At 43.9% G+C, this 1,113,843-nt stretch overlaps 14 protein-coding genes and 3 long non-coding RNA genes across 46 annotated transcripts; 10 read left to right on the forward strand and 7 right to left on the reverse strand.

The window, feature by feature from the left end:
- Window positions 1-16,944: 16,944 nt before the first annotated feature.
- Window positions 16,945-168,047, forward strand: PRKAR2B (protein kinase cAMP-dependent type II regulatory subunit beta). Of its 5 annotated transcripts, XM_075927071.1 has the most exons (12): window positions 17,475-17,563; window positions 60,225-60,260; window positions 96,899-97,008; window positions 132,308-132,360; window positions 134,507-134,590; window positions 151,869-151,975; window positions 153,921-154,074; window positions 158,260-158,361; window positions 159,076-159,150; window positions 160,350-160,415; window positions 160,607-160,745; window positions 166,783-168,047. In XM_075927071.1, the coding sequence occupies exons 3-12, from the start codon at window positions 96,942-96,944 to the stop codon at window positions 166,914-166,916; spliced, it is 981 nt and encodes a 326-aa protein (XP_075783186.1). In that variant the 5' UTR covers window positions 17,475-17,563; window positions 60,225-60,260; window positions 96,899-96,941; the 3' UTR covers window positions 166,917-168,047. The 5 variants fall into 5 exon arrangements, with proteins under 5 accessions (XP_075783171.1, XP_075783186.1, XP_075783174.1 ...); XM_075927056.1 differs by lacking the exon at window positions 96,899-97,008 and having other exon boundaries at window positions 16,945-17,563; XM_075927059.1 differs by lacking the exons at window positions 17,475-17,563; window positions 96,899-97,008 and adding an exon at window positions 19,514-19,583.
- Window positions 168,048-172,317: 4,270 nt separating this feature from the next.
- Window positions 172,318-217,665, forward strand: HBP1 (HMG-box transcription factor 1). 2 transcript variants are annotated; one of them, XM_006120387.4, is made up of 11 exons: window positions 172,318-172,446; window positions 182,687-182,879; window positions 184,981-185,215; window positions 186,455-186,587; window positions 187,500-187,611; window positions 187,700-187,812; window positions 195,543-195,699; window positions 196,912-197,056; window positions 202,521-202,847; window positions 213,569-213,710; window positions 216,562-217,665. In XM_006120387.4, the coding sequence occupies exons 1-11, from the start codon at window positions 172,339-172,341 to the stop codon at window positions 216,577-216,579; spliced, it is 1,683 nt and encodes a 560-aa protein (XP_006120449.4). In that variant the 5' UTR covers window positions 172,318-172,338; the 3' UTR covers window positions 216,580-217,665. The 2 variants fall into 2 exon arrangements, with proteins under 2 accessions (XP_006120449.4, XP_075783160.1); XM_075927045.1 differs by lacking the exon at window positions 172,318-172,446 and adding an exon at window positions 180,026-180,136.
- Window positions 217,666-217,900: 235 nt separating this feature from the next.
- COG5 (component of oligomeric golgi complex 5) lies at window positions 217,901-566,921 on the reverse strand. Of its 2 annotated transcripts, XM_006120390.4 has the most exons (22): window positions 566,765-566,921; window positions 565,341-565,480; window positions 562,846-562,903; window positions 551,933-551,987; window positions 551,777-551,846; window positions 546,016-546,136; window positions 409,729-409,859; window positions 320,884-321,049; window positions 319,902-320,014; window positions 319,728-319,805; window positions 285,525-285,606; window positions 282,114-282,318; window positions 272,879-273,040; window positions 270,897-270,996; window positions 249,201-249,311; window positions 246,712-246,774; window positions 245,860-245,963; window positions 241,402-241,639; window positions 228,750-228,826; window positions 228,107-228,233; window positions 227,414-227,493; window positions 217,901-218,702 (listed from the first exon to the last, which is right to left on the reverse strand). In XM_006120390.4, exons 1-22 carry the CDS (start codon window positions 566,826-566,828, stop codon window positions 218,588-218,590), a joined length of 2,460 nt encoding a protein of 819 aa, XP_006120452.1. In that variant the 5' UTR covers window positions 566,829-566,921; the 3' UTR covers window positions 217,901-218,587. The 2 variants fall into 2 exon arrangements, with proteins under 2 accessions (XP_006120452.1, XP_075783149.1); XM_075927034.1 differs by lacking the exons at window positions 546,016-546,136; window positions 551,777-551,846; window positions 551,933-551,987; ... (1 more) ...; window positions 565,341-565,480; window positions 566,765-566,921 and adding an exon at window positions 537,929-538,008.
- On the forward strand, window positions 391,701-419,432 carry LOC142829129 (uncharacterized). Its single transcript, XR_012903443.1, has 5 exons — window positions 391,701-391,812; window positions 393,750-393,911; window positions 395,549-395,787; window positions 418,493-418,552; window positions 419,298-419,432. It is a non-coding gene; the product is annotated as an uncharacterized LOC142829129 (long non-coding RNA).
- LOC142829130 (uncharacterized) lies at window positions 426,923-449,917 on the reverse strand. 2 transcript variants are annotated; one of them, XR_012903444.1, is made up of 3 exons: window positions 444,650-449,917; window positions 431,801-444,506; window positions 426,923-430,992 (listed from the first exon to the last, which is right to left on the reverse strand). It is a non-coding gene; the product is annotated as an uncharacterized LOC142829130 (long non-coding RNA). The 2 variants fall into 2 exon arrangements; XR_012903445.1 differs by having other exon boundaries at window positions 426,923-427,680; window positions 430,879-430,992; window positions 431,801-449,917.
- GPR22 (G protein-coupled receptor 22) lies at window positions 517,709-519,147 on the forward strand. The gene has a single exon (XM_075927084.1). The coding sequence runs from the start codon at window positions 517,723-517,725 to the stop codon at window positions 519,022-519,024; it is 1,302 nt and encodes a 433-aa protein (XP_075783199.1). The 5' UTR covers window positions 517,709-517,722; the 3' UTR covers window positions 519,025-519,147.
- A 15-nt stretch (window positions 566,922-566,936) lies between the features above and the next one.
- On the forward strand, window positions 566,937-580,140 carry DUS4L (dihydrouridine synthase 4 like). 3 transcript variants are annotated; one of them, XM_006120391.4, is made up of 7 exons: window positions 566,937-567,001; window positions 567,862-567,997; window positions 569,245-569,366; window positions 571,769-571,886; window positions 574,753-574,875; window positions 576,110-576,336; window positions 577,569-580,140. In XM_006120391.4, exons 2-7 carry the CDS (start codon window positions 567,888-567,890, stop codon window positions 577,814-577,816), a joined length of 948 nt encoding a protein of 315 aa, XP_006120453.2. In that variant the 5' UTR covers window positions 566,937-567,001; window positions 567,862-567,887; the 3' UTR covers window positions 577,817-580,140. The 3 variants fall into 3 exon arrangements, with proteins under 3 accessions (XP_006120453.2, XP_006120455.2, XP_025039033.2); XM_006120393.4 differs by lacking the exon at window positions 566,937-567,001 and adding an exon at window positions 567,058-567,443; XM_025183248.2 differs by lacking the exon at window positions 566,937-567,001 and having other exon boundaries at window positions 567,058-567,997.
- Window positions 580,141-587,768: 7,628 nt separating this feature from the next.
- BCAP29 (B cell receptor associated protein 29) lies at window positions 587,769-638,406 on the forward strand. 9 transcript variants are annotated; one of them, XM_075927159.1, is made up of 9 exons: window positions 587,892-587,923; window positions 588,454-588,561; window positions 601,487-601,587; window positions 606,053-606,203; window positions 610,510-610,645; window positions 610,980-611,012; window positions 614,891-615,002; window positions 631,552-631,652; window positions 637,054-638,406. In XM_075927159.1, the coding sequence occupies exons 2-9, from the start codon at window positions 588,470-588,472 to the stop codon at window positions 637,090-637,092; spliced, it is 765 nt and encodes a 254-aa protein (XP_075783274.1). In that variant the 5' UTR covers window positions 587,892-587,923; window positions 588,454-588,469; the 3' UTR covers window positions 637,093-638,406. The 9 variants fall into 9 exon arrangements, with proteins under 9 accessions (XP_075783259.1, XP_075783274.1, XP_075783231.1 ...); XM_075927116.1 differs by having other exon boundaries at window positions 587,916-588,032; XM_075927109.1 differs by lacking the exon at window positions 587,892-587,923 and adding an exon at window positions 587,930-588,073.
- Window positions 638,407-645,316: 6,910 nt separating this feature from the next.
- SLC26A4 (solute carrier family 26 member 4) lies at window positions 645,317-689,815 on the forward strand. 2 transcript variants are annotated; one of them, XM_014572171.3, is made up of 21 exons: window positions 645,317-645,829; window positions 646,617-646,775; window positions 652,093-652,232; window positions 656,163-656,273; window positions 656,668-656,852; window positions 658,520-658,684; window positions 664,357-664,509; window positions 664,601-664,683; window positions 666,523-666,670; window positions 669,026-669,139; window positions 669,996-670,073; window positions 670,310-670,405; window positions 676,309-676,415; window positions 676,766-676,835; window positions 677,220-677,312; window positions 677,431-677,526; window positions 682,448-682,678; window positions 684,709-684,763; window positions 685,030-685,175; window positions 685,670-685,753; window positions 686,576-689,815. In XM_014572171.3, exons 2-21 carry the CDS (start codon window positions 646,621-646,623, stop codon window positions 686,597-686,599), a joined length of 2,334 nt encoding a protein of 777 aa, XP_014427657.2. In that variant the 5' UTR covers window positions 645,317-645,829; window positions 646,617-646,620; the 3' UTR covers window positions 686,600-689,815. The 2 variants fall into 2 exon arrangements, with proteins under 2 accessions (XP_014427657.2, XP_025039034.2); XM_025183249.2 differs by lacking the exon at window positions 645,317-645,829 and adding an exon at window positions 645,881-646,187 and having other exon boundaries at window positions 646,613-646,775.
- Window positions 689,816-708,048: 18,233 nt separating this feature from the next.
- Window positions 708,049-721,660, forward strand: CBLL1 (Cbl proto-oncogene like 1). Of its 6 annotated transcripts, none has more exons than XM_075927202.1 (7): window positions 708,064-708,202; window positions 713,003-713,076; window positions 713,838-714,005; window positions 714,420-714,520; window positions 714,810-714,893; window positions 719,473-719,546; window positions 720,191-721,660. In XM_075927202.1, exons 2-7 carry the CDS (start codon window positions 713,016-713,018, stop codon window positions 721,230-721,232), a joined length of 1,530 nt encoding a protein of 509 aa, XP_075783317.1. In that variant the 5' UTR covers window positions 708,064-708,202; window positions 713,003-713,015; the 3' UTR covers window positions 721,233-721,660. The 6 variants fall into 6 exon arrangements, with proteins under 6 accessions (XP_075783347.1, XP_075783350.1, XP_075783317.1 ...); XM_075927223.1 differs by having other exon boundaries at window positions 714,423-714,520; XM_075927215.1 differs by lacking the exon at window positions 708,064-708,202 and adding an exon at window positions 711,237-712,814.
- Window positions 721,661-739,202: 17,542 nt separating this feature from the next.
- Window positions 739,203-766,600, reverse strand: SLC26A3 (solute carrier family 26 member 3). The gene is made up of 20 exons (XM_006120402.3): window positions 766,403-766,600; window positions 765,529-765,668; window positions 765,287-765,397; window positions 764,897-765,051; window positions 763,045-763,209; window positions 761,519-761,671; window positions 760,049-760,131; window positions 758,301-758,448; window positions 758,055-758,168; window positions 757,881-757,958; window positions 754,898-754,993; window positions 753,160-753,266; window positions 752,204-752,273; window positions 752,022-752,114; window positions 748,891-748,986; window positions 747,157-747,390; window positions 745,175-745,229; window positions 743,574-743,716; window positions 742,506-742,574; window positions 739,203-739,680 (listed from the first exon to the last, which is right to left on the reverse strand). The coding sequence occupies exons 1-20, from the start codon at window positions 766,531-766,533 to the stop codon at window positions 739,657-739,659; spliced, it is 2,265 nt and encodes a 754-aa protein (XP_006120464.2). The 5' UTR covers window positions 766,534-766,600; the 3' UTR covers window positions 739,203-739,656.
- Window positions 766,601-830,829: 64,229 nt separating this feature from the next.
- DLD (dihydrolipoamide dehydrogenase) lies at window positions 830,830-868,357 on the forward strand. 3 transcript variants are annotated; one of them, XR_012903470.1, is made up of 15 exons: window positions 830,830-830,988; window positions 834,008-834,083; window positions 836,557-836,636; window positions 845,798-845,866; window positions 849,460-849,529; window positions 850,442-850,542; window positions 851,662-851,805; window positions 852,013-852,114; window positions 853,997-854,187; window positions 857,028-857,198; window positions 857,956-858,145; window positions 858,972-859,109; window positions 860,737-860,826; window positions 860,969-861,371; window positions 862,921-868,357. XR_012903470.1 is itself a non-coding variant. In XM_075927294.1 (15 exons), exons 1-14 carry the CDS (start codon window positions 830,950-830,952, stop codon window positions 861,032-861,034), a joined length of 1,527 nt encoding a protein of 508 aa, XP_075783409.1. In that variant the 5' UTR covers window positions 830,830-830,949; the 3' UTR covers window positions 861,035-861,037; window positions 862,921-868,357. The 3 variants fall into 3 exon arrangements, 2 of the variants coding, with proteins under 2 accessions (XP_075783409.1, XP_075783398.1); XM_075927294.1 differs by having other exon boundaries at window positions 860,969-861,037; XM_075927283.1 differs by having other exon boundaries at window positions 860,969-868,357.
- A 1,512-nt stretch (window positions 868,358-869,869) lies between these two features.
- On the reverse strand, window positions 869,870-962,504 carry LAMB1 (laminin subunit beta 1). The gene is made up of 33 exons (XM_075927255.1): window positions 962,305-962,504; window positions 961,837-962,009; window positions 950,132-950,267; window positions 944,978-945,051; window positions 941,614-941,802; window positions 941,452-941,515; window positions 938,513-938,715; window positions 936,248-936,368; window positions 935,863-936,051; window positions 935,330-935,509; window positions 934,789-934,901; window positions 933,404-933,483; window positions 927,557-927,692; window positions 917,269-917,427; window positions 916,442-916,572; window positions 916,097-916,220; window positions 915,348-915,552; window positions 915,042-915,185; window positions 914,164-914,395; window positions 912,560-912,723; window positions 911,476-911,700; window positions 909,511-909,728; window positions 908,723-908,819; window positions 893,504-893,873; window positions 890,299-890,483; window positions 889,054-889,295; window positions 880,108-880,311; window positions 879,537-879,681; window positions 876,865-877,072; window positions 876,533-876,674; window positions 874,355-874,531; window positions 871,927-872,086; window positions 869,870-870,465 (listed from the first exon to the last, which is right to left on the reverse strand). Exons 1-33 carry the CDS (start codon window positions 962,339-962,341, stop codon window positions 870,329-870,331), a joined length of 5,364 nt encoding a protein of 1,787 aa, XP_075783370.1. The 5' UTR covers window positions 962,342-962,504; the 3' UTR covers window positions 869,870-870,328.
- Window positions 962,505-985,083: 22,579 nt separating this feature from the next.
- LOC142829143 (laminin subunit beta-4-like) lies at window positions 985,084-992,415 on the reverse strand. Its single transcript, XM_075927336.1, has 5 exons — window positions 992,285-992,415; window positions 989,229-989,367; window positions 988,755-988,931; window positions 986,935-987,088; window positions 985,084-985,629 (listed from the first exon to the last, which is right to left on the reverse strand). Exons 1-5 carry the CDS (start codon window positions 992,401-992,403, stop codon window positions 985,490-985,492), a joined length of 729 nt encoding a protein of 242 aa, XP_075783451.1. The 5' UTR covers window positions 992,404-992,415; the 3' UTR covers window positions 985,084-985,489.
- On the reverse strand, window positions 992,357-1,089,545 carry LAMB4 (laminin subunit beta 4). Of its 4 annotated transcripts, none has more exons than XM_014572173.3 (31): window positions 1,089,471-1,089,545; window positions 1,087,014-1,087,079; window positions 1,085,340-1,085,497; window positions 1,076,388-1,076,523; window positions 1,072,663-1,072,736; window positions 1,070,795-1,070,983; window positions 1,069,483-1,069,546; window positions 1,069,076-1,069,290; window positions 1,066,022-1,066,142; window positions 1,065,053-1,065,241; window positions 1,063,955-1,064,134; window positions 1,060,833-1,060,942; window positions 1,059,787-1,059,866; window positions 1,058,634-1,058,784; window positions 1,049,538-1,049,669; window positions 1,044,117-1,044,302; window positions 1,042,518-1,042,639; window positions 1,041,472-1,041,592; window positions 1,039,604-1,039,781; window positions 1,036,544-1,036,687; window positions 1,035,214-1,035,445; window positions 1,030,929-1,031,086; window positions 1,025,845-1,026,069; window positions 1,025,280-1,025,500; window positions 1,021,042-1,021,138; window positions 1,019,553-1,019,928; window positions 1,013,923-1,014,083; window positions 1,010,400-1,010,605; window positions 1,009,487-1,009,690; window positions 997,233-997,376; window positions 992,357-992,492 (listed from the first exon to the last, which is right to left on the reverse strand). In XM_014572173.3, exons 2-30 carry the CDS (start codon window positions 1,087,045-1,087,047, stop codon window positions 997,311-997,313), a joined length of 4,530 nt encoding a protein of 1,509 aa, XP_014427659.2. In that variant the 5' UTR covers window positions 1,087,048-1,087,079; window positions 1,089,471-1,089,545; the 3' UTR covers window positions 992,357-992,492; window positions 997,233-997,310. The 4 variants fall into 4 exon arrangements, with proteins under 4 accessions (XP_014427659.2, XP_075783388.1, XP_075783382.1 ...); XM_075927267.1 differs by lacking the exon at window positions 992,357-992,492 and adding an exon at window positions 992,525-993,196; XM_075927273.1 differs by lacking the exon at window positions 1,085,340-1,085,497 and having other exon boundaries at window positions 1,089,471-1,089,536.
- LOC142829146 (uncharacterized) lies at window positions 1,066,227-1,107,096 on the forward strand. Its single transcript, XR_012903483.1, has 3 exons — window positions 1,066,227-1,067,226; window positions 1,102,514-1,102,775; window positions 1,106,960-1,107,096. It is a non-coding gene; the product is annotated as an uncharacterized LOC142829146 (long non-coding RNA).
- Window positions 1,094,932-1,111,822, reverse strand: LOC106731797 (integumentary mucin B.1). Of its 2 annotated transcripts, none has more exons than XR_012903479.1 (4): window positions 1,111,420-1,111,822; window positions 1,100,966-1,101,014; window positions 1,099,448-1,099,556; window positions 1,094,932-1,096,603 (listed from the first exon to the last, which is right to left on the reverse strand). XR_012903479.1 is itself a non-coding variant. In XM_014572166.3 (4 exons), the coding sequence occupies exons 1-4, from the start codon at window positions 1,107,134-1,107,136 to the stop codon at window positions 1,096,456-1,096,458; spliced, it is 417 nt and encodes a 138-aa protein (XP_014427652.2). In that variant the 5' UTR covers window positions 1,107,137-1,107,150; the 3' UTR covers window positions 1,094,932-1,096,455. The 2 variants fall into 2 exon arrangements, 1 of the variants encoding a protein (XP_014427652.2); XM_014572166.3 differs by lacking the exon at window positions 1,111,420-1,111,822 and adding an exon at window positions 1,107,026-1,107,150.
- Between the last annotated feature and the right edge of the window lie 2,021 nt (window positions 1,111,823-1,113,843).

Genomic DNA, 1,113,843 nt, shown 5'->3' on the forward strand with positions numbered 1-1,113,843 from the left:
AGTGGAGCTTCCATCCAGCACCCAGCCAGAAAAACAGTAAATACTGGACATTGCACATGTTCGGTATTTTCTGAATCTTTTTTACCAGAGAGAGGGCGCAAAACCAGACTGTCCAGTAGAATACCGGACACCTGGCAACCCTAAACCTCCTTCAAAAATTATTGCCCACCCCTGTTATAGGTGAACTTCTTGCCAATTTTATTTCACAAGTGTGTGAAGGGGCATTCTGGAAATGTGCCTGTCTACACTTGTGAATGAAGTTTAATTCTTATGCTAATGGTTATTTGATGGCCCACACACTATCGTCCACCTTTTAATAACTTAACCAAAAAATGGAGGTGCTAATGGTTCTTAACAGACTCCTGTAACTACTTGAACTATCTATTCACCATCTACATGTTTTGTTGATCCTTAGAGTGCTGCTAGACTGATTGTTGTTTTTGCCTACTCACTGTCTCTCTTTTTCTTCTTTCCCCCCGCCTTTTTCTCTCCTCTCCCCCTTATTTATCCTTGGATCTGGACTCACTATACTCCGGTCATCTGAAGAAATGGTTTTTGCCCACGAAAGCTCATGATACCATCCACATGTTTTGTTAGTCTTTAAAGTGCTACTAGACTATTTGTTGTTTTTTAAGTTTTTCCTGTTACCAACTTACTCAGCTATCCCTCTGAAACTTTTATTCTCGAATAGTTTATTTCAAAATAAGCATGCAGTGTAGATGTGTCCTTTAGAGACAGGCAAGGAAGATCCTGATGAGTTAAGAGACATTTTTTGCTTTCCCCCTATTAGGGGAAAATATCAAGCATCTGGCTGCTGCAAAATGTTAGATTCTGTGGCCAGAATATAGAATCCTATAGAAGTTTGGCAAAAGGCCAGATTCTGGGGGGGGGGGGGGAATAAAACGAGTAGGAATGAGAAAGTCCGTGGAGCTCTGGACTTAAAGAAGCTATAGTACTGAAATCTTGTAGGTCTGTAACAGGGCCGGACAGAGGCATGGGCAAGCTGGGCAGCTGCCCAGGGCGCCAACCAATGAGGGGTGCCTGATGGCAGCTGTAAGGGGCACACGGCATCCCTTACAGCTGCCATCAGGCGCCACGCGCCTGGCTCCTGCAGCACCGGCCCGCCCCCATCCCCGCAGCACCGGCCAGCAACGCCCTTCTCCCCATGGCCACGGGGCTCTACACGGCCTGGCGCGCATGCCAGCAGTGACGTCCGGGCTGGACTGGGCGGCGCTTGCACTGTGTGCCCCTGGGTAGGGGTCCTGGGCTGCGTGCCAGCGGCCGTAACCGGGCCGCGCATGCGCCGTGTGCCCGGGGATGGGTCTGCGCACCCTAGGGGGGCGGGCCTGCTCCCCATGGGCGAGCCCGCACATGGGCCGTGCGCCTAGGGGTGGCGCCGCACACCCATGCCCAGGGCACCAGAATGCCTCGGGCCAGCCCTGGTCTGTAATCATATATATAGTAGCTCAGTGTCTGAGAGTCTGTAATGCCGAAATGCTAGCTGTTCGGCGCTGGTGCCTGAAATGCTGGCTCTTCCCTCTGAGCGGCCCGGGCTGCATGGGGAGTGTGTGGCCCAAACGGCCGCTTGCGCCGCTTGCTCCTCCATGGCGGCCTGGCTGAGCGGCGCAGAAGCCAGCTGAGTGCCACGGTGGGAGGCAAAGGGGGGCGGGGCGGTGACGTGTGGTGTGACAGCAGCTCCAGGCCCTGCCCCCTGGCCGTGAATGTCACCACCCCATCCCCCTTCGCCTTCCACTGTGGCACTCGGCTGACTTCTGCGCCGTTCAGCCAGGCCGCTGTGTAGGAGCAAGTGGAGCAAGAGACCGTTTGGGCCACACACTCCCCATGCAGCACAGGGAGTGTGTAGTCCAAATGTGCATTTGGGCTCCGTGGTCCCCCGAGTGAGAGGCAGGAGAGGGAGGAGAAGTGAAAGAGAGACAGAGAGAGAGGCAGGAGGTGTAGGAGAGCTGAGGGGGGGGAGTAGCAGGGGGGAAGCAGGAGGCGGAGGAGGCAGGGGGCAGAAGGAGGCGGGAGGGAGACCGGAGGCTCAGGAGAGAAGACCGACATGGAGGAGAGACCTGAAAATCCCATCTTATGACGGGCTATTGGCTAGTAAGTAAAGAATATACATGGGAACAAGATCAGAAAAAATCCACCTCAAGACTTCCTGGAAAACAGCCTGGATAAACGTCCAGCCTCCTCATCATGGCCAGTTTCCCACTTTGTTGGTTAAACAGATTGTGAGTATTAGAAATAGTCCTCATTGGCATGCCAGCAGGAGCTTGTGAAATGAGAAGGAAAGCAATGTGTCATTTCTGAGGAAGTGGATGCAATATTTAGGTCTGTGGAGACAAGCCAGAAACAACCCACCATATAATGGCAAGTCTCCCAGTATCTATATCGATATGATATGTAATTATGCTGACATGTTACAGTTATAAGTTGGAGGATATTTAGGAAATTTATACTAATTCCTGTAGAAAAAAATATCAAAACAATACTACTATATGATATAATGTTGGAACTTACAGTGCTTACTTTTAGACCAGAGAGATACAAGCACAGCTAAACTGAGGAATCAATGTAGCCTAAAAGCATGATATCAAGATGGCAAAGATAAAACTCTTCGGCTACATCTACACTGGCATGAATTTCCGAAAATGCTTTTAATGGAAAAGTTTTCAGTTAAAAGCATTTTCGGAAAAGCGCGTCTAGATTGGCAGGATGCTTCTCCACAAAAGCACTTTTTGCGGAAAAGTGTCCATGGCCAATCTAGACGCGGTTTTCTGCAAAAAATCCCCGATCGCCTTTTTCACGATTGGGGCTTTTTTGCGGAAAACAGTACTATGCTGTCTACACTGGCCCTTTTGCGCAAAAGTCTTTCAGAAAAAGACTTTTGCCCGAACGGGAGCAGCATAGTTTTTCCGGAAAAGCACTGATGATTTTACATGAGATCGTCAGTGCTTTTCCAGAAATTCAAGCGGCCAGTGTGGACAGCTGGCAAGTTTTTCCGCAAAAGCAGATGATTTTGCGGAAAAACTTACCAGTCTAGACACAGCCTTCCTGATCACATTAGGGAAAATGTTATACAGCTCTTGACCAATTGGCTGAGAAAACTGTACAATAAGCTCTCAGAGAATATTTGTGCTTTTCTAGACATAGCATACCAAGCGGTAATGGTGAGTTAGTGTGGACCTATCCCCAGGCCCCTTGATGGGGAGGAAAAGGGCACTTGCCCCGGGACCTGGTGATTCAAAAGGGCCTGGGGCTCCCAGATGCCTCCGACACCACTGTAGGGACGGCTGGAGCTCCAGCCTTTTAAATCACTGCCAGAGAGCCACATCGTGCACTCTGGGAGGCTCTGAGGGTTGCATGGAGTACGGGGCAGGGGGTGGCATGGTGCACTCAAGGTGACACTGAAGACTGGCTACCTTCAAGTCCTGCCCCTTCTGCCCAAGGCCCAGCCCCCACTGGGGCTATGTCTACACTACGGGGCTTTATCGGAAAAAGGCACGCAGAATGCGCTCCACAATTTGCGTAACTTTTTCCAATAGTTTTTTCAGAAGAGGCTTGCCTATCTACACTAGGCCAAATTTTTGGAAAAAAAACCCTCTTTTGGAAGAGCCCTTCTTCCTCGTGAGAAGAGGAAGACAGGGCTTCCAAAAGAGAGTGTCTGCCCTTCCACCAAAAAAAAAGGGGAAGAGCAGACGCGTTCAAAAAGTTTATCCTGGAAAAACCCCATAGTCTAGACATAGCCTGGGAGCCTGCCTCCCATATTGCCCAGGGGGCCCACAAAACTGTTGGCTCCTCTGGTTATTTCACAAACATTTGTAAACCAATAGCAGAAACTTGAGATGATCAAGGCTAGGTTGTGGGTCATGCTCTGTATAGGTCATCTTTCTCAGGAGATGGGCTTCCTCACTATGAACAAATTAGGTGCTTTATGAATTTCTTCTCTTGGTGTAAGTGTTCAAAAACTGTGTTACAATGCTCCAACCTAGAGATAAGTCAGGCATTTACCAAGAAGAATGACCAGAAGATCTGGCCAAAGTCTTTAAAGTTCATTCAAGCACATACATTCTTTTCAGAGTACTCTGATCTTCCCCTAAATCTAATTGGTTGCTGCTTTATCCCCGAAAAAGCCAGTTTAAACAAAAACATTTACTTTTAGAAATAAGACCCTGACCCAGAAGTCAGATCTCTTCAGGCACATTCCTGGATCTAACTCGTGGTGGTCAATGTGCAGTCTGTGGGCTAGACACAGTTAATCAGGGTTAGCCCTGGTGGGCCACCAGCGCTATATTACCAAGCATCCATAGGTACAGTTCCCGTTGCCCACAGAATGCTGTTCCTGGCCAATGAGAGCTGCAGAAAGTGGCATGTACCAGGACACTGCTTCCAAAAGCTCCCTGTGGCCAGGAATGGTGATCCTTCGCCAACAGGAGCTGCAAGAGGCTGTACCTGCAGACATACAGGTAAATATATCGCCAGAAGCCCACCTGGGGCTAACCTGGGTGAACCATGTTGCTTGTTGCCCACCCCTGATGAAACTGAAGGAACCTGGCCTACGACAGTAGAGAAAAAAAATCAGAGGAGAGACACTGCAGCATAATCATAGGAATATGACAAATTATGCACCAATATCCCCAAATAAATGCAGAAGATCCTGTTGATAAAAAGGGTTATGCATACTTCAAGGAAGATTGCATGTAGCTTCTCATATGGAAAATAGTTTGTTTGGATTTGGAAAGTGTTTTGTTCTTATTCCAGAATAGGGAGTTCAGTTGTATTGAAATCATCAGGACTTGTTTTTTGTATTGCTGCAGTTACTTTTAGACCAGTGAGAAATAAGAAAGTATCCAGACCCTTTTAAGATAAGAAATTGCATCGGGAGGATATTTAGCTTTCCAACATACAGCTAGGGAACATCCTGCTGCAAATGAGTTAAGAAATAAGTTTTTTAGTGAACCATCCCTTCCAAAGGAAGACCCAGAAATATCACGAAGGACCCACCCAAGGGAAGTTTGCATCTCGTGATTCCAAAGAGTCCCATCTGGATTTTGAAACCCACTTTTTATTGACAACCATTCTGTTTTGAGGGATACAGAATTATGGCTTTAATAGTCTGTTAGTGTAATACTGACAGATTCCAGTCATCAGTGGACAGTATCACACCAGGGACCTCTAAAGCTTAGCCTATGAGCCTCAACTGCATGAGCTAAAAACTGCATACCTTTTAGCTAAGACAGTTGCAGATTCATCATTCTAGCTGGTTTAGCTATCGCTAGAGGGGGACACAGTGCCACACCAAGCAGGCATGGGTTCTGCTAGTTCTTATTTTTGTCTCTGGGATGAAGCTCAAAGGTAGGAGAATAAGAACAGTTGGCATCCTTGATTTTGATTTTTAAGTGGCTAAAAGGACCTTAAGTTGGCTCGGCCACTATGCTGAAGGCACTTTGCCACAAAATGACTCTAAAGTTGGTGTGTCTAGCCACTGGAGAATTTCCAAATGAGAGAGAATGCTCAGGTGGACATTGGTCTCTGCTCCTTGGAGTGCACCTACATCATAGAATAGTCCTTTGGAGCTGCGTTTTATAAGAACCCGAAGCTGCAGATTGGCCCAAGACCAGAAAATGCAACCCAGAGAGTGGGGAAATGCAACTGCTTCTCAGCTGGAGTTGCTAAAAGAATAGATAGAATTCCCCTTGGCTGCGTCTAGACTGGCATGATTTTGCGGAAATACTTTTAACGGATACAGATACAGATTTTCCATAAGTATAAATCATCTCTACATGCCAGATTCTTTATTATAGCAATGGAATGAAACAAATTCTTAGACCACACTGACTTTTATCTACACAACTTTTTAGCTTGTCTACATTACCTCATGGCATTAATTCCAACTGACATGGATTCAAACCTTTCTTCAAAACCACCATGCGATTTCTGTAATTTGTCCATTTCTATAAGCAAGAACTCTAGTAACTCCTATATTAATTGAATACTACAGCCTAATCTCCCACTGTAGGGTTGCCAGATGGTTTCAACAAAAATACCAGACACACTTGACATTACATCACAATCTACATTTCATCTTATTTAGAAAATACCAGACATTTATATTTTCTCATTTATATTTTCTCAATTTGTCTCCCAAACAGAAAGCTCAAATACTGGACTGTCCGGTTCAAAACCAGACATCTGGCAACCCTATCTCCCAGCAGGAGTGTGGTATATGCATTGAAAAACTCAAATTTCCACAAGGTTTCGCTTTTGGTCACATTTAAAAATACTGATTTTTAGATTCCCAATGTCCTTTTTTTCATCAGAAAACTGATCATCTTGTTAATATTACTGTCATTTTATCAGTGACGCTGGGCTTGGTACTGTAATACTTATTTGCATTAGTAAGCCATTCTCATTGAGTAGTCCCACTCATTTCAACGGGATTACTAATTTGAATAAGGATTGTGCATGAGTAAAGGTTTACAGGATCAGGTCCCATATTTAGGGCCTGTCAGCCTTAACAATGCTTCTTTTAATACTATACCTATTTACATTATCAGGTAATGAAATTAAGATCTGATCTGGTGTATGCAGGTGATTGAAACACACAAAGCAAATTAAAAATTTTAAATTATATTAGATCAGTTCCCTTGCAGAAATCTGATGTATCTTCTTCATAAGATGATAGGGAGCTGTGGCATGGCTTATACTGTGGGACACTGTTTAAATGCTGTTTCATTAAGTAGTATATCTGCACAGAACCAGTTTAATTTTTATTAGTATTTATTAGTTTAAACTCATCCGCACTATATCATGTAAACTGATCAATCGGAAGCACTGTATGTGCCAGTGTAAAACAACACCCAAGTTTGAAAGCGTTTTCCTAAAATTCCTATGAATATCACGATGAGAGATATTTAAAACTCTTCCAGCTCCTTTTTCATATTATCGTCTGGAAGAAATTAAACTTTGACTTGCTCCCTGGGATAATGTATAGAAACTAATTTATAATTCTGTATAAATAATTTACATTTCTTTATCTAAATTTTCAGCTAGTTTAAAGCCTCTGAAACGTCCTCTTACTTGTGTACTAAATTGCCTTTTTACTTGCACAATCAACATGAATCCTAGAGTCTACCCCAATATCCACTGAAATGGATGGGAAAAAAATCCCACTTACTTTAGTGGGCAATGTGTCAGACCTGAAAACTGCATTTATAGGATGTATTGGCAATCCTGTGAATTGTTTGGTCTTTGCTATTTGTAAATGCAGCAATAATCAAATAGTTCAAATCTGTAAGTATAAACCAATGCTTAATAATAATAAGCAATATTATATCAAACAGGATTTATTCTCATTTATATTAAAGCCCTTCTACACCACTTTGGAATGTAAAGGGCCATTGGATCTGGTCTGCATACAGCTTTTGTATTATATAATCTTTTTGTTTTTAGATGTGGTGGGTTTTTATTTTACAGAAATAGCTATTCTGATGTAAGTCACATTATGGATTCAGTTATGTTAATAAAAAAGTTCTTAATCTTGGTCTAGCTTGTTTCCCATCCCACTGGGGAATAGCTATATTGGTACATAAGGGCTTGTCTTGCAGTTGCAGAATAGTTCCCCCTTGTGGACACTTATCCTCACTCAGAGTGCTTTTGTGCCTTTTAGGTAATTCACTTTGGACGTTCATTAAGCAAAACCACACTATATAGTGCTGTGACTTTCTGGTTGAAAAAACACCCCTCTCAGTGCAGCAAATTACAGCACTGTAAAGCACCAATGTGAACCAGGCTACAGCGCTGGGAGCTGTGGTCCCAGCACTATTAGCTACTCCCCTCCTCAAAGTGGTTTACAACAGTGCTGGGACAGCTCTCTCCAGCACTAATATTGTGGCCACGCTTTCAGTTTAAAGCACTGCCGCGCCTGTCCTTTAAACTTACAAGTGTAGACAGAGTCTAAGCGTGCCCGCAAGATGAGCTAGTGCCTTAAAATCACACGCTAGCTTAATTTGCAATTGCTTCTCCATAAAGACAATCCCTAAAGCATCTTAATACTGACATAACTGCATCCACATGGTGACAGGGGTGGGGTTCCTACCGTTTTATTAGAAACATCATGTAAATTGTGTGTAGACAAGCTTTTAGTGTAAATGAGAATTAGGTCCAAAGAGGGAAATTCACCTCAGTGCGGAGGATGAATTCCACCCAAAGAGCAATGGTAATACAGAATGCAATATTTAAGTGAATTTTATCAGTTAAGGTTCTAATCCTTACTTTTGCATCTTGTCGTATTGGGGCAGATGATCTGCTTCCTTATTCATCAGATGGGGCATGTCTACAAAGCAGGGCTAAAGTCGAATGAAGCTAAGCAACTTCAGCTACATCAATTGCATAGCTTAAATTGAATTCAGCTTTTGGCGCTGTTTACACAGCAGGAAGTCGAAGGAAAAGCACTCTTCCTTCAACTTCCCTTGCTCCCTGTGAAATGAGGGTTACCAGGAGTTGGAGTAAGAAGTCCTCCAGCTCAACATTATTTCAAAATCAAAACTTCAGTTGTTCCGAAATAACACTGCTTTGTAAACATGCCCATGTAGGCATCCCTCCACACTTGACTTCCATGCAGGGGCCTGCTGAAGGCAGGTCTGGAGACTGATGTACTCTAACCAGCCCCAGCTAGTGGATGGTTCTTAGGGAATCTCTGGGTACGTCTAAACTATATAGCTCCATCAATGGAGCCATGTAGATTTGTTTGTTCAGCAAAGGGAAATGAAGCCGTGATTTAAATAATCGCGGCTTCATTTAAATTTAAATGGCTGCCGCGCTGAGCCGACAAACAGCTGATTAGCTGTTTGTCGGCTCAGCACGCTAGTCTGGAAGCTCCCCGGCCGACATGAAAGGCCTTTATCGACCTCCCCAGTAAACCTCATCCTACAAGGCATAATGGGGAGGTCGATAAAGGGCTTTCAGGTTGGCGCGGGAGCATCCAGACTAGCGTGCTGAGCAGACAAATAGCTGATCAGCTGTTTGTCGGCTCTGCTCGGCAGCCATTTAAATGTAAATGAAGCCGCGATTATTTAAATCACGGCTTCATTTCCCTTTGCCGATCAGCCTAATCTACATGGCTCCGTCGATGGAGCCACGTAGTTTAGACACTCCCTCACTGAGCTGGTGCAGGTTAGAAAAGTCACCAAATTGCTCTAACCTGCACTCAATGCAGTGACAGAAAATTGTCCATGATCACCTCCCCAGCAACTCTCTCAACTTGCTACCCTCAGCAGAATCCGGACACAGCAGAAATTCTACCCTGCTGATCTCAGTGGAACTATTTGCCTCACAGTGTACAGGTGTGTGTGAGTGATGGTGCTCAGTCTCATGGCTAGTCCAGAGCAAGAAAAACTGACCTACCAGCGGTGACACTGGGGCTTGAGAGGCATGCAGGGTCTCTCCCCCCACCCCCTGCAGATTTCTGCCTTCCAGTTAGCATGGAAGTTTTCACAGGGAATTTGCACCCCTATGAGGACTCACCCCACAGTTTGAAAACCATAGCCCCCTGCCTGGAGCTGGTGGATCAGAAACCAGTGGGAGCCACTCAGGCCCCTGGCTTTCCACACTGTGGGAGCTGTGGCTGGCTGCCCAGTAGCCCTCCTTACCTTACTTCTGAGCCAGGCCACCTCTGTACAGGCAGGCACTCCACAGGCAAGACAGGCAGCATGGCATGCAGTCTTGCTTCTCTCCTGAAGGAGCCGGCACTGACCAGGGATGCCTCCAGGACCTGGCCCCTGTCTACAGAGCCCAGCTTTCATAAGACACTCTGTAAGGTATTCACTTATGCTTCCCTGGCACTCCTGGCTCTGCTGCTGCTCCTCAGCCCAGAGGAGATGTATGGGGTGGTCACGTGACCCCCACCAATAGTTAAATTGTGCTCCCCCATCAAGAGTTATGCATTGTCTCTGGGACCTACTGTTATTGTCAGTAATGGGAGATTTTCTTTAGCTCAAGAAGTGGATGAGGGTCTAGGCCAGTGATTCTCAAACTGTTCCATGGGCCCACTTTGGGAAAGCTGCTAGTAGTCCCATATCACTTTATTTGCCTAAGGTTCAGTAGCCACAGAGCCTCATAGCTCCCCTTGGCTCCAGTTCACCACCAGCCAAGGGGAGCTGTGGAAAGCCGGCCTGTGGAACAGTTTGAGAACCACTGCAGTAGGCTGTAGTCCCAACTCTGTATATATGGCTGTTGTCCTCAATATGGATTAACTATGGCACAAATAAGGTTTATTTGCTGGATTTGGCATTAGTATTTTGGCAAAGTACAGTAAAACTCCAATTGTCTGGCATCCAGTGGTCCGGCACTCCCAATAGTCCGGCACCAACTGGAACCCAGAGGTGCTCCGGCCAGGTGGACAATTGGAGCTGCTCCGCACCGCTTCCTCAAGTCCACCACTGCCGCTGCTGAAACTGACCAGCGGCGGACTTGGGGAAGCTGCGGAGCAGAACAGCTGGGGTGCTGCCGGGTTGGTCCCGCAGCGCCGCCCCTCACCCCCCTGCTCGGCGATAACTACTGCAGTCTGGGGGTGGGGAGCCCACTCCCCTCCTCTCCCGGAAACTCTCGGCGGCGGCGCGGGGCTTCCCCCGCCTTCCTGTAAAACGACGGAGCGTTCGCCCTTCACCGCGCCATTTCCCGGCCACCCCCTGGACACAGTGCGGGTCCCGGCAGACCTGTCATAGCCCCCCCACTGGAGTACCTCCCGATACTCCAGCATATCCAATAATCCAGCACCACCTAGGTCCCAAAGGTGCCGGATTATCGGAAGTCTACTGTACTCTGAAACTAGAAAAACACTGTGTTGGAAATAAGCAGTAGGCACTGGGAAATAAAGTTTAGGCAATTATGTGTTTCCTCTAGAATTAAATAAAAATAGATCTTAAGAACGTACAAATGGCCAACGTGGTTCAGACCAATGGTCCATAGCCCAATATCTTGTCTTCTAAAAATGGCAGATGTTTCAGAAGGAATTAAAAGAATGGGGCAATTTATCAAGTGATCCATCTCCTAACATCTAGTCCCAGCTTCTAGCAGTCAGTGGCTTAGGAACACTGAAGCATGGGGCTGAGTCCCTTGCCTAATAGCTATTAATGGAGTGATCCTTCATGAATGTATCTAAATCTTTTCTGACCCCCTTTATCATTTTGGTTTTCACAGCATCCAATGTGAAGAATTCTAGAGCAATGTTTCTCAACCAGTGGTACGAGTACCCTTGGGGTATTCGAGAGAAATCTTGGGGGTACATCAACACAACTGAAATTTGGAGAAAACTGACTTTTTTTTAAAGTTTTACAGTGCTTTATTATTTTTGTGCTTTTTAGATCCAAAAATTCAACTCATATAGTTGGTATAATCAGGAATGTGATTTGATGGGCCAACAAATTTTCAGCTAGGAGTCTAAATCAATGCTTCCGTTACAACCAGCTGGAATGGGAAAGAAAACCTCAGTGTGTTTATGTAAATATAGTTTGCCCCTGTTTTGCTTAGATGTGTTAGATTTTCAGCTGCTAACAGTGGTGTTTTGCTCATTTTAATCAACTTGGCTGGTATTGGGTCACAAATTGTGTTAATACTAATTGCAGTGTCTGTAATTATTGGGGAAATGCAAAAGAAGAAAGTCTCTGCTTAACCTGGCACAAACTCTCTGTTTAAAGAATGAGATCCTGAGCACTTTGGAATAGGCAAATCCACGGGGGATTTAAATATCCCCCGCGGCATTTGCATTAACATGGCTGCCGCTTTTTTACGGCTTGTAGATAAGCCGGAGAAAAGCGCCAGTCTGGACATGATCCTCCGGAAAATAAGCTCTTTTCCGGAGGATCTCTTATTCCTCTTGAAAGTAGGAATAAGAGATCCTCCGGAAAAGAGCTTATTTTCCAGAGGATCGCGTCCAGACTGGTGCTTTTCTCTGGCTTATCTACAAGCTTGAAAAAAGCGGAAGCCATGTTAATGCAAATGCCGTGGGGGATATTTAAATCCCCCGTGGATTTGCCTATTCCAAAGTGCTACATTTGCATCCCTATTATGGAATAGGGGCCAATATAGACACAGCCACAGTGTGTCGTCAACCTGTGGAACTCCTTGCCAGAGGAGGCTGTGAAGGCTAGGACTATAACAGAGTTTAAAGAGAAGCTAGATAATTTCATGGAGGTTAGGTCCATAAAAGGCTATTAGCCAGGGGATAGAAATGTTGTCCCTGGCCTCTGGTTGTCAGAGGCTGGAGAGGGATGGCATTAGACAAATCGCTTGATCATTGTCTTCAATCCACCCTCTCTGGGGCACCTGGTGCTGGCCACTGTCGGCAGACAGGATATTGGGCTAGATGGACCTTTGGTCTGACTCAGTACGGCCATTCTTATGTTCTTAAACCCCCCAAACATTCTTGAGCAAGTCTTGGTATAGACCAGTGAGGACCTAACTAGGTTAGTGAGTGGGCCATATGAGCAGCTCTCTTTCATCTCTGTGGGCAACAAAATTGTCATAACCAAGATAGCCTCCTGGGATAGGGTAGGTTTGCTAACTGTGCTTGCGTACCTAGAATTTGTGGGGTCTGCTGATTGAACTGTAGCAGCATTTTTATTGGATGCAAAGGGAGTTTACAGCTCTTACAATGTTGTGCGCAATACGCATACACTTTACTTCATGTGCTCTTGCTTTAAGTGCCTATTACTTTTGTAATATCTGTAGGAAAAAAACTATGCGGATGAAAACCAGCTGAATCTGGCAACCCTCTGCGTGGGCAATGGTAACAAAATGTCTTGTGGGCCTCACATAAAACCCTCAGGCCATTTCTCTAGTTTGTCAAGATCATTTTGAATTATCACTCTGTTCTCCAAAGCAATTGCAACCCCTCCTGCTTGGTATCATCTGCAAATTTAATAAGTGTACTCTCTATGCCATCATCTAAATTGTTGATGAAGATATTGAACAGAACCGGTCCCAAAACAGTCCCCTGCAGAGCTCCTGAGTTTCAAAGGGGCAGTATCACACAGAGCCTTTGCGGTGCTGCCCCTCTGAAACACTGCTACAGCATTTCAAAGCAGCAGTGCTGCACGGAGCCCTTACCAGGCTCCATGTGGCGCTGGCGCTTTGAAGAACTTGCATAATTAATGAGGCTCTGTTTTTGCGCAAGAGGTTTTTGTGCAAAAAGGAGCTGTCTACATGGCTCCTTTTCGTGCAAAAACCCCTTCTTGCGCAAGAGCCATGCTTCCTCTTTTTTTTCAGGAAGAATGGCTCTTGCACAAGAGTGTAGATGGCTTCTTTTTGCACTAAAGCCTCTTGTGCAAAAACGGAGCCTCATTAATTATGCAAATGAGGCATGGCGATATTCCACGCTTTGCCTCATTTGCGTATTTTTTCGCACAAGAGGGGGCAGTCCAGACATAGCCACAGTGAATGAGTAAAGCATGGTTTCACTGGGAGTAGTATAGTCCCTTAACTCCCTATTCATCTGTTGTCAAATGTTTTGCTTGCTTCAGCCACCCTAGAGATCTGTCATACAAAATAACTTTTGAAATATTGCTTCCCAAAAAGTCCAGTGGTTGCTCCAGTCTTTTAGGGACAGAGGAGATAGTTACCTCATTCCATATATCCAGGAAAGTAACTGAAGCAGCCTTTGGGAGTGATGATGAAGATGGTCTCACAGAACAGTTAGGCTGTGTCTACACTGGGCCACTTATTCCGGAAAAGCAGCTGCTCCCTACACTGGCCCCTTGAATTTCCGGAAAAGCAGTGACGATTTACTGTAAGAAATCAGCTGCTTTTCCGGAAAAACTATGCTGTTCCTGCTCAGGCAAAAGTCCTTTTTCCAGAAAACTGTTCCGGAAAAGGGCTAGTGTAGACAGCACAGTAGTCTTTTCCGCAAAAAAGCCCCGATCGCGAAAATGATGATCGGGGCTTTTTTCCGGAAAAGCGCGTCTACATTGGCCACGGACGCTTTTCCGGAAAAAGGGCTTTTCTGGAAAAGCATCCTGCCAATGTATACGCTCTTTTTCCGGAAATACTTATAACGGAAAACTGTTCCGTTTTAAGCATTTCCGGAAAAAGGTGCCAATGTAGACACAGCCTTAGTGTTGGGGAGAAGGCAGGTTTAGGGCTGTAACAGAGCATTGTTCCTTTCAGGGGCCAGGATCTGGGAACAGTTGCCTTTTAGAGTGATTGGAACAAGAGGCCAGGCTCTCAAGCAAAGAGCAGTAACAGATCCATACGCTGCATTGATTTAGCAGGGATGTAGGGAGAAGGAGTATAAAACATACACTGAGCAGTGGATTAAAGATGGAGATCCTACTGGCCTCTGTCACAGCTCCATGCAGGACATGAGGAAAATATAACCCATTTTAACTACAGAGAATCAGAATTTCAGGCTTCTGGTATCCTAATGTTTGCACCTCATTGACAGTAAAAGCATCTCTGCCTGGAAACGCAAGAATTCTGTTAAAGACAATTGATAACATTTTTAAACCAAATATCAGGACCTGGTTTATACTTATATAAACACTACCCAGAGGATTTGAAATTGGGACCTCTGGAGCTTAGTAGAGGAGCCTCTAAAAGCTGGGGTGCTCTCAATCTATACCATAGATGTCTCTTGTTCTTAGCTGTTGCTGTGGTCTAGGTGCCACTGCATGGGACAGCAAACCTCACTCGGTGTGTGGGTTACACTTAAGGTACATCAAGACATGGTGAGTTACATCAACTCAAATTTGTTTCTGGCCATGCAGTAAGATCACCTCCTCAAATGGCATTGGGCCAAGATCTGGTCTGATTGTAGATCTTGCATGACCTGTGTTGACCCTAACAGTCAACCAGCAGTTGTCCCACAATACCTCATTCATTGTAACAGTGACTGATCTAGTTGCAATTGTAAATTCCACTGTCTGAAGTCACAAACACCAGAAGGCACTCTTCTCCTCCTTCATCCCTTTAAATGCTTCCTGCTTGTTTTTGAAATACCTTTTCCTGACTGCCCACCTTGGCAAGCACACCTAGCAGATCTCTTTTGTGTGCAACTGATCATACTAGCTCCATGCACTAGATTGCTTCTGTCTGGAGTAGATGGGAAATATTACAACTCCTGGGCCTGATGGGAAAAGAGTTATGAACCAGCCATAGAAATGTGGACATCTACAGACAGATTGCATGGGGAATGCAGCCAATAGGGTATGTCAGGCAGAATCCACAGCAGTGCCACATGAAAGTGAAGTGCAATCCCACCAATCAGTGCTCATTTCTCAGGCCCAGAGGTGGTGCTCCACTGTGTGCAGGCCAGCTGTGAATGCCACCAATGACCTTAAATTGTTCTGCATTATATCTTTCAGTGAGGGATGTAAAATCTCATTTAACTGGTTAATCGGTTAAATGTAATTCTTACCCAGTTAACTGATTAAAGGTAAGGATTGAGTTTGGGAGGGCAGGGCAGCAGCCATGTGCACTGGTACATGGCTTACTTTTCATCCCGTTCCCTGGACTATCAAGGAGGGGAAACCTCTTGCATACTTCTCAATCCTGGCTGGTGAAAGGAGGGGACAGAGGAGTAAATCATGGAATACAAGTACTTTCCTCTCGCTCCCTGATAGTCCAGTGAACGTGAAGAAAAGCAAACTGTGTCCCAGTGCACATGGCTGCTGCCCCACTGCCCTCCCAAAACTCTGCCCTGATTAAAGGGGGAGCTGGTAGGGGGCCACAGTGCTCCCATCCCGCTGCAGGCAGGGGCTGCACCGGAGGCAGAGGCAGAAGCAGCCCCTGCCTGCAATATGCCCATGCTTGCTGTGGACAGGACTACTCTGCCCAGGCTGGAACACCCCTGTCTGCAGTAGGTCCCATGGAACCAGAACAGTCCCCTGCCCACAGTGCGTGGGGAGCAGCTCCAGCCACCACTAGTTAACAGGAACTGGTAAGCATCACCCATTAACAGTGATGCTTACCAGTTAACCCATCACATCCTTTCTTTCAGCTCACTGTTCTCAAATAAATCCTTGTCTTCCCTATTATTGTAGTACTTTCTGAGGATCTATAATTGCAGGCAGATCTTGTGTTCTGGATTTGAACCATTCATGAGAATAGTGTAGAGATCTCCTGGCTTCATGCTTCTCTCAGAGCTGGCAGAAGCCAAAAGTGCTTCACTGGTTTGTGGAATTTTTTAAAAAGCAGAATGCACATTTGGGATACAAATGGCATTATGGAATGGTAAAAGGAGTCAAGTTCCCAACATGAGCCTATCTTCCAGAAATCCCTGGGCAAGTCACTACTCTCCACAAAATATTGCAAAAATTTCCCAAAATGAATTGTTCTGGATGGTGGCACGATGCACCCTGAGATACCTACCCATGGACCACCACACTTTAAATTGCTGCAAACACGCCAGTGAGTACATGCATTGCCCATACTAACAGCCCAACCTCCTATGGGCAAATTACAAACTTCTGTAGATGGATGCTTGAATGGTCGAAAGCCGGCAGTATAACCATGGCTTTACCACACGAGGGAGGGTGCAAAGCTCGCCTGCTCCACGAGCTGCACATCCCCTCCTTTGCTGGTGCAGACTTTCCTCCTCAAAGGGCTCCCCCGTGGCTGTTATCCCGTTGTGGGGAAGCCTCGGGGGGCAGCGCCCCCGGCCGTGCCCAGTTCCGGGGGAGAACCAAGGCTGAGGCACCGTGGCCCAACTCCTCGGGGAGTAGTTAACTCTCCAGCCCGGGCAAAGCTGCTCTCCCACCTCTCCGTCCAGCCCGGGAGAGCGCCCTGCCCTCCCAGCGGCCGGTCTGACACCCGAGCCGCGTGCTTCCCGGAGCCTGAGCCCTTCCCCGCTCTTTCCTGCGCACCCCGGGCCCACGGATCCCGGCCCCGGTGGGGGTGGGGGTGCGCTCGCTCCGCAGGCCCGCCCCGGCGGGAGGTTGCCATGGTTTCTCGGGTCACATGCATGCGGCGAGGTTCCCCCCCCTCCCCTCCCGGCGCTGGGGGAGGAGGCGGGGGCGGGGATGCTACAGTCACCGCCAGGGCTGCCGCCGCGCCGAGCGGGCGAACCGACAGCAGCCGCCGCCGCCGCCTCCCGGGCTCCCAGAGCGCCGCTCCCGGTCCCCTCGGCGGCCAGGGCGGGATCCGACCCCTGCGGCTCCCACCGGCTCCGGCCTCCCCGCGCGCCGCACGCCCGGCTCCCGCCGCCTCGCCCCGCCCGGCCCCGGCATGAGCATCTCCATCCCGGCGGGGCTGACGGAGCTGCTGCAGGGCTTCACCGTGGAGGTGCTGCGGAGCCAGCCCGCCGACCTGCTGGAGTTCGCCCTCCAGTACTTCGGGCGCCTCAAGGCGGAGGCGGCGCCCGGCGGCGGGGGCTCCCCCGCGCCCGGCCATGAGCGGGGCAGCCTGCAGCCCCGCCGCGCCCCCGCCAGGGGGGTGAGCTTCGCCGAGGAGCCCATGCAGAGCGACTCGGAGAGCGGGGATGAGGAGGAGGAGTTCGCCGGTGAGGGCGGGGACCCTGCCAGCTCCGCGGCCGGTGGAGGGCCGGGCGCCCCCCCGAGACTAGGTGAGGCGGGAAAGGGCTGGGGGGGCGGGGGGTGCTGTGTTTGGGGAGTGACCGGGAGACCCCTCACGCCCCCACTCTCCGGCCTGGGGTCGCAGTCGTGCTGGTTTTACGGGGCTATTGCTTAGCTTGCCCGGCTGCTATAGACTCCCAGCCCCTTTCTGGAGAGGGGGTTGGGGCATGAAGCCCAGCGTCCTTGCGCATTTCTCCGTTGTTGTGCGGATGGGGGGCAGAGCAAGGGTAAGGCTCAGGACACGGCTGTCAATGTGCCTTGAGCCCTGTGTGCGACTGGGCACGGAGTGTATGTGTGTGTGGGGAGGGGGAGGGAAGCGGTTCAGTTAGATTCCCAGCTCACTGGTGCAGTAGGACCGCATTTGAATTCCTATTTTACGAACCGCGACATGATGTGCTTTAAGTTTTTTATTTCGTTTGTCAAAGCACATAAAGTTGTTGTGGCCGATGACCCATCTGTCCCTTTCTGCTCCGGAAGCCACCGAAGTCACTTTCTGGGGCTGCAAATACTGAACATGGTCACAATCGTACTATTGATTGCTATTGAATAAGTACCACGTTCAAAGCCATTTTCTTGAAAGATTGACTCAAAAAAGGAAACTGGGCAGGCAAGTTGTAGGAAGTATTCTGGCCACAAAGGCTGGAGAATGAATGGGAAGGAGCATCCTGTCAAACTGCTGCTATTGGCAAGTTCCTCCCCTTCTGTATTTACACGAAATGACAGACAACTGAAGGTTAGCTTCCTTTCTGTTTGTCAAACTGAACTTCAATAAGGTGGGTTTATCTCCCAGCCACCAGATGTGCTGCATGGTGCATGTTAGTGTAGCAATGCACCAGATTTTATACTTATGTTGTTTATTGTGTATTCTATAGGCTTGCCCTGTGCCTAAGAGAAGACATGTCATTTAAAGAGGGCTTAATAATCCCTTCTTTGTGGTAGGGCTATTGGAAGGCAAAAACTGTATTTTATTGTTAATCAGGCATATTGCTATTTCTGTCATGAATAGTCAGCTTTTGGTGCTTTCAGTGCTTTAATGCTCAAGGACATGTTACTGTACAAATGCACTCAAGTTAATTAAGTATTTTACTTAGATGTATTCCTGGGTGTGCCCTAAAGTAGATAACCAGAGGTAAAATCTTATTTCCTTTTAATAGTTATGTTCAAACTACCTGCACAATAGGAAGCCCAAGGAGTATAAGCATAGATGTGAGAACAGCAAAGAATGGTTTCAGTATTTTATTTCTCTATAGGCTAATACTTATCCGCCCACAGCTAAAAAATTTCTTTGTATGGCTGACAGAATTTATTAAGAGACAAAGCATCTATCAAGAGAACAAACTGCAGCTGTCTCTGAAAAGGTGCATAGCTCTGAGATTACATATTGTGAACACGCTACCAAAGAGTAGATTGGGTAGTGGTGATTTGAGGTGCATTTGGAAGGGAATTGGGAAACAACATAAAATATTTTTGATAGTATTGACAGTTTTGTGAGAATGGTTTGAAAATGAAGAACCTCATTGGAGTGTTAGTTCTTCCAAGTTCAAGGTGTATTTGCATAATCGTATGCAAAAGCTTGCTGTTTGCTAGCTGAGGTGTGCTAGCTTTATAAATATATGGAATGTTTTTATATGCATTTTATACTTGAAAGTCAGATATTTAAGGAGGTGAAAAAATAAATTAGCTTAAATATTATTTACATAAAAATTAGAAAGTTATGCTGCACATTAAGATATTATAGATCCTTGTATTCTTTGCTCCTACATTGAGTTTGTAATTTATAAGAATTTGTAGCAATTGACTGGGTACTGCAGATTTAGGTAGTAGTTCTGAACTCTGCTGAAACCATTACGTCATCTGTGAGGTGAGGAAAAATTCTGAAATCGTTAGTGTATGCAAGCTGAGACAGAATGATAATGGGAAAGAATTTAAAATATCTTCATTTCTTCATATTGAACATGGCTATCAAACATGGGTCTTACTATGTTAAAAAGGCTGTTAATTTAATCCATGGTAGGTAGACTGCTTGTATGTTATATTTATGGTGGTAAATACAGCATTGTAGCTTGAATTTATAATGTGTTACACATGTGAATATTTATAAGATATTTTAAGAAGCTTTCTAAGAATTTCAGTGACTATCCATAATCAGCAATAAAACATTTTATTTATGTTCAGTGTTTTGTGCTCTTAGATAGAGGAAGAATATAACCGAAAATGGTTTCCTAGAGATTGACTAGGAATTATTTCACTAACTACTTTTGGGTAATTTTGTAAAACAAAGCATACATGATATTTTGGAGTCTTTTTAAAGCCTAGTTGTATTAAGTTTCATAATCTATATCAGTACTCCAAGCCTGGAGCAAAGAACGGTTAAGGATCACAAGATGTAAATATTTTGGGAACCACCAGGCAGGGATTAATGTATCAATTGCAGTAAATGGTTAGTGATTGGTTATGTGTGATTTTTTTTGCATAATTTTTATTTTTAGCATAAATGTCTGTACCTTCAAAATAGCATACGTGTATCCATACATTCTCTTACTGATAACTGGATGCATAGAAGGATTTGTATTTTAATAATTGTTTCATGGTTTTAAACATAAATTAAAAAATCAGTTATTTTTGAACACTTTGTATTTCGGAAAGTAACACCTTTGATTATTAACACTGGATATGATTGGAAACAATCTTTTGTTTCAGTTTGTTTCTTTTGCCTTTTGAATCACTATTTCTATGGTTAGTCAGTTTCTCCTGTTTGTGTACTGGAAGGAGGGGAGAAGAAAAATACATTTAAACATCTAACACAACTTGACTGCAAAATAACAGAAATTCCAGGGGACTCGAGAGTAGGTGACACCTGAAAGTTCTGCTTTAAAAAAATGTTCAAGTAAATGTCAGGTTGACAATGTTCCTTTTTTATTTGAGAATTCAAACTGAACATTGTTTCAAATGCATAATTGCTATTGTCCCCCAATGGTTGTTTTGAATAAATGTTTCTAACTGTTTAGATAATTATGTAACTTTCATTAACTGTGGTATTTGAACACTTCACTGTCTATTGATTTTTGCCCTTGCAGCACCTCTTGTGAGATAGAAAAGCATTATCCCGTATTATAAATGGTGAACTGAGCCACAGGGTAGATTAAGTGATTTGCCCACTGTCATACACAAGATTGCTAGATCCAGAAACAGAATCAAGGTCTCCTGAGTCCAAATCCAGTACTCTGTCCATTAGATCAGCCTTCTTATTTACAGAAATTAAATAGAAATAAGGCCATTACCTTGCAAGCTGTGGATCAGCTTGTGCTATAGGCTCCTTTCTTTAGAATGGATAGCTGAGGGATATGTGATTTCTTTAAAAAATAAATCATAAAAACATTAAACTGCATTCTCATAACTTTACTATACTTGAAGAATTGCTTTCTCAGCACATTGACTGCAGTGCTTTGCAAATTATTTTTAGATTGTATAGTTAATATATAAAATAATTCTCATCAGTGCATATCAGTAAGTCCCAGTAGAAGGAATTATGTCCACATTTAAGGCAGAATTGAGCCTTTATTTTAATATGTTGCTTAGTTTATTTGGAGAATGAAATGCATAGTAAATAGTGTTATTATGTGCCTATTGAAAAGTTAAAATTCTTCAGTAAGTATTGCTGGCTTTTTACAAATGATTACATTTTTATTAGCTAATAAATTGTTCTCAAGTGTCAATGTCAATATGACACATTTTGGTGGAAATTACTTGCATTTTTTATAGCAGCTGTTGTTAAATATTTACTTAGTTATAGCTAAAGTTAATATTCAACCAAACCTCAATGGGATTTTTTATAGATATTTCTAGAGCCACTATTGTGGCTTTCTTAGTAGTGCAATTTACATGAGTTATATATTCCAATTAGGGCTGTCAAGCAATTAAAAAAACAGTCGCAATTAATCACCTGATTAATCATGCTGTTAAACAATAATAAGACTGAAGCTGACCCCGGGCTCCGTGTTGCACTGCCCCTTTGAAATGCTGTGGCGGCATTTCAAAGGGGGCAGCGCCATGGGAGCTGGGATCAGCTGGAGTCCCCAGCTGACCCTGGGCTCTGTGCAGCACTGACCCTTTGAAACCCCGCTGTGGCATTTCAAAGGGGCAGTGCCATGGAAGCCCGGGATCAGCTGGAGTCCCCAGCTGACCCTGGGCTCTGTGCAGCTCTGCCCCTCTGAAACATTTCTGCGGCGTTTCAGAGGAGCAGTGCTTGCAGAGCTTGGGATCAGCTGTGTGTGCTGCCCCTTTGAAATGCTGCAGTGGTGTTTCAAAGGGGCAGCGCCGTGGTGGCGTTTCAAAGGGACAGCGCCACATAGCTGATTCTGGTTTCCACTCCCACTGCCCCTTTGAAATGTGGCAGTGGCATTTCAAAGGGGCAGCGCTACACAGACCCCGGGGTCATCTGGGGAACACCAGCTGATCCTGGCTTTGCTTTGCACTGCCTCTTTGAAATGCCACAGCAGCGTTTCAAAGGGGCAGCAGTGCAGTAACGCCTGCAATTAATGTGCATTAAAAATTAACGTGTTAATTCTGCCCTGTGTTAATCGCAGGCATTAATGCACATTAATTGACAGCTCTAATTCCAATGTTATATAGTGCTTTGGGATAATATACTGTACTGAGGTAATGTCAGATTTAAAGTTATTTGTGCAACCTTCGTTGAACTCTTCCATGTGTGTATGCATTATGATACAGATTTTAATTATATGATCACATACTATTATTTTTCACAAGACTCCACCTAAGTAAGTGCTCAAAATTGATGGGGTTCCCATCGTGCACAGCTATTCAATAATTTTGTTTTTTCGTCACTGTGCAGTGTGTGGTCCTATATATTATTCACTGTGTACACTATTCAAACTACATTCTTAAAACAGAATTATTAACTTCCTAATGGGCTTTTGTGTAAAGCTCCTCATCAATATTTGTGCCCTTTACAAATATTAATGATTTTATTATTATATTACACCTGTGAGATAAGGGATCTTATTATCCCCATTTTCAGATGGAGAGCTGAGGAGGAGAGAAATCACAGTCACAAGTATGCACTAATTTTGGGTGCTCAATTCGAGATCTGCTTTTTCAGAATAAATAGTATTATATAATGTTTAATATGTTTGAAGCATAGCTCCTATCGACTCCAGTTTCAACTGTGAACATTCAGCACTTTGGAAATAAGGCACCTAGCAGGCACCCAGAAAATGAGAAACACACAAAAAATAACTACCAATACCTATAAAATCTGATTTAAGTGACTTTTATTTACCATCACACAGGAATTTTGTAACAGAGGAAGGGAGGGAATCAATTTATTAAGGGCAGCATTCATACCTTAACCATGGAATCTCCTTTCTTTTTTTGTAGTCCCTTGCCTCATTTATTCCACACTTTTAACTTGTGCAGTAATTGAAGCAGGGGCCCTACACAGAAATGACTCTTTTATTGTACAACTCTGATGAACATCAAGAGCAGGCTAGTTCTGTGCACTGAATGGGGCAGGGATCCTGTGGGAAAAAAATAGTAGTTTTCTTTTTGGGTGTTATTTCTAAAGGTTTTTTCCCCCTAAACCATGGAGGGTTGGGCTGGGGAGAGAAACCCAGAAATACCATAATGTGGCATCATATTGACCCTTATGTGGGTCATCAGCAGAGTTGGAATCTATAGGTGCACCTAACAGACCATTCCTGTTCTTGCTAACAGAGTAATTGATGACAGTGGTAATCATCGTCCCCTTTTAGACTGCCAGTTCCAATTCCAGTCTCCCTGCCACCAATCCCACTCCCAGTCAACTTACCCAAACTGTACCATTACCCCTTTGTGGCTCCTCGTTGGTACTCTCTTTGGGTATGTCTACACTACAGCGCTAATTCGAACTAACTTAGTTCGAATTAGTTAATTCGAACTAAGCTAATTCGAACTAACGCATCCAGACTAAAAAACTAGTTCGAATTAGCGTTTTGCTAATTCGAACTAGCATGTCCACATTAAGTGAACCCTGAACCGGGGTTGAGGATGGCCGGAAGCAGTGCCGGCAGGGCATCAGATGAGGACTTAGAGCGTGGAGCTGCTGCCTCAGGCTAGCCGAGGGCTGTGCTTAAAGGGACCCGACCCGCACCCCGGACAGACAGTTCTCAGGGGTGCCCCGCTTGCAAAGCAGTCCTGGCTTGGAGTGCCCTGAGTGCCCACACTGGGCACATCACAGCACTCGGCCATCAGCCCAGCTGCACTTGCTGCAAGCTGCCATCTGGGGAGAGGGAGCAATTGGGGGGCTGCAGGAGAGCTTCCACCCCCAGAAGCCCGCAGAGCCAGCCCAGTCCTCCCCATCGGGGGCTCGTACCCCATTCCTCCCTCACCTCCTTCCACTTACCCTTCCCTAGCCCCCCTTCCTGATGTACAAAATAAAGAAAATGTGTGGTCAAAAATAGATTCTCTCTTTATTGAACAAAACTTGGGGAGACTGGGAAAAGGAGGTGGGAGAGGGGAAGAGAGAGAGTGGGAAAGGGGAGGGCAACTAAAATTATCAAGGTTTGGAAGAGGTCCCATATGAAGAGAGGCTAAAGAGACTGGGACTTTTCAATTTAGAAAAGAGGAGACTGAGGGGGGATAGGATAGAGGTCTATAAAAGCATGAGGGGGTGGAGAGGGTGCATCAAGAAAAGTTCTTCATTAGTTCCCATAATAGAAGGACTAGAGGACACCAAAGGAAAGGAATGGGTAGCAGGCTTCAAACTAATAACAGAAAGTTGTTCTTCACAAAGCAAAGAGTCAACCTGTGGAACTCCTTGCTGCAGCAGGCTGTGAAGGCTAGAACTAGATCAGAGTTTAAAGAGAAGTGAGATAAAGTGATGGAGGTTGGGTCCATTGAGTGGTATTAGCCAGGGGGTAGGAGTGGTGTCCCTGCCCAAAGTTTGTGGAAGGCTGGAGAGGGATGACACGGGACAAATGGCTTGGTCACTGTCGTCGGTCCATCCCCTCCAGGGTCCCATAGGTTTGGCCGCTGTTGGCAGACAGTCTACTGGGATAGATGGACCTTTGGTCTGACCCAGTATGGCCATTGTAAGGTCAGGGCTCAGGGTCGGGGGGTCTCAGTGGACCACCTTGATTTTCATGCACACCTGCTCCTGGATGGCCAGGTTGGCAGCTCTCTTGCCCTAGACGGCCACTTTCCTGTGCCTAGTGCGGAGGTCGTGGACGAGGTCCACGATGTCCGCATTAGACTAGGCGGGTGCCCGCCTCTTGCGGTCCCGGGGAAGCTCCCGGGAGCCACCAGCCTGGTCCCGGGAAGAGGGGGAGGGCTGGGGGGCATCGGGTGGATGGCTCGAGCTGTGCCAGGTGCAGGGTCTGCTAGCTGGGTTCTGGCAGGCTTGCACCTGGCACGGGCACCGTAGCCAGCCCGTGCCCCTTTAAGGGCTCCGGGGCCAGGAGGGGGGCAGACGAGTTTCCCTGGTGTTGGCCAGAGTGGCCACCAGAGAAAGCTGGGGAGGGCTAGCCTCCCACTAGTTCGAATTAAGGGGCTACACACCCCTTAATTCGAACTAGTAAGTTCGAACTAGGCTTAGTCCTCGTAGAATGAGGTTTACCTAGTTCGAACTAAGCGCTCCGCTAGTTCGAATTAAGTTCGAACTAGCGGAGCGCTTGTGTAGCGCCTATCAAAGTTAATTAGAACTAACGTCCGTTAGTTCGAATTAACTTTGTAGTGTAGACATACCCTTTCATTCCCCAGCTTCCCTTTACCCCCATACTCACATTGCTTGACCTTGTTGGCTCCTTGTTGGCCTCCCTGGCTTCTTGTCCAATACCAGTGCCTTTCTTTCTCAGCCTGGCTCCTTGTCTTAGTCTTTGTCCAGCCTATCCCAGTTTTCCCCTTGCTCCATAGTGTCTTATCAGATTTGTCTCTCCTCACCATTTTTTTCTCTTTCCACTTGGTTTTTATGCCTAATCTCTCAGCCAGTCCCAGTTTCCATCTTCACCATCAGCCTCCAGTCCCTGCACCATCCCCTCTCCCCCGTGTTTAGCCTGTCTACTATATTTGCTAGCGTCCCCCCCCATCCCTCAGATCTGGCTCCTGTTCCCTGTTTATTCAGTTCAGATGGCTTCCACTTTCTTACTGAGTGTTGTCATGGACACAGGCACTGACTTTTATTTTTCTGGGTGGGTGTTCCAAACCTGTTCTGCCCAGAGACTACACCCCTGTTCAGCCACTTCTCCTGAGGCCCTGCCCTCTCTGAGCCTCTTCCCACCCCCATTTTGCCTCTTTCCTAATGGCTCTGTCTTTTCATCCCTTGCTGCTCTACCCTGCCCCAAAGTGCCACCTGCCAGCCAACAAACAGCTGATCAGTGGCCCCTCCGATTTTTTCCATGGGTGCTAGAGCCCCCAAACAGCCATAGAGTCAGTGCTAATGACCATGGGGGATACCAAGAAAACAGGAAAGAAAATATCCCTATTCTCAATTCTGATGTCTGGATATACCATGGCCTGGAGTAGCAGGGACCTGGAATTACACAGGACATCCTGATCATTCCTAGGCTGGATCATGCTCATTTTGTGTAGAATCTTTGAGGAATGAAACTCTGAATCTCTAACAAATCTCTAAGCAGGTGTGAATTGTGATTCTCTTCTCCCCCACCCCCCCCAAAAGGCTTATAACTTTGGGAAATTTGGGTACATTTTCACAGGGATAACAAAAGGCATGTCTGTGACACAATGCCTCCTTGCAATATTTCAAGTCCCTTTTGCAAAGCATGAGGGTGGCAGAGCTGTTCAAATAGTTATCAGAATTTTTTTAACATGCTCAAAAGATATTATTCCTTACCCTGGCTCTTAGAAACAACTTAACTGAAATTTTCCAGAAAAAAAATCCAGTCTGAGATAGGTATTTAGCTTGAAAAATATTGGCCTAACAGTTAATGTTTGGCAGTTTTAAGCAAATGAAAACAGGGACTTAAAATGAGATGTGTTAGGTAACTTTAATAATAGGCAGTGCTATGAAGCCCATCTGCTATGTGTATGTGTATTATGTGTATATAAATGTGTGTGTTTTTGTGTCATATATGGATATATGTACTTGCTTTTATGGAATACATGGTCATGTTGTAGGCAGATAATTGTGGTATAAACATGGGATGACTGCACTATTCATGAGTGGCAATGAACAAACAAATGACAGTACTAAAATTTTTTATACCACACCACTAAGTATCTTGTTCATATAAAATATATTACGGAGACAGTTTTGGTAAGTATTTTTTGAAAATCATTAGCTGTTGTACCCGTCTTCTAAAGAAACTCCACAATCATTGGTTACACTCCACTGTGTTTACACTCCACTGTGAATGAACAACACAATATCAGTTTTAATAACTAAACAGCATAACCTTTTGTCCTTGAAAACTAGGCAAATTCCTGTTTTCAGAACTTGTCCCTTTTTGTGTGTTGTCCTACTTTTTGCAAACCCCAATAGACTGGCTGCCTGAAAAAGATGTCAGCTAGCAGCACTCAGCCTCAAGGGCAAACCTCAGGTCTGTCATACAAAAACGTCACCAAGCTCTACTCTATGAAGTCTCACAACGAGCATCCTCCTTCTTAAGCCAACTCCCTGCACACAGTCAAATCCTTGTGAAGTCTGAGACTCTTTTGGCACTGCTGCAAGTAGTGTACTTAAAAGCATACAGCTATACTATAGATCCTTATTAAACTTAGAAAGGGACTGGTGTCTGCTGCTTCTCATTTCCCCACAATCCCAGATGAGCATTGCATTGTAACAGGATTGCATTGCTCTGTGGCTCCATCAATAATTTCTCATTACTCAGACATCCAGAACATCTATTCATTCAATAATTCAAATGATGCTACGCTGTGCAGGAAAGCATAAAATCTAAGATGAAATAAAATGCAGACGGAAATTACAAAGATGTCTGGAGTCTACATTAATAAAATACAGGGCTCATCGCAAAACACCTTCCTCTGCAAAGGGAATTGTGTAGCAGCCATGATAATTTGGGGTATCTGTGTATATAAAACTTATGAATTCTGGTGGATGTTATGACATTGCTGTGTTTTTTCAATGTCAGAATATGTGAGAATCCACCATTTGTGGAGAAGGGCTATATAATATGTATCTACCACACTAGATACAATGGCCTTTAGACCTCAAATAGTTACCTGTTGAGGTGGAAACATTTTGGGAAAGTGGGTAGTCTGAAGCTGAGAGAAGCTAGTTCCTTCAGCTGCTCTATGGGGGTTGGAGATAAAAAATTCCTAGCAGCAGAACAAAAAAATCACCTGCTGGTTGTGGGACATGCAAACCTGGGGGACTCTCAGAGCAAGAGAGAGGTTGCTGTGGGCATGAGAGAGGGGCATGCTTTCATAGCAAAGGGCTCTACTTAATTGCAGGACTGACCAAGGTGAAAGGAAGCAAGCTAAGTTGGAGCAGAGGGAAAAAGAGATTCCAGGATTCTGAAGAGAAGTCATTTGCAGGAGAGGATACCTGAACTTTTCAGAGGACTCTTCCCTAAGCCCAAAGAATTCTCTAGAGTAGCGAGGAAACTGAGGCAGGGACATCCATATAGGCGTGTTTATTATTTTGTTCATACCTGTGTATTTCATGTGTTGTGAAGTATAAAGTAACTTGCTTTAGAATCCTGTGCAAAAAAGTCTATTGGTGTTTGCTTTTGGCTATCTTGTGTCTGAAGAGTTAAATTGTGAACCCCAGAGTTCCCACAAGGTGGAATACTGGGAAAAGTTGTGCAGAGCACAGTGTTTCAGCTCTCAGGAAAGGAGGGGGAGGCTGATAAAGGATCTGAACTCCTATAGTACTCCGGGGGCTAGTGCCGTGGCTCTGTTCAGACTCAGACAGCTTAAAAAGCACACATGGCGCATTCAGGTAGGCTCCATGCACACAGCAGCTTGGTGAGTGTCCATCCACACTGAGTTCTGCCAGGACTGTGAGCTTGTGATAGCAGACTAGCATCCAATCCGGGGGAAATAAATGTAAGTTACCCCATTATCACTGTATCACAAGGGAGTCTAGAGATTACAAATAGAAGAGGAAAATGATAAAGAATGAAAAAGCAGAGATATTCTGAATCTTTTTACTTTTATTATAGTATGCCAAAGTCCTATGTGCCAATATTCTACCGTATTTTGGACAACAATTGAGCAAAAAATCTATTGATGATTGGAAATGAAGTGTTCATAAACATGCATTAATAACGTTAAGTAATTTTCACTTAGCTTGATATGTTTATGGATATTAATATTTAAGTAAATGGTCAGAACTAAAATTTGAGAGAGAATTTTTTTGAGGTAGATGTTAATGATGTGTCTAGAGTTCTTACACTTACACTTAATTTAAAGCTGGCTTAAAAGGGCAGTAGTATGTAAATTACTATAATAAAGACTTCCTTAATTGAACAGACTAGAAAATTATTGCATAGAATAGTTTTTTTCCTTTAAGTTTTCAGAAAATAGCATGATCTTTCACGGTTTATTTTTTGCTTACGATTGTCCAAAAATGTTTGCTGATGGCTTTCTTTTGAGGTATAGCATTGTTAACAGAATCAACACAGTCCCTACAACTTAAAGGCAGAGAGGTATCTTTTTATTAATATTTTCAGCCTCTCTGTAGTGTAACTTGTAATATACATCAGACAGAAAGAAAGCATATAAAAAACCTTAGATTTTCAGAAAGCCTTTGACAAGGTCCCTCACCAAAGGCTCTTGTGTAAATTACATGGCCATGGGATAAGAGAGAATGTCCTTTCTTGGATTGAGAACTGGTTAAAAGACAGGAAACAAAGGGTAGGAATAAATGGTAAATTTTTAGAATGGAGAGGGGTAACTAGTGGTGTCCCCCAAGGGCCAGTCCTGGGACCAGTCCTTTTCAACTTATTCATAAATGATCTGGAGAAATGGGTAAGCAGTGAGGTGGTAAAGTTTGCGGATGATACAAAACTGTTTAGGATAGTCAAGACAGAGGCAGACTGTGAGGGACTCCAAAAAGATCTCACCAAACTGAGGCACTGGGCAACAAAATGGCAAATGAAATTTAATGTGGATAAGTATAAAGTAATGCACATCGGGAAAAATAACCCCAACTATACGTACAGTATGATGGGGGCTAATTTGGCTATGACAAATCAGGAAAGAGATCTTGGAGTTATCATGGACAGTTCTCTGAAAACTTCCACACAGTGTGCAGCGGTGGTCAAAAAGGCAAATAGGATGTTAGGAATTATTAAAAAAGGGATAGAAAATAAGACACAGAATATCTTACTGCCCCTGCGTAAAACTATGGTACGCCCACATCTTGAATACTGTGTACAGATGTGGTCTCCTCACCTCAAAAAAGATATTTTGGCTTTGGAAAGGGTTCAGAAAAGGGCAACTAAAACGATTAGGGGTTTGGAACGGGTCTCACATGAGGAGAGGTTAAAGCGACTGGGACTTTTCAGTTTAGAAAAGAGGAGACTGAGGGGGATATGATAGAGGTATATAAAATCATAAGTGGTGTGGAGAAGGTGGATAAAGAAAAGTTATTTAATAGAAGAACTAGAGGACACTAAATGGAATGAATGGGTAGCCGGTTTAAAACTAATAAAAGAAAGTTCTTCACACAGTGTGTAGTCAACCTGTGGAACTCCTTGCCAGAGGAGGCTGTGAAGGCTAGGACTATAACAGAGTTTAAAGAGAAGCTAGATAATTTCATGGAGGTTAGGTCCATAAAAGGCTATTAGCCAGGGGATAGAAATGGTGTCCCTGGCCTCTGTTTGTCAGAGGCTGGAGAGGGATGGCATGAGACAAATCGCTTGATCATTGTCTTCAGTCCACCGTCTCTGGGGCACCTGGTGCTGGCCACTGTCGGCAGACAGGATATTGGGCTAGATGGACCTTTGGTCTGACTCAGTACGGCCGTTCTTATGTTCTTAAACCCCCCAAACATTCTTGAGCAAGTCTTGGTATAGACCAGTGAGGAGCAATCTAGGTTAGTGAGTGGGCCATATGAGTAGCTCTCTTTCATCTCTGTGGGCAACAAAATTGTCATAACCAAGATAGCCTCCTGGGATAGGGTAGGTTTGCTAACTGTGTTTGTGTACCTAGAATTTGTGGGGTGTGCTGATTGAACTGTAGCAGTATTTTTATTGGATGCAAAGGGAGTTTACAGCTCTCACAATGTTGTGTGCAATACGCATACACTTTACTTCATGTGCTCTTGCTTTAAGTGCCTATTACTTTTGTAATATCTGTAGGAAAAAAACTATGTGGATGAAAACCAGCCGAATCTGGCAACCCTCTGCGTGGGCAATGGTAACAAAATATCTTGTGGGCCTCTCATAAAACCCCAATAGGCCACATGCAGCCCTCATGTGGAAGGTTGCTCACTGATATAGACTATAAATAAAAGATGTACAGAATACTCATTATCATGGTGGATAGAAGCTGGAACCTAATATAGTCACTCAAAATTGTGAGCTTGAGTTCACAGCCTGAGAAAATAATAGGTGTTTGCATGGCTCTGTTCGACTAAGTGTTATGATATCATTTAAGGTGAAATTTTCAGATCTGATCTTTGTGTTTTGAATTATCCTGGATTAATATAAGTGCAGTGATGTGAGCTATCTTGACCCACTTTTGCCATTACATACATGGCTTTAAGTCCTACCCACTGCTGGTGGCATGTTTTTTCATTAGGACTTCCTGATCCCCACAGAACTCTTTCATATTTATGCTGGCATAAGCCTTTGGTGAAACCACCCATTAACTTTTACTTTTCACATAGCTGATATTCAGTAGCCTGACAGAAACATTGATAAAGTAATTGTACTTTAGGTGACAGTCATTCTTTTAAAGTGTTGCCAATGCTAGAGAAACTCCAGTGAGTACAAATGCTTTCAGGATTAGGAATGTAAAAATAAATACAAATATTAATGGTATAAACAATAAACATTATTTCAGTTACTCAGTTAACTGTAGGTCTCGATTGCTGGGTGCCGGCTGTATGGGGCTGCATAATTTTTTTTTGATTCCTTATAAATTGGAATTCAAATGCACCAGAGCCAAAGTTTTTTTCAAATTATATAGCATCATATTTTGCCATGCACTAGAGTGCTACTGCAGGGGGTGGGGGACAGACTGATATTCTCCTTTGACATTCCTCAGCATGTCATCCACTCCTGGCAGCTGAGGCGGCTTTGGGGGAACTCCTCAAAAGGGATCTTGTGCAAAAAGGTTTTTTTTGCGCAAAAAAGCGCAATCTACACAGCGCTTTTTTGCACAAAAACCTCTTTCACAAAAAGAATTGGAATAGAATATGCAAATGAGAGCATGAAATATGCAAATGAACACTATTTGCATTTCCTCTTCCGAAAAAAGTTCGTAGTGTAGCCGTAGCTTAAGAGTAGAGAAGTTGATCTATTTTTAATACTGCTTTTCTGTTTATTTCAAATTTTGTTTATAATGCTTATACATTTAATATCTAAGTATTGATTTTATTCCTTAAAACATGCTCTACTGGGGTTACAAATATTATTCCTGGTTAGGGAAGAAATTAGGTATCTTAATCTATTAATTAATAAATTAGGTATCATACTATTAATCATTCACCCCAAATGCCTCTTGGATTTAGGATGAAATATCTTCATAATTTATTAACTTTGGACATTATGGAAATGTGTGTGTTATACTAACATGACTGAAACTTAAGAATAAACACTAGAGCATAGAACATACAAATTGATACATATTGATATTTCTTTTAAAAACATCAAAACTATAAAATCACACTGGTTCAGTGGAATACTGTGATAATAACAATACAAATGATGTGCTGAAGACTAATGGGAAGAATCCATAGAGGCAGTCAGGGCCATCCCTAAGGAAACACAGGGCCTTTGACAGTCCCCTTCTTGCACCTGGGCACCTTATCCAAGCCCCACCCTGCTGTGCCCCATCCTGCCTTTTCCCATCCCTGCTCCACCCCACCCTGCTCTCATTGCACTCTTCCCCCATACCTCCTTCCCTGAGCGACGTGACAAGGGAGATGATTGGGGGGCTTGGTGCTGGCCGCAGGGGTTGCTCCCCCAGCATTGACCATGGCCGCAGGAAAAGAGCGACCTGGTCCTAGTCTGCTCCATTCCCTCTAGCCCAGTGACAATCCACATCACGATGGTGAAGCGGAGTGACCTGTCTGGAGGATGGCAAAGTGTAGCAGGCTGGGGGTGGGTTGCTTCACTTCCTGTGGCTCCTGTCTCCACTGGTAAGTGTGAGGGGAGGCTCAGCCCCTTCAGCTGACACCAGCCCTTCCCCCACCAGTAATCTCCTAGGTGCTCTGGGAACCAAAAGCACAGGGCCTGCTGTGGCTATCCTGAACGATCCAATGGATGGGATGGCTCTAGATGCAACACTATAAACTGCAAATGCTACCACTGCAAATAGCAGTAATATCCAGAGACACACATGATTGCTTCAAGTAGCATGCATTTGTGATGTGAAAATATAGGAAAAAGGAGGTAGAAGAGCTTATGAGTACTGTACAGTAGAACTTCTGAGTTACAAACTGCTTAGGGAAGGAGGTTGTTCGTAACTCTGAATAAAACATGTTGGCTACGTCTAGACTGGCCCCTTCTTCGGAAGAGGCATGCTAATTTCTAACTTTGGAATAGGGAAATCCACGGGGGATTTAAATATCCCCTGCGGGATTTAAATAAACATGGCCGCCGCTTTTTTTCCGGCTTGGGGAAAAGAGCGTCCAGACTGGTGCGATCCTCCGGAATAAAGCCCTTTTCCGGAGGATCTCTTATTCCTACTTTCAAGAGCCAGTCTGGATGCTCTTTTCCGGCTTTTCCCCAAGCCGGAAAAAAAGCGGCGGCCATGTTTATTTAAATCCCGCGGGGGATATTTAAATCCCCCGCGGATTTCCCTATTCCAAAGTTAGAAATTAGCATGCCTCTTCCGAAGAAGGGGCCAGTCTATTCGTAGCCGATGATTGTTCTTTTAAAAGTTTACAACTGAACATTAATTTAATACAGCTTTGAAAGTGTACTGTGCAGAAGAAAAATGATGCTTTCCCTTTATGGGGTTCCTGCTCATCTCACACAGAACTGGCTTGAGTCCCCACCCAGTAATTTAGGAAATTCACACACACCCCTGGGCGCCTCTGAGAGGCAATGCTTCCTCACTCACAAGCACAGAGTCTGAGTGTAGAAAAGAAACTTGTAATGAAAGATGTAGAGAAGTAATGTGGCATTAACTTGGGAAAACACAGAGTTCATAACCAAACCACGAGTAAACATCCTAGCTCAAGTAGGTTGGGCAATGTCCTTTACCTCTCAGGATCACAAGTCCAGCAATATAAGTGTCACATTCACATGCCCAACCCTTCTCTGCACCCCACTCACAGCTGCTGCCCTTGGTCAGGGCAGACCAAAGCTCAGAGGTGATTTGCAGAGCTCACCTCCCATCCTGAAGGGGGAAGGGGAATAGGAGGCGTCTCACCCATTCAGCTGGAAAGCCTTTGCCGACCGATCCTGTAAACCTTGTTGCATGAGGCATAAGGGATTGGTTGGCAAAGGCTTTCCTTGCTGACCGATCCCCATCTTGACAGCCGCTTCGTGCTGACAAACAGCTGAGCTGGCACAACGCGGTGGCCATTTTTATTCTAATGAAGTGGGGGATATTTAAATCCCCGCCTCATTGACTATGTCAGTATGTCTAATTTACATACCTCGTTCAGCAGAGCCATGTAGTCTAGACATCCCCCCAGTTACAAATGAGTTGTGTTGTTGACTGGTCAGTTCCAAACTTCATTGTTTGTAATTGTGAGATTCTATCCAGAAGCTTGGATCCTCTGATTCTGGTATACAAGTGCAATTCTATAATTCCTTTAATAGTTCCTTGTAGAAGGGCCTTTTTGTTCCAGAATATGAAGTGGATCATTTAAGAGACACTGTCAATTTAAAATCACCCTTCTGTCTGAAAATATTTTATTCGTTATTATAGTAACACCTAAGACAACTGTAGCTGAAATAAAATAGATAAGGCAGACAATTTTCTTGAAATCTGGTAGTTAATGCTGAAATTGTATTAGATAAATGCAAAGTATTCTGTAGCTACTGTACTGGGAATTGCTCTGTTTTAGCAGTTTGTATATCTCAAGTAATGTGAAATGAACTGACATTATTTCCATTATGCAACTATTTTGTTTTAACAGTTTAAATTAAAATAGTCAGGTCAAAGTTTACATGAAAACATGTATCTTCTAAAAGTCAGGAATATAAACATAATTGCTATAACATTTACAAAATTGTAGGCACCACATTACCATGTGTAACTAATACAGTTGAAGACTTAAAATCAGTCTGTTTAAACTTTCTGCTGTATAACAATATTTCTTTTTGATTTTGAAAGATACAATAGGTCACAATAGAAACACATGTTTCATTTCAAAAATTTAAAAGCAAAGCCAAGGACATATACACAGTCTGTCCGGAAACTGTACTTTTATATTTACTTTTGGCTAGGAACTGACATTATTTTACTTGCTTTTAGATGTTCCAAGACATGTCTATTGAGTGTACTTTTTTGTGTGAGTTGAGGGAGAAGGAAACTTTTTCTAAAAAAGTATTAGATATCAGTTAGTGCCAACCAACCAACCTAACAATGGAGGTGCTAATAGTTCTTATCAGCCTCTTGTAACTATCTGAACTATCTACTTACTGTCTCTCTTTTTTTCTCCCCTCTTTTTGTCTCTTTTTTTCTCTTATTTCCTTCTTCCCCTCCCCGCTTCCCCTATTTATTCTTGGATCTGGACTTCTAATACTCCTGTCATCTGAAGAAGTGATGACGGCTGCCACAGGTTGGCCCAGCCTTTCTCCACGGCTGTGGGGAGAACTGGGGCTGCCTACTCCCAGAGACAGGGGGGTTGGCGAATGTAGTGAGCAAGGGACACTGCTCTCTACTATCTTTTATTGGATCAACTTCTTCTGGTGAGAAAAACAAGCTTTCGAGCCACACAAAGCTTTTTATAAGTCTGGAATTGAAAGAAAGAGCTCTGTGTGGCTCACAAGTTTGTCTCTTGCACCAATAAAAGTAGTCCCATATATAACATTATCTCAGCCACCTTGTCACTCTGAGTCTACATTAAAGATCGTGAGATGCTCAGATACTACAGGAATCAGGTCATATAAACATTTTATAGATAGAGGCTTCTGTTTGTTTGTAACATCTCTATAATAATTAAGTATCAGAGGGGTAGCCGTGTTAGTCTGAATCTGCAAAAGCGACGAGGAGTCCTGTGGCACCTTATAGACTAACTGAAGTGTAGGAGCATAAGCTTTCGTGGGCAAAGACCCACTTCGTCAGATGCATGTACATGCATCTGACGAAGTGGGTCTTTGCCCACGAAAGCTTATGCTCCTACACTTCAGTTAGTCTATAAGGTGCCGCAGGACTCCTTGTCGCTTTTATAATAACTAAAGCAGTCAATCTCCTGTTGATGGTAGACTTTTGTGGAAAATTTCTCACTATTGCACTCATCCTGGCCAAATATAGCTGGACGATATGCTAATAGGCACTGCTTCTATCTTGGTATCCAGAAGAATCGGAATATTCAGTGAAAATTGTGAAAAGTTTGTAAACGTGTGTAGCAAAACCTGGGAGAACATCCTCAACTGGGGGAACTGATTTAGTTTCATTTCTTTCAGTTATCTTTCCACAACATTTACTTCAGCCAACATTTAAAAAACTACTCGCTAGTGGGTTTAGGGGGTCTAACTTAAGACAATTTAAAGCAGCCCAGTTTTTAGAAAGAGCCAATCAGCCAACCTCGGAAAATCATGCTCCTTTCACGGATATCAGATTGGGTACCCCAAATTGAAAATCTTGGCCAACAGAATTAATTAGATTAAATCTGAACCAGCTCATCCTTATCCAGTTCTTGATCCTTGCAGAGCCATAACATGATGGTTGGCAACCATATCATTAGGTTCTGAGGAACAGATGTAGAATTGTCTTATCTGCACATCGGAGATGCTGCATGCTGTATTTGCCATTGTATTTTCTGGTTATATTCTCTCTGAATAGAAAAGAGAATACATGGTTATTAATTAAAACTAATTTCTGTCCATGTTGCCATAATAATTAGGAATGTTTATTAACTGTATGCTCTATTGCTCACATATTATGCTGAGGCTCCACTTGAAAATTATTTATACAGTACATAGAAAAGGGTTATTAATACATTATTATTCTCTATGTCTAGAATGCCTAGCACAATGGGGCCCTGATCCATGATTGAGGGCACTCTATGCTGCTACAATACTAATGATAGATGTATATTAAATGGTTAATCATGTTAGAGTCCAACAGGTCAATAGCTTGTTTCTAACATCCATAACATAACATATATCTGTAATACACATACTTGTAATATCTATTAATTTAACCCTTTAGAAATGCACCCTTGATACAAAGGCTGTTCTCTCTATCATGAAGGAATATTGCTTAATTCAGCAACAAATAAGCTTTCCATTGCTGTTTGATTCTATTCAGGAGACAAAAATCCCTGTCAAGCTCAAGTATGAAATATAATATTTGTTTCTACCACCCTCCAGTCTGCCATTTATTAACAGAAACTAAACATGAAAGATATTTTCAAATGGATTCCCTTAATTAAGCATGCTCAGCGAGTCAGCTCGGTAGTGGGTCTTTACATCTGCTTGATAAAAATCTCATTACTGGGGAGCCACACAGTGTTTGGCAAAATAATGCTGCACCAGCTTTAGCAGATTCCTAATACTGTGTATGCTAAAAACATAGGCAGCAGCCACCTGAAATGTATCAACTGTACAGACATAGCCTAGACTGTTCTTTTAAAGGGACACTGACTATTAAATTTGATTTAAAATTTAAATTCTATGAAATCAAGCTTTTGTAAAACAAAAATTCAATAGAAATGTGTTCACAATTATAGAAATGAGTTCACTATTTTAACATATAGAGCAAGCACTTGTTTTTAAGCAAATAAACATTCCCCGATTTGATTGAAGCCCAAACTTTCTCAAGCTAGGAACCTAAAAGTGAAACTGTCTTCAGTAATTCTTCTTGTCCACCAATGTTCCCTCTATTATTTGCCATCCATGAGTGGAGTGAGTTTTGACGTGCATTTGTGTGGATGTGTGCCACTTTGGCACCCTCCAGTTACTAACAAATAACTTAGAGAAATATATTTTTAAAATGTTATGGAAGAAAGAATACTAAAACAAGAGATAATTAATGAGATGCATGACTTTAAATGTTTATTTAATATGAAATCATATAAGAAAATTAATACTGCAAAATTTTCAGTAGTCATTTGGTATCTTATATGTATCTGTTCTTTTGAGGCATAAAACACAATTGTTCATTTTCTTGACAGCAAATAAAAATTTTATCAGTATAAATGAAATTAAATAGCTGTTACACTTTGGCTGCGTCTAGACTGGCAAGTTTTTCCGCAAAAGCATTTGCTTTTGCGGAAAAACTTGCCAGCTGTCTATACTGGCCGCTTGAATTTGCGCAAGAACACTGACGATCTAATGTAAGATTGTCAGTGTTCTTGCGCAAATACTATGACGCTCCCACTCAGGGATAAGCCCTCTTGCGCAAATGCTTTTACACAAGAGGGCCAGTGTAGACAGGTAAAAACTGTTCTGTGCAAAAAAGCCTCGATGGCGAAAATGGCGATCGGGGCTTTCTTGCGCAAAACAGCGTCTAGATTGGCATGGACGCTTTTCTGCAAAAAGTGCTTTTGTGCAAAAGTGTCTGTGCCAATCTAGATGCTCTTTTCCACAAATTCTTTTAACGGAAAAAACTTTTCCGTTAAAAGCATTTCTGGAAAATCATGCCAGTCTAGACACAGCCTTTATGTTTGAAATTAAAAATTATGTCTCTTGGCTTGACACACATGAAAAAAGCTTGATCATCTTTATATATGCAGAAATATGTATATAAACTCTCTTTTGTTGTGACTTGTGAAATATGAACATTTTGTTTTGACACAAGAAAGTACTTCATTTATTTTCTTTATTTAGGAGACCACTAATGACTGTTACTTGAATGACACCTATAGCCACTAGTTAACACTACCAGGGTAGAAAATGAGCAGTTACTTGCTGTTGGTCATGATGAAACTTTTCTCTTCTGCCTTTACAATTCTTCCATTGTCAAGGTTTACTTCACCACTTGAAGTGTGAAATCTGATCCTCATTAGCATATCCAGGTGATCATCTTTCAGTCTGTTTTGTGATTAAATTTTGATGTTATTCATAAGACGAAAGCCACACTCACAGTCAGCACTGGAAGCTTGAAATGTTGCACATATATCCACCAGTTGTGAAACTACACTTGTATTGTTCTTCATTCTGTAGAGTGAAAGTCACCATTTCCTGGAAATTTGTCATCATCTTTGGTTCTTGTTTCTCTGCAATTATGTATTTATAATCATTAAACAGGTTCACAATGAATTTCTTCTCCTTCCCCATGATCTTTTGGGCCAATGACTTCACTTGAATAAGGTCCAACATTTTTCTGAATTTGTCAGCTATCTTGCTAATTTTCAGTGCCAAATTCATACCTGACTTGATGTGGTGAAAGTAAGACAAAGTCAAAAGCTGCTCATTTATTTAGTTCATTTTCTGGAAACCTCTTATTCAGATGATTACACAGTAGGGAAATTAAACTTAGAATAGAATCACTGCTGAATTGTTCATTTGTTGTACTTGATGTATTTTTCACATTGTTGCTCCAAGAGATTGTTTCTCTGAGATGCTGCCCTCTCATCTTGCAGATCTGGGCTCCTTCTAACTATACAGATTCAATTGTTATTTAAGAGCTCTTTGAAAGCATTTGGTCAGTTCTGTTAAGTCATGTAAGACATCATTTAATACAGCTAAAATGATGTGGTAATTAGTATTAGAGAGCTTATTCAGGAAGTACTTTGCTATTGGGTCATTGTTTTCTGAGATTTCCAGTTCAAAATATTTAAGAAGGATCTCATAATTATGAATCAAAGCACTTACTGTGAAATGTCTAGACAGCTGTTTCACTTCAAGGTTTAAACGATATAGTCTCATTTTCTGTGACATTTGCTATTTCCTCAAATTGTCCTTTTTGGACTGAGGATCTGCAAAAGACTATGGCTATGTCTACACTGCAGGCTTCTTGTGCAAGAACGTGTCCACACTGCCATGTGCTTTTGCGCAAAAGCGCCTCTGGCAGTGTGGATGATCTCTTGCGCAAGAAAGTTCTGATGGCCATTTTAGCCATAGGGGTTTCTTGCACAAGAAACCCTTGTTGCCCATCCACACATGCCTTTTTGTGCAAGAGCTGTTGCGCAAAAAGGCTTATTCCTCGTGGGGAGAGGAATAACTCTTGCGCAAAAAGCCCTATGTTCTTATGCTTTACTGTACTTTTTCTTGTGCAAGAATGGGCTTGTAGTGCGTACGCTCTGCAAGTGATTGCACAAAAACAGCTGTTTCTGTGCAAAACCTCTGCAGTGTAGATGTAGCCTATATGAATGATCTTCAAAAATGTCTCTATTGTCTTCATCATTGGCATTTGGTTTCACTCATCAACTAAACCCAGTTCTTCTTGATGGGCCACACAGGGTACATCTACACTACACCCCTCTGTTGGCAGGGGCATGTAAATTAGATGTATCGAAAGTGCAAATGAAGCTGTGATTTAAATATCATGTGCTTCATTTGCATAATGGCAGCCGCTGCTTTTTTTAGAATTGGGGATTTTCTAGTACAGGCTCTTTCGAAATGGGGCATTTCTGCTGAAAATACCCCATCTAAACTGCTGGTTTTTTCCGAAAAGCCCCGTTTTGAAAAAAAGTGATGGCCACCATTATGTAAATGAAGTGCGGGATATTTAAATCCCGGCTTCATTTGCACTTTCGATACATCTAATTTACATCCCTCTGCCGACGGGGGGGGGGGGGGGGGGTTGTAGTTTAGACACACCCGCAGTGTTGTTCTGTTAAATGTTGAATGCACTGCTCGAGTTGTTTGGCAACACTCTTGTTTTTTCCTAGCATGACTGAAGCACCATCTGAAGTGAACGTCACCGTTTTCATCATGTCCAGCTTATTCAGAGTGTAAAAGTTTTTGATAGCAGCTGTATTGGCGTGTGCATTATAAGCAGATAATTTAATGATGCCACAAAGCATAGTCTCTTATGCACTGCACATGCTGCCTCTCTGAACTTAAAGTAAATTATAAGCTACTTGGTAACAGAAATATCTGTGCTTTCATCAATAATAAGTGTATAATAGGAAGACAGGCTGTGCTGAAGTGGGGATTGCGTTCACTCTATTTGCTTGTTATGTTATATGTGATTCCTGCTGTCCTGTGCTGCTGTGTTTTAACTGTGTATGTGCCTCAGTTTCCCTGAGTACTGCACCTGTGCCCGTTTGGGGTGTGAATGTCATGGAGGGGAATCTGTCCCAGGCTGCCCAGCTCCACACATACACAATGGCCCAGGCTGTCTTGTAATCCGAACCTAGATTGGAGATGCAATCAGGTGACACCTTTTGCCCAGGAAGCTGGACAAAGGAGGAGGCGGAGTTGCTTGTAGGGCTGGGGCCAGATGCTTAGTGGGTAAGTTAGTCTCAGCTTGTTTAGGATCCAGGGAGTCTAGCTGGCTTGCGGGACAAGGAAGGGACCCATATCACTGGTTCTGGGTCCCCCTTACCGTAAAATGGATTGACTAACTGTTCCTGGCTCTTGTGTTAACAAGACTATGCTATGCTGTATCCCTGTGAACCAATAAACCTTCTGTTCTACCTGCTGGCTGAGAGTCACGGATGGGGATGCAGGGCTCGGTGGTTCCCCACACTCCGTGACACAGGCAAATAGCCAACATGATTTCTGCATGGGCAACATTGTTGATAAAACTCAGAAGCATTGTTTTTGCTATGCCAGCTCACTGGTACATGCTGATATTTTGTTATGTGATTATTTATATTTTGCACAGAGTTCATGGAGCTGTTTATTTGTACTGGAAGTAGAACATTATCTATGAGAATTTTTACTTCTTCTGGCTTTGAATGTTGTTTTTCCTTCAGTTCCAGTCTCTTCTGTTTCTCATTAGTGGTTTCTATTAGAATACTTCACAAGTCAAATCCCAGTGGATGAGTATTTCTTCTTTTAAGAATAAGTACAGCAGCTTCATGACATTTGCTTGATAAATGCCTCTTCTTGTAGTTCAACTTCCATCCACCTGCCAATTTCTTGCCTATAGAGAATGCACTGGATATTCTAGCTTGAGTACAAATTTTGCAGCTCAAGCCCACATCAGCACTGTACTGGAATATTTCCCTCATTTGTACACAAATATTGCCTCTAGATTGTTGACGTTCTGTTTCAACTATTTCATTCAGCCATTCTCCTTTGAGCATCATGAGGCAGCATTTCTTCTTAGGATTTGCTTTTGTGGTGGTTGATGCCATTTGCCTGTGTTTACACATGACTGTAAAAAGGAGCAGAAGAAGGCCATGTAATATTATGTATCCTGCTTTTAAGAAAAAAATCATGGCATGCCTGAGGTATATACTGCTTTTATTAATAGGGTGTCTGCTCTTGTTGTCTTTGCCAGGAAAGTGGAGTTGAAGGCACAGTTTCTTGAGCTGACAAGGATTTAGGTTGGGCTATTTGGGTATGTGTGTTAAATTATTTTCAGCTACTGGCTAAATGTAATTTAATGGGCTCATTTCTGAGCACTTTTTATGCTCACATTGCTCCCTATTATCTAGGGAACAGAGTTTTTTAATATTGAAGTTGTTTACATATCTCAGATCTTTCATTCATCAAAGCTAGTGTGGGTCAGTTCTGGGGAAAGATTGAGAATGAAATCCTTCTGCGTATTTTTTTTAATTTTATTTCTGCACCTAAGCAGTCTCTCACAATAACATGGGTGGACAGCAAACTTCACCATTTTAGCTCCAAGTTAGCACAGTCTCATTCTCAGATCTGCATTGCTTTCTCTATTTTATGGGTGCTTGCTACCTTGTACTCTGAACAGCAGCCAAGCAGCTGGAATTACCTGGGGGGAAAGGGAAGGCTAGAGGACTTTTTTTAAAGTAACCTAACAAAGCATAGGCCTGTCTCCCCAGAGAGGGAAGGGGGAGGGGGCAGCAGACAGTGGGCTATGGACTTTTTTTTAAAGCAGCCGGACAAAACATGGGGCTGCTGAGAGAGAGAAAGAGAAAGGGGAGGGATCAAGGGACAGAGAGCTACCTGGCCGGCTGCCAAGTCTTTTTTTAAAGTAGCTGTTGTCCTGCCATGGGGGCAGGGACACGATGACCTCTCAAGGTCCCTTCCAGTCCTAGTATTCTATGATTCTATTTTCCCCACCAGGTTACCTTTTCCCACTTCCAGCTATAGCATCAGGAGCACTCAGGAAAAAGTACCTAATTAGTGCAGGGCTGAAGGCATGCTGCTATGTCAGGGGTAGCCAACGCATTAAACAAAGAGAGCCGAAACAGTGGTGGAAAAAATGCGAAGACACGCACCAGAATTTTTTTTTTGAGCAATTTTTGTTGACACTTGTGCTGTGTGGTTCTGCTGATAAGGTGGGCAGGTCTTAACATTTTTCCTGCGTGGCTACTCAACGATGTATCCTACAGGGAACTATGTGGTCCTCATTGAGTAAAATAGTAAAAGTAGCAGTATTATTAGTGAATAAGTAGCACATTCATTTTTAGTAAGTTGTTTTAGTAATGTAAGTAAAGAAAATGTTTAGTTTTCCTATGATTTTTAAGTGGAGTATCCCTTTAAAAAAAGCTTGTAAACCTTTTAATGCAGTTTATAAGCTATTTGAAACTTGCTAATCAAGCAAAAGAGGGATAGTAAAAAGCAACAAGTCAACTTTAAAATTATTTGTTCTTAAACTGATATAATGCACCTTCCACATTTCTCTGGTTGCATTTACCAACCAAAAAAGCATAATACACATTATATGTTAGTGCGTTTACTATATCTGTATATCTATATCCGTGTATAGGATCAGAGAAGTGTAGGACTGGAAGAGACATCCATAGGTTATATAGTCCAGTCCCCTGCATTCAAGGCAGGACTAAATAATAACTAGACCATTCCTGATGGATGTTTGTCTAACCTGCTCTTAAAAAATATCCAGTGATGATGTAAAATCTTATCTTTGCAACACAAAGTGGTGTACTAGTGACTCTACTTTATCTGATGGTGATGATTGTGGAGTGTATTCTCCAGTAGGTCCTACCATGTTACTAAGGTATCAGACTGCCAACCAAGGAAGGGATAGTTGTCCCTTTTCCTGAGACTGGGTGCTAGCTGAGTTGAAAAGGTAAACTTGCCACTGACAAGACAGCTAGCAGGTTGCTGTAGAAATGGCTAAAACAGCACAAATAAATGGAACCTAGTTCCTCGCAGATCCCTCAAACCATTCTACAGCAGCAGTGCAGAGTTCAATCAATGAGAGGTGACTAAGACATTTAGAACATAAGAACGGCCATACTGTGTCAGACCAAAGGTCCATCTAGCCCAGTATTCTGTCTGCAGACATTGGCCAATACCAGATGCCCAGAGGAAGGGAACACAGCAGGGATCACATTATCCCTCTCCTATCACCCAATTACAGACATTTACTGGCCAGAAAAAGAACTGCCTTCTCAGTGTGTGCCTACAGCTGCAGGACACTGATGAAGGATGACTTGATTAACCATATAATGGAGAAGGCAAGGACTGCCTGTGATGTCCTAGGTTTCTGCAAGACATGCTGAAGAAAAGCGGTGGAAGTGAAATTAAGAGACAGAAGCACCATCATGTTGACAAAAGGAGAAGGTGTGAGAACCATTGGAGGAATTGGTTTTATCATCAACAAGGAATGATATCATCAACAAGGAACTTGAAATATCATCTCCTGTAAGTTCAAGTGATTATGCATTGGAGTGTTATACTTCCAACTGAACAAGAATAATACCCTCAATATTGTACAGATTTATACTTCACGAGCACAAATGAAGATGATGTTGAATAATACATGAGGAAACCCTAGTTCAGAATCCATATATACGATTGTGATGAGAGGCTACAATGATAAGGTCAGAAGGAGGAAAGAAAGCAAAAAGTTCATTGGAAGGTATGGCATCAGTGAATGGAATTCACAAGGGAAGTGAGTGGCAACTCTGAAGAGACAAAAGAAATGTTCATTGGTAACACCTGGTTTAAGAAGGCCAAGAGAAGGTGAACATGGATTACATCCCACGAAAGTGCTACATAGTCCTGTATTTTGTTTCAGCTACACCAGACTAACACGGCTACATTTCTATCACTACTTAAGGCATGGTATACTGACACTATATATGATACTTTTTGGACTATTTTTGTGTTGCTCTCCACATACGCAGATTTTAGGAAGGTGGCATTTGACATTTTAAGTATGTTTGGTGAGACGTATGTCTGAGAGTCAGCATTTTCAACAATGAATTACATTGCGTTAGGGTTGCCAGGTGTCCGGTATTGACCAGGACAGTTGGTATTTGTGGCTTCTGTATGGTAAAAAAAACCCAGAAAATACCAGACATGTAAAATGTCTGGTATTTTCTGTTTTTCTCAGATGGAAGGCCACTTGGGACATTCTTCCCCTGCCATGTCTGGTGGAGGCTTTTTTTTTTCCTCGACCACATTTTTTCCCACCATGTTCGGTATTTTTTGGAAACTCTGGCAACCCTATGCAATTGTTCCATTTTCACTTGATAATCATCTGTTCGATTACTTAAGAACATAAGAATGGCCTACTGGGTCAGACCAAAGGTCCATCCAGCCCAGTACACTGTCTGCTAACAGTGGCCAATGCCAGGTGTCCCAGAGGGAATGAATTGAACAGGTATGTACTGATCAAGTGATCTCTCTCCTGCCATCCATCTCCACCCTCTGACAAACAGAAGCCAGGGACACCATTCCTTACCCATACTGGCTAATTGCCATTAATGGACTTAACCTCCATGAATTCATCCAGTTCTCTCTTAAACCCTGTTATAGTCCTAGCCTTCACAACCTCCCCAAGCAAGGAGTTCCACAGATTGACTATGCGCTGTGTGAAGAAGAACTTCCTTTTATTTATTTTAAACCTTCTGCCCGTTAGTTTCATTTGCTGGCTCCTAGTTCTTGTATTATGGGAACAAGTAAATAAGGGTATGGCTACACTACAGTACTAATTCGAACTAACTTAGTTCGAATTAGTTAATTCGAACTAAGCTAATTCGAATGAGTGCATCTAGACTTAAAAACTAGTTCGAATTAGCGTTTTGCTAATTCGAACTAGCATGTCCACATTAAGTGAACCCTGAACCGGGGTTGAGGATGGCCGGAAGCAGTGCCAGCAGGGCATCAGATTAGGACTTAGAGCCTGCTCCCAGACAGGGGGATTGGTGAACGTAGCAAGCAGGGGGCACAGCCCCCTAATATATATGTATGTGTGTGTGTGTGTATGTTCATTGAACAAGTGCATTTAAGGTGTGAAAAATGTTTCTCTGTAATCCAGACCTTGACTGTACCTTGACCATTTTAGCCATTGGGCTTTCTTGTGCAAAACATTAAGGTGCCTGTCTACACTGGCCCTCTTGCGCAAGTATTCTTGCGCAATAGGGCTTATCCCTGAGCAGGAGCGTGAAAGTATTTGCACAAGAAGCACTGATTTTGTACATTACGAAGTCAGTGCTCTTGCGCAAATTCAAGTGGCCAGTGTAGACAGCTGGCAAGTTTTTGCACAAAAGCGGCTGCTTTTGCGCAAAATCTTGCCAGTCTAGATGCACCCTTTATCTATAGTATTAGAAGGAATAGACACTTATAAGGCCTTTGTTTAGGACCACTTTAAATACCTCTTACTTGTCCAATAAAAGGCATTTTAAAGCTACACTCTTCTTTTCCTGTCTTACACAAAAGAACTCTGCAGTTAGCTCTATGTGCCTCTCCAGTACGCAGCATTGTTATAGTTATATAGTATATTGTTTTTCTGGCATAATTTTGTTCTTTTTAAATATAAACTTACCATTAGATCCTCAGATGGTGTAAATGGGTGAGGTTCCATTGACTTCAGATGTTCAGTCTTAAATTGACTTATTTATAGTAGCTGAGGAGCTGGTCCTGAATTTGTGTTGGCAGCAGGATCGTTCAATGATAAAAACTGACAGTGAACACTGAAGAGTGCATCTGGCATCCTTTCTACTACAGTATTTTCAACTCTTCTGATTTGGGTAATGTAAACCCAATGTAAATCATTAGTTTCCTTAGTGATAGCTCAGACCTTATTATTTCCAGATCACCTAATGGGGAAATCAAAGGACTTGACTGTTCATTCCTGCCTCCATAAATTATCATTAATATATTTATAAGAAGTTTAACAACCCTCTCCCCTTCATTCCAATTTATAAATGTCTGGGAGAATTGTTGAAGATTATACAGAATATGCATAAAGATGCTAACTTATAATGTGTATTATTTTGTGCCTGAGAGGGAATATGTGAATGGGAAGTATTGTAAGGAGAAAAAAGGAGGGGAATGAGAGAGGTAAGAGATATTGACATCTGTAGGAGAGAAACACATTGTAGATTAAGTAAATTTAAGTTTAAATATTTATGACTGTCAGTGATGATCTTTTTCGGGATGTTTCATTTCACACATGCTATTCAATTCCAGGTTCATTCTGAGTTTTTATTTAGCAAAATCAGTATTTATCTGCTGCTATAAAAGGCATCAGATGGCATGTTAATGAAGCTAATTGTACCGCCAAGCACAAAGTGTGCATTCCATATGTAAGCAAGTTAAATCCAGATAGAATTCTGTAGCAGAAAAACTGTTTACTGTAATTGGTGAGATCATTTCAAACCAAAGAAAGACATGAAGAAAACCAGTTGTTACATCATTGCTGAGGAAGTTGTTGCTATTTTACTCTTCAGGAGCTTTTTTGCATAGAAAACAAACAGATACGGACAATGTCAATCTTTATATCTTAACCTTTATAGCTTCACAGTAATGAATCATTATTGATCTAATATTAGAGTGTATGCTGAGTTCACTTTTTGATATAATTTTTAGGGAGGATGTTAGTTTCACCCCATAGAGACCTCTGGGGCGTCCGCTGTCCTGTATGTTCTCGCTCAGTCAGTTCCCACGAGTCTTTTAGGTTCCTGATAGTTAAGGTTTACCAGAGGGGTAGGGGGGCCTGGGCCAACCCTCTCTGCAGGTCTCAGCCCAAGCCCCTGAGGACAGGAAGCCCACCTTCCTGTCTGGCCGGTGGGAGTGCCGCAACTCACCGGCCCGCGGGCTCCGTAGCTGCCCTGTCCTGGGCTGCTTCCTACCCTCCTGCAACGTCTTGCAATCATCCTCCTGCTCTGTCTGCCTCCCTAGACGGCCCCTCCAGCGGCTGGCTTGCGGTGGCTGGGGATCTTTCCTCCTCTGTGGCCCCCGTGATTCCCTGCCCCTCCTTGTGGGGTTCCCTGCTCTCTGGTCCGTCCTTCCCCTTTCCTCTGCCAGCCGGCCTTTTTCAAAAGTGGCGCCATGGCGCCTGCACGCCGGCACCTGCACTCTCCTCCCTGCTCTGGCGGGCGCTGCTGCTTAACACTACTGGCACCGTTGGGCACTTCCTGAGGCGCCTGTACAGAGCGCTGTAGTAGTGCATGGTACGGGACTCTCCCCGCTGGTCTCCACCACCCTGTCACAGAGGAGCTTAACAGAATTTCTCTGCCTCCAAAATACACTTTTCTCATGCCTTGTTAATGGTCAGCTTATTATGACTAGTAACCTGCTTTACTCAGATTCAAGGATTTTCCTTTTATTCTCATTCCTCACTCTATGCCCATATTTATTGTAGTCTCATCTATTTATGAATGATCTTATAACTGACTGAAGAAGAATATGATTGACAAAATACTTTTCTTACCACGTTCTAAAAAATGATTAAAAATGTAAGCATAGTGCAAGGGTGGCCAACCCATTACAGGCAAAGAGTCAAAATAGTGGTGGATATAGTGCAAAGAGACGAGGGAAAGAAGTTGTCAAGAAAAAAAAAGAAAATGCTGCCCCTTAACAGCCACGTGTGGTCCAAGTAGGCTTCCGTCGGCCGCAGCATCAGTTCTCGCTGCCCCAAGTGGTGTCCTGACCATACAAGGAAAAAAGGTCAGAGCAGGGGAACACAGAACAGCCACGGATGTGGGAGTCGTGGATGTGGGAGCCACAGTTTTTCTTTTGAAGAGCTGCATGTGGCTTGCTTACCCATGGGTATGGGAGCCCCAATTTTTCCTTTGAAGAGCCACATGGGGCTTGCAACCTGTGGGTTGGCTACCCCTGGTCTAGTGTCTCAGTGATTGATAACAATTCCTAAGTTGTAGAGGTGCCTTTTAGGGCATGTCCGTGCTGCAATTTAACACCTGTAGCCAGCCTGTTTCAGCTGAATTGGATAGTGCTATAAAATGGCAGCGTAGATATTTGGACTCTGGTTGGACTTGCTGGGTTTCCATTGTAGACATTATGTCACAAAGGAGAGGGTCCAAGAACTTGTGCTCCAGTCTGAGCCCAAATGTCTGTACTGCAATTTTATAGTCCATGAGCCTGAGTCAGCCAACACGGGTTAGCAGGTGTTTAATTGCAGTATAGATATAATCCAGCGGTCTGGTGAAGACTAGTTGAAAATCATAGGAATTAAAAAAAAATACCTACTTGCAAATGGATACTAGAGTTTGTAATGCCATCTCTTAAGTTTGTGAAAATTCTACTTACTTCACGACGTAATGTGTTCCATTTTTGTAAGCTAAGCAGAAGATAGGGATGTAAAAACGGTTAACTGGTTAGCTGGTTACCCAGTAAGCTTTAGGTTTACTAAAATACTTACTGGGTAACTGGTTGGATGACCAACAATGCCAGGCTGAATCAGCCATGGTTGAGCTGAGCTGGAGAACTCCTGTCCACCATGGATCCTGTGGGGCTGGAGCAGCCCCCTGCCCATTGCTCTAGCCCTCACCAGTGAACTAGAACCAGTAAGCATCACCATTCACATCCCTACACCAAATGTGTGTAACAGTTAGCAGATGCACACCCTTTGATAAAGAGTCTCACATCTGTTCTATCTTGTCCATGTACGTGTCCCAACTAGGTCTCATTTGTATTCTCTGTAATAAATTACCCTTGTGGCTATAGTAAAGAGATTATAAATTATGGCCAAAGTATTTTTGTTTGTTTTTTAAATAGGAAGCTTAGACTATATGCTCTTAAATGCTGAGCTCCCAGTCACTTTCTCTGAAATGAGCTGGAGGTGCTGGGTAAGGAGCAGTACTGTAAGTGAGGTAATTTTTTAGGCATCCATTTTCTATAAATTGTTGCCTAAATATCTAGCTGTTAGACTTGTGAAGGAAATCTCTCAAGTGTAGCTATGAAAAATGTTTCCTTGAGTCTGCAAGTAGACAAACAGATATGAAGCCTACGTTGTCTTAGTTGAACATTGACTCTGAAGTGTAGTGCTAATACTTGAAATGTCAACATTATTGATTATTTCACAGGTGATCCCATCTATTTTGGGATTGATGGTAGAGCTTTAGGAAATAATTACTATTTTCCCCCTTCATTCAGTTTAGAGAAAGCATATTGTGGTAAATATTCAGGAGGCAACCAAATTAGAAAAGCAAAAAAATTATTTTCAGTGTTAGAAAGCAAATAACGGTTACATTCTTAAAATAGCCTGTGAAATTGCAAATAGAATGTAGCCATTTACAGCTGTTGAGAAGATAAAAGCATTAGTAACATTCCACATTAGATAGGTTTTAGTAGCAGATTTAAACCATAATATGATTATATAACTTGTCTATAGCTTGTGCAGCAAAGGAGGAAGCTGTCACAAATAGTGTGGGGTGTACTGGTCATGTAAAAATCTGTGCCAAAAGTAGAGTAGTTTGATATGTGATAAAGAGGCTGCGGAAACAAATGGATTGTAAATTTCTTCATATACTGGTACCTCTGACTTTTGATATCCAGCAAAAGGTGCCTTTGGGACCTTGATTGTATCTTGAACGTAGAATGAGACTTTTAGAAAACAGGATACAATCCTGGAACACCAGTGTCCCTCAGCCCTTCATTAAATCAGAGCTTTCCTACTAGAGTCTGGATGTGTAAGACCAGTAGCCTAATAATACGTAATGAGATGGACCCTTATGTCCAATCCAAGGTTTCATCCCCAAGCACCTTTCTGATCTGCACTTGAGAATGAATGACCAGTTTGAGGTATCTTAGCAGTCTTGAAAGGTCAGTGTGATGGGACTGAGAGGATTAACCCTGGCTACCTGAGTGAGAAGGCCCTGCTCCCACAGCCCTGCTAGGCATGCTCCAGCTGGAGACAAGATATAAAGGCCTGTGAAGCAGCTCAGTCTGGGCTGATGCCTGACTAGGAAGGAGGTGCCACAGGAGCTCCTGCGGAGGAAGCACAGGTACAACAGATGCTGTCACCAGTCAGCAGAGAATCTCAGCAGAAGCCCCTATGCTGGAGGGCAAAGCCGGAGAAGACTATGCAGGAGAGATGGATAGGAACTAGCCCAGGGCGAGGAGTTGTATCCTGGGTGCTCGGTGTGTTTCAGTAGGATTTCCTGCTAAGTTAGTGGTGGTCTATTCCATTGCTAATAGTGGTGGTCTACTCCACTGGGCTGGGACCCAGTGGAGAGAGTGGGCCTAGGTCTCTCTACCTCATCCTCACCAACCCCACAAGGGGCTCTACTCCCTGCTCCCTATTGCTTTTGACTCCGGCTGCTAGGCCATGCTACTGTAGAAACCATTTTATGTTTAGCTAAAAGCCATCTTGTATAACAGAAACCATTTCAGTTTTTTGCCTTTGCACGTAGACTAGAGTGAACTTTCTATCACCCCATGTGCCAGGCCAAGACAGATGTGCTATTGGAATGTGTTAATTGGGCTGGTTTAGATAGGAGAGGTACTCCCTCGTACCTGTCCGCCATCTTGTTGACAAGGATTTATTTTTCCTAGCTTAATTGATGATTTCTGTAATTGGATGCCCTGACGTCAGGCTGTTTGGTCAAGGGTATAAAGATACTAGGATTGATTGTATTAGCCAGCCTCACTGGGCCCGGCTCTGCTGGGACCACGTTTGGCTCACTTTGCTTTTATTGGCCAATAAAACTGACTGTTTAGCCGTGTAAACTGAGTGAGGCTTTTGCTTCAACACTACTCTGCATGAAGAGGGCAGGGTTATTGACTCTGGCCAATGGGCCACACTGCCCTGTGGAAGGAGGGTGTTGTTATAGGACTGACTGCCCTATGGAGAGGGGGCATGGTTGTTGACTTTGGGACTATGGCCACTAGACCCTGCAGAAAGGGAGCTTTGCTATTGACTCTGGCTGCTAGGTCATGCTGCTCTGAGTGAAAAGGGTAGGGTTATTGACTCCAGCCATTAGGCCACACTGCGCGACAGAAGGAGGGTGTTGTTATTGACTATGGCCGTTAGGCCTGAGTGCCCTGCAGAGAAGAGGTGTCATTATTGACTGAAGCCACAGGTTCTATGACCTGGGATGAATCATGAGTATAGTTGGGAGGGGAGGCACAGAATCCCTTTTTTCCCAAACTGGTATACACTCAGGGTTGAGCACTCCTTCAGAGGTCTGGCTCCCACCCCCTCTAGGGAGATGGGCATGCTCACCCCGCAACAGTCAGCAACCTCATGTTTATTACATCAGCAATCTTTCTTCTGCTCATGGTGTTCATAGAACTTCCCCTGATTTGACTAAAGCCGTAATAAGCTATGCAAATTGAGCTACGTCAATTGTGTAGCTTAGTTCGAAATAGCTGATTTCAAAATTGGGAGTGTCTATACAGCTCTTATTTAAAAATAGAGAACTCTTCCTCTGACTTCCCTTACTCCCCGTACAATGAGGGTTACAGGAGTCAGAGTAAGAAGTCCTCTAGCTTGACAGTATTTCAACATTATTTCAAAATAACTGCCTGCTGTGTAGACATGGACTGTTATTTTGAAATAACGCTAGTTATTTTGAAATAATGTTGCTGTGTAGACGTACCCATACTTACTGAGCACGCTTGACAGCTCACATGTGGCAACATCAGGAATGGCTTGGAGGTTTGGGGGCACTAAATTCACTAAATTCCTTATAGTGGCAGGTTTTGCAGCCCGTCTGTGAAAAATTATTGCACAGGTTAACCTGTTGCAGCCCATGATAATGGTTTAAAATTGGAATCAGAAATCTGAATAACTTTTTCCTTTCACTAGATGACATTGAATGGTTCTTATGAAACAAGGACCAAGTACATAGGTTTACCAGGATGAATCTAAAAAAAAAAGCTGTGCATCATTCATAATACATGCTTCGGATAATGAGAACAATAACATATAACAGCAAGCATTTGCTTTAACCTACTTTTATATTCTGACACAGAAAATTAATCCATCAAACAAAATGTAAGTTTAAAAAAAAATCTGCTTATGAGGAAACAAATATACTGTCTAAGAGCAGCATTCTCTTTCTGTTATTTTCTTTCCTCTTATAGCCTTTTTCACGTGTTGGGTTATCCGTCTAATACAAATTGAAAGCTCCTTCAGGCATGGATCTTGTTTCTTTATTTGCATGTAAAGAATTATACACACAAATGATTTTGAATAATAGCAAATAGTGTTTTTCACAGATAAGGGATACGAAGTGTATGTGTTATGTTTTCATTATAGTCAAGGTTAAATGACTAGCCAGTTTGTAATATAACGATTGGCAAAAGAAGACTACAATGGAGCTACTTTGTAATAGTATTTTAAAAATACAAGAACTTAAAAATCAATGCATAATTAACTTTAATGTAAAAATTTTGAAATGGAAATAATATGTTGAAACCTTTGCATGAATTAATGTTTGTTGGGACTTTGTGCTAGCATTTCTGTCCTCCTGATAGTACAATGACGGGCTTAAACAAGTATTGAGATTTTAAAAACCAAGAAATTACAATATTTTTGCTCTGTCAGAACTAGACTATTTATCAACAGCTCTGTTGCTCTTGTGTAATGATATTATATTAAGAAACAATCATATACTGAAATTAATTAAATAAAGATGTTACAAGGCCTAGTCTTTACTAGGAGTCTAGGTCAAAATTAGCTGCATAAGGTTAATTTTTAAACAATGTGTCCACACTATCAAGCCTGTTCCGTCACCTTTAAGGGTCACTGAAGTCGTTTTTGAAATGCCTGTTTTTACAAGGAGTAATGCAGAATTTGTCTTTGCATGGTTGAATTTACAATAGTGTAAAACCAGTATTGAGAAAGTCAATGTTGGCATCTGGGAGGCATCCCACAGTGCTTCACTATGACTTCTCTGGCCAAAACTTGTGCCCCCTACTGCTCTCTGGATAAACAGGAAAAGCCTGGGGAAAGTTTGAATTTCATTTCCCTTGTGCCCAGCGTTGCAAGTAGGGATGTAAGCCTAGGCTTATCGGGTATTCAAATCATTACTCAACTACTTGCTTTCCCCCTAACTCGCTGTTTCTGTATCTGTTTAAAAGCCGGTTTCCCCCCAACACCATCTCTATGGTGCAGTTGGGGGGGACAGAGAGGACAGAGGCGCAGCAGTCTGGGGTCCAGCATGAGCCGAGACTGCTCAGTTCTGGCTTGTGCTGGGTCCCTAAGCGCCCAGCTCCTACTACATTTACACTGCACAGCTGCAGCGGGGATAGCTCCTGGACCCGGTGCGAGCCAGGACAGAGTGCCTCCCCTTATCAACTAATTGTGTAGTCGATACAAATTGTATCGACTACACAATTAGTCAGTTACCTGCTTCTTAACATCCTTAGTTGAGAGCACTCCTTATAGAGCAGACAGTATACCTGAGCAGCACATATGGCCATGAGTTCAAGTGCTATGAGCTCCAGTTCTCAAGAGTGCAAAAGAGTACCAGCATGGAGTGCAAAGAAAATCTTGGACCTCATCAAGGCATGGAGAGAGGAATCCATTCTCCTGGAGCTCCAAAACAGCAAAAGAAGCATCAATATTTATGCAAAGATCACAAAGTGCATGGTGGAGAAAGGATATGCCAGGGATGCCCTGCAGTACCATGTTAAAATAAAGGAGCATAGGCAGTCCTATGTCAAGACAAAGGAGGCAAATGGACAGTCTGGTGCATCACTGCAAACATGCCACTTCTATGACCAGCTGGATGCAATCCTAAGGGGGACCCAACCAGCTTCCCAAGCCAGACTAATCCTCCCAAGACACTCAGGCTGTGTCTAGACTGGCCAGTTTTTCCGGAAAATCAGCAGCTTTTCCGGAAAAACTTGCCAGCTGTCTACACTGGCCGCTTGAATTTCCACAAAAGCACTGACTTCCTGCTGTAAGAAATCAGTGCTTTTTGCGGAAATACTATGCTGCTCCCGTTCGGGCAAAAGTCTTTTTCCGAAAAGACTTGATCGCGAAAATGGCGATCGGGGCTTTTTTGCGGAAAAGCGCTTCTAGATTGGCCACGGATGCTTTTCTGCAAAAAGTGCTTTTGCGGAAAAGCGTCCTGCCAATCTAGACGCTCTTTTCCGAAAATGCTTTTAATGGAAAACTTTTCTTTTAAAAGCATTTCCGGAAAATCATGCCAGTGTAGACGTAGCCTCAGGGTAGTAGTGTGAGGACAGTGTGGTGGTGGAGGGGGAAGAGGAGAAGTAGAATGGCTAGCTGGCAAGCAGCGAGAACCAAGAACTTTTTATAACCTTGGAGACAATTGCCTCCTCCCAGGCTGTCTCAGTTGGGCACTGATCTCGGGGAGGGCACTTCTGGTGAGTTCACAATTTTTTTTCTTGCTACAAGTGGGTTGAGGCAATTGGTTGTGATGTGTGGCGCAATTTGTTCCTATGTAGCCTTGGAGGTACAGCTTGTTAACGTGCCTGGAGATGGATGAAGGAGGAGGGGAAGCTATTAGCTGCTGCCTCTGCTGCTAGCATGGCTTCAGCCTCTGGCACCCCCTCTGTCTCTCCTGCCCTCCCATCCATAGGCTCCTGTGGGATGGGAAAGTAGCAGTCTCCCGGGAAGCTGAATGTGGCAGACACAGAAGAGGGAAGCCACGTGACCCGTTGCCCTGCTCCACCGGCATGACCAGACTCTTCTGGCATGACCAGACCCTGTTCTCCCTCATGCCTGCAGTCTTCTGCAGGGTTGGAAAGTAGCACTCTCCTGGGAAGTGGGGTGTGGCAGATACAGAGGAGGGAAGCTGCATGAGCCGCTGCCCTACCCTTGCCATTCCCCTTCTCTTCTGCAGGATCGTGCCCTGGAAGTTCCCTTGCCATGCCTGCCACCAAACCACATGAGTCCAGATGTTCCCTTGAGAACTGTGTTGTGTACCTGCTGTATAGTGGCCACTTTAAAGCACAATGGGAACGCTGTGTTCAGTGACATTGTCAATGGACTCCTAAACTTTCCCTTTAAATGCTTAAAAGCACATTCAACCACTATTCTGCACTTGCTCAGCCTATAGTTGAACTGCTCCTTACTGCAGTCCAGGCTGCCCATGTACGGCTTCACAAGCCAGAAAGCAAGGGCTAGGCTGGGTTGCCAAGGATCACAATAGGCATTTCCACCTCTCCAATTGTAATTTTCCTACCTGGGAAAAAAGTTCCACTCTGCATCTTTTGGAAGAGACAGGAGTTCCTAAACATGCATCTGTCATGTACCTTTTCTGACCATCCCATGCTGAGGTTGGTGAAATGGTGGCTTGTGATCTACCAGTGTCTGCAGCATCATAGAGAAGTACCCCTTGCAGTTTGTGTTCTCCTTAGCAAGGTGGTTGGATGCCACAATGAGGATGTATGTTCCGTCTGTTGCCCCACTGCAGTTAGGCAACTCCATTGTGGCAAAGCCCTCCACTGTGGCATCTACCTTTCCCAGAGTCACTACCCTCTGTAGCAGAATAGTATTGATTGCTTTGGCTACTTGTATAACAACAGCCCCCACTGTAGATTTTCCCCCTTTGAATTGATTCCCAGCTGACTGATTGCTGTCTTGCATTGTAAGCTTCCACAGGGCAATTGCCACACGCATCTCTACTGTCGGAGCGGGTCTTATTCAGTTGTTCCTGCCTTTCAGGGCAGGGGAAAGCCATTCTCAAAATTCCATGGTAGTGGCCTTGCACATTCAGAAATTTTGCAGCCACTGCTGATTGTCCTGTACCTGCAGTAATAGGCAGTCCCACCAGTTTGTGATTATCTGACAGCACCAGAACCAGCATTCTACTGTTTCCAGAGGATTGATTGCCATCCGTGTTTCCAGTTCACTCAGCTGAAAAGCTTGCCTGAGCTGCGTGCCCATGGCACCCTGAGATTCCTTCTTGTCTTCTTCCTCAAGTGATATGCATATACTCTCAACATACTCCATGATTAGGTGTACCAAGATAAACATCAACATCACAATGCTTTCATGCACAATGGGATTCACGAGGGGGGCCATGCTCATGCTGCTCTGGCATCTGTGAGGTAACCAGAGCCAAAAAGGGCATGAAAAAACTGTTTCCCATTGATCTCAAGCAAGCAGGGAGGGAATTATGCATAAGTGCATTATGGTTTGCTAATGTCATGACTCTAGAACCACCCGCTGCACAACTTTGGTTCCAGCATGCACTGGGAACATAATCCAGAATGCAGTGGTGCAGGCACTGTGGGATAGCTATCCTATAGTGGATTGTTCTCAAAGTTGACGGCAGCAATGGGGGTGTGTGGAAATAGACTAGTCAGCTGACTATCCAATAAGCATTTGCTTATCGGATAGTCGACTAGTCATTGACAGCCTTACTCCTTATTTACTGTTTGTTGTAAACAGTTCCTCACAGCGAAGACACAAAGCAGCTCCCTATAGACCTAACTGCTCCCATGTTTGTCACAGACTCGTTCTTAAATGTATACTGACAGTCATTGAATGTGTCAGCCAGAATATGACAACTGAAGAGAGGAAAAGACCTTTAGAGTGAAGTGACCTCTCAAAATGTTATTTCATATGAAACCCTGTATTAGACAATCTTGTAGGAAGCTTTTATGTTAAACAATGTTTTTATTGTATCAGCTAGATTATATAATTTCCCTAGATGTGCAGGTTTCTTGAGATGATTTCACAGGTTGGACTTCCAAAAACTGGGACTCCCTCATCTGGCAACATCTGTGGTCCGATAGGACCATGGGTATTCCTGAATCAGGAAGTCTTGGCTGGGAGCCCCAGTAGCAAGAGGGCTGGCAGCTCAGAGCCCAGTGGGGCTGGGGCTGGGACCTGCACTGGAGACCCAGGAGCACTGAAGGGACTATGGCAGGCTCAGTAGCAGGGCCAGTGACATGGCAGTCATGGCAGCCTCAGTAGCGGGGCTGGGACCTACCTCTGCTGTGGCTCTGCATTTAAAGTATATTAGGGGTCAGGTAGGCAGGCAGCTGCTCAGTTCCAGCTCATGCTGGGTCCTGGAGCTCAGCCTCCCTTCCCTCCCAACAGGAGTTGCCGCCACCCCACGCTGCTGCTTCTGTATCAGAGGCAGCAGCACGAGGCGACAGGCAGCCGGTCTGCATGGGGAGCTGTTTTTTTAAAGCAGCGTGGAGTGGCAGGGGGCTCCTTGGGAGTGGGGTTAGAGCACAATGGCTGCTAGGCCCACCTCCAGGGGCTATAGAATAGTCAACTAACTGATAAGAATTAATGAGGTTAATCGACTATTCAATTAACTGATATTTAGCATCCCTAGTAAGAAGTCCTCCAGCTTGCCATTACTTCAAAATAATGGCTTGCTGGGTAGACGCTCTCTTTGTTATTTTGGAATAACGTCAGTTATTGCAAAATAATGTGGCTGTGTAGACATAGCCCTTGAAAGCTGGCAACACTAGGCAGGATTTGAAGTGGAGGTGACACCCCCCCCGCCCCCCCGCAAGAAAGTATGGATTGTACTGGCTGTCAGGGTCAGAAACAAGGTGGGAATTGCTGTTTTATCAATATGTATAGGATACATTTATAGGTAATTTTGAAATATTGGACCATTAAATAGTCATTGGTGCCCAGGAGCTACACATGGAACTCTGTTTGGACATTGTTCTTGACTTTTGTGAACCTGTATAACTTTTGATGTTTCAAGTGGGATTTCAGGTTGGTCCTTTTTTATGCAGGAACATCTTTAAGTTAACTGATATCTAGATCTATGCATTTTATAAAAATAAAGGCCACTCTATGAAATGGTTGCATCATTGTTTGTAGACATGGGCTTCTTGCAGTCCTAATTATTTAATTAACCAATGCAAATATAAAATACAAGAAGACTTATCCTGTGTCATCTAGGTCCTTCAGGACAGGGAGTTGGCAGTGTGTATGGGGGGGGGCAGGAATCAGGGCAGGGCCTTGGGGGCAGGAGGGTGGGGGTGCAAAAGTGAGAGTTGGGAGTGAGAAGGGGTTGTGGTATGTGTGGGGGGTCCCATCGGGAATGGGCCTTCTCTCCCCCTTGCTGCCTGGGGCCTCCCGCCCCCCAGTGCTGCAGCCAAGGGCCGGGGAGCAGGGAGGGGAGATTGGGGCAAGAGAGAGTTACTTAGTGTACTGGCATGCAAGGTGGCAGAGCCCCTGCCATCTCCCTTTGTGGTACTGTTTCCCCCCCCCCCCAGTAGACTCTCTGAAGAATAGCTCTCCCCTGTCGACTTGCCTCCAGTGGCCATTCTCAGTATTGCATTCCTCTGAATGGCCCCTCCCTATTAGGGTTGCCAGAAATACCGAACACCCCCCCACCGCACCCCACCCCCAAAAAAACAGGGAAAATATTTTGCTGAAAAAAAAGGTGGGAGGACCAAAGTAGTTGAGCAAAATAAATAAATAAATAAATAAAAATGGCCCCTTTAAGAACAGGAGGGCCTGGGCTCTGCCTCTCCTAACAGGCAACCAGTGGCCATCTTGCCTCCCTCCTTGCTCTGGGACAGACAGCTCCCCTGCAGAACCAGGACAGTCTGGTATTTTCACCCCCTGGCCGGGAAAAAAATCAGAAAATATGGTATTTTCTGAATTTTTTTTTTACCAGACAGGAGCTTAAAATACTGGACTGTCCAGGTTAATACCAGACACCTGGCCACCCTACTCCCTATCCAAGTTATGGAAAATAATCCCTTTCCCGGCATTTCTGGTTTTCCTGGCATAACCAAACCCTGAACTTGATTTCAGTTAGGAGAAGAGGAAGCTGCATACCAAATTTGGTGATACTAGCTCTTACTATTTAGGAGGAGTTCTTGAGCAAATGGACTCAAAACAGACAGGTGCACAAATCTCTAAAATATATAGAGAGATTTCATAATAAGACATGGAAATAAGTACATGCATACTGTAATGCTTAAAAAGAGAATTAACATGAGATTTTTAAAAAAACCTTTTTTTAAATGTCAGTGATAAATTACCATAACACATTTTGCAACTTACATATTCAAATATTTAGACTTAGAAGACAATTAGCATGTTTCTCTGAAAATCAATAGAGAATTTTTAAACAAGAGTATTTTTATACAGTGTTATTTTTAAAAAATTGTCTTTAAACCATTAAGAAAATAATCTAATTATATCTTTCTGTTTTTCTTTTAGATCCAGTGATAAACCGGTTCACTAGACGGGCATCAGGTAGGTATGCTAAAGTTGCATGTTTTCATTGGGCAGTATAATTATTAAAACATAATGGTGATTATGGCTGTTATGTTAAGTGTGTTGTAATATTAATCATACATGTTTACAGATAGCTAACTGAATATTCTCAAAGATAGTTATTTGCTTTGCTGAAAAAATACTGCATGTACAATAACTTTTGTAAAGACTTCAGACATCCTGCAATTCCAGGGCTACAGAATTTGCCATAGAATTCTCCCATTGTTACAAAATTGGTCAAGAATCTAAGCTCATTAAAAAACAACAATGTTTATGGTATTGATGGGTGCAAAGAAAATCTTGGAAATATCAGATGATTGTAAACCTGTGTTGTCTTGCTGGTTTGGCCCGCAAATTCTGCAATGCACTATTGTCAAGCCCAAGCATTCTGCAATCATGAGTTAGCCTCCCAAAAATGGTGACATTAAAAATACATTAACTTTTGGGTTTTTTTTATTTGTCATCTGAGTTTGTCGCCTTTGAGTTTTCTGTTTTCAAATGTTTCTCCACAGCCACGAAGGTGAAAAACTTAGTCTTCATTTAAAACAAAAGTGAATTGATGAGTTGGTGCTTTAAGAAAATCTCCAGTTATCATTATCATGAGACTCAAAACTGTGAGCTCTGGAAACTATCTCCGTTCATCTCAGTTGAATTACATTTGAAACTGAAAGAAAACAGTACTGACACTTTCAGTTGTGAACTATTTTACTGTTGATCATTTTAACTAATAAAGTCAAATAGTGTGCTTTTTCCACACTCCCAAACTGTTACTCGTACTCCCTGTCCTACTTCCAAAACCTATATAGATTCTCCCCTGGCAACTTCTGTTATGTGTGTTATGCTGTCTGTGGTCAACACAAAAGTCATTGCTATATTGAAAACTAAAACTGTGGGAACAACATAAAATAGATGCATGCATGTGTGTTTGTAGGACTAGTGCCTGTGATAAGTGATACACAGGGCTAGATTAAGGGGGGGGCTAGCTGGGCAGCTGCCTGGGGCGCCAACCTATGGGGGACGCTTGATTGAAATGCTAAGGGGCGCTGGGCGCCCGGGGGCAGGGCCGCACATGTGCCGCATGCCCGCTGCCCGGGGCGCAACTATGGCTCTGTCCGGCACTGGTGATACATAATAAAGAAGGGTAATGCATCATAATATGTAGTTTATTTTACATTTGCTCATGCAGTATTCTATAGTTTGGCAAGCTAGTGACCAGCTAGTAAACAGGAAAACTCACTAAAAGTGAGGAAAAAGATATTTTTGATACTTACTATAGTGAGTGATAGTTAACAAGGTTATAGTATAACTTTTTAAAATCAATAGTTGGCTTTTTAGGGGATGAAAGCTGACTAGGAAAGTAATGACAGCCTTGTATTTTAATAGGTTAGTTCAGTTTAACAGAAAAAAAGTGTGTTAATATTGTAGAGGAAAAAAATCAACAATTTTATATTACAACATTGGGAAGAAAACAATTGTTTGAAGCTCTTTTTTCCTGCATGCCTATGTCTGAAAAACAGCAATTTAAAAACAAAATCCACAACTCTGGTGGGCCATTAATGAATAGTGTGCTTTGTGTATTACAAAGAGGAGAATGGAGTTATATCATTTAGAAAAAGGATAATTCACAAAAACAGCCTTTTCTCCTTAAACAAATGTGACATTTAATGCACTTGTATACAAGGCTGTAATTGCTTTGAAGGGCCTAGACTGGTCTGGTGTATTAATGATGTGTGCATTAAGTGCCTCTAAGATAGCATTTCGAGTTTTGACTAGGTAAAGAGTTGACAAAAGCTTCAAGAAAATTAGGCCATAAAAAAGGACTAGTATCCCTGTTACATCCCTACAAGTTTTTTTTTATAACAATATGCAGTATATACCTACAAATTTCAGGACTAACCTTATTATAGTAATCATGGAGAATGTTTAAAACTAAAGTCATGAAAGTTGTTACATTTCTTATTTTTATTCTTAAATGCTTACTGATGATGGCACCGATATAGCATATTTTAAACAGTTTATTTGTAAAATATTAGGAGATAAATAAGGGCTGTTGCTGACATCAATACACTTTACAAAGATATTTTCAGTAATAAGTGGAGTAATCTTGAAATGCAATTTTTTGTTGTTGAAGGATCTTTTGGTAACACTTCAATATTCAAGATGCTTTTTCAGATGGAAAAGCCAGGTGTTAATAATATTTCAACTACTGCAACTTCATAGAATTCAATAATTTTAAGTTGATTCAAACTTTTAGGAGGTGCTAGCCAGAAAAAATATTATTTTAAAAGATATAGGTTCCAGCCATCTTGAGACATGCTTTACCAGAACTAGCACTAACTCAGTTTAGAGTTCTAAACTCTACAGGGTTAGTAACTTTTAAGTGTCACTGAAAGAAATCTACATCAGGCTTTTACTATTTCTTTTCAAAGCCTCGTACTCACCAATACAATGGACATGTTTGTAATGTTTGTATAATAATTCTGATATTATTTTAGTAGACTGCATAAGTTTTAGCTCCTTTGTGTAGCAGAGCAAAAAATTAAACAGCCAGAGATTAATTGTTGAAACACCTGCTGACAATACAAGGCATTTATTATTTAACAGTTGTTCCATTCAGCGTACTGTGAATGTACTAATATGTTATCAGTGTTCCATTTGTTCTTGGAGGGTAGGTATACAGGAGAAAGAGGAAGACATAATTGTTTCTGAAATGTAATACTTACATTTATTTTGCTGAGTTTTATCTCATATTCGTGTGCATGCGCACATGTGCATACACTGTATATAAAGTGACATAATGGAATGTTGATATGACCTGGCCTAGTTATGTTGCATAATGATTTACATTCTAAAACTTGCTTTAGGTTGTTCATAATGTTCTGAAATTTTCATGTCTTGGGAATTTTCAATTGGTCTCTGCTAGAAAGTGGATTATATTAAGGTTCAAGAGGAAGTGATTTAGTTGCCTCTTTTGAACAGAAAGAGAGTGAAAATACATGTTTCCCATTCCCTCAATCTTGTGACTTTTTATTAAATGGCCTTACAACGGGAAAGTTTGGTTGGTATTTTTTTTTATTATAGTAGATAGAGCCTTAGTACTGAACAAGAACGAACCCTCTTGGGCTGTGCACAGTATAAACAGAGTAATAGAGAGTCCTGGCTTTGAAAAGCTAAACTGTTTAAATAGACAAGAAAGACATGGAAGGGGTAGGGTAGAACATGAAAGCAGAGAGAGTGAGCAGTTTGACGTAATATAAATGTATGTGGCACCTCAGTATGTCACTTGGACTGTGGCTAACTGAAGTTGAAATACTACAAAAGGAAAAAGGTGTTTTCATAATGCTTTACTGAAGGAAAGCAGGTCTTTTGGAAAGTTCCTGTTTTATTCATTTGGTAATTACTTAACTAGGCTGTATCCTGCTTAGTCATTTATATACAATGACAAAATACATTTTACAGTGTTTTTTGCTAGTGAGGTCAAAAACAGTTATGAAATTTTAAAATGCACAAAAATGAGTTAATAGTGAAGCAGAATATGGTGATTATTTTCTCATTGTACTGAATAAATCAGTTATAAAAAACTAAACACATCAAAATAGTTCCATTTTTATTAAGATAATGGAATTAATGTTACATTGGCCGGGCTGTTCTCAGCATTTTTATGATGTAAGAGTGTTTACTAGTTTTTGTTCAATAATTTCCATAAGTGTGCCAAGTATCCTAAGAATCAAGTGAAGAATTTTTACTAAATGTAGTCTAATAGGGTAATCATGATATTAATCTAGGGAGATTTAATATAATTCATTTTTTCATGGAACAGGCCAGAAGGTTTAAATTTGGAATAATATAAGTAGTATTAAATGGTTGGAATGTTAAACACAAATGAACAGTAGAGAAAACTGATCCTGGAAACCAACAATGGTATATTATATTGAGGAAGAAAAGAAACTTTTGAACTCATTCTGTGTAGATAGCCTGTTGGAATTAGTTGGACTCCACTCATGTGGGTAGGGCACTCACTTTCCATACTAGTTTCAAAACAGAGAAAGAAAAGAGGATGATTTAAATAAAATGATTGGTCATGTATTTTCTGTTACCCCCAAAAAATATTCCCACTGGAGACCACCCAGGGATACACTAGCATGGGCTTATTGCCACTCAAGGGATAAACTAAAGAAGATAGAGAGCTGCCACCAAAGGTTTAAACTAAAGCAGATAGAGCTGCCATCAAAGGTTTAAACTAAAGAGGGAACTAGCTATTTCTCTCACATACAGACAAGCACACACAACCCTCCATTCATTCATTCATTCCTGCCCTCAGGCTCTCACACACTTACACAGGCATATGGGTTGCAGAAGGAACCAAAGCATGTTGATCCTGGAGGGTCTGTCTGCTCATCATGGCTGGAGAGCAGGTCAAGAAAGAGACTTGCTGTAGAGAGAAGTTTCTCAGGAGCAGGGGAAGAAAGAGAGTGTCTCAGATGTGCTCCCTCTCTTTTATATTGTATCTGTCTGGCCCCTGTGACTCATCCACCTCCTTGCCAGGGAGCATGCCCAGACTTCCCTTTATCCAGCAAAGCAACAGTCTCTGATGACTCATCACCATGTGCTCTAGCATTGCAACTTCAAAAACACACTTGCACTCTCTCTCCATTCATCACTCAGGGGAGAATGCAGATTAGAGCAAGTTACAAGCAAGGTACCTGAGAATTACAAAGTTGCAGCTTACAGTAAGTTTCTGAATTTATAAAGCAAAGTTCCTGAGAGTTACAAAATTACAAGGTTTTACAAGGATTACAGTAATTGACAAAGATTACAATGAGTTGCAGTTTAAAACCTTAGACCTTACAGTTAGTGTATTTCCAGAAAATCCCTGTGTAAAATCAAACAGGCTCTGGCAGAAGCTTTTTATGCAACATTTTCATTTTCATTATAAAGGCAGAAGAAGAAAATGTATGGAACAAGCGATGAATTAGTATTGATGTACAAAAGTATCTGTACATGCCATGCCTAGAGCTCAGGTAGAAGGAACAAGTGTTGTATATTAGGCAAATCAAATTCTGATGTCTGGGAATAGGAGAGTGATGAGCTTATTAATGGGCTGGTGATGCTAATTTAATTCTTTCTGGGACTCATTCGATGCTTCAAGGTCTGAATTGTGTACCAAAGTGTTTTAATATGAGAATTCATGCCCTGACTCAAAGATATTTGGGTCCATCCATGTCTATCATAGAATCACAGGACTGAAAAGGATCTCAGGAGGTCATGTAGTCCAGTCTCCTGCACTTATGGCAAGACTAGGTATTATTCCAGATAGGTGTTTGTCTAACCAGAGTCCCGTGGCAGCCCCTAGGACATGGAGCCTCCCAGAGCCCTGCAGACGTCCACAGCAAGCGGGGCCAGAGCCCCATGGCTGGATCCGGAATCTGTGATGCCCAGGGAACTGGCAGCAGCTAGGCATGCAGCCCAGCAAGGTCGGGAGGGAGAGTGAGGAAGGGTGCCTGCTGGGGCAGCCTGCTGGCAGCTTGGGCTTGGGGGCTTGTGGGAGGAGACCTGCCCTTGTCCAGCAAAGTCTCTTGTTTGGGACTAGTTAGGTCCTGATGGTGCCAGACCAGGGAAGTCCAACCTGTACATCCCAAAATGATGGGTTTTTTCCCAATAGTGTGACACTGTTAATGTGTAGCTTGTGGCCCACTATTACCTTTAGTCTGCAATATTCCTTCCTAGGTACAGTAAAACTCCATTAGTCCGGCATCCAATGCTCCGGGACTCCTGATGGTTTGGCACCATCAGGAACCCGGAAGTGCTGGGGCAGCTGGACAGGCTTCCCCCATTCAGCTGCTGCTGAAACTGACCAGCAGCTGAATCGGGAAAGCCGGGGGCAGAGCAGCTGGGGTGCTGCTGGGTTGGTCTCGTAGCGCTGCCCCTCGGGGCTGCGGGACCAACCCGGCAGGACCCCAGCTGCTCTGCCCCAGGGGTCCCCGATTCAGCCGCTGCTGAAACAGATCAGTGGCTGATTCCAGGAAGCCCGGGGCAGAGCTGTTCTGCCTGGGGCTTCCTGGAGTCAGCCGCTGATCTGTTTCAGCAGTGGCTGACTTGGGGACCCCTGGGGCAGAGCAGCTAGGGTGCTGCCGGGTTGGTCCCGCAGCGCCGAGGGGCGGCGCTACGGGACCAATCCGGCAGCACCCCAGCTGCTTTGCCCCAGGCCACGGGATTCAGCCACTGCTAAAACTGACCAGCAGCGTCAGTTTCACCAGCAGGCTGAATCCGGATGCCTGGGGCAGAGCAGCTGGGGTGCTGCGGGGTAGGTCTGGTAGCACCGCCCCTCGGCGCTGCGGGACCAACCAGGCAGGACCTCAGCTGCTCTGCCCCAGGGGTCCCCAAGTCAGCCGCTGCTGAAACAGATCAGCGGCTGACTCCAGGAAGCCCCGGGCAGAGCAGCTCTGCCCCGGGCTTCCTGGAATCAGCCGCTGATCTGTTTCAGCAGCAGCTAAATCAGGGACCCCTGGGGCAGAGAAGCTGGGGTCCTGCCGGGTTGGTCCCGTAGCACCGTCCTTTGGCGCTGTGGGACCAACTCAGCAGCACCCCAGCTGCTCTATTGCAGGCATCCCCGATTCAGCTGCTGCTGAAACTGACCAGCAGCGGCTGAATCAGGGACGCCTGGGGCAGAGCGGGACTATCGTAAGGGGGGGCTATGAGAGGTCTGGGGTGGCATCCCCTCCCACCCCACTCCAGACCCCTCATAGCCCCCCCCTTCTGATAGTTCGGCATATCTGATAATCCGGCACCCCCTGGGTCCTAAAGGTGCCGGATTATCGGAAGTTTACTGTAGTAGGGATGTCATCAGTCAATTAATTACCCAGTAAGCTGGGTAATGGTTAACCAGCACCTGGGTGCAGCCCCCCTGCCTGCGGCCTGCCATGGGTGGAGGGCTGCTCTAGCCCCACCAAGCCCCCTTGCCATGCAGGGTCAGGTGGCAGCCCTGAGAGTCCCCCTGCCACACAGGGCTGGGAGGGAGGCAGGTGGCAGAGCAGGCAGCCCCCTTAGTAATCGGAGTCTCCGGCAAAGTTGTGGGCTGGGGGCTGATGAATCCCCAGCCCTGGATCTTGTTTAATCTGTTAACCAGTTAAACTTAATGTTAAACTGGTAGACTGATTAAACGGGATTTTACATCCCTAATAAGTAGTCATTACCCATTGTGTATATGTGCAACTGATTATTTCTTTCTAAGTGGAGTGCTTGGCATTTGTCCGTGTTGAATTTCATTCTATTCACTTCAGACCATTTCTCTGTTTTTTCCAGATGATTTAGAATTTTAATCTTATCCACCAAAACACTTGCAACCTCTCCCAGCTTTGCATCATCAGCAAACTGTATGGCTATGTCTACACCAGCAGCTTCTTGCACAAGAACAGCTGTTCTTGCGCAAAATCTTGCCTGCTGTCTACACTGCACGCACGTTCTTGCACAAGTAAACTTACAGAATAGCGTTGTAAAAAAGGGCTTCTTCTGGAAGAGTTATTCCTCTCCCCACGAGGAATAAGCCCTCTTGTGCAAGAGCTCTTCCACAAGAGGGCAGTGTAGACAGGCAACATGAATTTCTGGTGCAAGATGCCCCTATGGTTAAAATGGCCATCAGAGCTTTCTTCCGCATGAGAGAGTCCACACTGCCATGGATGCTCTTGCACAAAAGCACATCTCTTGCACAAAAGCACATGCCAATGTAGACGCGCTCTTGTGGAAGACTCTTCCGCAAAACAGTTCTTGCACAAGAAGCTGCCACTGTAGACGCAGCCTGTAAGTATACTCTCTATGCCACTATCTAAATCATTGATGAAGTTATTGTACAGAACCAGACCCAGAACTGATCCACACAAGACCCCCTCTTTATGTCCTTTCAGCATGATAGTGGACCATGATAACTACTCTCTGGAAAAGGTTTTCCAATCAGTTTTGCATCTTATAGTAGTTCCATCTAGGTTGCATTTCCCTAAATTGTTTATTGGAAGGTCAAGCAAAACCGTATCAAAATCTTTACTGAAGTCAAAATATACCATGTCTACTGCTTCCACCTATCCATAAAGCTTGTTACCCTGGCAAAGAAAGCTATGAAGTTGGTTTGACAAGATTTGTTTTTGACACATCCAGGCTGACTGTTACTTGTCACCTTATTGAATTCTATATGTTTGCAAATTCCTTGATTATTTGCTCCATTATCTTTCTGGGTACAGAAGTTAAGTTGATTGGTCTGTAGTTCCCTGTGTTGTCCCTTTCTCTCTTTTTATAAATTGACATCATATTTGCCCTTTCCCAGTCTTCTGAACTCTGTCCCATTCTTCCATGATTTTTCAAATTGCTAATGGCCCAGATTTATCCTGAGAGAGCCTCTTAAATGTTCTAGGATACATTTCATAAGGCCCTGGTAATCTGAAGACATGTAATTTTGTCTAAGTAATTTTTAACTTTTTCTTTTCCTATTTTAGTCTCTTTTCCTATCTCATTTTCATAGATATTCACTATGACAGGTATCTAGTTGTCACCAATCTTTTTGGTGAAAATTGAAACAAAGAAGTCATTAAGCGTCCTGCCATGTCCACATTTTCTGCTATAACCCACCCCTTCCCTCCACAGCACACACATACTGAGGCTATGTCTAGACTGCAAGCCTCTTTCGAAAGAGGCTCTTTCGAAAGATACTTTCTAAAGAGCCTCTTTCGAAAAAGAGCGTCTAGACTGCACGCGGAATTTCGAAAAAGCAAGCCGTTTTTTCGAAAGAAAGCACCCAGTGAGTCTGGATGCTCTCTTTCTAAAAAGCCTGTTTGCTTTCAAGAACGCCTTCTTTCGAAAGAGCACTTTCGAAGGAAGGCGTTCTTCCTCGTGGAAATAGGTTTACCACCGTCGAAAGAAAAGCCGCATTCTTTCGATTTAATTTCGAAAGAACGCGGCTGCAGTCTAGACGCAGGTGAAGTTTTTTCGAAAAAAGGCTACTTTTTTCGAAAAAACCCCTGAGTCTGGACACAGCCTGAGTGATGAGCCTACCCTGTCTTTGGTCTTCCTAATGCTTCTAATGTATTTGTAGATTTTTTTTGTTACCCTTTATGTCTCTAGCTAGTTTGATCTCGTTGTGTCATGACCTTTCTAATTTTCTCCCTACATGCTTATGTTATTTGTTTATATTCATCCTTTGTAATTTGACCTAGTTTCCACTTTTTGTAGGACTCTTTTTGATTTTTAGATAATTGACAAGCTCCTGGCTAAGTTAGGGTGGTTTCTTGCCATATTTCCTGTCTTTCCTACACAGTGGGATTGTATGCTCTTACGCTGTTAAAAACTGCCAATTCTCTTGAACTGGTTTTCCTTTAGACTTGTTTCCCAGGGGATCTTACCTACCAAATCCCTGAGTTTGCTAAAATCTGCCTTCCTGAAATCCATTGCCTTTACTTTGATGTTGACCCCATGTACAATCATGAATTTGATCATTTTCACCCAAACTGCCTTCCACTTTCCAATTGAAATATATCATCAGTCAGTGAGGTAACTGTGCTAAATTATTGGTGAATCGATATCCTGTTCTCGCCTGTCTGAAGTAAGAGAACATACTTTAGCATTTTTGGTTGCCATCTTTCTAGTTGTGACATGTGAAACAGAGCTTGACAGATCAATTATTTAATCAAATTTGACAATTTCATACTTTAGTAAGTATTTGAACAGTTTTGATAAACCAATTTGATAACAATCTGGTGACATAAATTTGAATCAGATGTCAACAAAATTAATGAAGTATAGGCATGGAAGGCAAGTTTAATAACTGAGGGTATGTCTACACTACCCTCCTAATTCGAAATAGGAGGGTAATGTAGGCATACCGCAATTGCAAATGAAGCCCGGGATTTGAATTTCCCGGGCTTCATTTGCATAAGCCGGGCGCCGCCATTTTTATATCCCCGCTCGTTCGAACCCCGTGCTGCGCGGCTACACGGGGCACGAACTAGGTAGTTCGAACTAGGCTTCCTAGTTCGAATTACCGTTACTCCTCATGGAATGAGGCTACCTAGTTCGTGCCCCGTGTAGCCGCGCGGCACGGGGTTCGAACGAGCGGGGATTTAAAAATGGCGGCGCCCCGCTTATGCAAATGAAGCCCGGGAAATTCAAATCCCGGGCTTCATTTGCAATTGCGGTATGCCTACATTACCCTCCTATTTCGAATTAGGAAGGTAGTGTAGACATACCCTAAGAAGTTAATACATTCTGTTAAGCAAGATCAGAGCTAACTGCTTTCGAGACAAGACTTTGTAGGATACATTCTTCAAACTAAGAATAAATATGGTTTGTGATTGTCCATAAGCATTAGTTTGCAAATGAACCAGAACAAAATCAGAACCAAATCCAAATATTAATATAACATCTAACAAATTTACCAAGATCTCCTTAGTGGATACTGTGGATGATTTTAATGAATGTTAAATTGTAGTAGATAGAACACATGACATTATTTTTCTCTGGCATATTCTCAGTTCTCTCATGCTAACTATGCAGTTTTCCATGTTAGAAACCTCTCAGTTTGCTTCCATTATATTTAACATTCAGACCATCTATGTGACAGAGATTCATTGATGCCAACAGGCAAAGAGTTCACTTATCTTAACAGTCAACTTCTGGCTTAGATTTGGTAAACTCACAACACCTAATACATTATTTTCATGATAGTTATCCATGAAGCATAGCATGTGAGGTCTTTACTGAAAACTTGTAACTTATTGATACTCATAAGCACTGTGAGATGTGTACCAGTACTAGTTAAGGAATAATGTAACTATTAGGGATGTAAAATCCCAGTTAAAAAGTTAACTGATTAAATGGAATGTTAAACTTTAACATAACTGGTTAACTGGAATGCTGCAGGTACCCAGGTGAGCTGTAGCAACCCCCCCCCCCCCGCCCATAGTGCAATGTAGTGGGCCCCTGTAGGCTGGAGCACCCCTTGAGGCTGCTGGTTAACCAGTTACCAGTAAGCATCACCCACTAAGGGTAATGCTTACGGGTTAACTGGTTACCTGTTAACGGCCCTAGTAACTATATTGAAAATCACACCCTTATGGTCACCATGAAAGACTAACTGAAAACATCAAATGTAAGGATGTTAAGTATTGTGTGAGGGTATGTCTACACTACAGCACTAATTCGAACTAACTTAATTCGAATTAGTTAATTCGAACTAAGCTAATTCGAACTAGTGCATCTAGACCTAAAAACTAGTTCGAATTAGCATTTTGCTAATTTGAACTAGCATGTCCACATTGAGTGGACCCTGAACCGAAGTTAAGGATGGCCGGAAGCAGTGCCGACAGGCCATCAGATTAGGACTTAGAGCGTGGAGCTGCTGTCTCAGGCTAGCCGAGGGCTGTGCTTAAAGGGACCCGACCCCCACCCTGGACAGACAGTTCTCAGGGTTCCCCGCTTGCAAAGCAGTCCTGGCTTGGAGTGCCCTGAGTGCCCACACTCGGCACATCACACCACTCGGCCATCAGCCCGGCTGCACTTGCCGCAGGCTGCCATCCGGGGGGGGGGGTCAATTGGGGAGCTGCAGGAGAGTTTCCACCCCGAGGAGCCCGCAGAGCCACTCCAGTCCTCCTCATTGGGGGCTCGTACCCCATTCCTCCCTCACCTCCTTCCACTTACCCCTCCCTAGCCCCCCTTCCTGATGTACAAAATAAAGTATACGTGTGGTCAAAAATAGAAACTCTCTTTATTTAACAAAACTCGGGGAGACTGGGAAAAGGAGGTGGGAGAGGGGAAGACAGAGGATGGGAGATGGGAGGGCAACTAAAATGATCAGGGGTTTGGAACAGGTCCCATATGAAGAGAGGCTAAAGAGACTGGGACTTTTCAGCTTAGAAAAGAGGAGACTAAGGGAGGAAAAGATGGAGGTCTATTAAACCATGAGTGGTGTGGAGAGGGTGCTTAAAGAAAAGTTCTTCATTAGTTCCCATAAAAGAAGGACTAGAGGACACCAGATGAAATGAATGGGTAGCAGGCTTCAAACTAATAGCAGAAAGTTTTTCTTCACAAAGCAAATAGTCAACCTGTGGAACTCCTTGCTGCAGGAGGCTGTGAAGGCTAGAACTAGAACAGAGTTTAAAGAGAAGTTAGATAAATTCATGGAGGTTGGGTCCATGGAGCGGTATTTGCCAGGGGGTAGAAATGGTGTCCCTGGCCTCTGTTTGTGGAAGACTGGAGATGGATGGCACGAGACAAATGGCTTGGTCATTGTCTTCGGTCCATCCCCTCCAGGGTACCTAATGTTGGCCGCTGTCGGCAGACAGGCTACTGGGCTAGATGGACCTTTGGTCTGACCCAGGACGGCTATTCTTATGTTCTTATGTTCTAAGCTCAGGGTCGAGGGTCTCACTGGACCACCTTGATTTTCATGCAAACCTGCTTCTGGGTGGCCAGGCTGGCAGCTATCCTGCCCTAGACGGCCACTTTCCTGTGCCTAGTGCGGAGATCGTGGACGTTGGAGGCTTCCCCCCAAACCTCGATGAGGTCCATGATCTCCACACTAGACTAGGCGGGTGCCCGCCTCTTGCGGTGCCGGGCAGGCTCCTGGGAGCCGCCAGCCTAGTCCCGGGAAGAGGCGGAGGGCTGGGTGGCAGCGGGTGGCTGGTTCGTGCCGTGCCAGGTGCAGGGTCTGCTGGCTGGGTTCTGGCAGGCTTGCACCTGGCACGGGCACCGTAGCCAGACCGTGGCCCTTTAAGGGCTCCGGGGCCGGGAGGGGGGCAGACAAGTTTCCCTGGTGGTGCCCAGAGTGGCCACCAGGGCAAGCTGGGGAGGGCTAGCTTCCCACTAGTTCGAATTAAGTGGCTACACAGCCCTTAATTCGAACTACTTAATTAGAATTAGGCATTAGTCCTCATAGAATGAGGTTTACGTAGTTCGAATTAAGCGCTCCGCTAGTTCGAATTAAGTTCGAACCAGCGGTTTGTATGTGTAGCGCCTATTAAAGTTAATTCGAACTAACGTTTGTTGGTTTGAATTAACTTTGTAGTGTAGATATACCCTGACTGACTAATCGAATAGTTATGCATTTTTGCATCAACAATTTGATTAGCTGATAGGGTGCCTCCGCCTTTGAAGAGTAGCAACAGCTCTAAGGCTGCTGCTACACTTCAGAGGCGAAAGTGCTGAAGCCTGAGGTAAGCTGGGGACTCTCCCGCTGACCCTGGATTCTGTGTGGCGCTGCTGCTTTGAAATGCGCTAGGAGCCCAATGTCGGGCTCCCTGCGACATTTCAAAGCGGTAGCGCTGTATGTTCGGGGTCAGTTGGGGAGTCCCCAGCTGATCCCAGGCTCCAAGCGGCGCTGCTGCTTTGAAATGCCGCGAGGAACTCGACACTGGACTCCCCATGGCATTTCAAAGTGGCAGAGCCGCACAGAGTAGCTGACACCAGGTTCCCTGTGGTGCTGCTGCTGTGAAATAGCCCTCTCTCCCCCTCCCCCATTGCTGCCTCTAGCTGCAGCAAAGGCGGGGAGGAAGTGACTAGTCCTTCACGTCCCTAATCAAACGTACTTGGAAGGGGAAAGGAATGATATGACAGTGATGGGCTCATCCTGGCTGACTAAAGATAAAAGCCTGATTCAATATATCTCAGGGTCAAGAAAGACTCTGGATACATTCACTGAGGGGACATCTTGTCGAGAGGGATTGTTTGATGAAAGATTGGAACCTGATTCCTAGAAAGCCAGCCAGCACTGCAACAGACTGAACTTTGTGGGGGTGGAAAACCTACTTCATTAGTGAGGAAAGATAGTTGTCAATAAATGCAGGCAGTAATTTCGTGTTTTATATTCTAACCATTTGTTTCCACCATTCTCTTATTGTTAGTAAAATCTCTGTTCTTTCTTAGAAAAGCCTTTAGTTTGTAAGTGACTTAAGGTTAAACTGGAGTACACTGCTGGTAAATTGGGAAACAGGATCTGGGATTTCTGAGAGTAAACAGTGTCAAAGGCTGGGTATCACAGAGGAAAGCTTCAAGGGATCTTGGACTGGTATGCACCTTTTTAGCCTGCAAGGCAAAGACTGGTCTGGCATAGCCTGGAGGAAAGTGGGTGCTAGGCTGGTGGTGTGAGGGAGCTAACCTCCAGCTACTGGAGTCAAGACTATCTCTTGCTTCAAGTAAGGGGCAACAAGGTGATGCATAGTCTTTGAGTCATGCTTTTGATCATTTAGCTTATACCATTAGCTTATACTACTTTTCTCCTTATGAATGTCACTTTTACCATTAACTTACAATATACCAGAAAACACAGTAGCATTTCAGCACAGAATAGAGATGCTCAAAGAAGCTACAGTTCTAGGAAATAATCTTTAAATCGTTTTATGCAAATGGTTGTATATTACCATTTGAGGCAAATGAAGCAAAACAATTAATATTGATTAAATAAAATTTGTATGCTTAGCATTTTCATATGTAGACTGTGTTTAAAAAACATTGTGGAGCAGATGGCTATTATCAGCACTTGTTAAATATTTCTCATTTGCTCTCTAATTTATTTCAGCATCTGTAACTACTAAGGTCTTAATCTCAATTTTTGTACCAACATATTCTTTCATGAGTAAATTTAGCAGTTGCCAGGAGAAACTATAATTTGACTTATACTTACAGAATTAATTAACTATAAATCGTAAGTCTATTTGTAACATCTGCTAGCCAGTTTTGCCAAAGTGTGTCTATTTTTTCTGCAACCTCTTATGGTATGATTTTTTTTTTATGCATTGGGGAAACTCCACAAATGAGGCATCTCTCTCTTTGAGCACTCGCCTTTGTTGTTGAACAGTTAACTCAAATGGCTTGGATATTAAACTTCAAATTTAAATTTAAATTTGGTTTAAAGGTTTGGACTTGGCAAACATTGATCTCTTTTAATAGTTCTGAGTAGGGGATGTGATTAAGTTTTTTAATGCCATTGCTGTCTACGTACGCTAGTTCATTCATGTTTTAGGAAATGTACGGTGGCTTGAAGTTTGTTGCCTAAACACTATGTCTGTGTCATATGTCTGATGGGAAGTGTGAAACCCTGAGCTACACATTACTTAAATTGCATAGTGGGTTTTTTAAAAATAACTGATATCTCTGAGACAGGGTGCAACTCACTATAATAGTGCTTCCTGCTGGCTGTCCTGGAGATTAGCTCTGCTGGCCAGTGTGCCTTCTTCTAGTGATGTTTCCTTGCCATCACTTCTGCTCCTGGATCCAGGTTGTTCCAAAGTCCACAGTGCAAGTTTCCCGCTAATTTTTCATGTCCATGTACAGAATTAAGTTTGTTGTGTCCACCAGTACAGAGGTGATGAATGACTCATCCTGTCTATATTGGTGTATATAACAAAATTCTTTGCATGCATGGATGGTGTGTGGCGGACGTGGAGCTGAGGGGTTCAGAGTGTGGAAGGGGGCTCAGGACCGGGGCGCTAGAAGATTAGAGTATGAGGGACTGATGACACTGGCTAGAGATGTGGGCTCTGAGGTGGAGCCAGGGATGAGAGGTTCATGATGTGGGAAGGGACTCGGGGCTGAGGCGGAGGGTTGGGGCTCTGGCTGGAGGTGCAGGCTCTGGGCAGGACCTGGGGGTGCAGATTCTCCGGAGGAGAGAGGATTACCCCCCATCATCTTTCACCACAGCAGCTTGGAGCGAGATGAGAAGTGTGTCTTTACGTGGTCATGGCAGCTCCAACGAGCTGGGACAGGGGAGGGGTGCCTGCCCCCTGGCTGTGGCAGGTCCATGCCAGAGCTTGGTTAGGGATGGGCCACCTCTCCCCTGACTGTGGCAAGTTTGGATCAGGTCCATGCCAGGGCTGGCAGGGAGAGGTGCTTCTCCCTGCTGTAGATTTGAGCCCCTGTGTGAGCAGCTGCACAACCACACAGCTTAAAAGGAATTGTGCCACAGTGTCCATCATACTCTGTGCTCCCCCCTTTCGCGGGGAATGTATCACAGTACAATGTCTAGCCACTCCCTTAGTGGTGAGTGCGGGGGTGCAGGCCAGACCACTACTCCACTTCTCCAATCTTTCAGTCTGCTTTCCTGGACGATTTCTACAGAGCACCAGCACCATGGGTATGTCTACACTACCACCCTCGTTCGAACTAGGGTGGTTAATATAGGCAACCGAAGTTGCAAGTGAAGCCCGGGATTTAAATATCCCGGGCTTCATTTGTATCTTGCCGGGCGCCGCCATTTTTAAAGCCCGGTAGTTCGGACTCCGTGCCCGCGGCTACACACGACACTGAGTAGGTAGGCTCTCTAATCCGAACTACCTACTCCGTGTCGTGTGTAGCCGCGGGCACGGAGTCTGAACTACCGGGGCTTTAAAAATGGCGGCGCCCGGCAAGATGCAAATAAAGCCCAGGATATTTAAATCCCGGGCTTCACTTGCAACTTCGGTTGCCTACATTAACCACCCTAGTTCGAACTAGGGTGGTAGTGTAGACATACCCCATCTCTTCCCTTGTCTTGGGGCCTCAGCATGCCAGCTGTCAGCTGGGAACTTGCTCTCCATTCTCTGATTCTGGCCAGCATTGCTCTGTCCAAGGAACTAGTTTTTTTCCTGAGAGGGACCCTCCTTGAGGTCCAGGGAGTAATTACTTCTGCTCTGCAGCTGTTTTTATATGAGCCTGCTCTGGCTGGAGTGCAGATTCTGGGGTGGAGCTAGGGGTGCCTAGAAGTGGGGCTTTTCTGATTGGCTACTCCTTGCAGCCACTCTCCTATTGGCTGCTTTCTGTGCAGCTTCTCCAGGGCTCCGTTAACCCCTTACCAACTCATCACTACACTGATCCAGCCCCAGTATAATCACTCTGGCTGTGTCTCTGGGGCAGGCTCACCCTATTTGTCATATTCTGGGAGCCTGCTGTTCCCTTCTCAGGGTTGGGGTGAAAGCAGCAGTGAAAGTAACTGAAAATGTCCTACAAGTACTGTCCTATTGCAACCTGGGTCCATGCCAGCTCTTTAAATAGCTCCCTGCTATCCCTTGCTGCAGTTCAGCCAGCTCTTGCTGGGGCTGTGCTCCAGGGCATACCTGCTTACTTTCATCTCTGGGTAAAAGTTTCCTGCCTTGTAGTTCTCTCCACAGCCTCAAGAGTCATCTCCCCTCCTCCTCCCTGCCCTGCAGCCTGCTGCTTAGGGTAATCCTGCTTCTTCTTCCCCTGCTGACTTCAGTTTCCTCCTTTTTAAAAGCTGACCTCCCTAACCTGAATGATTGACAGGGCTGAATGGAGGAGAATGAGCTCTGCTGAAGGCATCTCTGGCCCCTTCCTTATCCATGTGCGGCCTATACTCTATATGCAATCACAAGGGGAATGAATAAGTCAGAAAAATTATCAAGTGATCCATCCCATTCTGGTAGTCAGAAACTTAGGGACACCCAGAGCATGGGGCTTCATTCCTGACCATCATGATAATAGACATTGATAGGTTGTCCTCATTGAACTTATTTAATTCTTTTTTGAAACTGGTTATACATTTGCCTTCATAACATTCCGTGGCAACGAGTTCTGCAGGTTGACTGTGTGCTGTGTAATGAAGTACTTCCTTTTGTTTGGTTTAAACCAACTATTAATTGCATAGGGTGACCCCTGATTCCGAGTAAATAACACTTGGTTTTACAGATTTCTGTTATATCTACCCTTAGTCATCTCTTTTCTATTCTGAACAGTCCCAATCTTTTTAATCACTCCTTACATAGAAGCTGTTCCATACCCATAATCAGTTCCTTGTACTTTTTTCCCATTATAATAAATCTTTTTGGAGATAGAGCAACCAGAACTTCAAGCAGTAGTCAAGGTGTAGGCGTACCATGAATTTATATAATGGTGTTATGATATTTTCTGTCTTACATATCCCTTTCCTAATGCTTCCTAGCATTCTGTTAGCTTTTTTGACTGCTGCTGCATAGTGAGGAGGAGGAAGTGGGTAAGAAATGTGGTGAGGAGCTGTATTCATGCTCTGAGGCACGACTTTTTCAAGACACTGATCATCTTGCCAGTCCCACCAGGCAAGCACAGATGGTCTGATGGGGGCAAGAAACCTTGGATAAGTATGTGCATACATTTTCCCTACCATATTTAAATTTAAAGATTGCTTGTGGCTCATCCCCATGTTAACAAGACAGACATATTGACTTGTTATTGTTTTACTCGTATGAGAAGAGGTCAAGGTGCAATATCATGAAGTAGAGTTGGCATTTGCTTTTCATTCCCTGTTGGGTTAGGCAGCAGGTGACCATGCAGAACACTTTGTTTACATGAATAGGGATGTCCTTTTTATCTTCCTGAGAAATCTTGATAACACTGTCATGGAGACACTTTGCAATCCTCTCCTATAGGTTTCTAGGTATTGCTGCCGTATTTCTTTGTTTGTGTCAAGGCACTTTTCCATGCCACTTTGCAATGATTTCAGCTGGCACCATTGTATTAAATAGGCTACTGGCATACGGGCCCATGCAGTTTCAGGATGCCTGTAACAAATGTGTTCTCTGTACCTTTGGGTATGTCTACATTCAACTAAAAACCTGCAGCTGGCCAGTGCCAACTGACAGGCTGACAGGGTTCAGGCTGCAGGGCTGTTTAAATATGGTATAGACTGTTGGACCCAGGCTCTAGAGTTCTGCAAGATGGGAGGGTTCCAGAGCTCAGCCTGCTGCCCTAGCCAGAATGTATACACTACAGTTAAATAGTACCACAGCTTGAACCCTGTGAGCCCAAGTCAACTGGCATGGGCTAGCTACAGATGTCTGACTGCAGTGTAGACATACTCTCGGTGACCATCAGGAGTGAGATACCATCTAAAATAACCACTGCCTGTGGAAAAGATGCTAATATACCATTACCTAACACTGTACCTTTGGAAATAGAGACTGACATTTTATAGCTTTATGGAACAGAACATTCTTCCTTATCTAGTGGGCCATAATCTTCATCGCCACAGCTGGATGAACAGTGCTATGCTGCTTATTTAAAGTGTTTATGGGAATAAGGTGAAGGGAGTTTTAGAAACTTCCCTTTCCCTTTCTATTGTGACTGTAAATCTAGTGACACATCTGTCTGTTTTTATTAGCAGCTTCTGCCATGGAGCCCTTAAAGGGTGTGCCCTCCATTCTCACAGAACACCTAACTCTGAGAAGGATGAGAAAGAGGAAGAACAGGGAGTATGTATTCTGCAAGATTTTACAGATTACTGCTGCATTAAGCCATGAATGAACGCATAGAGGAACAGTATGATCAACAGTGTGGAAAAAGCCCAGAAATCCAAGCAGGACACAAAGTAGGAGATACACTAGGATATAATGGATCTTCTCTGGTGGCAAACTCAAATGCTGCAGACCCTGGTTGACCTACAGGTTCAAAAATCCCCAACTCTCCACCCTTTACAGCTGTTGGTGAACGTCATGGTTGCTGTTCTGTACAGCCCCCAGCATAGACTCAACATACCACGAAGCACCACATGTATCCTTATTCCTCGCCGCGCATGCCAGGGGCAAGGAAAAAGACAGTTTCATATACACTGAAGGTGAGCTAGTACCAAAATGGCTGTTCGTCGCAAAACCATGGATTGTTTATGAGTAGCACAAAGGATTACATTTGTGCACATTGAACTCCCTTTCTAAATTTAAAGTTTTCATCCTGTTAAAAAATCGTATAATATTGCCTGTGGTTTTCCTGCATTTTGATTTTCTGCACTGCTTCCCACCCATAACATTTCTGGTTTCTGGGAATCAAATTATTACTTCATAATAAGTAATGCAAAATGCATAGCAGTTGTCAAAGCAAACAGTATTTGTAAATGTACAGTAAGCATCACAGGATTCATAGCTTCAGGAAAACACTGTCATTTTTATAAAAGTAAAATAAATATTACACAACTCTTAGCAGCACCCAGCTCCATCTGAGAACACTAGTGTGGCTGATTGCTAAAAGTGCTCTTTCAAAGTCTCTCTCAGTTACATAGCTCTGTATTAGACTCTTGTAATAGCTACTGTATCTTCCTCCCTGGTGGCAGCTTTCTGCCCTGTGTCTTACAAATATATTATGCAGGACACTACAGGCAGCTGTAATCACTGGGATTTTTTTTCACTGTGATCTAGTCTTCTAACTACCACCAGCATCCCTTCAGTCTACCAAAAGCACATTTAACAGTCATTGTGCAGCTAGTGAGCTGGTACTTGAATCTTTTCTTGGAGCTGTGAACTACTTGATGAGCCAGAGGAAAAAGGATTATTCTGGGACCTTCAGAATTGCTGTATGATTTCAACATCTCTACTGATAATCTGCCTTTTGGGAAAGAATGTCTCTGCTTGCTGCTTTCTGAACAGTCCTGCGTTCTTAAAGATGTGAGATTCACACATCTTTCCTGACCAGCCCACCTTGATATTGTGATCCACCAAAGCTTGTGATCAACCAAAGCTTGCATTACCATGGAAAAAGTAGCCCTTTCTTTGATGAACTCTGCAGCCAGGTGTCCTGATGCCAAAATGGAGACATGCATACAGTCTATCATGAAATTCTATTGTGCATATTCATCTGTGACCTTTACATTGCTGAGTCACAGTGCTGCAAACAGGGGCAACGAGTAGCCCTATACGCTTGCAGGACAATGGCCCCCACTGTGAATTTTACAATTCTGAAATGATTTCTCAATGGGCTGTAGCAATCCTGCCTTATGAGAATCCCGAGTGACTCTTTTGTTTCTTCACTGTCAATAGAGTGCTCATTCTGGTGTTTCAGTAAAAGAATTGACCTTGGGAGAGTCCAGTTCTGGGCCCCCCACTACAGAAAGAATGTGGACACATTGGAGAGGGACCAGCAGAGGGCAACCAAAATAATTAGGGGGCTGGAACACATGACCTATTTGGAGATAAGGTTGCCAGGTGTCGGGTTTTGAACCGGACAGTCCAGTATTTGAGCTTTCTGTTTGTGAAAAAAAATTGAGAAAATATAAACGAGAAAATAAAAAAATGTCCAGTATTTTCTAAATAAGATGTAATGTAGATTGTGATGTAATGTCAAGTGTGTCCGGTATTTTTGTTGAAACCATCTGGCAACCTTATGAGGAGAGGCTGAGGGATTTGGGCTTATTTAGTCTGCAGAAGAGAAGAGTGAGGAGGGATTTGATAGTAGCCTTCAACTTCCTAAAGGGAGGTTCCAAAGAGGATGGAGAGAGGCTGTTCTTAGTAGTGACAGATGACAGAACAAGGAGCAATGGCTTCAAGTTCTTTTTTGAGTGATATCCCCGTGGGTGCTCCACAGTAGGTGCTGGGCTTGCCCCGGAGCCGCAGGACGGAGATGTTCAAAGCTGTAGTCAGTCAGACTGCGCATGGGGGTGGGGGACATCTTGCCGCGTTTGTGCTCTCCCATGCTGCACGATCCGGTCTTATCCAGTTCCTCTTAACTGCCTCAGACTGCAGACGGAGTGAAATTTCTCTCCTTCTTCTGAATGTTTTGTGAGATGAAACCAGTTATAATTCCTTAGTTTATTTCTTCTAATCCTTACTATACTTGTTCACATTCAAATTTTTTTTTAAAAGTTTCTTGTTAGTATATATACTGTTAAGTTTTTGTTCTCCTTCCCTCTCCCATGTTATAACCATAAGCTCCTGTATATAGTTTGCCATTCCTCAAAGAAAAAAAAAAGAAATAATAATAATTATAATAGAGAGTAAGAAAGAGAGAAAAGGGAAAGGAGCAACATAGGCATTAAAAATGCCGGGTTCCCCCAGTTTTAAAAAATGCTCCCTGTGCCACGACACCATGCCTGCCTCCGATGGCCACGCGGTGTGTATCCACTGCCTTGGCGAAAGCCATGTACTGCAAAAATGCGTACACTGTTCAAAACTCATGGCCAGGGCGCGCCATGATTGCGAAATGAGGCTCCACATGATTCTTTTTGATAAGGCGCTCCAGTCTGCTGGTTCACCTCTCCACCTCAGCCTGTTCAGCAACCACAGAAATGGAGTGCCTCCTTTCCGACTAAAGCTCCTCCTAAGAAGCCCAGGCCCAGCCCCAAGTAGATCGCTGCCTTTAACTTCTCATGGCAGAATTACTTCGGGGTGTAAGTTGGGCACTTCTGCTACAAGTGCCCATTCAGTTTCTAAGGCATCTAAAAGTCTGGCTGGTGCTTCCTGCCACGCGGCTGCAACTTCTCCAATGACGGAACCAGCGGCATCAGCACCGAAGTCATCGGCACCGTCTTTGCTGATGGAATCTCAGGCACAGTTGGCACCTTTACAGGCCGCCTCTACTTCCTCTAACTCAAGCTCGGCACCAGAGGAGCTGCCAACCTTGGCACGGGAGCAAATGGCACTGATCTCAGCGTGGGGCTATAAGGAACCGACCGAATCGCGGAACTGAGAACCACCGACACTGACTCATGAACCCTCAGCACTGACTCTGGCGCAGCTCAGTGGTGCACCAACCTCACCGAGGAGCCGATCGGCACCGACATCGGCGCGGACTCATCATGAGTCAGCCTCAGCGCTTCAGTGCTCAGCACTGTCCTCAGTGCCGGAGTGGATGGCACCCAGAGCGACCGAGGCACCGTCTTCGGCTCTGGAACGGACAACACCGACCAAAGCACATGCAAAGACCCACCACCTTTGTAGTCCGTCCCCAGCTTCGCCTCCTCTTGCATTTTCACCGGCTCCCTCACCTTCTCCATCTCCGCGATTAAGTAAGGTATCACCATGGCTTTCCAGGAGATATACCTCTCCTTGATAAACTTCCATCTCCATTCCTGACGCCTCCTAGGGATACCCGTGGGTACTCTCATTCCTTCTCTGGCTCTCTATCTCCACCCTTGAGGTGATTGTACTCCCCCTCTCCATCCCTCCGGTCGAGGAGATCGTCTTCTTGACATGGTTATGTCGGACATTATCGGTATAGGCATTCTCCCTCACAATCATCCTGTTATTACCAGGATCGCTATGACTACCCCCACTATCATAGGGAATACTCACCGCATCACTGCCATTATCATTACTTGCCCAGATCTCCTCCATGATCTATGACGTGCTATTCCTCCTCCAGACACTCCCCACTTTCTGCCCCTCCGCTTCCTGATCAAGGCTCATCTCCACACCACTCTCCTCCTGCTGTTGAGGAGGAAGAGCCTCAGACTACAACAGAGACACAGCCTCCTGATGTGTCTAATACAGAACAATCCTCCTCTCCAGATGAAGTAGTCATCCCTGGAGATGTCTCCCCACCAGACAATTTGAAACAATTCCAGGATCTTTTTAAGAGAGTGGCAGTGTCTCAAGAAATCCAACTCACAGAAATTAAGGAGAAGCAACACCACCTCCTAAGAAAACCTACAAGCTACCCACACCACTAAATTGGCTATACCCCTGGCTGAGGCTATTTTGGAGGTGGCTAACAAGCTATGGCAGACTCCCACTTCTGCCCTCCCTACTAACAAACAGGTTGATAAAAAATACTTTGTGCCTCCAAAAGGGTCAGAATTTCTATTTTCTCACCCACAGCCCAATTCTCTGGTAGTTGACGCAGCACATCAGCAAGGGAAAGCGCCGCAGTATAAATCCAGCACAACAGACAGGGAGTCGAAAAGGCTCAATTTATTTGGGAGGAAAGTATACACCTCCTCAACTTTACTCCTCAGGATAGCCAACTACCTCGCGCACTTATCAAATCATATCTTTGATAACTATGCAAAGCTGTCAGCTCTGATGGAGTCCCTTCCAGAATCTAAAAGACCTCTTCTTAAGTCTGTGGTTCGGGAGGGCTATGCTGTCACTTGAGCCAGTCTTCAGATTGCCATGAATGTAGCAGACGTGGCAGCCTGCACCACCACCACGGCTGTAGTCATGCGGAGGGCCTCATTCCTTCAGTCTGCAGGAGTCCCAAAGGAACTGCAATCAAAAGTTGAAGATTTGCCATTTGAGAAAGACGCATTGTTCAGCGAAAAGACAGGCTTGGTCTTGCATTCTAGTAAGGACACTAGGATGACATTACGATCACTTGGAATGTACACCCCACCGTATAGGAGGAAGTGTTATACACCATTTCAGACATGCTATGAACGTTTATTTCCATTCCAGACAATACTGGCAACCTCAACAATGTCAGTTTGATCAGCCACGTCATAATCAATGCCACAGACCAATAAGATGGCAGAACCTAAACAACCTCACACAGACTCAACCTGGCAACAAGCAGCATGTTTGACGCGTTGGTTGAGAGCAAGCACACAGCCCCTCCAAGTCTCACCCACATCTTTCACCATCGTTTGAGGCCCTTCTACAACCAATGGGCCAACATCACCTCCGACAAGTGGGTTCTAGAGATAATCCGTTCCGGTTATGTCATCCATTCCATTCTCTTCTGCCCAAACCCCACCATCCCCATCCCTTTTCAAGGACCCCTCTCATGAAGGCCTTCTATGTGCCAAAATTACCCACCTCCTCCATATAGGGGGGATAGAAAATGGACCACCTCAATTCCAAGGGAGAGGATTCTACTCCTGTTACTTTCTGGTACAGAAAAAAACTGGCAGATGGAGACCAATATTAGACCTTCGACAAGTAAACAAATATCTCCAGAAACAATGCTTCAAGATGGTGACCTTAACCTCCATACTACCGGCTTTGGAGCAGGGTGACTGGTTTGCTGCTCTCGACCTAAAAGATGCTTATTTCCATGTGACAATTCATCCTGCTCAGAGAAAATTTCTGTGATTCATGATCGTCACAGACCACTTTCAGAATCGGAGTGCTGCCCTTTGGCCTTGCAAAAGCACCCAGTGTGTTCACGAAGACACTCGTGGTGGCCGCGCACCTTCAACGCAGTGGCATCGTGATATAGCCCTATCTGGACTACTGTCTGACAAAAGGATACTTGTTGGCAGAAACTTCAGAAATGGTGCGAATCATGATCGAAACTTTCCTTCTCCTAGGTCTCCTTGTCAACTCGGACAAATTCACTCTGATCCCTACATGGAACCTAGAGTTTATAGGCACTCACCTCGATTTCGTTATAGCAAGGGCATATCTACCCATTACCAGATTTTGAGCAATACAAGACCTATTAGACAAACTTCTGTACAAGTGCTCAGTACAAGTAATTACAGTACTCAAACTGATGGGTCATATGGCCTCCACGACATACGTCATCCCCCACGCCAGACTACACTTTCGGCTGCTACAGCACTGGTTGTTCACAATATATAATCCTATCAAGCACAACATACACAAGCAGGTGACCGTCCCGTCTGCAGTTAGGTCTTCTCTCCACTGGTGGACGGTAGACAACCATTTACTGTCAAGCACCCCGTTTCATCAACCGCCGCCTCGTTGTCACATTACCATAGATGCCTCCCTCATCAGCTGGGGCACTCATATGGGCAATCTTTCCGTCCAAGGCCGTTGGTCGCCACAGGAGTCTTTACTACATATAAATCTCCTGGAACTGAGGGCTGTTGCCAACACCTGCAGACATTTTCGCACACACCTCCGCAACTCCACAGTGGGTGTCTTCACAGACAACATAGAGACCATATATTATATAAATTGCCAGGGCGGTGTACGATCCCGATCACAGTGTACGGAAGCAACCCAACTATGGAATTGGTGCATTGCCAACGGCACTACCCTTATGACGTCCTATTTACCTGGCATCAACAACATGAGGGCGGATTCCCTCAGCAGGAACTTTGCAATAGACCATGAATGGGAGATAGAGTGGAGGACTTCTCAATCTATCTTTCGCTGCTGGGGCACTCCTCGAATAGACCTATTCACCACCGCCAACAACAGGAAATATCACCACTACTGTTTCAGAGTGGACCTAGGCCACCACTCTTTGGGGGATGCCTTTCTCCTCAGTTGGAGAGGTCCCTTCATGTACGCTTTTCCACCTGTCCCTCTTATCTTCAGAGTCCTACAGAAGATCAAACTTGACAGAGCCTCGGTAATTCTGATAGCGCCCGAGTGGGCACATCAACATTGATATCCTCTTGCAACTCGCACGATTCCCACCATATCACCTCCCACTAATCCAGAACCTCCTAACCCAGAAGCGAGGTTCTCCCCTGTACCGGCAGCTGCGCACACTTCATCTCTTAGCATGGTACCTAGTTGGCTAAACACCTCCGAGGCCCTATGCTCTGACCATGTCAAGGATGTTCTTATACATAGTAGGAGACAGAATACACGCTTTACTTACCTTGCCAAATGGCGACGATTTACTTCCTGGTGCTCCAAACGTCATATGGATCCTCAATTAGCCCCATTCTCCATCATTCTGGACTGTATGATGCACCTGCAACAGAGTGCACTAGCCTTAGCATCCCTAAGAGTTCATCTCGTGGCACTAACTCCATTTTGGCAACCAATAGAAGGGTTTTCACTATTTGCCCACCCCCTCACCAGGAGATTTCTCAAGGGCCTATTAAACCTAAACCCTCCTTTGCGTGCTCCCACCCCGTTGTGGAACCTGGACTTTGTACTTGCAACTTTAACAACACCACCCTTTAAGCCTCTCGCCTCCATACTTCTCCAGACCCTTACCATGAAGTTGGTCTTCCTCATTGCCATCACTTCAGCGCGCAGAGCGAGTGAGATTGTGTCATTAATGGCATCGCCTCCTTACACCGTTTTTAACAAGGGTAGTGTTATCCTAAGACACCATCCAGCCTTTACTCCTTTGCTCAGAATTTCACCTCAACAAGCCAATAGTGCTACCTGCTTTTTACCCAAAGCCTCATCCTTTACCGTGTGAGGAAACCCTCCACACACTAGATGTGCATAGGGCCGTAGCCTATTACTTGGAGCGTTCTAAACTATTTAGGAAAACTGATAGATTACTAGTCTCCCTCGCTGAACGCTCTAAGGGAGAGCCCTTATCATCTCAGAGACGCTCCAACATCATTGTTTCCTGCATAACCAAGTGCTACGCTATATGAAATGTGCCTCTCTCACAATGCCCTAGAGCCCACTCTACAAGGGCAGTAGCTACTTCCACTGCTTTCCTAAAAGGTGTTCCCCTTTCTGATATATGTAGGGCTGCCACCTGGTCATCCTATCACATGTTTGCCAAGCACTGTGCTATCCAGACAAGATGGCTTTTGGATACTTCTGTAGCATCTGCAGTGCTTTCTTCCTTACATACATAGGGACCTCCAAATCCCACCTCCTTTCCTCGGGTGGGTACTGCTACTCGGTCACCTATTGTGGAGCACCCACGGGGACACCACTCGAAGAAGAAAGTGAAGTTACTCACCTTGGTGCAGTAACTGTCGTTCTTCAAGATGTGTGTCCCCGTGGGTGCTCCACTACCCACCTGCCTCCCCGCTTCGGAGTCTGTTTTGTTCTCTTCCAGATTCTGGGGCGGGTCCGAGGAACTGGATAAGCCTAGAGTGCGCAGCGGGAGAGCGCAAATGCCGTGAGAGGCCCCCCCGCGCATGCACGGTCTGACCGACTACTGCTTTGAACATCTCCATCCTGCAGCACCAGGGCAAGCCCAGCATCTATTGTGGAGCACCCATGGGGACACACATCTCGAAGAACAACAGTTACTGCACCAAGGTGAGTAACTTCACTTTACAGTGCGGGAGGTCTAGGTTGGATATTAGGAAAAACTATTTCACTAGGAGGGTGGTGAAGCACTGGAATGGGTTACCTAGGGAGGTGGTAGAATCTCCATTCGTAAAGGTTTTTAAGTCCCAGTTTGACAAAGCCCTGTCTGGGTTGATTTAGTTGGGATTGGTCCTGCTTTGGGCAGGGGGCTGGATTTGATGACCTCCTGAGGTCTCTTCCAGCCCTATGATTCTATGATGTTATGATCGCTGGACCCACAGATCCATGAATGGGGCCTGACATATCCGAAAGTTGTGCAGCCATTGCTCATCCATCCCAATCCTATGTTATGATCCAATCCCACCAGTCAGTGCTTGTCTCTTGGGCCCAGAAGCAGTGCTCTGCCACCTGCAGCTATTCCACGAATGTCACCAAAAACCTTGAATTGTTTTATTCTGTCATCTAGGAGGCTATCCTCAAATAAATCCTTTTGGGTATGTCTACACTACAAAGTTAGTTCGAACTAACAGACGTTAGTTTGAACTAACTTTCACAGGCGCTACACTAGCACTACATTAGTTCGAATTTAATTCGAACTAACGGAGCGCTTAGTTCGAACTAGGTAATCCTCATTCCACGAGGATTAAGCCTAGTTCGAACTAGCTAGTTCGAATTAAGGGGTGTGTAGCCCCTTAATTCGAACTAGTGGGAGGCTAGCCCTCCCCAGCTTTCCCTGGTGGCCACTCTGGCCAACACCAGGGAAACTCTACTGCCCCCGTCCCGGCCCTGGACCCTGCACGTGGCACGGATCGAGCCACCCACCCGATGCCCCCCAGCCCTCCGCCTCTTCCCGGGACCAGGCTGGCAGCTCCCGGGAGCTTGCCCGGGACCGCAAGAGGCGGGCACCCGCCTGAGCTAGTGCGGACATCGTGGACCTCGTCCACGATCTCCGCACTAGGCACAGGAAAGTGGCCGGCTTGGGCAGGAGAGCTGCCAGCCTGGCCACCCAGGAGCAGGTGTGCAAGAGAATCAAGGGGGTCCACTGAGACCCCCGACCCTGAGCCCTGAGCTTACAATGGCCGTCCTGGGTCAGACCAAAGGTCCGTCTAGCCCAGTAGCCTGTCTGCCGACAGCGGCCAACCCTAGGGACTCTGGAGGGGATGGACCGAAGACAGTGACCAAGCCATTTGTCTCGTGCCATCCCTCTCCAGCCTTCCACAAATCTTGGGCAGGGACACCATTCCTACCCCCTGGCTAATAGCTCTCCATGGACCCAACCTCCATGACTTGATCTCACTTCCCTTTAAACTCTGTTCTAGTTCTAGCCTTCACAGCCTCCTGCAGCAAGGAGTTCCACAGGTTGACTCTTTGCTTTGTGAAGAACAACTTTCTGTTACTAGTTTGAAGCCTGCTACCCATTCCTTTCCTTTGGTGTCCTCTAGTCCTTCTTTATGGGAACTAATGAAGAACTTTTCTGTATGCACCCTCTCCACCCAACTCCTGCTTTTAGAGACCTCTATCCTGTCCCCCCTCCGTCTCCTCTTTTCTAAGCTGAAAAGTCCCAGTCTCTTTAGCCTCTCTTCATATGGGACCTGTTCCCAACCCCTGATCATTTTAGTTGCCCTCCCCTCTCCCAGCCTCTCTCTTCCCCTCTCCCACCTCCTTTTCCCAGTCTCCCCCAGTTTTGTTCAATAAAGACAGATTCCATTTTGGAAGACACGTTATCTTTATTTTGTACATCAAGAAGAGGGGCTAGGGAAGGGTAAGTGGAAGGAGGTGAGGGAGGAATGGGGCACGAGCCCCCAATGAGGAGGACTGGGCTGGCTCTGAGGGCTTCTGGGGGTGGAAGCTCTCCTGCAGCCCCCCAATTGCCCCCTCTCCCCAGATGGCAGCCTGCAGCAAGTGCAGCCGGGCTGATGGTGTGATGTGCCCAGTGTAGGCACTCAGGGCACTCCAAGCCAGGACTGCTTTGCAAGCGGGGCACTCCTGAGAATTGTCTGTCTGGGGTGGGGGTCGGGACCCTTTAAGCACAGCCCTCGGCTAGCCTGAGACAGCATCTCCACGCTCTAAGTCCTCCTCTGATGCCCTGCCGGCACTGCTTCCGGCCATCCTTAACCCCGGTTCAGGATCCACTTAATGTGGACATGCTAGTTCGAATTAGCAAAACGCTAATTCTAACTAGTTTTTTAGTCTGGATCCGTTAGTTCGAATTAGCTTAGTTCGAATTAACTAATTCGAACTAAATTAGTTCGAATTAACGTTGTAGTGTAGACATACCCTTTGTTACCCATTGTTGCAGTACTTCTTGGAGCTCTGTAACTGTAGGAGAATCTCATGTCCTATATTTGCAACGTTGATGTGAATAGAAACAGAACTGTGTGGCATCCTCCTTCCGTCAGAGATCGTGCGCATTGAAATGTGCCTCATGGGTATATGAAACCTTTTTAAAAGGTCTGAAAATGATCAGATATGGACAGTGTTATGGGAAGGATACAGTTACATGCTGGGAAATTATTTTCTAGCTTTTAAAGATCCTTGAGCAAGTCATATGTATCCCACAACACACTGCAGAAATTTCCCAAAAGGTATTGCTTCAGACAACAGCTCATGGAGCACTGCACTTTGCACTGACACAAGCACTCCTGGTGAGACAAGCAGCACCGATGCAAACACATACAGATGAATTCAAAGTAACTTGTGTTAACCAAGGTTTGTAATGTAGACATAGTCAGATTTAAGATTTGGGAGGAAATGTGGTTTAATAGGTAGAATCAGTATTTTTGGAATTTGTATCTTGTTCTTCTGATGAATCCTGTGATTGCCCAAAAAGCCATTTAAACTGCTGCAGGCCATAGTTCTGTTATAGCAGCCTGACATAGCAGAGTTGTGAGGGTTTTTGACCTCCCTGGCTACGTCTAGACTGGCATGATTTTCCAGAAATGCTTTTAATGGAAAAGTTTTCCATTAAAAGCATTGTCGGAACAGAGCGTCTATATTGGCACGGACGCTTTTCCGCAAAAGCACTTTTTGCGGAAAAGCATCCGTGCCACTCTAGATGCGCTTTTCCGCAAAAAAGCCCCGATCACCGTTTTCATGATCGGGGCTTTTTTGCGGAAAACAAAGCTGAGCTGTCTACACTGGCCCTTTTGCGCAAAAGTTTTGCGCAAAAGGACTTTTGCCTGAATGGGAACAGCATAGTATTTCCGCAAGAACACTGACAATCTTACATGAGATCGTCAGTGCTTTTGCGGAAATTCAAGCGGCCAGTGTAGACAGCTGGCAAGTTTTTCCAGAAAAGCGGCTGATTTTCTGGAAAAACTGGCCAGTCTAGACACAGCCCCTATGTATAGGGTTGCCAGATAGTTGAACCAAAAATACTGAACACTTCCCCTCCACCAAAAAAAAACACTGGGGGGGGGGAGGGTTGAGGAAAAAAAAAGGGGGGGGGAGACCAAAGTTGTTGAGGGAAAAAAAAAGGACTCCGAGACTTATTAAGCAATAAATCAATCAATAAATAATAAAACAGAATTAAAACAGCATGGCCCCTTTCAGAGTGAGTGCAGAGTTAGAATAGGGATAGGAAAAGGGGAGCGATTGAGCAATAAGACCCAGGGAAGGCTTTTTGCCTGCGGCCATTCTGTGTTCTTGTTCAAGCCAGAACTTAGCTTCCCTGCGGAACCAGGTAAGCATGGAGTCGAGGGGCGGGAGACTGGGGATGTCGGGGCCTGGGGGGAGAGGCCGGGGGCTGGGCCTGGACTCAGGCCCAGGCCCAGGCGCTAGGGTTGCCAGGTGTCCAGTATTTTCGCCTCCTGGCCAGGAAAAAAAAAAGGCAGAAAATACTAGACATTTTAGGTGTCCAGTATTTTCTGAATTTTTTACCGGACGGGGGCAAAAATACCAGATTGTCCGGGTCAATACCGGACACCTGGCAACCCTACCTGTGTAGCTTCTGCATGGTAGAACTTCTGGCACTGGCACCTGCTAAAGGAATTTTATAAACCAGTCTTTGGAGTCCATAAAACCTCTTTTGCCTTGCATCCCAGGAATAAAGAACCATTTTTAAGCTTCAGAACACCTGAGTCTGAGCTTCTTTCTGCTGCTTCTTCATAATGGTGGTAAAAGTATTTCTCTCTCTTGTAAAGCCTTTGGGGGAGGCAGTTTTTAAATCAGAAATGTGTGGTGTTTGTTTGTTCTATTTTAAAATTAAATTATCCAAAACTGTAGTAGAAAAAGCACTTATAGTTTATAAAAGATCAATATAATAGGAAATCTGGGACAGATCCTTGACAATTGCAGATGCAGAATTTTTGAGGGGAAAGGGGTATTAGACCAGATCATTTTACCATCACGCCAAAAGCTAATGGTAATAAATATACTGTTTTGGGGTAAAATGTTTCTTCAAAAAGCAGCAAGTCTCAAAGAACTGTCTTCTAGTGGCAATACAGCCCTGGCTTAGCAGCTGCATGAGATTGCATTATTCCAGGGAGTATTGAAAGGCATGTTGCTGGAAAGGCCAGAGCCATAACTACATATTCCCAGACAGAGTCTGTGATTCTAGTTCAATTTTAGGGTAGCTTTGCACTTAGGGAATGTTTACACTGTAATCCTATTTTGGGATACCAGAGGTATCCTGAAATAGCTACCTTGCCTCTTTTGAACACGTCCGCTATCATGAAATATAGCAGACACGCTATTTCAGCATCCCTATAAACCTCACAAAGAGATCTCGCAAAACTGAGTGACTAGGCAACACAAAAGTAGATGGAATTGAGTGTTGAGAAATGCAAGGTAATGCACATGGAAAAATAGAATCCTAATTATCCATACAAAAATGATGTTACCACTCTAGAGAGAGATCTTGCAATCATTGTGGTTAGTTCCCTGAAAACATCTGTTCAGTATGCAGTGGCAGTTTAAAAACTAATGGAAGTCATTAGGAAAAGAATAGATAAGACAGAAAATATCCTGTTGTCTCTATATAAAGTCATTGTATGCCCACATCTTGAACACTGTATGCAGCTCTGGTCACCCCATCTTAAAAAAAGATATATTGAATTTGGAAAAGGGACAGAAAGGGCAACAGAAATTATTAGGGTAAGGAACAGCTTCCATTTGAGGAATGATTAACAAGGCTGAGACTTTTCGGCTTGGAAAAAAATGACTAATGGATGAGGGGATATGTTAAAGGTCTAGAAAATCACAAATGGTCTGGAAAAATAGAATAAGGAAATGCAATTTACTCCTTTATTAACATAACACAATAATTAAATTAAATTTATAGACAGCAGATTTAAAACAACTTTCTTTCTTCACAATCAACCTGTGGAACTTTTTGCCAGGAGATGGTGGAAAGGCCCAGACTGTAACAGGGTTCCACTAAGAACAAAATAAGTTCAAGGAGGATAGTTCCATCAATGGCTACTAACCAGAATGGGCAAGAATAGTGTCCCTAGCTTCTGTTTGCTAGAAGCTGGGAATAGGTGACAGGGGATGGATCATTTGATGAATGCCTCTTCAGTTGATGCCTTCTGAAGCACCCAGCATTGGCCACTTTTGGAATACAGGATATTGGGCTAGATAGACCACTGGTCTGACACGTATGGCCATTCTGATCTTATATAGGGTACGTCTAGACTACATGCCTCTGGCGACAGAGGCATGTAGATTAGACTACCCGGCATAGGAAAATGAAGTGGCGATTTAAATAATCGCCGCTTCATTTAAATTTAAATGGCTGCCGCGCTGAGCCGATCAGCTGTTTGTTGGCTCAGCGAGGTAGTCTGAACGCTCCACGGTCAACATCAAAGGCATTTGTCGACCTCCCAGGTATGCCTCATAGATTCTTCATAGATTTTTACTGTGGCCTATGGTTTGTATCATGAACATACAGTGGTTATTTCCTATTTTGCATCTGTGAAATCACTGTTTTGTACAAAATAAGAAATACTACATATGCTTTTGGCATCTTGTATTGTTCAGGTTTGCTGTGAGCATGATTTTATGTTTTTATCTGTTGATCTTTTTCCCAAATGTTCATTTTGGTTTGATTTGAAATGCAGCAAGCAAATCAATTAGAATAAAAAAAAACCCCTAAAGTTAATTGGCTTCTTGTGTGGTTTTTATTTGTTATTCTATCAGGAATAGAACAGATGCGTATTTTGATTATTTTGTTGTATATTGATCCAATTAAACAAAATTCTAGGAATTACAATTAAGTGCATTGATTTTCTTTCTTGAAAAGCGTGGTCAGTTTCATGCTTTTTTAGTGGGAGCCATTGAGTTTCATAATCTGTTCATTTCATTGTAGCGTTCTTGGGGTCATAACTAAGCCCTACACTAGGGAATTATTTTGAAATAACTCCTCTTATTTTGAAATAACAAGTGGAGTGTCCACAATACCGAGCCCATTATTTCAAAATAAGGGGCTGGTTATTCAAAATAATTATTTCTTCTTTCCATGAGGAATAATGCTTATTTCAAAATAGCAATAGTGTGGATGCTCCACTGCTGCTATTTTGAAATAACTGCTCCCCGGAGTCCAAGTATTTACTCCCCAGTGCTTCCTGGGGCTCTAAGTCAAGATAGTGCATCCATATTAAGGGAGCCTGCCTTGAACTAATTTCGAGGCTTCCCTGTAGTGTGGACACACTTTCAATTTTGTAAAATTGGGATTTATTAAGTCAAATTTAGTTATTTCAAAATAATTTCCTAGGGTAGACATGTTTAAGATAGCAAAACATGCTAATAATTTTGTGGAAAATAACTTTTGGAGTGAGATTTTCTCTGCTTCATCTATGTTCTCAATGGATTAATTTTTGAAAGTTGGAGTAAAAGTCCATGAATCACAGTCAAGGGCTGAAGTAAAATCAGTATTTCCATTTTTTTGAATTGTCATGTTTCTCAGACAATTAAATCAATTATTAGGAGTTTAGAACTGGTGTCATATGAAGAGAGATTAAAAAGACTGGGACTTTTCAGCTTGGAAAAGAGGAGACTAAGTGGAGATTTGATAGAGGTCTATAAAATCATGATAGGTATGGAGAAAGTGAATAAGGAAAAGTTATTTACTTGTTCCCATAAGATATGAACTAGCGGTCACCAACTGAAATTAATTGGTAGCAGGTTTAAAACAAGCAAAAGGAAGTTTTTCTTCATGCAGCGCATAGTCAGACTGTGGAACTCCTTGCAAGAGGATGTTGTGAAGACCAGGACTTTTAACAGCATTCAAAAAAGAACTAGATACATTAATAGAGATTAGGTCCATCAATTCTTATTAGCCAGGATTTCTAGAAATGGTGTCTTTAGCCTCTGTTTGTCAGAGGCTGGAAATGGATGACAGGAACATAAGAACAGCCATACTGGGTCAGACCAAAGATCTGTCTAGCCCAATATCCTGTCTTCCAACAGTGGTCAATGCACCAGAGGGAGTGAACAGAAACAGGTAATCATCAAGTGATCCCTCTCCTGTCATCACTTGAGGGGGATCACTTTATGATTACCTGTACTGTTCATTCCTTATGGGGCATCTAGCATTGGCCACTGCTGGAAGACAGGCTACTGGGCTAGATGGACCTTTGGTTTGACCCTGTATGGCCATTCTTATGTTCTTAAGTTATGTTCAAAATGGTTGTCTTTTGAAACTTGGCATATGAAGTGTTCCCTTCCCCCCATTAAGGAGTATGGCCACAATTAAGTAGAAGAAACTGGTTATGTATCATGAATAACTGAAAATCAGTTACCATGAATTCCTGGTTTAAACTTTATGTAAGTCTCACTTAAGGCCTATTTCTGAAAAGTGTTAAGTATCTCCCGTTGACTTCTATGAGAGGTATTAATAGTGGCATAAATACAGGTTCATGATTGTAAACAGGACAAGAAGCAATGGGGGGGAAATCATTTCTTGACAATCTGAAAATGGCATTTTTTAAAAATGTAGGTAAACTGAAATGGTTGAGAACCATTTCATTTTGGGTTGAACAAAATGTTTAATTTTGACCTGAAACAAAATGTTTTATTTAGATTTCAAGTGTTTTTTAATTTTTAAATAAAATTGAAGAATTTCCAAACATTAAATAGTTTCTGAATAAAAAATTACAACATTTTGTTTAGAAAATGTTAAAATTAAACATTTCAACTCTTTTGGGATGACTTTTCCTTTTTCCCCCAACAAGAATAACTAGGAAAAACTGGCAAGAATTTGCTAAATATTTGTGTCTCCAACTCTTCATTTTTAACCTAAATTTTTTTGATGAAATTTTTTGCCCAGTTTTTGTAATGTTTTGTAATGTACTAGAAATAAAATAATTTGGGTACAGTGCTGAGAGCTGCTTCTTTATATTGCCTGGACATTTTGCCTTAACCCTAAGTTCACATCCAAGGAAGGATGAACGTTCTATTTTCAGGTTAAGTCCTTGATTCCTTTCCTTTCTAGTGATAGCCTTTCCTACAGAAAACAGTGAGGAAATGATCACTGTCCCATCTCCGCTTCCCTTGATGTAGGCATTGGGAAAATCCTTGGAGAGTACTGGCTGAGCTAGTTCATTCTAAATTACTATGAAATCTTAAGAGAGTCTTTTGAAGGTTTCAAGAAGTGTGTGTGTGTGTGTGTGTGTGTGTGTGAATGTGAGCATGCATGTGCATCCAGATACCCAGAACTATTAAAAACAAAATTTCATTTTACCTTTTTTTGTTACTGTTAGTTTAGTTCCTTAAGGAATCATATTTTATTCATGTGTACATTTATCTGTTGCATGCTTATAAAAATATATGTGTGTGGAGATAAACTGAGCCATATACCAAACAATATGGCAACACAATCATTCTGTTTCACACTCACCACTGGTCCTCTGCCATTTAAAGACCCACATTAAACAGAAGTATTTTGCACCATATCTAGAAATTTGTTCTGTATTATGGTGGATTGAAGACCCAGAGTAGTTGGGCAGTGCCCAAGTGAGGGAGTGGAGACCCTGAGTCACATGCTCCCTCTTCTCTTGGATCTTTAAGCACCATGTTATGCATTTTCTTTTTATTATATTCTTACAGATATAAGGAATGGCTGGGGACTTCGGGGGACAGATGCACCACTATGAGGGAGCAGAGGCTCTATATATGGTGTATCCACCATTCTCTGGATCCCACAGGCTACCCATACTGTATGTACGGTGCTTTTATGTAGTGTTTTTAATTCTATTCTAATATGATCCTAGAGCTAATGTACTTGGGTTCATCTTTATAGGTGTATAACATTAATAATATGAATTATTTTCATGAGGCTGTAGAGGAATTTTGAGGGCCCCTTGCAGTGCCTGTTTAAGTCAATGGGATTCTTTCCACTGTTATCAAATTTTTAGTCCTGAGAAAGTAAAGAAGTTTTGTGTTTTTGGAGGAGCTTTTTTGTATAAGCCTACTCACTCCTTTTGTAATTCATTTAGGGAGCTCAATATAATATCTCATTGCATTTATGTATGTATGATATGTACGTATTAGAGTACTGAAGGAAATTAAAATCTAATATACAACGAGATTATACCAATTAAAACTATTGCAAATGTTGGGAGAGGGTAGTGATGGGATCAGTGAAAAGATCCATTCTCTGGGAAGTCTATTCACTAGGTTGGCAGATACTTTTAAAAAAATTATGAAATCCAGCAGGATAATGTAAAATAAAATAACTTTTACATTTTATCTTTCCTCTCATCTCTGATAAAGGAGCTAAGATTACAATTTCTATCACAGACAGCATTTGGCAGAACAATTGATTTTGCTTTAATTGGAATAATATGTAACGTTATTTAAGTTTTTTTAAACTTGAAAGGGAAGATTTAGTAGTCTGAGTACTGGATGGAATTAGCAAGTTCTTCTTAATAGTGTCCATAAGCATGCTCCACTATAAGTATATTTGCATCTCTACACATCAGCTCAAAGTTTTTAGGTAGCAGTACCCATTTGGCTTGCCCATATGCACTCCTGTCTCATGCTCTTTCTCAGTGCAATTTAGTACTGTTCGGGTCAAGTGCCCTCAGATCTTTCTCAGCCGCATTGAGCATGAGATGAAACCTTAGTACAGTACAATTTCAGAGTTCCTCATCTATATCTTACTTTTGTTCTTAGTTAACAGTGTAGTTCATAGAGTTACTGTTAATACGTGTTAATTAATATTCCCCTTAATTTTTTCTTTATTTCATTATTAAAATAGCTAACTCCCTGTTTTTAGTTAGTTCTTCTTTGTCTTGTCTCTGTTGGAAAATAAACCTTGGAAAGGGTATTCCCAGCTCCCATAGGTTTAAATATTGGTTCTTCCTCCAGTGATGTCCCTGTGAGTGCTCCATTGTAGGTGTTGGGTCACCCTGACCGCACAGATTGGAGTTTTCCATGACAGTAGTTGGTTGGACTGTGTATGCTGTTAGCACCTTGTACTTCACGTGTGCAGCCTAACCCCCTTTTCAGTTCCTCTGTTGCTGCCCTTGGCTGCAGATGGAACTCGTGTGTCTCCTCAGAGATTTTACCTCAGACTCTTCAGTTAGTTAGTTGGTAACACTGTTTGTTTCAGGCTTAGTAGTGTTGATTTAGTATAGTTGGTAAATTGGTTGCAGTTTGAAAAACAAACAAACATACAAAAAACCCCGGAGCCGCAGGGCCCAAGAGGCTTCCGTTACCAGTTGTCATGTTGTCTAGGGGCTCACAATTATGAATGCCTAACTCATGGTAGACTGTCAGAAAACAAGCAGATACCCCAAACTGGTTGTATGCTCTATAATTATATTTCACCAAGCCAGTAACAAATGTGAACTCCTGGATCACTGTACCAGTCTTACCATGAAGTCTCAGAAAGTCCCCTTAGAGACCCACACTAGCTACATGGGGCTATTTGGCCAGTTGAAAGTGGCTAGTATCAGAGGGGTAGCCGTGTTAGTCTGAATCTGCAAAAGTGACGAGGAGTCCTGTGGCACCTTATAGACTAACTGAAGTGTAGGAGCATAAGCTTTCATGGGCAAAGACCCACTAAATGGAACTTAGTGATAAAATGTCACTCGACTCTAAAATCACACCCCATCAGATTTCTCCCATTCTCAAGAGACTGGTCACTTACCTCAGATCAGTTGATATTCTAGATCTCACACCAAAAAACAATGCTAGCAGCCAATTCTATATTAAACTAACTATAGGTTTATTAGGTAAGAAGAAAAGAATGAGAAATATTGAAAGGTTAAAACAGGTAAAATATCAGTACAGATGAGTCAGTCTGTAATTCCAAATGGCAGCAGAGATTTAATAATCTGCCAGTTTCTTAGAAATCTCCCACGTCTACCCAGAATAACTCTGGGGCTCTTTATTCTGTCCTATTAGAATCCAAGCAGTCCAGAGATAAAGGCTCTTTCTTTGAGTCCATATTTATCATATCTTCACAGAAATCAAACTGACAGTGTCTCTGCCCACATGGGTTTTTCCTTTGATGACAGTGAGTGAGGAATGCATTTAGAGTTCTTTATCTCATAATGAGTACTTGCTTTTAAATTAGTATTTTCTGTTTAAGTCCTTCCTTTGCATGTCACAAGATTTATTTGATGTATTATTTAGTTATAGTGTATACACTATAAATGTTTACTATTACATTATAACAGGAACAAATAAGTAAAAACAATAAAAGTAACATTTAATTGGCTTTCATTAAGTTTAAACCTCTCAATACATACTTACATATTTACACTTTCATCTGTATTGATACACAAATAGATTGGATTGTGGCTTTGGATTCCTCTGGTGTACCAATGTCACACTGGTACCTCCAGTCAAGCTAAAGATTGTGGGCTACGTCTACACTGGCCCCTTTTCCGGAAGGGGCATGTAAATTTCACCTATCGTAGTAGGGAAATCCGCGGGGGATTTAAATATCCCCCGCGGCATTTAAATAAAAATGTCCGCCGCTTTTTTCCGGCTTTTAAAAAAGCCGGAAAAGAGCGTCTACACTGGCCCCGATCCTCCGGAAAAAGCGCCCTTTTCTGGAGGCTCTTATTCCTACTTTGAAGTCCATATTCCTACTTTGAAGTAGGAATAAGAGCCTCCGGAAAAGGGCGCTTTTTCCGGAGGATCGGGGCCAGTGTAGACGCTCTTTTCCGGCTTTTTTAAAAGCCGGAAAAAAGCGGCGGACATTTTTATTTAAATGCCGTGGGGGATATTTAAATCCCCCGCGGATTTCCCTACTACGATAGGTGAAATTTACATGCCCCTTCCGGAAAAGGGGCCAGTGTAGACGTAGCCCCTAAGTTGCAGGCTCGGGATGATCGCTACCTTAGGGGCAAAGGAGCGATAGAGAGTAATCTAGCTCCTCTAAAGCAGGGGTCGGTCGGCAACCTTTCCAAACCAAAAAGCCAAACTACATCAGAATTCAGAACAAGTGGTCACCAAAGAGCCATATAAGAATGACCATTTGCATGACTGAAAAAATACAATGTAATATTATTGATAATTGCCATGATGATTAATAATATCATACATTTAACATGATACATGTTTTGTCATGAAATGCCATTCCAAATTCAATTTTTTGTTTGAGGACAGTTTCTCACTACAAATGAGACAGTGTGGAGATCCATACCTGTTCACAAATGCATACACTTCTTTTGAAAATTTTGGTAACCATCATCTCTGCTCTTTCTCTTTGCCATTTTTCCTGTTAGGGGTCACAGAATAGTACACCATGGTGAAAAATTTCTCAGCCAATCAAATAAAAATTGAATATGCACGATCCTCAATGAGTGCAGAGAATGGAAGGTTGTTAAAATGAACCATTTTAAAGGCAGGGATGAAAGTAACTTAAATTTCTTACTGGGACTATCCTATCCCAACTCACCCCCCTTTCAGCCTTATAGTGGGAGGAGGAAGAAATATATGATATAACAATGCCTGTATGAAATTTATGGGGGGGTGGAAGGTTTTAGGGCAAAAGGTTGAAGTGCAGTGAGTGCGGGTCCACAAACTTAGGTAACTGAGAACTTTATCTTCCAAAGTTTGGACTTCAGGCACCTGCAAAGTTAGATGGGAAATTAGGATTTTGAAGGTACGTAGTAACCTAATCTTTCTTAAGTTTTTCTGGTTGGCATTTTATCAACAGAGAGTTATTAGGTGTGGAAAAGTTGGTTTCTGATTATGTACTTAACAGTGGACTCCTAACTGCCTTGCAATACATTTTTACTCAAGACAGGCCCATATGAAGGAATTTCTGTGGAGGGCAGTGCTCCCTCTGTTTTCCATCCATGAGCAGAGTGAGTTTTGTCTTGATCATCAGAATTGAGGTCATGTGCGCTTGTTCGGCTGTAAGCCACCATGGCACCCAAGTTATAAACCTCTCCCTTTCCCCCTCTGCTGCCATGTCTCCCACCCTTCCCTCGGCCCATCTGCTCTGCTGGTGCCTGCTGCTAACCCCCACTTCTCACCCTCCTTTACTTTCCTGACTCCTGCCCTTCTCACTCCCCTCAGCTCTCCTGGTACCTGCCCCCTCCCCATCCCTTATGACCCCTGTACCTGCCTTTCCCCCGTCTGTGCCCACCCCTTCCCATCCCCTCTAACACCTCTCTCTATTCACCTACCCTGCCTCTCTCCTCTGCCCTCTGGTTCCTGTCCCTCCCTTTCACTCCCTGTGTCTGCCCTTCTGCTTCACCCCTACAACCCTCCTTGCACATTCACCTTCCGTTACCCGCTGCATCTTCCTGGTGCTTCTCCCTTCCCTCACTGATCCTGCCTTCCCAACACCTGCCCCAATTGCCCTCTTCCTCTCAGAAGCCCACTCCCTTCCCACTCTCTCCCCCAGTTCTCCTCATGCTCCACTGCATTCTCAGACATGATTTGTTCCATCCTCTGCTTTCCTCATGCCTACCCCTTCTTTCAAGCCCTCTTCTCTTGACACACACCTGCAGTGGCTCAGGGGACTGGGGTGTACCCCAATCATCATTCCCTATGTCTCCCACTGTTGCCCCCCACACCGCAGGTCCTGCTGCTGCTCCCCCTTGCTGTGGGTCCCACGAACACCCCCTTTGCTGTGGGTCTCATCACCACCACCCCTTATCACAGTTCCCGCTGTCAGCCTTGCTTGCCACAGGTCCTGTTGTCGGCCTCCCCTCACCGTGGGTCCGGCTGCTAGGATCCCCCTCACCATGGGTCCCGTTGCCAGCCCCCTTCCTTACCGTGGGTCCCACCACTGGTGCTCCACCCCTTGCTGCAGATACTGCTGCTGGCCTCCCCTTGCCACTAGACCCCCTTCATCGCAGGTCCTGCCGCCAGCCCAGAACAGCTGTTTTTAAAAACACCGGCAGCCGCCCACCACCTGGTAGCTGCTGGAGCTGAACAGCCATGGTGTGGTGGCTCAGGGGGCTGGGTGTATCCTAGTCCCAGACACCCACCCCAAGGGCTTCTACCCTGGCCCATCCACCCGCCATGCAGTCCTGGTCCTCCTACTCTTCCCCCACAAGCCGAGCAGCTGCTTACCTTCAAGGTGTAAGGAAGGTGAGTGCTGCTGTTGAGGAGGTGGGTGGGAATACAATTCTTTGTGCCCCACCCTCCAGGCATGCAACCAGTCAAAGAGCCATATTTAGCTCTCTTGAGAGCCATAGGTTGCTGATCCCTGCTCTAAAGTGATATTGATTTGATTGGAATCACTTAAGGACTTGATTGTAAATACTCAGCCCTTCAGAAGACCAGAATGACATCTACTGGCACCAGAGTGCAGAAGACTCCTTGTACCATTGAATCTCTTTTCTTTAGCTGCTCACACTGAGTACTCGCCTCTACTCTGGTACCACAGGAATTTTGTTTCTCTAAAGATTTACTAGTCTGAGACTTGTCTCCACTCGGCACTGACACGGTCTTTTTACTGGCCATATCTTGGTTCCCTCCCTTACATGTGGTACCAAGGGAATCTTCTCCAGTGTTCATGACTGCTCCACCTTTGTCAGTCAACAGTGAAGAAGATTATAATGATGTATATGCAGTTTCTGTGGACAACTATTACAACATCAAGGAGACAGCCACATGGAAATGGCTACTACCCCATTTTACTGCTAGTTGGTGTGGACACTCATGCCCTTTGTAACACTTCAATGGCCCTGCTGTGACCCATGGGTGGTCTCTAGACACCAGTTGTTGAGGACCTCTGGCATCATCCAAAGGGACAGAGGGTGACAGTCTTCTTCATTGATTCTGTCCAAATCCCCTGATCCATTTGAGGATCAGGAAGTGAGACTAGACAAGGAGGTTACTCCGATAACCAACATCTTTGTCTTCTCCTTATGAGCTTTTATGTCTCCCTCACCAACCCTGGAAGATGACTTCAACAGTTTCAACTCTTATTAAGAGAATAGCAAATTCACTACAAATTCTGCCTGAAGAAGTAAAGGAGTAACAGCGCAAAGTGCTGGATATCTCATATCCCTCAATATCAGCTCACATTGCACCCCCCTGTCAATGATGCCTTATTTGACCCAACAAAACCTCTATCTTTCCTCTGAAGCAGGGGTGGAGAACTTCAGGCCTGCAGGCTGAATCTGGCTCGCCAAACAGTTTAATCTGGTCCCGGGGGGGAGGTCCAACAGCAGTGAAATGCTGCGGCGAGTACTAGAGACTGCTTTAAAAACGTCCCAAACCTCCCCTGCAGTGTGGGTATTCCTCTCCTGCATGCAGGAGTCCTGGCTGGAGGGGAAGCTCTACCTGCTGGAGCTCCTGACTAAACAGGAGCTCACTCCCATCCCATCAGGCAACTGGAACTGTTAAGGAGGCATGCAAGAAGGGGAAAGGAAAGGGGAGGGGGAAATCCATTTCTGGAATGAATCCCTGGAGTGGGAGGGAAGGCAAGCCCCTGAGCCCTCTTCCCTGCATGGGAGAGGCCACAGCGGGGCCAGCTTCTGCCACCCACCCTCAGTCTCTTCTCTGCATAGGGTGGCCACACGCTCCACAGTGCCCCCTTAACAGTTAAGGAGACATTGGGGAAAGGGGGCAATCCCTTGCAGGAGTGGGAGGAAAGGGAAACCCCCACCCCTTCCCTGCATGGGGTGCCTTTAGAGAGGAAGGGGTGGCCACTGTTGGGCAAGCCCTAGAACCCCTTCCCAGTGTGGGGAGCTGGGAAAAGGGAGGAAGGAGTGGCCACAGCTGGGTAAGGAAAAGGAAACTCAGCCATCACACTAAAATTCTAAATAAAAAAGATAAAGAACATCACACCACATTCAAGGGGGTGTGTCTGTGCTTTTTTTTCTTTTTGCTTCTTACTTTTGTGTGGCCCTGGCTGATATCTCTGTAGCTGTGGCCCTAAAAAGGTTCCCCACCCCTGCCCTAACGACATGGACATCTAGTTTTCTCATCGATTTTCAAATTCTCTTGATGTTGATACTATAAATGAACATGGCAAATGGCACCACACTAAATGAACACCTTATGAGAAGTACTGGAAATAACTAGATTTATCTGGACAAAAAATCATATTCATTAGTGACCCTACAACATAGGAAGGCTAATTATCAAATCCTTATGGCAAAATACAATCAAACTAAGGCTATGTCTACACAGCTTCCTCTTCTGCAAAAGCCTATGCAAATGAAGCGCAGATTAGCATACTGCTGCACTTCAGTTGCATAATTAATTAGGAGTCATTTTTGCGCAAGAGGTTTTTGCGCAGAAAGGCGCCATCTACACAGCAACGTTTTGCGCAAAAACCTCTTCTTGTGCAAGAGCCATTCTTCCTCATTTTTTCAGAGCTATAAATCCTTCGGCTAAGTTTGTCTTCTTTCATAGCATTTCTGCATGATAGAAAGTTGTTTTATTCTTTTCTCTCATTGTGTTGGAATGACTTTAGATGTGTTGACTAGATGTACAAAATAGGTTTTTTTTGCTTCAATAATATGTATGGTTTACTGATGAACACATAAATGGCTGCAACTATTGGATGGAATTGACTATATGATCTGGAAGTTTTAAAAACTTCCTTTTTTGGCAGTTTTGCTGAATTACATTTCTCTTATGTAACATACAGAATCACTGTTAAGACATTAACCCTGTTGCATGACAAAGTTGTGATAGTGAATCTTTTATCCTGAACTTTTCCAGCAAGAAAGTGCAGAAAGTACGAGGGATCTTTTTATTCTCAGATATGTTTATCTTTTTATTTTAATCAGTTTTGATGTACAGCCAGTCCCCGAGTTGCGAATGGTCGACTTACAACCATTCGCAGTTACGACCAAAGCTGTCGTAAATGGTGGACCCCGACTTACGAACATGATCTGCGCTTACGAACAGCATGATCGCGTGTAACTCAATAGGGTAAGACTTATTACAATCACTTGGTTCGTAACTGGTTCGTAAGTCGGGAAGAGGCTGTAATTGAAATATAGTTTCCTTTTACAGTTTGGCAAGTTGCCTGAAGAAGAGTACACTTCTGAGAGAATGAAAAATAATTTTATACGAGTGGTTGTATTTTATATGGCATTTATATTTGGATTAATTTCTGTTCACAATATTCCAGTCATGATATTGTGTTCATACCAGAAGCGTTTTATTTTTTCACAGTCTTTACGTTTAACACATTTAGCTGTTAAATGTAAATCTATCACCAAGTACATCCATCATTGATTACAACCTAGCTCATTCAGCTGGATCATTTTTGTTACCATCCATCATTGTGCTGCAATATTGGTAATTTTTTACAATGAACAATTATGCAATCATTAAATTTGAAATTTCCACAACTACATTTGGAACTGAAGACAAATTAAAAGCAAGCAGTACTTCAGCACTAAATTTTGAATTGTGAGATATGCCTGGAGGAAGACATTTCCCTTGGAATTCTTTCAAGCAGCTCTTGGAACCTTAAATATCCCTGGGTATGTCTACACTACAACGTTAATTCGAACTAACTTTTAGTTCGAATTAGTTAATTCGAACTAAGCTAATTCGAACTAACGGCTCCAGACTTAAAAACTAGTTCGAATTAGCGTTTTGCTAATTCGAACAAGCATGTCCACATTAAGTGGACCCTGAACCGGGGTTAAGGATGGCCGGAAGCAGTGCCGGCAGGGCATCAGAGGAGAACTTAGAGCGTGGAGATGCTGCCTCAGGCTAGCCAAGGGCTGTGCTTAAAGGGTCCCGACCCCCACCCCGGACAGACAGTTCTCAGGAGTGCCCCGCTTGCAAAGCAGTCCTGGCTTGGAGTGCCCTGAGTGCCCACACTGGGCACATCACACCACTCGGCCATCAGCCCGGCTGCACTTGCCGCAGGCTGCCATCTGGGGAGAGTGGGCAATTGGGGGCTGCAGGAGAGCTTCCACCCCCAGAAGCCCGCAGAGTCAGCCCAGTCCTCCCCATCGGGGGTTCGTACCCCATTCCTCCCTCACCTCCTTCCACTTACCCTTCCCTAGCCCCTCTTCTTGATGTACAAAATAAAGATAACGTGTCTTCCAAAATGGAATCTGTCTTTATTGAACAAAACTGGGGGAGACTGGGAAAAGGAGGTGGGAGAGGGGAAGAGAGAGGCTGGGAAAGGGGAGGGCAACTAAAATGATCAGGGGTTGGGAACAGGTCCCATATGAAGAGAGGCTAAAGAGACTGGGACTTTTCAGCTTAGAAAAGAGGAGACGGAGTGGGGACAGGATAGAGGTCTCTAAAAGCAGGAGTGGGGTGGAGAGGGTGCATACAGAAAAGTTCTTCATTTGTTCCCATAAAGAAGGACTAGAGGACACCAAAGGAAAGGAATGGGTAGCAGGCTTCAAACTAGTAACAGAAAGTTGTTCTTCACAAAGCAAAGAGTCAACCTGTGGAACTCCTTGCTACAGGAGGCTGTGAAGGCTAGAACTGGAACAGAGTTTAAAGGGAAGTGAGATCAAGTCATGGAGGCTGGGTCCATGGAGTGGTATTAGCCAGGGGGTAGGAGTGGTGTCCCTGCCCAAGGTGTGTGGAATGCTGGAGAGGGATGGCACGAGACAAATGGCTTGGTCACTGTCTTCGGTCCATCCCCTCCAGGGTCCCTAGGGTTGGCCGCTGTCAGCAGACAGGCTACTCGGCTAGATGGACCTTTGGTCTGACCCAGGACGGCCATTGTAAGCTCAGGGCTCAGGGTCGGGGGTCTCATTGGACCCTCTTGATTCTCTTGCACACCTGCTCCTGGGTGGCCAGGCTAGCAGCTCTCCTGCCCTAGACGGCCACTTTCCTGTGCCTAGTGCAGAGATCGTGGACGAGGTCCACGATGTCCGCACTAGCCCAGGCGGGTGCCCGCCTCTTGCGGTCCCGGGCAAGCTCCCGGGAGCCGCCAGCCTGGTCCTGGGAAGAGAGGGAGGGCTGGGGGGCATCGGGTGGGTGGCTCAATCCGTGCCAGGTGCAGGGTCTGCTGGCTGGGTGCTGGCAGGCTTGCACCTGGCATGGGCACCGTAGCCAGCCCGTGCCCCTTTCAGGAGTCCGGGGCCGGGAGGGGGGCAGAAGAGTTTCCCTGGTGCTGGCCAGAGTAGCCACCAGGGAAACCTGGGGAGGGCTAGCCTCCCACTAGTTCGAATTAAGGGGCTACACACCCCTTAATTCGAACTAGCTAGTTCGAACTAGGCTTAATCCTCGTAAAATGAGGTTTTCCTAGTTCGAACTAAGCGCTCCGTTAGTTTGAATTAAATTCGAACTAACGGAGCGCTAGTGTAGCGCCTATGAAAGTTAGTTTGAACTAAAGTCCGTTAGTTCGAACTGACTTTGTAGTGTAGACATACCCCCTCTTATTTTGTCTTTGTTCCTGTCCTTAAGAACCTCCAACTCTGCATAAGAATGCTGGATGTGAATCTATCAGGTCCTCAGTTGTGTTCCATTAGTTGTGCTAAAGAACACATTAGGATATTCCCTCTCTCAGACAAAAGGGAAAAACTCTAAGGCTGTGTCTACATTGGCACCCTTTTCCGGAAAAGGGATGCTAATGAGACACTTCGGAATTGCAAATACCGCGGGGGATTTAAATATCCCCCGCGGCATTTGCATGAACATGGCTGCCACTTTTTTCCAGCTCGGGGTTTTGCCGGAGAAAAGCGCCAGTCTAGACGGGATCTTGCGGAAAATAAGCCCTTTTCCGCAAGATCCCGTCTAGATTGGCGCTTTTCTCCGACAAAACCCTGAGCTGAAAAAAAGCGGCAGCCATGTTCATGCAAATGCCGCGGGGGATATTTAAATCCCCCGCGGCATTTGCAATTCCGAAGTGTCTCATTAGCATCCCTTTTCCGGAAAAGGGTGCCAATGTAGACACAGCCTAAGGGTACATCTATGCAGCAGTGTTATTTCAGAATAACTGATGCTTCATTTGCAATTTCGGTCACCCTCATTAGCCTCCCTAGTTCGAATTCCATGCCCTAGGTCCAACTCCTCTGAAACTTTTGCCTCTCACATTCATTTGCCTCCCCGTACTGTCAGATGGTTTCATTGTTTTGTTGGAATGTGGCTGTCCTGGAAGGTCATGTTTATGGGAGAGAGAAGCAATCCCTTAAATAGTAATAGACAATTTCCTGGAGGTCTTGAATATCGGGTAGAGACCATGAATTGACTTTGTATTCAATGGGAATCGAGTGTTGAGAGTGGAGCACTGCAGTGATTTATTTCAGGAGACTTGTGTTGCTAAGCAGAAAAGTTTTTGTGTTTTGCGCCTGTTTGATCTTTTCTGGCGTCATTATTAGTTGGGAGTGGCAATAATTACACATGAAAGGTAGGAATGTAAGCAAGGAGTTGAGTACTTGACTACTCGCTTGCCCCCTTTCCCGCTGCTTCTGTACCAGAGGCAGTAGCAGCAGCGAGGAGGGACAGGCAGCACTTCAGACAGAGTTGGAGGCAACCGGCTTTTAAGCCAGCTCTCCCCAGCACCATCTCTGCAGTGCTGCCTCCCCCTCTGCCCCTGCTGCTTCTCTCAGGGTGGGGGGGGGGCTGTTAGGGGAGGCTTCTGTCTGGGACTGCTGTGGCTCTGCATTTTAAATGTAGTAAGAGCCAGACAGCTCCTACTACATTTAAAAGGCAGAGGCACAGCAGTCCGGGACCTGGTGTGATCCGGGACTCCTCAGTCCCAGCCCACACCAGGTCCCGGACATACCCCTTCTGCAGCTCTGCCTTTTAAATGTAGTAAGAGCCTGACAGCTCTTACTACATTTAAAATGCAGAGCTTCAGCAGTCCTGGAGTTGGCACGAGCCGGGACTGCTCTTTCCCAGCTCTCACCGGCTCCAGGACCTACCCCACCCTCCCATGGCTCTGCAGAATACCTCCCCTTATTGACTAATCGTGTAGTCGACAAAATTTTATTGACTACATGATTAGCCAAATACCCGCTCCTTAACATCCTTAATGCAAGGATCACAATCACGGTTTTTGCTTGACAGGAGATGGTGCACTCTCTTTAGTCAGTTTCAGATGGAAGTGGGTATTATTTTCACATCCTCTGCTAGGCACCCAGTAGCACTGGAAAGTCCAAAAGGACCACAAGTCTGCAGACAGTCTTCACAACTTGAGATTATATGCCCTCAGTAATAAATGTTCTTCAAAGCACTCCCCTTTTCCTACTGACATAATGTCAGCCTTTCCTGAGTTAATCTTTAGCGAGGTTCTTTTCAACCACATGGTGATTTTGCATAGACAAAGAGAGCTAGAGACCGGTGCTATTTAAGACTGATGAAAAAGAGCCATGGAACTGTATGGTACTTGTATATTGCTAGTATTTCATCTGGTGTTGCCTTAGCAGCCTCATGCTTACAACTTCATGTAAATTCTAGAAAATATGGGAGAGGAATATTCAGCACTGTGGCACTCCACAAGATTTGGAGGTGGAGAAACCATTTCCCATAGTATCCCTCAAGCTTTGTTCTGAAAGGAAGAGCTATCACCAGTTCAGGACATATCTCCTGTAGCCTCCTGGAGGCAGGACAAGAGTGTTTAATGATCAATGATATCAAAAGTAGAGTAGAGATGGTGGGTTGAGCATGGCTTTACATACTTTTAGATGAATAGGAGGTAATTCATCAGAGCAATGAGTATTCTATCTATATTGTGCTCTGTGCCGAACACTTACTGAGGGGAATTTATTCAGATACTGGCAGTTTAAAGATGGGTTTTCAAGTCTTCATTTTTCTCATTTCTTGATTAACTTACTTTTAAAAAGGGTAGTTAGACATTGGGTAGCGTCTATATAAGTCTCTAGTATTGAGTGATGGTTGCTTGCATATTGTGGTCCTTTAAAGAAAAGAGGATAATTTCTCTTATAGGGATCCTAGGATTTCTCTGCTTTCTTGCACTCTCTGAGATCTGGTATCAAATTCATATATGGATGTCCTGAATGATGTGTTTCCATGACTATTTAGTGAATAAACCATATTCTTGTAAGGATGGCAATTTGTTTCTGGTCTAGCTCCTGGCTTGTTGGTGGCTTTAAAGGCCATTCCAGATGTGAATAAGTATGTCCTATGTTTGGAGGCATTGAATACTTCTAGAGGATCATTGCCTGGTGTGGTAGATTAGCCAGTTAGTTTATCCAAATTCCATTTAGTTTATAATAAGAGTTACTTATATTTGTATACTATCATACATATTACCAATATCAATCCATCTATCAGTCCCTTCCTCCCTCCCTTCTTTCTTCCTTCCTTCTCTCGCTCTCTCTTATCTATCTTTTATAGATTTGTGTGTCTCTCTGTGCATGTCTGAGAGTCCATTTGTTCAAGAATTCCTCCTAAACCAGGGGACCAGGGGTGGCAAACCAGTTCGAGACGAAGAGCCAAAATAACGGTGGATAGAGTTTGAAGAGCCATGTATTATATATTTTATATATAGATCTATACAAAGGAAGATAGATATAGTACACAAAATGTAGTGATAAAAATAACATTACAAGACATTTCAAACGAAAAACAATCAAAAAGTCTCTAGTCACTTAAAAAATTCATGGTCAGTCCATAGAACTTCAGAGAACTTGAGAAGGAACAAACATCAAATTATAAAAAAAAAAATCTTTAAAAATACAGTAATATTCTCACACTAAAAAAAAAAAAAAAGCACCCGCACCATGTATTTTAAATTTAACACTACTGCCCTATTATGTCCCGTGAGCTGAGAAGTAAATTAGCACAATTTGAAGTGCCTGTTTCACTCCAGCTTGTTGATTTCTGGTATGGTTTCCTCATTTCTTTTTACTTATGAAGATTATAGCTTTTTTATAGTTCTAAAAATTAAGGTCTTTCCCAGACTGCAAATATGAGGGGTTCAAAAACAGTAAGGGAGAGATTCATATCTCAGAATAATTGCTTCAGCCTGGCAAACAATAGCCTTTGAATTTTCTTTAAAGAAACACAGTGTAAATTGGGTACATGCTGATTCTTTTTTTGCCCGGGAATTTAAATATGACATCTGTGTTGGCTGCCTTATTCTGCATCCATGAAGACTGAGTTTAAGGTGCTTCAGTCCTCCCCTCCCACAGAGACAGGCACCTCCAGCCCCCCTGTTCCAACCCAATCCCCTTCCTCTCCCCCAGAGCCAGGCAGTCCCAGCCCCCCTCCTCCGCCCCCCCCCCCCCCCGCTCCAACACAATCACCCTCCCCTCCCCCAGAGCCAGGCACCTCCCTGGCTCTAACCTAGTGTCTGGGTCCAGGAGCTGCTGCTGCTGCCACGTGCTTGTCCCTCCAGGTGCTGGGCATGTGCGCAGAGAGGCCAGCCGTGAGCAGGCGTTGGGGTGCATGCGCAGAGTGGCTGGCTGTGAGAAGTCTGGGCGTGCGGCTCAGAAGCAGCAGGAACCGCATTTCCTTAATGCAGCTCGAGAGCCGTGGATTGGCCACCCCGTCCTAAATGGTAAGAGCTAAGATCACCAAATTTGGTATGCAACTTCCTCTTACCCTAACTTAAAGCAAGGCCAGGGATTGGTTGTGCCAAGAAAACAGGACGTGCTGGGTTTGGAACTATTTCCATAACATGGAAGAGAGGAAGGATGTGATACTGAAGAATGGCCACTGGGGGGCAGCGAGCCCACAGGGGAGAGTTGTACTGCAGAGAGACCACTGGGGGCAGCTTCACCACCAAGAGAGTGGCCAGCACACCGGGTAAGTAGCCCCTTTCCCTGGTTCTCCCTGCCTGGGACTTTCTAGACCCCACCCAGGAGCCCCTCTCCCCCCAAGAGAGGTTCGTGGCCCATACTGCAGGCAGCATGGGGTTCAATGCAAGCCAGGGAAGCCTTTGGAGCCCTGCTCTCCCTGCAGATAGCCCGCAGGCCTCAGGGAGCATGGGCTGCTGGAGGCTGGGGTCTGCCCCCAGAGCCACACTCAGGATGTTAAGTATCGTGTAATTGACTAATTGAATAGTCGATGCATTTTTGCATCGACTATTTGATTAGTTGATAGGGCAGCTGCAGTGTTTCAAAGCGGCAGTGCCGCACAAAGCCCAGGGTCAACTGGGGAGTCCTCAGCTGATCCCAAGCTCCACGTGGCACTGCCGCTTTGAAGTATCCCCCTCATTTCCCACCTCTTGCTGCCTCTATCTGATAGAGGAAGCAAAGGGGGGGGAGCGACTAGTCGACTATCATGTTGCCTATCCAATAAGCATTTGTTAACATCCCTAAGCCTCACCCAACCCCTTGGATCAGCTACAGGCCATGGGAGGTACTGGAGGCTGGGGGGGGGGGGTACACACAAAAACCCATTACTTCGCTTAAAGACTCAAAACAGTGCTAGGTACATCTGCTAGTTATTTCATTATGTTAGTTTATATTTCGATTATGGATGAGTAAAATAACAGATATTAGCTAACAATTGTGCTTTTCCTTAGTTATCAAATTCCTTTAGTTAAAAATAAAATAAACCATGCTAGCAAAAATGTAAATGGGTTTTCTGGAAACGTGAAGGAAGCAGATGTTGAATATCAACTTTTCCAAATGTCTGTTGGAAATGTGTTTCTCAAAGTGAATTTTGGCTACATGTCCTTAATTGCTTCTTTAGTTGGAACTTATTTACAGAATTTATGGTCCTCAAATCTTCAACACTGAAGACTACTCAAAGGTTTTCCAATGTGTCTGTTCAATGTAGGTGTTCAAAATCAATATGCTAAAATGTTAATGATACTCTCAACAAATGTGGAAACGGATAAAAATTCTTCTTCCCCTTCCATGTCTCTATTTTAATGAATGCTAATTTTCTGTATCTTTATGGCATCTTATGGAGCCACATTATTACATTTTTTGCCACTGCACTTATACTAGATGTGCAGCAATTCTCAAAAAAGGGCAATATGCCTTCTTAATATATCACTTATTTAATATGTATTTAGATGAGGTATGAGGTGGGGCTATTAAGTGGTTCCAGAAGCTTGTAAGTCAGGTGAAACAACAGTACCACAATTAAAGTGTAATTTTTTGCACAGTTCCACACACACTCTAATCCTTTTCTGAAGTGATGGACACTTGATAGCTTTATATCATACCTCATTGTTAAAAAAGACATAAAAAGCTTTCAAATGATGTATGAGGTGCATGCTTATAGAGACATATTATTGACCAAATAACATCTTTCTCTCTGTCCTTGTTACTCATTTTCAAGATTACTGAGTTTCAATGTTGGGACGCTCTTTCAGGGATGGTGATCACCCTATCATTTTGCATGTTGCTTAGTTCTAGCTAAATAGGAATGGTATTGTGACATAAAACTGGCTCAAAACTAGGGTTGCCAGGTGTCCAGTTTTGAACCGGACACTTGCGTATTTGAACTTTCTGTTTGGGAAACAAATTGAGAAAATAATTGAGAAAATACAAATGTCCAGTATTTTCTAAATAAGATGTAATGTAGATTGTGATGTAATGTCAAGTGTCCGGTATTTTTGTTGAAACTATCTGGCAACCCTACTCAAAACCCCTGCTCTGAATAATAGTTCCCATCCTCCCACATGAGTAAAACATGGATGACGCTGTCTGCAGTCTATCCGTGTTGATGCTCAATTGGGCAGAGAAATGTTCATGGTGCAGTATGAGATATACAAGGGCCAAAAATACCAGAACAATGATAATAGTTAACAATTAAAGGTACAAAACATACAAAAATTGTCCTCTCTAAAAATGCCCACAATTTAATCAAGTTTTAAGTAAATTAAAGCAATGAATATTATAATGAAAAGTGCTAAGCAAATTTAATCATAGGCATTGCTAACAGAGACACCTATAATAAAATATAAACAACTATTCATTACAAGATTTCCTAAAAATGTATTCATTTTTTCAGCCTCTTCCTCTCCAAATAAGAGGTTCTAGTCCAGTGTTTCTTAAACTTTTAAAGACTGAGGAACCAAACAATAATTTTTTGTTATGGGGAACACGAAGGATTTTTTTTGTTGAGAAAAAAAAAGCCCCCAGGGAAAAGTTGTTGAGGGGGGGAAAAAAAAGGAGGCTTGTCCCTTTAAGGGCAGCCATTTTGAATTCTGTTCTCTCCGCGGCACACCTCCAACTACCTCGTGCATGTGCCACGGAACACACTTTAAGAAATGCTGTTCTAGTCTATTCTAAATAATTGCACACATTTTGTTCCTTTATTATTAATTAGTTTGTCATTGCATGGCTAGCTGCACCTTGCGTCCTTTCTGTAATTTGTGATTGCAGGCTCACAGGAGTTAGGCCCTTATTGGTCACAGAGTGGAATCAGACAAGACTTTCCCTCTTAGACTAGGGTTTGGGTTTGGTTCCTTTTATATACCAACTGCTTGTGTCTCTGAGACTCTGAGGGGATTTTGAAGCATCTACATTTCTTCTTTTGAGGAACCTGTAACCAATTATATAGTGACCAACAGCTTTCTTCAATAAGATGTATTTTACTTAGTAATCTGAACAAAGCATTAAGGAACAAATTATTTCAAAACAACGAATAGCCTACAGATGTCTGTCTTACATATTGTTCTCCCTTCCTACAATGGAAACCTAGATGCCTGTCTTTTTCAGACATTGCCAATGGATTCCTGTGTCTGGCTGTCTTTTTCAGTCTGCTTCTTCCCATACCTCTAAGAGAATGTGCTATAAATCCTTCACTTCTTTGTTTTGAATGCAGCTTACTGAAGTGTTGATGGGCTTTTGTACTTACCTGGTGAAAACATGTAATCAGGCTGGTAGGAGGTGGACATGTACTGATCTTCTGAGCCACATGCAATAATCTTGAAATGTTCAAAAGCCACAAGACACACAACCTGCTGCATGGGGCAGTGCTTTCTGGGACGCAGGGTTTCTGCCCTGTGAAGTGGTGCCTATCAGGGAGTTGGGCTTCTGCCTCAACACCTTCTATGAGGTTAAAGCCCTTAGTACCACTCTGCCCCAGAGTGACACCTCTAGCTCCCCTCCTCCAACCCATTTAGTAGGTAGAGAAGGGGAGGAGCTTGGGGGCTTTGAGAACTGCACTTTAACCATAAAAAAGTTGCTTGTGGATCATAAATTGGTTTGACCATGCTTTTTGTGTCTTAAGGATGTGAAGTTTCAACTGGTAAGCCTCACCCTTATTGAGCAGCTATTCCAGCGCATTTCTTGCCTACAGTGGGCCTGGGTGCCCAGCAAGCAAGGGCTGCTCTGACCGGAATGCTGGAGCAGCCCCTGCTTGAAGGATGTTCTGGGCTGTTGCAGGCAGGGGCTGCTCTGGCAGGACTGGAGCAGTCCCTGCCTGCAACAGGGGAGCGTTCCAACCCTTCTGGTTTTACAAACAAAAAGCAGTGATCTTTTAAAATCTAGATAAAGACATGACACGAGTAGAGGTGATAACAAGTACTGGTGGGATGAAGAGGAAGTAAGGATGGGTGCAACAGAAAACACATGATTGCTTTGGTTATTAACATGAATGTTATTTTTATTTCCTTTTTAAGATAACAATATTTACCATTTTCTTACTCTCTCCACTCCTGATATTCTTTTCAGTTGTGGATATTTCCTTGGCTAGTTCCCTCATGAGTCAATTTTGGGTGCCTAGCACCTCAAATATAAGATCATACTTATTAAGGTGCCTAAATATGAATTTAGGTACTGAATGTTACACACACAGGTTTGAAATTTTTTACCACAGTAATTTCGTAGAAAGTGGTTAGATGGTATATTTGGTCATTAAATATCATGGAAATTATCTAAATAGTCTGTTATGAATATTTACATTGTTCATTAAATCATCATTATGGCAAATACCAAAGAGACATGACCTACTTGTATATCAGGCAACACCTTGCTTCGTCTCTGAAAAGAGTATAAGGGGGCCTGGCTGCATATACAGTTTGGTTCATCACTGGCCATCTTACTGCTCCACCAAAGCTTTTGATGTTTATGTAATAATTCAGTAATACCAACTGTACATATTTTAGTACTTTGAATTATTCCAAACATTTTTATGGCAAATAGTATTACTCCTGGGGGAATTCTGTGTAAAAAAAAAAAAAATTAAAATTCTACATGTGACATTTAAAAATTCTGGATATTTTATTTGTCAAAATAACACATTAGAATCAGGACACTTTCAATTATTTTGGTAATTGATTTTAAAACACCTGTCAGCAACTATGTAACCATACAGATAACAAAAAAGATTCAAGAAGGGTTTTTGACATATAGATTCCTTGCTACGCATGTTAATACAAAATTCCGAGTAATAATTTATTTAAACTGCAATACAGAAACATATTTATGACATCTTTCAGATAGCGATGTAAAGAGCTAACTGCTTATCCAGTAAGCATCATGTTTGGGTCATGGGGGGCTGCTCCAGGCTGGCTGGGCCCACTGTGCTGTGGTGAGGATTCTGGTTAACCAGTTAAACTTAATGTTTAACTGGTTTAACTTTTGAAATGGGATGTTACATCCCTACTTTCAGAAGCAGTGTCAAGGCTTCAGGGGCATCAGGTGTAATGGAAGATCTGAGAGAGAGAAGTCATTGCTGGGAGGGAGCCTTGGTGTGAACTTGGGAGTGCTGTTGGATTAAATATGGAATGGGGATTTTTAGTTGGAAGGGATTGTTAGGGAGGCTTCCCCATATAGACCCTAGCTAGCCCTTAGCCCCTCTCATTCATTCATAGACATCAGTCCCATACCCATGTGTCCCTGCACCCCCCTATATACCTCTTATTCTCACATGTGGCCCTGAATCTCCATCTCTGACCCCCAGGAGTCCTATATACTCCACACTGTCCAACCCCCCCATATCCAATTCCTTCTGACGTGGCCCCACAAGCATGAGGGTGGCAGCCTCTTTCTCTTCCCTATCCCCAGCTGAGCTGTTGTTGCCTGGATGTGGCTGCTCTGTTTTAACACCACTGCAGCCCCAGGTGTCTAAGAAACGTAACTGTACCACATTCTAGCAGAATGTATTTTCTGCAGGGAAAAATATTCTGTGTGGTACATGAATTCTGCAGGTGCATAGTGGCACAGAAATTCCTCAGAAGTAATAGTATAAGTTACGAAGATTTTTTCCCAACTTTCCACAGAACACATTGTGGAGAAAATAAGATAATATTACTATTTACAAATGTAAAATATATTAAATGGTGCATACATAGTAACTGAGTAAGGATGTGAATGACTAATTGATTAGTCGACTATCTGATAAGCAAATGCTTATCGTAAGTTGACACACTAGTCGACTAGTCGCCTCCCCCCCTTGCTGCCTCTATCAGAAAGATTGGAATGCCAGATAATCAGATTTCTAAATTAGTCTGTCTCAGTTATAACGATGTTAAATTTAGATTAATCAGCTAATCAAATAGTCAATGCAATTTGCATTGACAATTAGGTTAGTTGATAATCGCGCCTCTGCCTTTGAAGTGTAGCAACAGCCCCAAGCTGTTTCAAAGTGGCAGCGCCATGTGGAGCCTGGGGCTAGACCCTGGGCTCCATGTGGCATTGCCACTTTGAAAAGCTGTGTGCAGCCCATGGCTAGCCGAGGACTCTCCCGCTGATCCCGGGCTCCATATGTGCTGCCTCTTTGAAATGCTGCAGGGAGCATGGGGCCAGCGGGGGACTGCTTGAGTCCCCCACTGGCCCCGTGCTCCCTGCAGCACTTTCGCCTTTGAAGTGTACACTTCAAAGGCAGAGGTGCGATTATCAACTAACATAATTGGCAATGCAAATTGCATCGACTATTTGATTAGCTGATTAATCTAAATTTAACATCGTTATAACTGAGACAGACTAATTTAGAAATCTGATTATCTGGCATTCCAATTTTTAATTTTTCAGTAATGTAATATTTGTAATTTCTGTTTAATACAATGTTTTAACAAAATTGGCTATCGTTCTGATTATTATGTAAATAAGTGGGGTTTAGTGTTATGAAAAAGGAAATTAGATTTAAAGGGGTGGCATCATATAAAAGCTAGATGTTATGATCACCTACAAAATAGGAATTTTGATTTAATACAAGTACTCTGAAAAGTTACTTGGAGTAAAAGTTATATCAACATTTATTCTCTCAATAGCTGCAAATTAAATTTAAATAAAAGATGATTTTTCTAACTGCAAATCCTGCATATTCAACTTAGGATCTGAAAAACATAGGGTATGTCTACACTACCCCGCTAGTTCGAACTAGCGGGGTAATGTAGGCATACCGCAATTGCAAATGAAGCCCGGGATTTGAATTTCCCGGGCTTCATTTGCATAAGCGGGGCGCCGCCATTTTTAAATCCCCGCTCGTTCGAACCCCGTGCCGCGCGGCTACACGTGGCACGAACTAGGTAATTTGAATTAGGCTTCCTAGTTCGAACTACCGTTACTCCTCGTGGAATGAGGAGTAACGGTAGTTCGAACTAGGAAGCCTAGTTCGAACTACCTAGTTCGTGCCGCGTGTAGTCGCGCGGCACGGGGTTCGAACGAGCGGGGATTTAAAAATGGCGGCACCCCGCTTATGCAAATGAAGCCCGGGAAATTCAAATCCCAGGCTTCATTTGCAATTGCGGTATGCCTACATTACCCCGCTAGTTCGAACTAGCGGGGTAGTGTAGACATACCCATACTGGTCTTCCTGGTTCTAAATTAACCAAAAAACAAAGATGTTACAGTTGATCTGTACTGTCCATGATATCCAAGGTAGAATTGAATCCAGCTTACTCTCTCATTCCTATCCTTAACAAAATACAGGACTATGTAGCACTTTAAAGACTAACAAGATGGTTTATTAGATGATGAGCTTTCGTGGGCCAGACCCACTTCCTCAGATCAAATAGAGGAAGAAAATAGTCACAACCATATATACCAAAGGATACAATTAAAAAAAATGAACACATATGAAAAGGACAAATCACATTTCAGAACAGAGGTGGGATTCAGGTGGGGGAGGGGGGGAAGGAAGGTGAATGCCTGTGAGTTAATGATATTAGAGGTGGGGAAGGGTAGATGTCTGTGAGTTAATAGTATTAGAAGTGATAATTGAGGAAGCTATCTTTGTAATGGGTAAGGTAGCTGGGGTCTTTGTTCAGCCCCCCGCGGAGAGTGTCGATTTTTAGCATGAATGCCAGTTCAGAGGATACCCTTTCAAGTGCAGATTTGAAAGTCTTCTGAAGTAGGATGCAGGTGATTAGGTCATTGAAACAGTGTCCTTTCTGGTTGAAATGGCAAGCAACTGTTTTTTCTTTGTGATCCTGTCTAATGTCTGTTTTGTGGGCATTGATTCTTTGGCGAAGTGTCTGAGACGTTTGTCCAATGTACATAGCAGACGGACACTTTCGGCACATGATAGCATAGATTATATTTCTGGAGGCGCAGGAATATGTATTCTTGATCTTATAACTCACTTGGTTAGGCCCAATAATGGTGCCAGCAGAGTGAATATGTGGACAAAGCTGGCAACGGGGTTTGTTGCAAGGGAAAGTACCAGGGTTGGTATCAGTGTGGTATGTCCTGTGGTTGTTGGTAAGAATCATCTTGAGGTTAGGTGGTTGTCTACAGGAGACTATGGGTCTGTCTCCCAGAGCTTCTTGGAGTTTAGTGTCCTGTTCCAATATAGGTTGTAATTTATTGATAATGTGTTGGACAGGTTTAAGTTGGGAGCTGTAGGTGATGACAAGTGGTGTTCTATTGTTGGTTTTCTTGGGTCTGTCTTGTAGTAGATGGTTTCTAGGTATTCATTTGGCTCTTTCAATTTGCTTTTTTATTTCTTCGGGTGGGTAGTTGAGGTTTATAAATGCTTGGTAGAGATCCTGAAGTTTCTGGTCTCTGTCAGTGGGATTAGAGCAGATGCGGTTGTATCGAAGGGCTTGGCTATAGATGATGGATCGTATGGTGTGTGCTGGATGGGAGCTGGAAGCATGTAGGTAACTGTATGAGTCAGTGGGTTTTCTGTAGAGGGTGGTGTCTAATTTTCCATTGTTGATTTGTACTGTGGTGTCCAGGAAATGGATCTCTTGTGTGGAATGGTCCAGGCTGAGGTTAATGGTGGGGTGTAGGTTGTTGAAATCTCTGTGGAATGTCTCCAGTGTTTCTTGGCCATGCGTCCAGATCATAAAGATGTCATCGATGTAGCGTAAGTAGAGAAGGGGTAAAAGGGGACGGGAGTTGAGGAAACGTTGTTCTAAGTCAGCCATAAAGATATTAGCATACTGTGGGGCCATGCGTGTACCCATGGCTGTGCCGCTGATCTGGAGGTATAAGTTGTTCTCAAACTGGAAATAATTGTGGGTGAGAACAAAGTTACATAGGTCTGCTATCAGGTTGGCAGTGGTGTCCTCTGGGATAGTGTTTCTAATAGCTTGTAATCCGTCTTCATGGGGGATGTTGGTGTATAGTGCTTCTACATCCATAGTGGCAAAGATGGTGTTATTGGGGAGGTTATCGATGTTTTGTAGTTTCCTTAAAAAGTCAGTAGTGTCTCGGAGATAGCTAGGGGTTTTGGTTGAGTAGGGTTTGAGGAGAGAGTCTACATAGCTGGATAAACCAGTAGTGAGTGTGCCAATACCAGAGATGATGGGGCGTCCAGGGTGTCCAGGTTTATGGATCTTGGGAAGCAGATAGAAAAATCCTGGTCGGGGGTCAGAAGGTGTTTCTGTGTGGATTTGTTCCCGAGTAGCTGTAGGGAGGCTTTTAAGGAGACAGATTAATTTCTTTTGGTATTCCGAGGTAGGATCAGAGGAGAGAGGTTTGTAAAATGTGGTGTTGGAGAGTTGTCTGGTTGCCTCTTGGTTATAGTCGGCCTTATTCATAGTGACCACAGCACCCCCTTTGTCAGCTGGTTTGATTATAATGTCCAGGTTGTTTTTGAGACTCTGGACGGTATGTTGTTCAGCGTGGCGGAGATTGTGTGTTGCTTGTTGTTGTTTGCGAATAATGTCAGTCTGTGCGTTGTTGCGGAAGCTTTGTATATAGAAATCCAGATTATAATTCCGGAATTACAGACTGGTAAATCTAACATCAGTACTGGGCAAATTAGTTGAAACTATAATAAAGAATAAAATAGACACATGGACAAATATAATTTGTTGGGGGAAAATCAACATGATTTCTGTAAAGGGAATTCATGCCTTACTAATCTGCTAGAGTTCTTTGAAGCGGTCAACACACATGTGGACAAGGAGGATCTAGTGGATATACAGGCAGTCCCTGAGTTACACGGATCAGACTTATGTCGGATCCGTACTTACGAACGGGGCTTTTCTCGCCCTGGAGGACGCGGGCGGCGGGACCGTCCAGACGCAGAGCAAAGCCGCGGAGGACCCAGGCGGGACCGCGGCGCGTCTGGGCGGTCCCACCGCCCGGGTCCTCCGCGGCTTTGCTCTGCGTCTTTCTGGTCTGCTGGGGGGGGGGCACCGCAGCGCATCTCGGTCCCGCTGCCCGCGTTTCCATGGTCTGCTGGGGGGGAGGCGCCCCCCCCAGTAGACCAGGCTTTTCTCGCGGACGCCTGTGGTAGAGCAGCTGGGGCGCTGACCAGAAGCTCTACCAGAAGCTCTGCCCCGGGCTTCCTGGAATCAGCCGCTGATCAGTTTCAGCAGCAGCTGACTTGGGGATACCTGGGGTAGAGCAGCTGGGGTGCTGCTGGGTTGGTCCAGTAGCACCTAGGAGCGGCGCTACTGGACCAACCCAGCAGCACCCCAGCTGCTCTGCCACAGGCATCCTGATTCAGTCGCTGCTGAAACTGACCAGCAGCGGCTGAATCAGGACGCCTGGGGCAGAACAGCTGGGGTGCTGCCGGGTCGGTCCAGTAGTGCCGAGGTGCGGCGCTGCGGGGACCTACCCAGCAGCGCCCAAGCTGCTCTTTCACAGGCGTCGAGATTCAGCTGCTGTTGAAACTGATCAGCTGCTGATTCCAGGAAGCCCGGGGCAGAGAAACTCTGCCTCGAGCTTCCTGTAGTCAGCCGCTGGTCAGTTTCAGCAGCGGCTGAATCTCTATGCCAGTTCCGACTTAAGTACAAATTCAACTTAAGTACAAACCTACAGTCCCTATCTTGTACGTAACCCGGGGACTGCCTGTAGTATACTTAGATTTCCAGAAAGCCTTTGACAAGTTCCTTCACCAAAGGCTCTTAAGTGTAAAGTAAGTTGTCATGCATTAAGAGGGAAGGTCCTTTTGTGAATTGATAACTGGTTAAAAGACAGGAAACAAAGGGTAGGAATAAATGGTCAGTTTTCTGAGTGGAGAGATGTAACTAGTGGGGTGCCCCAAGGGTCTGTCCTGGGACCCATCTTATTCAACTTACTTATAAATGATCTAGAGAAAAGAAGTAAACAGGGAGGTGGCAAAATTGTAGATGATACCAAACTGCTCAAGATAGTTAAGACCAAAGCAGACTGTGAAGAGCTTCAAAAAGATCTCACCAAACTAAGTGATGGGGCAACAAAATGGCAAATGAAATTTAATGTTAATAAATGTAAAGTAATGCACATTGGAAAAAATAATCACAACTATATACAGTATAATGAGCACTATTATGGCTACAACTACTCAAGAGAGAGCTCTTGGAGTCATTGTGGATAGTTCTCTGAAATCATCCACTTAGTGTGCAGCGGCAATCAAAAAAGCAAATAGAATGTTAGGAGTCATTAAAAAAGGGATAGAGAATAACCCAGAAAATATTTTATTGCCTTTATATAAAACCATAGCATGCCCACTTCTTGAATACTGCATACAGATGTGGTCACCTCATCTCAAAAAAGATATATTGGCATTGGAAAAGGTTCAGAAAAGGTCAACAAAAATTATTAGAGATTTGGCATGGGTCCCATATGTAAGAGAGATTAAAAAGACTTGGACTTTTCAGCTTAAAAAAGAAGAGAGTAAGGGGGGATATGATAGAGGTCTATAAAATCATGACTGTTGTGGAAAAAGTGATTAAGGAAAAGTTATTTACTTATTCTCACAATAAAAGAAGTAGGGGTCACCAAATAAAATTAATAGGCAGCAGGTTTAAAACAAACAACAGGAAGTTTTTCTTCACTCAGCGCACAGTCAAACTGTGGAACGCCTTTCCAGAGGATGCCGTGAAGGCTAGAGCATTAACAGGATTCAAAAAAGATCTAGATAGATTCATGGAGGTTAGGTCTATCAATGGCTACTAACCAGGATGGGTAGGAATGGTATCCCCAGCCTCTGTTTCTCTGGAGGCGGGTGACAGGGGAGGGATCGCGTGAGGATTACCTGTTGTGATCCTTCCCTCTGGGGCATCCAGTATTAGCCAATGTCGGCAGACAGGATACTGGGCTAGATGGACCTTTGGTCTGACCCAGTATGGCTGTTCTTATGTTCTTACATCTCGCTGGCCACACATCGAACCCTGGAGGGTCACCTGTGGCTTATGAGCCACAGGTTTCCCACCACTGGCTTATAACAATGTTGTGAATTGCTTAGACTGTCATAGAATGGGAAAAAAAGTCATGCATCTCAGCGTAAGAGTAAAGCCGTGAATATTGTTAAAGAGCACCTCTCTGCCTTCTAGTGAAGTACTTGTAACATATTATATGGCCACAAGGCTTCTCTGTTTTGGGAAGCTTCATCTGCACAAAAACTTCTATAGAGGATTATTTATATTAAAAAGAAGTTGAGAGGTTCTGCAGTAGGTCTGTCTAGAAAAGATCAAACTAACTGCATCTACTCTTTGTATCCTACAGTATGTTCTGCCTAGAAATTTCACTAGAAATGCTTTCAGTTTCCTTTTCTGTCTGATATAAGCACAATTTTCTTCCCCTGACTTGCTTCCCTGTCTGCTGACAAATTTTGGATTGACTCTATTCCCTCGCTTCCCGGGTTTTTATGGTATGCTTTATGATACTGGATATGCTGCTGAGGCCTGATCTACATTGCTACATAAGTCAATATAAGTTACATTGCTCTGAGTGTGATTTTATTCATATCAACTTAAAGTGGTGTCTACACTGTGCTATGTAGGTGGGAGACATTCTCCTGCTGACATAGCTTCTGCATGTTGGAGTTAATGGGAGAGTGTGACTTTTTGCATCTTCACCGGACCTGTTAAATCAACACTACTGCACCACTCGCAGTGGCGCTGATTTAGCATTCCAGTGTAGAGAAGTCCCTAGTATTCTCTGAACAGGCAACTAATAATACTGGAACATAATTCTGCAAGTATGAATTAAATTGTAATTTTGTTTGTCCTGTTGAGAGAGAGAAAGAGCAAAATATTTTTGACAGTAAATTGAACCAAAAGCACTTAGGGAGCCAATCTGTGGGAAAAGAAAGTGCCTGTTTGCTGTTCTTTCTGACCATAACTGCATTCCAAGGCTGCTGCACATGGTATCTATAAACACACTGTCTTGTGTGAAGAGTCTTGAATCACTTAGTGCTGTTATACCTGTACACCAGTAATCAGCTAGCTAGAGCCTTTTATATGATGTAATTGTTATATTACATACATGTTACATAGCACTTCTCAACCTTTATCTTAGGATACGTCTACACTAGCCTCCTAGATCGCTCAAGGGAGGCTAATAAGGGCGACTGGAATTGCAAATGAAGCCCGGGATTTAAATATCCCGCGCTTGATTTGCATGTTCCCGGCTGGTCGCCATTTTAGAAATTGACTAGCCCGAAGTAACTGCCGACGTCCACACGCGGCAGTGAAACGGGATTCCAATTTAAAGCCTCTAATTTGAATTAGCTGGTAAACCTCATCCAAATCAAGCGCGGGATATTTAAATCCCGGGCTTGATTTGCAATTCCAGTCGCCCTCATTAGCCTCCTTAGATCGATTTAGGGGGCTAGTGTAGACGTACCCTTATAGACAGACCTATGTCTTGACAGACATTTCATACAAGGAGCTGAGTAATTCCTTAAGTTATAGCTCTTCCATTGCATTAATGAGCTCCTGGAAATGTGAAATATGGTTTAATGATTACTGTTGCACTTTTAATTCCATGATGAAGACATGATTTTAAGAGACGTTCCTGTGTAATTAATATTGTTGTAGGTATTTTTCGTACCAAAATGCCTATAATCAGTAAATAAATTGTCTGTAGTACTGTTGGCTGCAACTAACTGCATACCTCTGACTAGGCTAAGGACAAAGTATGTAAGACATTTATTTGAGTGGGAGCGAGCTAGAAATTGTGTGTATGTAAATTTAAAAAAAAAATCCGATCTTGACAATGTGGAAGTTGGAAACTGATAATAAATATCGCAAGAATTAAATGTAAATATAAAGAAAGGATATTCCCTACTCTCAGTGCAGAGTAGAGAAATTTAGTACTTACCATTGATGAAAGCAGGTTGATTTTTTCTCTCTCCATGTGTTCAGTTACTGAATTGCTTCATTATATATACTTGGTCTCATTAAATATTTGGTTACTGAAGTCTTCTTAATTTTTCAGTCTAGCAAGGGGATGGGTAGCTGCCATAGAAATAGTATCTTTTTTATGTTCTGAGTATAAATGAGCAATATATTTATTTTTATTAGAACACTGATTAGTTTCAAAAGTAATTTTATTTCCATTTGTTCTCATACAAGAACATACATTTTATACAGTGATTTGTGAAATTCTTGCTGGATTTCACCTTTAAATTAATGTATGGACCATAATTTATAAAGCCCAATTCTGCCTCGTGACAAATAAACTTCACTTGTATGCAATTTCCAGAAAGTGTGGTATTGGTGGTAATGAAATGCCCTTTAGTAATTCATATTTTTCTTTGGAATTTTTTTAAATCCTACTCCTGTTGATGCATCTCAGTGAATGAGCTAAGTGATAGAAGATGGTACATGTTCAGAAGATTTAAATACACATAGTTTTACTTTATCAAACTAAGCAATGGGGGGAAATGGTGGCTTTCTATGTTATGTTTCCTTTTAGTACTGGCATGGTAATTACATATACTGTACTGTATCACATGGAAACTAGGAATACTTTATAGAGTAGAATAGCTAATGATGGTTATGATGATCTAGAGTGAGCAATATCAGTACATGTTAGTATGATAAAAGCTTCACATTCTTGATAACCTGGAATGTGGGTGAGCTAGAAAGGAAAAAAATGTGATGGGTGAAATATCACTAGTACAAACTATCAGCCCTGAATGGAAAGAAAGATGCCTAGGTATGATTTGGTCAAAAAAGAACTGGAGAAGTGTATTTTGGTCACTGCTGAATAATTATATTGGAGCAATAGTGAGGAAGTATGTAACCTGTTTGGAGTTCAGAAATGCACAACATAGAGAAACTTTAACACTCCATGAACAAACAATAATCCCATAGGACATAGTCAGAGCTGATTTGTTTGTATTAGGAAAACTTGATATCTTGATCATAATGGACTATTTTAGCAACTTTTCAGTAGGGACAGTTTATGATACTATAGCATTAGCTGTGTTGAGGCATGTTAAAACCATGTTTGCACATCATGATATTTCAAGGACTATAATAATGCAATGGACCACAACTGAAGAATAGAATCTAAAATTTATGATTTTACATATGATATCTTGTCTTGAAGTAACCACAAGTCAATGAATTAATAGATTGTGGAATGTATATAGTGAAGAATTGGTTCAAATAAACAATTGATGGAAAATAAATTTCATACTTAGTGCCATTCAACTACAGAATAATGCATCTGCAATGTTGAAAGCCACTGGCTGAACAGTTATAAAATAAACATACAGGCAGTCCCCAGGTTACGTACAAGATAGGGACTGTAGGTTTGTTCTTAAGTTGAATTTGTATGTAAGTCGGAACTGGTACATATTGTAGGGGAAACTCTAGCCAAACATTTCTCCAGAGCTCAGTTTTATTCTCCCACACCTCACTTCCCTCAGTCCTTTATTCTCAAGCTGAGGTGTCTTCTGAGAAAAGCCGCTCTGTGTCTCTCTCATCTGCTGGGGAGGAGGGCGCTAGCTTCGCGTCTCCCTGGTCTGCTGTGGGGAAGCAGCTAGTGCGGGGTTGCCTCACCTCGTTTGTAAGTAGGGATCCGATGTAAGTCGGATCCATGTAACCCGGGGACTGCCTGTATACATGCTCTATTACAAGATATAAGACCTAACCAAAGGAAGATAGCTCTCTAGTCTGTGAAGAACTTCAAAAATATCTCACCAAACTAAGTGACAGCAACAAAAATGGCAAATGAAATTTAATGTGGATAAATGTAAAGTAATGCATATTGGAAAAAATAACCCCAACTATACATATAATATGATGGGGGCTAATTTAGCTACAACTAATCAGGAAAGAGATCTTGGAGTCATCGTGGATAGTTCTCTTAAGACATCCACACAGAGTGCAGCGGCAGTCAAAAAAGCAAACAGGATGTTAGGAATCATTAAAAAAGGATAGAGAATAAGACAGAGAATATCTTATTGCCCTTATATAAATCCATGGTACGCCCACATCTTGAATACTGCATACAGATGTGGTCTCAGCATCTCAAAAAAGATATACTGGCATTAGAAAAGGTTCAGAGAAGGGCAACTAAAATGATTAGGTATTTGGAACGGGACCCATAGAGGAGAGATTAAAGAGACTGGGACTTTTCAGCTTGGAAAAGAGGAGACTAAGTGGGGATATGATAGAGGTCTATAAAATCATGAGTGGTGTGGAGAAAGTGAATATGGAAAAGTTATTTACTTGTTCCCATAATACAAGAACTAGGGGCCACCAAATGAAACTAATGAGCAGCAGATTTAAAACCAATATAAGGAAGTTCTTCTTCACACAGCACATAGTCAATCTGTGGAACTCCTTGCCTGAGGAGGTTGTGAAGGCTAGGGCTATAACAAGGTTTAAAGGAGAATTAGATAAATTTATGGAGGTTAAGTCCATAAATGGCTATTAGCCAGTATGGGTAAGGAATGGTGCCCTTAGCCTCTGTTTGTCAGAGGGTGGAGATGGATGGCAGGAAGGAGATTGCTTGATCATTAGTTGTTCGATTCACTCCCTCTGGGACATGTGGCATTGGCCACTGTTGGTAGACAGGGTACTGGGCTGGATGGATCTTTGGTCTGACCCAGTATCACTTTTAATCATAGAATCATAGAACTGGAAGAGACCTCAGAAGGTCATCAAGTCCAGCCCCCTGCTCTAGGCAGGACCAATTCCAACTAAATCAACCCGGCCAGGGCTTTGTCAAGCCGAGACTTAAACACCTCTAGGGATGGAGACTCCACTACTTCCCTACGTAACCCATTCCAGTGCTTCACCACCCTCCTAGTGAAATAGTTTTTCCTAATATCCAACCTGGACCTCTCCCACCACAACTTGAGACCATTGCTCCTTGTTCTACCATCTGTCACTACTGAGAACAGCCTCTCTCCATCCTCTTTGGAACCTCCCTTCAGGAAGTTGAAGGCTGCTAAGAAATCCCCCCTCACTCTTCGCTTCTGCAGGCTAAACAGACCCAAGTCCCTCAGCCTCTCCTCATAAGTCATATGCTCCAGCCCCCTAATCACTTTGGTTGCCCTCCACTGGACCCTCTCCAATGCGTCCACATTCTTTTTGTAGTGGGGGGCCCAGAACTGGACACAATACTCCAGATGTGGCCTCACCAAAGCCGAATAAAGGGGAATAATGATATCTCTGGATCTGCTGGCAATGTTCCTCTTAATGCAACCTAATATGCCATTAGCCTTCTTGGTTACAAGGGCACACTGTTGACTCATATCCAGCTTCTTATCCACTGTAATCCCCAGGTCCTTTTCTGCAGAACTACTACTTAACCAGTTGGTCCCCAGCTTGTAACTATGCTTGGGATTCTTCCATTCCAAGTGCAGGACTCTACACTTGTCCTTGTTGAACCTCATCGGATTTCTTGTGGCCCAATCCTCCAATTTGTCTAAGTCATTCTGGACCCTATCTCTGCCCTCAAGCGTATCTACCTCTCCCCCCAGCTTAGTGTCATCCGCAAACTTGCTGAGGGTGCAATCCATCCCCTCATCCAGATCATTAATAAAGATATTGAACAAAAACGGTCCTAGAACCGAACCTTGGGGCACTCCACTAGAAACCGACCGCCATCCTGACATCGAGCCATTGATCACTACCCACTGGGCCCGGCCTTCTAGCAGTCTTTCTATCCATCTTACCGTCCATTTATCCAATCCACATTCCCTTAACTTGCTGGCAAGAATATTGTGGGAGACCGTATCAAAAGCCTTGCTAAAGTCAAGGTATATAACATCCACTGACTTCCCCCTGTCTACCAAGCCAGTTACCTCATCATAGAAGTTAATCAGATTGGTCAGGCACGACTTGCCCTTTGTGAATCCATGTTGACTATTCCTAATCACTTTCCTTTCATCCAAGTACCTCAAAATAGATTCCTTAAGGATCCCTTCCATGATTTTTCCAGGAACCGAGGTAAGACTGACCGGCCTATAGTTCCCTGGATCATCCTTCTTCCCTTTTTTTGAAGATGGGCACTACATTTGCCTTTTTCCAATCATCCGGGATTTCTCCCGATCTCCACGACTTTTCAAAGATAATAGCCAAAGGCTCCTCAATGACATTTGCCAACTCGCTCAGTACCCTCGGATGCACTAAGTCCGGACCCATGGATTTATGTACGTTTAGCTTTTCTAAATAGTTCCTAACCTGTTCTTTACCCACCACGGGCTGTCCATCCCATCTTGCATCACTTAGCGCAGAAGTCCAGGAACTGACCTTGTCTGTGAATACAGAGGCAAAGAAAGCATTGAGTACTTCAGCTTTCCCCACATCATCTGTCACTAGGTTACCTCCTTCATCTATTAGGGGCTGCACACCCTCTCTGATCACCTTCTTCTTGTTAACATGCCTGTAGAAACCTTTCTTGTTATCTTTCACATCCTTAGCCAGTCGCAATTCCATTTGCGCTTTCTCCTTCCTGATAATCCCCCGGCATTCTCGAGCTATACCTTTAAACTCCTCCCTGGTCATTTGTCCAAGTTTCCACTTTTTGTAAGCTTCCTTTTTGTGCTTAAGTTCACCAAGGATTTCCCCTGTAAGCCAATCCGGTCTCCTACCATGTTTGCCTCTCTTGCTACGCGTCGGGATGGTTTCTTTCTGTGCCTTCAATAAGGCTTCTTTAAAATACTGCCAGCTGTCCTGGACTCCTTTCCCCTTCATGTTAACATCCCAGGGGATTCTGCCCATCGGATCTCTGAGGGAGTCAAAATCTGCTTTTTTGAAGTCCAAAGTGTGTATTTTACTACTCTCTTTTCTTCCTTTGGACAGGATCCTGAAATCTACCATCTCATGATCACTGCTTCCCAGGTTGTCACCCACCGCCACTTCCCCTATTAGTTCCTTCCTGTTTGTGAGCAGAAGGTCAAGCTGCGCACTGCCCCTGGTCGGATCCTTCAGCACTTGTGTCAAGAAGTTATCCCCAACATTCTCCAAAAACTTCCTGGATTGCCTGTGTAATGGGTGATGTTTACTGATTCCGGCTAACCAGTGGGGGCTTGAGCAGCTCCTCACCCTCCTTGGGCGGGGAACTGCTCCAAGCCCGCAGTGGGCCTGGGCATGCTAAAGGCAGGGGCTGCTCTAGCCGGGCTGGAGCAGCCCCTGCCTGTGGCAGTGGGGCCACCGCAGCCCACACCCCTTTAACCTATTAACTGGTTAAACATTACATTTAAATGGTTAACCAATTAAACGGAATTTTGCATCTCTAGAATGCATGGCAAGGAAGAGTGAAGTGAGAACAGATACACCAAAAGGACAAAAATGCCTTGATGAATTGATCCAGCTTCCAGTTGTGTGAAGAAACTAAAAGATTATTTAAGACATAGTTGAGCCTAAATTCAGTTTTCTTGTCAATAGATCAAGAAGGCTGTTAAAATGTCTGAAAAAACTAAGTCCTGGTGATACTGTGATAACAACATAAAAGATGTCACATTAAATAAACATTTTTGTTAGAATCTGTTAGTATAGAGAATTGCAGGTGGGGGGAATGAGAGGGGTGCTATACTATTGCAGTCTGTTATGTTTATTCATTCTGAAAGACACTATGCAGTACTGCACTATGCTTCCTCTTGACTCTCACTTTCTCACACTGACAGACAGAAACCAGTTGCAGAGTGAGAGAGAGCATACTGTACAGCTATGCTAGAATTACATCATATCAATACTGTTTACTTTGAGTTATTTTTAGTAGGTTATCCTAAAGCCTGACTCATTCATCAGTGAAATACCACTGCTACCATAATACTATTTATAAGACTGTTTTGTTTATTTAGAGATACAATACTGTAGTTGTTCATCACATTTAAAGTTTCCTTTTTGTGGGCATATTTCCATTTACTTTGGACTTAATCCAACTCCAGTAAAATCAGAAGGAGGCTTTCCATTGATTCCACTGAGAGTTGTGTCAGGCTTGGTAAATTACTGAAACTGTAAGGTTTCATAAAATGAACATTGCAGGCAAAGGCTTATAGGGTGCCTAGAGGGTGGAGTTCCACTCCTAATTTGGATCTCTGGACACTAATGTAATGTAAATATTTGACAATAATAACTTCACAAAGTACTAGCCCTTAACAGAATAGGAACAGAGAGAAATTATCAGTTACTACAATTCAGTATTGTACTTAGTGGCTACGTCTACACTGGCCCCAAATTCCGGAAAAGTCATGCAAAGCAGGTAAGTCAGAATAGGGAAATCCGCGGGGGATTTAAATATCCCCCGCGGATTTAAATAAACATGTCCGCCGCTTTTTTTCCGGCTTGGGGAAAAGCCGGAAAAAAGCGTCTATACTGGCGCGATCCTCCAGAATAAAGCCCTTTTCCGGAGGTAGGAATAAGAGATCCTCCGGAAAAGGGCTTTATTCCGGAGGATCGTGCCAGTCTAGACGCTTTTTTCCGGCTTTTCCCCAAGCCGGAAAAAAAGCGGCGGACATGTTTATTTAAATCCGCGGGGGATATTTAAATCCCCCGCGGATTTCCCTATTCTGACTTACCTGCTTTGCATGACTTTTCCGGAATTTGGGGCCAGTGTAGACGTAGCCAGTGTGTTTCCTTTTCTTATTTCTGTAAGTGGTTATAGAATATGTTGCCTTTTGCTTAAACTTTTCTTTTTTTGTTTTTTGTTTTAGTATGTGCAGAAACTTACAATCCGGATGAAGAAGAGGATGACACAGAGTCAAGGGTGTGTAACTCATTGCGTGAAATGCTTACCTCTCAGTATTCAGACATTAAAAATAAAATAAAGAAGTCACTGATGATAGTAATTGTGGAACCAATGCAACTAGTCTTTTTCAGTTTTCTTTGACAGTGTACGAGACTTTGTTTCAAAGAACTGTCATCCCTTTAATTCTTTATTAGATTCCTGTATAGAAATCAATTTTTTTAAATATTAAAAAATGTTTTGAGTGATCCCACCCGTGATACCTAATCTTTTGACAAAACCTTTCTTGTTCAATGATATATTTGCCCAAAGGGCCCTGTACTCCTAGTGCACTCAATATCTTTATACTTTTGTAGCATTACCAATATCTTCCCAGGGGAAAAAGATAAAATTGCATAGATATTTTTAATTTAGAAATGCAATAGTTATTTTTTTGGCTTAACAAAATTAATATTTTAACAACTCATCAAGTCATCCCTTCAAAGGTATGACATTAAGTTTCAGGATAACATAGTTGAAAGTATGGTTTTTGAGGCTTTTTTAAAACTATGCCTATTGCAGTTGATTGCAATATTTTAAAAGTAATTAAAAGTGATACCTTATTTATGGTGCTTCATTACACCTTCTTAAGACTGTTACTCAAATCGGTTGGTTGCCAAAGCCATTATTAAACTGAAATGGGTCAGTCTTTTGTAATTAAGTACATCTGTAGTTCACTTGGATTCTAAGTTTATTTACTTGAAAAATTTGATGTAAATTAACACAGATCTGATGTACAAAGTGTTGGAAAATGATGTGGGAAATACTTGTGGCAAACAAAAAAAATTGTCCAATGGGACACATGACTTTGATGTTATATATCATCCCAATATTTTGAAGCATAAACTGAAAACAAAGTTGTTTTATATCAGGGGTCAGCAATGTATGGCACGCGAGCCAAATATGGCTCAGTATAGAACCCAATATGGCTCTTTTATCATTCCCAAAATATACACACGTTTTAAATGAAAATGAAAAATTAATTCAAATTTTTAAAAACACGTACTTACTCATGTCAAGATGGTTTTTTTGTCTATTTCACCTTTAACCAGAGGTGAAACTAAGGTGGTGCACCCTGGTAAGAGCCTGCTGCACTCTGGCAAAAGCCGACTGAGCACTCTGCTCATTTAAAGCGCTGGCTGAGGACGCACTACAGAGGAGGTGCATATGCTCCCAGCCAGGATAGTGAGAGGGGCTGGCGGCGGGAGATGCCTCCATCTGGTCATGGCAGCCTGCCTCCAGCCCCCATCCAACTGCTGTGGTCTGTCTCCATCCTCTGTTCTCCTGGGGCAGACCCCGTAGTCAAGCCCCAGCTGCCCTGCGACTGCTGCAATAGTCCAGCCGCGGTGACCCAGCTTAGATTCCAGCCACAGCAACCTGGCCAACAAGGCCTCAATTGGGGCCCAGCATCCATCTGGCCACATCATCCTGGCTCTGGTCTGATCTGGGGCAGGTCCGGCGGTCCGGCCCCCATCTGGCCACAGGAAGGGCTGGTGGCAGACCCCTTCTCCTGCTGTGGCACATGTGAAAAGATGCAGGAGCAAGAAGTCCCATTTAATAAAGTCTGTGAGTACAATGTTTCATTTATGCTATTATTAATCATCATGTCATTTATCAATAATATTAAGTTGCATATTATCAGTCATGCAAATGGGCATTCTTATACTGGCTCTTTGTTGACCCTGTGTTCTGAATTTTTATGTAGTTTGGCTCTTTGGTTTTAAAAGGTTTCCAAACCCTGTTTTAGATAATAATATTGTGCTCTCCACATATGTTACAGGAGTTTGCAAAAATGAATTGACTGACCCCTGGCTCCTTTAGGCCTGGCAGTTCATAGCTCCGATCTTGGCTTGGTGCATCAGTTATGAATGTAAAGAACTGCTTGTAACCTCAGCACCTCTTTCATTACAAATTGAGCACTGCTGAGATATAATGTGTATATTGGGTATGTACCCAAGTCATTATGGTTTTCAGAGAAGAACGCTGCCAGTTGTGTCTTGCTGTTGTATACAATTTTTTAGCAGGGTTAGTTCAGAGTTTCAGCTACATACTCTTTTCTGATGATCATTTTTAAGGTTCTTCATTGAGAAAAGAAAATTAAACCAGTAATTTCTATTATATCTTTTAGATTATTTACCCCAAAACAGATGATCAAAGAAACAGATTGCAAGAGGCTTGCAAGGACATTCTTCTTTTTAAAAACCTAGATCCGGTAAGAGATTTCAGTAAGCAATATTTAGTAGTGCAATTAGATTGAATTCAATTAGAGTTTGATATAGACATTCTTACAACAAACTTACATTTTGTAATGTAGTAATAGATTTATTGCTGCTTGCCTTGAGCTTTTTGTAGGCTGTATAAATGCCCATTTCACAAAAGGAAAAGTATCATGAACATTTGTCAGGTATAGTATAGTATAGTACAGTTCTTTCCTGTAGTATCAACTAACATACACTGATATTGGTGAAAGTGAAATACTTTAACATATTTGTAAAATGTTTTGCCCTTTCAAAGACTTAGTTAAAAACCATTTTAACAGATAAAAAAGTGTTGGTACATATAAATGCACATCAATTAAATTATGAAACTTTTAAATAGTTGCTTTGTTTTATAGCATCTAGAAATATGTCTATTCTCAAATTTGTCTCCTGCCAATGTAAGCGCCCTGTTGCGGCTGCAGTAATGCAACCTCCCGTAATGGTGTTGAGCCATTGGTGATGCAGTGTGACATATTTTACATAGGATCTATTCTTTACCCCAACAATCCTACAGCAACTCTTCTACAATGCCTGACAGTGAGCACTCTGATCACAGTTGTGAACTCCACTGCCTGGGGGTTATGGATAATGGAAACACTTCCTACCCTTTTAAAACTCCCATGTATTTTTGAAATGTTTGAATATTTTTTCCTGATTGCGCAGTTTGACATGCACACCTAGCATCTTTCCCTTGTTAGCTGTTGTGTGCAGCTGACCGGGCCAACTGTATACTACAGAGGCACTCCTTCCTTGAGGTGACAAGAGGTATTGGATCTCCTGGGCTAAAGAGCAGACATAGAAATGTAGACATCTATGAAGAGATCTCACAGGCAATGTAGTCAAAGAGGCATGAGGAGGATTGGCAGCAATGCTGCATAAAAGCAAAGAAACTGCAGCAAGCATACCGTAAGGCCCAGAAGGCCAACAGTTTATTGGGTGCCACTCTGCAGACTTGCTGCTATTACAGTGAGATATGTGCCATCTTTGGCGGAGATCCCACCAGCATCTTGCAGACCACTATGGGTACCTCTGAGGAAAAGGAGGGAGATCTGGTGTGGGGCAGAGAAGCTGTGCTATGAGCCAGGATCTCTTCAAGTCTCTATCACAGTCTATTCAGTCTGTGTAGCATGGACAAGCCAGATCCAGAGGAAGGAAGGTCAGGTGAGTATATGTGTGCATTTTTTCTTATACTGCTAAATGTGATGATGGGTCCTAGTTCATCCCCAAGATATCAGGACTCAGTAAAACTTTTCATTGTTTTACTTGTACGAGAAGTGGTAGAGATACAACAAACAGAGTTAAGAGTTATCTGCTTTATATTCCCCTGTAGGGTTAGATGGGAATGGAAATGCAGACCAGTTTGCTTGTGTTTATACATAGTAATGTCCTTTGTATCCTCCTGAGAGATCTCAATGACACTTTTAGGGGGGATTCAGAAGGATGTTAGCTTTATTTCTTCCTCTGCAGTAGCACCCTTTTCTGTGCCTGTCTATGATGACTTCAGCAGGCATCTTTACAGTAAATAGTTTCAGAACAACACCAGCAGCCGTGTTCTCAGTGTCTTTGTTACCCTTAGGAGTGTGGTATCTGCTAAAATCACCACTGCCTGTGGATAATAGTGCAAATACTCAGGTGTGGGCTCACTTTTCTCTGCAGTCAATGGAAAACTATTTCAGCAAATCCCTATTCTCCCAACATTCCACACTGAGTCAAGGATTACGTCCTGACCCCCTCATTCCACAATCCACACTGGAGGACAGTAAGGAAACCACAGCTTCACATACACAGACTTGTGAGAGCCAGGCTGGTGTGTGTTTGGCAAAAATTGATTAAAATGGACTGTTACCATTCTAGTTTTAAAGTTCTGTTCTGTTAATTAGTTGTGCAAGTTTGTACAATACTGATTTTTAATTGCACATTGTTTTGCAGTGGTTTTTGTGGATAATATATGTTTGTATTTTGGAAAAAATCATCTTTATTATTTCATAATGTATACAAAATGCCCAGTGTTACTCAAAGGATACCTTACTTGTAATGTATCACCAGTACAGAACAGTGATGGAGAGTTCATCATGAACGTTGTAAATTGTTCCAATGGTTAATTACTCTTACTGTTCATAGAATCATAGAACTGGAAGAGACTTCAGAAGGTCATCAAGTCCAGCCCCCTGCTCTAGGCAGGACCAATGTTAAAAATGTATACCTTATTTCCAGGCTGAATTTGTTTAGGGTTAGGTTTCAGCTACTGGATCACATTGTACCTTTCTTTGTTAGATTGAACAGCCTATTATTAAATATTTGTTTCTCTTATAGGTGCATATAGACTAAAATCATGATTACTCCTTAACCATCTCTTTGTTAAGCTAAATGAATGGTCACAAGGAGCTCAGTCAATACAAGCCATGGTAAACTTTGTTACTCTGTTAATTATTCCCAAGGCTCTTCTCTGAATCCTCACCTATTTATCAGCATTCACTTTGAATTGTGGGCACCAGACCTGGATATAGTATTCCAAAAGTAGTCCCGTCAGTGCCAAATATAGAAGTAAAATAACCTTTGTTCCTATTTTGGATTTCCCTTTTCATTCATCCCAGGATCACATTAGGGCTACGTCTACACTGGCACCCTTTTCCGGAAATGCTTAAAACGGAACAGTTTTTCCATTATAAGTATTTCTGGAAAAGCGTGTCTACATTGGCAGGATGCTTTTCCAGAAAAGCCCTTTTTCCAGAAAAGCGTCCATGCCAATGTAGATGCGCTTTTCCGCAAAAAAGCCCCGATCGTCATTTTCGCGATCGCGGCTTTTTTGCGGAAAAGGCTACTGTGCTGTCTACACTGGCCCTTTTCCGGAACAGTTTTTCCAGAAAAGGACTTTTGCCCGAACGGGAGCAGCATAGTTTTTCCGGAAAAACAATGACGATTTTACATTAGATCATCATTGCTGTTCCGGAAAAGCAAGCGGCCAGTGTAGACAGCTCGCAGCTTATTCCGGAAAAGCGGCTGCTTTTCCAGAATAAGTGGCCCAGTGTTGACACAGCCTAGCTGTTTTGGCTGCTATACTGGGAGTTCAGGTTGAGCAGATAATCTATTATGATGATTTTATGTTTTTTTCCAGATCACTGATGTTAAAATATTAAAACATAGGTACTCCAGGAGGAACTGATCCATTCAATGGCAATTCTCCATTTACAGTTATATCACTTAGACAGCTTTTGATCCAATTAATATGTGCCATGTTAATTTTATAATGGCCTCATTTTTTAATCAAAATGTCATGTGGTACCCAGTCAAATGCCTTACAGAAGTGTTATATGTATTAGATAAACATTACCTTTATCCATCAAACTTGTAATTTCATCAGTAACAGGTACCAGGTTAGCTTGAATGGCTCTATTTTCTATAAAGCCATATTGATTTGTATTAATTCCATTCCCTTCCATTCCTTTAGTTTTTTATCAGTCAAGACCTGTATCAGTTGTTTCATTTTCTTGCTGAAAAAAGATATCAGGCTGACAGATCTATAATTACCTATCTCATCCTGTTTGGACACAGCGTTTGCTTTCTTCCAGTCTCCTAGAACTTCCCAAGTGCTTCAAGACTTTTTTGAAAGTCTTGAGTCCATTGAACTCCTCATCCAACTCTTTTAAAAGTTTGGATACAATTTTTTCACTTTAGTAGCTTCTGTTTAACATCCTCCAGAGATACTAGTGGAATGACAAGAGTACTGTTATCACCTTCTGATGAGACTATGTCTTCTGTTTGTTTGACTGCCATCATTTCCCCTCTATATAAGGATTTTTATTTTAACCGGCACTGATTTCTTCCCTATCTGTGGGATTGTGGCTTTTGGGGGTATCATAAATGATTTCCAATTATCATTCACATTCTTTTGATTAAATTCTTCCTTCCTTGATTTGGATTGTAATTGTTTTAAGCTTTGTAAAGTTAGCTCTAGTAAAGCTGTAAGTATTTATGTTAGCGATTCCTCTTTCACATCATAAATGTGATCAGCCCATGAATACTTGTACTTATGCTACTGCTCATGTTTAGTTCTGTAGAAACCATTTCATATTTAGCTAGAAGCCATTCTGTATAACAAAAGCCATTTCAGTTTCTTGTGTCTGCACGTATACTAGAAGGAGCTAATTGGACTTCACCGAGGTGGGGAGAGGCCAGAAAGATGCGCTGTTGGAATGTATTAATGAACTATTTTGAGTTGAAGCTCGAACTCCCTCTAAACCTGTTTCTTTCTCTGCTGATAATAATTCCTTTTTGAAGTTCTCTTTGATTTCTTGCCCTGACGTCAGACGTGTTTGGTTAAAGGTATAAAATACTAGGATTGATTGTATTAGCCAGCCTCAGTGGGCCCGGCTCTGCTGGGACCACGTTTGGCTCACTTTGCTTTTATTGGCCAATAAAACTGTCTGTTTAGCCGTGTAAACTGAGTGAGGCTTTTGCTTCGACAGTTCTATGATCAGTTACTGTTTATCTGTGAAGATAAAGTTGTTATTGGGCTGCAACACTTTTTGAAGTAGGAAATTATAATCTGTAACGTTTAGAAATTCCAAAGACATTTTAATATTGACAGCATGACTACATCTACACTGCACTGTAGTTCTAACTAAGATACACAATTTGAGCTGTGCAAATTGTGTGTCTTATTGATCTTATTTCGAAATAGCTTATTTCATAAATGTGAAATAACCCGCTATTCTGAAACATCCCTTACTCCTCATGGAAATTAGGTTTACAGGGACATCGGAATAGCAAGCCCAAAATAACGGGCTTGCTGTTAAGACAAGGGATAGCTATTTTGGGATACTCCAGTATCCCGAAAAAGCATTGCTATGTAGACATAGCCTATGAGACCTCTAGCTTATGTCATTTACATTGAAGTCCTCATGATAACTCAGCTTTTTCCCCCTATACATTGTTGAGAGGTGCTTAATGAAGCAATCTGTCAGCCAATTGGGATGGAGACAGTCTAGCTTAGTGGTCGGAGTCTGCATCTCTCTTGGTTTTTTTTTTTCTAAATTTGCTTCCTACCCTGGCTCCGTGTATCTCTGCTTTATCCCATTGTTATGCTGAATCTTACTTGTCCAAAGTGAGTGAAAAGAAAATGACAGGATGTCATTTTAACTAGGGAGAAAATAATGTAAAATTATTGTTGGAAGGAAGAACAGAACAGAATCAAAAAACTGTGTGAACTGAGTATTTTTGAAGTAAGAGAATTACTGATTATCTATCTTTAGTATTTATATGACTCCTTCATTGTAGTAACTGAGGAACTCCCAGGCTTTAATGTATTTATCCCTGTGAGGTAGGGAATTACTTTTATCCCCATTTTCTTATTGGGGAGCTGGGGCACAAGGACACTGCTTGTAGTTTTTCAAGGCATTTGGGAAGGTCTTTTTCACACCCTCGGTATCTCATTAAAGACTTCTTGTGCCCATAGCATCTATCTTAATAGTCAAGTTGGAGCCTACCTCCTTGTGCCAGACTGGCTGGTGCAAACACCATTTCAACTGTACATATATGGTAGTGCATGTAAATCCAGGATACAATGTTTTACATGAGTAGCAGGGAAGTAAATTTGGATTCATGGAAGTTATTTTCTGTCTTTGTACTGATCCTTATTTCTCATTCTTTCCGTCATGCTTACGTTGAAAAAGTGTTGCCATCACTGGGTCAGGCAATGGGAGCTTGTATCAGCAAATGTAAATGCTAATGCTTCTTTGGGACCAGCTGATTAGATGAATAGACATGTTCAGTGGGGTGTTGTTCTGTCTCTCCCCTTTCAGGAGGGCTCACGTTACTAAATCTGTGAAGTGCAAGTAATATTAGGCACAGCTATCCCACTGGTTGCAAGAGCAAGAGCCCCTGTCCAGAATGGATTGTTGGCTAGAATGTTAACCTATATATAATATGTAGCAAATACAGTACGGCTGTATCTAGACTGGCAAGTTTTTCCGCAAAAGCAGCTGCTTTTGCAGAAAAACTTGCCAGCTGTATACACTGGCCGCTTGAATTTCCACAAGAACACTGACTTCCTACTGTCTGAAATCAGTGCTTCTTGTGGAAATACTATGCTGCTCCCGTTCGGGCAAAAGTCCTTTTGCGCAAAGCTTTTGTGCAAATGGGCCAGTGTAGACAGCTCAGATTTGTTTTGCGCAAAAAAGCCCCGATCGCAAAAATGGTGATCAGGGCTTTTTTGCGCAAAAGCACGTCTAGATTGGTATGGACGCTTTTCCGCAAAAAGTGCTTTTGTGGAAAAGCATCCGTGCCAATCTACACGCTCTTTTCCGCAAATGCTTTTAACGAAAAACTTTTCTGTTAAAAGCATTGCGGAAAATCATGCCAGTCTAGAAGTAGCTACAAGTTTAAGTATGTTCAATACCAGTTTATAATTTATTTTGAAAAGTTCTTCAATCCCTTTGTGATATTTACAATATTTATTTTCCTGACCTCAAAGAAAATTGAGACTAAAACATTAGTTTGTTCATGCAAGATGATACTTAAAACATGTGATCCTAAGACCAGCAAGTTAGAAGGCTTAGGAGTGAAAACATGTAATTTTTTACTTCAGCTGGAGTACACCATACACTGTTCTAGGGAGACATCACTAACAATATAAAATTACTACGCTATAGGATTTAGCTGTGTATATTTCTTGTTTGTACTATTTATGGCCTGTTTTACACTGGTGGAGAAAATCAGTGCAAGATACAAAACTCCAGCTATATGAATTGAGTAGCTGTAGTCAACGTACGCTTGCATCAATTTTCTGGCATGGCCTCACAGCAGGTGGTCAATGGGAGGAATAAGGGAAGTTGATGGGAGAGTTTTTTTGTCAAAAAAAAAAATGTCCTACTGGACCCAGGCCTCTTTCAGTGCAGCAAATGGACAGTGCTCAAGGAATGAAGAAGTTCAAGACTTCTTTATCCCCAGTATTCAGTCTGTAACTCATGTCTGCTGTACTACTCCCTCCAGGTACTAGACTGAATGTGGGTTTTTAAAAAATGTCCTCATGGCTTTTCTGTTGTCCTCATTACAGTAGCATAAGTACTTTGTACACATGAATGAATTCCTCTTACAATACCTCTTTTTGAAATAGGGAAAAGTATTATTACTTCCCATTCCATATTTGTACACAGTATTATTTTAAATTTAGATCTCCATATATACTGTTTTTTCTTTTTTATGCAAATTCTGACTTCTGTGAGAGAGTGGTGGTTCGCTGAAGAGATATTTGTTGTTCTTTCATTTTTTATGTTTTATTGTTTAAAGATGCCTTGAGCCACACACATATTTTATGTATGTTTAAATCTAAAGTAAAAAAAAAATGTGTAAATTTAGTGTTGCTAGGAGTTGCCAGAATTTAAGTTTCCTATTCAGTGTTAATTTAGCCATTTGTCCTCATACACAGAGATATAGTTCTAATTTAATAAGCCTACACTAATTTTTCCACAGGAGTCCTGCCACATTCACACCAAAGTATACAGTAATGAGTGAATGAAACAGTGATTAAAAACCAAATACACTTTGAAACTCTCTTAACCGGGATACTCTGGTCCAGGAACATCCATGGTCCAGCACGGATGTTGCAGGACCAGAGAGTCCCAGTGGAAGGCCAGTGGCTAGGATCCTTGCAGGGCCAGCAGGCTGTCTGCTGTGAGTCTGCTGTCAGTGCATAGCAGCAGGGTTGGGAGACATGCGTATGGCTGCCTGTGGGGCTGGGAGCTGCAGTAACTTGGTGGGTCAAGAATCCGTGGCACACAACTGCCTGGTGAGTCCCAGAGCTCCAGCGTGGTGCACACGGCTGCCAGCAGGACCCAGAGTCCCAGGGTGGTGCGTGCAGCTGCCTGCAGGATCCAGAGCCCCAGTGTGTCACACACAGCTTCACGATGGGTCCCAGAGCCACCACAGCAATGGCTGCCCAGCGGGGTTGGCAGGGCAGCGGGGCCAGCAAGAGGTGAGGAGCCGACCGGGAGGCCAGTGGGCTGGGTTGGGGAGCCAGCAGCAGGGGGTCCAGAAATGACTTCCCTTAGTCCAGCTAATCCCTCTTCCAGAACCAGTCAGGTCTTGAAGTTGCCGGACCAGGGAGGTTCAACCTGTACAGTGTATATGTATGGCTGAACCCTTATTTACTTTATGCCATCCAAACACTGCCCTAAATTTGGTGTTTTTTTCCTCATAGGCTTTTCTGTCAGTCCTCACAATAATGTAGACTAATCCCAAATGTTCTTATAATTGTACATAATTAATACAGTTTCTAAAATGTGGCTATGTGGGACTATATCATGATTCTTTTAGTCTCTTTTCATTTAAAGGCTCCAAAAGTTAAGATAACAGTACTCATTATTCCTAGTATGTCATGGATGTTTATATTTAGAAGTTGCACATAGTATGTGCCCTCTGGGCATATCTGCCAAATTTACTAATTCACAAATTAAGAGGCATTACTAGCTGCCATTGGAAAAGTTGTGTCTTGAAGTCTGTATTTACTGCACCATCGAGACTTCTGTGGCCACACCTTACTTGGAAAAATGCAAAATTCTTACTCCCAGCGTGTAATTTTTGCCAAGTTCTAGACTATTAATTTAGTACAGTAGAACATAGCGTATTGAAACAATTCCATTTAAAGATGTTGTTCTCATGAATATTTCAATGCCAAATGTAACAGGTAACTTCTTTCAGCATGAGAACAAATATGATTTAATTTGAATCAAACAAACAATTTTGCCCCAGTGTATAAAATACAATTTATGTGTTAGAATGGTTATTTTTTCCAGTGAGTCAGAGCCATTTTACTTCACCATGCAACCAATTTGCATATTGTATGAATAGAGAACTAAGAATAAACCCTATATTTTTTCAGTAGTTGTCAGTCATAATGACAACCACCTACATACTGAATGTTTCTTTAGTTCTGTGCTATGAGGTTATAATTACAGGGAATGATGGATTTTGATTGATTAGAAAGACATATCTTGTATGCCATGAGATTAGGAACAGTGTCTGAAGGCACTGTTAGATTATGTCTACACTAGACATTCTTATTCTTAAAATTTGCCACAGTTGGTAGCTCCATACAGTTCCTAGAGTGGCAATGTTAGAGTTGACTATTGACCAGCACGTTAACCAGTGTATTGTTTAACCCTGCTCAAAATGTGTGTAGATTATACAAATACGTGTGGCCATCAGCAGCTTGTGGATAATTGTGCTCCCACTCTTTGTACCACTGATGGAAGCAACGGTGGAAATTTTAAGAGGAAAAAAATATAAAGTAGATGCAGCCTCACTGTGCTATTCTCTTTGCTGCCATATGAAGCCTGTGATCCTGATTGATCTCCCCCTGTTGTAAATAAAAAACTCTCTCTTAATATTTCTAGCAAAGTAAAAGCAGTGTAACTGAGACAATAATCAGCCTTTTTTCCCCCTTTATGTATCGAAGCTAATGATGGATGCTCATATATATTTTGTTGTGGTATAGCTGGTAAAATTACTTGGTGAATTCACTGCAATTTGTAAACTGCAAATTTGCCTTACCCCTGCAGAGCCAGCTGTAACAAAGATTTTGGGGTGAACTCCATTAGTCACATTTCAAACAATGAAAATATATTGGACAAGAACTGTGACATTCAAGTCCTCTGTGTCAGCCAGGAGTCTTTCTGCATGAAATTACGATCAACCATGAATGTGTTGCTAGGAAAACTTGATTTTTCTTCCTATTCTTTAGTGTGAAAAGAATGGCAATGATTCTTGCTTTTTATTATTGTAAGGAAGTGGTTTTGAAACTATGGGTTACAGCTAGGGTTTCCAGGTGTCCGGTTTTGAACTGGACAGTCCGGTATTTGAGCTTTCTGTCCGGGGAACAAATTGAGAACATTTGTATTTTCATTAAGTTTTTATTATTATGAGTATCAGTACGTAGTTGCGTACTACCTGGCTGGTAGACACGCTCACACTGTATGAGCGTGTCTACCAGCCAGGCAGTATGTAACTACACAGTAGAGAGGAGGGGGGGGGGTGGGACTGAGGTGGGATGGAATCCCTGGGGCCAGACTTTCCCGTGCACCCTGCCGGGACTGTGCATAGGATGGGCAGCACCCTGGGATCTGTATGCGCCTGGCCAGCCCCACTCCCCTCCAGCCAGCCCCGCTCTCCCCGACTCCCTCCTGGCCAGCCTTGCTTTCCACTGGCTGGTACCCTCCCCTCCCGCCCCCCCCCCCCCCCCCGATCTCCCCTGGCCAGCTCCACTCCCCCCGACCTCCTCCCGGCCAGCCCTGCTCCCTGCTGGTCGGGTTTCCCCCGGCCAGTCCCGCTCCCCCCAACCCCTTCCTGGCCAGCCCTGTTTCCCACCGGCTGGTATCCCCCACCCTCGATCTCCCCTGGCCAGCTCCACTCCCCCCGACCTCCTCCCGGCCAGCGCCGCTCCCCTCCCAGCCGGTCCCCCTCCCCATCCATCTGAGATCAAGTGTGTCCAGTATTTTTTGAAACCATCTGGTAACCCTAGTCACTGCCCTCGTGGAATGTTAGGCACTAGGTCTTGTTACTGCAGGGGGATCAGGTGAGCAATGCAGGTGTTAAGGCCTATGTCCTGGCACCGCAGACTACACTGCACCCCAAAAGCAGCTGACAACAGGCCCAGCTTTTGGCGGGGGAGCGCACAGGGCTGGGGGTGCAGCATGGTCTGCAGTGCTAGGTGATGTAGGAAGCCTGACTTAGTACCCCCATTGCACCACTGACCAGGAACCACTCAAGGTAAGCCCTTCCTGCCCCAGCCCTGACCTCGCCCCCAAAGCCATCCTGCACTCCAAAGCTCTCACCTTCAGCCCCACCCCAGAGCCCACACTATTACATTGGGTCACGGGCATCAACTTTTCTTCAACTGGGCCATGAGAAAAAGTTTGAAAACCACTGGTCTAAGGTCATGATAGAAACTCATGTTTCCAGTCACTTTTTAAAAAATGTTTCCTTTCTGACTATGAGAACATGCTTATTCTTATTCCAAAGTATAATTATTTTTGAACGGCTTAAGAAATTCCACTGAGCTTTATTAATTATCCAAGTGTAAAAACAAATACTACATAACTAAACCAAATAATTGTAAATCAGTTCAAAGTCAATTTTTCCTACTCAACCTTACTTTGTAATACAGCTTTAAATTTGGCATGCACATAGTTCTCTGTGAGGAATCTTTGCTTTGTTATGTTTTGAAAAAAATGAACAAAAATGAAATGACTCAAAAGTTGTTATAACTACACAATGTGCATATTTAGTATGTCACTTTCCATAAGGAAATGTGTCTAATTTAAATCAAATCTATCATATTTGTAATGTTGCTGGTATTGTACCAAAGATTAGCAAGATGCCCCAAATACAGTGTTCCATAGAGCAGTGTTCCATAGGGCAATAAAAAGCTGCATCTGATTGTGTTTTGTAGGTATGCAAACACAAACTACACTAGAAAAAAAATAGTAACAGAACACTCAAAATTAGGAGAATTAAGGTTGTCTCTATGTATACATTATGATAGTTCTAATTACATGATCACATACAATTGTTTCTATAAAGCCCATGCTGCTTTTAGTGCACTTACTGGACATGTTTAGGGAATGAGGCAGTTCTTTGTTTTTTTATCATCACCAATCATTGTGACTTCTATCCCCTATGTACTATGCACCAGCCTCTGATTTCACCATTCTCACCAAAGCCTCTTAAGCAAAATAAGATGTCATGGAATAAGAGGAAAGGTCTCTTCATGGATCATTAACAGGTTAAAAGTTAGGAAACAAAAGGGTCAGTTTTCAGAACGGAGAGAAGTAAATACTGGTGTCCCTTATGGTATGTCTATACAACATATCTTTTTCGGAATAATGGCCGTTATTCTGAAATAACTATGCAAACGTCTACACAGCAGTAGTGTTATTTTGAAATAATGGGTGACTTATTTTGGCATTGGTTAACCTCATTCTACAAGGAATAACACCTCTTCTGAAAGCTATTTTGAAATGGGAGTGTGTAGACAGGGCAACTGCAGTTATTTCAAAATACGGGGCCTCCAACCCTTCCCACAGTGCCCTGCTGGCTGCTGTCTACATTCAGCCAAACTGTGTAGTCCCTCCTTCCCTTGGAGCTGCAGCCTCAAGGGAATGGGCTTGTGGCACCACCCTGCAGCTGCCACAAGTTCCGTTTGGGTGAAATGAGCCAGTCTACAGCTCTCACCCAGCCCCCAACTTCTCACAGGGAGCAGTCAGACAGTTCTCAGGCACCTACCTGGGCCAAAACAGGCACGCACTTTCCTGGTCTGGTGTGAAGATCCTGGACCTCATTAAGGTCTGGGGCGAGGAGGGAAACCTCTAGGATCTTTGCACCAGATGCAGGAATGCAGATGTCTATGGCTGGATGGCCAACAGCCTGGCCGCAAAAGGACATATTCACACACGGGAGAAGGTGAAGATGATAGTCAAAGAGCCCCGCCAAGCCTATACCAGGGCTTGAGAGTGCAGCTCCAGCTCCAGGGCAGAACTCCACACCACCCTTCCTTTGAGGACCTGGACCACATCGTAGGGGGTGAGGCAGATGTCCCCCTCTCTCCTTGTAGTGGACTTGGGGCTCAAGACACCCATCATCACCCTCCTGGGGGACAGAGACGAGGAGGAGGAGGCAGACGAGGCGAGCACCGTCACCCTCCTGACACTAGAGCCAGTACCATATGCTCAGAACGTGTCCCAGGCATTGTCTGAGGCCAGGAAATCCACAGCAGGTGAGTGCCATCATGTTCCCTACACACACAGCAGGCAGGAGGCAAGGGGCTGGGGTGTGCTCCTCGCTTGGCCTTTGCGGCCTGGGGATCGTGCAGTAGCCTGTACACGTGGGAGCATGTGGAACGACAATGCAGGGCACACAGCCCCAGAAGGCTGCACCAGAGGACCTGTATGTTAATGGCCACAGGTGTCTGGAGAGGCCAGCCATACTCACGACACCAGGGTAGGACATCCTCCTTCCTCAAGCCACTACTACAAGGAGGGTGGGGACATGGGCATGGTTACACTGGAATGAGGTGTAACAGGTAATTCGAACTAAGGACTTAGTTCGAATTACTGTTTAACTGCCGCGTGTAGCCGCGGGCAGTTCGGTCGCCATTTTTAAATGCCACTAGTCTGCCTGACGGGAATATGCAAATAAAGCCCGGGATATTTAAATCCCGGGCTTCATTTGCAAGTTTGAATGCCTACATTAGCCTCCCTAGTTCGAACTAGGGGGCTAGTGTAGACATACACTTTCTCTCTCTCTCATCAGTATGGAACATGCCCGCCCTCTTGGGGCAGCATCCACTCCTGGGGACAGCACAGTGAGGCGCAGGAGCATCTGCCGCTCATACACACCTACCCCCGCCAACACCCTGTCCCCCTCTCTCCCAGCGGGCAGAGATACTATGTAGGACGCCGCCACTGCCAGACCCAAAGGGCATGTGGCATGAAGGGGAGCCCAGCCACCCTGTTCCCCCACCCTCGGGATCCCAGTCTGGCTGGCCCCTCCACATGACTGTTTGTCCCCGGGACAGGGGGATAGTGAGGCTCCTCCCCAGGGACATCTGGGCCCCTGCAGGCAAGGGCCCACTGCCTAGAGCATACGTGACCTTGCTCCAGGCAAATCGCCTTCACCTGAGTCGAGAACTCTCGCTCTCGGCTCAGAGATGAGGGCTAGGCTTCAGGCACGGTGTCTCCTGGGATGACTGACTGTCTCTCTTTATTCTCCACAGCTGAATCAGCTGTGAGAGGGGGGCAGTCGATACCACACGGGGCAATCTCCCAAACCCGATGGACCCGCAGGTGCCGGAGACCCATGGAGATGAGTTCTAGAGGGAGCACCTCGCAGCACTCTGATCCATGGAACAGAGCATAGCCTGCAGGCTCCAAGAAGATCTCCAGCTGCGGCGAGATACCTGTCAGGAGATGGTGGATCAGGGCTGTACCATGTGCATGGCTGTGCAATTCCTGATTGCCAGCATGCTGCCTGCCCCCACTCCTACTCCCACACCTGTCCTCCACCCCTGCTCCACCCGCTTCTCCCCCAACCACCCTCGTGGCCACCAAGGCCCCCTGCATCCATGATGGTGGGATCCCCAGAGCCAGGTGCCACTCCCAGCTCCATCCCTGAGCCTCTCCTCACCCCTCCTCCCCCTGCCAGTTCCCTCCTCCTTGCTCTAAGGTTTTCATCCTCCTTCTTCCCTGCTTCCCCGCCCCCCCTCCCAAGTTCTTTCCTCAGTCCCTCCCAAGTTATTTTGACCCCAAATAAAAACTACACAGAGTTTATTGTTTCCAAAAAATATTATTTGATTGTCCCTGCAAGGGAGGGGGAAGAGGGGGAAGGGAGGGCTTTGGGAGGAAAGGCAGAGAGGGGCAATGCACAGGCCCCTGGTGGTGAGACCCAGGGGAGAGTGTTACTGGGGTCCTTGTGAGAAACTCTCCCTCAGGCCTCTCAGATCCGCATGGCCCCTTGATGGGCCCCCGGATGGCAGCCATGCGCGGCTGCTTGAAGGCCCTGCTGATGCAGTCAGCCTCTGCCCCCCACCCTGGCAAGAATGCCTCCCTCTTCTGCTCACAAATTTTATAGAGCACACAACATGCAGCCACCATGTGTGGGATGTTCTGCTCCCCGGTGTCCATCTGGGTGAGGAGGCATCTGAACCGAGCCTTCAGATGCTTGAAGGCACTCTCACTACCATGCAGGCCCTGCTGAGCCTGGAATTGTAGCGTTTCTTGGAGTGGTCAAGTTGGCTGGTGTAGGGCTTCATGAGCCAGAGCAAGAGAGGGTAGGTCATGTTCCCCCACCATGCAGAGTGTCGTGTCCACGTCCCTGACCCTGATGGTGCGCTTGGGGAAAAAAGTTCCAGCCTGCAGCTTCTGGAACACACGTGTTATGGAAGATGTGGGTGTCGTGTGCCTTCCGCAACCACTCAATGAAGTTGTCCATAATCTGGCCCTGGTGGTCCTTGATGGCCTCCAGGACCATCGAGAAGTATTCCTTCCAGTTAACGTAGACAGATGCCCGGGGGTCGGGGGTCCGGATGGGAACATGGACCCCTGCATTTGGGGAAGCCCATGTTGGCAAAGTGTCCACGATGCCCAGGTGGATGACCCTATGCAGCAAGATGGTGTTGATGGCCCGCATTATCTGTAGAAGTAGACAGACAAACAAACAAACAGAGAATCTGAGGGTGTAGACAAAGCCTATTCTGAAATAGCTATTTTGAAATAAGGCATGTGTAGATGCTGCACTGCTGCTATTTCGAAATAGCCCATCACCAGGGCCATTCTAAGTTATTTCTCCCCAGTGCCTCCTGGGGCTTTAAATCGAGATAGCACGTCTACATTAGGGAAGCTTGCCTTGGACTAATTTTGAGGCTTCTCTGCTGTGCAGGTGAGCTATTTTGAAATAAGCTATTTCAGAATAACTATTCCAGAATAGCTTATTTCGAAATAAGTGTACAGTGTAGACATACCCTCTGCCAGCTAATGCAGCTCTTCAGCCAAGTCACTCTTTGCAATGTAATTCACTCTCCTTCCAGGGGATATCAGAAGTCCCACAAATACTGACCCTCTTCTGGGTCTTAAATCTCTTCCCTACGCTTACCTCCCTTCTCAATGCCTTATCCACTTCCCTAGTGGCTGGTGGGGGAGAACCTGAGCCCACCCATTATTTCAGGTCCCCCAACCAAAGGACCCCCTGTAAGTAGCAGGTGCCTGCTAGCTCCCTTTACTAATTGTTGTATTTCTTTGGGCCACTTCCTTACAGCCCCTTCCTTACTTTCATCTTCACCCTCATCTCAGGGCTGAAGTCTTTCTTAATCCTCTGTAGCAAGCCAGGAGCACATTCCTGTCCCTTCCAGCAACTGCTCTGTCAAGTCTTTCTTGAGTCCCTGCAGCCAGCCAGGAGCAGCTTCGTTGCTCCCCTGGCTCCAACCAACAACTGAATCTGGCCTATCCAGCAGCTCCTTTTTATATGAAGCTGCTGGACTCTGATTAGCTGCTCCTTGCAGCCTCTCACTGATTGGCTATTACCCCAGTCTAGGCAGCCTGGAATACTCTCCTCTACTGCTCTTTCCTGGGTGGCAACAGGAACCCTCCAGCAAGAGGCCTCAGTGCCTAGTACTTTCTTTCATAAGTTGTAATCTATCTTCAGTGCGCTTCATAGACATCAAGTGTACGTGACTAATATTATATAATTTCATGCGCATTTATATGTATGGAGCATTTCAGTATTGAAACATAATAGCTCTGGTGATGTCTTATAGAAGATCAAATGCTATTGAATGTAGCTAAGTATATGGCCACAAAAAATTTACACAGAAACACACCCCATTCACTGGTTGGCAATAGCGATGTTAAAAAGCAGGCATCTGGGTAACCGTATAACTGCTGAAAATGTCAGTGGTTATGCACACCTGCAGCCAGCTCCCTGGGAGCCAATGCATGCCAGGAGCCAGCTTTTAAGATGGCTCCCAGCATGTACTGGCTTCCGCCTACCAGCCCTGCTCCCAGAGAGCCATCTGCTGCCCTGAAGCAGCATGGGGTAGAAGTTGGCTCCTGGCGAGTACCGGCTCCTGACTCCTGCCTCACACTGCAGAGCCCGCAGTGTGGGGAGGGGGACAGCCCACTCCCCAGGAGCAGGGAAGTAGCCTGCATGTAACTATTCATGCTAACCGATAAGCCCGGGCTTATTCTATTACATTGTTATCCTATTACATCGGTAGGTAGCAAAGCAACAGATAATGTATTTTATGTGTCTGCTGGTGATGCCTACGAATATACTGAGTATCACATTGGATATCAAGTTTGCATTATTAAGTAAAGGGAGGGTTTTGGAAATGATTGTTATAGGAAAGTGCATTAGGAAAGTGAACAACAACAATATTAACACTACCGGTGTTTCTTTGAGTTCTGAAAACAATAAAAGGAAAGAGCTGGAACTAAAAGCTGAAATACTGACAAAAAACCACACTGTTTTTCCAGTAAATTGAGAGATTATTATAACATGAAATTTTATACATTTCAGGTGTGCTACCATGATCTGAGCTAGTGTCTAGTACATTATGTGAAGACTAACTAAAATATTTAAATGGTTACTTTGTATTTTTTAGGATGATAATATAAAAGCAAATTCTAATTGTCCTCTTATGGGGGACAATTCTAATTGTACTCTTGTTGTTGTTTTTTAAAATAGGAACAGATGTCTCAGGTATTAGATGCTATGTTTGAAAAGCTGGTTGAAGGAGGAGAGCATGTCATTGATCAAGGTGATGATGGTGACAACTTCTATGTAATTGATAGGTGAGTGATTATATAGAATTGAAACACATGGGATTATGCACACTCGTAACACTAACAATTTTTTTGCATATACTTTCAGTTGAATCGGTTGTATGGAAGAAAATGCAAATATATTTTATCAGAGTTAAAGGTCATTGAACTATAGACCTCTGTCAGTGAAGAAAATCTAGTCTGATTTCACCTGTAATGAAATCTTTGCAAATGAACACATAACTCCTCTTTTACTGTTATGTTCTGCCACAAAGATTATTTGTCAACTGGAAACTGATTTAATGTAACAAATAATTGGAAAAGATTTAGCATTCAGGATTTGAAATCTTACATGCTCAATGCTGTTGGTAAAGTTTCTTGTTACTAAGAACATAACTTAAAATTTCAAAGACTTGCACAAGTTTAATGACATTTCCCATGTGGGTCTAATACTTCATAGAGCAGATTAATAAGTAAAATGATAGTTATAATTGCTGAAAATGTGATTTAGAAGTATCTTTTGTCATGCTGCTGCTGTTGCTGCTGTTTACCTTTGACAAAATTTTTATAAAATCATCAATATAGGTACTGACCCCTTCCAGGGTCATCTGTTTTCAGCATGTGGGTTCCCTGTGCCCACAAAGATTAGAAGTTCTGGAGGAGGGGTCCCCATTGTCTGTGGCAGCCAGGAGCTGTGGGGTACTAAGCTGCCTGCTGTGGCTTGGAGTGGTGGAGGTACTGTACCTTCAGCTCCCTGCCCTTGAAGGATGTGGGGGATCCTGCAGCTCCCAACCGGGGCAGGCTGAAGTCATGGAGATCACTGGAACATGGATTCCATGACTTCCAGTGACCTCCAAAACTAAATCATAGCTTTATTGATAAATAATGTTGTGGGTTTGCTTTGTTGTTTAAAGTTAAAACTTTATATCAGATGGATGTACAATATCTTTATTTTGTGTTTGCTACTCTTTATAAGAACTCACAGTATGTGTTGCCACCATTCTGACTATATGTTCTATTTGGGTCTGGTAGCATCCACAATGACCTGGTAGTAGGCACTTCCAAGGCATAAGGAGGTCAGACTCTACATTGCAACCTACCAATTCTTGTTTAAAAGAACACTTTACATTAGAAAGTGTTTTTATATTTTAAATTAATTTAATGGTAGAAGCATAGTTTTCAGAAACCATTTATTTGTGAAGACTTATTACACAGTTTGGTTAAAAGGAAATTGTTAAATAATTTAGATCCAAATGTGTTCATCTTTATTACTTAATAATTGATTTTATGTATATGTAGTTTATAATTGTCATTCCAATTCTGATTTTTTTTATTTTTTAAAAGCAAAGCTACTATATCATCACAAAGAAGTTGTAACTGTCCCCTTTAAAATTGTCACCATTTCTAGAGCATATACAAATAAGTGAGATGTTCTTGCAAAGTGCTCAGTATAATTTAAATGAACAAAATGTATATTTCCAGAGCAATGCCATCAGTGTAATGCATAGTGCATAATGAACTTGGTAAACTAAACAAATAAGGTAATAACCTGAACTGTCTAACTCATGAGTGGGTAATAAAACAGCATCAGTTCGCCAGGGTTAGCCCCTGCTGAGCCGCCACTGGTTTATTTAATTTTGCCTCCACAGGTACGGGTACTTGCAACTCCCTTTAGCCATGGATCACTGTTCCCAACTAATGGGAGCTGTGGGAATCAACATAGACCAGGACACTGATTCCCGCAGATCTTATTGGCTGGGAGTGGTGATCTGTGGCCTAAGGGAGCAGCAAGCACCTGTACCTGCAGAGAGGCAGGTAAATACAGGGACAGCAGCCTGCCAGGGACTAACCCTGGAAACTGAATCCAGTCCACAGGTCTGTATTTGCCCACTGCTGCTCTAACTTCTCCCTAAGGAATATGGGGGAGTGGAGAGGATGGATGTCTACTCATTGTATCTGTGTATTTTATTAACAGAGGAACATATGACATTTATGTCAAATGTGATGGTGTTGGGAGGTGTGTTGGTACCTATGATAACCGTGGAAGTTTTGGTGAGTTGGCCTTAATGTACAATACACCCAGAGCAGCTACCATAATTGCTACATCTCCTGGTGCTGTATGGGGTTTGGTAAGTGAAGTATTTCTTTGAATGAATTTTTCATTAAAACATTAATGTCTTTATATAAAATAATTTAAAATTGTATAGCTGTATCTACAATTATTTGAAATTTAAAAATTTGTCTTATAATTGGAAATGTATTATTAATATTAGACACCTTTAAGATTTGCAGAAAAAGCCTGGGTAAATACTGTCTTTGCTCAACTTTGAACATAAGCTTTAAGCAAACTTGAACCTCAGAATGGCAATTGGATATAAAAACCCACAACAAAATTTTCTCAATAACTTTCAGAGTTTAGTATCATGTTCCAACTATAAGAAACATACCATTTTTTTTGCCATATAGTGAAGATTTTCCTGGATTTTGAAAAACATTAACGCCTTTGTCTATTTCTATACGGCTCTTGCCCCCCAAAAGTGCAGCTCATGGAGCTGCTCCTGCACCCCCCCCCAAACATCTCCTGCCCCCTACCGGCTTCCCCCCAATCCCTAGCTTCCCTGTACTTACTGGGTCAGAGCTGCGGGATTTTAAAAATGGCACCCAAGATGGTGGCTGTCTTAAAGGGGCAGCCTCCTTTTTTAGATTTTTTTTGTTTTGTTTTTGCTTGACAATTCTGGTGCGGCTCTTCACATTGTTTCCACTGCTGTTTTCGCTCTCTTTGTTAAATGTGTTGGCCACCTCTGATTTACAGTATAAAAAATATCCAACATCATGTTAATTGTTAAGTTTTTTATATCTGGAGTCTGCACAATAGTAATTACATTTGACAAAAAATAATTGTGGTAATACTTAAATTTGTATTAAATATGTTGAAAAAACTGTTCTCCATCAAGGCTTATATATTGGTGTGGTAAGTGATCCCAACGTGCTATTTCAGAGCAGTGCTTGGTGTAGGGGAGCATATGTGACTTTCTGCCATCTACATCCCTTACACTGTTGGCCTCTCTATGGATATATCTACACAGCAGCATTATTTTGGAATAACGTTAGTTATTCCGAAATAGCAAAGAGCATGTCTACACTGCAAAACATTATTTTGAAATAATGGTGAGCTAGAGGACTTCTTACTCTGACTCCTGTAACACTCATTTGAAGAGGAGAAAGGGAAGTTGAAGGAAGAGTGTTCTTTGTTCGATTTCCTGCTGTGTAGACTGCACCAAATGCCGAATTAAGCTATTTTGACTTAAGCTACACAACTGATGTAGCTCAAGTTGTGTAACTTAATTTGACTTTTCTCCTGCTGCGTAGATGTGCCCTACATTACCTGGAGCAGCCTAAATGCTGCTCTAAATTGTAATGGGGTTGTAATGGCTATCCAGGGCCATTGAACTATTGGGATTACAGTGCATTTCAGCCACATACTCTTGAGCTGGGTGGTGTGAGAACAAGATAGAATGACATACATCTGGGTACCCCATCTTTCTATTGAAAGGATTGCCCCACATCAGGGAATTCCCTTTTGCCCACCTACGGCAGCTTTATGTTCCCTTTGTGATGCTAATGTGGTACGTAGAATATGGTCTGATGTGTTTGGTTTAGCTAACATGAAGCTCATTATTTGACATAAATGTGCTGAGAACTATGGGATGAACAGATTTAATTGCAATATTTCTGAGATATTATTAATCACCTTAAATTATATATTTTGTTTTTCCTTAGTCATTTACTCCAAGGCTACGTCTACACTGGCCCCTTTTCTGGAAGGGGCATGTTAATTTCAGAAGCCGTAATAGGGAAATCCGCGGGGGATTTAAATATCCCCCTCGGCATTTAAATAAAAATGTCCGCCGCTTTTTTCCGGCTTTTAAAAAAGCCGGAAAAGAGCGTCTACACTGGCCCCGATCCTCCGGAAAAAAAGCCCTTTTCCGGAGGATCTTATTCCTACTTCAAAGGAATAAGATCCTCCGGAAAAGGGCTTTTTTTCCGGAGGATCGGGGCCAGTGTAGACGCTCTTTTCCGGTTTTTTTAAAAGCTGGAAAAAAGCGGCGGACATTTTTATTTAAATGCCGCGGGGGATATTTAAATCCCCCGCGGATTTCCCTATTACGGCTTCTGAAATTAACATGCCCCTTCCAGAAAAGGGGCCAGTGTAGACGTAGCCCAAACGTGTCATACAAATCTAATATATGTTGAGCCTGAAAGGTTAGGGAGCATGGGTGGGATTCATGAAGGACTCTGTCTGTTTCAAAATTGAGCATCAGAGTGCACAACTTTTGAGTGCCTAGAAAATCACAGGAACCCCACTGCGATCCACAAGCCATCTTAGATGCCAAAACTCCCTGTACAATGAAAGGGGAGAGATAGTCCCTGTAGAATATGATCCACAAAAGACAGCATGCTACAAGAGAAACACCATAAACTTGCCAGTGGCAGATGCTGACAAAAGGAGTATATCAACCGTGGCCAACCTGTGGCTTGCGAGCCACATGCAGCCCTTGCCCCCCAAAAGTGCAGCTCGCGAAGCTGCTCCTGCACCTCCCCCCAAGTGGCCTCTGCCTGCTCCTTGCCTGCCCCCGGCTTCTCTGGGCTTACCAGGTCAGAGCTGCAGGGTTTTAAAAATGGCAGCCAAGATGGTGGCCATTTTAAAGGGGCAGCCTCCTTTAAAAAATTTTTTTTTAATTGTTTTTTGTTTTCGCTCTGTTCTGGGGGGCCTTTTTTTCCTTTTTGCTTGACAATTCTGGTGCGGCTCTTCCTTTTTTTTCCACCTCTATTTTGGCTCTCTTTGTTAAATGGGTTGGCCAGCCCTGGAGTATATAATAAGCTTCATCCATCTCTCAGAGATAGGCACCTAAGTCCAGATCTGAGGGATATGCCTATTCCTGGTTGGTGACACATGGTGAAGGATCCCTCTCATGGAGTCAGGGGACTTAGGTGCCTCTGGCAGGAATGAATTGAGACACCTATCTCACGTCTTACAACAGGGGAGTGGTAAGGAGTAGTGCCTAACTTATAGCCCAGGAGTTAGAGCACTCACCTAGACTAAGATGTGGGAGACCCAGGTTCAATTTCCCCCACTTCATCACAGATGAGAAAGGATTTGAACAAGGGTTTCTCATCCCTCAGAAGAGTGCTGTAAGATGTGGGATATTCTGATTTGGTCTCGCTTGAAAGAGAATCTTCAGAACTGTCATTCATGCTTAAATTTGACACTTTACACATAGGTCTTAACAAGGACACTAATTACCTTACCCATTACAAAGATAGCTTCCCCAATTATCACCTCTAATATCATTAGCTCACAGACATTTACCATCCCCCTTCTGTTCTGAAATTTGATTTGTCCTTTTCATATGTGTTCATTTTTTTGATTGCATCTTTTGGTATATATGGTCATGCCAATTTTCTTCCACTATTTGATCTGAGGAAGTGGGTCTGGCCCAGGAAAGCTCATCACCTAATAAACCATCTTGTTAGTCTTTAAAGTGCTACATAGTCCTGTTTTTTGTTTCAGCTAGACCAGACTAACACGGCTACATTTCTATCACTAAAACAACAATTTAAAGGGACACTATCACTTAAAAATTACATTTCCATCTGGAAGTGTTGTAATTGCAAGTAACAATATAAGATTACTAGACCTGAAACTGATTTCAAGGCAGGGGGAGAAGAAATAATTTTTCACTTTCTCATTTACTGGTTCATCAGCAGTTGTTTTTGTAGAGTCAGTTTCAGCTTTGTTGATGGCCAGTGGTACTTCCTATCTCATGCATCTCCTCTGGAGGTAGTTTGTATATATGCTCTTCCCTGGCCAGGCAAGAAGGCAGTTAGCAGTAATTGCTGCTGCACAGCTGAATATGAAAATCAATAGACAGCAGCTATACACAGATGTATGCAGGTGAGGTATGGGCATGACAATGTTTGGTGTTGCTCTCAGGCCCACCTTTCTGACCTTTCAAACCTTTTTGAAATTTACCAGGGAAAATTAATTTTTAAAAGAGGAATAAAAAAGATGGGCAAGAGATGTGATGTCAAAGATCTTTTTAGAAAAAAATCAGTTATTTGAAATGTTACAATTTAAATTAATATATCACATTTTAATGAAAGGTCTCACTGAAATCCTTAAAAACACATAGAATTGCCCTCTAGTGGGTGATTATAATCATTATACATTTTACCTATTTCTTTTATGCATTTTTCATCCTGTGCTAACATTTTCCTTTAATATACTTTTTTCCTTCTCCTTGTGTTTTCAGGACAGAGTAACATTCCGGAGAATCATTGTAAAAAACAATGCCAAAAAGAGAAGAATGTATGAAAATTTTATTGAGTCATTGCCATTCCTTAAATCTTTAGAAGTAAGCTTTCTATTGCATTATTTTAGTGGTTCTGGCAGGGCTATATTATAAGCTTCTATTTTCATGGGATTTCATCTTTGATTAAAATTTTCTTTTAGATTAAAATGTTGCACATTTTTATTTTTAGAGAAGGGCCCTTTGAGGAAAAGTGTTGAATTTTCAATTTGATCTTCCTCATTGACTAATTTATCATCTTCATAAAGCTTGATCCTATAATTTGATCCACACAGCAGACCCCGAATCTGGATCTTCCTGGAACAAGGATTCTGCCTGTGCAGATCAGCTTGTAAGACAGAGGCCACATACTATAAAATATTAGAATTGTTTGTAGTTTCCAGCCTTCTAGTTCTTAAATTATATTTTTGCTAGATATTAATTCCATGAATTACTGCTTTGGGCGTGTTGAAAAAAAATGAATACTTTAATTTAAAAGATACATTTTTCTGCACAGATTTGTACTTTCTTCAATATGTATTTTGGAAGATTTAGGGCATGTAAATTTACTATACAAAAATAGAAACTTATTAAGACATATGTTGGTAAACCATACCCTGGGAAATTGTTAAGCAGAGGTCTAGTTATCCTTTTATTGTCAATACAGATAGGGACATATTATACTGTATTTAGGTCCATAAAAGCAGATATTAAGAATTGGCAAAATATATTTAATATTATTAGCAAAAAATGTTTAATATTTCCATTCTTTTTATAAAGCTATCTGAACGTTTGAAAGTGGTGGATGTGATAGGCACCAAAGTATATAAAGATGGAGAACAAATCATTGCTCAGGTATGGTAGTGTCGTAGTTGAATTTTTTTATGCCAATAAGTGAAATTATCTATTATCTATTATGAATCTATTCTTTTAAACTAATTGAATCTCAATATAGTACTCAAAATTGAATAAACTGGAATGAAAAAAACTGTATGGTTCAAATAGCCAGGTTGTTATGATGATTTAAATTTCAAATAATAATTTAAAGCATAAAAAAAGAGTGCAAATTCTTGGCAGGTAATTTCAATTGATTTTCCACTGGCTTTTTTACACTTTAATACTTCTATACTGTACATGTTTGCAGTCAGTAGTATGCGTCTTTGAGGACAAAATGTAATTAATTCATTCTGGGATTTGGCATGTTTTGTTAGCTTTTACAGATCTGTAAATGATAAATGCCTATTACGGGATATTTAGCCAGTGTCTTATTGGGAGTTTTCTTATTACTTTAACAGCTACCTAATTTCAGATGCTGAATTTTAAGAAACAGCATGTTCTGTTAGTCTGAACAGAACAAAGTAAACTGCAAATACTATATAAGAGAAAGGCTTGTAAAATAGTAGGTGCTGAAAATGGACCTTAACAATGAGTGTCTGTTTCTGTTCCTTAAAAAAACCCAACAATAATGCAAGGATAGTTCCATCGGGGAGGTCTTGTCTTTGGATTTCCTTTAGATGTTGGCTTTGATCTCCCCCATGCTTGTTGATAACTGAGCAGATAATGGGGAATAATTTTTAGGGATTTATGAGTTTAAAATCCTCTAGAACAGAAGAAGGTGGCAACTGAGTAGATCTCTCAGGCTGATAATATGTGTCCACCAACCCAAGTATTCTGTTCTTGCCCACTGATCCATAGGGGAACAGCTTGTTTGTTTTGGTGAACAAGGAAAAGTATCCTCCAAGATACCCAATAGCTGTAGTTTCCTCGACTTCTCTTGGTTCCTCAAACTATGTTTTCTCCATGGCTCAGTATTGATGGATACATAGAGCCATCTGTGTTATTTTCTTTAAGGAAGCTTGTTGCCCATCTCATCATTTTAATTTTTCTGTGCCAAGAATATGAATTTCTAAGTAAAATGTATTAAAGCATTTTAAATCAAGTACCAGAAGTATGAGCTGTAAGTCAGTAACTACATATATTTTAATGAATTTCTTACTATTAATATAAAACTAAAAATCAATATTCTTGTTTTCATTACTTTTTATTTTTAATAGGGAGAGATGGCTGATTGTTTTTTCATTGTAGAATCTGGAGAAGTGAGAATTACTATGAAAAGGAAGGTAAAAATCCTAACATGAATGTAACTATTCAAAATCCTGAAGCCCTTAATATATTCTAAATGTCAAACAGCAGATATGTCTACTTTTCTCACTGCAGTTTTCTTTATTCTTTAGACATGATTAAATTCCATTATAAGTAAAACTGTACATGTAGTAAGTGTGTCTTATTTTTATCTTATCTAACTTTACAGAATAAACAGGATGTAGAAGAGAATGAGGCAGTTGAAATAGCTCGGTACTCCAGAGGACAATATTTTGGAGAACTTGCTCTTGTAACTAACAAACCACGAGCAGCTTCAGCATTTGCTCTTGGCACTGTCAAATGTTTAGGTACTGATTCATGTATATTTTTGTTTGCTGTGGCTAATATGAAAAGCATCTTTTTACTTATCAAAGGCTATATTTATTATGTACTCTATGTTCCTTCATACCATAAAATCATATTTCAGTCATCCAGTAGCATTCCTTTAAAACCTGTCAGACCATACTGTACGTATTATAGTATATTCATACCTACACTAGAAAAATTACTTATAATTGACAACTGTGTCAAACATGGACCTCCAATGTCTTCCCTATTTAGATGGAGTTGAAAATGGTTTCCAAACTAGTGCAACACTTTTAATACCTGTTACATAACTCTGCATAACACTTAACAGACACATACAAAATTGTCCTTGCCCGATAGTATAGTCAATACCTAAGAAACTAAGGGGGATAACTCAGTGGTTTGAGCATTGGCCTGCTAAATGCAGTGTTGAGCTCCATCCTTGAGGGTGCCATTTAGGGATCTCGGACAAATCTGTCAGGGATGGTACTTGGTCCTGCTGTGAGGGCAGGGGACTGGACTCGATGAACTCTCAAGGTCCCTTCCAGTTCTATGAGATAAGTATATCTCCATATATACGAAACAACTGTTTGATATAACCAGGGCTCGCCGAACCAGTAAATTGCCTAGGATAAATTGCCTAGGGAGGTTGAGGAATCTCCATCATTGGAGATATTTAAGAGCAGGTTAGACAATCTGTCAGGAATTGTCTAGATGGTGCATGGACTGGACTTGATTACATCTAGAGTCCTTTCCAGTTCTAGAATTCTCTGATGGACTGCTGTTCCTCCATCTCCAGAGCCATCATCTGTACAGTTCTTCAAGGGTCAGTCCTGTTCCCTTCTCTTACACAGGAATGGATCAAGACAGTGGAACTCAATACTAACAGTGATAAGAGACTATAAACTTCTTTGCTCTCAGAACTAAATGCAAAACTTATATCTTTAAATTAGCTTTCCTTAAATAATTGAATTTTTTAAAACGGAACAACTTAGATTCAAAGCAAAACAATTGACTCCCAACTGAGTTGGTTGGCATGGTTTATGGGTTATTTAGATATTACTTACTATATCCCTAAGTGCAGAAATGTAAGATTCTTTTTTATTGTTTAACAGTTTAACTTCTCAAACAGCATGTTATTATATCTCCATGTTATTAATCTAACTATTACAAAAACTGTACAATACAAAGGTAAATTTTGTATTATTAAATGACAGATATGAGACTAGCAAACAAAATGTTTATTCACAAATCTACTGGGCTTTTAAAAATCAGTTTCCCCAGCCAAATGAAGATGGAAAAACAGAAAAAAGAATTGAACAAAAAGGAACATGAGATAGTGATAAAAAAGATCCATTATGGTCCAGATCATATGGTCAAAGCAAGTTGTTGAGTCACTAACACCTCTGAGATAAGAGCCCTTGGTCCACTGGAATCTGGTTCAGGGAGGAAGGTTTCTTCTTGATGACTAGACGGCATCAGATGAGTAACCACGGACCAAATTCATTGCTGGCTAGAGCACACAGATAATATCTAAGAAACCATTATGATCAGGGCTCGCCGAACCGCTTGCCAGCCACGCTGTCCGGCAATCTGCGCATGTGCAGATCGTTCTGTGCATGTGCAGATCGCCCGAATCTGGCTCTTCCGGGTTGCAATCTACTCATCACGGGCTAGTAGATTGCATTATTTGTTTAGCCTTGCTTATGATTATGGTTCATTAGATTCAGTGCCCATTAGACTCATAACTCTGAGCAGAAAATAAGAAAAGCAAAGGGAAAGAATAGTCTAGACACCAAGGCTTTGTCTACACTGCAGGGTTTTTGCACAAAAAGCTTTTTGCGGAAGAGATCTTCTGCAAAAACTTCTTACGCAAAAGCGCGTCCACACCTCAAAAGCGCATTGCAAAAGTGATGCGCTTTTGCGCAAGAGAGCGTCCACACTGCATGGTCACTCTTGCTCAAGAAAGCTCTGATTGCCATTAACAGAATGGCCATGAGAGCACCTGTGCTTTTTTTTTTAATGCAAGAAACCCCTGTGGAGCATCCACACATGCCTTTTTGTGCTACAGCTCTTGTGCAAAAAGGAGTTACCGTATATACTCGAGTATAAGCCGAGTTTTTCAGCACATTTTTTGTGCTGAAAAATGCCCCCCCTCGGCTTATACTCGAATCAGCGTCTCGAGAACTGAGGAAAGTGAGTACGCTGGTCAGGTTCTAAGGCATCCAGGTTGTCGTTATGTTATGGACTGCGCGGCGGGGCCTTTCCAGAAACGGCTTCATGCCTCCTGCTCGTGGGCGGGCTCAGCGTGTCTCTGCCGCCGGCCGGGTCTAGCTGCGTGAGCCCGGAGCTCCGGCCCCGGTAACCGAGGCGCTCGGGGCGGGGGGCGCTGCCGGGAGCGGGCTGGGCTCCGTGTGTCGGGGGCCGTCGCTGCGCGGGGCGCTCGGAGCCTCTGCCGGCCGCTTGGGTTGCGGGTGCGCCCGCAGGTGCTGCTCGGAGCCAGCGGCCTCGCCCCGGGGCCGCCGGCAGGGAGGCTCGGGGAGCAGCCGAGAGGGGCTCTGGCCTGGGAAAGGTCCGGGCGGGGGCGGCGGGGGCTGAGCTGGTTGGGCCGAGTGTCCGAGCGTCTGTTGCCGTGTGTGACTGGTGCTGGCGCTGGGCGCTTTCTTGCAGGCGGCCCTTCAGGGGCTCATTGGATTGGCGGGAGGACTTTGAGCGGGAGTTACGGTATTTTTGATACCATATTGTTTTTGTTGACCCCCTTTTCCAATTACAGAGCTAGGTTATTGTTTTTCTTTGAAATAAATATTCATGTTATTTTATTGGTATCTATCTTCATTTTTTACATTTACCAGTAGCTGCCTCATTTCCTACCCTAGGCTTATACTCGAGTCAATATTTTTTCCCAGTTCTTTGTGGTAAAATTAGGTGCCTCGGCTTATATTCGGGTCGGCTTATACTCGAGTATATATGGGGAGAGGAATAAGTCTACTGGCAAAAGCCCTCTGTCCTGTTGATTTACTATTTGGGTTTTTTTGCGCAAAAATGCATTTGAGGTGTGGACGCTCCTCCAGTTTTTGCGCAAAAACCTTGTGGTATAGACATAGCCCAGGATACAACAAGGTCAGCAAAAGACATCATAGAATCAGTGTTAGAAGGGACCACAAGGGTCATTTATTCTAATCCCCTGAGGTTACTTTTAGAACCTCTTATAAGTAGTCTATGGGAAAGAACAGGATGTGTACCCCTTTCCAGAGTTCTCCAGTAGCTTTTATATTTTGGAAAATGTTTTCAAAACAAAGTTCTAACAGAAGCTGCAATCACACATACCTGTGGAGACAGAGGTAAATATAGTGACAGTGGCCCAGCAGGGGCTAACTCTGGGGAACTGGATCTGGCCTGCAGGCCGGTATTTGCCATCTTTGCACTATATTCTATCCAGACTAAGGGCAAAACTGTATGGTAGTATACTCTTCGGCTTTATCTACACTTCAGGGTTTTTGCACAAGAAGCTTTTTGCGGAAGAGTTATTGTGCAAAGAGTTCTTGCGCAAAAGCACATCCAGACCTCAAAGCACATTGCAAAAGTATGTGTTTTTGCGCAAAAGAGCAGCCACATTACATGGATGCTCTTACGCAAGAAAGAGCACCCGTGCCTTTTCCGATAGGGGTTTCTTGTGCAAAACCCCCTCCAGAGCGTCCACGCCTGCCTTTTTGCACAAGAGCTGTAGTGCAAAAAAGAAGTTATTCCTCATGAGGAGCGGAATAACTCTACCGGCAAAAGCCCTCTGTTCTGTAGATTTTCTTGCGCAAAAACACTCTTGAGGTATGGACTGTCTGCCGTTTTTGTGCAAAAACCTTGTAGTGTAGACGTAGCCTTCTTGTATAGTGTTGAAAAGGTTTTGGTGTGCCATCTATACACTGTTTGTCCTTGTCTACACACAACTTATGTACCAATTAACTAATTTAGATACCAAATTAGCAAAATCAATGAACATCTTTGATGTGGACATTCTTAAATTAGTGTAAGAACATCTTAAATCAGCTCTGTTTAATTTGAAAGTGATAGTGTCCACCCACAATTGAGCTGGCTTAACCAGTTTGTTTAAAATCACACTTTTAGTTAAACAGGTATAGCTTGGTGTACAGGCCAGGCATTAGAATCATTCAAATGAAATGTAGAGTCTGTTCCCTAGCAACAGCTACAGTAAGTAAAGTAGGCATGTTTATTACAGTGCCACAAAATGGATTTTTATTCGATATATTGATTTATAATTTTAGATTGTAAATTCATATGGGCATGGACATTTTCTTGTATCTGTCTGTAAGGCTCTATGCACGTTTATGGTGTTGTATCAATAACAAAGATAGCAATTATAAAATTAAGACAAAATTTGTGCAGGATAAGTTGTAAATGGTAAGATTTTCTGTTTTAGCAAAGAGTGAATATCTGAAGTAAAAACATTCAGGTATGTATTATTAGGAGCATGGCTCCATCAACTTTTTGAAGAGAAAAAGGAAGTAAGGAGAATGAGACAACAGGAGAACAGTTTTGACTGAAAGTATGTATAATTGCTAGCAATCCCAGTTTAGCAAAATATTAGGATAGTGGTGGTAGTTGTTAGCATGTGTAGCATAATTATTAATTTGATGTTTCCATCTAAATATGTATTTTCCCATAAAACATATTAAAACACAAGCTGCACACATATGTGCATTTATGCCAAACCTTGTATTAGATAGACTTGTAGGAAAAATTGTATGTGTAAGACTGAAAAAATGAGTTTTTTGGATATGAACTTTTTATTTTTAAGTGATAGCCAAATAGATTTTAAATTAGTTCTAGACTTTTTAAAATGTAAAGTTTCTTGAAGTAAAAAACATAAATTATTGACTACAGCATTGTTTAGTTCTCATTTACACTCCCTATAAACCCATATGGATAACTGTACTTTTAAATTGCCATCCAAAGCATAGATCTTATAAAGACTTATGCATTGCTACTAAGGCTGTGTCCAGACTCAGGGGTTTTTTCGAAAAAAGTAGCCTTTTTTCGAAAAAACCTCACCTGCGTCTAGACTGCAGCCGCGTTCTTTCGAAATTAAATCGAAAGAACGCGGCTTTTCTTTCGATGGCGGTAAACCTCATTTCACGAGGAAGAACGCCTTCTTTCGAAAGTTCCTCTTTCGAAAGAAGGCGTTCTTCAATGTAAATAGGGCTTCTCCGAAAGAGAGCATCCAGACTCACTGGATGCTTTCTTTCGAAAAAGCAAGCCGCTTTTTCGAAAGTTCAACGTGCAGTCTAGACGCTCTCTTTCGAAAGAGGCTCTTTCGAAAGTATCTTTCAAAAGAGCCTCTTTCGAAAGAGGCTTGCAGTCTAGACATAGCCTAATAGAACTATTCCTAGTAGTAAAGTTAAGCACATGCATAAATGTTTGCCGGACTGGAGTCAAGATATTATCTAGGTCTGAATCATATGAGAAAAGTTATCTCCAGCTTTACTGACACAGTATAGGCCTCAGGCTATGTCTACACTGCGGGTGTTTTGCAGAAGAGGACATGCAAATGGAGCGCTCATTTGCATATCTTGCACTGTCATTTGCATATCTTCTTCCGATCCTTTTTGCGGAAGAGGTTTTTTCAATAAAAATCCTGCGCAGACTGGGCCATTTGTTATAAAAAAAACCTTTTGCGCAAGAGTCCTTATTCCTCAGAAAATGAGGTTTACAGGCTCTTGTGCAAAGGGTTTTTTTTTGTGACAAACGGCCCCGTCTACACAGGGCTTTTTATAGTAAAAACAGCTTCCGCAAAAAGGATCGGAAGAAGATATGCAAATGAGAGTGCAAGATATGCAAATGAGCGCTCCATTTGCATTTCCTCTTTCGCAAAACACCAGCAGTGTAAACATAGCCCCAGTGAAACCTTTTCCATTACAATTTAAAAATCTGCACAGTAAATGTCATAAATTCTGAAATTCATTTCTGCAACTGATGGGCCGTGTTACATTCTCTCTCTTTTCTCTCCACCCCACCTTTTTATCTTAGTTATGGATGTGCAGGCATTTGAAAGGCTTTTGGGACCTTGTATGGAAATTATGAAAAGAAACATTGCAAACTATGAGGAGCAGATAGTTGCTTTGTTTGGAACAAACATGGACATTGCTGATGCCAGTGAATGAAATAAAGTGCGGAACTACAAGATCCGTTATGAGAAAATAGCACAGTAGTGGTTAGTCCACTGAGAACGTGTCTATCTTCCTGTAGATGCCAAGCATTTTCTGTGATTTGAGGGTCTGGGGTTTTTTGTTTGTTTGTTGGGGTTTATTTTCAATTTTTTACATATTACAACATATGTATCAGTAAACCATGTAGAGATTTAACAGACTTTCGTCCTGATTTTCAGAAGAACATGGCACCAGTAGTTCCAGTTGAAGTCAGGGGTAGCTGTAGATGCACAGCAGCTTTTGAAAATCAGGTTCTTTGTATACAGCATTTCATAAAGAATAAATTTTAAGAAAACATTATGCTGATGAATTTGTTCAACCAACTTCTGTTCTATAAAATGGTTCAGATTTTATGGAAAGACTGTTAGCTTGAATGCGATATGTTGAAAGTGTTAATGCACAAAGTGTTCGTAAGTATTGGTAATGCAGAAGGTATACTGTAGTTATCCATTTCTGCCTTTTTAAATTGTCATGATTTTATGTTGCAATTACTATAGCTGTATAAAAAAATAAATAACTCAAATTCCTCATAACAGTAAGGCACAATGATACATTTTGTGTAAAGTTCATTAACCAAGTCTTATTTGAACATTTTTGTAATTTGGTAATAAAGTCCTCTTAATATGTCACATTTCAGCAAGCCCATTTGTAAAATATTGTAATATCTTATGCAATTTAGGGGATTTTTATATTTTTGCAATAAACTGCATTTTTATTTGTTACACATAAACAGTACATTCCTCCATTGAGAGAGCTGCAAATGAATCTCAATGCAAGCATGTTTTTTAAAAACAGGCAAAAGTACTTTATGTAGGCAATTGTCACATTCTATCTAATTGTGCATAATCTACATCATTTTTCTTCTAATTTATTCCTTAAAATGTATGCATTTTGTCCGTTCATATTTGATGTCTAATCTAGGATTAAATTCTGTCCCTAGAAATCACTTATTTTTCTGTGTTAAATCTTTCCATCTTTCAAGTAAAATGTTCTTCATACCTCTTTCTTTTTAGTAGAGGATTCAAGCTATTAAAGTATTGAAAGACACATTAACATTATTTGTTCCTGGAAATCCTTACCAGCAAGTTTCAGGTGAATCTGAGAGATCAATTGAAAGGTCGTTTTATGCATCTTTGGAGGGTATTATTAAAGCTGACAAATTCTGCGTTGGTCTTTAGACATCAAAGGCCCGTCCCTAAGACATCATAAAAGACTGTTATTGCAGCAGTCGGAGGATGGGGTAAATTTTTCTCTGTGACTAAGGAAGGAGTATTATCTAACTTAAAATAAGAAAGCATGGTTCATTTCTAACTAGAAAAAGTGTGTGACTGAAACTATGAGACAGTCCAGTTCTCACATTTATACTGACATGTTTATTGCTCCATGTTGTTCATATAAATTACAGTAGTTTTGCCAAGACAGAACCAGAAGAATTTTGGCAAAGTTGCTTGCTCCCTGATTTGAACAAATGAAACATTACATCTTTTCTTCTTACAAAATGACTTTTCCAATGCAACATATTTGTGTTTGTCACATTACATAATTATATATCTTGTAGTTATAGTGATCCATTCTGAAGATTTATACAATCATATTGAATATGCTCAATTATGATTATACAATACTATTACTAATATGTAATTTATATTGTATAATATGATATAAATTATAAATGAACATTGTTAATAAAAACAGTCTCAGCAAAATTTACGTGTCAACAATTTTTTTTACACAGCCTCCTGATATGAATAGTTGCACATATGATTTCCTTTGTAGTTTTGATTTACTGAAAAAAGGGAGGGGTTATACTGTTATAACTCTAAGGGAGGGGTGGGGAACCTCAGGCCTGGGAGCTGGATGCAACCCCCAGCTTTCCTGGATCCAGCCCCCAAGGCTCAGCACTGGGGAGTCCACAATGGCACGCCAGTCCTCTTGCCACCCATCTGCAGCCTTGCCCCCCCAGGCTCTGGTGTGCAAGGTGAATATGGAGAGTGTCTTTCTCCTTTTCAGTCAGAGGCTTCTCACTTTGCTTCTTACTTGTGTGTGGCCCCTGGCTGATGTTTCTGTGGGTTTGTGGCCCCCATTCAAAAAAGGTTCCCCACCCCTTCTCTAAGGAAACATCAGGTAACCAAAATCATTCTGAATGCTTAATCTATAAAAGTTACTTAATTTTTGCACTAGTTTAATGTTATTCAGAAAAATGCTAATGATTACCTGTATGATGAAGAATTCCAGTCAAGGCCATAAATGCTAATAACAATATTTTCAATATTGTTTGTTATATTTAAAGTTTCCTTACAATAAACAACACTTTTATATGAATATATATGTTGTTCATTTTTATATATAGTTAAAGTGAATTATTTATAGCAATTTATTAACACATTTGTCATTCTTAAACATTTGTTGTAGTGCTTTAAACCTTTGAAGAGCTTTACAAATATTGCTCAGTTCTTCATATGTCGGGAATAAATGAAAGAGAAAATAATTTGCATACAAACAGAATGTCTAGCAAATCTGGACATTCAGATCTAATACAGGACAATCTAGATTGAATATCAGGACATAGTAGGGTTGCCAGATACTTTCACAAAAAATACCACACATGGAGGGAAAAAATTGGTTGAGAAAAAAAAATCCAGGGGACCAAACTTGTTGAGCCAAAAATAAACAGTCACTGCACCTTTAAGTCCCCACGCTCTCCCAGCCCCTGCCAGACATGGCGGGAAGAATGTCCCAAGCGGCCTTCCGTCCATGAAAAACAGAAAATATCAGCCTTTTTTAACCAGAGGCCGCAAATACCTGACTGTCTGAGACAATATTGCACACCTGGCAACCCTAGGACATACAGTGTTGACTACTTTTAACCATTTTACCACAAACCCCATGGTCCTCAGTCCCCTGCCTCCAAAAAGCCTCTGTGTCCAGTAATAAACTGCAGCAAAATGTCAAATGCTAAAGGTGTGATGACTATAAGACATGCACAAATGTTGGGTTTAATGAGGTCCATGGTCTGACTCTACCTTGCAGCAGGTTGTTGTTGTTGTACTACTGATAACTGGAAAAAAAAATCTGTGGGCAATGAGTGAGGATTTAGCTCAGCTGAGTGCATCTCACTAAACAGTAAAGTTTGCCTTTGTTTTATTAATATAAATCATTCTGGAACAGTTAATCTTAATTCTGGTATTTCCTAACAAGTTAACTTTGCTACTTAAGCAATGTTCTTTCAAGTTTCTTTAATGTAGTATTTTATACAGGTTTTTATTTGGTGAACCACTGCCCTCTACTGGATGGAACATCTGGTCTTTTACTCATTTTCTCTCCTACAGATTTACAATATATAAATAGATTTGAATTAGGGGTGTTAAAACAGTTAACTATGGGGGAAATGAAACAGAATATAATCCTATCCCAAAATGGTGCACCAAATGTTCAGTAATGTGTGGACAGGTTAGACTACAAAGCAGGAATCTGAAACTGCAGGGAGGAAAGCTCTTTTGATCATGGCTGCATGAGAATGAATTAACATAAGACTATGGCAAACATTCTTGCTGACCTCTCAGAAGTAAAGTGCAGTTAAATAAAGATTTATTATTTAAATTATATTTTACATATAATATGGCAATTGCCCGTGCTGCACCTCCTTTATGTACAGTGGACTTCAGTCTTACAGGTGGTCACTCCAGTGCCTTTGGACACAGACTTCACTGTTTTAAAATGTTTCATAGTCATGGGCGGCGAGTTAAATGGGCTCGTGGTGCCCATGCTCCAACAATATTCAGAGCCAGGGGCCCTGCTCCACTGATATTTGGAGATGCGTCTCTCCTCCGGCCCTGTCTGGAGCAGGCCCCGGCCCCCACCTGTCGGTCCCCCTGCACATCTTCCCTGGCCCTGGACTGTCCCTGCCGCGTGCAGCTTTCAGTCTGGCTCCCCCATGCTGGCGCGCACGGCCGGCTGCTGCTGCCATGCATGGCATTTACAGGTGAGCGGGAAGATGCCCGGGCATGATGTCCTTGAGACAATGCCCAGTCCAGACCTAACTACATGTATCTTACTTCAAAGAGACTTTAACACCAGATTACAAAGGTAAACCTCAGAACTGTCATGGGCCTTAACAAAGATGCTAACTACCTTACCCATTACAAAGATAGCTTCCCCAATTATCACCCCAATATCATTTTCTCATAATGGCTGGGTCTACACTGGGCCACTTATTCCGGAAAATCAGCCGCTTTTCTGGAATAAGCTGCAAGCTGTCTACACTGGCCCTTGAATTTCTGGAAAAGCAACGACGCTCTACTGTACAAAATCAGCCGCTATTCCGGAAAAACTATTCTGCTCTCGCTCGGGCATAAGTCCTTATTCCGGAACACTGTTCCGGAAAAGGGCCAGTGTAGACAGCCCAGTAGTCTTTTCTGGAAAAAAGCCCCGATTGCAAAAATGGCGATCGGGGCTCTTTTCCGGAAAAGCGCGTCTACATTGGCCACAGACGCTTTTCCGGAAAAAGGGCTTTTCCGGAAAAGCAGCCTGCCACTGTAGATGCTCCTTTTCCAGAAAAACTGAAAACGGAATAGTATTCTGTTTTAAGCAGTTCTGGAAATTCATGCCAGTGTAGACACAGCCATAGACACTAACCTCAACCCCCTCTCTGTTGTAAAATCTGAGTTGTCAATTTTATATGTGTTCACTTTTTTTTTATTGTATCCCTTTGGTATATATGGTCACGCCAATTTTCTTCCACAATTTGATCTGAGGAAGTGGGTCTGGCCCACAAAAGCTCATCACCTAATAAACCATCTTGTTAGTCTTTAAAGTGCTGCATAGTCCTGTCTTTTGTTTCAGCAAGACAAGACTAACAGGGCTACATCTCTATTACTATTAACCTGCTCTTGATACAGTCTTGTTTAATTGTAAACTCTTCAGGGTAGGAATAGTCTCTTACACCTTTAGAGTTATGCACAAATTGATCTGCTCTGGGCCACCATAATAGTAAGAATGCTGATGTGGTCCCAGCATCTGAAAGTTTGGGGACCCCCGGTTTAGCATCATCTCCCCTTCAGCTTGGCCTCTTGTGCTAAGTCTCCTGTGTAAAGTTAGCCAGAGGGGCAGATACACGTGTCCCTATGACTCTTGTTTACTATCAGTCGGGCGCTTCGCAGCGCATTCTGGGTCTTGCTGTCCAGCTGCTCCCTGTTCACTCGCCCTCGGTGTAAAAAGAAACTACTCTTCCCAGAATGCAGCCTGAGCGCAGGGACTTCGCCATTAGCCAATCGGGACGCGACTTCACAGTGATTGACATGCTACTCTATGTAATCGTTCGCGCAGGATAGTCAAAACATGTCCGCCCTTCGCAATAGAATCCTGATGGGCAGGTCAGATGGCCAATAGCAAAGGGACATGCCCAAGGAGGACGAATCCAGGCGAGCGGGCGGGGCTTCAGAGAGGGGGAGAACGGAGGGGGAATCTAGAAATGGCGACGGGTTTGGTAAGTGGTGAAAAGTTTTGGGCTGAGCCGAGAGGAGTCCGGGGACTGGCGAGGGCGGCGGGGACGGGGCTGGGGGCCGTTGCTGAGGGAGGCTTTGGGCTCTGACCTTTGGACCGGGGTTCAACCCCGCGCGAGGCAAACTCCGAATCGCTGTGTCGGTCCCGGGGGGGGGGGCGGCGGTGCGGGCGCTGCCCCCCCTCCCCCCCGGCGTTGCGCCGTGGGCCCCTCGGGGCGCCTCCGCCGAGCCCTGCGCACTTCGGGTGTCCGGCTATGTGCGCCCGCAGCGCGGTGCGGCCCCTGCCCTCGGGTGGGGCGGTATCTGAACGCGGGGAGGGAATCAGGAGCCAGGCTTGGGGCACCTGAGGAGCCCGAGTGCGGCTCCGCTGGCGCCTGAGGCGGGGGTGGGGGGAACCGGGGCGACCCCACTCTCCCCTCCCCCACCAGGCTTCTTGTTACGCAGTTTGAATGAATGGGCCTTGCGCGCATGCGCCGTGCAAGGGAGAAGTTTATAAACAAGGGCAGCTTCCAGGCGCTGGTCACATGAGCGGGAGGGGGAGGGGGGCGCTGGCAGCTGCGGAGCCTGTTTCCGCCGGCCGGGCCGTGGCCAGTCCCGTGCTGCGCTCGGCTTCTCCTCCTGCCCCCGCGGCGTCTGGGTCTCTGCCTCGCTGCTTTGTCCCGCGGCCCAGGAAACAATGTATTCTCTGGTTGACAAGCCATAAATGCGCAGTCAAGATCAGGACAACTTTGGGTGGATGATTAAGGGGAAAAACAAATTTTCATTTTTTAAATTCCAATTAAATACACATATAGAGTGTATAAATTAGCTTTATAACATTCGTAGACTTTTCGGGAGGTTCATCAAGATTTTCACTTCTGTTTGTTTATGTAGTTTAGGTCAATGGCTCTCAGCTTTTGCAGAGTACTGTACTCCTTTCATTCATCTGATTTGCATGCCCCCAAATTTCACTGCACTCAACTATTTGTGTACATAATCATGCATGAACACAGAAGTGTCACAGCACACAGTTAAAATTGCTTATTACTCAACCTATAATTATAAAATAAATCTATTAGAATATAAATATTGTCCTAAAATCTCAGTATAGTATGTATGGAAGTATAAACAAAACAGTGTATGCCATTTTAGTTTGCACAGATTTTTCTAATGCCTGTTATGTAGCCTGTTGTAAATTAGGCAAACTTGTAGATGAGTTGATGTACCCATAGAACACATCTGCATTCCCCCAAAGGTTTATGTACCTCTGGTTGAGAATGAATGAGCTAGTTCTTTACGTAAATCCATTTGTAGTTAGGAAACCAATTGGGAATTGAAAAAGCAGGAAAGTTTGTTTTCTTCTATTTGTGAATAAAAAGGTGAGAGAGCTACCTGTTCTAAAATCTTGAAGAACAACATGGTGATTAGAAAAAATCAGTTAAATTCATTAACTATATATAAGATTTCTTTTCTTGAATAAGTTTTAGATGAAAGACATGTTTTCATAATTTTTGATAAATCTTTTAATGCATCCACTCCAGCAAATGTAATTTTATTTAATTAAAAAAACTATTTAAAAATTTTCTGTGCATTGAATATTAAGTCCAGTATCTAGATAGAGCTTGAAAGAAATCACAAGTAAAATATTGTCATTCAACAGGCTCCACGCTGCACTGCCACTTTGAAGCATCCTTTCCACCTCCTTGCTGCCTCTTTCTCAGTGATGAAGGGACTAGCTGACTAGCCTGTCAACTGTCCAATAAGTATTTGCTTATCGGGTAGTTGACTAGACTTCACATCCCTGATGGGCAGCATGGCTGAGGGTAGGGGATAGAGGGGACCAGCTGGCTTGGGGCCAGTGGCAGGGAACACCTCCCCTATTCTGAAAAATTTTCTCATTCAGGACTGGTCAGGTCCCAACATTGCCGGACCAGGGAGATTCAACCTGTATACTTAAACTCCTAATTGTCCTTAGTCTTGCTTCCCTCATTAACTTTGATTTTATGCATATTATTATCTATGTTTCCCTTTCTTCATTTGTTATATATTGCTTTTTTATTTCTAACTGTGTGTTGTGAATCAACATTTACTGGCATTTACTGATAAATGTAATACTTCCAACCCTAAAAATATGCTTTAGTCAAACACAGGTTATTGGACACAATGCAGGGATAACAGAATGAAATTTAGTGGCCTGTGATGTATATAGAAGGTCAGACTAGTTGGCTACGTCTACATTGGCCCCTTTTCCAAAAGGGGCATGCTAATTTGACAGGTCGTAATAGGGAAATCCGCGGGGGATTTAAATATCCCCCGCGGCATTTAAATAAAAATGTCCGCCGCTTTTTTCCGGCTTTTAGAAAAGCCGGAAAAGAGCGTCTACACTGGCCCCGATCCTCCGGAAAAAAGCCCTTTGAAGTAGGAATAAGAGATCTCCGGAAAAGGGCTTTTTTCCGGAGGATCGGGGCCAGTGTAGACGCTCTTTTCCGGCTTTTCTAAAAGCCGGAAAAAAGCGACGGACATTTTTATTTAAATGCCGCGGGGGATATTTAAATCCCCCGCGGATTTCCCTATTACGACCTGTCAAATTAGCATGCCCCTTTCGGAAAAGGGGCCAATGTAGACGTAGCCGTTGAGTTAATGGCCCCTTTTGTCTTTAAAAATCTGTGAAACTGTAATTCACACCTCGTCTCTTATCTAATATGTTTTCTAAAGTGTAGTGGGTCACTGGTACAAAAGCCAAAGTGGAAACAAAATCCCAGTCCTTGGAAGCTTGTAGCATTTTTTATTTTTTTGCAGCAGGTGGACATCTCCCCTTTTCCCCTCCAACTTCTGAAAGAGTTCCAGTGCCCCTTAGAAGCTGGCCTAAGAATGACATGATCCAGGAGTAATGTGGGGGTGAAATAAAATGTATATGAATGTACATGCAGCTTTCATTTGGAGACAATTATGCTACAATCCAATTGAAACAGGTAGAAGGATCCTGTGTGTGGCATTCAAATGGTTTGAGCAGTATAACATTCTTCGACCCTCAGAGAATAGAAGATAGCTTGTAGAATTGGATAAAAGCCATTGTAGTTCAGTATATCTAATTATAAAATGCTCTATATACAGCAGGGGTGGGCAATAATTTTTGACCGGGGGCCACTTCAGAAATTTTTGAAGTGGTCCCAGGCCACCCTGGAAGGGGCAGAGACTGATGCAGAAGGTGTGGGGCCAGGACACTTGTGTGCTTCCCCACCCACAGACCCTGATTGGTCTTGGGGTGGGGGAGCGTGCAAAGTCTCCGAGAGAACCACTAGCTGTTCTGAGCAGCTGGTGGTTCCCTCTAAGCACCTGTGCCCCTGGCAGTGGGAGGAGACTTTGCATGCTTCCCCCTGACCCCAGGCCCTGGTTGCCCTGGGGGCAGAGGGAGTGGCAGGGCTTCCTTGGGCCGGATCAACTTGCTTGGTGGACAAGATCTGGCCCGTAGAGATCTTTTTGCCTACGCTGGTATACAGCCTAATATATTGTCTGTCTTGGTTTCTGAGACATTGGCAGGTGTTTGAGGGGGAAAAGATAATGCCCAAAGGAAAATTGTGGAATATAGTCTAATCCCAATATACCAGCTCAATGTGGCTTTGGTAGATATTGCTCAATCACTGAATGTCATTTTTATAGAGATATTTGTACATTTTAATAGACGGTATATAGCCAATTATTGAACTCATAAATTGTCAATTTTGTAAACATGAATAACTCAACTAATTTTTAAAAGCTGTGTTTATGCGGTCATTCACATTTGTCTTTGTTGACCAAAAGGAAATAAGCTGTTATGATGTCATACCACAATTCTGTGTATTTGGCAAATATATTTATAGCAAAGGTTTTTAAGCACAAAACAGAATTAAAAAGAAAAAAACTGTACTCTCAGGCTAATTGTTGTTTATTCAGTAATGTCCTAGAGAAGAGAAAAAAACATGATGCCCAAATCAAACCTGGAACCACTTTTTTTCTTATTTATAGAAGATGTTTCTAAGACTTTACCCAGACAAAAATTTCTCTATATGTAAAAGTTATTGAGAGCTGGAAACATTAACTCATTTTCTGGCTGAAAAATGTATTCCTCATGTTAAGACATGCACACTGTACAGATGGTATTGCTCATAGACTTTGAATTTATTAGGTGAATTAGGGCAGATACTTTATGAATTTAGCACTTATTTTAGAGAAATATCTTTTATGTGGAGCAACTAGGTTGGTCATTTTGGCAGGGACAGAAAAATCGAGGAGAAACAAAAGCCATGCAAGAAGAGAAGGAGAAAGCATAGAGAACATAAGGGACAGGAAAAGGTGGAAGGCTAGAAAAGAAGGACATAGACCAGGAGGGGGGAACTTCGGGCCCCGGCTTGCTTGGATCCAGCCCCTGAGCCTCAGGGCTCCTCTCCAGAATTGGGGAGCCCGTGCTGGCATGCCAGCTTCCCAACCCCTCACTGCCCCCAACATGGGGCTGGAGCGCACAGCATATACTAGCCTTGGCTTTCCTAGGCTCTGGTGTGTGAGTTGAATGTGGGAAGTGTCTTTCTCCTCAGTCAGGGGCCACATTAGTGAGGTTTTATTTTGTTTGTTTGTTTGCTTCTGACTTGCATGTGGCCTTCAACTGATTTTTCTGAGGGTCAGCGGCCCCGGACCCACACAGGGTCCTCACCCCTGGCATAGACAGAAGAAGCTAGAACAACCTCAAGAACGGATATGGCTCTGGTTTGTAGGGTTGTTCCCTTCCCTGCCACCGTATGAAGGGCTAGACCCAAATGGAGGATGGAAAGAAAAAAGCCAGAATAAAATCTAAAGGATGGAAATAGGGATGGCAAAATTTAAATGACATGATGCATGTAGCATTTAAATAATATTTATGTATGTAAGATCTCTTTCTCCATTTCACTGTGTAGTCCCCTGGAGAACACCCAAAATTCTGTCAGAACAAATTCTACTTTGACGCACAAGTATAAATAATTAATTATAAGTGACTTGGAAAATGTGAATGAATAGCTCAATAAATTTGGAGTGGGAAGCAAGGTGATTGCAAAATGTTGATTAGGAAACTTGAGTCAAATTATTGCCTAATACTAGACATAACTCAGTGGTCTCCAACCTTCTTAAGTGCAAGATCACTTTTTCAATTTAAGTCAATTCAGGATTTGCCTCAACCCAAGTTCCCTTGTCCTACTTCCTTCCCTACCCCTTCTTTGAGGCCCTGCCCCACCACAGCCCTTCTCCAAGACCCCACCCTTCACATTCTGAGGAGGTGGGAGGAAGGGAAGACCCTGACATCAGTAGCCCCACTCTTCTGCCTCTCCCACCTTGAACAGCATACTAAAGCCCCCCGGAGGGCAGCAGTGGAGGGAAGGGCAACTGAATGCTCTGCCTCCAAGCCAAACCAGTCAGGATCACCTGTCACAGACTCCAAGATCTACCAGTAGATCTCGACCTACTGGTTGGTAACCACTGACATAACTAGATTGACAAAGCAGGTATTTTAAAAAATTTGTTACCTCACCTCCCATCCCTTCTTCTACCCCAATTTTTCTTTACAGGACTAAAATGTGTTGTTCAGATGTTTGCCAGAAGCTGGGAATGGGTGACGGGAATAGATCACTTGATTATGTGTTCTGCTAATTCTCTCTGAGGCAACTGGCATTGGCCACACTTGGAAGATAGGATACTGGGCTCCATCTTTTAGAGGTGTTAATCTTAATCATTCCATTGTGACAATCTGTCAAGAAATGTGTACGACAGACCAAATAATTCATCAGAAGTAGAGTAGAAGCAGACCATTAAGCATAAATTATCACAAATCAGCTGTCATTTTGGACAGCTTTGGTTGTGATATTTATCGTTGGGTTTGGCATGATTTATAAAGTATTCTTCTCCCTTCGCATTCATGTGAAAAATTCAGTTTTTTAGAGAGAAACCCTCCTTTTTAAAGTCTTGGAATTTTGTACATAATACCAATTGCATCGCTGAGCATTTGATTAATGTACAGGCAGTCCCCGAGTTACGCGGATCCGACTTATGTCGGATCCGTAGTTACGAACGGGGATTCTCGCCCCGGAGAACTAGAGCAGCGGGACGCCTGGTCCCGCCGCCCGCCTTCTCCGGGGCGAGAAAAGCTGCTCCCCGTCTCCCTGGTCTGCTGGCTCCGCCAGCAGACCAGGGAGACGGGAGCAAAGCGGCGGAGCACCGGGGCCGGACCCGCGGCCGCTTCCAGATCAGCTGGAAGCCGCGGGGGTCCTGCCGGGTGCTCCGCCGCTCTGTGCAGCGTCTCCCTGGTCTGCAGACCAGGGAGATGCTGCGCAGAGCCCCGGAGGACCCGGGCCGGACCGCGGCGCTGATCTGGAAGCGCCACGGTTTGGCCCGGGTCCTCCGCAGCTTTGCTCCACGTCTCCCTGGTCTGCTGGGGGGGACGCAGCTAGTGCCCCCCCAGCAGACCAGGGAGACATGGAGCAAAGCCGGGGGCCTGTGGTAGAGCAGGTGGGGCACTGCCGGTTGGTCCCGCAGCACCGCTTCTTGGCGCTACTGGACCAACCCGGCAGCACCCCAGCTGCTCTGCCCCAGGCGTCCTGATTCAGCTGCTGATCAGTTTCAGCAGCGGCTGAATCAGGATGCCTGGGGCAGAGCAGCTGGGGTGCTGCTGGGTTGGTCCAGTAGCTCCGAGGAGCAGCCCGCTACTGGACCAAGCCAGCAGCACCCGAGCTGCTCTGCCCTAGGCGTCCCAAAGTCAGCCACTGCTGAAACTGACCAGCAGCTGACTACAGGAAGCCCAAGGCAGAGTTGCTCTGCCCTGGGCTTCCTGGAATCAGCTGCTGATCAGTTTCAGCAGCAGCTGACTTGGGGACGTCTGGTGTTCTTATCTTGAATCTGTATGTAAGTGGAACTGGTGTCCAGATTCAGCGACTGTTGAAACTGATCAGTTTCAGCAGCGGCTGATGCCAGTTCCGATTTACATACAGATTCAACTTAAGAACAAACCTACAGTCCCTATCTTGTACGTAACCCGGGGACTGCCTGTATAGAGTTTTACTAAAATATGAGCATGCAGCTGTGTAACTTTTAAATAGATGATAGTAATCCGTATTAAAGCCACAGGTCAACATTTTCAGATTTCTAAAGTTATGCATCTGAGCCCTGATGCATCTGGTCCATATGGTTGATGGGCATTGATTTTATTCACAGGATATACAGTGCAGAAAACTGTTCTTCATGGCAGTTTTCCTGAAACTGAGCATTCCACTATTCTGATGTTCTTCATTTCTGCTGTCCTCAATGGAGATAATGCAGCAAGCCATACTTTGAAGAAAATTCTTCAAATAGGAATACAAAAATTAATGTTGACTGATAGTTTATTTTTCTAATACTGATAGTTTAATTTACAGCTTTTCTTTTCTTTTCTTTTCTTTTCTTTTCTTTTCTTTTCTTTTCTTTTCTTTTCTTTTCTTTTCTTTTCTTTTCTTTGACATTCATGTTGACACTGTTGTGAGGTTTGAACTGATGAGAGCTGAACAGCAGTAGTAATATGCTTGCTTTCATTTTGCTTATGCTTATTAGGGTGAATAAGGACTATCTATAGGATAAAGTGTCAGGAGAAGTTTGGCAGTATAAGACCATGATGCTCTTGACCACAAAGTATTGGTGACATGGATTTGGTTTCTAGTGAAGGTGAATAATGTTGCTCACATGGCATGCTGCTTTTTAATGGTATTGTATAATTCTGATTGAATTAAATAAAAAGACTCCCACTGATTCCAAAGACAGCTGAATCAGGCGTAAATGAAAGCTCCCTATGTATGGTTAATGGCAATTGCTCTTCTGCTTCTGAAGTCCTTCTTATGGAGAATACCACAGAGCATTATTTTGCCATCCTTTTTGTTGAATGTGTATGTAAGGCCATTAGAAGCCCTGTTTAGCTTTCCTCAACTTGAAAGGACACAGATATTACACTGATATAAAAATAAGGGATGTTAAATTGTGGGTAATTGACTAATCAAATAGTTGATGCATTTTGCATTGGCTGTTGCTACACTTTAAAGGCGAAAGCACCACTGGAATCTCGTATCAACTGAGGGACTCCCCGCTGACCCTGGGCTCCATCTGGTGCTAGTGCTTTGAAATGCTGCGAATAGCCTGACTCTGGGCTTCTGCTGCAGTGTTTCAAAGCAGCAGCACTGCACGGAGCCTGTGATCAGCTGGGAACTCCCCAGCTGATCTTGGGCATGCTATTGCTTTGAAACTCCTCAGTGAGCCTGACCCCAAGCTCCTGAAGCACTGACCCCCCAAACTCCTGCAGCATTTCAAAGTGACAGCACCGCGCGGAGCCTGGGATCAGCTGGGGAGTCCCAAGCTTACCCTGGGCTCCATGTGCGTTGTGGCTTTGAAACACTGCCGCTGGAGCCCGGAGGCAGGGTCCATGCGGCATTTCAAAGTGGTAGTGCCGCATGGAACCTGGGGTCAGCGAGGAAGTCCCCAGCTAACCCTGGGCTCCATGGGGTGCTGCTGCTTTGAAATGCTGGAAAGAGCCTGATGCTGGGCTCCTGCGGCCACACCACATGTAGCCCTGGGTCTGGCTCCAGGCTCCACACAGCGTTGCTGCTTTGAAGTAGCCTCTCCTTCCCCCCCTTCCCTACTTGCTTCCTCTTTCTGATAGAGGCAGCAAAGTGTGTGTGGGGGGGAGGGGGAAGGCGTCTAGTCAACAGGCTTGTAGACTATCCGATAAGTATTTGCTTATCGGATAGTCGACTAGTCCTTCACATCCCTAATAAAAATAATAATAATGGTGATGGATACTCTTGGTCACAAAAGTGACTATGTCTCCCACTAAAGAAAACAGGAATGACTTTGTAAAAATGCCAAAACTGGCCATAAATGAAAATAAAACAAATCACAGATAATTTTATTGTGGTACCAGAAGTCGGTTGTGAGAGATTTTCAAAGGAACAAATGGGAGAATTAGTGTCCTGTGTGTCTTTGAAACCTCACTTATTACTGTTGTTGGTTTTTATTATTTATATTGTCATAGAATCATAGAATACTAGGACTGGAAGAGACCTCGAGAGGTCAACGAGTCCAGTCCCCTGCCCTCATGGCAGGACCAAATATTGTCTAGACCATCTCTGATAGACATTTCTCTAACCTACTCTTAAATATCTCCAGAGATGGGGATTCCACAACCTCCCTGGGCAATTTATTCCAGAGTTTGACCACCCTGACAGTTAGGAACTTTTTCCTAATGTCCAACCTAAACCTCCCTTGCTGCAGTTTAAGCCCATTGCTTCTTGTTCTATCCTCAGGGGCCAAGATGAACAAGTTTTCTCCCTCTTCCTTATGACACCCTTTTAGATATCTGGCAGCACGTTCAGGCTTCAGCCAGGTCAGAGCTCCATTGTGCTAGGCACGGTACATGTAAATAACAGTTTTAGCCTTAACAGTATATAATTTAAAATACAGGGTGGGAGGTGGATAAAACAAGTTTGTAGGAGGGGAAGGTAACAAAAATAGGCTGTATTAGCACAGATTTGCTGTGTGCACATTTGATTACTGCAACTCATTGGCTATCTTAACCACAACATGCCTAACCATTATCAGATGGCTGTTTTCTATAAGCATAGAGCAGAGGGAAAGATAGTTTGACTTCTTAATAGATTATTCAAAATATTGTAGTGCATAACTGCAGACTCAAAAAGGGGGTACACAGTTGTCCTGTGCCATGGGATTTTCTTTGTCAATTATCCATCTCTTTATATGCTAGCTTATTGTAAAAGATTACCTTTTTAATTGAAAGTAGCTATGAATTGTGTTACAGTGGCTTCAGTCCAGCATTACTTGAAAGACTAGTAAATACACCAAATTATCACTAGAAAAAAAAAATTCATTCTTTAAGAAACAGCATTTCAGAATAATGACCTGCTCCTGTTATAGCTGATACTAACATTTAGTCCAAAATATTCATTTTATTTTAAATATTAGAGCAACAAGACTTTAGGAAAAGAAGAAAGCAAGCTGCCAATGTAAATGTAATTAAAATGTAATAAAACTGACTAAAATTGGCTATTTGTTCTTCACTATAATTAAGCATTTGGTAACACAAAAAGATAAAAATAGTAGGTGAGATTTTGGATAAAGGAGGGCTTGATGATAACAATTTGTACGTGGAGCCACATAACACATTCAGTATTTCACAATTTTTATGTGTGTAATTTTGTCTTTTCAAAGTCAGAAAATTTGGAGCATCCTAACATGGTGTGGGAAGTGAAGACAAATCAAATGCCTAATGCAGTCCAGAAACTCCTGTTTGTAGTGGACAAGAGAAATTCAGGGATGAGTGAATCATTGGAGTTACTGAAATGTAATGAGAACCTCCCATCTTCTCCTGGATATGCATCCTCCGATGAGCACATGGAGCTTGGTAAAGAATTTAATAGCATTCTAAAAGTTACATGGAAGGGGCAGTTCTGTAGTTACTCCGTATGGGAACTTTCCATTGAAGTTCATGAAAGTTACACACGGGGGGGGGAGGGGCGCACATCTAGACTACGTTTTACTTTCGAAAGAAGATATACAAATTCGGTGGGAATTTGCATATTTTCTTCCGATTGCTTTTTCGAAAGAGTTTTTTTTGAACAAGCAATCTAGACGCGATTCTTTTGGGAAAAAAAACCTTTTTTCAAAAGAACCTTCTTCCTCAAAAATTGAGGTTTACAGGTTCTTTCGAAAAAAGGGTTTTTTTCCCCCGAAAGAACCGCATCTAGACTGCTTACTATTTCGAAAAAAAAAAAAATTTTTTTTAGAAAAAGTGATCAGAAGAAGATATGCAAATTTCCACTGAATTTGCATATCTTCTTTCGAAAGTAAAACGTAATCTAGACGTGCCGGTTCTTTCGAAAAAAGGGTTTTTTTCCCCCGAAAGAACCGCATCTGGACTGCTTACTATTTCGAAAAAAACAAAACAATTTTTTTTAGAAAAAGTGATCAGAAGAAGATATGCAAATTTCCACTGAATTTGCATATCTTCTTTCGAAAGTAAAACGTAATCTAGACGTGCCCCTGGAGTAACAACAGAATCAGACAGAATTTTGCTCTTTCTAGGGATATACTTACAGTTTTTACTAATGTAGTGCAGGAAATATGCATGACACTATAGTTGATGTATCGTGCCATCTTACAGTACTAAGACGCACTGGTTTCCCTGTTTAGCTCATCCCCAGCTCCTGTCTCAATCACATACAAGCAGATTAGGGATGTTAAATGTGTTTATTCAAGTAAATGTGTAATTGCTGAAAAATTCAGCAGTTACACACAGGAGCAGGAAAGTACACGGCTTCCTGGAAGCTGGTGCATGTGGAAAGCCAGCTTTTACGGGGTCCTGCCTGGCCCTCCATGCAGCTATCTCTGGTTCAGAGGCAAGAGCACAGAGGAAAAGCGGGGACCTATGTGTAACTCTGCATGTTAATTGATGAGTCCAGGCTCATCAATTAACTGTGTACATAGTTATACTTTCACATCCCTAAAGCAGATGTTGCCGGAAACTTGCTTTTAGAACATTGGGCTGTAAGTTTCTGCTCACAATTCCTGTGAAGTTCTTTTTATAGGTGGAGATGTAGTCATCTCCCAGGGGTATTTCAGCTTCTTTGGACCAAGTCCAAATGCAGATTCTGATTCTCGCCTAGAGGAGCATTTAGTTTCAGTGTTATCATGTTCAACAAAAGCAGTATATAAATAAAAGATTAATGTGTAATCAGTGAAATTCACATATAATATCAAGGTACATAGTAGTTCAGTACAAGAAGTGCAAAAGTGTTATTAATTTACACAGCAGTAGAGTATACTGACTCCAGTAAGAACTTAAATAACAGATGGGAAAGTTTGTTTATATGTAAAGTGTGTAGGCTACTGGACATATGTATGTATAACTGCTGCATTCATGGTTTGTGAAATATGTGTCTCCAGATTAGCTGTGAAAGTATGGGAACCATTGGCAGAAATAGCCATGATGTTTATAGTTTTGTAGAGGCTTTCCTGTTGAAGCCGATGTGTTATAGTGCTTGATATTCATTGAACATTTTAATTGGTGTAGTTTAAAGATACACAGTAATTTTATGTACTGATTGATCAGGGTCAGACTGATTCTGGGTCTTTTTGTCTAAACGTTGATCTAATTAAACCTTAAAAATACTGCATTTGCTATCAGAGCCACATTTTGTACGTATGCATTTGTGTTTATAACTTGATCTTTGAAAGGATCTGTTCATTTTAAGTTTTTTATTAAAATTATTGCCTAAGTAAAAATAGGAGTTAAGAGAAGAATTCTATAGTGTCACAGCTGCAGTCTTATAGGTAATATAGATGTGATAAAGGAATTTGAGAAGTACAGATAATTGCTGTATAGACTTTTTTTTTAATTACTGGGTTCCTTCTCTTTTTGTTCACCATAGATTTTTTTTATTCACTATTGTTAAGTATAATTCAGACGTAGAAATAAACATCAATTCTTGTGCACTTGTTTGTAGACGATCTTCCTGAACTACAGGCAGTTCAAATCGATTCTACCCCAACTGCGTTCTACCAGCTTGGTACTGATGTTTCACATCAGGAATATTCAAGGCCTTCATGGAACCAGCATACCTCAAATAACAATTCAGAAAGTGCTTATTCTTGTGAGAGTGGGGTGAACTGGTTGACAGAACTGGCAAACATAGCCACTAGTCCACAGAGTCCTCTCATGCAGTGTTCTTTTTATAACAGGTACAGGCATTCATTTTGGTGCTTTTAGTTCTAAAACAGGCAATACTGTTTATGATGTTACAAACATTTCCTTTATTCCTCAGAAGCATCTCTTTCCCATTGAAGTTCTGGGAATTTCCTATTTTAACTCTGTTCTTGGTCTCTCCATTCCTGCATGGTAATCATATTCTTTTTCCAAAATACAGTATGGATTCCTTTTAGAGCCTATTGCACCAACTTCATAATTTGTCTATATGGGATGAAGTTGAACAGTGCTAGGCAGTCTCACACTGCTAAGAGATCATAGTATACTTGTGCTGCTTTGCCAGTATAGGAGAGACACTAGATATAGCTGCACTGCAATCGGGAGGTGTGATTGCAGTATGCATAGACATTCCCAGACTTGCTTGTGTATGTCTACATGTGCTGCAGTTTTACCTCCTACTCACGCTGTTGACATACTTTGTGTCACAAGCAGGGGAAGTACATCATGAGAGCCACCCAGATTTGTGTCAAAGGGTGGTTAGATTGAATGCTGCTCTGCAGGTTTAGTTGAAGTCTGTAGTGTTGGCCTGTTTCTTTTGGCTCTCTGGCCTATACAACCCTGGTCCTTCCACATGTGACTTTAGCAGCAGAAGAACTGTGGCAGCATGTTGTATTTTTAGAGTAACTTTTCCTCATTTGGATGAGGAATGATCTTGTCATTTTTTTAAAAACTTTCTGCATTGTTGTCATTGTGATTGCCATGAATTCCTGATTGTATTAGAAATTGGTTAGGCTGCTAAGGAAAGATAGAGAATAAAGTCATAATTACAGAAGAAAACCTGAACATAATTGTGAGTTGAAAGCATAAAGACTTTTATGGGGTATGTTCGATGAAGTGGCTTACAGAGCACAGATTGCCTAGTGACTGCATATATAGAAGCTTTGGAACCCAAGTTAAATCAATAAACATGGATATTAAATTGCTCCTACATAATGTGCTAAATGTTTGCCTCTTTTGGGTGGTATGGTTAAATGACAAATTCAACTGTGTGCAAGGAAAGTTGTGTGTTTGTATGGGTCTGTCTGTAAAATGTGAACACAGGCAAGCTGTTGTTTCTGCACACAATTTAGTTGTAGACAGAAGTATTCTCTTTTGGATTTAAATTCATATATGAAAAATAATTGTAAAATAAAATTTATGTAGTGTAATATTAGCATAATTTTGTGATGCCAGAATCTCAAGTTTTATTTTAATAAAAATAATTTTTATTGTAGATCATCTCCTGTTCATATAATAGCAACAAGCAAAAGTTTACATTCCTATGCACGTCCTCCACCAGGATCCTCAAAGAGTGATCCCAGCTTCTCTAAGCATCACTTAGATGAAACACCAGTGAGACATGAAAGGGTGAGTTGTCCTGAAATGCTTGTTAAATTATGTGAAGAATCAGAATAGATGAACAAAAGTTTTCAGAAACTAAAGAAAGTACAAGAATGAAAATGTATACATTCCTAAAGTCATTCCTATTGTAAGTTGGATTTGCCATTATTATTTTTTTAGTATGAGCTTGGTGACTATACACAACACGAAGATAAGTCTGTTGCACAAAGGGATGGCATTCTAAAAGATATACAGAGTAGGTGTATGAGGGAATGCAGAGGAGGAAATACGTTTTTGCTATTTAATTATTCTATTTTTAACCTACACGTGTTGGCTTTGTGAATGAAGTGATGATGTCCCAGACATTTAAACATATGAACAAAGAGCCAGCCTCAACCTCATGTTCTCCACTGCCATGTGTATTTCTTGGCTCTGATTCCTGACTGTTGGTCTTTGGGTCTGAACCTGTTCCTACTAAATTCACTGACAAAACTCTCATCAACTTTAGTGGAACAGTATGAGGCCCTGCGGGTTGACAACACATTTAGCCACATTGTGGGATGAATGGATATGTTGGGTTTTGCAAAAGCATTCCTTGTAACTGACTGAGGCATCAAACTGCAAGGTTTTGAAAAAAATGATGTGTAGACCTTAACCAGAAAAATGGTGGCTCTGGTTCCTCAAATGATGAGCATAAAATTGAGGTTCAGATTTGCTCCTCTTGCCTTGAGCTATTGTATCCCTATTTGCAGGGAGTCCTCATTTTATAGTTCTCAGCTTAAAGTCAGTATGTAAAATTAAGCAAATGCATAAATATTTTCAAGATATTTGTTAAATCATTTGTATGTTTTTGTTTTCTGAATAGACAAAATTAAGCAAATGCATAAATATTTTCAAGATATTTGTTAAATCATTTGTATGTTTTTGTTTTCTGAATAGACAAGTAGTGAATCAGAGTCTGGCATTTTCTGCATGTCGTCGCTGTCGGACGATGATGATCTAGGGTGGTGTCACTCTTGGCCCTCAACTGTTTGGCACTGTTTTTTAAAAGGTAAAATAGCATTCAATGTAGGAGCCTTTTTTTGTAACAGGTTCTTCTTTTGAAAAGAACTTAGTGATCTTTTCTTTTCATATCTCAGGCACACGTTTATGCTTTCACAAAGGATACAACAAAGAATGGCAGGACGTTGAAGATTTTGTTAGATCTAAAGGTTGTGAAAATGAGGACGATCTTCTAATGGGTACTTGCAAGGTAGTCCTTTAATGCTACTGAATCCTTTGCAGTAACTATAGCATAGTGCTTATGTTGTGTTTAACATTATCCTCATCTTGTTGCTTCAAGAGGTTTCTTTTTTGAGTTAGATGCAGCTGTGTATTCTTCTTTAAGTGTCTGTGTGCCCAGCGCACCAGAAATGGAGATATTGCTAGCAGTACCCATAGAAGTTGGGTTTTCATAACCTCTCCCCTCTCCCCTTGGCTATATGAGGCAGTGCTGCCAAGACTCCCCTCGGTTCCTTCTTATCATCTGTGACTGGAGTCATTTCCCAACTGCTCTACTTCTTAGTGACTTTTTCTAATTTGTATATAGCTAATTAGATTCCTTAGTATAGTGTTAGTTTTCTTGTTCGCTTTAGTTGAAGTATTTCCCTGGGGAGTGCCATCATCATGGTTTAAACATTCTTCAGGTGGTGAGGGATCTTCATCTAAACTAGCACGTATTCAACCACCTGCTTCAGCACTGTAACCTTCATTGGATTGGAGGTTGCCTTTAGGTTCTGAGAGTGCTGTCTGGACCTGGAACAATCTCAAGTAGTCTCTAAAGACAAGTATCCTCCACATCACCTTTGCTGTGTGGCGTATTCAGACAATCCACCTGTGATGGGTTGCCTGCTCCCTTGGGACTGTTGCCTGATGTATTGAGACACCACTGAGCCTGCCTGCCTTGTTTGGGCAGCCTGCAATCTTGTCTTGCTGAGCATGGCTCGCCAGCGTGCCCCAGCACAGACACATGGAAGGGCCATGCCCCTCCGTGTGTAGTACAGACTGATACAGTAAACTTCCGATAATCTGGCACCTTTGGGACCCAGGGGGTGCCGTATTATTGGATATGCCAGAGTACCGGAAGGGGGGCTATGGGCGGGGGGGAAGGGTCGGTGAGGAATGGTGCAGCCTGGGCAGCACTCCAGCTGCTCTGCCCCCGGCTTTCCCAAGTCTGCCGCTGGTCAGTTTCAGCAGCGGTGGACTTGGGGAAGCCCGAGGCAGAGCAACTGGGGTGCTGCCGTGTTGGTCCTGAAGCGCCACTCAGGTGAGGGGCGGCGCTGCGGGACCAACCCGTCAGCACCCAAGCTGCTCTGCCCCTGGCTTCCCCAAGTCTGCTGCTGGTCAGTTACAGCAGCACCAGACTTGGGGAAGCCTAGGGCAGAGCAGCTGGGGTGCTCTGCCCCACGGCTTCCCCAAGTCCACCGCTGCTGAAACTGACCAGCTTTGGACTTGGGGAAGCCGGGGGCAGAGCAGCTCCAATTGTCCGACTGGCCAGAGCACTTCTGGGTTCCAGCTGGTGCTGGACTATCGGGAGTGCTGGACCACTAGTTGCCAAACAACTGGAGTTTTACTGTACACAGCTCTTCCAGGAGTTGAACCCCAGATAAATCTGTCTGACTCTGTGTGGCATGGGTGGGCAATAATTTTTGATGGGGGGAGGAGGAGAGGACAACTCCAAGAATTTGGAAAATGGTAGAAGGCCGCACTCTTCCATGATATTAATGGAAGAGGTGTGGGGGTCTGGGATAGAGGTTGATTGCAGAAGGGAGCTTGGGGTAAGGGAGAGAGTTTGGGTGAAGGAGGCAGTTGTGACATGGGGCACTGGACTGGGGTGTAGGGGATTGGATTATGACATAGTGCAGGGAATTAGGGTGCAGGAGGGGGTGCAGGGATTTGGGTTGTGAGCTTGGGCTGGAGGGGACTGTGATATGGGGCAGAGGATGGGGGGGCAGATCTGGGAGGGGATATGGATGCAGGAGAAGGACAGAGGATTTGGGTATGTGGTGTAAGGGACAGAGGGTTGGGGAAGGGACGGACTGGGGTGCCAGAGGCAGGGTCTGGCCAGGAGACTTACCAGCCTGCAGCCTGTTCCTGGCCACAAACTGGCCAGTGGGATTGTGCTGGGGATGGGAGCAGCTCCTAAAGCTTTCTCTCCTCCCCTCCATACTCACAATTTTAAAAGAAAAACAGCCTTGCAGCCATGTTTCTGAGCAGCGTGTGGGTGGGGCGAGGCAAGCAGGAAGCCTGCCTGGGGCTCCCCGCAGCATCCCCGGGCTGGATCTGGTGGCTTGACAGGCCAAATGCAGCCCACGGGCCCTATTTTGCCAAGGCCTGCTGTATGGAATTCCATACAGAGTTAAGTACATGAAAATTTACCCTCTTTCTCAGTGTAAAGAGAGATATGCAGACTGTTGCCCTTTCCCATCCCCCGGCACCAATTATTTTGGATATATTAATAAACAAAAGTGATTTTACTAGGTATAAAAGGTAGGATTTAAGTGGTTATGAGAGAGCACACAGAACAAAGTAGGTTATTAAGCAAAATGAAACAGAACATGCAAACTAAGCTTAATATACAGAGAGAATTGGTTACACATAAGCTCTCACCCTAGATGTGGTTCTAATAATTTCTGCACAGATGGGATGTCCTTCCAGTCTAGATCCAAGTCTTTCTCGTGGTTCATCTTTAGATGTTTCTAACATTCATTCTGGGTGGGATCTCAGGGGAGAACTGACAATAGAATTACCTCACTCCTCGTGGCTGTGTGCCAGATCCGGCTTCTCAGGAAGCAGGCCTGCTGTTGTGAGGAGACTTCCCTCCCACACCTCAGGAAGAAAGGCAGGCAGCACAGGGAAGAAAGAGGAGACAAGAAAGCACGCATGCCTCCTCTGCCCACAATACCACATTCACTTTCTTCTCTTCTCTTTCTTCCCCGTGCTCTGGGGAGGCAGGGAGGGTGTTAAGATGGTGGCGCAAGATCCGGAGTGGCTTTGTCCATCGCTACCTAGAGATCCTCATCCCTGGAGACCCCCAGGTACCTCTTCCCAGGCTCCCACCAGCACCCTGCCCCCTGCCCCTGGACAGACATCATCCAGCACCCTGCCCCTGCCTCCTGGCCAGACACCTACCCCCAGCTTGCTCCTGTAACCTGTTTTCCTGGCTTATGTGTAACCAATTCTCTCAGTATACAGGCAGTCCCCGACTTACGTGGATCCGACTTATGTCGGATCCCTAGATACGAACGGGGTGAGGCAACTCCCGCACATGCGCAGCAGCATTCCCGGGGCTCGCTCACCTGGGTCCTAGGATCCTCCTCCTCCTCGGGCCAGCTCCGACTGGGGTCCCGCAGAGCTGCCGGGCAGAGGAAAAGTGCCTCCCCATGCCCGCTGCCCCTCCCCCGCCAGCAACAGGCTGCCCCCTCCCCTGAGCAACAGGCTGCCGAACAGACAAAAGCAGCCTCTCTGCCCCTCCTCCCCTCTATACATGCCAGGCTCCCGGAGCGCAGCAGCGTCCCTGGGGCTCGCTCACCTGGGTCCTAGAATCCACCTCCTCCTCCTCTTCGGCCGGCTCCAACTGGCCTCTGCCTGCAGCAGCTGGCCACAGGGACAGGGATCCGGCAGAGCTGCCGGGCAGAGGAAAAGTGCCCCCCCCCGCTACCCCCCCCCTGCCATCCTGCACGCCTCCCCCCTCCCCCCCTGCCAGCAACAGGCTGCCCCCTCCCCTGAGCAACAGGCTGCCGAACAGCAGACAAAAGCAGCCTCTCTGCCCCTCCTCCCCCTATACATGCTGGGCTCCCTGGGCAAACAAAGACTCCACCAAAACAACCAAAGTGCTGGCCTCATTGTGTTAGCAAAAAAAGGACCCTCCTCCTAGAACCCTGGGTGGTGTGTGGAAATAAAGCTGTTAGCTCAAAGCATGGTGCAGAGCTGTTTGGTATTTGATGAGTTACTCCTTTAGTCCTGAGTTTGTCACAGGGACAGAAATAGATGTGAAATTTTCTGAACAGGGGAACAGACAGCAAAACAAACATTAGAGGGGAGTTAACCTTTCCCTATGCTATCCAAAACTAAAAAAAATGTTTGGCTAGAGTTTCCCCTACAATATGTACCAGTTCCGACTTACATACAAATTCAACTTAAGAACAAACCTACAGTCCCTATCTTGTACGTAACCCGGGGACTGCCTGTATTAAGCTTAGTTTGCATGTTCTGTTTCATTCTGCACTCCCATCCATATCCCACTCACTGACAGCCCCGTTCTGCACACTGGATCCCTAATTTTTGGTCCCACCTCAGAGTGTAGAGGGGCCAACAGAATCCACTAACCCTGGAACCCAGAAGAGTTAATCTGGCCTGAATCCTTGAACCTCAGACCTATCTTCCCCCCTTCCTCTTCCATGGGGCTGGAGTGCCAGGGGAGTGAGGTGTTTCAGTTGGGGCCACATCAGTGAGGCTTGGGGGGGGGGTTGGAGGGTTGTTTCTTTGCATCTCATTCACTGACTGATTTTTCTATGGGTAAGTGGTCCCTGACCCAAAACAGGTTCCCTGCACCTTCCATAAATAAAGACAATGCAGAAATGTTTTGTGTTGCACATAATATTTTAATTAAAAATGAAGTCTGGCCAACAAGCCCCCAATTGGGACTAAACCTGCATCTGGCCGCAGCGTCATAATACTCTTGTACCCCCTCCACACTCCAACCCCGAGCCCATCATACACGTGAACCCCCTGCCCTGAGCCCCTCACATCCCCAAACTCTTGTACTCCCCCATCCTCAGTCTTGTGCCACAATAGGTATTCCTCTCGTGATCTCTCCCCGTCACCCATTTCCAGACAAAGGCTGCATCCACTCAAAGAAAAAGAAACTGGAACTTACTGTAACGATATTTCTCCCAGATGTGATGCAGACGTGTATTCCATGACCCACCCTTCACCTGCTTGCATTAGAGTCCAGTTTCAGGTCAAGATGGGATCATCTCATTCAGGACAGGAGCTATCACTAAGCGGCATAAATACAGGCCCCTTTCCCCATGGCTGCTACTAGGCAAAATTCTCTAGCTCTGGTGTACTGCACATGCACACACTGAAGTTGAATACACCTCTGTGTCACATCTCAAAGTACCACAGTTACAGTAGGAAACCACTTTTTATAAAGCAGGGTTGGCAGCCTATGACTCCCGAGCTAAATACGGCTCCTTTGCAGCTCAAGCTCCAGCCTCGCAGCCCCCTGCAAGATTGGAGCACTAGCACCGGTTTCCTGTATGGGTGGGGGGAAGCCCTGACTACAATTGGCCCAGTGCTCTGCCACTTCCTTTCCCCCTTTCCTGGTTGGGGGAACAGCATCGGACAGATGCACTGCCAGGAACTATCCCTGCTGCTCCCATTGGCTGTAATCCAGCCAGTGGGAGGCCATGCTTGGGGGACAGTGCTGGGAGTGGTGTGGAGCACAAAAGCAAGTAAATGCCCCTCCTCCTCCTCATGCCCAGACCCTACACCCACACTCCCTCCACCAAGATCCTGCACCCCCAATCTGCTCCTGCCCGCTCCCCTGGTCAAACAACTGCACCCTCCCCTGCTCCTGCACCCTGCCCCGGCCAGATACTCTACCCCCCCCCCACCTACTCTTGCACCCTCCCTCTTGGCCAGACACTCTGCTCCCAGCCTGTTCCTGCACCCTACCCCCCCAATCCAGACCTCACTCTCTCCTGCACTCCACTTCCCTGTCGCACTGACTGGCAGCCCTGTCCTGCACACTTAACCCCTCATCATGGCCCCACCCTAGAGCCGGAAGGGGGGGCTCAAAATCCACTAAACCTGGAACCCCAGAAGAGTTGATCTGGCCTGAGGTCTTGAACCTCAGTCCTTAAATGATTTTTCTGTGGGTCAATGTCCCCTGGCCCAAAAAATGTTCTCCACCCCTGCCATAAATAATAATGTTGAAACCTTTTCTGATGGATCTGGCCTCAGCGTCCTGTCCCCAGCCCTGATCCTGGGGCAGACCCCATGGTCCAGCTCCCCCATCTGGCTTCAGGAAGGGCTGAGGGCACCTCCCCCCTGTTGTGGCATAGGTAGGAGAGGAGGCCACTAGCTGGTTGTGGTGATCCTGGGCCATCCCCTTATCCAGCCTCTTCTGCCAGGATATAGCAGCTCAGCCCCGACCAGGTAAGGTAATCTGGCCGCAGGGCTCCCCTCCGCCACATACTCTGTTTTCCACCCCCAGCTCCCTGCTCTACCTCCTGCACCTCCCACATATCCCAGCCTCCTACTCTGAGCCCCTCATACAGCCCAACTCTGACTCCTGCACCCCCAGCAGCAGCAGAAGTCCCATGAAATAAAGTGTGAGCACAATGTTTCATTGATGCTATTATTAATCATTATGTCAGTTATCAGTAATAGTAAGTTGTATGTTTTCAGTCATGCAAATGGGCATTCTCATACTGGCTCTTTGTTGACTCTTGTCCTGAATTTTGTTGTAGTTTGGCTCTTTTTTTTGAAAAGTTTGCCAGCCTTTGTTGTAAAGGATGCATATTGAATCTGTTCCATGTGCATCGCTATAGTGCAGGAGTGGGGAATGTTTTTTGGATTGGGGGGTGACTGATTCACAGAAAAATCAGGGAGAAGATTTTGTGGGGTTCCTCTAGGCTCTGTGGTGGGGCCAAAAATGAGGGGTTAAGAGGCTGGGATGGGAGCGAGGTGGGGGCACAGGTTCTGTGCAGGAGCAGGATGGGGATGCGGGTTCTGGGCAAGAGGTCAGGTGCAAAATAGGGTTGTGAATGTTAACCAGTAAGCATCACCCTTAACGGGCAATGCTTACTGGTTCCAGTTAACCAGTGGCGGCTGGTGTGGCTCCCTGTCTGCCACTGGCAGAGGGCTGCTCCAGTCCCATGAGGCCCACCATGGAAAGGAGTCCTCCAGCCTGGCCAGAGCAGCCACTCTCCGCAATGGGCCCTGGCGTGCTGCAGGCAGGGGCTGCTCTGACTGGGCTGAAGCAGCCCCTGCCTTCAGCATGTGGGTAACTCCAGCCCAGCTGAGCGTCAGTGACTCTGTGTCCTGTACCCCCACAGCTCCCCTTTAATCGGTTAACTGGTTAAACGGGATTTTACATCCCTAGTGCAGAAGTGGGGTGGGGACCCGAGTGGGAAGGAGAAGAGGTGTGTGGAAGGAGGCTAGGGGGTTGGCATCAGTATTCCCTCTAAGCTGGGTGGCAGCACAGCTTCACAGGTGATTTATCAGCCCCACCCCGTCAGAGACTCAGGGCTCTGTGCAGGAGCTGGGCAGGGCTGATTAATTATGCAGTTTAGAGGGAACACTGGTTGGCGTGCAGGGTCTGGGTGGGAGGAGAGTTCAGGGGTTGGCAGGGGATGAAGGCGCCTGCCTGGTACAGCTCCCAGGGGTGCACAGGTTGCTCCGGGATGCCTTGCACTGGCAGGCACCAGGAGTTCCAGCCAATGGGAATGATGGGGGTGGAGTCTGCAAGCCAGTGCTTTCCTGCACTGCCATTCCTGGTGCAGAGCCTCTTCCTCACTTCTGCCAAGAAGAGCCCATGGGCCAGATGTGGCCAGCAGCTTGCCTTTATCCAACCAGCGAGGCTCAAGGGCACCACTCACCCCCTGCAACAGGGCGCTGGTGCTCCAGCCACACCAAGGAGGGGAGAGCGCTGAGCCTCGTGGGCCAAAATCAAGGCAAACCACTGGCTATATCTAGCCCATGGGTCAGAGGTGCCCCATCCCTGCTATAGTGTCTGAGCAACTGAACATAAAACAGCTGAACCAGAATAGCTATAGATATATTTTGTCGCACTCTCTTCTTAGCTTGTGGGGGGGTCTTTTAACCCTTTGAATGCTGGTATTTTTCAGTGTGCCAGAAAAAGATGATTATATGTTTGCAGAATCCACAATGTTAAATTTTTCTGAACGTTCTGAAGCATATATGTGTTTCCAGGGCTATGGTTCTGATGGTTTGAAGTTGATATCTCATGAAGAAAGTATTTCATTTGGTGAATCAGTATTGAAGTTGACATTTGATCCTGGTACAGTAGAAGATGGCTTGCTTACTGTGGAGTGCAGATTGGATCATCCATTTTATGTTAAAAATAAAGGTAGGAAAATACTGTGTGTGTAAAGCAAAACTCTCAGGAGTTAAGTAACAAATTCTTCTAAGAAAGTATCTGTAAATCTCATAACCATCTCCCCCAGTTGTTGAAAGCAGCATTCCCCAGTCAGATTACTGTAAATCTGCTTGAAGGAAACACTGGAATTTGAACAATAAAATTGGTACAGATGTTGTATGTGTTGTTTTTTGAAAGTTTTGGCAAATCTTAGTACAGGAGGTCCCCGATTTGTGACCGGCCGAGCTCTGACCCCCGCACTTACGACCATTTTTGTAAGTGCGGAAGGGGATGAAAACCCCTGGAACCAATCACGTCGCAAGTCAGGGGCATCCTGTATATATTTTAGAAATGTGTGTCTGTCCATCTGTGAATCTGTTTGTTCAAGAACTCCTCCTAAATGATAAGGGAAAGGACCACCAAATTTGGTATGCAGCTTCCTCTTATAATTTAAAGCAAGGTCAGGGCTTGCTTCTGCCAGGACAATGGGATGCACCTGGCATATGAATATTTCTCATAAATTGGAAAGGGAGAGGTCTGGCAGAATGGAGTTATATTGTAGAATGACCACAGAGGGTAGAAAAGGGCCAAAGATGGGGACCCGTACAGCTATAATCCCATTGGGCTGGCATGGGTGGAGAAGGGTACAGCTATCTACTATATATTTCAGAGAGTTTGTCTGTCTGTCCCACAGCCACGGAACATTCATCCCTCTCCTAGCTGTGGCTACTAGAGCGGCCATGGACAGGTACCTCTCACCTGGCACCGAACTGCTACAGTGAGAGAGGGCTGGAGTTGTCCTCTCTCCCCGGCACAACTTGCACATTGAATCCCTCATCCCCCTGACGCATCCCAGAACAATGATTTAAATGAAGAAAAACAAAACTTGCTTAAGGACCCATGCTGAGTAAATCTTCTAGTATGATATATAGCACAGAAAAGATGAGAGAGAGAAAGCAAATGAGGGAGACTTGAGGTTGATACCACTGTTACTTGGTTTAGTTTTCTGTTCTTTTTTGTTACAATAAAAAGCTGATAAATGAGGTAAAATGAACTATACTGTAGCACTAATTAGACCTGAAAAAGTTTTCCGATTCTGTTTTTGAGGGGAAAAAAGTAAATAAAAACTTTATCTAAACTATTATTTCAAATTTAGTGTTGGGGAAACCCACTTTTTTCTAACTTAATCCTTTACCATTCCAGGTTGGTCTTCTTTCTATCCAAGCTTGACTGTGGTTCAGCATGGCATTCCATGCTGTGAAATGCAAGTAGGAGATATGTGTCTACCTCCAGGACACCCTGATGCTATTAACTTTGATGATTCGGGTGTTTTTGATACATTTAAAAGGTAACCTCTGGATAAAATGGCTACATTGCTTTTCTTTGATAGTTTTATGCAGAAGAAAAGATCCATTATTCTTGTGGGCATGTAAATCTACCAGTATGTGAAAGATGTGCTCCAAGAAGGGAGAGGAATTATTTATGATGGTACAAGAAGGGATAAATAGGAGAGTAAAACTTTATCAGAAAAACTTTCTGATGGTGAAATTTGTTGGACAATGGAATAGTCTCACAAATAAAGTGGCGGTAGCCCCATTGCTTAGGACATTTCAAACAAAACTAGAAAAAGCAGTAGGAAATATACTGTATGGAACAGTCTCACACTGGATAGAGAAGTGGTCTGGTCTGGAGTGAATAATCTAATATTTGCCACTACACTATGAATTAGTGTCTTTAGCCACCCAAACAGTTCCCCAGTAACCAAAGAACCAACTACTATGATATGGCTTTATTGTTTCTGGAATATGATTCCTTCAATTTACATGTTGTCTAATCAGATTTTTGAGGGTTCTGCAGTTTGTCAGCCCTTTCTGATGTGGTTCAGAGAGAAAGTTGTTTTGATAATACTGACTTTTTCATACTTTGTAAACTCTCTAGCTGATTTGGATGCTATCTTTAGCCTCATTACTCCCATAGCTTCCCCTCGAGCAGCAGATTATGATACAGTGGTCACTTTGAACTTTCAGTTTCTGTTGGAAATATTAAAGAGTTTCCTGTTTTATTTTGTTTACAGTAGGAAGACATGATAAATAGACTGCTGAGTGCTCTCCTGTCGAACCTGGTACTCCACCAGAACAAAAAGAGTAGTCAGAGTTGACGGGAGAGCTTCATCTGTTGATTTATTGTGGTAAACAGTAGAAATGTTAAATTTTGTTTAATCAGCTGCTCAACTAGTCGATTGATTTTCTGTCTATTAGTTGATTAGTCGATAAATGGGAGAGCTGCAGCGGGATTAGCTCCAGGCCCTGGGAGCTGACTCCACTGCGTCTCTGCCTTTTAAATGTATGAAGAGCAGGCAGGTCTCCCCACTGTGCACCAGTCTTAAATGTAAAAAAGCTGGAGCGCAGCAGGGGACCCGGCATGAGCGGAGAATCAGCTATCCTGGCTAGGTGCCTCCTGCTCCGCTTCTGATTTTTAAATGTATTAAGAGCTGGCAGATTCTTAATACATTTAATAAGCAGAGGTGCAGTGTCTGGGACTGGGCACGAACCAGGAGTCCGCTGATTCCCAGTTTGCGCCTGATCCCCGCTACTCCTCTGCTCCCTGTGGAGATGGTGCTGGGGGAACTGGCTTTTAAGCTGGCTCCTCCCAACACCAGCTCATGCTCCCTGCCCTCTTGTTTGACTATTGGACATCCTGAAATGGCTATTGGACTAAAACTACTACTGAAAGAGCATCAGGATTGTTGGGGATGAATGAAAAGTAAAATACGGCCTGTCTTCTCCTGTCTGGACACTTATAAGGCCCTAACTGGTTCTTTGGACAAAAGTAAAGAGATCATGAGGCAACAGCTGCTGGCAGCAGGGCAGAGAAAGTTAAAAACCAGACATTCCAGCTCTGCTGGAGGAGGGGTATTAGAGAAGGAATGGGGCTATGGGGAGACAGACAGCTCCTTTCCACATTTCTCTGTCCTTTTTGAGCTGGCAAGTTAGGCTGTTAGCAGCTTACTGTACCCTCTTCCTCTTGTGCAGTTCTTTACTCTTCCATGCAGATTTTGGACAGTGACCATGCCCTGTCACAGAGCACTGAAGGGGGAGATGGAAAACACCTCAGTAGACTAGCGAATCTCAGGATATCTGTCTGATACTATTTCGATCTTCTGTTAATAAAACAGCATTTCCAGCCTGTATCTCTGCCAGGAAGTACAGGCAGGTAATGGAAATACCCATCTCAATTTTAAAAATAAAGCAGTTGGGTTTTATGGATTGCGCATGTTTTTAAGTCAGTTTTGTAGTACAGGTTGGCCTTTTAGAGCAGGGGCGGGCAAGATCTGGTCTATGGGCCTGATCCAGCATGCCTGCCCCTACAGCATGGAATAGGGCTGCTCCCTGTGCCTCTCTGTGCTGCAAGGGGAGAGGAGAGGCTTTGTGCGCTACCCCTGCCCTCAGCCAGTTCTCTCAGCTCTGTCCAATGGGAGCTGAGAGATTTTTCCAGAGGTGGGGTCAGTGCAGCACAATTTCTCAGCTCCCATTGGTAAGCACCTCCCAGGTAGAGGCTGCCTCTGGGACCCCACCCTTTCCTGCACTCAACTCCCGCCCAGGTCCTGCACCCTATCCTATGCCCCTCTCCCAGGTCAGAAACCGAGTACCAGCTCCTGCCTACCCCTACCCCTACCCCTTCTGCTGCTGCCTCTGATACAGTGGCAGCAATGGGGGGGCAGGGAGGAACAGGCGGATCCTTGGGAGCCAATCCATGCAGGGAGCTGGCTTAGATGCCAGCCCCTCCATGCATACTGTCTCCTACCTGCCGCTCCCCGCCACGCTGCTGCATCTGATACTGAAGCAGAAGCATGGTGGAAGGTATCTTGTATGTAACCATGAAAGTTAACCAGTGAGCCCAGGATCATTGGTTAAGCATGTACATGTTTACACTTTCACATCCCTAGTCACACCCGCTCCCCTTTACTAAGCTCTCAAACCCCACAAACTCTCCTGCATCCCACTCCCCTACCCGAGCTCCCTTCTGCACCTAACTTCTGTCTCAGACCCTACACTCCCCTCCATATAGAAGTGTGGCCCTCGACCACTTACCAAAATCTTGGAGTGGCCCCCATCAAAAATTATTGTCCACCCTTGTTTTAGAGTGATAATTGAATGGCACATCTTTTTTTAAGGTCATAAGAAAACTGTATTGTAGCCATTTATATTTTCTCCAACTATGGTCCACTAAGTATTTGAAGTAGTGTAAGCAGTTCAGAGTATCATAAAACATGGTGGAATTATGCAGTGTTGTAGCCATGTTGGTCTGCAGATTTTAGAGAGAAAGGTGGATGAGGAAATATCTTTTATTGGGCCAATTTCTATTAGTTAGCAAATCAAGCTTGCTTAGAGCTCATCATGTCTGTGTAACCAGCTAAGAGTGTCACTGCTAAATACAAAGTGGAACAGATTGATTAGCCTCAGTAGTTAATACCCTAAATGGTCCACTGTGAACTATGGGGGTGAAAGCAGGCCATCACCACTCTTGAATTAGCCTGCACAGGATAATGAAAAAAGAGACACACCACATCATCTGTGGGTGAACGCTTTTCATAGAATCATAGGGTGGGAAGAGATCTTAAGAGGCCATCAAGTCCAACCCCCTGCCCAAAACAAAGTAAACACTTTATACCTGGCCTCTAGGCCTTCATCTTCAAAGGAAACCCACATAACACTTTAAAAAGACAAGACTTGGAATTTAAATTCATAATTTTGCTAGACAGTAACAACCATGGACTGAACAGAGACACTGAATTTGTGGCTTAGTATAGTAATCTATAACTAACAACTCTCCTGATCTGCTTCCTTCCTACCCCTTCCTTTCCTCCCAGTGGCTGAGGGGTGTTAAGGAGACATTTCACCTCGAATGGTCACTTGAAATGTGTTAACTACTTACGCTAAACAATCTTTTCCACCATGTTTGTAAGCTCTGCTCAGGGCATCTCTACGCTTGCACTTGGTCAACAAAATTTTTGTTCAGAGATGCTTCAACCCCTTGCCTCTGTTGAAGGACAAAGTTTTACCACAAGTGAAAGTGTGAACACTGCTTTGTCTGCAGGAGCACTCTTCTGCCAAGAAAGCAAAACCCCTCATAGAGGGTGGAATTATTTTCACATATACTGACTTTTAGCGACAAGGTGATGTCCACACAACATTTTCCCTAAAAGCCGTGCAGTGTAGACATCCTTTAACAGAAGTTGGTCCAATAAAAGATACTACCTCATCTCTAATGGTGGAATTCTCACACTTCTGCCACTAGAGGGTGGAAAATTATCATCTCTGAATGTAATGATGTACTGTATCACCTTAATTAAATCATGTATTATAACTGTTAATTTTTCAATGCAAGTTGATATGTAAGTACAAAAGTATTGTATATCAGTGCCTAAAGCAGTTGTTCATGAAGATGTTGTTTATATGTTAGTTTTTGTGAGTACTGTAGTGTGTTTATATATTTGCTGTTAATATGACAATTATAAATGAACTACAAAGCTTTTTCATGGAGTTTTATGGAGATGTTCTGCTTTTCATAGTATTAAACATTATACTGAAGCATATTGTGTATAATAAAAGTATAATTGAGTAATATGTTTATGTAGACTTTAGTCTTGCTTTCAGTGTAATTTTCAACACAGCCTTAACTATGAAGCTTAACTACTGACTCTTCCATAGTAATATATACTCTCTCTCTCTCTCTCTCTCTGTGTATATATGTGTGTGTGTATGTATGTGTGTGTGTGTATATATATATATATATATATATATAAGCTTCAGATAAATACTGATGGGCTTAGTTAGGGTCTCTAATTCAAGGGGGAAAAGTAATGTTACTCAGATTTTGTCCACAAACCAAATGCCATTCATAATAGGTTATATAGAAGAGATGTTAAAAATATGTTTAACTGTCTTTTCTGGGTTCCATAACCTCCTCAGCTTAGTCTTACTCATTGGGATTTGAGTAAGACATGTACACTAGTGATGTATGAATCTAAGCTGTCATTTAAAAACAATTGTTTCTAGATGTCATGGTTGTAAAAAAAATCTTGAAAAGGTAATCTATTGCTGTGATTTTTGCCCACGTCTGCTGACAGGAAGGAAGTGGATTGACCCCATATACACTGCCAGGGCAGATTAGGCCTTTTATTGTGTGGATGAGATTTGGTGGTTTTTTTTGGTTTGTGTAGGATTGGCTCCCACTGGTAGAGCTCCTATGCCCTCTGGCCTCCCCTTTTGCTTTCTGAGCTCTGAGTCACATAAAGATGAGGAATTGGTTATACTCTCCCAAGTTCTGCTCACTCTGGGTTCTCAAATGAGCTGTCACTGGGAGCAGTGATATATCAGGCCTTGAATTCAATTACCTGCCTTGAGCTTGAGTAGAAACAAAAGCAGAAGGTGGATTGGGATCCAAAGCAGAAGTAAAAGAAAGTTGTTCCAAAAGAAGGTGAAATGAGACCAGAACTACAACTGGCATACAAGAAGAGAGTCAGTAGTAAACAAGAGCAGATGTAGGACAGTTTCATCCCATAACCATACTGTTGCACATCTACCAAAGTTGTTAACTGGTCCCCATACTAAACCCAGACTAAGCACATCATAGTAAGATGCATGTACATTTTGGGTGAAGAACAAGAACACTTTCAAGTTAATAGAAATGAACAGTGGAACCATTAATTTGGGATTGTTGAGAAATAAACATAGATTTTAAAGTATGAGCTGTAAATTTCATTCTAATTCATTCACTTTCTAATCAAGTGATGTATATTTTCATTCTAGTTATGATTTTACACCAATGGATTCTTCTGCAGTTTATGTACTAAGCAGCATGGCCCGTCAGCGTCGTGCTTCTTTATCTTATGGAGGATCGGGCAGTCAAGACTTCGAGAGATCAGAATGCAGTAAAAACTATGTGTCTGATAGATCATCACAGCTCTCCTCCAGCTCTTTGTGTAGTAAAGCTGGTAAAAGCCACAGCTCAGGGACTGCAAGTACTATGAGTGCCACTTCTCCTAACAAATGCAAGAGACCAATGAATGCCTTCATGCTTTTTGCCAAAAAATACAGAGTTGAATATACTCAGATGTATCCAGGGAAAGATAACAGGTAACAGTACTCAACTTCTTAGTTTTGACCATATAATTGATCTAGCAAAGTTTGCAAGTCCAATTTTTAAACTTATAACAGATTAAGTTTTGCAAATGAAATAAAATGTGTATGTTCTAAGAACCAAATTGAAAGCTGCTCACATAAATCAAAACTTAAGCAGAGGCTTCAGATCTCAGTGAATTTGACAGCCAGTGTCAGGGCAGAAACTGATTTAATATCTACTTACTCTTATTGTAGCTTTATGTAGACTTTATCCTGACCTCAGAAGCATTTGAGCAATGTTTGTGTGTGTGCAGTGCCCATAGACTCAACGAGTGTCTTTGTACATTTTGGTAAGATTTGTTCAGGGTTAAAAATCGCGCGCTATCCTTTCTGTGTTACAGAACAAAAAAGGGATTTTTATACCTTGTCCCCAGTCTCTGTGTCTTGACATAAGATTGTAAGCTCTTTGGGGCAAGGAATGTGTGTTTTTGCCTCTGACTTTACATCACATAGAAAAGTGATCCTGGATTAGGGTATGTAAGTGGTGTAATCCAAATAATAATGTTTTAAATGTTGCTATGCCATTCTTTTGCTTGCACTACAAAGCTTGAATAATCCAGTTACCTAATCACCAGTGAGTAATAGGTAGCTATCCCTGGCAAGAAGTATTAAATGGGTCTAGGTTTCGGTATCTGTGCATACATTTTATATGTATAACACACACACACACACACACACGACATTAAATGTAGATTAATTAACTAATCGACTAGTCGATGGGATTTCCATCGAGTATTCGATTAGGCTTTAAGGGCGTTTCCACTTTTGAACTGTACAAGAGTTCCATTAGGGCTCTTGGACGTTTCAAGGCTGAGGCGTCGCAGGGAGCACGGGGCCAGTGGGAGAGTCCGTGCTGGCTCCGCAGTCCTTGCTGTGCCTCAGTCTTTGAAATGTACAAGAGCCCTAATGGGGCTCTTATGTATTTCAAAAGCAGAATTGCAGCGGAAGTGGCACAAGCAGAGACTGCTTCAGTCTCTGCTCGCGCCGTTTCTGCTGTGCCTCTGCCTCCCTTGGCACCTGTGGAGACGGTGCTGAGAGGAACCAGCTGATAGAGGCAACAATCGGGAGGGGGGGAAGCAACTAGTCGTATCACTAGTCAACTATCCGATAAGCTTCTGCTTATCGGATAGTCGACTAGTCTCTTACATCTCTCTCTCTCTCTCTCACTCACTCACACACACACACACACACACACACACACACACACACACACACACACACACACACACACACACACACACACACACACACACACACACACTATATATATGCAGTTTATATGTAATAAATGTTTTGACCAAGATGTATATTACATATTGTAACCCACACACCTACTGTGAATCACTGTCCTATGCAGTGGCACTTAGACCACTTATAGCAACAGATAAAAACAAGAGACCTACAACCTGGGCTGACAGCCAGCTAGCTTTTAGCTCAAAGGGTAGAGGCCCCTGCACTAAGCTCCAGAGGTCCCAGGTTCAGATCTGTCTGTGGCAGTTGCAATATGTTTGTACATATTGATATAAATGGTATATATATTTTTCTATCTGCATACATACATAAATATGTGTGCATTTATTATCTATAAAATGTTTGAGTAGTTTTATATGCATATTCTGAAAAAAAATCTTTGGACTTTATCTGAGAATAAAATAATTTCTTATAAATTACAGTATTAAACCTAGCAAAAAATTAAAGGTAACAGAACTATAGAAATGAAGGCGAGAGGATTTATTGGCTGCCAGCTTGGATACAAGACGAGGGTGAGAAGGCTTTGACCCAGAATTAAGAATTAAACCTTGTGCACAAGTAACACAACCCTTTAAATTCCTCTGCTCTGCCGTATCATGGCAGTGATGTTCCAAAATGGATATGGAGTCACTTCACTGATGCATCTTCTTCGTTCATGTGTCTGTCTTCAAATTCACTAAAACTATCACTGAAAAATCCAAACAGCCGATTAGAAAAGCATATGATATAATTTCATTTAAAATACTGATTTCAACTGGAGCAAGCTGGGGCTGCAGTTGGATGAATTCCAAGGAAGTTTTAATATTTCCATCTGTAGATTTATGGTGGAAAAATAACTGAATTTTAACAAGTAACTGACATTCTGGAATGAAACACAGTGCCTCAGTGGAAATGAAGTGCATAGGAACGTGTATATGCTTCTCTCTTTAAAAAAAAACAAAACAATCGTGCAGCCTTAGTCGCTAGAGCAGGGGTAGGGAACCTATTTTGGGGCTGAGCAATTGACCCACAGAAAAATCAGTTAGGGTCTGCACACAAGTGAGAAAAAAACAAAAAACCCCACTCCTCACCAGCATAGGCTTCCCAATGCTGGAGGGGGAGCCCCAAGCCTCAGGGTCTGGATCCAGGTAAGCTGGGGGCTGCATCCTGGCCTTAGGTTCCCCACCCCTGCACTAGAGCTGTGAGTTTATTGAGTCTACAAACCTGTGACCATTAAAATAGTCTTTTAAGCATTCACAAGTTTGGATAGGCAGAGGCAATCATCATATTTATTCAAATGTATACAGCTTATCAAATTAAGCAAATTTTATAGTGCATAATGTGCATTTAATTACAGCATAATCAAATAATTAATTGTGAACTCAGATTCTGACTTCCCATTGCAATACAGCTATGCCAATTTTTGGTGTGGTTTGCTTTGCTTACACATATTAAACAGCATACGTGAACTGGCATTCCCACATAGGTTATGTTTTGGAATGGGAATGGAAGGAGAAGGTGGTCACAATATATCCAACCCATCAAGGAACTTAGGCATTGGGATGTTTAATGTCTCAACACCTAATTTTTAGCCATTTAGAAAATCACTGAGATTCACTAAATTTGAGTTAGGTGCTGAATCTTCCTATGCAATGAATGGAGGAATCTAAAGCCAGTGCATTAGTTGTCTCCCTGCCCAACGTAGCCAATAGAAAAAAGAGTGTATCTACCCTGAGTCCAAGCTGGAGGAGGTTGCCTCCCTCTGCTTGCAATTCTCAGTTGCAAACCTTTCCTAGAGTTAGGCACCTATGTTCTTTTTGCAAGATGACTCAGAGAGAGCAGGGAGGTGCTTCCTCATAACTTGTAGGCCAGGGTCAGGGTAATCAAAGAGTGATGGGATCAGAAGATAGGTTTTCCCCCTCCTTGGTTTTGTGCTCTAACCATCAGGTTAAAGAGTCATTTCTATGTGTTTGTCTGTCTTTGGCACAATGTCACTTCAAATAGTTATTTTAACAGTGTAACAACTTCCACTGGAAAAATCGAGGAAACCCAGCATTCAAATATCTCGTAGTCCAGCAGTCAGGGCACTCACCTGACAAGTGCCAGATTCCTGTTTAAATCCCTTCTCTCCCTTGGGATGTGGGGATTTGAATTATGGTGTCCCACTTCATTGCCTTAACCACTAGGCTAAAAGTTTATGAGGGAATTAGGCCAAGAACCCCGTATCAGCCACTGATTAATCAATCGCACTAGGCACAGATAACCAGTTGCTGAAAGTGAGGCAGCAGTGCACATGCTCAGAGGCAGAAACAGCCAACTTTTACTGCAAAAACTTGTGTGCCAAAGATGATCAGTGCCTACAAGATTTGAAAGCAACTGTGCAAGGACCTTGTGAATATATGTGGGGCCTGATCCTGGAAGGTAGTCAGCTAAAGGGCCACCTACACAACCTATATCCCTTTTACAGTGAGCTGTGAAAAACACCCATCCGTAAATCAACATCCCATTTCACACTGGCTTATGCAGAATGCTCCTGCTCCAAATTAGCTTTAGCTGGTGCTTTCAATGTTTCAGGCCTCAGTAAGCTTGATAACCAACATGGGTTCATTGCCATGTGCTCATAAGTGGATTTTAATTCTACACACAAAAATATTAAAATAATTTTGAATAACATTCTACTTATTAATGTGAAGAAAACCGCACATGCATATTATGCACATTAATTTCATTTGGTGACTTCTAGTTCTTATATTATGGGAACAAGTACATAATTTTTCCGTATTCATTTTTACCACACCAGTCATTATTTTATAGACCTCTATCATATCCCTCTTAGTCTCCTTTTTTCTAAGCAGAAAAATAAAAAGTTCTCGTGAGATAAGAAGGAAGGTCCTTTCATGGACTGATAACTGGTTAAAAGACTGGAAACAAAGGGTAGGAATAAATGGTAAGTGTTCAGAAGGGAGGGAGGTAACGAGTGGTGTCTCCCAAAGGTCTGTCCTGGGACTAACCCTATTTAATTTATTTATAAATGATCTGGAGAAAGGGATACAATTTCTCTTAGGTGGCAAAATTTGTATTTGATAGCAAATGGCTCAAGATAGTTAAGACCAAAGCAGAGTGTGAAGAACTTCAAAAAGAGCTCTCCAAACTAAGTGATTGGGCAACAAAATGGCAAATGAAATTTAATGTTGATAAATGTAAAGTAATGCATTTTGGAAAAAATAATCCTAATCCTACATAGAATATGATGGGGACTAATTTAGCTACAACTACTCAAGAGAGAGATGGTAGAGTCATTATGGATAGTTCTCTGAAAATGCAGTAGCAGTCAAAAAGCAAATAGAATGTTAGGAATCATTAAAAAAGGGATAGAGAATAAGACAGAGAATATCTTATTACTTCCATATAAAACCATGGTGCACTCACATCTTGATTTCTGTGTGCAGATGTGCTCGCCTCATCTCAAAAAAGATATATTGGCATTGGAAAAGGTTCAGAAAAGGGCAACAAAAATGATTAGAGGTTTGGAATGGGTCCCATATGAAAGATGATTAAAAAGACGGACTTTTATTCTTAGAAAATAGGAGACTAAGGTGGGGACATGATAGAGGTCTATAAAATCATGACTGGTGTGGAAAAAGTGAATAAGAAAAACTTATGTACTTGTTCTCATAATATAAGAATTAGGGGTCCCTAAATGAAATTAATAGGTAGCAGGTTTAAAACAAAAGGAAGTTTTTCTTCACTCAGCGCACAGTCAACCTGTGGAACTCCTTGCCAGAGGATGTTGTGAAGACTAGGACTTTAACAGGGTTAAAAAAAAAACTAGATAAATTCCTGGAGGTTAGGTCCATCAATGGCTGTTAGACAGAATGGGTAGAAATGGTGAATAAGGGATCTTTCGGAAAAGGGTTTATTTTCCGAAAGATCCCGTCTAGACTGGTGCTTTTCTCTGGCAAAGCCCCGAGCCGGAAAAAAGCGGCAGCTATGTTTATACAAATGAAGCGGGGGATATTTAAATACCCCGCTTCATTTGCAATTCTGACTTGTCTCATCTGCATCCCTTTTCTGGAAAAGGGGTGCAGTGTAGACACAGCCTGTTTGTTTGGAAATGGATGACAGGAGAGGATCATGTGATGACTACCCGTTGTGTTCACTCCCTATGGGGGATCTGGCATTGGCCACTGTCGGCAGACAGGATACTGAGCTTGATGGATCTTTGGTCTGACCCAGTATGGCCATTCTTGTTATGTTGTTATGCTCTGAAATACAGCTTCTTTAGTATAATTGATGGAACAGATTCCTAGGTTCATATGACATTAACTGTGAAGCTGTGGCTTGTTCGATGCAGACTTTATAAGGGCTAGATCCAAAATTTGGTCATACAATAATTCTTCGTCTTAAATAACCCTAGCAGTTTGGTTATGGAATCAGATGCCTTACTAGTTCTTCAAAATAATAAGGGGTGCTTTTTGAGGAACCATAAAGCCATGCGTGAGAGAACACAGGTAGTGGGGAGGGCAGGCTAGTAAATGATGTAATTGGACAGGTTACTGCTGTTAGTAGATGCACCTTAGAAGAGACACAAGGTCATAGAACTTTACTAGCCAGACTTGTCCTCACTCTCAGTGGTACTGGTTGGTGATAAGGATGTTAAAGATTAGTCAACTATCCGATAATGTTTATCAGATAGTCTTTTGAGTAGTCCACTAGTCAATAGGCACTTCTGCATTCCTCCTTTGAAATGTACAAGAGCCCCAGCTGGGGCTCTTGTACATTTCAGAGGAGGAATGCGGAACTCTGGGTTGCAGATCAGCTGTGTGGCGGCTGTCCCTTTAAACCATGCATCCGCGTGATTCAAAGGGGCAGCTGCCTGGAACCTGGGATCAGCTGGGAACTCCCCAGCTGATCATGGGTTCCCTCAGTATTTCCTCAGAACCCGAGTTCTGGAGAAATGCCGCGGGAGCCCAGGATCAGCTTAGGGGCTCCATTAGGGGCTCTTGTACATTTCAAAGCAGGAATGCGGAAGTGCCTATCGACTAGTCGATGGAAATTCTGTTGATTAGTCAATTAACGCATTTTAACATCCTTAGTTGGTGAGCGATCATGATCCATTTCCTCTTGCATGTGAAACTCTTGCTTTTCCACCAACTTTCTGAAACACAGAACCATATAGGTTCAATACCTGTGTGAATTGTTTTGTCTCTTGGCAGTACAGGCAGTCCCCGGGTTACGTACAAGATAGGGACTGTAGGTTTGTTCTTAAGTTGAATTTGTATGTAAGTCGGAACTGGCGTCCAGATTCAGCTGCTGTTGAAACTGACCAGCAGCGGCTGAATCGGACACGCCTGGGGCAGAGCAGCTGGGTGCTGCTGGGTTGGTCCCGCAGTGCCGTTCCTTGGCGCTACTGGACCAACACGGCAGCACCCCAGTTGCTCTGCCCCAGGTGTTCCCAAGTCAGCCGCTGCTGAAACTGACCAGCGGCTGACTACAGGAAGCCCGAGGCAGAGCTGCTCTGCCTCGGGCTTCCTGTAGTCAGCCGCTGATCAGTTTCAGCAGCGGCTGACTTGGGGACGCCTGGGGCAGAGCAGCTGGGGTGCTGCTGGGTTGGTCCAGTAGCACCGCACCTCGGCGCTGTGGGACCAACCCGGCAGCCCCCCAGCTGCTCTACCCCAGGCGTCGGCGAGAAAAGCCTGGTCTGCGGGGGGGGATGGGGGTGCACTAGCTGCACCCCCCCCCAGCAGACCAGGGAGACGCGGAGCGGCTTTTCTCGCCGCAGAGGACGCGGGCGGTGGAACCGCGGCACGTCTCGGCGGTCCTGCCGCCCGCGTCCTCCGCGGCGAGAAAAGCCACTCCGTGTCTCCCTGGTCTGCTGGGGGGGGGGGGGCGTAGCGCCGCGTCTCCCTGGTCTGCTGGGGGGAAGCGCCCCCCGCGCCGCCGGAGGCGGCGACAGTGGGGGAGGCACCCCGCACTAGCGGGGTCCTGCCCCCCCTTCCCAGGTTCGTAATTAGGGGTCCAATTTAAGTCGGACTGACGTAACCCGGGGACTGCCTGTATCAGGTGTCTTAGGCATGAGAGTACTTGATAGGGTCTCTCCGTACACATTTAAAAACTATTGAGAAAGGTTTAATAAGTTTATCACTCTTTACCTTGTAACTACCAGAAACAAAAACAGTAGCCGTCATGCCAGTAACCTTTGGTTTAGCAAAAAGTGTGACAAACTACTAGCATCAGCCCCATACTTCCCCAGGTCATCTAGTGTGTCCCTGAGGCTGAACCAAGTATACCTAGACCAACAGAATAAGCAAGTAATATGATCATATAATTTTGTTGCATATTAATATTCAGTAGTCATGCCTGGGTTGTTAAATATGTGTAAGCAGCAATTTTATTCAGTTTAATAAAATGATCTGACACAGCATGAGTAATGTCAGGTTGCTCACCCATGCACGTTTCCATGTGTTTGCGGTGTAAATGGCCCCTGTCCCATTGCCTAATAGCTACACCTGTATTTAGTGACAAGGTCCCTGTTTGTAAATCAGTTTTCTAGTTGAGTTGCATTTTACAGCTTCAGCTGCAGGAGAGGACAGTAACTGAAACAGGAAATAACTTAAACTGGTTTACTGCTTTGAACTCTGTCTGGCTGATGAGTGTTAATGCTGGTTCAGCAATCTCCATTTGCTCTAATTAATGAGTATTTATGTGGCATGCTTCCCATACATTGGGGCAAATACGGATTAAGGATGTTAAGAGGTAGGTAAGTGGGTAATCATGTAGTGGCTATAGTTTGTATTGACTACATGATTAATCAATAAAGGAAGGTGGTCAGAAGGAGCTACCCTCACTGCAGCTCTGCAGTTCAAATGTAGTAAGAGCTGGGTGTGCAGGCAGCCTGGCTCCTCCTACATTTAAACTGCAGAACTGCAGTAGGGCTAACTCCTGGACCTGGCACAAGCCGGGGCTGAGCCAAGCTTGCTCAGTCCTGACTCACACTGGGTCCAGCAGCCAGGCAGCAGTGCGTGGTGGGTGGGAGCAAGCGGCACCACGAAGACAGTGCTGGGGGAACTGGCTTTTAAGCTGGCTTCCCCCAACACCGGCTCCTGCTCCCCTATGCTTATCAGATAGTAGACTAATCTTTTACATCCCTAATACAGATCTTCAGTATCTGTGGTAGGCAGCACAATAGCTTGAGGTGACACCCTTAAGCAAAGTCTTCATTTAGCTGAGTCACAGTGTTCTCACTCCATAGCATTTGATGATGTACCAGTACTAAGGGTATGTCTAGACTACAAGCTTCTTTTGAAAGAGAGCATCTACACCTCAAAACCAAATCGAAAAAGTGATCTGCCTTTTCGAAAGAGAGCATCTAGACTGCATGGACACTCTCACAAAAGAAAGCCCTGATTGCTGTTCACAGAATGGCCACCAAGGGCACCTGTGCTTTTTTCGATTGCCTTGTCTTTCAAAAAATGTCCCTGTTCTGCATCCACACACATCTTTTTTTGAAAGAGCTCTTTTGAAAATGCGTTCTTCCTCGTAATTTGATTTTTACCAATGTCGAAAAACCCCCTGTGTTTTTTTCAATTTAATTTCGAATGAATGCGATTGTAGTGTGGACGCAGGTGAAGTTTTTTTTGAAAAAAGGGCAGTTTTTTCGAAAAAACTGTGGTCGTCTAGATATACCCTAAATGTTGGCAGTCTGAGGGTCTGTCTACACAGCAGGGCTTAACTCAAATAAGCAACACAAATTATGCTACTTATTTGCCCAATAAGCTCAAAATAGCTTATTTCAAAATTGGGAGCGTCTACACAACACTTATTTTGAAATAGAGCACTCTTCCTTCGACTTCCCTCACTCTCCTCGTACAATGAGGTTTACAGGAGTCAGAGTATGAAGTCCTCCAGCTTGACAGTATTTCAACATTATTTTGAAATAACTGCCTTCTGTGTAGTTATTTTGAAGTAATGCTAATTATTTTGAAATAATGTTGCTTGGTAGATGTATCCTGAGGCAAAGCTTTTGTTTCAGTTGGACCATCTCTTGAAACTGAAATGTTCTCTCTATCTACCCGAATGCATGTATCTATAGAAACAATCGTAACAACTTTTCCTATGCCGGGTAGCCTAATCTACATGCCTCTGTCGCCAGAGGCATGTAGTCTAGACGTACCCAAATTGACCTACCTGTGTGGATTTACTAGAGACAGACTAACATAGGAGCCTTTGATCTTAAGAGTTTTCAAAGCATTTCACAATACAGTGTACATAGAGATTAAATTGAGCTTCCTGAGTACTTCGTAACCCAGAGGAGTTTGGCTGTGGTTGAGCCTTTCACAATTCGTTTGTCTCCTTGTTGGTGGGGAGCAGAAGAAATTTCTTCTGAACAGAGATATGTGAAAATATCCAGAAGAGTTTAATGTGACTATGCTTTACCTGATTCTATTAGGGAGTCTGTAAACTGCACAGCTTACAGTGAGCCTCTTATGGTGCTCTGTAAGTATGTTTTCCTTAAAGATTGGTAACAAAATTTTCATTGATTTATTCAATAATTTGAGGGGGGATATCACTTGTCTAGTGTTTTCATGAATCATTAATTAAAACATTCACTGTAATTTTAAAGAGAACTTAATAAAATGGTGAGGCTCTGAATTGTATTTTGTCTAAACATCTAATCACTGCCATTTTGGAAAGCAGGTAAGCCATATGGCACAAAGAGGAGAGATACTGTACAGGCCTGTTAAGGGGAAGTTAGATTAGATTTTTTTCACATTAATGTTCAGGGAATAATCAAGGGGTGAGTCAAAACAAACAGTCCCTTATTGCTGTTCAGCACAGAATTTATTCAAGAATCCAACAGTCTGGACTGCCCCTCCTGTCACCACAAAGGCTAATAGTGGAGAACTCTGAACACATCTCCACAGTAGGCCAGTCCATCAACCAGATGGAAGCCAACTCTCATGAGTTTTCATTAAACAAAATCTTTTGTTGGGTTGCTGCATAATCAACACCCTAATTATGAAGCAGCATCTTTTCAGCAAGTGCTGTCATATCATCATCCCATAAAATGAGGTGACAGAGAACAATTAAGTAAATATGGTGTGGTTCTACGTAAAGGGTGATAGCTACACAATGACCAACAAAACTCTTAACTTTCCCACTTTGTTAGATTATAGTCATCTGATGTCCAAATTTACTTTTAAATGTCAAAATATGCTCGTCTGGCTTTACTTTAAAAATTGTTGGGGGTCTTTCTTGTGACTATTCAGCGAGTATAGAATAGTCAGACACATGCTCACACACTGTGAAGAGGAAATTGTTGATGCCTTGTGTGCTGTCACATCTAACATGTCCTTCTGATGGCAGGCTTTTACAAGAGACAAGAGATGTTATGGAATTTATAAGAACTTCCTGCTTTGACCATTCTATAAACATTTATTTTGCAGGGCCATAAGTGTGATACTTGGTGACAGGTGGAAGAAAATGAAGAATGAGGAAAGACGGATGTACACACTAGAAGCCAAGGCTTTGGCTGAAGAACAAAAACGTTTAAATCCTGACTGTTGGAAACGGAAACGAACAAATTCAGTATGTTTCTGTCACCGTGCAACTGTGTTACATAGTTAAAAATAAGTTCATAGGCTTATGCACTCCTTTATTGCACTAGCCCAGTGGTTCCCAACCACTAGTCCCCGGTGGAGCCTGTCAGCTGGGGTTCCTCTTGCAGCAGTGGGATGAGTGGCCCAGCAGACAACCAGGTGTGCTGCAGCTTGAGCTGGTGCCACAGTGAGGCTGTCCCAGGCTCGCTCTACTAGGGCAGCCTCACCATGCCCCTGGTTCTCTGATGGCTGCTATGTGGCCTCCCTGGTGGGGTTGTATGATGGGCAGCTGCAACGCTCAGCGGTGCTCAGCAGGGGCCTGGTTGCTGCTGCAGCTGGGCTCCATGTGGTGCTTGGCTTGAGCTGACCACCGCAGCAGCTGGGCTCCACACGGCACTTGGCCCTGGCCAAGTGCTGCCACGGTGCTCAGCTGGGGCCAAGCGCCACATAGTGCCTGGCTGCTGCGGCATTCTGCAAGGGCTTGGCATGCTGTGGGCACCACGCAACCCTCCTGCTGCACATGTGGGTGGCTTTAAGAGGCGGGGGGGAGGGGCTGACACAGAGTGGCACTGTGACATCCAGGATGGGGGGCTTTGGAGGTGCAGTTAGAGGGGCAGGGCTGGCACTGGGAACAGGGCAAATATTGGGGGCTGGAACAGGCGGTCCTGGGGGGATTGGCTGCAGTGGGGCTGAGTGGCCTAGGCTTTAGGAGAGTTTGAGTGCAGGGGGACTCTGGGTTGAGGTGCAGAAGCAGGGGGTCTGCGCTGTCACATGCAGTGTAAGGTGTAGGAAGGAATATGGAATACAGGAGGTGGTACCAGGTTCTGGCTCTGGGAGGGGTTTCAGGGCTGGGGCAGGAGCTTGAGATGCAAGAAGGGGCCTGGCTCTCAGAGGCTGCAGATTGAGTGGTGAAAGAGAAATGCTGGTCTAGCATAGCTGCGGCTGCTGAACTCATGCTACTCCTGGTCTTAGTGCTGCAGCAGAACCTGCCTGTTGAAGGGGGTGGCACTTTAGGCAGTCCCAGACAGCTCCCAGAAGGGGCCAGCATGCCCCTGTGGCTCTGCATATTGCCCCCTCTCTGTGAGCACCACCCCTGCAGCTCCCATTGGCTCCAATTCCCTGATCTCAGCCAGTGGGAGCTACGGTGTAAGCAGGAACAATGCACAGAAAGCTCTGGTTCCCCCCAACTGCAGGAGCATGCTGGCCATTTCTGGGAGCAGCATGGGGCCAAGGCAGGCAGGAAGCCTCCCAGCCCTTCTGCATCACAGGACATCGCAATCAGCTGAGAGTCTGCAGGATTAACCAGTTGATCATGACTGACAAGTTGGTGACGATTGCTCTATTGCCTTTGTCCTGCTGTTGGACAGTTGCAGTCACAGTGTATTCTAAGGGGATGACATGGGGTTATTGGCTTGCTGCAAAGCGGATGCCTTTGTGACTTCCATAGTCACCCACTCTCATGTTTCTCCTCAAAAGCCCACATGTATTCCACCTGTCTGTGCAGTGAGACTATTTTCAAAGAGCATGGAGTCTGCACTGATTTCAACTTGAGTGCAAATGAGATGTGCAGGTGTTGCTTTAGGGCTTAGCCAAACCGTGGTTGCACTGGACATAGCAGAGCCTTTGGTCCCTGAGCAGCACAAAGCACCACCAAATCCTAAATGGCACCACCCAGCTGACTGCTCGTCTCTTTCTATGCAACTCTACAACAACAGACTCGACATTAGAAACTGTGTAGTAAGGCAGTAAAACGTCTGTTGCATGTGCAAACCCAGTTATTTAAGCTTGCACTAAGCCAGTGTAGTCTTATTAATGGCTTCTATTCAGTAACTGTGTTTTCCCAATTATGTGGTCTTGAGACTAAGTGGCTGTGTCTAGACTGCACCCCTTTTGCGGAAAAGGGATGCAGATTAGACACAGCGCAATTGCAAATGAAGCGGGGATTTAAATCTCCCCCGCTTCATTTGCATGAACATGGCTGCCGCTTTTTTCCGGCTCGGAGCTTTGCCGGCAAAAAGCGCCAGTCTAGACGGGGATCTTTTGGAAAATAAAGCCTTTTCCGAAAGATCCCTTATTCCTGATTTTAAGAGGAATAAGGGATCTTTCGGAAAAGGGTTTATTTTCCGAAAGATCCCCATCTAGACTGGCGCTTTTTGCCAGCAAAGCCCCGAGCCGGAAAAAAGCGGCAGCCATGTTTCATGCAAATGAAGCGGGGGAGATTTAAATCCCTGTTTCATTTGCAATTGCGCTGTGTCTAATCTGCATCCCTTTTCCGCAAAAGGGGTGCAGTCTAGACACAGCCAGTGTGAGAGCCCCTGTGCCAGTAAGGCAGCTTAGTGTACATACCCTAGTCATAGACATGAAGACCAAATTAAACTCAGTTGCACCTGGGTATTTGCAGCAACATTTCAGCAAGTCTTGGCTTAGCCTCAGTAAGAGGGAGAACTTGGACTTAGCCCCCTCTGTATTGAGATTTTCCCTGTTAACTCTTTTTGGGTGTATAGATACAGTAGTTATGGACATTACCTCCATGACAAAGCTAGTGCTCTGTGTGCTTGGTACACTTCACTTGAGGTTCAGTGAGCAAACAAGTGATTCAGAGACCTCTCCAAATAATTATTTGGCTTCACTTGTTAGTCAAGGAATAGAGGTAATTGCTAGTTCATTTTGCGACCACTGGAGTGTGAGCATGTTATTTTTTGCATGCACTTTAATTAGCAACTGTGAATACTTTTGTAAATTCTGTAAATACATCCTTTTCACATCTCCTACTACTGCATCTGTGTTTCTCTTTCCTTTGTAATTGCTAACTGGTTTCTTTTTTGTTAATGTTTTTACAGGGCTCACAGCAACATTAAATCAGAATTTTACTGTTCTTAATGGCTGACAGACACTTGATGGAGAGACTTATGAAGATCAAGGTCTTACCAGTTGTGAATTTGTGAGACCACAAAATACTGGCATTATCAAGTCAGAAATTGATTTAATGGGAATGAGAATTTGCTTTTTTACAATAGAGCATTAAGTATGCTAAAACTGTCAACATCATAAACCAAATTGCCTTATTTTTCTTCCAAACTTCATATACATCTATCAGGTAATATAGGCTTGAAAATGGCTATCCTGTGGTGCTAAGTAAATTAGGAAAAAGAGGAGATGTGTATAAATGTTTTATTTTTTAAAAATGTACAAAAAAGGGGAATTTTAAAATATGTAACAGCTGTTTATACATTGATTTCTATTGCTGATTAATATGTATTGCACAAGCCATGTAATTAATTACAATTCTGGGAGCTGGGATTTCCTGAAATGGCAAAAAGCCCTAGCACCAACCTGCAAACTCCCAGTCTGCCCTGTGCCAACAAGCTGCCGAATTGTGTGGTAAGTGGACAGTGTAGTGTAATGTAGCAAGAGAGTTGCTTGGTGGGGTGCCACATGTAAAATTTATATCCACGGTGTGATGTTTTTGCACCGGCTGACAGTACTCTGAGCTATTATTTCCAATGGAAATAATGGCCTGGGCAAGGATTAAATGAATTCATAGCATTGCATTATCTCAAGAAAATATTGCAAATTATAATTATCACCATTGTATTTTGAACTTTGTGTTTTGTCTTTTCTGCCACATATTCTATGATTATATTTTATTTTGCCATAAGATGTCTTTATGGTGGGGGCAAACTTTGCACTTATGTAGGTGCAACACTTGCACTTTACTTTTTTCCTCCAACTGTCTAAAATTAGACCAGATACATTAGAATTACAGCTGCTTTTGCTGTAAACTTTTACAATCATGGCTTTTCATGTTACTAAACAAGCAGTGTGTTTCTTTTTAAAGAATCACAAACTGTAAATTAATTGTTTGACACGTGTCTACAGGATGTTGCCCCTAAAATTTTTGCACACTATATTCTTGTATTATTTCAAATAAATTTGTAAAACTTCTTGGTGGTGGGTATTTTTTTTTTATAAACTAAAGAAAACTAGTCATTAAATCAGTTCTGCAGAAATACACATTTTACTTATTGCAAATCTTTATAAAGATTTGTGTAGTGTAATTTTATAAAGAACCAAATGTGTAGAATATTTTAACTGCATATTTTGTGTAAGTATTTTTGATGCATTTTTGTAATTAGGAAACCACTCATCAAATGTTAAATGTTGAATTCAAGATCAAAAGACAGTAGATGCTCTTTATTGTATTTGAAACAAAAAAGATAGAAAGTCAAAATGAGTATTACTTCAAAGTTCTAAGATGCTGCTGAGAATCAAATTACTTTATTTTGTAAAGGTGAATGTTTTTCTTGTGATAAACTTAGTGCTTTTTACATGGAATATTAGACATCAAACAATCTAACTCTGCTGGAATTTAAACCCCTTCATTTTAACATTATAAAAAAATGCCACCTTTCTGCAAAACACTAATATTTAATCAAGCTCTTTATTGTGCCATTTTCAGGAAAATAGCTAAATGTGTAGGTATCATTTATAAGAATTCATTTACTAAAGCATATAGAACATTTGTGCAAGTCCTAATTTTTTATTTTACCTTCTAAATTCAGAAAGGATATTAGAAAGTATTAAGCAAATATTATTTGAAAATATTTTCTTTGTAGTGAAACAAAAATAGTTTGTTTGAAATTATATTATTCTATTATAATAAAACATTTCCTACTGTTTAGCCAAAAGTTGAAGAATATAGAGTACAAAGAAAAGATGTGAGAATCTTTATTAGACAGGGCTTTTTCTGATCACATGTGTGAAAATTATAGCATATCTGAAAATAATTATATTAACCCAATAAGCATTCATCTCTCAGTGCCCAATTGCAATATAGAATTTCAACAGCATTTGGGCTGTATGCTGTTACTGAAGTGTAGACATTGCTTTCTTCAGCAGTTGAACCATTATGGGATAGACCGGTGCAAACTCCTTTCCTTCTCTACTTCTTACCGACTGAACGTAAGCTTCCAGTGCACCTCTGAGTTAAAAAAAAAAAAAAAAGAAAAAGAAAGTAGAGGATCATTTTCATTGTAAAGAAGTTAGACTTAATTATTTGTGCAGTTAGCTATTGTATAAATAAGTTTTGGAACCAGAGTAGATTTGTAAATTTAGAACTGTGAAATACTAAAAAAGGCATTTGATCAGTATTTATTGAATCGGGAGTGAATCGCTTTTTCTAAACTAGTGTTTTCCCAGACTCTTGGAAGCTCTGCAACATCCCTCTCAAAAACAGGAAAATAAAACTAGTCACAACTGATCCTTTAATACTATGTGGTGTTAGACATTTTCATTTATGTATCATCACAGGCTCTTCCTTCCCCTCACATCTGTTTTATGAAGATCTACTTTTTGTACTTTCAGCAGTGAAATAGTTAAGTTAGTGGCAGCTTGTAGACTGAAGGGCATAGAGTGAATGTGTTCTTCAGTCAGACCAGCCAATTTTTTTTTTTTTTTTTTTAAGGTGAGACTCTGGAAAAAAAAATGCAAGAGGGCTGTAGGTGGCTCCTCTTTACTGCACCTTTTGAGAAATACTGCTCTAAATTATAATAATGACATTTTCACATCTATGTGTGCATTTTTTACTGGATTTTTCCTATGCAGTGTCGTGTGTTGCCAGGAGAGGTGTATAGATTTACGGCCAGAAGTCTGACCTGCTTATTAACACATGCCATAGCTTTCACCCAATAAATAACATGGGTGAATTAGACCACATCCGGGCTTGATTTTTCAAAAGTGGTTTATTAATATTAAATGGTAGTGCTAGTTCTTAACATTAAAGTTTGATTTAGTTTTTTACTATTAACTAGGTAGTCTTCATAATTTTCTTGTCTAAATAGCAGTACATAAGAACGGCCGTACTGGGTCAGACCCAAAGGTCCTTCTACCCCAGTATCCTGTCTGCCGACAGTGGCCAGCACCAGGTGCACCAGAGAGAGTGGACCGAAAACAATGATCAAGCGATTTGTCTCCTGCCATCCTTCTCCAGCCTCTGACAAACAGAGGCCAAGGACACCATTTTATCCCCTGGCTAATAGCCTTTTATGGACCTAACCTCCATGAAATTATTTAGCTTCTCTTTAAACTCTGTTATAGTCCTAGCCTTCACAGCCTCCTCTGGCAAGGAGTTCCACAGGTCGACTACACGCTGTGTGAAGAAGAACTTTCTTGTATTAGTTTTAAACCTGCTACCCATTAATTTCATTTGGTGTCCTCTAGTTCTTCTATTTAGGGAACTAATAAATAACTTTTCTTTATCGGCCCTCTCCACACCACTCATGATTTTATATACCTCTATCATATCCCCCCTCAGTCTCCTCTTTTTTAAACTGAAAAGTCCCAGTCGCTTTAACCTCTCCTCATATGGGACCCGTTCCAAACCCCTAATCATTTTAGTTGCCCTTTTCTGAACCCTTTCCAAGGCCAAAATACCTTTTTTGAGGTGAGGAGACCACATCTGTACACAGTATTCAAGATGTGGGCGTACCATAGTTTTATACAGGGGCAGTAAGATATTCTGGGTCTTATTTTCTATCCCTTTCCTAATAATTCCTAGCATCCTATTTGCCTTTTTGACCGCCGCTGCACACTGTGTGGAAGTTTTAAGAGAACTGTCCACGATAACTCCAAGATCTCTTTCCTGATTTGTCATAGCCAAATTAGCCTCCATCATACTGTACGTATAGTTGGGGTTATTTTTCCCGATGTGCATTACTTTACACTTATCCACATTAAATTTCATTTGCCATTTTGTTGCTCAATCACTCAGTTTGGTGAGATCTTCTTGGAGTCCCTCACAGTCTGCTTCTGTCTCGACTATCTTAAACAGTTTTGTATCATCTGCAAACTTTACTACCTCACTGCTTACCCCTTTCTCCAGATCATTTATGAATAAGTTGAAAAGGATTGGTCCCAGGACTGACCCTTGGGGGACACACTAGTTACCCCTCTCCATTCTGAAAATTTACCATTTATTCCTACCCTTTGTTTCCTGTCTTTTAACCAGTTCTCAATCCAAGAAAGGACCTTCCCCCTTTTATCCCAGGCCATGTAATTTACACAGGAGCCTTTGGTGAGGAACCTTGTCAAAGGCTTTCTGAAAATCCAAGTATACTATATCTACTGGATCCCCCTTGTCCGCATGTTTGTTAACCCCTTAAAAAAACTCTAATAGATTAGTAAGACAGGATTTCCCTTTACAGAAACCATGTTGACTTTTGTCCAACAAATTATGTTCTTCTACATACTTCACAATTTTATTCTTTACTATTGTTTCGACTAATTTGCCCGGCACAAAGCTCAACATCTGCCTATGCAGCATAGGAGCAACGTCGCGCCAGTGCGAGGACGGAGACTTCGGGTGTCCCCCCCGCAGACACACCCCATGCTCCTGTCTTGATGGAGCTCTTCCCTGACACATCTTCTTGGACATCCTCGATACCTGGGACTGGTGCCACAGTGCTGTCAAGCAGCCTGACGCCACAGAGAGCCCTAGTGTGGCAGCTGCCTCACACTAATGCCAGCACACTACTCATGAATGGTGCAGGGCCCAGTGCCAGCTTGGAGTACTAACTCCATTAGAATTGCACTCGTTTGGTCCTAGGCTTGAATGACCTGCAGATCTTGCAGGAGTCGGTCAAATGTCCATCTCCGAGGCACTTAAGGCACTCTTTGTGTGGGTCCCCACACGGCATGTGCTTCTGGCCCCACGCGCAAGGTTTGAAGCCATGGGACCCTGGCATTCCCCCTAAGGTGGGAATGAGGTGCAAATTCTAACTCAATACTAAAATATGAATGAACAACTACTAACACTATTTACAGAAGACTGAACTATTCACAGGTGATTAAGAAAAGAAAGGGCCAAGGGCGCACTTGCTACATCCAGCAACCATCAGGAGTGGTAAGAAGGAACTGAGGGGATGGTGGGCCAGCAGGAGTATATATGGGTCGATATAGTGGCGCCACTCCAAGGGGCTCACTGGATAGCCCAATAGGTACTACTAAGGGCAAAAAGCTTCCGGAACTTGTGCATGCAGCGCACGCACACCTGGATGGACATAAGCACTCAGAGAAGCTTTCCTAAGGAGCAGCATGGGCTGCATTTGAGCAGTCTAGGAATATAGGAATAGAGACATTCAAGCAGCTATGGTTTTGGTGACACATGAATGTGGAATTCCCAGTGGCAGTTTCCAGATAATAGGGACTTTGCATACTTTACAGCTGCTAACAAAACTGGTGGAGTCTGACCATGCTCTGACTGTCAGACAATCCCATTTCAGTATAATGCTCCATTTTTGGCTAATAATGGTTTAATCCAAAGCAGCTCAAATTGGGGCACCACAGGGCACAATGGAACTTGCCAGGAACTTTCCATCCATGTGGCCTGAATTAAATCCTCTACAATCCTTAAAAAAGAGGGCTTTGATAAGAGTGTTGGCAGGGAGAAAAAAGAGGAAGCAACATTTGAAGCCTGGAGAATAACATCAACATTTCCCCAAGCCCCAGAGGTTTGCTGAAGAGACATACGGTTAAAGCCCAGGACTGTTTATCGCTTGGGATGCAGCAATTTTTAACTTAGGAAATAAACTTGACGTGCAAGTTTCACTCCTCCTTCAAGGAAATTATGTAACTTTACTTGTAGCATATGGACATCATGACACACAGAGATGGGTCCCTCAGCAATAAAGATAATGACAGTAAGGTGCAGGGGGCACGGTAACTCAGTCATTGAAAAACACTGTCATATTTCACTCCTAGCTTTATGGGAGCACAAAAGTGTGTAAACCTCTTATAAAACTGCTACAAACAAAAACACACACACACACACACACACACACACACACACACAAGAGGTTCAGTCCTGTCTGAAAACCAGTTTTATTAACGATGTTATGAGGCAGGTTATGTCATCACATTATAAAAATGTTACCAGTCCTAACTTATAAAAACTGATATAGACGATGGCATAAGAAAGTTAAGTATTGATGCATCATTTTACCATGATAATTCTGTATCAAGAGTAGTAAATTAATTTATTCCCACAGAGTACACTGTAAAGATACTTGTAAATAAGGAGCAGTTGAAGACTTGGATGCTTTATATGCTAAATGATCATGAGACACTGAAAAAGAAACTGGATCATACTGTCATACAGAGAGATGTAATTTATGTGCATACTGTATTCCAAGTGTTTAAGAAAAAAACAAACCCTGTTTATATAATTCAGAGAACCCGGTCTCCAAGAGATTATACCCAATATTGCCCTATACTTTGCATCTTCAAATCTAATCAAAGGACATAAAATCTGTTCATTAATTCCCTTTCCATTTCAAAAGATCAGATGTGATATACATTACAGATCTCGTTTGTAAGAGAAAGCTACAGAAAGAGGGTTGGTGGGATATTCTGCATATATTAATGTTTCATGAAAAATTCCATCAGATGTACGAAAAAAAATCGAAGTTTAAGATGCCCACCCACATAAAGAAGAACAGAAGAAGATTTTAAAGCACTTATTAAATTACTTCACTTGCTTGAGCAAAAACATCAGCTTTCTTAGAATTCAGGACAAGCTGATTATATAAGACTAGATATTTTTTATAAATTGTTCTTTCAAAACATGAAGATTTCTATCTAAATTAAAACAATTAGCAAAACTATGATCTGGATACTATCCCTTAAAGCAATCTCAGTAAATGCCAATGGAATGGATTGTTCATTCATTCATCAATGTTTATATACTTGAAATACTAAATCCTCAATCCTGACATCTGATTCACTCAGACAAGCCCTTCCTTAGACTGTTAGCTTGGGGTACACTGTCTTGTGTTTGTGAAGTGCTTAGCACAATGAACTCATGATCCATGACTGAGGTTCCTAAATACTCTTAATACAACAAATAATACTATTAATAATGTACAGGGTCCCGAACAGGTGCACAGATCAGTATGAACTGGTCAGATTACAGGATCAGGGCTATGAACTATTTTACAAATAAGTTCTTGTTATTTTGTTATTTGCTATGTAAAGTCTAAGGCAAAGAGGAGATATCTATGGATTATGATAGTACAGACAATTATGCCATAAACTACCTCTGTTTAATCAAAATATTACAAAAGCTTATATACATAAACACTACACAGAAGGAAGATCACTCTATTTTATTAAAGCTTGCACAAAAATTAGCTCAAATAATTGTAATCTATAGTTCTGCCAACCAAAAGATAACTCGTATCAAAGTATTTTTATGAACAAGCTAGCGTTGCTTGGGTACTTTTCTTTTCTACCCCACACTTCCTAGCAAAAAAGGGTTCAGCAATTTGATTGGGTGGTTCTGAGTTTGACCAACTTAACTAGAAATGTAAACAGCCCATGTATGACAAGGAAAACCAGTACCTGTAATACAAAACACAATCCACTAGCTCATGATATCATCAACATGTTTTGTTAGTCTTTAAGGTGCTGCTAAACTATCTGTTGTTTTTTTAAGTTTTTCCAACAGACTAACTCAGCTATCCCTCTACTCCTCTATTCAAGACATGAAGGGACATATTTTGCATACTGTTTTAGGTGTTGAATACAACCACATAAGAATGGCCATAGTGGATCAGACCAGAGATCCAACAGGTGCTTCAGAGGGAATGAACAGAACAAGTTATCAAGTGATCTATGATCCACTCTCAGCTTCTGACAATCAGCAACTACTAGGGACACCCAGAGCATGGAGTTGCATCCCTGACCTTCTTAGCCAATAGCCATTGACAGACTAATCCTCCAATAACTTAGTATTTTTCTGAGCCCTGTTATAGTTCCCTGACAACAAGTGCCATAGGTTTACTGAGAGCTGTGTGAAGCAGCACTTCCTTTTGTTTCCTTTAAACCTGCCGAATATTCATTTCATTGGGTGAACTGGTTCCCATGTTATGTGAAGGAGTAAATTAACACTTCCTTACTCCCTCCCTTTCTCCACATCAGTCACAACTGTATAGACCACTATCATATACCCCCTTAACTGTCTTTTTTCCAAGATGAAAAATCTCACTTTTCAATCTCTCTTCATACAGAAGATGCTACCTTCCCATAACCATTTTTCTTGCCCTTCCTTGTACCAATTCCAATATATCTTTGTTGAGAAGGGATGACCAGATCTACTGCAGAAGTAAAGATGCAGACAAAAATCACTTAGTAATTACATATTCTAAATGCTGCAGGTTCAAAATACAGTAAGGTGTAACATAGAAGAAAAGAAGAATAGTTTAATAATTGTATACAAGCTTCCAAATTTTATTTCCAATTGTATGTGAGCCATCGCACAGTAACACCTCACAGAGGCTTATGAAATAAAGCTGTACTCAAATATATTAATCAGCCATTCTCTTAAGTACCCTGTATCACTGTTAACTTCATGAAGTATAACTGTATTACAGCAAATTTCTATTGACAGTATATTTTACTTTCAGTTTAAAAGTACACGTAGAAAAGTATCTTTTCAATGCAAATATTGCTGGATGAAATTTAAATGCCAGTCATAATCTTAGCAGATGATTGGAATGCACACACACAAATACATTAACAATGTTGCTTCCTGACCACATTAGGCTACACTGTGAGCAGCCCTGCACAAGGATCACCAGCAAGGGCTAGGCATGTTCTTGTGCTGGGTAGGAGCACTGTTCCTGGCTAGCACCAGTAGCAGCAGGAGACTCCCAAAAAGGGGTCAGGGAAAGGCAGGGCCATATCCCCACCGTCTCTTCACATGAATCAAGAGAGGTGGCATAGCACAAAAACCCAGCTCAGCAGAGCTATGACTCCATCATTCATCCCTTGAAGCCCCAGGAGAGATTCTAGCTGCATGTGAAATCCTGCAGGGGTTCAAACTGCAGCACTCTCCTTCCTATCATCCAAAACAAAGGCTTGATCGTACCCTTTGTAAGCCTGTCATATGCAACATAAACCAATGAAATGTTAACCTTTGCCTCAGAGTGCATTTTATGATGAATCCAGCATTCCAAAAGAAATCCAGGCTTACATATTGAGGTCACATGGTCAATTGTTTGCTTAGTCTTGTGAAAAAAGAGTTTTTTCCAAATATTGTTAATTCTGAAAATACCTACTAATAGAGATACATCAGCTTGAAGGTTCCATTATGTCTGCATTTCACCTACCATTGTTACAGGTAACTTTTAAGGTTTTTGGAACTGAAAAAGACTGAAAAATACTTTTTGCTGTGTTTCCCATTTGTTTTCTTTGTGCACATTTTGGACAGTATTTTGTACAGAATCAGTTTTACTGCTTCCCCATATAGTCAATAATAAATGAAAACAAGTCAAGGAGAGGACACAGGACTTACAACTTTTGTTACATTTTGTTAGCATGTTGGATAATTGATCCAGTGATGATAAGTAAGTAGAAACAAGTGCATAGAATAATCGCAAATGTGTAGCTCCTTAGCTACTGTGAATTCTTAAAGGTCAACTATAGATATTTAAAAAAAAAAAAAAAAAGCAAAAATCTGTTCTAAGATCCCAAATCAGGAAGTCCATAACTATAAAACTGTGAAGGGAAATAGGGATGTTAAATTTCAATTAATCAGCTAATTGAGTAGTTAATGGAATTTCCATCAACTACTTGGTCAGTCGATAAGGGGCTCACTCTCTATCCCACTGTGCCTTTCCCTTTGAAATGTACAGTAGCTGTCCACAGCGCTTGTATATTTAAAAAGGGAGAGAGGCAGTGGGTTCCTTCTGCTTCTCTGAAATGTACAGTAGCTGCCCACAGTGCTTGTATATTTCAAAGGGAGAGAGGCAGCAGGAACTTGCGCCAGCAGGGAGCAAAGCAGTCCCCGCTGACACAGGTTCCCTTCTGTGCCTCTTACTTTGAAATGTACAAGAGCCACAGGCAGCTCTTGTACATTCTAAAGGGAGAGGAGCAGCAGTGGGACTTGCTCAAGCTGGACTGTTTCAATTCCTGCTCAGAACATTTCCCCACTGCCCCCGACCCCCATGGAGACAATGCTGGGGGAGGGAGGAACCGACTTTTAAGCCGGCTCCTCCCAGCACTGGCTTGTGTTCTCCATCTTACTGCCTCTCTCTGATAGCAAGGCAGGGTGGAGGGGAAGACGGACGGACAGACAATTAGTCGAGTTCCTATTTGCTCATCGGGTAGTCAACTAGTTGACTAGTTGCTCACATCCTTAAAGGGAAGATGTCATTAGTGCTCTGTATTAGTACCATCTCAGATTCTGTTATCTCCTATAGATCTTGAGTTGCTGACTTCTTCATTTTTCTGGCAGAAATGATATCACAACTCTCGTAAATAGAAGTTTTTCATCTGAACACCTATTTTAATTCCCTTTGTTTATGGCTATGATGTCACTCACTGTTAGCATATGTAGTAGGAAGGCTTAAACCTAGATTTCTCAAGATATTAAGGAGGCAATTTTGTGAAAATAAAGTAGTTATTACATTCTTAAACCATTTTGCATTTTCCCTTTTTAAAAATGTAACTAAGGAGTGTTTAGGGGTGGGCTTTTGCGGGAAATCTTTTGCGGTTCCTCTCTAAAGATGGGCAGAAAGTGACACTCTGGAACAAAGCCCTTACAGTTCACATCTTACTTCACAAGAGCAATTCTGGGCTCTCAGTGAAATATTGCTTCATGGTAATACATTCAAATAGAAGAATAATTATTTTTACCTTATGAGAACAAGCCTGTCCTTTTCAGATGGATGGTCATCAAGCCATTGGGAATAACGGGCAATGGACCACTCTGCTCTCTGATACACAGAAATATGGACAAACCCATTAAACACTAGCACGTAAAAGATATTTGCTATAATGTCAAACAGACATGCACAAGTGTCAGATATAAAGGTAAACTAAATTCAAGTCAAGTGAAGCTGGCTCATCACTATCACAACAGCTAATCAGCAATAAAAATAAACTGTCATCAAAGAAATTGTAGATGATACACAGATGTAGATTCATTTAGGATTCTTAGAGAAATTTTTGTCTCCATCTCCACTAAACGACAGAAGACTTTAACAACATAAAAGAAAACAACAAAACCCTTTTCAAGGACATATGTTAACTTAAGAATTCCTAGCTCTAAAAAGAACACCAGAGAAAGTCCTACATTTATCTGGAAGAATACAAGAAAATTGGGAGCAACTTCAGTACAGCTTATCTGCAGAGTGTTTTTTGGATTTTTTTCTTTGACTTCCACAAACTAACCAAAATATAAAAAGCGGTGAGCGCTCTCACCACAAACAAATAAAAACAGAACCAAGAAACTGTTTCCTGAATGTGGGTTCTCATTAGAGAGGATACACCGATACATGGCAGAGTTAATCTATTAATGGAATATTTCAAAAAGGAAGCCCCAATTACCTGGAATGGTGATTTCAATTCAGGTGGTGATCTTGTAAATAAGAACTGAAGAATAATGCTGAATGGAATAATATCTCCCACAGCTGGACTATTGGCAATATGCTCACTAGTCTGGAACAGCAGTGGTCTGGGAAAAGCACAAGATTGATAACATAATTATGAAAGAAAGGAAAAAGATGCATCTTAAAATATTATTATTCATATAGTGCCACGACTGTACTAAGCTTTTTAGAGACTAGAATTATTTCTGCTTGTGCATCTCATTTGTTTTTTCCTGGTTTGCATCATTGATTTCTAATGCAGAATTTTGTACAGCATATTATTTTAATTAAACAATCACCGAACATTGCAATGCAAGATCTATATTTTTATTAAATCCCTCGGTCTGACAACACAGTTCATTATCATAAGAACTAGCATCAAATACAATGTAAAAAAGTACAGTTTAGTAGACATTAGCATGACAAAATTCACCAAATTGTAGTTACAGTATGAATAAAAGAAAAAGCACTAATTTGTTAATTTGCATGTGAAGTTGCCAGAAGGTTTTAAATAAGAATCACAAGCAACAAGTTGGAAAGTAATTTAATAATATTATTTGGCCACATTACCAATTGCTAGAGATACTGTGATTGTAACTCACCTGAATGACCTCAAAAGCCTATAAGACTTTCCTAGATCAGACACTCGCCTGCAGAGAGGGGCCACTGCTAACTCCATCTGTAGAATAAAAAGACTTTTACTTAAATCAAAATGTCCCCAAATGCAAAGCTCTGCATCTAACAGGTTTGTCTTTAAACAGTAAGTAGAGGACATGGGATGGGTCATCAGCATAATAATGATGATACACTATATAAGAACTAGGGAGTCACCAAATGAAATTAATAGGCAGCAGGTTTAAAACAAAAAAAGGAAGTTCTTCACTCAGTGCACAGTCAACCTGTGAAATTCCTTGCCAGAGGATGTGGTGAAGGCTAGAACTTTAACAGGGTTCAAAAAAGAGCTACAGATTCAAGGAGATTAGGTCCATCAATGGCTATTAGCCAGGATGGGTAGGAATGGTGTCCCTAGCCTCTGTTTCTCTGGAAGTGGGAGACAGGGGAGGGATCACGTGAGGATTACCTGTTGTGATCCTCCCCTCTGGGGCATCTGGTATTGGCCATTGTCAGCAGACAGGATACTGGGCTAGATGGAACTTTGGTTTGACCCAGTATGGTCATTATTATGTTCTTAATAATTGCCAAGTTTGGTACCAGGAAGAAATTTTCTCCACATGATAGACTGCCTGGGCCATGTATGTTTTTTTGCTCTCTTCTTGGCAACACCATAACCAACATACAGTAGGCAGTGGTTATGTTGGCTTCACTCTCTGGATCACAAAACAATTATGTGAGAGATACAATGAACTTTCCCAATGTGTTTGGTGCATTATTTATTTCAGTATGTTTCATCTTTACTGATGGGTTCACTGGTGGAGTAAAGTTCTTCCCGTATCCCATAATCTGGCTAAGATTGACAAGAAAGGGGATAGTAGACAGACATAGGTGGCCCTAATGTTGGGGCCTAATTGTTGTTTTCCAAAAGGCCCAGAGTACTCTCACAAAAGTGAGTGATTCTTCCACTGGTGAGAAGGCTTATTAAAGGATTTATGACTGAACACACATCCCCACAAAAGACTTGGGCACAAACCTATATGAGACAACCACTGGGACCTGTTGTCACTACCATACACTAAGTGTGATCATAATCAGAAGAATGTCTCTGTAAAAGCAATAATTTCTTAATAATCTACTCTGAGTGCTGTCTTCAGTAACAAAAAGGTTTTTTTAAGTACTTCTTAACACCGGGAAATTCTTACTGACTTAGGAGAGTAAGCTAGTTTCTGTTAAAATGTGTACATCGTTCAGACAGTACAGAGAACGTAGTTCCAGCTGCAGAATCTTGATTAATGAAGATGATTAAGCCAGTAAGAACAACAGAATGTTCGGGTTTTAGAGTTCAATATAACAGAAGTTGAAAATACAACGTTTCTATTAGTAAACTGAGAAAACATTATATGAAGTAACTGAAATACAAACATGGAACCCCACAATACCATTTTTACACAGCAGAATTACACTTAAAGCATATTAATAAGTTACAGCCAGAGCCCTTTTATCCAGACATAATTAGTCTTCATTTTTGCCATTCAAGAAGATGGAACTCAACAATAACGGGATGGTAACTTAATTCTGTATATGTGCATTTTTAATCACTATTTTTTAAAAAAAACTATTCAGATATCACACACTTGTATTTGACTTTCATTGGCTGAGTCTATTTCCATATAACATACAATTAAACTAAGGTTCAAAGGGATAAAGATAAAACTGAGTAGCCAGAGCAGCATAGTCCAAACAACTAGAAAAAACAGTTACCCACCTTTTCCTAACTTGTTCTTCAAGGTATGTTGCTTGTGTCCGTCCCATTGTAGGTATACACAGGGTCATTGGAGATTTTTGCCTTAGCAATATCCATAGGGCCAGCAGTGTGGCCCCTTTGAATGCTACACTCATGTACTGTATATCAAGTGCTGCTGGCCCTATGCCCTCTTGGTTCCTTCTTGCTGACAACTCCAGCAGAGGGGTAGGATGGCAAGTGTTGAAATGGATATGAGCAACACATCTCAAAAAAACAACAGCTACAAAAGGAGGGGAACTGTTTTTTCTTTGAGTATTTGCTCATGTTGATTCCATCGTAGGTGAAAGCAGAATCCTTCATGGTGGGCTCAGAGTTCACAGCACTGTAGACTGTAGCACTGCTCTACCCAAAGCCAGTGTCTAACTGAGCTTGCTGGGTCAGTGAATAATGTGATGCAAATATAATATGAACAGATCCTGGCTGACAGATTTCCTAGATTGGCATCTGTACCAAGAAGGCTGCTGATTATCTCTGCACCGTAGGCAAGTAAGGGAATACCTTAGCCAGCTCACAGCATTACTGCATGCAGGTCAGGATCCAGGATGAGATCCTCTGAGTGGACAATGGGTGGCCTTTCATCCTATCCTTCACAAACAGCTATGTTGAGTTACACAACAGCTTTGTTCTATCTAAGAGGAAAGCCAGCTCCTGGCTGACATCCAGGGTGTACAGCCTCCACTCCTCATCTTAAAAATGGGGCAGAGGATTCTCAGCATATTGAAGGGCCTTGAAAAAGACTGTATAGGGCATTTCCAAAGTAAGTGCCCTGACCTCCAACATACTATGTTCTGATGTGACAGCAATCAGTAAAGAAACCAATTCCAGGAGAAAAGCAGGAGGAAGCAGGAAATCAAAAGTTTGAAAGGAGAATCCATGAACTGATTCAGGTCCCAAGGGACATCTGGTTCCCAGACATGAGTAGAGGCATTCCAGCCCTTTTAAGAAGCTCACCATCATGGGATGGGTGAAGAGGGACCTGCCTGGACCAGGGGATATAGTGCCCAGACGGACATTAGGTGGATCTCGAGGAAAGATAAAGATAATCCTTGAAGTTTAAGATACATCAAGTAGAAGATGCATCAAGTAGTCTAGAATATCCTGCAGTGAGGCCTGAAAGTGCAGCTCCAACACCCAGTACTCAATCTTTTCTGCTTCAACCAAGGCAACTTACCTGGCAAAGGCTTTCTGTTGCTGAGCAACACTAGCTAAATACAGACCGAACATGCCTTTTTGTCTGATCTGAACTCAGCCATGCACCAGCCAAGATGTCAGGTGCAGTGCTGCCAGATTCAGATATAGCAGGTTGTTGTGGTTCAGCAACAGCAGATCTGGTTGAAGAGGCAGCGGAAGAGGTGTGGCTAGCGACAGAGCATACTGAACTTGTGGTGAGAGGGCCACACGGGGGCCATGAGGATGACCCTTGCTCTGTCTTGCTTGACTTTCAATAGAACCCGTGTATTAAGAGCACTGGTGGAAAGGCATACATGAGTATCCCACCCACGGAATGAGGAAGGTGTCCTAGAGGGAACCCTTGTCAAGATCGTGGATGGAGTAGAACTGGGTGATACTTCTTGTTCTTCCTGGACATGAGCAGGACCACCTGGGGAGCTCCCTGCCTTAAAAAAATTACATTGACCGTGTCCAGATGGAGGGACCACTCGTGGTGAGGTGAGAAGGTCCTGCTGTGGCCATATTCTAGAATGTTCTTGGATTGGAGAGATGGGTGGCAATCAGATGAATGGGATGCTGCATACAGAAGTCCCAAAGGCCGAGCACCTCCTGACAAAGGGCTGTGATCTGGCCCCTCTCTGCCTATAATGTAGTACGTAGTGGTGGTATTGTCTGTGAGGTATTGTCTGTGAGGACCTGTAACACCTTGACTTTCAGGTGGGGCAAGAATGGCTGGCTCTGAGTTCCCTGATGTTGATATGAAAAGCTAACTCGCCATGTAGCAAGCGGCCCTAGATGCTGAGCTTGCATAAGTGGGCCCCCCAGCCCAGATCCGCGGCGTCCGAGATCAGGGTCAATGACAGGAACAGAGGTGCAGAGGGCACTCAAAGGGGGCAACACAGCCAGCTCTACAAAAACTGCTAAGGCAAAAAGCTCTGATGACCCAGCTCATGCACAGTTACGATAGAACTAATATGTGCAAACACTCGAACAAGAAATATTTTTATAACATCTTATCATTTAAAGAACATTCTGGAACTAACTTAACTGGTGATAAGAAACTTATAACAAAGCCTGTAACATTCGTATACAATGAAGTTTGAAATAGAAATACAGTCTGCATGCTGATAGATGTCATGAAGAACATTTAATGACATATGTGGGATTCTTGGTTACAGTGAGCATGAGAGAACAAAGTAGGCACGGCAAACTGTACTCTTATACCATTGCGAAGATGATAAAAGTAAGCATGGGTTTTGATAGAGTAGTGTAGTAATAACAGGGAGATTTTCAAAGGTCAGAATGGAAACTAGAAATTTAATTCACTGAAAGCTAATAGGATAGGGGTGAGATTTCCCGAGCACATCTTTCCATCAGCTGGGACTGGCTGGAGGAAGGAGAAAGTGTCTTTCAATGACAGCATCCTTTAGAAAATTCCACTCTAGGCACCTAATTGCTGTTTGGACCTTTGAAAATCAAGATAGATGGAGCAACTGGTCCTTATGATGAGGAAGGGAACCAAACACAGGTGACATCATATTCTGCCTTTTCCTAACACATTCTTCCCCAAAAGTCACTATATGGTGGCAAGATTTTAGTTGAACTTTTGCTTCTTACAGCAAAGCTGAATATTTAAATTCAGTAAAACAAACTTAAATTCGCTATATTACAACAGCTTTAGGAATGTCTCTAAATTCATTAAGTATTTGAAAGAATATATTTTACTTTGGAATACTCTACCCCTTAAATGTCAACCTTTATTCATTCTACTATTCATGATAATTCATTCTAATTATTGCTATTGCCAGAACTAGACAAAACTTAAAAGGCAGCAGATGGCTGCATCGTGAAGCACTAGTTGCCAAAGAAATATTTCTTTGTAAGCTTGGAAAGCTACAGTAGCCTCTAGAATTGAGTCATGCAAAGTGGGAATAGAGTGAAACTAATTTGGTAAAAATATACATAAACAACATGAACTCAGATTCTCTAGATCTGCAGTGCTACAGGGTTTGTACTATGCCTTAATGTATTCAGCTAAATTCAGAAGAGTTAAGGACTGTGCTTTTTAATTTAATGTGTTTATTTGTTAGACTGCATTATATTCTTGAATGAGTGGTGTATGAGCATATTTCTGCTGAAATGTTCATTATGTCCAGTTTTTATATTTTAAATAAAGATTGTTGTTGGCCACAACAACTGGTGCTGGGGCAGGGCCTGTGGATAGTTTGGATGTTATCAACATGTATGTCAGCCATTAAAGAAGGGCTGTTGTCAGAAGAACTGCCCTTCATCAATTCCAACATTTTTTTTCCAGTGCTTGGATTGGCTGGTAGGAGGAAACTTCTCCTTTCTGTTTGTCCTGTCATCAGCAGCTACCCCCACCTTCCTTCCTATAACTGCGTATACCTGTAACTTGTTTAGCAATAACAGATATATTATGATTTAAAGTTACTGTTTCTAATTTGTTGAGATGCACAGTTATACTGTATTGTGCATTTGGGTGTTTGCAGGGTTGCACATACTTTGGGTGTGTCTGGTGTTTTACACAGCAATGTGCTATGGACTTTAAAAAACGTAAGAATGGGGTACATTTTTTGCTCCCTCGTTTATTTTCCCCCCACATGACAATTTTGGGAGGTCGTATGCCCAAATTAAATTAGCTGTACAGTTGGGGTTAAAATGAATGAGGATAAGCTGGTCTTGCAACCTTCTGAGAGCCGAGGGGTGGAGACTGGAGAAGATGGTGCTTAATGTTTTGCAAAGCCTATGCAAACATCCAAAGCCCATCGGGTCCACTCTCACAAATCTATCACAAGTCAAGCTTTAGGAATTTCCTGGAGCAGAAGATTTCGCAGACTGCAAGTCTGTCTTGGCCTTGAACAGTCAGGACACTAAAATATGCATGCAGAGAGGGATATGGGATGCCAGTGATGCTGAAACTCACTGCTTTCAAAGTAAAAAACAGGACTGCGTAGCACTTTAAAGACTAACAAGATGGTTTATTAGATGATGAGCTTTCGTGGGCCAGATCCACTTCCTCAGATCAAATAGTGGAAGAAAATTGTCACAATCATATATACCAAAGGATAAAAATAAAAAAAAGTGAACACATATGAAAAGGACAAATCAAATTTCAGAACAGAAGGAGGATGGGGGGGGGGGGGAAGGGGGAGAGGTAAATGTCTGTGAGCTAATGATATTAGAGGTGATAATTGGGGAAGCTATCTTTGTAATGGGTAAGATAATTAGTGTCTTTATTCAAATTTGAGCGTAAGGTGTCGAATTTAAGCATGAATGACAGTTCAGCGGATTCTCTTTGAAGTGAAGTTTTAAAAGGTCTTTGAAGCAGGATGCAGGTAATCAAGTCGTTGAGACAATGTCCTTTCTAGTTGAAATGGCAAGAAACTGTTTTTTCTTTGTGATCCTGTCTGATATCTGTTTTGTGGGCATTGATCCTTTGGCGAAGTGTCTGAGACGTTTGTCCAATGTATATAGCAGACGGACACTTTATTTACCTCCCGCCTTCCCCCCCCCATCCGACCAGACTCCGACCATATAGTAAAATGAGACAGAGCATGTTGTCCTGTACAGCCTTTTATAACCTCACATGGAGCATGTGGCAATGTCAGGTGACCATGTAGATCAACAGACACAGCTGCTGAATAGGGAGCACATGTATCTGTGTTTGGAATAGAGGGTCCATTACTCGAAGATCTCTAAATTATTATTTGAAAGAAGCTGTTCTTGGAGGAATGTAGCATTTAATTTCCCTGTCCCACAACAATTCTAAAACAGTAAGTATTTAAAGTCATTTTTTAGCCATGAAGCATCTCCAAGAAATGATACACTAAAAACAATTTCCTTCTTCTAGCAAGAAAGCACGACAAAAATTAAGTATACCTTTGTGCCACTAGTTCTTGACTTTCCACACTGCAACCCTGATTAAAGTGTAATGGTTCCTCAGATTCCAAACTAACAATGAAGGATTTCTTGGAAATATATACATATATATAAAAATATTTTGTAGTCATCTGGCCCTTTTTTATATGAAGATCTCAAATCTCTTTACAAATGTTAATTAAGCCCCACCAGGCATGTCATATAACTATATATGTTAATAAATAACTACTATATAATAAATAACTGTAAAATGGTTAAGTGGCTTTCAGTGTACCCACTTTCCACATCACATGGGATAACCAGTAGGGAAAAAAGTTTTTTCTACTAACGCTTACTAACCATGGCTTGGCAGTAATCATTTCTTTTATGAAACAGACAGCATTTGTATACTTTACTATTTCAGTGAAGAGAGAGACCATATTTGTCCCCCTATTATTCAATTCTCCTTCAGAATCATTGGCTATGAAGATCATAGAGCATCCCCAACATCTCCAGTGAGTGTCATAAGGTGCTTAGGGGGTTGGGTTGCCTAGTGAATTGTACATCCACCTGCCCTCCAACCCATTTGCTTCACTAGCGGTCCCTGGTTCCTGCCCCAGGCCAAGAGTGTTTGGGCTTTCCTACTGCCTTCACACTTTTGCCCTTTAGTGGGACATGCTAGGGGGACCTGGTCCCTCCCTTTCTACTAAGTCCCTGGACAATGTACTGTGGGTTAATATTGCCTTTTAAGCCGTTTGGGCCCAGCATATTGTTTGCATACCCCATGATAGTGCCAAATTAGGATTTACTGGATATAAGAATGAACTTTACAATACTACTACTCTACTTTTTTCTCTTATGAGACTTAATTCCAAATCTTCTGCTCCTTGCTGTAGTTTCTAAAAGCATTTTGGGTTACAAAACAAAGTGCATCCCTCCCAAGCTAATAGCTCCCTTTGACATTCACCTACATTAAGTCCCTGAAACTCTAGTTTAAATGACCAAATAACTGGTCATGACTTAAAACTGGTCTTCAATCTTATTTACCGAGTCTCCTTCCACACTGATTTAATCCACAAAACAATCTCTAAAACATTACAAATCAAGTCAAATCCTCTTTACAGTATGCATAGAGATCTTATAAATACTGCTCCTTGCCTCCTGTTTCTGAATAGTATAATTCCATAATATTAATAAACTGCAGCTTCATTTGAGCTACTAAATGCATAAAGTTTTCCTTACAAAATTCTAAAGAAAGCTGAGCAAAATAGAATATCACTAGATAGCTTCAGAAGGTTTAAAACTAGAGTTGACTGAAATATTTCCATTAGAACATTTCCATTAGGAAATACAGATTCAACTAAATCACAATGTTCCACAGGATAAGATACAGAATATGGAGAATGACAGCAGAGTTCATGATGCCCTTTAGAAACCATTGAAGCACAAAATAACAATTAGAAATAATACAAACATAAAACTAGAAGTTTTATAAAACTACAACTATAACAAATTGTAAAGAGACCAAGAAAAATTGGTTGTTCTAATAATGGTGCAAACCATGTAACCACTATATTTGGGATGGTTGTCTAGTAAGTGTGGTCTCTTGTTCAGAGTGTACACACATAGCACTTAACTATGTTATATTATATCCTAAAGAGAAGGAAAAATTTTGTCTGACTCCATCAGGTGATCAGATTATGTCCTATAGCATGAGGACTGACAGCCTTTGCAATTTTTAGACTAGTTTATGTCTATGCAATTGTTATTTTTATTTTTTATTCTCATTAATAATGTATACATTATTCCTTATGAGCCTAGGAAGTTTCTCTCAATCAATTTCTACGCCCAAATATTAAGGAATCCTTGTTCCTTCTAAATACATTTTGGAATGTATAGTGTTTACATTTCATTCTTTGCTTCACTGTTTCTATCAATAATTTAGCATTCCATGCCATACAAAGGACAATGTATGGTTCTAAAGTATATTTTTGAATTTCAGAGAATCTAAGATCCATGGAGATCGTTGTAACCTGAGTGGCCTTGGTTTTGTTATAAAATAACAAAGCTCTCAGTAATGAGCAGGCCAAAAGGTTCTCCAGTGCCTAGCTGATACCTCATTGGAAATATAAATGTCAAGAAAATGTCATAGTAGAGGCCTCAAGTGACCTCCGAAAAAAAAATTCCAATGTAACTAGTTTAAAAAGCAAAAGGAAAGCTTAGCAGTGTATTATTTTTCATGGTAGTGATTTTTTTTTACTTTTTCAAAAACTCCACCTTTTAAAACATATATTATGAAATGAACAGTAGTTCCATTTGTGCATCTGGTGCAGATGGCGTCTATAAAAGTTGTAAGTTTGCATGAATTGCAGGTAAATTCAACACTTTCATGTTGTCACACTTTAAAAAATTAGGAAACCCAGTAAGTTAGGACAATAACCCTGCAGTACTGCAATTATTTTTAGACATTAAGATGCATCTTTACTATTCTGTTAAACAAAGTTCACTCATTTCATGTTGATAGCACTCATAATTATATCTGACAGTCTGTGTCACACAATTAGCCAGAGGGCCCTCCCCACGACTCCCGCTCTCCTCCACACACACACACACACACACACACACACACACACACACACACACACACACACACTTGAACTGATTGCTCATAAGTGACAAGGTTGATCTTCCTCCCTATTTACAGTGCTAACAGAAGGAAGCGATCCATTCTATACAGGCAGTCCCCGAGTTACGCGGATCGGACTTACGTCGGATCCGCAGTTACGAACGGGGCCGTTCCTCTCCCTGGTCTCCAGCAGACCAAGGAGAGGAAGCAAAGCGGCGGAACACGTGGGCAGCGGACAGGGCTGTCCGCTGCCCACGCGCTCCGAGGCTTGGCTCTGCTTTGCCCCCCCCTCCCCATGGTCTGCAGACACGTCTGGGCTGTCAGCTGGCAGGGCGCTCCGCGGCTTGGCTCTGTTTTGCCCCCCCCCCATTCCCCTGGTCTGCAGACCAGGGGGACGGGGGGGCAAAGCAGAGCAAAGCCGCGGAGCACGCGGGCAGCGGACAGCCCAGATGCGTCTGGGCTGTCCGCTGCCCGTGTGTTCCGCCGCTTTGCTCCCCGTCCCCCTGGTCTGCAGACCAGGGGGACGGGGAACAAAGCAGAGCAAAGCCACGGAGCCCGAGGGCAGCAGGACAGCCACGGCGCGTCTGGGCTGTCCCGCTGCCCCCGTGCTCCGTGGCTTTGCTCCGGACATCTGTGGTACAGCAGCTGGGGCGCTGCCAGCTGGTCCCGTAGCGCCGCTCTGGGCGCTACTGGACCAACCGGGCAGCACCCCAGCTGTTCTGCCCCAGGCGTCCTGATTCAGCCACTGATGGTCAGATTCAGCAGCGGCTGAATCAGGAAGCCTGGGGCAGAGCAGCTGGGGTGCTGCTGGGTTGGTCCAGTAGCGCCGAGGAGCGGCAGCGCTACTGGACCAACCCAGCAGCACCCCAGCTGCTCTGCCCTAGGCGTCCCCAAGTCAGCCGCTGCTGAAACTGACCAGTGGCTGACTACAGGAAGCTCCTGCCCCGGGCTTCCTGGAATCAGCCGCTGATCAGTTTCAGCAGCAGCTGACTTGGGGATGCCTGGGGTTCTTAAGTTGAATCTGTATGTAAGTCAGAACTGGCGTCCAGATTCAGCCACTGTTGAAACTGATCAGTTTCAGCAGCGGCTGAATCTGGATGCCAGTTCCGACTTACATACAGACTCAACTTAAGAACAAACCTACAGTCCCTATCTTGTACGTAACCCGGGGACTGCCTGTAGTATAATTGCACAAAGCATTTTATTTTATTCAATATTTTCTGTGGCCCAATATAACAGGTCTCTCCAATCAGGCCTTCTTGTTAGCGGGGTTGGAAGTGATGCGACCAGAAAAACTGTACAGTAAATAAGAGAAGCAGCAGGGCAGGCTCAGCCTACAACCAGCACCCAGCTATTTCTGGTCACAAGTACAACTTAAACAGGGAGAGTAGGTAATGGGAAGGAAAGAGGAGAGGAAGGGTACACAAGGCAGCTAAACAGAGGAAGAGGAAGGACTCAGAACCAAGTAAGTTTAAATTATATATTTATATGGCATGCTATACTGTAGTATCACATATAAATACTTACTGAATTTAAGAATATTAAATATTTAAGAATAAACATTTAAGCGAGAGACAGAATCAATCGTCCCCCTTGCCTCGCATTTTAGGTCATTTGGGTGCCTTTCTCGCTCCCATGAAGTCAATGGAAAACTTCTCATTAACTTCCTTGCTAAAGGATTGTGATGCTACATACTAGTCGGTGAATCCAGGTGGTTTACTCAGAGGCATATGAATGAGCTCATTACATTGTTTAGCTTGATGAAAGTGGTGAGTCATGAAGATCACAAGACCGGCATCCCAGCTGTTCTTTAGCAGTAGCCAATTCAATAAGCAAGAGCCCTATATGGAAAACGTTGTCACCAGTGTTTGGGTTCCCTCAGTTATGTTAGCCTCAGGTTGTCTCTGAGACATTTGTCTCTTAAGCTGCTCCTTAAGAGTTTTGAAAATAAGAACTTATAACCTGAAATTGACCTAAAATTAGGAAAAAAGAGTGCAAAATATTTGTGTTATGTTCCCTAACAGCCTCAGAGGGGTAGCCATGTTAGTCTGTATCTTCAAAAACAATGAGGAGTCCTATGGCACCTTAGAGACAAACAGATTTATTAAGGCATAAGCTTCCATGAAAGCTTATGCCCTAATAAATCTGTTAGACTCTAAAGCAATGTCTACACTACTCAGAAGATTGATGCAGTCGATCCTTCAGGGTTCAAATTAGCGGGTCGCATAAAGACCTGCTAATTTGAACTGAGGGGGTGCTCCGGTCGGTGCCGGTAGTCCTGTTCCTCACGAGGAGTAAGGGAAGTCGACGGCAGGGTTTACTTCTGTCAACCACCTGCTGTGCATACGGCCCGAAAACACTATTTAAGACACATCAATTCCAGCTATTTAATTAGCATAGCTGGAGTTGTGTATCTTAAATCGACTTTCCCCTTTAGTGTAGACCAGATGTAAGGTGCCACAGGACTCTCCCTTGTTCCCTTCACAGATTCACTCTGCATTACATTACTGTTAAAATGCTTTCCTCTGAAAATATTAAGTAGCGCATTGGAAACTTGAATTATCTACTTGATCGTGCTTAGCGCATCAGCCCAATATAAGTTTAAAAAAAGAGAGAGACACACACAGAAACTGACCGGTCACAAGTAGGAACACAGTGTCATTCCTTCAGTATTTACAGCAACATGCAGGCCTTTCACAGTGTGTTCATATTTGTTTAGTTTGTATCCCACACTGCAAAGTAGGTCAATCCATGACCATAATCAATGCTGGCACCGTGGGATATAAAGCAATTAAGAAAGGAAAACCATCTTACAGGGAGGTGAGGAGATGAAGTGAATGAGTATTTAGCATTGAAGACTATTTGCTCAGTATTAAAAAGTTTCAAAATGTTGATGAATTTCAATGCATCAATAATTTGACAGGAAATTATAGGGCATTACTCAATTTGCCTTATGAGAAGGGCCCTCACTGATTATTTAGGGCATAAATTTCTCAAGATTCAGTCTCTCCTAGAATGAAATCTTGCAGATCCAACTAAGTCAGTTGTGTAGCTAACAGGCAACTGCAAAGGAAAAAAAGTGCTTATGACCAAGTATCTACACATTTCAATTAGAAAAGGGGAAAAAAGCAAAATGGAAGCCAGCCCTTGTTAAGTTTACCTGTGCAAAGTCAGCAGCAAGTCGCATTTTCCCACCTTCACCAAGAGGTCTCAATAGACTGGCATTGCGAATAAAAAGTTCAATTGCTCTCTGAGCAATGGCTTCTGTGTTATCAAAGACAAAGTCGTAACACTCAAAGTGCCTGAAGTAATCGCTCATGACTCTTGCTATGAATCCCTGTAGTTCTTTCATATACAGAGAGCAGGGAACATCTGGTTTTCCTGAGCTGGATAATGATCTGCCAAAAATGTAAAAAAAGATGCTAAAATCATTGTTTATAATACAACCAAAATTACTCATTTCTTTTTAAGTTTCTTCTTAACCCATGTAGTAATTTACCCTTGGTGACATGAATTACAGAATACTATTTCTACTTGGCACAAAAGAATGTACAGATCCTTTTGGAACTGCAGCCTAAAATCTCTCTTGACCAGCCACTGCTACCATGACAAGATAGAGGAGATCACCCTCTCTTAGCCAGCATGCAAGCCTTCCATCAGCCTGGAGTCTAAAGCTCTAAATCCAGCCCCCAAATTTAAGTGTCCCAACTGTTGGTAAAATACTCTAATAGATCACATAATACCAGGCTACATGTCACAGGCTTACTAGTGCAGCCTGTCCCAAGATCAATCTCTGCATAGAATTAGTCTCCAGATTGTTCAAGTCCCACACCTAGGATTATAGGCTCTCTTCTAATCAGTGAAAAAACAGAGCCCTGCAAGATATAGGATGTGGTAATCAGTAACTGCTCTCTGTTTGAATTATAGTCAGTCTGGGGAGCTCTCCCAAACATCAATGGCAGTTGAGGACACCTAGAGTATGTCTACACTGCATGGCTATTTGGGGATACTGGAGGGATCCTGAAATAGCTACTCCATGTCTATATAAGCTGCCCATTATTTCAAAATATTTTTTGAAATAATGGGCACACTATTTCGCCCTCCTGATAAACCTTGTCGCACAAGGGTTAAGGGATGGCTCAAAATAGCGTGTTACAGGCAGTCCCCGGGTTACATACAAGATAGGGACTGTAGGTTTGTTCTTAAGTTGAGTCTGTATGTAAGTTGGAACTGGCATCCAGATTCAGCCGCTGCTGAAACTGATCAGTTTCAACAGCGGCTGAATCTGGACGCCAGTTCTGACTTACATACAGATTCAACTTAAGAACCCCAGGCATCCCCAAGTCAGCTGCTGCTGAAACTGATCAGCTGATTCCAGGAAGCCCGGGGCAGGGGCTTCCTGTAGTCAGCCACTGGTCAGTTTCAGCAGCGGCTGACTTCGGGACGCCTGGGGCAGAGCAGCTGGGGTGCTGCTGGGTTGGTCCAGTAGCGCCGCCGCTCCTCGGCGCTACTGGACCAACCCAGCAGCACCCCAGCTGCTCTGCCCCAGCCGTCCTGATTCAGCCGCTGCTGAAACTGACCAGCAGTGGCTGAATCAGGACGCCTGGGGCAGAGCAGCTGGGGTGCTGCCGGGTTGGTCCAGTAGCGCCCAGAGCGGCGCTACGGGACCAGCTGGCAGCGCCCCAGCTGCTGTACCACAGGTGTCCGGAGCAAAGCTGTGGAGCACGGGGGCAGCGGGACAGCCCAGACGTGCCGTGGCTGTCCTGCTGCCCTCGGGCTCCGCGGCTTTGCTCTGCTTTGCTCCCTGTCTCCCTGGTCTGCAGACCAGGGGGACGGGGAGCAAAGCCGCAAAGCCTGCAGCTTTGGCCTGCAGAGCAAAGCAGAGCAAAGCGGCAGAGCACGCAGGCAGCAGACAGCCCAGACGCGTCTGGGCTGTCCGCTGCCCGCGTGTTTCGCCGCTTTGCTTCCTCTCCCTGGTCTGCTGGAGACCAGGGAGACGGCCCCGTTCGTAACTGCAGATCCGACGTAAGTCGTATCCGTGTAACTCGGGGACTGCCTGTATTTTGAAATTTGGCACTGCGTAGATGCACCAAATTTAAAAATAAGCTATTTCAAAATAGATTCAAAATAAGATATACAATTTGCGCTACGCAAATTGAATATCTTATTTAAAGTTTAGGGTGCTGCACAGAGGCACCCATAACGTCTTGCAGGATTTAGTCCACAGTCTAAATCAAAAGATCAAATCAGAGGGCATGTGCCAGTGCCAGCAGTAGGAAAGGCTGCAGCAGGTAAAATATTGTAAAAGCCAAGTGGAAAAGGGAAAGAGGAAAACACCTTTGAAAATACATTGTTTTCAATAGATTTTTTTAAGAAGAATGGATGGTCTGTAGCAGTATATTCAGCAAAAGTGAGTATCACCCACTGTAGTTCACCATTAGTTGTGTCAGTGGAACCTCTCAATTTAAGATAAATGGTGTCAGACCGCAGGTACCCATCAGGACTGGTCTCTCACAGCCTGTCTCCTCCTCATCAAGGGCTTTCCAAATAGTAGAGTCTATTCAAAATGAACCTCCACATAAGGATGCCAATGGCCCTTCTAACCCAGTGCTGACAGTGGCTAGAAGGAACAGAATAGAACAACCTTGAAGTCATCCATCCTGTCACCCAGTTCCAGCATCTGAAGTTATCCAGAGTATGGGGTTGTAACCCTGACCATCTTGGCTAACAGCCATTGCTGTTATCCATCAGAAATTTATATAATTCTTTTATGAATCTCGTTATAATTCTGGCCTTCACTGCATCCTCTGGTAATGAGTTCCACAGGTTCACTGTATTGTCTGGAAAAATACGTCCTTTTGTTTGTTTTAAACATGCTGCCTATTTATTTCATACTTCTACTATGTAAATGGAGAAAAGCAGTAAACAATATTTGTTATTCATTTCTCCACATTATTCAAGATTTTACAGACCTCTAGTCTTTTCCATCCATGTGCAGATTTTTTCCATCCATGTACAGAATCCATTTTTATTTGTATGGGGACATGTGTGAACGTGCACCCCCAGCAGAAACAAAACCTAACTATGGGCTCTCTGTTAGTCAGTTGGGTGGCATGTGAATCTCCTCTGAGTGGCCACACGAGCTCACAGCTTACAGGGAACACAGCCTGTCAGTCATCTCCTTTCCAAACTGAAAAATCTCTTTTTATTTCTCATCATAGAGAAGCTGTTCAATACCCCTCATCATTTTTGTTGCTCTTATCTGTTCCTTTTCCATTTCTAACATTTTTTTGAGACAGGGTAATTGGAACTGCAAATAGTATTTAAGATGTGGGTGTACCATGAATTTACACAGTGGCATTATGATATTTACTATCTTACTGTCTGTCTCATTCTTACTGGTTCCAAACTTAATTAAACTTTTTTGATTGCCAATGCAAATGTTCAGAGAACTATTCACAATGACTCTAAAATCTTTCTGAGTTATAACAGCTAATCTGGACCCCATCATTTTGTATGTATATTTGGGATTATATTTTGAGCCCTGCAATCTCATGAATATCTGGGGGTATCCACGTCCATAGATGTGGGTGCAGATATGGATGTGGATACAAATTTTTTACCTAGAACCTTGCATGTTTGCATGTGGATGCAGATATCAACAGATCATTTTTGCAGACACAAATGAGAATACCAATTTTGTATCCACACAGGGCTTTCCCCCTCCCCCCAATATGCTTTACTTTGCATTTATCAACATTGAATTCCATCGATCCCTTTGTAATTTTTAGTAGTCTGCTTTGAACTTAATTATCTTGAATAATTTTGTATCATCTACAAACTTTGTCGCTTCCTTATTAACTCTCTTTTCTAGATCATTTATGCATATGTTAAACAGCACTGGCTGCAGTAGAGATGAATGGGCTGGATACACTAATATTTACCTCTCCCCAATTATTCCTACCCTTTATTCCTTGTCTTTTAACTACTATCCATGAGAGGACCTTCCTTTTATCCCATGATTGCTTAATTTGCATACACACGTTGTAATACAGCTGTTCAAAACATGAAAATGTAAACAGTTTTGAAATTTTGCAGCTGTTTTCATTTTAAAGGGTTCAAAAATTACACTCACACCCTTTTACTGTTTTTTCAAATTAATCTAACACCTTACAGAAAATGTTACTATTATCAATATCTGTGGGGGAGAGAGGGGGGTTTCAGTAAAAAAAATTAGATAATCATTTCATTATTTGGAAAGTAGATAAAATACCTATGAAATTTTTAGATGAAAAAGCCACAAACTTTTCTCTGAAAAACAAAAAATGTTGACATGTTCAAAACTGTTCTGAATAAGCTGTTCTGGTGTTCTTAATTTAAAAACTATACTTTTTTTTAAATCAATTTTACTTTAAGATAGCCAAAATAATACAGAAAGGAAGTGTGTGATGATTTTGGCCACTCTGTTCAATGGCCAGCCATATTGCTGCCCTCTGTGCATAAAGAGAAGAAGGTATCATGGGCTCCCAGGCAAGTGATGCTGTTGCAGAGCTCACTGTGGTATTAACAATATATTCTACAAAGTTAAAGTCGTATTATAAAGGTAGCGGCTGATTACCCAGAAAAATCTTCCTGATGCATAGTGATGATAATGGCCTCCACTGAGTCTCCTACCGAGTTCAGTAAGGGTTGCACAGCACTACCCATGAGATCATGGATTGTCTAAAATAAAGGGAGAGGACAAAATCAGTAACACAAAGTACATACACTGTACATACACTGACACCACCAAAATATATCAATTTAGGATAAATTATTTATAACAGACAGCATTTGCCTCATTCATGCTACCAGCCCTCTTTTATTCCATATTAGAAATGTCTGAAAGCAAGGAAAATGGAAGTCTTACATTTAAGTTTTTCAACCATTTCCTAAGTTAGAGAAATAAAGGCTACTTGACTATTACTACTTTAATTCAGACCAGCAGTGCAATTTGACATCTGGTGCATATTTTGATGCACAAACTAAAACCTATTATTCACTCCTGATGTAGGCATATCTTCTTTGCTCTATTTATCATCATCACTCAAGACAGAGAATATAGAGGGGCCAGTCCAGACAGCCATCATCCACAGCACCTCATATGTACAAGGCCTCTAAGCATCTTGAGAGACAAAAGCACCAAGCTGGCGATCCAGTGCTTGTTACGTGAAGATTGTAGGGAAATACACTTATTGTCAAATTCAGATGTATGGGATCCAAGCATCATCAGAATATCAGAACTTTCAAATACAAATACTACTTAAATCCAAATAGGCTAGTCATCCACATATAGTTAAAGTCCATATTGACCAAAAAAAAAAAGGTAGAACAAGATAAAACTCACAAATTAAGTTACAGTGCCCATTGTAAGTATGGTAAATGCAACAAACTTGTGATCTAACTTAAGAGAATGATAACATTCAATTACCTTTAAGGCTGTAGCAATAGTTTGTTCAGCAGCTGCTGGAAATGAACTCTGGCTGGAAACAACCTAAAATATGTAAAACACTATTAACATAGTCAAAGTTCGGTAAATGATTAAAAACTACAGAATTTTCTTTAAACCGAAAACATATTTAGCTATTCCCGTTACAGAAACAAAAATTGGCCATATTTATAAATAAATAAATAAATGTGTTGTAAGTGGTCAAGATTTTAAAAGTTTGAAAATTCAACAATATGAAACCACTGTATCAAAAATGTTTTTGTCCTCCTCACAATATTTAGAAGCACTTTGCAGACCAAAAATTTCAGCTAGTGAATCTCAGTGACAAAATAATATTTGAATAAAAACATTTTAGGGAGGATTTTTGAAATGCAGCATCCACTTTTCAAAGGCAAGCTGAAGATCCAAATGCTAGCTTTTCACTATATAAAAAAAACAACAAATGGTCTAGTAGCACTTTATAGACTAACAAAACATGTAGATGAGATGGTACCATGAGCTTTCATGGGCACAGACCACTTCTTCAAATGACCGGAGTTATGAGAGTAGGATGTGCAGACCCAATATAAATAGAAGAGGGGAAGGGGATCAACACATCCTAATCTCATAACTCCGGTCATCTGAAGAAGTGGGCTGTGCCCACAAAAGCTCATGATACCATCTACATGTTTTGTTAGTCTATAAAGTGCTATGAGACCATTTGTTGTTTTCTTCTGTACAGGCTAACTCGGCTACCCCCTGAAACTTCTATCACTATATAGTTATCCAGTCACAACATTTTTAAACGAAGAAAAGTCTACCTCATTAAAAACAAAAACAAGACCCAACTTGGTCCAAAATGAAGCATCTATTTTGCCAATGCTCCACAATAACTATGGTTTACATGTATGGCATTTGAAATACAGCTGGATTAATTATCATTCATGTTGCTTTCTTGAGCTTTCTATGTAGTGGAGCTACACTTAGTTCCTACAGAAGCCAAACATACAAATCCCATCAGTTCAATGTCAAGATAGGCTTTTAATTTTTCCTTATGCCAAATATTCATTCTGAAATAGCTAATTTCTAGATTTGCAGAGACATACAGCATGATAAAAGGTAAGTGGTCTCTTCTTCTACTGATGTGTGTGGGATTTATGGAGAGCTGTGCAGCTGTAAATAATGGCAGGAAATCCCTGCTACAGTAGCAATAAGACTACATGTCAAGGACCAAATCTAGAAACATTCTCTCAATTTCCTTACATTTATCAATATGTTATATTAGCCTCATTTAAAATACTATATTAACCATTACATTCACAGTTGAAAATGAATCAGATTAGAGCTCTCTCCAATTCCAGAGTATACAAGATTCATTACATTAGAATTATTCTGCCATTTGTTTGCCAAACCCATACAGGTTTTATATGCTTTCCAAACCATTTTTTCAAGTAAGTGTCCACAGACAGGCATTCATAATCATGTATTTATTCAGACTAAGATTTAATAACGATACAATGGTGAATGTGGTTTGTTCTGGTTTATACTGATTGCATAACCATAACAAGCACTGGGTCAATAACCTTTATTGGATACGTCTACACTTCAACTATACACTAAAGGGGCTAGAACTGAGGAGCTGTTCAACTGCGGTGTACAGATATCTAGGCTTGGTTTGCAGACCAAGTTCTGGAACACTCCCACCTTGCAGGTCTTAACCGCTTAGCCTTTGTGTATTGGAGGGTTTGGGAATATTTGTTCCAATCTAAAAACTGTTGTGTGTCACTGAAAAACAAACCATTTTTCATTAACTATTACAGCAAATTCAGCTGATAGTTTAGCCACCTAAATTCAAGAGAAAATCTATTTTCTATCCAGTTCTTTAGCACAGTGTTTCTCAACCAGTGGTACGAGTACCTTGAAGGGTGCTCGAGAGAAGTCTGGGGGGAGGGGAGGGAGCTACGTCAACACAACTGAAATTTGGAGAAAACTGATTTTTTTTAAGTTTTACAGTGTTTTATTATTTTTGTACTTTTTACATCCAAAAATTTCACCACCCATCTGGCTATGATTAAGTTGTTTAAACAAATGTTGTGTGTCTGAAAACTGTAGGTACTGGGGGTACTTATATTTTTTTTTAAAGGGGGATACTTTATAAAAAAAACTGTTGGGAAACACTGCTTTAGCAATTGCCTAATTTCCCACCTTACAGGTAACATGATACATAAGTACACAGACACGCCAAAAACTAATTTTATTTTTTATTTTTATATAATGAAAAACAGACATGGGTTAATTCATCAAACCCTGTTCAGTAGTTATAACATAACCTTCATTCATACACAAATCACAAACTTTGTTCTAGGCTGCTGTTCAAATAATCTTTAAAATGTATCTGTATGATTCTCATCAGTGCAAGGCTGACTAAGCTTAAAAAAACAAACAATGTAATAAAAATGAATGGCAAGAAGTTAAGCATTGCTGAAGCCTACCTTCAGCACTGATTGGTGTAGCCTGTACAGTGAATTCACTACAGCCACATTTCGTCTCTGCCCTTCTGTAAGAGGTCCAATCACCTGGCTGGCCTCTCCTTGGGTGGATAGCTACAGTAAGTAAAGAAATAAGCAAATGATTTTAAAAATAGTGAGGAGTCCTGCAACACCTTATAGACTAATAGATTTATTAGGGTATAAGCTTTCCTGGAGAAAACCTATATTAATCAGAATGTCAACTCCTTTCTCTTGAAATGAAGTGAGACCTAAAAAATAAAATTAGTTGAGCTTAGTGTGGTCTTTACGATTCAGAGTAGACAATATCGTGCATTTAACCCATGAAATATGCATACATATTTTCTATCTCTCTCTCTCTCTCTAACCCTCCTTCCTTCCCTCCTAGGTCTGCAGAAGACTCACATAAGCAGGGACAAAGGGCTATTTCTTCTCTCTGCTCCTCCAATAGGAGCTGCCAGACCAATCCACTTGGAGAGAAAGGGTCTCAAATACTTCGCCCACCTCCATCAGGGACAGCAATCAGAGTAACACATCAAAGAGGACACTAAGTGGCAAAATAGCAAGCAGAATGCTGGTACCCTGCTCTAATCACTAGTCACACTTCTTCCTTCAAAGTCAGATTTTTTGTTATAAAATATTCATTTATAATTGAAAACACATTAGTAGCTCAAATGAAGAAATATTAATGCAATGAATTATAAAAAACAATAGGATAAGTTATTCTAATACTAAAAGGAGTCTTTGTGTAAATCACCATACAGAAAAATCAAACTGTAGTCCAAAATATAGAACAGCATCCCTTCACACTTCAGTTGAATGAAGGATGTTTTCTTGGTCATACAAATGATGCATGAAATCACAAAATACAAGGATCAGACATATAACCATTTAAATATAGTCCCATAAGGATACCACGGGAAATGTTTATTATTTAAAATAAAATTACATTTGGAATCGTAATTAGGAATTTTCTTATACGCCCAGTAAGGTGCAGAAATGTAACGTTCTGTTAAAAGGACTATCCTGGTTTAGGGTAATTTAGCGAATCTTCTATTATCACCTACATATGTTCCAAGGCACAAATCCATTAAAGTCCTAGAGAAATAAGCCCAACGCTTAACATCCTTCAACAAGAAGGCATTAAAACCCCAGAACAAATAGTGAGAGACCTTTACTGAAATCTATTCAAACGATCTATTCATAGCTGCTAAGAAAGTAACAGTCAAAAAATAAGAGACATAAGTAAAAATTAAAGAAATATTTGAAAACATGCAGCACAAGCATAACAAGGAGAACAAGGGCGGTTTAGGTTGAACATTAGGAAAAACTTCCTAACTGTCAGAGTGGTTAAACAATGGAATAAATTGCCTAGGGAGATTGTGGAATCTCCATTACTGGAAATATTTAAGAGCAGGTTAGAGAGACATCTATCAGGGATGATCTAGCCAGTGCTTGGTCCTGCTGTGAAGGCAGTGGACTGGACTCGATAACCTCTCAAGGTCCATTCCAGTTCTAGTATTCTATGATTCTAAGGCTATGTCTAGACTACACAGAATTTTTTAAAGAGGACATGCAAATTCCGGTGGAATCCCATGGATCTCACTTTCAAAAGGATGTTTACGTGTTTTTTCGAAAAAGGGTTTTTCCCCCAAAAAAACATGTCCAGACTACTTACACTTTTGAAAGATCCTCAAAAGTGAGATCGGAAGAATTTGCATATCCTCTTTTGGAAAAAAATGTAGTTTAGATGTGCCCTAAGAGAACACTTCTTAAAATGGTATAAAACAATAAATCTTCATTAATGAAAGAATATTGCTTTAATTCATAGTTCATCACAGGATGTGAGCATTGAAACAAACATTAAATAGCAAATACCTGGTGTAACAGGTTGACTTGCTCCTCTAAGGCCTGGGGATAGGCAATCCTTGTTACGAAATAGGTACATCTGAACAGGGTCATGGGTGAAAACTAAGCAGGAAGCTACACAGAGATGGGGATGCTCAGAGAGAAACAAGCAGAGTCAAGGGATGATGGGGAGTAAGTAATCTCTAGTAGGGAAACTAAAGTTTTCAGGGAAATGGATTCAGCCAGGAAAGGCTTGGATATCCCTAGCAGGAAGTCTGGAGGTCTGGACTCAATAGGAATTTGAGAACTTTTATTTTTAATATTTTGTGATACTAATAAATCTAGCCCAAAGATTCTAAGTTTCTCAATTGAAGAAGAGGTTGTGTGTGGCGTTTAAGTCTTTTGAAAGGAGAAAAGGAGGTAGTTCACAACAGAAGGCCTTTGCAATAACACATGGTATAACTAAATTAGTCAGACTTTAACTAACATCCTACACATAGATGACAGGTAACATAGAGGGGGAAGGTTGAACCTCCCCAGACAAATGGATATGGCCCAGTGTACAGTTCACCCTAGATCCGCTCCTGCCTGCTTCCAGTTCTTCTCTCTTTCATCTCAGAGACCTGCTGGGCACACAGGCTGGGGGTGCTGGGGCTGGGACTACATTTTGCAGACCACCCATCCATCTGGTAGGAGTGCACCACCTGCCCAGCACTGGGGTTGGGGATGCTCTGGCCACATCTCACAGCTGGTACTCCCATTGCACTGTCCATCCAGCCTGCTGTGATTGGGGCACTCCAGCCATGCCATCTCCATCCATGGGAGCACTGGGACTGTGATGCCTACTTAGGGCTGGGGTTTGAGGGTGCTCCAGGGCTCGGGGTGTGTATGAGGATACAGGCTTGGCTGCTCTGGACTCTGGCAGGGTGGTGAGGTGCAGAAGGAGAGGGGTCAGAAGCTAGTCTCCCCCAATGGCTCATTTACCTGCCACCCATGATCCTACAAATATTAATTGTAGGCAATTTTTCATTCCCATGCATACATGTAATGATATAGCATTACAAACTAGTCTGTGTTGTCACTATCCACCACATTTCTTGCAATAAAATCAATTCCATCACGTTCTCCAGAATTAGAGTCCACTAAGCTGAGGTTTCTGACATCTATTCAAAGAGAAAAAAATGTCTCTCTTCTAATGCCTCAGAAACAGTTTGGCCTTCAAAAAAATCTATCCTCAGACTAGCAGAGGTAAACTTGGTGTCTCAGATGTTGGCATTTCTTTTCTGTCCTGATGAGAGAGCCATGTAATCTGAGTACTCTCCCATATCACTTCCTGATATTTCAACTTCAAGAAATGTAAATGGTTTTAAGAATTTTGCTCTCAAACCAACATTTTCACAGATTAATATGAGAAAAAAAATAAGACTGGTGTTGAGTTAAAGGTGCTGAGGTTACAGTTTAGATTTTTATCAGCCATTTAGTGCTCAACCATCATCATGCAAGACAGGAAATGTAGTTAATCTGGGAAGAACAACAAGCCATCGGGTGAATGCATTTTTTAGTCAGTTGTTATTAGACTTGCCCCTGTACAGCTGTTTGCTGGAGGATGACAGCAGAGTCTTTTGAAGTAACTTTAAAATTAGACACTCATTGACAAAGAAAATTCTCTCTAGTTGGTGCAGTTTGGCTTTTAGACATTTAGAAACCACACAGCAATGGGTCCCTCAGCTCTTGATGAAAGAACCTAGCTTCAACAAACTGACACAGGAAAAATAAGCTTTTTATTGGAACAGCAATTGTTATGCACAACTAGTTAGACAACAATAATGGTTTAAAACTATATTTTCCAAAATTATTCTTTTTTAGTTCTTTCAAATAATCAACTTGATTTCAACAGAAGGATTTGCTGAGCCCTGCAGATTGTAAAACATTATCAGTTGTTTGAAGCACTGAGCTGGTAAATCTTTACTATGGTGAATAACATCTGAAGCCAAGATGTACTGGGTTCACTGAGATTGCCTTTAGGGAGATATGCAACAAATTACGAAAGATCCATTGGCTGTAAGCCTCAATATGTTTAGCTTGGTAGGAGCTGTCAGTTGCTGTCTCTTGTCTATCCTTGCTGCTGCATTGGTGATTTCTAGGATCCTGTCCTGACGCAGGAAGGCTTTGAGATTTGATCTGTGTCTAGCAAGGTTTCTACACAGTCTATTTGTTTCTGGGTAAGTTGGGACTTTGGATCATTTATCATGACTCCAACATGCTTGTGGTTACACAGACTGATTTACTCTGGGATGATGGCCCTGCTCAGCTACTTTATCTATTAAGAGAAATATATGCACTGCCATGCTATGCAGGTCGGCCATTATTACTACCATAAAGCCTTTCATGAAAACGTGTGGAGCAGATGCCAGACCAAAGAGCAAAGACATTGGTAGTGCTGTTTGTCTTCAACACACGAGACTATTTTTCAGGTAAGTGTCTGCAAGGTCCAAGTGTTTTACATGTTGCCTTCTCCTGAGACAGACAGGATGCCTCCACCAGGGCAACCATCTGAAACTCATCTTTGGTCAGAAATTGATTCCAATCCCTAAGATCCAGGCTGTGGTAGAGCCTTCCCATCTTTCAGGCTACCTGAAATTATTTGTGCTGAAGCAGGCATCAGAACTCTGAAAAAAACAGAGGAGACACCAGGAAGTCAAAAGCTCCTAAGATAATAGCTAAAATATATAGTATAATCATATGAGATGTAACTGGATGTAAAAGGAAACCTAAAGGAAACATGAAAAGCAGTGCTGAGATGCAGAATAATGGGCAATGAACAAGTGAGGCACCTTTGCCATCAAGGAATTTGCTAAAACATTTAGAAAGCAGCCTTGATGCTCGTAGTTTGTGGTGTTGTATGCTCACACGAATGATACCAGTTAGAGAATGTTAAAACTGGTGAAATGATTTAGCTGTGCTAGCTGAAAAGGGTATGACTTTGGGATGGTCTGACTTGCACAACTGGCTTGAAGCGGTTTCCATAATATAGAGGGTTTACAATTTACCGTATATACTCGAGTATAAGTCGACCCGAATATAAGCCGAGGCACCTAATTTTACCCCAAAGAACTGGGGAAAAAGTATTGACTCGAGTATAAGCCTAGGGTAGGAAATGAGGCAGCTACTGGTAAATGTAAAAAATGAAGATAGATACCAATAAAATTACATGAATATTTATTTCAAAGAAAAACAATAACCTAGCTCTGTAAGGGGAAAAGGGGGTCAACAAAAACAATATGGTTCTGCAGGCACAGCCACAGCTCAGCCCCCGCAGCCCCCACGTTCCGGCCCCCTCGCCTGCCAACGAGCCCCCTCTAAATGAGCCAGTGGGGGGGGGGGGGCTGTGCGAGACCCGGGCCAGGCGTCGATGGGCCAATGAGCCAGCGGGGGGGAGGCTCCGCGCGGGGGTGGGGGCGGATCCAGGCTCCCTGCCCGCCCGCCCTCGGTTCGGGACCCACCGGAGCCTCCCGGGCAGTGGCGCTGGCCCTGGGCGCAGCAGAGCTCCCGCCGCCTGGCGGCGCTGCGGGCCGGTTACCGCCGCTCCCTGGGCCCGGCAGCTGCATTGATGCGCACCTGGCATGGGGCCTCCCTGTAGCCGGGAGGCCGGGGCCGCCGCTGCCGCCGGGGGGTTTGCGGTTGTTCCCGGCGCCCTGGGCGTACCTGCCCGCCCAGCCCTGCCCACTGCCTGACAGCGCCCCGCCGGGGGGCCGCGCCCCGCCCCGCGGCCCCGGCAGCCCGCCCGGGAGCGCTCGGGGGCCCGGCTCCGCTCCGTTCCGCGGCCGGGAGTGCCTCCGCAGCCGGACTCTTAACGGGAAGTCGGAAGGGTCTGAGCGGGGAAGCGGTAGGTGAAGGGGCGGCCGGGGAGCGAGGGGACAGGGGGGCTGAGAGGGTCAGGAGGGCAGGGGCCGGAAGGGCCAGGAGGGCAGGGGCTGGGGGGCCGGAGCTCCGGGCTCACGCATCTAGACCCGGCCGGCGGCAGAGACGCGCTGAGCCCGCCCGCGAGCAGGAGGCTGACTCGAGTATAAGCCGAGGGGGGCATTTTTCAGCAGAAAAACTGTGCTGAAAAACTCGGCTTATACTCGAGTATATACGGTAGTTAAATGCTCCCAGCACTCCCACTATACAAACTGTTCCAGCACCCCTACCTCTACTGGGTTTCTGATGCACTGGACTATTTAGAACCCATATCCACAAGACAGAAGAAGTATACAGATCCCTGTATAGGCTGCTCAATCCATCCCAGAGAGGGCTAAAAAACAAGAGCATTTATGCAGGGCCACCACAGTAGGGAGAATTCCACCTACACATAAAAAACATAATCAATTTATTTAATTACCATTTGTCTTTAAATGACTACCGATTCAGTCCACGCATTTATTCAGTTTATAATACTTTAATTGCCATTTCTAAACTGAAGAAGCAAATAAGCTTTACATTGTTAAACTCTAACTTGATATCTGGTGAGAGCTATTCCAAAATAATGAAAACTCCAAAGCCTCTGAAATAAAGTAATACACATTGAATCAAATATACTTACTTTAATTCAATGTGCATCATAGAGTTTAACTTAATATGAAACCACTCAAACCACATAATATAAAATGCTTCAGGCATTTTAAATCTGGCTGTTTTTTTACCTGTTTAGCAAAAATACATGATGGATCTAAAGTACAATTTTTAGTCCCCTCTACGAGCAAGATAAAATCCAGTACAAAGTGCTTCAACACCTTTAATGCCTAGTTCAACCTTTTCTTTAGAGAAGAGCCTCAAAAATATTCCACATTTATTATGTAAATCACAATCTAGATAGCAAAGGAAACTGTGAAGGAAATATATGAATATTTATCTCCGTATCTCTCTAAGTCACTGCAAATTGAAATGAAAACATACAAGATGACAGTAAATATTTCAAAAGCATCTAAAGTTATTTAGAAGCACAAAACCTTGCACTCTAAAGTCACTTTTGTAGGAATGTGAAAATTTTACTTAGTATGACTAATTACTCTTTCCTAATGGCTCTTCTTGCAAAGCTTTCTTGTGATTTTTCTTGAGCAAAGCAAAACAGTCAATATCTAATCTAATTTAGGCAGTCTGCTATCTTTAGCTTTTCTATTTTGCTAAGTTAATCTTTATGATGATATTTTTAGTGTCAAATAGCTTCTCTGTGCATGATATCTGAGCCTGACTTATTTAATCCTTTTAACATGACAAATATTGAATCCATGTTTGTGAGTTTTACCATTTAAATAGCATAGATGCTTGTTTTTCAAAGAGAGTTGTGTCTTCCAATTATTTAGTCAGTATGAACTCTAAAAAATGTATCTCTCTTCTTCATCAAGTAGTGTCCCCAATGGGTGCTTCACTCGAGGTGAGTCCACAGCAGTGGTCCGATGACAAATGCGTGCTTCAGAATCATTGGTTCTGCGCTGCAGACAAGACCACGTGAGCTACTGATGAGTCGGTCTTCAGAGAGTTTACAAGAGCGTAATGTTTAGCAAAGGTAAGATTAGAGGACCAGGTAGCTGCTCGGCATATGTCCTCTAATGGTACTCCACGGAGATAAGCAGTGGATGCCGCCATGCCCCTAGTAGAGTGAGTTCGAGTTCGGTCAGGCAGGGGTTTGTTCCGTAAAGCGTAACAACGTCTAATGCAGGCGACAATCAAGCCTGATATGCGCTGTGCAGAGAGCTGTTTGCCCTTGCAACGTTCAGCTGTAGACAGGAATAGTCGTTGAGATTTTCGAAAACTACGTGTCCTTTCGAGATAAAAAGCCAGCGCTCATCTAACATCTAGAGTATGCAGACGGGACTCCTCCAGAGAAGAATGAGGCTTTGGGAAGAACGTTGTAAAACACATGGGTTCATTTATATGAAAAGCAGAATTGATCTTTGGCAGAAAGGCTGGGTGTACACGAAGTACCACGGCATCACTGGAAAACTGTGTGTACCGTGGGTCTGCCAAGAGAGCTGCTAATTCACTCACTCGCCGCGCGGATGTAATAGCAAGGAGGAACACCACTTTCATTGTAAGCATCCGTAAATCAGTCGATGCTAACGGTTCGAAAGGAGGGCGAGTGATAGTGTCCAATACTAACGCCAAGTCCCATGGCTCCAGAGGAATCCTATGAGCTGGATATAGGTTGTCCAGGCCCTTAAAAACCACTTGGTGAGGGGGTGTGCACACAGTGAATAACCACCGACAGGCAGAAGGAAAGCGGAGATTGCCGCTAAGTGCACTCTAAGAGAAGAACATGCCAACCCTGTCGTCTTCAGGTACAAAATATAATCCAATACCTGCTGGATAGGCAGCGAGAGATGGTTGAGATCCCGTGCCATACACCAAGCTTGAAAGCGACATCATTTCTGCAGGTAAGTCTTGCGCGTGGTGTGGCGTCTGCTGTTAATTAGTACGTCTCACTTCGTAAGAACACATGAACTCCAACCCTTGGAGCCAGCTAGGAGCCACGCCATCAGGTGCATGCGGTCGATGCACGGGTGGATCATCGTGCCGTGCTGTTGAGATAGCAAATTGAACAGTACTGGTAGCCGTATCAGTTCGACGACTGACATCCTTGACAACCGAGTTAGCCATGTCTACCGGGGCCAGAAGGGTGCTATTAAAATTATTGTTGCCTGGTCTGACGCTACCTTCTCCAGCACCCTCGGGATAAGCGGGAGAGGAGGAAATGCGTACAACAACTGGTGACGACTCCAGTCCAGCAGGAAGGCATCCCCCAAGGAGCCTGCTCCGGCGCCCACTCGAGAACAGTACTGATGAAATTTCCCATTGCTGAGAGTGGCGAAGAGATCTATCTTTGGGAAGCCCCATCATTGGAAGAGGTTGCAGGTGACCTCCGTGTGCAGCTCCCATTCGTGATGGGAGAAGAAATTCCTGCTGAGAGCGTCGGCCTGGACGCTGTCCTTGCCAGGAAGGTAAGCTGCCGTCAGGGTGACACCATGACGCATTGCCCAATTCCAGAAGCGGACTGCCTCTGCGCAGAGGGAGCGGGAACGTGCACCCCCTTGCCAAGGCAGATATTGTCGGTGAGGATCTGTACTGATTGACCGCGAATGACATGGACAAAATTCCTGCAAGTGTTGAAAACCGCTCGAAACTCGAGAAAATTTATGTGTTGCAGTGATTCTTGGGGAGTCCAGAGGCCTTGCGCTTGGCTGTCCTGTAAATGAGCACCCCAGCCGAGCAGAGATGCGTCTGTTGTGATTTGCAGGGATGGTCTCTGAACATGGAAGGGAACTCCTAGCAACATGTTCTTGGCGTCGCCCCACCATATCAGTGAGGTCCTGACCTGGTTCGGGATAGAGACTGCCCTGTTTGTTCTGTGTATGCCGGGGGTGTACACTGTGAATAGCCAATGCTGGAGACCACGGAGATGAAGCCTTGCATGAGGAACCACAGACGTAATAGCCGCCATATGCTAGGAGCCTAGGAGCTGCAGGCAGGTAAGTATTCGAGATTTGGGGGAAATTGAAATAGTCTATACCAAATCTCGAATTAGTTGGAACCTTTTCATGGGCAAGTATGCTCTTGCAGTTGAGGAATCGAGCCTCGCCCCAATGAATTCCAGATCTTGATTCGGAATGAGAAAAGACTTCTCGGCGTTGATTACGAGACCGAGAGCTTTGAATATCATGGTAGTAGTGGTGACCGCCCACATAGCCTCGTCGAAGGTGGGGGCCTTTAGTAGACAGTCGTCCAGGTACGGGAAGATGATAATGTCGAGACGGCGAAGATAAGCAGCCACCACTGCAAGGGTCTTGGGAAAAACTTGTGGAGCCACCAAGAGGCCGAAGGGTAGAACTCGGTATTGGTAGTGGTCGACTCCTACCAAAACCGAAGGAATCGCCTGTGAGCCGGATGAATTGTTATGTGGAAATAGGCATCCTGGAGGTCGAGGGAAGCAAACCAATCCCCCTCTTCGAGAGCCGGAATGATGGAAGACAATGTGACCATTTTGAATCTCTGCTTCCGCAGGTAACGATTGAGCTGACGTAGGTCCAGGATAGGCCTCCAATCCCCTGACTTCTTCCGGGTGAGGAAATAACAGGAGTAAAACCCTCTCCCACGAAACTGGGCTGGTACCCTCTCCACTGCTCCTAATGAGAGCAGATGGAAAACCTCCTGTCGTAACAGGTTCTCGTGAGAGGGGTCCCTGAAAAGGGAGGGGGAGGGAGGCGAGAGGGGGGAGAGAGTTGAAGGGAATGAGGTATCCTGTGGCTACTATGTCGAGGACCCACCGGTCGGTGGATATACGAGACCAACGATGTTGATAAGGTCTCAGGCGGTGATGGAACAAGCCTTGCACGTTGTGTGGAGTCTCTATCAAGGGGATGGTGCAGAGTCCCTCGACCAACCCATCAAACTTGCTGCCGACCTTGTTGCTGAACAGGCGCCCTGTTAGAGCGTTGTCGACGCTTTTGTGGGCGCTGTCTAGATCTTTGTTGTTGTTGCTGTTCAAAAGGTCTGGGCCGAGGTGTAGCATAAGAAAACGGTCTTTGCTTGTTATAGGGCGTGTATCTCTTGCGTTTATAAGGAGGCGTGTACATGCCCAGCGTTCTCAAAGTCGTGCGCGTGTCCTTGCCTGAGAGGAAGACCTGATCGGTGGATTGAGCGAAAAGTGACTGCCGATCAAATGGTAGGTCCTCCACCTTAGACTGCATGTCTTTTGGGACCACGGCCTGGTGCAACCATGATGCTCGGCGCATGACTATGGCTGTAGCCGTAGCTCGAGAAGCTGCATCAGCCGTGTCAAGTGCTATCTGCAACGCCGTCCTGGCAATGGTGTAACCCTCTTGTATCACTGCCTTCAAAATCTGGCATTTAGAGTTCGGCAAATGTTCAAATAGGGGGACCAGTTTAGCATAATTGTCGAAGTCGTGATTTGCCAGTTGCGTTGCATAATTGCACATTCTTAAGGATGCAGTGGCTGAAGAGTAAACCTTCTTGCCTAGGAGATCAAGGTGCTTAGCTTCTTTGTCAGTTGCTGCATTTTTTGCTTGAGAAGTCTTCGCCCTCTGTTGTGCCGCGTCCAACACGAGGGAGTTGGGCTGAGGGTGCGTGAATAAAAAGTCCATCCCCTTTTGGTTTATAAAGTACTTCTTGTCTGATTTCTTATTAGTCACCAAGGATGTAGCTGGGGTCTGCAAGACGTCATCGGCAATCTCTAGAATGGCTTCATCAAAGGGAAATGTCATCTTTGACTTCTGGGACGGTTGCAGGTTCTTCAACAGCCGATGCTGCTTTTGTTGCACGTCCGTCGTATGGATCTCTTGGGACTGGGCTACCCTCTTGAAAAGCTCCTGTAACTGTCTATGGTCCTCCGCAGGAGACAAGTCCCCAGGGACCACGGCATCATCAGGTGATAAAGGTGAGTTGGGAGCCAGCGAAACCAGGCTTTGATGGTCCTGGTGTGTGTGGTCATCCTCCTGATAGACGGATGCTGAGTCCTCCGCCGGAGCCAGTGGAGCAACCGAAGATGAAGATTGTACTGGCGGCTGTGGAGATAGAGTCCGGCTGGATCACGGTGAGCGCGAGCGGAGACGTCATCTATCCCGAGGAGAGTGATGGTCATAATAACATCGGTCATAATGATGTCTACGGTATGGACTCGGAGAACGTCTGGAAGAGTATCTTCCACAAGTGTCATAATGACGAAAATATTCTAGGGTTCTTGGGGACCCTGCAGAAAAAGATCTCCGGGAGTAGTGAGAAGGAGATCGTGAATAACGCTCTCGGCGATATCAGCTTGACGGTGAGTGGTGGGATGACCGGTAGTAGTGGTCTGGGGCCGATGAGTAATGATGATGATGAGGAGCATGATGATGCGCAGAGTAAGATGACCTAGGAGACACCGGTCCCGGTGAAAACATTGCACGGTCAGGTGTCAAAGACGGTGTCCGGAGCTGCGCTGACTTGTGTTGTGCTTTTGTCGGCACCGTGGAGTTGGAAGCAGGGTATAAGGGACTAGGGGATGATGAAGCAATCCCACAGCCTGGTTGTTTATTAGCCGACCCGGTGCCGCAGGATATGAGGCAGAGGCACCCTCTTGCGGCGCCAATCCCGGTGCTGTTGATCCCGGCACCGGGGGAGAAGCCGCAGCAACAGCTGGGGAAGACGCCGGCACAGCCGCTTCTGCGGCTACAGTCATCTGCGCATGCGCAGGAAAACCCGGTGCCGGGGCGTCCGCCGGTGGTTTTTGAGCGGCGGTTTTATCCATTGCCGGCACCGACTCCACTCTTGAGCCCCCCACCGGTGCCGGGACCGGTTCCTTGCGGTGGGCTCTGACAGGAACGGAGGAGCAACGGCCCTTGCCCATTCTATCCGCAGGAAGCCTCGGCGAATGGCCAGAGGTTCCTGGTCTGTCCCCGCTGCTTACTCTGCTCGCCATGCTGCGGGGACTGTCCTGAGCCATCCGGTCATCAAGCTGCCCAGCCGGGCGCGGGGCTGACGTGTCCGGAGCCTGGAGGGCTTTGTTGAAGAGGAGAACTCTAAGTTGGAGCTCTCGATCCCTCCTGGCGCGAGCTGTCAATTTGGCGCAGTGACTGCACTTCAGGGGAACATGTCCGTCCCCGAGACATTTTATGCAGCAAGAGTGTCCATCTGATACCGGCATGGCATCTTGGCACTCAGTACACTTTTTAAAGCCAGGTAATCCTGGCATCCTTATTGCGACCTGAAGCTTGACAGACAAGTACAGGCAAAAACTTTTTTTTTTTAAACTAAGAACTACTACTAACTACCACTATGCTAATATTAACAATTTATAACAGAAACAGAAGAAAAGGCTAAACTAACTAATTTTTCTCACTCCTCAGAGAGGAGGGGGAGCCTAGGGTAACTACGTCTGCGGCCGCGGACGGTTGAAAGGAAAGTGACTAGCCGGACCACGCTCAGCTGAGAGGCGCGAAACAGCAGTCATGCATGCGCGGTCCGGTGGGGGGGCTACTGCTACTGAAGATCCTCCGGTTTGCGGCGCCGGGACGAGCCCAGCACCTTGAGTGGAGCACCCATTGGGGACACTACTCGATGAAGAACCCTTTCTTTTTTCTTCAAGCATCTGAGGAAGAGTTGTATCTCACAAAAGTTTATGCCCTAATAAATTTGTTAAAGTACCATCAGAGTCCTTGGGGTTGTTGTTTTTTATTTAGAATATAGTGAGTGCATGAGTGAATGTACACATGCATCTAGAAAAAACAGAGTCAGTAGTCCTAGTATTGATCTGCTCTGTAATTAAAAAAGTTTTGCTGGCATACCTCTATCAAGAGTGTGAGATAATCCCTGCACTCATATAGATGCAGTAATGCTAGGAAAAAAATCTGATTGCTGGTATTTTGTTTTTAGATTTTCAGGGAACTGGTGTTAGCCACATCAAAAGAACTTTCTTTCTAATACAAGCTGCACTCCACTAGGGCTATTTGATGGCATAGCTATACTGTGGACAAGGCCTTAGACTTTTTTTTTTTTAAATTCTCAAAGAAGAAAGCTGAAGTGTGGTTTCCCTACAACGTTTTTCAGTTTCAGTAGTCATATTAGATATGTCTAGACTGCAGAGTTTTTCCAGGATACCTTGGGGTCCAGGGAATGTGTCCGCTTTTTCAGAAACTGTTCTGAAAAAGCGGGTACATTCTTTCAGCATCCCTGTATTCCTCTCACAGAGAGGAATAAGGGATGTGCCGGAAGAGGAGGTTTTCCGAAATTTGGCCCTGTGTAGACAGTCCAAATTTCGGAAAAGCCTCTTCCGAAAAAAAAAGTGGAAAAAGATATGTATATTGTGGTTTGCAATTTGCTTATCTTTTCCCAAAATCCCCCCCTGCAATCTAGACATAGCCTCAAAAAGCTAAAAGATGCACACTGAAATCAGAGCAACAGCGCAGAACAGTTTCATGCACAGCCTTGCTACTGACAAGACAGACACATTTTGCCAATCCTTTAAGTGAAAAGTGCAAGAGAAATTAGATCCTGCAGAAGTTGATAGCATAATTCTCCCTACCTGCCAAGAAAATCAAGTAGGTGAGTTGATTTTTACAACTCTGCCTCTGCAAATTATTCTATTTGTTTGTTCATTGGTCAAAAGATACCAGACCTATTTGTACCTGCCAGTTAAGTCTTATGCAAGGGAGAAGAAGAGAGGCAACAAGTCAAACCCTCCACAGCACTGACAGCAAGATAGAAGGGATAGCAGTGGGATTCTGATATAAATTAATAACAATGTCTGGCAGAATGATTGTGACTTTGGGGGGGAAAAAAAAGTAAGAGGTTCTTAGGTTCAAAAAGCATGAGAACCATATCTTTAGGCAGCTGAGTTTTCATGCTCACAGTACAACACATTTTATCTATGTGCAATGGGTGGGTGTGTTAGTGTATTTTAATCCACCCACATGCAAAGCTGAACAGAAATAGCACCAAAGTAAAAGAACATACAGTACTTACATTACCACTCACAAACTGTGAGCTAACTGAAATCATCACTCAAAATGAAGAAGAATGCAAAAAAATAAATCTATAAATAATCTAGGCAACAATCCTCCACTGGGACAGGGATAGACAAGATAACCCTACAGATCTTTTCAATCTAATTTCTATAAAAATATTTGGATCTTGGAATTTACTTTTCTACATTATCTAACATGGATACTGACAATGTATGAATTTAGACAAGGGTTTTCCAAATTTAAAAAGTTTTGTAAAGTTCAGTGATAAATATTTCATGACCCTCTATCATCCAAAATGCTAACTCTAACCATAAATACAAGAAATAGGTCTCCCTGCAATCAGACCAAACCTCATAATTATATTACCAATAAAGGAGTGTTAATTACAAAGGAATTGCAAACTTTTAAATGCATTCAAAATTCAGTACAGTAGACGAGCCAACTTGCTGCTGGAAATGTGTCCTAGAAACTCAAATTGGGGCAATATGCATTTGCTTTACCTTCATTCAGGCAATTGCAACACTCATTTTTATCACAACCAGCAAAGAGAAACCTGACTGCAGAGACTTAAGGAGAAAATGGGATGAGAACTTTCAATGCTTCTGCTCCTAAAGCTGGCTTTTTCTCCTCCTTCAGAGATAGCAGAAAGTTAAGTTCCTGACTAGGAAGTCATGTCATTGGAGGGACCTGTCTTGCTGCCAACTCTATAGCATCTTCTGAAAAAGGTTGACGAGTCACTTCTTTCCCTTTTGTGGGTCCGCAAGAAGCAGTTACACACGTGGTTCTGAAATTCCCTGTAATATAGATTTATGAGTCCCTGATGGTTGCTACCCAGTTCTTCAGTCCAGTGAATTCTGAAACAGGAAGTGACTCCAAGTTTCCTCTCTATGCTCACAAAATTCAACTACCAGCTTTTCTGATGAACTTTCCTACTCTGCTGTGCACAGAGAGAAAACTCCAATTTTTGGCTCTAAAGAGAAGAGTTCAGATCATGGAGGTAAACAATGCTGTCAGCCAGATTGACTAAGTGGGCCATCCAACATGAATCATTAAAGGCATTAGCAAGTAAAGATGAATGACCACTCTGGAAAACTGCACTTCTGCTCTTAGGTCAGAATCAAGTAAGTACTTTACCTCTTGTAAACCGCCTCATAAGGAGTTGCTGATGAAGAAAACCCATGTCAACATAGAACAATGCAAAGAATAAATAATTTAATTAAGTTTGCTACTTTAACTGCTTCATAATGAACCCGAAAAGGCAAGAGGACCCAACCTTATTACATAGAATGGCCACATAAAAGTAAGCACACACCTGTGTAGGCCAAACAGATTCTACATGTTTTAATAAGATTTACAGTCACCTGAATTGAGTTATATTTTAAGTTCACCTTGTATCAAATGTAGTTAAATAGGATGTTATTTCTATGTACAATATTCTCTGTTTACAAACATGTGTAAACTATAATGATGTAAATATGACAACAAAATGCTAATGAACTGGCTGTTAATATACTGGGTGGTTGAACTTATGAAAGCTTTGGTGGGCCATGTACAGCTGTCAGGCTATAAGCTGGACATTCTCATGTGACAGAGAATAAAAGAAGCCTGCATGGCCTCTTATAAACGATAATAGTTAATAAAGGAAAACCTATTGACAATGTATTTAGTCTTTCAAAAAGTCTTTTGCAAAGTAGTACACAAAGTAGGGATGTAAGCAACTAGTCAACTACTCGATAAGCGTAAGCTCATTCGATAGTCGAGTAGTGACTATCAGAGAGAAGCAGCAAGTGGGGGGAGCAGGAGCTGGTGTTGGGGGGAGCTGGCTTAAAAGCAGGTTCTTCCAAGCCCCAGGTCTCTGGGGAGGCAGAGGCACAGTGGGGAAATGTTGCAAGCCGGGACTGAAGCAATTCCCACTTGCATCAGTTCCCACGGTGGCACTTCAGCCTTTGAAATTAGCAAAAGCTTCATGAAGGACCTGTAGCTCTTGCCACTTTTCAAAGGCTGAAGTGCCACAGTGGGAACTGGCACCCCACTTGCACTGGTTCCCTGCTGTGCCTCTGCCTCCTTTGTCCCCCATGGCAGCCAGGGGGGAGAACAGGAGCTGGTGCTGGGGGGGAGCCAGCATAAAATCCAGTTCCTCCCAGCACCCTCTCTGGGGTGCCGCCTGGTCCCCCCTGCTGCCTCTATCAGAGACAGAGAGGGGAGAGATAGGGGAGGCTGCTGCAAAGCACCCCGTCTGCTGGGGTTTCAGCAGGGAAGTGGGGTCCCCCAGGGACAGGAGCTGCTGTTGTCAAGCAGACCCTGTTTGCAGCGGCCAGGGCTTGCTGCAGGCAGGGGCTGTTCCAGCACCAGCCCCTATGCACGGCGGACAGAGCTGTCCACCACGAACAGGTGCTGCTGGACTCAACGTGAGTGGGACCAAGCAGTCCCAGCCCATCCTGGTCCTGGACACTGTGCTTCTTTATTTTAAATGTAGCAAGAACCCGGGCGGCACTTACTACATTTAAAATGCAGAGCCATAGCGCAGGTGGCTCCCGGAGCTGGTATAAGCCAGGACTGCTCAGTCCTGGCTCGAGTCGACTCCTAGAGCTACTTCTGCTGCAGGTCTGCAGAGCAGTCCTATTGACTAACCATATAGCCCAAGGCTACTCAACACATGGACTGTGGGCCGCATGCAGCCCGTGGCCCGTTTGCTTCCGGCCCGTGGTGCGGTTTGGGTTTACACAGGGCTCTGCATGCGGCACGCGGGTGGGAGCCAAAATAAAAAAGTGGTCGATATAATGGTCTTCTGTTGATATGCGTTTTAGTAGTTAAATTCCTGAATTATCATTGCTCATTAAAAGGGCTATAATATGGGTGGATATTGGATAAATATTGCATTTTATTAATATCAGCAGAACTGACTTAAATGGGGCCTGTGAGTTGTTCAGTCTTCCCTTAACCTTTGTATTCATGCCCGTCAGTGTGAAAGAAGCTATTTGCATATATAATTGCATGTAAATGCAACCACACTTAAGTTGCGGCCCTCGGCATGTGCTATGAATATCATTGTAGCCCCCAGGGCTTCCAAAGTTGAGTAGCCCTGGTAGAGCCAATACAAATTGTATCCACTATACGATTAGCTAGGTAACTGCAATTTAACAACCTTATCATAAAGAGTAATTAAGGAAATTAAGTAGCTATCAGATGTCATGGCTTAGAAACTGGCTTTAAAATAGAAAATTTAAGAGTCAGACTAAAAGGGCCAATTTTCAACATGGCTAACGGGTAACACTGGGCGCTCACATGTTCTATATTAGATTCATGCTTGGTACTGTTTCACATATTTATTAATTATCTGGAAAAGAGTAGCCAGTACACTGAAAAATTTTTCAGCAGACAAAATTATTTAGATTAATCAAAAATAGATACTGTTACTATTACTAATAAAAAACAGTGGGGAACTTCAGAGATATCTTACAGCATTAGGTGAATAGGCACCCCATGGCAGATAAAATGTGGTGTTGGCAAATGCATCAAAATGTGAATTCACTACACTCATTGCTGGCTTCCAAACTAAATGTATAAACTCAGAGCCACGATAACATGATGACCCGATTTTACAGAAACAGTCCCGATACCAGGGCTTCGTCTTATTTTGGTGTTTATTAACCCTGACACCCATCTCCATCACATTTGCTATGTGGTCACCCTACTGAGAGAGCTGCTTAATTCAAGAACTCTGCTCAGTGAGCAGCAGTTCTGTTAAAAAAAATAAACCAAACATTAGAATGGATAGAAAAACATTACACCTTCACAGCAATATGAATCTCAGTTCTGGCCACCTGCTCTCTCATCTATAACAACATAAAATCAAGTCAGAATGCAATAAAACATTTTGATCCACCCAAAACAACTTTTTTTCCTGGGTGGTGTGTGTGTGTGGTGTGGGGTTTTTGTTGTTGTTTTTGAGAATTTTGACATTTTCAAGGTTTGTTTCAATTCAAAATGAAACCGTATCTCAAAATCTCTAAAACCTTTTAGGAATAAAATGTCCATCCCCCCACAGCCCTAGTTTTAATGCACCTCCACAAAGAGCAAATTTTCAACAGAACTTTCAGAAACATACTTCACACTCATACTAGAAACTACTATGCAGCACCTCAGATAACTCATCAAGTTGAAATGCTAACTAGCCACTTTTCTTAAGTTTTAAAATCAGTTGCTTTCAGACATTCTCAGCCATAACTCTAGAATGAAATGAATCAGTGTTATCTGACAGAGACACATTTGCATTTTGTAGCTGCTTCAGTCCTAGAAGTTTTAATAACATAAATATTGAATAGGAAAATATAAGATGTTCTATAGTTATGTAGTATGCAGTTTACAATGTGGCATGATTGGTAGAAATGCCAGATAATAGACCCAAGGGACATAAGTGTTCTCACAAACTGCCAGTTCGAGCAAATTAGATCTCTTGATTTTTCAAGGTTTCAAGTTTGTTCCCCCAAAACTCCTCGAATTTATCCTCTTATGATGGTTGCTCAGTTGCCAAATACAGCAACAAAGTTGAAGGCTTTATGTTCTCTCACCTAGCACTTCAAAATTGTGTGTGGTTTCAAACCAGTTGATGCAAAGCTACATATTAGCATACTTTTGCATTTTCTTTCTGACTCGTCTTTGAAACAACATGCTGCTTTACTAGGTGCAGAATCCATCTTTTTTAATCATTCGGACAGAAATGAGCTCCAACAAAGACTTGGTGGCGTGAAACATTGTCAAGTAAGATTCACAGTATCCATTTACAGCAGACATGTCTGGTATCAAGATCAGTGACATGTGGGCATAGTTATTTTGTGTTGTACAGGCAGTCCCCGGGTTACATCAATCCAACTTACGTCAGATCCCTAGTTACAAACGGGAGGGTGGGAAGGGGGCGCAGCTAATGCGGGTGCCTCCCCCACTGTCGCCGCCTTCGGCGGCGCAGGGGGCACTTCCCCCCAGCGGACCAGGGAGACGCGGAGCTAGCCCTCCCCCCCCCCCAGCAGACCAGGGAGACGCGGAGCGGCTTTTCTCGCCGCAGAGGACGCGGGTCTGCTGGGGGGAACAAGACACCAGCCAAAAGGGGGAACTCCAGAGCGGAAAAATTAATTTCCTAGGGAACAGCAGGAGCAGCAGGCAGTGAGACCCATTGTGTTACAGTCCCCACCTTGGGAGCAACAGCTCTTTCCCTCTTCAGCACTAGAGCTGCAAGTATCTTGTTAGCGTCACGTGAAATTAACAAGTCCCTTCCAGCCTGGCAGAGGTGAAGCTGAAAAATTACCCAGTGGTGTGGGTGGGCAAGAACGGGGACGAGCAGGACAGAAGGAAAGAGGGGATGGGTCTGGTTGCAAAGTGGGTGAGTGGACAATGAGGACCCACCTGTGGCTAAACTCCTGTTCCAAACACAGAATTTTTCTTTAAAATTAATCCTGTGGATAAATTCACACACACACTTCACAGGAAGGGATTTCCATTTTCTGCTCAGCAGAATACAACAACAGTTTTGATTGTATCAATATTTCACTGTGCTCTCCAATGACTATTGATTACACTTAATACCCATTTCACTGAACCATCTGTAGCAAATTCTATTTGGAACAGTAATATGCATTGAATAAACTTTTCTTAGTTATAAAAAACAAAGATTCTGACTATTAAATGAATGACTGGGATCTTTCAGGTACCCCAAAAGGAAGATTTGGATATAGCATGAAACACTGAAACTTATGATCAATTTTTAATTAAAATATCAACCAAAAAAACCTTCATATGAAAACAGTATGTGTTTTTCTTAGAATAAGGAAGTTGTATGAGAATCAGGGTCTTTTCCATCTAACTTCAGCTTCCCGTCCCCCCCCAAAATATGTACCAGTTCCGACTTACATACAAATTCAACTTAAGAACAAACCTACAGTCCCTATCTTGTACGTAACCCGGGGACTGCCTGTACAAAGTAAGTGATATTATATATGGCTTGTGCTGCTTTGTAACAGGTACATCCAGGCACATACAAAGGTACAAGTTTACCGTTTTATTTAGAGAGGCTTATAGCCATCTACTTCTTGTATTAATAAGCACTGACAATCTAGTTGGAGTTATAGAATCTGAGCAGAGTGGCTTTAAAGGGAGATCCTATTCTGTCAGGGAGAGGGGAGATTATGTTGTGTATCAATTAAAAAGATCAGTTAAGTGTATTAATTATTTTCAAAAAATTTTATATTCTGCATGTCCTGCCACGGAACCCTCCCCTACCTTGCCTCTTCACTCTCCTTGAAGTTTCCCAGCACACATTTTGGGAAACTCTGATGTACAGCATTAAACAGAAATAGTCACTTGGCAAGCACAATATTTATCAATGCTTTTCAATTTTTCACAGCCCATTCAAATATAGTACCTACCTGAAAGATAGACAGAACCCTAACAGTAGGGCTATTTTATAGTAAATTGAGGTGCTACATATGAGCAGGTATCCACAACTAAGCTTCTACTGCTGAATGAATATTACAGTGTCCTACCGAATTTCAAAGAAATCTGATCCTGCCTTCAGAATCAGAGCTGTTTAAGAAAACACTTCACAACACTGACATACCCAAAACAGCCACTTACATTGTGTATAACAGTCTTCCTATTGGAGGAAGATTTTTTTTTTAATTTAAACTGATGTTTGTTTCAAACGCATGAAAACATCAGCATCAGCACTTATGTAAAAATTGTATATTCAATTTTTTTTAAAATAGTTCCTATTACAATTCTAGTCAAAGTACTTGCAAATGTTGTTTTTTTGCTGCTTTGCTGCTGTTCAATTTTATATTAGGTATCAGTGCCTGGAAAATGGGCAAGACTATGAGACATGACAGTAAACAAGTCCAAAACTGAGCAACATTTAAATGATCATTTTTTGTAAAAAATGTGCTCACAAAAAAGGGCCCCACACTGAAAACTTTATTTATATTTACTAGGATTTTAAAGACAACAAATAAAGAGGGATTATATAACAGACAGACCATCAAGTTTTAGTAGTTATTACAGTAAATTTTAATTATTTTAATTACACCATAAAACAATTAAAATAATGACATTTCAGTTTATAACCATAAGGGCAAGTTCAGCTTTGACATAAATCCCACTGCAGTAAATGGGTTTGCATCAGTGTAACTAAGAGCAGGATTTAACTCAACATGCATTCAATACAATGGAAAGTTTATTTGAGTAGCTTTATCTACTAGGATTCCTGAGCTATTATTTTAATAAATCTGTGACAAAAGGAAACTCTGTATCATTACTAACAATATTATTTACAAATTGAAAAACTACTTACAAGTTGCTCAGATTTCACACCATATAGTTGTATGGTCTTTGCCACATTTTTTGAGACCGCTAAACTGAGGTTTGGATCCACAGAAGCCACATTTAGCTCACTAAAAACAAAGGTGACATATTAATTAATACTAGTCAAAGAGTGTAACAAATTAACTATTAATAACTAGTAACATGGCACATCAGCCTGGTAGAGGAGAACATACACAGCCAAATTGTACAAGCACAACGGTACAATTTATAGTTTAACTATTATGCTTGGAAATTTTATGAGTTGGGTATGCCACTTCCCATTCTGAGGCTAAGCAAGAATTCACAGTGGGTAATTCAATTAATTACTTGGCGAGCAGAATCTGGTAGAGGCAAGTACAAGTGAGACTATGGAGTATACAAAGATTCCAAGGTGGAGTCTGTGTCACAACAAATAGGCTTTATTGTATTGTATTTATTGTAAGCGCAATATTCAGTAAAAGGGACCCCAAAATAGATGAAAGGCAACAAACTGAAGAGAATAACAAGAAATTATGATTCAAAACACTTCCTGGGGATCCCTGTCAGGAGGATAGTTGTTGACTTCTGAGCACTATTTCTCTCAGCTTCCTAGAAGCCCACATCTGCTAGATCTCCATCTACAAGGAGCTCTATCTGGAGGCAAGAATGAAGCTAGCTATCCAGCCAACATTATCCTTCTGTGGGTCATGCTGCCAGAGATAATCCACCAAGGATTGAGGGAGATGTGAGGATCCACAGAATTGGAAAGACTCACACTTGAACTTCACAGGGCCCTAAATTTGACTTGCTAGACAACACAGTTTTCCTGCCCATTGTGAAGACCCCCTGCTTCCTCTGCAAGATAGGGCATCAGGGTCCATAAATATATGCAATGCAGTCCAAGCCAGGATACTGAAACTGAGGCTCGGGAGCCACATGTGATTCTGTAATATGTCTCTCCTATGGCTCTTGGCAGAACATTATATTAAACAGTGTGATTTAATTATTTAAATATCTAAAGTTATTAATCAATCAGGAATCCTTTACTATGTATTAACCAAATTGTAGAATACTTGATCATTTTACTGTAAGAATAATATACACACATACCCACACACAGTGTGTATGTGAGAGAAAGAGTGTAAATGAAATAATGAATTCATATCATAGTGGTTCTTTTGGGTAATGTTCTAATATGAATCCTAAACCACTGAGGTCTGAGTATCACTGGTCCAAACCCTTAAGCTCATCTCATGAAGTGGGTTTTACCCATGAAAGCTCACAAGTCTATATATAATTTTCTTAGTCTCTAAGGTGTCACAGGACTACTAGTTGTTTTTAAAATGTGATGAGCACTAGTAACTCCCACTGAAGTCAACAAAAACTGTAGAAGTTCGACATTTTCCACAACATTAACACATCTAGTAAATTACATAGAATGCTATCTGTTCATTCTACTGTTTGGACCAGTCTTTGCTAGCCAGGCTAAATAGTGAAATCAGGGATTCATGAAAATGTTTCATTTGTGATTTAAATATTTCAGTTTACTTTTTCCTAACAGTGATATTCCTCTTCCTCTACTACTCTTGTTATTTCATTCTTTATGCAACAGATTGGGATGTAATTTATAGCAAGCAAATATCATCTTCCCTTTGATTCAGTTAAATAATTCTGAATGTAACACATTTACGTTACATTTAACATTTCTCTTTTTACTGGATTTTAAGCAAAATCAATGGACCTTTTCATTTGAGTAAAATTACTTATGTTCATGCTTGCAAGAAAACAGATATTCATATGAATATTTCAGAATTAGTCCTGCATAATAAAATTCAATAGATGAATCCTGATTTAATTTCAGTACTTATAACTTGTATAATTAAAGCAGAATAAAAAAGTTACTGTTAATGAAGTTTCAGTTCCAAAATTTTAATATAGAAAATAAAAAGATGTGGTGCAAATTACATGTTGCATTATATTACAACCACTTACCTTGCTATAGTTTTAATGATGCTCTCAAGTTCATCGGAGGAAGGAGGATTCCGACCACCAGGAGGAAATACAAGGTTGATGGGGTCAAAGAGGCGAGATAATGACTTTGACAAGTAAGCAGCTTCATAAGGTTGCAATGAGTCTTTCAAAGCTTTTTCTGAACTGTGGGAATGAAATAGCACATTTTGAAGTTGAAATTTACAGGTTGAACCTCTCTAGTCCAGCACTCTCAAGTTCGGCAACATCCATGGTTTGGCATGATTTTAATTAGCAGAATATCCACTTATCATGGATGTGGCCAAGCTTCCGGTAATCCTATAAAGTACCTGTGTTCTATGCTGTTATTTATCTTTAATTTACCCCCCATGCCTTCTAAGAGCCCAGGAAACAAAGAAAATATTGGTAATGTCACTAAATGCAAGCATGAATTTTATACTTTGTCTACTTATTTCCTCGTGCCAATACAGTAAAATTGTGTAACAACATTAACACTTGGTTAATGCTATGCATAGGCTTATACAAGGTGTATCAGTACAGTCATATAGTTTTAAGTAGCATTGTAAGAACGGCCACACTCTTAGACCAAAGGCTAAGTAGCACTTCTGCAGAAAAGGACCTGGGAATTACAGTGGACAAGAAGCTGGATGAGTCAACAGTGTGCCCTTGTAGCCAAGAAGGCTAATAGCATATTGGGGTGCATTAGGAGGAGCATTGCCAGCAGATCCAGATAAGTGATTATTCCCCTTTAGTCGGCTCTAGTGAGGCCACATCTAGAATATTGTGTCCAGTTCTGGGCCCCCCATTATAGAAAGGACGTGGATGCATTGGAGAGGGTCCAGCGGAGGGCGGCCAAAATGATTAGGGGGCTGGAGCACATGACCTATGAGGAGAGACTGAAGGATTGGGTTTGTTTAGTCTGCAGAAGAGAAGAGTGAGAGGGAATTTGATAGCAGCCTTCAAATGCCTGAGGGGAGGTTCCAGAGGGGATGGAGAAAGGCTGTTCACAGTAGTGACGGATGGCAGAATAAGGAGCAATGGTCTCAAATTACAATGGGAGAGGTCTAGGTTGGATATTAGGAAAAACTATTTCACTAGGAGGGTGGTGAAGCACTGGAATGGGTTACCTAGGGAGGTGGTGGAATCTCCATCCTTAGACGTTTAAGTCTTGGCTTGACAAAGCCCTGGCTGGGTTGATTTAGTTGGGATTGGTCCTGCCTTGGGCAGGGGATTGAACTTGATGACCTCCTGAAGTCTCTTCCAGCTCTATGATTCTATGAAAGGTCCATCTAGCCCAGTACCCTGTCTTTTGATGGTGGCCAATGTCAGGTGCCTCAGAGGGAATGAACAGAACAGGTAATCATTAAGTGAGCCATCCCCTGTCTCCCATTCCCAGGTTCTGGAAAACAAAAACTAGTGAACATCATTCCTACCTATCATGGCTAATAGCCATTGATGGGCCTATCGCTATGTATTTATCTAGTTCTTTTTGAATGCTCATAGGGTATGTCTACATTGTATTCCTCTTTCAATTTGAATTTCCTGCGCTTTATTTACATAATGGCGTCCAGGCACTTTTTCTAAATTCTTTATTTTGAAAGAAAAAACAGTCTAGACAGGGTTATTTTAAAAAAAAACCCAAAAAACCTTCTTTTGAAATAACCCTTAAACCTCATTTTTTTAAGGAATAAGAGTTATTTCGAAAGAAGGTTTTTTTTTCCCTAAATAACCCCAGTCTAAAAAACCCTAGACTGCATTTTTTCTTTCAAAATAGAGTATTTTGAAAAAGCGCCTGGACGCCATTATGCAAATGAAGCACGGGAAATTCAAATCCACGCTTCATTTTCAATTTCGCTTGGCTGCATTTGCATTCCTCTCTTGAAAGAGGAATGCAGTGTAGACATACCCTTAAAATCCTGGACTTCGACTCATCCTTTGGCAAGGAGTTCCACAGGTTGACTGTGCACTGTGTGAAGAAATACTTCCTTATGTTTATTTTAAACCTCCTACCAATTAATTTTATTTGATGACCCCTAGTTCTTGTGTTATAGGAACAAGTAAATAACTTTTCCTTATTTATTTTCTCACCACCAATCAGGATTTTATAGACCTCTATCATATCCTCCCATAGCCTCCTCTTTTTTTAAGATGAAAGTATTATTAATCTCTCCTCATACATCAAGTTATTTCAAAACACCTAATCATTTTTGTAGCCCTTTTCTGAACTTTTTCCACTGCAGAGATTATCTTTTTTGATAGTGCATTACAAGCATTGTTCCATTTATCTGACTCAACAAAATTAAAATTAAAATAAAAAAAAAAAAGACCCACTAGCTACAATATTGATCTCCAGTGATTCGGAAAATTTACTGGTTCGGCATCCATCAGGACCCAGGTGCCAGACTAGAGAAGTTCAACTTGTATAGTTACAAACTGAAGCTGGAACTGTTCTGGAACTTATAAACTCTGCAGGAGCAGACAAGTATATGTATCACCCAGGAGATTTTTTTTTGCTTTGAAGTAAATAATTGTTCAGTTAGCCTCCCTACATAGTTCAACACAGCTCTGTGAATTAGCTTTCCTCAAGACCTATTGTATGAAACAAATTTGGCATTCCTAAATAAATTTATACTTGAGATATGCAACAGTAAAAACATTTGAAAAGTTTTCCAGAAATGGGATCAGAGTCTTTTTTTTTTTTTTGCAGTCACACATCTCATAACAGATGGCCTGAGCCCACCGAGAATATGTTAAAAAATTCTCCTCTGAAATGGAGCTACCTGTATAAAAACACCAAGGAGGAAGGACTGTATTTGTGCTGGCAGTAATAGTCAATTTTAAAACTGCATTTAATATACTTCAATCCTTAAAATTACTGTTAGTGAATGTAAACTCTACGGCTACGTCTACACTGGCCACTTTTCCGGAAGGGGCATGTAAATTTCACCAGTCGTCGTAGGGAAATCCGCGGGGGATTTAAATATCCCCCGCGGCATTTAAATAAAAATGTCCGCCGCTTTTTTCCGGCTTTTAAAAAAGCCGGAAAAGAGCGTCTACACTGGCCCCGATCCTCCGGAAAAAGTGCCCTTTTCCGGAGGGTCTTATTCCTACTTCAAAGACTTTGAAGTAGGAATAAGACCCTCCGGAAAAGGGCACTTTTTCCGGAGGATCGGGGCCAGTGTAGACGCTCTTTTCCGGCTTTTTTAAAAGCCGGAAAAAAGCGGCGGACATTTTTATTTAAATGCCGCGGGGGATATTTAAATCCCCCGCGGATTTCCCTACGACGACTGGTGAAATTTACATGCCCCTTCCGGAAAAGTGGCCAGTGTAGACGTAGCCTACCAGTGGATATTATTTTTATACTTAGGAACACCAGAATACATGTGTAGGGTGGGATTTTCAAAAAGGCTTAGCACTGACCTTACTGAAGTCAACAGTAAAACTCACACTGACATATATTGGAGTATACCGTATTTTCCGGCGTATAAGACGACGTTTTATACTAAAAAACATCCCCCAAAAATTGGGGGTCGTCTTATATGCCGGGTATAAACATACAGGCAGTCCCCGACTTGAAGGTACGAACGGGGCTTTTCTCGCCCCGGAGGACACGGACTGCGGGACCTCACGGTCCCGCCACCCATGTACTACGGGGCGAGAAAAGCTGCTCCGCATCTCCCTGGTCTGCAGACCAGGAAGACGCGGAGCAAAGCCGCGGAGGGGCCCCGCTGCCCGAGCCCCTCCGCGGCTTTGCAAAGTCTCGGGGGAAGCCAGCAGCGGGGCAGCCCAGGCGCGCCGCGGTTGTCCCACTGCTGGCGTCCTCAGAGGCTTTGCTCCCGGTGTCCCTGGTCTGCTGGAGACGGTCCCCAGCAGACCAGGGGCACCGGGAGCAAAGCTGAAGCGGCGGCGGGGTGCCGTGCTTCTGAAGCTTTGCTCTGGCAAAGCCTCAGAGGCGCGGCACCCCGCCGCGGCTGCGGCTTTCTCCCGGTGCCCCTGGTCTGCTGGGGACCGTCTCCAGCAGACCAGGGACACTGGGAGAAAAGCCAGGGAGGCGGAGGGGTTCTGCGCCTCTGAGGCTTTGCTCTGGCAAAGCCTCAGAGGTGCGGGACCCTGCCGCGGCTGCGGCTTTGCTCCCGGTGTCCCTGGTCTGCTGGGGGGGGGGGGGGGGGGCGCAGCTAGTGCGCTCCCCCCCCCCCCCCCCCCCCGCAGCAGACCAGGCTTTTGTTGTGGACCCTGGGGCAGAGCAGCTGGGGCGCTGCCGGTTGGCCTCTTAAGGGGGGGTAGTCTTATACGGCGAGTATAGGCGAAAACCTATGTTTTAACTAGAAAATTAGGGGGTCATCTTATTCGCTGAGTCGCCTTATACGCTGGAAAATACGGTACTTAAGTCCTTGCAAAGCATTTTTGAAAAATCTTATCCTATTGCTTATAAAGAATCATAGCTTTGTTCACCAGTGTCACACCTAATCTTCTTATTTAACATGTACATCATCATGTACATTCTAGGATGTAGAAGAGAGATGTTGAGAATGATTGAAAACTGATTATCTGCCACTTAAGTCTGTAGCGATTGCAGTACCACTAAATACTCGACGATACTATAGTAATTACATAGTGATAGAAATGTAGCTGTGTTAGTCTGGTGTAGCTAAAACAAAATACAGGACTATGTAGCACTTTAAAGACTAACAAGATGGTTTATTAGATGATGAGCTTTCGTGGGCCAGACCCACTTCCTCAGATCAAATAGTGGAAGAAAATAGTCACAGCCATATACAGGCAGTCCCCGATTTACGCGGATCCGACTTATGTCGGATCCGCACTTACGAACGGGGTTTTCTCGCCCCAGAGCTCGCGGGCGGCGGGACCGCCCAGAGCGCAGCGGTCCCGCCACCACGTCCTCCGGGACGAGAAAAGCTGCTCCGGGTCTCCCTGGTGTGCTGGGGGGGACTCCCCAGCACAGCAGGGAGACCTGAGCAAAGCCGCACAGGCGGCGGGACCCCGCTGCCCGTGCGGCTTTGCTCCTTTGCACAGCAGGGAGACAGGAGCAAAGCCGCGGAGGCCGGGGACCCCGCCGCCTGTGCGGCTTTGCTCCGGGGCAAAGGAGCAAAGCCGCATGGGCAGCGGGGTCCCGCCGCCTGTGCGGCTTTGCTTGGGTCTCCCTGCTGTGCTGGGGGGGACTCCCCCCCAGAACAGCAGGGAGACAGGAGCAAAGCCGCAGAGGCGGCGGGACCTCTGCGCCTCCTCGGCTTTGCTCGGGTCTCCCTGGTCTGCTGGGGGGGGAGGGGGCACAGCTAGTGCGCCCCCCCACCCCCAAGCAGACCAGGCTCTTGTTGCGGGACGCCTGGGGTAGAGCAGCTGGGGTGCTGCCAGGTTGGTCCTGCGGGGACTTACCCGGCAGTGCCCCAGCTGTTCTGTCCCAGGAGTCCAGATTCAGCCGCAGTTGAAACTGATCAGCGGCTGATTCCAGGAAGCCGGGGGCAGAGCAACTCTGCCTAGGGCTTCCTGTAGTCAGCCGCTGATCAGTTTTAGCAGTGGCTGAATCTGGAGCCAGTTCCGACTTACATACAAATTCAACTTAAGAACAAACCTATAGTCCCTATCTTGTACGTAACCCAGGGACTGCCTGTATACCAAAGGATACAATTAAAAAAAAAAGTGAACACACATGAAAAGGACAAATCACATTTCAGAATAGAAAGGGGGATGCGGGGCGGGGGGAAAGGAAGGTGAATGCCTGTGAGTTAATGATATTAGAGGTGGGGAAGGGTAGATGTCTGTGAGTTAATAGTGTTAGAGGTGATAATTAGGGAAGCTATCTTTGTAATGGGTAAGATAGCTGGAGTCTTTGTTCAGGCCTCCACGGAGAGTGTCGAATTTTAGCATGAATGCCAGTTCAGAGGATTCTCTTTCAAGTGCACATTTGAATGTCTTCTGAAGTAGGATGCTTCCGCAACAACGCACAGACTGACATTATTCTCAAACAACAACAAGTGACACACAATCTCAAAAATCACACAGTCCAGAGTCTCAAAAACAACCTGTACATTATAATCAAACCAGCTGACAAAGGTGGTGCTGTGGTCATTATGAATAAGGCCGACTATAACCAAGAGACAACCAGTCAACTCTCCAACACCACATTTTACAAACCTCTCTCCTCTGATCCTACCTCAGAATACCAAAAGAAATTACTCTGCCTCCTTAAAAGCCTCCCTACAGCTACTCGGGAACAAATCCACACAGAAACACCTTCTGACCCCCGACCAGGATTTTTCTATCTGCTTCCCAAGATCCATAAACCTGGACACCCCGGACGCCCCATCATCTCTGGTATTGGCACACTCACTACTGGTCTATCCAGCTATGTAGACTCTCTCCTCAAACCCTACTCAACAAACACCCCCAGCTATCTCCGAGACACTACTGACTTCCTAAGGAAACTACAAAACATCGATAACCTCCCCAATAACACCATCCTTGCCACCATGGATGTAGAAGCATTATACTCCAACATCCCCCATGAAGATGGATTACAATCAATTAGAAACACTATCCCAGAGGACACCACTGCCAACCTGATAGCAGACCTATGTAACTTTGTTCTCACCCACAATTATTTCCAGTTTGAGAACAACTTATACCTCCAGATCAGCGGCACAGCCATGGGTACACGCATGGCCCCACAGTATGCTAATATCTTTATGGCTGACTGTGACGGCGCGTTGGGGGGTCCCCCGTCTCCTGCACCCAGAAATGGCACAAACAGACCACACCAGCCGGTGGAATAGAGGAAGATTATTGCCTCTCCAGAATACAGCACAGCACAGATGTAGTCTGGTCACAGAGCTGGGCTAGGATGCCTCAGGCCCCCTTGAGTTGGGGGGAGACTGGGCCCCTAAACTCCAACTCCTCTCCCTAGGCTGTCTCCTCCATGCTCACAGACAGCCAGCAACTAACTCCCTTCCAGCCCTGCCCCCCAGCCAGGGCAGCATTCCACCTTCCTTTGTTCCTCTCCATGGGGGGTGTCTGGCCACTGGTTTGCATAGTGACTCATCCTGTTTTGCTGGGTCGTGGTACCCACAGCAGCCAGTGGGGGTTACCCCAGAGCCAGCAGCATAGAAACCAGCCAGGTACCCCAACTACGTCACACTGACCTAGAACAACGTTTCCTCAACTCCCGTCCCCTTTTACCACTTCTCTACTTACGCTACATCGATGACATCTTTATGATCTGGACGCATGGCCAAGAAACACTGGAGACATTCCACAGAGATTTCAACAACCTACACCCCACCATTAACCTCAGCCTGAACCATTCCACACGAGAGATCCATTTCCTGGACACCACAGTACAAATCAACAATGGAAAATTAGACACCACCCTCTACAGAAAACCCACTGACTCATACAGTTACCTACATGCTTCCAGCTCCCATCCAGCACACACCATACGATCCATCATCTATAGCCAAGCCCTTCGATACAACCGCATCTGCTCTAATCCCACTGACAGAGACCAGAAACTTCAGGATCTCTACCAAGCATTTATAAACCTCAACTACCCACTGGAGATATAAAAAAACAAATTGAAAGAGCCAAACGAACACGTAGAAAACATCTACTACAAGACAGACCCAAGAAAACCAACAATAGAACACCACTTGTCATCACCTACAGCTCCCAACTTAAACCTGTCCAACACATTATCAATAAATTACAACCTATACTGGAACAGGACACTAAACTCCAAGAAGCTCTGGGAGACAGACCCATAGTCTCCTATAGACAACCACCTAACCTCAAGATGATTCTTACCAACAACCACAGGACATACCACACTAATACCAACCCTGGTACTTTCCCTTGCAACAAACCCCGTTGCCAGCTTTGTCCACATATTCACTCTGCTGACACCATTATTGGGCCTAACCAAGTGAGTTATAAGATCAAGAATACATATTCCTGCGCCTCCAGAAATATAATCTATGCTATCATGTGCCGAAAGTGTCCATCTGCTATGTACATTGGACAAACGTCTCAGACACTTCGCCAAAGAATCAATGCCCACAAAACAGACATTAGACAGGATCACAAAGAAAAAACAGTTGTTTGCCATTTCAACCAGAAAGGACACAGTCTCAATGACCTACTCACCTGCATCCTACTTCAGAAGACATTCAAATCTGCACTTGAAAGAGAATCCTCTGAACTGGCATTCATGCTAAAATTCGACACTCTCCGCGGAGGCCTGAACAAAGACTCCAGCTATCTTACCCATTACAAAAATAGCTTCCCTAATTATCACCTCTAACACTATTAACTCACAGACATCTACCCTTCCCCACCTCTAATATCATTAACTCACAGGCATTCACCTTCCTTCTCCCCCTCGCCCCCGCATCCCTCTTCTGTTCTGAAATGTGATTTCTCCTTTTCATATGTATTCACTTTTTTTTAATTGTATCCTTTGGTATATATGGCTGTGACTATTTTCTTCCACTATTTGATCTGAGGAAGTGGGTCTGGCCCACGAAAGCTCATCATCTAATAAACCATCTTGTTAGTCTTTAAAGTGCTACATAGTCCTGTATTTTGTTATAGTAATTACAGGTACCCAAACAGACAAATGGTGACTTTTAACAATTCCTATTTATACTCGCTATAGCTATACACAGATGTAAAGACAAACTAGCTGCAAAGTACTATTAGCAGAAGAGTCATGAATGACAAGACAACCCAAATGTAGCTAATTACTCAAACTGACAGAAACGACACAGATCTAAAACATGAATCTTTTTCATGTGTTTTAATTCTATTTACACACACACACACACACACACACACACACACACACACACACACACACACACACAGTTGACAGCAAGACTGCCGAAAAACCTCTTACAATTCTAGCTCTCCTGTTTTGTGAAGATGAAAAACCTTAAGTTATTTTTAAAAAGACTCCCTTCTTGCAGAATGGATGCTGGCAAAGTGCATTAGAAGAGTGTGATTTGTAAAATGGTCTAACTTGTTTCACTCTAACTGCACCAAGTAGACATTAAAAAAAGACAACTTTTAGAGCACACCAACAGGGTCTATATGGGACAGTTAGAGCAAAACACGTTTTGCAGATCACATTTTACAGATCACATCCCTCCAGCGCGTTTTGCTGCACCATGAAGATAGCCTATAAGAGTTTTGGACTATACAGTTAGGTGGTTCGTACTAAACATACTCATAATCCTGTTTCTTTTGCATGAAAATATCCTGTGTATCATCTTCCATCTGTTGCAGTTCAGCAAAGATATCTGTATTTCCACTTGCATTAAAATTTCTTTGAATATTTTCACTGTATTGTTGTAGGCGCTTCCACAAGTCATTATACAGTCTCAGTAATTTAGGATATTCTCCTTCAAAAGCTTGCTTCAAAAACACAGAAGCTATAAAACAAAACAATAAATATGATTATCATTATGATGTTCCAAACTAGCACCTTTGATAAAATGTTATAAATAGCATGGATCTTATCAGTTAAATCAGTGAAATCCTACAGAATAAAACTAAAGTATTAGTATAATCAGAACCTTGAACATAAAAACTTTTGCCTTGTACAATAACCATGCCAGCTATACTATATGGTATTTCATGACCAAATTATCTTATTACTATTACTATTTATCAGCACAGCAGTGTATTGGATCTCATATATGTAAAAAAAAAATTAACACTAGTTTTGCAATGGAAAGGTCTATAGTTTTGTTTAATTTTAAAGGCACATATTTAAAAGGTCACATAGAACTCAAAGTACATCCGGGGAGCAGGAGCACAGCCCCAAAGGAGTGCACCAAGCCTCACAACTGCTGGGCTATGCTCCAGCCCTCCCTCCCCCCCACCAGCTGCAAGGTTGCACTCCTGGTCCCCGGCTGTGGGGCTCCGGAGTCACCCTGCTTCTTGTGCTGAATGTCTCTCTGTCCCTGCTCCTCTCCGTCCCTCCCTGAGTTTGAATGCCACAAATGTGATGCTCTGGACGCTCTGGGAGGGTGGGGAAAGCATTCCTGAGTGCGGGGCCCAGCTTTTTCACATGAATGCTCCAATTTGAGAGCACCCATGGGGATAACGGACCACAGATATTGCCAGACGACGGACGTCCAGATTATAGTAGTCCAACTTCTGATACCATGCTGCTTTAAAAGCCAGTCTTTCTTTTTGTAACTCTCTGTTGAGAAGTGCATCTGCTGCTGTTAGTTTAAAAAATATTCAAGACTCATGGAGTTCTTTGCACATTTCAGTGTTAAATACACAGTTTTCTGCACACAAAACAATTGAAAAAGCAAAATCGACTATGTATTGCATACATTATTGCCTCAAAATTTGCATATACAGGCAGTCCCCGGGTTACGTACAAGATAGGGACTGTAGGTTTGTTCTTAAGTTGAATCTGTATGTAAGTCGGAACTGGCGTCAGCCGCTGCTGAAACTGATCAGTTTCAACCGCGGCTGAATCTGGATGCCAGTTCTGACTTACATACAGATTCAACTTAAGAAACCCAGGCATCCCCAAGTCAGCTGCTGCTGAAACTGATCAGCGGCTAATTCCAGGAAGCCTGGGGCAGAGCAACTCTGCCTCAGGCTTCCTGTAGTCAGCCGCTGGTCAGTTTCAGCAGTGGCTGACTTGGGGACGCCTGGGGCAGAGCAGCTGGGGTGCTGCTGGGTTGCTCCAGTAGCGCGGCTCCTCGGCGCTACTGGAGCAAGCCAGCAGCACCCCAGCTGCTCTGCCTCAGGCGTCCTGATTCAGCCGCTGCTGAAATTGACCAGCAGCGGCTGAATCAGGACTCCTGGGGCAGAGCAGCTGGGGTGCTGCTGGTCAGACCAGAGAGACGGGGAGCAAAGCCTTGGAGCACGCCCGCAGCGGGACAGCCCGGGTACGCTTGAGCTATCCCCCTGCGGGCGTGCTCCGCGGCTTTGCTCCCCATCTCCCTGGTCTGCAGGGAGACTGGGAGCAAAGCCTTGGAGCACGCCCGCAGCGGTACAGCCCGGGCGCACTTGAGCTGTCCCCTTGCAGGCGTGCTCCGCGGCTTTGCTCCCCGTCTCCCTGGTCTGCAGGGAGACAGGGAGCAAAGCCTTGGAGCACGCCCGCAGCGGGACAGCCCAGGCGCGCCTGGGCGCTCCCGCCGCTGGCTTCCCCCAAGGCTTTGCAAAGCCGCAGCCCCAGCCCCTCCGCGGCTTTGCAAAGCTGCGGGGAAAGCCGGCGGCAGGATAGCCCAGGCGCGCCTGGGCTGCCTGGCTGCCCGAGCCCCTCTGCGGCTTTGCTCCACGTCTTCCTGGTCTGCAGACCAGGGAGATGCGGAGCAGCTTTTCTCGCCCCGGAGTACACAGGCGGCGGGACCACGAGGTCCCGCAGTCCATGTCCTCCGGGGCGAGAAAAGCCGCGTTCGTAACTGCGGATCCGACATAAGTTGGCTCCACGTAAGTTGGGGACTGCCTGTACTGAAAAAAACAAAACAGCATTTGCAGCATAAACATCATGCTTTCACCAAACACTTATTTAAAAATAACTAACAAGTATGAGTAGCAAAATATTAGCTGGCAAGATAGAAAAGTTACCTCCATGTTGAAATTAAAATTATGCTTATTGCTGTCACAGGTTTACAGACTTAGGCCCTGATCCTGAAAACACTTATGCACATGGTTAGGTGTAAGCACATTAGACTCCTATGTTTGTTATATCATATGAAGCTATGCAATTGTGTTATAGGCAACATGTAAGACAATCAATATAACAAATATGTTTTAATATAGTTGAATAAATTTGCTTCTGGAATCACTTAGCAACTACTGAACAGAAACCAAGCAGCTACTTCCTCAAATTAATAATGCTGCTATAGGCCCAAATTATAAAGGGACATCACAATGACTGAGTCCACAAAGATAAATATATGTATGTTGAATCTCTGTACCAAGGCAGGAGATTTTCAAGCTTCACATGAGTGTAAAGGATATTTAAGTGAACACATCCCCAGTACTTTGGCAATTTAGCCAGCTGCATGCTGCATTTACTGGCAATAGTGCTGTCTAATGTTTATTACTCTTGCTTGATTTAGTATGACATCTGTACAACTTATTTTGCATGTGCATTCAGAATCCCCAACCAAGTTTTTTTTTTTTTTAAAAAAAAAAGGTCAACTTTGCTGTAGGTGCCTCACGCAAGTGGCCAGATTTTCAAGTTTGTTCAGCACCCAAGAGCACAATAATAAAATAATTGCTCTTTTAATTAAGTTAACATTTATATGGTTTTGGCTGACCTATTCACTTTTGGCTTCTGGAGTATTATCCATTATTCCACAAATCTCCCCCCTCCACCATGCCATTGACCAAAAAGGATATTTTTATATTGGATGATGGATGCAAAGTACATATTTTCCTGAACGCACAATAAAAGTCTGGGGAAAGTGTGATGATCACAAACACATCTAGCCTCAGTTATGAAAATATACATATGAAGAGGAACAGCAGATTCACAGCCCCTGTTTCAAGGAGAAACCACAGCTGCAGTCTGATAGCTGGAAATAACAAGCAAAGATTTAATGAATTGACATATATTCAGGCTAACTCTAAAAGATCACACAATGATAAATACAACACTTACAGTCTGTTGCTATCTGAAATTGAGAGGAAAGAGTCTCAGTTACTGCAGTCCAAAACGTGTATAAAATATCTGAATGGCCTTCCTGGGGGGGAGGGGGGGAGAGAGAGAGGAAAAGTTCAAAATATGTTACAGGTCTTAAAACTGCATATTTTACATCATAGCATATTTGCCAGAAAAAAAGACTCCTTGACCATCCCAAATGTTTTAACAAACTGCTACTTTGCATTTATTTTTTACAACACAACAGAGAAAAAGGTGCAAAATATAAATATTGTGGTCATCAGTAGGGAAAGGACACAGCCCTAATACACAGCCTTATCCCTGGGTTTGAGAAGTCTCCTCTCAATGCACTTCTTGCTGGCAATGGGTCTTCTAGGGGCAGAGGGTGGAGGAGAACCAGTTCAGAAACTCCAGGGTTGTGTCTAGTCTGGCAAGTTTTTCCACAAAAGCAACTGCTTTTGCGCAAAAACTTGCCAGCTATTTACACTGGCCGCTTGATTTTGCGCAAAAGCACTGACGTTCTACTGTCCGAAATCAATGCTTCTTGAGCAAATGCTTTGACGTTCCCGTTCAGGAAAAAGCCCTTTTCCGGAAATGTTTTTGCGCAAGAGGGCCAGTGTAGACAGCTAAAAACTGTTTTACGCAAAAAAGCCCCGATGGCGAAAATGGCGATCAGGGCTTTCTTGCGCAAAACCACGTCTAGATTGGCACGGACACGTTTCCACAAAAAGAGCTTTTGCGGAAAAGCGTCCGTGCCAACCTAGACGCTCTTTTCCGCACATGCTTTTAACGGAAAAACTTTTCCATTAAAAGCATTTGCGGAAAATCATGCCAGTCTAGACGTAGCCCAGAAGAACCTAATGGGAATAAGAGAGCTATTCCCCCTCTCTTGTGAGCCCACAAACCCCGTACTGACAGGATTTGAAGTCATGAAGCGACAACGGTATACCCAGCCACTGCCAGCAAAGCAGAAAAGGAGGAAGGAAAAGAGACATCTATTCTGGAGTGGTCAATACCTTGAGCTTTGGTGCCAAAGTGTCAGTACCAGGTGATGCATGAAGCTTTGAATGAACTGACATTGAGACATAATGTTCGGTGCCTGAGCAAGTGTCAGAGGGGCCGTTTTCGGACCACCCTTGTCTATGTCAGAATGAGAGGATCTCTGCACTTTAGGGCTAGAACCTGGCAACGGTGACCAGGATCTATGATGTTGAGTGGAGCATTGCTCCTTTCATCCACTGATCAGACATTTTATCAGATAGAGAGAAGGATTTCTGAAAGACGTGACTCTCAGAATTATGAATTGAGGAACTGACAGGAGCACTTTGTGAAGAGGACTGTTCAGGATTTTCAGTCACAGCCACTCCACAATCTCTCCAGCAAAGACAACTTCAAGTGAGCCTCTTTCTCCTTGCATGTTCTCTTGCAGGTAGCATATCTCCCAGGAACATGCCCTTAACCAAATACCTGTTGTGCTCCATGTTTAGAGGCATTAGTTTCACAAGGAAGACAGCATTTAAAATCTGGGGTCTTTTATTCACCCATAAGGGCTTGACCCAGTAGCAGGAAAGTCTAACGGAGAAAAGAAAATATGGAAAAAAGGAACCACTGTGTCAGAAGTGGAGACTAAAGCTATAGCTACATTACATCTTATGTTGGCATAACTTACGCTACACAGAGGGGCTACGTCTAAACTGCATAGCTCTTTTGAAAGAGGGTTTTTTCGAAAAAGCGTCTTTTGAAAAAGAGTGTCTAGACTACATTATGCAGATTGGAAAATCAATCCACTTTTTCGAAAAAGATCATCCTGACTGCTGGACGCTCTTTCGAAAGAAAAAGCCACCCGGAACTGCTTCTGCCAGGGCATGGGGGCAGCATTTCCTTCCGGGTGCTGTTGCCTGCCCTTTACAGAGACGCGTGGTTAAAAGGATGCCCCTGAACACCCGTTGCTCTGCTCCTGCAGCTGCCTTTGCTGTCCCTCTAGGAGGTAAGCAAGGTATTGCAGTGCTTGTTTGGAGTGCCCAGCTTCCTGGGACACCCAGCAGATTTTTGTTTGGAGGTTTCTCTGATTTAGACTCCTTTTTTTTGGTATGGAGCCAGAGCTGCCCCTGGGCAGGCGATGGCCCCCCACCATCATACTGCAAGTGTTGCTGCATCTGCATGACACAGTCATGAGGGTACTTCCCCATCTGGACCCAGACGAGAGGTACTAAGAGTTCGCCCGTCATGCAGCTCCACTGCCTTTGCCTCCAAACTTCTTTGTCAACAGGCATTTTTGGAGGCTTGACACCAGCTCTGACTGGTGGGACCAGATCGCTATGGAGCTGTGGGATGATCAGGAGTGGCTCCACAACTTCCGGATGCGGAAAACCACTTTCCAAGAGCTGTGTACCCGGCTTGCCCCGGCTCTGCAATGGCAGGACACCCACCTGCGGCCCGCCATGCCCCTGGAAAAGAGGGTCACTATTGCCCTCTGGAAGCTGGCCACCCCCGACTGCTACCGCTCCGTGGGACACCAATTTGGAGTGGGCAGGTCTACTGTTGGGTCCAGCCTGATGGAGTCAAGTTATTGTCGGGGGACAGTCACAGTTTCGGGGGGAGGAAAGGAAGACTGTCAGGAAAGGGCAAGGTGGTGTGGAGGCAGGAAAAGGGAATAAGGGAATTTGTGTGCAGCCATCTTGGTCTTGTTAACAAGAGAGCAAGAGTCAGGCTAAGTCTGTGGCCTGACAATACGAGATCTGTAATTAGACGCTGCCTTTGCCTCTCGCCTCTATACGGAGATAAGGATAGAATGCTGACTCTGGCAGGGACCTTGAGATAAGGAGCATCTGGGTGGAACTAAACAACTGTTAGCCATTGGTGTTTGTAATGGGAAGGAGACTAATTGTTATTGTATCTAATAGACAGTATATAAACTGCTTCATAATTGCTTGTATTCAAAGATCTGCCCCGGAGGTGGGGGGGGGGGGGGGACTCCCCTCCGTCCGAACCAGTTTTTCCCTTGCTGCAGCTCGTAATAAAACTGCCTCTGGCTACTTGTTGCTTACAAATGCAGAGTGAAGACAATGTTTTCTTCTACAGTGGAGTGAGAGTGGGAGGGAGCTCCTCCACTCACCCTGAGCTGCCAGGGCGGGGGGGGGGGAGGAAGGAGTTTTGAGGAGGGGATTCCCAGGATGTTTGAGGGGGAAGGTGGGTGGTAGGTTCTCCTTCTAAGAAATAAGGCACCCCTTCTAAAATGTTGTTGTCTGTCTATTTGTCTCTTCCTGCAGGTGGTGAGGGCCATCAGTTCTGAGCTGCTGAACAGGCTCATCCATCTAGCAGACCTGGACAGCGTTGTGGCCGGCTTTGCTGCTCTTGGCTTCCAGAATTGTGGAGGAGCGCTTGATGGGACACACATTCCAATCTGTGCACTGCCTCATTGAGCAGCCCAATTCATTAACAGGAAGGGCTACTTTTTCAATGGTCCTCCAGGCCCTGGTCGACCACCGTGGCCAGTTTATTGACATTTGTGTTGGGTGGTCAGGGCAGGCACATGATGCCCCCATCTTCAGGAACTTGTACCTCTACCGGAGGTTTCAGGCAGGAACATTTTTCCCACATCACGACTTTGAGGTTGGGGACGTCCATAGTGACCGATGCCGCCTACCCCCTGATGCCGTGGCTGAGGAAGCCCTACAGCAGCCACCTGGATGCGAGCAAGGAGCAGTTTAATTCTCATCTTAACCGGGCTCACAACCAGGTGGAATGTGCGTTCGGACGTTTAAAAGGGAGATTCTGGTGCTAGCTCACATGGCTAAACATGGGGGAACACAACATCCCTGAGGCGGTGGCTGCATGTTGCGTTCTCTATAACCTGGTGGAGAGGAAAGGGGAGGTCTTCCTACCAGGGTGGGGTACGGGTACTGATGGTCAGGAGAGGCACTTTGCCCAGCCCCGGACAGCTGCCATCCGGCAGGCTCGGCAGGCTCACCAGTCTACTGTTCGCATGTGGGAGGCCCTACGGGAGCAATTCTCTATTGGAGGCCACTGACTCTCCTGAAGGGCTCCTGTCTGGGCCCAATACAAGCTTCCCTCCTCAACCCTTATCCTGACCCTGTTTGTAGAAATAATACACACCAGGGTTTGTCTGGAAAGAATAACTTCTGTTTTATTGTTATAAATATCAACAACTGAAAGAATGTATAACTGTTGCAAACATAAAAAAGCTTGTGTTTATTGTACATAGTTTGTCCTCAGAGTATACTTTCTTCATCAAAAATAAACATTTTCTTAAACACAATGCTTGGTATTTAACTGGGGTGATGGGGGTGCTTGAAACCTGGAGGGGGGGAAGGGGATTAGGTTGCACGGTGAGGGAGGTACAAGAGGGGGAAGGGATGGTGCTGTGGAAGGGGGGGGGTTGGTGGGGTGGGGTCATGGAGTGCTGGAGGAGCAGGAACAGGCACAGGAGCAGGCAAGCCACAGACCTCCCTGAGAGTGGCACACAGGGACGTGCGCTGCTGGACAAGCTCCTCCATCAGCCGATCATGCCACCGATGTTCTGCCTCAGTCCTCTCTCGCAGGATGGTGTTGAGCTCCTGCACGGCCACCACATGCTGCCTCAGGATGTCTGCATAGACACGCCTGTATCTGCGGCTCCCATGTCTCTGGGATGGAGGTGGGGCTGGGGTGCTGCAGCCCTCTTGCACGGCTGGTCCGGCTGTGGAGGAAAAGAAGAAGACAATCAGTCATGTGTGCAACAGCTGTCCAAAAGGGGATGCCCTCTCCTTCAGACAGGGGACTCAGACATTCTGAAGGTAACACCATGTGTGACCTGGGCATCAGCCTGAGCATCACAGGGGTCCCAAAGTGCCAATGGGACCTCGCACTGACAACCCACCTGGGTGTGTTCCGGACATGGTTTATGCCACCACGTGGCACACCCCCATGTGTCACACTCTACCACTGAACATGTTGGCACATGCACAGCCAGCTGCATGATGTCCAGGGTGAGCATTACAGGTTTCCCTTGTGCATCACCCACTGTGCACCACCTCCCCAACCCTGTGTGTTACACGCCCTCACTGCACTCACCTGCTGCTTCGTCTCCGGCATCAGATGACACCTGGGCGGCCTCTGGGGTCTGGATGACTGGCTCCAGAGTGAGGGTCACCATCTCCTCGCTGTCTTCCTCCTCCAGCACCATCTCTCCATCTCCAGACTCCCTGGACTGCTCTAGGTCGTGCTCTGGCGCTTCCACCACAGGGTCTCCCAAGCCACACTGGACGAGATGCAGTGGTGTGTGTGCTTCCCCACCACCAAGGATCTGGACCAGCTCCGAATAATAAGGGCAGGAGTGGGGGGCTGCCCCAGAACGGGAGCTCTCCTCCCTGGCCTTTACATAGCCTTGACGCAGCTCCTTCAATTTAGAGTGTACCTGGTCCTACGTGCTGGGGTGGTGCCCTCTCTTGGCCAGGACCTCTGCCATGCAGCCAAAAATGTCCACATTTCGCCGCCTGGAGTTCAGGGCTTGTAAGGCCTCCTCCTCCAACCAAAGCTCGAGAAGGGTCTTGAGCTCGGGCCCAGACCATGCCGGTGCCTGGCATTTGGAGCCCCTGGGCCAGAAGGGTCTTGGGGCTGGGACACAGCTTCACTGGAACAGCCGTGTGCTCTGGCGGCTTTGCTGCCACAACTGGCTGTGGGGGTGACTGTCCCTTTAAAAGATGGTTGCAGACATGAACCAGAGACATGCAAGGCATGCCCCAAATTCTCCACCAGGGCTTCTTCCCAGGAGGCCCTTATTTTTGAAACAAGGGGCTCCCCGCATCCACACACACTTTTTTCAACGGATCTCAGTCGAAAAAGCCGTTATTCCTCGTGAAATGAGGAGTACCGCCATTGAAAGTGAAGCCGCGTTCTTTCAATTTAATTTTGAAAGAACGCGGCTGTAGTCTAGATGCAGGTGAAGAGGGCAGTGTTTGGAAGAGGATACCGTGGTCAAAAAGGAACACGGGGAGACACCAGCTCGAGGGAGGCATCCAGTGAAACAGCAAGCTAATTCCCAGATCAACCAGCTGGAGGTACCATGCTGGTGGGTCAGCCCCATGACAGATGGATAGAAAGAGTGCTGGCCAGGATTTGGTGACCAAAGAGTTCAATTCAGGTAGCTGGGGGTGTTGGCAGGGAGTCAGAAGAGCCAATGAGAAAAGGTGTTGAAATTTCAAATGGGAAGATATACAGGCCGGCTGTTTTTCTTTCCAGGAGTTTTTAAGCTAGGAGCTGAGGAAACAAGATGAATTGAACCAGGCAGAACTACAGTGCCTAAAAAGAATATTGGGTATGGAAATGGACTAGACCTTGAAGCACAGATTGTGAGCAGATAGGGAAATGTCTATTCAGACACAATTAGGTTATTTTCTTTTATTGTTGCTGCTGTTTGGTCAAACTTCTCTGTGCTAAGTCCATGTGCCTCTCCCCTGCCCCCACACTGTATTTTAAACTGTATCCCAGAGATACAATTTCTCTGTGTTTTAATTTGTTCTTTTCTCAGTTGCTCTGTAACACCTAGCAACCAAGTATGCTTTACGAAGTATAACTTTTTGTTCTGCTAATAAAATCACCTTTTTTAAGGCTATGATTTGATTCTTGTGTCCTGGAAGGGAACAGGAGGTTTGTGTGTATATGCCTAAAGACAGAGAGGTCAGCTATCAGAGATTGCAGTTTTTCTTTTTTTTTTTCTTCCTGTCAAGCTCTCTTGTGATAGAAAAGCTTGGGAAAACCCCTTTGGAAGAAGTTCAAGTACTTTCTTCCTGGGTCCAAGAAGAAGGGGGGTTTCACTTGATGGTGGCAGCTTATCTCCAGGGAATCTGTCACCTTGGAGTTTTTTAAGCAGAAGTCTATAAAGGCAAGGTATTTTTAAGGTCTCCTGTGGGCCCACACCTTCTGCACTTGGAGTGCCAGAGTGGGGAACAGCCTTGACAGGGTGCATGTGCACCAAGACTGGAATGTATGAGAACAAAGGACTTGGACCAGCAGCTTAGAGTTGAATACTGTGTACAGATGTGGTCTCCTCACCTCAAAAGATATTTTGGCCTTGGAAAGGGTTCAGAAAAGGACAACTAAAATGATTAGGGGTTTGGAACGGGTCCCATATGAAGAGAGGCTAAAGCGACTGGGACTTTTCAGTTTAGAAAAGAGGAGACTGAGGGGGGATACCATAAAGGTATATAAAATTATGAGTGGTGTGGAGAGGGCCAATAAAGAAAAGTTATTTATTAGTTCCCATAATAGAAGAACTAGAGGACACCAAACAAAATTAATGGGTAGCAGGTTTAAAACTAATAAGCGAAAGTTCTTTTTCACACAGAGCGTAGTCAACCTGTGGAACTCCTTGCCAGAGGAGGCTGTGAAGGCTAAGACTATAATAGAGAGAAGCTAGAATTAAAGAGAAGCTAGATAATTTCATGGAGGTTAGGTCCATAAAAGGCTATTAAGCCAGGGGATAAAATGATATCCTTGGCCTCTGTTTGTCAGAGGCTGGAGAGGGATGGCATGAGAGAAATTGCTTGATCATTGTCTTCAGTCCACCCATTCTGGGGCACCTGACACTGGCCACCATCGGCAGAAAGGCTACCGAGCTAGATGGACCTTTGGTCTGACCCAGTACGGCCATTCTTATGTTCTTATGATTGTGACAATTTTTTTGAAAATGAAGAATTATGCAATTGCATAATTCCATCATGCAAACATATAGGGTCCTGATTTATTTATTGTATATAAACTATTGTAATATTAAACAATACAACAACAGATAAAAATATCACAGTCTATATTGCATATAATCTACAGTAACTGTATAATGGACAGTATTCTACAAAGCATGAAAAAATCCCATTTACTTGTGTTTATAATAGGATTAGCTATCAAAGGGCTGCAAAGTAGAGCTATAATGAGCCTTGAATAAGTTGAACTTCTCCAGAAGCAGATTCGGACATTCACAATTCAGTTCCTGTTTCCTTTGTTCTGCGAGGGCAGTGAGTGAGCTGGTCCTGTCGCATGTGTGACACAGCTTACTTGCCAGCTCACCTGCATCTGCCCATGCATAAGTGGTGCAGAATGAAAGAGTTACTCACCTTGTACAGTAATGGTGGTTCTTAGAGATGTGTCCCCGTGGGTGGTAGACTCTAGGTGCTGGTGAGTCCTCATGCCGGAGACTTTTTCTAGCAGTTTCTGCCACACCGCAAACGTACCATAGCGCCCTCTAGTGCTGCTGGACTCCATTGGGTGCACGTGGCATGGCATGGCGTGGCTCCTTCATTCCTTCTCTACCTGATAGAGTATAAGGCTCCAGGCAGGGGAAGGAGGGAGGGTAGTGGAGCACCCACGGGGAGAAATCTCAAAGAACCACCGTTACTGCACAAGGTGGGTAACTCTTTCTTCTTCTTCGAGTGGTCCCCGTGGGTGCTCCGCTCTGGGGGTATGTCTACACTACCCCACTAGTTCGAACTAGCGGGGTAATGTATGCATACCGAACTTGTTAATGAAGCCCGGGATTTGAATTTCCCGGGCTTCATTAGCATAAAGCCGGCTCCGCCATTTTTAAAAGCCGGCTAGTGCGAACCCCGTGCCGCGCGGCTACACGCGCCACGGGCTAGATAGTTCAAACTACGTAGCCATTCCGATCTATCTGTACACCTCGTTCCACGGGGTCGGACCCCGTGCTGCGCGGCTACACGCGGCATGGACTAGCTAGTTCGGATTAGGCTTCCTAATCCGAACTAGCTGTACGCCTCGTTCCACGGATAGGAGGGCAAGGAGTCCCTATTTATCCGCTGTGGAGAGCACTGCAGTCCCCACTTTCTCATCTGAATGAGTGATTAGAGAAATAGAATAGTTTTGGTGAAGGTCAAATGTGAGGACCAGGTCACCGTCCTGCAGATGTCCTTCCGGGATACCCCTCTATGAAGCGCTGTAGATGTGGCCATGGCTCTAGAGGAATGGGCGTGTGGTTGTGATGGAAGGGGTAAGCCTTTAACTGCATATGATTGCATTATGCATGAGGTTACGAGATTGGAAATCCTCTGGGAAGATAGGCGTTGACCCTTTGACCTCTGTGCCAAGGAGACGAATAAGTGGTCCGTACGCCTGAAAGGTTTAGTGCGATCTATGTAGAATGCTAAGGCCCTGCGGGTGTCCAAGAAGTGTAGGGACACTTCTCGTGTTGAGGCGTGGGGCTTCGGGAAAAAGGTTGGCAGGATCACTGGTTCGTTGACATGGAAATGTGAGACGATTTTGAGTATGAATCTTGGGTGTAGTCTCAAGACTACTCCATCCCTATGGAAAATTATATACGGTGGTGTTGCCATCATGGCAGAAACCTCGCTCACTCTGAGTGCTGACATTATGGCAAGCAGGAAAACGGGTTTCAAAGTGAGGAAATGCAAGGATACAGTCGCCAGAGGCTCAAACAGCGGCCTCATTAGAGCCTCAAGGACTACATCCAGGCTCCACACCGGTGGGACTGGGTCGTGCAGTGGGGCCATGTTGGTAAGGCCCTTGAGAAATCTCTTAGTAGTAGGATGGGCAAAGAAAGAAACGCCATCTATCAGTGATGTGAATGCTGAAATTGCTGCGAAGTGCACCCTGATGGAGGCTAACGCAAGGCCTTTGTTCTTTAGGTGCAACGCGTAGTCCAGGACGGAGGGGATCGACGGACGTGTTGGATCATGGTTGTTTGAAGTACACCAGGTGGAGAATCTGCGCCACTTGTGAAGGTAAGTTTTTCTCATGGTTTGTGGTCTACTGTGTACTAGGACATGCTGCACTGGAACGGAGCAGAGGGATTCGAATGGAGTCAGCCAGTTAGGAACCATGCTGTTAGGTTCATCATTTGTATCTGGGGGTGTGTTTCAAGCATCCTCGGTCTTGTGTGAGGAGATTGTGGAGAGGTGGAAGGCAGATCGGTGTCCGCGCGGAGAGACAGTGGAGGAAGGGAAGAGGCATGTCTCGCTGGGGCAGCCTTGCCTTCTTTTGGAGTCCCGTAGTGGGGGAGGAAGCCCGGCATTTGTGTGGCTGCTGATCAGAGTCAGCTTGCTGTGGTTGTAGGGCTTTGTCAAAGAGGAGCATGCGAAGGCACCTCTCTATCTTTTCTAGCCCTGGAGGTGAGCCTTGTACAATGGGTACACTTTTGGGGGATGTGAGATTCCCCCAGGCAACAGATGCACTCCGAATGGCCGTCAGAGGCTGGCACTGCCTCCCGGCAGGAGCCACATTTTTTAAAACCAGTCGCAGACATTTTGCCGGCAGCCTGAGGCAGTTTTGTTTTGGTTTTTTTTGAAGTAGCAAAGAGACAGCTAGTTATTCAAATGTTGGTAACTTGGTGATAACGTCTCTGTTCTGTTGTCTTTGTTCCTTTTCTCTTTTGACTTTTTTTTTTTTTAAGGTGAACGCAACTATGTACAACGGAGCTGATGGGAGAACAGCTGAGAGGAGGGAGGTAAGCGCGGTATGCAGTTACTGTTCTTACTCCTGATAGTTCTGTCTTTCTCTCTCTCTCTCTCTTTTTTTTAAATAAGGAGAAAAAACAAGGGAAAAGGAGGAAATAGGATTGTATGTACAAGGGGGAACTAGACGGAGTCTAGTTCAGTGAGTGAGGTAAGGAGCGCGGTTCCAAGCGTCTGCAGCCTGAGGCGGTGAAGAGGAACTGGCAGGGGGCCGGACCGCGCGAGACAGAAAAGAGCGCGAAAGCCGCGAGCCCGCAGCACATGCGCGGTCCGGCCAAACACTGCTCATCAGAAGCTTCTGTCTGCGGTGCCAGGGCAAGCCCAGCACCCATAAGTGGAGCACCCACGGGGACATCCCCGAAGAAGAACGGTGGTTTTGTCAAGCTTTTGAGAACGTGTTTTAGATCGCAGATGGGGACCGATGGGTGGACGGGTGGAAAAGTGTTCTGTAAGCCTTTAAAGAATCGTTTACTTAAAGGATTAGCGAGGAAGGAAGTGCCATCGATAGGTGGTGAAAGGCTGCTATGGTTGCCGCATGTACCCAGATTGGACTAAGAGCGAGTCCTGATTTTTTGAGGGATAATACGTAGTCCAAAAAAATAGAAAAAGGGGCGGAAGCCCGGACGTGTTGTGTGCAAATCGTTACACCAGTGAACAAATCTGTTCCACTTGTATAGGAGAGTCTTCTACTATTAATTAATATCTCCTTCACCGGTTCTGAACAGGTCATCTCGGCATCCTGGAGCCATGGAGGAGCCAAGCGTGGAGATGAAGCTTGCGAAGGTCTGGATAGAAGGTTGTGCCTCTGTGTAGGTGGTTTTGTGATAGAAGGTCGTGATAGAGCGGGAATTGAAACGGGTCCATTGTCACCATCCTGTGAAGATAAGGGTACCACATCTGTCTGGGCCACGCAGGTGCCACCAGTATAACTCAGGCCTGGTCTGTCCTGATTTTGTTAGAGGGCATGGGGAAAAGGCGTAGAAGAGATGAGTATTCCAAGAGATGGAAAAGTTCTCTCTGAGGGAGTGTTTTCCCAAGGCCCCTCTGGAACAATAGAGGTGGCACTTTCTGGGAGACTGGAGGCTGCTGGGGTGACTTGATGAGCTAGACACCAATTCCAGAACCTGATGGCTTCTGTGCACAGGGATAGTGAGCGCGCGCCGCCCTAGTGATTGATATAGTACATGCAGGTGGTGGTGTCTGTCATGATGGTGATGGATTTGTGTGCTATGAGCTGGGCGAAATGTTGGCACACATATCTAACTGCTCGTAATTCGAGGAAGTTTATATGGAAAGTTTGTTCCACTAATAACCATTTGCCCTGTGTTGTAGCATTCCCTAAATGAGCCCCCCAGCCCAGAAGGGAAGCATCCATCATCAGTGTGAGCGTAGGTGGAAGACTCTGGAAGGGAACGCCTTCTAACATGTTTTGTGGGACCGTCCACCATTGGAGAGAATTGAGGATGCCAGGCAGAATAGATACCATTTTGGAGAGCTGATCTTTGGATGGCCTGTAAACTGTTGCCAACCATGATTGTAGACCCCTCATGTGGAGTCTGGCTAGTTTGACCACATACATCGTAGATGCCATATGGACTAGAATCTTGAGGCTCCATCATGGTAGGAGCTGTGCATGCGGTAGGGATAAGGTTGCAAATGGTGGTGAACCTGTGTTCGGGTAAGGTGGCCTTTGCTGATACTGTGTCAAGGTAGGCACCTATAAATTCCAGCCTCTGTGTAGGTATTAGAGAGGACTTTGTGTGATTGATATGAAAGCCAAGGTTTGTCAGAAGGCATATCATGGTATCGGTCATGGCTTTGGCTTCTTCAAAGGAAGATCCTTTTATGAGGCAATCGTCCAAATACGGGTATATCATGACCCCTTGACGCCAAAGCGCGGCCATTACTACTGCCAGAGTTTTGGAAAACACTCTTGGAGCAGTCAAAAGACCAAAGGGGAGCACTCGGTATTGTTAATGCTGGGTCCCTATCCTGAAACGTAGGAAATGCCTGTGAGCTGGGTGTATCATAGGGTACATCTAAACTACATGGCTCCGTCGACGGAGCTACGTAGATTTGTTTGTTCAGCAAAGGGAAATGGAAGCCGCGATTTAATTAATCGCGGCTTCATTTACATTTAAATGGCTGCCCTGCTCTGCCGATCAGCTGTTTGTCGGCAGATCGGGGCAGTCTGGACGCTCCCCTGCCAACATGAAAGCCCTTTATCGACCTCCCTGGAAAACCTCATCCTATGAGGCATAATGGGGAGGTCGATAAAGGGCTTTCAGGTCGGTGCGGGAGCGTCCAGACTAGCGCACTGAGTCGACAAATAGCTGATCAGCTGTTTGTCGGCTCAGCGCAGCAGCCATTTAAATTTGCCTGTCCTTGCCTTCGGAGAGAGAGCCTTGTATGTCCGAGTGAGTCGGGGAAGTCGGCTCAGTGACTGGAGCAGTAGTGGTTGAAGAGGCTGGAGGTGGCCTCGAAACTGTGGAAGGCACACAGTGGTGGCTCTTCTTGGGCTGTGATTGCCATTGGGTGACGTATGGTAGAGGAGGATAGGCATACTGTTGCGCATACCATGGTGGTGGAGGAGGAGGGTATACATACTGCACCGTGGTAGGTTACCAGGAGGGTGGTCTAGGTGCAGGACTGGAGTGTTGAGATGAGCATCTACTCCTTGATTCAGTGCCTGCATTGCTGGGGGATTGAGAAACCACAGAAGAGTGTCAGGAGTTCACATGCTGGACAGAGGAACCCGGTGTAGATTGTGCTGAAGGTGTATGGCTTCGCGCTGGGAACCGGTAATGTGTGCAGTTGTCTCTTGGTGCCGAATGGTGCCGTTTCGGCGATGGCGGTAATAATGTAGATGCCGGCAGCAATGTGGGTGCTGGGGAGGGGAGGGGAGGGGAGGATAGGAGCCGGGGGCATTGTCGGTACCATTGGCACCGTTGGTGCCACGAGTGATGGCGGTGCCACGATGTGCCCCAGTGCAGGATGTTCCATCGGGGGGGGGGGGGGGGCACCGGTGCACAGCTTCTTAGACGGTGCCGCCTTATTATGATGTTTCGTTGCCGGGCTGTCGGAGCTGTGGGCAGTTGGAGCAGACGGAGTCGCAAATGGCTCCAGTGCCGTAGATCGTGGTGCCGATGACCTCTGTCTCGGCTCCAAATGGGCTCTTTTGTGCATCCCCACCGACTTATATGGTGCCGTGCCAGAAGTCCCAGACTTATCCCCGGTGCTGACCCATGCGGCTGTCGGTGCTGAGGGTAGAGAGGGAGTTGGGGAAAGGCCCGTTTTCGAGGCCATATGTCCGGAGTGGGTAGAGGGATGATCTTTTTCCATACCCTTACTCTGGAAAGCCGTTCTTGAAGTCGCTGGAGAGTCCTCAGAAGATGGCCGAAGGGACTTCTCATAGAGGAGCGTTTTAAGCTTGTTAGCCCGGTCATGGCAGGCTGTCGCGGTGAGCCTGGAGCAATGCGAGTACTTTGGAGTTCAGTGAGACTCACCCAGGCACTTAACGCACTTGGCATGCCCGTCAGACATGCGTCATGGCATGATTCGCACCTCTTAAAGCCGAGTGAACCGGGCATGAGGCACTCGGGGGAAATAAGCAGCGAACCACAAGGAGAGAATTTTGTTTGTTTGTTTTAAGTAACTGGGAGAGGAGAAGAGGGCTAAAAAACTTGGATCGTAAGGAAAACTTTGGAATCAACTGGGAAATTATCTATTTAACAGAGATTGAGGAGAACTGAAGGCTCCGTCTACTGCCGAGGACAGTAGAGAAGGAACTGAGGAGCTGCGCTGCACGCCCAATGAATTCCAATGGCACTAGAGGGCGCTATGGCACGTGCGTGGCATAAACTGCTAGAAAAAGTCTCCGGTCGCTGGCATGAAGACGCACCAGCACCTAGAGTGGAGCACCCACGGGGACCACTCGAAGAAGAACCAAGATCTACCCATTTGTAATCCACTTATTTGGGAGAGGGAGTAGCAGTTCTATATTGGTTACTTCCTTCCCACCTGTGTATTGCAGACCACAGAAACTCCCTCCCTCCTGTAATAGACTCCTAATCTCTGAGTAGAGTTACTAAAATCCTCAAAACATAACTAAAAAACTTCAAGTTACAGAGAATCCACCATTTAATTAGTTTAAACCTGAAATTATGCCCCATGCTACAGAGAAAAGTAACCCCCCGCCAAGAACTCTGCCAATCTGACTTGGGGGGAAAAACTCCTTTCTGCCCCCAATATGGGGATAAGTTAGACCCTGAGCATGTGGACAAGACCTAGACACCCACGGAAGAATTCTCTGTAGTAACTCAGACCCCTCCAGAACTACTGTCCCATCTGTGGTCATCTTTACTGTTAGCAGTCATAGATAATCTACATTCAATTTGCAAGCACTCTTACCATATCATTCCCTCCATGCACTTACCAAAGCTCTTTTGTTGGCTCTCTCAGCCAAGGGCCATGAATTGTATGTGGCTGGAGAAAGACAAACCAGTGCAATGTTATAGGAGGGTCCCACAAGATCTAATTGTTCAATTCAGGTTGGGAAATCTTAGGCTCTAATAACATACTTTTTAGACGCAGTCATTTGCACAACAGCTAACGGTGTATCTACCAGGCATGCAGCCAGCAGTTTCCATTTCTTCCTGTTGTGTCACCTGCCTTACTCAGGAGATGTAGGGTGCTCACAGAATTAATTGGGGCTATGTAGCAAATGAGGCTTTTGTCTAAGATACCAAAATTCAATGGCATCATGGCATCATGTTAAAATACAGGAAGACAAACTGACCAAAATTTATATAGAGAATCCAAAGGTCATAAATCTGTGTCCAAACTTTCACAGTGATTTCACGCTACATTTAGAGAACCAGAATGTATGACCAGTTTAAAACTATTTTAGAACACAAACCTAACTATGGAGTCACCAACAGGCTTTCACAATACAGGAGAATCTGAGGGTGTGTCAAAACTACAGGGTTATGTCGACAAAAGTGGACTTTTGTCGACAAAACTATACCTGCATCTACACTGCCGCTGAGTTCTGTCAACATAACGTCGACAGAACTCAGCAGTTTTGTCGACGACTCTAAACCTCATTCTACGAGGAATAATGCCTTTTGTCGACAGAGTTCTGTCAACAGAAGGCGTTGTTACTGTCTGAGTCAGAACTACAACAACGGCTGCCCGTCGCAGGGAGCCATAGCCTATAATACCTCTAAGGCTGGTATAGGGGGCTCTGTCTGTGAGATGGAGTGTTTTCCATATAAGGGCATGTAAATTAATAATCTTCCCCTGCTCGCTCCACCCATTGCAGTGAAAGATCAGCCAATGGGCTGACTTGTGCTCAGGCCTGCTACTCCACCCACTGCAGCAAAAACCAACCTATGGGGTGGTAAGTTCAGAGGCAATAAAACAGGCAGGCAGCCCCTCTCTCACTGGGGATTCGCTTCGAGTGAACGCCTGGCCTGATCACCCAGACGCCTTGCACCCCCCGCTCTTGAGTCTTACTGAGCGTACTCCGAGTTGGTCGACCCGAGTGGAGACAGTTTATGAGCATGTGACCGGTACTTGTGTTCCTGCTGTCTCCAGAACTGGTATAACCCCCAGCCCCCCCCCCCCCCCCCCCGCCATCATTCCTATCCTAATTGATTTTTTAGTTGTCCTTATTGCTTGCCAAGTGACAGTGGCTAAAAAGTTACCAAGTTAGTTTATAAATAGTTGTGGTTTAGGTTTTTTACTGTTTCCTTGTATAAAGTTGTGTAAATAATCAGCCCTATGGACAATACCAGTGTTAATTCAACTGTTCCTAACCCCTGGGCAGTTATTGGGAATTATTGTGATTTAGAAAAGCCTCAGGGAATTGTTTTGTGTTGTCTGGCAATCTGTTCAATTTTTGTTCTGATGATTGTCTGGCGCCATCAAAATAAAATCAGTTTGTGCTTTTTAAAGCCCCCAGTTGTAGTCTCATCCTTTCCGGCATCTCTTCGAACCTCGTGTATTACGGGGACTGACAGTTACATCTACACTGTCCTTTGCATTTACACTGTCATGTCAACAAAGTGGCTTGCTTTGTCGACAGAACTGGATGTAGTCTAACCACTTTTGTCGACAGAAGCTTTGTCAACAGTATCTGTCAACAAAGCTTCTGTCAACAAAAGCTTGTAGTCTAGATGTATCACCCTGTAAGTTACTGAACACCAGTTATGAACTGAATGGTCAACCACACACCTCATCTGGAAATGGAAGTTTTCAATCACGTAGCACAAACAAAGAAAAAAAACAAACAAATACCATACAGTACTGTGTTAAATGTAAACTACTAAAAAAATTACAGGGAAAGTTTAAATTTTTTTTGACAAGGCGAGGAACCTGTTTTTGTGCTTCTTTCATTTAAATTAAGATTGGTAAAAGCAGAATTTTTCTTTTGCATAGTAAAGTTCAGAAGCTGTATTACGTCACTGCTCAGTTGTAAACTTTCGAAAAAAAATAGTGGTTTGTTCAGAGTTATGAACAACCTACATTCCTGAGGTGTTTATAACTCTTGATGTTTTACTGTATAAGATATAGCGTATCACTACATCCAACTTTGAAATCTAATGAGAAATATTAACTGCTTAAAAGTACATAGAGAACTATATAACATTTTATGGCACAAACTACAGAACAGCGTATCCTACTCAAACTACAGGGGGTATGTAAGTGGGCAGACTCTAGTTACAAAAATTGGCATCTGGACAAGACATCACAAGATCTTCAATGACACAAGCAGTCAAACTTTTTTTTTTTTTGGTAATAAAAAGTTTAAAATTTATTTTCTTACAGAGTTTTCTCATTTTTTGTTTGGGTCTTACTGCTTTTCTTTTTTAAAATGAGCAAAATCAATGACAAATCTTAAATTATTAATTCAGTTATCTTAGAAAAAGACTATAATATAATTATTTAGGTAAGGAGCTAAGAGACATGTAAATATTTTTCTAAAAATAAGTTTATTAATTTGTATTACTGTATTTCATTCCGAATACTTCATTTTTAATGAAACGTTATTTTATTTTAAAAAGTAACATACAGTATTCTAATACTCAATATTTCACTTGCTGAGGACCACTGACCCAATTCATATATATTATTTAATAGATTCTCTTTTTAATCTTTTAGAAAATAATTAACTCCACAAATTGGGCCTGACTCAAAAGCAGGGAAGCTTTTTCTGGGTCAGCAAAAGAAATAAAACACTACGCCTTTTTAAGGATTGCCTATTCCTGCCTTTTTCATCCCCCCACTTGTGGGCAACTTTCTTATGCACTGGGTTTAATGAGGGGGACTCCTTGGCAGAATACAAGTGTACAATTTAAGCCTCCCTGTTACCACACACCCAAAGGGAGGGTTTGAAGCCTATGCTTCTGCCCAGGGTAGTTCCTCTGTTTGTCTGCTGAAAAACATTTCTTGATTGAAAGATGCTTTTGACATGCCACATGCAGGTTCCGGGGCAGGATTACTTGGCCCCAGAACCTGCATGGGGCACATCAAAAGCATTTTTCAATTAAGACATGCTTCTATGTCTTTCCCCAGAGCAGGCACGATGAGTCTGGGAAAGGAAGAATAGGGAGGAGATGCTGGGTCTGGCCAGCCCAGGGCTCCTCTGGCAGGGGCATGGGAGAGGTTGGGGGGCCTATGGCCCCAGCCAAGCGAGGGAGGCAGGGGTCCCATTAATTTATTCCCTGGGGCCTTGAACTGCTGTCAGTGGGCCTGCTTGTATGCTCGCTAGGGGATACATGGTGCAGTCCATGTGGCACTGAGACTTGGCTGCCGCTAGTCTCACCCTTCCACCCAAAGCTGAGCTCCCTCCACACACACATTGCCCAGGGCCCGGCAAAGTCTGTCACCAATCCTGGACAAGAAGATAAACTATTTTTCTTAAACTCTCAAACTTTGTACATGGGGCAGGAAGCAGTGGCATTCCACCAGTAGTACTGGGACCAGGTTAAAAAAAGTGGAGAGGTGGGCTTGAGGACTGCCCTCCCCAAGATGGAACAGATTACACAAAGGAGGGGTGACCCGCATGGGATAAATTATTGCCTGCGAGTTTCACAGATGTATTACTTAATAAAGTCGTAGTCTGGTATTATTAATTACACTCCTAGCAATGTGTCTTTCTTCCTACAGCATATGGCAATTTGAAGATTGCCAGTCCTGAATTTTATATACCTCTAAGCACACAGATGAGGTTATTTTTGTGAGAGGTAAATAATCTTGCTTGAGTGCAGGGTAATTCTGACCACACTAGCAATAAAAAACAAGAGCTGGGAATTGAAGATACTCCTGGACTTTGAAGGGACAATCGTAGCCAAAACTATTGAAAATCAAAAAACATTACTAAAAACACATACTGAATCAGCTTTATTAGATTAAGAAGCACAACTTCTACAAAGAAGTAAACTGTGTGGTGTACCATTATAGGTTTTTTAACACAAAATCCATTCCAGAAAATAGATTTTAATAATTATATAGACTCATAGCGTTGAAAGAGATCTCAGGAGATCGAGTCCAACCTCCTGCCCAAAGCAGGACCAACCCCAAATAAAGCACTCCAGCTGAGGCTTTGTCAAGCCGGGACTTAAAAACCTCTAGGGGTAGAGATTCTACCATGTCCCTAGGTAACCCATTCTAGCGCTTCACCACCCTCCTAGTGAAATAGTTTTTTTCTAATACCCAACCTAGACCTCCCCCACTGCAGCTTGAGAACACTGCTCCTCACTTCATCCTCTCTGGAACCCTCCTTCAGGTAGTTAAAGGCTGCTATCAAATCAAATGTTTTAATTAATTTATACACTGAAATTTAGAAACAAGGATTCCATTTCTTTCTGTGTTGAAAATTATACATGAGTGGAGAAAGTTAAACTGCATATACCAGAAAAAACCCTAATACTTGCTTTGAAATCTAGTCACAGACGGATTAACATCTTGTGATACAATCCCCAGTAGTAAAGCAGCTGACAAGATGAGTAATGGACTGCATCCGATTATCTTCAGCTCTGTGGCAATCATTTTCCATCAGTTTCTCATCTGTTAACCAACAGCCCCTGAAAGAAGGTCACCATTCTGTCAACTTCTTTTATTTTTTTTTTGCCCAATGAGTAGGTTTTAAAAATGCAGGGAACACATACATCTCTGTAAATTAAGAGGTCTAATTACATTGTCATTGTCTGGAGTATAACTGGCTTACATGCACATTGCATGATTTGTTAAATTCCGTAAGTAATATAGTTTCCAAGAAGTAAATCATACCATTTCTACATATAATGTAGAACTCTAATACAGTTCCCCTTTTAATGCAATCTATTCTTTTTCTCTTAAAAGGAAGCTTGCCTGTATTTAATGGCATCTCAAATTAAGGGCTAGTAACATTCAGGTCCGCATATTAATACATTTCTCATTGAATCAAACTTACAAAGCCATATTCCTAGCAACTGGAGAGCTAGACATTGTCAAACAGAGAACTGTATATGTATTAATGAAACAAGTAATTCCTGCATAAACAATATCGTGGAAGGTTTACCAGGACCTGCACTGTATACACTCTGCCTGATTCTAATGTAATACCAGAGTGAACGAGACAAGCACAACAGAAATAATTATTTGTACCCGTATAAAGCTATATATCATCAGGATTGGCCCACAGTATTTATTACTTTTGTTATTAATTCAGTAAATGTTTTGGGGCATGCCAAACCAACTCTGTATGTTGAAAAGGTCTTATAATCATAAAAAATTGATCATATCTTCATCTATATTGTGACTACTTTATACAGCACCACTGGTGCAAAGCACCTCTAGTGCAGGCACAGCTGGCCAGGAAAGTGTTATCCCATCACAGAACAATCTTCCTGTGGTACACAATCAACGTAATGGCTCCTGCATAACCCCTTTGGTTGGTGTAAAAGACACCATCAAGGCTTCTCTGTACCCTGACAATCTCTAAGTGTTAAAATGAACAACTGGAGCTACTAGCAAGCAACATAAATTAGATGAGCCCTCCAACTGCTCTGTTCCAGTGCACAGCCAATCAGTATTGCCAAAGTACAGAGGTGCCTTTGAATGAGATCCTTAGGCTGTGGCTATCCCACAGAACTTATAGTACCACAGCTATACCTCTTTAAGCTCTCTACTGTAGCTTTCCTCACATTGGCTTAACTACTCCAGCTTTCCTACCAACATAGTGCTGCCCGTGCCGGCGCTTATTTCACTATAATTTATGTGGCTCAGAGGGATGGTTTATTCACACCTTTGAGCAATGTAAATTATACCAACATAAAATGTAGTGTAAATATAGCCTGCACTCCTAAGTTACTCCTGAAAATGGGACATTAACTTTTACAGAAATGCCTTTCTTAGAGGTCTACATTCCATCTCACCATATAAAGTCCAAGGAAAACGATCAGAAATTAGATTCCATTCCCTACCATTACATTTTTTCTGCCTCAAACATTTTAAAAATTAGACTCAGTTTCACAAATCTTACTCGCATGAGCATTTCTTACGCATGTGAGTATGTACAATTGAGCCAATGGGACTCTTTGAATGAGTAGTGGTTGCAAGATTAGGTCTTTGGATCTAGCACAGTTTACATTAACATAGTGGTTCTCAATTCGTTTCAGTTCACGGACCACCAGGCCAATCAAAAGATTTTCCTGGACCACCTCCTTTTTTGACATGATACAAAAGCAACTGCTCAGCACGACGGCGGCAGCTACACTGATGCTCAGAACCTCAGATGGAAGTTATTGGCAACACAAGGTGGTTGCGTCCTAGGTAATGCGCCGCGAGCTTGTGAACAAGACAAAAAACAGCCTAATGGCGGCGCCTGCTCATGCCGTGTGACTATGGACAATGTTCCCATGGACCACCGAAAAAATCACCATGGACCACCAGTGGTCTATGAACCACCAGTTGAGAACCATAGCATTAACACAAGTTAAATTGAAAAAGCTGGGAAATGGTAAAAGCAATACTGGTTATGTTTAGGCTAAAAACACTATATATAGTAAGGGAACAAATTCTGATCTCAAATACTTTGGAGCAACTAGTGTATGAAATGTGCATCCATACATCTGCTGGCAGAAGATGACTCTAAGAGGAGGTCTCTGTACCTTCAAGTATACCGTAACTTTCTGGTATGGACCATGATTCAGCAAAGCACTGCTGTCTCATTGTTCATCTCTACTCCCCCATCTGTTAGTATCAAATTGTTTTTGATCTTATACAGGTTGGAACTCTTTGGTCTGGCACGGTCAGGACCTGACTGGTCCCAAATGAGAGAATTTGCTGGACCAAGGGAAGTGTCCCCTGTCACCGGCCCTGAGCCAGCCAGCTTCTGCCTCTGGCCCCCTCTACCGTCTCCCCAGCCGGGCTATTTGCCCTACTGCCACTGGCTGCCATGGATGGCAGGGGTTCTCTGGCCCAATACTACCATGGTTCTCTGGCCTCACGCTGCTGCAGGTAACTGGATTTTTATGGATCCGTGCTGCCGTGGGCTGCTGGCATTCTCTGGTCCCATGCTGCTGCGGGAAACTGGAATTCTTCAGCCCAAAGCTCTGCATTACTGTGGGAAGCCAAGGTTCCTCAGCCACAGCACTGCTGCAGGGCTCCAGCCCCACTGCCCCCAGCACCCACTGGGCTGCTAGCCCTTCTGCCTTTAGACTCCCAGGTTCTCTGGTCCAGGAGCATCTGTGCTGGACCACGGATGTTGCTGGATCAGTGAGTGCTGGTTTTTTAGAGGTGCAACCTGTACTTTAAGGAGTAATCACTTCCAGGTGGAGATGGTCTTTTTGTTCTGTGTTTTTACAGCACTTAGTACAATAGGTTCCTGGTCTATGACTAGATCTCAGGGGCATAACAAATAAACAATCACACACCACAAAAGCACTCTGAGGTCTTCCAGAGTGGGAAAACAAAATATTTAGGTATTTGCCTAATTTTACAATAAGATACACAAAAAGCAGTAGCCAAGTACTGCAAGCTAAAATGCCATAGAGACAATAATTTGTTTATACTGTTTTATAGACTATACACTGACAATAAATACAATATTTTTATTCCAGTTAATTATATATCATATGGTAAAATGCGGAAGTCAGCAATTTTTCAGTAATAGCGTGCTGTGACTAGGGATGCTAACTAATGTATATTTGTATAAACGTGTAACCACTGGATTTTTTTAGCAGTAGCAGGGAGGGGTGGCAGGGAAAGAGGTGCAGGTAGCTCAGAAAAATGGCTTCCTATGTGTTCTCATTCTTGCCTGCCCCCCTCACATCCCACACTGCTCCCTCTTTATCAGGCTCCAGCTCCAGCACATGACCAGGGCAGGCCACGTGGTGGCTGCCCAGCTGCTCCTGAGGTGGAGGGAGGATTTGAACTCAAACCCACAGCCCCAGGTTCCAGAGACTAATGTCTTATCTATTAGGCCACTGGGACCCTCCCTACCTTTAGCAGATGACAGCTCCAGCCCTGGGGAAGCTGATGGTGGCTACCCAGCTGCTCCTAGGGCAGGCAGCCTGCGCTGTGGCAGCCCACCTCCAGCTCTGTCACATGGCCAGGGTAGGCCATATGGTGGTTGCCCGGCTGCTCCAGCCCTAGAGGAAGATCCAGCCCTAAGGAAGCTGGTAGTAGCTGCCCAGCTGCTATGCGGGAAGGGGTGGGGGAGAGGTGCAGAGAAGAACAGGATGAGAATCCACAACTCCAGGCTCCTGAGGCTGAGGTCTTATCCATTAGGCCAGTGAGACCCACCCCACAGAGGCAACACAGGGCGGTGTGGGAGACAGGTGACTCTGCGAGAGCGTATCAGTTAATTGTGAAAACGACTACACATTAACATCCATAGCTGTGACACTTTTGTATTTTTATGTCCGATTTTGTAAGTTTTTAAATGAGGTGAAACTTGACAGTACACAAGACAAATCAGACTCTTGAAAGGAATAAAGTAGTCTGGAAAGGTTGAGAAACACTGTCCTACATGACATAATAGCATGGGAAGGATTCAGATTCAGAAGATAGAATATTAGTTTATATTTTAATATGACAATGGAAACAAGAACATTTTAAAGAGACTTTATATCTGTGCATTATATAAAATTCTCCTTTTGACAGTCTTCCTTATTACAATATATTGTAGATAGACTGAAATAAGTCCATTCCTTTTATAGTCTGGAGTCATTAGTATTGTAGTTGCTCAAATCAACTGCACAGACTCCACATTTAGCTTAATGCTGCCTACTCAGAGGATTACAAGATTATTTTAGATGGCATGTACTGAAGGCTTGTAAAATCCAAGTGATAAAACTGCATTCCCATGTGCTCTTATGAAACTGGCTTCATTCCATAGCTCAAAAAGTATAACCCATTTTCTAATATTGAAGTGTCAATAAATTGCTGAACATCAGTGTCATAAAAACAAAGATGTTCAAAGTTTTGCAGTCCCTATTACCACACAATAATATTAATGTGGCAGTGAGGCAAATTGATTTAAAGATAGCTTTGAAAACAAAATTAGACCATCTCTCATACTTTTAGACTAACATATATAAACTACTAATTAACTTTGATAATTACTTAAATGAAATCAAGAGCTCTGTTCTTAATATATCAAGTTAATATTTTGTATCAAATTCAGATGAAAGAAATGTGAACAAAAGAATACACACTATATTCAATATCAGACATAAATGCAAGAGGGTACCAAACATAGGACTTATTTTTTAATGTGTTTGTCTCCATTACATCCTGAATAGCAGATCCATTCATGATGCAAGTTGAAAACTTAATGAATACAATAACCTCCCATCTGTGAATTATCAGACCTCTGTGTGTTTAACATTGCTATTCTAACACTAAAATACCATACCCACTCTGATATGCTGCTTCCAAGCAAGTTCTTACTTCACAACCATCCCCCACAACTTATTTTTTCTATGAAAATGCTGGTATTTTGACTGGGATATGAAAAACATCTTTATTGTGAAGTCTCTTTGAAATGTAAAACAATACAGAGAATATATGCTATTTTCTGCAGGCTCGTGGAATAAGGCTTTGCATACTAATACACACAGAGTTCTCCATCTGTAGACAAAAATCTGCCTTATAGAAACACAGATTTGAGAACATCACTCAGGAAACTGAAGATATTTAAAGGACAACCTAAATATTTTTCCCACCAATAAAGCAAGAATACAAGTGATTAAATAATTTTGTACAGCACAACCTCGTGGGACTGAACTAAGGAAAATCCATTTGCACTATTTCTATAGCAACATAATTGCTGAATGTTAGGCTATGAACAAAAGCTATCATTTTCTGTAGTACAATTCATCATTATAGAAACAGACTAATTCAGAATGTGTTCTGAATAAAGCCGTGATATCTTCTCAGGGTAGTTAAGATTAAACTGTAAAAAAAAAAGATTAATTCATTTAACTATTGTCTAATTTATCTATTGCAGGTAAATATATTCAGTAAACACCAATGTATTTTTTAAGTCTTCCTTTTACTGCAGGACATAGAATTTCATAATACTGAATTTGATCACTTTAAGCAAAATGTGTAATGGTTTTCAGATTTCCAGCAGCGCAAAATTAAAAAGGGTGGTTTTATGCAACTGAGAAAGTAATTAAAACTGTTTAAAAATATAACTTCCTGAACTAGAAAATAAAGATTAAGAGCATATAGTTTTAAAACTCACCAATAGCGCACTTAGATCATTCCTAAGAAAATCTATTTGCAAGCAGTAAAAATATTTAGCTTAAATATAATATCCTATGTATTTTAAGTGCTTAAAAACATTAAATTAATTCTCTCAGACCTATGAAAGATAAACATTAACTGTAAAAAAATATATCGAATGCTTCAGGAAGTCAGTGGCCACCCAAGAGACTTAACATTGTCTTCTACCCAGAAAACAGGTCCGGTATGGGCAGCAGTGTAAGGTTTCCCGAATTCTTCTAATGTGCTTTTAACTTGACCTTGACAAAAGAATGGTTACCCATGTTTTGTAACTGTTGTACCCTACAACATATTGCTTGTGTCCATTCCATTCTAGCCGTATACCTGCACACGTGCAGTTTTTTGAGATTTTTGTGTTAGTGGTTCCCTTCAGGTCAGCAGCGGTGCCCTCTGAATTGCTGCACTCATGAGTCAACTTATAAATTGACCCAGCCCTAGACTCTGTCATTTCTTTCCTGTCAGCAACTCTGATAGAGGGGTAGGAGGGTAGGTAATGGAATGGACATAAACAACACAATGAAAAACAGTTATAAAAGGTAAGTAACTTTTTCTTTAAGGATTTGCTTATGACGATTCTATTCTAGATGACTCAAAAGCAGTGAGTATGGAGGCGGGGTTGGAGTTTACAGCTGTGTGGCTTAAATGGGTAAGGGCATACTGAGATGTGAATGTCTGAATGGATGACCAGGTAGCGGCTCTGCAAATATCTTGAATTGCCAGTTGGGTCAGGAAGCCTGCCACTGAGGCTTGAGCCCTAGTCATGTGGGTAGTTGCAATTGCTGATGGAGGTACTTTTGCCTGCTCATAACAAAAGCAGATTCAGGCAGTAATTCATGATGTTCTCTAGGTGGACACTGGAAAAACTTTCATCCTGTCTACCAATGTGATGAGTAACTCCGTCTACTTCTGGAACTGCTCAGTCCTTTCAATGTAAAAGGCCAGCACTCTCCTGATATCCAGAGATTTGTAATCTATGCTCCTCCGCTGAGGCTTTGAGAAGAAGACAGAAAATAAAATGTCCTGGCTCATATGCAACTGTGAAAGAACCTGGGGCAGGAAAGCTGTGGCCTTTGCTGCTTTGATCTCTTCGCTAGTCCTTATAATTACTTACAATGTATCTTTGGTAATTATTTGTTTTATTTTTTAATCTAAACCAGAAAGTTTGGAGTTAAATGCATGGGAATCTAGGCTCAGGGGGACTGTTGCATTTCCTTTCCAAATTAAGGGAGAGTAACAAATTCATGGGTAACGAATTCATGATGATTTGTGTTTGGATAGGATGGTACAGTTCTGGAGTCCTAAGATGGGATGCTGGTGGTTATTTTGGCTGTAGCTTCTTTATGGTTGGTTAATGCAGAAAGCTTGAATGTAACTGCAGCTGTGTGTGCCCCCTACCTATGTGGAATTGTAAGACTGGAAGAGTGTCTGCAGCTTGTCATAGCAGCACAGTGAGAGAGGGAGCTAGGCTGGTGGGTCAGAGGTCTCACAGTTCCAGGTGGCACCCTGTCAGGAATTTGTCACACTCATGGCAAGATAAGAAGAACCTACTGAAGTAGTCTGCTAACTCATTCTTGATCCTGGGGAGGTGCGCAGCTACAAGATTAATTGCATCCTGAACACAGAAGCTCCACAGCCAGACAACTTCTTGGCAAAGGGCTGACGAGTGGGATCCAGCTTGCTTGCTGATATAAAACATTGAGGCAGCGCTGTCCATCAGGATCTGGACCACCCTGGCCCTCAGATGAGGCAGGAAAGCTTGGCAGGCCAAGTGAACCACTATGAGTGGCCTCGCATTGAGGTGGGCTCCCTCGCTCAGGTCCAAGGCATCAGAAACCAGGGTCAGCAATAGGGATAGGGCTGTGACAGGAACCCCCTCTGTCCATTCCAAGGACATTTGGATGTGGTCCGGGCACCCTACCAGGTCTAGATCATGCCTGTTGGGGGTGCAGACCAACATCAGCATGCTTGCAGCAGTCAGAGATAGAGCCAAACATGACGGATCATGGAAGTGCATGCTGCTATGCGGCCTAACAATATCAGGCAGATGTGGGCGGTGGTGGGTGTGTGGTCTCTAGCATGCAATATCAAGGCCAATGTGTCTTGGAAACGAGCCCCCGGAGGAAAGGCGCTGGCCCACATGGAATAGAGGGCCACTCTATTAATTCTATCCACTGCACTGGTATGAGGACTAATTTCTTTTCATTTATTAATAGGCCCAGGTCATGACAAAGCACCAAATAGAGCCTCCTCTGCACCTGATCCCAAGATCTGCCCTTGATGAACCATTCATCGAGCTATGGACAGATCTGGACACCTCAATGCCCCAGAAAAACAGCTACATGCACCATATATTTTGTGAGCACCTGTGTGGCCGACGAGAGACTAAAGGGCAGCAGTGAATTAGAAATAATGTTTGCCCACAAAAAAAAAAAAAAAAAAAAGAGAGAGAGAGAGGAATCGTTTGTGTCCTTGGAAGATGTAAATGAAAATAAGCATCTTTCAAATCAAGAGCAGTGTACCTGTCTCCCATATCCAAGGAAGGAATGATGGAGGCCATGCAGAACTTCAACTTGTTGAGATATTTGTTGAGACACCATAGGGCCAGAATGGGTCTTATGCTCCCTTTCATTTTGGGGATTAGAAAATATCAGGAGTAGAATCATTTCCCCCTCATTTGCAGAGGGACCACCTCCACAACCCCCAACTGTAGGAGGCTGTCAACCTCCTGAGCGAGGAGTTGCTCATGACAAAGGTCTCTGAAGAGGGACAGGATGGGGGTAGGTAGTAGAGAGGAATGACAGAGAATTGCAAGGTGTAGCCAAAGATATAATGCCGAACACTGAGTGATCCAAAGTCACCCACAACCAGGCTGAATGAAAGAGGTAGGCAGTTGAAAGAGTGAGGTGAATCTAGGAATTTGACTGGAAAGCTTTGTTTCTTCAGAAACAAAATACAGGACTATGTAGCACTTCAGCTACACCAGACTAACACGGCTACATCTGTATCACTATTCTTGTTTCTTCAGGTGCTTCTTCAGAACCAGCAAAACAGAACAGTACTGGGCAGGCACCGGGGCTGGTGGTGTGCTTCTAATCAGCAGTGGGCACAGAGTCAGAGCAGAAAGGCTCCAATACCAGGCAAAGCATAGCCTCCATGAGGGAGGCCTGCTGACGAATGTCATTTTCTTTTGGGGTTCTAGGCCAAAAGTTATTGCAGATTCAACACTTGTCCTTGATGTGCAACTCTCCCAAGTACTTGAAGATGGTGTTGTAGCTATCACTAATGGGCATAGGTCTGTTATAGGCAGAACAGGGCTTAAAACCCAGGGACCAAGGCATGCCCCATCTCAGGGATAAGTCCCCAGCTACCTAAGGTACTAACTACTAACACTTAACATCTACTTACTCACTAACTACCGTAAACAATTATATGCAAAGAACAATAGTGAAGAGTTGAGAGAAAAAACACTATATACTTGTGAGGCAAGGAGAAGATACTCCAATCAACCATCATGGGCAGCAAGAAGGAACTGAAAAGGGTGTAGAACAGGTGACACCTAATATACTGATGTATAAGTGCGGCACTTCAAAGGGTGCTACTGCCAATCTTACTAGTACAACTGAGGCAAAAATCTCCAACAACTGATACACACCCCTAGAATGGAATCAATATGAGCAAACACTCAAAGAAGAACCACATACCAGGGTGAGGAGTTAATTTTTTCTGTGGGTCTACTTAGTCCTTCGCCTCTCTGGTGAGACTGGAAAGAATGATAATTAATGCAAACAATGGTTTTCTTAAGAGTATTCTTGTTCACCAGAAACCAGACTGAAACTGTCCAGTCATTTCACATTAGTTTTCACTTGTCCTGAAACCCAGCAAGCCATTTATTAACTGTTATACTTTACCAATGGCATATAAAAAAGAATTAGAATACAATCAAATGAATGAAGTGTAAAGTAGTATACAGGCACCCACCAATCCAGAAGGTGTACTATAGTACAGAGTAGTTGGTTTCTTGGAACACTCGGGTTCCAGGCAAAGTTTTCTATAATGTAGATTATCTTAGGACACTACATATCACTATGGGCAGTGGATGGCGATCACCAAAAATACACTGAGCACTAAAACTACACTTGACATACTTTAATCTTTCTTTGATTATTCAGAAGGCACCTCAGGATCATCATCATCAATTATCATTGTAGATGCGAAAGGTGTAGAAGACTGGGCTGAATCTGTAATGACCTTATGACATACCTGGAAGCTGCTTTTATAAATAAATCCCTGATTTCAGATTATTTATTTGTGTTCTGCCTCTTTAAAGTAGAGTGCAGAATATGTAATTGCATAATGTGCTGGGCAGTATACCAGTCCCAGTTATTAGACAGAAGATTTGTATTGGGAGATATCAGAAATGCTAGTTCATTGAGCTCTCTGGTTAACTGAGCACTTACTAACAGAGCTTTAACAATACAAGGGTTTGTTCAACTCCCAATCAGGGTTTAGAAAGAAAACACACTGTGAATAAAAGCAGGAACGGTAGCTCCAAACCTCCAAACACTTACGTATCTGCTTATCTTTAAGCATGTGAAGTCAATAGGGAGTGCTTGTGTTTAAAATTAAGTGAATAAGATCAGGGCTTATATTTTTATTCATGGCTTGTATTGCACCAAACATCATATCTGTACTTAAGCAATTAGCAAAATAAAATAATAATAATAACTACCATCATCATCGTAATTAATAACAGTTTCTGTGCTCACTTGTGCTTCTATAAAATTTTTACAAGAAAATTAAAAAATAGCTATAATAATTAAGGGAAATCTAAATGAAATTATATATTCCCCCAAACTCTGAGAAGGTTGTAATTCTACTGGATTTTCAGTTTTGCCGCTTGGGACCATTTACCATTCTGTCAACAATGGAATATGAAAAACATTCCCCTCTGAAATGAAACAAGCTACTTTTTGGGGGGGAGGGAGGAGAGGTGTCACTGTCACAAAAACAATTGACAGTTTTTTGGGGAAATGCAGATTTATTGGGCACTTTTCTGTCATTGAAATTTTACAGGTCCAAAACTGACAATATAAGATAGACTCCTTATCCGCCAAAATATCCACCAGCAGGTTTGAGAAAAAAAGCTCTCCACAACATGCAAAAAATAGCTCTAGGCATGTTTAATCAGCTTATTTTGAAGTAGTTAATGAAGGAGGTATCATTATCCACACACCACAGATGGGGAAACTATGGCACAGGGATATCATTTGCCCAAGGTCACTCAGCAGACCAGTAGGACCTGGGACTAGGACCCAGGTCTTCTGAGTCCAAATCCAGTGCTTTAAATAACAAACAACAACAACAAAGCCCTTCGGCCCTTAGCACACCATCTTCCCAAAAAATCTGGGGAGATGATGAGCTTTGCAGTCTAATTGGATTAACAACAAATCTGAGCACTAGAAGACCAAAGAGAGAGAAAAATTGCTGCTCATGAAGTGTCCAATTATTGGCCCCCCATTTCGTGCATATCCACTGATCACAATTACAAAAAAAACCCATAAAATGTTTGTCATGATGTTAATTTTTTTTCACTTTTTAATATCACTAACTGAAATGAATGTGGGAGAGGAGGCTCTATAGTATGTGAAAGTCAGAGTTCACTTTCAACTCTGCCTTCTCTATACGATGAGGAAATGGCCTGTCATAAATAAGCCAAATACTGAAATCAATGTTTAGCTTTGCTATCGCCCTTCATCGCACCAGCATTAGTCACTAGCTATTGAAAGGGAAAAGAAATAGGGTAGAACAGCTGAAGTCCTCTACCAGTTCTTTAAAGGCAAATTAAATCTATTTTTAAATGAATACAAAATAATTGAAAAGAACAAGAATTATCAAGAGAACAAATTAAATTATTTTGAAATGTATTTGTAATTTTAAAGTTTAAACTTAACAATTTTAAACTAAAAATTACAAAAACCATTTCAAAACGATAATATAAAAAATCAATTTTTCAAACCTTTACCCAAAAAAATGAGATTAATCCACCAAAATTCTGAATTTTTGTTGGTACTTTTCATCAGCTCACATCTAAATCACTGAAAGAATATCTTGGCAGGTACACAAACTCACTTCATCTTTCAGTATTATTTGTCATTTTTAAGTTTACATGTGTTTCATTGATATCAGTGTAAAGGTTACCTATCATGTAGACTGGAAGTATTTTACCATTGTAGTGTTGAACCCAGGTATTTAGAATTTTTTAAGTGAAAACAAGGCCCCTGTGCCTCAGCTTCTCCATCTGTTAAAGAGTAGAATTTTCCTACTCACATGGGTATTGTAAATCTTAATTAATTAGTATCTGTAAAGAGTCTGGCATCCTCAGATGGAAACGGGTATAGAACTACAAAATATTATTACAATGGCAGGTAATTAGAAGGCAGAAAAGCAGGTGAATGAGACAACAGATGTGGAATTAGGGGAAATGTGGTCTGTGACAGAAGGAGAAATACACCAAAAAAAGTCCCACAAAATAAATAAAGGCAGAGGGTAATGAACCAAAAGGCTATCAGTTTCCCTATTATTAAAAGGCATGTGTTTATCAATCCCAGAATCACTTCTCTCATGTTTCTTCAGCTGGCGCCTATACTGCCATAGTTAGAACAAGACAGCAGGTGGACATGCAAAGTAGTAGTGCAGCTGCTGCAGAAGATGACTATAATAATGATACTGACATCACTAATTGTAATTAATGCACAGAATGCAGAATGGAGAGGTCATCAGGCATTCTGTCCTACAAAATGGGCATAATGCTATTACATTTAGTTTGTTTCACTGTTTAGCTCAGCTTACTAGCAAAATTGAACACAAAAAACATCTAACCTTGTCTCAATACAACCTTTTTCTGATGTCCTGAAGATGATAGTGTCAGCTGTGAACTTGCTATGACTTCGATTACTATGAGATACACACTTTTCATGACTCAGTGCTGGGATTATTTCTTACTGGCAATACACATCATAATTTTGCTCCCCTAGATAGCTGTCTGTACAGCTCAAACTAAGTACATTTACATGACTTCCCAAATTTTAGCTGTGACTAGTATTTGACTGTTTTTGGCTGAAAACCATCAACACTGATTTGTGTGGCTTCATTTCATACGTTCACCTTATGATATTGCACTATACTTTTTCCCAGAGACCTCCCACTGGGTGTTAATATGATAATGGCCCACAGAAGCACTTTAATATATAGTATTTGAATGAGAAAGGACGTAGTAAACAGCACCATTCTAGGCTGGGCTAATTCTTAAAAGATAAAGAGTCGTAAGAAAAACTAATACTGTATTATCTATCTCATTCCTAGAATAAGAACTATCAAGCTTTGTTTTATATTCCTTTAAGATGATCGCAGAGTTTGAGAGATCACTAATCGAGAAGGAGAAATATCGAGAAACAAATACATATTATTTGGAAAATGCAGGTGGCAATATAGGCTCAGTCACACAACATGAAATTAATGGGAGAGGGTGTTCAGTACCTCATAACTGAGGTTCAATGCTTCATGTACTAGAACACAGTATTTCATTTACCTGCCAGTCTTTTCCTAATTAACGCCTCTACCTGTGTTAAACACAATGATAAAGACTTGCCAGTCTCTCTTTCTCCTCCTGACCCCTATTTCCCCTAAGCCTCCCCTGAGCAGCGGGAGAGTCCTCTCCCCATCTAACAGCCACCACTCAAAAGTAAGGAGAGACACTGGGGAAAGCACTAGATCCAGGAGAGGAAGCTGCTCTGTATGGAAGATGGAAAGCTCATTCTGTATGAAAGATGGAAAGCTCATTTACATGAGTTCTCTCACATCCAAACTACTCCACAACTTCTCAATGTGCAGGATTGGCCCCTTTATCTGAAGGGTCATCTTCCTTTTTAAGAGTCTGGTTTATTGCAGAGCCGCTTTGTGAAAACCAAGGAACAATGGATCATTTTTGCAAGAGCAAATTTTTGGTATGAAGAGATGTTTCCCAGCCTAAAGATTATCCAATTCTTTGGATTTTAAAGAGAGGGGAAAATACTAGTCATTTCCTCTTACAGAAAAATGTAAAAGTGTCTGGCAATGTTATACTCATGTATTTCAGAGTGAGCTTAAGTACGAGACAAGAATGTTCACTGTGCTAAACCTTTATTATTTGATTTTACTGTCGAGAAGTATTTACACATGAATAGTTTTCCAAGACCATTTCAGAAATTAAATCCATGTGAATTATTAATTCAGAAATATGCACAGAAAAGGAGATGTCTGCATAAAAACCAGACCCTAAAACTTCTTTTGTTTTTGTTGTTCCCCATTTAATAATGCAGACAAAACGGCTTCAATATTGCTGTTTCTAGCCCTAAAGGAGACCATTAATCAAATATTCCAAATAAGAATAGAAACAATACAAATGAATGGACAAGAATGGGCATTCATATCTGTGCCTTTGTAGGGAAAAGAACAGCCATGATTATTTTTTCAGAGAAGAAATTGCCAAAAAAATAGAGAAACAGATGGCTGAGAACACTAGATACCACATGAAGACATATTTTCCTATGAAAACTAATGCACAACATTAATTATTCAAACTACACAGTATATTATGGGATGACAATAATGATCACTAATAAAAACTGACAATGGCATCTTATCGGTTCTTTTAAAGAAAACACAAGCAATTATTACAAGAAAATGTACGTGCCCTACCATTATACCCCACAGATCATAAATAGCCCATACATGCACTTTTCTACGCTAGTCTGACTTTCACTAGTATCTCATTATTGAAATTACAAAATTGTTATAGAACTTCATAACTATAACTGAAGTGCTCCTCTTACCACATTTTCCTTAAGAACCACTCTCTCTGTCTTTGTAAGAAGTTATTCCGCTTGAAAAATGAAAACTTTACCTTAGCTATTTCCTCAATGAAACAGACATGTGAAACGGGGTCTCTCTTCTTTGTCAATACTTTTTGCAAGTGCTGCACCTGCAAGAGAATTTGTTTCAAGGATAATTTCAGTTTTCTAATGTGGCATACGCAAAAATTGACTAATGTAGAAGAGGAAACATAGGGACTGAATACCTGTGCACAGGCTGCACAGATCTGATCCATGAGCTTCTCCATGTTTGTCCAGAGGGCTGCTCGGAAGGCTGCAGTGTTTCCTGGTGTTGGCATAACAGCTCGGCCAGGGCCACCTAAACATATTTTGAAGGTAACATATCAGCCTATTTCAGGATTTAAAAATCAAGACTGATGCTGTCCAGTGCAAGTGCCCAGCTCAATGAGTTTCAAAACATAAAACCTAAAGAAATGGCCTGACTTTCAGAAATGCTGAACAGACACGGACAACTTGAGAGAACAGCCCCAATCACCTCAATTAAGTATTAACTCTGAAGCACCGTGAAGATACTTTAAATATTAGCTTTATTAACTACTTCACTGCTTCTCATCTCAGCCAAAAAAACAAAGCCAATGTACTTCTCTCCACTGTTGTAAGATGTACTGGCAGAGTGAAGTGGGACAATTAGTTGCAGCAAGGGTATAGGCACTCACCTGAACAGTTTGGCCCAAGTATATTAGAATAAGAAAAATATGACATTCTTTAAGTATTAAGCCTTCCTCTTCTTCAAGAAACTATATGCCCTTATTATGGTTCCAACACAAAATGCTAATCACAAACCTTGTTGTAGAGACTTCAAATTAAAATCTGACATTTAAATCAGTTTTGCACTTATGTTCTTCAATGCTTCACGGTGCCACGTGAAGGGAACCTCAGTTTAATATGATATAGTAATCCCCCAAGCTGGAAATACTACTTTGAGAGATTCTTATTATTTGACAAAAGTGTTCCGTCAGATTTGTTGCTCTGCTTACAAGTGATATGCCACTCTCTTGTGGTCTTTCACAAACACTATTAAGGTAGAATCAAACCCAAAACAGGTTAATGGTCTCTATGATGAACACCTAAGAATGCTAAGGATTTTTCCTCCCATATGACTGAACACTTCTGCCAAATGACCAGAGACTGTTATGCTGTAAATTAAATAAAATGCCCACATTGTACCTCTTGTAACTGTCTGGGATGGCTGAGTCAAAACTTTGATATCCAAAGCATTGCTGATGTTCTCCTTTAGAGATGCACAGTACCCATCCACTACATTAGAAATGGTATCCGTCAAAGTTCCAAGGTTATGGAAAACCTGAAGTGCTGTTCCCACTTGAGTAGGATTCTACAGAGATAAAGAGAGAAAAGGTAATGTCTAACAGTATAATGATTCATGATTTAGCCATAATGAGGTGTCATTTCAATATTTAAGTTAACATGCTAGAGTTTGGTGGCTCATTTCATTTATCATCAAATGATTGGTGTCCTAACAGGGATTAGAGAAGAAAAGGAAAAAAAGGGAGGAGTTGATTTATTTTGATCTTTCTAGTTCATTACTCAATCAATCGTGAGTTATACATAGGGCAACATCAGAGGGAGAAGAGGAGAAAAGAAAGGAAATTAATCCAACAGACTACCAGCTACAAATTCAATAATTCTTGCATATGAAAAATACTGTACAATATTGAGAATCACTGTCTCAGAAACAAGTAGTCCGGTAGCACCTTATAAACTAATAAGTATATTATATATAGAGAGAGAGTATCATGAGATTTTGTGGGCAAAACAGACTTCTTCAGATGAGCTTGAGTGGAGGAAAAAAAGGGAGGACTATCAGAATTATAATAGAAAAAGAAGGAAGAGGGGGAAAATGTACCTGCCAATAGTAGTGGAAATGCCAATAAGGCTAATTGAGTGACCTGGAAGTGTCCTATACTTGGCTTTTGATGTCAGTGACACGTTAAATGTAAGGAAGACTGGTTTTATAGTAGGCCATCCAGTTAGTGTCTTTGTTAAACCCCAGGGAAACAGTGTCAAATTTGCATATGCAGGTCAATTTTGCACTCACTCTCTGTAGTTGGCTTGTGAGATTCCTTTTTAGAAGGATGGCTATGTTTTCAGTCCATTAATGAGTGCCCAAGCCACACCACTTCTGGCCCTGCACCAGGCTGCCAACTCCCAGCCAGAAGCAACTGGGCTGAAGCAGCTCCTGCTCACAGTGTGGGGCTGCTCCGCTCCAGTCCAGCAGGCCAGAGCATCCCTCCCACACCCACGTTTAAGCAGTTAACCAGTTAAACACAGCACTTAAAAGGTTAATTAAGCAAACAGGATTTTATATCTCTAGTAGGAAGTGCAGGGCTCCAGTGCACAAGAAGTGCATGAGGAAGGGGGTCAGGCAAAGGGTCCACGAGCCGCAAGTGGAGCCCCAGTAGGCCACATGCAGCCCATGGGCTTCAGGTTGCCCACCATTACTGTAAGCTGTGCACTTATGTGGCCACTCAGGAGAGATTCAAGTGCCACCCAGTTGATTGGAAGAGCACCCACAGCTAGCTTTTGTTTCTACATTTGCACATGCATTCGTGCATATACAATTCTTTTCCGCCCATGGATGGAAAAAATCCACACATGGATGGAAAAGATTAGAGCAGTGTTTCTCAAAGCGATCCATGAAACCACTGTGAGAAACCTGTTAACTGGCTGTGCTGCTGTGTTTACTTACTGGTGCCGTGTCCACACAGCCTTGTGGCTTCTATTGGCTCCAGTTTGCAGCCAAGGAGAGCCACAGGAAGTGGGGTGGGCTGAGCCACTGTTTCCCGCAGCTCCCCTTGGCTGCAAACAGTGAACCAGAGCCAAGAGAAGCTGCAAGGCTCTGTGACTGCGGTGCTGGTAAGTAAACACACCAGGGCAGCCAGTTAACAGCTTTCTCAAAGTGGTTTCGCAGACCACTTTGAGAAACACTGGATTAGAGGAAACTTTGGCTGTGATCTGGGGCCAGGGTGCAGGAGGTGGCAGTTCAGGGGTATGTGCTGAGTCCTAGAGGTGGAGGGGGTTGTGACTGGAGACAGAGAAGTGGGGTGCAGGGTCTGGGAGGAGGTATTGGTGCAGGAGGGGAGGTGATGTGGGTTTGGGTTATGACGGGGCAGGAGTGCAAAGTTAGAGGTGGGATGCCAGGTGCAGGCTCGTGTCTTATGTTATTCATGGCCAGCTGTCCGGCAGGACCCTTAGACAAGGTTCCTGCCTGCCATGCCACATATGCCACTCAAAGTGGCCTGCTGCAGGGGCCATGTGTTCTTTGACTGCCAGGCACTCTTTGGAGGGGGCTCTCCGTGTGCTGCCTGTGGAAGGTCCCGCTAGCTCCCATTGGCTGATTTCTAGCCAATAAGAGCTGAGAGACTGTGCTGGGGCAAGGACAGCATGCAAATCCCCTTCCCGAGCTGGAGCACATGGTGCGCAGAGAGCGCATGATTCCTACAGCAGGTCACTTTAAGTGGCATGCAGGGTGCCTACCTGAGGCTTCCATTGAGTTGTATTTAGTCCACCCCAACCCAACTGAACAGAAGACAGTGTCAAGATCTCCTGTGACTTAACTCCACTAAAGCCCTCTGCACAGATACATCCAAGAGGAATGAGTTTCAAAATTCAGACTTGAATGAAATGAACGGTACAGTTATCCTTCTTAGCGCTATTGTTTCAGGGGCCTGCAGATTCAAGAAGACATCTCTAAAGAACATAACCTTTGACATGTAGTTGTTTCATCACAACCAGAAGGGCTTGAATCATAATTTTAATAAATGAAAGCTGAGATTTTAATATTGAATTACTTCAGAAGCCAAGGCCTCTGATGTGGAGGGGAGGGGAGAGAAGGAGATAAGCATTGATCATGAAAAGGGATCATATAGCTACTAAGGTTAGTCCTCTGACAATTAAATGTGTGGTAAAATTCCCAAGCCTCACGTGTAGGTGGGCGAGCAGAAGAAAAAGAAAGATTAGTGGAATTAATAAGAAAAATGAAGACAGATATTGGAGGCAGGGGGAGAAAATATTATGGGAAAAGGGTGGAGAATACAATACATAGAATGAAAAACAGTGAAAATGAGAATGAAACAGATACTGAAGGTTATTAAGGAAAATCCACTGTGATCTATAATAGGACTAAGAGGACTAAAGATAGAAAGGAAAAGGAGCGATAGTAAGTAAGACTAGATAGTATTTGGTGAATAGTTTATTTGATGAATTTTACTAGAGTTTATTGAATAAATTATTCAACCATTTTTGTGGTATTAAATTTGTTCTATAGCTAATTTAAATACTAGTCACTTAATATATTATTCAAGGAATAAGATAATTATGTCTATTTGTGAAGGCTCTTGTAGGAAACTTCAAAGATTTGTAATATTTTTAGCTGCCAGGTACAGTATATATTAGTTCTTGGGAGGGAGGGGAAATAACTACTGAAGTAGTTTTTTTTTTTGGAATATATCAGAGATCACCTTGACCAGGATCTTCTTTATATGGAATGAATGTATAAATAAAGTATTTAATCAGCCATTTGCATGATGTTACACTTTAACACTGTATAAAAGAGAAACTTGATCCACAATGTTTTGCTTAAGTAAAATGTCTAACAAATAGTACACAGCTCCCCTATTTACTTAAATTGCAGGAATTGTGGCCTGGGGAATCACGGCAACACAAATATTTAATCTTGGGGGAGGAGTCAGATAAAGTATTCAACCCCAGAAAATAATATATTGAAATCATTTTTTTCATCCATTTGCTTCTCACAACACTGTTTTCTACCCTCAAAAAATAGTTCACATTTTATTTCCCACAAAGGTTCAAAATACACAGCTGGTGCATCATTAATCCTAAGAGAATTTTACTTTGTATGCATAGCTAAAGTCTAGGTTTAAGCATGATAAGTACAAAAACTAGTCTCTCTCTTGGGAACAAAATTGTATTGTGGAGAGAGAGATCAATGTTGAAGGGCGGGGAAAACAAACATCGATTGTACTAGCAGAATGGCACATACATCTCAGAATTAGTGTGTTTAGCATAGATACATTATTCAATGAAAGCTGGAAAACAGTCTTGCAGACTTCCCATTGCCAACAAGTTTTGCTTTGGAGAAAAACATGAGGGCAAAATTGTTGTGGAACTTTTTGAAGAAAAAAGCAGTCCTACTTTTGCCAATGTCTTTACTATCACAAAGGTATATTTCCAGAGCACAAAAAGTGGTTTGCTGATCTACATTAAACACTTTGTCATGAACAGCTGGAGTTACAGGATGCTTATGTTCTTTCCAAGTACCTTGTACTGACTTCCAAAAACAGAATTGATTCTGTATTACTTGTACATAAATGAATAGTCAGATAGTTTAATAGCTGACACATAGAATTATGGTTCTGTAGAGGTATTAGTGTCCTAACAGATAACAACAGAGAGATGATAAAATTATCCTAAAAATATTTACAAAAATGTTATAACTGTAGTATAAATCATGGTAGGTCTAACCCAAGAAGTAAGATGGCAAATGAAAGTAATACAGGCTAGAGCATTTAATCAGTACAGTGCATCAGTAGCAAGCAGAGGACCAACAGGACTGCCAGGCCACAAGGCAATATGAGGGGGCACCTCCTCACTCCCAGAAGAGGGTGGGACCTAAGGCAGAAGGGGCAGGGCTGGGGCCAGCCAGCCTTCTGCACTGACCAGACTACACATCCTCTTTCTACTGGTTCTGAGAGTCACCCGGGGCATGATGTGCTAGGCTCTGAAGCGTACTGCCCTGTGCTCCAGAAGCAATTAGCAGTGGCCAGGAGCCACATGTGCCTTTTTGAATTGCCACGCCCTGGGTCAAATGCCCTCTTTGACCCCCTCCGGCCATCGGCATGCCTGGTAGCAAGATAAAGCCTAATATACATGCCCAGGGCTCGACAAACTATGTAATCTACTCGCCCGTGGCGAGTAGATTACAACCTGGAAGAGCCGGGTTCAGGCGATGTGCAGATCGCTGGACAGCGCAGCTAGAGAGTGGGGCTTGCCGCGGCTCATCTCGAAGAACAATCGTTACTTCACAGGGTAACTTCTTTTTCTTCTTCGAGTGGCCCTGTGGGTGTTCCACTTTAGGTGACTCCGGAGCAGTATCCAGAACAGAATTAGAGCACTCCAGAATCAAGACTACCAGCACGATTAAGTACTGCTGTAGCCACAGAAGAGTCTGAAGCAAACTGATCGACTATAGCATAGTGCTTCATAAAAGTCACGTTAGAAGACCATGTTGCGGCTCTGCAAATGTCACGAAAGGACACTCCGCTCAGAAAGGCCGTAATAGTAGCAACTGTCCTAGTTGAATGAGCCCTCGGAAGAGAAGGGAGAGGCTTCCCTCGTAGCGAGGGGCACATGGATATACATGAAACTATCAGTCTCGAAATACGCTGAGAAATTAGAGGCTGTCCTTTTGAATGGTGCGCTAATGATACCAGTAAACGGTCTGTTTTCCTAAAACCCCGTGTTCTGTCAATGAAAAATGCTAAGGATCTTCTCATATCCAATGTATGCAACTGCGCTGCTTATGGTGAGGTATGGGGTTTTGGAAAGAAATGTGGTAAAACTACTGTCTCATTTATGTGGAATTCAGAAGAAACCTTCGGGATAAACACCGGATGAGTCCTCAATGTCACCGAGTCTTTAGAAAAAACTGTATATGGAGGTGAGGTCATAAAAGCTGCTCTCTCACTCACTCTGCAAGCCGAAGTGAGGGCTAGGAGGAATAGAAGCTTGACAGTAAGTAAGTGTAACGTCACTGTAGCCAAGGGCTCAAAGGGAGGACGTGTCAAAGTTTCTAGGACTAGATCTAAACTCCATAAAGGCGGAGGAGGCCTCCGCGGGGGATGAAGATTCGAGAGCCCCTTCAGAAACCTTTTTGGAATAGGGTGAGCGAGCAAGGAAACATCCTCATCCTTATGATGGAATGCATTAATTGCCACCAAGTGTACTCGTAGAGATGCAACTGTCAGGCCGTTGTCATGCAGCTGAAAGAGGTATTCCAATATACAAGGTAGGGTTGCGAAACAAGGGTCTACATTGTTATCCGCACACCATACTTGGAATTTGGACCACTTAGCCGTATAAGCAGTTCGTGTAGACTGTTTTCTACTATGCATCAACACTTGCTTGACTCGCTGAGAACAGGATTGCTCGGAGTCGGTAAACCAACAAGCATCCATGCCGTGAGGTGCAGAACTTCAGGTCTCGGGTGACTGAGAGATCCGTTGCCCTGGGTCAATAAACTCGGAAGAGAAGGCAGAGGATATGACGCTCTCACTGACATCTGGTGGAGCATTGAGAATCAAGGCTGACGAGCCCATGCCGGGGCTAGGAGGATCACCTGGGCTTTGTTTGTGTTGATTTTCTTGAGAACCCTGGAAATTAAGACAACCGGGGGAAAGGCATATAGTAACGACCTCCACCAGTGGAGAAGAAAAGCGTCCCCCAGTGAGTGACGTCCTATTCCGGCTCTTGAACAATAGGCGGGACATTTCAAATTGAGTTCTGTCGCAAAAAAAATCTATTGACGGAAACCCCCATTGAGCAAAGATACGAGTCACCACGTCCATGCGAATCTCCCACTCTTGTTCGTGTGGAAAACTCCGTCTGAGAGAGTCCGCTATTAAGTTGTCGACACCTGGAAGATACGAAGCTGTTAGAATGGTGGTGTTGTTGATACACCAATTCCATAAATGGATGCTCTCTGCGCAAAGAGAACGGGATCAGGCACCTCCTTGTCTGTTGATATAAAACATGGTTGCCACATTGTCCATTAGAATCCTGGTCGTTGTATTCTGAATGTGCAATTGGAAATGCTTGCAAGCATGCCGCACCGCTCTCAACTCGAGCACATTGATATGCAGTAGCATTTCTTGTGTCGACCAGTGTCCCTGGACCGTGAGATTGCCCATGTGAGCTCCCCAACCCGTCAGGGAGGCATCTGTGGTTATTTGTCTTGTAGGTTGCGGGCGATTAAATGGAACACCCATAAGAAGATTGGCCAGGTTGGCCCACCACTGAAGGGACTCCCAGACATACTGTGGCACCACTATTGGCCTGTGAACACTGTGTTTCGCCGGAATGTAAACCGTGGCTAACCAGTGCTGGAGGCATCAAAAACGTAACCTTGCGTTGCACACTACGATGGTGGCAGCAGCCATATGCCCCATCAGCTATAGACAGACACATGTGGGAATTGTTGGAGCATGCACCACAGTGTGTACCAGGTCTTTGATTACCATAAAACGTTCCGTTGGTAAGTATGCTCGCGCCATGGTTGAATCAAACCGTGCATCTATAAAAATGAGGTTTTGGGATGGAACTAGTGACGACTTCTTTATGTTTATGAGAAGGCCCAGAACAGCAAATTCATCGGATACTGTCCAAACTATATGGCATGTTTCCTTATACGTCGTGCCTCCGAGGAGACAATCATCTAAATAGGAAGATATTGTCACCCCCAGTCTGCGCAGGTTGGCCGCGACCACTGCTAATGTTTTGGTGAAAACCCTGGGAGCACATGCTATTCCAAATGATAGAACTCTGTATTGATAGTGCTCGTCCCCCAATTGGAAGCGAAGAAAATGCCTATGAGCCACGTGAATTGCTACGTGAAAATAGGCGTCCTGCAAGTCGAGGACTGCAAACCAGTCCCTTTTGTTCAACGACGGAATAATAGTTGGTAAGTTTACCATCTTGAAACGATGCTTTTGAAGGTGCCCATTTAATTTTTGAAGGTCTAGAATGGGTCTCCAGTCTCCTGACTTCTTTGGTATAAGACAATATCAGGAATAAAAGCCTTTTGCCCAGAACTGCTTGGGAACTCTCTCTATTGCCTCGATGCTGAGCAAACGTTGAACTTCTTGCTTCAGCAGTTGCTCGTGAGAGGGGTCCCTGAAGAGGGTTGGGGTAGGGGGAGTGGTAGGGTGAACAGAGAGAAAGGGGATGGAAAGGCTGGACTGTACTACCTCTAGCACCCATCTGTCCATAATGATTGCGGACCACTGATGATAAACTGATCGTAGGCGATGGTGAAAAAGATGAAGAGTTTCATTTTCCGTGTTGATTATGGGTGGTTGGCTTGCAGCCTCGACAAGCAAGTCAAATCTGCTGCTTAGTCGACGACTGATTGGTCGAATGGCTCTGCTGTAGCCGCTTACACTGAGGACGTTGCCTAGGACGTTAGTTCTGGAAGAGGCATGTTTGCTGTCTAGAAAAATTTAAATAGTATCTCCTTTGGTAAGGGAAATAACGTCTACGATTAAAGGAAGGTGTGTACATCCCAAGTGTATGCAGAGTGGTGCGTGAGTCTTTTCCCGAGTGAAGGACTTCATCGGTGTTTGCTGCAAAGAGCTTAAGCTTGTCAAACGGTAGATCCTCAACCTTGTTTTGTATCTCCCTTGGAGACCTGCTGACAAAAGCCATGATGCTCTCCTCATGGTGATATCTGTAGTAGTGGCTCGAGCCGCTGTGTCAGCCACATCCATGGCACTCTGTAGTGCAGTGCTACATGATGCGTACCCTTCTTGTACTATTGCTTTCAGGAGTGCTTTCTTGTTGTCTGGGAGATGGTGCACTAACTCTGCTAGTTTTGAATAATTATCGAAATTATGGTTTGATAGGGGGGCTGCAGGAGAGGTTCCACCCCCAGAAGCCCGCAGAGCCAGCCCAGTCCTCCCCATCGGGGGCTCGTACCCCATTCCTCCCTCACCTCCTTCCACTTACCCCTCCCTAGCCCCCCTTCCTGATGTACAAAATAAAGGACAATTGTGTTCAAAAATAGAATCTCTCTTTATTGAACAAAACTGGGGGAGACTGGGAAAAGGAGGTGGGAGAGGGGAAGAAGGAAGCTGGGAGAGGGGAGGGCAACTACAATGATGAGGGGTTTGGAAAAGGTCCCATATGAAGAGAGGCTAAAGAGACTGGGACTTTTCAGCTTAGAAAAGAGGAGATGGAGGGGGATATGATAGAGGTCTATAAAAGCACGCGTGGGGTGGAGAGAGTGCATACAGAAAAGTTCTTCATTAGTTCCCATAATAGAAGGACTAGAGGACACCAAAGGAAAGGAATGGATAGCAGGCTTCAAACTAATAACAGAAAGTTGTTCTTCACAAAGCAAAGAGTCAACCTGTGGAACTCCTTGCTGCAGGAGGCTGTGAAGGCTAAAACTAGAACAGAGTTTAAAGAGAAGTGAGATAAAGTGATGGAGATTGGGTCCATGGAGTGGTATTAGCCAGGGGGTAGGAGTGGTGTCCCTGCCCGAAGTTTGTGGAAGGCTGGAGAGGTATGGCACGAGACAAATGGCTTGGTCACTGTCTTTGGTCCATCCCCTCCAGGGTCCCTAGGGTTGGCCACTGTCGGCAGACAGGCTACTGGGCTAGATGGACCTTTGGTCTGACCCAGTAGGGCCATTCTAAGCTCAGGGCTCAGGGTCGGGGTTCTCAGTGGACCACCTTGATTTTCATGCAAACCTACTCCTGGGTGGCCAGGCTGGCAGCTCTCCTGCCCTAGACGGCCGCTTTCCTGTGCCTAGTGCGGAGGTCGTGGACGAGGTCCACGATGTCTGCACTGGACCAGGCGGGTGCCCGCCTCTTGCGGTCCCGGGCAAGCTCCCGGGAGCCGCCAGCCTGGTCCCGGAAAGTGGGGGAGGGCTGGGGGGCATCGGGTGGCTGGCTCGAGCCGTGCCAGGTGCAGGGTCTGCTGGCTGGGCGCTGGCAGGCTTGCACCTGGCACGGGCACCGAGCCAGCCCGTGCCCCTTTAAGGGGTCCGGGGCCGGGAGGGGGGCAGTAGAGTTTCCCTGGTGTTGGCTAGAGTGGCCACCAGGGAAACCTGAGGAGGGCTAGCCTCCCACTAGTTGGAATTAAGGGGCTACACACCCCTTAATTTGAACTAGTAAGTTCGAACTAGGCTTAGTCCTCGTACAATGAGGTTTACCTACTTCTAACTAAGCGCTCCGCTAGTTCGAATTAAGTTCGAACTAGCGGAGCGCTAGTATAGCACCTATCAAAGTTAATTCGAACTAACGTCTGTTAGTTCGAATTAACTTTGTAGTGTAGACATACCCTAACAGACCTGTACCTTGAGAATCGGGAGGGTGAACGAGATCGTGAACGGGACAAACGTGCCTCTACGTACACTGTGTCCCTATAATTACGCCGGCTGTACGTGATCTATGAAGGAGAAACACTATAGTCAGGATAGTGAACATGCCTTGCTGGTGAAACAGCTGGAGAAAGACCTGTCCCTATAATGGGTCTTTGACAATGACTTCCTAGGTCTTGAAGACTCATCTATCCCCACAGCCACAGGGGAGCCAGGCACCGAGTTGAAATGAAGCAGTGCCGGGAAAATCAGCTCTTGCTGCGCTGATGCCAGTGCCAGTAGAATGCCTGGTGCCAGGGTTAACAACGGTGCCGAGGCTTAGGCATCGAAATGTTCTGCCTCGGATACCGGTGCCGGAGGGGACGGTGCCATTATCATCATCGGGGCCGGTGAGGCAGGTGCCGTTACAGCCAGTGACGCTGAAGCCGGTGCAGAGCAGCTGGTTAGTTGCGGCACCGGCGCCTCTGTCAATTTCAGGGAGCACACAGCGGAAGCCGGTGCAGACTTGCCGGCCAGCTGCGGCACCGCTCCCAATGTCGGCGCCGAAGCCGCTCTCACTCTCGTCGGTGGAGGCTCTCTCATGCCAGCCCCGGTAAGTTGTCCGGACCCCCCAGGGGTCACCTTGGAAGCCCCTGCCGATGTTGTGGCTGCCGCAGGGAGAGAGCGCGTTGGGGACGGCTTTGATGTTTTTGAGACAGCCGGTCCCGGAGAAGCCGCTCTCCTCTTACGCTCAGAGGTTTTTGTGGCTGCAGGAGGGATCGGGTCAGGCTGCAACGCCTTGCCGAACATTAACAGCCTTGTCTTTATCTCCCGCACCATCCGGGCTCTTGAGGTTACCTTGCGACAATGGGTGCACTTTTCGGGGACATGAGCTTCCCCCAGGCACCTGATACAAGTGTCATGGCCGTCAGCCATTGGCATGGCTTCATGGCACACTGAGCATTTTTTAAAGCTAGTTGATCCAGGCATTGTCAGCACAGTTAGAGAAACAGAATGCCTGTGTAATCCCCGTTTTGGGTAGTCAATTTCACCACTTTAGCGCTTTGCTGTTGCGCTTCTCAAAGAGAAGCGGTTTGGAGAGAAAAACTTTTTTTTTTTTAAACAGAACAACAAGTAACAGGAACACGACTAACACTAAACTTCAACTATTTACAGATAGAGAACTATCTAAAAACATCACTGAAGAAAGAGTTCAGGGAGCTCCGACCGTGACCTGAGCCAGTTGAGAGAAACTGACGGTTTCCGGCTCACGCACAGCTGATCAAAGGCGCAAATGCTATTCTGGGGAAGCACGCACGCGCGAGCTGGCAAAGCACAGTTATGAAAAGTCTCCGAGTCGCAGTGCCAGGACAGGACCCGACACCTAGAGTGAAGCACCCCCGGGGCCACTCGAAGAAGAAACATTGGAATTAGAGTTCATCCACAAATTCAATTCACATGCTAATAGACTCAATCGTGATGCAAGTTGGTTGGGACACCACCAATTTAACAACCATTGAAGGTGCAAACAGCACTCTGTGTGGTATCCTTCCTGACATGGAAGTCTATTTATTGACTTTATTTTTATCTGCTTCGATTTAACTATTCAATCTTCAGATACTTACTCTGTCTCCCAACCCTTTTCTTTTTCTTCCCTCGCCCCTCCCCTTCCCCTCTCCTATTTATTTCAGGTGTACATATTCTAAACTTATAACTCTGTCATCTGAAGAAGTGGGCTGTGCCCACGAAAGCTCACGATACCATATACATGTTTTGTTAGTCTATAAAGTGCTACCAGAACATGTTTTTGTTTTTTTTCCCTGTAACAGACTAACTTGGCTACCCCTTGAAGCTTTTGATTGAAGTGTTCATTATTCTGAAGAAGACAGATTACCCTGATCAGAAATTACTATTTTCACTGTAATCAGTTGTAAAACAGCTTACATACTGTATATACAATTTTGTTTTCGGTGTGTTCCTAATCTCTTATCAGTTAAGTGGCAAAATATTCACCTCTTCTCCAAAAGGAAAACACTGGATACTGGAAAACCTGAAGGGCTGGTTAATTAAGTTCAACTATTACCAGCCAGAAAAGGAGGAGGAGTTGTGCTATATGTAAGAAAGCACTAGGATTGCTCTGAACTCCAGTATAAAGAGGGAGAAAAACCTGTTGAGAGTCTATGGGTTAAGTTTAAAGGAGCAAACAACAGCATTGATGTTGTGGTTGGTGTCTGCTACAGGCCACCAAATCAGGTGGATGAGGTAGATGAGGTTTTCTTTGGACAACTGAGCGAAGCTTCCAGATCGCAGGCCCTGGTTCTCATGGGGGACTTTAAACATCCTGACATCTGTTGGGAAACCAATACGGCAGTACACAGGCAATCCAGGAAGTTTTTGGAGAATGTTGGGGATAACTTCTTGACACAAGTGCTGAAGGATCCGACCAGGGGCCTTGCGCAGCTTGACCTTCTGCTCACAAACAGGGAGGAACTAATAGGGGAAGCAGAGGTGGGTGACAACCTGGGAAGCAGTGATCATGAGATGGTAGATTTCAGGATCCTGATGAAAGGAAGAAAAGAGAGTAGTAAAATACACACCTTGGACTTCGGAAAAGCAGATTTTGACTCCCTCAGAGATCTGATGGGCAGAATCCCATGGAATGCTAACATGAAGGGGAAAGGAGTCCAGGACAGCTGGCAGTATTTTAAAGAAGCCTTATTGAAGGCACAGAAAGAAACCATCCCGACGCGTAGCAAGAGAGGCAAACATGGTAGGAGACCGGATTGGCTTACAGGGGAAATCCTTGGTGAACTTAAGCACAAAAAGGAAGCTTACAAAAAGTGGAAACTTGGACAAATGACCAGGGAAGAGTTTAAAAGTATAACTCGAGAATGCCGGGGGGTTATCAGGAAGGCGAAAGCGCAAATGGAATTGCGACTGGCTAAGAATGTGAAGAATAACAAGAAAGGTTTCTACAGGCATGTGAACAAAAAGAAGGTGATCAGAGAGGGTGTGCAGCCCCTAATGGATGAAGGAGGTAACCTAGTAACAGATGATGTAGGGAAAGCTGAAGTACTCAATGCTTTCTTTGCCTCTGTATTCACGGACAAGGTCAGCTCCTGGACTTCTGCGCTAAGTGATGCAAGATGGGATGAAGTTTGACAGCCCGTGGTGGGTAAAGAACAAGTCAGGAACTATTTAGAAAAGCTAAACGTACATAAATCCATGGGTCCGGACTTAGTGCATCCGAGGGTACTGAGGGAGTTGGCAAATGTCATTGAGGAGCCGTTGGCTATTGTCTTTGAAAAGTCTTGGAGATCGGGAGAAATCCCGCGTGATTGGAAAAAGGCAAATGTAGTGCCCATCTTCAAAAAAGGGAAGAAGGATGATCCAGGAAACTATAGGCCAGTCAGTCTAACCTAGGTTCCTGGAAATATCATGGAAGGGATCCTTAAGGAATCCATTTTGAGGCACTTGGATGAGAGGAAAGTGATTAGGAATAGTCAGCATGGATTCACAAAGGGAAAGTCGTGCCTAACCAATCTGATTAGCTTCTATGATGAGGTAACTGGCTCTGTGGACATGGGGAAGTCAGTGGATGTGATATACCTTGACTTTACCAAGGCTTTTGATACGGTCTCCCACAATATTCTTGCCAGCAAGTTAAGGGAATGTGGATTGGATAAATGGACGGTAAGATGGATAGAAAAATGGCTAGAAGGCCGGGCCCAGCGGGTAGTGATCAATGGCTCGATGTCAGGATGGCGGTCGGTTTCTAGCGGAGTGCCCCAAGGTTCGGTTCTAGGACCGGTTTTGTTCAATATCTTTATTAATGATCTGGATGAGGGGATGGATTTCACCCTCAGCAAGTTTGCAGATGACACTGAGCTGGGGGGAGAGGTAGATACGCTTAAGGGCAGAGATAGGGTCCAGAGTGACTTAGACAAATTGGAGGATTGGGCCACAAGAAATCTGATGAGGTTTAACAAGGACAAGTGTAGAGTTTTGCACTTGGGACGGAAGAATCCCAAGCATAGTTACAAGCTGGGGACCAACCTGCTAAGTAGTAGTTCTGCAGAAAAGGACCTGGGGGTTACAGTGGATGAGAAGCTGGATATGAGTCAACAGTGTGCCCTTGTAGCTAAGAAGGCTAATGGCATACTAGGTTGCATTAAGAGGAGCATTGCCAGCAGATCCAGAGATGTCATTATTCCCCTTTATTCGGCATTGGTGAGGCCACATCTGGAGTATTGTGTCCAGTTCTGGGCCCCCCACTACAAAAAGGATGTGGATGCATTGGAGAGGGTCCAGCGAAGGGCAACCACAATGATTAGGGGGCTGGAGCGCATGACTTGTGAGGAGAGGCTGAGGGAGTTGGGTCTGTTTAGTCTCGAGAAGCGAAGAGTGAGGGGGGATATGATAGCAGCCTTCAACTTCCTGAAGTGAGGTTCCAAAGAGGATGGAGAGAGGCTGTTCTCAGTAGTGACAGATGGCAGAACAAGGAGCAATGGTCTCAAGTTATGGTGGGAGAGGTCCAGGTTGGATATTAGGAAAAACTATTTCACTAGGAGGGTGGTGAAGCACTGGAATGGGTTACCTAGGGAAGTAGTGGAGTCTCCATCCCTAGAGGTGTTTAAGTCCTGGCTTGACAAAGCCCTGGCCGGGTTGATTTAGATGGGATTGGTCCTGCCTAGACCAGGGGGCTGGACTTGATGACCTTCTGATGTCTCTTCCAGTTCTATGATAAGGGGATGGTTTGAGAACATGATCTTGGTAACTAATTGACCATTTATTATCAGTGGGAAATAGGTCAATGGAGGGATGATAGGAGTTACTATAGAGAACTTTCTGGGTGTCTGGCTGGTGAGTCTTGCCCACATGCTCAGGGTTTAGCTGATCGCCATATTTGGGGTCGGGAAGGAATTTTCCTCCGGGGTAGATTGGCAGAGACCCTGGAGATTTTTCGCCTTCCTCTGTAGCATGGGGCACAGATCACAGCTGGAGGATTCTCTGCATCTTGGGGCCTTCAAAGTATTTGAAGGCTTCAATATCTGAGACATAGGTGAGAGGATTATTCTAAGAGGGGTGGGTGAGATTCTGTGGCCTGCACTGTGCAGGGGGTCAGATTAGATGATCATAATGGTCCCTTCTGACCTTAAAGTCTATGAGTATGAGTATTACAAAATACATAATTAATAACACTTATTTCACAATACACCTATAATAAAATACCTGCCAATGTTGTGAACAAGAATAGTTATATGAGCAATTCACACAAAACAAAATTCCACAGGATTTAAGACCATCAATGTTATAAAATAGTAACTGAGGCCTGGAATACAACACAAATAACTGGGAGAACTAAATTAACTTAGAAAGATAAGATGTTTTCATGATTGGAAACTAAATACATTTTAGATACCAACTTTCAGAATAAATGTTTTTGAAGGACTGTCTCCAGAATGACACCTTACAGTACTTTGGACATATACTGTTCAAACTTGCCATAATGGAAAGTATTTCAATTACTTTTTTGCATCTGGTTAACAAAGGGAATTTTGTTTGCATGAAATATTACATATAATTTCCATCACAACATGGATTTACACAGTCAATTAATACAAGCCTCATTTGTACTTTTTATTTTTACAATAAATTGTACAATAATTGTTAGAACCACTTGGCAAAGAATTTTAAATATATTTTTTGTTAATGGGGCAGCCTGGCCTTCATTCTGCAGTTGAAAATCTCCACTCAGTCCTCTAGTTACAATGTTTCATAATTATCAACCTCCTTCTCAGCTTCTGCCACCACTCAGTGCGCTACCTTCTCAGACAATGCCATCTCAGAATAATTCTATTCTGGAAGCAATGTTTTTGTGTCCTTCTCATCAAAGTCCAAGAATATTAATCCTACGAATACATGATTTCCACCAGTCTAATGACTGGAGGTCCAAAGAAAGTGCTCCAAAGCTATTCCAGTTGGAAATATATTTTATTTTTATTTAAAAACTAGTTTTACACTGTTATAACATTCTAACTCATGCCTAATGTTATTGTCCTTAGCGAGGATTAACAGCAGGACATAACTGAAATGTTAAGTATCTTGCAGTTAAAGATGAATCCAATAGTCTCCTTTTGGAGCCCACCAATCCACTCCCTTTAATCTGCCTGTAGGGAGATTTGAATACTTTGGTTAGTAAACCAGGTACTGAATTTCTTTACCCATGTCAGTGTGAAGAGAAAGAGACCAACAATTATGAAAGGAATATAGTTATAAAGTAACTCAACTTCCAGAGTTGGTGTAACATTCAACATGACCTTTTGCTCTGTAGATTAAAAGTAGCATTGTTAACTATTAAGATACAGTAGCACGGGAGCATTATCCTGACACATAACAAAAAGTCCTCTCTTTAATATGTATCATACTCGGACATAAAATACTTTCTTCTGAATGACTGGCAATATTAGTGGTTTTCTATAAACTTTCATCTCCTTCAGTAGTTTTAACCTATATTTTTTCCATTCACTCCAGGATAGCTGAAACTACGTAGTCATTAAAAATAATCTGACAACATTAAAGAAAAAAGTCAGTGCCAATAAATAAATAAGTAACAAAATACGGAGGAAAGGAACCCCTGCTGGAGCTGGAATACAGAAGTTCAGATAAGTGGGTTTATATCTTTCATCTTGTATATTAGCATGGTTCTTAAAGTTTTGTTTATTTTAAACTAATTTAGAAAACCATGCTATTTACTGGTGGGTATGGGCAGTGGGGCCCACAATTTCACCAGGCCCTGGACAAGGTGGGGGAGTGGCTCCATGCCCAGGAAGGAGTTCAGCTTGTGGCCCTACTCCATTTACACCTCTTCTGCCTATGGCTTCACCAAGAGCTGCACCACTTTCTGCCCCTTGCCTGGAGCCTGCCCCTATTCTAGACCATTACTGCAGCCCTGCAACCCCTTTGCTCCTTTCTGCATTCCTGCCCCCTTTACTGCCCCAGGACCAAAGATGCTCTGTTTCTGTGCTTTGGCCACAGGGCCACAGCAATGAATGATAGCTCCTCCAGTCCCTGCCATCACACACTTCTGCTGGAAACCAGGTAAGGGCTCTGGGATTTCTCCTGCCCCATTTGCCCACTGCTTCTGCTCGAGCGTGTCTTGGTCACGGGGCTTGCCCCTGCTACCCCACAGCTATTGCCAAGGACAGGGTCAGGGACTGGGGAGGGGGATCTTTCCCCATTCCATGATTATCGCTGGGCTCAGGGATGCTAGGAAGGAGGGGCTGTCCCATGGCTGCTATAGAGGAAGAGGTAAAGGACGTTTTGGAGGGAGGGTTCCCCTGCCTAATGCTGCTGCAATAGAGTGAGGTCAGGACGCATGGTCTTCCCTCATCCCACCTGCTTGGTGACTCGAGTTCCAAGCTTCCGCCAGCAATGGTGGATTTTTTCTGGGGTCCTGGGCACTGCACTGGCAGCCAAGCTCCACCCTCCAGGCAGCCCCACTGATCAACTCATCCCCCACTTCCTCAGTACTTCCTACATTAAGGGAGAGGACTGCACTTTGGGGAGGTGGCAGAAAGAGGCAGGGCAAGAGTGGGGATGAAACCTGGAGGTGAGCAGGGGTCAAACAACCCAGGGAAAATTAGAAGCTTGGTGTCTATTCCCCTGGGCGTTGGCCCTATGGACCCAGTGGCTAATCTACCACAGCATATTATTAGTCTTTAATCATTTAAGTGCTGGACCTTTGTCTAAGCATGATTAGTAAGGATATGAAGTACACAATGGTGCAATATTTCAACACAGCAATCCTAAATTAATAGGCACCTCATACCTAGAGCCACGCCAATACGAGCTTTTTTGGTTCACTAACTGGAAAAAAAAATTGTTTAATTAATTGAAATGAATTTTTCCAAAGTGTTTTGTTCAACCCCAAACTAAAAGCTTCATTTTGTTTGAGCTTTTTAAAAAAATATAGATATAGATAGATAAAATACAGAAGTGAATATCTAAATGAAGTAATTTTTAATAAAAAATCTAAACATTTCATTTAAAAATATCAAAATAGAATCTTTTTATTTTTTCATAAGTATGGTGACATTTTTTCAACTTAAAAATTCAATACAAATTCACAAAATGTTTTTGTGAACCCAATCTGCATTTTCAGCCAAAAAAAGTTTCACCTGACAATTTTTTCCCAGATGTGACCGACAGAGATTTAGCTAAATGATATTTAAAGATAACTTACAAATAAAGAGAAATTTGGTAAAAGTGGAACTATTATTTGCAAAGTGATTTTTTTTCTGTTACCATTGTTAAAAATCTGTGGGAAGGACAGCCTGAGCAGGATGGAAAAGATGTTACCAAGATGCATGCACGCACAAAGAAATGGACTATAGTATATCTGTAGATGTGACACACATACAGATCATCTTTATGAGCACAGTTTGAATTTAGAGAGTAAAAAATAGCAAACAAATGATTACAAGGAAATTGGTCTCAAATCAAGACATATGTCTATAGATAAAAGATCTCACAAACACTAGTCAAATTCCATTAAGGCACTCTGAGAAAAATAACTGTAGGGAGGAGTTAGAGTAGTATTTCTGAAGGTAACATAAGAAGAATTAAAAAAGTGACTATGTAACTGGACTGCTGGGGGGACTAAAAAAATTGAAGAGCCCTTTGACCACTGGATGAGGTAACTGAAACCTTTCTTCTACTTGTTTTTCCGGCTCTTTATTTTCTCTAGCTATCCTCCAATGCATGATTTTTAAGCTGAAAGGAAAGAATTAACTTCTGAGGTTTATAAACATATCAGTTTATTGCTATAAAATGATGTTACAACCATTCACTTTGAAAATAAAGCTAGTGCTTCTGCTACACATAAAGGTTTCATTTTCTGAAACCTTATAATAGCTCATGTAGGTTGTATTTCCCTAGTTTGATGAGGTCATGAAAGAAATTATCAAAAGTTTTACTAAACTCAAGATATACTACATCCACTGCTTTCCACCTATCTACAAGGCTTGTTACCCTGTCAAAGAAAAGTATTAGGTTTGTTTGGCATGTCTGGTTCTTGACAAATCCAGTCAAACTGTTACTTGTTACCTTATCTTCTAGGTGTTTGCAAATTGATTGCTTAATTATTTGTTCCGCTCCCTTTCCTGGCACAAAAGTTAAGCTGACTGGCCTGTAGTTTCCTATGTTGTCCTTATTCCTCTATTTTTAGAATGGCAGTATATTTTCCCTTTTTAAAGTTCTCTGGGATTTCTCCCATCTTCCATGACTTTTTGAAGATAAAAGCGTCGAGGAGACTTCAAAGAGAAACTGCTAAGCTACCATTCATCTTCAAGTTTGACACAATCAACTCAGGATTAAACAAAGACTGTGAATAGTTAGCTAACTACAAAAGTAGCTTCTCCTCTCTTGGAATTCACACCTCCAGATCAGCTACTAGAAGTGGGCCTCATCCTCCCTGATTGGATCCACCTCGTCATCTCCAGCCTGATTCTGGCCTGCATATTTATACCTGCCTCTGGAAATTTCCACTACATACATCTGATGAAGTGGGTCTTTGCCCGCGAAAGCTTATGCTCCAACACTTCAGTTAGTCTATAAGCTGCCATAGGACTCCTCGCCGCTTTTACAGATTCAGACTAACATGGCTACCCCTCTGATTTTTGAAAATAATCACTGATGGTTAAGGCATCTCCTCAGTCAGCAAATTAAGAATTCTAGGATGTATATCATCAGTCGCTGGTGACTTCAAGACATTTAGCTTGTCTAAGTAATTTTAACTTACTCTTTCCTATTTTAGGGTCTGATTCTACCCCATTTTCACTGACAGTCACTATGTTAGGCATCCAATTGCTAATAAGCTTTTTTGTAAAAACTAAAACAAAAATGTTATTTAGCACTTCTGCCATTTCCACATTTTCTGTTGTTTCCTCCTCTCCCAAATTGAGCAACAGACCTACCCAGTATTTGGTCTTCCTCTTGCTTCTAATGCATTTCTAGAAATGAGTTTAGAAATTAAAGATACTTTTAGCAAATCCCTATAGACTTGAAATTGGTCAGCACAGTATCATTATGCTTGGGACACTCTAGGAAATTACACAGCATTATCACTTTGCTTAGGGATTCTAGACCAAATCACTGAAGCTTTTTAGAGAGTTCAGACAAGTGTACAGTTAGACAAGCTAAGCAACCTCAAATAGTAACAAGCAAAATGATTCAGGAAACAAAATTCATTATTTATTAAATTTCTGGAATTCTTAGGGCACTGGGTCAGAGTACATTGTCAGCTTATCATCTCTCTGTAGGCAAAATTGTTTGTTAGAATAGAAGTTGAGGCTGAAATTACATTCAATAAAGCTCAGCTACATCCCAAAACCAATATTACAGTCTTTTCGCTAGGATTGCACACCTTTATAAAAAAACCAAACACAGCTCTGAGTGCCAGAATGTCTGGACATAAACAGTTAAGGGATCCACCTTATTTGCCACTGATGCATAATCCTTCATTACTCGATATCACACCACCCACTCAATCTTAACTTTGCCCCTTAAAATTTAGGGGAGCCCTCCCCCCCCGACAAAGGTTAAATTGACAAGTTACAAAGAGAAGATGAAAATTCCTTTTACTATTCAAAAGATCGTTTTCTCAATTGTCTGTTTTAGTTCTTAATTTTGATCCTTGCATATCTTTACTCAAATTTTGGGAAACAAAGTTAAGTTGTCAAAATTTTTGTACAGAAGGGAACATCAGTTTGAGGTGTTAGCTGGACTGCACTGAAGCAGACTTGCAATCTCAACGTGTTTTTTACCAGTCGTTTTGTGTCTGAATTTCCATCTTCTTTAATGAATACAAGAAATTCAAACATAGTTGATTTATATAAGATCTACAGTTGGGAAATCCTTTAAATTTGAGTGGGCCACATTTGAAATTTGCAGCATCTTTAGGCACATGTAATTTATTTTCTATTTTCAACTTTAAAAACATTAAAAAATAGCAATAAGCCCCATCACCATCTCAACCTCTGGTCAGTATTTCCAACATTCTGCTCCTTAGCATAACAAGAGCACTACAACAGAAGCTCCCTCCAAAGATTATAATTGAAAAAAATCAGATAACAATAAATCATTAGAAAGCAAAGAAACAAGACTTTTCAGCACAGCTAAAAAGCTTGCCAAGACACTTACTCCCTGTAACAGTGTCACCAGCATAACAGATGGTGAAGAGCTAATGGAACAGAAAGGCATCAAGAACTGTTCTAAAGAATTACATGAAACAACAAGCAATATTCCAGAGTTTACTATGTCTAAGGCTACCAACATGACAACCATTAAAAAAAAAAAAAGAAAAGAAAATGTCTACCTCTAAAGACAGAGGCCAGTTAGTGCTCAAGAATTATAAATGTCTCTTAATATTACATTTGAACCCAGAGAGTATGAATTGATGAGAGACCAGTTAGATAAATACTAACATGAAATTGTCCGATTCCATCTTTTCACTAACTTGCTCAAGTACTCCCTCTCACCTCCTACACAACTTAACCAATGTTTAAAGCCCATTTTAAAAAAAAATCCAATTTAGCACTTAATTTTGAAATTAAGTTTTTCTTTTAAAGATGTAGCTTTTGTTTTGGGATGGAAAATAGAAGCAAGGTAGCAGTCTTAAGGTGCCACAACTGTCCTTCTGTTGGCCTGTCCCTGCAGTTGCAGACTGAGATCCCAATACTGAAACACAAAGGTGGAAGAACAGAGAACAGGGTTGGAAAATCTGGTGGCTGTCTGTACTTTCTGCTTATATGTCAGCATTTAGAATTTTAGATGCTCACTGAAATCCCAAAGTAAATTAATGAAGGCTGGGCTATTTGAAGGCAACAGCAGTTTTAGAATTAATGGCTAAAGTGGACTTAAAAATAAAAGGTTGATGCTTAACTACTTAATGCTTTAAAGGGGCACTGTCAAGTTGATTTTTCCAACTTATTCATCAAAAACATTTCCAATTTCTAATAGGACACCCTTTAAACAGCAAGTTTCCATTAAAATAATTAGGGGTTTTCTGTTTCTTTGTATGTTTATAAATATATTTTCAGTGAGGAGAAAGTAACCAACTGGCTGCATGGTTACTATATGCAAAAGAACTTATTTCTGGAAGGAAAAGTTACTTACCTGTAACTAGAAGTTCTTTAAGATGTGTGATCCTTATCTTTATTCCCTTGAGGGTTTAATGTGATTTCTCCATGTGCCCAGTTGGAGCTGTTCAAAGAAGCCACTTTTGATAGAAATTTGGGGGTGCAAGCACAGCAAAACTTTCTGCTTATGAAACATAATGAAAAGGGGTGTTTATGATCCTGGCTCCTAGTTCACCAAATCTTCTTGCAGAGATGATAGCCACTAGAAAAGCAACTTTCATGGAAAGAAGAGAAAGGGAAAAGGAGGTCAGGGGCTCAAAGGGAGAGTTAATTCATGATGTAAGAACTAAGATGAGGTTCCACTCAGAGGCGATAGACTGAATGGATGGGTATTGATGTACAAGGCCCTTCCAGAATTGAGCAGTTAAAGTGTAGGTAAAAACAAATGACCATTCACCTGAGAGTGGAAAGTATTAATAGCCATAGTAGGCACCCTGATGATGCTGAGAATTAGTCCCAAGACCTTCAGATAGAGGAAATAGCAAAAGGGCACTGGGATGCCAACAGCATAGGTGGCAAGACCTTTCTGTTGGGCACAGGAACTGAAACATGCCCATTTAACTCAACAGGATAGTCTCATGGAGTCCTTCCTGCTACTGGAGAGAACATCTCGTACTGCCAATATATATCATGCTAACAGAGATGTTCATTCGAAAGCCAGGCTGTCAAGTGAAACATATAGGGACTGGAGTGTCTGAGACTGACATTGTGCTGTGTTAGTAGTCCTGAAAATGTCAGGAGCAGGAGAGGAAGATGTTTCAACACATGAAGAAGAAACCAAGAGCAGGCAAGTATAGAATGGAGCAATCAGGATGACAATTACCCTCTCCTATCAGAGTTTTGTGGCAGACATGTGGCACGGTAGGGAAGGCATAGATGATCCAATCTGCCTTGGTTACCAACTAGTCATCACTTTGCGAATGGGCATCAAGTCCTTTCCTTGCGCAGACTGAATGCTGTTCATGTAGGTGTGAGATGTAAAGAAGTTCCTGACCAGAGTTCCCCACTGATCAATAATGTCCATAATTACTGTATCGTGCAAAATTCCTTCTGAGGATACAGTGTGCATTGCAGCATTTCCAGAGATGCATTGCTTCCAATTACAAAGCTGGTGATCTTCTGCCTCTTTGTCTGTTTATGTAGTAAACTGTAGTGGTGTTGACTGACACGAATACCATGACAATTGCTGGATGGTAAAAACATATGCCATGCTTTGCATAATGCCCGAAGTTCCAAGATACTGTTGAACATCCCGGCTGCTCAAGTGATCCAAGTTACTTGTGTCATACAACCTCCCACAAGTTCCCCTGTCATCAAGCAATGAATATATTAGGATTGTCATGCTTGGTGGAGAGGGAGGGACATTCCAGAGCAGTCTTGGAGGGAGATGATGACACCTGGCAGAATATTAAGACCGGTGTCCATAGGTTGGTGCATGGGGGAGTAGGCTCCTTGCAGCCATATTTTTAGACCGCAGAAGCACAGGTGAGCACAGGCCATGAAATACATGCACACTATCACGTGGCTCAGGAAAGGCAAGTTCCGACTACGGGGTTGGATGTCACAAAAGCAAGCAGGTCCAATAGGCTCAGGAACTTGTCTTTTGCCAGGTAAGCGCCTGTGGAGCCTATATCAATGCATATTTGGATGAGCTCCAGAGAGCATGTAGCATTCAATGCCAATTTTTTACATTCAAACTCATCTCTAGGAAGGAGCAGAGTAAAAGGAATTGGAATATAGATTCTTAAGCATCCTTTCTGTGGAATAATGGTAATGCCTCCCTGCAGATATGGTGCTGGGGGGGAAACCGTCTCCTGTTTTTCCTCCTTGCAACCTCTGATAGAGGCAGCAAGGAGGGGGAAGTGACTAGTCAAGAGCCAGTCAACTATCCGATAAACTTATGCTTTTCGGATAGTCGACTAGTCGCTTATATCCCTAGCTGCAACATTCAGTAGTACCTCACAGTGGGCAGTCAAGCAGGGAGAGACTGCTTCCCCCAACTAGGAAAGACTGGCTTGAAGCACTTAGCACTATACAAACCAGAAAAAGACAAATTCATGGAAAAACAAAGAGACAACCTGAAGCTGAAAGGAAAATCCCAGTCTTGAAAAACTAAGACGGGAGAGAATGTTTCCACTTTCAATATCTATAATGACAAAAGAAAAATACTGAAAAATATTTGAAAAGAGAAGGGATTTGAAGTGAAAACTTCCAGAAACTAAGGAATAGTCAGTAAACAAGTGCTAGCCATGATATGCTGGACTTTGTGTAGCTGGGATGTGTTTGTTTTCTCTTACTATTTCAGCTTTGACTCCGGGTTTTCAATTAAATAAACCTTTTGTTTATTTTTACCCACACAGATCTGTTGTGCAACTTGCATGGGGCCTGGGTGTCACCACAAGCTGGTAACTGGGATGCTGTTCTAACACCTTTGTGGGTGACAAACCATATGGGGAAAAAAATCAGACTGACTTGCTAGAAGTGACTAAGCTGATGAAAGCCAGGGTGAGACCTTAATGTTTAGGAGCTGGCTGCTGGTCTCAGGGCTCTGAGCCAGAGCAGCACATTAATAAGGCACCCAAGTTTATGGAGAAGATGGTGACAAAACCACTTACTAGTCTGAGTGCTATGCCATTGTGATGTATTGGGGATCACCAAATATCAACAACGAAGAGGGAGTCTGAAGTAGCCGAAGAAAGAGGGAGCATTATGCTGAATCTTGTCTGCTGCTAACAAACAGCTGAAAGGTAGGATGTGTGAGGTCTGTCATTTCTGATGCAATACCTTGTGTAATGCTGTATGCTACTTCAGGGTAACCCAAAGCATGAAAGCTTTGTTTTTGCACAAGAAAAATCTCTGTCCAAACATGAGAGTAGCCCTACAGGGCATCATTTAACAGCATATCAGGATGAAGCTTTTTTATTCAGGAAGGGAGTCAGGAGGAATAAAAGATAGAAAAATCAGATTTTCAACCTGAAAAAAAAAAGCAAGAGGAATTACATTAGCTTCTCTGTACAATATACATGCTTTGTCAGTTTTTTCTCTGTGCCATATATGGATGTGGCCTAACAATGCCTGACATGTATTTCTTGACTCACCTAATTACATTATTTTAGAACCTGTTAACAATCAACAGTCAACAGTACAAAACACAAATGGAATTAAGAGTCTGGAAAGGGCATTTAACAGCAACATATTATCTTATCAGGAGGGAGTCAACCTCACTCTAGCCTTAATTTTGAAGAGAGGCAGAGATACAAGAGTGCCAATTAAAATGACTGAGATAGATTACACAGAAATACAGATGAAGACAACAGGTCAAATTCTGTTCAGCTTCACTCACATTACACCAGAAAATTCAGTACAACTGACAGAAGAATTTGACGCTCATGGTTCATCTACACCAGTGGTCTCTAATATTTTTAAGCACAAGATCACTTTCTGAATTTAAGTGCAATCAAATATATACCTCACACCCAAATATCCCTGCCCTGCCTCCTTTGTGCCCCCTCTCTAAGGTCTCCCATACCTCCGCACTCCATCCTCCCTCACTTTCATGAGGCTGGGGCTAAGGGTTGGGGTGCAGACTCTGGTCTTGGATTAAGGGATCTGGAGTATGAGAGAGGCTCTGAGCTGAGCTTGGGACAGGCAGTTGAGGTGCTGGAGGGGGTTCTACGAGCAGGCTCTGGGAGGGTGTTTGGATGCAGGGGTGCTCGGGGTTGTGGCAGGAGTTTGGCGTGCAGGAGGGGGTTCATGACTGGGGTAGGGTTTCAGGATGTGAGCTCCAGCTGGGCCCTGCTGACCTCAGGAGGCTCCTGGGTGGTGATGCAGTGGGGCTAAGGCAGGCTCACCCCAGCCCTGGCCCTGCACCACTCCCCAAAGCAGCCAGCAAACTCCATCCCAAGTCCTGTTGTGTCCCCTCTCTGCTCTGTGGAGATGGGATACAAAGTGTGGGGGGGCACCCTGACATTGACTCTCTCCTCTCCTTCCCCTGCCCAGCAAAAACAGGAGGCTCCTGAGGGAACAGCTCCAAGGCAGAGGGAAGGATCTGCGTAGCAGTGCAGGGAGAGGTAGCTGAAGCACTGGCGCTTGATAGCCTCTTGGCCAAACCAGTCAGGATTACCTGTCAGAGGCTCTAAGATCTACTATTAGATCCTGATCTAGTGGTTGGTGACCACTGATCTACACATAGTTTGAGCACAGATTTAACTGCTTAGAAACGGATGTAATTAAATCCATGCAAACCATTCAATTGTCAGTTGATCACCACAGTGCCAATTCCCCACTAAATATAGATATATCCTATTTCAATTTAGTTTAAAATAATTGTTAATTAAGATTACACCATCTTAGCCTAATGATATGAGAAGGTGTTTTTTGCTCGTGCAGGACCACCACCTCCCTGCATTTTAGCTATTGCTGACAAACACTTTTTTGCCAACATAGCAAATATGATTCTAGGTTGTATCAACAGGTGTGTTGTAAGCAAAACTCGTGAAGTCATTCTGCCGCTCTACTCTGCACTAGTTAGGCCTCAGCTGGAGTACTGTGTCCAGTTCTGGGCGCCACATTTCAAGAAAGATGTGGAGAAATTGGAAAGGGTACAGAGAAGAGCGACAAGAATGATTAAAGGTCTAGAGAACATGACCTATGAAGCTAGGCTTCATGAACTGGGCTTGTTTAATTTGGAAAAAAGAAGATTAAGGGGGGACATGATAGCGGTTTTCAAATATCTAAAAGGGTGTCACAAGGAGGAAGGCGAAAATTTGTTCCTCTTGGTTTCTGAGGACAGGACAAGGAGTAATGGGCTTAAAGTGCAGCAGGGGAGGTTTAGATTGGACATTAGGAAAAAATTCCTAACTGTCAGGGTGGTCAAATATTGGAATAAATTGCCAAGGGAGGTGGTGGAATCTCCCTCTCTGGAGATATTTAAGAACAGGTTAGATAGACATCTGTCAGGGATGGTGTAGACGGAGCTTGATCCTGCCTTGAGGGCGGGGGGCTGGACTCGATGACCTCTCGAGGTCCCTTCCAGTCCTATTATTCTATGATTCTATGATTCTATGATAGGTGCATCTAAACAAGGGGGTATTGGCATAGCTGTTTCAGTAGGGAGTGTAATTTCCAGTGCAAAGCAAGTCTTGCTAAGCTGATTTAGTTAAAGCAATGCAATGTTTAGTTTGGACAAACTCAGTGTCCATTCCAACCTTGGCACAATTATATCTCATCTTATAATTTTAACCACCCTTGTCCTCCTTCACTATTTCCCTTTGATTGCAATAAGTTCAAGTTTCTTTTCTTTTCAACTCCACCCTGCCAACATCTCATCTATTACCCATTTTCGTCCTCTGTAACCTTTTTTAATTGCACCCCTTCTATCTCCCTTTTTCTACTTCACAACTATTTTCAGTCCATGCATTTAAAAGAATCTCCAATTCCCACATTGCCATGCACCTTCCCTGTCCTTTTCCAGATCTGACCTTCCTGCACATTTTGTTATAAAGCCTCCATCAATTAAACTCTTGACCAGTAGTGACCCATGCCTTTCTGTACAGGCAGTCCCCGACTTACGCGGATCTGACTTATGTCGGATCCGCACTTACGAACGGGGCTTTCTCGCCCCGGAGGTCGGGGCGAGAAAGCCCCGTTCGTAAGCTGCTCTGGTGCCCCTGGTCTGCTGGAGACCGTCTCCAGCAGACCAGGGGCACCGGGCGGGTTCCCGCGCTTCTGAGGCTTTGCCAGAGCAAAGCCTCAGAGGCGCGGGGAACCGCCGCTGCTGCCGCTTCAGTCTGGGTGCCTGTGGTCTGCTGGGGACCGTCCCCAGCAGACCACAGGCACCGGGACTGAAGCCGCAGCCGCGGCGGGGTCCCTCGCCTCTGAGGCTTTGCCAGAGCAAAGCCTCAGAGGCGCGGCACCCCGCTGCCGCTGCGGCTCTGCTCCCCGTGTCCCTGGTCTGCTGGGGGGGGGGGGCGCAGCTAGTGTGCTCCCCCCCCCAGCAGACCAGGCTTTTGTTTTGGACTCTGGGGCAGAGCAGCTGGGGCACTGCCGATTGGTCCTGCAGCGCCCGCTCTGGGCACTACTGGACCAACCCGGCAGCACCCCAGCTGCTCTGCCCCAGGTCCTGATTCAGCCGCTGCTGGTCAGTTTCAGCAGCGGCTGAATCAGGACGCCTGGGGCAGAGCAGATGGGGTGCTGCTGGGTTGGTCCAGTAGCACCGAGGAGCGGCGCTACTGGAGCAACCCAGCAGCACCCCAGCTGCTCTGCCCCAGGCGTCCCCAAGTCAGCTTCTGCTGAAACTGACCAGCGCTGACTACAGGAAGCCCCAGGCAGAGTGGCTCTGCCCCGGGCTTCCTGGAATCAGCTGCTGATCAGTTTCAGCAGCAGCTGACTTGGGGACGCCTGGGGTTCTTAAGTTGATTCTGTATGTAAGTCAGAACTGGCGGTCAGTTTCAGCAGTGTCTGAATCTGGACGCCAGTTCCGACTTACATACAGATTCAACTTAAGAACAAACCTACAGTCCCTATCTTGTACGTAACCCGGGGACTGCCTGTATATGACTGAGGACTCAGTTATCATACTTGTTTAATTATCTTTAAACTTTTCAGGCAGGTACATTGTTCTTTTACATGTTAGCTGCATATATTTCTGGACTTCACTCAGTTCTGAAGTATGTTCTATTATGCCTCGGCAAAGAGGAATACGTGTCCCTTATCTTAATGATTTTATTGATTAAACAGATTTACAGCAACGTGTTAAAGAGCGGCCTCTAATTTAAAACCTCCTCTTTCTGTGAGAAAGCTAAGATCAGTATTACTAAACATTCCTATGACTGATGTTCTCTGAGGAATATATCTAGGGTGACCAAATACATTTAATAATTGATAGGTAGCCAATTAACTTACACTTCAAAATGTCTTTTTTTCATTGTTACAATCCGATCCCCCAGGTAATGTCTTACATTTCACAAAGCATCCATTATATGTTGTTAATAAGAGACTGTAAGAATATGCTTCTGCTGATTCACCTGGTATTTGACTTCACAGGGGTGTCTCGTGCAAAATCCAACTCATAAGCAGTGTGTGAAGTAATGTCTATTGATCAACTCTTGAGAGTGTTTTGCTGGCTTGGGGCTTTATTTTTAACTTTCAGATTCAAAAGAGTTCAGTTTTAATTCTCTCTACAGCAATATCTAACTTTAAGTCAATCTTAAAGCCACTCTCTCTAAAGGAAGCTCTAGTTTTAATACATTTTGGGCAATGTGCCCAACCAATGAAGATTAACTCTTCAGAAAGGTAAGACTGGGACAAGGAATTAATACATTTAAGTTTTATCAAATGGTTCCTAGATAAAACTGTCACTGAACAGATTATAAAGATTTGGGCAGTTGACTGAAGTAATAATTCATATGAAAGTAAAGAAATATAAAAATTATGACCATTCATTTATTACTTACTATGTTCCCTCAAACACATTATATAAAAACCCCTGAAGAGATTATGCCATATTTTCAAGAGGATCCATTTATAGAAACTACTTATAAACCACTTTCTTGCACTATCATAAAAATAGCAACAGAAATTATGGGATTTCCTGGGCCTCAGGATAATAAATCCTTACAAATAAACACCGGAAAATACAGGGCTATTTGTTGCATAGCGTGGTAAAGTACAATAAAGTACTTGCAAATACCCCATTATCCTGTCTGAGATTTTGGGCCTAATTCTGCATTTCTGAGTCACAAACACCTACAGGAAATATGTTTTATAAAAATCAGTCACACAAACTAGGTCTGTCAATCCATTTTCATTAATCACATACACAAGCTGGTAGCTGTGAAGAGTCTCATGCATACAAAAACCACAGTACTGTAGATGGACATACTAGGCTGCCTATTTTACCACTATGTAGGACATATGCATAATAGGAGGCGAGAGGGTGGTAAGGATAAACCATGCTCCAGCACAGTTGAAGGCAGACATGAAAGTCTGCATGATCCTATAATCTGGTTTTAATTCAACATGCACATTTCAATAAATGCAAACTATCCCACCAGAGACTATATTATCAGGATCCTTTCCAGAACACAGTAAGTCTATCAACATTTGTATTATTTTCAGGTACTAATAACTCAGCAGTATAAAATCGAGTTTAAGATTAAATGTGAAGTCTCAGCTCCAGAAGAATTTAATTTTAAAAGAACGTACCTATTCTGCTATTAACTTAATATAGTAAAAAGAATGAATTTATGGTTTTGAAATTATTTTTACACAATGACAAATCCTTTTACAATTATAGCCATGTTGATTTCCTCAGTGAGCAACATCCTTTTAAAAGTTAATCTCATTCCTCTACTGATATTTTTGCTTCCCAATTAACACATATTAATTGTTTCCCTGCATTTCAAACAGAAACCCCTTAGATGCTTCACATTATTAAGACATTAATAAGTCATCAGGACTAGATGGTATTCACCCAAAAAGTTGGAAGGAACTCAAATATGAAATTGCGCAACTCCTACCTATGGTGTGTAATCAATCATTTAAATCAGCTTCTATATGAGAAGGCTAGAGGATAGGTAATATGACCCCCCCCCCCTTTTTTTTTTAACAGGCACCAGAGGCAATCCTGGCAATTACAGGTTGGTAAGCCTACTTCATTATTGGGAAAAATGGTTGAAACAAGAGTAAAGAACAGAATTATCAGACATGTAGATTAACACAATCTGGTAAGGCAAACATCACAGTGTTTCAAACGGAAATCATGCCTCACCAATTTATTAAAATTATTTGAAGGGGCCAATGAAACATGTGGTAAAGGGTGATCCAGTGGATTTTCACAATGTCCAAAGGCTTTTGCAAACTAACTAATCACAGGATAAAAGGGAAGGCCCTCTCATTGATGAGTAACTGTTTACAAGACAGGAAACAATGGGGAAGGAATAAATGGTCAGTTTTCATAATAGAGGGAGATAAATAGCTGTGTCCCTCAGGGATCTGTACTGGGACCAATCCTCTTTAATATAGGGTACGTCTAGACTACAGAGTTTTGTCGACAAAAGTGGACTTTTGTCGACAAAACTATACCTGCGTCTACACTACCGCTGAGTTCTGTCGACATAACGTCGACAGAACTCGGCAGTTTTGTCGACGCTGGTAAACCTCATTTTACGAGGCATAACACCTTCTGTCGACAGAGATCTGTCGACAGAAGGTGTTATTGCATTTAGGGTTGTGTCTAGACTACAGGGTTTTGTCGACAAAGCAGCTTGCTTTGTCGACAGAACTGGCTGTAGTCTAGATGCTCTGTGTCGACAGAAGCTTTGTCGACAGTATCTGTCGACAAAACTTCTGTCGACAAAACCCTGTAGCCTAGACGTACCCATAGTCAACAATGGAAAAAGGGGTAAACAGCGGAGTTGCAAAATTAGCAGATAAAAAATTACTCAACATAGTTAAGTACAAAGCAGACTACATAGAGTTACAAAGGGATCTCACAAAAATGAGTGAGTGGAGCAATAAAATGACAGATAAAATTCAATGTTGGTATGTGCAAATTAATGCACACTAGAAAAAAACAATTCCAATGATGCACACATAAGGATGGGCTCAAAATTAGCTGATAGCACTCAAGAAAGAGATTTTAGAATCTTTGTGGATAATACTCTGGAAACATCCACTCAATGTACAACACCAGTCAAAAAAACAAAATGAAAAATAAAAAAGTGAAAAATGATTAAAGGTATGGAACAGTATCTGTATGAAGAAAGATTAAAAAGACTGGGATATTTTAGATTGGAAAAAAGATGTCCAAGAGGGGATATGATAGAGGTCTATAAAGTTGTCACTGGTGTGGAGAAAGTGAATAAAGAAATATTTTATCTTTCATATGTACCAGTAGTCCCCTTACTAAAGGAGCCTCTAATATTTACTGGAAGGATCCTTTGTGCTGCAATCTAGCCCTAGAGACTACAACTCCCATGAGCTCTTGGGGGAAAAAAGAGGGAATGGTGACTCTTCCAGGCATGGATAGAGAGAGTAGTCTCCATTTTGGGAGACAGGAGCTTTTTTCCAGTCCGGGAGCTGTTGTGTTGCAGCTAGAGCCTGTGACTGAGAGCCTGCAGGGGCTAGATCTAGCAGACTGCTTCAGGGGGCTGCTTATCGTTCCGTGAGAGGAGAGACACCGGCTGTGCCTGTGGCTGAGAGGGGCCTACATAAACCTGCACAGGGGATAACTGTGAGTAACTAGATTCTTGGGGAAAGTGCTGCCTGGGACAGAGCACAGACAGACTCTATGTCCAAAGACTCTATGACCAGCCCAGTGAACCAGAGCTGCTGGCATTTGGTGGGGCCTGATGAAGTGGCAGAGGGATTTTGCAGCTGGCTGCTCAACTTGGAATGACACACACAGAACCTGCACAGTGCTGTCTCCACTCCAGCTGCAGACCTTCAAGCTTGCGTGCACAAGCGTGTGGGACTCTGAATCCAGAGGAGTGCAGACGCTGCGGTGGGATAAATAATGGCAGTGCAAATGCCACATATATAAGTTTCTTTTCTTTATTTATTTGATTTTATTCACTTTTAATAAGTTAAACCCTGTTTCTTTAAATTGTTAAGTAAAGGTATGTTAATTCTAATTTAATCAATTATATTTACATTATTTATAATTGTTGTCTTGGGAGTTAGATCCAGATTATTAATGGAATAAATTTATTCCTGGAGGCTCCCAAAGCACACCACTAAGTGTGTACAGGGCCAGCCAGGTGGAGGACCGCCACTATATATTCTTTAGGAGCAAGGGACTTGCAGCAAGGGGGTGGATAAGGAATCCCCAACTAAACAACATCACCCCTGGGGTCCTCAGGATCTCCTTTTATGTTAAAAACATCAGGTGCCAGGCACACACATGAGTGTGACCTGCTCCCGAGTAACCCAAGAATGAAAAAGGGGGTTACACATATAATGCAAAAACTAGGAGGTCATCCGATGTAATTTATAGGCAGCAGGCTTAGAACAAGGAAGTACTTTTTCACACAATGCACAGTCAACCTGTAGAATTTGTTGCCAGGGGATGAGATGGCCAAAACTATAATGGGGTTCAAAACAGAAATTAGATAAGTTCCTGGAAGACAGGTCCATCAATGGCTGTTAGATAAGAAGGTCAGTGATGTACACTCATGCTTAGGGTGTCTCTAGCCTCTGCTTGCCAGAAGCTGGGAGTGGAAAATGGGGGCTGTTTTGTTTATTCCCTCAAGCACCTGGCATTGGACACTGTCAGAAGACAGGATAGTGGGCTTGATAGTTGGGAGCATTGTTCTGACCCAGTACAGCCATTCTTCTGTTCCTATCTAACAGTGTGTCTATCTATACTTGACTTCACAGCCTACACCAATAGGAAGGGTTCTCCAATTGGCATAGATTATCCACCTCCCTGATATGGGGCAGCTTGGTCAAAAGAAGAATTCTACACCAATGTTTAGACCACTATAACTATGTTGCTTAGGATTGTGGATTTTTCACATGTATGAATGATATAGATAGGCTGACCTAAGCTGTTTTTGTATTCCAGGCCTACAAGGAAAGTAAATACCCAGGTACCTCAAAATAATTCAATTGTGTTTTCAGTATATCCACAGATAACACCATTCATCACTTGTGTTTATTTGACTTGTTAATCAAAGAATGAATCCAAACACATTTATTTCATACATTTGCCTAACTGTCCATGGCATTGCAAATTAATGTAATTGAAGACTGCATACAAGTACCTGCATACATAACCCCATTTTATGACGCTTTGCATATTCTAATCTAAGTGTCTGAGAAATAACTAATTACATTTAAGAGATTTTTCATTAATACATGGGGCAGTATGGGGGTGTTGGAGAGAGCACACACTCAAAAGATATGAGTTCAAATATAGATTCTAACATTGACTTCCAGTGTGACCTTGTTCCACTGTGCCTTAGTTTCTCCATCTGTGAAGAGGCTAATGGTCCCCATCTATGTAAAGCACATTGAAATCTATAGGTAACAAATATAATATAACAGTAAATAACAATACTAATTATATTGTTTTCAATTTCAAAATAGTTCATTCCTTGAGAACAAAGGTGAGAAATTGTAGCCAAACTAACATTTTTAACTATTTAATGAACCTCCAAATAAATACATTGAGGGACACAAAGCATAAGAACAGAAATAATTTTCCTCCTCTCCATTGAAAAAGAAATTTAGGAATAACAAAGACCTTCTTAGGTTCTCCCTATTCCTTTCTCCTTCCCCAGTCCTACTGCAATAGTTGATACTAGAATCTGGCAGGTAGTTTTACTTTTTCAATAGGTGATTATTCTCTTTGATTTGAAACTGTTGTCGTGACGGGCTTCCACAGTGCTTACCTGCAGCAGCCACCCCATTCGTCTTCTCTAGTTCTATTCTAAAACTGTAACTTTGCAGAAAAAAGTCCTAATTAAATTGTACAGCAGATTACATCAACAGCAAAGTAAGAGCAGCCAGAGAAAGGAGGAAACACATTTCAAACATGTTGGGACTTTTTTCCCTAAATGCAAGTTGTAACTCACTAGGGTAATGACAAGGTTCTTCTTTTTACCAGTCAGAGCAAGGTAATTTGGGGGCAAGAAATTACTACAGTAAACAAAGTTCGGTGACATTTTTCAATATTTTGAAGTTATATATTATGGAGAGAATGAATGTTTCATGGCTAGAGCCTGGAATCCAGGGAGCAGGTTCAATTCCCAGCTCTGGCACAGATTTCCTATGTGATCTTGGGCAAATAACTTAGTCTTGCTGTGCCTCAGTTCCCCATCTATAAAATTGAGATCACAGTATTTTCCCATCTCACAGAACATTTGTGATGATAAAGGCAATAAAGATAGTGAGTCACTCATATACATCTGACGAAGTGGGCCTTTGCCCACGAAAGCGTCTGCTTCTGCTTCAATACATCTGTTAGTCTAGGGTGCTACAGGATTCCTTGTCACTTTTGCAGATCCAGACTAACACGGCTACCCCTCTGATAGTCCATATTACCATAATATGTGAAGTATTTAAAGTATCCAAGATATATACACAGACCGAACTCAATTACATATTTACTGAATCCATTGATCTCTCAGTTCCAATGGGTCTTAGGATTCCACAGAACATGCAGAAAATATAAAACTTATATGGGGATCTCTGGTAGATGTGGGAATGTTTAAGTCTGTTTTTCCTTTCATTTGAATAAAATTTAAGAACACAAAATGTAAGTGATATAGAACTTGGTTACTGATTTATCAATAATTCAGCTACAAGTCCATGTGATAAAATTTCTCAGAGTGGTACGACTGTGGTATAGAATATCCATCCATTAAATTCATTAGTTACAGAACTGGCACATGGAATTAATTCATGTATGATACCTTAAAAGTTTACTTCTAAAATTAGAGGATAACCTGCAGAGGTTTTTTTTTTTAATGAAAACATCAGTGCTTAAAAACACGTCTAAGCTTCTCTCCTAGCTCTACGCCAGTAATGGAGGCCATGGGAGTTGTGAGGGGGAGAAGGAATTAAAATATATGCCATGTGTAGGTTTAATTATCATTTTAGACCCTATCTGCCTAGCACAATACTTGATAACCTATTTTTATGGTGAAATGAAACAAATATGTCCTCCTAGTTTGAAGTTTAAATTTTAAAAGTGAGATACATTGTGCCCAAGGTTTTCATGCTTATGTGATACTTAAGCTTTTATGAAGTTTATTTTTATAAAACCTCTTATGTGGGTGAGTGAAAAGTAAATACCTAGAAAAAAGATTTGACTGTTTCCTTTTGAAGATGTCTAAGAGTGCCAGTTAACTGCTTTTAAAAGGACACTTCACAGATGGGGATAGTAATTTCTTTTTGACAGTTAGGCCTCAATCTTGCATAGCAATCTGTGCAGGCAGCTCCTTACACTCACAGAAAGCCCAGATGTGTCAGTGGTATCTCCATGAAGGTTCACAGTTCTTCCAGTGTAGATTGCTTTGAAGAGACTTGCCCTAAGTTAACAGCCTTTGTATATACCAGATAGGAGAATTTATGTATGTTAGGACAGGTCGATATCACCGTTAAATGTACAGTAATTATTTTACCTGAAGAGTTGAATAATTCCTGTAAGGAATCTATACTGTAAGGTCTTTTTTTGGAGATCATTCTCTCTCGCAAAAATATAAAAATCTTCCCTACTCTAATTAGTAAACTTTAAAGTATTTTTCTAGCTATCTGAACAGTAATTTCTTGAATGACACTTCTGTTTTAAGACCTCTCATATAAAAATACATTTTGCGTGGTTATATTTGTAGGTTGGGTTTTGGTTTTGTTCTTCTGAGATATATACAGAAATTTTCTCCACAAGGCCTCTCCCCACCACTGACAAATGCCATCTTACGTCCTTCAGTGGCTTTTCCTCCACACCAAAGCCATACAAGATGGAGAAGGTATTGTGGGTAATTGGGATCCAGAGCAACGGGCAGCTACAAGAACCAGAAATTAAATTTGCAGTTTTATAACAGAACACATTGAAACTCTTCTGTTCCAACCTGAGACAGCACATTGCTAAGCCCATCTATATGTGACTAAGGAAATAGACTGTCTTTAGAGAGCTGTATTCTATCCACATTAGTCTGAGTGTTCCTTGTGATGGTTATGGATATTGTTGTGAACTATTCTTAATACTTACCAATCTGGGGGAACAAAAATTGAACTTTAGAATCATATGGTTGAGTTTCTTTATAGCAGTGATAATTATAATGAGACTCACAAGCAGCAAGTGATTCTTTAATGTGTCTTCTGATGCTCTTTACAGAACACAATGTTAAAACACTGTGATTTAATTATTAACCAAACTAATTCATTAACCAATGAGGATGCTTTTACTATGTTATTAACCAATTGTAATTGATAAAATAATGCCTGATCATTTTGCTATGAAAATAACGTATTTAGCAATCTAAACTAAAAATTTCCCATAATATTTTTAAATATGAATTCATACTACTGTGGCTCTTTACGGTAATGTTGATCACTTACTTGGCTCTTGAAGCACTGAGATTGGAATATCACTAGTTTGTAGTAACAAATATTTTCCTTTACAGAAATGCTGAATCTTTTTCAGTGTTATTACAAATATGAACAGGTGTCATCTTGGCCAAAAGAAAGTTATGGAATCCTTTCACCGCTATCCAGCAGATCAGAAATTATCATCAATAAGGAGACAAATGCATCACAGGATGTCTTACTGGCCATTCAAATGCAAAAGTATCTATATGGTTTGCCTAAAAAAAAGACTGTAATCGTACACACTATGCTTTAAACGGAACCTCTGTAATTCCCAGTTATTCCCACCCTCAGACAATATTATAATACCAGTCACATCTTTATGCTTAATATAGTATATACTATAATACGCTACTATTTGAGATATATTGCTCTTCTTGCAACATTTCCAATGGATAGTGATGCAATTGTTTTCTAAGCCCAATATTTTTAAAAACAGGAGCTAGACTAAGACTCCTAGGTCCCAACTTAGTCAATGGGATCCACTGAATAGACAAAATTTTGAACACTAGGGAGTTGTCTAAACATGGACTTAGTGTATTTCTGAGAATTGTGGCCACAGTGTTTATTTATAGACTCTACAGTAATGTGTTCAAAATAACTTATTTGCCCTTGCTGATACCACCTTTGCACTAAAAGACTTTGGACCTTTTCTTATCACCTGTTGGAAATTGATGATTACAGTCATGTCTCCCTCTTCAAAGAAAGGAATGAATATGACATCTTTCTGCAGTATCAATCTATCACTGCCATTCTATGCAGAAAAATTAAATGCGGTTGCTTACAAATTCTACACATAAACAAAGTTAAAATTAGACATAAGGTATAAGTAACTAACTCTTTGAAACATCAATAAGAATCCTGACATTTTGCTAGTGTTAAATATTCCTATAGCAAGCAAACATCTTTAACAGGTGTGTAAAGCATTTTAATAATGCTGCTAGACAGAAAATTAACATTCAGTCAATATATTTAAGCGAATACAAGATTTTATTGATAGCCTCAGAAACTTATTTGATTTCATAGATCTAATAAATTAGCATTCCAGAATGAACTAGGATACAGAAAGATGAGAAACAGCACAACAGATTTGTTATGGTAGCTCCATAGACTCTTAGATATATTCCAGATTTAAGAAATATCTACAATACTTTTTATGATTTCCACACTCAAGTAGCTATCAGTGGCCATCAAAATGATCTATTCAGTAATATTATCCCACTCAATTTCCTCTTGTGATGGCACTAGACTCAAGGTGCAAAAATGTTAGCAGTGAAAATAATGTACTCAATAATATTCCAGGAGCTGTGTTATAGATGAGGTCAGACTAGATAATCACAATGCTCCCTTCTGACCTTAAAAATCTCAGAATAATTTCAAATAATGCACAATTCACAGCTTTTCCAGAACAAAGTATTTTATGACTGTACTTTTTCATACATTTTACTGTTTTTCATCAACATATTCCAGTGTTTCCCAACAATTCGTTAAACGGCTTTACATGAAACCAGACACGAGGCAAGAACCTAAACTTACTAAATGTTTGTCTTTTACTATCCCTGCACAGCAAACAGCATAAAAATACAACACAGTATAATTTCTTGCAACATATTTCAAAATCCAGCAATTTAATCGTGTTTGAGATGATGTGTACTCCACAGATAAAAATCAGCTCCTATCAGACGCTGATAATTTAGCAAATATATTCAAATCAGACTTGGCTAGAATCAATGGCAAGAAACTTCCTCTTCCAGTAAGATGCAAAAGGGGGAAAAAAAGACAACTGACCTTTCACAAGTCTCTAATCTGTCCCCTGTCCTGGACAATACCTATGTACAACCACTTGGGGAGACCAAAGTATGCGCTAGAGGGAAAGAAGTTGTGGGTCCTTTCTGTGGTCACTAGTACCAATGTATCTAGCAGTCATCCATATGAATCCAAAATGAGCTAACAAACTGAAAATACTGGTTATCTTGAAAAACTGCTTAGTATAACAGGGGATATTCAATAATATCTCCAATTATTCCCATGTGAAATTTTCTTATCCATTTATTATAAAAAAAGAAAAAGTGACAACTTTGGGAAACTTTTTTAATTTTTGGTAATGAAATGGGAAAGCAAGTGAACTGGATCCTGTCCTACATTTTCTAGAGAACATCTGGAAAGAAGGACAAGTGACCGAATATACCCCTTTATTCACACAAATACAATAATCTTTGCAGAAGACATGCTTTTTAAAGATATCATATGAACATTCATAACTTGCTGGTTAGTATTGTTCTAATAAAATACGTGCATCAACACTGTAGTCAAGTTATAAGATTCTCCTGTATGATATAGTATGTTCCAAACCCTACAGCCCTGCCCAGGCACAAGTCAGGAAACAGGTCTGTCCTAAAGAAAGGAACGTGTGTGTCCCTTAAGTTATATTTGAGGAGCAAATAGAGTCATTGAGCAGAAAGGGTGAAAAAGAAAGCACACAAAGGTGGAAAAAACCCAGCAAGGAACACCCTTCCACATAGACTCTTTGTCTCCTGGTTCTCAGCTGGAAATGTTTCTGAAGAGGAAGACTGAAAGTTTAAAAAAAAAAAAGGGGGGGGGGGGAGAGAGACACACTTCAAGGCACCTCTCTCTAACCCTAATCACCCCCTTCCCCCTGGCCTCTCTGTCGTAGTCCAGGAGGTCTCTGACCCTGGTGTTTTCTACCAGGACCAACCTCCAGCGCACCAAGGGAGACTGCCATCTGCGCACACAAGGCTAGATTGTGGAGCAGGGGCTCCGTGAGGAGGCCTGCCTCCTCGATGGCCACAATGGACCTGGTCACCGCGAACAGCTGGAGTTGTACCAGGAGTCCCTGGTACAACTCCAGCAGTTCTGAGAAGTCTCATGGAAGACCCCCTCGGATGGAGAAAAAGAGCTGTCAGTCATATCGGATCCCTCAGAGGAAGCCAAGGAAGGCATACACCAGCATGCCAGAAGACATGCTCCATGCCAGACTACTATACAAGAGTCTCTGAAGGGCCTAGAGGTGGAAGGTACGGACCTGGCTGCACAAGCAGACCAGGCCCTGATCCCCCCTCCTCCAGGGAGGGAGACAGGATCTCTGGAGAGACGCAGTACAGTCCTGGCAAAAAGAATTCCAGAGCTATCCTCTGGAGTCAGGCCAGGACCTATAGGGTGGGGCTCAAGGTGTTGAGCCGGTGACAGAGCATGGACAGGACCAATTGGTTCAGCACCAGAGCATTCCCTAGCAAGAAGAGATACTGGAGCAGTCCTGTCCATCTCTGCAGCTGCTCATCCACCCTGGTCTCCAAATCCTTCCAGTTCTCTGGAGGGGATGGATGCGTGACAGAACAATAGATGGCAAGATAGAGCAGCGGACCCATGCTCCAACTGATGTCCTGAACCACGGGTGGGAGGGAGCCTCCCTGCTACACATCACCAACCACCAGGCCAGAGCTATTGACCCAGCTGGCCCAGGTGGAGGAGGCCTCCAAGTAGATGGCTTGGCAGGCCTCCACCTGCACCAGGTCGCGTGGGTCCTGGACCACAAGGAGCACATCATTGGTATACGCCAACAGGACCCGCTGCAACACTGGCTCTCCAAGCATCAACCCTGTCAGCCTCCAGTGGAGGAAACAAAGGAAGGGCTTGATCGCCAGAGCGTTCAGCTGGCTTGACAGTGGACACCCCTAACATATTCCCCACCCGAAGTGGACTGGCTTGCCCAGGGTCCAGTTGAGCCTGACCAAGCACTCCATGGAGGCATACAGCACCCAGAGAAAGCCCAGAAATGGGGCCCGAACCCAAAGGCCTGCAGAGCACCCAGGAGATACCCATGGTCCACCCTGTTGAATGCCTTCTCCTGGTCCAAGGAAGGGTTCCTTGACTGTAAAGTTTGGTCAGTAATCTTGCTGAAAGCATGTGGTGAAAAACTTTGCTTGATTCTAATACAGTGGGGTAGCCAAACTAGCTTGCGAGCCCCTCATCCTTGGGTATTGGCGGGGGGGAGGGAGCAGAATCTGGGATGTCTGTCTGCCCTGCAGAGAATGGGATTGTGGAGCTTCAGTCTCACTGGAGGCACCTGCTAACATTCTAGGCATCTGCCCTATAGAGGTTGCACACACAAGCTCCCGCTGGTATCCCTGGTTATCAAACTTCTGAAAATTTATTATATGAAGCTTGGAGGGTCAGTAAATTTGACCACCTCTGGTTTAAGTTTTGAACTGGAAAGCATTTCATCTTTATTTTTCTTATACCTATTTCTTATTGTTAGGTCTTATTTATATGTACTCACTTAAAATCTTTAATGTTTAAATGTTTTATTATCCAATATAATGTGTTTCAGATGAAGTGCCTGGGTAACTGTATTTAAGGTAATAAAACGGTATAACATTCAATTTAAAGGAGTAGCAGCTTTAATACATTTGGACTGTCCAAGAGAGTGGTGGACAGTATAAAGACATCTATTTTGGGGAGGAAGTCTAGGACTGGGAGTGTATTGGTGTCCCCAAGCAGGGTAATCAAGGCTAGTGAGAGCCAGGTTATGACTGGCAAGCTGCAGTTACACAAACACATCCAGTAGCAGTTTGCATGCTGGTAGCTGTTTCTGAGCAATCCAGGTAAAGGCTACATCAGCAAGGCACTGCAAGGTAACTGCAGGTTACAGAGCAGGAATGACACAGCCTTCCACTGATTTCCTAATGTCATAGCTGGCAAACAGCAGTACTCCCCCAAAACTAGCAATCATTTAGGAAGGTGAGTCATGAAACTGAAAGAAGTGAATTAGGATCTTATATCTTATCTCCTTGATCTTATATCTTATCTAAAATCAAAAGAAAATATGATAAAAATATCATGCAGCTACATCAAAAGGTGATAATTGCCTTCCCTGGCTGGAGGTTGGTTGTTCTCCCCCTCCCCCTTTCTTTTCTTGGGTGAACAAATTCTTTGTAGAAGGAAGATCCTGTCATTGTATAGGCATTGCTGATTGTATTAATATTGTTTCTACTTCCAACACTAAGCTTCACAAAAAGTAGAAGAAAGCCTTTAATATTCTCTCTCTCAAGCAAACTCTACACTTGGGGTCGAATACAAAATTCACTACAGTCATTTGGAATCATTTCACTGACTTAAATGTGCTCTATATCAGGGCCTCTGTGTATAGGGAAAATACAAAATGGCAATGGTAAAAAAAAATCACCCAACTAAAATATGTATCTCCATGTTCCAGTTTTCTCCATTTGTATAATGGGTATATAGACAACTACCTATCTACATCATTAAAGTAGTATGAGCAGTAATTAGCTAACTTTTAATCACTCAAAAGCCTGGGTTTGTAAGTCCGTTGGGGATGATCACACTGGAGTTGAGGGGGAAGAGTAGAATGTGAGGGGAGGAAGGGGAGGGGAGAGATGTGAGTGGGGGGCAGGACCTTAAGGGAAAAGTGGTGGCACAGGTTGGGTCTGGTTTAGACATTAGAAAGTTGACCACCCTACCAACATACCATAGGAGTTCTACAAATTATTTTACTAATAAAAGGTAAACGAATAATCTCAATAGCTCAAGATTGTATACCACCTTTAGAGTATGTCTACAGTAGCCACCCTAATTCGAACTAGGGTAGCTACTGTAGTTATTTTAACTTGCAAATGAAGCCCGGGATTAAAATATCCCGGGCTTTATTTGCATGTTCCCGGGCGCTGTTACTCCTCCTCCGGTAGTCTGAATTAGGGGCTTTAGTTCGAACTACCTAGCTCGTGCTGCGTGTAGCCAGCCGCAGGAAGGGAGTCCGAACTACCGAGCATTTAAAAATGGCGGTGCCCGGGAACATGCAAATAAACTCAGGTCTGTAGTTTCCTGGGTTGTTCTTATTCCCCTTTTATTAGATGGGCACTATATTTGCTCTTTTCTAGTGTTCTGGAATCTCTCCTGTCTTCCATGATTTTTCAAAGATGACAGCTAAAGGTTCAGATACCTCCTCTATCAACTCCTTGAGTATTCTGGGATGCATTTCATCAGGCCCTGGTGACTTGCAGACTTCTAATTTTAAGTAATTTTTAACTTGTTCTTTTTTTATTTTATTTTCTAAACCTACTCCATTCACACTAGCATTCATTAGGTTAAGCATTCCTTCATCATCATCATCTTTCTGGTTAAGACTGAAACAAAGAAGTTAGTAAGCACCAAAGAAGTCATTTGATAGCAGCTTTCAACTACCTGAAGGGGGTTTCAAAGAGGAAGAAGAGAGACTGTTCTCAGTGGTGACAGTTGACAGAACAAAGAGCAACAGTCTCAAGTTGTAGTTAGGGAGGGTTAGGGTGGACATTAGGAAAAACTATTTCATTAGGAAGGTGGTGAAACACTGGAACAGGTCACTTAGGGTGTGTCTAGACTGCAGGCTTCTTTCGAAAGAGGCTCTTTCGAAAGCATCTTTCGAAAGAGCCTCTTTCGAAAGAGAGCGTCTAGACTGCACGGAGAAATTTCGAAAAAGCGGCTTGCTTTTTCGAAAGAAAGCATCCAGTGAGTCTGGATGCTCTCTTTCGAAGAAGCCCTATTTACATTGAAGAACGCCTTCTTTCGAAAGAGGAACTTTCGAAAGAAGGCGTTCTTCCTCGTGAAATGAGGTTTACCGCCATCGAAAGAAAAGCCGCGTTCTTTCGATTTAATTTCAAAAGAACGCGGCTTGAGTCTGGACGCAGGGGAAGTTTTTTCGAAAAAAGGCTACTTTTTTCGAAAAAACCCCTGAGTGTGGACACAGCCCTAGAGAGGTGGTGTAATCTCTATTCTTACAGTATTGCAGCCAGGCTTGACGAAGCCCTGGCAAAGATGATTTAGTTGGGGTTGGTCCTGCTTTGAAGGGGGAGTTAGACTGAATGACCTCCTGAGGTTTCTTCCAACTCTAATCTTCTGTGATTCTATGAACTTATACCGTACTCATGCACAGGACTGGGAATGAGAGAGCCATGGGACACAATTTCACAAACAGAACTTTATAGTCAAGTATAGATTAAAGTATCTTTTTTGTAGCTCTTTTTTCATGGGGGTGGAGTCATTTGGGGGTTTCACAGTTTAATGTTAGAGTTACCTCCATCTTCCTAAGCCTGTTAAGAGCATTGTTAAAGATGACAAATATAGGAAAGTGGTTACATGATGGATAGTAGTATGGAATTCCCAAGGCCAAATAATAAAATGTCAGCTATTCCTTTAAACCATAACTAAAACGCTTTTATTCATTGACCTCTCGCTGGCAGTTTCGTAGTGTGTCAATTACCTTTTGACATTATGGAAAAATTAAAGCATGGTAAGTATAGTTTTAGTTTTTAAATCAAACCTAATGTTAAAAATTCTGCCTAGGATAATGACCCATATTTCTTTAGTACACGGTACAGGTATTTCTTAGAGCTAAATTAATATGGCCTAAAATAAAGCTTATTAGTTATTTCCAATGTGTTCAGTGTTTTATGGATATAGGGTTTTACTCTGCCATAATGTCATTTCTACTTTTGGCATGAAAAAATTATAAATTGCTATGGTTTTGAACACCTCAGTTAAAAACATTTTTCATTGTTAAGTAATAAGCTACCTTCTTAGCAAACTAATCTACTTGAATATTTTTACAAGATGGAAAAAACCATTTGGCATTTCTTTGTTTCTAATTAAGCAGAGCCATAAACCTTTTGTTTGTGATCAAAGCAATCATCTGCAATTAACTTCTGTTCTAGTATTTTTATATAAATACCAGTCATGCTGTTTTTAACATTGTTTTATATAACTATTTTTTCAGCATTTATCTAGTGAAAGCTATACAGATGGTGACTGAGTAAGTCAGCAAAATGTGGTCATTGATTGCACTTAATTACTTTTACAATTTGCTTTAAAATAAATGGTTTCACTCACAAGGATACAAACAAATTATTTACCACTGCACTGTATACAGTAAACAATACCCAGAAGAGGTGAGACATAAGCTCTCCTACAATTAGATTGAATTAGTGTTAAAACTTTACGGAATATAAAGTTCTATTAAGCCTTTTTAAAATTACATCCCAATATTGATTTCAGTGAGAGGCAGGATTCTTCAAGGTACTTAGAGATCTCATGATTTCTGTAACACTGTTTTATATGAATGATTATAGTATGAGTTCCTGCAGTTTATACTTTTAAATTCACACTTTCAGCTGGTGTAGTGCAATAATAGTGTCCTATGTTAGATGTTAGCATCAGAGCCTATCACTCATTTAATTGTTCGCATCTGACTTTGATATATATCAGTATTGAAAACTGTCTACCACAGCTCTATTGTCTGAACTAATGAAACCAAAATTTCTTTTCTACTTACAGAAGCTGACATGTTTATCAAACCAGTACAAGATGCTAAAATAAAACACTTCCCATAGTTCTTTCCTAAGATTACAAAAACAAAAATATTAAAACGCAAAGTTACTAACATCATTATTTAAAAATTAGAAAATTCAGAGTTCAACCAAGATCTCCAGTATTAATTTAGCCCTTCTACTGCCATTCATGGTGTTCAAAGATATTACTTGATTTAAATACTTTGGAATCAAGGAAACCTTTTTAAAAAAAATTTAAAAGCTGGGATAAAAATGATATTGTAATGCTATGTAAGACAAGATCACAAGACCTACTCTAATACAAATTAAAGTGTGCAAATTTTCTAAAATGGCATTTATATTAAATTTTAGTGCTGTAAATGAAAGCATGCTGTTTATGTAGTATCCCCACAAACATACCTACCCACCCAATGTCTCTGAGCATGTAAGGACTGCCATTTTGTATCAGACCTGAGGTCCAGTTAATCACCATTCTATCTTTGACTAGGGCATCACAGAAGGTAGAAGAACTACAGCTGATCAGAAAATTTTCCAGGTGAACATTTTTTGGTTAGAAATTACTAATCTGTTAAAAGGGAAATATTTCATGAAAGCATCAACACAAAATTTGAGAGAAAGCATTTTGATGATGAAATATTTGGTTTGCCACTTCAAAATGTGTTTAAATTATTTTTAATTTCACATTATGTAATACAAAATGAGAAGTCAAAATTCGAATGAAACAAAAACAGCTTGATTAACCTAAACCAAAATGTTTTTCAGAATTTCAGTTTGCAGGAAATTTCTTCTTTTTTTATTGTGTTCTAATCCAGAATGGAAAAAATTTGAAACCACAAAGCTTCCACACAAAAATTTGGTTTCCACATACATCTAGTAAGAGTCCTCGGAGAACCTGGGGGAAATCTGCCACCACAGTAGGTCTCAACCTAATCTTTAATAGTTAGAGACTATCTTAAACTCTGAAACGTAGGTTCAATATCGCTTCCAAATTTTGGGCAACATTATGACAACTATTCTTGTTACCCATATAAATTCCTGGTCCCATTTAGAACTAGCTGAATTATTTGCATCAATGACTTTCTAGGTCAAAGAGTTCTAAGTCTAATTACATTTATGTGAAAAAGTACCTCCTTTTATAAGTTTTTGAATTTTCCATCTTTCAGTTTTACTGGTTGCCCCCCTGTCCTTGTGTTAAAAAGTGATGGGTCAAATAAGCTCAAATTCTATCTTCTCTATCCTATTATTTTATATGCATTTATTGTATTCATCCCAACTCATATTTTTAAGGTTTATAATTTCAGTCTTTTCAGTCCCTCTTTATACAAGAGATTTCGTGTTCCTAATCTTTCTTGGCTCTCTTTTTCTGAACACCCTGCCATGTATTATTTTAGCACTGCATATAGAATTCAAGACAAGGCTGCATCTTTATTTATACTGTAACATAATATTTTCTGTGTTTTTCTCAATCCTATTCCTTTTGTATCCTATTTTGTCTGCTTTTCTGACCACAACTGCAGATTGCAGATTGCTTTTTAAAGACCTCTGCTCAATGACATTCTAGTCCCTTTACGGAGTTAACACACTTAATTTAAAACTCTAAGGCATATGTTTATATTTTTCCACTCCAACATGAATTACTATGCATTTATCAGCACTGAATGCTGTTTATCATTTTGCTTCCCATTTATTGCTTGTCTATCTGACTCTGAAGTTCCTTGCAATTCTCTCCAGTCAGGACTACCCTAATATATTTTGCTACACAACTGCTCGCTCCTCATTTCCAAATCATTATTAAATATTTTTAAATAACTCTAGGCCTAGGATGAAAACTTGAGGCAGCTTGCTGTGAATATCTGCCTATATTTTTTTTCTATTTCCTAGTCAGTTTTTGATCCATTACAATACTTTTCTGTTACCTGTGACAACTTAGTTTCTTTAGTAGCATTTCCTGAGACACCTTGTCTTAAGTTAAAAAGTAATAGTTTAAAGGAGAACCATTTGACCTAGTAACACATTCAAGGAATTCTAAAAAAAAGGTATGTGATTTTCCTTTGTAGAAATTGTACTTGTTAGATTTATGGATGTTAATAAGCATGTAATTCGTTAATCATGTAATTGACAATATATTTGTCAACTGCATGATTAATCTATAAGGCAGTGTTTCCCAATTTTATTTAGCCACAGAACCCTTTTAAACTTGAAAGACTTTTGCGGAACCCCTAACAGCAGCAATTGGTTTGACAGCTGAAGCTCTGACTTTGTCAGATGTGGCGCTAGTATATTCATATTCAGTCACCCACATGATTTATGCTACCTGAGAGTGAGTACAGGGATTTATGGTGGTATGTAACAGGCAATTGCACCACTGACATGACTGAGAGCGCAATGCTGAGTAGTGACATTATCGTTCCCATTCTCTGGCTAAGCTGACATTACACAGGGATACTTATCGTGGCAACACAAATGAAAATTGTTTTCAATAAAATTCATAAATGCTTAAATATTAATTATTTTTAATCATAAAATGTTATTGTAATGGAATTTTCTCGCGGAACCCTTATTTTCACTTTGCGGATCCCAGGGGTTCCGTGGAACACTATTTAGGAAACATTGCCATAAGGGTTAGCATTGCAAGCACTAAGTACTGATCTGCAAGCTACCCCCATTGAGGCTCTGCATTAAAATTATTTTAGGAGCTAGGCAGACAGGCAGCCCAGCTCATTGCTTATGACATTTTTTAATAAATGGGTACTTAAGAACAATTAGTACCTTCTCTATCAGCTTCATGTAACATGGACATTCTGATTGACTATTTTCCCCTTTTTTTCCTCTTCTCCCCCCACCCCATCTCCTATTTATTTGGAAACTGGACCTTTAATAACTCTTTTCATCTGAAGAAGTGGGCTGTGCCCACAAAAGCTCATTATACCATCTATATGCAGTGATCTCCATCCTTTTTACACACAAGATCACTTTTTAAAATGTCAGGGCAAGCCAAAATCTACCCCATTGCTTCCCCAACACCCCACTCCTTCCTTGAGGCCCCACACTATCCAGTCCCCTCTTCTCCATCACTTGCTATCCTCCCCAGCACTTACTTACTACCACTGGGTTGAGACAGGAGGTATGAGCTCTGGGGTGGGAATGAAGGATTTGGGTGTGAGAAGGGGTGAGAGGTGCAAGTTCTGGAAGAGAATTCAGGTGCAGGAAGAGGTGGAGAAGGGATGCTAGCTCAGGGAAGGGGCTATAGGCTGAAGAGTGTTGGGGTCAGGTGGAGGGCTGGGGTCCTGGAACAAGCCACAGGCTTGTGGATGTGGGGTGCAAGAGTTTGGGCTGGAGCATATGAGGGGCTCAGGGCGGGGGGGTTGGGCATATGATGGGCTCAGGGCACAGGTTTGCGGTGGGTGGGTGGTGCAGGAGTGTTGTGGCACAAGACTGAGGATGTGGGAGGTGCAGGAGTTTGACGATGTGAGGGGCTCAGGGCAGAGGGTGAAGGCATATGATGAGCTTAGGGTTGGAGTGTGTGGGGGGTGCAAGACTTATGATGCTGTAGCCAGAGGCAGGCTTGATCCTAATTGAGGGATTGTTGAACAGGCTTCATTTTTAAATAAAATAGTATGTCCAACACAAACCATTTCAGTATTGTCTTTATTTGTGGAAGTTGTGAGGAACCTGTTTTGGGTCAGGGGCCCACAGAATAATCAGTCGGGGAGTGAGATGCAAAAAACCAACCCCTCCAAAAAAAACCAAAACCCCAAGCCTCACTGTTGTGGCCCCAACTGAGAAACCTCACTCCCCTGGCATTCCAGCCCTATGGGGGTGAGGGAGGGTAGGTAGGACTGAGGTTCAAGGCCTCAGGCCATATTAACTCTTCTGGGGTTTCAGTTAGTAGATTTTGTGGGCCTCTCTGCACTCTGAATGGAGCCAAAAGCGAGGGATTCCAGTGTGCAGGGCAGGGCTGCCAGTGAGTGGGATAGGGATGGGGGTGCAGAATCTTGGTGGAAAGTAGGTTATAGGAGCAAACCTGGGATAGATGTCTGGCCAGGAGGGAGGGGGCAAGAGGAGGGTGCTGGTGAGTGTCCGGCCAGGAGACAGGAGCAGAATGCTGGTAGGGGTCTGGCCAGGGAGCAGCAGCAGGGTCCAGGTGTCTGGCCAGGGGGAGGAGGCCGGGTGCTGTTGGGGGGTCTGGCCGTGGGCAGCTCATCAGGGCAGCCACTCCTTTTTTCTCCAGCCCAGCTGGAGCATGGTGCAGCCCAGCTGGAGGAAAGAGGGGCAGCCGTTTAGCCAGCTGGCCATGGTGTTCAGCCCACTGAGGCTGCACCACGCTCCATGTGGGCTAAAGCAAAGAGGGGCAGCTGCCCAGGCAGCTGGAGCGCAGTGTAGCCTCAACAGGCTGAATGCCGCAGCCAGCTGGCTACCCCTCTTTGATCCAGCCCAGCTGGCTGGGGCATTCAGCCCTCCGATGCTACCTCAGCAGATTCCACCAAAGGGAATTGAAGATTGACCTACGGAGACTCCACGATGGACTGGTAGATTGTGATCTACTGGTTGATGACCACAGATCTACATGTGTTGTTAGTCTCTAAGGTGCTGCAAGACTATTTGTTGTTTTTTAAGTTTGTCTAGTATATTTTATGATAGAATTACCACTAGTTGGGGGTAGAGGAGAGAGTCTGCCCCATTTCTCAGCAGTTAGTCCTGAATCTCATATTCTTAGCTGTAACCCACTGAGGCACAGTTACACACATGACTAACATTACTCACTCACATCATCATGAAAACTGAGATCGTAACTGTAAGTTTTGGGGGAGGGGAACATGTTTTGGTGGACTTTAACAGCACAACAATGGAAAACCAACCTTGAAGGGGGATTCTTGGAGGCAGTTTTAAAAGTGTTTAAATGGTGATAATGCCAGAATATGATCCCTAACTGAGTCACGTGTATAAGTACACATTAAGGGACATGGAAAGAGCCTAGTATTAACCCAACAACCATTAATATCTGCGAATTTGCAAGGTTCTAGACACAAAATGTGTATCTATAGCCGAAAAATGAGCAGTGGATATCCACATCCGCAGATGAGGATATCCCTGAATATAAAGTAGATATCAACAGATTTGAAGGCTCTAGTTACAGCAACAGCAGTTCTTAAATACAGTTACTATTACATTTTGTAAAGTCTATGTCAGGTTGAATACTGAAACAGATTTGTGGTATATGATTTACACAGCAGTGTAATGGACCAGGAAGTTCACATAATGCTGTAAGGCAATTATGTTCAGAAAACAGTTACTTAAGGTTATTTTATTCTTTCCGCAAAAGCAACGGTCAACTGTCTAGAACAGTGTTGCCCAAATGGTGTTCTGTAGAACCCCAGGGTTCTGCAAGGTGAAAATAAGGGTCCCATGAGAAAATTCCATTACAATAACATTTTATTATTTAAAAAAATAATAATTAATGTTATGATTTTTGTTTTTAAATATGTGCAATTAAACTAAATGTTGATCTCATGACCCTTTTTTAGCATTTGTTTATTATTATCCTTACATATTTGTGGTCTACTTTTTCAGCTCCATATATTAGATTGTTATTAGGGGTTCTGCAAAATTCTTTCGCATTTAAAAGTGTTCTGTGGCCAAATAAAGTTGGGAAACACTGGTCTAGAGCATGGGTTTGCAAAATATCTGTTCAAAAACCAAAACAGGTCTTGCTTTTTCAAGAATGTAAATTGAATTAGTTCTGTACACATGCTCTTCTAAATGGAAATTACTGACAAAATTTTTGGGAGGGGCAGTATTTTTGTTTTTACCCTTATGCTGAGATGTTTAGCCAGAGCTACTACTGACTATATATCAAATCTCCATTAAAAAGTATGCAGAGATTTTATAGAATTACATAATCACATAATTAGTGGCAACAATCTGCAGAGAAGTAGTACGATTCCTCACAATTTTAGGAACAAATTATTTCCTGGACGTCTGTACTCTCTGCATCTACTTTGTCTTCAAGTATGGAGGTCAAATAAGAAACCAATGAACCGTAGAATACCCAAGAATTTACCCCTGAGAAAGCTAACCACTTTTCAGCTAACAGCTGTACACTGTATTAAACCTGGGTTCACTGCCAATGAAAAACCTCCCATAATTAGGAATTTTCAATGGAAATACTCAGAGACCCTGAACTAAATTGGAATCAGCAAAATCTATTACAATTTCAAGTTTTTGCCTCCACAAATTAGTAAAATGCGGCTGTCACCACTCAAGTCTCCCATGCCAGAATGATGTATCAATGGTAAATTAAACTTCCATAATAAGTAGGGCCACATTTTATGTATGTAATATAGTGATGTAAATATCAGTTTCAGAAACTGAACACATATTAAGCAAAAAGATAAATACTGATTTGGGCCCCTACTCAGGAAAGGGATGGTTTGATGAGATAACATGATCTTGGTAACTAATTGACCATTCATTATCAGTGGTAAATAGGTCAGTGGAGGGATGATAGGAGTTACTATAGAGAACTTTCTGGGTGTCTTGCCCACATGCTCAGGGTTTAGCCGATTGCCATATTTGGGGTCACGAAGGAATTTTCCTCCAGGCTAGATTGGCAGAGGCCCTGGAGGTTTTTCGCCTTCCTCTGTAGCATGGGGTATAGATCACAGCTGGAGGATTCTCTGCATCTTGGGGTCTTCAAAATATTTGAAGGCTTCAATATGTGAGATATAGGTGAGAGGATTATTTTAGGAGGGGGTGGGTGAGATTCTGTGGCCTGAACTATGCAGGGGGTCAGACTAGATGATCATAATGGTCCCTTCTGACCTTAAAGTCTATGAGTCTATGAGCACTTAAGCATGTACTGACTTCCATGAAAATGAAATAAGTGCTTTAAAAAGGTCTTGAATAGGGATACTTGCAAAGCTCTTCATTGTAGGCATTCACCACATATGGGACAAATTGCATTTCTTGGGGGCTATGAAAATGAAAGATGAGATCAGATCATTCTGGTCTGTTTGGGATTTTGGTCTGAACTCTCTTCAAAGATAGTTGTCACATCTATTATACACAAAAAATAAATTGTACAGGACTGTAACAGATAGTTCTATTACAGATATCCAACTGAAATCTTGGTTCTGTCTCTGAATTCTTTAAGTTACTGCATTGTGAGAAAGTAGTATATAAAAATCATAGGGTTTTTTTTAAAACTATTTTAAAGGCTTACTTTTAAAAAGCCAACCTGCATGTGGTCTTTCTGCTTCAAAATCAAAACCTATCTAAGGAAAACTTTAATGACCTCAGTCCTTTATCCTGAATGTTATATAAATGTATCAGATATAAAAGAAAGATCTTTACATCTCACCTGTGCCACCAACCACTACAAACGTAATAGCTGCTACTGAAATCAGAAGACTGAACAGAAAAATTAATGTCAACTATTTTTTAACAACATAAAACTTGGTTTTATGCTATTTGCCTCAATTTTCATTTCCAACAATAAAAGAAAAGCATCAAAGTAAAATTGCAAACTCAGTATGACACAGATTCTCAAGAAAAAATATCAGAGGAGTATACCACATAAGTATATTTACAGAATCTGAGATTGTTTTTTTTAAATTAAGACTTTTTAGCTCAATCTGGTTAAGAACTGATCTCAAACTGAAAGCATGGATTAGTCTGTTTTCAATTAGATTATAGGTATTATATATTGTATTATAGGTACTGTATTATAGGTAAACACATCTTACAATAAATAATACCATAGTCCATATAACTACAGTGAATTTTTCTATCTCCATATCCCAAGATAGTTGTTAAAGACATTTTAAGAACACATTAAAAAACAATGGGTCCCAACTGCATACTAGTATTTCAACAGAAAACACTGTAAATGTTTGCATTGTCCTCAAATCCTAATCTCCTGCTATCTGCCATCTCCAATATTTGCTGTAAGGCATACATGGCCATTAGTCATCGCAATTAATGACCAACAGCACTACTGGAAATCAACAAGCAGCAGCATACGAATTTCTGAGACCCTATACGATTGTGGCATATGCACAACAGGTCAAAGCTAACAACTTGTATCGTGAATCTCAACTGAGGTCACAGGCCTATCCGTCTTTTTCCCACAGACAAAGAAAGAAAAGATGACAAAAACTTTCACTCATTTGTTGAGATAGATTGAATTAAACCTATTCTTGAACAGGGGTTTAAACACTGAAATGTCATGACAAAATCTCACAGTTACAGACTGGTTAAAATCCATGTGATTTTAACGCAAGTCTGCATATAGTTGATGTCAACAACCACTCCTATATTTCCAAAGTGTGGCTTATAACAGCGGTTTTCAAAGTTTGGTTCACAACCCAATATTGGGTCATGGAACATCAGGCACATCAGGGTTGCATTGCTGTAGGGTGACCAGGTGACTAGTGAGGGTTGCTAAGGCAAGCTTCCTGGTGCCACAGACCGCACCGCACCCCAGAAGCGGCCAGGAGCCAGACTCACTGCTAGGTGGGGGGGCACCAGGGCTTCACGCACTGCCCTCTCCCTGAGCATCAGCTCCACACTCCCACTGGCTGATTCCCAGCCAATGGGAGATGGGAAGGACAGGGCCTGTGTGAGAATAGTGAGCAGAGGTACTTGCGCACCTCTGCCTAGGACTCAGACCTCCTACTGGCCGCTTCTGGGGCACATTGTGGTCTGAGATGCCAGAGAGAAGCCAGCCTAAGAATCCACACTGCTCTGTTGAATGAGTCATTGAAGGTAATAAGCACATGCCCAACCAGCCCCATAATCCCCTACCCCAGCCCTGAGCCCCCTCGTACACCTCAAACCCTCCATTCCCGTCCCCACCCCAGAGCCCACACTCTCATCAAAAGATATAATTATGTTGGGTCATGGCATCAACAATTTGTTTCAACTGAGTCATGAGAAAAAAGAGTTTGAAAACCATTGGTTTGTAACAACCATTTTATATCAATCCTAGGTCTGGGAGACGTAATTGTAAATTTACGCATATCCATGAAGCAACAAAGTAAAATTGCTTTCTTCCCTTAAAGCTTATCCTAATTATGTGGCTCATTCAAATCCAGTAAACCATAATGAAGCAGAGTTTGAAATATGAGTCAGCTTCATCACTGTTTAAAAAGAATCCAGTAACAATGGCAGTTAGAGAATAAGCAGGATGAAACAGAAATTTCCGAGATGAATTATATGAAAAATTATTTTTACATCAACAAATCCTCTCAAAATAAATTGTTAGGAAAAGATAATTTATGTTGGGATGAGTGCCTAGTTGTTATACCAGAGAAAATGGAATCAATAATCCTAGGTTTTATTACTTGGTCTTCTATTGACTTACTGCACAATTATAGCCAACTCACAACTTCTCTTTGCTGCTACACTTTTGCAAAATAGCAACTATAAATAATCTACTTAACCCAACTGTTGAGAGGGTTAATGTGTGTGAGTGACTTTCTGAAAGATGTTATAAAAATGCAAAACATTAATATTGTGGTTGTTAATTTAAGATAGTTCTTCAGAATGTAATATTTGACATAATGATCTCCACCCTATTGACAGCAGTCGTGGAAAACTAACTATGCCCAATCAGACTAGGGAAACGTGGTATAAACTATATATTGTGACAAAGCTCCTACTTAAACTCGGTGGGTCCTGCACTTTCAGGTGGATTTGCTTACCTCAGAGACTCACATCAGCCCTCAATTTTAGGCACTATGCCTAGAGCGTTAGTTTGCTGAGCTCTTTTCATCATTGGTCAGTTTTAAGACAAAGAGAGACTAAACTTCACAGTCTTCCCCACCCCCCAGTGCAAATGGGGAGGTGGGTGTTGGGGGGAACCCGGGCCCTCCCTCTAACTCTGGGTTCTAGCCCAGGACCCTGTGAGTCCCTGACACCTGCGATAAGATAGTTCCAAGACCCCTGGGGTACTTCCTCAGCACCTTCCTTTTCTCTGGTTTCTCCTCCTAGTGTTCACTTGCTGTCTGTTTTCCTTCTATTCCCAGCAGCACTTTCCTCTGTCCTCTCTGCCACTGTCCCACACACACACACTCACTCACTCACTCTGCAGGCAAGCTCCTTTTATAGCTAGTCTGAAATGGTTTCCCTAATTAAGCCCAGGTGTTCTAATCAGCCCAGTCTAGCCTGACTCTGCAAGCCCTGTCAATTAACCCCAGGTGTTAAACTGCCCCTGATTTCCTTTGCAGGTTCTAGATCAGCCTTCCCTGCTACCCTGTGAACAGAGATCTCCTCAGTCTAAGGCTTACATACTTGCCCTCCACTACTTTTTTGTAACCTTCTGATCTGACCCTGTCACAATATCAGGCATATAATACTTTTAGAATATCCTGCTATTAGTCCTGCCAGATGAGTTACAAGAGAGATATGGTCTCCTTAGATTCCTCACACACTATTCCCCATCTATATTCTTTTTGTATACAGAAAAATCTTACATTATATTAACTTAATTGAAATAGTTTCTTACAGCCCAAGCCATAAATCAGGACCCCACCTAGCTAGGCACTGGACAAACTGAGAAGATATCATAAGGGTTAAATTCCTGCTGCTGCTGAAGATTTTTTTTAAATGAGGATTTTCTTCTTTTTCCCCAGATGGAATATTATAATGATCTGTGCAGACATTTAATGATGGCTGCCAAAAAGTAGACTGCATGTACTGCTTCCTTTCCCTCCCTTCCATAAATGAATTATCCAACATATCTGAAATATCATCATAGTTATGTAGCATACTACATATACTATAAAGTCATATACTAGACAAAGATACAGGTTGTGTATTGCCATTTAAATTCATAGATTTTTTTGAATCATGCACACATAGATGCTTACGCGGATAAGTCACAAAACCTCTCCATTTTCTCCTATAGGGCTATAACCTTCATTTCTCACTCATTCCTCCCACCCTTCTCCCATACCTAGTTTTAAATGTACTGAAATATGTTTAACCGATAAGCATACCGTGTGGGATTTAGTAATATAAACTGTTGTTTTTGTGGTTTGACATTTGTCTATTAGGTTAAAAAAACCACATTTCGCATTGTTTCCTCACTATTTTGGTTCTTTGTTACTTTTTGTCATAAACACTGAAATATCATATTAGGGCACATGTTTCTGTAGGGTGAAGGACAGTTCTATATTTTAGCCTTCCTGCAGGTATCCTGACATTCTTAAAAACAGGCAAATTGTCCCATATTTTCAGTATCCTTCCCCCATCAGTACAGGCAGATCCTGCTGCTGGTCAGATCCCTGCTCGCCAGCCACCCACCCACCAGTGGTGAGTGGAAGAGGTCCAATAGCCTGCTACAGGAATGACAGTGCAAGACTGGTGACAAGGAAAGATGCAGTGCACAGGGCTGGCCATTCCCTGTGTCGGTTCATAAGTGCAGCCCTGCAGCATGCTAGCTCTCCTTCTCTGTCCCATTTCTGGCCAGCACTAACCACATGCTGCAAGCTGCAGTGGTTGGTGAACGTGGACAGGCACCATGATTTGGCTGGTTGTGTGTTGCTTCTGCTGCCCAGCCATCAGCTCCTTACCTGCTCCTCCTCTCACTGTTCTTTCCCTGCTTTGCCACTCCCCACCCCAAAAGAAGCCTGTTTGTCGGGCAAGTTCCTTCCTTCTCTCACTGCCTCTGGATGGGCTGGAATCCTGGGAAAGCCCAAGACCCTCTGGCCCAGGGCACTAGTCAGGAGGAGCCAAGCTTTGGGTGTGCCAAATCCCTGCAAAGTACTGGCACGAGGAAGTCTCTTCTCCTCAGCTAACCTCTGGAGTAGGGGGGAAAAGTAATTTCCAGCTCGTTCATGCCTTGAATCTGTAGGTTCCACCGCAGCCCCCAGGGCAAGGGTTTAGCATCCTCTTCACATGCCCACACCCTCGGTCCTGCCCAGAGGGAGTGTTGGGCTATCCTGTCCCACAACACCCTCCCTTACTGAGCCATCTCTCTGGCGGTGTTCACTGAAGTCCCTGCAGTCAGGGTCCCTTTACCCTGGAGGATAACGTATGCATGGGGTTTAACCCCTTCCTGCCCGCACAGGAGGTGTCTGGGTTACGTCAGTAGCAGCCTGGAGCTATTAGCTGCTTTTCAACTCTGTGTGGGCAGGAAAGTACAAACTGCTTCCAGCCACAGGTAACTGGGGAAGAGATGAGCTCTGAAAAGACATGGGTCAGATCATTCCTTTCTCCCCCTCCTCCTCTGCATCTGGAAATAGTTGCCATCATTTATCTATCATACAGTACTGAAAGGTTGCTGCTAGCCACATTCTTATAGCCCTGCATATCCAGAGATATCCACTTTATCTCAGCAAGCATTCGCATCCGCAAATGTGGATGTGAATACCTGCAGCTCATTTTTGCAGATACAGGCACAAATTTTGTAACTAGAACCCTGGAAATTTGTGGCTATCTGCTTTGTATTTGCAGCTGGGTCAATCAGCCAATCATCTTACGTGAGAGATGTGTGCGAGCGAGAGAGGGAGACCTTTCCCTGTGTGTGAGAAGAGGAAGCTGGAGGGTCATCACCCCACTGTGTGTGAACTTTAAAGCCTTAAAAATAAGAAGATAAATAAAAAATAATCCAACTATGAAATATTCCTTTTTAACAGGGACTCAAGTCCAATTTATATTAATTTGAACACTGGTACTGCTGATTGCTGTTAAACTTGCTTGAATAAGAATGATTTTACCAAGTGTCCCATATTCAGCATAAGAAAATATGATCACATGTTTATGTAAAATATTTTTTGTTATATTAACTATTTGAAAATGATCTGAATTGCTGCCAAAAATCTTAAAGAAAAAAATCGTGATTTCTTTACAATTGTACAATTTGTTTCAAAGAGAAAACACTGGTTTACACAGAGAAAGGTAGTAAAATGTAGCAGTGGCTAGAAGGAATCTATTAGGATACAATAGATTTTGCACATAAATATGTAAAGGTGTATTTCCATATAACAATAACTTCCAGTTTCTGTGATGTTCTGGTTTTACTTTTCTCTGGATCTGTGAAAATCTTTTGTTACTATAAAAAAACAATGCTGGCAGCAGAAGAAATAGGCAGAGTGACCTCTAGCAAAAACAAAATATGTAATCTGAAGAGATAGCCTACCTCACTTGTGGTTTGCACATTTCCGTTCTTTAAGTACAGAGGTTACATAGAATAATACAAAAGTTAATGGACAGGACCCTAAAAATGTATTCCAATTATTCCAAGACTCAAAACATTCTATCATCTGTTCCTATGGAAACTGAAAGGATATTCTAGGTTATATCAGTATCAGCTGATCATAGTGCAGAAAAATCGGTGGTTTATTTTAATCCATACCTCAGAAGGTATAAATGCATTCTTAATGTTTCTTGCTGATTCTGAATTGCCCAAGTCTGCTAAGCAGTTCAGTTCCATTAGAGCATTCTTCAAGATAAATGGAACATTTTCAGACCATAACAATAATGGGCAAATCTCATGAGTACCATGAAGCTCACCATTCAAATGCTGCATATAACTGCAATACATATTCAGAAGATAGTCTTTGGGTGTGGGATGAGCAACAGCATCTTTCAGTTATTTATTTTATATGGTATTTAACACGCTCTGAAGCTAAAGAAGCATAACATATTTACAGAAACCTCTTCTAAAAATTCCTTGATTCAGAGGCTTAAGGAGGTTGATTTTGACAGTTCAAAAGGTTGTGTAACCCAAAACTATAACACTGAAGATTAACAGTAAGATGAATAATGCAATATAAATGAGTATTGTTCTGCTAAAGCGAAAATAGTGTATGTACAGCCGGCTGTCTCAGGGTTCATCTACATAAGCTGCCACTGTAAAACAATAGCAGCTCCTAAACTGATTAAAGGTACTCTTAAGTTCATCTATTTTAATGTCAGCAGGGACAACTACAATTACCTAGATGACCTTCTGAATAACAAAGGCCATTGAAATTGCATGACTTAATTCCTGATTCAGGTCCCATAGCTGTGGTCGAACTAGAACATGTCTTTTTAGAAAAAAATAAGAAGAGATGAAGAATCCACCACAACCCTTAGAAAGTTGTTCCAATGATTAATTACCATTACTGTTAATATTTACACCTTATTTCTAGTGAGAATTTGTCTAGTTTCAAATTCTAGCCTTTCAATCCTTTTATACATTTGCCTCCTAAACTGAAGGGACAAATTACTGTTCCTTATTTAGGAATTTATAGTCCAATCAAATCATAGTTTAGTCATCTCTTTGATAAGTAGATTGAGCTTTCTGAATCTTTCATAAAAAGGCATGTTCAGAGGTAGCAGGGGAGGGGACAGACGGGATGCTGGCCCTTGAGCCCGGACTTGCTGCAGACAGAGGCTGCTCCATGGGATGCCAGGGCCCTCAATGGACAGGGGGTGGCAGCAGGAGCTGGTCTGCGCAGGCAGATGATTTTTAAATTGGCTCTGCGGGCAGACCAGCTCTGCCAGCGACCTCGGATTGCTGTCTCTGTATCAGAGTAGGGATATAAGTGACTAATCAACTATCCAATAAGTAAAAGCTTATTGGATACTCGACACACTGGTCGACTAGTCATTTCCTCCTCCCCTTTAGTGCCTCTATCACAAAGAGGCAGCAATGGGCTTGGGAGGAAGCGGAGGGTTGCTGGAGGGAGCCAGCTTAAAAGCCAGTTCCCCACAGCTCCAGCTCCATGGGAGGGGGCAGGGGCACAGAGGCGGCCAACTTTGAAATGTAGAAGAGTCCCCCACTCAGGCTCTTGTACACTTCAAAGACTGAAATGCTATGTAGAGCCCAGGGCCAGCGGGGAATCCCAGGCTGACCCCAGGCTCTATCTGGCACTTCCTCTTTGAAATGTACAAGAGCCCCAGCTATTTATTATCAACTAATCGAATAATCGATGGAAATCCCATCAACTATTCGATTAATCAAAATTTAACACCCCTGTATCAGAGACAGCAGTGCAGTGTCTCAAGGGGCTTTACTAGACCTGCTACATCAAACACCAGAAGATCGACTGCCAAGGAGTCAATCTTTTCCATAGTCTAGATGTGGCTTAAGTTCTTTCCAACTCTTGTCTACAGTGCTGGTTCTCAGGGCTTTCCCCTCCTCTGAGAGTGTCCCTTCTTCTAGACCCAATGCCCATTTAATTGCCAGTCAATGATAAATATATTACAAAACAGAACTTGTTCATTCAAATAGAAAAGTTTTTAGGACATTACCCTATTTTTTATCCTACAATTTTCCTTGTCCCTAGAACTTTCCCTGCAGGACCTCTCTTTACTAGGTTCTAATTTCCTCTGCCCGGATTAATATATCCTCCTAATATCCCCGCTGGAATTAACAAGAGCCACTTGCTCATTCATGCAAGGTTCAAGCACCTGACATTAAAATTACTTAAAAGACATGTCCTACATTCCCATGAAGTGTCCTCGTATAGCACCTTATTACAGACAAAAATTGAGATAGCTACTTTGTCGTATCTCCTCCAGAGGACCAATTTAGCCAAGTAAATGAAATGTAGTGACTGTTGCTTAATGGGAACTATATTAGAAAAGTTCTGACAGTGATAAAGGATTGAAAAATATTTAAATTAGGGTAAAACAGGTCTAAAATTCTGAACTCCACTCTTTTAAATAGAGATATAATCCAATAAAAATGTTTTAATGTAAATACCATTTTTAGTCTTGAATTTATATTCTATACATCAGGGGTGGGAAACCTGTTTTGGGTCAGAGACCACTGACCCAGAGAAAAAAATCAGGTCAATGGTTCCTAAACTGCTCCATAGAAAGCTGGTGCTTTCTCTTCACCTCCCTGTTTCCAGCTGATAAATTGCACTAAGGTAAGAATATATTAAAATGTATTAAGTAAAATAAAGGTTGGACCTCCCTGGTCTGGCACCCGCAGGACCTGACCAGTCCTGAATGAGGGAATTTTCTGGACCAGGAGAGGCCCCCTGCTGCCAGTTTCCTAGTCATCCACTGGCTCCACTTTTGGCCCCAGCTGGGAAGCCTACTGAAGATCCCAGCATGGTGGGCTGCCACGCAGCCCAACCCCAGCTCCTCTGCTAGGCAGTCTTAACCATTATTATGAAAAACTATAGAGGTATAGCTTACATTCATTTAGATCAGAAAGTGGTTATTTATTTTATGTTTGTTTATTGGATTTTCTAACACAATCACCATTTTACTATCTGCAAAAGCAGCGAGGAGGCTCATAGACTCATAGACTTTAAGGGCAGAAGGGACCATTATGATCATCTAGTCTGACCCCCTGTACAGTGCAGGCCACAGAATCTCACCCACCCCCTCCTAAAATAATCCTCTCACCTATATCTTAGATATTGAAGCCTTCAAATACTCTGAAGAACCCAAGATGCAGAGAATCCTCCAGCTGTGATCTGTACCCCATGCTACAGAGGAAGGCGAAAAACCTCCAGGACCTCTGCCAATCTACCCTGGAGGAAAATTCCTTCCCGACCCCAAATAAGGCGATCAGCTAAACCCTGAGCATGTGGGCAAGACTCATCAGCCAGACACCCAGAAAGTTCTCTATAGTAACTCCTCCATTGACCTATTTACCACTGATAATGAATGGTCAATTAGTTACCAAGATCATGTTATCTCATCAAACCATCCCCTTCATAAATCCATCTAGTTTAATCTTGAAACCAGATAGATCTTTTGCCCCCACTACTTCCCTTGGAAGGCCGTTCCAGAACCTCACTCCTCTAATGGTTAGAAACCTTCGTCTAATCTCAAGTCTAAACTTCCTACTAGCCAGCTTATATCCATTTGTTCTTGTGTCCACATTGGTATTAAGCTTAAATAATTCCTCTCCCTCCCTGGTATTTATCCCTCTAAGGGTATGTCTACACTATCTCGCTAGTTCGAACTAGCGGGGTAATGTACGCATACCGCACTTGCAAATGAAGCCCGGGATTTGAATTTCCCGGGCTTCATTTGCATAAATCGGGCGCCGCCGTTTTTAAATCCCGGCTGGTTCGAACCCCTTGCCGCGCGGCTACACGCGGCACGAACTAGGTAGTTCGGACTAGACTTCCTAGTTCAAACTGTCGTTACTCCTTGTGGAATGAGGAGTAATGGTAGTTCGAACTAGGAAGCCTAGTCCGAACTACCTAGTTCGTGCCGCGTGTAGCCGCACGGCACGGGGTTCGAACCAGCCGGGATTTAAAAATGGCGGCGCCAGGCTTATGCAAATGAAGCCTGGGAAATTCAAATCCCGGGCTTCATTTGCAAGTGCGGTATGCATACATTACCCCGCTAGTTCGAACTAGCGGGGTAGTGTAGACATACCCTAATATATTTAAAGAGTGCAATCATGTCCCCCTCAGCCTTCTTTTGGTTAAGGTAAACAAGCCAAGCTCCTTGAGTCTCCTTTCATAAGACAGGTTTTCCATTCCTCGGATCATCCTAGTGGCCCTTCTTTGTACCTGTTCCAGTTTGAATTCCTCCTTCTTAAACATGAGAGACCAGAACTGCACGCAGTATTCCAAATGGGGTCTCACCAATGCCTTGTATAATGGCACTAACTTCTCCTTATCCCTACTGGAAATACCTCGCCTAATACATCCCAAGACCACATTAGCCTTTTTCACGGCCATGTCACAATGGCAGCTCATAGTCATCCTATAATCAACCAGGACTCCGAGGTCCTTCTCCTCCTCGTTACTTCCAACTGATGTATCCCCAGCTTATAACTAAAATTCTTGTTATTAATCCCTGAACGGATAACCTTACACGTCTCACTATTAAATCTCATCCTATTGCTATCACTCCAATTTACAAGGTCATCCAGATCTTCCTGTATGATATCCCGATCCTTTTCTGAATTGGCAATACTTCCCAATGTTGTGTTATCCGCAAATTTTATCAGGACACTTCCACTTTTGGTGCCAAGGTCAGAGATAAAAAGTTTAAATAAAATTGGCCCCAAAAATGATCTCTGAGGAACTCTGCTCGTAACGTTCCTCCATCCTGACAGTTCACCTTTCAATATGACCTGCTGTAGTCTCCCCTTTAACCAGTTGCTTATCCACCTCTCAACTTTCATATTAATCCCTATCTTTTCCAATTTAACCAATCATTCCCCATGTGGTACTGTATCAAATGCCTTACTAAAGTCGAGGTAGATTAGATCCACTGCATTTCCTTTATCTAAAAAATCTGTTACTTTCTCAAAAAAGGAGATCAGGTTGGTTTGCCACGATCTATCTTTTGTAAAACCATGTTGTAATTTGTCCCAATTGCCATTACCCTCAATGTCTCTAACTACTTTCTCCTTCAAAATTTTTTCCAAGATCTTCCATACTACAGATGTCAAACTAACAGGCCTATAGTTACCCGGGTCGCTTTTTTTCCCCTTTCTTAAAAATAGGAACTATATTAGCAATTCTCCAGTCAAATGGTACAAACCCTGAGTTTAGAGATATTAAAAAATTTTGCTAATGGACTTGCATTTTCATGTGCCGGTTCCTTTAATATTCTTGGATGAAGATTATCCGGGCCTCCCGATTTACTCCCATTAAGCTGTTTAAGTTTGGCTTTTACCTCGGATATGGTAATATCAGCCTCCATGTCCTTAGTCCCATTTGTTATGTTACCATTATCCCTAAGCTCTTCATCAGCCTCATTAAAGTCTGAAGCAAAGTATTTCTTCAAATATTGGGCCATTCCTAGATTATCCTTAACCTCCACTCCATCCTTAGTAATTAGCGGTCCTACTACTTCTTTTTTTGTTTTTTTCCTATTTATATGGCTATAAAACCTTTTACTATTGGTGTTAATTCCCTTTGCAAGGTCCAACTCTACCTGACTTTTAGCCTTTCTTTCTCATTTTTCCCCTACATGCTCTAACCTCAATAAGGTAGCTTTCTTTACTGATCCCTCCCATTTTCCACTCCTTATATGCTTTTTCTTAATCACCTCTCTGAGATGCTTCCTCATCCAGCTTGGTCTAACACACCTGCCTATAAATTTTTTCCCTTTTCTTGGAATACAGGCTTCTGACAGCTTCTGCAACTTTAACTTAAAATAATTCCAGGCCTCCTCCACCGCAAGACGCATAATTTCTTTAGTCTAATCAACTTCCCTAACTAATTTCCGTAATTTATTAAAGTTATCCCTTTTGAAATCAAAAACCATAGTCTCAGATTTTTTTTTGTTTAACCTTCCATTTAATTTGAACTGAATTAGCTCATGATCACTCGAGCCAAGGTTGTCTCCTACAACCATTTCATCTATGAGGTCCTCGCTACTCACCAAAACCAAATCTAAAATAGCATCCCCCCTTGTTGGTTCAGCAACTACTTGATGAAGGAATTCATCAGCTATCACATCTAGGAAAATCTGAGCCCTATTATTACTACTAGCACTTGTTCTCCGGTCTATATCTGGAAAGTAGAAATCTCCCATGATTACGCAGTTTCCATGAGTATTTACTTCATTAAAAACATCAGTTGCATCTGACGAAGTGGGTCTTTGCCCACAAAAGCTTATGCTCCAACACTTCGGTTAGTCTATAAGATGCCACAGGACTCCTCCCCGCTTTTGCAGATTCAGACTAACACGGCTACCCCTATGATACATTTTACTATCTGAATGCCTCACAAATATCAATGGATTTATTTTCACAGCATCCATATGAGAAAGAAAAATAATATTATCTCCCTCTTATAGAGCAGAGACTTGGGCACAGACACATTACATAATATGCTCAAGGTTTCACATGAAGTCTGAGTCAGAGGAAGAACAGAACTGAGAACTCAAGGATAGTGGGGTACCAAGAACTGAAAACCCAAGAAGTGGGTTCCACAGGAGTCTGTTTGGGGCCGGTTCTGTTCAATATCTTCATCAATGATTTAGATGATGGCATAGAGAGTACACCTGTTAAGTTTACAGATAATACCAAGTTGGATGGGGTTGCAACTGTTTTGAAGGATAGGGTCATAATTCAAAATGATCTGGACAAACTGGAGAAATGGTCTGAGGTAAATAAGATGAAGTTTAATAAGGACAAATGCAAAGTACTCTACTTAGGAAGGAACAATCCGTTTCACACATGCAGAATGGGAAGTGACTGTCTAGGAAGGAGTATTGCAGAAAGGGATGTAGGGATCATAGAGGACCACAAGCTAAATATGAATCAACAGTATGACGCTGTTGCAAAAAAAGCGAACATGATTTTGGGATGCATTAACAGGGGTGTTTGTGAGCAAGAGATATGAGAAGTCATTCTTCCACTCTATTCTGCGCTGATTAGGCCTCAATTACAGTATTGTGTCTAGTTCTGAGCACCACATTTCAAGAAAGATGTGGAGAAATTGGAGAAGGTCCAGAGAAGAGTAACAAAAATGATTAAAGGTCTAGAAAACATGAGCTGTGAGGGAAGACTGAAAGAACTGGGCTTGTTTAGTTTAGAAAAGAGAAGACAGAGAGGACATGATAGTGGTTTTCAAGTATCTAAAAGGGTGTTATAGGGAGGAGGGAGAAAAATTGTTCTCCTTGGCCTCTGAGGATAGGATGAGAAGCAATGGGCTTAAATTGAAGCAAGGGAGGTTTATGTTGGACATTAGGAAGAACTTCCTAACTGTCTGGGTGGTTAAACACTGAAATAAGTTGTCTAGGGGGGTTGTGGAATCTCCATCACCGGAGATACTTAAGAGCAGGTTAGACAGACACTTGTCAGGGATGATCTAAACCAGGTCTGCACAACATGTGGCCTGCAGGGGCTCACTGTGCGGCCTGTGACAACTACGGGCAGTGTGGCCCCATCCGATCCAACGGCCAGGCGGAGAAGCGGAGCGCCGCCGGGGATGGGGAAGTGCAGTGAGTCTTGCCACTGGGCTGCCTGTGTGCAGCTCCCACACGAGGAGAGGGGGCGCGAGCCAGAGGACAGGATGCCAGCAGATGCCAGGATGCTTGCATGGCATTGTGACGTCACAGCCAGCGACCACTGTATTCAAAAAGGCAGAAGCCAGGTAGGGGAGGGTAAGGGGCTTGTGCTGAAGGGAATGGGGCAGGTTAGGAGAAAGGAGAAGACACCAAGGGGCAGGTTGAAGGAGAGACAAATGCCAAGAGACCAGGGGAGACACATGGGTTGTTTTTGGTTTTTTTGGCTCAAAAATTTTTAGCCGCATGTTTGGTATTTTTGGGGAGAGCATCCCTACTTGCAGTCCGCAGCTGTTTTCGTTGGAGTAATATGGTCCTCGTCGCTTTCCGAGTAGTGCAGGCCTGATCTAGACAGTGCTTGGCCCTGCTGTGGGGGCAGGGGACTACGGACTGGACTCGATGACTTCTCGAGGTCCCTTCCAGTTCTAGTGTTCTATGATTCTATTATTATCTGCATCCCAGCCTAGGAACTTAACTACAAGAGTCCCAGAACTCTACTCATGAATATCTGCATTCCGCTCTTTAAGAGTTCCACAAATACTGTTGATAGTCCCAAAGTACCTGATAGTGCAGAGGTCTGAAGTATCACTTCTATCTCCAGAAAGTCTAAACTAGTGAGCTGACCTCAAAGGAAAAATTGCTACAACTTCTTATTCTTGCAAAACGTTTTTTTTTTTTTTTTTTTCAGAGAAACACACAGACTTACACGAATGGGATCAGAAAACAAATCAGGAAACAATGGTCATAGAATCATACAATTCTGAAACTGGAAGAGACCTCGGGAGGTCATCAAGCCCAATCCCCCTGCCCTCACAGCAGGACCAGATCATCCCTGACCGATGTTTATATAACCTGCTCTTAAATAGCTTCAAAGGTGGAGATTCTACAACAACATCCCTAAGATGCTGTGCTTAATCACCATGCCCAGTTAGCAAGTTTTTCCTTTTCCAACCTAAACCTCTGATGCTGCAATTTAAGCCCTTTTGCTTCTTGTCCTATCAGAAGTTAAAAATATTTTGTCTCCTTCTTTTAACACCCTTTTAGGTACTTGGAAGCTGTTATGTCCCCTCAGTCTTCTCTTTTCTAAACTAAACAAACCTAATTCTTTCAAGTCTTCCCTCACAGGGCATAGTCACACAAAGCTATATTTCCATTACCTAACACAAGACAGGAAAGTTAACTTTATGGTTAAGGGGCAAATGTAAGAATCAGGAATCCTGTGTTCCCTTTATCCCATGGCTCAAAGAAGTTGATCTCTTTAGCTTCCACACCAGCCACAGGAGGGAGAGAGAGAAATCACTGTTGTCTATCCTACTCTTGGGAGATGGTCAGATACAATGGTGATATGGGCATCAAAATAAGAACCTAAATAGATGAGGTTAGACAGAGAGAAGACTGAGAAAACATCCTGCTCTATCTCAGCAAGAGGTGAATGGCTATTTGAAGCCCACTCCCAACTGAGATCTATATGTCTTGTCAAGAGTAACAGGGGTTATTTAAATGATTAAAGATAAAAGCAGCAATTTCTTCACTGGACAGAGAGTTGCTGAAATGTCAGAAGGAAAAGTTTCAGCTTATTAGTACTGTGCCTTATGTCATGGTTGACAGTCATCATAAGTCAAGGTAGCTTCAACTTGGAGAATACAATTCTGGGAGATAGGTGATAAATTTTTGAGGCAGATACAATTATTTTGTTTAAAAGGTGACACTTGTGTGCATTCCATAATTATAATTTTTTTAATCCGCCTTATCCTATTTTCAGATGCATACTGATGAACCACTGTAAGAGGGGTCAGGAGAAGAAGGATGTTAAATTGCAGAGGGTTCAGAGAAGAATGATTAAAGGATTAGAAAACATGCCTTATAGAATAGACTCAATCTCAATCTTCTCTTTGTTAAACTCAGTAAAGGAGAGACACAATCTATAAGCACCTACATGGGGAAGAGGGAGTTACTCACGTTGTACAGTAACAGTGGTTCTTCAAGATGTATCCCCCCTGTGGGTGCTCCACTCTGGGTGCTGGTGCGTCTTCATGCTGATGACTGGAGATTTTTCTAGCAGTGTCCGACATAAAACCCCCTCATGCCATTAGTGTCCATTAGGTGCTGTTCCTTCTCTACCCGTGCTAGTAAAGCATGGGGTCCAAAGCAGGGGAAGGAGGGAAGGTAGTGCACGGGGACACACATCTCAAAGAACCACCATTACTGCACAAGGTTAGTAACTCCCTCTTTTTCTTTGAGTAGTGTCCCCATGCGTGCTCTACTCTGGGTGACTATAAAGCAGTAGTCAGTCGGTGGAGGCAGGTTTGGAGCCCTGTTACTGTCACGGAGGTTAATACTGCTTGTCCGACAGCTGTGGATGATGCTAAGGAGCAGCCATGGACAACCTGTGGCTCGCAAGCCACATGCAGCTCTCCCCTCCACCCCTCCCAGGGTGCAGCTCATGAAGCCGCCTCTGCAAATGGGCACCAGGGCAGGGGAGCCATCCGGCACGGCCATTAAAAATTGTGTCTTCAAGATGGCGTCGGCCAGCAGGAGACTGGTGTGGTCAAAAAGCCTATAAACACATTTCTTAAAGGGGCAGTCTTTTTTTTTTTTTGCTTGACAACTTCTCTCTCCCTGCTCTTTGTGCTATATTTACAGCTATTTTGGCTCTTTGTCTATCATGGATTGGCCAACCCTGCTATGGAAAATGCCAGAGTATAATGTGCAAATATTTGGTCTGATGACCAAGTGGCTATATTGTAAATATCCTGGCGAGGTACATTTTTGAGGAAAGTGGTTGTAGCAGACATGGCCCTGGTGTAATGGGCAGTGATGGTGCCTGGTGGTTCTTTGTTGCGGATGGTGTAGCATGTGTGGATGCATGCAGAGATCCACTTAGAGATCCTCTGAGAAGAGACAGCCTGCCCTTTAGAGCATTCTGCAAAGGATAGGAAGAGTCTAGAAGATATCTGCCAGGCTCTCGTATGATCAATATAGAATGCAAGCGCTCTGTGGATGTCGAGTGTGTGCCATGCTGAGTTTGATGGATCAGTATGTGGCTTGGGGAAAAATGTAGGTAAGTATCGATTCTTTGATGTGGAAGGGAGAGAGAACTTTCATGGGAAATTTGGGGTGGGGTCACACTGTCCTTGGTGAAAACTGTATGGGGGGGGGGTCCACCATGAGGGTGGCTAGTTCCCTCACTCTCCTACTGGAAGTTATTATGACTAGAAAGGAAATCTTCATAGATAGGTATGACCAAGGATAAGTTGCCAAGGGCTCGAAAGGTGGCTTCATCAGGTTCTTGAGTACGCGATTTAGATCCCAGATGGGAACTGCTGGACGAATGGTGGAAAAGTGTTTTGTAGACCACTGAGGAATCTTTTGGTGATTGGGTCTGAAAGGAAAGAATCACCATCAGGGGTGCGGTGGAAGACTGCTATAGCAGCTGCATGAACATTGGTAGTATTAACACCAGGCCAGACTCCTTAAGGTGCAAGAGGTAGTCCAGAAGGAGAAGAGAGGCGGTCTCAGGGGGTGTAATGTGAGTACATTTAAGCCACTGTGAGAATCTGTTCCATTTGTAAAGGTAAGTTTTCCTGGTGGAAAACTCTTCTGCTGTTGATTAATATTTTGTAAGGTAAACTGAGGCAGTCCATGGTATCTTGCTGAGAACTGACAACTCAAATCACTAGGCCAGGCCTGGGAAGCACACCAACAGAAGTTAACTTGGCCCTGGTCGTCCTGGCAACACATTCCAAAAGGGCCTCACTTTGGTAAGGCCGGTACCAAACAACCGCGCGGATTGTTTTTCATTGTCTGCTTTGTTCCTAGAAAATAAGCTTGGATCCCAAAGATCGCACCAAGGCAATACCATCCCCGCAGGAGACGCATTATATTTCTGGCCGACAAAATGACCATCAACATGCCTTTGTTTATGTTGGTTCATTTAGTTTGTCAAGAATAACTACTTGTATTAGTGATAATATGTTTAATTGGCAATGGGCAAAGATACTGTGTAACTTTGTAGCTTATTGGCTTATGTGCATATCTCACTTCCACTGCTAGAACTATCAAATCACTTCTCCTCCATCCTTCTGCTACCTATATAATCTAATGTATGTTTTGGTTAAGTTAGTGCTCACCAGGTTAACCCCTGATGAGTACTCCACCAGCAGTGTGAACCAATCAATCCTCTGCTTGTTTTCACCTGCACCCAGTATGTCTGAATATTATTCCCTACATATTTCTTTAACTCTTTCAGAGCAGGTGTTCTCAGCATCCTGAAACCATGAAGTAGCCAAGTGTTGAGGTGGAGTTTGTGCAGCTTGAGAATTGCGCCATGATTCTGGGAAAGAAGACTGTGTTGAAACAGAAAACCATATGGATCCCTCACTGTCATTCTGCAGAGGTAAGGATACCATGCTGGCCTTGATCACGCTGGTGCAATGAGAATCATGCGAGCTCAATCTGTTCTTATTTTGATGATGACCTTGTGGAGTACGGGAAGGGGTAGAACACAGAGTAGCGGTGCGTCCCATTTGATAGAGCAAGCATCCCTGGTCGCAAAAAGGTCCATGTCTGGTTGAGGACTCATGGCAGAATGGTAACTGACTTGGAGAGCGAGTCTCTGTATGGCGTGTAAAGTGTGGCGAACCAAGACTGACGGCATCTCATGTGGAGCCTCACTAGCCTGACAGCGTAGGTTGTGGCGGCCATGTGGCCCAAAATTTTTAGGCATCTGTGAACTGTCATGGTAGAGATTGTTTGTGCTACCGCTATGAGGTTGCATAGGGTGTTGAATCTGTGCATGGGTAAAGTTCCTTTGGCTGTGATGTTATAGATGTGTACTCCTATAAATTCCAGTGCCTGTGTGGGACAGTGTGTGGATTTTTTGTAGTTCATACGGGAACTGAGGCAGAGCAAAAGGTTTGTGGTAGTCTTGGTCGTGTGTTTTGTCTGTAGGAGGGATGTGCCTTTTATGAGACAATCGTCTAAATATGGAAATATTATGACTCCTGAGGACGTAGGCATGCCACTACAATAGCTAGGCTGTGTCTAGACTGGCCAGTTTTTCTGGAAAATCAGCCGCTTTTACGGAAAAACTTGCCAGCTGTCTACACTGGCCGCTTGAATTTCCGCAAAAGCACTGACTTCCTACTGTAAGAAATCAGTGCTTTTTGTGGAAATACTATGCTGCTCCCGTTCGGGCAAAAGTCTTTTTCCGAAAGACTTTTGCGCAAAAGGGCCAGTATAGACAGCAGAGATTTCTTTTCCGCAAAAAAGCCTTGATCGCGAAAATGGCGATCGGGGCTTTTTTGCGGAAAAGTGCGTCTAGATTGGCCACGGACACTTTTCCGCAAAAAGTGCTTTTGCGGAAAATCGGCATGCAAATCTAGACGCTCTTTTCCAAAAATGCTTTTAACAGAAAACTTTTCCGTTAAAAGCATTTCTGGAAAATCATGCCAGTCTAGATGTAGCCCTAGAGTTTTAGAAAACACTCTGGGAGCTGTTGATAGGCCAAACGGGAGCACTCAGTATTGGTAATGGTGACGGCCAACTGTGAATCATAGAAAACATCTGTGGATGGGATGGATTGTTATGTGGAAATACACAAGGTTGAGAACTGAAAGCCAGTCTCCTTGATCCAATGCTAGGGTCATCATCTTGAATCATTGGTAAGCGATGTATTTGTTGAGCTTCTGTAAATCTAGAATGGGCTTCCACCCTCCATTCTTTTTCTGTGTCAGAAAATCAGTTGAGGAGAACCCTCGGCCATGGAACTCTGTTGGTACCAGTTTTATGGCGCCTAAGCGGAAGAGGTAAAGCACCTCTTACTCGAGGAGGGTCTCGTGAAAGAGGTTCCTGAAGAGGGATGGGTAGGATGGGTGGGGAGGAGGAAGAGAAATGAAAGGGATGGAGTAACCATGGTGGATGAGCTCTAGGATCTATTTGTCCAATGTTATTTGAGCCCATTATTGAAAGAAAGGGCAGAGGCAGTGATTCAATTGTGAATGGTTGGCTGATGGTGTAATCACAAGGTGTGTGTCTTTCTGGCCCCTGATCAAACCTTCAAATTTGCTGTTTGGATGTTGTTGCTGGGGTTGAAGCCTTCGTCGCTGGGGTCTTTGCTTTTGTCTGACATAATATCTTGGTTGCTATCTGTATGGCTCTCTGGGTCTTTGATAATTGTTATATCTGGCTCTCTTAAATAGGGGCATGTTTATCCCCAGAGTCTGGAGGGTGGTTCAAGAGTCCTTCGTCGAGTGAAGTACTTCGTCGGTTTTTGCAGAAAGAGATTGGTCTTATCAAATTGTAGGTCTTCGACTTTCTGCTGAAAATCCCTAGGTATACCCGATGCTTGGAGGCAAGATATTCTCCACATCACAATTGCTGAGTTAGTGATGCGTGCAGCTGTGGCTACCACATGCATTGCGGACTGTAGTGCCATGTGAGAAACTGTATGGCCCTCCCGCATAATGTTGAAGAGAATAGGACTCTTATGTTCGGGTAAGTATTGTGTCAGTGTTTGGATTTTGGAATAATTAGAGTAATCATAATCTGTTAACATGATGGTGTAATTCACTGCTCTGAGAAGCAGAGTGGCTGAGGAACATACTTTGTGGCCCAAAATGTACATTTTTTTGTGGTACTTGTATGGCATTGATCTAATGTTTGGCTGTTTGGTTCTGTGTCTAACAGAATCGACTACCAGGGAGTTTGGTGGAGGGTGAGTAACAAGAAAATCCATTCCCTTTGGTGTGATGAAATATTTTCAAACTGCTCTCTTATTGGTTGGAGTGAGGGATGCCGGGGTCTGCCAGATGTTGTCCATAATAGCCTCGTTCATGGGGAGGGCAATTCTGGAGGAGGTAAGAGGTTGCAAGGTTTGCAAGAGACGATACTGCTTTTCTTGAACTTCCTGCAAGTCTCACTCCTGAGCCAAAGCTACCCTTTTAAAAATTTCTTGGAACTTCGAGTCGGCCGTCGATGGCAGGTGGTGGAAATTACTGCCTCATCTGGTGAGGATGACAAATTATGGACAGAGGTCCTCTCTTCGCCCACCAACAAAGCATCCTCCATCTCAGTCTGGACCGGGGACATAAGCATTGTCATTGAAGCAGAGGGTTGAGGAGAACAAGCTGGTTCCCTGGATGTTCTGGAAGGTGCAATGTGATGACTCTCCACATGAGCACGTAACTCCCATGACAGCCATTGTACCCGGTAAGAGGGTGGTGGATATGTATAATGATGCATAGGTAGCAGGCCCAGTATCCCAGGATAGGGCTCTGTGTGCCTGGCTGGAGTGCTGGGAAGAAAAACGGCTGTGTGGCTCAGTGCTGGCTTCACTCCGGGAACGAGACACATTCGGCGACCTGCAAGAGTGCACCAATCATGCTGTCGATGCTCCTGGGACAGTACTGAGGTTTTTGTATTGCTCTCTGAAGTGGGAGTAGACAGTGCTGATTGGTCCAGAGGCAGCATATTGGCACGGGGTCTCTTAGGTGCCACGCCGGTGCCGAGCAGCATTTGTGTTGGACAGACAGTGCCATCGGTGCCGCTTGTTTTAGTTTGGGCTCCGAATGCGCACTCTTATGTGGTGCTGGCATCTTGGGCGGTGCTGTGCCCGATCTGCTGGGCCTGTCCATGGTGATGACCCTCAGGACAATCGATGCTGAAGGTAAGGATCGGGCTGAAGATAGACATGTTTCTGAGACAGACTTCCCAGAAAAAGTAGAGGGACGTAATCTGTCCATAGCTTTCGGCTCGGATGGTGATTTTGAGGCAGCTGTTGTGTCCTCTGAAGATGGCTGGAGAGACCTTTCATAGAGGAAGGTGTGTAGTCTGGTAGCGTGGTCGTGGTGTGTTATGGCCGTCAATTTGGAGCAGTGAGGGCACTTTTGTGTTTGGTGCAATTCTCCAAGGCACTTTATACACGCAGAATGCCCGTCAGAGACATCCCGTCATCCCGGCAAGATTCACGCCTCTTGAAGCTGGGAGACCCTGGCATTAGGCGCGATGAAAAGTGGCTGGTCAACAGAAATATATATATATTTATTTTTGGAGGGGTAGGATTGGATGGGGGGGGCTTAAAACTTGGAAATGTGAGGAAACTAAGGGGAATTAACCTTTTTTTCCCTCTGTAGAATAGTGGGAAGGAAAGAAGCTCCATCTGCTGCTAAGGTCGGTAGAGAAGGAACTGAGGGAGCCACACTGCACGCACACCTAATGGACACCAATGGCACGAGGGGACACCATGGCGCGTGTGCAGTGGACAGTGCTAGAAAACCTCCGGTTGCCAGCATGAGGACGGAGCACCCACAGGGACACTACACGAAGAACAAAAAATATTTTTAATAGGGTCTTCAACCTAGGGGAAAAAAAGGTATGACATGATCTAAGAGCTGAAATGTAAGGGTAGACAAAGTTAGACTGGAAATAAAGTGTACGTTTTTAACAGTGAGAGAAACTAATCAGAGAAACAATTTACGAAAGGTTATGGTGGATTCTCTATCACTGATCATTTTTAAATTGAGATTGGATTTTTCCCTAATGATCTGTTCTAGGAATTATTTTGGAGAAGTTCTCTGGCCTGTGTTACACAGGAAGTTAGACTAGATCATTACAATGGTCCCTTCTGGCCTGGGAATCTATTAAGCTATAAAAACCTTGATTGTTTTGTATTTAAAAAGAGAACTGGGTATTTGACTTAAAAGGAGATGCATGGACTTCGCAAGCATGTACATAAAACCACAGAAGGTCAAATTTTGGCCTTACCAACCACAACTGTGTTCCTTTCAAAAAGATAAAAAAAATCTAGAGATTTCTATTTTAAACACTCAGTTTTATCCTCCCACTAATCTTCAGATTCTATAGATTTTTATTAAGATCCTGAGAAATAACAGCTCATACAGACTCCACCTGTATCAAAACATCTGATCACTTCCTGTTTGTGTTTTCACAAATGTTCAAAGAGTTGAATTATATTTTTCATTTTTGTTGTGTAAAATTCAAAATGTTTTGCTTTCTTTGCTTCAGTCTGAATAAGCTTTAGCATATGTAAGATAAAGTGTTAGACATATTACATCATTTTTTCTTCGCCTTGTGATTTATGTTCTTTAAGTTTCAAGCCCAACATTACATACAATTGTAAAGAAGCAGACCTCATTATACATCTCACCTAACTAAATTTTTAAAACCTTAGAAGTAAATTCCCTTCTCCCTCAAGAGTCTAAAAATACATTGAAATAAACTGTTCAGGAAATACTCCTTGTAAAGATTTTCATAATTCTTTCCTCAAATACAACTAGATATTTTAACACAGTATGTTAAAGATACATTCAGTACTTGCCACCTGGTCCTGAATAACATTCAAAATCAACTATCTGAAAATACAAAGGGCTATAAAACTTAACACTCACAAACATGAATCATGAAAGTTGCTAAGACAAAACATCTGTTTAATGTAGTAGGAATATAATCTAGTGTGTGTATTATTTGAAGAAAAATTCAGGACATAAAACCACAAACTACAAATACAGAACGTAAATGTACATACCCAAATTATTCCAAACTTATCATATAAGCAACTACAAAAACACTATCCCCAGCAACCCAGAGGCATACCTGCTCAACAGGGATCCAATAAAAAGTTGGGCTACTTCATGACTTCTTACACAAAACACAAAATAAAAGTAGTAGGAGAACCCCAAATCTCTTATGGCCAATATCCAGGCTTGAAAAGTATGAAAGTAACCATATTTGTCACATGAATACATACATCTATAATGGAACACATAGTACAGGCAGTCCCCGACTTACGTGGATCCGACTTATGTCGCATCCGCAGTTACGAAAGGGGCTCCCCCGGAGGACACGGACTGCGGGACCTTGCGGTCCTGCCGCCCGTGTACTCTGGGGCTTTCTCCGCGTCTCCCTGGTCTGCAGACCAGGAAGATGTGGAGCAAAGCCACGGGGGGGCTCGGGCAGCGAGGCAAAGCCTCGGGGAAGCCGGCAGCGGAGCAGCCCAGCAGAACAGGCTTTTCTCCAGACACCTGTGGCAGAGCAGCTGGGGCGCTGCCGGTTGGTCCCGCAGCGCCGCTCTGGGCACTACTGGACCAACCCGGCAGCACCCCAGCTGCTCTGCCTCAGGCGTCCTGATTCAGCCGCTGCTGGTCAGTTTCAGCAGCGGCTGAATCAGGACGCCTGGGACAGAGCAGCTGGGGTGCTGCTGGGTTGGTCCAGTAGCGCTGAGGAGCGGCGCTACTGGACCAACCCAGCAGCACCGCCCCAGGCGTCTCCAAGTCAGCCGCTGCTGAAACTGACCAGCGCTGACTACAGGAAGCCCCAGGCAGAGTTGCTCTGCCCCAGGCTTCCTGGAATCAGCTGCTGATCAGTTTCGGCAGCAGCTGACTTGGGGACGCCTGGGGTTCTTAAGTTGATTCTGTATGTAAGTCAGAACTGGCGGTCAGTTTCAGCAGCGGCTGAATCTGGACGCCAGTTCCGACTTACATACAGATTCCACTTAAGAACAAACCTATAATCCCTATCTTGTACATAACCCGGGGACTGCCTGTATCTGTTGTCCATTTCTGTAATTTTGTATTTCTCAGGACAATGGATGGAAGCACATCATCTTCCAAATCAAATTATTCTCTTCATCAAGAAATGGGTGAAGCAAACCAAGCAACATTTCATCATGAGAATTTCATCTTTCTTTTTCTTCTGATACAATTAAGCACAAACAAAATTCTTCCAAACAGTCCCCAGTTTGATTGGAATCAGGTCATTCACTAAAGTACAAAAGAAATCTTCTTTAATAATCTCTTGATTATCTTGATACAGACGGAAATGTTTAATAAAACTCTCAATTCTTCAAATGAGGTGAGATTAATTTTCCTGGGATTTATTTGTGAATATGAATAAAAAATGGTCAGACAAGGTCAAATCCAACATGTAAAAAGAACCCACACTGATAGGCGTAAACACTCTTTAAGATCTTTTTGCTACATTTTCAATAAAAAAATTACTGCCTACTTCCTCTTAGCATTGTCTTCAATAGGATTTTGCTTTAGTGTAATACACATTAGGAAAGATATACTGATGAAAAGAGAAGTTACTCACCCTGTGAAGTAACGATTGTTCTTCGAGATGTGCCCCGTGGGTGCTCCACTCTAGGTGTCGGGTCCCGTCCCGGCGCCGCAGCTCGGAGACTTTTCATAGCCGTGCTCCCGCCGGCTCGCGCATGTGTGATTCACCAGGATAGCGTTCGCGCCTTTGATCAGCCGCGCGCGAGCCGGCAACCGTCTGTTCCTCTCATCCGCTCATCTGAAAGAGACAACAAGAAGAGAAATTTTCCCGGAGCGGGGAGGAAGGGCGGGTCATGGAGCACCCACGGGGCACATCTCGAAGAACAATCGTTACTTCACAGGGTGAGTAACTTCTCTTTCTTCTTCGAGTGGCCCCGTGGGTGCTCCACTCTAGGTGACTTCAGAGCAGTACATAGAGCAGAATCACAGCGCTCCGGAACCAAGACTATCAGCACGGTTTAGTACTGCTGTAGCCACGGAGAAATCTGAAGCAAAGTGTTCTACTATAGCGTAATGTTTTATAAAAGTTTCATATGAAGACCATGTTGCTGCTCTACAAATGTCGCGAAATGACACTCCACTGAGGAAGGCCGTAGTGGCAGCCACTGCCCTAGTTGAATGAGCTTTAGGGCGAGAGGGGAGAGGCTTCCCTCGCAGCGAATGACACATCGATATACATAAGACTATGAGCTTAGAAATGCGCTGAGAAGTTAAAGGCTGTCCTTTTGAGTGGCCCGCTATCGCAACCAACAGACGGTCTGTTTTCCTAAAGCCCCGTGTTCTGTCGATGTAGAACGCCAATGCCCTTCTCACGTCTAGAGTATGTAAGTGCGCTGCTTGAGTTGAGGTATGAGGTTTTGGAAAGAAGCACGGTAAGACCACCGGTTCATTTATGTGGAATTCAGAAGACACCTTCGGAATAAAAGCTGGGTGGGTCCTCAAGGTTACTGATTCTTTCGAGAAAACTGTGTATAGCGGAGAAGCCATGAAGGCTGCTATCTCACTCACTCTGCGAGCTGAGGTGAGGGCTAGGAGAAAAACCAGTTTGAGCGTAAGTAAGTGTAGTGTTACTGTTGCTAAGGGCTCGAAAGGGGGACGAGTCAAAGTTTGTAGGACCAGGTCCAGATTCCATGCGGGGGGGGGAGGTCTCCGCGGGGGATGGAGATTCAAGAGCCCCTTCAGAAATCTCTTCGTAGTGGGGTGAGCAAACAACGAACTATCGCCAACCCTATGATGGAATGCATTAATTGCTGCCAGATGCACCCGTAGCGATGCAATTGTCAAACCGTTGTCATGAAGTTGCAAGAGATAGTCCAGTACACAAGGTAAAGGTGCAGAACGCGAGTCCACTTTATTGTCTGCACACCAGGTTTGGAACTTTGCCCACTTAGCTGTGTAAGCAATACGAGTAGATTGTTTCCGGCTATGCATCAACGCTTGTTTGACTCGTTGGGAGCAGGATTGCTCGGAATCGGCAAACCAGTCAGCATCCACGCAGTGAGGTGTAGGACCTCCGGTCGCGGGTGACTGAGGAATCCGTTGTCCTGGGTCAACAGATTCGGAAGGGAAGGTAGAGGATATGGCACTCTCACTGACATCTGGTGAAGCGTTGAGAACCAAGGCTGGCGAGCCCATGCTGGCGCGAGAAGAATTACCCGAGCTTTGTCTACGTTGATCTTTTCGAGAACTCTGGGAATTAACACTACTGGTGGGAAAGCATACAGTAACGACGTCCCCCAATGGAGCAGGAAGGCGTCCCCCAGCGAATGGCGTCCTATCCCGGCTCTTGAACAATAATTGGGACATTTCGAATTGAGTTCTGTCGCAAACAGGTCTATCGCTGGAAATCCCCACCGACCGAAGATGCGATTCAGTATGTCCGAGTGAATCTCCCACTCGTGGTCGTGTGGAAAGCGCCTGCTGAGAGAATCCGCTACTACATTGTCGGTACCCGGCAGGTAGGAAGCTGTTAGAACAGTGTTGTTGGTAATACACCAATTCCATAAACGGATGCTCTCCGTGCAAAGAGAACGGGATCGCGCCCCTCCTTGCTTGTTTATATAAAACATAGTCGCCATGTTGTCTGTTAAAATCCTTGTGGTTGTATTTCGAATGCGTGACTGAAAATGCCTGCACGCGTGTCGCACCGCTCTCAATTCTAGCACATTGATGTGCAAAAGCATTTCTCTTGTCGACCACCGTCCCTGGACCGTGAGATTGCCCATGTGGGCTCCCCAGCCTATGAGGGAGGCATCTGTCGTTATTTGTATAGTAGGTTGGGGACGATGAAATGGAACGCCCATGAGGAGATTGGTCAGGTTGACCCACCACTGGAGGGATTCCCGGACATACTGCGGCACCACTAGAGGTCTGTGGATACCGTGTTTCAACGGGATGTAGACCGTGGCTAACCAGTGTTGGAGGCAACGAAAACGTAACCTTGCGTTGGGCACGACGATGGTGGCAGCCGCCATATGCCCCAACAGTTGTAAACAGACACGTGTGGGAATCGTTGGAGCGTGGACCACCGTGTGCACCAATTCCTTGATAATTGTAAAACGTTCCATCGGTAAATACGCGCGAGCCGTGGTTGAATCGAGGCGTGCACCTATGAACATGAGATTTTGGGATGGAACTAGTGTTGACTTCTTCAAATTTATGAGAAGACCCAGGGTAGCAAACTCGTCGGACACTGTCCGAACCATATGACACGTTTCCGTGTAGGTCGTGCCTTTTAGAAGGCAATCGTCCAAGTAGGGAAATATCGTCACCCCTAACCTGCGTAGGTGGGCCGCGACCACTGCTAGCATCTTGGTGAAGACCCTGGGGGCACATGCCAGGCCGAATGGAAGAACCCTGTACTGGTAATGTTCGCTCCCCAGTTGGAACCGAAGGAAGCGTCTGTGTGCCACGTGAATCTCTACGTGGAAATAAGCGTCTTGCAAGTCGAGGACTGCAAACCAATCTTTTTCGTTCAACGACGGCAGAATGGTCGATAAAGCTACCATCTTGAAACGCTGCTTTCGAAGGTGCCGGTTTAGTCTTCGAAGGTCCAGGATGGGCCTCCATCCTCCCGACTTCTTTGGTGTGAGGAAATAACGGGAGTAAAAGCCTTTCCCCCAAAACTGCTTGGGAACTCTCTCTATCGCCCCGATGTTGAGCAAACGTTGAACTTCTTGCTCCAATAGATTCTCATGAGAGGGGTCCCTGAAGAGGGACGGGGAGGGGGGAGTGGTAGGGGGAATAGAGAGAAAAGGGATGGAGAGGCTGGATTGAACTACCTCTAGCACCCATCTGTCTGTGGTGATCGTAGACCAATGGTGGTAAAAAGAGCGTAAACGATGGTGAAAAAGATGGTGAATTTCCGCATTGACTATGGAAGATTGGTTTGTATCCTCGACAAGCAAGTCAAATCTGTTGCTTAGTAGACTGTTGATTGCCCGAACGGTTCTGTTGTGGACGCTTGCGCTGGGGGCGCTGTCTAGGACGCTGGTTGTCGAAGGGCCGTGATTGTTGTCTAGGGAAATTGAAGTCATACCTCCGTTGGTATGGGAAATAACGCCTCCGTTTGAAGGAAGGTGTATACATCCCCAGTGTACGTAAAGTGGTGCGTGAGTCTTTTCCCGAATGGAGGACCTCATCGTTGTTTGCCGCAAAAAGTTTAAGTTTGTCAAAGGGCAAATCCTCAACCTTGCTCTGCCACTCCTTCGGTGCCCCTGCAGACAAAAGCCAAGATGATCTCCTCATGGCTATACCAGTAGCAGCGGCCCGAGCTGCTGTGTCAGCCACATCCATAGCGATCTGGAGCGCAGCGCTACACGATGTGTACCCTTCCTGCACTATCACTTTCAGGAGTGGCTTCTTGGTGTCTGGGAGATGGTGCAATAAATCCGCTAATTTGGAGTAATTATCAAAATTATGGTTTGATAGGTGGGCTGAGTAATTCGCAATGCGAAGTAAGAGTGTAGCTGACGAGTACACTTTCCTCCCAAATATATCCAATTTTTTATTGTCCTTGTCTGAAAGGGGATTTCTGTACTGTGGCGCCTTACTCCTACGTTGCGCTGCATCCACTACTAGTGAATTGGGTTGGGGGTGATTAAACAAAAAGTCCAACCCCTTCGCTGGAACAAAATATTTTCTATCAGCCTTTTTACTTGTAGGTGCAATTGATGTTGGGGTTTGCCATATGTCGTCCGCTACTTCCATAATCGCCTCATCGATTGGTAGCGCTACTTTCGCACGTTGTTGAGGGCGTATATTCTTGAGAAGGCGATGTCTCTTAACAGGCACATCTGCTAATTGGATGTCTTGTGTGTCTGCCACTCGCTTGAAGAGATCCTGGAAATGTTTCAGATCGTCCGGTGGGGAGATTTCAGCTGGGCAAATTGCTTCATCCGGGGAAGACGATGGGCAGTCCGCCGGGGAAGTTTCCGGTTTAGGGTCCTCCGTTTCTGATAGTTGACCCTCCTCTGGTTCGGATTGGTCTAATTGAATTGTTGAGCTTTTGGCTGGAGAAGGTGAGTGTAGTGATTGTGATTTGTGGTGTGAGTAGCCCGTTAACGGTGATTGGCAGATGTGAGAAGACCCTCTATGTGATAAAGGTGAACGATGACGGTAGAGGTGTTCGTCATACGATCTATGATATCGGTCACAGCAACGTTCAGAGCGTGACGGAGAGGGGTATCGGGAAGAATGTGCGCTATCATGCTGGATATAATAAACGCGGCAGGGGGAGCTCCTCCCCGATCCGTATCTCGAGAGACGGGAGGGCGATCGGGATCGTGAACGGGATCGATGTGCATCCAAATACACCGCATCCCTATAACCATGCCGACTGTACATCATCCGAGTGGGGGAAAAATAGTCGTGATAGCGACTCCGCCCTCTTGGTGAAGCAGGTGGGGAAAAAGACCTGTGTCTGTGATGGGTCTTTGATAATGACTTCCTATGTGTTGGAGTCTGATCTGTACCCCGAGGTATAGGGGAACCAGTCACTGATTGAGGTCGGGACGGTGCCGGAGAGGCCAGCTGCTGCTGATCTAACGCCGGTGCCAGCAGGACGCCCGGTGCCGGAGTTGACAAAGGTGCCGAGCCTGAGACATTAGCGTGTTCTGCCTCAGGTCTCGGTGCTGGGGAAGACGGTGCCGACGTCACCGCCGGGACAGGGGAGACAGGCGCCGATCCCCCGGGCGCCGTTGAAGCCGCTGAAGCCGGTGCCGGGACGCTGGTCAGTTGCGGTGCCGGCGCGCTTGTCAGTTTCAAGGCGCGGGAAACTGAAGCCGCTGCCGGCTTGCTCTTCAATTGCGGCTCCGCTCCCGGTGTTGGTGCTGAAGCCGCTCTGGCTCTAGACGATGAGGGCTCCTTTGTGCCGTTCCCCGGGAGTCGTGTGGACCCCCCGGGGGTCACTTTAGATGCCGCTGCCGGGGTTGAAGCTGCCACAGGGAGGGATCGCGCCCGGGGCGGCTTTGCCGCTTGTGAGTCAGTCGGTCCCGGAGAAGCCACTCTCCGCTTGTGCTGGGAGATTTTTGTGGCTGCTGGAGGGGTAGGATCAGGCTGCAATGCCTTGCCGAACATGAACATACGGAGTTTCATCTCCCGCTCCCTCTGGGCTCTCGAAGTCAGTTTGCGGCAATGGGTGCACTTGTCGGGGACATGAGTGTCTCCCAGGCACCTAATACAACTATCATGGCCATCAGCCGTTGGCATGGCTTCTCGGCAGATCGAACATTTCTTGAACCCAGTTGATCCTGGCATTTTGAGTCAAGTTATGGAAAGATTGAAGCTTGTTTAACGCGCTGCAGTTAGTCAATTTCACAGCTTCGCGCTTAGCCGCAGCGCTTCAGAGTAAAAACAGTTTTAAGAACTACTTTCTTTTTTTTTTTTTTTTTTTAAACAAGGGAACAGGTAAAGCAAACAGGAACACAGCTAACCCTAAGAACTCTAACTATTTACAGGTAGACAATTATCTAAACATGACTAGATAAGAGATCAGGGAGCTCCGACCGCGACCTGAGGCGGTTGAGAGGAACTGACGGTTGCCGGCTCGCGCGCGGCTGATCAAAGGCGCGAACGCTATCCTGGTGAATCACGCATGCGTGAGCCGGCGGGAGCACGGCTATGAAAAGTCTCCGAGCTGCGGCGCCAGGACGGGACCCGACACCTAGAGTGGAGCACCCACGGGGCCACTCGAAGAAGAAGCCAGAGTTCTTAAAGGACTAAAAGAGACATGAATCTTTCAGGGTAGGCTATGAAGAGCCATGTTGCCTTCTCTTCTTGCTACATATTTTAGAAATGTGTGTCTGTCTTTGAGTCCATTTGTTCAAGAATTCCTCCTAAATGGTAAGAACTAGAATCACCAAATTTGGTATGGAGCTTATTTTATCATAACTTGAAGCATGGTAAGGATTTGGTTGTGCCAGGACAATAGGATGTGCCTGGAATACAACTGTTTCTCATAAAACAGAAAAAGAGGAGTATGGAAGGAGGGACAGTTATCCTGCAGAATGATCACAGGGGGGACAGCAAGGGACCAGAGATGGGAACTTAAATAGCTATAACCTCACTAGGCCAGTGGGTAGCAAGGGGAGAGAAAGGGACAGCTATCTACTATACATTTCAGAGAGTTGGTCAGTTTCTGTGTCTTTCTGTCCCCCAGCTGGGGTATATGCTTCCCTCCCTTGGCTATTGACAGGCACTTCTCACCTGGCACCAAGTTGCTGCAGTGAGAGAGGACTGAGGTTGTCCTCTCTCTCCGGGGAAGCTGAATTCTTCATCTGCAGCCCCACCCGAGAGCAACGATTTAAATGAAGAAAAACAAAGCTATTTCAGTGAAGAACCTGAGGGACGCTTGGTAAATCTAGTTGGTTATATATGGGGACAAGCCCCGTAACCTTGAAACTGGTTAATAGATTATGTGGTAAGAAGCCCCCACACTGCAACCCCCACACTGGAAACAATTACATGCCTGGTATAAAGTATCAGGGGGGTAGCCGTGTTAGTTTGAATCTGCAAAACCGACGACGAGTCTTGTGGCACCTTACAGACAAACAGATTTATTGGAGCATAAGCTTTCATGGGAAAAGATCTGATGAAGTGGGTCTTTGCCCGCGAAAGCTTATGCTCCAATAAATCTGTTAGTCTATAAGGTGCCACAGGACTCCTCGTCACTTATGCCTGGTATAGGAGAGCATGGGTGATGAGCAGGTAGCACTCCTTCCCTGTGTTAAAACTTCATGAAAGGTGCAACCTCCTGTTTAATTCTATACATCTGTTCTCATTTTGTCACTGAGTCTACATCAAAAAACTATAGGCAAGAATGCTCAGTGTAAGTATAAGTATGAGACGGACTGACTTTTTATTGGTATTCCATTATCTAGCACAAACAAACATGGTAAAGGAGTATTCCATGTAATTTATGGTCTCTTATTTGAGGAGGTGGGTCATTTTTTCCATTAACTTTCAGTAGAATTTCTCCAAGTTATATCTTCCAAGCAATTAAGCTTAAACCAAGTCTTCAATTCTGAAAATGTTGGGAACATTTGTACTATTTTGGTGTTTTTATTTATAATTGTTTTCCTTTTTTAAAAACATGGAAGAGTGATCAATTTAGTGGGAAAAAAGCACGCAAATGGTTTTTCTAAATACTGTGTGTCTGTCTGTCCTCCAGCTTTGTTTCCTATAGAATCCCAACTTGACAGACCTTACTATAGACCAACCTTCCACTTACAGTAATTAAAGGGTCTTAAAAATAAAATAAAAGATTATATTCATTATAAGAGTATAAATCTATTTTTAAAATTCTAAGACAGGAAAATAGAAAAATGCAGAAGAAAGGATAGATGATATTATAAATAATTAAATAAGTTTTTCAGGCTGTTTAGACTGCAGATAATCAGATTTAGTATAATTGAATATAATTATGCACATTCATTCTGATACTCCTTAACGTAGATTTTTATGTCAGTGTTTAAAATGTCTTTTAAAGTTTTAATAGGAAATCTATGGAATCAGCTCATTATACCAAAGCACAGCTGAATAGCACATTTCTTGCAATTCTCAGAAAATACATTTTTCAAATGTATAATGCTCAATCTTAAATATAAATCTACTATATATTTGAAACAGCCTGTCTGAGTCTGTTCAAGAACTCCTCCTAAATGGAAAAACTTAACACACAACAAATAATCTTTCAGCACCCTAAAGACTAGCAAAACATGTAGATGATATCAAGAACTTTTGTGGGCACATCCCACTTCTTCAGATGAATAGTTATTAATTTCAAAATTAAATCTTTAATAAGTGGCCCCCAACCAAAAAAGGTTCTCCACCCCTGTCCTAAATTTTAAGAGATAGGACCACCAAATTTGGTATATGGTTTCCTCTTACCTCTTATCATACCATAAAGCAGTGGTCTCCAATCTTTTTAACCACAAGATCACTTTTTCAGTTTAAGTGGAATGTAAAATCTACCTCTAACCCAAATACCCTTGCCCCACTTCCTTCCCACTCCTTTTCTGAGGCCCCGCCCCTGCTCCATCCACTCTTGGAGACCTCACCCTGCTCACTCCATTTCCCTTCCTCCCCCATCCTCACTTACTTTCACCGGGCTGGGGAAGGGGGTTGGGGTGCAGGCTCTGCTCTTGGGCTAAAGCAGGGGTTCTCAAACTTTGATACCGCAACCCCCTAAAATGCTAATTGAATTTGTGTGACACTCCCCACCCCTCACCAAACCCCCTGAGACAGACCCCTTAGCACTCCCTATCCCAGTGCACTCCCCCTGCATCAGACCCAGACCCCCCTAGTGCCCCTCCATCCCAGTGCACTCCCTCATGTGTCAGACCCAGGCCCCCCAGCACCTCCTCCATCCCAGCGCACTCTCCCCCCACCTCACCCCCCATGCAGGCATCCTCAGCATCTGGAGCCCCACTCCAATCAAATCTCCCCCCTCTCCCCCGCCCCGCAGATCCAGGCACGGAAGAAGAATCTTACTTTTAAACTGTCTGCTTCTGCCACGGGCCCCGCTGCATCAACTGGCAACTTGCAGGGGAAGCATCAGGTGGCCAGCTGTGGGTCTCTACTGGTCAGGTGGGCCAAAGCAGTGCGTGCTCCGCTCCCACCCAGCCCAGCACCCTCCTAGAGTGGCACTTGGCAACTGCCCCCTCCTGCCATCCCCTTCCCCCACTAGATTCTGCGGCGCTCCTCACTCCCCCGCCAGATGCGGAAGGGGAAAACTGACCGGACGGAGCCCGGACTGTCTGGAGATGCTGGGGAGACACAAATGCAAAAAAAAAAAAAAAATCCAGCTGTGAGTTGGTCCCACAGACTGAGAAACACTGGGTCAAGGGGTTTGGAGTGTGGGAGGGGCTCTAGGTTTAGCCAGGGTGGGGGATTGAGGTCCAGGAGGGGGTTCAGGGTGCAAGCTCTGGGAAGGAGTTTGGGTACATGGGGACTCACGTGTGGGGCAGGAGGTTGGGTGCAAGAAGGGGTTCAGGACTGGGACAGGGATTCAAGAAGTAGGCTCTGGCTGGGCACTGTTTAACTGAGATGGCTTCCAGCCGGTGGAGCAGTGGAGTTAAGGCAGGCTTACTCCTGCCCTGGTCCTGCACCACTCCTGAAGGCAGCTGGCACATACACAAATGGCTCCTTGGTGCTATGTGCTGCCCCTCATCTACACGTACCGAGCCCACAGCTTCTACTGCACAGTTCCCTGTTATTGATCAATGGGAGCTTCAGGAGTGGTGTCTGCAGGCAAGGACAGCATATTGAGACCCCCTGCTCTACCTCTCTCAGAAGCTGCAGGGACATGCCAGCCACTTTCCGGAGCAGCAATTACCACAGGGATAATGACTCCAGCCATGACAGGTTAGGTATTTTAGAACTCACTACTTAAAAGAATTAAAATGTAAGCACAAGAGAAATGAAAATTATGAAATGCACAGACCAGTCAAAACCCAAAAATAACCCACTTTGCAAGCCGTACAAGAAGTAACAACAACCCCCCACGTGTGTGTTGAGTCAGGAGATGAGAGTGAAGGACAGTTTGTGTTTGTGAGAATGACAAGAGACACACACACAATGTGTGCGAGTGACAGAGATTTGCATTGCCAAGCTCCCGCCATCACCTTCTCTTTGTGTGGAGATATGGTACAGGAGTGGGGGGAGGAAGGACATCCTGAAATCAGCACCTCCCCTTTTCTCCCTCCCACAACCTGCACAGCAAGAAGGAGACTCCCAGGGGGGCAGCTCCAAGGCAGAGGGCAAGAACAGCATGACAGTCAGTATAGGGGCAACTGAAGTGCCAGCGTTTGATAGCTTCCTGGCCTGTCAGGATCATCTGTCAGAGGCTCCAAGATCTTCCAGTAGATCCTGATTTGCTGGTTGATGACCACTGCCTTAAAGCAGATTAGGCTTTTGTTGTGTGTGGGGGGGGAGGGGAACTGATGCTTCCCCTCTACCAATTCATACAGAGATGCATAAAACCATACAGAAAAGGGACAGAATCATGATGCAGGGGAAAGGAGCAGGCTGGTAGGAGCCACACATCCCTCCCCAGTCCTGGACTGCCTCAGCCCCGAGCCTCCCACTCCCCAGGCACCCTTTAGGGAGGGCAGGGCAGGCTGCAGCTCTCCTCTCTATTCATATGGGATATTCAGGGGAAAGGGCACAGTTTGCTCCATTCCTCAGGCAGACGAATCTGGACCTATCCTACCGTGGGGACATGCACCCCTCCCCAGGTGTGCCCACTGCAGCAGCCATGGAGAGGTTCTTCTCACCTGGCCTTAGGCTGGTGCAGTGAGAGGGGACTGGGGTTATCCTCTCTCCATGCGGAAGCCTGTATACTGAATCTCCTTATCCCCAGTCCCACCCCAGAACCATTAATTCAATTAAGAAAAACAAAAGTTACCTGAATAAAGACGACCTGGGAAACACTGGGTAAATCTACTAGTACAATATTTTTTCAATTAACAAAACAATCTTTTTAACACAAAAAAGGAGTTTAATTTTTGCTTAAGTTTTCAGGCTCTTATCCTGCAATATCTTACTTTAATGTTTAAATTTATTCATGCAATTAGCCCTTGTTAACTTCTGTGGGAATCTTATGTGAGTAACAATTGCTCAGATAAGTAAGACTTTTCAGGTTTGGTCTCGCAGTTTAACAATCCTATAGTAAATAACACAATAGCTTCAAAGCTGTATATTAATCTTTGCTTTTGATATGAAAAAATGTATTTTACCTGAGTCTCCACCCCTTGCTCAAGTAAGCGCTTAGCCTGATTTTCCACTTCAAGTCGAGCCCTTGCAATAAAAAGTAGGTCATTTTCAATTACTTCTATTCCAGAGAGGTCTATTCCTTGTGAAAGATAATCTATAAAAACAACAAAATTTAGATACAATTTTAAAAATTCTGACAGGTATGATAAAGAAACATTTCAAACTCACAGTTATTTCTGGCATTTTCACATGATATTTGATGTGGCTTATATTCAGATAATTTATCGCATTAAACTGAAAATCAAAGAAAAATTATTCAAGTGAGCATTATTACAGTAAATTCATTGCACTCATTTCATAGCTTTTCTGTAAACCAAGACGTTTCCAAATACGTGGGTGTTTTAATTAAAGTGCAAAAATCATTATTTAGTTTGGAGCCTGTATGTCAAAGATGACAGAAAAATCTATTTTTAAATGCAAAAAGAAGGATGGTCAAATCTCTTTTCAATATTACAAGAATGTTTATATTTGACAAATAATATGATGAATGTTACTAAAACCATTTTATATACACTTTTTCCTTCTTTCAAACCCCATTTGAAAAAAAAATCCTAACACAAATAAGGTATGTGATATTAGAACCAGGAGCGGTAGTGACTGATCTAAATTGGTGTCTGGAGGCAGTGATGGTTTGGATGAAGTCAAATAAGCTGAAGTTGAACCCAGATAAGACTGAGGTCCTGTGGATCAGGAGGCCATCTGTTCGTGAAGGTGGCATGGCACCTGTTCTAGATGGGGTTACTCTCCCCCTGAAAGAACAGGTACGCAGCTTGGGAGTCCTCCTGGACCCCTTTTTTAACATTTGAAAATCAGATTTCTTCAGTGGCTAGGAGTGCCTTTGGGCAACTTCGTTTGATCCGCCAGCTGCGACCCTTATTGAACAAACATGACTTGGCCACAGGGATCCATGCTCTTGTTACATCCCAACTGGATTACTGTAATGCACTTTATGTAGGGCTGCCTCTAAAGAGCCTTCGGAAACTTCAACTGGTCCAGAATGCGGCTGCTCGAGTTTTAACTAACAACTAGTTATAGGGAGCACATTATGCCAGTGCTTCAACAGCTGCACTGGCTTCCGGTATGTTTCCAGGCACAATTTAAGATTTTAGTTATGACCTATAAAACCTTAACTGAGTTGGGTCCAGGGTATCTGAAGGACCGTCTTCTCCCATATGAACCTACCCGGGGATTGAGGTCAGCTGGGGAGGCTTTGCTTCATGTTCCCCCACTTGTGGAGATAAGACTAACATCTACATGGAACAGGGCATTCTCAGCTTTTGCTCCCAGGCTGTGGAATTCTCTTCCTCAGGATATTCACATGGCGCCAATGCTAGTGTTGTTTCAGCGTCAGGCTAAAGCCACCCTTTTTATTCGTGCTTTTATTAATGTTTGAGTCTGTATGTATGTGTGTGTTCCTCCTCTCTATGGCTACATCTAGACTGGCATGATTTTCCGGAAATGCTTTTAACGGAAAAGTTTTTTGTTAAAAGCTTTTGCAGAAAAGAGCGTCTTGATTGGCATGGACGCTTTTCCGCAAAAGCACTTTTTGCGGAAAAGCATCCGTGGCCAATCTAGATGCGCTTTCGCTCAAAAAAGCCCCAATTGCCATTTTCACAATCGGGGCTTTTTTGTGCAAAACAAATCTGAGCTGTCTACACTGGCCCTTTTGCGCAAAAGCTTTGCACAAAAGGACTTTTACCCGAATGAGAGCAGCATAGTATTTCCGCAAGAAGCACTGATTTCAGACAGTAGGAAGTCAGTGTTCTTGCAGAAATTCAAGCAGCCAGTGTAGACAGCTGGCAAGTTTTTCCGCAAAAGCACTTGCTTTTGCGGAAAAACTTGCCAGTCTAGACACAGCCTATATGTTTTAAGCTGGTTATGTCCCTCTGAGGTCTCATATTTTAAATTCTCATATTTTAAATTTTTATATATATTTGTATTTTTTGTTTGTTTGTTCTTGTAAGCCACCTTGAATATTTTAAATAGAAAGGCGGGGTAAAAATATTTAAATAAATAAATAAATAAATTCCACGTTTCTATTTTTTTTAATAGCTAACTCATCCAGAGGTCTAATCTTCATCCTCTGAGCAGATACAGGGCAGGAATTTTTATTTGTCTGTTCTAGTTCCCTTTGAACACTTTCAAAAAAGAGTCCCAGGAGGGCAACAAAAGCAAACATTGCACCATCAGGTCCTAATTTTACATTTTCCTTCCCGATTAGAACATTATGAAATTTCCATTTGGACTGTGAAAAGTTTCCTTCTCTTTGATAGTACCGAAGCAGGTGATAACTGAAGACAGCCATTTGCTCTGTAGCACGGATGGATACTACATATGATACGGCAATCCAGCTTTAAAAATTTTACATCTAAATTACGGGGGGAAAAAAATCAAGTTTACACATGTGCCATGAGGAAAATACCCTAAAAGATGATTTCTAGTACTTACAGTACATATCACAGATAACAGAGATTATTTTTACAAGTATTTGAAGTAATTCCATTTTTGTCTGTATATCCACAAAACTCTCATTTTGTGGATTTCCTATCCCCATATATTGATCCACTGTCATCTTCCTCCCACAAAATGCATGCTTTCTTCCCTCCAAAACATTATGCTGTGCCTCCCTCAACTTATTTGTAGCCTTCTTTCATGCACCCATCTGATGAGACCCCACACCCACAGCCTCCTCCTGCACCCCCCTGCAGACACCAACTCCCAGCCTGTTCCTGCACCCTCTCCTGCCCCTGCACCCTCCCTCCCAACACCTGCTCCCAGCCAGCTCCTGCACCCTCCCCGCTAGACAACCTACCCCCAAGCCTGATCCTGCACCCTCCCGCCTAGCCACACACTGCACCTTCCCTTGCTCTTGCCCCTTCCCACCTGGCCAGACAAACTACTCGCAGCCTGCTCCTGCTCCTCACCTCTCACCCAGCCCTTGCACCCTCCGTCTTGCTCCCCGCCTCCGGCCCAGATCTTAGAATCATAGAACTGGAAGAGACCTCAGAAGGTCATCAAGTTCAGCCCCCTGCTCTAGGCAGGGCCAATTCCAACCTTGCATCCCATTCCTTTTGCTGGCAGCCCTGTCCCACACACTGAACCCCCCAGTCCCAACCCCGGGGGGGAGTGGGTGTCTACAATATTCACTAACCCTGGAACCTCCGAAGAGTAAATCTGGGGATGGTCCTGCTTTGGGCAGGGGGTTAGACTCAGTGATTTCCTAAGGTCTATTCCAGCCCTATGATTCTACAGGAAGCCCTGAACCTCAGTCCTCCCTGTCCCTCCCTGGTGGACCTGGAGCACCAGTGGAGCGAAGTATCTCAATTGAGAGCCACATCAATGAGGGTTGGGGGTTCTGGAGGGGTGAGGGGTTTTTGCTTCTCACTTTTGTGGTCCCCAATTAATTTTTATGTAGGTCAGTGAGCCCCGACACAAAAAAAGTTCCCCACCCCAGAAATAAAGAAAAAAAAACATGGGACCCTTTTGTGTTGGACAAAGTAAAAAAATTAAGTTTGATAAACTAACATGAGAAGGTTAAAACACTTAGCCATTTAATAACTGAAATTAAATTTTCCTTTCTTACTAGTTAAATATGCAGCACTAGCAAAATGACTTAAGTGTAATTATGTAATTAATAGTGAGTTTCCATTAGCAACTGGCGGTCCACGGAAAGATTTGCATTGAGCCAGGTGGGCCACGAGCCAAAAAGTTTGAAAACCACTATGTTAGGGGGATGGGAGAGTGATTTGTTGTAATGGGAATGAGAGGGTAGGGCTATTGGCAGCACAGAAGGGCCCGGGAAACGGCGTCCCCCACCTGCGAGGAGTGACCTGGGCCGAGCCCTGCTGGTTGGAAGCTCGACCTGCACTCACCCAGTGCTGGCCTTGCCAAGCAGGTACAGTAGCAGCAGGAAGAGGTGGCCAAAGCGCTTACACTGACCGCCATGGTCCCAGAAGGTAATTTCTATAAAACCTTAATTACTGTATACATTTTTAGTATGTTATAAAAAAATCATTTTGCCAATCACTGTGTCCACTCAATTTTTTTCATTATCCTCTCTTATGCACATTCATTGCCTATTTTTAACTCCTTTATATTTAATAAAATTGTGGTCCACATTTATAAAAAAGCACACGCACGTGCACACACAGAAATTCCTGCGTACGGGCCTGCATACAGAAAACATGTACTTGGCAGATGTCAATGACACTGGTTCTGAGCATATCCCTAAGAAAGCCCGCTACTTGCCACAGACAAACTACATTTTTCAGTCCTAAATAAATAATACTGCCATTTCCTTAATCTACAGATGAGAACTCACAAATCGGTCTTCAAATTAGGTTTCCTCGTGCCAGCACAGAACATAGCATTGCCAGTACAGCAGCAAATTGAATTAAAAATCTGGTAGATCAGGGATAAGGCTATTGTACTGAATTGGAAAGAATTACAAAAAAAGGCTTGCAAATCCACAAACAGAAAGAGTAAGGAGAGTACAGACTGAATATGTTTATGCAGTAAGATTTCTAAACTTCATATTGCTGAATGCTAGCAAAACAAACAAAGATACGAAAGATTTTTTTTTCTGTGTGAACTTTGGCAATAGTTAGGTTCTTGTATTGGTTTTACCTGAACATGATGCAATTTTAAGTATGTTCACTAGCAATACCAAGCACATAATGTAGGTAGCTAATCTGATACAAAGGGCAGGGATAAGACTTGTATTTCTATTATCTAAACAATAAGGAAATAATAGAATGAAACTAAAGACATTTTAGCCTACAATACCTGAGTATGTTGGCATGTTGTATTCTAGTTGGAAAGCAGGCTGCTATTTGGTAGCTTATGTATACACAAAAAGGCAAATGATATGGTTCTGAGCAAAATCAAAGAAAATAGTTAAGGTGGGTTTTCTTTTTAAAAAAATCAGGTATAATTGAAGTCTAATACACCATCACCTACCAATCTTAAAATAATTTTTCATTGTAATTCACTTAAAACTTTCTCATTTCTTAAATTGTTATTAGAGACACAAGTTAGGTGAGGTAATATCTTTTACTGGGTCTGTGACACTCTGCCCTCCATATTTACTATATCAGTATAATTATGATGTGATTATGACATAATTATGATGCATCTTAATCCAAGAATTTGGAGCGCAAGTGGTGTTCTCCTCTATCCTCCCTGTTGAAGGGAAAGGACTGAGCAGGGATTGTCGAATTGAAGATGTAAATGCGTGGTTGAGCAGGTGGTGTCGCAGAGAGGGCTTTGATTTCTTCGACCATGGGACTCTGTTCCGGGCACAAGGATTGTTAGGAAGAGATGGGATCCACCTAACGAAGAGAGGAAGGAGCATATTCGCGGGAAGGCTTGCAAACCTAGTAAGGAGGGCTTTAAACTAGGTTCATCGGGGGAAGGTGACCAAAACCCTGAGGGGAGTGGGAAAGTCGGATACCAGGAAGAAATGCAGAGAGGAAGGAGAAAGAAAGGAGGACGCCTGTCTCGAATGGAGAAGATAGGGCAATCAACTGGTTACCTGAAGTGTTTGTACACTAATGCGAGAAGCCTGGGCAACAAACAGGAAGAACTGGAGGCCCTGGCCCAGTCCAAGAAATATGACTTAATTGGGATAACAGAAACTTGGTGGGATGACTCACATGACTGGAGCGCTGTCATGGAAGGGTATAGACTGTTCAGGAAGAACAGGCAGGGGAGAAAAGGAGGAGGAGTTGCGCTATATGTAAGAGAGCACTAGGATTGCTCTGAACTCCAGTATAAAGAGGGAGAAAAACCCGTTGAGAGTCTATGGGTTAAGTTTAAAGGAGTAAACTACAGCAGTGATGTTGTGGTTGGTGTCTGCTATAGGCCACCAAATCAGGTGGATGAGGTAGGTTTTCTTTGGACAACTGAGCGAAGCTGCCAGATCGCAGGCCCTGGTTCTCGTGGGGGACTTTAATCACCCTGACATCTGTTGGGAAACCAATACGGCAGTACATAGGCAATCCAGGACGTTTTTGGAGAATGTTGGGGATAACTTCTTGACACAAGTGCTGAAGGATCCGACCAGGGGCCTTGCGCAGCTTGACCTTCTGCTCACAAACAGGGAGGAACTAATAGGGGAAGTAGATTTGGGTGACAACCTGGGAAGCAGTGATCATGAGATGGTAAATTTCAGGATCCTGACCAAAGGAAGAAAAGAGAGTAGTAAAATACACACCTTGGACTTCAGAAAAGCAGATTTTGACTCCCTCAGAGATCTGATGGGCAGAATCCCATGGGATGCTAACATGAATGGGAAAGGAGTCCAAGACAGCTGGCAATATTTTAAAGAAGCCTTATTGAAGGTACAGAAAGAAAACATCCCGACGCGTAGCAAGAGAGGCAAACATGGTAGGAGACTGGATTGTATTACAGGGAAAACTCTTGTTGAACTTAAGCACAAAAAGGAAGCTTACAAAAAATGGAAACTTGGACAAATGACCAGGGAGGAGTTTAAAGGTATAGCTCGAGAATGCCGGGGGGTTATCAGGAAGGTGAAAGCGCAAATGGAATTGCGACTGGCTAAGGATGTGAAGGATAACAAGAAAGGTTTCTACAGGGCATTTAGGGTACGTCTAAACTACATGCTTCTGTCGGCAGAGGCATGTAGATTTGTTTGTTCAGCAAAGGCAAATGAAGCCACAAACACGCTCCTCTCTCTCAGGGTCACTGAGAGGGTTAAGGGAGAAAGTGCTTTTGCAATGTGCTTTGTCTTGTACGGTCTCTTCTTGTGGTGTTGAGGCCCTGGGTTCCAAAACTGACATGTGGGAGGAGGGGGAAGGGGGATTGGTGGTGGCATCCATGGATATGGTGTCCAGGGAGCCATGGCTGCTCTGGTGAAGTCAGGCACGTCAGAGTGAAACGACTGTCCTGATGCCTCTGTGCGTGGGGATAGCTGTGGTGAGACCACCTAGGTCATCATCTCCATCAGTTGATAAAGCAGTAGGCAATGCTGTGTAGTTAGATCGTGGTGAATAAGCTGGTTTGTCATTACTTAAAGATGGGGAGTTAAAGGTTGAGGAGATCACAAGAGCTCTGTGATCTCTATAGGTGATGGTAGGAGTGCGAGGTGCCGAAGGTGCTATTGCTATAAAAGATGATGGCGCCTGTGGTGCTACAGAAGCAGAGCATGCACCGTGAGGAGTTATGGGCAGAGAAGGGGAGGGGGGTGCAATGAGACTGCCCTATCAGCTGTTGCGTTGCTGTGGTAAACATTTATGGCACCGCTGTGTTTGTGCTCCATGCCGAGCTTTGTGAGGCAGGCACAGTGTGGCCTGTAGCTTCTGGTTGGGCGAACTGTGTGGTGCGTTTATAGTGAGCTCAGGCCACACCTAAGGGGCCCACTTTGTCACAAGTACTAAGGCATGGCTTATCAGGATTAGTCGACTGCCTCTCGATTGAGCACTGTTTCAGTGAGCACAGGTTTTGAGGAAGTGAGGTAGCCCGTTTATTTGGGAATTTAAGCTGTTTATCCCCTTTGTCCTTGGCGCTCTGCCTGGAGCCTGGATCTGAGGAAGGGTGTTTGTCCTTGTCTGTGAGAATCATTTTTAAATTGAGGTCTCTGTCACTCTGTGTGCACACCTTCAGTTTGGCGCAGTGTGGACAGTCCCATTGGGAGTGGGAGTGTCTGAGGCACTTAACACATTTATTGTGGCCATCTGAGGCCTTCATAGCGTCATTGCAATCTGTGCAGCATTTGAAGCTGGGTGAACCCATCCCACAGTGATATTAATGAATGGCCAGAGGAGCCAGCTGAAGCAAGCGGTGGTTTTTTTGTTGTTGATTTCTCTCTTTCTTTTTTAATAACTACTGGGGAGAAAAAAATTGGAATAAACTAATATAACTGTCTGTAGAACGAATGAGGATCGAGGAGCACTGCGGAGGTCCGTCTAAAGTTGTAGACGGTATAAAGGAACTCAAGGGAGGGGGGTTGCGCATGTGTGACCGTGCTGTGCAGGGGGAGGGAGGGAGACAAGCATTGTGTGGCCCCAATGCCCTGCTCTGAGACACTGGGACGCACCTACATCTACTGTGGAGCACCCCCAGGAATGTCTTGAATAATAATAATAATGCTTTCTTTCACCCTCTGTCTTGTCCATTTAGCCTGTAAACTCATGTGTATAAATGGAGCCCCAAACTCATTTTGGGCCTTTAAAGGACTACTGCAATACCAATAAAAAAGAAACAGCACAGATTGGATGAGTGTTGATGTTCCTCATCCAATAATTACCACACCTTATTAAGTTTTGAGTGCACAGCGGAAAATACTTCAGAGATTTAAAATACAGAGTGCCTGATGAATCCCTTCATGAACAAAAATATTACATGGTAAAGCAAAATATGCATCTCTGTGGATAAGTAGCATTTATAATGTATATCAACCTGAGAATGGGTTAGGACTTTAGGTCTCTTAAGGGAAGAGAGATTTTTGATATTAGAATTCCAAATTTTCTTGGTTTACTAAATCTGAACAGCTTTTCTAATGTACCAGAAGAGATGCTGCTTAATTATGTTCTTTCTTTAAACCAACATAGCTCAGATAGTTATATAATAGGAGTTTAGCTGAGGGAGATAAACCTGACATCAGTACAGCATGTTATGTAGTAAAACAATATTCTGAGCCAAATAGCTGTTTTTGTAACTATGCAGATGACTCCAAAACTTGGAATCTTTCTATATTTGTGATTTCAGTTTCTGACCTCTAAAGCTACTCTGACAACTTCATATGATGAAGATATACTGAGGAAAAAGGTAGGTTAAAACAAAATCTTCACATTGAGTTGTAAATAATGATTAATAGAAAATCTATGAGAATAAAGACAAAATCCATACGTGGTTCTTATAAAACATCACGTAAGTGATGTACTCCATATTATAACTCTATTGATCTTGACCATTCACTAACAAATAGGATAGAAAAGGGGAACCCAGAAATCAAGACAATCAGACGGGAAGACTTGAGAGCTTATTCAAGCCAAACAGAAATGATTCAAAATGGGGATATGTAGCACAGTAAAGCCAATAGACAGGAGCATAAAATTACAACACACAATATGGAAGAGGGAAATTAGAAGGGCTAAAATTCATTTAGAAGAGCAAATAGCTAAAAATGCCAAAAAAAAACCCCAAAAACCCTACCAATTCTTTACGCATATTACTAACCAGAAGTTTATGAAAGAATTGATGGATCTGCTGGATCAGCATAGGTTAAAGTAAAGACAGTGCTGAACACCTATTTTATACATAAAAGTAAATAAAATATATAAATATAAGTCTTCACCATCCGATATGGATAGATGTCTCCACTGGACCTACTCTAGTACAGTAATAAAAATGAGAGACTGAGGGATTAGAAAAGGAAGTATTGGAATGAAAATGAACATTTAAAAAGCAGTAAGTCAACTCATAGGCGCATACAATATCTCCCAAGAGTTCTGATGAGGCTTAAGAATAAAGTAGCTGAGAATGTAACAAAAATGTGTTTTCGCTTATTAAGAACAGGTGCTGATCCAGAGGATTGGAAGACAGCAAATACTGTACCTATGTGACCCAGAGAATGTAGAGATCAGTAAGTCATACTACTGGAGCAGGCAAGTTGGTTGGAATGAGAACTAAAAACAGAATATTAAAACATCCAATATATAATTCTAACCAGCACAATTTCCAAAGGAAAAATGTATTCGTTTTTTTTTAATTCATTTAGAACTCTAGATGACCTTTGACTATTACCCTTGCAAGTGGCTACAAAAGATGCTTAAATGTTCACCAGTTTTTGATCCATTGTAACAGACTGACTAGGAGATTGAAAACAAAGGACAGGATTATATGGTCAATTTTCTCTATATACATTTTTAAAAGTTTTTCCTGCGGGACAACAGAGTGACCTCACTCTGTGTCCTGCCTGCCTCCTCCCTCTCCCTCTCCCTCCTCCCCCTGCTCAAGCCCAACCTCACTGCTTCCCTTGGCCAATTAGAATTGCTATCTTAAACCAAGTCCCTGCTCCCCTTCCTCCAACCCCACCCCACAGGACTTTCAATGTCAAGAGAAGTAGCCAGCAGAATCCCACATAGCAGATGCCCACATTGCAGCTGTGACAGCCCAAGGTGGGGGAGAAAGGGGAGAAGGGACTTGGTTTAAAGGTGGAGGGTGGGGAGGTACAGTACTTGGGACAGCAGCCTGGGGACAGGAGCTAGGAGTGGAGCTCTCAGCCTGGCTTATGTGCCAGCAGTGGGTTCTTAGGTATTCCCCTACCACAGGGCTCTTGGGAAGCCGCAGCACAGTGACTGCCTGTCTGGAGTCTGACTGCTCCTGTGGAGACTCACCCCTTCCCCATTGATTGCACTTACCACAGCTACCAGAGCTCCCCCAAGCCATCTGGGGAAGCCACAGCACTGACCTGTCTGCTCCTTCCCGTGCACTCCCAGCAGGTGGATGGGCGGCCCTGGGCTCTTTGGGCAGGACCACATGATGGAGAGGCCAGGACAGCACCTCCTCACCCCCCTTTGCTGCTTTCCCCACTTCAGCAGACTGCAGTGCCCCACAGCGCCATGTTCACACGACATTACCACTGCCTTGCTGCGTACCACATGGATGGGCAGGCACCCCTGCACCTTCCAGGCCGCTGGGGTTAGAGCCAGGCCTAGTGCACGCCGCGGCCAGAAGATGGGAGGCTTACAGGAGAAGGGGTCCAGGCTGTCAGAGGAGGAAAGGAGGAGAAGGGACCCGAGCTGGTACAGCCACAGCCCAGGCTTCCCTGGTGGTTGGGGAAGAAAGCCCGGGGGGGGGGGGGGTTGCCTACACTCCCGCAACTGGGAGGCTGGGGAGTGCACTGAGCAGGGGGCACTGTTCCCTAGTAATCATAACAAAAGGCTAACAGCAGGCTGCCTCAAGGTTCTACACTAGGCCTAGTCTTTAATACATCTGTTAATTAGAAGATTTATCTGGTGTTGCTTGGGTCCTTGCCTCAAATAAGTTTTGTTTTTCTTCATTTAAATCATTGTTCTGGGATGGGGTTGGGGCTGAAGGGTTCAGAACGCAGGCTGCCCTGAGAGGGCAACCCCAGGCCTCTCTCTCTGCAGCAGCTCGGCACCAGGTGAGAAGCACTTGTCCATGGCCACTACAGCTGCAGCAGGCACAACAGAGGAAGGGATGCATGTCCCCTGGCTAGGGAACAGACACACACAAGAATAGACAAACTCTCTAAAACAGGGGTAGGAGATAATTTCTGAAGGGGGGGTGCCTCTTCAATTTCTGAAGTGATCGCGGGCCTCCCCAGAAGGGGCTAAGCCTCAGGCAGAAGGAGGGAGAGGGGGCCAGGGGCTTCCTATGATTCCCCACCCACGGACCCTGATTGGCCTGGGTGTGGAGGCAGCATGTGAAGTCTATTCCTCCTGCCCCCTAGCAATTTTGAATGGGAGGAGACTTTACATGCTCCCTTGTCCCCAGGTCTCAATTGGCCTTGGGGTGGGGAAGCAGCAGGGTGGTTACGGGACCAACCAGCTTGGCGGGCCAAAACTGGCCCACGGAGGCGATCTTGCCCACCCCTGGAGTTAGGGATTTGGGTGCAGGAGGGCCTGTGATGTCTAGGAGGGAGTCTGGGTGAAGGAGGAAGTTGTGACCTGCAGCACAGGCTTGGGGTTCAGGGGTTTGTGTTGTGACCTAGAGCAGGGGACTGGGTTGCAGGAGGCAGTGTGGGGGTTTCGACTGTGATCTGAGGCAGGGTTTGGGGTGCAGGGTCTAGGAGGTGGTACTGGCTCAGGAGGGGTACAGATGGTTTGAGTTATATGGGGTAGGGGAGTAGGAGTGGGGAGGTTGAGCCAAGCCCTGGGAGAAGGGAGGGACTGGGGTGCCAGAGGTGGGCTCTGTCTGGGAGACATACCTGTGAGACTCCTAGCCAGCAGTCTAGCATGTTTCTCAGGTAGCAGCCTGCCCCGCTCCCACACTGGCTGTAGGGGCCATGTGCTCTGTGAATAAGAGCTTGAGGGGAGTAATGCTTCTCACACTGCCTGTTCTTCAACACAAATGGCCCAGCAGCCGCTTTTCTGAACTGCATTCAGAGGTGGGGCAAGCAGGGGAGTCTGCCTGAGACTCCCTGCTACATCCACAGGCTGGATCCAGTGGCTTGGCCAGGCCTGCTCCAAAATATATAGAAGATAAGATGTCCCTTTCTCCATCTCTGATCTTTGCTGGCCCAATGGGGTTATAGTTGTCCCAGTCCTCATCTCTGGCCCCTTGCTGGCCCGTGGTCATGCTGCCAGACCCCTCCCTTTCCACTTTATGAGAAAATGGAATCCCAGGCACATCCCACTATCCCAGAACAATCAAATCCTGACCTTGCTTTAAGTTATAAGAAAAAGTTGCATACCAAATTCAGTGGTCTGATCTCTTACCATTTAGAAGGAGCTCTTGAACAAATGGACTCTCAGATGGACAGATAGACAAATGCATATTTCTAAAATATATGGTAAGACAGTATTGGAAAGGGGGAGGTAAGTAACAAGAAAGCAAAATCTGAAGAGAGTACAAAGTTATTTAAATTTGCCATGATCAGCAAGGACTCTGAGGAACTTCAGAGAGACCCAAACAAACTTTACAACTGGGTAACTCAATAGTAAATGCTCAATGTCCATAAATGCAAAGTAATTCTCTTTGGAGAAAGAAAATTAAGCTATTCATATACCTTATGAGGTTCGTAGTTAACGGTATTAACTCAAGAAAATAAACTGGGCACTATTGTTGCCAGTTCAACGAAAAGTTCTACTTAATGTGCAGTTGTGAATAAAAATAGCAAACTTATGTTAGAAGGCATATGGCAAGGGATGAAAAATAATATGGAGCTGTAAGTGGGTTGCTCTTGGGGGGGGGGGGTGGCTCCCCCTCATGGTCAGTGAATGTCCACTCCTACCCATTACATTTTCTGCTGTCATTTGGGGAATTTGTGGAGGCTGTGAGTGAGCATAAGTCCTCCCATCGCGTGGGCGGCAACCCAGCATCTAGAGCCCGGCTGAAGTCTAGGGTGAGTGGCAAATAAACTGTTTTTTGTACTGCCTGCCCTGAACTGAGGCTGGGCATTGAACTGTCTATGGGCCCGGCCTCTGTTTGGGGCAGGCAGCGAAAATAAGCAGTTCATGGTCCTCAGTTCAGGGTGGGCAGCAAAAATAAACAGTTTGGAGCTGAATCCTGGTTCAGGGCGTGGCAGCAGGCAAACAGCAGTTTAAAAGCAATCCCTTTCTCAGGACGTGGCAGCAGGCTTAAATAGCTGTCTAAAGACAGGCCCCTGTTCAGGCTGTGGCAGCAGTGGGTTTTGGCTGCAACTCAGGCACAACCAAGGGGAGAGTCTGCCACCCGAAAGTAGGGTGGCAGGGGGGCACAGGCCCAACCACACCACTGCGTCTCTGCCCAGGGCCCTGGTAGCAGCAGAGCAGTCTGCTACTGGGTCAGCAGGGATCCATTTCGCAATGCTGCCCGAGCTCTCTCAGATAACCAATAGTCAGCTTTCCCTGGGCTACTTCCAAATTCCCCTGAGGCTGTAGCCTGGGTTCCAGGCGAGTCTTTGGGGCTCCAGCGCATTGGTAGCTAGGCCAGGCAGGGAGTCCATCCGGATCGTCTGGGAACAGCGAGCCCAACGGCCCGGGCCATTTCCCAGCCTCCGCTGTGTCTTGCTCCTTTAGCAAGTGCAGAGTGGACACTTCTGGCTCCTTCCACCACCAGGGCCTTTCTGGCCTCCTTGGCAGGCCTTTTATTTCTTTGGCCCCTCCTCCTGATTGATTGTTAGGTGCTTCATTAGCACCAGCTGTGGCCCACCAAGGCTCAGGGAGGGGCGGCTCTCACTCCTGGTCAGGGGACAGCCACTTCAACCCACTACAGGAGCATACAAATCAATGATGCAATATTATCTAGGATACTATGTGCAGTACTGGTCATACCATTTCAAAAAGAATATTGCGGTATTTGAGGGCATCCAGAAAAGGGCAAAAAATATGAGGAAAAACTCATATGAAGATATTGAAAAGACTGGAATTGTTTATCGTAGAAAAGAGACAAGAGAGAACATGATAAAAATATGTAAAATAATTCAATAGTATAGAAAAGGCAGATCAGGAGCTTCTATTCCCCCTGTCACATAACACAAGAACAAGGAGATATGAAATTAAATGCTTGCAAATTCACAACCCATGAAAGGAAATAGTTTCACACAAAGTGCATAATGAAGCTGTAGATCTCACTATGATAGGAAGCCACTGAGGCAAGAGTTTAGCAAAATTCCACAAAGAATTGAATGTTTATATGTAAAAGATTATTCAGAGTTAAGATAGTTCATGCTTGCAAATTTGGGAATGGATACTAAACCTCAAGCCTCAAATGAATCTTCAACTACAAGGAGTAACAGGAGATCAACAGTGGGAAGCAGATTGTCCTATATCTGCCTTCAGTGAGATTTCTTGCACCTTCCACTGAAGCATATGGTGCTGGCCATTGCTGAAGATACGCTATTGGACCAGAGACCACAGGTCTGTTCCTGTGGGGCAACTCCTATGTTCCTACTAATAAAGCTAAGTACAGGCAGTCCCCGGGTTACATACAAGATAGGGACTGTAGGTTTGTTCTTATGTTGAACCTGTATGTAAGTCGGAACTGGCATCCAGATTCAGCCGCTGCTGAAACTGACCAGCAGCTGACTACAGGAAGCCCGAGGCAGAGTTGCTCTGCCCCGGGCTTCCTGGAATCAGCCGCTGATCAGTTTCAACAGCGGCTAAATCTGGATGCCTGGGGCAGAGCAGCTGGGGTGCTGCTGGGTTGGTCCAGTAGCGCCGAGAGCGGCGCTGCGGGACCAACCGGCAGCACCCCAGCTGCTCTACCACAGGCGTCCCAAGAAAAGCCTGGTCCCGCTGCCCGCGTCTCCATGGTCTGCTGGTGGGGGGGGCACAGCTAGTGCGCCCCCTCCCCCAGCAGACCAGGCTTTTCCCAGGACGCCTGTGGTAGAGCGCTACTGGACCAACCTGGCAGCACCCCAGCTGCTCTGCCCCAGGCAGACCAGGGAGACACGGAGCAAAGCCGCGGAGGACCCGGGCGGCGGGACCACCCAGACGCGCTGCGGTCCCTCTGCCCGGATCCTCCGCGGCTTTGCTCCGCGTCTCCCTGGTCTGCTGGGGGGGAGTCCTCCCCCCCAGCAGACCAGGGAGACGCGGAGCAGCTTTTCTCGCCCCGGAGGACACGGGCGAGACCGCAGCACGTCTGGGCGATCCCGCCGCCCGCGTCCTCCAGGGTGAGAAAAGCCCCGTTCGTAAGTACGGATCCGACATAAGTCGGATCCGCGTAACCCGGGGACTGCCTGTATAGGACTGGCTACTGAAATAAGGTACTGTATGGTTAGGGTTACAAATAATACTTGGTTTATGGTTCTCTCATATAATGGAAGCTCCTCAGGGCAGGCAGTATATCCATCTCTGTGCGATGCCATGTAAATGTATGGTGCTATGCAAATTATTCCAAATAGGAAAGATAGCACAGGATGTTGGCATAATTTGTTCCCTAGGTAAAAAAGGTGAATATGTCAAGAGTTAGAGCAAGAAGATGATGCAGGGCCTACCTGCAAGAATGAAACGTTAGAAAAACTACTTATTGAGGGAAAATGATGTGGATATGTCTGAAGAACAACTTGGATCAACTTTGCAATGCATCAGTCTTCAAGACTTTCTCTGTCTAAATTCCCAAGTTGTTTGCTACGTTGGATGTTTCTAGGGAAAAAGTTTACTTTAGCCCATCCTTATGTCTTCTTTAAGTTAACTAGGTTTAGAATCCATCACGCAAGTATACGGTACAGAAAGCTGCAGTAAGAGAAATCTAGAGTTGCCAGTTACAAGAATGTCATTTCTTATTTTAGATTACATAACACATATCTCTTATTTTGAAACATCATGGTCACAGGCCATAATGGTGATGCCTATTCTGTTTTACTTCAGTATTACTCAGCTTTCCCAAAAGAATCCCACCCAATGCTTGTTTTCAGTGGGGCTTACTCCAAAATTAAGTGCACTCCAAGCACTCTCAGAAGTAGTGGGAGTGACAGTGGAAGTGGGGAAGATGAAAGCTAGTTGTATGAGTTTTAAAGACACTGTACATTTAGTGTACATTTAGACTTGTCAGAGTTAATGAAGTCTGAACATTTTAAAGAAAGTTTTAAGGACAGCCATCAGCCAGCAACTCAGAAGACTGCTTCAATTGCAAACGTGAATCAAATATAAGTGCTATTGTGTTTGTGTGTATGATTTAGTTCTTACCATTCCTCATGTACTGCTGCTGTATCTGCAGCTTGACACAGGTAATGAGTACTATGCACTATTTCCTAAATTAATAAAAATCAAGTTATCTTTAAAAATTACACATTAGAAGATGTAAAATGCTGTATTGAGCTGTAAATTAATATGTTTTAGTGATCAGATTTGCACTATTGTTTGAAGAAATATGTGAAGTAGAATCAGTGGGAAACTTGATTTAAATCAATTTTTGGTGACAAATTATGATTTAAAATCAATTATTTTAATCACCTTGATTTAAATCAATCCACCCTGATTCAGGTTAAAATTTTTCAGGCTTAGTCTCTTTCCAGAAGGTTAATATTCATTTGGAATTGTGAACAAAGATAGGGAAGTCCTTTTTAAATATGAAGGGAAAAAATTAAAGAATAGATATCCCTCAAAATTCTTGCAGCTTCCCTTCCCTTTAAACAGTTCTGTAGTTGAAACAGCTGTGTACATATACTGTACTTGATATATGGTATCAAAATACACATCAGTTTCAGGAATGGGCAAGAGGGTAAGTGCTTTCTTCAAAACTGGCTTTTATTTAACCAAAATTCTAATTTGAAAATTGCACTTTATACGTGCATAGTACAATTGAGTTTAATGGTTTAGTATTTTAGCAACATTTACCATGGCAGTAGAGCTGGATTGCTGGGGCTACAGAACGCCTGGGGTTGGCTGCTCCCCAAGTTTTATGTGCCCTAGTCACAGAGCACCAGTAGAGGGTATGACAGGTGAGGCAGCCTCAGGAAAGTTTTTCACTAGTGTTTCTAGCAAGCCGGAGGAGGGGGGGGGGGAGGAAGGGGGAGAGAGAGAGAGAGAGAGAGAGAGAGAGAGAGAGCACATGTCAGTTGCTTATATCTCTGTCTCCTGGAACAGGATTTCAAGATCTGGGGCAGCTGTGACAAAACCAAACAGTTGAATAATAAACAATTCCATCTTAAATTGTAATTTGCACCAGTAATTAATCACATACCCTTTTTCCCCCACACTGTAAAACAGATCTCTGCCATAAACATTGATTTATCTTACCTGGCAGCCTCACAATAGGTGAAGGACATAAAGCTTGACCTCATTGATATTAAAAAGCATCTCGATAGGAAGCAAATGCTTTTCTCCAGCATGGTGAAACAAATGGCTTTAGAAGACTCCTATGTACAGGGCAGGCCTACCATATGCTTGTGTTGGGTTCCTTCCCCTCCCCCCCAAAAATGACTATCATTTGAACTGAACAGAGTTTATTTTATGTTATAAATACTTCCTAACACTGTTATCATCATCTATGACCAATCCCTCCCACAGTAGAAAGTTATGCATTTCTCAAAGGAGGATGTATTTCTGAATTTGTGCATTAAACAAGTTGACAAGAACAATATGGGGGGGATGAATGAGGAAAATTGATTTTAAGAGCATATGAAAAAGTTTTATGCAACTTCATGGAAGAGTTAATTCTTTTTGTTCTCTCAGGCTGGAAGTCAGATGCCAGGCAGGCTCTGGAACTGATGGAATTGAATTTACTTCTATTTTTATCATCATCATCACTGACTTGACAACGAGCTCCATATTTTGGAGGCATTCCTGTGAAAATGCCATGATTCAGAAAATAGCTTAAAAGCATGAAGATAAACATTACTTAGGTCTAATTGCAAGTTATGCCTCAGAACTCCCACATTCACTTAGGGCTGAACCAGTGAGGCTTGAACTTCTTTAACCCCACCTTCATCCATTTTTTTCAAATACAGGTAGATGTGTGACCTCATTGAATATTTATTACTTTCATTCAATATATTAACTAGCTTCATATTTTTCTGGTAAGTGAGCTTTGGTTTGGGTTTTGTTTTGTTTTTTAAACAGAGGCAGATTTGTTAGGAATTCTTTTCCCCCCTCAGCCTGCCCAATCAGAATACTGTATTATATGCTGGGTAGGGAGAAGGGAATAAAATTATTTTGCAGTATCCTCAACAGTGACTTAAAACACAAAACCAAACCATTTGCCATTTGTCACAATTGTGTACATTCTAAAAGCAAAAAGCTTAAATTGTTTCTATAACTCAGCCACCACTGACTTATCCCTGGATCCTAAAAGGTGTGTCTCAATTATATGTATTATATATGCATTAGGAAAACACATACACAGTCTTGCAGAGTATTTGTGTGCTAACCATAGGTACGGGATGTTTGCATACATGCATACTAGAACAAATTTATTTTATTGTAAAAATCTGACAAAATGATGTAACAACATATGCAACACATTAACTGGTTACTCCTTAAGGCTGGAATAAGAGATATAGAGTTACTGATGGGAAAAAGAAAGAATTCCATCCTCCCAAGGAGATTCCCAGTTAGAAATAAAAGTCCCCCCAAATCTCAGCCCTTTTGAAACATATCAAAACGTTAATTTAACTGAAACACCTGAACTCCCAAATGGAGATGTTTATGTCCATGAAACAAAATCTACACAATTTAAAAGTTCAAAAACATCTGTAACACAATCAAATCTCATATCCCTCTGGTTATGATGTGATAACCCTTTCCCTGTAGGGTAACCCTGTAAATAAACACAGTTGAATTTGACATAGCCAATGTAACCATTAACCTCTAAGGGTGTGTCTAGACAGCAGCCTTCTGTGGGAATAAGCTACATAATTTGCAATTATGTGTAGCACAAACTACATACCTTATTCCAAGTAAGTTGAAAGAGCTTATTTTGAAATTTGGTGCTGTGTAGACAGTGCCAAATTTCAAAATAAGGTACTATTCTGACAAATTCCTTAAGAGGGTTACAGGGAAGCCTGAATAGAGTGCCTGCTATTTCAGGAAATGGCGGGAGCGTTTAAAGACATGGCATTGCTATTTCAGGGTACTTCCAGTATCCCGAAGTAGCGCTGCAGTCTAGACGTACCCTAAGGGAGAGAGATGTTAGAAATTTGTGGTGGCAGAGCAGGAAGATGTCTTCTTCTGATGTTCCTAACAGAGGGCATTTGGTTGCCCTCTTAGTCCTATAGCCCAGCATTAGCGGAGATGGTCTGCACTTTCTTATATAGGTAGAGGTATCCACATCCTCTCCCATACAGGATTGCATGTGTCACCTACTCACTCATTCACAGTCATGCAACATCACTGGAGCAGCTACACCAATCCCTGATATGGAAAACAACAAAAAGTACTGACATATATTTGACTTTCATGTATGAATCGTTTAATCCTTTTTGAAGATGGATGCCTGTAGAAGCAGCTGTGAGCAATGAGAGAGAACCAAAAGTATGTGATCTGACATTTTCAGAGCATATTTTGGAAACCTTTGTGATAGAAAATCACTATAGAAATTTTGTGTTATGTGCAATGAAGTGGTCACCTCTTTTGCTACCCCCTATCTTTGAAAGAGTACACAAGGCTTAAGACCTAGAAAACTAGACAGCACTCTAACTTCTTGAAGTCTTGAAAGAAAGTCTTGAAGAACTATGATCATGCAGGCTTTTCCAACAGCTCTAAAACTATTTTGATCTAATACACACAATATTCTCGGTGACAACAATTACTGAGGAAAGATTTCTAAGTCTGATGTCAGTCTACTGACTGAATTAAACATTTTAACAAAGTTAAATATTTTCTGGGCTACATATCATGTAAACTCACAGGAATTAAAGAGAAAGCTTACTATACCAAAAAGGCAAAAAATCATATATGCAATACATCTCTAGCATTTACATCTACAGCATAAGGCGAAATCAGATATTGTCATTTACATTAATATAATTTTGTATCATCTGAAACATTTTACCCACGTTTGTAGCTTATTTATGATCATGTTATAGATTATTTCAAATGTAAACAAAGATATCATAAGGTCATACTTGTGCCAGCATTCCACCTCATCTTATTCTTCTAATTATGGTACTATTATTTACTATAGATAATTTTTAAAAAAACCTTCATAATCAATCCACTATGTCTTAACTTGAGACAGTAAAAGTGACAGCATTAATCTCAGGAGACAGCTGGATTTTTCAACTCTTTTTGAGATATTCGGGCTCTCTTGGAAGTTGAGTCAATAAACCAAGAACGAGAGCTTTCCAAATACATCTGCAAGACTTCTTTGCAGGTACGTAAAAATCATACACTTCATTGATTCCAAAGTAAATGTAGTTGTCCCAGCTGCCCTACATACACACATATAAGCAGACTTCATAGTAGCATAGATGCAAAGTTATGTACAGCATATGTGTGAAAAATAAGGAGATAGGAAGGGGAGGAAGAATGAGCAAAGAGGAAAAGGAGAGATAAAGAGGCACCCACCAGTGGAATGGTATGAGGGTAAGGGAAAAATAGGAATGGCAAAAGAATAAATGAAAATCAGAAAGAGAAATGGGGATAGAGAAAAGGAAGAGTCGGAAACACAAAATGATATAACATCTCTGAATATGTACAGACCAAACTTGTTAATTAGCAAGAATCACACAGTATGTATCAATTTTCCACTTCAACAATCCCGCTCCCACATACACACAACCAAGCCAGTAGTGTGAGTTTCTTACTAACCTATACCCACTGCATTCCCACTCAAACTTCAGGAGAACATCCAAGAATGGGAAACAAAGGAGCTTCAAAGCTTTTTATATAAATCTTCAAACTGCAAATTCACATCACTCAGAACAAAAGTTCCTAGCAGAATATTTCTTAAATTCTAGCAGGTGTACTATACACAAGCCTTCCCTGAAACTATGCTTCATATCAGCATGAAAGTAGTTCAGAAAGATGGGGGAACACACTCACTTCTGCAGGAGATAATTATATTAATGACATTCTTTTGTCACAAACTCATGTCACAGAAATTATTCTTTCCCCTTAATTGGGCTTCTCCAGTGGCTGAAGAAAAACTTCTTGTTTCTGAAAAGAAATGAGGGCTCATTTAATTAAAGGTATTTGCCTCCGTGATTTTGATTTACTAAAGCTCCTAGTATAACTAACTATTAAAAATAAGGAAATATTGTATGGTGTAATAAAAATAGGTTTAACTCCCCAAATCCGAGACACTCTGATCTGACAACATACACAGTCCGGCAGGACCACAGATGTTGCTGGACCAAAGAACCCTGGAGGTTGATAGTGAAAAGTCAGCCAGGAGTCTGCAGGGGCTGAGAAGCCCCGGCTAGGGGTTCCAACCCTGTGGAGCCCCAGCACACTGAGCCCTGGTAGCATCTGGGAAACCTCAGCCCTGGCTAGGAACCCCCAACAGCTGTGGGGTCAGTAGCGGTCGAGGATACCTAGCTGGGAACCCCCAGCAGCAGTGAGATTGGCAGGAGCTTGGGAGCCCCAGTCCTGGCTGGGAACCCTGGCGGCAGCAGAGCTGGGCCGGAGCTGGCAGTGACCAGAGAACCCTCCAGTGGCTGTGGGGCTGGCGGCAGTCGGGGAACCCCTGTGGCAGCAGGCCTGCCAGCAGCCAGAAAGCCCCAGCTCCACCCGGGAACCCTTAGTGGGAGCTGGGCCAGCAATGGCAACAAGGGAGCCCCATCCCTGGCCAGGAACCCTGGGAAGCTCCAGCAGCAACAGGACTGTTGGTGGCCAGAGACACTGAACCCTGGAGAACCCGGCCCCAAGGGGCTGGCAGTAGGGCAGGGAAGACCCCGCCTTGGGAGCCGCACCACCCTGGAGAAGAGTGAAGGAGTGGTCCAGTGGCTAGCAGGGAAGCATTCACCTCCCTGGATCCAGCAAACACCCTGGTTCAGGACTGCTCAGGTCCCAGGGGTACCAGACCAGGGAGGTTCAATCTGTGCTTACATGGTAGCCCCATTGGGTGTCACAGGACTCAAACCTAAGCATGGGGTTGCCAAGCAACAGCCTTACTCTCTGTGACACTGCACTGCAAGGTCAGATGAGGGAACAGCAGCTAACACTCTGGGTGCTGGGACAATTTGCACAGCAGGGATGCTGAGAGCCACTGAAGCAAAGTGTAAACTATATAATGGAAATCACTTCAAACGGGAGGGTGCAGGAACATGTTCAGCAGCATTAATTCTAGCCCCTATGCTAACACCCCACTGTCAAAAACTACATATACTGATTCAGCTAGGTCAGGTGACTAAGCAACAGATTGTCATTGGACATGGCCAGGCATAAAGCTTCCTGTTCCTGTCTCTCACCTTGTCTGAGCAACTAATTGCAAGGCCTGCTGCTCACCAGAGTCGCTAAAACCATGTTCCTGCCTCTTTGCCCAGGTTCTACTCTTTGCTCATGTTTCTGATCCTTATTCCTGGTTCACTGCCCTAATTCCAGTGACTGATTCCTGCTTGACCCTTGGAGTGACTTCTGATTCTAGTTCTAGCTTACTTCTTGGCTACTGACTCTTACATTGACTTTTGGTGTGGCTCCTCACTCTGACTCTTGACTGATCTTCAGTGTGAACGCCAACTGTGACTCAGCTCCTATCCCATCTCCCCCTTATGGCTCAGTGATACCGTTATTTGTAGGGCCTTAAACATTTTCACAGTCAAATGGTATTTCTGTGCAAAGTCACATTGGATAGGGGGCAAATACATTTCCAAAAATACTATACCATGCTTAATTCAAACAATTAAGAAAATGAAGGCAACCTTATGATTCAGACTAATGTCTTCCAGAAGTGTTAAAAATTCCCTTAATCTGTCCACAATTTGATCCAGCAGGAATGTAAATGCCATTATTCTGGTTCTGAATGTCAATGGATTTAATTACTAAGCAAATTTTTTTAAAAAAAAAACTATGTACTTAACTGCTTACGGCCTAAGGAACCGCTGAATTGCTACAGAAACAGGTGTAGTCTAGGGATTTAGGCAGAAGACAGGGAATCACAATTTCCAAAGTGCTTATTTCTCTAGTCATATCAACTTGGGGTTGACTTGTGCAAGTCAATTAAACACTCTGCCTTAATTTCTCATCTGTAAAATAGGGGTGCCACATAGTGAACTACTGCATTTGGAAGAATAAGATTATATCTGTATAATATTTTGAACATGAAAACCAGTGGGACTAGGATTTGATCCAATATAAATTGGAGTGAAATGGAAAAGAGGTGAGTATTTGTCAATTCCACTGACATATGGGGTTCTCTAATAATGAAAATACACATTCTTATGTGCCTAGCTAAATCAGGGACATATTAAGATACATTTTTGTGTGAAATGAAGGTAGAAGGCCTATGGCAAACTAGTAGAGAAAGGCCCATCTAAAATATTTTAATTCATGAGGTCAATGACTAAGTTCCTGCAAAGGCTTGGGAAAAGTCTACCCTTCAAAGCCCGTTCCTCTTAAAGAGCAGACACATTGTATGTTGACAGAAGGAGGAGTACTGTTGGCATAGTAGTACCACTTCCCTGAACATTAGCTATGCTAACCAAAGTACTCTTATCAGCATCCTTATGTTTATAGCGGGAGTTTCACCAGGATAGCCATGTTGACTTATGGGGCTTATTTCCCCCCCCCCCCCCACACACACACACACACACACTCGCTCTCCTAGTTGCCATAGCTCTGTCAGCATAACTTTGTAGGACACAATAAAGTCTAACACTCATCAATAATGTTAAGCGTGAAGGTAAGTTTTTGCAGAACAGACATGAATCGTCAGTAATCTTAAAATAGTGGCTGCTCACTTCTATTATTTCTTTTTGAAAAAAAGCTTTCTGTGAAAAAGATTTACAAGAATCATGTAAGGATATACACACAATGGATTTTTTGGAAAAGAGTTTGGTTCACCCAACTTACACTACAGTAAATAAGGAATACTTTCAGTGGAAGAAGGAATTGCTCACCTTGTGCAGTAACAGTGGTTCTTCGAGATGTGTGTCCCTGTGGGTACTCCACTCTGGGTGCTGGTGCGTCCTCGTGCTGGCAACTGGAGATTTTTCCAGCAGTTTCCAACATGCCGCGCACGTGCAGTGGTGCCCCCTTGTGTCATTGGTGTCTGTTAGGCGTGCGCGCGGTACAGCCCCTTCATTCCTTCTCTGCCCATGCTGTTAGCACATGGGGCTCCAAAGCAGGGGAAGGAGGGAGGGTAGTGGAGCACCCACAGGAACACACATCTCGAAGAACCACCGTCACTGCACAAGTTGAGTAATTCCTCCTCCTTCAAGTGGTGTCCCTGTAGGTGCTCCATTTTAGGTGACTACACAGCAGTTGTCGGCCCGTGAAGGTGGGTTTGGAGCCCTGTCTTTGTTACTGAGGACACTACTGCCTGTCCCACCACCATAGATGATGCAATGGAAGAGGAGAGAGAATAATGCTGTGAAAATGTATGGTCTGATGACCAAGTGGCGGCATTACAAATGTCCTAGAGAGAGACGTTGCTGAGGAAGGTGGAAATGGAAGACATCGCCCTGGTGGAATATGCTTTGATAACTCCAGGTAAGTCTTTATCATGAAGGGTGTAGCATGTGTGGATGCATGAGGAGATCCACGTCGAGATTCTCTGTGAAGAGACTGCTTGTCCCTTGGATCGTTCTGCATAGGACAGAAACAGTCTAGGGGATGCAAGCCAAGCCGTGGTGCGATCAATATAAAACTCAAGTGCTCTGAGGACGTCGAGGGTGTGCAATGCTGTGTGCACGGGATCAGAATGTGGTTTAGGAAAAAAGGCAGGTAAGTGTATGGGTTCATTGACGTGGAAGGGGAAAGGTACTTTGGGAAGAAACTTCGGGTGGGGTCGAAGTGTAACTCTGTCTTTGGTGAACACAGTGTATGGAGGTTTGGCCATCAGCACAGGAAGTTCACTTACTCTCCTGCTGGAGGTTATTGCAACCAGAAAGGAGACTTCCATTGATAGATAGGACCAAGAGCAAGTCGCTAGAGGCTCAAAGAGTGAATATGTCAAGCTCTTAAGGACGTGATTCAGAGCCCAGATAGGGACTGGTGGGCGGATGGGTGGAAAGGTGTTCTGTAGGCCCTTAAGGAATCTCTTGGTTATCGGATTGGCGAGGAAGGAAGCACAATCCTCGGCACAATGGAAAGCTGCTATGGCAGCTGCATGTACCGACAGTACTGAGAGCGAGGCCAGATTGCTTAAGGTATAACAGATAGTCCAATAGAAGGAGGAGGGAGGTGGATTCTGGGGATGTAGTGTGAGATCTTTTGAACCAATAGGAGAATCTCTTCCATTTATATAGGTACATTTTCCTGGTGGATTGTCTCCTACTGTTGATCAGTATTTCCTTCACTCTTTCTGAACAGGTGTTTTCGGCATCTTGAAGCCATGGCGGAGCCAGGCGTGGAGGTGGAGTTTGTGGGGTTCTGGGTGGAGGTTCTTCCTGTGATTCAGGGATAGGAGATTGCACTGAAGTGGGAAGACATACAGATCTGCGATTGTCATCCTGTGGAGGTAAGGGTACCATGTCTGCCTGGGCCACAGCTGGTGCGATAAGTATCACCCGAGCTTGGTCTGTTCTGATCTTGTTGGTCATGAAACCTGCAACTTAGGGCATCTGCCATAACATTGAGTACCCCTGGAAGGTAAGAAGCAGCCAGCATAACCCGGTGCGTCAGGCACCAATTCTATAATTTGTTGGTCTCCGCACAAATGGAGGGGGATCGTGTACCTCCCTGTCGATTGATGTAATACATGCACGTGGTGTTGTCCGTCATTATAGTGATGGACTTGCAGGCTATATGGGATAGGAAATGCTGGCAAGCATACCAAACTGCTCGTAGTTCTAGGAGCTTGATAAGGAATGTTTGTTCTGTAAAGAACCATTTTCCTTGAGCCAGGATAGTTTCTAAATGGGCCCCCTAGCCCAGGAGCGATGCATCGGTCATCAGTGTAAGTGTGGGGGTAGGTTGTTGGAATGGTACCTCTTCTAGCAGATTGTGTGAGTTTGTCCACCATTGAAGGGAGTTGAATATCCGTGGTAGAATGGTAACTAGCTTGAAAGCGGATCTCTGGATAGTATGTAGGTTGTGGATAGCCAAGACTGCAGGCCTCTCATGTGAAGCTTTGCTAGCTTGACAACGTATGTTGTGGATGCCATATATCCGAGCATTTTGAGGCATTCGCGAACTGTAATGGTCGTTGTGGACTGTACCACTACGTTAAGATTGTGCATGGTATCGAACCTATGTGCGGGTAGTGTAGCCTTTGCCTCCACCGTGATGATGAGAGCTCCTATGAATTCCAACCTCTGGGTTGGGTGGACATGGACTTTGCATAGTTTATGTGAAACCCAAGGTTGAGAAGAGAGTTCATAGTAATATCGATCATGTTCTTTGTTTCCTGGAAAGACATGCCCTTTATCAGGCAATCGTCCAATTTTCGGACTATTATGACTCCTTGACATCGTAGTGAGGCCATTACAACCACTAGAGTTTTGGAGAATACTCTGGGGTCTGTTGAAAGGCCAAAGGGGAGTACCCGGGATTGGTAATGTTGGCGTCCCACCGTGAATCATAAGAAAAGTCTGTGTGCGGGGTGGATTGTAATATGGAAGTAGGCATCCTGAAGGTCGAGAGCCAAAAGCCAATTTCCTTGCTCTATTATGGGGATTATTGTTGCTAGGGTCACCATCTTGAATCAGTGATAGGCCACGTATTTGTTGAGCCTCCTTAAATTCAGTATAGGCCTCTATCCTCCACTCTTTTTCTGTGTTAGGAAATAAGTTGAGTAGAACCCTCAACCCTGAAACTCTGTTGGTACTGGTTCTATCGTGCTCAAGTGTAGGAGATGAAGCATCTCTTGCTCAAGGAGAGTTTTGTGAGTGGGGTCCCTGAAGAGGGACGGGGTGAGGGGTGCGTAGGGGGAGGAGAAATAAAGGGGATAGCATAACCACATTGAATGAGTTCTAAGACCCATGTGTCCAATGTTATCTGAGCCCATTGTTGGAAAAAAGGGGAGAGGCGATGGTTGAACTGTGGTCAAATGGGAAGCAGCGTGGCCACGGGGGGAGGTGGCCTTCTGGCTCTCAACCAAAACTTCAAATTTGTTGTTTGGAAGCGGACAACTGAGCGGAAACCAATTGGTGCTGTTCCTAACATTATGGTCTGAGGCCTATATGGCTCTCTTGGTCTCTGATAGGTGGTGTATCCGGCTCTTTTGAATGGAGGTATGTACAACCCCAAGATCCTGAGCGTAGCACGAGAGTCCTTCGTGAAGTAAAGTACTTCATCTGTTTTCGCTGCAAAGAGATGAGTTGTTGAAGGGTAAATCTTTAATCTTCTGTTGTAGTTCCCTGGGAACACTCGATGCTTGTAGCCATGATATTCTGTGCACCACAACTGCAGATGCTGTGACACATGCAGCTGTATCCGCTATGTCCATCGCTGATTGTAAGGCAGTGTGCGAGATCATATGGCCTTCTTGTATGATGTTGAGAAGCAACTGTCTCCAGTGTTCCGGGAGGTGTTGGATGAGTTCTTGTAATTTTGAAGTTTGAGTAATCATAATCTGCAAGCATAGCAGTGTAATTTGCTGCTCTAGGGAGTACTATAGCAAAGGAGTAAACCTTGCAGCCCATGACGTCAATTTTCTTATGGTCCTTGTCATGTGGCATTGTCCTGATATTAGGTTGTTTAGCTCTGTCTCACCGAATCAGCTACTAGTGAGCTTGTTGCTGGATGAGTAAAAAGAAAGTCCAAGCCTTTGGGCATGATGAAGTATAACAATCAGCTCTTTTATTGGTTGGGCTGATGGAAGCAGGAGTTTGCCAGACATTATCTGCTGGAACCATGATAGCTTCATTCATTGGGAGAGCCATCCTGGAGGAGGTAGGTGGTTGTAAAGTTCACAGGCGGCAGTATTGTTTTACTTGTACCTCCCGCAAATCACGTTCCTGTACTAAGGCTACTCTTTTAAAAAGATCCTGGAATTTCTTTGAATCGTCCTTTGGTGGGGGGGAGGGGGTGTCAGAGATAACTGCCTCATCCAGAGGGGAGAATGAGTTGTATACATCAGGGATCTGTCCTCACTCTCTGACAAAGAGTATTCTATGTCAGAATGCACTGGGGAAGCAGGGTCCACCACTGAGGTCAGAGGTTGGGGAGAGGCCGGAGGCAGTTTAGATGCTGTGGAAGAAGCGATGTGGTAGCTCCTGCGAGGGGGATGTGGGTTCCAAGACTACCACTGTCTGACATATGGTGGCGGTGGGTACTTGTACTGCTGTAAATACCATGGTGGAAGAGGGGGTGAGTATGCATACGTGATGTGCCGAGACTGCCAGGACGGAGGTCTGTGAGTTGGAGCCGTTTCTCCTCACGACACTCCAGCCCAAAGCTCTGTGCCAATCTCATTTGGAGAACGAGAGTGATTGGATGATCTGCACGAGTACATGGACCGTATGGAGGAGCTTGGCAAGACCGGTGCCACTGGTGTGCGGCTCCTGGCCGGGGAATCTTATCATGGGCGCGCTTGGGTCGGTGCCAATGTATGCTGCCTGCTCGGTGCCAATGGCGTCAACAGTGCCGTGTGGTCAGGGGACGGCTCTTCAGTGCAGGACCTCTTGAATGATGAGGCCGGTGCCGAGTGAGGTTGGTATTTCGGTGCCAAGCGGTCTCCGTGGTGCTCCTTCGGTGCAGTCAGTGCCACTGTCTTCTGTTTTGGTTCTGAGTGTGCTCTCCTCTGCAGTGCCAGCATGGACGATGCCATCCCTGAGGTGATGGACCTATCCACCATGCTGACCCTTGTGGCTGTCAGTGCCGAGGATAACGATCGGGCCGGAGACTAAACCGTTTTGGAGAGAGGCACAGCGGGAGAGGTAGAGGGATGAGTTTTGTCCATACCTTTCATTTGAGAGCTCAGTTTGGGGAGCATTGGAGTGTCTTCTGAGGAAGGTTGAAGAGACTTTTCGAAAAGCAAAGTCTTCAACCTATTGGCTTGGTCACAAAACGCTCTAGCTGTCAGCTTAGAGCAGTGAGGGCACTTTTGTGTCTGGTGTGATTCGCCAAGACACTTTATGCATTTAGAGTGCCCATCGGACACGGGCATAGCATCCCGGCAGACCTCACACAGCTTGAATCTGGGGGATCCCAGCATGAGGCACAGCAAGAAACAGCAGGCCGCAAAGAAATTTTTTTTTTAAACTGGCAGAGGGGAAACTATGAGAAATAACTGGGATTCTTGTTATCCTTTGTCAGGAAAATGAGAGAAAGACAAGCTCCATCTGCTGCCGAGGACGGTAGAAAAGGAACTGAGAGTTCGCTCCATGCACACGCCTAGTAGACACCAATGGAAAAGAGGTGGAGCGGTGGAAACTGTTGGAAAAAATATCCAGTCACCTGCGCAAGAACACACCAGCACCCAGGGTGCAGCACCCACAAAGACACCACTCGAAGGAGAATCAATGTTACTTCACATAGTTTAACACCAGTGTAAGTTCATAAGTTTGTAAGTGAGGGAGAAAACCCTGTTGAGAGTCTATGGGTTAAGTTTGAAGGAGCAAACAAGAGCAGTGATGTTGTGCTTGGTGTCTGCTACAGGCCACTGAATCAGGTAGATGAGGCTTTCTTCGGACAACTGAGAGAAGCTTCCAGATCGCAGGCCCTGGTTCTCGTAAGGGACTTTTAATCACCCTGACATCTGTTGGGAAACCAATATGGCAGTACACAGGCAATCCAGTAAGTTTTGGGAGAATGTTGGGGACACCTTCTTGGTACAAGCGCTGAAGGATCCGACCAGAGGCCGTGCGCAGCTTGACCTTCTGCTCACAAACAGGGAGGAACTAATAGGGGAAGCAGAGGTGGGTGACAACCTGGGAAGCAGTGATAATGAGATGGTAGATTTCAGGATCCTGACCAAAGGAAGTAGTAAAATACACACCTTGGACTTCAAAAAAGCAGATTTTGACTCCCTCAGAGTGTCATGAATGCTTAGCACCTCTTTAAAATTAATTCTATACCAAAAGCACAGACAGCTATGTTTAAGAGGAAGTAGCCTAACCACAGACTACATGAATTATCTTTTTGCTGTTAAGAAGGAGTGCATTAGGAAATGTGTTAGGAAACATAATTTAGGATGACCATTAAAATTTGTAGAAGAAAAAATTCCTTGCATCTTAATTACAAGAGCTTCATCTCATTCGCTAGCTCTTGAGTAACACACCAAATTTGGTGAAAGTAGAAAAAATTCCTTGCATCTACTTAAAAGATCCTCAGCTAATTTGCTAGCCTTTAAGAGAAAAAAAAAATTTGCATCTCCAATTAATCACAGAACTGTATAGACAATGAGAGATCAGGCCATAAATACCCTGTAGTAACGACTGTGGGTACCTCATCATCTACAACTCATTCTGGAAACTGAACTCATAGACTCATAGACTTTAAGGTCAGAAGGGACCATTATGATCATCTAGTCTGACCCCCTGCAAAGTGCAGGCCACAGAATCTCACCCACCCCTCCCAGAATAATCCTCTCACTTATATCTCAGATACTGAAGCCTTCAAATACTTTGAAGACCCCAAGATGCAGAGAATCCTCTAGCTCTGATCTGTACCCCATGCTACAGAGGAAGGTGATAAACCTCCAGGGCCTCTGCCAATCTACCCTGGAGGAAAATTCCTTCCCGACCCCAAATATAGCGATCAGCTAAACCCTGAGCATCTGGGCAAGACTCATCAGCCAGACACCCAGAAAGTTCTCTATAGTAACTCCTATCATCCCTCCATTGACCTATTCCCACTGATAATGAATGGACAATTAGTTACCAAGATCATGTTATCTCATTAAACCATCCCCTTCATAAACCCATCCAGTTTAATCTTGAAACCAGATAGATCTTTTGCCCCCACTACTTCCCTTGGAAGGCCATTCCAGAACCTCACTCCTCTAATGGTCAGAAACCTTCATCTAATCCAAAGTCTAAACTTCCTACTAGCCATCTTATATCCATTTGTTCTTGTGTCCACATTGGTATTAAGTTAAATAATTCCTCTCCTTCCTGGTATTTATCCCTCTAATATATTTAAAAAGTACAATCATGTCCCCCTTCAGCCTTCTTTTGGTTAAGGTAAACAAGCCAAGCTCCCTGAGTCTCCTTTCATAAGACAGGTTTTCCATTCCTTGGATCATCCTAGTTGCCCTTCTTTGTACCTGTTCCAGTTTGAATTCATCCTTCTTAAACATGGGAGACCAGAACTGCACGCAGTATTCCAAATGGGGTCTCACCAATGCCTTGTATAATGGCACTAACACCTCCCTATCCCTACTGGAAATACCTCGCCTAATACATCCCAAGATCGTATTAGCCTTTCTCACAGCCATGTCACAATGGCGGCTCATAGTCATTTTATAATCAACCAGGACTCCGAGGTCCTTCTCCTCTTCCGTTACTTCCAACTGATGTGTCCCCAGCTTATAACTAAAATTCTTGTTATTAATCCCTAAATGCATAACCTTACACTTCTCACTATTAAATTTCATCCTATTGCTATCACTCCAATTTACAAGATCATCCAGATCTTCCTGTATGATATCCCGATCCTTTTCTGAATTGGCAATAGCTCCCAACATTGTGTCATCCGCAAATTTTATTAGGACACTTCCACTTTTGGTGCCAAGATCAGCAATAAAAAGATTAAATAAAAATGGCCCAAAACTGATCCCGGAGGAACTCCGCTAGTAACCTTCCTCCAACCCGACAGTTCACCTTTCAATATGACCCGCTATAGTCTCCCCTTTAACCAGTTGCTTATCTCAACTTTCATATTAATCCCTATCTTTTCCAACCTAACCAATCATTCCCCATGTGGTACTGTATCAAATGCCTTACTAAAGTTGAGGTAGATTAGATCCACTGCATTTCCTTTATCTAAAAAATCTGTTACTTTCTCAAAAAAGGAGATCAGGTTGAGAGGTTAGGCACAAACTACCTTTTGTAAAACCATGTTGTAATTTGTCCCAATTGCCATTAGCCTCAATGTCTCTAAGGGTATGTCAACACTACAGCGCTAATTCGAACTAACTTAGTTCGAATTAGTTAATTCGAACTAAGCTAATTCGAACTAACGCATCTAGAACTAAAAACTAGTTCGAATTACGTTTTGCTAATTCGAACTAGCGCGTCCACACTGATTGGACGCAGGGGCGCATTTAAGGGCAGCTGAAACCGGTTCTGGCAGGGCATCGGGTCAGTAGTTGCTTTGTGTGGCTGCTGTCTGAGGCTCGTGCTTAAAGGGACCCCCACGGACAGCCGGTTCTCAGCTTTTCCTGCTTGCTTGCCAACCTCGCCGAAGGACAGCAAAGCGTTGATCTCTGCGCCCGTGTGTGCTGGTGCTTGCCTTCGGGGACGCCGCCGCAGGTGGCAACATAGAGCCAAAGCTCGCCCTGCACCTTCTGGTGCACTTTCTGGACTTGCTGCTGCAAGCCTGCCAGCAATGGCTCGAGGCTGCCTGACACCACCTGGTGAATGTCAGCCCCCTGCCTCTCCGCCTGGCTGCCCTGGAGGCCGTGGAGGAGCCCCGGCGGCGCCCCGGCACTGGCGTGCCCCGCCGCATCTGGACACCAGCAGCGACTGGTGGGACCGCATCGTCCTGGAGCGCTGGGAAGACCGACAGTGGACCCAGAACTTCAGGATGAGGAGGGACACCTTCCTGGAGCTCTGCGAGTGGCTCGCCCCTGCTATGCACAGAAGGGACACTCGCATGAGGCCCGCCATCCCCCTCCGGAAGCGGGTGGCCATCGCCCTCTGGAAGCTCTCCACGCCGGACAGCTACCGATCCGTCGGGAACCAGTTCGGCGTGGGGAGATCCACCGTCGGAGCAGTGCTCATACAGGTATGGCACTCGTCGGCCACTGCGCCGGGGGAGAGGGGGACTGCGAGGAGGGGATGGGCCGCCCCAGGGACAAAGGGGGGGAGGGAGGAGGCGAAAGCGCCCCGCACCGGAGGGGTCGGGCTGTCCCAGCCGTACTACACGCCGCCAGGGGGGTTGCTTCCGGGAGTGGGACGCGGGGCACTGCCAGGGCACGAATGCTCCCAGCCACCCGGGCGCCCCACTGATTGGCGCTTTGCTGTGTCTCTCTCCGCAGGTGGTCAAGGCCATCAACCGGGTGCTGCTCCGCAGGGTGGTCCGCCTCTCCGACCCGGACGCCGTCATCTGGGGATTCGGCGCCCTCGGCTTCTCCAACTGCGGGGGGGCCATTAACGGGACGCACATCCCCATCCGTGCCCCGGAACACCAGGCGTCCCGTTACGTGAACCGTGAGGGGTACTTCTCCATCCTCCTGCAGGCCGTGTGTGACCACTGGGGACAGTTCATGGACATTAATGTGGGCTGGTCCGGCAAAGGACGCAACGCCCGGGTGTACCGCAACTCCTCCGTGTGCCAGCGGCTGCAGGCCAGGACCTTCTTCCCCGACCGCCACATCAGGGTCGGGGACGTGGACATGCCCGTGTGCCTGGTGGGGGATGCCGCCTACCCACTGCAGCCCTGGCTCATGAAGCCCTAAACGGGGCACCTCAATCCCTCCCGCCAGGCCTTCAATGCCAGGCTGACCAGGGCCCGCATCGTGGTGGAGGGGGCCTTTGGGCGACTGAAAGCCCGCTTTCGATGCCTCCTCACCCGTCTGGACCTGGCCGAGCACAACATCCCTCCCGTGGTGGCAGCATGTTGTGTGCTCCACAATTTATGTGAGAGAAAGGGGGAGGCTTTCCTGCCAGCCTGGATGGCTGAGGCTGACCGCATGGCTGGACACTATGGTCAGCCCCGCACCACCGCCGTCCGGGAAGCCCAGCGGGGGGCCGTCCGGATCCGGGAAGCCCTGCGGGAGAGCTTCCTGGTGGAGGAGGAGAACTGACCTCTCCCTGCATGCCCCACTGGGCCCTTCTTCCACCCTACCCCCTTCCGCTTTCCCCTCCCTACCTACTGTCAAATAAAGACACCTGTTTTTCAAACACAAACGTCTTTTTATTAAACATAACTGGGGTGGGGGGATAGAGGAAGGAGGGTGGGAGAGGGGAGGGGAAAACCTGGGACGAGGGAGCTGGAAGGGGAGGGAAGGGAGGAAGGGAAAGGAAAGCTAAGGGGTGGGGGTCCGGCTGCCTCTCCTGTCTCGCAACACTGCGGGTCCGGGGGCGTTGGTGGGGAATGGTTGTGGAGGGTGGGGCAGGAGGGACGGGGGGGTGCGGAGGAAGCAGGAGCGGGAGCAGGAGGGGGAGCTGGGGGAGCAGGGGGAGGAGGAGGGGGAGCACGGGGAGCAGGAGGAATTGGGAAGCGGTCGAGCAGGCTCTGGAGGTGGCCTCGCAGGGCACGGCCCTGCTCCACCAGTGCCTCCAAGCTCCTCCGGCGCAGTCTCAGGTCCTCTTGGACCCAGTGGTCCTGGATACGGAGCTGTTGCTCCAGGATCCAGAGGTGCCGCCTCTGGTACTCCTCCTGGTTCCTGGCTCTCCTGCTGGCCCGGGCGCGGACGGCTGCTGCAGGCGGGGTGGTGCGCCCTGCAGTCCCAGGTGCTGCGGCTGTGGTGAAAAAAGAACAGCGGTCAATTACCCCAGGGGCCCAGGTGTGCTGCTCCGTGGTGGGCAAGGCCCAGGCGCACGGTCCCGGGGCTCCCTCTCACCCCAGTCCCCCGTACACATAAGGGGAGCACGATGGTACTCACATGTGGACGCCTCCTCGGCTTCGGATGACACAGGCGAGCGGCTCTGTGGGGTGCCTCGGGGGTCCCAGGTCCTGGGCAGGCTGCCGGCAGGCTCCTGGCTCTCGGAGCCCTCCTCCTCCTCCTCCGTCTCTGGGAGCGGTCCCTCTGCCCCGGGGTCTATCACGTCCTGGGGGGCAGGGATGGCATGAGCCCCCAGGATGCGGTCCAGAGCCTGGAAGTGGGGGCACGCCTCCGGGTCGGCCCCTGGCAGGCAGGCCCGGTAGTAGGACTGCAGCAGGTTCTTGATTTTCCAGCGCACCTGCTCCCGGCTGCGCTGGTGGCCCCTGGCGGCCAGCCTGGCAGCCATGCGGCCGTAGACTGCCGCGTTCCTGTGGCTAGTGCGGAGATCGTGGACATTGGAGGCTTCCCCCCAAACCTCGATGAGGTCCACGATCTCCGCACTAGACCACACGGGCGCCCACCCGTTGCGGCCCCGGGCAGGGTCCTGGGAGCTGCCAGGCTGGTCCCGGGAAGAGGGGGAGGGCTGGGTGTCATCGGGTGGCTGGCTCATGGGGTGTGAGCTGCTGGGTGTGCTGGCACGGGTGCTGGCAGCCTTGCAACTGGCACAAACTGTGTAGCCAGCCAGTGGCCCTTTAAGGGCTCCGGGGCCGGGATGGGGGCAGTAGAGTTTCCCTGGTGTTGGCCAGAGTGGCCACCAGGGCAACCTGGGAAGGGCTAGCCTCCCACTAGTTCGAATTAAGGGTCTACACAGCCCTTAATTCAAACTAGTAAATTCGAACTAGGCTTAATCCTTGTGGAATGAGGATTACCTAGTTCGAACTAAGCGCTCCATTAGTTCGAATTAAATTCAAACTAACGGAGCGCTAGTGTAGCACCTATGAAAGTTAGTTCGAACTAACATCCGGTAGTTCGAACTAACTTTGTAGTGTAGACATACCCTAACTACTTTCTCCCTTAAAATTTTTTCCAGGATTTTACATACTACAGATGTCAAACTAACAGGCCTATAGTTACCCGGGTCGCTTTTTTTCCCTTTCTTAAAAATCGGAACTATATTAGCAATTCTCCAGTCAAATGGTACAACCCCTGAGTTTAGAGATGTATTAAAAATTTTTGCTAATGGATTTGCAAGTTCATGTGCCAGTTCCTTTAATATTCTTGGATGAAGATTATCTGGGCCCCTCCGATTTACTCCCATTAAGCTGTTCAAGTTTAGCTTTTACCTCGGATATGGTAATATCTACCTCCATATCTTTAGTCCCATTTGTTAAGTTACCATTATCCCTAAGCTCTTCATTAGCCTCATTAAAGACTGAAGCAAAGTATTTGTTAAATTATTGGGCCATTCCTAGATTATCCTTAACCTCCACTCCATCCTTAGTAATTAGCGGTCCTACTTCTTTTTTTGTTTTTTTCCTATTTATATGGCTATAAAACCTTTTACTATTGGTTTTAATTCCCTTTGCAAGGTCCAACTCTACCTGACTTTTAGCCTTTCTTTCTCATTTTTCCCCTACATGCTCTAACCTCAATAAGGTAGCTTTCTTTACTGATTCCTCCCATTTTCCACTCCTTATATGCTTTCTGCTTTTTCTTAATCACCTCTCTGAGATGCTTCCTCATCCAACTTGGTCTAACATACCTGCCTATAAATTTTTTCCCTTTTCTAGGGATACAGGCTTCTGATAGCTTCTGCAACTTTAACTTAAAATAATTCCAGGCCTCCTCCACTTTAAGATCCATAATTTCTTTAGTCCAATCAACTTCCCTAACTAATTTCCTTAATTTACTAAAGTTAGCCCTTTTGAAATCAAAAACCCTAGTCTCAGATTTATTATTGTTTATCCTTCCATTTAATTTGAACTGAATTAGCTCATGATCACTCGAGCCAAGGTTGTCCCCTACAGCCATTTCATCTATGAGGTCCTCGCTACTCACCAAAACCAAATCCAAAATAGCATCCCCCCTTGTTGGTTCAGCAACTACTTGATGAAGGAATTCATCAGCTATCACATGCTGCTCTCTGACGACAAGAGGCAGGAGGTCCATACCAAGGCAGGCATCGTAACAGCATTCGTCGTCCTCTACCTGGCCAGTAGAGAGATGCTGCTATACCTGATCGGGTGAGTCAAAAAACTTAACAAAAGACTCTGAAAAATCTAAGAAAAAAAGTCAAAAAATCTGACAAAGTGTCAAAAAATCAAATCAAGAAAAACAAAATCATCTTGATAAGCTATAAGATCAAGGATACTCATAGTTGCAATTCTTTAAAAAAAAATTAATCTAGATGAAATTAAAAAATCAGATAACGAGTTAGCTGACGTCACTAAGTATCCTTGTAATCACTCTAGCAGAAACAATTTGCTTTTTGTATTTTTCTTTTTTTATTCATTTTCTTTTAATTCTTAGCTGTTATCTTTTAACTTTGTTATTCATTAAGTGGCAACATCAATAAAGTTATGCTCATTAATTAAAACACAAATTGGTACTTGGTCTAAATTTATTGACGAATTCCCAGGTAAGCAAGGGAGCAGACCAGAGTGCTGCACAGTCCTAGCGAACCCAAGAGAGGGGAGCGGTTTGCTTAATTGCGACCACTCACCGCACAGAGATTTGATGGGCAGAATCCCCTGGGATGCTAACATGAAGGGGAAAGGAGTCCAGGACAGCTAGCAGTATTTTAAAGAAGCTTTATTGAAGGCACAGAAAGAAACCATCCTGATACGTAGCAAGAGAGACAAACATGGTAGGAGACCAGATTGGCTTACAGGGGAAATCCTTGGTGAACTTAAGCACAAAAAGGAAGCTTACAAAAAGTGGAAACTTGGACAAATGACCAGGGTCGGGTTTAAATGTATAGATCGAGAATGCCGGTGGGTTATCAGGATAGCGAAAGCACAAATGTAATTGCGACTGGCTAAGGATGTGAAGAATAACAAGAAAGGTTTCTGCAGGCATGTTAAAAAGAAGAAGGTGATCAGAGTGGGTATGCGGCCCTTACTGGATGAAGGAGGTAACCTAGTGACAGATGATGTGGGGAAAGCTGAAGCACTCAGTGCTTTCTTTGCCTCTGTATTCACGGACAAGATGGGCTCCCGGACTAATGCGCTAAATTACGGAAGATGGGATTAAGATGGACAGCCCTTGGTGGGTAAAGAACAGGTTAGGAACTATTTAGAAAAGCTAAAAGTACACAAATTCATGGTCTGGACTTAATGCATCCGAGGGTACTGAGGGAGTTGGCAAATGTCATTGTGGAGCCTTTGGCCATTATCTTTGAAAAGTCGTGGAGGTCGGGAGAAATCCCAGATGATTGGAAAAAGGCAAATGTAGTGCGCATCTTCAAAAAAGGGAAGAAGGATGATCCAGGGAACTATAGGCCGGTCAGTCTTACCTCGGTTCCTGGAAAAATCATGGAAGGGATCCTTAAGGAATCCATTTTGAGGCACTTGGAAGAGAGGAAAGTGATTAGGAATAGTCAGCATGGATTCACAAAGGTCAAGTCATGCCTGACCAATCTGATTAGCTTCTATGATGAGGTAACTGACTCTATGGACGTGGGAAAGTCAGTGGATGTGATATACCTTGACTTTAGCAAGGCTTTTGATACGGTCTCCCACAATATTCTTGCCAGCAAGTTAAGGGAATGTGGATTGGATAAATGGACAGTAAGATGGCTAGAAGGCTGGTCCCAGCGGGTAGTGATCAACAGCTCGATGACAGGATGGCAGTCGGTTTCTTGTGGAGTGTCCTAAGGTTCGGTTCTAGGACCAGTTTTGTTCAATATCTTTATTAATGACCTGGTTAAGGGGATGGATTGCACTCTCAGGAAGTTTGCGGATGACACTAAGCTAGAGGGAGAGGTAGATACACTTGAGGGCAGAGATGGGGTCCAGAGTGACTTAGACAAATTGGAAGATTGGGCCACAAGAAATCTGACGAGGTTCAACAAGGACAAGTGCAGAGTCCTGCACTTGGGACAGAAGAATCCCAAGCATTGTTACAGGCTGGGAACCAACAAGTTAAGTAGTAGTTCTGAAGAAAAGGACCTGGGGGTTACAGTGGATGAGAAGCTGGATATAAGTCAACAGTGTGCCCTTGTAGCCAAGAAGGCTAACAGCATATTAGGTTGCATTAAGAGGAGCATTGCCAGCAGATCCAGAGATGTCATTATTCCCCTTTATTCGGCTCTGGTGAGGCCACATCTGGAGTACTGTGTCCAGTCCTGGGCCCCCCCTCCCCCACACTTCAAAAAGGATGTTGATGCATTGGAGAGGGTCCAGCAGAGGGCAACCACAATGATTAGGGGGCTGGAGCATATGACTTATGAGGAGAGGCTGAGGGAGTTGGGTCTGTTTAGTCTGCAGAAGCGAAGAGTGAAGGGGGATTTGATAGCAGCCTTCAACTTCCTGAAGGGAGGTTCCAAAGAGGATGGAGAAAGGCGGTTCTCAGTAGTGACAGATGACAGAACAAAGGGCAATGGTCTCAAGTTGAGGTGGGAGAGGTCCAGGTTGGATATTAGGAAAAACTATTTCACTAGAAGGGTAGTGAAACACTGGAATGGGTTACCTAGGGAAGTAGTGGAGTCTCCATTCCTAGAGGTGTTTAAGTCTCGGCTTGACAAAGCCCTGGCTGGGTTGATTTAGTTGGGATTGGTCTTGCCTAGAGCAGGGGGCTGGACTTGATGACCTTCTGAGGTATGGTTCTATGATTCTATGATAATCAGATCTTTGTTGTAGGTTTCTGCTTACCAAGTGCTCAGATATCCTGGTAACTGGCACAGTATAAGCCTAGATTGGATAATGCCGCTAAGGATTTAATAGGTTATAACTTTCTGATGTAATTAAATAAAAAGAATGCGTCATACCATTATGTTGTCCTTGTAGCAAAACATTCACCATTTTCTTCTCTGCACATCTAGTTACAACATGCATTCTACTTCGACCATATTCTCCTCTCCTCATGGCTCGCTCTCCCCTCTTTTTTGTACACCTCCTGTCCACCCATACGCACTTCTCATGCCTTCATCAAAACATTTAAAGCTGCAATCTATGTTAGCCTTCGAGGTTTTGGTGGTTTTTTTTCCAAAATTGCATCTTCAATAAAAGCACACTTCATCTCCTCCCACATCTTGTGTGGCACATCACCAATAGTTTCCTGCAATTAGCTGTTGAATTACTCGATTTCACCCCCTTTTGAGTTAACAGATGGTGCATATACTTTAGTCAGACTGATTTACAGTACTCCAGCTACTTTTCAGCAGATTAAACTAATGCTGGCATTCTCAATGGTTTCTGACAGATATTTAAAACATATTTGAAAATTTTAATTTTAAACACAAATATGTGAAACCTTATTTTCAAAAATAAAAATCTTTTACCTTTGGAGAACAACCTGTGGCTGAATTTCTCTTGGCTTCTTCTGGTCATAACTGAATACGACATTAATGATGGGACTAATTTGTAAGAAAGAATAAACGATAGTTTATGTAACACTAGAGTTTAGAATCTGATTACAGGTGAGCCCCTCACTTACGACCTAATTGGTTCCTAAAGGACCATCATTAAGTCGAGCTGTTGTAAGTGAAACCCATTTTTTCCCCATAGGCGCAATGATAAAAATGGGGGTTCCATTCCTGGCCCGCTTTGCCTCCTGGGAGTTGTAGTCCACAGTAAGAGCTGCTCCCCGAGCTGGCTTGGGGGCTGTGCTGGGGGAAGATGGCAAGACGTACTGCTCTCAGAGCCAGCTCAGGGCTGTGCCGGCGAAGGAGGCAAGGCACTCTGCTTACAAAGCCGGCTGGGGGCTGTGCCGAGGAAAGGCAGCAGCCGGAGTAAGGCAGTCATAAATGCAGGGGGTCGTATGTCGGGTGGTCGTAAGTCAGGGGTCGCCTGTATCCACATGTGAAGTAAGTGCTGCAAGTGCATCTTCTTTCAAATCCCATGGTAGATATGAAGTTGATCAAGATTCTAACTCACGATAATCAACAGTGACTTGTCCATGGTAGAATAGTAATAGAAATGTAGCCGTATTAGTCTGGTGTAGCTGAAGCAAAATGCAGGACTATGTAGCACTTTAAAGACTAACAAGATAGTTTATTAGATGATGAGCTTTCGTGGGCCAGACCCACTTCCTCAGATCAAATAGTGGAAGAAAATAGTCACAACCATATATACCAAAGGATACAATTAAAAAAAATGAATACACATGAAAAGGACAAATCACATTTCAGAACAGAGGGGGATGCGGGGGGGGGGGGGGGTAAATGCCTGTGAGTTAATGATATTAGAGGTGGGGAAGGGGCGATGTCTGTGAGTTAATGGTATTAGAGGTGATAATTGGGGAAGCTATCTTTGTAATGGGTAAGGTAGTTGGGGTCTTTGTTCAGCCCCCAGAGTGTCACTGTCCTTTTCATGTGTGTGCATTTTTTTTAATTGTATCCTTTGGTATATATGGTTGTGACTATTTTCTTCCACTATTTGATCTGAGGAAGTGGGTCTGGCCCACGAAAGTTCATCGTCTAATAAACCATCTTGTTAGTCTTTAAAGTGCTACATAGTCCTGTATTTTGTCCATGGTAATCATTGGTAAGAATCACATTATTAAGGCTTCAAATGTTCCTTTCCATCCTATACAGCTAATGCTGTATAAAAAAGGCAGTATCTCATTCTTTCTTGCACCCCACCCCAATTTTTTTACAATGCTAAAAAGCAATAATCTAGATACATATTCGTAAAACACAAATCCTATCCCTAGTGACAAGCACAAATTAATGGGCTGTCACTGGGAAGATCTGCAGACACTAAGGAAGCAAGAAGGAAAACATTTCTACTCCATTCCCCACCAAAAAAATTTGCAGTGGCAGGGCCTACTCACTGTCAACAGTTCACAGACTTAAATCACTATTTTTATGTGCCCATGCAAGAGAGGGGAAAAAAATGGAACCAGTAATCCATATCGCTTTTTCTCTCCCTCCCTTTCCCTCCACCCTCAATATCCCTCTGTGACTAATCAGAGAACTGTAAAATGGTGTAGAGACCTGCAAACCGATCTGTTGCACCCACTACTGTGCTGTGGAAGCACATCATTTCTACTGTTTCCAGGTCTTTAATTCTCATGGATGTGGGGGGACATATTTTTCTCCTATGGAAAATCCACATTCATACATCTCAATCCCATACCATTCATAATGTATATGCTTCCTAACTCATAAGCTATGTTCCCTCTGAGCCAGTGTTTCTCAAACTGGCCTGCGAAACCACTTTGAGAAACCTGCTGACTACTCTGATGTGTTTACTTACCGGCTCTGCAGCCACGGAGCTGCACAGCTCCCATTAGCTCCACTTCTGTGGCTCCGCTTGGCTGCAAACAGTAAACTGGAGCCAATGGAAGCCATGAGGTTCCATGGGTGCAGAGCTGATAGGTAAATACACCAGAGCGGCCAGTTAGCAGATTTCTCAAAGTGGTTTCATGGACTACTTTGAGTAGCACTGCTCTTAGGTGACTGCTTGGGCAGACACCCAGGACAGATTCAAATACAGCCTAGCTTATTAGCAAAGCGCTCACATTGCTTACAACTAGCTGCATGTGTTTCTACTGATGGTGCACATCCACACATGCATCAGTGCATTTAACAACATTTATTCTGCACATGGATGGAAAAAGTTAGAGGATAAACTGCTTATGAGTGATCAAAGATAACTATTTCACCCAAACATACAATTCTGTTCTATATAATAATTCAATTTTAAAAATAATTTCTCCTTTTATTAAGTTTAACGTGGTTTAGTATCAAAGCCCAATACTTCAGAAGGTAAGAACCTTCACACATTTATATTTTAATTTTATTATTTGGTACTGCAATAAAGACTCGCTATTACAAATTTATTCTGTAGCTGATAATACATATTTATTATTTCCATTCTCAAAAAGCCTAAAAGGCCCAATCATGGACTAGAATCCATGGAACTAGGTGCTATACAAACATAGTACAGAAGTACAGAAAGGTCTCTGCCTTAAAGAGTTTATAATCCAAGTATAATTTTATCACTGCTGATAACAAAAAGCCCTTCTGAAAGAACCTATTCATAATCAAAAGAAGAAATAGAAGGAAGCTGTTCAATTATTAAAGGCATAAATTGCTAATAAATGGGCTGAAATTAATAAAGTGAATGATTATCTGAAACATGACTATTATTATTTGAATCTATACATACAGGCAATGTGTTTTAGCAGCCAATTATGTCAAATTGAATTTATACAAAAAGAATGAATGGAACAAAACAATTCCTACTTCCAAACTGAAATATATATTGTGTATACTGAAGTATGATGGTTATATAATTAAATATTTTAAGACATATATAGGTTGATTATTTGTGTATCCAAGTGGTTCAAATTCATTCTTCTGACACTACTTGCTGCAACTCAAGCTGTTAAAAATGACGTCTGTTTGTTTTGCAGGTTTAGTTTAGTTTTTTTTAAATGCATTGCATAACTAACCTGTGGAACTCTCTTACTACATACTGAGGATTCTAGAAAGAATTAGATGGTAACAAGAATGTCCTTTAAGTTGAAAGGTTATGTTACATCATTACTGCACCATTTGCTTATGGGGATTAGAGCAAAATCTTCTTGTAGATGTAAATTATTCCATTGTGATGTTTATTGAATTTCTCTCTTAACTTCTCATCTGATATAAGCCACTGTAAGAGACAGGATACTGGACTAAGCAGATCGTTCTGCTGATCTAGTATTGCAATTCTACAAGAAAGCAAGAAAAATTGTCCAAAGAAGAAAAATCAGCAGCATGAAATATTGGTCTTCAAATTCATTCATGGTGCTGTATGTAAGGGATCATTACTACTTGAAATTAGAATCAGATAGCAGCAGTAATGAGACTCTTATTCTATGTTAAATATTTAAGACTGAATAATATTTGCAACTTTCATACCAAATGCTTTTGCTATCAAATAGGGAAATTCCTGTTCACAAGACAGGTATATAACCAACACAACCTAGTAAAGTTTACAAAGATACATGTTTCTGAAGCCAATATTTCTATTGAAATGATAAATGGTTTACTTGCACAATAAACAAACAGACATGACTTTGTACAATTAAAAGCTTGACCTAACCAGAAGCCAAAACAATTTGTCATTTTGCTAAAATTAGCTCTATTGCTTGTAAAAGTAATGAAATAATAATTTATAAAGCCATGAAAATGCAGCAAAAAGTATGAATATTTTTGCAGCTAAAACTCATTCATTCACTTCACTGATATTCTGACCATCTTTACCTCCTTCTTTGCCAACTGAACATTTGATGAAGGAGGTTTTATTTACAGGAGTATTCGTGGAAAGTAAAAGCACTTTATTGTGTGTACATGTGTGCATGATTATTCATAAGTGCATTTGAGCATGCCTGAGATGCCCCTGTAGCCAGGGGCGGATATAGGGCAGGGCGAACAGGGCTGCCGCCCCGGCCCCCGCGTTTCAGAAAGCCCCGCGCGTGCGCCGTGGCGCCGCTGTGCATGCGTATGGCATCACTGCGCATGCGCCGTGACAAAGGGGGGGCCCCGCGGAATTATGCTGCCCAGGGCCCAGCAAAACGGTCATCTGCCCCTGCCTGTAGCCAATGTAAAAGCTATTGTAGGCTAGAACTTTGAAGGGGAAGAAAGCAGAAGAGATGGAAGAATAAAACCCTCGAATATCACCATTATTTAAAAAAAAATGAAAAATGAAAAGCATTGATGAGGAGATGATAGGGGCATGGCTGCAGTTACCACCAGGAGCGGACAGAAGACTCCTAACTCAGTAGTATGTGAGTAGATTATGTGCATGCCAAGTCATCCAACTGCACACCTAATATGCCACTAGGAAGTAAAGAGAAGTAATTATCTCCCTTGTAGGTGGCCCTTTTGACCCACCTTTCAAGGAAGTCACCAGAGGTTTTCATTTCCATTCTCATGAGCTCCTGTTACTGTCTAGCTCACAGAGCGAAGGGGTTGCTTGATTTCCCAGGCAATGGACTTATTTTAAGGATAGGGAAAGCACAACACTAGCTTCATCACATCCATCGTAGGGGTGGGGAAGGAGCAGAGATACATCTTGATGACATGAAAGACCAGCATCCTGGTTTTTATGCCAGTTTTAACTGGATGACCATACTCACCTAGAACTGGGCTCATGCTAGGACTATGAAAGTTGGGGATCTTGAGCACTGAAACAAAAGTTAATGAGGCCATGTATTGCAGGCCTATATAGCATAAACAAGCACTTGTAGAATGCATACATCAACTGGCAATTCTCAAGTAAGCAATGGATGTAGAACAGCATTTGCCGAGATGTCTGTGGAATAACACTTGGCGGCACACCAGCTGCTTAAGGCACTAATACAGTATCACTCAGAGGCACTGATCTGTCGCAGATGCATGAAACCTCAGCTCAGTTCGGCTCTCTGGAAGCACCAAGGCAATGTGGCTCTCTGAAGGAGGTGCAAAGCTACTGCACTTTTCAGGCTTGGAACATTCTGAGCCCAGTTAAAAAGAACTGTCAGTTGGCAGCAGCTAAAGGAACAGTGGGTGGAGAATGAATTTAGGAATGAAGTGGGCTGACTGCAGCTTGTAACAAGAACCCTCTCACTAGTCTAACATGATTATTTTGCTATTACTTTACTGTTCTTGTTGTTATTTGGATCCAATTAAAGACATTGTAGGTAATTAAAAAGCCATGATTGGCTGATTGGATTTTGGGAGACATAACACAGATAGTATCAATAAATAAAATGACTTCATTATTAAGACTGGCAGAGGCACAGGGAGTCTGACAAGAGACTGGGATAGCAGTGCCTTCCCAGAGCTTGAATTGAAGCCATGAAGAGGTCAGTGTGCAGCTCAGTCAAGGAGCTCCATCACTAACTACAGACAGCAAGAAACAGACTGAATGCCTCTAAGCCAGTAGTGGGCAACCTGCGGCCCAAGAACCACAGGTAGTCCATTGGGGTTTTACATGTGGCCCATGAGACACTTTGTTTACTGCTGCTCCACGTGCAGGGTTCCTAACTTTCACTGGTTTCTGCCCACATCATTTTTTTTCCTTCTGGTATTTCCAAAGTGACACTCAAAGGCATTTGAAGTGAGGTGTGTGCTGATAGCACACAACATTGACTGAGAGCTGTGAACTCCCTCTGCATTACATCAAAGCACTGCTATGGTTCAATTGGCACACCATGCAAATTCTAGATATGCAAGTGCAGTTAGCAAAATTATCCTATCTCAGGAGATCGTCTTGGACAGTGATCACTAACCAGTAGAACGGGATCTACTGGTAGATCCTGGAGCCTCTGACAGGTGATCCTGACTGGTTTGGCCAAGAGCTGCTCCTCCCCCTGGGAGCCTCCTGCTTTTTGTGCAGGGCAGGGGAGGGAGAAAAGGAATGCTGATGTCAGGGTGCCCCCTCTCCAATTTGGTATCCTTTCTCCACAGAGCAGAGAGGGGGCACAACAGGACTTGGGATGGAGTTTGTTGGCTGCTTTGGGGAGTGGTGCAGGGCCAGGGCAGGGGTGATCCTGACTTAGCACCACTGCACCACCACCCAGAAGCCACCAGCAGTGCCCAGCTGGAGCCCACATCCCGAACTCCTATCCCAATCATGAACCCCCTCCTGCATCCCAAGTCCTTGTCCTAGCTCTGAGCCCCCCTGCATCCAAACACCCTCCCAGAGCCTGCACTAGAACCCACTTCTACATCCTACTGCCTGCCCCAAGAGCAGCTCAGATCCCCTCTCGCACCTCAAATTCCTTAATCCAAGACCAGAGCCTGTGCTCCAACCCTCTGCCCCAGCCTGAATAAGGATGGGCAAATGAGTGAGGATGGTATGAGCAGGGACAGGGCATTGGAGAAGGGGTAGGAAGGAGGTGGGAAAAGAGTATTTATATATGAGGGTAGATCTTGGATTGCACTTAAATTCAAAAAGTGACCTTGTGCTTAAAAAGGTTAGAGACCACTGGTCTTGGATATGACAATCGTACAGCCCACTGAGATGAAGGAGGACCACCCACACAGCCCACTCACTAGCCTAGATTGTTCATTGGTGCTCTAAACAGACCTGAGGACCTGGCAACTAGCAATAGCACTAGGGAGGGAAATAATGCTCAGCTACCAGTGTCTTGAAGTACCCAGCTATAGAAGTTCCCAGGGTTTTGTGTCACTAGAATATTCACAGCAGGAGTCAGAACTCCATACTGAAGGCTTGATTAAAAAAATTAGTGGTGTTTTGTTTTAAATGTTGCATATCTATGCTATAAGTAATACTGGGAACAATATTTGATTTTACAAATACCTATTCTTTGAGAAAGAACAGAGTGGCTAAAATCTTTTTAAAAATAAAATTTAAAAAGCTATTTTAAAACTACATATAAGTCCATTAAAAACTAAGTAAAATTACATTTGAAATTGACACTATATAAGGTCTAAACTTGATAATTATCTATTCAAATCATTTTAATTAAGTACCAAAAATAATATTAAACTGTACAAGTTTGCTGCCAAGCTTTAAAACCGCTGGATAATCCCCTGGAAGTGCTAAGCCAGCAGGATCCTTGTATGCAGGTGCAGAGAGAATATTTTCTTCATTTCAATTTATTCAATTTAGTTCAGCTCAATGACTAGTTTGTTCAAAATTAAGAAACAAATTAGAGGCTGAAAAGACAGGAAACCGTGTTTCTCTCTTCTAATCTATGAATAAAAACTATATGTGAAAAAGTAATCTACCTATTTCTAAAATCTTGAAAGACATGGTGACCAGAAACATTCAGTTCAATTCACTAGCTACAGATAATATTTCCCTTGTTTAATAAATTAGTTTAGTTTTAAATGCAAAACATGTTTTGATAAACTTTTTCCTTACATATACAGCACTTTCAAGGCAGTCTTATTTAAGAAAAAATATTTTAATTGAATTTTGACTTTCTATCCAAATAGAGCGTGACACAAATCACAGATAAAAAATGAATCATCTCAGTAAATGAGTCATTCCCCCTCCTCTAACATAATACACTTAAAAATGAAAAATTTGAATAAATATAAGTTAAGCTATATAGCTGCTTAATAAATACAGATATAGAATACTCTCTTGAGTAGCAAAAAGAAAATTTAGTGGTAAGGCTATATTTAATTGTAAATCAACATATGTTAATGGTTACCAACTATTAAGAACCAACCTTTCTTTAGGAAAAATAACTGAAGAGTTCCAATGCAAAACAGGATTAAAATCAACAATTTAAAGCAAGCCTTCCTGTGTGCTGATTTAAATCAAAAAAACTGAAATCAATCCACTCTGACAACGAGTGTGTGTCCTGGCATACTGGCAACAATGCCTTGTGCAACAGAGACCTGATCCTGACTGGAGACTCCAAGCACCGCCATATTACACATAATAAACAACAATAGGACTGCATAACAGGCATTGTGCGAAAAATTACTTGTAAGTGCTTCTGAGTAATCAAGACTAATTTTACTCTGCGGAGACTGATTAAGAGCTCTCCACTATTGTTATTCTGCTGATTTGGAGAGTGACTGTGGGGAATGACTCAAGTATTGAACTGAAGCAAGGGAAAGCAGGGATGTGCTGAAGGCATTCAAGGCCAGAAACTCTCTAGGACTACGTCTACATTGTGCATTCTTGCACAAGAACATATGCAAATGAGCTGCCATTTTTGTGCAAGGGGATTTTGCGCAAAATGGCGGCTCATTAGGTATGCAAACGAGGTGCAGCAATATTCTTCACCGCACTTCATTTGCATATGTTCTTGCACAGGAATGCACAATGTAGACGCAGCCTAGGAGTAATTAACATATACATAAAACTCTGTATCTACTAGTAGGAGATAAAACATAACTTTGGTTACTTTGCGGAATTCCAGTTCCTCACTTCCGAGTGCAGAATCACTGTACAGAGGGATTCAAAAAAAAAGGCATATCCTTACAAATAAAACATCCAAGTGTTCATATACCATTATAAAAGGGGGAAATGTTTTGCTGGAGTGTCTGGTACTGGGCATCACAAGCCTTGCAACAAGCTATGTAAAAAATTCTGATTTGCTACAAACCTGAGCAAAAAAAACAAACAAAAAAACAAAAGTCACACTACACATAAATGGAATCCATGCACTAGTGAAAGAACATATCTGAGTGGAGATAGTCTTGAGTCAGAATCCGTTAGGATAAAATCTGCATTGATACAAATATATCAATCAAAATACATGAGTGCAGCTGAACAGGAGTAGAGCTCAACATTATGGAGAAAGATGTGAGATAAACTGTAGTAATGGACCTGGCAGAATCCAGTACTTAAGTATAATGACATGTGACTACAAGCCAGGAGAACCTGCCACACCCCATTCTTATCTTATTTATCTATGTCTGCACCCAATCCAGTGGAAACAAAACAGAGTACTATTAAAGCTGCTTCTCAACAGAAAGAGCAAGCTGTGTAAGGAATACACATACACACTCACTCCCTCCACATGCAGTGTTTTGTTATCCCCTCTTCAATCACTTGAAACTATGCAAAGAAAGGAGAAGCAATTTCCAAAGAGACCATTTTTACTACTAATTGAAAAAATCCATTATTTAAAAAAATGTTTTGTACTCATATGATTATGCAGTTGGCTCTGCAGTGGATAACTAAAAACTGAAACATTTCCTGTTAGCTTCACTGATCATGCTAGTACACGAAGTAGTAAAGAAAAATGAAGCATGATGGGAGAAAATGGAAGTGTAGGAATGTGTATAACAGAAAGATAGAAGGAATCAGTATCTGCTAATATTGAAGGGGTAAATTAAACAAGATGGCAAAACATATTATGATCAAATCTTTTTACTATTACATAATATTGGTTATTTTGAGGGAAGGTGATAGGAGTCAGCAATTCCAAATAAAGTGAGTAGTACAATTCTCTTTTACATGTTAAGAATATATAAGTCATTAGATTAGTAATTTCAAAGCAAGGTCAAAATATTGTACCTAAATTGACTGGGTCATTTTAACAACTAACACTTTTACCTTCAACATAAATATGTACAGATTTCAGTTTTAGCTTCCAAAAGAGAACTATTGTCATTTTAAAGAGTCATTTAGCAGAACTAATGAAAAATAGCCAGAAATTATGGTGTTGGGGCAGAATATGAGCAATTCTACTTACTTACATATCTGTTAGGAGACATCTGGATACTGAGCAACCATCCCATGATGCTGAAATCCCAAAACCCCAGATATCCTCCTCAATCTCTATAGTCCTCTCCTCTCCAGGTAATTAAGTAATGGCTCCAGCGGCTCTGAAACCCCTTCAGGAAAAGTTCAGTCCTGGGGAAATTCTGCAATTTTACTATGGCTCCAAATGCAACAACTGCAAAATTTACCCAAGACTAAAAGTTGGCAGGTCTGGCCCAGCAGTGGAGTTGCAAGCTTTTTATTTGGGGTCAGAGGAAGCTAGACAACAGAGAAGGTTGAACTAACCACTGTGTTTTTCTGGATAAGGAGAGAGCAGGCAGCCATCAGTATTGTCAACCCTCGACATTCAAATATCATGAGTCCAGCTCCAAAAATCAGAACATTGGCTTTAAAAAGTTTCAATATAAAAATAATAAATGATGCACTCTTTTTATTTACCTTCCGATTGCTGACCCTTTCAGGTTTGCTTACTTTCTTTTCAAACTGTCCTCTGCAACAAAATATATGTGAAGTAAACTGTATGTTCTTTTTAATGAAAACCAAGATTATTATGCAACCTTCTGATTCCAGCAGCTGAGGCATTAAAAAAAATTGCAAATACCACAAGATTCCCCATAAAATCATGAGAGTTGGAAATAATTAGGGCACACTTGGGCACTGCTCCTTACTCCTTTCCAGTAAAAGAGCTAGCAGTTCCTCAGAAATATAAAATAGTGATAGAAATGTAGCCGTGTTAGTCTGGTGTAGCTGAAACAAAATACAGGACTATGTAGCACTTTAAAGACTAACAAGATGGCTTATTAGATGATGAGCTTTCGTGGGCCAGACCCACTTCCTCAGATCAAATAGTGGAAGAAAATAGTCACAACCATATATACCAAAGGATACAATTTAAAAAAAGTGAACACATATGAAAAGAACAAATCACATTTCAGAACAGAAGGGGGATGCGGGGGGGGGGGGGGGAGATAAATGTCTGTGAGTTAATGATATTAGAGGTGGAGAAAGGTAAATGTCTGTGAGCTAATGGTATTAGAGGTGATAATTAGGGAAGCGATCTTTGTAATGGGTAAGGTAGTTGGTGTCTTTGTTGAGCCTCCCTTGAAGAGTGTCGAATTTTAGCATGAATGACAGTTCAGAGGATTCCCTTTCAAGTGCAGATTTGAAAGTCTTCTGGAGTAGGATGCAGGTAATTAGGTCGTTGAGACAGTGTGCTTTCTGATTGAAATGGCAAGAAACTGTTTTTTCTTTATGATCCTGTCTAATATCTGTTTTGTGGGCATTGATCCTTTGGCGAAGTGTCTGAGATGTTTGTCCAATGTACATAGCAGACGGACACTTTTGGCACATGATAGTATAAATTATATTTCTGGATGCGCAGGAATATGTATTCTTGATCTTATAACTCACTTGGTTAGGCCCAATAATGGTATCAGCAGAGTGAATATGTGGACAAAGCTGGCAACGGGGTTTGTTGCAAGGGAAAGTACCAGGGTTGGTATTAGTGTGGTATGTCCTGTGGTTGTTGGTAAGAATCATCTTGAGGTTAGGTGGTTGTCTATAGGAGACTATGGGTCTGTCTCCCTGAGCTTCTTGGAGTTTAGTATCCTGTTCCAGTATAGGTTGTAATTTATTGATAATGTGTTGGACAGGCTTAAGTTAGGGGCTGTAGGTGATGACAGTGGTGTTCTATTGTTGGTTTTCTTGGGTCTGTCTTGTAGTAGATGGTTTCTAGGTATTCGTTTGGCTCTTTCAGTTAGCTTTTTTATTTCTCCGGGTGGGTAGCTGAGGTTTATAAATGCTTGGTAGAGATCCTGATGTTTCTGGTCTCCGTTAGTGGGATTAGAGCAGATGCGGTTGTATCGAAGGGCTTGGCTATAGATGATGGATCATATGGTGTGTGCTGGATGGGAGCTGGAAGCATGTAGGTAACTGTATGAGTCAGTGGGTTTTCTGTAGACCTAATCACCTGCATCCTACTCCAGAAGATTCAAATCTGCACTTGAAAGGGAATCCTCTGAACTGTCATTCATGCTAAAATTCGACACTCTTCAGGGGGGGCTCAACAAAGACACCAACTACCTTACCCATTACAAAGATAGCTTCCCTAATTATCACCTCTAATACCATTAGCTCACAGACATTTACCTTTCCCCACCTCTAATATCATTAACTCACAGACATTTACCTTCCTTCCCCCCCGCCCCCATCCCCTTTCTGTTCTGAAATGTGATTTGTCCTTTTCATATGTGTTCACTTTTTTTTTTAATTGTATCCTTTGGTATATATGGTTGCGACTATTTTCTTCCACTATTTGATCTGAGGAAGTGGGTCTGGCCCACGAAAGCTCATCATCTAATAAGCCATCTTGTTAGTCTTTAAAGTGCTACATAGTCCTGTATTTTGTTTCAGAAATATAAGGGAGTCTCCTGGAAGAGAAGGGCACAGAGTGAGGGGCCTGTGCCCCATAATGCAAATGGAGGCTGTAATATCTGTGAATACAAGTTAAGGATGGGCTGCACTATGGCAGCAAGTAAGTAGTTCTGGGAACAAAAGTGCGTGACTTCCTCCTCATCAGCAGTTACCTCACAGTTCCACCCTCTGAAAATGAGTCTTGATAAGGATGAGAGGGAATCAGCAGTGGTGATCAATTCAGAAGCAATCATAAATGCAAAGAGAGGAGATGCAAAGATGCATCTATATTTTTATAAAGGGACAACATTTTTCAAACAAAGCAAGAGCTTGAGGACTGGGGAGGGGGTTATATTCTCATGAATTATAGGATTTTTGTCTTCTTTCCTTGCACCCTTTTAAGAAGAAAATATTCTAAAATTTCCAAATGCATTCCCATGAGCTTCCTCAAACTGGAGACACAATACCAACCAACCCACCCTCTCGCTGGTCCCAGTTCGTTAGACTAAATCTCACTGGCTAATTCTCTTGTAGAAATGTTTCCACAGTTTGACAACTTTGCTTCTTTTTCCACAGAATTCTGGAGATGTCTCATCCCAAATCATAAGTAGCCTACTACTATTTCTATCTACTGTCATTTTTACTTCAAAACAGGTGGTATGACTACAGAACACAGCATAAATCTGCCAAAGGTTTTGGCACATTCTACCGAGTACTTGCTCATGATCTGTAAAATTATGCCGATCATTAACCTTACATAAATTCTAAGAGGTCTTTCCAAGTACATGCAGAAAGCAGAGCTTATCACTCCATAATACTACTGCCAAGGAAGACAGCAAAGAAGGAACCACTAAACTGTACTTCAGGCTACAGATAAAGCATAATTTACTTGCAATAACAATAGGGGATAAAAGGTTAGAAAAATAAAAAGATTACGAAGGATGAAGGGACAGCAAAATCCCCAATAAATTTCCAGTAGGGCAATAACTCTGCTTGAGGAATAGTTCTGCCTACGTATTTTCTATACGACTTTCTACTCCATAGTATTTGAACACTTACAATTAAGCAATGGGAGAGCCCATTCAGAATAAAATAAAAATGAGTTTAAAGACAATGCTCATGCATTTTCAGTATGGACCAACATGCTAGATATTGCCAGAAAGTCACCACCTTCTTAAGAGTATAGTATTCCTGATAAGTTTTGAGCAATCCATTTGCTGAATAATCCAATAAAAACCAACCAAAATATTTTAGTGTGTGTCTGACTCAGGTTTATTTTTGTTTTTAATTTTTTTACATTTTTAATATAAGCAAAAGCCCTTGTATAGACAATTATATTAGAAAAAAGTGTTTTAACAGATATACTGATTCCTTGAACAAAATAAAATACAAGTTATATCCGCAGAAGCACAATTTTACCATTATAAACTGTGTCTAGGAAGGGGTTACCAGTACTGCAATACTGACAAGTTTTTTCTAGCATATACTAGACCGAAGCTAAATCTTTATTCACGCACCGTAGAGCTGAAAATGCATAACATCAAGCAGAATATTCAATTACAGTGCTCCATGATACACATCTATTTATTTAAACTTCCAACCAAACACATGAACCAGGCACTGCTAAGCAAACAAACTTATGAAGAAAGAACTATGCTGTTGCAGAATAGCGTATGGAACGCTGGTCAATGAGAACTTGGCCTGAGTGTATTGAACTTCAGCTATGTTTGCACTGTATTTAGAACCCAACTACACTGCTCTGAATTAATATTGAAAACAAAATACAAAAATAAAACAAGAATAATGAGCATTAGACATACTGAAAATATAGATGTTAGTGGAGTCTACATGATTATATTTTCTCAAATAGATCAAACTGGGTAGTTTGGCTATAGACACTTTTTCTAGCATTAAACGGACCAGGACTTGGTTTATCTCTCTGAAGTTGTTTTCAAGGAAAAGAGAACAATTTTCATATACATGACTGTGTGAGGTGAAATAATGTGTAATGAAAGGAGAAAATATAGTTCACATTGAAATAGCGCTTGAAGACCCCATGTTCCCAATCAAATTGGCAAAGTTTTAGGAAACAACATGGCTTTAACAACCAAAAAACTCAAAAGGCTTCTCTTCTATAAAAAATGTAAAGCATATCAAGGTTAAAAACTCCCCTAAAATAACAAAGGTGGATTCGTTTGGCCCTAGGATGTTACAGACACAAGGTGCATGAGGTAATATCTTTTATAGGACCAACATCTTTCTCACCAACAGAACTGATCAACTAAAAGATATCCTTGCTTTCCTTGTCTCTCACAGATTTTTGTTATCGATTCTCCAAAAACACGCAGCTATGAAGTCAGCAGCTCAAAAGTATTTGACATTAATAATTTTGTCAAACAAACTTGTAATATCATAAAAACAAACAAGTTAGCTTGACAGGATCTATAAATACATGACGACTAGTTTTATTTTATTTTGATTTAATTTTTATTGATAATTGATTGCCATACATTATTTTTGCTTCGGGTAGATGTCTCAGACTGACCTATGGTTACCGGGGTCATCCTGTTTATCTCTTTAAAAATATTGGCATATTAGTTTTCTTCCACTTTTGGAATTTCCCCAGTGTTCAAAAACTTATTGAAAATCAACAGAATAATCCAGTGAGTACCTTGCATATAAGCTTACCTTTATGTTTTTGAAGTAAAAAAAATTAAATATTTACAAAATATATCAAAGAATATCCCAAAGAGAGAGATTAAAGGAATCATGTACATAGAAGTATCTTATTCTTTAAAACAGTATCAGTTCACAGTGAAACTAAATAATCTACAGATCTTAACGTAACTCAAGTTCTTACCAATTTGTCCAGCAATGGCACCTGTATCTAGTCTGTTTTCCACCAATTCAAAAATGTATCATGTGTAAATGTTACATAAAATAAGTACATAACTACACTACAGCAAAATTCCATAGAAATTGCAAAACCTGATATAGCCAGTGCAAAATTCAGGCTGTCTCTAGACTACAAAGAAAAGTCGAAAAATTTGCTTATCTTTCGGTAACCGCGATTTGCTTTTTTTTGTTTGTTTGTTTCTTCCAAAAGATACTTTCCAACATTTATCCGGTCTACACTGGGCCAAAAGCCTCTTTCAGCACATCCCTTTTTCCTAGTAGAACAAGGTTTACAGGGATGCCAAAAAACCGTGTCTGCTTTTCCCAAATTGTTTTCAGAAAAGCAGACACGTTCCTTGGACACAGCAGAGCTTTTCCAGGATGCCGAAAAACCCTGCAGTCTAGACGTACCCTCAGAAAAGTAACAAAGTTAGAAAAACATCAAATGAAGAATTATCGTTCTCTGGAAGGAATCCATTCCAAAAAGGAATTAAACTGGGAAACACTGAATTCAAAATGCAGAGGAGCTATTTAGCTTCTATTATGCCAACATAAAGTCTGATTATTCCGTTAACATATATTGTCATTCTTTTCCAAACATCCAGCCATTGCTTCACATAATTCATTTAATCTCTATTATAATTCTAAATCAGATGTCTTCTTGAGATGTAACTTTAAAATTATGTAAGATACTGCACAGATTAAAAGTTTAGGAGAGTTGGTATTATGGGGTAGTTAGACTGTGGACCAAATCCAGAACATCAGATATTTTTGAATGGACTGTGAAATCTTTTTACTTATTATCTTGATTATTGTTATTTTTGTATTTTCTTCTCTGGAATCTGGACCATGACTATAACTTGACAAAAAATGGGTACGTCTAGACTACATGCCTCTGTCGCCAGAGGCATGTAGATTAGGCTACCCGACATAGTAAAATGAAGCGGCGATTTAAATAATCGCCGCTTCATTTAAATTTACATGGCTGCCGCGCTGAGCCGACAAACAGCTGATCAGCTGTTTGTCGGCACCGCGCGATAGTCTGGACGCGCGGGTGTCGACATCAAAGGTATTTGTCGACCACCCAGGTAAACCTCCTGGGATGAGGTTTACCTGGGTGGTCGACAAATACCTTTGATGTCGACACCCGCGCGTCCAGACTATCGCGCGGAGCCGACAAACAGCTGATCAGCTGTTTGTCGGCTCAGCGCGGCAGCCATGTAAATTTAAATGATGCGGCGATTATTTAAATCGCCGCTTCATTTTACTATGTCGGGTAGCCTAATCTACATGCCTCTGGCGACAGAGGCATGTAGTCTAGACGTACCCTATGTGAAGTTCTTATAAGGCCAGTCATGCAAACACATACACATAATTTTAAGTAGTGGTGTAGTCTCATTGACTCTAGTGGGACTATCACAAAAGTAAAGCTACCCTCATGCGTACATCTTTGAAGGGTTGGGTCCTTTGTCAAGTCTTGTTTTTTACAACACATTTTAATATATTCAAATAAATGTAATGTCAAAATACTGAAGCTACACATCTCAGTATGCTGCCTGAGAGAAACAATATCCAACATGTTGTGCTCCTTTGTTACCTTTCCATCTTTATTTTGAACCTACGTTTCCTCAAGCAAGACAAAAGCCTGAAGTACATAGTCTTTACATGACAGAGTTCATTTTGAGATGTCTATGCACAAAAACATCTGAAAATTCTGTAAACAATGAGCATTTACTACTCAATCCAAAAGGTATTTTCCTCCAGAAAGTAATAAAGAACTGAAAAAGGTAATTAGAATGAAAATGACTTCTTGACTCTAATTCTACCAACTACCATATGATATTGCAATAAAAAGAAAGAATGGTGAGAGAAAAAAGAGATCCTACAAAGCACTCACTGATCAGGAACAGTCAACCTGCTAACAAGAGAAAAGGGTATAAACAGAAAGATTAAATCCAGAGCAGTCCTGGAGACGTAGTATAAGGGCACAGGAGTCATAAGTTACAAAAAAATTGTAATTGACATCTGCTCCAAAAAAATGGAACACAAACCTCAAAATTACAGTAACTCCCCTTCATAGAACAACTGTAACACATTTTCAAGGATAGTATTTAAGCCAATTTAACCAGGGAAAAACTAAATGAAATCTCTCTGAAGGAAAATAGACTATACAGATGGAAGTCTAGTACTGTGGGTTTTACCGCTGGGAATTGCAGCCTGCATAATATTCTATTCTTTCATTACAAATCTGTTGTGTAGGGGGCCGGAGGAGGAGAAACTGTGTTAGAGATAAACGAATAGCATAATTGTTGTAACAACACCCAGTTTTCTCTATGTACTTCTACCCATTGCAAGTTATCTTCAATTTTGCATGTATTTTCCCCATTTATTGATTTTAACACTTTATAAAAGTAAAATTCTTTACCATTACAGAGGACTGTAAGAATGACCCTTAACAGGACACTGGTAATTTATTAACTGCTAGGGAATTGTTAAATAGCCCTCAGTTTAAGAGGCTGCAGAAAAAAAAAAAAAAGAAAGATGATCAACCTCTATCAGAAGAAAGAGGAGGACTGGCAGAAATAGCAGCTGAGCTAGCATAGCTCAGAATGGATTTGTGTTGGCAGAACTGTGAAGTGAAGCCTGAAACATATTGTGCTTTGATCTATCCTGCCTCCTCAATAAAAGAGATGTAAAGAATTTAGTGCTCATGTTTTCTCTTTCATAGAATATTTTATTTACCGTTATTTAAATAGGATTATATATCTACATTTCTTAATGCCTGAAATGCATCATTAAGGACATACTGTCCCTAAGAACAGCACTTCTCAAACTAGGGTCTTCAAGAGTACTACAGGCCATCTTCTGGTCCCACTGAGCAACTATTCTCCCTCCCAATGTCTCTTGCATACTGAGGAACAGCTGTTCAGCAGCCGGCAGGAGGCACTGAGAGTGAGGGGAAGCAGTAGGGAAGGTGCATGCTTGGGGGAGGGCGCAGAACAGGATGGGAAGAGAAGGGACAAGGTATGAAGAGGTGGAGTAGGGGTAGGGACTAGGAGTCCACAAAAAACTTATAAATCAAAATGGAGGTCTCAGATTGCTAAAGTTTGAGTGTTGCTGCCTTAGAATACGTTTCTAACACTTCAGACTGATCTAGAACCTTTCACCTCAATATCTCAAACTTCTTCATAAGCAGTAATGTAACAGATATAGTGAATTTGAAAACCCCATTACTGTCTGAAAATTGTGCCTTTCACCTATTGTAGTTAAGGTAATTGATAAATGGAAACACCTCTGATAATTGGAAAGTTTGTGAAGAAAAATATTTTTTTCAGTTTGTTTAAACTGTACATTTGACGGCACTCCTCGCACAGTCAACTTCAATAATCCCCCTTCCTATTGACTGTAATAGAGTTTAAAGAGAAGCTAGATAATTTCATGGAGGTTAGATCCATAAAAGGCTATTAGCCAGGGGATAAAATGGTATCCTTGGCCTCTGTTGATCAGAGGCTGGAGAGGCATGGCAGGAGACAAATCGCTTGATCATTGTCTTCGGTCCACCCTCTCTGGGGCACCTGGTGCTGGCCACTGTCAGCAGACAGGATACTGGGCTAGATGGACCTTTGGTCTGACCCAGTACGGCCGTTCTTATGTTATGTTCTTATAGTCTTTTAGCCAGTTTCTCCCTTGCTGAGTCAGATGTAAACAGATGTGTTCAGCTGAAGTCTCTTAAAAATAGGAGAAAAAAGTGGAGACAAAAAGGAAAAGGAGAGAAAATGCAAAGATAAAGACATGCACAGAAAAAGAACAGAAAAAAAAACAAAAAAGGGGGTGACAGCTGTGAGGCACACAGAAACAATACATCAGGAAGCAATACAACAGGAAAAAAAGTTGGGGTCTTATCCTTTGGTGCTCTCACCTAAATATGCAGAAGTTTACTTCTTTGACAGTCTACTACATCAGCATATAATAAAACAATTTCTTCACCCTTTCTTCCAGATTTTTAAATTTTATTTTATTTGTAAATAAAATGAGGTTTAAGGGTTATTTCGAACGAAATTCAAATCTGCGCTTCATTTGCAATTTCGTTTGTCTGCATTTGCATTCCTCTCTCAAAAGAGGAATGCAGAGTAGACATACCCTCAGTCTTTTCTGGATTTGTCTACACTGGGAGATTGACCAGAATAACTATAGCTGAATAAATTAATCTGCAACAGTTATACCAGTATATTTCCCCATGTACACAAGTCTACAGACACACCTCTCTGCATCACCTCCTAACTGCGATCTATGTGTTGTGCTTCTCTTGTCTCCATTTCTTTACAATTTCTGGTTTAAATAGGTAGAAGCAAAAAGCACGTTAGTCAGTGTTCCCTACAAGCTGTCCGACTGTGCACTCAAGAGAGATTCAAATGCCACCCAGATGATTAGCAGAGTACCTAGCCACTAGGCCTTTGCCCCCCCCCGCCCCTCCAGCGTGGAAGGCCGCTATGGCCGCCAGGTACACCCTTAGGGAGGCTGTGGCCAGGCCCTGTTTCCGCAGGTGGAGAAGGAATTTCAGGACAGTCAGAACCGCCCCTTCACCTGGAGCGAGCGTCCTGCCCTCCAGCCAGGAAGTAAACCTCCTCCACTTAGCCTCGTAAAGAACTCTAGTGGACGACTTCCTACTTTCTAAGAGGACCTCCTGGACATCTCTAGAGCAGGCTCACTCTGTCACTGAAAGCCACTGAGGAGCCACGCTGCTAGGTGGAGAAATGGAAGGCTCGGGTGGAGTGCCACTCCGGCCTCGCCGCTCTGAGTGATTAGATCTGGCACTAGGGGTAGCCTGAGCGGGCCCTCCACAGTCAGATCCAGCAAGGTGGTGAACCAGTACTGTCGAGGCCATACTGGCGCTATCAGGATGGCCCGAGCCCTGAACCTCTGTATTCTGAGGAGTGTGTCGTGGATCAGAGGGAACGGGGGGAAGGCATAGAGTAGGCCCCTGGGCCAGCTGACCTGCAGCGCATCTCCCCGAGAGCCCTGCCCGTGCCCCATGTACGAGCAGAACTCCCCGCACTTGGCGTTGCTCGGAGTTGCGAACAGGTCCAGGCGGGGAAACCCCCACCTCTGGAAGACCTCGTGGAGTACATCCCACCTTAGCACCCACTCGTGCGCCTGGATTGAACGGCTGAGCCTGTCCGCCAGCCCATTCCTGGTTCCTGGGAGGTGAGACGCCTCCAGAGAAATGCTGTGGGCTATATACAGTTCCCATAGATCTAGGGCTTCCCCGCACAGGGGAGAGGAACGCGCCCCACCCTGTTTGTTGATATAGAACATGGCCGTAGTGTTGTCTGTCAGCACCGCCACCACTCTGTTCTATAAGTGGGGAAGGAACGCCCTGCAGGCCAACCTGACCGCCCGCAGCTCCTTGATATTTATATGGAGGCGAGCCTCCTCTGCCGACCACATACCTTGTGTCCTGAGGTTGCCCAGGTGAGCGCCCCATCCCACGTCCGAGGCGTCCGTGACCAGCTGCACCGACGGGGACGGCTTGGTGAATTGGACCCCCGCACACACCGTGCTCTCGTCCTTCCACCAGTCCAGCAAGCGCAGGACGTCCTGGGGGATAGTTACCACCGCATCCAGCGGCGACCTCAAGGGGTTGTGCGCTACCTTGAGCCACCCCTGCAATGGGCGCATGCGTAGCCTGGCGTGTTGGACCACGTAAGTGCCTGCCGCCATGTGGCCTAGCAGCCTCATCAGGTCCTCGCCGTTGTAGTCGGGAACTCCTGCAGCCCCACTACCAGCGATTGACTGGTCGAAAATCTGTCTCTCAGTAGGGACGCCCTGCCCATAGGCGAGTCCAGATGGGCCCCCACAAAGTCTATGACTTGCGTGGGCTCTAGCAGTGATTTGGCCTCGTTTATGAGGAGGTCGAGGCCCTCGAATAGAGTCTTGGCCCTCGAGACATGGTCCAGTACCTGTTCTCGAGACTTGCCCTTTATGAGCTAGTCGTCCAGATATGGGAACACTTGGACCCTGTGCCGCCTCAGGAACGCGGCTACCACGGTCATACATTTGGTAAAGACCCTCGGGGCTGTACACAGTCCAAAGGGGAGGACCGTAAACTGAAAGTGGTCCTGTCCCACCGTGAACCGGAGGAATTTTCTGTGACTTGGAAAAATTGAAATGTGGAAGTACGCGTCCTTTAAATCGAGAGCAGCATACCAGTCCCCCTTTCTGAGTGATGGGATGATGCAGGCTAGCATCACCATCCTGAACTTTGTCTTCCTTATAAAGGTGTTCAGGTTTCGGAGGTCTAGTATGGGACGCATACCCCCTTTCGCCTTGGGTACTAGGAAGTAGCGGGAGTAGAAACCCTTTCCCCTTACGTCTGGAGGTACCCTTTCTATGGCCCCTAGCATCAACAGGTTGGACACCTCCTGCCGAAGGAGCGTCTCATGAGAGGGGTCCCTGAAAAGGGACGAGGCTGGGGGATGGGAGGCAGGGTAGGAAAGGAAGGGGATAGTGTATCCCTGCTTCACCAGGTCTAGGACCCAACGGTCCGACGTGATCTTTAACCATCCCTGGTAAAATAGGGAAAGACGGTCCCCAAAGGGCGGACAGATAGGCGCTACTGGTACTCTGCTCTCTGGCGTACCTTCAAAATGAGGGCTTAGCTTAGTGACCAGGGGACGGCCCTGAACTTCTCTCGGAGTCTGACCGAGGCCCCCTACGCCTGCCCCTGAAAAGGTCAGGGCGGCTATTGTTGCGGCCTCTCCTGCGACCCCTGTCGTTGTTCTGCCCCCTTCTAGGGTAGGGTCTAGCCTGGAAAGAGTGCCTCTGAGGCACCGGGGTATGTATCCCTAGCGACTTCAGGGTTGCCCTTGAGTCTTTCAGGCTATGCAGCTTGGAATCAGTCTGCTCTGAAAACAAGGCCGGCCCCTCAAAGGGCAGGTCCTGGATAGTGGTCTGCACCTTGGGTGGGATGCCAGACACCTGCAGCCAGGCACTACGCCGCATCACCACCCCTGTGGCCATGGTGCGGGCTGCCGAATCGGCTGCGTCCAAGGCCACCTGGAGAGAGGTACGCGCCACTGCTTGTCCCTCTTCCGTCAAGGCCCCGAACTCCTGGCGGGATTCGGGAGGAAGCTGGCTGGCAAATTTGCATAGACGCCCACGTATTAAAAGCATAACGCCCCAGCATCAGTTGCTGGTTAGCTATACGTAGCTGGAGGCCCCCTGTGGCATAGGCCTTCCGGCCAAGCAGGTCCAATCTCCTAGGCTCCTTTGCCTTCGGAGTGGGGCCTGGAGGCCCTTGGCGCTCCTTCTGCCCAGCGGCCTGAACCACTATGGATCCCGGAGCCGGGTGGGTAAACAGATACTCATGCCCCTCCTGGGGTACATAGTATCTTCTCTCAACCCCCTTCTGGGTCGGCGCAATAGAGGCCGGTGTCTGCCACAGGGTTTTAGACAGCTTGTCCACCGTTTTATTCAGTGGGAGCGCCACCCGACCAGGGCCCGCTGCCGCTATGATGTCCACCATCGGATCTAAGTCCTCGTGAACCTCCTCGTGCTGGACCGCAATGTTGACCGCCAGCCTCCGGAGCAGCTCCTGGTGCGCTCTGGAGTCCATAGACGGGAGCTGAGGTGAGGGGTCAGCCAGGGCCTCATCTGGCGAGGACGACGAGAAGTCCCTTGAGAGAATTGACTCCTCGGTCATCTGTGCCCCTGGTTCCCCCTGACCAATAACCGGGGGTCTCGGCCCCGACGCCATGGGCGAGCCACTTCCAGGCGGGGGGGGCTGTCAAGGGGTTGGCAGATGGGGTGCTACTTCTTCGAGATGACCCCGCTGCCGGCCCCGTAGGGGGAGGCCCCTGGGCCTGATGGTATGCCCAGGGCGTCCAGAAAGCCCACTGGGGTTGCCCCTGCGACTGCTGCTGGACCATCGGATCCCGGTGAGATGATCTGACCGACGAGCGGGACCTATGGCGGGGCCGCGACCTATATGAGGGCCCGGTCGAAGCCACTGACTCAGCCTCCGACTCCGAAGAGTACTCTGATGCTGACCAGGGAGGGGCTGATGAAGCCTGCACCCTACATTGGTCTGCCATGGCCGATGGCTTGCCCCTGTGCACCACACGCGGTGCCGGTGGTGGCATGAGTGGAGGCCTTTGCTGCGGCGGTACCGCGCCCAGGTGAATCTGATAGACCGGTGCGTACCCCTCCGGTGCCGTCACGAGCATCGGTGCCGCGCTCTGCTGCTGTGCTCCCAAGGAGTAAGCAGGGATCGGTGCCGGGAGCGGCAACAGCGCCGGTGCCGTGCGGGGCGCCTGTTGCGGCACCGCAGGTGGCGCGTAATACGGTGCGCGGCCCTGCACCGCCTAGGGAGCCGTCTGCAGCACCGGACCCTGCACCGGTGCCGGTGGCGTAGCGAGCCCACACGCTCCTGGAGTCGCTGCCGGTGCCGTCGGGAGCGGGCCCGGGGTCGGTGCCGGTGTTCGTCCCGGCTCCGGTGCTGGTGTTCTCCCCGGCACCGGGGAAAACTGCTGCTGCTGGGCCGAGGCCTGCCCGTCGCCCAGAGGATCCCACGGCCCAGCCCTGTCCTGCTGGGGGGCACTTGAGGCCTGTGCCGGCGCAGTCCGCTCCTGCGGTACCGGGCCCTCTCCTTCATCCACCGCCATGTGGATGAGGTCCCGGGCCGCCTCAAAAGTCTCTGGGGTGGAAGGCTGACAGACCTCTCGTAGCCCCACTGTCTGCCCAGGGCTCTTGCCCTTGTCCGGGCTGTGCCTCTTCCTAGAGGACTTAGAAGAAAGGTGCCCCTCCTTAGGGCGCACCTTCTGGGCACTCCTCTCTAACGAGCGACCCCTCGAGCTCTTGGAGGCCCTCGGCACCAGTGACGGCGATCTGTGTCTCGGTGCCCTGCTGTCCGACGGTGCCACCGTCGGTGCGCTGCGGGCGGAGTGAGGCTGCTCCTTGCCCTGACGCTGCAGTGCCGACTCCATTAGCAGGAGTTTCAGTCGGAAGTCCCTCTCCTTCTTAGTCCTGGGCTTAAAGCTCTTGCAGATAGAGCAGCTTTCAGCTCGATGAGCCTCGCCCAGACACTTAAGGCAGTCAGGATGAGGATCTCCGCAGGGCATAGGCTTGGAGCAGGAGGCACAGGGTTTGAAGCCCTGGGGCCCTGGCATGCCCTCCCCTCGCGGGAGGGTTCCACTGCTCCCTTATCTAAATAACTATTTACAATACTTAACAACTACTTAACTAGATAAGAAACTTCAACTGCGAACTATAATACAACGGATAAGAGATAAGCTGCTAAGAGATAGGCAATAGCCTGAAGCACGCTCCAGCTACCATCACGGGTGGTAAGAAGGAACTGAGGGGTGGGAGGGCCAGCAGGGGTATACCGGCGCCACTCCAGGGGGCTCCCTGCTGGCCCTATGGATACTGCTAAGGGAAAAAAGCTCCGGAATCCGTGCACGCGGCGCGCGTACACCTAATCAGAATGGACATGAGCAAGCACTCGAAGAACTGACTGCTTTGCAACCACAGATGAAGGACAGAATCCACAATCCAAAGTTCTTATTTCCAAAAATAAAATGAGACGCGTAGTCTGCGGTCAAAGAAAAAATTCCAGCAATTGTTAAAAAGCTTTCTCTGTTTTATGAACCATTGTTTCTTTAAAATATGCTTTAACTGACAGCAAAACCTCTGACTATCAGACAACTCCATCAGAAAGATAGCAGGGGTACCCTGAAAATCTTTTTTGTATTCTTATTATAGAATAGGTACCTAACACTATTTAAAGAAACATTCCACTTAAAAATGAATTAAAATGTTGATATTTGACTCTACCTAAATTCTGATTTGCAACATACATTTTTCCCAGCTCTTTGAATACGTGAATATTTACAGTGTTTGATCATCTACATAATTTTAAACTAGAAAAGAGAGGACACCAAGTCATTCCAATGATACTGCCAGTTTTTTCCCCCCCATAATTTTAAAGTAGCACACTGATGGATGAAGGGATAGAAAAATCTTTTCCCCTTAAACTTTCTCCACTGAGCTAATGCCATGTTTTGTAAAATTGCTCAAGAATAATAGACACTGGCATTACTAAATAATCAGTAATACTTAGCACTTATATCGTGATTTTCTTCTTTAGATCTCTAAGCATTTGATTAAAAGAAGTACCACTCTCCCCATTTTTACAAGAGGGGAAACTGAGCATTAATTGACTTTCAGAAGCACAAATATGATTAAACCAAGATGAGGTTCAAGCTCTCCCAATCCCATGCCTGATCTATGCTGAGTCTCTCTGAAACATTAGTTCTAGACATTAAACACATCATTACAATTAATGATCTTTGCAGATTCAATACAAAAATCACAAAACTGAAGTGTTTTAACACTTGAATAATAACTTCAATTATTTAAAATATCATGTTAATAAATTATTACAAAAGGAGAGAAAAGGGTTTGCTCTTTTCTTTTTACTTATTAATTTCTTTATTGTAATGACAGACAAGGCTAGAAATCTTCACCGACCAGACAAGATACTCAATTGTCCATTCTGGCCCTAAAATTTATAATTCACTAAAGGGACATCATGCACTGGTCCAAGATGAAAGAAAAAAGTGGTCTAAGAAATTCACTGAGTTTCAAGAACATCCTCTTAAAAAAAAAAAAGAGGGGAGTGAGGGAAGTGATGGATTGTTAGCCCTTCAGATTATTTGAGAAAAAATTAACAGGTGAGACTTATCTACTTGATGAATATATAGGTGGCAATCTACGCAAATGCGAAGTAAAGCACAATGTACAAAGATAAAAAAGGTAAAAACAAAATACAAGCAAAAGAGCCTATCAACAAATTTATCAAAAGGTAAACAAACATTCTGCATTATAGAGACTAACCAAAAACCATGTAAATAGTGTCATGAAGTTTCTTGGGTGCAACCCACTTCTTCAGATGACAAACATCACCCCCTGAGACTTTTATTCTGCATTATATACATTTACCACTCCAATAAAAACAATTGTATTTACCGTCCAGTTTGTAGGGCTTTACTCTCAAAAGGAGCATCTTACATACTAATTTGTCAACCTGATGTTTTGAGTATATTCTTCCAAGTGGTTGTTTAACAATTTCTTTTGCAGATGTCCTTACTTTTTCTGACCAGGATTTTGGGGCTGATTTGAATGAACAGAACAAGAACTCCTTATCCCTGTTAGAATGCATTATACAATATTTGATCCATGAGGCTAGAGTAAACTTTTGGGGTTGGTTTGATTCTATGAAGACAAATCCTGATATCCATTTAATGGAAAGATTTTCTTCTAGAAGAGCGCAGTTTGGACACAAGGAGGAAGGAACATTACCTTGTTTTGTGCAAAAATATAAACTTGATTGGATATGAACTCTGGAGTTGTACTAGGAACTACTTAATCTTGACATAAGATGCAATCCTCTTTCCTCTGTGGAAAAAAGCCTTACTTTAGATATATTTTGAACTGAGATGGGATGCATCAGCCCCACACTGGTACACCAGAGGAGGGCATGCTCCAGGTGCATCCAAAATATACAAGACCCAAGGGAAGCTCAGTCTGGACCAACTGCTGAAGAGGAAGGAGGTACATTGCTAGCTCCAGCAAGTGGACTGCTTGCACTTCAAGGCTGGGAGGCCAGCTGAACAGGACCAGATCCAGACATACGGACCAGGGACACCAAAGCAGGTGCAAAGAGCATCAGACCACAGATGCCAAAGATTTCAGTGACTCAGGTGAATCAGCCACTGACAGGTCCATGAGTTGGAACCCAGTGGAGAAAAAGGGTCCGGGCTCCCCTACATGGTCACTCCCAATCTTGGGAGTGGTGACCACGCCTGCTGAATATAGTGACTCTTGCCATTGGGTCACACCACCCAGACCACAGGGGGTTGCTATAGTGATTCTGGTCATTGGGCCAAACTACCCTGACCATGGGGAGTTGTATAGTGACTATGGCCATTGACCGCACTACCACAACTGCTTGGGGTTCTTATACTGACGCTGGCCATCTGCCCGCACTACCCTAACCATGGTGGGAAGAAAGGGGAGTGTTATAGTGATTAAGTAAAAGACACAGACACTGGAGCATCTAGTCCAGGCGTGGGCAAGAGAGCCTCTGTGGGTTGGATGCAACCTGCCAAGCCGATTGATCCGGCCTGCAGCCACCCTGACACTCCCCCATCTCCAGGACTCAATTGGCCTGGAAAAGATGGAGCATGCAAATTCTCCTCTCCCTGCCAGGGGTACGCGGCTCCTATAGTGAACTGCCAGCTGTTTTGAACAGCTGGCACTTCACTTTAGGCACTGCATACCCCTTGCTGGGTGGGGACAGGGGGGCGAGAGTGTGAAGTCTACTGCCCTGCAAGGGGTGTGTGGTTCTTAGAGTGAACAGCCAGCTGTTCTGAACAGCTGGTGATTCTCTAGGTGCCGGAGAATGGGGCGCAAAAGCTTCACAAACGCCTCCCGCCCCCGGGCCAATCGGGGTCTGTGGGCAGGGGAACACAGGGAAGTGTCCTGGCCCCACCCCTTTCCAGGGTGGCCCAGGGCCACTTTGAAAATTTGTGAAATGGCCCCCTTCTAAATTTATTGCGTACCCCTGACCTAGTTCCAAGACGTGGAATACCCTTTAGACCTGGCCACAAGGGTGTAATGTGTCTTCTTCCTCCCTCAAAGGGTGACTGGGTGTTTCAGCCCCATGACATGAACCAACGTATGTGCCAGAAGGAAAACAACTTTAATTGGCAGAAAAAGATGGAAACTACTTGAGGAGTCTCAAGTGATACATTTATAAAGCCAGACTCAAAGGTCACGTAAAAAAAGATGTCACATTGATGGTAAATACAGAAATTTGCATTTACCAAATCAGCTGTAGACATGTGAAGCTAAAGGTCAAGTTGATGACTCTTCCCAAGCAGTAAAGATGCACCCGTGGAATACCATTTTGAACCCAGTATCTATGAGAGCTTGTAAGAACTACAAAATTTCTGATAGATTATACTTTGCAATCTAGCTGTCTGTCCCTATACCAATATAGAAAATAGCTCCATACAATAGCACAGTTAGAAGAAGAATTTTTAAAAAACAAAAGCAGTAGTAATATTTTCCACAATTGCTCAAATTTTTGTAGGTCTGCCTTACAAAAGCCAAGCAGGCAATGTCACTGGTGCTGGATTTTGGTGAAGGATGAACCCTAGTGCCTCCTACATGCCGAATGAGGTCTCTGGTTAGTTTTAGTATTGTTCTCTACCAAAACATGATGAGGCTAATTTAGAGTTAACAGAATTGGAAGGGACCTGTCTTTTTTTGGACTCTCTAGGGAATTGTCATGATCAAGGTATCACAGGGAATGCATAAAGCAGGTTACCTTTCTAACAATGGGACAGGGAAGCTATAGAAAGAAGTCCTGGACCTGGACCTTTCAAGTCATGCCAATGAACTTCTCATTTTTCTGATCTTGCAAAAGAGAGCCATCTGGCAAGGCCAACTGAACAGCAATATTGCCTGCTACTAAAGCAAATCATTATGACTCTCCCATTCAGTCACTAAGACAACATTAAAACTGTTTTGCAAGCATAAACAAAGCTATCCACATTATCTTTTCCTGTGCAGACGAAACTCTTTACCACCATCTTCCTCCAACATGCCCCCCACTTGAGCAAAGTGGCATCAGTTATCAGAATCTCAGTGTGCCTGACAAAGAAATGCCTTGCATCAAAGGTCACCAACATAAATAATATCTAGTTTTTGTGGAGGTACATCAACAACCCCAGTCATAGACTTTGGGAACAATATCAAACATGAAGCACATAAAACAAAAGAGAGTGCATGCATGCCCATAAAAGACACCTCAGTACACAACAACTGCAGAAGCAACCAAATTAATTAGTCCTTTCGAAATATTATGGACATTCAATTGCTGGTTCTCTAACCTAGTCTCCATTAGAAAGGTTTTTCTTATTTTATTTATATATGAGTATACAGATAGCTCACATTTTAAATAAAAACAGATGGCTTTTTTCTAAGATGTGTATGAAACTTTACAACCTTAGTGTGAATATTACAAGTGTAGTGGTAAAAATAAATACCTTCATAGATATAGATCTCTACCAGAATGTCAGCAAATATGGGAAAAGGGGAGTTCCCAGCTCGTTGTAATTTGTAAATGACCACCCATCAGTTTTGAGAAAACCCTAAAGAATGTACATAAACTAAAAGGATCCTGACACTGGTCATATCAGTTCCTACAAAAAAAGTAGGAATAGTGTATGTCGGATGGGCATCTGGAGAAAAGCACTGGTAAGAATGACTGAAATCAGATAATCTGTTATGAAAATATCAGACAAAGTTGATATCCTGAGTGATATCTTTCTAATATGTTTGCTGAGATGCTTCAAGATGAGGAAGTGGAGGATGCTGGAATGATTTAGTTGGAGTTGGTCATGATTTAGTTGGAGTTGGTCATGCTTTGAGCAGGAGGTTGTCTAGATGTCTTCCTAGGGTCTCTTCCAACCTTAATCTTCTATGATTCTAGAAGAAAGAACTCAAATGTGACATTTCAATGAGGTTTCTGAAGTTGCTGAACATTCTCTATTCTTATTGCCAAAAAAAGATTCATTATCAGTAAATCAGACCACTGCTCCCTGTAAGCTGAGCCACCCAGGAGAAAATCAAATGCCACTCATCTGCCGCCCAGCACCCAGATCACCCACAGCTGGCAGCATATGTTTCTGTTGGTGGTGCATGTACGCATAGGATTTGGTGCAGATAAAATATATTCCACATATGGAGGGAACATTTTGAGGGAACATTGGGGCGTACCCCACTGCACCAGTGTTCCCTGGAAGCTGAGAGCTTGTGCAGCCACTCAGGAGAGATTCAAATTCTACCCCACAGCAAAGTGCTCACAGCCAGTTTTTTTGTTTGCTTGTTTGTTTGTTTCTACTGGTAGTGCACATTTGGACATGCCTCTATGCACATGAATTTATTCCACACATGGGGGGAATATAATCTTTTGCGTCCATGTGGAGATTTTAAGGACCTGTGCATCAGAGCAATTGCTGCTAATTTTGTGGCTGCAAAATAACATGCATCTTTTGCCACTCCAGTCAGATCTGGAGTGTACGTGTTTACCAGTGGAGTAATGATAATGCAAGGTTTTTATTTGAGTCTAGCAGCCTCAGCCTTCATCAAGGATGAGCCAATGTGCTCTACTGAAGGTGGACTGGAGCCATGGCTCTGCTAGAGAGTCTGGAACATGGTTTGCTATAGGGCATTTTGACCATTCCCCTGCCTTATCATCAAGCTTGAACTGATAGCAGGGAGATTTATTCTTCATTGTAACCTGTTTGGGTACCATTTTGTCTTACCTATTCTGAAAGGAGACCAAACAAGGAACAGAAAGCTTCCTCAATTAAAACTGAAGGCCCTTCTAGGGCATCTGGCATTGGCCACTGTCAGAAGACAGGACACTGAGCTAGACGGACCTTTGGTCTGACCCGTATGGCCATTCTTAAATTGCCCAAAGAGATTATATTGTGGCAGGATTAGACTGCACTGCTAGTCATAGATGCATTAAAAGGAGTAGGGAACGCTTCTGTTACAAATTATTTTTTCTGTCCAGTGTGAGACATAGTAGTGGGCTTCTTCTGTAGAGACAGAATACCTGGCCACACGATGAATGGGAGACCATTAGGAACTGAATCTATGCCTTGTGATCAGCTTCAGACTGGTTCTGATCACTAAAGAGTGCATGACTACCCATCAATGAGGCCTGCTAGCCATACACTTATGTGAGAATATTCACTATTTGGTTTCTCTTTTGACAATGTCTTTCATTATTCTGCTGGCAGTAAAATTCAAAAATTGACCAAACCATAACTTCTTTCAAATTACAATTGACACAAAATTCACACTTTTTTCCCCCAATCATTTCACTGGGTCAACAAGACTACCCTGAAAAACACATTGCTGCCAACTTTCCAAGCAAGCAATAGAAACGGCATGTTTAAAACTTCATTTCTTTCTATTTAGCTATTCATTCAACTGGCTCATTAGCCAACACTCCATACCAGAGATGAATATTAATTTACATCAGCTGGATACATTTCTAAAAGGCAACTTTAAGAGTTTTAAACATTCAAGTAGTGTGATTAATTCTTTTTCTTCATGTTATGTCATTATTGAGCTGACAGTTCTCAGCAATCTCTTTTACAATTTATTTTTGACAACATATAAAGATACAAATAAACACAGAAAAGGGAAAAAAAATCTCTGCAACAGTATCATGGAATATGGAACTGGCAACTAAAAGCAAAGTCACAGAACAACAGATTGGCAATTTTCTATGAACCCTATGCAATCCAAATTTCTCTCTGCAGCTGCTGACCCACTGAAGCTTTGGAATCATTTCCTTTCCTACGGATATCACTGGCAAACACTTCAGGGCACATGTACACTGCATCTGGAAGCAAGCCTCCCAATCTAGGTCCACAGATTTGTGCTAGTAGGGCTTTAAAAATAGCTGTACAGAAGATGAGGTTTGTACACAAGCTTGTCCCCGGATTACAGATCCGGCCAAAGCCACTACATTTAAGAAGTTATTTTTCAAGTGCTAGATTGTGCCCTATTAAAAGAGTCTAAAGGACCCAGACTTTCTCAGAGATGTAGTGTGTACTTGCTCACATTGACTTCAACAGGAGCTGGACTGGGTCGCAAAGTAATGTTTAGGGGTTACTAAACAGAGTTTGCACAAGATTATGACAGGGCTTTTCTCTTTGTGCAATAGCCACAGATAGCCTGGTATACTGCTGGTATTACATGGCTACTCAAAAGGAGAATCATCCCTGGCTCCAGTCATAGAATCCTCCCAAATAGTTTGCATGTCATGCACATGGGAATGACAGACATTCTAATTCAGAGGAAAGAAGCCATGTGTACATCTAAAGATATTTAAAAGAACCTGCAGCTTGAAGCAGTCAGCAGATAGAAAAGTGGGGCCATGAAGCTCAAAGTTCACTCCATGAAGAGCAAAATATTAGTTTTGAAGGAAGGGGAAGGATTTGAAAGGCAGGAAAATTTCCCTCGTACCTTTTAAGAATGTTTCCACTTTGAAGCTAAACACACAATTACACCATACCTAGGGAATTATGGCATAGGTGAGGGAAATGTGCTAAGTCTCCATGGCGCAGAACCAACACAGGAAAAATGTAAAGGCCCATATTTTCCATCTTTCTCAAAGCAGGTTCAATGTAGCAGGTTGGAGAGTTGTTATGCCACAGCCAAATTATCTTAACCATGAACAAACCCCACCTGCTACAGAAGCCAACATTCACAGAATACAGCACACTCAACTTTGGAAGCCCTGGGGGCTACGATACTCAGAGCACATGCTGAGGGCCGCAACTTAAGTGTGGTTGCATATACATGCAAATATATGCAAATAGTTTTTCACACAATGCCCCGGAACACCAGGCTCTTCCTCTTTGGGCCTAGAAAGGCCGACACCCTGCACCCAGCTGTCCCAGCCAGCCTGTCCACTTGTGTCTTTCAACGATCACCCTAACTGGATGCCTCGCCGTTGCGGAGCGTGCTCCCAGTGGAGACCACGTTCAAAGAATCCCACCTGCGGGCCGCGTCTTGAGCCCTGCGTAAACCCAAACCGCACTGCGGGCTGCAAACAAACAGGCCGCAGGCCACATGCGGCTCATGGGCCATATGTGGAGTAGCTCTGGAGTACAGAAAACTGTCTTGGTATGTTCTGAACGTTTGTATCCTAGTATTATCAGGTTTTTGAGATGATGGAAAGTATCTCATTGTTTTCTTTACACCAAATTTGCTCTTGCTTTTTATTGGCAATCAAAAGAGAGTAATATCTAACAAACTATATAAAACGTTGAATTTCTTCCCTAACAATAGATTTACTTAGAAGAAATAACCAAGTGAAAGTCTGCAATTACAGATAGCATCATGACTATCCTGAACAGTGTATTTAAAGTATTTCACTGAACAATTTTATCAATGCTGTTTAAGCTCATTCACTTGTGCAATCTCAATGATCAAATCCCACAACTCTACACTCATTTGCTCATCTCACCCACCAAACATCCATTTCACTATCTCTGACTCTTGCTTCATCCCATATACCACTTGCTTCTCCCATGTGATTAAAAGTAAAGTGATGCAAATGAGATCACTAATAAGATAGGTCAGAAGAAAAGGTGAAATGGACCTATTCGCAGGAGACTTTGAACACAGTCGTTAATGGACTGTGGTGCTGACATACAGAAGATCGGTTTCTTAGAGAAAGTAATTACCGCCCAGTCAGCATACCAAACAAAAGATTATGATATACTGAGTCAGAAGACTTTTTCCAGTGTGGTGCAACCACAATGTACCTAGTTTTATATAACCAGTTTATGCAATTCTGAATGTTTGATTTTGACATACAAGTCACTGTAAGACTTAATTCTTGGGTATCTTAGGCTATACGACTACAGTGAGTTGACCTAAAGCATGCAACTCCAGCTATGAAAGTTGCATAACTTAGGTTGCTTAGTGTGGTGTCTACACAGTGCAGGGTTGATGGGAGATGTTCACTCATTGATTTACCCTATTCTTCTCATCTGGGGCAAGAACAACATTTCTGAATCCAGACTATATTATATCAATGTGAAGGAAAGAAAGGAACAATATGTGCAGTCCCAAAGAACTATAACTTTCTTTTTAAAAGGGGAGGAAAAGAGGACTTGGAAAATCATAGACCAATCAGCTAACTTTGATACCTGAAAAGATACTGGAAGAAACTATTCAACAATAAGTCTCAGAGGGGTAGCCCTGCTAGTCTGTAACTTTAAAAATGAGTAGTCCTGTGGCACCTTACAGACTAACCAATATGTATATATATAGTATCATGGGCTTTTGTGGGAAAAACTCACTTCTTCAGAAAAGATTAGCTAAATTTATAAGGTCTGAGAGAATGGGGTGGAGGGAGCAGTAGACATGATATAATCTGATTTTAGTGAGGCTTTTGATAATCCTATATAGCATTCTCATGAGCAAACTAGGAAATTGTAGTTTAGATGAAGTTACTATAAAATGGATAAGGTAGCTCAGAGCCGTTTGAAAGACCATACTCAATTTTCAATAGCTTTCTGTCAAATTGGGAGGGTGTATATGGTGAGGGCCCACAGCAGTCTTTCCTGGATCTGATACTATTCAATATTTTCATTCATGGAGTTGTGTAAGGGAGTGGAGAGTATGCTTATAAAATCTGCAGGTGACAGTAAACTAGGAGTGGTTGCAAACATTTTGAAGGCCAGGATTGGAGAACTGGTCTGACATAAAAAAAAAATTAATTCAATAAAGATAAGCACCAATTACTAAACTTAGGAAGAAAAAAAAGATACAAATGGGGATTAACTAGTCAAGTAATAGAATTGCTAATAAGAATTTGGGGGTTGTGGTAGATCACAAACTGAGTATCAGCCAACAGTGTAATGGAGCTGCAAGAAAGGGTAATATTCTACAGTATATTAATAGGCATGCCATAGGGTGGCATTGGAAGTCTCCGCTGGAGCAGTCTGACATGCCAGTTCTTGAGAGAGACGTTTTAGAAACGTGGAAAGAAAAAAATGGTAAAATGTTTAGAAAAAACGTGACCTAAGTGGAAAAGCTATAAAACAGGGCATGTTTAGTCTTAAGAAAAGACGATGGGGGGAGGGCGGGCTTAAGGAAGCTGATATTAGTTTTTAAATATGTTAATGGCGGTTATAAAAAGAATGGCAATTAATTGTGCTCCATATCCACTAAAGGAAGGACAAGTAATAATGTGCTTAATGTGCACCAAGGGAGATTTAGGTTAGAAATTAGGAAATAACTATCCTTAGTTAGAAAATAAGTACTGGAATAGGGAAAGAGTTCCCCTCCATTCCCCTCCATTCTTTCCTCATATAGATCAAATATATTAGTTTTAGCAATGGAGAATTTAATTCCTCTGATTTATGGTTGCCTCTGAGTCATATTGAAGAGGCTACCAGTACTATTGCAGAGTGAGCATGCAAGCTGCAATCTCCCTTGAAAGCGCACAACATGAAAACTGGGGGACAAAGTTGCATAGTTATGCTGAAGACCAATGTGTGTATGTGGTTTCTTAGTATGGCTTTCTTTAAATGGGTGACTGGAAAACTGTAGTTATGAGATTACTACAGAGAAGCCATATGTGATAGGCATCCCGATTTTTCCAAAGCAAGGGACATCCTGACAAGTTTTAGAAAATGCAGTGTCCTTTGTCACAAATAACTTTGTATGTGTACTTCTCAAGTGCTAACATGCACACAAATGACAATCAACTGCATGCACAAGAGTTATTGCCTGAAGATTGCAACCAAGAAAATGCTGAAAACTGTCCATTTAAAACGTGTGTACATACAAATCGAGTTACAGTATAGAAATTTACTTGAGCAGATTTTAAGTGCACTTATAAAACAGAAAATAGCTCTCATCTACTACCATTTATTTCTATGTGGTTTTTGGGGAGGGTAGAAGGTACCTTGAATGTTACATAAGAATGTCCATATTGGGTCAGACCAAAAGTTCATCTAGCCCAGTATCCTGTCTTCCAACAATAGCCAATGCCAGGCACCCCTTTGGGAATGAACAGAACAGGATCCACACTGTCACCCATTCCCAAACTTCTGACAAACAGAGACTAGGGATAGTATTCCTGCTCATCCTGACTCATAGCCACTGATGGATCCATCCTCCATCAATTTATTTAGTTCATTTTTTAATCATGTTGAAGTCCTGGCCTTCACAACATCCTCTAGCAAGGATTTCCACAGACTGCTTTTTTGTTGTGGGAAGAAATACTTCCTTTTATTTGTTTTAAACCAGCTTATCTATTAATTTCATTTGGTGACCCTTAATTCTTGTGTTATGGGAACAAGTAAATAACTTCTCCTTATTTACTTTCTCCATGCCAGTCATGACTTGTAGACCTCTATCATTTCCCCCCTCCCACTCCCGTCTTGCCATCTCTTTTTAATCTGCAAAGTCCCAGTCTGAGAAGGTGGGATTTTACCACAAGAGAAATCCATCAACACTGTGGTCTCCCAGAGTAAAAATCTCCAACAACTATCTTTAGGAGACTTAATTGTAGAGATATAATTCTGTGCAATGAGAGATTTATACTCAATAAGAGACCTCCCAACTACAAACGGGAGAATACTCAATGCATATATTAAATATTAGTTACTGATCTCTAAATTCTAAGCAAGATATGGGACCAATGAATGAAGGGCAGTAGGGAATAAATTGATTCTAGTGCTTCATATGTTCTTGTTGTTTAAAAAACTTCAAGGTATTCTATCTACAAATCCATAGGCGTGTATGGTGTTTTTCAGAGAGATACACATCAACATACAAGATAGCATATTTTCATTGAACTTAGACTATTTTAATAAAAAAGAGATATTTTAACAAAGATAATCCAAAGTTTAAATATGCCTAGCACTACATTGAAACTGAATGGTGATACATAATGCTTAGATCGTCTAAAGTTAGCTATGTATTTTTATTACAGCACATATATGCATCTAGAGACTTTTCTGATAGACTAAAGGCTGAAGTTGAGACACTGCGTCACACGCTGAGATGAAGACCCCTATCCGGGGTGGGGTGAGGGTGCCTGCCTCGTTCCTGCGTCACACTTGTATTCACCCCTTTTCTCCCCAGCCGGTGACTCTAATCTCACACACCAAAGTCTGTCTACTCCTTCCCTCTAGTTCCCTGGTCAGAATTTATATCTAGCTCCTATTGGCAGGGCTGCCCAGTTCAGTAGTCCCAATATGACCCAATATGAAAGGTTTACATTACCCGGCAGGGGGATCCAGGTTCTCCCACTCCAAAGGGCCCCAGCCTAGGGTTCTCTTAGTGGCTTGCCCTAGCCCAGTGATCTCCAAACTTTTTAACTACGAGATCACTTTTTCAATTTAAGTGCAATGTAAGATCTACCTCAAACCCAAATACCTTTGCCCTGCTTGTGATGAGAGTGAAGGACAGTGTGTGTCTGTGAGAACGACAGACACACCCAGGCTATGTCTAGACTGCAGGCTTCTTTCAGAAGAAGCTTTTCCGGAAGAGACCTTCTGAAAAAACTTCTTCCGAAAGAGCGCATCCACACTACCAAAATGCATAAAAAAAGTGATCTGCTTTTTCGAAAGATAACGTCCATTCAGCGTGGACGCTATCTCGCATTTAAGCTGTGATTATTATGGACAGAGTGGCCACCAGAGCACCTGTACTTTTTCTTCTTCCCTCTTCTTTTGAAAGAAAACCCTCTTCCCCATCCACACATGCCTTTTTCCAAAAGAGCTCTTTTAGAAGAAGGTTTCTTCCTCATACAAAGAGGTTTACCAATGTTGGAAAACCCCCTCTGTTCTTTCAATTTTCTTTCAAAATAACACAATTGCAGAGTGGACGTAATTTAAGGTTTTTTTTGGAAAAAATGACCATAGTGTAGACATACCCCCAGTGTGAGAGAGTGACAGAGATTTGTATTGCTAAGCTCCCTCTATCCCCTTTTCTCTGTGTGGATAAGGGTACACAAGTGGGGGAGGGGGGGAGAAGGACACCCTGACATCAGTGCCCCCCTTCTTCCTCCCACATCCTGCACAGCAAGCAGGAGGCTCCCGGAGGGCACCTGCAAGGCAGAAGGTAGAAGCAGCAGGATAGTGGGTGGAGGGGCAACTGAAGTGCCAGCGCTTGATAGCTTCTCAGCCAAACCAGTCAGGATCACCTGTCAGAGGCTCCAAGATCTACCGGTAGATCCCGATCTACTGGTTGGTGACCACTGCTCTAGCCACTAAGTCAGCAGGGAAATTGTAGCCGAAACACGTTGACTCTCCAACCATGTCTCACTCACCCTGTAGCCATCGCCGTCCCTGGGTTGGTTCCTCTTTCAAATGTCTCTGTTTGCTGTTGGCTCTCCAGCTCCCCTCCTTCCTCTGGGATCTGGCTACTTCCACTTGCTTCTAGAACCTGTGCAGTGTCTATATATGTTGGGTCTCCAGCCTGTGTGGTAATGTCTCGGCAATTAGGCAGTCTCTGGGGCTTACAGGGAGCTGGCCAGGCACGTCCTCTAAGCTGCTCTCTTATAGCAGTGCAACCTGAGTATGCCCAGTAAGGTAAAGGGGTTGTAACCTTCTCAGCTCTCCTGGCCAAGTTAACCCACTCCTGCTCAGTGCAGGCAGAGTACGCCCTGTCACACACCCTCCCTTTTAAGAGTGGGCTCAACGTGGGTCCCCACCGGCCAACCGCAAAAAAAAAATATCGGCATTTGTATGTGCTATAGTAAGATGGAGGCCTAAAACATAATCCCATGTAGCACAGGCCTGGTTAGAAGCTTGAGGCCTAGTTAACAATAGACAAAACATGACCAACATAAAGCAAAGCTAAGCTGTGAGCAAGAGGCAGGTTCCTGCTCACAGAACTTGGCATAAACAGGGCTGAGAGTGCAAAACACTAGTTGGTACTAGGCCAGGTGTAGAACGATAATTGGTACTGGTCATAAGTTGAAAGCACATGATATCACTATCTCATTAAAAAGATCTTGATACCCACTCCTCACATACACAGATCCAGGTTCAGGAAAGGGTCTGAAATGACAGCATGATAGAAAGAGATGATCTAATCAAATCACAAGGTACAGGGTGATGGGTGGTATCTAAGTAGCATCAGAGGGAGGCAACCTGATATGTCAGCAGTAAGGAGTGATTTATTTGTACCTATATATAAAGTGGTGTCTTGGGAAGCGGGGGGGGACAGTCTTTGTATGACCTAGGGGGCAGTGGAAATGTCCCACTCATTGAGTCATTCCATTGTTATGGGGTACATATGCATAGTGGTTCAGTACAATCTACTGACAACTATTACTGTACTCTGCTTAACAATAAATCTGGCCTGGCACCTTCAATCCTTATCTGGTTTGTGGTCTTTGGGGGTTCTCTGGGGTCTGCTGTGGAGACTAAGTGCACAAGTTGACATGGCACACATCACTGAACACACACACAAGCAGCCTTCTGGTTATCATCAATGGAGCCAGAGACCTGTGAGGACACCTCGGCAGTAAATCCTGACCCATCCTGAATAAGTGCATGTGCCTTCCCCCAGACAGCGTCTCACCTGGAAATTTTAAGGTTGCAGCGACAGGTACCGCATTTATTCACGGGTTGGTTTCTTTCACCTAGTGAATGCAGCACAACAGGGCCTGATCCATAACTAACACAAATGCATTCCCTTACAAATAATATCTTAAAGTGTCTGTGGCCCATTTCACATCCAAGGCTTTCTTTTCCACTACAGAATATCTGGTTTCCCTAGGGAACAGCTTCCAATTTAAGTAGAGCACCAGCTGTTCTTCCCCAGCCTCCTTCTGAGATAATACAGCTCCAAACCCCAACTCGGACATGTCTGTCTGTAGGAGGAAGCATTTATGGAAGTTAGGGTGGGCCAAGACTGGTTCTTGGGTTAGCCCCTCTTTTAAGGCCTGAACAGCAGCCTCGCACGCCTGTGACCACTGGACCTTCTGGGGTCAGGATTTTCTTGTTAAATGTCAAAAGGGGGCTGCCAAAGTTGCAAAGTCTAGCACAAACTGCCGGTATTGCCGGCCAGCCCCAGGAATTACCTCACCTGTTTCTTGGTTGTGGGGACAAGCCAGTCTTGCTGATCTTTTACTTTACTAATTAGGGGTCTCAGTTGTCCACCCCCACCCCCCGTATAACCAACATAGGTGACTTCTGTCTGCTCAAAGTTACACTTGGTTGGGTTAGCTGTGACGACCGCTTCTTTTAATGCCTGCAAGACCTCAGAAAGGTGTTGAAGGTGGTCTTCCCAGGTGGCACTGTATACTACAATATCGTCTACGTATGCTGCTACATATTATTGCATGGGGTTGTAAGACTTGGTCTATTAACCACAAGAAAGTGGCCATAGTCCCATGGAGCCCAAAGGGCTTTGTCATAAAGTGATACAAGCCAAAGGGTGTTGGGAATGCCATCTTTAGACAGGATGTTGGTGTTAGGCAGATCTGCCAATACCCCTAATTGAAATTTAAAAGTAAATAAAAATGTGGCTCCCTACAGCCTTTCCAGGAGTTCATCAACCTGTGGCATCAGGTAAGCATCAAATTGTGAAATCTCATTTACTCTTCTGAACGCTATACAGAACCAGATGGATCCATCTGGTTTTGGAACTAAGACTCTTGGACTCCACCACTCACTACGGGACTCTTCTATAACCCTGATATCAATCATGATTTCTAGCTTCTTGCAAACGGCTTCCCACATCTTTTTGGGTTCCGGACGTTCTGTCCCAGTGTAGTGGCTATATGGTGGCTCATAATGGTAGTCTGCCCTGGCCTGGATGATAATACCTCTAGATAGGCACGCAAGAGTTCTTGGAGTTGCTGCTTTTGGGTCTGGTACAGGGCGTACCCTATAGTGACCGGACCGTCTTCACAGTGCTCATCCATCAACAGTCCTGGCTCAGGAAGGAAGGGAGTAATCAACAAGGCCTCCCGAGTCCTCCAAGCCTTAAGTAAGTTGACATGGTACGTTCTGGTCTCATGACATCGGCCTGGTACCTACACCTCGTAATCAACTGGTCCCATCTTTCGAGTAATTTCAAATTGGCCTTGTCACTTGGCTAATTTAGACTCCGAGGAAGGCAACCGGATCAGGACCAGATCCCCTGGCTCCAAGTTCTGTAGGCTGGTTCCTTTATTGTAGTACTGAGCCGGAGTCTGTTGTATATGTCCTAAATTCTCTTGGGTAAGCCTGCCCAGATTCTAGAGTTTTTCCCTTAGATGTAAGATGTAGTGGATTGCCCCTTTCACCTGGGTCTCTTATTATTCCCAATCTTACTTCAGCAGATCAAGGATTCCCCAAGGCCAGGTAATCTTCCATCAGGTCCACTGCTTCCATTAAGGTTGTGTGGGGCGAGTACGCCCGATCACACACTGCAATAGCTTAGTTCAATAGCTTAGTTCCTGTGGAACTCCTTGCCAGAGGAGGCTGGGAAGGCCAGGTCTATAACAGAGTTTAAAGAGAAGCTAGATAATTTTATGGAGGTTAGGTCCATAAAAGGTTATTAGCCAGGGAAGAGAAATGGTGTTCCTGGCCTCTGTTTGTCAGAGGCTGGAGAAGCATGGCAGGAGACAAATCGCTTGATCATTGTCTTCTGTCCACCCCCTCTGGGGCACCTGGTGTTGGCCACTGTCGGTAGACAGGCTACTGGGCTAGATGGACCTTTGGTCTGACCCAGTACGGCCATTCTTATGTTCCTTACTTTTATGCATTTATCATTAGACTTTATTACTTATTCAATTCTTCACATGTCTATTTATGACACATATATAAACAGCTCAGGTATCACACTATGCTTGAGTAACTGCATAAAGTATCATCACTCCAAAGATAACACTATGCTGGTAGGAAGAGAAGGCTATGACTTACTGAGAATACTGAACATTTTAAAGTGAAATATTAAATCATGTGAGGAGATAAAGTCCTGGGTATAAACATGCTAAGAATACAATGTAAGAATACCACCACTAACAAGCAGAGACAAATGAGCTCCTAGATTAGAATTTAAATCTGAGCTGGACTGACAGCTTTAATTACTTCTAGTTGGGTTTTTTTTTCCTTGAGGGTGACCTTGACAGAGATACATTTTATTTTGTTGCCTAAAGAAAGGTACAGTATGTGTAACCCACACACCTAGTGTCGTTACCATGCAGTGGCACTTAGACCATAGCAACAGCTAACATCAAGAGACCTCTACAGCATGGGCTGGGAGCCAGCTGCCTTTTAGCTCAGAGTGCAGAGGCTCCTATACTCCGCTTCAGAAGTCCCAGAATCAAATCCGCCTGGTGGCAGTTACATATGCACTTCTTATTGACAAATATATGTAGAAACATTCCTGATTACCATGGCTGATCACCAGGGTCATCTCAACCATTACTGGTGCCCTATACATCTGAGCACTATCACACACACGCTCCCACCGGGGAAGGGGTGCTGCAGGGACAGAACCTGTGAGTGGCAGAATGGTTGCCAACTCAGACGGACCAGACACTATTAGCTGCAAGAGTTGAGAGTTGGCACAAGAGCAGGGCAGAGATGAAGGCTCACTTGCAGCTTCAGGGGAACATACAGGAGGCCTGAGTGGTAGCAAGTTCACAGGCTGAAGGACTCAGGAGGAGCAGCGAGCAGAGAGAAATAGCACTTCGAAGGGGAAACTACCGCTTCTCTCCAGCAGCCAGCTACACAGCAGCGCACTGCTCCTCCCAAGTCTCCATTCCACACTCACGCTGCTCACTACCACCTGGTGAGCGGGGACTGTATGAAACGCAAAGAGTGGGCAGGGTCTAGCTTTGGTATGGGGTTGGGTGCTGCCAGAACCAGCTCTGAGCCCACAGGCAGGAGGCCATTGGAGCCCATATGCATCACCCAATAGCCCAAGGCACCACGGAATTTGGAACAATTTGGCGCCCCAAATTTTTTGGTGTTTGCATATATCAGTAGGAATGGCCCTGCTGATCACTGAACTCAGATTTTAAATTAGCATGTCTGCTGTATAAATTTTACATAGCCCAGAGCAAATTATATAAAGAAAGAACAGAGAAAAAGAGGCATAGAAGGCTTCATTATCACTGCACTGCAGATTGTGCACCACAAGTCAGCTCACCGAAGCCAATGGGACTAATCAGAGAGTAATACACTATGCAAGTAAGTGCATCACAATCTCGGGTATATGGAGTAAAGACCACAAGCACTCATGTCTTCTGACCACAGCCAAAAGAATTTTTGCTGCTAGAATTAATTATATATATGTATTTTAATATCAGGAGTAGTCACTACATGAATTTCAGGCAAAATAAAGATGCTTTTGAATAAACCCTACAATCTTTTTATGTTCTTACTATCATTAGTGGGGTTTTTTTATTATTTTTGACCAAGAAATTTAAGCCTTGATAAAAGAATAGTCGACCACGCCGGTGTATATCATTTATGCTTATCCTAAGCAGAAAAATGGAGGAGGCAACTTCCTAGTCAGGACTGAGCCGGATACATCTAAAATACAGTTCACAACTTGAAAAAGTATTTTAATGATGGCAATTCTTTTTTAAACCATTTGTTGGGTGGGGTCTCTAAGAAATTATTAAAGCTGATTCTTTTAATGTAGGCGACTAGAAAAAAAATGTTTTTCATATCATGAATCAACAAATAATACAATGTAATTCCTTAAATTATTTTAATGGTTGCTATCTCAAAGTGTGTTAAGATGTTTGAAATATTTCAGTAAAGAACTTGCACTAGCTTTGTAGCCCATGAAAGATTTACTTTAGGAAGTTTTGAATTGAGAAATTTACACAAATCTTGTTCAAACACACAGGGGCTATGTCTACACTGGGCCACTTATTCTGGAAAATCAGCCGCTTTTCCGGAATAAGCTGCGAGCTGTCTACACTGGCCCCTTGAATTTCCAGAAAAGCACTGACGATCTACTGTAAGAAATCAGCTGCTTTTCCGGAAAAACTATGCTGCTCTCGCTTGGGCAAAAGTCTTTTTCCGGAAAACTGTTCCGGAAAAGGGCCAGTGTAGACAGCACAGTAGTGTTTTCCGTAAAAAAGCCCCGATCGTGAAAATGACGATCGGGGCTTTTTTCCGGAAAAGCGCGTCTACATTGGCCACAGATGCTTTTCCAGAAAAAAGGCTTTTCCGGAAAAGCATCCTGCCAATGTAGACGCTCTTTTTCCGGAAATACTTATAACGGAAAACTGTTCCGTTGTAAGCATTTCCGGAAATTCATGCCAGTGTAGACGTAGCCAAGATGTTTAAATAAAATGAATGTAAATAAACACATGACTTTCAAATGCAGGTAAGTTTTGCTCAGTTGAGCTCATTCTACAGCCAACACCCATGCAGATGCTCTGCTTTATATTCCTCTATTATTCAGTAGTACAGCTAACCATGAAAGGCCACAGAATACGGTCTTCCCCATATTGTAAATGAAGCAATCCCCATGCACACACCTGGGGAAGCTGAGGTACAGCAAACATAGCTGTATTTTTATTTAGATTTATAACAGTTACATGCAACCATCCAGTGCTCCAAATACTTGCACAATCATTAGAACTTTCACAATAATTCAAGTTGGCAAGTCAACATTGTAGAGTCCTTGACGAGAGAGCAGAAAGCTCTTAATACCAAAGTGCACAAAGTTAAAAAACAACAATAGGAAAAATAAAGGAACGGCTTATGGGCACACATGGCTGAGTTGCAGCACCTGTGACTATTCTCAGGTATTTCAGCAGCTCCTGCCCAAGTTTCCCAGCTCCTGAAAGTGAAGTTCCTCACCTTCTGTGCAGTACCTGTCGTTCTTCGAGATGGTGTCCCCGTGGGTGCTCCACGATGGGTGCTGGGCTTGCCCCGGCGCCACAGACGGAAGCTTGTGAGAAGCAGTGTTCGGCCGGACCACGCATGTGCCATGGGGTTCGCGGCTTTTGCTCTCTTTTTTCTGGCGCACAGTCCAGCCTCCTGCCAGTTCCTCGAGATCGCCTTGGAGTCTGTAAGACACAAGAGAAAGAGAGGACTCCGAAGTGGGGAGGAGGGTGGGTAGTGGAGCACCCGCGGGGGACACCATCTCGAAGAACGACAGTTACTGCACCGAAGGTGAGTAACTTCACTTTCTTCTTCAGGATGTCCCTGCGGGTTCTCCTCTATGGGTGACTGCATAGCAGTGGTCGCCAGAACAGAAGGAGGGCCGGAGGAGTCCCTATTTATCCACTGTGGAGAGCGCTGCAGTCGCCACCGCCCCATCTGAGTGAATGCTTAGCGACTTAGAGTAGTGTTTGGCAAAGGTCTCATGTGACGACCAGGTGGCCGTCCTGCAAATATCCTTAAGGGATACTCCTTTATGTAACGCTGTTGAGGTTGCCATGGCCCTGGTGGAGTGGGCATGTGGTTGGGCGGGGAGGGGTAAGCGTTTTGCTGTGTAAGTCTGTGTTATGCAGGAGGTTATAAGATTCAAAATCCTCTGGGAAGATAAGCGTTGACCCTTGGACCTATGTGCCAGGGAGACAAATAAATGGTCCATACGTCTAAAGGGTTTAGTGCGGTCTGTGTAGAACGCTAAGGCCCTACGGGTGTCCAGGGAGTGTAGGGCCGCTTCTCGTGGTGAGGCATGGGGCTTTGGGAAAAAAGTTGGTAGGATTACTGGTTCATTGACATGAAAGTGGGAGACGATTTTGGGTATGAATTTTGGGTGTAGTCTCAACACTACCCCATCATTTCGGAAAATTGTATATGGTGGTGTAGCCATTATGGAGGAAAGCTTGCCCACCCTGTGTGCCGATGTTATGGCAAGTAAGAAAATTGATTTCATAGTGAGGAGATGTAAGGGTGCGGTCGCAAGAGGCTCAAATGGTGGCCTCATTAGGGCATCGAAGACTACATCCAGGTTCCACACAGATGGGGCTGGGTCATGCGGCAGGGCCATGTTGGTGAGGCCCTTAAGAAATCTCTTAGTAGTAGGATGGGTGAAGAAGGAAACGCCGTCTATTGATCGTGTAAAGGCTGAGATTGCTGCCAAGTGTACCCTGATGGAAGCTAATGTGAGTCCTGTGTCTTTCAGGTGCATTACATAGTCTAGAATAGAGGGGATCGATGGACATGCTGGATCATGGTGGTTCATGGTACACCAGGAGGAGAATCTGCACCACTTAAGAAGGTAAGTTTTTCTCATGGCTTGTCGTCTACTGTGTAAAAAGACATGTTGGACTGGGGCCGAGCACAGGCATTCAAATGGGGTCAACCAGTTAGGAACCATGCCGTTAGGTTCAGGGTGTGCATCTGGGGGTGTTTCAGGCGCCCTTGGTCCTGGGTCAGGAGGTTCGGAAGGACCGGCAGGCGAATCAGTGCACGTGCGGACAGACGGTGGAGGAAGGGGAATCAATGTTAGCGAGGCCAATCCAGTGCTATGAGGATTAGCATTGCCTTGTCTGCCCTCAGCTTCTGGAGAACTCTGGGGATCAGCGGTATGAGGGGAAGGCATAAAGGAGGGGTTTGTGCCAGGTAATGAGAAAGGCCCTCCCCTCCCCAGGGATGCATGGCCGAGGCCCGCCCTGGTGCAGTACTTCCAGCATTTCGTATTGCCAGGGGTTGCGAAGAGGTCCACTCGGTGAGTTCCCCAGCGTCGGAAGAGCTCGAGTAGATACCATCATGCATTTCCCATTTGTGTTTCACATCGAAGTGCCTGCTTAGGAAGTCTGCAGTCACGTTTGTGGTGCCAGGTAACTAGGATGCCGTAGGTGTTATTCCGTTGTGAACGCACCAATTCCAGAAGCGGATAGCTTCCGTGCATAAGGAACGGAAGCGAGCACCACCCTGACGATTCACATAATACATGGCCGTGACGTTGTCCGTGAGTATCCTAACCGTGGTGTTCCGAATGTGGATGAGGAGGGACTTGCATGCGTTGAAAATGGCACGTAGTTCTAAAAGGTTTATGTGTAGACATGATTCTCATGGGGACCATTGGCCCTGCACTGAGAGGGAGCCCATGTGAGCTCCCCAGCCTAATAGAGAGGTGTCTGTTGTGATTTGGTGGAGGGGATCTTGCTGATGGAAAGGTACCCCTGATAGAAGATTCTTGCGGCTGGTCCACCACAGAAGGGATCGGGTAACAGCGGGTGGAGGAGTTACCAGTCTGTGGAGGTTGTATCTGGAGTGGTCGTATACAAGTATCAGCCAGTACTGAACGGCGCACAGGTGTAGTCTGGCATGTTTGACCACGTATGTTGTGGTGGCCATGTGTCCCATCAATCTCAGACATGTCATAAGTGAGATGGTGGGACTGACGGTGATGGTGTGAATGAGGTCCTGGATGGCCTGAAACCTTTGTAGGGGCAGGAAGGCTCTGCCGGCGACTGAGTCCAGACGAGCTCCTATGAACTCGATGTTCTGTGTGGGGTGCAAAACTGACTTTTGCTCGTTGAGGAGTCATCCAAGCAATTGAAAGACTTGCCTGGTGAGCTGAACCCATCTGAGAAACCTTGAGTGCAAAAAGACACTTAAGTAGGCAATCATCCAGATATGGGAAAATGAGTACACCTTGTCATCGGAGGAAGGCTGTGACTACCGACAGGACCTTTGAAAATACCCTGGGGGCTGACGATAGCCCGAAGGGAAGGACCTTGTCTTGGAAGTGGTCCTTTGCCACAGCAAAGCATAAGAACCTCCTGTGGGCTGGATGGATAGGGACACGGAAATAGGCGTCCTGGAGGTCGAGGGTGGCAAACCAGTCTTGTGGATCTAACGTGTGGATTATGGCAGCTAAGGTGGTCATTTTGAATCGTTGTTTTCTGAGGTATTTGTTCAAACGGCAGAGGTCTAGGATGGGACACCACCCTCCGGACCTTTTCTGGGTGAGGAAGTAATGTGAGTAGAAGCCCCTGTTCCTGAACTTATTTGGGGCTGACTATGGCACCCAGAGAAAGAAGGCGGTCGACTTCTACTCAGAGGAGGGCTTCGTGAGAGGGGTCCTTGAAAAGGGACAGGGTGGGAGGGGTGGAATGGATGTGAAAGGAATAGGGTAACCAGTTTGGACAATTTCGAGGACCCATCTGTCCATGGTGATTCTGGCCCATTGGTGGAAAAAGGGCCTCAACTGGTGGTGAAAGAGTTGGGTTGGATGATTCACGGTGCTGCCTGTGACTGTTTGCTCACCTCGACCAAGGCATCAAACCTGTTGCTTGTTGTTGGGAGGCATGTTTGTTCTGGCGTTTGGGTTTCAGCATCACTGGGGCCTCTAGGTAGTCATATCTGTGTTGGTATGGGGAATACCGATGCCTCCTGAAGGGGGGAGTGTACATCCCCAGTGTTCGCAGGGTTGTTCGGGAGTCCTTAGAGGAATGTAAGATTGTGTCCATGTTCTCTGTGACAAGCTTCTCTGGCAGGGACGAGTCTGGTATAGAGGTCCCTGCTGTGTGGCCTAGTGGATAAGGCTCCCGCCTGGGGAGGACAGGGTCCTGGGTTCAAGTCCTGGGTTCCCCAGGCTCGGCTTGGGTCCGGTCGGGAGGCGCTGGCGCAGGCAGGATAAAGGGCCTAACTCGCCTGCAACTCCTTTGGAACTCCTGCCACTTGAAGGTAAGAAGCTCTCCGCATAACAATGGCAGTGGCAATAGAGCGTGTGTCAGTGATGTCCGTGGCCATTTGGAGGGACATTCTTGCTGATGTGTAGCCCTCTTGGATTACTGATTTCACAATAGATTTCTTTGAATCCAGAAGGTGATCCATGAGGGGAGTGAGGCGTGAAAAGGTGTCAAAGGTATGGTTAGATAGGTGCATCGAGTAATTGGAGATTCTAAGGAGTAGCATTGCTGATGTGTAGACCTTCCTGCCTAGGAGGTCTAGCCTCTTTATGTCCTTGTTGGAGCCCTGTTGTTTGAGGTGTGGGGCTCTAGCCCTCTGCTGGGCTGAGTCGACAACTAAAGAATTAGGTTGCGGATGTGCAAAGAGGAATTCCACACCCTTTGGGGGCACAAAATATTTCCTGTCGGCCCGTCTGTTAGTTGTAAGAGCCGACGCTGGAGCATGCCATATTTCACTGGCAATTTCCAGGATGCCCTCATCGAGGGGAATGGCTAGGCGCAACCTGTGCAGTGGCTGGAGGTTTCTGAAAAGCTTGTGTTGCTTGTCCTTGAGTTCCTGCAACGGTATCTCCTGCATGATCGCTACTCGTTTAAACAACTCCTGAAACTGACGGAGGTCATCCAGTGGAGAGCCCTCGCCTGGGATGACTGCCTCGTCTGGTATAGAGGTCCCCGCTGGCTGGCCCGCGAAGGGAGTGTGCTCCAATTCCAATGGGGGATGAGATGGTGATGCTGAATGTTGCGGAGGAGTGAGGGGAGCCCGAACTGGAGAGAGCCTGGGTGAGATAGTCGTAGGCAGATCGTGATCGGTAGGAATACCTGCTACGAGAATCTCGGGAGTAGCGGTCACTGCGGTGGTATGTACCGTGTCGCGGTGAGCGTCTGTCGTGATAGTGAGAACAAGTGAGATATCGATAATGGTGTGGAGAGTAAGGCGAACGGGAGCAGATGTCTGATGCCCTGGAAGAGGCAGGAGATGCAAAGAGCTCCCTGAAGTGACGTCTCTGGTGAGAGGGTCCAGCAGCCAAGAATGGGGATGGCAGTCTGGAAGAGGCATGGGGAGACCTATGCCAGTCGGTGTAGCAATGTGGAGAGCGCGGTGCTGGAGGATAGGGAGAAGAGAAGGGAGTGAGAGCCGCTCTGGTGCAGAGAGACCAGAGGAACAGGGCTCAGAGCTCCTGGTCTTGAAGCATGCGCTGAAGTGCTAGTCGGCGCTGTGCTGCTCGGTGTCAGCGGCTCAGAGACCGCAGCGATCAGTGCTGTGCTGATGGTAGGTCGAGTTGGCGCCGTGCGCTCCGGCACCACGCAGTGGCTCAAGAGTGGTGCGGGTGCCAGCGCCATAATATTCGGCTCTGAGGGAGCCCTCGCCGATGACTCAGAGAAAGAGCCTAAGGCAGGGCTGCCTGGGGTGCCGCCATTCGTGCAGGCTCCTGTGGCCACTTCGGCTTGTGCACCGTTGAGGTAGGGAGACACGGCTTTGCGGTGCCAGACGTCCCCCGTGGGTCTGCCTGACTCTCCCTCCCATGTAAGGCAGTCGGTGGGGATCTGGTAGGAGAGAGTCTAGGCTTTTTCTGAACACCCGTAGTGGGGGATGAAGCCCGTCGCTTGGGGGGCTGTTCGTCACCATCAGTGTATTGCGGCTGCAGGGCTTTATCAAAGAGGAGCATTCGGAGGCACCTCTCCCTGTTCTTTCTAGCCCTGGAAGTGAGTTTGCTGCAGTGGGCACATTTCTGGGGGACGTGAGATTCCCCCAGACAACGGATGCACTCTGAGTGGCCATCGGAGGCCGGCATTGCCTCCCAGCAAGAGCCGCATTTTTGTAAGCCGGTAGCTACCGACATGTTACCAGTTGCTCTGAGGCGGTTCTTGTGTGCAGTCACAGAGAGAACATCTAACTCTCTGGTTGCTGTTTGTTCTTATATATGTATTTGTGTTATTATTCTGTTCATTTCTGTTTTCTTCTCTCTCTCTTTTTTTTAGGGACGCAATTATGTACAAGAAGCGGGATGGGAGAACAGCTGAGTGGCAGAAGGTGAGAGCAGTGTTAGAAGTCTCTCTTCTTCATTTCATTTTTGTTTGACGAAACAAGAAGGAGAATAAGAGGGAAATGAAGGGTAGAAATATATACAAAGGGAAACTACAGGAAGTCTAGTTCAGCAAGTGAGGTGAGAAGCGCGGTTCCAAGCGTCTGCAGCCTGAGGCGGTCTAGAGGAACTGGCGGAAGGCCGGACCATGCACCAGAGAAAAGAGCGCAAAAGCCACGAGCCCCGCGGCACATGCACGGTCTGGCCAAACATTGCTTCTCACAAGCTTCTGTCTGCGGCGCCGGGGCAAGCCTAGCACCCATAGTGGAGCACCCGTGGGGACATCCTTAAAGAACTACTTCTCAATACATGACCTTGGCTTCAGTTATGCAATAGCACCCCTTTTTGGGAACTAGTTTATGAATATATTTATTAATATATGATAACTTAAAGGCAATCTTTCTCCTTCCAGCCTGTTGCTGGATACACATATTCTTCTCTTTGAGGTCTGGCTGCTTTCCAGTTTCAAAACACAGTATCTCTTTCCATTCTCCCTCCAGACAAAGCTCCTCCTGAGGCCTGTCCTCAGTTAAACACTATAAGAACATAAAAGTGGCCACACTGAGTCAGACCAAAAGTTCATCTAGCCCAGTATTTTTCTGACAATGACCAATGCCAGGTGCCCCAAATGTAATGAACAGAACAAGTAATCATTAAGTGATCTATCCCATGGACCATTCCCAGCTTCTTACAGAGGCTAGGAACATTATCCCTGCCCATCCTGGCTAATATGCATTGATAGACCTACCCCTCATGAATTTATTTCTCTCTTTTTATGAACCCTGTTACAGTCTTGGCCTTCACAACATCCTCTGGCAAGGAGTTTCACAGGTTGACTGTGCATTTTTTAAGTACTGTACTTCTTTTTATATGTTTTAAATCTGCTACCTATTAATTTCATTTGGTGACCTCTAGTTTGTGTGTCACACTTTCTGGCTGGTTTATCCATTCACCTTTAGCATTACAAGATTACCCTGGCTCCTTATTCTAGATCTGTAAACTTTCAGTCTGCTACTTTCTGAAAGCATCCAGACTTTCTCTTTCACAAGCTCAGCTAGCTTGTCATGGGCTGGCTCCAGCAGCATCCCTATACTGCTCTTGACCCTGTGGAACTCCTTCCTGTGGAACTCCTTGCCAGAGGAGGCTGGGAAGGCTAGGACTATAACAGAGTTTAAAGAGAAGCTAGATAATTTCATGGAGGTTAGGTCCATAAAAAGTTATTAGCCAGGGGATAGAAATGGTGTCCCTGGCCTCTGTTTGTCAGAGGCTGGAGAGGGATGGCACAAGAGAAATTGCTTGATCATTGTCTTCGGTCCACCCTCTCTGGGGCACCTGATGCTGGCCACTGTCGGCAGACAGGATACTGGGCTAGATTGACCTTTGGTCTGACCCAGTACAGCCGTTCTTATGACCCTGCACATTCTTCCTCTCATATGAGGTCCTCAGACCCTTATGAAGTCCAAGTGCTCTCCTTTTAAATCACTCAGGTGATCAGCCCAGGAGTGCTATCCCAAGCTCCCTCTTAAAGGGCCAGTTGCCCCATGACAGTCAAGATCAAAATATAGCCCAAATAATCACTTGCAAAAACTATCATTGATATTATAGGGATTTACCCATTTATGAAAGGAAGTGGCTTCTGAAGTCATGCTATTTGAGCAACCTTAAAAAAAACAGTTTTTAAAGATGTGAACTATAATTTCTCCAACTATAATTACCTGGGATAAGAGCAGGGATGGCAAGTTTCAAGAAAAATAATAATCAAGCTAAAGTTTATTTACATTATGATCTGACCAGTGGTTTTCAAACTACAGGTCATGACCCAGTGCTAGGTTGTAGAATGTCAGGCACTGGGTCTCATTGCTGTAGCGGGAGCAGGTGACCAGTGGAAGTGCTAAGGCCGTGGCCCCCAACCCGGTGCCCGCGGGCGCCATGGCGCCCACCAGGCCCTTTACGTACGTCCACGGAGCAATCTGGGCTGGCCCCGCCCCCGGGCGTGCAGCAGGTGCCAGCCTTGGGCACATGGCCGGCCCCGCCCCCGGGTGCGCCGCGCGTGCCCTTGCCGGCCCTGGCCTTGCCCCCGGGGGCGCCGTGCGTGCCCTTGCCGGCCCTGGCCCTGGCCCTGCCCCTGCCCCCGGGGGCACCGCGCATGCCCTTGCCGGCCCTGGCCCCGGCCCCGGGGGGACTACGCGTGCCCTTGCAGGCCCTGGAGCCGGCCCTAGGGGCGCTGGCCCTGGGGGCACCACGCGTGCCCTTGCCGGCCCTGGGGACTCTGGCCCTGGGGGCTCTGGCCCTGGGGGCGCCGCGCATGCCCGCACCGGCCCTAGCCGCGTGGAACCTGGGCGGCCCCTGCCCAGGATCGCGGCACATGCCGCTGCCGGCCTCGGGCGTGCGGCGCATGCTTGGCCTCGCCCCCTGTCACATGGCCTGTGAGTGGCCCCGCCCCCATATGTGCAGCGCGTGAGCGGCCCCGCTCCCAGGCGCCCGGCAGCCCCAAAAGGTTGGGGACCACTGTATTGAGGTATCTACCTGCCTGGCACCACAGACTGCATGGTGATCCCAGCTCCTGGGGAGCAGGGGGAGAATGCACAGAACTCCATTCATTGCCCCTGCCTCAAGCACTAGCTCTACCTGCCCACTGGCTGGGAACTTGCTGCTGGCTGCTTCTGGGGCATAGCATGTTCTGTAGTGCTAGGAAAGGCAAAAAGCCTGCATTAGGACCCCTGCTGCATCACTGACAGGGAGCTGCTGAAGGAAAGCCCCCCTGCTCCAGCCCTGACCCTCTCCTAAGCCAGAGCACTCTTCTACACCACAAAGTTCTCCTCCTCACCCCCACCCCAGAGTCCACACACAAGTCAAATTATGTTGGGACAAAGGCATAAACAATTTTCTTTGACTGGGTCATGAGAAAAAAGAAGTTTGAAAACCACTGAATTAGACCACACTTATTGCTAGGTATCTGTCAAGTATGGGTTCTCTTGGTCAGGCCTCACGCACATAACTGAGATCTACCTCAGCAACCTCACCATGTCACAGGGATAGCAACAAGGCTTATCTGCCAATAAAATGGAGCTTTCCAGAGTCCAGCACTCAGTACCAAATATGGGCATTACACCGCACCCTGACCACACCCATGCCACTCCCAGAGCACAAACAATCCCAAATATGGTAATAGGCAATAACATAAAAACCCCTGAGCCCTAAGCTCAGGGAGGACTCCCCAATACTGGAAGACAGAATCTGAGTCTGGTTTAGGACTGATCACCCAAATGCCACCTCCCACCAACCGAATCTAAAAAAGGGTGTACGAATCTCAAAAGGGGTGTACGAATCTCAAGCATGCTCCGAGTGAGTTGGTAAGTATTTAATTTACCCTCACTGTTTGTTAAGTGGTTTAAAAGAGACAGGTTGGAAAATATATTGCTCGGTTATAACTTTTACCGTTTCTATTGTCGGTGTGTTTAAAGAAACAGTTTTTGAAATGTGTATATAATTTGACTTAGCTGTAACTTAGGGAGGGTATGTCTACACTACAAAGTTAGTTCGAACTAACAGACGTTAGTTCGAACTAACTTTCACAGGCGCTACACTAGCGCTCCGTTAGTTTTAATTTAATTCGAACTAACGGAGCGCTTAGTTCGAACTAGGAAAACCTCATTTTACGAGGATTAAGCCTAGTTCGAACTAGCTAGTTCGAATTAAGGGGTGTGTAGCCCCTTAATTCGAACTAGTGGGAGGCTAGCCCTCCCCAGCTTTCCCTGGTGGCCACTCTGGCCAACACCAGGGAAATTCGTATGCCCCCCCTCCCGGCCCCGGACCCCTTAAAGTGGCACGGGCTGGCTACGGTGCCCGTGCCAGGTGCAAGCCTGTGAGCACCCAGCTAGCAGACCCTGCACCTGGCACGGATCGAGCCACCCACCCGATGCCCCCCAGCCCTCCCCCTCTTCCCGGGACCAGGCTGGCGGCTCCCGGGAGCTTGCCCGGGACCGCAAGAGGCGGGCACCCGCCTGGGCTAGTGCAGACATCGTGGACCTTGTCCACAATGTCTGCACTAGGCACAGGAAAGTGGCCGTCTAGGGCAGGAGAGCTGCCAGCCTGGCCACCCAGGAGCAGGTGTGCAAGAGAATCAAGGGGGTCCACTGAGACCCCCGACCCAGAGCTTACAATGGCCATCCTGGGTCAGACCAAAGGTCCATCTAGCCCAGTAGCCTGTCTGCCGACAGCGGCCAACCCTAGGGACCCTGGAGGGGATGGACCGAAGACAGTGACCAAGCCATTTGTCTCATGCCATCCCTCTCCAGCCTTCCACAAACCTTGGGCAGGGACACCACTCCTACCCCCTGGCTAATACCACTCCATGGACCCAGCCTCCATGACTGGATCTCACTTCCCTTTAAACTCTGTTCTAGTTCTAGCCTTCACAGCCTCCTGCAGCAAGGAGTTCCACAGGTTGACTCTTTGCTTTGTGAAGAACAACTTTCTGTTATAAGTTTGAAGCCTGCTACCCATTCCTTTCCTTTGGTGTCCTCTAGTCCTTCTTTATGGGAACTAATGAAGAACTTTTCTGTATGCACCCTCTCCACCCCACTCCTGCTTTTAGAGACCTCTATCCTGTCCCCCCTCCGTCTCCTCTTTTCTAAGCTGAAAAGTCCCAGTCTCTTTAGCCTCTCTTCATATGGGACCTGTTCCCAACCCCTTATCATTTTAGTTGCCCTCCCCTCTCCCACCCTCTCTCTTCCTCTCTCCCACCTCCTTTTCCCAGTCTCCCCCAGTTTTGTTCAATAAAGACAGATTCCATTTTGGAAAACACGTTATCTTTATTTTGTACATCAAGAAAAGGGGCTAGGGAAGGGTAAGTGGAAGGAGGTGAGGGAGGAATGGGGCACGAGCCCCCGATGGGGAGGACTGGGCTGGCTCTGCGGGCTTCTGGAGGTGGAAGCTCTCCTGCAGCCCCCCCAATTACCCCCTCTCCCCAGATGGCAGCCTGCGGCAAGTGCAGCCGGGCTGATGGCCGAGTGCTGTGATGTGCCCAGTGTGGGCACTCAGGGCACTCCAAGCCAGGACTGCTTTGCAAGCGGGGCACCCCTGAGAACTGTCTGTCTGGGGTGGGGGTCAGGACCCTTTAAGCACAGCCCTCGGCTAGCCTGAGAAAGCATCTCCATGCTCTAAGTCAGGCATGTCCAAAGTCCGGCCCGCGGGCCAATTGCGGCCCATGTTCTGGTTTAATACGGCCCCCCAGGTAATTTGGCAATATCTATCTTTTATGGCCCCCAACAAATCCATATGTATTGAGATGAATACATTGTAAAATCTCAGTTAATGTCAGTTGGTCTAAATCAGTAATAAATATATTTGGACACAACATGTATACTTGGTGTTATGTTCCTGTTCATATTTTTTTAACTTAAAAGTTGACAGACAACCTTTATTACCAATAATATGTAATGTACTTTACAATGTTCCTGACATATATTTCAGCTTCCTGGATTTTTTTTTTTTCATCTGGCCTTCAGATATGAAAGGCAGCGTGATTTAACACCTGTTTAGATTTGTCATCCATGTGACGAAATGAAAAGTATGCCGTTTGCAATAAACTTTGCATAAAATAGTTAATTTGCATTTAATTTTAATGGTTCAAAGAATGTCAGGCAAAATGGTCGGCCCTCACGCACGTTCACTTCATCAAATCCGGCCCTCTTTGAAAAAAGTTTGGACACCCCTGCTCTAAGTTCTTCTCTGATGCCCTGCCGCCACTGCTTCCGGCCATTCTTAAGCCCGGTTCAGGGTCCACTTAAAGTGGACATGCTAGTTCGAATTAGCAAAACGCTAATTCGAACTAGTTTTTTAGTCTGGATCCGTTAGTTCGAATTAGCTTAGTTCGAATTAACTAATTCGAACTAAGTTAGTTCGAATTAACGTTGTAGACATACCCATAGAGTTTTAAAAATTGTTGTGGTTCAATTGTTTGGTGGCAAATATTGGGTAATTGCTCATTTTAAGTTGTTCAGTTTAATAAATTATTCCTTCTTTGTTAAAACTTGTTGTCTCGCCATCATTTGGTGTTTTCACTGGGTATTTGGCCTTAAGCCTCTGGGACTCCCGCCATTTTACCGAACCAAGAACCAACAGTATCAAAAAGGAACTTTTAATGTTTGTGTAGTAAAAAGCCCCAATTTTACACAATGGAAATGATTAGAGGCGTGGAAGTACTTTCACAAAATTGAAAGTTTAAGATGTCTATTTAACAGACAGGAGGCAGTCCAAAAATAATTGGTTAATTCAGAGGTGATGTAAACTTACCTTGAATGGGGGACAGGGGCTACCATTGGGGCTAGGGGTATGCAGCAAGCAGCCCAAGGTGCAGAGAATACTCAGACAATGCCCATAATTCTGGGTCAGGTCTCTTCTTAACCTTGGAGGTGTAGAGCAGGCTATGAAAGTGGAATGGCCATTGCTGCAGCTACATCAGCAAAGCATCCCCTCACCAGGCACCAAAGGAAAACATGCACTCTGCTCCCTGCCCCAGATGCTGCTTTTACACAACTAGCAGCCACTTCTGCCTGCCCTTGAGGGAAAACAATCTCCTTCTGTTCCCAATGCTCAAAATGACAAAGCTCTGCTCAGCTGCTGCTTCCCCAGCTCTGAGGGGGCAGGGCTAAAGAAGAAAGACTGTTTTGCCTCACTCCCCCCCTCCCGCTCCAAGTACAGAGGATATATTATTTGTGTGAAAACAGATAAGTCCACCCCATCATAAATACATTGCAGTTGCACTAGCTCCCACTGACTCCTCCCTGGTCCACTCCCCTTGGATCAACTGGCCAGTCAAATATTGAAGAAAAAAAATCAACATAAATAATCATATAGCACTGCTTTATCAGAACAGTAACAAGGAAGAGTAAGAGTTTATTTCCACCAGGCTTAGCCTTAGACAGATACTTATGCTTCATTACAAAAGCCAAGCTACTTTATTTTTAATTTAAAAAAAAACCCCACAAAATGATGTTCTAAAAACCTGAAAGAATGGCACCAGGAGCCAATCAAAGAGGTAGGCTGCTGCCTACACCAGGACATTCTTCTTGCACTATTTGATAATATTTTATGACTGTCAAATAGACAGTCACTTGACAAGCTTGTCAAGCCCAGGATTATGAATGCTTGACTTTACAATACTAACGCTCTCTGAATGTATTTTTAATGTAATGTTTGGTTTTTTTTTATAAAGAAACCAGATCCAGAAATTCTCACATGATGCCAACTTAGATCAGCCGCAGAGTTTGGATCATTCCACAGCACACAAACTACCACCTGAGCTCATGAAATAACTAGTACCAGCAACAGTGTTTGCCAATTAAGTAACTTGGCTTTTGTAATTAAGTATAAATATCGGTGTAAGGGTAAGCCTCCCTATGCATCAACAACTAATAGGAACCACATTTTGCCACTGGTTTTCAAAGCTATTTATTTACAGCAGAGAGATGTATTTGACCTGCTGCTCACAAACAGGGAGGAATTAGTAGGGGAAGTAGATTGGGGAACAACCTGGGCAGCAGTAATCATGAGATTGTAAATTCAGGATTCTGACCAAAGAGCAGCAAACTCCAGACCCTGGACTTCAAAAAAAGCAGACTGACTCCTTCAGAAAACTGATGGGTAGGATCCTCTGGGATGCTAATATGAGGGGGAAAGGAATCCAGGAGAGCTGGTGGTATTCTAAAAAAGCCTTGTTGAAGGCGCAGGAACAAACCATCCCGATATGCTGTAAGAAAAGCAAATATGGTAGGTGACCAGCTTGGCTTAGCAATGAAATCCCTGATGAGCATAAATACACAAAGGAAGCTTACAAGAAGTGGAAACTTGAAGAGATGACTAGGGAGGAGTATAAATATATTGCTCAAACATACAGATGAGTAACCAGGAAGTCCAAAGCGTAATTGGAATTACAGCTAGCAAGGGACGTGAAAGGTAACAAATGTTTCTAGAGACATGTTAGCAATAAGAGGGTGATCAGAGATGGGGTGGGGACCTTTCTGGATGACAGATGATGTGGGAAAAGCTGAAGTACTCAATGCTTTTTTTGCCTTTGCCTTTACAGACAAGGTCAGCTCCCAGACAACCGCACTAAGCAACACAGTATGGGAAAGAGGTGGGCAGCCCTCAGTGGGAAAAGAACCAGTTAAGGACTATTTAGAAAAGCTGGACATGCACAAATCCATGGAACCAGATCTAATGAATCCAAGGGTGCTGAGGGAGTTGGCTGATAATAGTTAATGGCTCTGCAATCTCATCTTTGAGAGATGATCAGAAGTCCCGGACATTAGGAAAAAGGCAAACATAGTGCCCAACTTTTAAAAAGGGAAGTAAGAAAATCCAGGAAACTATAGACCTGTCAGCCTCACTCACCACAGTTCCCAGAAAAATCATGGAGGGGATCCTCTAAGAATCAATTTTGGAGCATTCAGAAGAGAAGAAAGTGATCAGGAACAGTCAACATGGATTCATCAAGGGCAAGACATGTCTGATCAACCTAATGGCCTTCTATAATGAGGTAACTGGCTCTATGGACATGGGAAAGGCGGTGGATGTGATATACCTTGACTTTAACAAAGCTTTTGATATGGTCTCCCACAGTATTCTTTCCAGCAAGTAGTATGGATTGGACAAATGGACTGAAAGGTGGATAGAAAGTTGGCTAGATTGTCAAGCTTAACAGGTAGTGATCAATGGCTCAATGTCTGGTTGACAACTGGTATCAAGCGGAGTGCCCCAAGGGTCAGTTCTGGGGCTAATTCTGTTCAATATCTTTATTAATGACCTGGATGAAGGGATGGCTTGCACCCTCAGCAAGTTCACAGATGACACTAAGCTAGGGGGAAAAGTACATATGCTGGAGGGTAGGGACAGGGTCCAGAGTGACTAAGCAAATTGGAGGACTGGACCAAATTAAATCTGATGAGGTTCAACAAGGACAAGTGCAGAATCCTACACGTGGGAGGGAAGAATTCCATACACTGCTACAGGCTGGGAACTGACTGGCTAAGCAGCATTTCTGCCAAAAAGGACCTGGGGATTACAGAGGATGAGAAGCTGGCTATGAGTCAACAGTGTGCCCTTGTAGCCAAAAAGGCAAACAGCATATTGGAATGCATTAGTAGGAGCACTGCCAGCAGATTTAGGGAAGTGATTATTACCCTTTATTTGACACTGGTGAGGTCACATCAGGAGTACTGTGTCCAATTCTGGGGTCCCCGTTATACAAAGGATGCAGACACACTGGAGAGTCCAGTGGAGGGAAACAAAAATTATTGGGGGGCTGGAGCACATGATTTTGAGATGAGAGATTTGGATTTATTTTATAGAAGAGTGAAGGGGGATTTGAGAGCAGCCTTCAAGTAGCACAGGAATGGGTTACCTAAGGAGGTGGTGGAAATCTCCATGCCTAGAGATTTTTAAGTCCTAGCTTGACAAAGCCTTGGCTGGGATGATTTAATTGGGAATGGTCTGTTTTAGCAGGGGGTTGGACTCAATGACCTACTGGGATCTCTTCTAACTCTATGGCTACATCTACATTGGCATGATCTTGCGCTAATACTTTTAACGCAAGAGTTTTTGCGTTAAAGTATTTGCGCAAGAGATCGTCTATACTGGCATGAGCCTTTGCGCAAAAGCATCCATGCCAGTGTAGATGCTTTCTTGCGCAAGAAAGCTCCGATGGCCATTTTAGCCAGCGGGCTTTCTTGCGCAAGAAATTAACGTTGCTGTCTACACTGGCCCTCTTGCGCAAGAATACTTGCGCAAGAGGGCTTATCCCTGAGTGGGAGCATCAGAGTATTTGCGCAAGAACCACTGATTTTGTACTTTACAAAGTCACTGATCTTGTACAAATACTCGCGGCTAGTGTAGACAGGCGGCAAGATTTTGCGCAAAATCTTGCCAATGTGTAGACAGCCTATGATTCTATGTAGAGACATCAGACTCGTGTGTTCAATTTCTAGTATTGTAAATAAATGTGTTAGTTACAGATCCTGCTACTTCTGGCCTCCCTTCATACCTCTAATTTCCCTCCACTCCACTCTAATTACTATTTTTCCTTCCCTTCTGCATGTACACATCCCTCCCCCCATGTCTGACTTCTACCCCTTCTCCTTCTCTGCTCCTATAAAACATCCAGTCTATTCCCTCCCATTGGCTTCTGTCACTCCATTGTCACCCCTTCCCTTCCCTCTAACCTCTAATATCTGTACAGAAACCAACATCTCACTTTCTTCATATAGAAGTCAGGATATCTCCACCTCCTCCTCCATATTACCTGTGCACCTGAACAAGAAAGAGGGACTACTGTACTGTAACAGAGCACAGGAAAAACAGACTCTGTGCCAGTATGACAGCAGCCTCTGGCAGACAGAAGGAACACCTTCAGGGAAAGTCTCTGCAGCCCCTGAAGGGAGTATGATTAGTGCAAATAGCATCTTCAGAAAATTTAGCTATCAACCTTGACAATCATATACTTATCACATGAGAAAATGTTTACATAATTTTGTCCAATTTATATGAATTTTCATGCAGAGAACAAAAATCACATCCCTGACTCAAGCACAAGCACTGTCTCTACCCCACACACTGCCAAATTTCAAGCCTTTGTTCCCCAGTGAACAGATATTACAATGTGGTGAAACATTTTATTTTTCTCTAATTCCATTCCTACAAATGGCTAAGCCATTTTAATTGAAAAATTTTCCAAAAAATTACTCCTAAGACAGACACCCAGTATAGGAAATTTGGCCCAAATTCATAGTTTGATAAAGCGATAAGAAATTAAAAAAGATTCTTATAATGGAAAACATGAGGCAACCTATCTATATCCAGCACTGCCAACTCTATCTATAATAATGACTAGTTTGGGGGGGTGTTTTTTGTTTGTTTGTTTGTTTTTGACTAGTAAAGGAAGTAAATTGTGAAGTTTTATTCCCCACAGGACACTTTTTTGCTTTCTCTCCTTCTGTTTTACACTTTTTCAAGTGGACTCACACAATGTCAATTACCATTTCCATATTAATAGCTTGTAAATCTCTCCATTCACACACTACCTGACTTGTCTCCATACAATACTAATACTCCTTCCAGCTCTCTCTGCAGCAAATTTAAGCGTAATGAGATCCAAACTGAATTATTTATCTTCCCATCCAACCTCTCTCTACTATTCCAAAGCTCTGTCACAAACTGCAACATACTCCAACTTAGGTCTACAACCTGTGGGTCATGCTTGACTCCTACTCACCCTCTGCCTCACACATTCAGGCTACATCAAAATCCTATTATTTCTGCCTCCATAACTAAAATCCATCTTTTTTTCCTATTCCTACAGCTAAAGCTCCTCCATCCCCTCAACATCTTAACTCTCTTCCAGGAGAGGCTGGAAAAAGATGTGCAATTGGAGTATTTATTGGAATTCATCTATTCAGCTCAATAACAGGCCCCTGACACAACCTAAACTCTACTTTAAGTGGAGCAAGTACAGCTCTTGCACGTATTTTTATGTATTCATCTGCTCCAAGAATGTGTTGTCATGTGTGACTACTCAAGATCAATGCTCTCAGAAGTTGTAATCAAACTTTCATGGTCAACAAGGCCCAGAGAAGCCAGAGAGAGCTAGGATAAGGTCACAGAAACCCACTGTGATCTTTGTCCACCTCAACAGTTTCTGAATGATCTTGCCCAGAGGAAAAACATGAAAGAGTGGCAAGTTACCTGAAGCGACATAGACATTGCCACTTGGGAAAAAAATGAGAAAATTGCATTCTAGTCTATATTATATGAAAATAAATAAATACCACTGATGCTAATCTGAAACAAAATTAAATGCAAACATCTGAATTACACAAAAAGCATGTATGTACACAATATTAGTCATTTTACAAAAATCAATACAAATCAAATCGCTAAATGGATAATATTTATATGCAAAAGCTATATTTTAATATATGATAAGTTTTCAACTTTTTCAAGAATTACAACCGACTTCAAGATTTATTCAAAAACATTTTCATGTGGAATATTAGTAGCACTACATTATTTTTAAATTAAGAAATAATTTAGCAATTTTTGTTACCACAACACTATATCCAATGAATATTATTTTGGGCTGAATAGCTTTAATTCACATCCTAAATTAAGTTTTAGAATTTGTCCTAATTTATTAAGAGAAGGAACTAGGTTATACAACTAAACATTTAAAAACTACATAAAACCAAATCCCAGAAAGTCAAAGGCTCAAGAACAGAGGTAGAAAGAGCATAGAGTACAAGAAACAAAATACACATGGTATCTTTAGAAAAAATAGTTAAACAGGTTAGTGTTTCCCTTCATTTAATTTATGTTGTCAAGCTGCACAACTGTGAATGCACTGAACATGGTAATGGGAAAAATCACTTTAGATTATGATCTAATCTGGATTAATACCCCCCTCTTAATAAGCAATATGAATATTCCATAACATTCTAATTCAGATTCTCATTACATTTTTGTGGTATCTACTTATACGGAATATAATTTATTCAGATATAAAGATCTAAATGCTGACCTGCATATAAACATACTGGTTAAATATGGTTCACAGAAAAGATGCAGCAGTTTAGTATTCAAGGTAGGCTCACAACAAAGAACCTCAGAGAAAGGATAGATAAGATATATTCAAACAAATTGCTAGAGGCTTTTAAAGTAGTATTCATTTCATTTAATTTTCCATCAGTGTTTTCTCATGTGGTACATCATACAATCAAAAAAAGTAGAGTGAAATGTTAAAAATAAAACTGGTATATCCTAATATTCCAGAATAATGCACAATTCATTTGTAAATTTAGCCTTTTTACAAAAGGATCCTTATATAAAACACACCAAAAAAAAATCATTCCCATATATATGAAGCACAGTTTAAGCCAAACATCACTGACCAATCAAAATTAGTGAATGCACTGCATCTCTCTGCAGTGAAGAGAAGCGACAAGGTAGGCTGTCATTCTGCAAAAGCTGTCTGTCCATAGTAAGCTTTCCTCTGAGAAGTACTGCTGATCCTTTTCAGAAAGGATGAATCTAAATGTCTCTGGAAACAAGAAGCCTTTACTATGTTAAATTACTTTCATTATGTATTTTCAGATGCTTATTGATTCTACAATAGGATGAGTGGGAGATTGCAGCAGCCTCTAAAGCAGCACTACATGTTGTATACATTAGCAGTATGCTGAAACAATGGCACAGCACAGGCACAAATTTTCATTAAGGTCATTTTTTGAAGAGATGCTTATGACCCTCTTTCCCCTGTACTCTGCTAACAAGTGAACAAAATGAATCCCTCAAATCTGGAACTGATTCATCTGCATCGAGAACTGATCAAATTCTTAGTGGAGGTAAGATATGTTCCTTATTCTGGTATACAGTATAAGCAGCGTTTAACAAAACATATCCAAAGGAAAAATAATGCCAGGTTAAACTTAATTTGAAAGCTTTTATCTTCTATATTCTTGCTAGACAATACTATTTTTTTTTCCATTTAAAAAGTACAATTGTTGAAAAATGTTATTTTCTAAGGATTCATCATGGGATATTAAGAATTGTTTTGTTTGTAAGGTATAAAAACAGTTCAGCTTAAGCTATAACAGTACTGCTTACAATCCTTAATGCAATGACAAGATTTTTCTCACCACCATTTCCAATATTGAGTTACATATGTTATGAATGTATTCAAGCACTCCGTGAAGGATCATACATAGTCTGCATTTGCTTGTATACTTACTGATTTTCAAAGGATGGATTACATGACTAACATCTGACTTATTCATGAAAAAAAAATGTTAGTTTTTGCAGCTACTTTCTGTATTACTCTAAAAACACTGAAATAATCTAGATACTTCACCCAATGGAAATGTACTTGTAAAAATTAATTTGCATAACCTTTTACATTCAGTGCAAGGAAATACAAAGCCATGCGCAAATTAAACAAATGTATTTCCTATGAAGTAATTGAGGCTCAGTTAAATTAGTCATACGAAGCCAAGAGGACACAGTATATGTAAGCTAATTGCTCACAAGAGCCATAAAATATATTTTCTAGTGGCATTTATAGATACTATGTTTTTGCTCAGTAATTTTTATTTCAGTTCTTGGCTTTTAATTCTGCATTTAATATTTGCAAAATACAGAACCCATCTAATACACTGAATTTTAATAAGGTGAAAAAAGAGGGAAGCATTTTATTAGGAAATATTAAAAATATCACTGGTTTATATATCTTCTATAGGAGTCAATTTTAGAGATCCATTTTGATTTTGCACATACTGCATAATTTTAATAAAATGAAACTATAAATATATTCCAGAATAACTTAAAATTGTTAGAAGCAGCCCTATTTTTAACCTCTTTTTTCTTCTTTTCCTTGCAAGGGCATACAGCATCTAATTCAGTTTTACTACTGACAATATGAAGAATGCAATTGATGGGGCATCTTTCTAGCTGTCTGACCTACGAGCTGCAGGATGTACTTCTGATATATAGTTTTAAGAAATAAAGGACAGAATAAAAACCATGGAAAAAGTCATATTTCTACGTAAGTGTTTAACACTTCAACAATATACATAGAAGATTAGCAACTCTGCTCATATTTTCATGAAAAGAAGATTAATGTAATGGTTTACTCCTAAAATAAAATGGTGAGCATATCTTAAAAAGGGATTTATAATTTAAAACCAGATTTGTGGAAACTACGGATTCATGAAGAAACAATGAAACATGAATTCCCAAAAGGAGAATGTGCATACTTCATCAGCAAGCTAAACAAGGCTTTAATCAAGCTTTTTCTACACTTCCTATTAAGTCACTTATTTGTCATGACTAATGGATTTTTCCTCTGATTTTATGATCTTTTATGTATTCTCCTTTAGTGAAAATAAGCCAAATTAAGAACTGGTAGTCCATGGTTTCCATCAAAGCACATGAACTGGATGTTACAATGTAAAGCAACTTATGTCAAAAAGCCATCACTCTAAAGTAATGAGAAGTACTATAAAACCAAATGTGCAATTGTAACAAAAGGATGCCTAAATATATTTTTGAAGCCAGAAATCGGATGTGTCTGTTTTTATTTTAATTTAGCTTGGAAAATAAAAATATGCTGCCATGAGATGCAAAGGGGGAAAGAATTTAATGTCACTCAAAAGAAGTTTTCCTTTTATTGGTGGCTTTAAAAAGTAGGGGAAAAACAAACAACATGCACTGGTATGTAAAAATATTTCAGGAAATCAAATCCTTTTATTCAGTCACAAAAATCTTGCTGCTGATGTTCTGGAACAAAAAAAAAAATGGAAATATTCTGCAAGTGATGAAATAGAACCCCAGCTACAACTCAGCTGCCGGGTGAAATACATGTCAAAATTATGTCAGAGACACCATGTATCAATTTATGACAAGCTGCTACAGTGAGCTGAAAGGCCCTTGAGGCAACAAAAAAAAAAAAAACAGGTAGGTCAGAAGCTGCATGCACCCAACCTCTGTTTGACATTTACAAGGGAACAGATCACTGTTCTTGAGGAGATGTATTTTGTTAATTATCTCCCTATCTTGACATTTCTGCATTTATTTAACTGCAAATCCATCTGATGTGACAAAAACCTGATGCTTACTCTGTTTTTTAGTAAAATCTGGCACATTTAAAATTTTCCATTTTCACAAGATTTCAGTTAGCTTATTTTTACAATTCAGACCATTGCTTGTTTTAGTAGATGTGACTCTAATCTTCTTCTGGCTTCTACCAGTTCAAGGGAATTCAATTTATCAAATAATACATTTGAATGGTTTCCATTATACATTCATCGCTACACAAGACCACATACACAGAGGAAACAGTACAGTCTTAAAGCAATATATAAACTTTCTTGGGGTTGCATACAGTGGAAGTTGAAAAAGCTTTTGAAATATTTCATGATTCTCTGCACACCTGAGGCTCAAATTTTTTTGTTTTTAAAGAGGGCATGTAAAGTAACTCTTGACACATACAAAAAACCTTCATCATAATAAGTTTGCAATTAACAGTACAGTACTGCACTATTATGACTTCAGTTCTTGGGACTGCAGATATGATACCTGTCAGGCCTAATAAGCAGATACTAAATTTCAATTTATTAGCATTTGTGAACCACACAAAGTGTGGCCATAAGATTAAAAAAATATATCATATAGCAGTGAATAATGCTACATCACTGAGCCTCACTGCATCATAAAGCAGAGAAACTTTCATTTCATGATAAAAAAAATACAATCCTGATGTGGCTGTTTCCTTAATTCCATCATCTAATTAAATAACAAATATAAATATTATTAAATACTCTTGGATACACACAAGTCGATAAATCAAAGGGAGAATATTTTAACTATTAGCCAAATTGATGAAGTATATTTCCTGAAGTAAATATTCAAATCAGCATATGGAAATGCAATATTCTGAAAATCTACTTCATTACATTTAAATTATTTGTCTATAATTTTACAGTTGAAATTACATAACATTATTATTCACTTAAAATATACATGCACATATAATATGCAAATGTAGCACATTCCAAATTGTGTACATATAATGGGTAAGAGTTTAATGGGTAAACTTTTTAAAGTTTTATAAAAATTCAATTAATTTTGGAACTGCAAATCTTCTGTCAATCACATTTTTACAAAAAAAGTTTTTTAAAAAAAAAAGACTAACCTAGAGAAGGAAAGATCTATTAAGAGGTATGGTTTACAAGCAACTCCCCTTCACTTTTCTGACCTTGTTTTTCCTTAAAAAAATTTTTTGACATTGCTTTCTGTAATAAGCTCTAAATTCATATGGACTTTCTTTTCAAATGGCTTTAGACAGGCTAAAACGCAATGTACTAGTGTAGCTTGTCCTACCATGTGTCCTTTGTAAGAGACCCACCACAAACAAGGCCTTGTCTCTAAACAACGGCTTTTAACAAAATTTTGGGTGCTTTTTAACAATCGTATTTGGTTGATGTTGTTCTAGATCCTCAGATTCTTCAGCCCAAATCATGCACAGATCTAAATATATATTGCATTTTGATAAATATAATACAACAGGTAATTCATTATATCTAAAATGTTTTTCAAAAAGTGTCAGAATCAAATAGTTTTATATTTTCTCTCACCTTTTAGGACAAAAACAACTGCTACAAAAGAATGTGTTTCTCTCCCATTCTGGAAGTCAACATGCAGTCTGAATCTAACATTACTGTTCGAGATGCCACTGATGACATCAACACCAATATGTACCAAGCACTGTCATATCCATTAAGCTTTCAAGTTTCTCTCACTGGATTTCTGATGTTAGAAATTGTGTTGGGACTTGGCAGCAACCTCACCGTGTTGGTACTTTACTGCATGAAATCCAACTTAATCAATTCTGTCAGTAACATTATTACAATGAACCTTCATGTACTTGATGTAATAATTTGTGTGGGATGTATTCCTCTAACTATAGTTATCCTTCTGCTTTCACTGGAGAGTAACAGTGCTCTAATTTGCTGTTTCCATGAGGCTTGTGTTTCTTTTGCAAGTGTTTCGACAGCAATCAACGTTTTTGCTATCACTTTGGACCGATATGATATCTCTGTAAAACCTGCAAATAGAATTCTGACATTGGGAAGGGCTGTGATGTTAATGACATCGATATGGATTGTCTCTCTTTTTTCCTTCCTGATTCCCTTCATTGAAGTTAATTTTTTCAGTCTTCAAAGTGCAAGTACTTGGGAAAATAAGACACTTTTGTGTGTCAGTGTAAATGAGTATCACACTGAACTGGGAATGTACTACCATCTCCTAGTACAGATTCCAATTTTTTTCTTCACTGTTATCGTAATGCTAATTACATACACCAAAATACTCCAGGCTCTTAATATTCGAATAGGAACAAGATTTACAACAGGGCAAAAGAAAAAAGCAAGAAAGAAAAAGACTATTTCTTTGACTACACAGCATGAGACTACTGATGTGTCACACAGCAGTGGCGGGAGGAATGTAGTCTTTGGTGTAAGGACTTCAGTTTCAGTAATAATTGCCCTACGGCGAGCTGTAAAGCGACACCGGGAACGACGGGAAAGACAAAAGAGAGTCTTCAGAATGTCCCTTTTAATTATTTCAACATTTCTTCTCTGCTGGACACCCATTTCTGTTTTAAACACTACAATTTTATGTTTGGGCCCAAGTGACCTTTTGGTAAAGCTGAGATTGTGTTTTCTCGTTATGGCATATGGAACAACCATATTTCACCCTCTACTTTATGCATTCACTAGGCAAAAATTTCAGAAGGTCCTGAAAAGTAAAATGAAAAAACGAGTCGTTTCAATAGTGGAAGCAGATCCTATGCCGAATAATGCTGTAATACATAACTCATGGATAGAGCCTAAAAGGAACAAACAGATTACTTTTGAAGATAATGAAGTAAGGCAGAAATGTTTAGTACCTCAGGTTGTCACTGACTAGATTTCAGTATTCACCAAATTATCCAAGAGGAAATACATGAACAAACTGTAGAAAATACTGCCAAATAAGGGAAACTTTTAAAATATTGGCTAGACTGTACATTTTCAATATATATGTTATATAGACTAGGACTTGTATATTCAATTTCTTCATTAATATACATGTTGCATGGCAGTTTGTTAGAGTAATATCGTGTATATTTGTCAAAAAGATATTAATGTACGTCATATTTTCTAAAAAATAAATAGCCTTACAGCAGTGTACACTTTTAAAAACAAACATTTGTATGCCTGATTCTCTGTAAATATAAAATGACTTTTAAATAGGCTTCCACTTCAGAAATACTTCATTTTCCAACAAGGTGCGAGTTTAACAACTTGCACAATATAGTTTTTTAAAATCCTAATGTGTGGGCTCTGTTCTTCAGAAATAATTGGCAACTTCATGATAATGAAATATATTTTGACTCCATGCTTAGGCGACCTCTTCATCTAACTTGTAATGGTTCTGTATGTACAATTAAAGCATATCCCTCTGTAAACAAGGGCTAAAACTTCCATTTTGGCAGTGGAAGCAATATTTTAAAGTTAGTCCAGAAAAAGAATAATTTTTAATACAAAAATACCTAAGAATGTACACTTTGTTTCCATACAATAATCTGCACATCATTGAATAACTCCACTTCCTTCCCTCCCTCCACTGAAAGAAGAAAAACTAATTTGGGGCTCTGGAGAATAGTGGAAGTAAAATGCAGAGAAATGGGGAAAATCCTGTGTTCTAAGGTTGCCCAATAAATAAATAAAAAACAACAAATTTATACAGAATTTGTTAGACCATTATCTCAGAAGACAGATGTCCCCTCCAAAATGTGAGGATCTTCAGGGGAGTGATCCCACAGTCACCTTGCCACACATCTATCAAAGTCAGCTGCCCAACAGCTGTGGTAATATTCCTGGATCTATTTTACAGAATTTGTGCAGTTCATTTCTCCATCATCTTAACCCTCTCTTCAACTAACGTCCAAATTAAAGAATCAAGAAACTAATGGCTCCAAATGCAAAAGTTAATCCGATTGACATAGTTGCTGGGCCGAGATGGTACTGCGGGGTCTCGGTGTGAGGGGCATGGGCACTTATTTGCTATCCCAGGCTTTGAAGCCAGGAATTTGGAACAAATAGTACCCATATGCATCCCCTTGATTTGGTAACTGCTAAAAATTATGACACAAACTTCAAATGTATTAAGGAAAAGAAAAAAAATATTTTATTTGTAATATAAATCACCTCTTCATATATCTCAATTAGTCCTATTTACACAGAAATAACTCTTAATAACTAGTGTTAATGCAAGTTCCATGCATAAAAGGCAGAATATCCCCTCTACACTAGAGATTTTCTCTATTTACAATATGCGCATTTTCTTTTACCTAAAATATACACCTGAACACATTCAAATGTCCAGAGTAAGATTTTTAAAAAAAATCTGGCTTTAAAGAAATCCAAACTATTTTCTCTTCAATTCTTATCCTATCAAATCATACTTGTGGTGAAAGAGGATAACTTCTCTTAGCAAAGCCCTGATGCAACCAGCCCAAGAACCATCTTGGAGATAGTTAGAAACCCATACTCTTGCTCCTTAAAAATCAAGCACTTATGACAGAATTTTACCAAGAGGGATTCTTTAAAACTTTTCAAGTTTGTTTAAGTAAATATTTTAATAGCTTTGGTATAGAAGTCATCACATCACCACTTACTGTAATGTGCTGCATCCACTTAACAGGCCAAGTTTCATCTAAAGACATTACTTATCTTAGAATACTAAATAAAATTCTAGTCTTATCCAAAAACAAACAGCTCAGATGTAATGTACAATGTTGTAACGATATTTCAAAATGATTTTTTATTTTTTTGGAAGAAAACTATCATTTTAAAATCACAGCGCTTCTATTTACAGATTATTAAATTGTTCCACTCCTGCCACATCTATCTATCTTGTACGCTTAAATATATGCACGGGAGGGCAGGAAACACTATTAAAATGTTAATAGCACAACATGGTTTCTTACACTCAAACAAGGTATTCCTAGATAAAGATATAATATGTATTTTTTAAAACTTACAGTCATCTGAATATATAAATAAGCCTATAATAATACCCATGGACATAAGGTGAAATTAAAACAGTTTTAAGTAAAGTTTTCACTTTTAAAGGTTATTGACACCTTCAGGGTACACTCTCTTTTTTTTAAAAGCTCAAAGATCTTAGAGCTCTTTTATCATAATGTAACATCAAAGAACTGGGAAACTGTTTTACCAATACATTACTTTTTCCTAGAAGCATCTTTCACAATTCTTTACATTTGAGCTGCTCTGGGCATTTTTGCAACGTATGCAGACAGATTAGCATTTTGGTGCCACCCTCTGGCCATGCCTCTTCTGCTTCTACTTGTGGCCAGAGGAGTTATTCCAAAACTATAAAAACTTGTATAATAATATCAGTAATAAACATTTCAGAGGCAACTGACCAACTAAGATCAATTGGACCACAACAGAAAAAGTCACAACATAAAGATCCCACTCAGCATCTGGCCTTTCAGCTCTTACGCTAGTTAGGGATGGAAAAATTATGGAAGATGCATAAAAGAAACCATCTGTAAAAGTGTGTTCATTCTACAACCCAACATCTTCCACAGTTTTTTATACTGGGGAAGCAGAGAACAAGGAACAAACATAAGGAAGATTACAAAGAAGGTGAAATGAAGAGGAAAGCAGTATCCCATCTCATTTATAACATTTGTTCAAAGAGGAAAAATCATTTCTCAGCACTGCCTTCCAACCATAAGGTGCCTCTGAAGACAGGAAATCTTCATAGTGCTTGATAAAGGTGGCCAACCTTACATGTTTCCACTGTGTGGGCAGAAGAAATGTATGCATACAAGGTCATCAGATCAGGGATCACGTGGAGCATGTCCTGATCCCTTAAGGAACCAGAATCTCCAATATCTTGTGTGCTTCTTCAATACATAGTCTAATTCAGATGACTTGGAAGCTCTAGATCCTTGGCATTTCCAATGGAGAATACTAAAAGGGCACCTAACCTCCAAATGGACTTTCTACATTTGAGTTAAACTTTTCAGGCCCTTCTCATGCCTAAAGCACATCCTTGGTGGCCTGGGACAGAAAGAAGGGAGACCCTCCTCTTGAGAAGCATGGAGGAAAGAGGATACACAATTCTAGAGCTGAGCACCAACTTGTCCTTAAAAAAAAAAAAAAAAAAAAAAAAAAAAACACACATTCCTGCATAGGAAGCATTGACAACTTCAAAGCTTACCTAGGAGATGTGACGGCCATCAGAAACCAAGACATTGATGTGAGCGGCTCAAAGAGGTGGTTCACCAGGGGTCTCAGTACAAGTGGCTGGTCCCACTTTGGAAAGACAGGCCTGACAGCTCATTTGGCTTATCAGACTGTCCTAATGAAACAATGCCTTCCAGAGAACTTGCAGATCCCATGATCATCCTGCTACAAAGAGAGGACACCTGACATGTAATGGTGCTAGGTTGAAAACGCTGTCCGAGCCTTCTTGAAGAAGTTTCAAGATAGTCAGAATTCATGGATTTCTAGGATTTGCTTTGGGTTCCCAACACCAGCACAGAACTTGGTCCAAATAAAGGAGTATATATCCAAGGTTAATACTTTCCACAAATATGTTCCAATAACTTTGGAGAACAAACCTAACAATACTAGTCTTTCCCTTTCAATAGACAGGCTATTAAATGAAGCTGGTTCTGATCCTGTTGAAGAAAAGGAGATTGTAAGAGTATGATCTGTCTCTTCGGGATTGGTACAAGAGGTCCTATTTCAGCTCGATTAAGTACAAAAATCAAGCTGTCATTGGCCAATGCAGAGTTACCAATATTACTATCACCTGATTATTTTAATCTTTTGAATCTCCCTAATAATAGGAAGACTAAGTGTCAAGAGGAGGACTATCAGTGTGATAGAGTATCTCTCCCCATGGATCTGTTGTCCACTCCCCTGCTGAATTACTGTAGCTCTATACATTCAAATGATTTGTGAACAGTTTGGTTCAGGGCAAGCCAAATGGCTGCACAATTAACTCAGTTTTCCTGATGCAAGCAGCACTCGGGGTTGTTTATCTTGGCTACTCAGAGAAAGTTGGTCTTTTGTTTCAGCTCTCTCTTAATGTGAGCAGTCCAGAGGGACAGAGGAGAATGTTCTATTCAGAACATGATTCCCATCACTTAGATGTGTAGTATAGGGCTTCTTTTTCCAGTTGGTTGTTCACATTTGCAGCCATGGTAATACTGTTTGGCAGAATCAGAATGTGCTTCCCCCTCTAGCCTGGGCTGGAACCTTTCTACAATCAGCTTAATTGCTCTTAATTCTAGATAGTTTATAATATTAGTCCTTTCCTCCAGCTAGTAGATGCCAGTTTTGGAACCCTGATGTGCTTCCCAGCCCTCCAGGCTTGTCACAACTGTTACTAACCGAAAGTCATGTAGGCTGATTGCCATTTTAAAGATACTGATCACCTTGATCCTTCAAGAGTTTTAGAGGAAAAACTCCATGTTGTTAAAATGAAGCCCTGAAGGAGCCTGATGTGAATCCCCAGCCATGATATTTGAAGGTCTAGTGGTTAAAAGGTTAGAGGTTTCAATTTCAAGCCTCTTGCGGTTCCAAAACTATTTGAGGAAGTCTTGAATCTTCTTAAACTTAGCAAGAATATATCCATTTCTAGAGATCAATATATCTGTATCCACTCCTAAGCAAGTTATTTTGGTGAATGGAACCAAGGAGCTTTCCTTGATATTGATAATAAAATCATGCACCTGCAGGAAATTCAACATTAGGGACGTAGCTCTGTGTGCTGTTGCTGAGGATAGAGCTTTGATTAAAAGATATCATCGGTGGGGGGGAGGGGGAGAAGTTTAAAAGGTGGATCCCCAGTAACCTATATCTGACTACAATGACTACACCATCTTTGTAAAGACCCATAGGGCTGAGGACAAGCCAAACTGGAGTGCCCAGTACTAACAATGCTTCACGCCACAAGCAAAACCTCAGAAATCTGTAATGGCAAGGTCTAATAACTATGTTGAGATATGCCTCCACAAACCCAAAGAAGTTATGAAGCCCCCAGGGACAAGGAAGACTCCATAGAGCTTTCTTCATTTTTTCCATCCATTTGTTGAGCCTTTTGTGATCTATAATTGTTGGATTCCCCCGTGTTCACTTCCAAATGATGAAGATGGAGCAGAACCTTCCCATTTTTTCTTCTGAGGGACACTCTCTATTACTTCCATATGCAGAAGAGTGTGTGTGTGTGTGTGTGTGTGTGTGTGTGTGTACACACACACACACACACACACACACACACACACACACACACACACACACACACACACGACAAACCGCTGATTCTACTCGCCCATGGCAAGTAGATTTCAGCCGGTCGCTCCATGCGCCCCATTCACTGGCGCTGCACACATGCGCAGTGCCAGTTTGGTGCATGCACAGTGTGGGGCTAGTGAGTAGCTTTCACTGTGGTTTGGCAAGCACTGTGTGTGTGTGTGTGTATACACACACACACACACACACACACACACACACATATAGATATATATCTTATATTGCAGGATAATTCAAAATAGGAGTCTGGATGAAGAATGGAAGAGGTGGAATCAGTTAATAAGAGATGATCCCTCAAGTAATGATCTCCCAGGTCCATGGAAAATTGTCCCCCCCAGCTTCAATTTCAGCCTCAGCTCCAAGCAGGGTTAATGCAGTCTGTCAAACGGAGGCTATAAGGGCGTATCTAGACTACGCTAGACTTTCAAAAGAGAATATGCAAATTCCACTGGAATTTGCATATCTTCTTTTGAGCTCACTTTCGAAAGTGAAAGTAATTAAGACACGGTTTTGTTGGCGAACCCTCCCATTTGTTGACAGGCCACGTAAACCTCATTTTTTAAGGAAAAGCAGCTTGTCAACAAACAGGAGCATTCACCGACAAAACCGCATCTTAATTACTTTCACTTTCAAAAGTGCCGCTTTTGAAAGCGAGCTCAAAAGATATGCAAATTCCAGTGGAATTTCATCTGAAAAACCTGATGTCCTTTTGCTAATATTTCCCCAAGGATGAAGGCCAAAAGCAGCACCTTTGTCTGAAGACTGGTCTATAGTTTCTCTCAAAGGTGTAATGTGGCATTGGGACAAACTATTTAGATTTTGCAACACTGTCCATCATTATGTTGTCCAGCTTCTCTCTGAAAAGCAGGGCCACTGTAAAATGTGGCAGAGCACAGCACTTGCTTGGTTTGGCTATTCACCATCTGTGGACAGAAACAAAGATCCTGCCTGGTCAATGAGCTGGCAGCCATGGCTTTGGCTTAGAATCTCAAGGTGTCCAGTAAGATATTAGCAACAAATGCTGTTGCCAAGGAAACTTCCTTCTATGTGAAGGCAAAATTTGGGCATCATTTACCCACAAGGACTCCGATTTTCCAGGAAGGAGAGCGAGATGCCCTCAAAAAGCAAGGAATTGCTAGGAAAACCTGGAGGAAAGTTGAGGAGGGCTCAAAGCCTTTTTAGAGAAATTGCTCCACTTTTGTATTCTGTTCGGTCTTTAGGATGGAATTTCCTTTTTGAGAGGATACCTATATCCTCTGCTAGAGATTCTGTCAATCTTCAGTATCTCAGTAAACAGATCCATTGGTTTCTAGAACGTATAGAACCTAAAAACATTTTTGTTAAAGTGCTTGTCTCTCTCTAGTTTATCCGTTCAACCTGGATTGTTTTGTTTTTCCTTGAAGGAGGGGCATAGGGGAATGATAGGATTAGGGGAGGACTTTGAGAGGAGACATTTGCTCTGACGCTTACTCTCTGGAGTCTGTTCAGACTCAATCTTATTAGTAGATACACTTGTTGCAAATGGCCTTGAAATTCTCAAAGCAGGGGGAAAAACACCTTTGTGGCTTCTTTCCCCACTTCTGATCAGAGTCAGAGCCAAACAATTTACAACCTTCTGTGGAGGAAGGGGAGAAGAGTCAAAGGACAAAGGACTCATACCACTTAGATCTTTTATGATTTTTCTTCCCTTCTTAGCTGGCAAAAAAAAGGTTTTAAAAAAAATAAAAAAAACTAAGAGAATATAAGAGCACCAGTACAGCTTTGGTGAGGCCTTTTGCAGCCTTCCTTCCCAAAGGCCTGAAGTCTTCTTGTAAAATCTTTTAAATGCCTTGCTTGCTGGGTCCCATTCCCTCAAGAAGGATAGAAGGGAAATACTTCCCAAGTCCTCCTTGACAAATTGGGAAGGAGGGATTCTTATGTGCCCTCTCCTTTTTCTAAGACACTGAGAATCCAGTTTAAGACTTATGGAGAGGAGTACTTATGACCCCGTAAGTCTCCCTTTGGTTTTCCAACAGCCTCTTGGTTCTTACCTCTGGGCTCAGCTCACTGTGGTCCTTCTCTTTGGAGCCTCTCCCAGCTCTGCCCAGAGATACCTGGTCCATTTTCCCCATGTTGGAATCACAGCTACTCTGGTGGATCAAGAATCCCATGGTCCAGTCCAGCTCAGCCCCAGAATCCAACAGAGTTAGGGACAGAAGGCAGAGTGCAGACTGGAAATAACTTGTTGCCTGCTGAGCCTGGCAGGGCACCTTACAGGTGGAGCACTATTTGGATTTCATTTAGTGCTTTTTAGACCGCTCTGCCATAACTTAAAAAGTGAATATAGCCAGCAAACAAGCACTGGAGCACAGGATCTGGGTGGGTCCCAATCCACGACCAATAACTAATCCAGAAGATTAGAGCAGGGAGGAGTGCTAGGGGCAGGGAAAACACAGCTATCCATTACCCCAAAATTAGTATTAAAAATATTTTTTTTAAAAACCACACACACCCTTTAGACAGATGAAAGGCAGAAGCACAGAAACTGTGGTCTGCACACTGCTTCAGAGACAAAGCAACTGGTCAAAGCCAGCGTAGATGGCACACTAATTTGCATATATGCTGCAAGAATTAACAGTGTAGCCCAATAAGGATGTAAAAATCCCATGTAACTGGTTAACCAGTCAAATGTGAAGTCCCTTTAACTAGTTAACCCATTAACCAGTTAACCAATTAAGGGGTGCTGCACCAGCCCAGCTCAGCCCACCCACACCGCAGCCAGGCTGGAGTGGCCCACCACCACAGGCAGGCACTGCTCTGGATGCTGAGAGCAGCCACTACCTGCGACATGCCCAGGAAAAGGGCTGCTCGGGACAGCCAGAGCAGCCCCTGTCTGCAGCAGGCCCCACAAGGCTGGAGGAGCCCTCTCTCCAAGGTGGGGTTATGAATATAGGACTGTGGCATAAACCTCTTAAGGGTGGTGCTTACCAGTTAACCTTTCATATCCCTATAACCTAGACATTAAGAATTGTGAAAGATGCTGATCTGTAGTACAATACTTTATGGAATAAAGAAAGGGAGCATGGCCCAGTAGTCAGATTATGGGACAAAGCAGGTCCATGCTTAAAAGTAGCTGTATCACTGTAGCACTTAAGCGAAGGTGCTCCTACACTGACAGAAGGGAGTCTTCCATCAGCATAAATAATCCACCTTCCCAAGATGTAGCTGTATCAATGAGCTATGACTTCCCTTCAACACAGTGTTGTCTACACAGAGGGGTAGGCTGGTATAGCTATTTTGTTGTGGGGTGTGGACTTTTCATACCCCCACATGACATACTTATACCAATCTAGGTCTGTAGTGTAAACCTGGCCTTAGCTAAGCCAGCGGTGGTGTTCTCTCATCTCTACAGGATGGACCTCCCTCGTCCGGCACCCTTAGGACATGACTGGTCCCAGATGAGGAATTCTGCTGAACCAGGGGAGGTCTTCCTGTTCCCCATTGCCACCAGCCCCTCCAAGGCCCTGGTTTTGCTACGAGCCAGAGGCCAGCTCCCCCCTTCCCTGCTGCCAGCACCACTGCCGCACACTGGGTTTCCCAGCCCGCAGGACCCCTGGCCAGCAGCCCTCAGCCCTCCACCAGACCACTCTGGACCATGGATGTTGCCAGACCAGAGAGTCCCAGTTAACAGAGGTTCAACCTATATTACCAAAATTTTCTGTGTAATTTCAAACAAGTCATTTAAGCTTCCTGTGCTCGTTTCCTTGTCTGAAAACTTGATGAACTTAAAACACACAATACAAAGTGTTGAGTATTAAGCATTTTATAGCTCTGGTTCTCTATAAAACATACTAGAACAGGCATGATCCACAGAAAGATTAAAATATCATGCAGACAAGATAAAACATGGGTCAACAGCTCAAATAAGAAAGGGCTGTCCAGAGATCACTGGGACTCTGGGAAGGGGGAGAAGTGGATTTTCAGAAGGAATATGAACGGGGGGGAGAAAAAAAAAAAGAGAGGGCAATGGGAGGACAAAACGTTAGAAACCACAACAACTGTTGGTGGCTGCATGAAAAAAAGAAAGCTAAAAGCAGGAGATGGCAAATGGACTATGAAATACTTATTACTTATAGTGTGAAACTGTTCAGCAAATTTTATACTCCCCTCACAAAAAAATCACCAATTCTATTAAAATTCACACATCTTATCCCAAGGCAAGTAGAGTTTGAATAACTGCAGCAAATATTGGAGTCTCTAAGAGAATTAGCTAGCTTAACCTTTGAAACACAGCCCTTCTTAAGACACCGACAGAGAAATATTTGATTTTAAGGCAGGTAAAATATTTACTAATGACAGGTCACTTCATAGTTCATAGAATCATAGGACTGAAAGGGACCTCGAGAGGTCATCGAGTCCAGCCCCCCGCCCTCAAGGCAGGACCAAGCTCCGTCTACACCATCCCTGACAGATGTCTATCTAACCTGTTCTTAAATATCTCCAGAGAGGGAGATTCCACCACCACCCTTGGCAATTTATTCCAATATTTGACCACCCTGACAGTTAGGAATTTTTTCCTAATGTCCAATCTAAACCTCCCTTGCTGCACTTTAAGCCCATTACTCCTTGTCCTGTCCTCAGAAACCAAGAGGAACACATTTTCTCCTTCCTCCTTGTGACACCCTTTTAGATATTTGAAAACCGCTATCATGTCCCCCCCCCCCCCCTTAATCTTCTTTTTTCCAAACTAAACAAGCCCAGTTCATGAAGCCTGGCTTCATAGGTCATGTTCTCTAGACCTTTAATCATTCTTGTCGCTCTTCTCTGTACCCTTTCCAATTTCTCCACATCTTTCTTGAAATGTGGCGCCCAGAACTGGACACAGTACTCCAGCTGAGGCCTAACTAGTGCAGAGTAGAGCGGCAAAATGACTTCACGAGTTTTGCTTACAACACACCTGTTGATACAACCTAGAATCATATTTGCTTTGTTGCAACAGCATCACACTGTTGACTCATATTCAACTTGTGGTCCACTATGACCCCTAGATCCCTTTCCGCCATGCTCCTTCCTAGACAGTCGCTTCCCATCTTGTAAGGAAGGAACAATGAGTTCCATACAAAGTGGAGAACTTTGCATTTCTCTTTATTAAACTTCATCCTGTTTACCTCTGACCATTTCTCTAATTTGCTACGGTCATTTTGAATTATGTCCCTATCCTCCAAAGAAGTTGCAACCCCACCAAGTTTGGTATCATCTGCAAACTTAATAAGCGTACTCTCTATCCCAATATCTACGTCATTGATGAAGATATTGAACTGTACGGGTCCCAAAACAGACCCTTGAGGAACTCCACTTGTTATCCCTTTCCAGCAGGATTTAGCACCGTTAACAACAACTCTCTGACTACGGTTATCCAGCCAATTATGCACCCACCTTATCGTGGCCCTATCTAAGTTATATTTGCCTAGTTTATCAATAAGAATATCATGCGAGACCGTATCAAATGCCTTACTAAAGTCTAGGTATATGACATCCACCGCTTCTCCCTTATCCACAAGGCTCGTTATCCTATCAAAGAAAGCTATCAGATTAGTTTGGCATGACTTGTTCTTCACAAACCCATGCTGGCTATTCCCTATCACTTTATTACCTTCCAAGTGTTTGCATAGGATTTCCTTAATTACCTGCTCCATTATCTTCCCTGGGACAGACGTTAAACTGACCGGTCTGTAGTTTCCTGGGTTGTTCTTATTCCCCTTTTTATAGATGGGCACAATATTTGCCCTTTTCCAGTCTTCTGGAATCTCCCGTCTTCCATGATTTTTCAAAGATCATAGCTAAAGGCTCAGATCCCTCCTCTATCAGCTCCTTGAGTATCCTGGGATGCATTTCATCAGGACCTGGTGACTTGCTGACATCTAACTTACCTAAGTGATTTTTAACTTGTTCTTTGTGTATCCTATCTTCTAAACTTACCCTCTCTCTGCTTGTATTCACTACGTTAGGCACACCTCCAGACTTCTCGGTGAAGACAGAAACAAAGAAATCATTGAGCATCTCCGCCATTTCCAAGTTTCCTGTTACTGCTTCTCCCTCCTCACTAAGCAGTGGGCCTACCCTGTCCTTGGTCTTCCTCTTGCTTTTAATGTATTTATAAAAGGTCTTCTTGTTTCCCTTTATGCCTGTAGCTAGTTTGATCTCATTTTGTGCCTTTGCCTTTCTAATCTTGCCCCTGCATTCCCGTGTTGCTTGCCTATATTCATCCTTTGTTAGTTGTCCTAGTTTCCATTTTTTATAGGACTCCTTTTTTATTTTGAGATCATGCAAGATCTCCTTGTTAAGCCAAGCTGGTCTTTTGCCATATTTTCTATCTTTCCTACACAGCGGAATTGTTTGCTTTTGGGCCCTTAACAACATCCCTTTGAAATACTTCCAACTCTCCTCAGTTGTTTTTCCCTTCAGTCTTGCTTCCCATGGGACCTTACCTACAAGTTCTCTGAGCTTATCAAAATCTGCCTTTCTGAAATCCATTACCTCAATTGTGCTGGTCTCCCTTCTACCTTTCCTTAAGATCATGAACTCTATTATTTCATGATCACTGTCCCCCATACTGTCTTCCACTTTCAAGTTCTCAACTAGTTCCTCCCTATTTGTTAAAATCAAATCCAGAACAGCTTCTCTTCTGGTAGCTTTTTCAACCTTCTGAAAGTTGTCTCCAATGCAGTCCAGAAACTTATTGGATAGCCTGTGCCCCGCTGTGTTAGTTTCCCAACATAAGTCTGAATAGTTGAAGTCCCCCATCACCACCAAATCTTGGGCTTTGGATAGTTTTGTTAATTATTTAAAAAAGGCCTCATCCACCTCTTCCACCTGGCTAGGTGGCCTGTAGTAGACTCCTAGCATGACATCACCCTCATTTTTTACCCCTTTTAGCTTAATCCAGAGACTCTCTACACAGCTATCTCCTACGTTCATCTCCACTTCAGTCCAAGTGTGTACATGTTTAATATAAAAGGCAACCCCTCCTCCCTTTTTTCCCTGTCTGTCCTTCCTGAGCAAGCCGTACCCTTCCATACCAACATTCCAATCATGCGTCCCATCCCACCAGGTTTCTGTAATACCAATGATATCATAGTTGTATTTATTTGTTAGCAATTCCAGTTCTTCCTGCTTATTACCCATACTTCTCGCATTTGTATATAGGCATTTGTTAATTTTATTTCCCAATGCTAGAAGGCTAGGAATCAGTTAGGTTATTTTAAAATATCTCTGGATACTTACCACAGTAAACTTATGATAATCCGGCACCTTTAGGACCCAGGGGGTGCCGGATTATCAGATATGCCAGACTATCGGGGGGGGGCCCTATGAGAGGTCTGGGGGTGGGGTGGGGGGATGCCATCCCAGACCCCTCATAGCCCCGCCTTCCGATAGTCCTGCTCTGCCCCAGGCATCCCCGATTCAGCCGCTGCTGGTCAGTTTCAGCAGCGGCTGAATCGGGACGCCTGGGGCAGAGCAGCTGGGGTGCTGCCGGGTTGGTCCCACAGCCCCTAGGGGCAGCGCTATGGGACCAACCCGGCAGCACCCCAGCTGCTCTGCTCCCGGCTTCCCCGATTCAGCTGCTGGTCAGTTTCAGCAGCGGCTGAATGGGGAAGCCGGGTGCAGAGCAGCTCCAATTGTCCGGCAGCCCTGAGCACTTCCAAGTTCCTGATGGTGCGAAACCATCAGGAGTGCCAGAGTATTGGATGCCAGACTAATGGAGTTTTACTGTACTTCAAAGTGTCTTCCCTCCATGAATACTTAGGTAAACACACTAGGGATGTTAAAGGTTATGGGTTTTTTTTTGTAAACATGTACTCTTGAATTTTTTTTTTTTTTTTTTTTTTTTAAGCAGTAACATGTTTATATGCAAATGGGGGCAGGTGGGAGCTCTGGCTCCCCACAAGCTCCAGTTCCTGCCTCTTCCCACCACTGCTGCCTCTGATGAAGAAAGAGACAGCAGCATGGGAGGCAAGCAGCTCCATGGGAGCCAGTACACAGAGGGAATCAGCTTGAAAAGGGGGAGGGATAGCTCAGTGGTTTGAGCATTGGCCTGCTAAACCCAGGGTTGTGAGTTCAGTCCTTGCGGAGGCCATTTAGGGATTTGGGGCAAAAATTTGTCAGGGATGGTACTTAGTCCTGCTGTGAAGGCAGGGGACTGGACTCAATGACCTTTCAAGGTCCCTTCCAGTTCTAGGAGATAGGCAATCTCCATTTATTTATGTATTTAATGTACAGGCTCCCACCTGTTTCCCCCCAACACTGCTCTATCTCTATCAGAGACAGAAGTGGGGTGGGGAGGGAGTGGCTCTACAGGTACCGGTGCTCATGGGGAGGTGGCTTAAAAGACAGCTCCTCCAGAGCACCAGCTCCTGCCTGCCCTCTCTCCTCCCCCCTGCGCTATCTTTGGGGGAGGCAGCAGGCTCCGTGGGAGCTGGCATGCATAAAGAGCCGGCTTAAAACTCGGATCCTGCCTCCACCCGCCCTCATATGCTGCTACCTCTGATGCAGAGGTAGCAGTGGTGGAGGGAGGCAACTGGCTCAGCAGGAGCTGGTATATGCAAGGAGATGGCTTGAAAGCTGACTCCCCATGTGTATCAGCTCCTACCTGCCTCTTCCCTCCCTGCTACCTCTGAGAGAGGTAGCGGGGGGGGGGGGGAGGAAATGAGAAGGGAGGAAGACAGGGAGGCAGCCTGGCAGGAGCTAGTACTGGGGGGGAAAGGGGGGGGGGGGGAGAGAAAAGATGGGTTTTAAGCCAGCTCCCCACAGGCACCGTCTCCCCCCCCGCCCCAGGAGGGATGCCTGTAACAGTTAGAATTAACCGATGAGCCGACTTATTGTTTAATAGTGTAAATAGGTGCACGCTAACATCCCTAAAACACATGTACATTATAAACACAGAGGCATAAATTCTAAAGTGTAAAAAGGGATCCTATATAAAGGTATCTTGCATGTACAGACTGCCCCTGACTTGCAACGCAATCGGCTCCGGGGATATTATTGCAAGTCGGGGGCATCGTAACTCGAGCCCACATTTACAACAGGCGTTGTACGCCATCGTAAATGCGGGAATGAGGACATAAATTGGGGGATTTTGGCCCCTTCCGCACTTATGGAAAAGGTCATAAGTGGGGTAGAGGGTCGTAAATAGTGCCGTTGTAAGGTGGGGGCCTCCTGTATAAACATCATTTAGCATTTAGAGTGCATATCTGCTATCTGGCCAGACAAAATCATGATTCTCTCTCAAGCATTACTAAAAAACAAACAAAACAAAAACAAAACAAAAAGTCTTATTTGAGATTTACAATATTTACCTGGAAATTTACCCCGGACAGCTAAAATAGCTTTTTTGCTGGTAGGTAATGTGCATATAACAACACGGTGAAAACTTTTTGATGATATATTTGTCAGAACAGTTGCACAGTTGATTGTTCTCAAGTAAATATCTGTTTTGTATGAACAATTCTGATTTCCAGTTCTACTTTTTTTTTTTTTTTCTTTAAATAACTTATGGTTCTTTTTAAAAATCTTTTTCAATGCAGCCTAAATTTATTAACTTAAAATAATGCCCTTAATCTTATGGGTTTTTTCATCCTTTTTCTTGGACTAAAAATGCAAAGAAAAAAATTTTTTAATGGTGATACTGAACGGAGTGAATTTCACAACTTTTAAAAAAATTAAGCCAAATCTGACTCACTTCTCACACTAGTTTAAGCCCATAGAATTCAGTGGGAGAATTATGACAATGTGAGTGGAGAATCCAGCTCTATGTGTACAATCTACTTCCTTAAATGTTCATTGAGTAGAGTTACAATTTAAGCAGGAAAATGTTCTTTATTTTTAAATGGCTTGAGAAATAATGGATTAGAAAGATAAAATAGATCTGTGCCCAAGACCAGCAAGTTTTGTATAAAGATCGTGTGCAGCAAGGGATGATAAGGGCAAAGACAGGCAGGCTGGATGATGTTCATGGTGAGAAATATTCATATGTCATCATGGGAAACTTATCATACCAACTCTTTTGAGTAAGTTACTCTATCTACAACCACTTCCAATAGGCTGAGCTCAATTTTTAACCTTGGGATGTGAATTCCAAAGTCCTGAGTTATCCCTTCAAGATGTAATGCACCCCAATATACCTCACCATCATTAGGCTGTGCCATTTCAGCTCCCACCACCTACCAGAGAACCTAATGATCCCTTCAACTCTTGGCTTACAATTCCCCTTCACAAAATCTGCCACCTCTCCCTGTGCCACTCAGATGCCTCCTATACACAGTACGCCCACCGTCAACACCTTCCATCAACAGTTCACCACTTCTGTCTGCAGTAAAGATTTTAGGCTGTGCTCACAAATTTTGTATCTACAGATGCACAGCACAACAGACCTGTGAACTTTCACAATCACTACCCATAGAAGATTAGCAATATTTAAACTCAAGATCTGACTTCTGAATTGGGATGAATTTCACCCAAAAAGTTGACTAGTAAGCTATCCCCTCTTGGGCTGAAACAGTTTCACACACCAAGATGATATTTAAAAATATCTTAACTTTGACATACGCAAAATACAAACCATTGTCACATTTTCTAACATTATGGTACAGTTAAAGAAAACAAGATTTAAAACAATTCTAACCAACTTATTTTGAGATTACAGTAATAACAATTGAACTTTGAAACCTCAAACTTGATAGCATGCTTTCCTAAACCAAATGTTTATTTTTTCCCTTATTATGGGTGTGGTAACATGCATACATAGTGTACACATAAGATTCAAACTGCAGTAGTCTCATCTTGTGAGAAAGATACACTAAGCACTTCTCACAACAGCAGAGATATCAACAGTATGCATGGATTTCTAGGCTTTCTGAAATGCTTCTTACTTTCTATCAAAAGTTATATACCAGAACTATTGTCCTCTCTATTGTTGTCTGTTCATCTTGTTAAACCTAAGGCATTCATTATCCACCTGAAGACACACATTCAGCTTCTTAAGGTTGAATCCTTAAGTGATAGGCTCTCTGGAAAAATTAGCATGTCTTGCACATAAAAACAAATCAAATATATAACAACTTCACAACAGCATTTTAGAGGTATAAAGTATATTATTGAGTTTCAGGCTAAGAACCTTTTAATCCCACAAATCAACTTAGAAAAGAGGCAACTTAGAAAAGAGAAGACTAAGGGAGGATATGATAGAGGTCTATAAAATCTTGACTGGTGTGGAAAAAGTGAATAAAGAACAGTTATTTACTTATTCCTACAATATAAGAACTAAGGGTCACCAAATAAAGTTAATAGGCAGAAGATTAAAAACAAACAAAAGGAAGTTTTTCTTCAGTCAGCACACAATCAACCTGCGGAACTGCTTGCCAGAGGATGTTGTGAAGACTAGAACTTTAACAGGGTTGAAGAGAGAGCAAGATAGATTCATGGAGATTAGGTCCATCAATGGTTATTAGCCAGGATGGGTAGGAATGGTGTCCGCAGCTTCTGTCTGTCTGGAAATGGATGACAGGAGAGGGATCATGTGATGATTACCTGTTTGTGTTCCCTTCCTCTGGGGCATCTGATATTGGCCACTGTTGGAAGACAGGATACTGGGCTAGATGGACTTTTGGTCTGACCCAGTATGGCCGTTTTTATGTTCTAACACAGAGTTAAAATCCCAAGAGTTCTATCTTAATAGGTGACAGCCAAGAGTTCTATCCTAATTGACATCAACTGCACATTGTGTGTTTTGCATTACTTATCCACTTTGATGGGGATGGGACTTCTCTTGCAGTTTTCCAGTCAAGAGACTTCTTAGAATCCTAGAGGAAGGGACCTTGAGAGGTCATCGAGTCTAGTCTCCTGCCCTCTCAGACGGACCAAGCACTGTCTATATCATCCCTGACAGATGTCCAACTTGCTCTTCAATATTTCAAGTGATAGAGATTCTACACCTCCCCAGGCAATTTTTCCAGTGTTTAGGCAGTGAGGAAGTTTTTCCTAATGTCCAACCTAAATCTCCCTTGCTGAAATTTAAGCCCATTGCTTCATAAAAGTCTTTCACACAGCAACAAAAAGAAAGATGTTTTCCCACCTCACAACGTCACAAAGTATCACAAAAATCTCAGAGATGCACATACAGGACCTGAAACTACTTAGCCATAAAAAAAAAAACAAATGAAGAACGTAAATGTACAAAATGTTTTAAGTATCTTTACATTCATTTCTGCATTAGCTATGTCTTAACAACTCTACACTCAGTCATGCTAATGGGAATACAGCTATTAGAAGACAGCATGTCCTTGTCTCTCTATATAAAAAAAATGTGTCCTGCGGGATGACAGAGCAGCAGCATCACGTCACACTGCATCCCACTGTCCCCTCTGCCATGCCTCGTCCCTCCCCTCCGTGCCACAGGATGGGAGCTGCATGCCCTTCCCTCTCCTCCCTCCCAGGGGGGTAATGCCACACCTTCCCCTCTTGCCGTGGGGAGGCAGGAGCCATGCACCCTCCTGAGTGGGGGTTGGGAGCTGCATTCCCGCCCTCCTCCTGGGCGGGACCAAAGCCATGCAGCATCCCCCACTCCAGTGCCCCGGAGAGGAAACCACAAGTCATGCATCCTCTCCCCACACCACCAACCCCTTTACTCACCTCTTCCACCAAGACCCTGCACCCTACCCTGCTCTTGCACCCTCCCCCTTGGCCAGACACCTACCCCTAGCTGGCTACTGCCCCCTTGCTGCTGGCCAGACACCCTGCGCCCAGCCCACTCCTGCACCCTCCCCCTCGGCCAGACACCTATCCACACAGAAGTGGATGAGTTGGCAAGCATAGTGAGCAGTGGGTGCAGACCCCTAGTTTCTCTTATTAAATAGATTTAGGAAATACTCATCTGGTGTTCTGTTATCTCTCTCTAATCTTCAACTTCCTATCCTGTTTTGTAATGGTTTAACTTGATACTGTATCAGATAAACAGCTCAACGTTATTGCTGGAACATCATCATTGCAGTAAAACATGTCGTCTTGGCTGTATCAGAAAATTATTCCCACAGCCATATTAGGCCAGTTTTACTTTTAATTTTGCCAGGCTCTCCCACAGCCTGCTGTAGATTTTGTATCATAAATAAGCACTGGTGGTGGGGAAAATGCTTCACATCTGATGACAAATGTATTGCTTCACATAATGCTTCATGTATTGCTTCTTCATTACACATTACATTATTATAAATCATTCCACTTTTCTCAACCCTGATTTCCCAAGATCCAAACATCCACGGCACATATACATAGAAAAAGGCAGTTTTATCTGTTGGAAAATCACCATCACCGGGTATGAATGTGCTATTATCCACAAACCAACTGAAGTAAAGACATCAAGAGCAAGCAATTCACTAGAACACACATAACATGAATACCATTGAGAAGCAAGAACTGAATACAAATGTTAATAGCAATACCTTCAACCTTGAACAGAAAAGAATGCATCGCTTCTGCCAACAGCTGCTTGTGCAAATCTATCAAATTACAACACGAACAACTAGAAACCAAAAAAAATGGAAAAAGATCTAATGAATTTGTTTTTCTTAAAAGTACTTTGGCATGCTCTGTAGTCGAAAAGAAACTCCACCCCCCACATTCTAGGTATAGACTCCTGACCTGGGTAAAAGTAACTTAAATTTCTTACAGGCACTGTCCTTTGGGGAAGTTAAAGGCAGGGAGAAAGGGTCTGGCCATACAACAGTGCCTGTAAGAAATTTAAGTGTGGGGTGGAGTGCAGAAGGGCTCAAGGCAGAAGGTTTGGGTGCGTGGGGGTTGCAGGAGTTAGGCCTGGCAACTGGGAAGCATGGGGTGGGCAATCATTTTTGACCAGGGTCTGCTTGAGAAGTGGCCCTGGACTACCCCAAAGGGGGCAGGGCCTCAGGTGGAAGGTGCAGAGGCAGGACACTCCCTCCTTCCCCGCCTACAGACCCTGATTGGTCTGGGGATTGGAGAGGGCGCAAAGTCTTTGTCCCCGCCCCCCAGAGAACCACCAGCTGTTCTGAACAGCTGGCAGTTCCCTTTAGGCACCCTTGTCTCTCTGTGGTGGGAGGAGACTTTGTGTGCTCCTCCCTGCCCCCAGGTCAATCAGGGCCTGGGAGAGGGGGAGTGTGCAAAGTCTCTCACTCCCTGTCCCTGCCCTGCTAGGGAGCACTGTGCTCAGAGTCAACCGCCACCTGAGAAGCAGCTGGCAGTTGACTAAGTGACAAGCCCCTTGCAGGGTAAGAGGAGATTTTGCATGCTCCCTCCTCCCCCAAGCCCTGATTGGCCTGGGGGCAGGGGGAGCATGCAAAGTCTCCTCCCACCCTGCCAGGAGTGTGCAGTGCCCTGCACTCCTTGCAGGGCAGGAGGAGACTTCACGCACTTCCTCCCATCTGCAGGCCTTAATTGGCCTTCAGGGCAGGGGAGCGTCAGGGCCTCCACAGGCCAGATCAACCCATTTGGCGGGCCGGATCCAGCCCACAGAGGCCCTTTTCCCCACCCCTGGGAACACAAGAGTCAAAGTTGAGATGTAGGAGGGGTTCAATGCAGGGGGCTGGCATGCAGGGGGGGGGGATGCAGGAGTCAAGGTTAGGTTGTATGAGAAGGCTTAGGATGTTAGACAGCAATTAATTCAATAGTCATGTAACCACACAAAATTTGATAGTCCCCAGTGGCAGGGCCACCTTCACCTCCTTCCCCATGCTGCTGCCTCTAAGACAGCAGTGGGGAGAAGCAAAGGAGGCTGCCGTAGACCAGCCTGTCTGTGGCAGGCCCAGGCTAGCCACAAACAGAAGCTGCTCCGTGGATGCCAGCACAGCCTCCATCAATGGGGAGTCTGGGCTCCCCACAGACAGGAGTTGCTGCCACCTCACACTGCTGCTTCTGTATCAGAGGCCATAGCACGGGGCGGCAGGTGGGAGCCGGTCTGCATGGGAAGCTTTAAAGTGGCTCTCACCTGCCACCTCTAATAAAGAGAGGCAGCAGCATGAGATGGCAGGGGGCTCCCCGGGAGTGGTGCTGGAAGCACACTGGCTGACAGCCTCACCAAGGGGAACTATCAAGGAGTCATGTAACCACTAAAATTTTATGCATTTACATGGCTGTTCAATTATACACTTTCTCAAATCCCTAGCTTCAGTGAAGACCCTATTTATGCCAAATAGAATGGTTTTCCCATAGGCATATATATTCCACCTCCCCAGGAGGCAGAAACTATGTCAGTGGGATAATTCTCTCATTGAACTAATGTGGTCTACACCTGGGATCAGGTTAGTTAAACTGCATCTTTCAGAGGCGTGGATGTCCAAATTTAGATCAGTCCCAAGTGTGAACACAGATAAAAGTTGCTATATAGAACTAATACAACTATTTAAGTCTTAATTACTCGTGTATTATTTCAATACTGATAAGCAGTACTTTGTATATGCACAAAATATTATTCGTCACAGTCCCTGAAAAGATTACAATTTTGCAAAGTAATAAGGCATTCTTTCAAATGCCAGTGGAGTCAGCTGCCTGAGAACTGAGAAACTAACCCGCAAGCAGTGCAAAGGAATATTGAAGTATGGCTTCTGATTTCAGCTTCCAGAGGCACCCTCCTCTAATTGTTATTGCTCAGCCAATTCCTTTTGACATAGTTTGAGCGTTAAATTTCTGATAAGTGGCAGCAACATGGTGACCTATTCTGGAATTAATTTGAATGTTAATTACATAATAAGTACTTGGAACAAAAGTACTTGGGTCAGACAGGTGAACTGAAGCTGAAGGTCTTTCAGGAGTTTCTCTATCTATGATTTTATCTGCAACAATAAGGAGAGACCTGTGCCTTCTCAATTTAATTTTCTAATCACAATAGTCTAAGACTCTAGCATGTCATTATCCATGGCTCCCGGAGACCAAACTACTCTGCAGTTAATTTAACATCAATCAGTTCAAATTTAAAAACCAAAACCCATACATCACTGAGCTTTCCTAATCATACACAGGAAGGCTATTATTTTTAACCAGATGATTGTACTACTGCTTGGCTAAATTATTTTTGTTTTATATTTTTAAATATAACAAGTATTTTGCACTCTAGTGCCTCTGCACCTCTTCAAAAAAATTGTAGTTTCAACTTTGTTTTTTATTTCCAGCAATTGATCCTCTTATGGAATGTACATGTCTCTATTTTCCTCTTCATTGAATCTCAGCTATAAAGTTGTTACAGAGACTGATTTTATAGGAGCAACAGTGAGTCTAGAACAGTAGTAGGCAATAATTTTTGATGGGAGACCACTCCAAGAATTTGGAAAATGGTCAATCTGGGACAGGGGTGCCTAGGGTGGCCAGGTGTCCGGTATTGACCCGGACAGTCCTGTATTTTCACCTCCTGTCCGGTAAAAAAAATTTCAGAAAATACCAGACAGCTAAAATGTCCAGTATTTTCTTATTTTTTCCCCCTGCCAGGAGGCAAAAATAACGGATAGCTAGCAACCCTACGACACACTCAGCAACCGGGCCCAGCCCCCGTCCCTCCTGCCAGGCCCTCTGGACGCCCCCCCACTTACTTGGTTCCACAGGGGCTTGTCTTGTTGCTGGAACAGAAAAACAAAATGGCCACAGGCAAAAAAGCCTCTTCTTAAAGGAGCCATGCTGAGGTTTTTTTTTTTTTTTTGCTTAACAACTTTAGTCTGCCCCCCCCTTTTTTTTCCCCCCTCAACAATTTTTTTTCTGGGGGGGCAGGGGAGAGGGGTGTTCAGTACTTTCGGTTAAACCATCTGGCAACCCTAGGGGTGCCGGATCTGGGAGGAGGTGCAGAGGATTTGTGTATATGAAGTAGGGAGGCAGGAGTGGTCGTCAGAGAGTTAGGAAGGGAGGGACTGGGGTGCTGAAGACAGACTCTGGTCAGGTGACTTACCAGCCCCCAGCTCATTCCTGACTCATCCTCTGTCTGCCTCACCCCAGCACAGGCTGCAGCCATGGATTCTGTGAATAACTACTAGCCCCTGGCTGCTTGTTATGGAAACAGGCATCTCCCATTGGCCAGTTCCTGGCCAGAAACTCCCCCCACTACCCTCCAGGCTGTGTTTTTAAAGTGAAACCGCCCCACAGCCGCATTTGAGCAGAGTGAGGGTAGGGTGAGGCAAGTGGGAAGCCTGCCTAGGGCTCCCCATAGCATCTGCAGACCAGATCCAGTGGCTTGGGTGGGCCAGATGTGGCCCACAGGCCTTATTTTACCAAGGCCTGCTCTAGAACATTGATATTTTCCCCATGTACTTCCCTATCCCATAACAGTAAATTCTGTTCAACTAGAAGCAAGGAGACTTCCCTTTTTTAAAAGCCTGGTAATAAGACTGTTCAAAAGCCATGATCTTTTGAAAGGGTTCAGCACTTGCTCCCCACTTATTCATCTTGCCCAACAAGCAAACATGTATAAAGTGAGGTCACTATCCCCTCTCCTCACTTATAAAAAGAGTAAGTATTAAACGCAATACTGGGTCAGACAGACATATTCAGTATTTACATAATAAATAAATTAAAATAATATTAAATTCAAGAGTTTAGTAGATCTAAAAAAGGATTGGACATTAATATGGATAACAACAACATTTTTAAAACAACAAGACAGATAAATGCTTATGATTTAGAGCAGTGGTCCCCAACGCGGTGCCCAGAGGCGCCACGGCGCCCACTGGGCCATTTGTGTGTGCCCGTGGAGTAATCTGGGCTGGTCCCGCCCCCAGGCGTGCGGCAGGTGCCAGCCCCGGGCACATGGGCGGCCCCTGCCCCGGGATCGTGGCAGAATCCGGTGCCGGTCCCGGGCGCATGTTTGGCCTCGCCCCCAGGAATGTGGCCCATGAGTGGCCCCGCTCCTGGACGCCCGGTGCGTGAGCGGCCCCAGCCCCAGGCGCCTGGCAGCCCCAAACCGTTGGGGACCACTGCTTTAGAGAATAAAATAACTGATGGGATTAAAAATAAACACCATGTTCATTGTCAGGTTATTCATTAGCTGTCTATTCTGGCATTTTTTTTAATCTCTCTAATCTGCTATGAGCCACTGGTCCAATATGACAACTTCTACCTACAGACACATATTACAGGGAATTTAGTTTTTTATAGATCTCTAGAGAACCAATTTGTGCACACAAACTAGTGAAGAAAAATGATACACTGTATATTTTTAAACTTAAGATTTTTTTCATCAAATTTCAGCATCACATATGTTTGGGTTCTTGTACCTATTTAGAGAAATATTATAAGAAACAGAAAATGCTTTTAAAAAAAGAACATTTTTAGTATTTCCTCCACAAAAAGATGGTACATGCTTTATTTTTAAAGTTGCACAGAAAATTCAGTTGTCCTATAAAGAGTATATTATATCAAATTTTGGAGACTAAATTCAGTCATACAAGTGTGAAATATCTTTAAGTGAAAAATCTCAATTCAACTTTAAATATGCAGTTGCTACTGGCATCACAGAAAAACTCTCCCCCCAATATTTCTTGCATGGCTTTTATATGTTGTGGAATACTGCCACCTTAATAAAACCCTTTGGAGGAAAAAAAATATTTCTGTTGTTCCCTCTGATAGTAGGGATGCAAGCGACTAGTCACTTCCCCCTTCCATTGCTGCTTCCATCAGAGAGAAGCAGCAAAGGGCAGGGGGAGCAGGAGCCTGTGCTGGGGGGAACTGGCTTAAAAGCCAGTTCCCCCTCCAGTACCATCTCGGGGGAGGGGAGGGGAGGAAAGAGAGGCACAACAGAGGCAAAGGTGTAGCAGGGGAAACCAGGTGTGAGCCAGGAATCAGCTGTCCCAGCTCACTCCTCCCCACTCCCACCCCTCCACTGTGCTTTAGCTTTTTAAATGTATTAAAAGCCTGCCGGCTCTTAATACATTTAAAAGGCAGAGCAGCAGCGGAGTTAGGGCCCAGGGCTAGGTTATCTGCAGTATCCCTCCCTCCCCCATCAACTAGTCAATGGAAATTCCATCGAGTAGTCAATTAGGGATCTTTAAATGGTGTTTTAATCAGTCATCTGATAGAGTAGAATTTTTTAAACCATCACCACGCAACATTTAGGACTTGCTTTTATTACTCTTTTACCTCACACTGAGGTTATCACCTCCTACTTTAGATCAAGGCCAGGTAAAAACCTCTATAAAAGGAGACACCAAGTCACAAATTAACTGGCAGAGTTGTTAATCTGAATTAATTAAATAAAATATTAAATCAATGTTCTGTAAAGCATTTGGGAGTGAAATCCTTGCTCTGCTGAAGTCAAGGGGAGTTTTACCACTGATGTGGTGCCAGAATTCCATGCTCTCTCTCATAGTGTCTACAGGATGAGACTCAATAGTACTTAATCAAAGCACAGTTCCAGTTACTACACTTAGGCTACATTTAGACTACAAGCCTCTTTTGAAAGAAAGTGTCTAGACTACAAGCAGATTTTTCAAAAAAGCAAGCCACTTTTTTGAAAGAGTCTAGATGCTCTTTCAAAAAAGCAGTTTGCATTCAATAGTGCCTTTTTTCGAAAGAGTACTTTTGAAAAAAGGCGTTATTCCTCATAGAATGAGGTTTACCATGATTAAAAAACCAGCCGCGTTCTTTCGATTTACTTTTGAAAGAACACAGCTGTAGTCTAGACGCAGGTGACTTTTTTTTTAAAAAACTACTTTTTTCGAAAAAACCCTGTAGTCTAGACACATCCTTAGAGAAAATGTATTAAAGGACTTTCGTAAGCATTATGGAAAGATGGTAGTTTTTCAACATGAGAACAGTAACATCTATGTGAACATAGATATGTATCTATTATTTAAACTCCTAAAAGACCTTTAACAAGGTCTTGCACATCACTTAAAGTGGCATGATAGCGAGTGATACAGCTAGTGAGCCTTAAAAAAATACAAGGTTAAATCCTCGGATGGTATAAACTGTAGATTAAAAAAAATTTTTACAAAAATTTAAATGTAGTCAATTTAACCAATTATTTCATTCAAGTTAATCCCACTACCTGAATTAGTTATTTTCCTTAAGACCTGGTTAAAATAAAAGATGCACTGGTAAAATAATGTGTTTGTACTCTTTTCTATTCTAACTTAGATCACTATGGCTGATACTTAAGCATTTTCATCCAACTGTTCTAATAAACAAACAAACATAGACTTTCATTTGCATAACAGCATCTGTTAATTATAAAAAGACAATTATTATCTAATAATTTTTAATTACAGAGTATGAAAAGATCAGCAATGACAAACATGCACAACAAACCTTAGGATAATTCTGAATGTTTAATAGTTCAGTCCTCCCACACTCTATTTTTAGAAGATGAAATTTGAATAGCATTAAATCAAAGAAGAACTAACAACAGCTGCTAAATTTTTGTATACCACAGCTATTACCAAGATCTGAGAGATTAAAATGACTTTCAGAAAGGCCACAGATTTGGCTAATTTTTTTAAAGAAACAAAATACATTTAATTCAAAATATGTAATAAACCAAATGGCTTTCAAAAGCCAACATTATTGCTAAATAACCTTCTCTCTCTCTCTCAATATGTATTCCATGTAGTCAAAGGTTGATATGAAATTATCTATGGTAAGCATTTGCCCAACATGTAACTCATTATTATAGGAATTGTTCTGTAATTGGTCAGTTATGTCCAGATAAGCCTTGCAAAAAAAATCACGTAAGGGGATAATGAGATGTCCGTTTGGTATAGGTCTACATTACAATATAAGCCCAGGGTTCCAACTCTGGCTCAAGATTAGGTCGTCTTCTTTCTACACACAAGTCACAATAATCCAGGGCTCAGCTCCAGGACCTCATAGGGTGAAGGGTTTAAGCCTGAGTCACACTGGGACTTAGGGTTCAAGTTGTATTGCTTTGCAGTATAGATACAGCCCTACTGGACTTAAGCTCTGTGAGATCACCAAATGTACCCATGTGCCAACTCTGTCCTCAAGATAGTCAGTTTTTCCACAGTGCACCACCACCAGTATTTCCTTGTAAACTGTGCTTTTGTGCAACTACTCCAGAGAGACGCAAATGCCGCCTAGCTGATTAGCAAAGTGCCCACAGCTAGCTTTTTTGTTTCTACTGCTGGTGTACACTCATGCATACCTCAGCACACATTAAAAAAAATATTCTGCACGTGGATGGAAAAGATTAAAGAGAACATTGACCAGCACCAAAGGGCTAGAGCTGCCATATTCTGGGAGCATGCTAGGAAGTCTGTGATATGCACTGCTGGACTCAGGCCCACATAATTCAGCATAGACACGGGAGTCCAAGATTGTGACCCAGAATTCAACAATTCCTAACTAAGGTTACAAATGAATGTAGATGCTCAAGCCCTATGTTACCACATACCGGGTTTCCTAACTCAAGTTCTATTAATCTAGGACTTCACTGCAATGTAGATATACTCCATGTCTAATTCAGATCAGCAAATTCTTCTAATTTCATCTTTTTTTTTTTTAAACACATCAGAAACTAAAAAATGAACTTCTCACGAGCAGAGACTTAAATAAGAGAACTCACCAAGCTCATTGAGACTCTGGGCAGCTTTTGTTATCTCTCTGCTTCCTCCTTGCAGCTGTCCTTGAAGTCTCTTACTGAGATACAAGATGCGTATTATTCTCCGCAGCAAATCACAGGCTGCCTGTGTGGAAATCACGGCTTTAGGTGTATAGTCAATGATAAATTATGCATAGCTCTAGACCCCATCCTGGAAACTCTTAAGTATATGCTTGTAATTAATACAATCACACACAAGCAAGCATTAACAGACCCAAAAATTTCATAGTTAGATGAACACTGATAATTTATCTCAATTTTTTTCATAAAGTACTCCAACTTTAGACAACATATGCTCACTGTTTTAATTATCAGTTCTACTGCACATGATGCTGTTAAGAAGCCTCTGCTTTTATTTGCTATGCAAAAACAAAATATTAAAACTTGATACATTACATATTTTATTTATAAAAACAACTGTGCATTATGCCTTTGATAGAACACTTTACTCAGGTCAGTAAAAAGCAGATACTAGCTTTTGTTCAGCTGATCAAAGTTTGACCAGAAGCAAAATTAAAAATAATAATAATAATAATCAATATTTATCTCAGGAGACAATAAATCTTAAGGTTGACCAAAAGTGTCAATATATGCACTGCCATATACACTCCGAATATTGGTAAGACTCCATTTTGGGAAAGAATTTTAGAATGGCTACTCTCAAACTCAGAATGGAAAGTAGGCAAAAATGTTTAATGGGGAGAGTAATTAACAACTGAAACCACTTACCAAAGTGGCTTCTCTATTATTGACCATTTTAAAATCAAGGTTAGATGTTTTTCTAAAAAAAATACACTCAAGGAATTCTTTTGGGAAAATTCTATGACCTGTGTAAGGTAAAACATCAGACTAAGTTATTAAAATTGTCCCTTATGGCCTGAGAATCTATGAAAACCACTGTTCAGCCAATTGTTAAATTTACAAGCTTACGAATTGAGTTAAATGAATTGGGACTGGAAGGCACGACACAAGATCCAAGTATTTCTTATTTGGGAAACACAATTACACATGCTTTTGCTTTGCCTTTGTTAACACTGATCTAGAACACAATACTGTTGACTTCTGAGGAAGTTATTATAGGTTCCTAGCTTTTTAATTCTCCCTCTTATAACTACTTATGCCAATTTTTAGGTTCAAGAAAAAATTCTTAAAAATGACAGGTAGACATTAGAGATTTAAAGTATAATTTTACAAAAGCAATTTCACGCTGATTTATTCTATACCTATCCTTTAACAGAGTTTTGTTTTACCCAAGTAAATGGTTAATATTAAAAAAGTAATTTATTCTTTTTACATTGATTCATCTGGGAGTTTAAATTTAATGTATTTTGGGGATTTCTGTGAAGAAAAAAAAAAAAAAACTTAACTACAGTAAAATTCCAGTTGTCCGGCATCCAGTGGTCCATCACTCCTGCTAGTCCAGCACCACCTGGAACCGAGAAGTGCTCCAGGCAGCCGGACAATTGGAGCTGCTCTGCCCTGTGCTCCCCAAGTCAGCCACTGGTCAGTTTCAGCAGCGGCTGACTTGGGGACGTCTGGGGCAGAGCAGCTGGGGTGCTGCCGGGTTGGTCCAGCAGTGCCGCCCCGGTCCAGCAGTGCCGCCCCCTCATTCCCCCACCCCACCCAAGACCCCTCATAGCCCCCCCTTCTGATAGTCTGGCATATCTGATAATCCGGCACCCCCTGAGTCCTAAGGGTGCCAGATTATCGGAAGTTTACTGTACAGTGGTTTGAGTACAAATAAATAAAGTGCCTAACTATTTTTCTAGGGCTTATATTATATTTATATGCTGAAGTTTAAAGGCAGGACATGTACTTCACATGTAAAGAGCATCTGATGTACAAATAATAAATAAGGTTTTGAGGTCTCTGGATATTTGGATGGACTACTTCAACTGAAAGCAAAGAAAGATTCCTTCTTCCTGGAACTGCTCATATACCAACACATTAATCAAGCAGCATTAGCTTGTTAAAGATAAAAAACTCAAGAACCTCTTATTTTCTAACCTTTTGAGTTAGTATTTAAATACTTTCATATTTTTAATAGGGCTGTCAATTGACCTGCGTTAACGCCTGCGATTAACGCAGGACAGGATTAACACTGCTAATTCTTTTAACACGCTAATCGCAGGCATTAATGCTGTGCAGCCCCTTTGAAGTGGGCAGCACAAGTGGAGCCAGGGATCAGCTGGAGTTGCCAGTCGGGCATTTCAAAGAGACTTTGCAACAGCGGAGCCAGGGATCAGCTGGGCTACATCTATACTGAGGTTTCTTGGCAGAAAATATGCTAATGAGGGACTCATTAGCATGAGTCGCAACATCATTAGCATATTTTCTGCCTTTTTTTGGCGCAAAAAGAAGCAGTGTATGTGTTTCCTTTTTGGGCAAAAACCCCATTTTATGCAAAACCCTTATGCCTGTCCCAGAGAGGAATAAGGATCTTGCACAAAACGGGGTTTTTGCGCAAAAAGGAAATGTCCACACTGCTTCTTTTTGTGCAAAAACCCCTTGTGCAAAAAGAAATGGTAGAAAATATGCTAATGATGTCGCAACTCATGCTAATGAGTCCCTCATAAGCATATTTTCTTTAAAAAAAAAAAAAAAACACAACACCACCACCTCATTATAGACATAGCCCCGGAGTCCCCGACTAATCCCAGGCTCCTAATACACTGTCCCTTGGAAGCATGGCAGCTGCGTATCCAAGGGGCAGCACTGCCTGGGGTCACCTGGGGACTCCAGCTGATCCTGGGCTCCATGCAGCACTGCCCTGTTCAAATGCCGCTGCAGCATTTCAAAGGAGAGGCACATGTGATTAAATTTTTTAATTGTGCAATTAATCACGATTAAATTTTTTAATCGCTTGACAGCCCTAATTTTTTAACTAACACCTTCCTTAATTACCAGAGATTTGCCTGTATCTGACTTAACTCTTAAGTGTTCTGTCCTGTACCCAGTTTTAGTATTTCAACCACCTTGTCATTAGAACCAACACGTTGTCTATGTATTCTTTACTGGAGGAAAAAATATGTATCTATTAGTGAATATTTTGTATATTATATTACTTAGCTCTAAGTAAAGAAACAGTTCTAATTTTTGACTGGTTAAGTTTATAAATGTGTGCTTGTTCAAAGGATCTGTGGAAATGTTTGGTTAGGTAGGTCATTTTCTTAGTTTTCTTTCTGTTACATGTACCTCATCTGCATATTTTAACTGTTAATCCCCTTCAGTTTGTGATCTGCACAGGCAAGACTAAGACCATGCTAAGAGGATTTTATGATGCAAAGGAGGGAGTATGTGTTGTTATTCTGCTGAAGCCCTTGGGATTGTGGGTGAAGAGCCAGGCAAAGAACACAACAGAAGCAAAGCAGAGAGGATAAAAATTTGACAATGATGTCACGATGGGAAAGTTTATAAAGAGGTCTTTATACTTTAAAACACTCAAGGATAGCAGTGCAAGCCACAGAGTTTTATGTGCTTAATGGGTAGTATGAGAATAAATATTGAACAAATAAAACTCTGTTGGCCACCCTTCTCCAGTTAGCAGGGGAAGAACAGTCTTCTAGGCCCTTAATAAAGATGCATCAGGCAAACTGCTTGTGTTTGTATCGGATATCAAGACAGAGAGATTAGAAGGATTCTTGTGAGTCAGCATGATCAAATTGTTGCTTTTAAGAGTAAGTAGAATACAGATTGTGTTAAAGAAAATATAACGAATGACTTAAAAGTTTGTACTAAAAGAAGCTTTGTATTAGGAATTAGATTAATACCCTTTGTATGAACAATAGTATCCCTTTTCCCATGTGTGAAATGATTGTGTAGTTCCTGGGGAGGGGGAGTGAAAGCGTTGGGAACGTGATTGGATAGATAACTTGTAGGTCCAACAGTTTAAGAGTCCAGACCATGGAAGAGAGGAGGCGGTTAGAAGACTTAGAGGCATCAAGGTACCATGAATTGAGGCCCGATGCAAAGCAGACTAATGGAGGACATATGGATGGCCTTGGAGTGTTAAGAAGCAAGTGCTCTGTTACAAACAAGACAGCCCTAAAATAATACTGGGAAGGAGACACCAACATACTGATGTCAGAGTAAAAAATAACTCCCAGAGAAACAGATATTAAGCAGAACAGACGGCGATTGATTAAGAACTGATGAAGCAAAATGCATACACCTGAACGGGAAAAGAGTTCTATAGAAGTTGAAGCATCTTGCACAAATCTCTGGGTCTCATCTGATCAACATCGGAGCATCAGTCCAGACCAGGAGAAGCCCCCGCTCCTCTCCCCCACATTCAACTTGCCTGGCCTGTAAGTTAATGTGAGCAACAGACTGGTAACTTTAAGTAACAACAAGACTTTGTGTGTTTGTGTGCGTGCTTGTCTTTATGAAGCATATGCTAACTGTTTTTCTACTGTATTCTCAATAAATGCAGCATATTGCCTTTTCCCCTGAAAAAGATCCCATGTGCTTCTTATTAGCATAACAGCTAATGTGTGCTGGTTTCACACTGCAAGTAGTCTCAGAAATCAAGAGGGCTACTTGCAAAGTAAAGTACTAAATACAAGTAACAGAAATAAAAACAAGCTCTTAGAATTAATTATATGATTTAGCAAAGTTGCTTTGCTACAGTTTCAAAAAGACTGAAACCTCAAACTGTGGTGCTATTTGCATAGTTAAAAATCAGATACTTATCAATCTGAAATTCAAAAGCACAGTTCATAATATTAGAGATAAAGAGCTACAAATAGACAGGAAGAAAAAACAAAGGGGATAACAGCATCCGGAACGTAAGTAAATCTCTGGCTTTTCAGATACATTCCGAGTTCATGTATTAAAGATATTATAAATGTGCACGAACAGACATTCAAATTTTTAACTAGAAGGTTTACCTAGCATTGCTGAGGTCCTTAACTCAAATAAGTTTTCTTTTTCTTTATTTAAATCTTTGTTCTAGGGTGGGGCTGCAGATGAGGGATTCTGTAAGCAGGCTGATGTGTGAAGAGAAAGGACAACCCCAGCCCTCTCTCTCTCTGTAACAGCTTGAGGCCAGCAATTACTGCCCATGGCTGCTGCAGCGGGCACAGCCAGGGAAGGGGTGCATATGCCGTAGGCAGGGGACAGATAAACACATACACAGATAGACAAACACACAAACTCTCTAAAATATATAGTAGATAGCTGTCCCTTTCTCCACCCGTGGCCCAGTGAGGTTATAGCTGTCCTGGTCCCCACCTCTGGCCTCTTGATGCCTCCCTGTGGTTTTTCTACAGTAAAACTGTCCCTTCTACCAGACACTTCCCTTCCCATTTTATGAGAAAATCAAATTCCAGGTACATCCTATTGTCTGGCACAACAAAATCTCCTTGCTTTAAGTTAGATAAGAGGAAGCTACATACCAAATTTGGTAGTTCTAGTTCTTACCATTTAGGAGTTATTGAACAGACTCAGACAGACTGACATAATAGCTATAGTATCTCCAGATTTCACTTATGTATTAAAAGTAGCCACATGTAGTTCAATTGGATGCACTTTAGCCAACCCTATATTAAAGAAATTATTCCCCAATGCATTACAAGGATTTAAATTCATTGAGGAACTGAAGTCTCTAATCAGAAGTTTTTCTTCATATGCTAGGTGATTTAAGTTTTGTTTTGAAACAGTCTATGAATCGTAAAATAATTGTTTTGAAAGATAAAAGTTAAAATAAATGTATAATGTAATTTACCTGTAGCTTTGCTAGCTGTGCTGTGCGAGAGACTATTTTGTTGTATGGCTCAACAATTTTGGCTCTGATTCTATTGAGAAAGGAAATACTTTTTAGAAATGTAACAGTAGAAAAGTGCAGAATTGATAAATACTTATCATATAATGAATGACATACCTGTCAACGGTACTTTGTAGAGCACCAATTCTAGTCTGCATCATTTGTAGGACACCTGTGAAAAGACAGGCATTTTACGTACAATTAGAACATATATAATCCGATGAAAGATGTAATTTCCCCACTTCCAATACATCATTTTATATAAAGTGAAACACTGTATATTTAGAATAAACTGTATAGCTAATAAGTCAATATCGGTTATTTAAATGTATTAATCTGTTATATACAATTTAGGGACAGATATTGAAATTTCTTCTTCACAAGTCCCAAGAAAATCAGTGGGACTACTCATGGAGTATACTGTAGTCTCCTTTAATTGAAGGTACATATCCACAATTAGTCAGTTTTGTCAGTGGTTCAAGAGTACCCTTGGATTCTTCACTAATACTAAGCTCATAACAGCTCGTTCACCTTCAGTTGGTTAGAGGAGAGACTGCCCCATATTGGCACATAATGGCCCAGCCTCAGTTATTCATACATTCAGCAATTCTTGGCTAAATTACAGCAATACAAAATACCTGCATATGAAGCTCTCAGGGTTCAAAAGACTCCAACTACCACATAACACTACTGGTCATCTCCTCAGCAACATAGACCTGTCCTCTACTTTCTACACTGGCTTTCCATATTAAAAAGCCAAGTTCAAGGGCTCAGTCCTTATATTAAAGGTGCTCCCTGGTTTGGGCCAAGGTATATGGAATTATGATGTCCAACATGTTAGCCTCATGTGACTATTTGGCCAGTTGAGTGTGGCTAATTGGCTCACAAAATTATTTACATTTTCAGAATAACGTAGCTAGTTTGCTATAGCAGTTGGACACGACAGCTCTAGAAGACCCATTTAATCTCTGGGATAAAGATTGTCATCAACAGCTACACTTTTCTAGAACAACTGAACTGTACAACAAGGGCAAAGTTTGTCTGTGTAGGAGACAGAACTTTCTCTGGGGTTGGTCAAAGACTATGGAATGAAATCCTCCAGGAACTGAAGAGGAAGAGGATGAGAACAGAAGCACATGACAGATTCATAGTCACATTGCTTAATGTACTACTGAAAGGTGCTTTGATACTCTGGTGATAAGTGCAGTTCAAGAATTTATTTTATTTTAGATAGAGAGATAGAGTATGGTGCTATTGAATGTGAGTAAGGATATCACCATCCTTGCTGAGAATCAAATTAGAAATTCTTCTAGACATGAAACTATAAAAAGGGCAGAGAAAGTTTATTGATGCTTTACAGTCATAATACCCTCTAACAAAGAAAGCAAGCTTATCCATTAGGTCTGTGGCTCAACGTATTTTCAGTTCTCAACAATATCAGCATTTGTATAATGCTGCACTCCAAGAACACAGTTTGATGCCCAGCATGGCTATTCAGATAACAGAACACAACTGTGGGATACCAGGTTTTTTAATGTTAGCATACAGATTCTCCATGTAACCAATTTACATGTTTGAGCAATTTTCAGAGACAAGACACATACAAAGGCAGAACTCACTTGGCATTGGCAAGACTACAGACAGCCTGTACAAATCATTAATTTAGAAAAACCAATTCATAAAAAGAAATGAAAATCCAGTCAAGCAAGAACAAAAATCTGAACTAAAGCATCTTGAATATAAACATTTATAAAACAGTAAGTCGGCTTACTGTTATGAGCTCCTTTTAAGTTGGCTATGCAAATTACCTGAAGAAGTCCACACAAGGATATATTTTCCCTAACATATTATATAATTATTTTAGCTTTTTCTTTTAAGAGGGCAAAAATAAAAGACTCGTTTGCCAATGTATAGTTTATGCCCTCTTCAAAACAAAAGATTATAGATTAATTTATCAGCAGGACAACATTAAACCAAAGTATTTTTTTTTAAATATTTTTGGAGAGAATCTGGTATGATTCTTGTCATTCCGACTGCTGCCCACCAGGCTCTGAACAGCAGACAGAGGAGACTATCAATTAGCACTTTGCTGCAGACTGACAGAGCAGAACTATAACTAGCTACAGAAATGGAGCTCTCTGAAGTCTTAGGCCAGGTCCATGCTGAAAAATTAGGATGATCTAACTAGGTCACTCAGGGGTATTTAAAAAAAAAAAAAATCCACACAACTGACAATGCAATCAATGGGAGGGCTTCTCCCCTCAATATAGCTACAGGCAGTCCCCAGGTTACGTACAAGATAGGGGCTGTAGGTTTGTTCTTAAGTTGAATTTGTATGTAAGTCGGAACTGGTACGTATTGTAGGGGAAACTCTAGCCAAACATTTCTCCAGAGCTCAGTTTTATTCTCCCACACCTCACTTCCCTCAGTCCTTTATTCTCAAGCTGAGGTGTCTGCTGAGAAAAGCCGCTCCGCGTCTCCCTGGTCTGCTGGGGGGAAGCAGCTAGTGCGGGGTTGCCTCACCCCGTTTGTAAGTAGGGATCCGATGTACGTCGGATCCATGTAACCCGGGGACTGCCTGTATTGCCTCTCAGGGAAGTAGGGTACATACACCAACCGGGAAAGCCCTCCCACGGGGAAAGTATAGCATCTTTGCTCAAGTACTAGAACAGCACAACTGCACTGCTACAGCATTTTCAGCATAGACATGCCCTGAAGAATGCTATACAGGCAGTCCCCGAGTTACGCGGATCCGACTTATGTCGGATCCGTACTTACGAACGGGGCTTTTCTTGCCCCGCAGGACGCGGGCGGCGGGACCACCCAGGCGCGTCGCAGTCCCACCGCCCGCGTCCTCTGGGGCGAGAAAAGCGTCTCCGCGTCTCCCTGGTCTGCTGGGGGGGGGGCACCCCAGCAGACCAGGGAGACGCGGAGCAAAGCCGCGGAGGATGCGGGCGGCGGGATCGCATCTCCCTGGTCTGCTTGGGGGGTGGGGTCTCAGCTAGTGCGTGCCATCCCGCCCCCTCCCCCCCCAGCAGACCAGGCTTTTCTCGTGGACGCCTGTGGTAGAGCAGCTGGGGTGCTGCTGGGTTGGTCCAGTAGCGCCGAAAAGCGGCGCTACTGAACCAACCCAGCAGCACCCAAGCTGCTCTGCCCCAGGTGTCCAAGTCAGCCGCTGCTGAAACTGACCAGCGGCTGACTACAGGAAGCCCGGGGCAAAGCAGCTCTGCCTCGGGCTTCCTGGAATCAGCCGCTGGTCAGTTTCAGCAGCGGCTGACTTGGGGACACCTGGGGCAGAGCAGCTGGGGTACTTCCAGGTTGGTCCCCGCAGCACCGAGGTGCAGTGCTGCGGGGACCTACTGGGCAGCGCCCCAGCTGCTCTGTCCCAGGCGTCCAGATTCAGCCGCTGTTGAAACTGATCAGTGGCTGATTCCAGGAAGCCCGGGGCAGAGAAACTCTGCCTCAAGCTTCCTGTAGTCAGCCGCTAGTCAGTTTCAGCAGCGGCTGAATCTGGACGCCAGTTCCGACTTACGTACAAATTCAATTTAAGAACAAACCTACAGTCCCCATCTTGTACGTAACCCAGGGACTGCCTGTACTTCATTGGCTTGCTCTGAGTTTATATCTGTACAGTTACCTTCACAGCTCCAAATGCTAGTGGCTTTAAGTTGAAAGCCTAGATTTCTGCAGAAGTTGACAGTGTTTGCTCACCATGAGCAGATCGATTTCTCCAAGCTCCAATTTAAAATCAGAAATGCCCAGATAGATGCTTGGGGTGACACAGTTTGCATCTAAGCACAAGAAAGAGTGCCACCTCAATGGCCATGTGCTCCCAATTTAATATTAAAGGAGATTTGGCATATTCAGTCCAGTGATCACCCAGATGTTTGTTTTTTTTGAGAAAATGCATGTCAAGCATATATGTAGGAGTCCAGCCCTTCATGCAAGATACATACACAATAGCTAAGTATTATCCTGGTTAGGCTAAGTAGAGGAGGACACAGTTGTAAGATGAGCAGAGCAACGTGAAATATGCCAGCGTATGTGACATTTCAGCAGTCCCTTTTTACTAAAGACCAGAGATCCTAACCAACCTGGACTGGAAAGGGTTGAAAGAGTTGTTAAAAAAATACCTAACACCTGGCACAAAGGAGTGGAGAAACATTTCAATGCCTGTCATTTTGACCTAAACAGATAATGTCAGTGAGTTTGCGCATCATAAAACTTGAATGTGACAACCAAAAAGGTTCTACTAAAACGTTACACATTCTTCATCACTGCTTTGTTCTCCAACACAAATGCTGGTACTTAGAATTTTAATTCCTAAAATTGTATCAGTTAAAGCTTTAACTACAAGTACGTTACTTAAGATTTCCTTGTCTATCAGTTGGTTTCAGAAGTGAAATTTCTACTGTTTCTAATGTTTTAAATATCAAAATTAGGATTGAATGCAATTGCAATTAATTGACAAGTGATTAACTCAAAACAAATTAACTTGATTTAAAAAGTTAATTGGAATTAATTGTCATCTTAATATGAGTGTTAAACAATAGCAATACTAATTTAGCATAACATTTAAACATTTTTGGACAATGCAAAGTGTATAGTTCTCATAATTTTATTACAAATATGTGCACTGTAAAAAAAAATTTCATTTTACCTTACAGAAGTACCGTAGTGCAGTATCTTGGTTGTGAAAATACAACTCACAAATGAGGGGGATTTTTTTAAACAAAGCTTCATTCAAAAATAAAACACATGAAAATTTTAGAGCCTACAAATCCATTTAGTCCTATTTCTTCTTCAGCCAATTGCTAAGACAAACAAGTTTATTTACATTTACTGGAAACGATACTACCCGCAACTTATTTACATCACTCGAAAGCGAGAACAGGTGTTCGCGTAGTAATGATGTAGCTGGAACTGCAAGGTATGTGTGTGTGTCAGATATGCTACTCATTCATATGACCCTTCATGTTTCAATGTATAGATTGCCTTTTTTACAGTGCAAATATTTGCAATTAAAAGTAATAATATAAAGTGAGCACTTTGTATTTTGTAATCTACATTATAATTTAAATCAATATATTTTGAAAATGTAGAAAAGCATCCAAAAATATGTATAACAAATTAAAATTGGTATTCTATTATTGTTGAATAGTGCAATTAATTTTTAATCTCTATTTTTGTATTGTTTGACGACCCTAATCAAACTATTATTTTAAGGTTAGTTTCCGCTGTGCAGGAAAATATTTCTGTGGAAGTGGACTACATATAGTCCTTGATTTGCTGAATAGTCTCAGTTTGCACCTGTCAACCCTAACATTTCTTTCCAGAAACAAAACAATATAAGTCCTTAGTCTGCATTCCCGCACACCAGTTCCATCTAAGACAATGTAATCTATATGGAACTTCAAAGAACCAGGCAGGGACTGAAGCCACTAAGAGGTCTAGTTGCAAGAATGAAACATCATTAGGAAAACTGCTTATCGGAAGAAAACGATGTGAATGAAGATATGAATATGTTTGAAGAACAATGTGGATCAACTGGTTAACTAAAATAATTCATTTTTTAATTCATCATTCTTCAAGGCTTTCGCCATGCCTTTTAATGTAATTTAACAAGTAAATTCCCAAGCGTTTGCTACACTGAATGTTGCTAGCAAAAAAAAAAAAAAAAAAAAGTAGTTTAAGGATTAGCTAATCCTTATGGCTTGTTTAATTAGGTTTAGAATCTTATCACCCAATATAAAAATACAGAGGGTGTCATTTTCTTGTTTTATATTACTGTACACAATACAGTAAAACTCTGATGGTCCGGCACTCCTGATGGTCCGGCACTCCTGATGGTCCGGCACTCCTGATGGTCCGGCACCATCAGGAACACAGAAGTGCTCCGGGCAGCCAGACCATTGGAGCTGCTCTGCCCCTAGCTTCCCCGATTCAGCCGCTGCTAAAACTGACCAGCAGCTGAATCAGGGACGCCTAGGGCAGAGCAGCTGGAGTGCTGCCGGGTTGGTCCCGTAACGCTGCCCTTCGGGGCTGCGGGACCCAACCCGGCAGCACCCCAGCTGTCCCCGATTCAGCCGCTGTTGAAACTGACCAGCGGCTGACTCCAGGAAGCCCGGGGCAGAGCAGCTCTGCCCCGGGCTTCCTGGAATCAGCCCCTGATCAGTTTCAGCAGCGGCTGACTTGGGGACACCTGGGGTAGAGCAGCTGGGGGGCTGCCAAGATGGTCCAGCAGCGCCGCTTCTCGGCGCTGTGGGACCAACCCGGCAGCCCCCCAGCTGCTCTGCCCCAGGCATCCTGATTCAGCCACTGCTGAAACTGACCAGCAGCTGACTCCAGGATTATCGGAAGGTGCCGGATTATCGGAAGTGTACTGTACATGCCCATTATGTTGGAACATCATGGACACAGACCATAACAGTGATGCCAAAAAAAATGTATTCCCTGTTTTACTTCAGCTTTCCCAAGGAAACCACATCTTATAATTTTTTTTTTCCTAAAAAACAGAAGTTCCAGTAATTTCAATGAGGTTTACTCCAAAATTAAGTGTCTTCTAAGAACAGTCAATCTTCGCTTTTTTGGCAACTTGGAATTTGATCTACATCCTTGCTGGAAAAAATGCAAAGGATTAACTGAATGAAAGTGAAAAGAACAACAATTCAAACTCATTTTTAATTTTTTTTTCCAGAGGTCCATTTAAGTCGACTTAACTCTGAAGCTATTGCAGATAGTCTATCAACTGGTAGTTTTAGAAGCAGTGTTGCAACTAAACATACTTCAGACAACAACATATCAATAGCCAGCAAAAGATTTCAATCATTTGAGATCTTCCACAAAAACTTCTTGTGCAAAAGTGTGTCCACACCTCAAAACCGCATCGCAAAAGCAATGTGCTTTTGCGCAAAAGAGCATCCATGCTGCAAGGACACTCTTGCACGAGAAAGTTCTGATGGCCATTCAGAGAATGACCATCAGAGCACCTGTGCTTTTTCTGATAGGCTCATTTTGCACAAGAAAACCCTGTTGAGTGTCCACACACACTTTTTTGCGCAAGAATTCTTGCGCAAAAAGGAGTTATTCCTCATAGAAAGAGGTATACCTACACTGCAAAAAGCCCTCTGTTCTTCCATTTTACTGTAAATTTTCTAGTGCAAAAACACGCTTGAGGTGTGGATGCCACGTGGGTTTTTGCACAAAAACCCTATAGTGTAGACACAGCCTGAGCGAGGATGAGGGAGGATGGAGTGAGCAGGGGCGGGGCTAGTGTATTAGGGTTTGAGGTAGATCCTGGATCACACTTACATTCAAAAAGTGATCTTGTGCTTAAAAAGGTTGGAGACCACTGCCGGTGATGAAAAGATTGCTCAGTTCATTTATGCCATAAATTCTCCTTTTTGCATTTGTTAACCATGAAATATTTAAGGACATGGTTGTGTCCTCACAATAAAGCATACATTGTTGGAATTTTGCTAGACACTGTGAGAGAGAAAGGAACTTGAACAGCAACAAATACTGAAGGGAAATTTGCCAGTTTAAACCTTGAGAAGTGGAGCACTGTACACAATGATACAATAACATGTGCAGGATGACAACAGAAGATAAGGTTGCATATCTTTCAGAAACAAATACATAAGAAAATGCCCAAACAGAATATTTAAAAGAAATGGCAGTGAAAGTTGAAATAAACTGTCAACTATCACATGTGCAGTTTTGTCACAGACAACAATGCAACCATGGCAAAGATGAAGATCCTTAAAAGAAATGGAAGGATGCTGCTTAACAACATATGGCTGCAGTGCACATTTAATGCATCTTTTAGCCAACAATTTAAGTATGCCTTCTCCAGGAAGGAAACAAAATGTTGTTGAAGTTGCAAAATACTCCGTAACAGCCATTTTGCTTCAGCTTCACTGAAGAGAACGGGAAGATCCAAACTAAATCTCCCCCAAGGTGTTTGATGGAAGTCTGTGGTTGACCGTTTTGAACAATTTATGAAGAAATGGTTTAGTCTCATAAAATTTTATGAAGAAAACCACGATAAAATAGATAGAAGAATCTCATCCAAAGTATCTAATATTGGATTAAAGAGGAAGGTAGAGAATATGCTCAGTATACTGAAGCCTATATCCATAGCCTTAAACTTCAGAGATATTGCTGATGCTCTCAAAATTTGGAAGGCATTTCAAGAGACATTGACAAAAGAATTACCACACCAGAAAGTTAAACTGCAGGCAGTAAAGAAGTGAATGGATCAAGCACTAACTCCACTTTAGTTTCTTGTGAACATTTGCAACCCCAGATCTAAAGGTAGATGCCTATCTTCTGAAGATGCTGATGCTGCTGCCACCATGGCACGGGAATCTCAAAATCATTCCTCAGCTATAACAGTCATAATAAATTTCAGGGCTGGAGCAAAACCGTTTAATCACTACGTGTTTATTGATGACGGTGTGAACAAAGTCACTCCCCTGAACTGATGGGAATCATTAGCCAGGCACCCTGAATCAGAATTCCTTCAGATACTAAGTCAACTTTTCTCATCAATAGCTTTCTCTGAAGGTACAAAGAGAATATTTTCAGTGTTTGGTGTTATTCACTTAAAGCTAAGAAATCAACTGGGAATTGAAAAAGCAGGAGAAAATCATATTTCTGGTTGTCCATGAATCAAAATGACTGTGGGATTGGGAAGCCTAGTCGTAGAAGTTTTAAGGACACCATACATTTAGTGTTGCAATGACTTTTCTGTTAATTTAAAAAAGAAACAAATTTCAGAGCTATTGCTGCTGCATTACTGATGCTTTCAAAATTTGGAAGGCAAATTCCCTCATTTGGGAGTGGTCAGAGCTGTACCAGGGGGTCCAACATATATTTATTTTTAGTGTAACTTTATATTTCAATTTTTGTCTCTCTCACCATTTAAACTACATTAGCTTATTAATAAAAGTTTTCTTCTAAAAAGGCATTTGCCACACAAACTCTACATGTTTTTATTCAGGAATTTTCTGTTGTGGCAATAGCAAAAATACCTCATTCAAAAAACATGGCTCCTGACACAGCTTTAACCAAATCTATAATTGTTGAACTAGTTGAAAGACTACTGAGAAAGTAATTATCAATAGTTTGCTGTTGAACAAGGAGACCATATCTAGTAGGGTTCTGCAGATATCAGTCTTGGTTTTGGTACCATTTAATATTTGCATAACATGTTTTGGATAAGAAGAGTATGCCCATAACATTTGCAAATGCTACCAAGCAAGACTGTTAGCAAGAAGTTAGCAAGACTAACAGTTAATGGGAGCATAAATGTAATCTTAAAATAAGGTTTTAGAATCTCACTTACATCTATTTTGAAGAACCACATAATGACCAGTTTTTATGCAGACATGATAGTTCTAAAATGAAGACTTTTTGATAAGCAATTGGTGTTATACCAGTGGAACCAAACATCTGTATTTAATTTTGCTGTCTTTTCTTCTTACTCTATATTTCAGAAGTGTGTATCGGTCTACCATCCTTAAGTTGGTTTGTTCAAGAATTCCTCCTAAACGGTAAGAGCTTGGCCCACCAAATTTGGTATGCAGCTTCCTCATATCATAACTTAAAAGCAAGGTAAGGGTTTGGTTGTGCCAGATTAATGGGATGTGCCTGGAATTTGACTCTCATATAAAATGGAAAGGGAGGGGTCTGGAAGGAGGGACAGTTATACTGCAGAATGGGCCAGAAAAGGGGCCAGAGATGGGAACCGGGACAGCTATAACTCCACTGGGCAAGCAGGGGTGGAGAAAAGGACAGCTCTCTACTACATATTTCAGAGAGTTTGTCTGTCTGTGTGTGTCTGTCTGTGCCCCCGCCAAGGGACATGCACTCCTCCCTGAGCTGTGCCCGCTGAAGCTGCAGCAGCTATGGACAGGCAATTCTCACATGGCCACAAGCTGCTGCGGTCAGTTAGGGCTGGGGTTGTCCTCTCATATCAGGGTAGCTTGCAGACTGAATCCCTCTCCTCCAGCCCCACCAACAATAGTAATTTAAGTGAAGAAATACAAAAGTTGAGTTAAGAACCCAAGCCAGGTAAATCGTCTAGGATTACAAAAAGGAAATGACGTAATTAAGACCATGAAATAACTACTTTGGTTTTTAGTTGGTATTTATTTAGTGCATGAGTCAGCAATCTATGGCTCTTCGGTCATTCCCAAAATATACCCAACTTTTTAAATTAAAAAGAAAATTAATTCAAAATTTTCAAAAATACATAATTACTCGGAGCCCAGTCCCATCAGCAGCAGCATCCTGTCTCCGGCCCTGATCCTGGAGCAAGTACTCATCTGGCTGCAGAAAGAGCTGATGGCACTGACCTCAACCCCTCTCCCCTTGCTGTGACATGGGAAGGAGGGGAGGCCAGAATCTGGCTGTGGCAATCCTGGCCTGGCCCCTCTTCTAGCCACTGCTGCCCGGATGCAGAAGCCCAACCCCAGGAAGGTAAAGTCATCCGGCCTCAGCCCCTCCTCCACCCCCAATCCCCTGCCCAGCCTCCTGCACCTCCCACACACCCCAACACCCTGCCCTGAGCCTCTCATATACCCCCAATCCTGACTCCTGCACCCTCACATCCACAAACTGTACCCCAACAGCAGCAGAAGTCCCATTAAATAAAATCTGTGAGTACAATGATTCATTTATGCTATCAATCAACATGTCAATTAATAATATTAAGTTGTATGTTTTCAGTTATGCAAACAGGCATTCTTATACAGACACTTTGTTGACCCTTGTTCTGAATTTTGATGTAGTTTTGCTCTTTGGTTTGAAAAGGTTGCTAAGCCATGCTATAGTGTAATTATGTCAAAGAATTGAATAAATACTCTCCTTACAGCTCCACCTGCAGACATTAACACCACACAGCAGTTTTCAAGTACGACTTCTGTCCAATAACATTACCACTTAACAGCCTGATGCCATCTAAACTATGAAACTATTAACAATCACCTTATACTAAAATGAATGAGCATAAAATGAATTTATACCTTCTAGAGATTCAATCCCAGTTGCCTGTGCCAGTAAGTCTTCATGTCTAGCAACCACCTGAAAAGTGAGACCACCAAATCATTATTTGCGAGGCTAATTCCAAAAATACAAACTCAGATTTTATTTAAGCATGTATCCGCGAGTGGAGAAAAAAAGAAAAGAAAAAGAGGATCTTAGAAGTAGGAAGAATCCCTTCTGAGTGATAAGAATCCCTTTATTTTTCCCACCTGCTTTACAGTCAAACCCCTCTAATTTATAAACTCATGTGTGTCCATAATACTTTTTAAAAGGATCTGATCAGACTTTTCATAGTCAACACTAAACTGATAGTTTTTTATTTATCCAGTTAATTTTTCTGCACTAATGTTCAGTACCTGGTCTAGCCAGACAGATTACAGCAGATGATGTTTTAAATTTACCTACCATCCAGTGATTAATCTCAGTCTTTACCTTCTTCATATATTTAACAAAATCCTGGATTTCCCTAAACCAGAGGTGGGCAACCTGCCGCCCATGAGCCCCATGTGGCCCACTGCAGTCCCACTTGTGGCCCATGCACCCCCTACTCTACTATCCTCCCTGACATGCCTCTCATGCACTGGAGTCCTGCACTTCCTATTCCTCCTCCTCACTTCCAGGATTTTCGGAGCACTATGAATCCACTGATGAGCACTCCATCCTGATTCCTCTTCCTCTGTCCCAGAGCTGGAATTCCACAAATCAATAGGAAGTGTGGGGCCACTTTCTATGCACTTGGGTATGAGGGAAAGTGACAGGGAGGGTGGAGGAGGGGAGAACAGGCTGCAGTCAGAACCCTTGTGGATGCGAAACCCCTTTTGCCCACCACTGTGGCCTATTGAGACGAAGAAGAGCCACTCAGGCAGTCCACTCACTACTCTTGGATCCCATTGCTGCTCTCAACTCAGAATGTCAGTTGTGTCAGAATACGAGATAAAGGCAACTGTTTATATAAGGGATAAACTGAGAAAAATCAAAGTTTCTTATACAATTGAGACATAAATAAAAATGTTTATACAATCTCTAGAAGGGAGAAGTGCTTAACTAGCCTACAGTGCCATAACATCCCATAAAATATTCCCCATCTACTATATATATATCTGAGAGAGTTTGTCTTGTCTGTTCAAGAATTCTTTTCAAACAGTAAGAGCTAGGACCACTAAATTCGGTATACAGCTTCCGCTTATCATGACTTAAGGCAAGGAATGGGTTAGGGATATGAAAGTGTAACCACATACATGGTTACACACAGGCTTCTGGTACACGTGGGGAGCTAGCTTAAAAGCCGGCTCCCCGCACACACCAGCTCCCAGGGAACCACCTGCATGTAACTATGTTACTGCTTTGAAATTTTCAGCGGTAACACTTTTACTTAATTAAATGCATTTTAATATACCCAGTATAGGTTTGGTTGTGCCAAGAAAATGGGGTGTGCCTTGAGTGGGATTGCTTCTCATAAAACCATACAGAAAAGAGACAGAACCACCAGAAAGGTGAAAGGGGCATCACCCCTTTCTGGACTGTCTCAGCCCTGAGCCCCCCAAATACCCCTTCAAGGAGACCAGGGGGGTGGGGGGATTGTTGAAGCTCTCCCCCCAATTTGTAAGGGAATGTTGCTGGCTGTTCCCCTTCATCATGGAGTGAAGGAAATGTGCACAGATTGCTGCATTCCTCACTTTGGCAGGGAGCACAGGGGCAGAGGAACCTGGACCTGCCCCACCTGGGGGACATGCACATCTTCCCCAACTGTGCCCGCTGGAGCTGCTGGACTCTTGCTACAGTTTAAAAGTGGAAGGACTGCAGGGAGCGCGGGGCCAACAAGGGACTGGTCCCAAACTCCCTGCAGCGCCTGAGCCACTGAACCAGTGGGGCTCTTGTACATTTCAAAAGCAGAATCGCAGCAGAAGCAGCACAAGCAGAGCTTATGCTTATCGGATAGTCCACTAGTCACTTACATCCCTATTCCAAATGGAAGAGAGGAGAACGTGTATCATAAAAGCAGAATAGTGATAGAAATGTAGCCGTGTTAGTCTGGGGTAGCTGAAGCAAAATGCAGGACAATGTAGCATTTTAAAGACTAACAAGATGGTTTAAAGCACTGTGATTAATATTGTTGAAAGACACATACATACAAGGTATGCCTAGCCTGTGCCAATGAGCTTCCTACCTCAGGTTAATGTTAGTGCTCTAAAAATGTAGTGTAGACAATGCTTTGAAATTGCCAGGCTTCAGAGTCCAAGGTGCAATGACAATTTCAAAGTGCTGCCTACAAAGCTATTTGTAGAGCACTAGTGCAAGCCCAAGTCTGTCAACCTGGGATAGGAGGCTCAGTGTTGTGGGCGGCATAGATATACCCTTAGTCACTAATTGTTGAAACTATGGGATAACTTTAGGAACGCACAAGACTAAAATACTGAATTTGTAAAGTATGTTTGTACATGACAGCCCTGAAACAAATGACACACTTGGCACTTACTTGTAAATGAAGCTCTTTATCCAACTGACTGATTCCTTGAGCAAGTTTTGCTAACTGTTCAGCTATCACAGCTTGATGAATAGATTGGGAAGTATAAGTCTTTACATCAAAGTCTTCTCTTAAAAAATCTGCATAAGATTCTGAAAAATATTTTTAAGCTTTTTTTCATACTACAAGAAGTTAAATACATATGTAATGATGTTAAGAATTACAGGTACATCCGACCTATCTCCTCCCACCCTCACCCCCCATGCTGTTAGCAGCTGTGTTCTGGTTTCTACAATATAACTGGACATTGATTTAATGAGCAACCATTGGCTAAAATAACTAATGTAAAAAAGGCATGCTTAACTACATCATTTTTATTGCCCATGTCCTGTCACCTAAATCCAAAACTGGATAAAACCACCTTTTCAAGAATGCCATACACACTAAAACTATATTTCTGATTTCCTCTTCAGAATTTTGTAAGCAAAATTAGACAAAATTTTACCCAGAGTAAAACTACTGAGAATCTCAACCAGAAAACTGACAACTGCAACTCACTCCATTACATCATAACATGATCTTGTAATTTCTATGGAACTAGATTAAAACCAATAAAGAATTGTATTTGTGATCCACCTCAGAACTAAACCAGAATCTCTAAATGTTAACAATTGTTGCAATGATTTATTACATCTCCTAGCTCTTTTAGTTTATTCCAGCCCAATTATGATAAAAGTTAAAGAGGAGCTTTTTAAAGAGAAAACCACAATTCCAACATGCAGTCAATCCACTTAACAAAAAAGGTACAAACAGGAACACAGTTTAAACACATGGTCTTCCTTCTTAGAGAGAAGATGTGATTAGAGAACAGAGTAGCAACCTGGAAACTCCTGCACCTGTAAGTTTTGCCTAAAGGGACTATCAGGACATTCAGTAAGAAGGTGTCTCCTCCCGCCCTTCACAAAATATAAACAAAAGATCCTGCTGCGTAAGGGCAACCAGCCACGAAACAATCCCTAAACACTTCTTCTGAGGCCACAATAAACCTGACGCACAGGGACTAAAAAGACTCTTAGCAAGAGCAGTCACCCCTCTTTCCCGTCAGCCGCAGGTCAGACAGTGAGCGCGGTGCATGGGCACCTGCAGGAGCAGCAGGACAGCCACCAAGCAGAGGCGGGTGTGGCAGGGATACCCTGCCACTAGCGCAAACTCCTCCGCAGCCTCCAGCTCTTCCGCTCCCCAGTCCGGCTGGCAAACCGACGCAGCGCGCAGCTCTAGCCTGGTACCCATCCCCCCACAGGACACCTCTGCTGCCCAACCCCGTGTGGCCGGCAAAGCCCTACCACCCGGTGCCCTCACTTCACCTCAGAGCCCTCTGCCACCCAGGGCCCCAGCTTCGCCACCGCCCTCAGGACCCCGCGCCTGGCCCTCCTCACCATCCCCTAGCAGCTCCCCAAGAGCCGGTGCCAGGGCAGAGATACCACCGCCCGCTTCTTCCATGCTGGCGGTTACCGGAGCACCTTACGTCATCCCCAAGCGACCGGCTAACTTGGACGCCAAAATTCCGCGCCTCCGTGGTTTCTGGTTGGCAGGGGTGGAGCCGTGGGAGGGGTGAAGGGTCAAAGGGGAAAGGTTGCCCTGGCCTGGCGTGTTCTGTCTGCTTCCCGCCGCGGGTGAAGTGGAAATTGATGCTACGAGGGGCGGGGCGGGCACAGGAGGATGCGGATGAGGGGCCGGTGTGGGATGCGATGCGATGTGGGTAGTGGGAAGGGAGTAATATTGGGTGCTGGGAAGAAGGGAGCTGTCGTAGACGGCTCTGCACCGTGCAACCCCGTCCTCGTCCTGCTCTACCTTCCCCCTCCCTTTTTACTGTCTTATTCCTTTTTTGCTCCTTCTCCACCCTCTTTTTCTTCCCATTCCCAGTCTCTTTCTCCTGTCACTGAACATGACTTGGTGCTTCCGTGGCATTTGGGGCACTGGATTTTTTAGCTATTAAGAGCTAAAATTGGTCAATCCCATGTATAATAAATATCTCTCTCCAGCTCTGTGACAATCCAAATGTTGCCAAGTATTTCTAGGAGATCTAGATGGTGCTCCATCCTGCCATGAGGACAGGTGATTGGACTTGGTGACCTCTTGAGGTCCCTTCCAGTTCTAGTATTAGTTGAGTCTGTGCAATAGTTAACTGAGAGTCGAGTACCCATTTCTATTTTAGTCCTGCTGTGCACAAATGTAACAAAAATATATTTGTTGATGTATTGCTTTGTGTTGCAATACATTAAGACACATATTAAGGATAGATTTAAAACAGACATGATATAATCCATAAAATGCTTCCAAGAACTGAGAATACCAAACTTCTCAGTGTGTCATAGCCCCCAATCTTCATGGGGGAACAACTACCCTCATTCTTTTTGTGATGTTAGTGTAAATTCTATTCAACTTTTTGTTAGGTAATTTGGCACAATTACCCATTGGTGTTATGAGAATTGAGAATAAATAGCAAAATTTCTGTTTAAAAATATTTTTCCAGCTTTTTAAAAGTATTGAAACTCATACATGATAAGTGACGACATAGAAACCACGCAATGCCAACAAAAGGATCCAATGGATTTGTTTCATTCTGGGCAGTTTGTAAAAATATGTGCCCCTATGGTCCGATATTCAAAGTAAGTAACACATCGTGTTTAACTATATACTTTCAATGCAGTCTACATGTAAATGAATGTTAAGTATAAAAATTATGGATGTTAAATTGCGGTTAACTGACTAATCGAGTAGTTGATGGAATTTCCATCAACTAGTCGATAGGTACTTACACATTCCTCCTTTGAAATGTACAAGAGCCCCCGGTGGGGCTCTTGCACATTTCAAAGGAGGAATGCGGAACTCCACATGCAGCCCAGGGCCAGCGGGAAGGCTGGATGCGTGCGTGCCTGCTTTGAAATGTACAAGAGTCCTCAGGGAGGGCTCTTGTGCATTTCAAAATCATAGAGCCCAGGGTCAGCGGGGGACTCCCTAGCTGACCTCAGTTCTGGGGAAATGCCAAGCGGCTCCTCAGCTGACCCCAGGCTCCCCGGCACTTCAGCATTTTAAAGGGGCAGTGCCGCACCACTGAGCCACGCATCAGCTGTGCGGCAGCTGCCCCTTTGAAATGCTGCCTTGGGGTTGATCAGCTGTGCAGCACTGCTGCTTTGAAGTACCTCTTCCCCCCACCCTCTTTGTTGTCTCTGTCTGATAGAAGCAGCAAGGGGGGACAGAATCAACTAGTTGACTGACTATCTGATAAGCCTTTGCTTATCAGATAGTTGACTAGTCCTTAACAAAAATAAGACTAATTACTTTTTAACAGAAAACATATACTTCAAAACATGCATGTTTATTTGTTTATAGTGTGGTAATGCCTAAACACTCCTAGGCTATGTCTACACTCACGGCTTCTTGCGCGAGTAATATGCAAATGAGGCTAGGTGTGGAATATCGCTGAGCCTCATTTGCATACCTAATGAGCCACCATTATTTCAGAAGAGACTCTTGCGCAAGAAGTAGCATCTATACTGCCCCTTCTTGAACAAGAAAACCCCTCTTGCGCAGTGCCGTTCTTCCTGAAAAGTAATAGGTGTAATTGCATTGCGCAAGAGGGTTTTTCTTGTGAAAGAAGGGGCAGTGTAGATGCTCCTTCTTGCACAAGAGCCTCTTCTGAAAAAAAATGGTGGCTCATTAGGTATGCAAATGAGGCTCGGCGATATTCCACGCTTAGCCTTATTTGCATATTACTTGCGCAAGAAACCACGAGTGTAGACATAGCCCTACTGTATTACATGCTGTCATGCTAAAAGTATTTTAATTATTTATTTTTAAAATAGTTTATTTTGGGGTTCAGTTGTTTTCTATTCAAATATTCATGTACTCCCAGGTTGGCTTTCAGAACTTTGGTCAGGAAATACAACTGTGATTTGTGTTATACACCTATGATAATTGCTGCTGATTTTGTCAGATCTGTGAAAGCTAGAGACAGTGAATTCACAACGAGCAAAGGTATTTATTTTATATGTTCTTGCTTTTTCAGATAATTTTATACAATAATTGATCTTAGATGGTGGATTCTCTGTAACTTGAAATCTTTAAATCATAATTTGAGAGCTTCAATAATTCAGTCAGAGGTTATGGGTCTAACACAGGAGTGGAGTTTCTATGACATGCTATATGCAGGAGTTCATATTATGATCATGACAGACCTTTCTGGTCTTAAAGTCTATAATCTTGTTGACGAAGCGAAGCAAGGTGTAACACAACTCAGTGGCATGTTGTTAAATGAAGATTCATTATATGTTCCCAGAGTTCAGATGGCTTGTCAACACTTGCAACACTACATTTTCACAGCTATGTGGGCAATCAGTGATAGGCAACCAAGACTAGTGAGTGGGCCATCTCAGTGGGCCACAGTGGTGGGAAACCTGTAGCCCATTGCCCACAGGGGTTCCAACTGTGGTCTCTGCAACCCCTCTTTTTTCCTTTCCCCCATGCTTCTCACACACGGGGTCACTGGAGCCCCCCCACTTCCTACTGATATGTGGCTTTCTGGTTCTGGGAGGAAGGGAGAGGAGTGGGGACAGAGCATAAATCAGAAGATTCATGGCACTCTGAGGCTACGTCTAGATTGCATCCCTTTTTCGTAAAAGGGATGCAAATTAGATGTATCGCAATTGCTAATGAAGTGGGGATTTAAATCTCCCCCACTTCATTAGCATAAAAATGGCTGCCGCTTTTTTTCAGCATGGAGCTTTGCCAGAAAAAAGTGCCAGTTTGGACGTGGATCTTTCGGAAAATAAAGCCTTTTCCGAAAGATCCCTTATCCCTTATTTTAAGAGGGATAAAGGATCTTTCAGAAAAGTCTTTATTTTCCGAAAGATCCGTGTCTAGACTGGCGCTTTTTTCCAGCAAAGCTCCATGCCGAAAAAAGGATGCAATCTAGACATAGCCCTTGAGAGGTGGTAGCTAGATGGAAGAATTCTGTCAACCTACCATTGTCTGCACTAGGGATAAGACAGAATACCTACATGTCTCATGGTGTGAATTTTTTATATAATTATGCTGATGAAAGTGCCCTGTGTAGACCAGTGTTTAGCACCACAACTGCTGAGGTATTAAGCCTTGCAGACATGAAGACCATCAAACCTCAGTACTTCTGAATTTGTAAGTACAATGGCAAAGGTAGTTCTGCAGGTAGTTCTCTTCCTGCAGAACATAAAGAGTTCCATAGGACCTTATATTCAAAGATCCATTTTTGTTATATTTTTAAAAACTCCTCAAAAACTTTAGCACATGACTGACTCTTCTATGCCAGCTTTTTTGGAGGTTTCAGATGTCCTCTGATGCCTTTGTAAAATCAAGGAGCAGATCTCAACTGGTGTAAATTATAACAGTTTCATTGAGTCAGTGAAAGTTTACACAAGCTGAAGATCTGCCCCAAAGACTGCACCATCTGTGAGATCTGGTCTGTGGCTTGTACCATGAAAGCAGTGGAGAGTTTGGTCTCCATCCATTAATTAGAGGATTAGGTTTGCCGTTTATAATTCCATATTTAACATTTTCTTTGGGCTTCTGAGGGTCTGTGACATGTGTTTTAAAAATTTAGATGTGGGTAAAGGAGGATGATTAAGATTGGTGCTAGAACCTTTACTATTTCTATACTTTCTAACGTTAGTTTTTATTGACTACAACCTTTCAATTTTCTTATTTTAAAAATTTATTTAAAACTTGACTATAATTTACTTCTTAAATTAGTTATTAAAATGTCACCATTATGAGAACCATATTCTGTATGTTTCTAGGGCTTCCTTATAGTTTATGGAACAGAACATCCAAGTATAAGGGAAAATAAGAAATGGAGTCTGCATAGATTTTTTTTTTTAAACTTGTCTCTCTTTCTGTCATTGGAGACTATTTTTTATTCTGTAAAAAAGAATGGAATTCTAGAAATATGCTTCTGCAAAAAAGGTTATTTTCTTGCAGCAACACACATTGACAATATTGTTGCTATTTCAAATTTATTTTCAGTTATACAGGAAAGGAAGATCTACAGCTGATGAACTTTATCTAGGAAGAACAAAATGCAGGACAATGTAGCACTTTAAAGACTAACAAGATGGTTTATTAGATGATGAGCTTTCGTGGGCCAGACCCACTTCCTCAGATCAAATAGTGGAAGAAAATAGTCACAACCATATATACCAAAGGATACGATTAAAAAATGAACACTTATCAAAGCATTCATAATTGTAGAATTATTTGATTACACATTTTTAATCTGTTGTTATATTGATTACATTAAAGACCTGATTATGTTGACTCACAAAACACATCCTTACTAATTCTTAAAGTATGTGGTATGTATTGTTGTTCTGATATATTCTAAATAGCACTTTCTCTTTGACTAGGTGATCGGCCATTGATTGTTCAGTTTGCTGCTAAAGAAGCACAGGTTTTATCTGATGCTGCCCGTATCGTCTGTCCTTTTGCTGAAGGAATAGACCTAAATTGTGGCTGTCCTCAGAGGTAACATTTTAAGAAGGTGGAAGAAGTACTGAAAGAATTAGGAATAATCAGTTTGAAAATGAAAAATTACTTCCTAGTTTTCCAAATCGTGGTAGCTTAATGATGGTTCTTAAATATAGAAATGGTGATTTGTCTTCCTGAGAAAGCATAAAGAGAACTATGTTAGGGCACTTTCTGAATTGGTGAGACAGCAGAGTACAGGCAGTCCCCGAGTTACGCGGATCCGACTTATGTCGGATCCGCAGTTACGAACAGGGCACTTCCTCTCCCTGGTCTCCAGCAGACCAGGGAGAGGAAGCAAAGCGGCGGAACGCGCGGCCAGCTGACAGCCCAGACGCGTCTGGGCTGTCAGCTGGCCGCGTGCTCCGCTCTGCTCCCCCCCCCCCCCCCCCCGGTCTGCAGACCAGGGGGAGGGGGAGCAGAGCAGCGGAACGCGCAGCCAGCTGACAGCCCAGACGCGTCTGGGCTGTCAGCTGGCCACGCGTTCTGCCGCTCTGCTCTGCTCCGCTCTGCTCTGCTCCCCCTCCCCCTGGTCTCCAGACCACGGGGAGGGGGAGCAGAGCGGAGCATGCGGCCAGCTGACAGCCCAGACGCGTCTGGGCTGTCAGCTGGCCGCGCGTTCTGCCGCTCTGCTCTGCTCCGCTCTGCTCTGCTCCCCCTCCCCCTGGTCTCCAGACCAGAGGGAGGGGGAGCAGAGCGGAGCACGCAGCCAGCTGACAGCCCAGACGCGTCTGGGCTGTCAGCTGGCCGCGCGTTCCGCCGCTCTGCTGTGCTCCGCTCTGCTCCCCCTGATCTGCAGACCGGGGGGGGGGGGGGGAGGAGCAGAGCGGAGCACGAGGCCAGCTGACAGCCCAGACACGTCTGGGCTGTCAGCTGGCCACGCGTTCCGCCACTCTGCTCTGCTCTGCTCCCCCTCCCCCTGGTCTGCAGACCTGGGGGACGCGGAGCAGAGCAGAGCAAAGCTGCGGAGCCCGAGGGCAGCAGGATAGCCACGGCGCGTCTGGGCTGTCCCGCTGCCCACGTGTTCCGCCGCTTTGCTCCCCGTCCCCCTGGTCTGCAGACCAGGGGACGGGGAGCAAAGCAGAGCAAAGCCACGGAGCCCGAGGCCAGCAGGATAGCCACGGCGCGTCTGGGCTGTCCCGCTGCCCACGTGTTCCGCCGCTTTGCTCCCCGTCCCCCTGGTCTGCAGACCAGGGGACGGGGAGCAAAGCAGAGCAAAGCCACGGAGCCCGAGGGCAGCAGGATAGCCACGGCGCGTCTGGGCTGTCCCGCTGCCCCCGTGCTCCGCGGCTTTGCTCCGGACGCCTGTGGTACAGCAGCTGGGACGCTGCCGGTTGGTCCCGTAGCGCCGCTCTGGGCGCCACTGGACCAACCCAGCAGCACCCCAGCTGCTCTGCCCCAGGTGTCCCCAAGTCAGCAGCTGCTGAAAATGACCAGTGGCTGACTACAGGAAGCCTCTGCCCCGGGCTTCCTGGAATCAGACGCTGATCAGTTTCAGCAGCAGCTGACTTGGGGATGCCTGGGGTTCTTAAGTTGAATCTGTATGTAAGTCAGAACTGGCGTCCAGATTCAGCCACTGTTGAAACTGATCAGTTTCAGCAGCGGCTGAATCTGGACGCCAGTTCCGACTTACATACAGATTCCCTGAAGAACAAACCTACAGTCCCTATCTTGTACGTAACCCGGGGACTGTCTGTACAGGCATATAATCAGTATGCCATTCTTTGTGTCTATGATGTTGTGTGTTGACTTAATAGGGAACTGGCAACCTTGGTTGGACAATTGTTGAAGAGGCATTAACAGTGGCATTAAAAATGCTGCACACTGACTTTGCAGACAAGGAATGAGAACTTCATTGCAAATTACTTAAGAAGTATATTGAGGGAAACTTTGTGGTTACCCTTAAAATGTTGATGCAGGTGTCTGAGAAACATGTAAAAATATCCTTTGAAATAATTCTTCTGTTTTGTATTAAGTTATGTGATTTTTTTGTTAATGTTCAATCAATGTTTAAAAGAGCTACTTGCATCTTTGATTAGGTGATAAAAGTTTGTCACTGAGATCAGTGATCTGCCCCAACCTGACATAATACTTTCCATATTTTATCTTGTGTGTCATGACCCAATTCAGACTAGAAATATTCATGCAATAAATGAACATGTTAAAACATGTATTAACTGGTCCAAGTGAGACCTATTAAGTGATATTGGAAGTATTTTAGGGTACATCTGCACAGCAACATTATTTTGAAATAACTTAGTCCACCTCTACACAGCTGGCAGTTATTTCAAAATAATGTTGAAATACTGTCAATCTGGAGGACTTCTTATTCCAACTCCTGTAACCCTTATTGTACGAGGAGTAAGGGAAGTTGGAGGAAGAGTGCTCTATTTCGAAGTAAATGCTGTATAGATGCTCCCAATTTCAAAATAAGCTATTTCAGCTGAAGGTTATGGTGCTTGTTTAATAAATAAACTAGAGCTGGTTCAAGATATGGCGAGACATGTAAGAAATCAAGTGGAGAATCCAAGATTTTGCCTTTTGGGGGGCAAAGAGATAAGCTGGGAAATGTTATCATTTAGCAGATTGGAAACTGACCTGGAGAAACATTAAATAACTTGTCCAAAGTCACATAGGACATCTGTGGCAGAACCCGGAAATGAAGCTACATCTCCCAAGATCCTGAGCCCTAACCTCAAGAACATCTTTTACCCATAGCCAGTACAATCTCTGCCTTCTTCCCTGTCAACAAAATAATTCACCAAATGTGTCTAGAAGGAAACTGAAATGGTGCATTAGCTTGAAACTGACTTAATTTTTTTGAAAAAAAAATTACATTATAATCTCTGTTCTCTTTAACTTAAAGATGGGCAATGGCAGAAGGTTATGGTGCTTGTTTAATAAATAAACCAGAGCTGGTTCAAGATATGGTGAGACATGTAAGAAATCAAGTAGAGAATCCAAGATTTTCAGTATCTATTAAGATCAGGTAAGTTTAGATCACTACTATGTCTCAAAATAATGAACCATATTTATTATTTAATCAAGCAAACATGAAATATGTTGGGTAAATTTTACCTTTATATAAAAAGGTACCTTAATCATGATCTGTGGAGACCTGCTCTCCTTTGTAGGGCAATCTTGAAATCTTTAACAACCCCGGCTAGTCAGGATCTGTTTTCTTACCCAAAGTACACTTGAGGACATGTAATCCTATGCAGTTGCGGTCAGTGTTTCTTTGCTGCTACACAACCCCAAGTGTGCTTTGTTTGTAGCAACATTTTGATATCCAAAGCAACATAAAAAGTGTATGTTTTTTTAAAAACTCAGAATTCAGGAAAGATCACAAGCTAGTTGAATAGATTTGTATTCTTTATACAACCGTATCAACTTGTGCTTTGAACCAAGCTAAACAAGCTTGGGTCAAGTTATCACTTGGATGGGAGCTCTCAGAGGATCATAGAGGGGAACAGGAAATAATGTTGGTAAGTAGGAATTATTCTTCCTTTTGTCAGTTTAGAACTAGATTTAGTATCATATTGATGGCATTGTCTAGCTGTAGAACCTGCCTTTTAGATAAGGCATTAAATATAGATCCTGACCAATCATGATTGTTTAAAGATCTGATTATATTCCTTACCAGATATCAGCTTGAGTCATTCATTCTGCCTACCTAAATTCCCACTACAGTTTCAGCTGGAAAAAGATATCCTTCACCTCATTTACTTTGAAACTATTGTTAGTTGTACAACACTACACAACAACAATTGTCATATGGCATTTCAGTGGTGGATGATGTGATTCCTGTATCGGTTTTCTATATCAGCAGAGTTTCAGTTAATGAGGATCTAAAGTTGTTTGGCAGTTTTCAATGAGAAAGGTGCTATATAAATGTGAAAGATATTTAATTTTTGGTAGAAAATTATACAAAATCATATATTTTTAGGACAAATCCTCATGGATTCCTGGCAAATATTATAAAGTTTAGACGACACCATTCACTTTTAGTGACCTGATTAAACAGGGCAATACTACATCAAAAATACTAATTTATTAAAATAATGTGTCGCATGATAAAAAAAAAAAAAGCTATTCACCATCCAACAATAATGTTCTTTCTTCATTTATACAATTTTTGTTAATTCCACCATGTCATGGGATTTCTTGCTGTTCTGATAACTGTTGGATGATGATTGAAATTTTTACATTCCTTGGAATTTTAGGATCCACGATGATCTAAAGAGAACTGTGGATCTCTGTCGAAAAGCTGAAGCAACTGGAGTTTCCTGGATCACAGTTCATGGGAGGAATGTTGAAGAACGATATCAGCCAGTACACTATGATGCAATTAAAATAATTAAACAAAATATGTCTATACCTATTGTAGCTAATGGAGATATTAAAACTTTAAAAGAGGCAGAGAACATTCATCATATGACAGAGGCAGATGGTAAGAACTCAGTTCCATTTGTTCCTGCAAGGCAGGAGTGAGCAATCATTTTTTGCTGGGGGCCACTTCGAAAGTTTTTGAAGTGGCCCGGGGCCGCACAGGCATCAAGCAGAAGGGTCGAGGCTGATATATTTCCACTCTGCCCCCCCCTCTTCCCCGTGAGCAGCATGCTGCGCTTCATAGCAGGGTGGGAGGAGGCTTTGCGCGCACCCCCGCTCCCAGGCCCTAATTGGCCTGGAGTAATATCCACCCAGATACTTGATAAAACCGAAGATAGTCAGTTAAGTCATCAAGCCCCTTGTTCTCCCATCCCCTCCCCCTCCGCCCAGCAGAACCAAATAAATATAAACCATCCCTGGCTGGTGTTTGTCCCATTTATTCTTATAAACCTTTAGCCATGAGGATTCCACAATCTCCTTTGGAAGCCTATTCCCATACTTAACTGCCCTTGTAGTTAGAAAATTTCTCCTAAACCTCCCTTCCTGCAGATTAACCCTGTTACTTCTTGTCTTGCCTTCAGTGAAATCAGAAGACAATTGATTTCTGTCCTCTTCATAACATCCCTTAACAAATTTGCAGCTTATCAGGTTCCCCCCTTAATCTGCTCTTGTCAAAACTAAACATGCCCAGTTGTTTTTGCCTTTCCTCATAAGCCAGGTTTTCTAAACTTTGTATCATTTTTGTTGTTCACTGGACTCTCCAGTTGATCCAGAGCTTTCCTAAAGTGTAGTACCCAGATCTAGATATACTACTCCAGCTGGGACCTCTCCAACAAGTCCAAGTCATTTAACTTATACAAAGAATGAATTGTTTCCTTGCTGTGTGTCGATCAATAATAAATTTTGCTTAAAAAAACCCACATGATCATCCTGTGTTTAGCTAATAAAAACAAAATATTACTGGAGGACTGGTTGTGGCTGTTCAAAGAACTAGGAAAGAAAAGTTTCCATTCTCTTTATGCTGTGTTTTATTTCAAATCCTCTCTTATGAAATGCCATTAAGGTGGTTATGCTGAACCACTAAATATCGTGAATTATCTTGAATTTGGACTGTAAAATAGAGTTTATCAGGATGCATTTACCATATTAGCTTTCCAGCTTCTACTGCTCTCTAGTTAGCAGTTCACAAGCGTTAGATAGTGTGGTGATGGGTGTTGTACAAAACCCTCAGGTACACAGAAAAAGTTAAAAGTTGAATTGTGTATTAATGCTTCTCAAATTTTCCATTTGAAGGTGTAATGGTTGCTAGAGGGCTTTTAGCCAATCCAGCCATGTTTGCAGGATATGAAGAGACACCTTTGAAGTGCATCCAGGACTGGGTTGACATTGCTCTGGAACATGGGACTCCTTTTACGTGCTTTCATCATCATTTAATGTACATGATGGAACGGATAACTTCAAAACAGGAAAAAAAGGTTTTTAATGTTTTATCAAGCACCTCAGCAGTTTTGGACTACCTTAGTTACCACTATGGGGTGTAATTGCATTTTAAAGTATTTTAATCATGTGAATATTGCATTTTATATTTTGGAGTTCCTGGTATAGTGTTATGGTGATAGCATGAGGAAGCCGTTATATTTATTAGTCAAAAGCACACTGCATTGAAAGATCCCATGCATTGTAACATTACTGGACATTTCTGTTCATATTATTATATTTTTATACTGACATTATTTTCCACTCAGGAAATATTCATGACTTGAAAATAACTTTTATATACATGGGATTGCATTACCATGCATAGGATAGTGCAGTTCCAAAGTGCTTTCAAAGATACCCCCAATCCTGCTACCCTTTCTCATGTGAGTAGAGGGCCATAAGAACAGGCTCAAAGACTATTAAACAGGATTATATATAACTGTTCCCTTAATTTTAAAAAAAAAGCTCAATTGAGAGGCCCAGTTAGTATTTATCTGAAGTGCAAATTCAATATTTATATCTAGTTTTAATTATGTAGGTCCTTAAATCACAGAAGAGAGAGGCTTCATACTGTTCCCCCTCTTTAGGTCTAGGTGTCCCATTTGCTGAAATCCCTTAAACTGGCTTTGAACTTTGTGGAGATTTTTTTTTCTCCCAAGTGGAATAAAATTAAGATAGTAAACTTTTGTTTTCTGCCCATTAGTTACTTTTCAAGTGGAGAAGATACTTAACATTAAATAGATGATACTATAAGTCCAGAATGAAATTGTTTTGGTAACTTGGATCTCAGATCAGTACAGTACTCAAGCAAATGCTTAAAATTAAGTATGTGCTTGTATAGTCTCCTTCACATCAAAACAGAACTATTTCTATGCTTCAAGTTACATGTATGTTTAGGTACCTTACTGCTTTGGGGCACAAAACTTAACAAAATTTGTTCGACATGTACTACGTACAGTATTTGTTCCTAAAATAAAGGAACAAAGGTACAAGATTTTGAGTTTACACAGGGCTCTTCTTCAAGTCTGGGAAAGGCACTTAGGCCAAGTCTACACTACAGACCGGTATCAGTATAAACTACATTGCTCAGAGGTGTGAAGAATCCCTTTCCTGAGCCACATAGTTATAACAACTTAACCCGCCATGTAGACTGAGCTATGTCCACAGGAAAGCTACTCCCATTAACCTAACTACTGCTTCTTAGGGAGGTTGATTAACCACAAAGCTCTCCCATTAGTTTACAAGTGTCTCAAACCACCCCCTCCCCCCAGAGTGTTTCAGCTAAGTACAAGATGGAACAGCTAAGGAGTTAACACATCTTACAAGAGATCATTCAAGCTCAAGTGGGTAGTTGTCACCCTTACAGTCATAGGATAAAGGAGGTGCTAGTAGGTTGCAAATTTTTGTAATTAGCCATAATCCATCTCTTTTTAAGTCCATGATTATTGGTATGTAGCAGTTATTAATTAATTTCTCAAGCTTGTCTATTGAAAGTGCAGTGAGTGTTTCCTTTGAGGATGAGGAGAGGTCAGAAATGGAGTGATTATTTTGTGGAAAATGTTAACTCACCCCAAAATCATTATCAAACTCAACCATGTAATTCTCACCCATAGAAATTTTACAGTCAACAACAAATAATGTATTCAAATCATGGGAATAGAAATGGGTTCTAGGATGGCTCTTCAATATATAAACCTTTTCTTACCTCAAGCAAGAATTTCTGGATAAATGCACCGCCAAACCAATTATATAGCTGAGATATATTGATAATACTTTCATTTGTTGGACAGCTGACCTAAGGAAGAGCTCTGTATAAACTCAAAAGCTCATCTCTCTTGCCAATAAATATATTACTTTATCCACCTTGTTTCTCCAATATTCTGGGACCAATGAAACTACAAAAAACACTACTAACATATTCTTTTACAGTGTATAATAATGACATGAAGGAAATAGGATAAAATGGGTGCTGGTAAGCAGCTGTCTTTCTTCTGAATCACAAAAAAAAAAAAAAAAAAAGTTTTTTAGAACATTTTTAACCTCCACCAGGTTTTCACGGTCTTGTCTTTTACAGATTGTTCACCAAAGCATTAATGTTACTATGCATTGTTTTTCAGAAGGAAAATGCAGTGCAAATTAGAACAAGGTAATACACCTACAGATCTGAGTCTAATATAATAAAGATTTTAAACAAAAATGGTATATTTATACAGAAATTCATGCCTGTAAGTGGTAAATTATAATGAATTAGGAGTTTGACTCTCATACCTCTAGAAGAATCAGTATAGTTAAGCATAAAAACATTTTGTAACTGTCTAAATCATATGTAATATTTTTAAATGCTTGGACGTGATTAACTTTTTTATTAAATACTCCATAAACTGTTCCAGGATGGTGTTCTGATTTCCCACAAACCTTAGTTTTATTTTGGAATAAATGTTTGTTACATGAAAATTTTTAAATATGGCAGCAGAAAAGACCAAAGTCATTGTTTACTTTTAATAGTGTATGTGCCACAGCTGGGACATTGCAACAGAATTATCTAGGTGTATTCATTGAAATAAAGACAGTTTACAATTTTGAGGGGGGTTTTTTTGTCATAAATGTTGAATGCTACTATTGTCAGCAAAAGACATAAAGCTGAGGATGATTTAAATCCAAGGCTTGTTTCCCGAAGAAGTCACTTGTTGAAGTCCAGTTCATTTTGAGGTCCTGCAACACTTGAGAGAATGAGAGCTGCTCTGTTTAAGGGGTGCTTGTATGTACTCCAGAATGATGGTGTTGGAGGTTTTATTTGTTTTGGTCACTCTACACATTTGTCATATGTTAAAAATAAACTTACAACCGCATTCTGCTGGTGAGATCTACTGTATCCTATTGAGCCAAAGCTGATCTGTCTTCCATATCTATTGAATCCCTTTTGACTGAAGTGAAAGACTTACAACTAATGAAAAAAATCTCAGAAGTGAGAGTAACTGAAAAAAATTGCATGTTTTGACACTTAGATGATGTGACTTTATGCAACCTGGACCTACAGTATCACTCAGTCCTCTGACTCAGCAACCTGGGTTCCCTCTTACATTGTGCTGTTATAACAAGCTCCAGACCCGGTTTTACAGTCCCACTAGCATTCACCAAGCTACAATTACATGCAGGCTCCCGCCAGCTACTGCATGAACCAACCATAGTGAGTCTTCAGCCAAAATATCCCTAGCTCTCCCCATCCTCAGATGCCAGAGCTGTGCCATCATGCCCTGATCAAAAACTTGATCACTATGAATTTATTACTCAGTTTGCCCCATACTCAATGTGGAGAGGAATATGTACACCAACCCTTAACTGAGCTGAGATTTTTTCCAAACACTTCACTCAGAAACACTCTGGTCAAAATAAAACATAAAACAAGTTTATTAACTACAGAAAGAAATATTTAAGTGATAGCCAATAGAATCAACAAAATGCAAACTAAACCTAATATATTAGAAAATAGGATTTGAATTGGCTATATCTCACCCTGACAGATCAAACATGAGGATCACCATACTTCCATACACAGGCTAGATATCTCTTTAGCTAGGGACCAGCACTTACCCAGTTCAGTCTTTGTTCCTCAATTGTTTCCAGGTGTTCTCTTGTTTGGAGAGTGAGGCCAAAATATTATGTCACTCCTCACCTTTTATAGTTTTTCCCAGTTTGTAGAAAAATATAGGTACCAAAATGTAGTTCAGTGTCATGTGGTCTGGTCATGTGCCCTTCCATACCTTGCTGAGTCATAGAAACCATTACTCATAGGCCAGCTGCAGTGGCAACTACTGGGAGGGACACAGGAGGGGCATCAGTCACATGATTGCCCCATGTGGCTCCTTCCAGTACCACCCTTAGCCTGTGGGAGGGCTCCACCCCTGCTCCAATCCCCACTACAGCTCCACCCCTACCCTGCCCCCATTCCACTCCTTCCCCTAAGTGATGTGTCCCAGGTAACTAGTGGGGCACATGACAGCAGGGGTCAGGCCCACCCCACACACCAGTGGTGATGGTGGGAAGTGGAGAACCCTGCACTAGTCTGCTTTGCCAGTTCCCAGCCATGTTGTTCCACTTCCTGCCACCAGTGAGTGTAAGGGCCAATCCCACCTCTTCTCCTGAGCCCCCTCCCATCAAGTGACATGGCTGGGAGCTAAGGTACTGGAGTACCTTGGCCTGGGTCATTCCACTTCCTGCTACCAATGGTGAATGTGTGGGCAACCCTGACTGCAAGCACTAGGTCCCCCATTTGTCCCCCAAGCCATGTCACGGTGGGAGAGAGTTTGAGGAAGAAGCAGGACCACTCTTATACCAACAGTGGGAAGTGGAACGATGCAGCAGGAAGCCTGGTCACTCTACTTCCCAATGCCACCAGGGAGCATGAGAGGTATGAACCCATACTGCCAGTGCCAAGGTCCTACTAATCCTGTGGGCCCTACAGAAGCCCCAGCAGTTGGACAGCTGTCTTGCCTCTCCCCCCCCACAGCATTTACGGGGCACATGACACTTCATGCTCCCATTGCCCATGGCTGGCTGAAACATTCCCCAGTTCTCTAAAAGGGATCACCTTTTCCCTGGTTCATTGTCTTTGCTGATAGGCCATTAGCACAGTGTAACTTCTTTGTTGTTGTTCCTGAAAGGCTCATTGTGGGTGTATCCAACTTCACAACAACTTTCAGTAACACATACATAGCAAATACAACAACACACACAATCCAATGAGATACTAATGTTTAAAAGACTGATAGCTCTCAAGAAGGGATGTAAAATCCTATTTAATCAGTTAACTGGTTAAATGGTGGTGGGTGGGGAAAGGGGCTGCTCTAGCACCATGGAGCTGCTGGCTCCCAGCCTATGCAGGCTCACACAGGGAGGAAGCAGCAGGTAAGGGAAGAGCTGTTGGCTCTAGCCAGCAGCCTTCCTCCCCAACACCTCAGCTGCTGTTTCCTCCCCACATAAGTTGGAAGCCCTCTCCCCCCTGCTTCCTCTTCTCCCCTCTCAAGAGACTGCCAACTCCCAGCCCACATGGGATGGGAGTCTGCAGCCCCACAAGGGTGGAGCAGCCCTTAAGGGTGATGCTTACTGGGTAAGTGGTTAACAGGTTACCCATTCACATTTTTACTCTCAAGGTATACTTCTGTACAAAACATAAGGGTTAAATGAAACAAAAGACAGGACTATGCAGCACTTTAAAGACTAACAAGATGGTTTATTAGGTGATGAGCTTTATCAGGTGATGAGCTTTTGTGGGCCAGATCCACTTCCTCAGATCAAATTGTGATCTGAGGAAGTGGGTCTGGCCCACGAAAGCTCATCACCTAATAAACCATCTTGTTAGTCTTTAAAGTGCTGCATAGTCCTGTCTTTTGTTTCAGCAAGACTAGACTAACATGTCTACATCTCTATTACTATTCTACATGCAAAGGTTATATGCCAGTGATGAATATGAGGGTAGCAGGGTGTCACAGACAGATCCTATTTTCTATTGAAATAAATAGTAAAACTATCATTTTACCACTGGGAGCAGGATTCTTTATAGCATTACTATATATACCCTCTTGGAAGTTTCCGTAATCAAATTTTATACTCAACCACCTACTACTTCTCTCTAATTTCTAAGTTCTGTAGCTATTTTATGTAGTACTCATCATGATGAGTCCTGCTGTGTTCAGAGAGTCAAAAAGGGAGGATTATTAGCTGTGATTAGTTAACATAATTAGGGTTCTTTTAACATTGGGAGATTGTTTATTTAATCTGTGGTAGACCATAAGTGCTGGAACTAGGGATGCTGGTGTTGCTGCCACAATCCCTGACTTTAAGTGGTTTCCTTATATCAGGTTTACAGTTTGGTTCAATGGCTCTCAGCACCCCCACTATAAAAACTGTTGCAGCACCCATGATAAATGCACAATGCTTACCCTATATTGGGATTGTTTTAATAATCTTTACTCACTTACACAGTGTTATGAATGGGTGTTACTATTGTGTGTTACTAATTTAGACCATGAACCTAAAATGGTAAACACTTCTGTAGGGGGGCTATGAGTTCTAGAGATCTGCATCTACACAGAGCCTAATTTAAATTAATGGGGTTTGATGGATGCTCAGGGTATACCTACAGAAAGTAGCATATACAATCAGGGTATTAGCTGATATCAATAGTAATTTAAGCATTCTTGGTTGGATTCAGTTTTCCACTACTGCAGTCAATAGGGCTGTGTCTACACTGGCATGAATTTCCGGAAATGCTTAAAACGGAATACTATTCCGTTTTCAGTTTTTCTGGAAAAGGAGCATCTACATTGGCAGGCTGCTTTTCCAGAAAAGCCCTTTTTCCAGAAAAGCGTCTGTGGCCAATGTAGATGCGCTTTTCCGGAAAAGAGCCCCGATTGCCATTTTCGCGATCGGGGCTTTTTTCCGGAAAAGACTACTGGGCTGTCTACACTGGCCCTTTTCCGGAACAGTGTTCCAGAATAAGTACTTATGCCCGAGCGGGAGCAGAATAGTTTTTCCGGAATAGCGGCTGATTTTGTACAGTAGAGCATCTTTGCTTTTCCAGAAATTCAAGGGCCAGTGTAGACAGTACGCTGCTTATTCCGGAAAAGCGGCTGATTTTCCGGAATAAGTGGCCCCGTGTAGACACAGCCTAGATGTTTTGCCATTAACTTAGGGTTTCTAACTTTCTGATCACAGAAGAAAACTGAACACACTTGTGATGTCCAGCCCTGCCCCTTTTCTAAGGCCCCAGCTCCTGTTCACTCCATCTCCCCCTTTTGTTGGGGTGTGGGAGAAGGCTCTGGCAGTGCAGGTTCTGATGTAGGTTCAGGGATGAAGGTTTGGGGGTCCCAGAGGGGGCTCTGGTCTGGGACAGGGAGTTGGAGTGAAGAAGGATGTGTGGGCTTCAGCTGGGGTTACAGGCTATGGGGTGGGGGATGAGGAGTTGGGGTGCAGAAGGGAGGTCTGGGCTGGACTGAGGGGTTTTGAGCATAAGGTGGAACTCAGGGCTGAGGCAAGAGGGTTGAGGTGCAGGAAAGGGTGAGGAGAGCAGGCTCTGGGCGGTGCCTACCTCAAGTGGCTCCCAGAAGTAGACAGCATGTCCCTGAAGCCCCTAAGCACAGGGGCAGCCAGGTGGCTCTTTGTGTTGCCTCTGTCTGCAGGCGCAGCTCCCTTTGGCTGTGTGGTTCCTTGCCAATGGGAGCTGCAGAGACAGCACTCAGGGCTAGGGTAGCATGCAAAGCCTCCCTGGTCACCCTGGCTGTGTCTACACTGGCACGATCTCGTGCAAAAGCGGCTGCTCTTGTGCAAAAACTTGCTGCCTGTCTACACTGGCCGCATTTTCTTGCACAAGTAAACTGACGTTCTAATGTATAAAATCAGGGCTTACTGCGTGAGAACTCTGACGCTCTCGCTCAGGAAGAAGCCCTTTTGCACAAGAGCTCTTCCAGAAGAGGCCACTGTAGACAGGCAACAAGAATTTCTTGCGCAAGAAAGACCTATGGTTAAAATGACCATCAGAGCTTTCTTGCGCAAGAGAGCGTCTACACTGGCATGGATGCTCTTGCGCAAAAGCACATCTCTTGCGCAAAAGCACATGCCGGTGTAGACGCTCTCTTCTGGAAGAGATTTTGCGTGACAACGCGCCAGTGTAGATGTATCCCCTGAGTTTAGGAGACGCTTCCCAGAAACTGTATGGAGCCAGGACAGGCAAGGAGCCTGTCTTAGTCCCACAGCTGGATTTTTAGTTGCCCAGTCAGTGAAACTGACCAGAGCCACCAGGGGCTCTTTTCAGCCAGGCATTTTGGTCAAAAAACTAGATACCTTCCATGAACACGGTGCTGCTATACTACATGAATAACAATAAATAAAAATTGTTTTAAGCTAGATCATCTAAAAACCAGCACGTGCCAGGGACAGATACCATGTTGCTAGCCTCACTGTAGGAAGCTCACCAGTGTTGCCAGGCAGTGAGTAAAAACCTCTGATACTCTTTACGTCAGTGGTCTCCAACCTTTTTAAGCACGAGATCACTTTTTTAATTTAAGTGCAATCCAAAATCTACCTCACACCCAAATACCCTTGCCCCGCCTCCTTTGTACCCCTTCTCCAAGGCCCCGCCCCTGCTTACTCCATCCTCCCTCATCCTCCCTCACTTTCATCAGGCTGGGGCAGAGGGTTGGGGTGCAGGCTCTGGTCTTGGATTAAAGGATTTGAAGTGTGAGAAGGGCTCTGATCTTAGCTTGGGGCAGGCAGTTGGGGTGCTGGAGGGGGTTCTAGGTCCAGGCTCTGGGAGGGTGTTTGGATGGAGGGGTACTCGGGGCTAGGGCAGGACTTGGGGTGTAAGAAGGGTTCATGACTGGGGTGGGGTTTCGGGATGTTGGCTCCAGCAGGGCACTGTTTACCTCAGGTATCTCCTGGGTGGTGATGGAGTGGAGCTAAGGCAAGCTCACCCCAGCCCTGGCCCTGCACCACACCCAAAAGCAGCCAGCAAACTCCATCCTAAGTCCTGTTGTGCCCCCTCTCTGCTCAGTGGAGATAGGATACAGGGAGGGGAGAGGAGGCACCTTGACATCAGTGCCCCTCTTCTCCCTCCCCTGCCCTGCACAGAAAGCAGGAGGCTCCTGAGGAGAAAGCTCAAAGGCAAAGGGCAGGAATTGCACAGCAGCAGGAGGGAAGGGCAGCTGAAGTGCTAGCACTTGATAGCCTCTTGGCCAAACCAGTCAAGATCACCTGTCAGAGGCACCAGTAGATCCTGATCTACAGGTTGGTGACCACTGCTTTACACTGTTGCTCTGCTATTTGGAGAGAACTAGGTGGGAGGCAAAAATTCTTAGTTCTAATTTTGGCTGTGTCTGTGGCTCATTGTTAAGGCACTTTTCTCTGTTTCTTCTTATGTAAAATGAGAATACCAATATTTATAAGACTTAATTATACACATACAACTACATTAAAAAGGACACTATTAAGGCTGGAAAATCATACAGCTCAACAGTTAGGAAATACCAGAATTAAAGTTATCTGTACAACCTTAATTAAGCACTCTTGTGCATATGTACTCAGATAGTCATTAGCTACATGATCCCATGGGTGTATGCTCCACAGGACTCCTGCCAAAGGCTGGCTGCTCCTGACACAAACATAACCCAATGCCCTCGCCACCAAATTTCAAGTCCCTGCTCCAAAGTATTCAGGCATGAAAGCATTTGAAATAAAAAGTCTCAATAATGTAACCAGAGCAAAATGATTTATATTACCTAGTCTCTGTTTCTGGAAATGGCTGAATGGTTTTGGATGACAATTAAAAAGAGACAGTCACCCAGCATGAGAGAGTTCAGTCCAACCAGTTAAAGATTGGCACAAGTTATCAGCAACTGTAAACAGGGGTCACGGTCGTCTGAAGTGGGCTGTGCCCTGGAAAGCTCATGATACCATCTACATGTGTTGTTAGTCTATAAAGTGCTACCAGACAATTTGTTGTTTTTTAAGTTTACCCTTATAGACTAACTCGGCTACCCCCTGAAGCCACCGAAAGGGGAAAGGTCAGATAACCATAATAGGCAGTGTCCCTAGTTGCGCCTATAATGTCTACAGTGCTGTGAACGTGCTTGGTATTATTGTTCTGCCCCATTCCATACCCTGGCGTTCCTATGGGTGGGGTTCAGGAGGAGCCAGTGTTGGAAGAGGTAAAGGTGGGCAGGGATCCACTTGGACGTGCAGTCGCAAGCAGCCGCGGCCTTTTTTGCCAGACCCAGCTATTGCTGTGAGGGTCCAGAGACAACGGGGCGTCTGGGAGAAACAAGCCAAAAACAGCAGCAGGGCAGCGCTGCGGGGGCTTTCGGAAGATACAGAAGAAGGCCAATGACGGCGGGGAGCTGGGATGAACGTTGGCTGGGGGGGATGCGAACCTCGTTGCGTTTCTGGCCCCTCCCGAAACTCGCCGATGGGGGGGAAGAGGGCGCCTCCCCGGGCACGCCTCCTGCACTGCCTCAAGCCTAGGGAGGGGGAGGTTGCTCTCGGTCCCGCCCCAGCCTCCTATTGGGCTGGGAGGCCTGGGCGCCTCCAGCGTCAGTCAGCGGGCGCGGGGATCAGGGCGTCGCTAGGCGGGCGGCTTCCCGCGCCGCCCCGAGGTGGGAGGGAGGATTTTGCTCTGTGTGAGTCAGCGAGAGGCGGACACCGCCTGGCTCCGGACCCGCGTCCCAGCAGGCGGGGCAGGCCCCGCTTCCCGTGGCTGAGCCGCGCCGCGCCCTGCAGTGTGCCCAGGCCGGTTGGCGGCGGGCTCCGGGCAGGGGCGGGGACTGAGGGTATCCGTGGGCAGGGGCGTTATCCGGGGTACGGAGCGAGTCTGTCCGCTCGGGGGGAGGGAGACGCCAGCAGGGCCCGGCCAAGGCGTTATTCGGCGCGGCGCGCTGGGAGGCCGCGGGAGGACCTCGCCCTGCTTCAGAGAGGAGGGGAGGCTGTTGGTGCAGCCTGGAGGCCGATCTCTGGGGAGGGGTCGGTAGGCTCCCAACCAAGTTACTTAAAATCCCCAGGCGCCCAACTTGAGACCTCCCGAGGGAGAGGAAGCATTTTGGCCTTAAATATCCGGTGTAACTTAAAATGGAAAAGCTTGGCTCAGCACGAGCTCTGCTCGTTGCGGGATTTATCCTGCCTGTCTCAAAGCCTGCTCTGTCCTCCCCTGCAGGCCGTCCAGGGAGAAGATGACTTTTCAGTGGACAGCAGTTGCAACCTTTCTATATACTGAAATAGGAGTGATTTTACTGCTGTGTATTCCGTTTATTTCTCCGCTAAGGTAGGGGTCACAGTACGCTAAATGGCCATGTCTTAAGACATCTGTTTGTTTACATATTGCTGTGCTAAGGCACCTAACACTAGGGTTTACAAGCTTCAGAGGGGTAGCGGAGTTAGTCTATGTATATTTTCATTGCCACATTTGCAGCTGGATTACAACTCAATTCAATAGGAGTTACTTGGTGCTTAGCATTCTTGAACACCAGGCCACTTACTTAGGTACCTAAACCCACATCAGGGAGCTTAACTTAAGGCACCTATTTTTGAAAATTGTGTCCAGAATCTCCTTTTCTGCACTTGTTGGTACAAATTATTTATTTCTAGTCATAATTCCAGTGTGATCGCTGCTCTTACTCTTTGTTCCAATAAGGGGGAAGTCAATCCATTTAATTGTAATTCTGAATGTCAGTTTAGAGAAGAATGTATGACTTTTTCATACTAAGTTATTAGTGAATAAATAGGCAGCAATCTCTTTTCAGAGGAATCTGAATGGTCAGTGATAGATCAGTAGCCATTTTCCTTGATGCTACCTTGCACCAGGCATTCAGAAAACAAGAAAATATAAAACACACCTGCTTTTCGGTTTTGACTAGGTGCAGTTTATAAAGATTCTTCCAAATATGTAGAATTTTCCTGCTTGATGTATGGAATTTAACAGCAGTAAGAAAAGCACCTATAAGTTTATATGAGAACCATAACAATTAGTATTAGGCCGAGAAACATGCAAATATAGAAGTGTATTAAAACTATTTTCTCCAACTTTTAGTAAGGGGAAGTAAACCAGCTACCATCACTTTATGCATGATACTGTCTTTTGTATCTAATTTTTAAGACCACTGTCTTTCATGCCATTACTTACCTTTGATCATGTAAATTTATTTTCCCCCTGTGCAGGAGTGCCCCCACATGCACCAGCTCCCGTTCTCCTCCCCTCCCCCCATCCCTGCTGCCTCTGATACAAAGGTAGTGGGGAGGAGTGTGTGTAACCGCATTGGCTAGCTGAGGAGCCCAAGGTTACACTTAACTGTGTACACAGGTACACGTTAACATCCCTAGAATACATCCATTAGTAATTGATATTTTAGAGTGGAATGGGGCAGCCCATCCCCCCCACAAGCTTTGAAAATCTAGCAAAGAGAACTTGCACAATATATGATCACCAAGGTGGAATGCTTAAATGGTTCTCAAAACTATATTAGATGTTACAAGTGGAAATGTGATGGGTTGGCATAAAATATACTTAAATCAATTTTTTATTCTAATATTAAACTTAGAGTTGTCAAAATAACATTAATTCTAGTGGCAACATTCATGGTGTTAGAAATGTGACATTTATTTTTGGATTTGTATCTAGTCTAAGCTTTTGTATTACTCATTGCTGTTACATCAGAATGCCTCCCTTATGATCTTAGAGAGAGAGATACTGTAGATTCTGTGATCTCTTTTCCACTTGCTGCCCTGCGTTTGTAGCCACTAGCCAGTCACACAGAGAGGTTTCTTGCCCAGTCCCTGAGCATTCTAACTTCTTTATCTTCTGTGCAAAAGGAAGAGATTAATGCTAAATTTGTATTTCTTCACGACTCCAAGAGTTGATTAAAGGTGTGTTCCAAAGTCAACTGAAGTCAATGGAAAGGCTCTCATTTTGTCAGCTTTGAGGCAGACCTGTAACAGAATCTGAGATTCAGGCCTCACAGATTCCATTGCTTTGTCTTTGCAAGTACAGGCAGTCCCCGGGTTACGTACAAGATAGGGACTGTAGGTTTGTTCTTAAGTTGAATTTGCATGTAAGTCGGAACTGGTACATATTGTAGGGGAAACTCTAGCCAAACATTTCTCCAGAGCTCAGTTTTATTCTCCCACATCTCACTTCCCTCTGATAGAGGGAGCAGCTTGAGGTGGCAGGGGGTTTCCTGGGAGTGGGGCTAGGAAAGCACTGGCTGCCGGCTTAACCGCAAGAACTATCGAATGATCGTGTAACCATTAAAATTTGATAGAGTTGCATGACTATTCAATTACATGCTATCTAACATCCCTAATAGCAACAACTGAGATGATCATGTGCAGCAAATACAAGCTGTTTTTCAGTTCCTGGCAGATAATGGAGGGGTCATGGCCAATTTGGCCAAATGCTAGATGGCCAATTTGGCCAAATGCTAGATGGCCAATTAAGAAGATATTGATCTGGGCTAGAATGAGAGACAAAGCCAACTTGAGCTAGGGGTGTGAATGGTTAGTGGGTAAGCCTCATCCTTAATGGATTCCAGTTAACCAGTAGGTGCTGGAGCAGCTCCTTACCCATTGGACCAGCCCCTGTCTGTAGTGGGACCAGTCCAGCCCCCTACCACAGGCAGGGGCTAATCCAACCAGCTGCCCATGGCAGCCTTTTTCTGTGGTGGGAGGACACTCCAGCCCACCCGTGCCCCCCGCCACTCCTGCTTTAATCAATTAATGGATTAAACATAATGTTTAACCAGTTAACCAATTTAACAGGATTTTATATCCCCCATCTTGAGCTGCTATTATCATAGAGTCCCATTCTCTAAGAGATTTCTTGAATGAGCTGCATGATTTGTTCCTGGCTTTTACCACCATCGGAGCCCCTCTGGACCTAATAAAAGGTTGTAATCCAAAAGAAAGTCCACCAGAATGATGACCGTTAGAAGTCTTTTAATTCCCTGAAAAAACAGTTGAGTCAGGAGCCAGTTCTTTTCACTCCATATTTTTCAAAGGAGTTCATTTTACAGTTGATTCCTTGTGTGTAGGCCTGTCACAGAAAAGAGTAGCTAACATGTTTCTATTGCCTGGAGCCTCTGTAGGGATGAAGGGTCCATTTTACTTATTTATTTATTAAGCTTAGGGCACTCAGGGGTTAAGAACCCAACCCCCTTTACAGTAACTTTTTGCCTTTTGAAGAACAGTTGGGTGAGCCCAGACTGTCTTGTGATTTGCAAGATTATTTTGTTTACCTCTTTTGTTTCGGACTGCCTTTATACCCAGAAGCAAAGGAAAGGAGAGCTTTTCATTAAGACTTACAACAGTGTCTACAGCCAGTAAAGAATGTCTGAAATGAGGCCCATTCTCACCTCAAAGGGTTGTCCTAACAACTTACGACACATGCATTAAAATGGTTGCTCTGTTTATACCAGTCCTGGACCACCTTCCATTCTCCTCCCTGTCAGCCGACGGTCAGGGCAGTGAGTGGTGTGTGTGTGTGTGTACCATACACCCAAGACTTTAACTGCTGAGACTGGGGTCCCTTGCAGTGGGCAACCTGGAAGAGGTTGAAGGGCGCCCCAATGAGTGTACAGAGAGAGCTTATTACACTTCAGATTTCAGCTGCTAGAATTCACAATTCCTTTGCAGCGGGCAGCTCGGGGAGGCTGAGAAGCGCCCCAATGAATTTTGCCACCTGGGTGTGACACAAATCCAAACACCCAAGCTCTCCCTATATCTGTCCCTTTATTACCGGCTGAAGTTCTTTTAAATTGTGCTTGGTTCTATTACAGCAACTGAAGGAGTCAGGTTAAAGCTTAAACAGTTACAGGTTTATTTGAGGAAGCTTATAAATCATGTGGTTGCAATGGCTATTCTATTTCTTAACTGCTGGCAAATTATATATATATCTTTAAAAAAAAATGGTTACAAGGAAAATAAAGATAGAAAATAGAAAATAATGGTACCAAATGACAGCTTAATCTTTAAAGAGCTCTATTCTATGCATGCACTAAAACAAAAGGACACATACAGGTACAATTTTTACCCCTTTCTGCGTCACTCAGTCCCAGAGTGTCAGGCCAGGATCGGTCCCTCAATTCCTTGGAAAGATGAAAATACGAGGTGGGCGTCCCCGTGGACCTCGGGAGGTCAAACACCTAACCCGACCAGCAGGTAGAGGGCAGATTGACACTCAAAGTGAGTGTGTGCTGGCCCATCTTATAGACCCATTGGGTCACATATTTTCTCTTTCTTATCTGTAATGCCAAATGATGCTGGTCTGTCTTTTGTGAGACTAGTTCTTACAATGGAGTTGTGAACTTAATTAACACTTGTAAGAGAGAATTGAGATGATTAAATTGGAAGTACTGGACATTCTTTTCTCAGTGGGAAATTCCTCTCCCAGGAACTGTGTGTGTTCGAATCAACATAGGTGCCAGCCGGCCACTTCTTGCAGCCTCGAGCTTAGCTTATTTTCTTAATCGTTACTCAGAGTCAGAGAAACTCGCATATCCTGGTCTCACATCAAAGCAGATCAAAGCTTGATGGCTATGCTGATCTTCTTATTGTTCCTTCTCTGCTCTGTATACAGACATCTCAGAGGGCAAGCAAGATTGTTTGAGATGGGGGGGGCTGTCTGGCTACACTCCCTCGAGAGTCTAATTGGCCTGAGACATAGCAGCCCATAGAGAGTTTCAGCCCAGGGAAATTTAAGAAAGCCATTCATAACAAAAAAAAAAGAAAAAAAGTATTTTGGAAGCTAAACTAAATGATAGTGATAACTTGTAGAAAGAAAGCTGCTTTATGGGTGTTATTACACATTGAATAAAAATATCTGGCTTTATGATGTAAGTAGATATTCGCCGTGAAAACATTAAACTCCAATTTTATTTATCCCATAAATAGGATTTCAGTTGTCTTTGCAGTTGATGAGTAATTCATTAACCTACAATATTACAAAGTTGCAGTATTCATTCATATGTTAAACATGATACAGTAGAGTCCCTATCAACCAACATAAACGGGACCGACACATGGTCGGATTACCGAATATGTCAGATGATAGGGACTGCTGCCGGGGACAAAGTGGCCCCGGCAGGAGCCCCATCAGCTGCTCCTAGAGAACACGGGGACAGCTGCTGCTGCCGGGGCCGCTTCTTCCCCAGCAGCAGCAGCTGTCCCCGTGCTCTTTAGGAGCAGCCGCCGGGGAAGACGCAGCCCCAGCAGGAGCTGCATCAGTGGCTCCGGGGCACGGGGTGGGAGAACGGCCCCACTCGCTGCCCCGTTGTTCCGGGCAGGAGCGGCAGCAGCTGTTCTAAGAGAGCAACGGGGCAGCAAGCGAGGCTGTTGTCCCCGCTCGCACTGTATATGACCCTGACTTTGTCCCTGGGAGCTGCAGGGTCGGATAAAGCGGAGTGTCGGATTACCGGGTGTTGGATAATCCGGACTCCACTGTACTTGATCTACTCTGGCTCATTTGTGCTAGCTCTAAGATTGATTTGCAGCATCCAAGTCTCTTGAAACATTATTTTGAAAGAACAAAATCCATGTTTAATTATCTTGTTCACAAAGCTATCACAATAAACTTACTGGGTCAAAGACTACATGCCAGTGCTTTAGGGCAGTGGCTTTCAAGTTGTACTCTGCAAAACATTTCTGGGTGGTTTTGTGAGTGGAGTCTGAGTCAATCAAACTAATTATGATTCAACAGTGTGACACTGTTGCAAAAAAAGCATGATTCTGGGATGCATTAACAGGAGTGTTGTGAGCAAGACATGAGAAGTAATTCTTCTGCTCTACTCTGCACTGATTAGGCTTCAATTGGAGTATTGTGTCCAGTTCTGGGCACCACATTTCATGAAAGATGTGGAGAAATTGGAGAAGGTCCAATGATTAAAGGTCTAGAGAACATGACCTATGAGAGAAGACTGAAAGAATTGGGTTTGTTTAGTCCTGAAGAAAGAAGAATGAGAGGGGACATGATAGCAGTTGTCAAGTATCTAAAAGGGTGTTTCACGGAGGAAGGAGAAAAATTGTTCTCCTTGGCCTCTGATGATAGGACAAGAAACAATGGCAGCAAGGGAGGTTTAAGTTGGATATTAGGAAAAATTTCCTAACTGTCAAGTTGGTTAAACACTGAAATAAATTGCCTAGGGAAGTTGTGGAATCTCCATCTCTGGAGATATTTAAGAGCAGGTTAGACAGACATCTGTCAGGAATGGTCTAGACCAGTGTTTCCCAAATGGTATTCTGCAGAACGTCAGGGTTCCGTGACGTGAAAATAAGGGTTCCGTGAGAGAATTCCATTACAATAACAGTTTATGATTTTTAAAAAAATGACTATTTAAGCATTTATGAATTTTATTGAAAACAATTTTCAGTTGTTTGGCATTACACAGGGACACTTATTGTGGCAGCTTAGCCAGAGAGTGGGGACGATGATGTCACTACTGGGTGCGCAGTAAGTCAGTGGTGCAATAGCCTGTTATATACCACCGTAAATCCCCGTATTCACTCTCAGGGAGTGTGGATCACATAGGTGACTGAATACAAATATACTAGCGCCGCATTGGACAAAGTCAAAGCTTCAGCTGTCAAACCAGTTGCTTGTATGGGAGTACGCAGGCAGTGCTCTCACTAATACTTTACTTCAGTATAGTCGCGTGATTTCTTGTATTTAAAAATTTAACCATGACAAATATAAATTGACTCTGATAGATTAATCTACATATCTACAATACATAATAATACTTATGTCATGATCTTGTTTAGCATTTGTTTATTATTATCCTTACTTATTTGTGGTCTTCTTTTTCAGCTCCATATATAAGACTGTTATCAGGGGTTCCGCAAAATTCTTTCAAGTTTAAAAGGGTTCCGTGGCCAAATAAAATTGGGAAACGCTGGTTAGACGATGCTTAGACCTGCCGTGAGGGCAGGAAACTGGACTTGATGACCTCTTAAGGTCCTTTCCAGTTCTAGTATTCTGTGATTCTATCATAGCAGTAAAGCACTTATAGTTGAAGCAAAAAGTGGTCTTATTCTTGAAAGTTTCAAAACAATGAGAAGTCCTGTAAAACTAACAGAGATATTCTGTTATGAGCTTTCATGGGTATGAAGTGGGTTTTACTTGAGAAAGTTCATGCTATAATATATTTGTTAGTCTCCAAGAGTATGTCTGCACAGTAGAGCGTACTTCAAAATAAGCTATGAAATTTGGTGCTTTCTACACAACACTTATTTTGAAGTAAATCGCTATCCACTGACCTTATTAATCCTTGTATAAAGAGGTTTCCAGGAAGTCAGAGAAAGAAGCCCTTTATTTTGAATTTATTTCAAAATAATGGATTTCTTGTGTAGACAGTGCATAACATTTTGGAATAACGGACAGTATTCCAAAATAACTCTGCTGTGTAGACATATCCCAAGGTGCCACAGGACTGCTTGTTGGTTTTTAAAATTACAGATGATCATGGCTACCCCTCTGAAACTTGAAAATTATAGTTACTTGTCTTTGCAAGCAGCACACTTGTGTACCTGGTCTTATTTGGGGAAATGGACAGATATTTTGATCTGGTGGATATATTAAAAATACCAAATGCAAATATCTGGATGAATGGAACTGAACTACCAAGTGACCCATAATATAGGAATTTCCATGTTGGATCAGATCAGTAGTAGGGATGTGAATGGTTTACTGGTTATGGTTAATCGGTGAGGGCTGGAGCAGCCCTCTGCCTCCACCTTCTCCCCTGTTTATTCCATTAACTGGTTAAACATAAAGTTTAACTGCTTACCTAATTAAACAGATTTTTATATCCCTAATCAGTTGTCCATCTTGTCCAATTCCTGTCTCCACCAGTGGTCAGCACCAGCTGCTTTTGAGTTGTTGGGTGTGGGGAGAGGGAGGCTTTGGCAGAGAGGAAGGAATGAGGGGGAGATATTGTCTACATTTATTCTGTCATAACCTGGGAAAAAGATCACAGCTTTGTGACTATAAGCAGTGAAAGGAAGTTAGAGAGTTCCTACTCCAGGTGAGAAGAAACAGGGAGAGACACAGTGGATGGAGAGCATCACCTTAAAGTGATCTTATTTTTATCATGTACTTATCTGATATTTATGTACATCAATATTATAGTTGACATAGGGCAGTATTGGCAAGGCACCTGTTTCTGAGAAGGCCTCTATTTTAAGTGGCCCAATAATTCTCAATTTTTATATACTGCTTTTGGGAGTCAACCGATAGTCTCTCTTGTTAGTACCAAATATCTGTCTTGAGCTAATTTTAAAAAATTGATTTAGCTTCTGAGCATCCTCTGCATGTAATGGAAATTTATTATTTTGGTAATGTTGCATAACATTTTTAAAATCCTCTTGATGAAGAGACTCCTCATTGAAGAGACTCCCCATTACTTTCATTAGGATTTGGATCAAGTCCTTAGTAGACTGTAAACCAACAGAACACATACAACCAAACACATCTTTAAAATATTTGTGGATTATGATTTTTTTTCTGATGAAAGCTTTCTGGATCACATATAGAACAATTCTCAGATGTTAAATCACTAATAGATTTGGGCCAGATTCTCTGGTTACATAAATTGGCACAACTACCTTGAAATCAGCAGAGCTATACCAATTTACACCAGCAGAAAATAGGGCCTTTTGTATTTCAGTTTCTCTCTAACAAATCTGCAGTTCATTTAAGCATGCTAGACTTCTGTTATACTCTCTATTTTACAAATTTGAAGCTTTTTGCAGAGCAGTCCATTAATGCTGAATAACTAAATAAAACAAAGCAATGACATTCACCATCCAAGACCAATTTTTGTTGTTTTATTTGGGAAGTGTGTGTGTGGGGGGGAGGGGGAATTGGTTGTTCTCATTTTCCTGAGAATGGTTTCCACATTGTATATATCTTTATTATTGCAGAGATACTAACTCCCTCCTTTATAATTTAAATCCAAGAATAGGATACATCTCTTCATTTTTAAGGAAGAATGTGGAGCCTGGTGGGGAAGGGGAAGGAATTGCCCAGTGAAGTGGGGAGCTTTTTTTTATTGTTAAAAGATATGCCGTCTGGAAAGGAATTACTTGGTATAGTGAGTCACAGCCACTATATTTTTTTTAGTTTAATTGATTTTAATATGAAAGATCTTATGATTTACAAACCGTCTTTTCAGGTGAATTAGGAGAGCACTGTTTAAGAGTACAGTAAAACTCCAGTAGTCTGGCATCCAATTGTCCGGCACGCCCGATAGTCTGGCATCAAAATAGAAGGAGCCTAGTGCAGGGGTGGCCAACCCGAGACTCCTGATGGGAAAAAAATTGTGGCTTCTGACAGAACTGGATGGAACGCGGAACCGCTCAGGACAGCCACTCTCATGGCCGGGCCGCTGTGAGCCGCATTTGTGCTCACGGCCCGCACCATTCCACTCACAGCCCCCAGCGTGCTGTGTCATACCCTGCACATGCATGCCGGGTCACACACAGTGTCCCAGCCTGCACGTGCTAAAGGCCTGCCGCTGAGCGCAGGTAGCTGCTTCGGGACCCGGACATAAGGTTTTGGGGGAGAGATGCCTGACTCTGTAGAAGGGGAGCAGGGTTGAGTGGGTGGGGGGTGGGCATGTGAATGGTGTCCCGGATGCGGCGCAGCGGCTCTGGCTCCGGGGCCGAGCATAAGGTTGGGGGGGATTGGGTTACAACAGGGAAGGGAGGTGTTTGGCTCTGGGGAAGGGGAGGGGGATTGGGTTGTGCACGGTGTCCTGGCCAGCTCATGCTCAAAGCCAGCCACTCAGTGCACATGCCTCCGCACCTGGAGAGAGACATGTGGCTGTAGCAGCGGTTCCGGTACCCGAGAATTAGGTTAGAGCAGAAGGAGGGGGATTGGGTTGGGAGTATGCCCTCTTATAGTACCTCCTGATAGTCCAACATATCCAATAATCTGGGACCACCTAGGTCCCAAAGGTGCTGGATTATCGGAAGTCTACTGTACATAAAAATTAAGTGGCATACTATGGATTACATACAGGGTGCATCTACACAGCAGGGCTTAACTCAAAATAAACTACACAAATTGAACTATGTCAATTGCATAGCTTATTTCAAAATTGGGAGCATCTACGCAGTACTTATTTCGAAATAGAGCACTCTTTCTCCAACTTCCCTTACTCCTGGTACAATGAGAGTTACAGGAGTCAGAGTAAGAAGTCCTCCAGCTTGACAGTATTTCAACATTTATTTCAAAATACCTGCCTGCTTTGTAGACACAGACTAAGTTATTTTGAAATAATGTTGCTGTGTAGACGTAACCTGAGGGGTTGCCTTGTATATTAAAAATGTACACACTTGGACTGAAGTGGAGATGAACGTAGGAGATAGCTGTGTAGAGAGTCTCTGGGTTAAGCTAAAAGGGGTAAAAAACGAGGGTGATATGCTAGGAATCTACTACAGGCCACCTAGACAGGTGGAAGAGGTGGATGAGGCCTTTTTTAAACAATTAACAAAACTATCCAAAGCCCAAGATTTGGTGGTGATGGGGGACTTCAACTATCCAGACATATGTTGGGAAACTAACACAGCGGGGCACAGGCTATCCAATAAGTTTCTGGACTGCATTGGAGACAACTTTCTGTTTCAGAAGGTTGAAAAAGCTACCAGAGGAGAAGCTGTTCTGGATTTGGTTTTAACAAATAGGGAGGAACTAGTTGAGAACTTGAAAGTGGAAGACAGTATAGGGGACGGTGATCATGAAAAAATAGAATTCATGATCTTAAGGAAAGGTAGAAGGACCATGGGAAGCAAGACTGAAGGGAAAAACAACTGAGGAGAGTTGGAAGTATTTCAAAGGGACGTTGTTAAGGGCCCAAAAGCAAACAATTCCGCTGTGTAGGAAAGATAGAAAATATGACAAAAGACCAGCTTGGCTTAACAAGGAGATCTTGCATGATCTCAAAATAAAAAAGGAGTCCTATAAAAAATGGAAACTAGGACAAATAACAAAGGATGAATATAGGTAAGCAACATGGGAATGCAGGGGCAAGATTAGGAAGGCAAAGGCACAAAATGAGATCAAACTAGCTACAGGCATAAAGGGAAACAAGAAGACCTTTTATAAATACATTAGAAGCAAGAGGAAGACCAAGGACAGGGTAGGCCCACTGTTCAGTGAGGAGGGAGAAGCAGTAACAGGAAACTTGGAAATGGCGGAGATGCTCAATGACTTCTTTGTTTCGGTCTTCACCGAGAAGTCTGGAGGTGTGCCTAACGTAGTGAATACAAGCAGAGAGAGGGTAAGTTTAGAAGATAGGATACACAAAGAACAAGTTAAAAATCACTTAGGTAAGTTAGATGTCAGCAAGTCACCAGGTCCTGATGAAATGCATCCCAGGATACTCAAGGAGCTGATAGAGGAGGGATCTGAGCCTTTAGCTATGATTTTTGAAAAATCATGGCAGACGGGAGATTCCAGAAGACTGGAAAAGAGCAAATATTGTGCCCATCTATAAAAAGGGGAATAAGAACAACCCAGGAAACTACAGACCGGTCAGTTTAACGTCTGTCCCAGGGAAGATAATGGAGCAGGTAATTAAGGAAATCATATGCAAACACTTGGAAGGTAATAAAGTGATAGGGAATAGCCAGCATGGGTTTGTGAAGAACAAGTCATGCCAAACTAATCTGATAGCTTTCTTTGATAGGATAACGAGCCTTGTGGATAAGGGAGAAGCGGTGGATGTCATATACCTAGACTTTAGTAAGGCATTTGATTCGGTCTCGCATGATATTCTTATTGATAAACTAGGCAAATATAACTTAGATAGGGCCACGATAAGGTGGGTGCATAATTGGCTGGATAACCGTAGTCAGAGAGTTGTTGTTAACGGTGCTAAATCCTGCTGGAAAGGGATAACAAGTGGAGTTCCGCAAGGGTCTGTTTTGGGACCTGTACTGTTCAATATCTTCATCAATGATGTAGATATTGGGATAGAGAGTACGCTTATTAAGTTTGCAGATGATACCAAACTTGGTGGGGTTGCAACTTCTTTGGAGGATAGGGACATAATTCAAAATGACCTTAGCAAGTTAGAGAAATGGTCAGAGGTAAACAGGATGAGGTTTAATAAAGAGAAAATGCAAAGTGCTCCACTTAGGAAGGAACAATCAGTTCCATACATACAAGATGGGAAGTGACTGTCTAGGAAGGAGCATGGCGGAAAGGGATCTAGGGGTCATAGTGGACCACAAGTTGACTATGAGTCAACGGTGTGATGCTGTTGCAAAAAAAGCAAATATGATTCTAGGTTGTATCAACAGGTGTGTTGTAAGCAAAACTCGTGAAGTCATTCTGCCGCTCTACTCTGCACTAGTTAGGCCTCAGCTGGAGTACTGTGTCCAGTTCTGGGCGCCACATTTCAAGAAAGATGTGGAGAAATTGGAAAGGGTACAGAGAAGAGCGAGAGGAATGATTAAAGGTTTAGAGAACATGACCTTTGAAGCCAGGCTTCATGAACTGGGCTTGTTTAGTTTGGAAAAAAGAAGATTAAGGGGGGACATGATAGCGGTTTTCAAATATCTAAAAGGGTGTCACAAGGAGGAAGGAGAAAATTTGTTCTTCTTGGTTTCTGAGGACAGGACAAGGAGTAATGGGCTTAAAGTGCAGCAAGGGAGGTTTAGATTGGACATTAGGAAAAAATTCCTAACTGTCAGGGTGGTCAAATATTGGAATAAATTGCCAAGGGAGGTGGTGGAATCTCCCTCTCTGGAGATATTTAAGAACAGGTTAGATAGACATCTGTCAGGGATGGTGTAGACGGAGCTTGGTCCTGCCTTGAGGGCAGGGGGCTGGACTCGATGACCTCTCGAGGTCCCTTCCAGTTCTATGATTTATTCTGTAATGGGTATAGAGCATACAAAGAGTAAAGCTAAATTTATAGGTAAAAGTTCTACAGATGACAAGTAACAAATATAGTAGTGACAGAATTTTATTTCAATGTGAATAAACACAGTTTATCATCTTTTCTGTGTGGTTTAAGAAGTTAAATTTGATTGTAGGCAAAACTCAAACCTTAACTCAATTAAATTATATTGTAGTTGAAAGAGATCTTGATGATTGATTATTATGTGAATTAGAAGAATTGACTAACATTTCTGTGAGATGTGAAACTTTAATGTTAAAATTTTTGACAGATTAACACAATGTTATTTTACAGATGGCAGAAGATTTTTACGATTCCGCTCTGGAATAAAATTGCAAATTATTGGAATAAGGCATTCCTAACAATAATCGTTCTATTGATTGTTTTGTTTCTTGGTAAGTAGTAAATATTTCTTCTTGTGTTTTGAAAATTGCTTTAACAATACACTGAACCCATGAGTGATAAACAAGAAGACTACAAATTTAATGTAATTAGAAACATTTTTTTATATTCTTTAAATTTTAATTCAAACACTTGGGTGGAGGGTGCATTTAAACTTCTGTGTGCAGACTTAGTATTGTGCTAATGCATGAGAACAAATGGAACTTCAGCCAGATTACTTCTTGTTGCCATCCCATCAGAAATTACAAGCCATGTATGATTATAAGTAATTGGATGATAGATTTCCAAGGAACACTTAAAGTGCTGGTAGGAATATGCTTCAGTAGGTGGCACTCTTTCTCTGGATTGACATTGAACTAGTATCCCAGAATGATAGTGTTCTGTTGAGGGTGCTTTTTCTCAGATGAGGCATAAAACTCAGCTGTAGGCCTCAGCTGGATTTGAGTGGGAAAAGGCATTTGGAACCTTAGAATAGCACCAAAATCTAATGAAATCTGATCTTGGGTAATGACATTCTGCCTAACTACATTCATTTCACTTTGTCACCAATTGCTGTATGGGTTTCTGTGCACTTATGAACATCTACTGTCTTTTGTTGGTGGAAGTGATTCTTTTGCATGAGAAGGAGAGGAAATAAGTTAGTAAAATGCTTTGATATGAAAAATACTAGGTAACTGTAAATTATTTTAAACAGACTAGATGAGTGATTTTTTTTTTTAAATAAACTTCAGGTTACAAGTAGTTTGGATCTCAGAATATAAGGCACTGGATTGCCTTGCTCAGTACCTAGCTATCCCGAAGGCTAGTTAAAGCTGGGTTGTGACACACCCTTTCAAAACCACTGCTAGTCAGGGTGGATTGATTTAAGTCTAAGTGCGATTTGGGTTTATGCGGGGCTCAACACATGGCCTATGGGTGGGAGCCAAAACAAAAAAATAGTCAATATAATTGTCTTTTGTTGATGCATGTTTTAGTAGTTAAATTCCTGGACTGTCATTGCTCATTAAAAGTGCTGTCGTATGGGTGGAAATTGGGTAAATATTGCATTTTATTAATATCAGCAGAACTGATTTAAATGGGGCCTGTGTGTTGTAAAGTCTTGCCTTAATCTTTGTGTTCCTGCCCGTCAGTGTGAAAGAAACTATTTGCATATATATTTGCATGTATATGCAACCACATTTAAGTTGCGGCTCTCTGCATGTGCTGTGGCTATCATTGCGGCCCCCTGGGCTTCCAAAGTTGAGTAGCCCTGCCTTAGTGTTGATGTACTCTCTGGTGGTCTTCCATTTCAGTATTAAATTAGCCCAACCTGGCTTAATGTTTGTCTACACTTGAAATGCCACATTGGCACTAGAGATTAAGGATGTTAGATATTGGTTAATTTACTAGTCAAGTAGGAGATGGATTTTCCATTGACTACTCAACTAGTCGATAGGCACTTCCACATTCCTCCTTTGAAATACATAAGAGCCCCCTCAGGAGCTCTTGTACATTTCAAAGGAGGAATGCAGAAATCCGCCTGCAGCCCGGGGCCAGCAGGAAGTCCCATTGACTCCGGGGCTGTACACTCAAGGCTGTCCTGCCAGGTTTGAAATGTACAAGAGTCCCGAGGGGGGGTGTCTTGTGTATTTCAAAGCGGAAGTGCCCCTCATGGAGCCTGGGATCAGCGGGGGACTACCCTAGGCTCCATGTTGCACTGCTGATTTGAAATGCCATGCGGAATCTGGGGTCAGCTGGTGACTCCCCAGCTGATCCCAGGTTCTGCGTGGCATTTCCCCAGAACCTGGGGTCAGCGGGGGACCCAGGCTCCATGAGGGTGCTTCTGCTTTGAAATGCACAAGAGCCCCCGCTCAGGACTCTTGTACATTTAAAAGCTTGCAGGCCCATGTGCAGCCCAGAGTCTGCGGGATTTCCCACTGGCCCCTGGGCTGCATGCAGAGTTCTGCATTCCTCCTTTGTAATGTACAAGAGCCTGAGAGAGGGTTCTTGTACATTTCAAAAGAGGAATGCGGAAGTGCCTATAAACTAGTCCTCAGCTGACCCCGAGCTCCATGTGGTGCTGCCGCTTTGAAGCACTGCCTCAGTGTTTCAAAGAGGCAGCGCTGCATAGCTGAACCCAGGATCAGCTGTGCAGCGCTGTCCCTTTGAACAACACCTCAGCATTTAAAAACAGTAGCACTGCACAGATGATCCTGGGCTCAGCTGTGCGGCGCTGCCTCTTTGAAGTACCCCCTCTCTCCTCCCCTTTGCTGCCTGTATCTGATAGAGGCAGCAAGTGGGGAGGGGAGGGAAGGGAGAATCAACTAGTTGATTAACATCCTTACTAATCAACTAGTCCTTAACATCCTTACTAGGAATGTCACTGATTACTTTTAACTGGTTAACAGATTACATGGGATTTTACATCCCAAATTGGCACAGCTGCAACACTTTACTGTAGATGCTACCTATGATGATGGAAGGGATTCTCCCATGAATATCAGTAATCCATGTCCCCTAGAGGAAAAATAGCATAATATGGATAGGTCAGCAGAAGAAGTCTTCCTCAACCCAGTCCTGTCTACACAGGGACTTAGGTCAGCTTTACTAAATCATTCAGTGGTGCGTATTTTTCACATCCCTGAGTGACAGAGCTGGATTTATCTAATTTTCTAGTATAGACCAGCTCTTTGTTTCAGATGCTGCTGATTGCCACCAAGGTTGTTGGCCACTTAAGACGAAATTTTGTAGGGAAATATGACAAAATAACTTCCTTCCCTCATACTATATTTAGACACTATTATTTTACAGTACAGGCAGTCCCTGACTTACGCAGATCCGACTTATGTCGGATCCGCAGTTACAAACGGGGCTGCCCCAGAGTACACGGACTGTGGGACCTCGCGGTCCTGCTGCCCGTGTACTCTGGGGCTTTCTCTGCATCTCCCTGGTCTGCAGACCAGGAAGACGCAGAGCAAAGCTGCGGGGGGGCTCGGGCAGCGAGGCAGCCCAGGCGCGCCTGGGCTGCTCCGCTGCCGGCTTCCCCGAGGCTTTGCAAAGCCGCGGGGGAAGCCGGCAGCGGGACAGCCCAGACGCCCCGCGGCTGTCCCGCTGCCGGCGTCCTCAGAGGCTTTGCTCCCCGTCTCCCTGGTCTGCTGGTCTCCAGCAGACCAGGGAGACGGGGAGCAAAGCGCGAAGGACCCAGGCGGCGGGACCGCAGTGCGTCTCGGTCCGCCGCCCGTGTCTTCCTGGTCTGCTGGGGTGGGGGGCGGGGCGCAGCTAGTAGGCCCCCCCCCCCCCCCCAGCAGACTAGGCTTTTCTCCGGACGCCTGTGGCAGAGCAGCTGGGGTGCTGCCGGTTGGTCCCGCAGCGCCGCTCTGGGCGCTACTGGTCCAACCCAGCAGCACTCCAGCTGCTCTGGTCCTGATTCAGCCGCTGCTGGTCAGTTTCAGCAGCGGCTGAATCAGGACGCCTGGGGCAGAGCAGATGGGCTGCTGCTGGGTTGGTCCAGTAGTGCCGAGGAGCGGCGCTACTGGAGCAACCCAGCAGCACCCCAGCTGCTCTGCCCCAGGCATCCTGATTTAGCCGCTGCTGAAACTGACCAGCGCTGACTACAGGAAGCCAGAGGCAGAGTTGCTCTGCCCCGGGCTTCCTGGAATCAGCTGCTGATCAGTTTCAGCAGCAGCTGACTTGGGGACGCTTGGGGTTCTTAAGTTGATTCTGTATGTAAGTCAGAACTGGCGGTCAGTTTCAGCAGCGGCTGAATCTGGACGCCAGTTCCGACTTACATACAGATTCAACTTAAGAACAAACCTACAGTCCCTATCTTGTACGTAACCCGGGGACTGCCTGTAGTACAACTCATCTGAAAGGATTTTTTTATACATCAGTGATGGTTAATAAACTTCTTTATGTCTGGGTGCCAGTAAATAGTCTTTTCAGTTACAGTGTCAAGGAAATACAAAATTACTTCTGATCAAATCTTAACTTAAACCATATATAAAACACCTGCTTAGCAAGAAAAATCCTTAGGGAATGGAGAGAGATCTATTTTTGGTGGTCTTGCTGCTATTACATTTGGAATCTCGTCCATGTTGGTAGTATCAGAAGTGATTGCCACCTGATAGGTCTCTGATAGTGCTTGCGGAGTTATTTTGCCTGGATTCAGTTCCTAATGGGCAAGTGCCTATATCAGAAGATGCCATCACAGCTGGTGCTATTGTATCTAGACAAAGGATAGTGACGTAGCAAGATGACTGAACTATCTAATTACTCTAGAATGATCCATTCAAGTCTGGGTCAAGCACAATCCAAGTGCCTTTGAAGGTGTTGGTACTAACACTACCAAAATTGTACCGGTTCTGTGGACTGAGAAGAATGCATGTATTTCTAGAGTTCTCAGTCTTATACAGTAGATTAATACACTGAGCCCCACACTCAAAAAAACAAGACAAAACAATTTTTGTTTTTTGTTTGCAGATGCTATTAGAGAAGTGAAGAAATACTCAACTGCACATGTGGGTGAAAAGGGTGCAAATATCAATCCTAATGCCTTTGATCATATTCAGATGAAACTTTTTAGGTCACAAAGAAACCTTTATATCTCAGGATTTTCCTTGTTTCTTTGGCTGTAAGTATAAAATTTGCTATTCAAATTTGTGGACAGTGTCTCTCTTACGGTAAATATTGTACAAGGCAGAGTAACAAGATCAGAAAGCTGGAAAAAGATAGACCTAAATATGAATAGCGTGGCTAAGAAAGTGTAAATATTAAAGCTGAAAAGAAGTCCTTGAATGTAATATACATAAATATAATCAGAAAAGAAAACTTTAGAGTGATTATTAGAAATATGTTAGGAGGCTATTTTTCAGCAGGTGTTTGTTTCCGTGAGGAAGTTATGGGAGCACAATATTGAGAGTATACTACATAGAATAATAAGAAACAAACTTGGATTTGCAGGGAGATGGCACTAGGTCAGTGGTCACTAAACAGTCAATTGACATTGATTGTTCAATCCTGGAGACTCTCTCTGTCAATTACAATGTCCGATGTTGCAGTGGGGCTGCTGCTAAGGCAGGCTCTTTGCCTGCCCCAGGCCCACACCACTACTGAAAGTGACCAGCCCCACGGGGGTGGGGGTAGCCATGTCTGTGCATTGCTCCTGCTTGTGAATACTGCCCCCACCGCTCCCATTGGCCAAGAATGAGGAACTGTGGCCAACGGTAGCTGCGGGGGTGATGCATGTAGAGAGGGGCAGCGCACAGAGCCACGTGCCTTCCTAAGGGCTACAAAGGCACATTGCCCACTTCCAGGAGTGGTGTAGAGCCTGGGCTGCCTAAGATAAGTGCCGCCACCTAGCTCTGAGCTGCCTCCCAGAGCCAGCACCCCTGAACTCTCTTCTTAATTCACTGCACCAGCCCTGACCACCCTCCTGCACCTATACCTGCCTTCTGCACCTCAGTCTCCTGCCGCAGGCTCAATCCAGAGCCCACTACAGACCCCTCAGTCCTGGAGCCCACATTTGCTCCCGGTCCTCAACCCTTTGCCCCAGCCTGGTGAAAGTGAATGAAGGTGGAAGGGGAGGGATGGAGTGAGCCGTGCAGGGCTTTGGGAAAGGGGAATGGCCTCAGAAGAGGTAAGGTAGATCCTTGGTTGCCCTTCAATTCAAAAAATTATATTGGTGGTAAAACAGTTGGAGAGGACTGGGCTTGATAATCTAGTTGTTTTCCATCTCTGACTTGTATAATCCTGTTGACTTCCTTCTTGGAATTTATCAGTTGTGATTATGTTTTAACTGGAGATTTGCAATAAATAAGTTAAGGCACCATTAAAGCAATCCTAATAGCCAGGATATTTATATTGAGAACCTAGGCTCAAGTGTAACCTTAACTGTTTCACTGAAGCTGAGTAAGCATTTGGATCCATAAAAGCAGTATTTCCAGCATCCAAGGCAAACTACATATGTTTTGCTATTGAGCACTTTTTGAGAAATGGCTAACAACTATTCCCTTGGGAGGGCTGGTATGCTTTTCAGCAGGATTAAGTGGTTATATAACGAATTACATAGATCAGTGTAAATATCTAAGTAAATGTGTTAACAACAGTAGATAGCCCATGTATGTTAAGGAAAAAATGGGCCTACCTGGAATTACTTACCTGCTCAATCAAGGTGGAGGCGGAGGGGGGTTTCACAGGACCCAGGATCAACAAATTCCATAGAACAGATAATGAAAAGAATAGGAGTGCATGTCCTTGGTTTAAAACAAAGGCAACAGAGGGAGACATTGAGTAGCAAACCATAATCAATGAGCACTGCTCAATGAAGTGGTAAAAAGAGTTGGCATATGCAACCAAGAGGAACACTGCCCATATACCATGAGAATTGCATGGAGTACATAAGAGGTGGTGGATCTTACAGGTCTGTGTGGAGACAACTCTCCAGACACCGCTCCAGTCCAGCCGTAGAAATACAAAGATTGCATGCATGTGCCACTTCTACAAGTAGGATGTTGAGTCACCATGATCTGCAGGGTTGGTGAGCTCTCCGTGCTGAACAAACAGGAAACGGGAATTCAGAAGTTCCTGATGCTTTAACAGGAGAAGTGCTGTTTCCTGTGTTCCTCGCTATTGAGCAATTGCGTTGAAAGTGTTCATCAAAGCATCCATAGTGGAGTATTGTGGGACACCTCATAGAGGCCAGTAAAATTGATGTAAATAACGGACTATCTATGCTGCCTCTTCCTCATCCTAACAATGTTGATTTAAGCATAACACATCCTATAGAAGTGGAGTAATTAAGTCAATGTAGCAAGGGAGTTATGTCAGCAGAATAGACCTGGTGGTGCAGATACAAACTTTATTAGCTCAGTGTAAGATGCATTCCATCAGTCTAACTATGTAGTGCAGAACAGATTTGAAAGGTAAACAGGTTAATGCTTCCCCCCCCCCCCCGAAAAGGGTTGAGGCAGCTACTTGGATTTTTTAATCCAAGCAGCAGTTTTAACACTCATGGTTGCCTTGGACGTGAACTGAACCAGTAATGTATTGATGAAAGGTTCTGGTAATAGTGAGGAGAGAAAGATGCATCAAAATGAAGTGGAAGTTTGTGTATGTTGAAAATAAAGAGGATTTTTGAGACTCTGAACTGTACCACTTGGACTCAAGTGTTTCCTTGTTGCGTTAGTAGAAAAATTGGTACATATTTCTGGTAAGAATTATGGGGAGCTGTCCTATTTGGATATCTTTGGAGTAGTCATTGCTACACTTTTGTGTTTGTCTGTTTTTTATTTTATTTCATTTGGGTTGATGTAAAATAAATGTTTTAGATCCAAAAGCATCAATAGAACTCATGGGAAGTACAGTAAACTTCCGATAATCCGGCACCTTTAGGACCCAGGGGGTGCCGGATTATCAGATATGCCGGACTATCAGAAGGGGGGGCTATGAGGGGTCTGGAGTGGGGTGGGAGGGGATGCCACCCCAGGCCCCTCATAGCCCCCCCCCCTACGATAGTCCAGCTCTGCCCCAGGCGTCCCTGATTCAGCCGCTGCTGGTCAGTTTCAGCAGCAGCTGAATCGGGGATGCCTGCAATAGAGCAGCTGGTGTGCTGCCGGGTTGGTCCTGCAGCGCCAAAGGACGGCGCTATGGGACCAACCCAGCAGGACCCCAGCTGCTCTGCCCCGGGCTTCCTGGAAACAGCCGCTGATCTGTTTCAGCAGCAGCTGACTTGGGGAGCCCTGGGGCAGAGTAGCTGGGGTCCTGCCGGGTTGGTCCCGCAGCGTCGAGGGGCGGCGCTACGGGACCAACCTGGCAGGACCCCAGCTGCTCTGCCCCAGGCATCTGGATTCAGCCTGCTGGTGAAACTGACACTGCTGGTCAGTTTCAGCAGCGGCTGAATCCGGACGCCTGGGGCAAAGCAGCTGGGGTGCTGCCGGGTTGGTCCCGTAGCACCGCCCCTCGGCGCTGCGGGACCAACCCGGCAGCACCCCAGCTGCTCTGCCCCAGGGGTCCCCAAGTCAGCCGCTGCTGAAACAGATCAGCGGCTGATTCCAGGAAGCCCGGGGCAGAGCAGCTCTGCCCCGGGCTTCCTGGAATCAGCCGCTGTTCTGTTTCAACAGTGGCTGAATCGGGGACCCCTGGGGTAGAGCAGCTGGGGTCCTGCCAGGTTGGTCCCGCAGCGCCGTCCTTTGGCGCTGCGGGACCAACCCGGCAGCACTCCAGCTGCTCTGCCCCAGGCATCCCCAAGAGCAGCTGCGGGGCTGCTGGGTTGGTCCTGCAGCCCTGTGGGGCAGCGCTACGAGACCAACCCGGCAGCACCCCAGCTGCTCTTCTTCCGGCTTCCCCGATTCAGCTGCTGGTCAGTTTCAGCAGCAGCTGAACGGGGGGGGGGAAGCCTGTCCGGCTGCCCCAGCACTTCCGGGTTCCTGATGGTGCCGGACCATCAGGAGTCCCAGAGCATTGGATGCCGGACTAATGGAGTTTTACTGTAATATGCAAAAATTACAAATGCTTTATAAAATTAAATTGAAAAATGCTTTTATCCTTACCACCTCCTAAGGTTCTTATCTTGCTTATTACCATTAATCTTAGCACCTGACAGCGTGCTAACAGGGTTTTCTGTTTCTTCTATAACATTAAATAACAGCATAAGCACCTTAAGCTATGGAGTTCCCAACTTTTTAAATATGTTTAATGTTATCCTTTGGAACAGGTGACATTCAGAACTAGAATTCAGGTTTGGAAATGCTTTTCACTTTTCAACTTCTAATTTTAAGCTTATGCCTATGTCCTGTTATTTTAATATTATAAACAGTCTCTTCTGTTTATTCCTAGAAGCATTTTGTTCACCTTTAGATCTAAAATAAATCTTAACAGAAAGCAAATAATTTTATTAGAAAAGTAATCATACTTAAATTGTATCTGTGTTTCTTCCTCAGCGTATTGAGACGTACTGTCACCCTTATTACTCAGTTGGCAAAAGAGATGGGAATTCAGGTAGCAATGGAAATTCAAGTAGGAAATACTAATGAAGCTGCCAGAAAATACATGGAGGAGAATGAAAAGTTACAGCAGGTATCTTCATTACCCTTTTTAAAAGGAAGTAATAGCAAAAATTGTATGGCTGCAAGACCTATTGGGTATGTCTACACTGCAGTTAGACACCCAGGGATGGTCCACACCCGCTGACTCATCTTCATGGGGCTCAGCATCAGAGGCTAGTCCTTGAGCCTGTACTCCAGCCCCAGTCCTCCTGTTTACACTGCAGTTAAACATCCCCCTTAGGGATCCTCTCATTTGTGAAGCTTCTTTTAGGTTGGGTTTGCCTAACATGACCATTTTTCTTCATAGTTCAGCCCACTTCCCACCCACTGTATGCCAAAATGTTAACAAGGATTCTTTGTCTTAGATGGAAAGTTTAAGTCAGCAATGCGTTCTCTGGGTAAGTGTCCTCTCCTTAGTCTCCTCAAGCTTGTGTAGGGGCTCAAAGCATGTTTTCCCCTCCCCTGGCTTCTAGTGAAATATCTGGGTAGAAAACATGAAATGTCTGGGTAGACACCCTTGCAGTACCAGCTCTTCCAACTTTGATACCATCAGGAAGTAGGTAGGCTGCATAGGTTTCAAGATTTCCATGCAGTTTATGGCAGATAAGTGATCCTACCACCATGGCCGCCTCCTTATGTTTCTAGAACTGTGGTCCCCAAACTGAGGAGGGCATGCCCCTCAAGGAGGACGTGGGTGAATTATTTTTGAGGAGACTACACACAGTGGGGCCCAGATCAGCCTTCATAGGGGACAGAGAAGGATCACCATGTTTCCAGCACCACTCTGCCTCTAGGCACAGCTTCTCCCCCAGACCGGCTCCATCTCAAGCTCGAGCTCCTATTCCATATCCAATTCCCTCCCTAACTCTGCCATCAGTCCACATTCTGCTGCTAAGGAATCCATGAGTGTACTGCAGCTAAGGGAAAGGATGCAAGAGTATAGCCGGGTAACCAGTTAACTGATAAGCTAATGCTTATCGTTTACCAGCACTGGTTACATTCTTCATAGGGCTGTGAGGAGCCCTGGTAGGCCTCTGTGGAGCTTTGATTAACTGTGTAGCTGATAGAATTTTTTTTGAGTTTTAGCATACTAATCAGTGTTGTGTAATATAAGGAATTTTAGCTGGCAATGGGTTGATAAATGTAGGAAAAAGTTAAACAAGAAGTTAACTGCCAAAATTTGTATTTTTATGTTTCACAATTGAGATTCGGTTCAATAAAACACATCACAATAAAGTTATCTAGAGATGTGTTCAAGCTTACCTTCAGTATATGTGGGTGGTAACAGCTTGTGGGGTCAGGAACTATAACTGTTTTTGGTAACTTAGATATTTGAACAAACTTTAAGATCAGTATGTCCTAGACAGGATATACAAATTTATTAGTAACTTGGGTAGGTGTCTTCTAAGGAAATAAGGTCAGTGGAATGCATTATAAACAAGTCTTTGTGTAGTCCATGATTCTGTGTGCATGGAATTTGACATTTTGCCAAACTGCCATAGAGATGCCTGTTTTTGCTGGTAAATCTGTCATTTTGTTGTAGCCAGATGAGTTAACATCTTGCGTTGCCTGTCGTGCTGGGTTGTGGCTGCAGCTTTATCTTCCTCTTTCTGTGCTTTTGCTACAAAAGGAATTGTTACATAAGTGGCATGGTCTCACCTCTGCATATAACAGGGAGCCATAAAGCAGAGCAGCTCTCCTGGCAATAGTTCTTGGCTCATCAGGACTTTTCTTGCATGTCTGCACAGAAGTGTGTCTTGAGAGGAGAACTGTGGCAGCCAGGGGTCCCGCTGGTGAGTTGCAGCTTCCAGAAAGAGCTCCATCCCTCTTGGGATGCAAAGTTTAGTAGACTGATTTGAGGCATTCTGGGGCCTTGTGCATACAATGACAGGAGGTTCCCAAAGGCTCTGCTCCTGCATAAAAGCCCCACCTGCCATTAAAAGTGGTGGTAGAATAAGATCCACTTCTCTCCCATAATAATGAGAGCAGCAGCATGGAATCCTTTCTTAGCCTGGCAGGAATGGTCAGGGCCCCCCATATTCTGCAGCATTTGGGATCACTCTTGCCCCGGAAGAAGCAAGGATGGTCCGAGTACTTACATTCTGACTGCTAAACTATCTGCGTCAGTGGGCCAGGCTCACTGCTTCCCCTCCTGCCCTATACACCAGTGTTTCTGAAAGTGTTTCAGAGGAACACTTAGAGAAACACTTTAACTGGCCGCCCCCGTGTGTTTGCTTACCGGCACCACGTCCATAGACCCTCATGGCTCCCATTGACTCTGTTTCAACCTTTGCAGCCAAGCGGAGCAGTGGGAAGCGGTGGCCCAGCCTTCGCCACTTCCCGCTGCTCCCCTTGGCTGCAAAGGATGAAACAGAGCCAATGGGAGCCATGAGGCTCTATGGACGCGGCGCCGGTAAGTAAACACACGAGGGCGGCCAGTTAAAGTATTTCTCTAAGTGTCCCCATGGAACACTTTCAGAAACACTGCTATACACAATCCTCTGCTGAGGTAGAGTTCAGGGATGGAGAGGAGCAGTGGTGGGAGGGAGAATTTTTGAATTAACACACCATTGACATAAAAAGGACAATGCCACATTTTAGAGCTGGTGTTTGTCTACAGACTTAGGTTACCTCTACAACCATGAGAGCTAAAAAGTTGAGATTCTGATCTAGCCATATTTTGGGTTCCTAAGTATGGGCCTATTTTGTCTAACTCTGAAAGCATGTGTAGGTATTCCCAGGAGAAACAGAGTTACACCCAGTGCCCACAGCTCATTTGTACAGACTCTGGGGGCAGCCTCTCTATAGCCCAGCTCTGATCTTCCACAGATCCACTGTCAACCAGAAAAGAATGGAGCTTTACTCACCTATTTCAGCTGAGTATTGTCCCTATAGAAATGTTAAACATCCAACCATATTGGAATTAACATTCCCCTTTAGCCAAGGGTTTCATAAATTATGCCTCCAGAGACGAATCGGCAATAAATTATGAAAAAAAAACCCACCCATAATTAACATTACTAATGTTAAACCAAAACTAATTAACATTGCCATGCAATTGAAGGAGGCTTGCTCTGAAATTGTGTAGTGGAAAAATAAGGGGCCCTGTTAGAGGTAGCAAATCCTCAGTCATATACCCCACCTTTTACATTACTGATTACTCCTTCAACATTTTGACAGCTCCTCTTTTACCTGTCTTGGACCGTTTCCCAAGATTTTCATCAAGGGACTCGATATGATATTTGATTTCATTAGTTCAGCTATTTTCCCTACATACTGATACTTGTATCTATCTCTCTACCTTTGAACTAGCTGTATGTCCAGGATCCTGTATGTTTAGTATTGCCTCCACTCTCTGCTGGTCAGCACAAGAAAATTGTATTAGTCCTTTTTCATATAGAAGCTTGCCTCTTCCCTTGCTCTCTTTAAATGGGATGTTTCATGTTCATGTGCTTGATGTGGGAGGTCAGATGAGCAGAGAGTTGAATTTCTTTGAAAGGAGAATAGTAGGAAGGGAGGGGTAGTCGGGGTGAAAGGAAATTGCAAGAGAAATGAGGTAAAAGTCACAAGAAACCGTGACTGATCCTGGATGTTTTATTGTTTTATAAAGACACAACTGTTACTGAATCACTTGAAACATAAATATTCATAAGGGCAAATACAGTAGATGCATAATTTTTATTTAGTGCCCAGTAAGACTTTTGGAAGGACCTTCAGGTGCTTAGCATTTCTGGAAATAAGATAAATCTGTATTTAAGTGCCTAAATATCTTACTGATCTAAAAGATTAAGTGATGATTTCATCACAGACTACAAGGGGAAGAAATTTCTGATAGATGATTATTTTATCTGGCAGAAAAAGGAATAATACAATGTTTGGAATCTCCCTCTGGACAAATTCAGAGTAGAACTAAGGCACAATTTAACAGTGTAGCTAGCTAATCATTGGATCAGCTTGCCAAGAGATGTGGTAGATTCTTTGTCACTTGCAGTCCTTAAATCAAGACTGAATCTCTTTTTTTCAAAGCCATATTATAATGTAAACACATGGTCATTTTCAATGTCAAATGTTATGACTATATTTATGGATGTACTTGTTTAGGGTTTGAGGTTTTTTTTCCAGAGGTGCTAATCTTTTACAGTTTCTTTTTTATATCAGTAGGAATTGGGGACATTCAGAACATTGTAAGATCAGGGCCAATGTTGTTTGGACATTTGTATTAACAGCTATCAGTTTTTAAACTAATACTAACTATACCCACAAATCTTTTTTATAGGCCTTGAATGAAAAAGGGAAGTGTGAAAATGAACAGGCACTAGACAAAGCCAATAAAAAACTGATGCAAGAAACTGAAATCCTGAAAGCAGAACTAAAGAAAACTTCTCAGGGTAAACTTTTTTTAATTGCTTTCTTTTAAACAAGAATGACTGGGCTTTTTATGCCTCAGAGCTTAGCAGTTTGGTCCTTTAAAACAATGTTTCTCAACCAGTGGTACGAGTTCCCTTGGGATACTTGAGAGAACTCTGGGGGATACATCAACACAACTGAAATTTGGAGAAAACAGAATTTTTGTTGTAAATTTTACAGCACTTTATGATTTGTACTTTTTACACCCAAAAATGTTATCACCTGCCCGGCTACAATTAAGTTATTTAAAAAAACAAAAACACACCTACACACATAACAACTTCCCCCAGTACCTACAGTCTTCAGGCACACACAATTTTTTTTCTACCATTGCAACACATTTGTTTAAAGGAGTACTTTATTAAAAAGGTTGAGAAACATTGCTTTAAAATACGACAGCCTAAGAAATGTTTTAATACAAATATCAGATTTATCATGTATATATTCAAATAATCTTGATGTTATTTCCTTTTACAAAAAGATTTTGGGCTTACTTGGTCAAATAATTTCTGATGTAGCCAGGTAAACTCCACTGACTTATATGGAATTTGAGAACTTTGTAAGCAAATGCATTTCACCCAGTATTTCAGGTATAGACCATGTCACTGTCTTATTTTACAGTGAATAGGTTATGCAAAGTTGTACATTGTAAACAATTGTAATATATCTAAGGCACTAGAGTTATAACCTTGAGCAGCATTAATTCAATGGGGGTAGGTCTTCATATTAAAGTCTTGTGCTGTGTAAGAATGTTGGTGGATAATATTATTTTAAGCATGTTTCTGGTATAAATTTCAATTTTCACTTTCAGGAAATTATGGGGCGTTAGTTATGACAACTTGAGATTCAAAAAATTAAAGTTAAATAACTGCTAATACACAAATTGTCAACATCACATATCAAAATATACAAAGAAAGTACCTTTAAAGTCTCAAGCAGCATTTTTCTTACTTTGTCTACCTATACGTTTTGATTAGCATCAATGGAAACATTTTTCATTGGTTTCTGTGTAAAGGGAAATTGAAATTAACTGATACACAGACTTGGAAGGATTAGATTTGTATAATCTTTCTCCTCATACCAAAAAATGAATGATATATGAAAAATGTGTTTGGTGTAATGTACCTTTTAAGCCACAGATACAAGGTGTAAGCCCTTGCTGCCATTCTGATTATGTGGTTTTTTTAATGTGCTTTGTAGCATGACACGTCTTATCAACTACCATGTTTAAGGTTTGGGCTGTCAGAACTGCTTTCTTGGTTAATTGATGGTGAGATAAAAGCAGATTGTACCTGTTTGAAGATGTCCTATTTGGATCTTGCAAGGTGTGTGACATTATGAACACCCACCCATCTGTAATTAATGTTTTAGATAACATCACTTTTGACCTTGTGAAGATCAAATAGATGCAATCTAGTCAAAATATTTTTCCTTGACAGTTTATAGAATGCTGTCACCATAAGATAACAAAGTGCAGGACAATGTAGCACTTTAAAGACTAACAAGATGGTTTATTAGATGATGAGCTTTCGTGGGCCAGACCCACTTCCTCAGATCAAATAGTGGAAGAAATAGACTATTTCTGGCCCACGAAAGCTCATCATCTAATAAACCATCTTGTTAGTCTTTAAAGTGCTACATTGTCCTGCATTTTGCTTCAGCTACCCCAGACTAACACAGCTACATTTCTATCATAAGATAACAGTACTAGAGTAGTGTGCCTCTACTACTAAATTACAAGAATAGCATCTTAATGAATCATAGTTGTCAGTTCTCAATATAATGACAAATTAAAACTGCATAATAGCTGTTTTTAGTTGGGCTTGATGTATTAATACAGCAATAATCCATTATTTTGAAAGGGGACGGGGTTCTCCTTTACCCTCTTCCCTGCCAGGCAGGTTTGATTGTGGGTTTTCCCACCCCTACTGTTTCCTTACAGAAAAGGAGGAAAGGATTCCTTTGAAGTGACAAGCTTATTGAAAGGAGAATGTAAATGCATATTTGTATTTAAACTGGCAGGGTATAGCCTTAATATATATTATAATCTTTTTAGCCAGGAATGCAGTGGAAAGCTGGGATGGAAGTAGGTTTATCACATGCCATCTCAGCTGCAGTCCCTACAAGGGTTTGGGGGGAGGGTGTCCTTCTGCTAAAGTGCACCAAAAATAAGTCTTTGCAAACTCATTTTAAGAAGTTGTATTGTAAGGAATCAGTTTCTAACACTATCATGTACATCAGAGTTAAAATTTAGTTGATAACCATTGGGTGACTCTGAGGCAGTACAATAATACAAATAATAGAGGTCACTCTACCAGGGTATGTCTCTACACTAGATTTTTTTTTTTTTTTTTTAAGCCATGAGTTAGTTAATTGCTACTTGAGGTGTTCATCATAAATGTAAAAGCTATTGTGGGCATAACTCATCTATTTGAGTCAGTCTAGTTTGTTTGTTTAATTTTTGTATCAAGTTTTGGGGGGTATGACTTGTGAAATTTCAGAATATAATTTTCTTAAAACTGAACAATGGAATGTGAGATTTCATGTTTTTAAAAGTAAAACCAGTTCATTAAAACAAGTTTTAATGCATTATTTTTAATAATCTCAGTATTGATCTTGCTTATCTGTGTAGTGCTTCAGTGAGCTCATATGACTGAAAGATCTTAGAAAAAACTTTCATTTGTATTTGCATAATTGCAAAGTAATGTTTCTTTGAAGTTTCCTTTTACCTAATCATGACAGGTCTAACCCACAAACAAAATTAATGGAAAGTCCCTTTATGGTTTTTCTGAGCCTTATTTTGGTAAGATCCACTATGGTTAGTCTGGAATACTAAACTGCTTTAAAAGACTAATGTTTTTACTTTTTAATGGCTAATAAACTGTGTACCTAGCATATTACACCAAGCAATTCCAGCCATTTCTTGGTGTAATATGAAGCTGTTCGTTAATCACTTTTTGTATAATGATGGACTTACGTGAGTGGTTCATTTGCCCTTAAACAGTGGTAATATATTAAGGTACCCTTGTGCTGCCATTCTTAGATTTCCGGTTAGACTTATATTTAAATTCTTGTGTTTCACATTTTCATAACAAAATTTTTCATCCAGATGAATACATTAATTTTATGGAAAAAGTGAACTTTGTTTTTTTGGTTTAATGTTTACCAACTTTGATGGAGGAAATAATATGAGCTTTTAAACCTTTTTTTTTTTTAACTGGGATCCAAGTACTAAAAGCATTTTATTAGGAGGCCCTCTGAGGAGCAGTCTCTTAATCGTATGAAAACGACACACTGGCTTGTCAGGTTAGAACACACCATTTTTCCTATGGAAGACAAGACTAGAATTCTAGATAAAGGGGTTATCTAAATCTGAGAAAAGTTGGAGAGGAAGTGACAAAGATTTCAACCAGTTTTGTTATATTCGTTGTTTTGATTTATTCCTCTCCATTTAGGCCCCTTTTTAGCAATGCTATGGAAGTGAAGGAAAGGGGGCTCTTATTATTATTTTTTTATTGAAGACCCACCTACTGAGGTCTTTACTGGCACCCAGCAGTGTGCTAGCTAGCATTTTCAGAGCCTAAGTCCATTTTTAGCATACCTGGACATGTAATTACATGTCCTTAGAAAAAGATTCTAAGATAGTAGTTTATAGATACACGTGGACATTAGAATATTTCACTATCTTAAAATGACTGAGTGTTGGTAGGCTTTAGTTAGTAGGCTTTTAGGAGAGATGTGAACCTATTGATCATGCGTGAATGACTGTTGTGTTGTATGATTTTCTGTGTAAAGCCAAAAAAAAATCACAGCCCCCCCTCTTCCCTTCCTGCTCTACACACACTGACACAACTCTTTTCTTGGCAACCTTCTAGTCTTTTTGTTATTTAGCAAGGCATTTGTGTTCTGCAAAATGTTTGAAGTGTGGGGGCAGAGAATTAGTTTTGGTCTTGATGATGGGTGCTTGGAAGTTTAACTCTTAAGTCACTGTTGAAAATTATATTTAGGGTATGTCTACCCTTGCAGCTAGGAGTCATGCTAACTCAGCTCAAGCTAATATGCTAAAAGTAGTAGTGGGGCCATTGTGGCACTGGCAGTGGCTTGGGCTTGTGGCTTGAGTTCAAATCGGCCCAACTTCCCAGGTCCAGGCTCAGACAGCTAACCGCACTGTGCCTATTATCATAGAATCATAGAATAATAGGACTGGAAGGGACCTCAAGAGGTCATCGAGTCCAGCCCCCCGCCCTCAATGCAGGACCAAGCTCCACCTACACCATCCCTGACAGATGTCTATTTAACCTGTTCTTAAATATCTCCAGAGAGGGAGATTCCACCACCTCCCTTGGCAATTTATTCCAATATTTGACCACCCTGACAGTTAGGAATTTTTTCCTAATGTCCAATCTAAACCTCCCCTGCTGCACTTTAAGCCCATTACTCCTTGTCCTGTCCTCAGAAACCAAGAGGAACACATTTTCTCCTTCCTCCTTGTGACACCCTTTTAGATATTTGAAAACCGCTATCATGTCCCCCCTTAATCTTCTTTTTTCCAAACTAAACAAGCCCAGTTCATGAAGCCTGGCTTCATAGGTCATGTTCTCTAAACCTTTAATCATTCTTGTCGCTCTTCTCTGTACCCTTTCCAATTTCTCCACATCTTTCTTGAAATGTGGCACCCAGAACTGGACACAGTACTCCAGCTGAGGCCTAACTAGTGCAGAGTAGAGCGGCAGAATGACTTCACGAGTTTTGCTTACAACACACCTGTTGATACAACCTAGAATCATATTTGCTTTTTTTGCAACAGCATCACACTGTTGACTCATATTCAACTTGTGGTCCACTATGACCCCTAGATCCCTTTCCGCCATGCTCCTTCCTAGACAGTCGCTTCCCATCTTGTATGTATGGAACTGATTGTTCCTTCCTAAGTGGAGCACTTTGCATTTCTCTTTATTAAACCTCATCCTGTTTACCTCTGACCATTTCTCTAACTTGCTAAGGTCATTTTGAATTATGTCCCTATCCTCCAAAGAAGTCGCAACCCCACCCAGTTTGGTATCATCTGCAAACTTAATAAGCGTACTCTCTATTATTGCAATCTCCACACCGATATTTTTAACACATTAGATCTAGGTGAGCTAGTGCAAGTCTGAGATTCCCAGTGTGGGTAGACATCCCTCGGCAGCAGTGTAGACATATATTCAGGAACTTTTGAGTACAGTATATTTACATACATACAGGCACACACACACACAAGCTGAACTAAAAAGTATTCAAAATAGTTCTCAGAGGCTGATAATGGGGGGAGGACAAAGATGTTGCTGAAACAAGATCCTGGATCCTTTTAAACACATTTGGTTTGTGTACAAAATAAGTGTAACAAGAACATTGTGTTGCAAGTTCTCTAGGATTTCTGGGTGGGGGAGGTGGGAAATGGTTTTGGCCAATATAGTTTTAAAATTCACATGCTATTTTAAAGACCTACAATGTTACAAACATTCATTCATTTTTGTTTAAAATGATGCAAGATTGTTCAAAATTTGAAAAGTCTGAACAAAAAACAGGAACACAAAAGCATTTGATAGTGAAAAAAAATTTCAGAGAGTTCAGTTTGGGTGTTATGTAGCTTTTTGTTTTAAAGAGGCAGGAGCAGAGACTGTGTGGTCACATGTGCCTCTGCCTCCCTCCCCCCATTTGCTGCTTGGCTTGTACTAAGCACATAGTAATATTGTTGAAGCTATTTGTCCTCAGTCTGCTCCCCACATTGTCAGCAGTCACAGGTCATTTCTGGGTGGAGGAAAACCAGGTGCCCTTTATATGGAAAAACTTCACCAGATCTCAAAACACTTTTTGAAGGTGAATAAGCATCAGCTTTCATCTACAGATGAGGACACTCAGGTACAAGACAGTTAAGTGACCAAGTCAGGTCACATATTGAGCCTTTGGCAGAGCTAGATATACCAGACAAGCTTACCATGTTCCCATCCTTTTTGCTTTAACGTAGACCATAACTTTAATAAGAGACATTCTATGTAATGCGATCCATGTCATAGCTGAGTATTTTTGGTTATATATTTTAGGGGGATTCATTAATCCCAGTGGAGAGGGCTTTTGCAGGGCCTGCCAGTCTATTTAAGCACCATGTAAAGATGTTATGAAATCCCTCTGCAGTGAAACAAACTGAATTTCAGTTTGACAAACGTTTTATCCAGTTGCTTGCAGTTGCTCACTCTATGTAAAAACAGTGAAAATTCAGGGAGGAGGAGAGCAAAGTGAATTAGTTTTTAATAAAGAATTAACATTTATGAAGATTGTGTTTCTGATGGTAGCACAGTTCTGTGAGCTAGGTGATCTGAATATTACTCCCAGCTCTAGCTCTACAATTGACTTGCTGTTATCACTGATAAATCACTTAGGCTGTGATTGGGAAGGTTTAGCAACAAAAATGCTGTCGACATGCAAAAGTCACCAAAAGTGAAAACTGGTCAAACTAGTTTTTCTGCCTCCCATTGCTGACATTTCATGGACACATTGCTAGGTCTCCTGTCAACAGATAGAACAAAGGAATGTGGGTAAGCATCTCAGACTGCAGTGTTGTAGAAAGGCAGATGTGATCCCTATACTTCTTGGGATTCCTTCATAGCTCTGTGAACTCTCTGTGCTAAGGAATGTCAAAGCAGCACAGCAGTCTCTCCAGCCCTCCCCCTGCAGCTGCAGAACAGGCACACTCCAATTATTTGTTTTTTGTTTGTTCCCCAAATGGAGCAGATCACTCAGCTGTCAGATACTTTCCGGAGCTTTGAAAGGGAGTGGTGCATGCGTGCAGGGCAGCAGAGATCACGAAACACTGAGCACAGCCAGCAGGGCAGGCATTGTGGGATATTGTTGGAAGCCAGCTCTCTTGACAAAACCAAACCACAGAGTCAACCACACTGGCTCCTTGTCAACAATAAAGGGATAAATGGGGGAGGGGAGAGAGAAAAGTCTCACAGGAGTGGAAGTTTGTTACTAAAACTAGGTGTTTTTCCTCACAAGTCTCATTGTAGTACTCTCACTGTGTTGTTGCAAAAAGGCAGGTTTTGGCGATAAAACATGCCACTGTAGACAAGGCCTTAGCTTCTGTCTCTTTATTTCCCTGCCTACAAAATGTTTTTATAAAATCTTTTTGAGATTGTGATGGGCCAGGTCTGGGCACCACTGAGGGCATCAGCTCAGGGCGAATTGCTCAAAACGAGGGCTACTTACAGCCCTTGACTGTAGACCTTTCTCAAATAGGCCACAAACCAGTTGCACAGAGCACTTCATCTGCCAATCTGGCCAGCAGGAAGCCTCTCAAGCAAAACCCCTCCAACATTCCAGCTTTCCCTGTGCCACAATCAGCCCTGGACCTTACACACAGGTGAGAGGTTATAAAACCTGATCTCACCAACTCCAAACAGATCCTCCCTGTCCCAAAGAAGCAGCCACAGTCCCAGGCCAATTTACACTTTAGATATTATCCACAAGAGCATGCTGGGCCAATCGTTTAGAATCTAAAATCTAAAGATTTATTAAAAGAAAGAAAAGGTTGAGAGTAAGAATGTTAAGGAGAATACATTACATACATCAATCACCACGTTCTTGATGCAGGCTCTTAGCAGAGATGTTACAAACTGCTACCTTAGAAGTCTCTGGTGTACATCCTGTATTAGGATGGGTCAGCAGTCCTTCCCAACTCTTTGTCCCTAGCAAGGATGCATCAGGAATCAGTAGCAAGATTGAAGACAATATGGAGATGGCCTCATGGGACTTTTATATTCCTGGTGTCTTCCAAACTGAAGCTGGTCACATCTGTGTTTCACATGAAAGTAGCCATGAGGCATTGGCCAGTCTGCATGCTTTCAGATGCATTCCTCAAGTGTGTATTGGCCACTCCTGAGAGATGGAGCAGTGCTAGTTAGCCCAGCTATTCACTGAGCAATCCTTCCTCACAATAGGCAGTCCAGGCCCATTGCTCCCTCCCAGACAGAGAACATTTACAATACAAGAACAGGGCCCATATTCATAACTCCACACATACTTATGTACTTGTATGATTTTTTGTATCATACATAGAATCAGCAGAGCATAAGCTTTCATTTGACACCTTATATGCCCACTTTGGATAGAATTTGGGGCAAATGTCACCAGTGGGTGCAACAGTGATTTGTCTGCTCACTTTAAAATCCAATAACATGACAGAAATCCTCTAAAGAAAGTGACCCTCATATAATCTTGCACACTACATAAATGCAAAATATTAGCAATATTTTTAAAGTTACCTTGCAACCAACACTAATAGATTTTGATTATTGCACAAATTATTTGGTAGCAAAACTGTTTCCCCCTATAGTGGATTAATAGTTTGGGCAAGGGAAGGTCCCAAGAAGTGGTGTAATGATCCATTTCTCCCTACTATTTAATCCTCTTTGTGGAAGCAAACACTGCAGCTTTTCTTGGTCTGAAGAAGCCCTCTTAAAACAATTTCATTCCTCTTCTGTGGCACAGGGGCAAGAGGATCGTACCCTTGCTCGGTTGAGTTAAGGCTGAGAGCTGGTACAGAGCCTTTGGTGAGAGTGGAAGGTGCTGAACATGTTCTAAATTTTTGAATGTACATGGTTGGTCTCCAGTCAAACTTAAATATTTTCATGAGTTTATAAGGACAATAAGGAATTTTTAAAATCTATTAGGAACAAAACAAATCTTGACACTAGTATTGGTCCATTATTAAATGGCAATGGTAGAATTATCAGCAATAATGCAGAAACTGTAGAGGTCTTCAGTAAATATTTTTGTTGTTTGTTTGGAGAAAAACATGATATAGTCTCTTCATATGGCGATAACACTCCATTTCATTGCTATATCTGGAAGATATTAAACAATAGCTATTAAAGTCAGATATTTTAAAATCAGAAGGTTCAGGTGACTTATATTCAAGAGTTTTAAAAGAACTGGTTGAGGAGTCCTCTGTACTGTTAATGTTGGTTTTCAATAAGTCTTGGAGCACTGGGAAAGTTCCAGAAAACTGAAAGACAGATAGTTATCTTGCAACCAACACTGATAGGTTTTTAAAAAAGGTGAACAGGATGATCTAGTTAATTATAGACCTCACATCAATCTTCAATGAATATAATGGAGCAGTTGATACAGAACTTGATTCAATAAAGAACTAAAAGAAGATAATATAATTATGCAAATCAACATGATTTATGAAAAATAATTTTGTCAAATTAACTTACTATCTTTTTTTTAATGAGGTTACAAATTTGGTTGTAATATACTTTGGCATCTGAAAGGCCATTTGACTTGGTACTGTGTAACATTTGGATCAAAAAAACTAGAACAATATAAAATTAGTACACATTAAATAGATTGAGACCAGTAAATGGGGAACCATCAATGAGCAAACTTTCTTCCGCAGAGGTCAGTTCTTACTTATATTTAACATTTTTATCTATGACCTGGAAGAAAACACAAAATCATCACTGATTAGTTTGCAGATGACACCAGAGTCGGGGCTTTTAAATAATGAAAAGCATAAGTCAGTGATACAAAGCAATCTGGTAAACTTGGCACAAGCAAACATTATTTTAATACAGCTTAAATGTATGCATCCGTGAACAAAGAATGTAGGCCATACTTACAGGATGGGGAAATCTATTGTAAGGAGCAATGATTGTGAAAAAGGGGTGGAGGTCATGGTGGATAATCAGATGAACACATGAGCTGCTAGTGTGATGCTGTGAGCAAAAGAACTAATGTGATCCTGGGCTGCATACACAGGAGAATGTTGAGTAGGATTAGAGAGGTTATTTTACCTCTGTATTTGACTCTGGTGGTACCTTGTTGGAATATTATGGAATACTACCTCTGGTGCCCACAATTCAAGAAAGATGTTAATAAATTGGAAGAGTTTCAGAGAAGAGCCACAAGAACGACAAAAGATTAGAAAACCCACCTTGTGACAGTTCTAAGGAGTGCAGTCTGTTTAGCTAAATAGAGAGTTAAAGGTCAACTTGATTATACAGTATAAATACTTACACAGGAAACAAATATTTAATAGTGGGTTCTTCAGTCTAGCAGAGAAAGTTATAGTACTTTGATCCAGTGGGTGAAAGTTGCACTTGGACATATTCAGACAGGAAATAAGGCTTAAATTTTTAATTATGAGAGTAGCTATTGGAAGGTTTTACCAAAAGTCATGTGGATTATGCCAGCAATTTTAAAATCAAGATTGGATTTTTTTTTCTAATATATATGATTTAGGAATTATTCTGGGGAAGTTCGATGGTCTGTGTTTTAACAGGAAGTCAGATTAGGATGATCATTATGGTTCCTTCCAGCCTTGTAGAGCTATAGAGGCACAGATTCAGTGCCTTTTTTTTCCCTTTATGTTGCTATAAGGATTTTTCTTTGTGCTTTTTCCTTTTTAAAGAATATACATTGAAAATTAAATGCAAAAACTTTTATTAAGGTAACACAATCCTAATATGCACAGCAGTGTAATCTTAGATACATTGTGCCTTTTTTCCATTTTATTCTGGTTAAATGTGTTCAATGATATTGTCATAAAATTCATAATGTGGAACATGAAGGATGTCCAGTGCAACTAAGTTAATGATTTAGACATTATTACTATAAGTATGGATTTGCCACAGGGTTGTTTGGACTGGAGAGTGTGGATCTCCTGACTCTGGCTGACAAGGAAGTGTTCAGAAAGAATGGTGGGGAAATAATTCTGCACTTCGTCTTATTCCATAGTCCTGGGATCAATGGGGGTTTCCTCTCTTTTCCCCCCAGAGGTGGAAGGGACAACCTGGCCTTTGGTTTCCTTCTGCTAGGATTGGGTGAGTCCATTGTAGTCAAAACATTGAGACAATGCAGAGAGTTGTTTGCTTTGTTGATCTACAGATATCTTTAGATATTTTGTTCATATTTAGAGATATGGTTGTTTTTAGTTACAACCAAAGCAGTATGCATCATCTTGTAAAATAGCCCAGTAGCTACTATTATATCAAGTTACCATAATATTGTATGAAAAATAGTTCAATGGCATTAGATTGTGAAATCCTTAAATACGAAGAAAAACTATTAACCTAGAGTACAGTATATTTCCTTTTTAGTTTTCTATACAGCATAGAGAAGAACTTCTTGAAAGTAAAGAGGGAAAAGAGAACATGTGTTTACATTTTATCTACATTAAATTTGAAATAAATGTTAAAAACCTTAGAAAGTTCCGCTCAGATTGTAAATATAATGAAAAGTTAATTTGTCAGACGTGTGGAATGGCTGGCTGTTCCAAATGGTGTGAGTTGTGGAGGACAAGATTCTTTCACTAATACTGGCAAGATGATATTAAAGGATGAAAGGAGGCCAGTACAAAACAGGTAGAGAGGGGGACTGAAAGGAGGATAATAGTGAAAAAGAGTGAAATCCTGGCATCACTGTCAGTTGGAGTTTTGTCATTGACTTCAGTGAGTCAGGATTTCATCCCAGGTGTATGAGTCAGGGCTATGAGACCTCAGTGAACTTTAAAAAAAAAAAAAAAAGGTTTATTTTGAACTAGATTTGTCAAATGAAGATTCAGTGAAATGTCTAAATAATGTGGATGATGCAATCATCCTTTGGATATATGTGAAGGTAAATAGTGTCTTTCTTCATATGCTGGAGTCTGCAGACTAGGGATATGACTGACTAGTCGACTATCTGATAAGCAACTAGTCGCTCCCTCCCCTCCTCCCAGAAGGAGGCAGCAAGGGGGGAGGAGAGAAGGGAGGGCTTAAAGTGGCAATGTCATGTGGAGCCTGGGGCCAGACCCTGGGCTTCACATGGAGCTGCCACTTGGAAACACTGCATGCAGCCAGGGCTGGCTGGGGTGTCCCCAGGCTGCATGCAGCGTTTCAAAGTGGCAGCCACGTGTTTAGCCCGGGGTCAGCTGGGGATCCCCACCCTGCTGACCCCAGTCTCTGTGTGGTGCTTCCGCTTTGAAATGCCGCATGGAGCCTGACTCTGGGCAGTACGCTGCATTTCAAAGTGGCAGCAGTGCATGGAGTCCGGGATCAGCAGGGGAGTACCCAGCTGACCCTGGGCTCCATGTGGTGCTGCCGCTTTGAAACGCCACAGGAAGCACAGGGCCAGTGGGGGATTGCTTGAATCCCCCACTGGTCCCGTGCTACCCGCAGTGCTTTCACCTTTGAAGCATAGCCACAGCCCTAGGAAGTGTAGCCACAGCCCTAGGACTATGGCTACATTTCCAAGGCAGAAGCGCCCTATTGACTAATCGAACAGTCGATGCAAATTGCATCGACTATTCGATTAGTCAGTTAATCAAAATTTAACATCCCCACTAGAGATCTGTGTCTTGAAGGCATAAAAAAGGAAATTCCAGAAGTGAGGCAAAGAAATGAGGCACTGATCATTTAGGAATCATTAAAAAAGGGATAAGACGGAGAATATCTTATTGCTCTTATATGAGTCCATGGTCTGCCCACATCTTAAATACTGTGTACAGGTGTGGTCTCCTCATCTCAAAAAAGATATACCGGCATTAGAAAAGGTTTAGAGAAGGGCAACTAAAATGATTAGGGGTTTGGAATGGGTCCCATATGAGGAGAGATTAAAGAGACTAGGACTTTTCAGCTTGGAAAAGAGGAGACTAAGGGGGGATATGATAGAGGTATATAAACTCATGAGTGGTGTGGAGAAAGTGAATAAGGAAAAGTTATTTACTTGTTCCCATAATGTAAGAACTAGAGGCCATCAAATGAAATTAATGGGTGGGCAGCAAGTTTAAAAGGAAGTTCTTGTTCACACAGCACACAGTCAACCTGTGGAACTCCTTGCCTGAGGAGGTTGTGAAGGCTAGGACTATAACAGGGTTTAAAAGAGAACTAGATAAATTCATGGAGGTTAAGTCCATTAATGGCTATTAGCCAGGATGGATAAGGAATGGTGTCCCTAGTCTCTGTTTGTCAGAGGTTGGAGATGGATGGCAGGAGAGAGATCGCTTGATCATTACCTGTTCGGTTCACTCCCTCTGGACCACTGTCGGCAGACAGGATACTGAGCTGGATGGACCTTTGGTCTGACCCAGTATGGCCATTCTTATGTTCTTAAGTCCATTGAGTAGAAGTCACAGTAATAGCATAGCAGGTATTGCACCTGTTTTAACTCCAGCCCTATAGGTCTTCCCCACAAGGTTAGAGCATCAACTTTCCACTGCAGCAGGGGGAGGGAGGTGGTAAGAAGCCTCACAAGCTGGATCTGGTATGCAGGGGAAGGAAACAGCTCTGCACACTGCCACTTCCTCTCCACCCCCCAGAGAAACAGCAATGCAGAACACGATTTGCCTGGAGGCTTTCCCCGCTGTTCCTTTTGGCTGGAATCATGGCCAGTGGAAGCAATGGGGGGGCGGTGCCTGGGAGCCCGTGAGGCGCAGAACCAGGTAAGCACTCTTCATGTCCCTCATGCCCAGACCGCACACACCCAGACCTCTCACACACACCCCTTCCTTCCAAAACTGCACAACTCCATGCTGCTCTTGTGCCCGTCAGACTCTCCACCCCACACCACTGCTGCCACCTCCCTCCCAGACCCTTCAAACTCATCTTGCTCCTGCATCTTACCTCCCCCTCCACCCTCAGTCTGCTCTTGCACCCTAACTCCCAACCAGACTCCACACTTCCAGCCTCTCTCGCACCCATTTTGTCATCATGGGTGGTTGGCTGGTGGTCCACAGAAAGATCTGCGTGAGCAGGATGGGCCACAGGCCAAAAAGTTTGAGAACTGCTATTCTAAGTATACTGATGGTTGAGGGAAGGTGAACAACAAATAAGTATTCTTCTAAAAAGTCACATTTTAAATTTTGCTACTATTAGACTTTCTTTTAAAAATGGCTTTATAGGCCAACCTCTTAGGCTAATAGTTAATTGCCTATATTGCAATGTAGTTAATCTGATTTGAAGTCTGTCTCTTGCTACCTATGCTAGTATGTACTATGTAGGCAGTATACTAAGGCCATGTGTACACTACAGCAACCTTAGTGGGACAGCTATGGCACTGTAGGTATTATATAGATGCTTCCTATGTTGATAGAAGTGGATTTTTTCTGATGATATTAGGGATGTAAAAATCATTTTAAATTGTAACCGTGAAACTGCTAAAATCCTAGCAGTTACATGACTGCAAAGCCTCCCTGAGAGCAGGGCCAGCAACCTGCAGGCGAGCGGGAAGCTGCTCCACTGGCACCAGGAAGCCTCACCCATTAAGTGTGCGGTTAACCATTTACACTATAATTGATATACATAGTGCAACTCTCTGAGAGGCAATAGCTAGATCAGTGGAAGAAATCTTCCGTTTACCTACTTACATGTGCAGTGCAGGGTTAGGTCAATCTAACTATATCACACAGGACACACAATTTTTCATAGCCTTGAGCAATGTAGCTAAGTCAATCTAATTTAGATGTAATCAGATTTTACACTCCGTAGTGGAAAAGGAGAAGTCTTTATCACCCAAAAGTGGCATTTTTAGTCCTATTGATGAACTTTTAAAAATTCTGTTCAGCACTTATTAGTCATAAAGCTGTTGCTTGTACTGAAGGGCCTCAAGTGTTGAGATATAGAGGAAGACCAAAAAGGAGCTTGGAGCTCCCACAGAGAGAGATTGTTTCATTCCTAATTAAAATGTTTTTGATTTCCAGGGACACAACTGCTTTGTTGTTCTGAAATCCCATTTCATTCTCAGGTTCCTTTCTTATGTCAAAAGGAGCTTAGTTTTGGAGCTATCTCCTTCAGCACAAAGGAATTTCACATCATACCACTTTAGTGGGTAACACTTTTGCTTAGGAAAGATCTAACACATTAGTAAAATGGAAATGAATATGTTACTATGAAATATATTCCCTGGTCCTGTAATACTTTTTGCTAAGTAGTCCCATTAAGGTCAGTAGGGCTAGACTACTTGCAAAAGTAAGGCTTACAGATACCTGCATTTAAGATGCTTGATGTAACATCTGGGTAGGACTACTTGCAAAAGTAAGGCTTACAGATACCTGCATTTAAGATGCTTGATGTAACATCTGGGTAGGACTACTTGCAAAAGTAAGGCTTGCAGATACCTGCATTTAAGATGCTTGATGTAACATCTGGGTAGACAAGAAATATAAACCAAACTGGCCTACATTTTTAAAAAAAAATCTGTTTGCGACACTTTAGAATGCCACTTTTTACAAATGAAAAATAATAAAATCTGAATGTATGTAAAATACATATTTTCCCATCTAAATTAAGTTAATTATATGACAAATTAGATTTTATTCCAAAAAGCAAATGGACACACAAGATACTGCAACCCATGGAACGTCTTTTTAAGTAACAAAATTTAAATTATTTGTACAACTTGACTTCTGGGTACCACTAAATAAGGTATTTCTGCACATGGACAAATGGAATAAACATACAAAACATCCCGTCTCTGACAGAAATTACATTCAAACAGATCTTAAACCGTCCTATAGCACTATTTGACACTTTACTGACATTTCTCCAGAATGAAACAGGTAAACTAAAGAGTAATTTGGTGATTGGGAAATGGTCTCCCTAATATCCAAAAGCAGTAGCAAAAATTGTTATTTTCCTAAAACTGGGGGGCGGGGGGAAGAGACAAAAATCACTATACCTTGTTGGAAACCTGTGGTCTAATAACAGGAAGTTACCTCTCCATATTCTTGAGACTGTTTGGTATGAATGGGTTATTAATTGTGGAATGATGAGAGAGAGAGAGAGAGAGAGAGAGAGAGAGAGAGATTATAGCTCGCTAGCGCTTTCCTACAGTCTAACACATCTTGATGGAACGTAACAACAAATCTCTCAAATAACTGAAATCGTTGGTTCAAATCACTTTACACTGTCTAGGTTTGGATGTAAAAACTAAATGTGATGTCAGACAGAAAGCTGACCACATCAAAAATCAGGCAGTTCAATAGATGGTTCAGTTCTTTATATGGCATCAGTTTACAAGTGTATTTCTTTTCTGAACAAATCTAAAAAGGAAAGATAATAACTCATACAGTATATTAAACAGTATATTATGAGAGTAGCTATTGGAAGGATTTACCAAAAGTCATGTGGATTATGCCAGTCATTTTAAAATCAAGATTGGATTTTTTTTTCTAATATATATGATTTAGGAATTATTCTGGGGAAGTTCAATGGTCTGTGTTTTAACAGGAAGTCAGATTAGGATGATCATTATGTTCCTTCCAGCCTTGTAGAGCTATAGAGGCACAGATTCAGTGCCTTTTTTTTCCTTTATTTTGCTATAAGGATTTTTCTTTATGCTTTTTCCTTTACTTCTGAACCTTTCCAGTGTAATACTTCTGAATTTCATGTTCTACAGAGAACTCTCACAATCAACTTAAATATAGCTGTACCATTATTGCATAGATGTTTTTTCATATCAAAATGCAGTGACTAAAGTATCTGATAAATCTACTTCTATATTTTACAGCCCTTTCCAAGGCAACAAATGAAGTGACTGCAATTAAAAAGGAATCTGAAGGCCTTAAAAAAGAATATGATCGCCTTATTAAAGAACATGAACGACTGCAGGTAGGTGGTTGTGGTTCACTGAATGAGCAGAATGTTCTGAAATTGTACTAACAAAATTACACATGTTGAATGTTTCTTTTTCATGAGCAAGAGACTTTATCAAGCCCTTTGGTATATGTTACAATGGACATTACTCCCTGCAGGTGGTGATAATGCCTAGTAGAATTCTGCTTTCTTGCAGGATTCCTAAGGCAAAGCTGAGTAGTATTTTTTTGAGGTAAGAAAAGGAAAAGTGGCATCAGATTTCTAGGTTGATGTGCTATTTCTCGGGGGAGTGGGAGAGATCAGGATTCCTGTGAAGTCCTTCACTCAGGGACTGAATCTGACAGCTTCAAGAAGGTAATGGAAATTACAGTGATAGGGAAGATTTGGGGTTGTTTTTTGTATTCTGGTTTTATACATTCCTCTATGATGTTTGCAATCCAAATGCTGTAGCATTGTTACTGCTGAAGAACGAGGAAGAAACAGAAATTTTGAACAGGTCAGTATAAACACTGAGTTGTTAACAGGTAGCCCAACTGGCAAAAGCTGAATAATACTTCTACAAATGTTTCCTTGGATTTTTTTTTATTGGGCGTAAGGGTTCAGTGGCATTAAAATATTATACAAATATAGCTAGAGCTGGTAGCGTTGCCGGACCCTTCCCATGTAAGATTCTGTTTTCAGATGATTAAAAATTGTCAAACTGTAATTGTATGGAATGACATTTTCCATTCCAGGTATCTGCCTCTGGCTAATTTTTTTTTTTTTTTTTTTTAAAGTTTTTCAGCCAAAATGGCTCAGCTGTTTCCAGGAACAAAGTAGTGGAAAAATCATTGTTTTAAATCATTAACAAAATTATTATGAGCTTTTCTTTGAGAAGTTCTAGGGCCCTATGCTTTGGAGCAGGAACTGGAAATTTGGCAGCCTTTATATCAGGAATATACCTGTACTGTGGGGGAAAATTAGTGCAAATGCGACTAAATTATAAACCTTTTAAAAATATTCACGTGACAGCTAAAACATCTGAAGATTCCATCTTCACTGAGCAGTCTCCACCCACTCACAGCACCTCTACTGACTAAACTATGCATATGCCACCCCCATTGAGTGACTGAACGTATTCCAACTCAGAGCTACAGAGCTGAAGCAGGATTTTCTGTAGCTGCAGCTCCCTGCTGCCTTGGGTTGGGACTAGAACTGAATACATGGAGCCTGCTTCTCCTGTGCCATCAATGGTGCACAAACACTCAGAAATACACAGTTTTGCTGTAGAGAGCATTGAAGAGGAAGCCACCTGACTCAAATACAGAGAGCAGACGCACAGCAAAAAGTGGGAGGGAAATAAGTAGAGTAATTCAAGGTGTCTGTTAAGACTGAGGGTGGAGAGAAAAAATTGAGAGCTGAGGAGACTGGTTGGGCAAGAAGACTGTAAAGGAGGAGATGAGACTAGGATTTGGGTGGGGACACAGTGTGCAGGGAAGGCTGAACAACGAGACTGGGATGAGAATCCTGAGAAGTGGAGAGTTGGACTGGGACAAGGAGCCTGAGGGGCGAAGAGACAGGATTGCGATACGTTGAAGAGGATGAGGCTGAAGTTGATGAGAATCTGGGTATGAGTCAAAAGTGTTCCCTTGTAGCCAAGAAGGTGAATGAAATATTAGGTTGCATTAGGTGGACCATTGCCAGCAGATCTAGAGAAGTGATTATTCTGCTTTATTCGGCACTGGTGAGTCCACATCTGGAGTATTGCGTCCAGTTCTTGGCCCCCTGCTACAGAAAGGACGTGGACGCATTGGGAGGGTCCAGCGGAGGGCAACCAAAATGATTAGGGGGCTGGAACACATGACCTTATGAAGAGAGGCTTGAGGGATTTGGGCTTTATATAGTCTGCAGAAAAGAAGAGCGAGGGGAGATTTGATAGCAACCTTCAACTTCCTGAAGGGAGGTTCCAAAGAGGATGGAGAGGCTGTTCTCAGTAGTTATGGATGGCAGAACAAGGAGAAGTGGTCTCAAGTTACAGTGGGAGAGGTCTAGGTTAGATATTAGGAAAAACTATTTCACTAGGAGGGTGGTGAAGCACTGGAATGGGTTACCTAGGGAGGTGGTGGAATCTCCATCCCTAGAGGTTTTTAAGTCTCAGCTTCACAAAGCCCTTGCTGTTGGGATTGGTCCTGCTTTGGGCAGGGGGCTGGACTCATTGAGCTCCTGAGGTCTCTTTCAGGCCTATGATTCTATGAAGAAGTCAAGTTTGGAGGGGGGGGAAGGAGAGATTAGATAAAAGTTCTTAATGCTGCCTGGGGTATAGTCTCTTCCAAAGCCAAAAATAGAAATTCCTCTGCCATCATTCCTCTGCCATCAGCAAATATATGTGAAACCCTCTGGCAAAGTGTGTCTCATTCCCCCCCATGCCCAAGCTGATCCACATTGAGAATGACAGCCTACTACTGCTGTCAATTACTCTATTAGCTCAAGTGACAGAGTTGTGGGTTGGATCTAAAGTTCCAACCCTGCTGATGACACCCACGTGGAGGATAAAAACAAAATATCAAATAAGTCCATGTTGACTGACTGACTGTCCTGAACACTAGCTGAATCAGGGGTCCTTTGGAACAAATAGTATATGATCACTTAAGTAAACATCTTAACATAATGTACTCATGTACGCAAGGGAGCCAAACTAAGGTTGCACAGGCAAACTTTATTATTTTAATTGCCTGACTTTGCAACCTCTCCCCTTACTTACCCTACAATCAAACATAATTTCTTGAACACATTTGCCACTTTACTTGCTCCCAGCTCACAAGAAGTAAAACCTTATTATTTCTACATTAACATATACTCAGTGAGAGAAAAATCTGGTCTTATACAGTTTCACAAACATTGCTAACACACTTGAATCCTTGCCAACACTCAGCCTTCACCTAAAAAATTAAAACTCTTAAGTTCTGAAAAGCTGAGAATTTTGCTACTATCTTAAAGTGCAGTTTCAGTTAGGGTCTTCACAACCCTGAACTCGAAATAAGATACACAATTTGCACTATACAATTTGCGTATCTTATTTTGATTCTATTTCAAAATAGCTTATTTTGAAATTTGGTGCATCTACACAGCACCAAATTTTGAAATAATGCACTATTTTGAGACATCCCTTAACCCTAGTGGAATGAGGATTACAAGGATGCTGAAATAGCGCACCAGTTATTTTGAAAAATATTTATACCTCCACTATCCCGAAATAGCCACACTGTGTAGACATAACCTTGGTGAAGTAATTCTGTAAAATGTCACTACCCACGTTAGCACCATGTAGGTCCATCATATATGTATACTGGTAAAAACATTTTGTTTCTGTTTCTGTTAATTGTATTAGTTCTGTAGCATTTGTGTGTGTTAAGCAACTTAAATGTGCCACTGGAACTAAGCTTCAATAGTGCTGTGATGGAGAGAGCAGAATTCTATTGCCTCCTACATCAAGAAAATTACCAAGTTCTAAGTGTAGAATCTTTATTATGGGTTATAATGTAGCTTCTAGAAAGTACACAGATGGCTTTCAGGTCTTAAGGGGAAGATTTGTTTTGGGATTTCTTTTACCTTTGTTAAATATTGTTGTAATCTTTTGTATTGCAAAATGAACAAACTTTATTTCTCAAAATGAAGAGAATATGGAATTCCATGTGTAGTTTAGGTGTTTTTTGTCACTTTTGACAATTACGGGTCATAATCTGAAATCCTGAAGGAGCTCAACATGAGTGTTGAGGGACATAGACCTCCTCCCCTCAACCTGGAATCCAGGCCCCAAACACTTATAAAGCTGTATCCCTACTGTAATTTATGAGCTATAGCCAGGGTGGCTAAATTGCAGCTTATAAGTCACATGCAGCTCTCTGACAGTTTAAATTAGGGATGCAAAATCCCATTTAATTGGTTATCCGGTTATCTGATTTAAAAGGAAGTGGTTGAGGGAGGGTGCTCCAGTCTGGCTGGGCAGGAGTGGGCCCCCACCCACAGCCAGACTGAAGCAACCCCCCGCCTCCCTTCCCAGCTGCAGGCTTCTCCAGACAGGACTGCTCCGGATGGGCTAGAGCACCCTGTCCACAGCAGCCCCCCACAGGGCTGAAGTTGCCCCTGCCCACAGTCGGTAGGGAGCAGCTCCAGTCTCCGTCATTATGGGTGATGCTTACCAGTTAACCTTTCACATCCCTTGTTTAAATGCAATTCACAAAGTACTCCCTCCTCCCCTCCCCCCAATCTTCCACCCTCCAGACTGCAGGTATCTTCTGCTCAACAGAGAGGATTTCTTGGGGCTTCAGCCCTGCATGATATACCTGCCAGAGTTTAGGGGTTTCAGCAGGAGCAGGGCTGAACCCCCAAATCTCAGCAGGCATGCCCCATTCATAACTCTTGACCTTATAAATATTGTTGTGTTTGGACACCCTGAGCTATAGTAATAGGTACAGACTACTCACCTTTGAGGGTGTGTGTGGTTGTAGCTAGTGGGTCTGCACTGTGTACTGACTTACTGGCTATATCTCCCAGCTAGCTCAATCACCTGCAACCCCTACCATGTTCCTGTGGAAAGAGCTCCATAGATCTTAGCTCTGAGATAGGGATGTAAGCATGTAGTTGACTAGTCAACTAACCAATAAGCCTAGGCTTATTGTTTAGTTGAGTCAACTACTCAACTACTCGCATCCTCCCCTCCCCCCCTTGTTGCTGCTGTATCAGAGGCAGCAAGGGTGGGGAGCAGGAACTGGTGCTGGGGAAAGATGGCTTAAAAGCCAGTTCTCCCCCCCCCCCCAACACCGTAACTGCAGTGCCGCCTTCCCCCTCCCCCAGCAGTAGCATGGGGTGGGGTGGCAAGAGAAGCTGCTGCAAAGCAGCCTCTGCCTGCAGTGGGCCCAGGCTTGCCACGGACAGAGGGTGCACCAGCCGGGCAGGCAGCCCAGCTCAGTCCCGGCTCATACCAGGTCCAAGACCAAATAGTGCTCTGGCTCTGCAATTTAAAAGGCAGTAGGAGCCAGGAAACCTGCCCCCCAGCTCCCACTGCCATTTTCAGAGGTGAAGCAAGGTTTAGCCCGAGACCAGTGTGAGCCAGGCTTGAGCTGGGCTGCCTTCCCCTATTGACTGAGTAGTCGGTACATCAACTGCTCAATTAGTAAATTAACCTCATTTTAACATCCCTATTCTGAGATGTGAAATCCAGCTATGCCACTCCTCCTCTTCCTGTTTTTTGTTGTGCAGTGGAACCATAGTGTTTCTAGTGCATTCTGGAACTTCTGGGGCTGCAAAGAGAGCCCAGTGTCTCTTACCCTTTCAGAATTTAACTTTAGGATATTCATCCTGAGACATCAATTTCCAGTCTTGCCAAATGCAAAGATTAATTTGCTTCTTTGTGACATGTCTGTCTTTTTGTTTGCAGAAACTCCTAGATGAAGAGGAGGACTGGAAAGATCAGTAGAAGCAATTCAGAAAAGACTACTTAACTATAACTCCAGCAGTGTGAAGTCTCTTGTTCTTCTCTTTAGCATGCGGAAGTAGATGACACAAGTTTTGATTTTCTTAAGAAAATCAAATGCAGTGCAGTTCATTGCTCAAATTCTACTTATAGCTCTTGATTGCCAAATATATTCTGTGTTGCAATGAGAATATTAAGTGATCTATGGGATTTGCCTTGAAATTTATATTTCAGTTCTTATGAGGAAAAATGTAAGCATTTAAATGAAAAAAATTCCATCTGGTCTAGCAACTCAGACGCTTTCTATCCTTTTGCCCTCAAACATGATAAAAGATCATGCACAATAACACCAATTGCTTGTAACATTTGAGTGGTTTTATGAATCACACCAAACTATGAAAATGTGGTGACTTTAACCCAGGAGTTGGCAATAACCGGCCTGAGGGCTGGACAGAGTTGAACAGGGTTAGCCACTGGTAAGACACCAGATGCTTTGTTGACCCAAGCATCTGCAGATATGGCAACTTCATTGGCTGCAGTTTGCAATTTCTGGCCAATGGGAGCTGCAGGAAGCAGCACAGGCGGGGCCACCACTTCTTGCAGATCCTATTGGCCAGGAATGTCAAACTGTGGTCACTGGGAGCTGCGAGTGGCCATACCTGTGGATGCTCAGGTAAACAAAGCATTTGGCAGCCCACCAGAGCTAACCCTGGAGAATTATGTTCAGCCCACAGGACAGTTATTTCCCAGCTCCTGCTTTAACACTCTTTGCCAGTGACTACCAGACATTCTATGAAACTTAATTGCAGTTTAATTACATTTTTCATTCTATTTGTGTAGAAGGATTTGATTGACAATCAGTAAAAATATAAAATTTAGATTTCTAAATCCACCTCACATTAGTTTTGGGTTTTTTTCTCATGTGCTACACAGATGAGTGTGTTTCACAATTATCTATTTTGCATGCCTCTGGGTTATTCTTTTGGAGTACTTCAGAGTTTTTAGTAAAAAAAATAGTATTTGTGGTTTTTTTTATTATTCCCTGATTCATTTGTACAAGGATTTAAATCTGTTGTGTGTGCGCCACCAAGCTTTCTTGCTTTGCAAAGTGTAAACTTCTTTGAAAAATGTTCATGTGTAATATCCTTTTACTTTTAAGGAGTAATTATTCAATACCTCAAAAAAAATGTAAATTGTTTTCACATCATCAGTTTTTACACCTGACAGCTAAATTGTGAGTAATTTTGCTTTAGTGGTTTGAATTTTGTACTTGAAGATGGAATATGATTGTTATATTAAAGGGATTATTTAATCTTATGAGTTTCAATTTGTTTGTGAAAACTGACTCTCTTATCTGATCAATTGTCTCCATTAAACCTTAAAATCAGAAGACATGAAGAGCAAAACATTTTCATAACATTGCTATTTCATTTGCCATGTCAGGGAACTATGCATGATGCTGATAATATTGTTTTAAAATTAATTCAGATCTGAGACTTCCAAAATGAATATTAATGCAAAATTGAGAACAGACAATCTGAACACAGCATGCCCTACAAGGAAGCATGTTCTCAACAAAGTTATTCTGCCTAATAGGGAGGTTGGTAGCATATGCTTGTGGAGAGCAGGAGGGATTTTTGTTTGTTTGTTTCTCTATAGAAATGTAAAACATTTTTTGCAGTTTCAGTAGAAAATCAAAAGCTGCTTGGTATGCATCAATTGAATGTTTTCTAATAAAGGCCCCAGTTTGCATGCTGATTTGGAGGGAATTAGGGCTCTGTTTAGCTCTGAGGGTCAATCCACGCACTTCACCTTTTGGAATCTAAAACTTTTATGGTCCAGGGACCGAACTAAATGCTTTTATGTTATTAGCTGCCTATTCAGTAAATGTGGCCTGGACACAACCTTAATATTCACATACAAAAACCTGCATTTCAAAGAACCTTAAAACTACAAAATCAAGTACCTAACAATTTGAAAATACCAGAATTTACCAGTGCCCATGTACCCAGTTTTCCCCTACTCTAATTTTCAGAAACAACTGAACAAAAACAGCTGGAATTAAAAATCAGCCTACGCAGACACCCATCTTAAAAATCTTTTAAAAGTTTGGCAAAAACATAGGAACTGAAAACAGGTGCTATTGAAAGTGCTAAGAGAACTTTTAACTCCTGATATGGGCAGTGGGTTTGAGAGATGTCTTAATGCTCAACCCCATCCCTTGTCCTATTCCTACTCTGCCTGACTGTTCCTGAAGCCTTCCACAACAGATTGATGCAGCTTGCAGACTAATGACTCTTCCCGCCCTCCCTCCCCCCCCCCCATATTAAGTTAAAAGTGAAAGGCCTTTCAGCTTGCTAGATCTATTAGGATAACATAGAACCTGTGAAGAGCCATTCAGTGGTAATGAAACCATTTAACAGGCATGTGCCTACCCTGAATTGACTTACAAAAACAGTTGTGCATTACTATATCTTACAGGACCTTAGTTTAAAATTTGCTTTAAATATTTTATTAGTTTGTTGCTGAATCACATCTCTAAAAAATCCATGCATAGCTATTTAGATGCACAATCTGAGTATTCAGCTTTAGCCTTAAATGCTTAGATATTCAGACAGTTTTTAAAAAGACAAACCTTATCTAAATTTTAACTACTGTAGTACAAAAACTTTTTCACACCACCCCCTTGAAGAGAGCCCTTAAGTAAAGGGACAACATTCCTTTTTCTCCAGATAGTTTGATAGATGAGTTTTTCCTTTTACTTCTTACTATTAGATTTAACTAGTTTTAAGAGAACCCTCCACCAAAAGCAATATTTTAGTACGATACAAAGTCCTTTGATATGCCTAAAATCTTTGGAAATATATTTTAAGATAAACATATAGTGAAATTTCATAAACATGTCTTATGAAAATCACTAAATTAGTGTTCCCTTTTTCTAAAAGCAATGAGCTTTTTTATATGAACACACTGAACTGCTCTGACTGATTAGTTTAAAATAATGTCTTTGTTTCATTGACTGACATTTTTTATTCCCAAATTTAGGGCTTTTAAGTAAGTACCTTTTGCATGACCAATAATCACAATCTGGCATGCAGTGGAAAACATGCCCCATTTTCTTTAGCAAGAAATTTTAGAAGTATGTGTTCTTTTCCCCAAATGTCATTTGCTACATTTGAGTGCAGGTATTTGGCCGGAATGGATGAGCACAGAGACGAGGGAGACAGTGGCAAAGGGATAGGAGAGTGAGGATGGGTGGATGCCTGAGCAGAGCAGGGATTTAATATAAATGAGGCCAGAGGCTGGGGAGTTTGCTTTTCCAAGCAGCAATTTCACCTACCACCCATGACTACTCATGTTTTTATCTAGTCCACCTGAAATAGTACCTAACATTGTGAAGGATCCCAAAGTTCTTGCATACTATAGAAAGGAATAAAGCACTCTTGCTTTGAAATGCAACAGTAGGTTAGATTAACAGTGCACAGCAATTCTGCATTACATTTGGGTTAGAATTCTTAGAATACCATGTAGGTAATGAAGATGAGGGGGAGAATTGGACCATCATATATCTAGTTTTAAATAGACACATCCTGAGTGCACATTATATTAATTGCTAGGCTCAGGGACAAGTTTAACATTGGCTGACATAGGAGTAGTTGTAGAAGCTGCTCAGGACAGTTGCCATGCTTATCTGTGTAGGGAACACATTTCAATAAATGCAGATTTTAAGCAACCCCTAAGTTTCAGACTCACTGTACATTGCCTCTTGTTTCTGTTTTAAAGTACAATTCATGGAACATCTCTATCAAAGCGGATGTCAGTCAGATCTGTTAGATTCCACCCTTCATGTTAAGCCATTCTGACAGCTGGGTTAAAAAAAAGACAATAGGTAGGTAAATTCATGGAGAATAGGTCCCTCAATGGCTATTAGCCAAGATGGTTAGGGATGAACCATAGGTGCCCTTAAACAACTGCCAGAGGCTGGGCCTTGGCAAAGGATGGATTACTTGAAATTGCCTGGACCTGGTATTATCTGCTGTTAAAGACTCTTGCTAAAAGCTAACCAAACCATTGGTCTGACTCACAAATATTTAGTTTCATAATATTTCCGATGCTTAACCTTCAAACTCAACAGTGCCACAGTGCCATTCTTCCCATATTCTCTGTCTATATAAAATTAAAACTAATTTCCATGATTTCAGAATAGAGCTACACTTATTTGAAAAGAGGGTTAAAAGCACATTACAAATATTACTCATTTACTACTATGACAAACCCAATAGCAAACTTAGCCAGTGTTCACTAAATTTTATTTTTTTTAAAACACAATGTAGTGCATGCAACTGCTTCACATTGGGGTTTTTTTGTGCTTTAGGAGAAAGTACTCTGGTATCTGTGTTATTTCAAAATACCCATAGCCTGCAGGAATGTGGTCAATAGAAATATTAGTGATAATATTCAGAATCAAAGTCCCACTTTAGCAATATAGACAAAGAATGGCAGAACCCAAACTGACAAATACTTGGTTTTCACAAGGTTTTGATCACTTGAGAGAAGTTCAGATGCTCCTAACCAGGTTATCTCTGTTCAGTACCTTATAGTTAAAATAGTCCTTGACAATATGGATTAAGGTAGAATTGTTTCCTGATTTAGCAATCAGTTTAATCATGCGCATGTCAACAGAAATTAGTTTGGGAAAATTTTGGCCTGATGTAATAATACTTAGCATTCTCTGTTACACCTTCAGGCTATGTCTACACTCACAGCTTCTTGCCTGAGAAATATGCAAATGAGGCTAAGCATGGAATATTGCCGAGCCTCATTTGCATACCTAATGAGCCACCATTTTTGCAGAAGAGTCTCTTGTGCCGGAAGGAGCTGTCTACACTGCCCCTTCTTGCGCAACAAAAACCCTCTTGTACAATGCCGCTACGCTGATAATTTTCAGGAATAATGGCATTGCGCAAGAGGGTTTTTGTTGCACAAGAAGGGGCAGTGTAGACAGCTCCTTCCAGCACAAGAGCCTCTTCTGCAAAAATGGTGGCTCATTAGGTATGCGAATGAGGCTCGGCAATATTCCATGCTTAGCCTCACTTGCATATTTCTTGCGCAAGAAGCCACAAGTGTAGACATAACCTCAGAGCGTTTTGCAGATAGTGTTAACGTTACTGAGGGCTGCACGGGTGTATAATGGGAATCATTAAGGGTGTTGGTGTTTGTCACTTGAAACCTACAGCTGGAGGTCCTGCCCAATGGCAGGCGATAGGAACTTATCGCCCTTCCTCGCACCCATGGACGCAAGTCACCATAACAGGACAGAAAAGACACGGTCCTGCTGCACCCTGCCCACCGCCTTGGTTAACAGAGCTGAATGGACCCAAAGGAGGAACACTGCACTTCCCCGGCATGCCTGGGAATTCCAGGAGCAAGTAAACATGCCCATAGCCACAAGCTTGACTTCGACTCCACTCATGATCCTAGTGTGTTAGCAGCACCAAGCGCCTTAGGGTTACTAGAGTCTCCAAGCCCTGCACACTAAACTTGGCAAGGGCTCCACAGCTGGAGAAATGGAGACCAGGAGATAAGCTGAGCAGCAGGGAGAGCTAACTCCAAGATTTCCCTTCCATGCAGGGATTTCTCAGACTTAGGCTTTCAATTCTGCCAACCAGCATGTGGATAGGACATGATGCTGCATCTTTCCCATACCATTAGGGGTGATGTGCACCGGGCAGGCGGTAAGTCTCTATCATCTGCCCTTGTGCACAGCTTCAACATGGAGCCACAAAAGCAGGGCTGGGTTTTTTTCCTTTTCCCACCCAAGCAGGCAGCAGCTGGAAAATGTGGATCCCTGTGTTCAAAATGCAGTGAAGGTATAACGCAAAGTGCACAGTATTCTTAGAGCAGGGCCTAGGTTTCCCTCCCAGGGACAGTGCCACTCTGCTGCTTCCAGCGCAGAGCTGCACCTGATGGACAGGACTAAATTCTGACTAGTTAGAAATGTGTATGAATGGAACCTTTTCCTGTCCACACAAATAATTTGTATCGCTTTTGTGCCATTGTCCATAGAATAGCCACTAAGGTATGTCTAGACAGCCGTGCTATTTCAGGATATATCCGGTATTCTGAAATAGCATTTTCTGCATCTTAACAGGACGCCCGTTATTTTGAAATGCTATCAAAATAATGGGCATCTTATTCCAATGTCCTGGTAAGCCTTATTGCGTGAGGAATAGGGAAGACACTGGAATAGCGCTCAAAATTTGGCATTGTGTAGACAGCCTATTTCAAAAATTGGCACTATCTAGAAATAAACTATGCAATTTGCATAACTCATTTGAGCTACACAGGACAGTGTAGATGTAAGCAAATAGCATAGCTTATTTTAAGTTAATTTGGCGTGGAATGAGGTTTACAGGGACATGAGAATAGCAAGCCCATCATTTTTCGAAATATGGGCTTGATCAAAAGATGTGGAATAGCTATTTCGAGATACTGGAAGTATCCCAAAATAGCTCCTGCAGGGTAGACATAGTCAAACTGACTATTCCCCAGCTAGAGGATTGTAATTTCGGGAATGATGGTGTTATTCAGAAAATGTTCCCTAAAAATAAAATCGTGTTATTGCGAAAATGTGTTGAGAGCATGTGATAAATGAGTAATTACTGTATAACGGGCTCCCTATTCCAACATCCCTGTAAATCTCATTGCATGAGGGTTAAGGGACGTTTCAGAATAGTGCCTTATTTTGAAATTACATCAAAAAGCAATTGCACAGCTTATTTCAAGATAAAGATGCTCTGTAGACACACACTAAGGCTGTGTCTAGACTGGCCAGTTTTTCCGGAAAATCAGCCGCTTTTCCGGAAAAACTTGCCAGCTGTCTACACTGGCCGCTTGAATTTCCGCAAAAGCACTGACTTCCTACTGTAAGAAATCAGTGCTTCTTGCGGAAATACTATTCTGCTCCCGTTCAGGCAAAAGTCCCTTTTGCGCAAAAGGGCCAGTGTAGACAGCACAGATTTGTTTTCCGCAAAAAAGCCCCGATCGCGATAATAGCGATCGGGGCTTTATTGCGGAAAGGCGCGTCTAGATTGGCACTTTTTGCAGAAAAGCGTCCGTGTCAATCTAGATGTACTTTTCCGCAAAAAAGCCCCGATCGCCATTTTCGCGATCGGGGCTTTTTTGTGGAAAACAAATCTGTGCTGTCTACACTGGCCCTTTTGCGCAAAAGGGACTTTTGCCTGAACGGGAGCAGAATAGTATTTCCGCAAGAAGCACTGATTTCTTACAGTAGGAAGTCAGTGCTTTTGCGGAAATTCAAGTGGCCAGTGTAGACAACTGGCAAGTTTTTCCGGAAAAGTGGCTGATTTTCCAGAAAAACTGGCCAGTCTAGACACAGCCACACTGTAATGCTATTTTGGGATATCAGAGTATCCTGCAGTAGCTATCCCGCGTCTTCACAGCATGCCTGTTATTTTGGTCTCTTTATTCCAATGTCCCTGTAAACCTCATTCTACGAAGAGTAAGGAACGTTTCAGAATTGCGCTTTATTTCAAAATTTTGTGCTGTGTAGACAGTAACAAATGACGCAATAAGCTATTTTGAAATAGCATCAAAATAGGATATGCAATTTGTGTAGCTCAAATTGCATATCTTATTTCAAGTTACCATACAGTGTAGAAGTACCCTAAGTCTACTGAGAGATGGTCTTTGATCATCCGTGGTTTCCTTATGCCCCTTTATTCAATAATGCCAAGCTGAATCGAATTGCAATTCTGTATTTCACGCTCGCTCCACTGTTCCATTCTGGAGGCTGCATGGAATCCCTCAGCCTACTTCCCCTAGATTAGAAAGTACAGGACTTCTGCAAGTGTCCTGTGAAATGAAGTCAGTTCTTATTTCGCAGCCTGTTTTGCGGGGTGGTTGTCCGCAGCGCTGTTCGACACACACTTTAGGAAGCTGACTGCTTCTCTCACAGCATTACAATCTTTGCTGAATCGGGGCCCCAGCCAGCAGAAGGGGGAGCTGCTGGCACGGCGGGCGGTACCCAGCCCCACGGAGAAGGCATGCACGGACAGGAGCGCGATGTGAGCCTGGGAGGCACAAGCCGCGCCTTTCCCAAGCGGTGTGCGGCGGGTATCGTGGGCGGGGAAAGGCCCGCCCTTCCCAAATTGCCCCACCACACGGCCCGCCCATGCTCCACCGAGCCCCCCGGGCCTCCCCTCTCCCAGCCTGCTGATGAGATTTCAGAGGCTGGGGCAGGCAAGCTGGGGGGCCGATGCGCTCTGAGCTGTGTATTGGCCCCTTGGGGCAGCGCTCACAAGCTCTGGGCGCTAAGACTCCCCAACCCACCGCCCAGCTGAGCTCGGCTCCCCGCCGGCTCGCGGCCCCGCTGTGCTCGCAGCGCCAAGGAAGCGCTTGTGCAGTTGCCAGGTCCCCAGAGCCCGGGCCATTGGCAGGGTCGCGGCCGCCAGCTGGGGAACAGAGCGGGCTTGGGGCTGAGCGACGCTGGGAAGCGAGTGGCCCCCCGGCGCGGGGCGCACCTGGCAGGCCTGGGGCCGCTGGGGCTATGCAGCGTGTGTGACCAGCCGCCGCTCACGGCCCCACTACACTGGCCACCTAGGCGGGGGCGGTCGAGGAAACGCCGGGGTCACGTCCAGGCAGAGGGAATTGCTCGGCGGAGGCGGCCCCTGGAATAGCTGCCAGCTGGGCAGACGGGACGCAGTGGGCAGACAGGCAGGTGGCTCCTTCCGCCGGGGCTAGGCTGAGCATGAGTCTATTTCCCAGCGAGTTCGTTCACTCCGATACCCCCGCCTCCCGCGGCGTGCGAGCGCCCAGGGGCTGCTGGCAGGGCAGGGCGCGGCGCTCCCCTTGGGGGGCAGCTTGTCCTCTGGCTCCAGCCCCCGGACCCAGGGGTGGGAGGGCCCAGTGGAGGCAGCAGGCCCGGGGCAGGGCTTGCGAGGGGGCAGGGCAGGCGGCTCCTCGCTCAGGCTGGAGCCGGGTGTCTCTGTTTCCCCATAAATAAAGTGGCTGCCCCTATAAATGCTGCGGCCGGGCCGCCTGCCTTACCCAGAGCCGGGGCTTAGGAGCCGGAGCAGGTACTGCCCTCAGCGGCCGCCCTCGATGCAGGGACACTGGGCTCTGTGAGCCGGGATCCCGGGGGCCAGCGGGAAGAGGGGCAGCCTCCCCGCGGCCGCTGATTTCAGGACCCAGCTAGCGCTGGCCTGGGCGCTCGGGGTCAGGCTTGGAGTGACCGGGGAGTGGGCGCTAGCTGGGCTCGGCCTGGGAGCTCCGTGCTGGGGGGCGCAGGAGGCTCGTCGGGCGGGCTCCCTAGCTGGGCAGTGGGCTCGGCACTGGGGGCAGGCTGAGCTCTCTTGGAGTGCACGCTCGCTGAGCGCCGGGCGGGCACAGGCTGGGCGCAAGCTGCGATCGCTGGACACAGGCTGGGCGCAGCCCGGCAGCTGGGTCCCGGGGATGGCTGCAGACGGCGCTCATGGTGCCCCGTTCTCTCTCCCCCGCGCAGGCAGGGCCATGGCAGCAGGCGGCCGGGCGGCCGGGCCCCTGCCGGACCTGGGCCGTTACGTGGTGGCCCGGCCCATCTACAGCGAGCCGGCTTTTCAGGAGGAGAACGAGAAGAAGGAGCAGCTGCAGCCCACCCTGCGCGAGCGAGTCCAGGGAGCTTGCAGGTGAGATGGGAGGGAGGGAGCCACGTGCTGGGCCCTGGGACCACGATCCGGGCACGGAGCCCCGCAGAGGGGAAGGAAGCGCAGGGCTCGGTTGCTCCCGGGTAGTCCCAGTGCCCTGCGCGGGCAGGGGGCAGCGATCCTGGGCCGCCCGCGCGTGAGTGGCGACAGGACTGGCCGCGTAAGCGGCTCCCGGGGACGCTCGGCGCTCCTGGTCCATGTGAGACTCCAGCCTGGCCCCGGCGCATTTCGCGCGGTCTCCCAGTCTCTGGGCAGGGGCTGAGCTTCGTCCAGACCGCGGGGAGTATTGGCAGGTGCTCGGCTCTGCCCCCTTCGCTGCTGCATTGATTCTTCCTGCTCCTTTCGCCGTTGCTGCGCTCGTTTGGCGTCTTGTTTGGCGCAGTCCCTGCGAGGAGCACTGAGGTGCTTTCGTCTTAGCAAGCCGCGTTCCGCTCCGTGCAAATCTAGAGCGACTGTCGCAGCGAAAGGCGCCCCGATCCCGCCGCTGGCTGGGTGCAGAATCTGTTCCAAATAGAATGAAGGCGAACTCGACCCACTTCTGGCCTTATTACAAGAGAAATGTTGCTCAGCCATTATTCTTTGTTCCTGCAAGCAATCGTTGCACTTACAACTTGATTGCACTTTATAGTCCGAGGCAGAACGATCCCTTTTTCTTTCAAAACTAGTTGTTTGTATACAGACAAGCGTATCAATGAATTGGACCTAACCGAAGAAGCAACTTTCGACACTATGGCAAAAATTTGTATCGAAAACAAAATTACTTCCAAAAAGACCTATTTTTCTGCCTGTGTAATGAGAACATAGCTTAAAAACGATGTAAACATAGATCATTCTTAGTTCTGACCCATGTAGGAACACCTTTATTCACTGAGTAAGATGCTAGCCAGTCAGAATAAGAGTGACAGACTCTAACCCTTTGAATATAATCCAATATTTTGTTTGGAAAGGTGAATAATTCAAAATTATTTTCAAAGTAGATTTTTTAAAAACATGAATAAAAACTAGGGCTATCAAGTGATTAGAAAAATCAATTGCGATTAATTGTGTGATTAAAAATAATTGAAATAAATCACTCAGTCAATTGCATTATCAAACAATAACAGAATGCCATTTGTGTAAATATTTTGGATATTTTCTACATTTTCAAATATACTGACTTAAATTACATCAGACTATAAATTGTACAGTGCTCACTTTATATTTCTTTTTTATTACAAATATTTGCACTGTAGAAAATAAAATAAACAGTATTTTTAATTCTTCCATTACAAGTACTGTAGTGCAATCACTTTATCATAAGAGTTGAATTCATGTAGAAGTTTGTATAAATGTAGACGCACGTACGTTTTATACATGCTTCTACAAATGTAAATGTATGTACAAAAACAACTGCATTCAAAAATAAAACAATGTAAAACTTTAGAGACTACAAATCCACTTAGTACTATTTTTTGTTTAGCCAGTTGCTTAAAGAAACAAGTTTGTTTACATTTACGGGAGATAATGCTGTCCTCTTTTCATTTATAGTGTCACCTGAAAGTGAGAACGGGTGTTTGCATAACACTTTTGTAGCCAGCATTGCAAGGTATTTACGTGCCTGATATGCTAAACATTCATATGCCCTGTCATGCTTCAACCACCATTTCATTATGCGTTCATGCTGGTGACATGTTCTGCTTGATAATATTCCAAAGCTGTACAGACGAACATATGTGCATTTTCATCATCTGAATCAGATGACAGTGTCCCTCTAATTTTTTCCATCCATGTGCGGAATGCATGTTGTTATATGCACCAATGCATGTGCTGTTGTGCACCATATAGATAGTTACTCCAGCCAGGGCAGGTTAGGAATTTTAGAACTTGCCACTCAAAGAGAAATAAAAATTATGAAATGCATAGACCAGTCAAAACACTTAAATAACACATTGCAAAGTATACAATTAATGGGGAAAATATGTGTGTATTGCCAGAAAGTACTAAATAGTAACAATAATACAAGTGTTGTTGGGAGGTGAATGTGAAAGAGACAGTATATGTGTGACCCAGAAATTGTGTGCGTGAGAGAGCGAGAGAGACAGTCAGACAGACAGACCAGGCAAAAAGATGGTGTGTTGTGTGAGTAGATGACACTATGCATGTGACACAGAGATAGTATGTATGTGTGACACAGAGATGGTGTGTGTGGGCGCTGTTACTGGGTAAGTTTCTGGGAAACCCCATGAACCATCACTTTAGGACACTAAAAGCTATCCTGCTCTGCTCCTGAGCCCTGTTTTCTCTCTCCTGCCCCACTCTGCAGAGGTGGGGCACATGGTATGGGGATGAAGGGAAAGAGTATGTGTTAGCATGTGTATGTGTGAGTGAGAGACACTATGTGAACTGACTACTGAGGAAAGCTCAGGTTAAGCAGTGCATTGCGTCTAAGAAAGAGATTCACCCTTCAAAGTAGACCTCTTGAGTACAGCAATATTCTCCTCAAGCCAGGATCTGTCCCTTCTCCCCTGCTCTGAAGAGATAGGGTGCAGGGGCAGGGAGAAGGAGTGTGTGTGTGTGTGTGTGCTTGAGAGAGAGAGAGAGATTGTGTGCTGGCTCCTGGAGAAATCTCAAAAACAGTGCACTGCCTCTTTAAAAAAGGCAGACAGTCATTCACTCTTCCCCCTTCTCTCCGGAGATGGGTCAGAAGAGCAGAAGGGGACACCCTACCTCTCCTCCACTCTGCACTGCTAGCAGGAGGATGTGAACAGCTGGAGGATGGAGCAAGGTGTAGGGAGGGGCATCTGAACACCCGCTGCCAGCTGTGTGCACGCTGTTAATCATCTGTGTGTGTGTGTGTGTGTGTGTGTGTGTGTGTGTGTGTGTGTGTGTATTGCTCCTGTGCAGCCATACATGTGCGCAGCTTTCAGGGAACATAGGATTCCACAAGTAGAAGGTTGATATTCTTTTCTAGTGGTTTGGGTTCTGTAGCTTCTGCATTAGAATGTTGCTCTTTTAAGACTTAGGAAAAATGCCCTACAACTCCTCCTTCTAAGATTTTGGGAGGCATGTCAGGCTCTTAAACATTGGGTTAATGCTGTAGCTATCTTCAGAAATCTCACTTTGGTACCTTTGTGTTTTGTCAAATCTGCAGTGAAAGATTTCTTAAAATGAATGTGTGCTGGGTCATCATCCAATATAGCTGTTACATGAAATATTATGCAGAACGCAGGGAAAACAGAGCAGGGGACATACAATTCTCCCCATAAGAATCACAAATTTAATTAACACATTTTTTAAAATTAGCATCACCAGCATTGAAGTATGGTGTTCTGGAATAGTGGCTGAAGCATGAAGGAACATATGGATGTTTAGCAAATCAGGCACATAGATACTTTGCAATGCTGGCTACAGACATGCCATATGAATGCCTGTTTTCACTTTCAGGTAACACTGTAAATAAAAAGCATTGTGTCCCATAAATGTAAACAAACTTCTTTCTCTAAGTAATTGGCTGAACAAGAAGTAATACTGAGTGGACTTATGGGCTCTCAAGTTTTACATTGTTTTGTTTTTGAGTGCACACACGTAAACAAAAAATCTATATTTGTAAGTTGCACATTTGCAATAAAGAGACTGTACTACAGTACTTGTAGTAGGTGAATTTAAAAATACTATTTATTTTGTTTATCATTTTTTATAGTACAGGCAGTCCCCGGGTTACGTACAAGATAGGGACTGTAGGTTTGTTCTTAAGTTGAATCCGTATGTAAGTCGGAACTGGCGTCCAGATTCAGCCGCTGCAGAAACTGATCAGTTTCAACAGCGGCTGAATCTGGACACCAGTTCCGACTTACATACAGATGCAACTTAAGAACCCCAGGCGTCCCCAAGTCAGCTGCTGCTGAAACTGATCAGCAGCTGATTCCAGGAAGCCCGGGGCAGAGCAACTCTGCCTCGGGCTTCCTGTAGTAAGCCGCTGGTCAGTTTCAGCAGCGGCTGACTTGGGGACGCCTGGGGCAGAGCAGCTGGGGTGCTGCTGGGTTGGTCCAATAGCGCGGCCGCTCCTCGGAGCTACTGGACCAACCCAGCAGCACCCCAGCTGCTCTGCCCCAGCCGTCCTGATTCAGCCGCTGCTGAAACTGATCAGCAGCGGCTGAATCAAGACTCCTGGGGCAGAGCAGCTGGGGTGCTGCTGGGTTGGTCCAATAGCGCCAAGGAGCGGTGCTGCGGGACCAACCGGCAGCGCCCCACCTGCTCTACCACAGGCCCCGGGCTTTGCTCCACGTCTCCCTGGTCTGCTGGGGGGGGGCACTAACTGCGTCCCCCCCCCAGCAGACCAGGGAGACGCGGAGCAAAGCGGCGGAGGACCCGGGCCGGACCGCAGCGCTTCCAGATCAGCGCCGCGGTCCGGCCCGGGTCCTCCGCGGCTTTGCTCAGTGTCTCCCTGGTCTGCAGACCAGGGAGACGCTGAGCAAAGTGGCAGAGGACCCCGGGCCAGACCCGTGGCGCTTCCAGCTGATCTGGAAGCGCCGCGGGTCCGGCCCGGGTCCTCCGCCGCTTTGCTCCCCATCTCCCTGGTCTGCTGGCTCCCCCAGCAGACTAGGGACACGGGGAGCAGCTTTTCTCGCCCCGGAGGAGGCGGGTGGCGGGACCAGGCGTCCTGCCGCTCCAGTCCTCCGGGGCGAGAAAATCCCCATTCGTAACTGCAGATCCAACGTAAGTCGGATCTGCGTAACTCGGGGACTGCCTGTACAAATATTTGCAATACAAATAATAGTATAAAATGAACACTGTACACTTTATAGTCTGTGTTGTAATCTAGATCAATATCTTTATAAATATAGAAGAATATAAAAATATTAGATACATCTCAATTGATATTTTATTTTTAACAGTGTGATTAAAACTGCAATTAATCATGATTAATTTTTTAGTTAATCACGTGAGTTAGCTAAATGTTTTGGCAAGTTACCCCTTGATACAAAATCTCTGATGAGAAAATTCACTGGTTACTGTGCTTCACAAATACTAATAGTTTTGAGAATAAAATATTTTAAATGTTAAAAAGGGTGAAAATTGCATTGAAACATTGTAAGTGTTTTCAGTAATAAATACTAAGCATTATGGACCAAACTTGGGATAACTCATAACTTGAGAGCAGAATTTGGCACTATAAGATCAGTGCATTGTAAGCAGTATTCAGATATTCGTTTGGCTAACTATCACCAACTGAAAGATCTTGGTAGGATTTTTTCCACTTTCAAATTATGATTTCACAGGGTTAGTCTGACAATTTAATTATCTGGGTTTTTTTTGGCAGCTGTTCAAGAAAAAAGGCCTTTCAGATAACTAAGTCCTTACTTCCTGTCCTGGAATGGCTACCGAAGTACAGAATAAAGGAATGGCTAATTAGTGATATCATCTCTGGTGTTAGTACTGGACTTGTAGCTACTTTGCAAGGTAAGATCTAGGCAGATTTTATCTGTTATTAAAGATAACATCTGTGTGTACTATATTGACATTCCCATAACTACATCTTATCCTTTCTAATTAATAAGTTAGTATTAAACATGATTAGAAGATCCATGAGGGTTCATGTTATTTTATATTGCATATGATTTAATATATCACAGTAAATCACTGATTTGCTTAATTTAGTCTTCTTTTCAGTTTAGGGAATCTCAGATAGCAAATAGCAATTTCCTTTAAGTATTTTTGAGTTGTTTTTTTAATTCTGCAGACATTAGGGAAACATTTACAAACTGAATTGTGTTACTCAGTTGTTTCGATTGGTCTGTAAGTCACTTACTATTCTTTCTTTCTTTGGCTGAGCACAGCAAACACTTGTTTAGACAAATGTAAACTAGTGAATACAACTTTATGTTAACATTTGTACCAGTAAAGCTTGATTGTGCAAATGTTTGTAGCAAACAAATATGAAAGGTGCATGGACCTGGCCACATTTTAAAAGTTGGAATGGATATTCACAGTACATGGTTTGCATTATTCAGCTGGTCATGTTAAATGCATTTATTAATGATAGAGAAGAGTAGATAAAAAGAGAAGTGGCAAGGTTTACATATTACTCAGCATTAGTTAATCATGACTAGAGAGATGTGAAGAACTCCAGAAGGAGGTAAGTTAGAGCCCCATTCTCCACCCTCAAACTCCTAATATCAGCCACTTTCAAACATAAGACAAGATGGACTACCAGTCTGTTCCAGTATAGTAATTATTTTGGGCTGAATTGTCACTTCATCTAGTCCTGTGTGCAGATCTTCCCCATCCTGTGCAGACAGTAAAGTCAGCTGCCTCTTCAGCACTGTTGCCCATCTTCTGCTTCTCAGTAGGTTGAGTATTTGTATATTACAGCTGCACCTAATGACCTGAAACAAGACTAAGGATAGATAGAGAGGCAACAGCACAGAGGATAAAGAGGGCAGTCTGGAATCAATATGGGTATGTCTACACTACCCCGCTAGTTCGAACTAGCGGGGGTAATGTAGTCATCCGCAATTGCAAATGAAGCCCGGGATTTGAATTTCCCGGGCTTCATTTGCATGAAGCCGGCCGGCGCCATTTTTAAATGCCGGCTAGTTCGAACCCCGTGCCGCGCGGCTACACGCGGCACGGAGTAGCTAGTTCGGATTAGGCTTCTAATCCGAACTAGCTGTACTCCTCGTGGAATGAGGAGTACAGCTAGTTCGGATTAGGAAGCCTAATCCGAACTAGCTATTCCGTGCCGCGTGTAGCCGCGCGGCACGGGGTTCGAACTAGCCGGCATTTAAAAATGGCGCCGGCCGGCTTCATGCAAATGAAGCCCGGGAAATTCAAATCCCGGGCTTCATTTGCAATTGCGGATGACTACATTACCCCCGCTAGTTCGAACTAGCGGGGTAGTGTAGACATACCCTGGCTACGTCTACACTGGCCCCTCTTCCGGAAGGGGCATGTAAATTTCACGAGTCGTCGTAGGGAAATCCGCGGGGGATTTAAATATCCCCCGCGGCATTTAAATAAAAATGTCCGCCGCTTTTTTCCGGCTTTTAAAAAAGCCGGAAAAGAGCGTCTAGACTGGCCCCGATCCTCCGGAAAAAGTGCCCTTTTCCGGAGGGTCTTATTCCTACTTCGAAGTAGGAATAAGACCCTCCGGAAAAGGGCACTTTTTCCGGAGGATCAGGGCCAGTCTAGACGCTCTTTTCCGGCTTTTTTAAAAGCCGGAAAAAAGCGGCGGACATTTTTATTTAAATGCCGCGGGGGATATTTAAATCCCCCGCGGATTTCCCTACGACGACTCGTGAAATTTACATGCCCCTTCCGGAAGAGGGGCCAGTGTAGACGTAGCCCCTATGTGTGGGGAGCCAGCTTTCAAGCCAGTTCTCCATGCATATCGGCTCCCATGGACCTGACTGTCCCCCCTCCTTGCTGCCTCCTACAGAGGCGGGGGTGGGGGAGGGCGCAGCAGGAGCCGGTGTTGGGGGGAGCCAGCTTAGAAGCCAGTTCTCCCCAACACTAGCTCCCCAGTGCTGCCTGCCCTCCCCCGCATGCTGTTGCCTTCTGCTTGCTGTCCCATGCTGCTACCTCTGAATCCCCTCCCCAACCCCCCCACCTCCCGTGGACAGGGTCTGCTGCCTCAGAGCAGTCTCTGTCCATGCTCGGTGGGATGTGGAGCAGCTTCTGTCCATGGGGGTTATCAGAGGCAGTAGCGTGGGCGGCAGGCAGCCAATCTGCATGTGGAGCTGTCTTTTAAACTGGCTCCCCTCATAAACCAGCTTCCACCTTCCACTCCACACTGCTGTGGCCTCCGATATTCCCAGGGACTATCAAATAGTTGTGTAGCTGCTAAGATTTCGTGCACTTACTCAACTATTCAATTACATGATATTGGGGGGTATGTCTACACTACCCCGCTAGTTCGAACTAAGAGGATAATGTAGGCATACCGCTCTTGCAAATGAAGCCCGGGATTTGAATTTCCCGGGCTTCATCTGCATAAGCGGGGAGCCGCCATTTTTAAATCCCCGCTGCTTCGAACCCCGTGTAGCGCGGCTACACGGGGCTCGAACTAGGTAGTTCGGACTAGGATTCCTATTCCGAACTACCTAGTTCGAGCCCCGTGTAGCCGCGCTATACGGGGTTCGAAGCAGCGGGGATTTAAAAATGGCGGCTCCCCGCTTATGCAAATGAAGCCCGGGAAATTCAAATCCCGGGCTTCATTTGCAAGTGCGGTATGCCTACATTACCCTCCTAGTTCGAACTAGGAGGGTAGTGTAGACATACCCTATCATCCCTAATGTGGACAGCAACCAGCAGAATCTGGCAAACCTGTGCATGTGCAACAGTAACCAAAATGTCTTGTGGGCCATACATAGAACCCCAATGGGCTGCATGTGGCCCATGGGCTGTAGGTTGCCCACCACTGCTGGTATACCCTATAATTCCCATCACCAGCTGGTTGGATGCATAGTAACCAGGCAGTGGAACAACAACAAAACTGAGCCAAAAATTAAGCAGATGCCAGGGATCCTCAAGTGCTTTGCTCCTCAACCACGCAGATCCTATGACTCTTCATGTGTACTGGTTTTCAGCCTTCCCAGGAGTCTATTATTTATCCTGTAACACTTTGCGATAATTGAGAGAGGACTAATGGACTCTGTAATGGGAGTAAGTGCTGCCTGCAACAGCATTAACTTTCTATACATATTATAGTTCTAGGAGTGGGATAAAACACTTCTCTACACCTCTTATTTCTTCCTTCACTTTTTCAGTGTAGCTGATAGGTCAAACAGATAAACAGAAGAAGGCAACATGGGTATCCAGGGAAAAGCATCTTGCACAGCTGCTTTTTTGTTCAATGGGGCCTCATCATGGACTTTCTTATTAACTGGTCATTTTATTGTTAAGGAACAAAATTTTCAAATTTGGGTGCCTAAGACTAGACATCTAAATCCATATGTAGTTACCTAAATAAAAATGGACTGATTTTCAGAGCTGTGGCATAAATAGGTATCCATGTTTGAAAAATTTAACCATAATTTAGACTTTTTTGCACCAACTATCCATGTGGAAAGGTGGATCAGTTGCTTTCACAGCAAAGTTCTTCCTGAGCCTCACAAAGCTTTCAGAATTTGTGCCTATGTTTTGTGAAAAAGCAAAGGGGAGGTGTAACTCTTAATATTTACATCTGTAACTACCTGTTAGGTACTCTCAAAGATGTCAAGGCACAAACACTCCAATTTGTGCCCACAACTGAATTACGATGCAACATGTATTTTAAAATTGTGGCTGGCTGAAAACAAGCTGCCTTCCTGAAAATTTGGCCCATTTCTTGACCAGAGATTAGTCTGTTGTGAGATCTGTAACTAAAATTATGATTACATTTGTTTACAGGTTTGGCATTTGCATTACTGGTTGCAGTTCCTCTTGGATACGGTCTCTACTCTGCATTTTTTCCCCTTCTGACATATTTCATCTTGGGAACATCAAGGCATCTCTCAGCCGGTAACTGGCTACATTTAATTTCAGTTTCAGTCAATTCTCTTTTTTCATAATGTTTATGGGAGCTTGTCACTTTATTAACTATCATCAGGTTTGTGAGGCTTAAAACGTATTTTGGCTCAGTACAGGGGGCTGTGCATAATGCTTAACTTTACCTGTTCCCATGCACACTTCTGCTCTTATTTGTGCTGAAATTCATCACTCCAGTGTTGTGCTAGACACCATCCAGAATCAAAACCACTGAGAAATTCATTCTATATTATTTAATGAACAGAATTTTCATCATCACAATAACCTTTTCACTTGTTCTCTGATGTAGAACTTCTGATTTTATCTCGCAAACACTTTGATTTTGTGATGTAGATAAAGTCATGCTTTATACTGTTCTTCTTTGCAGGACCTTTCCCTGTGGTCGCTTTGATGGTGGGATCTGTTGTGCTGACCATGGCCCCCGATGAAAAGTTCCGCATAGTGAGCAGTAATGCTACAGGACTTAATAAAACGCTGATAGACACTGCAGCCAGAGATGCACAGAGAGTAGTGGTTGCCAGTACCCTCACATTTCTGGTTGGAATTATTCAGGTAATATAACTGCCTCAAAGACTTAATGTTACTTTTACTTCATTAAATAATTGGCAAAACTGCAGCTAGAAATAACTTATTAGGACTCCCTTCCTGTGGTAAAACATACAGGAGAGGGGAAAGTCACCCTGAAATCCACACAGCTATCAAATGACAGAGAACTGAACACATTTCCCCCTTCATGGGAAAAGGTTTATGGCAGCATAGCTGTGCGACTGGGCAGAAGCTGAGGCTACGTCTACACTACGCACTTTGCTGGAAAAGGCAATGCAAATGAAGCACTGATTAGCATTTTCTCACGCTTCATTTGTATAATCTCTTCCGATCCATTTTTGTGCAAGAGTTTTATGCCAAGAAGCATAAGGATTTTGCGCAAAAAGGGTTTTTTGCGCAAAACGGACACATCCACACTGAATGCTTTTGTGCAAAAACTTCTTGCGCAAAAATGGATTGGAAGAGATTATTCAAATGAAGCACGAGAAAATGCTAATCAGCGCTTCATTTGCATTGCCTTGTTCGGCAAAGTGCATAGTGTAGACGTAGCTTGAGTGACTACAAAAACCCTGAAGATCTGGAGGGAAACCATATTCCAACAGCATAGATCTTGGATCATGACAAAAGAGGGCCAACCTTTCTGCACAGCTCTGCAGTCTTCCCTTGTTTCCTTGGAAGGTATGACGTTCAGATACACCAGGTTAATGTGTGGGAAGATGGTTCAATGAGTCCTGGTGAATACAAAAAGAACATGGTGTTTTAACAGAAAATGAATAAGTAGACACCAAATTCTGTAAAAGTGTGTGAAAATTTGAACCACAGAGGTCACAAGTGGATAGTGGGGATACAGAAGAAATCCGCAGGAACTAAGACACTATATCAAGTTAAATATCACTCAATAGTGTGACACTAGCAAAAAAAATCATTCTGGGATGAATTAACAGGAGTGTTGTGAGCAAGACAACAACCAATTCTTCCACTCTACTCTGTGCTGATTAGGCCTCAGCTGGAGTATTGTGTCCAGTTCTGGGCACCACATCTCAGGAAAGATGTGAAGAAACTGGAAAAAGTCCAAAGAAGATCAACAAAATGATTAAAGGTCTAGAAACATGGCCTATGAAGGAAGATTGAAATAGTTGGGTTTGTATAGTCTAGAAAAGAGAAGAGGTTGTGGAATCTCCATCAGTGGTAATATTTAAGAGCAAGTTAGACAAACATCTGTCAGGGATGATCTAGATGGCACTTGGGCCTGCCATGAATGGAGTGGACTGGACTTGATGGCCTTTTGGGGTCCCTTCCAGTTCTAGTATTCTATGATTCTATAATTGTATAAATCCTGTTGTCCCAGTGACATGTGGTGATATACTCTCTGAGGCTCTTACACTTTTGCTTATTAAACTAGTTTCAGATTTACCAGATTCACACAGGCCCAGGTTATGTGATATATAACTACTCACACTGAATAATACTTTACATCACAGATAACTTGATTTCCTTCGGTGAGAGTACTTATCGTATAAGGTGCAAGTCCATGTGAGTAGGAGAGCACAATCTGGCCCAGTTGCCATCTGAACTCTTCCCAGTGAGCTAGTATAGTGAATCCTGAACATTTTGTAACATTGTTGAGCCTTTTAACTATTTAGCAAACTGTTATTTCCTGGTGATTTTTCCAGCTTGTGTTTGGAGCCCTTCAGATCGGTTTCATTGTGAGGTACCTTGCAGATCCCCTGGTTGGAGGCTTCACAACTGCAGCAGCATTTCAAGTTTTTGTTTCACAACTGAAAATAGTCTTAAACGTTTCAACCAAAAATTATAATGGGATTCTTTCCATCATATATGTAAGTATGCCCTGCTGATTTGCTTTTGTTTTGTGCCACAGTTTCTTATGTCTGTCTTTCTTCTGCTGCTTTAATTTCATGCAGGAGTGATACACATGATAGATTGAAAGAATATAGAATATAGACATGATCCTGCTCCCATTAAGGTCAATACATCAATAGGTATTTGGCTGTAATTGACCCCAATTCTTCATTTGAGAAGGCTCCTTTTCCTTTCCGCTGTTCATAGGATGTTACAAGACTTTTATGAAGGTCAGTTTAATTCAATCTGAGTGTCCTGGGAGAAGGAACATATGGAAACAATAGTGGAGCCAGATTAATACAATGGAGATGACAAAATATAGGATGATCAATGTGATTCTTTTTTAATTGACATTGTTGAGACCTATCTTTCTGGAGCAAAAGGTCTTGCATTCTGTCCTTGTTAACCACTCTCATCTCTGAGGCTATGTCTACACTGCAGGCTTTTGCTGGCAGGGAGTATGCTAATGAAGCACTCGTTAGCATTTGTCACGCTGTCATTTGCATATCTCTGCTGATGCTTTTTGCGCAAGAGGTTTTGTGCAAAAACAGGCAGTGTAGACAGGTCTGTTTTGCGCAAAAACCCCTTTTTGTGCAAGATCCCATACACCTTTTTTGAGGCATAAGGGATCTTGCACAAAAGGGCTGTTTTTGCGCAAAACGTACCAATCTACACTGCCTGTTTTTGCGCAAAAACCTCTTGTGCAAAAAGCATTGGCAGAGATATGCAAATGACAGCACAACAAATGCTAATGAGCGCTTCATTAGCATACTCTTTGCCGACAAATACCTGCAGTGGAGACGTAGCCTCAGTGGCCAAGTGCTATGCAGGATATGGTCCTATGAGGTCAGGATATTACTGCAACACATTTGAGATATTGCATTATTTTTACAAGAATCTCACAGTTATGAAGGATGCAGCAGAAACGTTAAAATAATTGACTGAGGGACTTAAAGGATAGTTACAGAGTAATGCTTGAGAAATTATTAATTACTGCTTCCTGTCAGATCTGACTGGGTAAATCTTGTAAAAAATGGTGAAATGAAGAATGATCTTGACTGTACTGTAGTAACACAGGCTGAACCTCTCTAAATCAGGACTGTGGTCCGGTAATACCCATGGTCCAGCAGGACCACGGATGTTCAAGACCCGAGAGTCCCAGTGAAGGGCTGGTGGCTGGGAGCTCTGTGGGCTGGCAGGACAGTGGGCTGCCAGGAGGCTGGGGTGTCCGGCTCACCCCAGCTGGCCTGCCTGGCACCCAGCAACTGGGTTTCCCAGCAGGTCTCAGAGCTGGCACCCACCAGCAGGGATGCCTGGCAGGGCTGGGATCCCAGCAGGTGGCAGCGGGGCTGCCTGGTGGAGCTGGCAGCCTGGCACACCAGGCGCTGGGCTACACAGTGGGGTCAGAAGCTAGGTGCACCCTAGCTGGCCTGGAGCTAGTCTGCCCAGTGAGGCAAGGAAAGGCAGTCACTGGCCATGCAGGAGGGCTGATGGCAGGGGGGGAGCCAGCCAGGAGGCTGGCAACTGAGCCCGGGCAGTGGGGTTCAGTAGCACGGGGATCAGATATGACTTCCCCTGGTCTGGCAAATCCCTCATCCAGGACTGATCATGGAGAATCAGGGAGGTCCGACCTGTATTGATGTTGTGGATTGTCCCATATTATAGAACCTATTTGTAACCCCCAAGGAGATTACTTAGATTCCCAGGCCTTGTCTGCTGGCAGCTCAGGGAGAGGTACTCTGAGTTTGCCTTGGCTCCCCCTCCCTACCAGGGCCAGAGTCTGCCCAGCAACCCATAGGGAGTGAGATGCCCCTCCCAGGGGGAAGGAGAGATCATTGTTGGAGGAGCCTGGAGCCAGCCAGGAAAAGGGGAGGACTGCCTGTGTGGGAGCTAGTAAGCCCCAGGCCTGCATGCAGGGTTCCCCCTGAGAACTGGCCTCTAGGGACCTGAAGGCAGGATCCCTCAGCTGGGTTTTATGTCTCCACTGTTGATTCCCAGTTTGTGGAGTTTGCTGGGAGGCTTCCCCAGCCAGGCTGAGTTGGCTCTCCAGCTCCCTGGGTGAGACCAGTGACCACATGGTCAGCTCTGCTCGATCTGCTAGTTCAGGGCTGCAGCCTGCTGTGTGGGTCTGAATGCTGGGGTAGGAGATTATAGTTTGAATTTTGGTGCAGTTGTGTGGCCTGCACCTTGAGCCTTGCACCCCTTCGCGGTGAGGGGAAATTCTGGGACCGAAGCAGCCTGATTCCTGCCTGAAGAGGATCCCTGCCAGAAGAGAGCAGCCCCTCAGTGACTGAGTCATCTCTGAACCTGAGGCTCATTCATGGAGTGTGTGAGTGCACCAACTTTTAGTTAGTCAGGGAATTTGGGGATTTTATTACCTGCTGCATATTAAACCTGTGGAGGGATTTGCTGCTTCTCCCATGTGTGAGTCCTTTGGGCTGTATTGGACCTAGTCAGCCCCACTGCTAAACCACTGCAGAGAAGAATTTTGTGGTCAAAAGTCATCAAGGACCCCAACAAAGTACGCGTACCAACGGGACACTGATCTTACAGTTGCAGGGCACCGGTGAACCTAAAAATAGTGTTTTACCCTGTTCTGTTATATTTGTCTCCTGTTTAATATAATTGCGTTTATTATAGTGTTATGTGTTTGTGCTATTTTCTGGGAGTCTCCAACTATCTGGCAAATACATGGGGATTACCCTGGGCTAGAATTTTCCTCCCAAGCTGCCCTGGTGACCCTGCCAGGAAGGAGCGAGGGGGGTGGAGGCACCGCCAAATAAATCCATCAGAAAAAATAACGTTGAGTGGGTGGCGGGATCCAGAAGAACCCAGACCTGTCCATCAAAACCTGTAAGGAGATTGGCTTTAAAGACGGTAACCAGGCGGAGAGGGGGCGCTACATATTGTTTTCCCCACTAAAGCTGAGTATTCTCACTGTCTTCAGTGGGAGCAGGATTGAGCTCAAAGGGCTATACAGGCAGTCCCCGACTTACGTGGATCCGACTTACGTCGGATCCCTAGATACGAACGGGGTGAGGCAACTCCCGCACATGCGCAGCAGCATTCCCGGGGCTCACTCACCTGGGTCCTAGGATCCTCCTCCTCCTCGGGCCGGCTCCGACTGGGGTCCCGCAGAGCTGCTGGGCAGAGGAAAAGTGCCTCCCCACGCCCGCTGCCCCCCCCTGCCAGCAACAGGCTGCCCCCTCCCCTGAGCAACAGGCTGCCAAACAGCAGACAAAAGCAGCCTCTCTGCCCCTCCTCCCCTCTATACATGCCGGGCTCCCGGAGCGCAGCAGCGTCCCTGGGGCTCGCTCACCTGGGTCCTAGAATCACCTGGGTCCTAGAATTCGGCCGGCTCCAACTGGCCTCTGCCTGCAGCAGCTGGCCACAGGGACAGGGATACCGCAGAGCTGCCGGGCAGAGGAAAAGTGCCTCCCCACGCCCGCTGCCCCCCCCCCCCCCCCGCGGCCTCGCATCCTGCACGCCTCCCCCCTCCCCCCCTGCCAGCAACAGGCTGCCCCCTCCCCTGAGCAACAGGCTGCCGAACAGCAGACAAAAGCAGCCTCTCCGCCCCTCCTCCCCCTATACATGCTGGGCTCCCTGGGCAAACAAAGACTCCACCAAAACAAAGTGCTGGCCTCATTGTGTTAGCAAAAAAAGGACCCTCCTCCTAGAACCCTGGGTGGTGTGTGGAAATAAAGCTATTAGCTCAAAGCATGGTGCAGAGCTGTTTGGTATTTGATGAGTTACTCCTTTAGTCCTGAGTTTGTCACAGGGACAGAAATAGATGTGAAATCTTCTGAACAGGGGAACAGACAGCAAAACAAACATTAGAGGGGAGTTAACCTTTCCCTATGCTATCCAAAACTAAAAAAAATGTTTGGCTAGAGTTTCCCCTACAATATGTACCAGTTCCGACTTACATACAAATTCAACTTAAGAACAAACCTACAGTCCCTATCTTGTACGTAACCCGGGGACTGCCTGTACTGTACTTCACAGTAGGGCTAACAAGTCTCAAAAGGGGGACATGGTTTGGTTTAAAAGAATCAGAGACTTTAAAATATTACTCTCCTGACACTGGCATATATGAAGACTATGTGGAAATATGTTCAACTCTTTGCAATGTTTATGGAATAGCCAGGCTATTCATGTATAGAATGAAATAAATTGACTTACAGACTAGGAATAAGTATATGAAATTGAGAAAAAAGGAGAATATGAGGAAGAATATTTGGAAAATCATCCTAACAGTGAGACGTGTTAGTCTGAGGAATAATCTTTTTAGGAATTAATGGAAGCTCTGGGACATTTAAAATGAAATTGGACATAGCACTCGGTAATGCACTATAGGGAACAATGCTGTACTGTCATAAAGATGGACTAGAAGATGATATCTCAGGTTTTCCTATCTCTGTCTTCTATGATTTTCAAAGGGAAGTGGATCTAGAAACAGTGTTTTTAAAAAGGAATTAGATGGTGTTACCAACTCTAATCAACTTCAAAATGAAGTGCTGATGCTCTGGTTAAGACTCAGTGTCTTTGTAGAATAACAAGTGGATCAAGCAGAGTGCAGAATATATATGAGTTCTAATTTCACCTCTGCTAGTGGTTTATGTGGTTTTAAGCAAATATTTTAATATCTCTGTGTTAAGTAGGAATAATATGCACTCATCTATTTCACTTAGGTGCTGGGATGGAATTAGGGAAAGGAGTGAGAATAATTAATAGTCCTCTCTCTGGACCAACCTTTATACACTTATTGTTAAAGGAATATTATTTTTACCATTTTGTAAGCAGATTTTTAAAAATCAGCTGTGCAAATTGCAATGTGTGCAGTAAAACAATAAGATCACATCCTCCTGTCCTCAGTGCTGCAAGGGTAGCTGGAGATGTTGTCTATTACATACTTGCTGTAGGAACTTAAAAAACAATAAATGGTCCTGTTTCACTTTAGAGGCTAACAAAAAATGTAGATGGTATGAGCTTTCGTGGGCACAAACCACTTCCTTCTGGCCTGGCTGAATTCTGAAGGGAGAGTTTGGGCACCATGAATTGAGGTGGCCTTGCTTTGCCCCAGAGCAGGATTACACACAGCGTGGCAGGATCTATGATGGCAGCATTACACTCTCTGGCTATGGACAATGGCTGAGCAAATACTTAATCCACACACTAGAGACCATGCTCCTTGGGCATATGGTGAGTGAGCCAATGCTTTAGTTATGCATCTGCTAGCTCCTTCTTGAGCACCATGGATGGATCTTGCCTGCTATTTGGGCAAGGAGGAATATGTCTTTTTTCTTGCCCCGTGCTTCAGCAAAACACAAGCAGCATTTTACCCTTATTGTTTTTTATTAATGATACAGAAGTTAAAAGGCATTTGATAAATAAGAGATCAGTCATGCTCATAGTTATACTCCTTCAGTTAAATTCACCATGAGATCACCCCACTGACTCTGTAAGAGCTTGACAGTGCACAAAAGAAACTCATATTCATAGTCAAATTCTTTAGGCCCATAAGAATGAACATGTGGGACAGGTAATCCCTGACCTTCTCTGAGGTTTTATGTCTGCTTCTTTGTATGAGCTATTTTCCTCATTCTGCTTAAGTGGCTTCAAACATTTTGAATTGTCTTTTTTTTTTCAGACCCTCATTGAAATATTTCAAAAAATTGGTACCACTAATATTGCAGATCTCATTGCTGGGCTACTGACCATTTTTGTTTGCATGGTAGTTAAAGAAATAAATGATCGATACAAACACAAGATCCCTGTTCCTATTCCCATAGAAGTAATTGTGGTAAGCAAAATACCCTGATAAGAAACATGGCTGTTTTCAGGAAGACAAGAGCAATTTTCACTATTGAAACCATTGTTTTATTTAATTCCAGACAATAATAGCCACAGGGATATCATACGGTGCTGATTTGGAAAAAAGGTACAATGCAGGCATTGTTAAAACCATTCCAAGAGGGTAAGTGCATTAGTGTTCTGAGATACAGTTATTACTTTAAATGGCTATTAATGACACTAGTACAAGAAATAGTAGAATCAGAGAGAGACACAGTTTGTGTCTCAGCTAAACATTTCCTGAGTTCTAGTCCTGGCAATGTCACTATTTCCCTTTGTAGCCTTTGGGGACCATCCCCCTACCTGTAAAATGGGAATAATAATACTTACTCTCCCTTGTAAAGCATTTTTTAGGTGAGATCTATGGATTAAATGCTATATAACAGTTAAGTGTTATTATTAATTATAATAATCAGTTAGGGTACGTCTACACTAGCTCGTTAGTGCAAGCTAGGTAGGGTAATTAGGGCAAGCGGAGTTGCAAATGAAGTCCGGGATTTTAAATATCCCGGGCTTCATTTGCATGTTCCCGGGCGCCGCCATTTTTAAATCCCCCTTAGTCTGAACTCCATGCCCGTGGCTACACGCAGCATGGAGTAGGTAGTTCGAATTAAAGATCCTAATTCGAACTACCATTACTCCTCATTCCACGAGGAGTAACGGTAGTTTGAATTAGGATCTTTAATTCGGACTACCTACTCCGTGCCGCGTGTAGCTGTGGGCACGGAGTTCAGACTAAGGGGGATTTAAAAATGGCGGTGCCCGGGAACATGCAAATGAAGCCCGGGGTATTTAAATCCCAGGCTTCATTTGCAACTCTGCTTGCCCTCATTACCCTACCTAGCTCGAATTAATGAGCTAGTGTAGACATACCCTTAATGTTTGTAGTGAATATGAGAGTATGGAAAATGTATAAATGTTAAGTGTTTTAATAATAATAGGACTCAATCTTGAAAACCCATCCTGATGTTATTGGTCCCACTGTTATCCTTATTCATAAAGTACTCCGGCATACTCACAAGAGTAACAGTTGCTCTGACAATTGTCACATAGGAGATTAGAGCATTTTATTATAACTTTCATATTCTATTTGGTGTGCAAGCCTTAACAAACTGATATTTGCAAAGTTCTTTCAGTTTGTCAGATGCAAAGTGTTAAGTGTACAAGTGTGAAATATTGTTAATGTAATAGCGCCATTAATCACAGAATGGTTAACCTATCCAAAACCTATACTTCTTTGCTTTGTTAGCACAAAGCCAAATTTTAATTCCCTATATTGTGAAACCAGTGGGAGTTCTGTCACTGACTTCAAAAGGGAGGGCTGGCCTTTCATGTGGGCAACTGTCCAGGGTGCCTGGGACGGGGGGTGTCATGGTCAACCCTCCCCCACCAACCATCTCAAAGCCCCTTTAACTGGGCCTGGAATTGTGGAGAAGCAGGGCTGGGAGTGCCCTAGCTGGTTTCTGCTCTGCACTAGGCTCCAGATGCTAATCCTAGCCAGGCAGGGGAGGGACAAAGCTTCCTCTTCACAGGCTGCTCCCCGGGCTGGGTCAGGTCCACCTTTGAACCTCCCCAGGATGCAGGAAGCTCTGCATCCCTGTCCTTCTGCTTCCTGCCTCCATCGCTTCCCAGCCTGGAGATGAGAAGGTCACTGTATGAGGAGCTGCCTAGCCATCTTCCCAGCCCCCAGGCAAAATGGCATTGTGGGTGCCAAAATACAAATTTGTCCAGCGTGCTATTTTTCCTCAGGCCAGCCCAGTCATGGGACCAGGATTTGGGACATATTGAACAAGAAAAGCATGTTATATGGTCAGCACATATTCCCCTCTTTTTGTTAACTTGAAATATTATCATGCATCTTATTAGTAGTGTGCATGTCCTGCTGCCTTGAAGCTTGTTGGTAAATCTAGTAAACAGAATTTGATTAAAATTGATAATGTAAATGTATGCCTTTAAATACTAGGTTCTTGCCTCCGGTGCCTCCTGCTGTCAGTATGTTTTCAGAAATGATAGCAGCTGCATTTTCCATTGCTGTGGTCGCTTATGCTATCGCTGTGTCCGTGGCAAAAGTCTATGCAACGAAACATGACTATGCTATTGATGGAAACCAGGTATATGAAATGCAGTTAATTTAAAAACTAATTAAATGTAATTTGTGCATGAAGGATGCTTATATGTCCAAACTGGCGGAGGCGGAAAAGTATAGAGTACTAGAACTGGAAGGGACCTTGAGAGGTATACAGATTGATCAGACACTAGCGAAACTCTGATATGTGAAATTAATTAAGCTGTTTGAAAAAGCAGATGAGATAGGATCATGCGATATAGTGATACATAGAGGAGATTAGTGTGAACTACCTAAGGGTATGTCTACACTACCCTCCTATTTCGAAATAGGAGGGTAATGTAGGCATACCGCAATTGCAAATGAAGCCCGGGATTTGAATTTCCCGGGCTTCATTTGCATAAGCGGGGCGCCGCCATTTTTTAATCCCCGCTCGTTCGAACCCCATGCCGCGCGGCTTTCACGCGGCACGAACTAGGTAGTTCGAACTAGGCTTCCTAGTTCGAACTACTGTTACTCCTCATTCCACGAGGAGTAACGGTAGTTTGAACTAGGAAGCCTAGTTCGAACTACCTAGTTCGTGCCGCGTGTAGCCGCGCGGCACGGGGTTCGAACGAGCGGGGATTTAAAAATGGCGGTGCCCCGCTTATGCAAATGAAGCCCGGGAAGTTCAAATCCCGGGCTTCATTTGCAAGTGCGGTATGCCTACATTACCCCGCTAGTTCAAACTAGCGGGGTAGTGTAGACATACCCTAAGATACTGAGCCAGTGCCTTAGTCCTAGTTATTCTCCTCTGTGTTTTTCCAGTGACATCAAAGCACTGAAAGCTGTTCTCAAGAGGCAATTAGGGATATCCATTACGTGGGGAGGAGGATACCATGCCAACATTATTCTGCCTGATTCTGTTTCTCTGCCTAAAGAGTGTTCTGAGGCGGGTTGGTGATAAGGAGGGGGACAGTGCTGGGCTGAGGGAGCAGTACCTGAAAGACTGCTCCGTCCAACATAAGGTTACACTCAGTCAACTGGCTCACACTATTGTTTTAACTATATCTATTTCTGAACCGATTTGGTTATAGTGTGACAAAAATTGTGTCAATAAACCATGTGGTTGCTCAGACTGTCTCTATTCCTGGGATATAAGGGAAGTGAAGAAATGGCTTAGAGCTACCTTTGTCGTCTCCTCCTCTATCCATTCTGAACATCTATTGCATCCTTGGAATATGGGGGAAAGTTGTTTTCACTACAAAAAATGAACTAAGCTTGTTGTTTAACTGGTCTTTCTATCCTTTAGCACTAATGAACAATGCCCTAGTTACAATGTATCTGATTTGAGAAATATTTTTATGGATCATGTAACTGAATTAGCCCTCTTAACATGTGCATTATGAGTGGAGACTCCTCTGTGTTGGCCATTGTGTGTCCTGAAGCTATAATACGCAATGTTCACATTGGGAAACTTTAAATTAAGGTTGTCTAACATGTCCTCACTTTCAGTTTAATGAGGCTAAATGGGTAGTACAGCTGCTTGTACTGTTTTCAGCATTCAACCAGCACTACCTTATTCCAGAAGACATTAGGTAGCGATTACAGTAGCTGAATGATTGGTAATCAAACAAAATTATATTCCTTCTAGTACTTAACATTATGCCTGGAAAACATTCAGTAACAGAAAGTCCTAGAAAGAAAGCTAGATTACTATACTAGTCTACTTAAAATAGATGAGTGAAAAATAATAGCATAAAAACAAGCAATGAAAGAAGGTTTAAAGGAGTATCAGTTACCTTCTTTCATCAGTGATAATTTATTTTCATAGATTCATAGCTTTTCAAACCTAACAACAGTAGCAGTCAGTGATCTATTTTGAAGATCTTCCAGAACAAAGTTGTATCAAAATCTGTGTGGATCATCTAGGTCTCTTTTATTTAATGACCTGGCTTCCATAGCCTACTCTGGTATTAAAACTTTTGCATCCATAAGGGCTAGTCTAAACACATTTTTGAACTGATGTAACAATATTGGTTTAGAAACCATTATCTTTAATTCTGCATGGATGCAATTATACTGGTATAAATGGTTTTATTGAGAGAGCCTATACATTTATGGAATTAATCTATATTAACATAGGCATCATCATACTGGTATGACTGTCTCCACTGAGAGGGATTGCAACAATGTAACTATATTGTTTTTTAGAATGATGTAATTAAATCAGTAAAAAATACTGTGTGCGGACCACCAGCTCTAAAACACTTAATAGTAGCTTTTTGTAATGAATCCAGTATTTTGTGGATGCCTACTGTATTTCTCACTTTACAGATTCCTATAAGGAAATCTTAACTTTGCTGTGCAAGTGACATCTTAAAGAATCTACATTTTATATCATCATCTAATCTTCTTCTAGGAATTTATTGCCTTTGGGGTCAGCAATGTGTTTGCAGGAGCTTTTTCTTGTTTTGTTGCAACCACAGCTCTGTCGCGTACTGCTGTCCAGGAAAGCACTGGTGGGAAGACCCAGGTAATGGGCGTATTTTACTATTAATTGTAAAGATATTTCAGTTTAATATTGCATAGGAAAAGGACTACTCAGAGGGATAACGATAACAATGAAATGCTTGTGAATATGACCCTGGATGGACTGACAGCAGAATTTGAACCCAAGCCATTCAGTGCTAAACACATGAAATGCTACTGCTGAAACTGAAGACCTCAGTATTGCAACTGGCACCTGTGACACTCAGAAACTTCTTATGTCTACTCTAGAGGGAGACAATGACTTTCTTAGTGTATGTTACTCTTTACATCTGGGGTGGGCAATAAGAGGCTCGCAGCTGGACACAGTTGCCAGGGTTAGCTCCTGATGGGCTGCCAGACACTTTATTTACCTGAGCGTCCACATGCATGGCCACTCACAGCTCCTTTTGGCCATGGTTCACTGTTGCCAGCCAGGGGGAGCTGTGGAGAATGGCTCAGGGAAATAAAGCATCTGGTGACCTGCCATAAGCTAACCCTGGAGAACCACGTCCAACCAGAGGGCTACTTATTGTCCATCTGTGCTTTACATAATAAACATCTATAAATTGTTTATTTAATAGGAGCATTATTCATAGGGGAAGTAGCAAATAGTGTGGATTTCCTCCTTTCCTCCTTTTTTGTGTATGGTATACATGTGGGCTGCTGAGACTTCACACTTTATATAGATTGTTTCTGGATTCGGCCATGTATGCTTACACATAATAAAATGTTAACCAGTCTTCTTGTTTACAAAGAAAAATAAAATATGCCAGTATATGCATTATGCATTGTGAGTCTGAAAACAGAGCAGAGAGTCTAACCGTACTTATTTCATATCAACACTACTATCTTCTTTGCAGGTTGCTAGCATGATCTCAGCTGGGATTGTACTGATTTCCATTGTGGCTCTGGGGAAATTGCTAGAGCCCTTACAGAAGGTATGTTGCTTCTTCTACCCAGCACACAATCATCCCTGCACCGTTTAGGCCAGATGCTCAGATGCTGTAAATTGGAATAGCAGCTCCATTTGGTGCTGTACCGATTTATACCAGCTGACTATTTGGCTGATAGTGTATGGTTTGAATTTTATTTCATAACCAGAACATTGACCAAAAAAATTACACAGTGTGATCTCTCTTCTGAATAACCCAGTTTTCATAATCTCTCTTTGCAGTCTGTGTTGGCAGCTGTTGTCATTGCTAACTTGAAAGGGATGTTCATGCAGGTGTTTGATGTTCCTCGTTTGTGGAGACAGAATAAGGCAGATGCTGTAAGTCATTTACTTTTCTTCTTTGAGTGTTGGTTTGTGTCAGTTCCATGCTAAGGTATGTATGTGCCCCTGGAGCTCTGCACTCATGTGCTGGTATATAGGGTGCCGCTGGCCCCACACCCTCTCAGTTCCTTCTTACAGCCCTTGATGTTTGCAGGAATGTCTCTTGCACTTGCAAGGTCCCAGTAACATAGGAACTAGGTTTTGTACCTGGGGTCCTGGCTATTGGCACCTAACCTACGGGCTCTCGCTGTAGGCCCTGTCCTGGCTACCAGCTCCTCTCCTAGCCCAGTTGTAGCTACCAGCTGGCCTTGCATCTGAGGGCTCCCCTGCTGACTTGGAGTCTTGGCTTCTGGGCCCAAGTCCCAGCTGCTGGTTCTGCACCAAGGGTCTTGGCTTTTCTCATCTGTGGTTCCAGCCTTGGCCACCTTACTGCAGCTGGAAATGGTGAACCGCAGCCAATGGGAGCTATGAGGCTCTGTGGCTATGGACACTTAGATAAACAAAGCATTGCAGACCCTTCAGCAGCTTATCTGGGTTGGCCTATGAACCAACTTTGAAAGCCACTGATCTAGGCTCCTAGTCCTGTTTGGGACCTCAGCAACAATGCAACTGGCATCAGAGGCCAGATCCTAGTATGGAAACATAAAACTGCCCTAAAGCAAGCATATACAGCCAGTGAAAATGTTTCCCTGTTTAGGAGGCACTTGTAGCAGCTTGTATATCACACTCATTCCTAGTCTCCCATTGGAAAGGGCATAGAGGGAAGGGATATGTCTTCAGGGAAGGGTGTCTCTGCATATTGGCCATCTTGCTGTTAACAAGTAGCAAAGTTTAGAGCTGCCTTCTAATTCAACCAGCTGAGAAATGGAGGAATGTAAAGATGGCTTGAAGTCACTTTTACCACCCCACCCTGGTCTTTTGCTGACCAGTTTGGATGGATGAGAGAATCGGCCCCTTATATTCAGGTTCTGAACCAATATGTAACTGTGACAGGGTTTGACTCATCACTATGGTGCCTCCTGGGGTACATCTACAGAGCAGTGTTATTTCAGAATGTCAGTCATTCCAAAATAATGCATTGTCCATCTACACAGCAAGCCCATTATTTCAAAATAAATTTGAAATAAAGGGCTTCTTACTCCAATTTCTGTAACCCTCATTGTATGAGGAGTAAGGGATGTCGGAGGAGGAGTGCTCTATTTTGAAATAAGTGCTATGTAGATGTGCCCAAATTTAAAACAAGCTATTTCGACTTACGCTATGCAATTAGTGTAGCTCAAGTTGCGTAGCTTATTTTGAGTTTAGCCCTCCTGTATTGACGTACCTCTGCTCACTGCTACAGGGATTAGCTCTTCTCACCAGTGCACCCTTTTCTGGTGGTGCCTTGTCACCATCACCTCTGCTCTGGCACCCATCTCACTCCCAGGATTAAGGCCCCCTTTTCAGTGACACAGCCCTTCAGCTGTGCAACACTGTTTCCTCCCTTCCATAGTCCCTCAGTCCAGCCACTTTCTCAGTGATGAGTGAGGGCAGGGGGACTCAGGTCCAGCCAATACTTTGGGTCCCAGACCAGGGACCCTGTAGATGTCATGGCCACCACTTGCTACATCCACTGTCACTCCTCTGTGGATCTCCCTGGGCCATTTCCCTGCGGCCCCAGCACCCTCTTTGCCCTTGCCTCAGGACCTCAGCCCAGCATACAGGGGGGAAACTGTTCTAGATTTGATCCTAACAAATAGGGAGGAACTGGTTGAGAATTTGAAAGTGGAAGGCAGCTTGGGTGAAAGTGATCATGAAATCATAGAATTCACAATTCTAAGGAAGGGTAGAAGGGAGAACAGCAAAATAAAGACAATGGATTTCGGGAAGGCGGATTTTGGTAAGCTCAGAGAGCTGATAGGTAAGGTCCCATGGGAATCAAGACTGAGGGGAAAAACAAATGAGGAGAGTTGGCAGTTTTTCAAAGGGACATTGTTAAGGGCCCAAAAGCAAGCTATTCCGCTGTGTAGGAAAGATAGAAAATATGGCAAAAGATGGCCTTGGCTTAACCACAAGATCTTGCATGATCTAAAAATAAAAAAGGAGTCATATAAAAAATGGAAAGTAGGACAAATTACAAAGGATGAATATAGGCAAACAACACAGGAATGCAGGGGCAAGATTAGAATGGCAAAGGCACAAAATGAGCTCAAACTAGCTACAGGAATAAAGGGAAACAAGAAGACTTTTTAGAAATACATTAGAAGCAAGAGGAAGACCAAGTACAGGGTAGGCCCACTGCTCAGTGAGGAGGGAGAAACAGTAACAGGAAACTTGGAAATGGCAGAGATGTTTAATGACTTCTTTGTTTCGGTCTTCACCGAGAAGTCTGATGAAGGAATGTCTAACAGTGAACGCTAGTGGGAAGGGAGTAGGTTTAGAAGATAAAATAAAAAAAGAACAAGTTAAAAATCACTTAGAAAAGTTAGATGCCTGCAAGTCACCAGGGCCTGATGAAATGCATCCTAGAATACTCAAGGAGCTGATAGAGGAGGTATCTGAGCCTCTAGCTATCATCTTTGGAAAATCATGGGAGACAGGAGAGATTCCAGAAGACTGGAAAAGGGCAAATATAGTTCCCATCTATAAAAAGGGAAATAAAAACCCAGGAAACTACAGATCAGTTAGTTCAACTTCTGTGCCAGGGAAGATAATGGAGCAAATAATTAAGGAAATCATCTGCAAACACTTGGAAGATTGTAAGGTGATAGAGAACAGCCAGCTTGGATTTGTAAAGAACAAATCATGTCAAACCAATCTGATAGCTTTCTTTGATAGGATAACGAGTCTTGTGGATAAGGGAGAAGCGGTGGATGTGGTATACCTAGACTTTAGTAAGGCATTTGATACGGTCTCACATGATATTCTTATCAATAAACTAGATGGGGCTACTATAAGGTGAGTGCATAACTGGCTGGATAACCGTACTCAGAGAATAGTTATTAATGGTTCTCAATCCTGCTGGAAAGGTATAACAAATGGGGTTCCGTAAGGGTCTGTTTTGGGACCGGCTCTTCAATATCCTCATTGACGATTTAGATATTGGCATAGAAAGTATGCTTATTAAGTTTGCAGATGATACCAAGCTGGGAGGGGTTGCAACTGCTTTGGAGGATAGGGTCATCATTCAAAATGATCTGGACAAATTGGAGAAATGGTCTGAGGTAAACAGGATGAAGTTTAATAAAGACAAATGTAAAGTGCTCCACTTAGGAAGGAACAATCAGTTTCACACACGTAGAATGGGAAGCGACTGTCTAGGAAGGAGTACGGCAGAAAGGGATCTAGGGGTTATAGTGGACCACAAGCTAAATATGAGTCAACAGTGTGATACTGTTGCAAAAAAAGCAAAAATGATTCTGGGATGCATTAACAGGGGTGTTGTGAGCAAGACACAAGAAAGTCATTCTTCTGCTCTACTCTGCACTGGTTAGGCCTCAGTTGGAGTATTGTGTCCAGTTCGGGGAACCACATTTCAAGAAAGATGTGGAGAAATTGGAGAAGGTCCAGAGAAGAGCAACAAGAATGATTAAAGGTCTAGAGAACATGACCTATGAAGGAAGGCTGAAAGAATTGTGTTTTTTTAGCTTAGAAAAGAAAAGATTGAGGGGGGACATGATAGCTGTTTTCAGATATCTAAAAGGGTGTCATAAGGAGGAGGGAGAAAACTTGTTCATCTTGGCCTCTGAGGATAGAACAAGAAGCAATTGGCTTAAACTGCAACAAGGGAGGTTTAGGACGTTAGGAAAAAGTTCCTAACTGTCAGGGTGGTTAAACACTGGAATAAATTGCCCAGGGAGGTTGTGGAATCTCCATCTGTGGAGATATTTAAGAGTAGGTTAGATAAATGTCTATCAGGGATAGTCTAGACCAGGCATGTCCAAAGTCTGGCCCGTGGGCCAATTGCGGCCCGTGTTCCGGTTTAATACGGCCCCCCAGGTAATTTGGCAATATCTATCTTTTATGGCCCACAACAAATCCATATGTATTGAGATGAATACATTGTAAAATCTCAGTTAATGTCAGTTGGTCTAAATCAGTTATAAATATATTTGGACACAACATGTATACTTGGTGTTATGTTCCTGTTCATATTTTTTGAACTTAAAAGTTGACAGACAACCTTTATTACCAATAATATGTAATGTACTTTACAATGTTCCTGACATATATTTCAGCTTCCTGGATTTTTTTTTTCATCTGGCCTTCAGATATGAAAGGCAGAGTGATTTAACACCTGTTTAGATTTGTCATCCATGTGATGAAATGAAAAGTATGCCGTTTGCAATAAACTTTGCATAAAATAGTTAATTTGCATTTAATTTTAATGGTTCAAAGAATGTCAGGCAAAATGGTCGGCCCTCACGCATGTTCACTTCATCAAATCTGGCCCTCGTTGAAAAAAGTTTGGACACCCCTGGTCTAGACAGTACTTGGTCCTGCCACGAGGGCAGGGGACTGGACTCAATGACCTCTCGATGTCCCTTCCAGTCTTAGTATTCTATGATTCTATATTCCAGCACCCTGCCAAGAGCTTCCTTTCACTCCTTGTGTTTCTACCTGCAGCACTGCTCTGGCAAGGCAGCCAGTCTTCCTTCCTTCTCAAGCTCCAGGGAGTGACTGAAACAGCTCTGTGGCACTGGCTTTCTTATATGGGCCTGGAAAGCCCTGATTGGCTGCTCCTTCTGGCCCTTCTGTGATTGGCTGCCTCCTGCACAGCCTCCATAGAGCTCTATTAACTCCTGAGAGCCCAGCGCGTGGCAGATGTTGCCCTGTCACAGTAACCAGTCCCCAAATGTTGCTGTATACCCTGCAATAGCAACATTAGTACGCACCACACCTGGACCAATAGCATCACAGTCCTCACCATATATACTTATTTTTTCTTGCTTAGAGCAGGAATAGTCTGTGCTGGAATGAGTGTATGGGAACCTTTACTGTATCAAGATATGTATGCACAATTACCTCTAGTCTATGCCTACAGACCTCTAAATCTTATCTTAGGGCATCCCTCATATATCTTATTGGAGTTTGTGGAGAGGCCCTCAGTGTGTTTGAGGGAATCAGAGATTACATGGAAAGAATCCTCTCCACACAGTCTCTTATATGCAAAGATTTTCTCATGAATGCCTATGAGCAGTTTCCTGGCTGTATCCCAAATTCCATGCCCAGTTTTTATTCAGTCCTTTTCCTGGGTAAAAATTCCATTGACTTCCATAGGAGCTGATAGCACTCAGCACCTCACAATGTTGAGTCCAATGGGAGGTACTGAGCTAGGACTGAGTAAGGAGTTCAAACATTAGCCCAATTGGATGGTTTTACCTCAGTCAGCAGTACAGACTTCAAAATGTGTCATCCTTCCAACCCTTTGTTTATGTGAAAATACCCACTTGTGACACAGATCCTTCTATCAGCAATAAGTGGGAGCCTTCTTTTGCCACTACATGTTTAAGGGCAGACTGCAATCCTACATTAAATTAGGTTCTTGAGAAAATGCATTGCTTCAAATTCGTAAAGTTAACAAAAAGAGCTGCTGTTGAAGAGAAGTAAAGACCATGGCAAATTGTATCTTCTTTAACTCTACAAGAGTACCTGCTAGATTCTGTTGCCTTAGAAAAGCATGATAATTTATTGCCAGAAAACCAAATATGAATTGTAAACAAAACAAAGATGGGCAAAACTGCTTGGAAATAAAGGAAGAGCTTAATATAGAAGCCAGCCAATGGTTTTGGTATTTTGACCATCTTCAAGCTTAAGTTCTGTTGTTGTTGTTCTTATTTGGTGTAGTAAATCTCTGCTGTGCTCAGCCATTATTTTCAATTTTTAATTCAGAAACACTGTGTTTGTTCTTTTCTTTCTAGATGATCTGGATTTTTACATGTGTGGCAGCCATCATTCTGGGGCTTGATTTGGGGTTGCTTGCTGGCCTTGTGTTTGGATTACTGACAGTTGTGGTGAGAGTTCAGTTGTAAGTAACACAAAAACAGCAGGATCAGTTAGCAGAGGCAGTGGAATTAGGTGTGCTGTGAGTCCTGCCAGGGGCTGAGGCAGTACCCTCAGCATCTCTAGTTCGGGCTTCTGTGGGTGGGAGGTGCTGGGGGGGGGAGGGGAAAAGCTGATTTCCAGGGCCTGCTGAACAGCTGATCAGTGGGGCCCACCAAACAGCTGATGGGATGGTGGGTGCTGAATACCCACTATTTGTTTTCCCAGGCATGCTCCAGCCCCAGAGCATTCTTGAAGTCCGCACCTATGAGTTATCCCATGTTATGAGTTGCTCAATGTTTATTTTATACCATGTTTTCTTTTTATTTTTGTTAGTCCCTCATGGGGTAACCTTGGGAACATCCCTGGCACAGATCTCTATAAGAATGTCAAGGAATACAAAAGTGTAAGTGTTTCTGGCTGGTTATTTTCCAAATGGCAGACTGCAAGCCAAAGTGAGGTACAGAGTTCTACCTTGCAGCCTGTGGCTGCTCTCACCTTTAACATGAAAGTGCAGCTCCTGAAGATAATGGGTCTTAGAGAGCATAAAGCCTTCCATCTGGAGCCAAGTGGTCAGATCACATTGCATGCAAGAAACTACAGTTTCTGGGAGCTAAACCTTTGTACTAAAATGAAGGTAGCTAGTATCAGCTCCTTTTTATTCATATTAGGTGCCTACTTGGATTCTTGGTAAGTTATCAAACTGATGCTTTATTAGGCTAAGTTTAGGTACTGCAGCTGATTAGGTAAATGTAATACATGCTTGACCTTGAAATTATTTTGATAATAGGTTGTTGAACCAGAAGGAGTGAAAATTCTCAGATTTTCCAGTCCTATTTTTTATGCTAATATAGATGGATTGAAAAGCAGCCTGAAATCCACAGTAAGTAATCTGTGATGATTTTGGAGGTTTACTATTTAATTGGCTGTGGAATTTCTACAGCTGTTTGTCTCTAGATAAAACAAAAATAATTTTGATAACTTGGTTCTTCTTTCTCCAGGTGGGATTTGATGCAGTTCGAGTGTATAACAAAAGGCTCAAAGCACTCAGGATGATACAGAAACTGATCAAGAAGGGAAAATTAAAAGCAACTAAGGTAAAGTTTATTTTTTCCTTCTCTTTGTTAAAAATTACTGTCACGGTTAATATGTATAAAATCAGGCAAGTTGGCTTTGTTTTGATTAACATACATGGAAGCTTCCATGTATTCTACAGGCAGTCCCCGACTTACGCGGATCCGACTTATGTCGGATTCGCACTTACGAACCGGGCTTTCTCGCCCCGGAGCTCACAGGCAGCGGTCAGCCACCTCGACCTCCGGGGCGAGAAAAGCTGCTCCCGGTGCCCCTGGTCTGCTGGGGACCGTCTCCAGCAGACCAGGGGCATCGGAAGCAAAGCCGCAGCCCCGGCGGGTTTGCTCGCGGTGCCCCTGGTCTGCTGGAGACGGTTCCCAGCAGACCAGGGGCACCGCGAGCAAACCAGCGGCAGCGGCGGGGTCCCCCGCTTCTGAGGCTTTGCTCTGGCAAAGCCTCAGAAGCGCAGGGACCCCGCCGCGGCTGCGGATTTGCTCCCGGTGCCCCTGGTCTGCTGGGGACTGTCTCCAGCAAACCAGGGGCACCGGGAGCAAAGCAGTCCCGCGCCAGAGCAAAGCTTCAGAGGCGAGGCACCCCCCGCTGCCGCTTTGCTCCCTGTGTCCCTGGTCTGCTGGGGGGGGGGGAGCGCAGCTAGTGTGCCCCCCCCAGCAGACCAGGCTTTTGTTGTGGACCCTGGGGCAGAGCAGCTGGGGCGCTGCCGGTTGGTCCCGCAGCGCCGCTCTGGGCACTACTGGACCAACCCGGCAGCACCCCAGCTGCTCTGCCCCAGGCGTCCTGATTCAGCCGCTGCTGGTCAGTTTCAGCAGCGGCTGAATCAGGACTCCTGGGGCAGAGCAGCTGGGGTGCTTCTGGGTTGGTCCAGTAGCGCCGAGCAGCGGTGCTACTGGAGCAACCCAGCAGCACCCCAGCTGCTCTGCCCCAGACGTCCCCAAGTCAGCCGTTGCTGAAACTGACCAGCGCTGACTACAGGAAGCCCGAGGCACAGTTGCTCTGCCCCGGGCTTCCTGGAATCAGCTGCTGATCAGTTTCAGCAGCAGCTGACTTGGGGTTCTTAAGTTGAATCTGTATGTAAGTAAGAACTGGCGGTCAGTTTCAGCAGCAGCTGAATCTGGACGCCAGTTCCGACTTACATACAGATTCAACTTAAGAACAAACCTACAGTCCCTATCTTGTACGTAACCCGGGGACTGCCTGTATTTTTAAAATAAAGAAGAGAGAATTTTGACAGATCACTGTTATAGAAGTAGGGACCCTACATGGGACTTGGGAAGCTAAGGAAAAAAACCATTCATTAGGCAGCCAGAGACAACTGCATTTGGTAATCAGTGCTGGTGTAGCAAAGAGAATGTCTAGTTGTGTTCCCAGAAGGTGGCAACATTCACCCAAAAGATTGCCGATTGCTCTGTGTTAGATGTTCAACAAGGCTAGATTAATATATTTCTTAATGGAGTCCCTATAACATAAAAATATAATTAGAAAGGCCAAAAAATAATTTGCAGAACAGCTAGCCAAAGACTCAAAAGCTAGCAGCGATTTTTTTAAAGAGCATCAGAAGCAGGAAGCTTGTTAAACAACCAGTACGGCTACTGGTTGATCAAGATGCTAATGGGGCACTCAAGGAAGTTAAGGCCATTGTGGAGAAACTAAATCAATTCTTTGCATCAGTCATCATGGCTGAGGATGTGAGGGAAATTCCCAAACCTGAGGTGTTCTTTTTAGGTGGCATATTTGAGAAACTGTCCCAGATTGAGATGTCAGTAGTGGCAGTTTTGGAACAAATTGATAATTACACAGTAAAAACTTTAAAAAACAACCAATAGTCTAGTAGCACCTTAAAGACTAACAAAACATGTAGATGGTATCATGAGCTTTTGTGGGCACAACCTACTCCTGTCATCTGAAGAAGTGGGTTGTGCCTACAAAAGCTCAGATACCATCTACATGTTTTGTTAAGGTGCTACTAGACTATTTGTTGTTTTTTAAGTTTTTCCTGTTATAGACTAACTTGACTACCCCTCTGAAGCAATTAAACAGTAATAAGTCACCAGGACCATATGGCATTCATCTAAGAGTTCTCAAGGAACTCAAATGTGAAACTGAAGAATCACTAACTATGGTATGTAATCTATCATTTAAACTGGCTTCTGTACCAGATGATTGGAAGATAGCTAATGTGATACCAATTTTTAAAAAAGGATCAAGAGGCAAACATAGCAATTATAGACTGGTATGCTTAACTTCAGTACTGGGCAAATTTTTTGAAACTAAAGAACACAATTATCAGACACATACATGAACACAATCTGTTGGGAAGGAGTCAACATGGTTTCTGTAAAGGGAAATTATGTCTCACTAATATACTGGAATTCTCTGAGGGGGTCAACAAGCATATGAACAAGGGGATCTAATGGACCCTAAGTGTGTTTACATTCAGGGGACCTGGCAGGATTTCTGGGCCCCTGGGCAATGTGGGAATGGGGGGCGGGTTTGTGCTCCCAGAATGGGTGCAGCCTCAGGCAGAGGGAGAGGGTCTGTGACAGCCAGACCACAGCACTGCCCTGATGGCACGGTGCTAAGGTTACCAGATGATTTAAAAAAATTACCGGACATACTTGATCTCAGATGGGGAGGGAGGTGGCTGGGAGGGGAGCAGGCTGGCCGGGAGGAGGTCAGGGGGAACAGGGCTGGCCGGCGTGGAGTGGAGCTGGCCGGGAGGGAGTTGGGGGGAGTGGGGCTGGCTGGGGGGGAACTGGACAGCAGGGAGTGGGGCTGGCCAGAGGGGGTCGGGGAAAGCGGGGCTGGCTGGTGGGGGGGACCAGGTGGGGAACCAGCCAGCGGAGAGCGGGGCTGGCACGGGTGCACGCAGATCCCGGGGTGCTGCCTGTCCCATACCTCCCGGCTCTCTCATCCCCTCCTCTCTACTGTGTAGTTGTACCAGCCAGGCACTACCAGCCAGGCACTACGCAACTACGTAAAGATACTTAAGATAATAATAAAACTTACTTAATTAGAAAATACCGGACATTTATACGTCTGGTATTTTCTCAATTTGTTTCCCGGACAGAAAGCTCAAATACTGGTCTATCCGGTTCAAAACCAGACACCTGGCAAGCCTACATGGTGCCTCATCCCCCCAGTCCTCAGAGCCAGCCTGAACATGTGGGATGGCTCTACAGCACAGAATGCAGCACTCCCGTGGCAATTCTAAAGGGGCTGGAGCTCATGGCCACTGTTGTCATAGTAGCGGCGGCGGCGGCTGGGAGCCCCGGATCCATCAGAATTGCCACGCCCTGGAGCAGTTGCTCCCTTCACTCTTCCCCATCTTCGTCAGCGGTCTGCTTAGATTTTCAGATAGCCTTTGACAAGATCTAAGTAAAGTAAGCAGAGTAAGCTCTGATGGGATAACAGGGAAGGTCTTCTAACAGATCAGTAACTGGTTAAAAGCTAGGAAACAAACAGTAGGAATAAATGGCCAGTTTGCAGCATGAAAGTAAATAGTGGTGTCCCCTAGGGGTCTGTATTGGGACCAATACTGTTTAATATATTTATAAATGATCTGGAAAAAGGGGTAAATAGTGAAGTGGTAAAGTTTGCAGATGATACAAAACCACTCAAGATAACGAAGTCCAAAGCAGACTGCAAAGAATGACAAAGAGAACTCACAAAACTGGGTGGCTGTGCAACAAAATGGCCAGATGAAATTCAGTGTTGATAAATGCTCATTGAAAAACATAATCCCAACTCTACATATAAAATGATGAGGTCTAAAGTTGCCGTTACCCTTCAAGAAAGAAATTTTGGAGTCATTGTGGATAGTCCTCTGAAAACATCCACTCAAGAAAACAAACATGCAATTTAACGTTGTGTCAGTATTAGTGAAAATCCCTTACACCAGGCTCCTTATATCTTGTCCCCCATATTCAGAAGAATTGCATTGGTTTCCTGCAGATGGGGCCTTCCACTGCTGCTTAAATGGGGGACAACATTTATCCTGATAAGTATAAATTGGCCATTTATATCATGTAATTTATCCTGCTAAGTATAAATTGGCCATTTATATCATGTAGGGCTTATGTTAAGTGTCCAAATGTGAACTGTAGGGGTGCGTCTACACAATAGGGGTAGCTCAAAATAAGACACGCAATTTGAGTTACGCAAATTGCATATCTTATTTTGATTTTATTTCAAAATAGTTTATTTCGTAGTTTGGCACTGTCTACACAGCACCAAGTTTCGAAATAACCTACTATTCTGAAATGTCCCTTACTCCTTGCGGAATGAGGTTTACAGGGATGTTGGACTAGTGAGCCTGAAATAACGGGCTTGCTGTGAAGATGCAGGATAGCTATTTCGGGATACTCTGGTATTCTAAAATAGCGTTGCAGCATAGACGTAGCCCAAATGTCCTATTGAAAGATCCCACATTTGAAGGTTGGGAGCAGGTGCCAGTTTTTGCCAGAAGGAGGCAGACACTATACTGTAGGATGTTAAGTTTGTATTTCCTTTCAGGTTTATATGATGAAATGTTCAATTAAGTGACAATAACACTTGACCCTAGGATTGTCATTTTAGCAAATGCAATAAATATAATTCAAAAATAAATATGTAAGTCCTAAGGATTCTATAGGGCGAGGTTCTCAAGTGGAAGCTCGTGCATTGTTTTCCCACAAGACTCTCTTCCCTTAATGAATAAAAAAATCAGGAGATAAAAGATACTGTATGAAAGGAGAGTCATAATCTTGTCATAGTATTGTTATAATTTTGTTTCTATTTAAGTCATGGGATGCAGGATCAGTCATTTGTGAAGAAATGAGGGGGAAAGGCTTCCACTGCTATTCCTGACACCTAAAATCTTATGGAAAAGTTCCAAAATCATTGTTCCTGATGAAATGATATATCACTTATATTATCTGCTCGGATTAGAATGGCATCATCAGTGATTCTGGGGTAACCAATGAAGCTTTTGAGCCTGATGAAGATCTTGATGATCCTGAAGATCTTAAAATTCCAACCAAAGAAGTAGAGATTCAAGTGGACTGGAATTCAGAACTCCCGGTCAAAGTCAGTGTCCCCAGAGTGCCTATCCACAGTCTCATTTTTGACTTTGGAGGTGTGTCATTCTTGGATGTTGTAGCTGTGAGGACAATGAGAATGGTAAGTCTTTTATTGTTGTTTTGTTTTCTGGTATTCTGTCTAAAAAAATCTAGTCATTGATATGTTAATTTAGGACAGGTTAGCTGAAATTAATTTTGAGTTTCCCAGGCTGTGTCTACATTGGGACCCTTTTCCGGAAAAGGGATGCTAATGAGACCAGTCAGAATTGCAAATGCCGCGGGGGATTTAAATATCCCCCGCGGCATTTGCATGAACATGGCTGCCGCTTTTTTCCGGCTTGGGGTTTTGCCGGAGAAAAGCGCCAGTCTAGACGGGAACTTGCGGAAAATAAACCCTTTTCCGGAAGATCCCTTATTCCTTGAAAGTAGGAATAAGGGATCTTCCGGAAAAGGCTTTATTTTCCGCAAGCTCCCGTTTAGACTGGCGCTTTTCTCCGGCAAAGCCCCGAGCCGGAAAAAAGCGGCAGCCATGTTCATGCAAATGCCGCGGGGGATATTTGCAATTCCGACTGGTCTCATTAGTATCCCTTTTCCGGAAAAGGGTGCCAATGTAGACACAGCCCCAATGTAGACACAGCCCCAGTGTATGTTGGTTTGGGACACAACTTTAACATTTCTGTAACAACAGGTAGATTTTGGTCTATTTATAAATTAATTTAAAATCTGTAATAAAAATAGTATTAAGGTTGTAAATACAAACACGTAAATATTAGAACAGAGGTTTCCAGCTGCTGGGCCATGGCCCAGTACTGGGCTGCAGAGCGCTAGCTGCTGTGCAACAGTGGCTCTGGGGGCTGGAGAAGCTGCGAGGCGGGCAGCAGGCAGTTGCTCCGGCGGCTGGAGCCAATAGGAGCCATGTGGTAAGCAGCAGGTGGCTGCTCTGGCAACCGGGGCTGGAGGATCCATGTGGCGGGTGGCAGATGGCTGTTCTGGTGGTTGGTATTGGAGTCACTGTGTGGCAGGTGGTGGCAGCTCCGGTGGCTGGATCTGGGGCTGCTCTGTCCCAAAGCCTTCAGGGAAGACGAGTTCTCCCCAGAATCGGGGCAGGCAGGCAGCAAAGGTGCCGTTAGAATTTTCTCCACATCCCTGTGAGTTAATTCATTCCAGTAAATCATCCAAAATAATTTGTAGCAAATATGAATTTTCTGTGTAAACTTCTCCCTGGCTACACAGGAGTATCTCTGCCAAAAGGGCTCCCTAATTCTGCTGACAGGAGACAAGAAAGCAGCTGGGGAATAAACAGGCTCTAGGGCAGTGGTCTCCAATATTTTTACACCCAAGATCACTTTTTAAATGACAGAACAAGCCAAGATCTACCGCCCCATCCTTCCCCCAAGACCCTGTCCCTTCCTTGAAGCCCTGCCCTCCCTCTCTGTTCTCCTCTTCTCCATCACTTGCTATCCCCAACCTTTATACTGCTGCTTTTTTCCCCCCAATTCTTCTGAAGGAAGAGGTTTTTCCAACATTTGGCCTGTCTAGACTGGACCAAGTGTCAGAAAAACCCCTTCTTTTGGAAGCCCCCTTATTCCTCCCCACCCTTGTTACAGCCCTGCTGTGCAGCATAGCCAGATGCCTGGGAAAGAGGCTGGCTGGGAAGGGGTGGCAGCAGTAGCCCATTCCCTAACTGGGCTTGGCTTCTGGGGCAGGGATGAAGCAGGCCAGGATGTGGGAGAGAGCTCTGGCTTGGCTGGCTGCTGTCCCCAGAAGCTGAACCTTGGCAAGTGACAGACATGGCCTGCTCTCCTAGCAGCTGGAAGAGGTTCTGGTTCCACCCATTCCACTCTCTGCGTAGGCTAGCTGCTGGGAGGGGAATTAGCCCCTCATGCTGCCATTGCACATTGCCTCATGGCAATCAGCTTTGCCTATAATTATCAAAGACTGGCCACTGAAAGACAAAGCATACTGGAAGGTAGATGGGACTTTGCACCTGACAATTCCTATATTCCTATGAACGAAAGAACATGTGATTTGGGATTGTGATGCAAATGTAATTAATCTTTGTGAATACAAATGTTGTTTATTAAATGTGTGCATAAGATAATGTTTATTGCAAACCACACCCTTTTTCAGATAATTAAAGAGTTTGAGAGAATTGATGTGAGCGTATACATTGCATCACACCAAGGTAAACATATATATGTATATTATTAATAATGTGCAGAATAAAATGGACTGTATATTTGAAAGTAATTTTTTTAGTAAATATAGTTAAAAGTGAACAGGTCTTTTAAACAAATAAATAGTTAAATTGTGTCTGGATGTATATGCAAGCATTCAAAGGAGTCTTGGTTAGAAATTAATTTAATTGTTAATTGCTAATCTCTATTTTGACACATTTCTTCAATTTTTTTCAAATGTATCTGTCTTTTTATAACTCATTTTTTTATTCAGACAACATTATAAGAAAGCTGGAACAATGCGGTTTCTTTGATGATAACATCAAAAAAGACATGTTCTTCTTGACTGTCCATGATGCTGTGCTTTACATACAGCATGAAATGACATACAGAGACATCCAGGATCCTATTTTTGAAAAGGTGAAGACCATATATCATTTATTTTTTCTGTATCAGATACTGGCTGTAAATACTTTTTACAGTTTCTGGTAAAGGGAAAAAGCTTTACAATCTAGATGCAGAGTTGTTCTGAAAAAGCAAAAGATGTTCACATAACGTGCTTATACATTAGACTTGTGTGGTATATTATATGACCTGAAGATCTTTTCTAACTATGTAGAGGATTATTAATTACTGTGTTTCATTTCTATTGCATGAGCGCAGGCTGAGGTCCCAGATTGACTTGGGCATGGCCAGAAATGATTCATGCTTACCAGTAGTGGGGGCAGAGGCAGAGTGAGGGCAGCTCTCTTCAGAAGTAGTACGGAGCATGCTCAGTCTGTGTGAGCATGCTCCATCCAAACCAAGCAATACACTGGGGTAACCTCACCAGGGCTTTTTGTGGCAACATAACTTGACTGGTACTGTTGCAATGTTCATTTTGTTCACAATATTTGTTTATCTTTTTTACAAAGATTTCACTGATGCAGGAGTCTAAGGAACCAATAGATTTCACAGAAACAAGCAGGCTTGAGGATGAACTTGATGTTCAGGAGGAGGTATGGAGCTATCCTTTTAATTATATAAATGAGGTTTGCTTTTTTATCTTAACTATAGCAGTATGAGTGATGCTGAACTATGGTGCTAACCGAGAATGAAATTAAATAAATAAATAGAAACACCATCGCCTTGTGAGATACACTGACTGTGGTGGGTGGCTGGCCAACCCAGAGAAAATATTGATTGTGGCACACCCAGAGTTGGTTGTGAGGTGCCCAAAGTCTGCTCTTCCTATGCACTTAAGTGTCAGTGCTAGTCAGGGAAGTCACAGTGAATCTTTCTGAAGATGTAACAGGTGCTATATGTATTCATGCATCTCTACCTCCAGAACTCTCCAGGTTATATGCCTGCTTGTACCCTACAAAGGCTTAATGCTTTTACCTCAACCTACTCTCCCCATTCACCAAGCACCAGCCAGTCCCAAAAGCTATAATTTACCTCTAATATTTTCAAGTTATCTTGAGGACTGAAGAAGAAACCGCCTGACTCCACAGTAGCTGTTTTGTGAGGGTTCAACTTGATAATCAGCTTTTACTGGGTGTAGGTAGCAATTGCCGGGCCTCAAATCTCACTTTATCTCACTGGCTGAATTCTACAATTCTGAATTCTGTCAACCACAGAGATGATTTTGGGTTACTGCCCCTTTTAAAATTGTTTCCTGGCAGATGCAGGTCCCTTCTAGTTCTAGTATTCGATGACAGAACCCCTTGGTTGTATACTAATATATGTGCAAGAGTTGTTTTCTTTAATATGGTATGTACAAGATCTAATCACCTACCTCCTTCTCACCCTTCCCCATCTTTTAAAACTTATTTTATTAGGCTATACGCAGACTCGCTTCATGAAAGAACATCTCTTGTGGTTGTCTTGGACTCCTTGGCATATTTATGCACCAATACTATAGAAGCATTTTCTGCATTGGGACTAGTCTTTGCACTTGAAGAAAACACTGATTTCTTTGTCTGAACTCTACAGAGCTCTATACATCACCAAATTTTGTCAATTGGCAGGTAAACCTTGAAGTGGTCAAGTCTGATAAAAAAAATCTGTTCATAGAAGTGCTGGCAAGAGATGGGAAGCAGATCATCAGAACTATCACAGAAATTAAAACCAGTTTTAGGGTTTGCCAATCTGTGTATACAACCTACTGATATATAAATTCAGAGGAGAAATAGCTATTTTATGGTAACTCAGTGTTGAGACTATAAATTCTTTGGGGGGCAGGAACTGTCTCTTATGTATTCATAGTGTGGCCAGCACAATGAAGATCCAACCCTGATGGGAGGCCTGTAGATGTTGTTGTAATACAAATAATAAATTCCTCACAAAAGAGAAGTAATAGGTACTAGCAGCCCTTGTGCCTGACCTGCAAAAAGATCTGCAATCCCATGTTGTAATTAGATTGTCAAAATGCTAACCCTGCAGCATTCAACAGACATCTTTGTTGCAGTATTACAGTCGCTGTAGAAAAAAAATCCCTTATATAACAGAAGTGGAGTACAATGAAATTGATTCACTCAAACAAAACTTGTTTACTGTATTGTTATAAAAATGTTAACCATCTATATGGATAAGGCTCAATAAGAGGGACTGTTCAGCATCTTGGTTCATTAGTGCTATTTTTAGTAACTCATGCACTCCTGGTTATCATCATAACTGGAATTAAACATATATAGACTGAAGAGTACCTTACTCCTCCAACAGTCCCATTGAAGTTAATGGAACTTATAGACTGGGCCACTATAAAATTGGAGTAAAGATCTGACCTAATATTTAGATTGGTTTTTGAAATGGGATATAACAATATCATTGGTATAATGAAGAATTATCTGTATAAACTGTTTCATTCTTTTAACACTACAAACTGTTTCCATTCTTCTAAGAGTGGTGAACTTTTAAAAGTGAAGCTACAAACCCTTCGTGCAATAATTTACACAAAATTCAGGATTAGAAGAAAACATTTAACTTTTTTTAGGGCTTTATATTGGCTACATAGCATGTACTCATTATATAAGAACAATCATTTGTTTAGATGAAAAATTACAGAAATGACTGAATTAAAATTAAATTATAAATAAGTTTTAAAACTGAAAATCATTATGGCAAGTACAAATATACTGAAAAAAACTTGCAGTAAAAAAACCCATACAGAATACTTATAAATACACAGGTTTTAGATAACATCATATTTATGGCCTAAACTTCGTGTTAATTTTAGTATCCTCATGTTTAAAATTACTTAAATTATACATTTTCTGTCAAGTTTTATTTAATTGTTTCAGACAATCTCCAATGGGACCAACCATGGGAAACCAAGCACTAAGTAGCCCAGATTATGTCTCAAAGCTGATAGACCTTCCTCTTCACCAGTGACTTCACTGAGAGTCGTATTGGGACATTAGACATGAGATGAGTCCTTTTTCTGGCATAGCTGAAATGCTGGCATAACATTGTGTTTCTGTACCTAGCCCATGGATAACGAGAGTACTGTGGTACCTTAGAGACTAACAAATTTATTAGGTCATGAGCTTTTGTGGGTAAAACCCACTTCATCATATAAGCCCATGGATGGTCTTCAGGACAGTCTAATAGGGTGCTACTTTCAAAAGCACAAAGAGCTCGATCCTGCAAAATGTTTAGCATTCTCATCTACTCTGGCAAAACACAAGTAAATGATTAAATTTAAGCAGGAGTAGAATCAACGGGACTCTTCAGGTATTTAGACCTCCATTGGCTCAGACTACAGTGCTCAGTGTCCTTGCAGGACTGATCTCTCAGTTCACAAAATGGCTGTGAGCTTGATTCTGCCGTGCTTTTGGTGTGTGGATCTGAAAATGGTGACTGAATTGAGTCTCAAAGAAATGGCTACGGAGACAATGGAAGTGCTATATGTGCAGCAGTGAAGGATTAGGCCAATTTCCTTCAGAAACAATATTACTTCTCATTAATGTCTGTCCATTTTAGATACCTTTATATAAAAGAAACTTTAAATATTTACAAAATACAGAATATTCTTGATTAACTTGAAAACTGTTAGATGCCACCTGGGCTCTTGTGTTTCTGAGGAATATGTAGTAAGGAATAACACAAAACACTTTTTCTTTCTAAGGATGGGTCTTCACTATGAACTTTGAATTCTGAGTCAAACTTCCCTTAAATGTAAATGGCTTTGGATCATGATTTTAGTTTGGCTTTGTCTCTCAGTCTTGCTGCCTGAGCATTTAAGAAGAGCAATAAATCAAATACAATGATATTTAAAAATTTCCTTTTAAAAAAATGAAATGTTAACCATGATGAATTAAGTCAGAATTAGGGTGTAGGTCAATTATTCACATTCACATGTTGCATATACACTTACTATTTGAGACATTGTTTATATTTGTTTTGAGTTTACTGATATAGTATATTCATTCTTATCTGGATAAATTATTTTTCCTTGGTTTCCATTACATTCTTAATACACCCATCTAAAGTCTAAGAACAAGAATAGACATGATATAAAAAATTTCAAATACTGTACCTCTGTTTGATTGGGATGGGTGCAGAGAGGTGTAAGGGGAGATCTACTTGTTTTTAATATGAAGGATAACAAAATAATGTATTTTGCAATACAATAAAACCCCTGCAGAACTTTGCACTCATTCATAAACCTCAATAGTATAGCTGAATATGCTTGCTTTTCAAGCATAATGCAGGAATGACATTTTAATATGCATTTTATGACTATTATTAATAGTTAGATCTCTGTATCTATCTGTATGTCAAAGATTTACCTTTAAAAATATAATTATTTTACTAATCTTTTTACCCTCCAGAAAGGGTGCTGTATTTTGCAGGAACATTGTCAGTGACTTAAGGAATAAAAATTATGTATACTGAAAAACACCCTTTTGTCTTGAATTTATTTTTCTCTATTGTTGTGATGACTGGAAGGGGTACTACCCTCTTCTGGACATCTCAGCCACTCGGTTAACTGAACTACCTCCAATGGTTAAACCCACAGACAATGGGTCCTAGAGAGTCTCCAGGAACGCCGGGGAAGCAAGAAGTGTTGGCGGTGAAGGGTATGCTTGTGTTCCTTTTAAACAAAATGTGATTTAGAAGGTATGTATGCATAAAGAAGCATGCTGTGGCTCACCGCTCTAGGAACATTCAAGAAAAGGCCAAGGGGGAGAGGGGTGAGCTCAGCACGTGGAGTGGAGAAGTATAAGCATGTTATGAACAAATCCATATGTGGAAATGTTAAATATGATTGGCCAGAGGTTTGTGTTATGTAACTTATGTAACTGCCATGTGCTATAAAATAGCAAGGGGAGGGGCTCCTTGCTCGAGGGACTGTGGCTGATTTTTGTACCAGGGGCTCTCCCTTTGTGCACATTGAATAAAGTCTTGTTGAATTGAATTGAATGAAGTATCCAAGACCCTTGATTCTGACCGGCATCTGACTCATTTGGTTATTATTGGGTACCACAAAATCCCAACAGCATGAAGCCAGGAAAACCAATGAAAACAGACTGTGGGATTTTTAATGGGAAGCAGGATCTTCCTGCTGCAGTCTGTGTGTGACCAAAGCAGAAAGACATGGATTTAACCAGGAAATAAGGTATGGAGAATTCAGTAACATCCATGCCTTGTGAAGGACTAAATCTCGGAACTAGATATGTGAGCAGAACAGGGAATATTTAGTCAGACATGATCAGATTATTTTCTTTATTTTTGGGTTTGGTGGACTACTGTGTGCTGAGCCAGTGTGGCTTCTCCTCATACCCTGTAACTTTTAAACTGAATCTCAGAAAAGTAATTCTGTGGCTTTTATCTGTCCCCAGTTGCTTTGTAACACCTAACAACCATCCAAATTTACCAAGCATGTTTTTTTAATAAAAACCCCCTTTTAAAGGCCATCATCTGATTCCTGTGTCCTTGGAGGCAAGAGGTTCTGTGTGCTTGTTCTGAAGACTGCAAGGACAGCTATTAAGAAATTATGGATTTTTTCAAAACTCTCTCCAGAGGGGGAGTTAAAGAGCATGAGAGTTCCTCCACAGGGAGAAATTCACAAATATGTCTTCCTGGGCTCTCAAAGAGGATTTTTTCTTTTGGATGGTGGCAGTATACCAACCAAGGTCAGGAAATTTGTGACCTTGGGGGTGTTTTTAAAACAGAAACCTTTGGTGACAGGGTATTTTAAAGTCTCTTGCAGGCCCCCACCTTCTGTACTTGAAGTGTCAGAGTGGGGAACAGCCTTGACATGGTGACAACATTGATGGGAGCACAAAGCTCGGGATTTTAAAAGGACACTTTTTTCATTTTTTGACTGTTCTGGGATATTTTCTCTTTGGCTGCCTGAGGAGGGAAGCACACAAAAGGTTAAACCTGCAAAGCCAGGGACTCCAAATCAAACAGTTCTTTTCTAGCTTTTGTGGCAATGGGACAGTTAGGCTAGAACAGGACAAGAAAACAGCCCAGTGCATGGATTTGCAGTGGGGCAGAGTAGTCCCAGAGCAATCAGCCTTCCCAAAGTGGCACACCAATGCAAAAACAGCCCCACGTATCCAACTCTGGCTATGTCTAAACTACAGGCTTCTTTCGGAAGAAGCTTTTTTTGGAAGAGATCTTCTGAAAAATGTTCTTCCAAAAAAGAGCGTCCACACACAAAAGTGCATCGGAAAAGCGATCTGCTTTTTTGAAAGAGAGCGTCCAGCCTGATTGGATGCTCTCTCACATAAAAGGCCACCCAGAACCAGTTCAGGCAGGGTATTAGGTCACCAGTTGCTTCCAAGTGCTGTGATGGAGACTTGCAGAGACACGCGCTTAAAGGGACCCCCTCCCCCGGACTGCTTTTCTCTGCTTCTGCTGCGTGCTTGCCTACCTCTTCAAGGGACAGCAAAGAGCTCTCAATGCCTGCTCTGGTTGCCCTCTTCTTTTTTGGACGCCACAGCTTTTTCCTTTCAGCCATGGAGCCAGAGCTGCCCCTGGGCAGTTTTTGCAGCACTTTGTTCCAGTTGCCTTCCTGGTCCTGCATGCGGCTACTACATTTTGGCAACCACACCCCACAGTGAAGAGGCATTTTTGGAGGCTCGACACCAGTTTGGACTGGTGGGACTGGTTGGTCCTGGAGCAGTGGGACTATCAGCAGTGGCTCCAAAACTTCCGCATGCAGAAGGCCACCTTTTTGGAGCTATGTGCCTGGCTCACCCCGACCTCCAGAGACGTGACACTCACCTGCAGTCCACCATCCCCCTGGAGAAGCGGGTTGCAGTAGCCCTCTGGAAGCTCGCCACCCCAGACAGCTACCGGTTGCTGGGCAAACAGTTCAGCATGGGGAAGTCCACTGTCGGGGCCCTCCTCATTAAAGTAAGGCACTCTCAGGCTGTAGTCCTTGCAGGGGGCTGGGAGAATCCTGGAAAGGGAGACCCTTGGGAAAGGGGGTTGAGGGCTGTGGCAGGGGATAGAGTTGGTGTGTGGGGAGAAGCTCCATTCCTGGGGGATTGTGCCATCCTGCCCTCACACAGCCCTGCTAGTGGGGTAGGCCACCTCATAGGACAGAGGAGGGGAGCTGGGAGGGCACCTCCCAAGGGCTCTGGCACCCCCCCTCTCATTCTTTGGTTTATGTGTTTATCTCCTTCTCCAGGTAGTGAGGGGCATCAACTCAATCCTGCTGCAGAAGGTCATTTGTCTGGAAGACCTGGCTGTGACCGTGGCTGGATTTGCTGCCCTGGGCTCCCAAAGTGCGGCGGAGCCATCGATGGGACCCACACCCCGATCCGTGCACCAGACCATCGAGTGGCCCAGTACATACATCGAAAGGGTTCTTTTTGATGGTGCTGCAGGCCCTGGTTGACCACCTGGAACATTTTACAGACATTTTTGTTGAGTGATTGGGCAGAACATACGATGCCTCAGTGTTCAGAAACTCTAGCCTGTACTGCAAGCTGGAGGCGGGCACATTATTCCCTCACCAGGACTTTACCGTTGGGGAAGTGCAGAGGCCACTGTGCATTGTGGGGGACGCAGCCTACCCCCTCATGCCCTGGCTGATGAAGCCATCCACCGGCCACCTGGACCCTAGCAGGGACCAATGTAACGTCCACCTGAACCAGGCCTGAATCCAAGTGGAGTGTGCCTCTGGCCACCTCAAGGCACGTTTCCAGTGCCCACTGACCCACCTTGACATGGGGGAGCACAACATCCATGAGGAGATCGCGGTGTGTTGTGTCCTCCACAACATTGTGGAGAGGAAGGGGGAGGCCTTCCTCCTGGGGAGGGGGGCAGACCCTGGCAGCAAGGGATGAGTGTTCGAGCAGCTGAGGACAGCTGTCATCCGCCAGGCTGGGGTGTGCATCTGGGAGGCCCTAAGGGAGACGTTTGTCTCAACGACCCCAGTAACTCTCTCCAGGGCCTCCTCCCTAGGGTCCTCTGGCTTGTGGCCCTATCCTTTCTCCTCCACAACTCCTCCCTTCATCCTTTCCCTGACCTCTGAATAAACACACCTGTTTGGTTTCAAAAAAATAAAGTCTGTATTTATTAAACATTCAGAAGAGGTGGGCAGTGGGAGGGGGGCTCATGACTGGGAGGGGCAGGAGAGGCACGATGTGCCACCTCAGGTGAGGAGACCTCGCTGGAGTTGGGTGGGTCCGAGAAGCACAGGTGTGGACAGGAGGGGGAGCTGTAGCAGGGTTAGGGGTAGGGGCCATAGGTATCACTTGGGGACGGGGCAGAGGCATAGTAGGGGGGACAGGAAGAGGAGGAACAGGCATAGCAGGGGGGCAGGAGGGTGGAAGCCAGGAGCAGCAGCATCAGGTAGGTATGCCATCATGCATGACATGACAGCACACGTTGTCTCACTGCTACATCTGTTGGTCCCGTACGCAGTTCTGTCACTCCAAGTCCGTGTGGACCTTGTGCATCAGGGTCTGGTGGATGTCGCGTAGGACACTGATGTACTGGCACATGAGGTGGTCTTGGACCCTGGCACACCTTTGGGTCCTCTGGACTCTGGTAGGTGGTGACAGTGCTGTGGCTTGGCCCTCAGTCCCGGCTGTGGAGAACACACAGAGGGAGAGGCGGTCAGTCATCCCTGCAGACACTGTCCCTGAGGCTGTGCTCTCCTCTGTGAGCAGCAACCAACAGTCTGTGACCCAGAGGAGGGGATGTCCCAGGAGCAAGGCCATGTGTGGTCTGCGCAGCAGGCCATGCCTCAAGGGGCCCTGACATGCCCAGAGGACCGTGTTGCCTGCTTTCTATCCCCCTCCCCCGGCTAAGCAGCCAAGAGAAGTGTCTGGCCACAGTGGGATCCCCTCATGGGTGGCAGAGGAGCTGGGAGCAGCCTGGGCCTCCTTGGGGTCCACACACACAGGTGCAGCTCACAGTGCTGTCTGTGGGAGCGGCTGCTGCCTCACATGGGCAGGCATGCCCATGTGCTATATGCAGCACTTCTCAGTCTGTGGGGGGTCATGCCTGCACCCTTGGGGTAGCCTGCTTCCAGCTGTGGTGGGCCCCCTCCCCTCATGGCAGGACATGTGTGGCCTCCCCCGAGCCTGGCAGCAGGATTCTAGGCATGCTCAGGGACCGCCTGCTGTGTTCGCATGCCGCATGCTGCATGTGGCTGCACGTGCACGGACTGCAGCACAATGTCCAGCCTGAGTGACATTCACTCCCTGCCCCCTGTGCACCCTCCTCCCAAGCCCTGGCCATGTGACAAAGTGAGACCACTCACCTGAAGATTCCTCCCAGGCATCCAAGGAGGACTGGGAGATGTCCTGGCTCACAAGCACCGGCTCCAGGGAGAAGGTCACAGTCTCCATCTCCTCCTCTGCCTCTGGCTGGCCCTGGACCTCCTGCAGGCTGATAACGGGGGTTTCCAGGCCAGAGTCCATGAGGACAGGTGGGGAAGATGTTTCCCCACCCCCCAGGATTTGGTGCAGCTCCTGGTAACAGTGGCAGGTGTGAGGTCCTGCCCCTGAGTGCAAGCTGTGTTCTCTGGCACACACACATATCCCTGGCGGAGCTCTTTGACTTTACTCCGGACCTGTTCCAAGGTCCAGGATGAGTGTATGTGCTCTGCCAGGGAGTCAGCCATCTGGCCATAAATGTCTGCATTTCTGCGCTTCGCCTGGGAATTCTGCAAGGTCTCCTCCTTGCCCCACAGTCTGAGGAGGGTCTGGATCTCCAGGCCGGACCAGGATGGAGGCATGCCTCCTGGTCCGCCTGGGTGGGTCCTGGGACCCCTGGGACTGCTCCCTGTGAGGGCCAGGGAGTTACTGGGGGCTTGAGGCTGTGCCATTGCTGTGCAGGCCTGTGGCAGGGAGAGCCACACGGTGAGGTACTGCTCTAAAACCGACTTCCTACCACAAGGCTTGTCTAGGGTGCCTGCAGTTTTAAGAGGAGCCAGGAGACAGGAACTATAGAGATGTGATTACTTTGTATGGAGTGGCCACCAGGGCACCTGTGCTATTTCCTGGAGGCCTCTTCTTTTGAAAAAAGGCTTCTTCCTCGTAGAATGAGGATTATCAACGTTGGAAAAACCCTTCTGTTCTTTGTATTTAGTTTAGAAAGAACACAATCGCAGGGTGGATGTTCCTCAAGTTTTGTCGGAAAAATGTCTGTTTTTCTGATAAAGCTCTGTAGTATAGACATACCTTCTGTGGTAGACATGTTGAGCAGGGATGAAGAACAGGAGAATGTTCCTGTGGAGGGCAGAAGCAGATGGTGGTGGCCAAGTCCCTCCCATACTAGGGGCACCAAGGTGGGAGGATGTCTTTAAGGCAAGCAGATTCAAGAAGGAGATGGAGTTCTTCCTACTGATGAGGCACTTAGAAACAGAGGAGGGGGAAATCAGAGATGCTTTGAGCTGGAGAAAGCTGAGTACTCTAGCTACACCGACTAACAATCCTACTCCAGCAAATGCTCTCCAACCCAAGAAATATTGGTGTATTAGGTAGGAAATAGTAATAGAGAGGTAGCCATGTTAGTCTGATCTTGCTAAAACAAAAGGAAAAACTATGTAGCACTTTAAAGACTAACAAGATGGTTTAATAGGTGATGAGCTTTTGTGGGCCAGACCCACTTCCTCAGATCATATTCTGGAAGAGAATTGGCATGACCATATATACCAAAGAAATACAATGAAAAAAAGTGAACACATGATTAAACTGACAAATCAGATTTAGAACAGAAGGTGGGGAGAGGGAGAGGGACAGAGGGAATAGCTGTTTATAAGTAAATGAATGGCTAATCAGGGGTGATAAGTGGGGAAGCTGTATTTACAATGGGTAAGTTAATTAGCATCTTTGTTAAGGCCCATTCGTAAAGTGTCAAATTTAAGCATGAATGAAAGTTCTGAAGTTTTTCTCTGTAATCTGGTGTTCCAATCTCTTTGAAGTAAGATGCATGTAGTAAGGTTGTTAAGGTAGGCTGAAATGCAGACTGACAGGCTTCTCCTTGTGAAGATGTCTGATTTGTGGGCATTAATTCTTTGGTGAAGTGTCTGAGAAGTCTGTCCAATATACATAGCAGAAGGACACTGTTGGCACAGGATGGCATAAATTATATTTCTGGACAAACAGGAATATGTGTCCTTGATCATATAACTGACATGGTTAGGTCCAGTGATGGTGTCACCAGAGTAAATATGTGGACAAAGTTGGCAACGGGATTTGTTGCAAGGGAAAGTTCCACGGTTGGTATTAATGTTGGTATCAATATGTCCTGTGGTTGTTAGTAAGAATCTTTCTGAGGTTAGGTGGTTGTCTATATGAGAGTATGGATCTGTCCTCCAGAGCCTCTCGAAATGTAGTATCCTGTTCCAGTATAGGTTATTGATAATGCATTGGAGAGGTTTAAGTTGGGGGCTATAGGTGATGGCAAGTGGTGTTCTATTGTTGGTTTTCTTGGGCCTATCTTGAAGTAGATGGTTTCTGGGTATTTGTCTGGCTCTTTCAATTTGTTTTTTTATTTACCCCAGTGGATAATTGAAAAGAGCCAGACAAATACCCAGAAACCATCTACTTCAAGATAGGCCTTTATGGCTACTCTCTCTAGCACCATACCTACAACCTAAGATAATTTCTCAAGATCTTGTGCAAGTTCTCGAATAAGAAATGCCTCCCACAAAAACTCTTCCAAGGTCAGGCAGGGGTTCCATGGTTCTTGAGGGGAAAGTGCAAGTGCTCCCTTCTGTGGCTTCCTCTGCATTTGCAACAACTCGTTGCTTCTATTACGTATGCAAAGAGCTTCTAAGAGCTCCACTTCCTGCATATGACATGTAGGGCAGAGCCTGAACAAATTATTGTATCCTACTATATTTCCATCCTGTATTGTTTCTCTGACTAACTTATAGTTGCAAATAGCCCAGGGGATAAATATGCACACAAAAAATTAGTTGTGACATTACAATTTTAAATCATACTGTTAATACCAACTTATTAAACTGTAAATATTTTTTGTTTTTCTCTACATTATCAAATTTAATTAAATTTGAACAGAATACAAAGTGTAGAGCTCTCACTTTATATAATTATTTTAATTACAAATATTTTCACCATAAAGAAAATCAAAAGACAGCGCTATCTACAAGTGGAAGCATGAAGAGGCATACAAATGTTAGCTTACCTGGCCCATAAATACCTTGCAATGTTGGCTACCACAGTCATGCAAACACCTGTTCTTTCATGTGACATTGTAAATAAAAAGGTGGACACTATAACTCCCATGAATGTAAACAAATCTTATCTTACGGACTGGCTGTATAAGAAATAGGACTGAGCATACTTGAAAGTTTCATATTGTTTTATTTTTGAGTGAAGTTATGGGGAAAATATAATTCAACATTGGTAAATTGCAATACAAAATAAAGGAAAAAATAAATATCATTTAATATTTACATTGTCATTTTTGTCATTCATCTGTTGAAGTTGATGGCATATTGTTCCACTCACACTTGTTTGAAGTACTCAGTTTGCTGAACAATTGTTTATTATTCTTCATTATTTCCAAACATCTCTTGGCAAGTCTGAGTAATTCATTTGGATTATTGAGATTTTACAATTGATTACAATGGTAATCAATTACTTTTCCGATCCCCAAAAGTTGTTATTCAGCAAAAATGACCTCTGGATCACAGCGTTCATACCTAGCAGTGAGAGGACTAATTTTCACATTTTCTTCATGTTTGGAATACTAGTGTTCTCACAATGAAAATCTTTAAGTACAGGCAGTCCCCGGGTTACGTACAAGATAGGGACTGTAGGTTTGTTCTTAAGTGGAATTTATATGTAAGTTGGAACTGGTACATATTTGGGGGGGGGGACGGGGAGCTGAAGTTAGGTGGAAAAGACCCTGATTCTCATACAACTTCCTTATTCTAAGAAAAACACATACTGTTTTGATATGAAGGTTTTTTTGGTTGATATTTTAATTAAAAATTGATCATAAGTTTCAGTGTTTCATGCTATATCCAAATCTTCCTTTTGGGGTACCTGAAAGATCCCAGTTATTCATTTAATAGTCAGAATCTTTGTTTTTTATAACTAAAAAAAAGTTTATTCAATATATATTACTGTTCCAAATAGAATTAGCTACAGATGGTTCAGTGAAATGGGTATTAAGTGTAATCAATAGTCATTGGAGAGCACAGTGAAATATTGATACAATCAAAGCTGTTGTTGTATTCTGCTGAGCAGAAAATGGAAATCCCTTCCTGTGAAGTGTGTGTGTGAATTTATCCACAGGATTAATTTTAAAGAAAAATTCTGTGTTGGGAACAGGAGTTTAGCCACAGGTGGGTCCTCATTGTCCACTCACCCACTTTGCAACCAGACCCATCCCCTCGGGGCTTACCCTGCTCCGCTCCAGCCAGGGTGTGGGGCTGGGGCTTATCCCCTCTTCCCTTCTGTCCTGCTCCTCCCCATTCTTGCCCACCCACATCACTGGGTAATTTTTCAGCTTCACCTCTGCCAGGCTGGAAGGGACTTGTTAATTTCACGTGACGCTAACAAGATACTTGCAGCTCTAGTGCTGAAGAGGGAAAGAGCTGTTGCTCCCAAGGTGGGGACTGTAACACAATGGGTCTCACTGCCTGCTGCTCCTGCTGTTCCCTAGGAAATTAATTTTTCCGCTCTGGAGTTCCCCCTTTTGGCTGGTGTCTTGTTCCCCCCAGCAGACCCGCGTCCTCCGCGGCGAGAAAAGCCGCTCTGCGTCTCCCTGGTCTGCTGGGGGGGAAGGGTCGCTAGCTCCGCGTCTCCCTGGTCTGCTGGGGGGAAGCGTCGCCAGAGGCGGCAACAGTGGGGGAGGCACCCCGCCCTAGCTGTTTGTAACTAGGGATCCGACGTAAGTCGGATTGATGTAACCCGGGGACTGCCTGTACATTCAACCATCTCAGATCTGTAGATAATTTCTCCTTGTGCCATTCAGCTAGCAAGATCTCATTACGATATCATTTTAAGGACACAGAGTTCGTAAACAAGATTGTGTGACAAAGTGGGAAGCGCACTTTTGAAAAGATTCCATGTCTTTCCAGATGATCCCATTCAAGGCTTCTTTTTCAATTGAATCCAGAATAATTGATAGAGGCTATCAAGGTTTGCCTGTCAAACATCTAGATAATTCAGACAATTAACAGAACTCCCCCGTTACCTGCTGCACCAGATCCAAATTGTAATGAATACTTTCATTAGCAATTTTCTTCTTCAATTCTCTTACTCTTCTAAATTCTGATACAAGCACAAATATTATTTGCAGCCTCTGGTGCCAATGCGTTCTGCCCCTCAGGTTTGGAAATATTGTGGAACATTGTGGAAGAACCAGAACCCAATTTCTGACTTAGGATATTCAAAAAAATGTCTTAAGAGTAATGGGAACATTTTCAACTCATAAAAATAAGCTCATAGTGGTTGAAACATTATTAGTATTCTTTCAAGAGCAGGCATCGGTCTCAGAAAGCTAGTATTCAAATATGAAAAACCTGGTCTATAGTGCACTTCGATAAAAATCACAAAATAATTTAGTGCTCTCCACTCATACTGTATAAATGTGAAAATATATGAATATTTTTACAACAACTTCTACATCAATTGGAAGAACGTCAGAAGCATTGTTAATACAATTATTGCAAATGTGTGCCATGCAACCTATCACCACCAATGTTCTGTTGCAGCTAGCTAACAATTTCCAGAAAAGATTCTTAGAACCTGTACATTTTGCACCTCCAAAATTAGTATCAGTATTATCAGTTGACATGCCAACAATCTTATCAACAGGTCTGTTGCAGCTCAGAACAGAGAAAACATAATCATTTAATTGGTCACTTGTCTCCCCTGGCAGGACATCAAGTTCAAGAACTTTCACATTAACTTCAGTATTTTCATGAAAATATCTTACTAAGATAGGAACAACTTTTGATCTTTGTGGTTAGATGAATCTACCATCATGGCGAGACACAAAGTTTTACCTAATTCCTGTTGCAAAACCTTTTGAGATACTGGAGCAAGAACGTTTTTCACAATTGCTTCGCTTTTTGTTCGTGTTGATGAAAATTTAGGTTCAAACAATGTGGAAATTACAGGTGCAATCTAAAGATCTGAAACTGTGACTGTGTTTTATGGTGTGATATGCAATTACTGCTTCCTTTGCCACAAGTTCCATTTTAATAGAATAATCTTTTATAATAAATTTCTTCACTGAAGCACTGGAAGCTACAGAACTGACAATTGACTGATGTTTCTTTGATTGAATATGTGTAGTGATGTCAAATTTCCTGACATGACCAATTTTTACCTCACAACTACTTTGTGTGCAAAATGTTATATGTGGATTGTCATGTTTCTTTAAAAAAAAAAAAAAAAGATATTCCTTTTGTAAAGCCTCATTAAAAATACACATTATTTTCTTGCTCTTTACACTCATTTAATTGTAAAATTTTTAGTCTCAAAACGAATGGTCTGCGCCTCTTGCTTGCTACACTTGCCAACCTCCCTCCCCCACTGGCTGCTACACTCACCAACCCCCCTCCAATCCTCCCTAAAACCCCAACACTCTCTGATGGTCCCCAACAGAAACAGATCATTCCCCTTGTCCTCTAGCCCCATGGTGGGGGAAGGGGCAGGGAGGACATAAGTACAAGGCCTTAGGCCAGATAAACTCTTCTGGGGTTCCAGGATTAGTGGATTTAGTGCTCCCCCCCCCCCCCCCCGCCAGGCTCTTGCCCGGGGCCAAAAATGAGAGGTTAATTACATAACTATCCCCAAGCCATTCTGCTAGTGCTGTCGCTGCATGGCGAAAGTGTCACTGGTGATTAGGGATGTAAGTGACTAGTCAACTAGTGATGCGACTAGTCGCTTCCCTCCCCCACCCCCTTGCTGCCTCTCTCAGAAACAGGCAGCAAGGGGTGGGAGTAGAAGTTGGTGCTAGGGGGAGCCAGCTTAAAAGCCAGTTCCCTCCAGCACCGTCTCCGCCGAGGGCAGAGGAGATAGAGGCACAGCAGGAAACAGTGTGAGCAGGGACTGTAGCAGTCTCCACTCACGCCAGTTCTGCTGCAATTCTGCTTTTGAATCCGGCAGGGCTTTTATACATTTCAAAGGCTCAGGTGCCTCAGGGTTTCTGCTTTTGAACAGTTCAAAGGCAGAAGCACCCTTATCGACTAATCATATAGAATCATAGAATACTAGGACTGGAAGGGACCTCGAGAGGTTGTCCAGTCCAGTCCCCTGCCGTCATGGCAGGACCCAGTACTGTCTAGACCTGTGGTTCTCAACTGGTGGTCCATGGTGACTTTTTCGGTGGTCCACCGGAACATTGTCCAAAGTCACATGGAGCGAGCAGGCACCACTGTTAGGCTGTTTTACGCCAGGTTCACAAGCATGTAGCACGTCATCCATAGCGTTACCTAGGACGCAACCGCGTTGTGTTGCCAGTAACTTCCGTCTGAGGCTCTGAGCGTCAGTGTAGCTGCTGCCATTGTGCTGAGTGGTTGCTGTGTTGTTCATCCTGTGCTACATGTGCTGTTTTACAGGTGTGGTGTATATACTCACAACGACAGGAAGAAATGTCAAGTGCAAGTATTCGGAGGATTACATCAAATTCAGCTTCATGTGTCAAGAAAAAGAAGGCGTGGATTTGCCACAATGTGTTATTTGTTTCAAAGTCTTGGGGAATGACTCAATGAAGCCAGCTAAGCTGAAACTACATCTTGAAAAGTGTCACCCCAACTTGTTGCAAAAGGATGAAGATTATTTTGAACAGCGGTTATCAGGTCTGAAATGGCAGCGCCTCAACTCAACAAGTGCATTCTACAATAAGACAAGCAATGCAGTGCGCGCTTCCTACATTGTTGCATACAAAGCTGCACTGGCCAAGAAGCCTCATACCATTGTAGAGCAACTTGTGCTCTGTCATGATCATGAGGGTTAATTAACCCCTTAGTCTCCTGGCTGCTGGCTATGTCCCTTACCTAACCAGGTGCAGTGGCCAATAGGAATGTAGGTAGGAATTTCAAACTGGACCAAAGGAAATTTTGGTTTTTCCCTCCTTTGTTCTGGGGAGTTCCCTCCAGCCTGTCACGTTGCTGAATTGGAGGGAAGCAGCCAGATCGCTGCTGCACCCCTAGGTGGGGGTGTTGGCCCCAGAAATTTGTGTGGGGGGAGCCATGTGGGGTATTGAATGGGAGATTATTGTTTGTTGATCTTATGTACGCTATTTATGTGAGTGTATAATGTCTATGTGTGTAGGTAGGAATCTGTAATCTGTGTGGAAGCTGAATATTTCTCTGAATGTGGTTGAGCATTGCTATGGACAGGATGAGTAGTGAAGCCCTGTGGAACAATGGCCCTTGATGGCCCGAAGACACACCTAAAGCAGGAGGGCGGAGACCCAAGAGCTGCCAGCAGAGAGAGGCTGAGGACCAGGTGACCGGCTGAGACCAGAAGAGGCCAGGAAGGAGGTATAAAGAGGCCATGCGGTCGATGCCATTTTGTTCTCAGCTCAGCACTTCATCCCAGAGGCAGCACTGCAGGGATTGAAGAGCCCGGAAGACCTGTGAACCCATCCTGATCGCAGGATGTGCAATAAGAACTTTTAAACCAGCAGCTGCAACATCTCTGCTAGAGCCTGCATCGAGGACTGGGAGATTCGGTGCGTGTAACGTACTGTACTTTAATAACCTTACTCTCATGCTTTTCTTTCTTGTAATAATAAACCTTTAGATATAGATTCTAAAGGATTGGCCCAGCGTGATTTGTGGGTAAGGTCCAGAGGGTAAATTGACCAGGGATCTGTGGCTGGTTTCTTGGAACCGGACAGGACTTGTTCGGGGTAGGTGGGATTGGGTGCTAGGACCCCCCACCCGTGTATAGGCCCGGGGCCATCTGGGGCATGGATATTGCTGGGGCGTCGGAGGGGTTTTGCTCGTGAGGCTTCAGGCAGGCTGCTGAAGCGCTCTGTGAGACTGGTTTGTGGCCTGTGTGGAGAGGTCACCAGTCGGGGGCTGTAAGTAGCCCCGGATTCGAGCAGTTCGCCCTGAGCGGACGCCCTCAGCTGTGCCCAGACACGGCCCGGTCCGTCACACTGGACCAAAGGAAATTTTGGTTTTTCCCTCCTTTGTTCTGGGGAGTTCCCTCCAGCTTCTGAGGGAGACAGACATGTCTCTCTCTCTCTCTCTCTCTCTCTCTAAGAAACTATTCTTCACTTTCTGTAAGTAGGATAAAGTTTAGATAAATCCATTAGGTTTTATTATTTTATGGGTTGGGTATGGGATCTGATGTTTGTGCACTTTTACACAATGTTTTGGCTTTTCTTTGTAATTAAGTTCTAGGTCAATGGAGTCTCTCCATGAAAGTATATGTTGTTACCTTTCAATCTAGTCATTATGCTTGCAACAGGAAGATTATGGTGATAATAAAAGCTTTCTCTTTTCTTTTTTATTAACCTGGTATTGGTTAATTATGTGTCCTGGTTTTTACTTTAGGGGTGAGATTTCCCAAGTGATTTCTCCCCTGATTTCTTTATTATTACTTGGGTGGTGTCTGCAAAGGATTTTATTCCCAAAAATCTAGGTTGTTAAGATTTTAGGGGGAAGTTTTATACCAAAGCCTGGTAGATAAGGTTTTGGGGTATTTTTTCTGGCCCCCACTTCTGCATTTATCGTGCCAGAGTGGGGAAGGAGCCATGACACCATTGTAGAGCAACTTGTGCTCCCCTGTACAAAAGGGATGGTGCAGCTTGTTCTTGGCAAGGAAGCAGCAAGGAAGCTGAATGATATATCTGTCTCTAATGACACAGTATTGAGACAGATAAATGAGATATCACAGAACATCAGTGAACAAGTAGTGGATGAAATGAAGTCTCCATTGTTTGCCATACAATTGGATGAATCGACCGACGTCGCATTGTGCTCTCAGCTATTGGTGTTCGTATGATACATGGTTGAGGGAGACTTCAAAGACGAGTTTCTGTAAGACTCCTGATACCACCACAAAGGCTCAGGATGTGATAGAAATTGTTAACAATTTTTTTGAAGTACATGGTCTGGATTCGGTAAATCTTGTGGGTGTCACCACTGATGGTGCACCTGCCATGCTGGGCTCAAGATCGGGCTTCCAAATGCTGGTGAACAGCACGCTCCTATGGTAACCGGAGCTCATTGTTTCATTCATAGGGAAGCTTTGGCATCAAAAAACATTGCCTGATCAACTGAACACCATTTTCAAAGGGTTGGTGAAAGTGGTGAATCGCATCAAATCATCAGTGCTGAACACCAGGCTGTTCAAAAGATTTTGCCTGGACATGGGTTCCGACTTTGATGTGTTGCTTTTCTACACTTCTCTACAGTGGTTGTCAGCAGGGAACGTACTCAACAGAGTTTTTCAGTTGAGAGAGGAGTTGGATTTATTTCTCTAGGCTCAAGGAAAACAGGAATTCCGAAATGTGCTGACACCATCAAATTTAGAACTTGTGTATCTTGTTGATATTTTTGGAATCTTGAACAAACCGAATCTTCAGCTGCAAGGGAAAGGTGCAAATCTGTTCTCTCACCAATGCATCGTCAAGGCTTTTCTTGACAAATTGGAACTCTGGATCGTAAGAGTTGAAGGCAATAATTTGATTTAATTTCCATATGTGGATGCCATGGTCGGGGAAAAGGAAGCCAGTTGGATGCAAACTCTCAATCATTTACGGAAGCTACGAGATGAATTCCAACGATACTTTTTGGAGGTGGATAGGACAAGGGATGGATTATCTTTCATCAGGAATCCATTTACAACAGATGTTAACAGTGTTTCAGAGGATCTGCAGGAGGAATTCTTGGATCTGAAAAATGATTTTGCAGCTCAAGACATGTACCAGCAGTCTACTATAGAGAAGTTTGGGGCCAGCGTGACCGGGAGTTACCCAAATCGGTCAGCACATGCAGTCAGATTTCTTTTGCCATTTGCATCAACTTATATGTGTGAGACTGGATTTTTGTGTTTGTTGCATGTTAAGTCCAAACAGAGGAATCGGCTTGCAGTGGAAAGCGATATTCATTGTGCATTATCAAGTACCACTCCAAACATTGAAAAGCTTGTCAGTGAGAAGAGAATCCAAAAATCTGTTAGTAAGAAATAAGTTTCAAACCAAAATATTTGTCTGCTCTTTTTTATCATGTCTCAAAAATGAGGTGGTCCACAAAAAATTTTTGATTGGCCTAGTGGTCCGTGGACTGAAACAACTTGAGAACCACTGTTCTAGACCATCCCTGATAGTAGGTTAGATAAATGTCTCTTAAATATTTCCACAGATGGAGATTCCACAGTCACCCTAGGCAATTTATATCAGTGTTTAACCACTCTGACAGTTAGGAACTTTTTCCTAATGTCCAACCTAAACCTCCCTTGCTGCAGTTTAAGCCCAATGCTTCTTGTTCTATCTTCAGAGGCCAAGAAGAACAAGTTTTTTCCCTCCTCCTCGTGACACCCTTTTAGATACCTGAAAACCGCTATCATGTCCCCCCTCAATCTTCTCTTTTCCAAACTAAACAAGCCCAATTCTTTCAGTCTTCTTTCATGGGTCATGTTCTCTGACCTTTAATCATTCTTGTTGCTCTTCCTATAGTTGATGAAAATTCTATTGACTATTCACTTATTTAATTAATCTAAATGTAACATTCCTATCAGTGATTTGCAATCTCAACCACTCCACTCCAAGCTGGTGGGTCCCAATAAGGGGTGAGGTGGGTGCTTGGATTGGGAGTCAATGCACCACGATGGAACCCAGGCCAGGCTCCCACACATGCCTACGTGGAGCCCGTCCACACATCAGGTGCTGCTCTGATGTCAAGTCTGTCACAGCCTGGCCACAAGGGGCCCCGCACCAAAGGCACTGCAGTCCGCATCAGGCTAAAACTTTACTTGCCTGCTGCTGGGACAAAAGACTCCAGAGAAGTTGCCGTGGGAGACAAGTCCCACGTGCAGGCAGTCCACACAACCCTGGCAGCTCCTGCCACAGTGGATACCTGATGCCAACAACTCCCCACATGGGCAGGTGCAGGGTGCCTAGCCTGCAATGCCCCCTTCCTGGAGTTGTGCATTGCCTCTCGCTGTCTGTAGCGCTGCTCACAGCCATAACTTGCCCCAGCCTCCCGTTGCCTCAGGCGCCCAACCTGGCACCAGCTTGCAAGAGCTGAAATATACAATCCCAGCCAGCGCCCCTCTAGTCACCTTTATCCCAGTGGAGGGGGGAGGGAGCTTAGCTGAGCTCCAGCTGCGGACCACTGGGCTGCACTTTGAGAACCACTGATTTAAGAAAAGCCACAGGGCTCTTAGATTTGTAAAGCAGGACAAAGCCGGCGCTCTGTGCAGAACCAGGAATCATCTGATTACCAGCTCAGCTGAAGCCAGGTTACTATGTGGTTCTGCCCTTTTAAATCTAAGACGACCCACATGGCTCTTACTAAAATTAAAGGGGAGAGCAGCAGTGGGGTCTCAGTGAAGGCAGGCTGGGAGGGAAAGTGGGGCCACTTACATGCTGCTGCTTTACCGGTGGTTCCCAACAGGACTATCTGTCTGCCAGAGAACAGAGGACCAGAAGTCAGGCACCGCCTCCTTCTGCTCATATTGGCTAGGTTCTAGAGCAGAAGGAAAAATCTTTAGGAAGGTCCCTGCATACTTGCATTCCTGCAGGAGGGAGAGGAAACAGCAGTGCGCAGCTGCTTCTAGCTGCGCTGCTGTTTCCAGCACATTTTTAGTGTTTACGTGGCCACCAGTTCAGATTTAAATGTGGGACTGTCCTGGAAAACCCAGAACATATGGTCAGCATAGCCATGGGGCGGCAGGGGGAGAGAGGAGGGAGGAGCGCTCTCTCTGCTAGTCTTTTAACTTTTGCTTTTTTTCATAATGAACAAGCTGCCAGAGCCATGCAATAGAAGGAGAGTCTGCAGTCAGTCAGACCCCAAAGTTGGTGTCTTGATCAAGTGGTTACAGACGAAACTTAAGAGAGCCACTGGTGGAACCCTAAGGGCTCACACCTCGCCAAAGCAAAGCGCCCAGCTGAGTGGCATCGCAGCCTCTGCCCCCAGTTAGGGTGCATCTACACTGCACCCACAGCGTGAAATAAGCTACACAATTTGAGCTACACAAATTGCATATCTTATTCTGAGTAAATGTTGAAATAGCTTATCTTATAACTTGGCACTGTATACGCAGCACCAAAATAACTCGCTATTCCGAAATGTCCCTTCTTCTTTGTGGAAGAAGGGTTAAAAGACGTCAGAATAGCGAGCCCCTTATATATTTCCAAATAACAGGCACGCCGTTAAGACGCAGGGCAGCTATTCTGGGATACCTCCGATGGCCCAAATTAGCTGCAAGGAGTAGACGCAGGCTTACAGACTAGCAAGGCTACAACTCCGAGACTTGTCTCACCAGAGCTGAGCAGCAGAGCCATGGAAAGAAATGTCGTAAATACCCTCAGGCATCACCTGCAATTTAGCCTCAATTCTTCCCTCCCGGGATGGGGGCTGCAGCCTGGGCCTGTCGGTCAAGCCCTTCCTCTCCCCCCGGGGGGCGCTCGCAGAGACGCGCAGGGCGCGAACCTTCTCAGACTCTCTGCGGGCTGCCAGCAGTCCCTAAGCGCGGCCCGTGGCGGAGAGCAAGTCACGGGACTACAGCTCCCAGCATGCCAGAGTAAAAAAAAAGTCCCCCCCCCATGCGATGGGCTAGGAACCACAGTCCCTGCCCGGGACCGCGGTGCATACTGGGAGATGTAGCTCACGTGGGGCTTATTCGTTTTGCCCACCGAAACGAGGCCCGCAGCCCTCCCGTTAAGCGCGGGGTCTCGGCTTAGTTCAGTTCTCCCCTACTTGACCATCCGCCCCTTGGCGGCGACGGCTTCCGCTTCCGCTGTCCAGGCGCTTCCGGTGCCGCCCTTCCGGCGTGGTGATTTCCGCTCCCACGCTGCCCCGCGCCGAATCATGGACCACAATGGTGAGGAGGGGAGAGGGAGGGAGCCGTATTTATACCCGTCCCCGCCCGGCCGGGCCTGGCCCGGACAGTGCGTGGTGTGGCCTGGGCAGTCGGACACGGGGAGGCCCCACGGGGAGCGGGCCGGAGGAGCGGCCCGATGCCTGGGGCCTAGTGCGGCCTGGACCCCAGCGCCGCCGGCCCATAGTACGGGTGGAGGGGACTCGGCCGGGCTCCGCCGTCCCTGCGCCCCCGAGCCTCCACTCTGACCGCGAGCCCCAGCCTCCGCCGGGCCCTGCCGGGGAGCGGGCACCGATCCCCACCGGCCTCGTTCGGCGCGGCCCCGAGCGGGCGGGGAAGGCCGCTGGGACTGTTGGCCCGGGGAGGCGCGGTCCCCTTCGCCGCCCGCGCAGCTATGGAGCGGGGCGGGGGTGCTGCAGCAGACCCCGGCTACACCTCCCTGCCGTAGCAATGGCTGAGGTTCCTGGGGTCGGGCTAAAGGATCAGGACGCCTTGAACGAACTCTGGTTCTCGGCGTGTAGTTAGCAGAGGCGCAAGTGGCTGCGGATGGGGAGCACCTCGCTGTATCTGCTAAGGTCTAGGAATATACCGTTTGTATAACGTGCTGCACTTTTTCTGTAGCTGGTCAGAACAGGCAGACTCCCGCTTTTGACTTCTGCTGTAAAATAGCATTGCTCTTTGAAATTGGCTGCCCACGAGTGCATATGAAAAGAAAATATTTTATTATAAAAAATGAGTAATGATTTTCCAATATGGGGAACATCTACAATTGGTAATCTTGCCTCTATGATGCACCATTTCCATTTGCCTCTCTGTCCAAACCTGATATCATAGTTAAAATATAGTTGCAGTGTGTAAACTGTTCAGCCAGTGCATCCTCCTCCCATAGAAGTAGGAACTGTTTACTGTTGTGTGCTTTTTACTTTTTGTCTCTATTGTAATAGTGACAAGGTTGAATTGGCTTTTTTTTTCAGATTGTGAATCCAAAAAGAAGGGAGTACTGTCACTTGCTATGGGTTTTGTACAGTGTCTATTACAGGGAGATCTGTTGAGGTCTTTAGGCACTACTATACTAGTATTTTTGGTGATCTCAGTAATCTTTTAATATGACTATCAGTCGTATCTGAAATTGGCCAGCAGGGGTCAATCTAGAATAGCATAGGACACGTTTCCCTAGGGCTGAACAGTTCAGCCACTGTAACTCTTCCAGCCTCTGTAGACCTGCCCAGTGATGGACCACTGTAGCTACTAACAAGGGGATTGGATTGCAAAGTCCCATTGAAAAGGCTTAGTTTTAATCTTTACCTTGTTTAGAATATTCTGAACCTCTTCCCTTAAACATTTTTACATTTCAGCTACAAGCCCTGTCCATATTTTAAACGTAAAACTAATTAAACTTTTGTTTCAAAGTGTTTCATAGCAAAACTTGTTTTTTGTGGTGATCTTTGCTGTCTAGCATGTTTATTCCTGTCCTAGCTTCAAGAGACCTGGAGTTAAAGGTTCAAGACAGGCGGGAATAATTTACAATACTGTTTTTATACGTTTCAGAGTGATAGTTGTGTTAGTCTGTAACTTAAAAAAAAACCAAGTAGTCCAGTGACATCTTAGAGACTAACAAATATATATAGTATCATGAGCATTCATGGGCAAAATCCACTTAAATGGGATCCTGCGGGTGGAGGGCCGCTCTGGCAAGGCCAGGACCTCCGCACCATGGGGAGCTGCTGCAGCCTGGCTGGAAGAAGTGGATTTTGCCTATAAAAGCTCATGATATTATATATATTTTTGTTAGTCTTTAAGGTGCCCCAGGACTACTTGTTGTTTTTATATGTCTACAAACCTGACAGGTACATTCCTTGAAAAACACAATATTTTAAATTATAATCATAGTTGATCCCTGTAAACTTCAGCAGAGCTAACTTGTTACTCTTCTTCAAAATTCTTTGCTGCAGGGCCTACAAGAAACTTCACAGTGCTTAGCATGCTAATAAGTTGAGGCCACTACCCATCATGCTATCATTATTGTCTCATTACCTCTCTGTGTTTCTCTGTTTTCTCTTGTCTTATACTTGAGTCTTAGACTGTAAATTATTTGGGACATGGACTGTCTTTTTCTGTATGTACAGCAGCTAGCATAGAAGGATTCAGATCCATCATTAGCAATTATAGGTGCTACAGTACTATAGATACATAATAAGGATGTAAAAGTGTAGTTGATTAACTGATAAGCAAAAGCTTATAGGTTAATGCTATAAACTACATGCATTTTTCCTCCTCCTCCACACACTTGCCAGTAAATTTTTTAGCAGGCTGGCCAACAGCCTGGCTTGTGACAGGTTCAGGACCTACCCCTGCTGCGGATCTGCATTTAAAGTGTATTAGGAGGCAGGCAGGTAGCCCAGCCCAGTTCCGGCTTGTGCGGGTCTGGGACCTCAGGCCATCCCCTAAACAGGGGCTGCTGCCACCTGCACTGCTGCTTTTTTTTTATCAGACGCAGCAGCACAGGGTAACAGGCAGCCAGTCCCCAAGGGAGCTGGTTTTTAAACTGGCTCCTCTCATGGACCAGCTCCCACATGAAAAGGGTCTTCGTGGGAGTGAGGTCAGAGTACATTGGCTGCTGGCCCCGCCATGAGGGACTATAGAATAGTTGACTGATAAGAATTCATGAGGTTACTTGACTATTCCATTAACTGATATTTAATATCCCTAATAGACAGGGCTCGCCGAGCGGCGGCGAGCTCTGCTCGCCAGCTGCACAGTTCTGCACTTTATGTATGCGCAGATTGTTCCGTGCCAGCTCTTCTGGGGTGCCACAGGCGAGCGAGTAGATTACACTATTTGTCGATCCCTGCTAATACATAATATTTTTATGAACAGGGTCCCAGGTCATTGCCTAGACCTTGTCCTTACCCATTTGTGTGTGTGTGTGTGTGTGTGTGTGTGTGTGTGTGTGTGTGTGTGTGTGTGTGTGTGTGTGTGTGTGTGTGTGTGTGTGTGTGTGTGTGTGTGTGTGTGTGTGTGTGTGTGTGTGTGTGTGTGTGTGTGTGATACATCCATCAATGGTTATTAGCTAGTATAGGCAGGGATCATGTACCTAGTAGAGATGTCACAGCCTGGCCAGGCCTACTGCACCACAGAAATGGGATGCTCCAGCCTGGCCTCAGCAGAACAGCCCTCAACCTTGTGGGATCCCATTTAAATGGTTAAACATAATGTTTAACCATTAACTGATTAAACAGGATTTTACATCCCCAGTCTCTGTAACAAGCTGGGAATGGGTGATGGGATGCATCCCTTCATAATTACCTATTCTGTTAATTCCTTCTGCTGTACCTGGCATTGGCCATTGTTGGAAGACAGGTTACTGAGCTAGATGGACTGTTGGTCTGACACAATATGGCTGTTATGTGTGTTGGAGGATTAGCCTTTAAATTTTCATTTTAGATAAATATGTTATCAATGTATTGGAAAAAGTCTTTGCAGTTCTCTATTTTGCTGTACTTGGTCATGGATGTTCAAAAGATACATGATGTAAGATGTTATAGATTTCAATGTCAAAAGGCTCACTGTGCTCCTCAAATCTAACCTCCTTTATAGTCCAGTCCATAGAGCTTCCTCAAAATAATTTTTAGATCATATCTGTTAGTAAAACATTCCATTTTATTCAGAAATTGTCATTTATGGAAGATGGACCATGATGATAATGGTTTATGCCCATGGCTAATTACCCTCCCTGAAAAAGGCATTCTTTCTAGTCTAGATGAAATTAATGGGTAGCAGGTTTAAAACTAATAAAAGGAAGTTCTTCTTCACACAGTGTGTTGTCAACCTGTGGAACTCCTTGCCAGAGGCGGCTGTGAAGGCTAGGACTATAATAGAGTTTAAAGAGAAGCTGGATAAATTCATGGAGTTTAGGTCCATAAAAGGCTATTAGCCAGGGGATAAAATGGTGTCCTTGGCCTCTGATTATCAGAGGCTGGAGAGGGATGGCAGGAGACAAATCGCTTGATCATTGTCTTCGGTCCACCCTCTCTGGGGCACCTGGTGCTGGCCACTGTCGATAGACAGGATACTGGGCTAGATGGACCTTTGGTCTGACCCAGTACGGCAGTTCTTATGTTCTTATGTAGATATGTCTGGTGTCAACTTCTAGTCATTGGATCACGTTTGTGTTTATTAAAAGAGTGAATTACGTTATACCATTCCTCCTAGACTGAATAGCCCATTATTAAATATAGTTTTAATGTAGCTATTCAGACTGTAATCAAGTCGCTCTTTAACCTTCCCTTTGTTACATTAAATAGGTTAGCTCTGTGTCTTTCTAATCCTATAATGATTATCGTGGCTCGTCTCTGAGCCCTCTGCAGTGCATCAATATTCTTCTTGAATTGTGAGCACCAGAAATGGATACAATATTCCAGTAGAAGTTTTACCTGCATCACATACAGTGAGATAAAACAGCTTCCTACTTAAGATTCCCTTGTTTATGCGTCCCAGGATCACATTAGCTCTTTAGGCCACAGTGTCACATTGGACTCTCATATTCATCTGATTATCCACGGTAACCCCCAAATCTTTTTCAGTCGCTACTTCCCAGGATAGAGTTTCCCATTCTGTAAGTATGGCCTACGTTGTTTGTTCTTAGATGTATACATTTACTTTTAGCCATATTAAAACACATTGCCTGTACCCATCAATCAATTCAGATTGCTCTGAATCAGTGACTTACCCTCTTTATTATTTACCATTCCCCCAGTTTTGTAATCTGCAAACCTTTTACCCGTGATAATTGTTTTCTTCCAGATCATTGATAAAAATGTCAAATAGCATAGGACCACGAGCTGATCTTTATGGGAGAGAAATACATTTTCTCAAAGGTGATTTTCACACTGTTACATGTTGAGACCTGTCATTTTTAATCCACTTAATATGTAACATGATAAATTTTTATTGATCTAGTTTTAATCAAAATGTCATGTGATACCAAGTGAAATGCTTTACAGAAGTTATAGTATGTTATATCAAAACTATTATCTTTATTATCCAAGCTTATAATCTTATAAAAAATCAAGTTAGTTTGTCAAGATCTATTTTTTATAAACCCTTATTGATTTGCATTAATTATTCTTTAATTCTTTATTAATTGAGCCCCATCTTGGTTGCTTCTTTATCTTGTCCAAGTTCATAAACAAACTATGTTTGTCTCCTTGTTTTTCTTGCACATAGCATGTAAAAACATTCCTGAGGGAAGATGCTTTGTTGCACAGTGGTTTTGCACTGGAGCCCTAATCATGAATTGAGGTAGACAGTGCAAGATGCTCTGCAAACCTCCCACAAAAAGATAGTCCCTACCATAAAGAAATTACGCAGTTTGAGAGACACTAATTCACTCCTAAATTAACTTAATTACAGTTATGGCCAATATTGTTGGCATGACCTGACAGTGTAAAAGTATAATGTGATCAGTAGATTAAGATTTTTTTCAAACAAGTAAATTCTGATACAGTAAATGAAGACTTAAACTAGCTTTAATAAAGTCAGTGTTTTCCTTAAAATGTCTTTGGTGAGAGCTAACCCTTTCAGAAACTAATGTATAAAACAACAGAAAAATGACTAACTATATTTTTCTCTTTTGTAGACAATGATTTGCAAGGCACTAATAGTTCTGGATCGTTGGGTGGTCTTGATGTTCGCAGACGAATCCCTATAAAACTCATCTCCAAACAACCCAACAAAACCAAACCTGCACCACGTACTACAAGAAATATGAACAGGATGCCTTCAAAGGCACAGGCTGGTGATGACGGTAAACTAATTTAAATAACTTTAAACCCTTTCCTTATATAGCATTAAACTCTTATTATTTATATTGCAGTAGTGCTTGGAGGCCTTGTTCCATATTGGAGAATAATATGGTAATGCTGTCCAAACATGTAAAAATACCTGATAGAAGATTTTAGGTGCTGCTGCAGTATTAAAAACAAACAAACAAACAAAAAAAACCCTCTCTCCAAAGTGTGGCATTGTTTCAGTTACTTTTCCTTACAAGATGGATTTAAGTCAAGTTGCTCACATTGGAAGTGCTGTAGCTTTTCTTCATTATTGTAACGTAGAACAGCATGTGGTTGGTTTTTTTTTTTAATTGCAGCTTAGATCAGTTCTAATACATACCATAATTTTTCTAAGTGTTTTTCCTCTTTCCTTTCTCATTTCCCCCCAGAAGAATTTGATTATAATGAAGAAGAGCGGTATGAGTGCAAAGGAACTGACATGTTCGGGAATCAAAGAAGATTCCCTGGACACATCTTTTGGGACTTTAAGGTATAGTCATAAATGCAATAGTTCTGATGATACTATATATTAAAATTGAAATCATAGGGACCAACCTAATTCTTACTATTCTCAATAAGAGTGCAGAGCATTCTGCTTATCTTTACAGAAATCAAGTAAAAAATAATCAGTACCACTGCATTTTGACTTCTAGAAAATGTATTCTATGTTCTGCTCAGCTTGTGTAGTTCTCTATTCCTTATTAAATATTTACAAACTTTCAATCATGTTGCTAATAACCTAATGAAATAAGGATCCCTAATGAATGCCATTTTAACAGATAAACTTGCTGGGAGAAAAGGATGATACCCCAGTCCATTTCTGTGACAAGTGTGGATTGCCTATCAAATTGTATGGGCGCATGGTGAGTAGAGCTGTATGGATTGAAAAGTTATCATATTATGAACTAACATAGAATCTGTCCTTTGTTTTGCAAAAGTTCTCAGTGTTCTCATTGGCATATGGATATTTGGGTAGTGCAAGTGTAATATCACGCATAACAGCTACTTAACATTTTTAAAAATAGGAGTCAGCTTACCACTAAGGATGTCTTCTGCTGAGGTCATATGAATGGCCATACTGGTTCAGACCAAAAGTTGCATCTAGCACAGTATCCTGGCTTTCCAACAGTGGCCAATGGTAGGTGCCTCAGAGAGAATGAGCAGAACAGGTAATCGAGATCCATCCCGTTGCGCATTCCCAGTTTCTAACAAACAGAGGCTATGGGCACCATTCCTGCGCACCCTGGCTAATAGTCATCAATGGATCTATCCTATGTGACTTTATTTAGCTCTTGTTTTTGTGCCCTCTTTAAATTCCTGGCCTTCACAACATCCTCTGGCATGGAGTTCCACCTGTTGACTGTGCATTGTATGGAAAAAATGCTTTCTTTTGTTTTACACTTACTGCCTATTAACTTGACCCCTAGTTTTTATGTTATGAGAAGGAGTAAATAATTCTTCTTAATTTACTTTTTCCACACTAGTGATGATTTTTAGAGCCCTCCATCATATCCTCTCCCTAGTCTTCATTTTTCTAAACTGAAATGTTCCAGTCTCATTAATTTCTTCTCATGTGGCAGCTGTTCCATACCCTGATAATTTGTTTCCCTTTTCTCAACTTTTTCAAGATACCTCTTTCTTTTTTAGATGAGGTGACCAAATTTGTACACAATATTCAAAACATGGGTATGCCATGGATTTATATAGAGGGAATAAGATATTCTCTCTTTTATTCGCTATCCCTTTTTTAATGATTCCTAACATGGTTTGCTTTTTTGACTGCTGCAGCACAGTGAGTGGCTGTTTTTCAGAGAACTATTCACAATGACTTCAAGATATCTCTCTTGAATGGTAACAGCTAATTTAGTCCTTAATTAAAGGGTAAAATAACTGTGGAAGAATGACTGATATAGTGCTTGATCCTGCTGTCATTGTAGTCAATTTAAAAGTATCCATGGACTGGGGATGTTAAATATCAGTTAATTGAATAGTCGAGTAACCTCATGAATTTTTATCGGTTAGTCAACTATTTTATAGTCCCTGGAGGTGGGGCTGGCAGCTGCTGTATCAGAGGCAACAATGCAGGGTGTCAGGCAGGAGCTGGCCCATGAGGGGAACCAGTTTAAAAACCAGCTCCCCTTGTGGACTGGCTGCCTGTTGCCCAGTGCTGATGCCTCTGATAAAGAGGCAGCAGAACAGGGTGACATCAGCCCCTGTTTAAGGTGGGTCTGAGCTCCTGGACCTTGCATTAGCTGGAACTGAGCCAGGCTGCCTGCCTGGCTCCTAATACATTTTAAATGCAGAGCTGCAGCAAGAGTAGGTTCTGGACCTGGTGCGAGCCAGAACTGAGCTGCTGGCCAGCCTGCTAAAAAATTTACTGGCAAGGGTGAGAGGAGGGGGTGTGTGTGTGTGTGTGTGTGTGTGTGTGTGTGTGTGTGTGTGTGTGTGTGTGTGTGTGTGTGTGTGTGTGTGTGTGTGTGTGTGTGTGTGTGTGTGTGTGTGTGTGTGTGTGTGTGTGTGTGTGTGTGTGTGTGTGTGTGTGTGTGTGTGTGTGTGTGTGTGTGTGTGTGTGTGTGTGTGTGTGTGTGTGTGTGGTGTCTATAATATTAACCGATAAACTTTTGCTTATCGGTTAATCAACTATATTATTATATCCCTACCGTGGACTTCAGTGGAAGCATAATAGGCCCATTTGGCCTTAAAGCGCTTTATTTTTGTAAACTGAGCATTGCATCTTTCTTGAAGGCTTTTACTGAAAGATGTACTAAGGAGTTAGTAAATACTAGACATTTGTGATATAAGAGAATGCAAAGAATAAAATTAAAATAATGAGTATAGATTAATAGATGCTGAGAGATCTAACTTAATGGCTTAATTGTTTAAAAAAATAGTATTGCCTTTTGATGCACTTAACTTTATAGGCCTAATCCAGGCCAACCAATCTTTATCATTAAGATGCTCTTGGGAGCTGTTTTTAATTTTATAGATGGGGTAGACAGTTGTGTTGTGTTGAGTTGTCTTTCCTTTTACTCACCTGCTCCTTGTGCCATGTTGGAAAGCACTTCAGGAATGTTTGATATTTTTTTTAAAGAGCTTGTCTGTACTATAGTTGTAACCAAATCAGGAGGAATGGTTACACTGGTTTATGCTGTTGCCCATTTAAAAATTGTGCAGACTGATTGCAACTATGTCTCTGTAATGGGTTTTGTAATGTAATGGACTGTTGAGTGTTATAACTTGCCTGTGGATGACATTAAAACACTTATACTACATCTTTGAACCATGGTTTTACTGCCTTTGGAAAAACTGTGTGGTAACTTGATTCCTTCAGTCATTTATAGCTGTAGTACAGATGAAGTCTGATTATTCAGTTTTAATGTCAAGGCTCAGCTCTGCCAGTTAAGAACTTTACAGGCTGCACTGTGAACTAAACTCTGCTATTTAGTCTCTTTCTTATTTTAAAGAATGTGTGAATACCAGTCTGTTTTGTTTGGAGAACTGTACCAGTTAGCAGGATGTGGATGTTGGGCACTGACTGTTAAAATACTGTGTCATGTTCAGTTGTGCCTTCTCTGACCTGTCACAGAACTTGAACTATTGCAACTGCCAGGATGAAATTTTCAATTTGATTTGGAGAAGCACAAGCTTCATTCAGGTTAATGTGTGCAGTTACATGGGAGATTCAGAAGCAATGCACTAAATCCTACTGAAAGGACTACATTTAAGCAGGGAGAGCGTAGAATGCCATTGCTATAGCATTAAGTACCATTTGTAGTATTGCTAGGTCCCAGTAGCAGTGGAAATACACTGCTGTGGTTTCCATAAGGGCCTTGCTTGCTGTGATAGGAAGAGCTTTTGGTGCATTCTTTATTCAAAGTTTTGCTCATACCTTTTGCATTTCCTTTTTAATGGACTTTCAAATATTAGTTTGAAAAAGACAGTGTCCAATCAGAAGTACTTCATATTTTGTTATACATAGCTGTATCTTGTCCATTTCCCAGCACCTACTTCACAGACAACGCAAATGTAAGATTTTTTTTTTTTCCAGGAATACATAATAGGAAAGCATCTGCATGAAGGAGGAATGTCACAAAACGTATTTAATACATTCTATAAATATCCTCATAGACTCATAGACTTTAAGGTCAGAAGGGACCATTATGATTATCTAGTCTGACCCCCTGCACAGTGCAGGCCACAGAATCTCGCCCACCCCTCTTAGAATAATCCTCTCACCTATGTCTCAGATATTGAAGCCTTCAAATACTTTGAAGGCCCCAACATGCAGAGAGTCCTTCAGCTGTGATCTGTGCCCAATGCTACAGAGGAAGGCGAAAAACCTCCAGGGCCTCTGCCAATCTACCCTGGAGGAAAATTCCTTCCTGACCCCAAATATGGCGATCAGCTAAACCCTGAGCATGTGGGCAAGACTCACCAGCCAGACACCCAGAAAGTTCCCTATAATGAATGGTCAATTAGTTACCAAGATCATGTTATTTCATCCAACCATCCTCTTATCATAGAATCATAGAACTGGAAGAGACCTCAGAAGGTCATCAAGTCCAGCCTCCTGCTCTAGGCAGGACCAATCCCATCTAAATCAACCCGGCCAGGGCTTTGTCAAGCCGAGACTTAAACACCTCTAGGGATGGAGACTCCACTACTTCCCTAGGTAACCCATTCCAATGCTTCACTACCCTCCTAGTAAAATAGTTTTTCCCAATATCCAATCTGGACCTCTCCCACCACAACTTGAGACCATTGCTCCTTGTTCTGCCATCTGTCACTACTGAGAACAGCCTCTCTCCATCCTCTTTGGAACCTCCTTTCAGGAAGTTGAAGGCTGCTATCAAGTCCCCCCTCACTCTTCGCTTCTGCAGACTAAACAGACCCAAGTCCCTCAGCCTCTCCTCGTAGGTCATATGCTCCAGACCCCTAATCATTTTGGTTGCCCTCCGCTGGACCCTCTCCAATGCGTCCGCATCCTTTTTGTAGTGGGGGGCCCAGAACTGGACACAGTACTCCAGATGTGGCCTCACCAAAGCCGAATAAAGGGGAATGATGACATCTCTGAATCTGCTGGCAGTGCTCCTCTTAATGCATCCTAATATGCCATTAGCCTTCTTGGCTACAAGGGCACACTGTTGACTCATATCTAGCTTCTCATCCACTGTAACCCCCAGGTCCTCTTCTGCAGCACTACTACTTAACTGGTTGGTCCCCAGCCTGTAACTATGCTTGGGATTCTTCCGTCCCAAGTGCAGGACTCTACACTTGTCTTTGTTGAATCTCATGAGATTTCTAGTGGCCCAATCCTCCAATTTGTCTAAGTCACTCTGGACCCTATCTCTGCCCTTAAGCGTATCTACCTCTCCCCCTAGCTTAGTGTCCTACTGGCTTACACACAGTGATTTAATGAAGCGATTGTTTGTGTCTCTCCAGATACCTTGCAAGCATGTGTTCTGCTATGACTGTGCTATATTACATGAGAAGAAGGGTGACAAGATGTGTCCAGGGTAAGTTCACTACAGATTTATTAAAAAGGGAGAATAATTTAAATTGCTTAGCCCTACATGCATCTTGATCAACGTATATAATCTTTGGTGGAAAAAAACAGTTCAGTAGAAAGAAGCAGCAAAGAACATCAAAGAATGTTTTTGCTGCACCAGATGGGTTTTAGTTTGGCACTACATAGTATCCCTGATATCGAGAGTTTTAATTTTACTGTTGATGTTTAGATGGTATTTTAAATAAGTGGTTAACATATTTTTGTTCATTATTCCCATTATTACCTGCAAAAGAGCGAATGACAGCGCACTAATAATTGAGGCTCCTTTAATAATTGTGTACCTTAATCTCAAAGCCCCTTTTCTTTTGTGAATTTTGAGACATTGTACAGATTATGGCAGGTCTGTTTTAAACTTCACCTCAGGAAATGTTGAAGTACTTTAACTTTGTTTCTGCAGGAGAATGTCTAATTTTGAAATAGAACTTAATTTGAATTAAAGAAAAAAGCCTTTTAGTTGCATTGGCACTAACAAATGTCTTTTCTGATCTGTAGACTCATGCAACGATCATTGACTTCAATGTAAACGTTTCTAAATTCAGAGCTGTCAGTGATGATGATAAACCAATGTTTTTTTTGTTTTTTTTAATTTAGCTGTAACGATCCTGTGCAGCGAATTGAGCAATGTGTGCGAGGGTCTCTCTTCATGTGTAGTATTGTTCAAGGGTGCAAGAGAACATATTTGTCTCAGAGAGACTTACAGGCTCACATCAACCATCGACATATGAGAGCTGGAAAACCTGTTACTCGTCCTCCACTTGAACCTGTTCATCCTCCTATTGCCCCACCTCCTGCTGAAATTCCTGAGCGTTTTATAATGCCACCTGATAAGCATCATATGAGCCATATTCCACCAAAGCAGCACCTCATGATGCCTCCACCACCTTTACAGCATGTGCAACACGAGCATTATAATCAACCACATGAAGACATTCGTGCACCCCCAGCAGAGATGTCAATGGCTCCACCACCACCTCGCCCGGTCAGTCAGGATACGTTTCGTATTTCCACAAGAAAACACAGCAATTTAATAACTGTCCCTATTCAGGATGATTCAAATTCAGGTGCTCGAGAACCACCTCCACCAGCCCCAGCACCTGCTCATCATCATCCTGAATATCAGGGTCAACCAGTGGTAACCCATCCTCATCATATTATGCCTCCACAGCAACATTATGCACCACCCCCGCCACCACCACCTCCAATAAGCCATCCAATGCAACATCCTCCCCAGGCAGCAGGTACTCCTCATATGGTTTATAGCCAAGCTCCACCACCACCGATGACCTCTGCTCCACCACCAATAACCCCTCCCCCTGGACACATAATTGCCCAAATGCCACCATATATGAATCATCCTCCTCCAGGACCTCCCCCGCCTCAACATGGTGGCCCACCTGTAAATGTAAACGCACCCCCTCCCCATCACTATAATCCTAACTCTTTGCCGCAGTTCAGTGAAGATCAAGGAACTCTCAGCCCTCCTTTTACACAGCCTGGGGGAATGAGTCCGGGGATATGGCCAGCTCCAAGAGGGCCTCCTCCACCCCCAAGAATGCAAGGTCCACCTTCTCAAGCCCCACTTCCTGGACCACACCACCCTGATCAAACCAGATATAGACCATATTATCAATGATATTAACAGTAATTTGAACTGAGTATATTGTGAGAAGGAAAAACTATATACAGCAGCCTTTTAATGAATCTGTTTTGGGGTCTTTTTTGTTTTTTCTTTCAAAGAAATACAGTTGTTGTGACTAACACACTCTGGGGACTTGAAACTTAAATGATTTTTTTTATACCTTGACCGTAGGACTCTGACTTGAAATATACTGTAGTGCTAAGATAAGTGGCTCAGTAGACAACAGCTACATTTTTAACAGACTTTGTGTCCCTAGTGAGGTTAAACTCTGACAGATGGTCATTTGTAATATTATTTCCTGAAAAATTGAACATCCATTGTATCACTCTATTGTTTTTGTTAAATTCAATGTTTAGTTTTACTTGTGATACTTTTTTTGTTAACCTGTGTACAATAATTAAATTTAAATATGGTTGTAAAAATGCTGGGGTTTTATGTGAATTTGAGCGCAGACACACTTTCTGGAAAAAAAAAATTCATGTTTTGACATGAGTACTTTCCTATCTGGCATCCTAATAGCATGTTCAGTGTAAGAGACATTCATACCTTATCAGTATCCTTGATGGGACAAGTGTAAAGATCTATAAATCTGAAGTGTAGTATCATGGTTTTTTTAAATTTTGAGGCAACTTTGGAATCACAGAGTGAATGATATGAGGAAAAACACAGTTTTGATGATCACATGAAGTCATATCTTAACATTTTAACATCTTATTTTCTTAGCTCACTATTTGTTTGGAAAATTCGGATTAACGTTAGATCTCATACACTCCCCACTGCTGTTGAATTCGTGTCTTGTACATTTACTCAGGGGGTCCTTTCACATTACAGGTGCTATTTACCAACTTACCACATTCATAATATGGAGGAACATAATTTTTGGGGACATAGTGTTTACTTTCCCTATAGAAATGGTAATGTTGAGTAGAAAAGCATTCTCCGTTAATAACTTGGAGGTAGGGAATCTGACATCACTTACGGAGATTAAAAATACATACGTATAAATCATGTCAAATTTAGGTGGTAGATTTGAAGAAGCAGCTGACCATTTACAGGACATAATATGTTTTAACCTGGCCTAAAATAGACTTGACAGATGCTGTCAGATCTCGGTAGGCCCCAAATTTAGGCTTTGTAAAACTTTTTATTTAATCCTTTGAAAAAATGTGAGATAAATAGGATATTTAACGGTAGTTGTGTTAGCACAGGAGAGCTGGAAAATGAAGTTGTTTGCACTGCTTTCATTGTACAAGCAGGATGCTTACTTTTTACATTACAGCCAATACTAGTATTGGAAAAATAAACATTTAAAAAAAAACTTTACAAAATTAAGTGGGTATAGAGGTAACAATCTATTTTTGACCTTTGTGTCTGGTTTCACATCATGCTTCTAAAACAATGTAGTTCCATCTACTTATGGAATTTTTTCAAAGGCTTAATTTATTTACTTCCATAAGTTCTCTTTTTGCCTTTCACATAGTATGAGTTAGTGTTGAGCCTAAAAGAACACCTGTTGGCTGAACATTCCAAACTTTATAATTTTAAACATTAAATGAGTATTATATAATACAAGCACCCTGTTGTAAGGCTTGTGGTCTGTTCTTGAATCTGCCACTGATTTGCTGGGTGCCCTTGAGAAAATCACTTAGGACCTGAGTTTTGAATTTAGGTGCATGTGAATTCCATAAGGAGCGGGAAAAGCCAATACTTCTTTTTTTACATAAATAGTATTGTCTATTTGTCCAGTTACCTGTGCAGTTGTAGTATGACTGACTTTAAAAATAAAAGCTTTCTTCCCTCAGCTTCCCTATCTGCAAAATAGGAATAATACCCACAATTGTAAAATGTTTTGATGTCCTAGGAAGAAAGGTGCAAATTATAATGTAGGGGTAGTTGAAATTTTACCATTTCAGTGGGAGGGGAGGAGAGTTACTCAATAAGAGTGTTTTGTTTCCATGGTTAATAAATATGCAGGGTACTTCAAAGGTACCCCCTTTATGTTACAGAATATTTTGTTAATTATTAAATCATTCACAAGCTAATATCTTCAGCATATTTCAGTGTACACACAGGAACCTATCAGGTAATTTCCCCAGTCTTAGGTGGGAACTCGTTTATCTAAGGTTTCTTAAGGAATTTTATTTAACATTTTATTAAAGACCAGCCTATACTAGACAAGTATTTAATATTTTTATTGGCTTTTAGATGGGTCTGAGGCAGGCTTCATTATATAGAGATTTTATATATTCATTAATTTATTATATATTACTTTATCTAGAAGTTTAGAATTCTAGATGGATAAAGATAAACAAGCCAACGAGTAGGTTATTATTAAAAAGATTTGTGTTCAGCAGATAACCCAATTTTATTCAGAACTTGTTTTCCTTTGACAAACTAAACAAAGGTGTAAGGTGCTTCTGTTGAAATTGTGGCAATCTCTTAATTTAGTGAACCTCATGTATATTAAGCAACCAATGGTTTTCTTTAGGTGATATGAAAAATTTTCTGAGATTTCCATTAAGGGGCCTAGTTTTAATAATAGTCTATATTGCATTCTTCATCATGGGGTCAAATCCAATGCTTACTGAAGCTAATACAAGGTTTGGGTAACTGACCCTTTATCCTTAGGAACATGGTTAATGTACCACACTGACTTGTTTTCCTTTAAATCACTGGTAAAATTCTCTTGTTGATTCCTGTTAGAGTTGTTCTGCTGTTTTATTAAATATTTAAGGGAAAGCCACAGTTTGACAGCTCAGCAGATAAACATGTCACCTTGGATGAAGTATGAAATATTCTTCCTTTTTAAAAATTAAGGAAAATTAGATCTGACTTCCATTAATATCAATGAGAGTCTTTCTATTGACTAATGAAAGTGCAATTTAGGTTTTTGTGCTGGAGGTGGCCATTACTGAATAATTCTCACATGTAAGCAGAAATCAGACTTGAGGAACACATAATTGATGGAACAGTTGTGAAAGAAAGTGCATGTCCAAAACCTGCTCGCTTAGGGTATGTCTACACTAGCCCCCTAGTTCGAACTAGGGAGGCTAATGTAGGCATTTGAACTTGCAAATGAAGCCCAGGATTTAAATATGCGGGGCTTCATTTGCATGTTCCCGTCCAGTTGCCATTTTTAAATGCCACTAGTCTGGACTAACTGCCCGCGGTAGTTAAATGGTAATTCGAACTAAGTCCTTAGTTCGAATTACACATCATTCCAGGAGGAGCAACAGGTAATTCAAACTAAAGGCTTAGTTCGAATTACAGTTTAACTGCCCCGTGTAGCTGCGGGCAGTTAGTCCGACTAGTGGCATTTAAAAATGGCGACCAGACGGGAACATGCAAATAAAGCCCGGGATATTTAAATCCTTCATTTGCAAGTTCGAATGCCTACATTAGCCTCCCTAGTTTGAACTAGGGGGCTAGTGTAGACATACCCTTATTTACCTTTCTGTAACTGAGTACATCAGTATATCTGAGAGAAGAATTGAGACCATTTTCACATGTGCCTAGAACAGGGGTTCTCAAACTTTGTGATACCGCGACCCCCCCCTCCCAAGTTGATCGCAACCGCCCTCTAAGTCGGGACCCACAGTTTGAAAAATGCGGACCTAGAAGCAACAGATTTGCAGTTTAGTGGCATTGGTTGGAGTGCTGAGTTACTCAGAATGGTACTTTTCAGAAAAACTTACTTCCAATACTAAATTCAGAAATGCTCATTGTCAATAAAACCACCTGCATATGATATATTTCACAGTCTTAAGTCATAGTGACAAGTGCTGCTTACCCTGGGAACTCTTGAGATTCTTGGCTTGAATGAAGTAAGTACAGTTGCTTTGTAAAGATAAAATAAAGTTGTTGAAGTGGTTCATGGTTTAGTTTGACTCTGAATAACAAATAGCCCTTAAGGTCATATGTGCTGCATTCATTCACAATATATTGCTACCATTCAGAAATAGCTCTCATGTTTTCAACAGAACTCTGACTACATTATACATTGATTAGCCATTCTGAGATCTTATAGCCACATGTGGACAAATAGAATTGCTAGTGTGCCAATCACTTAAACTGATGAGAATGAAACTTCCAGACTGTTACATGGTTCAAAGAAATTCTTTTAATTGGTAAGAGGCTCAGGATGATATTTTGAAAATTATCGGAGGAATTTGGACCACTACTTTTAGACAGCTGTAAAATCTTTACTGAGATTTATAATTGTGTGTTCTCTTTCCCTGAAGGATTGGTGACAATGGCACATAATTTGCACTCATGCCAAAAGTAAGAATGAGTTCTCTCCTATGTAGGGTGGATGCTTTAAAGCTCACTGCTTGCATGTATGTTAAAACACAATGTTATTTATTTATTTATTTTTAAATAAGAAACATATAACTGTTGTAACTGACTCAGGAAATCTTTTTTTGTCTCTGGCATAGTTCAATCCAATGCACAATATTTCTGCATCTGACTTTCTTTTGCCTTTAAGGCTAGTGGGATGACAATTTCATTCTGACAAACTCTGAAGAGCTTGTTTTTCATTACTTGGTTATTTTCAAATGTAGCAAAACAGGAAACTGTTTCTCTTCTGTGTTGCATACTTTAGGTCCTTTCAAAGGACTAATTCAGCAACATTTGTTTGTATCTAGTTCAAATATAGCCTTTCTATTTTACCAAAATGTTCCAGAATATATTCTAAATTCATGGGTTATGTCTGTTTTGGTGCCAGTTCTCCAGTAAGTTATTTAATTGTCTTTTTCTGTTTGGACACATATTGTGGCAGAATAGGTAAAATCTGCCAATAGAAGAAGAGTAGTGGAATATAATTTCAACAAGTATCTAATGCATATGAAAAATGTGAATATCTCAGTTTTTAAATATATTACACTGTGAAGTTACATGTAGTATACAGTATACTTTGTAAGTCTTGAGTTTATTTTCTTTTGGTCTGAATGTCGAATTAGGATATTTCATGAATTGCATTTCCATTCTGCCAGATTTAGTTATTTTATGAGTTAAGAGTTCTTACTCAGTTGTTATTGATCATTTCTGCCTTGCAATGATACACTGATAACTGATTTTGCAGGTATATTATAAACATACTGGCTACGTCTAGACTAGTATGATTTTCTGGAAATGCTTTTATTGGAAAAGTTTTCTGTTAAAAGCATTTTTGGAACAGAGCTTCTAGATTGGCACGGACACTTTTCCGCAAAAGCACTTGTGGAATCTCCATCACTGGAGATATTTAAGAGCAGGTTAGAGAGACATCTATCAGGGATGATATAGACCTTACTTGGTCCTGCCAGGAGAACAGGGGACTGGACCTGGTGATCTCTTAAGGTCCCTTCTAGTTCTAGTATTCTATGATCATCATAGGCTAGCTGGTCACCGCAGTCTAGACCTTGCAGCTTTATGTTTAGGATGTTCAGCTCTTGTATTATGTCAACAAGGAAAGCAAGATCTGTCATCCGTTTGCCATCTTCAAATTCTGGTACAGGCATTTTAATCTCTTCCACGAATCTTTTCACCTGTTTTCAATTCAAAGAATCTCTTTAAAGCAGAGCTCCTGCTTAGCCAGTGCACCTCAGTGAAGTACAGCAAGTCACTACATTTAGATTCAATTTCCTTCAAGAAAGCACAAAAGTATCATGCTTCAAGCCCCTTGAGCAAATGTAATTCACGTATTTCACAACTGCCATGACATTCTCAAATTTCAAAGATTTTCAAAGACCTGTCGAAGTGCTTGTTGTGAATGATGCTGTGTAATGCTGCTAGTTGCTCAGTGTTTTGCCCTTCCACCTTTCTTGTGTGAGTGCTAACAAACCATTTGTGACCAATCACTGCTGGGGCCCTATCAGGGGTTAGGGTTGCTAACAAGAAGTGCCGTGGCAAACTGTGTTGTGCTAGTGCTTCTGAGAGACAGTGAAAAATGTCACAGGCTACTGTTCTACCATATATTGTTGACAAACTGAGCAATTCTTCAGTTATTGCAAAGTTTTCATCAATGCCTCTCACAAATCACAAGCTGTGCACTGTCAGCCAAATCAGTGCTCTTCTCAGTTGTTTGAATAGGCACAGGAAGCAATGCTTTTTTCGATGAGCTGCTCATCGACATTGTTGGAGAGCTCAAAAATATGCTCTGCTATTTTGTTTGAAGATAAGCTGATATTGCTGAAAACATCTCTCCTATTGGGACATCTGAGCTCACCAGCTTTGGTAATGCTTATTTTAATAAATTCACCATCAGTAAATGGCTTCTCAGACTTAGCAGTTGTTTTTCACTCAAACTTAACTTGCCAAAACTGCTGACTGACTTTTTTCTTTCTGAAAAAACCTGCTGCTGCTAAATCTCTTTTAAACTGCGAGACCACCTTCCCTCTCTGTTGTCCCTGATATTTATCATAGTGTTGTGCATGTTTCTTTGTGTAATGCTATTTAGTATTGTAACCTTTTAAAATGGTAACTTTGTCATTGTAGATCAAGCATGACGTAGTCTGTACTCAAGGGGAGGGGGGAAATTAACAGTCCACTTTATCTTGGCATTGGTGGTGTTTATTGTAAATTTTCCTTTTTTAGCGTGAGAAATCTTTTTGCATGGATAACATGTTTCCAAAGGCTATTGTTCTGTTACCAAATCAAACTTGCAGGTTAACACACATTCACAGCCATGATTTTCCACTTCCAAACATGTTAATAAGAATGGTTTTCATGGTTTCTAACCATTATTGTAAATGAGATGTTAATTTAAGACAGCAAGGAAAGGTGGTTCTTAAAGTAAAAGCAGCAAATTACATTAAAACATGGAAATCCACACCTGCTACAATTGGGGTCAGCCAGAGGAAGACATGAGGCCCAGGGCACCCTGCCCTGCCCTGCCCTGCTTCTGCTCCTCCCCATCCCTCTTCTACCTCCACCCCACCTTTTCCTCCCCCTGCTCCACCTCTTACCCCATTGTACCCCTTGCCCATGGTCCTGTCCCCAAAAGTGATGTGAGCTGTGAGATTATTTGGGGGCCTGGGGCCAGCAGCAGCAAGGGTCAGGCCCAATGTTCCTTCAAAAGTTTCCATCTGTATGTGGAATAATTTTTTTCATGTGCCCCATGGCATGAGAGAAACATTCGCTTTCCAGGCAAATCCCATGGTCCTGGCACAACCCAACCTCTACCTGCTTTAAATTATAAGAGGAAACTGTATGCCAAATTTGGTGGCCCAGCTCTTACTGCTTAAGAGGAGTTCTTGAACAAATGGATGGACAGACAGATACCAGTTCTCTCAAATACACTGTAGAGCTAATGGAAAGCCTAAACTACTACATAGACTCAGCATCCTCATGTATCTTCTGTGCCAGGGTCTGCTGCATGTCGCCCAGGACACTGACATGCTGGCACATGAGGTCTTCCTGGACCTTGGCTTGCCTTCGGGTCCCCTTGGCCTGGCGACTGGCTCTGGTGGAGTGGCTCGCCTCTCAGTCCTGGCTGGCTCGGCTGTGGAGAACACAAAGAGGGAGAGGTGGTCAGTCATCCCTGCAGACACTGTCCCTGAGGCCGTGCCCTCCTCTGTGAGCAGCGACCAACGGGCTTTGGGGCACAGGAGGGGGATGTCCCGGGAGCAAGGCCATGTGTGGGCTGCACAGTGGGCCATGCCTCCCAGGAGCCCTGATGTGCTATGGGGATCATGCTGCCCCCATCCCAACCCGCCCCCACCCCTGCTCATGGACAAGCAGGCAAGGGAAGTGTCAGGCCACAGTAGGATCCCCTCATGGGTGGCAAAGGAGCTGGGAGCATCCTGGGCCTCTCTGGAGTCTGCACACACACCTGCAGCTCGCAGTGCTGCCCGCAGGAGTGGATGGTGCCTCACACATACAGGCATGCCTGTGTGCTGTGTGCGGCACTCCTCGGAGTGTCTGGGGTCATGCCTGCACCCTTGTGGCTAGCCTGCTTCCAGCCATGGCAAGTGCTGGGAGGCTCCTCCCCCACGGCAGGGCATGTGCGGCCTCCTCTGAGCCTGGCAGCAGGATCCCACCCTTGCTCAGGGGCTGCCTGATGCGCCCACATGCTGCATCCACATGATGCATCTGATGAAGTGGATCTTTGCCCACGAAAGCTTATGCTCCAACACTTCGGTTAGTCTATAAGGTGCCACAGGACTCCTCGCTGCTTTTGCAGACTCAGACTAACACAGCTACCCCTCTGATACTCAACACATGCTGCACAGTAATTCTGCATGTGGTTCCACGGGCGTGGGCTGCAGCACGATGTCCAGCACGAGCGACACTTGCCCCCTGCTCCCTGTGCGCCCGCCTCCCCCGCCCTGTGTGTGAGACAAACTAAGACCACTCACCTGAAGATGCCTCCTTGGCATCCGATGAGATCTGGGAGACATCCTGACTTACAGGCACCAGCTCCAGGGACAGGGTCATGGTCTCCATCTCCTCTTCCTCCTCTAGCTGGCCTTGGTCCTCCTGCTCCTCCTCCATCATGACCTCCGGCTGGGTGACAACGGGGGTCTGGAGGCCAGAGTCCACCACAACGGATGTGGAAGATGTTTCCCCACACCCCAGAATCTAGTGCAGCTCATCGAAGTAGGAGCAGGTGTGGGGTCCTGTCCCTGAGCATGAGCTGCACTCGTTGGCCTGGACATATCCCTGGAGGAGCTCTTTCACCTTACTCTGGACCTGTTCCATAGTCCAGGTGAGTGTCCAGGCTCCACCAGGGACTCGGCCATGTGCTTGAATATCTCCACATTGCAGCAGTTGGAGTGGAGATCCTGCAATGTCTCCTCCTTGCCCCATAGCTCAAGGAGGGACAGGATCTCCACTCTGACCCAGGAGGTTGCCCACCTCTTGGTTCCCCTTTGTGGGTCCTGGGATCCCTGGGGCTGCTCCTTACAAAGTCCAAAGGTTGCGGGGGGCTTGAGGCTGGGCCATGAGTGGCAAGGCCTGTGGCAGGGAGAACCATGCGGTGAAGTGGTGCTGTCAGGCCGACTTCCTGCCACAAGGCTTGTCCATGATGCCTGCAGCTTTAAGAGGGGCCAGGAGAGAGGAACTATAGAGTCCTGATTAATTTGGATGGAGTGTCCAGCAGGGCACCTGTGTTATTTCCTAGAGGACTCTTCTTTCAAAAAAAACCCAAACAAACCAACCAACCAAACCAAAAAAAACCTTCTCCCTGTCCACACATGCCTTTTTCTGAAAGAGCTCTTTTGGAAAAAGGCTTCTTTCTTGTAGAATGAGGATTACCAATGCCAGAAAAACCCCTCTGTTCTTTCAATTTACTTTCAGAAGAATGCAATTGTAATGTGGACATAACTCAGGTTTTGTCGGAAAAACAGCTATTTTCCCGACAAAACTCTGCAGTGTAGACCTACCCTAAGTATGTTCTGTATGTAGGGGAAAGGAAAAGTCTTCCCTCATCTAGATTTAAGAGGCTAGAGAATGGAATATATTTTCATAGATTCTAAACTCAGAAGGAATCACTGTGACTATCTTGTCTGACCACCTGCATAACACAGGTTATAGAATTTCCCTGAATTATTTTCTTGTTTGAACTAGAGCAGGTCTCTTAGAATAATATCTATTCTTGGTTTAAGAATGGTCAGCGATATAGAATTCATCTCAACTCTCGATAAATTGTTTCAATGGTAATTACCCTCACTGTTAAAAATATGTGCCTTATTCCAGTCTGAATTTGTCTAGTTTCAATTTCCAGCCATTGAATCTTGTTAGACTTCTGTCTGATAGAATGGAGAGCCCTCAAATATAACATTTTTGTTCCTCATGCAATGGTGAAGACTGACTGTGATCAAGACAGAACTTAACTTTCTCTTTAAGTTTTTTTACTCCTGGAGTCTATCACTATAAGGCATTCTTTCTAATCCTTTAATCGTTCTTGTAGCTCTAATCTGAGCCAGTTCAGATTTATCAACATCCTTCTTCAGATGAGGACACCAGACTGGACATAATACTTCAGTAGTGGTCACTGCAGTACAAGACCCAAAGGTAAGATAATCTCCCTAATCTTGTTCAAGATTCCTGTTTTATGTTTACGGAATGTGTTAGCTCTTCTGTCTACAGCACTGCAAGCTTGCCAAACAATCCATATCGCTCTAGATCAGTGACCTGTCCTCTTCATTATTTACTGCTCCTGCAACCTTTGAATCACTGGCAAACTTTATTGGTGATGATTTAATGTTTTGCTGGTTACTGATAAATGTGCTAAATAGGGTAAGGCAAAGAACCATTCATTGAGGATTCCACTAAAACACACCTGCTTGATGATAATTCCCCAGTTACAATTATGTTTTAAGACCTGTCAGTACATAAGTTTTTAATTCATTGAATGTGTAGCATATTAATTTTGTGTCCTTCTGTTTTCAATCAATTGTTGTCCCCACACCAGTAGCCTTAAAGAAGTCTAAATATATTACATCAACACTATTGTTATTATCCAATACATTTATAATCTTATTAAAACAAGATATCAAGTTAGTTTGACAGGGTCAATGTTCCATTAGCCTATATTGATTAGTATTAATTATGTTACACTCCTTTTATTTTTTATTAATAGAGTCTGTTATCAGGTATTCCATTTTGAGATCAATATTATGCTGACAAGCATATGATTGACTTGTACCAATATTTAAACAGGATGACACTACAATGGCTTTGTTCCAGGCTTCTGGAACTTCCAGCATTATGGACCAGGTCCTATCTACTATATGTTTTAGAATTTAGAGAGTTTGTCTGTCCGTCTGTTCAAGAACGCCTCCTAAATGGTAAGAGCTAGGACCACAAAATTCGGTAAACAGCTTCCTCTTATTATTATAACTTGAAGCAAGGTAAGGGTTTGGTTGTGCCAGGAAAATGGGATGTGCCTGGAATGGGGTTGCTTTTCAGAAAACCATATAGAAAAGAGACAGACTCACCATGCAGGTGAAAGGGATTGGCTGGGCGTGTGCCCCCTGGACTTCCCCAGCCCCAAAAATCCAACCCCCCTCCCAGTGCCCTTTAGAGAGGACGGGGGGCAGGGGCCTGAAGCTCCCCTCTAATTTGTAAGGGGATGCATAAAACCGTACAGAAAAGCAACAGACTCACCAGGCAGGTGATAGGGGCTGACTGGGGGTGTGCCCCTCCCCAGTCCGGGTCTACCCAAGCCTCTCACCCCCTAGGTGCATTTTAGAAAGGGGGGGGATGAAGTCTCTCCTCCCCAGTTCATATGGGAACATTACTGGGTGGTCCCTTTCATCACAGAGCATGGGGAAAGTGCACAGTTAGCGGCATTCCTCTTTCTCACTGGAGAGCACAGGGGGCAGATGAACCTGGACATGACCTAACCGGGGACAAGCACCGCTTCCCCAGCTGTGCCTGCTGGAAATGCAGCAGCCATAGATGGGCACTTCTCGCCTGGCCTCAAGCTGCTGTTGTGAGAGAGGGCTGAGGTAGTCCCCTTTCTCTAGGGAATCCTGCACACTGAACCCCTCATCCCTAGCCCTTCTCTAGAGTAATGATTTAAATGAAAAAAAAAAACAAACATCTAGGACTTCCCCAGCAGTCCCCCTCCCCCAGGTGCCATTTTGGGAGGATAGGGCAGGGTGGAGAAGGCTGCAGCTGCACATACAGGGCCAGCCCACAACATTTTGGCACCTGAGGTGGGGAGCTCAAATGACGTCCTCATACCCCCTTTTCTCCTGCCTGCCTGTTATGTCTCTTGTGCCATCCTTCTTCCAGCACAACACAGCACAGCACTCCACCATCTCTGTGCATCTGTAAGAAACTTAAGTTACTTTCACCCCGGCTAAGGGGTCGTTTAATTGTGGTGTAAACATATGGGTTTGAGCTTCAGCCATAGCTCTAGTATCCCCCCACCTTGCAGGGTCCTAGGGCTCAGGCTCTAGCCCAAGCCAGAATGAGGTACTGCAAACAGCTTCTTAGCCCAAGCCGCATTATCCTGAGTCAGCTGGCATGGGCTAGCTGTAGGTTTTTAATTGTAGTGTTGACATATCCTTTATGGGTGTTAGCTTAATACACTCTAAAACTCCCCAGGGCCCTCAGTAAGTGTCCACAGAGGATGTTTGTGTGGATTAGCTAGTGTGTTGTGCATTCACACTGTAGCTTGCTGTAAGCACCAACTTTCCCGGTACAAACACAAATATACCCCTTATATACTTTTAGCGCTCTCATGATTTGATAATCTGGCCAGATATATTTTGAGATATGTAGTTTATCTAATATTTAGTTGCCAGGAAGCCTCTCTTTGAAGAAATATGCCAGAACTCTGCTTCCTCAAGTGAACCATGTAAATGGCAATAAACCATGTTGTCTGCAGTCACAGCCAAGAAGTGGGAGATCCACCAAAGAAAACAATAGAATGAAATGAATAATCAGAGGATGAATGGAGAACTAGCAGAAGTCTGGAAGTTGGGAAATCACATAAAACAGATAGGTACACGATGTTGTTATTGTCAATGCTAAATCTGGAGTCAGAATAGAGAAGTAGGGAACTGTGACACTGAAGCACAAGGCTGTATGATTAAAATGGACTTGTGCCAAGTTGGACAATGGTGAAAGGTTTCAGGATGGAGCTTTGTGCTCTATTAATTTCCAGTGAACATGTTCCACTTAGATGGAAAGGAAAACGGTTGAAAAACACTACTTTGTAGTGTTATAGTGAGATGAGCACTAAAACTGATTGGCTGCTTCTAGACTGGCAAGTTTTTCCGCAAAAGCAGCTGCTTTTGCGGAAAAACTTGCCAGCTGTCTACATTGGCCGCTTGAATTTGCGCAAGAACACTGATGATCTAATGTAAGATTGTCAGTGTTCTTGCACAAATACTATGCTGTTCCCGTTAGAGAAAAAGACCTCTTGCGCAAAATCCACTCAGCACTTCTGGGCACACCCAACTTACTGAAGGTGCCCAGGCACCTACATCCCTCCTAAGCACTTCATATGATGTCAGGTGGCTGAATGCCTCTTTCCAGGTTTGTGAAGCATGATCAGAGATAGGTATTTCCCTGCAGCCCAGATTTAGAGGCCTATCTTTGTGAGATGGGTGGGGCTTTTACACTCATGACTCTTGTGGACATATCCCATTAGACTAAAGTCCTGATATAAGAAGCTCACTTTGGCCAAGTCTACACTATGCAGAAGGTTGACACTGCTGAGGTCGATCTTTTGGGGTTCAATTTAGTGGGTCTAGAGAAGACCCACGAATTTGAACTGAGAGGGTGCCCTTGTCAGTGCTGGTATTCTTGCTCCTCGCAAGAAGTAAAGGAGTACGTAATTAACATACCTGGAGTTGTGTATCTTAAGTTGACCTTCCCTTTTAGTGTAGCCATGCCCTTTGTGGTTTGCTATCTCTGGCACCTCTCTCTCTCCATTCATTGTGTAGAAACCCACTTGCCTAACTCTGGCTTTGTGGATTGTAGTGCTGTTTGATTGTTGAGGCCCCGAAACATTAGGTGACTTGATGCTTAGTGTTACAACACCTACATCCCTTTGTGCATCCCACTCCTGCTCTGAGTTCCCTGAGTTGATTCCAAAAGTAGAAAGCTGGAGGGAATTTGTTTTAAAAGCAGCATGTAAGAGAATCTAAAGCAACAAGAGAGTTTTAGCAGTGTATTCTGGGCAGCTGCAATGAGCTGGCTGCTATAGTATTTGTAAGAAATAAATTAATTTAACTCTGTCTCTGTGTATACACATGTTTTTCACTACATTTCAGTTAGGTGTCCAGTTACATACATAATGTAACTGCCAAGTGCTGGTGTGTTGTAGAGATCACAAAGAGAACATCCTGGGTTGATGACCAATACCTCACTTGGATTTCATGTAGGCAGGCTCTCTGGAGATAGCAGGTATGGCTAAAAATCCTCCCAGGATGAGTCCTGAAATAGGTATTAATATGCAGACATAGCCCTCTTTCAATAGCATGCTGAAAAATGTTTGAACTATGTACACTAGCCCTATTTAGCTCGGTGACCACTGGACTAGAGCCTCTTCACAATTGTTCCTTCTGCCCTTACAATATATGACTGTACACATCCTCATGGCATGGGGAATGGAGTTTGACTTTCTGGCAGTGCTTGGAGATAGGTTGTGGGCAAGGTTCCAAGCTGTGCAACAGCAGGGCCCCACAGCTGCTTAATGAGCCCTGCCCAGCCAGGACCACAGAGCTCTGCATGTGGAGCTGCCTGGCTGCAGGAGGAGCACTTCTCCCTCAGCTACAGCAGCAGCTCCATGCTGAGGACAAAGCAGCAAGCTCCTCCCATCAAGTAGAGAGGGGCCGTGTGCCTACGGGCTGAGAGGAGAGACTCGCTGCTCCGTCCTCAGCAGGGAGCTGCTGCTGTAGCTGAGGAAGAAGTGCCCCTCCTCCAGCCAGCTCGGTGCATGGAGCTGTGAGCCCCTGGCTGGGAGAGGCTCATTAAGCAGCTCTGGGGCAGTGCTGCTGCACAGCTTACAGGGAACCGTGGTTGTGAGGCCAGTATGTTTTATGGCAGGAGAGTGATACACCCTTTGTCATACATCCATACATCTAATTAGAACTGGAAAATGTTCAGAGAAGAGCACCAAAAGCCATTAAGAGTATGGAGCACCTTCCATATGAAGAGATAGATTAAAAAATACTGGAACTATTCATCTTGGAGAAGAAATGACTAAAGTGTGGGAGGGCAGGTAATATGATAGTGATCTACTCAGTGGCTGTGTGTAGACTGCATCCCTTTTCTGTAAAAGGGATGCAAATCAGACACATCGCAACTGCTAATGAAGCGGGGATTTAAATCCCCCCCTTCATTTGCATAAACATGGCTATCGCTTTTTTCTGGCTCGGAGCTTTGCCGGAAAAAAGCGCCAGTCTAGACGGGATCTTTCGGAAAATAAAGCCTTTTCCGAAAGATCCCTTATTCCTCTTAAAATCAGGAATAAGGGATCTTTCGGAAAAGGCTTTATTTTCCGAAAGATCCCCGTCTAGACTGGCGCTTTTTTCCGGCAAAGCTCCGAGCCGGAAAAAAGCAGCAGCCATCTTTATGCAAATGAAGCGGGGAGATTTAAATCCCCGCTTCATTTGCAATTGCGATGTGTCTGATTTGCATCCCTTTTACAGAAAAGGGATGCAGTCTAGACCAGTGGTCCCCAACCATCGGAGGTTGCCGGGCGCCAGGGGGCGTGGCCGTTCGCCCGCCGAGCGCCAGAGGGTGGGGACACTTGCGCGACCGGGGGCAGGGCCCCCTCCAAGGCTGCATGCCCGGGGCCGGCGCACGCCCAGGGCCGGCGCCCCCCCGCAAGCGCCACGCCCAGGGTCGGCGCCCTCCTCCCCAAGTGCCGCGTGCCCAGGGCCGGCGCTCCTCCCCCTCCCCAAGCGCTGCGCACCCGGCGCTGGCGCCCCCTCCAAGCGCCGCACGCCCAGAGCATGGGCGGCCAATCCATGGTGCTCCCAGGCCGGCACTGGCTCCGGCATCATGCATGCGCCATATGCGCAGGGCCAAGCCAGCCCCGAGCACTTGGCGGGTGCACACAAATGCCCCCACAGGCGCCATGGCGCCCGCGGGCACTGTGTTGGGGACCACTGGTCTAGACACAGCCAATGTGAATAGCGTGAAGAGAGTGAATAAGGCAATGTTTACCCTTTCACATAACACAAGGACCAGGGATTGAAACAAATTAGGTCGCAGGTTTAAAACAAACAAAAGGAAGTACTTCACACAGTGTGCAGTCAACCTGTGGAACTCATTGCCAAGGGATGTTATGAAGACCAAAACTATAATGGGTGTAAAAATATTAAGTTCACAGGAGATAGGTCCATCAATGTTAGTCAAGATGATCAGGGATGCAGACCTATACTCTGGGAGTCCCTAGCCTCTGATTAGTGGCTAGGTGTGGATGTGAAGAGATGTACCACTCAATGATTGCCTGTTCTGTTCATTCCCTCTGAAGCACCTGGCATTGGTTATGGTTGGAAGACAGACTACTGGACAAGGTGGATGATTGGTCTGACCCAGTATGGCTATTCGTATGTTCTTATAGCTACAGCACATAAGGCAAAATTAGAGAACAGTGTCAGGTGAGCAGGGAAGTGAAAAGCTGCCAGACTAGTGCTCCCTATTGGCCTATATTGGGGTCTTGCTTTTGTATTTATCAGTGGATATGTGTGTCTCAATCTTTGCATCACTGTCAGCTAATGCAATGGAATGGAATTGTAATGATGTTATATTAGTAGGGTTGGTAAAAGTTAACTTTATTTTATTGGTAAACGTTGGTAATACAGGCAGTCCCCGGGTTACGTACAAGATAGGGACTGTAGGTTTGTTCTTAAGTTGAATCTGTATGTAAGTCGGAACTGGCGTCCAGATTCAGCCGCTGCTGAAACTGATCAGTTTCAACAGTTGCTGAATCTGGACGCCAGTTCCGACTTACATACAGATTCAACTTAAGAACCCCAGGCATCCCCAAGTCAGCTGCTGCTGAAACTGATCAGCGGCTGATTCCAGGAAGCCCCAGGCAGGGGCTTCCTGTAGTCAGCCACTGGTCAGTTTCAGAAGTGGCTGACTTGGGGACGCCTGGGGCAGAGCAGCTGGGGTGCTGCTGGGTTGGTCCAGTAGCGCCGCCGCTGGACCAACCCAGCAGCACCCAAGCTGCTCTGCCCTAGGAGTCCTGATTCAGCCACTGCTGAAACTGACCAGCAGTGGCTGAATCAGGACGCCTGGGGCAGAGCAGCTGGGGTGCTGCCGGGTTGGTCCTGTAGCGCCCAGAGCGGCGCTACGGGACCAACCGGCAGCGCCCCAGCTGCTGTACCACAGGCACCCGGAGCAAAGCCGCGGAGCACGGGGGCAGCGGGACAGCCCAGACACGCTGTGGCTGTCCTGCTGCCCTCGGGCTCCGCGGCTTTGCTCTGCTTTGCTCCTTGTCCCCCTGGTCCAGCAGACCAGGGGGACGGGGAGCAAAGCAGAGCAAAGTCCCGGAGCACGCAGTCAGCGGACAGCCCAGACGCGTCTGGCCTGCCCGCTGCCCGCGTGTTCCGCCGCTTTGCTCCCCGTCCCCCTGGTCTGCTGGAGACCAGGGAGAGGGCCCCGTTCATAAGTGTGGATCCGACATAAGTCGGATCCGCGTAACTCGGGGACTACCTGTAGTTAACTTTACTGTACACATGCAAACAGAAAAATATTTCCATTGATAACTGAAAAGTACAGATAAACAGCATTTTTTCATACTTTGGCTAAGAACTTCTTAAAGTTGGTGTAAAAAGATTTACTTTGTATATTTTGATATGAGATGTTGACAATTTGTGTTTCAGCAATTTTATAAAGGTTGAACTTTTTGAATGCCAAAGTCTACTGTTGTTAAATAATTGTCTGTCTCCTCATAATTTCCCTCAACTCTGAAAATTTTGATAGGTTAAAAAAAAGGGGGGGGTTCACCTCCTAACTTTGTGCAACTGGAAAAATTTTATTTGAAAAAATCTAAAAATAAAATAAACATCTATTATCTGTTGAAATTGTAACAAAATATATAAATCTAATTCTTTCAAGACTACTATTTAGTACCTAGTTGGTTGGATCTATTTTTGGCATCTGATGGAGCCAAGTAAAGTGAAATTTTCTCATTTCTAATATGTAGCCTTAGCAAAGTACAGAAGCAATTTTTGGTTTTCAATCCTCTGTAAACTTTTGGATAACAATAAACCAGCCTGATAATGTTCCATCTTGTTTGTTTCTATACAGATGTGTACACACAGAGCTATTATACTAAATGGTTACATAATTATTTAAATGTTTTCCTTTGTCCTGTTTTTTTGTCTTGTGCCTTTTATATCAGTTTGAGCCAAATTCATGTATCTTCTTTGTGTTTGTAAATTGCTATGTACATTTGCTCCATTATATGATTTTTTTTGTAATAACCATGTGAATAACTACATACATTTGTGGATTTAAAATAATTGGATTGTCCATTTAAAGGTAATTCAGTCTATAAGGGTATCTCATAGGATCCAAAAAGAACTTTAAATATATTTCATGTACAAATTGAAGAAACAATGTGATAGTCAACTATTAAGAATATACTATATACATTACAAGATTTCAAACAGTTATATGAACACAGTATATACTTTTGTTATTGTACTGTTGTCTATACTGTTTGAATACACACACACACACACACATATATACATTGCTTTAAACTACTTTTTTCCTTTGATGAAAGATAAGTCAAAGTAGAAAATCAGAAAAACAATATAATTTTAACCCATATATATATACATAAATATGTAGTGTATAAGAAGCCCGTTCCAAAACTTGAAACATACTCCCAGGTAATAAAGTCCCTTATACAATGTATCTGCATATCTACAACTGTCTTCATGTGCTGTACAACTGTGTTCATCTACTGTCGCTGACAATCTGGTTGTTGGATCATGTAATTTGGGGAGAATTAGAATTTTGTTACTGCTGGCATCTGTGGGAAAGAAACAAAGAAATATCACTTCTAGGTGAAGACGTTGTTATATATATACAGCAGGATTTTCCAATCTAACAACAGGCATGCGAAGATGGGGGTTTAACATTTCTAGTCTCAATCATACTAGCCTTAATGGCAATTCTGTGGCCACTATTCTGGGAAGATTTCCCTCTCATTCCCTTATAGACCACCTTCCCTGATACTGACCCTCCAACCACAATTACAATCCTACACCAGGCTGTCAAATCCAGCAGACACATGACATTGGGGTAAGCGAGAATGATACCATGCAGAAGAAGAGGAGCTCACTAACCACATCTTCTCTGGTTGTTTGGAGCTCAGACCAGACAAAAATTAAAGGGCAGGCTGTTTCAAGTTGCACCTGTCTGGATCTGGGCCTGGACATGTAGCTGTCAGCCAAGTTGGAGCAAAAAGTTTGATCTCTATCCCCTCCCAATGTAGGCTCCATCTTCAGGGTTGTAGGACTCTTGAGAGGAGTGTGTGGTGAGGAGGGCATGGGGACAGAGCCAGCACTGATAGGCAGAGCTTATTACTTCAGCTGACCTCCTCCTGTCTTCTCAATGTGGAATTGCATCCACTCATTGCCAGACCAAGGTTACTATGGATCATTTGTTTTGGTTGGGCTATAAACCTCCCACTAGGGCTGTGGTTTGCCAAAAATAAAGTGCCAGCTACAAATCAGTGAAACAGTTAAAACAAACTGAATAGCCCATGGGGATGGAGCCATTGACCCAGATTTTTTTTTTTTTAATGTCTGGGCAAGGGGGTCTGTATTTAGAAATTATCATCTGTTGGTAGCTCATGGGAAGCAATTTGGTCAGCTCAGTCTGAGGTAGTGCTGAAGAGCCAGCACAGGCACCTTTTGAGATTAGTGAGTCAATTGTGCATTGGCTTGGAGTCTGGGCTAAACTCACAGGCTCTGTCTAAACTGGCAAGTTTTTCTGCAAAATCAGCCGCTTTTCCGAAAAAACTTGCCAGCTGTCTACACTGGCCGCTTGAATTTCCACAAAAGCACTGACTTTCTACTGTAAGAAATCAGTGCTTCTTACAGAAATACAGGCAGTCCCCGGGTTACGTACAAGATAGGGACTGTAGGTTTGTTCTTAAGTTGAATCTGTATGTAAGTCAGAACTGGCGTCAGCCACTGCTGAAACTGATCAGTTTCAACCGCGGCTGAATCTGGATGCCAGTTCTGACTTACATACGGATTCAACTTAAGAAACCCAGGCGTCCCCAAGTCAGCTGCTGCTGAAACTGATCAGTGGCTGATTCCAGGAAGCCTGGGGCAGAGCAACTCTGCCTTGGGCTTCCTGTAGTCAGCCACTGGTCAGTTTCAGCAGCGGCTGACTTGGGGACACCTGGGGCAGAGCAGCTGGGGTGCTGCTGGGTTGCTCCAGTAGCGCTGCTCCTCGGCGCTACTGGAGCAACCCAGCAGCACCCCAGCTGCTCTGCCCCAGGCGTCCTGATTCAGCCGCTGCTGAAACTGACCAGCAGCGGCTGAATCAGGACGCCTGGGGCAGAGCAGCTGGGGTGCTGCCGGGTTGGTCCCGAGCGGCGCTGCGGGACCAACCCGGCAGCCCCCAGCTGCTCTACCCCAAGGGTAGGCAAGAAAAGCCTGGTCTGCTGGGGGGGCAGTAGCAGACCAGGGAGACAGAGAGCAAAGCCGCGGAGCACGCCCGCAGCGGGACAGCCCGGGCGCGCTTGAGCTGTCCCCCTGCTCTGGTGTCCCTGGTCTGCTGGGGGGGTCCAGTGGCTTTGCTGGACCCCCCCCAGCAGACCAGGGAGACCGGGAGAAGCTTTTCTCGCCCCGGAGGACATGGGTGGCGACCCGCCGCCCGTGAGCTCCGGGGTGAGAAAAGCCCCGTTCGTAAGTGCGGATCTGACATAAGTCAGATCTGCGTAAGTCGGGGACTGCCTGTACTATTCTGCTCCCATTCAGGCAAAAGTCTCTTTTGCACAAAGCTTTTGCAAAAAAGGGCCAGTATAGACAGCTTAGATTTGTTTTCCGCAAAAAAGCCCCGAACGCAAAAATGGCGATCGGGGCTTTTTTGCAGAGAAGCGCGTCTGCATTGGCACGAACGCTTTTCCACAAAAAGTGCTTTTGCGGAAAAGCGTCCATGCCAATCTAGACGCGCTTTTCCGAAAATGCTTTTAACAGAAAACTTTTCCGTTAAAAGCATTTCCAGAAAATCATGCCAATCTAGACGCAGCCACAGTCTTAGAGGTGGGCACAAAACATAATGAGTAACTCTGTGGCTGTGTCCAGACTCAGGGTTTTTTTTGGGAAAAGTAGCCTTTTTCCGAAAAAACTTCCCCTGCGTCCAGACTCAAGCCGCGTTCTTTCGAAATTAAATCAAAAGAATGCGGCTTTTCTTTCGATGGCGGTAAACCTCATTTCACGAGGAAGAACGCCTTCTTTCGAAAGTTCCTCTTTCAAAAGAAGGCGTTCTTCAATGTAAATTGGGCTTCTTCGAAAGAGAGCATCCAGACTCACTGGATGCTTTCTTTCGAAAAAGCAAGCCGCTTTTTCGAAAGTTCAACGTGCAGTCTAGATGCTCTCTTTCGAAAGAGGCTCTTTCGAAAGTATCTTTCAAAAGAGCCTCTTTCGAAAGAGGCTTGCAGTCTAGACATAGCCTGTGAGGCCAATGCCTGGGCTTTCTTTGCTTAGTCCCTGGACTAAGCAAAGGTGAGGCAGCACCTTTCAGAAGTGCTTGACTTCAGCCCAAAACGTGTTTAAAAAGTGATCTTCTCTTGCTGCTGATGTGCTGGGGGAGGGAGGTTAGGGAAAAGGGCAGCCTTACCGTGTGTTCCCGGTTGCGTAATTCACCGTTTGTATTGATAATAAAATGATCACCACTTCCCATCTCCGGCTGTGAACAAAGGGCTCAGGATTAGGAAATATCCCCTACGTCCCTCTGTTTTTAGGTAATTTCAAAGGTAATATTGCTTTAAAGACTCAGAAAATGTGACTCTTGTGAATGTGTTCTTCCCTCTCCCCCTGTGCCAGTGGAGGAGACAGAGTCCTGGAGCTGGGATTGGATTGGTAAAAATGCATTCGCTAGGACACTTTTCCTGCCCCACTTTCCAGCCTACAGTGCTGGCACTTTCTGTGCTCCCCCACGCTGTGGAAGCAGGCTTGGGAGGAGGGAGCATTGCTCTCAATGGCTTCATCCCTTACCTGCCTTGCAGCATTCCATGTAGAAATCTGGGCAGAAATGAGGCTTTGTCTATCCACAAAAGTTGCACCAATTTAACTGGATCAGTTTAGGGGTTAAATTGGTACCACTGGTGTGAAAACCCTTCAGTCAGTTTAAGAGTATCCCATATGGATTCAATTTGAGCTGATTCCTTGCTGAATAAAGCTACATTTATATCCACTACTTTTAATCGGAAGCAAGAGGCCACAGATGGGGCATGAACCAATTTAATTACATCAGTTGGTAAATAGATTTAATTAAATCAATGCAGCTCTTGAGTGTAGATAAGGTCTGAGAATCCAAATTCAAGCATCATTTCTTCCCCCTGAGTCTTTCCTACAATTGCTGCTGCTGCAGGGCAATCCTGAAGAAGCCAAGTTACAAGGAAGGAGGGGAGATACATTGATTCCCCAAGGACCTGGGAATTCCCTTTACTGTGGCTCCATCACAGTGAAAGGCCATATCTCTGCCTTCATTACAGGCCTCCTAGCCCTGTCCCCTCCAGGTGACTCCTGGGGAACTCCACTGCATGCAATTTTCTGGGCCTCCCACATCCTCCCTGGGATGTCCTAGCAGGAGGGAATAACCCAGCCTCTTGAGATTATGTAAACAATTGGACTGTGAGCAATTTAAGGTGTTACTCCAGAGATGAATAAACAGCACCATTGTTACCTTCATGGGTTTGGACTTTGAATCATGTATACTCTTTTCTACCAAAATATGTAAAACTGCATCATGAACTGTGAGGAAAAATATGGAGGGCTTGATCTCCTCATCAAAAAATTCACATCTTTCCATCTTGTCCAGGAAGCCATCTGCCGAAAAACAGAATCAAACCACACACCAGTGACTCAGAAGCCTGCAGTCGTTAAGACAAAACTGACTCCTTGGCATAGCTTTTGAATGAAAACAGAATTTTCTATCAAAATGGGTTAATTTGGCTGCCACAAGGCCTGGTTCTCCAACATCTTGCCCCTTGGGCATTTGCTAGAATCGCCAACCCTCCCAGTTTTGCCAGGAATCTCTTGGAATTAGGCTTAATCTCTTGGAGGCTACTGAAGCCAACCAGGGAAGTTTTTAACTGCTAAAAGTCCAGCAGTGCAGTAGGCCTAAGGCAGCCTGTTTGACTGCCCTGACTCAGTGCCACTCCTGTAAGAAGCTAGTACATCCCTACTGCACCTAGATGGGAGAAGGGTAGGTAAGGGGTCTTTTTATGCTGCCCCCACCCTGACTGCTGATTCTACAGCTCTCATTGGTCAGGAACCACAGCAAATAAGAGCTTCAAGAGCTACAGGGATGTGCTGGCTGCTTCTGGGAGTGACACAGAGCCAGGGCAGACAGGGAGCCTGCTTTAACTCTGCTGTGCTAGGGTTGCACAAGGGGGTGAGGGGTGCTCAAGCCAGACGGTGCTTACTTCAACTCCAACTTCATGCCCCACCCCAGATCTCTATCCCACACTCCAAACCCCTTGGCCTTAGGCCAGGGTCTGCACCCCAATCCAGTGAAAGGGAGGGAAGGGGATGGAGTGAATGGGGCTGTGCCTCAGAGAAAGGGCAGGGAAGGGGATGGGACAGGGCAAGGGCCTTTGTGTGATTACAGTTGGTAACCCAAGCATTCACTGTGCCAAGTGGGCACCAGACAGTACCATTCTGATCTGGTAGCCTTTCACATCCTCCTTTTGTGCACTTTGCACAGAAGTCATGATACAAGATGCATGGGAGAGGACAATTGGCCCTTGTTGTCTTGTCTTCTCATTTAGGCCCATCCTGCATGCCTTATGCTAACTTGTAAGGGACAAAAGGTTTGCAAGTTTGAATATTCACAAGTGGACTGAACCTCACTCTGGTGGGATGAGGAAATTGTGGGGGTGGGGAGGTGGTTCAAGACCTTGAGAGGGGAAAAATAGATCCAGGGGTATTTAGGGTGGGTGCAGATATTTTTACACAGCTGGGTCTCATTCCCTTTTATCCACATTTGGTCACATTTACATTTCCTTTTATCCTCATTTAGCCAGTAAAATCTTTCTCATTTCAAATCTGCTTAGTTTGGTTAGTTTTAATCAATTAAAATCAGTACCGCTGATTCCTGTAAGATTGTTTTAATCTGGGTTTGCTCAGATGCTTTTAAAGATAAATATAAAAAATCGGTTTGTCCTGTCCAATTGTATATAGCAGTCAAGCAAAGCAGTATGTTGCTAGAAGAGGCATAACTGATAGACATTGATTGAACAACTGGTTGCTTAAAAACAAGATTCAGGAAATGGAAGAACTTACCGTGTGCTCCCACAATATACACATCCACATCAATCCGGATAAAGTCTTTTAAAATCTGTTAAACAGAAACCAGGCATTGCTTAGAGACAAAGGCTGTGTCTACACTGGCACCTTTTCCCGGAAATGCTTAAAACGGAACAGTTTTCCGTTATAAGTATTTCCATAAAAAGAGCGTCTACATTGGCAGGATGCTTTTCCGGAAAAGCGTCCATGGCCAATGTAGACGCGCTTTTCCGGAAAAAAGCCCCGATCGTCATTTTCGCAATCGGGGCTTTTTTTGCAAAAAAGACTACTGGGCTGTCTACACTGGCCCTTTTCCAGAACAGTTTTCCGAAAAAAGGACTTTTGCCCGAGCAGGAGCAGCATAGTTTTTCCGGAAAAGCAGCTGATTTCTTACAGTAGATCGTCAGTGCTTTTCCGGAAATTCAAGGGGCCAGTGTAGACAGCTCGCAGCTTATTCCGGAAAAGCGGCTGCTTTTCCAGAATAAGTGGCCCAGTGTAGACACAGCCTTAACTGTTTTGCCATGAACTCAACAGCAATGGCAGTAATTTTCTATAGCAGGTATACTGTACAGCTGTAAGATAGCATATGTATTTTGAGCACAAATTAATGGATTTAGGTGGCCATTAGAGTTAGTGATAAAATTTCCATTAATTTTAATGGGCACAGGTTTTTTAGATTGATACTGGACTTTGAAGCTAACCTTTTTTTTGTAAGATAAATTAAAAAAGAAAAAGATCAGTTTTAGATAATATTGATAAATGCTGAAAATTAAAATCTTTAATGGAAAGACAATGTCCCAGAGTGGAAAAGCCTCATTGCTCCTATTTTATAGTGGAAAAAATTGAGATTACAAAAATTTAAGGACAGAATTTTCAAACATAAAGCTCAAAACAGTGCTGTAAGTCTTTCTGAAGTTAATGGAAGCTGTGGATCTCAGTTCATATGAAAATAAGCCTACTATACATAGGCACCTAATGAACTTAGGTAGGTGTTTATATTTGAAAATTTTGGTCAAAGTGACTTGTCCAAGGTGATTGTGGAAGTTGACAGAAACAGGAACAGAACTGAGGGGTTCTGGTTCCCAGTCCTATATTTAAAACCCCAGATCATGATTCAGACCTTAATTCTGTAAAACTTCCAGACCCGTTATTAGTCTAACACAGGCATGTATAGCAATTGATATCATTGACTGGAAAATTTAGATAAATTTAAAAAAAATAGATTTCATCAAAGTTTTCCAACAAAAATTTTAACTTTTTGTCAAACAACTGAACACTGAAACGTTTTTAATGAAAACTCAACATGTTCCATGGAACCCAGACACTTTTTGTAAAAAAAAAAAAAAAAAAAGTCACACAATTGAAAGCCCAACTTTCTGAGGAAAAGTGGTTTTGATGGAAAATTTTCTACTAGCTCCAGCCACTGGCTATGTCTACATTGGCATGATCTTGCACAAATAATCTTTAATGCAAGAGTTCTTGCATAAAGTATTTGTGCAAGAGAGTGTCTACACTGGCATGTGCCTTTGCGCAAATGATGTGCTTTTGCACAAGAGCATTCGTCCCAGTGTAGACACTCTCTTGCGCAAGAAAGCTCCGATGGCCATTTTAATCATTGGGCTTTCTTGCGCAAGAAAATCATGTTGCCTGTCTACACTGGCCTCTTGCGCAAGAACAGATGCACAAAAGGGCTTATTCCTGAGCGGGAGCATCATAGTTCTTGTGCAAGAAGCACTGATTTCACACATTAGAATGTCAGTGTTCTTGCGCAAGAACTCCCTGCCAGTGTAGACAGGCAGCATGTTTTTGCACAAAAGCGGCTGCTTTGATGCAAGATCGTGCCAATGTAGACACAGCTACTGAGTATACAGTCTATTACTGATCTCCTATATACATACAGGCATACCTTTAAGAAACATAGTATTTATATTTTTTCTACTTGTAAGCCTTGGCTAATTGTTTCATGAAAGGAAATTTACCTCTCTGAGGACTCTCAAGGCAGAAACATCAAAAAATGATACTGCTGAGAAATCCAGAATGAGGCTGTGGATGTCAATTCTAGGCACAGTGATGTTGGCAGGAAGGTCTGCACTCCAGTCAATTTGAAATGGCAAGTCTGCCATGTTAGTGGGCTGATCCAGCTCCTCTATTTTATTGTTGTCCAGTTCTTCATCAGAATCCTTCAGACCAGTAACAGTGCAAATAAAGGATTTCTGTATCAAAGAGAAGAAATGGTCATCAAAGTAAATCTTGCAGTTTCCAGGGCTGTCCAGAAATATGAGTACACATTGATGTAGACGTGTGTGTTACACTGAGGCACTGGAGAGCGGAAGCACTGACTGAATGCAGCATGACTCGCCACTTGTGCTTTTGATTAGAAGGAAATCTCCCCCTCCTCCAGTTTTGTCCCAATTAATCATGGATTTAGTGCATACTCCATAGCCTATTGGATGTTAAGACTCCTCTGACTTCAGTGGGCTTTGGATCAGGCCCATAGAAATTGTGAAAGATTTTTCCTCAGAGCAAACCAAGTACAGCTGTGAGCCAACATTAGCCATAGCTCAAAACTTTTTCCTCTTTGGGACCTAGTTCTACAGCCAGAAGGCAAACAAAGCTCCCTCCAAAGACAAGAAAAATTTGCCTAAGACTGTGGACTAGGGCGTATATATTAATCTTATTTTTGAAGCTTATATTTAGTTTAATGCAGCAAGGTCCTAGCCCAGGCCACTTGCCTTAGGACCCCCTTTTCAGCCACAAATCACCAGGAGACCCTCTCTTGTGCAACCACCCGTGTCTTTTATTGGTTGTGCCAACTTCCCACCACCTTCTATTTACAGAGCTTGGTTTTCCCCAGCAGCTAACTTAGCTACCATCTCCTTCTGGCTCAGTGCCCCTGCCCGCCCCTTTTTTTAAAGGCATTACACAGAGCAGCACACACATCCAGCTACTCTCAATCTTCTGAGCCACTCCTGCCACTCTGGCTACCTTATATAGCTCTCTGGCTAATGAGGCCCACATCTGCTTCCATTAGTCCTTTAGGCCTGGGATTGCTCAGCTGGCTGTAATTGGCCATTTCAGCCAGGCTGTAATGGCAGAGAGCTGGCTCAGCCAGCAGACTGTCACATTAACAAGTGGTAATATGTGGAATTACTTATCCAGCCTGGCATTGTATTGACATGGGGGAGACTTTCAAAGAAACTGGGCAGTTAGGTACCCACACACAGATCCTCAAAGCTAGGTAGGTGTCTAACTCTGCCCTCTGAGGATCTGGGCTTCAGCTCCCACTGAAAATCCATGAAAACAGGGTGCCTAAGTCTCCCCTGTGCCTTTGAACAGCTTTCCCCCAGTTCAGTCGTTCTCAGACTTCGCTGAACCATGGCCCCCTTCTGACAAAAAAAATTACTAAATGAGCCTAAGAGGGGCCCCAAAGCCCAAGCTCCACTGCGCTTGGCAGGGATGGGGGGCCCAAAGCTAAAGCCGAAGGGCTTCTACCCTGAGCAGGGGGCATGTTACCTTAGCCCTGGTGGGGCTCAGGCTCTAGCTTCAGCTTCAGCCCAGCTTCAGCTCCAGCCCCCAGCAAATCTAACACCAGCCTTGGAAACCCTGTTCAAATGGTGTTGTGAGCCACTTTGGAATCCTGATCCACAGCCTGAGAACCTCTGTCCTAATTTATCCCAGAGGCTAGATAAAAAGCCACATAATACAACACTTACACCTGTCATTTGCAGCTCTCCTCTCTTCAGCATCTTTCTGATTTTCCTCAGAGCTTTATTGCGCTTGCGCAGTACCCTCAATGGATTAAAACCAACCTGCAAAATAACATCTTGATTAACCTTGCAGTATCCTTGGATCTGAGGGAGAACTTGGTATTTATTGTTCTACAAAGCGATTAGTACTAGTAAATTCTTGGAAAGTGATCACGTTACAAAAAAACCCAAAACATACTTAGATTAATTCGCTATTGTGGATTAAAGTTAACCACAGAACTTGCCGGAGAAAGCTATTTTATTGCATTTATGCAAGTGGTATGAATTCTTTGGGGAGTCTCTGAACCAGATTCTCATTTCACACTGAGGTGAAGCTGATGTTATTCTGGACAAAGTGGTTCACATGTTTACAATGGATTAGCATGGTACAACTGAGATTAGAGTTTGGCCTACTCTCTATTTTATTTTATGACCATTATCTCTCTTACCTCACTGCTGTGAGTAATGCAAGTGTATTCAATGGATCTCCTGGTATAAATAAAGGGCCTGATGCAAAGCCCCCTGAACTCAACAGCAAGGTTCAAAAGGCTTCGGCTCATGTTTACTTGGTGTTTGTCTCAGCAGAGGGGTCTGTACTTGACCTCCCGAAATCCCTTCTTCAGGGTGAATAGGCCTTGGACTTCAGTATTGCCAGTACTCTCATAGGAATAGGATTATGTCTTCGATAATGGAGACTGTCCCTGGAGTTATTCGAGAAATTATTCTTTCTGCAAGGCTAAATTGTCTACTCAGTTTTTGATTATTTAATTTAGGACTGAACAACTTATTAATAATAATAAATAAATTACCCTCGCTTCGTGTAATCTATTATATATTTGAGAGTTTGTCTCTGTCCATCTGTCTGTCTGTTCAGGAACTCCTCCGAAATGGCAAGAGCTAGGACCACCAAATTCAATATACAGCATCCTCTTATCATAACTTAAAAGCAAGGTAAGGGTTTGGTGGTGCCAGGACAATGGGTTGTGCCTGGCATCGGATTGCTTCTCATAATACCATACAGAAAAGAGACAGAATCAACAAGCAGGTGAAGTCTGGGACTGTCCCATCCTGGAACCTCCTATCACCAGGTGCTGGCTGACCCCCTCCCAGTCCCATTCATACAGGAACATTTCTGGCTGTTCCTCTTTGTTAGAGAGCGAGGGGAAAGTGCACAGTTTGTTGCTGCACTCCTCACTCTGGCTGGGGAGCATGGGTGTTTGGTAAAGGGAGAGCTGAGGGAGGCAAGCCTCCAGCCCCACCCCAGCCCCATCCCTTCTGCCAATGCCCTGCCCCCCATGTGCACCCCTACCACCACAGAGAGGGGAGGAGGGCAGGTGCCAATGTGTTGTGCACAAAAAATTCTTCCCCCACCCATCTCCTCTGGAGAGCCATGCAGCAACACTTGCACAGTAGGCAGCTGCTCCAGCAGGTGGCACCGGACGAGATGGCGTGGTGAGAGGGTCGCTGGGGCAGAGGCTGGGGCCTGCAGTGGCCATGTGGTGGGGGAGGAGGCCTGCTCTAGTGGCCGGGGTTGCCATATGGCAGGGGAGCCAGGAACGGGACCTGCCACATGGCCGGGAATGGGACATGTCACATGGCCAGGGGGAGGGGTGGAGCCTGTTCTGGCAGTTTGGGCCAGGAATGGGACCTGCTTCATAGTGGGGCGGGGTCTGCTCTGGCAGCTGGGAAGGTGTGTGTGTTAATAAATTGGGTGCCACAGTGGCACACATCCAAACCAGTGCACATGACCTCAATATTGGTGCCAAAGCGAAAACTCACTCCACTCATAGTTGGGAAATCTTAGAGGGAAGACTGGCGGGTGCATGTGTGCCTCAGCCTTCCCAGCCCTGGAGCACAGGGAGTACGGAGGGTGCGTGGCCCCAGCCTTCCCCCGCCCGGAAACGTGGGGAGGGCAGGTAGCATGCAGCTCCAGCCTCCCCAGCCAGAGCATGAGGAGAGCAGGTGCTCAGGGGGCAGCAACACTCTGCCCCCAGTATTCCTGCAGCAGGCATCGTGAGGGCCCAGTATTGGCAGGGCGAGGCTGGTGATTTCGGAAGGCAGAGCCTTCTCCCACCTAGCATACCAGCTTCCCATGCTGGGGAGCACAGAGGGCACACGAACCTGGACCTGCCCAATCAGGGGACGTGAACCCTCGCCTGACTGTGCCCGTTGGAGCTACAGCAGCCACGAAGAGGTGCTTCTCATCTGATCCCAAGCTGCTGAGGTCACAGAGGCCTGGGTTAGTTCTCTTCCTTCCAGGGTAGCCTGCATTCTGAACCACTCATCCCTCGCCCCACCCCAGAGCAATGATTTAAATGAGGCATGTCACTTTTCATTTTATTTTCCAAAACCCAAAATGTAATTGAGTTAAGGGCCCAAGCAATGCTGGGTAAATCTTCTAGTATTTCTATATGTGTAGAAGGAAGAGACTGAGTGGTGGGAGTCAGAGGTATAAAGAAACTGGGTTCCTTTTGAGCGCTAGACAGTAATGCTGAATGATGAAAGGGGAGATGTGCAATGTTTTTAAACAGTATGCCAGCCACCAAACATCTATTTAGTAAGATGTAGGCCATCATCCCCTTATCACTTTGCTCACGTGCTTTCACTTGTCCCCTTTTTCTGCCTGTCTATTTGGGGGAACACTATGACTTACTCTATATCTGGGGAGAGCCTAGACATTTTTGGTCCTTTTGCAATGTAAACAGTAAAAATAACAGTCTCCCTCTTGTGTGTCCCGTGTGTTTGTGATCATTTTCAGACGAACTTTTAAGAAAATACATAATTACAATAGAAGTTCAGCAAGCAAGCAATATTTGAAGTGAACACCGAAGACCCCCTAGGATGCCAACCAGAGTTTGGGATGGAAATGAACCTAAACATTTTTGTCTTTAGAAGTCACTAATGACAACAATGGTAATTGTGGTTGTGTGTTTCTATTCTTTCGGGGCTCAGTTCTAGGGTAACTAAATCACAAACATGCTGTATATGCAAGTTAATATTTATTATTATTAAGTTGTATTTAACTTTAATTTATTATGTAATTCATTCATTTGGACTCAAAGTAACTCATGTAATGTGATTGCTAAGAAAAAACTTACAGCAGCGATAAGTTTGTCCTTAAAGAAGTCAATGTTAGCGAAGAAGAGTGGGGCTGGGCATCTGAAAATCTTCACTCCCTCTGGCTCATATATCTATACAACAAAGTAAGAGTGTTACTTTCAGGTATCTATTGCACAGAAATGCATGCAACAGATGATGTAAAGAATATACAGGCTCTTACATCTGCATAATCCTTTCTGTTTTTGTAGATGTTGCTTCTTCCAACATTAGCCAAAACAGTGCACTTTGGACTGCAAATAAATACAAACCAAGTTATTTATACACTATGCTGGGACATAATGGAATGAACAATTGCCGTTGTCTTAATAGTCTTATCTTTCTCTTTTAAAGCTGTACTGCATTAATGGCTGATAAAAGGATCTCAGCTTTAATGAGAATTGTACTGGTCATGGAATCAGTCTAAGAGTCTTTCAAAGTGGAGAAGAATATCCATGCTGACAGAGTGCTGTAGCTTATCATGGGCCAGACCATGATCCCTGTAGTCTTACTGGCAAGAGTGATAGATATGAACAGAGCTGATGAGAGATTTTGCTGGGCCCTGGAAGGACCTGGCTCTGGGCCTCCAGGAAGTGGCAGGGCTTTGGGTGGAAGGGGCAGGGCTAGAACTAGCCTCCTCCAGCCAGCCCTTGGGTGCCGCTAGGGCTGCAGGTGCATGTTTCAGGGGGCTCTAGCAGTGATTTAAAGGCCCTGGGTCTCTGGCTGCTGCTGAGATAGTAGTAGTGTTAGCTGGAAGCCCTGGGACCTTTAAATTGCTGGGCCCTGAGGCAACTGTTCCTCTTACCCACCCTTGCACTTGTTGGCAGTCATGCACTTGAGTAATAATCAGAATAATACTTGATAATGAACATACCGAGCTCTGCTATAGCTATCTAGACAGTCACACTGAACTGTGATTCACATGCCTTTCCTCGTGATCAGAGAACAGAATACAACATTCCCATTGCTTTATCTTGACTTATAATACTTAGTATTCAGAATTATCTCCTAGAATTGATTCTGAGAACAGAGTTACAGGCCAGATTGAGACCTCAAAAATTTGTTCTTCTATGTTTTCAATGTGTTTATTTTCAACATGCAGTCTTGATAGGGTTTATATTACATTCAACATTTACTTACAACTGTGTGCGGAACACTAAGGTGAGGAGTTCAAATCCTACTGAGGCTGCTAGTCCAAGAGCAAGCCCCAGTATTACAGTAGATAGGAAAGTCACAACCCATATCATCTGTAAAAATATATATACAATTTCAGATATTATAGGAAGCAAGAGCCTAAACCCATAGGCTACGTCTACATTGGCAAGATTTTGTGCAAATATTTTTAATGCAAGAGTTTTTGCGTTAAATTATTTGCGCAAGAGAGCATCTACACTGGCATGTGCTTTTTCGCAAGAGATGTGCTTTTGCACAAAAGCATCCATGCCAGTGTAGACGCTCTCTTGCGCAAGAAAGCTCCGATGGCCATTTTAGCCATCAGGCTTTCTTGCGCAAGAAATTCATGTTGCCTGTCTATACTGGCCTCTTGCGCAAGAACAGTTGCACAAGAGGGCTTATTCCTGAGCAGGAGCTTCATAGTTCTTGTGCAAGAAGCACTGATTTCACACATTAGAACGTCAGTGTTCTTGCACAAGAACTCCCCACCAGTGTAGACAGGCAGCATGTTTTTGCGCAAAAGTGGGCGCTTTTGCGCAAAATCATGCCAATGTAGTCACAGCCATATAGGGAAACAGGAGCTCCTGAGTGCTAAACTGGGCTCTTATCTGACCAATGCCTATGCTCCTGGGTAAAAATTATTCTTGGCTTACAGAGTTTAGAGAGCGAGATTTACCAATCTCATGAGAGTGCTGGAAGGATAGTTTAGTTAATTTTGGAAAGTCTTTTTGAAGCTGAATGCTGTACAATAGTTGTAACATGCTGATATACTAAAAAGCATGACTTCATACAAAACTGGTGGAATGCTCTTAAAAAATCTGGCAAAAGGACATGGTTGAATGTAAATCCTGATATCGGGAAATGTAATATTTGTGAATATATCACATGTCCAGACAGAAAGGTTTAGCTACTATAAATGAATTTAATTGAAAACAGGAAATCTTTAAATAATAGTTATGATAACACTTGGAATTTTTTATCACTGGCCTCAAAATGTTTCATCGTGAGGGGTAAAGAGCCATACCCTCACGTTCAAGCTGGAAAAAGCTGAGGCCCATTGCTGTTAAGTAACACAAAAAGAAAGTAGCATTGTTGAGCTCTGAACCTAGGTCAGAGGTATACCTTGTCAGCAAGCAATGATGCCTTTCAGTCATCATCTATACCTTTATTATTAGCAGTAATTACTAAGCTACCCCATAAGCTATCTTCTCCACTTGCTTTACATAGCTCTCATTGGCAGTCATGGGAGTAAATGCTTGAATTGAAGTGAAAATAGGTCCATAAATGTGTTGCCAACAGGCCCAATATTTACCAATTTTTCTGTCACTTCTTTCTACAATTGACCTTAAATAGTAGGATTTTTTTTAAATGAAGAAGACTGAAGAAATGGGTGAATATGAAAATTAAAAAGCTTCAGAGGGGGAGCTGAGTTAGTCTGTAACAAGAAAAATTTAAAAAACAACGCATAGTCTAGTATAGTCTTTAAAGTGCTACATGAAAATTAAAGAGAGAACTGAGCTAAAAGAGATGAGAATGAGTGGGAAAAAAACATCTGGAGAAAGAAGTTTTGTATAAAAGAAAAATTCAGGTCAGAGATATGTTCAATACCATAAATCAAGGCAAACTTTTAAAAATAAAAGTTTTTGCAAAATAAATGCCTGTGCAATCAGAATTTATTCTGAAGTGTAAATTGGCTGTTACTTACACAGTCATATTTGTCCTTTTTCCACAAAATACCTATTTCTTTGAACTGCATAAGCATCCCCTTTAAATTGCCAAGTGCCAGAGCCGCAAGGACTGACTGTTAAACACAAAACAGAGCAAATGCCAAATGTTATAATCACAAGACTCTAGTAATAAACACAGAGCATGGATCTGAGGACAATGGGTCCTTCCTGCTACACTGATGTCATGGGCCACTATGTGCCATTAAGAGACAGGAATGTATTAGGTGGGATGCAGATGTCTTCTGCACTTCCCTTTAAGACAGTGTTGCATGTACTTGTATTTGGGGCTGGTCTGCTGCACTGGTCAGTGCAGAAAGTGTGGCCACAACACTGATGGGGCCAGTCTGTGAGGAAGGCAGCTTTGGTGGGTCATTGGTGGCACTGATCACCCACAGCACAACTCTCCATACCTGGCCAGTGCAGAGGGCCTTGGGTGGGAGACAGAGAGTGAGCTGACCCTGCACTCACCCAGCAGTGGTGTTGTCTGTCACTCGGGGATGGACCTGGATGCTGCTGGGAGTATTGTGACCTGGCTCATATGATTGTAGTGCCATTCTGGCCTGCCATGATGGACAGCCAGAGCTGGGCCAAGCTGGGCTGATGGTACACAGGGCCATGACTCCATATCACCCCATGTGCTATGTCACAACACGTGGAGCAGGGAGCCTGGCCCACCTCTGTGGGACAGGAGCCACAGCTGCCAGAGGAATGTGGTGTAGCCCCATGTGAAAATTTGTGCTGTAAATGTCTTTCATGAGTTGCACAACATCCTTGAAAAGGTGTCACATATACACATGAAGGCTACTGGGGAAGGGACAGGGAGTAGTTGCCCCCCCATCAGCTCACCCTTTCACTGTCACCTCTTCCTCCTTCTCCCCCACCCCTCCCAAATTTCCTTTAGGGCACTAGCAAGGCACAGAAGGCTTAGAAAAGACCAAGGGCTGCATTTGAGCATGGCCCCTTAGCTAGAGAAGCAAGGCACCTGATTAGTGAGAATCTGGTTCTATCTATTTAGAAGTTTATTTGTTCATTTCTGTCAGGTTTGGGTGGCCATGCCGAAGTAACATGTCAGACTGTACTAACTTCTCTGCAGGTTCCCTAATAAGGAGCTGCAGAGGAAGGAAAGGACAGCTGCGTGTCCCAAATGTCCCATCCCTTATGAAAGGCGTCTTATAAAATTTAACATGAACTGGATTATGTGGAAGCTTCTGCAAAATTACTCTAAAACTCTATAGCATTGTCTAGAGAATGAGATCCATGCTATGGATTTTTGACCCTCCTATGCATTTCTTTTATCGTGGACATAATTTGCCATGCAACAGTATTTGAAGGAACACCTCTAGAAGTGTTAATATTTTCTATTAAACTCTATTGACTATTGACCACTTCCTCCACGCACATAGGGAAACTGATTCTCCCCATCCATCTATGCAGGAAGGGACAAACTCACGCATGTTGAGTTGAGGAAAACAATCAGAGCCTGACACAGTCCTGTTCTGCCCTCTCTGAAGTTAATAGCAAAACTCTTAGGGTATATTACACAGCAGCATTATTTCGGAATAACTGACATTATTCTGAAATAACATAGTGTGCGTCTACACTACACATTTTTATTCTGAAATAATATTGAGCTGGAAGACTTCTTACTCTGACTCCTGGTTACCCTCATTTCACGACGAGTAAGGGAAGTCGAAGGAAGAGTGTTATTCTTTCAATTTCTTGCTGTGTAGATAATGCAGGACTATGTAGCACTTTAAAGACTAACAAGATGGCTTATTAGATGATGAACTTTCGTGGACCAGACCCACTTCCTCAGATCAAATAGTGGAAGAAAATAGTCACAACCATATATACCAAAGGATACAATTAAAAAAAATGAACACATATGAAAAGGACAAATCACATTTCAGAACAGAAAGGGGATGCGGGCGGGGGGGGGGGGAAGAAGGTAAGTGTTTGTGAGTTAATGATATTAGAGGTGGGGAAAGGTAGATGTCTGTGAGCTAATGGTATTAGAGGTGATAATTGGGGAAGCTATCTTTGTAATGGATAAGGTAGTTGGGGTCTTTGTTCAATCCCCCCCGGAGAGTGTCGAATTTTAGCATGAATGACAGTCAGAGGATTCCCTTTCAAGTGAAGATGTAAAAGGTCTTTGTAGCAGAATGCAGGTAGTTAAGTCGTTGAGACAGTGTCCTTTCTGGTTGAAATGGCAAGAAATTGTCTTTGTGAAAAAACAATTTCTTGCCATTTCAACCAGAAAGGACACTGTCTCAACGACTTAACTACCTGCATTCTGCTACAAAGACCTTTTACATCTTCACTTGAAAGGGAATCCTCTGACTGTCATTCATGCTAAAATTCGACACTCTCCGGGGGGGATTGAACAAAGACCCCAACTACCTTATCCATTACAAAGATAGCTTCCCCAATTATCACCTCTAATACCATTAGCTCACAGACATCTACCTTTCCCCACCTCTAATATCATTAACTCACAGACACTTACCTTCTTCCCCCCCCCCCCCCACCCGCATCCCCTTTCTGTTCTGAAATGTGATTTGTCCTTTTCATATGTGTTCATTTTTTTAAATTGTATCCTTTGGTATATATGGTTGTGAGTATTTTCTTCCACTATTTGATCTGAGGAAGTGGGTCTGGCCCACGAAAGCTCATCATCTAATAAACCATCTTGTTAGTCTTTAAAGTGCTACATAGTCCTGCATTTTGCTTCAGTTACACCAGACTAACACGGCTACATTTCTATTACTATTCTTCTGTGTAGATAGCACCAAAAGCCAAATTAAGCTATTTCGACTTCAGCTACACAGTTGACGTAGCTGAAGATGCAAAGCTTAATTCGACTTTAGCCCTGCTGTGTAGACGTACTCTTATGGACTCTAGCTGGAGCAACATCAGGCCCTTGATGAGCAGGAGTAAATACCATGCAAAAATGGAGAATACCTTCTGTAAGGGTTCCAGGAGAAATCCAATGGCCAGAATGACAATCAGGACAATAAGAGCAGAGAGTAGACCAGCAATCTGTGGACGAAAAGGATTTCACTATAAGTCTGCATTCTAGAGCATTCTGTGCAGCCTGTAGCATTCAGCTCTATCAACGTCTTGTATTTTCAATACCTGTGTTTTGCCTCCTGTGCTGACTTGTACACCTGATCTTGACAGTGATGTACTTGCAGCAAATCCTCTGAACGCTCCACCAAATATATTACTCAGTCCAAAGGCAATTAATTCCTAGCAGAATAATGAACATGAAGTTTTAAAAAATAAATAGTTCTGGAAAAATAGTTCATAAGGCAGGGCATTCCTAAAGTTATGTTTATTTTCAATTTATTAGTTATATTAATTTAAATGTATCTTGTTTACCTGGTTGCCATTTATGGGATAATCATATTTGATGGAATATACTTTAGCAACTGAATAAGCTACTGCAAATCCAACAATTGCTATGGAAAAAGCATCACCCAGACAGCTCTGGAAAACCTCCATATCAAGTTCGACAGGAGCCTCAAATCTGTAAGAGAATCCAAAAGAGAGAACTATCTCTTAATGGGGCACTTCAGAAAAGAGTCTGGCAAGCAAAACATGCGGCGAGCTGGGTGACCATCCATCTTTTGTGATACTTGACCTGTACACTGCTCTGCAGAGGTGGGACCAAAACATAATCTTGAATCTAAACTCTTAGCTACGTCTATACTACAGGGTTTTGCCAGCAGAGAGTATGCTAATGAAGTGCTCATTAGCATTTGTTGTGATGTCATTAGCATATTCTCTGCCCGAGGCTTTTTGCGCAAGAGGTTTTTGCGCAAAAACAGGCAATGTAGATGGATCTGTTTTGCGCAAAAACTCCCTTGCACAAGATTTGTATACCTCCTTTTTTGAGGTATAAGGATCTTGTGCAAAAGGGCAGGCAGTAACACTTCTATCATCAGCAAAGATTGCAGCACTAAATTGTCATGTCATTTTTCTTTCTCACATCAGTGTGCTTATATTCTACATATACGTATTTATGCCCTGCTCATCATAGCGGATGTAGAGATGTTATAATAATCCAAACACACTGGGTCATAATTATTTAATGAATGCTGTATGTGACCTGGTCAGTGGCATGACGTTATTATGTACTGAGTTCAAAGACTTCTTTACATGAGTGTATTGTTCTAGTTTAATAAGGGATGGTGGCAGAAACAAGAAGGAAAGCAACATAATAATTACGGATAGGCAACCTCCCAACAAACACATGAGGCAATTACAGGACAATGGTCTATTTCTAGGCTGTTTTGCCATGTTGAAAACCCATAGATCAAAAACAAGCTCTTTCTGGAGAGAATGAGGGAGATCAGTTGTCAGGAACTGTTGAAGAGGACAGACTATTATAGAAAGAGGCGCTGAGAAGGGAGTGTAAAGAAGCAGGGCTTTGCTCCAGATCCAGGTAGTGCTGAGCCCTGGAGGGAGAAGCAGGCCTCTGGATAAACTAGTTTATTGCTTTTAAAAACAGTGTTTTCTGACATATTTTTGTTCTCAGTAAACAATGCTTTGCTTTAAACAGACTATTTGGCTAATGAACAATGCTCCCTCTAATCTTTTCCATCCACATGCAGAATAATTTTATGTGCACCGAGGCATGAGCATGTGCACCACCAATAGAAACAAAAAACCTAGCTGTGGTTGCACTGCTAATCAGCTGGGCAGCATGTGAATTTCTCTTGAGTGGCTGCACAAGTGCCTACCTGACAGGGAGCACTGCTACTGGGTTCTGCTTTTATTGTTGCTGGAAGGAGCAGAACCACAGGCACAGAGGATGGGTCAGGCTTGAGATAATCATGGTTGCTTTTTCATACAAGGTACAGAATGAATTAATTCTCAATTTCTTGGAAGCAAAAATGCTTTTCATTACTTTGGAGATGTGCTATAATGAATTGCTCTTATCTATTGAACATTAGTCTGTAGAAAGCTGTGATATCGTTTAATGCAGAAAGTTTACTTAAGTGTTTGGAAGAAGTACATTTTATTAATGCAGGGTATTTAATGAGAGATAGATTAACTCTGTGCCTAAGAACTTGTTTAGAAAACATAATGTGCACTATAGGAAAGTTTCAGAATTATACACTTACCCTTTTTTTAGTTCTCCAATGACAGCAACATGAAACCTCTCTTTGAAATTACAGCCATAGGATATACCTGTTGCTATGACTGTCTGCAAAATAGCAAAATTATCTACATTAGGAATTTCTAGATAAGATAATTAAAAAGTCACTATTTCATACAGGTTGAACCTTTCTAGTCTGGCACCTTTGGGACCTGACCAGTACCGAACCAGAGAATTTGCCAAACCATGTGAAGTCAATATTATCTAGCAGCATTATCAACACTTCCACTGTTTACTGGACTCTCAGAAGATATTTAGGGGTAAATTAGAGCTAAATAACAGCACAGAACACTGAAAGCCAGGTCTGGTGTCCGTAAACAACTGGCCATAATCAGACTGCACGAAACTTGGCCAGACCCATATAAGTGGACATTCAGCTAACTAAAATCATGCTAGACCACGGATGTTGCCGAACCAGAGAAAGCCAGACTAGAGAGGTTCAATCTGTACCTCTCTTTTGCATCTTACTAGCAAACATTACCTCTTTGCGGTGCTTTCTAATCCCCTTACTAAGTGACAGATTAGGCCTCCAAAACCAAATATTTTTCTGCTAGTCAGAGATAAGTCTTAGATGTTACAGGTGTACCTGTGTTCTAAATCACCCTGAGACTCCAGCAAATATTTGCATTAGTAGTGGAATACATCTCTACAAAATGGATATTTTCTGCTATTCTAAAGTAAAATAAGTACCACGATACTCTATAGTAAAATAGCAGTGTTTCTTGACCCTTTCTGGTTGGTGACGCCTTATCCAATGTTTTGCAACCTCATTACATTTAATATGAAAGCAAAAGCAAACACTCTATCCATGATACGGGCGGTGTGTTTTATTTCTGTATGTGTTTTAAGCAGCCGACAGAGAATAATGGATCTGGAAGTGTAGAGGAGTGGGGGGAATGAGGGAGTGGGACTAGTGTCATGGACATGGACATGAAAGGGGGAGAGCTACTGCAACTAATAGCTCAAGAGGTTATAAATAGTTGGATCTCACACACACACTGAAAGTTTTGGCCAATCCAAAGTTAGTCTGGAAATGTTATTCATTGATTTTTCTCTGGATTGTAACAATGTTTTCAATGCACCAGACCCTGCACCAGTCACACCCCCCAGTTGAGAAATGCTGCTCTGCAGGGGGGTTCCAGCAGAATGCTGCAGGGCTTGGTTATAAGGGAAGTGTCTGATTTTACAGATGAATCAGACATAAAACATTTCATGAACAATACTTTTCTCTCTAGAGATATATTAATTACAAAACAGTGAACGAAATATAAAGCAGATAATGATATCTCTGTCAGGACACAAGGAGCCCACAATGGACAGAAAGAAGGCGATAGTTGAGAGGAAGACTACCATAGACAGAAACAGGTTGAAAACCTGATTTGAGTGGCACTATTGTCACTATACACTTGAAATAAGGAAGAGAAATAACCCTTACCACAAAGAGTTCAATCGGGATGGGCACTGGTAGTTTATCTTTGTATCGCTCATTAATTTCTTTCACCACAAACACAATGACCAAGATAATGAGTGCTGTGACAAGATCCGCAATGTTTGTGTCCGTGATCTGCCTACCAATCTTTTCCAGACTCTACAGAATTAAAAAGAAAGAGAATGCTTTTGAAATAGGCTGTCTTTGCTTGATGCAGTGGGCATCAGTCTTTCCAAAAAAGAAAACATTTTTATTTAATTATTATTTTGGTCAGGATTTTGTTAGTGTGGAATGATTTGGACTGAGACTCCTGGCGAGTAAAGACCTATATTTATCCACAGATAGACAACAGCAGTGCTAGCTTCTGCATAATGGCCCTTAAACTGACTTCCTGGTCTCATCTCTAGGAGTGAGATGAGTGAATACTACTTAGCCTATCTGTTGAGATTGCTATCAGTGTTTGTGAGGAACTACAAGTCACATACTTGCCAGCCAGGATCTGCACTGAGAACAATAAACAGCTTATCATTTCTAGGACACCAGAAATCCATCAATTGGCCACGAAGTGACAATGATAACATAAGATGAAAAGCTGTTTCACAAATAAATCAGACATTTTGGGGAAAGAAATAACTGAACACATAAAATAATCTTCAGCATGTCAATTTCTCTTTCTTTCTTTCTTTCTTTCTTTCTTTCTTTCTTTCTTTCTTTCTTTCTTTCTTTCTTTCTTTCTTTCTTTCTTTCTTTCTTTCTTTCTTTCTTTCTTTCTTTCTATCAAATCTCTGAGAGCTATACACAAATGAAAGACATCTACAATATTTTATTCATTTAGATTCCAGTTCAGTAAGGACTGTTAGGACATGTTTACATAAGGAAACTATTTCAAAATAAGTAAATTCAACTTAGTAACTCCAGATTTTACAAGATTGAAATAATGAGTCCCTGCTAGGGGGAAGCCTCGAAATTAGTCTGAGGCATGCTCCGTCAATGAGGACACGCTATTTTGACTTAGAGCCCCAGGAAGCACTGGGGAATAATTAGTTCAAATTACTCTGGGGAGTAGTTATTTCAAAATAGCAGGTCCAGAGCACCCACACTAATGCTATTTTGAAATAACTATTTCAAAATTAGCGTTATTCCCCAAGAAAAGCAGGAGTACAGATTTCAAAATAAGTGGCCCTTTATTTCGAAATAATGGTCTTGGTAGTGTGGATGCTCCACTTATAAATTTGATCTAAGGGGGGTTATTTAGCAATAATGCCCTAGTGTAGACCTGAGCTTAGATACAAGTAAATGCCAAGACAATGCTGAATGTGCTCTTAAGGACATGTTAACATATAAGGTCATATAATTAGCTTATTTTGTGTACCCAACAATTTATCTAAATAACATTCTGTGATAACAACACATCTTTTTGAAAATTGCTTCTTTTCTTTTTTAGTCTGAAAATTCTGTTAGTTTAACTACTTAGTGCTATAGAGTGTGGTGTACTCTACTTGTTATGATGTTAGCAACTGAAGAATACTTACACAGAAAATTGATAATGGTTCTTTACATCCCTGAACTGGTAGCTGGAATATGAATTTCAACTGAGACACCACAACATGGATAGCTGCAGCAGTAGTGAAACCACTGATTAATGACTGAGATAAATAAATAATTATGAATCCAATCTGTAGTACTCCCAAAAGCAACTGTAACACAAAACAACCAATCTTTTGTTACATGTAATTGGAAGAGAAGTACAATATTGCTGACACAAATATTCAAAATCCTAGGATTGGTTTGTACATCATGAGATTTTAAAAAAAAATCTTTTGTTTTAAAAACAATGAGCAGTCCTGTGGCAGCTTAGAAACTAACAAACATCTAAGACCGTGAGCTTTGGTGGGTAAAACCTATTTCATCAGATGAGCTGGAGTGGAAATAACAGAATTCGAGGTATATATAACAGCAAAAGCAATTACCTGTCAATTGTAGGACCCATGTTAATTAAGCTAATTAAGTAGGGTACATGAGTTTCATTCATAGCTTTTGGTGTGAAATGCAAATGTCAAAGGCAGGAGAAATGGGCTTTGTAGTGCTTTAACCAGTTAATATCTTTATTCAAGCCCAGGTTGACAGTGTCAAACTTCTGAATGAATTCTAGTTCAGCAGTATCTCTCTATAATTGGGTGGTAAAAATCCTTTATAGAAGAATGGCTACTTTAAAATCCATGGATGAATGTCCAGGTAGGTTAATTGTGATTTGTGTCCATTTATCCTTTGTTACAAAGACTGTCTGGTTTGACTGGACTGACTGGCCAATATACATGTCAGAGGGGAATTGCTGGAGTATTATGTTCAATTTGGGGCCCCCACTACAGGAAGGATGTGGACGCTTTGGAGAAAGTCCAACAGAGGGCAACAAAAATGATTAGGGGGTTGGGGCTCGTGATTTATTAGGAGATGATGAGGGAATTGGGCTTATTTAGTGTACAGAAGAGAAGAATGAGAATGGAAATGATAACAGCATTCAACTACCAGAAGGGGGTACCAAAGAGGATGGAGCAAGGCTGTTCTCAAGTGGCGCCAGGTGGCAGAACAAGAAGTAATGATCTCTAGTTGCAGAAGCAGAGATTTAGATTGGCTATTAGAAAAAATGATTTCACTAGGAGGGTGGTGAAGCACTGGAACGGGTTACCTGGGGAGGCGGTGGAATCTCCATCCATAGAGGCTGTTAAGGCCCAGCTTGACAAAGCCCTGGCGGGAATGATTTAGTTGGGGTTGGTCCTGCTTTGAGCAAAGGGTTGGACTCGATGATTTTCTGAGATCTCTTCTTACCCAAATCGTTTATGATTCTATGAATCTAAATCTCCTTCCTGTTAAGATTTTTTTGTGTATCCATATTTCTTACACATTATAAATGTCCCATCCCTCTTCTGTTCTGAAATTTGATTTGTCCTTTTCATATGTGTTCATTTTTTTAATTGTATCCTTTGGTATATATGGTTGTGACAATTTTCTTCCACTATTTGATCTGAGGAAGTGGGTCTGGTCCACGAAAGCCCATCACCTAATAAATCATCTTGTTAGTCTTTAAAGTGCTACATAGTTCTGTTTTTTGTTTCAGCTACACCAGACTAACACGGCTACATTTCTATCACTCTTCTCAATAACCAGTGTATCAATATCTGTAGGAGCTTTCAAACAGCTTACCCACAAGGGTCCTGGTCAATGGGACAGAGTCACCTAGTTTGGAGGATGATGGTGGTGATGGTTTGATTTAATGTCCCTTGGGGCTGGCAGCGCAAAGGATAGATAGATAGATAGATAGATAGATAGATAGATAGATAGATAGATAGATAGATAGATAGATAGATATCATTAGGAGGGACTAACCTGAAAAATTCCAGCAACGAGTGTTACAGTTGCTGCCACATTTACCCTCTTGTTATCTAGTGCTGTTTCATTTCCTGAAGTGCTGTTTAAATTATTCTCACTGGTTAACTTCATAACTACTTCTCCCACCATTATACTCAGAACAGGGAATGGACCTAATGGACACAAAGTAATGCATGAAAACACGAGAGGCAAAATATAAGTTTCCATCGACCACAATTTTATTTCACATTTGAAAAAAGTTACAAGGTTTTCTTAAATGGAACCATATGCAATGAATTATATTTTTGGATTGTTATTTATTTATGTATTTATTTTCAGCATGGAATTAATAAAATGTAAGCCATGAAAGAGAGCAGAGCAAATAGTGTGCAATATGACTTAACTTACCAACAGAGATGTGTCTGGAAGTGCCAAAGAAAAAATAGACTATAACTGGGTAAAAGGCTGCATAGAGTCCATACCCCGGGGGAACATACACTAGTAAAGCAAATGCTAGACCTGTAATGATAGCAAACACAGGCAATGTTAAGCACATTTTATAGAAGAAAGTCTACAGGATCTCTTAACGTGGACTAACATGGTACTTGGATCCTAACAAAAACAAAGCAAAAACATTTCTCAAAGATTACCTTGCAGGACAGCCACGAGCCCTGTGCTGATCCCAGAGACTAAGTCACTCAGGAGCCATTCCTTAAAGGGATATGTCCGCAACCAAGAAGTTATAGGTAACAAACTGGTGACAATATTCTTGGCCTTTTGTGGGGAACATCTGAAAATATGTGACAAGCCACAGATCAGTCAGCTAATAACTTATCTCAACTTGAGTTAGTCAATGGTGAAATCTAATCTCGATATCTCAAACTAAAGATAAGAATTTAGATTTCGGTCTGGCGAGGAACAACCTTCCTGGGCTATAGCCCCACTGCTTCAGGAACATTTTTAGGCAAAAGTGTGTTTTCAATTTATTTTGAAGCATTTGATGTTAAGTTTGAACAATGGGGTTTCATTTATTTTTCTGTTATCACTCAGACATGTAGTCATGGAATCTTCCTCATTTGCTCATTTATTGTGAAGTCAGCCATTGTAGGCCCCTCCTTTCACTTTCATCCATTATACTTGTTCTTGGAGATGACACTGAAGGACATATTCAATTTTTGTGGAAACATACATTTGACTGGGAGGACACATTCATCCCTGGTGGGACTTCATCAACAAGAGTTATACTAGGGATCATCTGAGTTGAATGGGCAGAGTTACTTCAGTGATTAACTGAACTGAATGTAGTTAAGGGATAAATTTATCCCTGAGTATAGAGAGTTAATGTTTATGTTCTCCTGAATGGGAGAGATGGATGTTGAAGAAAACAATTACAAAAGCTCAGTGATAGTCTTTACCAGACTAGTTGGAAGGAAGATTGTAAGGATATAATTCAGAATATCTAGAGTTAGGGAGCAGCTCAGGAGATCTATTTCTAACATCAATATGTACAAAAATGTTTCTTACCTAAAATATTCCTTGAGATGATCCAAAAAGGTTTTATGGTATCGATGCACTTTTTTATGTTGGTCACCAAATGAGTTCTCTGAGTATACCGGTCTGGCCACAACATACTGGTTGCCTACAGGTTCGACCATTTTTCCTGAAATGTTGAGTCAGGGTGGAAGAGTCTTATGTATATATCTTTGACACTAGTCACTTAAAAACCTGAAAATAAATAACAGAACGTGCTTTTTAAACAACTCAGGGAAAGCATCATGCAGTGCACAGATGAATGGACTCCAAACTGAGCATTACCACCTTTGAAGATCAAAAGAAACAGGATTAAGAAAGAGAAATGTTGTTTTGTCAGCGTGACCGCCTTCCCTCCACCTCACATTGCTAGGGAACACTTCACAGCACAAGGAAACATTTTTTCCAAAAGAGACAGCCAGAATGAAGAGATTGGGTCAGGGTTTGCTTATCTCTCAGTCAATTGTTTACCAATAAAAATCTGCCTCAAAGGAAACTGATTGCTGTTAAGACAATTTCTTGTTGTTACATTGAGTTTAAGTAACACTTTCAGCTGCCTGAAAGTTTGGGAGTTCCTTTTAACTTTAAGGAGTAGAGTTGGGTCCAATCCCTTGGACTTTGTGAATGATTGGAACTGGAGTCAAACTTTTTGGCTTGGATTTATAGGTTCTAATGAATGGCAGTCCACAATCATAAGTATAACCTTCTATATTATTTACTTTTAAGTAGATGTTTTCTTTACAACTTCTTACCATGCTTCTTCTCCATGCCCCTACACAATTCCTCATCACAGTCATCCCCTCGGAGTTATTTTCTATCTCATTCCTCACGCATGTTAACATTTTATTTGCCTGCACTGAACAGTTTTTACTGAGCTGTCCGCTATAATTTCTGGTCTTTCTCCTCAGTGACTACAGGGAATTTAGAACGCAGCTTTGTGAATTTGTAGATTAAGTTGTTCTTCCTAGTAGGCATGACCTCAATCTTTTCAAAAATTAATTTAATCTGCCATTGTTTCGCCCATTCACTGAGCTTTAGTATCCTCTGACATTGTTCAAAGTCTTTCTAGTTCTGATTAACCTAAATGATTTCGTGTTATCTGAAAAATGTTTCCACCTCACTGTTCAGCCCTTGTTCCAATCATTAGTAAATCTATCAAACATCATCAGTCCTAGAACAGAACCTTGGAGCACCAGTTCTGTAACCTTTTGCTGCATTAAAAACTGTTTGTTCCTACAACTTTGTTTCCTGTCTCTTAGCCCAGAGGTTTCCAAACTGTATTCTGTGGATCATGATGGTCAGGAGACAGGTAGCCATCCATTTAGTGTTAGTTCCTCCTTGTTTCCAACTGCTGAACTGCATTATGATACATAAAATAAACATCTAACATTCTGCTTCTATGTATGCAATTATTAAAGTTGTCAGAGATATGTTATATATTTGCAAATGGGAAAAAGTGGTCTGCATGAGTGTGACTGGGAGGATAGGTTGCTGAGTCAAGAAACAATCTTCATCAAAATCTGGTCGCCTCTCCCCCCAAGGAAAAGTTTGTTTTGCCCCTTTCTCATCCACGATGGAATTCGACATATTGTCCCATGGCTATTTAGTTTTTAAATATCCTCTTGAGGGGGATTGGGTCATTGGCTTTTTGCAGCGTGGGCCCTTGGGCAAGTGGAGGGGGTGGCTCCACACTCTTGGAAGGAGTGGGGCCACGGGCTGAAGGAGCAGGGCTGAGGGCAACCAGCCCTCTGCACTGCTGGTGCTCTGGCAGTGATTTAAAGGGCCCAGGGCTTCACCTGTTGCCACTGCTACCGTGGCAAGTGGTGGTGGCTGGAGTCCTAGGTCCCTTTGAATTGCCAAGCCCTGGGGCAATTTGCCCTCCCTGTCAATGGGCCTGGCTTTTTGAAAGTCCAAATAAATTATTGTCGACTGATTTTCCTAAAACAACTCTTTTGTTGATATGCTGTTTTTTTGCCTTTGGCAATGGTTTGAGAAAATTTTTTTTAGCTGTTGTAATAATTGAAAAAGCAATTTACTATATAAAAACCAGACCTAACAGGTTGTCCAAAAATTGAGAGTAAGCTATTGAGTATTCCAATAGACAAAAATAGTTAAAGCCTAGGTCCAGCCATAACTAGTTTATTCCAGATCCTGACCCAAATTTCTCTGAAGTCAACAGGAATCTTTCTATTAACTGCAATGCCTATCTATCTTTAGGTTTTACACTCCTGCCCATCATTGTAGTATCTGAGCAGTTGGATCAGGGCCCCAGACCTGAGTCTAAGGGTGTTTAGATGGATGTAGATTTAAACAGATTTTATTCTTTCTTCTTCAATCCTTAATCTGCATGTCTTTGATATGTTTCCAGATCAGAATTTTCCTCACTGTAGATTTTAGGGTTGTTGTAATTCCTAATATGTAAGAATCTGCGTATGAATCTTTTAAGCTTCATGTTGCAAGATCTAACGCTGGTAGAATTTCTTCTTCAAGAATTCTGTACTTTATATATCACACCTGGTGCACTCTATTAATTCTTTGAAACACTCACAGAAAATAAATATTAAAACATTGGCTGTACTTATACATCTCTCAGACATTTTCCCTTGATGCTGCAGCATTTATGAATTCCTTCAGTCATCACTTTGGTTTTATTGCCCTTCTTTTATCTTTCTTCCAGAGTGATAAATTAATTTACTGAGCTCAGAGTACATTGAGTATGTTTCTTTAGGGCTCTCCTGTGCTCAGTTCCACTTCACTGTTCCAGGGAACTCTTTACAATAGCATAATTATTTTATTAAAGTCTGTCTTATTCAAGAAAAGAGACTTTTCTCATAGAAACCCAAATACATTAAACATCATTCTTATTGGATTTTAATCAGTGTCCTCTAGGTTTTCACTTATAGTCCTGGTGCCTTAAAATTCTTACATCTTGAAGAGGATTTCTTGTTCTTGAAGGTGAATGTCACTGAATGACACTGAGTTCTATATTACTACATCTGTGCTTCCTTCTCCTATATGTTGTATCAGGTATCTATCCAATACTGTGACCCAGTACTGTTCTTCTACTGCTTCTTCTGATTTTATCCCTGTGTACATTCAAGAAGATAAAATCCCAGAATCAATTACATGTTGCTTAGGAATTAATTATTTTAAGTTTCATTTTCTAAATCTCTTTATCATTAATCACTTTAAATATTTTAAAGACAGTACAATTCTGGACAGACTTCAAGACTGATGTCTGTCCTCTACATCACCACACAAAAGATGCAGCGTCAAGAAGTAGCCTAAAGTCAGTTTCCTAAACTGCCTTGTCAAAGTGTTTCTGCCATTTAATTTCCCCGTTGAGACTGCTGTCTAGTTCTGTTATTGGCTTTTGTAAGGTGGTAACAACTTTCACTCACAATTAACCAAGGTTGGATTTGAACTGGTAGCCTAGAGATAATAGTTTGCACTACATGAGTTCTTGCATTGACCACATGGCTGTGGTGTTGAAATACCTTCTAGTAGTGCATCAAGTAATATGTATAACATCTGTCACATATACAAGACTTTATTCCATTACAAATGCCCTAAAGCATGTAAAAAGTCTTTGATAAAGCATATATTATTGAACACATGCTGTTCTTTGAAACTCTTAAATACACAGCTGTTTCTGTAGGACTTTTCCCTCACTATCTATCTATCTATCTATCTTTACCAAATCCTCTCACCCCTGGCAAGCAAATTCTGTAAAGAAGGTTGTTAATCTTTCTCAAGAAATTATATAACTTAAAGCATTCTGTTAAGTTATACAACCATGCTCTTAGAACTAATTCATGTATCATGCACAGTGATTGGTAGTTCTGTATCCTACCTGCTGTGTTTTCTATGAAGCCCTTTAGAAGAAGTTATCCAAGAAATTCAAGGCAGAAAGTAACTTCCAAGTTTCTCCGAGACAGTGCAAGCAGCTACTGTTGTTCTTCATTTAAAAATTTTTCCTATATACTGGTGGAAGATGTAGTCATATGGGGAACTTTAATAACTAACTTCCATTAACTTTTACAAGAATATGAAGATTTCACTGTAGCCTTGACCGTTGAGCCTATACTCAGGCAGGATGATAAGAGTGGTTTCCTTAAGTTCTCTGTAAGATTGCATAATGCTGTTTGGGGAATTGTTTTTATTGGTTTACAGGGGCTAATATAGAAAAATACACATGCATAAAAACCCAGAGAAGTTGTTGCAATCTTGTGCTCTTGTCCTGCCACAAGTCAAATCAGTACTTGGAGGGGAGAACATCTCAAATGAACATCTGAGGCTTGATTTTCAGTTGTACTGGGGTGGGAAAAACTAGCATCCCTGAGAAACAGTTAAGTTGACCTAAGCTCCCAGATGGTCACCTGAAGAATTCTAGTCACTCTAGCTACTGCCTCTTGAGGGGATAGGGTAACTATAATTAGGGAACCCTTCGCTGCCATTGCTGCAGCAAATGTCTATGCTACAGTGCTACAGTGGCACAGCTGCAATGCTATAGCTCTGCTGCTGCAACATCCATAGTGTAGACAAGCCCTAAGTGTTGTAGGATGCAGTGGTGGCAGTTCAGCAGGTCGTACTCTTCATTTCTGAAACAGCATGCCAGCAAGGGGATGTCAGAAATGCCAGCTTTGGGGTGGGAGATATTGTTTTCCAAAGAACCCAGGGGCACAGTTTTAAATGGACTTGGGTGCTGAAATATTCAGATAGGCATCTCTTGGGAGTTTCCAATGTGTCAGATACCCAAACGCCCACTGATAGTACCCCAGAAGGGAAAGACTTCTGTGACTTGGCTGGAGGGCCAAGTGGACGATATGGCTCAAGAGTGAGTACTGGAAAACCAGGAATCAGAACTGCACCTTGGGCAACATTTCAGGCCATTTCATGAGGAGTTTGAGTGCTGGGCACTGCACCTAGCACAGAGTCAACTGTGGTGCACAATGACCTGGTCAGGTGGGAGATTGCCCTGCTGCACCCAAGTCCATTATTGGGACTGATGGGAGCCAGCAGCCAGTAATGAGTTAGGACCATACGGACACTGTGCTGCTAAAACCAGTCCAAAACCAGGCTTTGGAACAGGATCTGCAGTAGCTGCAAAAGCCGGGTCCTCCACTCAAAGGAGCTGCTAGATGCACCCCTTGAGAAACAGCCCCTTGCAGAGCTAGCAGCAGACACAGAAGGGGCCATGAGTTTCTGTCTCAACATTAATATTCATTCATACAGTAATGGGAGGGATTTCTGTTCTATGGCCAATGAAAAAGTTCTAAGAAGCCCTGGCTGGCGGTGTGCAGCCTCTAATGGCATCCGCTAATGGTTTGGTGTTTCCTCTCCCTCTCTCCCTCACCACATGAAGGTCAAAACAGCATTTGAGAAAAGCAAACAGTAAAGCCTTTAAAATGAGGTTTTAGTGTAAAGGCACAGACTTTTGCTCGGGCCATTCCTGTTTCTTAAAAAAAAATTGTTCATTGTCATGCCTGTAAGTACGCTGTGCTATAACTATTTAATGCTCTGTCAAGCCACCTGGAGACAGTGAGCTGTGTAGGGTGAGGGAGATGGAAATATGTTCCATTACAAATCTAGTCCATTTCAGTTTGAGGTAGTCCAGGCAGTCCATAGGTGACAAAATCATTTGTACGATATTAAACTGGAGTTTGAAATTTTGTCCAGAAGTGTGCTGGTGGAGGGAGGAGGAAGGTTGTGGAGTTCTGCATGTTTGCATGTGGCCAGAAGAGGGTAAGACAAATGGATACTAATGCAGCAGCTTTCTGATTTCCTCATGAACTGTGACCCAATAATGCATGCTGATATAGCTACTTACTTTTCTGAAAGCCAGAATATCAGATAGGTAGTCACATCTCAGAGGAAAGGCATATTTTCCAGGGCCACCTTGGAAGCTGACCAGACCACTCCACTCAGAGATGTGTTGTTCAGTCACTGTATTTTTGAACACTTTGGTGGCATTCACTGCAAGTTTCCCATCAGCAATTTGGAATAACATTTCTCTTTGCTAGCTGGGCACATTGGCTACGTCTACACTGGCATGATTTTCCGGAAATGCTTTTAACGGAAAAGTTTTCCGTTAAAAGCATTTTCAGAAAAGCGCGTTTTGATTGGCAGGACGCTTTTCCGCAAAAGCACTTTTTGTGGAAAAGCGTCCATGGCCAATCTAGACGCGCTTTTCCGCAAAAAAGCCCCGATAGCCATTTTCGCGATCGGGGCTTTTTTGTGGAAAACAAATCTCTGCTTGCCAGTCTAGACACAGCCATTAAGAATAGTTATGTCCTCTAAAACACAGAAAGCCTGAAATGATAGAAAAAGCTTTTGTAGTACAGCCACTGAGGGCAACTTGCCCTCCTTTACCCCCTGCGCTCCAAGTAATGTTGCAATTTTCTAAAACTGAAAGAGCAGACTTACATGTGTCTCAGCACTGGGCCCACAATTCTTTTGCTGCAATTAACCAGGCTGTGTCCAGGGAGTTTCTATGGTCTAAAGCATCTCTCACAATATACTGAAGTTCCATTTGTAAACGTAACATTTTATGTCCTTAAAATTCCACAGGGATTTCCTGCACTGAGCTATTGAGACAATGACCCTCTATTTCTTGTCCTTTTCCAGGCCCCTCAACCTCTGTAGGCAGCTTGTCCACGCTGCAGGAGAATCTGGGTCACTGTGTCTTCATGGACCATTCCAAGAGGAAGTATTTTTCCGATGAACTTTTGTCTGAACTTCTGGACAGGGCAACAACCAGGCCCAGCACCAAAGAGAGAGGGGCTTATGGCTAGAGGAAAGGTAGGGCATGAGGGTCAGCGGGAAAGCTTAGCCTGGCTGCATGGTTTGAGGACAGGGTTTCAACATGGGAGCAAGCACTTAGCATGCAGTTCCTACAACAGGAAAGGTAACTAAGGGTTTGTCTTCATAGCAGGGCTTAACTTGAAATAAGCTATGCAAATTGAGCTATGTCAATTGTGTAGCTCATTTCAAAATTGGGAGTGTCTACACAGCACTTATTTCTAAATAGAGCACTCTTGCTCTGACTTCCCTTACTCCTGTTACAATGGGGGTTACAGGAGTTGGAGTAAGAAGTCCTCCAGCTTGACAGTTTTTTGACATTACTTTGAATGTCAAACATTAGTTATTTTTAAATAATGTTGCTGTGTAGATGTACCCTAAATGAGGAAGACAGAGCTCAGCAGAGAGAACTGTCTGAGTGGCCAATATCACCAATGACCACAAGAGTAACAGCTCCTTCTCCATCACCCACACCATGGCCTGAGTCCCCTGTGCAGCATCTTGGAAGACTCCTTGGCTGAGTGGTCCATGCAGTTAGGCCCTATGAATTTTTGTACAGAGCAAACTTATACCATGCAGTCCCCCATATTGACTCCCTCCATCACCAAATGCATGGCAAATAGGGAAAGAAGGGAAAGGAAAACAGGTGGCCATGGGCAATGCAATGGCAGGGGTTGGTCTGTCTTCTATGTGTTTTGCCCTTTTTCATGTGTTTACCATTATTATACTGTCTGATATGAATCAGTAATGAAAATAAACTTGAGTGAAGTTTTCCCACAGTGTGCCATAGTCAAAGGTGGCCATATTCCAGACACGCACAAGGAAGCCTGGGACGTGGCTGGTTTGACTTGGGTCTGTGTGTTGCATTGTGGAGGCCCTGGCCCTAGGTCCAAGTCCAAGTTAGAAAGTTCTTAAGCTAGGGTTAACTATCAGTGTATACACTCAAGCCCCAGATTTTCCTAACTCAAGTTTCACTAACCCAGAGCTTACATTGCAGTGTAGACACTCACAAAAAACCAGCAGTCTAGGTGGAGAGCCTTCTAAGCTGGACAGTGGAAGATGCTAATAAGCAGTGCATGCCTTAAACCCGCCCTTTTCTTTTGAGAGGTGCCTAAGTCCATGCTACAGAGAGATGCCCCTCTTCACTTGACATCCATAGCTGGGAACCCCTCCCCTGGAGTTGGGTGGCTTAGGCATATAAGGTGTTTCTTGTGAAAATTAGCTAAGTATCTGCCGGAGAAGAAGGTGGTGCTCACCTTATACCTTTGAGCCCAGAAGTTAGAGGACTCACCTGGAATGTGGGAGACTTAGGTTCAGTTCCCTTCTAAGGTCCGGACTCCTTCCATTTCTCCTGGTGATGCTGTTCCACCATGTAAATACTTAAAAAGTCTTTGGGCAGCGGAGAGAGAATGACTGTTTTCAGGGTACTCACCTGGGAGGGGGTACAGGCCTGGCCCAGGTCCCAGCTTCAATGGCTTTCTTACAATAACCTCTCAACTTGACCCAGTGCCTCCAAAAAGACAGTGTACATGCACAAGCAGGTCATGAGTGAAAGTAGGGCTCTTGCTGGTGTGTAAAGAAATCCTGCCAAGCAGAATCTATGCCTCGTGCAGCTTTGTTGGTGGTGCACAATAAGGAGGAGGTGGAAATTTCCAGTAACAAACTAGTACTCAGAGCCATCCCAGTTCAGGTCATTTTTTAATTCAGATTTCTTTATTGTACATTGGCATGTCAAGTCATTTTTATTATGCACTGAAGGCTATAAAGTTTAAAAAGGCAGCTATTTGGGGATGGATGATTAAAATTTATATGTTTACATTATACTATAAAAGTAAAGTGCAGCATTTTGTCTTGCATCTTACAGGTTTGGAATCCTTCACTGCCACTATTACAAATTACGCCTGGTTCTTCTGAGTACAAACAGCAGAAATTTTAATAAAACGTTTCAATTACTGTACTTTTAAAAAACTGACCAATTTATTTCTTAACATGTGAAGTTTCTTCATTTTCACTCAAAGCTTGCTTCTTGCCAGCCTTCAAGTGTGAGTTTCTCAGAAATAAAAGGTCTATAAAAATAAAGTTCAAAATTTTTACTAGAATTGTAAAGTCACATGGCATCATTTTAATGATATTTTTACTCAGAGTCTTGATAGAGCAATGTGCACAGTCTGCACTGCAACAGGTGCTAGTGACATGTGAGAGCACAACACATTACGAGTCTCAGCAGGGAGTGGAAGCCAAGCTACAAAGAAGCTCCAGGTCTGGTTTTGATGGTCTCTGAGGAATCAGGGTATGTCTACACTACAAAGTTAATTCGAACTAACAGATGTTAGTTCGAATTAACTTTCATAGGCACTACACTAGCGCTCCGCTAGTTCGAACTTAATTCGAACTAGCGGAGCGCTTAGTTCGAACTAGGTAAACCGCATTGCACGAGGACTAAGCCTAGTTCGAACTTACTAGTTCGAATTAAGGGCTGTGTAGCCCCTTAATTCGAACTAGTGGGAGGCTAGCCCTTCCCAGCTTTCCCTGGTGGCCACTCTGGGCACCACCAGGGAAACTCGTATGCCCCCCTCCCGGCCCCAGAGCGCTTAAAGGGGCACAGGCTGGCTCATGGCGTGCCAGTTGCAAGCCTGCCAGCACCCAGCCAGCAGACCCTGCACCTGGCACGCCATGAGCCAGCCACCCGATGCCCCCCAGCCCTCCGCCTCTTCCCGGGACCAGGCTGGCGGCTCTCGGGAGCCTGGCCAGGACCGCAAGAGGCGGGCACCCGCCTGGTCTAGTGCAGACATCGTGGACCTCGTCCACGAACTCTGCACTAGGCACAGGAAAGTGGCCGTCTAGGGCAGGAGAGCTGCCAGCCTGGCCACCCAGGAGCAGGTTTGCATGAAAATCAAGGTGGTCCACTGAGACCCCCGACCCTGAGCCCTGAGCTTAGAATGGCCGTCCTGGGTCAGACCAAAGGTCCATCTAGTCCAGTAGCCTGTCTGCTGACAGCAGCCAACCCTAGGTACCCTGGAGGGGATGGACCAAAGACAGTGACCAAGCCATTTGTCTCGTGCCATTCATCTCCAGCCTTCCACAAACAGAGGCCAGGGACACCATTTCTACCCCATGGCTAATACCACTCCATGGACCCAACCTCCATGACTTGATCTAACTTCTCTTTAAACTCTGTTCTAGTTGTAGCCTTCACAGCCTCCTGCAGCAAGGAGTTCCACAGGTTGACTCTTTGCTTTGTGAAGAACAACTTTCTGTTACTAGTTTGAAGACTGCTACCCATTCCTTTCCTTTGGTGTCCTCTAGTCCTTCTATTATGGGAACTAATGGAGAACTTTTCTTTATGCACCCTCTCCACACCACTCTTGCTTTTATAGACCTCTATCATATCCCCTCTCCGTCTCCTCTTCTCTAAGCTGAAAAGTCCCAGTCTCTTTAGCCTCTCTTCATATGGGACCTGTTCCAAACCCCTGATCATTTTAGTTGCTCTCCCCTCTCCCAACCTCTCTCTTCCTCTCTCCCACCTCTTTTTCCCAGTCTCCCCCAGTTTTGTTCAATAAAGAGAGATTCTAATTTTGAACACATGTTTTCTTTATTTTGTACATCGGGAAGGGGGGCTAGGGAAGGGTAAGTGGAAGGAGGCAGCCTGCGGCAAGTGCAGCCGGGGTGATGGCCGAGTGCTGTGATGTTCCGTGTGTGGGCACTCAGGGAACTCCAAGCCAGGACTGCTTTGCAAGCGGGGAACCCTGAGAACTGTCTGTCCGGGGTGGGGGTCAGGTCCCTTTAAGCACAGCCCTCGGTTAGCCTTAGGCAGCAGCTCCACGCTCCACTGCTTCCGGCCATCCTTAACCTCTGTTCAGGATCCACTCTGTGTGGACATGCTAGTTCGAATTAGCAAAACGCTAATTCAAACTAGTTTTTAAGTCTAGCTGCGCTAATTCGAATTAGCTTAGTTTGAATTAACTAATTAGTTAATTCGAATTAGCAATGTAGTGTAGACATACCCTCAGAGACATTGGAGATTGGTTTGCTCTGTCCTTTGTTACAGAGCTGATCGCTTGAATGCTGTATACAAACTCAGAGACAATGAGGCTGAAGGGACCTATCACAATTATCTAGTCTCACTTCCTGAACAGAACCTCACCTGCAATAGGCCAATAACTTCTGGCAGAATTACTGAAGTTCTCAAATCTTGCTTTAAAGATTTCAAGTTACAGAAATTTCACCATTTACTTTAGTTCTAACCAAATGACCCATAGCCCACATGGCAGAGGAATGGGGAAACGCCCAAGGCCTCTGCCAATCTAGCTTGGGGAAGATTCCTTCCTGACCCCAAATTTGGGGATCAGTTAGAGCATGAGCATGTGGGCAAAACCCAGCAGGCAGACATCTGGGAAAGCATCCTCTGTAACAGCTCAGACCCCTTTGGTCTCCTGTTTTGGTTACACATAGGCTACGTCTACACTGGCCCCTTTTCCGGAAGGGGCATGTAAATTTCATGAGTCGTAGTAGGGAAATGCACGGGGGATTTAAATATCCCCCGCGGCATTTAAATAAAAATGTCCGCCGCTTTTTTCCGGCTTTTAAAAAAGCCGGAAAAGAGCGTCTACACTGGCCCCGATCCTCCGGAAAAAGCGCCCTTTTCCGGAGGCTCTTATTCCTACACATTACGAAGTAGGAATAAGAGCCTCCGGAAAAGGGCGCTTTTTCCGGAGGATCGGGGCCAGTGTAGACGCTCTTTTCCGGCTTTTTTAAAAGCCGGAAAAAAGCGGCGGACATTTTTATTTAAATGCCGCGGGGGATATTTAAATCCCCCGCGCATTTCCCTACTACGACTCATGAAATTTACATACCCCTTCCGGAAAAGGGGCCAGTGTAGACGAGCCCATACTGAATCTACTGCCCTTCTGAATAGTCACAGGTATAAGCCACTCACTCTCAAACTGTGCTGTTGATGAGTACAAATTTATATTAGATAAGGCATATAGCTTTAAGGGGCAGTTATAGTCAGAAAAACGACTATGTAAAAATGGCACTTCCTTACTTAGCAGATTAGTATCTAGTGTGGAAGCTATTCACTTTGGTGGCTAAACTAAGCCCTGGGCTACAGTACAAAGTTAGGACCATGTAAGTTGCCTGGTGTCTACCTAGGTGTGTCTTTGTTTACACTCAAATTTGTCTCTAGTTGAGGTCAATGCCCTGTTAATACAATGCAATAAAAGCCATCTCCCCGAATAGTGCAGCGTCTTAGTTGACCTACTGAGGTTGACACAATGCCAGAGTAGACACTGCATGACCTATGTTGACACTAATAACTCTCTGGCAACTGTCCCACAATGGCTCATTCCCTACAGCAGTGACCCTGATCCCATTTTTAGCTATTCTGCTCAGGAGTCACAGAGACCTGAAGCCACCCCTTCCCTTTTACATACCCCAGGACCGGCCCACAACATTTTGGCACCTGAGGCGGGGAGCTCAAATGATGCCCCCATACCCCCTTGCACCAGCAGCAGACACAATTTTCTACACTCTGGGTCCTAGTGGTGCCTCCCCATAGTCTGGCACCTGAGGCAGCTGCCTCATTTCACTTCATGGTAAGGCCAGCCCTGACATCACCCCCTCCCCTGACCCGTATTTTTGAAGTGACTTTTCCTGATTGCCTAGCTTGGCGAGCACCCCTGGAAGCTCACTCTTGTGTACAGTTGTCCAACCAACACCTCACTAAACAACCTCCCGTGTAGAATAGACTGGAGTTATTGGCCCTCCTGGACCTTTGGGGAGAGGAGGCTGGGCAAGCAAAGCTCTCGGCTAGCCATAGATACTGGACATCCATAAACAGACTACACAGGGGGTGCAGGCAAAAGGACACCACAGAGCTAGGGAGGTCTGTGAAAATGAAGGAATTTCACTAGGGATACCATAAGGCTAGGGAGACTAACAACAGATCTGGGATGAACTTAAAAAACCCAAATAGTCTGGTAGCACTTTAAAGACTAACAAAACATGTAGATGGTACCATGAGCTTTCGTGGGCCCACTTCTTCAGATGACCGGAGTGTTGGATGTCCAGAACCAAAATTAAATAGGGAAGAAGGGGGGGGGGAAGGGAATTGGGAGGAGGGGGACAAAAGGAGTCAGTGGGTATGTAAATATCAAAGGGGAAACCAAGGTGGTATGTAACAGGCAAAACACCTAAAGACTGGATAATTAAAAGAAGCAGATAAGGACCAGTAATTAGCATTTAGAGAGGAAGAGTTCTAACACCAGAGTGACCTGCAGACCTGCTGTTTTTACAAAGAGCTGCATAAGGACCCCTCTCCTGGCCCCCCTTCCTCACAAACGATGTGGATACTTCCAAGTAGCCTGAGGCACAGCCCCCTGCCATGAACAGTGAGGAAGCCAAGGGAACAAGGGATAGGCTGGATCCCCCAGATCACTCTGGACATCTTACCATTGCCAAGTGTTACCCACTGGTCAAGAGTGAATGTCCCTGCTTGCAGCTTTCTGAACAGTCCTGTGTTCTCATGCACCTTCTCTGAGCAGCCCATGCTGCTAACAGTGAAGCAACCCTGGTGGGGGCTGGTGCCAAAATAGGGGCAAGTATGCTGCATATTGACCCACCACAGTTTGGGAATCCCATCGCTGCAACTCCATCCACTGTAACCTGCTCATTGCTGAGCATCACAGTTCTGCCTCGCAGCCAATGTTTAATGACCCTACACATTGGCATGATTTTCCAACTCCAAATTGATTCCCCTCTGACTGGTAGCAACCTAGGGTTGCAACTGTCCAAAGTGCAATTGCAATGCCTCTTCTCTGTCAATGCAGCTCATTTGGATGTTCCTGCACTGGAGGGCTGGGGAGAACTTGGTGCATAGAGCCAGAATTGTGGCCTTGCACATCCAAAAGTTCTGCAGCCATGACTCATTGTCCCAAATGTATATTACTATGCAATCCAACCAGTCAGTGCTCATCTCTTGGGTTCCAAAGCAGTGCTCCATCATTTGCATTTGCTTCAGGAAAGCCACCAACAAGCTTGAATTGTTTTTTGCTACCTATCTTAACAATTCAAGAAATCGTCATGTCCCCCACTGTTGTTCTTCCCACAGGTCTACATGTACTGGAGAGCTGTTCATCTGGCAAGTGCATCATTCATGAGACTAGTGAAGAGCTCTGTGGGCTCCCTGCTTCTCTCTGAGAGGGCAGACACCGAAAAAGTCCAGTGCAGCTTTGTGGGATTTTTTTTTAATTGTATGAAAATCATGGGATAGGCATGACATCATGAGATGGAGAAAGTATAGGCTGAGACTTGACCCCTAGCTCCCTTTGAGTCCTAGTTGAATCATTTCTATCTTCCAACATTTTGTGGGAAATTTCCCAAGAGTCATTGCACTGCACGGTGGCACATGGCCCATTGGGATACCTTCCTGCAGTGCACCACACTTTGCATCAGCATAAACACTCCTGGTGAGTATACACAACACCAATGCAAGTAACCTAGTATGTATGGGACTAAGCCAGGGATGGGGAACCTAAGGCCCAGGCGGCGGATCCAGCCCCTGGCTTGCCTAATTCTGTCCTCTAAAGCTCCAGACTCCCTCACGCCCCAGCACTCGGTATCCCACTAGTCCACTCCTACACCCTACCATCCTCCAAGACTCCCAATCCCCAGCCCAATCCTGCACATCCCTCCCGCCAAGACCCCTCACTCAAACTTCACTCTTGCTCCCTACCATCTGCCCAGATCCTGCACCTCTACTGTCCTCCTGCATCCCCAACCAGCTCACACTTCTCAACCCCAGCCCACTTCCTGGTAGCATCTTCCCACACACTGAACCTCTCATTTTTGGCCCCACCCCAGAGCCTATGGAGAGGAGGGGGTGTCACAAATCTACAATCCTGGGCCCCTCCAGGTTCTGGTATGTGGCTTCTGACTGATTTTTTGTGAGTAAGCTGCCCCCAACCCCAAAACATGTTCCCCACCTTTGGACTATGTAATACAAACTTGAGAAGCTATATGCTGATGTAACCTTTGTCAACCAAAGTGTAGACATGCCAAAGTAATTATTATAACCTTTATCCCATAGTGCTGCACAGCCTATTATCTAAGAAGGAGGTGGAGTCTTTGCTTTCTTGTCTATCATGAGCAAACTATTTACTAAATGCTAATAACAGGGAAAATCACTTGCAAATGTCCCTTCCCTTCAAAATGGTCCAAGCAAACTCTGGATCTAAATACTCTCCATCCCCAAACTTTGGAGTGTTTGAAACCAGCTATCGATATGGAAATTTGACCTGGATTCATCTCTATTAATAGTTGATCTTCTCCTGCGGTTTGCACACACCACACAATAATGGAATATGGAGTATTTCATCTTTTGCTCTCTGATTCCAATAATGTCTATTGGTATGTCTACACTAGCCCCCTAGATTGATCTAGGGAGGCTAATGAGGGTGACTGAAATTGTAAATCAAGCCCGGGATTTAAATATCCTGCGCTTGATTTGCATGTTCCTGGCCGGTCGCCATTTTGGAAATTGACTAGCCCGAAGTAACTGCCCGCGTTTACACACGGCAGTGAAATAGGATTCCGATTTAAAACCCCTAAATCGAATTAGCTGGTAAACCTCATTGCAGGAGAAATACCAGCTAATTTGAGTTAGGGCTTTAAATTGGAATCCTGTTTCACTGCCCGAGTGGACAGACGGACCGGGCTCTTTCTTGGGAGGGGATTGACCGGGGGACAGGGAACTGGGTCACCTTGTGCCCCCCCTGGAATTTCTTCACGCCCCCCGTTTTGGGAACCCATGTGCTGTTTTTACTACTGTGGGAGGGAGGTTTATTGCTCCTTCTGTTGAGCCTGAAAGAGAGCACTTGGCATGGCACTTGGCTTTAATGAGGTCTGTGATTTTCATTGGATCCATGAGTCACCGGCTGGCAGCCAGTAGCATCTTTTGGTACAACATGAATAATAAAAATGTCTGCAATTATACTAGCAAAAATAAAAGTGTATAAAGAGATAAACTCTCATGCTGCAGGGTATAAGCCAACTGATAAGCACTTGAGGTTAGAGAAAAACTTCTTTCATGCTATTGCAAAATTGTCCAGTCTGGGAGTTTGTACTAGCTGTACTATTGATCAGATCTGACATTTCAGTTCCCACGGTCCTAGAAAAATCACCTAAGATTGCAATTGTGTGTGATATCACTAGGAAAACAAGATAAGGCCTAATCAGTTCTGGGATGAAAGACACTAAGGAAAATTAGCTGCTGTGGAAAATGGGATTATTTCTCAATAGCTAATGCTCTTTGTGCTGAGTCACCCATGATGCTTAGGGGCACTGTACTGTAGGAAGGGCATCCTGTGGATAAGTCATAAAAGAGAGGCCCCACACATTGATTGGCATGAAAAAGTAGCTAGGAGTGATAATGTGAGAGGGTGGTCTGTTCCTTTTAATGGCCCTTTAGTGGAGGTGCCAGGGCCCACCAACTCTGATAGAAGGCATGGCTCCTTTAAGAACAAATAGTTCTGGGAAGGATCATCAGACCCAACCAGGAATAGGGGCCATGTACTGGAGTTGTTCCCACCTGCTGAGGTTTATAAAGAAGAGCACTTAGCTTAGTCAGAGGGTAAGAGGAACCTGTGTTAGAACCGGGATAAGGGTAGGCTGAGCAAACCTACTGTGAGTCAAACAGAGCCCCAGGAAAGTGGCTATGGATACACCTCTTGGAAAGGTGAAATGAGTGTGAGCTCAGAGACTAGGGTTGCCAGGTGTCCAGTTTTTGACCAGAATGTCAAGCAGAAAAGGAAATGTGGTGGCTCCAGCTGGCACTGCCAACTGGGCCATAGACAGGTGCCACAAGACTTCTCGTTGTTCATGTTGAAAGACTGGTTGGTGGCACAGTGGGACAAAGGCAGACTCCTTATCTGCTCTCTGGCTCCATGCTGGTCCCTGAAGTGGCCACCAAGTCTTTGTGGCTCCTTGGAACTGGGGCAGCCAGGAAGTGAGAGAGAGTTTGTCAGGAGGTGGGAATGAGTAACAGGACATGGATCACTTAGAATCATAGAACTAGGAAGGACTTCAGAAGGTCACCGAGTCTCCTGCACTCATGGCAGGACCCAGAACCATCTGGGTGTTTGTCTAACCTGCTCTTTAAAAAAATACCTTGGTCTGACTCAATAAGGCCGTTCTTATGAGGCTCTGTGCATTGGCTCCACCCTGAGTGCTGGCTCTGCAGCTTCCATTGGCCGGGAACCAGGACCAGTGACAGCTGCAGTGAGGCAGCACTTGCAGGTGTGAGGGCAGCGTGTGGAACCTCCCTGGGTACCATGTACCAAAGTCCTAGAGGCTGCAGGATGTGGAAGCCACTTCCTGGGTGCTGTGGTAAGTGCTGCTGGGACTCCTAACCTCTCACCTCCTCCTACACCCCAATCCCTTGCTACAGCCAGAGTCCCCTTCCATACCCAAACTCGCTCCTGGAATCTGCCCCCACCACTCCCGTCCTCTGCCCCATTCCAGAGCCTCCTCCTGCACCCCAAACCTCTTCCCCATTCCTACCCATAGCCAGAGCCCCCATCTCCCCATGCCCAACCCCCTGGCCCAGCCTGGAACCCTGTCCTACACCCCAAACACCTTATCTATGGCTCCATTCCAGAGTCCGTACCCTCAGCCAGAGCCCACACTCTAAACCCCTCAGCCTGGAGCTCCCTCTTGCAACCCAAATCACTCATCCCTGGCCCCACCCCAGAGCCAGCACACCAAACAGAGTTGTCATCTCCCCCCACCTCAGCCCTCTGCACCAGCCTGGAGCCCTCTGCCACACCCTGAATGCCTCATTTCTGGCCCCACCCCGCGCCTGCACCCCCAGCAGGAGCCCTCGCCTCCTCTCTGCCCCAGCTTAGTGAAAGTGAATGAGGGTGGGCAGGAGTGAGCAATGGAGGAAGAGGGGATGAACAAGTGGGGGTGACTTTGAGAACGGTCAAGTTATGGGCAGGGCTTCAGGGAACGAGCAGGACAGAGGTGTTTGGTTTTGTGCAATTAGAAAGTTGGCAATCCTACCAAGGCTAGGAAAAAGCTTGTGAGAAGGCCTCTCCAAAGAGGCTTGAGGACTGGAGGGACCAAAGAAAGGGAATACAGCTAAGCTTCCTGCTCAGGTAACCAATATTGCCTCTTCACATGCTATCTATAGGTATTGTGAGAGAGCCTCAGGGTACAGGAGTCAGTGGGACTAGGGAGCAGTTGGTGTACACGCCGTGATCTCCTCAGCAAGGCAGTTAAACTCCAATGCTGCCATCCCAACCTCCAGATGAAGAGAATAAGAACATGCAGTTGTAGTCAAGAGCCAATGATGGCACAGTTCAGATTCTGATCATGCTGCTGGAGGTGAGCCGGAAAAAGTATCTCATATCCTTGTGCCCAATGTCCAGAGAGCCACTATGTCATCATGTGGAATTTATAGATTCTGTGGGACCAGAAGGGATGTATCATGGAAGCTTGATATCATGGGACATCTAAACTACACTGGCAACTTACACCTGGCGAGTCTATTTGCTTCTTTAAAATGGCTAAGAACCCTCATCAGTCCCAGCAGGGAGCCTGTGAAATTTAAATGCTTTGCAAGAGACCCTATGGGCTGGTATAGTTGTACAGAATATCTTTAAATAGAACTGTCTTTCAAAATACACCTCAAAGGCCTGATCTCACTGAGGAAAAACTAATTAAACTAATGTGAATTCTATGGATGGGCGGCATTTTTACAACAAGATGTTCCAAAGAAAGGTTAGAAAATAAAACAAATGTTAATTTTCAGTCTGTAGCCCCCACAAAAAATGTAGCAGAAGAAAGTGTTTGCTTGGAGGAAGTTAGAGGAACATATGCCCCAAATCAAGTTTGGTAGGAAAACTAGCATCTGTTGTATGTAACTATAAAATTAAGTTCTTTTGATGTTTAAAGGTAGAGCATAAAATTCTGAAACAATATTATAAAGTGAAAGAGTCTGAATGGAATGTTACATGTGAAACAGAGATATGAAAACATTGTCTGTCCTTTGTCTGACTTGTCAATGAAATCCTTCATAAAAGTGTTAGTTAATTATAGTCATGCCTTGTTGTAGCCATGGTTCCATGTGCCCTTTTTTTTTTAAATAAAAGCAATTATTGCTTTCTAAGGTACACTGGCTTTGGAAGAAAGTCCATGTCTTCTGAGTAAGGGTTCTTTTTATTAACGGCTTTGAACTATTGACTAAACATTGGTACCAAGTACAGTAATGTGTTCCAAGAGTCCCTGAAGGGGCGTTGTTGTTTATTTCTAGGGATGGACCGAAAGCAAAATCACAGCTCCAAGCAACCTTATAAAACTTCAGCCTTGTAAAACCATAGTCACATTGTATTGTCAGTAGAAATCCTGACTAAAGTGTCCTGTGGGCTGTGAGATGCCTGGAAAAGCAACACATCTGTGGTCCTTTATCCTATTAAATCACTCCACTTTTCTAGCAATTCAGCTCTTTATTTACTAGGGACTGATCCATGGCCCACCAAGAACAAGAAGAGCATTTATGTTGAAAGGACTTTTAGCAAGGTATTTAACAAGCTTTCTCTGCCATGAATGGACACAGTGGATCACCTGAGGGCCTGATCCTGATATGCTGCTGCCTCCCGGCAGCTCCCATTGACTGCAGCACATCTTAGGATCAGCATAATGCATAAATGATAAATGTGTTTGTAAATGTGTTGGACCTAATATTATGGAGAGGTGCCAGCCCTCTGGTGAAATCAATGCCTCTTTCAAGATGGCCTGTGTCCTGCCAGTTTCTGGATGCGCCTGCTCTGAGTCTACCTAAAGGATTAGTTTCAACAGGTGCTCTCCTGCTTTAGATAATTTATTTAAAATAACCCCAAGATTTCTAATTTCCTGTCACTTTTGGTTAAAGATGAAATTCTCCCCAGGCAAATGATTTTGGCTTGTTCTTTGGATGGTTGCTGAAGAGATGACCTCCTGTACTGAGAGATACTTGACACCATGAACAGAGGGAGATGGTTTGGAGGATGCAAAGAAGAACGCCAGTTAAAAGGAAAGCAGAGGCAAAACTGTCTCACTGCCATGAAGAAGCAGCTGAGTGATGCAAAAAGAAGGGGTGATTCAAGCAAATAGAGGTTTGGGGGGATTATGGGAAAGGAACTTGTACAAAGCTTATGAGGATGGTGTGAGAATAGACAATAAATATAAGCCTACAAGGCTACATTGCAGCTTGAACTCAGTGCTTGTGCAAGGATTAAAAATACTCCTAAGAACCCTGTGTAGGCTCTATGTACCTTGGGTCTGGGTATGCAGTAGAAGTGGGCATTGGGGGCCTGATACTGTAGCTCCTAATTCTATTCTCCAGGCCTGGCTAGAGCACTGGATGGAGAGGGGCAATCCTCCCATGTGCGGGTGGGAGCAGAGTCAGCACTGGGGTAGGGGGATAGGTCTGGATACTAAGTTAATGGACCACAACCAGAGCAGATCCACCGGTGGCTACACCCCTAAGACACAGTGAATCATCTGGCTGCCTGATTCTGATGGATCCCATTGACTGCAGCAGTTCTCTCTCTCTTTCTCTCTTTCTCTCTCTCAGAAGGGGTGAGTGCAGAGGGATGGAGACAGGAGTTCCTTCTCTACAATGAATGGAGACCCTCATACACTTAGCTAGAAGGGTTCTAATGGTTGGTGTTCATAGGGGAGGGAGCCATGGAAGGCCAGGGCAATCTAAGTGGCTTCCCTGTACCTGTAAACCTTGGCTTGGTCATCTAGCATTTCCCCAACTACCTTAGCTCCCTGCATGCAGAGTTCCATTAGATAAATTGGAAGGAAGGAACAATCAGTCTCCCACATACAGAATGGGAAGCGACTGTCTAGAAAGGAGTACAGCAGAAATGGATCTAGGGGTCATAGTGGACCACAGGCTAAATATGAGTCAACAGTGTGACGCTGTTGCAAAAAAGCCAAACATGATTCTGGGATGCATTAACATGAGTGTTGTGAGCAAGGCACAAGAAGTCATTTTTCTGCTCTACTCTGTGCTGATTAGGCTTCATTTGGAGTATTGTGTCCAGTTCTGGGCACCACATTTTAAGAAAGATGGAGAAATTGGAGTAGGTCCAGAGAAAAGCAACAAGAATGGTGTCTAGAGAACATGACCTATGAAGGAAGATTGAAAGAATTGGGCTTGTTCAGTTTGGAAAGAAGACTGAGAGGGGACATGATAGTGGTTTTCAGGTATCTAAAAGAGTGTCACAAGGAGGAGGGGGAAAAATTGTTCTCATTAGCCTCTGAGGATAGAACAAGAAGCAATGGGCTTAAACTTCAGCAAGGGAGGTTTAGGTTGGACATTAGGAAAAACTTCCTGTCCGGGTGGTTAAACCCTGGAATAAGTTGCTTAGGGAGATTGTGGAATCTCTGGAGATATTTAAGGGAAGATTAGATAGACATCTATCAGGGATGGAGATATTTAAGGGAAGATTAGATAGACATCTATCAGGGATGGTCCAGGTCAGTGTTTCTTAAAGAGAGTTCAAAGGGGAAGGCAACTTTTTTTTTTTTTGCTCAATAACCCTTTGCTCTGCTCTCTTTTGCAGTTTATTTAGAGTTAGAGAACATTTTGCTTTGTAGTGACTGTGCATTTTTTTCAACAAAAAACCCTTGGTGTTTCTCATAAAAAAAATTGTTTGATGTTCCTCGGTCTTAACAAGTTTAAGAAACACTGGTCTAGGTAGTACTGGGTCCTGCCAGTGTTCTATAATTCTATGACTCTATGATTTTAAAATGCCAGACAACTCTTCTGCCCTCTCTTGTCTCATGAGTGTCAGAAGGATTACAAAAGGATTCAGGGAACCAAAACTGGCCAAATTTGAGTGGCATTGAGAACCAAGCACCAGTGTCAGCAGGAGGGAAATCTGCCCTTTGGTTCCCACTACCTTTATTACACCCCTGCCGAGTTCAGGTTCTAAAAAGTGGGGGCATGGCCTCCCCATTTAAAAATGGTGATGAGGAAATGGCCCTTCATCCCCCCTGACCAATCTCTGGTACCTATGCTCAGTCTTCCTTGGGGATTAGAAGCAAAGCTATTGTAGACCCACAGAGCTGGAAGAGGGGTGATATATATATGCCCCTTAGGCCTGCCTCCCACTCATCCGCTTCTCCCTCAGCCTTTGCAAGCTCTCTCCTCCCCCATCTATGAGCAGACTCCTGGCCATGGAGGAGGGCTCCTTAGAGACTGGGATTGGACGAACAAGCACCTGAGTGTTCCCTCTGTGTTCAGGAGAGGAGATCCAAATTCAGAAGTGTGTGTGTGTGTGTGTGCATGTGTTTAAATGGAATAGCCCACTTAAAACAATAATTTAATAGTACAAAAACACCCAAACAAATGTGCATTTCTTAGTGGGAACTAAATATCCTGTTTCTTTCAAAAACTATGTTTTGCTCACAAATAAAAAATAAAACTTTATAATGATTACGTAAGACAATTGACATTTTAAGATGGCCCCAAAATGTTACAGTCTATTTAAAGTTAGAGAACATTTTGCTTTGTAGTGACTGTGCAGTGCTGCTAAAAATTGCCGTGTTAATATTTAAACCTGAACTTTTGACTCTTATGGTAGGATAACATTATAACTGTTTGTTTTACCTGTGCTATGTAAGTGATACAATGCTTGCCTGGTCTGCCTATAAACTTACATTACCAAGGAGGTGCAGTTGGATTGGGAGTTGAGATATTTGACACAAAAAATACAGACCTTTTGCTGGAAAGATAGAGGAGCTATAGTTCAGAGGAAAACTTTCATATATGAGTAATCCTATGATACCTTAGGGAGCATGTACTCTGCACTCATAGCTCAAAATAATCTACGCAGTTTGAGCTATGTATATTACGTAGCTTATTTTGAGTAAATTTTGAAATAGCTTATTTCATAATTTGACAATGTCTATACAGCACCAAATTTTGAAATAAGCCACTATTACGAAACGTCCCTTACTCCTCAGGGAATGAGGTTTACAGGGACGTCGGAATAGCGAGTCTGTTATATTTCAAAATAACGGGCTTGCTGTTAAGATGCGGGATAGATATTTCAAGATATCTCTATTATCCCGAAATAGTACTGTAGTGTAGATGCAGTCTTAGGCTATGTCTACACTACAAAGTTAATTCGAAATAACAGCCATTATTCTGAATTAACTTTAATAGCGTCTATACATGAAAACCACTATTTTGAAATTAATTCAAAATAGCGGGGCGATTAATTCGAATTTGATGAACCTCATTCTACAAGTAACACCAAATTCGAAATAGCTATTTCAAATTAAGTGCTGTATAGACACTTAATTCAAAATAGGGGGCCTCCAGTCCTTCCCAGGGAGCTCTGGTGGCCACTCTGGGCATAACCAGAAAAAATTACTCTCCTCTCCCCCAGCCTCAGAGCCATTAAAGGGGTAGACCCTGGCCACAGTGCCTGTGCCCGCTCCAAGCCTGCCAGCCCAGAGCCAGCAGCGACCACCGGGGCCCCTGACCCAGTAGCTCCAAAACATGATGCAGCAAGCCACTGGCAGCCAGCCCTTCACCGCTCCCCAGGAGCAGTCTGCCAGCTCCCAGGAGCCTGACAGGGCCTGGAGAAGGCAGGCGCCTTTGTGGGAGAAAAATCAAATAACTCCAATTGTGTCTAAAGGAGGGACTGTGCAGGATATCAAAACTCTCTAAAGAAAACTGCTGTAAGGGTTAAAAGTTTTCCAGACCTCTCTCCCTGTAACAGAGAGAAATCAAATTAGCTCTAATCAAGACCCTTACAATGCCTCCCATCTCAAATTCATGGATACTCCTAGTCTGTCACAATTTGTCATGTAAACCCTTATCTTTGTCACAGTTTGCCTTGTAGACTCCTCCACTCAAGTTCTCATGTGGCTTTGTTCTGTAAAATTTACTTCTAGCACTCCTGGGGTGAACAGAAGTCTCAGAGTGCTTCTGCTGAGACTTTGATATGTTAAAGAAAAACAATCCACACCTGAGCTGTCTGAACATACTGTATAAAGATTCCCTGAATCTGTCTGTCAGGGCTGCTGCTTCACTCTTGGAAGTGACAGCCTGCATGCATGCATCATAAAGTTTTCTCTTCTAAGTTTCTTTCCTGCCTCACTGATTTGACCTCCGGCCTCGAACCCTTATGGGGGCTCTGTACCCCAGGGGAGCGAGATTTCCCCCTTCAATTTGGTGTCAGAAGTGGGATGGCTTGGAACTCCAGTTGGAAAGGCTGATGACGGGGAATGGGAACGGACTACAGCGCGCATCTGGAGGGTAAGGGATCCATTTAAAATCCCCCGGTCCGCCTCCCTGTTCTCGTCACCAGCTGGACCGGCTGGCGGTAAGAGTCATCTTTTACTTAAAATTTTTTTTGTTAAGAGGCTTGAGGGAAATTTAAAATGAAAACACTGGGTATAGCCAAATAGGGGTTGGATTTTGTTGTTGTTGTTGTTGCTGACTGATTGGTGGCGAGTCCAAGCACATGGTTTTGAGTGAGTGAAGTCCGGAGGGGGACCGCAGCCGCACCAGTGCTGTCAGTGTCACTGCACAGCTGCTGAAAGCAAGGGCGGTTTCCCCCGGCACATAAGGAGTGTGAGTGAAGCTGACAGTTTGTGTGGACTCCCACACTATCCTTGGAGAGGGTAGTGTTGCTGGACGCCTGTGCTATCCTTGGAGAGGGTAGTACTGTTGGGCTCCTGTGCTGTCCTTGGACAAGACAGTGCTAACATGGATAAGATTGCTCCCTCAAGTCTGTCTCCTACTGAGGGAAAAGGTTTCTCACAGCCTGGGACTCCCTTGTCTCAGATGATCAGTCAGCTAGGTATTGCCTGCAGGTTTGAAACTAAGGAGACTTAAGGAATTATTGAGCATTTGGAATGGCTATACTCAGGGGAATTCCCAGAATAAATGGCAACTAGAACTTTGACTTACAAAAGCTTGCTTATCTTAGAGTTTTCCTCGAGGAAAAACATCCTAACCAGATGGAATATTGGTGCCTCTGGGAGGATGTGGCAGTAAAAAAAAAAATAATCAGAGCACTATGGCTAGCAAAAAAGATTCTATTGAAAAGCTGCAGCAAGAATTGGCTTCTCTAAACAGCTTGATTCCCCAGATGTGCCATCTGCACCCCCAACCCGCTTTGGACCCTTGTCAGCTGAACATTCTTTCCTGTTATCTCCCTGTTCTCTTGTAAACCTTATGGGACGTGACTTGTTGTGTAAATTGGGTGCAAACCTTCTCTGTAGAGAGGAAGGGATATTTGTTGACCTTTCCCCCTATCAGGCTCCAAATTTGATGGCATTACTACTCTCAGAGGAATCTGATGAGACCTCAGGACATACACCCCTCCTGGACCTCTCAGAAATCCCAGAGACATTGTGGGCAGCCCATGTGAATGAAGTGGGGTTGCTAGCCTCTGCAACACCAGTGCAAATAACATACAGACACAACAAGCCTTTCCCAAGGGTAGCCCTGTATCTATTGGCTAGGGAGGCACAAGAGGGCATTAAGCCTGTAATCTCTCCCTCCTTAAACAAGGGATACTTGTGTATACAACTTCACCATGTAATACACCTATACTACCTGTGAAAAAGCAAATCTATAGATTTGTAGAAGACTTAAGAGCCATTAATAAGTTTGTAATCCCTAGATTTCCAGTAGTACCTAACCTGGTTTTCTGTAATAGATTTATGTTCTGCCTTCTTTTCTATTCCAGTGCATAAGAATTCCCAATTTCTCTTTGCCTTTTCCTTTCAGAGTCATCAATTAACCTGGACATGTTTTTGTAAAGTTATTGTAAAAGCCCTACTCTGTTTTCTCAGTTTTTAAAAAGCTGACCTTAATTCTGTCTCTCTTCCCTGCAGTTCTGTGTTAGTTCAGTATGTTGATGATGTGCTAATTGCTAGTGAAACTGAGGAAAGATGTAAAAAACTGATACCTCCTATGTGTTAAAGTGTCTTGCTAAAAAGGGTCACAAGGCTTCCAAAGCCAAATTGCAATTTGTAAAACAAAGAGTTCAGTACTTAGGACCTTTACTTTCAGGAGATGGCCGCCAGTTAACACCTGAGCGAATCTCACATGTTTTTTCCATTCCTCACCCTTTCACCAAAGTCAGGTACACAAATTTCTGGGTACTGCAAAATATTGCAGACAATGGATTCCTAACTTTTCTGAACTCACCAAACCCCTTACTATTCTACTCTTAATCTTAGCTCCTGACCCAGTGACCTGGTCCCCAGAATGTGAATCTGCTTTTCTTTCCCTTAAAACTCTTCTGCACAGTGGGCTTACCTAAATATAGCAAGCCTTTTACTCTGTTTTGTCATGAACAGGATGGAATTGCAGCTGGAGCTCTCTGTCAACCCCTTGGACACACACCTCGTCCAGTAGCTTATTTTTCTGCAACACTGGACTCAGTAGCCCGTGGGTTCCCACTTTGTCTGAGGGCAGTTGCAGCTACTGCTGAATTACTTTAAAAAGGCCCAACCTGTCACATTAGGCCACAGCATTATCTTACAGGTCCCTCATGCTGTCTCTGCTCTCTTACAGTGACACCGCATTCAGCACCTATCTGTTCAGAGACAAACCCTGTATAAGAATGTTATCCTCTCTTCCCAAATGTGGTAATTCAAAGATGTAATGTACTTAACCCAGCTACTTTTTCTCCTTTACCCTCTAATGGTAAAGCACATACCCATAACTGTGAAGAATTGCTTGAGCACTGTGTAAAACCTCCCCAACAATTTGTCTGATCAACCGCTGGAAAATGCAGATCTTGTATTGTACACTGATGGCTCATGTAAAAGAAATTCAGTTGGTAAAGTAGAGGCTGGATATGCAGTGGTCTCAGATAATGATGTTTTAGAGGCCTTTTCTCTTCCAGGAATCAAAATCAGCTCAGTCTGCTGAGCTCATTGCTTTAATTCGTGCTTGCCTTTTAGCTTCCGGACAGTCTGCTGCTATTTATACTGATTCAAAGTATGCTTTCTCTGTCTGTCATGCCACAGGACAAATTTGGAAACAACGAGGTTTCCTTACCCCTTCTGGCTCTGCTATCTCTCATGGTCCCCTTATCTCCCAACTCCTTGATGCTATTCAGCTACCCACATCCCTTTCTATTACCCATTGCCCGGCCCACACAGGTGCCACTGATCCTGTTTCTCTGGGTAATGGGAATGCTGATGCAGCGGCCAGACATGCAGCAGCACATGGACCTCTGACTCCCTTTCAGATTCTGGTCTCTCTTTCTCTCCCTGTTTCTTTGCAGGCCCTGATAGAACTACAGCAAGCTACTCAACCTGCAGAGAAAAACCTTTGGGAGAAAGCAGGCTGCTCCTTATCCTCAGCTGGGATAATGGGTGCACCTGATGGCTGCCCAGTTGCCCCAAAAATCTCTCACACGGCAGCTTGCTCAGGTGTCTCATCAAATGATACACATGAGCAAAAGGGGGGTGGCCTCACAAATCCCAAAACAATGGTACGCCCCAGGCATGCACCTAGAAGCTGTCTCAAGAATATCTAATTCATATCTAATTCATGTGTGATTTGTAAGCAGTTTAATGTTGCAGGAGGCCCACAGGCTAGCAGCCACACAGAAAGAAGAAACCTAGACATAAAATGACGGTTAGGAGAGCTTGCACCTGCAGGTAAAGGAAGCCCTCCCAGCACCTACTGATGTGCCGTGCCACAACATCCAACCAGGCGACTACGTGTTCGTGAAGGAACATCGCAAAAAGAATTCCCTGACAGCCCGGTGGGAAGGACCGTTCCAATTGCTGCTCATCACCCACACAGCAGTAAAGGTGAAGGAGCGCCGCTCGTGGATCCACGCAAGTCATGTACGCCGAACTGCAAATCCAACAGAGCTGATTGACCCCGTCACCCAGGACCCCTCCCTGGAGGAATCACCTGAGGACGAGGTTCAGCGGACCGAGGCGGCAGACTCTCAAACCAGACTGTTACCAAACCGGCCTCCACCAGGAGCTTCGAGGTACAACCTGAGAGGTAGGACTGTACCAGCAAAGACCTACAGGTGAGCCTGGAGCCCTGTAGCTCTCACAAAGGGAAATCCATTCCAGTATTGAGTGAACTAAGAGACTACGAAATCTCGAAGAGTGCCTGCAGAGGCAAGCCAAACAATACTAACTGATTAAGCTTAGTTAAAGAGACTGCTTTGCTAGTTGCTAGCTAATTACTATATTATTATTATCCTTTCTACTTTAGAGACTTAAGATACTATAATAAGATGGGGATTGTTTTCCTTCTTTTAGTAGTCAGAATAGCCTTAGTATATAACTTTCCCCACCCTTATTGGGAAGCCCTGCAAAAGGTTGTGTCCCTCACCAATACAAGTGATACAAGTGACTGTTGGATATGTGAACAGCTTATAGAAGGCTCTGAAGGCCTTTTACCATTACAGTTTATCCCAACTCCTGCCTCCCTGTGGACCAGACCCCTAAAATTCAGATCTACTAGTAATCAGTACTCTATAGGAGAGCGGGAGTGGGTAAATGCCCAGAATGATAACACTGTGCCAGAAGTACATAGTCATGGGGGGGAACAGGCAGATTTGGCATAAAAATCTGATTGCCTCAGGGATTCCCCTTACTCAAGCATTACATCCATCAGGGAATGCTTCCCTTATGTTTCCCTTATGTTTTAAAAGCAATATTGGCACTGGTAAAGATCTGGGGGTGAATGGGCAGTGGATCATTTACCCAACTGATAAAGAAAACCTCCCTCTAAGATAAGAATTCATCCCAGCAAAAGAAGAATACCTAAGAATGTCTAGAATAACTTTGAGTAATACTCCAATAGGAGTATTAAAGGGGGGAATTGTGGGAGAAAAATCAAATAACTCCAATTGTGTCTAAAGGAGGGACTGTGCAGGATATCAAAACTCTCTAAAGAAAACTGCTGTAAGGGTTAAAAGTTTTCCAGACCTCTCTCCCTGTAACAGAGAGAAATCAAATTAGCTCTAATCAAGACCCTTACAATGCCTCCCATCTCAAATTCATGGATACTCCTAGTCTGTCACAATTTGTCATGTAAACCCTTATCTTTGTCACAGTTTGCCTTGTAGACTCCTCCACTCAAGTTCTCATGTGGCTTTGTTCTGTAAAATTTACTTCTAGCACTCCTGGGGTGAACAGAAGTCTCAGAGTGCTTCTGCTGAGACTTTGATATGTTAAAGAAAAACAATCCACACCTGAGCTGTCTGAACATACTGTATAAAGATTCCCTGAATCTGTCTGTCAGGGCTGCTGCTTCACTCTTGGAAGTGACAGCCTGCATGCATGCATCATAAAGTTTTCTCTTCTAAGTTTCTTTCCTGCCTCACTGATTTGACCTCCGGCCTCGAACCCTTATGGGGGCTCTGTACCCCAGGGGAGCGAGATTTCCCCCTTCACCTTCCTGGTCTAGGGTGGAGATAATGGACCTTATTCAGGTTTGGGGGGATACCCCCAATGTCCATGATCTTCACACTAGATGGAGGAACACAGCTGTCTATGGCAGGATAGCTACCAGTCTGGCCACCAAAGGCCATATGTGAACCCAGGAGCAGGTTTGCATGAAAATCCAGTTGGTTTGGCGAGACCCCGAACCCTAGGCCCTGAGCTTCCCCTCCCTCTTCTTTCCCTTGCTTCCCTCTTCCCCCTCCCTTCTCCCACCCTCTCTCTTCCCCTCTCCCACTTCCTTTTCCCAGTCTCCCCAGAGGCTCATCCCCCCTTCCTGGTTTTGTTCAATAAACCCAGTTTCTATTTTTGAACATACATGTCTTTTGTTTGACATCAGGAAGGGGGGCTAGGGAGGGGTAAGTGGAAGGACGTGAGGGAGGAATGGGGCATGAACCCCCAGTTGGGAGGACCGGGGTGCCTCTGAGGGCTCCTCGGTGTGGACGCTCTCCCGCAGGGCCTCCTGGATTCTGACAGCTCCCCAGTAGGCCCCCCCAGATGGCAGCCTGCAGCAAGTGCAGCCGGGCTGATGGCAATGACCCCACGAGACACACAGGTGTGCCCAGGGGCAGCTCTGGCTCCATGTGGCCGAGTGCTGTGGTATCCAGAGTGCAGGCACTCAGGGCACTCCAAGTCAGGACTGCTTTGCTGTCCATCATTGAGGTAGACAAGCAAGCGGGGAACCCTGAGAACTGTCTGTCCAGGGTGGGGATAGGGTCCCTTTAGGCATGGAGCTCAGTTAGCCTCAGGCAGCAGCCCCACACACTAAGTCCTAACCTGATGCCCTGCCGGCACAGGTTCTGGCCAGCCTTAACTTCGGTTCAGGGTCCACTCAGTGTGGACGCGCTATTTTGAATAGCAAAACCCTATTTCAAAATAGGTTTTGTGTGTAGATGCATTAATTCGAATTAGCTTAATTTGAATTAAATATTTCAAAGTAAGTTAACTCGAATTAACACTGTAGTGTAGACATACCCTTAGTGACCAAGGGTGTGTCTAGAGCAGGGGTCTCCAAACTTTTCTGCCTGAGGGCCGCATTAACTATCAAACAGCAGTTCGGGGGCCGACTACACACTTGAGGTCCAAATAAAAAACAATCAAAACATGGATGTTGTTTTTAATTATTTATTTAATATTATTTTATTCAGTTATTATTTAATAACACATTGATACACTACACATGAACACCTGTATTAGTGTGAATGGTGAAATTGTTTCCTGGATGCCAAAATAGAGCCCAGCCCACTAGTGACCTCATGAGAGAGCTAGCCAATAGGATAAGAACGCACTGGCCAATAGGGAGCAATTGTCCACGCCAAGTCCCAACCCCTCTTGCTGTGAGGGATGCGCAGAGCCCGGGCTCGGCCGTCGGTCCGCAGGGCGTGTGGCCGTCCGTTGGTGGCTCCTATCCCCCGCATCCCCGGCCGGGGAGTCTCGCTGCCCAGGGCAAGGGCTGCGCGGGTCCAGAGTCCCTCCTCCGTCCCGCTGGCTCCTCCGGCTTCCCTCTCCTGGCTGCCTGCCCAAAAGAAAGTGAGTGCCGGCCGCCCCTGTCCTTCCGGCCCCTCCCCCTTTTGAGCCGGCACGCACGGGGCGTGCCGCTCACCCTGGCGTCCCTGCCCCTTCTCCTCCTGGGTCCTGCCGCCTTCCTCGCCTGCCGCGCCTGCGGCTGTGCGCCCTCGCTCCCCTCCCCGTGGGCTTTCCCCTGGGCTCCGCTGCGCTGCGCCGCTCGGCGCTTCTCCAGGGGAGGGGCTGTTAGTGCGGGGAGTTTCTTCCCCGTCACAGTCTCCATGGGCCGGATGAGAGGGCCTCGCGGACCGCATCTGGCCCACGGGCCGTAGTTTGGAGACCCCCTGGTCTAGAGCTACAGGGTTTTGTCAATCAAAGTGACCTTTTGTCAACAAAACTATACCTGCGTCTACACTACTGCTGCATTGTGTTGAAAGTAAGGCGACAGAACGCGGCAGTAAACCTCCTTTTACGAGGAATAATGCCTTTGTCGACATAGTTACATTGTGGACCGACCCCTCCTGAGGGAGGAAGACCAGGCAGGAGAGGCAGGAGAGCTGCACCAGGAAGAGGAGGAAGAGCAGGCAGTGGAGACCCAGACCCCAGAGGCCTCCCAGGTGTCTGTGGACATCGGGGAGGGAACATCAGGTGAGTGCTTTGAGGAGTGGGTTGGCGGTGTGGGGGGCCAGCTAGCTCCATTGCTACTGTGGGGCCCTTTTGAGGCTTTCCGGCTGCTGCCCAACTCACACGTGGGGTCACGTGGAACACCCCTGAGTCTCCTGTCCAAAGGACAACCCTTCCCAGCCACGGCATGCCCTCAGGGACAGCAGGGGTGCACACAGACAGTGATTGTCTCCTTTTTTCCTCCACAGCTGGACCCTCTACCCAACAGGGGAGCACCACATCCACCCCACCACCATCCCGGACCCGTGGCACCCGCAGTCACTGGAGGGTCTACATTGACCTATTAAGGGAGCACGTTGAGGCCCTGCAGGACCTCAACAGGACCCAGACAGGTCGAGTGGCGCACCAGGCTGCTGGACGAGCTGGTCCAGCAGCGCACGGAGATCTGTGCCACAATGAGGGAGCTCTTCACCTTGCCTGCCCCTGTCATGGGCACCTCTCCTCCTGCATGCCAGGCCCCTGCTCCTACAGATCCCCTAGCCCCTCCAGCCCCCTCTTCCCTCCCTGCTCCTACAGCTTCCCCTTTCCCCTCCAGCCTCTCCTGCTCCTGAGCCTTTCCAGGCCCAACAGCTGCCCTCTCCTGCCGCCAGGCCAGGTCTAGGTCTCGCTCCACCCGATCCACAAGTCCATGGCGATGCCAGGACAGAGGACGATGGCAGGACCATGTGCTCAGGGAAGCAGCGGCCCTCTTGAGCCCCCTTTTCCCCTGCAGGTTTTCAGTCCCCCTCCTCCCTCCCTCCAGGTTTTCAGTTCCCTATCACCCCAGTTAAGGGACATTTGAGTTATGTTACAAAAACTTTATTTTTGACAGATACATTTACTCTGTGGATACACAGGTGAACAGTTAAAAGAGAAAGTTTTGTTCAACAGTTCACACATTTTCTTTACTGCTAGTGTTTGTAATAAAGCAATTTTCTGTGTACAAAGAAAAGCGAGTCTTCTCGGTGTTCTGAATGGGAAGAGAGTGAGGGTAATGGAGGGAAAGGAAGGGGTGGGCCAGGCCAACCCCCACAGGGGGAGACCCTGGGGAAGGTCAGTGGGCTCCTTCTGAGAATCTCTCCCTCAGGGTCTGATGCAATTCCGAAGTGTCTCATTAGCATCCCTTTTAAGGAAAAAGGTGCCAGTGTAGACACAGCCTAAATGTATTCATCTGTTGTCTCTTGACTTGTACTTAGACTATATGCTCTTTGGGGCAGGAACTGACTTTGTTCTGTTTGTACAGAAGCTAGCATGATGGCATGCTAGTCTGTGATAACAGCTTCTATGCACCACAACTGTGTAATTGTCTGGAGAACAAAAGACAGCTGTTACTAACTTTAGATAGCTAACTTTTTTCTACAACTATTCCATCCACAACTGTGACTTTTCTAAACCATCATAAGAACAAAAGAACAGACATACTGGGTCAGACCAAAGATCCATCTAGCCCAGTATTCTGTCTTCTGAATGCCAAGTGCCCCAGAAGGAATGAACAGAACAGGTAATCATCAAATGATCTATCCTCTGTTGCTCATTCACAGCTTCTGGCAAACAGAGACCTAGGACACCCTCCCTAGACATCCAGGCTAATAGCCAGCGATGGACCTATCCTCCATTAATTTATCTAGTTCTTTTTGGAACCTTGGTATAGTCTTGGCCTTCACAACATCCTCTGGCAAGGAGTTCCACAGGTTGACTGCACATTGTGTGAAGAAATACTTGCTTTGTTTGTTTTAAACCCACTGCCTATTAATTTCCTTTATTGACCCTTAGTTCTTGTGTTATGAAGGGGAAATAATAGTCTCTTATTTACTTTCTCCACAGAAGTCATGATTTTATAAACCTCAATCATATTCCCGTTTAGCTGTATCTTTTCCAAATGGATAAGTCCAAGTCTTATTAATCTGTCCTCATATAGAAGCCATTTCATACTCCCAGTCATTTTTGTTGCCCTTTCTGAACCTTTTCCTATTCCAATATATCTTTTTTGAGATGGGGATATACATTTTTTGAGACGACTCTTCTTCCTGTTTCTCCAATCTGTGTGGCCCTTAGACTGTTGCTGCCTATGTGCTGGCCAAGAAGTGCATAGACATAGGGCACTATGATTGTTCCTTAATGACCTGTTTTATAGCTTCTGCCAAATGCATAACAATGCTCTATGGGAATCAATAAAATCATTGATTAATAGGTGTGTCTTGCCCAGGGACCATTTTGGGGCGGAATAAGGGTTTAAAACTGGGAATATTACAACAAAGCAAGAAGGGATATTGATGAGGATGGTAGGAGCCAATTGCAACATACCAGCTTTGGATTCTGGTTCCTATTCTTGCTTGGGGTCCTACTCCAGGGAACATCCTCAACTGATTCTTCTAAGCTGAGGTGCAGAGTTACATGGTCTGCACCCTCTGGATCTTCTTGGGCATCCTTCATGGCTCCTGCTGCCTCCTTGGGCTCATCTAGACTACGCTAAAGCGGAGATTTTGAAAGTGACAGGGTATGTCTACACTACAACGTTTATTCGAACTAACTTAGTTCGAATTAGTTAATTCGACCTAACGGATCTAGACTAAAAAACTAGTTCGAATTAGCGTTTTGCTAATTCGAACTAGCATGTCCACATTAAGTGGACCCTGAACCGGGCTTAAGGATGGCCGGAAGCAGTGCCGGCAGGGCATCAGAGGAGGACTTAGAGCGTGGAGATGCTGTCTCAGGCTAGCCGAGGGCTGTGCTTAAAGGGTCCCGACCCCCACCCCGGACAGACAGTTCTCAGGGGTGCCCCGCTTGCAAAGCAGTCCTGGCTTGGAGTGCCCGGAGTACCCACACTGGGCACATCACAGCACTCGGCCATCAGACCGGCTGCACTTGCCGCAGGCTGCCATCTGGGGAGAGGGGGCAATTGGGGGGCTGCAGGAGAGGTTCCACCCCAAAAGCCTGCAGAGCCAGCCCAGTCCTCCCCATCGGGGGCGTGTACCCCATTCCTCCCTCACCTCCTTCCACTTACCCTTCCCTAGCCCCTTTTCTTGATGTACAAAATAAAGGACAATTGTGTTCAAAAATGGAAATTGTCTTTATTGAACAAAACTGGGGGAGACTGGGAAAAGGAGGTGGGAGAGGGGAAGAGAGAGAGTGGGAGAGGGGAGGGCAACTACAATGATGAGGGGTTTGGAACAGGTCCCATATGAAGAGAGGCTAAAGAGACTGGGACTTCTCAGCTTAGAAAAGAGGAGACGGAGGGGGGATAGGATAGAGGTCTCTAAAAGCATGAGTGGGGTGGAGAGGGTGCATACAGAAAAGTTCTTCATTAGTTCCCATAAAGAAGGACTAGAGGACACCAAAGGAAAGGAATGGGTAACAGGCTTCAAACTAGTAACAGAAAGTTGTTCTTCACAAAGCAAAGAGTCAACCTGTGGAACTCCTTGCTGCAGGAGTCTGTGAAGGCTACAACTAGAACAGAGTTTAAAGGGAAGTGAGATCCAGTCATGGAGGTTGGGTCCATGGAGTGGTATTAGCCAGGGGGTAGGAGTGGTGTCCCTGCCCAAGGTTTGTGGAAGGCTGGAGAGGGATGGCACGAGACAAATGGCTTGGTGACTGTCTTCGGTCCATCCCCTCCAGGGTCCCTAGGGTTGGCCGCTGTCGGCAGACAGGCTACTGGGCTAGATGGACCTTTGGTCTGACCCAGGACGGCCATTGTAAGCTCAGGGTCGGGGGTCTCAGTGGACCACCTTGATTTTCATGCGCTCCTGCTCCTGCGTGGCCAGGCTGGCAGCTCTCCTGCCCTAGCCGGCCATGTTCCTCTGCCTAGTGCGGAGATCGTGGACGAGGTCCACGATGTCAGCACTAGCCCAGGCGGGTGCCCGCCTCTTGCGGTCCCGGAAAGAGGGGAAGGGCTGGGGGGCATCGGGTGGGTGGCTCGATCCGTGCCAGGTGCAGGGTCTGCCGGCTGGGTGCTGGCAGGCTTGCACCTGGCATGGGCACCGTAGCCAACCCGTGCCCCTTTAAGGGGTCCGGGGCCGGGACGGGGGCAGACGAGTTTCCCTGGTGTTGGCCAGAGTGGCCACCAGGGAAACCTGGGGAGGGCTAGCCTCCCACTAGTTCGAATTAAGGGTCTACACAGCCCTTAATTCGAACTAGTAAGTTCGAACTAGGCTTAATCCTCGTGGAATGAGGATTACCTAGTTCGAACTAAGCGCTCCGTTAGTTCGAATTAAATTTGAACTAACGGAGCGCTAGTGTAGCGCCTATGAAAGTTAGTTCGAACTAACTTTGTAGTGTAGAAATACCCACAGTGGTCTAAATGCGTTTTTTTGGGCAACCCCCCCTTTTTCGAAAAGGTGCGTTAGCCTCATTTTTTGAGGAAAAGCGGCTTTTCGAAAAAGCGGGGGAGGTTTGCCAAAAAAAACCCTGCGTCTAGACTCCTTTCACTTTCGAAAGCTCTGCTACTTTTTGCTTTTGAAATTGAGATCGGAAGAGCTCTTTATAATCCACTTTTGACACGTTAGCATAGTCTAGCTGAGCCCCTTGCCTTGGCCCTCATTAAGCATCCTATCAGCTATTAAGGCCAGTGGGTTGTGAGGAGATGGTTGTGAGCCTCTTCAGGCTCTCTGCTGGGAATCCTTACAGCACCCAGACCAACTTGCCACCAAAGGGGGCATGTATGATGAGCCCTCCCAAAATGGCTGGCTTGAGTGTTATGCCCTTCTGTACAGGAGTCTTGGGTGCTTGATGCATTCCAGGTGCTGGGCTGGAAACTGCTCAATACTCACCTGCTCCAGCTCTCCTGGTACAGTTGTGGAGGACAGTGTATTTAAACCATACACTGATCAGCACCAGAGGTGGGGGGGAGGATGGTCGTAGCAGGTGGCTGACCTGGGAGCAGGAGCCATCTTCACCTGTACTGATCAAAAGAGTGCAGCAGAAACCTGTTCTGAAGTGCTTGGGGGAACAAGCACCTTTATAGCCTTGGTAAGAAGAATGTGCCTATTTGTCTTTACAGACCTTTATGATGTCACAGACACAGTTGAGTGGTGCAGCTTTTTTGATGACTATATTCTGCACAAACAGACTTTATTGCATTGAGTGTAATGAAAGGTATTTTCCTGTTGTCCATGGCTAGTCACTCGTTTTTTACACTGTTCAGCATGTTCTGTGAGGGATCTCTCCAGACTGAGCTGGGCTCTTTCCAACTTGAACAATCACTTGCTTGGGTCTCATTGCTGCAGGGAGATCTGTGGCTCAGTACCAAAGCATCTTAGATGTAGGTGTCTTGAAACCTAAGTTTTGGATATTCTCTCTGTCTTTGACTCTCCTTTAACTTACCATATAAGATGTCTTTAGGAAGTCCTCCACCTTTCATCCTGTGCACATAACCTAACCAGCTAAGACAGTTGCTCTTTATAATAGCTGTCAATCTGAAGATTTGTGTCCTCATTAGCACTTCTTTGCTGCCGGTGCCTGAGATCCATTCTAGGCATTACCTGGCAAGACTGGATAAAGGCCAGGCAGAACAGGGTTCATTGCACTTTGGGTATGGGACTGGAGGGCTATTGAAACTTGAGACCTTGCTCTTACTCCTGTCCATACTGCACATCATCATCTGCACAGTGCCAGACCTGAGGCATGTACTTACCCACGCATCTGAGATGTGCTGGTTTAATCACCCTGCACTCACCTTCAGACATATGAGGTGATAGCTGGGTCATAAGAGGAATTCTTCTATTTACCTAGTGCTATCTAGATGGAGACTGGTTGGCTTACCTACCCTACTCAGGAGGGTGGATCTTTTTCACCACCAACCTAATTTTAGTGTAAACCATTCAGTCTAATGTCCAATTTATCAGTGTGATATACTTTTCTGTAAATATCTCTACTTATGTTATCTGTTTCTAATTATAGTTTATAGACCCACTATAGCTTATTAAGTGATAATAGTTTGATTAGAGGATCAATGTTCCTCTAGTTATATCTGGAGCATGCTAGAGTGTCAGTATTATTTCTATAGCTTTGTTCCATAGTTAAATATTACCAGAGGTAGCTCTGTGATAATATATGAACGATACAATAACACTTTGCACTTCTATAGCACCTTCCATCCACGGATCTCAAAGGACTTTCCAATAATTATTTAATGAGACTTACATCATTTCTTTGTAATACATAAACATAATAACACCTAAGTTACTGAAACTGAGTCACAGATTGATAACATGATATTGTCAGTGTCACACCGGAAATCTGTCCCTAGTTAAGCCTTATTGCTAAATAAAAGTTTTGACCCTTTCCTGCAAGGATCTTTTTCCTTGCTGTGACCAAGAGAATCAAGTACAACTCCTGCTAGAGGCTGAGTTTGGCTTTTAGTAATCAATATTTTCCATTGTTCCATAAACAAAATAGCCTTGACATACAATAGCTTTCGGAAAATCTGATATGAATGTTTAATGATTTATTTTCTTTCTGGCAATGCTCTGGATCTGGGGTTAGTCATGCTTTCCTTGAAGCTAGGGCAAATTTTGCTTGAGTAAGAACTGGCAAAGTAGGCCCAGTATGTTTAAAAAAAATCTTATGTTTAGACTCTTTCTTTCTTCTAGTATATCACTGAGGATTGGCACTGGCAGCCACTCATGGACTTCTGGGTGTTGTACTCCCTATGTTAAGAAACACCACTCTCAAAAACTCCTTCCTACTACAAGATCTGCTTTTAAAAGGAACTAGGGGGCTGTGTCCCCTGCTCACTATGATCGCCAATTGCCCTCTCTCTGGGGGTTGGCAGTCCCGACTACCCCAGCCACTGGGGAGGGTCAGGCTGAGACGTGGCAGCCCTGACCTGTTGGGTGCTGGCTGCCAAGCAGGGCTAAAGCCAGGCCAGCCCCCACACTCTACACCTTTCCCCTCCCAGCCACACCAGAAGTGTCTCTCCTCGCCCCGTAGAAGCCATCATAGCTGCTGCGGCCTCAGTCTGGCCCCATAGCTGCTTTAGCCTCGGGCCCAGCCCTCCCCAGTGTCTACGGGGGTGGGGACAGATTGACCAGGGCTGACGCAGCCTTGGTCCCAGCCCTCTCCCAGTCCTGCCTCCCAAACCCCCATGGTGCATGTGTACCCAGGCAGCACCCTGCCTGTTTCATCTGTGGGCTGCCTGCTCTATGGTCTCACCCAGTTGCACTTTACCCCCAAATCCATTCCATCACCCAGCCCCGAATCCACATTTCTTTATACCCAGCAGCACCTGATGCACCACCAACACCAGGGTGAAGAGCTTGCAGGTGAACATCACCCTGTGTGTGCAAAGACGATATGGGTCTGAGCCGGACATGGCTAGGAGCATGATCAGATGCCGGGGCCTACGGCCACAGCGCATGGGACACACAGGGATGGGGATGGGTACAATCCCTGTAGCGGGGGTGCTGAGAGCCATTGGCCCAAACTGTAAACCCTGCAAATGATGGAAACCACTTCAAAGCAGGGGATGCAGCAGCATCCCCATTTCCAGCGCCTAGGCACGGACTGCATGCGGAGGGGAACGGGCACCAGCCGGTGGGTCATACTCATGCGTTTGGTCCTGTCCTCAACTTAGCTCTGGAGACTGCTAATTAAAGCCAACCCTTCCCCCCCCCCCCCTAGTGACCAGTCCATCCCAGACCCAGCCACACTCGAGCTGGCCCGCACCGCCTCTTCTCTCGCTAGCCTGGCAGGGCTCCCCACCGCCATTGCCACCCTGGTCCTGCAGAGCTCCCCTCTTACCATCACTAGCCTGGCCCAGAAGAGCTTCCCCCTCCCTAGCCTGGCCTGTCTGAGCTCCCTCTCCCCCCCGCATCGCTAGTCTGGCCCAGCAGAACCCCCCCCATCACTAGCCTGGCCTGGCAGAGCTTCCCCCCCCCCATTGCTAGCCTGGCCCAAGACCACCTGGCCCACCCCACATCAGTGACATGGTGGACCACAGCCTGCCCCTCCACTTTTTTCCAGGGGTGGCTTTTTTAGGTCCATTCTCCCTCGTAAAATTGGGCCATTAGCAAGGGTTCTAGACATGCACTCAGGGGCAAGATGTGAGGGGGGCAAGAGGGCATGTGACCCCCCTCCAAATGCTGTGGATGGAAGGAGAAAAGGTGCCAGAGCCTCCGGGCAGCCCAGGGAACTATCAAGGGGGATGACACCCACAGTAGGGGTCAGGCCTCCCACACTCGCTGGCAGTGTGGGGGGAGGCAGTGCAATGCAGCTTTGCTCTCCTGGCTGCCAAAAATTAGGATCAAAGTAACAGTGAGCTTTGAAATAAGCCTTCATAACCATTCTTTCAGGTCAGCAAAGTGAATGAGATTTCTAATTGTAGCAGAGCACCCAATGCTTGGCCCCAATCCTGACAAGGGCTGGGCATCTTCTGGGGGTGCAGAGCTCCCTCCTCTCCCCTTAGTAGGAGCAAGAAAAACTATTTGAAAAGTGTGTAGGGATAAACATGCTCTGATGATGGAAAATGGGTGCAAAGTTACAGCACGGTCACTTACAAATATATGGCAGAGTGCGCCCGGAATGAAATCATCTCTGATGGCTGCTATTATGAGACAAGGGAGTCAAATGAGCAGATAACACACATGATGAGCCTCAAAATATCAATATAAGGCAAAACAGTAAAAAAAGAATGTTGTGCATTTGCTAAAATTGTCCTTTATTTATAGTGTTGTGAGCTTTGCAAGAGGGTAGTCTGCTTTGCTCAGCTGATTTGGCTGCACTGGAAACTGATCCTGAAGGCTGCAACTAATTCACATTAATCCTCTATCTCACAAAGGAAATGAAACCTGCAGCAATTTTTATGATTCATATTCAGTGTAGTCACTGGGATGGAGGTATATACTTACGTGCTTTGCTGAATAGGCATAGACTTAAAACCATAGTAAGTTCCTTGCTGAATCAAGTCTGAATATGGGCAGGGTGCAAAATCACAAATAACTATTGCCAAAAATCAGCTAAAAGTATCATCAGATTATTGTATAAACTGAATGTTCCATTTCGCCACAGTTTCTAATTTTACTTACAGAGGAATAAACTTATTTTGAAATAGTTATTTTGGGAGTTACTATTTCAAAATAACTTATTTTGAAATAACCTGGTAGTGTAGATATAGCCAGTGTGGGCTCCCAATGCTGGGGGTGGGTGGGAAGCCCTAAGCCTCACAGGCCAAATCCTGGCAAGCCAGTAGCCACATCCAGCTCCCAGGCCTTAGGTCCCCCCCACTCCCCAACCAAGGTAAAGTGTTCAGAAGTTGGCTGGAGAATATGCACATCAGGGCTGCCCCATCACTCAGCATCACATTTATCTTTGTGGCTTTTTAAAATTCTGGTAGAAGCTGATCCTAGAGATCCATGACCTTCCTCTTCTCAACCAGCCTTCTCCTTGGTCCACCTGTGGCCATGTCACTGACAAGGAGAGAAGGGAACACTAGTCAAACGGGAACCCAGAGTGGATTTTTACATTTAAACTTATTGTAAAAAAAATAGAAGTCTGCTCTTTCCTTCCTCTAGTCTAATGCTGCCCTTCTTTCTGCCCTTTCCTTTCAGCTCAGCAAGTCCTGAAGCCTGCAACAGCTGCTTTTATTTTTTAACCTCTTCGGCTTTCTGACCCAGACTCTTCCCTGCTTCAGGGTAGCTTTATCCCACTCCAGCAAGGCCAAGCTGTTCTAAAGGTGTTAGATCTAGGGACTTGGCTATTGAAAGGGAAAACTGTCACAGTGACCCCTATGTTGCTGCCACACCAACTACGTGTGCAAGACACATGTATTTCCCATGCCACAAGGACAGGGCGGGGCACTGTTCTACTTGGCTGAACTCTAGCTGTTGGAATGTCCTGTGGGTGGGGAGGGGAGGTTGGCAGCCTGCCATTACAGTTCTTCATTACCATAAATCAGAAGTGGCCTGAAGATGGCTTAATGCTGTGACCTGTACACTATCCAGTTGTAAAGTGTTCTGGGGCACAGCTAATATGAAAGGCACCATAACATTGTATTGTGGTGGAGGGTAACAAATCAAACAGCTGGATCTGAACAATCCTGTCATTTGACAGACTTCTGCATCCAAACCTGAATTCCTTTCTTTACACTAGGGCTTGGGCCCACTTTTGAGGTATAGGATACTCCTACTACTTCAGCTTTGCCCTGTGTATGAACTGATGGGCCTAGCTCTGCTGGTAGCTATGTATGCATGTCTCCTATGAATTTCAAGAGAAGCTATATGGGTATGCCTAAGGGAGATTGTGCATCTCTGTGGTCACTCAAGACTGTATTAAATAGTAGTGGACTACGTGGCTTCCAGCTAGATTCTGATTCTTCTCTCATTTGTACTGGTGTAAATCAAAAGGTAACCCACTGAAATCAGTCTAAAACTGATGTGAGGGGAGAATGAGTTGATCACTGTACTATCTTTTTATCTTTCTAGCCCAGGGCTATCACTGAGATAGTTTTACCTAATTCCCAGAGGCTAGACAACTGCTCCTAATAACTCCCACACTTGTGACTCACTAGTGCAGCTCACTCACTAAGCTCAAGAGTGACTGAAAATCAGAGGAATTCTTTCCGCATAGCCCCTACCCTATTTCCATGTTAATATGTTAACTATAATTAGCTTTTCATGGGTTTATGTAGGCGTGTTATACAATGAAAGGTGAAGTTCACATTTTAGAGTTTTACGTTTATTGATACTGCTTGAGGAGAAAGAATAATTAACATCAGTTCTCCCATAAACCCAAGGAAGAAATACTTTAGCCTAGCTTGGAAGAGTTACAATAGTCTCTGTTTTTGGGGCCCTTTCCATTCATTGCTTTAGTAGCAATGGAATGTTTGGCATCCAAATCAGGAAGAGTTCAAGTTCTGGAGAAAGAAAAAAACAACTGAAGCATAGAAGGGACCTGGAGAAATCATGAAGTCCAGTCCCCTGCCCCCATGGCAGGACCAAGCACTGTATAGATGTCTGTCTAACCTGCTCTTAAATATCTCCAGAGATGGAAATTCCACAATCTCCCTAGGCAATTTATTCCAGTGTTTAACCACCCTGACAGGCAGGAAGTTTTTCCTAATGTCCAACCTAACTCTCCCTTGCTGCAATTTAAGCCCATTGCTTCTTGTCCTATCATTAGAGGCCAAGGAGAACAATTTTTCTCCTCCCTTTCTGTGACATCCTTCAAAGTAGGAATAAGAGATCCTCCGGAATAGGGCTTTATTCCGGAGGATCGGACCAGTCTAGATGCTTTTTTTCCAGCTTTTCCCCAAGCCGGAAAAAAAGCGGCGGACATGTTTATTTAAATCCGCGGGGGATATTTAAATCCCCCGTGGATTTCCCTATTCCCACTTTCAAAATTAGCATGCCCCTTCCGAAAAAGGGGCCAGTGTAGACGTAGCCGGTATGTCTACACTACAAAGTTAATTTGAACTACCAGCCGTTAGTTCGAATTAACTTTAATAGCAGCTATACATGCAAACCGCTAGTTCGAATTTAATTCGAAATAGTGGTGTGCTTAATTCGAACTAGGTAAACCTCATTCTACGAGGACTAATGCCTAGTTCGAATTAAGTAGTTTGAATTAAGGGCTGTGTAGCCACTTAATTCGAACTAGCTGGAGGCTACCCCTTCCCAGGTTTCCCTGGTGGCCACTCTGGGCACAACCAGGGAAACTCTTCTGCCCCCCTCCTGGCCCCGGAGCCCTTAAAGGGGCACGGTCTGGCTACAGTGCTTGTACCAGTTGCAAGCCTGCCAGCATCCAGCCAATAGACCCTGCACCTGGCATGAGATAAGCCAGCTACCCACTGCCACACAGCCCTCCAACTCTTCCCAGGACCAGGCTGGAGGCTCCCAGGAGACTGCCCAGGGTCACAAAAGGCAGGTGCCCGCCTGGTTTAGTGCGGAGATTGTGGACTTCATCGAGGTTTGGGGGGAGACCTCCATCGTCCATGATCTCTGCACTAGGCACAGGAACCCGGCCGTCTACAGCTGCATGGTTGCCAGCCTGGCCAGCAGAGGCCACATGCAGACCCAGGAGCAGATCCGCTGCAAAATAAAGGACTTGCGGCAGGCCTACTCCAGGGCCTCCCAGCCAAGGGCCGACCTGGAGGCCTGCCCTCATTATGAGGCCCTGGACCACATCCTGGGGGCTCACGCAGTCCATGCCCCCTGAATGGTGATCGACCCCGGGGCAGAGGGCCCCGTCCCTGACACGGAGGAGGAGGAGGATGCCAAGAGCCTGGACCCTGCAGGGAGCCTGCCCAGGACCCAGGATCCGTGAGGCATCCCACAGAGCCCATCTGCTGTGTCATCTGAGGCCGGGGAGGGTTCCACATGTGAGTGCCATCATGCTCCCCATATGTGTATGGGGGGGGGGAAGGGTGGAGGGGGAGCCCAGGGACCGGGAGCCTGGGCCTTGCCCAGCATGGAGCAGCAGCTGGGTGTCATGCAGGGGCCTGGGACCATTCCCCACATGCCAACCTTGCCTTGCAGAGCGGGGCTGGGTTTCACCCACTGTGTCCCCAGGGAGAACTGACCACTGCTCTTGTTTCACCACAGCCACAGCACCTGGGACTGCAGGGCGCACCACCCCGCCTGCAACAGTCACCCGCACCTGGGCCAGCAGGCGGACCCGCAACCAGGAGGAGTACCAGCGACGTCATCTGCGGCTACTGGAGCAGCAGCTCCACACCCAGGACCACTGGGTCCGGGAGGACCTGCGGCTGCAATAGCAGAGCTTAGAAATGCTGGAGGAGCAGGGCTGTGCCCTCAGAGGTCACCTCCAGACCCTGGTGGACAAGTTCCTTCCTCTTCCTGCTCCAGCCCCTGCGGCCACCCCAGCTCTCGCTCCTTCTCCCATCCCTGCGCCCCCTCCTGCTTCCTCTGCACCCCCGTCCCTCCTGCCCCACCCTCCATACCCACTCTCCCCCCGATGCCTCCGCACCCACAGTGCTGCGAGATGGGAGAGCCAGCAGGAACCTGAGCCCTGAGCTTTCCCTTCTCTTCCTCCCCTTCCAGGCCAGGGGGAGGGGCAGGGGGCTGATGTGCACCAGATGGTGCCAGGCAGCCTCCAGCCATTGCTGGCAGGCTTGCAGCAGCAAGTCCAAAAACTGGAGCAGAACGCCCAGGGCGAGCTCTGGCTCTGTGGTGCCAACTGCGGCGGCGGCCCCAGTGGGAAGCACTGACACAGGCAGGCAGAGAGAAAAACACATTTCTGTCCCCCTGGGTATGTCTACACTACCACCCTAGTTCGAACTAGGCTGGTAATGTAGGCAACCGGAGTTGCAAATGAAGCCCGGGATTTGAATTTCCTGGGCTTCATTTGCATGTTGCCGGGCGCCGCCATTTTTAAATGTCCACTAGTTCAGACTCCATGCCCCGCGGCTACACACGGCACGAACTAGGTAGTTCGGACTAGGCTTCCTACGAGGTAGTTCGGAATAGGAAGTTCGGAATAGGAAGCCTAGTCCGAACTACCTAGTTCGTGCCGCGTGTAGCCGCGGGGCACGGAGTCCGAACTAGTGGACATTTAAAAATGGCAGCGCCCGGCAACATGCAAATGAAGCCCAGGAAATTCAAATCCTGGGCTTCATTGGCAACTCCGGTTGACTACATTACCAGCCTAGTTCGAACTAGGGTGGTAGTGTAGACATACCCTTGGTGAGGTAGGCAAGCAAGCAAAAAAGTTGAGAACCAGCTGTCCAGGGGGGTCCCTTTAAGCACAAGCCTCAGATAGCTTCAGACAGCAGCCACACAAAGCAACTACTGACCTGATACCCTGCTGGAACCGGTTTCAGCTGCCCTTAAATGTGACTCAGTGTCTAATCAGTGTGGACGCGCTATTTTGAAAGAGCAAAATGCTAATTCGAATCAGTTTTTGGGTCTAGATGCGTTATTTCGAATTAGCTTATTTCAAATTAACTAATTCGAAATAAGTTAGTTCGACTTAACGCTGTAGTGTAGACATACCCTCATTTTCTGCCTTATATCTTCTGGAAGATCATCCCTCTTCCTCAGGGCCAACCATTCTTACTCTCACATGCATCCCTGCTCACCCTCCGTACATTTCCCCTCCAGTACTTCCCATCCCTCCCTCTTGTCCTACCTCAGATTTTCTGGAAGTAGTAAAACTTACCATATTTTTTCACTATATAATGCTAATCTCATTATTTTCATTTGTTTTAACCATTGTTCCTTCCTTCTCTTTCTTTGTCCCTTTAAGGGCTTATTACATGTAGAAAGATATTTTGTTGATATCCTAAGCTTAGTAAAGTGTTTGTTATAAATCTTCCTGGATATCTTATAAAATAGCCTTAGTACATTTGTTAATGCCTTCCGGAGTCACTGTTATGCTACATAAATACCTTAGATGTATACCCTATGAGCAGGGGCGGCCCATGAGCATAGGCAAACTCGGCGGTCGCCTAGGGCGCTGCCTTCAATGGGGTGCCTGGGGTGCCCGATGACGGCACAGGGCGCCCAGGGTGCCCGATGATGATGTCATACCATTGATGGCCGTGCAGGCGGGGGCGCCAATCACGCATTCTGCCTGGGGTGCCAGCTGCCGCAGCCGACCTTGGACCGCTCCTGCTTATGAATGCCATAAGGCCATAGGTACTTAGGTAGGCTTGATCCTATAAAGTGTTGAGTGTCAACTTCTATTGAAGTCAATGAGAATTAAGGGCAATTAAAATCCTTTCGGAGGTGCTTTGTGGCTTGCCTAGTTAGAGGTATAGGCTCTTGCACTGTAAGCATTACTGTTCCCTTACAAAGCCTGATCTGCCTCTAGTTAAAGAGGTTTAATTCTGGAGTAAGTCTACTGAAATTTGATCCTGATTGATTTATTACATTATAATTGCTTGGTAAGTACATGGAAATCTTCTACTTTGGCCATGCCTATGTTATAAAGCTTGGTCAATGCTAGTTACTTCCGTGTGCAGCTGCCAAAGTTTGTACATTGCTTGAGCTCGTGCACATTGGATGCTGAGTTGGGGCACTAGATGGCACTTAGATTCCGAGTCTGGAATCTTGCCACTGAGCACATCAATGGGGAGGGCTCCTTTTCCATGATGCAAATGCTAGTTAGTGCATCACTAAGAATGCTTCACTGCTCTCAGTGTGGGCGTGTCACGGAAGATGCACAATGCTCACACCTTTAAGAACACAGGATCATTAAAAAAGCAGTGACATTCTTTCTCAACTTGCAGGTTGTTGATGGTAATACTGAAATGCCAGTAGTGATCCTGGGGGACCAATCCTACCTGTAACTTCCCTGGTTCATGAAGCCAAACACTGGCAACACCCAGAAAAGATTCAACTAGCAGCTCAGCAGAGGCAAAATGACTGTTGAATGTGCTTTTGGAAGACTGAAGGGGTACTGGTGGTGTTTACTCACCAGATTGGATTTTATCAAGAAAAAAATGTGCCGAGGGTTATAGCTACTTGTGTCCTGCAGAGATCTGTGAGGTGAAAGAGAGAAAGTTCCCATCAGAGAGCCAGGTGGACTGATTATCAGCTGACTTTGAATAGTCTGACACACAGGCTATTAGAAGAGCCGAAGGTGGAGCTATGTGGCTGATAGAGGCCTTAATAAAAACATGTTAACAACCAGCCACAGTAGCACTGTCTGTTGCTCCTATGAAATAGTGTCTTTCATGTGTACTTACTGAGATTAAATATGGGTGGATCTGTGCCTCTCTCTCACTAATAAAAGATATTCTCAGTTTCCAGAGGTAGAACTTTATTGTGTGCAAAGAAACAGGCAACTGCATTAAGCTGCAAACAAACACACAAGGTTAGAAAACTTTCATGCTTTTAATGGCATGGCAAGCACAAAATGGAAATAAATAGTAATGTCCATGTGTCTGAAACCTCCTAGGATGCTATAGGACAGGGCGACTCAACTTTGGAAGCTCTGGGGGCCACAATGATACTCACAGCACATGCTGAAGGCTGCAACTTAAGTGTAGTTGCATATACTTGCAAATATATGCAAAAAACTTCTTTCACACTGACAGTCATGAATATAAAGACTAAGCCTTAAGCTGCAGTGCCAGACCCAAATGTGGCCAATGTGAACCAGTCAGCATCTCTCAGGCTCTGTCTACAAAGCTAAGCAGCCAACACTTCACACAATGCCCTGGTACCTCCTCGTTGGGGGCTAGAAACGCCAACATCTTGTACCCGTCTGTTCCAGCCAGCCCATCCACTTGCATCTTTCAATGCTTACCCCACCTGGGAGACACCTTGCCATCGTGGAGAAGTGCATGCCATGTTCAAAGGATCCCACCCACAGGCTGCATGTTGAGTGTAAACCCAAACCGCACCACAGGCTGCCAACAAACGGGCCACATGTTGAGTAGCCCTGCTATAGGATGTGGCTCTACATACACTGACTTGTGGTTTTCTCATGTCAGTGTATGTGTAACTATTGTTCACCCTGGCTGTGTCTACATTGGCATCCCTTTCCGGAAAAGGGATGCTAATGAGACACTTCGGAATTGCAAATCCGTGGGGGATTTAAATATCCCCCACGGCATTTGCATTTACATGGCTGCCGCTTTTTTCCGGCTCGGGGTTTTTGCCGGAGAAAAGCGCCAGTGTAGACGCGATTTTCCGGAAAATAAGCCCTTTTCTGGAAGATCCCTTATTCCTACTTTCAACTTTCAAGTAGGAATAAGGGATCTTCTGGAAAAGGGCTTATTTTCCGGAAAATCGCGTCTACACTGGCGCTTTTCTCCGGCAAAAACCCCGAGCCGGAAAAAAGCGGCAGCCATGTAAATGCAAATGCCGCGAGGGATATTTAAATTCCCTGCGGATTTGCAATTCCGAAGTGTCTCATTAGCATCCCTTTTCCGGAAAGGGATGCCAATGTAGACACAGCCCCTGTGTCTGACATGGAGTGGTAGGAGTAATAAAATGTACACTAGGAGTTCTCAGCCTTTTTTGAGGATACTCCAACATGCGATTAAAAACTCCATGGTCCACCTATGTCACAATAATCATTAGGGGGAGCAAGCAGGGCAATTGCCTGGAGCCCCAAGAGTCCCTGCAAAGTTACATTGCTCAGGATTTGGCTTCAGCTCCAGTTGTCAGTGCTCAGGGTTCTGGACTTCAGCCTTATGCAGTGGGTCTTTGGGTTTGTGCCCTGGATCCCAGCAAGTCTAATCCTGATCCTGCTTGGCAGACTCCCTGAAACTTGCTTGCAGCCCCTTTGGGGGCCACAAGTCTCTCGTTGAGAACCACTGATGTATGCCATGCTGTTCCTGGTACATCGAGGGGTGTTGTGAGCAATGACCATTTTTGAGGAGTACAGGATCTTTTGAAAAAGCGCCCTATTGTTGAAAGAACCACGTCTAAACCGCAGTTTCACTTTTGAAATGGCGCCTGTTTGACATGATTATGCAAATGAAGCATGGGATATTTAAATCCCCGCTTCATTTGCACTTTCGAAACGTCTAATTTACAACCCTCTGCCGACAGAGGGGTGTAGTCTAGACGTAGCCATAGACACCATTATTAAGAAAACACTAAGCACCATGTTATTTGTGGAGTCTTTTAGTTCAGCACTGCTTTTCAGTTCTGTTTTACTTTAAGAAAAAGGAAAACAGCATTTTTCTTCTGCACAGTAGAGTTTCAAAGCTGTATTAAGTCAATGTTCAGTTGTTAACTTTGGAAAGAACAACCATAACATTTTCTTCAGTTGAAAACACTTGAGAGTTAAAAATAACCTTCATTCCTGGGGTGTTTGTAACTTTGAGGTTCTACTATATTCGCTCTTCTTCCCTTTTAAGTAGAGGACCTACACTTTCATTTGCCTTTCTCTTGCTCTGAATGTATTTAAAGAATCTCTTATTATTGCTTTCTGTGTTCCTTGCTAGGTGTATCTTATTTTGTGCCTTAGCTTTCCTGATTTTGTCCCTTCATGCTTGCGTGGTTCTTGCTTCCAATGCAGAGTTTGCAGAACAGGTGATTGCTAACAGGGAGTTTTGAGAGGGAGTTTTCCAGGTGAAGGAGAAGCAGATACAGGACTCTTGAGGGAAGTGTGTTTTGTTATTGGGGCTTTCTTACTGTGTGCTGAGCTTGTGTTTGTTTGGTGTGTGGTGGTGGTGGTTTTTTTTTAATATTATTTATTTATTTATTTATTTATTTATTTTCTTTCCCTGTTTGAGTGAGGCTTTAGAGAGGGAGTTCTCCAGGTAGAGGAGAAGCAGATACAGGAGTCTTGAGGGAAGTGGGTGTTGTGTTTGGGGCTTTCTTGCTGTGTGCTGAGCTTGTGTTTGTGAGTGAGGGTTGGTGTGTGTTGTTTTTTGTTTATTTATTTATTTATTTCCCCCTGTTTGAGAGTGAGGCTTTTTTTTCCCCCACCTCCCCTCTGCCCTCCCCCTCCCCTTGATGGAGTTTGTGCTGTGATTGGTTGTGATTGGTAGGGGGAGGGGCTTTATAAGGCAGCGACCAAGGAGCTTGCGAACAGGTGATTGCTAACAGGGAGTTTTGAGAGGGAGTTGGGAAGAGCGGGAGGTTCTCTTGCCTTTCTTTTTAAATCCCTTTTCCAGGACAGCAGCGATGGTTGGTGATGGGTCTGCTGTTACCTGCACAGCGTGTGCCATGTTTGTCTTCCTCCCGGAAGAAAGAACGGATTTCATCTGCACCAAGTGCAAACTGGTCGACATTTTGGAAGAAAAAATTAGAGGACTGGAGGCCCAAGTGTCGACCCTACGCTTGATCAGAGAGGATGAAGACTTCCTCGATAGAAGGCAGCATTTAATCCTTCAAGCACGGCAGGCAGAAGAGCCAGAGAGGGCAGTACGTGACCAAGAAGAGAACTGGCAGCATGTAACCTCTAGAAGGGGAAAAAGGCCAGCCCGGGAATCCCCCGATGCTATAGAGGTAAGCAATCGCTTTCAAGCTCTCTCCACAGGCTCTGCAGTGCTGAAAGCTCTGGAAGGGACCTCACAAGGAAGAAACCAGAAGGGAACACCATTTACTGGAAGGCATGGAATGCGTAGTCCTACGGATGGGGGTTCCATAGCCACCATGCCCAAAAGGAAACGACGGGTGGTGGTGGTCGGGGACTCCCTCCTAAGAGGGACTGAGCCATCCCTCTGCCGTCCCTGGAATCTCGAGAGGTGTGCTGCTTACCTGGAGCTCGCATTCAGGATGTCACTGAGAGGCTTACCAAGCTGATCAAACCTTTGGATTGCTACCCCTTCCTGCTTCTCCACGTGGGAACTAATGATAAGGCCCAGAATGATCTTGAGCGTGTTACTGCGGATTATGTAGTGCTAGGAAGAAGAATCCAAGAATTTGGAGTGCAAGTGGTATTCTCCTCCATCCTCCCTGTTGAAGGGAAAGGACTGAGCAGGGATCGTCAAATTGAGGACGTAAATGCGTGGTTGCGCAGATGGTGTTGCAGAGAGGGCTTTGGTTTCTTCGACCATGGGACTCTGTTCCGGGTGCAAGGATTGTTAGGAAGAGATGGGATCCACCTGATGAAGAGAGGAAGGAGCATCTTCGCGGGCAGGCTTGCAAACCTAGTGAGGAGGGCTTTAAACTAGGTTCATCGGGGGACAGTGACCAAAACCCTGAGGGGAGTGGGACAGTCGGATACCGGGAAGAAATGCAGAGAGGAAGGGGCAAGAAAGGAGGACCCATGTTTCGAATGGAGAAGATAGGATGATCAACTGGTTACCTGAAGTGTTTGTACACTAATGCGAGAAGCCTGGGCAACAAACAGGAAGAACTGGAGGCCCTGGCCCAGACCAAGAAATATGATTTAATTGGGATAACAGAGACTTGGTGGGATGACTCGCATGACTGGAGCACTGTCATGGAAGGGTATAGACTGTTCAGGAACAACAGGCAGGGGAGAAAAGGAGGAGGAGTTGCACTATATGTAAGAAAGCACTACAATTGCTCTGAACTCCAGTATAAAGAGGGAGAAAAACCTGTTGAGAGTCTATGGGTTAAGTTTAAAGGAACAAACAACAGCATTGATGTTGTGGTTGGTGTTTGTACAGGCCACCGAATCAGGTGGATGAGATAGATGAGGCTTTCTTCGGACAACTGAGTGAAGCTTCCAGATCGCAGGCCCTGGTTCTCGTGGGGGACTTTAATCACCCTGACATCTGCTGGGAAACCTATACGGCAGTACACAGGCAATCCAGGAAGTTTTTGGAGAATGTTGGGGATAACTTCTTGACACAGGTGCTGAAGGATCCGACCAGGGGCTGTGCGCAGCTTGACCTTCTGCTCACAAACAGGGAGGAACTAATAGGGGAAGTGGAGGTGGGTAACAACCTGGGAAGCAGTGATCATGAGATGGTAGATTTCAGGATCCTGAAGAAAGGAAGAAAAGAGAGTAGTAAAATACACACCTTGGACTTCAAAAAAGCAGATTTTGACTCCCTCCGAGATCTGATGGGCAGAATCCCCTGGGATGTTAACATGAAGGGGAAAGGAGTCCAGGACAGCTGGCAGTATTTTAAAGAAGCCTTGTTGAAGGCTCAGAAAGAAACCATCCCGACGCGTAGTAAGAGAGGGAAACATGGTAGGAGACCGGACTGGCTTACAGGGGAAATCCTTGGTGAACTTAAGCACAAAAAGGAAGCTTACAAAGAGTGGAAACTTGGACAAATGACCAGGGAGGAGTTTAAAGGTATAGCTCGAGAATGCCGGGGGGTTATCAGGAAGGCGAAAGCGCAAATGGAATTGCGACTGGCTAAGGATGTGAAGGATAACAAGAAAGGTTTCTACAGGCATGTTAACAAGAAGAAGGTGATCAGAGAGGGTATGTGGCCCCTACTGGATGAAGGAGGTAACCTAGTGACAGATGATGTGGGGAAAGCTGAAGTACTCAATGCTTTCTTTGCCTCTGTATTCACGGACAAGGTCGGCTCCTGGACTTCTGTGCCAAGTGACGCAAGATGGGATGAAAATGGACGGCCCGTGGTGGGTAAAGAACAGGTTAGGAACTATTTAGAAAAGCTAAATGTACATAAATCCATGGGTCCGGACTTAGCGCATCCGAGGGTACTGAGGGAGTTGGCAAATGTCATTGTGGAGCCTTTGGCTATTATCTTTGAAAAGTCGTGGAGATCGGGAGAAATCCCAGATGACTGGAAAAAGGCAAATGTAGTGCCCATCTTCAAAAAAGGGAAGAAGGATGATCCAGGGAACTATAGGCCGGTCAGTCTTACCTCGGTTCCTGGAAAAATCATGGAAGGGATCCTTAAGGAATCCATATTGAGGCACTTGGATGAGAGGAAAGTGATTAGGAATAGTCAGCATGGATTCACAAAGGGCAAGTCGTGCCTGACCAATCTGATTAGCTTCTATGATGAGGTAACTGGCTCGGTGGACATGGGGAAGTCAGTGGATGTTATATACCTTGACTTTAGCAAGGCTTTTGATACGGTCTCCCACAATATTCTTGCCAGCAAGTTAAGGGATTGTGGATTGGATAAATGGACGGTAAAATGGATAGAAATATGGCTAGAAGGCCGGGCCCAGCGGATAGTGATCAATGGCTCGATGTCAGGATGGCGGTCGGTTTCTAGCGGAGTGCCCCAAGGTTCGGTTCTAGGACCGTTTTTGTTCAATATCTTTATTAGTGATCTGAATGAGGGGATGGATTGCACCCTCAGCAAGTTTGCGGATGACACTAAGCTGGGGGGAGAGGTAGATACGCTTAAGGGCAGAGATAGGGTACAGAATGACTTAGACAAATTGGAGGATTGGGCCACAAGAAATCTGATGAGGTTCAACAAGGACAAGTGTAGAGTCCTGCACTTGGGACGGAAGAATCCCAAGCATAGTTACAAGCTGGGGACCAACCGGTTAAGTAGTAGTTCTGCAGAAAAGGACCGGGGGTTACAGTGGATGAGAAGCTGGATATGAGTCGACAGTGTGCCCTTGTAGCCAAGAAGACTAATGGCATATTAGGTTGCATTAAAAGGAGCATTGCCAGCAGATCCAGAGATGTCATCATTCCCCTTTATTCGGCTTTGGTGAGGCCGCATCTGGAGTATTGTGTCCAGTTCTGGGCCCCCCACTACAAAAAGGATGTGGACGCATTGGAGAGGGTCCAGCGGAGGGCAACCAAAATGATTAGGGGGCTGGAGCATATGACTTATGAGGAGAGGCTGAGGGACTTGAGTCTGTTTAGTCTGCAGAAGCGAAGAGTGAGGGGGAATTTGATAGCAGCCTTCAACTTCCTGAAGGGAGGTTCCAAAGAGGATGGAGAGAGGCTGTTCTCAGTAGTGACAGATGGCAGAACAAGGAGCAATGGTCTCAAGTTGTGGTGGGAGAGGTCCAGGTTGGATATTAGGAAAAACTATTTCACTAGGAGGGTGGTGAAGCACTGGAATGGGTTACCTAGGGAAGTAGTGGAGTCTCCATCCCTAGAGGTGTTTAAGTCCTGGCTTGACAAAGCCCTGGCCGGGTTGATTTAGTTGGAATTAGTCCTGCCTAGAGCAGGGGGCTGGACTTGATGACCTTCTGAGGTTTCTTCCAGTTCTATGATTCTATGATTCTATGACCTTATGTAATTCTAGAGGTAAACTCATAGGACTGGCCACCAGAAGCTCTTCGAGACCAATTACAGGTCCTGAAGAGGCCACAACCAGCAAATTGTGCCATGGTTTCAATACCTCCTGCCTAACTTGTCCCTCCATCCAGAACATAATATAAGAGGCCATTCTGTAGCAGGAACTTGGAGTCAGCTAAGGTATTACATTAGGGACCAGGACTTTCAAGGGTACATCAGCTCATCTAGATATTTTCCTATTTTTACAACAGCCTACATAAAAAGCACTAGTAGTAAAGCTAGTACAAATTAAAATTGTGTACAATTACTTGTTTAAACTGTTCTATATACTGTACCCTGATATGCTAGTACAGTACTTATATTCCAATTGATTTAATTTTTAATTATATGATACAAATCAGAAAGTGAGCACTTTTTCAATAATAGCATGCTATGAGACTTTTGTATTTTTATGTCTGATTTTGTAAGCAAATAATTTTTAAATGAGGTAAAAGATGGGCGTATGCAGGGACAAATCAGGCCCTTGAAAGGAGTGATGTTGATGTGTGATCACTTGATCCATGGGAGTTTGGACCATCAGGTGGCTGATAAAGCCGATCCTGGAACCACAAGTTCTATTACAGGAAGGACGCTCTGCACCTCTTCCACTGCTTTCTGCACCCATCGCTCCTCAGCCACAGGGGGAGGGGTCACTGTACAGGAAGCAGCTTCTCACTCCACCCAACCCCCATGCATTCGGACCTCCCCATATCCAGACCCCTCCGCTAAAGCGTCAGCCCCCTGCACTTAGAACTCCCCCACTGAGTTCTTGCACTCAATCCCACATTCCATCAAGCCTCACCCACTGAATCCAGAACCCCCAGCACTCAGCCTCCCCACTAAGCCCCATTCCTCTGACCACCTTTGCTGAGCCCAACCACCTTCACCTGGACTCCTCTGCAGCGTTTCATTCCCCCTGAACCTGGAATTTCCCAATGAGGCCCTGTGCATCCAGATCCCCTGTGCACCTGATCCCTCCACACCCAGGTCGATGCACAAATAATCCTCTCACCCCATACCTGGATCTCCCCACACTAAGCCTATTCACACTTGGATCCTGCTTGGCTGAGCCTGCTTGCATCATGCCAGATTTGGACCCAGGACTGGGCATGCGTGTGAGACTCTGTTCCTTCTGCTTATTATCTTGGTGCACCATGGAGGAGAAGGACCTTAGGGTGTTTCTGTGAGCAGGCCCAGCAGTTGTGCCAAGATTGGATGCATCCTCTCAGCTGAGTCCATGTCCCATAAGAAGCAGGAAGGGTGCTCTCCCTGCTCCGTGCAGCTAGTGGCTGGGGCTTCCCACTGCCATGCAGACAGAGTTCATAAACATAAACTGAGAGTAACACTCCAACCCCACGTAGAGAACAGTGAGCAGGTGGAAGGTGAGTGGTCAGCGCAGTGAGGAAGATGCTTCTTTACATCCCCCCACTCAAGATGGGAGGTGAACTCTGTGGATTCTCCTCAGAACTCTGGTCTGCCCTGACCAATGTCAGTGACTGTGGGGTTCAGAGAAAGATTGGGCATGTGAAGGGGACATTTACATTGCTGGACTTAAAAACCTGAGAGGAAAAGGACACTACCTAACCTACTTGGGGTTGGAGTATTACTCACAGTTTATGTTTATGAACTCTGTCTGTGGTGTTTTCCCAAATTAATGCCAAGTTACTCCCCTCCCTTTTATTAAAAGTCACTTTTCTACACTCAGACTCTGCTTGTGAGTGGGGAAGCATTGCCTCCTGGAGGTACCCAGGGGTGGCGTGTGAATTTCCCAGGTAACTGGGTGGGGGCTCAAGCCAGTTTTGTGTTGTATGGATGGAGAGGAACCCCTAGATATTGAACCTGGCCCTGGTTGCTGCTGGCTCCACTTGTGAGAAGGGTTGCAAACATACAATATAAAATGGAGTTCATAATTTGATACAGACCTATCCCACTCTGTAACACCTTGCCTAGGTAACAGGACACCAGTTCTCAGGACTTGTTAAGGCTCTGAGGGAGAATAAAGAGCTCTGTGAAGCCCAAAAGCATGTCTCTTTCACCAGCCGAAGTTGGTCCAATAAATGATATGACCTCACCCACCTCGTCTCATAGCCAAAGACCAACTTGGCTACAAGAACTCTGCAAACTAGGGATCTTAAAATGCATTTAACTAAGTAATCATTAATTTCAGCAGTTACATGTAAGCTGGTGTGCACAGATAGCTGGCTTTTAAGCCAGCTCCTGGCATGTATTGGCTCCCGCTTGCCCTCCACCTCCACACTGCTGCCTCTGTATCAGAGGTGACAACATGGTGGCAGAGCAGGGGGCTCCCTGGGAGCAGTTGTGAGCAGGGAGCCACCTTTTAAACTGGTTCCCCTCATGTACCGGGAGCCTGCATGTAACTGTTCACATTAACCAATGAACCCAGGCTCATCAGTTAACCATGTACATGGTTACACTTCCACATCTCTACTGCAAATAATTATTATTCAATTAATGATACGCTATAAACCCATGGTATCCAACCAGTTTTGAACTAGCAAACTAGCCACACTCAGCTGGCCAAAAAGTCACATGTGGCTAGTAGCTAGTGTGTTGGCTACAGTGAATGATATTCTGGCATGCCACGCTAATCCCTGTTATGATTACAAACTGGTTGGTAACGTTTAATATATTCCTAGGTGGGAAGGACAGAATCATTGGAAGTAGAGAGTCTTCCTCCCTTCCACTTACAGATTCAAGATGATAAATCAAACTGGTGCCTCCCTCTAAAGTTTCAGATAAAGGTGCTGCCAGAAGCAGAATGCCAGACTGCATTTAGAAGCCAAGAATGAGTCCAAGGGTTTGAAACCACTCTCACTTTTTTCATGGCTATACAGCAGGAGCCAGGGCCTGGAAACTTTGTCCTTTTGTAACATGGCATCACAATATGGTAAAAAACTATGACCATTGGACTAGGGAAAGCAAGAATCGATGCAGCATAGCAAATTCTATAGCTCTCTTTATCCAAATCAATACCTTAGATTAGAATATTTTGGTGGCTTATGCAATGCGAAGAATGTGACTCAAGTCAGCAATGGAAGAGAATTTTATTTGATGATACCATATCACATACATACCTCATAACTTGAGCACAGTGGAGTGGCAAAAGGATGGATTTCAACCTTTGTACCGATTCTTCTTATTGGTGTGCTTGTCAGACCCACTGGAACAGTTTCTGTAGTGTGATAGACTGTGTAATCAATGCATTCCTGCAGCATAGTTTCGGTGTGTGCTTGTGTTCCTCAGGAACATCGTCAGATGTACTACAGACTGTTGCATGTAATTAGATTGCCCTCTATTGGCTAAAGTTTATAGCTGCATTATCATTCTTCCCCAAGCTCTAAATCTGAATCACATTGGTAGGGCAGGTGGAGAAGTCTGCACTGCTGCTGCCCTGCTTTCTTTGTCCTGCCATTATCTAAATGGTTTAATTCTCCCAGACCATTAGTCTCCCAGACCATTAGAATAAACACTAAAAAAAAATCACATTTTAAAAAAGGTAGCTGCCAGAGGTATGAAAGTGAAATTATGCCAGGCAGCTCTAATTTTATTGGTGGTGATAGGAGGGATAGGAGCCGGAAAACGCTGAATAAAGAACAGCTCTTAAAGTCAGGTTTAAAAGCAATAGAATTTAAACCACTCATATTACAATGGATAATTATTGCACTAGTCCTGAAATAATTGTGCTGGGAATGAGATCTTTATGATCTGGTGACAATGACTCATGGCTGTAAACCTGTTAGAGAACATTTTTACCAGACCCAATGCTGGTAAACCCTACCAGTAGGTTCAGACTATATGATGCCAATGAGAACAAACCACATCACCCAAGTGTATTTTGAAATTTGGCCAAGAGAGCCAGGAAGGTCTGTTCTGAGGAAATGCATGGTCATTGTAAGTGTAAAATATGTTAGAATAACATTTAAATAATGAATAAGAATGAGGCATTAACTTTCTTTGGGACTCTCAACTCTATTGGCCATAATATCATATCCAACAGTTATGATATGACTGATTTATAAAGATTTAGCTCTTGTGTTTGTTTTTGTGTTTGATTATCAGTATTTTGTGTCTAATACATTTGCTGCATATTTCAATCACTGCACTCTTTGCAGAGACAGTACCAATTACAGTGGGTGGGAATACTCTTTTCATGTGGAAAAACCTACAGGGAAGGCTTTGGGGGAGAAAATCTCTTTGAGGGTTCTTTCATGGAAATTCCCCTCAACAGTCTGTTAACATGGTGAATAGCCTCCCCACAGATGATGGAGAAGGGGCTTTCCCATAATCTGGCATATCTCCAGGTTCCCTAGGGGAATCTATGGGGTTCTCTGAACATCTGTGCACCCCAGGAGCTACTGCAGCCTCTAGGGCAGTGTTTTTCAAACTTTTTTTTCTCATGACCCAGTTAAAGAAAATTGTTGATGCCTGCAACCCAACATAATTTGACTAGAGTGTAGGCTCTGGGATGAGGCTGAAGATGAGAGCTTTGAGGTGTAGGAGGGGGCTCTGGTTTTGGGGGGAATCAGGGATAGGGTAGGCGGCACTTACTTCGAGTGGCTCCCAGTCAGTGGTGCTGTGAGGGTGCTAAGCAAGCTCTTTGGCTCTCCTGGCACCAGAGACCATGCTACCCCCAGAAGCAGCCAGCAGATGGTTCCTAGCCAGGGCTGGCTTTAGGAAGTGCGGGGCCCAATTCGACAATTACCTTTGAAAATCTGAGCTTAGATTTCCAAGTCCAATTTTCAAAAGTGACTTTAGTCACTCAAGTACTTTTGAAAATTTTAACTGGGGCCTAAAGAGACAAAAATAGACAAAAGGCAGGAGATATGGTATTCCTTTTAAAAATGTGTGACGTCTATTTTAAACTAAATTTTATATTATTTTTCTCCCAGGGGCAACTGACCCCACCAGCCCCCTCACTACGCCACGGCCCCGCCTCCTGCAGATCTATCATCTTATGCATGTGCAAGAACTATGAGAGCTGTCCCATGAATCTGCAGTTAGTGTCTGCTTCTGGGTGGTGTCTCAATGCTGCCACATTCACCTCCAAAGAGGGGGCTTCCCAAAGCAGGCCCTTGCTGCTGACCCCTAAGGTATCCACAGGTCCAGTCTCCTTTCAATGGGCCCACTTCCCAGGGCTCATTATCTTGGATCTGGCTTCCATCCCCTCTCCAACCTTTGCAACTGCCCAGAGGTGTTCACCTTCCGCCTTATCCATTCCCACCTCATTCACCCCACAGGGACAATCTCTGCCTCACTTGTCCTAGAGACTATTCTACCAAGACGTAATACAAAGTTTCCATGTAAAAGGACTCAATACAAAGCTAAAAACTTCAACGAGAGAATGATTAGTACAGAGATGTGTCTACATCTGCTACAGGGAGACACCTCTGCCTGCCTCCACCCCTCTCCCCCCAGAGTCTACAGCCCCATTGCAAAGCAGGGGAGGGGAAGCAAAGAGGCTGAGGCCCATCCAATGGGACTGAAGCAGTCATGAGCAAGTCATTCCTGGGAGCCATTCTCCTGTCCATTGCTGGTGCTGTGTTGCTTCAGGCATGCTGAAATGCAGTCACCTCTGGTGTGGGCTGGACAGCTGTTTAACACCTGCACAAGGTTTCGGGCAGGGTGCAGTGTGGGCTGCTTTCCTGCAGAGCCCCCAACAGAACTACCGTGCCTTCCTGGCTTAGGAAAAGAATAAACAGGAGGATTGGAAATTAACCCACCCAGTCTCACATCCCCTAGGCAGGGAATGAGCCATCTACATTAGGTCCCAGCTGGAGTATCATGTCCAGTTCTGGGAGGAGTAGGCGCCACATTTCAGGAAACATGCAGAAACTGGAGAAAGTCCAAAGAAGATCAACACAAATGATGAAAGGTCTAGAGAACATGAAATATGAGGCAAGGCTGAAGAAATTGGCCTTGTTTACCTTGGAAAAGAGAAGACCGAAAAGGGACATGAGAGCAACTTTCAAGTATCTAAAAGAGTATCATAAGGAAGAGGAAGAAAAATTGTTCTGCTTGGCCTATGAGGTTACGATGAAAAGCAATGGGCTTAAATTGCAGCAAGGGAGGTTTAGGTTGGACATTAGGAAAAACTTCCTGCCTCTCAGGGTGGTTAAACACTGGAATAAATTGCCTAGTGAGATTGTGGAATCTCCATCACTGGAGATATTTAAGACCAGGTTAGACAGACACCTGTCAGGGATGAGCTAGGGCAACTCAACTTTGGAAGCCCCAGGGACCACACTGATACTTACAGAACATGCTGAGGGCCTCAACTTAAGTGTGGTTGCATATGCAAGCAAATATATACAAATAGCTTTTCTCACACTAACAGGCATGAATACAAAGATTAAGGCAAGACTACACAACACACAGACCCCATTTAAGTCAGTTCTGCTGATATTAATAAAATTCAATATTTACCCGATTTCTACCATGTGACAGCACTTTTAATGAGCAATGACAGTCCAAGAATTTAACTACTAAAACGCATATCAGCAGAAGATCATTACACTGATTACTTTTTTGTTTTGGCTCCCACTCGCCAGCCACGTGTTGATCCCCACATAAACCCAAACTGCACTGCGAGGCACAAACAAACTGGCCATGGGCAGCATACTAAGTTATTAATAAATATTTTTAAACCTTTACCTTTTCTCTCTGCTGCCATGTCTCCTCTCCTTGCTCCATCATCTCCCCTGGTGCCTGCTGCCCCCCAACTCCTCACCCTCCTCTGCTGTCCTGACTCCTGCCCTTCTCACTGCCCTCAGCCCTCCTGCAACCTGCCCCCCTCCACCAGCCCTTCATTCCCCCCTGTGCCCAATCCTCCAGTAACCCCACTATGATCAAGTGAGCTACGCCTCCTCATCCCCTCTTCCAACACCTCCATCTACACACCTGTCCTGCCTCTCTCCTCTGGTGCTGGTCCCTCCCCTGCAGGTGTCTACCCTTCTGCTTCTCCCCAGAATCCTCTGGCACCTGCACCTTCCCTTAGCCCTGCACCCTCCTGGTGCCTCCCCTTTCCCTTACTGCCCCTGTCCCCTTTGCCCTCTTTTTCCCTGATGCCTACCCCCTCACCGCTCTCTGCCCCATTACCCTCCTGCCCCTCTGTACCCTCACACATGACTTGCTCCATCCCCACCTTTCTCATGCCCACCCCTTCTTCCAGCACCTCCCCCTTCTCCTCTAGCCCCCAATGCCCTTCCCCTCTCCTCTCCCAGCATCACCCTGTCCCCCCTCCCACTGACACCTCCTCTCCTGCTCTTTTCCTCATTGTCTGAATTTGGCCCCCTGCCATTTGTCTCTTGGTGCCTTCCCCTTTCTTCCCCCCCCCTCCACAAGCTCCTTCCCCTTCCCCTCCCCACAAGCACCTTCCCCTTCCCTTCCCCTGCTGAACAAGCCCCTTCCCTACCTTCTGCCTTCCATGTTGTGGGGCTGGAGTCTGTGCTCAGGCCCCAGAGTCCAAACCTGGAGGCAGCCACGCAATGTGTTTCCGAGGACTTTTAAAATCCTGGGCATGACGTGACGTCACGCCTGGGCCCCGCACACCTACAATGCCGCACATGGCAACAGCAGGTGGCGAGGGAGAGCCGCGCATGGCAGGGACGGTCCGGGGCTGAGGGGGACGCTCTGGGGGCAAGGTGGGAGAACGCGCGGGGGGTCCGGGGCCCGCTCCAGGCAGAGCCGGGGGAGAGACCCAGCTCCACATATTGGTGCAGCAGGCCCCCCCTCCCCCCGGCTCTGAATTGTAACGCCGGCTGGCACTTCCAGGTTCAGGGGCGCAGGGCCCCCTTAGGTGCGGGGCCCGATTTGACTGAATCGGTCGAATTGGCCTAAGGCCGGCCCTGTTCCCAGCCAATGGGAGTGCAGAGCTAGTGCTCAAGGCAGGAGCCGTGTGTGGAGCCCTGTGTGCCCCCCTCCCACCTAGGAGCCAGGCCTGCTGCCAGCTGCTTCTAGGGCACAGCACAGTCTGCAGTGCCAGGACAGGCAGATAGTCTGAGTTAGGACCCCCATTCGTCTCTTGATCCCACTGCAGCAACAAGTAGGGTTGCCAGATAGTTTCAACAAAAATACTGGACACACTTGACATTACATCACAATCTACATTACATCATATTTAGAAAATACCGGACATTTCTATTTTCTCATTTCTATTTTCTCAATTTGTTTCCCGAACAGAAAGCTCAAATACTGGACTGTCCGGTTCAAAACCAGATACCTGGCAATCCTAGCAATGAGACCCAGTGTCTGACATTTTATGACCTACTACTGGGTTGTGACCCGTAGTTTGAAAACCACTGCTCTAGGGTACCTCCTTCTTCGCAGGGCAAACACCAGCCATGGCGCTTCCCAACCAAGGATTCCTCTTGGCCAGCGGTGGGCAACCTGTGGCCTGCAGGCTCCATGAGGCCCACTGGGGTTCCACCTGTCTGTGGACCCTCTGTCTGCCCCCCTCCCACACGTATCTTTCACTCACTGGGGCACTGGAGCCTGCACTTCCTATTTCTCCTCCTCCCTCCCAGCACTTTCAGAGCACAATGAATCATCTGATTTGCTCTTCATCCCCACTCCTCCCCCTACCTCCCAGAGCTTGAATGCCATAAATTACCGTAGCTGTTCTCAGCTGTTCAGCTGCTCTGGGATGGAGGAGAAGAAGTGGGGACAGAGAATGAATCAGGCTGACTCGGGCTTACTTGGGCAGCTCTTGGTCAGCTGCGCTACGGCAGACTGCTACGTGTATGCATGTCCTGGGGTACCGTGCTGCATCCTGGAAGTGGCCTGCGGGGAATTGGCCAGTACAGCAGGTCCAGGTCCTAGAGTGAGCACATGATGTTCCCTTCCACCCCCTCTGCTTAGGAGCCAGACCGGCTGTGTTGGACACATCCCTGTTGGCCCCAGCACAGAGCTGCCCCAGCTTGGTGAGAAGAGCCCCCAGCACAGAGCAGCTCCAGAGAGTGGAGCAGTGCCTCTCCCTGCCAGTCCCAAGAAAGAGCTGCCCATGGCACAGCTGTTTAAGGCTGGGGGAGAGGCACCTTTTCCCGTTATGGCCCTGAGCCCCTGCATGATGCTTAATGGGAAGCTGCGCAACTGCGCAACTTAGTAGGAAATTGAAACATCTCAGGCTCTCCACTTTGAATAATCATGAATCACTATGCCATGAAAGGAAGGTGATGAGGGGGAAGAAGAAAAAGGCCCTTTAAAAAGAAGGCTTGAAACTGAAGTTTTATCCAGAACTCAAGAGACAGTTTCAATGGTGGGAGGCTATCTGTGAATGCTAGATCTACCCTCCCCCCATGACTAGGGCGTACGCTGGGGAACTGTTCAAAGGCAAAAGGTAACTGGTATTAGAAAAGGGATTTATCTAGTATAGAAATGTAAAACCTGAAATTGTGACAATGTTTTGTTGCTGTGTAACTTGAATATGTAGGCGATCCCTAAGACATCACAACAGCCCAATGAAATGTCTCTGAGGCAAGAAAGAGAATAATGTGCCTCCATCAGCTCACCCTGCTCCTGTCTCCAATTCACCCAATCTTTGCCCTTGTCCAGTGCATAGATTCCAGCCCCCTGTAGAGCGCAGAGGATGGGATGACAGTAACGTGATAGTGACTGACATAGTGTGCAGAAGGCGTGAATGTGCTCTGCACAGAAGGTGCCATCTTGGAAGGAATGATGCAGCTCCTTTAACATTATATTTGTGGCACCTGCCATCCTACCTACAAGAACTATGCAAAGCCCTAGTCTCCTTGGCCCTGTAGATCTGGTTTTAAAGAAAATGTATTTCCCCCACCAATGTTCACTCACTTCAAAATACCACAGAGAGATTTTAACCTTTGCTCCTGGAGGGCTCTGAAATCTATGGCAAGATAGTGGCTGTAGGAAGCTGTATTGCAACTCTCCTGTACAGTTAGTTTACAGTTTATTAGGTGATGAGCTTTCATGGACCAGACCCACTTCCTCAGATCAAACTGTGGAAGAAAATAGGCATGACCATATATACCTATTATGCCTATTTTCTTCCACAATTTGATCTGAGGAAGTGGGTCTGGCCCCCCGCAAGCTCATCACCTAATAAACCATCTTGTTAGTCTTTAAAGTGCTACATTGTCCTGTTTTTTGTTTCAGCTAGACTAGACTAACAGGGCTACATCTCTATTACTCTTGTACAGCCTGCTGCATGGAAGGAGACACTCAGCTGAGCTGCAGCAGCCCCCTCCAGGCAGGGCCTATTGCTAGGCCTCGGAGCGTTCAGACATATCTGCATAGCCACGCCCACTATGGCTAGCCCTGCCAACCCGCTGCGCCTGCAGACCTCCTCTGCCAGGGGGCAGTGTTGTGCCCTTGCGCGGGGCTCAGGCGACGCCGCTCGGTGACAGCGTCGTTGTCCGCTCGCGGGCCTAGTGCGCCTGCGCGAGTCCGCGGAGACCTTGGAGGCGCGGCTGCCAGGCCTGAGGCGCTCGGACGGGGGTTAAACCTGAGGCGGCCGGAAAATGCAGAGCTGGAGCCGGGTCTGCTGCGCGCTCGCCCAGGTAGCCGCGCGGGCGGGGAGCGGCGCTGGGACACGGCCACGGCCGGGGGGCCGCTCTGGGGCTTGGGCCGGGCCAGCGGGCACCGACCGTCCCCGCCTTGGGCGGGGCGCGCAGACTGACCCCTCCTTGGGGGGGGAGGGATGCGGCCTGGCCAGGGACCTCGGGGCTTGCGTGGTGCCCGCGTCCCCGTGAGTCCTTCCCGCCACTCCGCGCCGGGCAGCGGGGGTCTCCGTGCCTGGTCCCCTGCCCCCACGGACCCTGAGCCAGGCAGGGGGCTCTTGGTGTCTGGACCCCCTCCCCGGTCACCACGACCCTGAACCAGCGGAGGGGTCTTGGTGTGTGCCCCCCCCCCCCCGTCCCCTGTAACCAGTGTTCCCGCTAACCTTTCCCTCCCTGTGCAGAATACATTTGTTTCGTGCGCCGAGGCACGTGCAGATGTGCAGCCCTAGTACAAACACATGCGACTGGCTGTGGGGCGCTGCTAATCAGTTGGGCGGCATTTGACTTTCTCCTGGGCGGCAGCCCACGTGCACAGTTTACAGGGAGCACTGCCTGTAACTCTGATCTGGCCTGCTTGGTGCTTGTGTGTGACCCTAACAGCTCCTTGGGTGCAACTGGCAAAGGGCTCTCGGTTCTGTAATGATGATGCTTGTCCCCACTGACAGACTCATTACACCTAACATTTCACCATCACTGTATTTATCTACAAAGAATGTTGCATGAGATATTAAATCAAAGCCAGGATCATGGTGGTCCTTAATACCATTATGAATTGTATGGAATACATTTTAAAAATTGTCTGTCTACTGAAAATATATCTTATGGTTGATGTCAAGGTACAAGTCCCCAGAGGAGATGGAAAAACTGGTTTTGCCGGTCAAATTGATGTATTTGCCTTTAAGTCATACAATATATAGATTAAGCGTAGTAAAACAAACACAGTGTCAGCTACATTTTTCAAGTTAATTTGAGGATATGAAGACGAGTTGGGGCCAGCACACGGGAGAACAAATATTGGGTAGGTGACGATAGGCAATTCTGAGTTTGGAGTTGAAACAATGAGATTTGGGAGACAAAAGAGAAGCGAAGCCATTTCGGTGATTATTCACAGAGGAAACCCCTTGAGGAGGCGAATGGAGCTATTCATGAAAACTTGGATCCTGGTTTTGCCAGATAACCAGCAACTTTATCAAGGACTCAGTTCTTGGGAGCAGACCTATTTTATTAAAGAGGAAAGGATTATGTTTGATTGTTTTCACTATAAATATACTTTAGTGCTGTAATGTTATATAGTACCTTATCCTGTGTTGTACCAGTCAAGATGTGTATACACTGTCTCTTTGGGCACAGCTTAATCAGTAATAACTGAGGCCTTATCTACACTTACTGGAAGATCGGTACTGCGGTGATCGATCTCCTGGGGCTTGATTTAGTGGGTCTAGTAAACACCTACTAAATCGACTGCTGATCATGCTCCCATCAACTCGAGTGGACCAATGGGAATCAATGGGAGAGTTTCTTCCTCACCCTCTGGTGCCCCCACCCCTGCCACAATAACTTGAACTAAAGTATGTTGACTCCAGCTGTCGTTCAGGTAGCTGGCATTGCGTACCTTATTTCGACATGGTTCCCTCTTGTAGACCTTGCCTGAGTGTCCAGTGATGGGATGGATACTGCAGGGAGCACTTGGGACACAGGAGGGGGAGATGTTGGTGTGTCCCTAGCACTAGCCTTTACAGAAAGGGTGAGGTCTACGTAGCAGGTCTACGTAGACCTGGAGGCTTGTGCTTGTGGGCCCAGAGGCAGTTAGTTTCAGGAAGCTGTGTCACAGGAGCCATAGATAAGGCTGATTTACACTAAGGACAGATAGTAGTGGTGTGTTGCCTTACACAGCCTTGGGTAATCCTGAAGCATGTCACAGTGTGCTGCTTCCACTCCCAGTGCATGGAGGTGGGCAGAGGGGCTCTTGGAGCCTGTTTCTTATGCCTCACTTCCCAATGCTCTGAGTTGTGCAAGAGATTTCAGTGCCTACTGTTTGTGTTCCTTGAAGGCTCTCCTGTTCATCTGTGAGTCCATTTTTCAAGAACTCTTCCTAAATGATAAGAGCTAGGGCCACCAAATTTGGCATGCAGCTTTCTCGTATAAATTAAAGCAAGGTCAGGGTTTGGTTGTGCCAGGATAATGGGATGTGCGTGGAATACGATTGTTTTCATCATATGAAAAGGTAGAGATGTAAGAACAGAGACGGTTTTATTCACAAATAACTACAGGGGGGTAGCAAGCACCCCAGTTCTGGGGAGCTGCTGCTGGCTGGCAGCACAACCCCTGCCATTCTGGCCTGTCCCCAGGAGTAGCTGCTGGCCATGGTGCAGCCTTCCTTCCCCCGGTCCCCTGGGCCAGCCCCAGGAGAAGCAGGCAGGCAGCCTGTGCCGGACTCCTCTCCCCGCTCCATTCTTAGGCAGCATGATCCAGACAATGCGGGGTAAGTATTCTAGTGTGTTTATATAGGTTTTGTTTTATAGCAATTACAATATCGGTTGCCTATCTAGTCTGAACATCTTCTCCAACAGCCATTAGTACCTGATGCTCAGAGAATGTTACAAGATAACATACAGTTAACAGATGATGATAAGGGGTTTTCTTAATCCTTGCAATTCGTGGCTGGTTTGATCTGCGAAGCAACTTTTGGTTCTGTTGTTTTAGATGTAATGCATGCATGTGGTAAAAACTATTGCCTGCCCTGAAGATCTTACAATCTAAGTGGACAAAATAAAGATTGGAATAGAAACAGAGATACACAAGATGAAAGCACAACAGGAAGCACAACAGATTAGTGGCAGAGCTAAGTTTTCTGTATACCACAGCAGTGCGTTATCCACGGAGTTCACAACTGCTACCTATTTTTAATCTTTGTAATGTATTGGGTTTTCTAATTAAACAGATTATGAGAACTTGCTAATTCTTATACAGTTATTTTGTTTATAGAGAAACTTTAACTTTTTGTTCTTTCCCTCTCCAGAGAAGCCATTTTAGTCGAATCCATCATGGCCTACAGGGCATTTCTGCAGTTTCGTGGAGGAACTATGCTGATATAGGTAAATTGATTACTGCAAAATAGCTTTCAGGAGACAAAGTTGTATTTCAAATTAAGCCTTCAACCTTACAAATGATTCTGCAGCCATAGGAGCCCATCTACATTGAGACAATTGTAGTATCAGGGTTGATGATATGAAGTAACGTTTACCATGTAGGTATCAAATTATGGTGAGCAGTGCATTGGATTAACTGTACTAATCATTTGTACTACATTATTGTTAGAGGTTAAAATAATAAAGTATGCCATTTTTCTTGTATTGCACGAATAACGTGGAGTGGATTGCTTTTGTGCTTTTTCTTTGGTTCAGAGCTAAATATGTAGACTCTGATTTTAATCCCCATTTCTCCTGATTGTTGAGCATGAGATGTATAAACTAACCATCACACAGATCATTAATGAGGTAGTTAAACAAAACCATCACCAGTCCCAACCTCTGGGGTTCCCTGCTTGATACCAGCTGCCAACTAGACATTGAGCCATTGATCACTAATAGTTAACCCTGATGATCCAGTCATCTTTCTGTCCACCTAAAAGTGCATTCATCCAGGCCATACTTCTTTAACTTGCCAGCAAGAATACTATGAGAGATTGTATCAGAAGTTTTGCGAAAGTCAAGGTACATCACATCCACCACTTTCCTCATATCCACAGAGCTAGTTGTCTCATCCTAGAAGGCAATCAGGTTGGTCAGGCCTGACTTGTCCTTGGAGAATCTATGTTGACTGTTCCTGATCACCTTTCCTCTGAGTGTGTCAAATGGATTCCTTGGGGGGCCTGCTTCATGATTTTTCTGGGGACTGAGGTGAGGCTGATCAGTCTGTAGTTCCCTGGATCTTCCTCCTTAGCCTTCTTATTTTTTAAATATCTGTAATAATGCCATATGACACATTCAAGATCTTTTTTGTAACCATTTTTTCAAAGTCAGTTAAACATAACTACATATACATAACAAAGATAACTTCAGATAACTTTTGCCAAATTCTGCAAAGATTTATAGCATGTGCAATTCCAGAGGCGAACCGAGGAGTACTGGTCAGACCAAAATTCATCCCTTTACTTCAGTTTATAGTACTTTTGCTCTCAAATCTGAAACAGCCATTTTTTTTATTTACAGAACAAATAATGCTCAGGAACCATTCCATTTTTTTTTCATTCAGGAAGTTCCTTTCAATAGTTAATATTTATGTTTCTAAGTTCACTGAACAGCACCATCATTTTTAAAAACTAGCTATATAGTCTCTTTCAGTCTGTTAGCTAGTGTGTGGAAATATCCCAGAATGTTGCAGGTTTGGTACTCCTAGGTTATGTCTACACTGCAGGCTTTTTGCACAAGAACAGCCGTTATAGCGCAAAAACTTGCAGAGTGTCTACACTGCACGCGCATTTTTGCGCAAGTATAGTAATTCCTCGTTTAACACTATAGATATGTTTCAGAAAATGATCGTGATAAGTGAAAACATGTTATGCAGGGTCAATTTTCCCATTGAAAATAATGGAAAAGGTGGGGGTTGTATTTCATGCGGTGGTGTCTGTTGGGACCGGGACATAAGGTTGAGGGAGAAAGGGGACTGGGTTACAGCAGGGAGGGGAGGTGTTTGGTTTTGGGTAAGGCAAGAGGAGGAGAAGGGGGGGGATTGGGTTGGGAGTATGCCCCTGTAATGGGTCTGCTGGGACCCTCACTGCGTCCGGTGAGCGGGGTTTGGCGGGGAACAGCGCAGTGAGCGGTGAACCCTCTGCCACTTTGCAGGTAGGCGGGGGAAGCCCTGCACAGCCGCCAGCAACGAGCCGGTTGGGGAAACCCAGCCGCCGGCCTGCAAGTGGGGGTAGAGGAGAGGGGGCAAGGCGTCTGGTGAGGGGGAGTCAGCAGGGAACGGCGCAGAGAGTGGCGAACCCTCCACCGTTTTGGAGGGAGGCGGGGGAAGCCCCGTGCAGCCGCCACCGATGGGCTGGCTGGGGAAATCGTGTTATTCCAGGGATGGTCGTGTAATTAAAAAAAAGTTCCCTAAAAAAAAAATCGTGCTATCATGAAAACATGTTAAGTGGGCACGTGTTAAATGAGGAATTACTGTAAATTTACAGTACAGCGTTGGAAAACAGGGCTTCTTCCGGAAGAGTTATTCCTCTCTCCACGAGGAATAAGCCCTCTTGTGCAAGAGCTCATCCACAAGAAGGCAGTGTAGACAGACAACATGAATTTCTTGAGCAAGAAATCCCAATGTCTAAAATGGCCATCAGAGCTTTCTTGCACAAGAGAGTGTCCACACTGCCATGGACGCTCTTGCACAAAAGCACATGGCAGTGTGGACGTGCTCTTGTGGAAGATCTTTTGCACAAGAACTCTTGCGCAAAACATTTCTTGCGCAAGAAGCCTACAGTGTAGATGTAGCCCTATAGTAAAACTAATATAAAGCTAAATTACAGCATGACAAGTAAATTGAAAACATTTTAATGTTTCGTATTGTTTTTCTTAGCTGATGCTGACGTCGCAGTTATTGGTTCTGGGCCTGGAGGATATGTTGCTGCTATTAAAGCCGCTCAACTTGGCTTTAAGGTAAGAAGGAACTTGTGCTGGATAAAGCACTAATCCAGATAAACTCAGTAGGGATTCTTGCAACACTGGAAAACTGAGGTTCTTTATCACTGGGCAGCCCCAACTGACAGCACTCTCCCAGTCTTTCCAAATATAAATATAACTCCTCTCCCCGTTTTTTAACAAAAAGTCCCATGCACATAAATCATTAACAAAACAAGCCCCAACACAATCATCCAGATGTCATCAGTGTAGTCCAGTGAGTACATGCAATCTTGGCAGTCCCCATCATACCCCAACTCTCCAGAGCAGTCCAGGCTCAGCCATTCCAACTGGATTGCAGTCCCAGTCTTCCCAACAGAAACACTGCAGCCTCCTTCCTGAGAGCATCCTTTCTAGGGGAATGTCCCTCATTCTTCCTGGCCCTCTTGTGGCTCATGTGAGGCTGCTCTCTAATCCTGAAGTTGTCAGTAAGCCAGCCCCACTGCTGCTCACATGCTGGCAGCTAGTGGCTGCAAGCAGGCAGCTCCCTATGCTGCTTCTGCTGCCTTGAGACCTCTCCAGCCCTCCTGATGCTGTCTTGGCAATGCCAGCCAACATAACCCTATTGCCATTATCTGCCTTAATCCTTCCCCTAGCTCCCAAACATAGTGTCCTAGCCAATTCCTCCCTCCTCTCAACGAGTGGCTGCAGAGCTTTCCTCTTCCTTCCAGGCTTCTGTCACCAGCTTTACCAGATAGAACCAGTCTGCTCAGACTCACAGTGACTTCCTCTCTCTGTCTCTTCCTGATCTTATTTAGTCCACACATGCTTACTTGTCCTTTTAATTGGTCAGATGTGAGAATCTGCTCTGGCATAGGAGTGCTGGACCTACTTCATTTCCAGGGGCTATTTGTAGCTTTTGACACCACATTGTGAGGACTTGATTTCATTTCAAAATTAATAATAACTAGTTCTTGTATAGTGTCTTTCCATCATTAGAACTCAGTGTTTTATAGGAGTCAGTATCATTTTATCCATTTTATAGAGGAGAAAGGTGAGGCACAGATAGAGGGAATGACTTATCCAAGATGACCCGATAGGCCAATAGCAAAAAGTGTGAATAGAACCCATATTTCCCATGTCCAATCCAGTGCATATCCACTAGACGAGAGGTTTCCAACCCTTTTTATATCATAGACCAGCAAACCCATTCACAAACTGTTGGTGGACCAGTAACATTTTATTTGCATATTTACATATTCATTATGCAAATAATAAATATACAGATATGGGAATAAAATATTACTGGTCTGCCAAGAGCTGCCATGAACAGCCAGCTTCAGATCCCATAGTTGCCATGTGGCTGACAGCTACTGCAGCTGAAGCCAGCTGTTTGTGGCTGAGGTTGGGGTACACCTTGTCCCAGATCCCCCCCCAGTGCCAACCCTAACCCCGAGAGCCCCCCACCCTTCCACTATCCCCCAGAGTCCCCTGACTGAGCCTCTTGCCCTCTAAGCCTCCCAGTGCCAGTTGCCAACCCAAATGCCTCCCTGCCAGCCCCCCACCTTTATAGCTCCCGACCAGACCCCCTAGTGCCAGCTTCCTGTTTCCAGAGATCCATTGCACCCAACCCCACCCTGAACCCCTCCAGTGCCAGCCCCTAGTCCCCAATATTAGCCCCATCCCCAGTGCCAGCCTCACATCCCCAGAACCCTCAAGCACTATGTCTGCCCCTGGAGCTCCCCAGTGCCTAACCCTCCCCCTTCATCTAGCCCTGTGATGTCTCCCAGCTGCTAACTGAGCACTGCTACCCAGGTCGTGGCTGCTCTAAGGCTGCCATGCTGGGCTCCACGTGGCCCTCCCGTTGTGCAGCGAATTACTCTTCCACATCTGGAAGGAAACCCCACTTGTCACTGGTTGGCTGAGAGGTGGGGCAGGACACAACTCTCCCAACAGCTCATCAGGAGGGGTGGTGCTGGGTGGTGTATCCTAGCCCTGGGCCACAGAGACGCTGCAGCCCGGCACCGGTCTGGACCAGTGGGTGGGATCCACTGCACTAGACCACGTTGTAGATTAACTTTGTCTTAAGCCAGGGGTGGGCAAAGGGCCTCTGCGGGCAAGCTTCAGTCTGCCAAGCTGGTGGATCTGGCCCGCGGAGGCCCTTCTGCTCCCCTGCCCTCAAGCCAATTAGGGTCTGGGGGGCGGGGAACCCCCAAAGCCTTCTCCGCTCTGCCCCCACCCTGCTCACAGCACGCGGTGCTTCCAAGCGCCGCACGCTGCTCGCAGGGCGGGGACAAAGTGGAGAAAGCTTTATGTGCTTCCCCACCCCCAGGCCTTAATTGGCCTGGGGGCAGGGGAGCATGCGAAGGCTCCTCCCACCCAGCCAGGAGCACACAGGGTGGGGGAAGAGAGCGGAGGAGGCTTCGCATGCTCTCCCACCCCCAGGACAATCAGGTCCTGAGGGTGGGGGAGCTGTGTGAAGCTTTCTTCGCCCTGCCTCGGCCCTGCGAGTAGCCTGCAGCACTTCAAAGTGCAACATGCTCCTCGCCAGTTAGGAGGAGGCTTCCTATGCTCCCTTGCCTGGTCCCTGATTGGCCTGGGGGTGAGGGAGTGTGCCAAGCCTCTTCCAGGGCATGGGTGTCTAGTGGGAAGAGGGGACAAAGGAGCTCCCTCATCCCTAGACCATCTAGGGTGGCCCGGGGCTTCTTCAAAAAAATTTGAAGTGGCCCCCAGGCAAAAATTTTTGCCCACCCCTGTCTTAAGCAGATACTTAAGACTGTAGATGTACCATTTTTCATGTTGGTTAATATCTTTTGAACTGTGATTATTAAAATGTCTTTTTTTTTGTTACTGGATATTAAGGCCATCAGATTAGCTTAATTTTTATAGGTTAGACTGAAACCAATGTAAACAATAGTTGCTGAGAGGTGCCCCAGCTATATTTTAAATAAAATGAATTGGATTAGAAAGGGAAGCATATTTATATACGAGAATGTCAAGAGGAAAAATAATTTTCTCCGCAAAACAGTTTGGGTTCTAATCAAAAGCTATCAGCAATTTTTAGGTATCTGCCAAAAAGGACTGGAACGAATAACAAATTTAGTGCCTAACTGCCATTAGATTCTGTGAAACTGGCTGAGATACCTCCAATAAAAATAATACCCAGATCTTGCATAGTGCTCTTCAGATGTAAATGCAGGATTTCCTGGAACTCATCACCACATTTGTTTATTTCGGAAAAAAAAAAAATTGGCAGAGAGAATCATTAATGTGTTTAAGGGCAGTGGAAATGTGCCCCTGCAATGAAGCTGAAGTTGCTTAATGCCAGAGTAAGTGGTTAAACACTATTTGTCATGAATAAAGATGACTTATTAAATACATGGACTAAATGTTGGAGATGAGACTATAAATATAGATTATCTTATGCATAATTTATAGGAGCTTGTTCTTTTGGCTGTTCCCGCTGCCTCCTTTGAATGGCTTTTATGAACAAAGCACCTTTCATGAGGGGTTCAAGTGACCTGTTTCATGCTGAATAATGGGGAGGAAATGAGTTTTCTAGAGTAATTTGTGAAAATAGATGAAAATGTATTTTCCTAAAGATGTAGTTGTCATAGTTTAGAACAACTCTCCTGCATTTCCCCTCAGTTGTCCATCAAGGACGCTCTCAAGTTTTCAGCTTCCCAGCTGTTGTTGCCTCTGGTTGGAGATCTGGATCTCACTCCCTTATGACCAGGATATGACCAGGTAGAATAATTGCTGTAGGTAGATGTTCCCACAAAGCTCTTTTTAAGCAAACCTAGGTAAGGTACAAAGCATTACAAAAAAAACATTAAGACAATAAAATCTACACACCCACTCGAAAGCTTGCTATTTACTTTAACAGTAAGGTTTAACTTAATTCACTGAGGTTGTTGTCAGTGTATCACGACTATTTCTGCATGATTCTCATTCATGAACATAATTTAATACAAGATTGGTAGAACTCACTTAGTTCATAAGCACTTTTGTTTTTCTTAACTCTTGGAGGGCATTAGCAGTGGAGTGTTATTTTTCAGGCTTCTACTAGCTGTCCTGTCCCATCCCACCCAAATATAAATGCTGCCCTCTGAATGTTCTTACAGGTTCCTTTTGTGACCACAGTCCTTACAGCACAGTATGCGTCATTGGCTATTGCACTAGCTTTTTTGAATCTCAGTGCTTTGGTGGGTATCCTTTAATAGCCTTTTGCTTTCTAGGCAGGTCTGGTATAATTGTGCTAAATGAAATTATCCACGAAAGCTTATGCTCCTACACTTCAGTTAGTCTATAAGGTACCACAGGACTCCTCGTCGCTTGTGCTACATGAGAATCCCTGTCCTTTAGCACTTTGGCATTGTCTCTGCTTCAGTGTAAATAATTCTGTTGCCTTGTTCTTTCTTTTGTGTGTTGTTGGCCAATATCCCGGTATAACTGAGGTGATTTGTTTATTGATGTTTCCTAGCACTTTAACCCATAAATACCTGAATTAAAGTGCTTAGTGCTACATCTTTTATTAAATGCCTTAAGGCTTACTTGGCTTACCTAGTTCTTGTTCCATTCTTTTAATAGTAAATTTCTTTTTCTGGCTCTCTGCCTACTTCTCTTTTGGTCCAGTGTTTCCTTTGAGACATTGAAACATGATATATCGTGTCATAGGTGTGACATCTAAAGAGGGAGGCTTCAAACCTGATTAGTCTGCATTGTCTGCCTCAGACTCCTCTCTGGTGTGCAGGGATACTCAATATGTATGGATATGTCATGCTATGTATTGAAGAAACATGCAGAGTGCCTTCAAGCCTTCCTTGAGGTCATCCAATGGAAGACTTCTCTACATGTGGCATAAGGAGGAACAGAGTCCTTTGAAGTTAAACCCTTCAAACAAAAACCTGATTCAGCCCAATCATTGCACCCCAAAATGCAGGGCTAGTGCTACCTACATTGGCATAGACCCTGATCCCCATTAAGGCCACTGTGGTGGCTTTAGCACTGAAGCAGCATGTGCTGTAGTTGAAGCAGAGGGTTCCGAGAAGCATGGTGAGGCCTTCTCACTGCAGCAGGTGAGGCCTTGGCACTTACAGTTGATAGTCCTGAGAATATGGCTCATTGGATGAGAGTCTCCACATGGGATAAAGCCAAGAGGTGCCAATAGCTCCGTAAGGCAGTAGTCAAAACCCTTGGATTGGCCCTCCTGCATTCATGTAATTGAAGGGGAAGGGAAGGAAACAATGGCTTTGGTAATCCATGTATGTTCTGTGATCTGGTCTGATCATTCTTGATCCCTCAGTGCTGCCTTTGCCCCTGTGGTAAGCAAGGGTAAGAATTCTTGGTGTATTTTGAGTATTTTTGTGCAGAGGTTGATGTTTAAAGGCTGATGTTTTGCTCAGTGTATGCATTCTGACCTTGACACTGGCCATAGCCATGACTAGTTCTTATCAAAATATTTAGGTAGGACACAGTCTTACCATTGTCTTGTAAATTCCTTCCACTTGCCTAAAGGCTCTGTTGGGATGATGACAGCTGCAGTTTGGATTCAGATGAGCCAAAGAATTCATCTGATACCAAATACAGGCAGTCCCCGGGTTACATGGATCCGACTTACATTGGATCCCTACTTACAAACGAGGTGAGGCAACCCCGCACTAGCTGCTTCCCCCCAGCAGACTAGGGAGATGCGAAGCTAGTGCCCTCCTCCCCAGCAGATGAGGGAGACACAGAGCGGCTTTTCTCAGCAGACACCTCAGCTTGAGAATAAAGGACTGAGGGAAGTGAGGTGTGGGAGAATAAAACTGAGCTCTGGAGAAATGTTTGGCTAGAGTTTCCCCTACAATATGTACCAGTTCCGACTTACATACAAATTCAACTTAAGAACAAACCTACAGTCCCTATCTTGTACGTAACCTGGGGACTGCCTGTACATCAGTGTGGAGAAGATTTTGGATAAGATTCTGTATAAGATAATCCTGTCTTTCTCCAGTCCTTGCAGAAACTTCAAAACAGCTACTTCTAATTGAAGTTGATCAAGGAATCTACAAGGACTATAGCTTAGAACAGGGGGTCGGCAACCTTTCCAAAGTGGCGTGCCAAGATTTAACCGTCCTGCTCTGGGCTGTGCCACTCTCCTGGGAGTTGGGGAAGGGGCTCTCTCCACCGTGCACACAGTGGACCACCTGACTCAATGCAGACTTTTCCGTGGACCACCAATTGCTAATAGAAACTCACTGTTAATTACAAAATTATGCCTGAGCCGTTTTGGTAGTACTGCAGCTAGGGAGAATGGTTTAATTTAAATTGTTAAACAGACTAAGCATTTTAACTTTTTCATGTTAATTTATCAAACAATTTAAAATAAAATAAAATTTAATTTGTCTAATACAAAAGGTTTCAGTGTTTTCTTTCTTTATGGCAGGGGTGGGGAATGTGTTTTGGGTTGGGGGCCACTGACCAATGTTCCTTCTAAGTTTTTCCATCTATGTGCAGAATAAATTTTATTATGTGCACCAAGGCACGGGCAGATTTGTACCACCAATAGTAACACATGCTGCTGCCTGTGATCATCTGTGGGCTCTCTACTAATCAGCTGGGCAGCACCTGAATCTCTCCTGGGAGGCCACACAAGTGCCCAGCTTACAGGGAACACTGCCACTGACCCACAGAAAAATCAGTTGGGGACCAAACAAGTGAGAAGCAAAAAAAACCCAACACAATCTCTTCCAAACCCCTCAGCCCGTCTTGATGTGGTCCCCAATTGAGACACCTCACTCCTCTGGTGTTCCAACCCTACAGGGTGAGGGGAAGGGACAAGGGGGACTGAGGTTCAGAGCTTCCTATAGGCCAGATTTACTTTTCTGGGATTCCTGAGTTAGTGGTTTTTATGGACCATCTTAAGCTTTAGGGTGGGGACAAAAATGAGGGGTTCAGTGTGTGGGACAGGGATGGGGGTGCAGGAGAGGGTGAGGAGGGCAGGATCTGGAAGGGAGTTTTGTGGCAGCGGAGAGTGTGGGGTACAAGAGGAAGTTTGGGGGAGTAACGCAGAAAAGGTCAGACGGTGAGATTGCAGCTACATAGCGGCACATCAAAACCCTTGTGTGCACATCAAACCCTCCTGCTCCAGCCTCGCTCCCATCAGCCCTATGGTTCCCCCAGCCTCGCTCCCATCAGCCCTATGGTTCCCCCAGCCTCACTCCCATAAGCCCTATGATCTCCCAGCCTCATTCCTCTGCATCTCCGCAGTGCAACCCATGCCCCCTCCGATCCTTTCCCTGCATCCTTCTCCCCCCTCCTTCCTGCCTCCACATCCTTGTGCTCCCAGCACACTCACTGGCAAGGCAGCAGCGCTGGGGCTCGCCCCTCATCTGCAGGCTATGGCTCTAGGGCTGGGGCAGGCAGAGCCTGGGGCTGGTTCCAGCGAGGTATTGGGGAAGGGGACCCACATGTGACCAGCCGCCCAGCACTGATCTGCTGAGCAGCCCCAGCCCTGTCCCCTCCTGGAGCAGGAGGCAGAGCCTGTAGCGCAGTGGGGAGGGTGTTAACCCCTTAGCTCCGGGGACCCCAAGGATGTGGAGCCCAGCTCAGGGTCTTGCTGGGTCACCCCAGGCCCTACATCAGGCCACACGTGCATCTCTCCTGCCTTCCCACTCCCCCCAGCAGGAAGCTGGAGCTGGTGCTCCAGCCTGTAGCTGCACAGCAATCTTGAGGTTCGCGGGGCTGAGCTCCCATCGCGCATACACCAGAAAATCTGCTTGCATGCCACTGATAGCTGGCTTAGAAGTATCTTGGTCTGGAAGCTCCATTAAAAAGGGTTATCATTAGGGATGTTTAAAACCAGGTAATCGTGTAACTGCTGAAAAATCTCAGGTTAAATGGTTACATGTACCCATAGCGTGGGGTTGCAGCTGGCTCTTGGAGCACATCTGCTCCCACCTGCAGCTCCGTGATCAGGGAGCTGGCTGCTTCCTCTGCTCTGCTGCTTCTGATATAGACCAGCAGTTACCATACATGCCTTCACATCCTGTTTGGGATTAGCCCATGAATAAATTCACTTCTGAGTACAGCTGCTATAGTCTTGAAGGTATCTGAATAAAAGTTTAGCTTCAGTAAATCCCTGTTCTAGGCCTTCCAGTAGCTCTTCAACATCAGCTTGGTTTAGAAGCAGTTTTGATCTTCACACTCAAAACAGAAAAGACCAATGAGTGGTTATGCTATTATATAAGCTTAAACTTCAAATTTTAGTTTTTATGCTAACTATCTCATTTGCTTTGGCACAAAATGAGCTATTTAAGGAAATGGTTGAAGCACTTCACCCAAATATTCTCCTGTAGACTGATTTAAACTTACAGTTCTGAAAATTAGGGACTCCCTTGTTGAATTCTATGCACTCCACAACTTCTGTTTACAATGGAGGAGGGGCCAATCTTGTTTTCAAGAAAAGTTTTGTTTTCTTTCCAGATATCCCTTTTTTGTTAGCCAGTTTTGCACAGGATGTTGTCCTTGACAGATGTCTTTCTGGAGACTTGTATGTTGTCTAATGTGGGATTTTAAAGAGAGATCTCTTCTATCCATCCTTCTTTCCTCCCTGTTTAAACAGTTGAAGATGGCCTTGTTGTTGATGTTCAGACCAGCTTTATTTTCATTTCTTTTGGGATAGCCCTAGAATGCCTTACTCTTGAAGTGAGAATCCCACAGGGTGTTTGTATTTTTATAGAAGAAAACACTGACAAGATTCATTTACCAATCTATTCCAATCACTGTTTGAGATTCTCTTTTTACTTGTCCTTGCTTAATTCCCTTTGGTTTTCTTTATTCTGAGGCATTTTTGATCCTATGTCAATCTAATTCAAGGCAGTCATCTTTCAGAGAACTACAGCTCCTGATCAGTTGAAAGAACTTACTGAAAGGTGCAGGGCGATGTTTGTACTTCTTTATACATATAAATGCTGACATTGCGTTATCCTACTGCTCAAATTATTTGTTTAAAAAGAGTGAGTAAAGAGCTAGGGGAGAACAAATCAGTCTCCAGCTAAACCTACAAACAAGAATGCTGCACAGTAACCTTTAAGGAGTAGAATTATAAAATGAGTCATTTTCCTGTGTCATTGGTGTTCACTGAGATTTTCAAATCTGCTTTTAGGAAATAAGAATGCAGTTTAGCTATAATAGTTTTTTTTCCCCTTCTATTGCAGACTGTTTGTGTGGAGAAAAATGAAACATTGGGTGGAACCTGTTTGAATGTTGGCTGTATTCCTTCCAAGGCAAGTGTGTGTTTCCCTAGTTTGTATAATGTTTTCACTTTGGATTTGAATACAGTGATACAGTGTAAAAAGACCTTGGATAGATTCTCAGATGGTATAAATTGTCATAGTTCCATTGACTAGAATGGAAAAGGAGAAAGAAAACACAAGGCTAAAGAAACGGATTTATTTTACAGTACTAATGAGCTAACAGGATGATGGCATTAACCAGTTAAACCAAATTAAGTCTCTTACACTAGAAACACTAAGATGAACCCACATGATCTATTCTTTAAACCAGTAGCAACTTCGGAAAGGCTTGCAGCATTAAGTTAAAGACAGTAATAATGCAGCTCTTGCATTAGTAAATGGCTGAGCCAATCCTATATCAGATGATCTACTACTGAAATGCTGCAGTTGATGGTGCCCCATGTCTGTTGTAATGCATTTGCAAATATTTTATATAGATTTACATCAAAGTAGCTAGTCTTTTTCCTTCTCTGTTGTAAAAAAAAATATTTTGTGAAGCTATTTCCTGTCATCTGGTAACATACTTTTTCACATTGGTAACTATTTGTTCTCTCATTCTGACTTTTGTCTGCTCAGAAAAGGAAAAAAACAGGCCTCAGCCATCTGAATCATTCTTTCAAAGCCTGCTTGGTTAGAAGGAATGCCTCTGGGGTTTGTTTTATTTTGTTGTTTTGATTAAATTTAAACCCACAGTCCTTAGCACATGGAGTCATTAAATATCCCCTCTTCATTCCTGGTATCAGCTGTGGTGTTTTTTCCCCAAATTTCCAATCAGGGTAATTGTATTTTGCATACTTAAATTACCCTTAAAGTTTCACCTGAACACACTAATCCTGATTTAAGCTATGGTACAGAAATGTTGCTCTGTTCTGTTGAAAGAGCTGTTGTTTCAATGGTGAATGAAGTAATCCCTCTATAGAATTTGACTTCAAATTTGTAAAGCACTTGAGAATCCTTCAGGATGAGAGCAAAACACAATGTAAGATATATTTTATCTATCACAGTGTTTCTCAAACTGTGCTCTGCGGAGCCCCATGGCTCCTCGAGACATCTCCAGGGGCTCTGTGAGGTTGACAAACTGGAAATATCGATAGGTACAACACATACAGTCAGTGGACCGCTGGGGCTCCACATAAGTACAACACATACCATCAGTGGACTGATAAATTTTTATGCATGTAATGTGCTCTGAAGCCCAAAAAGTTTGAGACCAACCGATCTATCACATAGTTATCTCTGTGGTTGCCACCTTGCTTGTCCTCTTTACAGAAGTAGGGTACGATTGTGAAGTGGGATTTAGACCCAGCTTCTAGACCTTCTCCTGAGGCCATTTGTTACTTCCGTGTGTAAAAGGGAGTGCTGGATAGGAAATAGTTCTGAACCCATGCTGTTAGACTGACAGCAACACATAGAACATGTGCAGTATTTTTCATTACAAACTATGCTCACAGCATACAAGTGGATAACATAACAGACATCCTAATAAACTGTTTCAGGTACTAGCTTTTACTAAATCTCTATGGTAACTCATTCACAGAGATCCATTAATATCTAAACAAAAATTTGCACTGCTTTGTGATACTCTGCTTCTGAGCAAGCAGGTACATTAAAATGCCCTTTGAGCCTTTCAAAGTTCAGTAGAAAAAGAATTCTAATAAATATTGGTGCATCTGGTTTTTTTAAAATTTTGTAAGTCATCTGAGCATTCATAATAACAAAAGCTAATAAAGGTAATAGCTTAATTTATAAATGTTCAGGTTGAACCTCTCTAATCCAGTATCCTCGGGACCTGACTGGTGCGGAACCAGAAAATTTGCTGAACCATGGGAGATCAATATTGTCTTGTAGCATTACCAACACTTCCACTGCTTACTGGACTCTTAGAATACATTTAGAGATAAATTGGAGTTAATTAGCAGCACAGAACACTGAGAGTCAGGACTGGTGGCTGTAAACAAACTTTATGGGACCATGGGAAACTTGGCCATACCCATGATAAGTGGACATCCAGCTAACTAAAATCATGCTGGACCATGGATGTTGGCGGACTAGAGAGATTCAACCTGTATTGAAAAAGTTTCCAGGCATCTATTGTAAATCAGGTTTAGCAGTGAATAGTATTGGGAAATGAACTTTAGGATCTTATTAGGAAGCTTTCACTCCTTTGTGTCTTGAATTTATCTTCATAGAAGATTTTTGGGTACATGCCATTAGCATTAAGGTGTAATAGTAAGTTATTAAATCCTCTCCCAAAATCCAATAATAGAAAGTGTTTGTTTTTGTTTATGACATATCTAACAGAATTTTTTCCTTTCTAATTTTGACAATTTACGCAGTGATGATGCAGCTGAGTGTACGTTCTAAGTAGTCATACATTTATTTAAAAAAACAAGTTTTGCACATAGATGCTCCTGGTTTACAAAAACAAACCTGATTATCTCAGCCTGACAAACTATACTTTTACTCAGACTATAATACACTATATTATGATCACAAATATAAATTATGTATTTTTTAGGTTCATTTGCAGCCTCTTCTAGCCCCAGTTTTTTAGACTTTGGCATTCTTCACAATTTTGCTCCTCTGCCCTGTTTCAGGTACACTGAAGTACAGACACATCATCCTCATGCATCTTCTCTGGCTCTCCACTTCTGAGTACAGTTCAGAATTATCCTTGTAACAGTAGAACTTCAGAGTTATGAACTGACCAAGTTAAGTGCACACCTCTTTTGGAACCAGAATATGCCGTCAGGCAGCAGCAGAGACAAAAAAGCAAATATAGTACAGGACCGTGTTTAAATGTAAACTACCAAAAAACACACATTTTTCTCCTGAATATTAAAGTTTCAAAGCTTTCAAAGTTTTCAGAGTCAATGTACAGTTGTAAACTTTTGAAAGAACAACCTAATGTTTTGCTCAGAGATATGAACATTTCAGAGTTATGAACAACCTCCATTCTCTAGTTGTTTAACTCTGAGGTTCTACTGAATCAGAAGGACTGTAAGTTAGTTTCTGAACTAGATCTGTTTCCTCCTCCACCTTCTCCAAGTTTTTATACATTCTCATGTTCCCTCAGATGTGAGATTATGTACTAGGGCAGAGAACAAGACAGTTTTCCTCTGCAGCTCTTTGTCTCTGGGACATCCAAATTGTGTCTGTCTCAAAGCTCTGTATCATTATAATTTTCAAATGAAAATTTACTAGGCCAAATTAATGCCTGGTTTGATTGTTAAAGTCAGCAGAATTAAATCAGGCTTGAATTTGGCTTTTCTTACTCATGTAATTATGTCTGAAACAGCAAGCAGAGGGTGAGCAAAATTAACTTTGTAACTCTGTTTAATGCCAAAGAATTTTGGGAAATGTCTTGTATAAAATGTCCTACATAAAATGAAATTGTGGCCTCGTATATATTTTAAATTTTGAATAAAACTTTTCTTGGTGATAATGGTGAAAGTGTTTATTGAAAACTAACGTTAAAATATTTTTTTGCTGATGTTGGGAACGAATAGTGATCTCAACAGTTTGATTGTTTTTAATATGTTATGGTCTGACTCCATATTAAATTATGTTTTTCTATGTGGTAGGCTTTGCTGAACAACTCACATCTGTATCATTTGGCCCATGGAAAGGATTTTGCTAGTAGAGGAATTGAAAGTGAGTATGAAGTACACGTTAGCATTGTAAACATATTAGGGATGTAATCGACTAGTTGACTATCCGATAAGCAAAAGCTTATCGGATAGTCAACACACTAGTCGCTTCCCTTCCCCACGTTTGCTGTCTCTTATCAGAAAGAAGTAGCCCGGGTGTGGAGGGGAGCTGGCTTAAAAGCCCCCCCCCCCCCGCTCCAGCTCCATGGGAGGAGGCAGAGGCGCAAGGCGATGCTCCACCTTTGAAATGTACAAGAGTACCCGCTGGGGCTCTTGTACATTTCAAAGATTGAAACACTGCATGGAGTGGCACATGGAGCCCGGAGTCAAAGGGGAACTCCCTGCTGGCCCCAGACTCCATGTGGCATTTCAATCTTTGTACGCCGCACGGTCCTTCTGCCTTTCTGGACGGTCTCTTGCTACATTTTAAAGCGGAAGTGCCCTTATTGACTAATTGTATAGTCGATGGAAATTCCAGCTCCTATTCGATTAGTTGATTAATTTTAGCATCCGTAAAACGTGTGGTTTTGCACAGTGCCTTTTAAATGTGCAAATCTTTGACCACTTCACCTGATTGAATAGATAGTAGGAAAGCCTACCAGGCTTACAAAATCAACTGGAATGTTAGAAATTTGTTTCTATTCCTTGAAATCAACTTCTTGGAAAGTTGCAAATTAAAATGATTCATTTTCTACTGCAACAAAATGGAATTGGTCTCCATCTATATTTGAAAAATATGAAGTTAATGTTTCTACTCTGATAGCTGAATGCTCTTTTTAACCCATTAATGAGGTCATTCAGCGCCTCTTACTGTGGCACAGAACTTTTTTTTTTTTTTTCAGATAACCTTTAAGTTGAGATATATATAAAGATACTGAAATACAAGGGAAAAATAAAGATGTATAAAACATTATAGTTACAGGTCTCCAGCTGAATTTAGAGAAGATGATGGAACAGAAAAGTGGTGCAGTAAAGTCTTTAACGAGTGGAATTGCCCATTTGTTTAAACAGAACAAGGTTAGTTTGGGCTGTGTGTCTCATACTGTTTTTCTGCATATGTTTTTTTCCTTTTCTAATGAATCTACTTTTTACCTCTGAGATTAATTAAAATGGTTAATAAATGATCAGCAATGATAGAATTTGACCACTTCACTTTTAGGAAGACTTGCTTATCTGCAATTCAGTATTTTTATATTTAGAACTGTTTTTTTCCTTTTCTTAAAAGGGTGTCACATTATTGTTCAGTTTGCAATCATAGAAGACTAGGGTTGGAAGAGACCTCAGGAGGTCATCCCGTCCAAACTGTTGCTCAAAGCAGGACCAACCCCAACTAAATGATTCTAGCCAGGGCTTTGTTAAGCCTGGCCTTAAAAACCTCTAAGGATGAGATGCTGCCATCTCACTAGGCAACCTATTCCAGGCTTCACCACCCTCCTAGTGAAATAGTTTTTCCTAATATCCAACCTAGATCTCCCATGCTGCAAATTGAGACCATTGCTTCCTGTTTTGTCATCTGCCACCACTGAGAATATCTTGGCTCTATTCTCTTTGAGAAATCCCCCTCCCCCTTTCAGGAAGTTTAAATGCTGCTGTCAAATCCCCACTTATTCTTTTCTTCTGCTTACAAAATAAGAACAGTTTCCTCAACCTGTCTTCAAAGTCATGTATCCCTGCTCCCTAATCATTTTCCGAGCCTTCTGCTGGATGTCTCCAATTTGTCTTTTCTGTAGTTGGGAGCCCAAACTGTATGCAATGCTCCAGATGTGGTCTCATCTGCAGTAATTCCCAGGTCCTTTTCTGCAGAACTGGGAACCAACTGGCTAAACAGCAGCCTATAGTAGTGCATGGGATTCTTGCATCCTAAGTGTAGGACTCTGCACTTGTTCTTGTTGAAGCTTTTCATATTTCTCTTGGCCCAGTCCTCCAATTTGTTTAGGCCTCTCTGGACCCTATCCCTACCCTCCAGCATATCTACCTTTCCCCCAGTTTAGTGTCATCAGTAATGAAGTGATAGATCAGTAGAGAATCCATTTGTCACTACAGATCTATTGAGATTAAAGTTATTTTGGTTGTAAAATATGTATGCAATCATTTAAATGGTGAAACTTTGTATTTATTCTATTCTCATTTGTAAAGGTCACACATGTGCCTGGGTTTGGAAAAATAACTGGGAAAAACCAAGTCACAGCAACCAAAGAGGATGGCAGCACTCAGGTTATCAATACAAAGAATATCCTCATAGCCACAGGTTCAGAAGTTGCTCCCTTCCCTGGAATTATGGTATGATTTTAATTAGTAACTTTAATGGTATTGTTTTTCATTATTGTGGTGTTACTGATTGTCATTTATTGAGTAACAGTTTTCTGCAACTTATTAGTTATTGCTGTGCGATATTTTTCCTCTCTAAGAAGGAAGCTTACACTAGTGTTCAGTATACTACATAATTTCAAACTGTCTAAAATAGCTTTTTCCTTTGTTAATTATTAGATTGATGAAGACACAATTGTATCATCAACTGGTGCATTATCCCTGAAACAAGTCCCTGAAAAGATGGTTGTCATTGGTGCAGGAGTCATTGGTGTGGAATTGGTAAGAGGCTTATTTATACAACTTATGCTTTCAGTAGATAAAGAAACAGGATATAACTATTTGTCACTGGATCTGGAGCTACGAATTTAAATCTGTATATTGTGTTAGTATTAGGACATAATATGGCTGGGGGGATTTTTAATGAGAGAGAGCACCAAGTCACTAGTTAGATCACCTTTCATTGGCAGTGAGAGAGACTACCAATCAGTTATTAATTCTGTCTAAAAAGCTGGATTGTAGTTGAGTTCTCAGTGGACGAGAGTCCATGTTTTTAAAACTACTGAGACTGGTTGGAAGTCTCAGCAGAGAGTTGAGGAACTGAATGAGTATAAAGGGTGAAATATATTCTTGCCTCTCAAGCTCTCCCAGTTCAGTGCTCTGAGGTAGTTTGCACTACAGTTTCTCCTTCTGAATCTGCTCTCTACAGTGAGAGAACTTCATGCTAAAGAGCTGTCAATTAAGCACACTTGCCACATTTAACATCAGGAAATCTTGTTGATAGGATGTTATGTTTATTGTAGCTAATAATCAATGGAGTAACATTTTGGGACTGAAAGAGGCTAATCAGCACTTTTAGGTCTGTCTCCTTCTCTTTTCTCACCCTGTATCCTGCCCATTCCTATATAGATCTAATATTTAAAAAATATATTGATCTTACAAAATTTATTGAAAATTTGGTCAGAGCATACCCACTAAAGCCCAGCACTAAATGTACTCATCAGCCCTGTATCTTGATTTTAATGGGGGAAAAACTTCAATATTTTACTTTATCCGTGAAGTGCATGTGCTTGAGGGAAAGACTTGCATAAGAGATGTAGTATTTTCACAGAGGGGTGATAATGTTTATCTGCTTTTTAGGGCAGTGCTTTTGACAGCGAGTGCTTTAGTTTCACTTAAGCAGAATCTGACATTGTTTTGACTTTGCTCCAGTGGTACTGGAACACTATAGATTTTGTTGCATTTAGGTTTTTTGGTTACATTCTGATTTCTGGATTCTGAACGTTTTTATACCCAAGATCTAATTATTTTAATAGGTATCTACTTACAGCATTTAGTTCTATTGCCAAGGCAACTAGTAAGCTAAGTAGTGTACTCAGCTAATCTACATGGAAGCCAGCTTATATTATTGTGTATCTTCCCTTCACTGTTCCTGTGCCTCGACATTTGCCTTTTTGTTTCATTAGCTGTTTGCATTGTATTGATGTGGACAGATCTCTGGGATAAGGCCTGACTTTTTAATTCTAAATTTGTACACCTAGCACAACAAGCTCACAGGCCCTAGTACAAATAAACAATCTAATACAGGGGTGGCTAACCCATTCTGGGCAAAGAGCCAAGATAGCAGTGGATCCAGCGCCAAAGAGCCAGGGCAAAGTTGTCGAGCAAAAAAAAACAAACACTCTGCCCCTTTAAGAGATCACATTTAAACGCATTTAGAAGCTTTTTGGCCCCATTAGGCTCCCACCAGCCAACACCATCTTTAATTCTACATCTTTCATGGCCGCGCCGGATGGCTCTCCTGCACAGGGAGCCAGGAGGAGAGGGCCATTTTTGGGGGTGCATGGGTGGCTTCCAAGCCACGGGGGGGGGGGGGGGGGGGGAGGGAGACTTTGCAAGCTGCACACTTGGGGGGGGGGAGAGCCGCATACAGCTCATGAGCCTCAGGTTGGCCACGGCTGATCTAATAACTCTAGGAATACGTATATACGTGTGCACATATGTTTATCACCATTGTAGTGGCCTGATGAGGGCCCTGTTACAGTATGCATTGCCCCTATTATGAAGATTCTAAACAGTAATTATTCAAATATGGAGGACTGCAGTTTCTTTTTCAAAGTTTTGTTTTTTGTAACAAAATAATGATTTATTGTATTGACTGCAGGGTTCAGTTTGGCAGCGTCTTGGTGCAGATGTAACAGCTGTTGAATTCTTAAGCCATGTTGGTGGAATGGGTATTGATATGGAGATCTCCAAAAACTTTCAGCGCATCCTTCAGAAACAAGGACTCAAATTTAAATTAAATACCAAGGTTACTGGTGCCACCAAGAGGCCAGATGGAAAAATTGATGTTTCGTAAGTGCTTAACACATGATATATGGGAATCATAGATATATACTTCCCTACCAGAAATCGAACTAAAAATACAGCTTTAGATTTATCATAGAATCATAGGACTGGAAGGGACCTCGAGAGGTCATCGAGTACAGCCCCCCGCCCTCAAGGCAGGACCAAGCTCTGTCTACACCATCCCTGACAGATATCTATCTAACCTGTTCTTAAATATCTCCAGAGAGGGAGATTCCACCACCTCCCTTGGCAATTTATTCCAATATTTGACCACCCTGACAGTTAGGAATTTTTTCCTAATGTCCAATCTAAACCTCCCTTGCTGCACTTCAAGCCCATTACTCCTTGTCCTGTCCTCAGAAAGCGAGGAACAAATTTTCTCCTTCCTCCTTGTGACACCCTTTTAGATATTTGAAAACCGCTATCATGTCCCCCCCTTAATCTTCCTTTTTCCAAACTAAACAAGCCCAGTTCATGAAGCCTGGCTTCATAGGTCATGTTCTCTAGACCTTTAATCATTCTTGTCGCTCTTCTCTGTACCCTTTCCAATTTCTCCACATCTTTCTTGAAATGTGGCGCCCAGAACTGGACACAGTACTCCAGCTGAGGCCTAACTAGTGCAGAGTAGAGCGGCAGAATGACTTCACGAGTTTTGCTTACAACACACCTGTTGATACAACCTAGAATCATATTTGCTTTTTTTGCAGCAGCATCACACTGTTGACTCATATTCAACTTGTGGTCCACTATGACCCCTAGATCCCTTTCCGCCATGCTCCTTCCTAGACAGTCGCTTCCCATCTTGTATGTATGGAACTGATTGTTCCTTCCTAAGTGGAGCACTTTGCATTTCTCTTTATTAAACTTCATCCTGTTTACCTCTGACCATTTCTCTAACTCGCTAAGGTCATTTTGAATTATGTCCCTATCCTTCAAAGAAGTTGCAACCCCACCCAGTTTGCAAACTTAATAAGCGTACTGTCTATCCGAATATCTACATCATTGATGAAGATATTGAACAGTACGGGTCCCAAAACAGACGCTTGCGGAACCTCCACTTGTTATCCCTTTCCAGCAGGATTTAGCACCATTAACAACAATTCTCTGACTACGGTTATCCAGCCAATTATGCACCCACCTTATCGTGGCCTTATCTAAGTTATATTTGCCTAGTTTATCAATAAGAATAAGAATTTGGGGTATAATTTACTGTATAAATAAAACTATAAACAATGACAATGTGATTTGAGTACAAACATGAACTAAATTAAAAGCTAAGGTTAAACTATACTCAATCTTACTCAGTTGTTGCAGTTCCGTACATAGGGATAAAACTTGCATAGCTTTTTTTCAAACTCCCAATATCTTACGTAATGCCAAGAGGAGTGAATGACGGATGCCATTTCAGTTCCAACTTTAATACCTTACAGTTTTGAAATTTAAATTTAAGGATGTAAAATTTCAATTCTTTGGCTAATTGAATAGTCGATGCAGTTTGTATTGATTATTCGATTAGTCAATAAGGGTGCTTTTTTTGGATGGGGAACCTATACAGGAAGGATGGGTTCCCTGCCATCTGCAACCCTGGGCTATCTACACAGAATCATCTTGCAATAGAATGATTTCAAGCATTTCCACAATGCTGTTTAACTTTAGAGGTACAGGTCAAACCTCTAAAATCCAGGACTCTCTGGTCTGTGCCAGACCATGGATATTACTGGACCAGGGAGCCCCGGCTGGCCAGGTTCAGAAATGCAGCCTTGGCTGGGCTGGCGGTGGGGAACACAGCCCCAGTGGGGCAGCATGGTGGGAAGCACAGCCCTGGCCAGGGCTGATGGCTAGGAGTGCAGCCCCAACTAGGGCTGGAGGCAACGGGGTCAGCAGCCAGGAGCGCAGTCCTGGCAAGGGCTGGCAAGGTGGGGAGCACAGGCCTGGTTGGGGGTGATGCTGTGCACCCCTGATTAGGGCTGGCGGCGGCAGGACTGGCAGCCAGGAGCGTAATCCTGGCCAGGGCTGGAGTCAACGGGTTCAGCACCTGGGTGCACAGCCCGGGTTAGCACTGTGGGAGGCATAGCCAAGGTTGGAGGCAGCAGGGCACCCCTGTCTGGAGCTGGTGTAGTGATCGGGGAGGGCTAGATGCAGCATGGCAGGCAGTCCGGAGTGCAGTCCCAGCCGGGAGCAGAACCCTATACCCAGGTAGGGAGCCTTGACCTCCCCTTGACCAGCAAATTCTGTGGTTTGGGATCACTCAGGTCTCGGGTTCTGGACAAAGGATCTGTACAAATGCTGTGGCTACTGTTTTAGTATTTGTAATATAAAACCAGAGGATGCAAGATAAAATATTGAGTAATTGGGGATACATTTTATGAATCTTATAATTTTGCTTTATAGTAGGAACTGAACTTCAACTGCTAGTACTGTTTTTATATTCTTAAGCATACTATAGCTTGAAATAGTTTCTTACATTTTAATGAGACCTTTCAGTGCCTATTCCTCTTAATGACAATCTCTTTAACAAGGTTGAAGGGAGGAATAGCTCAGTGATTTGAGCATTGGTCTGCTAAACCCAGGGTTGTGAGTTCAATCCTTGCGGAGGCCATTTAGGGATTGGGGCAAAAATTCATCAGGGATGGTACTTGGTCCTGCTGAGAAGGCAGGGGACTGGACTCGATGACCTTTCAAGGTCCCTTCCAGTTCTAGGAGATAGTCAATCTCCATTATTTAATTAAATTATTTAGATTTATTAGTCAAAGAAGTTGCCAGGTCTCAATTATATTTAACATCTTCATATTTTTATTGTACGTAGCATCTCTTCACAGCTACTTTTTTTTCTGTCCTTTCTTCAGTATTGAAGCAGCTGCTGGTGGGAAGTCAGAAGTGATCACCTGTGATGTGTTACTTGTTTGCATTGGTCGACGTCCTTTTACTCAGAACCTTGGTTTGGAAGATGTTGGAATTGAGCTTGATAACAAGGGTAGAATACCAATCAACACCAGATTCCAAACCAAAATTCCAAAGTAAGCAAGATGTTTAAAACAGTTTTTAGTAGCTTTCAGTTAGTCACATTTACTTCATATATTCTACAAAGATAACAGGATTTTGATTTAGAATGCAATATCTTTAAAAAAGGTGGAAAGAGAAATTTATTAACCTATAAAATATATTTCATTTGTAATAGTAACTGAACATAGTTTAACTTTTTTAAGGAAAGGAAAATTCAATGGCAGGGTGTTTTGATAGCATGAAAGAGGCAGAGAATAGTGTATAGGATGAGGTCTCTAGTTTCCTCTTGGGTTAAATCAGCTCAGACATGGCAAGTAAGCACTTCATACATTACAGGCTGCCCCCGACTTGTGACGTGATCTGTTTCGGAGATAGTGTTGCAAGTCGGGGACGTCGTAAATTCAGGGCCGAGGACATAAGTCAGGGGATTTTGACCCCTTCTGCACTTACAGAAAAGGTTGTAAGTGTGAGGGGTCGTAAATTGGGCCGTCGCAAAGCGGGGGCCTCCTGTACAGTAAAGTTTATAAAGCTATTTGCAAAAATACAAGTAGCGCTAACCTGTAGAAAATAGCTACTAATCTTAGATTGGAGGGCTAATCTAGCAAATTGAGTATAGAAACAATACACAATGGGTAATTACTTTAATATATTTTTGTTAGACTTTCTGTTTACAAACTTATTTAAACTAATATGTCTGTCATATAATAATGTAGCTGAAATTCTCTATATGTTCTTTTTAAACAGCAGTGTTTTGTTTCATTTGTCTCATAGCATTTATGCTATAGGTGATGTAGTTGCTGGGCCAATGCTGGCTCACAAAGCTGAGGATGAAGGCATTCTCTGTGTTGAGGGAATAGCTGGAGGTGCAGTTCACATTGACTATAACTGTGTGCCCTCAGTAATTTACACTCATCCTGAAGTTGCCTGGATTGGCAAATCAGAGGAACAATTAAAAGAGGAGGTACTGTTTTCTCTCTGGGTTACTTTACTTTAGGGTCTTGGATGTGTTAATGTAGACTTTTATGAGTTGTGGCTGAATCACCATAGATGTGTCCCCCCTCCCCCCCCCCAAAAAAATCACGTACTCCATCAATACTCTGATATAAAAAGGCAGGTATCTTGGCATCAAATGGGGTTGAATCAATGTGAAAGTTCATACATTAGCATTGTTATTGAATAGTGTTAATTGATGATCTTCATCTTTCCCTGTTGCCAACAGTGTGTAAAGCAGGTGCTTTGTTCAGGCCTGTAAATGTAGATAGTGTACTGTCTAGCTGGGAATACCTGATTGTTGGGAGGTTTTGGGGTGGGCTGATTGGTTTATTTTTTGATAAATTGAGGTCTGTAATATATTCCTTTGTAGTAAGAAAATATTTTATTTGAAATCACTCTGAACTGGTCTCTTGTCAGAGGTAATTTAAATAGTTCACATCCAAAGTAAGATAGAGCAGTTACATTTTTATACAGTTCATGCTGATGAACTACTCTTCCATAGTCATATTTTATCTAATACTGGTAACAGGTGTTAAATATTTGAGAGTTTTATGGATGGAGAGCAATATAAAAAGTAAAATATAATGATAGTTGGGTGGGAGCGAGCCAAGGGTTTACATTAGTCAAATAGGCCATCTAAGCTACAGTGAAAAATCAAGTGAATTTTAGAATGTGTACAAATATATTTTTTGCTGAGTATATAAGACTGTAAGCACCTTCTTGCACAATTACACCTTCACCCATTCTTGCAATACACTGTGTAAATTGTCAGTGACCTATATCTATTTTTGTAGGGGACAGAATACAAAATTGGAAAGTTTCCATTTGCTGCTAACAGCCGAGCTAAAACTAATGCTGACACAGATGGCTTGGTGAAGATACTTAGTCAGAAATCAACAGACAGGATGCTGGGTGCTCACATTCTAGGCGCAGTAAGTATTGTAAAAGATGGGTACTTCTTTTTCTGTTTCTCAGCTCCAGTGGTGATCTACTATATATTTGAGAGCATTTGTGTGCGTGTGTGCGTTGGTTCGTTTGTTTGTTCGTTCAAGAACTCCTCCTAAGCAGTAAGAGCGTAAGGATTGGGATGTGGCTGGAATGGGATTGTTTCTCATAAAATAATACAAAAAAGAGAGAGAATCATCAGGCAGGTGAAAGGGACTGCCTGGAGGTGACCTTTCCTCCCCACAGCTCCCAACCCTGTCCAAGACTGCCCCAGTTTTGAGCCTTCTACCCCCCCAGGCAGCTTTTTAGAGAGGGTGCAGGGGATTAAACTCTTCTCCCTCTCCCCCTTCCGATTTGTATGGGAACATTGCTGGCTGTTATCCTTCATCAGGGAACGAGAGGACAGTGCACAGTTTGCTACATTCCTCACTCTGGCCAAGGAGCACAGGGGGGTGACCAACCTGGATCTGGATATGCATGCCTTCCCCCTGACTGTGCCTGCTGGAGTGTTCCTTCAAAAAAAATACAGGGCAAGCTTTGAGTCTCTTTGTGTCACTATATTTAGCATTTATTTTACACACTTTATTAACTCTGAATTGAATCTTACAATTTTCTGGCCAAGGCAGGCTGTGGATGCCACTCCTTTTTGAGTTAATCAGGTACTCTACATGGGTCTCCAGAAGGGGGCTGCACAGAACAATGTGAAGTGTTGATTTCATGCAGTGGAAACTGAGCTAGCGTCTCAAACAATAATCAAGAATAGCATGGGCAGAATGACATTTTATTTTGCCTTACTGGCAATTTGTGTATAATTGGGGTGTTGTTCACACTGCCACCAATATAGAAAATGAGATTTTGGTTTAGTATGCTTGCATTCTGTCATTTTTTGCTTTGGTGTAAATTATTACAGCAGTCCAATGTGATCAATGTATACAACAGTGCAATTGTTTTGTATTTTTTATCCTTTTTCTTTCACAACTATACTGTGTGGCTACGTCTAGACTGGCATGATTTTCCGGAAATGCTTTTAACAGAAAAGTTTTCCGTTAAAAGCATTTTTGGAAAAGCATGTCTAGATTGGCAAGACGCTTTTCCGCAAAAGCACTTTTTGCGGAAAAGCGTCCATGGCCAATCTAGACGCAAAAAAGCCCCGATCACCATTTTCGCGATCGGGGCTTTTTTGTGGAAAACAAATCTCTGCTGTCTACACTGGCCCTTTTGCGCAAAAGTTTTTCGGAAAAAGACTTTTGCCTGAACGGAAGCAGCATAATATTTCCGGAAAAACACTGACAATCTTACATGAGATCGTCAGTGCTTTTGCGGAAATTCAAGCGGCCAGTGTAGACAGCTGGCAAGTTTTTTCCGGAAAAGCGGCTGATTTTCCGGAAAAACTGGCCAGTCTAGACACAGCCCTTATGTGTGACCTGTGGGTAGAGGCGTTAACTAAATTAACCAGATGCTAATACTTAGCACTGCTGAATGTGATTAGTTTTTTAGCAGAAGAGAACACTTATGACAAGCTGACTGTAGTGTAGCTAACTAGTAAGCTAGCATGCTCATTGTTTGCATGTCTTTGCAGTTGTACAATTTGCAGTAAATATATGTTACATGCAGGGTGCTGGAGAGATGATTAATGAAGCTGCTCTTGCTATGGAATATGGAGCATCATGTGAAGATGTAGCCAGAGTTTGCCATGCCCATCCAGTAAGTTGGCATTAAGTAATCTATCATTCTGTAACTTTTTTCCTCAGTGTTTGGCATAAAACATACATAGTTACATAGGCATTAAATACTTGTCCCCTTATTCTCTTCTAATGACTTCTACCTTTGTTTTTGCTTCCTATAGACGGTGTCAGAAGCCTTCAGGGAAGCAAACCTCGCAGCCTCTTTTGGCAAAGCTATCAACTTCTAAAATGCAAGCACAATCATTTGTATACATATAGTACATTTCTTCTGAAAATGGACTGTTGGCTTTTGCAGAAGACTGGGTCTTTGAGTATTTCAGAACCCGAATTAAGTTAATTTGCTTTGTTTAAATATCAAATGTTTAAACATACAGGTTTTGGAACAAATGGAATTATCCTGTTGCTGTATATTAATACACTTAGAAACTGTGTGCATCATGGGTGTTTCAGAAAACAAGCTTAAAAGAGAGAACAATTTTTTTATAAAAATGAACATTTCACTGCTGCACAGCGTAATCAAGAACACTGGCCAACACACATGGCTAATATTGCCCTGCATAGCTGGTATGTTATCATTTGGAATACTAATATTCCAGTGGAATGCTGGCACTTAAAAATGCCATTGTCCTCTCTGAACAAAGTTGTTGTGGCATTCTTTAGTAAAAGGTTTCATTTTTTTTTTCTGAAATGCAGAAACCATAGCTTTTGGTTACTTGGATCCTAGTAGAGTAGGGATTACTTGGATGAGGCCATTTACTGTAGGTGAACTGAAGATTTTTCTTTGTAGAAAGCTAGTCTGGCAGTGTCAGTACCTTTCATTTCCATGCATATTGTTTTCATATTGAAAACACATCTGTAAAATTTTGCTTTCACTTGCAAAAAAAATCAAGCATTAATGGAGAAATGAAAATTCAATGGAGGAAAATTAATTGAATATTATTGTCACATAATCCTATCCATCTTCTCATTTCTAATGAATTTCCATTGTCCAGAGACTGTTAAAATTCTCTTGAAATGCTTTAAAAATTAAGCAGCATTAGTTCTATGTGCAACAGCACCTTGAACAACGATGGTTAGGCACTTCTCTGCTCTTTCCAAACATACTGATGTAGTGTGTGTGTCAGTTCCCCAGCAGATTCTAGGGTGCTTTCTTCCCTCCTCCTCTTCTGTCTCCTCTTCATTTCTTTGTCTGGTCTCTCGTCTATTACTTTAGAATCTGTTTTCCTGCAGCGGGAATGTTTCATACTTGAAAGGGCTCCAGTCTTTCATGAGTAAATGCTTTGGCTGGGGAATTCAAGCTTTTTGTAGGTGACTTTAGAGAGTTTGATGCAGAAGGGTTAGTTTCCTGTATTAAGTTCTTGAGTTCCTCTGTGCAGCTAACTCCATGCACTCCTTATCGTGGTTCCCTTAGCTCATCTGCATTAAGGATTTTCTGAAATTCTCCAACCATTGCTTTAGCACAGGCTCAGCTTCATTGGTGCAAGTGCAGACTGGCTTCTGGTGTTTTTCCCACCATGTCATTGGAACTGGTCTAAAACTGCACTATTGGAGAAATAACGGGAGAATTTCTGGAGACCTATATAATGCATGTCTGAAACTGGCCAAGCTCTTATGTCTGGGGGGCAGAAACTTGCTGGGTATGAAGGAATGAAATGCATAAATGGATAAGACTGTGGACTGCTCGAATTTGCACAGTGATTTTGCATGAGAGAAATACTGTACAAGTGTAGCTTGTTTTCCTTGTGGGCTTCCTTTCTTCCTTTATTTGACTCTTATTTATTTTGTCCTGATCCCCAAAGCCTAATTTTTATAGGTCTTGGTGTCAGATACACTCATTGCTTCTAAATCTTAATGGGAGGGAAACATACTTAGGTTGGTGTGTTTTTTTTTTAAATTTGCACTAGAGCCACTCAACTTTGTGTTTGCATGGGACTTTTGGTAGGTGTATTCTCTTGCTGTTTTTATAGCAGTTGATCTCTGTAGTGATCTGTTATGTATGTTGAATAATGGAAATATGATCAGCAGTTGGTTAATCAGTATTTTTAGAAAACTGTAAACAGTGGTAAAACTCTGGAATTAATACGCTTTTCTGTCTCTTCTTGACTATCTTCAGTATGTGCAGAAGTGGATTGAGGCCAGGGCCCTTTTGAGCCTGTCTCTTCAGAGCTGGCTGAAAGGACCCATGAGTTGGTGAGAGAGCCAGAATCTACGTGGGTTTACGTGGAAGTGATAGCAAGAACTCTGAGTGAAGCGAAGATGAAGTGTGTTTGTGAAACTGGGGGAGGAAGATCTGGGACATGTGGAATTGGGGGGGGGTCCTCCAGGGGGAAGCCTTATATTATGATGGATCCATGATGCATTTACTTTTGATCCACCTCTGCCTTTTGGATAAATGTTTTTTGAAAGCTTTCTATATGTCCCTTCTGCACAATGCCTGCTCTCTACTATGAAGCTCACCAAAACAATGGGAAATTTTCACAAAATCTTGGGGAAAACTCACGCTGCTTTCCCCCCTTTTTTGAAGGGCTCTCTACCTGTTTGAACACTAAGGTGAATTTTTACACACATTTCATCTTGTTTTTCTCAAAACAGAAAACCTAGGAAATGGACTCTCAACTACTTACTAATAGATTAGGGAGAACCAGATCTCCCAACTCTCTAAATAAATAAAATTCAAGCCCTCACATCCTGTTGATGTATTTTTTCTTTTCTCAGCTTACCATTCTACACCAACTACTCATACAGAGGAATAGTTGTAAAGGGTAAAGAAGTGAAATGAGGGTACTAAGAACCACAGAGGGACAAGTTTGGAGCATAAAGTCCAATATCCAAAACTATTCTAACAAATGTCTGCTGTTGGCAAGAAATTAAACACAATGCGAGAACTTGGTAGATTATACTGCTATATGTAAGTATCCAATTTAAATGGGAATAGAAGTTGAGGTAAAACTACTTTAGCTGAACTAATTTTTCTTGCCAAACTTAATTTGTTTCAGTGCTATACAGTGGAGATCTTGAATTAAACAGATTTTCACTAATAGCTAAAATATGAGTGAAGCACAGTTATGTCTTGCATGTATTACATATAATGACACATTTTGGAAAGTCTTAATCATTAAACATAGGAGATAGTGTCTGTACAGCCATGTACTTGATGATTTTTCAAATATGTAACTGTTTTAAACCAACTTTTGAAAACCAAAATGAAGACTAGGGAAAAAGTGGCAGCACGTTAACAGACTCCCTGAACTTATGTTTGCAGTGTTATAGGGAGCTGTGTGGGTTCCAGGATATGAAAGTGGAAGAGCTCTTTGTAAAATGTTCTCTATCTAGGAGAAGACGGTTCAGTAAAAGATTCCTTAAACTCCTGTTGCAGTCAAAGATGCAGAATTTTGCCTATATAACTGGCTAACGTGGTTGAAGACCTCATTGCTGTAGCACACGTTCTGCAATTTTCAATTGGCTAAAGCAGGATTTTCCTGTACTGTATATATTTCTAACACTCATCTCTCTCTCTCTCTCTCTCTCTCTCTCTCTCTCTCTCTCTCCCTCCCTCCCTCCCTATACAATGCAGTTACCACTGTTTGTGTACATTTAGGCTGCGTCTGCACTGGCAAGATTTTGCACAAATACTTTTAATGCAAAAACATTTGCGCAAGAGAGCGTCTACACTGGCATGTGCTTTTGTGCAAGAGATGTGCTTTTGTGCAAAAGCATCCATGCCAGTGTAGACACACTCTTGCGCAAGAAAGCTCCGATGGCCATTTTAGCCATCGGGTTTTCTTGCGCAAGAAATTCACGTTGCCTGTCTACACTGGCCTCTTGCGCAAGAACAGTTGCACAAGAGGGCTTATCCCTGAGCGGGAGTGTCAGAGTATTTGCGCAAGAAGCACTGATTTTATACATTAGAACATCAGTGTTCTTGCGCAAGTACTCACGGCCAGTGTAGACGGGTGGCAAGATTTTGCGCAAATTTAAACACAGCCTTAATCTTTAGGCATTTCAGACTCTGCCCTTTCTTGTCTGGAAAACCAAGATATGATATAACTAGGTCTCTATACAAAGTCAAATTACAAAACAAATGCATCATCCTTTAAATTTGTTAGTCCTGTAAATTCATGCATATCTGCTTCTTATTGTGGATATCCACAAATCATTTTGGCGGATATTGATGTGGCTGCAGATACTATAAAAAGGGCTCTATCACCCTATGCTGCCTCTACTGATTTTTAGTACATCTGTGATGTAACACCCGTAACCACAGGCCCTGTGCTGCCCTTTAGCCTCATCAGGCTCTGCCCTCTAACACTTCTTTGCTGCAAAACCCCTCCCCTCCCCTCATCTCTGCCTGTGCCCCAGTTGCTAGCCCATAGGGCCTGAAGTGATGGGGCCAGCCATGCACCCCTGCAGGGGCAGATTAGTGACCAGAGTCTCTTGAAAAATAGGTGCCCTTGCCTGTCTGCCAGGCACTTATCCAGGTACAAGGTCAGGGCATTCCTGTGGAGGAGTGTGGTGTGGGTGCATGAGATTGTACTATCCTGCCCTTACTGAGGAATGGGATTGGGGTACATGCATTTGTGCCTCTTCCCAGTAGAAATGTCTGGTGGGACAGAGTGGGATAAGCCACCTATGCCCTGACCATGCTTCTTGGCAGGTGAGGGATGTTGTGGTGCACACCCCATAAACCCAGGGTTGGGCAAGATGTGGCCCTGGGGCCAGATCGGACCCACAGGCTGCAGCTGGCTGCTTTCTATTTATATCCTGCTGCCTGTGCCACCAAATTTCCAGGCAGTGGCTCAGGTAGCAAGATCCTATTTAAATGGCTCAGGCAGGGGCTGGAACTGTGAATCCTTTAGTGACAGCAACCCTGGGCGGCTGCCAAGCAACGTGGTAGTAATGGAGCCTGGAATCACAAGTCCTTTGCAGTGTTTTTAACTCAAAGCCTCCAGCTTCAGACAGCTTTGCGGTTTCCTTAGTTGTGGCACCTGCAAGGGCAAAATGCATTAGCAAAAGCAGTTTGAGAGCAGAAGTAGACTCTTGGCCCTTATGGTGATAGGATAGTAGGTATCTTTAATGTTGCTTACTGTTAAGTGAGTGCACAGCAGAAAGATACATATGGAAAAGTATGAGTTATGACTAGGGCTCGACAATTTAGGTAAGCTTAGGCAAGTAGATTATAGCCCAGCTTGGCACTGCAGTGTGGTCAGTGCATGCGCAGCGTGCTGAACTGCGGGGCTAGCGAGTGGGGCTCGCCGTGGCTTGGTGAGCCCTGGTTATGACTGTGATGAAGCAACCTTGTACTATGTCCACTACTTCACTGCCACACGATCATGCATTTTACACACTTCACTTTGCATGCTGCACTCTGCACCCTAATGCTTTTACCATGAAATGGGGAGCCCTGGCCTGCACCAGGCACCCTATTTGTTCAGATACACTAATACCATGAGGCAAAAGGTCAGCTTTTTTAATGTATGGTCAGTTCATCAGGACAAATTGAAATCCCTGCTGTACTTCCTTGTCAGTTGCCACCAGAAAACTTTGTAACTTCTGTATGTATTTGAAAAGCTAGGTCAATGGAGAATGAAAAGGAACTTGAAAAGAAATTTAAGTACTGACACATATAGTTTGAAGGAAAGTGAGAAAGGTAAATCAATTTGGGATACATGCAAATTTCTTATTGGTGAAAAGGGTGATACTATTGCTGGATATGCTGCATGTATCAAATGCAAACAAAAGTGTATTTAAGTAGTCATAAAACTAGGATTTCAAACTTAAACATAAATGTATACTAGATATTCACCCATGAAATGTCATCACACAAGACAGCTGTGATTCATGAATTATTAAAGGCATAAGACTTTGAGGTAATCTATAGTGAGGGATTCCTTGTATATTCTCATTGCTTGATTAACATAGGTGCCAATGCCAGATTAGCTCAGAAGAGGTAGCTGTGTTAGTCTGTTTCAACAAAAAAAAAACCAAGGAGCTCAGTAGCTCTTTAAAGATTGACATATTAGACCATAAGTTTTCATGAGCTACAACACACTTCATCAGCTGCTGAAGAAGGGGAAAAAGGATACAGAGAAGACACAGTGGAATCAGCTAACTACTTCAGAGTGGATGCGGCTTTTCTTCGACAGTGATGAGGTGAGAATACCTAATTGGAAAAGTACCTATTGTAATGTGAGAACCATTCGATGTGTCTATTTAAACCTTGGTTTAGGTTGTCAAATTTACATGTGAATTTCAGCTTAACAGTTTCCTGTTGTAGTCTTGAACAAATCAGCTCTTATTTAGGTACTCAGATTTGATACACAGCATTACCAACCAGATAGTGTTAGTTACTGACTGGGGAGTGAACATGGTTGCAGCCCTCAAGTTCTACCAAACCAGGAGGAAGAAGCAGTAACTGAACTGATCAATGTATGCCAAAATGTGGTTACATACGTAGGAGACCTGGACTTCAGAGCAGACCACAAAAGTCTCTGAAAGATATGGCAACACAATGGAACAGCAAACTACTCAAATTGAAGAGCAGAGGAACAGAATATGACATTGACAGAAAAGGGGGGGGGGATTACTTAGCTCACTGATAAGCATTGACCACAAGACCTTGAGCATATTAATGGAGTTCCTGCAGCCCTTCAAGAAAGAATCAGATTATCTGGAACAGTCATCACAACTCACTCTCCACTTACTGATACAAAAAACTGAAAAAGGCATCTCCCGCCTTCTGCCATTGATGGATAAAAAGTCAACTCAAATCCTAAGCCTTGCAATAGCTCATGGAAAAGTTTGAAATCAAGTCTATACATAGAATAGGACTTTTCTTATATCCACAAATGGAGATTAAAGTTTTCACTGAAGAGAGATTAACTCAGAAGACACATGAGCTAGTCTCATTGCAAGAGAAAAATAACCCTAACCCTGCACAGATCCCCTCATCATCACCAAAGGACACAAAATGGATTCAGATGGTGAATGTGTTATGGACAGTGTTGAAGTGTCAAAGAATATCACTCTGAAGCCAACGATGATATGTGAATGGTAGAGACAACACAAGCACAATTTTCCCCTTCGCTCAAGTTGCATGGTTTGTGCATTTCATCCCTGCATCCAGTACACCCTGGGAGAGAGCCTTTTCAGTCTCTGGTCATTTAAACCAGAAACTAAAGAAAATCAGCTGTCCAACACCTGAGTTCTGCAACCCCTGAACTGGTTGTTTGCTCCCCTCTTTAGTAGGGAAACTGCCCTGAAGTCACATGGAACTTATTGCTCCTGGTTCCCTCATGTAACCCTCCCAACGAGAATTTGTGAAGCAAGAAATGCCTAGCTGTGGGAGGGGGGCTTGCCTTAGTCAGGAAAGCCTTGTCAAAAATTAAGTATCAACTGACCAAATGACCTTCTTCACCACTTTTGTGTATCCACATCCTACCTTGGCTGCATGTGGTTTCTCAGTGCCTTACTCCTCCAGTGGCTGTGTGTATGTCCTATGATTTAATAAAACTATGTACTCCATGTTATACAATAAAGATTGTTTACAGTAAGTCGTCACAGGAATAAATATTCCTGCCCTTATCTTCACCTCTTCTCCCTTGTGGCAAAACTGATCTGAAGTCACATGGTCTGGAAGCAAAGTACCTGCTGTCAGTACACTAGCTTGGCAGCTGACTGGAGAGTACCTTCAGCCCCCCTCCTAGGGTAGGAATTGACAGAGTGAAGTGTCTGTCACTGCTCCTGGCTCCCACACACGGACCCAGAGTTGAGGTACCCTTGGATTCCCCTTGTGCTGCCACAGGGAGAACAGACTCCCAGTTTCATGCATTATCTACACTATTTGGAATACAGGCAGTCCCCGACTTACGCGGATCCGACTTATGTCGGATCCACACTTACGAACGGGGCTTTCTTGCCCCGGAGCTCACAGGCAGCGGTCAGCCACCTTGACCTCCGGGGCGAGAAAAGCTGCTCCCGGTGCCCCTGGTCTGCTGGGGACCGTCTCCAGCAGACCAGGGGCATCGGGAGCAAAGCAGCAGCCGCAGCGGGCTTGCTCGCGGTGCCCCTGGTCTGCTGGAGACGGTCCCCAGCAGACCAGGGGCACTGCGAGCAAACCCGCAGCCATGGCGGGGTCCCGCGCTTCTGAGGCTTTGCTCTGGCAAAGCCCCAGAAGCGAGGGAACCCGCCGCTGCTGCGGGTTTGCTCGCAGTGCCCCTGGTCTGCTGGAGACCGTCTCCAGCAGACCAGGGACACCGCGAGCAAACCTGCAGCCCTTTTGCGCAAAAGTTTTTCGGAAAAAGACTTTTGCCCGAACGAGAGCAGCATAGTATTTCCGCAAAAGCACTGACAATCTTACATGAGTTCGTCAGTGCTTTTGTGGAAATTCAAGCGGCCAGTGTAGACAGCTGGCAAGTTTTTCCACAAAAGCAGATGATTTTGCAGAAAAACTTGCCAGTCTAGACTCAGCCACAGGGTTATAAAGTTTTAGTTCCAGAAGCTGGTCTTGTCCTGTGGTGCTTTATCAAATAAGAGGTTAGACACTACTACTTGAAATCCAAACTGGTCTCAATACTGACTTTCAATACTTCACCCAAATGAGAAACATTATTTAGTCTTGCCATGAAGGTAGAGGACTGGACTCGATGACCTCTAGAGGTCCTTTCCAGTCCTAGTTTTCTATTCTATGAACTGTAAAGAGAAACTTGTGTGTCAAAACTACCAGCTAACTTGAGTTCAAGCGGACATCCAGTGGAGAGTTATTCAAGTAGAAATGCTGGCTAGTAAAACAACTCTCCTTCCCCCTCCCCCCAGCTCCTCTGAAATTGAGGCAGAAACACCAGTTCTTCACTCTAAATTCATTTGTCACACTTTTGATTTCACTGAAAATGGAGCCCTCTTAGTCAAAATTAATTTATGAAAAGCCCACCTTTAGGACTAAGATTTTATTAGAACATACTCTAACTGGATTAAATAATATTTGTAAAAACTGAAGTAAATATTTGATTTACTTTTCCAGTTACTAGTAACAGTAGCAATGAAGATAATGAATCATACTAGATACATACAGTGGTACAAAAGTACTATGTTTTTATTTTCAACATAAGAAAAAAATTCTTTGGTTTTGTAACTTTAAAAACTGAGAAACCCGTCAAGGATACCAGGTCTTAGGCCTGTCTACACTACAGTGGAAGGCTGAATTAAGATACTTCAACTCCAGCTATGTAATTAACGTAGCTGCAGTTGCGTATCTTAAATCGCAATTTCCATACCATGTCGACTTCCCTTACTTCTCACAAAAAGGGGAGTACCAGATGCTGGCTGGAGCTGACCTCAGTGTTTGATTTACGGGTCTATACTAGATCTGCTCAATCGAAGGCCATAAGATTGACCTCTGAAGAGTCAAGCTTCCACGTAGTGTAGACATAGCCTAAGTGTGATGCCACTGAGAGCTAGTTTATCAAACTTAATATTTGTAAAGCCCATCCAGGATACACTGGGTCCAAGACACTTTTCCCTCCTAGTTACAAGCAGGTGCTGTATACTGCAACTTTCTGGCTGATTGCCTGTAAGAGGGAACGCACTGTTTCTTCTAACTCCACCAACTGTTTGGCTTTGTCTTCCAAGACTTTCTGATTGTTTTCATATGTGCTTTCCAAATCTGCAGGGAAAGGGGGAAAAATATCAACAGAAGACTATCGGTTGTTTTTCAACAGTAAAATCTGAAACTAGGAAAGCTGTCATACCTGTATTTAAAGTATTAATTCAAATTTTAGAGGTAGAAAGCCTGAGATTAGATAAAATACAAATTTGGGCCTGACAACTTGTCTCAATGCTATGGGGAGGAAGTACTTGTGTATCAATGAAAACATAATCTGGGTCTTTTACTTTAGGTTAGAATCTCTAAGCCAATTTTTATACAAAAAATACAGATTTGAAAGGAGATGAGTGAGTGTTGGTTTAGTTATGGTCAGACTATTCAGTGAATTATTGCAAATCAATAGTTGATATATGCAAGAGAGGGTGGGGGTTGAGTACAGCTTCCTCAGGTCTGGTAAAAGCAGAGGGAAAGCCTCCTGGCTAGTATATAGCTCTAAATATAGCTATATGCCTCCCCCTCCTGTTTCAGTATATAGCTCTAAATATAGTAATTTTTTTAAACTGTTCATTTAGTATTAACTTCAGTTTTCCAGAAGTAACTCTGTCTGTATCACTTTGGGTTATGATAACCCAATCTGATTAGATTAATAGTGAGAGAGATTCAAGACTAAGGTGCTGCAGGAAATCACAGCTTTTAATCTTTTCAGCGTGCTACAGCACTTGACATTTGTTAGCTAGGGATGTAAAAAGTCGGTTAAATAGGTAACTGTGTAACCACTAAAAAAATGGTTACATGTGCTGTGGGTTTAAATAAGCTTTATGCTGCAGAGCCTGCAGTGAAGCCTCCCCGGGAGTGGGGCCACTAGCCCTTGCCGGCTCTGGTCCTGGGGAGGATTCCCTGCTGCAGTGAAGCCTCTTTTCTGGGAGTGGGGCTGGCAAGAGCTTTGTTGCGGGCTTTGCAGCCAGCTCCTGGTAAGCCAACGTGTAAGCGGGAGTGGGGACCAGGCCAGGCCTGCCACGGACAGGGATTGCTCCAGCTGGCTGGCGCAGCCCCTGCTTGTGGTGGGCTCCATGGGGCTGAGGCAGGCCCCCTGCTCCAGCCTCTACGGTGAACTGGTAAGCATTACCTCTTTAGGGTGATACTTACCAGTTAACTGGTTAACCTTTCACATCCCTAATGTTAGCCTGGTCGAATTAGTTAGAACATTTTTTATCCTATCTAATTCTCCAAGCAGATACAAATTTTCATTTTCTTTCCTAAACAGTTGTTCTATGTTATATGCTGTTGAACAGTGACTGCTTTTCTACCCAGAAGTGGATGCACCCCACTGTTGGGTGAATCATCATTTGACTGAACAGTATTCCATATTCTGCATGCATAAGTGTATGAACTTCCAGTAATTAGTTTAGTCAAAAGTTTATTTTCTACCTCCAGCTGATGAACATTAGCCCAGTTCATTCTGCAACATGAAACATGACTTCAGAATCGGCAAAAACCACCTTCTCATACGTGCAGTCTTACCCTTGAGCAGTTGGAGTTTACTGTTTGCTTGAGCTAGCAGTGATTTAGCTTCATTCTGCAGCATTCCAGCTTTCTTCCTGGCATCAGCAGACTCTTCCGTTTTCTTGGCAATTAGGTTTTCAACTGTTTTATATTTGGCATTCAGATCACTGTCAAGTACCTGCAGTTTCAGATTCACAACACAAGGTGGGGTTATTGCTCAGAAAACTATGCAAAGCAAATGCATGTTTCACCACTGGAACAGATGGTATCTAAATATCCCTGGTGGGGAGAAGGTCCCATCAAATGTAAAACTTGCAAAGTCAACTCCTACAACTCCCTCCAATCCCTGGCCCGGGAGACTTATTGGGACAGGTAGTGGATGCACCAGATTATCTGGTCTGTTGATTAGAATTCTGAAAACTCACCAGCAATATTAGCAGCATGAAATGTGCCACCTGCAGTATGGGAGAATATGGGGAAATTGTCACTATAAGCGTGTCTAGACAGCACTGTTCTGTTGGAATAAGCCACGCAATTTGCATAGTGCAAATTACGTAGCTTATTATGAGTCTAAGTCAAAAGAGCTTATTTTGAAATTTGGTACTGTGTAGACAGTGCCAGATTTCAAAATAAGGCGCTATTCCAACAAATCCCTTAATCCTCATGGCACAAGGGTTACAGGGATATGGGAAATAGGGAGAGCATTTAAAGATGCAGTGTTGCTATTTCGAGATACTTCCGGTATCCCAAAAGTGCAATGCAGTCTAGATGTACCCTTCATGTAAGGTGCCTGATAAGATCTGTAATCACTCTTTTCTGTCTTTCCTCTGTCAGTGCTCAATAATAAACCCTTGTACGTGTTCAGCAAGATTTCAGAGCCCCTTGTTTGAACCTAATAGTCTTGCTTAAAGGTTAATTCAGATATCTTACTCTCATGGGAGAGGAAAGGCTCCTTTGAGACAGAGGTCTTTATTGTAGACAATAGATTGGAGCAGTGAGCCATTGACAGAACTTTCGTTGTCAGTTGCTTGAAGGCTAAAATAAATCAGAATCCCTCTTAGAGGTACTAGACTTTGGGAGGGACTCCATGCAGACATGGCCAAGAGACACTGCTATGCTTGCAAAATATTTGCTACTTTAGCAGGGGCGGCCCGTGACTATAGACCCACTCGGCTGTCGCCTAGGGCGCTGCCTTCAACGGGGCACCTGATGATGATATCACTCCATTGATGGCCATGCAGGTGGGGGCGCTGATCGTGTGTTCCACCTGGGGTGCCAGCTGCCACAGCCCGCTGCGGGCTGCTCCTGTACTCTAGATAACTTCTTTCCAAACATTAACTAGAGGAGCAGGCTGGCTAGCATTACACTGAGAGATGGAATCGTTTCTACAGTAACTGAAGTGATGGAGGAATTTCTTTCAAAGTGCCATATTACAAGTGTACAATAAATCTTGTACAAAATATGGCATGGCATAACTGAATAATGTATTGTACTTCCTGTGTTCTCTCATACATAGAAAGCACTTCCACAGAGGGCAAGAAATCTGTTGTAGATGGTGAAACTGAGGCACAGGGAAGTGTTGCCCAAGGTAAAAGTAAATGACAGTTGCGAATAGAACTGAGATTTACCAATTTGTGACCCTACATGTAATCCATAAGAATATGGAGACTGTGCATCTCTCCATGACTGACAGCTTTCTGCTCATGTAGGAATTGGAGATTTGCAGGCTTTTTCTGCCATGTAAGGGTATGTCTACACTTGCACGCTAGTTCAAACTAGGGATGCAAATGTAGGCATTCGAAATAGTCAATGAAGCAGGGATTTAAATATCCCCCGCTTCATTAGCATGATCTCGCCGGCGTGTTTCGAAACAGCTGTTGATCAGAGTAAGTGAAAGTGTGCGCCAGGACGTGTTAGTTCAAACCAGACCCCTTGGTTCGAAATAACATTACTCTTCATTTTTTGAGGAGTAACATTAGTTCAAACCAAGGGGTCTGGTTCAAACTAAAGCATCCCGGTGCGCACTTTCACTTGCGAAACAGCTATTGATCGGGGTAACGTGCCGGCGAGATCATGCTAATGAAGCGCGGGATATTTAAATCCCTGCTTCATTGACTATTTCGAATGCCTACATTTGCATTCCTAGTTTGAACTAGGGCGCAAGTGTAGACATACCCTAAGTTAGTGCCAAAGCCAGCAGAAATTAATGCACTGGTAAATAAACCCCACATTACCTTTCTAAAAAATAAATGGGGACAACAAATCTAATCCAGTCCATTGAACAAATGCACTAATATTCCTGGGCAGATAGCTCCCTCCTACCCAGTGCCTAAGCATGACAGGATATTGGGTAAAGCTGGCAGGAGCACTTAAATGCTCTTTAGCCTCAAATATAGCTCCCCATGAATTAAAGTTTTGTGGAAGTCAGTAGGCAGGTATGTCTCACCTCTTTAACGTCTTCCACACTTTGTTTCACAGTTGCAATGGTTTCTTCAATGTCTTCCACGTTCTCTGAATTTGTAGCAGCCTTTTGTTTAAGGTCTTCCACGCTTTTCTCTAGCTCAGTAAGACGCAGGGTAGCATTGTTTAAAGTTTCTTCAGATGCTGCATTTTCAGATTCAATCTAAGGAAGAATGAAAGAACAGTTTAAATATCCCCCCAACAAATGTGTGTTGATTTTTGAAATTAGCTTTCTGGGAAAAAGTCTTGACCAAGTATTTAAAATGACTATCTCCAAAATCTTATCACCAAACTAAAATTGTGCAACTCAAATACCAACCAATATATTAGGAATATGTGGGCAGAGGGCTGGACTTGATGACCTCCTGAAGTCTCTTCCAGTTCTAGGATTCTAGGATTCCAGGATTTTAAGAGTACAAATTATAATTCAAGTAAAATAAGAGAGGAATCAAATTTGAAAGTGACTAAGTTATATGTCATTAAACATGTACCTTATGAAATGGTGAGAAATAACCTTTCATTCTGTATACAACTCAAGCTGGTTGAAATCATTGACTTTTGAAAGTCTAAGAATGCAAGATTGAAGCAGTAGTGTGTAATTGGTAAGGATAGAGTTTCGTTAACTTCTGAGAGCATTCCTGGCACACACAGGACACTGCAAAGAGGGGGAGGAGGAAGAGATGCATCCCAGTATAACAGGTCACCAAGACATCTGCAGTCTTCGTCTCAATTAATTGTAAACTAAACTAATGTGACGTGGGTTTACATGTCAGGAATCACTGAACATGGCAAAAAAATTCGAGATTTGAAAATGTTAAGGCATTAGTCAAATCAACATTTGGATCCATTATTGTCCATTTAAATCATGGGTTCCTAAAGCTCTTCCTCCCCCCCCAAGGTTTGCTATCTTTGTTTTCCTTCCCCTCCCCCCCCAACCAGTTTTGCTGCTATGGGCGGAGATCTAAGGGTTTCTCAAAAATCAAAAAGGGGGCGTGATGCCGAAAAGTTTAGGAAACACCGGTTTAAATGGAAAGAAAGCATTGCTGTGTTAATTACCCGTTCAGCCATGGATAAACAAGTGCTAGGTAGGTTAGAAACCTAATAAGCCAAATATCAATACTATCAGATTTTAATGCTTTACAATCTTGTCAATGGAACAATCTGTGAACTTGTTCTTTATGAACTGGACTTGATGAAATGGGAAAATCTTCAAACGAGTTAAAAAAAATTCTAGTTCTAATAGAAGGTATTAAATTCTTATAACGGTGTTTCCCAATTGGTGCTTTGTGGAACCCCAGGGTTCTGTAAAGTGAAAGTAAGGATTCTGCAAGAACCCGGCACGTCCCTATCCCCTCTTAAAGAGACAGAGACAAATTGCAGTGGGACTCAGGTTGGTTGTTTTTTGTTTGTTTTTTTCTTGACAAATTTTACCCTGGCAATCCTAGGGGTTCCTTGAAATTCCTTCAAGCTGAAAAGGGTTCCATGGCCAAATAAAATTGTGAAATACTGTCTTACAAGAACCCACTGAGAGTGTTGAAGGTACTTGGTGGGCTGTGAGTTTAACATCCCCATTTCATTGCAAATAACGTTGAGTACACTATTTAAAACATGACTATACTGCACAGTGTGTTAAGAGCCTTATTCCATGACTGGGAAGGGCCCTTCTAATTTGTAAAGCATCAAGCAAGCACACATGGACACTATTACTAATAATCAATTAGTCCAATTAAATATCTTCCAAACTGGTCACACTCCATGCATATGGGGCTCTGCAATGATATAATTTGGCAAACAAATGCCCATTGATGCTTCAATAAAGCATTCTTGCATTGTACTTGCAAAATCTTTTGCATGGTGGGAGAATGGGCAGTATGGCTCAGCTACCACGATACCACCTGCCTTGTGCTCAGAGCCTCGGGAAATCCTACATCTGCTGGGTTGGAAAAGCACATTCCAGTTCGTTTTCAGTACCATTTCTCCACCCACTGAAATTAGTGACAAAGATCTAATTGACTCTAGTGGCACTAGATGTTGGAGGAAAGTTCTCCTTGTGTTGTTCTTTTAAGGTTGATGTTTCAAGAACTCTTTCTCCTTTAGCTAAAGCAGTTACCTAGCATCAAACTAGGTACACTGTAAATAATTTTTAAATACAGTTAGGACTTACTGAGGTAAGTAGATCCTGTGTTCCTTTAATGTCCTCATCAGCTTGTTTGATGGCCTTTTCGGCTGCAGTTTGGGCCTTTTCAGCTTCTTCCAGTGCTTCCTTCACCATGGCCGCAGTGACTTTAACATCTGTTGCACTTTTGCTGCGGAGCAGAAGTAACAAAATATGTGATATTTGAAATGTTTCATTTTGGTATGAATAAGAATTTGCAGCAGGGTGAATTTAACTTATGTGAATTAACTATGTTTTTGTAAAATAGTTGAAACCAATAGTCTGGTTCAAATTCACTAATTTCAAAAGAGAGCTGACAACAGTGTAGTAGTACATGTTACCTTGCTTTATTCGCTTCGTCTAGCAACATCTCTGCTCTAGCAATGTCTCCGGCACTTTGCTGTAAGATAACCTCTACATCAGAAAGGCTTTCCACACGCTCACGGATATCTTGTGTCAGGGTCTGTAGCTGCTTGGGGGTACTTGGCATCTCCATGTTCAACACTTCTTTAGCAACTGCCTCGATGCTATCCAAATCAGCGCTATCTTCTAAGATGGCACAAATGCAGTGGGGGAAAGTAGACAAATTAGCAGGCCATCCATGCCGATGTCAAATTACACCACTGAAACTCTTGTCAGTACGTTCCTTAAAAGCAAAAAACTGATAAGCAGCAATGGGAAATGAAATGCCACCACCGCGATTTGCAGGACACACAATAAAATCCATTGCTCCGGCACTCCTGATGGTCCGGCACCATCGGGAACCCGGAAGTGCTCCGGGCAGCCGGACAATTGGAGCTGCTCTGCGCCCGGCTTCCCCGATTCAGCCGCTGCTGAAACTGACCAGTAGCTGAATCAGGGAAGCCGGGGGCAGATTCAGCCGCTGCTGAAACTGACCAGCGGCTGATTCCGGGAAGCCCGGGGCAGACCTGGTCTGTCCCGGGCTTCCTGGAGTCAGCTGCTGATCAGTTTCAGCAGCGGCTGACTTGAGGACGCCTGGGGCAGAGCAGCTGGGGTGCTGCCGGGTTGGTCCCGCAGCATCGAGGGGGCGGCGCTACGGGACCAACCCGGCAGCACCCCGGCTGCTCTGCCGCAGGCGTCCCTGATTCAGCCGCTGCTGAAACTGACCAGAAGCGGCTGAATCGGGGATGCCTGGGGCAGAGCCGGACTATCGGAAGGAAGGGCTATGAGGGGTCTGGGGTGGCATCCCTCCCACCCCAGGCCCCTCATAGCCCCCCCTTCCGATAGTCCGGCATATCTGATAATCCGGCACCCCCTGGGTCCTAAAGGTGCTGGATTATCGGAAGTTTACTGTACATAGAAAGTAGGAGGTATACAGGGGTCTGTGGTGGCATCCTCCACAAGTCCCATTTCAGCTCCCATTGAGGGTTATTTTTCACCCATTGGCCTCCCCACTGTCTTAAGCACAATATGGGTCTCAGAAGTATGTAGTTCCTAACATGGATTTACTGCATGGCTCTGTGCTATCTCAGACCTTGTCTGCCCCCTATTTCCCCAGCTATAAAAGAGAATCTGACAGCCTCCTGGAAGCGGTAAGGATCAATCAGATAACGGATCAAGTGTTCCATTGACATTCACGGGAGTTCAATGGGAATTAATTTGGTCCAACATATGTAGTGCTGTGTGGAATGCTATGAAAGTGCAAGAAGGTCGTGCACAATGCTTAGATACATGGAACAGCAGCAATTTATGGCTCTCAGGAACTGGGATCTAAGCAAAAGTTGCTTCTATTGCTCAGAAGGTCCTATTACATGTGCTGTTGTATGTATCTAAACATTCCTTCCTGTGCCTGCATAGCGCTGAACACATTGTTAGCACATAAAAAAACATGCGCAAGTGTTAGCCTACAAACATCACAGACCTCCCCAATAGAAACCAACCTCCGTCTTCCAGAAGATCTCCTATTTCTCCATAGGTTAGCTAATGATGGGAGCTACCACTAATCAGCTCTATTGTAGAGTAGAAGGCAAAGTCTGTTAGTTCTAACCATGATGGAAATGAAAAGCTTAGAAGGATTCTCTCTTCCTTACTTGGGTGCATTTTTTACAGCATTGTGCAAACAATCAACCTCCAACATTGTCTTTTATCTATAAATCTGAAAATGAATCACACTTCTTATAAGACTCTTAAATGCATAAAAAAGACAAGATTCACAGAAATGATAACATTCAGAAAGGATTTTATGACTTGGTTATGTAGCTACCCAGAAAAATGCACAAGAGAAACTACCTATAGCTGTGGTGTCCAACCAGTAGCCACTATAGTGGCTATTGCTATAGCAAACTAACCACACTCAACTGGCCACCCTGCCCTGCTGTTAGGGTCACCCCGCTGCCACTGGGGATTCCAGCTGCCCACCTCTACCAGCCCTGCTTCAGCCAGGGAGGTTCACTTAGCAGAGACTGCCCTGTCACTCTAGCCATGCTGCCACCGGGGGTTTGCTGGGATTCCTAGCGGGGACCATTTGGCTGCTGATAGGTTCACTACAACTGGGACTTCCTGGTCACCTGGCCCCACTAATGTCAGGGGTTCCCTGACCAGGGCTGGGACTCTCCAGATGCTGCCTAGCCTCACTGCTGCCGGGGGTTCCACAGATGCTGCTTGGCCCATCGGGGGCTCACCAACACCTACATTGCTCCTGCCTCCGGGGCTCTTTATCTAGCAACATCTGTGGCCATGCCGGACCACAGATGCTGCCAGACCAGAGAGTTCTGGGTTTGGGAGGTTCAACCTGTAGTCACACTCAACTGGCCAGATAGCCACATCGTTCAAGCCATCTAGTCACAATTAACTGGCCAAATAGCACCATGTGATTAGCATGCTGGACAAAATGGATCTATAGCATGTGCAAAACAGGAAGAATTTTCTATTCTGCATCTGTACACATGACAAAATTTTACATCCTAATTTTATAAAAGCCTCTAAACATAGGCTAGCAGAATTTCTCAAGATAAAGATGAGTAATGTCAACTAAGGCAAAGATCATTCTTACGCATCAGAAATTCCCTGATCTGCTTAATAAGGTTTCTCAGCTCTTCGTTGCTTCTGTCCACTTGCTCTTTTGTGGCATTGGTTTTGAGCAAAACTTCTTGTGCGTTTTGTTTTGCTTCATCTGCTCTCTGTTTTGCCTCAGAGACCTATGGGAAGTAAATAGAATTAGCCCGCTTTCCCCTTTTCTTGAACCTTCATGCCCATTTTGCAAACCAAAATGTAATTTTGAAAAGGCAATTCATATTTGGAGTCCAAAGTAGTGTGGGAAAAATTCTCATAAAACCCACAGACTGCTTTTAAATATTCTGGAATCCACAACGCCAATGTTACTTTACACAATTCAGACTAATGTTTATGGATTACACTTGGAATTTCAATTTAAATAAGTTCACTTTATGAAGCTCTTTTAAAACAGGGTACTGTGAGTGAAGTTGTGCAACCAAAAGAAACATTTTAAAATGAATGTTTGGGGTCAAAATGTTCTCCTCTCTCGTAGTTTTGTTTCATATCCCTGTTGGGGGAATTTATTTCATTTTAAATTAATGTTTAGTGATTTACTTGGCAAGAGTTACCATTTTAGAGAGCTCTTCAACATCTGCCAATGCACCAAGTATGTCTCTGTCAAAATCCATGGCTTTCTGCCACGCGCTGTGAGCCACAGTAACCAGACCTTCACAGCCTGGTCCTCCGCATTTCTTTTCTCCTTCATCTGTTCGGCAGCTCAGACCACCACACTTTGAGTCAGCGCAGGAAGCCCCAGGGGGAGTTCCACAAGTCTGCAATAAACAGATAAGAAATAGTGAAATAGTTGTGCTTAATTACCCTTGGTTAGCGGAGGGAAGACAGGAAGTTTCTGATGCTGCTGAAAACATTTAATGGCACTTGCCCCCCTAGCAGTGAAATCTCAGGAGAACACCTGAGAAATAAATGGTGGCTGTAGCTGCTGTACTACAGCATTAAAAACGAAGACACTCTCTATTTCTCCCTGTATCTGCCCTGGAACAAATTTCACAATGAGTGATGGGGGAAGGAAAGCTCCTCTCTATAAATACACAGCCCTCCAGGCACGAACAGCTTTGATTACAATGGCACCATTCAGTTTCACTGAATGACATGTAACTAGCAAAACCATGGTTCTTTCAAGGGAAAATTGCTCTCCAGCTTGTGTTAAGAAAGGAGAGGAAAGAGGAGGACACTTCCCACCTGAAGGCAACCCCATGGATTGAGCTCGTTGAAACTCAAGACTTGCTCTTGGTGAAATTGTGACATTTCAAAATGTGTTTCAGGTTGGAAGAAGTGCAACAATATTTTGAACTTTCCTCAAAGTTATGCTGCCATTTTGAAGTGTTTCAGTGTGGTTTTATCAAAATGCTTTTTCCTCAAAATGAAATTTTGACCAAAAAAAAAAAAAAATCAACGTGTTTATATTTTTTTAATACAAACATATTTTATTAGAAAAATGTGAACCAGCTCTATACATGAACTAACCCCAGGAGTTTGGGCAATAAATGAAATTATTTTAAAAACTTTTAGTAAGATGCAAGGCTAGGCAAAGTTTTCCTTTTCTGGCAATAGGTGGAAGAAAGGAGGATAGTCATAAAAATAAACTCCCACCCCTCATTGCAGGCACAAAAAAATTGAACTGGGTTAATTTTAAATGTTCTCTTTCTCTAACAAACAGTCTCAGCTTTTTCCCCTCTCTGAGATTTGGCATTCAAATTGCTGTTTTCTAGAACAGTGGCTTTTGGCTTTTCCAGACTTCTGTATCCCTTTTAGAAGCCTGATTTCTTATGTACCCCAAATTTCACCTTAATTTACTACCTGCTTACAAAATCTGGACACAAAAACACAAAACCTGTTTCAGTACACTAGTACTGGAAACTTGCTTACTTTTGCTCTTTTACCACATTTATCAATCAATTAGAATATAAATATTGCACTTACATTTCAGTGTGTGGTATGTCACAGGGCTACTCAGCATGCGGCCCGCAGCCCATTTGTTTACGCCCCGCAGTGCGGTTTGGGTTTACGTGGGGCTCAACATGAAGCCCATGGGTGGGACCCAAAACAAAAACAGTACAGTAAACTTCCAATAATCCGGCACCTTTAGGACCCAGGGGGTGCCGGATTATCAGATTTGCCGGACTAACGGAAGGGGGGGGTTATGAGGGGTCTGGGGTGGGGTGGGGGGGGCGATGCCACCCCAGACCGCTCATAACCCCCCCCCCCTTCTGATAGTCCTGCTCTGCCCCAGGTGTCCCTGATTCAGCCGCTGCTGGTCAGTTTCAGCAGCGGCTGAATCGGGACGCCTGCAGCAGAGCAGCTGGAGTGCTGCCGGGTTGGTCCGGTAGCGCCGACCCTTGGCGCTGCGAGACCAACGCGGCAGCACCCCAGCTGCTCTACTTCAGGTGTCCCCAAGTCAGCTGCTCCTGAAACTGATCAGCGGCTGATTCCAGGAAGCTGGGGCAGAGTTGCTCTGCCTTGGGCTTCCTGGAGTCAGCCGCTGGTCAGTTTCAGCAGCGGCTGAATCGAGAACAGCTGGGGTGCTGCCGGGTTGGTCCCGCAGCCCCGAAGGGCAGCGCTACAGGACCTACCCGGCAGCACTCCAGCTGCTCTGCCCTAGGTATCCCCGATTCAGTCGCTGGTCAGTTTTAGCAGTGGCTGAATCGGGGAAGCTGGGAGCAGAGCAGCTCCAATTGTCTGGCTGCCCGGAGCACTTCCGGGTTCCTGATGGTGCCGGACCATCAGATGCTGGACCATCGGAGTTTTACTGTATCAATATAATGGTCTTCTGTTGATATGCGTTTTAGTAGTTAAATTCCTGGACTGTCATTGCTCATTAAAAGTGCTCTCATATGGGTGGAAATCAGGTAAATATTGCATTTTATTAATAGCAGCAGAACTGACTTAAATGGGGCCTGTGTGTTATGCAGTCTTGCCTTAATCTTTGTATTCATACCCCTCAGTGTGAAAGAAGCTATTTGCATATATATTTGCATGTATATGCAACCACACTAAAGTTGTGGCCCCCAGGGCTTCCAAAGTTGAGTATCCCTGGTATATAGAGCTGTATAAACAAGTCATTGTATGACAGGTTAGCTTGTAATGACTTTGTTAGTGCTTTTTATGAGGCCTGTTATAAAACTAGGCAAATATTTAGATGAGTGGATGTATCCCTGGAGGACGTCTGTGTATCCCCAGCGACACATGTAGGCGGGTTGAAAATCATTGCTATACAAAACACTCCTGAAGGGGCCTGCAATAAGGTTCCCAGCAACTGATGATACTAGCTGCGATCTTGATAAACCTTCTTTAAAATAAGAGTTTCAATGCCAATGGATCTTCAGGACAGTAATGCGGAGGAGAGGTTCCCAACTAAAAGCGTCCCCCTTCCAAGAAAAAGGAGCAGTGGTCATGGTAGACAAGTTGCTAAAAGGGAGGAGGGTAGGAAAGGAGTAGACAGACTATCCAATCTTTAGAAATTATCATGTTACTGAGAGGTAGGGAACCTATGGTCTGCAGCTTGCCTTGATCAGGCCCATGAGGCTTGGGGCTCTCTCCCACAAAAGTGCAGCAAGCCAGGCTTGGCACTCTAGCCGCATGGGGACACTGTGGTTGGAGTGCTTAGCACTGGCTCCCTGAGCCTCGCAGGCTCAATCAAGGCAGATCAGAAGACACTTCCCACTGTTGCTCCCATTGGCCAGGAATTGCAGCCAATGGGAGCAATGAAGGGGCCAGTGCCTGCAGTAAGCACTTTCCTGCAGCATTCGGAGTCACTTGGTGCCTGAGAGCTGTGCCTGATAGGCGCCCAAATCCCCAGCTATCTTCCTTCCAGTGCCCATGCCACAACCTTCATTCCCACTCCTGCACCTTCCCACCCACCCACAATCTGCATCCTTACCTCCAGCCTGCTCCTGCATCCTCCCTCCCACTTGGACCCTGTGCCACCACCACCAGCCTGCTCCTGCACCTTCCCACCCACCCACAATCTGCATCCTTACCCCCAGCCTGCTCTTGCATCCTCCCTCCCACTTGGACCCTGTGCCACCACCACCAGACTGCTCCTGCACCTTCCCACCCACCCACAATCTGCATCCTTACCCCCAGCCTGCTCTTGCATCCTCCCTCCCACTTGGACCCTGTGCCACCACCACCAGCCTGCTCCTGCACCTTCCCACCCACCCACAATCTGCATCCTTACCCCCAGCCTGCTCTTGCATCCTCCCTCCCACTTGGACCCTGTGCCACCACCACCAGCCTGCTCCTGCACCTTCCCACCCACACACAATCTGCATCCTTACCCCCAGCCTGCTCTTGCATCCTCCCTCCCACTTGGACCCTGTGCCACCACCACCAGCCTGCTCCTGTACCTTCCCTCCCACCCAGATCCTGCATTACCATGCCCAGCTTACTCCTGTACTATCCTTTCCCTCCCAGACCCTGCACCCCATCTTCTGCCCAGACACCCCAGGCTACTCACTGGCACCTCCCTCCTGCACACTGAAACCCTCATTTTTGCTCTCCCCCCAGAGCCTAGAGCCCCTCCCCCCAATATACTAGCTCTTATCCCTCATAAGAGTTAATCCGACCCCGGGGATAAGCTCTGAGTCCAGGCGTCTTTCTCCGCTGGACCATTGTGGGGCTAGAGCCTCAGGGTAGTACGGTGTTTTTTTTTCTCGGTTGTGGGTGATATTTGTGAGGGGTTTTAGAGTTTCTGTTTTGCTTCTTTCCAATTTTTCTCTGGGTCAGTGCCCCTACCCCCTGCTGTAACTTACTGATACTTCTAACCACTTAAGGCAGGGGTTCTCAAACTTTGTGATACTACAACCCCCCTCTAAGTTGCTCATGACCCTCAGTTTGACAAACGTGGACTTACGGTAATATATATGCCCTCTCCATCCTATTTACAGACTGAATCATTTTCCAGCTGCAGCTGATTGTCACTTTCCTCAGAAGTCTGAAGGACAATGTGAATCTCCCAGAAAAAAAGGCACCGTCAGCCTTACCACTGTTCAAAATAATCACCAGGCTACTTCTCGGAGTGTCCTATTGACTCAAGAGCTCAGAAAGTCTGCTTTGTCTCAAGCACATCAGAAAAATCCAGGACAAACACACAACATGCCTAAAATGGCCAGTGGCACGTCTTCCGCTATCCTCACTACCACCACTGACTCCTACTGCATCCATCTCCTCCTCTCAGGCTACGTCTAGATTGCATCCCCCCTCTGTCAATGGGGATGCAAATCAAGCATGTTGAAATTGCTAATGAAGCAGGGATTTAAATATCCTGCGCTTCATTAACATAAACATGGGCGCCACTTTTTTTTCGAAACGGAGCTTTTTCAAAAAAAATGGCAGTCGAGACGCGGATCTGTTGAAAATAAACCCTTTTTCAACAGATCCTGTAAACCTCATTTTTTGAGGAATACAGGATATGTCGAAAAAGGCTTTATTTTAGACCGATCCACATCCAGACTGCCATGTTTATGCTAATGAAGCATGGGATATTTAAATCCCTCTTCATTAGCAATTTCGACGTGCTTGATTCAGAGGGATACAGTCTAGACAGCCTCATTTTCATTCATGAAACCCACGTCTGGTCCCATGTCCTACGCAGGGGCAACTGGTGAGGGACCTTTGCGGCTCTGCATTATGCTCTGCATAAGAGCCACTGCTCCTGTCCCCGGCCACTCCTGCTCCCTGTCCCCTGGCCAGACAGCTTGCCCCCAGCCCACTCCTGCCCTCTAGCCAGACACCCTAGCCTGCTTCTGTACCCTAACTCCCACCAAGACCTCACCCCCTCCTACACTCCACCTCCTTCCCAGATCCCGAACTTCCACCCATCCCATTCACTGGCAGCCCTGTCCCGCACACACAACCCCCTGTTTTTGGCCCCATCCTAGGGGCCCCACAGATCCACTAATCTGGGAATCCAGAAAGTCTCAGTCCTCCCTGCCCCGCCCTGCCCCCCATGGGGGGCTAGAGCACCAGGGAAGTGAGGTGGGGGCCACATTAATGAGGGTTGGAGTTTTGGGAGTGGTGGGTTGTTCTTCCCCCCCCCCCCTTGTTTCTCACTCTTGTGGTCCCCACCCCTGCCATAAATGAAGACAATGCTGAAACCTTTTGTGTCGGACATAATATTGTATTTTATTTAAAAGTGAAGCCTGGTCAACAAGCCCCCAATTAGGGCACAGTCACCATCTGACTGCAGCATCATAACACTCCTGCATCCCTCCCCCCACACTAATCCTGAGTCCACCATACACCTGAACATCCTGCTGCGTCCCTCATACCCCCACATCCCCAGCCTCCTGCCATTACACTCCTGCACCCCCCACACACCTGAATCTTGTGTCCTGAGTCCATCATGCACCCAAATCCCCACCCTAAGCCCTTCATACACCTCAACCCTGACTCCTGCATCCCCAGTTCCCAGCCATAAGATTGACAGAAGACAACCTGAATGTGTGCATGAAGCTGGATTTGACCAGTTACGATGTACACTTCAAAGAAATGTGCAAAAAGATGCAGAAGCAGAAATCCCATTAAATAAAGTCTCAGAGGTCAGAGTTTCATGTATGCTATTATTAATCATCACGTCAATTATCAATAATATTAATGTGCATACTTTCAGTCATGCAAATGGACATTCTTATACAGCTCATGACCCCAAAAGCCTGGTGTTACCAATGGAGTCTGATCATTTTTTGTGGGTGCAAATGATGGGGGGGATTTGGAGCATAGGAGGAAACAGTGGGACAATTGAGTACTGTCAGGGAGAAGGGGCCAGAAATAAGGAAGGGTGGAGAAGGTGGTTGTGACAGGGTGCGGTCACAGACGACCCCTCGGGGGTACCACCCAGGATGCTGACTCGGCCACAGCCACTCGCCTTCCTGCTCTCTGGGGCTCCTCACTGCCCGGTCCTGCTGGGCCAGCTCCGCTGGTCTTCCCCAGCCAAAGCCCTGAGCGGAGATTCCTGCCCCCACTGAGAAGCAGTACAGACACCGAACCACTTCAGGTCCAACGAGAGTGCAGTTTAGGGCCCCGCCTCCTGGGATATCACTCCCCAGATGGGATCAAACCCCAAAGAATTAGGTAAGCCACCTTTAACAATGAAAGGGGGAATGTCCACACTGGTTGCCCCCCCAGGTAACAATCGCTTACACTGGGTTAGATAGAAAATAAAAATGGTTTTATTAAGTTGAAGCAGTAGGATTTAAGTAGTAATAAGCAGGGCTCGACAAATAATACAATCTACTTGCCTGGGGCAAGTAGATTGTAACCCAGAAGAGTCGGGTTCGGGTGATCTGCGCATGTGCAGATCGCCAGACAGCGCAGCTGGTGAGCGGGGCTCGCCGCGGTTCAGCAAGCCCTGGTAGTAAGTGAAAACAGGCAGAGGGAAGTAGGTTACAAATCAAAAGAAAAAAAAAACCGCTTGGCTAATTCTCCACTGAAACCTCAGTGCAAACTTAAACTCACCCTAAAACCTCTTTTCCAGCTGCCAGTCTAAACCAGGGCTGTCTTCCCCTGGTTCCGTCCTTCAGGTGCAGCCCAGCCAAAAGACCCAGGCCTCTCCTTTCCTATTCCTTTTGTTAAGGAGTTGAGGCCCCTCCCTACCAACCACTGCTCAGACTGAAGGACAAAAGATTGTTTAACAGTGGCTCATTTAGAATAGTGATCTCCAACCTTTTTAAGCACAAGATCACTTTTTTTAAATGAAGTGCAATCCAGGATCTACCTCAAACCCAAATACTCTGGCCCCACTTCTTTTGTGTCCTTTCTCCAAGGCCCCACTCCTGCTCACTCCGTCCTCCCTCCCTCCCCCATTCTTCCTCACTCTCATCAGGCAGGGGCAGAGGGTTGAGGTGCCAGGCTCTGGTCTGGGTTAAGGGCTTCGGAGTGTGAGAGGGGCTCTGAGCTGAGCCAGGGGCACAGACTGGGGGTGTAGGAGGGGTTTATGACTGAGGCAGGGGTTCAGGATTCAGGCTCCAGCTGGACACTGCTTAGCACAGGTGGCTCCTGGGTGGTGGTGCAGTGGGGTTAAGGGGCTCACCCCCGCCCTGACCCTGCACCACTCTCAGAAGCAGCCAGAAAACTCCTTCCATCCCAAGACCTGTTGTGCCCCCCCCCCCCCCCCCCGTTCCACTGCCCTGACCTGCACAGCAAGCTTAGGAGGGAGGGACAGTCCCAAGGCAAAGGGCAGGAGGTGCACAACAGTGGGGGGAGGGGCAACTGACATGCCGGCATTTGAAAGCCTCTTGGCCAAATCTGTCAAGACCACCGGTCAGAGGTTCCAAGATCTACCAGTAGATCCTGATCTACTGGTTGGTGACCACTGATCTAGAAGTTGCAGATAACACCCTCCTAGGGTTACCAGATAGATCCCCCCCCTCAAAATACCGGACACACTTGATTGTGGGCGGGGGGCAGGGCAGGCTGGGAGGAAGGGGGTGGTGGTAGGGGGTGGGGGCGGGGACGGGTGCTGCAGGGCTGGCTGGGAGGAAGGGGGGACAGGAAGCAGAGCAGGGGAGGGATCGGGGGCTGGGGGGCTGGATGGGAGGAGGAGGGGCCACAGGAAGGGTGGTGGGAAGCAGAGCTGGTGGGGGAGCGGGGGTGCAGCCACTGGCCACAGCAGGAGTCCAACAGGCCGCATACCTGGCAGGCACTCCCTCTAGTTGCTAGTAGAAGGGGGTGGGACTGGGAGTCCCTCCCCCCGCCCAGCTTCTGCACACAACCAGAGGCTCCCAGCTGGGAGGCGGGGCCGCGATTGGCGCTGGGAGCCTCTGGTTGCGTGCAGAAGCCGGGCAGGGGGAATGGCTGGGAGTCCTAGCCCTGCCCGCCTTTTGCACGCGACTACAGGGCTCCCACCGCCAATCACGGCCCCACCTCCCGTAGCTCCCCCACCCCCACCAGGCTTCCGTCCGGCGCCCAGCCGGAAATTCAGAAAATACCGGAGATTACACACGTCTGGTATTTTCTGAATTTTTCTACTGGACAGAGGGTGCAAATACCAGACTGTCTGGTAGAAAACTGGACACCTGGCAACCCTACACACTCCATGTCTCCCATTCACATATTTGAAACTCACAAAGTATTCCCTGCTCCATGTGTCTAATTTTACACATACAAATGATACATAAAACAGAGTAAGATAAACAGAACCAGCAGACCATGACATGAAGATCAGCGGGTTATATGAAATAATTCGCTCAAACCCCCTTTGAGTTATGTATATTCATGTCCATGAGTCCATTTCATAAAGCATGGGGGGGAGGGGACTCCGTCACAGTGGTGTTCAGAAGATAGTGCCTCACCCTGTGTCTCGCAAGTCCTGGGAACTGGAATTGAGTTTCAATCTCCCTCAGTACACCAGACAAGCATTCTCCTAAAACCAAAATCCACTTCAACAGAGTTCCAGGCTTTGTTCAGCTGTAAACAGCCTGCCTCTGCCTTCCTGCCTGTCACATCAACAGCATCACTGATATTTTCCTGCAGTTCTATACCCAAAAAAATCCTACCTTCTCAGCCACTTCAGAAAGATCCAGACTTTGCAGTTTGCCGGCCAGTTCATCCAGAAGGCGTGACTGCTCCTCTTGTTTCGCCTTGAACTGAGCCTCTTGCTCACCGATTAAGTCTTCCACTTCCTGTCGTGTCTGAGCTGACTGTTCCACAAGGCTATCAGGGTGAACAGTAGTGGCATTGACCCTCTCTTCTGCCTCCAGGGACATCTGGAAATATTTGGTGATACTATCCAAGGCGCCTGCAGAAGTGAGATCCAACTGTTCAGCAATTAGTCCTCACTGCTGAATTTACAGAACAATCCATTTGTTACAGGGAGTTTAGTGGATGATAAAATTGTATGAGGCCTTTCCTCTGTTAAACCAAATACAAAGTTCATAGAAATGTTATTACTCTTAGTATGCTTGAACTGTCAGTGGAGCAAATTCTGCTATCCATCAAACAACCCTCCCGATGATGGTCCTGCTGATGCTTTCATTTCAGTTCTCAACAGAATTTGATTCTCTAATATTAAAAAGTATGAAAATTCTTCCAGACTCAGGCTCTGATCCTGCTGCCACTGGAAGCAAAAGAAGATCTGGCCCTAGATTTATAAAGATAGATCTTATTTACGTTTGTGACTCATTGATTCCAGGGAACTGCTTGGTGAATAGGTGCAATTCACCCTGGAGCAGTGGACCAGCACAAGACCTACACTCCACATTCAAGTATTGGCTTGACAGGGATATACATAGAGCCCAATCCTACTGCAAACTCTCTAAACAGGCGTATATGTCACTGAGTATGGATGGTTGGATTTGGCCCTCTGTGACATACTCTTATTCACGAACATCATGTGCTCTTTCATATAGACACTTAGTAATCTAATGTAATTAAATGTGTGCCAAAGTAACTTCAGATATTTGTATGTATATTTAATTGTGGTATGTAACAAAATACTAATCTACCATTGGGCTTACTGTTCCTACACGGACTCTTTTGACCGGTCTATGACTTCTACACATTAAAAGGTTTTAAGATGACTTTGTCCCTTTAGATTCTGAGCTTGTTTAGCCATACACGCAAAAACGGAAGCTTCAGAAAAATCCCTGCTAGATCAGCAACTCTGCCAAGACTTAGAAGGAAACTGCACTCACAGGAACACATTTTATTACTCTTTAGAGGATTAACCTGATATTTAAAACCATACATTAGTTAATCATTTGCTGCCCCGGCTTTTTTCCTTTTCCCATGAGATACCTCACCCCGGATATCGGAGATTTTTATAAACTCGAGTTGTTCTGCAAGTTCTTTCACAACATGGTCAAGGCTTTCTGCATCTGTCTCCAGGGCCTTCAGGTGTGCGTCCGTATTATTACTTTTTAATGTTATCACGGAAAGCTTGTCTTCTATTTCAGCCATCTTTTCTGTAATGTCTGCTGTTAGCTTCCTGCAAGCAAAAACACAGAACCTACATTTACTCGAGGGGGGAAAAAAATCTATTAGCCTTGGATAATTTTTTATAAAGAAATCTGTACAGTAGTTAAATTCCTGCCATCCCTCTACAACCAATGCGGTAAGTGATTTGTAACAACTTGCCTTCCTAGAATACTGGTTTTGTTTTCTTTATCACAAAAAACTACTTTTAATCTACAATACATTTATAAACTCAAAGCATCCAATTGCTCAGAAAACATCTGCTTTGTGTAAGATTAACTAGCGCCAGATTCCAGAACACTGGTGTAATGCTCTTGAACCATGGCAACTGCATAGGTCAGAGTGTCAACTATTATGATCCATACATAATTTGCTTCACATCCCACACAGAGACAAATGCAGTTTTTTGATTACTACAACTGAATGTCAGGAAAGAAACAAAAATGCTCTGAATACAATGGATTCTTTTAACTACTTTATGAAGATCCCTTTTTGCCAATGGCATGTTCAGGGTGGAGGTAGGAGAAAACATCCCACCTCCAGGAAGAAAGATAAAGGCGAGCAAGCAGTATCAGCTCTTTCCTCTGTTCAGCAAGCCCTTCCCTGTTTGCCAGGCTTTTTTGCTCCATTAAAAATCCCAGACTTCTGTTGTGAGGCCTAATAAAGCAGACTCAGAAATGTTATTGCAGCCATGGTTCACTGACATGGGCACACAGTCATCAATGGGACTTGAACCTGGGACCTCTGGCACCAAAACCAGCTAGCTCTAAGTAGCAGGCTACTGTAAAGCCTCAACTAATGGAAAGACTCGACTGACCTCACTAAACTTTGGATAAGGACCAATGGTCCTCTAATGTTTACATCCATGTGTGGATGTTTTCCACCTATGTGCAGAATAATTTTAATGAGCATTGAGACATGTGAATGTGCACCTCCCAGTAGAAACAAAAAATCTGGGTGCTCTGCTGAACATCCAGGTGGCATCTGAATTTCTCCTGAATGGCTGCACAAGTGCACAGCTTGCAGGGAACATTCATAAGGACCATCACCACTGGGACAGGGCATGAAAGGACAATATGAGCACAGGCACCAAGTCCATGCATTACATATTAACTCATTTCAGTTATTCCCATGGCCACCACTCCAAGAGTTGCTATATCCTGGAAGCACAAGGCACGTGTATGTCTGAACCTGAGCTCAATTTACATTATCAGTAGCTGGCACGTTCACAGTGGTCATCCTCTTCAAAGTGTCCCCAATGCTAAGGGTCATCACTTCTCTCCCCCAGGCTAGATGGAAAGGGGCAGCCACAAATCATTAGCTATGAACATTAGAACAGCCACACTGGGTCAGACCAAAGGTCCAACCATCCCAGCATCCTGTCTGCTGACAGTGGCCAATACCTGATGCCCTAGGGAGAGGAATCACAACAGGCAATCCTCACGTGGTCCCTCCCCTGTAACCCACTTCCAGAGAGACAAAGGCTAGGGGTACCATTCCTACCCATCCTGGCTAATAGCCATTGATGGACCTAACCTCCATGAATCTATCTAGCTCTTTTTTGAATCCTGTTAAAGTTCTAGCCTTCACAGCATCCTCTGGGGCAAGGAGTTCCATAGGTTGTGAAGAAAAAACTTCCTTTTGTTTGTTTTAAACCTGCAGCTTATTAATTTCATTTGGTGACCCCTAGTTCTTATATTGTGGGAATAAATAAATAACTTTTCCTTACTCACTTTTTCCACAACAGTCATGATTATAAGATTATAAACCTCTATCATATCCCCTCTTTTCTAAGCTGAAAAGTCTGAGTCTTTTTTAATCTCTCTTCATATGGGACCCATTCCAAACCCCTAATAATTTTTGTTGCCTTTTTCTGAACCTAATTTTAGCCTCCCCTTTTGGTTTGGATGGGAACAGTTAAAGATGCTTGGAAAAGACTCATATTTTTCAACTGCTTTAAATTATTTCAATCAATAATTGCAAAGTTAGTTGGTGTTTAACTATCTTAGAATTCACAGGGCTCACCCACCCTTCTCTATAGCCTTATTTTTTAAATACAATGAACACAGGACTTCTATAGAAATATAGAGACCACTAGGGTTACAACACTGGTATTTTCTGTTGACAATGTTTTGGTTTTGAGATTAGAAAGAGAAGTCTGCATTGTTATCTTGATGGCTATAAAGCAAAATGCCAAGAATTCAATCTTTGGTCCTGCATTCTCTCACATAATAGTTATGCTTGTCCTTTGCCTTGGGGGATCACAAGGAATCGACTGGCTCCATGTTAATTGTTGGCAGGCTGACAAAATACAAACATGGCTGCCCCTTCAAAAGATAATGCCAATATTGGGTCCCAGCTGCATTTTGTTTGCTCTCAGTAGAATCTGGCTAAGAGCACCACAGGCCCGTTCCTGCCAGACAACAAGTGTCTTCAGCTCTCACTGGGGAGCAGATACTCCAGTGTGCTGGGCACCTTTGAGTGTCAAGCCCCAGCTGAGCTAGAAATTAGGGATGAATCATTTCATCAATAAGCAAAAGCTTATCGGTTAATGCTATTGGCTACATGCATTTTCCCCCTTCCCCATTCCAGTACATGTTCTAAAGGGCTGGCCAGCAGCCTGGCTCCGTTCCAGCCAGTGCCAGGGTCCTGAGATCTACCCCCACTGCAGCTCTGCATTAAAAGTATTTTAGGAGCCAGTAGGCAGGCAGCCCAGCTCAGTCCTGGCTTGCACTGGGTCCTGGGACCTATCACCGCTGTGGCTCTGCATTTTAGGGGCCAGGAGGGGGTAGCTCCTGGGGGCCAGTGAGAGACGTGGCTATACCAAGCTGCCTGCTTGCTGACTCCTAAAATACTAGGAGTCAATGCAAAGCTGCCATGGGAGTAGCTCCAGGGACCTGGCACAAGCCGGGACTGAGTGCGTGCAGTGCTAACCCTTATTGACCAATTAAATTTTTTGTTGACTACTCGATTAACAAATTACACGCTTCTTAACATCCCTACTGGAAATATTCACACATGTACTGTACTCACCCTGCTTCCTCAAAGAGATTTCCAATGTTTTTAAGGGGCTCAGCAGCTGGATTTTGAGCAAGGATACTTTTAATTTCATTCAGTTTCTCTTCCACTGTGTTGACAGTTTGCTGATAAGGGCCGGTGACCCCACTGATTTTTAGGATTTTTGCTCTCTCCAGGAACCTCTGTGTCCTATTAGTGAGTTCACTAATGATGATGTCCCACAGAGCAAAACACTGGTGACATGGTGCGCAGTCAGGAAAGATGCCAGAGTAGCCACGGGTACACTTGTCACAGTGGGGTCCCTCGACACCCTCCTTACAGACACACAACCCAGTAGAGCGATTGCATTGTGGTGTCTGGATTCCACGGGGATCGCAGTCACAAGCTGGGAGGGAGGAAGTAACAGCAGTAAAGCTTAGAGAGGATGAAAATAATGGAAAGTTCTGACACACACAGAAAAGCTTTAATCATAATGACACAAACATGAAATCGGTAGGCATGCAAACTGCAGTCAGCAACATCCGGTCCCGGTTACTTGCTTCACTCAACTTTGCTGTGAATGAAGGACAAAGTGACACAAAGAGGAAAGAAATCCATTTCACCTGACTCCGAAAGAATCACAACGTGTACGAGGGATGAACCCATCCTACAGTGCATTTAGAATGGGCTTTCGGTTGCAATCTGTGACCAAAGGTTGTGGGTATTTTGGTCCTTCTAATGGGAATGAGGAGAAAGAACCAGCTCCCTTGTTAAGCAATGATGGGCAATAATTGTAAACGGGGTGGGGGCGGACGCAACGAGCTATGCCAAGAATATAGCACTTTTCAACCATATTAATGGAAAGGGTACAGAGTCTGGGACAGAGTTTGGGTACGAGAGGGAGCTCTGCATAGCGGATTGGGTTGTAGGAAGGGATGTGGGTTCTGGACCTGGAGCCACTGTGCAGGAGAGGGTGCAGTTTGGATGCAGGAGGAGACTGAGACTTGAGGCAGGGATTTGGAGTACAAGAGAGGGAGTCACATGCAGGCTCTGGCTGGGAGGCGCTTAGTAGAGGCGGCTCCTGGCCAGCAGCCTGGCAGGACCTCAGACAGGCTAGGCTCCCTGCCTGCTGCAGGGCCCAGTGTGCATCTCTGCACAGTGTGCCCCTTGGGGGGGGGGAAGCAGTGGGTCTCTGGGTGCTGCACACGCCTTCAAGCACTGCCTTGTGACCAATGGGAGGCTACAAGGGTGGTGCATGGGGTAACGAGGCAGGGCACAGAGACCCTCCTCCCTCTCCCAAAGGGCACACTGTGCAGACACACGCTGGCCCCAGTTTGAGTGTCATGTGGGACCACAGCAGTCAGGGAGCCACTGTTACATTTTGGGTTAAAGGGGTGTAAATCCCATTTAATTAGTTAACCAGTTAAACATTATGTTTTACCCGTTAACCAATTAAATGAGGGCGATTGGGCTGCAGCAGCCCCCACGCTGCAAGCAGGGGCTGTTCTGGCCAGGCTGGTGTACCCCCCACTCCCCACCTGCAGCAGGCCCCGCAGGGCTGTAGCAGTCCCCACCAGTTGACTGGAACCAGTAAGCTCACCAGTCAACCATCTGCATCCATACTTTGGGTCAGGCTCTGGTATGTGTCCATGGTTTGGATGAAATTAGGGCAAGGGAAGGAAGATAGCAAGGAACATCAGCTAAATAAGGAATACTGGGAATTTAAAAATCAACACTTTGTTTGTAATGGGGGGGTGGGGGGGGAGGCAGAGAATGTCCTAAATCCTACTGAGCATATGAAGCTTTTTACTGCTCATGAATTCAAATGAGAAGCAATTTCTATTGAGCTAATCAGGAAGGGATAAATATAAGCAAATATAATTTTTTTATACAAACATTTTATCTTCATTTATATGCAAATCAGGGGTGGTTCTTTGGCTCCTGCTGAATTTCAGTCCACATGGTAAAGGTTGGGCACCCCAGGTCTACATGCTGACTGTACAAAATATTTCTAGTTAGCCCTCGTGCACGTGTGAGGATTATTAAACTAATGTGCTATGCTGCTGGTTTTTCAAAACCTTTTTGCGCTTTGTACACAAACCGTCTAAGAGAAGCAGAACTAACATGTGGTGGAAGGTTGAGTTTCTAGCTGGCTGCTCTCGAAATAGCCAGGTAGGAGAATCAGTGATGAAATTACCAACCTTCAAAGCTTTTAATAAAGGGACGACAGCAAAGAACAAAAGGGAGAGGCCTTGCAACTATGCTGGAACTGCCATTCATATCTTCATAGTGAAGTGAACCCCACAGAGATCAAATGCACATTCCTTTAACAGCTATCAAGAGGATTTTAACACCCAGCAGATGAAAGCCTTCAGTTATAAATCACATCTTTCAAAAATACTTCATAAATGTAACACATACAAATGGCCCATAAATTCATCAAGAACACAGTATTAGTATGTTCCACTGGTAGAATTGTAGGCTATTGTTAAAGTCCCTTCTGAAGCGTCCATATTCTTGCTCAACAGGCACTCCTGCTTGAAAATGAAACCGAAATAAAATAAAGCAGGTCCTCAGTACCAGTGGTTCTTAACAGGGGCACATGTTCCCACCCCGTGCCACCAGGTTATGTAGAGGTCTTCCAGGGGCACATCAACTCATCTAGATATTTGCCTAGTTTTACAAGCTGCATAAAAAGCACTAGTGAAGTCAGTGCAAATTAAAACTCCATACAATGACCTGCTTATACTTCTCTTTATGCTACACATGGAAATGAAGTGCAATATTTATATTCCAATTGATTTATTTTAGGATCTGGCAAATGTGAGAAAGTCAGCAATTTTGCATAATAGCATGCTGTGATATGTTTGTATGTTTACGTCCGATTTTGTAAGTAAGTTTTTAAGTGAGGAAAAGTTTGGCAGTATGCAAGACAAGACTCCTGAAAGGGGTATAATAATCTGGAAAGACTAAGAGCCACTCATCTATACTGCCTGCTTACATGCCATTACTTCAAAATATATCCTCAGTCCTTAACCATTAAAAAAAAATCTTAAAAGATTAAATCGCTTCATAAACAAAAACTGCTTTCTTATAGTGCAGTATAATAGCTACCAGCATACAGAAATGACTTCTGTTGCAAGCGAGTCAATTTGTCTGTACATTTTAGCAAAATGGTCCTTTTGTTCTCTGGATTGTACTCCAACAGAAGAGATTGTTTTACTTTACTTCAAAGCACTTCTTAAATATTCCCACAGCAATTTGCCATGGAATATATTCCCCACCAGCAAATCATCAGGATTCCATTTGAAGGAGGTCAGTTAACCCTTTCATCAACCATTACGCCTGGAAATAAGATACTATACAGGTCAATTATCCTAATTCTATTGTATGACTAACAAAAAGTAGAGTACATGACATGTATTTTCCACCTCAAAAAGTCCTAGATTATATTACATGCGAATTCAGCAAATCAGATCACGATTTTGTTTGCAGATTTAAAAAGCAATCAGTTACGAATTCTAATCTGTCTTCCCAACCAGATCACAGAAAGCAAGTAACACTACTGCATCGTCATTTACATGATCAAGTGCATCCAAACATGGTGCTCTACTTTGGAGATTTAAAGAAACAGTACAGGATATGAGAAAAAAAAGAGCTGAAATTAAGCATCTCTCAGACCCCAAACTTTCTCAGGATAAACCAATCTCTATGCTTTATCTATCAGCACAAACATGTGCTAGGGACAGCTAAAACAGAGTATCTAAGACGCCATTATCAACCATTGAACAGCTGACATCTATAGAATCTTCAGGGAATACATCCAACAGCACTTTTACACTTTCGCTATCTGTTATTTGTGATATTTTGTAACTCAAGTCACGAACTGCTACTAGGACTGCAACATTTATATGTGTGCTTTATCTAAGTGATACAATCTTAGTTTAGGAGAAAGTCAAGTAAAATCTACCCAAGGACTACTATAATGAGAAACAATAGAAACAAACAGCAGAGCTTTATTTCACTTTAAAAAAAATTGGGAGAGGGGGTATTTTTACATGCTTATGGGATTGTTTCTCCAGCTAGAGCCCACTTTGTGCTTCCTTTGTAGCAGAAACTGGAATATTTCTTGAATTCTCATACAGAATAAATCACCTGTTTACCTTGCTATTTAATTTAGCCACCACTTCACCTACACAACACTGCTTGATTATTATCATTTTAAATGCAAAATAATTATTTAAAAAGTCCTAATCCAAGGCTCCCTGCCACATCATTAACACAATAAAGTCCCTGCAGCATTAATCATTTTAACAGGAGCTCAGAGAGCCAGATACCTACAGAAACTCCTTTCCATTCTTTCATGATACTGTGGGGAAACAAACTTTCCATCTTCTGCAAAAATTCCATCACACAGTATGCTCAACATCTCACTGAATTTGAATTATTTCACACCAAGCAGGATGTGGGAACAAGTTCTCCAGTAATGGAGCCCTTAGAGAGGGGAAATTGAGCTCAGATCCCTCTACTGACCACAGCTGTGGCAGGGTTGCATGTTTAGGATAGGCCAGTCCCAATACATTTACAGCCAACACCTTTAAGCTCCACCCAGAATAGAAGTTGGAGTACTGGCATCATGTGCACCCTGTCAGATGTCCCACTCGTTAAGCAGCCTCCTGCTCTCTGCACCAGCTTTTTAAGGTGTCGCCCCATCCAGAGACTAAGCAACAGTGTAATGAAAGCACAGATGATAGTGCAGTGGTCACCAACCAGTAGATCAGGATCCACTGGTAGGTCTTGGAACTTTTGACAGGTTCTCCTGAGAGGTTTGGCCGGGAGGCTATCAAGTGCTGGCACTTCATCTGCTCCTCTCAGCACTGCTGTGCTGTTCCTGCCCTCTGCCTTGGGACCCCCTGCTTGTTGTGCAGGGCACAGGAAGAAGAAGAAGGAAAGTGCTGAGGTCAGGGTGTCCCTCCCCCTCATGTACCCCATTTCCACAGAGCCGGGGGAGTGAGGGGGCAGGGATAGAGAGAGTTTGCTGGCTGCTTTTGGGAGCGGTGCAGGGCCAAGGTAGGAGCCCCCTGCCTTAGCCCCCTGCACCACCACCCAGAAGCCACCTGTGGTAAGTGGTGTCCAGCTGGAGCCAGCATTCTGAACCTTGGCCCCAGTCCTGAATCCTTCCTGCACCCCAAACCTGTGCCCTACCCCTGATTCCTCCTGCACCCAAACTCCCTCCTAGAGCCTGAACCCCCTTCTGCACCACAACTCCCTGCCCCAGGCTCAGCTCAGATCTCCTCCCACATTCCAAATCCTTTAGCTCAAGATCAGTGTCTGCATCCCCCTCCCTCGCACCCTAGCCCTCTGCCCCCAGCCTGATAAAAGTGAGTGAGGATGGGGGAGGAAGGATGGAATGAATGGGGGGGGGGGGGGGTCAGAAGAGCTCAAAGAAGGGGTGGAAAGGAGGCAGGGCAAAGGTGTTTAGGTTTGAGGTGGATCCTGGATTGCATTTAAATTCGAAAAGTGATCTCATGTTTAAAAAGTTTGGAGACCACTGTGATAGTTGCATGGTCTGGGTCCAAAAGAAAAAGACTGCAACCTCCTACCCTCACACAGGACGTAATAGCCTGACTAGATTCATGCTGTCATATGATCAAACAGCAACTAGAGCGTTAAAAATCACCTCAACGCTAGAATTTATCGTCATTAATGATGGACATGCTCCCTCAGTCAAAGGGATTAATGTGGTATAATTATTTATCAGAAGTGGGATGGGGACACGCCAAACAAAATTTTAATCCTTTTTGAGTCAGGTAGCCTTCAGAAGTAGAACTTACTACCCACCTCTATCTGTGGGTATCAGCATAGCTGAAATTCTGACCCTGTAAGATATACCTCCAGAACATGGTCCCCAGCCAAGTAAACAGCTGAATCTCTGGGACTTAGAACCCTATTGATAAGCTGAAGAGGTAGCAGCCACTGTCACAGATTTTTAAATGGCACTTTACTGTCACTGTAGCTCAACAGTGTCTAGTTTACAAGATGAGGATACAGTATTGTTAGCTTAAAACCTAGTCATCTGATTTTCTGCAGGAAGAACAACAATCAGAGGGACACAAGAGTATTTCAGTGCATATCTAACTACTGGCAATCACTCGCAGAGGTCACTTGGGAGAGTAGGAATCCAAGGCTAATATGGCAAATCTGATGAGATGAGCACTGAAGACCCTTTTAAGCAAAAGTAAAGGTCATGAACTCACATGACTAGAAATCAAGGAAGAATGGCTCATTCTTCACTTTAAAACCACACAGATGCTGACATTACAGAGCTGTCTCTGGACTTCACATTTCTGCCCCAAACAGATTTATATACCATAACCAGCTATTATTACTAACTTCCTTTAAAACAAGTAAGTGATTGTTCACTTTTCACATGGTTTGGTGGAAGAAAGACAAGGTGGGTGGGTGGGAGGAAGAGTTGCAAATTAAAACATGGAAAACTATTTCTTTGCAGATTAGGATTAGTTACAAGAGGATGATCAAACATCTTCCTTAGTAAAAGGAAAGCAATACAGTGTTCAAAACTCTTATTATTAGCCAAAAATATGCACTCTAGCCTGAGCTGAGTCAGTAAATCTATTTTTTTTCCTGAGAAAAATTGTGGGGTCAGAAAAGCTCCCCTTTTAAAATTAGAGAGACAAAGTGAGTAAGGTCTTATTAGACCAACTCGTGGTCCAGTAAAAGCTTTTCGATCTTACACAGCAGGGGAGCTGGAACAATTTGTATAGTGGGGATGCTGAGAGCATTGATCCAAATTGCAAACCCTATATGTAATGGAAACCACTTCAAGCTGGGGATCGTGGTAGCTGCCCTCATCCCTAGTCCCAGCATCTATGATAACAGAGTTCTTACATTGCTTTAAGTTAGGATAAGAGGAAGCTGCATACCAAATGGTCCTAGCTCTTACCATTTAGGAGGAATTCTTGATCAAATAGACAAACTCTCTAAAAAGTGGTCACCAACCAGCAGATCAGGATTTACCAGTAGATCTTGGAGCCTCTGACAGGTGATCCTGCCTAGTTTGGCTGGGAGACTATCAAGTGCTGGCACTTCAACTGCCCCTCACCACAGTGCCCTGCTGCTCCCTGGGAGCCTCCTGCTTGTGCAAAGTGGGGGAAGACAGGCAAAGGGTGCTGATGTCACTGTGTCCCCCTCCCCAGTACCCCATCTTCACAGAGTAAGAAGGGGTGAGTCAAGTGCAGGGCCTCAGAGAAGGGGCAGGGCAGGGGTATTTGGGTTTGAGGTAGATCCTGGACTGATTTAAATTGATCACGGATTCAAACGGTGATCTTGTGCTTAAAAAGTTGGTGACCACTGCTCTAATATATATAGTAAGCTAGAAGGTGTTGGCATACATTACTTAAAAGCAGTTTCCTGGAACTCAACCATTGCATATTTGAGTATTTTAGGAACCGTGTGTATAGAAAGATGAATTAGAACTAAGACTGTTAGTGTGGAAGTTAAATAAGTAGTTAACCACAGGTAAAGACCCAGTTACTTCAATAGATATATTATAGTGACAGGCACACTAGAAATATCTAAAATAGAGGAAAGAACCTTCAGTCAAAATCCCTATTCTATTTTCAGCACTTGATAGCAATGGTACTCTCTCTTACACTAATTCAAGTAGCCACTGTCATGTTATTGGGTTGTAATAGGAAAATGCAGAGCAGTGTTGCACTCACTGTGTGTGTTTGCCACAAATTCTATGTAAAGTGGGCCATGTGAGATGTCTACTGAAAGCTTATGCTATGCTGATTCTGTCTATGCTGCTCATATACATGTATGAATTTTATATGTAAAGTTATGAATATGGGCTCTGTGCTTGTATTTTAAATGTGTTCTGTCTAGGAGACAACCGTAGGCGACAACCACCTATTGTGAGGGGTGGTTATTCAATGCTGCATGGACAATGGCTCTTAAGGGTTGCCATTTGACCCCTGAGGAGGGAATTTGGCCTCTTTCCTGAGAAGGACATACCCGGACACTCCAGGGTGGAGCCTAAAAAGAACATTGACTGGTTTGGTGATCATTTCATCAGCTCTATTTTGGGAGGCACCAGAACCCAGGAGAACAATGGACTTCCCTCTGCATGGGCAAAATTATAAAAGGATCTTGGGGATTCCTCCATTTTTGTCTTCACTCTTGCTCTCCATTCCAGAAGCATGTTGGCTAAGGACAGAGAGCTGGGAAGGAGCTCTGACCCATCCTAACATAAGATGTACTCCAGAGACTTTTAAGCTACTAGTTTTTAACATCTCTGCTAAGAGCCTTCATTGAGAACTTGGTGATTGATGTATGTAATGTATTCTCCTTAACAATCTTACTCTTAACCTTTTCTTTATTAATAAACCTTTAGATTTTAGGTTCTAAAGGACTGGCACAGCGTGCTCTTTTGGGTAGGAGCTGAAGTATAAATTGACCTGGGACTGTGGCTGGACTTTTGGGACTGGGAAAACTCGTTCAGAGTTGTTAAGATTGGTTTTACACAGGTGTGAAGTTATAAAGTGTGTGGTGCTGGTTGTGGCACAAGTAAAGCTGGAGCGTCTAAGGGGATTTATTTGTCCGTGAAACTTCTTGCAGGCCAGATTGGCAGCTTGAGTGCTGCGTGTGACTGGTTTAGTGCCTTATAGAGAAGGACCCCAGTCTGGTTCTGGTTCCAAGCGGCTGACTTGGGGACCCCTGGGGCAGAGCAGCTGGGGTCCTGCCGGGTTGGTCCCGCAGCGCCAAGGGGCAGCACTACGAGACCAACCCCGCAGCACCCCAGCTGCTCTGCCCCAGGCGTCCGGATTCAGCCTGCTGGTGAAACTGACGCTGCTGGTCAGTTTCAGCAGCGGCTGAATCCCGATGCCTGGGGCAAAGCAGCTGGGGTGCTGCCAGGTTGGTCCCGCAGCCCTGAGGGGCAGCGCTACGAGACCAACCCGGCAGCATCCCAGCTGCTCTGCTCCCGGCTTCCCCGATTCAGCTGCTGGTCAGTTTCAGCAGCAGCTCAATGGGGGAAGCCTGTCCGGCTGCCCCAGCACTTCCGGGTTCCTGATGGTGCCGGACCATCAGGAGTCCCGGAGCATTGGATGCCGGACTAATGGAGTTTTACTGTACTTTGCTTTCTCAGGGGTCATTGACTAATTGCCATCTATTATAGTTTTTTCTACAACTGTGATAGCAAGCAACAACCCATATATAACATGATAAACATTTGATAAATGTTACTGCAGAAATGCATGGTTCAAGATGTATATATGGAGTCTCACTAGAACCCAAATACTTCTCAGCAGTTCAGATTTTTCTCTAAACTCTTCATTTTTGGCTGAAGTCAGAGCAGCAGGAACCCTGCAGTTTGGTTGCTAGGGTTTGGAAATGCTCCAGCAAGTTTGCATTTGATAAAATCTGTAATCTTAACACTGCCTCAGTAAAGACTTTTGTGCATGTGTACACACACACAATTACATACAGTTCACAGATTAAACAAAAGCACAAGTGTTTCTAGTGGGGCTGTAGTACCAGTTACCTGATTCTAGACAGGACTGGAGGATAGAATTATATTTTAATTCAAGCAGAGAGAAAACCACCCCGTGCCCTGAGCAAGATCCTGAATGATGGACACACAATGCCTCAGCAGGGGTGCAAATCTTATCCCTATAATTTTCTAACTCAGCTTTTAGGCATAATATGCTAAGTACAACTGAATAAGCTAATATCTTTGGTTTTCTAGTTTTAAATTCCTTTTTACAAAAAAAATCTAGAGGACAAATCAAAAAACAAACCAATTTACAGTTTCGAGCAGAGTAATACAAAAGGTCCTCTCTGGATTTAGCTCCACCAATAGAATTCTTTTGAGCAATTAAAAAAAACTTCACAGAATTCTCTGACAATATGCCCAAACCGCCCACTTAGCCACTCAACACCAGCAATATTCCCTTCTCATGCATCCCATCTGGTGCAATCCCCTGGGTGAGGGAGGACATCTGGAATTTTTGGAGTCTCAGAATAGAGTTACTCTCAGATATAGAATTTCTTCTTGCCATGGAATGTGTAGCCAGGTCTGATGCCTAGGCTTTCCTTTCCAAAGAGCTGCAGCCTGTGTGTCAAAGGCGACACAAAGCTGTTTGTTGTAGGGTATAGGGAGAGCAGGAGATAATGGAAAGGTTCAAAGAGGCACATGACCACACCATGGGTCATCTCTGGGTCTAGAGCAGAGATTTGCGAACTGCGTGGGGCACACACCGTTTGGGGGGAGGGAAGGAAGGTGCAGAGAAATGTTCAGGGATGGGGATAAATAGCATTGCCAAGCAGTTCATGCTAGCCTCCCCATCCAGTGGGATTCAGGAAGGGAGCACCCCTTCACCTGACTGACCTCAGAGGGCCACCCAGCTGTATTAGATTGGGCAAGGGGTGCAACCAAAAAGTCAGAGAGGGAGGAGGAGACATGACCCTGCATGCCCTGCCTGTGCATCGCCTCTTCTTTGTCTCTCTCTCTTGGGCTATGTCTATACTGCACTGATTTTGTGCACGAAATATGCAAATAAGGCTAAGCGTGGAATATTGCCAAACCTCATTTGCATAATTAATGAGCACCCGCTTTTTGTGCAAGAGGCTTTTGGGCAAAAAGGAGCTGTCTACATGGCTCCTTTTTGCACAAAAATCCCCTCTTGCACAAGAGCCGTTCTTTCGCATTTTTTTCCCGGAAGAACGTTAGCCTCATTTCCATATTTCTTGCACAAAACAGGTGCAGTATAGACATAGCCTTAGTGTTGTTTGTAACAATGATGCCAGAAGCAAAACTACTCCATTTTGAATGAATGGGCTTGTTCCAGAGACCCTCTTCAATATCAATAAATGATCCATGATAATGCTCAGAAACAGAAAGCTGATTTAGAAGTATGATGGCCAAGGTTTTCACAAGTGACCGGTGATTTGGGAGACCTAATAAGAGATGTCTAAATGGTTCCAAAGAGGATGGAAAAAGGCTGTTCTCAGTAGTGACAGATAACAGAACAAAGAGCAAAGGCCTCAAGCTGCAATGGAAGAAGTATTAGGAAAAACTATTTCAGTAGGAGGGTGGTGAAGCACTGCAATGGGTTACCTGGGGAGGTGGTGGAATCTCCATCCCTAGAGGTTTTGAAGTCCTGGCTTGACAAAGCCTTGGCTGGGGTGGGTCCTGCTTTTGGCAGAGGGTTGGACTCCTGAGGTCTCTTCCAGCCCTATTATTCTATGGCTAGATCATTAGGAACATCAAGTGTGAACCCAGCCTCTGAAAAACAAGGCCCATTAAAGACTTTCCCACCCTGAATAGGAGGCGACTGAAATCTCTGCTGTCTACTGAAAATCTTGGCCTTAGTTTTTTTTAAACTTAAGATATTTTAAATTAAAGGATGCCATAGCAATGTGAACAAGAGATCTCCCCCCATTATTTCTCATGAACATTCACTCTTGCAGAGGCTTGAGAGCACAGTGTACTTAGGCTGATGTTGTAAAGTTTATATATGAAACTCTCATGGTTTACGTCTCAGACAAAAACCTTTTGCAGTAGCTGGATGAAGATCCAATTTCACAGACTTCCGTGGATGAGTATGATTGGTTGGGGGACGAGTGAACATGACCTTTGAAAAGGGAAATCATGCCTCACCAATCTACTAAAATTCTGTGAGGAGGGGGACAACAACATGTGGACACAGGTGATCCAGTGGATATAGTGGACTTCGATTTTCAGAAAGCTTTTGACATGGTTCCTCACCAAAGACTCTTAAGCAAATAAAGCAATTGTGGGATAAAATGGAATGCCCTAGAAAGGGTAGGAGTAAATGGCCAGTTTTCAGAATGGAAAGGGGTAAATCGTTGCATCTCCCAGGGTTCTACAGTGGGACCAGTGCTGTTCAACATATTCATAAGCAGGGCTTGCCAAACCGCGGCAAGCCCCGCTCGCCAGCCGCGCTATCCGGCGATCTGCGCGTGCGCAGATCACCCGAACCCAGCTCTTCCGGGTTGTAATCTATTCACCACAGGTGAGTAGATTACATAGTCTGTCGAGCCCTGTTCATAAGTGATCTGAAAAAAAGCGGTAAACACTGAGGTGGAAAAATCTGCAGAAGATACAAACTTCAAGATAGTTAAGTCTAAGATACAAAGATCTCACAAAACTCGGTAATGGGGCAACAAAGTGGCAAATGAAATTCAATGTTGATAAATACAAAGTAATGCACACTGGAAAACATAATCCCAACTATACATACAAAATGATGGGGTCTAAATTAGCTGTTACCTCTCAAGAAAAGAGATCTTGTAGTCATTGTGACCAGTTCTCTGCAAACATCTGCTCAATGTTCAGCAAAATAGCTAACAGAACATTAGGAATCAAGAGGAAAAGGATAGATCATAAGACTGAAAAAATAATAATGCCTGTATATAAATCCATGGTACACCCTCATTTTGAATAGCATATGCAGGTCTAGTCACACCAGCACTAAAACAATTTAAAAAAGTATAGAATAGCAACAAAAATAGTTAGAGATATAAAGCAGCTTCTGTCTGAGGAGAGATTAAAAATACTTTTTAGCTTGGAAAAGAGATAACTAAGAGGTGATATGATAGAGGGTTACAAAATCTTGACTGGTGTGGAAAAAGTAAATAAGGAAATGTTATTTACTCGTTCCCATAACACAAGAACTAGATGTCTCCCAATAACATTAACAGGTAGCACGCTTAAAACAAATAAAAGAAAATACTTCATACAACACAACGAACCTGTAAAACTGATAGCCATGGAATGTTGGGAAGGCCAAAACTAAAACAGAGTTCATAAAAAGAATTAGGTAAATTCACAAGGGATATAGCCAGTGTTCCCTCTAAGATTTTCCAATCATGAGCAGAGTGAGTTTTGGCTTGTGCACCAATATTGAGGTCATGTGTGCTGGTTTGGATGTGTGCCACAATGTCACCCAATTTATTAACACACACATGTTCCTGGCTGCCAGAGCAGACACTCCTTTCTCAGCCCCAGAGATTCACAGAAGGCAAGATAGTGAGAACAACTCCCTGGGCAGGCTGCTATTTCTACATCAGGACCTCTTGGGACTGGAAGGTGGTCATAGAACAAGTTACTACAGATTGGTCCCTGGCACAGAGAGCAGCTGAATTCTCAGGTGTGTCTTCAGCACAAAGTTAGGGTCATCCAAAGCAGGTTGGACCAGCCTTTGCATACTGATGAGCTGATATTTATGGCCTTTCAAAGACTATGTGGCTCACAAAAGCATGGATGCTTTCTGCTAGATGGGAAGGTGAAATTTTCTAGCTAAGCAAGTCTGCTGTGTCGTTATAAAACAAAGGGGGCAGAATTATTAGATGGCTAGAAAGTTTTTAAACTACCTTGTAAAAAGGTATTCTGAATAATATATTATCACATTTTCACTTGAGAGTCATTACAAAGCGGATTTTTCCCTGTTCAAAAGAGAGCAGGAATCAAGTGAAATTTCAGAAATGCTGGCACACAGCCAGGTTTTGCAGATGACATGTACTGATGAATTCCATCAATAAGCATTGATGGAGAGAGCGGATACCAGGAGACAATCACTGCCCTGAAGCATTATGAGATTGAAGGCACAGTGAGCAGCATTTAACCAGAGAAAATCATGCAGCCCTGGGGAAAGCAGTTAATATGCTAGTTTGCTCAGAAGAAATCACATACATGCCCTATCACCAAGGAATTTCAAGTGTTTTATCTTTATCCCTAACCAACTTCTGAATAGCTGAGACAACCACATCTGTTTAGGAATGGGATTCCAAGACACATCAGTTGAAAAGGATTTATTAAAACATCATAGCAAGTGCATTTTTCCCTGCAGGAAACATACCTTAATCTAATCTAGGAGGCTGCTGCAAACTCTCCTGGCCAAATCTCCTATGTAAACAGATCACAGACACAAGTTTGTTCTGGTCTGGACATCTGAAGTTTCTTTTCCTTATTAATAAACAGACTTGCTTATAATGGAGAGGCACACAGAACTCAATTTTCTAAACAACCTACTTAATTTGGCTCTGGCATTTTGCTGGTTGTAGCATACTGTCTGACTAGCTCAGTGCTCTATGCCTTTAAGCAGCTTGAAACAAAGAGAATAATCATTTGCTAAAGATTGAGTACTCAGTAAAATTTTTCAAAGTATACTAATACTCTAATGTTGTGTCTATCCTAGCAATTATGTTGGTAAAACCTTTGTCACTCAGGGGTATGAAACAGCTTTCCTTCTCTGAAGTAACATGAGTTTTAATGGCATAAGCATTTGTGTGCACAACGCTATGTTGAAGGAAGACACTTTCCCAACAGCATAACACAGAGCAACCTTACAATGGCACAGCTGTATCGATACAGCTGTGCCACTGTATCGTTTCTAGTGCAGACAAGTCCTAAGTAGCAGAAGAGGATGTATAGAGACTGAATAATCCATTAAATCAGTTTGTTAAATAGAAATCAAAAGTAAACATTTGAAAGATAAGCCAAATACATTTCTACATTGACTTACAAGCCCATAAATCCTGCTACTTTAAGTGTTCTCTTGGCACAGTAATTACTTGAGAATGTGGACTAATAGTTACAGTAAAAAAGGTTAAGCAATAGTTCCATTCAAATTAAATAGCTTTAATTCTAAAGACCAGTTCTTATTATAAATCTACCTTGCATACCAGGCTTCAGCTAAAATTGGGTCTGCACATCTTTACTAAGACAGCATGCCAGAGAGACTTACCAAACATGGACATGTTTCTTTATACCATTATGAATGCAAACATCACAAAGCTGCTGCCAAAGACAGAAAAAAAAAAAACCACAACACAAAAAATCCCTTACTTTTATTTATAATGCCTTAACTATTTGATATATTTTCCCCCTGTTGATCACTCTTTTCTGTTTGCAAAACATATGCAAAAAATTGCCAACGCATGCATATATATATATATATATGGAATTGTTGAAATTAGTGTACTTTTTTTCCTTCAGTGAGAATAAACATAATCAAAGTGGTCAGCATTGCTCTGGAGAATCAATAGCAGAGCCTGAAACATTCAGGGCAACATAATAAACAACTTTTACCTATATTGTCAGCTGGGACCCTTTAAAAGAAGATGAAAAGTAGTTTTAAGGGTTCCAGTCACTGGAAGTGTATATGGGCAATTAGAAACACACAAAGTGGACAGGGAAATTAGACTCACCTTGGCATGCCACATTGGGGTCACCCCAGAAAAACTCTTGGCACTCCCTGCAGGTGCGGCCTCCAAAGCCAGGCATGCACTGACACTGCCCAGTAAACTGTTAAAAACAGGAGAAAAGAAAGTGAATTGGTTTTCCTACCCGGAAAGGAACATCATCAGCAAAGTTCTTGAAGCTATTCCCAGCGGCCTGTGGGGAACACGCTTAGGTAGAGTTATTCTGATCTCACCATATATAGACAAGACTCAGCACCCAAGCTCACTCACAGAAAGCAACACAACAGGATACAGACTGAGGCTAAAGGATACAACCCCATTTAAGAAAATGATGCTTCCTATTTCTCTAGGCCTGATGTGACTTTCCTTGTTCACTCCAGTGTGGACTATCTAGCAGAACAAGATCTTTAGACCTGCATTATTAGGGCCAAACTTTCAAGGCCGCTGAGGCCCTAGAGAGCCCATCAACTTTAAAAATAGAGTTGGGGCACTCAGCACCTCTGACAGCCCAGCCTTCCTTGCTGTGTACGCACTGGGGAAATAAATATTTGGGGGTACAGAGAAAAGGCCTGTGCCTCTGGAGTTTGTCCATGAACTGCCATTTGTGTCATGATTTTCCCACAGCCCTAGCAGTCAAACAGCCTACTGAGAACACTGCTGCCTCCACCTCTGGAAGGCATGGTTTGCAATCTGATTTACAGAGCCACTGTACAGCTTTACTCTGAATACTGCCAATAACTATGCAGAGGAGTATTTTGCTGGATAAGACTAATGAGGCCCTAAGCATTTCCTACCTCATTACACGATGGCCCAAAGGAATGAGCAACATCACACTCGCACAGTTCACATCCAGTACCACTGGCCAGCCTCCATGTGTTTGGTGCACAGCGATCGCAGTTCTGGCCGGTCACATTGGGAAGGCACTGGCACTGACCAGTTGTTTTCTCACACTGACAGTCTTCTGAGTTGTTACAGTGCTCTCGCACTGTGCCCAGGTAATTACAGACGCACTCTGTAAGAGAAGAACAGGCCACCTGACTAACTGCACAACAACGCATTGAGTCCAAACCTAAACGTCGGTTACTGATGTGTTACTGATAGAAGGGATGGTTTCCTGGGCAACAACGTGATCCTATCGAAATGGGTAAAGTTACAAAGACATCCCTACCAGCATGTCCTGACATCTTAAGTTACTTAGATAACAGATGTTCTGGAAACCTAATGAGCCACCCTGGAAAGCCTGACCGGGTACATGTGCCATGGGGATCAGTGCAGTCCAACGTGGTAAACTGCCTTCTCATTAAAATGCCTCCGTTTTTTTCAGAATTTATGCTGCAAGTTATTAACCTTGCGAAGATGCAGACAGATCTTAAGAGTCTTGCTACATCTGTTTCCACATTAATTTGAGCAATAGTGTAACTAGGGCTTATTCCTGTGAAACACTCCTGTGATATGCTATACATATGCATTATAATAATAATATATGGAGATATATCTATCTCATAGAACTGGAAGGGATCTTGAGAGGTCATCAAGTCCAGTCCCCATAGCAGGACCAAGTACCATCCCTGACAGATTTTCCCCAGGCCTCTAAATGGCTCCCTCAAGGGCTGGGCTCACAATCCTATGTTTAACAAGCCAGTGCTCAAACCACTGAGCTAGCCTTTCCCCCAATTATATATTATTATATAATAAGTAGATACCGGGAGTCTTTAAAGCACAATTATACTCAAAAGTGAATTTTATCAGACTGGGGAACACCATGGGGTTCCAGGTTATTGTCTTCCACAAAGATGCACCCTCTTTACAAAGAGAAAGAGATAATTAGTTTCCAAGTGCCAGCCCTGCAAACTCAACCAAGATCTGCAAGTCAGGCTAGATTCTTTCTGGTTTACCCAGAACCACTAGAAACAGAAACTCTGCAACACTGCTCTCATTAAAAATGTGGGGAATGATATATGACCCAGAAAAGAACTCACCACCCTCTCTACCTCCCTCAAGGCGGTGTTTGCTCTGCTAACAGAAATAGTAAAACCTTTACTGTGACTAAGGTAAGCAGGCACTTCTCCAAGCCTATGCAACCAACACTCCCAGCTATCTCAGAGATACTACTGACTTCCTAAGAAAACTACAAACAAAAAGAAAAACACAGAATAGCACTCTGAAGTAAGAGATGCTCTTTAAACACACCACCATTATGTGACTATAAACACACTAAAGTTTATCATCCTTTCCTTCCGGGCTTTCAGGAACCCACTCCTGCTGTTCTTTAACATCCCAGGAATGTTCATGTAAACAAAATGCTAAGTCTTCAGGGCTTAAGAAGCAGCAGGAAATGGCCCTGCTTGATCTCTTGATCAGTGAAACAATGAATGCTAACTAAGCAGCCAGAAACTTCTTATTCCACAAAAGCCTCATCCTTTCAGTGGTTTGGACATGTAAATGCTAAGCATCTGGTCACACCCTGTTACCCTAAAGGGGCTCCTGTGGGCTGAAGGAATCACAATGAACACACGAAAAGCTGCAAACTCAATGTTTAGCCAGATGTAATTAGGTTTCTACCACCAGTTTAATCTGAAATGGTTCCAGGTAAATTAAAAATGCTTTTGTGTTATCTGCCATTCTCCATTCATATCCCAAGAACATCAGCAACCTTTACAGTTTATTACACTTAATGGTATTCTACAGTTTAATGCATGTAAATCAATTCTTGTCAGTGCTGTAGAAGTGGGAAATGAGATGTCCCCTTCCCCACTTACTTCTACAATCCTGTTTCAGTGCATGGCCATAGTACCCATGTTTACACAGGTGGCAGTGTTCTCCCTCTGTTTGATACAAACACTTCAGGCACTTTCCAGACTGCTTGTCACAGGCACCCGGGTCAGTCATGTCAATGTTGTTGTGACACTGGCAGGGTTGGCACACTCCACCTTGCTCTTCAGGGTCTCCAAAGAAACCAGAAGCACATTCATCACATCTGCTTCCTGTTTAAACCAAACCAACCCACGGAATTATTATTTCAGCCAGTTAACAAAAGTCGATAAACAGCAAGACAGTTTGATGGGAGACTGTAAGGTAGGTAGCTGAAAGAAAATACAATACTTGGCTGGGTCGCCACGTGTTAAGTTGAGTAAATTCATTGATTCCAATGGCACAGAGCCAATTTATAGCCAGGTAGGATACAGCTCCCTGCCATGGATTTTGTAATTTAGGACCCTGATTCAGGGAAGTACTTGCAACATGCTATTCAGAGCAGTACTTAAACATATGCTTAGCTTTAAGCCCATGCACTGATTTCAGTACCATCCTTAATAAGGATGCTTTGATGTGCTGGGGACTCAAATAACTTCTAGCATCATAAACATTCATTAAGATTTAGAGAGATTCAGACATTTTTGCAATGCAAGATGTTCTTCCCTAGCTTTTTCAAAGTGCCACTCCTACCTGCAGTATTTGTTTGCTGGCTGGGAGTGGTTCTTAGAACTTCATTGCAATAGAGGTGCTTCATAGACACACAAAATCAAGGATTTGCTCATTAAGGTGCTCACAGTTTAAATTAAACTGAACAGCAAATGGTAGGCGGGAGAATTTGGCAGATATAGGGATAATAGGGGTGGATAACTTCTCTCTCACTCCCACTGATTTTCCATTGAAAGATTACATGCCTTGCTTGCCAGAGACTAGCCCTGAATTGGTAAATAAAAACTGTAACACTTATAAATACTGGTACTGCAGTAGCTTCTGCCAGTACTTACACTGATGCTTTCTACCTTCCTTCTATGCATTCTCTCTCTGTAGCTAGGTTAAAACTCAGTAGACGCATTTAAAGCACATGATATTTACCTATATATCCCACATTACAGACACACACAACTTGCAGAGTATTAGGATCTTGATAACAGCTGCTGGCAAACTGACGCCCACTTTCTGGGCCATCTGGGCAAGGACAAGGCCGACAATGATCTCCAGATCCTAGGACAGGGTCTCCGTAATAGCCCCCAAGGCACCTGTATTAAGAAAAGGCTTGTGAGTGCACAGACAGATGCTATACTGATATTTCTTCTGAGGTCATTACCATAGCTTCCCATGACCGGTAGGATGAGGGAGATGGACTTAAATCTTTTATAGGTCTCCAATTGCTATTCACAGTATGAGTAATGCTATTGTGAAGAGGTTTGCTTTGGCTCATACCAACATTAAAAATACTCTGCCTTGCCCAACCAAACTTTTCCATCGCATAAGCAAGATCTTACTCCCTATCGTCACACTTTAAAACTGCCTTGGATAGGTGTTTAGGCACATTTACATGGAGAAATCGGTTTCATGTCTCTGCAACACACACTCCTGTGATAAGACAGGTACTGGTCTGGAGCAAAGATAGGAGCCATGCAAGTGCCCAGAAGTTGCTTATAGAGGATGGATTCATCTCTTTCCCTCAGAATGTGCTTTGGTCTCTATGACTGCAATCAGATCAGTGTCCAGGCAGCAATGGCAAGTTCTGCACCAGAGCCCAATGTTTGGCCACTAGTTGAGGGAACTCTACATAGAGACTTAAGTGATAATGTAGATATCTGAAACAGTCCTGGGTTTGTTTATCTCCTTACAACATGTGGACACTATGGGTATGTCTACACAGCAATGTTATTTCGAAATACTGTCGAGCTGGAGGACTTCTTACTCTGATTCCTGTAACCCTCATTGTACAAGGAGTAAGGGAAGTCAGAGGAAGAGGACTCTGTTTTGAAATAAGTACTGCGTAGACATTCCCAATTTCTAAATAAGCTACGCAATTGACATAGTTCAATTTGTGTGGCATATTTCGAGATAAGTCCTGCTGTGTAGACGCACCGTCTGAGAGGAATAAAGACGCTATCCATGGACATTGTCACTTTTTTCTCCTCATCCCGCCCTCCCGCCCCCCCAGCTTTTGTAACACAAGTCTTTGGACTTGTTCTGAACCCAGATAGTCCAATTTGATTGATCAAGACACTTCTTCATCCCTATTTTTGAATGCTGAAATCCAAGTAAGATGGGCATGTGATATTTGCATAGGGGGCCACTTCTCCTTTTATAAATAGGAGACATTAATTCTCCATCACGTAATAATGGTAGGGCATCTCAGTGCCCAATTGGAGTTGTGCACTAGATCATGCTAATTTCACTGACTTCAATGGGACTTCTTTGAGTAATGACTTGGGGATTAATAACAAGGAATCCTGTGGCACCTTAAAGACTAACAAGTTGATCAGGGCATAAACTTTCCAGCAGGCTGTGAAAGCTTTGCCATAATCAACTTGTTAGTCTTCAAGGTGCCAAAGGACTCCTCGGTCTTGCGGAAACAGACTAACACGGCTATCCGTCTGAGACTTTGGGATTGGGTGTTAGCTTTGCCTGAGGCAGTTCAGTGGACAACGTATCAGTAAATCAGCTCTAAGATGAGAGAATACCTTTCACAGTTGTGTCCCATGGTGGAATCGCGGCAATTCAAACATTCCCCAGTGTATGGGTCACAGTCATCCGTGTGGCCATTACATTGGCAAAGCTGACAGCTTGGAAACCCCCAGTATCCAGGTAAGCACCTATCACACTGACGGCCATATACTCCATGGAAACAGTGGCACTGGCCAGTCTCAGGATGACAGAAGGAACTGACAGAACCTTGCATGTGACAGTCACAAGCTAAATAAAATAAAAATGCAGGTAAAAAGCCATAATAGTTAGAAAACTTCTCTTCCTTTTTGCATCTATTACATCTTTGCCAGAGGCTACTGTGAAGGTCAAGACTATCATGGGGTTCAAAAAGAGTTAGATAAATTCATGGAGGTTAGGTCCATCAATGGCTATTAGCCAGGATGGGCAGAAACGGTGTCCTTAGCCTCTGTTTGCCAGAAGCTGGGATTGGGCAACGGGATAGATCACTTGATGATTATCTATTTTGTTCATTCCCTCTGGGACACCCGGCTATGGCCACTGTCAGAAGACAGGATACCGGGCTAGCTGGACTTTTGGTCTGACCCAGTATGGACATAATGTTTTTATGCAGCTGCAGCCTCTGGGTCTGGCTCTGCAGTCATTACACTGGCAGTGCTCCCACAGAATCTAATGAAAGGTTTGCCCCAATAAAAGCTAAAAGACCAGGTCCTACAATGGTAGTAGGATACAAAAGTTCAACAAAGTGGGGACTTTAAACTGGATTTCCTAGGTTATACTTAGATGCAGAGAACAACAACTTCATGTCAGAGAGTGTTAGAGATCAATATTCCCCGTTATTAGATTTGCCATGGCCTGAGTAGAATGGACATGCCGAGATTATGAATTAACATACGGGTGCATCCGTTAGGTCCAAACCCAAAGGTGCCAGGCGCACATCGGTCACATTTTCTTCCAACAACATTAGGTCGACACTGGCACTGTCCTCCATTAGGGTCACACACTGAACTGAATGAGCCTTGAGGATTACACTGGCAAGCTGAATAGTGAGAAGAGAACAGAATTTGGAAAACAGAACACCACAGCTCATCTGGGTTTGAGCATCATCATCCACAGACGCACCTCCACCCACTTCTTGGCAGCAACATTAACAGCTGGAAAACTGTAATTTACTCTGCAAGTCAATTAAAGTTGTACATACCTAATGCAGACTCATGTAGCAGTGCAGAGATGCTAAAAATAATATTCTTGCAGACATCAGTCATAGGGGTTTTCACAACGCTCCTACTGTTTTCCAGACATCGATATCTTTGAAATGTTTCCCAAGCGCTGTTGGTGATCACATCTTCACCTGAACCCCCCACCATGAATATGTCCAACGACTTGCAGTAAGGCATAAGAACAAGCTATGAAACAATTATAAAATGACCAAATGTTACCATTTATAATACCAGTCCGTTTTTGTCTAAACTAAATATTACTTCATTTTTTATTATGCTGGATTTTTAAAGTAAATCAAAAACAAACCCCCCCAGCAAAAACAAGAGCCTCTTAATTTTCCATAAGAAAAAAAAATCTAGCACCCACATAATGAATATTTAATGGAAAACATGGAAGCTCAGGTTTGATATTCATGATGTGCCTGCTTCACTTCTATAAATAAGTCTTTCCAAAGATCAAAACTAACTGTTCAGTACTTAGCACATTAGTGATCCTGTAATGTGTAACAAAGAATATATATCAGAAAAAAACCAAACTGTGCACATACTTTAAATCTGAAACTGTTTACAGTACTTGAAATGGTTATAAAAGTATGGCCAGGGAAGTGAATAGAACTTCCATTGACTTCAGTGAAATTTACATAGCAGCACCCAAATGGAATATACCACCCTTGGTCTTTTAAAGTTTTTAATTTTTCTTCAAAAACATTGGTAAAAAACTTGCACTTACAGAGTCAATGAGTGTGTATGGGCTTTCCAGCTCAGTATCGACGGAGGAATACTGTGTTAGCTCCAGACGAACAGTGTAATTCAGTCCCTTTTCAAAACACACTGGGCGTGGAAGGACTACATATCTGGATTGGAGACAGGATGTTTGGTTTTCATTTAAAATGCTGAATGCAATAACTCTTTTTAGAGGGGTCTATGGAATGTTCAAGAGAATATTCTGCCCCTTCTTGTTTGTTTTTTTAAGAATGAATATAAGTTTTGAAAAGAATATTTGAAAACTTGTGCAACCAAATTCTAAAATGTCTATCAACCCTGAAACAAACAAAACAGCAGCAGTTATACAGACCTTGAACCTGGTGATAATGATACATTCTGATTATCATCAAACTGAGGAACAGTATTACCACATCGGCTACTTGTAGGGATCTTGCCTGGGCGTGAAACAGTAATAACAGCTTTTTCCCAATGATCTGGTAACTGGAAAAATTAGGCAGCATTAACCAATGGATAAGTCATTAAACTTCTGATAGCAAAAGTACACGCGAGAATGAGAGCAAACAAGACGCATAAGTAACAATCACAATTTATGGCACCCCATTCCTGTAACCAGATATATGTGAACAACCTGGACTGAGCAGTTTATTTGACGGATTTTTCCTTCTTTTTGTTTGTGGACTAGCCACAAACAGATCGCGATTTTCTAAGAATGGTTGACATTTATTCCTGTGTTTACAATTATTCCATTAATATTTTATGTAAATTTATTTCAGTATATAGATCATTTGTGTGAGCTGTGCAATTAGTCTTCTACTGAAACATGGCATGGTTTCCACTCTCTTTATCAGTAGTGCTTGCTATGTTATGCCTAATTTATATTCTCAACTGGTATCAGTCATAATTTTTTAAATTATCCAGAAAGTACCATGCTTCCAAATGGCAAAACTACAATAAAATAATAAATAAATTGTGGTTGTGAGGCAAACAGTAGTGGTCAGATATGCAAAAAGCTTTTACACTAAGTTATTTGATGACAACAAGGATTATCTTCACACCAGTCAGCTCCTAGCATTCCACAGGCAAAACTCAAGCCTTGTTACATATTTCTACAACCCATTATCGCCTCTCAAGAGGTAACAACGTTGATAAACATGGATGTAAAGAATGGCCAGTTACCTGTGGTTCATAGCGAATCACAACTTCATACTCCATAGAATATGGAATATCGTCGATATAGAATTCCAGATATGCGCCTTCAGGGACTCTTACAAATCCTACTCCAGTCCAGGATGGGATACGATCGGGAGAATACTGGCGCTCTACTATACTCACTCCCTAAAGAAGAAGGGGAAGTTATTACAATACTGGGAGGAAGGAGGGGAGTAGCTAAAAAATACCTGTTCAGTGGTGAAAGCAAAAATCCACAAGTACAGAAACTCCATGGACTAACAAGTTATTTGTGTATTTGCATTTTCATGGTTGCTTAGTTTGTTATTAAAATCATATTATGGAGAAGACAAGAATATATGTCTCTTTATAAAAATAGAGACATATCTATACCTTGCCCTCGTTTGCAAATACAAAACCTTTTCTTTCATTGCACAGAGACTGAAAGAAGCTATTAGTGAACAGCTCTGTCAGTTTATTCATTATGTAATTTTAAGTTTAAAATACCATTGTGATGTAAACCATTGATCATATTTAAACATTGTCTTGCACAAAACACAAAGTCAATAAAATGCACTGCTGCAATCCAGAATGTAACTGCTGTAGTTTACTAGAGTTTCTCCATGGTGTATTAGTAATTCTTACAAGTTTCTGGTAATTGCTGAGCTCTCTCACTCCTGTTAACATTCAAAAAGGGCAATTAGTGTGATTACCTTGAAGCCTGTTTGACTAGAACTGGGCAACCCAAATCAGAAGTTAAGGGCTCATCTTAAAAACTGGAAACAGTCATCCAGAAAAAGGGGAGGCACTAAAACAGGTGTGGGGAATCTTTTTTAGGTCAGGGGCCACTGACCAACAGAAAAGTCGGGGGAGAGGGAATAACAAAACCTCTCTCAGATGTGGACCCCAACCCCCAAATGGAAAGGGCTGGATGAACTCTTCCAGGAGTCTGGTATTAGTGGATTTTATGATGCTCCCCCCCCCTGCAAGCTCTGGGGTGGGGCCAAAAAAGAAGGGTTCAGTGCATGGGACGAGGCTGCCAGAGAGCAGGTTAGGGTTGAGGTTGATGGGCCTGAGAAGGTGATGGGACAGGAGCAGGCTGGGTGTGAGGGTGCAGGATCTGGGCAGGAGGTGTAGGGTACAAGAGCAGAATGGGGGTGCAGGAGTGGGCTGCGAGGGCTGGTGCAGGGTCTGAGCATGTGGGATTGTGGGGGAGGGAGGGATGGGATACCTACCTGGCACATCTCCAAGGGGGACACAGGTGTTCTGTGCAGCTTTGCATGCTACAAGGAAGCGCTCCCTGCAGGGTCCCCCCCCCGGCCGTCAGTCTCATTGGCCGTAATTCCCAGGCAATGGAGATAAGGGGGCGGAGGGGTGGTGCCTGCAGGCAGCGTTCTCTACAGCAGGGGTGGGAACCACACATAAGTAAGAAGCAAATAAAAAAATAAAATCCTCAATGATGTGGCCTCCGACTCAGGAGAAGAAAGTGGGCGGGGCAGGGGTATTAGCATGGGTCCCCAGTGCTGGCAGGGGGGGAAACCTGGAGCCTCTAGGGCTGGATCCAGGCAAGCTGGGGATTGCATCTGGCCCCCAGGCCTTAGGTTCCACACCCCTGCTCTACAGTGTACAGAGCCACATGGAGCTGCTTCCTCCCTCCTGCCAGGTAGAGCCTGCAGGCCCAATCCAGTCCATGACCTGCTTTGATCAGGACAACGAAGTCTGGGGGAATTTCCCTCACAGCAACAGGGGCGGATATAGGGCAGGGCGAATGGGGCAGCCGCCCTGAGCCCCGCGCTTCAGAAAGCCCCGCGCATGCGCCGTGGCGTCACTGCGCATGCACTGTGGTAAAGGGGGGGCCCCACGGAATTATGCTGCCCGGGGCCCTGCAAAACAGTCATCTGCCCCTGCACAGCAATGTGAGCCGGCCAGTGTTGGAAGAACAGGGTCGACTGAACCCCTGTGTGACAGGCCGCCAGCGACTCGCACGGCAGACTGCCGGGGCCGTCGGGCTGCGGAAAGCGGTGGCGTGGCCCAAGCCCCTCCCACCAGCCCTGGCACGAGCAGGGGAAGCCGGCGGGGCCACGCTCAGCCTCCACAGCTGCACCGGCAGGGAACTGCTGGTCCCTCCCTGGGGGCCGCACTGGGCGGGGGCTGGGTGGAGCCATGCAGCCGAGTGGCTGCTGAGAACACCGGCACGCCGCCAGAAGGGGCGGAGCCCCAGGAGGCGTCTGGCATGGCGGGCCATTTTAAAAAGGCTCGCCACCACAGAGGGAGGGGGTCACCTCCTCGCAAAGAGGGAGGAGAACCCCCAAGCCCAAGACGGACCCCAAATGACACCGAGGCCGGCAGACGGCCCGGCCGCGGCCCTGGGGTTCCCGGGACAGCCACCGCAGCTTGCGGTCAACCAGCCCCGGCTCCAACGGGGACTGGACCCCTCCCCGCCGGCCTTGGAAGGAACGGCCCAGTAGGGATCGGACCCGGCAGAGGGAGTGGACCCGTGAGGGATCGCCGGAGCGACTCCAGACCCGGACTCCTGAACCAGGGTAGGCTCCGGGAAACAGGATGACAGTGCGAAAGTACCTGGGAAGGGAGGAAGAAGCCCGGGGCGGGACCCTTTTGGCGTCCGTGGGTAGACGGGTTACGGCAGGAGTGACCCCCGTCTACCGCATCGGGGCGTGAGCAAGCCCCGACGCTTAGGGCCCCGGGCTGGGACCCGGAGAGAGGGTGGGACCGGGTCCCCCTCCCTCGCCCCCGAGGAGCATTCAATCCTGGGCAGCGCTGGCTCAGGCATGCGATAGAACCAGGCGACAGCCAAACAAGAGGAGGCTGGACTGTGGGCTCAGGCCCCACCCCGCAGGGACAGGTGATAACTGCAGGGTCCGCTGACCCCCCCCCTCCCCTTCTGGGAGGGGGTGATCACACCCAATTGTCCGGGCTTACAAGCAGGGGCCCGAGACAGGATACTGGTGGAAAGAGGGCAAAGGGGTTCGCTGAGCCCCCCTCTCGCTCTGGGAGAGGGTGATCGCACCCCAAACCCCTCACACCCTGTAAGACTGAATGTTTGTTCCAAGCAGAGGCTGTTATGAACTTGTGACCAGGAAGTTGCTCCAGCCTCAGCTCAGAGCAAGCACCCAGTCACTTGGAGCAGGCGTGGCCAATCCGCGGCTCTTCCCCACCCCCCCGTCGGTGTGGTTTGCGAAGCCGCCCCCGAGGCTCATGAAACCGCCCTCATGTCCCCTGAACACTGTCCACGCCTCCGAGCTCCCCTGTGATCACCGGGGCAGGGGAGACATCCAGATCAAAATGGCTCTACAACTTTTTGGAGGCTCCTTTTTTCCTTTTTGGGGGCTCCTTTTCTTTTTTTTGCTCTACAACTTTTGGCCCTGGCTCTTCATGCTGGATCCAGATCTTGGCTATTCATCTGGAATGGGTTGGCCACCCCTGACTTGGACGGCTTAATGCAGGGATGGGAAACCTAAACCCTGAGGGCCAGATGCAGACACTAGCTTGCCTGAATCCAGCCCTTGATGCTCAGGGATTTCCCCCTTCCAGTATCGGCGAGTCTGCACTGGCATACCATCCCCCCACAGAACTAGAGCACAGAAAATCTACTAGCCTAGGGCTCTGGTATGTGAGGGGAATAAATCTACTAGCCTAGGGCTCTGGTATGTGAGGGGAATGTAGCCATGAGAGTGAGGATTTGGAGGTTTTAGGGGGTTTTTTTTGTTTGTTTCTCACTTGTGCGCAGCCCCTGACCAAAAATGTTCCCCACCTCTGGCTTAATGTTTTCTCTTACTATTATCTTCAGAATAAAATGGACTTGCATAAAAAGAGCTATGTTGTATCTACAGCCGAGGATAGTCACACTGTTAACCATCATGGAAGAGAAAGCTAGCAAGTGTTCCTGGGTAGCCCATATCTGCTGGGAATAACACTTTGAAAGCTGAAAACACTCTGGAAGCACTCCAGTCAGAAGGGAGCAAAACATGTTCGACGGGGACAGGTGAGCAAAGCCCACAGGTAAGTGGAGAACATGGGGACCTGGGAGATGGGTTGGAAATGGGAGGGAGTGTGGGCTACAATGGCAGAGAGAAAGGAGGGTCAGGGCAAAACTGGGAGGCAAGGTCAAATCAGGATCTTAGATGCCTATATACAAATGTGAGAAGTATGGGAAATAAGCAGGAAGAACTGGAAGTGCTAATAAATAAGTACAATTATGACATTGTTGGCATCACAGAAACTTGGTGGGATAATACACATGATTGGAATGTTTCTATAGAAGGGTACAGCTTGCTCAGGAAGGATAGACTGGGAAAAAAGGGAGAAGGTGTTGCCATATACATTAAAAATGAACATACTTGGAGTAAGGTGGAGATGGACATAGGAGACGGAAATGTTGAGAGTCTCTGGGTTAGGCTAAAAGGGATTAAAAACAAAGGTGATGTCATGCTAGGAGTCTACTACAGGCCACCTACACAGGTGGAAGAAGTGGATGAGGCTTTTTTTAAACAACTAACACAATCATCCAAAGCCCAAGATTTGGTGGTGATGGTGGACTTCAACTATCCAGATATATGTTGGGAAAATAACACTGTGGGGCACAGACTATCCAATAAGTTCTTGGACTGCATTGGAGACAACTTTTTATTTCAGAAGGTTGAAAAAGCTACCGGGGGGAAGCTGTTCTAGATTTGATCCTAACAAATAGGGAGGAACTGGTTGAGAATTTGAAAGTGGAAGGCAGCTTGGGTGAAAGTGGGTGAATCATAGAGTTCACAATTCTAAGGAAGGATAGAAGGGAGAACAGCAAAATAGAGACAATGGATTTCAGGAAGGCAGATTTTGGTAAACTCAGAGAGCTGATAGGTAAGGTCCCATGGGAATCAAGACTGAGGGGAAAAACAACTGAGGAGAGTTGGCAGTTTTTCAAAGGGACATTGTTAAGGGCCCAAAAGCAAGCTATTCCGAAGTGTTGGAAAGATAGAAAATATGGCAAAAGATGGCCTTGGCTTAACCACAAGATCTTGCATGATCTAAAAATAAAAAAGGAGTCATATAAAAAATGGAAAGTAGGACAAATTACAAAGGATTAATATAGGCAAACAGCACAGGAATGCAGGGGCAAGATTAGAAAGGCAAAGGCACAGAATGAGGTCAAACTAGCTACCGGAATAAAGGGAAACAAGAAGACTTCTTATAAATACATTAGAAGCACGAGGAAGACCAAGGACAGGGTAGGCCCACTGCTCAGTGAGGAGGGAGAAACAGTAATAGGAAACTTGGAAATGGCAGAGATGCTCAATGACTTCGTCTCGGTCTTCACCGAGGACACTTAACATAGTGAATGCCAGTGGGAAGGGGGTAGTTTTAGAAGGTAAAATAAAAAAAGAACAAGTTAAAAATCACCTAGAAAAGTTAGATGCCTGCAAGTCACCAGAGCCTGATGAAATGCATCCTAGAATACTCAAGGAGCTGATAGAGGAGGTATCTGAACCTCTAGCTATCATCTTTAGAAAATCATGGGAGACAGGAGAGATTTCAGAGGACTGGAAAAGGACAAATATAGTGCCCATCTATAAAAAGGGAAATAAGAACAACCCAGGAAACTACAAACTAGTTAGTTTAACTTCTGTGCCAGGGAAGATAATGGAAGAAATCATTTGTAAACACTTGGCAAGTGGCAAGGTGATAGGGAACAGCCAGCATGGATTTGTAAAGAACAAATCATGTCAGGCCAATCTGAAAGCTTTCTTTGATAGGATAACGAATCTTGTGAATAAGGGAGAAGTGGTGGATGTGGTATACCTAGACTTTAGTAAGTCGTTTGATACGGTCTCGCATGATCAATAAATTAGGTAAATACAACTTAGATGGGGCTACTATAAGGTGGGTGCATAACTGGCTGGAAAATTGTACTCAGAGAGTAGTTTTTAATGGTTCACAATCCTGCTGGAAAGGCATAACAAGTGGGGTTCCGCAGGGGTCTATTCTGGGACTGGCTCTGTTCAATATCTTCATCAACGATTTAGATATTGGCATAGAAAGTACGCTTATTAAGTTTGCAGATGATACCAAGCTGGGAAGAATTGCGACTAATTTGGAGGATAGGGTCATAATTCAAAATGACCTGGACAAATTGGAGAAATGGTCTGAGGTAAATAGGATGAAGTTTAATAAAGACAAATGCAAAGTGTTCCACTTATGAAGGAACAATCAGTTTCATTCATACAGAATGGGAAGCAACTGTTTGGGAAGGAGTACAGCAGAAAGGGATCTAGGGGTTATAGTGGACCACATGTTGAATATGAGTCAGCAGTGTGATGCTGTTGTAAAGAAAGCAAACATGATTCTGGGATGCATTAACAGGTGTGTTGTGAGCAAGACATGAGAAGTCATTCTTTCGCTCTACTCTGCGCTGGTTAGGCCTCAATTGGAGTATTGTGTCCAGTTCTGGGCGCCACATTTCAAGAAAGATGTGGAGAAATTGAAGAGGGTCCAGAGAAGACCAACAAGAATGATTAAAGGTCTAGAGAACATGACCTATGAGGGAAGGCTGAAGAAATTAGGTTTGTTTAGTTTAGAAAAGAGAAGATAGAAGGGGGACATGATAGCAGTTTTCAGATATCTAAATGGGTGTCATAAGGAGGAGGGAGAAAACTTGTTCACCTTGGCCTCTGAGGATAGAACAAGAACCAATGGGCTTAAATTGCAGCAAGGGAGGTTTAGGTTGGACATTAGGAAAAAGTTCCTAACTGTCAGGGTAGTCAAACACTGGAATAAATTGCCCGGGGAGGTTGTGGAATCTCCATCTCTGGAGATATTTAAGAGTAGGTTAGATAAATGTCTATCAGGGATGGTCTGGATAGTATTTGGTCCTGCCATGAGGGCAGGGGACTGGACTCGATGACCTCTCGAGGTCCCTTCCAGTCCAAATATTCTATGATTCTATGATCCTATAAGTCTCCACGCAGATGATGACCAAGGGAACCAGGAACCTGACAGCAGATGCCCTTACTAAAGAGGAGACATTTTTGTGTGCATCTGAACTGTGACAGCCCAATCATGAATTTTCACAGTCTTCAAAGATAGTACAGCTAGCTATAAATTACCCAGACTTTGGGCAAAGGGAGAGTCCTCCATGAAGGGTCACACGCTACCTGGCAGAAGTCTGAGAGAAGGGAGCTTTTGGGCATGTCTTGAGATGAATACTCATGGTGCTATGTGACAAGGAGTCAGAACCTTGGGTTTTGTGGACAACTCACTTTCTACTGTTAGAATATCCATGCAAATGCACTAATTTTACTCTGCCTAGTAGAAATATTTGTAAATATTAGCAAATACTTAGAAAAAATAGGTTTGTATTTTCCAATGGCTCTTTTCACAAGCAAGTGTTTGTGCATCTGTAAATTTCTCTCTCCTAAGCTACCCTTCTATTCATAAGGAAAATCCTAACACAGTAACAGTGCATAGCTCACACACTGCATGTGGTGTTTCAAATTCTATTACACTGCCTTGCTTTCTGTATGGTCTCACCATAAGGTAGAACTCAATAGAAAAAAGCCTAATTTGTCTAATACTGCAAAGTGACTGCCTGAAATTAATTAACAAATGCGAACTATTATCTGTTGCTTTTGGAGACAAAGTTACCATATAGATATAATGGTATAGCTGTTGAGTATGAATTAAGAGTAAGGTTGTATTCACAACCAATGAGAGGGCAGGGGAGGAAAAGGGACATGCAGTCCAGGCACAGAGGACTAACTAAACGAGATAATGTAACATCTATAATGCTCTTCTTTGGACTCTAAACTTCATTTTTAGTCATTAATGAAAGAAACTCCACTTGGGAGCAGAACACCAAAAATGGACACCTGCTATGATACTTAAATGTCTGTTTGAAAAAGTCACATATTCTCTGTGTGGGATTTTTATTGAAACAAACAAAGTGACTTAATGACAGAAATCCCAGCATTCTTGAGAAATGCAGTGTTTAAAAATCTAGGTGCAGCAGAATAAAAAAGCTGCTAGGTCAATGTATGTTGAATGCAGCAAGGTCCAAGAAATGGATTTTAAAAGAAAACCTATGGCAAAATAACCTGGAGATTTTCCTTTAAATTACCATATGAATTATTGTCAATGCCCAGTCTACCATCTGTGGATTAACAGTTCTCCCATATGATCAGAGTCTACATTTTAACTGTTACAACACTGGCCCTTTTTGAAACAAGATATGCTATCTAAGGGCCAGCAGAATTTTCCACGTTTCTATTGAACCTGCTGTGGCAAACCACAGGCAGTGGGCTGCAGGAGTTTGATACTATTTGGCATCCAGGAGGTGGGCAGGCGTTAGCCCGCCCACATCTAAAAGACCACCCCCCAACCTGTGGGGAGGGTCCACAGAAACTGGACAAGCCAACTAATTACGGGGGACAAATAATGAAAAAACAGGTACAGGTGTGAGGGTCAAAGGGTTAAAACGAGGGAACCGGATGGGGATACCGAGCAGAGAACCCCGGACTGCAGGAGTTTGATGGAGGACAGGTACACAGGTAGCTAGGTGAGTGGATTCCTGTTCCCTGCACAGTCTGCTGCTCAGCAACCAAGACAGGCAGGCACCTGAGACTCATTAGAGCTGGCCTGCAGCAGGCTAATGAGACACCTGCAGGCAGTTAAGGCCTGCTGGCCCTCTATAAGGGTATGTCTACACTACCCCGCTAGTTCGAACTAGCGGGGTAATGTATGCATACCGCACTTGCTAATGAAGCCCGGGATTTGAATTTCCCGGGCTTCATTAGCATAAGCGGGGAGCCGCCATTTTTAAATCCCCGCTGCTTCGAACCCCGTGCAGCGCGGCTACACGGGGCTCGAACTAGGTAGTTCGGACTAGGTTCCTATTCCGAACTACCATTACTCCTCGTGAAACGAGGTGTACCGGTAGTTCGGAATAGGCACCCTAGTCCGAACTACCTAGTTTGAGCCCCGTGTAGCCGCGCTGTACGGGGTTCGAAGCAGCGGGGATTTAAAAATGGCGGCTCCCCGCTTATGCTAATGAAGCCCGGGAAATTCAAATCCCGGGCTTCATTAGCAAGTGCGGTATGCATACATTACCCCGCTAGTTCGAACTAGCGGGGTAGTGTAGACATACCCTAAGAGACTTCCCCTCAGATAAGACAGGTATAGGAGAAGGGGGAGGGACCAGAGAGGAGGAAGTGCAGAGTGGAGACAACCTGCAGATTGCAAGCAGGATTGGTTTTCTCCAAGGTGCCATGGAGACGGTACTGTGGGAGTGGTTGGGGACGTGGTCTAGGGAGAGGCTGCTATTCTGTAGTGATCAGGGCAAGAGCCCTGCTACTTGCTGCTACCTAGGGCCCTGGGCCAGAATGCAAAGTAAGTGGGTGGGACCTAAAGACATAAAGGAGTAGCCAACTACCCAATAAGGTAGCACTATCAACTACTCGCTCATTTCTCTTTTACCTCCACAGCCCCACTGTTTTGCATTTTTAAAGGGAAGCTGGCAGGAGAGGATGCAGGCTGAATCCCAGGTTTCAGCACTTGCGCTAGCTTCCCCTTAAAAATGCTAATCGGAAGCAAGTGGGGGTGAGCATTTGTGCTGAGACACAGGAACAAGGATTCAGCTAGTGTCCTCTCCTGCAGGCTTCCTTTTAAAAATGCAAAGCGGTGGGGTGGGGGTGGGTGCTGAGACTGAGTGAATGCTGACACTGCCCTCATTAACTAGTTGATGGAAATTCCATCAACTATTTGATTAGCCCAGTGGTTCCCAAACTTTTCAGCATCATGCCCCACTTTCTGATTTTTTGAACCCCCCCCCAAAAAAAAACTTGTGCTGCCCCGCTCAGTTCCTTTTTCTTGCTCAAGTTGTTGGGGGATGGGGGGAAGAAGTGACTGCAAAACTTGATGGGGGGAGAGGGAGGGTGGTGGCTGGGTTGCCTCATGCCCCCCCTGGAATTTCTTCACACCCCCCAGTTTGGGAACCCATGACAGTTAACTGCTATTTAACATCCCTAGAGGGACCAGGTTTCCCCCAACCCTCCCCATACTGAGTGGACCACCACCAGGGAAAGGGGACTTTTGGACCATTGAGGGGTTTTCCCCTCCAAGCTAGTGCCTATGATGAAAATAGCACATTAAGCATGGAACCTTTGCCTCAGAGTAAACAAGTGGCAGTGGGAGAGTCACCATGAGCCTCTAAGGCATCTTAAAAATCTGCCAGGAAGTGCAGGACCCAGGGGGTATAACCAGAGCTCTGACACACTGCGCTTTAAAATTTGCTACTCACAGGACCAAAGTTGGCTTCCTCTGCCTCATAGATGTAGTGGTCTAGCAACATGAAGTAATAGCTAGGCTCCATTTCATTGCACTGGCGTCCAATTATGTGGGGCCGGCACTGACACTGGCCAGTTTCACTTGAGCAGCTGAAATGTAAGGGGAATACATTTATGTTGCACATATAACGAGAGAACACCAAGGAAACAAACTGCAACAGAACCTGACAGTTACAAACACCTTGGGAATGAAGGTTGTTTAATCTACTACAGGTTGGACTTCCCTGGTCCAGCATCCTCAGAACCTAATTGGTCCCAAATGAGGGAGTTTGCTGGACCAGGAGAGGTCATTTTTGGCCCCCTGTGCTGCTACCTTCCCTCCCTACCCGCTCGTCCCCCACCACACCACACTTGGCTTTCTCTCCTTCCCCCCCATCTGCAGCCTAGCTGAAGAAGCACACCAAGTTCCCATCTCACCCTTCAGCAAACCATGTTCCTACCACCCGTTCCCCCCACAACACAACAGGACATTCTGGTTCTGGAATATGTTGCTAGACCAGAGAGTGTGGATTTAGAGAGGTGCAGCCTATATATTTATATTTGAGTTTGTCTGTCTCTGTCTGATTGCTCAAAAACTCCTCCTAAACGGTAAGAGGTAGGACCATCAAATTCAGTGCACCACTTCCTCTTATCATATTTTAAAGCAAGGTAAGAGTTTGGTTGTGCCAGGAAAATGGGATGTTCCTGGAATGAGCTTGCTTCTCAGTAGGGATGTAAAAAGTCATATTAAAATGTAACCGTGTAACTGCTAAAAATCCTAGTAGTTACATGGTTACACATGCTGCGGGCGCTGTATAAACTTTTACACTGCAGAGCCCACAGCAAAGCCTCCCTGGGAGAGAGCAGGCAGATGCTTCGCTGCAGTTGTGGAGTGACAGCCGCACCTGCCGGCCCTGGTACTGGAGTCTTTGCTGTGGGTCACAGAGTGACAGGCCCAGCTCTTGGGGAGCAGGATAGTGGAGAGCTGCAGCAAAGCCTCCCAGGAGTGGAGCCAGCAGCTCCTGGGGAGCTGGCATGTAACCGTAACAGAAATCGATAAACTGTTGCACTTTTACATCCCTACCATACAGAAAAGAGACAATCACTAGGCAGATGAAAGGGGCTGGCTGGTGGCACCCTCCCATCATCTGGGACTGCTGCAGCCTCAAGCCTTCCAATCCCTAGGCACCCTTTAGGAAGGGTGGGGGGACGAAATTCTCCTCCTACCCTCTCCCTCCTGATTCATACAGGGACACTGCTGTCAGGGAGGGAGGGAAAAGTGCAGTTTGCTACATTTCTCATTCTGGCCAGAGAGCATGGGGGCACAAATCTGGACCTGCCCCACCCAGGGGACATGCACCTGTCCCCCTGGCCGGAGCTGCTGCGGCCCTCTCACCTGGTCCCAAGCTGCTGTGGTGAGAGAGGGTTGGGGGTTGTCCTCTCTCCCTGGGCAGCCTGCATACTGAACCCCTCATCCTCAGTCCCACCCCAGAGCAATGATTTAAATGAAGAAAACAGCAAAAATGTGCTGGTTGTTCTTTCACAAGTGTACTACTGAAGATTGACTTAATCCAGCTTTGATACTTTACAGTGCAGAAGAAAAATACTGCTTTCCCTTATTTTTGTGGTAGTTTTGTTTAGCAAAGTACTGTACTTGCTAAGGGAAAGGGCTTCTTACTGCTGCGTAATTGCATACTTCTGTTTCCAAATGAGGTGCATGGCTGACTTGTCATTTTGTAATTCTGAGGTTCTACTGAATTCCTCTGTTTATCTCTGTTACATTACAGCTTATATGAAGAAGGAAGCACTTCCCAATAGCATGATTGAAATGTTATTTTCATGAATTTTTAATTTTCAAATCACTCATTACTGAAATTCTTCTTTATTTAATAATTTGAAAAAACTGACTTTCAGTAAAAAAATTACAGCATGCTTCTTGAGAACTGAAAAGTTAAAATGTTTACTATTGATCATCTGTTATAAATTTTGGTTATAAATATGATAAATGAATCCATGATGTCAAACAAAAGAAGAAATTAAAAAATGTTCCCCTACTTTCGGCTAGCTCTCATTCTGAGGGTTACTTTTTCAAATGTTTGCAGGTAACAGAAGACAACAGCTATGCTGGCCACAACTTTAAACTCTGCCTCCATAAGCTCTCATTTCCTCCAAGAAGAAAAGCCCTTCTAATGAGAGGAAATCAGGAATGCCTTAACTGTCCCAAGGGGGAATTGAGGAAGTTCTTCCTAAGATACATTTCAACATTATGGGAATGTTTTCCATATTTGGAAATGGATTTCATTGCTTGGGCCAGACCACTTTTGCTTCCATGGCGGTAGTTCAAAGGAGATTTTCAGACTGACTCTGGCTGTATCAGTTAGTCTCTCCACACACCACAGTAAAAGATCCAGAAAACTGTAATTAAGCTGTTTAACAGAATAACCTTAGCTTGGGTTATCACCGCCCATTCCCCAAAGGCTACAGTAAAATTAGAAAGCACATTTATAAAATACAGACAGTCCAACTGCATTGTTTCAGGTGGAATGCACAGTTCCCTAAGGAGAGCCAGAAGGAGAAAACATCTGTTCATTTTCCCACCAGCCAATGATACCCTCTCCAGATAGTTTTGCAATCACTGCAGTTAATAGAGGAACTCCTTGCTCCAAAATGGTTGACAGCTCTTCCCACAACCACCACCAAAGTTGATGAGCTGATTATATTCCTATGAAGTGCACAGTGAATTAATAGATGCACAGGAAAGATCAAGGGCTCATATTCCTGCACATCTAGCAATGTGATATATGCCATCATGTGCCAGCAATGTCCTGCTGCGATGTATATTAGACAAACTGCTCAATCACTTTGCCAAAGAATTAATGCCCACAAATCAGATATCTCCATACGGAAAAACCTGTTAGTCAACATTTTAATCTAACTGGCCATTCCCTTAAAGACCTGAAAACATGCATTTTACTTCAGAGGGTATGTCTACACTACAAAGTTAATTCGAACTAACGGATTACTAAATTAGTTCGAATTAGCCTTGTAGTGTAGACATACCCAGAGACTTTAACACCAGATTACAGAGAGAGACTTCAGAACTTGTATTTATGCTTAAATTTAACATGTTGTGAATGGGCCTTAAATAAAGATGCTAATTACCTTACACATTACAAAGCCACCAGCACTCCCAGTTACCTTCGTGACACTACGGATTTCCTGAGAAAACTACAATGCATAGGTGATCTTCCAGAAAACACCATCCTAGCCACCATGGATGTAGAGGCTCTCTACACAAACATCCCACATGCAGATGGAGTACAAGCTGTCAGGAACAGTATTCCTGATGATGCCACAGCACAACTGGTGGCTGAACTCTGTGAATTTATCCTCACACACAACTATTTCAGATTTGGTGACAACATATACCTCCAGACCAGTGGCACTGCTATGGGCACCCGCATGGCCCCACAATACGCCAACATTTTTATGGCTGACCTGGAACAACGCTTCCTCAGCTCTCGTCCACTTACACCCCTTCTCTACCTACGCTACATCGATGACATCTTCATCATCTGGACCCATGGGAAGGAGACTCTGGAAGAATTTCACCATGATTTCAACAGCTTCCACCCCACCATCAACCTCAGCATGGACCAATCTACACGGGAGGTCCATTTCCTGGACACCACGATACAAATAAGTGACGGTCATATCAATACCACCCTATACAGAAAACCTACCGACCGCTATACTTACCTGCATGCCTCCAGTTTCCATCCCGGACACACCACACGATCCATTGTTTACAGCCAAGCACTGAGGTACAACCGCATATGCTCCAACCCCTCAGACAGAGACCTACACCTACAAGACCTTCAACAAGCATTCTGTAAACTGCGATACCCACACGAGGAAGTGAGGAGACAGATTGACAGAGCCAGACGTGTACCCAGAAGCCTCCTGCTACAGGACAAGCCCAAGAAAGAAACCAACAGAACACCACTGGCCATCACCTATAGTCCCCAGCTAAAACCTCTCCAACGCATCATTAGTGATCTTCAGCCCATCCTGGACAATGATCCCTCGCTCTCACAGGCCTTGGGAGGTAGGCCGGTCCTTGCCCACAGACAACCCGCCAACCTGAAGCATATTCTCACCAGCAACTACACACCGCACCATAATAACTCGAACTCGAACTCAGGAACCAATCCTTGCAACAAACCTCGGTGCCAACTCTGCCCACATATATACACCAGCAACACCATCACAGGACCTAACCAGATCAGCCATACTGTCACTGGTACATTCTCCTGCACATCCACCAACGTAATATATGCCATCATGTGCCAACAATGCCCCACTGCTATATACATCGGCCAAACAGGACAGTCCCTACGTAAAAGAATCAATGGACACAAATCTGATATTAGGAATGGCAACATACAAAAACCTGTAGGGGAACACTTCAATCTGCCTGGACACACAATTGCAGATCTAAAAGTAGCCATCCTGCAGCAAAAAAACTTCAGGACCAGACTTCAAAGAGAAACTGCTGAGCTACAGTTCATCTTTAAGTTTGACACAATCAACTCTGGATTAAACAAAGACTGTGAATGGCTTGCTAACTACAAAAGCAGCTTCTATTCTCTTGGAATTCACACCTCCAGATCAGCTGCTAGAAGTGGGCCTCATCCTCCTTGATTGGATCCACCTGGTCATCTCCAGCCTGATCCTGGCCTGCATATTTATTCCTGCCTCTGGAAATTTCCACTACATGCATCTGACGAAGTGGGTCTTTGCCCACGAAAGCTTATGCTCCTACACTTCAGTTAGTCTATAAGGTGCCACAGGACTCCTCGTCGCTTTTGCAGATTCAGACTAACACGGCTACCCCTCTGATACATTACAAAGCTCATCACCTAATAAATTATCTTGTTAGTCTTTAAAGCACTACATAATTTTTTCCCTTTTTGTTTTACCAAGATCAGACTAACACGGCTACCTCTCTATTACTCCAAACTTCCTTGGTACAGACAAACCCTAGGGCCTGGTCTATACTTACATATTAGATTAACCTAACTACATTGTTCAGGGTTGTGAAAAATTTCATGCTCTGTGCAATGCAGATAGGCTGAACTAACTCCAGTGGAGACACAGTTAAGTTGATGGACTAATTCTTCCACTGACCTTGCTACCACCTCTTGGGGTGCGTCTAACCTGCAGGGTTTTTTCAGACAAATGGTCTTTTCCAGAAAAAACTTCACTTACGTCCACACAGCTATTGTGTTCTTTCAAAAGAACGCAGAGGTTTTTCTGACATTGGTAAACCTAATTCTACTAGAAAGAACGCCTTTTCTGAAAGAGGTCTTTCAGAAAAAGGCGTGTGTGGATGCGGAAGAGGGAGTTTTTTTGAAAGAAGAGGAAAGAGGAAACAGCACAGGTGCCCTTATGACCACTCCATCCATAGTAATCACAGCTTAAATGTGAGAGAGCTTTCAAAAAAGCAGATCACTTTTTCGATGTGCTTTTTCGACACTCTCTTTCAGAAGAAGTTTTTTCGGAAGATCTTTTCTGGAAAAGCTTCTTCCAAAAGAAGCCTGTAATCTAACATCCCCATAGAGAACTGGATTAACTTCACCAACAGAGAAATCTCTTCTGCCAACATAGGAAGTGCCTCCACAATGGTATTACAGTGGCACAACTAAAATTGCCGTAGCAGCAGCAGCTGTATTGTAGACATGGCCTGAATGCTAGAACTGCAAATGCAGTGAAGTGCAATGAGTGCATGATTATAGGAATGCAACTGAAATTAGACTTACTTATTGTTCAGTGCTCCCCCTTGGTCACAGTCACATGGCCGACATCCATCCATGTCATTGCTCAGGCCCCAGTGTTCAGCCTGCAGAACAATGGCCATTAATTCTATAATGAGGTGTTGATTTCAAAAACACTCAGTTTGAACTTTAGGCTCATCCCAATTTTAAAGCCAATACAAAACCATGGCAAAGCTATTATAAAGCCACTGAACTGACCACACAAATAATAGACCTAGAATCACTCCACCTCATTAACCTGCTTTTGCGTAAAGAGCTGAGAAGAGATGTGCTCTGCAGTGTATCTGAAAGGTTAAGATCTATGCTTTGAAGGGGCAAAGTGAAGTGAAAGCCAGTACCAAAACTGAGGAGAGCACACTTCTAACAGCTTCCCCCCTCCCTTTAATGACTTCAGTAAGCTTAACTGGTGTGAAAAGAGGCATTTTCATTGTCAGCCAAGTCTCAAAGCATGTACAACTTTGAAAGATAAAGCCAATACTGGTGCTCCACCCAGAAACTTAGCAGCAGCCAGTGAAAAGAGAGAGGGGGCTCTCAGTATGGATATGGCGTGACTTTGTTCCTGTTATTCTACAGTATGCCCTCAGGAGACAGATTGACATGCTTAGCTTTCCCACACAGTTTATGGGCACATAACAGTAGATAAACACAAAGCAAAGCTGGAAAGGAATAGTCCTCTCTGAAAGCAGACCATGTACCTGAGAGTCACAGGATGCTTGGTCAGTACAAGTTTTTTAAACTGCCAAAAAGTGCGGTATCAGGAGAGGGTCACTTTTCTGATACAAGTGAAAGAGTGACACAACACATACTTCTTAGCTATCTCTGCTCTGAGGTTTGGGTAATGAGAGTTAGTCTGATGAAAATCGGAGATATGGCTGGGAAGATACTCAGCACTTTCTGGGGCTGATTTTCACAGCAGACCTCTCTTTTTGTTTGGGTAGTTTGTGACTGTGGTAAATGGGCAGAACAAGTTTTAGATAATTCCAGTGTAACATGCTTGATTTCAGGCACAGTCAGGCAGCTAGAAAGTTGAACATGAATTGCTCCCACTACTAACTTCCAGTGCCATGCTGTGCCCCTCCAAATGTAGCCTGATTTGAAAAACCAACTCTTTGAACACTTGTGCTCCAATATTCCTGGCTTCCTTTCTCACTTTGCTGCTTACCCTTCAATCCAGCATCACAACACCCATTCCTTGTCACTTTACATTCAGGGGTGCCTGTTTCCATTGATTCTTTCTCCGTGCATCTGCTCTCAATCACTAGCAGAAGTTTGGCACCATCTCACTCTACACTTCCGACACGCCAGACTGCCTCTTTCATATTAGTGTTTTTTTCCTATTACAAATCTATTCTTACTGAACGGCTACTTACCAGACACTGCTCACAGTGCTTTCCTGTGGCTAGACGTTTACAATAGCAGCTTCCTGTGACTGAATCACAAGGATTCCCTCCAGGAAGAGTTCCCAAAGGATTACAGGCACAAGCTACATTGGAAAAGGCAAGTACATAAATCAGGACACAAGCATTTATTTATAGTTTGGTCGGTATTTATACAAATATTTACAGTAAGACCATCCTTCATTTCTCAGTGAGCAGTTTTATTGCACATTTTTGTCTGTGTTTCTGCCCTACCTCCCTGACAGATTTCCACAGGCTAAGTAAAGGACTTATATTGAAACAAATAAAGGCTTGTTAGCATTTCAACTGTGTTTACAGTAAGATCACCTGGGACTTCTTATGGAAGTGGGTGTAATCCAAGCCACCTGAAATCTTCAATTCATGTCCTTCCCTCAATAAAAATCAAGGGGTGCATTAGAAGTTCTTCTTTAAGCCCTAATTAATTCCAGAAAGTGCTTTGGATCCTCCATAAAGTAACATTAGTGTATTCCCATTCCATAAATTTTCTACTTACATTGGCAACCCAAGGTGTTATCGGCACTTAATCCATAGAACCCTTCTTTGCAGAGGTCGCAACGTTCCCCTTCAACAAGGGATTTACAACGGCACTGTCCAGCAATAAGACCAGCAGAGAAGTCAGTGTAGCGATCGCATATTCCACCGTTTTGGGAGCCCAGTGGGTCACAATTACAAGCTAAAAAGGAAGCATTGCATACACCTTTATTAACTATACAGTTTAACTACAGTAAAATACATACTTAGGTCTCAGATCGGATTTCTATAGCTCATTAAAAAAAGGCAGTTTGCACATAAAGTCACCAAGGGGTTGCCATTTCCTGGTTTTTAAACAAAAAGAAAAGGAGGGGCCACACTTACCCCAGGCCTCCATCACAAGCACAGAACATCTGTTCATGAACATTCAGCGACGCAGAGAAGAGGAACAGGGCCCAAGAACACAGGTGTAGCTCTTTGGAATTCTTTAACTGAATGCCTTAGAGATCAAAGTACAATGTGCTTCAACATCCTGAGTGATGGCATTGCACTTACGTTCACAGATGTTAGGGTCCCTTATATCTCTCTCAGGATGCTGGAAGTAAAATGGTTTGCATTGTTCACAGTTGCGGCCCATTGTGTTATGCTGGCAGTCATCACACACTCCACCACTGGTATTTCCAGTTGCCATGTACACAGCCATGTCGAAGTGACACTGGGTAGAGTGTCCATTGCAATTGCATTCTAAGGCACAAGGCAAAAAGAGCAGCTTTACTGATGTAACAGGTTTTCAGTAAAGAAGTGTCAGTCTTGTTAATCACGTCTTTACAGTTCATTTAATGCAACAAAAGCCTCATGAACCACCTATGTAAAATCTGTCAAACACTGAAAGCAAAAGACAACACCACAGGATTTAGAAGTGATAGTTTATTAAACATACTTTTACATGCATTACTATTGCGTCCTTCAGCTGGTCTCCATGGTAAGTCATGGTAGAAATCCAAACACAGTTCACAGTTTAACCCTTTGGTATGATGTCGGCACATGCAGTGCCCATGGACCTGTCATTTAAAAGAATAAAATACAAATGTGATATTTTTGATTAAAGAAAATAAGGAGGGGAAAAAAGCCAAATACACAGAGTGCATTCAAATCAGAATGTACTTCACTGTTTCCCATTAAATTAATGCATAATCAGTGAGTGGCTAGCATATCCTTGTATCAAACACTGAGAGAGGACGGAATCACAGAAAGGGCCATGCTGAGTTCCTTGCCTGTGTGAGTAAACGTGCATCCTCACAAAGTACTCTCATGTTCTTCAATCAATTGGTGTGAATAAATGCTTACCAATATTTGAATACAGAGAACATAATTTGGCCCAAACTGCCCAGAGTAACCTATTGGGGAAAAATAATTAATTATCTATAATCCATTCACATAGGATTAGCCATATCTAGTCTAATACCTTTCTTCTAGGAGTGCCATACTATAGAACAGAGGTGGACAATAACTGACCTGCAGGCTGGATGTGATTCTCCAGGGTTAGCTGCTGTTTACCTGAGCATCCGCAGGTATAGCCCTGATTCGCCATTCCCAGCCAATGGGAGACGTGAGAAGTGGTAGCCCAGCTCATGAGCCACTTATTGCCCATCCCTGCTGTAGAAGCTTCAGAGAAAGGGAATGGGGGAGGAGGACAGGAGGGAGATATTCTTCCACATCATAATTGATATTTATCACAAACCTGGCTCCAGCCCCAAGATTTACAGAATTACTGGAGAAAATCAGACAACAAGTTGCTCCTATGACAGCAACAGCTGCCATCTTGTTTGGCCATGGATTGAACTTGGGATGAACTCCAGAGCTAGGAGAATCTCTCTAGAATGTGAGCTGATGAAGTGGGGCTGTAAATAGACCCATAGCCGCTGTCGGCTGGGCACAGAGCGGGATGTATTCTGCATCTCAGGCTTCGTCTACACTGCAGGGTTTTTGCGCAAGAAGCTTTTTGTAGAAAAGATCTTCTGCAAAAACTTCTTGTGCAAAAGCGTGTCCACATTTCAAAAGTGCATCGCAAAAGCAGTGTGCTTTTGGGCAATAGAGCATACACACGGCATGGACAATCTTGTGCAAGAAAGCTCTGATGGCCATTCACAGAATGGCCATCAGAGCACCTGTGCTTTTTCTGATAGGCTCTTTTTGAACAAGAAACCCCTGCAGAGCATCCACACCTGCCTTTTTGCTCAAGAGCTGTAGCACAAAAAGGAGTTATTCCTCATGGGGAGAAGAATAACTCTACTGGCAAAAGCCCTCTGTCCTGTCAATTTACTGTATTTTTTGTGTGTGTGCGCGCGTGCAAAAACACACTTGAGGTGTGGACGCTCTGCCGTTTTTTGCACAAAAACAACTGTTTTTGCTCAAAACTCTTGTAGTGTAGACATAGCCTAAGAATAGGCCACACGCTTACAAACAAAACCAAAACTTCCTCCCAGATGATGAATCTGCTCACAGGTTCCCCTCATACTTTGTGTTAACCAAGACAATCTCATCACCCCCAAGACACCACTTCCCAAAACAGCAAGCCATCAAACCTTGATTTCAGGCTGGCAACTCACCCCATACCTTTACCCATGCAGGAAAATCACAGGAAAAACCTGACACAGAAGAAAAGAAAATGCACCTGACCTATTATACAATATTATAACATTAAAGCAGCAGGATTTTCTTCTGCTCAGCCAATGGTCAATTTGTGTACTGAACTCTGAAAATGGATAGCCCTTGTAGTTTTTTTTTAATACCAGCTAATAGAAATGCAGGTGCTGGTCTTGTTCATTAAAGTGTCTCACCATTTCACCCTATTTGTTTCAATGGTAATCTTCAGCAATAAATCCATAGGTTAGTTCAACGTTGCATAAAAATCCCTTCTCTAAATTAAAATAAAAGGCAACTGTATTCTTATCAGGTCTTCAATATAATTAGAAGACATTTTAAGATGTTAAAGTAACTTTAAACTACTCTAAGTTCTCAGTGTTTGATCAACCAAAAAATGGCAAAGACAGTTTTATTGTTTGAAAATTAAGAAAATTCTGTCATTCTTACCGATGTATATTAGTGCTAACTTGAATAGATCTACTCAATATGAGGAGAGAGAGCTGAATCAGGCTTAAGGCATTTTATCATAGTTTTAGTGTGAAAAAGTGTGAGCATTTACCATTCCTTCCACCTCTTCATTAAAAGCATCCACTGGTGCACACTCACTGGCATGGCCATAACAGAAACAGTTCCCACGAACCACCATGTCGTAAATGGCATAATAATACTTTTCTTTTATTTCCATTCTAGAATCCAAGAGGTTGTCTCCCAATGTATGCAATTTGGTGAAATTGATCCTTAAATTTGTGATTTTTAACAGGTCTGCAGGGAAAAGCAAACAGTTTCTTGAATCAGTTACCAAATTCTATGAACTGAAGGAAACCAAGAAAACTACAGAGCATAAATTTTAGGCGACCTAACACAGAACAATTTTCTATGTCCAGATATAATACAATATCTGGGTTTATAACAAGACTTAATTTTGTTTAAATATGAATTTCCCACATTCAATCCTTCCAGTACAAATGCCAGAGATTACATTGTTTTTTCCCCTAATATGATCACTACATACACGAGATTCATTATTTTAAAAATTGATCTATTGTGTTGATCTATACATTCACAGAACCTTAATATTAATGCCACATGCATCAAATGCCACAACAGATGCCTCAGTTTTCAAGTGCATTTTGGATTTAAAATATAAAATGGGTGGGGTTTAATACTAAGGAAGTTCTCACAAGTAAGGGATGAGCTTGAAGGATTATGTGCATGTTTGCAAAACTTCATTTGGCAATGGCAGAAATACTTAGAATGAAAATACAGGCAGTCCCCAGGTTACATGGATCCGACTTACATCGGTTCCCTACTTACAAACGAGGTGAGGCAACCCCGCACTAGCTGCTTCCCCCCAGCAGACCAGGGAGACGTGAAGCTAGCGTCCGTCCCCCCCAGCAGACGAGGGAGACACAGAGCGGCTTTTCTCAGCAGATACCTCAGCTTGAGAATAAAGGACTGAGGGAAGTGAGGTGTGGGAGAATAAAACTGAGCTCTGGAGAAATGTCTGGCTAGAGTTTACCCTACAATATGTACCAGTTCCGACTTACATACAAATTCAACTAAAGAACAAACCTACAGTCCCTATCTTGTACGTAACCCGGGGACTGCCTGTATACTTTTTCTAATATGCCCTCATATCCTTTGAATACTAGCTATATTCTGACAGCAGAAACAACCATTTTTCAACCAACCAAATAAAAAGTAACTGTTTTCATTGGAAGAGGTCTCATAGGAAGACAACATTACAACAATTAATTTAACCTTTGTTTCTTTCTGCCTTGATATTATTCTCCCCTATTTGAAAATACCCGCAGACTAAGCTAATAAAAATAGAAGTCCTTATAAATCTCTCTTTTTAAACCTTGCTTAAACAGAAAGCACTTAATCAAAGCAGCAGCCAACACACAACCTTCTACGGGATTTGTTTTTCGTTTGCTATCTCATCCAAGCAGCTTTACATTGTTAGACACTAACTTAAATTAAAGCCAAAGCCTGCAAAATGCCTAAAGTTTCTTTTTCAAACTGTGTGCTTTCATACAGCAGTAGACTTGTATGTTTGCATTCCTTCATGGGTGATGGGTGAACGTAGGGCTGGGAGAGACAAGCCCCTACCACCACAAGGGTCCTACCCCCCAGAAGCCAAGCCCCCTCCACAACAAAAGTACGCCTCCAGCCCCACACAGGAGCTTCCCAAGCCCCAGAGCATGGGGATGGTGGGCAGTTCATGGCCCCAGCCTCCCCGAACCTGGAGTATGGGGAGGGTGGGAGGCATGCAGCCCCAGAGCATAAAGAAGGCACACTGCTCCACCGCCCCAGCCTCCCCGGTTCCCTATGGGGAGGGTGCACTGCCCCACCATCCCCAGCCTCAATGTGGCTGAAGCCTGAAAGCCGTGTTGAAGCTGGGTGCGTTCTAGGGACAGTGTGTGAATTGCCTTCCCCACCTCTTATATCTGCAGTCCATGCATTCCTTTGTCTCTAACTAAAATTAATGCATCCATTATTTGCAATGTATTAGGAATTAATCCTACAATCAGATCTCTGTGGGCAGCAGTGTTCCCTCTAATTTTTCCCACCCCTGAGCAGAATAAATGTTTCTACGTGCACCAGTATGGTTGGTGCACATAACAAAATTCATGTGGCGGGAGTGAGGCCAAAGGGTTCTGAATGGGGAAGGGAGCTCAGGACTGGAGCAGAGGATTGAGATGCCAGGGCTATTGCTGGGGGAGAGGTGTTTGGGGAGCAGGAGAGGCCTCCAGGTTTGGGGAGGGGCTCAGATTTGGGGGCTGATATGCAGGAGGAGGTGCAGGCTCTAGGCTGGGGGTTGGGATGCAGGAGGGGGTACAGACTTGGGGTGGGGCCGGGAATGAGGGCTTTGTGTGCAGGAGGCAGCTCAAGGCTGAGGGAGGCTCAAAGTGGGGCAGAGGGTTGGGGCTCAGGCTTAACTAGGCGGCTCCCTGGTGGGATCAGAGAGGAGGGGTCCCTTCCCCCTGACCATGGGAGCTCCACACTGAGGCCAGTGGGGAGAGGCACCTCCTACCCCTCCTCCCAGCAGCTTCAGGGCTTGGGGAGAGATCTTTCTCCTGGCAGCAGCCCTGAGCAGGGCTTAATGGGAAGCTGTACAGCTTGGGGGAACTCAGGTGGGCAGGCACTCTATATCGCCACCTCAAGAGTCACTCATCAGACCCAAAAAAGTCTTGATCTTCAACTAAAACACAAGATTTAAATATATACACACACACACACACACACATTTGGATTTCTTGGGGGGGGGGCAAATTTTCTCTGAAAGTGTGAGGTTTAGAATTACACACCCCTTTTATTTCTTTTTAATGGGAGCGGAGATTCTCACACAATCCCACAACACCAGGAGCTAAGCCCTTACGACAGACATCAGATGTAATGAGACTCATAACAAAAAAGTCATGATTTGTCAGCACTGGTGTTGTGTTAAATGAAAAAAAACGTTAGAATTCAAAAGAAAAGTAACCATGTACGTACTTTGAATTCTTGGACTATATGGGTCTTCAATTCTAAAAGCTGGATCTAAGGCACGATATATGACCTAAAGAAAAATTGAAAAATGAAAGACTCAACCTTAAAATAAGAGATCTTGAACTATGCAGAGAAAAATCTTCGTTATATACAAAAATAACTTCCAACCTCTCCCTCAGTTGAAGGTTCAATGTCAGAATATCGGGAATCACAAATGATATCATCTACTTTCTTCATGGGTCCAGCAGAAACACCAGGGAAGGAGTTTTCACAGTCATATGCGAAGTATCTATATACTTGCCAGGTTTTTCCAAAATCAGATGATCTTTCTATTAGCATTGCAGCTGGGCGAAAGGCCTTTTAAAAAATCCACAAAGAACAGCACGTGAAGGTATATTGTTCCTGGATTCCAAGACATTTTCTGTAGAATAACATTTTTTATTTTTTCTCCCAATTTTCTTTTTACTACTGCTACTGCACAGTGTCTTTGGAGACAGATTATGGCCAACCCTTCATTTGACTCATGCATCATCAAATCAGAGTGTATCTTTAGAATGATTATTATATTTAGTAAACATAGGTTCGTCTTCACTTAAACATATTCATAATACAACAAGCAAACTCAGCATATTGTAAGCTACTAAGACTTCAGATTCTATTTAAAATAAAGATGAGACACCAAAAACATGGAGAATTTTTTATGGTCAGTGAAGAAAGTGCAGATTTCCCAGTTACTGTAGCTCCTCCTTTATTTTCCCAGTCAGTCCAGGATCACAAGAAGATCTAATGTAGGCCCCTCATTTCCTATTACACAAGGAAGAGCTGGGAAAAACTGAGCACAATGTGGGGAATTCAGTTGTACATCTTTCCTTGTCCTTGGTCTCTTGTCCAGTCACACAGAGGGTACGTCTAGACTACAGGGTTTTGTCGACAGAAGTTTTGTCGACAAATACTGTCGACAAAGCTTCTGTCGACAAAGAGCGTCTACACTACATTCAGTTCTGTCGACAAAGCAAGCTGCTTTGTCGACATGGCAGTGTAGACGCAAGGACAGTTTACATGCAATAACGCTTTCTGTCGACAGAACTCTGTCGACAGAAGGCGTTATGCCTCGTGAAATGAGGTTTACCAGCGTCGACAAAACTGCTGAGTTCTGTCGACGTTATGTCGACAGAACTCAGCGGTAGTGTGGACTCAGGTATAGTTTTGTCGACAAAAGTCCACTTTTGTCGACAAAACCCTATAGTCTAGACACACCCAGAGAGAACAACAGTAAGATTTTTCCACCTGTCTCTGGTATCTGTCTGCTTTATCTTTCTTAATGCTCTAACAATTGTCTTAATGGTTGAATAGGTAACTGAAGCTGGTCTTTTCTCCACCAAGTTGAGAAGTTCATTCTCAGCCAGTTTTATCAGATCCACTCCCAGAATCCATAATGACTCTGCTTTAACTAACATTGACATGGTCTGACACAATCTAAGTCTTTATTTCTTCCAAATAGTTTTTCTCCTTACCTACAAGCATTTCAAACAATTAAATTAATTATAATTAGGCTAAAGACATACATCTCAATTTAGAAAGCTTTGAGAGATTAGGACCATTCACAATATAAACTGAATTTAAAAACTCAAATATTAGTTTAAGATATGGCTTGCACTAATCCGCACGTTTAATTTGGTTAACATATGTAGGCAAAAACTTCCAAAAGCCAAATGCTAAACTATTTCTTGTCACAATTATAAAAGTGCATTACTACTTATCTGAAACTAATAGTCACATTACAAACTTGTGTCCTACAAACTAAAATTTGATAATTTCAGAGCTAAAATTGCTCAAGTGAAAATCCCATCAAAGCAATTACTAAAAATCAAGATACTGAAATGAACATTCACATCCACACCAATCTCAGACTGCATGCCCTAACACCCAAACTCTCACCACAGCCACGACCATACAGGAAACAAACTTCCACTTCAAACTCAGGAGCACTTACAATGCACACATTTAATCCTTCACAATCACACCCAAACACAAACCCTTTACTCTGACCTCAGCCAGACTATGACATCAAACCAACAGGTGTATATGTGCAGCATTAAAAAGGTCTATTGCAGTATTTGTCCACAAAAAAGGCACAAGGTCGGAATAATGTTTTGCATTTGAGTATGAAGCAGCCTTAATTCAAAATTAACCAAGTTTTTGAGGGCTTTTTCCAGGCTTTTAAAGAAGTATCATTGATGATGGCCATTCACATGAATAGCCATCAATTATGTTGTATTAGCACCTAGGAACACCTCTATTTAGGACTCTGCAAACCCGTGGATGTCCACGGGCTCATTTTTGCAAATACAGAAAAAAATTGTATCTGTGCTCTACCTGTATTGGCCCAGAGCCCCATTATGTTAGGCACTGTAAAAAACCAAAACAAAAAGACAATGCCTTCCCAAAGATCTTAGAACCTAAGGCTCCTTACTATGCTCTTCACATAGGCCTGCAGCCTTTGGCACTGCTGCATTCTTCCTCCAGCCACTCTCAGTCTTGTCCACAATCCTCTGTGCATAGACTAACGAGTAATCCTCTTCCCTCCTGTTCCAATCCAGTCCTGCTTCCTTACTAAATTTCTCTTTCCATCTTTTGCCATGGCCCAACAGATCCCTACCATAATCAGTTTTTAAATCCTAACACAGGCATACATTTATCCTTCCCAGTGTTTAGAAGCCATGCTTGGTAAGGAAATATGGAGTCATGGCAGGGGACCAGCCAGTGGGAGAGCAACACATGACGGGTTGTGGTGGAAGCAGAGGTGTGCGTCTGAGGCAGAGCCCAGAACACAGAGTATTGAGTTGTCCAAGAAAGTTAGCATGTACAATTCAGAGACTACAATGAACAAGGGAGTCACTACTAACGCCTCCAAAATATAATATACTTTGAGACATATGGTACATAATCTGTAATTCCAGGACATCTGTTTGGAAGGAAACAAAGGCACAGATGTTCATTCCTCTTGAAGAAGTTTTCATTTGCCAAGTGAAAATGATTGCTAAAAAAAACATGCCTTGTGCTAAGTTGATTTCAACAATAATCTTGTAACATATGAACAACATTCAGAAAGCAAAACAAACAAACACAAAACCACAGTTTTTGCACACACTTCCACAATCTTGATGTCTAAAAACATGGCAAGACCCCACAGTACCATTTTTGGTACAAAAGCCCAAATATAAAATATAAGTGAGCAATAGAAGAGAGCTTTACTCTCCTTATATTTTATGCATTTTGGATTTATTCAAAGCAGAAACTTATCCATGTATTCAAAGATTAAAAATTTGAAAAATTGTAACAGATTTTACAAAGTCCATCTCCTCTGCATTCCAATAACAATAGCATTTTTAATGAAAGCCTGTATCTTCAAAACTGGAACATTATATCTTAGTCTAAATAACCAGTTAAGCCCTCAACTGCCCTCTATGACAGATGTTACATTATACAGTGCTCTGGGTTGTGATTTGTGAGAATGCTATGGATTCTTTACCTTGAAGGTCATAATGAGATGAGTAAAATGGAATTCAGCTTCCAGATCCAGCTGGAGAGTTACATTTTCCAAACCTAAAGAAGGCAGAAAAAGGAAATTCTACAATAAGCAGGAACATTTCTCAGCATTTAACATAATTTTCCTAAGGGACCCTCATTCTTTAAGGACCATTAAGCACTAAGAACCATTTTCTTGACTTTAGCTGTTATGTTGCAATACAGGTTGCACCTCCCAAAACCAGCAGTCTCTGGTCTGGAAACATCTGTGGTCCAGCACAACCATGGGTGTTCCTGGATAGAGCCCAGTAGCCTAGCGGCAGGAGGGTTATCCAAAAGCGGGGCCAGGATCAAGCAGCAGGATGGGGCAAAAATTGGAAACAGCTCTGAGCAGCCCACAGCAGTGGGGCTGGAGCCAGCAGCAGCTCCTGCTAGCCTGCAACACTGAGACCAGGTCCAGGGCAGCACCCTCAGCACAGGACTGGGCACTTAACAGCCAGTGATAATGCGAGGCCAGAGAAAGAGCCACAGGAAGCCCACAGAAGCTCAGGGGCACCGTCACAGTCCAGGAGTTCGAGCCCTCAGCAGTGGGACCAGGGCCAACGGCAACCCCAGCAGTCTGTGGCAGCGCAGGGGTGGGGCCAGAGCCTCTGGCAGCCTGTGGAAGCATGGAGCCTCCAGGCTACTGCAGAGCCGGAGCCCTCGACAGTCCCCAGGAGCCCTTGGCAGCAGGACTAAGACCAGAGTCAGTCCCCACCAGCCCACAGCAGTGGGACCAGGGCCGGAGCCAGGAGTAGCCCCTGACAGCCTGCAGCTGTGGGGTTGGGGTCAGACCATCAGTAGTGTGGGGCGGGGGCAGCAGCAGCAGGGCTGGCTGGGGCTGGGAGTAGTAAGGGACTCCCATCCCCTCCCAGAGCTGGCAGCGCTGAGGGGATGCGGCAGGGACCTTCCCTGGTCTAGCAAATTCCCTGATTTAGGACCAGTCAGGTCCTGAGGATGCCAGACTAGGGAGGTTCAACCTGTAGAACAATGTATGATTAGCACGGTCACAAACATTAGGGAATTGCTGTGAAGACACAGTGTTTGCAAATTTCCTAAACATCACATTACATGGATTGCTAATTGGAGATATAATTTCTTATACGCTGCTGTACATGTACTTTGTCTGCATGACATTTAGTATACAGTAATTCCTCATTTAACATGTGCCTACTTAACACGTTTTCACGATAGCACAATTTTTTTTTTAGGAAACATTTTTTGAATTACATGACTGTCCCCGGAATAATACGATTTCCCCAGCCGGCCCATTGCCGGCGGCTATGCAGGGCTTCCCCCACATTCCTGCAAAGCAACGGCGGGTTCGCTGCTTGCTGCACCATTCCCCGCCCACCCACCCCTCGCTGGACGCAATGCGGGTCCCCGCAGACCCGTCACATGGGCATACTCCCAACCCAATCCCCTTCCCCTGTCCTCTCCTTCCCTTCCCCAGAGCCAAACACCTCCCCTCCCTGCTGTAACCCAGTCCCCTTTCTCCCCCAACCTTATGTCCCGGTCCAAACAGATACCACCGCTTGAAATGCAACCCCCACCTTTTCCATTATTTTCAATGGGAAAATTGACCCTGCATAACACGTTTTCAGTTAACACGATCATTTTCTGAAACATATCTATAGTGTTAAATGAGGAATTACTGTATTTCACTTTATCCCAGTACTTGTGGTATTCCAGTGTCATCACACCATTTCACATATGAGAAACTGAAACATGTGACGGTTAAGTGACTGACACACGTGGTTACACACATTGCAGATTCAGTCTGGCAAACTCTACAGTTCACTAAGGATGAAGTCCTGGCCTGCACTTCCCTCTGCATGTGCAGAAAGGCCTGAAGTGCAATGGAAATGAATCATATTCTTTCTGCAAGGAGCTGGACTGCTGAGAGCTCATGCAAAGGTAATCTGGAAATTGGCAAATGGCTTTCTGCCTAGTAACATGGGTGTGTGAGGAGGCAGCTTCGCTGTCCAGGAAAGAGCCTGGATTAACTCAACTAGTATCAACAAACTTCCCCAAGCCCCAGATGTGGATGTTGATTTCACTTATAGCCACTTAGGCAATGCTGTATAATAGAGGGAACTGGGGGATTCTTTCAGGCCTGGTATGTTAATCAACATACACCCAAAGCATGAGCCTGGCTTAACCTTATATTGGTTTGCATAAGAAAACTAAGGCTGCTAGACAGAGGTGGATTCATAAAGATAGCTGTGGGACTGGAAGCGGCTGCCCTTCTAATGCCTGATAAGAAGCCCTGCCTCTTCCCTCAGCTGCTGATACAGGAGGGTGATGGAATTCATACCATAGTGGTGATACTGGACACTGCCTAAGGGCTCCATTTCTAGTATTAGCCTCTGGCACTGGGTCTGTCTAGTTGTAAGACCCACCCAACCTCTTGGCTTGTTGGATGGGAATTCTCTCCTCTCTCTAGGGTATGTCTACACTTGCCTCATAGTTTGAACTAGGGAGGAAAACGAAGCATACCGAAGTTGCAAATCAAGCGTGGGATTTAAATATCCCGCACTTGATTAGCATATTCACGGCCGGTTGCCCGATGTAACTTGCCGCACATAGCTGGTAGTCCGATTTAAAACCCTTCCCTCGAATTAACATTGCATGAGGAGTACCAGTTAATTCTAGGGAAGGGATTTAAATCAGACTACCGTGTCTATATGTGGCAAGTTACATCGGGCGACCGGCCGCAAATATGCTAATCAAGCGTGGGATATTTAAATCCCGTGCTTGATTTGCAACTTCGGTATGCTTCGTTTTCCTCCCTAGTTCAAACTAGGGGGCAAGTGTAGACATACCCTCTCTCTTCCTAGATCTCAACCTCACGGTCCCGTGGCTATCCCAAGATAATGAAGTTGCCTTTGCTATTTTCCCCCCAGCCCATTTTCCAAATTTGCCTCAGCCATATATACCCCCTCTCTGCCTCAGATGGAGCACGAAGCTTCCAGAGTGGTACAGTAGAACTTTAGTGTTACAAACACCTCTGGAAGACAGGTTGTTCATAACTGAACAAAACATTATGGTTGTTCTTTTAAAAGTTTACATTATCTGAACATTTAGATGAAACAGCACAAACTTTCCTTGCTTGTCAAATCCTTATTTTAAAAACTTTCCCTTTTTTAGAAATTTAACATAGGACTGACCTGTATTTTCTTTCCCTCCCCTTCTCACCCATCTCTGCTGCTGCTCGATTGCGTCCTTCCAGTTCCAAATGAGGCGTGTGATTGATTGGGCAGTTCCTAATGCTGGTGTTCATAACTCTGGGGTTTTCTACTGTATCATAAAACTGCCAATGTTCTGGTTAGTTTCACACCTGCCCACAACATCCTGAATATCTGCAGTGAAACCCAGCAGACTCTTGTTAATTTCACCCAGAGGCTGCCTGGAGAAACTATGGGCTGCCGCAGAGGTATAAGAGCCCTTTGTCCACACAATCAGAGATTGTACTGCAAGGGTTCAGAGTTGAAAGATTATTTTGAAACCATGAGGGATAGAAGCCTACAATTGTTTTTTCAAATGAAAGGTCAAATTTTACAGAGATTGACTGTTCAGGTCTCCTCATTCACTAATGAAAGCTTTCCGCTTAACAGCATCAAGAAAGAGATTTTTTTTCAAGTTGTCGATCTACAAATGATCAAAATTTTAGGACTATATACAGAAGGAGGATAACGCTAACAATTATTTGACGCACGTGAAAAGAATTCTTGAACAGCTGGAAACTGATTATATTCTAGTTTGTAGCATAAAAAACAAATAAGATGATTTAAAGGGGGAGGGAGGAAGGCAAGTAGAATAACCCAAGTATGGCACTTTCTAATTTTTAAACAGCTATAATTTTAAGTGGAACTCATAGTAATATAATGATCCTTGATGCTTTATGCCTACATGGAGAAAGAATCATTTGTTGTTTACTTTTGAGTGACATTTGCATGACCTTATGAGCTAAAACTTTTCTGTTGGTAGATTGCCAAGTCTATTGCAAAAAACATGAGTTATCTGGAATGCTAAACTAGAAACACTGGAGAAAGATAGCTGGATTAAACTCCCTTGTTAAAAAAGGCATCATATAAACTTCTTTTTAGTGGGCTAATAAAAGTTTTTCAAAACTTCACAGTGTTTGTTAAATTGCAATAAGAATCTTTGCTAACATATTTGCCAAGATACAAACCCTTTACAAAAATGAGCATGGAAGGCAATCTCAGAAACTTTAGGATCAGAAGGCCTTTCTTGAGGAAATTCAGGCAGGCTGCAAAAGTAAAGAAGGAGTGTGCTATCCTGGAAAGAAGTAGGGGTGAGGGGAGCCCGTGAAACTAATGTGTGTGGTTTTCATTTGCTTTGATTATTTGCTTGCTTTGTTCATGTGTATTGTTGGCAGATGAATACGTCTGTGCAGAGCAGCAAGGGGATAGTGAGAGAGTGGCCCTCATTTTCCACTTCTCCTGTGGGGCAGAGGCTTTATGCTGTAGGAGTCCTGTCCAGCACCTGGCATGAGCTGGACCAACCTCAAGGTACCTGAGTGACAACAGCTGGAGCAGTGGACCCTCTAACTGCACTGCCTCCATCCACTGATAGGCATGCTATGCCAACAACACTGGACAGCTGTTACAGCTATTCTGTATTGAGATGCTCATTCCCAGGGCTTGACAAGCGGCGGCGAGCCCTGCTCACCAACCGCGCGGTTTGCACATGTGCTGATTGCACAGTGGTGCCGTGCCGGGCTAAAATCTACTTGCCACGAGCGAGTAGATTGCCCTAATTGTCGAGCCCTGCTCATTCCACTAAACACAATCAATTTGGACATAATACACAAAATCTATATATTTTTTAAAACCTTAATAAGAGATTCTTAAAGATTTATCTTATACTTTTTCCAGAACTCTTAAAGTCCATAAGACTTTGTTTATAATAAAGCACCACTCAGGTATAAATCAAAGAATTTATCAAAGGACCTGTGCTTAAAACACTAATGCCCTATGCAGCACTAACAAGTAGGCAGACAACCCTTCAAATAACAAGAGACACTAGAACATTTAAATCAATCAAGGGTGGCCAATTATGCTCACTAGCAACAATCCCCAGACGAACTACATACCATTTTCTGACTGCCACCACAGCTTGAGGCGGTTTGGAGCAAACGTTGTGACCACATTTTCAATACGATGGCTATCAGTGTTGAGAGTCTCATGAAAGGGGTACCGAGAATCGCATGTGAAACATTTTTTGTCCTCCTGAAATAAGAAGACATTTAACTTATTAGTCTTAGCATTGGCTGTTGTATCAAAAAGTGGAATAGTTGTTCCTTGACGATAAACATATTTGGTTTTAGTGTTATATTTGGCTCTTTGTGCCTTTTGTAGAATTAATCCACAAGATTTTTTTTCCCTTTAAAAATAGCATATTTACTCAATGTAAATTGAAGGACAAAGGGAAAAATATGACAGAAATTCAATATGCTTTTAGTTTTATTGGAAGTATGTTTTTACTTAAAACTAATTCCAGGGACTATCCCTGGGAACAATTACTCCCTAGCACAATTCATCTACATTATATCTGAAAGAGTTTGTACATCTGTCTGCGTGTCCATCCATGAGTATGTTTGTTCAAGAACTTCTCCTGAACGATAAGCGCTACTACCACCAAATTCGGTATGCAGCATCCTCTTATCATAACTTAAAGCAAGGTCAGAATTTGGTTATGACAGGACAATAGCATGTGCATGGAATGTGATTGTTTCTCATCAAACAGAAAGGGGGGCAGCAAGGGCCCCACCACCACCCTTGAGGAGAAGCACCTCCCAACTCCATATACGGACTCCTGCAACCCCACCCCTTGACTCCTGCTTTCTCAACACTCCCAGCCTCCTACCCCCTTCAAGGATCCAAGCAATGCTAGCTAAGTCTTCTAGTAAGTAAATATTAATGTTTACAGAAAACTATTAAACTGATTTAAACTGATTTATGCTGAAACACTCAGAAAACAAGTTCCAACACTCTGTGAAATAGTGGTTGTTATTAGAGATATCCTGGACAAAGCCCTGTGCATCTCAAAGTCTCCTGTAAAGATTTAGTGTACATCCTATTTAGTAGGGTGGAATTTTACAAATCCAAATTTTCAAGAATGCACTTAGGTTGAGAAAATTTGTGCTTATAAGCACAAATGCAACCCTAACTTGTGAACTTGGGGCTGCATGCACCTGTTTAAAATCGTGGGTCTCCACTACCGAATGGATAGATGGCAGCAATCGATCCAATGGGAGTCGATTTATCATGTCTAGTATAGATGCGATAAATTGACGGCCAATCACTCTCCCATCTACTCCAGCACTCCACTGGAATGAGAGGCGCAAGCAGAATTGATGGGAGAACATCAGCTGTTGACTTGCCATGGTGAAGACACTGTGGTAAGTTGATCTAAATATGCTGAATTCAGCTACTTATTCAAGAAGCTAAAGATGCGTAACTTCAATTGATAGCTCCCGGTAGCATGGACCAAGCCATAGAGCAGTGGTCTCCAACATTTTTACACCCAAGATCACTTTTTAAATGACAGACCAAGCCAAGATCTACCGCCCCGCCCCTTCCTTGAAGCCCCACCCCTTCCTTGAAGCCCCGCCCTCTATATTCACCTCCTCTCCATCACTTCCTATCCCCAACCCTTACACTGCTGCTTCCCCCTCTCCCCCCAATTCTTCTGTAGGAAGAAGTTTTTCCAACATTTGGCCTATCTAGACTTGACCAAATGTCAGAAAAACCCCTTCTTTTGGAAGCCCCCTTATTCCTCATGGAAAGAGGAATATAGGGGTGACCGAAAGATCTTGTTTGCTCTTCCACTAAAAAGTGGAAGAACAAACCCATCCCTGGATGCAGAAGCGTTTTTCTGGGGTATCTCCGGAATCCTGAAAAACTCCTGCAGTCTAAACATATCCTCGTTGGGTTGAGACAGGGTGTGTAGGCTCCGGGGTGGGAATGATGGATTTGGGTGCGGGAAGGAGTGAGAGGTGCAAACTCTGGGAGGAAATCTGGATGCAGGAGGAAGTGGATAAGGGAATGCTGGCTTGGGGATGGAGTTCCAGGACGGGCAGTGTTACGATCAGATGTAGGGTTAGGGTACTAAGTAAGCCACAGACTTCTGGATTTGAGGGTTCAGGAATTTGGGCAGGGGTATGTGAGGGGCTCAGGTCAGGGGGTTCCGGTATAAGATAGGCTGAGATTTAGGGTCTGGGGCAAAGAGGAGTGCAGGAGTGTCATGATGCTGTGGCCAGATGGGAGATTGGCCCCAATTGGGGGTTTGTTGGCCAGGCTTCATTTTCAAATAAAATACTGTTTCTGCATTGTCTTTATTTATGAGAAGGGCAGGGAACCTGTTTGGACAGAGTGCCAGTGGGAACAGGTTTCTGTGGCTGGGGACGGGAAAGGGGACAGGGTGCCAGTGGGAACAGGTTTCTGAGGGTGGGGAGAGGGAACAGGGAGCTGGGGAGAGGGGGGAGGTAACAGAGGAGAGTGGGGGCAGCGAGTCCCCTGCTATTGCCTCCTCCCAGGATTTCCACCCCACGGCCCTGAGGGAAGCCAGTGCGTGCCTCCTGCAGCGCAGCCAAACCCCCGCGGGAGCCTGCCCCGGGGCCAAACCACCTCTCCCGCGGCAGAGCCAAAACCGCACGGGAGCCTGCCCTGGGGCCAAACCACCTCTCCCGCGGCAGGGCCAAAACCGCACGGGAGCCTGCCCCGGGGCCAAACCACCTCTCCCGCGGCAGGGCCAAAACCGCACGGGAGCCTGCCCCGGGGCCAAACCACCTCTCCCGCGGCACAGCCAAAACCGCACGGGAGCCTGCCCCGGGGCCAAACCACCTCTCCCGCGGCAGGGCCAAAACCCCACAGGAGCCTGCCCCGGGGCCAAACCACCTCTCCCGCGGCAGGGCCAAACCCCCGTGGGAGCCTGCCCCAGGGCCAAACTGCCTCTCCCGTGGTGCGGCGCGGCCAACCCCGCCCCCTCCCCGCAGCACGGCCAACCCCCATGGGCGCCTGCCTCGGGGTCAAACCCCCCTCCTGAGGCGTGGCCCAGCCAAGACAACCCCCTCCCTCCCACAGCATGACCAAACACCCACGGGTGCCTTCCCCAGGCCAAACCCTGGGGCCAAGCCCTGCTCCCGCGGCGCAGGGAAACCCCTGCGCTTGACTCATCCCTCCGGCACGTGCGGCGCAGGGAAGCCGCTGCACTCCTCGTCCAGGGCCAACACCCCCTCCCCCAGCATGCAACAGAGCTGTAGGAGGGGAGCAGCCCACGCACTTCCGGAACCCCCGGAAACGACGTGGGCTTCATACAGGACTTCCGTCCACCCCACGGGAAGTTGGCACTACACTAGAAGTAGGTAGTGGGGCTTCTCAGGGGTGGGAGGAAAATGGGCGGTGGGGGTGCCCAAACGCCTTACGTTGACTGGTTGAGGCCTTGCGATCGACTGGTCGATTGCGATCGATGGGTTGGTGACCACAGCCATAGAGACTAATCCTGCACCACAGAAAAAGCAGGATAATCCTGCACCACAGATAACAACCATTATCTATTCACTAGCCAATTAGCCCGTCATAAAACAGGATTTTCCGGTCTCTCCTCCACATTGGTCTTCTCTCCTGAGCCTCTGGTCTCTCACTCTGTCTCTCTCTCTCTGTTCTCCTCCTACTGCCTCCCCCTCTCTCTCAGCTCTCCTCACCCTCCTGCCTCTCACCTGGGTCACTATGGAGCCCAAACGGTCGCTTGCGCCACTTGCTCCCCCGCGGTGGCCTGGCTGAGTGGCATAGAAGTCAGCCGAGTGCCATGGCAGGGGTGAAGAGGGGCGGGGCGGTGACGTTCACGGTCAGACCCTGCCCCCCTTCCTCTCCCGCCGCAGCACTCAGCTGACTTCTGCGCCGCTCAGCCAGGCTGCCGCGGGGGAGCAAGCAGCCATTTGGGCCCCGCACTCCCCATGCAGCATTTCAGCATTACAGACTCTCAGACACTGGGCTACTATATATATGATGTGTACTGTGATAGAGCATGCAAGACACTGTATAGGCATAACAGAAACATTCCCTGTCTAAAGGGATTTACATCCAAATTAAGACAAGAGACTGATGTATAGGAATACCAATATGGGGTGCCTGAGGCAAAGAATGGTAAAACAGCTCAAATATGCTGCTGGTCACTAATTATTATCAAGCGCTATGTGGGCATCGTGGTTCATGTAGGTTTTAAGGCAAAATTCAAAAGAGCATAATGTGGTGATATTGTGGATTTTTTTTTTACTGAGCACTCCATCCAAGCATAAAGGTCAGCATGGGAAAAAAACATGATGGGGCCTGTCCAAAAACTTGGCAAGTAGGCAGATACGGATGATGCTGTTGGCAGAGTGGAGGCTACATTCACTCAGCTCTTAATAAAACAGCACCTCATCTGTCAAGGATCCGAGCATTAGAGATGTTGCTTTAGAACAGAGTAAGAGATGCTGTTCCACAGAGTTCCCAGTCACACAGTTCATACTCCACAAGCCCTTTTGTCATTTCTGCCATGAGCATGCAAATCAAGACCAGCCTCTGTGGTCTGTGTATTCCCAGGATTCCTTAGGCATGACTCCACCATCATCTTCATTCTTCGGGCTAATGTGTAAGTAATCATAGAATACTGGAACTGGAAAGGACCTTGAGAGATCATTAAATCCAGTCCCCTGTCCTCATGGCAGGACCAAGCACTGTGTAGATCATGCATGATAGATGTCTATCTAACCTGCTCTTAAATATCTCCAGTGACGGAGATTCTGCAACCTTCCTAGGCAATTCATTCCATTGTTCAACCACCCTGACAGTTAGGAAGTTCTTCCTAATGTCCAACCTAAACCTCCCTTGCTATACTTTAAGTCCATTGCTTCTTGTCCTATCCTCAGAGCCAAGGAGAACAATTTTTCTCCCTCCTCCTTGTGACACTCTTTTAAGATACCTGAAAACCACTATCATGTCCCCTCTCAGTCTTCTCCTTTCCAAACTAAACAAGCCCAATTCTTTCAGTCTTCCTTCATAGCTCATGTTCTCTTGTGGTTCCCAAACTTTTCGGCATCACACGCTCTTTTTGAGAAACCCTCACACACACACCCAGAAAATAGCAGCAAAACTTCTTGAGGGGAAAAAAACGGGGGGGGGGGGGGGAACTGACCAGGGCAGCAACTAGATGGTGGGGGCTGGGTTGCCTCGTGCTCCCCCTGGAATTTCTTCACACACCCCAGTTTGGGAACCCATGCTCTAGACCTTTAATCATTCTTGTTGCTCTTTTCTTGACCTTCTCCAATTTCTCCACATTTTTCTTGAAATGCGGTGCCCAGAACTGGACACAATACTCCAATTGAGGCCTGATCAGTGCAGAGTAGAGCGGAAGAATGACGTCTCATGTCTCTTGCTTACAACACTCCTGTTAATGCAACCCAGAATTATGTTTGCTTTTTTTGCAACCGTGAGGCTATGTCTAGACTACATCCTTTTGTCAGCAGAGGGATGTAAATGAAGCACTTTGAAAGTGCAAATGAAGCGGAGATTTAAATATCGAGTGCTTCATTTGCATAAACACATAATGGCGCTCTTTTGAAAAAGCACTATTTTGAAATTGAAACCGCAATCTGGACGTGCCCTGTTTTTGAAAGAGTCAATTTCAAAATAGTGCTTTTTCGAGAGAGCGCCATTATTTGATTATGCAAATGAAGCATGGGATATTTAAATCCCCGCTTCATTTGCACTTTCAAAGTGCTTAATTTACATCCCTCTGCCAACAGAGATGTAGTCTAGACGTAACCAGTCACACCATTGACTCACATTTAGCTTGTGGTCCACTGTGACCCCTAAATCCCTTCAGCAGTACCTCCTTCCTAGACAATCACTTCCCATTCTGAATGTGTGGAACGGATTGTTCCTTCCTAAGTGGAGCACTTTGCATTTGTCTTTATTCAACTTCATCCTGTTTACCTCAGGCCAGTTCTCTAGTTTGTCCAGATCATTTTGAATTATGACTCTATCCTCCAAAGCATATACAACCCTTCCCAGCTTGGTATCATCTGATAAAATTAGTAAGTGTACTCTATGCCATCATCTAAATCATTGATGAAGATATTGAACAGAACTGGTCCCCAAACTGACCCTTGCAGAACCCCACTTGTTATGCCCTTCCAGCACGATTATGAACTGTTAATAACTACTTTCGGAGAATGGTTATCCAGCCAGTTATGCATCCACTTTATAGTAGCCCCATCTAGGTTGTATTTCCCTAGTTTATTGATAAGAAGGTCATGCAAGACCGTATGAAACGCCTTACTAAAGTCTAGGTATTCCACGTCCACTGCTTCTCCCTTATCCACAAGACTCATTATCCTATCAAAGAAAGCTATCAGATTGGTTTGACATGATTTGTTCTTTACAAATCCATGCTGGCTGTTACCTATCACCTTATTATCTTCCAGGTGTTTGCAGATGGATTCTTTAATTACTTGCTCCATTATCTTCCCTGGCACAGAAGTTAAACTGACTAGCCTGTAGTTTCCTGGGTTATTTCCCTTTTTATAGATGGGCACTATATTTGCCCTTTTCCAGTCTTCTGGAATCTCTCCCATCTTCCATGATTTTTCAAAGATGTTAGATAAAGGCTCAGATACCTCCTCTATCAGTTTCTTGAGTATTCTAGGATGCATTTCATCAGGCCCTGGTGACTTGAAGATCTCTAACTTTTGTAAGTAATTTTTAACCTGTTCTTTTTTTTTATTTTAACTTTTAAACCTACCCCATTTCCACTAGCATTCACTATATCAAACTTATTGGTGAAAACCAAAATAAAGACGTCATTAAGTACCTCTGCCATTTCCAAATTTCCTGTAGTTTCTCCCTCTTCACCAAGCAATGGGCCTACCCTGTCCTTGGTCTTTCTCTTGCTTCTAAGATATTTGTAGAATGTCTTCTTCTTGTCCTTTATGTCTCTAGATAGATTTAGCTTGTTTTGTGCCTTTGCCTTTCTAATCTCGTCCCTGCATACCTGTGTTTGCTTATATTCATTTATCCTTTGCAATTTTACCTAGTTTCCACTTTTTATATGACTCCTTTTTTATTTTTAAATCATGTAAGATCTCCTGGTTGATCCAAGGTGATCTCCTGCTATACTTTCCTACATAGTGGAATAGTTTGCTTTTGGGCCCTTAATAATGTCCCTTTTAAAAAACTGCCTACTCTCTTCAGTTGTTTTTCCTCTTAGTCTTGCTTCCCATGGGAGCTTACCTACCAGCTCTCCGAGTTTAATCAAAATGAGCACTTCCAAATCAGCCCAATTAGGGGTCCCAAATACAGACCTTATCCTGTCACCAGTGAAATCAGGGTCAAAGTTGTCAGTTATTTAAATGGGAGAACGATAAATCCCTAAAGGTTTACTCAAAATTTCTGAGCATCCTCAAATCCTGTTTTTGCCAGGGAAAGTGGTGGTGGTGGTGGGGGGGGGGGGTAGGGTCTTTCAGTATTCCACCTCTAACCATGTCTTTTCTGCCAGACTCTGCACCTTTGAATGGGAAGTAGGGAGGAACAAAAACTATCAAGAATACATTTCTGACTCAGAATATGTAATGACAAGAATAAAAATAAGGGAATATTTGAAAGTTTTTTCAGAAATTACTCTATAGCCATATTGGGGCCCAATCCTGCAAAGTGCTGAGCATGCTTTATTAGCTAAATGAGCTGCATTTTTGTTCAACTCAGGGTAAAAGTAATTTAAAAATCTTAACATACAGAGGCCAGGCTCTGAGCCTGCAGAAGGGGTGGGGCTTGGGACAGTCTCTCCAAGTTAGCCCTTCAGTGATTTACCGCATGGGCCACTCAGGACAGCTGCCTCTTTTACCCCTATACTCCCGCTGGTGCCCCTGGAAGTAGGGTGTGGCAGCACTTCAACATCAACTATGTATGGGCTCCTACCAGTGGCCACTTCTTATTGATACAACGTTCTGGGCCACTTTAATCTCTGGTTCAACTATACTAAGAAGCATAAGAACATAAGAATGGCCATTCTACGTCAGACCAAAGGTCCATATAGCCTAGTATCCTGTCTGCTGACAGTGGCCAATGCGAGGTGCCCCAGCAGGAATGAACAGAACAGAGAATCATCAAGTGATCCATCCCGTGTCACTCATTCCCAGACATTGACAAACAAAGGCTAAGGACAACATCCCTGTCCATCTGAATATATCCATTGAGGGACCTATCCTCCATGAATGTATCTAGTTCTTTTCTGAACCTTGTTAAAGTCTAGATCTTCTGAACATGTTCTGGCAGGGATTTCCACAGGTTGACCATGCATTGTGTGAAGAAATATTTCCTTTTCTTTATTTTAAACCTGTGCCTATTAATTTTATTTGGTGATCCCTAGTTCTTATGATCTGGGAAGGTGTAAATAACTTTTCCTTATTTACTTTTTCCAGACCACTCATGATTGAATAAACCGCTGCCATATCCCCCCTTAGCTATCTCTTTTCCAGGCTGAAAAGTCCCAGTCTTATTAATCACTCCTCATATGGCAGCTGTTGTGAGATGAAGGGAGCACACTTACATACAGTATTCAAGATGCAGACATACCAAGGATTTATATCGAGACGATATAATATTTTCTGTCTTATTATATATTCCTTTCTTGATGATTCCCAACATTCTGTTCACTGGTTTGACTGTTGCTGCACATTGAGTGGATATTCTCAGAGAATTACCAACAATGACTTCAAAATCTCACTCTCGAGTGGTAACAGCTAATTTAAACTCCATCATTTTATAGGAATAGTTGGGATTATGATTTCCAATATGCATTACTTTTAATTAATCAACATTGAATTTCATGTGCCATTTTGTTATTTACCCACCCGATTTTGTAAGATCCCTTTGAAGCTCTTCAAAGTCTGCTGTGAACTTTACTACCTTGAGCCATTTTGTATCAAATGGGACAAATCCTTTGGCCCTGAATGGGTTAGATTCTACGGTACTGAATAGAACAAGACTCCCATTGCTTTCTTGGGGAGTTTTGCTCGACATAGGATCACAGAATTTGGGTTAGTGTTTTTGACATTATAAACTGAGGTTGAGATTGTTTATTGATTTTCAACTGTAATATAGCTCCATTTATCCTTTCCCCCCCCCTTTTTTTTTACATATAGCCAAATTCCCTTGTGTCTTGGAAACATGGAGTGTGCTAAACTATTTTTCACATATTAAAAAAATCATATTTTCTATGTAAAGAGAAGAACCAGAGAAAGGACTTTTATTTACCTTGTTTTTCTAGACATAGATTTAACTACCCCCACCCTAAATGCCAGAATTTATACTATAATTACAGACTGATTTTGATTCAGGAAGTAGTCTAGACAGCTCTATACAAGCCTGGAATAGTATAATTGAACTCCCTGTGCCACATTCTTTCTTAACTTATCAAGTTAAATTGAGTCTAAATGTCTAAGTACACTTGGGTGCAAATAATTAAACATGTTAATATACTGCCTCTAAATCACAGACTAAGAGAAATCTAGGGGTAGAAGAAACCTTGAGAGATCATCTAGCCCATTCTCCTACAATGAAGCAGGAAAATGTCTGTCTTACCTGTATTTAAGCAGATTCCACAACCTCGCTTGGAAACCTACTCCCATACTGTACTATCTTTACTCTTGGAAATGTTTTCCTCCTATCTAACCTAGATGTTCTATGCTGCAAACACTTGACTGGTCACTGTCTTAACAGCTCTCATCTCCCTCCTGCCTCATCTTTTCTCAAGACTACACATGACCATTTTAAACCTTTTCTCATAGGTCAGGTTTTCTAAACCTTTTATCATTTTTGTCACTCTCCTCTGGACCCTTTTTATATTACCCACATCTTTCTTTGAGCGTGAAACCCAAAATTCAACATAATATTCAACAGTGCTGAGTAGACCTGTGTCATACACCCCAGAATGACATTAGCTTTTTTCACAGCTGCATCCCTTTGTTGACTCACACTTAATATATGATCCATGCTGACCCCCAATCTTTTTCAGCAGTACTACTTACTGATAGTGGTAACACTAGGCCTAAGTAAGGATGTTAACTAGCGGTTAATTTACTAGTTGAGTAGTCGATGGAATTTTCATTGACTAGTCAATAGGCACTTTCATATTCCTCCTTTGAAACATACAAGAGTCCCCGCTGGGAATGTGGACCTCCGTGTGCAGCCCCTGGGGCCAGTGGAAAGTCCAACTGACTCTGGGCTGCACAGGGGCCAGCTTTGAAATGTACAAGAATCCCCAGCGGGAGTTCTTGTGCATTTCAAAGCAGAAGCACCCTCACGGAGCCCGAGAATTGTTAGGGGACTCAGAGTCCCCACTGACCCCAGACTCCATGTTGCGCTGCCAATCTGAAATGTCACGTGGAGCCTGAGGTCAGCTGATCCTGAGCTCTGTGCAGCATTTCAGTGGAACCTGGGATCAGCTGGGGAGTCCCCAGGTGACTTTGGGTTCCTTGCGGCATTTCCCCAGAACCCGGAGACAGCTGGGGACTCCCCAGCTGATCCAGGGTTCTGCAGAAATGCCATGGGGAGCCCAGGATCAGATGGGGAGTCCCCAGCTGATCCCAGGCTATGTGTGGCGCTGCTGCTTTGAAACACCGAAGCAACATTCAAAGGGGCAACACCGCACAGCTGAACTTGGGCTCAGCTGTGCGGTGCTGCCACTTTGAAGTATCCCCCCCTCTTCCTTGCTGAAAGAGACATCGGAGGGGGGGGGATCGAATAGTCGACTGACTATCTGATAAGCATTTGTGTATCAGATACTTGACTAGTCCTGAACATCCTTATGCCTAAAAAGAGTAAGATTATGTCTTCACTATGGGGAGAATTGGCACTGTCTGATCAATCTTCTGGAGTTTGATTTAGCAGGTCTAATAAAGACCCGCTAAATCAAACTCAGAAGGCACCCAGTACTCCTTGTAGTGGCCAGGAGTAAAGAAAGCTGATGGGAATATTTGTTCTGGTCAGCTTCCCACTATGAAGACAGCACCAAGCTTGATTTAAGGTAAGTTGCATACCTTAAGCTGACCTTCTAGGTCTAGTGTAGACCTGGCCAAAGCAATTGCATAGGCCCCAAGTAACAGCCTCCAATTTAGTATAACCCTCAATATGTTATTTAGGGTGAGGGAGCAGTTGCTATTTCGAATTCTCAGTGATGCAGTTGCTGTTGGCCAAATTGCATATAAGAACATTTTCCAATGAAGTTCAGCTGAAACTAGTATGCTTATCTGACTAGCACAAAAGATGCCTCGTTGTTAGAAGGAGAGACACCGCTCCCTGTCCTGTCGGGGTGATTCCCTACTGAATTTTCCCGGCTTTGGCCAGTCTAGGGATGTGGCAGTGATGGGGGAAGGCTGGGTGATGCTCACGGGTTTCATGACCCTGCTGGGTGCTCCCTGCTTTGCAGAGCTGGGGGGCAGGGAAGACTCCGAATCTGGCTCAGTGTTTGGCGGGCCAGGGGAACGGGAGACGCGCAGAGCCCCAGCGGGTGAGGGGGAGGCTTTGTCCGCTCTCAGCACGGCATTCCCAGGCAGGCACAGCCTGTCCCCGCGCTCCCGCTGCCTGGGAAAGGCGCTTCCTTCCAGCCCGGCAGCCCCACACCCGAGGGTAGGACGCGCCGGGCGGATGCAACTGTGCGCGCAAAGCGGGGTCCCGGGGATGCGCGCGGCTCCCCCCCCCCCGCGGCCGGCCCAGCGCCAGCCGCGCAGCCCGGCCCCTCCCGCCGCCGCCGGCTCACCTGGAGGTGGCTCACGATGCAGAAGGGCTCGGGCCGCTGCAGCCCGCACGTGGAGCTGGCGGCGAGCTTCGAGGCGCGGCCGATGAGCAGGTCGCCGGTGGCGGGGTAGCAGCTGCCCTCGGCGCACCCGTAGCTGTACTCGGGCTCCTGGGCCAGGGCGGCGACACACAGCCCTGCGGGGAGCGGGAGGCAGGCGGGTGAGGCAGGCGGCGGGGCGCCCCGGGACCGAGGCTCTCAGCCCGGGGGTGTCCCAGAAGTGGCTCCCCGGGTCCCAGCCCCGCCCCGGGACACCCACCGCTCCAGCTGGCAGCGCTGCTCCGAACCGGCCAGGAGCCCCGGCGGGGGCCCCCGGTAGCCGGGCTCTGGGCACCCACCCCCCGATCCCGGCCCGCGGCTGAGCTGAGCGAGGCTGCAGGATCCGCCCCGGCTGCCCTTGGCTGAGGACACGGGCGCGGCAGCGCCGCTCACCTAGCAGGGCGCCCGCGTACACCTGGAGGCTGCCCATCGCCTGCGGACGGACGGGGGGAGCCGCTGCGCTGCGAGGGAGCCGCTCCGGGGCCAGCCGCCGCTGTGCTGCGTCCGGCAGGAAACCAGCGCGCGGCGCCTTCGCTCCCAGCCCTGCCCCGCAGCGCACAAACTTTCCGCGGAGGGGGACTGAGGGAGGCTCCACGCAGGCGCTGGAGGAGGAGGCGGCGGGGAGGGGGGGGCGCGGCTGCAGCCCAGTCCCAGGGGAGCTGCTGCTGTTGCAGCGGTTCCCCAGCAGCTCCGCTCCTCGCCTTTGTCTGTGCCGCTCCGGCGAGCCTAGTGTTTGCGAAGTGCAGGCTTGTCCCTTCAGGCCGTTGCAAAGGTGTATAACGCGGCCGTGCGGCTCAGCGGGGCCACTCCTGCGCTGGGGGGGGGTGCACCCGGCTCACTAACAGGGTGAGAGGCAACTCAGCACCTAGTGTAGACAGGGACGGGTTGTGCCCCACCCTGTGACAGTGGCTCTGCCGAATTCATTGTCCATTTTGGTCAATTTCACAGTCCTAGGATTTTTCAAATGATCAGTGTCATGGTTTCAGATATTTAAATCTGAAATTTCAGGGTCCTGCAATTGTAGGGTTTGAGGGAAGAAAGGAGTGTGTGTGTATGTGTGTGTGTGCGGATGCTACCAGTACTGCTACTCCTACTTCTGCACAGCTACTGGCAGCAGCATTGTCTTCAGAGCTGGGCAGCTGGAGAGTGGTGGCTGCTGGCCAAGAATCCAGCTCTGAAGGCAGAGCTACTACTAGCAGCTGCACAGACCTGAGGATGGCCTGCTACGGGATTGCTACTCTTACTTATGCACTGCTTGCAGAGCTGGGCCATTAATAGCAGTGTTCCCTATAAGCTGTGTTCTGGGTGGCCACCTAGGAGAGATACAAATGATACCCAGCTGGTTAACAGAGCACCCACTACTGGCAGCATGTGTTTAGCATGTCTGCTAGAGGTGCACAACCGCACCTTTCTCTGTGCACACAACATCATTTTTCTGCAGATGAATGGAAAAGGTTAGAGCAGGGTGGGCAATAATTGTGATGAGGGAGCCACTCCAAAATTTTGGAAAAGGGTCCAGGGCTGCATTCTTCTAGGATATTAATGGAGGAGGTGCAGGGTCTGAGTTGCAGGTTGGATGCAGAAGGGAGCTTGGGTTAAGGGATTGGGATGCAGGAGGTGTGGGGTCTGGGAGAGAGTTACAGTGAAGGAGGCAGTTGTGACCTAGGGCAGGGGATTCAGGTGCTGGGGTTTGGGTTGTGACCTGGGGCAAGGGACCAGGGTTCAGGGTTTTATGTTCTTACCTTGGGCAGGGGGTTGGGAACCACAATCTGGAAAGGGGTATGGATTCAGGAGGCAGGCAGATGGTTTGGCTTATATGGGGCAGGGGAGTGGGAGGGATTGGGGTGCTAGAGGCAGGCTCTGTCCAGGAGGCTTAGCTGGGTGACTCCCAGCCAGCAGCCCAGAAGATTTCTCTTCTCATCCCACCCTGCCTGCACCATGTTCATTAGTGAATAAGAACCTGTGGGGAGAGGTGCTTCCCACGATGCCTAGTCTTCAAACAGGAAGCTCCCGTTGGCCAGAAATTGGCCAATGGGATTATGCCGGGGCAAGAGCAGCACATGAAGCACCATTCTCCCCTCCTCCAAGCTCACAGCTGAGAAAGAGAAACAGCTGTGGCAGCTGTGTGTGTGTGTGTGTGTGTGTGTGTGTGCGCGTGCGTGTGCGCGCATGAGTGCATGGGGCAAGCAGGGAGTCTGCCTGCCAGATTCGGTGGCTTACTTGGCTGGACCCAGCTCTTGGGCCATATTTTGCCCAGGCCTGAGTTAGAAGGAACATTGGTCAGCAGCCTCCTCTCCCCGGCCATCCAGCTCTGAAAGCAGCAATACAGAAGTAAGGGTGCCTTGGGTATGGTACTGCCCTTATTTCTGTGCCGCTTCTGGTGGGGTGCTACCTTCAGCCCTAGGCACATAGCTATCATTACAAAGTCACAGCTCTCCAGTTGCCCAGTTGTGAAGGCAGTGCTGGTGACCCTCCTATAATAACCTTGTGATCCCCCTGCAACTCACTTTTAGGCCAGGACACCCAATCTGAGAAACAATGGTCTCTCCTGTAAAATCTGTACAGTATAAGGTAAAAGCACACAAAAAGCTAGATTTCATGGGAGGACACCAGATTGCACTTTCAGTGACATGTTTTGCATGGCTGTGAATTTGATAGGGGCCTACTCATAGTTAACCCTCCAGCATACAGTGTTTTTAAACATAAACTGCCTTAGTCATCACAAAGGGCGATCTGTTCATTCATCCATCCATTAAAATGCTTTCTGACATCATCCATATTCCCAAGGAAATGATGCTTTTGGGAGCAACAGGGACTCTCTGCTATGTTGCTGCAGGAGGTGTGGCCTTCCTGCTGGATGGGCCTGTGTGGATGGGATGTTTATGGTTTGACTGGGGAAGGGAGAGCTACCATTGATTGACTTGTCCATATATATTTGTAAGAAGTGAATCATGGAAAGGCGCTGAAAGCCTTTTAGCTCCCAGACATACTAGGGCAACAATTCCCCTGTTAACTCCAAAAGGGAGGACAAGGGAAGAGAGGCTACATTAATTGTTGTCATTATTAAGTGTAACATTTTGTTTCATAAAGCTCACACAATTAATAAAAGGTGTAATAGGATTACAATATGGAAAGTTCTAGTCTTCAATTTGTTTTGAGGAGGCAGGCTTATTTTTCTTCATTAAAATGGTACTGTCAGATAGTTTTAGGTGGTGTGTGTGTGAGAGAGAGAGAAAGAGAGAGAGAGAGGTTTTACTGAGCCCAATAGTATTAAAAATTATTTCAAGAAATATTTAATTGAAAACTGGGTTTGTGTATGTGTTGGACAGAATAATTTCTGCCCCTCCCCCTGCAGTTTGTGATCCAAATGTGGCAGCATTGTTCTGGTCTCTGAAAGCTGCAAAGAGAAACTGAACAGTCTGTTTTCATTGTCAAAACTGTGTGTAATGAAGAAAAACAAACAATATAAATGGTGAAAATAGCAGTTTTCACTTTCAATAATCTAAGGTATTATTAGTAACACAGAAGAAGATTTTTTAAATATTATTTTTAACCCGGCAATAAAACTTCAAAGAATAAAGCAAGATGAACTGTATAGACTAATTCTTTCTGTGATCTGTGTCTGTTCACACATGTGTGAACAACCAGTGGGTACTTACGGTCCTCACTACAAATATAGTATGAAAGGATCTAGTTATTACACAGTTGTCCCTCTACCCAGTTACAAGATGGTTCAATTTTAGTTCTGTCCATCTGCAACTCAGTTTATGATTTTGTAACCAATTGCAAGTAATTCAGTTTGCAATTCAGCAGCTTTTCTGTCATCACAGCTGTGTGTTTTGCACTCACTCAATCATTCATTGCAGCCATTAGTAATTATCTTCAAAAATTCATGGAAGATAGGAGAGATCCCAGAGGACTGGAAGAGGGTAAATATAGTCACAATCTATAAAAAGGGAAATAAGAACAGAGTCCAGGGAATTACAGACCAACTTAACTTCAGTGCTCAGAAAGATAATAAAGCCAATAATCAAGCAATCAATTTGCAAACACCCAATAAATAATAAGTAATCGTCAACACAGTAACAAACTTTGTGGTTGGGTGGAAGTGTAGATGTTGTATATTTTGACTTTAGTGAGGCTTTTGATAACAGTCTCACATGACCTTCTTATAAACAACCCAGGGAAGTACAACCTAAATGGAGCTATTATAAGGCTGTGTCTAGACTGCAGGTTTTTTTTTTAAAAGTAGCCTTTTTTCGAAAAAACTTCACCTGCGTCTAGACTACAGCTGCGTTCTTTCGAAATTAAATCGAAAGAATGTGGCTTTTCTTTCAACGGTGGTACTCCTCATTTCACGAGGAATAACGCCTTTTTTCGAAAGTGTTCTTTCAAAAAAAGGTGCTATGTAATGCAAACTGTGCTTTTTTGAAAGAGAGCATCTTTTTCTAAAGTACTGCTTGCAGTCTAGACACTCTTTTTTGAAAGAATCTTTCAAAAAAGCCTCTTTCAAAAGAGGCTTGCTGTCTAGACGTAGTCTAAAACTGTTTTCAGAGAGTTGTTATCAGTGGTTCAAAGTCAAGCTGTAAGAGCATATTGAGTGGGACTCTTCTAGCAGGGATCTGTTATGGGGCTGATTCTGTTAAATAACTTCATAAATGATTTAGATAAAGGCATAGAGAGTACAATTATATAGTTTGCAGATGATACTCATATGAGAGGGGCTGCAAGTACTTTGGAGGATAAGTTGATAATTAAATGATCTGGACAAACTGGAGAAATGGCTGTAAGGTAAATAGGATGACATTGAACAAGGACAAATGCAAAATATTCCACGTAGGAAGTTACAATCAGTTTCACACATACAAAATGGAAAATGATTACTTAGAAAGGAGTAATGCAGAAAGGGATTATGGAGTCATAGTGGACTAGATGCTAAATATGAGCCAACAATGTAACAGTGTTGCAAAAAAAGCTAACATCATTTTGGGAAGTATTAGCATGTGTATTGCAAACAAGAAACGAGAAATAATTCTTCCACTCTCCTTCATGCAAATAAGGCATCTGCTGGAGTATTGTGTCCAGTTTCAAGTGCCTCATAAGGAAAGATATGGACAAAGTGGAAAAAGAGCGGAGGCAAACAACAAAAATTATTAAATTATTAGGAAACATGATCTTTGAGGAAAGATTGAAAAAAGATTGAAAAAAACCTAGATTTGTTTAATCTAGAACAGAAGGTGGAGGGGATATGTTAATGGTGTCAGGTATTTGAAAAGTTCTTACGAGGAGGAGAGTGAAAAATTGTTCTCATTAACTTATGATGATAGGACAAGAAGCAAAGGTCTTAAATTGCATCAAAGATGGTTTAAGTTGAATATTAGGAAAAACTTCCTAACTGCCAGCGTAGGTTAGCACTAGAACAAATTGCCTTGGAAGACTGTGGAATCTCTGTCATGGGCAGTTTTTAAGAACAGGTCAGACAACCACCTGTCAGGAAAAGTCTAATTATTATGTAGTTCTGCCTTGAATACAGGAGATTTAGATTAGATGACCAGCTGAGGATCCTTCTTGATTCTGCTTAACCAGTACTTGAGTATGGTCTGGAAAGGCCTCAGTCACATTTTGGGGTGGAAATAAGACCAATGAGAGGTTTTCTCACCATCTGCCCTGTAACCTTGGGTGCCTTAAATTGCTCTACTGTGGTGGCTCACAGCTCAGTCCCAACAGCAAGCAGACAAGCATGCAGTTCCCTGAGCCTCTGATGCTGTGCAGCTCTAGTTCAGTGCTCTGATCCCAGCAGCCCCACTGTGCTTTCCACCAACTTGGGTTACTGCTTGCAGATCAATCTCAACACACCCCGCTCCCAAATTTTCCCAAGACTTTTTACCCAGAAAGGTCCAGCCCTCTCCTGGAACTAGGGTTGCCAGATGGTTTTGACAAAAATACGGGACACACTTGATCTCAGATGTGGGGGGAGGAACTAACCACGGGGGGAGCGGGACTGGCGGGGGATATCGAAGGGGAACTGGCCAGTGGGGAGCAGGGCTGGCCGGGAAGAGGTTGGGGGGAGTGGGGCTGATGGAGGAGATCAGGAGGGAACCAGCCGGTGGGGAGCAGGGCTGGCTGGGAGGGGGGAGCGGGGCTGGCTGGCAGGGAATGGGACTGCCCAGGAGGGAGTCAGGGGGAGCGAGACTGGCCAGGGGGAAGAGCGGAGGGGAACCAGCTGGTGGGAAGCAGGGCTGGCCGGGGCGCACGCAGCTCCCGGGGTACTGCCCGCCCCATGCACAGTCCTGGCGGAACGCACAGGCGAGTCCGTCCCCAGGGATTTCATCCCACTCCAGCCCCCACCCTCCCACTGTGTAGTTGCGTACTGCCTGGCTGGTAAACATTTTCACGCAGTGTGACCGTGTCTACCAGCCAGGCAATACGCAACTACATACTGATACTCATGATAATAATAAAACGGATTTAATTAGAAAATACTGGACATTTATATGTCCATTTTTTTCTCAATTTGTTTCCTGGACAGAAAGCTCAAATACTGGACTGTCCAGTTCAAAACTGGACACCTGGCAACCCTACGAACACTCAGGGTATGTCTACACTACCCTGCTAGTTCGAACTAGCGGGGTAATGTATGCATACCGAACGTGCAAATGAAGCCCGGGATTTGAATTTCCCGGGTTTCATTTGCATAAGCCGGCCGGCGCCATTTTTAAATGCCGGCTTGTTCGAACCCCGTGCCGCACGGCTACACGCGGCACGGGCTAGATAGTTCGAACTAGCAAGCCATTCCGAACTATCTGTACACCTCATTCCACGAGGCGTACAGATAGTTCGGAATGGCTTGCTAGTTCGAACTATCTAGCCCGTGCCGCGTGTAGCCGCGCGGCACGGGGTTCGAACAAGCCGGCATTTAAAAATGGCGCCGGCCGGCTTATGCAAATGAAGCCTGGGAAATTCAAATCCCGAGCTTCATTTGCACGTTCGGTATGCATACATTACCCCGCTAGTTCGAACTAGCGGGGTAGTGTAGACATACCCTCAGAAACTTACAAAGTTTGTTTTTTTAAAAAGACAAAAGCACAACTTATCACTTTAATGGGAGTTAATGATCACTTCAGTTCAAACACACCGTGAGGCTGGCTTAAACTAAAAATAAAACAGGCTTATTAACAAAAGAGAGAGGTTTTGAGTGCACTCAAATACAAGGTAGAAAGACAAAATGGTCACAAGCAAATAAAAATAAAAATATTGTCTAATGGCTAAGACCTAATTTAACAAGACACAGTCTTTGTTCTTACCACTTTTTTAATCTTTGCCAATTTTTTCTCAGTTAGGACCTTCCACAGAAGTGCAAGTTGCTGGTTTCACTTTTCTTCCAAGGTGAAAGATCTCTGCCTAAGGGGATTTCTCACCTATGTGCAGTTCTTAAATAATTCAAATCCTCCCTCCCCCACATTTCTCAGCTTCCAAGAGCTCTGGCCCCTTGTGTCTTTCCAGTGATGGATGCCAAGAAGGTTTCGTCTCTCTCCTTATATATCTTCTCAAACTCATTGTTTTGCTCAGGATCACCTTCTGTTGTTCTTCTCTTCTTGTGGAATTCTCATCTCCCGGGCTGATTCTTAGGTAAATAGGGCTGTGGCTCTGTATGGAATTTGGCGGGCAATTTAGAATATTGTGAATATCAACCTTATAGAATGGCAATGAGCTACTTCAGATACACCATGTAAGATATCTGCAAAAAAATTATCATCTGCCAAATATGGCACTGACAGAGCATGCCTTGTGATTTTGTTTTGTTTTGCTTCTTGATAACCAGGGGTAGGTGGGGATCAGAAACACAGTTTGTGACTGGAAGAGGTTTAACATCAGCGTTACCCACCAGTTTGGGGAGTATTGGCTCTCCCTTTTGCAGCTTGCCTTGACCTTGGCATTTCTCCTGAGGGTTTCCCAGGCACCCCCACTCACAAGTGCTTCCATTATTTTTGGTCAGATCTTACTTAATTGCACTGGAGAGAGGTAGATAACTGCCTTCCCTCCTGTCTAGGGAAAATCCTGTCTTTGGTTGCAGACTTTAAAGCATAACATAAGTGAGTATTCATAATTCCTCATATAGTGTTAATATATTCATTTTGAAATTATATTAATCACCAGTGTGACATTAGCTTTCATAAAATACCTTACCTGGTAGGGTTGCCAGGTGTCCGGTTTTTTCGATTGCGCTTCCATCCGGTAAAAAAAAACCCCAAAATACCGGACATGTAAAATGTCCGGTATTTTCTGTTTTCCTCAGACGGAAGGCTGGCGGGGACATTTTCCCCTGCTGCATCTGGTGAGAGTGGGGGAAGCGAGGAGTGCAGGAATTTAAAGGTGCAGCAATTTTTTTCTTTTTTGCTCAACAGAATTTTGTCCCAGAGTGTTTTTGTTTGTTTGTTTTGCGGGGGGGGATGGTGTTTTTTGTTAAACCATCTGGCAACCCTGTTACCTGATATACGTTTATAGTAGAGTAATATTATATTCAGTCAGCGGATTCAGTTCCTATCATTTGAGGTTCAGATCCCCTGTTTTTACAGTTCAGTAAACCCACAACTTTTGAGAAAAGATGCCATGCAATCTGGTGGAGATTTCATGTTGGTTCCTCTCTTGCTAGCAGTAGAGTTGTTACCGCCTCCTCTTGTCAGCTTGATGGTTTTGTTTACCTTTTATGTGTCATGACAACAGTATGTTAGGTGTAGTGAATCTGGCAGGCCTGACAAGAATTGCTGACCTAGAATAAGTGAACTGCTGCTGGACTTCTGTGTTACAACATCCCACGGCGCCTCAGCAGCAGTTGCTTGTACCAAAGCCTCTGGGTATTTTGATTTTGTTCCCCTCTGGTCCCTTCTGCCTGGATTTATGGGAAGAAGAAGCTGTTCTGAAGTTCACAATGTTCAGCTAGCTAGACAATGATCAGCATGACAGAGTGCTGGGAACTGGAAACCAGCCCACATCTTCTGGGTGAAGCAGCCAGGTACATGCTCGGCAGCAGAGCCCGGAGAGATTAGGCACACCAAATGGCGCCCCCATGACGGACGGAATGTACACAGGGGGATGGATGTCTGGCCACACAGAGTGATGGAAGGATTAACCTTTCTAGTTAACATTAACATGGCTGGAATGGTCTGTCAATGCCATAAAATCCCACTGTGCATGACTGCTGACAGGAACTGAACCATGTCCCAGATCAGCACACAGTTTAATATTCATCACTAAGTAACCGATTATTAAGCATATGCTGTGGGGACACAAATCATGTGTTTAACCAGCCATGCCCCTAACCTTTTAGCAGCACTGTAAAAAGTCGGTGTGCAGATGGGATCTCGGAATTATACATGAGGATCTTGCTCATGTTTAGATACACAGCTAAGGTCTCATCTACTGAACAGAATCATGCTGCAGCTGTCTTCTCAAACCCGGTTCTGCTTGACGTGCAGTCTGGCCCTAAGGCTGTTTCTCATTAGTGGTGAGTAGTGAAACTGAGCACTTCTGCATGCAGAATTCTCTTTCCTTTCCCTGGACACTGTGGGGGCAGGAGGGGATGTGGGTGAGACAGGATTTGCTGGGAGAGTGGAACAGTTTGTTATTGTAGTGGTAGCTTTCCTACCTCATCATCAATCACTGGGAAGGCTGGGGGAAGGGACTGAGCAGCTGAGAGGGGCAAACAGTCACTTCTAAACTCCTCCTCCTCCTCTTCTGACCTAATTATTAAACTCACTGGACTCCAGAAAGGGGAGCATATGGGCTTAATCATTAGGCAACAAAGTTAGCTTAGTGCTGAGAGGAAAGTTTTACTAGTACATAGATGCTGGTAAGCTGGCCTGAAAGATGAAAGCATTTGCCTCCTGCTGCTGCTGCTGCTTTCTGGAAACTGTGAGAACAGGGAGAGGAAACATTTAGGCTGAAAGCAAATTATAATTGTGGACTGGGGATTCAAGGAGTTTCTTATTGAATATGGTCCTAATCCTGCAAAGGCTTACAAAGATGTCCAACATTATATACATGATAAGTCAGTGAGACTTCACCCAGGAAGAAAACTTACCAGCATGCTGTGCTGCTGGTTGATCATCTGTCATTTCTTGTGTCAGCTGAGGACTGACAAATTCATAGCTGGAAACCAGACCAGCTCACGTGTATACTATTATTGTCTGAGGTAGGAGTTAGACATGTTCGTGTTTAGACTCTATGAAGTGCATGTAAGTTGCTTCATGCATTAGTCTTATTTATTTGCAATACGTGTAATCCATGATAGAGGGTAATATAAAAGTTTTGCTTCATAACTGTAAAAATGCCAGCTCTAAACTTGTGAACTCAGACAGCAGGAGTGGTTACCCCTGCCCATCAAGAAGAACCATCAAAATTAAATGGTTTTGCAGGCCAAAAATGAGTTGTAGGGCAAGGGCATATAAAGATGCTCACAAGAAAAAATAATTTTCTCGTTTCTGTTTGGATTTTCACAAGGCTATAGCTAAGAAACAAAAGAAAAGATCTCAGGGGCCAGCATCGGTTAACTCTAAAGGACATTTAGTGGAAAGATTACTACTTCTCTGTGATAGAAATTTAGCCGTGTTAGTTTGGTGTAGCTGAAATTGTATCCTTTGGTATATATGGTTGTGACTATTTTCTTCCACTATTTGATCTGAGGAAGTGGGTCTGGCCCACGAAAGCTCATCATCTAATAAACCATCTTGTTAGTCTTTAAAGTGCTACATAGTCCTGTATTTTACTTCTCTGTCACTTTTTGCTGATGTGTGCACATACGTTGCCCCCTTTAATCAGTAAATAACTATCTCATTTTTTTTCTATATAATAAACACTTGATTAGTTTACTATAGGATTGGCTAACACAGGTGTCTTTGTGAGATCCAAGGTACAAAATGATCTGTGATAAGTGACAGCTCTCTTGGTACTGTGAGCAAACTGAAGATTTTGTAATCTTTGGTGTAAATGGCTATTTATTAGTGCATCCAGCCTGGGTAGCAAGATAGAATGGAGTGTCTAAGGGGACTTTCTACAATTCTGTGGTAAAACTGCTACATTGCTTCAGGAGATGACGTTTGTTACCGGGTTGGTGAAATTTAGTTATAGAACATATCACTTGTTTGGGGTGTCTGTGCTGGTTTTTGACAGTCTGCCCTGTTATGAACTGCTCCAGACAGCTTGACACATGCACAAATCTTTGTGGGATTGGGGTCATGAGAAATATTTTACACTTTTACAGTATAGTATACTTCATCCTGGAATCTCAAAGCCCTTTGCTAAGCCCTGAGTTCCCAGAGCTCTTCCTCAGGTCTGGGAAACTTACTAGGGGGGAAGTCTCCAGTGCAAAATTAAGTTGACCTAAGTTAGGTTGACTCTCAGCCCCCACAGTAGTTAAACTGCTTTTTGTGCATCCACGCTACACTTCTTGTGTTGTCAGTGCATGTCCTGACCAGTAGCGCTTGCACTAATTTAACTGTCAGTGAGGGGCATTCTGGGATAGCTTCTGGAAGGCAGCAACTGTTGATGTAAGCAATGCAGTGTCTAATCTACACCAACACTGTGCCACCCTGGCTATTGTGACTAAAAGTGCTATGCATCTCTCAGAGGAGTTGAGTCATGTAATGAACAAGTTACTCTGGTACTAGCCTCAGAGGTGCGGGACCCCGCCGCCGCTGCGGCTTTGCTCCCGGTGTCCCTGGTCTGCTGGAGACGGTCCCCAGCAGACCAGGGACACCCGGAGCAAAGCCGGGGAGGCACGGGACCCCTCCGCCTCCCCGGCTTTGCTCCAGGTGTCCCTGGTCTGCTGGAGATGGCCCCCAGCAGACCAGGGGCACCCGGAGCAGCTTTTCTCACCCTGGAGGTCGAGGTGGCGGGACCGCTGCGCTCTGGGCGGTCCCGCTGCCTGCGAGCTCCGGGGCGAGAAAGCCCCGTTCGTAAGTGCGGATCCGACGTAAGTCAGATCCGCGTTACTCGGGGACTGCCTGTATGTAGTTTTCTTTTTTTTTTTCAATGTAGTCTCTATCTGCTTTTTCAGCTTTCCATAATCACTGAATTTTTCTCTTTGCTTCTTTTTTCATAGTCTTTTAGGGCTGGTTTTGAAGAATCAAATTAACTGGCTTGAAGATGACTACCCTGACTTTGTGATAGCAGAGACCAGAACGAAACATATTCGCTATCTTGATTTTTCATAATCCTGTTTAAACACAGTAACATTCTGAGCCCTGGTCTACACTAGGACTTTATTTTTAAAGTGGAGCATCCACACTACCAAGCCCTTTATTCAAAATCTGTATTCCTGCTTTTCATCAGGAGTAATGCTAATTCCAATATAGCTATTCTGAAATAACAATAGCGTGGATGTTCGAGTGCCACTATTTCAAACTAATTACTCCCCAGTGCTACCTGGGGCTCTAAGTTCAAGGTAGTATGTCCACATTAACGGAGCCTGCCTCAGACTAATTTCGAGGCTTCCCCATAGTGTGGACATTCTAGTTTGAATTTGTTAAATTGGGAGCTATTAAGTCAAATTTATTAATTTCAAAATAGTTTCTTAGTGTAGACATGGCCTAAGACATAACCTGAGAGTACAAGTCAGTCTTTCAAAACCTAGCATGTTTGCAATTTGGAAAAATGGGTTTGCTCATGCTTGTTTAATTATTTCCTTGCACTGATTGCAAGCAAAACATCATATTTTTAGAACAGAGGTTGAGAACCAGAAAGTAAACCTGAGCATTTTAACTTGTCTCTTAAAATGTTAAAATACCGGTAGATTTTAAATGACATTTTGTAGCATACCATATTCCTTGGGTTGGTGAAGTCACTTTACTTTGTGTGTGTGTGTGTGTGTGTGCGCGCGCGCACGCGCTTAATCTAATTACATGGGTTAAGTGTCTTCATTGCATCACAAATTATCTTTTGCCCAGCCCACTAGGTATAAAAATATAAGTGGGAAATTACATTTAAAAACTTGGGTTTATTATAACACCAGATTCTAAAAAACTTGACCAGCTAAATACACGTGGCAGACTTCTATTTTGTGCTATATCACATAAATCTTTACTTTATATAGCATCTTTCTTCTAACAGTCATTTACTAATGTATTATTAATAATAAGAATTAAATAATAGAAATTATAAATCTGTTTAGAAATTGTTATGCAATTAGATGTCTCAAAACATTATCAGAAAACGTGCATATGTTCCTCTCTTGTGGGAACTTTATTTTTTGTCTGCCTTGTTTTGCTTAATCTAAATAAGGCATCTCTTAGAATTTCTCATGTTGCCCAGTGTATGGAGGCTATAAGCAAAACAATGAGGCTGCATCTAGACTGGCATGATTTTACAGAAATACTTTTAACTGAAAAGTTTTTCCGTTAAAAGTATTTCCGCAAAAGCGCGTCTAGATTGGCAAGTGCCTTTGCGCAAAAGATTTGCTTTTGCGCAAAAGCATCCGTGGTCAGTCTAGATGCGATTTTGCGCAAGAAATCCCTGATTGCCATTTTAGCCATCAGGGCTTTTTTGCGCAAAACAATTCTTCCCTGTCTACGCTGGCCCTGTTGAGCAAGTATTCTTGCGCGAGAGGGCTTTTTCCCGAGTGGGAGCGGAAAAGTATTTGCGCAAGAAGCACTGATTTTGTACATTACAAAGTCAGTGCTCTTGCGCAAATTCAAGCAGCCAGTGTAGACAGCTGGCAAGTTTTTGCGCAAAAGCGGCTGCTTTTGTGCAAAATCTTGCCAATCTAGACGCACCCTGAGTGAAATCCTGTATCTACTGAAGTCAAGGGCAAAGCTCCTTTTGACTCCAGCAGAGCTAGGATTTCATGCAATATTAGGGATGTAAATGGTTAACTGGTAAGGGGCTGAAGCAGCAGTTCTCTCCTCCTCTCCCTGATAGATCCATGGCAGCCTGGCCCAGGCCCTCTGCCACAGGTTATGCACTGGCTTCCAGGAAGTGGGGCCACCCCTGACTGTCTCTCGCCTGGGGAGGCTTCAAACTTTTTTAAGCTTTATACTGCAGAGCCCACAGCGCATGTAACTGCTATGATTTTTAGCAGTTACACATTGATTGTGTGAATAACAAGGAAAGGCAGTCCGAACATTGTCAACTAAATGTATTTTCATCAAATTGTATTGTTCCCTCTAAGCTGAAATGTTTTGCAGAGCTGTATCAAATTTGGGTAAGTTTTTGACAGGAAGGTTTCTGAGGTTTCAGAGGGGTAGCCATGTTAGTCTGTAACTGAAAAAAATGTAAACCTTAGGGTATGTCTACACTACCCCCCTAGTTCGAACTAGGGGGAGGGTAATGTAGTCATATGGAGTTGCAAATGAAGCCCAGGATTTCCCGGGCTTCATTTGCATGAAGCCGGCCGGCGCCATTTTTAAATGCCGGCTAGTTCGGATTAGGCTTCCTAATCCGAACTAGCTGTACGCCTCCTTCCTAATCTGAACTAGCTAATCCGTGCCGCATGTAGCCGCGCGGCACGGAGTCCGAACTAGCTGGCATTTAAAAATGGCACCGGCCGTCTTCATGCAAATGAAGCCCGGGAAATTCAAATCCCGGGCTTCATTTGCAGCTCCGTATGACTACATTACCCCCCCTAGTTCGAACTAGGGGGGTAGTGTAGACATACCCTTAGAGACTAACAAAAAATGTAGGTGGTAGCATGAACTTTCTTGGGCACAAACCCATGTTCTTCAGATGAAACATGAGGTCTTAGTTATTTAAATGGAAAATCTGACCTTATGGCTCTGAAAATGGACCTGTCAGCAGAATGCCATTTTGTAAAAAAGGGAGAAAGGTTTTGTTTTCATTCCAATAAGGAGTGAACAAATTTTGAAACCTTACAAGTTGTTGTGAAATGGAATTGTGATCCTGCAACCACCTCTACTATCTTGGTGGGTATGTCCATATGTAACCCACACACCTAGTCTTGCGCAAGAACATGTCCACACTGCAATGTGTGAGATGTGCTTTTGTGCCAGAGTGCCCATGGCAGTGTGGACACTCTCTTGTGCAAGAAAGTTCTGATGGCCATTTTAGCCATAGGGCTTTCTTGCTCAAGAAACCCCTGCTGAGCGTCGTCCACACTGCCCTCTTGCGCAAGAGCTTCTGCGCAAGAGGGCTTACACCTGTTCAAAAAGAGCATAGCTCTTGCACAAGAAGCCCTCTCTTACCACGCCATACTGAAAATCTTATTGCGCAAGAGTGGGTGGGCAGTGTGGACACTTTCCAGAAGAGTCCATTCTTGCGCAATAACCCGCCAGTGTAGACATAGGGCTGCGTCTAGATTGGCAAGTTTTTCCGCAAAAGTAGCTGCTTTTGTGGAAAAACTTGCCAGCTGTCTACACTGGCCGCTTGAATTTCCACAAGAACACTGATGATCTCGTGTAAGATTGTCAGTGTTCTTGTGGAAATGCTATGCTGCTCCCGTTCGGGCAAAAGCCCTCTTGCGCAAGAGGGCCAGTGTAGACAACACCGTATTGTTTTGCGCAAAAAAGCCCCGATCGCGAAAATGGCGATCGGGGCTTTCTTGCGCAAAACTACGTCTAGATTGGCACGGACGCTTTTCTGCAAAAAGTGCTTTTGTGGAAAAGCGTTCATGCCAATCTAGACGCTCTTTTCCGCAAATGCTTTTAACGGAAAAACTTTTCAGTTAAAAGCATTTGCGGAAAATCATGCCAGTCTAGATGTAGCCCTACACTTTAAGATAAGAGTTGGCTAGTTCTATAGCTCAAGTTGTAGTTTCCCATACAAAGCTCCAGAGGTCCCAGATTCAAATCTGTTAGCACATACATAACTTGAATGTACTGGATATTGGATGCAAAGCTGACTTTGTTCTCCTGGGGGGATTCTCTGAAGTGGTCACAACCCACTTCTTCATTTGAGAACTCATGATACCATCTACATATTTTGTTAGTCTTTAAGGTGCTACCAGACTATTTGTTGTTTTTTAAGTTTTTCCAGTTACAGACTAACTTGGCTCCCCCTCTGTAGCCCCTGAAATGGTTTAACATATTCCTACCAAACATCTTTATATTTTATCTATTGTCCCTTATAGCTTAGCAAGAACAAGATGGCCACTATCACACTGCTCATACTAAATCCAGTTCTCAATTTCTCCTCTCCCTCTACTTTCTAGAAGTTGGAAAATTAGACTTTCAAAGCTATAAGTGGGCTAGCCTTCTTATATTCATTCTTAATTTTATGTAAACAATTTTAGTTGATCTATTTCAGTTAAATTATAGTTGGCCATGTTAAAAGAAAGAGATGTATTTATGTAAACTGCTCAAATTCGCAGTGTTTTCCAGCTAGAAGAGTTGATTAATTTTTGTTAGAGCACTTTTTTAAAAAGTGATAAAAATGTAAAACACTAAACCACCAATTAGGTGCATGCCTCTATTACAATGTCTTTGTTAGAGTTAATCAAGGCGGTAGTTTGGCTCCATGATTTTCATAATGAAAGCTATTATATTGTTAATACATATTGTGCATTGCCCTCAGGCATATTTGTGTTTAATAATAAGAATATTTCTACAGTCTCATCTATTCAAATAATCCCATACCCTACTACCTCAGCTCTCATTTTAATGTAAAACTAAAACTCTCTAAGTTGTCTCTTTATGGATCAAAATGCTGCTTGCCTTTATATAAGGAATGTTCACACAACACCCATGACAATAGAACATAGAAAACATAGAATCATAGGACCAGAAGGCACCTTGAGAGGTCATCAAGCCTAGTCCTCTGCACTCATGGCAATAGCTACTACCATCTAGACCAGAGTTTCTCAACCTCTTTTTATAAAGTACCTTTTTTTAAAAAAAATAAAAATAAAAAATATATATAAGTACCCCTCAGGATCTACAGTTTTCAGACATAAACATTTTTTTCTACCATTGCAACACATTTGTTTAAACAACTTAATCGTAGCCAGGTGGGCGATGAAATTTTTGGGTATAAAAAGTACGAAAATAATAAAGCATCATAAAACTTAAACCAAACATTCAGTTTTCTCCAAATTTCAGTTGTCTTGAAGTACCCCCAGACTTCTCTCGAGTACCCCTAAGGGTACTCGTACCACTGGTTGAGAAACACTGATCTAGTCCGTCCCTGACAGGTACTTGTCTAATCTGGTCTCAAAAATCTCCCATAATGGAGATTCTACAACTTCCCTATGCAATTTATTCTAGTGCTTAACCACTCTGAAGGTTAGGAAGTTTTTTCTAATGTCCAACCTAAATTTCACTTGCTGAAACTTAAACCCATTGCTTATTGTCTTGTCATTAGAAGTTAAAGAGAATAATTTTTCTCCCTCCTCCTTGTAATATATCTTTTAGGTACTTGAAAACTGTTATCATGTCCCCTCTTAGTCTTCTATTTTCCAGTCTAAACAAATCCAATTATTTCAATCTTTCCTCATAGGTCATGTTTTCTAGACCTTTAATACTTTTGGTTGTTCTTCTCTGGACTTTCTCCAATTTCTCCACATCTTTCCTGAAATGTGGCACCCAGAACTGGACACAATACTCCAGTTGAGGCCTAATCAGCACAGAGTAGAGCAGAAGAATTACTCCTTGTATCTTGTTTACAACACTCCTTTTTAATACATCCCAGAATGACGTTTGCTTTTTTTGCAACAGTATCACACCTCCGGCCTGGGTGCTGCACATGGCTCATCAGGGTTAGCTGCTGGCAGATGGCCAGATGGTTTGTTTACCTCAGTGCCCGCAGACAGGGCTGATTGCTGCTTCCAGTGGTTGCAGTTTGCCATTTCCGGTCAATGGCAGCTGTGGGAAGCAGTGGCCTGGCTTCCCGCATCTCCCGTTCCCCAGGAACAGTGAACTGAGGCCAGTGGGAGCAGCAGGGCTCAGTGCCTGAGGACGCTCAGGGCAACAATGCATCTGGCAGCCTGCCAACAGCTAATCCTGGTGAACCATGTGTGGCTGACATGCCGGAGGTTCCTCACCTCTGCTCTAACCAAGGGGAGAAAGCTCTCTTGTCAGCCTAATAGCTCCACCTCCGCTACGTCATGCTTTCCTGCAAACATAGCCCTGCCTACACAGGAGGTTAAGTCGGTATGACTATGTCATTCAAAGATGTGGATTTTTCATGCTTCTGAGCATCATATTTACCCTGAAATGAGCGTCTAGTATAGACCTGGCCTACCAAATATAAGCGCTCATGAGGGATTGCTCTGGTAATAATCGCCAGGGCTCAACAAATTATACGGGCGAGTAGATTGCAACCCGGAAGAGCCGGGTTCAGGCGATCTGTGCACGCGCAGAACGATCTGTGCATGCGCAGAACGATCTGTGCATGTGCAGATTGCCGGACAGCGCGGCTGGCGAGCGGGGCTCGGCGTGGTTCAGCGAGCCCTGATAATTGCTATGTCTGCAGAATATGGTGCCTCCCTAGTTTTTATAGCTATGAGATCTTTATTATCCAGTAGTATATCCTGGCTTTTTCATGTGGATTAGATAAATCATATTGCATGAGCTTTTGGCTCAAAACATTCTTTAACCAAAGTCTGTGAATTTACAGCTTGCTCTAGTCATATTGGGAAAGGCTGGATTTAGATATCTGTATGGAGCCACCTAGCGTGTGAGAGGAAAATTGCAACCCAGCATCTATCTATGTCCTTTAATGTTCAGATGCTACATGAGGATACCTTCAATAAACAAACAGGCTCATGCTTCACTCTGCTGAGCAGGGCTTGCTCTTCAATGCTCTGTCTCAGCAAAGGTGACTAGGTTTTCCAAGTGAATCCGCTGGAACCTCTGTCATGGGGGAGAGGGTGGATGGTGACAGTATGTACGGGAGAGTTTTGCTTAGTGTCAGGTTGGAGTGCATATGTAAGCGGGGGAATGGTCCCACAATTGTGGGGAACTTACCTGGCTTCTATGCCACCTCGGTGAAATGGACAGCGAAAGGATCTGAATCCCCACTCCCACTTCCTTTACCCCACGGCTCCCTGATCCTGAGGGCTCCCCTTCCACTCTCCTGAGTAGCAGAGTCCTCGAAACCCCAACAAGGCTGGGCCCAGGTTTCCTGGGGCTTAATCCCCGACCTTGTAGTCACTAGGGGCAGGAGACAGGGTGTCCCCACTCCGAGGTGCTCTCTTCACACTGCAGGCTTTCTTGGCCCAGTGATCATTACATAAGGTTCAAAGCAAATACAATTTATTAAACATCAAGGCTGTGTCTAGACTGGCAAGTTTTTCTGCAAAATCATCTGCTTTTGCGGAAAAACTTGCCAGCTGTCTACACTGGCCGGTTGAATTTCCGCAAGAACACTGACGATCTCGTGTAAGATCGTCGGTGTTCTTGCGGAAATACAGTGCTGCTCCCGTTCGGGCAAAAGCCCTCTTGCGCAAATCATTTGCGCAAGAGGGCCAGTGTAGACAGCACAGTACTGTTTTGCGCAAAAAAGCCCCGATGGCTAAAATGGCGATCGGGGCTGTTTTGCGCAAAAGCGCGTCAAGATTGGCACGGATGCTTTTCCACAAAAAGTGCTTTTGTGGAAAAGCGTCTGTGCCAATCTAGATGCTCTTTTCTGAAAATGCTTTTAACGGAAAACTTTTCTGTTAAAAGCATTTCCGGAAAATCATGCCAGTGTAGATGTAGCCCAACTAATTAAAGAGAAAAGAATAAGAAAAAATGAGAATGGTTAAATGAGAACACACAGTCCTGTTCTGTAGCATGGGGACATCAAAACAGCAGTCTGCAGAGTGTAAGGACAGTTCACAGTCTCTTCCTTATAGGCCCCTTAGAGGCCCTGGATGTGCTGCAGGGGGGCTGCAGGCTGAACACGCTTGCTCTGGCAGTGACCACACAGCCTCAAGCTCTAAGGGTATGTCTACACTACCCCGCTAGTTCGAACTAGCGGGGTAATGTAGGCATACTGCACTTGCAGGTGAAGCCGTGGATTTGAATTTCCCGGGCTTCATTTGCATAAGCGGGGAGCCGCCATTTTTAAAACCTCGCTGGTTCGAACCCCGTGCAGCGCGGCTACATGGGGCTCAAACTAGGTAGTTCGAACTAGGATTCCTATTCCGAACTACCGGTACACCTCGTGGAACGAGGAATCCTAGTTCGAACTACCTAGTTCGAGCCCCGTGTAGCCGCGCTGCACGGGGTTCGAACCAGCGGGGTTTTAAAAATGGCGGCTCCCCGCTTATGCAAATGAAGCCCGGGAAATTCAAATCCCGGGCTTCATCTGCAAGTGCGGTATGCCTACATTACCCTCCTAGTTCGAACTAGGAGGGTAGTGTAGACATACCCTAAGTGTCCCAGGTGATATCTCCCTGCTCAGAGCCTCTCCCAGCACTTTGCTGGTCCCAGCTGCTCACCACACCCAGCTGCAGGCTGTGCTGCTTTGCCAGTCTCCAGCTCCTTGCATTGCTTCTCTGTCCCTTTTGGCTCTCTGAGCACTGCCAGTCCGCTGCTCAACACAGGGTCTGCGCTCCTTGGGCTGTGTTCCTGGCTCTGTTGCTGCAGGACTGTCCCTTAGCATAGCTTGCACTCCTTGGGCTGTGTGTGCCTGGCTCACATTGCTGCAGGACTGCTTCTCCACACAGTTTGCTCCTTTTAGCTGTCTCTCAGCTCTCACCTTGCTCAGAGAGACCCAGAAAAATCCCAGCTCACAGGAAGGATGGGCCCTAGCCTCTTATTTTCCTCACTGCCCTGTCCAACCTGTCAATCAGGCCAAGCTGAAGTGTTGGCTGCTTTCCATTGTCTCTGGGGTCTGTCAGTCTCAGGGCCCTGATTTCTCATGGACCCTTCCCCTTTTGACACTGGGAGCTGGCGAACCAAAAACTCCCACAGAGTTTTAGTAAGGGGCTAACAGTCCCCTTACACATAAGAAGATGACAAAGAAAAAGATGTATTTTCTTCAGCCCTGCAACTTCTCCCACCCCTCACTTAGAATCATAGAACACTAGAACTGGAAGGCGCCTTGAGAGGTCATCAAGTCCAGTCGTCTGCCCTCATGGCAGGACCCAGTACCTATGTCTAGGTATGTCTACCTAACCTGCTCTTAAATATCTCCAGAGACAGAGATTCTACAACCTCCCTAGGCAACTTATTCAGTGTTTAAGCACCCTGACAGTTAGGAAGTGTTTCCTAATGTCCAACCTAAACCTCCCTTGCTGCAGTTTAAGCCCATTGTTTCTTGTCCTATCCTCAGAGGCCAAGGAGAACAATTTTTCCCCCTCCTCCTTGTGACACCCTTTTAGATACCTAAAAACCACTATCATATCCCCTCTCAAACTTCTCTTTTCTGAACTAAACAAGCCCAGTTATTTCAGTCTTCCTTCATAGGTCATGTTCTGTAGACCTTTAATCGTTCTTGTTGCTCTTCTTTGGACCTTCTCCAATTTCTCCACATCTTTCTTGAAATGTGGTGCCCAGAACTGGACATAATACTCCAATTGCAGCCTAATCAGCACAGAGTAGAGTGGAAAAATGACTTATTGTATCTCTTGCTCACAACACTCCTGTTAATGCATCCCAGAATCATGTTTACTTTTTTTACAACAGTGTCACACTGTTGGCTCAAATTTAGCTTGTGGTCCACTATGACCCCTAGATCCCTTTCTCTTTCCTAGTACTCCTGCCTAGATAGTTCCTTCCCATTCTTTATGTGTGAAACTGATTATTCCTTCCTAAGCGGGGTACCTTGCATTTGTTCTTATTAAACTTCATCCTATTTATCTCAGACCATTTGTCCAGTTTGTCCAGATCATTTTGAATTATGACCCTATCCACCAAAGCAGTTGCAACCCCTCCCAGCTTTGTATCACCTGCAGACTCAATAAGCATACTCTTGTGACAGGGCAGCAGGGGCCAGAGAGGCAAGACCCGCACCCCGCACTCAGGTGCAGGATGGCCACGGTGACACGGAACACAAGCGGCTCTGCCGAGCCTGCTTGGCGGCGGCCATCTACACAGGCACTGGAGTTTCCCCGGTGAGCACGCTGGGGAAGGGGAGGTGGGGCTGTGAAGCGCGTGCGCCAGTGTCCCGGGAAACGGGCGTTGGCTTTAAAAAGGGAGGCTTCATGCCTCGGAAAGGGAGGGCGGGCACCGGGGATTGTCGGCGCCAACCCATTCGGGCTCACGGTCCTAGCCGAGGGACTGGCAGACTCGGGGGTGACGCAGGGGCCAGAACTCCTGGCAGACCCGAGGGCCAGGAGAGTCCGGCGGAAGGGCGGCACCGGCCCACCCGGACCGGGTAAGGACAACCGCAATACCCAGGGATTGGGGAGAGCCAGATGGCGGACGGCCCGAGGGAAGGAAGCAGCCCAGGATGGGACCAAGGAGGACCTGCGGGCTGGTGAGTTGCGGAATTGACTGCCCCCCCCCCCCCGGTCCAGCAGGGTGTCAGTGACACCTGTTCTTACGGTCCTGGGCTGGGACCTGGAGAGAGGGTGGGCCCAGGTCCCCCTTCCCTCTCAGTGGTGCCAGAGAGTCGCTAACCACAAAGAGGGGAGAAAGGACTTACGGACCTGAGGAAAGAGGACCTAGAGGGCGGGCTGACCCCGGGTCGGGGAAGGACGCATAACAACTCTCTATGCCAATATCTAAATTGTGAATGAAGATATTGAACAGAACTGGTCCCAAAACAGATCCCTGCTGAATCCCACTTGTTATGCCCTTCCAGCATGATTTTGAACCGTTAACTACTCTCTGAGAATTGTTATCCAGACAGTTATGCACCCACCGTATAGTAGCCCCATCTAAGTTGTATTTGCCTAGTTTATTGATAAGAATATCATGTGAGACCATATCAAATGCTTTACAAAAGTCAAGGTATATGACATCCACTGCTTCTCCCTTATCCACAAGACTCGTTGTCCTATCAAAGAAAGCTACCAGATTGGTGACATAATTTGTTCTTTACAAACCCATGCTGGGTGTCACCTATCACCTTATTATCTTCCAGATAGTTGCAGTTGGATTCCTTAATTATTTGCTCCATTATCTTCCCTGGCACAGAAGTTAAACTGACTGGTCTGTAGTTTCCTGGGTTGTTCTTATTTCCCTTTTAATAGATGGGTACTATCCAATCCTTCTCCAGTCTTCTGGAATCTCCTTCTACTTCTCAACTTCCACACCACCTTGTATCATTTATCACTGCACACACAAAAGGGCCACCGCAAGGACTCTTACAGGCATGAGTGGGGGGTTTGTTGAAAGACCTGGTGATGGAATTGTGGGTTGTCAGTGAGTAACATACCTGGCAGGGAAGAACCTTTGCCGGAGCTTGTTTTCTGTGTTATTCAGATTCTCCCCTTTTCATAAGAGGGCCTAGAGGGCTTACTGCTGGGAGAATGTGGAAGAGTCAGCATGAAAAACAGCTCCAGCTAATGTCTTTATTTTAGTAACAGGTTTTTTCCTAGTTCCATGTAAATTAAACTGGACTAAAATCAGATGATTCCATGTATCTAAGCACACAGCTCTGTCCTAGCAGAATATAGCCATTCAATTATGAAAAGTTCAGAAAATGGTAAAAACAGAGGCTTGAGCCAATTGCCATTTGAGATCGGATGCTTTACCAGGTCTTAACTTTTGCATGAAGCATGTATATTTTCTTGCTCAATAATGTCATTTTTTATGGCTCTGACTTGATCCTCTAGCTGCTTCAGTTGCTCAGCCTTATCTTGTTTAGTCTGATTCAGATCTTGGAGTTTCTTTGCCAGATCTGAAAGAAAAAAGTAACATTTAATGATGCATTTATTGTTGTGCAGATACAACCGGTAGATAAAACACATATGTTCCTTAAAAGGTTTTGAGAGATAACACATATTTCTCCACATTGCAATGACGTGCATTTTTTGTGTGGAGTGTGGACAGAAAAAGAAATACAACTTCCTTCAAGATATTTATTTTTCCAGGTGGGCTTTTATTGTTAGCCATTATGTGCCTGATGGTGGAGACCAGGTCTTAGTCGGCTGGTTTCAGGGGAGGGACCCAAAGGAACAGTGTACTCAGCAGTGTAAATAAAGGCTCTAAATCTGGCACCATACATCTCATACTGCTCTCTTTTATGGGCGTTTTAGGCAAGTCAGTCTATTGGCTTCTATTCAGTTACTCCAGATTTATACCAGGGTTGTTCAGAGGCTCCATGTCTTTGTCATGAAAACATGTGCAATGACTATGAATCAAAGCTGCATTTCTTCATGATGTGTATTCCTAAGATCTGCATCATCATGGTTTTTAGGCATTGGGACTGTGGAAAGCTCAGAGACAACATTTTATTTTTTCCTTAGCGTGTCTTTTCTAAAGTTTATTCCCTCTTGTGCTCTCCTTCTAATCCCCTTTTGGCAGCCAAAAGAATTTACTCCCATGATGGCATTCGCTATTTGGTTATTTTTACAGACTGAACCTGGGAGGAGCAAGCCCCAGGACTGGGCCAGGAGCTGCTCCCATTGCCTCCAGCATCCCACCAGCTTGTCCCAGAGTCTTGATGTTTGCATTTAGTTGTGCTTTATAGATGTGCACCAAATCCAGTCAGGACACAAAGGGCTGATCTTACAAGATACTGAATATCCTCACTTCCCATTGGCTCCTGCAGTGCTTGTTGTATTCCACCCCTCCCTACCCATCCCAAACTTTCACCACTTGAATAACTTGTCCCCAGGCAAATCTGTGGAATCCATGAGAACCAAAGGTGCTTCACACTGGGTAGGATCATGCTCTAGGGCACAATGTTGCGACCAGTGTGCATTTAAATTAGTTCAGTTAAATTATTGCAAAACCCTGTGTGCACACTTGTAAACTGATTTAAGCTTGGCTGATAGCAGTTTAGTTTGTGACAGAAAATGTTCAGGCAGAAGCTAAACAAAGGTTTGAAGCTGTTTGCACCAGTTTAACTGTGGGTTTTAAAACTGATTGGAGATAAGCCAGCGCACTATGTGTGTGTAGACAAAACCTTCAGGTTATATTTCCATCTTTCAGCATTTTCATATATTTTTCAGTGCTGGGCATGGAAATGAAAAGGGAACACCTGTTATTCTTTTCATTTTTTCTTCAGTCTCTTCAGTCAATTTCTCTGCTGCTTCTTTCAGCTGCTTCACTTTCTCTAGTGTTTCTCTTGGAAGGCCTTTTATTTTTATTTTTTCTTGGAGAATGGTGTATTTTCTCTCAAGGTTGGCAAATTCCTGCAGCAACAACAAACAAACAAAAAACCCTCTTTATTTTGTGTAACAATGTGCTCTGTAATTTTATTTGCCCTACAAAACAGAGATTTTTGTATCTCATTTATCGCTCCTCTCTAAATCACACATTATGTTTTTAATTTTTTTAAATCAAAAACTCACTCGGAATAAATACAGGAGACTCTCATGATTCGTGGAATGGCTTATTCCTGGTTCCATCTATTTGGAGGGGAGGTCTCCTGTCCCAGCCTGGGAGGTCAGCAGAGGCTGGGAGCCATGAGGAACTCACCATGGTTCTGGGGAGCTGCAGGGAACTTACTACAGCTGTCAAGAGCCACGGGGAACTCGCTGTGGTTTCTGGAAGCTGCAGTGAGTTCCCCTCGGCTGCATAGAGCCTCAGAAAAATTACTCCAGACAGCTGTGGTGAGTTACCTGTGGCTCCTGACCCCTGTGGTGAATTTGGGAGCTGCAGGGAGAATTTGGAAGCTGCAGGGATGGCGGCTCCCAGTATTCGTGAATTTTGTCATTCATGGTGGTGCCAGGAATGCATCCACCACAAATGATGAGGGTTTCATGTGTGCATTTAATGAAGCCCTGAAATTGTAAAATCCAGTAGTAGTTAAAATAAGAAGATGGATCTGGATAATAAATATAAATTAAGCAGGATTTTAAAAGTTTGTGTTACTCACACTTTATTCCCCTTCATTGGCTTTGTGTTTGTTTCCATTTTAAGACACGAGGGTCAATTCAGTTTTAATGAAATAAACATAGCATCATTTTTACAAATTTGGTCGAATAATATTTACTTTCTGGATCCATTCCCTCCCAGTTTCAGATACTGTGAAGGCTGCAATTTTATTCTGGCTGGATTTCTTGTACAGGCAGTCCCTGGGTTACGTACAAGATAGGGACTGTAGGTTTGTTCTTAAGTTGAATTTGTATGTAAGTCGGAACTGGTACATATTGTAGGGGAAACTCTAGCCAAACATTTCTCCAGAGCTCAGCTTTATTCTCCCACACCTCAGTCCTTTATTCTCAAGCTGAGGTGTCTGCTGAAAAAAGCCGCTCCGCGTCTCCCTGGTCTGCTGGGGGGTGGGGGCGCTAGCTTCGCGTCTCCCTGGTCTGCTGAAGGGAAGCAGCTAGTGCGGGGTTGCCTCACCCCGTTTGTAAGTAGGGATCTGATGTAAGTCGGATCCATGTAACCCAGGGACTGCCTGTAGTGTGGAAGCTCATTCAACACATGCTTTTGCTTTTGATCTGTGACTGTTTGTAGTCCATACAGAGAATTCTGGAAATGTTCTACCTAGCTCAGTGGGTACTTGAGAATTTGAGCTATATTGAGCATCAAGGGGAAAACCCAAAACAGTATTCTCTGAAGAGAAGCATGTCGAATACAAGGGACAAGACTGACACCTTCGCTCACAGTGAGTAGTACTTTGCCCTTGTGCTTAAACTGATGTAAGTAAACAGGACTTATTTGTTGGTCAAGTTACAATGGAAAGAAAACGCTTCTGATTCTGTGCAACTCTAAACAGCATGGCAAAATGGAAAGTTTAAATAGATCTTGGAAGGTACAAACATGCATCTTTACACTTTTCATTCAACAATAGTGCAAAAAGTGGGAAGGACGGTGATTTCCTTTCTTGAATAAGTGACAGAAATACATTACATTAACTGTGTTCATAGCTTGATTTTGTGCCTCTTCTGCATCTACTTTTGCATTTGCAACCTGGTTCCTGTTCGTCAGCATTTTCCTCTGCAGCAGGGCAATTTCATCTTCTAGCTCAGACTGTTTTTCTGAAAAGTCCTTTAGTTCATCAGTTGTCTTAGTTGCTTTATTCTCAGCCTGTAGGAAAACAACGAGAAGGCCATACTCCCTTCATGCAATATATAACTAACCAGCACACTCACCACTGAAAGGGTATTAAGGGGAAAAGATAAATCCCTTTGAAATTGAAACTGATGTTACATCTGGGCCAAAATCGGTTCTCGTTTACACTGATATAAATGTACAGTGTCTTTGAGATCTTTCCATCACAATCTAGGTTTTAGAAACAGGGCTATGATTTAAGTGAATTGCAAAGATCATAACATCTCACAATAAATAGATGATCTACGAAAATCATTGTCTACATAGAGATACCTGTGAGATTTTTGCTTTAATTTCTTGTATCGCTTTATTTAACTTTATGAAGGTGTCTTTGGTTTGCCCTTTAGTGCTTTCCACTTCCTTCAGGTTATTTAGCATTTCATCAACAGCTGGCAGAGCCTTTGCTGCTTTCCTAAAATAAAAGTAAAGAGTGGTATAATGTTGTAATGTGTAAACCCCATAAAAGGCATAGCCTCAAATCCCTGTATACCCCCAAACCTAGAAATGCATTACTAGTCCTCTGCTTCCTTGAGCCCAGCATTCACCAGCAATTCCAAAGAATCTAGAACTTCAGGTCCCAAGGGATGGGAAGCAACCCATCAACAAGAGGAATCACCATTGGCTTGTTTATTTAAAAAGTGCAGTTTGGAGTGTGGTGCGGCAGGCTGGCTAATGCTGTGCTACCATTCAGGAGGCAGAGGAGCCGAGTGCATTTTCCTCTTCCCCACATATCGCCAGTCAGACCTCCCAATGAACGAGGTCTCAGACAAAGTGAAGAGCTTCCTTGGGTTGGCGATGGTGTTTGGCTACTTCTGCAGGCAGAGCACAGCTAAGATATACAGGCAGTCCCCGGGTTACATGGATCTGACTTACATCGGATCTCTACTTACAAACGAGGTGAGGCAACCCCGCACTAGCTGCTTCCCCCCAGCAGACCAGGGAGACGCGAAGCTAGCGCCCTCCTCCCCAGCAGATGAGGGAGACACAGAGCGGCTTTTCTCAGCAGACACCTCAGCTTGAGAATAAAGGACTGAGGTGTGGGAGAATAAAGCTGAGCTCTGGAGAAATGTTTGGCTAGAGTTTCCCCTACAATATGTACCAGTTCCGACTTACATACAAATTCAACTTAAGAACAAACCTACAGTCCCTATCTTGTACGTAACCCGGGGACTGCCCGTAGTAGAAATGGATACCCAGATCTTCAAAGCTTTTTACAGATGGGACCTCCCTGGTCCAGGGCCTGAGCGGTTCTGAACCACAGAGTTTTCCAGACCAGGAGAGGTCAAGGCTCCCCTCCTGGCTGTCCACCCTGATCCTCTCCCCCCCCCCCCCCCGGCCCCACTGCCCCCAGACGTTTCCCTCCTGGGATGGGGGTTATGCTGGAGGCGCCAGGCCCACAGCCGGGGCTGTGCTCCCCACTGGTCCTGGCCAGGGTTGCATTCCTGGGTGCCGCCAGCCCCGTTGCCGGAGGAGTAACGGTAGTTTGAATTAGGAGCTTTAATTTGAACTACCTAGCCCGTGTTGCGTGTAGCCGCGGGCAGGGGGTTCGAACTACCAGGCATTTAAAAATGGCGGTGCCTGGGAACATGCAAATGAAGCCCGGGATATTTTGAACTAGGGTGGCTAGCGTAGACATACCCTGAGAGTGTCTGGGCCTTTGATGGTTTATACCACTAGTCTCCAAGGGTATGTCTACACTACCCCCCTAGTTCGTACTAGCCGGCATTTAAAAATGGCGCCGGCCGGCTTTATGCAAATGAAGTCCGGGAAATTCAAATCCCAGGCTTCATTTGCAACTCCGTATAACTACATAACCCCCTCTAGTTCGAACTGGGGGGTAGTGTAGATATACCCCAAGATCACTTTTCCACAAGATCACTTTTCCAATTTAAGTACAATGTAAGATCTACCTCAAACCCAAATACCCTTGCCCCACTTCCTTCCCGCCCTTTCTTTGAGGCCTTGCCCCTGCTCCACCCCTTCTACAAGGCCTGCTCACTCCTAACCCCCTTCTCCCCCATCCTCACTTTTGTTTTGGGCAAAGAGGTTTGGAGTGTGGGAGGGGCCCTGGGCTTAGCCCAGGGTTGGGAGTTGGGGTCCAGGAGGGGTTTCAGGGTACAAGCTCTGGGTATGAGTTTGGGTGCAGCGGGACTCACGCCTGGGGCAGGAGGTTGGGTATAGGAGGAGGTTCAGGGCTAGGACAGGGGTTCAAGAAGCAGGCTCTGGCTGGGCACCATTTAACTGAGATGACTTCCGGGTGGTGGAGCAGTGGAGTTAAGGCAGGCTTACTCCTGCCCTGGCCCTGCACCACTCCTGAAAGCAGCTGGCATGTACAGCAGTGGCTCCATGGCGCCATGTGCTGCCCCCTCATCTACAGGCACTGAGCCCACAGCTTCTACTGGCCATGGTTCCCCATTACTGATCAATGGAAGCTGCAGGAGTGGTGTCTGCAGGCAAGGACACATATGGAGACCTCCTGCTCTGCCTTTCTCAGGGATGCAGGGACGTGCCAACCACACCCAGGAGCAGCAATTACCACAGGAATAATGACTCCAGCCACGACAGGTTAGGCATGTTAGAACTCACTCCTCAAATAATTCAATTTAAGTGTGAGAGAAATGAAAATTATGAAATGCACAGACCAGTTAAAAACCCAAAATACCACACTTTGCAAGCAGTAAAAGAAGTAACAACAACCTCCCATGTATGTGCTGGGTTAGGAGATGAGCGTGAAGGACAGTTGGTGTTTGTGAGAATGACAAGAGACACACACACAATGTGTGCGAGTGACAGAGATTTACATTGCCAAGCTCCCGCCATCCTCTTCTCTCTGTGTGGAGATAGGGTACAGGAGTGTGAGGGAGGAGGGACACCCTGACATCAGTGTCCCTTTCTTCTCCCTCCCCCACTCTGCACAGCAAGAAGGAGGCTCCCAGGGGGGCAACTCCAAGGCAGAGGGCCGGAGCAGCATGACAGTAGGGGGAGGGGCAACTGAAGTGCCAGCGTTTGATAGCTTCCTGGCCAAACCAGTCAGGATCACCTGTCAGAGACTCCATGATCTACCAGTAGATCCCGATCTACTAGTTGGTGACCACTGGTTTACACAGAGCTTTGCCTGGTGAAAAAGGTATCAGATCATTAGCACTGGAGAGAGGCCTCAGTGCAAATGAAAAGTAGGAATCTGCAACAGTGTATGCCCTGAATTTTATCTGCTGTGAAGCCTTTCCATGTGCTGGCTGTCATCTTGAGTGACCTCATTAATGAATTTGACCTTGGAATGTGCGTTGCAATTTCACTGAGATTTATCACATCAGTTAGAAAATACTCACTCAGCTTGCTTTGCTTCCATCAGAAGTTTTTGAGCTTCTTTTCTTTGTTTATTTAATGTGTTCACATTCATTTCATAGTCCTCACAGTGTGTTACAAGGTTCCTGTTTTTATCAAGCATCTCTATTAGCTCTTGAGGATTCTGTGGCAGGTTTACGTCTAGAATGTGCTTTGCAACCTTCTCTATGTCTTCTGGAGGTGCACTTTCATCTTTAACAGAGTATAGAACATAATAAGCAGAGTCGGCCCGTCCATAGGATGGTTCAGGGTGGTTGTCCTGGGCCCCATGCTTTGGGGCACTGCAGAGAGACTTGGAGCCTGGGCAGGGCAAGGACTGGCAGCAACACCTCTGGCCCCACTCCTCTCTGCCCCAACCCTACTTCAGGGAGATGTGGAGCCTGTGCAGTACGGGGCCCAGCGGAAGTTCTACCAGCCCCACTCCACTTTGCCTCCCCGGCTCCCAGAGGACGGGAACAGGGCAGAATGGAAGTGGGATGGGAAGAAGCAGGGCAGGGACTTGGGGAAAAGGGTGGAGTGGGGATGGGGCTTGGGGTGGAGAGGAGTGATGTTCCAGGCCCTGCACCTCCCTAGGGACGGCCCTGATAATAAACTGCACCTTTCTGCACAGTAACATTTAAACATTAGAATGGAGTCACATATGCTGAATTATGTCTGCTAATAAAGCTGACAAACACAGAAATAGGGGGCAGTTGCTCTCACTTGATTTCAAGGTGCTGCAAATCTGTTGTCAGAGCAGGAAAAGAAGGATTTGAGCCCACTTTGAACTGGTGTAATTAAAATTCAGGTGTAAAACTCAGTTCCCAGAGGGTTCTAAATCATTGTTGTAGCCACATGCATCACAGGATATTCCAGAGACAAGGTGAGTTTGGCAATATCTTTTACTGATCCAGCTTCTGTTGGTCCAATAAAAATCATTAAAACTAATGTTAAAAATATACATAATACACAGGTTTAAAAAAGAGTGTTCGTACATCTGGGTGTAGTGTTTACATTATCCACAAAAATAAAGTTTGTTTTGAAAGTCATAAGGTATTTATATTACATAATCAGCAATAATCCAAATTCAGGGGGCTAAATGTTATTACAGTTTAGATATTAGTGTCCAAGTATTTGGGTACTTTTCATGAAAAGTTATACAGAAAGTTAGTTGCAGAAAGCAAATATATCAAGAAGGGCCACTAGGATGATCCGAGGAATGGAAAACCTGTCTTATGAAAGGAGACTCAAGGAGCTTGGCTTGTTTACTTTAACCAAAAGAAGGCTGAGGGGGGACATGATTGCACTTTTTAAATATATTAGAGGGATAAATACCAGGGAGGGAGAGGAATTATTTAAGTTTAATACCAATGTGGACACAAGAACAAATGGATATAAGCTGGCTAGTAGGAAGTTTAGACTTGAGATTAGACGAAGGTTTCTAACCATTAGAGGAGTGAGGTTCTGGAACGGCCTTCCAAGGGAAGTAGTGGGGGCAAAAGATCTATCTGGTTTTAAGATTAAACTAGATGGGTTTATGAAGGGGATGGTTTGATGAGATAACAGGATCTTGGTATCTAATTGACCATTCATTATCAGTGGTAAATAGGTCAATGGAGGGATGATAGGAGTTACTATAGAGAACTTTCTGGGTGTCTGGCTGATGAGTCTTGCCCACATGCTCAGGGTTTAGCTGATCGCCATATTTGGGGTCGGGAAGGAATTTTCCTCCAGGGTAGATTGGCAGAGGTCCTGGAGGTTTTTCGCCTTCCTCTGTAGCATGGGGTACAGATCACAGCTAGAGGATTCTCTGCAACTTGGGGTCTTCAAAGTATTTGAAGGCTTCAATATCTGAGATATAGATGAGAGGATTATTCTAGGAGGGGTGGGTGAGATTTTGTGGCCTGCACTGTGCAGGGGGTCAGACTAGATGATCATAATGGTCCCTTCTGACCTTAAAGTCTATGAGTCTATGACTCTATGAGTGAAGATTGTCCCTCAGTAATTGAGAATTTAGGGCACATTTAATAGTATGTGTACACTTGCCCCTAGTTCAAACTAGGGATGCAAATGTAGGCATTCGAAATAGTCAACGAAGCGGGGATTTAAATATCCCGCGCTTCATTAGCATGATCTTGCCGGTGCGTTACTCCGATCAACAGCTGTTTCAAAAGTGAAGGTGCGTGCCGGGATGCGTTAGTTTGAACCAAACCCCTCAGGAGTAACGTTAGTTTGAACCAAGGGGTTTGGTTCAAACTAACACGTCTCGGCACACACTTTCACTTTCGAAACAGCTGGTGATCGGAGTAATGCACCGGCAAGATCATGCTAATGAAGCGCGGGATATTTAAATCCCCGCTTCATTGACTATTTCAAATGCATACGTTTGCATCCCTAGTTCAAACTAGGGGGCAAGTGTAGACATACCCTAAATTATGCAGCGCTCATTTCAGCTCCTACCTACCAGATCAAAGGGACACTGAAGTGAGTGTTGTGTGAACGTAGCCTCTATGTTTAGAAGGTGGCTTTACAACACCTATCCAATAGTTAATAAGTAAGACTGGGTGGAAAAAAGCCAACTTTGTCACAAAACAAAAGCTACTATATATAGCAGTGCTCAGTGTTGCTGAGTTAGCAGTGCCATAGGCACCTTTACTGTTGCATTTCCTGCCTTTTTAAATGGTAAGAAAAAACAATTCTAAATGATTTGTTTGCTATGAAATAAACTGTTGCTATGAAATAAACTAAATCCACAAATCACTAGGACCTATGCATGTTATGTTTGATAAGTAAGGGTATGTCTACACTACCACCCTAGTTCGAACTAGGGTGGTAATGTAGGCAACCGGAGTTGCAAATGAAGCCCGGGATTTGAATTTCCCGGTCTTCATTTGCATCTCGCCGGGCGCCGCCATTTTTAAATGTCCGCTAGTGTGGACTCCGTGCCGCACGGCTACACGTGGCACGGACTAGGTAGTTCGGACTAGGCTTCCTATCGTAACGAGGAGTAACGGTAGTTCGGAATAGGAAGCCTAGTCCGAACTACCTAGTCCGTGCCACGTGTAGCCGTACGGCACGGAGTCCACACTAGCGGACATTTAAAAATGGCGGCGCCCGGCGAGATGCAAATGAAGACCGGGAAATTCAAATCCCGGGCTTCATTTGCAACTCTGGTTGCCTACATTACCACCCTAGTTCGAACTAGGGTGGTAGTGTAGACATACCCTAACTTAGTTGTCTCATTGCAAAGGAAGGCTCTGTTCCCAGCTCTCACGCCACCACAGTTGGCTGGATACTACAGGCAGTCCTCGGGTTACGTACAAGATAGGGACTGTAGGTTTGTTCTTAAGTTTCAAGGGACTGATCAGTTTCAACAGCGGCTGAATCTGGATGCCAGTTCTGACTTACATACAGATTCAACTTAAGAACCCCAGGTGTCCCCAAGTCAGCTGCTGCTGAAACTGATCAGCGGATGATTCCAGGAAGCCGGGGGCAGAGCAACTCTGCCTCGGGCTTCCTGTAGTCAACTGCTGGTCAGTTTCAGCAGTGGCTGACTTGGGGACGCCTGGGGCAGAGCAGCTGGGGTGCTGCTGGGTTGCTCCAGTAGCGCCGCTCCTCGGTGCTACTGGAGCAACCCAGCAGCACCCCAGCTGCTCTGCCCCAGGCGTCCTGATTCAGCCGCTGCTGAAACTGACCAGCAGCGGCTGAATCAGGACGCCTGGGGCAGAGCAGCTGGGGTGCTGCCGGGTTGGTCCAGTAGCGCCTAGGAGCGGCGCTGCGGGACCAACCCAGCAGCGCCCCAGCTACTCTACCCCAGGCGTCGTGGGCAGAAAAGCCTGGTCTGCTGCGGGGGAAGGGGCACTAGCTGCGCCCCCCCCCCTCCCCAGCTGACCAGGGAGACGCGGAGCAAAGCCGCGGAGGACGCCTGCAGCGGGACAGCCCAGATGCGCCGCGGCTGTCCCGCTGCGGGCGGCCTCCGAGGCTTTGCTCCCTGTCCACCTGGTCTGACCAGCAGACCAGGGAGACGGGGAGCAGCTTTTCTCGCCCCAGAGGACGCGGGCGGCGGGACTGCGGCTCATTTGGGCGTCCCGCCGCTCCCGTCCTCCAGGGCGAGAAAAGCCCCGTTTGTAACTGCGGATCCGACATAAGTCGGATCCACGTAACTCGGGGACTGCCTGTACTGGATTCCCAATCTCAAAAGTTCAAAAACTGCAAGTCAAGAATCCAAAATCACAAGATTGCTTAAAAATCCCAAGAAATCAATAAAGCTGTTTTTGGGTTTGGTTTTTTAAAATTTGCCATCTGGCTTTGGGGAGGGAGGTGTTCTGATTTTTTTTATTTGGTTAGTTGAACCTTTTGGATTCACCTTTTCCCCACAACAATAAGGGCTGGAAACTTTCTTTTAAATTCAGGGCTGGAGGAAAGGTATCCCTTTAAGTCCTGATGTCTGCAGGCCTATAAAGGGAAGGCTGAATGTACCTTCTACCCTCAGCTGGCAGCCCATCACTCCCCACATGGTCATCCCCATAGAGAACCTTCTTCATGGGAAATGCTCTAGAGCTTACAAGCATGGCTGGACCAACAGTTAGTATAATTTATCCTTTCAGTGGTGCCTGAATTGTGTAAGGCCGTAACCAATGGGATTACTTGCCAGCCCATTAATAAGTCGTTAAAGAGCTGGAATGTAATAGATCTCTGGGAAATAGTTCAAAATGGATATGCCATGAGAGGGAGAGCTGTGTGAAACAACATCACTGAAAGAGTTTGATCAAGTCTGAAACTAGACAGCAAATCTGATGCATGTGTGCAGAGTGGCTGTTAAACACGGAAGTGCCCATGCATTTGGGGTGGGGGGTGGGGCATCATATTACAGAGTAGAGGGGTAAATGCCATATGATACTGAAATGCACTAAGGAAGCAGGATTCAAAGAAAAACTTTCCTTGTATATTTACCTAACAAAAAGTTTTTCACTTTTCTGATGAATTCTTTTGCATTCTCTCTGTCAATTTCAGTTTGATTCTTTGCATTCTCTAGTTTCCCGTGTAACTGTGAGCCTTTTGTTTTGGTGTCTTCTGCCATTTTTTAATGCTTTCAATCTGGAAATATATTTAAATATAGAGTTATTCTTGTCAGGGTTTAAATTCCATTGTGTGGCAAGCTCAGCTCCCATCTGAATGTATTAAAACAATACTTATAAAAGACTCCAGGCTAGATTCTTTTCATGTTAAACTTAGTGGGCATTATAGCAGTGATTTCATTTGGACTTATACCAAAAACTCTTCCTTCCATTTTCAAAGACTGTAAAACAATGAGTATCTTGAAGGCAGAAAATGCCTACTGTTAAAAACTAAAATGCTCACTCTTAAAACAATATAGTCATTCAGGTTGAAGGAGGGAATTGGCTTGTGAGTTGCATGTTGGCTAGTTTTTGGCATGCAGTTTGCTGCTTGTTTCAGCCTGTAGTTTCTTTTTTGATCAACTGACAGCATGCAGGTGCAAGAGGGGATGGGTGGAGGTAAAGGGGTGCACAGCGGGCATTCCACAGTCCCAGAACCCAAATTGCACACCAGGGGGATGCAGTCACATAGAATGTTGGGGTTTAGGAATTGGCTTGTTTTGGCCTTGTTCTGAAACTGGATTCACTTGATTTTTTTGGTTTATAATGTTGGGTGCTTATTTGTAGCATATGAATGTTGGCAAGCTACTCTTCTACTTTCAGTGTTAAAATTATTACATTTATTATTAAAATTATTACATAAAGGATGGTGCCAAGGCCAGTAGATTTCAAATGTACTTTTAAAAGTTGCATGTTTCCATTAATACTTTATTAATAATCATGTAGGGCTTGTTTACTCTTAAACTGCTTCAGCAGTACAAGTAAACTGCTATAACACTTCAGTGAAGACACTACCTATGCTGCTAATGGGAGAGATTCTCCTGTCAGGAAGTTATTCCGCCTCCTCCAAAAGGCAGTAGCTAGTATATAGAACTTCCATCCACTTAGTCCAGTCTGCACTGGGGTTTAGGTTGGGATAATTAATTTCCTGGTGTAGACCAAGCCTCAGTAGACAGTGTCATGATTATGAGGGTTAGCCAACAGCCTGGGGATTAAGGGGTTAACTACACCTAGCCAGGTGGAGTGACCAGTAGGAATGTAGGTGGGACTTTCAAACTGGGACAAAGGAATTTGGTTTTTTTTCCTTTCTCCCTTTTGTCTCTCTGGGGGAGTTCTCTGCAGCTACAGAGAGGGACAAGCATATCTCTCTCTTTCCAAGACACCATTCTTCATTTTCTGTACGTAGGGTAAAGTTTAGGTAGTTTCATTAGGCTTTATTGTTTTAAGGGTTGAGTATGGGATCTGATGTCTGGCACTGTTTAAAAGATGTTTTGGCTTTTCTTTGTAACTAAGGGTATGTCTACACTACAGCGCTAGTTCGAACTAACTTAGTTCGAATTATTTAATTCTAACTAAGCTAATTCGAACTAACGCGTCTAGAACTAAAAACTAGTTCGAATTAGCGTTTTGCTAATTCGAACTAGCAAGTCCACATTGAGTGGACTCTGAACAGGGCTTAAGGATGGCCGGAAGCAGTGCCGGCAGGGCATCAGAGGAGGACTTAGAGTGTGGAGATGCTGTCTCAGGCTAGCCGAGGGCTGCGCTTAAAGGGTCCCGACCCCCACCCCGGACACACAGTTCTAAGGGGTGCCCCGCTTGCAAAGAAGTTCTGGCTTGGAGTGCCCGGAGTACCCATACTGGGCACATCACACCACTCGGCCATCAGCCCGGCTGCACTTGCCGCAGGCTGCCATCTGGGGAGAGGGGGCAATCGGGGGGCTGCAGGAGAGCTTCCACCTCCAGAAGCCCGCAGAGCCAGCCCAGTCCTCCCCATCGGGGGCTCGTACCCCATTCCTCCCTCACCTCCTTCCACTTACCCTTCCCTAGCCCCCCTTCTTATTGATGTACAAAATAAAGATAACGTTTCTTCCAACATTGACTCTGTCTTTATTGAACAAAACTGGGGGAGACTGGGAAAAGGAGGTGGGAGAGGGGAAGAGAAAGGCTGGGAGAGGGGAGGGCAACTAACATGATCAGGGGTTGGGAACAGGTCCCAGATGAAGAGAGGCTACAGAGACTGGGACTGTTCAGCTTAGAAAAGAGGAGACGGAGGGGGGACAGGATAGAGGTCTCTAAAAGCATGGGTTGGGTGGAGAGGGTGCATACAGAAAAGTTCTTCATGAGTTCCCATAAAGAAGGATTAGAGGACACCAAAGGAAAGGAATGGGTAGCAGGCTTCAAACTAGTAAGAGAAAGTTGTTCTTCTTCACAAAGCAAATAGTTAACCTGCGGAACTCCTTGCTGCAGGAGGCTGTGAAGGCTACAACTAGAACAGAGTTGAAAGGGAAGTGAGATCAAGTCATGGAGGTTGGGTCCATGGAGTAGTCTTAGCCAGGGGGTAGGAGTGGTGTCCCTGCCCAAAGTTTGTGGAAGGCTGGAGAGGGATGGCACGAGACAAATGGCTTGGTCACTGTCTTCGGTCCATCCCCTCCAGGGTCCCTAGTGTTGGCCGCTGTCGGCAGACAGGCTACTGGGCTAGATGGACCTTTGGTCTGACCCAGGACGGCCATTGTAAGCTCAGGGCTCAGGGTCGGGGGTCTCAGTGGACCCCCTTGATTCTCTTGCACACCTGCTCCTGGGTGGCCAGGCTGGCAGCTCTCCTGCCCTAGACGGCCACTTTCCTGTGCTTAGCGCGGAGATCGTGGATGAGGTCCACGATGTCCGCACTAGCCCAGGAAGGTGCCCGCCTCTTGCGGTCCAGGGCAAGCTCCCGGGAGCCGCCAGCCTGGTCCCGGGAAGAGGGGGTGGGCTGGGGGACATCGGGTGGGTGGCTCTGTGCCGTGCCAGGTGCAGGGTCTGCTAGCTAGGTGCTGGCAGGCTTGCACCTGGCACGGGCACCGTAGCCAGCCCGTGCCCCTTTAAGGGATCCGGGGCCAGGAGGGGGGCATAGAGTTTCCCTGGTGTTGGCCAGAGTGGCCACCAGGGAAACCTGGGGAGGGCTAGCCTCCCACTAGTTCGAATTAAGGGGCTACACACCCCTTAATTCGAACTAGTAAGTTCGAACTAGGCTTAATCCTCGTAAAATGAGGTTTTCCTAGTTCGAACTAAGCGCTCCGCTAGTTCGATTCAAATTTGAACTAGCGGAGCGCTAGTGTAGCGGCTATGAATGTTAGTTCGAACTAACGTCCGTTAGTTCGAACTAACATTGTAGTGTAGACATACCCTAGGTTCTAGGCCCATGGAGTTTCTCCATGAGTATATTTTATTATCTTCCTAGCTAGTCATTATGCTTGCAACAGGAATATTGTTGTAATAATAAAAGTTCTTTCTTTTCTTTTTATTAACCTGGCATTGGTTAATTGTGTGCCCTGATTTTTATTTTAGGGATGAGATTTCCCAAATGATCTTTCCCCTGATTTCTTTAGCAACATTTGGGTGGTGGCAGCGGAAGTTTTATTCCCAAGATCTAGGTTTTTAAGATTTTGGGGGAAGTTTTATACCAAAGCCTGGTAGATAAGGTTTTGGGGTACACTTACTGGCCCCCACTTCTGCATTTATCATGCCAGAGTGGGGAAGGAGCCATGACAGACAGCATTTTTATTATAGCTATATTTCAACAGCTTTTTAAATAGCAAAACAGGTGTTTGTTTTGCTAGAGGTTATACTGTGCTTTGGCAAAACTTCTATGCACTAGTTCTCTGCAATCCAAGGAAAGAGTGCTTCATATGCTTCAAACTTGGTGGGAGACAGTTTGTTTTAGGGGATGTCAATATGCTGTCTTGTATATCCCAGCCTCCCTGCCTCCCTCCCCAGCTCTCTCATTCACACACACACATATGCATGCACACGCGCACGCCCACCCACACACACACACACACCCTGCCTCTGTGTTCAACAGTACAAGTATTTCATCTGACTGGTTTGCTCTGTGTCCCAAAGCAATCAGCACAGCATGCAGACTGTCCCAAAGGAACTCAGAAAGAGAATATATGCACATGCCAAACAAAGAGCAGAGGGGACTTGAACAGTTATGGGCCATTTCCGGAGGCCAGTCAGAATGTAGCAAACAATTCAAGCATCCACACTGGCCTCTCAGCAGTGTATCCTGAGCACAGCAAGCTCTACACTTCTTGTTGAGGTGGTTTACCTAGAGCACAGCAACTGCCAAGTTAGTGTACACTAAGTGCCTTGCCAGTGTCAACACTTTGGGAGTTGCAGCATTGGGAGCAGATTTACTGCACAGTAACTTGCCAGTGTAGACTTGGACACAGCTAGGAGTACAATTTAGTTTTCCTGACTCCCAGTCTTGTGCTTTAGCTGGTAGGTAACATTTCCTCCCTGATGTAAAAGGGCATGCTAGGATAAAAGAGGGAGATGTTTGATTTAGAATCCAAGGACAGCACATCAAATATTTGGCCCATTGATGTTGACACTGTAGTATTGTAGCCAGGTGTTGGCCCTAGATTGTTAGAGAGACAAGGTGGATGAGGTAATATCTTCTACTTGACTAACTTCTGTTGGTTAGAGAGACAAGTGTTTAAGCATACAGTGCTGTTCTTCATGGCTAGGAAAGGTGTTCCGAGTGTCACAGCTAAATGCAAGGTGTGACAGATTGTTTTCCATAACTAATTAACACATACTATGAGGAATCATTCAAAGTAAAGTGACCCATAAACAACTCTGCAGTCATCAGAAAAAAAGGGAGAGTTATTGGGTTATGGACTGTTGTAATAAATCATAAATCTAGTTTCGGCTGATTTGATGGTGGTTGGTTTTCGGGGACTGCATAACTGTTGTTCTCCTGCTTCAGGAGGTAACCGAGTTAGTCTGTACAGGATAAACTAAATAACCAACAAATGGTCTGGTAGCACTTCATGGACTAGCAAAACAAGATGGTATCATGAGCTTTTGTGGACACAACCCACTTCTTCAGATGACAGTGGAGAGAGTGTCGGAGATGTGATATGCCAAAGCGGTACCATTGTATTCCCAACCATTATGACTACATTAACAAAGCCAACTGACAACTCTCCACCATCTACTACAGTGGTGGGTGACCTACGGCCCGCAGGGCTTCTATCTGCAGCCCGCACGCCTCTTGTCTGCCACCCTCCTTCATGTGCCTCTCTCACACTGGAGCCCTGTACTTCCTCCTCCTCCTCCTCCCCATCCCTCCCAGCACTTTCAGAGTGCTATTGTCTCTGCTCCTCCCTCTCTCTCCCAGAGCTTGAATGCTGTGAATCAGCAGTTTACTGCTGTTTGAGCTCTGGGAGAGAGGGGGAGGAGTAGGGACATAGCCCGAAGCATCAGATTCATGGCTTCTGAAAGTGCTGAGAGGTCAGGGGAGGAGTAAGAAGTGCAGGGCTCCAGTGCATGAGAGCTGCGTAGTGAAGAGGGTAGAGAGGGGGTACGCAGGCTGCAGGTGGAACCCCAGTGGGCCCCGGGCTGCAGGTTGCCCATCACTAGTCATGCAGCCCACTGAGATGAAGGAGGGCCACTCACACATAGGGATGTTAAATTTAGATTAATGGGCTAATTGAATAGTTGATGCAATTTGCATAGACTATTCGATTAGTCGATAGGGTGCTTCCGCCTTTGAAGTGTAGCAACAGCCACAGGCAAAAGTGCTGCAGGGAGCATGGGGCCAGTGGGGCACGCAAGCAGTCCCTCGCTGGCCCCGTGCTTCCTGCAGTATTTCAAAGTAGCAGTGCTGCGTGAGTCCCCAGCTGACTCCAGGCTCCATGTGGCGCTGCCACGTTGAAGCACCCTCCTCTTGCCCCCTCCCCTTGCTGCCTCTTTTTTATAGAGGCAGCAAGGGGGGGAGAAGCAACTAGTCGATTCATTCACATCCCTAGTCATGCAGCCCACTCACTAATGTTGGATATTCATCGCTAATTTACTATAAAGAACTCAAAAACCACCCCAGGCCACAAGTCACACAGAAATGTAAAGATATAACCAAATATTTTTCTAAACAACTCCCAGAGAAACTCTACAACTTCATCCCCCATGACCACATCCCAGGACCTGTACATGCTTGCTGAGATACACAAAAATCATATCTGGCCTTGACACTTTTACTGAAGGAATATCAGGACTCATCAAAACCATCCTCAAATCACTCACTACATAAAGGGCTGGCCAGTTTCCTCCAGGACACACCTGACTTCCTCCCAAACCTCTGCGACATTAACAATTTCCCTTGCAAACATCATTGTTCCCATAGATGTCACCTTCCTACACACAACATCCCTTAGGGTATGTCTACACTACAGCACTAATTCGAACTAACTTAATTCGAATTAGTTAATTCGAACTAAGCTATTTTGAATTAGTGCATCTAGACTTAAAAACTAATTTGAATTAGCGTTTTGCTAATTCGAACTAGCGCATCCACACTGATTGGACACTGGGTCACATTTAAGGGCAGCTGAAACCAGTTCCGGCAGGGCATCAGGTCAGTAGTTGCTTTGTGTGGCTGCTGTCTGAGGATATCTGAGGCTCATGCTTAAAGGGATCCCCCCTGGACAGCTGGTTCTCAGCTTTTCCGCTTGCTTGCCTACCTCACCAAGGGACAGAAGAGTGTTTTTCTCTCTGCTTGCCTGTGTCAGTGCTTCCCACTGGGGACGCCGCCACAGTTGGCACCATGGAGTCAGAGCTCACGCTGGGCATGCTGCTCCAGTTTTTGGACTTGCTGCTGCAAGCCTGCCAGCAATGGGTGGAGGCTGCCTTGCACCGTCTGGTGCACATCAGCCCCCTGCCTCTCCCCCTGGCTTCCCTGGGGGTTGTGGAGGAGCGGCAGCAGAGCCTGGATACCAGAGTGCCCCACTGCATCTGGACACCAGCAGCGACTGGTGGGACCGCATCATCCTGGAGCGCCGGGGAGACTAACAGTGGACCCAGAACTTTAGGATGAAGAAGGACACCTTCCTGGAGCTCTGCGAGTGGCTCGCCCCTGCTCTGCGGTGACGGGACACTCGCATGAGGCCTGCCATCCCTCTCCAGAAGCGTGTGGCCATCAACCTCTGGAAGCTCTCCACGCCGGACAGCTACCGATCCATTGGGAACCAGTTCAGCATAGGGAGATCCACCGTCGGAGCAGTGCTCATGCAGGAACGGCACCCACCAGCCACTTTGGGCGTGGGGGGACTGCAAGGAGGGGATGGGCCGCCCCAGGGAAAAAGGGGGCGGGGGGAAGGAGGCGAAAGTGACCTGCACTGGAGGGCTTGGTCTGTCCCGGCCGTACTACACACTGCCCATGGGGGTTGCTTCCGGGAGTGGGGCGCGGGGCAGTGCCAGGGAACAAACACTCCCAGCCACCCGGGCGCCCCAGTGATTCACGGTTTGCTATGTCTCTCTGCAGATGGTCAAGGCCATCAACTGGGTGCTGCTCTGCAGGGTGGTCCGCCTCGCCGACCTGGACATGGTCATCCGGGGGTTCGGCGCCCTCGGCTTCCCCAACTGCAGGGGGGCCATTGATGGGACGCACATCCCCATCTGTGCCCCGGAACACCAGGCCTCCCAATATATCAGCCGCAAGGGGTACTTCTCCGTCCTCCTGCAGGCCGTGTGTGACCACCGGGGCCAGTTCATGGACATTAATGTGGGCTGGTCCGGCAAGGCACATGATGCCAGGGTGTTCCGGAACTCCTCCGTGTGCCAGAGGCTGCAGGCCGGGACCTTCTTCCCCGACCGCCACATCAGGGTCGGGGATGTGGACATGCCCATCTGCCTGGTGGGGGATGCGGCCTACCCCCTACAGCCCTGGCTGATGAAGCCCTACACGGGGCACCTCAACCCCTCCCAGCAGGCCTTCAATGGCAGGCTCACCCAGGCTCGCATCGTGGTCGAGGGGGCCTTTGGCCAACTGAAAGCACGATTTAGGTGCCTCCTCACCTGCCTCAACCTCGCAGAGCACAACATCCCTCCCGTGGTGGCAGCATGTTGTGTGCTGCACAATTTATGCAAATGGAAGGGGGAGGCTTTCCTGTCGAGGCTGAGCGCATGGCTGGCCAGTACATGCAGTCCTGCACAGCCGCCGTCCGGGAGGCCCAGCGGGGGGCCTTCCTGATCCGTGAAGCTCTGCTGGAGAGCTTCCAGGTGGAGGAGAAGGACTGAACTCTCCCTGAATGCCCCACTGGGGCCTTTTTCCACCTTCACCTCCTTACCCTTTCCCCTCCCTAACCCTCCTTCCTAATGTCAAATAAAGGCGCCTGTTTTGCCAACAAAAATCTCTTTTTATTTTACATAACTGGGGTGGGGAGAGGGTGGAGTGAGGGTGGGAGAGAGGAGGGGGAAACCTGGGAGCTGGAAGGGGGTGGAAGGGTAGGAAGGGAAGGGAAAGCTCAGGATTGGGGGTCCTGCTGGCTCTCCCATCTTGCACCACTGCAGGTGCGGGGAGTGGATGTGGAGGGTGGGGCAGGAGGGATGGGAGGTGCAGAGGAAGCGGGAGGTGAGAGAAGGAGCGAGAGCTGGGGCGGCCGCAGGTGCTGGAGCAGGAGGAGGCAGGAACCTGTCCACCAGGGTCTGGAGGTGACCTCTGAGGGCATGGCTCTGCTCCTCCAGCACTTCCAAGCTCCGCTGCCCCAGCCGCAGATCCTCCCAGACCCAGTGCTCCTGGATGCGGATCTGGTGCTCCAGTAGCCGCAGGTGCCACTGCTGCTAGTCCTCCAGGTTCCTGGTGTGCCTGCTGGCCCGGGTGTGGGTGGCTGTTGCAGGCGGAGTGGTGCTCTCTGCAGTCCCAGGTGCTGCGGCTGTGGTGAAACAAGAGCAGTGTCAGTTCTCCCTGGGGACACAGTGAGTGAAACCCGGCCCCCCTCTGCAAAGCGAGGTTGGCGTGTGGGAAACGGGCCAGGGCCCCTGCCTGACACTCAGCTGCTGCTCCATGGTGAGCAAAGCCCAGGCGCATGGTCCCTGGGCTCCCTCTCCCCCCACACCCTTCATACACATAAGGGGAGCATGATGGCACTCACATGTGGAGCCCTCCCCGGCCTCGGACGACACAGCTGATGTGCTCTGTGGGGTGACTCGGGGGTCCTGGATACTGGGCAGACTCCCTGCAGGCTCCTGGCTCTTGATGTCCTCCTCCTCCTCCGTGTCCAAGACGGGTCCCTCTGCCCCAGGGTTGATCAACACCCGGGGGGTCATGCACTGCGTGAGCCTCCAGAATGTGGTCCAGGGCCTCGAAGTGAGGGCATGCCTCCGAGTCGGCCCCTGTCTGGGAGGCCCTGGAGTAGGCCTGCCGCAGGTCCTTGATCTTGCAGCGGATATGCTCCCGGGTCCGCATGTGGCCTCTGGTGGCCAGGCTGTCAGCCATGTGGCTATAGACGGCCGCGTTCCTGTGGCTAGTGCAGAGATTGTGGACATTGGAGGACTCCCCCCAAACCTCAATGAGGTCCATGATCTCCGCACTAGACCAGGCGGGCACCCGCCTCTTGTGGCCCCGGGCAGCCTGATCCTGGGAAGAGGTGGAGGGCTGGGTGGCAGCGGGTGGCTGGCTCATGTCGTGCCAGGTGCAGGGTCTACTGGCTGGGTGCTGGCAGGCTTGCAACTGGCACAAGCACTGTAGCCAGACCGTGGCCCTTTAAGGGTTCCGGGGCCAGGAGAGGGGCAGACGAGTTTCCCTGGTTGTGCCCAGAGTGGCCACCAGGGCAAGCTGGGTAGGGCTAGCCTCCCACTAGTTTGAATTAAGTGGCTACACAGCCCTTAATTCGAACTACTTAATTCGAACTAGGCGTTAGTCCTCATAGAATGAGGTTTACCTAGTTCGAATTAAGCGCTCCGCTAGTTTGAATTAAGTTCGAACTAGCAGTTTGCATGTATAGACACTATGAAAGTTAATTCAAACTAACGGCTGTTAGTTTGAATTAACTTTGTAGTGTAGACATACCCTTATAGTGATAGCATGCATTTCCGCCTCTGTCAAATGTCTACAAACAATGGACAACACTCTGCAATCCACCCCAAACACATCTCTTAACCCATCCATTTAATCCTTATCCATAACATTTTCATGTTCAACAACAAATACTGTGTCCAAACCATGGGAACAGCCATGGGCATTAGGATGGCACCTCAATATGCCAATCTTTAAATGGGTGACCTTGAGGAAGAATTTCTGAAAACACCATGAGCCCTATGATATACTTGAGGTACAGCTTACTGTATATTTTAGAAATGTGTGTCTGTCCATCTGTCCGTCCGAGAGTTCATTTGTTCAAGAATTCCTTCTAAATGGTAAGAGCTAGGACCACCAAATTTGGTATGCAGCTTCCTTTTATCATAACTTAAAGCAAGGTCAGGGTTTAGTTGTGCCAGGATAATGGGATATGCCTGGAATTTGACTGTTTCTCAGAAAATGGAAAGGGAGGGGTCTGGTAAGAGGAACAGTTATACTGTAAAAAGACAGCAGGGGGCAAGCAAGGGGCAAGAGATGGGCACCAGGACAGCTAAAACCCCATTAGATCAGCAGTGGGCAGCGGTGGAGAAAGAAACAGCTATCTACTATATATTTCAGACAGTTTGTGTATTTGTGCATCCGTTTGTCTGTGTGTCTGTTTGCCCCCCAGCCCCTCCCCTGGCTGTGCCCAATGCCCCTGTAAGTGTGGAAAGCCCCACCTCAGAGCAATGATTTAAATGAAGAAAAACAAAAATTATTTGAGTTAAGGACCTGAGCAATGCTGGGTAAATCTTCTAGTCAATTATACTTTCATCCTTTGGACAAGTGACCTAAATTCTCATATAGATTTCCACCACAATTGTAACAACTACCACCTATGAAATACTCTCTAGAACACCCCTACACCAGCATCAACTTCTTGGACTCCATGTTCAGCTTCACCAATGTAACTCAACAGACAACTTTATACAAAAACCTTGTGGATCATCCTGCTTACCTTTGCAGATGTAGTAATCGCCCCAAACACATCAAGAAATCTGTTATCTACAGCTGGGCACTCAGATACCACCGAATATACTCCAAAGACAAAGTCTAGGACACAGATCTTAGCACATTTAAAAATTCCTTCACCAAACAAGGATACTTCACAAAAGAAGTAGATCACTTCAGGGCATGGGCCACCCAAATACCTCAAAAGAACTTGCTTCAATACAGAAAAAAGAAAAAAAAAACTTTTGACTATGCACACCTAGTTGTCACCTGCCACTCCACATTGGAAGCCATATGGTACATTATTAAATTATTACAACCCATCTCAACTGGGAGCATATCCTGAAATAAATCTTTCCCAACCTCTCTTCTGGCCTTCAAACATCATCTCAGCTCATCATCACAAGGAAGTTTCACACAGACCAGGGCCCTCCAACTAAGAGCAGCACCAGATTCTGCCATAAAACAGATGAAAAACCTGGACACATCTGTCCGTTGCTGTAATGATCAGTATCCCACAACACACTTTTCATGATCCGACACATGCCTATCACAACATGTGCTGTACCTCATCCCGTAGATTCAACGTCTTGATAACAGCTCCATGGGTAAAAATGGACAGTCACTACGCTCTTGAATGAATTCACACAGAAGAACGATGAAACACAAAAACACTGCATCACCTGTGAGTGAACTTTTTTCACAAAGTGATCACTTTATATCTGACTTCTCAGTCCTTGTCCTCAAAGGAAATCTTCACAACATCTTCAAAAGACGATCATGGAGCTTAAATTCATAATTTTGCTAGACACTAAAAATCAGTTTCTTAATAGAGACACTGAATGTATGGCTTAGTATAACAATCTATAAACCATTTATCCCCATTTTTGTCCTATGCCTGCAGAGGTGTTAGTGGCTCACTTCAGTCTGAATCCTCTTTCACAATATGTGTTAACTTCTTATACTAAAGAATCTGTTTCACTTTGTACTTAGCTGTAACACTTACGTGCCTTTCCCAGCTCTGATGGAGAGCTTGGTGTAGCTCAAAAGCTTGTCTCATTCTCCCACAAATGTTGGTCCCATAAAAAATATTATCTGACCTACTTTGTCTCTCTAATTTGACATTATCCCTTTTATAGTAATTGTGCAATAACCTTCTTGACATCATAATTTTGATTAGGCATATTCTTTGTCTTAATTGCTACATCATATTTAGCTACCAAATTATTTCATAGAATACACTAGTTTCACTTATACAGTACCTGATTTTCATACTCTTGTAGTTGTCTAGTCAAATTATCTAAAAAGATGTCAGCCTCTTCAGCCTTCTCGACTGCGTTTGTAGAAAAAGAAAGAGTTCCATTACAGTTTTGGCCACCACACTGTTTGTTTCTATAGCTCTTTCGACATGAAACACCACCACAAGGTGTTATAACACATGGCAGTTTTCTTGGAAGCCCACAAATCTGCAATAAAAACATATTAATGATAAGAAGCAAGACATGATGAGCTTTCCATGTTTCTGAAATGTAATACAGTAGCACATAAGAATATTTGGCATGTATAATGGCTCTTTTCTACTAAAGAATCTTAAAATACTTTACAAAATAAACCACCCCTGAGATGAAACCACCTCTGGGATAGTGGGCAGTGAGCCAACTGACAAACAGCCAATGACACACTATATGATGGTTGACATAAATGTAGCTATGCTGGGGAAAGCATAAGGATCTTGCGCAAAAAGGGGATTTTGCGCAAAACGGCCACCGCCACACTGCTTGTTTTTGCACAAAAATCCCTTGCGCAAAAATGGCTCAGAATAGATTATGCAAATGAAGCGTGACAAAATGCTAATTTGTGCTTCATTTGTATTGCCTCTTCTGGCAAAAGCCGTAGTGTAGACAAAGCCCATGGGTCCTAGCATCTAGGTATCTGCGTGATCCTGGAAATCTACACTGCTATAAAATAATGCCACAGTTTGAGTCCTGTGAGCCTGAGTCAGCTGGCATGGGTCAACCATGGGTGTCTAACTGCAGTGCAGCCATACCCTGAGATCTCCTTTTCCAGATTTAAAAGTATTATAAACATTCATTTAAAAAAGAATGCTGATTGGCAACAGCAAAAGCATATATTTCATTTATTTCTAGTTTAAAAATAAAAGCTATAACACTTTACCTTTTCATTCAGTTTTTGGATATCTGGAGTCTTGAACATCCTAAGCTGCAACAAGGTACAGTTTTCTTTTGAGGTTTGATTATCTGACATGGCAAGTATTTCTTCCCTGCTGTTTTCTGAGTATTTTATCATGGGGATAGCTTCACTGATTTTCTCTTCAGCAGATGATGACATTTGGTAATACTTCCTGATGTTATTGATGACATCTATACAAGGAGAAATAGCATTTAGTATACGAGAGGAAAACAATATTTGTATTATACCTAACACATTCAATGAGTTTTTAATCAAGCTGCAAAGCCAGAGCTGGAATGTTAATTTAATGAGTATGAATCAGTTGTGAATTATCATTTTAAGGAACATAAAATGTTTGTATCTTTCCAGCAACTCGATTTAACTACTATAATATTGACATGTTCCAGTCTGCCAGCCAAATGAATAGTTAGGAAAAGATCTATATATTACAAACCCTGTTTTGTGGATCTTGTGCAAAGCCAGACATGTGGGGTCCCATTCCCCACTCATTATTCAGGCTTTCTAACCTCACCCTTGCCACATTGCACAACTCTGCGATGGTGCTGGCACCAAGCTGAGGATGGATAGGGGAAAAGAGAAAACAGCTGACTAGAGAGGAAGGGTCATGAGAGAGTTGGCAGTGCTTATTGCTAGAGTTGTCAGATACTTGATGGCAGAGCCAATAGATGCACAGGGCCATGACTCAGTATGCAATATAAACCTGAGACCTCGGGTATGGGTGTTTTATAAGAATGCCTGACTATTGGTCTCCAAAAGGTTGAAAAAGTGAAAGGGACACAGAATCTGACCAAATTACATAAATCAAGGACCTACTTATCATTTTGCATCTTAGCCCCGTTTTGAGTAAGTTCCTCCAGTTCTATGGATTGTTTTGAGAAAATCTGTGCAAGACTTGAAAAATGCAATTTGAAGTTTGAGGAATTCTTAATTTTCTGCTCCTACCTCTGCTCTGCTGCCATCTCTAGCCAGCCCCATTGTGGGGCTGGGGTGTGCTACTTCCCATCATGGCAGTGATGGCAGCAGAGCAGAGCAGGCTGCTGCTTCACTCTGCTTCCCCCTGTAAGTGCGGGAGGGCCCCACCCCTGCTGCTGGCCCCAGCCTGCCCAGGGCCTCATGGGCTAACCTGAGGATTGAGGACCATCTGGTTCACAGGACAATTGGGGTAGCTATCTCAGGGTCCCCCAAAGCATGGGGGCAGGGCGGCCATCGGAACCATCCTATGAATGGGGTGGTGCTGCACACACCTCCCCCGGCCCACAGGACTGTCGTGGCCGTGGCCGGAGCTAGCAGCCTGAAGGCACTCTAGCCCTGCTGCACTGTCGGTGGTGGCGGTAGGAATAGTACCACACTGTGCTGAGCCACTAATGCACCGGCGTGAATGGAGGAATCGAGCACAAAGGTGTGTGGCAGAGTGGATCAGTTCAGAGAAGCTGTGCATCTTAATTAGTTGTTTTCTTTCCTTCAGCTTTATTATCCCTCTGTTTCATTCTTTTAATATTATTTAGCTCCATTTTATTCCTATTGAAATAAAACAGAATGAAACTTTGACTTTAGAGAAGTGCTGGTATTTGCTTCACATACAGCACACAGCACATTAACTAATCAAATAATCACAATACCAAGGCCTATTTGAATGTACACATATTCTATACACTGGGATTTACAGCTTTCTCACAGTACAGTATTATAGAAATAAGAGTTAGGTTCTTTGTTGTTTTATATGGTATTTGGCATTCCAGCCATAGTCTTCCGGAATCCGAAGACTTTCTTGTCTTGGACACTGTTTGCTTTGATCAATTAGTGGGGTGGTTAGTGCTGTGTGTACTCCACTGCCCACACTTGATATCTGCTTAATGTTTCTACCTCATTTTCTAATGAGGGTTTCTAATGAGCAGGGGGTTCAAATTCAATTTATCTGAAGGCCTGTGCCAGTCCTCAAATCCTTCTAGTGGGCAAGCAGGCATCTCCCTCTGGCAGGGCATCATGGGGTATCTCTGCACATTCGTCCCTCCCCCGCTCATCTGCTGGCATCCACTGCCGGCCTGTGTGTACCCCCCCCCCCCGACCATGACTGCCACCGCTGGATGATTAAAATGCCCCTGGGGGCTCGTGCCGCCACCACCGACAGTGCAGCAGGGCTAGATTAGCTTCAGGCTGCTAGCTTTGGCCACTGCCAGGACAGTCCTGTGGGCCGGGGGAGGTGTGTGCAGCTCCACCCCATTCATAGGATGGGTTCCGATGGCCGCCCTGCCCCCATGCCTTGAGAGACCCTGCAGCAGCTGCCCCAATTGTCCTGTAAACGAATGGTCTTCCATCCTCAGGTTAGCCCATGAGCCCCTGGGCAGGCTGGGGCCAGCAGCAGGAGTGTGGCCCTTTCGTGCTTACAGGGGGAAGCAAAGTGAAGCAGCAGCCTGCTCTGCTGCCATCACTGCCATGATGGGAAGTAGCACACCCCAGGGCTGGCCAGGGAGATGGCAGCAGAGAAGAGGCTCCTCTGTAGTGGTGAGTGCAGGGATGGCACATGCCTGCTACCGCCTTGTGCCAGGCCCTCCAGTATTCATTGCCTGCACACAGTACTGCACTAGTCATTGCCAAATATAGAGGTAGTCTAACTTTCCTCTCCCTACTCCCTTCTTTATACATACTTTGACCACATTAGCCCTTTGGGGCACAGGCTATGCTGTTGATACGATCTGCTTAATGGAACAATACTTGCATTTATAGAGTTCTTACTAAGGCCAGCCAATGTCAGAGGAGTGAACAGAATCCAAGTCCTCTCGACTCCCAACACATTATAAACCCAGGGGCTTTTGAGGCCCCCTTCTCTACACGTCTGCTCTGGTACTTCTGTATGAAGTCCTGAATGCTCGTGGTCATGGAGTTTTGAGCTGGATGCAGAGGCAATCGGTATCCTGGCGAGGGAAGGCTCTGCCTTCCCAAACCACCAGCCATGGCCCCGCCCACACTCTGCCCCCAGAATGCCTGCTGCAGGAGATCTGGGGGTGAAGTGTTGCTGACCCCAGCGTCTGCCCTCCCGGTGCTCCAGGACTGGGGCTGCGTGGCGCACCCTCTTGCCTCCCCCTGCAAGCCCTCCTCCCTCCCTTGGTGCTCCTGGGCTGGAGAGGCTTGGACTGTGCCCTCCTCCCTTCCCTGGTGTTCTGGGGCTGGAGAGTCTGGGGTGAGAACACACCACCTCGCTCCCCTCCCCTTGAGTGGTGGGGAAGGAGCAGGGCCTCAGCAGAAGGGGCAGGGCTGGGGTAGGGCTGGGGGTTTGCCTCCCCCAACTCTATCTTCACCAGCCACCTATGTCTGGATGTGTATTTGCTAGTTGCTATATGACATTTTTTGGCACTTTTTAAACTCTTAAGATGTTATGGAAAGCTAACATCTGAGGGTTGAAAGCCACACAAAATGAACTGGTGAAAAATAGTGTGTGAAATGTCATGAAGAATGTTCTCTTATTTCCGTTAGCTGTGTGTCGTCTTACTTTTGTAGCTCAAATGATTCCAACTGCGATGTAGATGTATCTTCTGGTGCAGACTTCCATAGAGCTGGTCAGCTTCTTTCCTAACGTCATCTATAATCCCATTCAGGTCAGGAAATTCATCCATTTTATTGCTATGTGGGTCCATCTGCACAACTTTTTGTCTACAGAAGCAAAGTACATTTATTCTAGAGTGACATATACATTATTGTAGATGACAACAGTTTATCCTAGACCAGAAGGAAACATTCACATGTGTCCGGGCGCCGCAATTTTTAAATGCCTGGTAGCTCCAACTACCTGCCCACGGCTACACCTGGCAATGGCTAGGTAGTTCAAATTAACACTCTTAATTCGAACTACCGTTAATCCTCCTGCAATGAGGAGTAACGGTAGTTTGAATTAAGAGTGTTAATTCAAACTACCTAGCCCATGCAGCGTGTAGCCATGGGCAGGTAGTTTGAGCTACCGGGCATTTAAGAATGGCGGTGCCTGGAAACATGCAAATGAAGCCCGGGATATTTTAATCCCGGGCTTCATTTGCAAGTTCGAATGACTACATTAGGCACTCTAGTTCGAACTAGGGTGGCTAGTGTAGCCATACGCTAAAAGTCTTTTAAAATGCATCTTCTGACAGTTGCGGGTACTACCCCACTCCTTCTTCCAAAGTTCCCTACTAGCCTGAAGCTTCTTTCTGAAGTGTTTTTAACGGGAAGTTGTAGAAGATGCTGCACTGGAGCCTTTCCTCCCTTTGTACTCACCTTGCTCTGATGGGTTTATCAACATATACAATGAGAGCATCACCTCTCCTGTTATTCTAAAGTGATACCAAAACTCCATTCGTTTCACTCATATATTATTACAGGCCTGTACGCAGGAATTTCTGTGGGGCGGGGCTTTATTTGTAAATGTGGACTGCGAGGGTGCGAACTCCGCTTCTCCCCCATGCTCTGGCCAGCTGTGGGAAGGCTGGGGCTGATTCCCCCCTCTCCCTGTTCCCCAGGAGCTAGGCCTTGCCCCACCCCTGGCCTCATTCATTGGGGAGGGATGGAAATCAGTCCCACCCTTTCCGGAACATGGGGGAGGGAGGCTCGGGCAGCAAGCCGCTCCTTCCTTCCCACAACCAGCCAGAGCATGCTTACTAGGGGGATCTTGGGATGGGTGCATTCGCAGGCAGCCTTTGCACTCTCCTGCCTATGGGCCTGTATTAGCATAACGTCCTGATACTTTGATATGCTTGTATTAATCACTTATTAATCTATGTATTTATTACATGTACCTTCAGCCACTGACTCGCTCATGAGTATAGAAGCCTCCCTGCCTTTCAGGGAAAGTGTAAGGTAAAGACACTATTTACATACCCACTTGAATTGTGCATGTCTGTTCTACACTACAAACATATGTCAGTATAACTACATTGCCCAGGCTTGTGGAAAATCTACACCCCAAGCAATGTATGTAATTATAGCAACCTAATTCCTGGTGTAGACTGGAGAGCTTCACGTCTCCATACAACTACTTCCTTTCAGGGAGGTGGAGTACCTATCCTGGTGCCAGAAGCTCTCCTGTTGGCAAAGGTAGAATAAGAACATAATAAGAACAGCCGTACTGGGTCAGACCAAAGGTCCATCTAGCCCAGTAACTGTCTGACGACAGTGGCCAGTGCCAGGTGCCCCAGAGGGAGTGGACCGAAGACAATGATCAAGTGATTTGTCTCCTGCCATCCTTCTTCAGCTTTTGACAAACAGAGGCCAGGAGCACCATTCCTTACCCCTTGGCTAATAGCCTTTTATGGACCTAACTTCTGTGGGAGAAAAATCAAATAACTCCAATTGTGTCTAAAGGGGGGACTGTGCAGGAAATCAAAACTCTCTAAAAGAAAACTGCTGTAAGGGTTAAAAGCTTTTCAGGCCTCTCTCCCTGTAACAGAGAGAAATCAAATTAACTCTAATCAAGACCCTTACAATGCCTCCTATCTCAAGTTCATGGATACTCCTAGTCTGTCACAATTTGTCATGTAAACCCTTATCTTTGTCACAGTTTGCCTTGTAGACTTCTCCACTCAAGTTCTGATGTGGCTTTGTACTGTAAAACTTACTTCTAGCACTCCTGGTGTGAACAGAAACGTCTCAGAGTACTTCTGCTGAAACTTTGATATGTTAAAGAAAACAATCAACAACTGAACTGTCTAAGCATTCTGTATAAAGGATCCCTAAACCTGTATCTCAGGGCTGCTTTCACTCTTGGAAGTGACAGCCTGCATGCATGCATCATAAAGTTTTTCCTTCTAGGTTTCTCTCCTGCCTCACTGATTTGATTTGACCTCCGGCCTTGAACCCTTCTGGGGGCTCTGTACCCCAGGGGAGCGAGATTTCCCCATCACTTCCATGAATTTATCTTGCTTCTCTTTAAACTCTGTTATAGTCCTAGCCTTCACAGCCTCCTCTGGCAAGGAGTTCCACAGGTTGACTGTGTGCTGTGTGAAGAATTTTCTTTTATTAGCTTTAAACCTGCTACCCATTAATTTCATTTGGTGTCCTCTAGTTCTTATATTATGGGATCAAGTAAATACCTTTTCTTTATTCACCCTCTCCACACCACTCATGATTTTATATACCTCTATCATATTCCCCTTCAGTCTCCTCTTTTCTAAACTGAAAAGGCCCAGTCTCTTTAGCCTCTCCTCATATTGGCGCTATGTTAGCTGTCTTCCAGTCCTTGGGTACAGAAGCTGATTTAAAGGATACGTTACAAACACAGTTAATAGTTCTGCAATTTCACATTTGAGTTCTTTCAGAACCCTTGGGTGAATGCCATCCGGTCCTGGTGATTTGTTACTGTTAAGTTTTTCAATTTGTTCCAAAACCTCCTCTAATGACACATCAATCCAGGACAGTTCATCATATTCATCACCCACAAAGGACGATGCAGGTTTGGGAATCTCCCTAACATCCTCAGTCGTGAAGACTGAAGCAAAGAAATCATTTAATCTCTCCGCAATGGCTTTATTGTCCTTGATTGCTCCTTTTGTATCTCGATCATCCACAGGTCCCACTGGTTTTTTAGCAGGCTTCCTGCTTCTAATGTACTTATATTACTTATAATGTATATTTTGATATTACTTTTTGAGTTTTTGGCTAGCTGTTCCTCAAATTCTTTTTTGGCTTTTAGGGTATGTCTATACTTGCACCCTCTTTCGAGAGAGGAATGCAAATGAAGATATTTAAATATCCCATGCTTCATTTGCATATTCGTGTTATGACACTATTTCGAAATAGCGCTATTTTGAAATAACAGACGCTGTTAAGATGCGGTTATTTCGAGAGAAAACCCTTCTCTTGAAATAACCCTTATTCCTCATACAGTGAGGTTTACCAGTTATTTTGAGAGAAGGGTTTTCTCTCAAAATAACCGCGTCTTAACAGCGTCTGTTATTTCAAAATAGCGCCAGAATGCGAATATGCAAATGAAGTGCGGGATATTTACATCCTGGCTTCATTTGCAATTTCAAATGTCTTCATTTGCATCCCTCTCTTGAAAGGGGGTGCAAGTGTAGACATACCCTTTCTTATTACATTTTTACCCTTAATTTGGCAGTGTTTATGTTCCTTTCTATTTACCTCACTAGGACTGGACTTCCGCTTTTTAAAAGATGCCTTTTTATCTCTCACTGCTTCTTTTACATGGTTGCTAAGCCACAGTGGCTCTTTTTTAGGTCTCTTACTAAGTTTTTAAATTTGGGATATACATTTAAGTTGAGCATCTATTATGGTGTCTTTGAAAAGTTTCCATGCAGCTTGCAGGGATTTTACCCTTTTAATTTCTGTTTAAATAACCTCCTCATTTTCGCATAATTCCCCTTTTTGAAATTAAATGCCAGGGTGCTGGACTGCTGAGGTGTTCTTCCCACCACAGGAATGTTAAATGTTATTATATTAGGGTCACTATTCCCAAGTGGTCCTGTAATAGTTACCTCCTGGACCAGATCCTGCGCTCCACTCAGGACTAAATCGAGAATTGCCTCTCCCCTTGTGTGTTCTTGTACCAGCTGCTCCAAGAAGCAGTCATTTAAGGCACTGAGAAATTTTATCTCTGCATCTAGTCCTTAGGTGACATGTCAATCATACCCAGTCAATATGAGGATAATTGAAATCCCCCATTATTATTGAATTTTTTTATTTTGATAGCCTCTCTAATCTCCCTTAGCATTTCAACGTCACTATCACTGTCCTGGTCAGGTGGTCGATAATATATCCTTACTGCTATATTTTTATTAGAGCATGGAATTACTATCCATAGTGATTCTATGGAACATGTTGATTCATTTAAGATTTTTACTTCATTTGATTCTACGTTATCTTTCACATATATTGCCACTCCACCACCCACACGACCTATTCTGTCCTTCTGATATATTTTATATCCTGGTATGATTGTGTCCCACTGATTGTCCTCATTCCACTAGGCGTCTGTGATGCCTATTATGCCAATCTCCTCCTTTAATACGAGGTACTCTAGTTCATCCATCTTATTATTTAGACTTCTAGCATTTGTGTAAAAGCACTATAAAAATTGCCACTGTTTATTTGTCTGCCCTTCTCTGATGTATTAGAGTCTTATATATGTGATTATTTCTTGTCTGATCTGGCCCATACTTTATCATCTCCCCGCCATTCTTTCTGACTAAAACCTAGAGAATTTCCATCAATGGACTCTCCTCTAAGAGGAGTCTCCGTCCGATCCACATGCTCCTCCGCACCAGTTGGCTTTATCCCATCTCTTAGTTTAAAAACTGCTCTACAACCTTTTTAATGTTCAGTGCCAGCAGTCTTCATTCACCTTGGTTTCGCTGGAGCTCATCCTTCCTGTATAGGTTCCCCCCCTCCCAAAAGTGTCCCCAGTTCCTAATAAATCAAAACCCCTCCTCCCTATACCATTGTCTCATCCACACATTGAGACTCTGAAGTTCTGCCTGCCTACCTGGCTCTGTGCATGGAACAGGAAGCATTTTGCCTAAGCATCTTCTCTAAATGCTCCAGTGGCACAGCTGCACCAGTGGTAGTGCTGCACCAGTGGTAGTGCTGCACCAGTGGTAGTGCTGTAAGTGTAGACAAGCCTTATGACTCAGGCACAAGCAGTGCAGGACTCTGGGGTGTTTGCAGTCTCCCACTGAGACGATCTTAAGCCTATCGTAGTCATTGTGGGCATTTTAAAGGATTTTGATCAGCTGGAAGTTTTGTTTGTCCGAGCACTTACCTTTTGGAACTTCTTGACTCTGCAGCTGGGCACAATGCAGAGCAGACCTAAGATTGCTCTAAATTAAGATGGGTGATGGACCAGCCTAAGTCTGACCTCGGGTTCAGGGAAGTGAAAAAGTGTTTTAAAGTCTACTTGGGCCCTCCCTTTCCTTAGCTGCATCTCACAGGCCGTGATACAGTTGGGGATTTGGGCTGCTAATGGGATACACAATAATAAATCTATCAATGATTTAGCATCATTAATTGACAATTCTGTATGGTAATCACAAACAGAACTATAAATAAATTGTACAACTATTAAAGCACAGTGGAAGATTGCATTTTCAGTTCAATGACATTTATAATGCACTTCTGTTCAACAAGAGAAAATATTACCGAATGTAGTCATGAAATTCCTTGATGTTTAAGAATGTCTTCAGTGAAAGAACAGGAGTTTTTAAAATTCTTTCTATTTGAGAAATCTTATCTTCTAAGCCTTTGAAGTGCATATCACAGCTGGGCATTGTGTCTCTTTTATCTTCTAGATTTGCAGCAAATCTCATTAACCCTTTGACAGTTTGAGATAGGGAAGTAATTTCATTATCCCACTGAGTAAAACAAAGGTGACACCGAGAGCATGTGGGAAATTCTTGTTTGAAGCCTCGACCACACTGATCGCAGAGCCTTCCAGCCACACCACTGTGGCAGTTGCAAGCTCCAGTGTCTTTGTCACACTTGGGTTTGCGAGTTCCTTCCTCATTACACTTACATGCTGCAGAGAGAGGCAGGAATATGACATTGCTTCTTTTAGATGTTAGTTGAGTTATAGGGTGAAACATGAAAGATAAGGCAATTCAATACAAATAAACATTGTTGCCATTATTTGGCATATTGGAGCACTTATGCTGGGATTTTCAATGTTGCCCACAATATGCAAAACAACATATTTATGCAAACTACTACAGCAATAGTTCCCAAGCTGTCGGTTGCGACGCCAAATGAGATTGCATCATCAGAAGATGGAGTTGGGACAATCCTTACAGTGTGGAAGATCCCAGTTTGCTTCTCACAGCGTGCAGAGTATGCTGTGCTCTGCTTCACCATGGGGATGGAATGTGGAGCACCCTGCTTGGTGAGTGCGGGGAGGGATGACCCTTGCTGCTACCCTGTGCCAGTAACCCTCTGTCTTGTGTCACTCAAGGAGAGGAGGCTTCAGGCTGGGGGTGCAATGGGGGCCAGAGGAGGTAGAGCAAGTGCAGGGTGGGGTTGAGTGTGGGGACTTGGGGAAGGGGTAAAATAGAAGCGGGGTGGAGCAAAGGCATCTAGAGGAATGTCCTTTGGTGGGGAAGGGAGTTTCTCTGGGCCTTGCTGCTGGAAGCTTGGGAGGGGGTGTCACCCTGGTCCCTGTACCCCTCTAGGACAGCCCTGCCTGGGAGGAAATAATTCCCTAAAATTGGTACATACTGGCACAAAGTGTAGGAACTATTGTTCTACAGATTTCTTTATGCACCATTATATACTATGACTATCTGACAGTGAGATCTGTCAGGCTGGGCAAATGTCACATCTCAAGGGTCATTTAAACTAAACTGGTCCAAACACTGTAAAATGTACTTTTGAGAAAAATACTGGAGTTGCATAGACATGGACTGGGTGATCTAACAGGTCTTTTCCAACCTGAATTTCCAGGACTCTATGATAACCTCACAGATGACAAACATGGTGAATACTGGGTAATGAGTTTTATCCATATTCCAGAAAAAAATGCTAAATCAAAGCTATTTCTCTATTTGTATCTCTTATCTGCTATATTCATATGAAGATCTAACATTTAAAGAAAATATGGCAGTTTCTGTTACAGTGCATTCTCCCTACTAATACTTACAAATACAATGGATCCTTGGATTGCCAAAGTAGTTTTCTTCACATTCATCACAACGCCTTCCACCGTAGCCTAGTTTGCATGGACATTGGCCTGTGGACTGCAAAGAAAGCCTTTCATAAACACCTGCCAGCAACAGGAATATGTATGCAGTGTTGTAACTATGTTGGTCTCAGGGTATGAGAGAGACAAGGTGAGTGAGGTAAACAGATATTGGTTTAATAAAAGATAATATCACACCCATTGTGTCTCAACAATATAATTTGGAGCAAACATTTAATTAGATAGATATATTTTCCCCTCTGTGATTCATGACATACAGCTGCACAAAAGATGTAGTGGGATTGTTCACATGCTTTTTGGAGAAACAGAATGAGTTACAGGATTGGCCCAGATCTCTCAAAAAATATTTCCGTGCTCCAGCTGTTTAGTGACATATGGTTAGAAGTTGGGAAATCACACAGATGGAAGTGAAAACAAAACAGATGCATGGAAATACCCTTAGTTTACTGAGATGAAGGATTTGACATGTTCCAGACCTCAGTACTGACCTCTGCGAAGATAAATGATAGAGAATCCTAATCTCAGCTATCCTCTGGCTATGTTTAGTCGATTGGAGGTCAGGGTTTTCTGTTGTTTACTGCAAATTTCCTTAATCAAATTTGTATTCCTTCCAGGCTAAAACTACTGATCTCTAGATCCCAGTTTTAGGAGACACTAGGAAATGTTTATTGGGTCGGGGCTGCTGACCCACAGAAAAATCAGTCAGGGGCCTCAAACAAGTGAGAAGCAAAAATAAAAAAACCAAACCCTCACTGATATGGCCCCTGACTGAGAAGGAGAAAGCCACTCCCCACATTCCCCTTGCATACCAGAGCCTAGAGGGGCCCAGGCTAGTAGATTTTGTGTGCTCCAGCCCTGCAGTAGGGTAGCGGAGGGGGCTGGAGCATCAACATAGGATCCCCAATGGAAGGGGGAGCCCTGAGCCTCAGGGGCCAGATCCAGGCAAGCCAGGGGCTGCATCCGGCCCCCAGGCCTGTGGTTCCCCACCTCTGCATTAGGAGATTCTGTAACTTAAATTCTCAAGGTTGCATTATGAAATTTGCCCCAGAAAACATATTTTTTAATAAAAAAAATGAACCTGGTGAAATTACCTTGTGAAATCTGTACTAAAGGTTAAGAAAAATACAATTTGAACAATTATGCTAAAGAATAAACAAACTTAAAACATAAAATAAAATCTGAAATGCTTTTAGTTGGAACTCTGGGATAAGTTCCCATCCACTTAATATGCATGGACCATTTTTGTGGATAGCACAGGTGCAGGTACACAGGGCTCTGATGGTAATAACCGGGTGGGCAACCGCATCATGGATTCTCCACCTACCCTGGTGAGGACATCTGGGGTGCAGGGACATGGGCTGGAAGATGTTCAGGACTTCTGCCTAGGGCAGCTAAAATGACCCAGGCTCTCTACAGCTGCCACTGTGACTCTCCTTAACCCAGCTCCAGCTGGCAGGCGTGGGATTCCCAGAGATGCAGCCTGGCCTCGGTAAGAGTCGGGTGGGCAGTTGTGGGAAGCTTCAAAGTCATGCACCTTCAACCTGCCCTGGGTGGGAAGCCTGAGCAACTGCCCAGGCAGCTTCAGAGGCCTCCCATTCTTTCCCCATCCCCAGGCCTGCATGGAGCTCAGCGGGGGAGCAGTGGGGAGCCAAAGAGGACCCTACACCAGTCTACCATGTATGAAGAGGGGCTGAGAGCAGCCCTCCACCCCAGGTTTCCTGCCTGGCCAAGGGCAGGTGGAGAGTCCAGGATTTGATGGGAGCTCCCCACGGCTCCAGCTGGGGGGAAGAGGGTGACTCGGAGCCTCAGCCCAGCCTGGTGTGGAGCCCTGCAAACACATAGATAATTTTTGTGGATTGCGAATTGGAGGCATATGCTCATTTTTGTATCCACTCAGGTCTCTACCCATTTCCATGAAAATAAGTGGCCAACTGATTTCTAAGGGATCCGGATTTCCACCACAGATTCTGCCTTGAAACAAACTTGAATTTTTCGAGCTACCCTGAGTCCTACATATAAATTAAATATGATAAACTTAACTAATGTCATGATGAAATATAAATAAATGACATGACTTCAGTTTAAGAGACAAGGAGAGTGAGGCAATATCTTTTATTGGATCGACCTCTGTTGGGGAAAGAGACAAGCTTTTGAGCAGTAAAGAGCTCTTCGCAGCTGGGAAAGGAAAGGTACTCCCAGTGTCATAGCAAAATACAAGGGGAAGCAGTTTGTTTACCAATGGGGAGAAAGTCTCAGAGGGGTAGCTGTATTAGTCTGTAACTTTAAAAACAACAAATAGTCATGTGACACCTTAGTGCAGGTGTGGGGAACTTTTTTTGGATTGGAGGCTGCTGATGTACAACAAAATCAGTCGGGGGCAGCATAAGAACATAAGAACGGCCGTACTGGGTCAGACCAAAGTTCCATCTAGCCCAATAGCCTGTCTGCCGACAGTGGCTAGCACCAAGTACCCCGGAGGGGATGGACCGAAGACAATGATCAGCGATTTGTCTCGTGCCATCCATCTCCTGCCTCTGACAAACAGAGGCCAGGGATACCATTCCTACCCCCTGGCTAATAGCCTTTTATGGACCTAACTTCCATGAATTTATCTAGCTTCTCTTTAAACTCTGTTATAGTCCTAGCCTTCACAGCCTCCTCTGGCAAGGAGTTCCACAGGTTGACTATGCACTATGTGAAGAAGAACTTTCGCTTATTAGTTATAAACCTGCTACCCATTAATTTCATTTGGTGTCCTCTAGTTCTTATATTATGGGAACTAATGAATAACTTTTCTTTATTCGCCCTCTCCACACCACTCATGATTTTATATACCTCTATCATATCCCCCCTCAGTCTCCTTTTTTCCAAACTGAAAAGTCCCAGTCGCTTTAGCCTCTCTTCATATGGGACCCGTTCCAAACCCCTAATCATTTTAGTTGCCCTTTTCAGAACCCTTTCAGAGGCCAAATATATTTTTTGAGGTGAGGAGACCACATCTGTACACAGTACTCAAGATGTGGGCGTACCATAGTTTTACACAGGGGCAGTAAGATATTCTGGGTCTTATTTTCTATCTAGCACACAGGTGAGAAGCAAAAAAACCCCAAATCCCTCACTGAAGTAGCCCCCAACTAACAAGGAGAAAGGCACTCCTCACATTCCCCTCACACACTAGAGCCTTGGGTGGCCCAAGCTACTAGATTTTGTGTGCTCCAACCCCACAGGGGATCCAGTGGGGCAAAGGGACTGGGGTACCAGCATGGACTCCCCGATGCCAAGAGGGAGCATTGAGCCTCAGGGGCTGAATACAGACAAGCCAGCCGGGGTGGGGCCTTAGGTTCCCCTCCCCTGTCTTGGAGACTAACAAATATATAGGATCAGGAGCTTTCATGGGTAAACTCACTTCATCAGAGGGACCATTCAAAATGAATTGGTCCATTAACACTTCCACAGTCAAAAACATGATCTTGTCCAGCTTGTCTCTCTTCTGTGATCAGGCTACAACAATATGACTTCAGTTACTACCACGTGCAAATAAATACTTAAAAGGACACTGTCAAGATTGCTTTTTAGGTTCAAAATTTGACTAAAACTTTCCCCTTACAAAAGGTTATAAAGTAACATAATTCACTATGGCTATGTCGGTATCCCAGAAAAACTCTGCCGCATACAGGGAACACATCTGCTCTTCCAAATTTTTTTTCAGAAGAGCAGACGCACTCTTTCAGAAGCCCTGTATTCCTCATTTTATGAGGAATAAGGACTCTTCCAAAAGAGGAGATTTTTCCGACATTTGGCCAAATGTCGGAAAAGCCTCTTCTGAAAAAATAATCGGAAAAAGATTTTTCTGAAAAAACACCCCCAGCAGTGTAGACATAGCCTATGTGCCATTTCTACACAAAATGCTTCAGTGCTCCATTTCAGGAAGATAAGCAACGCAAAGAGTTCATTGTTCATGAACAAATCCTCTATAACAAAACAGCATGCATTGTATGATGGACCCAAACAAAAAAGATAAATTAATTTGTGACAGCTTCAAACTTCTTTGAGATTATTATTAACAATGAGAAAAACAAAAATGGACAACTTATGAGAGATTCTTTGACTGTGTCCTTTCAAAACTTCCCTGTAACTTCAGACATTACATCTCCCATCTACCAGAGCTGTTATCTTGCCTGATTACACTGGTTACTTTGAGAGTTTCTTGGGTTACAGTCACATAACTGACATCCAATTCCATTAGACATGTTCCAGTAGCCAGAAGCACATTGGTCACAAGTTGAACCTATTACATTAGGTAAGCAAGGGCATACTCCAGTCATTTGGTTGCACAAGCAAACTCCATTTCCAGGTGGACATACTGCTAGGTTCACACCTGGAAAATTGCAAAAACACCCTGGAAAGAAAATGCCAGTTATTAGATTGGATTAAAGAAGAGAATGTTTACAATATCTGTTATTCTTGTTCCTCCATGAAGGAAACATATTTATGCTTATTTTCTAAGAGCATAGTACTACATATTTCATCTAAGCCATATACACCGGCAGGAAATCTTGACTAGGAATGGCAATTTAACTGACCATGCTAACACAATTTGTTAAGCACTTTGAGGATAGTGTAAAATAATTGCTGAGTTTCTAGCATGTGTCTTGTCTTGTAAAAGCCAACTCCTCTGCACTATGATTTCTTTGAGGTAGATCTTCATGGCAATATCTACTTGTAATTGAATTGTTTACTTACTTCTGCAGTTCTGAAGAAGTGCTGACCCAAAGTAACCTGGTTTACAGAACTGGCAATTTGGTCCATGTGTATTATATAAACATTTTAAACATTCTCCTGTAACCTTGTTACAGGATTCTGGATCTGTTGCATCGATATTATCATTGCAGGAACAGGGCAAACAGTGAGATCCTGGTCTTCCAGGGTTCCCATAGAATGCACTGGGGCACTCATCACACTGATTGCCTGCCAAAAAGGAAGGCAAAATCAATTGCTTAATGGTAGGAACACAAGTGATATCATTTTTTGACAAAACTGTTAGACATTCCTACTGCCTGTGATAACCTAGGCTTAGATGCATGTTTCCCAAGTAACCTCTTATCAGCATGTCTTACCAAGGAAGTCCCTGAGCACTGGTCTGCTTATTTTGAAATCATAACTGCTGCTTTTCATGAGGAATAGCGCTTATTTTGAAATAGTTATTTTGAAATAGCGGTAGTGTGAATGCTCTACTGCTGCTATTTTGAAATACTTACTCCCCAATAATTCCAGAGGGTCTAAGTTGAGGTAGTGCGTCCACATTAAGGGAACCTGCTTCAGACTAATTTCGAGGCTTCTCTATAGTGCGGACATACTATTTCAAAATAGTTATTTCAAGAGTTATATCCTAGTGTAGACATGCCCTTTGAGAGAGTTTGTAGAAGTTGGAAAAATTCTGCAGGGATCAGTTTGTGGAGTTTTCACCCAAAGTACCCAATAGGAGGCTGGGAGGTTTCCTTCCCTCAGGATATGTCTACACAGCAAAGTTATTTCGAAATAACAGCCGTTATTTCTAAATAACTTTACCAGCATCTACACAGCCAAACTGCTATTTCAAAATTAAATCAAAATAGCGGAGGGCTTATTTTGAAATTGGTAAACCTCATTCCACAAGGAATAGCGCCAATTTTGAAATTGCTATTTCGAAATAAGCGCTGTGTAGACGCTTATTTCAAAATAGGGGGCCTTCAGCCCTTCCCAGGGTGCCCTGGTGGCCACTCTGGGCACAACCAAGAAAACTCCTCTCTCCCCCCCCCCCCCCGGAGCCTTTAAAGGGGTAGACTCTGGTCACAGTGCCTGTGCCAGCTCCAAGCCTGCCAGGCCAGAACCAGCAGTCGCTGCACCTGACCCAGTGGCACCAGCATGAGCCAGGCAGCCAATGCCAGCCAGCCCTCCACCACTCCCCAGGACCAGTCTGCCAGCTCCCAGGAACCTGCAAGGGGCCGGAAAAGGTGGGCGCCTGCCTGGTCCAGTGCAGAGATCAGGGAGCTAAATTCAGGTTTGGGGGGATGCCTCCGATGCCCATGATCTCTGTACTAAACAGAAGAACGCAACCGTCTACAGGTGGATGGCTGCCAGCCTGGCCACCAAAGGCTCCATGCGAACCGAGGAGCAGGTTCACATGAAAATAAAGGAGCTGCAGCAGGCATATGCCAAGGCCACGGGGGCAGCTCCCAACCAGAGGCAGACCCAGACCCTGCCCCTATTTTGATGCCCTGGACAGCATCCTGAGGGGCAGGACAGTCCGTGCCCCCCAGGTGGTCATCAACCCTGGGGCAGAGCTTGCTGCCTCCTGCTGCTCCAGCCCCTGCTGCCTCCCCAACTACCGCTCCTCCTCCCACTCCTTCTCCTCCTGCTTCTTGCTCCCCACCCTCCTCAAACCCCCAGGAACGCCAAGACCTCTGAATCTGCAGTGCTGGGAGACAGTTGGGCTGGCGAGAGCCACAACCCTGAGCTAGGGTTGCCAGATGGTTTAAACAAAAATACCGAACACTCCTCCCCTCCCAAAAAAAGAAAACACCAGGAAAAAATTGAAGGGGGAGGGAGGTGGAGAGGGGGACTAAAGTTAAGCAAAAAAAATTTAAAATAAAACAGCATTAAAACAGCATGTCCATTTTGTGCCAGCAGCCTTGGGGAACCAGGTAAGCACAGAGGCTGGGGTCGGGAGGCTCGGGATGCTGGAGGCCAGAGGAGGATTCGGGGGAGGGAGGGGAGACCGGGCGCTGAGTGTTTGTAGGGTTGCCAGGTGCCCAGCATTTTTGCCTCCTGGCTGGGGAAAAATTCAGAAAATACCGGACATTTTAGGTGTCTGGTATTCTCTGAATTTTTTTACCAGACAGGAGCCAAAAATACCGGACTGTCCAGGTGAATACCGGACACCTGGCAACCCTATCCTGAGCCCTGAGTTTCTCCTCCCCCTTCCTCCCCTTGTCTCCCCCTGCCAGCTCCCTCCTCCCAGGTTTCCCCCTCCCCTCTCCCACCTTTTTTCCCCAGTCTCACCTCAGTTTCATTCCTCCCCTCCCCCAGTTTTGTTCAATAAAGAGGCTTTGTTGTAATGAACACGTGTCTTTTATTGTACAGCAGGAAGGGGGGTTAGAGAGGGGTAAGTGGAAGGACGTGAGTGAGGAATGAGGCACAAGCCCCCAGTGGGGCACCCCACGGAGACTGTTACTGCCTGCAGAACGTGCTGCCAGGCTTGCAGCAACAAGTCCAGGAGAAGCACCAGAGTGCCCAGAGTGCTTTGGCTCCATGCTGCAGAGTGCTGTGGTGTCCTGAGTGAAGGCAACCAGAGCACGCAGAGACAAAATGCTTTGCTGTCCCTCAGCGAGGTAGGCAAGCAAGCAGGGAAACCTGAGAACCGGCTGACCGGGAGGCGGGAGGGGGAGGGTCCCTTTAAGCACAGGTCTCAGATAGCCTCAGGCAGCAGCCACGCAAGGTAACTCCTGACCTGATGCCCTGCCAGAACCGGTTCTGGCCGGCCTTAAATGAGCTTCAGCATCCTATCAGTGTGGATGCACTATTTCGAAATAGCAAAATGAACCATGATCCCGGCAGATTCCCATAATCTATACAGCTCCAGAGAGACTTGGCCAGGGCCATCTTCAAATAGGCTGTTTCTTTATTGGCTCTAGGCTTTATGCTGATAGTACAGCTACAATGGAGTTACACTGTTAAAGCCCCATCTACCCACAGCTGTCCAAGATCTGATACTACCTTATCTCAGAAAATTTCCTGGGTTGGTTGGGAGGCAGTATTACCCCCTGCCACCTCTGAATGACTCACTCCCAACCAACACCTATCCATTCTCTGATCTTGGTCCATAACAGTCTCTAGAACATATCACAGGATCTTAGAAAATGGAGAAGTAGCTAATGTCTCACTGTGGAGATCTCCCACTAACTGCAGGTCTTGGCGGTATAACAAGATCTGTAATGCCAGTAATTATTCATGGCAGAAGTCCTCTGAATAAGTACTGGTCAAGACAAGTGCAATCCTTCAGGGTTTAATCAGGCCTGCAAAGGGTATTTGGCCTAAGATTATGGAATTTGCCAAAGTGTTCGCATGTCTTGCTCTTTAGTTTTGACTAAGTAAAGGTGGCTACTATGTCAGAAGTTGGTAGCATATTTTGAGAATCAAAAGATTTATCTTAAATACATACTGAAAATAGGAAAAAAAATAGTATTGCCATTTCTACCTGTCAGCTTCTCCTTTAAGAATGGCTGGTGAAGGGGAAAAAATTCTGCTTTTCCTGATAATCTTTCAATAGTAACACCCGCTAACTTTGATTTCAATTTTAAGCATTCATTTAAGTTAACTCTTTCCACCTCACAAAAACAAACTGGCTGTATTCTGCTGGGCAAAGGAATGGAAAAACACCTTCATTTTACCTCTAGGAGTTCAGACTAATTTGACACTCAGAAATTCAGAGTCAAGTTACTGCAATACCAGCAACATGTAAAATAATCCAGAATGGAAACACCAATTTATAAAACAACAGCTGAAAATAAGAAAAGCCTCTGCTGTGAATGAGATATCACATAAAAATTCATATACAAAGAGCTTCTCTCTGATAGGGAAATGTTTTAAAACCAAAATTTGCAAAAAAAATTACAGATCACTACTTTGGGTATCCAGGGTTTGCTTAGTTCATAGTGGATGAGCTCCTGCAGTTCCCAATTACTTTAACTCAGCACCACTGAAAATGATACCTGAATGGGGTAGATTCTCTGCTAGTATAAACTGATCGCTCTCTTGATTTCAGTGGAGCTATGAAAATTTACAGCAATTGAAGATCTGGCTCTTCAGCCAGGGGAGCAGGAAGTGCCCTTGTGGAACTTTTGAATGTGGTTATCCCTGTTGGAACAGCATAACCGACCTGAGCATGCATGCCCAGAGGCACAAATTCTTTGCTGTATCTGATTACTGTGGGGGCGGGGAGGGCAGGAGGGAGAGATTTCAAGCAGGTAGAGCTCTGAACCAGCCAAAGAAATCCCACAGAGCATGGTAGATAAGGGCCACACCAGGGGCACACAGCAATGCATCATGAAAATAAAGGTACGTGGACTACTGTACCATAGGACAAGGTTAGTGAACAGCTGCTCTGGTTCTGAGCCATAGACATAGAAGGGTGGTGACAGGCACCCATAACCCACCCACAACATTTTCTCCCCATGAGGCACTGGGATCCTAGCCCAAAATTCCAATCTGCTGCAGGGACTGTGGGATAGCTACCCACAGTGCATCACTCCTTGAGTCCATGCAACCCTTGGCAGTGAGGAGGTGCGCTGTCAACTACAGCCACCTAGTGGGGACATGCAAAATTGCATTTGTTAAATTGAATGCTCAAAATCAAATTAAATAAAATCGACCTAATTTTGTAGTGTAGAGATTCCCTGAGTCTCAGATTGAACAGATGATATTAGAACACCCTTGTGCAAATCTGAGCCTGAATGCATGAGGCATTAATAGAAGAGACAACAAGGGATCTCAAATAATAAATGAAAGTAAAAATAGATTAATTTGCTTCATTGAGTCCAGTTATGTTTGGTTTCTTCTAGCTTACTTAGTCCCTTGTTGAGACAATATTTGCAGAATTATTGCTTTCTCTGGATGGTCAGTTACTACACAATTTCCCCCTCTGACCCAGTAAACCAGACATTAGCCTTGTTATCTACCTTATGTTCATTATTCCACTCTATTGCCGCGCAGATGAGTGGGAATTAAGCTGTAATTTTTCAATCTTTCCTCAAGAATTGTAATATTATGAAAACGTGTGTGTTTCATACCTGAGTAGCCCTCAAGACAATTGCAGACTAATTGCAAAGTGTGAGGATCTTGGTAACAGGAATGTGCGAAATATCTATTGCTTGTAGGGGAATCTGGACACATACATGGGCGACAAGTCTCTCTTGTGAGAGGGTTTCCATAATAACCATCGGCACACCTGACAAAACAGTCATCACAGAGATATATTAAACTTTCCTTGTGTGACAGATGCGCCTCTCTGTCCATGCTGACAGCATGGTTCATTCAATTCTATTTTTTAAAATACAGCAGTACTTATCAATATAATGCTTCTCTCTCTCTCTCTCTCTTTTTTTTTTTTTTTTTGTACTGAAGTGTCCAGGCTTGAAGAGATAAAAGGAATTAGAACCAATGAGATACTCCCCAAACCTGGAGCAAATGACACAATTTATGTCCAAGGGGCATTACCAAATAATTCTGGCTCAATCATGCTCACTATGAGCCTTGCACACACTTCCAGTAGAGCCCCTTTTAAGCTAATTGGTAATGTAAACATTTCTAAACATATATAACTTAAATTTATCACACCATTAAGTAACCATAATTTATAAAGGACCCACTGTATTGTTTTCCTTTACTGCTTCCAAGATAGTTAGTCAGCAAAAGTCAACAAATAGCCAGGTCATATTGTTTAAACCAGGGTGGGGAACCCTTTTTTGGGTCGGGAGCCTCTGACTCACAGAAAAATCAGTAGATTTTGTGTGCTCCACCCCTCGGGAAAATGATGGAGGGGTTGGAATGACAGAGAGGGCTCCCCAATGCTGAGGGGGAAGTCCCATGCCTCCAGGGCCAGATCTAGGCAAGCCAGGGACCGCATCTGGCCCCCGGGAGTTAGGTTCCCCACCCCTGGTTTAAACCATTTTCTAGCAGAACTCTCCATAGAATTCAAAAGGGAAGTTCTCTTTACAAATGAATTGGAGAAGATGACTCAGTCACATTAAGCTAATCAGCCAACCAACTCTATTATTGTACCAGAACTGTACTGATATCTCTGAAGTTGCTGCAAGGACAGATAAAAGTAATTATTTCCAGCAATGTTCCCTCTAATCTTTTCTATCCATGTGTGGATTTATCCATCTATGTGCAGAATAACTTTTTTATGTGCACCAAGGTTTGTGCATGTGCACCATCAATAGAACACAAAACCTGCCTGTGGGCACTCTGCTAATCAGCTGGGCAGAAATTTGAATTTCTCCTGAGTGGCTGCACAAGCGCACAGCTTATATGGAACACTGATTGCCAGTCCATTAGAAATGTATGGGGAAATTAATTTGTCATTCATATGAAAAAGCTACAAACCAGTTTCCGGAGAACTGTTCATTTATTGAAACACAGGGTAAGAGAATAAATACCTAAGGGTATGTCTACACTGCAAAGTTCATTCAAAATAACAGTCGTTATTCGCTATTTCGAATTTGGTAAACCTCATTCTACGAGGAGTAACGCCAAATTCGAAATAGCTAATTCAAAATAAGTGCTATGTAGACACTTAATTCAAATTAGCTGGCCTCCAGCCCTTCCCAGTTTCCCCTGGTGGCCACTCTGGGCCAAACCAGGAAAACTCCTCTCCTCTCCCCCAGCCCCAGAGCGCTTAAAGGGGTAGACTCTGGCCAGACTGCACCTGCCAGATCTAGGCCTGCCAGCAGTCTCTGCCCCTGACCCAGTGGCCCCACCATAAGCCGGGCAGCCAGTGCCAGCCAACCGTCCCCTGCCCAATCCTCCAGCACCCAGGAGACAGCCAGGGGTCGTAGACACCACGCTCCCTCCTGGACTAGTGAGGAGATCATGGACCTCATTGAGGTTTGGGGGCAGGCCCCCAATATCTATGATCTCCGCACTAGACGGAGGAACACAGCCTCATAGCTGCCACTATGGCCCAGAAAGGCCACAGGTGCACCCAGGAACAGGTGTGCCTGAAAATTAAAGATCTGCGGCAGGGGTACGCCAGGGCCACTCGGGGCAGCTCCTCAGCAGGGGCAGACACCTGCCCCTACTTAGAGGCACTAGACCACATCCTGGGGGGCGGGACAGTCCGTGCCACCCTGGGGGGCAGCGAGCTGGGACCAGAGGGCCCTGACCAGGGCACAGAGGAGGAGCCGTAATAGAGGGTGCCACACTGGCCAGACCCCTGAGCTGTCCCAGCAATGGAGTCACCAGGGGTGTCTGGGGAGGCCACACCATGTAAGTGCCATCACTGTCCCCTTCCCGTGGGGTGGTGGGGAGGGAAACCAGGGACCGCGCGCGTGGGCCTTGCTTACCACAGATCACGCAGCAACCTGTGCACATGCGAGCACATGTCATGCCACCCCTGGGCAGGTGGCTCCAGCTGCCTGCCACACAGGGGCTGTGGCCTAATAGCCACACGTGTGTGTTAAAAGACCTGACATGCTCCTGACCCCGGGGCGGGACACAGCAGGATGCCCTCCCTTCACAAGCCCCCTCTAACGTCTCCCCCCTACCTCACCTACACCCACAGCACAGGGGCATGGGTGCAGTCTCGGGGCAGCTCCTACTCCCGGGAATAGCTGGACATTCCGACCATGGCCTCTGTGCAAGCACAGCAGCTCTGACGGTGCAGGGCTTGGTCATCCTCACCTCACAGAGGGGGGCTGGGCTTCACCCACTGTGTCCCCAGGGAGAACTGACCACTTCTCTTCTTTCTCCACAGCCACATCAGCTGCAAGTGCAGGGCTCACCACCCTGCCCGGCACATCCTCCCGCACCTGAGGGCTCCACAGGATGACCACAACACAGCGGGGGTACCAAGAGCAGCAGCTGGGGGCCCTGTGAGCCCTGACCCGCATCATGGAGCAGCAGGCACAGGAAGAACGGGAGTTCCGGAGGGAGCTGCTTGCCCAGGGTCGTGCCATCTGTATCCATCTGCAGACCAGGGCCAGACTCAGCCATTCTGGCGCCCCGGGCAGACAGGTTAATTGCGCCCCAGGTTGGGGAAGGGTGCATGCACGGCCCCGCCCCCGCACCGGAGCATGGGGGAGGGTGCATGAGCGGCCCTGCCCCAACCCGGCACGCGGGGGAGGGCACGCAGAGCTGGTTGCAGCAGGACACATGTGCCCAGTTTGGCCCAGCCCGGCTACCGCTGCTGGCGTGCAGCTTGGGGCTGCCTGGGGCGGTTTGAGCCTGGCCATGCAGGGCCTTGCAGCTGTGGGGGGAAGGGCACTGCTGGTCGGTGCTGTGGGGGTTAACGCGGCCCCCTCCCTGGGCAGCTGCTGCAGGGTGGCCACTGGAAGCTGCTGCAGCCCACAATCTGGGAGCTGGGCACGTGGTGCCTGATGGCAGCTATAAGGTGCGCTGTGCACCCTTTACAGCTGCCATCAGGTGCCCCCCATAGGTTGGCACCCCAGGCAGCTGCCCGGCTAGCCCATGCCTTAATCTAGCCCTGCTGCAGACCCTGCTGCAGAGCGTGCTGCCTCATGCCGCTCCAGCGCCTGCTGCCCCCCAGCTACCGCTCCTCCTCCCACTTCTGCTCCTCCTCCTGCCTCTCCATCCTCAACCTCCTCAGCTTCCTCCTCAATCTCTTCACCCCCCACTTCAACCTCCACACCCTCCTCCTCATCCCACCGGGGACACTGAGGCCCCCATACCCACCGTGCTGGGAGACATGTGGCCTGACGAGACCCCTAGCCCTGAGCACTGAGCTTCCCTTTAAGCATGGAGCTCAATTAGCCTCAGGCAGCAGCCCCACACACTAAGTCCTAACCTGATGCCTTGCCGGCACTGGTTCCGGCCAGCCTTAACTTCAGTTCAGGGTCCACTCAGTGTGGACGCGCTATTTCGAAATAGCAAAACGCTGTTTCAAAATAGGTTTTGTGTGTAGATGTGTTATTTTGAATTAGCTTAATTCGAATTAACTATTTCGAATTAAGTTAACTCCAATTAACGCTGTAGTGTAGACGTACCCTAAGAGGTCCCCAGGCTTCAGTGGAAGTAAAAGTGCTCATGTCCCTGCAAGTAACATACAGAAACTTATAGGGTCTGGCCCTGACACGCTGACAAAACAAACATACCACTGCCATCTTTGCAGCTGCGTATTGCGGAATGAATACATAGCTGTCACTAAACAGTGAGACCCAGTTAGGATCTTGGTTTCACATGGGTATTTCCCTTTGATGTTAATGATGCTGACGTTGGTGGCTGAGGGTAGTACTGGCTGTTGGGGTTTGAAGTGTCATTGCCTCACACCAAAAGATACATATCAAACTATCCAGTAACATCCAAACATGCTTTTAGACAACAGTTCTCACATACCTTTCACACCTACTTCCAGCTGTAAACCCCCTGCAGCTAAGGCATGCACCAGTCACTGGGTCACAAAGCTCTGCATAGCCATTACATGGACATGGGCGACAGTATGGAAACCCAAAATACCCAGCCAGGCACCGACTGCAGCATCGACCATCAACATCTCGGCGGCATGAACACTGTCCTGTCAGTTGATCACATAAAGTGCTCACTGAGCCTTGAGGATGGCATTCACATGCTAGATAAAGACAACAAAAAGCAGATGCCATGTTAAGGATCAGCTACGTTCTAAGTGTATTTTTCTGAAACTGGTCACCATGGGTATGTCTACACTACCCCGCTAGTTCGAACTAGCGGGGTAATGTATGCATACCGCACTTGCTAATGAAGCCCGGGATTTGAATTTCCCGGGCTTCATTAGCATAAGCGGGGAGCCGCCATTTTTAAATCCCCGCTGCTTCGAACCCCGTGCAGCGCGGCTACACGGGGCTCGAACTAGGTAGTTCGGACTAGGTTCCTATTCCGAACTACCGTTACTCCTCGTGAAACGAGGTGTACCGGTAGTTCGGAATAGGCACCCTAGTCCGAACTACCTAGTTCGAGCCCCATGTAGCCGCGCTGCACGGGGTTCGAAGCAGCGGGGATTTAAAAATGGCAGCTCCCCGCTTATGCTAATGAAGCCCGGGAAATTCAAATCCCGGGCTTCATTAGCAAGTGCGGTATGCATACATTACCCCGCTAGTTCGAACTAGGAGGGTAGTGTAGACATACCCCATCTGATGCCATAAGATTGAGATCTGGCTTCACTTAGATATGCAGCAGGGGCTGTAGGCCTAACCTTTTTTATTTTATAACTGTAGGCTCATGCACATCAGCAGGGTGCTGGAACAATTTTTAGAGTGGGAGTGTTGAACCAAACTGTAGATCCTGTGTATATAATAGAAAACACTTCAAGTCAGGGGGTGCGAAAACACCTACTGCACCCCTAGTTCCAGCACTCAAGCACATCAGTGATTGGAAATCTCCATAACTTTGGTGGGCATAAGTTTATTTGAACCCCCTTGGCCTGCAGAAGCAGGCTGCGAATCACAAGAGAAGAGGCTTCTAAGACTTCTGGAAGTGTCTGTTTCCAATCAGTCTGGAATTATTGTCAGAACAATCCTTTTTTCAGCACTTCCTTTGGGAGCCAGGAAGCACAGAGTCATATGGAATTGGAGGCTGGGAGGAAAGCTAATTGCATTCTTTGAATCTCAAAGAGGTTCACTTGGAGGGATGGGTAAACATTCAGTTAGCTTGTATATGAATCACTGTTTGATGTTCACTGTTTAGTACTTACAGTAACATCCATGGAAACCAAAACCAAAACTTCCTGCAGAACATCTGTCACAACAGCGGCCTGCAACATTAGGTTTACATTGACACTGGCCTCCAACTTGACTGCAGCTGGAACTCAGAGATCCTTGTGGATGACACTTGCATGCTATTAGGAAAGAAAAAGAAATCAAACACAGGTTATATAAAAAAATCAGGAAAAATGAAATTAACTGTTTTCACCGTTTCTGTCTCTTCAGCTGGGTTTATACCCATATGTGCTGAGAGAACAAAACAGAATCTGAGCCCCTCAAACCATAGGTTTCCTGCCACCAAATTATGTGCTTTCAGTTATTTGACATTACATTGATCTTATACCAGTCATCAACACGAGCCACAGAGTTCTGATCTGGATCTGCAAAGCTCGGGGTGTTTCAAAATTTGGATCCAGATGTAAATATGCTCAAAATCTGAGTTGTTTGCTTAAGCTCTAGCTCCAGCTAATACTTTAAATTAGGGATTTGTTAATGTTTGAACATGCTCTCAAATCCATTTACAGATATCATCACCTAATGGAGGTGGCAAAAGCAGATACTAAATCATATTTCAGCAAAAAATGGAAATACCATGATAGTTACATCTCTTGCGGTCATTCCGCTTTTTGTCCTGGTTATAATCAGAAAGAATAGAGTTGTGTAATTAGCCATGAGTATATTTTTTTTTTGCAAATAATATAGCTGATGAATGTCTACATATTTGTTAGACATATTAGCATTGTAGGATCTGCTGTAATGCCTATTTCATGGGATGCAATGATTTTTCCTTCTTTTATTTTTGGTCAGTTGTGTATAAATAACTTGTGAATATTTCCCCCATTATTCAGGTCTCTCTCACACACACTCTGATGCATGCATGAACACACATGCACACCCACTCACCCAATGGCAATGCATTTTTTAAATTTTTCAAATGGCAGGAATATTTTCTGGTTCAGAGGGAGGAAAGGTTAAATTCTGAGTCTATTTTATCTGAATTGGATTACTCATGCTAAGCAATAAGGAATGGAAAGAGCTGGAAAATAATTCCCAATGAAAACTGAAACATGTTTGTTTTTCCAGCCATATTTGTGGCAAGCCTTTTCGAAAGGATAGTATAAGTACTGCAGTTTCTGATCAATAGAAACTAGGGTTTTCCAAGCATGTAAACAAGTATTTGTTAACGATAATACAAATAATAAATGTCATTCAACTCTCTTTTTCTGATAAGCATACCCCCAAGAACAACAATGACATGGAAACTAATGGACACATTCAAGTATAATACATAGAAAGGCAAATACACAATTGGAATGCCAAGGACACCTTGAAACCAAAGTTTAGGGATTGACTGTTGCATCAGAGGAAAATAAATATTAGGTCAGTGATAATCAGGAAACAAAGCAATACATTGATAACACAGTAATTGCAAAATACTGGTTTTCTTTGAAGTTTTTTGTTGTTTGTGTGGGCACAGGAGGGCATGTAGAGATTACAGGACACTGTGGTTGGAGTAAATGCATGACTGTTATACTATATGTTCCCTAGGAGCTACCTGGACTAGTAGTGCTAACCATTCACACACACCTCACACCATATAGTAAATATTTGATTGTATGCTCTACCTGCTGTGAACTCATGATCCAAATCAGATCCTATAGCTATTAGTTACATTATCTTTTTCTAGGGTAACCTTTGCCCGCGTGCAGCCAAACATATAGGCCTGCTCTACACTATGGGGTAAAGGGGGGATCGGTCTAAGTTTCGCAACTTCACTAACATGAATAATGTTGCTGAAGTTGACATACTTAGATCTACTTACTGTGGTGTCTTCATTGTGGTATGTCAATGGGAGATGCTCTCCTGTCAACTGCCCTTTCACTTCTCATTCTGGTGGAGTATCAGAGTCAACAAGAGAGTGATCGGTTGTTGATTTATTGAGTCTATACTAGACTCAATAAATCAACCTCTCCTGGATCGATCATTGCCCATTAATCCGAACGGTAGTGTGGACATACCAATAGTTTCTACTAAAGCCATTCCATTTCATTCAAAGATATTTTGTTTTAACATGGAACTTCTGAGAGATTTAGGTATCTAACACCCTTTCACTGGAACCAACATGTATGGCCTCTGGGATGTTACCTCCACATCTCATTGCCTCAGGAACTTAGAATCCCCAAATCTCTTCCAATTTAGATATTTAAGGAAGAACTGAGAATTTTGCATATTTGCATAATTTTACAATATTTTGCCCTGAGAACCATGTCAGAATAAGGCAGTTACAGTGATCTTTGAAGAAACCAGAAGTACTGACATTTTTTTCTTTTTGTGCTAAGAGAGAGACTTTGTTCCATGCTGGTGCAAACAGCAGGTAGAGGAAGCTGTTTTCAGCACATGACAAGTTTTACTGCAGGGGTGAGGAACCTAGGACCCAGGATTTGGATCCACTCCCCCCTTGCTTGACTGGACCTGGCCTCCTAAGCTCGGGGCTCCACCTCCAGCATTGAGGAACCTGCACTAGCACTCCAGCCCCATGCCTCCACTCTGGCAGCTCCCCCTGTGGGGATGGAGCACCAGCTCTGGCTCCTCATTGTATGGGGGAGGAGCCCCAAGCCTCACAAGCTGGAGCCAGGTGAGCCAGAGCTGGATCAGACCCACATGCTCTGATGTGTGAGGGGAATGTATGGGAGTGTCTTTCCACTTCTCTGTTGGGGGCCATGTCAGTGAGGGTTTTTTGTTTTGTTTTGTTTGTTTTGTTTTTTGTTTGTTTGTTTGTTTGGGTTTTTTTTGCTTCTTACTTGCGATCCCTGACTGATTTTTCTGTAGGCCAGTGTCCCCTGGCCCAAAAAAGGTTCCCCGCCCCTGTTTTACTGGTAATACAAAATCTAGGAGACTGTGCAACATGCTCCTGAGTGCCATCTGTTGGATGTGCATTTATTACCTATGTACATCTACACCGACATAGAGCACTCCTGTAATAATATTCGACATGTAAAGTAAGACATTAGTAAAAGTGTCTATACCATTCTGTTAGTATAAATACTTACGAACTGCTCCATTGTGAATACGAGCAGACATGCTCACTAGGAGCCTTGCACACACTTCAGGTAGAGCATGAGGTCCTACTTCTGAAGTAATCTCAATGCAGTGATACTGCTGGTACTCATCAAGATCTTTTTGACTGCACAGGTTCTCCACAGAACTGATTCTGGGAATAAGTCCAAGCTTTGGAGTTGACAAAGAAAGGGGAAAAAAGGATTTTTGTGGGTGTACAGAAAATTATAATTTGCTAAACTCTAGTCTGATATTTTATTCTGCACTTCATAGTTGGAGACCCAGATCTCAGCCATTTTTAGACCTTCCATCTTAGGCCTGGTCTACACTAGGGAGTAAGCTCAAATTAAGATATGCAACTTCAGCTGTGTTAATTGCTTAGCTTAAGTTGAAGTTTCTTAACTCGAATTTTGGCGCCGTCCACACTGTGGGAAGTTGAAGGAAGCACACTGTCCCTTTGACTTCCCTTATTCCTTGGAGAAGCAGGACTACCAGCATTGCAGGCGTGCCCTCTCAGTTCATATTAGCGTGTCTTCACTAGACCCTCTAATTCAAACTGCAGAAGATCGACTATGGCTGCTTTGATCTTATCTGTTTTGTAGACATGGCCATAATGCTCCATCCTCCAAATCCACATTAATTCTAAGGTTTAGGGTGTTCCCTCAGAGCTTGAGATAAATGCGTTTGCATTATGTGGGAAACCAAATTACGGTATGTCCTCAGATGAATGTACAGAACTGCTGCTGAAGGCAGTGACAGCTGTGTTGGTGAATCTAAAGGTGGAATTTGGCCAACATTTTTACATGTATCTTGAGACAGAGAAAAATAATTTGAAGAACTGAAGTCCAAACTTGGTCATTTCCTTCTCCCCTTCCTAATCAAACTCAATTTTATGAAGATTGTAACCCAAATACCCACCTCCAAACCTGCTTGAAACTTGGGAAAAGTTTGATATGAATTTAAAGTGTGACTTCCAAGTTTGCAATAAACTCCAAAACTCAAATATGAACCCCTCTGGGAAAATTCAGATCTAAATTTAGATCCAAATTACAAGATTCCTGAACTTACAACAGAAGAATCCCATGCACTGGTACAGGCTGGGGACTGACTAGATAAGCGGCAGTTCTGCAGAAAAGGACTTTGGGATTACAGTAGATAAGAAGCTGGATGTGAATAAAAAATGTGCCCTTGTTGCCAAGAAGGCTAATGACATATTGGGCTGCATTAGGAAAAAAAAATCAAGGGAAATGATTATTCCCCTTTATTCAGCACTGCTGAGACCACATTTGGAATGCTGTGTCCAGTTTTGGGCCCCTCCACTACAGAAAGGATGAGGACAAATTGGAGACAGTTTGAGCAGGGTGTTGAATTAGATGACCTCCTGAGATCTCTTTCATCCTTAATGTTCTATGATTCTAGGATTCATTTCTACACCTATCCAATATTTTCCATTAGGATCACACACATTATCTTAGATTTTAAGAAAGCCATTTGTACAAAGACCTGTCTGCATTTACACTGATAATGATTGTACCTTATCAGTAACTGAACAAATGATCAATTATACATTTAACTGGCTAGCAGCATGTGCAATTACTATGAATGGATATGCAATTATAATATTCAGACAGAAATTAATACATAAATACATATCTATCTTTGAACATGGAAATATGTTCACCCATTACAAATGAGCATAACCACAAGCATGCTTTTCTCTTTTTTTATACAATTTGATGTTAAAATGGCTTAAATAAGAGTTCTAAAGGCTGTTCATAAATTTTTTTGAATATGCCTCTTTCAAAGGGTGTAAAATTGGTATAAAGATTGTTAAAAGGAAGTACCTAGCAGGATTACTTACTGAATCTATCAAGATGTATGATTTAGTCTGTGGATCAGAGGCTGAAGGCTGTGATAAATAAACATCTACAAAATACTCTACACCTGGTTCTAAGCAGACAGGAGTACGCAGAAGTGCAATTCTGTTTGGAAGGAATAAATACAGGAGTAATTGTTCCTTTATCAGAAAGTTAATAAGTATAAAATATTTGTTTAAGAAAATATTTAAAGCAGGTAAACAAAGATTTGGATAAGTCTTCTGCGTTCACATGCATTAATATCAATGGAAGTTATACACACAGTCAGGGGAGACTAGATCCTGTGTTGGAGTTTAAGATTAAAGAGAGTGGATTTGACTGGAGCACCTATGGGTGACAATAATACAAATAATTAATAATAATACATTTGGTGGCTTAGTTTCATTGGAATAAGTGAAAACCACTTAGTCACTGTAATGATCCGCTGTAGAGTGGTTTTTAAGATCTGCCATGAGCAATGCTTAACTGGTCATTCTGAGGATATTTGTGGTGTTTGAGACTCATTATTTGCATTTATGCACTTCCTAGTACCATTCTTTGGTCGAGACATTAAACTGAAGCTGTTCCCTTCTGTTAGATACGGAAGTAAAAGTTATAAATTCTAAGGCAGTTTTGAAAATAGGAGAAGCCAGGGACATCCATGCGGTCTCTTGGCCAATATTACAACTCTTTAATGAAACAGGTTCGAATGCCCTACACTGTGTCAGATTTATGGTCCAGGAGCTAAGAGGGTCACAGTTCTGTTAGGAGCTGGGCCTACATCATTCCTTAATTCAGGCAAATCTTTGACTTATGCAGCGTTTTGGCTAAGCGAGGATTGCTACACCAGGCCCTCAGATTGAATTATACTGCTGACCTGTACTTTGGTAGAGCAGCAATGCAAAAGGCCAGGTGTCCTGTTCTAATGTTGATAGTAATCTATTCATATTCTCACTTTCCCATGCATCTGTCCCTTTTTCTACAAAACACCTTTGAGAAGAGCATTTGAACACTGAATATTTAGAGTTATAAAGAAAGTAACATCCCAGACCTCTTTGTAGCTGGCAGAGCCAATGTCTGTGGCTCTTGCAGAAGTGCCTTGTTTCTGCAGCGATCACTGGTCAAATTACCAGAGGGTTTGACCACAATACTTCCTATCCAGTCTTCTAAAGCCTATATATTTGAGAAGGAAGTTGTTACAGTTTTCAAATAGACCTGAACAATTCTCTTTTTTCCACATGCACATCAACTTGACAATGTTACTGAGAATCAAATTCAATTATAGCATATTGCAATAATAACCAAGTTCCCTTTTTTTCATTATGTGATGTTTTTAGAATGTTCTTTATTGAAAAGTGCAAGAGAAAAACAAGATTAGTATAATTTAAATAAGTTAGAAATAGAGGCCAGATCTTAAATTGGTGTAAATGTGTATAGTTTTCATAAAGTCAGTGGACCTGAGTCAGTTTACACTAGCTAAGGATATGGTCTAAGAGATTATCATACAAAATTCAGTACACAGCTTTGGTCAAAATGCTAGTAAGTAAAAGTGAATAGAGATAACTTTGTAATGAGATTCTTAAACATTTAAATGCATTGTCTAAATTTTTACTTGGGAAAACATGTATCATAATAACACCATTCAAAACCACAGAGCTGATTCTTGGAGCCGATTCTTGCACTCTCAGTCAATGGGACTCAGAATGACAGGAATGGATCTTTATGAAGATTAGTAACCTGTTTAAGGTATAATAGTCATAATTGGTAACCTGAATGATGTTCGTAGTGAAGCTATTTGAGAAGTAAAGGAAAAAGGGATGTTCTCTTGAGCCATGCACAGATGAGCAACTTGCATATGGTTTAACCACATCTAAAATGATTATGCATTTTTCATGTGTCGGACATGTGGGCACAAAACCAGACCAAATCAGGGGACACAGATCAGGGTGAGGGTGAGGTCTGCCAAGAAAATACTCCCCAGTCCTGGTTCTGTTTTGTTTTATGAATGACAAGGGAATGTGGTGCAAGGGATCATGTGGAATGTATGTAACTGCGCCCTTGAAAAAAATGAAAAGGTAAATATATTTAGTATAAAACAACAATATTGGATTTTTTGAACATGAAGCCTAAGCAGAGGGAAAGAGAAAGTAGAATGGCATTAGTTTTCAGAAAGCAGAATACTCTTGCTTGAGTACTAGGCAAAATGGCTCAAGGGGGCCAGGGAATGTGTGTGTGTGTGTGACACATTGTTCCATTGTTCCCCTCTTAAAAGGACAAAGTGTGCTCCTAGTTAACATGTCCTGCCCATGGCACATGAATGGGTCTGGAAGCTGGACCCTTGTCCTAGTCTGAGGCTGGTTATCAGAACCTGTTGATGCATAATTACCTCCCCAATTACAGGCTACTATAGAGCATATGACAGGCTTTTGCCTCTACATCTTTTATTTATTGGACAAAAATATTTAGGATCAGGTGGATAGTTTTGCTCCAAACCTTTATAGAAATCAGTCCCATTTGAAAATAGATATGTCAGTCCAAAGCTCTTATTCTTTGCTTGTCATATTACTACTCCAAATGAAAGAGACCCTGATCTACAACAGCATCTCATAGGAAACTATTAATGACAAAGCAAAAGCCTGAATTCCAATACCTCCGGTTCGTAACGAAGAGCAATATCAAAGTCCATTGCAGAGGGAATGTTGTCGATAGTAAATCTTAGTCCAGCGCCATTCAGAACACGGGCAAAGCCAGGACCTGTCCATGTGACAGGCTTGCCAGAGGTGGGCTCTCTGAAAACAATGTCCAGAGCAGCGTCCCTCCCAAGTTGAACCCAGGCCTGCAAGGAGATAGAGACATTGTGAATGACAAATACAGTCATTGGTAGGGGGACACACTCAGGAAAATATGTTTCTGCTGCGCAAAATCTGAGTTTCTGCATTTTGTAAACATGCTGAAGGTCAGGTACTCTATAAAAACTCATATAGAACAATTAAAGTTAGAGTCACACCTAGAAAATCTCTCTTACTCTTTTTCTGGGGATTGTGGGAGCTACTGAAAGTGAGGCTGTGTCTTTATGTGTTTTGCGCATTAGCTGGGTTTCTGTTTTGTTTTCTTACTTTGTTTCTTTATTTCAGAGATATTGCTGGTTCCCTTCTTGTTCCTTGTGAAGGGTGGGTGGTTTTCTCCCTAGGGTTCACTTCAGAGGGATTTAGAATGTTACGGGGGCAGCTCAGTATTCTCCTAAGATGGTCAAATCTGTGGGAGATGAAGAGGACGATGATGAATGCTCTGGCTCCTCACTGGTTCTGGCTCGCACAGCCTGAGAGCTGTCTGGTAAGAGTGGTACAGAGAGGAGTCCAGTGAGTTTTTGGATAGCATTCAAGGGAGTCAGGGAGGCATTGAGGCCTGTATGTCTGATTTGTTCACTCAGCAGTCTTTATATCGAGATACCTTGGTTGATTGCAGGAAACATTTCTATCTCAGAAATTTGTTGGGTAAGATGCAGGGATTGTTAAAGATCTATTGGCCTCTCCATGGCTGATTTTGTTCAAACTATTTCCACCTTCCATTGCTTCTGTCTGCTGCTGGCTCTCTCCTAGTCTCTATGGCTATGTCTACACTGCAGGCTTCTTGAGCAAGAATGAGTCCAGACTGCCATGTGCTTTTGCACAAGAGATGTGCTTTTGCACAAGAGAGCATCCACGCTGTCGTGGACGCTCTTGCGCAAGAAAGCTCTGATGGTCATTCACAGAATGACCATCAGAGCACCCATGCTTTTTCCTATAGGGGTTTTCTTGCTCAAACCTGTTGTCCGTCCACACATGCCTTTTTGTACAAGAGCTCTTGTGCAAAAAGGCTTATTCTTTCTAGAAAGAGGAAAAACTCTTGCGGGAAAAGCCCTGTCTTCTGATGATCTACTGTACTTTTTCTTGGGCAAAAATGCACTTGTAGTGTGGACGCTCCAAGAGTTTTTTGCCAAAAATGGCTGTTTTTGTGCAGAAACTCTGCAGTGCAGTAGACATAGCCTATGATGCTGCTCAGCTTTGGCTCTCTAGAGTAATAGATGTCAGGGTGGTAATAAGAGAAAAATTTTGAATTTCTCAATCAAGAACAGGCTGATGTCCTTTTGCAAGAGACACATTCAGACTTAGATAATGAGGGAGACTGGTTGAAGGAATGAAAAAAAGAAACTTTCTTGAGCCATAGAATCATAGAGCTGGAAGAGACCTTAGAAGGTCATCAGGTCCTGCCCCCTGCTCTAGCCAGGACCAATCCCAACTAAATCAACCCAGCCACGGCCTTGTCAAGCCGAGATTTAAATACCTCTAGGGATGGTAACCCATTCCAGTGCTTCACTACCCTCCTAGTGAAATAGTTTTTCCTAATATCCAACCTGGACCGCTCCCACCACAACTTGAGACCATTGCTCCTTGTTCTGCCATCTGTCACTACTGAGAACAGCCTTTCTCCATCCTCTTTGGAACATCCCTTCAGGAAGTTGAAGGCTGCTATCAAATCCCCCCTCATTCTTCGCTTCTGCAGACTGAACAAACCCAAATCCCTCAGTCTCTCCTCATAGGTCATATGCTCCAGCCCCCTAATCATTTTGGTTGCCTTCCGCTGGACCCTCTCCAATGCATCCACATCTTTTTTGTAGTGGGGGGCCCAGAACTGGACACAATACTCCAAATGTGGCCTCACCAGAGCCGACTAAAGGGGAATAAAGGGGAATAATGACATCACTGGATTTGCAGGCAATGCTCCACCTAATGCAGTTTAATATGCCATTAGCCTTCTTGGTTACAAGGGCACACTGTTGACTCATATACAGCTTCTCATCCACTGTAATCCCCAGGTCCTTTTCTGCAGAACTACTACTTAGCTGGTTGGTCCCCAGCCTGTAACAATGCTTGGGATTCTTCCGTCCCAAGTTCAGGACTCTGCACTTGTCCTTGTTGAACCTCATCAGATTTCTTGTGGCCCAATCCTCCAATTTGTCTAAGTCACTCTGCACCCTAACTCTACCCTCAGGCGTATCTACCTCTCCCTCTAGCTTAGTATAATCCGCAAACTTGCTGAGGGTGCAATCAATCCCCTCATCCAGATCATTAATAAAGATGTTGAACAAAACCGGTCCTAGAACCGAACCTTGGGGCACACCACTAGAAACCGACTGCCATCCTGACATCGAGCCGTTGATCACTACCAGCTGGGCCTGGCCTTCTAGCCAACTTTCTATCCATCTTACTGTCCATTTATCCAATCCACATTCCCTTAACTTGCTGGCAAGAATATTGTGGGAGACTGTATCAAAAGCCTTGCTAAAGTCAAGGTATATCACATCCACTGACTTTCCCACATCCATAGAGCCAGTTAACTCATCATAGAAGCTAATCAGATTGGTCAGGCACGACTTTCCCTTTGTGAATCCATGCTGACTATTCCTAATCACTTTCCTCTCTTCCAAGTGCCTCAAAATGGATACCATGGCTCCACTGTCACTGCTGAGATAAATGTTCTCTGTTCTCAGGGAGCAGGAGCACAGATTGTGAAGGAGATTGTGCAGGGCCAGCTTCTCCAGGTGGATACACATATTGGCACTACTGTTTTTAATCTGTTTAATGTGTATCACCCTCCTCCAGGGAAAGATCATGTCTCCTTTCTGTAAACACTGGCCCATGCCAGGTTTGGCTGTGACTCAGACACTGCTATTGTGCTACAAATTGATTTCAATTGTACTGCAGATTATGTTTTAGACAGGAACCATGAAGAGCTATACGTCCAGTCAGATAGGGAACTCTATTGTCCCCTGCAGACCTTTGGACTAGGAGATGCTTGGAGGTCCTCTCACTCCTCTGTTAGAAAGTACTCTTGGCTGAAGGCCCAGCCCAGACCGATCACATATTTTATACATTGACTTGAAACTTGGACACTTTTTGGCTGACTTGGTGCATTAGCAATATTTTGAGTGAACTTGGTCATGATGATTCATTAGTGCCCCACAGCTCAGGGGCCCCAGGCCTGGGGGACTGGCCTTAACAATCTCTATTGGTTCCGTTTGATATTTGGGGGCCAGCACAGTGACTGAGCAGCCCTCATTTATGCAGCTACCTTCTTGTGTGTCCAATGTCAAATTTTGGCATGTTAGTTGCTGAGTGATGGTTGTCCAGGCAGCCTCTGGGCTAGGGCAGCTTCCCTTTTATCAGTGACATCTGGCCACACAGGAGATCCCTAAGGCCCTCTGCAGTCTGCGGTGTTTGGATACTAATATCCAGCTGATTTCAAACTGGCTAGTGTATCTCTAAGGGGCTGAGCCAACTCACTGGAGCCCATGGCCATTGAGGATCCCCTTTTTTTTCTCCACTCAAGATCATCTCATCTGAGGAAGTACGTTCTACCCATGAAAGCTCATGATACTATATATCATTGTTAGTCTCTAAGGTGCCATAGGACTACTTGTTTTTTTTTTAAAGTTACACACTAACACAGTTACCCCCCTGAGACCTTTAGTGATCCATGTTTGTTTGCTTAAGATTGTTTTAATTTCTTTTATTCATGTCTTTTTGCATACGGATTGCAATTTTATAACACTTTAAAATTGTTTTACTGTACTTTTATATGACTAAAGGTGTTTCTCGTGTCTTCTCTCTCTGCCTCTTTCTCTCTATCACCTATTTTAAAATATGTTTAACAGACAGTTCAACCTGTTTACCCATAGGTACATTATTCTGGGTAGTCTGTAATCCATGACTGAAGATGGATGTAATGAGAAAGCTGACAATGGCTTAAATTGCAATGACTCTTACAAGTATCCGTGTAAGTCTTAGAAGCTGAAAATGAGCCTTCTGTTGGGGGGTGGGTAGGAAAGGATTTTTTTCCTTGTCACATTTTTCTTTCTAAACCAACCTCTGAATTTAACCATACAGCCTGCCCCCCAGTCTCTGCTGATGACAGTCTCTGCGAGCCCCTGGGAAAGGTATGTGGGGAGGAGGGCCTGTCTCCACACTCCCGGAAGGAGCAGAGCCTTGGATGGATGGAGTGGGGCTGGGGCAGTCAGCCCTCAACACTGCAGGGAGCTAGGGAGGTTAAGTAGCAATTAATTTGTTGGTTGAGTAGTCAATGGAATTTCCATCGACTACTCGACTAGTTGATAAGCACTTCCATGTTCTGCCTTTGAAATGTACAAGAGCCCAAGCGAGGACTCTTGTACATTTCAAAGAGGAAGTGCCGCATAGTGCCTGGGATCAGCTGGGGACACCCCAGCTGATCCCAGGCTCCACATGGTGCTGCCACTTTGAAATGCCATGAGGAGCCTGACACCAGGCTCACCGCTGCATTCAAAGCAGCCGCGCCGCATGGAGCAGCTGACCCCGGGCTCCATGAGCACTGCTGCTTTTAAGTACCCCCCTGTGATAGAGGCAGCAAGGGGGGGAGCAATTAGTCGACTATCCTGTCGACTATCCAATAAGCATTTGCTTATCGGATAGTCAACTAGTCCTTTACATCCTCACAGGGAGCATGACGCAGCCCGCCCCCCCCCCCCCCCCCCCCCGTCACTCCTCAGAGCTTCCTGGAACACACGGCATGGCACTCTGGGTAGCAATTTTAAGGGCCCAAGAGTCCAGCTACCATAGTTGCCACAGTAGCAGTGGTGACAGCCAGGAACCCTAGGCCCCTTTAAATCGATGGGTCATGGAGAAATTGCCTTCTTCCATCCTGCTTCCCTCCCCTGTCGACTGACCTGCCCACTATATATGGCATAATAAGACTGTATGGATAGTACAATTGTGTGTGTGTGTGTGTGTGTGTGTGTGTGAGAGAGAGAGAGAGAGAGAGAGAGAGAGAGAGAGAGAGAGAGAGAGAGAGAATTATAAAACATCTAGCCCAACTGTGAAAAACTGAATTAATGTATCCATTTGCATAAGATTCTGATATGCAGGTCTGTAAAATCCAATTTCATAGTCACGAGTGGTTTAACCCATTCCCTAAGCCAAAACTCTGGTTGCTATATTAAACATTAGCAGCATTTATTGCAGTTCTTTGTTGAATGATTACTGTAGTGTGTGTTTACCTGTTCCAACCCCAGTTTTCTTATGTTTCTTTTCTTGCTCTTGTTTAATACAATATTTCCATTTTCAATGGTGAAATCGTATCCTTGCTGCTGGAAATAGACATCACACCTCGGTAAAGCTGTTGATTTAACCTTGAAAGCAAAAATGTGACAGTACAGTTTGAACAATCTTTAAGCATATGTAAACATGAAATTCCAAATAAAAGGCTACACTCACTCCTGGTATAAATGGAATTTGGTCTACTAAGCACTGAAAAGGTCCCTTTTTCCAATATGTCTTTACTGAAAAACTACTTGGATTAGTCACCTTGGGTTAAAACAGCCATGAAGATGCAACACCTCAGCTTTTAACCTGGGTTAGCAGTTCAAGTTCAACCCCAGTGTCCTCCCTGAGCTGCTAATATGTGTTAAAGGCAGAGATGCCATGTCGTCACTGCTGCATGACCCTACTTAGCTAACCTGTGTTACGAAAAACTTAAAAAACAATGAATAGTCTAGCAACACTTTACAGACTAACAAAACATGCAGATGATATCGTGAGCTTTTGTGGGCACAACCCACTTCTTCCTTAATACATTTATAAGGCTGGTGTGCAGCAAGGAGGCTACATCTACATTGCAGGCTTCTTTCGGAAGAAGCTTTTCCAAAAGAGATCTACTGGAAAAGCTTATTTAGAAAGGGTACGTCTACACTACAGCGCTAGTTCGAACTAACTTAGTTCGAATTAGTTAATTCGAACTAAGCTAGTTCGAACTAACGCATCTAGAACTAAAAACTAGTTCGAACTAGCGTTTTGCTAGTTCGAACTAGTAAGTCCACATTGAGTGGACTCTGAACAGGGCTTAAGGATGGCCGGAAGCAGTGCCGGCAGGGCATAAAAGGAGGACTTAGAGCGTGGAGATACTGTCTCAGGCTAGCCGAGGGCTGCGCTTAAAGGGTCCCGACCCCCACCCCGGACACACAGTTCTAAGGGGTGCCCCGCTTGCAAAGAAGTTCTGGCTTGGAGTGCCCTGAGTGCCCACACTGGGCACATCACACCACTCGGCCATCAGCCCGGCTGCACTTGCCGCAGGCTGCCATCTGGGGAGAGGGAGTAATTGGGGGGCTGCAGGAGAGCTTCCACCCCCAGAAGCCCGCAGAGCCAGCCCAGTCCTCCCCATCGGGGGCTCGTGCCCCATTCCTCCCTCACCTTCTTCCACTTGCCCTTCCCTAGCCCCCCTTCTTATTGATGTACAAAATAAAGCTAATGTTTCTTCCAACATTGACTCTGTCTTTATTGAACAAAACTGGGGGAGACTGGGAAAAGGAGGTGGGAGAGGGGAAGAGAAAGGCTGGGAGAGGGGAGGGCAACTAACATGATCAGGGGTTGGGAACAGGTCCCAGATGAAGAGAGGCTACAGAGACTGGGACTGTTCAGCTTAGAAAAGAGGAGACGGAGGGGGGACAGGATAGAGGTCTCTAAAAGCAGGGGTTGGGTGGAGAGGGTGCATTCAGAAAAGTTCTTCATGAGTTCCCATAAAGAAGGACTAGAGGACACCAAAGGAAAGGAATGGGTAGCAGGCTTGAAACTAGTAAGAGAAAGTTGTTCTTCTTCCCAAAGCAAATAGTTAACCTGTGGAACTCCTTGCTGCAGGAGGCTGTGAAGGCTACAACTAGAACAGAGTTTAAAGGGAAGTGAGATCAAGTGATGGAGGTTGGGTCCATGGAGTCCTATTAGCCAGAGGGTAGGAGTGGTGTCCCTGCCCAAAGTTTGTGGAAGGCTGGAGAGGGATGGCACGAGACAAATGGCTTGGTCATTGTCTTCGGTCCATCCCCTCCAGGGTCCCTAGGGTTGGCCGCTGTGGGCAGACAGGCTACTGGGCTAGATGGACCTTTGGTCTGACCCAGGACGGCCATTGTAAGCTCAGGGCTCAGGGTCGGGGGTCTCAGTGGACCCCCTTGATTTTCATGCACACCTGCTCCTGGGTGGCCAGGCTGGCAGCTCTCCTGCCCTAGACGGCCACTTTCCTGTGCCTAGTGCGGAGATCGTGGACGAGGTCCACGATGTCCGCACTAGCCCAGGAAGGTGCCCGCCTCTTGCGGTCCAGGGCAAGCTCCCGGGAGCCGCCAGCCTGGTCCCGGCAAGAGGGGGTGGGCTGGGAGGCATCGGGTGGGTGGCTCTGTGCCGTGCCAGGTGCAGGGTCTGCTAGCTGGGTGCTGGCAGGCTTGCACCTGGCACGGGCACCGTAGCCAGCCCGTGCCCCTTTAAGGGGTCCGGGGCCGGGAGGGGGGCATAGAGTTTCCCTGGTGTTGGCCAGAGTGGCCACCAGGGAAACCTGGGGAGGGCTAGTCTCCCACTAGTTCGAACTAAAGGGCTACACAGCCCTTAGTTCGAACTAGCTAGTTCGAACTAGGCGTTAGTCCTCGTAAAATGAGGTTTTCCTAGTTCGAACTAAGCGCTCCGCTAGTTCGATTCAAATTCGAACTAGCGGAGCGCTAGTGTAGCGCATAGGAAAGTTAGTTCGAACTAACGTCCGTTAGTTCGAACTAACTTTCTAGTGTAGACATACCCAAAGAGAGTGTCCACACAGCAAAAGCACAATGAAAAAGCAATGTGCTTTTTTGAAAGATAGCGTCCACGTTGATTGGACGCTATCTCACATTTAAGTTGTGATTAGTATGGACGGAGGGGCCACCAGGGCACCTGTGTTATTTCCTGGAGGCCTCTTCTTTTGAAAGAACTCCCTCTCCTGGGTCCACACATGCCTTTTCCCAAAAAAGCTTTTTCGGAAAAAGACTTCTTCCCCATAGAATGAGGTTTACCAACATTGGAAAAACCCCTCTGTTCTTTCAACTTTCTGTTCTTTCGACCTGTCTTCTTTTGACTTTTTCCAGAAAAACATTGCAGTGTATACGCATCCTCAGTCCCCCTCTGCTGCGCTTTAGCCTTTTAAATGTATTAAGAGACTGACGGCTCTTAACACATTTAAAAGGCTAAAGTACAGTGGGGGGACCCAGCTTGAGCCAGGAATCAGCTGTCCCAGCTCACGCCGGGTCCCCCCTGCTGCACTTCTGATTTTTAAATGTATTAAGAGTGGGCAGGCTCTTAATACATTTAAAAAGAAGAGGTGCAGCACCTGGGACTGGGCACGAGCTGGGAATCAGATGATTCCCGGCTCGTGCCTGGTCCCACTACCCTCCTGCCTCGCCTGCCCCCGGCAGAGATGGTGCTGTGGGGGGACCAGCTTTTAAGACAGCTCCCACCAGCACCGGCTCCTGCTTCCTGCTCTTACTGCCTCTGAGCAGCAGGAGGGGGGAAAGTGACTAGTTGAGGGACTAGTTGAATAGTTGCTTACATCTCTAGTTAGAGAGTCTAAACAATTCAACCAGAACTATCCTAAAGCTGTTGTTCAACAGCAGAAGACCCCCATCCTTCACATACGGGAAGCCACAGATGGGACAGAAGCAAGGTTCTTTCAAATCACATGCAATGGCCAGAGATGAAGGCCTGTGCCAAGGTACCGCAGGACTCCAGAGTATCCCATCATGGCCGCTTGGGGCCTTTGGAAGCTGGCATAAACCTTTTGGATTCTCTGATTTACACTTTGGTCTGGCCAGGTAGCTGGGCAACTTGAGGGTGAAAAGATGTTCTGATTCTATAAGAACAGTCTCTATATTTAGGACTTGACTTATATAAGCTGTTATTAACCCCACTACCATAGTGATTTTTCATACTTGCTCTCTGCTCACTCTAGGGCAACTCAGGACTGGGGAAGCATAGAGGATGCGAACAGGTGATTGCTAACAGGGAGTTTTGAGAGGGAGTTCTCCAGGTGAAGGAGAAGCAGATACAGGACTCTTGAGGGAAGTGTGTTTTGTTATTGGGGCTTTCTTAGTGTGTGCAGAGCTTGTGTTTGTTTGGTGTGTGGTGGTTTGTGTGGTTTTTTTTTTTTCCTTTCCCTCCTCCCCTCCTGTTTGAGTGAGGCTTTAGAGGGGGAGTTCTCCAGGTAAAGGAGAAGTACATACAGGAGTCTTGGGAGAAGTGGGTGTTGTGCTTGGGGCTTACTTGCTGTGTGCTGAGCTTGTGTTTGTGAGTAAGGGTTGTGTGTGTTCTTTTTTGTTTGTTTGTTTATTTATTTATTTTCCCCTGTGTTTGAGAGTGAGGTTTTTTTTTTTTTTTTTTTTTTCCCCTCCCCTTGATAGAGTTTGTGCTGTGATTGGTAGGGGCTGTGATTGGCAGGTGGAAACTGTTGGCTTCTAATTAAAGTTGAATTCTAGAAGCCTCTGCTGATTGGCTGAGCCTTGGTAGGGGGAGGGGCTTTATAAGGCAGTGGGCAAGCGACCAAGAAGCTTGCGAACAGGTGATTGCTAACAGGGAGTTTTGAGAGGGAGTTGGGAAGGGCGGGAGGTTCTCTTGTCTTTCTTTTTAAATCCCTTCTCCAGGACAGCAGCGATGGTTGATGATGCATCTGCTGCTGTTGTTACCTGCACGGCATGTGCCATGTTTGTCTTCCTCCCGGAAGAAAGAACGGATTTCATCTGCACCAAGTGCAAGCTGGTCGAGATTTTGGAAGAAAAAATTAGAGGACTGGAGGCCCAAGTGTCGACCTTACGCTTGATCAGAGAGGATGAAGACTTCCTCGATAGAAGGCAGCAATTGATCCTTCAAGCACGGCAGGCAGAGGAGCCAGTGAGGGCAGTACGCGACCAAGAAGAGAACTGGCAGCATGTAACTTCTAGAAGGGGAAAAAGGCCAGCACGGGATTCCCCCGATGCTATAGAGGTAAGCAATCGCTTTCAAGCTCTCTCCACAGGCTCTGCAGTGCTGAAAGCTCTGGAAGGGACCTCACAAGGTAGAAACCAGAAGGGAGCACCATCTACTGAAAGGCATGGGATGCGTAGTCCTAGGGATGGGGGTTCCACGGCCACCACCCCCAAAAGGAAACGACGGGTGGTGGTGGTCGGGGACTCCCTCCTAAGAGGGACTGAGCCATCCCTCTGCCGTCCGGACCTGGAATCTCGAGAGGTGTGCTGCTTACCGGGAGCTCGCATTCGGGATGTCACTGAGAGGCTTAGCAAGCTGATCAAACCTTCAGATCGCTACCCCTTCCTGCTTCTCCATGTAGGAACGAATGATACGGCCAAGAATGACCTTGAGCGGGTTGCTGCGGATTATGTAGCGCTGGGAAGAAGGATCCAAGACTTTGGAGCGCAAGTGGTGTTCTCGTCCATCTTCCCTGTTGAAGGGAAAGGACTGGGCAGGGATCGTTGAATTGAGGACGTAAATGCGTGGTTGCGCAGGTGGTGTCGCAGAGAGGGCTTTGGTTTCTTCGACCATGGGACTCTGTTCCGGGCGCAAGGATTGTTAGGAAGAGATGGGATCCAACTAACGAAGAGAGGAAGGAGCATCTTCGCGGGCAGGCTTGTGAACCTAGTGAGGAGGGCTTTAAACTAGGTTCGTCGGGGGACGGTGACCAAAACCCTGAGGGGAGTGGGAAAGTCAGATACCGGGAAGAAATGCATAGAGCAAGGAGCGAGAAAGGAGGACCCCAGTTTCGAATGGAGAAGATAGTGCAATCAACTGGTTACCTGAAGTGTTTGTACACTAATGCGAGAAGCCTGGGCAACAAGCAGGAAGAACTGGAGGCCCTGGCCCAGACCAAGAAATATGATTTAATTGGGATAACAGAGACTTGGTGGGATGACTCGCATGACTGGAGCGCTGTCATGGAAGGGTATAGATTGTTCAGGAAGAATAGGCAGGGGAGAAAAGGAGGAGGAGTTGCACTATATGTAAGAGAGCACTATGATTGCTCTGAACTCCAGTATAAAGAGGGAGAAAAACTTGTTGAAAGTCTATGGGTCAGGTTTAAAGGAGCAAACAGCAGTGATGTTGTGGTTGGTGTCTGCTACAGGCCACCGAACCAGGTGGATGAGGTAGATGAGGCTTTCTTCGGACAACTGAGCGAAGCTTCCAGATCGCAGGCCCTGGTTCTCATGGGGGACTTTAATCACCCTGACATCTGTTGGGAAACCAATACGGCAGTACACAGGCAATCCTGGAAGTTTTTGGAGAATGTTGGGGATAACTTCTTGGTACAAGTGCTGAAGGATCCGACCAGGGGCCGTGCACAGCTTGACCTTCTCCTCACAAACAGGGAGGAACTAATAGGGGACGTAGAGGTGGGTGACAACCTGGGAAGCAGTGATCATGAGATGGTAGATTTCAGGATCCTGACCAAAGGAAGGAAAGAGAGTAGTAAAATACACACCTTGGACTTCAAAAAAGCAGATTTTGACTCCCTCAGAGATCTGATGGAAAGAATCCCCTGGGATGTTAACATGAAGGGGAAAGGAGTCCAGGACAGCTGGCAGTATTTTAAAGAAGCCTTATTGAAGGAACAGAAAGAAACCATCCCGACGCGTAGCAAGAGAGGCAAACCTGGTAGGAGACCGGATTGGCTTACAGGGGAAATCCTTGGTGTACTTAAGCACAAAAAGGAAGCTTACAGAAAGTGGAAACTTGGACAAATGACTAGGGAGGAGTTTAAATGTATAGTTCGAGAATGCCGGGGGGTTATCAGGAAGGCGAAAGCGCAAATGGAGTTGCGACTGGCTAAGGATGTAAAGGATAACAAGAAAGGTTTCTACAGGCATGTCAACAAGAAGAAGGTGATCAGAGAGGGTGTGCAGTCCCTAATGGATGAAGGAGGTAACCTAGTGACAGAGGATGTGGGGAAAGCTGAAGTACTCAATGCTTTCTTTGCCTCTGTATTCACGGACAATGTCGGCTCCTGGACTTCTGTGCTAAGCGACGCAAGATGGGAAGAAGATGGACAGCCCTTGGTGGGTAAAGAACAGGTTAGGAACTATTTAGAAAAACTAAACGTACACAAATCCATGGGTCCAGACTTAATGCACCCAAGGGTACTGAAGGAGTTGGCAAATGTCATTGAGGAGCCTTTGGCCATTATCTTTGAAAAGTCGTGGAGATCGGGCGAAATCCCGGATGATTGGAAAAAGGCAAATGTAGTGCCCATCTTCAAAAAAGGGAAGAAGGACGATCCAGGGAACTATAGGCCGGTCAGTCTTACCTCGGTTCCTGGAAAAATCATGGAAGGGATCCTAAAGGAATCCATTTTGAGACACTTGAATGAGAGGAAAGTGATCAGGAATAGTCAGCATGGATTCACAAAGGGCAAGTTGTGCTTGACCAATCTGATTAGCTTCTATGATGAGGTAACTGGCTCGGTGGACATGGGAAAGTCAGTGGATGTTATATACCTTGACTTTAGCAAGGCTTTTGATACGGTCTCCCACAATATTCTTGCCAGCAAGTTAAGGGAATGCGGATTGGATAAATGGACGGTAAGATGGATAGAAAGATGGCTAGAAGGCCGGGCCCAGCGGGTAGTGATCAATGGCTCGATGTCAGGATGGCGGTCGGTTTCTAGTGGAGTGCCCCAAGGTTCGGTTCTAGGACCGGTTTTGTTCAATATCTTTATTAATGACCTGGATGAGGGGATAGATTGCACCCTCAACAAGTTTGCAGATGACACTAAGCTAGGGGGAGAGGTAGATACGCTTAAGGGCAGAGATAAGGTCCAGAGTGACTTAGACAAATTGGAGGATTGGGCCACTAGAAATCTCATGAGATTCAACAAAGACAAGTGTAGAGTCCTGCACTTGGGACGGAAGAATCCCAAGCATAGTTACAGGCTGGGGACCAACCAGTTAAGTAGTAGTTCTGCAGAAAAGGACCTGGGGGTTACAGTGGATGAGAAGCTAGATATGAGTCAACAGTGTGCCCTTGTAGCCAAGAAGGCTAATGGCATATTAGGATGCATTAAGAGGAGCATTGCCAGCAGATCCAGAGATGTCATTATTCCCCTTTATTCGGCTTCGGTGAGGCCACATCTGGAGTACTGTGTCCAGTTCTGGGCCCCCCACTACAAAAAGGATGCGGACGCATTGGAGAGGGTCCAGCAGAGGGCAACCAAAATGATTAGGGGTCTGGAGCATATGACCTATGAGGAGAGGCTGAGGGACTTGGGTCTGTTTAGTCTGCAGAAGCGAAGAGTGAGGGGGGACTTGATAGCAGCCTTCAACTTCCTGAAGGGAGGTTCCAAAGAGGATGGAGAAAGGCTGTTCTCAGTAGTAACAGATGGCAGAACAAGGAGCAATGGTCTCAAGTTGTGGTGGGAGAGGTCCAGATTGGATATTAGGAAAAACTATTTTACTAGGAGGGTAGTGAAGCATTGGAATGGGTTACCTAGGGAAGTAGTGGAGTCTCCATCCCTAGAGGTGTTTAAGTCTCGGCTTGACAAAGCTCTGGCCGGGTTGATTTAGATGGGATTGGTCCTGCCTAGAGCGGAGGGCTGGACTTGACGACCTTCTGAGGTCTCTTCCAGTTCTATGATTCTATGATAAGGGGATGGTTGGATGAAATAACATGATCTTTGTAACTAATTGACCATTCATTATAGGGAACTTTCTGGGTGTCTGGCTGGTGAGTCTTGCCCACATGCTCAGGGCTTAGCTGATTGCCATATTTGGGGTCAGGAAGGAATTTTCCTCCAGGGTAGATTGGCAGAGGCCCTGGAGGTTTTTCGCCTTCCTCTGTAGCATTGGGCACAGATCACAGCTGAAGGACTCTCTGCATGTTGGGGCCTTCAAAGTATTTGAAGGCTTCAATATCTGAGACATAGGTGAGAGGATTATTCTAAGAGGGGTGGGCGAGATTCTGTGGCCTGCACTGTGCAGGGGGTCAGACTAGATGATCATAATGGTCCCTTCTGACCTTAAAGTCTATGAGTCTATGAGTCTATGCTGGTGGACACCTCTCCATAGTGCACCCAGGGCTCCCTGGTTACAGTAGAAAACTAGGGAGTGTCAATTCAGTGTCATTTACACATTGAGGAGTGTCATTTAAAATTGCTGGGTAAGAGTAAGAAAACCGCTAAACATAAAATCATCTGCCAGCCTCCCTTTAGCTGTTTTCCCTGCTGCAGGACTCTTCTCCTTACCCTCAGCATTTCACTGACACCAACAGAGCCTCCTTGTACCAGTTAACCTTACGTGTTACCCCTGAATACCGGACATAAAAGCAACACATACCAAAGGTGCAGATCCAGAAATTGGCTTTGCATGCTCTGCTTCGTAGATATAATAATCCAATGGTACAAAGAAGTAGCCTGGGGCTGCTTTGGTACATTGACGACCCACAATATTAGGAAGACATTCACACTGCCCATCGCTTGACGAGCAGCTAGATGAACAGTGGGGAAAAAAAATAGGTATAAGAGTCTCATCAATACACATGTGTTTGCACCACACAAAGAAGGTGGCTCTTCTGCCTTTGCTTTTATTCTTATTGTTCCTTTCACTGTAAAATTAATTCATTAAAAATATATTTTCCTGTCAACCACTATTACTTGCTTGTAATGCTTCTAGTGCTTCCTTAATCAGTTTGCAAAAGTCTGGGCTACTCATGTGTCTATTGCCCTTGCTTGCACAAACTGCAATGTATCCTGTTTTCAGTAGCTTGGTTTTACCTAACCATGCACATATAAAAAGGAGTTGCTATCTGGGACCAGAGCATGCACACTAGTAATCTTTCTCCTGGAGTACTGAAGAGCCTGACCCAGCAAAGCATAGGGCCCATGTTTTCAAATGTGAGTGGCCTAAAGTCATGCATTTTTTTTAAAGCAATGGGCACTTAGTACCTCTGAAAACTAGGTTATTTAGTTAGAAAGCTAAACATGAATGTAGGAACCCAAGTTCAAAATGTCGTCCCTAACTAACCATACAATGTTAGGTATCCTGTGCATCCAGATCCAGGTTGGGGAGGTTTGTGCTTTTCATTTAACTGATCTTAAACCTTATTATTTAAATTTTGCCTCAGAGAAAAAAGTAAGGGCATGGCTACATATATACTTACTGCATAGCCTGCTGAGGTGTCAATCTACAGCCATTCAGTGTGCTGCACACAAACTGTACATGTGGATGCTGCTGCTACACACCAACATTTCCCTAGTATGCACTGACATTTCCTGGTCAGACTTAAATCCTTTTAAACTTGCTAATAAATTCACAAACTCTTATACCCCAGGGTGATTTTACATTGCTCAGACACAAAGAAACTCTGTCTCTAAACTATTGGGTTTCTTCATGAACCCATAACCCTATCCTAAAGGTATGATACATGCTGGTGGTAATTTATTGTACTCAAAAGGAGAATGATACTTAAAATGAGAACTAAATCACTTACAAGTTATTGTGTGCTCCACCAATGTCACAGCTACATGGAGAACAGCCATATAAATTTTTCCCAAGCCCCCAGTATCCAACCTATGATTAGAAAGAAAATGTATTGATTTTTGACTGTGAATATTTATCAACTTAAATTACAACAAAAAACTCCATTTTGACTAAGAAGAAACTCCACTCTCATAGGGACTATCAATTTCATTTATTTTCTTTCTGCAAAACCTGGCTCCAGCAAACTTGGCGGTATGAATGTTCACAAAAAATAAACACAAAAAGGCCTGATCATGGATGAAGCTCAGTCATTTAAAATGTCAAGTGAACATTCATAGACAATGCTTTGCAAGGCTACTCCAACCCTAATTATTTCCACTTACATTTTCAGCCATGACAACTGCTCCCCTAACATAAAGAGCGCAAGCCACCAAGTGTTTTTACAACACTGAGTCTGGGTAATCTCACAAGGAATTATCTCCACGATCACTCAGGGTTGTCATATTGGGGCATGGTAAAACTGCAGCTGTCACGCTCAAGACAGTAATCCCCCTCCCCCTGCTGAAGTCTTCTGGGGGATTTTCTTGGGGCAATTCCAACTACCTCTATAGGGGTACAGAATATGCTGGTTTAGTCACCTGGTGACTCAGTCTTGCTCCATTGAAAACATTGGGAGTTTTGCCAATGACTTCAGTGAGAGCAGAATCCGGCTACGTGCCAGCCAGCTAGACCTGGCTGAGAACATGGTTGTATCAGCTGAAGCATTTCAGAGAATCGTCTCTAGCTTGCTTTAATTAAAATGGGAGGAGAGACTCATCTGACAGCTCCTTATTGAAAGGATTATTTGTTCTCATGCCTGTCACTCTTTGTCTAATTCTATGATAAATGCTGTGGTCTATGGGCCATTTCCACTTGACATCGTGTTGTGTCCCCCTTTAACAGGAGGCCCACTGCAGGGGTCATAAGGAGGCAGGACGTGGGCTAGGGGAAGATCTTTGAGGATGTGTAAAACAGGATGTTACATGAAGCAATAACAAAACCCTTGTGATTACATACAAGGCATTCTTCACAGTGTGGCCCTGTAACAAAGCGCTGGCAGAGGCACTCTCCGGTCACTGAATCACACATGAAGAAAGATAAGCTCCCAAAAGGGTTGCAGGTGCAGGCTGCAAGGAAAAACACAGACAATCACTTCCGTTAGTGCCACTGCCCTACACTGTCTTTTGGTGGGAATTTGAAACAACCACTGCATTCATCTATTGGGGGGACAAACTGCAGAACACCAGCTTTGGGATCCAATTAACACTTCACATGCCAGCTGCTTGTGAGGGGTGGATCATTTTCCGAAGGTATTTTTTGGTGGGCATCTGGAAGGAGAAGCTCTGCTCGTGTGCAAGGGATGGCTCTGGCAAAGCCTGTTGGAAACTTAAAACCAGCTCAGAGAAGTGACTGTAAGTTCTCTAGTCTAGAGTGATGCAGCCCGCAGCCTTTTGATACTGAACATGTCTAGTTTGTCGCCAACTTGATCTTTACTATGGATTGGATAAATGGACTGTAAGATGGATAGAAAGCTGGCTAGAATGTTGGACTCAATGGGTTGTGATCAACGGCTTGATGTCAGGTTGGTGGTCGGTTTCTAGCGGAGTGCCCCAAGGATCAGTTCTAGGACCAGTTTTGTTCAACATCTTTATTAATGACCTGGATGAGGGGTTGGATTGCACTCTCAGCAAGTTTGCAGATGACACTAAGCTAGGGGGAGAGGTAGATACGCTGGAGGGCAGGGATAGGGTCCAGAGTGACCTAGACAGATTAGAGGATTGGGCCAAAAGAAATCTGATGAGGTTCAACAGGAACAAGTGCAGAGTCCTGTATTTGGGACGGAAGAATCCGAAGCTTTGTTGCAGGCTGGGGACCGAATGGCTAAGTAGCAGTTCTACAGAAAAGGACCTGGGGATTACAGTGGATGAGAAGCTGGATATGAGTCAACAGTGTGCCCTTGTAGCCAAGAAGGCTAATGGCATATTAGGGTGCATTAGGAGGAACATAGCCAGCAGATCTAGAGAAGTGCTTTATTCAGCTCTGGAGAGACCACATCTGGAGTATTGTGTCCAGTTCTGGACCCCCCACTACAGAAAGGATGTGGACGCATTGGAGAGGGTCCAGCGGAGGACTACCAAAATTATTAGGGGGCTGGAGCGCATGACCTATGAGAAGAGACTGAGGGACTTGGGTTTGTTTAGTCTGCAGAAGAGAAGAGTGAGGGGGGATTTGATAGCAACCTTCAACTTCCTCAAGGGACGTTCCAAAGAGGATGGAGAGAGGCTGTTCACAGTAGTGATGGATGACAGAACAAGGAGCAATGGTCTCAAATTACAGTGGGGGAGGTCTAGGTTAGGAAAAACTATTTCACTAGGAGGGTGGTGAAGCACTGGAATGGGTTACCTAGGGAAGTGGTAGAATCTCCATCCCTAGAGGTTTTTAAATCTCAGCTTGACAAAGGTTTTTAAGTCTCGGCTGGGTTGCTTTAGTTGGAATTGGTCCAGCCTTGGGCAGGGGGCTGGACTTGATGACCTCCTAAGGTCTCTTCCAGCTCTATGATTCTATGATTCTATTAGCCCAAGTACAGGACCTTCTAACTCATCCTCAAAAGAGCACTCTCATGTGGTAATGCAGACCTCATCTGTTTGGTTTATGTTCCAGGTGAGTTTATATGGCCTTTATGTTCAGGTTTTTATACCCTAAAAATATTAATGGAGTGTTCAACTAGAGATTTTGATGGCATTTCTCTTTTTCTGTGCTCAAGAGGCACAAGTTTACCTGTCCAGGTAAATGGGTTCTAAATGCTTTTGAAATACTAACATGGGACATGACTCTGTAAAATCTGACATAAGGTGCTGACAATGGACATTCGTCTGTGTCACTAACAAACCCTACAAGCTGACAGCAGAATATTCACAACTGGAGATAGCATGAGCGTTGAGAGCCAGGAGGGCGGTGCACTGAGGAAGGCATGCTGGGGATGTCTTGCATAACACCTATCTGCACAATGAGTGATTCAAGCTAGCCTCCTTCATGATTATCAAATTACCCTGACACGTGTATAATATCAATAATATGTCACCTATTTGAAATCCCCCCTTACCAAAGGAATCAGATCACATCTTTAATATTCCTTCTATTTATAAGAGAATGCCGCCGAGTCTAGTGCATGTTTTTGGCAAATAGTATATTTTTAGTCCTACTCTTCGTTATTGATTCATTTCCTTTATTGGGAGTAGGTGGTAACAGTCTTCAAATAGGAGTGTGATCAAATGTTCTTCATGTCCTCTGAAAATAGGACAAGAAATAATGGGCTTAATCTGAAGCCAGGGAGATTTGGGTTGGATATTAGAAAAAATCTTTCCAACTCTAAGGACAGTCAAGCTCTGGAATAGCCTTCCAAGGGAAGTGATAGAATCTGTCACTGAAGGTTTTCACAAGCAGGTGGGACCAGAGGTACCAACTTTCCCGTTTCCCCAGGGGTGCTTGATCCTGCTTCACCACAGGTGCCACCCTCTCTCCCTCTTTTCCCCTAACCCCACTTCCACCCCCACCCCACCCCACCCTGCCCCTGCTCTGACTCTTCTTATCCTGTTCTGCCCTCCCTGAGCACAGCCTGCTCTTGCTCTACTTCTTGCTGCCATTGTCCTCCCTTTCACCTCCTCAGTGCCTCCTACAAGCCCTGAATAGCTGATCACTGGCAGGCAGGAGGCATTGGCAGGGCAGGGGAGAAGCTGATTGGAGGTGGTGGGTGAGGAAGGGGAGGAGCTGATCGTGGGGTCACTGAGGGGTGATGAGCACCCATTACTTTTTTCCCCATAGATGCTCCAGCCCCAGAGCACCCACAGACCCAACACCTATGAGCTGGACAAACACCTGTCAGAGATGGCCTTGCTTTATATGGTCCTGCCTCAGTGTAGGGGACTGAACTGGGTGACTTTTCCAGGTCCCTTCTAGCCCTACATTTCTGATTCTATGATATATTTCAGATGCTGCACCATGTGACATTTCCTGGAAATTAAGTGACGTCAGACAGCCCAATGTGACTTGCAAAAGGAGCTAGATTTGTTTTTCATCTACCTCTGTCACTTAAAACTAAGTTTTGAAAGGAAAAAAGAACAAGATCATAGTTTACATACGCTGGCAGCCAAGAGGATCACTGCTACTCAGTCCATAGTAGCTTGGCTTGCATGTGTCACAACGGACTCCCTCAACATTTTTCTTGCAAAGGCACCGACCAGCAATAGTTCTGAGACTCCGGTCTGTACAGCTTTCACACAGCCCATTATTCAATGTGCCGTCTGGGTCACAATTGCAGGCTACAATCACAGATATTCACATGGAGATGGGAAAATAATGATATTCAGAAATCTACATTAACATGCAGGTCCCATAACTACTATTATTAATTAAATATTTATATTCTGGTAATGCCAAGAGATCCAGTCAGGATGAGGGGCCCAGTGTGCTAGATGCTCTGTCTACAAGCAAAGCCTCATGTGAACCAGAATTATTCCATGCACCTCCCAAACAAAACATGCCAGAGGGGGTGCTATCCGTCCCTTGAAGAATCCATCTTAGTCCCTCCCCACCCTCTTTCAGCTAGCTAGCACCACCAGGAGGGGAGGATCCTGAATAGGGTTCTAGTAAACCCGTCTTGAAGGATGCAAGATTGTAGGGAACTCATTGTGTTTGCCTTCTCCCTAGCACCTGTGCAGAGGCTGGCCCGAGTGTGGACATTTATGACCAGGGCTTGACAAATAATGCAATCTACTTGCCCGTGGCGAGTAGATTGCAACCCGGAAGAGCCGAGTTCCGGCGATCTGCGCATGCACAGAACGATCTGCGCATGCGCAGATTGCCGAACAGCGCAGCTGGTGAGCGGGGCTCGCCGCGGTTCGGTGAGCCCTGTTTATGACTATTCATATTTACACTGATTTGTTACAAGAAAGATAACTTCCCTACTGGACTTCAAAGCTAAATTCAGTGATGACCCTTAGCTGAAATTAATTCAGGTTTTTTCCCTTCATTAGCCTGAAAATGCTGTTAAACAACTGGGGTAGAACATGCTTCTGCTTCTGAAAGAGGTAAACCTTTTTACATTTACATTGATAATTAAATGTATTGATGAAGAAAGCAGTTGGAGACTATAGCAACTTACAAAGAAAACGGCAAACATTTCATTTTGAGCCAATCATTGCTTGCCATTTGTAAAGGTGACAGAACAGCATGCTTACGGGTGCAGGCACGAGGGTCTGAAATTGTTCTGAGGGGATCCTGGTAAAAGAAAGGCTTGCACTGATCGCAGTGTTGCCCCATGGTATTGTGCTGACAGTCGTCACATACACCACCACTGACACGATCATTAGCTATGTACACTGCCATGTCAAAATGGCACCGGTCCGAATGGCCATTGCATTGACACTCTAAAACAGAAAGTAAAGTGGGATTTATTTAAGAGCAGCACATTTTGATTCATATGCCTGACATTTGGCTTTGAACATACTCCCCCCTGGGTCCAACCTCCCCTAACTTGGGAGTGGGGATGAAGAATGTCACAGCTGAAGTAAAGTCTCTGATTCTGAGTTCACACTGTCTTTACCAGCATGAAAATTCAGTTGTGCAACTTCCAGTTTTCACTGATATAGCCAAGAACACAGTCAAATTCACAACCCTTTAGTTTATTGTCTAGCTGCTTTACATCACTGGGGTGGTACAAAGCAGCCGGCGTAAACAGATGAATTTGGCCCAGAATGTCTTAGAACCTTTGTGGCCATCATCATTGATTACTATTTTGTAGCATACCCACAGATGGGTTAGAAATCTGTTAGTAATCTACTGAAAAGAATACTGCTTTATTTAAATACTATTTTCATTTGAAACAAGGACCCTGACAAATGAACAATCCCTTTTGCCTTCTTCGTCTTTCTTGTTTACTTTATTTTTACCCGTTAGAGAGAATTGGAAATTGAAATCGCTTTTCTTCACTGAAAGCAACACACATTAGACAAACATCTATACCAGCAGGCACACAGCACAGTTGAGACACATCTCCCCTGACAATGCATCACTGACACCCGAATCTGCCTAGGATGTTCTATTCTGGTTGGTTTCAACATGAGAAATAAGCCCATGTGAAAGCTCAGCTAGGACTGTACGGTGCCATCACCTAGCTGATGAAAATTAAGTAACTATTTGTCAGGTACGTTTGCAAGCGTTATCCTGCGATCCTTCTGCTGGCATCCAAGGAGCATCGTTGTAGAATTCTTTACACCTTTCACAGGACACACCCTCAGTGTTGTGTTGACAGACGCATCTGCCATGAACCTGCAGCACGTCAACAACAAAAATAAGTGAATTTTCTTTAGTCCGTTGACTTTGGGCCGTTGGACAGGGAAAAATACACTCCCATCCGCCCCAATATAATTTTATTTCATGTAGGATAATATATTGCTTTTTGATTCCTGAAGACTGAAAACCTCCACAGTGCCAGAACCAGATCAGGTTATCTCTGTTTCTTAGGGGGAGAAATTTAGTATGTTTGTGTAAGCAGGGTTAGGATAAGCTCTGCCCTGACATCTGGTGGTGAATTGTGGCGAGTGGTGCAAAAAGACTTCAGGGGCCTAGTATGTGCTCACAGCAGCCGAAATGGTCACTTTGGCCACTGTGGGATCCCTAGTCTCTCTGTTATTGAGGCAGGGGGGATAAAGTGTTGTTACTCTGATTATGTGAATCAAGGACAATGGAATAATGGAACTTTTTATGACAGAGGAATTTGCCATAAACTAAGTAGCACTCGCTAGACAAGGGGCATGGGTTCCAAACCCAGTCAAGTTGAGAAGCTGGGGACAGGTCTTTGTATCTGGTGGTGGGGCACTGTCTGAGGGCCTAAACAACACCGATTGCACCCCTTCCTCTCTCCACTGTGGCAGAGCTAATTTGGATTCCATTAGGAGTCTAGTTGCGAGCTGCTGAGCTGACTTCACTGTGGGCCAATATAGCACTAGCACTGAGGCTCCTCTGTTATGAGCTGAAATCACTGTGGTTGTGGGGAGCCTGATGCTATACTGCTGAGCTACTAGCAGAGCAGCTTGCGGGGACAACCAGCAAGCACAGGCAGCCAGCAGAGCGGCTGGTGGGGATGACCTGCGAGCAGCTGGTAGAAGCGGCAGCCAGTGGAGCAGCTGCAGGAGCAACCAGCTGGTGGCAAGGGGCGTGGACCGAGATGGCTGGCGGAGCAGGGCAGTTCGTGGGACAGCTGAGGCAGCTCACGGGACAGCAGATGGAATGGCGGAGTGACTCACGTTGATGGCAGCAGCAGAACCCTATGGAGAGGCAGAGCCATCGGCGGACCATGTTAGGTGTATCAACCCACGCCCCCCTCCAGGGTGGGATGGTAAAACCCTGCCAGGTGAACTTTTGAACCGTGGGGTGGCACTGACCCAGGGCAGAGACTTTTGGGGTGTTGGACTTTGGGTCTTTGGGTGATTTTTGGATTGCTGGACTTAAGGAACTCTTGGGGTGTTGGACTTTTGGGGACTTTGGGTAATTCGTGGCTGGGGGGTGGGCCTTTGCTCACGTTTGGTCTATGAATCCGAGTTGTAGTGTTTTCCCAATTTAATGCTGATGTCGGTTACCTCATGTTATTAAAGATTTGCTGCTATACTGAGGTTCTGTGCTTGCGAGAGGGAAGAATTGCCTCTCTGAGGCGCCCAGGGGTGTATGTACGATTTCCCAGGTCACTGGGTGGGGGCTTGAGCCGGTGTTGTATTACCTTGTTTGGAGGAGACCCCTAGATACTGAACCTGGCTCTTGCTGCTATTAACTCGGCCTAGCAGAAGGGTTACATTTGTTATAAAAAAAACATAGTATTTCTGAGGTTTCTTTCCTCTCCAGAAAGTAACAGATTTCAAGAGTGACTTTTCTTTCTTTGCTGAGTTAAGCTTCAAATCCACAAATTTGTCATTTGCCGAAACTGAACAGTTCTACATCACTTGAAGAGTCCTATGTACTCATCTGGCTGGGTAGAGTCCCTCTAAAACATCGGGGCTGCCGGGCGTCCGGGGGCAGGGCCACTCACGTGCCAGGCACCCGGGGACGGGGCCGCGCACACACCCCGGGGGTGGGACCACCCATACGCTGCGTGCCCAGTGCCAGCGCCACCCATGTGCCGCACTCCCGGGGCTGGCGCCGGCACCGGTCCTGTACCGCACACCCAGGGGTGGGGCTGCCCATATGCCACGCGGCCGGGGCCGGTGCTGCTCCTGTGCCGCACACCCAGGGGCGGGGCCACCCATGGGGCAGGGCCACCCATGGGGCGGGGCCACCCATACGCTGCACGCCCGGGGCCAGAACAGCCCATGTGCTGCATGCCTGGGGCCGGCGCCACTCCTGTGCTGCGCGTCCAGGAGCAGGCAGCACCCATGCGTTGCGCGCACGGGGGCGGGGCCAGCCCGATCACTCGGTGGGCACACAGAAATGGCCCGGTGGGCGCCATGGTGCCTGCGGGCACCACGTTGAGGACCACTGCTCTAAAAACTATATGTCAAGCCTAAAATGTTTACATATAAAAATATTTAAGTAACCTAGGCATGTGGTATGCCAGCATAAGTAGAGAAATTCAGAGCCCTCTGGCTCCCTCATCTGACATAAACACTTCTCAGTTACACGAGAAAGAGGCATGGACAGTATGTGGAGCAATAACCAGCCTGCTTTAAACAAACTGAACACATTTTAGAAAAGATACTTCTACTGACAAAAACACTTATATAATTTATCCACAGGAAAAACACTACTTCCAAATATGAAGGTACATTTTATTCTGTCTCTGATTCTTGGACAATCCGTTGTTCACCAGTTTGGTTTTTATTTTAATGTAAAAATAGGGAATTCTCTTTGTGCTGATGACTCTTTTCATGTAGTTTTCACCAAGGCTTGCTGGGGTTGTGGAATGTACCCAATAAAGTAGCCATTCAACTCTGCATGCAATACAGATTACTCACTGGGATTATATTTGCACCACTACAGCTATGGCATTTTCATGCTATTATTAACATGCTTGTGTGTCACATATTTTAGAAATATAGTTCCAACAGCAGTCAGGTTCTGATCTCTTTTAATCTGTCACAGTGTTTTTAATGGAGAAAGCAATGTGAAAATATTTTTTAAAATGTTGAATCATAAATTACTATCTAGGGATAGTCATACAAAAACTACCAGATAGAGAATCCCCTTTTAGGACTGGAAGTTTCATAGCTTACCATTCCAGGCTGATGGAAAACATCTCCCCGCAGTTTCTGCACTGGACTGCATTGGCGGGCATGGCCATTACAAAAGCAACTTCCACGGACAACTATTTCATAAACTGCATAATAATATTTTTCAATGGGATCACTTTGCCTTCTTCCAAATAAAGTATCCCCAAGAGTGTGGAGTTTCGTGAAATTTATTCTCAGGTTTGTTAAGGTAATGAGTTCTGGAATAAGAGAAAGGAAATAAAACCCCCATAATTTCTCTAAAAACTCTATCCACTTGAAAAAATACAGCATGCTCAGCTGTTGTAGATTGCTACATTATGCTGATTTGCACTAGGAGGATGTGGAGAACAGTATTTAACATACAAGACCATCAAATAATGATGCGTAAAGAAAACCCAAACTATACATACCCTGGATACAAGGGAGATAAGGATTTTCTATTTCAAAGCTGGGATCCAAAGCTTTCAAGACAACCTGCGAAACAAATTAATATATATTTAAACATGCAAAGTATTATTTTAGTACATAAAGGCAAATAATTTAGTTAAAATCTATCTAATCTATCTATCCGGGTAAATAATAACCAATAAAATTTCATCAGAGGGTTAGCTGTGTTAGTCTGTAACTTTAAAAACAATGAGTAGTCAGTCCTGTGGCACCTGAGGGTACATCTACACTAGCCCCCTAGATTGATCTAGGGAGGCTAATGAGGGTGACCGGAATTGCAAATCAAGCCCGGGATTTAAATATCCCGCGCTTGATTTGCATGTTCCCGGCCGGTCGCCATTTTAGAAATTGACTAGCCCGAACTAACTGCCCGCTTCTACATGTGGCAGTGAAACGGGATTCTGATTTAAAGCCCTAACTTGAATTAGCTGGTATTCCTCCTGAATGAGGTTTAGCAGCTAATTCGATTTAGGAGCTTTAAATCGGAATCCCGTTTCACTGACACGGGCAGTTACTTTGGGCTAGTCAATTTCTAAAATGGCAACCGGCCGGGAACATGCAAATCAAGCGATCTAGGGGGCTAGTGTAGACATACTCTTAGAGACTAACAAAAATACATATAGTATCAGGAGCTTTCGTGGGCAAAACCCACTTCTTCAGATGAGCTTGAGTGGAGAAATAAAGGGGCCTATTATAAAACCAGTCTTCCTTACATTTAACATATCATTGACCTCAAAAGCAAAGAATGGAATATTTCCAGTCTACTCAGCCTCATTAGCACCAGTCCTACTATTAACAGGTACATTTTTTCCTCTCCATTCTTTTTCTGTAATCAGTTCTGATCGTACCCCTTTTTCCCCTCCACTCAAGCTCATCTTGCCCACCCCTACTCATGTCCCACAGATTGAAGCTAAAGGGAGCCAGCTGGCTGTCACCTACTGCTATCAGAGAACAGGCTTCTCCACAGATCAGCAGATGTTTAGGAGGAGTGAAGATCTGTTGTGGGAAGGGGCTTATGGTTTAGAATGGAAACCTGGAGAAACCACATCGTTTTGAATGCATTTTTGTATGTGTTCATTGGAACCTAAAACTCAAAATAAAAGTCGGTAGTCTGATTTTCTTCTCTGTGTAACCCATTGCAGGCATTTCCCCTTGTCAAACCAGTGTGAGAGGATAATCAGACATAGGATACAAAGTACCTGGCTGATATCTCATTATCATGAGAAGGAAATCAAGGTAATTTGAATTAAAACATGCACAAATACTAAGGAATACCTCGCCTTCAGTAGAGGGCTCAATGTCTGAATATCTTGAATCACAAACAATGTCTCCCACTCCTTTAGCTGGCCCAGAAGGGATGGTAGGGAAAGATTCAGCACAGTTTTGTGCAAAATACCTAAATATCTTCCAGCTGTGACCATAGTCTGTGGAACGCTCAACCAACATTGCCGCAGGCCGAAAGGTCTAGAAGAAACGTGGCAATAATTCTTACAACAGACTTTTGGAAGAAAGTTTTTAATTTAACTAAGCATATGTCTATACTGCAAATGGGAAGTGTGACTGTAGCATTTCCAGATGTACTTGAGCTGGTTTTCATTTAGCTCCATCTACCCAGGACCCTGGCCCACACTTGTACACCTGCCTGTGCAGCTATGGCTTCACTGCTTTGGTTACTCAACCTATATCAAAGTAAACTTGAGTATGTTCCTGACTGCCATGTAGATATACCCTAAACATAAGGGTTTCTTTCTGCAAGGGGAAATTTCCTGGCAAAAGTATACTGTTATAACTCCCCATGTGGACACTCTTATTCCAAATAAGAATGCCTTTTCTGGTTTACAGTTGATGACAGTTCCAAGCATGGGGCTTCCAGGATTAATTCCCCAGTCAACTACTTGGGATACTTGATGTGACAGGGCGTACTCCCTCTGCACTGAGCAGTAGGGTTGCCAGGTGGTTTCAACAAAAATACCGTACACACTTGATATTACATCGCAATCTACATTACATCTTATTTAGAAAATACTGGACATTTATATTTTCTCATTTATATTTTCTTAATTTGTTTCCCAAACAGAAAGCCAAGATACTGGACTGTCCAGTTCAAAACCGGACACCCGGCAACCCTACTCAGCCCTGAAAGCAGAGGAGGCCACGACCTCTGCACCTTACTGGGCATGTTGTGGAGTCAGTGCGTTGTGGTTAGGATTTCCCTGCTGACTCAGTGGCAAGAGCAAGCCACTAACGGGGCCCTGAGATGGGGTACAGTGGAGTAGAAGGGCCTGGACCCCCATGCAGGGAGATGTAAACCTTTCCCCTATCTACTCCCCCACAAATAGACTCTGACCATTGGGTCACGTGTGGACTATTGAACAGTACTGCCCTGCCAATAAGGTGAGTTATAGACTGTGACCATTGGGTCACATATGGGACTAGAGGGAAAGAGCAGGCAGACTTTTGGGGCTGGAATAGAGGCACTGGCTGGGGAAAAAAGGGTGGGGATAAGTGCAATAGGAGTGAGGTGGACCACCCCCATCCGACCTGGGACATTGTCATCCCTATAGCCACGTGACACTTGATTATCTGAAATAGTCTAAGTAAGAACTGATGCACATAAGAAGCAGGGGTCATCAGCCGAGTTCTCTCAGCAACAATAAATCACTAGAACTACCCAAAATGGGGAACAATGGTGAATAAGCAATTGCAAGAGAACCGAGTGGAGTCCTTTAGGAAAAATAGTATATGACCATGTAATTATAGACTATAACATAAAACATACACACACAGAGCCAAATTAAAATGTTGCCCTGGTAACCTTAATTCTGTCATTCCTCACTTTTGAGCGTTTGACTTTGCAACCATTATGTTCTTTATATAAAGCTATGTGAAGGTGTAACCCACACACTTCCTGGGTATAATGTATTGTCTCATCTAGTGGAACCAAGACCACTAACAGAGAGAATAACAAGTCTGTTCTACTGCCTTAGCTAACAGGCAGGTGGCTTTTAGCTCATGCAGCAGAGGTTCATACACTAAGCACAGAGATCCCAGATTTAATTCTGACCACAGACAATTGGGGTCTATGTCTCAAGAAAAATAGACCCCAAAGGCTCAAGAAAAATATCTAATCAGAATACCAATACCTTAAAACTCAGTATAAGATGGCTGAACTGGAATAAGGTTTCTAGATCCAATCTAATGCTAACATGGTCAATACCTGAAAAGGAATTAAAAAATCATGTAAAATTACTCCTCTTTCCCATGGGTGCACAATTGTGGTTTATGCAGCTGTAGGTTTTGTCACAGAAACAGATTTAAGTTATAAGTTGATGCTATTTGAAAAAAAAAATATTTCTATGGTTGGTAATTCAATCCTGTTGTAGTTGCTTTGGTACAATTGTTGAAAATGAGTTGATTCAAGGTATCATGTTTACAATTTCTCTATAGATAAGTTACTTCTTTTTACCAGATGCTTCTGAATTCCTGTGTGGTTATAAATCAACAGATCCAAATCACTGTAAATGTATGTTCCAACATTATAAATCAGAGAGAAATATAATGTATCATATTGCAGCAATTCTCAACCAGGGATGGGGGTGGGGGAATCCATGGCCCCTGGGGATCTGAAAGCTGGTGTCAGGGGGTCTGTGAAGCAGGGGCAGCTTTAGCATGGCTGGGTCCCAGGACATAAAGTTTGGAACCCCCAAATCTGCCACCCTGTGGTAGAAGCCCTGAGCCCCACCCTGTCCTGTGGGGCAGAAGCTCTGACCCCTGCTCCCCAAAGAACTAAAGTTTCAAGCCATGGCACTCGGTGGAGCACAAGCCCTGAGCTCTGGTATTCTGCAGCTAAAGCCCTGAGCACTCCCACCCTCAGGCCCTGGAGTTTTTATAGCATGGTGTAAGGAGGGGGGCTTGGAAAGAAAAAGGTTGAGAACCACTGGTTAACATTATTCTGCTATTTCTTCTACTTCTTTTGAGATTTCCCTTATTTTTTGAGTCTCTTAGCTAGATGCCGAGCCAGCAGTCACAGATTTCTCCACTCTGCTTCCAAAGCTGGACTGCTAGAAAGAGGTGCAGTTATGGGGTAGCTATGGGGTGCCCAACAGCCCCCCCATCCACCCCAGCACAGCCCCTGCCCCAGGGTTTCTGTTACGTGTTTCACCAATCCTGTTTGTGATGCCAGTGTAGCCTGATTAATTATTACAATTATAATTGGGATGCAATATACATTTGTCACACATAACAGGCTCTTTTTCAGGTTGCTATTTGGAGTTAATTAAGAAGATACAATCTAGTGAAGCAAACAGACTCTTCAGTTAATGTAGACAAATATAATTGAAATAAAAAAGATCAGTCTGTTCAAGTATAAAAATAAGATAAATGCAGTGAAGTGATTTCCTGCATTTTCACACATGGGATACGTCTAAACTACATGGCTCCGTCGACGGAGCCATGTAGATTTGTTGCTTTGGCAAAGGCAAATGAAGCCGCAATTTAAATGATCGTGGCTTCATTTACATTTACATGGCTGCCGCGCTGAGCCGACAAACAGCGGATCAGCTGTTTGTCGGCTCAGCGCGCTAGTCTGGACGCTCCCCTGCCGACATCAAAGCCTTTTGTCGGCAGCCCCGGTAAACCTCATCCCACAAGGAATAACGGGGCTGCCGACAAAGGGCTTTGATGTCCGCAGGGAAGCGTCCAGACTAGCGCGCTGAGCAGACAAACAGCTGATCAGCTGTTTGTCAGCTCAGCGCGGCAGCCATGTAAATGTAAATGAAGCCGCGATCATTTAAATCGCGGCTTCATTTGCCTTTGCCTATAATTCTAATCTACATGGCTCCATCGACGGAGCCATGTAGTCTAGACACAGCCTTACAGTCTTACACCATGAAAACCATTTAAAACAAAGATGAAAGGAAAAGTAATTGGTCCCCCAGCAGAAGGGAGGGCCTCATGAGGTTTATATTGTCTGAAGAACCCCTAAATTAAGGAACTAGACTGGGGTTCATCCAGATTTGGATTTAATGTCCCTTCTTAATTTATTTTGTTAATACCCAACCATATTTTATCATCTTCTGTAACCATAACAAATTAATCTCTAACCCTCATCTTACCTAGGGCCCATAATAATGCCTATTAATATTAACAACCAACACTGCTCATTTCTTAATAATGCTTATAGTTTTTTGTGGTTCAACTGTCTAGTAACCAGATTGCTAATGGCCTTTCCAGAACCACTTTCTAGCAGAATTCTATGATGTACTGTATTTTTTTTTGTTTACTTGTTTGTCCTTCCATATGAGAGTGCAAAATTTATGGTCAGGGATTATTGTCTTTAGCCCCTCCTCAGCTAAAATATAGCCTTTACTATAACTACTTCCACAAGGTCTTGCACAAATAACAGGCCTCAGAGCAGGAGCCATAAGTTAATGGTAGATGATGACCACAGAGAACACAGCAGGAACATGGAAGTAGCCACCATAAACCAGTTTGAGCAAGAAGTGGCAGGTTGGAGAAAGCTAATTGCCATTAATACGTATGGATAGTCCAGCTTATGGAATAAGTGTACCCCAGTATTATGCAGAAGAGGAATTTAGATGTGAGCATAGAAGGTTGTGTATTGATGTGAATATTCATGCTAGTGCTCAGGTCCTATGACAGGGCAAACTACTGCATGGCATTAGCAGTGATTCTCAATCAGGGCTCCACAGCTCCTGAGGTGCCATGAGTTGGTTTCAGGGGTGTGTGAAGCAGGGCTGGCTTTAGAATGGTTGTACTCTGGGCAGAAAGTGCCAAGTCCCAAGCCCTGGCACCCCAAAGCAGTAGTTGCAGAAGCTTTGAGCACACCCCCTCCCCCCAGTATTGGATTAAAGCCTCAAGCCTTAGTGCCCGTGGGGCAGGAACCTGGCATCCTCCAGATACAGAGGGTGAGTGACATTTCCCCTGGGGGAGGCTAGTTCTCCTTGTCCTACTTCTTCCACCCACAGCCCTACCCATACTCCACCCCAGGTCCCAGCCCTGCTCCTGCTTGGCTTTCTCCCTGCCAGGCCCCCTCACCGCCGCATTCCTCCTCTCCTCCCACCCTGTGAGGTCCCCTCTGCTTGCAGCTCACTGCTTCCCTCCTTTCCCTTACCCCTTTCCTTGAGAGGTCCATGCTGCTTGCTGCATTCCTCCTTTCTTTCCCCCATCCCATGGTGCCCCTGCCACTCACTGTGTCCCTTCTCTCCTCCACAGTCTTCCCCCAGGGGTCCACCACTGTCTAGAGGGATGCAGGAAGTGGCAGATGGGGGGAGGGCTAATGGAGAAGAGGGTAGAAGAGAGGAGGGACATGGTGAGCAGTGGGGACCTCCAAGGAGGGAGGGGGTAGTGGAGGAGAGGAGGGACTCAGACAAGCAGTGGCAGGTGGTGAGGGTATCGGGGGTGGGGGGCAGAGAAAGGATGGGAAGAGGTGGAGTATGGGCGGTATCACCATGGCCCAGGCATCTGGCAGCAGTGACTGTCCCAGGAGAAGCTTAGCCACTCCTGGCCTATTATACCCACCACCTATGCCTATGGGGTAGAAGCCCCTTGTCCTGGTGCCCCACAGCTAAAGGCCCAAGCCCTCAGCCCTGCCACTCTATGGGGCAGAAGCCTTGAGCCTCCCACGCCCACAATTGGAGGCCTGAAACTCTTTCTCCCTATGGCTGAAGCCCTGAGCTGCTCACTTCTTGGGCCTTGTAATTTTTTAGTATATTGGGGGGAACCTCAGGAAGAAAATGGCTGAGAACCCCTGCCATGTTGTCTTCTGGTTTCATAATGTAATGACTGCAAACATTAATTACAATAAATAACTAACCAAACTGAGAAACCTTATGTGACTGTATCCTACCATTTTCTGACTGCCACCACTTCTTTTTTCGGTCTGGCTCAAAAGTTGTAATAACATTTTCAATTCGGTGACTGTTGCTCTGGGTATAGGGATTATATGGGTATCTGGAATCACAAAGGAAGCATTTCTGTTCACCCTAAAAACAGAATAAACAAGACAAACTATCATTGCAGTCTCTGTCCCAATTGTCCAGTAGATAGCACATGCCTCAGTGTTTGCAGGATTGGGGCCGTACCAGCTCCATCCTCTCCTTCACCCCCTCCTTTGAGAGGCCCCCGTTGCTTGCTGCATCCTTCCTTGGGACCTGTGTTTTGCAAACACTTATGCGCACACTAAAATTGTCATGTGAGTGGTCTCACTGAGCTCAGTAGCTTGTCTTGTGTGCATATAGGACACATGTCCGTATTGTAGGATGGGGCCTTGGTTAGCTAAAGCAGTGGTTCCCAATCTCCGGGCTGTGGTCTGGTGCCAGGCTGTGAACCGCTAGCTGCCAGGCTGCACCACTTTGCCAGGCCATGCCCATGCCTTGATTGGCTCAGCAAGAATTTAAGCTCCCTGTAAGCTGCATGGCAGTGTGGCCATGGCAGTGAGCCCCGCTCAGAGGTTTAAGGCTGCTGAGCAGAGAGCTTCCTGGCTGGAGAGGGGCACTCCCTCAGCACCAAAAGCTCCCTGCTTCAGCGAATGAGCATGCTGGTAGTGAAGGGGACATAAGGGGGGAGGGAGGGAGAAAGTACATGGCTGGGAAGGAGGGGGCCAGAGGGGAAGGGAGTTTGGAGCATGCAGTAAGTACGGAAGAGGAGAGATTTACAGCAGCTTCCTGGTCTGGGAGTGAGGCAGCAGACTGCATAGGGTAGGTGGAGGAAATGGGTGGCAGTGTTGGCATCTGTGCAGTGAGATGAGGACAGATGGGAGTTTGGGGTGTCTTAACTTGCTTCCATCTGGGCTGCAGGCAGCAAGAATCAAATCCTGTCTGTCTCAACACAGCACCCCTAGCTGGGCTGCAAACATAGGACTCTCTCCTGCATAGGGGCAGGCTGTGTGGGGTGGTGCCAAAATTTCAGGTGGATTAAAAATGCTTAGGCTGCTTTTGAATACCGGAACAAAAGGCTTAGCATATGACATTTGCATGATTACATTTCAAACAAAGTTTACATAGGTGTTAATGGCTTAAGATCAGATAAGAAAGGAAAGGATTCTTTTAACAGAATTTTTTTAGCATTGTAGATATCTGCAAACTCTGATAGGTTACAATGACATGTATTGTGTGCATATAGATGTGATGTAAAATAACACATGACCTCTTAAAATTAATTACCATAATGAATATGCAAATAAAATGTTACCAGTCTGCCAAGAGTTTGTGAATGGGTTTGCTAGTCTGCAGTATAAAAAAAGGTTGGGAACCACTGAGCTACAGCAAAATTTGGGGACTATCACAGCATGTTAGAGACAGCTGTTTCCCCCAGCTTTTCCTGAGTAGGGGGAGCTTGTTGCATGGGCTGGGAATTACCGACCTGATCTTAACTAGAAAATTAATAACTCCTTTATCTCTTTCTTACTGGTGCATAAAGTTTTTCAGCACCAGAATCAGAGGGGTAGCTGTATTAGTCTGTATCTTCAAAAACAACAGAGTGCCATGGCACCTTTAAAACAAGCAGATTTATTTGGGCATAAGCTTTCATGGGCAAAAATGCATTTCATCAGATTCAGAGGAGAAAATTAGATTTGAGAATGGAAGGCTGGGTATTGGCATGAATATTCATGTTAGCACTCAGGACCCATAACTAAGTGAGTTTTTGCCCACAAAAGCTTATGCCCAAATATATCTGTAAGGCCAGGTCTACACTACACCTGGAAGGTCAGGCAGGTTAAGGTCTCAGAAGGAGACTAATAGGAGCAAACACTCCTGTTGGCTTCCCTTACTCTTTGTGACTGTAAGGAGTACTGGCGTGGACCAGAGCCATCCTCAGTGTTTGATTCAGTGGGTCTTAACTAGACCCACTAAATCAAATGCCAGAAGATAGATCTCCAGCACAGCAAGTGAATGCCTGGCTTTAGTCATTATGATGCCACAGGACTCCTTGTTGTCTTAACACAAGCAATGTCTGAGAGACTGATGAGAGTATGGAGTGGGGACTGGGAAAGGACTTGTGACTGTAGGGTTGGGGAGGCTGTTGGAAGGAAAAGCAATTACACTTTTGTATGTAAAGTGTTTGTATGTTTCCAAATAGTATAATCCCGAGGGAATTAGTAAGTATTTTACAAAATCACAAATACAGTATAAGTAACATATATAATTATTTTATGGACTGTAAACACTAATGAATGTATATGATATGTGACCATTACTACAAGCATGTATAACCCCGCGTATGTCTATATAGAAATAACAAAAATATCCCTAACACCTCATTTTAAAATGCTATTTTTACAGAAATCTAAAGCTACAAAAATGGTTAGCAGGGGTAGAGCTCACATGTGTATAGACATCTGTGATATGACATGATAATGACTTTACCTTCCTTTGATCTTGTCTGTTAGAAATTTTTTGCTCCCTACATGACAAGCATATGCTTGCCTAAATAGCAAAATCTGCCATGTTACATTAATTCCTGAAACTTGCAGTTTTAATACCTTCTCCAATAACACATTTTCTCTTTTTCTTTGCAAACTTTTTATACATACTAAGTGGAATAATATATTAAATCAGATATTTCACATAAGCATGCAATTTGGAAACATACAGTCACACTTTATAAAAAGGACTAACACATAAATATCAAACTGTGTTTTGAATTTTGAATCATAATTTTCAATGAATTGTTCAGATCAAGCCTTCAATGGGATTTCTTAAAATGCCTAAAGTGAATTATCTGCATAAATCTTTGTAGGATCATGTCCCACACAAAACAAATAACAGAGTAAATAGTTATTAGAAATAATTAATGAATAACCATATTGCCTGAGAAATGTTCATTCAAACTATTTGGTGGATAATTGCAAAAAGTGTAAAGATTCACAGAAAACAAGACTAATTCACAAACTATTTAAGAATGGAAAAAGTGTTCATCAGATTATTTACAGTGAATAAAGTGAACAGCTCTAGCTCCATATGTACTATCTATCTCATTTCTGCAGTATATTATGTTTTAAACATGTCACAGCACTTGACCAGAAGGTGATAAATAGTAATTTTAAAATTATCTCTAAAATGAGCAATGTCTTATTAACTCCCTCTGAAGTTCACATCTGGTAGTTAGTGAAAAATATTTTTTCTCAAGATGATTTATTAACTTCATGGAGACACATCCTATAGTCCTTGCTCAGGGAAGTTTGATAAGGGGCAATGACTGTTGGAGCTGCATAGCCCTATCCATCACTTTCCTACTGCCTACGCTTGGCTGAACAGAGATTTGGGTCCCTTCCGAGCTGGGCTTCATGGTATGCACATAGTGCAGACTTCCTCAGTGAGTTTCTACACATGTGGCAAAGTCAGATTGATTTTAGTGCAGGCAAGGCCACTGCAGCCATGTAGAACAGGACAAGATGTGTTCCATCAAGGTAATGAGTGTATGGTCCTCTAGGGCAGTGTTTCTCAAACTGAAAAACACCCCAGGGCTCCACGAGACATCTCCAGGGGCTCCGCGAGGTTGAGAAACTGGAAACATCGATAGATATAACACATACAATCAGTGGACCGCTGGGGCTCCGCATAAGTACAACACTTATAATCAGTGGACCACTGGGGCTCCGCATAAATTTTTACGCATGTAAAGGGCTCCGGAACCCAAAAAGTTTGAGAACTGCTGCTCTAGGGCAAAGTGAGTTGAATTCATTGCAATTTAGTGAATTATAACAACCCAAATAAATGTATTTCAATTTCAATGTCAGAACTGACAGTTTTTGCAGCTTTTTCGTGTGTGTGTGTGCGCGCGCACACGCTTTGTTTATCCTATCCCACTCTTATGTTCACAAAACTGTCAGGGAGGTCACCTAACCTCCCTGCATAGTCAAAGCTCATACACGTGCTGGTATGTTGTTCATAAACAAAGAATGGTTGCTTAATTAATGAATTTTAGTTTAAATTACACAACAAAACAACATCATGCATGTGTCTTCTCTGCAACAGACCACATCTAAACTGAACACAAAATGTCAGCTGCATCCAGCTGACTCTTAGGCCCAGAGCCTCAAAGGTATTTGGGTCCTTACCTCCATTGAGGAGCTAACTCTAAAAGTTTTATAGGTGCAGTACACAAAAAACAAAATCCTGTCACTGGGGATGGATCTACACGTTGGGCTGGAAGAATAATTCCCAGCTCAAGAAGACATACCCTTAGTGAGCTAGTGGGGGTATATCTACATAGCAACATTATTTTGGAATAATGTACATTATTCCGAAATAACTATGAGAGCATCTACACAGCTAGCCCATTATTTTGAAATAATTTCAAAGTAACGGGAGGTTTATTTCAGCATTTGTAAACCTCATTCCATGAGGAATAATGCCTCTCCTGAAATAGCTATTTCAGAATAGCAGTAGTGTGGATACTCCACTGCTGCTCTTTTGAAATAGCTCCTCTCTCAGGCCATTCAAAGTAATAACCCCAAAGAGCTTCCTGGGGCTCTAATCAAGGTAGTGCATTAGGAAAGCCTGCCTCGGCTTCCCTGTAGCATAGACACGTTATTTCAGATAAGTTATTTTGTAATATTTCTTCCCGAATAGCTTATTCAGAAATAATCGTGCAGTTTAAATGTAGTCTCAAGGTAGAGCGTAGCTTTGGAGGCATGAGCAGTGAGAGGAGTTAGTCCCCATCAAATAGCATCTCAGATAGGCATGTACTTGGGTAACTTGTCCCTCACATCAACACTGTTTTTAGTGTTCTGGTCACTATTTTTAGTATCATGAGCTTTCAAGGGCATAGCCACTTCTTCAGATGACCTGAGTGTTGAAAATCCAGAACCAAAAATAAATAAGGGAAGTGTGTGTGTGTGTGTGGGGGGGGGGGAATTGGAGGGGGGAAGACAGTGGGTAGATAAGTTTCAAAGGGGTAGCTGAGCCAGAGGGGCACTGCTGTCCAATATATATTGGACAAACTGGACAGTCCCTATAGGAAAGAATGAATGGACACAAATCAGATATCCGCAAAGGAAAGACACAAAAACCTGTTGGGGAACACTTTAACCTTCCTGGACACTCATTAATGGATCTCCAAATTGCTGTTTTGTTTCAGACCAATTCCGTAAGCCAAATACACAGAGAAGAATTGGAACTCCACTTCATTCACAAGTTTAATTCTAATGCTAATGGTCTAAATTGAGATATTTTGCACATTATCAACCTAACAAACAATGAAGGTGCCAATAGTTCTTGATGTCTGTGAGGAATCTGGTGTTAGTACTCTTCCTTTCCTAGTGCATGCTAATGGTTCTTATCAGCCTCTTAACTTTTTAGTGTTTCAGGTGCTAATAGACTATTGGTTACTTTTTAAGTTTTTTTCTGTTACAGATTGGCTCGGCTACCCCTTAGAAACTTATCTACCCACTGTCTTTCCCCCCTGCCCCTCCAATTTTTTTCTTCCTCCCCCCCTTCCCTTATTTATTCTTGGTTCTGGACTTCCAACATTCCGGTCATCTGAAGAAGTGGGCTGTGCCCATGAAAGCTCATGATACTATCTACATCCATGGTCACCAACCAGTCAATCATGATCAACTGATCGATCGCGAGGTCTCAACCAGTCAATTGCAAGGCGTTCGGGCCCCCCTATTTCCCTCCCACCCCCGAGAAGCCCCACTACCTACCTCCAGTGACAAAGGAGGTAGTGCTGGCTTCCCACAGGGTAGACAGAAGTCCTACACCTTCGCGCCACTTCCGGGGGTTCTGGAAGTGCGCTGGCTGCTCCCCTCCCCCAGGTCTGTGGCATGCCGGGTGCTCTGCGGGAGGGGGCGTCGGCCCTGGAGGAGGAGCTCAGGGGCTTCCCTGTGCCGTGGGAGGGAGAGTTGGCCCCGGGGGAGGTGTGCACGGGGGTTTCCCTGCACCGCGGGAGGTGGGGGTTGGCCCTGGGGGAGACATGTGTGAGGGTTTCCCTTCTCTATGGGGGAGGCAGGATAGGGGTGGGGTCCTGAGAGGAAGCTGGTGAAGGGGACTTCCTGCCTCCCCCACACTCTGTTCCCTCTCCCCCCCCACACCCTGCCCCTGTTTCTTCCCCCCTCCCCACACCCTGTCCCCTTTTCCCTGATATGGAACCCTGCCTCCACCTCAGAACTCTGTCCCCTGCTCCCACCACCATGTCCCCTGCTCCCATCAGCACAGTTGGGGCCATATTAGGGAGGCTTGGGGGATTTTGGGGAGGAGTTTTTTTTGCATTTCCCTTGTGTGGCCCAACTGACTTTTCCGTGGGTCAGTGACCCCCTGACTCAAAACAGGTTCCCTGTCCGCATAAATAAAGAAAATGCAGAAACTTTTTGTGTTTAACATAGTATTTTATTTAAAAATGAAGTCTGGCCAACAAACCCCCAATTGGGGCCAAGCCCCTATATGGCCGCAGCTTCATAACACTCCTATACCCCCCAGGCCCTAGATCTGAGCCTCTCACACTGAAACCCCCTGCCCTGAGCCCCTCACATCTCCAAACCAAAATTCCTGCATCCTCACAGCCACAAACTTGTGGTTTGCTTAATACCACAACCCTCCATCTGACCCCACACTCCCCAGCCTGGAGCTCCCTCTCCAAGCCAGTGTCTCCTTCTCCACCTCCTCCTGAATCCAAATTTCCTCCCAGAGCTTGCACCTCTCACCCCTTCCCACACCCAAATCCCTCATTCCCACCCCAGAGCCCACACATTCTGTTCAACCCAGTGAGGGTACAGCAAGACGGCAGGAGTTTTTCCAGGATTCCAGAGATATCCGGGAAAAACTCTTCTGCATCCAGGGATGTTCTTCCGCTTTTTTTAGTGGAAGAGCAAACATGCTCTTTCGGTAACACCTATGTTCCTCATTCCATGAGGAATAAGTGGGATTCCAAAAGAAGGGGGTTTTCTTTCATTTGGTCCAGTCTAGACATGCCAAATGTTGGAAAAACCTCTTCCTACATAAGAATTGGGGGGAAAAAGTGACAGTGCAGAGTGTATAAGGGCTGGGGATAGCAAGTGATGGAGAGGAGGAGAATAGAGAGGGTGGGGCTTCAAGGAAGGGGTGGGGTCTTGGGGGAAGGGTGGGGTGGTTGATCTTCACTTGTTCTAAGATTTTAAAAGTGATCTTGGGTGTAAAAAGGTTGGAGACCACTGATTTACATGTTTTGATAGTCTTTAAAGTGCTATTAAACTATTCTTTTTTAAGTTTTTCCTTTTATAGACTAACTCGGCTACCCCTCTGAAATGGTTTAGTGTCACTCAGCGCTAGTAAGGGTATGCTTCCTTGAACTGGAATTCACACCTCCAGCTTGGAGTGTAGACACAGTCTTACAAAACTACTTTCTTCATATACATGAATGCCCATCAAACTGACATACACTGTGTATGTTTGCCTTTATGAGACATTTTACAGGAAAACTATGTGAAGACAGCAGCAGCCAGATGTTACTGAAGATTAATGTATTCATTTGTGATCATATTGAGCAGTCATGGGATAAAAGGGAAGGTCCTCTCATTGATCAAAACTGGTAAACAGACAGGACACAAATGGCAGGAATAAATTTCATTTTTCAGAATGGAAGGAAATGAATAGTGGTGTCCCCCAGGGATTTGTGCTAGGACCCCAGTATTGTACAACATATTCAGAAATGATCTGGGGGAAAGAGGTGAACAGTGAAGTGGCAAAATTTTCAGATACAAAACTACTCAAGACAGTTAAGTCTAAAGCCAACTGTGAAGAGTTATAAAGGTATCTCACAAAACTGGATGACTGGACAACAAAATGACAGATAAAATTCAATTTTGATAAAGTCATGCACATTGGAAACTTAACCCCAACAATAAAAACAAAAATATGTGATCTAAATTAGCTGTTATTATTCAAAAAAAGATCTTGGGAGTCATTTTGCATAGTTCTCTGAAAATATCCCTTAGGAAAGGGATAGATAATAAGACAGAAAATATCATCATGCCTCTACATAAAAACATGGTATGCCCACACCTTGAATATTGTACACAGTTCTGACTGTCACATCTCAGGAAAGATACACCAGAATTGTAAAAGGTACTGAGAAGGACAAAAAATGATTTAAGGCAATATAAGATTAAAAAGTCTGGGACTTCAGCTTGAAAAGAGATGACTAAGGGATCATGATAGAAGGATATGACAGAGGTTTATAAACTCATGAATGGTGAGGAAAAAGTGAAGAAGGAAGTGTTATTTACTCTGACTCATATCACAAGAACCAGGCCACTTGATGAAACTATAGGCAGCATGTTTAAAACAATCAGAAGGAAGTATTTCATCACACAATGCATAGTAAGCCTCTGGAATGTGTTGCCAGGGGATTCTGTAAAGGCCAAAACTGTAATGGGGTTCACAAAAGAATGAGAAATTCGAGGAGGAATAGATCTCTCAATGGTAATTGGCCAAGATGATCAGGGATTCATTCTATACTCTGGGTATCTGTAGCCTCTAATTGGCAGAAGTTGCCAGTTGCCAGATAGGAGATGGATCACTTGCTGATTGCCTTTCTGTTCATTCCTTCTGAAGCACCTCAAATTGGCCATGATCAGAAAAAAGGATACTGGGATAGATGGACCATTGGCCTGACCCAGTATGGCTGTTCTTATGGCTCACTGATGCATTTCTGATGAGAAATTAAACATCAGCTTGTAGGCTACTGCCAAGCTGTCTTCCTGCCCTAATAAAATATATAATTTCACCGGGCATACTTTTGCCATCTGACAAAGTTTTAAACATATCTAGAAGCATTTTCTTATAATGTGTAATTATTTTATAAATAAGAATGAACCAACCTCAAGGTAGCTTATAATGCAATATTTCTGAGGGCCAGTTAGTCCACAAACTGATGAGGTAGTCAGCTGGTCACTACGGCCCACTAGAAGGTCTCCAATGGTTGGATAACAGGAGCCATTATCACAGTCATCCTCTGCACACAGGAAACTTACCAACACTAAACACACACAAAAAAAAAATGGTGTGACATACTCAATGGTATGCTCCATCCACATCAACTGCAAAATCATCTGCATTATCCTTTGTCTACACTGTCCTTTTGTCCTTTGTTACAGATACTTGACAGGATTCAAAAAGCTTCTCTAATTCATAGGTAGATAGATTCCAAGGCCAGAATGGATCATCTTGTTTAACCTTCTGTGTAACACAGGCCATAGGAATTTCCTCAAACTAATTCCTGTTTGAAACAGAGCATGTATTTTAGAAAAAAAAAATCTCATCTTCATTAAAACATTGCCAATGAGGGAGAATCTATGACAATTCTTGGTAGGTTCTTCCAATGATTAATTACTGTCCCTGATAAAAATGTGTGCCCTATTGCCAGCCTGAATCATTGTAAATACATTGGAAACTAGCATATTGCACATCAGTGCTAAAATTGTGATCAATATTACATTGTGCAATAAATATATGAAACTACCAGGTAATAATAATTAATGTGTTGTGCTTCATCAGTAGATATAGCAAGCATTGATGCAGTATTATTGATACAGGTGACCCCACGCACAGGACCAGATTGTGATCTAATTTACCACTGATATAAATCTAGAGTAACCCTGCTGATTTAAATTGAGTTGCTCCAGATTTTTGCCAGTGTAACTGAGATTGGAATTCAAGTCAGTGATTCCTCAGCTTGTCAGGTGCTTTGAAATGAACCTATAGCTTTGGTCTCTGTTGCCCCCCTTTATCCAGGATAAAGTGAAAGTTTAGGAACAGAAAATAATTTTGAATCAAATAATCACAAAGCGTTGTGGCTTGCTTTGCCTGACATGACTTTCAATATTTTCCTCCCATTAAATTAAGACTTTCCTTGCAGGGTTTTGCCCTTTTAGGCAAGTCCTATCCTGAAACATTGAACAGGCATGGGAGCCTTGGAGGGATCACCTGTTTTTAACCCTGTTTGGCTCAACTTCTGATAAAAAGTGTTATTTAGAATGCCAAGGGAAACTAGAGACATTATTAATGCAGTTTTGTTATAGTAAAATAGCATCAATTGAGAGTGTTTGTAGGGAGTGCTGAAGCTGTCAAACTTCAATTTATGGCTTAGGATATACTTCAGACATGCAGCTTACTTACAAATAAATCTTTTCAGTGGTGAAGTAATAGGAGTGTTCGGTTAATATGCCCTGCTTTGCTTCCAAGATTCATATTTATCAACTGTTGGCAGACATGGATTACATGTTTTAGGGCCTGATCCAAAGCATATTGAAGAGTGTTTCCTTTGACTTTAATGAACTTTGAATCAAGCTTTAGAATGAAGGTGGTGGAGAAAGGAGTCATTGTAGCATTGCACCTGTGTCTAACCATGACTATATTTCAGCAGAATTTAATAACCTTTGAGAACATGTATGACAAGAGGAAAGCTGTGGAATGAAATGTTGGGAAAATATGTAAATCATACACTGTTAACCAAAAAGGTTTAGCCTGGACATGTGTAAAATATTTGCACTTACCAAACTTTAAAAGAATGATCTGTTCAAGCCACATTCTTTTATGTGACAACCAAGCGAATTGGATACCTGCAGGAAGAGAAGAAACCTGTTATGACATTTAATATGATACCTCATCAAGCTTCTTCTCATGTGTACCTTATGCTCAGACCTGTCTTACATTAACTGATACAGCAGAAATAAAAATACAAACAGATGAAAAGAAAACACAGGTTTTGATTTTGGCTAGTGACTAATAACTCTGCTAGGACTTTCATTTCTGAGAGCTATATCAAAGCAAAAGAACATCTCAGAATTGCATTTGAACAGATTTCAAAAAGTTACTGACAATTAAAAATAAAGTCCCATCCAATCATTTAAATATAACCCATTTAGCTCTAAACAGATCACGAAAGGCATAATTGTCTCATGCCTATATGCATGGCAGAAACAATGTCATGGGTGAGTCATTAAGCACGTGCAATGAGGAAAATAGTTAATAGCTTTGGACCAGGTGCTTGTGCCCTGTGGAAAGACCTGTGGAAGGGGAAAACTTAGAGGCACCAACTTTCTGATTTGGCCACTGGTGCTTGACCCCCACGCTGCCCCTGGCAATGCTCCCACTCTACCTCTTCTCCCTGGCTCCACCTCATCCCAACACTACCTCTTCCCTCCATAAGTGACAAGAAGTCCTGTGGCACCTTATAGACTAACATGTATTGGAGCATAAGCTTTTGTGGGCAAAGAAAGCATAAGCTTTGCCCACGAAAGCTTATGCTCCAATACATCTGTTAGTCTATAAGGTGCCACAGGACTCCTCGTCGCTTTTGCAGATCCATGCAAAACATGGCTACCCCTCTGATACTCTTCCCTCCATGTTCCACCCTTCTCAGTGCAGGTCCTACATTTGCTTCTCCTGTTCCTGGCACTGCTCTTCCCCTTCCCCCACCTAGCACCTTCTGCATGCTGCTAAACAGCTGATCACTGGTGAGTGGAATGTGCTAGATGGGAGAGGAAGGATCTGATTGGCAGGCAGGAGGCACTGGGGATAGAGGACATGGTCACTGAGGGTGCTGAGCACCCACTATTATTTTCCAGTGTGTGCTCTAGCTCCAGAGCACCCACGAAGTTGCTGCCTCTGGGAAAACTCACCAGGAAACAGAAGGGTTTTTCTTGTGGGATTTTCTCAGCATCCCTCCTCCAAGGGAATGATTAGTAGCCTCAGAGGAGGGAAGAAATTACACCTGTAAACACCAAGGATCCTGGAGAAAGCAGACAACAACCTTTGTGCCCACTTGCCTGCTACCTCCGATGAAGTCATGCTGCCTCCCTGTACATTATAACCCCCCCCCCTTACTGAATGTAGCATTAGCTTCTGAGGCGTTGCAGAGAATAGTAGCTTGCTGGTTCCATCCCTGCTCCTAACTTCCACAAAGCCCTTGACATGGGTTACCTAGGGAGGTGGTGGAATCTCCATCCATAGAGGTTTTTAAGTCCTGGCTTGACAAGGCCCTTTCTGGGATGATTTAGTTGGAATTGGTCCTGCTTTAGCAGAGGGTTGGACTCAATGACCTCCTGGGGTCTCTTCCAGCCCTATGATTCTTTGATTCTATGTGGAGTGAGCTAAGATAAAATTCCGCAGAATACCAGGGTAACATTTCAATAAAACTAATCACATGCATAAAGTCATTTACTGTACTTATTTGCAGGCTTGGGTTCTATGTAAGCATAGTTTGCAGTCTCCAGAATTACACATGTATTTGAGCTATAATACTTGGGAAAAATTATAAAAGACTAACAAGCCTTCTGTGCTTATTTCAGTTCTCCCAAGTGTATAGCAGCTTTGAAGGATCTTGAAGAACTATGTATGAGAAGCTGAATAACCTTTGTGCAATTGTGCTTTTTGCTTTCTTGTTGTAAAAGGAATTTCCAGCTGACCCAGTTCCCTATGGCATAATTCAGCAGACTTCTTTCTGTTGAGTTGAACTTCAAAATTGGATACTGTATCAAAATAATGGACACGCCTAAGTATAATTTTAAGCACTATCACTCAACAGCGCTTGGACTTTTAGTAAGAAACATATCAACAAGTAACCATAATATGTCTATCTCTTCAGGTATAAGGCCCCATTACTACAGATTCTGAATGACTAATATTATAAAGAATATTTTCCCCATTTTTTCCTTCTCTTTCCCTCCCCATCCCCTCTCTTTCTCTGCTATTTATTTGTACCCTGGACCCCTTAACTCCATTCATCTGAAGAAGTGTGTTGTGCTCATGAAAGCTCATGATACCATCTACATTTTTTGTTAGTCTCTAAGGTGCTGCAGGACTATTAGTTACTTATTAAGTTTTTGCACTAACAATATTCACTGAATATCTGCTGCAGCATTGGTTTAACATGTGAAATGACAACCAGCAAAAATGACATGCTATAGCTCAGTGTATAGCAGGACAGTTAATGTTGAAAGTGGTCTTACCTGGACCTGGGAAGATGAAGCGTTTCTAGAAATGAATGAAACAAAATGAAGACAGCAAGACAAGACTTACCAGTGAGTTTCAGCTAAGAAAGGAAAGTGCTTACCCTCAGGCACCTGGGCGTCGAAGAAAAGGCAACCAGTCTAAAACCTGCCAAAGAGGTGATCTGTGAAGTCATTCAGCTTGAGTTATTGGCATTAACAAATTCATGTCATAAACTGAAACAGCCATAGGCATGCTAATAGCAGAAAATAGCGTTGCTTTAGTTTAAAAATGAATCTGTAAGTCACAAAATGCTAAGTTGTATGCCTTTGATTTTGTGTTACACTTTGTAGTACCAACATACTTGTATCTAATTTACAAGAAAAGTTTAGTAGCACATGAATAATGTAATTTGGGTAGGGACAGTTAAAACTGGAGTAGAGCAAACTTCCAGATGTGCACATTGACTAAAGAATTGATCAATTGTGTCTGGGGGAGATGATATAGTTGAGAACCAAACACTGAAAATAAGAGGCTGACAGTAAAAGTAGAGCTGAGAGATCCAGCCACATACTGGCTGTGTCTAGACTGGCAAGTTTTTCCACAAAATCATCTGCTTTTGTGGAAAAACTTGCCAGCTGTCTACACTGGCCGCTCGAATTTCTGCAAGAACACTGACAATCTCATGTAAGATCGTCAGTGTTCTTGCGGAAATACAGTGCTGCTCCCATTCGGGCAAAAGCCCTCTTGCGCAAATCATTTTAATGGAAAACTTTTCCGTTAAAAGCATTTCCGGAAAATCATGCCAGTGTAGACGTAGCCACTTAGTGTAATGCCAAATGGCAGAACTGAACATAAGACCTCTGGAGTTTAGTGCATGAGCCCCTCTACTATATGGACTAAAAGCCAGCTGGCTACTAGCTAAGGCTGTAGTGTAAAGAATACTCATTATTCTCGCTGTAAGTGGTCTCAGTGCCATAGATGGGACAACACACCACACTCAGGAAGTGTTTGGGTTACACTAGTACTGCTGGAGATTTCCTGGCTGGCCCTGGATAAGTCACAGTCACATTTTCAAAAGTGGCTACTAATTCAGGGTGTTTCCAATATTGGCTCTCTGGTTTGAAACACTGAAAATGTCAAACACCTGAAAAATGTAGGGCATTAAGGTTATGTCTAAACTACACCCCTCTGTCAGCAGAGGGATATAAATTAGACGTATCAAAAGTGGAAATGAAGCCGGGATTTAAATATCCCGTGCTTCATTTGCATAATGGCGGCCACTGCTTTTTTTTTAAACGGGGCTTTTCAAAAAAACCCGGCAGTTTAGACAGGGCATTTTCAACAGAAATGCCCCATTTCAAAAGATCCTCAGAGTACAGGATCTTTTGAAACTTCTGGTTTTTTTTTGAAAAACCCCATTTCAAAAAAAAGCGGCAGATGCCATTATGCAAATGAAGCTCAGGATATTTAAATCCCAGCTTCATTTCCACTTTCAATACATCTAATTTACATCCCTCTGCCGACAGAGGAGTGTAGTTTAGACATAGCCTTCGACACTCAGAGCCATCCCGTCCACAGGATGGTTCGGGGTAGCTGCCTCAGGCCCCATGCTTTAGGGCCCTCTATGGCAGCTGCCACAACTGTCTTATGTATGGGGGAGGCCCAGGCAATTATGGGGGAACTGGCACAGTGGTAACAGGGCTCATCCACCACCCTCACCACGCAGGAAGCTGGAGCCATAGTGACCCAGCAGTCTACTCCGCTCTGTTCCACCCTGCCTCACCGCCCTCTCTCAAACTGGTGTGCTCTGCTTCTCACGGGTGACAGGAAGGAGAGCTCCCCAGGCCCATGGTGCCCTGCTTCCCACTGCTTCAGAGAAGCAGGGTACAGCATGCCATGAGGGCAGCACGGTGGGGCAGGGTAGGCCGGGGCAAAGCCAAACAGAGAAGGGCAGGCAGTTGGGCCACTTTGGCTCCCGCTGCCCGCGCGATGAGTGGAGGGTAGGGCAACTCCTGCTGCCATTACATGAGTCCCTGGGACACATTGCTTGGTGGGAGAGGGCTAGAGGTGGAGCGGAGACAGGGCTTGGGAAAGGGGTGGAGTGAGGTCAGCACCTGTGACAGGGGGTTGCCCCATGCCTTGTGCCTGGGCCACTGGTGGATGGGTGGAGAGGAGTTGCTCCAGGCCCCACAACCACCTTGGAATGGCCCTGAAGACACACACCCAGTGACTACTTTTAACATTTTTAGTCTTACGTTCTCAGAGCCTCAGTTTCCCTGTGATTAGAATGGGAGCTGAGAGGCTTCATTCATTAGTTTGTTTGCAAAACATCTTGACATCCTGTGATAGAAACGTCTATCGATTAGCAAAATATACATTACTCATAATCAGGTGATCTCATTTAATTTTTATGCTCAGAAGAAAATTCTTTAATTCCTAAAATTAAGGATTTAGTCTTGTGACTGTTCTTCTATCACCAGGATTGTCTCTAGCAGAAATAATTCACACATTTACATGTTTAGAAATGTTTCTTTTTAGGAACACTTGTATATTACTATTGGCACCAACATCCTCTTCTCAGGCTGACATCATCCCTTATTTGGTGTGTTTGGGAGTATGAATGATTGCAGAAGTGTTTTACATTTAGAGGGCATAACACTGACAAACACAATGGATTTTAAAAAATCAGTTTTACTACAAGGTATACATTCTCTTTTTTATGATTAAACAAGGTGTGAATGTATTGTAGTGATAAGGGTCAGATATTGTATGAGAATATTCTTAGGATAATACTACATGGTAACATAATGCTTGATCTTTTATTAAAATATTTTGTAGGAAATACATTTTTGTTACAGAAAAATTATGTAAGAAAGGAATTATAGCAGAAGATTTATGTATAAGTTAGAGGTAGATCCAGCCTTTTGAGTTATATCAGATCCTAAGCAAGAGTGGGACCTCAAACTACTGAGCCAGGGATTGAAAAACCTCTTTCCTATGTCTCTGGTTCCAGCACTGACAAGGGGTCTGGATTTATAAAATCATAGAATCATTGGATTGAAAGGGTGCGTTTCTACTGCACCTGTAGTTCAAAATAAACTACGCAATTTGAGCTATGCAAATTGTGTAACTTATTTTTGTTCCATTTTGAAATAGATTATTTCATAATTTGGTGCTGTCTACACAGCGCCGTATTACAAAATAACCCACTATTCTGAAATGTTCCTTACTCCTCATGGAATGAGATTTACAGGGATGTCAGAATAGCAAACCTTTTATATTTCAAAATAATGGGCTTGCCGTTAAGAGTTGGGATAGCTATTTCGGGATACCTCAGGCCTTGAGAGAGCATCTAGTCTAGTTCCCTGCACTGATGGCAGGAATAGGTATTATCTAGACCATTCCTAACAGGTGTTTGTCTATCTTGTTCTCTGAAATATCCAAGGGTGGAGATTCCATAACTTCTCTTAGGCTATGTCTAGACTGCAGGCTTCTTTCGAAAGAGGCTCTTTCGAAAGCATCTTTCGAAAGAGCCTCTTTCAAAAGATCGCGTCTAGACTGCAGGCAGATCTTTCGATAGAGGAAATCCGCTTTTACAAAAGAGAGCACCCAGCGAGTCTGGATGCTCTCTTTCGAAGATGGCCTCTTTACATTGTAGAACACCTTCTTTCGAAAGAGGAACTTTCGAAAGAAGGCGTTCTTCCTCGTGAAACGAGGTTTACCGCCATCGAAAGAAAAGCCACGTTCTTTCGAAATAATTTCGAAAGAACGCGGCTTGAGTCTGGACGCAGGGGAAGTTTTTTCGGGAAAAGGCTACCTTTTCCCGAAAAAACCCCTGAGTCTGGACACGGCCTTAGTAATTTATTCCAGTGCTTAACCACCCTGAAGATTAGGAAGTTTTTCCTCGTGTCCCACCTAAACCTTCCTTGCTGTGATTTCAGCTCATTGCTTCTTGTCCTAGCTTTAGAGATTAAGAAGAATAAATTTATGAGAAGGTCATGTGAGACAGTATCAAAAGTCAAGATATACCATGTCCACAACTTCCCCTCCATCCACAAGGCATTTGTCCTTGACTTGCTGACTGTTACATATCTCCTTAACATCTCTATCTTCTAGATGTTTGAAAACTGATTGCTTAATTATTTGCTCCATTATCTTTCCTGGTAGAGAAGATAAGCTGATTGATCTATAATTACCCAGGTTTTCCTTATTTCCCTTTTTATGGATTGCCATTATATTTGCCCTTTTTCAGTCTTTTGAAATCTCTCCCATATTCCATGACTTTTCAAAGATAATAGTTAATGGCTCAGATATCTCCTCAGTTCCTTGAGTATTCTAGGATGCATCTCATCAGGCCCTGGTGTACTTGAAGACATCTATTTTGTCAAAGTAGTTTTTAACTTGTTCTTTTCCAATTTTTGGCTCTGATCCTCTTTTGCACTGGTATTCACTATTTAGATATCCAATCACCAACAACTTTCTTGATGAAAACTGAAATGAAGAAGTCATTAAGCACCTTTGCCATTTCCACATTTTCTCTTATTATTTTTCTTCCCTAATTAAATAAAGGGCCTACCCTGTCCTTGTTCTTTCTCTTGCTTCTAATGTATGTATAGAATGTTTTCTTGTTACACTTTATGTCTCTAACTATTTTAATCTCATTTTGTGCTTTTGACTTTCTCGTTTTGTCCTTATAACTTTGTGTTATTTGTTTATATTCATCCTTTGTAATTGTACCTAGTTTCTACTTTTATAGGTTAAGCCAGGGTGGTCTTTTGCCATACTTCCTATCTTTCTTCACAGTGAGTGTTTTGTCTTGTGCCTGTAATAATGTCTCTTATTATATCCTCCCAGTCACCATTTTCCCTGGTAGTTGGGAAGATATGGAGCAGGTGCAAGCCCATGACTTGTCAAGTCATCACAGACTTGATGGTTGCAGTTGTCATGAGTAAGGTCCATCTTTGATACAGTCTGATAGGTTTAGCACAAAATTGCTAACAAAGAAACGCAAGTTTTTTTCATAAAGATAGCCAGACTATGATGGAGGCGAAGGGTATATATGGAGGGATGACTGATGGGTTTCATTTAGACTGTAGCAAAAGTAGCTGAGCAGGCTGGGGGTGCAGCCATTGGCGGCACATGCTCCCTACTCCTTTGTGCCTCCTCCATCCCCAAGCACAGAGGAGGGAGGTGGGAGGAAGGCACCTCCTGCTCCGTCTCCTCCTGCCATGCCTCAGCCACCACGGATGCTGGAGCTGAGCCACTGTGAACAGCCAGCTTGAGCTTCGGCAGTCAGCATGGCCCGGCCGCAGCGGGTCACAAACTGGCAGCAGTCCATGGCCCAGCTGTTGGGAACTGCTGCTGTAAAGTATTAATAAAAGGCTTAACTTAAACACCACTATGGGCACATTCCCACACAGAGCAACATGCAATCATAGTGCTGTATTCCCTGTCTCCTCCCTTCTGGTCATAATTCTCAGTCATTCTATCATATCTTATTGTTTACTGGTCACTCTTTGAGGCAGGGGCTGTGTGTTTCTTTGTCTTCAGGGAAGCATATAGTGCACAGTTAGCTGCTATGAAATAATTAATAATAAAGTCAAACACCAGCTCACAATGAACTAAGAATCCCATATTTTAAATGCAAAAACATGTTTATTTGACAGATGTGATTAGTAAGGTGCTAATAATGAGAGAGAAATGTGTGATTTACATCTGGCTTGAAATGAAATCATGTCTTGGGGTATGTCTACCCTGTAGTCAGACGTGTGAATGTAGCACATGGAGACATACCCACTCTCCCCAGTTCAAGTAGGTTCCAATTGCGGTGAAGCCCCCACAGCAGAGACTTAAGCATGAGCTATAGAAGCCCATCTGGAAGGCTGGGGACTTACTCAGGTCTTTAATCAGCACTGGGGCCTGCTGCTGCAGCTTCACTGCTATTGGTACTAGAGCACCAGCTAGAACACAGCTAGCTCAGGTATGTGTTTGTGTGCTGCCATCACACCCCCATCTCCAGTACATACAGCATAAGGGCCCAGCTCAGTACCACAGGAATGGGTTTTTTTCTGCTTTCTGTGTTGGGAAAAACACAGTATTCCACATTTATGGCCCAGTCCTGCAGACCTCACCCACCTAATCAGGGCTGCAGGTTCAAGACTTAAGTCAGCATGGGCATAGGTGCAGGATGTGGCCTCTTCACAATAAAGGTGCCTGCCAAACACAAGGCACGAGTGTAACCCCACCAGGCAGAACCTGGGATCTCTGGAGCTTAGTGCATGAGCCTCTACAGCTTTGAGCTAAAAGCCAGCTGGCTCCCAGTTAAGTCTGTAGAGCACACTCATTCTTTTTCTCTATAAGTGGTCTAAGTGCCACTACCTGGGACTGTGAACCATGCCCAGTAGATGTGTAGGTTACACAAGCTGAAGGAACACTGCTATACATGAACATGCAGCTCAGCAAAAAACAGAATGACTGGCACGTGTCACTTGCTAGCTGGCCCTTAGATCCTAACTGTTCTTTACAATCAATGTACAATAGGTGCTACTCCAGCTCTCAGCCCTGATGCATCCCAAATTGATCTAGGAATAAGTGCTGGAACTCGGAGTAGAGGAGCTGCCGCATCCCCTGGCTTGAAGTGGTTTCCATTACATACAGGGTTTACAGTTTGGTTCATTGACTCTCAGTACTCCCACTATTCCAATTATTCCAGCACCCCTGGATCTAGGCATCCTGGCACAAGCTGATAGCATGTTATGTATGTGTCTCTCTGTAGGCCACTATAGAATGGAAGTGAATTGTGCTCAACAGAGTAACTCTCTTGAGAGATGTCCATGTGGGCTGTTTGTAGGGGTATGTGCTGTGGATTCTTCAAATAATGGAACAAACTGGACCCTATGTTTATTTTTGTTTGTTTGATAATTATTGAAATCAGAGTTATCTAGTTAGAAAGGATCAAAATTATAAAAGAAAAAAGACAATTGATTTACTAATAATAGAATCTTATGGTTTTGCACAATCTTTGCATGCACAAGAGAGGACATTTTTGTACTTGAAGTCAATTGTTTTCTTGTTGCAAATAAGAATACCAGACTGATACTCAATTTCATCTTCCTGGCAGCAGCAACACTGGCGTTCTTTGTAATCAAAGCTAAAGGGAAGAAAAAAGTTGTTAATAAACTGCATTGTTTTGAAACGTTAAATACAACTTCAAAGTGCCAAGATTTAAACTTGCGTGGTGGGTGACCACCTTCCTTGGGGAGTCAGTCTCCAGCCCCACCCCTTCTGCCGGAAGTCCTGTCCTTTCCATGCCCATTAGCCCTAACCCTCCCATTGTGGATGCTGGACCCTGCTTCCCAGCTCTGGAGCCCAGGGTTGCTAGGAAGCATGGCCCCAGGTCCCCTAACCCAGAGAGTCAGGCAGGCAGTATGGCCCCAGGCACCTCAGGCTATGCTGCCTGACTGGCCTGCCCACTCATGAAGCCCCCCCTCCCCACAGCTGAGCTTCCAGTCCCATCAATGGGTGGCTGGAGAGGCCCCAGGGGGCACTGCAACCTCAGCCTGCCGGCCCTAGCCTCTAGAAGCAGGCCCTCTCAGAGAATGATAGAAACCCAGGCCACTTTGATTTTAGAGGCTCCACCTACTTTGTGCCCCTTTTCCAAGGCCCCACCCCTGCTCATTCCATCCCATTCAGTCCCTCATCCTTCCTCCCTTCATCCATCAGGGGCAGAGGGTTTGGATGCAGACTCTGGCCTTGGGTACAAATTTGACGCAGTGACTCAATCAATATGTAAGATCAGATTTTATAGAGTCAATAATAACAACAACAACAAATTGGCTTGATAGTGCCTTTTTGCATCAGATTGAGATGTTAGGCTGCGATTGGTGGAAAACTCAGTTGAAATGTCAATACCCTATGCTACTGATTTGGACTCAGAAAGGATTGGGTCCCATTTATCATGAATCTTTGAATATCTTTAAGAAGCTGTTCAATGTTATCCCTATGAACATCTAATGTAGCATTGCATGCTTCAATTACATGATTAGTTTCATGGATCATTTTTAGTAGCTTCATCCACATGGATGACTTTGAAATGCATTCAAATTTGGATGTATACTTCTGAATTGACTTAAGCTCAGTGTGAGCATGTGCTGTGAGAATAAGATATTCAAGCTCACTTAAAGCCTTTCTCACAGAGTCCAATGCCATGCAACTGGTTTAATATCATCAATTCAAGCTGACCATCTTATTGTTGACATTCTGTGAAGGAAAACAGGCAGATGTTGCTTCAGAATTTCCCACTTTCAAGGATTGCTACTGAAGAGGTTGTACAATTGCTGGATTGTTCCAAAGTATGTGACTGCTTCCTTGCATGATTCAGCACAATGAATGCTGACAAGATTCAGTGTGCAGTTGCCACAACTGGAGAAAATACAGTTTGGATTTTGCTCAAGAAGGACTGCTTGTACTCCAGTGTACTTCCCAGCAATATTGGATCCACTGTCATAGGACTGACCAATGCAGCCTTGAAAATTTAATTTGAAGCCTTTCAGAATTTCTAATACATGAGCGGTGATTTATTTTCCAGGGTTTTTTTGTGAAATTATCGAACAAAATGAATAGTTCAATTGAAGCTTTTGAATTTCCTGCATTTTTAACATATTGACCAACCAAGGTCATCTGTTCTTTATGAGAAAAGTCTGGAGTTGCATCAATAATAATAGAAAAGTATTTTGCATGTCGTATCTCTTCAAGAATTGTTGTTTGCACAAATGTTCCACACATCTAAATAAACTCGTTTTGTATTCCAGTAGACAGATAATGAACTTCCATATATTTTCCGCTGCCTTGTGATTCACAAACACACTTAACATGGCCTGATAAAAGTGTATCATACTTGCTAAGAAGCTCAAGTACAAAGTTTTCATCATCAGAACTGGAAGTGTCACTGCCAGTATGGTCACTGTCTAATGGCTGAGGCATCTTTCTGTGAGAAATTATGTTATTGGCTTTAAACTCTTAACTGGTGCTTCACTCTGTTGCTTTCACCATCTCTTACTTGCACCACTTTCAAATCTTCGCTTCATTTTTAGAAAGGGTTTCTTTTAAAACACAGTAACACACAATAAATTAATTTGCTAACTCCTTTAGATACTGTTCTGTATTTTGTTCTGAAAGTTGCTTGAATAACTATAGAGAGATTTTATTTACAGTTCCAGTGAGGGTTTATACCTGAATCAAACATAATAGAAATAATGGATCTAGTGAGGAACAAAGGCCCAGATACAAAAAGTTATTTAAGTGCCTAATTTCCATTGATTTCAAGGGAGATAGGCACATAAATACCTTGGGTTATATGGACCTCAACTTCTTCTCTCACTGACCTTCCCTTCATGCAAGAACATCTTGCGAAAGGAAAGATATTCAGACTTTCAACTCTTGGCATTTCCTCCTCATTGTCATTCCACTGTAAGGAGCTTTTCCCACTGCAATGCTTCTTTTTCTAATCCAGCAGATTTCTTGGGATCCACACATATTTTGGGATCAAAAGCAGAAGCTTAAGGCCTCTACATAGCTATACTCCTAATGCTTACATTCATCCTCTGCTGCTACCTACTGCTGTTTACAGAGCATCAACACCTCCCAAATGGAAACTACCATTCTGTAGGAAAGCAGCTGATATCAGATTCCAACTTCTCTCACTCCTGGATCCATCAAGCCTCATACCATACTCACATGGTGGCTTCTCTGTGCCTGGGCATACAGGGATCATGATGTGTGCTGAAATCAATTTTTCCTGACTTTTTCTATGACAGTTACCTATAATGGGTTCATCTCTCCTAGAGTTATGTAAGCACAGGAGAAAAACAGGTACTCCATCTTTTATAGTATCATTTAAAAAATCAAATAATTTGTCTCATACAATTGAGCATCTCAAAGACATTTCCAATAAGAAATCAGTTTGAATTTGTTTAAATACAGCCTGATAACTTACTTTTCTTTTTTGCTGCAATGATCGCTGCATTTGGAAGCATTAACTGAAGTGCTACAACGTTTGTGTGTATACTCTATGACTGTAGGTACCGGCTTGCACGTTTTCTCACCTAAAAGAGAGATTACAGTTATAAGAGAAGACTTGTATTGAATAGCACTAGTTAAGAATAAATGTGCCTATGCTGATTATATATCTTTTTCCTATATATTTGAGACTGTCTGATTCTCTGTCCATCTGTTTGTTCAAGAAGTTCTCCTGAACATTAAGATCTAGGACCACCAAATTTGGCATACAGCTTCCTCTTATAACTTAAAGCAAGGTCAGGGCTTGGTTGTGCCAGGAAAATGGTTTTCTGAGAAGCAATCCCATTCCAGGCACATCCCATACAGAAAAGAGACAGAATTACCAGGCAGATTAAAGGGGCTGGCTGGGGATGTCCCCCTCCCCCATCCAGGACTTCCCCAGCTCTCAGCCTCCTACCCCAGGTGCCCTTTAGGGAGGGCGGAGGGGGCTGAAGGCCCCCCCATTCGTATGTGAGTATTGCTATCTGTTCCCCTTTGTCAGTAAGCGAGGGGAAAATGTGCAGTTTTCTTCATTCCAATCTCTGGCTGGTAAGCACAGGGAAAGAAGAACCTGGATTAGCCCCAGCTGGGAGACAAGGCTCTGTCTACTGGAGCTGCAATGGCCATGGAGAGGCACTTCTCACCTGGCCCCAAGATGCTACAGTGAGAGAGGTCTGGGGTAGGCCTCTCTCCCCTAACCAGTCTGCACACTGAACCCCTCATCCCCAGTCCACCCTAGTGCAATAACTTAAATGAAGCATGTACATTTTCATTGTATTTAAAAAACCTAAAATTAATTGAGTTAAAGACCCAAACAATGCTAGGTAAATTTTCTAGTTAATTAATAATTTAGAATGTTCTGCAGATAAGATTGATGGGCTGGGTATTCCACAGTAAGTTTTGGATGTCCAGATATCTCAGGTTCAAAACTTGAAACAATGGAAAAAAGGCTTGATTCTTCGGAAAGTGGGTGGCTCAGCAGTACGGTCTAAATATCAAGTTCTTTTAAAGGTGATTTGTGTTAGCCATCTACAGTCACTAGTAATTTCAAAAATATTGAGCAAGATTTTTACTTGCAAATAGTGTTTTAAATTAGTTTAAGCAAAAAACCAAACTGGGTAACAAATATTGGCTAGTAAATAGCTGGTTAGGTCATTTTCCTTCGAGTTACAAATTGGCCACAGAATAATGCCCAATAGGTTTTCAAATTCAAAAGATTTTGCTATATTCTTGGCTTGATATCCCACACGGTGGCATGAATTGTGACTATTACAAGGCTAGATTTACAAATAGTTTTTTTTTAAAAGCCAATCATACTTTGTTTAAAAAAATTCAAAACCACATTTCAACAAATTGTAATGGAAGTTAAAAAACCTCCACAATAAAACAGCAATTAAAATAGAGTTAGTGCTTCCAATATCTATCTATCTATCGATCTAGAGCAAAATATACTTACAGGAACGGAAACAGCAGCAGTCTTTCATATCAGCAGTCTTTTTGTGTTCCTAAAAAGTAAAATAAATACATTAGTGTCTAACTGGAATGTCTTCTCCATAATAGTATCTGCTAGTAGGGCACAATACTGATCTTAACTCTATTAATGTTCTATGTACCAAATTAAACTGTTATGAAAAGATATTTTCATCCATCCTAAGTTTGCAACCGAGTTCCAGTAGAATTCACCTATTTTTCGCTTTTTTATAACTATAGTGGCCTGAAAAATTGCCAGTTTTGTTTGAACAGTAAGGTGATAATTTACAAGTTAAAATGAATTTTTCTGCAAAGTTTGAATAACATTTATCATGCTCTTTTGGAGTTACAGTAAATTACAAATTACTTGGTATAACATTTGTCTTATACTTGACTCTTTTTTTGTGTCTTTCTAGTTTGAAAAAAGCTCATTACCATCCTTGGAAAGAAGAAGTTATTCACCCTGTGCAGTAACAGTCTTCGAGATGTGTGTCCCTGTGTGTGCTCCACTCAGGTCTCGGTGCATCCCTGCACCGGGGATCAGAGATTTTCAGTAGCAGTGTCCCTCATGCCATGCCTACGCACTCAGGGCGCCCCCCCCTCAGAGGCTGTGGAGTGCGCGCATTGTGTGAGTCCCATCTGTTCCTTTTCTACCTGAAGTACCTGAAGACTCCAAGCAGAGGAGAGGACGGGAGGGCAGTGGAGCACCCACAGGGACACACATCTTGAAGAACTACCGTTACTGCACAGGGTGAATAACTTCTTCTTCTTCGCTGAGTGGTGTCCCTGTGGGTGCTCCACTCAGGTGACTCCATAACAGTATCCGCCCAATGGAGGTGGGCACTGGAATCTCTCTAAGTGAAAGGAAGAAGAACTGCATCTGCTAGAGATGTAGAAGGCACCGGCCCTTTGCGTAGGGCATAGTGATGCATGAAAGTATGGTGCGAGGACCTTGTGGCTGTTCTACAGATGTTCGCCTGTGGTGCGTTCTTAGTTTGTGCCTCAGCTCTCCTGGTTGGCACTGATTAGCGTTTCTCTGCGGTACCAGACGCTGATGGTACTGGGGAACGAGAGGCTCTAGACAGCTCGGACAGGGAGCATGCCAGGGAAGCCCTTGAGGCTTGAAAGCCTTTGCGAGGCGAGGAAGCTGCCCTACTGGAGGGCTTTTGCTGCACCCGCATGTCCTTTGGTTTGTCCCTTGGTGACTGAAGAGACTTTTCCCAGGGAATTGCTTTGAGCCGCGATTCTTGGTCTTTTCTCACCCTTGCTGACATGCTCAGCCAACACGGGCATTTCTGTGCCATGTGAGACTCCCCTAGGCATTTGACACATGAGGAATGGCCATGTGAAGTAGGCATTGAGTCTCTGCAGGAGTCATATCTTTTGAAGCCAGGGGAACCCGGCATTGTAGTGGAAAAGAAAAGCCACCGCGGCTGCCGCTTTTTTTTAAAAGTTAACATTGAGAAGGTTAAACTAAGTAAAACTATGAGGTAAAAGGAAAGAAATATGTAAGGATTCAATTTTTCTCTCTTAGGAGGAAGAGCACTGCTGAGCTCCGTCTTCAGCCAGGGACGATTGAAAAGGAACTAATGGGACTTGAGCCACGCACTCCATGGCCTCCAAGGAGGGAGAGGGGGAGGAGCTGAGTGTGCAGGTGTGGCACGAGGGGCACTGCTACTGAAAATATCCGATCCCCGGCACAGGGACGCACTTAGACCTGAGTGGAGCATCCACAGGGACACCAATCGATGAAGAACTTTGAACCACATTAAATCTCTTTGGAAACTCATGCATAGGTAATATTAAAAAAAAAAAGTTTTAAAGAAAGGAGAGAATGAGGGAGCTAGTAACTCCATACTGTTCCTCCACAACAGATATCTTTAGAACAAAGAAACATGCAGCACAGAACAGCCAAGTAAATTGACAGGCAAAACTTTGATAATTTTAATTTGAGCTCACAGTTATGTATGTACACCAAGGAGCACTACAGTTTAGAAAATCTCCAAATATGGAAATGAGCAATCAAAGGAAGATAGATAAATATTTAATTATACTATCAACCCATACGATAAAAACTTTTAATTAAATGTGCACATATAAATAATATACAATATTCCAAACTCCCTACAAATCCTTAATTCTGTCTATCCTAGAGCCACTCTCCATCTATTCAGCAAAAAGAAATTTTGAATTCACTGGTTACAAATTAAAAGTATAACACACTATGCAGACGTGTTGGTTCCCAGGCTTCTTTGAGGTAAATAATTCTCCTCTCTCCCCCAACTATAAAAAACTCCAGGACTTAGATGGGTGTTTGTGTGTTTCAGGTCTTCAGCTGCAGAGGCAGAGAGCAGCTTGAGGCTTCTTCCCTGTGAGGCAGCAAAGCTAGGGGCTTGGAGCATCAGCTGCGAGGGCAGGTGTGGGAGAGGGCTCGGAGGTTCTTCCCTGTGGAGCACCAGAGCTCCTGTCCCATGGGATGCTGGGCTCCCGACTAGCAAGGCACGGGGAATTGGGACTCAGGGCTTCTCCTGCGGGGTAGGGTCCTTGTCCTGGGAGGCTTGTGGTTCTGGGCTTCAGCTGTGGGATGGCAGAATTTAGGGTATTCAACCCAGAGGATTAACCAAGTATTAGCCCTGAGGGTATGGAGGCTTGAGGCTTCCAACCTGTGGGATGCCATGGCTCTGGGCTGCCTCCCTGTGGAGTGCCATGGCTCTGGGCTTTAGTCCTGCATGGTTGGGGGTTTCAGGACTTCAGCTGTGGGGTACCAGGACTCAGAACTCTCAGCTTTCTGGCTTGGGCTCCAGTCCTGGGCCCTAAAGCCAACCTTGCTTTTTGGATCCACTGAAACCAGCTTGTGGCCCCCAATGGGGTGCAGACCCACAGTTGAGAACAGCTGAACTAGACAATGGTCTGTCAGCCATATTGTCATAGATGGGTCCTGGTTTGTAAGAGTTTGTAGCATATCACACTAACAGATGGAAAATCAATTTCCTTGTTGTTACTGACACTGATGAGACATAAGTGGGGCCTAGGCCTTGGGCTAATCCTCTGCACCCTGAATAAATTAGTGTATGAACATGATTGTTTAATCAAATACTTCATTAATTAATAGTGTGCTAACAACTTAGTTACATATGGCAAAATATGCATTATCTAAAGTGCTAGTTGAAAATAATGATACTCGTTGAGGTGTATTTGCCAAACACTATTCAGGCAGCTCTGCTTGCAAGTACATTTTTTCGTGACTAGGGCTAGGAAGCAATAACATTTCACAGTGTGGAAGAGCATGAAGCCCTCTTGGAAATGATACAAGGGAATGTCAGAGATGATTTATTAGGAAACCTTTGCACTGGACATTAGCTATCTGCTCCATGCCAGAGGCTTTCTGAGAGCTTAAAGACATACCAGCATGGGGAACATAAAAGGAAAACAACCCTGTATGGTAGGGTGAGGTTCCTTCATTTGGTCTCCTTATTGCAGACAATATTCACAGAGAAGTTGTGGCAAGTTCAAAACCCAATGCTTTATTCACAGTTCAACCCTCCTCAAGATGTTTACATTCTCCCTAGGTAGAGGGTGAGAGTAGATCAAGATCTCACTTCTCTGAGGGTATGTCTACACTACCCCGCTAGTTCGAACTAGCGGGGTAATGTATGCATACCGCACTTGCTAATGAAGCCCGGGATTTGAATTTCCCGGGCTTCATTAGCATAAGCGGGGAGCCGCCATTTTTAAATCCCCGCTGCTTCGAACCCCGTGCAGCGCGGCTACACGGGGCTCGAACTAGGTAGTTCGGACTAGGTTCCTATTCCGAACTACCATTACTCCTTGTGAAACGAGGTGTACCGGTAGTTCGGAGTAGGCACCCTAGTCCGAACTACCTAGTTCGAGCCCCGTGTAGCCGCGCTGCACGGGGTTCGAAGCAGCGGGGATTTAAAAATGGCGGCTCCCCGCTTATGCTAATGAAGCCCGGGAAATTCAAATCCCGAGCTTCATTAGCAAGTGCGGTATGCATACATTACCCTCCTAGTTCGAACTAGGAGGGTAGTGTAGACATACCCTGAGAGCTTTGGCTTCTATAGCTATTCTTCCCAACTGACCTCTTGAGCTGAGCCACCTTTTTAACTGGGTAATTATTCAGTCCTTAACACATTATTTCCCTAATTTGCCCCACATGGGGATGATTACCAAGAGCCCAGCCTAATGTTACTCACCTTCTGCTGCATCCTGGTTTACTTCGATATATTTTTTGTCTGTGAGCTATGTATTTGTTATCTGGAATGCCAAAAGGTACCTCAAACATGAGACACATCATATATTTCTGAGATTTAATTTGGCCCATCGAGTTGAGTAGGTACTTTGTGTTGCTGTTCTCCTCTTATACACACTGAAAAGTAGCATGTAATGGGATAAAAGCAAGAGCAGTAAACAGACGCAAGGGAGGTCTGCAATAGTACTCTGTAGCCCAACTGATGTTATCTGAGTCACTTTCCCATAGCTCACTGGAACGTTTAAGATGAAGTGAGAAATTCAAATGTCAAAATGTAGTGCACTTAGAAAGAAACTGCTGCCTTGTATATAGAATGACTTCAGCCTCCTCTCTAGGGACATGTTTTTTCCACATAGATGTCCTCTGAGGTGCTTTAGAATGTTATAACCATGTCTCGGAAGAAGGGAGTCTCTAACAAATAGATGGAGTAACTTCAGCAAACACAAAGTTATCCATGTTCTACCCCTCGGCCATGCTTAGTTGCTGTTGAGAAATGTTCCAGTTCCCCCACCATGACTGTTCCTCTTCAGAGGCTGGGAACACTGTTCCGCCTTCATGTGTTCACTGTTTCAATTAGCATTTCTTCACATTTATCTACCTCTTGACACATTGCATTACTGTAATCACACATTTATTAACACAAATTCCTACTGTATAATGACAAACTATATTCTGATATCGGCAGAAGATTAAGTTCAGACTCTAATGTAATCAATGGTGAGCATCACCCTGACATTTTATGAGACCAGAATTTGGTTCTCAAAGAATACAGGAAAGGAACCCACAAAGGCCTCCAGGACAGAGGCTGAGGTCACTGTGCAGGTGCATATAAGGAGGATATTGAACCAGGATGCAGCAAGAACTGCCTCTATTGTCAGATAGATAAGCGAACATCCAACAGGCAGTGCAAATGTCAAAGGACATACAGTTTAAAACCAGATTTCAGTTTGACTTCCAACATCTAAGTAATTAAAAAAGGTGATAAACGATATCCTGACCTTTTTCATTATCATGCAGTTCATTATTTTTCACAGAGTAAAAATCTTTGACAAATATCAGTGGATGTTTCCCCATTACTACTTAACAATAAATGACTCCATGCATAATAAAATAATACAACAATATTCTATAAATGTGTGCCAAACTCCTGTAATAATACTAAGGTAAATAAGAGTGTTTGGGTCGGTCATTGTAGAATACTGTTGAATTTTTTAAAAATAATGTATCCTTCAGAACATAGTAAGTTCAAAGATGACAGGATCTTGACTGATAGGTCCTCATTCAAAAGGTTCTCAGTCAGTAAGATACATGAAATTTATTTGACCCACCTTGAAAGCATTAACAACTAAGCTGACACTTCTGTATTCCATTGAAATAGGTATTTAAAATCTGATACATAGATCACTAAAGTAGCTCATCTGGAAGCCAGTTAAATCTATTAACTTATACATGCGAATACAAAAATTATTATAGTATGTCATGGTGACCTGTAAACCTTCACTTATTTTAAGATGTTGTCAGTGCCCCTCACTGTTACAAGTAAGGGCTATATAATATTGAAGAATTGTACAAAGAAGAGTACAATTCCTCTTTTCCATGATCCCTGGAAGTACGAGTGATACAGCAACAGAAAAAAATAAAACACAGTTAATTAATTCGTCTAGGATGACCAACAAACACATATTTTAATTTTTCACTCTCTCTCTACAGTATTTCAGATGCACTGGAAATGTAGAGAAGAAGCGCAAATGGACCAATCTACTTTCCTAGTCTCACCTTAATGCATGGAGGTTCAACACCAGAAGCATCGACACCATTAGACTGGAGCAGCGGGCAACATATGGAAAACCAGAAAAGCCAAGCACAGAGGCAACCAGCAGCAAACATGGGGAGGGGAAAATGCCTCTTGCTTTCAAATGCCATTGTTGTAGAGGCAACTGTTTTGGGGAGACAGAGGGTAAAGTGATCCTTCCCTTGCTTTCCCTTTATGTGCTACTGCTCCTCAGCAGCAAGAGGTCTAATATCCCTGTGCTCACACCTACCCTGCCCCTTTGTTCTCATTGGATAACTACGTAACAGAGCCCAAACCCCGCTGTACTCGGGAGGAGGGAGATGAGGGGTCCTGAGATGGCTGACAGAGATTAAAGAGAGAGAGAGTCTTGTGGGGAAAGCAGCCTCCAGAGAGTGTGTTGCCTGATTTTAGAGGCTCTGACCGGAAGATAAGGTTCTTGTCCCAGCATCACACTACACAGAATTAAATGTGGTGAGTTCAATATCTCATAAGGACCTTTGGGGTGTAAACCAAGTACACTGAAGCTGAGGACAAAACACAGCCTTACAGACTTATTAAAATAAGTCCAAGCCACAGAACCAAAAGAGAGTAATACACTACTGGGAGTACCAGAGGTATCATTCTTTAAAAAAAATCTTGTAGATTAGTATATTCAAACCCTTCTTTGGGGACCTGATGGCAAGAGACAAAGGACCAGCCTTGCCTCTGGCATGCCAAATAAGTACAATGGGCAAGGTTCCTCAATACCCAAAATAGACTAGACTCTGAGGGTCAAATGCTGAGTAGCTAAGATAACAGTGGACATCCAATAGATATGGTTGTTTTCTCTTTTATAGAGCCTGAGCACTAGCACAAATATTCATGCCAACACCCAACCTTCCATGCCAATATCTATCTCCCACATATAATAAAAGCTGAAGGAAAAATTCAGAAGTAGCCAAACAATCCTAATACCAGGAGTTCTCAACCTTTTTCTTTCTGACTCCCACCCCTGCAACATGATATAAAAACTCCAGGACCCAACTGGGGAGCGGGTGTACTCAGATCTTTAGCTATGGGCAAGGAGGGAAGAAGCTTGGGGTCAGGGCATTAGGGTTGAGGCCTTAGGGCTTGGGATTTCAGCCATGGGCTACTAAGGCTTGGAGATTCTGCCCCACTGGGTGCCAGGGCCTTTGGCTTCAGTCACAGGGTGGCAGGGATTGGGACCTATGACCCATGGAGTGCAAGGGCTCAGGGCTTAAGAACATAAGAACAGCCACATTGGGTCATACCAAAGGTCCAACTAGCCCAGTATCCTGTCCTCTGATAGTTACCAATGCCAGGTTCTCTAGAGTGAATGAAAATACAGGTGATCACGTGACCCCTCCCCTAACATCCATTCCCAGTTTCTGACAAACAGGGACACCATTCCTTCTGACTCATGGGGTGATGGGGCTCTGAACTTTAGACTTGTGGGATGGGGGGCAGAGGAACACTCAGGTGTTCTGTGCCATAGGATGCAGGGGCTCTGGGCTTCTGCTGCGGGGCTCAGAGCTTTGGCCCTATGAAGTGCTGGTGGCTCAAAGCTTGGAACTTCAGCAATGGGCACAAGGGCTCAGGGGTACAAGTTTTCTGACCTGGTCCCCAGTCAGTCTAAAGGCAGCCCTGCTTCACAGACCCCTTGAAATTAGCTTGCAGATTTCCAGAGGTCTGTAGATCCTTGATAGAGATTCACTGCTAATATCATATGGTGGTTTTTCCTTTTATATGGCCCAAGGACTAGCACAAATATTTATGCCATTACCTAACCTTCCATGTCCGCATATATCTTCCTCCCACATATAATATCAGAATACACTTATTCCATAGGCTAAAATGACCATACATATTCATGTCAATTAGCTCATTCTCAAACCTGTTACTTCCTGCCCAAACTGGTTTATGATGATTACTTTCATGTTCCTGCTGTAGTCCCAGTGATCACCGTCTCCTGTTAAGTTACAACTTCTATACTTCAGTAAACATGTCTAGCTTCCCCCTCTCTAAAAGAGCGACCCGTTAGGCCATTTATCTATGCCAAAGATCACAAACCTACTTAACAATAGACTAAGTTGCTTAACCTAATCATACAGAATACAGTCCTGTAGATTCTTTGTGTCACAAACATAATAGAAAAAAATGAATATAAAAATACAAGCCAAATACTATAAAACAAACAAGCAAACCAATAAATAAAAGCAGAATATAATAAAGCGACCTACCAGGGTAGACCTGGTAATGTAAGCCATCCTTTAGGCCATCTCGTGAGAACCCTCTACTACCCGTCCTTCAGAGTCATAGTCAGATTAAATGACCTAACGTTCTCTTCTGGTTTTAAAGTCTACACATATCTGGAAAACTGAGTGTGACATCTTGGCTAGGTCTACACTCGCGGCTTCTTGCACGAGAAATATGCAAATGAGGCTAAGTGTGGAATACTGCCGAGCCTCATTTGCATACCTAATGAGCCACCATTTTTGCAGAAGAGGCTCTTGCGCCAGAAGGAGCTGTCTACACTGCCCCTACTTGAGCAAGAAAAACCCTCTTGCGGAATGTCACTACGCTGATTATTTTCAGCCCCTCCCATCCAGGTATCCTCAGCGCATTTCGGCAGGAGTCCCCTCCAAGATGGAGCAGTAGGCAACCCCTACGCTCATAGGGCCCTGGGTCAGGACATGGTGGAGCAGGGTGGCCCAGGCCCCCCTACCAGGGGCAAAACCCTGACTCTGGCCATTAGGCATTACTGCCCTGCAACCAGGGGCACTTAGTGACTCTGGCCATTAGGCCCTAGTACTCTGGGGTCGGGGACATCTATTAATTGTGACTAGGAGACCGTTAGCCCTGTGGAGCAGACTGAGAGTATTGCACGGGGCAAGGGAATTATGTACTAGCAAGTGGGCTGCGAGTCTGGTGATCAATCAAGTGCAGCGTCTGCATGTTGGAATAGCCATAGTCACGTGACAGGGTGGGCAGACCCCGCCACAGTTGGATATTAGGAAAAACTATTTCACAGGGAGGGTGGTGAAGCACTGGAACAGGTTACCTAGAGAAGTGTTGAAGTCTCCATCCCTAGAGGTTTTTAAGTCCCAGCTAGACAAAGCCCTGGCTGGTATGCGGTTAGTCCTTCTTTGGGTGGGAGTTGGACTCTTTGACCTCCTGAAATCTCTTCCAACCCTATCATTCTATGATTCACAGCTGATTACACTGCCAATCTTGATGGGGTACAAAAAGCTGTCAAGCAGATAAAATCCATAAGTGATGTGATCCCATCAGAAATGTTTAAAGCTGATGGTACCCAGCTGATACACTGTCTCACCCATTTATTTATCACAATTTGGGAGAAAAAGCAAGTCCCCCAGAACTTCAAAGATGCCCTAATTGTACACACATACAAGAGAAAAGGTGACGGTGCATGCTGTGATGACCACTGGGGCATCTCACTACTGTCTATAAATGGTAAGATACTGGCCTGCATCGCCTACAACTGGCTGTCTTTACATGAGTTACAAATGGCATCATTCAAGATTAAACTAGATGGGTTTATGAAGGGGATGGTTTGATGAGATAACAGGATCTTGGTAACTAATTGACCATTCATTATCAGTGGGAAATAGGTCAATGGAGGGATGATAGGAGTTACTATAGAGAACTTTCTGGGTGTCTGGCTGGTGAGTCTTGCCCACATGCTCAGGGTTTAGCTGATCACCATGTTTGGGGTCGGTAAGGAATTTTCCTCCAGGGTAGATTGGCAGAGACCCTGGAGGTTTTTCGCCTTCCTCTGTAGCATGGGGTACAGATCACAGCTGGTGGATTCTCTGCATCTTAGGGTCTTCAAACTATTTGAAGGCTTCAATATCTGAGATATAGGAAAGAGGATTATTCTAGGAGGAGTGGGCGAGATTCTGTGGCCTGCACTGTGCAGGGGGTCAGACTAGATGATCATAATGGTCCCTTCTGACCTTAAAGTCTATGAGTCATTCCTGAAAGTCAGCGTGGATTTCATGCCAGTCAAGGCACTGCCAGTATGATATTCACAGCCAGGCAGATCCAAGAAAAATGTGGAGAGCAACATCAGGATCTCCACATAATTTTCATTGACTTGAACAAGGTATTTGACACAGTCAACAGAAATGGGCTTTGGAAGGTACTTGGGCAAACTGTCTGTCCCAAAAAATTCATCAATGCAGTTCAGACCTTTGATGATAGTAGACTGGGTCACATCATTAACAATGAAGAGAAATTAGTGCCCTATAAAGAATCAAATGGTACAGAGCAAGGATGTGCCCGTGCTCCTTTCCTGTTCAACATTTACAGCAATTATGCTCTTAATTGCTTTCAAGAATTATAGAATTGGGCATACCTCTTCAGTTCCAAACTGGTTGCATATTCAACTTCTGAAGACCTCAGGCTCACACCAAAGCATTCACTACAACTATCTGTGACTGCCTGTTTGTTGGTGACTGTGCATTGTTGGCTCATTCAATCAAGGATGCACAGGAACTTTTTGATCATTTTGGACTCGCTGTGAGCCTCAAGAAGACAGAGATTATGTCCTAGTCTTTTCAGAAAGAGCCCAGCACCCCAGTGATCACTGCTGCTGTTACTGTTCTGAAGGCTATTGGTAAGTTTCTCTACCTTGGAAACATATTGTTCTCCAGCACAAATGCTGACGATGGTGTATCTGCTGGACTAGCCAAAGGCAGTGCTGCCTTCATAAGATTGACCAAACACTTACGGAATGACCATGGTGTTAAACTATTGCATTCATATGAAATTTATCAAGAAGTTGTCCTGAATATCCTGCTGTATTGGTCAGTCATAGACCAGATGTTGCCATCACATTTTGAAACTTGATCGGTTCCATATGCTCTGCCTCAGAAAGATCGCCCATGTGAATTGGTGGGACAAAATTCCTAATACAGAGATCCTTAGCTGCGTGGTGTCATGGGTGTTGAAGCAATGCTTATGGACAAACAGTTTCACTAGATTTGTCATGTTATGAGGCTGAATGATACACCAAATATGGTCTTCTACAGCCAGCTTGTTCCGGAAACCGCTCTATTGGTGGTCAGTATAAGCATTATAAAGATCTCTTCAAAGTTAACAAAGTCATGCAGCATATCTTCTGGTTACCTAGAAATCATAGCTCAAGACAGGTTGTTCTGGTGGCAAACTATTTTACACCGTGAGTTCCCCGTGGCTCCCAGCAGCTAAGATGAGTTCCTGCAACTGCTTGGAGCCACAGCGAATTTTCCCACTTCTCCTGAGAGCTGCAGGAGTTCCCCACAGCTCCTGGGAGCTGCAGTGAGTTTGGGTGCCATAAGGAGTTCAGCGCTGGGGCCAGGAACTGCAACTCCCAGTATTTGTGAATTTCACAATTCATGGTGGATGTGTGCCTGCATGCTCCACAAACGGTGAGGGTTTCCTGTAGTGATTTGGTAAACGAAAACAATTGTATTAAAAATGGTAATGAAAGAAGTATATCAAATACAATTGTCACAACCTTAATAAACTTACATTGAAAAAATAATTAAGTTAATACCAATTTAATATCTTTATCTAGAATACCAATTATCTGTCTTTTAAACAGAAACTAAAGAATCGAGCTACCTGGATAGGTGCAATAAATTATCCCTAAATATTATAAGAAAATAAGTATTTTCATCAGCGCACCCATAAGTCATGTTATGTAACTTAAAAACAACTTCTGTTTAATTTCTTGTATGGGGCATACATTACTTTGGTGCCAGTGTTTGACCCTAATACAGCTCTATTTAATTAATTGACAATGGTCTCTACAATTTAAGATTTAAATATGGACCACACAGGAACTTACTTTACTGATCTTATTCTCATCATTATGTAGATTGACTTTTCTATTATTTTAATTATTTTTGTCTGTATTAACTAAAGTTCCTATGTGTGCTTCACCAAGTTTTATGGTCTAAATCAATTGCTCATAGCACCTGGAACAGGACCTGTTATCTGTGACCATTACGTTGAAACCCAATAAATAATCATTTATAACTATAATAATTAATCAGACTACAAAGGAGAGAAACCCATTGTCTTAGGTGACTTGTATGTACAATTTATGTGCATGCAATTTCAAAGGAACATTTAGAAACAATAGTTATTAATGCCAAACTATTTACTCATGGAAACAAAGTTTCATAGAATATTGAATAAATCTGTAATTGTTTAATATGTATCGGAGGCCACAATGTTCCCAAGTGCACCTGTGTAACTATCTTTGTTTAAATACTGACTGCTAAATGCTAATATGATGTCTTCATGTTAACTATTTTTTCAAATACTTCAGCAAAACTGATAGTAAAGTCAAAAGACACAGATGGTTGTATTATTGGATATTATTGGATACGCTATCTATGAAGAGAGACACATATTAGTCTAGCAATAATGATTTAGGATTGCTGATGTGGTCTCTGAAGAAGTCATCTGAAGAAGTGGATCTGCCCAGGAAAGCCCAGGAAAGTTCCATCTGCCCAGGAAAGCTCATGATACCATCTACACGTTTTGTTAGTCTTAAGTGCTACCAGACTACTTGTTGTTTTTTAATTTTAAAAGTCAGTCATCTCTTCACAATACAACTGTGTTCAAAACAGGGTTGCAGATCAGTGACCTACTTACCTCATGACCTATAATTAACCAATCAAAAAATATATTCTAAATGAAAGGGACAATTTCAAATTAGCTATTTCATTGAATCCCAGATGCAAACTAACAATCAGTAATGTACAAATCATTCGCAAATTGCAACCTC

Source organism: Pelodiscus sinensis, chromosome 1 (assembly GCF_049634645.1).
Source record: "Pelodiscus sinensis isolate JC-2024 chromosome 1, ASM4963464v1, whole genome shotgun sequence".
NCBI lineage: Eukaryota > Metazoa > Chordata > Testudines > Trionychidae > Pelodiscus > Pelodiscus sinensis.

What these genes read in the sequence shown, in the direction of transcription:
- PRKAR2B (XM_075927056.1), top strand. Translation starts at nt 16,960, where the DNA reads ATGCATGCGGCGAGGTTCCCCCCCCTCCCCTCCCGGCGCTGGGGGAGG. An exon ending in CATTCCTTAAATCTTTAGAA is followed by an intron (nt 158,362 to 159,075) that starts GTAAGCTTTCTA and finishes CTTTTTATAAAG; the next exon opens with CTATCTGAACGTTTGAAAGT. An exon ending in TGGCACTGTCAAATGTTTAG is followed by an intron (nt 160,746 to 166,782) that starts GTACTGATTCAT and finishes TTTTTATCTTAG; the next exon opens with TTATGGATGTGCAGGCATTT.
- HBP1 (XM_006120387.4), top strand. Translation starts at nt 172,339, where the DNA reads ATGGCCAATAGCAAAGGGACATGCCCAAGGAGGACGAATCCAGGCGAG. An exon ending in CGATGAGCACATGGAGCTTG is followed by an intron (nt 182,880 to 184,980) that starts GTAAAGAATTTA and finishes ACTTGTTTGTAG; the next exon opens with ACGATCTTCCTGAACTACAG. An exon ending in ATTTTATGTTAAAAATAAAG is followed by an intron (nt 195,700 to 196,911) that starts GTAGGAAAATAC and finishes TTACCATTCCAG; the next exon opens with GTTGGTCTTCTTTCTATCCA.
- GPR22 (XM_075927084.1), top strand. Translation starts at nt 517,723, where the DNA reads ATGTGTTTCTCTCCCATTCTGGAAGTCAACATGCAGTCTGAATCTAAC.
- COG5 (XM_006120390.4), bottom strand. Translation starts at nt 566,828, where the DNA reads ATGGAAGAAGCGGGCGGTGGTATCTCTGCCCTGGCACCGGCTCTTGGG. An exon ending in ATAAAGAGCTTCATTTACAA is followed by an intron (nt 562,904 to 565,340) that starts GTAAGTGCCAAG and finishes CTCACTTTTCAG; the next exon opens with GTGGTTGCTAGACATGAAGA. An exon ending in TACACCAATCAGTGCTGAAG is followed by an intron (nt 246,775 to 249,200) that starts GTAGGCTTCAGC and finishes TACATATTTTAG; the next exon opens with GTTGTTTCCAGCCAGAGTTC.
- DUS4L (XM_006120391.4), top strand. Translation starts at nt 567,888, where the DNA reads ATGATAAGTGACGACATAGAAACCACGCAATGCCAACAAAAGGATCCA. An exon ending in CCTATGGTCCGATATTCAAA is followed by an intron (nt 567,998 to 569,244) that starts GTAAGTAACACA and finishes ATGTACTCCCAG; the next exon opens with GTTGGCTTTCAGAACTTTGG. An exon ending in TGAATTCACAACGAGCAAAG is followed by an intron (nt 569,367 to 571,768) that starts GTATTTATTTTA and finishes CTCTTTGACTAG; the next exon opens with GTGATCGGCCATTGATTGTT.
- BCAP29 (XM_075927159.1), top strand. Translation starts at nt 588,470, where the DNA reads ATGACTTTTCAGTGGACAGCAGTTGCAACCTTTCTATATACTGAAATA. An exon ending in ATTGATTGTTTTGTTTCTTG is followed by an intron (nt 601,588 to 606,052) that starts GTAAGTAGTAAA and finishes TTTTGTTTGCAG; the next exon opens with ATGCTATTAGAGAAGTGAAG. An exon ending in AGAATGAAAAGTTACAGCAG is followed by an intron (nt 610,646 to 610,979) that starts GTATCTTCATTA and finishes TCTTTGTCTTAG; the next exon opens with ATGGAAAGTTTAAGTCAGCA.
- SLC26A4 (XM_014572171.3), top strand. Translation starts at nt 646,621, where the DNA reads ATGGCAGCAGGCGGCCGGGCGGCCGGGCCCCTGCCGGACCTGGGCCGT. An exon ending in ATGTCAAGGAATACAAAAGT is followed by an intron (nt 676,836 to 677,219) that starts GTAAGTGTTTCT and finishes TTTTGATAATAG; the next exon opens with GTTGTTGAACCAGAAGGAGT. An exon ending in GAAAATTAAAAGCAACTAAG is followed by an intron (nt 677,527 to 682,447) that starts GTAAAGTTTATT and finishes TGCTCGGATTAG; the next exon opens with AATGGCATCATCAGTGATTC.
- CBLL1 (XM_075927202.1), top strand. Translation starts at nt 713,016, where the DNA reads ATGTCAAATAGCATAGGACCACGAGCTGATCTTTATGGGAGAGAAATA. An exon ending in GGCACAGGCTGGTGATGACG is followed by an intron (nt 714,006 to 714,419) that starts GTAAACTAATTT and finishes ATTTCCCCCCAG; the next exon opens with AAGAATTTGATTATAATGAA. An exon ending in TCAAATTGTATGGGCGCATG is followed by an intron (nt 714,894 to 719,472) that starts GTGAGTAGAGCT and finishes GTGTCTCTCCAG; the next exon opens with ATACCTTGCAAGCATGTGTT.
- SLC26A3 (XM_006120402.3), bottom strand. Translation starts at nt 766,533, where the DNA reads ATGGTCGAACCTGTAGGCAACCAGTATGTTGTGGCCAGACCGGTATAC. An exon ending in TTCCAGACACATCTCTGTTG is followed by an intron (nt 765,052 to 765,286) that starts GTAAGTTAAGTC and finishes TGTGTCCATTAG; the next exon opens with GTCCATTCCCTGTTCTGAGT. An exon ending in TACGCAACCGGGAACACACG is followed by an intron (nt 739,681 to 742,505) that starts GTAAGGCTGCCC and finishes TCTTTCCCACAG; the next exon opens with ATGCCAGCAGTAACAAAATT.
- DLD (XM_075927283.1), top strand. Translation starts at nt 830,950, where the DNA reads ATGCAGAGCTGGAGCCGGGTCTGCTGCGCGCTCGCCCAG. An exon ending in CCGCTCAACTTGGCTTTAAG is followed by an intron (nt 836,637 to 845,797) that starts GTAAGAAGGAAC and finishes CTTCTATTGCAG; the next exon opens with ACTGTTTGTGTGGAGAAAAA. An exon ending in GAGTTTGCCATGCCCATCCA is followed by an intron (nt 860,827 to 860,968) that starts GTAAGTTGGCAT and finishes TGCTTCCTATAG; the next exon opens with ACGGTGTCAGAAGCCTTCAG.
- LAMB1 (XM_075927255.1), bottom strand. Translation starts at nt 962,341, where the DNA reads ATGGGCAGCCTCCAGGTGTACGCGGGCGCCCTGCTAG. An exon ending in GTACGCGGGCGCCCTGCTAG is followed by an intron (nt 962,010 to 962,304) that starts GTGAGCGGCGCT and finishes CGCTCCCCGCAG; the next exon opens with GGCTGTGTGTCGCCGCCCTG. An exon ending in AGCACTGTGAGCAGTGTCTG is followed by an intron (nt 933,484 to 934,788) that starts GTAAGTAGCCGT and finishes ATTGTTCTGCAG; the next exon opens with GCTGAACACTGGGGCCTGAG.
- LOC142829143 (XM_075927336.1), bottom strand. Translation starts at nt 992,403, where the DNA reads ATGCTTGATAAAAACAGGAACCTTGTAACACACTGTGAGGACTATGAA. An exon ending in TTAAAGCAAAAATCTCACAG is followed by an intron (nt 988,932 to 989,228) that starts GTATCTCTATGT and finishes GTTTTCCTACAG; the next exon opens with GCTGAGAATAAAGCAACTAA. An exon ending in AAGCTATGAACACAGTTAAT is followed by an intron (nt 987,089 to 988,754) that starts GTAATGTATTTC and finishes TTGTTGCTGCAG; the next exon opens with GAATTTGCCAACCTTGAGAG.
- LAMB4 (XM_014572173.3), bottom strand. Translation starts at nt 1,087,047, where the DNA reads ATGTGGCTTGAACAGATCATTCTTTTAAAGTTTG. An exon ending in AGACCCTCGTGCCTGCACCC is followed by an intron (nt 1,064,135 to 1,065,052) that starts GTAAGCATGCTG and finishes CTGTGATTGTAG; the next exon opens with CCTGCAATTGTGACCCAGAC. An exon ending in TATTCACAATGGAGCAGTTC is followed by an intron (nt 1,036,688 to 1,039,603) that starts GTAAGTATTTAT and finishes CTTTCCTAATAG; the next exon opens with CATGCAAGTGTCATCCACAA.
- LOC106731797 (XM_014572166.3), bottom strand. Translation starts at nt 1,107,136, where the DNA reads ATGTTTGCTGCTGGTTGCCTCTGTGCTTGGCTTTTCTGGTTTTCCATA. An exon ending in CTGCTGCTGTTTCCGTTCCT is followed by an intron (nt 1,099,557 to 1,100,965) that starts GTAAGTATATTT and finishes TCTCTCTTTTAG; the next exon opens with GTGAGAAAACGTGCAAGCCG. An exon ending in CATTGCAGCAAAAAAGAAAA is followed by an intron (nt 1,096,604 to 1,099,447) that starts GTAAGTTATCAG and finishes TCTTCCCTTTAG; the next exon opens with CTTTGATTACAAAGAACGCC.